The sequence below is a fragment of the Orcinus orca genome, chromosome 14, assembly GCF_937001465.1.
Source record: "Orcinus orca chromosome 14, mOrcOrc1.1, whole genome shotgun sequence".
In the NCBI taxonomy this organism is placed as follows: Eukaryota; Metazoa; Chordata; class Mammalia; order Artiodactyla; family Delphinidae; genus Orcinus; species Orcinus orca.
This window is the reverse complement of record NC_064572.1, coordinates 61,174,859-62,306,793: the sequence shown is the minus strand read 5'-3', so window position 1 is coordinate 62,306,793 and position 1,131,935 is coordinate 61,174,859. Positions and strand designations below refer to the sequence as shown.

The 1,131,935-nt window shown below is 40.6% G+C and overlaps 12 protein-coding genes, 4 long non-coding RNA genes, 1 other non-coding gene and 1 pseudogene across 54 annotated transcripts; 10 read left to right on the top strand and 8 right to left on the bottom strand.

Moving 5' to 3' along the window:
* Positions 1-9,766: 9,766 nt before the first annotated feature.
* On the bottom strand, positions 9,767-51,829 carry CUTC (cutC copper transporter). 13 transcript variants are annotated; one of them, XM_049697118.1, is made up of 12 exons: positions 51,692-51,759; positions 48,288-48,359; positions 44,610-44,669; positions 41,418-41,627; positions 40,717-40,752; positions 38,343-38,476; positions 33,460-33,487; positions 31,105-31,161; positions 30,186-30,291; positions 21,772-21,850; positions 21,075-21,239; positions 17,792-17,981 (listed from the first exon to the last, which is right to left on the bottom strand). In XM_049697118.1, exons 2-12 carry the CDS (start codon positions 48,337-48,339, stop codon positions 17,910-17,912), a joined length of 999 nt encoding a protein of 332 aa, XP_049553075.1. In that variant the 5' UTR covers positions 48,340-48,359; positions 51,692-51,759; the 3' UTR covers positions 17,792-17,909. The 13 variants fall into 13 exon arrangements, with proteins under 13 accessions (XP_033281658.1, XP_049553078.1, XP_049553076.1 ...); XM_049697116.1 differs by having other exon boundaries at positions 17,793-17,981; positions 51,639-51,808; XM_033425762.2 differs by lacking the exon at positions 21,075-21,239 and having other exon boundaries at positions 17,796-17,981; positions 51,639-51,803.
* An 89-nt stretch (positions 51,830-51,918) lies between these two features.
* On the top strand, positions 51,919-67,594 carry LOC101278715 (cytochrome c oxidase assembly protein COX15 homolog). 2 transcript variants are annotated; one of them, XR_004482628.2, is made up of 10 exons: positions 51,919-52,091; positions 53,538-53,728; positions 55,763-55,885; positions 56,175-56,361; positions 58,191-58,358; positions 60,400-60,481; positions 62,408-62,562; positions 64,090-64,203; positions 65,126-65,930; positions 66,023-67,594. XR_004482628.2 is itself a non-coding variant. In XM_004268443.4 (9 exons), the coding sequence occupies exons 1-9, from the start codon at positions 52,002-52,004 to the stop codon at positions 65,255-65,257; spliced, it is 1,242 nt and encodes a 413-aa protein (XP_004268491.1). In that variant the 5' UTR covers positions 51,919-52,001; the 3' UTR covers positions 65,258-67,594. The 2 variants fall into 2 exon arrangements, 1 of the variants encoding a protein (XP_004268491.1); XM_004268443.4 differs by having other exon boundaries at positions 65,126-67,594.
* On the bottom strand, positions 57,305-115,426 carry ENTPD7 (ectonucleoside triphosphate diphosphohydrolase 7). Of its 5 annotated transcripts, XR_007471345.1 has the most exons (17): positions 115,076-115,228; positions 114,715-114,817; positions 114,503-114,634; positions 113,410-113,592; positions 101,775-101,980; positions 101,380-101,530; positions 97,065-97,168; positions 95,141-95,197; positions 92,612-92,745; positions 88,460-88,626; positions 86,040-86,364; positions 83,501-83,586; positions 81,644-81,805; positions 79,269-80,134; positions 63,421-63,500; positions 58,120-58,193; positions 57,305-57,403 (listed from the first exon to the last, which is right to left on the bottom strand). XR_007471345.1 is itself a non-coding variant. In XM_049697111.1 (13 exons), exons 2-13 carry the CDS (start codon positions 114,720-114,722, stop codon positions 79,903-79,905), a joined length of 1,815 nt encoding a protein of 604 aa, XP_049553068.1. In that variant the 5' UTR covers positions 114,723-114,817; positions 115,076-115,424; the 3' UTR covers positions 75,430-79,902. The 5 variants fall into 5 exon arrangements, 2 of the variants coding, with proteins under 2 accessions (XP_049553068.1, XP_049553069.1); XR_007471343.1 differs by lacking the exon at positions 114,503-114,634; XR_007471344.1 differs by lacking the exons at positions 114,503-114,634; positions 115,076-115,228 and having other exon boundaries at positions 114,715-114,824.
* On the top strand, positions 86,378-88,413 carry LOC125961045 (receptor-binding cancer antigen expressed on SiSo cells-like; annotated as a pseudogene).
* Positions 115,427-136,209: 20,783 nt separating the features above from the next.
* SLC25A28 (solute carrier family 25 member 28) lies at positions 136,210-146,800 on the top strand. The gene is made up of 4 exons (XM_004268442.3): positions 136,210-136,617; positions 143,377-143,605; positions 144,728-144,784; positions 145,952-146,800. The coding sequence occupies exons 1-4, from the start codon at positions 136,327-136,329 to the stop codon at positions 146,467-146,469; spliced, it is 1,095 nt and encodes a 364-aa protein (XP_004268490.1). The 5' UTR covers positions 136,210-136,326; the 3' UTR covers positions 146,470-146,800.
* Positions 146,801-162,181: 15,381 nt separating this feature from the next.
* Positions 162,182-162,254, bottom strand: TRNAR-UCU (transfer RNA arginine (anticodon UCU)). The gene has a single exon. It is a non-coding gene; the product is annotated as a tRNA-Arg (tRNA).
* A 2,860-nt stretch (positions 162,255-165,114) lies between these two features.
* LOC101278229 (60S ribosomal protein L21-like) lies at positions 165,115-165,591 on the top strand. The gene has a single exon (XM_033425769.2). It carries the CDS (start codon positions 165,160-165,162, stop codon positions 165,574-165,576), a length of 417 nt encoding a protein of 138 aa, XP_033281660.1. The 5' UTR covers positions 165,115-165,159; the 3' UTR covers positions 165,577-165,591.
* Positions 165,592-220,637: 55,046 nt separating this feature from the next.
* Positions 220,638-223,324, bottom strand: NKX2-3 (NK2 homeobox 3). Its single transcript, XM_004268440.3, has 2 exons — positions 222,964-223,324; positions 220,638-221,462 (listed from the first exon to the last, which is right to left on the bottom strand). Exons 1-2 carry the CDS (start codon positions 223,322-223,324, stop codon positions 220,720-220,722), a joined length of 1,104 nt encoding a protein of 367 aa, XP_004268488.1. The 3' UTR covers positions 220,638-220,719.
* A 62,101-nt stretch (positions 223,325-285,425) lies between these two features.
* On the bottom strand, positions 285,426-301,576 carry LOC117200874 (uncharacterized). Of its 2 annotated transcripts, XR_004482626.2 has the most exons (4): positions 301,267-301,576; positions 291,703-291,776; positions 286,970-287,132; positions 285,428-285,855 (listed from the first exon to the last, which is right to left on the bottom strand). It is a non-coding gene; the product is annotated as an uncharacterized LOC117200874 (long non-coding RNA). The 2 variants fall into 2 exon arrangements; XR_007471349.1 differs by having other exon boundaries at positions 285,426-287,132.
* Positions 301,577-301,806: 230 nt separating this feature from the next.
* On the top strand, positions 301,807-331,495 carry GOT1 (glutamic-oxaloacetic transaminase 1). 2 transcript variants are annotated; one of them, XM_004268439.4, is made up of 9 exons: positions 301,807-302,046; positions 310,159-310,340; positions 323,035-323,158; positions 323,790-323,902; positions 324,127-324,231; positions 325,654-325,804; positions 325,890-326,055; positions 326,828-326,970; positions 330,917-331,495. In XM_004268439.4, the coding sequence occupies exons 1-9, from the start codon at positions 301,929-301,931 to the stop codon at positions 331,054-331,056; spliced, it is 1,242 nt and encodes a 413-aa protein (XP_004268487.1). In that variant the 5' UTR covers positions 301,807-301,928; the 3' UTR covers positions 331,057-331,495. The 2 variants fall into 2 exon arrangements, with proteins under 2 accessions (XP_004268487.1, XP_033281648.1); XM_033425757.2 differs by having other exon boundaries at positions 301,820-302,046; positions 330,817-331,495.
* Positions 331,496-342,202: 10,707 nt separating this feature from the next.
* On the bottom strand, positions 342,203-391,774 carry CNNM1 (cyclin and CBS domain divalent metal cation transport mediator 1). 9 transcript variants are annotated; one of them, XR_004482624.2, is made up of 13 exons: positions 389,898-391,768; positions 373,379-373,522; positions 370,391-370,531; positions 367,619-367,788; positions 365,901-366,000; positions 365,498-365,545; positions 361,790-361,852; positions 354,119-354,282; positions 346,643-346,826; positions 346,340-346,489; positions 345,559-345,660; positions 344,352-344,525; positions 342,203-343,447 (listed from the first exon to the last, which is right to left on the bottom strand). XR_004482624.2 is itself a non-coding variant. In XM_012532541.3 (12 exons), exons 1-12 carry the CDS (start codon positions 391,459-391,461, stop codon positions 344,446-344,448), a joined length of 2,910 nt encoding a protein of 969 aa, XP_012387995.2. In that variant the 5' UTR covers positions 391,462-391,768; the 3' UTR covers positions 343,539-344,445. The 9 variants fall into 9 exon arrangements, 8 of the variants coding, with proteins under 8 accessions (XP_012387995.2, XP_033281647.1, XP_004268486.1 ...); XM_012532541.3 differs by lacking the exon at positions 342,203-343,447 and having other exon boundaries at positions 343,539-344,525; XM_033425756.2 differs by lacking the exons at positions 342,203-343,447; positions 346,340-346,489 and having other exon boundaries at positions 343,539-344,525; positions 389,898-391,770.
* Positions 345,599-347,532, top strand: LOC117200873 (uncharacterized). Its single transcript, XR_004482625.2, has 2 exons — positions 345,599-345,721; positions 346,319-347,532. It is a non-coding gene; the product is annotated as an uncharacterized LOC117200873 (long non-coding RNA).
* An 8,740-nt stretch (positions 391,775-400,514) lies between the features above and the next one.
* HPSE2 (heparanase 2 (inactive)) lies at positions 400,515-1,039,484 on the top strand. 3 transcript variants are annotated; one of them, XM_004268434.4, is made up of 12 exons: positions 461,064-461,353; positions 464,250-464,407; positions 512,663-512,824; positions 771,785-771,958; positions 784,763-784,934; positions 806,835-806,882; positions 871,230-871,323; positions 887,425-887,531; positions 891,931-892,045; positions 1,010,111-1,010,256; positions 1,017,238-1,017,384; positions 1,036,785-1,039,484. In XM_004268434.4, the coding sequence occupies exons 1-12, from the start codon at positions 461,064-461,066 to the stop codon at positions 1,036,948-1,036,950; spliced, it is 1,779 nt and encodes a 592-aa protein (XP_004268482.1). In that variant the 3' UTR covers positions 1,036,951-1,039,484. The 3 variants fall into 3 exon arrangements, with proteins under 3 accessions (XP_049553070.1, XP_004268482.1, XP_004268484.1); XM_049697113.1 differs by lacking the exons at positions 1,010,111-1,010,256; positions 1,017,238-1,017,384; positions 1,036,785-1,039,484 and adding exons at positions 400,515-400,995; positions 900,188-900,214 and having other exon boundaries at positions 461,185-461,353; XM_004268436.4 differs by lacking the exon at positions 771,785-771,958.
* LOC125961049 (uncharacterized) lies at positions 624,342-921,580 on the bottom strand. The gene is made up of 2 exons (XR_007471350.1): positions 921,263-921,580; positions 624,342-625,827 (listed from the first exon to the last, which is right to left on the bottom strand). It is a non-coding gene; the product is annotated as an uncharacterized LOC125961049 (long non-coding RNA).
* Positions 892,095-900,565, bottom strand: LOC117200872 (uncharacterized). Its single transcript, XR_004482623.2, has 3 exons — positions 900,479-900,565; positions 900,229-900,333; positions 892,095-895,524 (listed from the first exon to the last, which is right to left on the bottom strand). It is a non-coding gene; the product is annotated as an uncharacterized LOC117200872 (long non-coding RNA).
* On the top strand, positions 903,253-907,467 carry LOC125961047 (ubiquitin carboxyl-terminal hydrolase 8-like). The gene is made up of 2 exons (XM_049697125.1): positions 903,253-903,563; positions 903,649-907,467. Exons 1-2 carry the CDS (start codon positions 903,455-903,457, stop codon positions 906,813-906,815), a joined length of 3,276 nt encoding a protein of 1,091 aa, XP_049553082.1. The 5' UTR covers positions 903,253-903,454; the 3' UTR covers positions 906,816-907,467.
* Positions 1,039,485-1,050,758: 11,274 nt separating the features above from the next.
* On the top strand, positions 1,050,759-1,074,328 carry HPS1 (HPS1 biogenesis of lysosomal organelles complex 3 subunit 1). Of its 9 annotated transcripts, none has more exons than XM_049697104.1 (20): positions 1,050,759-1,050,847; positions 1,052,356-1,052,462; positions 1,054,170-1,054,286; positions 1,057,692-1,057,829; positions 1,058,050-1,058,192; positions 1,058,559-1,058,667; positions 1,060,945-1,061,105; positions 1,061,590-1,061,692; positions 1,062,322-1,062,417; positions 1,062,582-1,062,651; positions 1,064,087-1,064,142; positions 1,065,396-1,065,563; positions 1,065,658-1,065,837; positions 1,066,938-1,066,999; positions 1,067,497-1,067,631; positions 1,067,718-1,067,783; positions 1,068,804-1,068,948; positions 1,071,022-1,071,135; positions 1,072,996-1,073,078; positions 1,073,577-1,074,328. In XM_049697104.1, the coding sequence occupies exons 3-20, from the start codon at positions 1,054,170-1,054,172 to the stop codon at positions 1,073,737-1,073,739; spliced, it is 2,109 nt and encodes a 702-aa protein (XP_049553061.1). In that variant the 5' UTR covers positions 1,050,759-1,050,847; positions 1,052,356-1,052,462; the 3' UTR covers positions 1,073,740-1,074,328. The 9 variants fall into 9 exon arrangements, with proteins under 9 accessions (XP_049553061.1, XP_033281637.1, XP_049553062.1 ...); XM_033425746.2 differs by lacking the exon at positions 1,050,759-1,050,847 and adding an exon at positions 1,050,854-1,051,059; XM_049697105.1 differs by lacking the exon at positions 1,050,759-1,050,847 and adding an exon at positions 1,050,854-1,051,070.
* A 1,675-nt stretch (positions 1,074,329-1,076,003) lies between these two features.
* PYROXD2 (pyridine nucleotide-disulphide oxidoreductase domain 2) lies at positions 1,076,004-1,102,148 on the top strand. Its single transcript, XM_004268432.4, has 16 exons — positions 1,076,004-1,076,443; positions 1,081,031-1,081,050; positions 1,083,468-1,083,561; positions 1,083,644-1,083,717; positions 1,088,936-1,089,091; positions 1,091,054-1,091,207; positions 1,092,988-1,093,049; positions 1,093,142-1,093,239; positions 1,095,738-1,095,879; positions 1,096,263-1,096,397; positions 1,097,646-1,097,718; positions 1,097,981-1,098,137; positions 1,098,476-1,098,630; positions 1,099,373-1,099,479; positions 1,101,005-1,101,125; positions 1,101,878-1,102,148. The coding sequence occupies exons 1-16, from the start codon at positions 1,076,185-1,076,187 to the stop codon at positions 1,101,946-1,101,948; spliced, it is 1,878 nt and encodes a 625-aa protein (XP_004268480.2). The 5' UTR covers positions 1,076,004-1,076,184; the 3' UTR covers positions 1,101,949-1,102,148.
* Positions 1,102,149-1,131,935: the final 29,787 nt, after the last annotated feature.

Sequence of the window (1,131,935 nt, the reverse complement as noted above, 5' to 3'; positions counted from 1 at the left end):
TAAAAGCAGCAAGGGAAAAACAACAAATAACATACAAGGGACTCCCCACAAGGTTAACAGCTGATCTTTCAGCAGAAACTCTGCAAGCCAGAAGGGAGTGGCAGGACATATTTAAAGGGATGAAACGGAAAAACCTACAACCAAGATTACTCTACGCAGCAAGGATTGCAATCAGATTTGACAGAGAAATTAAAACCTTTGTAGACAAGCAAAAGCTAACAGAATTCAGCACCACCAAAGCAGCTTTACAACAAATGCTAAAGGAACTTCTCTAGGCAGGAAACACAAGAGAAGGAAAAGACCTACAATAACAAACTCAAAATAATTAAGAAAATAGTAATAGGAACATACATACAAATAACTACCTTAAATGTAAATGGATTAAATGCTCCAACCAAAAGACATAGACTGGCTGAATGGATACAAAAACAAGACCCGTATATGCTGTCTTCAAGAGGCCCACTTCAGACCTAGGGACACATAAAGACTGAAAGTGAGGGGATGGAAAAAGATATTCCATGCATAAGGAAATCAAAAGAAAGCTAGAATAGCAATTCTCATATCAGACAAAATAGACTTTAAAATAAAGACTATTACACAAGACAAAGAAGGACACTGCATAATGACCAAGGGGTCAATCTAAGAAGAAGATATAACAATTGTAAATATTTATACACACAACATAGGAGAACCTCAATACATAAGGCAAATGCTAACAGCCATAAGAGGGGAAATTGACAGAAACACAATCATAGTAGGGGACTTTAACACCCCACTTTCATCAATGGACAGATCATCCAAAATGAAAGTAAATAAGGAAACACAAGCTTTAAATGATACATTAAACAAGATGGACTTAATTGATATTTATAGGACACTCCATCCAAAAACAACAGAATACATGTTTTTCTCAAGTGCTCATGGAACATTCTCCAGGATAGATCATATCTTGGGTCACAAATCAAACCTTGGTAAATTTAAGAAAAATGAAACCATATCAAGTATCTTTTCCATCCACAGTGCTATGAGACTAGATATCAATTACAGGAAAAAAGTCTGTAAAAAACACAAACACATGGAGGCTAAACAATACACTACTAAATAATCAAGAGATCACTGAAGAAATCGAAGAGGAAATAAAAAATTACCTAGAAACAAATGACAATGAAAACACAACAACCCAAAACCTATGTGATGCAGCAAAAGCATTTCTAAGAGGGAAGTTTATAGCAATATAATCCTACCTCAAGAAACAACGCCTCAAATAAACAACCTAACCTTATACCTAAAGCAATTAGGGAAAGAAGAACAAAAAACCCCAAAGTTAGCAGAAGGAAAGAAATCATAAAGATCAGATCAGAAATAAATGAAAAAAAATGAAGGAAATGATAGCAAAGATCAATAAAACTAAAAGCTGGTTCTTTGAGAAGATAAACAAAATTAATAAACCATTAGACAGACTCATCAAGAAAAAAAGGGAGAATACTCAAATCAATAGAATTAGAAATGAAAAAGAACAAATGACACTGCAGAAATACAAAGGATCATGAGAGATTACTACAAGTAACAATATGCCAATAAAATAGGTAACCTGGAAGAAATGGACAAAACCTTAGAAAAGCACAACCTTCTCAGACTGAACCAGGAAGAAACAGAAAATTTAAACAGACCAATCACAAGCACTGAAATTGAAACTGTGATTAAAACTCTTCCAACAAACAGAAGCCCAGGACAGATAGTTTCACAGGTGAATTCTATCAAACATTTAGAGAAGAGCTAACACCTATCCTTCTCAAACTCTTCCAAAATATAGCAGAGGGAAGAACACTCCCGAACTCATTCTACGAGACCACCATCACCCTGATACCAAAACCAGACAAAGATGTCACAAAGAAAACTACAGGCCAATATCACTGATGAACATAGATACAAAAATCCTCAACAAAATACTAGCAAACAGAATCCAACAGCACATTAAAAGGATCATACACCATGATCAAGTGGGGTTTATCCCAGGAATGCAAGGATTCTTTAATATACGCAAACCAATCAATGTGATAATCCATATTAACAAACTGAAGGAGAAAAACCATATGATCATCTCAATAGATGCAGAAAAAGCTTTCGACAAAATTCAACACCATTTATGCTAAAAAGCCTCCAGAAACTAGGCATAAAGGGAACTTATCTCAACATAATAAAGGCCATACATGTCAAACCCAGAGTGAACATCATTCTCAATGGTGAAAAACTGAAACCATTTCCTCTAAGATCAGGAACAAGACAACATTGTCCACTCTCACCACTATTATTCAACATAGTTTTGGAAGTTTTAGCCATATCAATCACAGAAGAAAAAGAAATAAAAGGAATCCAAATCGGAAAAGAAGAAGTAAAGCTCTCACCGTATGCAGATTACGAGATACTATACATAAAGAATCCTAAAGATGATACCAGAAAACTATTAGAGCTAATCAATGAATTTGGTAAAGTAGCAGGATACAAAATTAATGCACAGAAATCTCCTGCATTCCTATACACTAATGATGAAAAATCTGAAAGAGAAATTAAGGAAACACTCCCATTTACCACTGCAACAAAAAGAATAAAATAGCTAGGAATAAACCTACTTAAGGAGACAAAAGACCTGCATGCAGAAAACTATAAGACACTGATGAAAGAAATTAAAGATGATACAAACAAACGGAGAGATATACGATGTTCTTAGATTGGAAGAATCAACATTGTGAAAATGACTCTACTACCCAAAGCAATCTACAGATTCAATGCAATCCCTATCAAACTACCAATGGCATTTTTCACAGAATTAGAAAAAAAATTTCACAATTTGTATGGAAACAAAAAAGACCCAAAATGCCCAAAACCATCTTGAGAAAGAAAAATGGAGCTGGAGGAAATCAGGCTCCCAGACTTCAGAATATATTACAAAGCTACAGTAATCATGACAGTATGGTACTGTCACAAAAACAGAAATACAGATCAATGGAACAGGATAGAAGGCCCAGAGATAAACACACACACATATGGTCACCTTATTTTTGGTAAAGGAGGCAATAATATACAATGGAGAAAAGACAGCCTCTTCAATAAGTGGTGCTGGGGAAACTGAACAGCTACATGTAAAAGAATGAAATTAGAACAATTCCTAATACTATACACAAAAATAAACTCAAAGTGGATTAAAGACCTAAATGTAAGGCCAGACACTGTAAAACTCTTAGAGGAAAACATAGGAAGAACACTCTATGACATAAATCACAGCAAGATCCTTTTTGACCCACCTCCTACAGAAATGGAAATAAAAACAAAAATAAAAAAATGGGACCTAACCAAACTTAAAAACTTTTGCACAGCAAAGGAAACCATAAACAAGACCAAAAGACAACCCTCAGAATGCAAGAAAATATTTGCAAATGAAGGAACGGACAAAGGATTAATCTCCAAAATTTACAAGCAGCTCATGCAGCTCAATATCAAAAAAACAACCCAATCCAAAAATGGGTAAAAGACCTAAATAGACATTTCTCCAAAGAAGATATACAGATTACCAACAAACACATGAAAGAATGCTCAACATCATTAATCATTAGAGAAATGCAAATCAAAACTGCAATGAGATATCACCTCACACCAGTCAGAATGGCCATCATCAAAAAATGTACAAACAATAAATGCTGGAGAGGTTGTGGAGAAAAGGGAACCCTCTTGCACTGTTGGTGGGAATGTAAATTGATACAGCCACTATGGAGATCAGTATGGAGATTCCTTAAAAAACTAAAAATAGAACTACCATATGACCCAGCAATCCCACTGCTGGGCATGTACCCTGAGAACACTGTAATTCAAAAAGAGTCATGTACCACAATGTTCATTGCAGCTCTATTTACAATAGCCAGGACATGGAAGCAACCTAAGTGTCCATCAACAGATGAATGGATAAAGAAAATGTGGCACATATATACAATGGAATATTACTCAGCCATAAAAAGAAACAAAATTGAGTTATTTGTAGTGAGGTGGATGGACCTAGAGTCTCTCATACAGAGTGAAGCAAGTCAGAAAGAGAAAAACAAATACCACATACTAACACATATTTATGGAATCTAAAAAAAAAAAGGTCATGAAGAACCTAGGGTCAGGACAGGAATAAAGACGCAGACGTAGAGAATGGACTTGAGGACACGGGGAGGGGGAAGGGTAAGCTGGGACGAAGTGAGAGAGTGGCATGGACATATATACACCACCAAATGTAAAACCGATAGCTAGTGGGAAGCAGCCGCATAGCACAGGGAGATCAGCTCAGTGCTTTCTGACCACCTAGGGGGGTGGGATAGGGAGGGTGAGAGGGAGACGCAAGAGGGAGGAGATATGGGGATATATGTATAGCTGATTCACTTTGTTATAAAGCAGAAACTAACACACCATTGTAAAGCAATTATACTCCAATAAAGATGTTAAAAATAAATAAATAAAAGACTCAAAAAAGAAAAAAGGATGGACTTCCATACTTCTCTGTGTGTTTATTACAGCAGAAAATGATTTAGGCCTTGAAATGAGATCAGATCCAGGATCAGATAAAGGCATGACATTATTATAGTGGCTTTGGAACAGACCTCTGACCGTACAAACAGAAACAAGCTGGAAAGATGATATTATAGATTTTTAAAAATTGGGGCTTCCCTGGTGGCGCAGTGGTTGAGAGTCCGCCTGCCGATGCAGGGGACACGGGTTTGTGCCTCGGTCCGGGAAGATCCCACATGCCGCGGAGCGGCTGGGCCCGTGAGCCATGGCTGCCGAGGCTGTGTGTCTGGAGCCTGTGCTCCGCAACGGGAGAGGCCACAGCAGTGAGAGGCCCGCGTACCGCAAAAAAAAAAAAAAAAAAAAAAAAATCCACCAGTGAGGATACAAAGAAATCTAAATGAACCAAACAAGAGGTTGATTTGGCCCATGAGCCAAATTTATCTGACTCCTATTTCTGTCTGGTCTCGGAGCTAAGATTGGTTTTTACATTTTTAATTATAAAATGTGAAAAAGACTATTCAATATGAACAGCCTTTCAGTAAGAACTGCTCAATTTTGCCCCTTGGGTCACTCAGCCCCAAATATTTACTATTTGACCCTTTAAAGAAAAGTTTGCCAACTAAACTCCAGAAACGACAAGACCCTTATAAGACAGAAGAGAGCCACAGCAGCTTTCATCTCTGCCTGAAATGGAGCAGGGAGTAGTCTACCATAAAGGGGGTTCAGCAGAAATCACTATCTTCTAACAAACTTTTCCAGGCCATGTGTGGGGCTGACAGATTATACTCTAGAGGAGCCAGAGAAACAGTCAGAATGAAACAGGAGAGAAGGGCGCAGGGCACAACCCTTTAAGAATGACATAACCGTTGTGGACGTGACATAAACTGGTTAGAACCGATTAGGTCCAAGATGGCGGAAGATTCAACTTCCAGTAGACCTTGAGCCTCGTTATATGCTCATTGTAATACAGCAGCATGCTAAATGACAGGGCCATAGGCACCATGACAGTTCCAAGGCTGACCATAAAAGGCTAAAAGTGGGCAGTGGCCCAATTCCTGGAAATCCCTGCCCCTTTCCCCAAACAGTTGGAATAATCCTCCCACCCATTAATCTGTGAAATTACCCAGTCCAGAAAAACTAACCACCCCATATTTCGGGGCCTCTCACCTTTTGAGATGGACTGCATTCTGTCTATGAAATGTGTATCTCTCTAAATAAACCCACTTCTTACCTATTACTCTGCCTCTCACTGAATTCCTCTGTGTTGAGAAATAAAGAACCTGAGCTTCATTAAGCCCTGAGACCAGGTGTGCAATCTTAATTAAAACACAGTGGATTCAGGGACTTCCCTGGAGGCACAGTGGTTAAGAATCTGCCTGCCAATGCAGGGGACAAGGGTTCGATCCCTGGTCCAGGAAAATCCCACATGCCGTGGAGCAACTAAAGCCATGTGCCACAACTACTGAGCCTGCGTGTCACGTGTCACAACTACTGAAGCCCGCCCGCCAGGAGCCCGCGCTCCGCAACAAGAGGAGCCACCGCAATGAGAAGCCCACCCGCCGCAATGAAGAGCAGCCTCCACTCTCCACAACTACTGAAAGCCCGTGTGCAGCAACAAAGACCCAGTGCAGGGCTGCCCTGGTGGCGCACTGGTTGAGAGTCCGCCTGCCGATGCAGGGGACACGGGTTCGTGCCCCGGTCCGGGAAGATCCCACATGCCGTGGAGCGGCTCGACCCGTGAGCCACGGCCGCTGAGCCTGCGCGTGCGGAGCCTGTGCTACGCAACGGGAGAGGCCACAACAGTGAGAGGCCCGCGTACCACAAAAAAAAAAAGAAAGAAAGAAAACAAAGACCCAGTGCAGCCAAAAAAAATACAGAATTAATAAAAAGACAGTGGATTCGAGTTTCAGCCCATGGGTTCAATCCCAATCTGGGTTTCGGCTGGGTTCAAGTCCCATCTGAGTCGTGCGGTTTCAAGACTGCGCTGTCCCCAATTCTTTGCCACACTGGTCTTACCAAGTGCTGAGAACAGTACAACAAAATTGGAGAAGGCAGTTAGGAGAGCTGAGAGTAAACACCGAGGCATTCTAAGCTTTCACCGACGGAAAGTTAGGGCAGAGGCAGAAGAGCTGAGAGAAACCCCTCCAATGCAATTCCACCTTCACAGAGAGTAAGACCACCCCAATCATGCTTGGAATGGGCAAGGAGGGCAGCAGCAGCAGGGCTGAATGAGATCTCCCAAGGAAACAGAAAGCAGGAAGCAGCAATGGAGGTAATCAACCCAGAGAGGTTTACAAAGACTTTCCCACCTGAGTTCTATCATCAGAGCCAAGAGAAGTATACAGCCTGAAGGTAAACCTCATTCCAATGTTGAACCCATAGGCCCACAGCTCACCTTTCCTGGGTCTTCTGGTGAGTGGCGTAGATAATGACTGAGCTTTTTGGCTCTCACCAGCCAAGTCGCTTTTCAGATTTGCATTTATCAGATTCTTCTTCCCCTCTGGTGTCAGTAATGTGGGATTTTGGCTGTCTGACCAAACTTGGGTCTACTGGCCCGCGCGCAGGAGAGCCAATCTACCGACACTGGGTTGTGGTGAAGGAAGGTGCAGCGTTTAGTGCAGCGCGTCAGCAAGGAGCCCAGGAGCGCTGGTGCTCAAAACACCAGAACTCCTCGATGGGCTTCAAAAAGCATTTTGAAAGGCTAGGTGAGGGAGGGGCTTCCCAGGGTATGCAATCAGCGCATGCACAATTCTCTGATTGGTTGATTGTGAGGTAACAGGGCGGTGTCAGAGGGGTTAACATTATCGATCCTTAGGCACCAGTAGGTCTGGGGGCTACGTGCTCATGATCATCAAGTAGTTAATTTCTTCCATTTGGTGGTGGTTTTATCGTCTGTAAAAAAAGCTCAGGAAATGTGCATAAAGACTATTATCTGGGTACTTCAGAGAGGAGCTAAAGCAGAGGATATGGGGGAGGGGTCTGTCCTAGGAAGGTCCCACAGGGTCCTGCTGGGTTACATTTACTGGCATTTAAAACTGTATGTTTGAGAAGTTGTTATTATCATGTGCTTCTGATCAGAGTTAGAATACACTGTGTGCATTATACACCAGTGTGTGGTTCTAAGGCTCCGAGCCTTCTTCCTTCCTCTGAACCATTAGCTTTTTTCACGTTTACCCATTAGTTGTCAGTATCTGCAAAATGGAATTCCTTTACCAGGGATGATAAAAATATGCATAAACTTCTACAGAACTTCTGACTTTAATAAAGGACAATATCTAAGGGGCCTTAGAAAGTCTCTGGCATACAGGAGTCAGCTTTCTTCGATTAGCACACTAAAGCTTCTAAATTAACACAATTCCAATTCATGTCCCTTCAGGACTCTCTAAATAGGCTCAAGAGAGTGAGAAGAAACTATGTTATTAAAATTAAGGCAGGTTAAAAATTTAAATGAGGACCCGTTATATAAATCAAGATTTATAAATTGCCAAACTCTAAGCAAGTTCTATTGTTTTAAAAAATTGATTGAAAAGCAACACCAGTATTGCAATTCTAACAAAATACCTGTTATTCTCTGACAATGATGTTAGACCTCTATTTCTCAAGCAAATGGAGGAGGATTTATTGACTGCATTTGTCTAGCAAGTAAGTTGTGAGAGCAAATTAGCTATGCTTGGTAATGTTCATCCAGATTTAAGAGAGGACCTGATGCGTGGTATTCGAAAAATAAAATGAAACCCCCATGATGTCTCTTGCAAGTAAGAGGAACCAAAGGTGACCAATAGAGATTATAATCATGTTTTAAAACAAGCAGGGGACTTCCCTGGTGGTCCAGTGGTTAAGACTCTGCACGCCCAATGCAGGGGGCCCGGGTTTGACCCCCTGGTCAGGGAACTAGAGACTGCATGCCACAACTAAAGATCCCACATGCGGTAACCAAGATCCCATGCGCCACAACTAAGACCCGGTGCAGCCAAATAAATAAATATATATTTTCAAAAAAAAAAGCAGCAGGATTTGTACTTGTTTGTGCTTAAACATTTTGTGTAGCCAAAAAAAAGAGAAAGTTGAGGATCTAAATTTCATTAAAACAAATGCTTAGATTATGGAATACATACTGACCCAGGTGGAATATATATATATATATTAAATGAAAAAGAAGTGTGTGGTTCTGGCATGAAGGGGCGTGAAAGTTACCATTCCATTCTAACAAGTATAAAGCTAAACAAACTGAAAAGTCAAAAATTTTTCTCAGATGGATAAGAGAAGTGAGGTCACAGGGCAAATTGCTGTCCCCCAAATCAGAGAGACAGGCAAATACAGAGAATCACTATTTACCAGAACAAATATCCATGAACTAAAATTTCTGTGGAACCAGTGCCAAGGTAGGAAAAGCTGAACTATAATTGACTAATTGATAGAAGCTCAGTGTCAGAGAGTCAGGGTCACTGAGAGGTTTTTGTTTTTTTTTTAAGCATGCAAAATATTTATTAAGGGCTTCGCCTACAGAGGCACAACATAAATAGAACAAATTCTCCTGAAATGTAATTAGTGTAGCCAGTTGATATCATCCAGTTGATAATTTGTGGTGGAAAATGCAAGACCTGGGACTAGGTTCCCACATCTGAACTTGAGTAAGTGAAACAGAGAAGGACACTATGGTCCTTGTCCCTCATGTTCTCAGCCTGCCTTTTGTCTGTGAAAAAACTTTAGCCAAAAAATAAGCTTAATCAGAGAAGTGAGAAAATACAGAAACAGTCAAGGGAGACCAAATAATAATAATTTAGTCATTAAGCATAGTCAAGGACTTTTAGTCCCTCTCAAGGGCTATAGATAATAATTCTGAGCCATATCCTGTGAGCTGTCTTGTAGATACTGAAACCCCTACCAGGTGGAAGAAGTTAACTACATGATGACTAGACTGTAGCCATGACTTAAGCTGCCACAGTTCCGAGAACTGGCCTCGAAGAAATGGGAACAAACCGACGCTGGAACTAAAGACGAACTGTACTTAAAACGATCAAGATGACACTGATCAGACCACTGATGGCCAATTTCAACATGACTGTCAGAGCTGACTTGCTGCTTCTGCAAGTAGCCCCCTCCCTCTGTCTATAAAGGTTCTTGCCCACTGATTGTCAGTGGGGGGGAGTTGGCCTTTGGACAGGCGTCCACCCCCTGCCCCCCACCCCCTGCCCCAGTTGCCGGCAACCAAAATAAAGCAAACTTTCCTTTCCACCAACCTTGCCTCTTTATTGGCTTTTGAGCTGTGAGCAGCTGGACCCCACTTTCTGTTACACAAGTGCATGAGCAAAGGCTCTGCTCCAGGAGCCACTCCCTGCAACTGCTATTCTGCCATTGCCTCTGCCAAGTCTGTTAGGCAAATACAAAAGTGCAAGCAGGACTTGCTCCACAAACAACCATCCCAAGGCAGGGGGCACTTAATTCACACCTTCAAATCCTTGTGTATCTTCCACAACCACAAGTTTCTCTCATAAATCTTCAAAGGTTTCAGTTGGAGGTAAGTCAAGGCAATTAAAGCATGTGTGAGCTCTGGGAAGTTTTCCAGGACTTCTCCATTGCTATATTGTAAACAGCTGGGGACCACTGGAACCAAATCCATTCCTGGGTACTCAGGATGTTTCCGTGACAAACTGCAGTAAAACTGGATATCCTTCTCAGTGTTCATCAGCAGCACAGCCTTCCAGAACCACTGAATGACAGGGTGGTCTGGGCAGTAGTCCTTCTTGTATATAAATGTTGCCTCCAGTCGTTCACGTCCACGTTGCCAAGGCTGCACATCAGCAACTCCTTTCATCTGCAAAGCTCACTTTCATCAGCGTTTTTAATCAAATCAGTAGGAGGCAGTTCTGTGAATCCCTCTAGGATGGCATTCATTTGCTTCTAGATCTTGTTCACAAATCTCCACTGGATGACTGAGTCTCAGTCAAGTCTGAAATATCAAAAAGATCCACGGGGACTCAGTTATAGGGGAACCCCGCACACTTTTGTGAGTTTTACCTTGAGGAGCTTCTCACAGTGAATGTCAGAGAAAAATCTCCTAATGCTTCTGGTGGGGGAGGGGAAAATTAACCATTTGAAATATACCAGAGCATTCTCTTCTTCTTAAAGTCTGCCCTCAGAAGAAACTATTTAACCAGAGCTTAATCTGCTGGGTTAAGCCTAACCAACCTGGGGGGAAGAGAAATACCCAACTCCAGCCCACTCTAGCCTTCTTGTCCCACCTAAGGGAGGGAGCTGAGAAGCACTTGTGAAGTTCACAGTCCAGAGGCACAGTCTCACTAAAAAGGCTGAGATCTAATCACTGAACATAAAACATTTCCTCTCCCTCCACTCCTTACCACCACATTACTAAAGGCCTATTTTCAGCTGTTCCTTTTACCCAGAATGTCATGTCCAGCTGTCAAGAAAAAATTACAGGGCATACTAAAAGGCAAAAAACACAGTTTGAAGAGACGGAGCAAGCCTCAAATATGGCAGGGATGTTGGGATTATCAGACTAGGAATTTTAAACAGCTATGATTAATATGTTGGGGGCTCTAAGAGATGAAGTAGACAGCATGCAAGAGCAGATGGGCCATGTAAGCAAAGAGACAGAAATTCTAAGAAAGAATCAAAATGAAATGCTAGAGTCAAAAGCACTGTAATAGAAATGAGTAGAAATAAAGAATGCATGTAATAGGCTTATTAGTAGACTGGACACAGCTGAGGAAAGAATCTCTGATTCTTTGGTCCAGTGGTAAGGACTCTGCATTTGCACTGCAGAGGGGAAGGGTTTGATCCCTGGTCAGGGAACTAAGATCCCACCAGCTGCACAGCATGGCCAAAAAAAAAAAAGACAAAAAGAGTAGAAGACAAAAATAAGAACAAAGAACAAGGGCAACAAGTATAAAACAATAATAAATATGGTAGATATTAATCCAACTATATCAGTAATCACTTTAAGTATTAGTGGTCTAAATATACAAATTAAAATAGAGATTGTCAGAGTCAGTAAAAAACAAGACCCAACTATGTCTATAAGAAACACACTTTAAATATAAAGACACATATAGATTAAAAGTAAATGGATGGAAAAAGATGTGCCATGCTAACACTAATCAAAAGAAAGTGAGAACAGCTATATTAATTTCAGAACAACTTCAGAAGAAGGAAAGTTATGTGGGATAAAGAGAGACATTACATAATGATAAAGGGGTCAATTCTTCACAAAGACATAACAATCCTTAATGTCTATGCACCTAACAGAGCATCAAAATACATGAGACAGAGGCTTCCCTGGTGGCGCAGTGGTTGGGAGTCCGCCTGCCAATGCAGGGGACACGGGTTCGTGCCCCGATTCGGGAAGATCCCACATGCCACAGAGTGGCTGGGCCCGTGAACCATGGCTGCTGAGCCCGCGCGTCCGCAGCCTGTGCTCCGCAACGGGAGAGGCCACAACAGTGAGAGGCCTGCGTACCGCAAAAAAAAAAAAAAAAAAAAAAATACATGAGACAAAAACTGATGGAACTGCAAGGAGAAACAGATGAATCTACTGTTATAGTTGTAGACTTCAACACCCCTCTATCAGAAATAGACAGATCCAGCAGGCAGAAAATCAATAAGGACATAGTTGAACTCAACAATCCCATCAATCACTACATATAATGGACATTTATAGACTACTTCATCCAACAACAGCAGGATACACATTCTTTTCAAGCTCACAGGAACATTCACCAAGATACACCACATTCTGGGCCATAAAACACACTTCAATAAATTTCAAAAAAATAGGAATCATACAATACTGCTCTCAGACCACAATGGAATTAAACTAGAAATCAATTACAGAAAGGTAGCTAGAAAATGCCAAAATATTTGTAGATTAAACAACACTATACTAAATTACACATGGGTCAAAGAAGAAATCTCAAGAGAAATTTTAAAATATTTTGAATGGAATGAAAATGAAAACACAAATTATCAAAGTTTGTAGGATGTAGCAAAAACAGTCCTTAGAGAGAAATTGATAGCATTGAATGCATGTATGAGAAAGGAAGAAACCTAAAATCAATCATCTTAAGTTTCCCCCTTAGAAAAATAGAAAAAAGAAGAACAAATTAAAGCCAAAGTAAGCAGGAGAAAAGAAATAATAAAAATTAAAGCAGAAATCAATAAAATTGAAAACAGGAAACCAAAATAGAAAATCAATGAAACCAAAAGCTAGTTCTTTGTAAAGATTTTTTTAAAAATTGGTAAGTCTCTGGCCAAACTAATAAAGAAGAATGAGAGGACACAAATTACTAATATCAAAAATGAATAGAGGCACTTCCCTGGTGGCCCAGTGGTTAAGACTCTGCGCTCCCAATGTGGGAGGGGCCTGGGTTCGATCCCTGGTCAGGGAACTAGATCCCACATGAAACAACTAAAAGATCCTGCATGCCGCGACTAAAAGATCCTGTGTGCTGCAACTAAGACCTGGCACAGCCAGACAGATAAATAAATATTTAACAACAACATCAACAAAATAAATAGCGAGGACATCACTACAGATCTCATGGACTTTAAAAGGATAATAAAGGAATTCTATGAACAATGCTATGCCCACCAATTTGATAACCTAGATGAAATGGACCACTCTTTGAAAGACACAGTGGGCCAAAACATGCAGGAAGGAAGAGACAATCTAAATAGGACTGTATCTATTAAAGAAATTGAACCAATAACTTGTCACCTTCCAAAACAGAAATCGCCAGGCCCAGATGGGTTCTACCAAACATTTAAAGAAGAAAATATACCAATTCTCTATAGTCTCTTTCATAACATACAAGCAGAGGGAATATTTCCTAACTCATTCTATGAAGTCAACATTTCCCAAATACCAAAACCAGACAAAGAGATTACAAGAAAACTACAGACTAATATCTCTCAGGAACATAGATACAGACATTCTCAACAAAATATTAGCAAGTCAAATCAAACAATGTATAAAAAGAATTACACACCAGAAACAAGTGGGATTTATCCCAGGTATGCAAGGCTGGTTCAACATTCAAAAATCAATTAATGTCAGGACTTCCCTGGTGGCCCAGTGGTTAAGACTCCGCGCTCGCAATGCAGGGGACCTGGGTTCGATCCCTGGTCAGGGAACTGGATCTCACATGCCACAACTAAGAGCCCACATGCTGCAACTAAAGGAGCCCACATCCTGCAACTAAAGATCTCACATGCTGTAACTAAGACCTGGCGCAGCCAAATAAATAAATATTTGAAATAGTGGTTGCAAATTGGAGGTCCGTGGGCTGAATTCAGCCTTTTTAAGTGTTGTGTTTGGCCTGTACAGTTAAAAAAAGTTCTTAGAAAAGAAGCAATTAATGTCACCCATCACATCAGGCTAAAGAAGAAAAAAATCACATGATCATATCAATAGATAGATGTAGAGAAAGTATTTGAAAAAACCCAATATGCACTAATGATAAAAACTTTCAGAAACTAGGAATAGAGGGTAATTTCCTCACTTGATAAAGAATATCTACAAAAGACCTATAGTTAACATTACACTTATGGTGAGAAATTAGCAGCTTTCCCACTAAGCTCAGGAACAAGGCAAGGATGTCCCTCTCACTACATCTTTTCAACACTGAAGAATTCATAGCTAAGGATAAAAACAAGAAAAGGAAAGAAAAGATACACTGATTGGGAAGGAAGTTATAAAACTGTCTTTGTTCTCAGATGACACGATTGTCTATGTGAAAAATCCAGAAGAATTGAAAAAGAGCTCCTGGAACTCATAAGTGATTATAGCAATGTAGCAGAATACAAAATTAACATACAAAAGTCAATCACTTTCTTATATACCAGCAATGTACAAGTCAATTTTGAAATTAAAAACACAATACCATTTATATTAGCACCCCAAAAAAGAAATACCTTGGAATAAATCTAACAAAATATGTACCAGGTCTATATGAGGAAAACTACAAAACCCTGATGAAAAAATTCAAAGAAGAAATATTTCATGTTCATGGTTAGGAAAACTCACTATTGTCAAGATGTCAGTTCTTTGTAATTTGATTTGTAGATTTAATGTAATCCCAATCAAAATCCCAACAATTTATTTTGTGGATATCAACAAACTGATTCTAAAGTTTATATGGAAAGGCAAAAGACACAGAATAGCCAACACAATATTGAAGGAGAAAAACCAAGTTGGAGGACTAACACTATCTGACTTCAGGAATATGATGGAAAAAAACTGACAAATAGATCAATGAAACAGAAAGCAAGCCCAGTAATAGATCCTTATAAATATAGTAAACTGATCTTTGACAAAGGAACAAAGGCAATACAATGGAGAAAATATAGTATTTTCAATAAGTGATGTTGGAACAACTGGAAATCCACATGTCAAAAAAAAAAAAAATCTAGATACATACCTTACACCATTCCCAAAAATTAACTCAAAATTGATCAAAGACCTAAATGTATAAAACACAAAACCATAAAAGTCCTAGAAGACAACAGAGGAGAAAATCTAGATGACCTTGGGTTTGGCAATGACTTTTTAGATACAACACCAAAGACATGACCCAAGAAAGAAAGCAAAAATTATTAAGCTGGACTTTATTGAAGTTAAAAGTTTCTGCTCTGCAAAAGACACTGTTAGTTAGTCAGGCACCCTGACTTCATGCTATATTACAAAGCTACAGTAATCAAAACAGTATGGTACTGGCACAAAAACAGAAACATAGATCAACAGAACAAGATAGCCCAGTAATACACGTATGCAACTATGGTCAATTAACCTACAACAAAGGAGGCAAGAATATACAATGGAGAAAAAACGGTCTCTTCAATATGTGCTGGGAAAACTGGACAGCTACATAAAAAGAATGAAATTAGAACATTCTCTAACACCATGCACAAAAATAAACCCCAAATGGATTAAAGACCTAAATGTAAGACCAGATACTATAAAACTCCTAGAGGAAAACATAGGCAGGACACTCTTTGACATAATTTAATTTCCTTTTTGGGCAGCAGGTGTAGCGTATCTTGAACTCAGCAAGGCACCTGACAAGATACATCATGTTTTCTATGGACTGGATGAGTGCATATTTACATGGACCTTTAATTGCTTGAACCACTGTATATTCAAATAAATTAACAGAATGATATAAATGATATAACCGGAGGAAGATCTCTACTGGCATTCCAAAAGGGTCTGCAGTGGCTTCAGCACCTTCAACATTTTTATCAATGATCTACAGGCATTAAGAGAACTCACATTTAATGGACATCTTATATGTCAACCTCACATGGGTTTCTTAAATAACAAATACATTTCTATGTTAGGCACTCTAAAATTTTTATGTAATTTAATCCTCACAATAATCCTATGAGATAGGTATTTTTACTCCAATTTTACCAATTAAGAAACTGAGGTTCAGAAAGGTTAAGAAAATTGTCCTACATTCCACAACTTACAAAGAATAATCCTCCATATTGGTACAGCAAAAACATCAACAGATGTCCTCCCACACCTTTACAAGGTAGAAAAGACTGGAGAAAATATGCTCTGGGGAGAAAGTCCAACTAGAAGATCTCCAAGATTTTACGATTTAATGTATATAAAATTTTACACAAAGACAAAAATAGTGTGATGATTCCCTTTACCCAAGGATACACCACAGGATTTCTTTAAATCACAAGCTCTCCTACTGCCCTGCAGATGTAATCTGAATATGTCAAATACATGCACATTTTCAGGAAAGCTCCTATTCTATCAGACGAGGTGTGCTGTGAATTCTCTCTTTTAAAGTGTAATAATTGATATTTAAAGACTCTACTAAGAAAGACTGCAGCATGTTAAGGAGTCAGGAAACCAGGCTGGATTCTGGCTTTAGCTCTGATGGTCTTGGGTAAAATGATTTCTCCCAGATCTCTTCTTAATGGTTTCCAAAAATCTCTGCTTAATGGCTCAATGTGTGTCTTCTGTAAATAATTGATTGCATAGAGGTAATTCAGTAGAAGGGAACATGTGATCATAGTGACTCAGGGAAAAATATGCTCTATCACTTCTACTTAGTAAGCAAATGTTGATTAACAAGTGGTTGCATTTAGGTTACTTTGAAGAATCTACAAAAGTTCAAAGTTCAAGATAACCAAAGAGTTGCATACTTTTAGTTAATGATTACATATGAACTTAAGAAAGGTTTTCTTTCTTGTGCAATATCTTAAAATAGATATCCAGTGGTAACAGTAAAAATATTTTTTCCCTTTGTATTTTTAATTGGGTCTAACATTCATCTCCTATAGCATAAACTAAAAACTATAGTATGAATTAATCAAATAATTACTTCCAAACTCTCCCAAGATGATCTGTACATTTTTGTGCGGCTAAAACAAACAAAAAAATTTAGAATAACCAGAGACCAAAAGGGATGTACAAGTAATTAATTTTTAAAATATTTTTACTTATGGCAAACATATTTTTTTAATATTAAAACCTGAAATATATTGAAATTCTTCTGGAAGAATAAACAAATTGCAAAGCATAGATTTAAATAATTAATAAACTCATTGAGCTAGATTTAAAGCCTACCAGAAAAAGAGTCAACTACTAAAAGATGTAGTTTTTAAAAAGAACATGTACTTTAAAAAATAGTAAAAGTTATTGACACTACAGAATAATGTTCCTGGTAGAGTCAAAGAATAAGCTTTTAACTGTCGACAAACTAGAGAGAATTGGATGAGCAGTTTGATGTTTTTTAGACAGAAGCATATTAGAATAAAAAAGAAGTAATTGAGAATTCTCTGGTGGTCCAGTGGTTAGGACTTGGTGCTTTCACTGCGCTGGCCTGGGTTCAATCCCTGGTTGGGGAACGAAGATCGTACAAGCTGCGTGGAGAGGCCAAAAAAAAAAAAAAAAGTAATTAATTTAGGTCTTTACTTCACATCATCCCATTAAATAAATTAATTAATAAATTTTAAATGTCTTCAAGGAAGACATGGAATCTTTTTTTTCCATAAATTTGTTTATTTATTTGTTTGTTTTATTTTGGGCTGCGTTGGATCTTTGTTGCTGCGCACAGGCTTTCTCTAGTTGCGGCGAGCGGGGACTACTCTTCATTGCGGTGCACGGGCTTCTCACTGTGGTGGTTTCTCTTGTTGTGGAGCACAGCTCCCAGCGCACAGGCTTCAGTAGTTGCGGCATGCAGGCTCAGTAGTTGTGGTACACGGGCTTAGGTGCTCCGTGCATGTGGGATCTTCCCGGACCAGGGCTTGAATCCGTGTCCCCTGCATTGGCACGTGGATTCTTAACCACTGTACCACCAGGGAGGCCCATAAAATATATTTTTGATAGGTCATAAAACAAGAGAATAAAATGGGCTAGCATAAAAAGATGTGCACTGGAGAGAATAATACTCTTCTGAGTCCTGGAAAAAAAAAAAAGTGATATCAGAAAACAGAAAGTGCCTACACAATTTTTTTTTTTTAATGTTCAAGAGACTTTTATAAAACAAATACAGTCAGCCAGGCCTCTGTATCCTTGGGTTCCACATTCACAGATTCAACCAATCACGGATCAAAAATATTTGAGAAAAAAAATTCCAGAAAGTTCCAAAAAGCAAAACTTGAATTTGCCATTCACTGGCAGCTATTTACATAGCATTTACATTGTATTTATAACTATTTGTATTTACATTGTATTAGGTATTATAGATAATCTAGAGATGATTTAAAGTATACAGGAGGATGTGGGTAGGTTACAGGAAAATACTACACTAGATACATGGGACTTGAGCATCTGCAGATTTTGGTATCCAGACCAGAGAGGTCTTGGAACTAATACCCCCTAGATACTGAGGGAAACCTGTACTAATACGAAAGCAGCCAAACAGGAAATATATCTGATAAAAATAACATGGAGGGGCAATATAAATAGTAATTATCACATGGAAAACCACATAGCTTTACCAGCAATTAAATACGAGTAAATTATAAAAATTTCTGGAAGGATACAAAAGAAATTGTTAATGGTGGCTGCTTTCAGAAGAACTGGAGGAATGAAGAAGATAAGCTAAAAGAAAGTATACATAAGGTGTTGAATTCTGTGGATACTGATTCCCCCAAAACAGTACCAAAACAACCTGTTAAGACAGAGCTGAGTTCATTCTTATCACGGTAAGGGATAGCACTACCTTAACATACACTGGCCTTTTTACTAGGAAGTTATTTAAATTCATAATACCAAATGCATTCTTATAATTTATGATTGGACTAGTACTATTATTATTATTATAGACAGTTTTGTGAATTAAGAACATGAAAATAGCCAAATTAGTGAAAATTTGCTGGACAATATCTTTAAGCCTAATGCCAAGACTGTAAAAAATGCATTTCTCTGTATGTTCATGTTTGTTCACACATATATGTAGAAATCTGGGGAGTGATTTTAATAGCACTTAGTTTTTTAACTTATTTTGGGGACATATATGAGAGAGATTACCAAGTGGTATTTGCAAAAGGAGTTTGAAGAGCCCCATATTTTATTTAAAGGAAAAATCTGTAATTTCAATCATATAATTTCAACTTTAAATTCTTTCACTATGGAGGTTGTAGTGAAAGTATATAGCTCATATCTGTATGTAGGCATACGGATATGAGCTATATAAATAAAATGTGCTATTCTCATAATCATTACTTTTGACCTGGGTTCCTCTTTGATCTATAAAGGGAAGGGCCATCTCTTTGGCATCTTGTGAGTGGACCCCTGTGAATGGGTTGAAAGATCTCCAAATAGGATGAATTATTTATGGTGTCCTTCCTATCTTCAAACACATAAACTGTAATTGACTTCAGAGCAATTTTGAAGTATAAAGTGTATTCTCTAAGATAGGAGTCTGAACTTCATTGAACTTTTTTTTTTAATATTTAATTTTATTTATTTTTGGCTGCTTTGTGTCTTCGTTGCTGCGCACGGGCTTTCTCTAGTTGTGGTGAGCGGGGGCTACTCTTCATTGTGGTGCGCAGGCTTCTCCTTGTTGTGGCTTCTCTTGTTGCAGAGCACGGGCTCTAGGCACGTGGGCTTCAGTAGTTGCAGCACGCGGGCTCAGTAGTTGTGGTATGCGGGCTTAGTTGCTCCAAGGAATGTGGGATCTTCCCGGACCAGGGATCGAACCCGTGTCCCCTGCATTGGCAGGCGGATTCTTAACCATTGCGCCACCAGGGAAGTCACAAGCTCTGACTGTTTTAATTAAGCTATAAAGAGGTTTAGAGGACTTTGAGCTCAGTCAAGCCAGTGGTTACCAGTAAGATTGTTTTTCTAAAGATAGGACTTCCCTTGCAATTTTCAAACTGTATACAGATTTGGAAAGTTCTTAACCCTACGCAAGAAGGTTGCTATGAAACATTCATAGCAACTGCTGGAGGGAAACTCACTCTCCAATTTTTTTTCTTTTAACCACCTTTACCCATTTTTTCCACCTCCACCTCTAGCAACCACCAATCTGTTGTCTATGAGTTTGCTTTTTTGTTTTAGATTCCACGTGAGATCATACACTATTTGTCTTTCTCTGACTTATTTCATTTAGCATAATTCCCTCAAGGTCCATCCATCCCACCATATTGTTGCAAATGGCAGGATTTCTATTTTTTTATGACTGAATATTTCATTATGTCTATGTGTATGTATGTGTGTATGTACCTTATGATTTCTTTATTTTTTTAAATTTTTATTGGAGTATAGTTGGTTTACAATGTTGTGTTAGTTTTAGGTGTACAGCATCTTACAATTTCTTTATCCATTCATTCATTGATGGGCACTTAAGTTGTTTCCATGTATTGGCTCTTGTAAATAATACTACAATGAACATGGATATCTTTTTGATAGTGGTTTCATCTCCTTCAGATAAATACCGAGAAGTGGAATTGCTGGATCATATGGTAGTTCTATTTTAAATTTTTTGAGGCACCTCCATACTGTTTTCCATAGTGGCTGCACCAATTTACATTCCCACCAACAGTGCAAGAGGGTTTCCTTTTCTCCACATCCCCACCAACAATAATTTGCCTTTTTGGTAATAGCCATTCTAACAGGTATGAGGTGATATCTCATTGTGGTTCTGATTTGCATTTCCTTGATGACTAGTGATGTTGAGCACCTTTTCAGGTACCTATTGAACTTTGCTTTTTCTTCTTTGAAGAAATGTCTATTTGGATCAATTCTTCTGCCCATTTTTAAATCAAATTGTTTTTTCTATTGAGTTGCATGGGCTCTTTATGTATTTTGGATTTTAACCCTTTATCAGATATATGATTTGCCAATATTTTCTCCCATTCCATAGGTTGCCTTTTCATTTTGTTGATGCTTTTCTTTGCTGTATAGAGATTTTAGTTTGATGTAGTCCCACTTATTTTTGCTTTTGTTGTCTTTGCTTTTGGTCGACTCCAAAAAAACATTGCCAAAAATTCATTCTCCAATTACTCCAATTATATTAGAACCCTTATAAAGGGTACACCCAACTTACTGTGGCTCGAATGAAAATATTTATTGGTTCACTTAACCAAAAGCCCAGAGATAATGCAGTTCTCAGGGTTGATTTATTCCAGTGGTTGTGCTCCATTTCCCTCTCATTCTTTTGGCTTTGCTCTCTTTTGGCATCAGTTTTATTCTCAAACAGGTAGTGGGACAGCTGCAAGTTTCAAGAGTCATATTCACACATAACATATAGGAAAAGAGAGAAAGTGTCATTTTTCAGCAAGTGTCCTAGAACTAGAAGCCACTAGCAACCTTCTCCTGGCATCCCAATGGCCCAAATTTCTGAATCAATTCCTGACAAGGAAAATAAGGTTATCCCTAGATTACTCAGGCCCATACCTTAAGCTGTGGGTGAGGTAAGCCTTTCCTAAATTACATGGGCTACATGCAGAGTGATTGCTACAACAAAATCAGAACTGGGAGAAGAAATGAGAGAGAAAGTTTCGGTAGGAAATCAATGATGTCCACTAGGAATAAACTCTTAGTTTTTTTTCCAATTCAGATTCAGGATAATATGGGAAACAATGTCTACTATTTAGTGTCTTATTATAAAAAGGATTTTAAGCAACTTACAAAAATACACAAAATATAACAAGATAAAATGAGTAAAGGAAAAAAAGGATAGAAAAAGATAAAACAAGGGACAAGCCCACTACACAAAATTTATTCAATATGATCCTGTTTACCTGTGGGATACAAGTTTGACTCTGAGCTTCCATCAGTCGAAAGAGGAACTCTGAATCAGTAGCTGTATCAGTCAGGCCTCTTCTGGTTGCAAGTGTCAAAGACCCAAATCAAACAGGCATAAATACAAAAAGGAAATTTATTGGCTCATTTAATAGAACACTCTGTGAATGGAACTAGCTTTAGGCACAGATGGGTCCAGAAACTCAAACAAGGTTCTCAGGACATTTACTTGTGTGCTGGTTTCATTCTCAAGTGGCCTCTTTTCACTTGCTGGCAAAGATGGCCTCAAAAGCTCTATGGTTTCACAGATCTTACAGCCAGTGATTCTAGTGAAAAGAGAACACCAGAAAAAAATCCTTGGTTGGATTCTGTTTGGCCCTCTTTGTGTTGTGTTCCCATCTCTAGACTCAACAATATGGACAAAGGAATGAGGCACTCTAACTGGTTAGCCTGGGTAAACGTGCCCTCTCCCATGAGCAGGGAGAGCTATATGATTGACAATCCTATCAGGAAAGCATTATCTTTCAGTGGCAGCTTCAGAAAGGAAAAGATAGGCAAATAAAATGTCTTGATAACAACGTAATTCCATATACATAAGATATAAACAAACCAATTGTTCAGAAGCCCAGCTACTCCCCAGACTAACACTTAAGAAAAAATGTCCTCTAGGGCCTCAACAACACAGTTGTATTTTATACAACTGTCTTCTATTACATTTCCAATATAGACCAGTGGCATAATGCCAATGTGGTTTGATTTTCTTTTTTTTTAATTCTATGAGGGACTAGAGCAATGCAATCCAAACACAGAGCTCTTTGTGATTTTATCCAAGGATAAAATTTAGCATCTATACAGGAACAGATGGAATGAATATTCTTCAGGTGTCTTAGTCACAACTCTCAGTTGCAGGGAACAGAAATCCATTCAACCAGTGTAGCCATCTTACTGAAAGATGTAAACTAAATACAAAACGAATAAGAAATGATATTTTGCTTCTACCATTGTCTTCAACCATGCTGTATCAAAACTCCTTCTCTGCCCTTGACCACATCTCAGGTTTAAAAGGTCCAAGCTAATTTAATCTAATTTAAAACTCTCTCACATTTACTTTTAAAAAGCAGCTTTATTAACATATAAATTACATACAATTCACCCACTTAAAGTGTACAATTCAGTGGTTTTTAGCATATTCACAGAGTTGTGCAACCATCACTACAATCAATTTTAGAACATTTTTACCACCCACAAAAGAAACTCACACCCAATTTAAAGTCCTTCTCCTTTCTTGGCTCAGGGACCAGCTACTGCTGGGGAGGGAAGTGTCATTCTTTTTATCATTTTTCCTTGTTATTCAATTTCTCCCCTATAAATTCCAGGATTGGGGCAGGGAGGTGAGGACCCGGGGAAAAGAGGCAAAGGTAATTTTACTGATCTGGTAGGATGACCAAACTTGCCCAGTTTGCCTGGCACAGAGGAATTTCCTAGGATATGGGACTTTCAATGGTAAAATTGAAAAAGTTCCAAGAAAATTGGGATGGTTAGTCACCGTATTGAGCTGGTGCTGTTTATAGTTCACTCTTGTTTGATCAATAGCTAACCATCACACTTCGTTACACCCACTTTCCAGGTGGTCCAACCCTTAGCTCTTCTTTGAGGCACCTGGGTGACTTCCCAATTGCAATTTCCTAACACAGGTTATACACACTGGCTGACCTCTTCCCCCCTCAAATCCTGTCTTTCAGCAGTATACTCTTCCATTGCTGGTAATGTTAAATTTGATTACTGGGTTAAGATGGTAACAACCATATAGCTCCATTATAATGTCAAGTTTCTATGTTCATGACTAGCAAATAACCCATAGGGTGATACTTTGGCACCATTTGGATATTCAGTCCCCAATCAACCTTTTACCTAATGGTTTCAGCATTAATAGTCTCTGACTGATTTATTTCATTAGGGGTTGCAAAATGGTTATTCTCTAATTCGGAAAGATGAGTAATGTTGCTGGGAATATTCATGTACAAATTTTTGCGTGGACATATTTTCAATTCTCTTGGAGATATATATATATAATATTATATTATATTATACTATATATTATATTAACCTAAGAATGGAATTGCTGGGCCATATAGCAACTCTATGTTTAGCATTTGAGAAACTCTCAGACTATTTTACAAAGCAGCTCCACCATTTTACAATCCCATCAGCAGCACACAAAAGTTCTACTTGCTACACATCCTTGCCAGCATTTGATAATGGTCAGTCTTTTGGTGGGTATAGTCATTCTAGTGGGTGGGAAGTGGCAGCTCAGTGGGATTTTCATTTGCATTTCCCTAATGACTAATGATTTTGAGCATCTTTTCATGTGCTTGTTGGCCAACTGTACACCTTCTTTGGAGAAATGTCTACACAAATCCTTATCCATTTTTAAAACTGGGTTGTCTTTTTATTGTTGAATTCTAAGTATTTTTATACATTCTGGATACAAGCCCCTAATCAGATATATGATTTGCAAATATTTTCTCCCATTCTGTAGGCTGTCTTTTCACTTTCTTGATGTTACCCTTTGAAGCATTATTTTTTCTTTCGTGACTTGTGCTTTTCTTGTCGTATCTAAGGCTTTGCCTAACCCAAGCTCACAAAGATTTATTAGTTTTCTTCTAAGAATTTTATGTTTTAGCTCTTTTACTTAGGTCTATGATGCATTTGAATTAACTTTTGTACATGATGTAAGGTCCCACTTCATTCCTTTGCAAGTGTATATCCAGTGGTCCAGCACCATTTGTTAAAAAGACTATTCTTTCCCCAGGGAATTATCTTGCCACCCTGGTCAAGAATCAATTGCCTATAGTAAAAGGGTTTATTTCTGGACTCTCAATTCTATTGCATTGAGCTATATATTCATCTTTATGCCAGTAACACATTGTCTCAATTATTTTAGCTTTGTAGTAAGTTTTGAAATCAGGAAGTGTAAGTCCTCCAACTTTGTTCCTTTTTAAGATTGTTTGGCTATGTTGGGTTCCTTGCATTTCCAGATGAATTTTAGGATCGGCTTGTTAATTTCTGCCACAAAGGCCGTTGGGATGTTAATAGGGATTGCCTTGAATCCGTAGACCAATGGGAGAATATTGCTATCTTAACAATATCAAGTCTTCCAATCTATGATCATGGGATGTCATTCCATCTATTTATTTATTGTTAGATCTTTAAAAATTTCTTTAAAAAATGCTTTGTAGGGACTTCCCTGGTGGTTCAGTGGTTAAGACTGTGCCTTCCAATGCAGGAGGTGTAGGTATGATCCCTGTTCAGGGAACTAGGATCCCACATGCCATTGGGTGCGGCCAAAAAACTTAAAAAAAAAAAAAAAAAGCTTTGTAGCTTTCAATGTACGGTCTCGCACTTGATTAAATTTTTTCCTAAGCATTTTGTCATTTTTGATGCTATCATAAATGGAACTATTTTCTTAATTGCATTTTAGGATTGTTAGTTGCTAGTGTAGCAATACAACTGATTTTGTGTATTGATTTTTATATCCTGCAACCTTGCTCAACTTTAAAAAATTTTTGTGTGGATTCTTTTCCACACAAAAGTATTTTCCATATGTAAGATTGTGTCACCTATAAATAGAAGACGTTTTACTTCTTCCTTTTTAATCTGGATGCTTTTTATTTCTTTTTCTTGCTTAATTGCCCTGGCTAGGACCTCTAGCACAATGTTAAGTAGAAGTGGTAAGGGTGGACACCCTGTCTTGTTCCTGATCTTAGGGAGAAAATATTAAGTTTGATGTTAGCTATATATTCTGTTTTCTTACAGATGATCTTTTTCAGGTTGAGGAAGTTCCTTTCTATTCCAAGTTTGCTGAGTGTTTTTATTATGAAAGGGTGTTAGATTTTGTCAAATGCTTTTTAAGTGTTGAGATGACCATGTGACTTTTGTGCTTTATTCTATCAATATGGTGCATTACATTGATTGATTTTGGATATTGAACCAGCCTTGCATTCCTGGTATAAATCCTATTTGGTCATAGAGTACACAGTAAGTCCCCTATATATAAACCTTCAAGTTGCAAACTTTCAAAGATGTGAACATGCATTCGCATGTCTAATCACGTAAATTAGTTTACCTGTCTGGTGTACATTGTCACATGCGTGCATCCTCTACAAGTGGTTGTGCTTTTGTGTACTTTACTGTACAGTACAGTTCTGTTTAGAGTATAGTAGTACAGTATCTTTATTTCAAGCCCAGGATGTCTGGAAGCAAGCATAAAAGCAGTGGTGATGTAGCTGGTACTGGTATGATGAGAAAAAAAGAGCTACTACCCAGACATAACTGGATTGTTTTTTCAGGAGGGTAGATAAAATTGAATCCAGCAAGGAACCAGAACCTGTGCCATCAATGTCACGTGTGAGTGAATTTGCAGCTTGCCCTTTGTCTCCTATTGCTGATGATCTTTCAGCTCTTCCATCTCCCACCTCCTCTCCTTCCTCCAGTCAGTAACTCTTCTTGCCTGGTGTTCACTCGATGCCAGCCCCTGTATGCCAGCTGTTGTACTGTACAACTGTACTTTTCAAGGTACTGTACTGTAAGATTTAAAACGTTCTCTTTATTTTTTATATTTGTTTGTTTTTTTATGTATTATTTGTATGAAAAGTGTTATAAACCTATTACAGTATAGTACTATATAGCCGATTGTGTTAGTTGGGTACCTAGGCTAACTTTGCTGGAATTATGAACAAACTGGACCTACAACTCGTATATGTAGGGGACTTACTGTAATCTTTTTTATGTTGCTGGACTCAGTTTACAGAACAAAGTGAAAAGTGGATCTCGATGGGGCAAACTGAAGATATCTAGCATAGTTCCCGAAGTCAGTAATCCTGATTCTCAATCCAGTGCTTTTTTTCCACTAGCAAAGTAAATCAACAGTATGAGTACACAATTGATGGTTGTAATGAGAAATATATAAAAATATGAAGACATGGTTCCCTAGTCTCAAAATACTTATAATATTGATGAGAAGACATATATACATGAAATAATGAGTAAATATTTTAAAACAGGACTATCTGTAGAAAAAAAAAATCAAGGTAAGGGGTTACCTTATGCTTTTATAGTCACATAGTGGAGGGCACAAACTATCGGCTTCAGTACTCAATGCCTAGCTTCCTGGGAGGACTTTTAAACTATCAAAGACTGATACTAGGAAACTAACCTAGAAGAAAAGAACTTTAATGGGTACATACTATGTACTTGGTGTTTTAATATATCCTTTAAACAGAAGCCATAGTTTAGTTATTAGTTCTGATTTAAAGATAAAGGAATTAAAGTTCAAAAAATTAAGTTAACTTAAACTGGAAGTGAGGATATGATTCCAGGTGTGTCTGATTTGCCCAGGAGTATTGCTCTCTGTACTACATCCAGATACCAGAAGCATCCTTAAGCATAAGACTTAGAGGTTAGTAGCCTAGCATTCAAGTCTTGTAAACAACATTCATTTGTTATTAAATTTTGAGCAATTCATAGCACCTCTCAGATCCCTAGCTAATCTGTCTAAATAAAATAGAGATAATAACATAGCCTGCTCTTATCTCTGGAAGATCATACAGTGAAGTCCAAGCATGGGGGAGGGTTAGGCCAAAATACTAAACATGATGTGCGTGCATGTGTACATGATACTTACATGTCTCTTTCTATATTCCAAAGCCAATATTAAAACTATTAACAGAAACCAATATTAACAGAAACCAATATTAACAGAAACCACTGAGGTTATTATTAGTTTTTAAATAGTTTGCCTCTCATTTCTCATAAATTCCTTGGCAAATATTCTATGTTGAAATCGTACCTGAGAAAGTGAGGAAAGAAGTTAAGATTTAAAAGTGAGGGAAGGGGGACTTGCCTGGTGGTCCAGTGGTAAGGAATCCACCTTACAATGCAGGGGACGCACGATCGATCCCTGGTCGGGGAACTAAGATCACACACGCTGCAGGGCAACCAAGCCCGCGTGCCACAACTACTGAGCTCACGTACCTCAATTAGAGAGCCTGCATGCCACAAACTATGGAGCCCACACGCTCTGGAACCCGCACGCCACAACTAGAGAAGAGAAAACCTGCACGCCACAACTAGAGAGGTGCCTGTGCACCACACTGAAGAGCCTGCGCACCACACCAAAAGATCCCACATGCCTCAACAAGATCCCACGTGCCACAGCTAAGACCTGACACAGCCAAAATAAATAAATAAATAATAAATAAATCTTTTAAAAATAAATAAATAAAAGTGAGGGAAGGGGCACATTAAAAGAAAGGGAAGACTTTTGGTATACACATTCATTGGTACCCAAGTTTGTGCATGCTATTTATAGAGGCTCCACTAACTAGCCTCATGACCAAGGGCAAGCTCTTCGTATTATGATTCAGTTACTTTCCTAATACAGAAGCATCAGTTCTATTACCAGAGCGGTGTCTGTGTAAAATGAGATAATAAATATGGAAGTGACAGAAAAAACTAGAAATGAACCTCACCATTTGGGACCTGCCCATAGGAAAAGCAATTTTCATCACTAGAATCCAGTCTCCATATCTGTGGCCTCAGCTGAAAGAAACAGCTATTCTGATAACCTTCCTAACCTCCTCCAGTTCTCTATAGATCTTTGTACATTGTCAGATGAACCTCATAGTTAAGCCATTTCTCTATCTGGGAGCAGAGGTAGAAGTAACCTGATGAACAACAGAGATCACTTCTGCCTTTCTAAGTCTGGGAACTTTTACATCCTACTTCCCAAGTCTAGGAATTTTTATGCTATACCATTTACTCTATATCCTTAGTATCCTGCCCAGGATCCAAAAGGTACATAATAAAAAGAGAAAATAAAATTAAAAAAAAAATCCTCCCTTTAATACTTGGCTACAGATGAGTAAGAGACTCTACTACCATAATAGAATGGCAATTTTTATTTTACAAATGAAAAGGCAAAATACTGCTACTGAGTTGACCATGAAGTCACATCTGAGTTGAATGTTCATACTTTGCAGTTGAATTTTCCCAGTTCATCAGTTAATTCCACTGAAAGCAGACTAAGCCTCCATTTGTGGAAGAAGCGTAGGCCAGATTTAACCATGATGATGGAGATGGTCGACAAGATTAAGCAAAGGAAATGACTGTAATCTGTTTCAAGTTCTTTTTCTTCTTGGAAACATTCTCCATGGTTATGTAAGACTTAAAACAAAGACTGTGACTGTCCTGGCCAGAGAAGGTTAAAGCTGTGTCATAGAGAACTGTAGACTATTCTTCTACCTTTGTCCAGTGATATCCATCTCTCTCAGAGAGGTCTGGCTAAACCAGAATATTCTTTGCAATAGCATTCAAAGTCCTTACTAGGGTCACATCTGTTACCTTTAGAGAATATTCTGATCTAGAAAGAGAGGCTCCCATAGCAACAGAGGAATTTCTGCAATAGAAGTAATAAAGGAACAGATAATTACATAAGTTGTTAAATGAGCCCTCCTACTGGCACTTCATTTTACAGGCAATTTCAAGGCTCAAGAACAAAGTTAGGTCAAGGACCCTGAACTACTATATTTTATAATTTTTATTAATTACTTGAAACATCTAGTATCTAAATCTATCAGATAGTATACTTGATTTTATATCTGGAGTTGTAAATTCTAAGGCTCTTGCTTCTTTTGCATTTCATTTTTTCCAACTTAGAAATAATCAACAATTAACTATTAAATATAGGAGTCCTCTCAAGTATAATAAAAAGAACACATAATAGTTTAAATTCCTTAATAGTGATATAATTTCCAAATAACTGAAAATAGGGAATTCCCTGGCAGTCCAGTGGTTAGGACTCCATACTTTCACTGCCAAGGGTGCAGGTTCAATCCCTGGTTGGGGGAACTAAGACCCCACAAGCTGTGCGGCGTGGCCAAAAACAATAAAATTTAAAGAAATTGAAAAATAAAAATAAAATAACTGAAAATAGAGAGCAAAGGTGAGGAAAGACTTAAGTATTAACAGTAGGAAAGATAAAAATGACTACGGCTCTTCAATCCTTACACCATAGTTATTAACTTTGCTAAAGGAAATCACAGGTGAATGGCCACACATACATATCTGATTCATTTGAAGCTTAGCTGCTGAATTAGAATTTATTATTAACTGGTCTAAGTTCAGCAATGCCTTAAGGCTTTGAAGGTTAGCCTGTGTTCAGAAGAGCCTGCTTATTTAAGGCAGGAAAAGAACCACTCTGCAGTTAAAAAACTTCAAAAATGACTGTAATACTTACATACTAATCACAACATTCCATTCATTAATCATGCCATCAACTAAGGTTTTCCTGTTTGGGGAAGTAAAGATTAACTGCATTCATTTTTGCAGGAGTCAAAGAAGAATATATTTTTACCGAAACTTCATTCCTGAATCTCTAGCCAACCGAGCGGAACAGTGGAATTCTGTAGCACCTGAACCCTCAAGGATCCTTTGTAGATTTCTGTCTGTTATGCCACCCCCTGTTGGAAAGAATATGTAATATATTAAATAGAATATATTTTCATATAAGATTTAATGAATAATATGACTGCCAACTCTACCTGGAACCTCCATACTGAAATTTCTCATTGATTTGAGAATTATTCTCTCTTTACTCAGCTAGAATGAATTTAGAAAAAAAATGATGAAAAGGCAAGACTACAGACTCTGAAGAACAAAAGATAAGGTCAAAGCACCTTTATGACAGAATTTTACATGCCCACTGGTTTATATAACAATGCTATATGTTACCGATTTTAAATCTATAAAGATTACTCCAGGGCAAGGAAAATCACTGAGTGCTCTAGCCCTGCTTCCCCTCAATTAAAGCAAAATCAAATTGAAATGAAAGGTAAGATAGACTTGAGGAAGAAGTCACAAAAGCAAAGCCTCAGAAATGTATCTCAAAGAGAAAACCTCCAAGGTTCTTTCTCTGGCCCAGGATTTGATGAACACACAGATCTCACTGGCAATGGGAATAATGCAAGGTGTTATACAGCTTATTTATTATAATATCAACTTTTTGTTTCATTTTACAGAAGAATTTGATTCTACTTTATTAAAACTGCACAATCAAGTATTTTATGACTCATTTGTTTTAATGAACAACCTCTTAAATGTCTGTATATAAAGAATAATATTCTGAACTGATTATAAATATAAAATCAGCTTATTCATCTTGATATCATTCTCTCCTAATATATAGGACATATTCAATACATATTTTTAAATGACCGTTAAAATATGTACTGTTTATCTCAAGCTATTCAAGCTACTAAAATAACTTGACTTACACACTCTTTCAGACTCATTAACTCTTTTTCTTGGTGGTACAGTAATATCACTGAGCCCTAAGAAGCAGAAAGAACAGACTGAGAAGTCAGATTTAGATTGGAATCCTCGCTTTACCACTGTGGCCCTTCACAGCTATGTGATCTTAGATAAATTACTTAAATCCACTGAGCCTCAATTTTTTCACCAAAGAGGGATAGTATTGCCTACTTCACAAACTTGTAAGGATTAAAAGACAAATACATTATTTCCTTCTAATAAATAACAAAATATCTGGCCACTGAAACACACGTTGCTCAGTTATCAGAACATAAGTAATACATTTTCCAAACATAGACTAACAGGTGGGACTTGAAAGAACAGCTAGTTCAATATCCTCTCTTTATAAAGATAAGGAAACTGGAGCCTAAATTATATTGTAAGCTTCATTATGAAAGTCCCTAGAGGGGAGCTACTATGTTCTAGTTATCTTTATATTTCCCAATGATGGACACTCATTAGGCATTCAGGTTGACTTACCCAGGAATTTTTACTTGCTGGTAATTACTTACATGAAATCGTTATAATTTGTTTATAGATCTATTTGGTGAGCTCCTCAAGTAGAAGGATTACTTCATATACATTTCTGTGTTTTTACACCTACCACAGAACCTGTCATATAATTAGCATTTTCTTGGTGAGGTTTGTTAAATAATCACAAATATTTTTGGATATAACATCTTTTCACCTAAGACTGTAAGCCTCTTGAGGAAGTAGTTTCTTGTGTAAATCTGTATCCCAAGTAGTGCCTTGCACATAGCACATAACTTAATAATTACATATAAAGCAAAGGCAATCTTACGTTAACAACTGTCTTTAAGTCTGGGTATTAGTTGTCAAGTATAAATATATTTAGTCTTAAATGGAAATGCATCAGACTCAATTAAGTTTCTTTAACATTCCCTGATTAATCTACTAAGGGTCTCAACTTAACAAATAATATATGCTTTCTTTTTGCTCATGTTTCAGGAACTTGCTACAAGTCAAAGCTTTCCTAAATTTCTGACACTATCTGTCTGTTTGGCCTCTTTTTAAAAGTTGGCCTATATCTCACTATCACCATTTTGACCTCTGGTCAGTCTTGGCATCACTGGTATTAAGACAACCAGACATTGTATGCCTTCTGATGTGATGAAATATGAAGTATTCAGAATTATCCATGAAGTATTCCTACCAAAAATATTTAACCAGAATCTAAACAAGCAGTTTATAGGAAAATACAGAGGCTAGTCTAGGAAATACATGCTAAACAATATCAAAAGGAAACAATCTGATAAATCCAGAAACTAGGACATTTTACTGGGTAAGTAGTTCAAACTTTTTAAATGTCATTTTTTTTAAAGCAGAAGAAGAAAAGGAAAACTTCTATATTAAAAGATATTAAGAAAGATAAAAACCAAGTGCAATACTTGTTCCTTGATTGGATCCTGGTTTGAACATATCAGCTATAAAAAACATTCTGGGTACAATTAGAGAAAGGAGAGTATTGGCTGAGTATTAAATGGTATTAGGGATTTAGTGTTTATTTTGATAGATGTGATAATGATATTGCGGTTAGAGTAAAATGCCCTTATTTTTTTAGAGACGTATAAAGAGAAAATGTTATAATGCCTTTAATTTAATTTTAAAATACCTCAGGATAAAAAAAAGATGAAACAAATGTGATAAAATGTTAAATATAGAAATTGAGTACATGAGTATTCATAATGCTGTTTTCTTTTTTATACGTTTGAGAAATTTAATAAGAAAAAATTAAGATTGTCTTTATATTAATCTCATTCTGGATCTAGGTCATCTTATCTAATTCTTAAAAAACTGTTGACTTCTAATGAGCCATTATGTACTTCATTGATCTTAGAGTTATCATTAGAAGTATGTGATCCAACTGTTCTGACTACAAGGAAGAATTTTGTGATCAAAGATTTTCAGAAACTGAGTATTACATTATCCAGGGGCGTTACCTATGTTTGCTTATACCTTATCAACAACTAGGACATTTGGCCCTAATGCAGTGTAGCAGCATCAAACTTGGTGTGCCTCACCAGAAATGAACATCTACATTCACAAAATTGTATACTATGGGAAAGCAAACATGGAGAAACCCCAATCCTTATTTGCTCTTCTCTGAGCGAAACCCTACTAGAGTGTTCCTCATGTAGTTTTAAATTGCAGCACAGATCCCCCAATCTTAAACATTTTAATCAAATTATATATTCTTTCTGAACACCATGTACTAATACTACCCCCCATACTGTCCTGCCTCTTTTGCTCTTCCTCACTATAGTGTTACACTAGTAAACGGATAGATAAATAAATACCTGGCATTACCACAATCCTGCCTTTTGCCTGAAAAAAGAAAAAAATAAACAATTTTAATATCCTTCTCTTACATGGGATAATAAGGCAGCAAAACAGAAACATAATTATATTAAATTTATTAAGTTACTACTAGTATCTAATTTTCAATAGATCTTTCTATTTCTTTGGGATCTTGGGTAAGTAAAATGTTCAGAGTAGTAACTCTTTCTACCCAGAAAGGTTATTTTATTTTATTGCTTTAAAGACTTGTACTGTTATAAACACAAAGAATAGGAGAATAAAATATAAATACTAAATAATCACACCATCTTAAGAAAACCCATTACTGGGGGCTTCCCTGGTGGCGCAGTGGTTAAGAATCCACCAGCCAATGCAGGGGACACGGGTTTAAGTCCTGGTCTGGGAGGATCCCACATGCCGCGGAGCAAATAAGGCCATGCACCACAACTACTGAGCCTGTGCTCTAGAGCCCACAAGCCACAAGTACCGAGCCCATGTGCCACAACTACTGAAGCCTGCATGCCTAGAGCCTGTGCTCCGCAACAAGAGAAGCCCCTGCACCGCAACGAACGCAGCTAGAGAAAGTGTGCACGCAGCAACGAAGACCCAACACAGCCAAAAATAATAAATAAAATAAAATTTTTAAAAAAGAAAAAAAGAGGGCTTCCCTGGTGGTGCAGTGGTTGAGAGTCCGCCTGCCAATGCAGGGGACACGGGTTCGTGCCCTGGTCCGGGAAGATCCCACATGCCATGAGCAGCTATGCCCATGAGCCATGGCCGTTGAGCCTGTGCGTCTGGAGCCTGTGCTCCGCAACGGGAAAGGCCACAACAGTGAGAGGTCTATGTACCCCCCCAAAAAAAAAAAAAAAAAAAAAGCCACTACTGAAAAATAACACTAATTCTGAGTTCTTGGCATGCGATGGAATGGAAGTAGTTGAATTTAAGTAAGATTTCAGCAGAAAAGAAAGAGAATAGCATAATCGTAAATTACTAGAAAAAAAATCTGTTCAAATCATGTGTCCTCAACTAAATTCCCTAGCTTATTATACTAATTAAATAAAACCATAGGTCCATTTTATTGGATATTAAGTAATAAAACTGAACTACATGAATTGATTTAATTTCTGATAATAGGTATTGAAATTTCCTTACTTTTATTCTAATTTTCATCCCATTTCCTAAATAAATTTTGGTGATATACCCAGTATCACTGAAAGTCAAAAGGAAATCACCTTTTTACAAATGCATACTCAGTAGAAACTCTAGTGGCAGTAGGTAATAATGACAGAATAAAAATAACATATAATGTTATAACAAGCTCACTAACTTGCAGAATAATACCCTGATCAAATTGCTCTATCATGAAAGTGTTTATCAAATGTCACTTTACTCACTCCTCCATCCATCCAACAAATATTTATTAAGTGCCTACCGTGTACCAGACTCTGTTGTAGGTATGAAGAACACTGTGACTGAAGGGGTCCAAAATATGTCACTGTGGCATAAAAATTATTTTGAGCTAAAGGCTGAAATTCCTTATCTGCCTAAAAGCAGAGCCTCCCAAAAGAACTGAAAAAGAACTCAACCGTCATAAATCCCCTCTCTGGAAGCAGCTCATCAGCACCACACCCAGGCAGACAATATCATAAAACTATCCTATCTCCCATCTATTCTTCTAAGGATACAATAATCTTTCCAAAAAGTCATTTGTTTTCCCATAAGGGCCCTTTCTCCTTCCACTTCTAAGTCCCTAAGTGCTCTCTTCCCCCTCCTTTACCTATTAGAAGATGGTATATAAGCCCCCAATTCTAAGCACCTCTTTGAGTCACATTTCTTTGTGAACTCCCATACATACATACACACGTGATTACAATCTTGTTTTCTTGCAAATCTATCTTTTGTCAGTTTAATTTGCAGGATCTCTAATACTGAACCTAGGAGGGTTCACTTTTCTTTTTAAAAAGAGGGTAAAGAAAAAGTTCTTCCTCTCTGACATCATGAGCAAGAGAAAGTTCCTATTCTCATGGGGCTTTCACGTTCAACGAAAACAGACAACAGATAGGTATATTTATAAAATATAAATATTTAAACATACAATGAATAAAAAAGCAAGGAAATGAAATAGAGAGTAAAAGGGAGAGGGGGCTATTTCACAAAATTTAATAATTGTTAGAGAAATAAGTGAAACAAGGCTGTTTAGTATCCTCAAACAGACTACAGCAAAATACCCACAAAACTAAATATTTACTATCTAGAACGCTGAAATGAGTTTAGGAGCAAAAAAGTCATACTTACTGTAACTGTTTCTTCCAACTGAAAGCTTTCTAAAACATGGACAAATGTTTAAAGAGATGAATTCTATCACTTTTTTTTTGGGCTTCCATAAAAGATTATTTAGAAGTATATGCTTACCTGAGGCTATCAAAGTGATTTACCAATAAAGAGCAGTTACTAAGTGTCAGACCTTGTGCTGAAGTAATCCACAACTATTCTAAGAGGTAGGCACTATTATTATGCTAACTTTGTAGGTAAGGAAACTGAAGTTTAGGATGGTTAGATAAACTGCCCAAGGTCACTGTTAATAAGTGGCAAAACCAGGATTTAAACATAGACCTTTCTAATCCCAAATCCTATGCTTTAACCAGTATATTATACTACTAAGTAACTGCTTCAAAAAGTAAAGTTAGCATGATCTCACTTCTATGTGGGATCTAAAAAAGAAAAACACAGAGAAGCAGAGAATAGAATGGTGGTTACCAGGGGTAAGGAGGTGAAGGAAATGGGGAGATGTTGGTAAAAGGATACAAAGTTGCTATGTAGGATGAGTACGTCTATAGATCAAATGTATAGCATGATGACTACAGTCAATAAAACTGTACTGAATACTAAAATTTTGCTAAGAGAGTAGATTTCAGGTACTTTCACCACACACACACGCCACACAAGTTAACTATATGAACAGATGAACATGATCTTGACTGTAACCATTTCATTCTGTATATGTATATCAAAACATCAATGTTGTACACCTGTTATATATACATATAACTTTTACTTAAAAAAAGTAAAGTTAGTGTATAAGCATATTTAACCCAGCTCTTCCTGCCAACCAGTGATTAAATTACAAATCTCTCTCTCTCTCTCTCTCTCTCTCACACACACACACACACACAAATATTATGAAATGCAATATATGACTACAACAATTATTCTCTACTCCATACTGAGTAACCATTTTAAAATGGAAAGCTGACTCATCAATTCTTCTATTTTAAAACCCTTCAGGCTTCCCCAGTGCACCAAGGATAAAATACAAACTCTTAAATAGTTTTCAAGGCTCTGGACAGTATTCTTCTCTTCACATTCAACATTATAGTCATTCTTCAATATCTTAATAAATGATGCTCACTTTTGTTTCTAGGCCTTTGCATATACTATTTTGTCCACATGGAGCATCCCCCCGACTCTCCCTCTCCCTATTCCCTTTTACATTGATGGCTCCTAATCATCCTTCAAATGAGTAAGACATTGCAGTGTGGATTTCTTTTCTTCTGGGAAGCTAACTACTGTGAATCCCAGTCCCTCAAATCTGGGGTTAATTCCTCTCCAATGTGCTCCCACAGCACTTTTTTTTTTTATATAGTACTCTATTAAAAGTGCCTGTTGTGCACTAGTTTGTAAGGGCAATGACTACAGACACACACACGCGTGCGTGCGCAGGCACCCCTTGGTCACCAACATAGGGCAAATGTCCTGCACCTTAATATATACTTAATAAATATTTATAAAACCAGTAAGTTCCAGTCTAGAAAAATTTATCTGATACTCAGGTGAAATTTCTGAAAATTATTTTCATGGTTATAGAAAAGTAAACATAAGCAGATGTCTACACAAAAACACTAAATAATATTATTAATAATAGCAGTAATAATAATTATAGACACTAACATGTATTAAAATCTAATATATATCAAGCACTCTGCTAAGGCTCTTACCAAGAGCCTTTCTTATCTCTTATATTATCTCTTATCTCTACCAATCCTACCTGATCTCTACCAATCCTCAGAGCAACCCCATATAGGAGATATTAAACTTATCTCAATTTCACATGAGGAAACAGAGGCTTAAACGCTAGTAATCTACTCAACATTATACAGCAAGTGTCAAAACTGTCTCAAATCCAGAACATTCTCATCTCAAAGTCCATACTCACTCACTTAGAATGCCTCTGGACGGGTGTCAGAAAAACACAGACATACTACAATTACAAAGCCATCTTCTGGCTGTTCTACAAATGATGTGAACTCACAAGAGGACATCATATAAGAGAAAAATGTATTTCCTCCTATCTTGGTAGTTTGGGAGAAATGAGAAGGATACAGTTTTAGGTTTTTTTTGGCTGTGCCATCTGGCATGCAGGATCTTAGTTCCCCCACCAGGGATCGAACCCGTGCCCCCTGCAGTGGAAGCGTGGAGTCTTAATCACTGGACCACAAGGGAAGTCCCAGTTTTAGTTTTAGAATTCACCTCGAAATGATAATTTTCTCAAATTTTATGTGGGAACCCCTGAGTATACATAGGTTGCCAGTAAGAAGATATGGCTTAAACTATGCAACGCTGATGGCAGAAGAAAGGTAAAATTTGCTGTGGTTATCCAAATTAGATCAGTTATTTAGGCATTGTCTATAATTTGATCTTAAGAGCCTTGGCTACTAAAAATGCTCATGTGAAAGAAATAAAAATTATAAAATATGTTATTTCCTGCTTGCTATGGAGTAACCACAAAGTCAGTAATATGTAGTTTCACAACCTCGTTGAACAGCAGAATATCAGAAGTAACCACAACAGCGTCTTAGGAAGAAAGGAAGGAAATTGTGTGTACCTGATCTATGAGTCGCTTTATTAGGGGTAGTCCTTCTAGTGCTGAAATGTCGCATCCACTGGTTAATACTCTTTCAAATCCCAAAGTTAAGAGGGTCTCTAGAGCTGCCATTGGATCATGAACCATGTCAAAGGCTGAAATAAATAAAACTGACTTGAATTTTGAACAGATATCTCTAATACAGTGCTTTCCAAAATGTAGTATACACACAGTGGTATGCTGGACCTAGCTTGTCCTGGCTTGCAAGAGTCAGTTGTTAAATATTCAGGAATTTTGCAAGCATGATTGTCAATCCATTGGCAGCTGAAATTAGTCAAGGTGAAAGTACAAAACCACAGAAATCAACAAATGCTACAAATCAGGACTCTTTTTTCCTGAGAACCAGTTTACCAGCATACCACAGTCAGCAGGCCACCAATGGTATGCAGGATCATTTTAGATGGTATGCATTTGAACAGATGCATTTACTTAAATGCAGATTAGAAGTGAAAAGTTTCCATTTTTCATTAGTTATAAAGTTTCTCTTTAAAATAAATTTACTTAAGATTTTAAGAAAATTATTAAATACATTTGCACAAGTAGCCCTTGGATATGGTAAAATTGTAAACGTAACAGGCAAGTGACTCAAATTTGGGAGTCTGCTCTAAGGGTTCAAACAAACTGGACAAACAGAATGAAAACATTACACTCACCAGTTCTAGAAAAAGCCTTGGTTCACATTCTCATTATTGACTAATATTTTATTCTAATCCATTTATCCCATGTACTCAAGACTCATAGTATAAGGAAAGTTGTTTACAACAGACTATATGAGGTTTCAGTTCCATCCTACTTTCTAAGAGACTTCTCTCCTCCTCACTGAGGAAACTGGCAATAGGAACCCCAAAGAAAACTACTTCTGCTTTGGTTCTCAGCACTGCTACATGATACGTAAGTGCTAATCTATGGTGGATTAGGCGGTAGACCCCTTCCTTTCACCCTTTAGTGTATGTAGGCAGCTAAATGTAACACAGAGGATTTTCCTTTTTTGGTGGCAGTACCTTCTCAGTGATTATACTGTCATAATATTAAATACATGAGTGAAAAAAATGTGGAGCACAGGACAATATAACAATATAAAAACATGGAAATATTTTTGCTAAATTTATTGAAGGAAAAGACAAAAACTTTGAAATGATTTTCTTAGTTTAAGAACAGAAAAATATATTCTATATGGTGGGTTTATTTTGAATTATTTACCATATCAAATTTTAAACTATATATTTTTCAGATAAATGTTTACTAATTTAAATTACCTCATATTTTAAAACTTTTCTTTTTTCTGTTGGCTAGCTTCAAAGTTCTGACTTTTAAGCGATCTAACATCTTTTAGTTATTGCTAGTTTATGAGAAGCATTGCTAAACAGCAAGTCAAGAAAGTTTTCTGGTGTTACTCATTTCATAAAGAAACAAGGATTACAAATGCTATATACCTAATTTCTACAAATGGATGCAAATCCTAGTGTCCACTCTCATCCTAATCTTTGGATGCTTACTCAAAAGGACAAAAAATATTCAATAATTTCTCATGCATATCATCAAATAAAAAAAATTGAAGACTTCTTTCTTTTCATGTGCAATGGCAGTGCCTCTGAAGGCAAAATTCACACTTGTTCCTCCATTTTACCAATGCCAGGCAAAAATGTATGAAATTGTAACTGCCTGATTTAGAGATAAGAAGTATTTTCATATAAAATTATCAGATACTTTTTAGAAATCATTCTGATGCAGACAAGCTATCAATAATGTACAATAATTTTGTGCACTATAGTGAACATCTGTTCATTGATTATCCAGCACCTATTTCTTCTCTCCTCTTCCTAATAGTACCCAATTCTTCATCAGATACCCTCCCCCTCTCTGCCCACGAATCTTATATTCGTCTGTGAAAGCTGACCTCACTCCTAGCTCCAGAATGATCTTATCTGGCTTAAGCCAAGCAGCACATTTCCTTTCATTGGCCATAGTGATTTATCCTTTTTGAGACTGCACATGACCTGAGGCAAACTAATAAAAATGAATCTCAGGATTCTTGCTTGGAAAGCTGTGACAAGCACATGCACTTGTAGGCAATGCTTACTCTCTCGAGCCTCTATTATATGCCACCACCACCACCTTCTGCTTTTAACAACTTTTCATAACTAAGGCTTCATATTTTCTAGAAATTGTGCATCTCTAAATTTACAACTGTTAGTCCCATGACCAGTATAAAAAAACCAATTGGTAACACTGTAATGACACTATACAATTGTGTTCCAGAAAGAAGGTTGTGGCATTTGGTGAACTGAGAAAACTGACACCGTTCAACAGAACTTCTAAAATGGAAATGACTCACCTCGGTGGAAAGTGACTGGCAGAGGACGGCAAATAGCTATATAAAGAAAATCACATGACAACATGAATGAAGAGATCATCACTGATTACTGTTTACAGAATTCTCCATGTTAGAATGAACTTTTTAATACTTTCTTCTCTTAAGTGAAGACACTGAACTAAAATAATAAAAAAAGGGCAACCTTCCAAATCCAAAAGTCCTATGTTTCCATTAATCTCTGATTTTCAGTTAAAAAAAAAAAAAAGTCATCCACTCCTTAGAGGCACCAAATAAAAACCATATGATTTGGCAACTATAAGGGTAGCATTACATCTATTACGACCCTTCTGAAAATCTTCAAGAAATACTCCGGTCTAGTAATATAAGTAGTTTGCTTCTGTCCTCTCTACATCTCCCCATCCTCACCAACTGTAATAGCTTTTCAACTTTTCAGTGCTGTGATTAAAGGAATCAAGGTAAATTTCCCTTAAACCCTATAGGAACAGTAGCAGAACCCAATCTATAGTAACTGAGAGAGTCAGGAGGGCTATGTCACACATAGTCTCTACCCAAAACACCTAAATAGCTAGTGTTTAAAATAGGTTAGTATAAGTGCCTGCAGGTGTGAATGAAAAGCCAGTTTTGTGATTGCGTTTTTCTATATTGGGAGTATTCAATGCAATCATCATTAGAGGCTTTTTGGTCTCAGTACAAATTCTTACCGATAAGGGACATGCACAGTTCTTTGTCAATGTGTCCATCTTCAGTCAGTGCCCCAAATACCAAACCATCAGCACCATAAAGTTTGGCAAGACGAATGTCAGCCTTCATCACCTCAACTTCACGGTCTGAATATAAAAAATCACCTCCACGCGGCCGAATCATCACAAAAACTGGTATCTGGACATACTGCTTCACTACTTGAAGGACACCTATAAGAATAGAGCAGACTAATTAAAATTCAAATGTGAGCTAAAAGCTCAAGGAAGTCAATAAAATATTACTGTACTGGTCTTTTACATTTGCTCTAGTGTATCACTTCTACAAGAAATGGAAGAGTTGATGGAATAAACCAAAGAAAGATGGATCTAAAGGAAAAAGGAGACACTGAGAAGAAAAACGTACATATAGTAGAAGTTACGTAATAAGAAAATTAAGGGTAAATAAAAAAGCAATTTAGAAAATAGAAGGAAGTTACCACATTTTAAAAGCACTTGTCAGTTGACTCAACTAAATTCTTTTACTGGAATGTGACATTTGAAAGTGTAATAACTACCAGGCTCTATGTTCTGCCAGTGTATTCCCTAAGATCCGGTTTCTCCTTCATAATGATTACAGCTCTATTTAAAACCTACTATAGAGATGGTTACATAGTTCTAAAGTTTATGATTCCTTAATGGAAAAAGATATTTAGCAAAGCCTTTTTTTTTAATAAGAGATATGCAAAAGGGAGCAAAGTTGAACTTATTTGTGATTTTATGAGGAGATCTATGAATAAAAGTACCCAAATTTGACACAATTCGTGGCTAGTTCAGAAACACTCAGTGGTATAAGATCTGTGGCAAGCACCATTAGTGTTTACCCAATGTGAATTTACGTCTTTTTCCTTGCTACAAGAACCCCAATTCTGCATGGGATAGCAATGTGCCCATCACCAAGTAATGAATCATACATGACTGCTGTTGCAAAAAACAGACTGCACTCAAATAACAGGTATGTTCTAGGTATTTCACAAAGTGGCCAGGGAATGCCCTCCTTTATTTTAGAGAGAGGAGTCCAAAAGGCCATTGCATATATAAGCCTTTTATACTAAATAACGCTATCATCCATCTCAGAGTAAAATATAGGAGTCAAAGTTTCATATAGGGACTTGGGCTTTTGACCAAGACAGAGTAACAGGAACTGGATTTACCCTTCCACCCATAAAACCAAAAAACAGACAAAACATATGAAACAATGGTTTGCAACAAAGGATAATGTTGCCTGAGAGATGGGAAACAAATGAGGTGAGCTCTCTGAATGACCCAGATTACTACCTTGAGAGTTTTCCAGGCCACAGAATAGGGAGACGGAACCCAGGCAGAGGCCAGAGAATTCTCTGAGTTGAGGAGACAAAGCTGAGAGTCCAGGAAGACCACAGCAGAGAATAGCAGGGAGGAGAGAAAAAGAATCCTGGAGATCTGCACAGAACCACACACCCCCTTCCCGCTAATATTCAGCTGAGTACCGATCGGCGTATGCACGCAAGGAAACTACACAAAGCCAGAGAAAGACCCACTGAAAAGAATTAGAAGAAATAGTGCCTGTCATTCACACCAGGACAGGAATAATGCCTGTTCCCACCAGCCACACACAGGAAAATTTCAAGATTCATGGGGCACTGGGTAGAGTACACAGAAGGTCTTGCCTCAGTAGTGGGGAATAACACTATTCCAGACCCACTTAACAAATTTTAAAAACCCAATCCAAAATGAACAAACTGTTTCCAATACCTAACTGCTCAAGAATATTTATAGGAATATAAAAATATCCAGTACCCAGCAAAGCAAAATTCATAATGTCTTACATACAATGAAAAATTATCAGGCAGGAAAACAAGATGCATCATTAGGCGAAAATCAATCAAACAAAACCAACCTAGAACTGATACAGATGTTAGAATTAGCAGCCAAGTCATTAAAATAGCTATTGTAACTTTATTCTACGTGTTCAAAAAAGCTAAAAAGTGACATGAGAGATATAACAACAATCTCAAATATCTAGGGATGAAAACTACAGTGTGTGAGATGAAAAATACACTAGGTGGGATTAACAGCAATTAGACATTGCAGAGAAAAGATCAGTAAACTTGAAAACAAAGGAATAGGATCTATAGAAAATGAAACAGAGAAAAAGTTTTTTTTAAGAGTAGTTCATCAGTGAGCTGTGGAACAACTTTAAGCAGCCTTAAGTAAGTTAGTTGAAGTCTTTGAAGGAGGGAGTGGAGGACATTAAATGCTGAAAAATTTGCAAATGTGATGAAAAGTATAAATGTACATGTCCAAGAAACATGAAAAAAACTACACTCAGGTACATCATACTCAAATTGTTCAAAACCAAGAATAAAGACCAAAATCTTAAAAATAACCAAGAGAAAGACAAATTACACAGAAAAGAACAAAGGTTTGGATGACAGATTTCCTGTCAGAAACAATACAAGCAAGAAGACAGTGGAGAAGCATCTTTAAAGTCCTGGCAGAATAAAACTGTCAACCTAGAATTCTACACCCAGCAAAAATATCTTTCAAAAATGGGGAAAGGTGTTTTCAGATACACAAAAGCTGAAAGAATTCATCACCAGCACATTGTACTACAAAAAATGTTAGAAGAATTACTTCAGGCAGAAGGAAAATGAAACCAGATGAAATATAGATCTATACAAAGGAAGAGCATCAGAAATGGTTAATTACACATGGGTAAATATGATGTCTTCTTATTATTTCAACCTCTTTAAAAGATAACTGGCTCTTTAAACAAAAATAATAACAATGCAGTGTGGGGTTTTTAACATATGTAAAAGAAAAATGTATGACAACAGCACAAAGACTAAGAGGGGTGAAATGAAGACAAAAGTCAGTATACCAAGGATGCCAGAATGGAAAGATTAAAAAAAACACAGTCCTTGACATTACTGTAGAGCATATGAACCAATATTAACAGTAACTTAATCTCAACTTTATGATATATAAGGGAAAAAAAATATCTATTTGATCACATCTGTGATAGACAAGTTTATTTGCAACCATAAACGTTTCTAACTGATACAATATCCATGGCATAGTTAACATGTTAGGAACTTCAGTAAAATATCCCAATGAAACAGATTATCAATTGTCTCCAGGCTCTATGAGAAAATCTGAAAAATGGACAGTTACCCATGCTGGGTGTGGTTCCTCCTTCCACTAAGCCAGAACATAATTCAATGCGATCAGCACCTGTAATAAGAAAAGCATTGCTAAGCATAATAATTTTGTTGTTGTTGTTGTTGTTTTGTGTTACGCGGGCCTCTCACTGTTGTGGCCTCTCCCATTGCGGAGCACAGGCTCCGGACGCGCAGGCTCAGCGGCCATGGCTCACGGGCCCAGCTGCTCCGCGTCATGTGGGATCTTCCCGGACTGGGGCACGAACCCGTGTCCCCTGCATCGGCAGGCGGACTCTCAACCACTGCACCACCAGGGAAGCCCATAATAATTTTTTTAATTAAAAAAATTAAGAAAAATTTTCAAAAGCATTGTTCAAAAGTTATTGTCCAAAATAAACTCTTATTAAACAGCAAACTTAACATTTTTTTTCTAAATATAGAACAGAGTCTTAGAAACTGAGAGAAATCAAATTATAAAACTAGAGTAAAACTCTATTTTTAAACCCAACTATATTCTGCAACCCACATTGTTACTGATAGTCAAATTTAAGAGTTAATTCAAGTTAAGCTAGGTCTCTTAAAATTTTGTATTATAGGGTTGCTTCTCCACGTACAAGGAAGTGATTTAGAATAAAGAAGTTTCTGGATTGAGCACAGTGGAACAGACTCTTCATTGATTAAAAAAATAGCAATTTCGGGGGCTTCCCTGGTGGTGCAGTGGTTGAGAGTCCGCCTGCCGATGCAGGGGACACGGGTTCGTGCCCCGGTCCGGGAAGATCCCACATGCCGCGGAGCGGCTGGGCCCGTGAGCCATGGCCGCTGAGCCTGCGCGTCCAGAGCCTGTGCTCCACAACGGGAGAGGTCACAACAGTGAGAAGCCCGCGTACCGCAAAAAAAAAAAAAAAAAAAAAAAAAAAGCCATCTCGGGACTTCCCTTGTGGCGCAGTGGTTGGGAATCCTCCTGCCAGTGCAGGGGAGACGGGTTTGAGCCCTGGTCCGGGAAGATCCCACATGCCACAGAGCAACTAAGCCTGTGCACCACAACTACTGAGCCTGCGCTCTAGAGCCCACGAGCCACAACTACCGAGCCCACGTGCCACAATACTGAAGCCCGCATGCCTAGAGCCCGTGCTCTGCAACAAGAGAAGCCACCGCAATGAGAAGCCTGCACACCGCAACGAAGAGTAGCCCCTGCTCACTGCAACTAGGGAAAAGCCCGTGTGCAGTCATGAAGTCCCAATGCAGCCAAAAATAAATAAATTAATTAAAAAAATTAAATTAAATTAAAATAAAAGATGAAAATCACAGTTTCTTTAACAAACTATAAGGAAAGAAAAGAAAGAATTAAAGAAAGAAAAAAGGGAAACATAGACTGAAACAGACATATCAAAAAAATATGTTTATATCTTGATTCAAAGAACTGTAAAACAAAACAAAACTGTGTGAGCCAATTGGGGAAAGCTGAAAACTAACTGGGTATTTTTGATGATATTAATAAATATTATTTTTAAAAGATGTTAATGATATTTTGGTTATTATTATTATTTTTTTTTTTTGTGGTACGCGGGCCTCTTACTGTTGTGGCCTCTCCCGTTGCAGAGCACAGGCTCTGGACGCGCAGGCTCAGCGGTCATGGCTCACGGGCCCAGCCGCTCCGCGGCATGTGGGATCTTCCCGGACCGGGGCACGAACCCATGTCCCCTGCATCGGCAGGCGGACTCTCAACCACTGCGCCACCAGGGAAGCCCTATTATTATTATTTTTAAAGGTTATTATTATTTTTAAAGCCTTTTAGAGATGCTGAAATATTTGTGGATGAAATGACATAATGTCTGGGATTTGCTTCAAAATAATTTGGGGATGGGAGAGGGAAGGTAGGAATATAGATCAGAGGTCAGTAAATGATGGTCTGCAGGCCAAAGGCTCACAAGCTTCTTTTTGTTATGGCATTCAAGTTTAACATGTTTTCGTGTATTTTTAAAAAATAATTAAGTAATTAATTAATTTATTTATGGTCATGTTGGGTCTTCGTTGCTGCACACGGGTTTTCTCTAGTTGTGTCGAGCGGGGGCTACACTTTATTGCAGTGCATGGGCTTCTCATTGTGGTGGCTTTTCTTTTTGTGCAGCATGGGCTCTAGGCGCGCGGGCTTCAGTAGTTGTGGCATGTGGGCTCAGTAGTAATGGCTTGTGGGCTCTAGAGTGCAGGCTCAGAAGTTGTGGCGCATGGGCTCAGTTGCTCCGCGGCACCTGGCATCTTCCCGGACCAGGGCTCGAACCCATGTCCCCTGCACTGACAGGTGGAGTCTTAACCACTGTGCCACCAGGGAAGTCCTGTTTTCGTGTATTTTTAAAAAACTTACATTTCATACAACTGACGCATATCATACAATTCACCCTTTTACAGTGTATAATTCAATAGTTTTTAGTATGCTCACAGAATTTTGCAACCATTGTCACCAATTTTAGAACGTTTTCATAACCCCAAAAAGAAACCTCACACCCTTCAGCAGTCACTTTCCCTTCTCCCCATGCTCCGCAGTCCTTGGCAACCACCAATCTACTTTGTCTATAAGAAAATTGCCTATTCTGGATATTTCATACAGTCGAATCATACAATATGTGGTATTTTTTGACTGCTTTCTTCCACTTAGAATAATATTTCAAGATTCATCTATGTTGTAGCTACATCAGTACTTCACCCTTTTTTTATTGCCAAATTGAGAATGGTTTTTACATTTTCAAAGGATTTTTTAAAAAAACAAAGAATATATGACGGAGACCAAATGTGGCCAGCAAAGTCAGAAATATATTCTGTCTTGCTCTTGACAAAAACGTTTGCTCACCCCCAATATAAATGAAAGATTGGCCATGTACTGAAAATGATTAAAGCTGATGGGTACATGGTGATTCATTATACTATTCTCTCTACTTCTGTATATGTTTGAAATTTTCTATAATAAAGTTTAAAAAATTTTCTGATCCTGAGATGATGGGAATTCCTGTGCTTCCTGTTAAAGCAAGTCCAGGGTGCAAAAGAAACCATGAGGTAAAATATATGATGTTCAAAAAAAAAAAAGATTATGATAAAAGTCCTCACAATGAAAAAAGCATCAAATCTCTAAAATCAGTGGCCTGAAAAAAATTAAATCTTTGCTAAGTTCAATTTTAAAAAAGTTGGTTAGGGCTTCCCTGGTGGTGCAGTGGTTAAAGATCTGCCTGCAAATGCAGGGGACACAGGTTAGATCCCTGGTCTGGGAAGATCCCACATGCTGTGGAGCAACTAAGTCTATGCGCCACAACTACTGAAGCCCGCACACCTAGAGCCCGTGCTCCACAACAAGAGAAGCCACCGCAATGAGAAGCCCGTGGACCACAACGAAGAGTAGCCCCTGCTCGCCGCAACTAGAGAAAGCCCGCATGCAGCAACAAAGACCCAACGCAGCCAAAAATAAAAATTAAAAAAAAAAAAAAAGTTGGTTAGTAAGCACTATTATGGACACCTGACTCAAAATGTAACCTACTGGGGAAGTAGGACTAGACGATCAGTAGGTTTTCTAGTTGGTTGGTTGTTTCCAAAAGGATTACTGGGATCCTTAGAGATCACAAAGGTTCCTAAGGTCAGTTCACAGGATTCATTTTCAGACTTTTAAAAGGACTGCCAATTGCCATGATTTTCTAATTTCTCTTACCTCCTCTTTCTGCATTTACAGCTGACTCCACTGAATCAACACACACTTCCATAAGAAACCCATTTGCTGCTCCTAAAATATACAGAGAACAATGAAATTTCATGATGATACTATCCATCCAGACCACGCGACCACAGATATTTTACATTTTGCTGCCAAAATCCAAATGTCTAATGGACCTAGAGACTGTCAAACAGAGTGAAGTAAGTCAGAAAGAGAAAAACAAATATCATATATTAATGCATATATGTGGAACCTAGAAAAATGGTACACATGAACTGGTTTGCAAGGCAGAAATAGAGACACAGATGTAGAGAACAAACGCATGGACACCAAGGGGGGAAGCGGCGGGGGTTGGGGTGGTGGTGCGATGAATTGGGAGATTGGGGTTGACACGTATACACTAATATGTATAAAACATAACTAATAAAAACCTGCTGTATAAAAAAATAAATTAAATTAAAAAAAAAGAAATTATACTGAGAAAAATATACACTGAATGCCAAGTTAATCTTCCTAAAACACAGACCTCATCATCACATTCCAGGTCAAGATTCTTTCGATGGCTTCTCAACACCTGCAGAATATGTTTAAACTTCTTCATAAGGTATGTATATTTAAGAGCAGGGATGGATCTCAAATCCTGACCAGACAACTGATTTGTGTGATTCTAGACAAATTACTTGGCCTAAGTTTTCTATAAAACAGAGTAGGTTTTAGTACCTACCTCAGAGTAGTGAGGATAAAATGAGATAATTCATTTCAAGTGTATAGTACCCACTAAGTATACAAAAAGTACTAGTTGTCATTAATTAACTATACATTATTTCCTCTATATGCCTCAAATTCCCCCTGATCCCCATCCCTGCTCTTGGTTATGCCATCTCCTCAATCCACAGTGCTTCCAGCTCTATCTTTGAATGCTAAAATCTTCCAAGGTTCATGTCAAATCACATTTCCATGATATTTTCTCTCTCCCAAAGTAGGAAATTGTATCTCCCTTTTCTGAACTCATATAACTCTTCATAAACTATATGTTCCTCTTTAAAGCACTAACTCATCTCTTTAAAACATTATTTTCTCATATTATTATTTATGTAGATAGGTGTCTGATCACTCTTACTTGACCGAAACTTCCTAAGTAAAGTCTTTATGTGAGAAATCTTTATTATTACCCACAGTAAGTACATTGTCTACCACAGTACACAATAGACACACAAAGATTTACTAAAGGCTGAATATTTATAAATTCATAAAAATTCATGTATTTACACTAAAGAGTGTGATGAAAACAGAGTTTTGAATTTTTTCTGTAAGTTAAGCACATACTGTTTTTAAAAAAATTAAAACTACTGAATGCATACTTAATAATGCCTAAAAGAATGTTCACCACATACTGATAACTGTTACTACTAGGTGGTGAGATTTAAAGTTACTTTTACTTTCTTCTTTTTACTTTTCTATATTGCTTGATTTTTCTACCCGATGTTGCTTTTATAGTTTTTTTTAAAATCAATTTTCAACTTGAAAAACAAAAGTCTATCATCCACTAACATCAAACTGTAACTGCCTCATTTATTTAGGAGAAGACTATCAGAAAGAGCTAAGTGACACTCTGTGCTCTTAACCAACAGCACTGCATTAATTCCATGGTTTTCCTGATAGCCACCCACACCAGCTGTCAGATCAATCTAACTGAACAGTGCTGCAGGGGTACCATTTGCCTCACACAAGAAAACACCTTGGTGGGAATTCCCTGGCAGTCCAGTGGTTAGGACTCAACCTTTTCACTGCCAGGGCCCGGGTTCAATACCTGGTAGGGGAACTAAGATCCCGAAATCTCGTGGCTCAACCTTGGCCAGGAGAGGGTGGGGATGCACACTTACAGAACAAACTTACAGTTATGAGGGGAGAAGGATGGGGGGGAGGGACAGACTGGAAGTTTGGGATTGACATGTACACACTGTTATATTTAAAATAGATAACCAACAGGACCTACTGTATCGCACAGGGAACTCTGCTCAATACTCTGTAATAACATAAATTGGAAAAGAATTTGAAAAGAATAGATACATGAAAATGTATAGCTGAATCACTCTGCTGTACACCTGAAACTAACACAACATTGTTAATCTACTCTACTCCAATATAAAATAAAAATTAAAAAAAAAAGAGTAAGGCAATTGTCCTAAAAAAGGAAGTTATTTGTAGGGATCAAAGAAGAGAACATTTGTTTGGAGCAGCAGTTCTCAAAGTGGGGTAGTCCAGTTAACTCTGAACTAGGGCACTCTAACACACTTTCAGAGTCCGTACAGTGAAAATTATTTTCATAGTAATACTGAGACTTTGCCTTTTTCACTCTCATTCTCTCACAAGTGGAGTGGAATTTTGGGGAGGCTACTTGACCTGTCAGATTGAATGCAGAAGCAGGTATGAGAATTCCACTTAGCCAGATGTTAAAGAGATCTGCAAAAATACAAAAACATTGGCACTATTCTCACTATTTTTTGTTTGCTCAGTAAAATGGTGATATTTTTTCATAAAAAATGTTAACATGTAATGGGTTTATTATGTTTTTTTCTAGTTAATAAATATTTTTTAAATTCCTGTTTGATAAAATAAATTTTAAAAATTTCCTGTTTTAATTTCTAACGTGGACAATATCGATAGATTTAACCTATACAAATAAAAGGTCTTTGAGGGTCCGAATAATTTTAAGAGGGCCAAGGGGTCTTGAGATTTAAAAGTTTGAGAACTGCTAGTTTGGAGGAACCAAGAGTTTACGGAGGACGGACCTGCCAAATTCCCTAACACCTGCCATGCCAGCGCACCCTGGCCCGTTAGGAAGAACTCCGGGCTTGGGGCAGCTAAGCTCTGCCACTTGGGAGGGGTGTGGCTTTAGGGACAATCCTCGACCCCGCCGTAGAAGCTACAGGCTATTAAGCGGTCCCCACAGGTTTGGCACTGAGCTCAGCGCTCGACACTGAACCCATCACAGCGGTGCCGTGAGGGCGTACTGGTATCCTCAGTGGAGAAGGGAAAAGCGAGGCGGAGAGAAGTTAACCAACTTGAATACGGTCGCACGACGAGATGTGGTGGCGCCGGGATTCGAACCTATGTATCTGGCTCCAGAGCCGGGCCACTATCGCCACCAGCCCCCGGGTTTCCACACGTTTAAAGCCGGAATGACAGAATATACCAAACGGGGGCGAAGGGGGGGGGTGCTGAGAGGAGAGGGGAAAGTACTTCCAGGGAAATCGCGATTAATCCACTGGCCAGAACCACCGCCGGGCCCAGCCCTCACCCGGGAGCGAAGTCGGCCGACCGCCCCCTCCCCGCCCCCTTCCGCACCCGCCTTCCCGGACGGTATCCGCGCTCGCTTCCGCCCGGACGAGGCTCCCTGCCTCTTCATGCTCCACGCGTTCCTCCCACGTGCGTCTTCGGTTTCCACTCAAGAGTCCGGGTTCCAGCGCGCGCAAGCAGACAGGCGCGTCCTCACGGCTGCGCACACCCCAGCGCGTCCCCGATTTCCACGCCCCAGCAGCCCCCGCGAAAGCCCAGGAGCTAGCGCAGGCGCAGTCACTGCTCGCCCCGGCCTTCTGAAAAGGAGGGGCTCGTTCTGCGTGACCCGGTAGTGCTTCTCCAGTCGGTGGCGGAGAAAGGAGACCAGGGAGTGCAGGAGTGTGTAGGTGGCAGTTGTGCACTGTTCATAGTATGCAGCGATTACTCTTTCCGCCCTTGAAGGCAGTGATGGGGAACCCGTGTCTCCGGCTCTTGATTCCTGGGGCGGCGCCTAGAACACAGGTACCGCACAGCAGCGGACTGAGTCGCGGAAGCTGGCATGGGGTGAAAGGGCCAGTACAGAGAGAATAATTCTCACATGTCACGTTTCCGTAGCTCCTTGGAGTTCACGACGCATTTACTTATGTCTAGGGCCCCTGAGTTCGGATCTGGACTTACCACTTAGTAGCTGTGGGCTATTAGCCAAGTTGGGTAACCTTTCTGTGCCTCAATTTATTCATCTGCAAAATGGGGATAATAGCACCTACTTCATAAGGGTTGTTGCATTAAATAATTTAATATACATAGAGGCTTAGCACATAGTAAAAGCTCAGTGATTTTTACCCATGTATTTGATTTTTGCTCAAAGCTCCCGGATAGTCAGGTTAGGGACTATAACCCCATTCTACAGAGAAAAGTAAATTGAGGCTTAACTTGTCTAAAGTTACTTAGTTAATTAGAAGCAGGATAGGGAAAACATGGGTGTTTGGACTTTTAGGGATAGAGTCAGGAGAGGGCGTTTATTCGCTGAACTAATAATTATTGCGTGATTAATATGCGTTAGGAACTGGGAAGGAAAAGATAAAATACCAAAAGTTTCCTGCCTTAGAGGAAGTCACAGTTCATTCATTTGTAACTGATTTGTCAAATCTTTATTAAGGTCTTGTTATGTAAGGGGACTGTGTTTGAAACGAAGTGTGCAAGAGGGAAAGAGCCAGACTGACTAGACATTGCTGTCCCACAGCTCATAGCTTAGTGGGAGATGGAGACAAACCTCTGTGTACTGAATGGTACATTACAGTGTGTGATGGAGAGGTGTAGTATGCTGGGAGAGTGACCTGTTGCAGATGTGGGGGAGTCTGGGAATACTTCCTAGAGGAGGTGACATCTAAGCTGAGATCTGCAGGAGGTATTATCAGTCAGGGGACCAGTAGTGCCCCGGTCAGAGAAAAATCATATTTAAAGACCCATAGGAGAGGGCTTCCTTGGTGGCTCAATGGTTGGGAGTCCGCCTGCCGATGCAGGAGAGACGGGTTCGTGACCTGGTCCGGGAAGATCCCACATGCCGTGGAGCGGCTGGGCCCGTGAGCCATGGCCGCTGAGCCTGTGCGTCCGGAGCCTCTGCTCCGCAACGGGAGGGGCCACAACAGTGAGAGGCCCACGTACAGCAAAAAAAAAAAAAAAAAAAAAAAGACCCATAGGAGAAATAAAATAATCCATATTTAGGTGTAGAGTTAAGTCTGGGGGAAATATGCAGAGACCAGAAGGTTCAGGTGGTGTGGGGATGGATTGGAGGCAGTTGGGAGTGGATGTAGTCCAGATAAGAGATGATGATTTAGCAGGGCAGTAGCAGTGGAAATGGGGCCATTCAGGGTACTCCACACCAGACAGAGATTGAGTGTGAGTAGCAGTGGAGTGAAGCCTTTCCCTCTTTCTCCAGTTGTAATTTGTCTGTCTTGATCTCCTTAGTGTGGTTGCAGCTGTGGGATCAGGCGCCCCTTGAGGCCAGGGCAATACAGCACCATCTCTGAAGTAGCTTTGCAACCTGGAAGGGGTACAGTGTCCCAACCTTCAAAAGCTGCTGAGCGGGTGGTGGGCCGATGGCTCCTGGTCTGCAGTGGAACAGTGGCTGGAGCAGTTATTCTTGGTGGAGTAACTAGGTGAGTAGTTTGTTCATAGTGAGTCAGCTATTTGAGTCATCATTAAAGTGCAGGATGATGGAGGGGGAAGGGACCTTAGAAATCATTTCATCTAGCTCCCTCATTTTACGTATGCAGAAACTGAGGCCTACAGAGGGAACAGGTCTGATGGCTTGCCCAGCCCTAGAACAGTTTAGGGTTTTACTAGTAGAAGCCCTTCATAAAGACTGGTTCAGGTCTTACCTGTTAGCTGTGCATTGTTTGTGTATATTTCCCCCTACAATCAGAGTTCAAATTTGTCACAAAAATTTTTGTACAGTTTGTTTGAATTAAGTGCAGATAAGTTCCATACCTCTCAGTTGGTTCCTATGCATGCCTGTTAGGTCTCTTTAAATCTATAAAGAGATTTTATAGATTTGGATTCTACTCCCTCCACCTCTCCCACCCGCTTTGCAGTTTTTTTGTTGTAGAAGAAACCCAAGTCATTTGTCCTTTTGGATTTTCTCACAGTCTAGATTTTGCTGATTGCATACTTATGTTGTTTAACATGTTCCATTGTCCCCTGTATTTCCTGTAAACCACGTGTTGCTTGATCAGATTCAGGTTGGGGGGCAGGGGGCAAAATACTTCATAGGTTATTAGAACATTCATAAATATCTGGTGTCTATTAGAGATGTCAACAGCCATTGATGATCATTGCCTAAATACATTATTTCACTAGAGTTGCAAAATTGTAATAGGTATTTTATTAGCTCAACTATAAAGAGAAACTTTAATCAGCAATTTGGTTATCCTAAGGTACAATGTATTCGGAAAGGCAAGATAAACACTTGATTCCTTTCCTTTTATTTACCAATTTTCAAAATAAGAAATTGGTTCCTAAGCACTCTCCAAAGGTGACCAGTAAAGTGAGTTTTTAAGTATTAGGAGCTCCTAGTTTTAAATATATTTGATATGTTTCAATCCGTTGTACTGAGATTTGCCCAAATTGTCCCATCTTTAGTCAGTGGGAACCTCTTCAGACTGGCTCCAGAGTCTTTTTGACAGGACCCTAGTAACCTTTGATTCCTTGCTTTCTGTTAAGATGTTCCAGGTTTGTCGTGTACATTTCCTGCCTCAGACCAGAAATCAGCTTTTTTACTTTTGGAATCCTGACCCCTTTTGGTGAAAATACTTTATAGTGTTAATAAAGTATGTGTTCCTCAAATTCTCTCCACATTCCCTGTGCCCTTATTTCAAAATACCTATGTGTTATATAGGCTGTTATGGGAAACTGCAACAAATTTGAGTTGTATTGTCTTTAAATTCACTCAATAACCTAAACCGATTTATATCTGTAGCAGTCTCTTCTCCCTGTGTAAATGATATTGGTTGGGGCTTCCCTGGTGGTGCAGTGGTTAAGAATCTGCCTGCCAATGCAGGGGGCACAGGTTCGAGCCCTGGTCCGGGAAGATCCCACATGCCGTGGAGCAGCTAAGCCCGTGCGCCACAACTACTGAGCCTGCACTCTAGAGCCCGCAAGCCACGACTACTGAGCCCGCATGCCACAACTACTAAGCTCGCGCGCCTAGAGCCCGTGCTCCGCAACAAGAGAAGCCTCTGCAATGGAAGCCCGCGCACTGCAACCAAGAGTAGCCCCCGCTCACTGCAACTAGAGAAAGCCCGCGTGCAGCAACGAAGACCCAGCGCAGCCAAAAAATTAATTAATTAATTAAAAAAATAAAATAATATTGGTTATGCATTTAGGACACATTTCTTTCGTCTAAGGGTTGGTTTTATCTGTTAAGGAATGCTAGTGAAAGAAGTAAGGAGAGTTTAATGAAATAGTACAAGGAGTAAAGAAATTTGTACCTGATAGCTGCTTCTGACAAAATTCTAAGCAGTAAGAAGAGAGCAAGTTGTCAAAAGACGAAACGATGAAACGATGTGTTTACCTTTATAGGGGTCAAGTTCAGATCCACTTGCTGCTGTAAACCATTTATGAATAATCCAGTGTGGTGCACACACTTATACACACTCAAGTTTAATACACTCAGATTTCTTTCCTATCTTAAGGTTGACAGAGTCTGGCCTCTCAATGGTAGACTGGCATTTAATAAAGGGGATGAAGCCACCTACAAGCCAGGAAGAATGGGAAGCAGAATTCCAAAAATATCAGCAGTTTCCAGAATTTAAAATGTAAGTATTATAGAAAATCGGGTAAACTTCCAGTGGGCCCACGCAATCTTTTGCTTATTTAAACATTTCAGAATGTTTAGGTTCCCCGATTTTTCGATATTTGGTTCAGTTATGTTTAGCGAGCTCCCTACGCTAAACCTCCAATTCCAAAGTGATTCTGAGGTGGCCGATGAGGAAGAGGGCAGACCAGTCAAGCTTTAAAACCGAGAATGTTCCTGCATTCTGTCAGGAAATAAAAATTAGATGAACTTTTTTCTCTTTCTTATTTTTGACGTCCCTTTTCACCCAGCTTGAATCATGATATGACGCTGGCAGAATTCAAGTTCATCTGGTACATGGAGTACTCACACCGAATGTGGGGTCGCCTTGTAGGCCTCGCATACATCCTGCCTGCTGCCTACTTTTGGAGAAAGGGCTGGCTCACGCATGGCCTGAAAGGACGTGTTCTTGCCCTCTGTGGTTTAGTTTGCTTCCAGGTGAGATTTACTCAAGTTTGGGAAATCAGAGATGTTCTCAGGAGCCTCCAAGGTGGCATTGTTTTTAATGAAGTAATCTTTGAAACAGTGTAACAGAGTGGGTAAGAGCATGGATTTTAGTGTCACAGGCCTGGTTTCAAGGCCCAGCTCTGTCACTTAGTAGGGCATGTTGTCTAACCTCTGTAGGCTGTGCTTTCCTTACCTGTAAATGGGGACAATAATAGAACCTACCACTTAGGTTCTGTGAATATTAAGTGAGATCATGCATGAAAGTGCTTAGAGTAGTGCCTGGAATCAGTAAGCACTCAGTAAATATGTTTTTATGTCACAAGAATTAGAGTTCCTTTTCCATTATGGCTTTCTTCCTGGGTTCTTGTATCCTTCCTTTTTCTAACTTGCCTGCTCTATGGGGAAGTGGGATCCCTATACTAGAATGGCTATAGAAGCAAATAGGGAAATTCCAGAAGAGAGAAACATTCTGTGGGATAAAGAATCTTAGAATACAGATGAAGCTGAGAGCTGAAAGTATAAATGGTGATTAAAATTATATAAGTTGAACTTCTCTCTTTTCTTAAGGAAAAGAGCTTTGAATGACTCCCACAGTTAAGGGGTTAGGGAAGCCTGAGAGCCAAGGAAGGGAGTGTTAGAGAAGACACATGTGAGTATTTGGGTCAAGGTATACAGGCCCTAAGGGAGAGTCTCAGAGCATCAAAGAAATACCAAAATTTGATCAGGAGGAAGCTAATTGGTTGATTTAACTCAAAGTGGTAAGAATACGAACCAATGAAAAGGAGTTAAGGAGGGAGATGTAAGAGACAAAATAAAGGCGATAGAAAAAGATAATAAAGAGGTAGACATTAATAAAAATCTAATAGAAACTAGGGAGGATTGGTGAAACAAAGTGAAAGTTTGTTTCAGAATTAAAAAGAAAAATAAAACCTACTTAAGATAGACTTCCAGGGAGGCAAAAATTTGAAGATGGCAAGGGGAGGAAAGTGAGGGCTGGCAAATCACACTGTATACTCCCTCATCTTCCGGTGTCCTGTGCAGATGAAATCACAATAATTAGAACATCTAGGGTAGTCTTGAAGGGGGAAAGAAATACCCAAAAAGACTTCCTGAGGAGTATATATTTAGAAAAGGTGGGATTCTCCCATCTCTTTAACATGATTATTGGCTGGGGAGAGTCAGGGTGAAAGGGTACCTTATCTGATATGACTAGAACTGACAGTTGTTTGGTTACTTGAAAAAGTCAGTTAAAACAGGGAATCATAGAATAATAATACATACCTTAAACTTTTCAACTTAAACATGTACTTTCATTACCATTTTTTTAAAAGAGGAGTAGAAATTTAGACACTTTCAAACCAATTTGCCTGAAAAGCCTTATAGATTTTTATGACTTCCCCCCAAACCTTTAGAATTGTCTTTTTCCACCTAACATGACAGTAATTGTTTTTAAGCAGTTATCTTTGTCAGGTTTCTCCAAAGCATCTAGTTTTTGTAAAATCAGCTGTCTTTTTACTTTCATATTTCACTGGTTTACATAATGTTAAATTATGCCAAGTATTTGTAAGCTTTTGCCCAAATACACTTTTGTGTACTTTTCTATATTTGGCTTCTACTTCAATAAAATGTTATTCTAAACAGTGGTGTAGTATTTTTGGTGCTGTATGTGGAAATTGGGTAGGTCTCAATTCCTGGGATACTGGGGATATGGGAGGGTATGGAAAGGAGGAGTTAGGTGGGAGTACTCACTTTCTCAGAGAGTAAAGTTGAATAAACAGCTTCAACCTTGTTTTGTTTGCCTCTTCTCTTTTTGGTTGCAGGGCCTGTTGGGATGGTATATGGTGAAAAGTGGCTTAGCAGAGAAACCAGATTCCCATGACATCCCTCGGGTCAGTCAGTACCGCCTTGCCGCCCACCTGGGATCGGCCCTTGTGCTTTATTGCGCCAGCTTGTGGACCTCTTTCTCGCTGCTGCTACCTCAGCACAAGGTGAAGTCAGTCTGTATTGTTTACCACATCTGTACAGATGCTGACAGGGTCAGAGAAATGGAAATTCTGGTACTAATGGGAAGTTATTTGTCAAAATGCATGCATTCCCTTAGTAACACCTATCAGTTTTACCAGAAGCTAGATATAACCAAAGTTTAGAGAAACACTGAACTTTGGGACTCTGGATAGCTTTGGGACGGCAAAGTAAAAACTGCAATTATTCTTTTGGGCTGGAGCAGCTTATTCAAAGGAGAATTAGTATAGGTGCCAAATATTTTGTCAGCATTGCCTATCAAGAAAGATGAAAAGATGAATTTTAGAAAAAGGAAAGAGTACCAACAACAAGAGATACCCCAACCACTTTACTTCTGACTCCCAGAGGGATGATGGATGGAGAGGTGAGGAAGACCAGAACGAGAGCTATTTGTAGACCTTTAGTGGTGTGCAAGAGTGACGTTGAGTTGTTTGTTCTTTATGTGGGGACCCTACCATTCAGCAAATCTAACAAAATAGTAAACCGTAGTGATGTTGCTTAAAAGTATTTTCTCTGTACGCTGATTAAAGGAAAACACTAGGTATTTTTAAAATGAGTATTATTTTAGGTATTAAAGTCATGGTTGGCCTGGATAACCTGTTCATGGAGTGAAGTTTAGGATGATAGTAGGACTTTTAAATAGAATCATCCAGTAGGTACTTGGAGCCAGTGGTCTGGATCCCAATAAGGACAGGAGATGTTGACTTAGCAGTCATCCCACAGGGAAGCCAGGTGGGGCTGAAACATTGGTATAGTAGGTAATCCACACCTGAGTAGTTCCTGTTCCTCTTACTTTCAAAGGCAGACGTCTAAAATGAATTGAGTACATCTGTAGCTATACATCCTGACAACCCATTCTTGTTTTCCAGTTCTTGTCATCTGGCTTCCCCACCCACCCCTATATATACCCAGCCACACATTCACCTCCACACTTATACACATGCCCATACTCTCCTAAATACTCTCTACCGAATGGTACTCTTAAAGGTTACCAATGACTTTTTAATTATTGTTTTTCTCTTTTTGTTTATTTATATTCTGCACTAATTACAGAAAGGATTTGAGATGCTAGTCAACCACGTAGAACTGTGCTGTCCAGCACAGTAGCTGCTAGCCACATGTGGCTATTTAAATTCTAATTAAAATTAAATAAAATTAACTTTATATAAACAAACTTGTTATCTACTTAAACTTTAAATAAAATTAACTTTTAAAAAATTTTTCAGTTGCTCTAGCCTTATTTTAGATCCTCATTAGCCACATATTGGCCAGCACAGATAACAGAACATTTCCATCATCACAGAAAATTCCAGTGGACAGTGCTGATACACCGTCCTACAAAATCTTAGTAATGATGCCTAACTCTTCACATACTAGATTGTAAATCATTTGAGGGCAGCACTCTGACTTTCCTTTGTATCTTTATGGTTATCTGTGTATAAAGTTCTTACTAAATATTTGTTGATTCACTGATTATTATCACAAGTTGGCTACAGTAAAAATAAAAACAAATTTTGGCTTTACCCAAAACACTAAATGCAAGAATCTACTCTAGGCATTTTATGTAGTTTCGATTCTGATTATATTTGCTAAACATGAATTATTACACACAGCATGAAAATCCAGTTCTGTACCTTAAGTCACATCACTTTAACCATGGTGAAGTGTTTTCCCGTGAACAATGCAGATCATTCAGTTACTGAACAGATATATATTGAATACCTATATGCCAACTACTGGGCTAGGATTACTATAATAAGCAAGTCAGATGGCAGTTCCTGCCTTCACAAAACTTACAAGATAGCAGGGAAGACAAATAGTAAATGTATAAATTTAATAAAATTTAGATAGAATAAAATAGAATATCTGCTGGGAGTACTGAACCTAGCCTAGGGGTCAGAGAAGATCTGACCTCAGATTGTCTCTGGGGTTTGGCCTTGGAGATCTCTGCTGCCTTTCATAGTTCCTGCATTCAGTTTATCTGTGCGATTTTCTTTTATTATTTAGTTGCCTGTAACGCGTCAACTCCTGAGGTTGAGACGATTTGCTCATGGAACTGCAGGCCTGGTGTTCCTTACGGCTCTCTCAGGTAGGACTCTTCTTATCAAAGATGGCCTAGCTTCATTCCACATTCAGGTGGGATTTCTTGCCTAATGCTTTCCTCCTGTATCTTTATATTTCCTTTTCATACCTGCCTCTGTCATATACCACCATCTTCATCCTCTTTTTATTCCTTCCTCCCTTCCCCAAATCCTGCTTTCCAGTTGGTTGAACAAAAATATTGAGTATCTATCTGGGTCCAGACTGTCTAGGTTCAAATCCTGGCTTTACCACTTGTGAACTACATGACCTTGGACAAGCTATGTAACCTCTCTGGGCTTCATGACCTCATCTATAAACTGGGGAAGATGATAATAGTTTGAGTAATATATGTGAAGTGCTTAGCACCTCACATGTAGCAAAGGCTATGTAAGTGTTAGCTGTTGTTATTATATATACATTATTGTTATTATTATTATTTTTGGCTGCGTTGGGTCTCTGTTGCTGTGCGTGGGCTTTCTCTAGTTGCAGCGAGCAGGGGCTACTCTTCATTGCGATGCGTGGGCTTCTTATTGCAGTGGCTTCTCTTGTTGCAGAGCATAGGCTATCGGTATGCGGGCTTCAGTAGTTGCAGCACATGGGCCCTAGAGTGCGTGGACTTCAGTAGTTGCGGTGTGCAGGCTGTAGGGCGCGTGGGCTTCAGCAGTTGTGGCTCACGGGCTTAGTTGCTCCGCAGCATGTTGGACCTTCCTGGAGCAGGGATTGAACCCGTGTCCCCTGCATTGGCAGGCGAATTCTTAACCACTGTGCCACCAGGGAAGTCCCGACGTTATTGTTATTATTACACTACACCAAGATGGGTCCAACAAAAGCCTGTCCTCAAAGATGGCCTTAGATGGGGAGTTTACTGGGGCAAAGAGACTAACACAGATCTTTATCATTCTTCAAATTACACCTCTACCTCTCTTACTCCGGAACTGCCCTATACAATTATCAGTAGCCTCATGTGACTATTTAAACTTAAGTTACTTAAAAGTAAATAAAATTTAAAGTTTAGTTTCTCATTCACATTAGCCACATTTCAAGTGCTCAGTAGCCACGTGGGTGGCTAGCAGCCACTGTACTGGATGGATGACAGATATAGAACATTTCCATCATCTTAGAAAGTTTGATTGGACAGCACAGCTCTAAATAAAACCATCAAACCAGTGATCCACCCAAACCTCCTCCCCTTTTTTTGGTGGAAGAACATGAATTTTGACTTTATAAATGCCATTTATAAAAATAAGGAATGTGACTTAACAAACCTGAATCTTTGATCATAACTAATGGATCAGTTATCCATTGAATTCATGGATATATTCTTTGTGTGTTTACCCAGGATTTAGTTTATAAGATTTTTTTGAGCACTTGAGGAAGACAGATAATAAACAACAAAACATAACATGTCAGATAATGTTTGGTGCTTCAAAGAAAAATAAAGCAAGATAAGGGGATAGAGGTGGGCTGGGGGAGGGCTATCTTATGCAGTATAGGATAACTGGGGAGATCTCTTTGATAAGGTGACATTTGAGTGGAGACTTGAGGAAGTGAAGGAGTAAATTAACTAGTTCCAGAATAGATGAGTAGTTCTCAGTTGGGGAGGTAAGCAGGACATCACAATCACTAAGGGAACTTTTCTAAACTAATATGCCTCCTCTAGAGCTTCTAGTCCACCCCTCTAGGGGAGGCATCCCAGAATCTTGGGGTGGGAATAGGTAAGGATGCAGGGGTTTTTTGTTTTTTTTTTAAGTTTCCATGGTGATTGTGATATATATTCCCTATTTGAGAACCTGTGCTATTGATCTTTCTATTCTCTGACTATTCCTTTTGTCTAACTCTGGGATAATAAACATTTTCTATGTCAGAACTAGTATTTGATCTTTGATCTCTTCTTTCTTTCATTTTAATAAATACTTTTTACCTTGGAATACAGGGGCTTTTGTGGCAGGGCTGGATGCTGGGCTTGTTTACAACTCCTTCCCCAAGATGGGAGAATCTTGGATCCCAGAGGATCTCTTTACCTTCTCCCCTCTCCTGCGGAATGTTTTCGAGAATCCCACCACGGTGCAGTTTGATCACCGGATTCTGGTAAGTCTGGCTGGTGGTTACTGGCTACTAAGGACAGGGAGCCTCTTACAGACTCTGCGGTGTCTGAAGCACTGATGGCAACGCTGAGACGGTAGAGTGGGAATCAGATTTCCTTTTCTTTTTAGAAGAAATTTAGTACCAGTTTTCTGATGTGACGTTTTTGTCTTAATTACCCACACCCCTCTAGCCAAATTCTAACTTTCAGGATACTGCCACCTTCTAAAAGTTCAAATATGCCTTTTATCATCTGGCAAATGATTAACTCCCCTCAATCCTGCACATGCATAGGAGAGTCATTTTAGCAAAACTGAGGCCGAGTAGAGAAGAGAGTACAAAGACAGTGGTTGCTGAACACACAGCTGTCAGAGCTGAACCAAGACCCCAGGAAGCTAAGAGCATCATAAATACTCATTTTATATAAGCTAATATTTATTAAGGGCCTGCTATTAGATCAGCTTGGTGGCCTGGGCACGATAAATTGGAGCAGGGAAAGATCAGCAGCAAGGAGACCCGGGAGAAGCAGTAGTGCTATTGTAGTAATGCCGTGAGAATGATGGGGTTCAGGGCTTAATGGTGGGACTGGGATTGAGAAGCTTGGTGAATCTGAGAGAGGTTGTAGGGAGTAGAAGACTGGCTGCAGGAATAAAGGTAAGGAAGGATCAAAGGAGATCCCAGAGTTTCTTCTGTGGCATGTTTAAAACACACCAGCAGAAATGGGACTATTGGAATGAGTGTTGAGCTAGAGACAGAGGATGTCATCAGACTGAGGTACGTTGAGTGTGAGATGATAGTAGTGCACCCAGAGAGAGGCCCAGGGGCCTCATATCCAGATGGAATGCTGGGGCTTGGGCAAGTTACCTTGTGTGGGCTCAGTCCCCACTGCCACACAGCATTTTGGAATAAGTCAGGTCTGGTTGAAATTGTCATCGTGGACAGCTCTGAAAAGGAAAAGAAATGAAATTGGTATAGAAAATGATAGAAAAACATTCTGCTTGACATCATGGAAGGGGGATGGAAACCTTCCTGCCAGCTGCAGACTCTTTCTGAAGAGGTGGAAATGAAAAGGAGACTTCAGATCATTTTTAGCCCTAGCTGGCAGCACCACCACCTCCTCTAGTCACAGCCCAGGGAAACAATAACCCTCGTGTGCTGGTGTTAGCCCTGTTTTAAAAATACAGGATTGGAGTAGAGATAAAATTAGGGATAAGGATGAAAAGAATAATTTAAAAACCGAGGGCCACACGTGGGGGACACCCACATTGGAAGGTGGATAAGATTGCTGAGTGTGTATAAAGTGGTACGTGCAGAAACTTTAGGTGGAGCCATGCCTGGCTGGCATTGAAGTGGCAAACAGAAGAGGAGCGTGGAAGAAGCTGAGGAGGAGTAATCAGGTGGTCCTCTGCCTGGGAGGGGAAAGTGCTTAGTGGTTATTCAGTGGATCTGGTGGAGTTACCTGTAAGGTGAGCAGAAACCAGGAGGGTGGGACATTTCTTCCTGGCACTTGATGAGACACTTTCCTCCCTGCAGGGAATCACTTCAGTTGCTGCCATTACAGCACTCTACTTCCTCTCCCGGAGAATTCCCCTTCCTCGAAGGACCAAGATAGCAGCAGTGACTCTGCTAGCTTTGGCTTACACACAGGTATAAACCACTTCTTTTTGTTCTGAAGGTGTCCTCAAAACAAAATTTAGGAAGAAAGGTGACAGACTAGGAGAAAATATTTTCAATATTTATAGTAGACTAAAAGGTTAACAACCAGAAAATAAGTAAAGGATATTGATACACAATTCTCACAAGAGGAATGATGAATGGCCAATAAATATGAAAAGCTGTTTAGCCTCACCTATGATCAGAGAGGAACAAATTAAAGCAATGTGTGCCATTTTGTACCTGTCAGATTGGAAAAAAATGAAAAAAAAAGGTAAGCAGATGTTGGCATGGGTATAGGAAAATGGATACCTTTGTATATTCTTAGCGAGAGCATGAGTTGGTATAGCTCTTTTTAGTTGGCGTTTGGCAATATCTTTTGAAGTGTTAAATGTTTAATCCTTTCATCAAGCATATTGACTTATTAATGCCTGCTCTGTCCAAGGAAATTCATTGTGGAATTACTGTGATAGTGAAAAATTGGAAACAGCCTAAATAAACATCTATGGTATATCCATACTGTGGAATACTGTACTGTAGTTTAAAATAATAAGATCTCAAGACATACATTAAGTGGAGAAAAGCAAGTGACAGAACAATATATTTTTTTAAAAGCACCAAGTTGTTTTTCTATAAACATGTATACAAAAGTATAGGTGTGTAGAAACTGATAACAGTGGCTAGCTTTGGGGAGGAGAACTGGGCTAGATGAAGGATAATTAAAAGGAATTTTAGCTTTATCTAATTTGTTTGAATTTCCTTTGTTTTAAGTCTACTTGTGAAATTTAACAATATATGTTTTAATGTTCTGATGGGAGAATGTGGAGGATTTGTGTATCTGGTTATCCATGCCAGTCATTTCAGCTCTGCATATGTGGTTCCTACTTGGCTTACTGCTTTCTTTCCTTTGTAACAGGTGGGCTTGGGCATTAGCACTCTGCTGATGTACGTCCCAACTCCTTTGGCTGCCACTCACCAGTCAGGCTCCCTGGCTGTTCTCAGTGCTGCCCTTTGGCTCATGAGTGAACTCCGAAGAGTCCCAAAATAATTCTCAAGGATCAGCTTCCTAGGACTGAAACTGTGCTTCTGAGAGATTATCATCAGAGAACACAAGAACTTGAACTTTTCTGAGAGGATGACCTTGGTATACCAAGTGGTTTCCAAATTGATCAAGTTATTTAAATTGTTTGCCTGTTTTTGGGACAGTCACTGAATCAAGAAAGTCATTAAGTATGGTTATGCTAAAGGTTCCTTTTTAAATCCATTACTTTTTGTGTTGAAAATCGGATTTAATGTAGAGAAAGAATTGTCTGTCATTTGCTTCTTAACAGCCTCTGTCTCAGGATTCTTAAATGTTGACAAGCTGTTGGTTCTACATGCATAATCTCTGTCTCCTTGACTTCCTGAGTCCTGGATTCTGCCTATGTAGAAATTCTTTATGGTCTCAACTTCACTTCCATCACGTAAAGATTCAAAGGGATAGATTGGCATACCCTAAAGTAGCCAGATAGCCTTCAGCAGGAAATAGCTGCTGTCTTCTAGTGTTCTGATTTTCAAAACTGGGGAAAGCACTAACCTAGATCCTCCTGAGATAGGGCTGTTACATTAGTAGGTGAGATGAATGGAATACAGTATAAATCAGTTCCTGAAAGGGTTTCTCAACAGCCTCATGGGTAAGAAAAATATGGCCTTGATGGTATAGTACATGGACATCTATTCAGGTATTTAAACAAACTGTTGATTAATGAATGTGTGATTTTGGCCTCTATTGATATTTCACAGGGCTCTTATTCAACTTTATTTTTTAAATCAGCAGTTTGAATGAAGGCATCAGAAAGATTTGAGAGTGGAGCAACCCAACATTGCTGATGTAATAGAAGACAATTACAACTCAAAACAGTTCCAGAGTGGCACCATGAAGATGAAATTAAACAGGTCATAAATTGTAGCATCTTCATTTAAATTATAAATAGCGTGTATAAATTTGGGGTAGAGAAAACTGGCTTATCATTTTATATCAAAAAAACTTAGGGGAGGGACTTCAGTTGGACACAGGCTTGACATGAACCAGCCATGGGATGACACTGATAAAAATTAGTGGTGTTTCAGATTTTATCAATAGAAGTGTCACAGCCATGGTCAGAAGACCTCAATGCAAATGCTGCATTTCACTCTGGGTACCACATTTTTTAAGGAGGATATATATCCAGACAAAGGGACCAGGATGGTGAGGAGTCCAGAACGTGTGTCACACAGGGAATACTTGAAGGAACTAGGGGTATTCAGCTGGAGGAGAACGTTCAGAGAGAAAACAAGAATCCTGCCCTTGAGAAGTTGAAGCCCCTTCATGCAGAAGAAGGAAGGAGCTTCCTTTGTGCTGCAGAGCTGGGAGCAGTGCGTGAAAGTTGCAGAAAGTTAGTTTTTAGTTTTGTAGAAGGCAGGAGTCAACTGGACCAAATCAAATGCCCACGAGGGTCAGGCTGGTGCTGAGTGGCAAACTGGAGAGCACGTACCTGAATAAGGGACTACACTGCTGCTGAGTGCTGGCCTCTTGCTGCTCTGCAGGTCCAGAGTTGTCAGATCTGATTTTTCAAAGAAACTAAACATCCAGATTTTTATGTGAATGCTCTCAAGTCTTTTAGAACATTATGCAGGCTAAACAGATCTGGGAGCCATAAATGACCTAAGATTTGCCCCTGTACAATCGCTGGACTAATGATCTCAGTTCCCTTTCAACTCCAATATTCTCTGGGTTTCAGTGTGACCAACAGTGTATCATTCTCAAATGGTTCTTAGCAAAATACAATTAGTTTGATTCTTAAAGAGTCCTGCCCCCTGGAGCTGGTTCCCAACTTCTCTCATGTTAGAATCTTTCAGAATCCTATCCCCAGCCTCAGCCAAGACCAATTAAATCACAATCTCTGAAAGCAGTAATAAACAAATTCCCCATGTGATTCTGATGTGCAAAGTTTGTGAACCACTGCCCTAGGCCTTAGTAGCCTAGTTACCTTAGAAAGTTTTGACCAGTTTATTCCCATTCCCTCCAAATTTCCACCCCACCCTATCATCTCATTTAATCTGCTTTGTTGATCCCGTTAGTGTGCTAATGGGGTATCACCTCTTCTAGATAGAATTCTCTAAAGAAGGGGAGCTGCAGTCACTGGGGCAGGTTGCCATACCATCATCTCCTGATCCCCAAATTAAGGTTGTTCTTAGTTAACAACGGAGTCTGCAGAGGGCAGCCTGATCCAACTCAAAGAACCACATGCTAATGCTGCTACTGTTCCCTCCAAAAAAGGAGCACTGAATGAATTCAATAAGTTTAAGTTGCAGATGTTTTACTTCATTGTTTCTTTTATTAAAGATGAGTAAGTTTGGAAAAACAGATCTGGTTGCATTGAGTGATATAACTGTATTATGCCCATCTATGAGCTCCTGGTGAATGGATATTATCGGAATTATTTTTGTTTGCATTATTCCCAGCACCAGACACATACCAAATATTGCACGAATGAATGGAAAATGGATGATTACAAACTCATGTCCCAGACACTGCTTTCAAAATAAGTCATCATACCTAGAAGATGAAACGGATTTCCCTTAATATTTTCAGAAGTCTCTCAACAATTCTGTCAGTTGTTTTTAAAACATCAAAGGAGATTAATACACCTGGCTTTCTTAATCAACCCAGAATAGCTTTGTCTTTAACTTAGACTGACAAATGCTCTCCATTTTGGCAGGGGTAATATTAGCCACTGCCTAAAGTGATGCTGGCTGCAAAGACCAACACTGATGATCATAATAGGATAGCCAGTTTATCTTCAGCAATCCTTCCAGTCCTGGCATCAATGGTGGGTTGTATACTGGCATATTTCACATATATACCCATGTCCCTGCATAAGAATGCATCCCCTCTCTAATATGCATTGCACATTTTGTTCAACACTGATTTAACAGTATTTATCAGAATTTTAAGAACTGTTCAGTAAAACTATTATTTAATGTGAAGTGTTAGAAAAACATACAAGCTTAGCAACCCCCAAAAGTGATGCCATGCAGGCAGCCTTTGGTTTTTTAAAGCAAAAAGGGAGTTTTTAGTTGTGGATCATAATAAAAAGATGTCTTTCAACACTGCAGGATCCAATGCTCAAGGCAGAAATCATGGAGGAGACAAGGCATATACTTCAGGACTGCAACTAAAGGGGAATTGTAGGATAAGAATTTCAAACACAGCATAATGACAAATTCCAGAAATCAAAGTGTTTGGGACCCTTGCTAGCAGAGAAAGATTTTTATGAAGCTAGTTAGGGCCAGAGCCTTCACCATCAGCAGTCTTCAGAGGCTAAACTCTGGCAGGTGCTCTGTAGGAGGGGCTGCTTAGGAAAGTATCAGGGCTACTTTACACTGGAGAAGTGGAGAGTGGAGAGGAGTGGTAGGCTGCCACAGGGCATACGAGTGGCTTCACTACTTAAACAGGAGAGGCTCAGCTTGCCTGAAGTGATGCATACGTGGCTATAATCATCCTGTGATTCTGAAATTTTTTTCCATTTTGGTCTTTATAAAAATGGCAAGCAACGATTGAATACATTTTAAAAGTAGAAAGCCCTTTAAAAGTATGGGTAATGATTCAATTTTACAAATAAAACGGTATTATTGCTCAGACTTCCAGAGAAACAAAATGGTCAGTGGATGTATTCCTCCTCTGTCCCTCTAATAATGGTACTGAGAAATAATGAAATATTAGGGGGAAAAGGAAACGTGTAATAATATAAGGGAAGTGTATTCGGATATTAAAAAAAAAGAGTCCTCATTTTTTAACAAATATATTTTATAATACCAACAAATCCTCACAAATTTGTCAGAGCATACGGCCCTAGTGGCAGGACTTGAAATTAGCATAACCTGAGACTAGTTTGGGAGAATTTGAAACATTTGCTGCTACTTCTACCTTAATTCTTAATTCCAACTGAAGTTTCATCACATACCACAGCAAAAAGGGAAATTAGATGCTAGTTCTGAATTCGTTTGAAAAGAAGTCTAAAAACAGCAAGAAGAAACAGCACTCTGTTTCTGTAAGGGAGTCCAGGAACTGCCCAATAATTACAACCAAGTTCCTTAATGAGGTAGCTCTAATAAACATTTATATCTTAAATAATTTAGATTGTAACCATAACATGAATTGCTTGGATGCTGTGGTTAAGAAAATTGTACAAAATTAAGCAAATTGTTTAAAAAAGAGATGTCTAAAATTTTAAATTATTGAAAGATATGAAGCTAGAATGGATGTAGTGAAAACCTGATACTATTTTTAACAAAGCACTTCTTTCATATTTTATTCCTAAATGTGAGCAATCACCAATGAGTATCAGAAGCGGTTATAAAGATTGCACATGGTTAGTTGCAGTCAGCTGTATTATATATATTGTGTTGAAACACAGAGTCTTGCAAGAAGATTCTGTCAATGATCATTTCATTGTATTACGACTGTTCTGGGTGTCAATTTCATCATCCGTAAAATCATGGGGGTTAACCAGAAATCTCTAAAGTCTCAGCTTTAAAAATCTCATTTTCTGGAGATTGGTTCAAGATGGAGTAGAAAGACCTGCTGTCACTCCCTCTTGCAAGAGCACCAGAAACAAAACTAACTGCTGAACAAGCATCGACAGGAAGACACTGGAACTCACCAAAAAAAGATATCCCATACCCAAAGACAAAGGAGAAGCCACAATGAGACGGTAGGAGGGGCACAATCATAATAAAATCAAATTCCATAACTGCTGGATGGGTGATTCACAAACTGGAGAACACTTATACCACAAAAGTCCACCCACTGGAGTGAAGGTTCTGAGCCCCACGTCAGGCTTCCCAACCTGGGGGTCCAGCAACAGGAGGAGGAATTCCTAGAGAATCAGACTTTGAAGGCTAGCGGGATTTGATTAAAGGAACTCGACAGGACTGGGGGAAACAGAGACTCCACTCTTGGAGGGCACACACAAAGTAGTGTGAGCATCGGGACCCAGGGGAAGGAGCAGTGACCCCACAGAAGACCAAACCAGACCTACCTGCTAGTGTTGGAGAGTCTTCTGCAGAGGTGGGAGGTGGCTGTGTCTCACCGTGAGGACAAGGGCACTGGCAGCAGAAGTTCTGAGAAGTACTCCTTGGCGTGAGCCCTCCCTAAGTCCACCATTAGCCCCACCAAAGAGCCCGGGTAAGCGCCAGTGTTGGGTCACCTTAGGCCAAACAACCAACAAGGAGGGAACCCAGCCCCACCCATCAGCAGACAACTGGATTAAAGTTTTACTGAGCTCTGCCCACCAGAGCAACAGCCAGTTCTACCCACCACCAGTCCCTCCCATGAGGAAACTTGTACAAGCCACTTAGATAGCCTAATCCACCAGAGGGAAGACAGCAGAAGCAAGAAGAACTACAATCCTGTAGCCTCTGGAACAAAAACCACATTCACAGAAAGAGAGACAAGATGAAAAGGCAGAGGGCTATGTACCAGATGAAGGAACAAGATAAAACCCCAGAAAAACAACTAAATGAAGTGGAGATAGGCAACCTTCCAGAAAAAGAATTCAGAATAATGATAGTAAGATGATCCAGGACCTCAGAAAAAGAATGGAGGCAAAGATCGAGAAGATGCAAGAAATGTTTAACAAAGACCTAGAAGAATTAAAGAACACACAAACAGAGATGAACAATACAATAACTGAAATGAAAATTACACTAGAAGGAATCAATAGCAGAATTACTGAGGCAGAAGAACGGATAAGTGACCTAGAAGACAGAATGGTGGAATTCACTGCTGCATAACAGAATAAAGAAAAAAGAATGAAAATAAATGAAGACAGCCTAAGAGACCTCTGGGACAACATTAAATCCAACAACATTCGCATTATAGGGGTCCCAGAAGGAGAAGAGAGAGACAAAGGACCCAAGAAAATATTTGAAGAGATTATAGTCAAAAACTTCCCTAACATGGGAAAGGAAATGGCCGCCCAAGTCCAGGAAGCACAGAGAGTCCCATACAGGATAAACCCAAGGAGAAACATGCTGAGACACATAGTAATCAAATTGGTAAAAATTAAAGACAAAAAAAAATTATTGAAAGCAGCAAGGGAAAAACGACAAGTAACATACAAGGGAACTCCCATAAGGTTAACAGCTGATTTCTCAGCAGAAACTCTACAAGCCGGAAGGGAGTGGCATGACATATTTTAAGTGATGAAAGGGAAGAACATACAACCAAGATTACTCTACCCAGCAAGGATCTCATTCAGATTCGACGGAGAAATCAAAAGCTTTACCGACAAGCAAAAGCTAAGAGAATTCAGCACCACCAAACCAGCTCTACAACAAATGCTAAAGGAACTTCTGTAAGTGGGAAACACAAGAGAAGAAAAGGACCTATAAAAACAAACCCAAAACAATTAAGAAAATGGTAACAGGAACATACATATTGATAATTACCTTAAACGTGAATGGATTAAATGCTCCAACCAAAAGACACAGGCTTGCTGAATGGATACAAAAACAAGACCCATATATATGCTGTCTACAAGAGACCCACTTCAGACCAAGGGACACATACAGACTGAAAGTGAGGGGATGGAAAAAGATATTCCATGCAAATGGAAATCAAAAGAAAGCTGGAGTAGCAATACTCATATCAGATAAAATAGATTTTAAAATAAAGAATGTTACAAGAGACAAGGAAGGACACTACATAATGATCAAGGGATCAATCCAAGAAGATATAACAATTATAGATATATATGCACCCAACATAGGAGCACCTCAATACATAAGGCAACTGCTAACAGCTATAAAAGAGGAAATTGTCAGTAACACAATAATAGTGGGGGACTTTAACACCTCACTTACAGCAATGGACAGATCATCCAGACAGAAAATTAATAAGGAAACACAAGCTTTAAATGATACAACAGACCAGATAGATTGAATTGATATTTATAGGAGATTCCACCCAAAACAGCAGATTACACTTTCTTCTCAAGTGCACACAGAACATTCTCCAGGATTGATCACATCTTGGGTCACAAATCAAGCCTCAGTAAATTTAAGAAAATCGAAATCATATCAAGCATCTTTTGTGACCAAATGCTATGAGATTAGAAATCAATTACAGGGAAAAAAACGTAAAACACACAAACACATGGAGGCCAAACAATACGTTACTAAATAACCAAGAGATCACTGAAGAAATCAAAGAGAAAATAAAAAAATACCTAGAAACAAATGACAATGAAAACACGATGATCCAAAACCTATGGGATGCAGCAAAAGCAGTTCTAAGAGGGAAGTTTATAGCAATACAATCCTACCTCAAGAAACAACAAACATGTCAAATAAACAATCTCACCTTATACCTAAAAGAACTAGAGGAAGAAGAACATAACCCCAAGTTAGTAGAAGGAAAGAAATCATAAAGATCAGAGCAGAAATAAATGAAATAGAAACTAAGAAAACAATAGCAAAGATCAATAAAACTAAAAGCTGCTTCTTTGAGAAGATAAACAAAATTGATAAACCATTAGCCAGACTCATCAAGAAAAAGAGGGAGAGGACTCAATAAAATTAGAAATGAAATAGAAGTTACAACAGACACCACAGAAATACAAAGCATTCTAAGAGACTACTACAAGCAACCGTTTGCCAATAAAATGGACAATCTGGAAGAAATGGACAAATTCTTAGAAAGGTATAACCTTCCAAGACTGAACCAGGAAGAAATACAAAATATGAATAGACCAATCACAGGCAATGAAATTGAAACTGTGATTAAAAATATTCCAACAAAAAAAAGTCCAGGACCAGATGGCTTCACAGGTGAATTCTATCAAACATTTAGAGAAGAGCTAACACCCATCCTTCTCAAACTCTTCCAAAAAATTGCAGAGGAAGGAAGACTCCCAAACTCATTCTATGAGACCCCCATCACCCTGATACCAAAACCAGACAAAGATACTCCAAAAAAAGAAAATTACAGACCAATATCACTGATGAACATAGATGCAAAAATCCTCAACAAAATACTAGCAAACAGAATCCAACAACACATTAAAAGGATCATACACCGTGAGCAAGTGGGATTTATCCCAGGGATGCAAGAATTCTTCAATATATGCAAATCAATCAATGTGATACACCATATTAACAAGCTGAAGAATAAAAAACCTATGATCATCTCAATAGATGCAGAAAAAGCTTTTGAGAAAATTCAACACCCATTTATGATAAAAAGTCTCCAGAAAGTGGGGATAGAGGGAACCTACCTCAACATAATAAAGGCCATATATGACAAACCCACAGCAAACATCATTCTCAATGGTGAAAAACTGAAAGCATTTCCTCTAAGATCAGGAACAAGACAAGGATGTCCACTCTCACCACTATTTTTCAACATAGTTTTGGAAGTCCTAGTCACGGCAATCAGAGAAGAAAAAGAAATTAAAGGAATAAAAATTGGAAAAGAAGAAGTAAAACTGTCACTGTTTGCAGATGGAAAAAAAAAAAAAGAGAATCCTAAAGATGACACCAGAAAACTACTAGAGCTAATCAATGAATTTGGTAAAGTTGCAGGATACAAAATTAATGCACAGAAATCTCTTGCATTCCTATACACTAACAACGAAAGATCAGAAAGAGAAATTAAGGAAACACTCCCATTTTCCATTGTAACAAAAAGAATACAATACCTAGGAATAAACCTACTAAGGAGGTAAAAGACCTGTACTCAGAAAACTATAAGACACTGATGAAAGAAATCAAAGATGATACCAACACATGGAGAGATATACCATGTTCTTGGATTGGAAGAATCAATATTGTGAAAATGACTATACTACCCAAAGCAATCTACAGATTCAATGCAATCCCTATCAAATTATCAATGGCATTTTTTACAGGACTAGAACAAAAAATCCTAAAATTTGTATGGAGACACAAAAGACCCCGAATAGCCAAAGCAGTCTTGAGGGAAAAAAGCAGAGCTGCAGGAATCAGACTCCCTGACTTCAGACTATACTATAAAGCTACAGTAATCAAGACAATATAGTACTGGCACAAAAACAGAAATACAGATCAATGGAACAAGATAGAAAGCCCAGAGATAAACCCATGCACCTATGGTCAACTAATCTATGACAAAGGAGGCAAGGATATACAATGGAGAAAAGACAGTCTCTTCAATAAGTGGTGCTGGGAAAACTGGACAGCTACATGTAAAAGAATGAAATTAGAACACTCCCTAATGCCATACACAAAAATAAACTCAAAATGGATTAGAGACCTAAATGTAAGACCAGACACTATAAAACTCTTAGAGGAAAACATAGGAAGAACACTCTTTGACATAAGTCACAGCAAGATCTTTTTTTGATCCACCTCCTAGAGTAATGGAAATAAAAACAAAAGTTAAAAAAATAATAATAAAAGAAAAAAATAAATAAAAAAAAAACAAAAGTAAACAAAGGGGAGCTAATGAAACTTCAAAGCTTTTGCACAGCAAAGGAAACCATAAACAAGACGAAAAGACAGCCCTCAGAATGGGAGAAAATATTTGCAAATGAATCATCAGACAAAGGATTAATCTCCAAAATATATAAACAGCTCATGCAGCTCAATAGTAAAAAAACAAACAGCCCAATCCAAAAATGGGCAGAAGACCTAAATAGACATTTCTCCAAAGAAGACATACAGATGGCCAAGAAGCACATGAAAAGCTGCTCAACATCACTAATTATTAGAGAAATGCAAATCAGCACTACAATGAGATATCACCTCACACCAGTTAGAATGGGCATCATCAGAATATCCACAAACAACAAATGCTGGAGAGGGTGTGGAGAAAAGGGAACCCTCTTGCACTGTTGGTGGGAATGTAAATTGATACAGCCACTATGGAGAACAGTATGGACGTTCCTTAAAAAAGTTAAAATAGAATTACCATATGACCCTATAATCCCACTCCTGGGCATATATCCAGAGAAAACCATAATTCAAAAAGACACATGCACCCCAATGTTCATTGCAGCTCTATTTACAATAGCCATGTCATGGAAGCAACCTAAATGCGCATCGACAGATGAATGGATAAAGAAGATGTGGTACATATATACGATGGAATATTACTCAGCCATAAAAAGGAACAAAACTGGGTCATTTGTAGAGACTTGGATGGATCTAGAGACTGTCATACATAATGAAGTAAGTTAGAAAGAGAATAACAAATATGGTATATTAACGCATATATGTGGAAACTAGAAAAATGGTACAGATGAACTGGTTTGCAGGGCAGAAATTGAGACACAGATGCAGAGAACAAACGTATGGACACCAAGGGGGGAAATTTGGTGGGGGGGGATGAATTGGGAGATTGGGATTGACATGTATACACTAATATGTATAAAATGGATAACTAATAAGAACCTGCTCTATAAATAAATAAAATAAAATTCAAAAAAAAGTAATGTCTAACCAATAGTCCTAGCACTTTCATAGAATTTTTTATCATAAAAGCACATTACAAAAATCAGCAAATAAGTCAAACAAGTAAAAATGTAACTCTAGGAAGCTAAAGATGTTTATTTTGTAAAACTTCACCAGTTGGGATAAACTGGGACAGACCAATCTGAATTCGTTGAAAGTATGAATCATGGAATATTTTAATGTGATTTGAACTGGGATTTCAAAGTGTTCACAGGTAGAGTTTCTTAAGCACTGATTTCAATAAATAATTGTCAGTAGCATAAAAAAAAAATCTCATTTTCTGAAATTGATGTATGATGATTGCTTTTGGAAAGTCCATTCCCACCAACCTTAATGTCAGGGACTATGGATAAAGTAGGAAATGACCACTGGTTCTTTTGGGCAGCCTGATCTTCTAAACCAAAGGCCACAATCCTCTTCCTGAAACTACTATATCACTTCTCTACCTTCTCTGCCTTTAGTTCTTTAGGCCAGTTTTTCTCCCTTTGGAACTGGCCTCAGATCATCTTGTCCAGCCATCTTGTTTTATAGATGAGAAATGAACCACAGAGGGCAGGTGACTTGCCTGGGGTACCAGAGCTACTTAATGACAAAGCCAGGGCTAAAATCCAAATCTGCTGTTTCCAAGCCTGCTGTTCTTTGCCCTAAATCACACCACCCACTTGTCTTTCACCCCTGACAAAAAGCAGAACACAAAACTATGAGAATAGGGGTGAGGGGGGCAGCTAGATAATACCAGTGAGAAGTTATTGTATCTCAAAAATATAAATATGGAGGTGATAATAAGTGTTAATGCCTAAACTGACTAGCTTAGCAAGTGTATGGCAGACTCAACCACATTTTAATAATCACTGCCTAAGGCCTCTGAAGTTAAAGAAAGCTCTTAGGTTGAGGAGGCAGAGGCAGAATACTTTGGATAACATTAGAAGAATAAATACAAGGTTGGGGGAAAGTGCCTAAAATTTCCTAGACCAAGGAAAATCAATTCAAGGAGCTAAGGTACAGAGAGAAAGATGGTATAATTTGGCTTAGAATTAACTGCAACTTAAGTGAATGTAATGCCAAATAATTGGGTATTATACATATTTTTATTATGTTCTCATGATAAGAATTCAGAGAAAAGTGATGGGATGTGCCAACATAAAAAATAATAAAGCCTCACTCCTGTAAGCCACTGGCTCGACTTTGACATTTGTGACCTATCTCAGTAATTAAAGCACTGAAACAGTTCAGGTTCACTGCTGCTGTTATAAGGAAGACTGCTTGGTAAGATTCAAAGGAGCCAGTGGAATGTGAATTTTATGAAATCATAATTATTTTCACATGAGAACCGCTCAAAATGCAGAAATGCAAATAGAAGTCTTTAAAAATCTTTTAAAACTGAGGGCAAAAACAGGGTTAAAGGGAAGATAGACTGTCTGATTCTATAAGTAAGAATATTTCATTTTGAGAAAGTAATATATATAACTGGCACTCAGCAAGGGATAAATGGCTTCTGTTTCTAGCTAATGAGATTTGATTTAAAATTTTTAATTGGGAGCAATGGACGAAGCTCAGGAACCAGAACCAGGAGCAAATACTCAGTTTTTCTGAGGGGTATGACAAAAATTCGTCCTTCTTATTTTTATACCATGGAACTCTAAGATGCCTTACTCACTGCAGTAGACAAGCCTAGATCCTATAATATTAAAATAATAAAAGGATATAACACTAAAAAAATTCAGGGCTTCCCTGGTGGCGCAGTGGTTGAGAGTCCGCCTGCCGATGCAGGGGACACGGGTTCGTGCCCCGGTCCGGGAAGATCCCACATGCCGCAGAGCCGCTGGGCCCGTGAGCCATGGCCGCTGAGCCTGCACGTCTGGAGCCTGTGCTCCGCAATGGGAGAGGCCACAACAGTGAGAGGCCCGCGTACCGCAAAAAAAAAAAAAAAAATCAAAGACTAATTAAAATAAATTAAGAAATACATTTATATGGAAAAAATGATAAACAGATATCCTGAGTTTCTCAACTATAAAAAGAACACAATAATCTGAAAGGTTATCATGCTGAGCAAATAATATACATAAAATTCTTAAAGATGTGTCTGGTACACAATAAGTGCTTTGCAAATGGTAGCTATTATCATAGCCAGGATGAAGAATAACTTTTGAGCTCATTAGATTGGACTAATCACCACCTCCTCCATGCTTCAGTTTCATTCTGAGCATACAGATGTGATCACTGTTAGCCAACTAGGCAGTTTTTGAGATCTTTGACTAGATCACACAAGAAAACCAAAAATAGTATTTGGAAACCAAGGTGAGGGGAAAAGAGTTACCTGAGTAGGCAATGGCTAGCAAAACATACTATGACATTATTTATAAGCAGCATTCATAAGGCAAGGGGTCACTCACAGTACAAAGATAAGAAGTCAAAGAAAACCAAGGCAATTTAGAAATCTTAAAAATTAAAGGAAGCTGTGACATAAGCCCTAATGAAAAGTAAAAAGTACTTCCAAAGGAACCTGTAAGACTCTTTGCTGGAACCATTTTTATCTAATTTGAAAACAATTCAAGACTCATGATCTTTTCACCTACCAACCAAGAGTCAGTATACTTATTTTCAACCCAGTATAGTTCTAGGAGGATTTGGATTTATTTTTCTTGGTTTTATGAAGCACTTAATTCCTTTCTGCTCCCAGTATGGAATTTATTTTTTAAGAATTCCACTTTCTTTTCCCTTTAAAGTCAAGGACCTTTCCCCTACTCATGTAATCCTAGAACTCAAAGCTGACAAAAAAGAAAACTGTTTTAACTCTGGGAGCATATTCTTGGGCAGGACATTTAAGGCTACATAGAGGAATGGTTATTAACGTATAAAGAAGGTTCCACGGGGATGAAAAAGAAATCCTTGTGCAATTTGAAGGCTAAATGCAGAGAAAAAGCAAAGCTCCTGAAGGGTAGGAGATAAAAATGTAATTACTATGGCTTTTCCTCTCTCCCCATTAATGGAAATGCTGTTTATGACTGAGAAATCTCTTAAAAAATATTCTGAAAGTTGCCAGGTAGATTATTAACAGATTTATCTGTTTATTCCAAAGTTTGGGATTTGCTTCTTTTCAAATATTCCAAGAGTCAAACTGAGAGAACGTCTGTTTCTCAGAAAAACATTAATAAATAAGAGCTTGGATTTATTGCCTTTGTCCACTCTCCTGATACTGTTCTTTCCTTCTTTAAAAACAATCCAAATGCATCCCTTCCCAAAATGCATATTGATCTTAGCAGTGAGATAAAGGAACTCTTTTTTTTTTGAATCTTCCCACATAAGGACTCATAAAAATAGGCCTAGAGGACAGTGACCTGAAACCAGAAAAATCTAGGCCTCCAATTCCCATCACAGTCTCTCCAACCCTACAAGCACACTTAAGGTTCAAAAAGAAAAATTAATGCCCAAACAGCCTGTGAGGCACATAGACATGGAAAAATTTTCTATCCTGGTCTTACCAGGCATCAGATAACATATTGTTAAAATCGTCAATGGACCATTCATTTAGAAAGGGTTCTAACCTTTTAAAATCACGAACTAACATCAGCAACAGTATGTCAGGGATCTTGGACCACACTCACAATGGCTTCTTTGTCGAGTAAGCAAAGAAGCTGTGTTATTTTGGTTGCCTGGAAATTCGTATTTGTTCCGCTGAACTGCAAAGATCTTGGATCCCTATTAAAGGCTGTGGATCTCCACATAAGTGATATCTCTGTTACAGAGAAAGAAGGGGCTGCTGCACTTGCTAGAATGTCTTCGGCTTTGAATCAGATGCTCCAAGTTTGGTTTCAACCAGACTTCCAGTGTGCCCAATGCCAAACTTCAAGCTTTAAGCAAGGGGAGAAACGTCTAGATCCCAGGAGCACACCAAATCACTCAGATAAAGGAGTAGAAGCATGCTTCAATTGGACTAAAGTTGGTTCCCTTTGTTAGCACCAATCTCTCATTTAGTTCTTCATAGACTAAATTACAGCTTCTCTCAGAGAAGAGGACCTGGATATTGAGAATGAATTAAAGTAGGTATTAAAGTAGAAATTTCAAGGCCAAATATCCACAAAGTCAGGCAAAGCAGCATCTGAGGCCAGTACCAGAAAGTGGTGGAATTCAATGGGCAGCAATTCTGAATACTTGAGTTCCCCTAGAACCTGTCCAGCCTCATGGCCCAACCTGTACCCCAATCATGGGCACCACCTCCTCGATCCACAGTAAGTCCAATGGGGTTGAGGCTCGACTTTGTCGGTGGTGAATTCGGCGTAGCCGCAGAAGGTACAGGATGATGGCCAGTAGCACCACCAGGATACAGGCGAAGAAAAGATAGTGGTTGTACACAAAGGAGAGACGGAACCAGCTACCATGGGCTTGTCGGGCACCTTCCTGCCGTAGCTCCCTAAGGAAGAAGGTGGAAAGAAATGTTAGTTTAGGAGAGAAATATTTATGCCAATTTAAAAGGCCCAGAGGTTTTACCCATTTACTCCATCCATGTAAACATGCTATAATACCAGCTCCACAGAGCAAGCAAAGCTGAAGCATGTCCCCAGGCCCAGAGCTGGTGTGTGTGATTCCTTCTGTACCTTCCTTTCCCCGGCCTAGAGGGAGCCTCACAGGCCTACCCCTCTAAAATCTGGAGGCAAAATTAGAAGCCAAAGAAATGAACAGTAAGACAAGACTGGTCATCTGTCAAATAAGTCTTAGCAGTGACCCCATACCACCCTGGCCTACACAGTTTGTAAATATGGTGCTAATGAGTAGGGTGGCCCCTGAATCTAATCAAGAAATCAGAGCATATCTAAATCTTAAAAAAAAAAAAAAAAAGTTGCTGTGCTTCCTGAGCATTTAGGATTTGTCTAGAGAAAGCTGTCACTTAATCAATTGTATTGTAAACCGAAGAAAAAATAGACATGTAAACCTAAGTGCAGTGATCTGTCTAGAACAGAAGCCCTTCTCTCATGGTCCAGATACCAGATCCATTTTCATTCTGTTTGACCTGCAGTGTTTTTTAAAAATGTGAATCTCCAAACAGAAAGACCACATATAAAATATGGGTTTCTGGCTTCTCGACAAAGGAGAGCTGGCAGATGCTGGGACAGCACTTCTGCATGACGTAATCAGCCTTTTGTTTGGGGCACATACTCTCCAGTTCCCCACTTCTCTCACCCGCCTGGCTTCTATACTGAGTTTAAAGAAACAGGCACCAAAGATTAAGAGTTCATCTTAGTTTATTTAAAATAGTCCAGAGGAGAGAGGACCTAAAAATTATCCCAAGTATCTTATGGTACATAAGAGCAAGACATCCCCTAAAAGCATCTCAGGTCCTTTGTTCTAATTCTGGCCCACCAAAAAGCCTTCCAAGTCAATGACATGATCTCTAGAGTGACTCTACCCATTAGGAAAGATTGCTGTATAGGAACAACATATCCCAGTCCTCTAGTCAGATAGAGATAGTTCCAGAGTAACTTTAGTTCATCAGTCAGTATCTTAGAAGGTGTTAGTAAGAGCTCAATTCTAAAGATTGATTTGTTGTAGATAAACAAAACTGAATTCCTGGGAACTCCCTGGCGGTCCAGTGGTTAGGACTTGGCGGTTTCACTGCCGAGGCCGTGGGTTCAATCCCTGGTCAGGGAACTAAGATCTCACAAGCCACGTGGCACGGCCAAAAAAAAAACACTGAATTCCTGAAATTGCAAAGAAGAACATACTCCAGACCAATAATTCTCAGACTTCTTTCTGTTTCAACATGCCTGGTAAGTAATAGTAGTTTCACGTGGCAGTAATAAGGGGAGTTTGGGTGGGTTTTTTTTTTTGTTTTTTTGAGGGGGAGTTTACTTAAGAAACCTATTTTGAGGCACCAACTAACATCCTCTGAGCTCAAGATGCCAGCTTGGTCAGTCCACTTTACCTGAGTGGTAAGAAGCGTGTTTTATACAAAATGGCTCCCAGTGTCCACTGAACCTCTCGGTCATAGACCAGTTGGGCTGTCTGCAGATTTGGGTAGTCATAGGGAAAGTGGAATCCTTCATGAAGAACTTGGTACATCCAAGCTGACTTAAAACACTGATATCTGTGTGACAAAAAATAATTAATTTTTTTTAAAGAAGGAAAAGAGGGACTTCCCTGGTGGTGCAGTGGTTAAGAATTCGCCTGCCAACGCAGAGGACATGGGTTTGAGCCCTGGTCCGGGAAGATCCCACATGCCGCGGAGCAGCTAAACCTGTGCGCCACAACTACTGAGCCTGTGCTCTAGAGCCTGCAAGCCACAACTACTGAGCCTGTGTGCCACAACTACTGAAGCCCGCACGCCTAGTGCCTGTACTCCACAATAAGGGAAGCCACCGCAATGAGAAGCCTGCGCACCGCAACGAAGAGTAGCCCCCGCTCGCCGCAACTAGAGAGAGCCCGCACGCAGCAACGAAGACCCAATGCAGCCAAAAATAAAAATAAATTTTTTTAAAAAAAGAAGAAAAAGAAAAAAAAAAGAATTCAAATGCTTTCTGCATATTCCCACTAGATGTCAAAAAGACCTCTCTTTCCCCGTTTCACCTTCCTCACCTCTAGGTGGAGCCAAATCTGAGCCTCCTTTATGTTAACGTTTACCACAAAAGGGAAGAACACCTCTATGCAATGTAACAACACTATTGTGAGTACGTTTTACTTTTCTTTTTCTTTCTTTTTTTTCTAACAGCTCTTATCTTCAGGGAGAATGCTGAAATATCTACAAATATGATGTTTTGGATTTGCTTCAAAATGACTGAATTGTGGGGTGGGAAAACAGATGAAACAAGAGGGCTGGAAGCTGACAGCTATTAGGAGAGAAGCTGGGTGACAGATATTCAGGAGTTCATTAAACTGTTCTATTTTTGTTTATGTTTAAATTTTTTTTAACTAAAACATTTACAAAATGGGAGGACTGATGAACCAAACTGGCAAAATATTGATATGTGTTGAAGCTGGGTGACAGTTACACATGGGTTTCTGTTACTGTTCTTTCTACTTTTTTGCATGTTTGATATTTTAATAAAAATTTAAAAATAAAAAGACCACCACTTTTGATTTAAAACCACTTGGAGAGAACACTTTTTGGTAACCACCAGTTTCCCTTGGCTTCACTAAAATAAGCTATTTTGGCCTCTACCCTTCAGAAAATCAAAATCTGAAATAACCAAATTCTCCTTCAACATAAAATCCAATTTGTACTATCACTCGCTCTCTTTCATTCATTGTTCATACACTTTTTTAAAAAATTTAATTTAATTTTATTTTTTTGGCTGTGTTGCATCTTCATTGCTGCGCACAGCCTTTCTCTAGTTGCGGCGAGCGGGGTCTACTCTTTGTCACGGTGCTTGGGCTTCTCATTGTGGTGGCTTTTCTCGTTGTGGAGCACGGGCTCTAGGCACATAGGCTTCAGTAGCTGTAGCACGGGGGCTCAATAGTTGTGACATGTAGGTCCTAGAGTGCATGGGCTTCAGTAGTTGCAGCATGTGGGCTCAGTAGCTGTGGCGTGCAGGCTCTAGGGTGCGTGGGCTTCAGTAGTTGTGGTGCACGGGCTCAGTAGTTGTGGCTCGCAGGCTCTAGGGCGCAGGCTCAGTAGTTGTGGTGCACGGGCTTAGTTGCTCCGTGGCATGTGGGATCTTTCCGGACCAGGGCTTGAACCCACGTCCCCTGCATTGGCAGGCGGATTCTTAACCACTGCACCACCAAGGAAGTCCCGTTCATACATTTTAAGGCCACATCTAAGGGAGAAAAGGAAGTTACTTACTTGAGTCGATGCTCATCTGCATGTGATGAAAAGAGGCCATTCTTGAATCTCTGAGTGAGTACTGACCAAGCCATGCCACAGTAATCCTGGAACAACCACAGAGAAATGGTGCAACATGAAATGGGAGGCAAACTGTAAATCCGCCACAGTCATAGCTGTTCCATTTCTAAAGTTACTTGTGGGATACTAGTTGACAAAGGAAAACAGAAATGGCATATTCATTCACCAAACACAGTGCCAGGTCCTGGGCAAGGCAAGTCCCTGAACTCAGGCCACTGAGTGACTTGAGTTACCTGGGAATAGTCCTTTTTATTCCTATTGCCTCCACGTTCACTACGAAGCCTGCCTGACATGGCTCCTGAGCCTCTTAGGCTTCAGATACGGGTAAAGTTAGGACCAGGAGTAGCAACATCAAAAGCCAAACAGAGCTTCATTCTATCCTATGTAGGACTGACATGAGTAGGTCAAACAGATGGAACAGAAAATGGTCAAAGATCTATCACTGGGACTTCCCTGGTGGCACAGTGGTTAAGACTCCACCTGCCAATGCAGGGAACACAGGTTCAAGCCTTGGTCCGGGAAGATCCCACATGCCGCGGAGCAACTAAGCCCGTGCACCACAACTACTGAGCCTGCGCTCTAGAGCCCGTGAGCCACAACTACTGAGCCCGTGTGCCACAACTACTGAAGCCTGCGCGCCTAGAGCCTGTGCTCTGCAACAAGAGAAGCCACCGCAATGAGAAGCCCGCGCACCGCAACGAAGAGTAGCCCCTGCTCGCCGCAACTAGAGAAAGCCCGCTTGCAGCAATGAAGACCCAATGCAGCCAAAAATAAAATAAATTTATATTAAAAACAAAAAAGATCTATCACTGGCCTGCCTCTGTGTTGTAATTCTCACCAAAGGAATCATTCCTTTTGGTTTGTTCAGTGAACTAACATTTCCTGCATGTCTACTACATGCCAGGTGCTATTCTAGGTGCCAGGGGGATCCAGCAGTGAATAAAACAGACAAAAATTTCGTTCCTTACGAAGCTTACTTTCTAGTGGTGGGGGACAGACAATAACCAAATATACATGCATACATACATACATATACACATACATACACAGAGTGGGTTAGATGATGTAAGTGCTCATGGGAAAAATAAAGCAGGAAAGGGAAATAGGTAATATTGGGGAGGGCTGCAATTTTGTATAGGATGGCCAAGGAAGGTGTCACTGGGACGATAACAGTTGAGTCAAAGTTAAAAAAAAAAAAAGGGCGAACGAAATCATCTTTTACCTAGGAAAGAAAACATATTAAGCCACTAGCAGTTTGGGCAAGTAATAACTTGAGCCCTTTGATGTTCAAGAGAATAGGATTTGAGGAAGTTTTAAAATGAGAGAAAGATTCAGGCTATGGACGCTTAGGGGATGCTGGAAAGGAAAGGGAATATGAGGGTATTCCTAGAGGCAAGGGCAAATACAAACCAGGTTTTCCTCAATATTTCTTAGAGACTGCCTTTAGAGAACAGAATAGTACAAACACTGCAGATATTATTCCTTTTGGAAGCCTTATACCAAGCGAACCTTAGAGAATTCTAAGAAAGCAGAAGGGAAAGAATAAAAAATATAAGAGAGGACAGATCTCCCCATAAATTTTTCTGATAAAAGAAACAGATAGGGCTTCCCTGGTGGCGCAGTGGTTGAGAGTCCGCCTGCCGATGCAGGGGACACAGGTTCGTGCCCCGGTCCAGGAGGATCCCACGTGCCACGGAGCGGCTGGGCCCATGAGCCATGGCTGCTGAGCCTGTGTGTCCGGGGCCCGTGCTCCGCAACGGGAGAGGCCACAGCAGAAAGAGGCCCGTGTACCGCAAAAAAAAAAAAAAAAAAGAGAGACAGATATACAAAAATTAAAAAGAGATGAATCCAAATTAAAGCAGACACTGTAGAAAGCTAGCTAAACTTTTACCTGTCCAAATAACTAATGTTTTAAACCTATAAGATGCTTAAGTCCTAAATGTGCTCTAAGTGCATGTTTACTTCTTCTGCAATTTAAATGCACTATCATTGCTTTTTGCAACATCTTTTTAATATTCTAAGTGACCTTATACCATCCTTAAAACTCAAGGTAAGAAAATGAAAGTGGACTTGCCCACCTGTGTGACATCATCTCCAAAAGCACATTACACCTGGGAGCAACCAGTAAGGGAAAAATACCTGGAGATGACACTTTTGGCCACAAACATTAATTAAGACTATTGGAAAGCTGGAGGAAAAACCATTAACCACCATGACAATATTAGACCTGGGTGATAATTTGGGTAATAGGACACCCGTGGAAACCTAAGCTTAATTAATTAGAAGGCAGTATAGCACAGCAGGTTCCTTAACTTCTCGAAGTCCACCTCCTCGTCTGTAAAATGAGGGCTCACAGGGCTCCTGCCAAGAATCCAGTGAGATCATGCATGCAAAGCCCTTCGCACGGCATCTGGTACAAAGTCAGGCGTACAATAAATGGCTGCTGCCAGGATGAGTCACTTTATTATTAATAATTTACCTGAGCAGCCTTGGCAAACGTTGGCCCGTGGTAGCGGCCACCGATGCGTAACACATCCTCTGTACAGTAAAAGAACTCGGAGAAACCGTAGAACTCGCTGTTGTTGAAGTCAATGGGTGACTGGTAGATGCCATTCGGTGAGGCCTGGCTGGTGCTGGAGCGAGCCAACAGGGGGCTCAGCATGGCCCCACAAGCCACCCAGTCCCCTCTTCCTCGGACATGAAGGACCTGGCTGTTCCTTTCCACCACATCTGTGAGTCCCACAGGCAGGCAGGGATCGAGAAATGGATTGTCAGGACTCAGACCTGTCTTCTGGCCCAGCAACCTGTCACAATGACAAAAACAAACAAAACACATCACTACTGTACTCAGCCTCCTCTAAGATGCTTCCCAGATATCTTGTTATCTTTCTACATGACACCCCTAAAAACAAGGATGGAGTGTTACCACGTAGTTGTGTCACGTGAACATTTAAATTATGCAAATTCAATTTAGAAAAAGAAAGAAATATGGCAGTGATTTTGTTCAACCTTTTAGTCAACATGTATATTTCCCAATGTATAGTGAAATTGGAGATGTGAATCTGCTGTTCTCCCTCTGGTCTTCATTCCCATTTGCCTCTTAAAAGTGAAAAGATCTCACCATTCTGAGCGCAATTCTAATGTTTAGAAAAACAACTGGGAGGAGGTGAAGTGGGAAGGGCTGAGGAGTGTCCTGAGGCAGAGACCATGGCAGTGCTGCAGTGGCGATGGGTGGCAAAAGTGACCGAGTACATGCCCAGGAGGGGCAGGTTTTGATTCCCACCATGGCCATCACACAGCTCTGATTAATTAAAGTCTGTACTTGTCTAGCAACAGTATTCTCATTCCTAAAGAGATTAATATGCAGATCTGGCCAAAGATGGAAATTAAGTAGAGACCAAATAACTTGGCCAACTACAGTTAATTACTCATCAGTTCCTAAGACAAATGTTGAAGAGTGGACTTCCTGGGATGAAGATGCACCCACAAGTGTAGAGACTGAAGGAGGGAATGGGAATGTGGCAACACAACAAAATGCTTTGGAACAAGTGGAACCTACTTTAAAGATGTGACACCACCTATAAGGAAAACTCAGAAAATTATTAAAAAGAGAGAAACATTAAGTTTTAACATCCCAGGAAGCACAGGTTTCTCTATAGATTAGTAGATACACAAGATGAGTAATCAATCTTCTGAACTAGGTAACTTAGATACATGGTAAAAAAAAATACCAATGCATGAGAAGAAGATGATGCAGCCTCTTCCGAGGCAGCAAAAAACATGATACAGAGATAAAAGAGCAGCAAAACAACAAAGGAAGGAAATGGAAGAGGAAGCACAGTGGCTAAAGTTGGTGTGAAACTTTCATAGTAATTGTTCTTCAGATGCCATAGTGTCAGCAGGAGTGATCTGAACTCCATAACCCAAGCAACATTTGTATGGATTTAAGAGTACTTTCAGAATACAAACACACTGCTTGGTTTTAATGCATTCATCAATCATCCAGATAACAGGATTCTCCCAAAGCACCTTGAACTCTTAGGAGTTTAGACTCAGAAAAACAAAAAAGACTTATGAGACAATATTTTCTTTAACATGCTCCCAATATAAGGCAATTGACTACTGTAGAGAAATTACTACAAATGGGATAAACCAGTAGCTCTTCAAGCCACTGTTTCCAGCTAAACAAATGGGGGTAAATAGTTTTATGGTGGAAAAGAACTCTGCTCTCTATTATGCTTTCCTTTAATGTGCATAATGATAAAAATAATTTTAAATGCTAAAAAACCCACAACTATTTGTACATTATGATCTAAATACTTCATCTGGTACACAATGAAGAATCAGTGGTCTGTCCAATGCTAGAGGAAAAAATGTCTATTCTGGACTTAAAGAGAATATTTTAAAGGCTAATTTTAACTACTATTTTAAAGGCTAATTTTGATTAAGATACTTTTAATCTTTTATGCACACTATGGAACCTTAAGTCACACGTAAGATGCAACTCCACTGTAATTCAGAAAACATGTCCTGCACACTTCCATGTATTGATAGAATGAACTTCCAGTAGCTACATTGCACTGCACAACTTAAATTGGTGACTTAATTGATCTCACTTATCCTGTGATACCATGTCTGAAGATGGGCACAGCAAGAAGTCACCACAATAAGCCACTGTACATTTTTGAGTCTTAATAACAAAGATTAGAAGGCACTCTCAAGCAGATCAAGTGGGACTACTAATAGAGGTTCTCTAAAAGATGCTACCCCATTGGCAGGGGTGGTCAGAAAGGAGGAAGCAAGGACCTTATCTATCTAGTAGGATGTAACCATTTTTTCCTAATATCTGCAGCCTGACAACATTCTATTTCAGAATCACAGATCCCATGTCAAACATACCTGTTTTTGTTAAGAGTTTCATTCATCACAAGGTCTTCATAGCGCTGCCGGGCAAAGTTGCCCCCGAATCCCAGAAAGGTTGTGACGTAAACCCTATACACATGTTCAGTGTGTTGCACATCACAGCCCAGGTTGAACTCGGCCAGCAAGATCTTCGCAGCTTCTTCCTGTAATACGATGTAAAGGGAACTTTACTTTTGGTTGACTTCTAGAAAGGTATGACATTGCTAATACACTAGATTTCATCTGCTATGACTACTCTTTAAAACGTCTTGTAGCATTCTTTCATCCTCACAGCATTATTTTAAACAAAGACATAAAATGACAAGACTACACAAAAAGGAACAAATCAGAGACTAAATAACAAATTAGAGACTAGAATACTTTCTGTAGTTAGACAGAAGGTAGAATCATTACAGATGATGTCATTATCTGGCGTGTACTTTTCTGATTTTCCAATTCTCCAAAATGGGAATGTACTATTTTTATAATCAAAAAAAAAATCTGGAGACACATAGTTTTTTGAGGCAGAAGCTTGGTGTGTCTCCCTTTGCTATCCTTTTCTACTTCACCCAAAAAGAAAAAAAAAATCCTTTGACAAAAATAAATTTAAGGAATTTGAGAGATCATCATGAGATCTATTCTATGGCTTTTTCTAAAACTATTTAAGATGCCTTAATATCCCCTGTGACAGATTTGAGGATTAGAAAAGTCCAATTTTATTGTACCTCTGTTTTTGTTTTTTTTTTGACTTCAGGTACAGAGGTTGAATTAGTCATATTCCTCAGTTCATGGCACACTATCATGGCAAAGCCCCACTTTTATTTTATTTATTTACTTCCTTTTATCCTCATACTCACTGCCATTCTGGCTCTTGCCACAGGCAATCATTCTAATGTGCTTAATATGTAGTATTTGTTTGTATGTATTGTTGCAAAATGGGATTGTTTTGAATGTATTTATTTTAAATTTCTGAAAATGCTACTGTGCCCAGCAATTCCACTCCTAGGTATATACTCAAGAAAACTGAAAACATGTCTACACAAAAATGTGTACATGAGTGTTCACAGCAGCGCTATCCATAATAGTCAAAAACTGGAAACAACCTAAATGTCCATCAGCTGATGAATGGATAAACAAAATGTGTCATGGTCACACAATGGAATGTTATTCAGCCAAAAAGGGAATAAAGTACTGATATCTGTTACAACATGGATAAGCCTTGAAAACTTTTGCTAAATGAAAGAAGCCTGACATAAAAGGCCACATATTTTATGGTTCCACAGGCAAATCCACAGGGACAGAAAGATTAATGGTTGTCAGGGCTGGGGAGAGGGGAATGGTGAGTAACTGCTAATGAATATGGGGCTTCTTCTTTTTTTTTTTTTTTTTTGCGGTACGCGGGCCTCTCACTGTTGTGGCCTCTCCCATTGCGGAGCACAGGCTCCGGACGCACAGGCTCAGCGGCCATGGCTCACGGGCCCAGCTGCTCCGCGGCATGTGGGATCTTCCCGGACCGGGGCACAAACCCGTGTCCCCTGCATCGGCAGGTGGACTCTCAACCACTGCGCCACCAGGGAAGCCCGGGGCTTCTTTCTGAGGTGATGAAATATTCTGGAATTTGACAGTGGTGATTGCACAACTTTGTGAACGGTACAAAAAATTAGATATTTAGGATTATTTAAAATGTTTAAAGTGCTATTGTGTTATGTCTCTTTGTTTCTTTCCTTTCTTTACTAAGCACAAAGATCCATTATATTGCTATGTACACATCTAACTTGTTGCTTGCAAATATACTTTCTATACCAGTGTTGCTTTCTAAGTCTGCACACACACAAAAAGCCATTTGTTTAAGACTTTAAGGCTCAATGCCACCTGTCACTTATTCCTTAGTATCAGAACTATGCCTTCATTTTACCTGTTGAATACATACTAACAAATGTAGACTAAACAGTCTCATAACCTAGTTCCCCAAATCTGCAACCCCACCACAGACAATCTCTTCTGAATGCCAAACCCACATTTTCAACATACCCGAAATTGAACTGCTTGGTGATAGGGCTTCAGAGCTAGAGACCAGAAAGATACTCTCACCCAAACCATACCTGTGTGCTTAGCATCAACCCTGCCCTTTCCCCCGTGGTCTCTCTCTCTCAGTGACTAGGTTCTTCACCCTTCCAGTTACCGAAGCTGGACCCTCAGCATCTGGCCATCCCTTCCTGCCCTACCCATATCACCATGTTACACTGTTTTTTTACTCTAAAATATCCCTTGAAATCTGTCCCCTCCCTTCCATTTCCACTTACACTGTCTAGTTTAGCTCTTTGGCACTTCTCACCCAAGGTTCCCCAACCTACAGTTTTTTCTCCTGACACCAAAATTATTTTCTTAAAAAATAGATTGGGGGCCTTCCCTGGTGGTGCAGTGGTTGAGAATCTGCCTGCTAATGCAGGGGACACGGGTTCGAGCCCTGGTCTAGGAGGATCCCACATGCCGCGGAGCACCTAGGCCCGTGAGCCACAACTACTGTGCCTGCGCGTCTGGAGCCCGTGCTCCGCAACAAGAGAGGCCGCGATAGTGAGAGGCCCGCGCACCGTGATGAAGAGTGGCCCCCGCCTGCCACAACTAGAGAAAGCCCTTGCACAGAAACAAAGACCCAACACAGCAAAAATAAATTAATTAATTAATGTCAGATGCAGGCTTGTGACATCCTCTGTCACATAGGGGAGGATGTAAGTCAGGCACCCGCAGATAAGCAAAGCTTTCACTTTAAAAAAAAAAAAAAGAAAAAAAATAGATTGGAACTCAGTCACACAATTAACATATAGTCACAAAATTCAGAGCTGGGGACCTTCAGAGTTTAATTATTTCACAGATGATGAAACTTAGGCCCATATGACTGCCCTACTCAAAAACCTTTGCTGGTTCCCCACTGTCTACAGATAAAAAAGCCAAATCCCCTAGCATGGCACCCAAGACTCCTTATGATCTAACTTCATCTTATCTTCCCAGCCTTCCCTATTACCACACTTGAAAATCCCATACTGCAACAGGCTATTCATCATTACCTGGACACTCTGGGCTCTTTGCTGTTTTCTGTGCCTTTGTGCATACTGTCACCTCCATGCAGATGGCCTTCCCTCAACCTCCACTATGCAAAAGCCTGCTATCATCCAAGGCCCAGGTAAATACCTTACTTTCCACAAAGGCAGCATGGAAGGCTCCTATTCAAGCCTTTACAAATGGGGTTGACCCTGCCAGTCCCCACATTGCTGTGGCTCTCTGTTTAGACCCAAGGTTCTCAACCAGAGGTGATTTTGCACCCCCAGGGGCATCTGGCAATGTCTGAAGACACTTTTAATTGTCAAAACTGGGAGTTTGGGGGAAGTACGGGCGTTGCTGCACCTGACAGAGGCCAGGGATGCTGCTGAACATCATATAATGCACAGAACAGCCCTCCACAACAAAGACTTATTCAGCCCCAAATGCCAATAGTGCCAATGATGAGAAACCCTGGTTTAGATCAAATTACAACACTGTCATGGTCTGCCTGTTATCACAGGCTGTCTCCACTGATAGATTATAAGCTTTTGGGGGCAGTGTAACATGTCTTATTTCTTGCACATACTAGGTGCTAAAAAATGTTTTATTTCTTTTTCCTCTGTATGATGAAACTTCTCCCTCAAAATACATTTTTACATTCTAGTCAGGTAAGGAATAACAGAAGCACAAGGATGGAATCATCAGTAAAGGAAAGGGAATAACGTTTAATTAACAAGTATGTAATAAATACTGTACTCCAGGATTTATATTATCATGTTTAATCCTCAGGCAACTCTTCCAGATAAGTAGTATAGTTATAATTGCTAAAATGTATTAAACGTTATTACGTGCTGGGCAGCTTGCTAAGTGCTTTATACACGTGGTATTATTTCATCCTCACAACTTTATGAAGTAGATACTATTATTATTCTCTTTTTACACAAGAGGAAACTGAGGCTCAGAGAGGTAACCAACCCAAGATAACACAAGCTAGCAATGATCTGAACCAACATTTGGACCCAGGCCATTTGGTCTAAGTCCAAACATAGTGCCCTTCCTTCTCAAAGACAGGCATTCCTAGCCACTGAATTCCCCCAAAAGGTAAAATACCTGTTGTGGAGAAAGGACAGAAGTTGAGGTAGGAACTTCATAAGCAATTTGGAGAGAGGCTCCTCCCATATCCAGTATCCCTACTGTCCTTCTGCGTCCTGTTGCCAACTCCTGGGGAGCCTCGGCATCTGATTCTGAAATAAATAAGAGAACAGAAGGGGTCTAGTAATTAAAAGCCAAAATTAAGTTTAAAGGGAAAAAAAACCCAGAAATCCCTTAAAAAACTGAAAGCAAACTGAGATAAATTAATCTAACTGTACCAACTATATATTATACAAAGAATTACTTTAAGTGACTTAAAACATGGTATTTTGACTATGTATCTCTTGTAGAATATATCTTAATGACAAAAGAAACAAATAAACTGCATTCCAGTAGTTTTATTGGTAATACATTATTGGTATTATTATTTTTAAACAATTAAACATATATTATGAAATAAAGTTAAATAAATGTTTATGTAAACAGCTTTAGGAACAAATATTCAGCATAAGAGAAAAAGGATTTGATTTTAATATAAAATGAAAGAAATTAAACAATAATCTTATAATCTTAAATATGAATCAGAACTATCACTATGAGATCATGATTTATTTTTCTTTTTAAAAAAATACAATTTCCTAGCTCTGTCCACTGAAAAGGCCTAGAAGCGATGATAATCCAGGAGCAATGAGCACCGCTGTTGTCTAGACCACAATCTCTAAACATCATTTTCCACTAAAAGAAACAAGGGCTCCTTAAAAAAAAATGGCTGATGCTAGGGTCTAAGAGTAGAAAAAACACAAGATGAGCATAGAATACCATCGTATGCCAATATGCCAGGGAAACAGAAAAGACTACCGGGATCATGTTAAAAGGGCACAAGAGCCAACTCAAATGTGCTCCTACCGGCCAATGATGGTAAAATTTGAGCACCAAAAAGAATAATGATGTGATGGACTGCAATGCATCAAATAAATTAAAATCCACAAGCTCATAAGGATACTGAAAAAAAAAATTCACTGGTTACCTTCAGAAGTTGCTAGGACACCAGCTCATTATTCAAAAACTTGATAAATAAAAGCAAAGAATCAAGGGTTCATTCTGTTTTTCCCGTAGGAACTATATTTCAGGATAACCAAATGGCTAATGAAGAAAATTTCATTATATAAAAATCCTAACTGTTAAATGCAGAAAGAATGACAGAATTAGAAAAATCACCATTCTGCAACCTCTAATGAGAAAACAAATCTAAGTAATGATCACAATTGGCTGCTATAACCATCAGGTGAAAAGTGGATAGAAAATTTTTATAACAGATCAGATCAGACTGACAATATCTGAACCCTGAACACCTGTTCAGTCTTAACATGACTAAAAGTAAGACAACCAGATATTACAAAACTCCTGATGTGATACAGCAGGAAACAGCACCACCTATGATTTATTCTTGCCAAAAGAACTGAACCTGAGTCTAATCAAGCTTCTATACCTAACCTCCAGTTTACAGAACAAAAGCGGGGGAGGGGAGGAAAAACATGTTAAAGATCCCACAAAGATTCAGTCAACCAAAGCCAGAATGTGGCAAATTCACTCCATCAAGTGACCCCGTTTTGGTTGTTTTTTGGTTTTTGGGTTTTTGTTGTTGTTGTTGTTTGTTGAATGATTTGGAAAAAAGAGTTTGGGGGGAAGGTTAACTGTTATAGATTAAAAGGGACCTATCAATCAAATGTAATTTGTGATCTATGTTCAGATTCTGATCTGAACAAGACAACTACAAATAAATATTCTTGATACAATCGGGGAACTCTACCTGGGTATGAGATGGTTGTTATCAATACATGATATTAGGAATTGTTAACTTTGTTAAGTTTAAAAATGGAACTGAGGGGGAATTCCCTGTCTGTCCAGTGGTTAAGACTCCACGCTTTCACTGCTGAGGGCCCAGGTTCAGTCCCTGGTTGGGGAACTAAGATCCCACAAGCTGCATGGCATGGTGCAGCAAAACAATTAAAAAAAAAAAAATCAAATAAAAATGGAACTGTGGATATTTTTGTTGGTTTGTTTTGAAACTCCTTATCTATTAGAGGTATTACTGAAGTACATGAAGACAAAGTGATTATGTGTGGTGTTTGCTTTTAAAAATCCAGTAGGGTTACAGCAGAAAATAACACAACATTGTAAAGCAATTATACTCCAATAAAGATGTTAAAAAAAAAATCCAGTAGGGAAAAAAACCTGTGTTGTATGGAAGGAGTGTGGGAACAAAACAATGGCAAATTGTTAATAACTGTTGAGACTAGGTAATGGGTTCATGGAGGTTCATTTTATTAATTACTCTACTTATGTGAATGCCTGAAACTTTCCATATTAAAAAGTTAAAAAGAAATAAAAGAAAGCAAATTAGGACTGGGAAATGAAGCATCTTAAGTTTTGAAAAAAAAAGAAAAAAAAGAAAGAAAACTCAAAATTAGCACTTACATGCTACTGATAGGTTATGACATAAACCTTCAGCCCTTAGAACTGTCATAAGAAGACAATACTACTCACCATCCTCATGGTCGAATCTTCCCAGAACAAAGTTGATTCCAATCCATGCATAAACCCCTAAGTAAGAAATATAAAAGCCCTTGCTTAATTCTCTACTGCTATAGCATGTATATACCTCTCCCAGGGCTGCTCTTTTCCTCCTTTTCTTGGAAAAAAAGTGATAACCGTATTTTATTCCACACTCCCAGTGTATGAATTTAAAATCTTTTATCTTGTGATGTTTTTCCCTTTTAAAATTATTTGCATTTTCTAAATTTCTTACAATGAATAGGAATTAATGTATAAAAATAAATGTTAAAAGATAAAAATCTTGGAGTTGTAGTTCTGGGCAAGCACACTCACCCTGTCTCCCCACTGACTACAAGTATAAACTCTGGATAGAATATTTGGAGCAGCTTTCTGAGAACTCTGATAGTGGGCACACTGGGACAGAGATCAGACTTTAAAGGACCACCAAAACCACAGTGAGTTTCCCATTCTTCCCCCTCAGATACTGCCTGGCCTGGACTCAAAATCAGCTTGAAATACAAAAGTACACACCAGATGTGGACAGAAAGAACTTCAAGACCTTGCTTTGTGGTCCAAGGATCAGAAAAGGGGACTCCAAAGGTTCAGAAAGAGTGGCAAGAAATTCCTTGCTTTTTTAAAAATTCTGTTCTCTCCTACCCCAGGCAATCCTGCAACAGCAGAGGTACAGACTGGGTAGATGCCTAAACCTCTGAGAGATGTGAATCCTTCTTTCTGACCAGAGGAGCTACAGCCTCAAGAGCTGGGGCAAATCCCTATTGCTCTTTTTTTCTCCCTCTGTCCTCTACCACTTAGCCTTGGATATAGATGCAATCATGGGAAATGCATGGCAGAGTGGGCAAATTAAATCCCTGGCTTTCTGACCTAAGGACCATGAAAGTGAACCTCAGGGAACCAGAAAGTACTGGGGAGACTGTGGAGAGTGGGGAATAAACTGGTGTAGGAACTCCTGGGCTCACATGCATGATCTGACTCTAAACAACATATCAAAGCTTTTGAGAACTGACATACTGGCTAGTCAACACATTTGTATGGGCTGTGCCCAGGTTCAGACGGGCCACTGGCTGGCACACACATGGGACAAATCCAAATAGCCATGCCAAAAGCTTTGAAAAATGAATCAGCAGAATCACAGCCCACAGAAGCCAGGTCAGAACTTAAGGCTTGAACCTAACCAGTCTGCTAAGACAAAAATTAACATTCTCTTTATGATTGAAACAAGACCCAGGGTCTAACAATGTAATATTCAAAATATCCAGGATACAATATAAAATGACTTGTCAGGGCTTCCCTGGTGGCGCAGTGGTTGAGAGTCCGCCTGCCGATGCAGGGGACACGGGTTCGTGCCCCGGTCCGGGAAGATCCCACATGCCGCAGAGCGGCTGGGCCTGTGAGCCATGGCCGCTGAGCCTGCGTGTCCGGAGCCTGTGCTCCGCAACGGGAGAGGCCACAACAGTGAGAAGCCCGTGTACCAAAAAAAAAAAAAAAAAAAAAAAGACTTGTCATACAAAGAACTAGGAAAATCTCAACCTTTCCAATCTCAAGGGAAAAGATGCCGACCCTGAGATGACACAGGTGTTGGAATTATCAAATAAAGCAGCTATACAGCCAGGAAATAAGAGCAGTCTTCCAATGAATGGAAAGATAGAGTCTCAGCAAAGAAATGGAGTAAAACCAAACAGGAATTTTAGGACTGAAAAAGGCAATACTGAGATTGAAAAAGGTGAATCTTTTCCTTTATGTGAACTGCAACTAGAAGACAAAAGATTTGTTTTTCAAGAAATTGAAACATAATTCATCATACAGGCCACATTTGGGCTACATGAGAACATTCATTCAACTCCACCCCAAAACTACAAACCCCAAGTGCAAGCTTTTACTCCTCAAGGCCCAATACCTTCCTGCTTCCCAGAGATCACTTCTGCCTGAGACTGAGAAAAGAGGAAGTCAAACTCCAGAGGTAAATCTTTCACTAGATCAGCCAAGATAGCCAACTGCTTCCTGCAAGAAAGAACAAAAAACCTGAGTTAATGGTTAAACTCTCTTCTCACAAACAACCTCAACTTGACCTTCCACTTAGCCTTGTTAGACCTCACTGTTCACCTACCCAAGACACTTGATCCCTGCTTCTGTTTGGTACCCCCTTCGAGATTTCAAAGGTTTAAAATTACTCAAAAGTATAGCCTCCTCAGGGCAGGAATAAAGACATAGACATAGCGAATGGACTTGTGGACACAGGGCGGGCAGGGTGGGGGGAAGCTGGGGCAAAGTGAGAGTAGCATCGACATATATACACTACCGAATGTAAAATAGTTAGCTAGTGGGAAGCAGCAGCATAGCACAGGGAGATCAGCTCAGTGCTTTGCGATGACCTAGAGGGGTGGGATAGGGAGGGTGGGAGGGAGATGCAAGAGGGAGGAGATATGGGGATATATGAATGCATATGGCTGATTCACTTTGTTGTATAACAGAAACTAACACAGTATTGTGAAGCAATTATACTCCAATAAAGATCTATTTAAAAAAAAAGTATAGCCTCCTTCTTAAAAGGCAATATGGTAACAGTAATACTTATCCTTTATACAATGTTACAATTCAAATAGTATTAAAAGATGAGACTATGGTTCTATGCCTCTCACAGGCTAAGTATGGATAAGCTACAGGAAACTGAAACACAGTTTCATAATCTATAAAACAGATGTAATTACGTTATTCCTAACCACTATGAAAGGAGGCTGTTAATTTGAGGAACACAATCTCATCCTTAGATCTCACACAATACAGAAAAAGTGTCTCACATCACCACGTAAGAAGCACTGTTTGGCCCACAAATTTTTACATGATCCTTTACATTAACAATGAACTTTTAAACCTCCTTTTCCATATTTCAAGGGTTGATTTTTTTTTTCTTTATAAAAATCTTATCATTTGGAAAACCCAGACCAGGATCAAAATCCAAAGGTCATAATTTGGGGATGACGCTTGAAGCTTAGTATCTACAGCGCTGTTTTGTCCTCTAAAGTTTTATGTTATTAGTATTATCAGATAAAAACAAGCAAAGAAACAAAGCTAGAAGTAATCATATAAATCTAGAGACAATGCTGGTTAAAAATAAGAGCAGTTATCTTGGATTTTTTAAATTACTCATTACAAAAATATTCTGCTGGCTATCCTGGTTGCCAGCATGACTTGGTGAAGAATGTTATTAGCACTTGAAAGTGAAAATTACATTTAAAGTAATAATCTTCCAATATATAACGTCATTGTTATACACAAGAAATTATTATGATAAAAATTTCATATGGGGAACTAGAGGTGCTATTTTGCCCTCCTTATTGGATATGGTTCTAAACTACCCAAAGAAGAGGGCTTGCTGGTTTTGGTGATGACATGGAAGAATGGGTACCAACACACACTGCTGTTTGGAATATAAATTACTGGTACAACCTTTCTAAAGGGCAATCTGGGACTAGGTATCAAGGTTTTTAACGTGCTTAACCTTTGACCCAGCAACTACATTTTAAGACATTTATTGCAATGAAATCATCAGATAAGAATACAGAGAGAAAAAATACTACAGCATTATTTATAACAATGAAAAACTGGAAATAACCTAAATGCACGTATATCAGTAGTGACTGGCTAAATAATTTATGGGATAGTCAGGCAATGTAATAGTACACAGATGTTAAAAGAAATGAGGTCAATTTATATCTACATGTATTGACATGAAAAGATGTCCAATATATTTTGAGTTCCAACAGGTTACAAAACAGTACATACAATATGATCCCAATTTATGTTAATAAACAAAACACTCTTCATGGATTACACAGGATAGGACAGAACTTTCATTTTCTAAAATTCAATATTGTTTCTTTATTAAAAAAACATTTTATGGCAAAACACTGACAATTGTTGAAGCTGGGTGGCAAGTAAATGCGGATTCATTACATCATTCTCTCTACTTCTATATACATTTGAAATTTCCCATAATACAGTTTTTTTTCTTAAATTATCACTTCGTAATTCTTTAAAGGTATTTCCATCACAAACTAAAAAGGCAGTGGAATGAATTCTGTTAGTCTAGGCCTTCGGCAAAAAAATAAAACCTAGTGCTAATAAATCCAAAATACAGTCCAGGGGATTCAAACCCATTTTGAATATTGCTCACAAATGCTAATAAATTAACAAAGTATTAATTATACAAAACAGGTTCTTGCAGTGACTGTTAAACTTACGTCAACAACTATAGCTACCTTAGAGGTAGCAATAATTTCATAAGCCCAGGGTAGATCTAGGCATTATTAAAAGAGCTGATCAAAAAACAAGTTAGGGCTTCCCTGGTGGCGCAGTGGTTGAGAGTCCGCCTGCCGATGCAGGGGACACGGGTTTGTGCCCTGGTCCGGGAAGATCCCACATGCTGCGGAGCGGCTGGGCCCGTGAGCCATGGCCGCTGAGCCTGCGCGTCCGGAGCCTGTACTCCGCAATGGGAGAGGCCACAGCAGTAAGAGGCCCGCGTACCGCCAAAAAAAAAAAAAAAAAAGTTAAAGGCAAGTTCTTTAAAAATTCTTAAGATAAAATAAATACTAATATTCAGAGCTTCCACGATGACAGGGAACATCTTAGACAAATGGGGTGGAGCTACATAGTTGATTTTGTTTAAATAGAAACTTCTTTGACAAACAGAGGAAAGGCTGGGCAGGGCCAGGAGATGAGGCAATCCTCTCCTTTGCTCCAGACACACAAACTGTGGCCATTTCATCACCCTGCTGGTTCGCTCTGCCTTTTTGACCTCCGAGTCAGCTTTTTCTCTGGCCCTCCACCCTCCTTCCTTGTTTGTGAGACCTTAGTCCATTCACAGCCCTGTGATGTGGCACCACCTATGTCATCCATACTCTTCACATGGTTTCTAAAAGTTTGAATGATGTATTACTTATGTCAAAAACAAAAATTCTAAATTTCACGTGTAGTATGATTACAATTTTGTAGAAGTTACACATAGATATACAGAGAGAAAGGAATAGGACAAAATGAGACAGTTTTGATAGGGCAGTAGAATTATAACTTCTTTGTTTTGATTTTAAGATTTCCTTTAATGATGTAAGGTTCTAGCAATAACATTTTAAACTTTAGTTTTAAAAATAAGTAAAAACAAACCAAAAAAAAAATTTAAAGATCAAGATGTATGGGAAAACAAGGAACTAGAAGGCCTTTCAGATTGACAAATGGCTACATAAAATAATCTCCTTCTCAACAGTAAACCAGTAACTCTGTGTCTGAGCAGAAGGAAAGTAGTCAACTGGAAGAAGTGTTGACATACATGTCTGGCACAAGCAGAATGGAGCCCTACACACATGGCAGAGGTTTTCATTGCTGTTGGCCAAGTATATGAAATGAAACTTTGTGGAAAAGGGAACTGCCATTTATCAAGGAAAAACATTTAAGCTAATAAAAAATACCCGATGACTATGAGACTGTGAACATTGCAGAAGGATGGGTGCTCAAGTTAAGGGAGCTCATTCCTACCTCAAGACCATAATAAGTATGGAGGGGTCAGGGAGGTGTCAAAAGAGAGAAATCACAAACAAGGAGGGGTCTGACCTAAGCATAGCTGCTGCCTCTTCGTCTTCCTCCTCTTTCAGTGAAGGAAGAAGGATCAGGTGGCAAAAAGCCAGGCTAAACTGCCAAGGTCAAGTGGAAAAGACTTAACCAGCAGGGCTTGAAAAAGTGGTCTAAAGCAATGGAGACTAAGCTTTGCAAGTAGCACCAACTATCATCAGGGAGTCAGGCAAAGTTATAGAGAAAACCCCATTCCTACCAGAGCCCTCCTACGAGACCCCAGGTACCCAGTCCCTCAGGTGACCCTCCTACTACCCTTCTGAAATTATGCTCACCTTCTAGGTGCCTCATGATCCAAATTTATTACATCACCACTGCTCCCAACCCTCAATCAAAACTAAGAATCATTACAACCATCTCAAATAGATATTGATCCCAAAGAAGCAAACGACATGGAGGTGTGATCAACTGATTGTGAAATAACGGGGTGTAGGAGTGGCTCTGCTCTATTTTGAGCAAGAAGTCTCTTAGTGCCACCTGTCAACTCTGTGTGCTGTACCCACATCCTGCCTTCAGACCAGGGAACCACAGAGAATAATGTATGAAACTGCACTTTCAACTCTTGGGCCACCCACTCTCCTGCATCTCACCTCTCGGAGAGAAGCCTCATGCCTGCTGTGCATAGGATGTAAAGGGGGGTCTCCTTGTGCTTCCTCACAGGCACATGAGCAGCAGCAAAGCTCAGCAGAGGACGAAGGTAATCGCTGGCATGTTCTGGAGTGTCTGCCATTGCAGAGATTCCTTAAGTAAGATAAAATACTTTCTTTAAAGAGCAGATCACATAGACTCAGAAGACTGATACCCCATAAGGTTCTGTTTAAGGTCCTAAACATTTATTTCATAAGAGTAGGGTAGCAATGAATCCCTCCCATTATCCAGAACGTCCAGAAGAAAAGGGTAGCTTTCTTTCTCCCTCTTCTCTTCTGTCCTCTCATTTCTGTAGCAGATAAGAGAGACTGACAATGAAATATATTCCATTTAGTACCTGGCTTGATTTTTTTAACCACTGGTTGGCTGTTACGGTCTCTCATCTGTTTGATGTCCAACAAGTCATGAGGATTCCCATTATGTCTTGGCCAGAAATAAACAAAAATCCGAGAGCCACTGCTGCCACAGTCCACAACAAGTCCATAATTTAGATTTGGGTCTTCAGTGTCAGTAGCTTCAAGATCTCCTACTCGAGCCAAATACCTAAGCCGGGCAAAAAGAGAAACTAGTGTTAAGCAAATAGCACCACCACTTAATTCATCTGTTCGTGAGTCTTCATTAAGTGCCTACATGTGCCAGGCACATGGGACTACACATCCTAACAAAGGAATGAAACAATATTGACCATATTTACTAATGTATATGAGGCAACAGCTGGTTTATACTGAAATTAGGTAACCAAAAGACTCCCCTAAGTTTGGGGGTAGTTCTGAAACTGGCCAGGGTAGCAAATCTTTTACTAAGCATTAAAGGGCTTCTAGGCCTCAGTAAATACTAAGCCACAAAATTTGAGGGTGGTTTGCTATGCACACTAGATAACTAAAGCAATTCTAATAATTTCTTCTCTATTTATCTATCCTTTCTGTATATAAACATGAAGAACATGGCGGAATGATATCTGGCTGACAGCAGGAGGACAGAACAAGTAAAGATGTTACCACCAAAACCCCAAGGTTTGAGTCTCAGCTCTAGCGCTTCCTATGTTTTGTGACCTTCAGGAAATTACTTCTCTCAAGCTGTTCCCTCGTCTGTGAAATGAGGGTAGTTAGGAGTCTCTACTCTCAGAGAGGCCAAAATGTATGTTGAGCAGTTAGCACAGTGCTGTGCTTGTTACATAACTATTGGGAGAACAAATAGCAGAAGACTCTCTGGAGAAAAGGGCTGAAATATCCAGAAAGAAAAGAAGGCTAAAAGCTGGTAAAACCCTTCTTCTGAGTGATGAGGCTTTACTAAATATTAAAGTTTCCTCAGAGCGTACAGGTCTGAAAAGTACAAACGTCACTGATGACTCCTCTTCAAAGGCTTCACCTGAAGAGGAGCCCGGTGAGAATGAGAATGGCTTTTAGCTTATTACTCGAAAAAGGAAAGCTCTTTCTTTCTTTTTCTTTTTTTTTTTTTTTGCGGTACGCGGGCCTCTCACTGTTGTGGCCTCTCCTGTTGCAGAGCACAGGCTCCGGTCGCGCAGGCTCAGTGGCCATGGCTCATGGGCCCAGCTGCTCCGCGGCATGTGGGATCTTCCCAGACCCGGGCACAAACCCGTGTCCCCTGCATCGGCAGGCGGACTCCCAACCACTGCGCCACCAGGGAAGCCCGGAGAGCTCTTTCTTGATGCTAATATATAATGCATGGTAGGCAGACTAAAATTTTGCCTTCTAGATTCTTTTAAATTTGAATAAATATTACCATAGGTTGAGCTAATAATTGAATGAATATTCTGAAAGTAATGTTGTGAATTTTTTCAAGTAATACACCTAAACTCCCTTCTGCCCTATCATCCAACATTGTCTTTAGAGGTAATGCCCAGATCCCCAAGACCCTTACATAGAACCCTTTATAACTAGCTTTTGTGAAGCCTGAAACTAATATAATGGGGGAGGAAGGTTCTTTTACACAAAATATTCAACATTACAAATACAAAAGGGGCCCATGCAAGTGAGGGGCCTTGAATTGCAGGTAACATTCCCTTCACAGTAAATCCAGAAAAGTAAGCTATTTGTCATACCTCTCAGAACAATCTAGCCTGTGTTTACTGGTGATTTCACATTGCTACACAGACTACAGAGTTCCTTACTTTGGAGAGAAAAGCAAACCTGATGAAAAGAAGACCGTATAGAAACAGCTCTGAAATCAAAAAAGTAGAGCTGAGTACCTTTCCTATTCTATAACACAAAATGCATTATTTTAAAAAGAGGAGAACATATATTTGAGCTTCAATACAATGCTGTAAATTATTGCATAGGATAGGGTCAGGTAGAACTTTTTTCTGGATCTGATATGAGAGTGAGTTGCAGGAAGTGAAGCAGATGGTAAAAGTCTGTTACACACTAGAAAGTTTACAGTCCTAAAGATTCCATTCCACACAGACTTTCCCATTCTAATCAAATGATTGGGCTAAAATGGGCTCACAATCCACCAGTCAACTCATAACAGCTCACTTCTATCACAGGAAAGCTGGGCAGACATCTGTGGGCCACAGATAGAGAAGAAATAGGCAAGATAATCCATCTCCAGCCCAAAGTGACTTTTCATTTCTCATCAGCAATCTTTCTACTTCACAGATCTTTATCTGCTTTCCTTCTCTGAAAACCACCCCTTCTACTTCTCTTTGACAAGATTCTGGATCCTGTCCCCTCCTGCTTAATGAATAACTTTTTCCAGTACATTGGTTCTCAAAATTTGGGGGCTCAGGACCACTTTATAGCCTTAAAAAAATTATTGGACCCCAAAGAGCTTTCGTGGTACATCTATCTACATTTACCATGTTAGAAAATAAAACAGAACATTTAAAAATACTTATTTATTTATTTAGCCACAATAGCAAACTCATTACATATGAACATATTTTATGAAAAACAACTATTTTCTAAAACAAAAAAGTTAGAAGAGTGGCATTGTTTTAGAGTTCTGCAAATCTCTTTTGTGTCTGGATTAATAGAAGATAACTAGATTCTCATGTTTGCTTCTGTATTCAATCTGTTACGATAAGTTGTTTTGATTGAAGTATATGAAGAAAATCAAGCTTCACCCAGGTATGTTGTTGGAAAAGGGAAGAGTACTTTTTAGATCATTGGTACTACACTGAAACTCGACAAGTGGAGTTTCTTAAAGGTTGGTTGCAATGTGGAATCTAAACTCTAAGAACTTTTCATACTGTTACATTAAAATGCACTGGTCTATCTTTCACTTTAAATTGCTTTTACCCATGTGTAATGTTCTCACATCGTATACTGGAAAATACTGGTTCGCTGAGCTATGCAAATCTTCTTAATGTTGACACATTTCATTCTACCAAAAAAACCACACACATTCATGAATATCACTACCAATTTTATCAAAAAAGTCTTTTAAGTATTGGGAAGCTATCAAACTCACAGTGGCAGATACAAACTTCCCAAACTTCTAATTTTCACTTAAAAGCTCAAATTTTATCACTGGCAATAAATACTGACAGTTATTTTCCTTGAAGTGACAGGTTTTTACTTCATTCATTTTCAAGAAAATGTCTATGAAATACCCACATCTGAAATCTACAGTTTTTCTGACAGTTATTCTTTCAAGTGAAAAATAGTATTCCATGACTGTGTTCAGCTCACAACTCAAACAATTGCCTAAGTGCTTTTCCTCGAGACAACCTGAGTAGGCAACAGAAGTGATTAATTCCTATTTCCCATTTTGTCACACAGAATATTAAAAAGATATTCTTAAGTGGAATTAGACTTTTCTTCCCACTGCAATTGTGTGACAGTGAAGACTGCCATAACTACTAGTATAATTTGGTGCTCTATCTTGATTTGTGCTAAGGCACCAGCAGTTTTACCCACCATCGCTTTTGCATCATCAGTGTAAATGTCAACTCAGTGAAAAAGGCAAATAGTATCACCATAGCCAAAAGGTAGAAGCAACTCGGAGGTCCATGACAGATGAATGGATAAACAAAATGTGATATATACATACAATGGAATATGCTTCAGCCTTAAAAAAAAAGAAGGAAATCCTGCCATACGCTACAACATGGGTGAACCTTGAGGACATTATGCTAAGTGAAATAAGCCAGTCACAAAAGACAAATACTAGATAATTCCACTTATATGAAGTATGTAAAGTAAGCAAATTCATAGAAACAGAAAATGGAATAGTGGTTACCAGGGGCTGGCGACAGGGAAAAATTAAGGGTTGTTGTCTAATGGGTATAGAGTTTCAGATTTGCAAGATGAAAAAGTTCTGGAGATTGGCTTCATAGTCATGTGAATATACTTAACGGTACTGAACTATACACTTAAAAATGGTTAAGATGGGTAAATTGTGTTATGCGTTTTTAAACACAATTTTTTAAAAGGGCAAACAACATCTTAGTATTATCATCAAAATAGCTTTGGCCTCACACACTCCCTGAAAGGGTCTCAGAGACTCCCAAGCGTCAGTAAGCACTTTGAGAACCACTACTCTAACGCGACCTTTTTTCTAACATCCGTTTGCTTCTCTACCTATTCCTCCCCCTTTCCCTTCTTTGATATGGCTTCCCAGTTCTCCAGAAGCCTCCCCTCAACAAGCTGATTCTTGTAATGATCTAAAAAAGGCCTCCTCCTTCTGTTCTAACATGTGGAGTGTCATTCTCTTTAAGCAGTTTGCTTACATTTCAGTATGAGCCCTAAGAGTTCTTTCATATTTGTTTGCTCCACCTCTCCATTTAGACTCTCAGCGTCTCAAGAGCAATTACCTTATCTGCATACCTCAATACAGACACAATGTTCCTCACATTTCTCTGATACGTATCAATCAATCCTGATTGGCTTGGGCCTAGAGCTCACAATATGAAGCTGCTAGTTTGTTAATAATTCATCTATGTCTTTGTATAGCTATATTCAAAATCAGTTGGTCTCCTTAGAAAATTTCAATGGCTTTCCAAAGCATCCTGTCATCCTCTTTGGTTCCTGTCAAGATAAGCAACTTTACACCTCTCATTTGGGTACAACTCAACTTTGCTTTCTCTTCTCTTAGAAGTCGCCATGTGTGCATTGGCAGAAAAAAGTCAGCTGACACTAGAATACAAGGGAGAAAGATAGGACCAGATGTTACACTTCCCACTTGAATCCTTGATCAGTTGCTTCAGGCCGCAGAAAGTTCTGGAATTCTGACCTCTTATGACCTAATCAGGCTTCTTACACTTTTCAACCACCTGAAGGTCTTCCTCTGTCTAGGCTCCTAACGTGGATGGATCACTGGTCCTTTCTCGGATATTTTCATTTCTGATTTGCAGTCCCAGCCTTAGCCATCATGGTTAATTACTGGATCCTTCTGCTTTGCTGATACTGCACTGTCAACCCCTAAAGAAGACCTAAAGTCCAAGAGAAAAGTTCCAAAAGCTTTGGATCCCTCACATCCACCGTCCCAGGAGAGATCTGATTCACCATCACATGCACTTACCCCCGCCTCACACACATATATCCCCTCTATTTGAGAAACATGATTTCCCTCTGGTCACTGCTGAGTCAATGAAAAGAAAGATACCCACATATACATCACCCAAGGTAGAACTGGAAGACATTGCTTTTCATTGCCATTATCCTCAAGACATTAACAGCATTAGAGCTATAACTAACCAAACCATTACCTAGCTTACAAAATCAACACTAATTACCACTTCTAGAGTTCAAAAAGAACTCACTAATATGCCAAAAGTCCATTAAAGTGGTCCCCCATCAGCATGGAACTACCACCTCTTTGATGAATGTCATCATATCCCAACTCTGTTCAAGGCTCAAAACCAAATATAATGACATTATAGCCAAAGTAGCTGTGCATGACTGATGATAGCAATACATACCCAGAAAAGCATCTTGTAAGGTTACTACTTATCTCCTAACAAGATTAATCAGAGCAGTCAGGAACATTTATAATTTAAAGCTCTGCTTATAAACATTATAAACACCATTAAGGACAAGTAAATGAATAAATGCAAATAAATGCCTTCAATTTCACCAGCAAAATCTCTGAATTTTTCCACTGTACATAAGAACCCTTAGCTTCACCTGTATATCTGTTTATCATTTTTATTCTAACCATAAGTAATGGCTCTTTTTCACTTGCTTTAAACAGAATTAAAACTCCTAAGGAAGGTCAGTATTGAGCTGATTGCTGACACAGTAGCGCTCATTCAGTTATTCCCAGATGGCAAAGGAACATGAGGCACCACCTTTCAATAGCTACATTCTTCAGGACAATAAGTCAACCAGACAAATATTTCCCCACTAATAAAGACAGTAGTGGGGTTACCAAAAAGTGAACAATATTAAACATTAAGGTGAAAAAGAAATGTACTGAATATACAGAACATTTAAGTAAGAACGGTTCACTGTTTGTCTTGCACAACATGTATGAATACATGCTAAAAGCACCCCTTATACTAAAAATTATTAATAAATTTTAACAATTTACCCAGTATCCAGGACTAGCACGTTCCAGCAGAACTTTCTGATATGATGGAAATATTCCCTTTCTGCACTGTCTAATAGGATAGCTACTAGCCACATGTGGCCAGTGAACACTCGAAATGTGACTAGTACAAATAAGGAACTGAATTTTTATTTTATTTAATTTAAATTAATTTATATTTAAATAGTCTCTGTGGGTAGTGGCTACCCTATTGGATACCACAGTGTAGACAGTGTTTGTTGAGTAAGTGAATAGATGAATGAATAAATGGGTGTAAAATATGAATTAAGTATGAGGAAGTTGTTGGAGCCCATCTTACATGCCACATGCTAGATAAATAGTTGATTAAAACACATCTAACAAAAATTATTCTTAAAAACAGCTTTGCTGTGTGTGTTGGTGGGGGGAAGGCAAGAGGTTTATGGGAAACCTCTCTGTCCTTCTGCTCAATTTAGCTGTGAACCTAAAACTGCTCTAAAAACTAAAGTTTGTTTTAGAAATATAAATTTAAAAAAAAATTCTGGATTCTATCCTTACTGACACCCATCAATCTGTAAATTTACCTTTTCCTAAATTCTAGTTCTGATGCAAACCTTCTGCTTTCTCCTTCCAGAAGCAATGTGGGTATATGTTTGTAAAACAACAGCTCTTCAGTTTTGAAACTACTGAGGGAAAACCCCCATGCAGGCTTCTAAAATCCTGGGCCATATCACCTCAGAAGTGATATGCTATATATATACTAATATGTATAAAATAGATAACTAATAAGAACCTGCTGTATAAAAAATAAATAAAATAAAATTTAAAAATTAAAAAAAAGAAGTGATATGCTAGGTTCTACCAATGGCTGAAAAAATTCAAATTAAAACATTTTTTCTATATAAAATATTGATATAATTTCATCATGTGAATTAAGAACAATTTAAGTTGGAAAAAATATGACTATATTCAATGTATGTAATATAAAAATCACAACCACAAGCACTTGTCCTAATTTTTTATAAGCTATTGAACTTGAGTGTTAGGTGTTTTCATCAATTCCTAATTATTTGTTTAATCATTTTATCATCAGCTAGTGCTTACCAGTGCCTAAGTAGTAACAGCTGCCACAGAAAAGAAATTCTGGAAGGAAAAAAATTTAAATGGAGATAATGCTTCCCCTTATCTTCACTGCATATTTGCAGGGCACAAAACAGAATTAGAGAACAGAAAAATCAAGATTATTCCAAATAATACTAATAAGACTAATATCTGTGATGTACCAGGCAGTGCTAGGTGTTTTTCTTTTCAATCCAAATGACAAGACAAGGCAGGCATTTTACCTCCACTTTATACTTAAAGAAATGAGATCCCAGAATACAGCGCCTGTCTGAGATAACCCAACTAGAGAATGACGGGCTGATTAGCTCTAAAATCAATCTCTTTCCCCTATACCACAATACTTCGTTCCCAGATAAATATAACTAAACTGTAGAGCAATGGTTCCCAACTTAGGCTGCATATTAGAATCACCTTGAGAAAAAGTCCAGTTATTTGCATTTTTTAAAGGTCCCCAAGTAATTCGGTTACATAAAGTTGAAAACCACTGACTTAAGGTCATCGTTAACACAAATAATTAGACTGTGTAATAAAATAGTTCTAACAAAATGTGTAGAACTGTTTAGCACTATAGAAATGGTCTGTAGAAATTCTGAGTTACTGAGTCTACTTTTTTTTTTTTTTTTGGCTGTGTTGGGTCTTCGCTGCTGAGCACGGGCTTTTCTCTAGTTGCGGCGAGCAGGGCCTACTCTTCGTTGAGGTGCACAGGCTTCTCACTGTGGTGGCTTGTCTTGTTGCAGAGCACTGGCTCTAGATGTGCGGGCTTCAGTAGTTGTGGCACGCAGGCTTAGTAGTTGTGGCTTGCAGGCTCTAGAGCTCAGGCTTAGTAGTTGTGGTGCATGGGCTTAGTTGCTCTGTGGCATGTGGGATCTTCCCAGACCAGGGCTCGAACCCAGGTCCCCTGCATTGGCAGGCGGATTCTTAACCACTGCGCCACCAGGGAAGCCCCTGAGTCTACTTTTAATAAATTTCCTCTCTCCTGCCTCACTGTCAAGATGTCAGTACGTTATTAATTACTGTCATCAGTGTGCCTGCATCTAATGACCATCACACCCTTCCCACTACCACCATTCTAACTTGCTATTATTTGCTGTGTCCTGAGACAAGAGAGAACCAAGCTAATTACAACAGTATGCACAAGTACACAGTACTATATTTAAAATGGATAGGGACTTCCCTGGTGGCATAGTGGTTAAGAATCCGCCTGCCAATGCGGGGGACATGGGTTTGAGCCCTGGTCCGGGAGGATCCCACATGCCGTGGAGCGACTAAGCCCATGCGCCACAACTACTGAGCCTGCGCTCTAGAGCCTGTGAGCCACAACTACTGAAGCCTGCGCACCCTAAAGCCCGTGCTCTACAACAAGAGAAGCCACCGCAATGAGAAGCCTGCGCACCACAACGAAGAGTAGCCCCCGCTCCCCGCAACTAGAGAAAGTCCACGTGCAGCAACAAAGACCCAACGCAGCCAAAAATAAATAAATAAAATAAATAAATAAATAAAATAAAATGGATAACCAACAAGGACCTACTATACAGCACAAGAAACTCTGCTCAATATTATGTAACAACCTAAATGGGGCAAGAATTTGAAAAAGAATAGATATATGTATATGAATAACTGAATCGCTTTGCTGTACACCTGAAACTAACACAACATTGTTAACAAACTACACTCCAATATAAAATAAAAAGTTGAAAAAAACAAAAAAAAACAGTATGTAAAACAAAAGTAAACAGCCTCTATGTGAGAGCCTTTCTTATCAGTATAGTACATAAGCGCTTAGTACATGAACTCAGTGATATCAAATTTGGTTACTCATGAGCCTCTTCTTATTAAGTTCTGATTCTTAACTTTATTCCTCATTCTTGACTATGTACAGTTCCTGATTCTTTATTCCTGATTCTGCATAGTTATACTTAAACTATTATCTCATTAGGAAACAATTATTCCTTCACATCTGCCTCTCTAACTAGATTATTAACTGCATGAGTTCAGGGGCCACGTTTTATTCATCTTTGTACCCTAGCACCTAGCACAGAGTCACACACACAGCAAGCTCTCAACACATGTTTGCTTCCTAAATGACTCATGTAGGCAGCCATGAGTGAAGTTTAAGGACACATGGTAATTTGTGGCCATATGCACGTAACATTTCATTAAAGAACAAGGAGCTCTAGGCTATATGGCTGCTGGCTGCTCAGCCAGAGCATTACAGGGTGTGAGGATTTTGTTACGCTCATTACACAGGCACAGTCTGTGTGTTCCCTAGCTCTGTGGCTAACTTGTTTCAATTAATTCAGCATAAGTATTTATTGAATCTGGCCACCTGAGTTTAGTGGTAGATAAGAACTATCAGATCACTCCACCTCCCACGTATCCCTCAGATGCATTTACTTCTCTTCATCATCATTGCTGCCACCCAAGTCTAGGCCACCATCATCTCTCTACTGGAGGATTCCAATTCATTCTCCACCATGCCATCAAAATGACCTTTCTGTAAAAAGCATTTCTGATCATATCACTCTTCAAAGCCTTTCAAAGTCTTCCCTCTGCCCTTAAGATAAAGTCTAAACCCCCTAAAATGGCTTAATAGGCCCAGCCTGATCTACCTCTCCAGCTATATAGATCACCACTTCCTGGACTCACTGGTCCAGGAAGACCCCACATGCCATGGAGCAACTAAGTCTGTGTGTCACAACTACTAAACCTGCACTCTGGAGCCCGCGAGCCACAACTACTGAGCCCACATGCCACAACTACTGAAGCCCACGTGCCTAGAGCCCATGCTCCACAACAAGACAAGCCACTGCAATGAGAAGCCTGTGCACCCCAATGAAGAGTAGCCCCCGCTTGCCACAACCAGAGAAAAGCCCGTGCGCAGCAACGAAGACCCAACACAACCAAAAATAAAATTAAATAAATAAATTTTTAAAAATAATTTTTAAAAAATCTTAAAAAAAAAGAAAAAAGAATCATGAAGAAAACTACACCAAGGCACATCATAATCGAATTGTTTAAAACCAGTGATAAAGAGAAAACCTTAAAAGCAGCCAGAGGAAGACATATTATGTACAGAGAGAACAAAGATAAAAATGACAGCAGACTTCTCCTAAGACAAGCCAGAAGACAGTGAAGCATCGTCTGTAAAGTAATGAAAGAAGAAAACGATCAACCTAGAGTTCCATACTCAGTGAACATTTCTTTTAAAGGGAAAACAAAATAAAGACTTTTCCAGTCACATAAAAGTTTAAAGAATTCACCAACCACAAACTCACACTACTAGAAATGTTAAAGGAAGACCTTTAGGCAAAAGGAAAATGATACCAGATGGAAATATGAAATCTACACAAAGGAATGAAGAGGCCCAGAAATGGTAAATATACAAGCCTTTTTTTCTTATTTTTAAAAACCTCTTTAAAAAATAATTGAATGCTTAAAGCAAAAATAATAACACATGGTGGAGCTTATAACATATGTAGAAGTAAAAGATATGACAACAATAGCACCAAGGCCAAGGGGAAAGAGAGGAATGAAAGTACACTGTTGTTAGGTTCTTACACTGTGTGTGAAGAGGTATAATATTACTTGAAGTAATAAGTTAAAGATGTATACTCTAAACCCTAAAGCAACCACTGAAAAAATAAAAACAGAGTTATATCTAATAAGCCAAGAAAGGGGCTAAAGTGGAATCATAAAAAATGTACTCAATTCAAAAGAAGGGAAAAAAAGAGGAAAGACAAACAAAGAACAGATGTGACAAGCAGAAAACAAATAGCAAGACAGATTAAAATCTAAACAATTGATAAATGTAAATAGCCTGAAGGGCCCAAATAAAAGGCAGACATTGTCAGATTGGGTAGAAAAAAAGACTCAACTAAACTCTGCCTACAAGAAGCTCACTTTAAACATAAAGACACAAATAGGCTAAAACTAAAAGAATGGAAAAACATCTATCATGCTAACACTGACACAAGAAAGCTGAAGTTGCTGTTCATATATTAATACCAGACTAGTAGATTTCAGAGCAAAGAATATAATCAAAGATAAACAGAGTCATTTAAGAATGATAAAAGGGTCAATTCATCAAGAGTACATAACAATCCTAAACATTTATGCACCCAGTAAGTCAGCCCACCAAGACAAAAAAACAGAAAGATGTCTTTCATGGTTAAAATGCAGCAACAGCACTGCTGAATCAAAACTGAACATTGCCGAAATGGGGCTTAAGATCTTCTTTATGTAATAAGTGGCATACAGTTTTACTAATAAAAGTGCGGTATTCCCCAAAAGAGTCAAAGGTGGTAGTGTGTTAAACAGCTTATCAAAATATTTATGACTTCAACACCAAAACCAATCGAAGCGATGTAAAGCTGACTCACCTTTCGTATTGCCTGTCTCGTGGTAATGAAGCACCCCAATGTCTAAAGTCCATGATTAACATAAGCAAAAGGAGACAGGATATGAAGAAGAGTCCTAGGAATGCCACCCGCTGCCGGGGAAATGGGCTCACTGTGGGCACAGTGAAGTACCAGGAAGCTGGGCAGAGGTAAGAAAAACTGATCCTGAAATGAGACAAACATTAGTAAGAAAAGTCTCTACAATCCAGTGCTAAAAAATGGTTTTTAAGCTGAATTAAAGCGCTTCCTGATAAAGGCAAAAAATTTATGCCCCCAGAAGTCTAAATGTTCATTTAGTCTCGAATTTTAGAAAAGGACATATAGAGTTCATGGAGCTTCTACTATATAAATAAAAAAAGGCTTCTCTGCTCTTTTTTCAGAGTGCACTTTGGGATGCAGTTCAAAGAACCAACTTCATGTTAATGAAAAGATCACCAGTCTCCCTGTGCAATCTCATAACACTGAAGAATCAGAGCACTTGTAACATTCCCATCAAGAATGCTGTCAAAAAAACTGGATAGTCAGAAAATTTATTCAACTGATTTTTAAAAATATTTTAATAGGTAACATACGCACACAATAAAAAAAAATCAAACAGTTTAAAGGATATATAGTGGAAAGTGAGTCTTGTGCCTTAACCCCATCATTTCCCTCTCAGAGGCAACCACTGTTACCCAGAGATATTCTTGTATACACAAGCATAAATACATACCATATAGGTAATATATCTGTGTGTGTCTGTATCTCCATTCCTTTGGTTTTACATCATACCTACTGTTCTGCATCTTTCTCCACTTACTCTATTTGACGACTGTCTCATTTGGTACCTGTTGCTCCACAGATCCACATTAATCTTTTCTGAAAGCTTCAGAGTGTTATAATGTATGGATAAGCATACTCAACTGTGAAGTTCACTTTCCATGGTAATTCAGAAGGACCTCGGTCTGTTTTCAAAGTTCATTAAAAAAATTTTTTTTGTTTTGTTTTTGTTTTTTGTGTTTTTTTTAACCTCCTCAAGGGGCACCTAGCCTCACTCAAGTGGAAATTTGAAAGAACATTACAATCTAGCACTTACCAGAGCAGAGCAAGCACTCACTCTATCACCCCGGGGGCTCTGGGCTGTAAGGTATTGTTGAATCTGCCTTCAAAAGAATGCAGCTTTGATCTTTGCATCCATCTGACCAGGCTGCGAAGTCCATATGCAGCCCTAGAGCAAACCTCACTCGTAACAATCTCCCAGCCACCCCCCACCGAGCTCCCAGCTGAGGATAAAGTCTGCAACCTTACCTAGCCATGGGTTCCCTTCAGTGGTCTCAAGGCCTGTCACCTCCTTTTCCTTTTGCCTTGAGAAGGTGGTCTCCTCGTCCCAGTCATCTCCGAAGTCTGCAGCCTGGAAAGAGCTGGTTGGGGTTCCGGCTCACCTCCAGCAGTACCCACGAGACTAGACCCCATATCCCACCACGAGAAGCTCATGGCGTCCACCCACTCCCCGGGCTCCCACTCCAGATCCGTATGCTCTTGTTCCTGGGGCTCAGTGGACCCTACCCAGGCTCCCTGGGAGCGGGGTATTCTAGAGGGCCAGCGACATCCTCGAGGAACCCGCGGTCCGCCCCTCCCGGCCCCGCAGCCCTCCCGAGCTCACACTCACGGGTCGAGCGGCCCGCCGGCTCCCTCAGCTCCGCTCTGCTAGGTCCGGAGGTGCTCCCCGCGGCCTCTAACCGAGCCGGAAGGAGGCCTGGGCCGCCGGCGGCGCCACGTCCCCAAGGAAACCGCAGGGAGCCAATAACTGACAGGGGACCCGCGGAGAGGGGCCCGCCTTCCGCCCAGCTGGGGCCGCGGGCGAACCAGCTCCGTCGGCCGCACGTCGGTCCGCCAGGGTGGCCAGTCCCCTAGAGCGCTAGGCCTTAATGCCCGCCCCGGGATTTCGAGCGCGTCCAATCCGGAAGGGCGTCGTACGGGGCTCCCCCTGGAGGGGCCGGCTGTGGCTCACAGGTGAGCAGTACGGAGCGGCGCCCAGGTACCTTGCGGCTGCTACCCTCTCGGGGGCGCTAGTTCTCTGCTGGCTGTTTTCTCTGCGGCCGTTTTCAGGACGGAGCGGCTCGGGTGCGTGGGTCTCGGGGTGTTCGCGACACAAGTGCATCCCTTGCCTAAAGCCAGTCGGAGGTTTTGTGTCCACAAATCCTGCCCTGCAGAATGGCAGTTCTCCCACCACAAACCTTCCCTACAGCCTCCCAAACAGATGCCCCGGATCCACTGTGTTGTCCCATGAGAAAAAAACACAAGTTGGGGGGTAATGACGACTACACCGCAGCGCTTATATCCATTCATTCCACATTCATTTAATGTCTACTGTGAGCCAAACATTAAGAGCGGCTGTGTTCCTGCCCTCCCAGACCTTAACAGTGATACACAAAAGGTAATGTTTCCTGAATGTTGTTTTTGTACCTTGCTTACACCAGCCTCTTCTCTCATGTCCAGGCGGGAGCCGCTTGGACAGGATGAAATCCAAGTCCTTACAAACTTGGCACACGCATGGCCGTCCACGACCTGCCCATGCAGCATCTGCTACTGCTCCGCACCTCCCTTATCATGCTCCAGCAACGCACCTCTGTGGTTTCTGCCCTCTTGGGCTTTGCTCACTCTGCCTCCTCCACCCCTCCCCTCCACCTGCCTTGAGTATCCTTCCCTGCCTCTTTACCGGGTCAACTCGTCCTCAACCCTTACCACTCGATTTAAGGGTCACTTCCCCTAAAAGCCTTACTTGATCTACACCTCCTTTATATGTTGTTTCACTTACCACACTGAATTACAATTATATTTACGTATCTGTCTATCCCAGTAGACAGAATATCCTTGAGGGCAAGGACTATCTGCTTGCATAGCAATGTTGGGTACTGCCTGGCACATAAAATACAACTAATATATGATAAATATGTGAATGAATGACTGTGGAAATAAATGAAGACCACCCAAATGAGAACAAAGAGGCTATTTATTCTATGCCTGCTGTAACAGGGCAGTCAACCACTATCACTTGGCATCTGGCAGAGAATCAAAGGCTGTCAAGGGAGTGGGGAAGTTTAAGGTGGAAAAACAAAAAGGGAAGATTTCATGTATGCACCGAATGGCATGGGGAAGCTGGAGGCAGGCTAACTAGAAGCAAGGCATCTAATGTGATTGTTTTGGGGGAGCATATTTGACCTTCACCAGTCGGTCCTGAGTTGGAAGGGCAGGGGCAAAAATTAGGGAAGCTGACAGTTATTGACCAATCATGAGGGTTCTGGGCTGATTGCTGCAGAGGCTGTGGGTCAGAGTTTTAATTGTCATGTACGGTCTGGCCATTATCCAGTTTGCGTATTCAGTCTCTCATGACTGTTTCTTTTTTCCTCCATTACCCTCCCAACCTTGTTGGGTTTCCTAGGTTGCTTTTCTCCTTCAATTCTCAATTTTCTTTTTGTCCCTCAGTCCCTACTCTGCTTCAAGTGTTATATTTTATCCAGGCCCCAGAAACCACATCGAGTATAATAGCTGCATAAAGTTAGGATTAACCACAAAAAATTACAAAATACCAGGTGATTTTATTCTAGAGCCCAGTTCAGTGCCTGGAACAAGGTAGACATAGGAAAAGCTCAACAAATGTTTTGGCTTTGTTTTTTTTTTTAATTCTTGAAGTTGCCAGCCAACTGTGCAGTTCTAAATCTAATCTATGTATATTTCAAACTCCAGTGTTCCACTAAATGAGTGTTTTTGAGTGGAAATAAAATTCCTATTTATGTTTTAAATAGTACTTGTTTCATATGGTTTATGAACTATATTAACTTAGAACTTGAAGGTGCATTGAAACATCTAATTTATATTTTGTAACTACTGTTATAAAACAGAAAAGAAACCTACATTTTAATCCCAACACTTTCTCATTATACCTTCTTTGTCCATCTGGTTTGGACAATAATTCCTTCAATCACTCCATATGCTCTCAGGCATGGTAAAGCCTGCAGTGCTTATCTGATTAACAGCCTACAGGGCTAAGTTCTGAGGTTTCCAGTTAGGAGGCCAAAAAAAATGGGTTGAGATCATTTCTCCATCTCATTTGCTGTAATTCAACATGTTGAAACAAATTACAGAAATCCATATTTCAAAACAGGTTTTTAACTGCTTTTTAAAGGCTTGTCTACAATTACATTTGCAATTTTCTCAAGGCATCCTTGACTCTACCCACCCTGAGCAAAATCAGTCAAACCAGTCCCACACTGTGTCCATTGTCTGCATCGCTTTATTTCTCCTCATCAATTCTCCTTCATTCCACACTCCATCCTGCCCTAAACTCTAATGGAATTTAATGTGGTCTTTGCTCTCCCCTCCAAGTTTACTGATCTCTCTTCATGTGTCCTGTAGGTACCTCACTGTCGAAGACCAAATTCACTGTCTCTCCATTCTCACCTTATCCACCCAAACCTCCTCCATGCATATTCCCAACTTTGACAAAATACCCTGTGATTCACCCAAGCAGGTATCTGCAAGTTATTTTTTTTAAATTTTTTTAATAGATCTTTATTGGAGTATAATTGCTTCACAATACTGTGTTAGTTTTTATTGTACAGCAAAGTAAATCAGCCATATGCATACATATATCCCCATATCCCCTCCTTCTTGAGCCTCCCTCCCACCCTCCCTATCCCACCCCTCTAGGTCGTTGCAAAGCGCCAAGCTGATCTCCCTGTTCTATGCTGCGGCTTCCCACTAGCTAACTATTTTACATTTGGTAGTGTATATATGTCAATGCTACTCTCACTTTGCCCCAGTTCCCCCCTCCCCGCCACAGTGTCCTCAAGTCCATTCTCTATGTCTACATCTTTATTCCTGCCCTGCCACTAGGTTCATCAGTACCATTTTTTATTTTTCAGATTCCATAAATATGCGTTAGCATACGGTATTTGTTTTGCTTTCTGACTTCACTCTGTATGACAGACTCTAGGTCCATCCACCTCACTACGAATAACTCAATATCGTTTCTTTTTTTTTTTTTTTTTTTTTTTTGCGGTATGCGGGCCTCTCACTGTTGTGGCCTCTCCCGTTGTGGAGCACAGGCTCCGGACACGCAGGCTCAGTGGCCATGGCTCACGGGCCCAGCCGCTCCGCAGCATGTGGGATCTTCCCGGACCAGGGCACGAACCCGTGTCCCCTGCATTGGCAGGCGGACTCTCAACCACTGCGCCACCAGGGAAGCCCCAATTTCGTTTCTTTTTATGGCTCAGTAATATTCCATTGTACATACATGCCACATCTTCTTTACTCATTCATCTGTTGATGGACATTTAGGTTGGTTCCATGTCCTGGCTATTGTAAACAGTGCTGCAATGAGCATTGTGGTACATGTCTCTTTTTGAATTATGGTTTTCTCAGGGTATATGCCCAGTAGTGGGATTGCTGGGTCATATGGTAGTTCTATTTTTAGTTTTTTAAGGAACCTCCATACTGTTCTCCATAGTGGCTGTATCAACTTACATTCCCACCAACAGTGCAGGAGGGTTCCCTTATCACCACACCCTTTCCAACATTGTTTCTAGATTTTTTGATAATGGCCATTCTGACCGGTGTGAGGTGATACCTCATTGTAGTTTTGATTCTAATAGTGATGTTGAGCATCTTTTCATGTGTCTCTTGGCCATCTGTATGTCTTCTTTGGTGAAATGTCTATTTAGGTCTTCTACCCATTTTTTAACTGGATTGTTTGGTTTTTTTGATATTGAGCTCCATGAGCTGTTTGTATATTTTGGAGATTAATCCTTTGTCCGTTGTTTCATTTGCAAATATTTTCTCCCATTCTGAGGGTTGTCTTTTCATCTTGTTTATGGTTTCCTTTGCTGTGCAAAAGCTTTTAAGTTTAATTAGATCCCATTTGTTTACTTTTGTTTTCATTACTCTAGGAGGTGGGTCAAAAAAGATCTTGCTGTGGTTTATGTCTAAGAGTGTTTTTCCTATGTTTTCCTCTAAGAGTTTTAGAGTGTCTGGTCTTACATTTAGGTCAATCCATTTGGAGTTTATTTTTGTGTATGGTGTTAGGTAGTGTTCTAATTTCATTCTTTGACATGTAGCTGTCTAGCTTACATGCAAGTCATTCTTGAATCTATCCCTTCTACTTCCTTTTCCCATTCCAATTAGTCACTAGGTGTTCTTAATTCAAATGCCTAAAATCCTCTCTAATATCTTCTGATGAAATCTTCTAACTGGTGGCCCTACCTCCAGACCCATGCCCCTCTTGAGTACCCCTCTATTCTGACAAAGTGAAATATAATCATGCTATTTCCTGTTTTAAAATCTTCTGTGGTTTTCCATCCCAGTGGGAGATAGTTCAAATTCCTTGGCATGGTGTGGCAGATTCTGCTGACTGCCTAGCCAAAACTTCCACCTTGTTAACAGAATCCCAATTTTATTCTAGTAACCACACTGCTATGCTTCACCATGTGCTTCAAGAGTGCTAGCTCCCACCTCAGCCCTAGGGAGTAAACTGTGACTGGTCTACATCAATCATGGTGGCCTATTCCCTTACCAAATACTGAGCCTGGGCATATGATGCAATTCTAGCCAATGATACTAAAGGGAAGTCAGCTGTTGGGAGGAATGGGAGGAGGAGGGAAGACATTTCTGGGAAAGGCTTTCTCCATCTTAAAAGGAGTATGTCAATCAAAAGTTTACATAACGAGAGAGAAGAAAAGGCCCCTTTTCTACCTCCAGAAGTAATCTTAAGGGTACCTGGAGCTGCTTTAGTCATCTTACAACCACGGGGGTAGGGTTGGGGTGGGGGATAGGGGACAAGCCTGGGAATAACAGAATAGAAATATGGAAAAAACCTGCGTCCTTGATAACATCATTAAGCTGTGAAGGTAACCAACATGGGAGCAGCCCTACTTACGGACTTACTATTTGAGATACTAAATTCATTATTGTTCTTATTTTTAAGTCAGTTGAATCAGGGGATTCTGTTAGCTTTGGTCTCCTAACTGATATATGTGGCTTACAATGCCTGATATGATCTAGCCCCCAACATCAACCAAGCTCCTCAACAGGTATTCTCATGCACAACCCTGACATATTTACAGGTCTCAGAATTATGCCTTTTCTTACCTCTGAGCCCTTGTACTTGTTATTACCTCTGCTTAAATGACTTTCTTTCACTTCTCTACCAAATGAACTCCTACTTATCCTTCAAAACACAGCTCAAATGTCACCTTCTCTCTATGAGCTCCCCCAGTCAGCTTAGGTGCTTCCTCTCTGCTCTTGTAGCACTTTGCTCATGCATACTTCTATTAGGGCAAGAATACTTGTTTTAAAAGCTGGCAGCTGTTTGAGTGGACCTGGTACCAGCTGGCCAGGTAGGAAGACAGAATATCTAGGTTTTGGACCATAATGGGTATGTTTGGTCAGGGAGAGTGGGATCCCCTGGGCTTAGTCTAGATGGGAGAGGTTTAGACCAAGAAGACTTCAATTACTCTCCAAATAAAATACAGGAATTTTGAGCATTCCCTCTAGAAACTAGGTTCAGGGAGCTCTGGTAAAGGAAAAAACAAATGAGATAAAAGAAAGATGAGGGACCTCTGCAAGATGGTGACAGTTGGGACTGGAGAGAAGAGCACATGAGAGAGTCCCTGTATTCTTTGTCTATAGTTGCATAACAAATTATTATCTCTCCCAGTTTTCGTGGGTCAGGAATTTAGGAGCAGCTTGGCTCAGTGTCTCTCATGAGGTTGCAATCAAGATGTCAGCTGGGGGATTTCCCTGGTGGCACAGTGGTTGAAAATCCGCCTACCAATGCAGGGGACGTGGGTTTGATCCCTGGTCCAGGAAGATCCCACATGCCTCAGGGCAGCTAAGCCTGTATGCCACACGACTGAGCCTGCGCTCTATAGCTCCTGCTCCACAACAAGAAAAGCCACTGCAATGAGAAGCCCGCACACCACAACGAAGAGTAGCCCCAGCTTGCCGCAACTAGAGAAAGCCCACGTGCAGCAACGAAGACCCAACACAACCAAAAAAATAAATACATGAATTTTAAAAAATAAAAATAAATATTAAAAAAAAATGTCAACTGGGGGGATTTCCCTGGTGGCACAGTGGATAAGACTCCATGCTCCCAATGCAGGAGCCCTGGGTTCGATCCCTGGTCAGGGAACTAGATCCCACATGCATGCCGCAGCTAAGAGTTCACATGCCTCAACTAAGGTCTGGTGCAACCAAATAAACATTAAAAAAAAAAAGATGTCAGCTGGGGTTCTAGTCATCTAACATCTTAACTGGCACTGAAGTATGCGCTGCTAAGTGATGGCTGGCAAGTTGATGCTGTCTATTGTTGGGAGGCCTCTGTGCCTTCTCACGTGGGACTTTTCCAGGGATCCTTGAGTGTCTTCATGATGTGGAAGCTGGCTTCTCCCAGAGTGATCTGAGAGAGAGGGAGAGTGTGAGTGCCAGGTAGAAGCTTTATTCTTTTTTTTTTTTTTTTTTTTGCGGTACGCGGGCCTCTCACTGCTGTGGCTTCTCCCGTTGCGGAGCACAGGCTCCGGACGCGCAGGCTCAGCGGCTGTGGCTCATGGGCCCAGCCGCTCCACGGCATGTGGGATCTTCCCGGACCGGGGCACGAACCCGTGTCCCCTGCATCGGCAGGTGGACTCTCAACCACTGCGCCACCAGGGAAGCCCAGAAGCTTTATTCTTTTGATGACCTAGCCTCAGAAGCCATGTCTTCACTTATGCCACATATTATTTGTTAAAAGCGAGTCACTAACTCTCAGTCCACATTCAAGGGTAGGGCAATTAGGCTCCACTTTTTGAAGAGAGAAGTATCTAACAATTTGCAGACATATTTTAAAATCACTAGTCCCCAAGACACGGTGGTCAGGGAAATTTCAGGTAATAGCATTGACATCTAGGGTTCAATTTTGAATTCTGCGCTATGTTATAATCCTCTCCATGACCCTAAACCTTCAGTAAAAGTCTGATAACACTACTGCCATGTGTCGGAGTATCTTGAGAAATGATGGCATATCAGTGCAAAAAAGATGACAGCAACTGTAGGAAGTGAATTAACAAGTAGGATGATTGAAAATTTGACAAACGCAGGAAATCAATGCCATAGATCATTCCGAGAAATGAAAGGCCACTCTTCAGAGATTCCAGCTGGGGAGGTGGGGTGCAGTATGGCAAAGTTTAAAATTCCCATAGTACTTGGGACGAAGGCATGGGGAAGATATTGATCCCTTTCTCTTGGCATCCATTCCGATTTTGAGTGTGGGCACCTTCCCCAGGTATAGGCCGTGTGTACTTGAGGATTCTTTCACCCTGGCTCTAGGAGTGGGACATGCAAGCCAGGTCTAAGGTATTGGGCAAAATCCTATCCCTTGGCCACAGCTGTGTTTTCAGGAGTGGGCATATAGTCCAATTCCAGATAAAGAGACATATTTGCTGGGGCAAATAAAAAGTTTATTCACTTTTCTTACGGAGTGTAGTGAGGGAGCCTCTCTATCTCTCTGTCTGTCTGTCTGTCTCTCTCTCTTTCCCCTCCTTCCTAAATTCTTGATGACATGGTTAAGTTACTGAGTCAAATGAAACCTGAATTCCATTGTATCTCTGGATAGCCAATTATTTGAGCTAATAAATATCCTTTATTAAGTCAGTATGAAGTGGGTACTATTCTTTCAATTTTTTGTATGTTTGACAATTTTCACAGTTAAAATATAGGGTAAAAACTACATTAGATACCATTTTTTCAGCTACCAATCTGGCAAAGATTAAAATGTTTGATGACACACTATGGTAGTAAAGGAGTAAGAAACACTCCATTCTTCCAGATGCTCAGGCCCAAAATCTTGGAGTTGCCCTAACCCTTCTCTTGCTCCCATACCCACTCCCCACCCTCCATCGAGACCATGAGCAAAGCCCATTAGCGCTACCTTAAGAATGCATCCAAAAGCCAGCCATTTCTCACTAACCTCATTGCTACCACACTGGTCTAAACTACTACCATTATTTTTTTAACATCTTTATTGGAGCATAATTGCTTTACATTGTTGTGTTAGTTTCTGCTGTATAACAACGTGAATCAGCTTTATGTATACCTATATCCCCATATCTCCTCTCTCTTGCATCTCCCTCCCACCCTCCCTATCCCACCTCTCTAGGTGGTCACAAAGCACGAAGCTGATCTCCCTGTGCTATGCGGCTGCTTCCCACTAGCTATCTATTTTACATCTGGTAGTGTATATATGTCCACGCCACTCTCTCACTTCATCCCAGCTTACCCTTCCCCCTCCCCATGTCCTCAAGTCCATTCTCTACGCCTGCGTCTTTATTCCTGTCCTGCACCTAGGTTCATCACTACCATTTTTTTTTTTTTTAGATTCCGTAAATATGCATTAGCATACGGTATTTGTTTTGCTTTCTTACTTCACTCTGTACGACAGACTCTAGGTCCGCCCACCTCACTACAAATAACTCAATTTCGTCTCGTTTTATGGCTGAATAATATTCCATCGTATATATGTGCCACATCTTCTTTATCCATTTCTCTGTTGATGGACACTTAGGTTCGTTCCATGTCCTGGCTATTGTAAATAGTGCTGCAATGAACATTGTGGTACACGTCTCTTTTTTAATTATGGTTTTCTCACTGTATATGCCCAGTAGTGGGATTGCTGGGTCATATGGTAGTTCTATTTTTAGTTTTTTAAGGAACCTCCATACTGTTCTCCATAGTGGCTGTATCAATTTACACTCGCACCAATAGTGCAAGAGGGTTCCCTTTTCTCCACACCCTTTCCAGCATTTATTGTTTGTAAATTTTTTGACGATGGCCATTCTGACCGGTGTGAGGTGATACCTCATTGTAGTTTTGATTTGCATTTCTCTAATGATTAGTGATGTTGAGCATCCTTTCATGTGTTTGTTGGCAATCTGTATATCTTCTTTGGAGAAATGTCTATACCATTTCTTACTGAATTATTGCAGTAGCCTTCTTCCTGGTCTTTCTGTCTCTACCCTTGCCCCTTATAGTCTATTCTGAACACTGCAGTCAGTGGGATCCTTTCAAGTATAAGCCAGATCTTGTCACTCCTCCAAACTCTCTAGTAGCTTCTCATCTCAGAGGAAAAGCCCTAGTCCTCACAATAGCCTACAAGTCACATACCTCTTACCTCTCTAACTTCACTTCTCACTGTTATTCCCTTCACTCACTTTACTTCAGCCACAGGGGCCTCCTTACAGTTTCTACCTTATGACAGGCCTGTCTTGATTTAAGATTTTTGTAATTAGTGTTCCCTTTGCCAGAGTTTTTATGCATCTGTTCTCCCTACCCAGTGCTTTACCAAGGCCCTTACCTCCTTCAGTCTTTATTAAAATATCAACTTCTCAGTGAGACTCACTTAACCACCCTAATTATAACTGTCCTTCCCACCCACACTTCCTATATCACCATTTTACATACAATATGTTTTATTGTCTATCTTCCTGCAACTAGAATATAAGCTCCATCAGAGCAGGAATTTGGCTCAAAAAATGAATAAAGAAGCTCTTTATGTACAGATATGAGAAGATCTCTAAGAAATATTGTGAAATAAAAAAAACTGACAGCTAACAAAAAACCTCATACCACATAGGAAAATTAACTTGAAATAGATCATAGTCCTAAATGTAAGTGGTGAAACTATAAAACTTGTAAAAGAAAAAACTAGATGAAAATCTTAGTGACCTTGAGCTTAGCAAAGATTTCTTATATTCAGCAGCAAAAGCATGATCTACAAAAGAAAAACTTAATAAATTGGTACTTACTAAAACTAAGAACTGTTCTTCAAGAGACACTGAAAAAAATGAAAAGATGGGCTACACACTGGCAGAGAAAATATTTGCAAATAATCTATCTGTTAAAGGACTTGTATCCAGAATATAGAAACAATCCTCAAAACTAAATAATAAGAAAACAACAACAAAAAAAACCATTTATAAATGGACAAAAGATTTACACACCTCATCAAAAAAAGATATACAAATGGCAAATAAGCAAATGAGGTGTTCAACATCATCAGTCACTAGGGAAATGTAAATTAAAACTACAATGAGGGGCTTCCCTGGTGGCGCAGTGGTTGGGAGTCCGCCTGCCGATGCAGGGGACGCAGGTTCGTGCCCCGGTCCGGGAAGATCCCACATGCCGCAGAGTGGCTGGGCCCGTGAGCCATGGCCACTGAGCCTGCGCATCCAGAGCCTGTGCTCCGCAACGGGAGAGGCCACAACAGTGAGAGGCCCGCGTACTGCAAAACAAACAAACAAACAAAAAAAACAACTACAATGAGATGCTACTATATACCCACTAGTATGGCTATAAGCAAAAAGGCAGAAAATAATTTGCCAAGAATGTGGTACAATGTGCTGCTATGTCATAAGGACCCTTAAGCAGCTCTCTGGAGAAACCCACAAGGAGAACATGAGGCCTCCTGCCAACAGCCAGCAACAACTTGACAGCTGTGTAAGCGAGCCATTGTGGAAGTGGATCCTCCAATCCCAGTCAAGCCTTCAGATAGCTGCAGCCCCAGCCAACATCTTGACTGCAACTTCATGAGATAACCTACACCATAACCACTCATCTAAGCCACTATCAAATTCCTCACCTGCAGAAACTGATAGTGAATGTTTATTGCTGTTTTAAGCCACTGTGTTTTATAGTAATTTGTTCACTGAGCAGTAGATAACTAATATACAACCAAAGAGGATTAAAAGAAATAATATATACCTTGCCTGGCACACAGTAAGCCCTTCATAAAAGTTAGCTGTTGTAACTGTTGTTGTGTAAATGCATGCATGTCCTTTTCACCAACAGTTGCAATCTTCTTGAAAAGGACTGCAGCTCATTCCCGTTTTTGCACTCTCTGCCTCTCCTCTGCCCTCTCAGCCCTTTAGCATAGTGCTGGGCACACATACAACAGAAGCCCAGTAAGTAACTCTCAAAGAGGGAGTTAAATCCGAAGGTGAAACAATTTCCCTTTGTCACCGTGAGGATAACTTTCCACTTCCTAAAATATTTGACTACCTTTTGGTGCAGTTAATGTAAATGCTTGGACTTTTATATGCTAGTTTGTAATGACTAAGCTGTAAAGGCCAAGGGGTGGAAAGGGAAGACTTGGTTGACTAAAAGGAGGCAATGAAGAAATGCACATTGGATAAGGCAGAGGACCAGGTAAGACGGTCAGGGATGTACCTGTAATAAAAAGAGTAAAAATGGGAATTGGACCTGGAGAACAGCCAGGAAAATTACACATATAATTCAGGGCTTCAAGGTTCATGGTTTTGAGGCCCACATCTGCTGTTTTTTGCTAATGATGATGTTTTTATTGTTGATAATGTTTGCTGCCTCCGTAACTCTGGCTAGTTGCTTTGAGAAGATATCCCATATTTATAAAGGATTCAATACCACAGAGCATTAAAAATACATGACATCTACTTAGATAAATAACCCAAGTGTCATTCCCTGCTAATAGCTTATCTTCTTTGTATGTCAAAGACAACAGACCGTTACAGTCTTTGATAATATTCAAGGAAAGTTTTGCAATTTTACTTAAGAAATTAAAAATATTTAAATCTACTCTTTATGATACAAAGCTCATACAGTAATTGAAGTCAAACATGCCATGGACCTGAGGTCAGGATATTATTGTCAGGCTTATTTGTGAGATATCCCAAATTTGGTGTGCTAGTCTAGAAACAAGTTGATTGTGCAAAGAAGCAAAGGACAGTAACTAGTCATGGGCATCTTGGTTTCTTGATTGGCAGTTAGGTAACATGATGCCATCGATTTCTGCAGTGGGTGGTGGACAGTCATAAAGAAAAATAGGTAATAATAATTATAATAATAGTAATAATAATCAACATTTGTTGGCTTCTAACTAACCTATAGTATAGTAAGAATTTAACCTTCTTTTTCTGATTGAATCCTGAAACAATGCAATGAAGTACATATTATTACTATTACCATTTTACAGATTAGGTAACTGAAGTTTGGATTAAGTCATGGAACTTCAGCTACCCTATGCTTCCCTCCTTGATCTCTGACAGTCATGACCAAGGCAATGTCAGAATGAGTCAGAGATAAGTCTCTTTGTTTCTTCCTTTCTTAAATCATTGTAACTAACTCTATTTTGGGGTTTATTACCTTGATCTGGAGAGACAGCCCTGTGTGGTTAAGTTTATACTCCGATGTCAGGGAGATAAGTGTTTGAAAGCTGGTTTCACAACTTACTAGCTGCGTGACCTTGAGGAAGTTATTTTCGTTAAAGCTCATTTTCTTATCCATAAAATAACAATAATGACAACACTTCTAGGGTTGCTGCCCTCAATCTTTCTCCACAGCAGCCAGAGAGAAGTTTTCAAAATGCAGAATTGACCATGTTATCTAATTTCAACTCAAAATGAGATCCCATTGTTCTTAAGATATATAAATTGATACCCTTAACACGACTTTCAAAGCCTCTCATGGTCTGGCCCCTAATTCACCTCCCAGGCTGCATCTCAATCTATGCTTCCTCTACCCCAAACACTGGCTTAAGCCTCTCACTACAGGACTTTTGCAATATGACGGTCTCTTTGTCCAGAAAGTTCTGCTTCCCTTACCCCTTCTGCTGCTCCCCATCTGACTTAGCTTAATTAACTCTTATCTTTCAGATATTATTTCAAATGCCACTTTCCCTGTGTAACATAACTCCCTAGACTAAGTCGTCCCTCTAACATATGCTTTTAGTGCGTCATGTGTTTTCCCCTCATAGCATACATCCCAGTTGTAATGTTACATTTGTGAGTTTCTGGTTAATGCCTGTGCTCTTCGCTAGACCCTAAGCGCCACCAGAAAAGAGACCATGTCTAGTTTTACTCATCTTTGTCTCCCTAGCACCTAGTTCAGGGCCTGGCACATATCATCTGAAAGAACACTTGAATTGGCTAGCACTATTAAGCTTCACTGCCCCTGCTATGAGTATAATTTTAGCCTGTGAAACAAGCACCACCTGGGTGTTTAGAATTAGTATGGTGATAACAAAGCAGTATTTATCAAACAGTGAGAATCTGCTTGGAAAATGCAGATTCCCATGCCTCATTCTCAGAGATATGAGTTGATAGGTCTAGGATGGGGTCTAGAAATTTGCATGTCTAACAAGTCCTCAGGGTGACTTGAGAACCACTGGTAAGAAAGGAAGGAAAGAAAGGAAAGGAGAGGAAGAAGCTAATTTATAGTCTCACTACCTTAGTAAACTCTGATAAAGTAATGGCAGGACTGTTTCCAGTCCTGGTTTCTGAATTCACTGCTGGGCTTGTTGCTTCCGAGGCAGCTTCCCAGAATCAAGGCCATGATTAGGAAAGGGATGAGCTTTGCTAGCATCCTGTTGGGTGGTGTCTCTGGTGACAACTGCAGGACACTGGGGAGGGTTGAGGGGTGAAGGAACTGGAACTTACTGGATGAGTCAGTCACTGCTACTGCCTAAGGGGAGGAATAGCAGCTCAGGCCCAAGATTCATGAGTGTCTCACTCATTATTTATTTATTTATGCAAATAAATTCTACCAAATTCTTACAGTGTTTCAGGTACTAAGCTATTCTGAAAATATAATGACACAGGGGAAAAAAAGTAAAAAAGAGACTCCTTTCTGATGGGGTTTACCATCTACCGGTGATATAGACAGTAATGAAATAATTTTATAAACATATGCAAAATTACAGCTATCTAAGCTCTGTAAGATACAGGACCTGCGACATGATGGGGGAACTGATCAAGTCAGGGAGATCAGGGAAATAATTATTGAACTGGGATATGAAAACAATATAACTATAAATTAGATTTTGATGAATCACTACCTACATAAAAAGTAAAACTTTATTGGACTGTACCTCTTAATAGATGGATGGAGCTTTAAAAACATTTTAAATTATATCATTTAATGTAATTAGATGACTAGATCACTAGATGACTCATTTTTTGGTAAAGTGAAATAGAGATCATCACCAATTCTACTCCTATATTTTATTATTATAGGTAGGTACCAAAGAACTTTTTACACAAATAAATGAATGGCATTTTGCCAAATCTTTGTCACAATTTTTCCATATCCTTAAGATTTGTTAAGGGATTAGAAACCATCTCATTTGCAAAAGGATGTGTTATTCATTTGAGTAATCACTTAATCTCTGGAAATAAACCCAAAAAGGCTTATCAAGTGACTACTAATTGTTCTTATTTCTCTTTCACTTAAAGGCATTTTGGTTTTGGAGCTGAAAACCCCTTAAAAATGTGTTTCATGATTTTTCTTGTTGATTGTGAATAAAGACCTACTTCAATTATTTAGGTCATGTTAAAGTGCCGTAAGAAGACATTACAGATGGGCAGAAATTGGTATAATAAAAATATTATATACAGGTTTTTTAATCTCATTTCAAGATTTAAACAAGTTTAAAATTATACATTTGACAGAATTAAAAGAACATGTCACCATCTGAGATGAAGATATTAATTCTAATTAAATGAAATGGTTTCCAAAAGCTCAGGGCATTATATCTTAGGTTATATTTTGGGAACACTTTTATTTTACCAGGTACATAAGTAGATGCTTTTAAGACTGCAGTTTTGGACTTCCCTGGTGGCGCAGTGGTTAAGAATCTGCCTGCCAATGCAGGGGACATGGGTTAGATCCCTGGTCCGGGGAGATCCCACGTGCCACAACTACTGGGCCCACATGCCTAGAGCCCATGCTCCACAACAAGAGAAGCCACAGCAATGAGAAGCCTGCGCACCACAACGAAGGGTAGCCCCTGCTTGCCACAACTAGAGAAAGCCTGCATGCAGCAACAAAGACCCAATGCAGCCAAGAAAAAATAAGAGTGCAGTTTTATCTAGTTTGTGAAAATAAACAGCAAAAAGAAGAGAAGGTTTTATATGACTAGTAGGTAGAGTTTACAAAATGGTGTAAAAATAATTGTTTAGGGGGATTATTTACATAATTTACAACATGTTCCTGTCAAGGTAATAAGGATATAATAGAAAGGCATAAATGAAGGGGAAAAATGAGTGGCAGTGAGATTTGTGCCCAAATAATATGGATTTACCATATCAAATAATATTTTTTTCCTGTGTCTGTTTCAACTTGAGTACGAAATGAACTGAAACTTCCTACTAGACAAGAACTAGTGAAGCTAAAGTAATTTGGGGGGATTTTTGCCTATGAGCCAGAGATGACATGATGTTTGTTTCTTAGCCTGATCAAAATTAGTGATTTTCCTTGTTTTGCCTTTTTTTCTTTTAGAAATAAGATCCTTTAGGAGAAACAAACAAACAAAAAAATTTAAAAAGGTGGTGTGATTGCAGTAACTACCACCACCCGAAAAAAAAAATGTGCAAAGGGAAACAGTTTATTGCTTAAAGGATGATGCAACTAACTAAAGTTCCAAAAGAAGATGCTCTTTCGGTCATCTGGCTACCTGGAGGTTTTTACACACCAGGGCAATGAATTATAACAAGATATAGGACTGGCAAAGGCACACTTGTCTTTTTTTTTTTTTTTTTTTTTTGTGGTACGCAGGCCTCTCACTGCTGTGGCCTCTCCCGTTGCGGAGCACAGGCTCCGGACGCACGGGCTCAGTGGGCATGGCTCATGGGCCCAGCCGCTCCGCGGCATGTGGGATCTTCCAGGACCGGGGCACGAACTCGTGGCCCCTGCATCGGCAGGCGGACTCTCAACCACTGCGCCACCAGGGAAGCCCACACTTGTCTTTCATAAGGTGGGAGGACAGAGTGAGAAACGGGAGGAAGGAAAGGAGAACTGCTTCATCAGCTTTCTTAGGAAGATGAATTTTATGAAAGATATGGAAAATGAGGAACAGCAAATTGATTCCCTTAAACTGTTCCCCACATACCTGTTGGAAAGTCTTCCTATACATATTCTCCAGTTTGAAACTGCTAAAATAATTCTATCTTCTTATCCCTTCAGCCCTTACTGATTGCCCCCTCTCTGAATTCCTACAGCTCTTATTGTCTATTCTTGATAATTTAGGAATCAATTTCTCTTTAAGTGACTGTAAAGAAATCAGTCTTATTTTCAAGTGTGGCTGCCAGAATCAACCCCATTCTATATTATACTCATACCTCATGTCTGGTCATGTACAATGGCAGTTCAGGGAAAAAGGGTAATGTAAGCTGGAATAAGTAGTGGGACCTGTTTTAGACCTTCAAGATGAGATTTTTATAAGAGAGAAATGCATTCTCGGGAAGAACATATGCTGGTTAGGATATAAATCAGCTGCTGTAATAAAGATTCAGACTAACAGCAACTACCTAAACAAGTTCTCTCATGTACCAGAGCATGCATAGTCCAGAGGTACTACTGTAGTCCATAAGGTAGCAGGTTTCCTTTACCTTTTGCTCTGCTACCTGCTAAGGTAGAGGCCTTGTCCTCATGGCCAAAAATGGTTGACATTTTGGGTCTGTATGCTAGATGACAAGAAGGGAGAAAATGAGGAAAATACTCAGAGGACATAATCTTTCCTTTTAAAGGCAGAATCCAGATGTTTCATATCAATTACACTCACATCCTACTCACCAGAACTTAGTCACACAGACAATGCTAGCTGTAAGAGAAGCTGGGGAAAGTATAGACTTCTGCTGGGAAGCCATGGGCCCAAGTTAAAACTTGCAATTTCTATTACTAAAGAAAATAACTGAGACAACATTGAGAGAACTAGTGGTCTCATAGATTAATGCAGAAAAGAAAATGCCAGGAGATAGAAGGGAGAATGGGGAAAACAACTGTCCTAAGAATATAAGAAATTAAGATTCTACAGTGCCCGACTGAGGAGTTGCAGGCGTGGGAAGCTATTCAGGGTTTATAAAGAATATCACCGGGCTTCCCTGGTGGCGCAGTGGTTGAGAGTCCGCCTGCCGATTCAGGGGACACGCGGTCGTGCCCCGGTCCGGGAAGATCCCACATGGCGCGGAGTGGCTGGGCCCGTGAGCCATGGCCACTGAGCCTGCGCGTCCGGAGCCTGTGCTCCGCAAGGCGAGAGGCCACAACAGTGAGAGGCCCACGTACAGCAAAAAAAAAAAAAAAAAGAATACCACCAAAAGGGACTTCCCTGGTGGTCCAGTGGTTAAGACTCCATGCTCCCAATGCAGGGGACCCGGGTTCGATCCCTGGTCAGGGAACTAGATCCCGCACGCGGCAATGAAGATCCTGCGTGCCACATTAAGACCCGGCACAGCCAAATAAATAAATATTAAAAAAAAAAAAAAGAATATCACCAAGGAAGTCGTTTCTTTGCTTGCTAATTTGTTTGTTTTCTAGGAGGGTTTAAGTGCTGGTGAGATGTAGGACAGAGTGTGTAGATGTGTTGAGAGTGTATATCAGATAGGATGGGTAAGGTCCTTATTATTTGAAGTGTGGTCCAGGGTCTCATAGCATCAGAATCACCTGGGAGCTTGTCAGAAATGCAGAATCTTAGACCCCCACCGAGATCTACAGAATTATAATGTGGCATTTTTACAAATTCTTTAGGTGATTAATATCACATTAAAGTCTGAGAAGTGCTGTGCTAGATTATGTTATGGTATGGAATAATCCTAAAATCTGTATCTTAAAACCACAGAGATTTATTTCTTACTCATGCTGAAAGTCCATCTGGGAGGAAGAGGGTGGCAAATACGTGACTGCTTCATCATCCTCACCTGGGCCCCAGCCTGACGGTGCCTCTACCATCTGAACGTCACCAGTCAGGTGGCAAGAGAAGGTAATGTGTGGCTCTCATGCTTAGCTCACACTTCCTTGGTCAGACAAATCTCATGGCTATGCCTATCTTCAAGGAGGTGGGAAGAACAATTCTACCATGTCCCTGGAAGGAGAGGACTCGAAATACTGGTGAAGCCAGGAGATCCCAGAGGTAGGGTGGCCTTTCAAAGGTTATCACAATATAGATGTAAAATTATCAGACACTGGGAGAGTATAATATCTATAGGAAGGAGAAGAAGAGCATGAACAACAACAACAAAAACATTTCAGGATAACTAGTCTGAAGAGGTAGTCAAGGAAGACTCCCAGCTTTAGAGTCTGATTGATTGGGTAGAAATGAAAAATTGTGGAGGAATTGGTTGCAGTGGGGAGTGGAAAGGCTGAGTTTGGAACGGACGTGCTAAATCAGAAATTAAGGTGGATATTCACCCTCTGCCTATCGTTCCAACCCCCCACCGTGCTCCGGCCACACTGACCTTTCTGTCCCTTCATACACCAACCTTGTTCTCACCTTAGGATTGTTGTACCTACAGTTTCTTCTGGAATGCTCTTCTCTGGGCCTAACATGAGCTCCTGCCTGTCATTCAGAACTTAACCATAGTGTCACCTCCTCAGAAAGGCCTTTCCTGGTCATACAAGTGTAGCCACCCTGTCATACGTTATCACACCTCCTTACTACAGTTATCAGCATAGTACCTAGAGCTAACCGATAACCGATATTTTTATTCGTCTATCCCTCTCCCCCCATTAAAAAGTAAGCTCCATGAGGTCATAGACTCTGTCTATCCTGTATCACCAGCTTCAAGTACAGTGCCAAGCAAAGTTGGTACTCAATAAATACTTACTGAATATTCACATGGAAATTTCAGTTAACAGGTATGCAATAAGGGACATATAGATAGGGCTCCAATGAGGAAAACAGATTTGGAGTAGTGAAGTTCTCTAAAGTATTAAAGATGAACAAGGAGCATTAAACCTTCAGGAATGTTCCCCCCTCAGTGGGTAGAGAAGCGTAGGAGACTCAGAAGTCTAAAGGGTAGAACAGAGTGTCTCCTGAAGCAAGGAAAAAGTTTCAGTGAGGGATGGGTCAATGGGGGGCAAGTGTTATCTCTTAGTCAAGAAAAATGGGAATAAGAAAAAGACCACTGGATTTGGAAAGATCATTTGTGACCAATGAATAAAGGAATAAAAATGTAGGGCTTAAGGAGAGAAAGGACTTGGCAGGTATAGCTCATTACTGGAGTAGGTTTGGCAGTAAAGGGAATTAGTACTCCAGCAGGATTGAGTGGGTTTCTTTTTGTGAAACCTATGGTTCTTAACTTGAAGTTAATGGATCCCTAGGGGGTCCACGAGTCACTGTCAGGGACACTGCAAATTTAGAAATTATAGGCAAAATTTTGTGTGTGCATGGGGGTAGGAAGTGGGGGGAAGAGGATTTGTAGTTTCATTATTTTCCAAAATGTCGAGACCCAAAGGTTAAATAGCCAGTGCTGAATAGGAAGAGAATAAGTTAAAAAAAAAACAACAAAAAACGGAGACCCATAAAAGGGCTAAGCTTTAGAAAGAAAAAGAAAAACCTCTTTCTTATCTAAGGAAAAGCTAGAAACAGATTTTTAAAAGTTCACAATTACATCATCATCTCAGTAAAAGAGGGAGTAAAGACAGATCTGGAAACACTGGGGAGACTTGTGCAAACACGCTCCAGTTAAGGGAGGCTGAAGAAGACGGGAAGACGGAGTGAGGAAAGCCTGTGTTCCTCAACCGAGCCCGCGGCCCTAGCAAAGCACCATCTGTGCAACGTCACCGCCCAGGAGGTGGTGCTCAAGGCTGGGAACTGCTGGTATTGTTCTTTAATCAGTAAGCGCCCCTCTGAGACCCCAGCCGAAGCGCCTGGGATCGAGAGCAGTCTTACCACAAAAAGCATCATCACCGGGCAGGGGAGCTCATCAGTGAGTCAGCTCAGGGACAAGCTGTGCGTCCGACAAGCTTCCCCAAATTTGCCGTACTTTCCTGCTGTGTTTGGGCAGCTGCCTCCTGCCCAGCCTCCCCACCTGTCGTCGTCTCTGAATCGTCCCGCCCCATTTCGACATCTCCCTTCCCCGCCTCCAGCTCTCGGCCTGGCGCAGGGCCGGAGAACTCGTTCACTCAACAACTGCGGGGTTTGCTTGGCGACTCCGGGGCAAGCCCAGTGCCGGGCGCTAGGGCCTGAGGAGCATCAGGCCCTAAGGAGTCCGCCCGCGCGCAGCACGGAGGGGTCAATTCTCCCGACCTGACCGGAGTTTAACGGGCCGCCTCCTGCATGTCGCAACAGCTTTCCCGACATGCCGGCGGGCCTCGCCAGGGGATGCCCGGCCCCGGCCCGCTCCACCCAACGCCAGTCCGAGATCCCGCGGGAACAGAGTTCTCGGGCCAAGGCCACCCGCCAGCACACGACCCGCGAGTCCCGGGATTCGGGGTGGGCGCTCTAGAAGGGGCCTAACTGCATCCGTCAGCGGTTTGACCTTGAAGGCCAGGCACCGCCCTCCCCTCCTCCCCCGACACGATCCAGCCTGCAGCACCCACAGCTCTACTGGCGCCACTCAGGGCCCGAAATTCCCCCTCGAGAGCCCCTGGGCGCTTCGCTCTCTTCCTGTAGCCAATCGGATCCCGACATAAAACTGGCCAATGCCCGCGCTCAAAGTATCAAGAGTCGTTGAGCCTATCAAAGTTCAGCCTTAAGTCTCTCCCGCCCTCCAGAAAAGTCGGAGGGCGGGTTGATCTTACATGTTGGCCAACCAAGTAGCCAATAAACAAGAAGCTTCCAAGATCAAAGGGGAAGGGGTGGGATCTAAGCTGTCTCAACGCCGCGGGGCGGAGGAATGACAGGCAACTTCACTAATACCACAGACCTATATTTTCTACGTAAGATGGGGGCGGGGCTATATTGACGGCTGCACCAATGGCTGACTGAGGGGCGTGTCCTCGGGGCCAAGCGGGAGCCCGAGGCCCCGGGCTCTCTGGGCCGCGCCTGAGGCAGACGCAACGGGGCTGGGGGGCGGCGACGGCAGCGGCGGCAGCGACGGCGGCGGCGGCGGCGGGGGTGGGCGCTGCAGCTGGCCCGGGTGGATGGAGTTGGAGGGGCGGGGTGCTGGCGGTGTGGCGGGGGGGCCGGCGGCTGGGCCGGGGCGGAGCCCCGGGGAGTCGGCGCTGCTGGACGGGTGGCTGCAGCGGGGCGTGGGCCGGGGGGCCAGCGGCGGGGAGGCCGGGGCCTGCAGGCCCCCGGTACGGCAGGATCCTGACTCCGGCCCGGACTACGAGGCGCTGCCGGCTGGAGCCACTGTCACCACGCACATGGTGGCGGGCGCCGTGGCAGGGATCCTGGAGCACTGCGTGATGTACCCCATCGACTGCGTCAAGGTGAGACCTGGCCCTGCTCCGAACTTCACCTGGGGCTGACCCGACCCCTGGGTCATGCCCGGAGCCAGGATCCCAGCCGAGCGCCGGAGCCGACCAAAGTCCCTTTCTGGCTCCTGCCACCACACTATTCGAAGCACACACCTATGCAAGAAAGGTCCCGGCCGGGAACTGATCCCACTCAGAAGCCAGGACCAATTTCTCACCGTCAGTGAGATCTAAATTGGGACTCTGGAAAGAAAATCTGTCAGCCAGAACCCTGGATCCCAACTGGGACTAAATAGGAATAGGGTGGGATGGGAAGGGAACAGGTAAGTGCTACTAACTTGATTAAGGTAAAGCTTACTGAACACCCTCAATAGGATCTTAATGGCTAGAGATGTTCTCTGGCCAGTGCTTTTACAAGCTCCTTGCTGTGTTTTCCCTTAAGAGTGATGGGGCAGGAACCAGAATCTGGGATCTCTCAGCTAGAGGAAGTATTTACTTATTAAATCTTAACCCATGAGTGATTGGAAATCATTGTGCAGTCAGAATTCAGAGTTCCTGACTGGAAATAATAGGGGAAAGACCATGTTCAGGAAAAAGTTTCGGTTTCTCTGTGCAGCAAGCATGATACTCCACCTATTTCCTGAACATGAAAATTGAGCTGGGATTGGGATTGTGTATATGCAGGGAGCACATCAGCCCTCCAAGGAGAGATGGACCTCATAGTGTATTTCTTTAGCCACTTGAAGTTGACAAAAAGGGAAAAGTTGTCTAGAAGGGAAGCATGACAATACTGGAAAGTAGATGTTACTGTGAAGAAAATAAAATGGGATTAACAAGAGGGCATGATTCATGTGAAAGTAAAACTAATTCCAGCCACACCAAGCAGGCTGATGAGTGGGTACAAGAAGTCATGTTTCTGAAGAAAGCTGGGTGACGAGGGGAACACATTGTTCTTTACAGTTCTTATTCTTGTGCATTAGCAAAGGAACAACCAAGGGGACTGTTGAAATAAATATAATGACAGACTGGTTCCTCCTTTACATGTTAAGGGTAATATAGTTAAACAATATCCTCACAGCTCTTGGATGTATGCTTTCTTCTCAAATTAGGAAAAAGTTACATATTCAGGAGGAGAATATCTACTTGGAAGATGCAAAGTCTTTCTCTTCTGCTTCCTGGTTCCAGTACCGTTTCATGTTTTCATTAGTAAGGTGGATGAGGAAATGGAGAAAGTGCTCCTTAAGCTTTGTGAATGACACCGAGTTGGTAGGAGTATCGTAGCACATTGCAAGGTAACTCCTACCAAGGTTCATACCCTTGAAACTGTGGTAAATGCACTTGGCTAAAATGGATATTAGAATTTTATTTTATTTTTTTAAGATTTTTTTTTTTTGCTGTAGACTGTTTTTAAATTCCTTATTGAATTTGTTACAATATCACACCTGTTTTATGTTTTGGTTTTTTGCCCCGAGGCATGTGGGATCTTAGCTCGCTAACCAGGGATTGAACCTGCACCCCCTGCATTGGAAGGCCAAGTCTTAACCACTGGACCGCCAGGGAAGTCCCTAGAATTTTAAATACGCATGTCAATTGTGAGGAATAGAAATAGTAAAATCCATGAGAGAGAAGTAAGAGGATGGCTAATGCTCTAACAATATTGAAATGTCATATGTATAAGTACAAATAAAAAAGATTCAGACATGTATGTAACAGAGTCTAGGTTGAATGACTGTGAGTCGTTAATGCTGTATATCCAACTGTGAGTTGTTAATGCTGTATATCCAAAAGTTAACATGATCTAACTGCAAAGTAACCTCACTATACTTGGACTGTGAGTAAAGTCCAAGATAGTCTAGGGTGCTGTCTTTCAGGATGGGTATCAAATGAAAACTAGATCAAGGAGAGTAATGAAAATTATTGAATGGCTTGAAAAGTACAATGTAATAATGTGACTGACTTAGAAATATTACCTCAGAAATATTACCTCAGCTTATCAATTTAAATGTTGTCCCACTACCTTAGGAGACTATCTCCTTACTCCATATATTTACATAATGCTAATGTTGTTGTGAACATTTTATAACTTACTCTATTAGAAATGCCTCTAGAATACTTGGCTACATATCCTTAAATGGGGCAAGTGTTTGTCCTGTGACAAGACAGAGTTGATGTTTTAGTAATTGAGACCATTCAGAATCAAATATGGCAGTTCAGGTGGGAGATCAAAATGGGTAATGATGATTGGGGTCAAAGATAAGGTAGGACTGGAAAAAGCAAGGAGACTGATTTACTCCTGAGGTTGATAAACCCACTGAGGGAACATTTTGGAAAGAGGAGTTCCAGAAATGTTTTGCATAACTGCAGCAGCATTGCTGGAATAAGTCGCTTGTAGCCTTTCAAGATAACTGTTTTGAAGAACAGTTCTTATTCATTTGCATAAGCTTTGGAATTTTTGTTTTTAAAAGATTACTAATACAACATTACAGTCATGCCTCGAAGCACTACATTAAAGAAATAATTATTTCATCTGGAGGAAAAAATGCTCAGGAGTCTTCAAAAACACAAAAGCGTGTTTTAGAAGAATCATTTTCATTTGCCATTAACGCTGGCATTTAAATGATTAGAGGGAAAAAGTAGGTGAGCCTATCAAGATTTAGTGTCAGTAAACACTTTACAGTAGTCACTGTTGTGCAGGCATGAAAGTAAAATTCAAATCTCTTCCTTCAGAAAGGGCTTTGCAGTTCACTTGTCCTTGCGTAGCTATTCTTCCTCTTCCACCATAAATAGGTGGTGGAGAGGAAGAGCAGCCCAACATACCCTAAGACTAGAGGCAGGTATCTGTGTTGGAGCCTAAAGGTCAACCACAGTGTTTGCAAGTGAAAGCTGATAGTGACTCTTGGCATGCAAGCCTGTGCACCCCCAAACCGCTTATCAGGGTCAAGTCGACTTAAAATATCCTTGGGAAGGACCATGGGAAGTCAGCATAGCCTTGCTAGGCTATAGTTAGTCAACCAGTGATTTTCATGGTCATAATAGGGAGGTTTGGGAGCCCAAGTGAATCCCAGTATTCCTTTTCTGGGCTTCAGAGACAAGCACCAGACTTTATCTAAAGGGATAGGTTCTACAGCGTAAAGCAGTCAAAACTCTTCTCAAAATCATCTGGCTAAGCACCTGTCACCAAGGTGCTGCTTTTTGGCTTTGTAGTCGTGAAGCAAATAATCTACTTATATAATAAGTTACGGAGGGAAAGAACAAAGGGAAGTAAATCTTTTCCAAACTCCAGATGTAAATGGTTATCTATATACATTCACCAGTGGACAGCTAGGAAATTGAAACATTGGCTTATTTGATGTTCTTATATCTAATAATGAGCATTCAGTAAATGGCAATTGCTCATGTTTGTCAAGCACTATGTGATGTGCCTTAATATTTACTGATTTAATCACTGGAACAACTTCATGAAGTAGATACCATTTTCATTACTTTATAGATGAAGAAAACAGGCAAGTAACTTGCCCAAGGTCACATAGTTAGTGGCAGAGTCATGATTTAAACCCAGTCTGACTCCCAAGCCTTCCATACAGGCGCCCAAAAGCAGATTTCCAGAACCAAGCAAGGCACAGAATTTCACAATTGTGCTCCTTCCTAAACATGGCCTTTAGATGAACAGCTGGACATATAAATCATAGACACAGAGGAACTTTAAAATGAAAACAAAAAATACAAAATCAATCCTGATTTGTTAGTGGTTAAAGACCAGTTAGTTGCCCATGCATATTTGCAAAATGACTTATACACGAGACAACACTGCTGTGATCTGTAAATTATGAGATATGAACTAATATTTCTCAGAAACATAGTTGAATACAATAAAAAGCCTTATATTTCTAGCACCACATAAATTAGCAACGGCTTTTACTTGCCTTAACTCTGAATCTCCACAACAGCACTCTGAGTCAGCCATTCTTAGTCTCATGTTACAGATGACATTGCTGAAGCTCAGAGGTTAAGTGACATACCCAAGACCACATAGCTAGCAAAGCTGGATCTCCCACTCAGCCTTTCTGACTCAAATGTGACTTGTCTTACCAAACTACTTACCTGTTTGGCTTTTTTTTTTTTTTTTTTTGCGGTACATGGGCCTCTCACTATTGTGGCCTCTCCCATTGCGGAGCACAGGCTCCGGACGCGCAGGCTCAGCGGCCATGGCTCACAAGCCCAGCCGCTCTGCTGCCTGTGGGATCTTCCCAGACCGGGGCACGAACCCGCATCCCCTGCATCGGCAGGCAGACTCTCAACCACTGTGCCACCAGGGAAGCCCCGTTTGGCTTTTCTTCAAAGTCGGGCAGTGGTTTTTTTTATGTTGAAGACTATTCACTAATTCTTACTTAGAGATTTCATCTTTAAGAGGTTTTCATCTTTCTGTGAAAGAGATTTATTGGCCCACAAATTTGGGGAGCCATATTTGTATATTTGGTGTGGCTTATGCCTGGGTCCTCTCCATGAGGGTGTATTTTCATTGAGTTAGAATTGTGAGTTAGATTTAGACGTGTGTGTAAAATTTTCATTGTAACTTACACACAGTCCAGGTTTCTCTTGTGGGTAAATGGTTCCAGGACTCTGAGGCCAGACCTTTAAGACTAGTTACCCAAATATGCTATTGACTCCAGCAGAACAGTGCAATTTCTAAACATTCCCCCAATATAAGATTAGTTAGTTGTTGTTTTTAAAATTTAATTATTTATTTTTGGCTGTGTTGGGTCTTCATTGCTGTGTGCGGGCTTTCTCTAGTTGCGGCAAGCAGGGGCTACTCTTCATTGTGGTGTGCAGGCTTCTCATTGCGGTGGCTTCTCTTGTTGCAGAGCACGGGCTCTAGGTGTGCGGGCTTTAGAGCGCAGGCTCAGTAGTTGTGGCGCACGGGCTTAGTTGCTCCGCAGCATGTGGGATCTTCCCGGACCAGGGCTCGAACCCGCGTCTCCTGATTGGCAGGCGGATTCTTAACCACTGCACTACCAGGGAAGTCCTTTTTTTTTTTTTTAATTGAGAAGTAGAAAAGAATGTGTCACATTGTGATAAGTGATATTGTATATTTCTGATTGAACTTCAGTAATCTTTTAGGCTACCAGTTCTTTGTTGGTAGCAGGAAGGAGAAAATAACTAGAGGAATGTGGATTGCTTGCAGCTAACCAGGATTTGTTAATCTGGTTAGTTCGTTTTTTCCCATGCTTTGGAGAAGAGGCATTACTCTTGGATTTCAGATGGCCAACAGGAAGGTTCAAGCTTTTAAATCCAGATTGAATCAGTGACAGGAATGAAGTAGGAATTTAAACTGTACTTGGGCGTTAGTTGCCCCTGTTGGCTCACTAATGGCCTTTTTGAACTGGTGCAGACAAAGCTAAGATTCATTCATTCATTCATTCAACAAACAAATCTTGAGTGCCTACTGTGGTCCAGGCACTGGACATTGATTTTTTTTTTTTAGTATTTAATCAATTAATTAATTAATTATTTTGGCTGCGTCGGGTCTTAGTTGTGGCACATGGGATCTTTTTGTTGCAGCACAAGCTCTTTGTTGCCATGCGCAGGCTTCTCTCTAGTTGTGGCGTGCGGGTTTTCTCTCTCTAGTTGTGGTGCGCGGGCTCCAGGGCACGTGGGCTCTATAGTTGTGGTGCGCGGAGTCCAGAGCACATGGGCTCTTTAGTTTGTGGCACATGGGTGCTCTAGTTGAGGCGCGTGGGCTCAGTTGCCCTGCGGCATGTGGGATCTTAGTTCCTTGACCAGGGATCAAACCTGCGTCCCCTGCATTGGAAGGCGGATTCTTTACCACTGGACCACCAGGGAAGTCCCTGGACATTGATTTTATACTATCTGGTAGTCTCCATGCCACCCTAACCTTGAAATAGATCAATAGACAAGAGATCTGCATTGGAGACTCATCCTTCAGAGAAGGTCTGTGATTTGGGAAGTATTTCAAGTAAGATTAATTTCCCAAATTTCAGTATCTACCATATACATTCATTCCAGTCACTGAATCCTCTAGAGATTCCAAGGGTTATGTTTCACTGAGACTAATTTTATTCATTGATGCCAGTTTTGGGATTCAGTCAGTTTAGATTAGAAATCTGGAATCTCCCTCAGTTTTAGAGAATAGATTGGTTTCCACCTTCATAGTTTGAGGGTAAACTTTCTTTTCCAGGAAATTAGAGCAGCATCTATTAGGAATACTACTTCTGCCAAAATTTTAACTTACAGGCCCAACTGCCAATGCCAAATAGTCTGAAGAAGCCAGATTATCATCAAGGTTATATTGAAGGATGAGCTGTCATCTCATTAGTCAGTGTAGTATGTGGCCAGGCAGCCCAGGATCAGTCTTCAGAAATAATAAAGTATGTTGTAGACAGTAAATAGTTGACTTTAGAATCCACTTGTAAAGAACTCTTAGCCTGAGTTTATTAAGACAAAAAAGCAACTTCTCCTGAAACACAGGCTTAATATTTGTTGCTGGGTTCAAGAACGCTTAGCAGGGGGCGATTTTTTGAGGGAAAATAATGGTGTTCCACTCGTAGGGTCATAGGTGACCAGAAAAAGAAAGGTCCAGCCGAGGCTTGGAAAGACGGCACATAGATTTGGAAGGCAGTAACACTGGATGCCGGGTATCACTTCTACATATCGGCGTGATTTCACGTAGGTCTGCCCAGTGCCCAAGCCTGAGTGTTGAGATTGGGTGCGCAGTCAGCATCACTGACATTGCACTTCTCCCTTCTGTACTTTCAGACTCGGATGCAGAGCCTACAGCCTGATCCAGCTGCCCGCTATCGCAACGTGTTGGAGGCCCTCTGGAGGATTATAAGAACAGAGGGGCTGTGGAGGCCCATGCGAGGCCTGAACGTCACAGCAACTGGCGCAGGGCCCGCCCACGCCCTCTATTTTGCCTGCTATGAAAAGTTAAAAAAGACACTGAGTGATGTAATCCACCCTGGGGGCAATAGCCATATTGCCAATGGTATTGAGCCTTCCTGTGCTGGTTCTCCCACTTTCCCAACTCTTTGGGCTTTGCTGTTGTCAGTGCTTTCCAGTCTCAGCATGATTTGAAGCTGAAGCTTTGGGCTGGAGTAGGCCAGATTATAGGGGAGGGACTTCCACACCTGATGTTCTCAGACAGTGGGCTGCGTCAACCCCACCTCTTCTTTGGGGCATCTCAACAAAGGGTTACAATATCCTCCCTTACGTACCAGCTTGACCCTTTCCTCTCATTCTCTCCCTGGTATCAGCTTCTGATGCCCTGGTAATGTGGAGACACACACTGAACTGCCCCCGTTGTGTGTTTCTTGGTAGTTGGGTGGTATCCCGCTCCTCGGGGCAGGATTGGAGGTAACCCAGCCACCCAAGGAAGACATCAGTGGAGCTTCAGCTCTTCGCCTCACCTTTTCAGGATCCCAGCTGCCCACAGGCAGTTTGTATCATGGAGGACATGACAAGCCCTCAACAAGTGAATGGTGCTGGGGCCGGGGGGCTTCTGTACAAAGAAACCAGAGGGTTGGAGGTTGTGTGGAAGTAATGGAAGGGATGGCAGCCTGGAGAAAAAGTGAAAGTGGAGAGGAGAGGGTGAGGGATACGGTAGTTCAGGACCTGAGGGAAAGGTCTAGATGGACAGATGTTAGGATTTGGAGACTGGGGTTGGGCAGCATGCGGCAGCAGGATAGAAGGTGAGATTCTGTGGTGGAGATCTAACCACCTGCCCCTCGTGCTCTCCCGCCACTGGAAGCAGGTGATGTGCTGGCATCCCTTGGCCACAGTGTATCTGCTTCCTGTCTGGAGCATGAACTGCATTTATTCTCAGAGCCACCTTTGTTGAAAAAAGTCTGGGCTGTTTCTCAGACTCTTCCTGGCCTTCCTATCGTAGCTGTGGAAGGTAGATTGATGGCCTTACTAAGTTAGAGGGAACAAGTATCTTCATTTCTCTGAACAGGCATTTAGAAACAGTGGGTTCCATCTTTTAAACTGGCTCTTAACATTCCCTCTCCCTGCTGTGGTTTATCACAGCTATGCCCCTTCACTCTGGGTCCTCCATGAGTCAGTCACCCTTTCCTGGCCTTACATGTGGCAGTTGTTTTTTCCTTTGCAGGCGCGGCCGGGTGTGTGGCAACATTACTTCATGATGCAGCCATGAATCCAGCAGAAGGTAATGATTCCTCACCCTTTCCCTCTATGGGCAGCTGCATCTACATCTCTGGGCTTTTCCTTTATTTTTGGTTTGCAGGAGAAAGCCAGGGAGCATCCCATCAGTTTTGGTGGGAAATCCTGGCGTGTTACATTGTCTTACCACTAGAGGGCACTCCCTCCATGTTGTCCGTGCTTAGGAGAATTCCCTTAGACAGGAAGCATATTCAGTGAGATTTATTCACCTGGGGCTTCCCTGGAAAAAGGTATGGCTCTATGTGGCCTATTCCTGGGCCTTCCTGGAAGTCTGCTTTATAGTGGATTTGATGTAAAAAATTTAGCAGATTATTTCACTTTTCTTCAAAAAGGTGAAGATGGATTCTGACATATGAAAATACTGCCTATCTTGTTGGAATGAAGAATGGTTGAGATAGGAATGAAAGGTACATTGGTAGAGCTTAGTCCCTGCACTGCTGCTTGGATCTTGGCTTTTCAGTTGGAGAATGAGGTACCCAAACAAATATGAAAGGATAGCACAGTTGCCAGGTTCCTTAAAGTTCCAGTTCTTTACCTGTCTGGGCAAGGCCATGGCAAGGAAAGAGCCAAAGCTAAACTGAAGATTATACCTGAGCTTATACATGTATCTACTTGAGGGGGTAGGAGATGTCTGGAAACTAAAGCCATACCCTTCTTGACTAAGAATTGTGTTTTTGGTAGCCCTTCTCCTCTTCCTGTGGAGGGATGAGATCCTCATGTTGTAAGAGTTCAGTGTTGTGTACCTGAGGACTGGGATTGTTAGGGCTATGTGTTCATTATTATGTTCACTGCCACTGAATCACTTGTCTTAAGAGTTACAAAAGGGTAAGATGGTAACAATAATAGGTAGGTACTTATTTCAAGGAAACCCTCTGGAGTCTAAACTGTAGATATATCCTGTATGTTAATTGGCTGGTATTAAAGAAATCCTACTAGAATTGGGTCCATTATTTTTTAGCCCTTTATCACCCTCTCCTATCCCCTCCTCTCAAAAAAGGGAAACCTTCACTAATCAGACTGACAATTCACTCATACTTTTTCCTCTCTCCAATCCATTGGCTGATCTACTGACTTGGGACTCCGAATCTGGACACTCCTGCTCACCGGCTGATTGCTGTCACCGTTCCCTTCTTCTCATTGACGGCACCGCCAGTGGTGAAGCAGAGGATGCAAATGTACAACTCACCGTACCACCGGGTGACAGACTGTGTACGGGCAGTGTGGCAAAATGAAGGGGCCGGGGCCTTTTACCGCAGCTACACCACGCAGCTAACCATGAACGTTCCCTTCCAAGCCATTCATTTCATGACCTATGAATTCCTGCAGGAGCACTTTAACCCCCAGAGACGGTACAACCCCAGCTCCCATGTCCTCTCCGGAGCCTGTGCAGGAGCTGTAGCTGCCGCTGCCACAACCCCACTGGACGTTTGCAAAACACTGCTCAACACCCAGGAATCCCTGGCTTTGAACTCAAACATTACAGGACACATCACAGGCATGGCTAGTGCCTTCAGGACGGTGTATCAAGTCGGCGGGGTGACCGCCTACTTCCGAGGGGTGCAGGCGAGAGTAATTTACCAGATCCCCTCCACAGCCATCGCATGGTCTGTGTATGAGTTCTTCAAATACCTAATCACTAAACGGCAAGAAGAGTGGAGGGCAGCCAAGTGAAGCGGCACTCAGTGGAGCCAGGGTTCGGCCAGCACTGCTGCTCTGCCCACTCCAGCCACGTTCTCTGTCTCCCGGCACACTCCAGCCTCGAGCGGGGTGGGAAGGAAGGCAGAGGGCTCTCTCCCCCAGGCTCTTGGTGTTTTGGCTGACGCCAGTTCCTGCCGCCCTCCGTCGTCGCCGCCTTTCCTTCCGGGCCCTAAGCAAGTGCAGCAAGTCACAGCACAGCATCTCTGACACTCTCTCCTTCCTGGGCCTGGTGACCTGCTCTAGACTGTTACAGAGGGATAAGCAGCTCATTCCCCTGGTTCCTAATAAAAGCCTTTAAATTAAACGGTTTCATTGGGTTTGTCTTGCCAAAGGGGAAGTGAAATGCTGTCAACTGTTCTTGACTAAGCGTAAATCAAGGGGCCCACGGGGAAGGTTTATTGCGTATGTCTGTAGTTTTTGTTTCTGCTGTTTTCATGGTGATTTAAGACTTTGGGGCCCTACTCCCCCTTATTTAGTAATAGGCTCCAAGGAGTCTCCCTGATGGCAGGAACGATGGGCCTTTGGCAGATCCCAGCTAAACAGGTGCTCTTGACCCCCACCATTGCCTTTTCCCTAGGGCAGTGGCGTGGCACGGAAGAGGGAGATCTCTCTGCTCTAATTCTCAGCTCTGCCTGCAGCAGTAAAACTTTCCACATGGCTCTTGGTTTTCTAATCCAGTTGTAAAGCTAAGATTAGTGCAGCTGCAAGTCCTGAAGATGCTGTGGTAAATAATAACAGTGCCTCGCATTTTAAGGCTTTTACAAAGTACTTTCATATACGTGATCTCCTTTGGTTCTCACAAAATCTGAAGTAGGCAGTGCAGGTGTCATCTCTATTCTACAGGTAAGGAAAGCTCAGAGAGGCCGTGACTGGCTCAAGGTCTCACAGTAAATACAGAACTGGGACCCCGACCCAGATCTTTTGTCCCCAGAAGTGAATCTAATTGTGCCTTCCTGCAGATAGGAAATGAGCGGAGGGCATGTACTCCACCTGCCATCTGAAGGAGCTCCCTGCCGACGGCCACTTGGGCTCTGGGTACTTACAGGGACGGGGCTTTCACTGTGCTTTGGGGGTCAGTCTGTTCCTTTTTGTGTAACTGAACCAGTTATTGGCAAGTTCTTCAGTACACAGAGTGGAAGTTACCCCCCTGAAACTTCTATCATCTTTGCATCTGTCATTCATTCAGTAACTACTGAGTGTCTGCGTCAGGTGCTGGTGTTGGGCACACGGTGATAAATAACCGCCCCCCCCAAAAAAAGATTTTAAAAAATCCAAAAAACAACATTGCAGCCCTCAAGGAGCGTGGAAGATACATATAAACAGGCAATTACAAGATAAAATGACAAGAAATGTGATAGGGTAAAACTAGACAGCCGTTTGGAGGACAGAAGAATACCCAGCCTGGCCGTGGGTGATGGGGTGGGCTTTTGGAGGAAAGTGACATCTGAGGTGACACCTGGAAGGCAAATGAGCTAACTGTGAAGGAGGGCGGGGAAATGTTCTAGGCAAAGACCTGGAGGTAAGAGAATGAGAAGCATTTGGGGTTCAGTGTGCAAGGGGTTCAGTGGGGCTGAGAGCCTGGGCAACGCATGCAGCTGGAAAGCCAAGTGGGGGCTGGGGTGTTAAAAGCAATGCTAAGGAGTTTAGACTTTATCCTGAAGGCAGTGCAGAGGCATTACAGGGCTTTAAGCAGAGGTGTGGTGTGATGAGATTTACAACTGAAACATCACTTAGGCTCTGAGAAAGGATTATAGGAGCAAGACTGGACAGGCAGGCAGACCTGGGGAGGAGGCTGTTGCAGTCTGCATCCAGGCAAGGCTGCATGGTGGTCTGTGCAGGGACGGTGGTGAGGGAGACAGAGAAAAGTGCCTGACTGGAGCGAGGTTAGGGTTGCAGATCAGCAGGGTTCGGTTACAGAGTAAATCTTGTTCTCCTTCCACCTGACAGCCCTTCAAGTATCTATGGAGAATCATGTCTGAATGCACTTGAAACAAACTGTCAAGAAAACAGCAGGGTCTCCATTTCTAACCCTTAAGTAAGCTCTCCTGGCCCTCTGATTTAGCACTGAAGAAACGGTGGCCACTGGAGTTTGAATCGCCTGTGGAGTAAAAAGAGCATGATGAAGTCATTGCAGAGGTCATTTCAGAGGGTTTGCTTGTAAAGTTTAAGAGAACAGCTGCCTCCCAGCATGGAGTAAGCATGAGAACAAAGGGATGCCTCCCGAAAACTTAGCCCTGTAGTGAGCTGTCCAGAGTTACTGCCTGGCGTGGTACCCGGACCACAGCAGACACTGTGGCAATAAGGCCCACTTTTCAAGAAAAGGACACGGGGTATTTTCAGAAAGAATGGAAGTCACTAAAGACCCCCTCAGCTCTAATGCTTTAATAACAAATAATGAGAAAAGAGTGCAAAGCGACCTTCCAGTCTCCAACTGTGTTCTAGCTGCTGGATGAGTTTGGAATTTGGACAGGGCATTAGATTCTGTAGGTCTCTGGGCCCAATCACTAGAGAAGACAGAGGCAGAACACCGTGATGGAGTCGAGAGTCTGGATGCCAGTGAATGGGTACCTGGGTCAGGAACCAAGCCTCACTTTCATGGGCTCACCACACCCATGAGAACTGTGGGCTTTGGGGGTATCTCCAAGCCCAGAGTCTTCCTGGAAAGCCAGGTAGGTTATTGTGGCACCAGGAGGACCCAGCTCCAAACCACCATCAAGGGGTCAATTCCTGCACAGTGCTATCCAAAGCAGAAAGTGAGAAAATAAGTCACAATTTGGCCAGAGAAAACTTTTCTTAATCTGACATACAAGACCAATGTGAATGAAACAGTCTTGTATTAACACAAAGCAGTATATAGTCATGTATTGGGTTGGCCAAAAAGTTCATTTGGTTTTTTCCATAAGATGACTCCAGTAGTGCTTAGTTGTCTTTAACTTCATTCAAAACAATTTTGTTAGACTGTATTGTGACAGCTGTCATATCAGTGTGCATTTAAAAAAAAATTATCAAAATTGGTGAATTTTTGTGTAGCCATTTTAATATTGAAGAGGGGAGAACAAAAACAACATTTTTGGCATACTGTGCTTCATTATTTCAAGAAAGTAAAAAAAGCAACTGAAACACACAAAAAGATTTGTGCAGTGTATGGAGAAGGTGCTGTGACTGATCAAACATGTCAAAAATGGTTTGTGAAGTTTCGTGCTGGAGATTTCCTGCTGGACGATGCTCCAGAGTTGGGTAGACCAGTTGAAGTTGATAGCAATTAAATCGAGACATAGTTGAGAATAATCAATGTTACAGCACACGGGAAACAGACGACATACTCAAAATATCCAAATCAAGCGTTGAAAATCATTTGCACCAGCTTAGTTATGCTAATCGCTTTGGTGTTTGGGTTCCACATAAGTTAAGTGAAAAAAACCTTCTTGACCGTATTTTCACATGCAATTCTCTACTTAAACGGAAGGAAAACGTTCTGTTTTTAAAACAAATTGTGACGGGCAATGAAAAGTGGATACTGTACAATAATGTGGAACAGAAGAGATCGTGGGGCAAGCGAAATGAACCATCACCAACCACACCAAAGGCCGGTCTTCATCCAAAGAAGGTGATGTTGTATATATGGTGGAGTTGGAAGGGAGTCTTTTTTTTTTAAGAATCGATTTTATTTATTTATTTTTGGTTGCGTTGGGTCTTCGTTGCTGTGCGTGGGCTTTCTCTAGTTGCATCAAGTGGGGGCTACTCTTCATTGCAGCAAGCGGGCTTCTCAGCACGATGGCTTCTCTTCTTGCAGAGCACAGGCTCTAGGCGTGCGGGCTTCAGTAGTTGTGGCTCGTGGGCTCTAGAGCACAGGCTCAGTAGTTGTGGTGCACGGGCTTAGTTGCTCCGCAGCATGTGGGATCTTCCCGGACCAGGGATCAAACCCATGTGCCCTGAATTGGCAGGCGGATTCTTAACCACTACACCACCAGGGAAGTCCCAGGAGTCTTCTATTATGAGCTTTTTATGGAAAACCAAATGATTAATTCCAACAAGTACTGCTCCCAATTAGACCAACTGAAAGCAGCACTTGACGAGAAGCACCTGGAATTAGTTAACAGAAAACACATAATCTTCCATCAGGATAACGCAAGACTGCATGTTTCTTTGATGACCAGGCAAAAACTGTTACAGCTTGGCTGGGAAGTTCTGATTCATCCGCCATATTCACCAGACATTGCACCTCTGGATTTCCATTTACTTCTGTCTTTACAAAATTCTCTTAATGGAAAAAAATTCAATTCCCTGGAAGACTGTAAAAGGTATCTGGAACAGTTCTTTGCTCAAAAAGATAAAAAGTTTTGGGAAGATGGGATTATGAAGCTGCCTGAAAAATGGCGGAAGGTAGGGGAACAAAATGGTGAATATGTTGTTCAATAAAGTTCTTGGTGAAAATGAAAAATGTGTCTTTTATTTTTACTTTAAAAACCGAAGGAACCTTTTGGCCAACCCAATACTAGACTACATGGAACCAACAATGAGATTGAGAGACAGAAAAGATGAGATTAGTGTAGGTCAGAGTTAATGAGGAAGAGGTGGCTTTGATGAATAGTAAAATGAAAAAAAAAAAAAAACTTTTGTAAAAGCCAATCAAAGGTCACGCTAATTTTATAAAATTTAGAAAACATAGAGTAAAAGAAAATACCTCCAATCCTATTACCCAGAGAATATGACATTTTGATGTGCACATCATCTAGTACTTTTTCTATGCATTATTTTTGTTAATTTTCAAAAATCGGACCACACCGTAAACAGCTTCTTCTACATAACAGTATATGATGCCCATCTTTCCACATTATTAAATTTTCTTCCATCACCTCAGTGTAAATGGCCACACAACATTCCATTGTACAAATGTACAGTAGCTTATTCAGTCAGTCCCTTGGTGTGCCTTCATACTAAGTTATTCTCAAGAGCATTGCCGTGGGAGGTAGAATATGAATGACAAAAAGGAGAGCAGGGTAGTTACAGAGAGAAGGTTCAGAGTGGGGAGACAGTTTGGTGCCACCTCCCAGCAGGAGCTGAAGAGATCCTGACTGGAGACCAGGGTGCAAGTTAAGGGATGGAAGGGGTAAGGCTGGCCAGCGAGAATGTCAGAGGTAGGAGGGTTCTTAGAAGTCATCCCTCCTTGAGCCCCACTTCACTCTACAGCATCCCTGACAGACCCACTCCTGGGTCTGGGAGCACACTGCTGCCCAAAGCCATCTGTGTCATCGCTGCAAAGTTCGCTGGTTAGAAAGTTCATTCTTTAGTCTTCTGCTTCCATTCTAGAATCATGTCACTCCTCTGCTCCTGTGGCCAAATTCCTCACTTACGGCCACAGGGCTTTACATAATTTGGCCCCTGCCTGTCTTTCCAACCCAAACCTACAACATGAACATGAGGCATTCAAAACAAACACATATTTTCGTGAAAATCTAAAATATACCTTCTGTTGCCTTCGGTCACTGATATAGGAGGCTTGATAAACAATATTCTGTCTAAACTATCAGAAACCTCACACGATCGCTGTTCAGACTGGATGTGCAATACCTGTTACCTCCTGCTACCTTAGCTTGGTGAGCAGAGAGCAATGCTATGAGCGCCGCACACAATACTCCCTGCATTATCAGGGTTCCATAAACGCAAGCTTTTTTCACCGCCACCACTCCTGCTGCCCACACTCACACACTGAAAAGAAAGAACAATTCTTTCTATTGAGGCACATAGGTCTCCCTGTAATTTCCACCTGTGATCTCCTTCTGCCTGCTGGAGCAGCAAAGAATCACACTAATCCTTCTTCTCTCTGACAGCCCTTCAAAAATATTAAGACGGCTATCATGTCACTCGGGGAGGGTCATATTCTGGAGAGCCTGAAAGCGAGGCAGAGGAGTTTAGACCTGGCAGCTAATGAGGAGCTCTCGTGGTTCTTAAGCAGGGAGGGACATGACTAAAGCAATGTCTGAGGATGATTCAAGCAACAGCCCGGATATAGGACAACCTGGAGGGTAGGACACTGGAGACAGGGACTCTAGCTGAGGGGCTACTGTCCCCATTTAGAAAAAGAGGACCCTCGGGACTTCCCTGGAGGTCTAGTGGTTAAGAGTCTATGCTTCCACTGCAGGGGGCACGGGTTCGATCCCTGGTCAGGGAACTAAGATCCCACATGCTGTGTGGCGTGGCCAAAAAATAGTAATAATAATAATAATAATTTTTTAAAAAGGAAAAGAGGACCCTGAGAAATATCATTACTGGAAGATGAAAGGGACTTGATGATGGTTTAGACATTCACGTGGGAACTTACCTATAGGTTGTTTGCACTCATCTGGCTGTGTTTCATCTCCTTCGTTAGACTGGGGCCCAGAATTGTGCCTTTTTGGTATCACCCCCTGCACCCCAGTACTCATAACAGGTGCTTGATAACTACCTGCTGACAATGGAATGGTTGTGGTCACACACTGAGGTCTGTCTGGGAGAATGATGGTACCAGGGTTAGGAATGAGCCACTTCACTTCACAAACGTGTATTGAGCAGCTGGGGGCACTGGGGTAGATGCTGGGCCAATGTGATGGTCAGCTTTTGGTGTCAACATGGTACAGCTACAGTCCCCAGGTTTTCAATCAAACACTAATCTAGACGTTGCTGTGAAGGTATTTTGTGGATATGACGATATGATTAAAGTCTATAATCAGTTTATTTGAAGTAAGAAAGATTATCCTAGATAATCTGGGGGGGAGGCGCTGCTTTAAGTAGTTGAAAGGCCTTAAGAGCAGAACTGAAGTTTCCTTGAAGAAGAAATTCCACGTGTGGGCTGTAGCTTCAGCTTGTGCTCAAGAGTGTGTACACACACACACACTCATCTCCTACTGCTTCTGTTTCTCTGGTAGAGCCCTGACTGATGCAGTGTGTAAGTGTGCACACACACAAGAAGAAACCATCACTTACTGCTGGCCAGACCCCTCACTTCCTCTGGCTCACTCAGTCCTCACACAATCCTCCTAACAATACTAAGAGGCGGGCACTATTGTTCCCATTTTTCAGATGGGAATACTGAGACTTGAAGGAGTTTGGTAATTTGCCCGTCCCATGTTCTTCCCACATCCTGTTTCCTCTATTTACAACATTTTTGCCTGGACCTTTGGATGGTGGGGTGCTTCTGAGCGTTTGAGTCTGTGCTCAGATGTCACCTCCTCAAACAGTCTTCCCTGGCCACCCAATCTAAAGCAATGTCCTCAGTCACTCTCATGTCACCCTGTTTTATTTTTCATACACGTTATCAAATAGTAATAACGTGTATGAAAAATAAAATAAAACAGGGTATTTGACTATATGATGGTCATTCTAACCGTTCCTTGTTTCAGCACCAGCCTCCTTCCCAAGCAGGATGTCAATTTCATGAGAGCAGGTGCTTTCTTTACTCTGGTCTTATTCTTCATGACTTCACTGGGGCCTGGAACAGTGCTGCACACTTAGTAGGCTAGCACTGAAAAACTGTTAAGTAAATGATGTAATTCCTTAACTGGACTCAACTCCTGCTGCCAAAGAACTCAAAGTCCACTGGATAATAGAGAGAAATAAAGCAACATGGAAACTGTGCAGTGGGAAACTGAGATCTGATACAAGTCATGATGCTCACAGAAGTCGGAATGCTCACTTTGAATCAGGCGTGATGCCCTTGGGGCTGTGTAATATTGTGGTTAAGAGCACACTCTCTGGTGTTGCTCTTACTGGGTTCAACTCCCAGCACACCCTTTACTCATGAGTGTGTAACTCTGGACAGGTCCTGGCCCCTCTTGCCTCCATTTCCTCATCTGTGAACTGGAAGTAACAACAGTAGCTATCTTATAATAGCTGTATTATCTTATAATACTGTTTTTGAAGATTAACGGGGCTAAAATGTAGGTAGTGAGTGTCTAAAACCAGGCCTGACACACAGCAGGCACTGTGTAAGCATGTGCTATTATTACTAGTGTCCCATATAACTAGATGTTAGACTCACTATTCACTCCATGGTATGTTAACGATTGTCTACCAATTAGGTTATAAACTTCTTTTTTTAAAAATTTATTTATTTTTGGCTACGTTGGGTCTTTGTTGCTGCACGCGGCTTTCTCTAGTTGCTGCGAGCGGGGGCTACTCTTCGTTGCGGTATGCGGGCTTCTCATTGCGGTGGCTTCTCTTGTAGCAGAGCACGGGCTCTAGGCACGCGGGTTTCAGTAGTTGTGGCACGCGGGCTCTAGAGCACAGGCTCAGTAGCCATAGCACACGGGCTTAGGTGCTCCGTGGCATGTGGGATCTTCCTGGACCAGGGATTGAACCTGTGTCCCCTGCACTGGCAGGCAGATTCTTAACCACTGTGCCACCAAGAAAGCCCCAGGTTATAAACTTCTTGAGGACAGAAGCCAAAGTCTTTTTGAGCTCGTTCCCTAATATTAAGGAATCTGGGTTTTATTTTGTCATCTGGCCTAATGGTAAGTCACCAAGAGATTTAATGCAGGGAGGACCATGGTCAGCTTTGGGTTTTTAAAAGGTTATTCTGGCAGCCAGAGAATAGCTTTATGAAGGGGGAGTGTAGTGGGTTGAACAGTGTCCTCCCTAAAATTTGTGTCTACCTAAAACCTCAGAATGTGACCTTATTTGGAAATAGGGTCTTTGCAGATGTAATTAGTTAGGATTCAGATGAGATCATACTGGATTAGGGAGGGCCCTAAATTAAATTGCTCGTGTCCTTTTAAGAAAAGGAAACAGAGACACAGGGAGGAGAAGGCATGTGAAGACGGAGGCAGAGAGTGGAGCTGTGCAGCTACAAGACAAGGAAGCCACGGACGGCCGCAACCCAGAAGTGGCTGGTAGATTCTTCCCCAGAGCTTTCAGAGGGAGCATGGCCTTGTAGACACCTTAGCTTTCAGACTTCTAGCCTCCAGAACTGTGAAAGAGTACATTTCTGAAGCCACCCTGTTTGTGGTACTTTGTTACAGCAGCCTCGGGGAGTTAATACAGAGATTGTAGGAAAGGAGGCAAGGAGACCAGTGAGGAGGCTGATGATGGGGCCCAAGTGGAAATTATGGGAGCCTAAGCCTAAGCAAAGGCACTGACGGTGAGGAGAGGAAGAGACAAACTGGAGGGACATACAGGGAGCTGAATGGACTGAACCTGGAGATCAGTGGTGCTTAGGGTCACAGACAGGAGTCGTCTTGAACAGCTTGCACATTTCTGGAAAGTAAGGCAAATTTTCTGGGGAGGAATAATATAGTTATGAACATGTATTTGAGGCCTGAGTAGATTTTGGGGATCTGCAATATGGATTAATGAGTTAACTGCACAGAGGTTACAGCTAAAGCCATAGACTGGGTGGAGAAAGTGAGAGTTAGAGTAAGTACTCTTTCTTCTTTTTTCTTTTCTAATCCCAAACTCCTAGTCCTTCCCTCCCCCAATGCTCCCCCTTGGCAACCACAAGTCTGTTCTCTATGTCTGTAAGTCTGTTTTTGTTTCATAGATGTATTCATTTGTGTCTGTTTTTGTTTATTTATTTTTTTGGCTGCGTCGGGTCTTAGTCGCAGCATGCGGGGTCTTTGTTGTGGCGCGGTCTTCTCTCTAGTTGTGGCGTGCAGGCTCCAGGGCGCGTGGGCTCTGTAGTTTGCAGCATGCGGGCTGTCTCACTGAGGGGTGGGAGCTCAGTAGTTGTGGCACACAGGCTTAGTTGCCCCAAGGCATGTGGGATCTTAATTCCCCGACCAGGGATCGAACCCACATCCCCTGCATTGGAAGGCGGATTCTTTACCACTGGACCAGCAGGGAAGTCCCTGTGTCATATTTTAGATTCCACATATAAGTGATATCATATGGTATTTGTCTTTTTCTGACTTTACTTAGTTCTTTCTTTTTTAAAACCTTTCAAAGTAGCATATGTAAAATGCTTAAATAATACACATAAAGTGCATATCTTGATGAATTTTTACATAGGTATGCACCTGTGTAACTACTACACTGAGAATGTTTCCAAAAATCCAGAAGGTTCCATCGTGTCCTCTCACAGTACCATCTCCCAAAGGTAACCACTATTCTTACTTCTGTTACTATAGATTAGTTTTGCCTGTGCCTGAACTTCAGGAAAACAGATTCATGGTATATATACTCTTTTGTGTCTGGTTTCTTTGGCTTAACATGATGTCTTGAAGATTCATCCGTGTTGTTGCAGTCAGCTGTTGGTTCTTCCATTGCTGTGGAGTTTGGATACACCACAATGGATTTATCCATTCTCTTGTTGACGGATGTTTAGCTTGCTTCTAATTTTTTTCCATTGCTCATTTTTACTACTATAAACATTCTGGTATCTGTCCTTTAGTGGACATAAGCACTCTTTTCTGTAAAACATAAAAGTGGACTTGCTGGGTCCTAGGAATGTATATGTTTAGTTTTCGTTCCAAAGTTGTATCAATTTATGCTCCTACCAGCAATGCATGAGAGTTCCAGTTTAGTGCAAATATTTTTCTACTTTTAATTTGTATATAATTTCACAATTTTAGAAATGTTGGCAAAAAAAAGTATAAAGAACTCCCATATATTCTTTACCCAGATGCTCTAGTTGCTAACATTCTGTCCCATGGGGTTTATCATTTTATCTATTCATCTATCTATATATCATCTATCTAGCTATATCTATGTATCTATTTAATCTACTCACACACATACATTTTTTCCTGAACCGTTTATGTCCCCTTTATTCATAAATACTTCAGTGTATATTTCATAAGAACAAGAAATTTCTCTTATATTAACCACAGCACATTTATCAAAATCAGGTAATGTAACATTGACACAAAATTATTATCCTGATCCACAGTTCATGTTCAATTTCACCAACTGCTCTGACAATGTCCTATTTTAGAGCTATTTCCTTTTCTGATCCAGCATCCAATCCAGGATCACACATTGCATTTACTGTCCATATCTTTTTAGTCTTCATTAATCCAGATTAGGTCCTTAGCCTTCCTTTATCTTTTATGAACCTGATTTTGTGTGTGTGGATATTACAGGCTAGTTATTTTGTAGAACACCCTTCAGTTTGGTTTTCTTGATGGTTCCTCACAATTAGATTCAGGTTGTGCTGTTTTGGCAGGTGTACCATGGAAATGACTCCGAGTCCTCAGAGCAATATAGCAGGAGGCATATGAGGTCAGTTTGTGTCTTTATTGGTATTGTTAACTTTAATTAAATGTTTATGGTTGTGTTCACCAGGCTAAACCATTGTAGAATTACTAATTTTCCCTTTGTAGTTAATAAGTAATTTGCAGGGAGGTGCTTTTAGTTTATGTAGGTATCCTATTCTTCACCAAACTTCCAAGTTTTATGATCCATTGATAATTCTTGTTTGAATCAATTCTTACTACTAATGGTTGCACAATGATAATATTCTAACTTCATCATTGTCTCTATATTTATTAGTTGCTATTCTGCTATAAGGGAGCGCTATCCCTTCTTCCCTATTTAGTTATTTACATTAGTATGAGCTCATAGGTTTTTATTTTATTCTATGAATACTGTACTATAATAGTACCATTCTTATTTTTAAAAAATGCTTTTTCTTTTGGCCACACCATGCAGCTTGAGGGATCTTAGTTCCCAACCAGGGATCGAACCCATGCTCCCTGCTGTGGAAGCATGAAGTCCTAGCCACGGGCCCACCAGGGAATTTCCAGTGCCATTCTTATTTATGTCGATGTTCAGATGGTCCAAGATTTGATCAATGAGGGCCCCTTCTGACCCCTCTGTTCTTTTTGACATATCGCCATTACATTTTTAGCACTTCCTTGTCTTCTGGTATTCTAGGCTCATGATATTCTAGGCTCATCTGCACCTTCCCTCTCTCAGCCCTAAAACCAGCCATTTATCCAAGGAGCCCTGGTTCCTTTTAGTGGAGAATGGTATTTAGAAACCAAGATCTGGGTGCCAGGTGTGCTCAATGCTACTGGGTATTCTTCTAAGCCCTTTAGTACACAGAACTAAGAAATATAAATAATAAGTTTATATCTTAATTTATTTCTCTATCTGTACGCACACACACATGCGCACAGTCATGAACTCATACAGATACCTCCATTCCAATTCAGCACCACGAGACTCATTTTAATCTTCCCTTTCTCCATGTTTGTAACTCTCTTCTCTAACAGCAAGAAGTGGCTCTCGTTAGCCCCAGTATATTATTCATTTGCTCAGTTCTACAACACGCAAAAAGTATTTCAGAACTGCTAACCCATACCACTACAGGAAAAATTCCTTCTAACTAGAATTCAATATTTGTTCGTTTCTGTTTATTTACTCTCCTTTCAGTGTGGCAATATGATTTATTTGAAATAGAGTTAGGTTCATCTGTTCCTATTTGTATTCAGTTTTTAGGTTGTTTCTCCTCTCCTCATCCTTGTTGATTTTTTTAAAAAAGCAGAAGTATTCCTCACTAGGATTCCTCACTAGGAATACTAGTAGAAGTATTCCTCGCCTAGGGCCTGTAGGGTTTATGGATGGCATCATGAGGTCTGTAAAGCCACTGGAGTTTTATGCAAATTATGTGTGCACTTTTTTCTGGGGACAGAATCCATAGCTTTAAAAATATTCTGGGGACTTCCCCGGTGGTCCAGTGGTTAGGACTCCGAGCTTCCACTGCAGGGGGCACAGGTTTGACCCCTGGTCGGGGAACTAAGATCCTGCATGCCGCATGGCATGGCCAAAAAAGAAAATTCTCAAAATGGTCTTTAACCCCAAATATTTAGGGGAGCAAGAGAGAAGAACAGGAACCCAGGGGCCCTCTTAGAGGCCTCCTACCAGTGGGGTAGGAAGTTCCACTAGATCGTGAGATTTTCCAGGGGAGATAGGATCTTATTTATCTTATATCCCCGGTTGCCAAGCACACACACAAATGCTGAGTGAACAGACCCAAAGGAGAGAAGGGAAACTTGGGAGCAAATGTGCACATTGAAGCAAGCTCAGGACTGCTCTTTCTTCCTAAGGGCCTGCCCACCAGTGACAACATAGCATCCTTTCAGATGTCTTAGATTCTGGGACTCTCAGGGCGGCCTAGAAACAAAGGAGAACTGGAGATGTGTGTGCAGGGGATACACAGCCTGCGCATTTGTCTACAGGTACACCAGAAACATAAACTAGGGGAACAATTTTAGTTTGCTGCAGAGACACTGACCCAAGACTCCGATGTACTCCTTGCATGGGTTTCTTTTGGCTGCAAGGTCTCTGCCAAATTGGAGAACCAGAGCTATTACACCTGCGTAGGGAAGCTGTGCGTCACGCGGGGTTTGTCCCGGCCAGGCTCCCCACCCGCGTGCGGCGGGAGGTATAGGAACCTACTTTGGCATCTGACACAGGATGTTTCACTGAAGGACAGCACCGCTCCTCAGGGAGCTTCTGCTGCTAAAGAGGAGCCTAAGGAGGTAGATAATGAAGTGTGGGTCTCCTCTGCACGGCACATCCCACTAAGCGCTGGCCAGGAATCCAAAAGAAATGGAAAACCTGGTCCCTGCCACGTGGTTCAAAGAATGTTTAGAAAGTTACGTTTAGGCAAAGGCAAAGTCACAGAACACAAACTGAGCCCCCCGTACGAGCTGAGTGATCTGTGGGGTGGGGAAGTTAGGGGAAGTTTCTTTAAAGGAAGGAGTTGATATGGACGTTGAAGAAGGGTTGAGTCTGAAGAAAAAAGAGAGAAGAGACAAGGGTGTTCCACCCAGCAGAGATGGCTCCAGGAATAAGCAGAGGTATAGAGAAGAGGTGCTGATCCTGGGCGCAGAGAAGGGAGGTTTCTTCAAATACCACATTGGAAGGTGCTGAGGTCATATCCCATAAAAGACACTTTTGCTTCAAGAGGGACAATGCGATGGAAATGATATTTGAGGAAGAAACTGTGTGTAGGTCTGAATTAGGGACCCACCAAATGCAAGGAGGATGGCAGGGGGATTTCTAAATTCACCTGGATGGGAGATATTTGCCTGGGCTGAGACAGATGGCAGTGTGCCCATCTGTTCACCCTACCTCCTAGCAGATCCATAAAATATGAAGATAATGATTTATATTTTATATGGCTCTGTGGTCTCATCTCATCTCATGTGCAAGATCACATTTGCACATACAGAATTCTTCCAAACAACGAGAATTATTTATAATGATTTATCGAGTGTCTACTATGTGCTGCTCATTGCATTAACAGCTCAGGTGAACCTCACAACCACTGTCTGAGGGAAATACATGAGAAGCCGTGTACTTTCTAACTTGGTATCATGTGTTGTGGATTTGCCCAAACGTGAGTCTCGTAAGAACCCTGTGTGTTGGGTGTGGCAGGAATTATGATCCCCGTTTTGCAGATAAGAAAACGGATGCTGAGAAGAGTTAAGGCACTTGCTCATAGCCACACAGCCAAGGAGTGTCAGCCAGCTCTTTGGATCCTGACACCTTACTTTTACTCTGATTTCACAGACACAGTGTTAAATTTAAAAGAGACCTCCAGTGTAAAACACCACTTTGGCCTGGATCTGCTGCCCACTCCAGCTAAACACACCAATTCCTGACATTGATTTATTAGTAATTCAGCTTGCTCAGGGTCACTCAGTTGAGTCTGGACTGCCTGGACAAGGTGCCCAAGGAGCAGAAGTAGAGGGGACCAGCCCTCCCGTCACCTCCCCATCTCTTAGAAGACATTAAACACTCTCTGCTTCCCCCACCCCCCGACTCAGAGAGGGCCTGGGTTGCCAGAAGGTGGACAACACATTCGATCTGCATTACATCAGCTTGCACAGCAAGATAAAGGCGGACAGAGTGAGCGCAGGGTCTCAAGGTCACCATTATTTCTTCATGCCAGGGTCGAGTCTTAGGAAAGCAAATAAAATGCTGTTGCTTGCTTGGAATTAGAGAAGGCAAGGAGGAGATCCCTGGGAGGCACTTTCCTAGGCCTCGGCCACCAGATACTCCTGCCAGCCCCTCAAAATCCACTCCCACTCCCCAGTCACAGGCCAAGTTCTGCCTGTGCAGAACACACAAGCAACAAGTTCTGCCACTTAAGGTGTTCTCCCCTTGTCCCCTCAAATTCTCTCTCTGCCAGGATCATGAGCTGCTTGTTTCTAACCTATACAATTACATGGGTAATCGTGAACCAAGATGATTCTTGCTGGTCTCACCTTTGCAACACGTGAACTTAAGGTACATTTTGCATCTGGCTAAATCCTCAGATCTCTGCTTTATCTTCTACCTGGCTCACCTGATTCTCAGACCACTTTCCACAAATCACAGCAACAACTACAACCAAGCACCAGCAGTGGAGGTGGGGGGAGCACAGGGCCCACACACGGCTCCAGAGAGGGGTGGGGGAGACCCCATGTGCAGGAGCTGGAAGACAGTCAACGCCTAGGATGCGAAGCAAACGGGCCACTTTTTAGCTTCAGGCCAAGGTCAGGTGCTATATCTGTTCTTATCAAGTTAATGGCTTGACATGTTTGCCAGCTGAGAACAAGACATTAAAAGAGGCTCGGAAGCAAGGAGTTAGATTCAGGGTTTAGCTCACTTGCCTGTCTCACAGGTGTTCCAAGATGATGGCTGTGTCCCTCCTGGGAGCAATGCACAATTCTTCTTTTTTTCTTTTTTTGCTGCACTGCACGGGCATGCGGGATCTTAGTTCCCTGACCAGGGATCGAACCTGTGCCTCCTGCAGTAGAAGCACAGAGTCTTAACCACTGGACCACCAGGGAAGTCCCCAAGGCACAATTCTTCATATGAAATTCTTCACGCAGCATTTTCTTACTTTAGAGCTTTCGTTCCACAAAATGTATTGAGCACTTACTATGTGCCGGCATTGACAATGAGCAATTTATAATTTTGCACTTATTATGTAGGACCTGTTCATTCTCACCACAGCCCTGTGGGTTAGCTATAAAAATGCCCCATTTCACAGATGAGGAAACTGAGGCTCAGAAAGGTAAGAAGCATGCCTGAATTCACACAGCAAGTACATGACAGAATCAGGATTCCAATGGCTGTGTGGCTCACCACGGCCCCTTGGGGCACCTGAGAAGTGAGAGGCAGTCCTACCTACAGAAGCCACATCCCAGGGGAGAGATGGGCTTGTAAACAGATCGTGAAACGTAAGGTTTTCCTGGCTCTAACAGAAGCAGGAAGAAAGTGTTCTCTTTTTCTCTCTGCCTCTTCCTGCAGTGGTGCTCAAGGGTGGGACCCAGATCTTTGGAAATGTCAAGTTGAACACTGTCTTTCTGTGGCTTCCCACTTCTTTGCTAGTTGTCAGAGGGTCCAGAGGCCTGTGAGGAATGGCCACCCTGGAGGGTCCTTCTGTTCGCATTTGACAGCCAGGACTGTCACCCACTGTCTTATTCACTCTCTCACTTCTTCCTGGTCTCTGCTCTGGTCTCACCTCCTCAGGGACATCTTCCTCGAATTCCTTACCTAAATAGTCTACCCCACTCCTTTGTGCCTTGCACCTGCTTTATTTCTCTTACCGCATTCATCACCATCTGAAGTTTCATTATACACTTATCTGCATATTGTCCGTCCCCCCAAATGAAGACAGGCCTTTTCCTGTCTCAGTTGCTGCTCTACCCCCAGTACCTAGAACAGGATCTGGAACACAATCAATAATAAATAATTTATTGAGCAAGTAAATCAATTTAAACCTTACAACAATCCTGCAAGGAAGGTATCATTAACATCACGAACCTCATCATCATTTTAAAAATAAGGGAACAGGCATAGAGAAGTCATACGGCAAGTCAGGTCACGCAGGGCACCCCGTCAGTCTGGATGTGTGCCCGGGCCCCTCTCATTCCCACACTGCCCTCTTAGCCCAACATTGTCTTCCTCTCCTCCTTTGACTCAGTCCACAGTTCTGTAGTCCAGGGACCGTTGGCTGATTGTGGAAAGAAAAGAAACCCAGCAACACCTGGGAGAGCCATTTACAGTCCCTGGGCAGGGCAGAGTGGCATCCTCCAAGAAGCACAGCACAGCATCGATGTCACCATCTCCCTTCCGGTTGCCACCGAGCATCCAGCCGCCGTGCAGTGGGCTGGATTACATGGACTTTACCGCCAGGGCTCTTAGAATTTTTATCATTAACTTCATTAGAGTAGGAATCTCAGTCTATAATGGAACTGTATCATTGCTCTGGCTAAGTAAGAAGTTTTAGAAACTTACTGTTAATAATCCCTCAGTCCTTTAGTTTACTAAATATGCAGTTACCTACAACATGGTACATTGGGAGAACCATTACACTGGGAATCGGGAGATCTGAGCTCTTTCCCTGTGTCTGCCAATAAAGAGCAGTGTATGGGAGGTACTGATGGGGGTACTGATCCATCTCCGCCCGGTAGGCAAAGTCAGGGAGACAATACACCTGCATTAACTCCGGTCCTATTTAACAAGTCCTAACAACCAAGGTAAAGGCCACCTTGAGAGCGTCTGCTGGTTTCTAAGATGCTAATGTACCATTCCCTTTGCCTCCACCACTTCCTCGTGATTCATTCCCATCTAAACCAGAGCTAAACTATGCCCCAAAGTGGTTGACTGTTTCTGCAACGGACGAGGAATACTGGTACACCTCCCAGTTCCACTGTCCACCTTGAGGGGTCAGAGCCACATCCTCTCTGAGGCCATCGGGTCTTGTTTTCTCCAAGTGAGCTCTTGAAACAACTGCAGCTGGGCTTGTTAAACATGCACGTTCCCAGGGCCCCAGTTAAAGTCTTTGGGGCTGGGGCTCAGGAATCTGCATGTTTAACAGCATCCACTGCCCCTCTCCCCATGCCCCAAGTGATTCTGATGTCCTCACAAAGTCTGAGAACTCATCCAGTCCAACATCCCATTTTATAGATGGGAAAACTGAGGCTTATGGTTACAAAGCCACGAGTGGCTCAGTCAGGGCCATAGGACCAGAACGCAAATTTATTTCTCAATCTCTCTCTGCTTCTTTCTCCTTCTTTTTTCCCTCCCTCACTCCCTCCCTTCCTTCTTTTCTCTCTTTATTTCAAGAACATAGACTTTTTCTCTCTCACCATATACAGGTCAGCAGAGAGGTTCCAGTTCACTGGGCAGCTCTGCTCCACATGGCTATAGAACTCAGAGTTCTTGTGTGCTTAAATAATGTTCTAGGGGTTTTTTCTTTTAAAGTCCTAATTCTTTTAAAAATCAGTAATAACGAAAGATGGTCTGACACATAGCAATGAGTAGCCATAATTTTTCATCTGCCAAGGAGGCTAAGACTTAGAGTGGGAGTGAATGAAAAGCAGTCTTATCCATTTGTTCACACATGCACGCCTTCCTTTATTCATCAAACAGTCACTGACCATCCAAGAGGTGACTGGTGCTGGGACTACAACAGCACCTAAGACAGGGCCCCTGCCTTTGTTCTAAGTCAGTTCACGTCACAGTGTCACTCAGACTAGAAAAGGAAACCGGATGACTTATGAGCAAGCGTTGGGGCAAAAGGGGCCAGTGGTAGCCCCAAAGGAAAAAGAACACGGTCCCAGCCCAGCTTTGTTCTCTCCTGTGACCATCCCCTTTAGCTTCCCTCTTCTTGGAGGGGCAGAATCTGTGGCGCAAGAGTCACATACACTTTCAGCTGGAACCACCATCTTCCAGTAATTCGCCAAAATGACCAACACAAAGGGAAAGAGGAGGGGCACCCGCTACATGTTCTCTAGGCCTTTTAGAAAACATGGAGTTGTTCCTTTGGTCACAAACATGCGAATCTACAAGAAAGGTGATATTGTAGATATCAAGGGAATGGGCACTGTTCAAAAAGGAATGCCCCACAAATGTTACCATGGCAAAACTGCGAAAGTCTACAATGTTACCCAGCATGCTGTTGGCATCATTGTAAACAAACAAGTTAAGGGCAAGATTCTTGCCAAGAGAATTAATGTGCGTATCGAGCATATTAAGCACCCTAAGAGCCGAGATAGCTTCCTGAAACGGGTGAAGGAAAATGATCAGAAAAAGAAGGAAGCCAAAGAGAAAGGTACTTGGGTACCTTTCTCTGGGTACCACCCAGAGAAGCGCACTTCGTGAGAACCAATGGAAAGGAGCCTGAACTGTTGGAGCCCATTCCCTATGAATTCGTGGCATGATGGGTGGAAAGAAAAGAAAAGAACTAGACTGTATAAATGTTTCTCTTAATTGAGGAGAAGTGTGTGTCCCTTCCCCCAAACAAATATTTAAAGCACATTTTGTGTCCGAATTCAGAGGGTGACGTCTTTACTTTTCAAATTTAGTGGGTTTTCTTCCTGAAAGATGTGAGGTAGTTTGTTGTGTAATTACTCCACTGGTTAATAAACTGTCGGATAGTATTTATAAAATATTTGTACTAGTTTGAAAATAGTCTCTAAACTCCTATGAAAAAAGGACTTAAAATAAATAAGTGAAAGGTTATCTGTTGCGTTATAGTTACGCTCAGGAAAAGTTGATTACTCATAATTGCATCATAAATTAAGTAGCTGGGTTTGAGGATCAGGAACTTAACTTTGAAGCCTACTACTTAAAAATACATTGTTAAACTAGTTACATGCTAGTTCTGCGTTGTTTAGACCTTTCATGCAGCAGGGCTCAGAAAAGTGTTAAAAACTAGAATACTTTTTTTTGTTTGTTTTGCAGTACGCGGGCCTCTCACTGCTGTGGCCTCTCCCGTTGTGGAGCACAGGCTCCGGACGCACAGGCTCAGCGGCCATGGCTCACGGGCCCAGCCGCTCCGCGGCATGTGGGATCTTCCCAGACTGGGGCACGAACCCGCGTCCCCCGCATCGGCAGGTGGACCCTCAACCACTGCGCCACCAGGGAAGCCCTAGAATACCTTTTTTATTTAAACTGATGATAAGTATTTCTATAGCATCCAATACGTTATGTGACATTCTAAGCACTTTACATAATGTACTCATAAAAAACTTGGAATAAGTTTTATTTTGCCTATTTTACATGAAAGGAAGCTTAGGCACAAGTAACTTGCCCGAGGGTAAGGTGCTTAGTGTTGGGCAAAGATTCAAACCTTGGCAACCCATAATCAGATCTTAGTCATCAGTGCTTTATTGCTTCATATTAATAGGAATACTTTAAATCTACCTTGTCTAGTTGGAGCACATTTTTTTTTTTTGCGGTACGCGGGCCTCTCACCGTTGTGGCCTCTCCCGCTGCGGAGCAGAGGCTCCGGACGCCCAGGCTCAGCGGCCATGGCTCACGGGCCCAGACCGCTCCGCGGCATGTGGGATCCTCCCGGACCGGGGCACGAACCCGTGTCCCCTGCATCGGCAGGCGGACTCTCAACCACTGCGCCACCAGGGAAGCCCTGGAGCACATTTTAGGTTTTGTTACTTCCTGGATATTTTTAATTGGATGTGGTAAACATCCAGTAGGGAACTGATCCCATCCCATCGCGCTGCCTTCAGTATTCTATGATAATACCTGTAGCAAGCTTATTTAAAATGAAAGCCTTGACTACCTACTTAGTATTCTCTCCTTGCTATTAGACTTGAGGACAAGAACCTATTTATAATTTTAGCAGATGCTGTGAATAGGTAAAAACCCAATGTTAGTGGCCTTGAGTTTCATCTAGTGAAGTGTGATGGTAATAGGGCTGCTTTGGAATCCAGCAAACCCTGGCTTTGAATCTTGGATTCCTAACCTAACTCAATAAATGGTGGTTATTAATTGCCCTCCTCCCCAAAAAAAGAGTCACATCCAGTGTTTCTAGTCCCAGACTGGCCGCATCCTGGGTTCAAGAACAGAATCCAGGGCGGGGAAGGAAGGAGGCTCTTTCTCCTCCCACAGCCTCAGTGCCCAGTGTGCTGAGGACACCGAAGTCAGAGCAAGGCCTTCCCTGACAGACCAGGAGGCTTAGCAGTCCGTGCAGAGCCAATAAACATCATCTCCTTGGACTTTAATAAGGTTTTGAATGGGTTCCCACTTAAGTAGTCCTTGAGAAACTTGGAAAATATGGCTCGGTGTGAAAGTTTTATTAAGCAGGATGTTGGGAAAATTAGTGGTGTCATTCAGCATCCCCCAAAATCATTTTTGGCATCAATTTGCTTTGCCCTAGGTGGTCTCCAAGCCATCCTTTTCTTCCTCCCCCTCGGTCTCTCTCCTAATCCCAGCAACCGTTCAAAGGGACTTGTGCAGCTTTGAACAGGGTTGTAAACTGGGACTTGCATAAAACCAGGGGTCAAGGGAGCTATAACAGAATGATTTAAGCAAACAAAGGCCACTTTATGTTCCAAGCTAAATGTTGAAAAACATAAAACCATTCTTAAATACATGCTGGCTGAGTATATGGAGAAAAAACTTCCTTTTGAAAATAAACTTTGTCTTCTATAAGCGGTTCATTACACACCATCATAAAAGTGAGGTCCCGGCAGAGGGAAAAGCATTGCAAAGGCAGAGAAAGGAGAAGAGATTGCCCAGTGGGCTCAGAGTGGGGAAGAGCCAGGGTGGCTGCAGCACAAAGGCAGGAGGTGGCTAGGGGAACTGCTCAGGGTTCCTGTCTCCCTCCTCAGAGGTCACCCCTTAAACTCTCAGCTGCCTGCCTGCGAGAGGCAGAAAACCACAGAAGGGAGAAAATAACAGCTTCCGAGATTTACAGCCACCGTTGCTCTGTGTCTCCTAAATGCAGAGCATTGTGCTCAGAGATTTCTGTACATTTTCTCACTGATTTCTCCAATAATTTTTCAAGGAAGGCGCTATTCCCTACTTCACACATAACCTAGCCATGGTCATCCAGCTAAAGGGGGATTTAAACTCAGGCCCCCCCCATACACTCTAAAGCCTATTAAGTTTTTAAAAACCACATCATAGAGAAGATGAATATAAGTATTTGCCTGTGATGACATGAGCACTTCTTATGGTTTCCCCACATTTACTAATATATATTTTTTGAAAAACCACTTATTAAAAAAATACAAGTCATACATATTTAACACAGTCTTATAAAAGCCAAACAATTCAGAATGAATAGAAAAGCAAGACTTCTCCTGACATTCCCTATAATTAAAGGTATAGCTATAACAAAAGCATACTGGGGGAAAAATTTTTCTGAAGAGAAAAGAAACAAAATCTACAGTCCCTCCACTTTAATGAAACAAATGGGAGTGATTAGAATATTACTTTTCAGTCTGATTTTTTTCTATACTGGGGGTAACCGTTGTGTGATACACACTCATATTTTGTATCCTGCTTTCCTCAAATTAATGTCATGGGCATTTTCTGTGTCATCTACCTGGTCCTCTTATCCTTTGGAGTTCATGCCTGGGTAACATTTAATTGAGAGCCATAGTTGTTTGTTTTGTTTTGTTTTGTTTTGTTTTTCGGTACGCGGGCCTCTCACTGTTGTGGCCTCTCCCGTTGCAGAGCACAGGCTCCGGACGCGCAGGCTCAGCAGCCATGGCTCACGGGCCCAGCCACTCCGTGGCATGTGGGATCTTCCCAGACCGGGGCACGAACCCGTATCCCCTGCATCGTCAGGCGGACTCTCAACAACTGCACCACCAGGGAAGCCCGAGAGCCATAGTTTGCTTAACCATCCCCCTATTGCTGAACATTTAGATTGTTTCTAATGATTTGCTATTATCAAGTGTTCTGTGTTTAAGCTCTCCGGGCATTTTTCTCCCCTTTCTCTAGTTTGGATTATTTCCCTAGCATTCCCAGAAGTAGAATTACTGGGTCAAAGCATGTGAACATTCTTAAGGCTCTTGATCCATAGCACCTAATTGTTTTCCAGAAGGATTGAACCCGTTTTTGCTATTTGGAAGCTGGCTACTTTCTCTGTGTGGGAAGTTCTGGGGAAAGACTTTGTTTAAGACTTCTTATTCTGCTTAACTGAAATCATTACACTCTAATTTTGCTGTTTCATACGGCCTTTCAAAGTCTGTTGACAATGTCTGACCAACTGATTAACGGGTGGAAGATTTATATTGGCCCCCCTGTCTCCAGGCTCTTCCTGCCTTCAATCTGTTTTGCACACTGCAGCCAGATTAATTCCTTTGGAAACATCACTTGCCTTGTGTCACTGTCCTGCTCAGTAACTTGTAGTAACTCTCTGTTTCCTCCAGGATCAAGTCCAAACTCCTCTACTGGGCCTTGAAGACCCTCCATAGGTCCCACCAGCCTTCCCGATTCAATCTGATCTCCTACCACCCTCAGCAGAAACCTTCAGCCACTCCCCTTCTAATCCCTAAATTATGCTCCATCTGCTTTCCCCTTTTGCTTATGTTTTCTCCCACCTGGAATGCTTCCCCGTCCTTTCTACCTAGTCCAAATCCTTCTCCTCTTTCAGGGTGATTCAGTCTCAGTGAGTCAGTTGAGAATTCTGCGAGAAGAGCCATGGAAAGTGGGGAAAACCTAGAATCAGGAATGCAGAAAGAGAGGGAATCAAAGGAGGGAAAACAGTGGTGATGCCATGCATGCCATCAGGGGCCGGGAGGACCCAGGCACCCCTTCATTAAAGACATGATTAGGTTGGCAACAGAGATCAGAACCAAGGCAAAATTCTTTGCACTATTGATAACATTTAGGCTGTTTTTAATGGCCTAAAGAGGGGATCTGTGAGAGAGACTGATTGCAGGCTAGGGCTAATAAAATAATGATGACAATAATAATTATAGTATAGTTAGGTTTAGCTTCACTTTGAAAAATAATGCTTTAAATATGAAAAATTAATTTATATTTTATGAAAAGAAATCCTTAGGAAGTCCAGTGCTGGAATGGCAGCTCCCTGCTCATCAAGGACGCTTTGGCTCTCTGCAATGCCATCCCCAGGGTGTGGCCCTCCTCCTCACGCTCCAATATGGCAGTTGGGGCACCAGCCATCACATCTAGAGTCCAGACCAATAACAGGCATAAGGATGACAAAGAGTGTCTCTGTTTAGGGAGAGTTCCTAGAAATCACAGGCAATGCTTCTGCTCAGAACCCATTGGCCTAGTCACATGGCTGTACCTAGCTGTAAGGGAGTCTATATGCCCAGATAAAAATCAGGGTTATATTATTAAAACAAAGAGAAGAACAGATGTGGGGGCACACAGCTAGCAGCCTGTGCTACCAGCTATTGAGGCACTGTGGTAATCAATTTATATCAATTATCTCTTCTAATTTTTATACCAATTCTATAAGCAATTACATAATGCAAAGGAGAGTAAGACCTGGACTGTCTCTGAGTCCAGAGCCTGGACTCTTTTTTAAAAAAAGTTTTTAGGCTTTGTGGAAACATGTTTCATGATATAAAAATCACAAAATAATTGATAAATTTTTTTTTCTTGACGAAACACACACACACACACACACACACACACACACTTCACCTTTCAGAGATTGAGTCTTACAGTCTCTGAAGCTGCATCTCACCATACAGAACTGACTGGAGCCCCTCCTTCAGTATATGTTTAGTTACATTTTTTTGTATACTGTAGGTCTTATTTGTGAAGAATATATAAGACTTTCTCTACAGGTTGTAAAACACACACGGTTCTCAATAAATAATACTGAGATAATGTTCTAAAGGGAAAAAATAGAAATTAATTTTTGAGAACATTCAAGGTAAACAGGTTTCACAAGTGAGAGGTCTACTGAGATAGTTGTGAATGTGAAAGAGGGTAAGAAAGGTGAAATTCTTCTTCCTTCAATTTGTATTGTGTTTTGAATTATCACTCCAGTTTTCCTATAAAACAAATGAGTGGGAAAATTGCCACATAGGGAGGGTGGCCAGGTTTGCTAATGCTAATTTTGTGGCTGCTCGGTATCTAAGATGCTAGGAAGCATGAACTCTTGATGGAGTTGGATAGGTATCACAGCCCCAGGCCAAGAGGCAGGGTGAGGGTGAGGTAGGATGGTAGGGGTCAGAGGGCATATTTGATCATAGAAGGAAAGCTGTTTGGAAAAAGTTTTTCAGACTGATAGGGACTGCAGACAGAGAAGGAAGAGAGAGTATAGGGCAGAGACTAGTTTAAAAAATACTGTGAACATGGAATGGGGTTGGGGAGGCCAACTGGAGTTTAAATACTCACAGATAGGCAGTTTTAGCTTTACGCCACCGGCTACCCTTGGTTCCTCCTGAGCTCCCAAGGCCGAATTATACTCTAGGACTGCAGTCAAGGAATGGTCAGGCCCAGTAGCTGCCAGCTTTTGTCAACGTCCCTGCCTTCTGTGACCCGTAAGCCTGAGTTGCCTGCAGGCTGCAGTAAAGGAGGGGTTGCATTCCAAAGGAATGACCAAGGCTGGGCGTTGCCAAGAGAGGGGAGCCAGAGAAAATCATAGGGAAATGCTAGTTCCTAGAATGTAAGCAGCTAGAAGGCAAGGACCAGGTCAATTTTGTTCCATGCTATATCACTACACCAAGTACACTATCTAGTCCATGGTTCCCTCCACCCTTACCCGATGAAGTTTTGTTAAATGAACGAATGAAAGACTGTGGCCCTGAGGTCACAAGCTAAGAAGGATCTATAAGCACCTTCCTGCTGGCCCTTTAAGGTGACCAGCTGGGAATGTCAGGAAACATTCTATGGGAGGCAGCCCTGGCCTATTTCAGCACATGGGCAACTTCGGGTTGAAGCCAGGGGCTGGTTTCAACCGCACAGTGGGTCTCCGGTGTGGGATCTAGGACCTTAAATGGCAGTGACTGAGAAATCTCTCTGAGACTGGATAAGGGGAGGACTTTGTCCTTTCTGTCTCTTTTTGCCCTCTTCCTACCAAGTCTCAGGTATCATCCTAAATGCTCTTACATGCGTTATCTCATTTAATCTCCAGGGAGGTCGACATTAACAATCCCCATTTTCCAGATGAAGGAACTGGAACTTGAAGAGGTTAAGTAACCTGTTAAGTATTCCTGTTCAAGGAATGAGAGTTCTTAAGTGGGAAAGCAAGATACCAACCCACCTCTCCCTGACCCCAAAGCCCTCATCTTAACTACTCCACTCCCTGCCTCTATTGGCTCCATGTTCTATCTCACTTAACCTGGTTGCAAAATGTTTTGTTTACCTATCTAACTAACATTTTATTTTAAGATATTTTCAGATGAACAAATTTTGCAAAAACAGTACAAATAATCCCCATCTACCCTCCATCCACACGCCCCAGATGTTGGTCTTTTATTGCCAGGAGTAAATATAGCTTACATTTCCTCACTGTACTTTTATGTCCCGTTGGACTTAAATTTTCATCAGTTTTTCAGCGATTGTAGACCCCGGCTGAAGGCGAGGAGAAGAAGCAACGTGGCAGCTGGCTGGTGGGCAGCGGGCTGCACTGACCACATGGGAACCCAGACGCCCTGGAACAGATGTGCCGACTCCCAACATTCCCCCAGAGGACAAGAGGGTCATCCAGCGACTCCTCTAATGGGGAGGCTTCGGAGGAATGTCCCAGACACCAGACTTGAGAGATTCATTAGCAACAAAAGATGTCTAAACAAGGGAAACATTAGCAATGACGGCCCCTCAGAATAACCCCACCTCTTTTTCCCTTGTGCTGTCAGTTCAGGGCAGAAAGACTTACTGTGAACCTACTATGAGTCTGGCACTGAATTAGTGCTGGGGAAAATGATAACCTTGTCAGTGATGCAGCCTCAGAAAAAATGAGATGGTTGACTAGAAAAGATAGGGGAGACTTGGTAGGAATTTCCCCACTAGTATTCAATCAGGGACCCTCAGTTAGGAAAAAACCTCAAATTATTTTGGAAACAAAATTAGGAGGCTGGGGGTGGGGGAGGGAGTCAAGAGAAGACGGGACAAGTTCCCACATGATAACAAGGCAATCTAGCTCTGTTTCCTGCCTAATGCTGGTGGTCCTGGGGGAGGGGGGCAGCTCAGAGGGAAGCAGGCCCTGTGAGAGGTGGCCAGAGAAGCAAGGGGGCCAGAATACTGCAGTTTTAAGGGCAGAGCAATACAGGTAGAGCCCCAGTTTAGCCCCCAAGCAAACCTACAGACCATAAAAAGATGAGGGGATTTGGCTAATGCTTCTGGGACAATATCTGCCTACAGAGCAGAGGGGAGAGCCGTGGGGAGCACCCTCACCCTCAGGGTCCTTCATTGTACCCGTAAAGCCTTCTTGGTCCTTTTTCCTTGCATGTTCTCCATGCCTCCCTCATGTCGTTCATCCACTGACCCAGAAAACCCCAGGGGGGACCTGCTGAGGCTCTCAAGTCGGATAGGTCTGGATTCAAGTCCCAACTCTGTCACTAACCAGCTGGATGGCCACTTAACTAACCTCTCTGAACCTCAGTTTCTCATCTGTAAAGTGCAGGTGATGATACCTTTTCATGAATTTGATGTGATGATGGAAGGAGCTTTCGCATGGAAAGTGCCCAACCTGGCTCCAGGAAAGCAGTCTCCTTCCTGACTTCTCAGGCCACTTTGCCCTCCCAACTGCCTGCCCTTCACCTCTGATAACACTGGTGGCCAGCATGTTGCTCTCTCCTTATCTGTTTTTTCCAGGTTATGGTGGAAACAGACCAAGGAGCCTGAAGATCTGGGTCTGAATCCTGGTTCTGCCATATAACAGCTGTGTGACCTTGAACAAGTCACTTAATCTCTCTGAGCTCCAGGTTCCTCACTTGCAAAGTGGGAATTATACCTACCTCAAATGAAATAATGTAGGGAAGTGCTTTGTAAGTGTTAAGGAACTTTATGAGACTCAGCTGATGTCTTGCTGCCCTTCTCATCTCCCCCCACAATTCTCCCACTCCCACCCTCCATCCTCTAACATCAAGCCTAACTTGGGTAGAAGGAGCACCAAACAGGGAGTTAGGAGCTGTGAGTTCTGGTCCAAGTTCCATCATCAATTTGGGGTCCTTTGGCAAATCATGATCTTCCCAGGGCCTAGGCTTCTCTCTGAATAGAATATCTCTCATGGCCTCTTCTACAATGAGGTTCCACCCATTTGTGGCTAAAGGGGTCAGGAGTTTATTTTCAGACAGGAATACAGTCAGGCTTGGAGGATGTCACCGCTTCTGTGCACAGCTCTGTTCTCATCACATTCTTCTATTAATATGGCCGAGATCATGCGCTGCTGGGTCACGTGTGAGCCTGAGGTGTCTCCAATACTTAGTTTAGGGTAATTAGTCTTTTTGACCCTTAGCAGGGGAAATGTCTCCAGTTGGGGGGAAATGAAGTTGTCAAACATAGTCCTTAAGGAGAGGGAGATTTATAGGAGATCACATACAAAAGCACAGGAATTAAACAAACAAACAGGGAAAGAGCACTTAAAAGCTCAGACCAAACAATATATACTGCACGCTATGCTCAGGCAGGTCAACCATGGTCCGAGGTCTCCCCAGGCACCACCCAAGTGTAACAGCCCAGACAATTGTTCATCTTCCAAGAAGCCGTTCCCAGAAACCACAGGGTTGCAGGAAGGTAAAACCAATGATGTCATCGAGGGGAAGAAACGACAGTGGTTAGTACAGTCCTTTACTGACCATTTTGTTTTTTAAAACTTGTCTTTGTGTAGCCCAAGATTTGGGCCCTGCTCTCTGTCCTACCCCTCCTCATGGCACCCTGCGCCCTGACTACCCCAGTGACACTGCACCTCCTCGTGTCCCTCCGACTCTGCTGCCCTCTTGGCTTTCTTTTGGGTAGAGCCTCCATAAAACACAGGATGCAAGTTAAATTCCAATTTCAGCAAAACCACACATTTGTTTTTTCAGTATAAGCATGTCCCAGGGACTATTTGGGATGTACTCATACTAAAAATTATTCACGGTTTAACTGAAATTTAAATTTAAGTGGGCATTGTGTATTTTTATATGCTAAATCTGGCAACCTACTATCAAGGCATTTTTGGTTTTTATCTCTGTCCAGAACATACTACCGCCACATCCTCCCTTGGCCAGCTCCATGTCATTCAAGTTCCACTCAAGGGTCCCCTCCTTAGAGTGACACTCTCTGACCCTCCCCTTCAATATAAAGTAGCCGCCCTCCCCCTCATAGTGCCTTTCTAGCATATTCCCCTGTTACCTCTCTCTGAAATGAGTTTGCTTATTTGTTTCCTTGCTTAATGTCTGTTTCCTCCGGCTAGAATGACAGACATTGTTATGTTTTTCCCTAATCACTCTCCAACACCTGAATGTACCTGGCACATGCCAGGCATTTAATAAATATTGGTTGAATAAATGAATGAGTAGAATGTATGCTTCAGAGCAGTGCTTCACAAACTTCCATGAAAACCCTAGAGATTTTGTTCAGTTTTGTTAAAATCCAGATTCTGATTCTATAGGTTGGACGTGGGCCTGATATTGTGTATCTCTAACAAGCTCCCAGTAATGCTGAAGCTGCTGGTCCACAGACCATGCTTTAAGAGACAGTAGAATTCTCTGTGATGATGGAAATGTTCTATATCTGCACTATGCACTATAGCAGCTACTAGCCACATGTGGTTATTGAATATTTGAAATGTGGCTAGTGTCACTGAGGAATTTCACTTAATTAAAAATTTTACTTAATTTTACTTAATTCTAATTAATTTAAGTTTAAATGGTACAGCTGTTTGGACAGCACAACCCGAGGGAAGTGGTTCTCAATCTTAGCTGCACGTTAGAATTACCAGAAGCACACTGGAACATACGGATGCCAGAACCTCTTGCCTTGGGTCTTAGAGAATTGGTTTTTACTCTTGTGTTTTAAGCTCCCCCAGGTTATTCCAAAGTGCAACCAGAGTTGAGGACCTCGCCCTAAGAGTTTTCAGAGCAGCAATACTTTACTTTCCATTCAATTCCTGCCACAGCCTAGACAGCGGAAAAGACAAGTGTAACTAAATATCATCAACCCCATTCTACTGGGAATAACTGAGGTGCAGGAAGATACAGGGATTTGCCCAAGGTTATATAGCTGGCAACTGATGGAGCCAGGACCCACAGAGCCCTTGTGTTTCCACATTCATCCTCTCCCTCAAATTCTTTGTGAAAAGAGGCAAATGTCTTCGATCAGTCAGTCCTCCCTAGCTGCCATCCTCTTTCCATAGCTGCCACCAACTTCCACCTGCCTTTGATGCCCCCTTCCCCAGGGCTTTGTCTGGCTTCATCACCCCCCAGAGAGGAGAGCCGATTAGAATCCTCACGTTGTTTTCATCACTGATCACAAAAAGAATGGGTCTCTCTCTACCAGACAGGAAGGAAATCCAAGTTTGAGTGGACGAGGGCACCTCGCCATGGAACTCACCACTCCCAGGGTGGGGCCTCCAAGTGGAACAGACCCATTCCTTCCTGCCGCACCTGCCCATGAGGGCACAGATTGAGGGGTCTTAGGGAGGGAAGTCGACAGTGACAACACAGGTGACCTGGGAGGGTCTCCTGAAGAGTTCAAAGATCTTGCCAGGGTTTCCTGGGGCAGAGTTGGGAGGGTTGGTTTTAGGTGATCCACAGGAAAATTTTTAAATGTTTAATACTTATGTATTTATTTTAATGTATATTAAGAAAAACGCAGCTCATTAAATCTGCAATTTCACAGATATTTCTTTAAAAAATTTTTTTTTACTTTTCATTTTATATTGGAGTACAGTGGATTAACAATGTTGTGTTAGTTTCAGGTGTACAACAAAGTGATTCAGTTATACATACACATGTATCTATTCTTTTCCCAATTAGGTTGTTACAGAATATTGAGCAGAGTTCCCTGGGCTATACAGTAGGTCCTTGTTGGTTATCCATTTTAAATATAGCAGTGTGTACATGTCAATCCCAAACTCCTTAACTATCCCTCCTCCCCTCCCTTCCCCTCTGGTAACCATAAGTTTGTTCTCTAAGTCTCACAGATATTTCTGATATAAAGTTCCTGGAAAAATTAATTTACTTAAGAAAAAAGGGAGCACATTTAAAGCAAAATGTTAAGGAAATAACAGTACGAGTGGGACTTGGATATGGCCAAAATGGTGACGGGGTGGGGGGGGGGCCTGGGTATACCCTGAGGATGTAGTGAGAGGGCGTGGACTGTGTCCTTTGTTTGGGAGGTCAGAGGTGGAAGGGAAGGCTTTCATGGAAACATTCTTGTCAGCAGCATGTCTTTCAATAATAAAGAATTTCTGTTGCTGACAAGAAATCTATTGTCTTGGAATAATGGTCAGGAATGAAAACGGCACAGCATCAAGCCCTCCAGGGCCTGCAGTGAGGTCCAGCTGAGGGAAAGGACAATTCCCTGGCCCATTCAAGCTCCAACAAGCCTGTAGGAGACCACACTCGGCTGAACATCGCAGTCCTGCTGCAGACACGCCGGGACAGCTGTGCTCGTCTGAGTCCGGTATCCAAGGACAGGCCCTTGTGGAAGCCAAAGAGCCTGGTTCTAGCTATCCAGGCACAGCGTTTCCTCAGTTTCATCAGTCCCAGCCCCTGCCTGGAGCCCGGAAGGACTAAGCTCTGAGTGGTTACTGCCAAAAATTACACACCCATATTGATGGGTCCAACCCCATGTATGCTCAATTCACACCTTTATTTTTCACGGGGACTCAGAGCCCCCCTGGGGAATGGATGAACCAGGACCCTGAGATGGCAAAAGGATGTGTGCTCAATTTAATGGGCTGACAGTCACACTCTGAGAATGAAAAAGGATTGGATCCAGTTTTTAGGAATAAGAGTTGCCATCTTTAAGATGTTCCAAGAAGGGAGGAGGTATGAAAAGGCAGAGCACAGAGGATTTTTAGGGCAGTGAAAATACTCTGTATGATACTATAATGATGGATACATGCCATCATACCTTTGTCCAAGTCCATAGAATGTATACCACCAAGTGTGAACCATAATGTAAACTATGGACTCTGGGTGATTATGATATATCAATGTATATATCACTAGTAACAAAAGTACCCCTCCGGTGGGGGTTATTGATAATGGGGTAGGCTGTGCAAGTGCGGGGGCAGGGAATATATAGGGATTCTCTGTACTTTCCTCTTAGTTTGCTCTGAACCTAAAACTGCTTTTAAAAAATAAATTTAAAAAAGTTCCAAGAGAATTTGTGAACACCCAAAATCAAAATAACCTGAGGGTGGGGGAGTGACTTCAGAGAGAACCAACTTAATTGTGGGTATAACTGAGGACGCTTAAACTGTTTATATCTTACGGAGCGCGCGCGGGCTAAAGAAAGAATGTGCTCAGAACTGGCATAATCTATATAAGGCCCCCAGGAAGCTTTGCTCAGAGAGTCAGTTTATATCTTCAGTACGATACGGGGGACAGGGTGTCCAGATCCACAACTTGGAGATCGGTTCTGGAGGCAGGTAACAACCACAAGCACAGTCAAATCAATGGTTAACGTTAAGTGGATACTTACTAAGTGCCAGTCACCATTTAAAAGCATTTAATCCTATGACAACCTTAGGAGGTAGGCACTAATAGTATCGCCATTCTAAAGATGAGGAAACTGAGGCACAGAGCTGTTAAGTGACCCACCCAAAGCCACATCTGGCTAGTAGGCATGGAGATAACCTGGCACTCACAGCTGCATGATACTGCCATTAAGACCATCTAGGTAACACGCATGCTCCAAGCTCATGCTCACCAAGCTATCCTCAAAGGTAATGCTGGCTAAGACAGCAGAGTGGGATTCAAATCTTGGCTTTATCACAGTTTAGTTTCTTAACCACTTTATGCCCCAATCCCTCATCTGTAAAATGGGAATAATAATACCTGTCTTGCAGGGTGTATGAAGATGAAATGAGAGGATGTACTCCAAGCCCTTAGCAGTGTTCTTGGCACAGGGGAAGCCCTCTTTGTTACTGACCAGCTTAACCTCCCCTATAGGTAAATCTTCTTGGGAAACTTCATAATAACAATGGCTCCCTTTTACTGAGGGTTTCCCACGTGCCCTCAGCTAAGAGCTTTGAGTACATCCTCTAGTTTCATTTCACCTGCGCCCTGAAAGGCAGGTGTTATCATCCTAATTCAGAATATTTGAATTCTGGTTTATCCATTTACCTCTTGTGAATTTAATCATTTCCCCAGAGACAAATAATTTCTGGGTGTAGAAACCCAAATAGCACCTTCGGGCCTGCAAAGCTGAAGCCCAGGCTCCGAGGGCTCCATGGGGGTGCCTAGCAGGCCCCTCCCAGGCACCAGACATCTGATGCTTGGAGCCACCTCTATAGGCTGCCACAGGATATGCCCAGGACACCCTGAAGCTGCTAATCCTAGCATCAACACTATGTTTTTCCTTGAAGGATTTCCTTTCCTTTAACAAAACCGGTATTGACTAATATTAACACATAATCAAACTGTTAACACCAACGCTTGTTTGATGTATGGCCTCCTAGGCATCGTCATATGTATCTACACATCCTTAAAAAAAGAAAAAAAAAAAGAAATTCTCTTTTATGTACAGTTCTTGCTTTTCCATTTAACATATGATAGAAATCTTTCCATGTCAGAATATAAAGCTCTACATTATATTTTAAAAGCTACATAAAATGCAGCATGCTTTTTTTAACTGGTTAAGGAAGAGTGAACATTTATCCTTTTTAACTCCTCAATATTTTTAAACTTTTCAACAATGAAGGTATATTGCTTAAGTGAAAAAGAGATTAGAAATGCTTTTTTAAAACTAATATTGAAAAGATAATGTAGCAACACTTTAAAAATAAAGTTTCTTTTTTTATAAATTTATTTAGTTTGGCTGTGTTTGGTCTTTGCTGCTGCGCGTGGGCTTTCTCTAGTTGCGGCGAGCGGGGGCTATTCTTCATTGCGGTGCGCGGGCTTCTCATTGCAGTGGTTTCTCTTGTTGTGGAGCACGGGCTCTAGGAGCACGCAGGCTCAGTAGTTGTGGCTCGCGGGCTCTAGGGCGCAGGCTCAGTAGTTGTGGCTCGCGGGCTCTAGAGCGGAGGCTCAGTAGTTGTGGCGCATGGGCTTAGTTGCTCTGCGGCATGTGGGATCTTCCCGGACCAGGGCTCGACCCCCTGTCCCCTGCATTGGCAGGCGGATTCTTAACCACTGCGCCACCAGGGAAGTCCTAAACAGTTTCATTTTTGTTAATTATTTTCCAGTTCTTGTCCACATACAAGAATTAGAACAAATATTTTTAAATAGTTATGACCATGCTGAAATACTCCTTTATCACATTATCTGAAACATTTCCCCACGTTTCTATGGAGCACCCTTAAAGGCTTGTATAAAGGTGTGGAGAGCATGGGGGTGGTGGAAGGTGGTGGGCTATTCCACAGGGTAGTGTCCAGAGCAGAGCGCCAGGGACAGAGCGCTTAGCAGTCTGGTAAGACCCCTGGACCCCTTCCCAGAATAATACTTTCAAATGTATAAAATAAGGGACTTCCCTGATGGTCCAGTGGTTAAGACTCCACGCTCCCAACGGAGGGGGCCCGGCTTCGATCCCTGGTCAGGGAACTAGATCCCGCATGTGGCAACTAAGACCTTGCACGCTGCGACTAAGAGCCCTGCACGCAGCAACGAAGGTCCGGTGTGCCTCAACTAAGACCCAGCACAGCCAAATAAATAAATAAATAAATAATTTTTTAAAACCAAATGTATAAAATAAGGTATATAAGATTGCAAAAGAAAACAATTACATTGAAGTACAATTATCAAAATAAAAATATGTAAAATTGTAGTAATATATGTACCTCTTTGTGCATTAAGGAACAAAGTCTAGCAGTGAGTCTAATTTCTATCATTAATTCCAAAGTCGTGATGAACACAAATATTTCATGATATCTACAACACAATAAGTGATATGAAAACATCTGTGATTTCTATTGGTGACAAGTCTCAGGTTCACTAATATGGCTGTGGTTATTGAGTATGTTTGTAATTGAAGGAAATGCTACATTTCATTTTATGTTAGCAAAAATAAAGATGTCATTTTTCCCCAACCCAAATTCATAGACCCCCTGAATTCTATAAGGGAAATGGGTTCTAGGTCAACTGATGCCTGCTCTGCAGAATTTCTATACTTACTAGCCTAGGAAAGATGAAGGGAGAAAATTATTTCCATATCTCTTCCCTATTCATTTTTTTCTACATATTTTATCCAAACCACCAGGCTCTCCAGCTCCCATGACTCTGAGATCATTCAGAATTAATTTTCTAGAGATGGGAGAAACCCATCTCTAACCAACTGCCCAGCCCCCAACCACTTCCACTCCCCGGTCATCCTCTGCACATGCACAGAAGCTCGTCTCACCATCTTCCAACTCGGCATGCTTCATATTTGCACTAGATTTAACATGCACATCCCTCCTTCTTCCTTCCTAATAGTTACGAAGTCACCAAACAAGTCCAGTCAGTTCTGAACAAAGGAAGCTGGATAATCCGCCTACTTATTGAAGGCTGCCTAATCCAAATAGATGTTTTTCATCACTGAAGGTATTTTCCAGGACTCTGCAAATCCAGAGGATCAGTCTCCTTCCTTCACACAAGCATCGGCACTGGATTCATTTCTGACATCACCGGCACCAACCAGGCTCTGGTTCTTGGCCCAAGTTTCAGAAATTATCTGCAATGATTGTACTCTCCTTTTCTTCCACCAATAATTATAACATACTGCTTTGTGTGGCACCTTATGCTTCTCAGAAGTAATGTTCACATACGAAATGCTGTTATCCCAGAGGCAGGATGCAGACATGGAACTCTGGGTTCCTAACGCAATGTTCGCTCCGTGATGCCAAGATTCAATTATTACTATTTCTGTTATAACAGAGAATTCCTAAAACATAGTGAAGTTGTGTCCCCTTTAACTGAACATGAAAATCTCATGATCTCTTTTATTTGAAAACTTTAAATGCTTAAAATATTGTGGCTAAAAACAAATTAAAGACATGGGAATTTTTGAAATACTCTATTTTTTAAAATACTACTCTTATTTTGATTTTTAAAAACAACAGAATTCAACTTTAATCACACAATATCCTAGATGTGTGATCAAATTGTCCCAGTTTGTCTGGGACTTCCTGTTTTAAAACTAAAAATGCTACAGTTTGCAAACCCCTCAGCCTTGGACAAACCCTCCATCCTGATAAATTAGGACAGTTGGTCATACTGGGTGTCACTGTAAGCTTTGACATTGATTATTGGCCACAATTTTTTTAATCCTTCATAAAGTCAAAGATAGACCACAACAGGAATCATTTTCATTGCCATACCTTTGCTGCTCCACAGAGATATGGATCCTCTCCCATCAATTTATTTCTCTAAGTGATTTTAAAAGTTCAAAGTATATGTAAATACCAAAAAGTTAGGTTTCATTGGTTGTAAGCAACAGAAACCAATTCACTCTAACTTAAGCAAAGAAGGAATTTCTCAAAAAAAAAAAAAAAAAACCAGAATCCAAGGAAAACCTGAAGAACCCAGCTTTGGAATGGACAGGAACTAGAATAGCTCCTGGGATCTAAGTAGCAAGAATTACTGGGCAATCCCTTTTGTGAAGAGATTAGCAAACTTTTTCTTTAAGGGTCCAGATAGTAAATATTTTAGGCTTTGTGGGGCAGTCTCTATCATAACTACTCAATTTTGTCATTGCAGCATGAAAGCAGCCATAGACAATACATAGACAAATGACTATGTCTGTGTCTCAGTAAAACTTCATTTACAAAAATAGCCAGAGACCCTGATTTGGTTGGTGGCCACAGTTTGCCAACCTTTGCTTTAGCGTATATCGTTTGGCAATGGATCTACTCTGTTTTCAGTCTTCTTGAATCTTTCTTGAATCTTTGGCTCAAAATTCAAATTCAAAGAAGGAAGCATCTGATTGGCAGAATTCTTTGGCCAGGGGAGAGTGGCGTGCCTTGACTGGCCAGATTTTATCCATTTTGGAGAGGTAACTCCCCAAAGCAAAATTAGGGACAGTTACCAAAGAAGGAGGAATGAATTCAGGTGAAGCTGAAACAACAGCTATTTACCTCATCAGGGTTAGTTTCTCATTACCACTTTACTCTCTAGGGAAGGAGTCCAAGAAACCCAGGACATACTAGTATTATAACAGAGTGTTTTTTCAGCTGAACCAAACTTGGGTCCACTTGCCCACTGAGCAGAAAAACCCATCTACTGACACCAGGTTGTGGCGAAGGAAAGTGCAGCATTTACTGCAGGGCCGAGCCAGGAGAACGGGCAGCTCATGCTCAAAAGACCTGAACTCCCTGATGGTTTTCAGAGAAGGGTTTTTAAAGGCAACATTTTGGCGGGTGAGGGTTGCAGTTTGTGGACTTTCTTCTGATTGGTTGGTGGTGATGTAACAGGGTGATGTGTCAGGAATCTTAATCATCAGCCTTCTGGTTCCAACCAGTCTGGGGTCTACATGCTTGTGGTTAGCAAGGTCTTAGTTTCTTCAGAACAGCTCAGAGATACGCATCAGATTGTTACATACATCCCTTAAGGAGGAACTAAGACTCTGTCTTATCGCTGAACTGCTGTTTTAGCTATCATTACTTTCCTTGCTTGGCTGCTTTTCCTTTGTTCCTGCATTCTCTCACTTCCCTGATTCGTAACTGCTTGAGTCTGCTCTTTGGAACTCAGGGAAGGCCTAGGAGACTAAAGCCTTTTTTCGTACAAACAAGAAACAGGGGACACACAGGGGCTTTTGCACCTGGGAAGGTGCTTCAGGGTCCTGCTCACTTTCAGTATCACCAGCCCCAAAGGGGGCATATTCACGTGTTTCTATGAATGACACATGCCCCCTGAAGTTGTGCAGGGGGGGCCCTGGGAGAAATGGATGGCTTGGGGTTAGAGTTTGTTTATGAAAGAGATGGAATGAGCACTTTGTTTTCTGACCTTCAGGCCTCTCTTCCTTGCACCATTAAATTAAGTCTGATTAAGCTCAAGACTTGATTTTTCCAACACAAATAATCCGCTCTCTTGTCTCCTTCAACCAGCCAGGACCTGGCACGTTTGTCCTTGTGGATTCAGAGCCTCCCACACCCCTCCCCAGAGTAGGTGCAGCTCTGGTGGTAGGATTTAAGAAATACATGCTGCACTACCGCCCCACTAGTCTGTTACAGGGCTAAAGTTAGAATGATTAGTGAGTGAGGAAGACAACTGCTCTTCTACATTCTAGCAAATCAGTCCCTGAGAGACTGTGCTGTGTTTCTTTATTCTAGAAGTGAAGTATTCCCAGTCTTCCATGTCCTGGAGTCACTCTGCCTTGTGTTTTCGTCTACCCCTATTTTGACCTCCACCCCCACTGCTATCCCAACACCTACCCCTTCTTGGTGGCAGGAGTCAGGGGTCTCTTTGATCTTGGTTCAGGTGGAAACCAGAGGAAATTCTAGATTAGGCTCTGATGGCCAAAGAATGTCTATCAGCCCCAGGGAGGGGCACTCAATTGGAATGAGATAAGAGCATGGATTTTATGCTTATGAAAAAAATTGCATTTTGTGATATTTCTGTAAAAATTGAACTAAGCATTCATTGTAGGTACTGAGTAGTATGGTTTTGATAGAAGGAAAAACCACACATTGCACATGACATAGGGTTAAGGGTGACCAAATGTCCCAGTTTTCTCAGGACCAAGCAATTTCCCAGGACTTGGGACTTTGATAAAACCAGTTCACTCCAGGGGTAAATAATAATAATAATAATAATTTACTATGTGTCAGGCACTATTCTAAGCACTTTACATTCATTTACTTCTCAATCGACTCAGTGAGAGAGGTACTGTATTTATTTCTGTTTTACAAATAAAGAAATTAAGGATCAGATAAGGCAAGTAACTCACCCAATGTCACACAGCTAGGTAAGTGTGGAGCTGGGATTGAAACCCAGGTCTGTCTGACTCTCAAATTCACCCAATCCATTATATTTCTTAACCATCATCATCTCTCTATGACCATTATTCAAACTAGAAAGAGGTTTAAAAAAAATAATTCTTATTATCCCCCTCCTCCTCCTCCTTCTTCTTCTTTTTGACACATCATGCTTAACCATTCTTGTAAATGAAACAGAATGTTCAGGAACAGGCACAAATATATATAGGAACTTTATACTATTTGATAAAGATAGGACTTCAAATCAGCAGGGGGAAAGGTGACTTATTCAATAAACGTTGCTGGGACAATTAGGTAGCCATCTGGAAAAAAAATACAGTTGGGTCCCTATTTCACACTTTATACTAAAATAAATTCCAAATGGAAAGAAGGTTTTAGTAAGGGGAATGAAATGAAAGAAATATTAGAAGGAAGCATGGGAATGGAGAAGATCTTTCTGAGTATGATACAAAATTCAGAAGCCATAAGAAATAACTAATAAGGACCTACTGTATAGCACAGGGAACTCTACTTAATACTCTGTAATGACCTATATGGGAAAAGAATCTAAAAAAGAGTGGCTATATGTATATGTAAAACTGATTCACTTTACTGTACACCTGAAACTAACACAACATTGTAAATCAACTATACTCTGAAAAAAATTTTTTAAAAAGAAGCCATAAGAGAAAATTGATGAAAAATTCACTACATCTTAAAAATACTTTGCATGGCAAAACAAAGTTAAAGAGGTAAAACCAACTGGAGGAAATATTTTCAAAGTATCACAAACCAAGAACAATCTTCCTTAATGGATAAAGCATTTGTACAAATCATTAGAAAAAGATTAATGAGCAATATAATAATATAACACAATACAATAAAGAAATAACGAGGATAGACAGGTCACAGAAGAGACTGACCCCTAACCATTTGAAAAGATATTGGGCTTCACTGATAAGAGAAATGAAAATTAAGACTATAAGGAAGCACTCACCTATTGCATTGGCAAAGATCCAAAAACCTGGTAACTCTGTATTGGTGAGAATGTAAATTGGTACAATCTCTTTAGCGGGCAACTGGTAAGGTCTATTACCTTTGATTTGACAATTCCACAGTAACACTCACACACATAGGAAAATGATGTGCAAGGGTTTTTGTTACAACACTTTTGGTCATTGGAAGCAACCTATATATTCATCAAAGGGAACTGGTTAAACAACTGCTACGTCTATACAGTGGAATAGTATGCAGCCATGGAAAAGAATGAGGAGACTGCCTGCAGTGATAAGGAATGATCTCTAAGATATATTGTTAAGAAGACAAAGTGCAAAACAGTGCGTAAAGTATGTTACTATTTGCATATGCGGGTCCTGAAGGAGGGTAGATAATATATTATGTATATGTATGTTTGTAAATGAATGAAAATCTCTGGGAAGATAACACAAGAATCTGGTAACAGTGGTCCACATAGGGAAGGGAGACTTCCCCGCCCAATAAACTTACTTTTATATCTTTTAAAATCTGTGATATGTTAATGTTGTACCTATAAATAAATATAGATAGATAATTTTTTTTTTTGTGGTACGCAGGCCACTCACTGTTGTGGCCTTTCCCGTTGCGGAGCACAGGCTCCGGACACGCAGGCTCAGCGGCCATGGCTCATGGGCCCAGCCGCTCCACGGCATGTGGGATCTTCCTGGACCGGGGCACGAACCCGTGTCCCCTGCATTGGCAGGCAGAATCTCAACCATTGCACCACCAGGGAAGCCCAAGATAAATTTTTTAAATGTAAAAGAGATCCAGGGCTGGCTTAATGGACGTACAACCTGTATACTTGCAAAAGGGCCCTGAACTCGGTTTAATGCTCCGATGTCACCACCTTGAAATTCTTAATAATTTTTGAACAAGGGTCCCTTCACTTTCATCTTGCACTAGGGCTGTGTAAATTATCTAGCCAATCCTGGAGAAACTCTTGTTTTACAAATGTTATCTGAGGTTAAGTCCTGATTTAAAAGGAGGTACTTGTGAAAGTCAAAGACATTTTCATTTGCTTGTGGCCAGTAATGACAACCATTAAACAATAAATAGCCAAATAAATCTTTGCAATTGCAGGGCAAACAACCCAAATCATCTGTATTTGCCGGATCACTAAAAGCCACACATTTGCCAGCAGGAATATCTACCCTCAAATGATGAGGTTCACTTTGCCCAAACTGGAAAAGCCATTTACAGCTCTTCAAAAACTACCTGACATTTCAGTTTTCTGTGAAAGGAAGGTCTGCACAATAAAAATCTCATGCAGTTTCTGCCTGTCACACAGACTAAACAAAATGATGCTTCTTTTAAAACATATATGCATGAGATATTTTCCTTTTAGGAATTTTGTTATGATAACCTCAGGAGGCAAACAAACACAGCAGAACTAGCTCCTACCTGGCCAGGGTGGCATCGCCTGTCTGAACAGTCCTTTCAATCTGGGCAGTTTCAGCCAAGGATGCTTATCCTCAAATGAATGGATTATAAATATATTTTATTATAGGACTAGAATGAGTGCCAGAAACACTCCAGCAAAGTGAACCAAAGACAACACCCAGAGGATAAGGAGGGAGAAAGATGCAGTTTAGACAACAATTATGTCTACTTACTGTGCATTTAGGTTCTCGGCTATAAAATGGGTAAAATACTACCCATTTCACAAAGCCTCACCATGGATTAAATGAGATAATGGACGTGGATATGCTTCCTCGCCATGGATTAAATGAGATAGTGGACGTGGATATGCTTTGTAAATTGCTAATTACTAAGGTATCATCATCCATATTAATATAAGGATATTATTTTGAGTGGGTATCTGTGTTTGTACTGCCAGTGTTGCTTTAAATGGGAGGGGCAGCCACATTTAATACCTCCACCACTAACTGAAGAACTTTTTTTCTAAGTGCAAAAGTCATACAGGGCCTCCCAATGTAAAATAAACAAACAACCCAGAAGTAAACAGAAGGAAAAGTGAAAGTTCCCCTTCACCTTCTGCCACAAATTCTAGTCCTTTTAACAGAGCATAGTATAAATTCTTCCAGGAGGATTTTTTAAACATATCTGAATAACAAAATAAAACTGCTAGAACTCTGTGAGATGCATCACAACCCCCTCCCCAACGTTAGGGAATGGCATTGCTTCTCATGGCTATTGTGAATAATGCTGCTATGAACACAGACGTACAAATACCTGTTGAAGTTCCTTCTTTCAATGCTTTTGGGTATATACCCAGAAGTAAACTTGCTGGATCATATGGTAATTTTATGTTTATTTTTATTTTTATTTTTTTTTTATGTTTAATTTTTTGAGGAACCATCATACAGTTTTCCACAGCAGCTACACCATTTTACATTCCTACCAGCAACATACAGGGTTCCGATTTCTCTGCATTCTCTCCAACACTTCTTTTCTTTTCTTTTTTTTTTTTTTTAATAATTGTCCTAATGGGTGTGAAGTGGTGAAATCTGCACTTTTAACATGCTCCTCCACGATTCTTTTTTTTTTTTTAATTAATTAATTATTTGGCCGTGTTGGGTCTTCGTAGCTGTGCAGTAGTTGTGGCTCGTGAGCTCTAGAGCGCAGGTTCAGTAGTTGTGGCGTATGGGCTTAGTTGCTCCACAGCATGTGGGATCTTCCCAGACCAGGGCTCGAACCTGTGTCCCCTGCATTGACAGGCAGATTCTTAATCACTGTGCCACCAAGGAAGTCCATCCACATGATTCTTATTCACACCAAAGTTTGAGAATTGCTGTCTTTAGAAATCTTAGCAGGGGCTTCCCTGGTGGCTCAGTGGTTGAGAATCTGACTGCCAATGCACGGGACACGGGTTTGAGCCCTGGTCCTGGAAGATCCCATATGCTGCAGAGCAACTAAGCCCGTGTGCCACAACTACTGAGCCTGCGTGCTGCAACTACTGAAGCCCGCGTGCCTAGAGCCTGTGCTCTGCAACAAGAGAAGCCATCACAATGAGAAGCCTTTGCACCACAACGAAGAGTAGCCCCCGCTCACTGCAATTAGAGAAAGCCCTTGAGCAGCAACAAAGCCCCAACACAGCCAACAATAAATAAATAAATTTTTTAAAAATAAAGAAATCTTAGCAGCAGAAAGAGAAGGGGCAGTGAGTCTTCTAAGTCTGAGAAGCAAAGCAGGGATTTGGCAACAAGTGTCATTGTCCATAGTAGATTAGTGGGGCTAGTTTGACCACCCCTCAAATGAAAAAATTTTTTAAAGGAATGGTCTTAAACTACCTGCTAAGAAGTTGGTAGGTTGAAGAGAAACAGGGAGACAGCTGCTGACCTTGGTAGCCACCTTGAGCTGAATCAAAGCAAAGAAAAAATTCCTTCAAACCAAATATTGTCCCATAGCAGCCTTGAGCAGGACAAATAATGTTTAGCCTCACAGCCCACAAGGGGAAAATAGTTCCTTTCTGGCAACCTCTGGCTGAGTAAGCAAAACAAGGCCCTACCCGCCAAAGGGGAGGGGAACTGGTGCCAGTTACAACAGAGAGGAGGAAAGGAGGTGGGGAGAGGAGACCCATAAAAGGGTGGAGCCGTGAGCCTGTGACCTTGGGTTTCCCTCCACTGGAAAGCTTCCTTAATACTTAGGTTCATATTCACAGAATTTTTGGATGGTAAAATGCACTGGTAAGAAATTAGGGCAATGGGACTCAGGCTCTCAAGTGATGAAATCGTGCCCCCTAGTGGTTGTTCTTTAGCACATTCAAGTCATTAAAGATCAAAGATTGGGAGGTGGAGTGAGGAATGGACTGGTGGTGGAGATCAGTGGCAGCCTCAACTTAACTGATTACAGTTGGCTGGAATGGAGAGAATTTTGAAAATATTCTCCTCAACCCTACTTCCTGTGGTAATCTGGATGCTAGCAATACTTTCTGTAATAAAGAGTGACATCAATTTCATTTGAGTGCTTTCTTATCATACCACACACCTCTGCACAACACCAAAAGGTAGGTTTTATTGTTGTTGGTATTATTACTACTATTCTCATCTAATGGGTGAAGGAACAGAGGCTCAGAGGATTCAGTGACTTTTCCAAGGCCACAGGCTCCACCTTTGAACCACAGCTCCTCACAACATGTAAGCACCTAAGAACATAATGGAAAGGAAACAGATCACTGGAATGAAAAAACCATGCCTCCTTACTTAAGTTCTCTGCCATGACTAGGGGAAGCAGACATATACACTAGAAAATAACTTTATGTATTTTTTGTACTGTTAAAAAGAAATAAAAGCCCCAAATGGAGTCATTTGTCCCCATGTCAGCAAACCAAGATTTTGGGGCAGTTTCAACCTCTCCCCAGAAAGCGACTTTCAAATAGACAATCTGATCAGCACTAGTGAGATAATCTGTATAAGACCCCTGCCATTTGCTTCTCCCCAAAAAAGAAGACGACCTGGCCTGAAACAATTCTTTCTTTTCTTTTGCTAATAACTTCCTTGCCCCACCCTCCTTCTGCCTATAAAAACCTTCCATTTTGTACAACTCCTTGGAGCGCCCTTCTATTTACTAGATGAGATGCTGCTCGATTTATGAATCATTGAATAAATCCAATTAGCTCTTCAAATTTATTCAGTTGAATTTTTGTCTTGTAACAGTTAAAACATAAAAATTATAGAATTATTTGTTGGGCTTCCCTGGTGGCACAGTGGTTAAGAATCCGCCTGCCAATGCAGGGGACACAGGTTCCAGCCCTGGTCTGGGAAGACCCCACACGCTGCGGAGCAGCTAAGCCTGTGTGCCACAACTACTGAGCCCACACTCTAGAGCCCGTGAGCCACAACTACTGAGTCCGCATGTCACACTGCTGAAGCACACGCCTAGAGCCCGTGCTCCGCAACAAGAGAAGCCACTGCAATGAGAAGCTCGCGCACCGCAACAAAGGGTAGCCCCCGATTGCCGCAACTAGAGAAAGCCCACACAGCAACAAAGACCCAACGCAGCCAAAAATAAATAAATTTATTTTAAAAAATTATTCATAATCCCACCATGCAGAGTTATACACTATTTGCATTTTGGTGAATATTATCTAAGACTTTTTACTATGTGCATATATAATAGTATATATCATTATTTTATTAAGAAAGAAATAATAGTATTTGTTGTTGTTATTCACTGAGGCATTTTATTTGTATGTATATGTTACATCCCGAGAAAAAGAATCCCAGGATTTTCCCTCCTGTGTGTTTTCATCTTGCTTCCATTTTGTCCATGATGCCAGCCAAGATCACTAGTACAACGGATGGGATGGGATCAGGTAGTCTGTTATTATTCTAGATCACCAAATTGCACACCAAATCTGGGGCTGATCACTTTACAACTGTTTAAGCTGCTTGTGAGGTTCACAACAATTTACCCAACTCTGTAGTCATTAACGGATGCTGTATCATCAGTTAGAAACCAGATGATGGCTTTGGAGCACTGCCTGGTAAGAACCTGGTGTTTGCCTCTCTTCTCAGCAATGTTGATGATCTTGAGAACCTTGGCCAGGATGTTCATGTGCACCATTACGGTGGCACGGAAAGACGGTGGAAAGAGCACGATAGCCTTTTATGACCTACATTGCCCCTTACTATATCACAACATTCTAAAGGCTGCCTTTAACTTTTTTTAGTGGCTTTATTCATAATAGTCAAACACTAGAAGGAAGCCAAACAGCCAAATATCCATCATACAATTTACCTTTGTAACCGTTTTCAGTGTATAATTCAGTGGCATTAAGTACATTCACACTGTTGTGCAATCATCACCACCAGCCATCTCTAGGACGTTTTCATCATCCCAAACTATAACTCTGTACCCATTTAACAGTAACTCCCTATTCTCCCCTCCCCCCAGGCCTTGGTAATCTCTGTTCTATTTTCTTTCTCTATGAATTTGACTACACTGGGTACCTCATATAAGTGAGATCATACAGAATTTGTTTTTTTGTGATTGGCTTAGTTCACTTAGCACAATGTCACTAAGGTTCATGCATGTTACAACATGTGTCAGAATTTCCTTCCTTTTTAAGGCTGAATAGTACTCCATTGTATGTATATCCCACATTTTATTTATCCGTTCATCCACCAAGGGACATTTGGGTTGTGCCTTTAACTTTTCAAGTTTCTTTTCTTGCCAGTTGTATAATTACAAAGTCGTTAGAATATCAAAGGGGTGATATGTGTCTCACTTGTGAGCTTGGTATATGGTGGTGGAAAGACAACATTAAGTCAATGCTTTGAAGAAGTTACCTCGAGTTCTTAAATCTATACTGAAGGCTGAAAGAATTCGCCCTGTCTTAGAAAGTGTCTGCTGCACACTGGTGAAAAAAGCTTTAGAAGTAAACCAGATTTGTTTACTCTGTTGATCCGTAGCAGACTGTGGTGCATGTTGCGTGTGGTACTGACCTTGAGATCTCAGCCAAAACATAAATGAGTTGAAACAGTCCTGAGAAGGAGACCACTGTAAAGACCCAAGTTTCAGGAAGACGTGAGTGTTGGGCAGGGGGTAGGAGACATGAGTACTAGGAGGGAAGCCTAAGGATCTTCTTCTGAAATTAGACAGTGACTTAGACAAAGTATACAGTAGGTGATAAAAATGTAGTGGTAGTTACTTTAAGAGGTAGTTGAGGTTAAACTATAACCAGGTACTTATTAATATCTGTGGCCTAAGTAGATTAGTGAGCTTAAATGAATCCAGGCCCATAATAAATCATGACCCCCATGTGTCCTTCATTTTAAAGAGTGCTCACCTCCTTATTAACTCATTTTGTTTGGTCCTGATAATGACAGAGTGACTCAGACAGGGAAGGGATCACTCTCCTGACTGCACAGATCGGGAAACCAAGGCCCAGGGAGGTGAAGTAATACGTGGCATTATGGAAGGAACAGGGTTGGGCTTGGAGTCCAGAGTTCTCTGGGCTCTGCCACTTGGAGCTCCTCAGCCTTTCCTGTGACATCATGGTGTGGAGAATTAAGGAGCAGATCCCTATTGCTTAGTGTCTGATGTAGCACAGAGTAACATTTCTCTCCACGGGTTGCCCCTAGAAGCCACATCAGAGATGCTAAGTAGATGGACCACCGCCCCAGCCTTGCCTGCTACTTCTGTGTCTATGACCCTTTTTGCTGCAGTCTCAGCAGTAAGGGTTGGCCTATGCTGTTGTCTAACCTATGGAGCCATCCCTCCTTTTCCTCCTCTATAAAAATACTGGGTTGGCCTCTGAGGGTAACCTTTAAATGTAAGACTGTAATCTCCCCAAGTCTAAAAATGCAGTAATCTCTTTCCCCTCCCCAAGCAATTTAACTTTTTTTTTCATTGCTGATTTTTTTTTATACAGCAGGTTCTTATTAGTCATCAATTTTACACACATCAGTGTATACATGTCAATCCCAATCTCTCAATTCATCACACCACCCACCACCCACCACCGCTTTCCCCCCTCAGTGTCCATACGTTTGTTCTCTACATCTGTGTCTCTATTTCTGCCCTGCAAACCGGTTCATCTGTACCATTTTTATAGCTTCCACATATATGCGTTAATATACGATATTTGTTTTTCTCTTTCTGACTTACTTCACTCTGTATGACAGTCTCTAGATCCACCCATGTCTAACAAATGACCTAATTTTGTTCCTTTTTATGGCTGAGTAATATTCCATTGTATATATGTACCACATCTTCTTTATCCATTCATCTGTCAATGGGCATTTAGGTTGTTTCCATGGCTATTGTAAATAGTGCTGCAATGAACATTGGGGTGCATGTGTCTTTTTGAATTATGGTTTTCTCTGGGTATATGCCCAATAGTGGGATTGTAGGGTCATATGGTAATTCTATTTTTAGTTCTTTGAGGAACCTCCATACTGTTCTCCATAGTGGCTGTATCAATTTACACCCTCCAGCATTTTCTCCACACCCTCTCCAGCATTTGTTGTTTGTAGATTTTCTGATGATGCCCATTCTAACTGGTGTGAGGTGATACCCTTTGTCATAGATAAGTTGACCATAGGTGCATGGGTTTATCTCTGGGCTTTCTATCTTGTTCCATTGATCTATGTTTCTGTTTTTGTGCCAGTACCATACTGTCTTGATTACTGCAGCTTTGTAGTATAGTCAGAAGTCAGAGAGTCTGATTCCTCCAGCTCCATTTTTTTCCCTCAAGACTGCTTTGGCTATTCAGGGTCTTTTGTGTCTCCACACAAATTTTAAGATTTTTTGTTCTAGTTCTGTAAAAAATGCCATTGGTAATTTGATAGGGATTGCAATGAATCTGTAGATTGTTTTGGGTAGTATAGTCATTTTCACAATATTGATTCTTCCAATCCAAGAACATGGTATATCTCTCCATCTGTTGGTATCATTTTTAATTTCTTTCATCAGTGTCTTATAGTTTTCTGCATACAGGTCTTTTGTCTCCCTAGGTAGGTTTATTCCTAGGTATTTTATTCTTTCTGTTGCAATGGTGAATGGGATTGTTTCCTTAATTTCTCTTTCTGATCTTTTGTTGTTAGCGTATAGGAATGCAAGAGATTTCTGTGCATTAATTTTGTATCCTGCAACTTTACCAAATTCATTGATTAGTTCCAGTAGTTTTCTGGTGGCATCTTTAGGATTCTCTATGTACAGTATCATGTCATCTGCAAACAGTGACAGTTTTACTTCTTCTTTTCCAATTTTTACTCCTTTTATTTCTTTTTCTTCTCTGATTGTTGTAGCTAGGACTTCCAAAATTATGTTGAATAATAGTGGCGAGAGTGGACATCCTTGTCTTGTTCCTGATCGTAGAGGAAATGCTTTCAGTGTTTCACCATTGAGAATGATGTTTGCTGTGGGTTTGTCATATATGGCCTTTATTATGTTGAGGTAGGTTCCCTCTATGCCCACTTTCTGGAGAGTTTTTATCATAAATGGGTGTTGAATTTTGTCAAAAGCTTTTTCTGCATGTATTGAGAAGATCATATACTTTTTCTTCTTCAATTTGTTAATATGGTGTATCACACTGATTCATTTGCGTATATTGAAGAATCCTTGCATCCCTGGGATAAATCCCACTTGGTCATGGTGTATGATTCTTTTAAAGTGTTGTTGGATTCTGTTTGCTAGTATTTTGTTGAGGATTTTTGCATCTATATTCATCAGTGATATTGGTCTGTAATTTTCTTTTCTTGGAGTATCTTTTTCTGGTTTTGGTTTCAGGGTGATGGTGGCCTCGTAAAATGAGTATGGGAGTATTCCTCCTCTGCAATTTTTGGAAGAGTTTGAGAAGGATGGGTGTTAGCTCTTCTCTAAATATTTGATAGAATCCACCTGTGAAGCCATCTGGTCCTGTACTTTTGTTTGTTGGAAGATTTTAAATCACAGTTTCAATTTCATTACTTGTGATTGGTCTGTTCGTATTATCTATTTCTTCCTGGTTCAGTCTTGGGAGGTGATACCTTTCTAAGAATTTGTCCATTTCTTCCAAGTTGTCCATTTTATTGGCATACAGTTGTTTGTAGTAATCTCTTAGGATGCTTTGCATTTCTGTGGTGTCTGTTGTAACTTCTCCTTTTTCATTTCTAATTTTATTGATCTGAGTCCTCTCCCTCTTTTTCTTGATGAGTCTGGCTAATGGCTTATCAATTTTATCTTCTCAAAGAACCAGCTTTTAGTTTTATTGATCTTTGCTATTGTTTTCCTTGTTTCTATTTCATTTATTTCTGCTCTGATCTTTATGGTTTCTTTCCTTCTGCTAACTTTGGGTTTTGTTTGTTCTTCTTTCTCTAGTTCTTTTAGGTGTAGGGCTAGATTGTTTATTAGAGATTTTCCTTGTTTCTTGAGGTAGGCTTGTATAGCTATAAACTTCCCTCTTAGAACTGCTTTTGCTTCATCCCATAGGTTTTGGATCATCATGTTTTCATTGTCATTTGTCTCTAGGTATTTTTTGATTTCCTCTTTGATTTCTTCAGTGATCTCTTGGTTATTTAGTAATGTATTGTTTAGCCTCCATGTGTTTGTTTTTTACGTTTTTTTCCCTGTAATTCATTTCTAATCTCATAGCATTGTGGTCAGAAAAGATACTTGATATGATTTCAATTTTCTTAAATTTACCGAGGCTTATTTGTGACCCAAGATGTGATCTATCCTGGAGAATGTTCCGTGAGCACTTGAGAAGAAAGTGTAATCTGCTGTTTTTGGATGGGATGTCCTATAAATATCAATTAAATCTAACTGGTCTATTGTATCATTTAAAGCTTCTGTTTCCTTATTTATTTTCATTTTGGATGATCTGTCCATTGGTGTAAGTGAGGTGTTAAAATCCCCCACTATTATTGTGTTACTGTCAATTTCCTCTTTTATAGCTGTTAGCAGTTGCCTTATGTATTGAGGTGCTCCTATGTTGGGTGCATATATATTTATAATTGTTATATCTTCTTCTTGGATTGATCCCCTGATGATTATGCAGTGTCCTTCCTTGTCTCTTGTAACATTCTTTTTTTAAAGTCTCTTCTGTCTGATATGAGAATAGCTACTCCAGCTTTCTTTTGATTTCCATTTGCATGGAATATCTTTTTCCATCCCCTCACTTTCAGTCTGTATGTGTCCCTAGGTGTGAAGTGGATCTCTTGTAGACAACATATATATGGGTCTTGTTTTTGTATACATTCACTTTTGGCTGGAGCATTTAATCCATTCACCTTTAGGGTAATTATCAATATGGGTGTTCCTATGACCATTTTCTTAACTGTTTTGGGTTTGTTTTTGTAGGTCCTTTTCTTCTCTTGTGTTTCCCACTTAGGGAAGTTCCTTTGGCATTTGTTGTAGAGCTGGTTTGGTGGTGCTGAATTCTCTTAGCTTTTGCTTGTCTGTAAAGCTTTTGATTTCTCCGTTGAATCTGAATGAGATCCTTGCTGGGTAGAGTAATCTTGGTTGTAGGTTCTTCCTTTTCATCACTTTAAGTATATCATGCCACTCCCTTCTGGTTTGTAGAGTTTCTGCTGAGAAATCAGCTGTTAACCTTATGGGAGTTCCCTTGTATGTTATTTGTCATTTTTCCCTTGCTGCTTTCAATAATTTTTCTTTGTGTTAATTTTTGCCAATTTAATTACTATGTGTCTCGGTGTGTTTCTCCTTGGGTTTATCCTGTATGGGACTCTCTGCGCTTCCTGGACTTGGGTGGCTATTTCTTTTCCCATGTTAGGGAAGTTTTTGACTATAATCTCTTCAAATATTTTCTCTGGTCCTTTGTCTCTCTCTTCTCCTTCTGGGACCCCTATAATGCGAATGTTGTTGCGTTTAATGTTGTCCCAGAGGTCTCTTAGGCTGTCTTCATTTTTTTTCATTCTTTTTTCTTTACTTTGTTCCACAGCAGTGAATTCCACCATTCTGTCTTCCAGGTCACTTATCCGTTCTTCTGCCTCAGTTATTCTGCTATTGATTCCTTCTAGTATAGTTTTCATTTCAGTTATTGTATTGTTCGTCTCTGTTTGTGTGTTCTTTAATTCTTCTAGGTCTTTGTTAAACATTTCTTGCATCTTCTTGATCTTTGCCTCCATTCTTTTTCTGAGGTCCTGGATCATCTTCACTATCATTATTCTGAATTGTTTTTCTGGAAGGTTGTCTATCTCCACTTCATTTAGTTGTTTTTCTGGGGTTTTATCTTGTTCCTTCATTTGGTACATAGCCCTCTGCCTTTTCATCTTGTCTCTCTTTCTGTGAATGTGGTTTTTGTTCCACAGGCTGCAGGATTGTAGTTCTTCTTGCTTCTGCTGTCTGCCCTCTGGTGGATGAGGCTATCTAAGAGGCTTGTGCAAGTTTCCTGATGGGAGGGACTGGTGGTGGGTAGAGCTGACTGTTGCTCTGGTGGGCAGAGCTCAGTAAAACTTTAATCCACTTGACTGCTGATGGGTGGGGCTGGGTTCCCTCCCTGTTGGTTGTTTGGCCTGAGGCAACCCAACACTGGAGCCTACCTGGGCTCTTTGGTGGAGCTAATGGCAGACTCTGGGAGGGCTCACGCCAAGGAGTACCTCCCAGAACTCCTGCTGCCAGTGTCCTTGTCCCCACAGTGGGCCACAGCCAACCCCCGCCTCCACAGGAGACCCTCCAACACTAGTAGGTAGGTGTGGTTCAGTCTCCCCTGGGGTCACTGCTCCTTCCCCTGGGTCCCGATGCGCACACCACTTTGTGTGTGCCCTCCTAAAGTGGAGTCTCTGTTTCCCCCAGTTCTGTCGAAGTCCTGCAGTCAAATCCCGCTAGCCTTCAAAGTCTGATTCTCTAGGAATTCCTCTTCCTTGTTGCCGGACCCCCTGGTTGGGAAGCCTGTTGTGGGGCTCAGAACCTTCACTCCAGTGGGTGGACTTCTGTGGTATAAGTGTTCTTCAGTCTGTGAGTCACCCACCCAGCAGTTATGGGACTTGATTTTACTGTGATTGCACCCCTCCTACCGTCTCACTGTGCCTTCTCCTTTGTCCCTGGACGTGGGGTATCTTTTTTGGTGAGTTCCAGTGTCTTCCTGTCGATGATTGTCCAGCAGCTAGTTGTGATTCTGGTGTTCTCACAAGAGGGAGTGAGAGCACGTCCTTCTACTCCGCCATCTTGGTTCCAATCTCGAGCCTTACTTTCTTCATAGAGAAGATGGAGATGGGGTTGTCGAAGGATTAAACCTGACGCTCCCAATTTAACTTTCTAAAATCAAGAGGTATCTTACAATCAATGTCAAAAGAAACTTTCCCACCACCACTTCCCCTACCCCAGCCCTCTGAATTGTTATCAAATAGACAGCATCTTTGAATTGAAGAAACCATTGAGCCTCCCAGGGCATGGGAGAGAGGAAAAAGAATTGCTAGTGGGACTCTGGCTGGGCTTTCCAGCTGACTTGGATCCCACCACATGTTGTTAGTGAGATAGGTTCCTGTCTGCTCACTCAGGTCCCAAGCTCGGGCTGAAACCTTTGTGTGTGTAAAGAGCTCCACATGAGATGCATTAAAACGGACATACACTTAAGAGCTGCGCAAGGTCAGTCCCACTCCTAGAGAACTGAAAACATGTTCACACAAAAGCTTGTTCACAAATGTTCACAGCATCGTTATTCATAGCAGCCCCAAAGTGGAAACAACCCAAATGTCCCTCAACTGATGAACAGGTAAACAAAATGTGGTATATCCATACAAGGCAATATCATTTGGCCATAAAAAGGAAGGAAATTCTGATACATGGTACAACATGGATGAACCTTGAAAACACTATGCGAAGTGAAAGAAGTCACAAAAGAGCACATATTGTGTGATTCCATTTAGATGAAATGTCCACAGTAGGCAAATCCTAAAAGTCGGAAAGCAGAGTGGTGGTTACCGAGGATGGGGGCAGGGGAGTGGGAGGGACTGCTAATGGGCATGGGGTTTCTTTTGGAGGTGATGAAAATGTTCTGGAAATAGGTAGTAGTAATGGTTGCATAACTTTGGGAGTACACTAAAAATCAGTGAATTGTACACTTTAAAATAGTGAATTTTATGGTAGATAAATTGTATGTCAATAAATTTTAAAAAAAAGATCTGTGTAAATAATTGTATAAGTTATAACTTAATAAAAATAATAGTAAAAGGAGAGAGGGCTTTAGCAGCTTCCTCTTTGATTCTGGAAAGCTGGTCAGGAAGCACCTCTGCCCAGAGGACAGGAGAGATTCCTATGAAGCCAGAGTCCTTCAGGTTCCAAAGCTTCCAGCAGGGAGACCTGCAGGAACTGGAGAAATCCCACATTATATCTCAAGGCATGTGACATCCATCCGTCCTTTAAGGTAGCACATTTAGTGACACATGAATCCATCCTAAGGTACTTGAAGGGCTGTCATGTGACACAGGGATTGGGCTTCTGAGTGACTCCAGTGGGCAGGATTAGGACCAGTGGATGAAGTGACAAGGAGGCACAGTCTGGTCAATAAGAAGACAAGCTCCCGAGGGATTAGAGCCATTCGAATACAGCATCAGTGCCCAGTCTGGGCTGCATTCCAGCAAGGCTGGAGAACCACCTCTGAGATCTTGTATATTTATATATTCTGGCCAGGACTGGATGTTCCAACTCTGAGGTCCTAAGAGTCTATATGAAGAATGAGGGAGGAAAAGAGGAAAAAAGAAACTGTGAGAAGGGAGGGTCAAGAGGTGACCATTGGGCCATTGCCAGAATCTGTGACAGAGGCATCAGAATCCGTGACACAGTCCGAGTAGGGCAGCTCCCGCTCAATTTGAAGGTGGCCGTTTCTCAGCAGGTGGGCTCAGATGAGGAAGGCATAGCTGTGAGCAAAGCCAGACTATAGCCTGACCCTGTTTGAGGGAAACAGTTTTCAATCTCAAACCCTCAAATGCTATCAGGAAGTAGTGTGCACTGATTAAGCACAAGGGCTCTGGATTCAAAATCTGATCCACTAATTAGTAGCTGTGTGACCTTGGGCAGTGCATTAAGATCTCTGGGCCTCCTTTTCCCTGGTTAAAAACATTGGAATAATAATAGGGCCTACCTCACAGATCTGTTCTGAGGATTAAATGAAATAAGGTAAATAAAGTGCTTGGCCCTAACATACATTAACAGCAGCTGCTGCAAACTGACCTACATGAATTTAATTATGCACAAACTATTAGGTTGTTTTCGGCAGCTGTAGGTAGCTCCCAAACATTACGGGTTGTTGAGGGCTAGCTGCTCCCCCAACCACTTCACTTCACACAAGTTTCAGATCAAATTCTGCCACATTTGGACATTTATTAGACACACTTTTATCAGCAAGTAGACACAAAAGGACCTGTTCTGAAAACTGATCACGGCTCTGTCCTTTGAGGTGCTCTAACCAGGCCTTGCGCGAAAGGTTTGCTCCAGGTGGGTCTCCAAAATCGAGACGCGGGAGTGGGTTAACCTTAAGGCTTCAGGCAAATCGAATCCTTTGATGTTATGGCTGGACCCAGGGCCATGTTAGAATCTAGCAGCAGGTACCCTCCAGAAAGGTGAATGGTATGGGGGGCTCAGCAGACTCTTTTTTCTGATCATGCAAGGTTGGGAGGGACTGTAAACTGTCTTAGCCAATATACATATCTTCCAGACCACTGATTTTAATGATGAGGACTCACTTCTAATGGGGTTTATTAACAAGCCACATCCCCCCACCCCCAGTGAACCTAATACCCTTATTATGCTATCTAATACCCTTATTATTCTCATTATAATACTCTGATGCTAGTGGGAGATAAAGACTGAAACCTTCATAGTAGCTGTGAACATTTAATTAGATGCCGACTGATCACTCCTGTGCTGTATATTCTTGATTAAGGCACCGGGCCTTTCCTAGAGCACAGATTAAATGAACACTAGTATCACACTGTAAGCCACAGGCATCTGAGCACTGACTGCATTCTCCAGTGCCCTGGTGCTTCTGAAATAGAGACTTGCTTTTGGTAGAAACTAACCACCTCAATTATGGAATGCCTCTATAATTCCTTAAATCCTTTAGCTCATTTAGATTCTCACAACAGCTGTTTGAGGTGTGGGCTACAACTCCCACTTTATTGATGAGGAAACTAAAATTCAGAGAGGTTAAGTTACTTGCCCAAAGCCACAGAGCTGTAGGATATTTGGCAGAAATAAAGTGAAGAAAAAAAGCAATGAGAATCTCCTTGTATAAATGTCGTATCTTATCTTAGGTGAGGAGCAAGAAAGAGATTAAGTGTGGCCACAAAACCTGCCATCCCATCCCCTGCAGAGAGCCTTCCCTTAGCGAGAAGAATCACTCATCCTCTCATGTAAGCCAGTGCATCTCATTTCCCTCCATCTGAGCGTTAATTTCATACTTTCAATTGACTGCAGAGAGATGCGCTCTCTTCCCACTTCCTGCCGGACCTCGAGGGTCTGTTCATGCTGCCCTGCCCACGCCCAGTCCCAGACCACCTCCATCTAGAATTACAACAAGCTGAGAGCTAGGGTTACTGCACTTAGTACTGAAAGGCTGTCTCATTCCAGCCTTTTAGAGCCAGGCAGCTTATCACTCATCACCTGCCAGTTGGATGGTGTATTTTGGGCTTGCTTTGTTTCTGCCAGGGCCGAAAACAAGCAAAGAGTGGGGGGTCATCAGGAATGGAACAGGCTGAGCAGGGCTGGAGGGTGAGTGACATGGGAATTCGGAGAACCAACATCCCCAGGGTGTTCAGGCTGTGGACAGATGTGAAGGTTTCTATAACTGACGGTGTGCATGTGACTAAGGGCCCACATGCACCGTCCCCAACTGGGATTACTGAGGGCTTACTATGTGCAATGTATTTTTTAAATGGGAACTTCAACACACTCCCTGTCTTTAAGGGGAGCCTTCTAGTGGGGAGATAAGTATTCCAATTTATCCCCCAAGACTCTCAACCAACCTGTTCCTTCTCTTCTCTTCCAGTCTCCATGAAAGATACTCCCATTCACCTTCTCACCTGGTCCAAGAATCTCGGAGTCCCTGCTCTCCTTACATCCGATAAACGGTCACATCCTATAAATGCTATCTCATTTCCATGAACCTAGTTCAATATTTCATCATTTCTCACTTGGGCTATTACAGTAGTCTTCCCACTAGTTTCCCTGATTCCAGGATCGGACCCTTAACTCACCCCTTCCCCACTGTAGCCAGAGTGATCTCTCTCAAACGTGCATCTGACCACATCACTCCCTTGCTAGAAATCCTTCAGCAGCTTCCCATGCCTGGAGAATAAAGTGCAAGCTTCCAGTTCATTCTGTCAGTCATTCAGTAAATATTTGCTGAGCAGCCTCCCTGTACCAGGCATTATGCTAAGAGCAAGGACACCAGCAGGAACAAAACAGAAAAGGTCTTTGTCCTCAGAAAGACAAACAAGTAAACAAGAAAACATGTGATATCAAATTGTGATAAAAGATACAAAGTAAAGGAACTGGACGCTAGGATTGAGAATCACAGTGGGCGCCCACTTGAGACCAGGCCTTCAGGGAAGGCGTCTCTGAGAACTGAAGGATGAGTAGGAGGTGGCCAGGTGAAGAGTGGGCAGAGCATAGAAGAGTTTCATGTATCTTAAAAATGTAAGGAAGGGCCTCCCTGGTGGCGCAGTGGTTGAGAGTCCGCCTGCCGATGCAGGGGACACAGGTTCGTGCCCCGGTCCGGGAAGATCCCACATGCCGCGGAGCGGCTGGGCCCGTGAGCCATGGAAGGCTGTGTAGCTGCATGGCGATGAGCCGGGGAAGAGGCAGGGAGAGTTTGGGGGAGGCAGTCTGTAGGGGTCAGACCATTCTTTGTAAGCCACGGGGAAGAGTTTGGATTTCATTCTAAATATACTGGGAAGCCACTGAAGGCTTTGAAGCAGGGAAGTAACTTGGTCTGACTTCCATTTTCAGAAGATCACCTTGGTGGGTGCATGAAAAATGGCTCAGAGGGCCACACAGGGGAAGTGGTGTTATACACTGAATTCACATGTGGAAGTCCTAGTCCCAGTACCTCAGGTTTTGAATGTATTTCGAGATAAAGTCTTTAAAGAGGTAACTAAGTTCATGCGAGGTCATTAGGACAGGCCCTAATCCAATATGACTGGTGTCCTTAAAGAAGAGATTAGGACACAAATACACACACACATTTGGGAAGGCCACGTGAAGACACAGGGAGAAGACCAGCTACCCACAGGCCAAGGAGAGAGGCTTCAGAAGAAAGCAACCCGCTGACACCACGATTTTGGACTTCCAGTCTCCAGAAATGTAAGAAAATTAATTTCTGTGACACTTTGTTGTGACCGCTTAAGCAGACTAATATAAGTGGGCTGTCCACTTAAGAGGTCACTGAAGAGGACAGCCTGGGAGAAGATGATGGTGGACTGCTCCAGAGGGAAAGAAAAGGAGATGGAACAGACTGGATGAATTCTAGAGACAGCTTAGAGTGCAATCTATAGAACTAGAGATGGAGGGATCAAGGATGATCAAATCAGGCTGGCCTGAACAGGTGATGGCGGTGCGCTTTACTGAGACGGGGAGGCACTAGGGGGAAAGAGGAATGGGCGGAGAAGCCAGACTCCTTATCATGACCTCCAAGGAGTTCCATGTTCTCAACGATGACAAAGATAACATTAGCTGAGCCCCCCCCTCCAAAAATTAATTAAATAAAATAATCCAACATAAAATTTTTAATTAATTTATTTTTTGAACGTTTTTAGGTTTACAGAGAAATTGAGCAGATAGAAGAGAGTTCCTATATACCCCTCTCCTCTGCACAGTTTCACCCATTATTCCAACATAAGTTTTAAAGCCAAAGGAAATTGTTCCTACAGTCAAAATAAAACTTATGCCTTTCTACCTGTTTCTCCCCCAGAGATGGTTTCAGTGTGGAAAAACTGTAGCGACACAAGTGAGCACAACCTGCCCCGAGCTCTCTCTCAACCCCCTCTCCCACCAACTTTCCACCTAGAGAACTAGTTTTCTTCACTCGGCCTGGTCAACTTCTATTCATGCCTCAAAACTTGGCTCAGATGTCACCCCCTCCCAGAAAAGTCTGTCCTGATCAGCCACCCACCCCACCCCCACTGGGCCAATAGCACCCTGTGCAACCCACAGGCTATCCCTTCCCATCTCAGAGGGAGGAAGATGTTTTTCATGAATGTGCCACCCCACCTCCCATGACACTGTAACCAATGGAAGGGAAGGGAGCCTGGCTTATTGTATCTGTATTCCTAGGGCCCAGCACAGTGCTTGGCTAGGAAAGTACTCCATAAATATTTTCTTTTGGCTGAACATAAAGTGACTGGTGCCATGAAAGAAAGAAAAAAAGAAAGAAGGAAGGAAGGAAGGAAAGAAGGAAGGAGGGAAGGGAAAGAAAAGAAGGAAGGAAGGAAAGAAGGAAGGAGGGAAGGGAAAGAAAAGAAGGAAGGAAGGAAAGAAGGAAGGAGGGAAGGGAAAGAAAAGAAGGAAGGAAGGAAAGAAGGAAGGAGGGAAGGGAAAGAAAAGAAGGAAGGAAGGAAAGAAGGAAGGAAGGGAGGAAGGAAGGGAGGGAGGGAGGAAGAAAAAGAACAAAGTGTACTTGGGAATTCAGGACTTAATAAACTCAAAGCCAGTCATCAAGACTGCCTGCTAATTGCAGATCACAGCCTCCCTGGGAAGAGGAGTCACATGGCAGGTTGCAGAAGGTACTCAGAGGACACAGAGGGGCAGACAGTAACGGGAGCAGCTGCTTGGAGCTGTTGTCTAACATGTCAGCGAGGGAGGCGCTGGGTGTGTACTGAGTGCTGAAAGGAAACCAGATCATCTTCTGTGTGCATGGCCCGTATCCCTGACCCCTCCATTAGAGTGACCCATTGTGTGTGAATGTGAATTTGACATGTAATCCATAGACTCTAGGGCCGAATCCCATTTTGTCCACCTGGTAAATGAGTGTTGGTTAAATGATCTAGCTTCTCCCTGGAGGTCATGATTCCACTTAAGTGGTAACTGGGTCTTATCAAGCTGTTCCAATTCTTGTAGCTCCTATGATGTCCTCACGTGATATACCTGGTGCTATATATTTGTTGTGCTTGACAAATAGGTTCTCCTCAAGGTTTTCCCATGAGCCGGCTGCGTGACTTTGCAGAAATCATGTAATTTCTCTGGACTTCCGTTTCCTGTCTGGGGGCATTGATATGATCTCTTTGCCTTCTCCAGAAAACTCCAGGAATGTGGGGTGGATGGATGAGGAGCCTGGAAACAAAGCAAGGAGCTTGGAGTAGAGGGTCCACCTTCAACATTCTGCACTCCTAACCCTTCCTTGCTGCCGGTGTCCTGAGGATTTCCCCGTAACGCTAATCACACGAGTGCCTCCTTGCTGGCTTCCCTCCCCTGCCTTGCACTGCATGAATTGTGTGTGTGTTGGGGGATGGGGGCTTTTCTCTATCAAAGATCACTGAGGTACAGGAAAAAGTACTATGGTTTATATACAAATAAAAAAGCAATTTAATATAATTGCTATTTTCATGAGAGACTTGCCTTATTTTTCAATACGAATAATAGAATACATCAAGCTATCAAATATTCTTTAATTCCATAAGTCAGTAGAGAAAAGGAAAAGTGAGGGAGAAAGAAGGAAGGGAGGAGACAGAGAGGAAGATAGAATGCTAAGTAGAGGTTTAAAAAGGAAGAGGCAGGGGCTTCCCTGGTGGCGCAGTGGTTGAGAGTCCGCCTGCCGATGCAGGGGACACGGGTTCGTGCCCCGGTCCAGGAAGATCCTACATGCCGTGGAGCGGCTGGGCCCGTGAGCCATGATCACTGAGCCTGCGCGTCCGGAGCCTGCGTTCCGCAACGGGAGAGGCCACAACAGTGAGAGGCCCGTGTACCGCAAATAAATAAATAAATAAAAAGGAAGAGGCAGAGAGGGAGAGAAGCAGAAGAGGATAGAGGGAGGAAAGACAGAGAGGGGACAAGAGAGGAGCGGAAAGAGAAGTGGATGGAGAGAGCGAAGAGCATCCAGGGAAAAAGATGAAAACGGAATCTAAATGCCCTTCATGGGCCCTGCTCCTCCCCAGGGGTGTTGTCTTTCATCACAGGGTTATTTGTTCTCACTTGCCCTAAAGTGTAAGTCTGTAATTCATCACTGTCCACAACCCAAGTCTTCATCTGCACTTTTAGTGACTTAAGGATTAAATCCACTGTAGGAACTTGGGTCCTTTAAGGGAGGAATTCTTTAGGCTGTAGGGCCAGTGACAAGAGCTATGTTTATCCCAGGGCCTAGGAAATCAGGCAAACCCAGACAGAGAGCGGGGCTTTTCCTCCCCCAGGTGACAGGCAGAGTCACCTATTTATTGCTGAATTTTCCCCAAACAGTGATTGTTTTGGTGTCCTGTAAGTGTGGCCCGCATATTCATTCAGTGTCACGTTATTCAGGGAGTAAGGAGAGGGATTAACAGACGCATATGGCACCAAAGCCTCCGTGTTTGGCTGTGGGGGCTGTTCACGCAACACGTGCCTTGTCCAAGAGACACCCATATCCATCCACGAAGCCAGGCAGCTGGCAAAGCCACGTCCGCTTGGAGAAAGCAGTGCCTTCCTAGTTTACCCAAAGGCGCCAGTGGGCCTACGTGACCCAGAGCTCAGTCAGAGCAAGACTGCTTATTTATCTGAAGGAGGCTGCAAGACTGTGGGCAGCTCTGGAGGCTTGATCTGCACGTAGGCTCCAGCGCCCCCCAGATGGCAGTGGAAGAGGAAGGTGGACAATCTCAAACCTCACAACCACGTTACATTTGCTCTCTGGCTTGATCTCATCCCATCCCCATAGGTAGGTGAGGCAGGTGTTCCCTGTTTTCAGATGAGGACACTGTTGGTTAGAGACTGAGACCTATCAAGGGCGTGTAAGATAAGCAAATTTGGGAACTTGGCACAATAGTAAGCATAGGTATGTCAATGGAAAAAGGACTGTGGAAGCCAAGAACAAGTTATGTGGACTCTGAGTCAGAGGCTCTTGCTCACTTGCTAAAGAGGAACTTGAGGCTGTTGTCAAGTCCCTCTCTTAACTGATTTTGGTCACTGTCAGGCATGGGTGGGGGGGTGTCTCCCTTAAAGGACTATCAGGAGTGGGGGGACTTGGAGAATCCAGGTCCTTCCTCAAGGAACAGCCTACCCTCCACCCTGGGAGATAAGTGCACCTCTGAAAGCCTGAGTCTATATGACTTTGCGTCCCTGGCCAACACCAGAGGGTGCTGACAGAGGTACTGAGACAGCGCCAGAAGGACTTGTACATCCCCCTGTGACCACTAGGGGGTGCAGGCAGGGCACTGCCTCTGAGCTCTCCAGAGATGCTAAACAGATGGGAACAGTGATAGAGCCAAGGTGTGGCAGCAGTTCCTACATGAGAGACCTCACCAAGAGCAGCCATTGAGGAGGAAGTGGGCATCCAAGTGAAGCAGCTGATAGTCGGTCAGTGTGTCTCAAAGACTTTTCTAGAGAAGGCAAATAGATCAGATCAATCTCCTGCTCTGATACTGTGTGACCTTGAGCAAGTTGTTTTACCTCTCTGCACCTCAGTTTACTCATCTGTAAAATGGAGCTACTAGCCTTGGAGCTGCAGAGTTGCCATGCGCCTTCTAGAATATCTAGTACATCATCGGCACTTTAAGCAATTGGACTGTGGTTTATTACTATTAAAATCCTACTATGTTTCTGGACTCAGAGAAATTCTGAAATTCTTCTGGAGAGAGGCCCTGAAGAGATTCTGAATTGTAACTTCCTGGTGAAGGTTGTGTTCCTCCCAAACAGTCACACATTTTAAAAGTGTGTATGCTCACAACCTCAGAGGAATTTTTTGTACACATTCATAAGAGCACTATGTACAATATTAAACACAAGTTGGGGGCATGCAGAGTACAGAGCTGGGTGAAGGGATGTGGGAAAGGGCACTTGCAAGAGAGGAAGAAGGGCTGGATATAGGTTCAGCGACAGAACACTGAGAAGAGGGAGACTGAATTATAGTGGGGGAAACGCTGGATTGGACAGGATGTCAGAAGGCCACGAAGAGGAGGGGTGACCTGGGGACAGATGGTCTCCTCTCTGGGATTGTTTTTCCATCTTTAAAATGGGAGGCTGGGCTGATCCCTTCCAGCTCTGACATTCTCTCATTCCACGTGGCGAAGCAGGAAAAGAATCCCAAAGAAGCAGAAATGTAGGACAACACCAACATCTGGTCCAAGTCATATCTCCAGTTGTTCATTCTTTCGTCAAACACATATCAAACACCCAGCATATTCTGGATACTGTACTCAGGTGCTGAAAAAAAAACTGGACAGATGAGACAAGTAGTCCTTGCCCTGAAAAAGTCCATCATCTAGTGGGCAATGTAGGTGCCTCTCCTTTCATATGTTCAGTCTGAGAGAGCAGGAAGGCATTGTTAAGGATTAAATGGGAGGAGAGGGGGAAGAACTCTGGGTCTGACTTATTTATTGAATTCCTCAGTTTCTGCTGTTTGTTGAACCTGGTCCCAATACATTTTGCCAATGTTTATAACACTAGTAATTTTAAGAATAATATACTTTGTTTATACTGCACTTTATACTTTTCTAAGCATTTTCTCCTAAATTATTTCTTTTATATCTATCTCTAGATAATACAAAAGAAGCATAAGACATGATCCTTAACTCAAGGAGCTTATTTTAAAACGTTTTAATTAATTAATTAATTAATTTTTGGCTGTGTTGGGTCTTCGTTTCTGTGCGAGGGCTTTCTCTAGTTGCGGCGAGCGGGGGCCACTCTTCATCGCGGTGCGCGGGTCTCTCACTGTGGTGGCCTCTCTTGCTGTGGAGCACAAGCTCCAGACGCGCAGGCTCAGTAGTTGTGGCGCGTGGGCTTAGTTGTTCTGCGGCATGTGGCATCTTCCCAGACCAGGGCTCAAGCCCGTGTCCCCTGCATTGGCAGGCAGATTTTCAACCACTGTGCCACCAGGGAAGCCCCAAGGAGCTTATTTTTAAATGGAAGATGGAAATAACGAGACAGTAAATAAAACCATTACTTGGATCAAGAGCTAAATTTTGCAGGTGAGACCATTTCATCTACATTAAGAGAATGTGATATGTGATGGCTGTGAGCTGCGGTAGCTGGAAAAGACTTCATAATTGGGAGGCATCAGACTTACAAGTCAGGAGGGGCTTGACTGGGAAGAGCTGAAATATTCCTCCAGGAAAGAGCATGGTAGACAGCGGGGTTGGGGGAGAGGAACAGTAAGGAGATTGTACAGATCACTAAAAAATAATGAGAAATTTGGTTGATTAGGCATGGTAATGAGGGTTCACTGGTGGTCTTGAGAGTACTTTTGATCCTACATACAGCAAGGAGCCAGAGTACGGTTAAGAAAATGTAGGTACCTTTGATTAAGAGGCATCTGGGGAAAATGAATCTGGTGCTGGTATGAGGATGGGGCTTATCAGTGATACGCCCAAGCCAGGTGACGAGTTAGAAGGCCATTATAGGGACTTCCCTGGTGGCACAGTGGTTAAGAATCCACCTGCCAATGCACAGGTTTGATCCCTGGTCCAGGAAGATCCCACATACCGCAGAGCAATTGAGCCCGCGTGCCACATCTACTAAAGCCCACGCGCCTAGAGCCAGTGTTCCACAACAAGAGAAGCCACCGCAAAGAGAAACCCGTGCACTGCAAAGAGGAGCCCATGCACCCGCTTGCCACAACTAGAGAGAGCCCGCGCACAGCAATGAAGACCCAATGCAGCCAAAAATAAATAAATAAAATTAAACTAAAAAAAAAAAAGAAACAAGAAGGCCATTATAGTAAAGTCCTTAGGTTTTAGAATCAGCCAGACCTTGATTTGAGCTCCAGATTCTTTCACTTAAGAGCTGAGGGTCCTTGAGCAAGGACCCTCAAAATCTTTTCTTTTTCTTTTACTTTTTTTGGCCGTGCTGTGAGGCATGTGGGATCTTAGTTCCCCGACCAGAGATCAAACCTGTGCCCCCTACAATGGAAGAGCAGAGTCTTAACCACTGGACTGCCAGGGAAGTCCCAAAATCTCATTTCTTAACCCTTAAAAATGTAGGTAGGGGCTTCCCCAGTGGCACAGTGGTTAAGAATCTGCCTGCCAATACAGGGGACACGGGTTCGAGCCCTGGTCTGGGAAGATCCCACGTGCTGCGGAGCAACTAAGCCCCTGCGTCACAACTACTGAGCCTGTGCTCTAGAGCCTGCAAGCCACAACTACTGAGCCCGCGTGCCACAACTGCTGAAGCCCGCGCGCCTAGAGCCCGTGCTCTGCAATAAGAAAAGCCACTGCAATGAGCAGTCCACACACCACAACAAAGAGTAGCCCCTGCTCACCGCAATCAGAGAAAGCCCGCGCACAGTAACGAAGACCCAACACAGCCAAAAATAAAAATAAATTAAATAAATAAATTTTTAAAAATGTAGATAATGGCACTTACTTTTCAGGATGGTTCAAGTACTAAACAGGTCAGGATATGCAGAGCCCAGGGCCTGAAATGTTTAGGCGTTCAGACATTGTATGTTCTCCCATTTCTTCTGCTCGAAGAGAAGAGAGACTCTCAGGGAAAGCATGTGTTGACTGATTGGTTCCAACCAAAGGGAAGAGAACAAGGAGAGGTGATGCCCTGGGCAGAAGTTGAGGTGTGTGTAGATTGGGGGAGTGGTGATGAACTTGAGGTGACAATGGTACAGGTACATGAAGAATTATCCCCTGGGCATTTGAAAATATGACTTTAGAGGAAGACCAAGCAAAAGCTGTAGATTCAGGGACCCTTAATATAAAAGTGATAGTTGATGCTGTGTGTATGCAATGACAAGCTTTAGGACAGCAAGAGTGTAGAAAAGTCACTGAGACTTGGAGGGTTCCAATAAGCGGGGCTGGAGAAGGAAGAGGAGTAACTACTCTTTGAGAGAGAAAATGATCAGGATAGTAGAGTGTCAAAAGCTTTCCAGACTTTCCAGAAAAAAGTCATTCTGCCAAACACTGAAGAGAGGTAACAAAGCACAAGCTGGAGGAGAAGCCGTTTGATCTCAAAGAATGAGTCTCAGATAATTAGGGGGAGGGGCAGGCCTTTAACATCTCAGGAGGGAATCGGGGCATCAGGGAAAGTGTTGAACCAACTGACCACAAAGGTAACTTCCAACTGGGCATCAGTATCCAGCACTTGGGAGGTAAGCGGCATTCAGGCCGAGGGAAAGGGAAGTAGCTGTCAAGACAAAAATTCAGAAATCTGACCCCGAAGGGGAAAGGAAAGATATTTGAGGAAGGGACACCAGTGTTAAGAGAAGACAATATGGAGAGATTGCTACACGTTTGAGGGTGAAAGGAAGGAAGGTAGAGAATATTAAATTGTAGAGTGGGGGGACCTCAGAACTCAAAATAAGAAGCGTTGTTTCTAGAAGTAGGGAAGAAAGTATATCTAGACTTTAAGGGGAAGTGTTACTTGTAGACAGAATGGATACTTATTCCTCTGAAGACTAAGGAATAAAAACATAAACTGAGCACAGCGGGACCCATGAGGGAGAGCCTGCCAGTGGGCCTCAGCCTTCTCAGAAGAGGATGGGAAGATGGAAATGTTTAAAGGCATAGAAAGGGGGGCCTCCTATGGGGAATACACCAGAAGAGCCCAGGCACAGAAGAAATGGGTGAGCTAGAGAACACCCACTGCATAATGACCAGGAGGTTCAGGACAGTCAAAGAAACTGGGGCTATTTCACCTGAGGACAGAAGGTCTACATGGGCTTCGATGGCTGGCTTCAAATATTTGAAGAACTGACATACAGAAGGAGCAGACATCTGTGGGGACAAGAGGAGCAGCAGATGGAAGGTGCAGGAGGCGGATTCCACATGAACACAAGGCAGAACTTTCTCACACTTAGGGAGTGGAGAGGTGAGTGGCTCTCCCATGGGTGGTGTCCAGGAGCTGTGGGACAGTTCCTTGCCCAGGATACTCCAGGCAGGATTCAGCGACAGAAAAGAGCTGGACTTCGGTGATTTCTAAGGCCCTTCCCACCAGCACAGCTGAAATCTATGAATCTATAGGCATGTAACATTTAGTTTACAGAATCTCAAGACTGGATGGGACTTTCAAGGTCTTTTAAGCTAATAACCCATTTGACTCTTCAGCCCCATCCATGAGAGGCTCACCAAGTGATCAGGGACTGTGAAACACACCCAAGTTAAGCCTGAATCAACCAGTAGCCACTGGGGGCACTGGGTTTCTAGTAACTTAACATCTGGATAGAGAAGTAATCTGTGGACCTCTCAGAGAGCTCACTGTCAAGATGGTCCAGGTGAAACTTTCATTAGAACCCTTCTCAATGAAAGAAGAAATATGTGTGAAATATTGACGAATCCTGTATACAATGTTGAGCTGCTCTTTACGCTTGTTTTTTATTTGAAAACCCAACAATGCTAGGTTATTATTCATATTTCAAAAGAATCCTTCACTTTACAAAATAATTCACTTTGGGATATCTTTAAGCAACAAATTCCAGAGATGAACTTAAAATGTACTCAGTTTTTCTCCCTCGCCACAAGCAAAAAGCTCTTTTGCACACAACTTTCCAAGAACTCGTATGTCACACAAAGTGAGTTTCACTAGTATTACAACAAAAAAAACACGTCTTCAATGATTGGTTTGAGTCCATCCAAAGGGACACTTAGCAGAGGACATCTAATCTGATCCAGAATTTCAAGATCTGCACCAGCCAGGGCTCTGTTTACCCAGGGAAGGGAGGTAGAAAACGTCAGAAATGTTCTCAGTGGCATTGGGTGGAAAGTCCTCCTGGGGTTGCTGCCACTGTTTACTAACTGTGTGGCCTTGAGGGGAATGACTTCACATCTCTGAGCCTCAGTTTTCACACGTGAAAACTCACAAGATTATTCTGTGGATTAGAGAGCACCTCTACAAAGCAACACACACACACACACACACACACACACACACACACACACACAGCCTGACACAGTAAGGAGTCACCCTGCTGCTTCCCCAGGGCTGACTTTGCTTCTCAGCAAGCCAGTGAGGTAGCACACTCAGGATTGTTATTGCCTTTTTATACAAGGCCGAGCCAAGCTGCAAACTAAAACTGCAGCCAGCACAAAACCTGGCTTCTCTGCTATGGCTGCAGCCTGCCAGGCAGTCTCACCATGACCTCTGGTGGGATATTCCAATTATAACAGTAAAGGAAGAGGGGCGCTGATTTTAAGAAGACAAAAAGTAACAACAGATGTGGGAGATGGATCACTTCCAAACATACAGCCTCTTCCCTAGTGGCCTGCTAATCCTGGTCCAGTTCCTAGGGCAGAAGGTTGATTGGGTGGGAGGCCCAACTGCAGAAGTGGGGTGGCATAAAGGGTAAGCTTCCAACCCCTATAACATCTCTCAGTCCCCAAGAAAGCCTCCAACCATCACCATTATCATCATTTTTACTATGGTGAAATGTCAATTTTCATAGTCTTAAAAGGGAACAAAAGCCTCTTTTCACTACATATTCACCAGAATGGCTAAAATGGAATTAAAATACTAAGCATTGGGGAGCATGTGGTGCTGCTCCTGACAGAAGTGTAAACTGGTACAACCAACTTTAGAAACCTGCTTGGCAGAATCTACTAAAGCTGACTTTCATCCCCTAAGACATGGCAATTGCACTCCTAGGTATGCACAGAATACAAATGTGCATTACAGTCTCCAAAAGACATACTAGGACTGTGCTGTCCAACACATATGACTCTTTACGTTTAAGTTAATTATAATTGTAGACAACTGGAAGTCCAGTTCCTCAGTCACACCAGCCATGGTTCAGGTGTTCAGCAGCCGCATGTGACTGGTGGCTACCACACTGGACACCACAGATGCAGAACACTTCCACTACTGCAGAACGTTCTACTGGATACTGTTCTAGAATGTTTGTAACAACCTTAGTCACAACAGCCCAAATCTAGAAACGACCCACACGCCCATTAACAGCAGAATGGATGAATCAATTGTGGCACATTCACACACGAGAATACTGTAAAATAATGCAAATGAACAATCTACAACGACAGGCAGAATATAGATAAATCTCACAAATGAAAAAAGCCAGGCACACAGCCTACGCGCTACGTGATTCCACTTACATAATGTTCCAAACCAGGCAAAAACCAACCTATCCTGGCCAGGATAGTGGTTACTCTTGGCGGTGGCGGTGGAGACACAAGGGAGCATGAGGGGACTTGGGGTGGGGGACGGATACTGTTTTGGTTTTTCATCTGGGTGTTGTTCGCAGGGAGCGTTTGGTTTATGAAGATTCGGCAAACTGTATGTACACTTACGTCTTTCCTGTATGTATTTCATACTTCAATACATTTTCTAAACTCCCCTTTAGAAAACTTTGCTGCTATTGACGTTACCTAAAGTCTAGGCTTTTTGCGGGACCGCCTTTCCAAAAAAGCAGCGTCCTTTTGAGATCAGCGCCCTCTCCCGCCCCAGGCCTCCCTGGACTCGGCACGGAGGCCTTATGGATTCACCAAACCCTCCGCGTAGCGTCCTACCTCCGCGCCGCGCGCTGGCCTGGCTCCGCGTCCAGGTTGCGACTGTCAGGACGGCTGGCTCTTCCAGTTTGGACTCTCACCTTGAGAGCTGGCCAGGCTCTCCCGGGGCTCGCCGGTGGCTCCCTGCCCAGCGGGCTCTGACCGCCCCAGGCCTGTGTGAGACGCGGCACGCGGCGCCCGGCGCCGAAGCACCTGCGCCGCCCCCCGCGGTTCCGAGGCGCCCTCCGTTCACGTGGAGCAGGCGGCGGCAGAGCACTGAACTCTAGTCACCGAGAATCCGCCGTTCTTCCCTGGCTCGGGGCCCTCGAGTTGGGAGAAGGCGCCCGGGACTTCCCCCCTGAGCCCCGACCCATAAAGCGGAGGAGGAGGCCTTGAACCAACCCACCTCCTGCACGCGAAGCTCTCCAGCCAAGAGCCCGCCCACTCGGCCCCCCCCCCCCCCCGGCGACGCCCGGGAACCGCCGGACGCTGGACGCCAAGGAGCCTTGCCCAGAGGAGCTAGGTTTCCTTCCCGACCCTTTCCTCCCTGCAGCATGGGTTAGAGGGGAATCGCGGCTCCTCGTGGAACCTCTTTTCACCTCCCCCTTCGGTCGAATTCCCCAGACCCTGCCAAGGTCCAAACCTCTGATAAGTTTGCCAGCCTTGCAGGCCCCGCCGGGTGCCCCCTGCCCTTGGCTTACCAGCCATGGCTCCGACCCGCCTCTGTGGTGTCGTGAGCCTACAGTGTTGGGGTTCCGAATCTTCGGGCCCGCCCCGCTCTCCCCGCGCGCCTGGAAGTGCCCCAAGGTCAGTCCTGGGCTTCTGAGTTATACACAGCGCCTAGCACCGGCCTGCCCTATAACATGGATGCAATGCCTGATGCGCACCAGACACCGCACTAAGCTGCTTTTACATGGATCATCTCGCTTAATTTTCAAAGCCAAGGTGATTGGTTCATGAGCATTTACACACATAAGCATTAATTGACTTGCTAACATTTGTGTGTTCTACCGTAAGAAAAAAAAACCTACAAGAGAGGTGCTTTTAAGCATACCCACTTTATAGAGAAGAAAACTGAGGTTCAGAGTGCTCCTTACTCAAGGTCTTTACTGCTGTTTGTGGTGGTGCTGAGATTGGAATAGAGGCAGCCTGATTCCAGAGTCCATCCTCTTAACCCCTCAAGATTAGGCTCTGCAGAAATAAAAAAAAATGCTGGCCTTCTAGCACTTATTCCACCTGCCCCACAAGTAGTGCCTACCCACTTCTTGAGCCCAATGTGACACCAGTCACTGGGTGGGGAGGGATTATCCCTTTTCTCTGCATTAGAGCTCAGAAACCAGAACCCAGAGGGACGATTTACTTCACCCCCTTAATGTCTCACGGGTCATTAGAAGGCTTGTCTGGATTTTACAATACCTCCTGGCTCACAGGACAATCAGTGAAGCAGTGGTTTGGGCCTGGGAGGGTGTCTTTTCCCCTAGAGAGAGAGCTCACGGAAGAGGTAGCTGTTAGTTGAGGGTTTTCACCCTCTGATAGCCAAGGCACTGGAACCCCAGCAACTGAGCTGTAGGGAAATCCTTCAGTGAAGAGATGAGAGCTATTTATACCCAGAGACTGCAGGATCTGGAAAAGGGTAGGGAGCAGGGAGGGGGCTGGTCCTGACTGGCTTTAAGTATCTCAAGACATGCAAACTGCGCAGGAACCAATCCACAGAACCAGCTGTGTTTCCTCTATGAGACTCACACACCTCTTTTCCAGAACAGGAGGGGATGGATGCAAAGTAAAGGAAGATTAATTCGGGCCAGGAGGAAGCCAGGCAAGGAAGGTGGGGATCCGGCGCTGGGGAGCACTTCGAGGCCACAGCCCAGCAGGATACAGATCAGGAGGGAGAAAAAGGGGTGGCTTACTTAGGAAACCCCCTGCGGAGCTAAGGTGTCTGCTCCCAGGAACCTTGGGTTCCTAGCGTGCACGCGCTGGTCTTGGAAGTGAGCACTCCCCGTAGGGCAGCATCTTGATCACCGACAATACTCCTCACTTGGAGAATGTAGGGGAAGTCGAATTGGGTCCCAGATGCAGGTCCCAGATTAACCGTATACCTCCCAGTTTTCCACCCCACCCCCACCCCACCCCCACCCCACCCTGCCCTATCCCTGCATCTTCCCTAACCCTAAACTTTGTGTCCTCCTGTCAAGGTTATCACCAAGTTCTCAGCCTCCTTTCCTAGGTTTTGAGCTGTAGGGCAAGGGGTAACAATCCCTTGGGGAAGCCGTTTCCCCGGCGGCATCACGGGGTACCCAAGGCCGGACCTTCCTGTGGGATGGAGATAGGCTGCACGGCTTCCGCAGACGGTTTTAGGTGTTCTGGCTCCGCCCAGGTGGGCCAAGAGTCTAGCTGTTCATCTCCCTTGCAGCCAACACCCAACGCGAAGTTCCCCACCACGGGGGCCATCCGCATTGGGGAACACGGTGCTTAAGGAGGCTGGCCCCATCATCTCCTACCGTGTTATCTGTCCTAGAGGGAAAAGATGCCAACCTGGCCCCCTACGATCCCACTAGGCCCTCACGTGGAGAAACAGAGACAAATAAATCTTTGCATGACACTACGTTGTGATTTTGGAAAGTACCTAAGACTCTGGTGGCACATATTAGGGAGTGATTACCCCCCTTGGGTGGTTCAGGAAAAAACCCTGGCCTTGAAGGAGGAGTAGGAGTTCACTAGAAAATTGGGGGTATTAGAGCATCCCAGACAGAGGAGAGGACATGTGCAGAGACATGGAGCCTGCAACAGCAAAGCGCTGCTTGGACTGGCTTCCTTTTTGTCATTCAGGCATCGGCTTAAATCTAATCTCCTCAATGTGGCTTTCTCTGACCACCTACTGGAAAAGAACCCTCCCTCCAGTACTTGGTTCTCTTTCTTTTTTAGAATTTATCGACTACTAATTTTTACGTTTGTTAGCTATCTCCCCGCCACACACACTCCTTCAAATAAACTTCCTAAGCCTACGGACACTTTTTTTCACCGTCCCCAGCGGCCAGAACAGTGAAGTGAACATATAGTAGTAGTATCAATGTCAGTGAATAAATTTGAATAAATGGATGAATGAATGAATGAATGAGTCCGAGGCTGCAGAAACGTATTAGGAAGCAAGAATTCCCTCCATGCCCTTAGCTTAAGAAACTCAAGGAAAGATAATAGCGCCAGAAGGAGGGCTCGCTAGGAAGGGGGCTTGGGACGTCACGGTGGTGAAAGCGGTGGTGGGAGGCGGTGTTCCAACTCCAGTTCGGCTTGCGGGAGGAGGGAACTGGCGGCGAGGAGCTGAGGGACCCGCAGTCTGGTGCACTAACTCAAGCCTGGCTCCGGGGTCTTTCTGCCTCTAGAGAGGCAAGGGGAGGGCGGGTCTCCGCCCCCCAGGCGCCCCCTTTCCAGCCTCCCGCTAGACCCTTTTGGACGCGTCCAAGCCTCATCCTGGGCGGTCCGTGGGTTTTGGTGGATTCGCTTGCCTGCCTGCCTCCCTCTCTCCCCTCCTCTTTTTTCTTCCTTCTCCTCCAGGGCTCTGCAGCTCCCCAGCCCGGGTACCGCAGCAACCTAGCAGCCCCCGCCCCCTCCTGTAAGGGCGAAATTGCTAAACTTGTAGCAATAATGACCCTGCATTCAGGCCGCCGGCTCCCGCTGAACTTCTCCGCGCCCCGGCCGGCCCGGCCTAATCAGCGCGCCCCTCCCTGCTGCCCGCCCAGCCCCCGTCCCCCCTTGCCGCCCCCTCCCCCAGCGCACAAAAAGTGGGGAACAAAATCCCCGCGCATTTCTCCGTCCCTCTGTTGAGCAGACTGCTGCACAAAGCCCCCGCTCTGGGAAGCAATGGGGAGCTCGGGAGGGACGTCAATCCCGACGCGCTGGGGTTTTTGTTCGCGCAGGGGACTTCGCCTTCCTACCACACCTTTTGTTCGGGACTCCAATAAAAAGCCATTCTTTCCGCACCTTCTCGGCCCGGAGCCGCCTTTCAGCAAGGCCCGGCCCCACAATGGCGCGGCGCGCTGAGGCCTCCCCATTCACCCTCCTTGGCACGCTCACAATCGGCCGTGTGGCAGCACAGGCCTCGCACAGGCATTCTGCGCAAGTGACAAGGAGCCGCATAAAGCCGCGGCCGCCGGGGGAGAAGGGAGGGCGACCGAGGGGGAGAACTCGGCCGCGGCGGGGCACAGCGCCCCCGGGCGCGCTGGAAGCCTGGGCGGCGGCCGCAGATGCAGCCGCCTTCGCGAGGCCTACGCCTGGGCCTGGGGGCGAGGTTTCCATTTACCCTGGAGACCCTCGAGGCGGGGCAGAGTCTAGGCCTTGATCTAACGCAGGCCAAGGTACTAGCGGAAGCATCTGGGTGAAACTTGGGGGGATTACAAAGCCCAGACCTCAAAAGGTCCTGAGTCTCCGACCTGTCCTCCCTACAACAGTAAAGAGAAATTAATGAACAAAGCCTTGGAGACCGGACTTGCAGCCTAGGGGCTGAGGCAGGGGAGACCAGGCCTACAACCATCCAGGGGGAACTGTTTTTCCTGAGTATCTTTTCCTTCCCCTCCCGCCCTGTTAAAGGATCCCTCCCCACTCTTGTGGGCTAAACAAAGTCTGTAGCCGGCCAACGGTTTGAAAATATTGCACCTTGTTTATTGACTCCTGTAGTGTGTGGCAGCGGGTGTGTACATGGCGTGTGGATATAGTTTTTTATATATATATATATATATATATATATATATATAAAAATATGTGCTGAACACAGAATACGAAACAGAAAGGAAAGCCGGTAACACCTCCGGTGGGCCACCAGTTCCCGGATTTGTTCAGCCCCCCCAGCTTTTGATCTCGCTCCACTGGTTTTTTTCGCAGAGTTCTACACCCCCCTGACAATCTGGAGATCCAGGCCGAGGTATCTGGTGCGGAAGGCAGGCGGTTGGGAAAAGGAAAATGGACTGTGCTGTGGTACGCCGGCCCCGCAAAGGGGGCAGAGCGTCGGTAGGGCCTGGGGATTTCTCAAGCCACGACGCCCATTTTTCTCTCCTTCATGCTTTTTTTGTCCTTGAGTTCTCCGCCAGCGCTTCGCGGCGGCCGCGGGAAGGCTGAGGGTGAGAAGCCCGAGGGAGAGAAGCCCTTCTTGCTCTGGGAGAACCGAGCGGCAGCCCGAGTCTCAGCCTCTCGCACTCCTTTTGGGGCCAAGCTCGGGGCCATCGTCCTCCCAGCACCCAGCCGGCGTTTCTGCCTCAGAGACAGTCTTCGTGACCACTCCCGGGCATCCTCTTCGCCCCTGAGCCCCCTTCCCCAGGCCTCGCGTGAGCTGCGCTCCGGGGCTCTGGGGAGCGAGACGTGTGTGTATGTATGTATATATATATATATATATATATATATATATATATATTTATTTATTTATTTATTTATATTTAACGAGGGGACCTGGCCCTTCCTTGGATCCAGCCTTTCTCGCGCTTCAATCCCGCGGCGCCAGGCTGCGGTGGGGCGGCTGCCGCATGACCCGCCCGGTCCCTACCAGGCCCGGATGCCCTGCAAGGTGCCCTGCGCGCACGCGGCCCCGGCCGCCGCACCCTGGTGTAACGGCTGTGCGCCGCCGCCGCCGCCGCCGCCGCCGAAGCCGCCCAGGTTGCTCACGTTCACAAAGGGGCCGCCTCCGGCCGCACTGCAGGCGGGCTGCATGGCCGAGGCCGCCGCGGAGGCCCCGCCGCCGCCTCCACCGTTTGCCGGGTACGCACAGCCGTAGCTGCCGCTGTAGGCCGCAGCGGCGGCGGCTGCAGCAGCCGCGGCTGCGGCGGCGGCTGCCGAGTTCCCATAGCCATAGGCGGGGAAGCTGTTGTAGGAGTAGGCGCCCGCGCCCACGCTGTAGGGAGCGCCGTAAGCTGGCGCGCTGGGCGTGACGCACGGCTTGCCGTCCCGCACTAGCACCGGCACTGCCACGCGGCGCGGCGGCGGCGGGGGCGCGTGCGCGCCCAGCTCCAGAGACTTGTCCTGCCGCTGTCTCTTACACTTGTACCTGCGATTCTGGAACCAGATCTTCACCTGCGTGGACGTGAGCTTCAGGCTGCTGGCGAGGTGCTCGCGCTCGGGGGCCGACAGGTACCGCTGCTGCTTGAACCTGCGTTCCAGCTCGAAGACCTGGGCTTGCGAGAAGAGGACCCGCGGCTTCCGGCGGCTGCGTGGCTTCGGCCTCTCGCTCTCCTCCGCTGCCTTGCAGTCTCCGGCCGCCTCCAGAGGCTTCTTCAGCTGGCAGCTTTCTGCGGAAGAAGCAAAACAACAGCGTCCTTTAATTGTTCCCGATCTCACCGCGGCTCCGGTCCCGGAGCACTGTGGCCCCTTTTGGGGGCAGCGCGGAGTGTGCGGTAATAACTGCTGGGACTTTGGGGAAAGTTTGTGGCTCCTGACGCCGTGGGACCCTGCGATAGCCCAAGGCCCCTCACAACGCCCTTGGCGGGTGGAGGCACGTTCCGTGGGGAGGGGTAGTTAGTGCGCGTTTATTTAGAACTTGAGCATCTGCGAGAGATTACCCTGTATTAAATGTGCGGCTCGGCGTGCTGATGATTATTTTCAGGATGGAAGTTTGCAACTCCATAATAACTATAGTATTTGCAAACTCGTTTGCCTTCCACTCCGTCATGAATAGCTGAAGGTGTGAGACATGTTGGTATTTGGGAGCCGGTATGCGTGCGTTCTGCGAAAATCTTCCTGCTCGTAAATGTCTGAGTGTAACGCTCATGTATTGCCCAGGGACAGTTTTTTACTTTTAAAAGCCTACAGGCCCATAGCTAAATGTCTGCCTGACGACATCTGTATTACCTTAGAGAGAAAAAGAAATTTGATTGATTTAGACAGTTTTATGTCGATTTTAGGCCCGGGGAGCTGTCAGAGCACAGGCCTTGGCTTCCACCACATCAAACCTCCTCTTAGGGAAGGAGATTCTTTGGCTCTCTCTCCTCCGAAACAAACACTTCCTTGGAGGCTTTATTCAGTTGTCCTATTTCCCTACCCAATTCACCTCGCATCCTACTTGAGCAGCCAGGATCTAAGTTCGGCGCGTTTTTCACTCAGCCCGAAGCCCCACAGCCTGGGACACAAAGCAAAACGTTAAGAATTTTCAAAAAAGTCTGGTGCCTCAGGGGTGTGAGTGCGGAATGGACTGTGTTCCCACGCACTCTCCCAGCATCCCCTCCCTCTCTGCCGGGTGCCGTGGGTGCGAGGACGCTGAGTTCCAGGCGGAGAAGTGAGGAAACCACCCAGCTGAACTCTACCGAAGTTCCTGCGCCCTGTGGACACTAGGCACACAAGCTGCTTCGACTGTCTTTTCCAGGAAGAGGGAGCGGCTGCCCTGGCCTCAGAAAACTCGTCTCACGCTAGAGAGAAAGTGGGAAGAGTTCAGGCTCGTGCCCCTCTAGCTCTTGGGAAGAGCAAAAATACTATGAGCTGTCAGCACCCAGCAGCTGAGCCCATGTTGCTTATCACCATCAGGGCAGCAGTAACTATTTTCCCTTCCCTCCGGGGCTGCATCGCCTCCCCCCTCTGGGGGGAGTAGTTGACGGAGTCACCTTGTCTTTCTCCCTCCGCCCTGGCTCCCTTGCAGGCACCTGCGCTTTGCGGAGCTGTCGTTGACCAGGGCCAGGGCATGACCCCAGCCGGGGCTAACGGGGCGGGCAGCCGTGCTGGCGAGATTTGTGGGCTGTTTGCGGGCACCCCGCCATTGCTCCAGATGTGCGGGTGCGTTTCCTTTCCCCCTCTACTCACTTTGGCTCCGGTCCCTCAGGACCTCGGGCTCCTCTTCATGTTCCTTAGGCCCGCTGCACGAGTCTCGCAGGACCGTGTGGACATAGCTCTGGGGGCAGAGCCCCGAATCCCCGTGGCCATCGGCTGTAGCTAGTGAGTTCAAATAGGACAGTTTCTCTCCCTCTTCTTCCTCGTCCTCCTCCCCTCCGTCAGAAAATTGCGTCCCCTCAGCGGCGGCCAGCATGCAGGGCGCCGAGTGGAAGTGGTGCTCCAAGTCCGCCTGCAAGTGCGCGCCGTGGAACTGCTGTTGCTGCTGCTGCTCCAGATTCAAAATGTCTTTGACTGAGAAAGGGGTGGAGGTGACCGGGCTTGGTAACATCATCAGGGCCACTTAATTGTCCAGTCCAAATACTCAATAAATCCCGGCGGGGGCGGGGAGGCAGCGCGGCGGCTCCAGCTCTCCTTCTGGACTCCGCCGCTGCTGCCGAGTCGGGCTTTTGACAGACGCGGTCCCGCTCCAGTCTAAATCGCCTCCATTGGCCGGGACGTGGGGGTCTGGGTTTTGTTAAAGCCACTGAAGGGACTGGGGCCGGGGCTGCGAAGCCTGAGTCCGGGGGTCTTACGTCATGTCTGGGGCGGGGCTCTCGCTTCGACCTCCCTCTCTATTGGTTCCAGCTCCTGTGGACCGCGCCCCTCCGCAGCCAGCGAGTGTGGGTGCCGTGGACCTACCAGAAATAGACAAGGACTAGTATAAAGTCGCAAAGTCCTAGTCGCTGTGGGCGAGGCTGCACTGCCTGGGGTACGCGAACTACCGATTCCCACCCAGACTGGCCGCATCTTCCCGGGCAAAGCCAGTTCTGGGAGGTTTCCTGTCTGAGAACCAGCTACCAGGAAGGATAGCCCAGGAGTATGGTTTTTCCAGATGCTGCGGGGGCAGGAAAACTTCCTGGCATGTAAATACCCGGCACTGGATCCCCAAGGAGATGGAATGTTTTATATATCTATGGATGGGCGACGTGTGCGTTCTCGCCTTGTTGACTTTGCTCAAGCTGTTCCCACCACTCGGAATGTCTTCTCCGCCCTTGTCTCCACGACAAGCCTGTTCTCCGAGGCTCTGCTCAAATGCCACCTCCTCCAAGGAAGCGCTCCCTCGTCGCCTAGCCGGAAGTCATCTCTCTCGCATCTGAACTTGCAGCTCGTGCTAGTAAAGGACATTCGTGTCACTTATCACTTCCCGCCTAGTACTATAGCTATACTGTCTGCCTGGTCTCCCTGGGTAAACTATGAGCCCCCGAGGGCAGGGCACCGTTAGCATTGGCTCTTGTAGCTTTTCCAGCGGCCGCACTAAGCAGGTATGTGAGAGACAGGATGATGGAGCCATTACTGAATTTTGTGGACTGACAGCTCTTGGTTTGAATCCTGGCCTAGTCAGTGTATGGCCTTGGGCGTTTCTAAGCCTCAGTTTCTTTGTCTACAAAAAGACAGTAATACCTTCTTCAGGGTTGTTGCCAGGGATAAATAAGGCAAAACATGCCAGGATTTTCATGCGGAGCACATGTTAGTGCTCAATACACGTCATCGACTGCTATTCTGCATCAGCGGTCAAGCAGTATTTGTTGACTGCATTGGTGATGACATGGCTGGAGTGCCTCACACATTGGGTGGTTTCATAGGGTCTTGAGAGCAGAGTCTGTCTTCACAAGGCAGGTGACCCAGCCATGGAGGCCATCTTTCCCGCCTATTGAAATCAGGCGCCTTGGTCTAGGCCTTGACCCTCGGAGGCATCTTTCTAATTTCTCCAACCCACACGCCTTCTGGCGCCCTCCTAAGGCCCTGGTTGTTTTGTGGGCGAATCTATGGGGTCCCCTTTGATTCTGGAAACCGCTCTGGTGGAGATCATCTTCCCGCACAATAGGCATTCGCTCGCCACCACATCTAGCCCAGTGAGGACCAGCAGGTGCTGCTGTGAGACCTGCAGAAAAACTTGTGCGCAGTGCTGGCCTTGAAATAATAGGGTCCGATTCGGCCCAACCGTGGTGCCCCTTATCTGGCCCTAGACACCCCAAGCATTTTTTGGTGGTCAAGATAGTGGCGCTGGGGGAGCACTAGCCTCAGCTAGAAGGGGTAGGTGGAAGGTTCAGGGACTGTGGACGACACCTCCCGGCGGCAGCAGACACGGGATGGGAGTGGGGGAGAGAGCGGAGAGCTGTCGTGGGAGGAACCCCGCAACAGCGGGAGCGGTGGGTGCCCAAAGCTGAGAAGAGAATGAACAGCCAGTCGGGAGGGGGGAGAGGCGGGGCTGTTCCGGAGGGAGCGGAAATGGTGCGGGGAGTCAGCCCTCGGGGCCGCCTGGGGAGCTGGGATTCAGCGTGGGCCACGTGCGCCCGGGAGTACTTAGGTGGCGGCGGCCGGCAGGCTGTTGGGGAGACCCTCTGTGAGACGGCCTTTGCGCCGGGAGGACCATCCCTCAGCCACAAGGGCGCCCGGTGTCTTTCCGCTTTGAATTCTGAGACTATTGAGGCCCCAGGCAGAGCCGGCATCTTCAGACCAGGCCAGGCAGCTGCAGAGAGAAGAATGCGCCTGCTTTTGCTGCGGATAGCGAGCGCTTGAGCGCAAAGATCCAGAGAGAGATGGGGGTGAGTGCGGGGCACTGCCGGGTAGGAGTCCTTCAGTGTGTGCGTCGCGGTAGCAGGCGAGCATAAAAGAAGGAAGCTGCTTCCAATCCCACTCTTCCATCCCCATCCCGAGGGCTAGAATGTCGTTGGGAATATTTCTACTCCCTGCTGGTCTCCTAATTTTTAAAAATTATTTTTTTGCCTCTGTGGGCGATTTTCTTGAGTGATTTCAAGATTCAGGAAAAAAAGAGAGAGAGAGAGAGAGAAAGACAAAAGCTACGGAAAATCTCTCTCCCCAGTTTCCAGCCGAAACCTGCATTTCTCCTTGCTACATTCTCTTGCTTCTCCACGGCGCTTCGTTCCTAGGCCTTCCCTAAGCTCATCCTCAAGAATCCCTATCTTAGAACCCGTGGCCCGGGGTGCCGGGAACGCGGAGACACGCCCACACACCCGCTGCTGCCGCCCAGAGTCCACCGAGTCTCCTTCTCCCTTAGCACGCAGAAGGCTGTCTCCTCCCCAGCCGCAGGCCCACGCAGTTCGCTCTCCTCCAAACCTGCTGCCACGACTACCCCGCCAGATATCCTTGGCCCAGTCCTGAATAGTTCTCTCCAGAGGTCCCTAACCAGATTGCTCCTCGGCAGGCCGCCCCGGGACGCAGTTCAGGCCCGAGGGGCTGGAGGCTCGTGAAGAGCAGAGTGTGGGGAACACAGGCGAAGGGGCCTAGCAGGCGGTTGGTATGCCCTGTCCTCCTTTTCTCTTCCCAACCCCAGCTCTGCGCAGGGCTGATCTAGCTGGCGGGAGACTTAGATCTTGGCCTTAAGCCCTGAGCAGGGGCTCGGGTCGTCTCCTGATTGTTCAGGCTCCCTCTGGTCGTTCTGGTTCCCCAGCAGCGGAGCTTCCCTGCAGGGATACCCGCCGGGCCAATCACATCTCGGCAGCCTGCCTTTCCTGCGCCCGCAGCCCCGACGATCGCGAGCGTGTGCGCCGCCAGCTGCGCGCCACTGTCCGGAACGAAAACGCCGCCAGAGCGATAGTTACGTTACAGCAGCGGTCGGTTCTCGGGAGTCGCTTATCAGAATGTAGAATCTGGTTCCAGCGCCTATCCAGTTACAATCTCGTTCTGGGACATTTGCATTCTCTTGTGGGAAAAGAGGATCTTTGAAATCCCGTAGCTAATAATTGGTTTTTGTTCCAGACAGTTTAGCTAATTACTGACAAATAGAGTAAATATTGTTGCATCCATGGAAGCGTTTGATCTTATTTTAATCGAGTGTATCTGCCTACGTTCCGTTTTGTCACGTTATACATTTATACAAGTCTTCCTCCTCCCGTATGTGATTACAGATCATAGTAAAATGACGGCAAATTCTCTGAGGGGAGGTGCTATATAGATGCGTAAAAAGGCGATAAATAAAATTATACCTTTTGGGAGAAAACCCACATGCTAATCACTACAACAAACATATTATCCAAGAAAAATGTGATGGTTCTTTGAAAGTTGTAAAGTGTTCCAAGAAGTTATTATTCTCTACCCAAAAATTGCTTAATATACTTATATAGTCAGATAATTGATCATTTTAGTTATATATGCCACAGCTTATTCTGATATCCTTCACCTGTTTGAATAGCCATTTAATTATGTAGCCATGGCTATAAAAAAAACAAAACCCCAAAAACCTGAAGGTTATCGTGGCCTTCTAATCTACATGTAGTACCACAGTCAGGAGTGATTTTCTATTAAGGCATGAAAAACCATCATGTGATGAACGCAGCTAGCTAAAACTATGTGATAACTTTTCAGGCGATTTTTTTTTCGTTGAAATTTTCTTTCCTTCTTTTTCTTTCTTTCTTTCTTTTTTTTTTTTACTGCTCTCCTAGAAATTTCATTGTCAATGCCATCTTACAAAAAAAAAAGTTGAAAGAAAAAAATTTCCTCTTTTGCAGGAGCACTAAATAGATTTTTGTTATTTTGTTGTAGTTGCTGGCAGTGGTGTGTATGTGTTTTGGTTTGGTTTTTCGTTGAGAGATATTAGAAAGCTATCCAAATTTTTGAGCAATCTAGAGGCTAGTGTTTTGTGAGAAGGGTGAATACATTTTCTACTTTTCAAGAAATGTCAGCTAGGTACGTCAGTCCCAGAAAGCATTAAACTGATCTAATTCCTCAAGAGGATTTTTTCCCTTATTTCAGTAATTTGGTAAGAGAGATTTTAAAATGGCATTTTTGAGCATTTTAGCTTGTTTTGCATGTGTTTGTGTAAATGCCATATTTTCTCAGATTGTGTTTGGAATTGAGTATTCTAAATAACCCACCACTTCCCTTCCCTGGGAGAAAATTGGTCCAAATTCAGCAATCCCTGTAGTTCTTTGTAAATTACAGGCCCTTGCCGAGGAAGTGAGTTTCGATTTCTCAGGGAGAGGACCTTTCACATCTATCTATGTGTATCTGCCCCACTCCAAAAATTTTAAGTTAACGGTGTAAATACAGCTTTCGTCACCGAAAACAGTTGTTTTGCCAATAAAACACATAAGTCGGAAAAGCTAACTTTGTCGAGTGAAAGTCAATATTTTTTCAAACAAAAACACGTAAATAAAAGATGTCTATACACAGACATTTATTTTTACTATTTGCGTGTGTTATTTGGGAGTGCAGTGAGCAGTTTTAACTTGGTGGTTAAATTGGAATTCTGGATGCATTCCTTAACTCTTTTTTTTTTTTAAAGTGTGAGTTTAACTTCCTGTATCGAAATGTCAGTGTCTTTAGACCTTTTAAAATATAATCTGACTTCAGAAGGGCAGCTGCAGTTTTTGGCGAATTAATTTACTTAAACCAGCGCGCCTCCCTGCTCTGAGCACGAAGGGTTTCAGGGAGGGATGTGGTTATTATGTCCAAGAAGCAGAGATTTTTCGTGACTATTCCTAGCGCGATCTTCTCAACTCTGTCTCCTCTCAACCGCAAACCGAGGGGACCTCGGCCTTCTCGGACGCAGAACTCTTTCCCCAAACCTCCCTGGGGGTCAAGTTGGAGCGAATAACTTCAAACCGTTTGAAAACAACAACAACAAAAAACCTTTCTCACTTGGAAAGAAACGTTTGCCGAAGTCTTGTTGCCTTAAGTAACGCCTTATCCCCGCCCTTGCTGTGTCCAGCCTGGAGTTCCCGGTCTTCGGTCGGCACCGGGAGAGCGATTCCCAAGGTGCAGCGGGACCTTCGCTCCGTCAGTGGGCAACCGTATCTGCGGGCCTAGCTGCCCACTTGCCCTTGGTTCCCTGAAGCTCCGGGGGCACCTAACAATTACCACTGCCCTGGGATAGTCCCATCTTGCCTGACCCTGCGGGGATATTGGGAGTGGGAAAGCGTGGGCTCGGAACAGCCGGGGACCCGACCTGGAAAGGACCGAGGACCCAGGCGGCTGCGGCGCACAAGGGCGCACAGCCACAGGGACAGAAAGCGTGACACGCCAGGTCGCGTCCCGCAGCTCGAGGCCTCCGGACTTGGCAGCCTTGCCCTGCAGAGAGGCAGGTGAGTCAGGTCGGAGGTCAAGAATTCGGCGGCCTCGAGGCTGCGGGGACTGGAGGTTGCCAGGCCTCGCTCTGCCCATCAGCCAAGGGCGCCGCGTCTCCAGGCCCGTGCACTTTGTCCGCGCTGGTTGGGGCCGGGAGTCCAGAGCTTCTCCTCGGCACGTCTCTCTCCTACTGCAGACCAAGAGCCCGGGGGGCCCTAGCGAAGAGCCCCGGGGCGACGCCTGCTGGGCCTCTGTCCTTGAACCTGCCAGTAGGTTCTCGAACTCTGCTCGACCTCTCTGCACTCCCGCCAACCCGAGAGAAGGACCGCCTTACTTCTCGCGGCTCGCGGCACGCAGGGGCCTGGCAGAGCCACCGAGACCCGGACCCCAGAACTTCAGTGGCCTTCCTCCTCCCCTTCGCAGCCAGTCTGTTTCCCTTTTCGGCCCCTTTCTCTTCCACTGGGCTCATCTCTTACTCCCCCGCTCCTTCCCTTCCTCACTTCCCTCTTTTCCTGACCACCCTTCCCCCACCGCCTTTCTCCCTTACCCCCTCCTCCTCTCCCCAGCCTCCTTTGCTACTCGGTCTCCACTCCTCCCCCACCTGTTTCACTCTCCCTTATTTCTTCACTGCCTCCTCCCTTCCCCCATCTTATTTCATTCCCTTTTCCCCTCCTTTCAACTCTTGTATTTTTCTGCTTTTTGTCCCTGGACCCTGCAGGTGTTTGGTATGGAGGGAATCTCACTCACACACACACACACACACACACACACACACACACACACACACCGTGCACCAGAGGTCCCCACTCCTGAGCCCCAGACCCCTCTCCTCCATTCCACCCCTGTGCTTACTCTGTCTCAGCAGCTGCTCATAAAAATGCCCAAGCACCCTTGGGTGTGTGATAGGGACACTCCTCTGTACCCTCCAGCCTGTAGGACCTTTCCCATCTCCCAGCCCCCCAATACCCAGCAGCCTCAGCTATGAGCTCTGACAGGGTCTGTAGGGCTCCGGGTGGCAAGCTTGGCCACCCTCCCCGTGGAAATCCCCACTGCAGGCAGATCCTGCAGAGCCTCCATTTCCTTCTATTGTGGCAGTCCGGAGAGGATCACAGCAGAGCTGAAGGTGACCATAAAGCCTGGGCCCCAGGCATCCCTTGAGCACACAAATGGGGGCTCCTAGACCAGGGCTGACCCCCTCCGCCACTCCACACAGGCAAGAGCAGACTGAACTGACCTTCCCTTCTCTTTCTTTCCTGCCAGTCCTACTATAGATTAAGGGGCCATTTAGCCCTGAGATCACCCCAGCTGGGAAGTGTTTCAGGGACTGCCTTAAAATGCAGGGGGCAAATCTGGGAGAGGACAGTGGGGTCCCTGACTCTCACACCAGCCAGCAGGGGCAAGGACTGAGCACTTGGTACAAGTTCCTGGCCTACCTCACTGCTATGGAGCCAGTGGGGCCACTGAGTCACTGCCTTCTGGAGAGGAGACAGGGTGTGGGGGTCTTCTCTCCTATGAGTCAGGCTCCCCAGCTGTAAGGTGGGCAGCCAGCCAATCTCTACCCTTTTACCTCCCGTCTGCAACCACATTTCTGAGGCTGCATTACTCTAATAAATATGCATTTCCAACAGATGGACGCAGACCTGCCATATATGTTTCTATGGACTTACCTTTTACCTTGAATGACAAGGCAGGTGACTTCCTGTGTGAATACAGCAGTGTGTGCACAGGCGGATAGGCAGGCAGAAGAAGGCACTCAGGACTCCCTATAACTGTAACTTCCACGTTAGAGCTCTGCTCTTTCAGAGAGTGTGGTCAAAACAGGAGGACTGGGCTAACACTCATTCTGAATCCCCCTCCATCCTTTTTTCCTCACAATGTGAATTACTGGTAGTGTCATGAGATTTGGAGAGAAATGTTTATATGATCCAAGATGAAAACTAGCTTCCATGACAATCAGATGCACTATTTCTATACAGGCAATTTATGGTATCATTACAATTAATCTTGTACAAGGTAGTTCCATAAAGACCTAAGTTGCAGTCAGAGAAGAGGGAATAGATTTTATCACCAGAGTTGTAATGACTGTGTGTGTTCTTGAAAGTAATAAAACCACATTGAACTTATTCTGCAATTAATACTTTAAAAAATCCACACACAAACACACACACATTAGTATAGTAGAGAGGGTGGTCTGTGTTTGTGTGTGTGTATAATTGTGCCCACACACAAAGTGAGTGAGCACGGATGTGGGCACATATGAACATTTAACACCTCCCACAGCCAGTAAGCCTGTTAAGTGTGTATGTGAATGGACGTACTCAAACCGCACAAGCATGCATGTGTAAGTGTTGGCACCTATGACACCCTCCTCCACAGGGAGAGCCCACAGAGTGAGGAGACTGCGTTTGGGGTGGGGTCTGGGGAAGACGTGGCTTTCTTTAAATCATAATCACACCTCATGCCCCTGTCTTGCGCCAAAGCATTGACCCTGGAGTCCAGCAGAGGGGTTTGGAGCCCAGTCCTACCTCTCTTGTAGTCTTGTGACCTTGAGGCAGTCCTTCAACCTTGCTAAGCAGCAGTTTTCTTACCTATAAAAGGAGATAATAATGGTGTGGACTTTACAGGCCTGCAGTAAGGATTAAAGAAATGATGGAAAGAAAGTGTTTACAGAGCCCTCTTGTGTAGTAAGTGTTCTTGTGCTGGTGGCAGAGGGTGGGCATGCGGGGTGGTCGTTAAGCACGCGGAGGGAGGCTCTGAATCTCTCCTCCCCTGAGCTGAGATCAGGGAGCCAGATTCTCAGGTACTCCTTTTCTCACTTGGGGAAAAAAAACATTAATTATCAATCAAATTTTGAGGTTTTTTTTTTGGTCCCCAAACAAAACAAGAGGACTAGTTCTGTTAATCATTGAAGTTTTAGGATATACTCTCAGAACCACCAGCAGCCTCCCCCTCTCCCACTCCCATCCTCTGGAGCTGAAGCAAACAAATCCTGCACCCAGTCAGTGTGAGATTCCCACTCCCACAAATGCATCATTTTTAGCTGCAGTAAACAAATCTCCAAAGTCTCATGTCATTGTTATCGTGTTTAGATAAAGATCTGGCCAATTAGTGTCCTTGCTGGAATGTAAATAAATCTGCTGCCCCGGACCTACCCCAGCGGTGGGCGTCCTTCTCTCAATCAAGCAACACCAGCATTCTTCCTCTCCTTTTCCTTTTGGTGTGGGCAAGAAAGTCTGGCCTTCAAATTCACATGGTTTCTAATCTCTTCACTCGGTTCCAGATCTGCTGTGTGACTTCAGGCAAGTCACTTACCCTCTCTGAACCTATTTCCTTTTCCATAAAGAGGAGTTAATGACGACTGCTTCTCAGAGTTGGGAGTGAACAGCAGTAATAATAGAAATAATACTGTTGATAATAATTACAACAATAATACTCCCACCAGCAATGGTCATATCAATAACATTAGCTACTGTTCATGGATGTTTTTCCTACAAGCACATGGTATGGCTCAATAATTAAGAGACTCCCCACTCTCCAACTCCCACATAAACTGTCAGACCATGGGCAAACCACCTGGGTAGGGCTGGAAGACTCTATGGGTATGGAGATCAGAGAACAGCACCAGGCATTTTGTGAAGCTCTTTAAGTGTCTACCCATTGTTATTGTTTCTGCTTCTTGCAACAGAGCCCTTGTCTATGGCCTTATTAATGCAACCATGTTACAGAGGAGGAAACTGAGGCTGAGAGGTGAGGTTACTTGCCCAAGTTTCTTAAGTTCCTTGCCTTCCACGTTCAGCTCCCTCTCTCTGCCCCTCTCCCTTTCCTGGGCAGCCCCAGGGTTACTAGGTTGAGCACCATGCGTGGACTGCCTGACCAGGCACTATTCTCTCTGCTTTTGCGAATTCCTGCTCAGTGCTGGGTGCTCGACTGTCCTCCTCCTTCTCCCCTCCCCAAATGTTCCTGCAGGGCCTAAGTGGTAGTCCACAGCCCCAAAGAAGAATGTTCCCTGGGTGGTGGGATTGACTGGAAACTGTCTTGAAGATAAACATGGCTGGGGATGGGGTGGAACCTCCTGGAGCCTCCTCCCTTCCTCTCCTTACCCGCACCCCCTCTGAGCTGCTTCCTTTCTTGCTATGTCTTCAAAAAGAAGAGGGGCTGCCAGCCCACCTCTTTGCCTTCTGAGGCGCTTGCCATGGAGTTAATACTAATCGTGATAATAAGCTTCCCACCAGGTAAACGAAGTGTTCCACATGCATGATCGTTACAACATCCCTGTGAAACATATTTTTTGTTCCTTCCCCTTCAATTTAGAGCCATGGAAATCGAGGTCTGCAGAAATGAAATGACTTGTCCAAGGTCACAAAGCAGGTAAGGGGTGGATGCAAGACTTCCAGGCCCGTAGATGCTGCCACTCCACCTCCTGGGTCCGCAGCAGAGAATATCCTGCCCCAGCCCAACTCCAGGAACCAGGACTTCAGGACAGCCTGCCCCCAGGGAGACCTTCCCCGAGTGAGCTTGTCTAGTCCCTGAGCTGACCCCTTAGCCCGTAGGCCTCTCTGTGGGAGCGGTACCTGCAACCCTAAAGTCAGAGCAGGCCCGCTGAGTCCGGGAGCGCCCGTGAGCCCACACTCCCACTCCCTGGGAACAAGCTACAGGACTTTTCGAGGTGGCTCCCCCCTCTCCTCTCTGTCCGGACCTCTCAGGCCACCCTGCCCACGCCCTTCACAGAAAAAGGAACTTCCCACTGGAAAGCAAACCACCGCAGCCCGGCGGGGCCGGGGACACACTGGAGCCAGTCCCAGGCCCTGGAAACGCAGCCTGTTGGAACGTGAGCAAGTGCCTGTACCTCGGGTGTGCGCGCTGTGCTTCCTGGAGCAGAGTGGTGGGTTCAAATCCTGTCTCCACTCTGTCTCCGGGCCAATTCCTTACTTCTGAGCCCTGCTTTTCTGAGTTGTAAAACTGGGAATACTCAAAGTACCCACCTCAGTAGGTCGCTCTGAGGGTTAAAGGAGATTACCTCCGTGAACCACTTAGTGCGCCGCCCGGCACAATAAACGCTCAATAAATGTTAGTTTATTGTGATTAACTCTGGGACCAGTGGAGGCTGCCTTTTTCGTTTCTGGGTGTGAGCTCTGCGTCCCCGTGCGTATCGAGGCTGCGGACGCGGCCGGAACGCGCCCGGGGGCCGTGGCTGGACACTTGGGCGCGCGAATTTTTGGAGAAGAGCCAGGGTAACCCCGTGGCGCTGTGTTTGGGGCTGGGCTCGGGCGCTTACATGAACTCGCGCGGCGTTCTCGGCGAGTGCGTCTGTCTGTCCCGAACCTCGTGCGTGTCGAGTCCTGTGCGTGTCACGAGCCGGTTCCACTGACGCGCCTGCGGGGACCTCACCTGCTTTCGGTTTACCTGACAGATGCGTGGTGTCCAGGCTGTGTACACAAACCCCAGCGAGAGCCTGGAGTCCCGGCTGCTCGGCCTCCTGCTCATCGAACGATTTGCGCTATTAATGGTTATTTTATTTATATCGTTAGAATTGTCCCCCGGGTCTGTTTACACCAACGTCTGGCCGTCCGGGCCGCAGTGTTTGGACAGAGGATTACACTAATGCAAGGAGAGCTGGGAGGGGGGGAAGGAGGCGCTGTTGGGAACTGGGCTCCGGGCGCCGCGTGGGGTGGGCCTCCTGGGAAGAGGGAGCAGGCCTCTCCTGGGCTCGACCTCTGACCCTAGGAGGGAAGGAAACGTGTCTGTTCGCGATAGGAAGCCTAGGCCTCCGGTGGGGTGGAGGCTGGAGGTGCCCGCTGGGTGGAGGGGGGGAGAAGGGGGCGCCTACTTCTCTTCTCTCAAGGCCGACTCCAAATTCGAGGTTGTCCCGCTTGGGTGCGCACACACGTCAACAAGTAAACGAGACCTGGAGCTACCAGGATGGCGGCCGCTTTGATTCACTCTATCGGTGGCAGCCAGTTTAGTGCTTCGGCCTGCAAATCCGGATTATGGCTGAGCCCCGGGCGCCTGGCGGCCGGCGGGGTTAGAGCCGCCTTCAAAGGGTGGCCGCCCAGCGAGGGCGCAGCTCCCCACAGGACCCGCATGCCACCTGAGCACTGTGGAGCTAAACGCAGCCTGGGCGCCCGTCCCCCGCGCAGCGGGAAGGCCCTCCATCTGGCAGCGGGCAGGTGTCTGGGTTCTTGGCAGCTTTCAGCTCGAAAAGGCTAGGCTTGGAATTCCTGGCTTTCAAGCGTCTTTGCTTCAGGGCTAGGGTTGATGCGTAAAAATATCTATTTAGTTAGCATTTAGAATGTGCGAGACACCAAGCCAAGCAGTTTTACACTCCACAACAATCCTAGGAACTGTTATCCCATTTTACAGAAGAGGAAACAGGGGGCTTCAGTAATTTGGGCAAAGTCTCATAGCTAGTGTCAGAGCCACGACTCTAACCATGCAGTCGGGCTACAGAACTAGCGCGCTGGTTCTCACCGTTCTGGGGTTCATGCACTCGTTTGGAACCGTGATGTAAGCTATGGACTCTCTCCCCTAGAAGAATGCGACAATTTGTCAATAATTCCAGGGGTTTCACGGAACCCCCTAGGCCCTTCCGTGGACCTCTGATTAATACATTTGGCTTTACAGGTTATACAAGTTGCATTTGATTTAATTTGTTAATTTCGAACATCTGTTAGTAAGGTAACTTTTTCTATCGTTTTATAAAAGATTCCGGAAGCTCAGAGAGAGAGGTAAAGTCACTCGTTCGGGATCACACAGCTGGTAAATGTGGAACTGGGCTCTCAGATCTTTGGTCTCTAGAATCTTCGTACACCCCACTTCTCGTCTCCCCAGACCCTGAAGTGCTCCTTTTCTATCCCTCTTGGAGCTCTCTTTCCTCCTGCGGGAAGACTTGGGGCTAGAGCTTTGGAGGATCTGTTTTTTTCCTCGGGGCCCCTGCGAGGTGCTCGGCTGGCGGGGGCGCAGCGCCAGGACCCTGTTGCCCTGTGCTTTGGGGGCCCCGCTGCCAGGACGCGCGCTCCGGTAAACGGTTTATCTAAAGACAACTTCTGTTTCTCGTTCGCTGTCGGGAGTTGCCCTGCAACCAGCAATGAAAAATGCGCCTTTTCCCGAGACTCTGGCGCTGGTGATTTATGTGGGAACCGAACTCACTCGCGAGGCCTGGGCTGCTCAGCCGGGCTTAGGGGGTGGAGGGCAGAGGCCGTCCTGGAAGAGAACCTGGTGCCCCGGCCCTTCCAGCGCCCGCTTTTATGGCGCCCCCCTCCACCCCTACCTCCAGGACATTTTACAGCCGCTCCCCCAGGAAGCTGAGCGCTTTATCGCGGTAAAGTAAACACCATTATCCCAGGTCCATTAACAAGGAGATTTTGGCGTTGTAAATAGACCGCAAGAGGGAGAAGCGCAGCCCCCGCGAACTCCCTTGTAAAATGGTGAAGGTTCTCCAAGATTTATGGCCGCTGATCGGCCCCCCAACCTTCTATGAAATCCCAGTCTTGAAAGCCAGAAGGTGGGGCATTCCTCCCCGGTCTAGAAATCCCGCCCTGGGTGTTAGGACTTTGAGAGTAGGGAGTCCCCAGGAGGCGTCTAGCCTAGTCATTACTTTTCTTTAAGTTACAAGCCCAGGAATGCCGATTCCTTTCCCGCTGTGGATACATACATATACTCTGCAGCTCTCCAGGAGCTCTTAGCAGAGAGCAACCAATGGAGATGGTGCCAGGGGCCAGGATACTTGCGTTCCAGGCTCCTTCCTCATTTGTAAACTGGATAGTGCTTTCAGCAGCTACTTAGGAGTCTATAAAGCACGGGAGACTTGTAATTGGTGGACACTGCCCACACACCCTGTGTCCTGAGGTAGTCAGGACCAGCTCATATGGCCCTTGCTTTTGTTTCTCTTTCCAAAAGGAAATGCCCACCTTATTTCCTCTTGGGCCAGACTATATATGAAATCAAGTAACGACGCTGGAACTGGCACACAGTCAAGTAGACAGTCCTAGCTCCCCACCTCTCTGAGTTTCTATTTCTGATGACTATATAGTGACCTGTTCCAGGAAGATCCTGCTCATCTAGAGTGTGGTTTTCTTATCCCCTCAAGTCAATATTTATATTGACAAAACAGCAGATTCTGAACTAGGAAATGTGTCTCAGTTTGATGGAGAAAACAAAGGCACAAGTTCTCCAGGCCAAGGGAAGCTTCAGGAGAACCCCACCCCTCCTAACCTTTGACAAGGTCACTTTCAGAACGCCCTGCAGGGAGGCTGCTCCTTCTTCAGCCCTGAGAATTCAGTAATTCTTGTGAGAGCTTCCACCTGGTTGAAGGGTTGGCTTTTGGGGGAGGGGCAGTAGAGAAAAAACGGGGCAAAATGATGCCAGAAATTGGTTTGGCCCTTTGACATAATTGGCTCTATCTAGAGTGGGGACTTTTAACTTTATTTTTCTTGGCCAAGGACCCCTTTGATAATTTTGACAATCCGGTGAAGCCTATAGACCCCTCTCTCAGAATAATATTTTTAAATGCATAAAATTAAATACATACAATAATATTGAAATACAGTTATCAAAATCTTTTTAAAAATAGCCATATAGTAATATAGGTGCTTCTTTATTAATTGACTAAATAACAAAATCTAGTGGCAGGTCTAACAACAACTATAATTTCAAAGCTGTGATGAATGTAAATGAAATTTCAAGGTATCTGCAGCAGCAGTAATGTGCTATGACAATATCAGTGATTTCTACTGGTGACAAATCACAGGCACTACTAATACTACTGGGTTTGTTGCCTACATTCAGAAGTGAAGGAAATGCTAAATTAGTTATAACTAATAAAAATAAAGATGTATTTTCCCCTTGAAGTTCATGGACCCCCTGAATTCTATCCTCAGGTCTCTTGGGAACCCATAAACTGCCAGGTTATGAACCATTGATCTAGGGTCAAAATCTAGACCACTTCATCTCAAAGAGTGGTCTTTGGATCACCTGCATCAGAATCTTCTAGGGGTGTTTGTTAGAAAATTCTAGGGCCCCTTCTAAGATCTACTCTGTGGGTGGACCCAGAAAACTGCATTTTAAACTGAATTCTCAGAGGACTGTTTTCACACAAAGTGTGAGAATCGCTGCATCTGGACTTTACCGATTAGCATCAGCACTGTGGCTGGTTGCTTGGATGATGACAGGAAGATCCTTGGAGAGCTGAAGGGTGGGGTGGGAAAGCAGGGATACTAGGCAGAAGCTCTTCCATGGAGACTGCTTGGAGGTGGTACACATGGACTTGGTGGGCACAGCAAGCTGGGGCATGGGAGAACACCAGGGAAGAAAGCTAGAATGGGATATTTTGGTAAAGGATACCAATGTGCTGGCAGAGGCTCTGGAAGAACTTCAGAAATTAACTGGTTCAGTAGCAAGCCACGTCCCTGTGGCCCTATGTATCTCCATCAGCTCTTGCACTGGTTTCCTTTCTTTAAGGTGCTCTGAATTCTGAGCTCCTTTACAGAGTCTTCCCATGTTGACATCATTGGAGCTTTCATTCATTCACTCATTCACATTCATTCATTCAATGAATGCCAAGAACGAGGTCTTGTCCTAGATGCTATGAGATATACAGAAATGAGTAAAGAGGTGATCACTACTCTTAAGGTATTTTCTCGGATACCCTCTCTTATCACTAGCAATCTTAAGCAAACTTAATAAGCATCAAACCTCTTTTGAACCAGCCATGATTTGATGTTTGTGCATTCACCAAGGCCACAGAAGTCTTACTGGAACAGAGGAAGAGCTTGTAGCATATTGATTAGTTGGGGACTTGTCTTTTCTACTGATGAGCACAATTAATAATGTTAAAATGTTGAACAAAGTGGGGCTTGTTCCAAATGTAAGAAATGTGTGAGATACACCCAACATGACATTTGAGAATAGTTATGAAATTGCTGGCCCCAGATCAAGCAACTGATTATAACTGACAGCACAGAGTAAACACAGCTCTAACTAACACATTTTCACCTGGCATGAACTTCAGCTCTAGCAGTACTGTTTGCCTCACCTTGTATTCTCACACATGTCTTCATCAGCGTCTTAGATCCTATTCTCATAGAGAGCAGGTGGGTCCGTGTGCAGAATTCAGAGGCTAATAAAAACAAGGAAGAGTGGAAAGGGACTAGGGGCTAGATTAAGAAGATTTGGGTTCCAGTTCTGTTTCTGTCACTTAAGAACTTTGTGACTTGGGCAAATAAGAGTTTGAATTTTCTCTTTGGTAAAATGATTATAGCATGCCTACTTCATAAACTTAGTGGGAGGAGTAAATAAGATAATGGGTGATAAAAGTGCTTTGTAAACTACAAGTCACTCTACAATGTGAGTAGTAATTATGTGCTTTTGGAGTCAGGTGAACCTGGATTCCAAGCTTGGCAGGAATCACTTACTTGCCATTTATATGTTATTTAATTTTCTGGGTTCAGTTTTCTTATCCATAAAATGAGGCTAATAGTCTTTCTCTGAATCATTGTTCTATGATTTAAATGAGACCCTTGTATGTAAAAGAGTGTCCACCACATAGTAAGGATGCCAACAAGCTATTATTCCTAGATTGTCAATGTTGGGATGGCAGTGACTGTGTCCTATTTATCTTTATGTCCTTAGAACAGGGCAGAGAGTGCTGCACATGGCAGACTCTTAATTTTGGTTGAATGAATGATTAAGTAAGCTTCATATATGTGTCACCAGGCACAGCATAAGCTATACTTAACAAAGTCCTCATTGGCCAAGCAGAGCTACTACTGGGTCAATTTCAACCCTAGTTTTATCCCCTGCATTCACCCCTCTCCCTTGAGGAAGACAGGGCCGTGATGAGAATCATAGAGTGAGTAGCAGCAAATGGATCCAGCACTTGGTTTGGGAAAGATACACGTTTTTAAATTAATCAACAAATCAACAAATATTTGCTGAGCTGCTACTATGTACTAAGCACTGTTCTAAGTGTTGGGGATTCAGCAATAAACAAGACAGACAAGATTTCTGTCATCAGTCCCTTTAACCAGTGCAAATAATGACATCTGGAATTTGTTTCTTTTCTTGTTTTCTTTTTGAGATGAGTGGATTTAAGAATCTGGAGATCGGGGCTTCCCTGGTGGTACAGTGGTTAAGAATCCACCTGCCAGTGTAGGGGACACGGGTTCGGTCCCTGGTCCAGGCAGATCCCACATGCTATGGAGCAACTAAGCCTGGGTCCCACAACTACTGAGCCTGTGCTCTAGAGCCTGCGTGCCACAACGAAGCCCGTGTGCCTAGAGCCTGTGCTCCGCAACAAGAGAAGCCACCGCAATGAGAAGCCCGTGCACTGCAACGAAGAGTAGCCCCAGCTCGCCACAACTAGAGAAAGCCCACGCGCAGCAACTAAGACCCAACACAGCCAAAATAAGTAAATAAATTAATTAATTAAAAAAAATAGAATCTGGGGATTGAAGTCCAGGGAACTTGTTGCAGGGACTGAGCCTGGGAAGGTGGTCTCTGTTTGAGGAATTCAAGGACATACAAAAGACAGGAGAATCAAGCATAACATAGTCACACACTCTAGTCAATAAAGACACAATTACAGAGGGAGAAAGAAGAGTGAGAGGGCAGGGGAAGAACAGAATTAGTTTTCTGCTGCTGCTATAACAAATTACCACAGACCGAGCAATTTAAAACAACACAAATTTATTATCTTACTGTTCTACAGGTTAGAAATCTGGCACGGGTCTCACTGGGTCAAGATCAAAGTGTTAGCCATTTTGGAAGCTCTAGGGGAGAATCCATTTCCTTGCCTTTTCCAGCTTCTAGAGGCAGCCCACATTCCTTGGCTATCAGTTCCCTTCCTCCATCTTCAAAGCCAGCAGTAACAGACTAGGTCCTTCTCAGCTGCCATCTCCCTGCTTCTCTCCCTGACCACACTTGGGAAAGGTTCTCTGCTATTAAGGATTCTTGTGATTAGGTTGGGTTCACCTGGATTATCCAGGAAAATCTCCCCATATCAAGGCCTATACCCTTAATCGCAGCGCAAATTTTCCATGTAAGGTAACATATTCTCAGGTTCCAGGAATTAGGGTATGGGCATCTTTAGAGACCATTATTCTGCCTACCAGAAAGAGAGATAGGAGAGGGGAGAGAGAAGAGAAAGAAGGGGAGGAGGAAGGAGTGGAGGGGGGAGAGAGGAAGGGGAAGGGCTGGGAGGCAGGGAGAAATACTCGTCTGGTGTCTTTCCTGGAAAAATGGACTTCCAGTAGCTGAACAATTAAGAATTAGGAATGCAGCTAAAGTTCAACATTTTCTCATAAGTTATATTCTACTTTTTGCTGCACATTCAGCAGCTGAGGACACAACATAAGACACTCGAAGCACAAGCAAATGCTATTAACTTCTGCCCCCTCTGCTCATGCAGGAGTCCCCTGCTACTTGCAGGCTATCTTTGAGTGTGCAGGAAATCAACTCCCTGTTAACTATGCTTTACGTTTGTCATATTTCCAGGTTTTCATCTGATGCGAGATGAGTCCCAGGCAAAGCTGCAAGACAGCTGACATTTGTCTTTGATGCCACTCTTGTCTTTACCACTAAACAGACTCCTCTGCTTAAAAGCACATACACAACTGCCTGAAGATTTTTTTTTCTTTTTTAAGGTACACATATGGGAAAAGCCTGGAAGAGAGTCTCCAAAACGATAGTATTTATTAGGTGGTAAAATTATGGATTTCTTTTTTATTTCCCTCTTAAACATTATATATTATTTTGTATTTATCAATAAAAATGTGCATTCACAATTTGATGGAGAACTAGTTCTGCAATATAGAACTGAGAGGTGGAGATCAAGATTTTGATTTTCTCTTTTTATTTCTGGGGAGGCAGCCTTGCTCAGAAGTGAGGCACGTGAGACTCAGATAGGTTTGGGTTGGAGTCCTAATTCCTCCACGTACAACCCGGTTGCCCCCGGGCAAGAGACAGTTTCTTCAGGTGTAAAATGAGGAAACTAAATAGCTTTTATCTCATGGTGTTTTTGGAGAATTACATCACAGGTGCACACAAGCTACTTTGGCTGGTATCTGGCACATAACAGGTCCTCAGTAAACACAAGTTATTTTTAGAGCCCAAACATTCCTTAATCCAACCTTCAAAGCAAATATCAAATACTCTATTATCAGGGACAGCAGGGGTGGTCATCTTCCTGATTTCTGAATGTGGCAATTACGGACAAACAGAATGTGTTTCCATTTGCAGACCTCCAATTTGGGAGAAAGCCCATAAGTGACTTAATTATGTAGACAAACAGTATTGGTAATGCAGGATACTAAAGCAAAGAATAAGAAAAGCACGCTTTCAAATTTGTTTACTTATTACTTATGGAGCACTTAGTATTTTCCAGGCCCTCTAGAGACAGGTCTCTGTCCCTAAGAATTTATAATGTACTGGGGAGAAAATAAATGAATCCAAATAGCCATAGAAAGAGGCAGAATAGATAACAAGTACCCTGGAAGGTTAAAGAAAGAGGTTTCCCTGGAGAATGGTCAGGGAAGGATTCATGGAGGAGGTGGGATTTGAGCTAGGCCTTGAAGGGGGGGGGTTTTGACAGGGTGATGTGTGGGAGGTGGGAGGGCTCTGGGTCACCCTGAAAGCATTTTCCGATTCAAGTTTCCACCAGCATGAAGATTCAGTCCTTGTTATTACCAAGAGTTATGCTCTTTGAAACATAAAAATTTCACTGCATTATTACAATGGTTCTTAAAATGATAGATATACAAAGAATGTAATAATATATGATGCTTATTTGTTAAACAGTCTATCAAAATGTATGCACAGTATCATCTCAATTATGGAAAATGCACAGAAGAAAGATGACAGGAAACTTAGAAATGTTAACACATTGCACATAGGTATTACGATTATGGATTTCTTCCTTCTATACAGCAGTGTGTGTGTGTGTGTGTGTGTACTAAATATCCAGAAGGTAATGTATAGAACACATATGTTCAGTTTTAATAGCAACAACAATAACATAAACACTTATGAACTCACCACCCAGGTAAAGAAATAAAACATGGCTGGTACTTAGACGTCCCCTGTGTGCCCCTCCCCATTTGTATGCCTTCTTTTTCCCCAGATAGTATTGTTAATTATTTCCTTAGAGTTTTTCAACCTATGTTTATATCCCTAAACACCATATTGCTTAATTTTGGGGGGAAAAAAATGAGTGTCAAACTGAAATCTAGCTGTGTGAGAAAAGGACCATATATATATATATATATTTTTTTTTTTTTTTGGCTGCGTTGGGTCTTCATTGCTGCACGTGGGCTTTCTCTAGTTGTGGCGAGTGGGGGCTACTCTTCATTGAGGCGTGCGGGCTTCTCATTGCAGTGGCTTCTCATTGTGGAGCACGGGCTCTAGGTGTGCGGGCTTTAGTAGTTGTGGCTCATGGGCTCTAGAGCGCAGGCTCAGTAGTTGTGGTGCACGGGTTTAGTTGCTCTGAGGCATGTGGGATCTTCCCAGACCAGGGCTTGAACCCATGTCCCCTGCATTGGCAGGCAGATTCTTATCCACTGTGCCACCAGGGAAGTCCCAGAAAAGGACAATATTGCCACTATTAGATCAAGGCTGCCAGAAGGAGGGAAGGTGAGCAGAGCCTCTGGGTGTTAGTCCTACTGAAGCTTTTCTGAGAGTTTACCTGAACATCTGGGAGACATCGACGGGCAAGCCATAAGTAAATCCTGAAGTCTGGGGCTCTGGAACCAGGGAATTTAACAGGGCTGTCATGTGGGACAGAGACAGGACGGGCAGTAGATATATGATCAGAGGGAGTGGGCTGCTCTGTATGTTTTACTTCTAAACCCCTATAGATTCCCTCTAAAGCTTACGAGTAGGTCAAAGAAGACATCTCTAGGGTGAAATGAATGTCTTCTGCTGGCCCATTTAGCTGGCATGGAAGGGAGATCTAGAATTTGATCCACACATGGTCAGAGCAAGCAAGTATGGATAGGAATCCGGACCAGGCTTACCTGGGCACTCTATCCTCAGGTTAAAAAAATGATGCGATGGTGGAGGAAATCCTGAGGATGACAGTGCTCAGAATGTCTAGTCCTTGAATCTGACTGCTCCTGTCTGAACCGCCTCTCCTCATCAATGGGGGTAAACTGTTCTCTTCTGCTCTCAATCACTCACTTAGTGGTTCCCTTCACCCCCTCCTAGGCTGGCCCACTGGTTTCCTGTAGCCCACGTTCTCTTCGAGGTTATTGCTTTATTTTCTAGGAGCACTACTTCCAAGAGCTTGTTGCAAAAGGAAGGGTGCATGGGAGGTCAACAATTTGAGATCCTGAATATCTTAAAATGACCTTTATTCTACCCTTATATTTGATCGATTATCTGGATCTAAAATTCTTGTTTGGATAATTTTTTTTTTTCAGAATTTGGAAAAATTGTTCCATTGTCTTCTAGCTTCCCATGTTAATGTTGAGAAGTCCTAATCCTCTGTAGATCACCTATGTTTTCTCTATGGAATCTTGCAGAAATTTTTCTTTTCCCCCAATGTTGTGAAATTCCACAACAATGTGCCTTACTGTGGGTCTATCTTCATCCATTGTGCTAAGCACTTGGCAGATCCTTTCAGTCTATCAATTCATGTCCATCAGTTTGGGAAATTTTCTTGGATTATTTAATTGATTTTTATCCTCTCCATTTTCTTCTTTTTCTCAGCTTTCTGGGAGATTCCTCGGTGGTATCCTCCTACTCAATAGCTTTATTGTTGCTGTCATGATTTTACTTCTCAAGAGCTCCTTTTAATTTTGTCCTCTGAATGTTGCTTTGTTGAAACACACATCCTGTTCTTGTTTCATGATTGCAATATCTTCGCTTACTTCTTTGAAGGTAATATTGATAATTTTGTTTTGTTTTGTTTTCTTCTCTCTGCATAATTGCTATGTCTTCCAAGTTACTTTTCTTTTGTCCTTGCATTTTTTGATAATGAGTTTCCTCAGATGTCTGATGATACTTGAATTCTGCATGTTTAAGAATAGGAACTTAAAGTGCTAATCAGAACTTCTGAGAACAGGAGAGAAGCTTTAGACTTTGAGCTTCATTGTATGGTGATTTGGGTGAGCTATTTGTTGCAGAACACCTGATGTCAGAATCTCTAGGTGTTTCCTCTTGGGCTGATCAAATTCTCAGGGAATTCTCTTCCAGTCTCCTGGCTGGTGCTGCCCTTTCTGAGATTTTGAGAATCTGTGGTATAAATTGGATTGATTCTCAGCTTTCCCCACTGCTAGCTTGGGATTCAGTTTTCTTGATTCTGCTACAAGTCTCTACTCTTACAGTTGGGTGGTGAAAAAACTAAAGAACAAACGAAGATAGGACTATGGTGTGAGTTTAAATTTTGGATCCTAACATCCAGTTTTTATTTAAGCAAGGAGTCACGCCTGAATAAGAGAATGCAAAAAATCGAGTGAATTATGCATGTTCTAGACATTCAGCTAACTTTCTAATCACCTGGGGGTAATGAAGGGAATCCTGGATTCCCACAACAGAGAATGTCAGAACTGGAAGGTGCTTTGGAACTAATTCAAGCCTGACACGTGCAGAAAATGAGCCCCCAAGCCAGACATCCTGTATTTGCACCAGAAGGCATTCTCTGAGCTCTGTGTTTGCCTGGCCTGATACACAGCTAGCCAAGATCCTTGAGCACACATTTCCCAAGAGAATAGAGGGAGCCCAGAAGTCTGGATCTTGAGGGAAAGAAAACTTTCAGAGGCTGTCAATTCAGTGGATCATGTACTCACAGAGGCACCAAATCAAACTATACATGTTGCCTCATCAGGTTTTGCCCCTTTTGATAAAATTCTGAACACTTGGCAAGGGCTTGGTCCTGGAGGAGCAGGTCACAGAGTGATTATAAGGAAGAATGATGAACACCTCACCTCTCATTGCCCTACCCGGGGCAATCCAAAGCTAGAACCCCAACTTCTAAATCCCATACCGTGGGGTAAGTCAATGCAAAGTATTGTTATTCTCAGCAGCCTCACTTGGTAGAATCATAGTAAAAATTAGGAATCAGAGACTTTTAAAATGATCTTAGAAGTCAAGTCATTCTGACTGTTCTTTCTCTTATAAATTCCCTCACCTGGTAAAGTACAGACTTGACTCCACATCCTCTCTTTTTTGGCTAATTATATTTTGTATTTAACTGTAATTTTATTTCTGTGTTTGAATAGTATTAAATTCGTGTTTTTCAAATCTCAAAAGATACAAGTTTCCTGTTTTCCTGTGTGCCCCAGACCCTAGTTTCCTTCTCTAGAGGCAAGCAATGTTATGAATTTTTTCAATGTATCTTTCAGAAGCATTTTGTGCACATATAAACAAAAACGTACATATTCTTTTTTCTTCCTTTTTGCTTTTTGCAACAGATGGTAGCATTCTGTACACAATTTTCTGCACTTGTCTCCCTACCAAATAGGACTTTTTGTTGCTGTTGTTTAATATACCTCTGCATAGTTCCATTGCATGGATGAACCATAGTGTATTCAACCAATACACTAGTGATGAACCCTTATGTTATTTCATCTCTTTTCCTTCTTTTTTGTTTATTGATTTTTTATTGAAGTGTAGTTGATTTACCTTTTTTTCTTTTGAAGGCTTTATTTCCTAGTCTTTCCCCTCACTCTTCTTTAAAATTTTTACTTTTTTATTAAAAAAATAGGATATAAACATTTAGAATTTTAATAGGTATTGCCAAGTTACACACTCAAAAAGTTATAGCAATTTACACTTCCATCAAATATATGAAAGTGCCTGTTTTGCATTATTCACAAGAGCCAAAATATGGAAACAACCCAAATATTCGTGAGCAGATGAATAGATAAAGACAATGTGGTATGTACGGACAACGGAATGTTATTCAACAGTCAAAAAGAAGAAAATCCTGCCACTTGTGACAACATGGATAAACCTGGAGGATATGTTAAGTGACATAAGCCAGTCATAGAAGGACAAATACTACATGATACTAGTCATATGAGATATCTAAAATAGTTATATTCATGGAAGCAGAGAATAGAACAGTGGGTGGCTCCCAGAGGCTGGGGAAGGGGAAAATGGGGAGTTGTCATTCAATTGGTAGAAAATTTAAGTTACACAAGATGAATAAGATCTAGAGATCTGCTGTACAGCATAGCACCTATAGTTAACAATACTGTATTGTGCACTTAAACTTTTAACAGGGGAGATCTCATATTAAGTGCTCTTCACATACGCACACACACAGAAAGGGACACAAGGAAACTTTTGGAGGTGATGGATATGTCTGTTTCCTTGATTGTGATGATAATTTCATGGGTGTATGCGTATATCCAAACTCATCAAATTGTACCATTAAATATATGCAGTATATTTATATGTGTATATATATATATATATATATATATATCAATAATACCTCAATAAAGCTGTTTTTATAAAAGGAGAAAGTGTCCTTTTTTCACAGCTTCACCAATATACGTTATTCTCAATCTCTGATATATTCATCCATCTAATAGGCTTTATTGGTTTAGTTTTAAATAATTTTCCATGATTTAATTGTGCAAAAGGTAAATGATTGCTAGATAAAATTTACAAAATACAGAAAAGCAAAATAAAACTATTTTAAAAACAACCATAATCCCAACCAGCAACAACCAAGTTACAATTTGGGGGGCATTTACTGGCAGTACTATAATTTATATTCCTTTTCTTCTCTTTTTCGATACAAACATGTTAACACACTAGTATATTGTTTCTTAACTTTCTAAAAAGTTAATAACATATGCTGAACATTTTCTATATTATTAATTATTTCTATGTGTTAAACACATTAAAATTTTTACTATAAAAATTTTGAAACAGGGACTTCCCTGGTTGTGCAGTGGTTAAGAATCCACCTGCCAATGCAGGGGACACGGGTTCAAGCCCTGGTCCGGGAAGATCCCACGTGCCGTAGAGCAACTAAGCCTGAGAGGCACAACTACTGAGCCCGTGTGCCTAGAGCCATGCTCCACAACAAAGAGAAGCCCTCACTCGCCGCAACTAGAGAGAGCCCACGCCCAGCAACAAAGACCCAACGCAGCCAAAAATAAATTAAAAAAAAAAATTGAAACATGTAAAAGTAGATAGAATATTAGAATATCGTAATGAATATCTGTATATACAATACCTAGATTTAAAAATTATTAACATTTTCTCATTTCAGTTCATTTATTTCTTTTTCTTTGCTGAGTATTTTAACATACTTTCTGGCCATCGTGAGGTAGCTAGTGAAGACATTAATATCCTTATTCTACAGAGCAGAAAACCAAGATTCCATGAAGTTAAGGACTTGCTTTAGGCCACACACTGATGGACAGACATGGGATTCTAACTCATCTTCTTACTTCAAAACCAAAATATTCTTCCTCTCAGGAGTTTTGCATCTTAAAAGAGAACTGCAGGAAAGGATGATGCTTTATGCACAGTGATGAATAGGTGGTGTGCGATTCTGGGCTTGAGAGGAAGAGATTTTGGGAAAGAACTCCCTTTCCAAAGACCGGTCTCTGCTTGCTCTACCCAGAGTTGGAGGTGAGCGCATGAGGGTCTGCCCTGGGGGAGGAAGCAGTTGGGAGAGATTTTGTAAAGGAAGAGCTAAAAGGATTTTGGAGTTTGCTGGACACTGGGAGAGAGACATTCCCGTTGGTGAGAATTCCAGGTGCACTGCTAGCACAAATGGAACATTTATTTGGAAGTGATTCATGTCCACCCTTCAAATCCCACCCTTAGCCATTTCTACCTTGCTTACAAGGAGCTTTTCATTGCATCTCCCCAGCGTCTCCTAGCCTATTCCTGGGCACTGTACACTCAGCTGAGGGAGTGGAGACCCCAAGCCTAGCTCTGGTGGTGACCTTATCAAGACTTTTCCATCATACTTGCTGGGTCATCGGAAAAGCTTGCTCACTGGGCAGGCCAGCCAGCTTCCAGGGAATTCATCAGCGGGCTGGAAACGGGGTGTGTGTGACCCTCCACTGCTCCCAGGGCTTTCCCCTTCCTTCTGCCCACCCTGAGTTCACCTCTGGAATCGGACCAGTTCTCCACAATTGCAGCCAGGGTGACAGCAAAGTGTGATGGATGGATAAGGAGCTGTGGAGTGGCAGGGCACTTGGTCAGGAACCCAAGGCTGTGTTTATGAGAAGGAAGAGGCTGTTTCCTGGAGCAAGCATAATGCAGCTCTAAAAAAGGCAAGGGAAATACATCATGAGAAGGAGCGTAACCCTGGGAGGGCCACTGGGAATCCGAGTACCAGAGAAGCCCAGGCAGGTCTGGTGCGTCCGACAAGGCCTTTCTTACAGGCCATTTGCGTGAGGCTTTGCTGCTGTTCCCTGCAGAGCTGACAGCCACTCAAGGTCTCCGTGGGGAGCTCGGAGGCTAATCTTAGCTGTCGCTTTCCAGACCTTCTCCTCTGGCCCTGCTGATGCATTTAGAAAAGAAATAACAAACTCTATTGTTTTAAAAAACTGAAAAAAATGACAATTTTGGCTGTTGATTCTTGCATTGCTGCCAACAGATTGGGAGTATCAGCTCTTAGCCTCCTTCCAAACCCAGAGCAAAATAAAGTTTAACTGGACTCCCCCAATGGTCAAGAGAGGTCTGAAAATGTGTTTTCTCCAAAGAGTGTTACTATCTCTGTTTATCTCTAAGGATTCTTGTTCCTCTGACTTCCCTGAAGATCCTGCTGGGCTAGGAGGGAGACTCGGGATAAAATGAGTTCTCTGTATTAGTTTCCCATGGCTGCTGTAAGAAACTACAAACCTAATGGCTTTAAGCAACAGAAATTTATTCACCTACATTTCTGGAGAGCAGAAGTCTGAACTGAGTCTTACAGGGCTAACATCAAGATTCTGGTAGGGCTGGTTCCTTCTGGAGGCTCCAGAGGAGAATCTCTTCCTTGCCTCTTCCAGTTCTGATAACTGTCAGCATTTCTTGGCTTTGGCCCTTTCCTTCACCTTCAAAGCCAGCAGCATAGCATCTTTTCTCTCTGCAACTGCTTCCCTCTTCTTCTGTAGTCAAATCTCCCTTTTATTTTTTCAATTTTTAAATTGTGGTAAAATACACTAACATAGTTTATCATCTTAACCGTTTTTAAATGTACAGTTCAGTGGCATTAAATACATTCATAATGTTGTGCAACCATCACCCCCATCCATCTCTATAGCTCTTTCATCTTGTAAAACTGAAATTCTATACTTATTAAACAATAGCTCCCCATTCTCTCCTCCCCGCAGCCCTGGAAACCATCATTATACTTTCTGTCTCTATGGTTTTGTCCACTCCATGTATCTCATGTAAGTGGAATCACACAATATTTATCTTTTTGTGACACGCTTATTTCACTTATATCGCTGGCATAATGTCCTCAAAGTTCACCCATGTTGTAGCATATGTCAGAATTTCCCTACTTTTTATAGCTGAATAATATTCAATTTTATGTATGTACCACATTTTGCTTATCCATTCATCTGTCAATAGACACTTGGGTTCCATATTTTAGCTACTGTGAATAATGCTGTGAATACATGTGTACAAATATTTCTTTGAGACCCTATTTTCAATTCTTTTGGGTATATATACCCAGAAGTGGAGTTGCTGGATCATATGATTAATTCTATTTTTAATTTTGTGAGGACTGCCACACTGTTTTCCACTGCAGCTCTACCGTTCTACATTTCTTTTCCCAGTTTTTCCACATCCTTGTCAACACTTGTTACTTTCTGCTGTTTTGATCATAGTCATCCTAATAGATATGAGTGAGGTGGTGTCTTATAGTTTTAATTTGCATTTCCCTAATGATCAGTGCTTGAGCATCTTTTCATATGTTTATTGGCCTTTTGTATATCTTCTTCAGAGAAATATCTATTCAAGTCCTTTTGAATTGAGTTGTTTATTTTTGTTTTTGTTGAGTTTCTGCTTCCCTCTTATAGGACACTTGTGATTACATTTAGGACCCACCTGGATAATCCAGAGTAATCTCCCCTTTTCAAGATTCTGCAAAGTCTCTTTTCCCATACATGGTAACATTCATATGCTTCAGAGATTAGGACCTGGATATTTTTGAGGGCTGTAATCCTATAGTTCTAAAAACCTATCGTGCCCTTTAATAATCACAGGAATGTATCAAGCATTTACTGTGTGCTAAGTACTGTGCTAGATGACTTGATGAAGGTACCTTTCTAATTCTTCCACCCTGTGAAGTAGGGACTGCCCCCTATTTGCAGATGATAATAGCTAACACTCACTGAATTCATAGTGTGTGCCAAGCTCTCTTCTTGGACTTTAGAGGTATTAACTCTTTTCACTCTTACAGCAACCTATGAGGTAGGTACTATTATTATCTCTGTCTAGAGATGGAGAAACTGAGGCATAGACAGGTTAAGCAATTCGCCTCAGATCTTCTAGTAAGAAGCAAAACTGGAATGTGAACCTAAGCAAATAGCTACTAAACTTTCTGCCAGTTCAGCTTTGTTCTTCATAGCAGAAGGTTTACCTAGCTTTGTATTATCTTTATTCCACCGAAATAAAGTGGAATAAAGTACTGTGGTCTGAGGGTCACCTAGAAGGTCAATTGGCCAAATAGTTTCTTCCATCACCTGGGTATATTCCTTTGCATTCAGTATTGTGTTTATATCCACTTTGAAACTAAACATTCTTAGAGGAACAACATATTATCATTAATACTTTTGTGTAAATAGGTTTACTAGGTAGTTTTTATAATAGAAAGAAAAGCATGAGCTTGGACGGTTAAGAAAGAGAAAGCTGGGATTCTACAGTCAAAAATCATGAAGGGGATGGAGGAATAGTGGGGAATAAAAGGACCCAGCTTCTGTCCTGAGAGGATAATGTCATGGTGAGGAGAGAGGGAGGGAGACAGAGATGACAAATGAACTGGAGCATTTTGAGCCCACTGAAGTCAAGGTTGCTCCAAGGTGACCAAGCTGAAAGTGTGGGAATGAGTGAACAGCCAGGCACTGGAGCAGACACTTTACTGGGAAGCAAGGTAGAGAGAAGAGACGATAAAAGGGATTCACTCCATCAGATTTTTCAGCCCAATAAAATCCCAGTCCATCACTACAATCTACTGATTCAAAAGTATTCATTAAGCTCCTACTGTGTGCTCAGGGCTTTTCTAAGAGCAGCCACTGGAGAGGCTCCAGCCATCATGAATACAAATATAAAGTAATGCCTGGATTGCAAACTGACAACCCCGGGGCCTAATTTTGGAAGTAGTATTTTTGCCAGCAAACCATTTAAAAAATTGAATTAGGATTTAAAACTTTTTTTTAAAGTTTAACCATTCCCTGTACAGTTCACCACACTTCTCACATTCTGTATTGGCAAATTCTCAACCCTCTTCATTCACTGCTAATCCAGACACTGAAGGCAGCCTTTGGGAGGAGGCCTTTTGCCATGTGATAGAGGCTGCCAAACTTCCGGAATGAAAGCCGTTAAGCCAAGGAAAACCTTGCTTACAACCATCTAAGTAACTCTAGATGAGCACACGCCTGACCCTTTAGCCTCATTTGTCCACAAGTGTTACAGATTTTACTGCCACAACTTATAGGGTCAGATCATTTCCCATTTTGTCCTCCACCCTTAGCTCTCCTGGAAGGCTGGAGGCTGTTCTGCCTTTTGAGTAAATGGAAATATTTGTCTCAATGGCTTTTAGTGGGTGGGTAAGATTAACCTTTAGCCTCCACATGGACACAGGTTGTGTGGCAAAGAAGGCAGTTTGGGCCAAGACTCACCAGGGGCTGGCAGGGGCTGAGGAACGAACATTATATTAGATGATTCTGCCAAAAAGTGATAGGATGTCAAGGCTAGAAGAAAGCTTAGATCATTCACTCATTCATTCAACAAATATTTATTGAGTGTTAGCATTTTGCTTGGTGCTGGGGTCACAGCAGTAAAAGACGAAGTCCCTGCCCTCAAGAAACTTATGTCTAGTGATGCAGCTACTTGGAAAGCATGTCTATAGTCCAATGCCTTTATTATATAGACAATGAAACCAGGATCAGAGCACGAAAATAAATTGTCTAAGGTCAGATGGCTTGTTAGTGACAAGCCATGACTGAAAACAAGGTTTGACAGTCATTCCCAGGCTTTTTCTACTTCCTATTTCCTTGTCCTTCTTAAAGGTTTTTATCTGCCTTCATCTTCCACAATGATCCATCCTAAACCATCCTCTCCTGCAGTCAACCTTACTGAGGTCGCTTCAGCTTGACTATCAATTGAGTGTCCTATCTTAAAGGATTGAGCAATTTGTCTCATATTTATAGAGCAACTTCCCTCCTTTATTTCCACTTTACATTCCTTCTTCCCTATAAGTTACGTTCAAAGGCAATCGTTCTATTCTATAAATGGGTTAAACTCTTGTTTAAATGGGTCATTTTCACAGAAGAGTACATACTGTATGATTTCATTTATATGAAATTCTAAAAAAGAAATTCTGTTTATATTAAATTCTAGAAGACTGCAGAAAAGAGAAGCATATCAATAGCTACCTAGTGTCAGTTGTGGGAATTTACTGCAAAGAGGCACAACAGAACTTTTGGGGGTGATGGAAATGTTCTATCATCTCTTTAATGTAGTCATGGTCACACAGGTGTATACATTTGTCAAACTTATCAAACTATAAGTTTAAGATAGATTGTTTAATTGTTTGTAGATTATACATCAATTTTTGGAAAAGGGGACTTTTTGAAGCAGGCTTGTCTCTCTGCAAAGAGGCAGATAGGATCTGCCAGAGTAGAGACTCAGGACTTAAAATGCAGTGACTTAACTAGTATGAGTGATTCTACCCACAGAAAAAGTGAGACTGGAAGGTGACTCTGCTCTTTGCTCATTTGGTCTCATTTGCTATGTGCCTGTCATAGCGTAAGCGTTTTGCTGCAGTGGGTGTGATCCTGGTGTTTTAAGATACTTTAACTTGCTAGGCTGACTTACGGAGCTATAAAGACTTGAGGCATGTTAAGTATGGGCATATCTACTCTATTTTATGACCGATTTCCGGGGCTTTCCAAAGCCAAATTTTTATTATACATACATGATTTTCACCACGTGAGCTGAGTTGAAAACTTAAATATCTGCTTTTTTTTTTTTGGCCAGAAGTGCCATCTTCTAGTAATTTGCCAAATGACCAACACAAAGGGAAAGGGAAGAAGCACCCATTATACATTCTCAGGGCCATTTAGAAAACATGGAGCTACTCCTTTGGCTACATACATGCAGATCTACAAGAGAGGTGGTATGGTTGACATCAAGGGAATGGGCACTGTTCAAAAAGGAATGCCCCATAAGTGTCCCCATGGCAAATCTGGAATAGTTTACAGTGTTAGCCAGCATGCTGTTGGCATTGCTGTAAACAAACAAGTTAAGGACAAGATTCTTTCCAAGAGAATTAATGTACATATTGAACATATTAAGCACTTTAAGAGGCAAGGCAGCTTCCTGAAACGTGTGAAAGAAAATGATCAAAAAAGAAGGGAGCCAAAGAGAGAGGTACCTGGGTTCAACTAAAGCTCCACCCAGAGAAGCACACTTGTGAGGGGCCTGAGCTGCTGGAACCTATTCTCTATGAATTCATTGCTTAATAGGACTTAAAAAAAGAACAGACAAAAAACCCCACAAACCTATTCCATGAAAAAAAAATCAACTCCACTATTTGTTCTCAGCTTGCTTGGGGGTAGAGGACAGAAACTGAATTCTAGGTTCATCATGGTTTAATCCCCCTCCCCTTGGGGTATTTGACAGGATATTTTCCTGGGATCTTGAACCAGTTTATTAACCTGCAAATAAGCCTGGCCCTTTCCGTGTCTCCAAATATGACGTCTGTGTGCACATGCAAGCGTACGCTTACGGTTGGCGGCCTTGTCTCTCCTATGAACTTGGAATCACTTCCAAGCTCCTGGAAGTGAGAATTTACGTTCATTTTTACAATAACATGAATATGTACAATGGTCTCTGTGGTTACCTGATAAATACTTGTGGACCATTTGATTTCCTCTGCTCAAATTGTAAATGCAATTTAACGTTTAAGGGGCTCAGTGAAAAACACTTGATGTGCAAATCTCCCCACAGAAGCACCACAGAGCCAGTGAAAGCATCCCAGGGGGTCTGTGCAATATTTAGTTCACTGAAGTTACCCAGTCCTTCTCCAGCCTCACACCAGCCTCTGAGTGCTAAACATACTATTTAGGGGACTGATACATATCGGGCTCAATCCTAACTAACAGTACCTTAGATTTGCTGACACTTGACTCAACTCATTGTACTTTCACATGCATTATCCTCATAACCAGACTGGGAGGTGTATTGGATGGATATTATTATCCCCATTTCATTGATGAAAAGCCAAGGCTCAGAGAGGATAGGAGATTTGCTGAACGTCATATGGCGAATCAGCAGAAGAGGTGGAACAAGGACCAAGAGCCATGGACAATCAACGAGATGAGGAACAGAATAGAAAACTTGTAGCACTGTTATAAGAAGATGAATCAGACAAATGTATGAGGAAGGCAGCTACAATTTATGAGTACTTACTATGTGCCAGACAGTGTGAGAGGTGCTTTATATATATCACCACATGCAAGGTCATAGAAAACGTGTGGGGTTGTGATTATGTGGGGGGATGACTCTTTATTGTCTTATTTTACAGAAAAGGAAATTAGGAGTCTAAAAAGATGAGGAATTTACTCGAAGTACTGGAAGGAAATCCATTCTCCACCCGTTTACAAGAATATCCCAGAATGTATAGATGACCAAGCCCTAGTCATTCCTGAACCTCAGCTTCAGTCTCTACTTCTCCTCAGCCTCCGCCCTCACTACCAATCTTCATTTTCACTTCATCCTCATTGTCAATTTCAACCTCATCCTTAACTTCATCTTCCCCTCTGCATGGTCAGGGAGAATCAGTCTCAACAAATGGTCATTGAGGATAAGGAATTTCATGTTGCCTGAGTAACCCCACCTAGTCTCCAACTTGCCAGCACAATTGCTGACACACCATCTTTCTCATGCCAGTCTGTAGATAATTGTTTTCAAATATTTCTGTGGAATACATTTGTGTATTGTTTCCTCCATTAATTTGTAAGCTCCCTCTGGATAGGAGTTATGGCTATATTTTGCTCTCTAGACTAAGAAGCTGGTAGTTATTTTTGCATTGTGGGAAGTTAATATATATTTGTCCTCAGTAATGACGATTTCTCTCACATTGCGTACACAGGTTTTCTTCACTGATCATTCTCATTTGCTTTTTGTGTCGGACCCAGAGGTTTATCATTTTTTCTTATTTTCATGATACATTATTCACTATTACCATTAGATCGCACTCACTGTATTCATTTATTCATTCAACAAACACTTATTGTGCTAAGTAACAGGAATACAAAAAAAACAAGATAAAATAATAGACTTCAAGTCTTGGGGCATCAACTAAGTTTTTCTCACTTTGAAATCATTTTATTTATTTTGGCTCTGTAGTTTGCAAGTAGTAATTTGAATACAAAGACTAGCCATAATTTTGTAAAAAAAAATTGTTGGATTATTCTTGCAAGGACAGGAGAGACAGCATTTTTTGTTTGTTTGTTTGTTTTTTAAAGAAGATGGTGGGGGTAGGAGTTTATTAATTTATTTTTGCTGTGTTGGGTCTTCGTTTCTGTGTGAGGGCTTTCTCTAGTTGTGGCAAGCGGGGGCCACTCGTCATCGCGGTGCGTGGGCCTCTCACTATCGCGGCCTCTCGTTACGGAGCACAGGCTCCAGACGTGCAGGCTCAGTAGTTGTGGCTCACGGGCCTAGTTGCTCTGCGGCATGTGGGATCCTCCCAGACCAGGGCTCGAACCCGTGTCCCCTGCATTAGCAGGCAGATTCTCAACCACTGTGCCACCAGGGAAGCCTCAAGACAGCAGCTTTTGAGGTCTTAACATGATTCTTTTGAAATGGTCTTTAGCCACAATATGTCTGAATTTCCTCTTACATTTGTCATACCTTGCATTTCTCTAGCATTCAACCAGATTCTTCAGGTTATTTCCTTTTTATGAGAAAGAAGCTTAGGTTAAATAAAAGGGGCCCTCCAAAAGTAATAAGATGCCAAAGAAATATTAGGAACCACTTTACAAAAAAATGAGATCCTTTCATGATTCATGGTCTTTACCCTGTAAGGAGATTTATTTACTGTCTTGGAATAACCCATGCAAAAATAGTTGCAAGATGTCCACGGTCAGAGAATATCACAGACGGGAGCTGTGGAGATTCTAGCCGGATGGAATCTTGGTGAAGGGCTGTGTAGGGACACATGCTGCCCTTTCTTCTTAGGGTGCTGATTTAGTCCTGGGGTAGATCAGTGTGTGAAAGAAAAGAAAGGTACAGGGTTCCCTTTCCTAGAAACTTCTGAGTAGGAAGACACTTTGTTACATTTTTTAGAAGACATCCAACTGGATAAACATCACTTTGTTTCTGAGATCATAAAGAATAAATTTCAGAACCTCGTCCCTACACATTGCATCCATCAATCTGTTTGATTATATCGTTACTGTCATAATTTCGACTCTCCAACGTGGTTCACTATGGTGGTTTTGCAGTATAGACGAGAGCAATAAATATTTCAGAAGAATGGGATATACTCTGTGGTACAGTGCAGGTAAGAAGTTGGTGAGCACCCTTAATCCAGTACCTTTCCCCTTTCCTACATCTTTATTTTTCTAGGTACTTCACAATCTGAGGAACTTTTATCTCCCTAAACTTATTTTTCATATGGTTTCTCAATCAAAACCATTCTCACAGGTTAGGTCAAGTTTCCTTACTTTCATCCCTCCCCCACAGGATATAATCCCTTCCTCAGTTCCTCTTGGGAGGAATGCCTTTTCTGCCTTTCCCAATCCTTTCCTTCCTCCAAGGTCCACTTTAGACCCATGTCCTCCATCAAGTCCTCCCTGACAGCTCCTGCCCAGTTCCCTCTTCCTTCTCTGACCTCCAGCTACACAATGGTATGTGATAATAATAGCCTTCACTGGCCCACTGGTTGACAAAGCACTGCACTCACTTGAGATTTTCACAAGTCCCTGAGGTTTGTAAGGAGACCTTTCTTGTCCCGTCAGAGAGAATGAAAAACTATCCCAAGGCCGTATTGCAAATGGCAAAACTGAGATGTCAGCCCAGGTCCTTAAAGTCCAAAGCTTTCCCACTATAGTCTTTTGTCTGTCACACTTCCATATGCCAACAGTGCCTAGTTCAGAGTGGAGAAAAATTAGACTCTGTGAGGGGCATGGTCTCCCTGAGAGCTAGAGAAGGGGGGATATCACCAAAGCACTGCAGAATGAAGACATGAATTCACTTGTTTGTTATGAGATTTTTTTTTGAACCAAAGAAAAGAGGTATTTAAAAAAAAAAAAAAAAACGCCAGCAGAGAAAATCTCTCTCCTTTGGCTGGGTGACATTTCATGCCTGTTCATATCGTTATGTCAGACTTTGAAAAACGAAGAACTAACGGAGTCTCTTTCCTCACTAGACAGAAGGAAAAGCTGGGTGTTTCCCCAGTAGGAGACACGAATGTGATGACTGAAACATTAGGATTGAGGCTGAGTCACTGGCATTGGGAGGGTGGTGGGTCAGAGCCTTCCCCAGAGCTTTCAAAGCTGGCAAATGTACTTGGGGCTGTAGTTACACACACCTGCTGGCTGCAGCCAGCGCTGGCATTGTCAGCATCTGGAACGTGGCTCTGGGAAAATTTCCAGCTGTCTTTAGTTCTTTCAAAATAGATCTTCTCCAGATCAAGGCACTAGTATTTTATGTTTTAATAACTTAAAAAGTAATTTAGGATTCATAAGTAGTTGCAAAATGCTACAGAGATTTCCTATGTACACTTCACCCAGCTTCCCCCAATGATAATAACTTACCTAGCCAGAGTTGTTTGTTTTTGATGTAGTATATAAGAACAAATACTTAATCATTATCTATGATGTTTCTAGGGGTTGATAAGCTTAGTTGGGTGGTTCTCACGTGGGGTCCTTCATTCAGTGACTATCAGACGACAGCTGAGTCTAGAGTCATCTGAAGGTTTCTTCACTCATGTAAAGCTGGGCTGGTCAAGTATCTCTCTCCATATGCCCTTTCCCAGCTCCAGCTTCCTAACAGCAGGGTGGTGTCGGGGTAATCAGATTTCTTGTATAGTGGCTGGTTTACTCCAGACCAGTTGTTCCAGGAGGTCTGGGTGGAAGCTGCAAGGCTTCTTATAATGTAGTCTTGAAAGTCCCAGAACTTCCTTCACTTCCATCACACTCTATTGGTCATGCAAGTCACTCAGGCCAGCCAGATTCAAGGAAAGAGGACTCAGACTCCACATAACAATGGGAGAAGCAGCAAAAAATTGACAGCTATCTTTAATCCATAGCTGCCCTGCAGTTTGGTTATTCCCGAGTGGACAAGCATGCTAAGGAAGAGCTCATTAGAAGCGTTGTTTATGTCATTAGTAGGTTAAGTCCTCAGGTCTGATTGGCCCTATGAGAATTCTCATCCAGTCACAGGGTCACAGCACCAGTAGGCAGCGTATGCTCAATAAACGTCATCTGATAGAGCAATTGAAACACCTTCTCAACCCATACATAGTAAGTGGAAATTAATAGGGAAGTAGTGACTATCTCTGTGGACTTTAGGGTAAACCCTGGAATTGGCCTTGTACTGCTGCAGCTTCCATTCTCCAAATAGGTTGGAATCCATCACGTAATTTTTGCTCTATTTGTGTCTGTTACAGAGTAATCCGCCTGGAATAGATAAGGCACTGTGCTAGGTACTATGTGAGTTACCAAGATTACTTACGCCTGGCTTTTGCTCTCAGGAATGTTGATAACAATTCCTCACTACCTTTCTGTTGGGGTCTTATTTTCCTGCCTCAGTGTTAGTAAGCATGGCTAGAAAAATGGTGGGGAGGGGAAACGGTCAGGGGAAGCAATTGCCACGATTGTTGTGGTCGTTAAAACAGGTTACTCCATGAGGAGATCAGCAGCTTGCTGTTTTCTTCGGCCGCGCTACACGTCTTGCGTGATCTTAGTTCCCCGAACCTGGGCCCTCAGCAGTGAAAGCGCGGAGTTCTAACCACTGGACCGCCAGGGAATTCTCCGCAGCTTGCTTCTTGACAGCAGCGTCTATGGCAGGGAAACATCCTTCCGGTTCTCTCTTAGGCGAAGAGCAGGGGATAGGGATTGGCATGTTGGATCTCGATTCTTTTTTCTTTCCCCATTAAAAATGTACCCTCGGGCTTCCCTGGTGGCGCAGTGGTTGAGAGTCCGCCTGCCGATGCAGGGGACACGGGTTCGTGCCCTGGTCCGGGAAGATCACACATGCCGCAGAGCGGCGGGGCCCGTGAGCCATGGCCGCTGAGCCTGTGTGTCCGGAGCCTGTGCTCCACAACAGGAGAGGCCACAACAGTGAGAGGCCCGCGTACAGCAAAAATTAAAAAAAAAAAAAAAAAAAAAATGTACCCTCATCCGTGCCCAGATGCCAAATCATCCGGGGAACAATTCTTTGAGAACGCATTGTCTGTGTGAAAAGAAAAACTTCACCGAGGAGTGGGGACCATCCAACTTACGGTGGGTGGAGTTGGGGAAGTCTTGGGTAGGAGCACAATGTGCTGCAACGGAAGCTGAAGCGAGGAGAGAGCTAAGAATGAACCCTGCTGCTTGAACTAAGGGAGAGGCGCAAACTGAACAACTTAACTGGCTTGTGTATTGAATATGCTTCCTGTGATCCTCTTCCTCAGATTAAGGTTCCAGCCCTGGGATTTGCAGGGAGGAAATTCAGTGGAGAGGAAATTAGGTGGGAAAATGGGTATGCCTGACAATAGCAGAACTGAGTGAAAGGGCGCCACCTGGAGACCTTTTCTGGTGGTGGGAGCAGAAAAGAGGAAACGGGGTGCATCTGGGAAGCAGTCTCAGTCTGAAGAGACGAAGAAGGTTTTCGCCTGAAACTGCTGTATAAACGGTGTCAGAATAGTGGTGTTCTGGGTTTGTAGAATGAGCTGGAAGACAACTGTTTATGTCTGAACCCTGAAGAGTGTTATTAAGTGGAAGGGGAAAGGCGGCCTTAAGCATGAGGATGGAGGAAGGGGAGAAGCCATTAGACAAATCCCAAGAGTTGGGCTCTTGGGAAGCCCCCTTGGCTGTGGTATTGCCAGTTCTCTGAATGTGCCACGCTCTTTCATACCTCTGGGCCTTTGCCCATGCTGTCTTTTCTGCCAGGAGTACTCTCCCCTCTTCTTGGGCCTGGATGATATGAGGTTTTAAGATGCAGTGGAGGGGCTTCCCTGGTGGCGCAGTGGTTAAGAATCTGCCTGCCAATGCAGGGGACACGGGTTCGAGCCCTGGTCCGGGAAGATCCCACATGCCGTGGAGCAACTAAGCCCGTGCACCACAACTACTGAGCCTGCGCTCTAGAGCCCACGAGCCACAACTACTGAAGCCTGCGCGCCTAGAGCCCGTGCTCCGCAATGAGAAGCCACAACAATGAGAAGCCCGCGCACTGCAACAAAGAGTAGCCCCCGCTCACCGCAACTAGAGAAAGCTCATGCACAGCAACGAAGACCCAACACAGACAAAAAAAAAAAAAAAAAAGATTCGGTGGAAGCTTCAGAACCTTCGGGAGTCTTTTACTGATGATTCTCAGTTTGAATTAGGGCCCCCTCTTCTGTGTCCCTTGTAACTTGGGGCTCCCATTGGACATGAGCTCCATTAAGGTAGAGATTGTGTCTGTCTAGCTCACTGTAACACTCCTAGTGCCTAAAACTTGTAAATTGTTAATAAATATCTACCGAATGAGATATCTCTGTTGTAGCAGTTATCATAGGTATGAAAATTGTGTAGACTTCTCTGTCTCTCCCACCAGACTTTAACTCCCTGAAGGCAGGGACCATGGCCTACTCATCTTGGTATCCCCAGCACAGTAGCTCAGAGCCTGGGAGGGAAGTAGAGGATGGTTTATCAATACTTGTTGAATGAATATAAAAGGGGGCAGTCTGGGGGTACACGTAAGCTAATCAGCTAGTTAGTGATTCTAAGTTCTGGCTCACAGTAAGATCACCCGGGGAGCATTAAAAATACTGCTGCCTAGGCTCCACATCAGACCAATCCAAACAGAATCTCCTGGGTCCAGGCATCGGTATTTTTAAAAAGCTTCATAGGTGAATTAATACTGGGAACCTCTGGTCTAGGCTCTAAGGGAATGTCAGAATCTAAGGCAGCCAAGAGAACATTCCAGAAAAGAGCCCCTTTCTGCTGGAAAGGGAAGGGTTTTAGTTCTCTTCCAAAACTGGGTAGGTACTAGAGCAGAAGAGAATAAAGAAGCCTAGAGTCTATCCTAACACTCAGTGGGTTCTCTATAAGAGAAGAACTGAGGTAGCCAAATGAGCTCTGCTTTTAAGAAATTAGGGCATTTCCAAGGATAATCTTTACCAGAAATCCCAGGGCCAGCAGAATCAGTATTACCTGGGAGCTTATTAGAAATGCAGATTCTCTAGACCCCACCCTCCCAGACCTATGAATCAGAATTGGTATTTGCACAAGATCTCCAGGGGATTTATATGCACACTGAAGTTTAAGAAGCATTGTTCTGAAGTAGGTGTTCCCAAAGTGTGGTTGGGGTACCAGCATCATCTGGGGTAAGGGATGGGGTGGAGTCGGGGGGCTTGTGGTTATCACGCTTTAGTTTGCATCAGAATGACCTAAAGGGTTTGATAATCTCATATTGCTGGGACAATTTCCAGTCCAAATGGAAAATAGTAAACCCATAAACCCCCTCATTCAGTAGGTCTGGGGTGGGGTATGAGAATTTACATTTCTAACAATCAACATCATCCCAGGTGATGTTGATAGTGCTGGTCTGGGGACCACACCTTTGGTTATTACAAATAAGCCTGCTATGACCATTCACGTACAAGTCTTTGTATGGACATATGCTTTCATTTATTTGGGGTAAATATCTAGGAGCAAAATTGCTGGATCATGCGAGAGTTATGTTTTAATTTTAAAGAAATTACCAAACTATTTTCCAAAGTGGTTGGACCATTTTACATTCCCACAACAGTGGACAAAAGTTCTAGTTCCTCCACATTTTCACCAACCCTTGGTATCATCTGTGTTTGAATTTTAACTATTCTAATAGATACATGGTAGTATTTCATTGTGGTTTTAATTTGCATTTCCTTAATGTCTAATGAAGTTGAGCATCTTTTCATGTGCCTATTTGTCATCTACATGTCCTTGTGGTGAAGTGTCCAGATCTTTTGCCATTTTCTTATTGGATGGGTTAATTGTTTATTATTGGGTTTTTTCTTATTACTAAGTTTTGAGAGTTCTTTATTTTGGATATAAGACTTTTATTATATACATGATTTGCAAATATTTCCTTTCAATTATCATTGTCTTTTCATTCTCTTAGTAGAGTCTTTCAAAGAGCAGAAGTTTTGGGTTTTTTTTGCGGTACACAGGCCTCTCACTGTTGTGGCCTCTCCCGTTGACGAGCACAGGCTCCAGACGCACAGGCTCAGCGGCCATGGCTCACGGGCCCAGCCGCTCCGCGGCATGTGGGATCTTCCCGGACCGGGGCACGAACCTGTGTCCCCTGCATCGGCAGGCGGACTTTCAACCACTGCGCCACCAGGGAAGCCCAGAGCAGAAGTTTTAAATTTTGATAAAGTCCAATTTACCAATTTGGTTTTTTATAGAATGTGCTTTTGGGGTTGTATCTAAGAAATCTTTACCTAACCCAGGGTCACAAAGGTTTTCTCCTATGTTTTCTTCTATAAATTTTATAGTTTTAGATCTTACATTTAAAGCTATGGTCCATTTTTCGTATACAGACCTCCAATTTTATCATCATCATTTGTTGAAAACACAATCTATGTCTTTAATATCTCTCAACATCGCTTTGTAGTTTGCAGAGTATAGTTCTTTCATACCTGTTGTCAGATTTATACCTAAGCATTTTATATCTTTTAATACTCTTGTAAATAGTATTGTTTATTTAAATTTTAATTTCTGATTGCTCATTGCCAGTATGTGGAAATACCATTAATTTTTGCGTATTGATCTGGTATCATGCAACCTTGCTAAACTCATTAGTCCTAGTAGTCCAGACCACATTGTCCTTTCCATATTTCTATAAATATTCTGGAGCTTTGTTCTAGGATTTGGTTAAATCACTTGGGAAGAGCTTAATGCTTTAGGGTCTTGTTTTTAAGATTTGTTATGTAGGACTGGGGCAGTGTTCAGCCTAGGACTAATTAGTCTTTACTACAGAGCGGTATCCTTCTGTGTACTCTTATCCCCCCACCCATGAATCTTGAAGTTTTCAAGTCTGGCTGGTGAGAACAGACACTCTTCTTAGCCCTATGTGAGTGCCAGTCCATTACCTCTAACCTTTTTAGGTGATTCTCTGGCCTCAGAGAGTTTATTTATATGTATGTGCTGATCAGTCCTCAGCTGAATACTCAAATGAGAACCTTCTGCAAACCTCTAGAACTTCCTGTTTCTGTGCAGTTCTCTCCTAAGAACTCCAGCAGTCTTAGTCTCCTCAGACTCTCAGCTTTGTTTTCTCAACTCATTGAGTTTGCCTGGCTCTGCCTGGGCACCCTCTCTGTGCTATGGCCTGGAAACTCTCTCAAGGCAGTAATCTGGGGCAATTATAGTGGTTTACTTCATTTGTTTCACATCTCTCAGGGATCACTATCCTTCTTTGCCTGATATTCAGTGCCTTTCAAACAACTGTTTCAGATATTCTGTCAATTTTGGGGGTTGTTTCATGTGGGAGAGTAAATCAGCCCTTAATCATGGCCAATAGTTTGCATTTAAAATTTAAAGCATGCTTTTATCCTGAGAAGTATTTATATATTTTATAGAATTAAAAATAATTGGCTTATGTATTTCTCAACTAAAACTATAGTTTTCTTCACTTGAAAACTGTTCCTAAGTGAATTGCCCTTTGCTTTAAAAGCAACCTCACTGCTCACTCCAAGATGTTAGAACAGAGCTGCATGTGAATATAAACCAAGCTGTATTAAATCACTGTGTGTGTATTTCACAATGATTGGCAAAACACAACTGTAGTTCTAGGTACAGCCAATTGAACTAGAGCAGCAGCATTAAATCTTCGCCTCACTCAAGTATGGACATTCTGTGGTTTGCTTTACAGCTGACATGTCAAAGACATTATGAGGAAGAAGATGAAACTCAAAGGTAACATTTATAAACATATGCTCCCTGCTCTTAGATTAAGTGTCCCTGAAGACTTCAACCTAAAGTGAACCTCTGTAAGTCAAAATCCTGATCATGCACATGCTGATGTCTTCTATTTGGATAGCAGTGGGAATTGTTAAGTGACTATGTGACGATAGTTGAAGCGCAAGCATTTATTTGAGAGTGTTGAATAGGGGGAGGTGCAAAATGTGAAGCAGTAACAAATGAAAACTGCCTGTAGACATAGGGGAATGACAGGGATATATTCAGTCATGTATTGAAGTATTAAAATGTAAGTACACTCTAGAAATAACACAGATTCTGAGGCCTGGATTCAAATCCTATTGGTGACAATTATAGCCGTGTAACCTTGGGGAAATCGCTTTACCCTTCCTTAGTTCCCACAGCACTACCTTACAGGGCTGTTGCAAGAATTAAATGAAATAATATGTGCAAAGCACTTATAATAGTGCCTGGACACAATGAGCTCAATCTAAATATTAGTCGTTGGTTCCACCATCATTTTTTTTTTTTTTTTTCATATTTTGGCCACCACGCAGCTTGTGGGATTTCAGTTCCCTGACCAGGGATTGAACCCGGGCCATGCCAGTGACAGCGCCTAATCCTAACCACTAGATCACCAGGGAACTCCCATCATTATTATTACTGTTGTTTTGGAAAATTGCATGTGCAAGGGCAGGAAGGAATGTAGAATGTGTAAAGCGCCAACAGGGAAGGTCTCCTTGAGAAGGTGGAATCTGAGCTGGGTTTTGAAATATAGAAAGAACTTATGATGGATATAGGCAGTGATTCTGGGTGTAGGAAACAGAATGAGCCAAAGTTCAAAGAAAGAAAAAAGTTGCAGGTGTGAGGAAGTCGAGCTGGCATGTATGGTGTTGTTGGGCAGTAGTGATAAGGCAGGAAGGGAAAAAAATTACAGGGTTTGGCAACTGTTTAGATGTGGCAAATGAGGAAGGAGGTATTATGTACAACCCAGATATAAGCTGGACATCACAAGGTTCAGTCTCAAAGCAATGCTGAACTGAAAAACAGTCTAGCAACCAGAACTATTTTAAAACAAATTCAAATTTTTCTTGCCATTTTCTAAGAACACTAAAAAGCATAAATTTTAGGAACAATTCTTAAACTTCACTTTCCTCACCTGATTCTTACATTTCATCAGCTCTGGAGCTCCTCACTGTCTTAACCCCTCACTTTCCATTTCTTCTGTTCTGTCTTTTGTTCATCTCCTCCTTTCCTTCTGCCTCTTCAGTCTTGTCTCTGTTTATCCATTCTCCTTATTTTGAATCACAAAGCCTAGGGACCATCCTGGAAAAGGCAGAACTCTACTTAGAGGGCAGGCTTAGCAAAGCTATCAAAGACAATATTCTCTTCATGGTGGGTGGTAGAGAAGTTTATGTTGTGGCAGAGAGGTTATGTACCAATACTCATGTTAATACATTTTTTAAATCAACAAACATAACACTAACACTTCAAGTCTTGGTGATAGGCTAATGGGGGTATGTATCATTACACAAATAGAGAAACCAAAGAACAGAACTCAAGATGTTGAGTTTGGAACAGAGCATGTGTTGGAGACACAGCATCATTCCAGAAGTAGGTAGGCAAAAGAAAGCTGGATAAATAGATCAGGAATTACATGGATTTGGACATGATCCTCGAAGAAATGATAGTTCAAGATGTGGGAATGAACGAGAAGAGAAATATAGAGAAAATATAGAGAAAGATGAGAGTTAAGGACAGGACTTTAGAAAATACCTACATTTCAGGATAAGAGTTGACAAGAGGATTCAAGAAAGGAGAGAGTGGTCCTGGTGTCCAGGCCTTACCCAGATGAATTCCATCAGAATCTCTGGAGGTGGAATTCATGCATTAACATTGTCAACACCTTCTCCAGCAATTCCATGTGCAACCAAGGTTGAAAACCATTGTTCTAGTGGTTTATGTGATGATACTTAATGGTTTTTATGGTGGTGGGAGAAAGCAGTTGTTAAGGAATAAAGTCCTAGTTTATTGGATTTAAAAACCAGAAACTCTAACATGAGGAACCTGGGGCTCAAAGAGATTAATTGTGTGACCTTAAACGAGAAATTTAATGAATTTCCAACCTTGTACTTACCTCTCACGGTCTTAGACACAGACTCCTCTCCCTCGTCCTCTCTCACCCACTCCTCCCCACCCCAGCCTAAGTCCTCCACTACCCTTGCCCTGAGACTCCCAAGGCTGTTCAGTCCTTCCAAAGGCTCTCCATTCAGATTTTAGAACACATTTCTGAAAGGCTGAAGTCTCACCTGAGGTCTCTTCAGCAGCAGCAGACTAAACCACACTGTCAGAGGAAAACCCCTTAAAGGCTGTCTCATAACTTTGTGAGCCTGGGGAGAAGGTTAACCTCTAGAAGAAAATGGGGTGGCGGGGAGCCTGTATTTTGAGGTGCTGGAGGTGGAGAAGCTCTGACTTCTTCCAGCACAGCCCGCTCTGTGCTGTTTATGAATTGGCGTCGAAGTCTGGGCTGTGGTGGCGAGCCTGCCAGAGCTGATGAGGACACAGCATTTGTGGGAATTCTGTGACTCCAGAAGGCGAAAGGTCAGTTTCTTTTCATTGACAGTGTTCTTGCTGCCCGAGGGTTTATCTTTGGGAATCTTGACTGGTTTCCAGGGTTAGGCCTCACCTCTATTGTTATCTGGAAACACAGGAACAGCCCTGTTGTCGTGCCAGACTGGGTTAGACATTGGACCCCATTCCCCACGGCACTGTAATCACGCCCTCCCCCAACGAATGAAGTCCTACAGTCTTCCAAAACAGCTGGAAGAGGATTTTTAAAGATACACAAACCTGCTCATGTTCCTCTCATACATAAACATTCAGGCTTGATTTGTCCTACCCCTGTCTTTCATTTTTTCTTTGGGCTCCACAAGCCCATACCCATGAATACGATCCAACATTGGAATGCACTCTGAAGCTTGAGGACACGCCTGAAATCCCCTGCAAACACTTGTCTTTCACTCATCCTGATACACTGAAAAGATGTGCACATGTAACCCCTGAACTCACACATAACTCCACCAGCTCACAGTCACACTAAAAGTGGGTTCGAGTTACACATGTGCTTGCTTACACCTTGGTTCACACACTCCCACCTGAACGTTCGTGTACACAGGACCTGTTCATTCCTAGCAGAGCCAACATCTGTGTTCATGGCCACATTGAAAACACACCTTCAGTTTCCTAAGAAACAAATGGCAAGAGAGAAGGGAAACAGGGCAGCTGAAAGAACGACCCTGCTCCTTCTGCTTCTGTCCTGAAGCAAAGCAACCAGCATCTTTTGGGCGAACTTGGTGCGTGGGGCCCCAGTGTAGACTTTTACAACAGGCCCTGATATGACTCCAAGGATGAAAGTAGCAATCTCCTCCCCAGCCACGTCTGCTGGGTTCTTCCAGCTGTCTCCAGGGCAGTTCTCCCTAAATGCAAACTATTAGTATTTCCTGTTAAAACATTTCTAATAAATAAATGAATACATCATCTTCTCAACCCGAAGCAGGTCTGAAAGCAGCCTAGGAGCTACTCTGAGCTAAGGATGGACATGGACCACCCAGCACCAGCCCACTGGCCCAGGGCCAGTGCTGCTTTTGTTTGAATTCCTGTATGAGTAACTGCTCGAGTTGACGCCAGCCAAACTCAGTGAAATATTATTTTTAATATTAAATAAATAGATGGTGGGGTGTGTTGATCTTCTTTTTTCCCCCCAGTAAATTGCAGCATCACAACATTAGAAACTGGCTCTTGTATCCAGATTTCCTCAGATAGCAGAAGGAAGGTTGACATTCTCTTTGACCTTCCTCATGGAGTACTTACCCCCAGGAGACAGAAAAGTCCCAGTTGGTGATGACAGGACCCTATTTGGAGTAAGCCGGGAGTTCAAATGCTAACAAAACTTGTATGGGATCATCAACCACTCTTGCTAATTTTTCTAACTTATCTATTCTTTTCACTGTACAAAAGGCACATGCTCTTTATATAAAAGTCAGAAAGCAGAGATGAACAAGAAGCTGCTGAAATCCTACTACCCAGTAAGAGACAATTACTGCTAAATTTTGGTGTCTGTTCTTACTTTTACATATTTATATGTATGTATAACAGTCAATGAATGTTGATTTTATTAAAATGTACATTGTACATATGTATTTTTTTTACACAGAATTGATCTTGGGCATCTACTTTATGTCAGTAAAATACTCTCCTAAAACTCTACTTGTAAGGACTACATAATACCCCATCACATGAACATGCCACAGTACGCTCAACCACCCTCCCACTGTTGGATATTAAGGTTGTTTCCAAGTTTTTTCTATTATAAACAACACTCCAGGGGGAAAAAAAATCCTTGTAGCTAAATCTTTGCATACATCCTTAATTATTTTCTTAGGATAAAGTCCCAAAAGTAGAATTCTAAGACTTTGGCTACATATTGTCAAATAGCCCTCTAGAAAGATTATACCAATTTACATTGCCACCAGCAGGGAATCAAAATGTTCCCCTGCTTGAACCTCTGCCATGCTGCATATTATTCTTCAAAAACAATCTTTGACAATTTGTTAGGCAAATAAAAGAAAGAAAGAAAAGAAAAGAAAAAAGAACCACCAACCAACCTTAAACATTTAACATGAGAGGTGAGCAATATAGAAGTTTTGCATGTCTGAATCTTTTTGGCAGCATGTCTTTTGCCATGCTGGGCAGTGAAGGGAAGAGACAGAAGAGGAGCCCCTGGCTGTGGTGGCCTTCAGAAAGGCTCAGACAAGCGAGAAGATGCCTTGACATCAGGTACAACTGGAGGAAGTCAATGCTCTGAAGCTCCAAGGTGAGCCAAGAGGAGAGGCTCTCCCACAGGGGTTCCCCAAATGTATTCTCAATGAGATTCATTTATTTGAAGGGAAAAGACACTGAGGTCAAGGAGGTTTGGGGAGCAGTGGGATAAGCCAGGTTAGACCAGTTTCTTCACAGCAGGATTTCTCAGAACGTATAAAATGCTAATGGGGGTGCTGAAGCTCCAAGGGGGAGACATGGTATGCAATGTAACCACAGATCCAGCTTTACCTCCTACCCCCCACCTCATCTTTTTTTATTTTCCACAAAGCATCTCATGGACCTGGAACTTGGTGGAATACACTTTAGGAATTGAAGTCTGATGCCGCAGACTTCTTCACAGAAAGCAGAGGATGGCAGTTAGGACAAAAATGAAGGGATGGGGAAGAGAGAAAGAAGGAGACGAGAAAAAGCAGGAGAACAGAGGGAAATTAGAAAAACAGGGGGATAGTAAAGAAACATAAAGGGGAAAGGAAAGGAGAAAGGGAGGCAAAGAGGGAGGAAACATTTAAGAGAATGAGGATAAGGAAGTGTGGAGCAGGAAAATACCACCAGAAAGACCCCTTCTTACTAAAACCACCTCCCCATTGCTTTGAGGAGAGACACAGGAGGGGCTGTGTCTTCTCTGTGCTCATCTCCCCTACAGACACCCAACGCCAGCATGTCACTCTCCACGCCTGGTTTTCTCTGAAGTGTGACCCATCCCACTGTCCCTTCCTCAATGGCTAATTACTTAAAATGCAAAAATTCATTTGCAAAGGAAGCTGAAAACAGTGGGCCCCAAAGTAACCCAGAAAAATAAAATAAGAAATTCCAAAAATATTTAATTACTGCATCTCTTATTATTGTGTGTAGCTTCTTGCAGTATAAGACATGACCAAAACTAACCAAACATTCTCTACTCAGCCAGGAAGTCTAGTTGCCTGAAGAGCAGATAAAGGCAAATTGACAGCTTTTAAAGCCCAACAGGGCCTTTTACCCAAAAGGGCCTGCTTTCAAGCAAACTGAAAGCACCAAAGTGGTAAAATAAATTCCTAAAAGCTTAAATGCTGTGCATGTACACAGTGCTAAACCCCTTAGAATTCTACAACAAAAAAGATACTTTACTTAATGGAAGCTGTTTGTTATTTTTTAAAAGTCTCAAGTAACACATGCTAAAATAGAAACAGTATTTTGAAATAAACTCTTGGAGTGTTCATCCGAATCTGAAACCCCTAGAGTTCTCAGAAATATGGGGTAGGATTTGAAGCAGTTGCATTAAGATTGACACCAGATTTCATTAGAACAGTGATTCCCGACACCCTTAATCACCATGACTCTGTTTTTGTTTTTTGTTTTGGGGTATTTTTTAGTATTATTCCCTGCAGTCAGTCACTTATCTCCGTTTTCCGTCTGTATTTATGTCCACAATTGCTCACGGGTTCAGTGCTGGACTGTCAGGTTGACCAATAACATCCCCAAATTTTCTGTGATTTCAACAAATGTAGTGACTAGCATAATACACCCTGGGTTAGAGAATGGAGTTGATACTATTCTATCCAAAAGGAAACTTGCCATTTAGTTAACCTATTTAATCCTATCACAGATAAGGAGTTGGCCCTTCATATTATTAAAAATAAGACATAAGCCAATATTACTGACTTTGTAAATGTCCCAGAGGATGAAAATCCTCACATTTGAGATTTTTCTGAAAACCTGCCAGCTTTTAATATTTGCTGCATTTTTTAGAGTTGACTCATCTTAAGCCTCTAAACCAGGGGTGGCCAGTGATGGCACATGTGCTGCTGTTCTCATTTTCTGTGCCTGTGGCAGACATCTCTAATTGACCTCTGCAACCATTCCCACTGAGTGGTTTTCTTAACACAGTGTTCCAAGCAACCAATGGGTCAGAGCTGGTGCTGAAGATGAAACCAGCTTGTCTTTCCTGCTCTACCCTGAATCTTAGGTGATTTGTTCATAAGGCAAGGATAGGGGATACAGGCTCAGTATTCCTCTGAGTAAGAAAGCTTGAGATTCCATATTAAAGATGGAAGATGTAGAAATGAGGGGAACCAAGAGATGTAGAGTCACATGAAAATAAGATCCTACTTCTCCCCCATCCCCTTGACAGCTGATTATAAATAACCACTCCTCATCCTTTTTGCCTGTGTTCCTCTTCCTAGCACAAGTGCAAGGATCGGACAAAAAGGTATCGGAAAGGTTTGTCCATGAATGGATTAGTCTGGGCTGGGGAAAGTTCCAAAATGGTCTTGAAATAATACTGATACCACCCTACAGGGCGATAGGGTCAGAGTTTCCTGGTCTCCCAAGTCTCTCTCTCTCACATTATCTCCTTGGAGCTTGACAGCCCTGTGAGAAAGGCCGAAGAGATGTCATCTTCCCTTTTACTCATGAGGAAAGAGAAGCTTAAAGAAGGTGAGTGATTTTGCAAGGTCATATGGCTGTGAAGGGATGGAATCGGAAAAGGAACTCAGATTTTAAAACTGAATCCAGTGCTTTTTTTGATGCACTTGTGCTACTCACATTGGGGTGTAAGCATGCCTGGATAGGTAGGGCAGGGCCAAGAGATCATTTCAAAGACTTGCTATAGGGGCTTCCCTGGTGGCACAGTGGTTGAGAGTTCGCCTGCCGATGCAGGGGACACAGGTTCGTGCCCCGGTCTGGGAAGCTCCCGTATGCCGCGGAGCGGCTGGGCCCATGAGCCATGGCCGCTGAGCCTGCGTGTCTGGAGCCTGTGCTCCGCAACAGGAAAGGCCACAACAGTGAGAGGCCCGCGTACCGCCAAAAAAAAAAAAAAAAGACTTGCTATAGGGAATTCCCTGGCGGTCCAGTGGCTACTCCGTGCTTCCACTGCAGGGGGCAAGGGTTCGATCCCTAGTTGGGGATCTAAGATCCCGCAAGCCTTGCGTCATGGCCAAAAAAAATTGGTATAAAATGGCACTTTTAGGAAAACATTTTTATATAAAAGAGTAAAGGCACATTATGAAATAGAATGCAGAATTTGCATGACTTTTTACAATAAAATATAAGATTTCAAAGATATTGGCACACTTTTTCTGGCCATGCCCCCAGGCCTTTGGATGGTGTGCTTTCATTGTTCTCTGCTGTTCTGGTGGAAATGAGTGAGAAGTACTGCTCTTCACCATGTTGCCTCTCACCTTTTCTTTCCTTCCCCTTCTCCTCCTTGTTCTTCTTTGTAATCTTCATTTATTTAGGTGACGATGCCACCCTCAGAGCCCCCCAAAGGCAGCTTGCCTGTGAATCATTTCAGAGGCATGGAGCTGCCACGGTTAGGTTCTGGTGAGGCTCTCTTCCTGGCTACAAACAGCTGCCTTATCACATATGTCCTCACATGGTAGAGAGAGCAAGAGAGGCTTTCTGCCATCTTTTCTTATAAGGGCACTAATCCCATCATGGTGCTTCATCCTCATGACCTCTCTGGATGGGTTGATCCAGAGCCTGAACCCTGTCATCAAGGACTCTGATGTCCATAGCACTGCCTTCACACTGAGACTGATATAGTATGTCTGAGACTTTGTGCTTCCTAGGTCACCTCCAGTGAACATGTCTCGTTAGTTGGAATTATGGCATGGACTCATTCCCAAACCAATCACGATGGCCAGTGTGATGGGCTTTACTGATTCACTCAAACCAAAGTTCATTCCAAGAGCTGAAGGGTCAACCCATCCAAATTCCACAGCTGCTTCATAATCTGGGAAAGAAAGGAGTAGAGATGATGGGATGTGACTATGTTGCCCACTACAATTTCCTCTTTAAAACTATTCACTTTAAACTATTGACTGTGTCTGCTGCACGGAAAGTTGTAAGTAAAATGAACTGTGTAGCTGACCATCTGCCTGCTTATTATGAGCTATAGTGAACATCGTAGGAGAGGGTAATAATGGAATAGACCCTTCAGAAAACACAAAGGGAAATGCTGTGAATACTAAGGCCAACACCCCTCTGAACTCTTATGTTGTGGCAACACAAAAGCATTCAAAAAAGGGACAGATGGACTTCCTTGGTGGCACAGTGGTTAAGAATCTGCCTGCCAATGCAGAGGACACGGGTTCGAGCCCTGGTCCGAGAAGATTCCACATGCTGCGGAGCAACTAAGCCCGTGCGCCACAACTACTGAGCCTGTGCTCTAGAGCCCATGAGCCACAACTACTGAGCCCGTGTGCCACAACTACTGAAGCCCGCATGCCTAGAGTCCGTGCTCTGAAACAAGAGAAGCCGCTGCAGTGAGAAGCCTGCGCACCACAACGAAGACCCAGAGCAGCCAAATAAATAAATTTATTAAAAAAAAAAAAAAAAGAAAGAAAGGAACAGAAGTCCCTAATCCGCAAAACTGCATTTGGGGTTCCACTGGGTCCACATTCTACCTGCATCCACTCCCTCCTCCAGGTCTGGGAAGAGCCATCTTCATTCTTCTTCCATATTGAAATTTACATCACTTTGCAAAAGACTTTGGAACATATATAGTTTAAAAGTTGAGAATCTGTTATGCTAAGTGAAATAAGTCAGTCACAAGAGGAAATATATGGTTGTAATTACACTTACATGAGGTACCTAAAGTAGTCAAATTCATAGAGACAGAAAGCAGAACAGTGGTTGCCAGGGCTGGAGGTGGGGCAAATGGGGAGTACTGTTTAATGGGTACAGAGTTTCAGTTTTGCAAGATGAAGAGTTCTGGAGATGGATGGTGGTGATGGTTGCACAACAATGTCAGTGTACTTAATAGGACTGAACTGTATACCTAAAAATGATTACAGTGGTTTACGTGTATTTTACTACAATTAAAAAAATGTTGAGAATCATTTGTGGGATTTCCTTTTCTTAACCTTACTTTCAGCATAATTTTTTTTTAATTTGTATTTTTATTATAAACATCTTACTTGAATAGTCAGCAAAATATTTTTTTTCCCACCTCAGGCACCTGGACTTTTTTTTTTTTTTTACAGTTAAATTTAGACCTTCTATTGAGCTACTCTAGATTCACAATGTTTGTGTTTTTTTTCATCTAAAATGTTCCTGGGACTTTTCTGGTGGCACAGAGGTTAAGAATCTGCCTGCCAATGCAGGGTACATAGGTTCAAGCCCTGGTCTGGGAAGATCCCACATGCTGTGGAGCAACTAAGCCCATGTACCACAACTACTGAGCCTGCGCTCTAGAGCCTGTGAGCCACATCTACTGAGCCCACATGCCACAACTACTGAAGCCCACGCACCTAGAGCCCATGCTCCACAAGAGAAGCCACTGCAATGAGAAGCCCCCACACCACAATGAAGAGTAGCCCCCGCTCGCTGCAGCTAAAGAAAGCCTGCGAGCAGCAACGAAGACCCAACGCAGCCAAACATAAATAAATAAATCTATTAAAAAAAAACTTTCTTTAAAATGTTGCTTTTCATTTTTACCCTCCTGATAATGGAGCTCTTTTGCAGCTCCTTTTTCCTTTCCCAAATGGAGTAACTTTAGTTAACTTTAGTGGCCGTTAGAGTTACCACAATCACACATTTTCTTGGGAGGATGACCATAGCCCAGTTGTGTTTTGGGTAGGATTCAGCAAAAGCCAAATTCTGTCACTAACTGGGGCTGCAGTCTGAGTGTCGCATCTTTCCCCAGGTGCTCAGCAGTCACCTCCTCTGCCCGGTCCTTTATGGACAAGATTTCACTGGGTTGTCCTAGCTTCCCTGAGGTCTGTATATCACCACCATTATACACAGGGACATCCAGAGATGTTAAGTAACTTGTTCAAAGCTCATAGTTAGTGTCCTTGGCTCTAAAGCTTTGTAATGTCGTTCTTTCTATACTACACTGCTTCCCCCCCAGTCTTTCCCCTCTACTCCAGGCATTAGGATATTTCCACACCTGAAATGGGGATTGAAAAAGCCGGCTGGGAAGAACTGGTGGTGGAATCCCTGCAGTGAGAGATGAGTCATCACAGCTTTCTGACTTGCCTCCCACTGTCTCCCTTTCCATCTGTCCAGTTCCTCCCGGTTCCCCCACTTCTCCAGAAGCCATCACCACACCTAACCCAAAGGGCACATCGATCCTCTCCTTGAGCCAACCTGGGTAAAGGCAAATCTCCTGCTTCCCTTTTTTTTTTTTTGTGGTACACGGGCCTCTCACTGCTGTGGCCTCTCCCGTTGCGGAGCACAGGTTCCGGACGTGCAGGCTCAGTGGCCATGGCTCATGGGCCCAGCCGCTCCGTGGCATGTGGGATCTTCCCGGACCGGGGCACGAACCCGCGTCCCCTGCATCAGCAGGCGGACTCTCAACCACTGAGCCACCAGGGAAGCCCCCCTGCTTCCCTTTTTTGAGCAGAAACAAGGATAGCACTTTTCAAAAGTAAAGGAACATTTACTACGAATGTAAGATAAATTGTAATACATTAGCATATGATAAATGACATGCCCACAGGCTCAGTGACTGTTCTGAGGCTGACAATAAAAGGCCAAAAGGGGGCAGTGACCCAATTCCTGGAAATCCCCGACCCCTCTCCAAAACAGTTGGAATAATCTTCTCACTCATTAGCCTATGAAATTACCCAGTCCATAAAAACTAACCACCCCAAATTTTGGGGCCACTCTCAAGCCTTTTGAGACGGACCAAATTCTGTCTATGGAGCGTGCCGTGCATCTCTCTCAATAAATCTACCTATCATTTTGCCTCTTGCTGAATTCCTTCTGCGCTGAGACATAAAGAACCTGAGCTTCAGTAAGTCCTGAGACCAGGTGTTCAATTTCGATTAAAAGACAGTGAGTGGGTTCGAGTCTCAGCTCACGGGTTCAAGTCCCAATCTGAATTTTGGCTGGGTTCGAATCCCATCTGTGTTGTGTGGTTTCAGAGTTAAGAATGTGTTCAAATTCCAGCAATGCCCATCACTAACTAGCTGGGAGACCTCAGGCTGGGCAAATCTTTCCACCCCACCAAGTCCCATTTCCCTCCTATGTAGGGTTTCAGGGAAGATTGAAGAGATAAATGCACACAGCATTCAACAACCCCTCCCAAAGTGTTCTGTTATCAATGACACTATGAGCTGGGTGTGGATACTCCAATTTCACAGATAAGGCAGCCTTTGAACCCAGGTCTGCTGTGGTCAAGGCCCAGGTTCTTTCCATCTCCCCACTGCTGTGACCCTCATGTGAGCACCTGTTCTCATACTGTCTTGCACCGTTACCATACTGTGCATTTGTGGAGGCCAGGACAGCCCTAAGTAAACAACTGTTTGAACTGAATGCATGAATGCCCATGTTAGTAAAAGGAGAGGAAATGATTTGCATTTGAGAGACAGAAAAAGCACTTGTACCAGAGGCTAACAGATTAATTCATGTAGACAGTCAGCCCTATTCATATAGATTGTACCATTCTGGATGCCTGGAGGGAGTGGGGAAGGCAGGGTGGTGGGACTGGAGGAATGGGAAAGTTGATCTAAAAAAACTCTGAATTATAAATTTTAACATTATTATTTTCAGATAATTGGAAACCTCAAACTGGGTTAAAAAGTATTATTAGAGACAGTGAAAACTGATAATATAATACGATTTTTAATAACTATATTAGTAACCATTATGTGAAAACATTCCTGTCCTATTCTATTCCAATATCCTGGTTGCATGCATACTTTGCATTATCTCTCAAAACTAGTCACTTTAAATTCCAAATTAGCACCAAGTCCAAGTGAAGGTTTTTATTGGACTGTTGCTATGGGCAGAAAGTACTTGAAAAGAAGACACTACACCTTGGATAGGAGGTGCAGAGAGCCTTCCAGAGAGCGGGACTTCACGTCTTGAAGGAGGTTTATGCTTCTTCACTCAGTCATTCACTTGATTTAGGAAGGAGACAATCAGCACGTGTAGGAACCCCAAAGGTCCCAGGTATGTGCAGTTAGTTGGGGGGTAACACCACCATTGCTGGGAAGGCTTGATGTGGTTAGGGTTCTGGATGAATTGGTGGAAAGCGAGGAAGAGAAGGAAGAACCCAGGGCCAAGGATTCCTCAGTGTGATCTGCAGGTTCAGGTGGGTAGAAGAACAGACAGGTTAAAGCAGGTTGGATCACAGGTGACACAGTGAGGAAGGGCTCACGGGAGCGGCTCCCAAGCATGAATCCTCAAAATGAGTGTTGAAATGGGAATGAGATGAATCTGGGGACTTCACTCCTCCTGCAGTCAGTCTTGAGTCATTACATGGACTCTGGCTGATGTAGAAAGGGGATGGGTGAAGGCAGTCTAATAAGGTGCCTCCAAGCATGTTTGAATCCCAGTCTGTCTCAGGCTGAGTGATCTTGGTAAATTATTTAAACTTAAGGCTTCCATTTCCTCATCTGTAAAGTGGGGATGACAACAACAGTTGACAACCTGTCTCCTGGGATGTTATGAGGATTAAATAACTTGATGACTGTCACATGCTCAGCATTGTACCCAGTACCTAAGCACCTCGGTGCTCAGTACCAGGCAGTGATGATTATTATTGAACTGCAGGGGTCTAGGGCTACCACTTTTGGTTTATTAGCCCCTCAAGGGAGGGATCTATGGTTTTATCTTTAGTACTCATTAAATTATTTAGTTCACTATCACGACTGTTTATAAAATAACATTCAGCCATTTTGTAACATGGCTTCTGCTTCCAATGATGACTAATACCTGATAGCAAGCAACCTCTCTGTGGACCTAGAACCAACTCTTCCAGGTTCTTTTTTGCACCAGAAAAAGAGACAGTTGAGCCACAGCAACACAGTTGAGCTGTCATGTGAGTCATCCCTGCTCCCATTGCATATCCTTAGATTACTCCCCGAACCTCAGATCCCAATAAAAGAGCCATCATAGAAAGAAAGAAGAAAGGAATATGAAAGCAGAAGTAGAGAACTGTCTGCCTGGAGGGTTGGAAGGCATTTCTGAAGGCTCTCCAGACCAAGCACCCCACAGTCAATTAAGTAACAGTGAAGTCAAAAAGGGGACAGAGAGAAGTGATGGGAGGAAGGAAGGGAGCCCTCCAAGGAAAGGTAGGCTACAGGTTCTAAGGGGGTTCGACAGAAGCTTTGCTTCTAATTCCAGTGTTAATAACTGATCTATGCTATGTTAGACAGGCTGAAATTCTTGGGGAGTTGACAGGAGGTCTCTTCCCAGATCCTGAGGCCTCTGGCTGAGACTATCTTTTGCAAAGAGGCACCTGTAGATATTCTCATCAGATAACTAGGTTAAATTATAATAGACTTTTTTTCAACCCTAATTACTCTTTTCTACCTAGCTTTTGTAGTACTCATGTACAATGTTACCACTTTCTTTCTCTGCCATCCCTTTTCTTTTTAAATGTTGTTTCTCTACTTCTCTCTTTCATTCAAAGTATAAACTTTTTTTTTAGATAAGTCCCTTCGTTTCCTTATTTTCTCTCCCTCTGCCTCTCCAACTCTCTATCTGCTGTCCTTTGCCCTTCTGTTTTCTGATTATTTATTTCATTTTCTGTTTTACTTGCCACTTATCTTGCTCTAACACTGCATATGAGCCTCTACTCATATTCAGGTCTACATCTTCAGCCCAAGAGGATACCATCTCTTCACAGGGAGGAAAAACTAGAAAAAACCCAGAGCTCTGGTTCTGACCCTTCTCTTATCGTGTGGCTCTGTTATTCCTTACTTCTTTTAATTCTTACTCTCAGCACTGAAAAGAGAGAATGACCCAGGATACTACTCAGTAATGCACTCTACCAATCACCTTTCAAGGAAAGGCTTAGAAGGCACAGCTTCACTATTTAAGGTGCAAGATGTTCCAGGCTGATATTATGGTGCTGATATTATGCTCTTATTACAGGACTAAGTAACCTGGCTGAAGTCCAGCCTCTGCCACCCTCTACTGCCCACAGGCATTGAGACACTTTGTGATTCTGGGATTCACTTTGGAATTATAGAGATTTTGGCAGAAAGTTTCTTCAAAGTCAGTGCAGTCCATCTGGCCACGTGACATCTACGTCCCTGAATCCAGTGAAGGGAAAACTCACTACTTCCCAAGTCAGCCTAATCCATTCCACGACCAAATAAGAAAGCTAGATTTTCAAAGAAAACATTCATATATTTTGTCATGGTGATTGTTTGCTTTGCAAATTCTCCTTCCATGAATTATAGTTATTCATAACTTTCAACAGCCATAGGTCATTGCACTCCTATCAAAGTTTTTGCAAGACATTTGAATTACAGATGTGGAGGTAAAAATGTGTTTGTACTGCATGGATCCATCCTCATCAGCCTTATCATCTAGTATAATAATAATTGCTAATACCTCTATAGAATTACTGGGTGCCAGGCATTTTCTTAGCATTTTGCATATATTAAATTGAGTAAATGTAATTTATCTAAACACCGTTTCCTATTTGCTTCCCTACAGGGGCCCAGAATTTGATGGCATATCCACAAAAGAAGGAATCTAGATGTCATCTAGTCCAATCCTCAACTTTCCCCACAAGTCCCAGAGAGGGTGTGTGACTTACCTTAGGTCACACAGCTATTAGTGGTAGAGTGGGATCTCAAGCATCTTAATAACAACAAGCTCACTGTTCATAGCCAGGATCAAGAAAGGTATTGTAGGAACCTGAGACTCTCTTTCATAAGAATCTGCCTTGTTTTGTTCTACATATGGCTAATACTCTGCCACAAGGTGCCAAAATCACCTTTCCTACCTTGTGATCTTTTAAAGTAAGTCCTTCTTTGAATTTACTTTAAGGCACTTGTATCATCTCTCCTTCCATTTCCCAGTGTTTTTAAAAACTTTTCTAATATAGCCAAGTGAATTTCTTTCCACGTCAGTGAGATTTCTGCATCAGGAACAAAATCATTTCAACCTGTCTGCCATTAACTCTCCCATCAGAACAACTGACAAACACAGTTCAGTTGACCTATTCAAGATCTGTAGGATCTTTCTCCTATGTGGCTTATGGTGAAGGGTGAGCAGGTGTCAGGAGAGAAGAACCCTGGGTAGAACATAGAGATGTGTGGCATCTTAGCTGGCTGCATGTTGAACAGAGCACCTCTCTGGCAGCAGAGAAGGGAGCTGGATCCCTGGCGGTTTGCTTCCATGGACGTTCACCTGAATTCTGCTCTTGGGACAGAACTGAAAACTCCTGCCCAAATCTGGTTGTGTACATTTCTTTCCAAGAACCCTATCTACATTTGCAACCAGGTCTGGCAATATCAGTAGAGAGGAAAGACTTTTGTCCTCTCAGAACACGGGAATATTCTACGTCAGCAGCCACTTTTTTCAATGTTGGGTGCATCAGTGTCTGGGTTGCATAGAATATTTTAAAATCATATTTGCTTTCAAGCAATGACAGCTTTATAAACAGAATGGACATGAACAGATGATTCTAATTCAGTTATAACTAAAGCTAAGGCAATTCCAAAACTACTTTATTGTATAAAATATTGTTCAGAATTTGTGTATTGGGTTTGAGCTTCTTTTATTTTTAATACAGATTTATTATAGTTATATTCGTTGGGGAAAAAATACCAAAGAGAGACTGGTTGATTTTTAGTCAGAGTTCTGGTAAAAGTGTGTTTTCCCTAATTGTCTGAACTTTTCTCCACTTCCATAACTAGAAAGATGGGATCTGTATGGATTTTAGGGCCACGGACATCTGCGGCTCAATCTTCATTCCACCACTTAAAATTGTGGGAGCTTGTGTATGTGACAACTCTCTGAGTCTCCACTTCCTTCTATGTGACTGATAGCACTTATCTCAGAAGCCATTGTGGGTTTCAAACAAGGTATTTGAAAAGCACATGGAATAAGTTTGCATAATGTTAGGTATATAGACACTCAGTAAATGTTAGCTTCCAGTTTCCTTCTCTCACTCTTCACTCTGTGTGTGTGTGTGTTTGGTGAAAAAAGGAGGAAGATTTGATGAGTATGAATTGGACAACTGGTCCAGAAATAAAGGATCAGTATACAATCAAACAAACACACAAAAAATCAAACACAAAACAGAAAGGAACAGAGGTGAGAAATGGAAAAAAGAAGTTTAGAAAAACGCTATCAACAATAAATATTTACTAAGAATTTCCTATTTATATGTTTAGGTCCTCCAATGTATGGGACTCAAGGATATTCTTGTCCTCAAAGAGGCTAGACACTTTTTTTTTTTTTTTTTTTTTTTGCGGTACGCGGACCTCTCACTGTTGTGGCCTCTCCCGTTGCGGAGCACAGGCTTCCGGACGCCCACGCTCAGCAGCCATGGCTCACGGGCTAGCCGTTCCGCGGCATGTGGGATCTTCCCAGACCGGGACACGAACCCGTGTCCCCTGCATCGGCAGGCGGACTCTCAACCACTGCGCCACCAGGGAAGCCCAGAGCCTAGACACTTTTGAGGAGACAAGATTTATTCATTTGTAAAAGAGATAATTAAAATGCAAAAGAGTTGCTCCTCTTGGAGTTGAGAGGAGAAAGCAACCTCTGTATTTATGGTATCTTTCAGTCGTGCTATGGGAGACAAGGGAAGACGAGAAAATCTTGAAATGCCCAGCCATTTGAGTCTGATGACAAAAGCTGGGAATATTCTTACAAAGGGAGACCATTGGTTTTGTGAAAACTGCAGTGGTGAAAATGATCGTGGTATTCTTTGTAACAACAGAAAATCCTCAAACAAACCTAAATGGGGCCTGGTAGTCTCACAGCCTTTATGCTAAGGGGCAGGGGGTGGGTGGACAGGCTGAAGACGTCCAGTGCATACTCCTGGTTTCCTTATTCAGCCTGAGAGACGCTGATACCCCTTGTTGAGTTACTTATCTAGATTCTCTTTAAGCTCCGTCTCTTTCTTTCCCCAGCAGATCCCTGGAGAGATGCCCTTTCAACCTCCATCTCTACTAAATGCCTTTTGGATCCCAGCAGTGGAGCCCATTGGGTGGCTGGATTGACTCAGAGCAAACTATTACTGAGGCCTGTTAGCGTTGGTGAAAAGAATTCTAGCCAAATCCTCCAGGTTAGAAGAGAAATGACAGCTCCTCCCAGAAGTATTCCCGTGGCAAAACACAGCAACCACCCTACAAAGGGTTAATCCTCCCCCCTTCCCTGCCCCCCAACTTGCTGCCAGAGATCAGCTAATCTGATAATTATGGCAACAAACACAGTTTAGACAAACAAGACCTGACCCTGAGGGTTTGGAATGAAAACATTTACTCTCTCCCTCCCCAGAGAGACTGTGCCTGGAGCATACACACAGAGAGACACTGGGAAAATACCCTTGTGCGGGAGCTACAGGGTGAAAACATCTGTGTTCCTGAGCTGCTTAAGAAGATAAAGTTAATGGGGAGAAGGAAGGGGGTGGGGGAGGTGGGAGGAGTGGGGAATGGTACAGTCGGAGGGTGTGCATGTTTGGAGCAGATGGAAAATGTACCCAGAACTGGAGATGTAAGCCAATTGTAATTGATTTTACAACAGAGGCAGAGTGAGAGGAGAGGTACAGAGGAGTCTCAATGAGGCAGAATTCCAGTGAAGAACCTGGACTGTGGCTAGAGGAGGAGAAACATCTTAAACCCCCAAAGTAGGACTTATTCCTGAGAGCTGGAAGGGAAGATTATTCCAAGTAGTCCACGATTCTAAGTGAATTTTAATATCTGCCTGCCAGGCAATGAGGCTCACAATCTAACTTGGCTGGTCATCCTTCTCTCACCCCTAGTTTTGCTTCTAAACTAAGCAACATGGGACTTCCCTGGTGGCGCAGTGGTTAAGAATCTGCCTGCCAATGCAAGGGACACGGGTTTGAGCCCTGGTCAGGGAAGATCCCACATGCCGTTGAGCAACTAAGCCCGTGAACCACAACTACTGAGCCTGCGCTCTAGAGTCCGCATGCCACAACTACTGAAGCTCACGAGCCTAGAGCCCGTGCTCCGCAACAAGAGAAGCCACCACAATGAGAAGCCCGCGCACCGCAACGAAGAGTAGCCCCCGCTCGCAGCAACTAGAGAAAGCCCGCAGGCAGCAATGAAGACCCAACGCAGCCAAAAATCAATCAATCAATCAATAAATCAACTAACTAAGCAACATGGCCTTTCCCCCTTGCTGTCTGCCTCAAAACTTGTCAAGCTACTTTTCCCCTTTCTGCATCTAAAATGCTGCTTCCTAGAAGAAAACTTTCTGGGTTGCTTAAACTGGAGATTCTGACCTTGGCTTGCTTTAACTTGGAATTCCAACAGTTTCTCCTTTCCAACTACCTTCAAGTTTTGCCCCACGTAGCCATGAGCCTAATGTCATCCTAGAGCCAAATGTCATTTCTTTTTTGCACATGGCTGGTGGTATATCAGCTGGTAAACACTCCTTGCCCCTTAAAACTCTCCAAAGGATCTCTAGGCATCCAAATCCTTGGGGATTTGCAGACCATATATATGGATTACCCCAAGCTAAGAGGAGCAACTACTATGATTGATGATAGGATCAAGGTTTAAAATGAATTCCATAAGGTGAAAGATGGTCTAAAATCAATAAGAGAGGATGTGCCAGGAATGTGAAGCACTGCATTTAGGTCCAATAATCAATTTACGAGCATAGGACGGAAAGACCTACAAAACAAGTTTACGTAAAAACAAAATAAAAAAACCATTATTTTGGACAACAACTGGTTCAATATGAGATAAAAATGAACCTATCTGCTTAAAGAGTGAATACAATCATGGTAGGTGTTAATAAAAGTATTGTGATCACATTAACATTTTACTGTATTCTTAGCAAGGGAAGGGTAGAACTGAACAAATCTTTTTTTTTTTTTTTTTAAGTCTAACTGTCGGCTGACCAAGCAGAGTCCAGGAGGCTATGCAGATCAATTTTCCTTTGTGCTTTAATTTAATTTCAGATTCAAGCGCCCTATTGCAATCTACACAGGGTCCACCTTGGCAATCATCATACCTTGTTCAGCTGGTTCCACTTGCCCCTGTGTTTTGAATCCCATGCAGGCCCATTTACTTGTTCCTCTGACAGTCTGTTGGAGAATCGGAGATTCCTCTACTCCTCAAGGAAAGACACTTCTTTCCAAATAGTCCAGTCTTCTCACTGCTCTTCACACACCCCATGGTCGTTTGTTAATTTGTTCATTCATTCATAAATCCATTGACCATCCACTATGTGCCAGGCACTGTACCAGGAACTGGGATTCAACAGTGATAAGAAACGGTCCTTGCTTTCATCAAGCTTATGTTCTCAGGGGGGTAAGCAGATCCTAAACAAAAACTAAGAAAATTTCAGATAATAAAAAGGTATGAAAATTTACCCTGTACTTGAAACGCCTTCCAACTTCTGCCTAAAATTCTCCGAAAGTTACCTCCTGCTTTCTAACTCAGCTCAAGTTCCACCTTCCCCTTGGAGGCGCAGAGAACTCCTCCAGCTTTCTCCTCCCTGAACTTTTGGTGCCCAAGGGCTTGTAACACATAATTAATACTCAACTGCTCTCCAATTGTTTCCCTTACACTAATTTTGCCTCCCAGTAGACTGCAGGAGCCAGTAAACTCTTTGAAGTTATAGGCTATGCCTTCAGTTTAAACATATTCAGTCAATCTTTATCTATGATACTGTTAAAAAGGAAATGAGAAGCACAGTTTAAACATAACTTGAGGCTTTTAAGCTGATTCCCAGATAACAGGAGAACTTCTTCCAGCGTCTCCGAAATCCTCTAGAATAAGAATGTAAAGTCAGGATAGTAGTTTGTTTATTTGCTGAACACACCTCCTCCAAAGAGTCCTAGATTTTGTAAGGAGATCTTTAAAGCAACAAACATACCTTGAACTGAGTATTAGTGAGATTAGAGGGAACAGCAGGAGGGAAACAGCCAACAAGCTCAAAAAGGGAAGAAAGTTAAGGACAAACAATGGCAAATTCAGAAAAATGTTTGGTCCAAAATTGAGCCCAAACAACATTTTTTTGGGCCCCTCACACTCTGCAGAAGCAAAGCGTCCTGAAAACAAAACAAAACAAACCTAGAAACAACACAAATGGCCATCAATAGAGGATTTGATTAAAGCAATAATGGCACCTTCATAATGTGGACTGGTATGCGGTAAGAATGAAGTAGTAAATCTACATACACTGATGTGAAGAGATGGCCACTTTGTAGTTTAAACAGCAAGTCTCAGAACAATACAGATAATATGACCCCTTTCATTAAAAAACTTATTTATATACGTGTAGAAAATGCATTTAAGGATATATACTAAATTGTTAACAATGGTATTTCTGGGAATGGGTTATAGGCAATGAGGTTGGGGAGACAGGGGGATTTAATAATTTATTTTTACTTTATAACTTCTGAACTGTTGTATATCCTGCACTTATTTATGGATACCCAGAGTGGTTCCTGGATTTGTACGTGCCCCTTGTGCCACGTGGAAGGACTTCTGAAGAGAAATCCTAAGCATCTGCCAATGAACTGTGCATGGCTATGTCCTAGGGGGCATTCTTGGGTAGAAGGAGAGCATGTCCCAGCCAAAGATTTGCCAGGGCACACAAGGAGAGCCATGAGGAGGCCGCTACAAGCATGTTTCATGAGTTTGCTTCCTTAATGCAACTCAAGGATGCACTGAACAAATTCCATGACAAATTTGTTGTTGCTGTTATATAAATGAACCCCTGGAAAAACGTATAAATAAAACTTTTACGTCACCAGGCAGTAAGGGAAAACAATATTTAAGACATGTTGAGGTCAAGAATGTGGCTTTGGGATGATAGAGACATTTTGAATTCTAAGTTTGCCACTTACTAGCTTTGTGAACATGGGCAAATTACATCACCTCTCATTGTTTTCCTCCTCCTTCCTGTGAATCTTTTTTGGGGAGTCTTCTCGTTCTCTTTCCAGCCCTGAAATGCTGGTGTTCCTAAAGCTGCTGTCCGAGGCCCTCTTCTCCTTTCCTTGGGTGATATTATCTTCCTGTGGCTTTAGTGGCCACTGCGTGCCTGTGACAGACAAGTCAGCGGATCAGGCCAAATCTCTCTCCTTAGCTCCATGCTCTGCCTGATACCTTCCAACGGAACCCCATTTCCTGCATGCTAAAACCCTTTAACATGCTTTACATGGTCCTTCAAAATCTGGGGCTAGGTTACCTTTCTAATCTCATTGCTCACACATTCTCTCTTCCCTCTCTGCTCCAATCAGACCAAGCCATTTTTCATTTCTTCCACTAACCGTGTCCTGTGGTCCTTAAACTCTGGGCTTTTACAACTCTTTGGTCCTCTTGCTCTAGCCTACGTGTCTAGCACCCACCCCGGCAGTTTCCCAGTATTGCACTCCTCACACTGCATTGAATGACTTGTTTACACATTTGGATCAGCCACCAGATCATAAGGCCCAGAAAGCCGGGGTATTTGTCTTGTTTGTCACTGTATACTTAGAACATAACCCCCATTACTGGCACTTGACAATCTAATTATAGACATTTGTTAAATAAAGCCCTATCATTATAACATGAGCGAGGTGATATAATCTTTAAGAACTGGGCTCTGGGTTCAAACTTTACGTCTACTGCTTAACAGCTGTGCAACTTTTGGCAAGTAATTAACTTATCTGTTCCTCAGTTTCCTCATCTGTTACCCCATCTATTAGAATGCTTCGAGGAAATGAAGCACTAAATGAAATAACTGTTTTCATTACAAAGCAAGTGCTTAATAAATATCAGATAGTTTAACGCTTAGAAAGTGCTTAGAACAGTACCTGGCACATAGTAAGAACATAATAAATATTAGTTATTATTATCACTATAATTTTTTGTAATGATAAAAATAATCTCTAATTAGTTTTAAAAGTTTAGATTTCTGTGTATAGATTTTCTTAAACCACAGCATATTTGTGCTTAGTAAGTCAGGTAGTCTAGTAGCTTTTCCCCTCTAGGAAAGTATTTAAATACTTGAGTGGAAAAGTTATTAGGGACAGTAAGAGAGCAAGGAAGGAGAACCAACTGTGTTTAGTGTTAATAGTGTTTTAGATTTCAGTTGTTGCAAAACAGTGGTTGGACTTTAATGTTTCTATGATTGTTGCTTTTCTTCCAATGGCAGTTCTCAAACTTGGGTGTGCATCAGCATCATCTGACAGCTTGTGAAACTACTGATCAACTGCCTCTATTTCTAGGTGGTTCTGGGACGGGGCCTGGGTCCGTGGACTTTTACCAAGATCCCCTGGTGATTCTGATGCAAAATGAGGTTTAAGAGCCTGTGAGCCAATAAAAAGCAATTGGTTAAAACCAACAACCACTGTGTCCAGGTGGCAGCATCGGGCTCAGCAGGACTTTGTTGGAGTTGCCTTCTGGAAAGGGCTCTGAGAGATTGGTGTCTGGGAGATGCCTCTGTTGTGAGGGACTATTGTTATGGCCAGGAGAATCCTAAAGACAAAAGGCTTCACCTCCAATAGGAACAGCTGCTGAGGACCCACTCTGGGCTTGCTGGGGGAGGCGAAGAGGAGCTCCGCCAAGAGGTGTGCTGGAAGCACCATTTAGAAGCCCTTGCTGGAGGCGCTACCCTGTAGCAGCAGTGAGAATCATCTAGATAGTTTGTTAAAATGCAGATTCCTTGGTCCTACTCCAGACCTACTGAATTGGGATATGCATTTTAAACAAGCTTCACAGATTTGTCTGAGGCATGTTAAAGTCAGAGAACCATTGACAGAAGCTTGGGCTGATCCCAGTGCGTCACAGCCTCTGCCAGCTGGTGTGGAGAGATGTTTTTGTTTTGTTTTGTCATACTCCCCTTCCCAGCAGTCTGCATGGAACCTAGACTGACTTCTCAGATCTTAGATGGTCACCAGCCCTCAAAGACCAGGGAGGGTGTAACCCGGAAAAGACTTTTGTAAATCAAAGCATAACTTTCTTTGAGTTATTAGATGTTATGCCCTTTTCTGAGGACAACTAGAGTGGGCATTTGGTTTTCAGGAACTGTCTGGTTAAAATGATTTTCTTTAGAGAGAAATCTCCATTGTGGTAGGTGGGCCTTGTCTGGATTCCTCCTGTAGGGTCCTGCGAGGGAGACAGGGCTGTCCTGGTACACTTGGCTCCAGTGAGTGAGGTGTTTTGAAGGTGACATCTATTCTCCTTATCTGTCAAAGATAGATGAGCAGGGACTTGGTTGCCACGGGGGATGTTACCGCCTTGGTTTTCCCATCAAACTCTGTCAGGCTTTGTAACTTGAAGGAATGAAAGAGGGAGTGGGAGAGGGACAGTTTCTAACGAGCTGTCAGCAGGGTCCCACCAGCCTGCCTTAGCCCAGACTTTGTTCCAATGCTATTAGGGTAAAAATCCTTGAGTTTCTCTCAGACAAAGAGAAGTGGCCTGGGGCTGAGAGGCACAGATTCATAAGCAATTTCCCTCATTATACACTTCCAGTTCTTAATCACCATTTCAAAGAGGATGAGCTATCAGAGCAGACTTTGAGAATTTTGCCCTAGACAAGATGCACAGCCCTCATACTGTAGCTTAATCTGTGTGCTTTTCTCAGCTGCTTAAAATGGGGGAGACCTGGCTCTCAGCATGGCTGAGCTGTAGGAGACCTTTTGTCCCTAGTGATTTTTAGGCCTGGGACAAGGGAGAATTTACGAAGTGCTAATGTAGAGATCTTTCCAGAAGTGGGATCTGCTCGCACGGATGAGATATCCAAGGAACCAGAGAGGTTATTAGCGACAATGCCAAGTGTAACATCGGGGGTGTGGGGGGAATGTATCTGGAAAAGTCAGACTAACACAATTCCAGTAATCCCAGAATCGAAAAGCTACAGGTTTAATAACAAAAACCTTGGTGCCCTAGCAGTTTTTGTTTGGTGCAGGAATTATAGATTTATTTTTTGTCAGCCACTCTGCTACTTATTATAAAATTATGCATTTAAGATTATAATATTAAAATAATAATTAGCTTAAATAGTCTATAATCCAGGATTACAGATGGTATGACAACCAATAGCCCTGGAATGCACTTGGAATAGTTACACAAGTAGTGCATGGATACATTCTTGTAAAATATTTAGAAGTTTACACAGCAAAAAGTCCCTTTCCCTCCCATTCCTCTTCCCAGAGGTAACCACTGTCAACAGTTCAGTAAGTATATTTCAGTCATCTTTCTGAACATTTACATACACATGTATGTATACATGCACACTCATCTTTTCACATGAGATCATATATATTGCTATGTAACTTAAAAAAAACCTGAATAGTACATATATCTTGGAGATATTTTCATAGCAGTACATATGAGTCTTCCTCATTCATTTCCACATTAGCACAGTACTGCATTATCGGGATGTGCCCTACTTAGGGAATCACTCACTAACTGGTAGACATTAAAATTGTTTCCAATATGTTTGCTATTACTAACTTTTAAAAATGATGTATACCCATGCTGCACTGCAGACCCACTGATTCAGAATCTTTGCGAGTAGGCTTAGCCTTCGGATTTTTTCAGAAAAAAACTGGAAAATTCTAATGTGAGGCAAGGATTGAGAATCATGATCTACACATTAAACAAAATAAAACAGAACTCTAGAGCATTTTAAGATAGTACAATCAATTATTATGGAAGCAATCAGAGACAGTCAAATAGTCACTGATTAATTTTTAATCATTTACTCTGAAAACACCTTGAGTAAATCAAGTTATCCAAGTGAAAATAAATATGATATTTAATAGCTGCATGGCATTTTTATCTTTGGGAATGCTTTTCTTTTTTAATCTCAGCATCTTCAATTCAAAGCTGTGAGCAAGGTGGGCCAGGAATGATCTTGTCTATTTTACAGTCCTGGAAGCTGATGGGGGTAAAATGATACTTCTCAATTTTAATATGCTTAGGAAAAATCTGGGAATCTTCTTAAAATGCAGATTCCAACTTAGTAGGTCAGGGGTGGGCCTGAGATTTTGTATTTCTAACAAGCATGAAGGTGACTCTGATGCTGTTGATCTGAGGACCACACTCATTAGTAAGCACCTGGATTAAAGGTAGTGAGCTAAATACAATGGAGAACTCAATTCAGTAGAAGAAACTGGGTGTCATTGAAATGATGGACACTTAGCATGACGAAGAAAGGAGTTAAAGGAGAAGGGAATATAGGGTGGAGAAGGATGGATGGCAAAGAAGCTCTTCCTCTACATCAGCTAAACAAGGATGCCTTTCATCTTGGAATCCCATGCCCTAAACAGGGGCACATCCTGAATATGGCACTAAAAGCATTCCAAGCCTATTGGCTGTCATACCATCTGTAATCCTGGAGCTTGCCCAATACTATTTCTTGTCTCTGTAACTTTCCCTTCTGGGGGATCCTGATGGTAGCCCATGGGTCCTGTAGTGCTCATCCCACTGCCTTTCACCTTGTTTACAACCCATTCCTTCCTGGGGGAACCAGAGGCTCCAATTCTGAACTTGACATGTCTCTGCACACCATTTACTCTCTTGGTTCAGTGGTCTTCCAGAGGAGACTTTGCAGCCCAGCGCTGGCTGTTATCGCCGTCAGACATGGAGGAGACACCATAAGTCTCTTGGCGATATCCACTCACCAACTATGACAGTTCCATCTTCTTTGGGCAGTGCCTGTCATCAGTTTTCCTCTCACTCTTTAGAGATTCCTGTCCTGTGTAGGATAATAATAATAAACATGTAAGTACACATTTCTGATTCTCCCTTCTCTTGATGTCTGTTTTTATTTAATTAATAAAGATCTATGTGATTCAGAATAAATTTTTTACTAGTTTTACATTTCTCAACTGAGTCATAAAGATAAAGATACTTGTATCTTACTAATAGAAACTAGATTTTTTTAAATGCTGTTTTTGCGCTTTTATCATTTGGAACAAAAGAGCTAGAAGCACTAATAAGATAACAAATGTATTATTCTAATGGGCCATTTTCTCTTGAAAACATTGGCTTCCAAAACATATTCCAGAAATTTAAGATTAATATGTGCAAGCTGTAGGGTCTAAGAGGTGCTGCTGGGGTGGGAATTAGAAGGGGAATGCTATCCACGCTGGAGGGAACATTCTGAGGGGAAAGAACTGGCCTCAACTAGATGAATTCCCCTTATTAATATGCTTTCACGTTCCTTTTCCATGAAAGGACAAACAGCACTTACCATGGCTGTAATTTTAGTAATTTTATTTGTGCACTGCTTTTATTGTCTGTCTCCCCCATTAGATTAGAGAATTCGTGAGGACAGGGACTTTGTCTTTTTGTTCACCATGTTATCTTTTTCTATTTTGGCCGCACCGTGCAGCTGTGGTTCTTAGTTCCCTGACCAGGGATTGAACCCAGGCCATGTCAGTGAAAGTTCCGAGTCCTAACCACTGGACCACCAGGGAAGTCCCTCACCATGTTATCTTTAGCATCCAGTGCAATGCCTGACACATAGTAGATGGTCAATAAATATTGATAAAATGAATGAAGTGAATGGAAAAAATCATGAAGAAAATTATGAAGAAAAAGAAACAGTGGTATTATGTTACGAGATGGAGTTTTAATGTAACTAAGGTTAAAACTATAATTAAAAGTAAAAAATAAAAGGCTCTCAAGACTACAAAGCTGATAAATGGAATATTGCCTGCCATATCAGTAAACAAAAGATGTCACAGTCATCAGCAATTGCAGCCACAGCCAGTGGTGAGCTGGTGAGCCCTGAGGAAACTCAGGAAGGGAAAGTGTACCTGCCATCTAGCAGCCATCAGGCTGCAGCTACTCCCTAGGGTGAGCCCTGAGGAAACTCAGGATGAGAAAACACAGGATACTGGCCCCAGTTAGCTGAAGTACATATCAAAGGAATGATTTCAGTGAGCCCAGACTCTTGCATCTTCCCATACATAGAAAAGCAATAAATTCCTTGAGATTTCTAGTTTTCTTTAATTAACAGTAATCATTTGTTCCTACTACCTGCCCTTTGTCGCAAAACTCCTATATATCCTAGCTCCCCGCTCACCTCCTCAGAGCAGTTCTCTCAGGGTTATTTGAGATGCTGCCTCCTGGGCTTGAAGCCCTAAAAATTCCCACCAAATAAAACATTACTCTCAACTTTTAGGTTGTAAATATTTTTTCAGTCAACAAAGCTTAGCTACGGAAGAAGGATTCCTGATTGGAAAAGTTGGAGACCCATTGCTTTAGTCATGTGGAAGATTAAAACTCACACCTTATCCCTTTAAATAATTTTGACGTTGTTAGGTCATTTTTCTTTGTAAGCCCTATGCCTCTTCCATTTCTAGAGCAGGATGTTTCTCTGTTCCGAACTTGGAACTCTTGTATGGAAATTAATATGATGCCAGAAAGCAAATACAGTGACTTCACCACAGAACAAGGACCTCCTGTGGTCTTTTTAAACTCAAGTAATGAAACAGTAATACATTTTAAATGTTTTTAAAAATATGCTCTACCTTAAGGAGAAGTTGTGGGATTAAATTTTGGTATGCATTAATATAAAATATTCTGAAGTCCTTGGAATAAAAGCACAATATAATATCTAAAACCAGAACATCTCATGCATTCTTTCACTCAATAAACTTTTATGACACCAGAGGCCATATGGCACAGCGGAGCAGGGACCCTGAAGATAGGCTGTCTAAATTCATATCCCCACCATTTTATGGTTGTGCCATTTTGGGCAAATTGTTCCAGTGCTTTTTGCCTCAATTGCCTCATCTGTTAAATGGAATAATAAGACAACCTACTTCCATTGTTATTGTAATTTGAGTTAGTTTTTATTGAGCACTTAGAACAGTACCTGCCATATAGTGAGCACTATGTACATGGTTTTAAATAAACAAACTCCTGTAATGTGCCAAGCAGGTACTAAGCACCAACAGGCTTCCAGGAAATTAGTGAGCTAGTATCTACTGAACACTTGCTATGTATCAAGCACTAATCTGTAGGCAGTTTTGTATCCATTTTTATGACAACTCTGCTGGAGATATCATCCTTCATTCCTTCAGCCAATATTTACTGAGTGTTCACTAGATGTCAGGAGCTGTTTTTGGTCCTGAGACACAATGTCTTGGGATTTATGTTTTAAAAATTACTATTTTACTAACAAGTGATTTTCAAGAGCTCCCTCGATTTCCAGATCAGCTCAAAACTGTAGTGTGTCACATTAATCTTTATTAAAACATATTCTCATAACTTCTGAAGTTTTAAATTACTACATTTCTAGAGCTTTGTAGAACTATTTTCCTCCCTGTCTGTTCTACTTAATTACCATTATTAGAGACTATCTTAATTTTGTATTCTTGTTGTCTCTTTCAAATGTTATTTTTTCAATAAAAACTTGATTTTTTAGGTTATAAAATAACACCTTTGTTGGAAAGTATGTCATTGTTTATTTCTCTATTAAAGCAATGCTGCAATGCATAGTTGTATATGACTGTCTCTCTTTGTAAACTTGTATAAATGTCTTTAGGATAGATTCCAAGAGGAGAAATTGCTTGGTGAAATGGTATACACATTTTGACTGATATTGCCAAAATGCATTCTAAGAAAAGGGTTTATCGAGTGACACTCTCACCAATAGTGCATGAAAGTGCCTACCCTACCCTGCACTCTCAACGACACTATTTTATCCATATTTATAAATATTTTTGTCAGTCTGATGGGCAAAAATGGATTAATTGGTGCGGTTTCAATTGTATAATGAGTATGATTTTTGGTCCATTTATTGGCCATTTGTATTTATTCTTTCCTGATTGATTTCTCTATATCCTTAATTCATTTTTATATCAATACAATGAAGCGCTGAGTATCTACTAGATGTGACTGATAAGCAGGCTGCAAATATTTTTTCCAAGTCATCATATTTTAATTTATGGTGTCTATCGTCAATGTTTTTCTTTACGGCTTCTGAGATTGTGTCGTAATTGGGAAAGTCTATTCCACCCCAGTACTGTTTCAAAAATCTCCACTATCTTCCCTATTTTGTTTGTAGTTTAAATATTTAAATTTCAAAAAATTGCTACAGTGATAGCAATAATGATTAAAAATAGTACTTAATTTTCAGTAATTAACAGAAGTCACATATTCTAGAAATCAAATAACAGTTTCTTTTAACGTGATAGTTTTCTTCATGTAAATGTTTAATTATATGCTAGACATAAATGACCTGTGAAAGCATTTTATAGAGGCGTCTCTCTTTTCTGGCATATATTCCCATGTTTATAGAAAATGGCTGAGAAAATGGTTAGAGAGAGACCAGGACAGAACCTCTCTGAGGGGAGTGAGAATTTAAAACAAAGTAGAAGTCTTTCGATTACCTTGTTCTACACATCCCTATCCGCAGAGTGAAAGTCCTGTATTTTTTTCCTGTTTTTGCCCAATCAACAAAGATGTGCTTTGGAAAGCAGGTGATTTGGAAGATAGTTATTAAGAATTAATTCTGGATGAAAAAGTTACAGAGATCTGTTGTATACAATGTGCATGTAGCTAAATCTACTGTACTATACACTTTAAAATGGTTAAGATGGTAAATTTTATGTTATATGTTTTTTACCATAATTAAATAAAAAGAGTTAATTCTGCATTAGAGTGTATTTTTTAATCAATCAACAAATATTTGAGTGTCTATTATGTACCAAATATCTTGTTGCGGTGCAGGATACCAGGAAATATAATTGGTGGTTTCAGTTCTCAAGGAACTAAGAAGCTATCAAGTTGGAGAAGAAAGTTAAGTATGCATGAAAATGTACAATCTCAGGCAATGTAATGATACCAAATGAGGAGAAGAGACACAAACTCTTATAGGAGTTTAGAAAAAGCAGGAATCTGACTACAGTGATAGAAATATTTGTTAGGTACTTAAAGGGCTTTCAAAGCACTTTGACATATATTTTCCAAATTGACCCTTTTACCAGATCTAGGAGACATTATCTCCATTTAACAGATGAGGAAACAAAGGTCGTAATTTTTCCAAGTTCACACGGCAGAACTGGGAACTAGACTCATGTCTTCCAGTTCTTACTCCTAGTGGGATTTATTTAAGTTGGCACTGAAGTTTTGCTGCCAGAAAGTTTTGAGGGTTACAGCAGAATCCAAATGTGCCAGGGACACTATGGTTATGTATTAGCTAGAATTATGATTATTCTCTCCTCGCTGTCATCCTGCCAAAGAGCATCAAGTAACTTTTAATACAAAATAAGGGATTATTTTTTTCTTGCTAGTTACTACATAGAGAAACTCAAGTCAAACTGCAATTGAATGAGGACTAACATGCAAGACTTTAATTTCACCACTGTATACACACAGCCATTTAGCCAACTGCAGTCCCATGACAGACATTCCTTACTCATCATGTCTGACATCATTCTTTAAAGTCATAATACATATGGTACAGGTCTGATCTGACCCAGGTGTGACAGAAAGGAAAACTAACACAGAGAGCAGAATAAAGTCAGTGAATTCAAATTTAAAAGCAGTTATCCGGGCTAAGACCATACGACTTACACACATTTTTAAAACCACATCCTGCTAGTTCAGTGGACTGACTTCTCCCCAGAAAGTGCAGAGGAGCATTAGGTCTGTTCATACAATAACCCTATCTGATTGCCTAGGGTCAAGCTACTGTTTATCTCTGTCAGACACAACCCATATCCTGAACAGAGCCCATATCCTAAAACCTGCGTTTTTCACCAATTACTTCAGGGCAATACAGGATCTGACGTTATTTCTACATAATCACCTAAACAAGAAAAATACTCTAATTTTTTGTTTTTTAAATATTAGGTAAAAGTAAACGCACAGACACAGTGGTCAAGAGCTTTGCTTTTCATTTTCCTTCTCGTTGAGTGCTCAACATTTTGCAAAAGAAGGGCAGTGCTGCCCTCTACTGCAGGATCCACGCATCACCCCGCACTCCACCCCAGACATGTTGGGTAGAGGAAGACAATCTATTACAAGGTTTTACACTACCCCTTTAGGAGCTGTTTAAAAGAAATGTGTTCTTGGAAAATACATTGAATTTGTTTCCTTCATTATCTCTTCATCTACCTTCCTCTTGTATCAAAGCATAGGACTTTTAGGACATGACCTACCAACAAAAAAAAGGATATTACAACTTGGGGGGAAAAAAGCTTAAGACATTGCTCTAGAGGTAAGAGGTTGTGTTTTGATGCATTTAGGGAGAAACGGGGCAAGGGGAGGAAACTTTCTTCTGACTTTAAGGTCTGTAGCCTTCTGGTCTGTCATTTGGTGCGTTCTCATCAGCTTTTAGCTAGGGTGATCTATTTCCTTCTCTGTATTTCTCTGACTGGAGATGACAGTCACCTGGGCATGTTAAGAGAGTAGTGGAATAGGGTGTCTAAAACACTCTCTACTCTTCAGAAAAAGATAATATAGAATACTAAGGGCTATTATTAATATAGCTACATTTTAATTAATTATTAAATGTCTTGTTACCTTTAAATTGCTTTGAGATTTTACAGATCTCTACAAAGATTTCTTGAAGGGTTGAAGATATTAAGAATTATGTTGTTTTCTTTTCCATTAAAAAAAATTTCAGAGTACATGCCCTCAAGAGGCCACGGCAGACAGACTTTAAAGACAGTCTAACCATTACCTTATAGTTACCCAGGAACTAAATTGTAATCTTCATGATAATAATTTCTACAACTGTGTTAAATTCATGTGTGTGTGTGTGTGTGTGTGTATCAACACCAAGAAAAACATCTTTTTTCCCCCAATTTACAGATAAGAATACTAAAACTCAGACATATTAATTTACTCAAACTTTCAAAACTAGTAAGAGGCAAAACCAGAATTTGATTTCAGAATTTGATTGAAAGCCTAGGTATTGTTCTACTATGCAGCTGATCAACGAACAAACTAAACAAATCTCAAAGGCACATGCTTGTAAACAACATCTGTGATGATGACAATGATGATAGTTAACATACTGAGTACTTACTAAGTGTCTAGTACAATTCAAAGCATTTTAGAGTCAATCATTTAATAACATTAAATCATTTAATCCTCACAGCAACCCCATGAGGTAGAAATATTATCTCCATGTTATAAGTAAGGAAACTGAGGTATACAGACGAAATCTAGTCCCAGAGGCCACGCTTTTAACCATTATGCTACACTGCTTCTTAAGTAAAGTACAAAAATTATATAGCACAACAATTTCTAAATGGTGCCCTGGAACTTAGTTCTATTAATAAGTAGATAAAACCCATCCATAGTTGTCAGTCCTGTTGATATCTGTTATACAAAGGCCTCAGTAGCTTTAAAAAAAGTTCTGCCCATGTAGGTGCCTAGTTTAGAACTAACATTAGACCTTGTCCACCGCAGGCCTCACTAGACATGCCCTTCTATGAAACAGGAAACAGCAAGAGACCTTCACTTGGTCCAATCCATGTGTGCAGGTGGGGAGACAAGTCATACATAAGGGAGGGAGGAGAGAAGTGAGGGAAGAGATGCAAGGGGAGAGAGATGGTTCCACCAAGGCACAGCCAGGCAACAAGTCAGTTAAGCTGAAGGGAGTGGTTGATAAGCGATCACTTTCCTTAGCAAGAGTAAACTCAATCCAATCAGAAGCCAGCACCAGCTTAGGGGCTCTACTCTTACTTTCTTGCCCACGATTTGGTCACACAGTGACTATCAAACAGATCTCCTCTAACAGCTTTGGTTCTTTAAAATTTTTATTGGAGTATAGTTGATTTACAATGTTGTGTTAGTTTCAGTTGTACAGCAAAGTGACAGCTTTGGTTTTTTTTTTTTTTTTTTTTTTTTTTTTTGCGGTACGCGGGCCTCTCACTGTTGTGGCCTCTCCCGTTGCGGAGCACAGGCTCCGGACACGCAGGCTCAGCGGCCATGGCTCACGGGCCCAGCCGCTCCGCGGCATGTGGGATCCTCCCGGACCGGGGCACAAACCCGTGTCCCCTGCATCGGCAGGCGGACTCTCAACCACTGCGCCACCAGGGAAGCCCCAGCTTTGGTTTTTAAAGAAACTTTTGTTCAATGCACAACTCAGCTTCTAAATAATATCCTACCCTTAGTGACAACATATACCCAAATATAACCATTCCAAAGCGCTTTGTGCTTAAGTACAAAGTGTGATAAACTCCTCCCTCCCTTGTTGCTAAGCATAGACCTTCTGGGTATCAGCGGCAAGATCAAGTACAATAAGCAGGTGTGGATTTGCTTAGGGGTCCATGCAGTGCCCGCTACTGCCCTGGCCTGCCTCTTATGCTATGCGGCAGTGCTGCCTAGCCCCAAAGGCTTCAGATTTCCAAGCGAGTATATTCTAAAGGCATTCATTCCCGATCAAGCTGTTGCTATGTGGTTCCTACTTCCTCCCTTCCAATTCTTTTGGAAAAAAAAAAAAAAAAAAGGCAGAAGGGAGATGGTAGGGACAGATAGTCATAATGAAGTCAGGAGCCAGGGGAATACCTGCCCCTTTTCCTTCTGATCCTTACTGCCCTTTCCCTGGACACTCACTTTACCTGGCTGCCTACTAGTCTGGGCAATGTTTGCCTCTCAAGAATCTTTTGCTTGAATTATCCATTCAGCAGGGAGGCTGTCTTGCATCCATTCTAAGTCCAAGTGTTAAAATTAGTGATGGCCTGGAAAGCATTTTGTTTACTTCAATACAGGCATTTTGCTTAGAGGGGCAGGCTGCAGGGCTCAAGATAGAAGGCTACTGAACTTAAAGTAATCTCCAAGAAACATATTCCCGACGAAAAAAGTTTGAGACTTGCATCCCACATAATATGCAATCCCTTCCCCCAACACCCAGTAACTGTTTGCCCCTTTCTAAAATTCAGAACAGATAATTATGGGGACATGAAGAAAAACTGCATATGGTACTTTCTATGCCCCCGTCAGCACTGACTTGGTTATGGGGCTGCTTAGGTCGCCAATAAATATTTATTTGGACTTAGCTAAGTTGATAATGTTTAGGTAATTTAGGGTTGTTTTTCCCCCAGGGAATGACATAAGGCGTGACCATGACATTGTTGGCTAACGCTGTGAAGATCATACTTTTAAATCAAACTTTGGTAAGGCTGGGCTATATAACATCTCATTCAGCAGTTGCCCTTTGCCTCTGCTTATGGAAGCACCGAAAGTTCATTGTCATTTCACCTTCAGTGTTGAACTCACAATCTTAGAGGACAGTGTTGTTAATGAAACACTGTTGACAGTTATCTTTAAAACCAGAGGCTGTTTCTGAAAAGAAGCAAATGATACAAAGGTTGGCAGGTGTTGCACAAAGGACTTTTGGCTTATGTTTGTTACTTTGAATGAGATTCATTTTGAGATTTGTCATATTATCCAATGAACAGAGGGTAAGGTATTGCTTTTTTCTGAACCAACAGAACTGACTCCTCCTGCCACCATTTATTGAATACTTACTAAGTGCAAGAAACTAAGGGAGACTAATACAGGGTTAATATCTCTAGCCAAAGGAAGTTTACCATCTACAAGGGGTGTGCATCTGTGCAATGATGACAACAGCTAACATTTAGGGAGTGCTTACTATATGCAACTAAACACTTCATATGTATTAACTCACATAATCCCCACAACGACCCTAAGAAAAGTACTATTATCTCCACTTTATGGAGCAGGAACAGAGAGGTTAAGTAACTTGCCTAGCCCTGACCAAGTTAGTAAGTGGTAGCATTAGAATCTAAACCTAGGTAGTCTGGCTCCAGAACTAGGTTCTTAACTGGGCATTTTGGTCATTTTCCACAATTGTAATATTGCCAACAAGGGACAGAAGCACAGGAAAGAGAGAGGGATTTTAACCAGAGTGAGGGTTAAGGCAAAGCTTTAGGGAGGAGGCATTTGCTCTGGATCTTGAAGGTCAACAGATGGAGAGAGGGGCTGGGGAGGAAGGAATAGTCTGACTAAAAGAAGAGACAGTCTGAATACCAGCCAGCTGACGACAGCAAGATCTGGTTGAGTGCCTGCGTGGGAGAAAAGCTGGAGGGGGAGGCCGCGCCCAGATCCGTAAGGTCCGTGAGGACCAAGCTCTCTCGGTAAGGAAAGGGGAGCAAAAGCTTCAAACTGTAAGAGCGGCAGAAAGGAATTCCTGGACACTTCCTCTTTTAGTAGGATGGCCCCCTGTCTGAAACCAACGCAGGTGGCCCACCCACATTTCTCTCGGGGGAAACAGCCGGCCGAGATGGTCAAGGTCGTCCGCGCGGGCTCCGGAGCTGCGCGTCCTGGCCGAGGACTCACTACCCGTGCGCAGAGGCGGATTTGGCTGCCAGCCCGAGCCAGGCCAGACTGGGTCAGGAACGTGCGCACTCCCGGGCCTGGCAGGGAGAACACCAGCTCCACGGGTACCGGAAGGGCGGTCCTCCAGCTACCTGCCGCCAGCCACCTCCCGCCAGCTACCTCCAGCTTGTCTCCGGGCGCCTGAAGGTCTAGAAAGCTGCCTCCCGCGTACGCCGCTCGTCTCCTCCCCTCAGCGACCCAAGGAACAACGGTTTCAGCGATAGGAGCACGCTCTGCCAATCAACTCTATCCCCGCCCCGTCCCAGCCGGCGTACGTTGCATTGGTTTCATCAATACCGGCCTCCGATAAGATTCTCTTCTTGGATTGGCTAATACCATCCTGTTCCTTTTGCGTCAGAAACTCGCGATTGGTCAACCGCGTTGCCAAGTTCCGGACGCGGCTCGACCATTGGAGGCCGCGGGCCCGCCCCTGCCGGCTAGGCGAAGGTGAGAGTCTCCTCCAGTCGCAGCCGTTGGACCGGACCGAGCGGCTTCAAGCGCAGAGTGGAAGCTTTCGGCCGACTCCAGCTTTCTAGCTATGGCGCCTCCATCAATCTTTGCCGAGGTTCCTCAGGCCCAGCCGGTCCTTGTCTTTAAGCTCACTGCTGACTTCCGGGAGGATCCGGACCCTCGCAAGGTCAACCTGGGAGTGGGAGGTAAGGATGCAGTGCCCAGGAGTGTGAGCAGCCTGGGAGTGGAGCGGGCCTAACCCTGGCTGTGGGGACCGTAGGAGATAACCAGGTCCAGCTTAGCTCCGTCGGAGAGGAGGAAAGATCCATGAGGCTTAGTTCAACCTGCCCATTTTACAGATGGGCATATGGAGTCCCTGGAAAAGGGAGATGTATCAGTGTACACACAGAAAAGGTGTAGCAGTCAGGGCACAAACTCAGTTTTTCCGATTCCGCATTGTGTGTTCTTTATTCTGCATCCTTTCGCCTCTTAAGAAATGGGGCGGCCAGGGATTGAAAGGAGAGGGATAAAAATAGAAAGTCTTATAGGCTTGGAGTCCTGGCTGCTGGGGAATGGAAAAAGGAGAACTCTTAGCCCTAGGGAGCTCTGGTCTGGGTCGGTAAATGTTTGAGGTATCAATCAGGTAGTTTACCAAGCCTTGTGCGGGGAAGACTGAGTCTTGGTTTTGGCCCCAAGGAGATTAAAATCAGCAGGTGTTAAGTGATGTAATAGAGATCTAAAATGCTTCTGAGACAGGTTAGTGCTCCCTGGGGATCTGGGAAGAATGTTCTGGCTCTCACAGATGTGGTGGGAATGGTAGAAATGGTGGTAGAGATGGTAGAAAAGAGAGGAAAGAGTGTGGACAGTAGAAGCTCACTTTCCACACATCCTTGTCATCATTTCTTGCTTGTATTTCTTGGACAGCTCAGAGCATGGGCCTCAGTTTTTCCTACTGCCAAGAAAAAGATTTGGACTGAAATGACTCTGAAATTCCTTTAACTCTTAATCTTATCTGGTGAATTTGTTATTTCTATCACTGTCATTTGGATGTTTGAAGCCACACCAACACTTACTCAACCACATAGAAAGATGAGCCAGGGAGAAGAGAATGAATAGGACAATGTTCTGTGCTAGGGAACAGACTTAGAGCAGAAGGACTAGAAATTTCTGAAAGAGAAAATTGAACTGTTTTGTAGCAGAGAAGCAGTGGCGAGAAGGAGGTGCAGAATCAGGTGTCCCACAGTGACAGTGTCTGTACACAGAACCTGTTAAAGTCTTCACCAAGGAATATGCAGGAGGGGTGAGGAAAAAGCCATTAGAAAGTGATGGTTTGGGCTTCCCTGGTGGCGCAGTGGTTGAGAGTCCGCCTGCCGATGCAGGGGACACAGGTTCGTGCCCCGGTCCGGGAAGATCCCACATGCCGCGAAGCGGCTGGGCCCTTGAGCCATGGCCGCTGAGCCTGTGCTCCACAACGGGAGGGGCCACGACAGTGAGAGCCCGCGTACCGCAAAAAAAAAAAAAAAAAAAAAAGTGATGGTTTGTTGAACCTGGGTAATGGGTACATGGGCATCCATTATATTATTCTCACAACTTTTGTGTATGTTTGAAATTTTCCATAATAAAGCATAAAAAAGTCAATTCAGAATACATAGTTTCACCCACAGAGGGAAAGTGATGTTTTTAGCAGGCAGCAAAGTGGAAGTAATATTGAAAGATTGCCTTGAATTGAATTGGAATGAGCACTATTCAAGCTCTTAATTTAAAACCAATCCAAAACCTCCAAGTATTCCTTTAGGGCCGGATATATCGTGAAGAACTAGTATTGATATTAATCCAAATACATGTTTTTAAAACCTTAGGTTTCATTGGCTCAATTACCCTTGAACTATCTTACAGGATTTTGGTGAGGATTAAATGCATTTAAAGTGCTTAGAACAGTCCCTGGCACATAAGTAGGAGTTATGTAAGTATTAGCTGTTACTGTAGTTGTTTTGGCATTTCTTTGCATAAAAGATATTGAATAAAAATTTTCAGCTCAAGAACTGCAAAATGAAATAATTTCTGACATTGGTTCAGAAATAAATTGCTAATGCATAGAAAAAGCACCCTGCCAGCCGAGGCCAGAAGTGATTGGCTCAGAAGCATATTCTGCAGCCCGGATAGTGGTCAGTTCAACTGTGAAAGTGCCTTTGTCATGTTTTCCTGGAACCGAGGAATTCTTTCTCTTTACTACAAGCAAATGATTTATGCAGTTAATTGCATTTAGTGCTTAGGATGACTCTGGAGGGTTGTTTATTACTATTACTGTTTTAGAGGTAAGAAAGCTGAAGCCCAGATTGATGAAGCATTTTGGTCGAGATCACATGGCTGTAGTTGGTAGAGCTGGGATTCTAGGCCACATTTCTCAGATCCCTAGGTCTCTGCCCCCTTCTCTATTGGGCACCTTCAGGTGGTCCAGAGAGAGCCAGTGTATGGTAGTGGAACAGCCAGGAGACCTGGGTACAGGCCCAGGCCTGCGGTCCAGTGATGTGACCTTGGGAGTGTTATTTACATCCCGGGACCCAGTCTGTTAAATGAGGAGCCAGAACGGAATGACCTCTCTCTAAAATTATACTCTAAGATTCACTAGCATGTTACATGACTGTAGTATAGAATAATAATGTTACTGGCTTCATCAGATGACTGAGAATTAAATGAATGATTATGTGTGTGAAATATAAATGAAAAGTGTTGTATAAATGTTATTTTTGATGATCACTGTGACCCGTCTTTTTTGTGGATGGCAGGTGCTCAGATAAATGTCTCATTAAAGTATAGTAGAATAAGAAGTCTCTTTATGGCTTTTGTATGTCCTAGCTCTATTTATACACATCCCGAAGTATATCCTTTGTGAAGGAAATGTATTGATAATTAATCTCTGACTTTGGTGAAGATGCCCTTTTTTTTTTCTAAGTTAAGATAAAGCTTAATGGAAGTTAACCAGCTCAAGTTCTAATGACGTTGGACATTTAGAACAAACTGCAACTATAATCTCATTAGCTCATTCCTACTTGCAGATAGTTTCCCCAGAGATTTTCTTCTTGCTGTGACTATTTGCATAATTTCCATATACTTAAACAGAGCAGAGCATCACATTTTTCACTGTTAAATATGATGCTCTTCGAGTTGACTGTTTTAGCGCTTCGTAAAGTTTCAGACAAGTGACTTTAGGGGCAGGGGAGATATGAGTTCATTCAGCCTGATGCAGCCTGAAGCAGGACATTTCTACATAGACTCCAGTCTGTTCATCATGTAAACTTAGCTTTCTTTTGTTCCAGGTAGACTGTGCTTGCTTTCATATTTGTTGTTGTTTTTTTAATATGGGTTCTTAGCATCTTCAAATAAAGTTGTGGGAGAGACGTGCTGTATCAGGTGTTTCTGAGTACCCCCGGTCCTCTCCGCAGGGCCCTAGTTGGAGAAGGGCCTTAAAGAGGCATATGTGCATGGGCTGTTGGGTAGGGATGGATGGGGGAAGTGGAGATCTTAGGAGGAGGAGGAGGGTGATGGTTTGATCATCTAATTCTCCGTGTTCTTCTGGAAATCGAGACTCACCTGCAACCTGTGTGACTCCTCTAAAAGAGCTGGTCCTCAGGGAGAAGGGTGTGGTGTGTGGAGCTGAGGGGCATGCTGGTAGGTAGAAAGGCCCCTTGCACAGTCAGTCCTCTGGGACCTGCTGGCTTCAGGCTTTCCCTAGACATCTCTTGCTCTTTAGAAAAAGCACAGGGATCCATGAACTTAATATTAATAGTATGACAGCCTAACTCTTACAGTTCTTGTGATCTTGGGTGAACTTTTCTGGCCTCAGTTTGCAGATCCCGAAAATAGAGATCATAATATCTATTTTGTGAGTTGTTATAAAAATTAAATGAAAGTAAAAAAAATGTGAAGTATTTAGCACAGTGCCCTGTATGTAGTAAGTATTCAGTAACTCCTTGTTATTACCATGGCTTCAGCCACCGTCCATGTCTATAATTATGAAATCTTTCTTTCTATCCTGGACTTCTTCCCTGGATGCCAGACCCATATTCGCTACAGTTTGCTGGACACGTTGTACAACCACTTCAAATTCAACGTGTTTAAAACAATGCGTGGATTCCACCCTCCCCTCAATCTTTTCTTTTTTCTTCTGCTTTGCTCTATATCTTGGTTGCCCTCTCCCCTGCCCCACCCCCACTAGTCTTTATCCAGACTAGAGAGAGACTTTGGAGGTTGTCGGTGACCCTTTCATCAGTCCCATGTATATTTATTTGGTCACTAGGTTCTGTCTTTTTTACCTTATAAATTTATTTTGAATGTCTCCCCTTTTGTTTATCCCCGCGGCCGCTGCCGCTGCTGTGATTCAAGATTTCACTATTTCCTTCGTGGATTATTGCAGCAGCCTCCTGACTTCACTGTCTGCTTCTGTCCTCCTTCCAGTTTATTTTCCATCATGTCACTCAAATGATTCTGTTAAAATGTACAGCTGTCCATGTCACTCTCTTGCTTAAATGCTTTCAGTGGTTTCCCCATTGAGACAAAGTTCCTTAGAAGAGACCCCAAGACTCCCTGAGCCATTCCTTGCTGTTTCTCCATGGATCTTACCTCCGAGCCATGAACATGCAGATCCTCAAGAACCTCATCTCTTCAAGCCTCTGGGGCCTTGCACAAGTGTTCCCTCTGTCTGGAAAGTCCTTTTTCCTGTCTTTTAAACTCTTATTCATCTTTTATACTTCATCTTCCCTGCTCACTTACAGGAGAACTAAGGACTCTATGCTCTATGTTTCCTGGAGGGAGGCCAAGACAGTATCTTGTTTTATCTTACCCATCTCTGTGTAGCTACTTCTAGCCAGTACCTGGTTCATGGTGGATTCAATAAGTAGCCGTCAAATGAGTGAGATAATGAAAGAATGAATGAGAAACTCATGGGTCCAACAAAACAGGAATAAAACCCCTCTGGGAGAGCAGGAATAGTGGTTGTTGGTAATGCTTAACCTCATTGCTCCAAACGCCCAAGAGTACCTGCAGTTCTCCTTCAGTAGGGCAGTGAGACAAGGCATTGGGAATAAATCTAGAATTGAATCTGGGGGAAACTGGGCAGTGAAGAAGGAAGCAGAGGTGTGAATTGGCCATTTTCTCTTTTGTCACAATATGGACACAATGCCTCCCTGCCTCCAGTCCTATCACAGGAGTTTTTAGAGTTGCACAGAGTATATACTACTGGTAAGAACAGTGGTACTATGGCTTTATCTTTCATATTTTATTTATTTATAATACATGATTTACAAATGACATATCATAAATATATGTAGCGTAATTATATATTAACCATCCAAACACAGATGGGAAGCATAATAGAACTAGTTTTTCTACAAACACCCATATTCTTGTACATCTAAACAGTATCCCCTCTGTGTAGCGTAGTCCATATATACTGCTATTGCTCAAAGTTTTCCGAAAACCCTCTTTTGGAATGGCCTTCAAAGCATGTTAGACCCATGTAGGAGGCCATCTTTTTATAGCTGTTCTCCATTAATATTATTCAGTCCATTCACCCACCTACTTTGCTGGACATAATACAAGTACCATTTTCAAAAATTAAATTTACTTTCAAAGGACAAAGATTTGGCATAATTAAGGATATTCAAAATAATGAGATGTCTCCTTTAAAAACAATTCCAAGAGAAGAATTCCAAGAATATTTTGAACAATGGTAGCATTGTGATCATAGATGGGGTGATCTACTTCAGGGAAAACGATTACTTGGGAGTCATTATTTTGGTATCTCTTTGAAAAACCAGACCAAATCTCAACTGATAAAGTAGACTTTTTGAACTTGTTGAGAGGGAGGGAATTTGGTGGGCCAGGGGGTCTAATGTGACTGATATGACAGTATTGTGAGTCAGATTCATCTACCCAGAGACTGGTTGTTGGTTAGTGGCTGTCAGTCTGGAACTCTCTCCACATTTTTATTCCTAGCTTGATGTGCTTTTCAAATTTGCAGATGACACATTCCTGGAAGGTAGGGTTAGTTGATGGCGTAGAAGACAGATGCAAAATCAAAATATCTTATAAAGTCTTATTTGTTGTCTGACTTTTGATCTAGTAATTTTACATCTAGAAAAAGTTTTCCTAAGGAAGCACTCATGAATGTGTAAAGTATAAGAACATTAATTACAATGTTTATTTTAGCAAATAGTCAAAAGCAACACAAATAGTTAATAAATTATACATAGAAAGGAATATTGTGTAGCCACTAAAATTGTGTTGTAAATGGCTCATATATATGAAAAATGCCCAGTTGCATCCACGATAAGAGAAATGCAAATTTAAACTACCCTGAGATAGCATTTGGACTCTTAAATTGGCAAAAATTCACTCAGTGGCTGTGGCTGTGGGGAAGCAGACACTCTTGTACATTGATGGCAGTGATGTACACTGATAACACCCCTGCCCTATGGCACAGATGTACACTGATAACACCCCTGCCCTATGGCAGCGATGTACACTGATAACAGCCCTATAAAAAAGGCAATGTGGATATATCTGTCAAAACTACAAATACACAAAGTATGCTTAAAAACTACAAATACACAAAGTATGCATTTAAACTTTTCATTGATTTCCACCAGTATTCTTCCAATCAGTTGTTTTAACCATATTTGTCCTATAACCATGTGTTGTAAAATGAAAATCAGTTGAAAGTAGTAAACTAATGTATACCCTCAAAAACAACAACAAAATTACACATACACGTACTTCTCAACCTACTCTTCCATTTTCAACCCTGCCTCTTACAGCTATATTTACATACATGTAAGATGACATATGTACAAGGTTCACTGAAGTATTATTTTTCTAATAGCCAAAGATTAGAAACAACTCAAATGTCCATCGACAGGAGACTCACAAAACAAATTATAGTACATTTATCAGTTATGCAGCTCTAAAAAGAACAAAGACAGTCTGTGTGCACAGACTTAAATAGTTAATGATGATGAAAGATATTCATAATATATATTTAATAAGTGGAAAAAAGCATGTTGAAAATTCTATATAAAAATGACACAATTGATAAAAGAATATACTCATGTAAAATAAAGTTTAAAAGGCTGTACACCAAAATCTTCATACTCCTTATCTCTGAGTGCTGGAATTACATGTTAATCATAATGTTTATTATTTTCCTTCTGGGCTTTTCTAAATTTTCTACAGTCAACATGTGTTGTTCAGTAAACAGTATCAACCACCCTAAAAAAGTGATTTAAAAAAGTCAGGGATTAATGTTGAGCAGAAATCAACAAGATAAAGAAGAATTACTTAAAAAATCTGTTTCACTGTCACTTGCCAAAGTATAGGCTTATTGGAGACCTAAACAGTCCAGCAGAAGCAAATGCCTGTCAGGAATCCTGCTCAGAGAAGTCATTGGCTTGGATGCAAGCCAGAGCAGCTGCCCTCTCAAGCTATAATCTCAAAACGATTATAGGGTAGTATAGGAAAAGAATCAGTGACAGGATAACTCAAAGTAGACTAAAAATACTTTTAGCATAGAAGAAATGCTTAGAAATTTGCTGTAATCAAGATTAAAAATTATGAAAAAGGTAAACTTAGATCCATAAAAGTGTGAAGCAGAGGAAGTGAGTGGTATGGTAAACACTGACTGATGTCAAAAAACAGCAAGAGGACAAAGATGTGTTTAAACTTGTTGTTCGATGATTGTGTAACCAGTTGTGGGACTCTTCAGTCACAGGTGTTTCCTCGCCATTTGTCTCATTTCTGTTCTTACAGGACAAGAGGAGGAGGTGGGCCTCCCTCCACGCTCCTCTCTCTCCATGTTTATGTTTGAAGGTGCAGCGTTCATGTGAAGTAGCACCGAACCCTTTTCTTGGGGAGATGCAGAAGGAAGGCGATTACTGGGCCAGTGGTCGTAGAGACCTCAGTGCCCTAGTGATATTGACATAGCATTTGTAAGGTATTTTTAATTTGCGGAGTGCTTTTGCGTGCACTCTCTCACTCGATCAGGCTCTTTGATGTCCCAGTTTTATTTCAGCATTCTACTTTTTGGAGGTCACATATTTAAGAACTATAATTTCCATAAGGATAGGAAACTGTCCTTCTGCCTTCCCAGCACCTAGCCCGGTGCCTGGCCCAAAGCAGGCAGTCAGTAAGTGAATGAACTTTAATTTCCCTCACAGTTCTGTTTGGATTGGAAGGTGGTAGAACTCTCCCTGTTCACAGCTCCGAATTCTTCCTTGGACGAAGCCTAAGACTCCTCCATTGTATGTCTCTTTCCCATGTCCCAGCTTATCGCACGGATGATAGCCAGCCCTGGGTTTTGCCAGTCGTGAGGAAGGTGGAGCAGAGGATTGCTAATGACAGCAGTGTAAACCACGAGTACCTGCCCATCCTGGGCCTGGCAGAGTTCCGGACCCGTGCTTCCCGCCTGGCCCTTGGAGATGACAGCCCAGCTCTGCAGGAGAAGCGGGTGAGTTTTGGGTGAGGATCTATTTTTTTCTAGAAACTGTGAGGGTAAAAAGTGGTTAAAAATTAGGTGTTATGTCTATTGAACTGTCAGTGAATAAGGGTTTAAATAGTATGACCTCAGGGACTTGATAGCATGAATAACATGCTTTTGTATAAAGCACAGCTTCTTCAGTTGTTCACTTTTGCCCAAGAGATGATTGGATTTCAGCTGCTGGGTTTGAAGCAGTCAGTGGAAGTGCCAGCCAAGGGAATTTAATGGAATGATCAAGAGATTAGGGTCTGGACCCAGCTCTGCCACTACTTTTGACCAAAGGCAAGTCATTTGCCCCTCTAGCCCCTATGTCTCATCTGTATGTTAGGAAAAGACTAGTTTATGGTTCATGGTCCCATAAGGAGCATTTGCATAGGGGATCATTCAAGGGGCCTCTGAACTCCCTGAAATTTTAGGCAGAATTCTGTGTATATGTGTATTTCTGGAGAGAAAGTTCATAACTTTTATCAGATTTTCTGAAGGAACCTATGGCCCCCGAAAGTCCAAGAGCCACTAGTCTAGATGCTCTCTGAAGATCCTGCCAGTTCTAATATTTGATTCTTCTAGCCTTGATCTCAGCTTCTCTTCATTTAAATGCTTCCTGGTATGTAGTCTATGTATAACTAGAGATACATGGAAGAGAAATGCATTTGGGGAGAGTCTGTATGTGGCAGAAAGTGGTGTGATAGAGATTATCAGTGTTGTAGGAATTCAGAGAGACTGACAAAGGCTGGAAATGGGACTTGAGCTGAACCTTGGGGAATGAGGCCAGGACACTGGTTCTCAACTGTGACTGTATCACCTGGGAGGTTTTAAAAACATTCTGATGGCTGGATCCCATACCAGACCTGTTAAATCAGAATCTTGGAGGGTACCACCTTTCTCTGCCCTTTTATTACCTTTCCCTACAATTCCCTTCCCTTCATGGGTATTTTTTGAAAGCTCCCCATGTGACTGCAAAGTACAGCCAAGGTTGAGAACCGCAAAGTACAGAGGAAGAAAAAGGAGGGGTATTTGTTTGGAGCAGTAGGAGTCCAGGGACAGAGGTTGGAGGTGAGCAGGTCTAGGTTGTAAAGAGACCTACCTACCTGATATGGGCTGGGAACATGCTGGATAGATCAGGGAGGCTGATTTTGGCAGCCAGGGCAGAGGAAGCCCCTTGAAGTTTTGCGCAGAGAAGTTACCCAATAAGAGTGTTTGAAGAAGATAAACCTGGCTGGATGAGTAGGAAAGGGAAGAGCTCAGGTTTTTGCAATAGTCCGATTAGGTATTGTGCAATTTAAACCAACTTTCCTTATTGCTCTGCTAGGCAGTGTCAGCCCCGCTGAGCAGCCTTCATGCAGGTACAGCCTTCATGCATGAAAGAGACCACATCTTGGAGTTACTGATTTATTTCCATGCTGTTACCCAGATGCCGTGATAAGCAGAGTGGGCAGGGTAAAATGAAGGCTGCACACAGGCACGTTCTTATGTATATCAGGAGACCTGGAGGCTCTGCGTGAAGGTCTTGGAACTCAGATCAATGGTTAGATAAGTAATTAACTTGATGAGGGTTTTGTCTGGATTGGTATAAGAGACTGTAACTGACTTGCCTCTAGGAACAGAAGGAATATGGGTAGAAATGGTAGACTTTAGAGATTATGGGTGACATTGGGAAGTTGCTCTGAAAATCTAGGGTTTCCACTGAGGGAGAGAGAGAGTCCTGATGAAGTTTGAAAATGGGGAACTTTGGCGACTGGAGGTGATCTTCTGAGACGTTGTTGATAAATTAGTTGGAATTCCATTGCTGACAAATGAAAACAGAGGTTCTGTGTTGGGGAGCTTCTTCCTCTAAGACTATACATTTCTTATATGATGCTTATTAACTATGTTGGCAGATAGATGCTTGTTCCTCTGCCCAGGAACAAAATGCTCTGTTCCCCATTTTGATCGCTTAATACTGAGGCTTGGGGCTATTGCTTGTGGCATAGAGCCCTTCCTCTTAGTCTAGTTCATCCTGTGTTATGTTTTTGATCATAGAACAAATTTAAATGGCAGTCTGTAAATATTTGAAGATTTTTACTTTTTACTTTTTGTGTGTGTGTGTGTAATGGTTTAGGATACCCTCTTGGCATCTACAACACCCTGGGTACCAGTTCATACTGAGCTCTGAGCACTTGCTCTTTCCCTGGACCATCCCCAGGTGACTATCTTAGCTCAGCCCACCATCATCTCATTTGGATTCTTATAATACCCTCTTGCCTCTAGTCTCTTCCCCATTCTAGTACATTCTGCACAGTGCAGCTAGAATGATCTTCCTCAGCAAAAAAAAAAAAGAGCTAATTGTGTCACCTGCTTCCCCTCTCACAGACACACAGTAGCTCTTCCATTATCTACAGGGTAAAATGCAGACTCTGACCAGGGCATGCAGCGTGTGTTGTAGCCAGGTGTCATCCTGTTCTTGCAGTTACTCTTGCTCCCATCCTCTCAGGGGCCTGCCATCCTAAGAGCCTGCTGTTTTCTAGACCTTCCGAGCCTTGCCATGACTTGGCACCTTTGCCTCAGCTGTTCCTTCTGCTAGGAATGCCCCCTTCACTTCTCTGACTCCCCAGTCCCCACCTCCAAGTCCTTCAAGGCCTGAGCAAGGGTCACTTCCATGCTGAATCCTGAGCTCTCTCAGGCAGAGCTAGTTGTTGGAGTGCTCTGAGTCATCACAGGACTGTGCATCGCTTGGGAAAAGCAGTACTTACTGTGTTTAATGTACAATTTTGTAAGCCTGTCCCTCCCGCAAGACCCTAGGTTCCTCCAGGGCAGGGGTGATGGCTTATTTACTTACTTAAAAAAATTTGTGTGTGTGTGTGTGTGTGTGTGTGTATGGTGTGAAGTATGGTTCTTTTATTTATTTATTTATTTATTTGGTTGTGCTGGGTCTTAGTTGCGGCCCATGGGCTCCTTAGTTGTGGCACGTGAACTCTTAGCTGCGGCATGCATGTGAGATCTAGTTCCCTGACCAGGGATCAAACCTGGGCCCCCTGTACCGGGAGCACGGGGTCCTATCCACTGTGCCACCAGGGAAGTCCCAATGGTTTACTTATTTACCTCATGAATCTTCAGCATTTAGCTCCTAGCCTGGCACCTCAGAGATCTCAGATGTTTTAATTCACTCATTCGTTCAGTCAGCAGATGTGTGCTCACCACTAGGCACTGTTCGAGATGCTGGAGCACAGTGGTGACCAAAACCATTGCCCGGCTTACAGTTTTGTTGGGAGAAACCGACAGTAAACATAATAAATAGGAACATTATATAGTTTTTTGAAAGATGATAAATGCTACAAAAACAGAGGAGAGGAAGGCATATTAGGAGTGCTGAGGGTGGGAGTGAGAGTGGATACAGTTTTAACTAGGGTGGTCATGGTAGAAACAGAAATGACATTTGAGCCAAAACTTGAAGGAGGTGAGGCATGAATGAAAGAATGAACCAGAAAACAAACAGTAATCATGTCCTCTCTTAGATTTTTCTTCTCAAGATTTTACATTACCAGGTCCATCAGCCATTTTGAGGAGACCTGTTTTCTAGACTCGTCACTGCCGCCTTCTGCTTTTCCATCTTCAGATCTTAGAATCCAGACCAAATGTCAAATTGTCATCTCCTGCCTGGTAACATTTCAGCTTCTGAAATTACTGAGCCACTGCAGGTAGGAGGGCTTGTGGCGCATGAGATGGTGTCCCAGTTTCCTGCTCGGACCGTTGCCTCTGGGAGACTTGGGGCTTTCTCTGTGGCTCTCACCTTGTCAACACTGTCTTCTTCTTCATCTAGTTCAGCCCATGTTTCTTTAGTGCCACATGCCAGATACCACATGAATTGCTAGGAGCACCCAGATCAATGCTTCATAGCCTTGGCCACAAGCAACTCCTAAATAGCTCTCCTGCTCCTCACAGGGAAGTCATTACATCAGCAAATTGTGATCTCGGACAAGTGTTCTAGAGCCCAGCAGGGATTCCTTCAGGCAATTCATGGCTAAATTGGGAATACAGATTGCTGGCATAGCTTTCTGCCAAGTCTTACTGGATTTCTCTTGTTCTGGATACTCCTGTTTAGCCACCCAGGTCCAGTAGCCTGGCTCCCTTTGAAGTTTGTATTTATTTCCTTTGCTATTATGATTTTTTTCCTTCATCCCAAATACAGGATTTTCTTGAGCTTTACAGCTATTAGCCAAAAATCAGTTCAGAGAATGACCGAATTGACATATTATTGATTCACCAAAAATTCGTTTCCGCTAGTTGCTGATATAGTTTAGAGCCATCTGTGTTTCACTGAAGCCATCTAGTGTACAATATATTTTTAGAGGGAATGATAATTTCTTGGGAATTTAATATGTCAAGTGTCATATACATCATGAATATCAAGAATTAGTTACAGGGGCTTCCCTGGTGGCGCAGTGGTTGAAAGTCCGCCTGCCGATGCAGGGGACACGGGTTCATGCCCTGCTCTGGGAAGATCCCACATGCCGCGGAGCGGCTAGGCCTGTGAGCCATGGCCACTGAGCCTGCGCGTTCCGGAGCCTGTGCTCCGCGACGGGAGAGGCCACAACAGTGAGAGGCCCGCGTACTGCAAAAAATAAAAAGAAAAAAATAAAGAATTAGTTACTGTTAGTGAAGTGGGTTTATCTCTTCCAAACACATTTCCAATCTAGTCTACTGACTTTGTGACTTCTTTTAGTTAATGACTTTGCTTTTTGGAGTGGGAGAGAAAGGGTGGGGTTAAAAGCTGAGCACAGGAGAGGGCAGACAACAGAAGCAAGAAGAACTACAATCCTGCAGCCTGTGGAACAAAAACAACATTCACAGAAAGATAGACAAGATGAAAAGGCAGAGGGCTATGTACCAGATGAAGGGACAAGATAAAACCCCAGAAAAACAACTAAATGAAATGGAGATAGCAATCTTCCAGAAAAAGAATTCAGAATAATAATAGTGAAGATGATCCAGGGCCTCGGAAAAAGAATGGAGGCAAAGATCAAGAAGATGCAAGAAATGTTTAACAAAGACCTAGAAGAATTAAAGAACAAATAAACAGAGATGAACAATATAATAACTGAAATGAAAACTACACTAGAAGGAATCAAGAGCAGAATAACTGAGGTAGAAGAACGGATAAGTGACCTGGAAGAGAGAATGGTGGAATTCACTGCTGCATAACAAAATAAAGTAAAAAGAATGAAAAGAAATAAAGACAGCCTAAGAGACCTCTGGGACAACATTAAACGCAACAACATTCGCCTTATAGGGGTTCCAGAAGGAGAAGAGAGAGAGAGAAAGGACCAGAGGAAATATTTGAAGAGATTATAGTCGAAAACTTCCCTAACGTGGGAAAGGAAATAGCCACCCAAGTCCAGGAAGCGCAGAGAGTCCCATACCGGATACACCCAAGTAGAAACATGCCGAGACACATAGTAATCAAATTGGCAAAAATTAAAGACAAAGAAAAATTAATAAAAGCAGCAAGGGAAAAATGACAAATAACATACAAGGGAACTCCCATAAGGTTAACAGCTGATTTCTCAGCAGAAACTCTACAAGCCAGAAGGGAGTGGCATGATATACTTAAAGTGATGAAAGGGAAGAACCTACAACCAAGATTACTCTACCCAGCAAGGATCTCATTCAGATTCGATGGAGAAATCAAAAGCTTTACAGACAAGCAAAAGGTAAGAGGATTCAGTACCACCAAAACAGTACTACAACAAATGCTAAAGGAACTTCTCTAAGTGGGAAACACAAGAGAAGAAAAGGACCTACAAAAACAAACCCAAAACAATTAAGAAAATGGTCATAGGAACACACATATTGATAATTACCCTAAATGTGAATGGATTAAATGCTCCAACCAAAAGACACAGGCTTGCTGAATGGATACAAACACAAGACCCATATATATGCTGTCTACAAGAGACCCACTTCAGACCTAGGGACACATACAGACTGAAAGTGAGGGGATGGAAAAAGATATTCCATGGAAATGGAAATAAAAGAAATCTGGAGTAGCAATACTCATATCAGATAAAATAGACTTTAAAATAAAGAATGTTACAAGAGACAAGGAAGGACACTACATATTGATCAGGGGATCCAAGAAGAAGAAATAACAATTATTAATATATATGCACCCAACGTAGGAGCACCTCAATACATAAGGCAAATGCTAACAACTATACAAGAGGAAATCGACAGTAACACAATAATAGTGGGGGGCTTTAACACCTCACTTACACCAATGGACAGATCATCCAAAATGAAAATAAATAAGGAAACAGAAGCTTTAAATGAAACAATAGACCAGAGATATTTATAGGACATTCCATCCAAAAAGAGCAGATTACACTTTCTATTCAAGTGTGCACGGAACATTCTCCAGGATAGATCACATTTGGGTCGCAAATCAATCCAAGTAAATTTAAGAAAACTGAAATCATATCAAGTATCTTTTCTGATCACAGCGCTATGAGATTAGAAATGAATTGCAAGGAAAAAAACACGAACACATGGAGGCTAAACAATATGCTACTAACTAACCAAGATATCACTGAAGAAATCAAAGAGGAAATCAAAAAATACCTAGAGACAAATGACAATGAAAACACGACGATCCAAAACCTATGGGATGCAGCAAAAGCAGTTCTAAGAGGGAATATTATAGCTATACAAGCCTACCTCAAGAAACAAGAAAAATCTCAAGTAAACAATCTACCTTACACCTAAAGGAACTAGAGAAAGAAGAACAAACAAAATGCAAAGTTAGCAGAAGGAAACAAATCATAAAGATCAGAGCAGAAATAAATGAAATAGAAACAAGGAAAACAATAGCAAAGATCAATAAAACTAAAAGCTTGTTCTTTGAGAAGATAAACAAAATTGATAAACCCTTAGCCAGACTCATCAAGAAAAAGAGGGACTGGACTCAAATCAATAAAATTAGAAATGAAAGAGAAGTTACAAGACACCGCAGAAATACAAAGCATCCTAAGAGATTACTACGAGCAACTGTATGCCAATAAAATGGACAACCTGGAAGAAATGGACAAATTCTTAGAAAGGTATAACCTCCCCTCTTCCTCCAGAACCAGGAAGAAATAGATAAAATGAACAGACCAGTCACAAGTAATGAAATTGAAACTGTGATTAAAAATCTTGCAACAGGGCTTCCTTGGTGGCACAGTGGTTGAGAGTCCACCTGCCGATGCAGGGGACATGGGTTCGTGCCCCGGTCTGGGAAGATCCCACGTGCCATGGAGTGAGCCATGGCCACTGAGCCTGCGCGTCCGGAGCCTGTACTCCGCAACGAGAGAGGCCACAGCAGTGAGAGGCCCGTGTACCACAAAAAAAAAAATAAAAAATCTTGCAACAAACAAAAGTACAGGACCAGATGGCTTCACCGGTGAATTCTATCAAACATTTAGAGAAGAGCTAACACCCATCCTTCTCAAACTCTTGCAAAAATTTTCGGAGGAAGGAACACTCCCGAAATCATTGTATGAGGCCACCATCACCCTGTTACCAAAGCCAGACAAAGATACTCCAAGAAAAGAAAATTACAGACCAATATCACTGATGAATATAGATGCAAAAATCCTCAACAAAATACTAGCAAACAGAAACCAACAACACATTAAAAGAATCATACACACCATGACCAAGTGGGATTTATCCCAGGGATGCAAGGATTCTTCAATATATGCAAATCAATCAATGTGATACACCATATTAACAAATTGAAGAAGAAAAACCACATGGTCATCTCAATAGATGCAGAAAAAGCTTTTGACAAAATTCAACACCCATTTATGATAAAAACTCTCCAGAAAGTGGGCAGAGAGGGAACCTACCTCAACATAATAAAGGCCATATATGACAAACCCACGGCAAACATCATTCTCAATGGTGAAACACTGAAAGCATTTCCTCTAAGATCAGGAACAAGACAAGGATGTCCACTCTTGCCACTATTATTCAACATAGTTTTGGAAGTCCTAGCCACGGCAATCAGAGAAGAAAAAGAAATAAAAGGAATACAGATTGGAAAAGAAGTGAAACTGTCACTGTTTGCAGATGACATGATACTATACATAGAGAATCCTAAAGATGCCATCAGAAAACTATTAGAGCTAATCATGAATTTGGTAAAGTTGCAGGATACAAAATTAATACACAGAAATCTCTTGCATTCCTATACAGTAATGATGAAAAATCTGAAAGGGAAATTAAGGAAACACTCCCATTTACCATTGCAACAAAAAGAATAAAATACCTAGGAATAAACCTACCTAAGGAGACAAAAGACCTGTATGCAGAAAACTATAAGACACTGATGAAAGAAATTAAAGATGATACCAACAGATGGAGAGATATACCATGTTCTTGGATTGGAAGAATCAATATTGTGAAAATGACTATACTCCCCAAAGAAATCTACAGATTCAATGCAATCCCTATCAAATTACCAATGGCATTTTTTACAGAACTAGAACAAAAAAACTTAAAATTTCTATGGAGGTACAAAAGACCCCAAATAGCCAAAGCAGTCTTGAGGGGAAAAAAATGCAGCTGGAGGAATCAGACTCCCTGACTTCCGACTATACTACAAAGCTATACTACAGTAATCAATACAAAAGACCCCGAATAGCCAAAGCAGTCTTGAGGGAAAAAAATGCAGCTGGAGGAGTCAGACTCCCTGACTTCCGACTATACTACAAAGTTATACTACAGTAATCAAGACAATATGGAACTGGTACAAAAACAGAAATATAGATCAATGGAACAGGATAGAAAGCCCAGAGATAAACCCATGCACCTATGGTCAAGTAATCTATGACAAAGGAGGCAAGGATATACAATGGAGAAAAGACAGTCTCTTCAATAAGTGGTGCTGGGAAAACTGGACAGGTATATGTAAAAGAATGAAATTAGAACACTCCCTAACACCATACACAAAAATAAACTCAAAATGGATTAGAGACCTAATTGTAAGACTGGATACTATAAAACTCTTAGAGGAGAACATAGGAAGAACACTCTTTGACATAAATCACAGATCTTTTTTGATCCACCTCCTAGAGTAATGGAAATAAAAACAAAAATAAACAAGTGGGACCTAATGAAACTTAAAAGCTTTTGCACAGCAAAGTAAACCATAAACAAGACAAAAAGACAACCCTCAGAATAGGAGAAAGTATATGCAAATGAATCATCGGACAGAGGATTAATCTCCAAAATATATAAACAGCTCATGCAGCTCAATAGTAAAAAAACAAACAACCCAACCCGGAAATGGGCAGAAGATCTAAATAGACATTTCTCCAAAGAAGACATACAGATGGCCAAAAAGCATGAAAAGCTGCTCAACATCACAAATTATTAGAGAAATGCAAATCAAAACTACAATGAGGTATCACCTCACACCAGTTAGAATGGGCATCATCAGAAAATCTACAAACAACAAATGCTGGAGAGGGTGTGGAGGAAAGGGAACCCTCTTGCACTGTTGGTGGGAATGTAAATTGATACAGCCACTATGGAGAACAGTGTGGAGGTTCCTTAAAGAACTAAAATTAGAATGACCATATGACCCAGCAATCCCACTACTGGGCATATACCCTGAGAAAACCATAATTCGAAAAGACACATGCACCCCAATGTTCATTGCAGCACTATTTACAATAGCCAGGCCATGGAAGCAAGCTAAATGCCCATCGACAGATGAATGGATAAAGAAGATGTGGTACATATATACACTGGAATATTACTCAGCCATAAAAAGGAACGAAATTGGGTCATTTGTAGAGATGTGGATGCATCTAGAGACTGTCATACAGAGTGAAGTAAGTCAGAAAGAGAAAAACAAATATCGTGTATTAACGCATATATGTGGAACCTAGAAAATGGTACAGATGAACCGGTTTGCAGGGCAGAAATAGAGACACAGATGTAGAGAACATACGTATGGATACCAGGGGGGGAAAGTGGCGGGGGCGGAGGTGGTGGTGGGATGCATCAGGAGATTGGGATTGACATGTATACACTGATGTGTATAAAATGGATGACTAATAAGAAAAAAGAATAAATTAATTAAAACAAAACAAAAAACCCCCCCAAAAACAAAAAAAAAAAGCTGAGCACAGGAAATATAAAAACTATGCTTGGGAATGTCTTTACTGATATCCACATGCACCTGTCACATATCCATGATAACTTTAAGTCCCTGCTTTAAGGGAGACCTTGCTCATTTGTATAGGAAGTATCAACATTCCTATACAAAGTGCTGAGGTATTTGAAATATGAAATAATGAATAAAGTTGACATTCAGCTTAGCTGATGACAAATCCATAAAAAATGAATGTACATTTAGGTTACATCACCTTGGTCGAGATTTGCGTAAGGAATCCAGGTAGGTCACAATGTGAAGCCCAAACCTTTAAGGTAATGGGAAGCAACAGGTACACACTGCTATATTTAAAATAGATAACCAACAAGGACCTACTGTAATAAATGAATGAATGAATGAATGAAATTATTAACATAAAAAGAAAATAAAGTAATGGGAAGGGACCAGTGCTCGGGGGGACCACTTTGAAGAACCACATCTGATGCACAGTGACCTTTTCCATCCCAGTCCACTGCCTTTGCTCCTCTCTGCAGTGGATGCCGTGCTCAGTTCCTCGTTTTCCTGAACGTCAACTTCGCTTCTGTTTCATGTTTCAGGCGATGTTCTTTCACAGATGCTCAGATCTCTGAATATAAATAGAGCAGTGGGGAATAATAGTGATAATTGGTATTATTGCCTAGGTCCTAGCTTAAAGGGAACTTCTGCTCGTGATTCAGTGTTCTTCATGAAGCTGACTTACTCATCATGGCTGGATCTTATTTTTTTTTCTTTTTAGTTATTTTTAGGAAGTCTCATTGCTTCTTTTTTTACCAAGCATTTATATCAGAAATAGCTCTATTGTTTTCTCCTGTTATGATGATCATTTGGGTGATCATTTTCTCTATCTAGCAGCATGACAAATTTTATATTTCTTTTCTCTTTTTTTTAAAATAGGAGAAAATCAAAGTTTAATAACATATATACATGGGAGAGGTCCAGGAAAACTGACTCACTCCTATATTTGTTAATAATCGTGCATTCGTGGGATGACTAACTTGACCAAGGGAGTATTTTTATGTGCACTATTGGATTCATACTGTTCATCAATATTTAGGAAGTTAGTATCAATATTCATGAAAGAGGTCTCTTTTTTTCTCTTTTTTTTCCCTTTGTCATCTTTCAGCATTGGTGTTGACGTTAGTTTTTTTTTTAAAAGATTTTGGAAGCTTTCCTTCTTTAGGAAGATTTTTTTTTTTTACTTCTTTATTGTGGGAAATTTCAAATATATACAAAAGTAGTTAAAACTGTAATGAACAAACCCCCATGGATCCATCAGCTAGCTTCAACAATGATCTGTATTTGGTCAGTCTTGTATATTCCCCCACCCTCCCTGCCAAAACTGAATTATTTTATAGCAAATTACAGACATCTAAATATATATTTTAAATTATTAAAAAATTTTCCAAATAATACATGAATACATTCTCCTCATTTTTTAAAAAAACAACTTGTAGATTAGGCCAAAGTCCCTTTGACCACTATTCCCACATCCTAGGCCCCTCCCCAGAGGTTGCTGCTGTTATTACATTGGTGTGTGTCCTTCCTTTTCAGTAGACATTCTTATGTGATCTTTCTCTTTCTTTCTCCTTTAGACATATTAAGCAACACGTAATTAATGACATTTCTCTACTGAAAGAGTTATGCTAAAACCTAATTAGAAGTGTGAAGGGGCAAAAGCAAAGATGTTTAGGCAGAACAACAGAAGTAGGGCCTAGTGACTAGATGTAGAGTGAGAAGGCCTGGATTTATACCCAGCTCTGCCGCTCACCAGCTGCGAATCCCTTGGCGAACCACTTCTCTGAATCAATTTCCTCATGTATAAATTGGGGATCTAGAACTTACTTCACAGGGCTGTGTGAGGGTCAAACAAGAATGTGTGTGAAGGTATTTTGTAAACGGTAAAACGTAGGACTTTTATTATTGCCCAGGTGAGGCCATTTTAAGATAAGAGGAAGCTTCAGGAGAGGAGAGTAGTATTTGCATATAACCTTTGTTCTGTGAGAACATTTCTAAGGATTAATAAGCCTCTGTCATAGCGATGAGAAAGGGCATTGCAGACTGATGATAGCAAGCTCGGAACAGTATTTTACCGGCTTCTGTTGGAGGGCAGTTTTGATCTTGGGATGGGTGCAAAGGGATGGGTTTGCTTTGCAGGGCACACTCTAGTGTGCCCGAGATATGTCCTAGGGCCTAGGTATGTCCTCCACCTCTGTGTTCAGAGGGACGCTCCTTTGGGGGTCAGACTTCCAGACTTCCTGGGTGAAGATCTGACCTTTCTGCTGAGTAGCTGGTAACTTTGAGCAAGGTGCTTCACTTCTTAGCCTTAGTTTCCTCGTTTGTAAACATGGGCAAATAATACTTTTTCATGTAGTTACGACATTTTATAGAGATAACACATTTAAGGAAGTGCTCATCATTACCATATTTTCCCTAATATTATCTGACCTCACCATTAAATAACCAGTGACCCTGCTTGTTCTCTTCCAGGTAGGAGGTGTGCAGTGTTTGGGGGGAACAGGTGCACTTCGAATTGGAGCTGAGTTCTTAGCGCGATGGTACAATGGAACAAACAACAAGGACACGCCCGTCTATGTATCCTCACCAACCTGGGGTGAGTCCTGTAGCTGTAGCGAGAGGAGAAACAGAGAAGCCAGAGGAATTCTCACATACTGTGAGACAGCTATATTGATGGGGTCCTATGGAGGCACATAGCTCAGACTCTGGGGAGTGTGTGTGTTTTGGGAGGGCTGGTGGTAGCAGAGGAAGCCTTCCTGGAAGAAGTGGTTTCCGTGTTTAGACTTGAAGGATGAGGATGGGTCGGGGCTGGCAGGGAAGGAATTATCCTCATGAATTTCACTGCTTACACTGAAAATGTAACCCAGCCCTGGATCAACTAACATGAGAATGGCTTGAGCAGTGGATTATGGTAGTACATGGGTAACCTGATGCTTAAATTCAGATTGGGACTACTTTATCCCAAGACTCTTGGTGAACTTGTGTTTTAGTGTATATTGAGCCTTCCCAGAGGAGGGAGGTCCCACTGTAGTAGGATGTAAGTCAGCATGACTAGACTGGTCAAACTTGTTGTTGGTCACAGTCATTCCTCTCAATCTTAACCCCTCACCTCCATGTCACCCAGTGGATGTTGAGCCTGTGAGGGCCCTGGAAGCTGCCTTGAGTCCCTTCTGTTCATGCCTCCTTGTGTTTGTAAAACATTTAACATTTTACCCCTTTGCTTGCAGAGAATCATAATGGTGTCTTTATTGCCGCTGGATTTAAAGAAATTCGGTCTTACCACTATTGGGATGCAGCGAAGAGAGGACTAGACCTCCAGGGTTTTCTGAATGATCTGGAGGTGGGTTATTAGAAGAAAAAGTAGACAGAATGCTATGACGTCAAGAAGAGCAGGGAAAAGTCTTTGGATCAGTTGATAGGTGAGAGAGTCTGAGACACCCTACTCAGGCCGGATGGTGGTTTCTGAAATGGCACGTAAGGAGGGAGTACCTGCCCTCTGTGCCCCTGACTCTGCCCCCCATGTCCCTGCTGGTGTCAGAACTTACATAGCTTCCTTCTCTCCAGAAAGCTCCCGAGTTCTCCATCTTTGTCCTCCACGCCTGTGCACACAACCCGACTGGGACTGACCCAACTCCGGAGCAGTGGAAGCAGATTGCCTCTGTCATGAAGGTAACTGTCTTTTCAGAGCATCTCTTAAAATAGTGTGTGTTAATATTTGATGTATTCAACAGCAGTACCTATTTACAGAAGAATTTGGAAAAATGGAGAAAAGCCCAAAGAAAAAAATAAGTACTAACTATAAATTCTATTACCCAAAGAAAGCCACTGTTAACATTTTGATATACAGAATGTCAGGCTCTTTTCTTTTTAAATTTTTTTTTAGTGTAGTTATACATGACATGCATGGCTATGTCACAGTACAGATTGATTAAATCAGTTGATGGCCATTTCGTGCCCAGGTTTCTTACTCTTGTGAACAATATATGTAATAAACCTCCTTTTTTTTTTTTTTTTTTTTTTTTTTTTTTTGCGGTACGCGGGCCTCTCACTGTCGTGGCCTCTCCCGTTGTGGAGCACAGGCTCCGGACGCGCAGGCCCAGCGGCCATGGCCCACAGGCCCAGCCGCTCTGTGGCATGTGGGATCCCCCCGGACTGGGGCACGAACCCATGTCCCCTGCATCGGCAGGCGGACTCCCAACCACTGCGCCACCAGGGAAGCCCCAAACCTCCTTTTTATTATTTCTTTGGGATAACTTTCTACACTGGAATTTCTAGCTCAAGGTGTATATATTCTTCATTAACATGTTTAAAGAATACTTCTTGATAAACTATTATGTACCAGGTGCCATAGGGGGACAATAGTGAACAAAGCAGAGGTGGTCCCGCCCTCAGAGCATACAGCCGGTTTGGGGAGACAGCCACGTACTGTGAGACAGCTGCGTTGATGGGGTCCTATGGAGGCACATAGCCCAGACTCTGGGGAGTGCGTGCATTTTGGGAGGGCTAGTGGTAGCAGAGGAAGCCTTCCTGAAAAAAGTGGTTTCCGTGTTTAGACTTGAAGGATGAGGATGGGTCAGGGCTGCAGGGAAGGAATGTTTCCTGCAGAGGGAAGAGCACCATCAAAAGCCCAAGGCAGAGGTCATGGTCCATATGAGGAAGTAAAAGTAATTCTTGGTACGGGCTGGAGTTCCAGGGGAGGGGGCGAGTGAGTGATGAGGCTAGAGAGGTAAATGGGGGCCAGGTCCTGTGCTGAAGCCTCGGACTTTATTCTGAGGGCAGTGGGGAGCCCCTGGAAATCTTTGATGTCATGGAGTGACATGATCAGATGTGCCCTTGTTGGCAAAGCAGCATCGTGACACTCTAGGACAATATACTTAAAAAAATAAGGTTTACCGAAGTTAGATTTGTTGGTTGGTATTTAGGTGAACAGAGAAACAGATGTAAAGTGGAGTTGGATGCAGAAAGGAAAGAGGTAGGAGAAATGGACAGGGGTGAGACATTCCTTCCAGGCACCAGTTGGGGAAGGAAGGCCGGTGTCTGAGGTTGGTTCCAGGAGGATTTCCTGCCCTGACTCACTTTCCTTTCTCGCAGCGCCGGTTTCTGTTCCCCTTCTTTGACTCAGCCTATCAGGGCTTCGCATCTGGCAACCTGGAAAAAGACGCCTGGGCCATTCGCTATTTTGTGTCTGAAGGGTTCGAGCTCTTCTGTGCCCAGTCCTTCTCCAAGAACTTCGGGCTCTACAGTGAGTGCTGTCATGAGTTACAGCCCAGCTGCCCCAGCCTCGCCGCCCCTGGAGCCCCAAGGCTGATTCTCCTCCTTCCTTTTAGATGAGCGAGTGGGGAATCTGACCGTGGTTGCGAAAGAACCTGATAGCATCCTCCGGGTCCTTTCCCAGATGGAGAAGATAGTGCGAATTACGTGGTCCAATCCCCCTGCTCAGGGAGCACGAATCGTGGCCCATACCCTCTCTGACCCTGAGCTTTTTAATGAATGGTAAGGGGCTCAACGCCGATGGGCGAAGCGTGGGGATGCAGAACAGCGATTGTCCCATTACATTTAACTGTCTCTTCCTTTTATGCTGGCAGAGGCAGGACAAAAATACTTGAACCTCTTTTGAGTGTCAGTTATTATTTCTGTAAAATAGGGCTGACACTTACACTGTGTGTAACAGAGCACTGGGAACATAGGAAGGAGGCCCTCAGTGAATGGGAGTTTCCCCCACTCTCCCACCACCCAGGCTTCCTCCCCTTAAAGTTGGGAAATACAGGGAGGAATTTCTGATAAAATAGAATATCTAACTTCAAGTTAGTGCAACAATTTTGGGGCTCTTCATTCTTATCTAATTTATATACTTTTTGTCTTATTTTGAAACAGTAATTTTTTTGTAGTAGCTAAATCTGCAATCTCTACTTAATTACACCTGATAAAATACATTATCCTGTCTCAAGCAGCACCTAGCTGAAGAAAATATATTATCCTGTCTCAAGCAGCACCTAGCTGAAGTCTGAGTTAAAACATAAGTGGTATTACAGCCAGTATACCTAAGACTAGCCATAAACTCCATCAGTAAATAAAGTCCTTTCCTTCTGCCTAGTAAGTCTATCTCTCTGGTCTCCTTATCCACCCATCCAGGCATCCACATACCATAATAGGCAGGTTGTGATCATGTTTTCAGCTTACAGATTAAATTACATTTAAAAAATTTTTCTGTTTTCGTGTACCATCTCTCCTGTGTGGATTGGTATTCATATTGCTGTCCACTCAGGACAGGTAACGTGAAGACAATGGCTGACCGCATTCTGACCATGAGATCTGAGCTCAGGGCACGATTAGAAGCCCTCAAGACCCCTGGAACCTGGAACCATATCACGGAGCAGATTGGAATGTTCAGTTTCACCGGGTTGAACCGTAAGTGGCCCCACCGCCTCGAATGCTCACTGTTGGACACAGCACTCCTCACAGCCAGTGTTCTTGGGCTTGGCTCCCTTAGCTGTTGCCCATTTGGTCAGCTATGACTTTGGACCAGAACAAGTTAGATTTTCTCAGTATGCCCCGCCCATCTCCTGGACTGCTTGGGTCTCAGAAGAGCATTGTGTGGTCTACCCTCCAGAACATAACTCAGATACTTTCATTTTTATGGGCTTGGGAAGTGGCTCAGAGCCAGCTGGGAAGTAACAGGATTTGTACCTTGGAGCCTTGATTTATGAAACATCTTTTATAAATGCTTAGGCACCTTTTGGGTTTTCCTTAACCTTAAGTATAAATATTACATATGATTATCGAAGGACCTAATTTCTTAACAGGTCTTTCCTAGTCTCCAAGCATTGCCTAGGTTACAACATTCTCTTTTCACTTCATAAATAAGAATTTAGACTGGTAGTTGGAATTAAAAGTCAGTTGACAGTCTAGCAGGCAGACATGCACGATCTTGGTCAGCCGTCAGTAGGGTGTATCAGTGATTGGCCATCCCGTCTGATGATAGAGGACTCATTCATTTAATAAGTAATTCCTGAGCACCTCAAGCCAAGCCACTGGTTGCATGGTGCAGATATGACCTCCCTGTGGAGCTTGTGTCTGAGTGGCTCAGGGGACAGATGTGTGCCTGTGGGTAGTCAGTAGAACCTTAGGTACTGGGAGGTACTATAAACCAGGGCCATCAGAGTGCCTGTCTGAAATGGGCTCAGAAAAAAGCCAAAAGAAAGGTGGTAGAGACTGTATATTGCAGACTCACTGAAACACTTTGGGGTAAAATGAGGCTAACCAAGAAAGTAAACGGATAGCTCAGTTAGCCTTTGGTGTCCTCACAGTTCTGGAATGGGGAATTAATTCACTTAATTAAGGAAAATCATCCTTATACAATTTTTAAGATATTAAGTGTAATGGAAATGGTGTTTAGTAGTAATATTCTTTTTTTTTCCCAGCCACATTTCTTTTTTTTTTTAAAATAAATTTATTTATTTATTCATTTATTTAATTTTTGGCTGCATTGGGTCTTCCCTGCTGCACGTGGGTTTTCTCTAGTTGCTGAGAGCAGGGGCTACTCTTTGTTGCGGTGCGCAGGCTTTTTGTTGTGGTGGCTTCTCTTATTGCAGAGCAGGGGCTCTAGGCACGGTCGCTTCAGCAGTTGTGGCTCACGGGCTCTAGAGCGCAGGCTTAGTAGTTGTGGCATACGGGCTTAGCTGCTCTGTGGCATGTGGAATCTTCCCGGACCAGGGCTCGAACCCATGTCCCGTGCATTGGCAGGTGGATTCTTAACCACTACGCCACCAGGGAAGCCCTCTTTTTTTTTTTTAATTTACTCTTTTATGCAGCAGGTTCTTATTAGTTATCTATTTTATACATATTAGTGTATACATGTCAATCCCAATCTCCCAATTCATCCCACCACCACCACCCCGCCACTTTCCCCCCTTGGTGTCCATACGTTTGTTCTCTACATCTGTGTCTCTATTTCTGCCTTGCAAACCGGTTAATCTGTACAATTTTTCTAGATTCCACATATATGTGTTAATATACGATATTTGTTTTTCTCTTTCTGACTTACTTCACTCCGTATGACAGTCTCTAGGTCCACCCACATCTCTACAAATGACCCAATTTTGTTCCTTTTTACGGCTGAGTAATAGTCCATTGTATATATGTACCACATCTTTATCCATTTGTCTGTCGATGGGCTTGCTTCCATGACCTGGCGATTGTAAAGAGTGCTGCAGTGAACACTGGGGTGCATGTGAGTAGTAATATTCTAAAAGCTCACAAGGTGGGGATGTCTTCCCATGAAGTATCCATATTGTCCCACTCTCCAGAGTAGGAAATTAGTTTTATTATGAATTGAAAAGTGGTGAGAATAGACCTGGGCTTATAACATAAAGTTATACTTTTAGAACTTGGCATTATTTACCCTTTTTAAAAACAGGGTTTGTTTTTTTTCCTCCCGACATTTTATTAGGAAAAATTTTAAACATACAGAAAAGTTAGAGGACTTGAACCCCATGTGCCCGCCACATAGTTTCTACAATTCTCATGTTGTGGTACTTCCTTTTCTACATTTTATCTATCAGAACAGGGGCTTTCATCCTGAAATATTTTTAAAATTGGGTATGCCTATATTGGCCTTTTTCTAGGGAAAGAGTCCCTAACTTTTACTAGCTTCTCAACTGTGATACTCCCTTTCCCCATAAAAGTAGAGAAGTTTCATTTCTATTTAAGAAAACGGGGCGGGAGCCCTGTAACCACAACATCTACCTCTGGGGCATAGGCTTTACAAGGTGCTGTGCCCGTGGCTCTGTTGATGTGTGAGGTTAGGCGCTCTCTCCTTGGATGGCTGTAATTCACATAGTTAAAGCTGATCAGGGCTACTGTGAAGGTGGCTTTGTTTGGAGGGGCCCAAAGGTAGCACTGAGTACAGGGTCTAGGTTTTTCACTTCCATACAGAGGCAGTATAGTATCCTGGCTAAGAGCTGAGAGCCGGGAGTTATACTGCCTACCTTAAAATTCCAGATTCACAGCTGACTAGCTGTGTGACCTTGGGAAGGTCATTTAACTTCCATCTATGCCATCTGTAACATGGGGGCGATAAGGTTATTATCAAGATTAACTGAGCTAATATAAAGTGCTTAGAACACTGCCTGGCACCTAATGTTTGCTCCTCTGATGATTATGATTTTATTACTGTCTTAGTCTGCTTGGGCTGCTATAACAAAATGTCATAGACTGGGTGGCTTAAACAACAGAAATTTATTCCTCACAGTTCTGGAGGCTGGGAAGTCTGAGATCAGGATGCCAGCATCAACAGGTTCTGGTCGGGTTTCTCTTCCTAGCTTGCAAGTGGCTGTCTTCTTGCTGTATCCTCACATGAAGGGAGGAGGTGAGGGGGGGAGAGAGAGAGAGAGAGCTCGTGCATGAGCAAGCCTCTCTGGTCTCTTCTTATAAAGGTCACTATTCCCATCATGCATGCTTACCCTCGTGACCTCATCTAAACCTAATTACCAGCCAAAGGCTCCACCTCCTAATACCATCACAATGGGGCTTAGGGTTTCAAAATATGAATTTTGGAGAGACACAAACATTCAGTCCATGACAATTATTATTATCCTGATCCCTCAAATTGATGGTGCCTTAAGGGTGCTAATTACTTAGGGGAAAAAAATCAGCTAAAATTCTCTCATGGATTTGCAATAAAGCAAAAAAAGCTCTAGAGATTGTGGCAGAAGGGAGGTACAGGCAGTCCCTTCGCATTTCCTACAGCAGCGTTTCTGCATACTCATGGGAAAACCCTCCTGTGTGTGTATGTGTGAATGAGAGCTGAGATGCGCCAGGCCCGAGAGGTCTCTGCAGTGTTCAGCCTGCGGGTTCGCACACACAGCATTTATCCAGCAATGCTCATCTCAGGGCCTTGTCCAATGTACTGTGAAAATGAAACGTCAAAGGGAAGTTGCTCTGGGTGCTCAGGCTTAAACAAATAGAGGTGAAGGAAGAGATAAACAAAGCAGTTCTTAACCAGTTTTTCATATTAATGGATTGTTCTTAGGTCTGTGGGTTTGGTTGAGTGGATAGGGTGTCCCGGTGAACGTAACCTCCAAGGTTTGGTTGGGAGGTAGTCCCAGATTAAAATTCCCATCAGGAAGAACCGTGTTAAACTTGCTGGGGATTAGGAAGTTAGCTCATAAGAGTAGTTTCCAGAATCTGCTGAGCATATTTCTCACTGTGTCAGGTGGACAAAATAACTCCTATTGTTTTGCTTCTCTGTGTTAGGGGGAAGAAAGGAAATTGTCATTGTAATGGACTCTCTGGACCTCCATTACTTAAAGGATTCCTACTGCTCTGATTATGTATCTCTTTTGGTTTTCAACAGCCAAGCAGGTTGAGTATCTGGTCAATGAAAAGCACATCTATCTGCTGCCAAGTGGTCGGATCAACATGTGTGGCTTAACCACCAAAAACCTAGATTATGTGGCCAGCTCCATCCATGAAGCAGTCACCAAAATCCAGTGAAGAAACACCACCCAAACAAGCACCACCAAAGCGGTCCTCTGTCTCGTGTATTCCCTGCCTGCACAAACCTGGTTGTATACATCACAACTAGATTAGAGACTACTGAGGGACAGAAAAGCTGTTCTGGTGAGGCGGTTTCTGTTTAAGCTGGCCCCACGGGAAGAGAACATGTCTTGAAAGGAAATGGGGATCTGGGATTAGAGCCCGTTTGGAGGCCAGAGCAAATTAAGGCTTTTATTTGAGAAGAATAAAAGGATACTTTGATGATGAAATGTAGATGTCTTGCCCCCTCGCTGGAAGCAGGAGTATTGCCCATGTCACTTGTGTGCTCCTGTGTGTTGCTTTACTCTGTACAAATTTGAGTCCCAAAGATCAAGTTGTCTGAAGAGCCAAGTGTGATTGTGGGTGTCATTTGTGTCATTAAAACTCGTCATCTCGATCCAGAGTGTCTGTCTCCCTGCTCTTTCTGCATGGTTGTGTCCCTGTCCCTAAGCTTGAGTTCTTTAGAGTGACCAAGTTAAGAAATACATTTATATCTCACCCACACATTTAACTGACATGAAAGTTTCATAAAACAGTATTTACCCTTGCTATGTGTAATGCATTCTGATATTTTCTATTCTATTCTATTCTATTCTATTCTATTCTATTCTATTCTATTCTATTCTATTCTGTTTCACTAAAGTAATAAAGTGAAAGTGCTGATTGAGGCCCATGGACTTGATTTTGTCATCCGCTAATGGGTTGTAACCCATGATTTAAAGTGAATGCTGGGGCATAGAGAATGGACTTGAGGACATGGGGAGGGGGAAGGGTAAGCTGGGACGAAGTGAGAGAGTGGCATGGACATATATACACTACCAAATGTAAAATAGATAGCTAGTGGGATGCAGCCACATAGCACAGGGAGATCAGCTCGGTGCTTTGCGACCACCTAGAGGGGTAGGATAGGGAGAGTGGGAGGGAGATGCAAGAGGGAGGGGATATGGGGATATATGTATGCATATAGCTGATTCACTTTGTTATACAGCAGAAACTAACACACCATTGTAAAACAATTATACTCCAATAAAGATGTTAAAAAAAAAGTGAATGCTAGAGTGGGATTTACCCGTTGCCAAAGAAAAAACTAAAATGTATTCCTGCAATCTGCCTCCCTTTAGTGAACTCACCATAACATAGCCCTTTGACAGTTTTGTCCTTCAGAGGCCAGCCATCTTCATATGTTACTTAAGAAACTGAACTTCATGGATTCATAGAAGGGTTGACATCACTCAGGGTGATTCTAGAACCCAGTCCCTCCCACTGTAGTTGGAGTACCTCTTAGTCTATTGAAATGATTAGAGCCACTTAAACATAGATCACATTTTCCAGGGAGTCCAAGGGACTCTCCAAATGATGATTTAGTAGAATTTGAGTTTTACTTAAAACAAGAGGGTCTACTAATTGGTGTCTTAAAATACTGAAAAGTAATTCTTGTTATGTTAACAGGATCTGCCCCTTTTTAGGATGCCTTTGAGTTGTTATAAAATCCTACAGTCTTTTTTTTTTTTTTTTCCAGACTGGAAGAATATATTTGCCATGCATATAATAGACAAAGGATTACTATTCAGAATTATAAAGAATTACTGTTATACAGGATTACTATCTGGGATTTTTTATTTTAACTTTTAAAATCCTACAAATTAAAAGAAAAATACAGATAACCCAGTAGAAAAATGAACAAAGGATACGAACAGGTAATTCAGAGGGAAAACTCAAATCAATTATAAACAATGAAAATGTTCTGAACATCGCTAGAAAAAATGGAAATGTAATGAAAGTAACAGGATACTATTTTACACTTAGATTGGGGAAATGGGAAATATGGTACAAATATGTTGGAGAGCAATTTGGCAACATTTTGAAAAGCTGAGGATGTGTGTACTTTACAATCAAGGAATCATATGCACTTTATGTATGCACGTTAGAGAAACTCACTTGTGCACCTGGAGAGAGCCATGAGAGTGACCAGGGCACAGTGTAACAGTGAAGAGATGAAAACACAAGTGTGCATCAGTAGGGGGTACATCAGCACCCCACATCCAGTACAGTCACAGGACTGGACATGGCACCAGAGCTGTGTGTGTCAATGAGGGTAAAGCTCACACATGATTTTGAGTGGATGAAAGGTGAGATGAGATGCCATTTATGATACCATTTCTCAAAATGTGCTGCATATTGTAGTTGCTTATGAATACATACATATGTAATAAAAATTTTAAATATAGGTAGGAAAGGTACACATCAATCTCAGGAAAGTGGTTACCAGTGAGGAGAAACGGAGTGAGACAGTGAGGCGCTTAACCTGTAACTGTGATATTTTCTTTTAAAATTATGTATCTAAAAGAAATATGAGGAGAGGCTTTATTAATAAAATTAACATTTACTGAATACAATTTGCCATTGTCAGGCACTATTGTAAGCCCTTGTATGTATCGGTTCACTTAACCCTCAACAATAAATCAGTGTGGTAGGTACTAATGTTATCATCACCCTTTGCAGAGGAGAAAACAAGCATAGTAAACCAAGTAACTTGCCTAATATTAATATTAGTCACATGACTAGTAGGTGCTAGGATTTGAACCTAAGAAGTCTGGGTCCAGAGTCCATAAGTTTAAGCTATTACTCTACCTTGTTGCTGTGCCTTATTCTCTCTGAATCTCCTAAAGCAGGAAGGGCGAGTACGGAGCAGTTCTCAGGGGCTCAGAGCGTAGCCTGTGATTCGCTCAGCGTCAAAGGCAGAGTAGCCTACATGGCCTTCTCTGTCAGAATTCAGTCTTTCTGAAGCCTAATCTGGGACTCTGATTCCAAAAGGTACAGGGTGGCCACGTTCATCCGAGGCCGCCTCCTACACCTGCCTCTCCCTCAAAATACCTGTCTCTTCAGTCTTCCACTCTTCCCTGTCAGGAAGAGGGAAGACACTCCTCACCAATTCCTTCTTCAGGATCTGCCAGGAATGGGACACCATATATCTCCTCATGGCTCCTGAGTTGGCAAATGGCACAACAGCCCCTTTGCCTTTCAAGGGTAGAACCACAAATCTTTCCCCAAGAATCCAGTTATACTAGAAATAAAGTTTCCTTAGTGGCAAGGTAAGAGCTCCTCTCCATTCCTCATATCCGACCAACAGTGGCTGGAAGCCTTGTTTGGACAGATCTCATGTCACAATGGAGGATTCTGGAAGGAACAGGGGGCAGTGGGAAATAATTGGAATCTGGGAATCTAATGTTTACTGAGAACTCATAGGCATTATCTTAGTTAATCCTCACAACTACTACAAATAACCCAGAGGGACTTCACACCCAGTCCTTACATGAGGCTGAGGCTCAAAGTAGCTAAATGACTGAGTCATGGGGCCATCTTAAAGTGGGAGGCTTCTGGGCTGGAGGTGGGGGCACCCAACACCTCAGCCTGGGGACCACTCTGAGGCTTAGAAACGAACCCCTGGAGTGTAGGTACAAGGCACTATCCTGTAAATCTTGTTAAGTCAGCAAATCAGGAACACTCCGTGTTGGGCTGCACACCACAGGCCTGCAAGCCCTGTACTTACCCAGCCTCAAGACCGAAGAAATAAAATCCTACAGTCTTGAAGGACGATCAGGGTCTCAGAAATCATTAACTCCAGCCTCTCTCCCAGTGCAAGAGTCTCTTCTATGTTGTCCCTGACTCATCACTTTTAACTGGGGTGGGTTGGGTTCTTTCTTTTTTTTCTTTTCCCACAGCACGTTTTACATGCTTACATTAAATTATATGTTCATTTATTTATTTTTAATTTTATTTATTTTTTATACAGCAGGTTCTTACTAGTTACCTATTTTATACATATTAGTGTATATATGTCAATCCCAATCTCCCAATTCATCCCACCACCATCCCCACCCCCCCACCACTTTCCCCCTTGGTGTCCTTATGTTTGTTCTCTACATCTGTGTCTCTATTTCTGCCCTGCAAACCAGTTCATCTGTACCATTTTTCTAGGTTCCACATATATGCATTAATATACGATATTTGTTTTTCTCTTTCTGACTTACTTCACTCTGTATGACAGTCTCTAGATCCATCCATGTTTCTACGAATGACCCAATTGCATTCCTTTTTATGGCTGAGTAATATTCCATTGTATATATGTACCACATCTTCTTTATCCATTCGTCTGTTGATGGGCATTTAGCTTACTTCCATGACCTGGCTATTGTAAATAGTGCTGCAGTGAACATTGGGGTGCATGTATCTTTTTGAATTATGGTTTTCTCTGGGTATATGCCAGGTAGTGGGATTGCTGGATCATATGGTAATTCTATTTTTAGTTTTTTGAGGAACCTCCATACTGTTCTCTATAGTGGCCATATCAATTTACATTCCCACCAACAGTGCAAGAGGGTTCCTTTCCCTTTTCTCCACACCCTCTCCAGCATTTGTTGTTTGTAGATTTTCTGATGATGCCCATTCTAACTGGTGTGAGGTGATACCTCATTGTAGTTTTGATTTGCATTTCTCTAATAATTAGTGATGTTGAGCAGCTTTTCATGCTTTTTGGCCATCTGTATATCTTCTTTGGAGAAATGTCTATTTAGGCCTTCTTCCCATTTTTGGATTGGGTTGTTTGTTTTTTTACTATTGAGCTGCATGAGCTGTTTATATATTTTGGAGATTAATCCTCTGTCCGATGATTCATTTGCAAATATATTCTGAGGGTTGTCTTTTCGTCTTGTTGTAGTTTCCTTTGCTTTGCAAAAGCTTTTAAGTTTCATTAGGTTCCATTTGTTTATTTTTGTTTTAATTTCCATTACTCTAGGAGATGGGTCAAACAAGATCTTGCTGTGATTTATGTCCAAGAGTGTTCTTCCTGTTTTCCTCTAAGAGTTTTATAGTGTCCGGTCTTACATTTAGATCTTTAATCCGTTTTGAGTTTATTTTTGTGTATGGTGTTAGGGAGTGTTCTAATTTCATTCTTTTACATGTAGCTGTCCAGTTTTCCCGGCACCATTTATTGAAGAGACTGTCTTTTTTCCGTTGTATATCCTTGCCTTTGTCATAGATTAGTTGACATAGGTGTGTGGGTTTATCTCTGGGCTTTCTATCCTGTTCCATTGATCTATATGTCAGTTTTTGTGCCAGTACCTTATTGTCTTGATTACTGTAGCTTTGTAGTATGGTCTGAAGTCAGGGAGTCTGATTCCTCCAGCTCCTTTTTTTTCCCTCAAGACTGCTTTGGCTATTCAGGGTCTTTTGTGTCTCCATACAAATTTTAAGATTTTTTGTACTAGTTCTGAAAAAATGCCACTGGTAATTTGATAGGGATTGCATTGAATCTGTAGATTGCTTTGGGTAGTATAGTCATCTTCACAATATTGATTCTTCCAATCCAAGAACATGATGTATCTCTCCATCTGTTGGTGTCATCTTTGATTTCTTTCATCAGTGTCTTAATATTTTTCTGCATACAGGTCTTTTGTCTCCTTAGGTAGGTTTATTCCTAGGTATTTTATTCTTTTTGTTGCAATGGTAAATGGGAGTGTTTCCTTAATTTCCCTTTCAGATTTTTCATCATTAGTGTATAGGAATGCAAGAGATTTCTGTGCATTAATTTTGTATCCTGCAACTTTACCAAATTCATTGATTAGCTCTAGTAGTTTTCTGGTGGCATCTTAGGTTTCTCTATGTATAGTATGTCATCTGCAAACAGTGAGTTTTACTTCTTCTTTTCCAATTTGTATTCCTTTTATTTCTTTTTCTTCTCTGATTGCCGTGGCTAGGACTTCCAAAACTATGTTGAATAATAGTGGCAAGAGTGGACATCCTTGTCTTGTTCCTGATCTTAGAGGAAATGCTTTCAGTGTTTCACCATTGAGAATGATGTTTGCTGTGGGTTTGTCGTATATGGCCTTTATTATGTTGAGGTAGGTTCCCTCTCTGCCCACTTTCTGGAGAGTTTTTATCATAAATGGGTGTTGAATTTTGTCAAAAGCTTTTTCTGCATGTATTGAGAAGATCATATGGTTCTTCTTCAATTTGTTAATATGGTGTATCACATTGATTGATTTGCATATATTGAAGAATCCTTGCATCCCTGGAATAAATCCCACTTGATCATGGTGTATGATCCTTTTAATGTGTTGTTGGATTCTGTCTGCTAGTATTTTGTTGAGGATTTTTGCATCTATATTCATCAGTGATATTGGTCTGTAATTTTGTTTTTTTGTAGTATCTTTGTCTGGTTTTGGTATCAGGGTGATGGTGGCCTTGTAGAGTGAGTATGGGAGTGTTCCTCCTCTGCAATTTTTCAGAAGAGTTTGAGAAGGATGGGTGTTAGCTCTTCTCTAAATGTTTGATAGAATTCACCTGTGAAGCCATCTGGTCCTGTACTTTTGTTTGTTGGAAGACTTTTAATCACAGTTTCAATTTCATTACTTGTGATTGGTCTGTTCATATTTTCTATTTCTTCCTGGTTCAGTCTTGGGAGGTTATACCTTTCTAAGAATTTGTCCATTTTTTCCCGGTTGTCCATTTTATTGGCACAGAGTTGCTTGTAGTAGTCTATTATGATGCTTTCTATTTCTGCAGTGTCTGTTGTAACTTCTTCTTTTTCATTTCTAATTTTATTGATTTGAGTCCTCTTCCTTTTTTTCATGATGAATCTGGCTAAGGGTTTATCAATTTTGTTTATCTTCTCAGAGAACCAGCTTTTAGTTTTATTGATCTTTGCTATTGTTTTCTTTGTTTTTATTTCATTTATGTCTGCTCTGATCTTTATGATTTCTTTCCTTCTGTTAACTTTGGGTTTTGTTTGTTCTTCTTTCTCTAGTTCCTTTAGGTGTAAGGTTAGATTGTTTCTTTGAGATTTTTCTTGTTTCTTGAGGTAGGCTTGTATTGCTCTAAACCTCCCTCTTAGAACTGCTTTTGCTGCATCCCATAGGTTTTGGATCATCGTGTTTTCATTGTAATTTGTCTCTAGGTATTTTTTGATATCCTCCTTCATTTCTTCAGTGATCTCTTGGTTATTTAGTAACGTATTGTTTAGCCTCCTTTTTTTTTTTTTTTTTATGTTTTTTTCCCCCCTGTAATTGATTTCTAATCTCATAGCATTGTGGTCAGAAAAGATGCTTGATATGATTTCAATTTTCTTAAATTTACTGAGGCTTGATTTGTGACCCAAGATGTGATCTATCCTGGAGAATGTTCCGTGCACACTTGAGAAGAAAGTGTAATCTACTGTTTTTGGATGGAATGTCCTGTAAATATCACTTCAATCTATCTGGTCTATTGTTTCATTTAAAGCTTCTGTTTCCTTATTTATTTTCATTTTGGATGATCTGTCCATTGGTGTAAGTGAGGTGTTAAAGTCCCCCACTATTACTGTGTTACTGTCGATTTCCTCTTTTATAACTGTTAGCAGTCGCCTTATGTATTGAAGTGCTCCTGTGTTGGGTGCATATATATTTATAATTGTTATATCTTCTTGGATCGATCCCTTGATCATTATGTAGTGTCCTTCTTTGTCTCTTGTAATAGTCTTTATTTTAAAGTCTCTTCTGTCTGATATGAGAATTGCTACTCCAGCTTTCTTTTGACTTCCATTTGCATGGAATATCTTTTTCCATCCCCTCACTTTCAGTCTGTATGTGTCCCTAGGTCTGAAGTGGGTCTCTTGTAGACAGCATATATATGGGTGTTGTTTTTGTATCCATTCAGGAAGCCTGTGTCTTTTGGTTGGAGCATTTAATTCATTCACATATAAGGTAATTATCGATATCTATGTTACTATTACCATTTTCTTAATTGTTACGGGGTTTTTTTTGTAGGTCCTTTTCTTCTCTTGTGTTTCCCACTTAGAGAAGTTCCTTTGGCATTTGTTGTAGAGCTGGTTTGGTGGTGCTGAATTCTCTTAGCTTTTGCTTGTCTGTAAAGCTTTTGATTTCTCCGTTGAATGTGAATGAGATCCTTGCTGGGTAAAGTAATCTTGGTTGTAGGTTCTTCCCTTTCATTACTTTAAATATATCGTGCCACTCCCTTCTGGCTTGTAGAGTTTCTGCTGAGAAATCAGCTGTTAACCTTATGGGAGTTCCCTTGTCTGTTGTCATTTTTTTCATGTTGCTTTCAATAATTTTTCTTTGTCTTTAATTTTTGTCAATTTGATTACTATGTGTCTCAGCATGTTTCTACTTGGGTTTATCCTGCCTGGGACTGTCTGTGCTTCCTGGACTTGGGTGGCTATTTCCTTTCCCATGTTAGAGAAGTTTTCGACTATAATCTCTTCAAATATTTTCTCGGGTCCTTTGTCTCTCTCTTCTCCTTCTGGGACCCCTATAATGCGAATGTTGTTGTGTTTAATGTTGTCCTAAAGGTCTCTTAGGCTGTCTTCATTTCTTTTCATTCTTTTTTCTTTATTCTGTTCTGCAGCAGTGAATCCACCATTCTGTCTTCCAGGTCACTTACCCATTCTTCTGCCTCAGTTATTCTGCTATTGATTCCTTCTAATGTATTTTTCATTTCAGTTATTGTATTGTTCATCTCTGTTTGTTTGTTCTTTAATTCTTCTAGGTGTTTGTTCTTTAATTCTTCTAAGTCTTTGTTAAACATTTCTTGCATCTTCTTGATCTTTGCCTCCATTCTTTTTCCGAGGTCCTGGATCATCTTCACTATCATTATTTTGAATTCTTTTCCTGGGAGGTTGCCTATCTCCACTTCATTTAATTGTTTTTCTGGGGTTTTATATTGTTCCTCCATCTGGTACAAAGTCCTCTGCCTTTTCATTTTGTCTGTCTTTCTGTGAATGTGGTTTTCCTTTCACAGGCTGCAGAATTGTAGTTCTTCTTGCTTCTGCTGTCTGCCCTCTGTGGGTTGGGTTCTTTCAATGCTTGGTGAAACATCCCATTCTACTGATGGAGTAATTTCATTACAAAGATCTTTTACCTTGACCCAGAATTTGATCTCCATCTGTCCTACTCACCCAGTCCCCCTCTTCTCTTCCTTTAAACCACAGACACTAATTGTACTGGCACTTCTAATTGATGACTTTTCAAATATTTGAGAATAGCGGTTGTTATCCCTTGTTTTTGCTTCTCCCTGTGAAACTCCTCCCTCCAAGATTCTGCAGTGTTTGAGCACAGATTATGGTTTCCAGATCCTTCACCACCCAGCAGGCTCCCTAGCAGTCCTTCAGAAAACGTGCAGGTGCATGATTGGGTCTAGTGGATGGGAACAGATTTCAAGTGATGAGATGACCTTGCACTCAACTCTTCATTGCTTTCATTCTATTTTTCTTTCTGTCAATATTTGTTCTTCCTATTTAAAGATGCTTGCCCTTCATAAGGGAAGAATAACAAAACTGGAGTCGAATGATTCTACATTTTGTCAGTCTTCTATCATTCTTCCGAAACACAGCTTTAAACCATGAATTCTCAACAAGGGTGATAGTACCCCTTAGATTGGGGCTAAAAATTGGTTCATGGGGACAAAGAAAGTCCGAGATATTGAAGTGGTTTTGTAGTCCTGCAAAGCACAATCTTATTTGACAAAATTTTATTTCTGGGTATTTAATTTCTCTTGTTGGGGAGAATTTGAACTTAATTTTTGTCTTTAGGGGGATTGCTAATGAAAAACCGGTTGAAAACACTTCTTTAAGTCAAAGTATACCTACCAAAGTTCTCAAATGTTTTTAGTATTTAAAAAAGCTCCAATCTCAGGAGTTCCCTGGTGGTCCAGTGGTTAAGAATCTGCCTTCCAATGCAGGGGATGTGGGTTTGATCCCTGGTTGGGGAACTAAGATCCCACATGCCATGGGGCAACTAAGCCTGCCTGCTACAACTAGAGAGAAGCCCATGTGCCACAACTAAGACCCAACTAAGCCAAAAGTAAATAAAAGCCCCAGTCTCAATAGGAATCTGCCTTTCTTCATTCTCTTCTTACATATATTCCCAACAGCGTGTTCTTTTTCCCCACAAGCGGGGGCTCTGAGCAAGTCTGGGAAAAGCCAGGCTAAGTGAGTTACACAGGTTTCTTTACTGCAGGGCTTCTCGGTGCCTCTCACATGCAGGAACGCTCATTTCTTTCTCAAAATCACCCTGGAAAGGAAGTTTCACAGCCTGCCCTCTTTTACAGTCTATGAAATAGGCTGGGAACAGTTAGGTGAATTGCTCAAGTTTCCATGGCCAGGAAGTTGCGGAGCCTAGGGGTGTGAGTGCTTCCTCGCAAGTGTGGACCAGTCCTACCTCTGAAGTTCACAGTGCACACCTGCTTAGCACAAGACCTGGCACATAAAACCCTCAGCAAAATAGTTGTATCATTTATTTACTGTTAATGAACTTAACAGCCTATGGAGGCTCCTGGGAAGAATTATGGGTCGTACTGATGCAGGTCACTCGCTAATTGTCCTGTGTGGTGGTTGAAGACTTTGGTAGTAGGTGTCAGATTCCAACCCTCTGCAAAGACCTTAAAAACCCCAACACCTGTGCCCACCTGTCTGGCTGTCCCCTCGCTCCTGCCTTGGTTTAAAACTAATCAATAAGCCCTGCCTGCTCCCTCATTCCTTTTCCCAGCCTTTGGTTGGAAAGTGCTGAAATTAGGCCACTTTTGCTCCTCTCCAAAGGGCCTACAGAAGTGAGCCATTGTGACCAGCACATTGTCTCAAGTGCTAGACTGGGTTTTGGCCTCCAAGACCTTGAACTTAGAAGGCGCCCAGCCCAGTGCCTTGCACATCACGGGGCTCTGGAAAACGCCAGCCCTTCTCATTATCATCCTTGTGCTTCTTCCTTGTCCAGAAGTCACACTCTGGCTTCTCATTTGGCTTTTACTTTCCATTTCTGGCATTCGTTCTTGCAACATCTTACTCATCTGATATCCCAAAGCAGAGCGCGAGGGCTTTTCTGTAACCTTACCTGCAACCTCACACCTGGTCTCAAGAGGGGTGCCTCTTTAGGCAGGTGGGCCTCAGGTAAGATAATTATGTGTGTACCACCCACCCTGCACCTCAAATGAAACCATGTCAGAACACTGAGATGCCGGGGCAAGGGAAACAGCCACATTCCAGGAAAAGCATTTTTATTTTATTTAAAAATTATTTACAGTTATTGAGCCTTCACAAATGCTTTATTTTAAAATCCTCTTTTTCTTTTTTAAATCTGAAGAAAATCTTGGGTTGGGGTGGGGAATAGGGAGGGGAGTGGTGACAGGCTCCTTAGGGATTTTGCATAGGGATGGATTAATGCAACAGCAGTGGTGTAAGGGGTAATGAAAGGAAGACTAGACAGGCAGGCCCCCTCGGGCCAGTGGCCAGCTGGGCAAGATGACTGCATGATGGCAGTCCTTGTTTGAAACTCACTGTTTACTGGTTTGGGTCGGAGCACCCAGCACCAAGGGCTGACACTTTGCCTATTTCTACCAGGCAAGAGTAGGTGTTGGGGGTGGGCGGTAGCTGTGAGTTATCTACAAGAAGTCATGCACTGCTGAGCCTCAGGCAGAGCCAGGCAAGGGATGTGAAGTCAATAATACATTGATGAAAGAGGCATCTCCAGCTGGAAAGTCTACTTCCACATGCTGTGTCCCTCCTGTTGGCAACACCTGCTCTGGTTTGGTGGGGGAGGGGGACCAAGTTATGTCGGGTGTAGGCTGTACAGCACCACAGGGTGTGTCAGGGGTTTCTGACGACTTCCACGTGGTGGGTGCCAGCTTTCCCTATCGATTTGATGGACACTTGAGAAGAATCTGTCTCAAACTAACCAGTATTCACTTCACTCTGCACTGCAGAAACTCTGGGCTGAAAGTTCCACTAGTTAAAATAGTGGCTTTTAACACTTTGTGGGTCTGAGACCTTTGAAAATCGTATGAAAGCTTTAGGCCTCTGGAAAACACACATAAGAACGCAGACACTAAATTCTGACAGAGTCAGGGGTTTCATAGACCCTCTGAAATCCAACAATGGACCCCCTGGAGCAATGGACCCCAAGTTAAGGACCCCCTGAGTTAAAGGTTCCTCTGGGTATTTTCTTTTGAGATGCAAATAACCCAGAGGAATTATCAGCCTCCCCGCTCCCCATGTGATTACTGATTGAATGGGTGGGGGGAGGTGAGAGTAATGGTTTTGGAGGAAGGGAAGGGAAGCCTGAATAGTATACCCCAGAGAAAAGTTAGGGAATGGTTTGGAGATCAGCAGGTAGCACTGGATCACTGGATCCCTGATCTAGGGGTGGGACATACATCAGAAAGGGGGGCAGGTGTCCCAAAGACAACCTTCACTTACTTCCACATTTTCCCTAAGGCTGGCTGTGTGGTTCCGGATCAGAACGAGTTTGTTCTTCAAGTAGGTCTGTGCAGTCATCCTGCCATCTGGTGGTGATGCTTGGAATTGCACCTGCCCCAACATCAGGTGAAAAACCAGAGATCTAAGATCAGTACGTTCTTAGAATAAAGTACGCTCAGCTGACTTGCTGGAGTGGAGTAATGGGTGGGGGTGGGGGGAATGGATGAAAAAAGAAGAGTGATTCTTCAGTGTTCCAGTGTAATATACACTGAAGTCCCATGAGAGCTTGCATCCTTCTTGGCCGACCTGGGCACTCTTTGGTTTGTCATGGCTAAAAACTTTCCACATATATATATTTTTTGAACTTAAAACCTGAAGTTCCATCTCTGGCTCCCAAATGGGGTTCTCTGCTCCCTGCTCCTCCTCTTCCAGAGCAGATTTATTGTTGGATTGATGAGTACTGATCAGGAGCCAAAACAGATGTGTCCCTGGGAAATAACAGTGACTTGAGGTTCCATCTCACATTCTTTCCATTCCAGCTGAGACACACCTCCCAGGCTGCTGGAACCCTTATCTAACAGGAAACTGGTCACTGACAGTTATCTGTCCTGTAACTTCACATGCCAACGTGACTGTCCCGCTGCTCTAATGTTCTGGAGGAATTCGTGGTGCATCTCCTGAACTAATCTTCCTATCTGCTGCTCCAGCCTCCTTTGTGCCCGTCTGCCAGTGGCACCTTTTGACCTAAGCTAAGTATGAAATATGGTGCCAGGGGACACCAAAGAACAAAAAAGGGCATCAGGGATCCTCGAGTGGCACTGTCAGCCTGGGGTCATTTCTTCTCCAGTCCCAGACTGTGCTGTGGATAAAACCATTTCTAGCATGTTCCACTGAGGCACCTCCTTCCGTTATGGCTACCGCAAGGCTCTGAGTCAAACTGGAGGAACGAGGGAAAATCTGCCAAACTGACAGCTAGGGGTGAAGAGGTGGTAAGGAAAGCGGAACGCTCTGTCACCTGTGGGAGGCCTTGGGGAGAAGCAGATGATGGGAGGACGGGTTCTCCCCAAAGCTCTGGAATCTCACGCACCCAGCGAACGCTGACTGCCCTGTCATGTGATGAGAGGGGTTAAGTTGGAGTTCTCCTCAGAGGTTCTCTCTCCATCTGGTGACCTCTTCCTTTTTTGACCACCTGAAAAACACAGCTTGTAAGGATCAATCTTTAAGACTGGGAGGACATTGATACTCTCTCGGTGGTCTAAGCTTTCTTCAAAATAGAAGCAGGAATGGAGACAAAGCCCTTGATAGTTTGTCAGAAGTAACCTGCATTGTCTCCTGGTGCTGACATCAGCATATTTACATCTTTAAGGATTAGGATGCACCTTCCCCCTGAGATGACATCTCCAAAAAGCCGCGCACCCAGGCTAGTGCCAACGGAATGGAGATTTCCTGGAGGAGACTGAGTGAAGCCCACACAATGCCTCAGGATCACGCCCCACCATCCCCAGCTCAGATGACTGCCAGACACCCTCTGAGAGAGGGCTGGTCTCACGGACTTTGATGTCCCTGAGCCAGGGGTGGTGGGTGTAGCTGGGAGCCACACCCCCACTGGGGACCTACATTCTCTCGATCAGAGGCAACCTTCCTTCTGCACTGGGGTACGTGGGGGTAATTATGTAACTGCCTTCAAGGATGGAAGGGCACTCTGTTCCCAGCTCCACTGTTTTTAGGAAGGAGTATTTTTCACCTTGTTCTCTCTGCCATGGACTTCTTTCCACGGAGGATATTGCTTTCCTTTTTATTGAGTGTCCCAAACACAAATTCTTTCCTTAAAGGACCAGATTGTAAATGTTTTAGGTTTTGCAGGCCATTTGGTCCCTGTTGCAACTACTCAACTCTGCCATTGTGGCCATCAATAACAAGGGGCTTCTATGATCCAGTAAGTCTTTATTTTTTACAGGAATGGGCGGGGGAGGGAGGTCAGGATTTGATCTGTGGCCGTGGTTTGCAGACTCCTGTCCTAGACGACCACCAACTGAGTGGGACAGCTCCCCAAAGTATCAAAGGTGCAGTACTGCCTGAGCCCTATTATGGGTATCCACAATTGTACCTCATTAGAGTTCCCAACAGGAGTCAATGGTTCCTCCTCCAGGAATAAGATCCTAACGTGTTTTTTGTACTAACCAGCTGGCGGGCCGTTTTCATCTGGGTGAAGAGCTACTCACTCAAGGTTCTCAGCAACTTCTGGCCCATGGTTTCCTCAAAGCTGCTGCTGCAGCGGCTGGTCTCTGTGTCCAGGTTGATATGACAACATTCACTATCTGATGCTGAGAGAAAGGAAAGAAGAAAGAACACAAGCCTTTCCCACCTACACACCCAGGGATCCAGGTAGGGTGTTTTGGTTGAGGTTCCTCGGCAAGCGAAAGTTCAAAACCAGCTTACTAGCTAGTCTCTGGGGCCCAAAGGAAGGGACGAACCTTGTCAGTAAGAGTGATGCCTGACCTCGTTTCCTAATGTGTAAATTAGGCCTAATAATAACTATTGATACCTAACATTTAGGGAGCATGGTACCAAGTACTATGATGTGCCCTCCTGTAAACGTGATCTCATTTATGCTCAGAGCTACTTCATGAGCTAGCCACTGTGATTTATATCTACTAATATAAGGAAACATATCTATTAAGATAAGGAAACCTAGTCTTAGGTTAAAGTAACTTGCAGAGCTCCTAAGTGGAGAAGCCAGGATCCGAATCCAGGTGGAAACCTAGCTAACAGTGTCCTACACACTGTTTTCCTAGGAGAATGGATTAAGATGGGTCTGATGCATGGTAGGTGCATAGTAAGCCTTAGTTTCCCTTCCCTGGTGGAATAAGGAGGTGGGAAGTTTTACATGGGGACAGGGGTCCCAGACTTCCCTCACATGGCTCACCCTGGGCCATCCCAGCACCTGGTGGCCTTGACCCCCACCCCCACCTGTTCCTGCAGGGCCCAGTTTCCCTCCCTGACCTGCTCTCATGGGAACAGCTGCAGGAGACAGTGAGAGTTGCTGCGTGCTCTGCCCCTCGAAGTCTGTCATCTCCTCCTGGGTGAAGGCCATCTCCTCCATCCTCAGGTACATGACCTCACCGGGGCTTCTCAGCCCATCTGAACGGCTGCCTGGGGAGGACAGTGAGTGCGTCACCTCCCTGCTTTGTAGAAGACCTGGGGCCCCATGAGGACAAGATGGCAGCTCTGGGCAGGACTGAGGAGGAAGGTAGGGCCGTCCCTACCCCACGGTAGCCCGGCCCATCATCCTCCCAACTGACTTACACGGCAGGCTGTTCCTGTTGCTCAGGAGGGTGACGGCAGGGTCATCCTTGGGGGTCTGGGGTGTGCCCCGGGTCATGGGGGCCTTGGTGGAGTCTCCGTCAGTGAAGGCCTCCACGTCGGGGGACTGAGGTGAGCTGTCCATGCGGCAGGCGGTGAGCGCATTCTGGTACTGCTGCCGTGTGATCTGGAAGGAAGGGGCGGAAGCTCAGGAGGAGCTGGGCAGAGCCCTCCCTGGATGTAGTCTGCCTCCCTGAGCTCAGAAGCAGCCCCACTAAGGTGCTTGGGAACGCCTGGCCTTGGTGGCCCGGGATCTATGATCTGGGGGCCTTACCCAAGTTGTACCAGCCCAGCAGTTAAGGGACAATGAGGGGACCCTTTTGCTTGTTTGCCACCAGAGCTCCCTCTGTTCATTTTTATTGGCTCTGGACTCTAGCACCTGGCGGAGCCAAGCCTTCTCCCGAGACCCAGGAGAGGATGGAGGGCATCTTCAGTTAGCAGGGTGGTTGCCCACTGAGAGGTTTAAAACACAGGCTTATACTGTTGCCAAGGACCCTCTTCCTAAGGGGCAGTCAGTGGGGACTCGGCAAGAGCAAGACCCCCAGCTTGTGTCAAGGGCTGAAATAAGAAACCTCCAAATGAAGAACATAAACTAGCAAAACCACCGATGAAGCCAATTTATTACTATTATTTTTTTCTGATGCCTTCCATAGTCATATAGGAATCCATCTGATAAATCCTTCATGAAATTAGTGCCAGGAATAAGCTCCTTTCTCTAGATGAATTATATACTTTCTTACACTGGATGAGAACTCAAATATCCACTAGGTTTCCCCTTTTTCCTTTTATGACCAGGAAGCTCACAAATAAATTTGTTTACTTGCAGTAACAAACTCATTCCTGATAGCGTTTTCATAAAATTGGTTTGCAATTTCTTTTCAATTTTTTACTTAAAACATCGTTGGGTTATTTCTTTTGGGAAACCCTACATATTACTGAAACTTCTACAAATATCCTAAAGAGATGGAACTGATGATTAGATTTTCAGACGCTGGTGAAAGCTCTAGTGCTAATGTTACCCAAGAGAGGTTGCTTTTGCAGACAGATGTTGGGATATGAGGATGGAAACTTCCAGCCATACAGTGCATTATGGCTCACAGAGCACTTAGGAATGTGTTGTCTCCTTTGGTCACAAGGACTGCATGGGGTAGGCATGAGAGGTCTCGTGATGCCCATTTTACAAATAAGAAAATGAGGTCCAGAAAGATGGGGGACTTGCCTAAGGTTTGACAGTTAGCAAGCCTTCAGAGTCCCAGCCATGTGATGTGTGTTCTGCCTGGGAAAGTGCTATTCATTCTTTGGGGCCAGGGAGATGGAAGATGGAAGTGGGAACTCCAAGTTCTCAGAGGGGAAACTCCAGGGTCTGATAATGGCACCCCTTGCAATCTGGGCATTTCACTTTAAAGGGCCTTTACTCTTGCTCTCCAGGGGAAATCATCTGAGTTCAGCTCTGTACACTGCAAACACACCTGTCTGCATTAGGCTGCTTTTCACATGCCCGCGGAGGCTGCCTTTCACAAAACTTTATGGGAGGTCCCCCCAAAACTGCTGTTTTTTTGGGGTCCATAGGCATCAGATGACTGAAGAGAAGCTGGCACATGGTCTGAGCCAAGGTTATCATCAAAACTCAATTTTCTAATGTGCCCATGGGTGTCTAAAGGTGAAGCTTTCTTTGGAGTCTTGCAGGTTCTCCTGGCTTGAACAGGAAAATTTCCTAAATGCCACTTCATAAGCCCAACAAAGCACTTGATATTATTGTTTGGGTTCTTTTAACTAGTTAGTTTAGATTTGACTTCCAGTTTAGTTAAAGAAGACCCTTCGCCTAGAAAATATGGTGTGAAACACACTGCCTACTCAAGACAAAGGCACTGCCCATTGGTTACCTGCTCTAGGCATCTCACAGCCTTGCTTTCACACTGCTTCCTCTTTTTAAGCTAAAAAAAATATCACAAATACCATGTCAATGTGTCACCTTGAAAGAAATTTGAGAAGGGACCTCTCTGGAAATGTATTCAGGGAATCTCCCCAGCTGCACTTCTAGATTCAAGCATCACTTTTTGTCAGTTCCCTCCCCTCGTTCACCTATGAAGCCTTTTCTACGTACTACAGTACTGTCCAAGAGAAAAATAATGTGAGTCACATAGGTAAATTAAAATTCTCTAGCTGTCACATGTTTAAAAGGTAAAAACAAACATGTGAAATTAATTTTAATAATACATATATTTCATTTGACCCAGTGTATCCAAAATCACTTCAACATGTCACCAATATAAAATAATTAATAAGGAATCTTACATTCATCTTTGTACCAAGTCTTTGGAATTCAATATGTATTGGGTTGGCCAAAAAGTTTGTTTGGTTTTAAGTGAGACTAAAAGACACATTTTTCATTTTCACGGAGAACTTTATTGAACAACGTATTCACTAAACGAATGAACTTTTTGGCCAAACCATTATTTTACATTTTACCAAACATCAATTTGGATGAGCCACATTTCATGCGCTCAACAGTCACATGTGGCAACTGGCTACTGTATCGGACAGTGATGGTCCAGCAGATCAACTAAACGGCTCTGCCCAGTTTTGATAATACAGCCTTGCATGGCCATAGAGTCCCACTGCTTGCCAGTCAGAACCACTGGTCCAGCTCAGCTCCGCTTTCACATTCCTTGAATGTGCCATGTTCGCTTGCCTTCCATACCCCTATTTATCAGTGTTCCCCACTCCTCGCTCTTGGCATTGCCTTCACTCTCCTCTTATTCTTTCCTAATTCTTAAAGGTCCAGTATATTCTCTAGACAAATTAGTGCTTAAAATAAAGTGCCATACGATTTTGTAATCAATTAGATACTACCCTGCATTGGTTACTGTCATTTGACTTCTGTTTCTTCTCCCCAACTGTATTTCTTGAGTATTGGTCATGGTGCCTAGAACCAGCCTTAGTGCTCAACAAATACTTACTGATTGGCATTGAGGGAATCTAACCACTGTTCCAAAGACAATATGTTCTTATTCTTTTTTCATTGCTGTAGCTACAACCATTTCTTCACAATAGCTTGAGTTAAAGTTGCCTTATACTCTGGCCAGTTAAGAACTCAAGCATCCTCTAAATTACATAGGAAATGGAGACCTGTTTCTCTTGAAACTAATAGGAGTTAAGGGTACCCTTTGGGACATTTTGACTTAGCAGTCGATGTGTCCAGAAGTTAACCTTTCAGCCAGTGTGATGTTTCCAATCATTTTATGATGTTCCGTTTACATTTTCAACTTTCAGGTGGTTTATTCATCCCTCAAAACACGATTCTGCAATTTAGAGATTCTGCCGCCAGATGGTGATGGGGCATCTTGGCCATGGTTACACAATTCTGTCTATACAACATCTGCCAAATATTCTTAATTTAAAAATGATACTTACAGAATACATTTAAAAAATTCATAAGGATTCTTTGGTACCTTCATAACTTATTAACTACTATTAATCATGGCTTTAATACCTTTCCCAGATACTCACTGGATACACCTTTCTTTCTAATTTTATCTTGAACTCAAATTACTACGGGACTTAATGAACAGTTCTAGAACTTAGTCCGTTGGACAGGAAAAGCCCTTGCAGACAGTCACAGGGGCTTTGGCCAGTGAAATCACCCCTTGAGCTTCCTCAAAAACTCTCTAAATGTTAAAAAAAGGCGGGTTTGAGGAGGTGAGTAAAAGAGCAGCCTGAACATGGCCCTGAAAGTCCATTCAGTCAGGAGGAAAAAAATCTCAGCGTCAGTTTACTGTATCATCTTATTGATAACTTACATTAAAAAACAAAAGCGGGCTTCCCTGGTGGCGCAGTGGTTGAGAATCTGCCTGCTAATGCAGGGGACACGGGTTCGAGCCCTGGTCTGGGAAGATCCCACATGCCGCGGAGCAACTAGGCCCGTGAGCCACAACTACTGAGCCTGTGCGTCTGGAGCCTGTGCTCCGCAACAAGAGAGGCCACGACAGTGAGAGGCCTGCACACCGCAATGAAGAGTGGCCCCCGCTTGCCACAACTAGAGAAAGCCCTTGCATAGAAACGAAGACCCAACACAGTCAAAAATAAAAATAAATAAATTAAAAGAAGGCTCAACATTTAAAAAAACAAACAAAAAAAAGAAAATCAAACCCTTGTGTTAAACAAGAGCTTGAACTCACAATGTCCCCTTCTGTAGAACAAGCCATTGCAACTGAAGTTTTTAAGAGACTAGAGCCACAAGTTGAAAGAGGTTTCTGAATTATGCTTTAACTGTTTCTGTCCTCCCCTCAACTTCTACTTTTGACAATGGAGTCTTCTCAATTTCAAAATATCTAGGTAGAAAAACGGACCATGTGCTGTGATGCTCAGCTGCCCTAGTCACAGCAAGGTCCTCTGGCCTGAGAAAAAGGACGACACCTGCACCTGAGAATTGACCTCAGATTTGGAGTTCTCAACACCTCACTGGCTCACGTCAGGAAAGAGACTTCCCTTTTATGCTCCTTGTTATTTATAGAATGTTCCCTTTCCTTATGTTTTAGGGGTGGATATATGAGATCAACTGTAAGTTTTAGGAAAATCCTTACAGTCTTAGTGTCAGGTATTCATCCTAACACATTCCTCTTGGAGGAGTTGCTAGATCCATCTCCTGAAAGCGCTCTCCAGTCGATGCCCAGAGGTGTTTCAAAAAACCCTGGGCTCATTAAACACCACTCCTCAAAATCTCATTCACTTTTCTCCCCAAAGCCTCATATGGATTTTCTCAACTTAAGATATAAATGGTGTTATGGACTGAATGTTTGTGTCCCCTCCAAAATTCATATGCTGAAACCCTAACCCCCAAGGTGATGGCATTAGGAGGTGGGGGTAATTAGGTCATGAGGAGGGGGAGACTTCATGAATGGGATTCGTGTCCTTATAAGAAGACAGCCTTCGGGCTTCCCTGGTGGCGCAGTGGTTGGGAGTCTGCCTGCCGATGCAGGGGACGCGGGTTCGTGCCCTGGTCCGGGAGGATCCCGCGAGCCGCGGGGCGGCTGGGCCCGTGGGCCATGGCCGCTGAGCCTGCGCGTCCGGAGCCTGTGCTCCGTGACGGGAGGGGCCACAGCGGTGGGAGGCCCGCATACCACACACACAAAAAAAAGAAGAGAGCCTTCTTCTCTCCCTCCTCCCCGCCATATGAGGATACAAAGAGAAGACAACCATTTTCAAACCAAGAAGTGGGTTCTTACTAGACGAGACACCACCTGGATCTGCCAGCACCTTGAACTTAGAGATCCAGCCTCCAGAACTGTGAGAAATAAATGTCTGTGGTTTAAGCCACCCAGTTGATGGTAATTGTTATAGCAGCCCAAATGGACTAAGACAAATGGAAAGACCCGAGAAGCAAACTTAACAAAAATTCCCAATGCACTTAAAACAGAATCCAGACACCATACTCTGGCCTAAAGATGCCAGGCAACATTGCTGCCAGCACTCCATCCCCAACTCACATTGCCCTTGTCTGTGCACATAACGCGCCAGAACAAAGATCCTCCTTGGACCACCAAGCTCTTTCCTGCCTCTGTTGTTTCTATCTTGAACGTTCTCTCCACATCCCCTTCCAGGTCTCAACAAAAGAGACCTGCTCTCTCAGGCTGCTCTGACAACCATTCTAAAGCAGCTTCCTTGCCAACTCTGCCCAATCACTGTTTATCCCATGATCCAGTTTATTTCCTTCATAGCCTTCATCACTCCCCTAGATTACCTAGGTTATTTATGTAATTACTTGTTTATCATCTTTCTCCCCCTAGGAGCATGGAAGCTCTAGAAAGGTAGGAGCTTGCTGTCTTGTTCACCATGGTATCTCGCTGATGCCTATACAGTGCGAAGCACGAGCAGGTAGTCAGTAAATACCTGTTGAACCACTGACTCATATAGCGACATTCAGTTTCTTTTCCCACAAACCATATGCCCAGTACTACAAACCACTAAGAGTTAGTTATAGCAGAATTTCTCTTCTCCCATTTTTTCCTACCTCCACTTCTGAGGAAGGTCTGCAATGAGAGGGCTTCAGGGCTGGAAGCAAGAGGGAGGAGAATCGTGGGCTGCGGTTTTCTGAGGTTCATTCTCACTGTCACGATAGACTAGTAAGTGTCCACAGTCATACACACCGTGCGTGTTGTTGGGTTAGTGCCTAAAGCCCTTCTCCTGGGCTCTGTCAGCTCTGATTTCTCTAAACTCTCCCCAAAGCCCAAGGACTTGAAGGCTTGGACTCTGGAGACAGAGAGACTCAATCTGAAGTTTGGCTGTGCCACGTCCCAGTCACGAGACCTTATACTCCTCAAGCTCCCACGTCGTCTATAAAGTGGGGATGACACAGTACCTACCTGTTAAGGTGGTTGTAGGACTCAGTGGGAAATTCGTTCAAGGACTTAAAGTGCATGGCACACAGCACCCCACCAACAGTCATTGTCCCAGCACACCCCCCAGGAGTGACCCCTCTTCTCCACGGTTACTTTTCTCAACACTCTTAAGTTTTAGTTCAGGGTGTTTGCAGAGTTCTGGAACATAGAAAGCCAGCCAGCACACACCACCCTCAAATAATCAGGGTCAGTGTTCTGAACAGAAGGAAAGGACCTCCTCCCACCTTTGTGATTTCCATACACCTGTCACCCGGCCTGCAACTGGGATGACTGTTACCAAGTGAGTGCGTTGGGTGTTTAGTTGGACTCAGGTAAATGGGTTCCCTTCTGATCTCAGGCCAAGTGTGTAATGGTTTGTGGAATGCTAGCAAACAAAACAAACAAAACCTATCAAAGCAAGAGAAAGGAGGGAATCTTAGAATGTTTCTGTCCAACACCAATCTCAATGAGGGGTATGAAGAAACAGCTCTCCTCCTTAATTACAAGGCGATAAGCACTGCTGCCTCTCTCTACTGCACTTGCAAAGCGGCTCTCTTCAAATAGCTCAGTGACAGCAAGGGGGTATAATAATATTTACAGGCTGAATTGTGTTTTAGACTTTAAATATTAATACGTAAAATCTTATCCACATGTAAAATCATAGCATGGTTTCTTCTATACCCTTGGTTCATTAATCACCTGCAGATTTATCTTGAATAAATAAAATCAACCTGGTGCCAATGGCGGGGCATCCAAAGGAAACAGTTCTGCCGACAGCTTGTCTCAGGCAAGCTAATTCCCTATCGCTTCGTGCCTCAGTTTCTCCGCAATGAAAAATGGGGATCAGGAGATCTTAATGAACAATCATGGTTCAAACGAACAAAGGGACAATAACAGTGACAAATAATGAACAGAATAAAGCTAACCGAAACCAGGGCCTTTAGAAAGCCAGGGAGCAATTGCCACGCAGCATTATCTTGGAACAGGGGGAACAGGATGCTGCTGGCTGGGAGTGAGGGGACAGCCCTCCCTGCGGAGCTACCTTCACAAACTGCACGTCGCTGAGGATGTGGACTGAGTAGTCGGGTGTGTAGAGGTTGTTGCTGCTACTGCACAGCTGGGTGTTGCTTCCCCCAAAGTCACTGCGCTCACGGCTCGGAGACTCGGAGCGGTTCAACCCGCTGCAGCGGGAAGGGGACCGGTTTACTGCAGAGGGTGAGAGAGAGGAGAGGGAGGAAAGGCAAGGAGGGAGGGGTGGGGAGGAAGGAGAGGGGAACAGAAAGAGGGAGAGAGAGAAAGGGGTGTCGTTTACCGAGGCCTCGCAGTATGTTTAGGTGATGGCAACACCGGGTGGCGGACTGGGCTCTCTCCCCTCCCATCAGAGCCCAGGAAAATGCCTGGCTGCTCCATTTATGAGGAGCAAATGCCCAAGGCCTCGTGGCCCCACTCAGCTCAGGTTCCTGCTCCCCACGACCTCTAGCAGCGGGAAGCTGGGTGGGCCGCTGCCTTTCTCGGTTCTGGGGTACGTGCAGGAGATGAGGACCCTTCTATGAGTGTGGGTTGCTACCCCAGACCATGAGACCCTCTATTGGGGTGAGTTCTTTTATATAAACTCCATTCACAAACCTTCTTTTAGGAAGGCTGAGGCCTTAGGTTTGCCCTAAAAACCACCTGTCGCAGAACAGGTAAGCAGCCCTCACCATGGTGAGGGGATGACGCAGGCCCCAACACTGGCAGGGCCGGGGACAAGCGGAGGCCCATAAACCATGTGGATAGATATTTAAATCATGTCAATAAACTGTTAAAATATGTTCTATCCTTGTCTTTGACAAATATAACTTCTTAAAAACCTAGCAGGCCAGATAAGGCTCCTTAAGAGTTTTGTGCTGGAAAATGGGCTGTAGGGGGAGAACCAGCTCTGCCCTAGGACTTTCTGGCCCCGTCTCCCAGAGCTGTTTGGGTGGGGAATTCCATACCTGAAACGTGGTCTAGAAGGAAGAACACAGCTCTGGGTGGTACATCCCTTTGGCTCTGTGAACTACTCACCCCACAGAGAGGCGTGGAGCTGAGGAGGGCCAAAGAGAGGCCCCCTAAAGGGTGGGTCTAGGGCAGGGCTCTTTCTAGGCTCAAAGGCCGGAGGCTGGAATAACCCTCCAGGCCTTCTGTCAAAGGCCTCTTAAATGTTCAGAGCCGGCTTCTTTTTCCATTTTCAAGAACCACTTCTTGGGAAAGTTCAATTAAGACCACATCACTTGGTTTCAAAATGGACTGTGTGAACTACCCTCCCAGGATCAACAGAAGAGAAGAGAGGTTCTTAAGGTGACCCTAGCATTATCTCCACCACAGAATAACCCTGAATGAGAGACCGCAAAGCCCCTCCCACCCCTCTGCTTCCCAACTGACGCCACTCTTCATTTCTTCCCAAAAAAGAGAAATGGGAGGCTGTCAGCCTCTCCTAACTAACACAGATTCAGTTCAGGTGCTCCAATGAAGAGTCTGATTCCTCAGAGATTCTGCTCCTTGGTTCTTTCAGGGAAGAACCTTGGGAATTTAATTCTGTCTCTTAAGATAATGCTGCCATCCATCAAAATGATTAGCATCTATTTGGAGTGACTTCTGAAGGTCTGTCGATGTGTTTAGCTGCCAAGCTGTTATTGCTGTCTGGCAAACCATGTAGTAGTGGAAAGACTAAAATGACCATAGGTTGAATCATTTTCTCATTAGAGCCAGAATAATCACTGCCTTGATCAGATTATAGAATTAAGGGTTCCACCTCCAGTTTTCTCCTTCTCAGTAAGTGTCATTCACATACATGCTGTTACTTAAACCAGAAACCTGGGAGTCTCCCGTGACTCCTGCCAATCTGTCAGCCCCACATCAAGTCTCCACTTCCCCGACATAATAAACTCATCTGCCCCTACCTCTGTCTCCACTCAAGTCCCAGTTACCATCACCCTCGCCTGGACCACAGTCTGGTCTCCCCAGTTATAATCTCATAATCTGTTCTCACCTCAGCTGTCAAAAGCACATTTTAAAAACACAAATCAGCTTCCTGTTGAATCTCAATAAAATCCATACTCCTTGCTGTGACCCCTAAACCCCCTATGACTTGAGCCCTGCTTTCCTGTCTGATCTCATCTTGGGGCTCCCTCTCCTCGCCTGCTTGTTCTGCTCTAGCTTACTGGCCACCTTGGGGATCCTCAAACATGTAAGCATACCCACCTCAGCAGATGCCGTCTCCCCTGCTCCCCCTCCCCCCATTTTAGCACCATTCCCACCCCTGCTCTCACTTCTCAGTCATTAGGTCTCAGCTGAAACACCGCCTTCTCTGAAGACCTGGTCTGGCCACCCTAAGAAGGTTACCCCTATTTTCCTCTATCACTGTCCCCTGTTCATCTCTTTAAAGCACTTTTCACAAGTTTTACTTAATTACATGTTTGTATTTATTTGTAATGTCTACTCAGTTCAATGATAAATTCTATGAGGGCAAAGACCTTGTCTTTTCTGGTCATTGTTGTACAGCTGGTACCTAGCACAGTGCCTGGCCCAGAGTAGGCACTCAATAAAAATGTACGGAATGAACAAATCCGCACCTAAGAATCCCTGAAGGAGTTTTTATTTAGAATCTAAATTTTGTTTTAAAAAGGTTTCAGGGCTCTCAATCACCCTGGAATCAGAAGGCTTTCCCCCTGCAACCTAAGTCATTTTAGGGAAGCTGACTTCTGGAAGTGAGGGGTGGGTAGAAGAACACTCCAGAAATGCACTGGAGTGTTAAATAGTGCGCAGTGAGACTCCAAGGGCACCAAGAAGCCTCAGGCCTTGGCCCATAACTTGAGGAAGAGGCCGCAGCGAGCATCAAGACCTTCTGTCTGTCTGCCTGTCTGTTTAATAAGAGCATGTGAAACGGGGGGTCCTGGAGTCAGGTCTCCTACTTATCCGCTGGGTGACACCAGAGTGACCAGGGACCGAGAGGGACAGTGACGGTGCCATGGAGAACAGAGTGGAGCACCAAGGTGACTGTAAACAGCAGTAACATTGGGTGGAGAAATACCCATTTCACGTCTGGTCCTGATCCCTTGAAAACAAACCGATGAGGTCTGGCTTGCCTAGGCCCACCCACTGTGGCTGTTCTGAGGCGGTGACTGACTAAGTAAGTCGGTGGTGTTTCCTCAGGGCTGTTGGTTGTGGAAAAGGGGGGCAGGCAGTCCTGCAGGAGTGCAGCTTCTTTGGTGTGAGCAGAGTCTAGAAATCACACCTTGATCTGGTGGGTTTTATCTTCAACTCAGTTTGGAACGAAGAGAGAGAGTGTGGGCAGGCGTTTGTGGTTTCATTTACCCTGAGGAATGACCATTGCTCCTTGATAATCCTCCACCTTGCCTGGTGGGACACGTGCTTCACATACCCCACATCTGCTGTTCTACATCCTCATCCCTTATGTCATAATTCAAGATAGGGTCAGGGAGGCTGATAGGGAACCACAACCCTATTGTATCTGCTAAACAACTTCTGCCTGAATCACTTCTACTCCCTGTTGGAAACAGAGGAAACAGCTTCATCCCTGATCTCCCCAAACCTCTCATCTTCACTGGCACCCAGCACAAGCATGTCACCCTGCTGTCACTCACAAGGACCCACATGTCAAACACAAGCGACATCACTGTTGTGCTGGGAGGAAAAACGTGTCTTTTTTAAAGTAAAAACAATGCTATTGAAGCTTTATTCATAAAATCCCAAAGGATTCCCAACACCAGAAGATACAACTGTCTTACAAAGGTCGAGTATATAAAAGCAATTTTTAAATGACAAAGGAATCCTCATTTCATGACAAAGAAAGTCCCAGCTCATCTAAGTGTTGTGCAAGATCAATGTTTTTGTGTCCCAGAGCCTTACATTCCTCAACAGGTAGGATGCTGATGACTCGGCATTTTGGTAATTGTGCACATACACTCAAGAGGTTCCTGAGCAAGGGAAATGGAAATACTCTTAATAAAAAAAAAGAGAAGAAATCAGTAACAGACGAGTGTCCCAGCAGCATGGCAAACTACTTCAAGTTGTATAATTCCCCCTGGCATTTCCTAAGAGCACAGAGGCACAGCTTGGGGGAGTGAAGAGAGAAGGAGAATCCTAAGCACAGTGCAAAGAGGTCTAAGAGGCGACAGATGAGCATGAAACTGACCACAGGACCCCTCAACAGGGCCCAGGCCAAGCTTCCGACATATCCCCTGCCCACTTGTGCTCTTACATCATACCCTCAAGCTGGCCCTGGAGAGACTGGCAGGAGGGCAGGGTTTCCTGCTCTAGACCCCCAAGTGCTGTGGAGAAGTGTGGCAGACCTCATTCCTGCAGACTTCACATGGTCAGTCTGCAAGAGATATCTGTCCTGGATGGCAAGTTGGAGTTACTGAGCTTGGGTGGAGAAGACACCGGGGTAAAATTGGGTCGGGGTGGGAGAAGGGGAGGAAGAGGATTTTAAACTGCAATTAGGACTGGATGGAATCTCCCCTCATTCTGCACTGATGGGCAGGGGCCCTGAAAACCTATGCACAGTTCTGCTTTACTCATGACACCTGTGTCTGGAGAGCTTTTGCAACTCTATCACAGGGGCAGGACCCACGACACAGAAGAACATCCCACTCCCCTTTTCAGTCTGGGGATTTGAGAGGAGGTAGGGCTCAGCAGCTGCTCGCTTACATCTTTCAAAGCATCAGTGAGGGATGGGGAGGAATAGCTCACTCTGGTCATTGTCACTGTGCCACGGGGCATCTGTGTTCACTAAACTGGATGGGGGAATTTAATTACATAGGCTTACAGGATTACAAACTAGGATTATTAAAATTCATCATTCTGGGGTAATATTCAACATCAGACAACCAAATGCCAAAAGCTCTCTGTCAAAGCTACAATGTGAACCCTGCAAATCAGCCCAAGTTAGGAGTCCAGATGAACTCACTCACGTTACATGGAGCTTTAATGGTTCCCAAATGTTTACTATGCAAGAGCCGACCCAAAGGAATACTTCCACTTACCACATTTCACAAAGTAAAAAGATTATTTTTAGGTACTCCCTTTATATTCTGGGGGAAATCTAACCTCACTGATCTCAGAGTACATTACAGATGGACAGCTGGGCATTGTAAAAGGACCCTTGCTTGCGACCTCTCTCCTGCCTTTGTGCTTTTGTGGAAGGACTGTCATGGGGAACTTGGAATCATCTCCACCACTGGGAGAAGAAAAAAGGGATGAATCTGGGGAGATCTGCAGTGGGGCCGTGTACTCTCAGCAGTTTTGTTTTTAAATGAAAGCACCTGCAAACCTGGCTAATTACACCACATTCTGGAGGTAATCCACACACCACTCTGCTCTCCTTATTTCAAATAAGGCTCAAATAGAAGGAAACTGCCTATGGGTAATGGTGGCAATATTTGGTGTAGGGACCACCGGCCTCAACCCAGAGGGAGCACCTTAGTTCATTAGCACAGCTGTTTTCAAAATGCAGACAAGTCACAGCCCTCTAGAGGGCACAACACGCCCACGTTCAGAAGGGCAGCAAGGTCCCGGCCTAGAACAGGACCTCAGAGACTTGGATACCAGTCCGCATCCTTCTACCTTCTTACTACACCTTTGACAGTGACCCAACGGCTTAATTTCTCAGAGCTGCTTCCTTACCTATTGTTGCCCAGCAATAATTCCTAACTTCCAGGGTTTATCTAAGATGGGGGTAAGACATAATATACGTAAATTAATGTATCTGGATCATAAATCAAGTATGGGACCAGAGTGTGCCCAGAACTGCTTTCCATAAAAATCCAATGACTGAGGCTTCTTCTGCTGATATGGAACAGAAGCAAGAGCTACTAGGAAATACCAGATTATAGGTCCTGGGGATGTCACCCGGTCGCTAGGAAAGCTTGGCAGTTGGCTACAGAAAGAGGTGAGACAGAAGATGGTGGGAAGAAAAGAGCCAAAGGAGAAGCAGAACGTTCCCATCTCTCATTTTCTGCTGCTGTGCCCATCACTGCTCCACTCTGCAGAGTTAAACCAAGGGTGGGAATAAGCTGGCCTTGCCCTCCCCTGCTTCCTATTGGGTTGAACACACACAGTCATGGAAAAGTGGGGGGAAGGTTAAAAGAGCTCTCAGGAGCACATGGCACCAGCCAGAGTTGGATCGGAAGACTCAGTACCTCCTATAGGGGGACTGCACAGCAGAAATGAGTCACCTTAATTTTCATAATAAATACCGATGAACTAGAACTAACCTTCATAAGTAGGAAGTTATAATTAACTAGGTTGTCTGGTTAACTAAGGGTTAATTTAAAAAAAAAATAACTCCTGCTCTCATGCTGTCATTCTTTTTTTTTTTTTTAATGCTTTGATCCTTTTCGTTGAAAATCTTTTAAAAATGTCCATCTTTCCTTTCTGCTGAAGCTTCCTAGCACGTTCTTCATTCACAAGATTCCTCACATTGGAAGGATCTTGAAGGTCCATGATGCGGTCATTTCTAATTTTATGGGCATGTGGGGGTGACCACTTAGCTGGGGAGGGTACCAGACTGGCATCTCCCATTGACAGTACTCCTGTAGTCATCATGAAGGCATGAGCTCTCACAAAGCAAGAAAAAAATTTACTTCTTGGTGGAAAACCTCCACTAAGTAAGAGAGAAAACTGGTGAAATTTGAGAAGGTGATTAAGTCGTCTCGTCCAGATAAACATGGGAACCAGATGGTTTTTGATGGAAAAATGTGATTTGTGAGAAAGTAGAAATCAACATAAGTAGTTCTGAAGTTGCAAATTTGGGGGTTTGAGGTCCCAGAACAGAGCCTTTTGAATGTTGAGGGTCTACTATACAGACAGTGAAACATAACTGGATGCTTGATGCCGGAGGCTACGGTGAGGCCTCAGAATCATCGCCAAAGCATTGGGATAAGGGAGACAGATGGAGAGGGTATGGGAAATTGGGCTGTGCTTTAACTTCAAGGTAACTTAACAAACAAATTCTTAGTTTGGTCATTACTTGCTCCATGACCCTAAGAGATCAACGTCTAGGGATGAAAACAATATAAACACTTAACTGATTGTTCAGATTTATTACATTCTACTCAATCCTTGAGTTACTGTGTGGCTCTGTGAGGAGCTACTTTACCTGATTAAAAAAAAAATCCAGTAACTTTTATTTAATTAACAAGAGAGGTTAAGCCTGATGAAAAGTTGTTTTGAAAATTTTACATATAGCATCCTTTGTATGAGCAGAGCTAGAGGGAATATGGTCACTACACAGTAACATTACTAGAAAGATAAGGAGGGGTTAGTGGGTTAGCTAAAGGCAGAGACCACATAGAAGAAAAGATGGAGGAAAAATAGGAATAAAGCATAGTCTTTCATTGTTGCTTCCTATTTTTCTTCTGCTGCACCCCTTATCCCTCCATTCTGCAGTCAGACAAATGATAAGGAAAAATTCACACCATTCCTCACCCCACCATTTCTCCATCTACGTACACAGATATATCCTTCGGGGCTAAGTTCACACGTGACACCATTGAACCAGCAATGCCTGGTGAGTGAGTGCAAGTGAGTGTTAGCCGTGCAACGTGCTGTGCCTTGGTCCTGGGAGAGACTAGTTGGGAGAGACTAGTTTTCATGTGGGACAGTGACAGAGACCAAAGGCCTCTTGCAAACCCCATGGATCTATGGAGATCGAGACCCCATGCATGTTTACCTGGGGAGCCTGCCAGAGAGTCCCCTCTGCTGAAGACGAAGGTACGAGACACAGAGATGGGCACTAAAGAGTCAAGGATTTGTGAGTTGCGTAAGGGAAGATAAACATAAAAGGAGAGAGACAAAGAGCAAAGCGTGTGAGACAGTCTGTTCCCGGATCTTCACAACATCACATTTCTCTGCCAAAGTGAATCTTGCCTCTGGAAACATGAAAATTGCATCCTCTCACAAAGTCACTCTCCAGAAAGAAGAAAATAAAATAGACTTTGCTGAAGGTCTTCCAAAAAGGTGCACAATAATTTCTGAGGGAATCAGACCCGCCAATGACAAGAACAGGCGGTGCCCCAGCAGGGAGTGTGTGTGGGCAGTGTTCTGTCTGAGGCGCCTTTTGGAGCCAGCAAATGTGCTGGGAGCCCAGCACTGTATTCCCGCCGGGCTCTCCCAGCTGCCTCAGGTCTCCAGCTCACCTGTGGGAGGGGTGAAAGCAAGTGCATGCTCCTACTAGGGGCATCCTCGAGGAAGCTGTCTCCTGCCTCAGACTCCTAGGAGCTCCCTCTGTGGTCACAGTGCTGGGGGAGAAACTGTGCGTGGCTAGAGCCTTGGGACACAGGAAGGGCAGCATTTCTCGCAATCTTAATGTAAATCAACTTGATAAACTAAATCAGTCATTTCTTTGCAAGTACAAGTGCTCCAAACCACCTCTCTTCCTATCCCCTTTTCCTTCTCTCTCTTTCCCCACAGAGTCTGAAATGGTGCTGGCTATCGCTTGGGGCCTGGGTGGGGTGGAGTGTGTAGCAATACTCCAGTCCTTTCCCGACCTTGACCCTGATCAAGTAGTGTTTCTGCATAGGAACCTGTTTTCATCTCTCTTATCTGGTCATTCCCAGAGTCTCTTCCAAGGAGCTAAATGAAGTCAGAGTGCAGGTGACAGCACACTGAAATAGGTGGCTTCCATAGTCTTAGCTGCTGAGCCCGATGACTTGCCTGAAATTATCCAATAGTACAAAGGAGTGGGGAGGGGAAAGCCTTATACCTACCTGATAATCATTTGCTTTGTCAAATAATCATATTCTTTGTCAAAGAATATTTTAACAGGCCCCTAGTGTCACGAGACACACTGGAATAAGAAACCCCATTGTCTCAAGAAGAATCCTAGCACTTCTGGGCCACAAATTACATGTATACCCAGCCAAGCAGATAGGAGACTTGTTCTCTCTCCAGTTGCACACCACTGTGGGCATCTGTTCTGGTCACGCTGAGCTCAGGCCCCGCTCCTCCAGAGTGCCAGGCTCACCACGGTCCTCCTGGGTTCCCTGGCAATCAGAACCAAGACAAAGGAGATAGTGCTGACTGCGTCCCCTTTGCCCTGCACAGGAAAACCAGAGGGACTTACTTGTAACCTCGAGTTCAACTGTGAGGCATTGGTCACAGGGCCAGTGTTCTGGCAAACTCATTGTCTCCTTTATTACCCTCAAGGCTGACAAAGCTCTAGGCTGGCATCAAGGACAGGGGTAGTTTGGTAGACTGAGACCCTACAAGAGTTTACTGCCTTGTGGCTCAGCTTAAGCTCTTCCTCAACCTACAGGTGAGGTCCTTGGCCAGTGAAAGATGCTGGGTGGCTGGACCTGGGCTGAGGGTGGACCTGGAACAAGGCGGGGCAGGGGGTGGGGTGGTGGTCTTTGGAGTTCTTCACACTTTGCTGTATTAGGTAAGGAGGCCTTGGCGGGGAGGATGGAAAATGTCTCCATACCCCTACAGGCTAATTTAATTTCTTTTTCCTCCTGAAGATTGATAAAGATGCTCAGAAGTGTGGGGAGGGAAAGAGAGGTTAATATTTCTTTTTAGTTAACCAGTTTTGAAGGAGAGATTAGTGTTGCAAATTTACTGTGTCTCACATATAAAATGGAAGGATTTTGATAGAAAGAACTAGAGACAGGAAGGAAGGAAAGGAGGAAACCAGATAACATCTTCTTACTACTTAAAAAACTTTTTTTTTTTTTTTTTTTTTTTTGCGGTACGCGGGCCTCCCACCGCTGTGGCCTCTCCCGCTGCGGAGCACAGGCTCCGGACGCGCAGGCTCAGCGGCCATGGCTCACGGGCCCAGCCGCTCCACGGCATGTGGGATCTTCCCAGACCGGGGCACGAACCCGCGTCCCCCGCATCGGCAGGCGGACTCTCAACCACTGCGCCACCAGGGAAGCCCAAAACTTTTTTTTAAAAGAAAGAAAGTCATCTAAATCAGATGGGCTTGGGAGCTTTAGGTAGCTCTTTTCCCCTAGAGTTCCCACATCTTTTGGTCTTATGGAAGAGCCAGAATAAGGCCAACATGTCTAGGTAACATTTCATATCCCAAGAGTTACTCTACCATGAGCAATCCCCAGTGTGATGGATGGTGGAAATCTCCTTTAGAGAACCAAGGTTTACCAGGTCCTGTAGACCATCCCTCTCCCATCTAGATTTCTTGTTCTGAGAACTGACACTTCCTTCATCAACCTTAATTGAGACTTGTTGGTTTATATAAGTATAATAATGTACGAGGACGTTTTATTTTACAGCTCTCCTTCAACTCATCTTGGACCACCCCTTGGGTGTGGGCAGCTACTTCAACTTCATTTCAGACATCTGCTGGGCTAGGATGTGAAGTTACACTGCAAATTGTTCCAATATTTCCACATAGAAATTACATTCTGGAACATGATGGATTTAAAATCTCTATTTCATTGTACTGTGTGAACTAGTCAGGACACCAGAATGCATCTAGGTAAATCACCAACTTGCTGGGTGATTTGGAGCAAGTCATTTCTTTAGTTTCTCTGTGTTAAAATGGTATCTACTTTTCATGTGCCACGGATTGTGATATCAAGCTTTGGGTCCCTCTGATAAATCCCAGTAAAAAGCACTATGTAAAATCTTTATGATGAGAAAAAACACCCCTTTGGCATTAAAATGGCCACCATAAACACTAAGAGCTGAAAGCAATGCAAAATTCAGACCGGTGAATCAAAGAGAAATCTAGAGAAATAATGCTTTCTGGATCACACTTATATCACAATAAATGCCATGCTCTCTAAGCACAAGTGCAATAACTTATGCAGGAAACAGAGAGAAGGTAGAGCACAGAAGGCACAGAAGACACCCGCCAGCAGCCCCGTGCCAGCCCCCACCAGCATGCACGGCCAGCTGCAGACACTTCTCCACCAGCTGAGATGTGGTAAATGAGGAAAGAGAAGCAGATAAGCAACATACGCACCAGCCTGGGACTTACGTCCTAAGATCTTGCAGTCACTTCTTACTAACCGCCACAGACACAATAATAGCGTATTAGGGTTTGCAAGTAAAGGACAGTGGGTGAATTATCACAGCAGTGAAGGAAAGGCTGAACCTCCACCAGAGCACACAAACCACCTGCCTGCATTCCCTGGCAGGTGACAATAAATGGGGCCTCCCCTCACAACCTCCCTCCCCCGTCATTCGTCATTTGCACGTGAGCAGAGAAGCAGCAGAAAACATTCCAGACACGCAGAAACTAAGCCCCCTGTGGTCCGTGGGTACCTGGCAGAAAGCAGTGTTCCTGGCAGAGCATACAAAGAGGCTGCCAGCATTTGTGTTAGCCCTAGCCCAGGCTGAGAGTGCTCGGTCCACGTCCCCAGAGTGGGCTGAGGCAGGACCACAGCAGGGAGGATGAGGGAGGGGTTTGAGAGATACATACGAAGGACAGAGGATCCAGCCAGACTTCCAACCTTCCGCACATCGTTATCTAAGGACAGAAGGATGCAGTGTGTTTCAGAGGCAATTCAGAAAACACACCTTCTTAAAGGAATTCTCCCTCTTCCACCCCCCCCCCCCACAGCACCAATCAACCCTGTAAAAACAGGGCAATCAGGTGGAAGTGTAAAAAGTAAAATAAACTTGTCTTTTCATATTGAAAATTACCACTATCCATCCCTAACACTGGGTAATGTTACAGTCTACCATGTACTTCCACATCTAAAGCCTGGGAAGGTAAAAGGCTTGTTCAGGGTCCATAACGGGAGTCACAACTTGAACCCAGATGCATTTTCTCCACTGTCCCACTGCTTCCCCAATAAGCTATGGCTTGGAAACTGGAATACCTGAGCAAGCAGTGGTCATGATGGCTGGGACACCATAGTAGGTGAAGGCTCCGTTCTCGAAGCGAAGGCCTTCCTTACCAACCTCCACCTCCACTTTACCCTGGAGAAAGAAGGAAGTGTACTAAGGGTGTGGACAGCACTTCCAGATCTACTAGTGATTACGACCCTAAGCACTTCTGCTTGGATAGTAAGTGGACTTAAAATCTTATCACAGGGAAATGTGAATTCTGTCTGGATACGTTTCAGAAACAGCAACTCCAACTTCAGAAGGCCTTGGCAGTAAATGACTTGCTTAGTTCATAAAGCAGCATCCCGTCACGTACATCCAAGCTTTCCCTGCAGACTGTAATGGCTCTTCCATGATGCGGGTCCAGGCACCAGCTAGCCCAGAACCCTGTAAACTGCCCCACAGGTGTAGTCTGAGACTAAACCATCTCTAAGTCTGGCTGAGATAAAGCCTGATTCTGTGAGAAGCTTGTGCATATAGTGTGCATCTATGTGCCTGAAATCCACTGCATGGATCCGCCCACACCCTATGAAGCCTGTACTATTTTTATCCCCAGTTTATAGATGAATCATTTCTGAGGCTCAGAGAGGTTAAATAGCTCGGTCATGGTTAGTTAGACTTTAAAGCTAGATCTTTCCAATTTCTGAACCTACATTCTTGCCACTACATTTTACGCCTCCAAGATTTATTTGAAAATGGTTAAGTTTATATTAGGCATAAGACTCTATGTGTTCCTTGTGTTATATAAACGATGTAACAGGACACTTCTCCATTTCCAACAGTAAAGAATGCAACTCCATTTCTGGAGAAGAGAGGGCATTTTATTGAGGCTATCTGGAAGGATGGGTGTGAGGCACACTACCGAGTCCGAGCAGACAGGCTGCAGGGGAACTGTAACAGAGAGGCCCTTTCTAAGTCAACGTGAGTTTAATGAAGATTTTAAGACAATCACTGTATTTAGGGTTCACCAGATTCTGTTGGAAAGAGACAGGGAATAGGGACGGAGTTAATGGTGGAGCCAGGCCAGGACACCAGCACTACCTAGTGCTGGAACCATGCCTGACACTTACTTACAGGCCTTTCCAGGCACCCGGGGCAAAGGGTGACTCTACTCCTGTGAGTACCGGGAAGATGCTGCCCCTCCTTCATTTGCTCGTTTATTCCCTTCCCAGTCTTCTGAAGGAGGAGAAGATTAAGGGACTGCAAAGGCTGAAGTGTACTAGAGAGAGTGGATGTGTTCTGTGCGCTTTCAGAGAGCAGAGCAAGGACCAGTGGGTGGAAATCAGAGATGGTGAGATTTCAGCTCAACAGAGAGAAGGGCCTGAAACAAGAAGTGCCTGAAGTTTGGGAGGCAGTGCACAGTTGCATTCGCGGGCATGGCCAAGCAGAGACAAGGAGGTGTTAGCGATTCTGTAGGGCAGCAGGTTTGGAAATTCAGCGGCAGAACCTCTCTGCTGGGAGGTACCCACTGCATCCCACCACAAACATCGCTGATGTCAGATTAAATGCCATCAAGATCCCACCACTCCAGGACGCCAGCCAGTCACACCTGTCCCCTCTGAGCGTCGCGGACAAACACCAACACCAACCGGCCTTGCTCCCAGGGCAGCCAGCCGAGCCTTGGAACCTGGCACAGAGGAGGCATGCCGTTCCTCTCCAGTCTAGAGAGGTCCTGTCTTGCCCTTGGGGGGTCCGTGGCTTTCCCACTCACCTGCAGAAGTAGCACAAAGTAGTCCACAGGGCGGTTGCGCTGGTACAGGTAGTGTTCCGGGGCCTTCTTGTTCTTCTCATCACACTTCAGCTCCTGGATCACGTTGGGATGTTTCAGGAGCCGCAGCAGGATCTTCTCCGAGAGGTACAGAGACTTAAACGGCTCCACTTCTAGGGGAGACCGGGAGGCAGGAGGAATTGGCAGCTGGGAGGAGTCAGGATGGGCACAGCCAGGGCCATTCATGCTCTCGGGCACCAAGCTAGCAGGATTCCTGCAGTTCCCTTGGGTGGGCGGGGGTCTTAAGCCCACGTATGTGTCTCAGGCCCTCTGGTGATGTGTGTCCCTGCACTGGCACCTCAGGAGAAACAGGTCACCATTTTGGCAATGTCAGTTTTGTTATTATTTTTCTCCTTGACTTTATTTAAAGCTGCACATAAACTTAAAAAAGAAGAAAATCCTGCCATTTGTGACAACATGGAGGAACCTGGAGGATGTTATGCTAAGGGACATAAGCCAGGCACAGGCACAAATACTACTTGATACCATTTATATGATGAATCGAAAATAGTAAAATTCATAGAAGCAGAGAGAATGGGCTGGGGGAAGCAGGTAATGGGGAGGTATTAGTCAAAGGGTACAGAGTTCTGGTTACGCCAGATGAATAAATCCTAGAGATCTACTGCTCAGCCTAGAGAGCCTAAGAGCAATACTATCCTGTATACTTAAAAATTTGCTAAGACAGTAGATCTTTTTTTTTTTTTTTGCGGTATGCGGGCCTCTCACTGTTGTGGCCTCTCCCGTTGCGGAGCACAGGCTCTGGATGTGCAGGCTCAGTGGCCATGGCTCACGGGCCCAGCCGCTCTGCTGCATGTGGGATCTTCCCGGACCAGGGCACAAGCCCGTGTCCCCTGCATCGGCAGGCGGACTCTCAACCACTGCGCCACCAGGGAAGCCCGGACAGTAGGTCTTATGTTAACACACACATGCAAAAATAATAGTAACAAATAAAGAGGGTGGGAGGAAACTCTTGGAAGTGATGGATATGTTTATGGCATAGATTACGATGATGGTTTCCTGGTGTATGCTTATCTCCAAGCTCATCAAGTTGTATACATTAAATATGTACCTTTTTTTGTATATCAATTATACCTCAATAAAGTTGTTCAAAAAGCAACAAGAGGGACTCCCCTGGTGGCACAGTGGCTAAGAATCCTCCTGCCAATGCAGGGGACACGGGCTCGAGCCCTGGTCCGGGAAGATACCACATGCCGTGAGCAACTAAGCCTGTGTGCCACAACTACTGAGCCTGTGCTCTAGAGCCCGTGTGCGACAACTACTGAGCCCACATGCCGCAACTACTGAGTTGGACATGGATAAGTAAGCCATGTAAACATGGCTAAAAAAGTTTTAATGCTACAATCAAATGAAATACAGAGAATTTAATCTGACTTATTTGTATGACGTGTATCTGTTGAATGAAATGAAATTTCAAGTTAACAGGAACAGTTAATTATTTAAGTGGGAAGTTCTCAATAATGAGAAGCATCACTGTATCATATTTACATATTAATAGATATTATTATTTATATTGTTATGTTATACTACACTATTATGGTATATCATTATATTAACAGATACAGCTGTTTTGTTCTAGGAAATCAGACAGCCAGTAATTAAAAGAAATCTGTATTGAGAACTAGATAACATGTTGAAAACCCTAAAGAAGCTCCAATTTATTTATGTATTTATTTATTTATTTTCTTATGACCTGAACTTTTTAAAAATTTTTATTGGAGTATATTGATTTACAATGTTGTGTTAGTTTCTGCAGTACAGCAAAGCAAATCTGTTATACATATACATATATCTACCCTGTTTTGGATTCTTTTCCCATATAGGCCATTACAGAGTATTGAGTAGAGTTCCCTGTGCTATTCAGTAGGTCCTTATTAGTTATCTATTTCATATATAGTAGTGTGTATGTGTCAATCGCAATCTTCCAGTTTATCCCTCCCCACTCTTACCTCCTGGTAATCGTAAGTTTATTTTCTACATCTGTAACTCTCTTAGAAGCTCCAATTTAAAATTTTCTACCTTTTAGTAACTGGAACAGTACTAGCACTCATTATATACTCAATAAATACATGTTAGATTAATTACATATTGAACTTAGTAATGTGTGTGATCATTTTAGGTCAGCACATTAATTAGGCATGGATGAGAAGGTTAGACGGTTCAAAGACAAACTTTACTTTCTTCACAAGAAGAAGTTTATCTTTGGATCCTCTCTTTTTTTTTCTTTCTAAAGATTCCAGTATTCACAATCCACATCTGTATTTGAAGAACTCGTAGCTCACAGGCCTACATGGCCCCTGGAGGGTCTGGGCCCCAGGGCCTTTGTGGCTGCACAGGACATCGCCTGTCCCTCCCTGATGAACCCTCTGGGGCCCACCACCTCCCGCCTTGAAGCAGGTGGAGGAAGGGAAAGTGCAGCCGTGAATTCCTCAGCCCTTTTTTCGAGTAGAAGAGAGAAAAGCAGAGTAGCATTATGCTCACTTCCCCACCTAGAAGATCAGGCCTGAGGCTGAAAATGACAGTATGTGGAGTCCTGTCGCCCCACCTAAGATGACCTCCTCTCCTGGAACAGTGGTTCTCAGTCCCAGAATTGGAATTAGGTCGTAAGGTATTAAAAGTGATTGGTGCCTGGGTCCCACCCTCCAGAGCTGCCTTGCCCGCCTGCGGTGGAGATGCAGGCGGGCAGAGTCATCATACCTGTGGCCATGAAGCGGTGCGTGGCCAGCAGAAGCTGTGGAGAGATCTTCACCCTCATCTCCGAGTCAGAAAGCTTAAACAAGGAGAAGTCGTGCCGCTTCCTCTCCCTGTGTGGGACCCTCTGCTTTTTCCGATTGTCGGCTGTCGGGACAGGGGACACATTGCAGCTATCTCAGAATCGCTAATGGTTTTTGGAGGTTTCACCATAGCCACCTGAGACAGATAGTTCCTTTGGGAACACAGGGATTTCTGGAAAGTGTCAACTGTAGGTGACATCGCAACATCTCTTTCCCAGAGACTGGAAGGATGTGGATAAGGGATAGAAGGTGGGAGCTGCTGCCATGTCTCAGTGTTACTTGCACTGAAGTGGTGAACAGTGGAAAAGGCGAAGGCCAGCCTGGGGCTCCCAAGTTCAGGCTTCTAGGGCTGGCCTCCCTGTTTACGAGCTGTGCAAGCTCTCCAAGCATCAGAGTGTTCGTGTGTTTTAATCTATACAATAAGGTTAGTGATTAATCATAATTTTTCTGCTCATCTCAGGAGTCTCTTATTATGAGACTCCAATCTGAACCTATCTGTGAAATGCTTACAAAAAGGCGTTCAAACGCGAGGAACTTGCACTCTTAGCCTCAAGGACTTTGGCAGGGCCCAGGGGGTTTCTGCCTCTGCCTTTCTCCTGTCCCCAGAGCTGAGCTCACCTGGTCTCTTCCTGCTGATTTAAACCACACTCTGAGTGGTACTTGAGGCATGCCACCCAAGGGAGGAGGGCAGTCACCCCCCTCCCCACTGACAATTCTCTTGCTTCAACCCTGGCCCCTCCACGGGGAGAGAACTGGGGGAAATAAAGGAAAGAAGGAAAAAAAATGGAAATAGCTCTGTAATCCATAAAGGTGTGGCCTCTGGGTGGCCGCCTCAGGCAGGACTATTGTGATTACTAATTGAGAAAATCTCTGCTTTTTCCAGTTTAATTTTTTCTTCCTGCTTTTCAAAAGCTTGTCTTAAAAAACATGTTTAGGGGGTAAGGGGAATGTTTTCTTTGGTCATGTCTCTTTTGCTTTCCCTTAGTATTGAGTAAAATTTTGAAACTTTAGTCTATCTTAACCTGTGCTAAGGGGAGCAAAGAAACAGATTTGGGTTTTCTCCAAAGTTGGCCTAGAGAAAAACAGGGCTGCAGGGAACTTTCAGTGCAGGCTGAGAGGACACAGTGGAAATGAAAGGGAATGAACTCCAGAGACAGGGTTTCCTTTGGACTCTCCCCCTCCCTTTGGAGCTCACCCCACCACACAATTGGGGCTCCCTTCTAGAGGGAGAAAGTGCCTTCCACCGCACTGCTCTCTTGTGGGCCTGCCTTGGACTCTGGGCCCTGGCTTTAACACTCCTTGTGTCTGGCTGCCACAGTGGTGAGATCCAGGCCCAGCTGCCCTGGGGGGTCAGGGTCCAGGGAGAAGCAACACTGTATTCCTGGCTCCTTGGCCTTCTCAAAACTCTTAAGGATTCATGCCAGAGTGGGAAAACCCTCTCCTTTAGAGAGAGGACGGTTAGGCAAGACAGCAGCAAATATACGTATCAGACCAGTCCTTTTGTGTGACTAGTGAGTAACGATTCCGATTTGCATGACACGTTTGTCTAAATATCCCCTCTCCCTCCTCCATCAGAATGCCACCGAACAGTTCATCATTGGAGAATCAGTCTTCTGATCTCCCTCTTCATTCCTTCAATTTTATTAGTGTGCATTCGGAGTATTAAGTCGTTCAAACAAAGGCCCTCTGAAGAGCTTACTCATTTAGACCCCTGTCACTACTATCAGCCACTAACACTTTAGTGTGAATGTTTTCACCACTATATCTATTGAGACACTTGGGAATTCTAAATCATGAGCCATGGGCAGAGGTGGAGAAGGGAGAAAGGAATGGGGGAGGGAGAAATTAACCCCCAACTCAAGAAGATGAGCCCCCTCAGGGCTCCACAGCAATAGCAGACACTGGGACACTCCTGCTATGTTTCTTTAAGGCCTGACCCACCTTTTAGGTCTCACCCCAAAGTGAAGCACTCTCTCTGTACCACTCACTGCCTTAGAGTCTCAAAACCTTTTCTACAGGGAGCTAGTCTCTGAACAGCTGCCTCTAGCAAACTAAGGATAGGGGTCCGGAATGGGTTATCTGAGGGGAGGAAAAGCGACTGCTGTCCCAGGTGATGAAATTCATTCGGGAGGAGGAAACACTTCCTGGCCTAGGGGCTCCCATGGATTTAGATAACACTCCCATCCCTGAGGAAAGCAGGCCTTTGTAATGTTTGCAAGCAAAGCTGTGATAAGGCTCAGTAACCCAAAGCAGTCACTATCTGCAAGAAGGAGTCCGTGTTGTTCCTGAGGGGGAGAGGGGAGGGGGGGGCGAGGAGGCCAGAAAGGAGGGAGCAGGGACCAGAGCCAGGGGTGGGAAGTGGGGAGAGGGAGAAACCAGGCGGCAGGGCTGAAAACGCACAGGGGACAAGAGCGACTAAAAGGGCGACTTCAGGTTTAGCTTAGGTTGTGGTGGGCAGTCTCGTGAGTCTCTACGGCTCACGGATGTTTTGAATGAGTGGATCCTGAGTGGAACCCCAGGGGGTGCTGGGGTCTGTGTCTAGGTGGACGAAGAGACAAACCAGGAACAGCACAGGGTACAGAAACAAGGGCAGAGGGGTCATCCGAGGTGCACTTTATTTCCTTTGGTTCCTTTTCCATCCAAAGGCCAGGAGGTCTCCTTTTCATAGTCTTGGCTGTGTTCCTGAAGGTTCCCTCTGGATAAACATTTAGCTAGCACACTCTCAGTGACTCAGGGATGGTTCAAGTCAGGGCATCTTGCCGTGCCGGCTCCTGGCAGGAGGGGGCTGACACACAGCAATGCCTGGGGCTTGTCCTGACCCCCTTTTACATGTTCACCAAACTAAGCCAGCTCTGAGAATCTCAGAGAAAAATATGATGGCCTTGGACAAGAGCCAAGGCTGTGCACTTACTGTAGAGGTCAGTTTCATCCAGGATCTCCGACTTGATGATCTCCTCTATGATGTCCTCCAGTGTGACAATGCCCATCACCTCATAGAAGGGGTCCCCTTCTCCCTCATTATTCACCCGCTGGACAATGGCCAGGTGAGACTTTCCTAGAGATGAAGGAAGTCACAGTTAAGCATCTGGGACATTTTCAGAGAACTTTCCTTGTGAGAAAATTATACTAAGTTTACCTCTGACCAGTCTTGGGACTCAACCCATCCCAGGACCTCTTTCAAATATGAAGTTTGTGTACAAGTTCTTATAAATGCAAACTTTATACTTTTACATCACCGTCTCTTCTTAAGAAAGTTACCTAATATACACAATGTCATTTAAATGTTTTTTTCTGTAACTTTCCTATGTTAGCAAGTATATCTAAGCTGAAGGATAATGAATAATCTAATTGAGAGAACAAGAATTTGGCGTCAGAAGAATTAGGTTAGAAGACTTTTTCCTCCAGAAAACTTCCCTGCCCCCACCCCCTACTATCCCAGTGACTATCTGTGCAACTGATCCTGGATAAATCATTAAACCTGTACTGAGCCTCAATCTTCTCATCTAGAATTAGGGGATAATACCAGTATGGTGATTTTCAAACACGGCCCCCAAATTCTTTGATATGCCTTCTACTGAGAGGTGTGGTCTAATCCCTTCCCTTGAGTCTGGGCAGGCTTGTGACTGCTTCAACCAATAGAGAACAGGGAAGTGTTGGCTATGAGGCTTCGGAGGCTGCGTCATAAAAGGCATGTATCTTCTGCTGTAGAAACACTCTAAGAAGTCTGACAACTATCGTGAGGCCACCATGGTGCAGAGGTCACATGTAGGTGCTAAGGTGACAGTCCCAGCTGAGCCTGGCCTTTCCGCCATCCCACCAAAGCGCCAGACAGGTTAGAGAAGAAGCCATCTTGGCAGTGGATCCAGACCCACCGCTGGTGTCCTCCCCAGCCATCCAAGATGTCTCCAGCTGGGGGCACAGTCACAGAGAAGCAGAGATAAGCAACTCCCACTGTACCTTGTCTGAATTCCTGACTCAGGAATCTGTGAGCATAATAAAATGATTGTTGTTTTATGCTTCCAAGTTTGGGGGTGGCTTGTTAGCAGCAGTGGTAACTAGGACAACCAATATCCATAAGGTAATTGTGGAGCTCAAATGACTTGGTGGATGTGTGAAAACGCTGTGTAAACTATGATGTGTCATAGGCAGTTAGTTAACTGACTGCCCAACCACTGAATAATAGTTAACATTTATTGAGCTCTAACTACGAGCCAGGTACTATTTGGAGCACTTTACATGTATTAGTTCATTTAATCCTCTTAACATCCCCTGAGACAAGTACCATTATTATCCCTATTTTACAAGGGAAAGAACTGAGGCACAGATTGGTTAAGTAATAAGCCTAAAGTTACACAGCCTGTAAGTGGCAGAGCTGGATTGTGAACCCAGGTAACCGGGTTTGGTCCTAACCTAGCGACTGAGTCTTACCTAACAGTCCTGCTTCACCTTGATTTGTTTTCATTTGCTGATAGATGCATTTCCTGGATCTGTTTCTAAAATGTCAATCTGGGCGGTTCTTTTCCTTGGCTAAGAGAACATCTCTTTAAATTAGGAGAATATCTAGGGTACTGACTCAGATGTTATTCTTGCCAAAAAAAAAAAGGAAGTTCATGCCTTATCATTACTACCCTTTATAAACTTTTGCTTGGCCATTGCTAAAAATATCAGATAAGAGGAGTAGTCAGTTTGCCAGAGGCATAATTAACCATTAACATTTAAACAAATGAATTTCTGTATCAAATACCTCAAATCACAAGATAGCTACTTAGTGGGATTTTTAATAATGGGAAAGATGGTATCCATATCACTCAAGAACGGTCTCTAATTTCCTCTCTACCTTCAACCCATCTCTCAACTTACTCTCAAACTGATCTGATCAGGCCACTGCCCTGCTCAAACACCCGCCAAGGCTCCCTAGTGTGCACAAAGTCAAATCTAGGCTCCTTAGTTCGCTATTATCAAGACTGTAAAATGTAGCTCTTCCCCGTCTTTCTGACTGTGTGCCTGCTGCATCCTCTAATCATCCTGGACTCCAGGTGCACCAGGTTACCTCCAGCTCCTCAACTTCCTCCACATCCACTCTCCAAGTCCTCACTAACACTGCTTCCTTCTCCTACTCTGTCTCCACTGACCCTTTGAGTTCCAGCTCAGGTGCCAGCTCCTCAAGAAAACTCTCCCAGATTTGCCCCATTTTGTATCTGAATCAACCTCTCCTTGCCTGTGTTTCTAAGCCCTTGATAACTCCATTAGCGCATTGATCACAATTTGCCACTTCTCGTATCTTGCAATGTGTGTGTCCTCTACTGGACCACGTTTCCTCCTCAGATCATAAGCTTCTTCAGGACAAAGGCTCATACACTGAGACAGGGTTCTCTCCATATAACAGGCAGCCAATAAGTGCCTGAGGAACTGATGTAAGACTGAATAAAAATCCATAGTTGATGTAATAGATGGTATTAAACCCAGACACTAAAACCTTTTTTAAAAATAAAATACAGGGGCTTCCCTGGTGGCGCAGTGGTCGAGAGTCCGTCTGCCGATGCAGGGGACACGGGTTCGTGCCCCGGTCTGGGAAAATCCCACTATGCCGCGGAGCAGCTGGGCCCGTGAGCCATGGCCGCTGAGCCTGCGCATCTGGAGCCTATGCTCCGCAATGGGAGAGGCCACAACAGTGAGAGGCCCGCGTACCGCAAAAAAAAAACAACCAAAAAAACCCCAATGTGTTTAAATTAACATTTAAAATGCATCAGTGGTTCTAAAATTACCCTTTGAAACAACTACATCCTGCCCAATTGGACTGAAGTGTTTTGTAGCTTAAATTAGATTATGTTAACTGTTAGTATGTGCTCAATTCAAAGTTGTTTTTTTCAACACCTGTTCTTAAATTTCTGGCACCTGTTCTCACTTTTCTGCTAACATGTGCTAGAGATGACAAAACAAATGACTACCATAACGGAAAAAACTGGAAAAGTGATTTCTTAAAATTATTTTCTTTTTTTTTCTTGGGGTATCGTTGTTTTACAATGCTGTGTTAGTTTCTACTGTACAGCAAAGTGGAGTTCCCTGTGCTGTACAGCAGGTTCTCATTAGTTATCTATTTTATACATATTAGTGTATATATGTCAATCCCAATCTCCCAATTCATCCAAAATTATTTTCTATAATTGGATAATTTTTGTTATGTGGAGTCCAGAATATATATAATACAGCCATACTTCCTGCCACTAAGAGATTAGTTCATATAATGGGATTAAATAAATTAACATTTTATGTTGTTTCACAAAGAGTGCCATAACTTCCATGCGAAAATCCACCATTTGTGTACACCTTATAAGGTCAATTTGAGGACAAGCTATGTGATCACCAGGCAGTATTTAAGTCCTAATTGTAATATTCAAGACAATGTACCTATGTAATCTATTTAGAAACATTTTAAATTCACAATCAGCCTTTATGATTCCCTCAAATGCCTGTAGAGATCTACAAACAAATGAAGGAAGTCATTGTTTCTTGGGGACAGACTGGAACAGGAATCAGCAATCACATAACCCTGTTCTGAGCTGACACTGGGACAAGAAAACCAGCTGTTCCCATGACACACATACCCGAGGTCCTTCCCTCAAAAAGTCTGGCCTTTAAGAGACCTACCTCCTGGTACTCCTTCTCTTCCAGGGCCCCAGAAGTGTTGGGGAGCTGTGGGCCTGGGGCATAATAGGTTCATGGCTTTATCAGAGATCTTATCAACCCTGAGGGATGACTCACAAGTATTTAAAACTGGGGCAGCAGGGGCTCAAATTTCCCAAGTGTTTTCACCTTTTTCTGGGCAAAAGCTGGTTTCTAATATGCATTATTTCTCCTCCCACGGATGAGTGTTGTGTTTACTTCCTAATGGCATATTTGAGGGAGTGGCTTAAATCTTGGCTAATCCCCTCTTCTACCCTTCTATGAGGTTCTGTGAATGGGAACTGTGGCCTTTTCTGCTGAGCTGTCCCTCTACAGACCAGCAGAATTTTTCAAGTTCCTTCTCACGACTACTAGTCTATTGATTTCAGTTTCCTTCCAACTTACTAGAAAAGCGGGATGTCTGTGAAATAATTTAGGCTGACAATGATGATCATTAACATTTATATAGAACTTAACAATTTGTTAAGAGGTTCCACACAGGGTACAGGAGAGTCATGGAGATTGTGAGCAGATGTTCCTGAGAATTGTGAGAAGTCCTCATTTTGTGAATTAGAAATGTTTGGCCAGGTCCCCAGCTTTCTCCAGAATCTATTGAGAGACAATAATAACTGATGTCTTATGCATGTTTCTTGGGTAGGTCCTGTTCCAAGTGCTGATGATATATCAGTGAGTATGACGTAGGAGGAACAGTAAAGGAGACTGAGAAGGAGTTCCAGAAGGTAATGAAGTCTCATATTTCCCTCCTTCCAATTTTGGGTGTATAGTTCTTAATTTCCATGCCTCACTGTATCCTGGATGACTGCACTAATATCCTAACCAGTCCTCCTTTTGGTTTTTTTTTTCTGTTCTAAGGCATACTATCCACTAAAACCAGATTGACTGCTCCCAAACATTGCACTTACCAAGTTATTCCCCATCTCAATAACATGGACCAATAACCACGGAGGGTCATTTCTGAGCTCTTTTTCCTGTCGTTAGAGGCCTCCATGGTTTAGGGTATATGCCTTGCCTTCTTTCCCACTACTCTATCAAAATATAGAGCATTTTGAATGCTTTTGAAAATATTTCTGAATGCTTTTTCCCCATTCAGAAAATAACTGGTCCAAGGATACTCAGCCAATAAATGGTGGAGTCAAAATGTGAACTCAGGGAACTGAAGAGGACCTACCCAGCTAGGATTTGTGGAAATCTCTGAGACGAACTAAACAAGACTGGATATTTTAACCTCAGGCCTTTTAGGCACAGAACTGGCCTAGGAGGCTGCCCGTGGGGTCGATTTGACTCTCTCCAGGTTCAGGCTAAACATAACCAGGATCCTCTGCTTAACAATCACCATTGGCTAAGCTTTGGCAGATGGTGTCATTCTCAGGCCACAAAGCAATCTCAGATATGAGGAGGATACATGCAAGGGCCTTTGTTGTCTAGCAGATCTATTAGTTCTGAGCCAGCCCAGGGGCTATGGCCAAACTTGGCTAGTCTCTGGGAAAAGAGAGAGACGTGGCTCTAGGGGCCCTATCTGAAGGAAGCCAGACACCTGAGGTGGCCTGAAAACCCGCTATTCTGAAGGTTCTCATTCCAGGTGAAGACCGCCTACAGCTACTCCGACGTTCTCCAGACTGTTTCTGACCTAAACCAAGCTGACTCCTGAGAGCACAGGTCAACATCCACTGGATTTTCCAGTTTTTGCCATGGTGGTGATTACCACACCTACTGTAAACTGGGGTCATATGTCACCTCTGGTCTTCACCATCTCTTTGCAAAATGGGGATTGTTATTACTAATATGAAGATGAGGAAAATGACACTCAGAAAAATAAGTGACTCACTCAAGGCCGAGAATTAATACGCCATAAAGCCAGGAAACAACTCAGGTCCGTCTGCCTCCATAGCCTGTGCTTCTCCCAGTACACCTTGCTGACTCCACATTTCAGGCCAGATCTCAGGTTTCCTGTCCCAAATGTGTTAAGAGAAATGGGAACTTATTTTGTAAATGGCTGAAAGTATGCAGAACTAATGCCCAGCACCTCACAAAGGCAAAGGAGGGCTTTAGACTGTGAAGGGGAAAGGAGGAGTCACTGTCCCCCCACTCCCCGGCACAATACGTCTGCCTTCCGGCTCAACCCTTCCCACGTCCAGCCTGATATTTCATTTTGTGGACTGCTTGCAGCTTTAAGGGGTTTCATTGATCTGGCTGTGATATTTGTTTGTAGGTTAGTTTTTTTTTTTATTTGCCTGGGATGTCTGAGGAAGGGCAGAGTGATACAGGAGGAAACTGAACTGATGACAGGATAAAAGAAATATAAGGAAATTTCCACAATCAATTTTGGTCTCCTGGGCCCTATCCAAAGTAAACAGCTCTCACTTTTATTTTCTTATTATATACAATGACTTCTACATGGGCTGAATCAGAGAAAGCACTTGTTATACAAAACAACTAACTAGACAGAATTCATTTAACTAGGTCAGTGAGGAGAAAGGCAAATGGTGGAATGTCTTAAATGCTGTACAAGCATTATCTTTAGCCTTTGCGTTAAGCTTACAATGTAGGATCAATATTGCCATTTTAAGAAGAAGGAAGGTAAGCCTCATTCAGAGTGGTAGAGTGACCTGCCCCAGTCACACAGCTAGTAAACAGATGAACTGGGCCCGGACTATCTCTGTGGCTCCACAGTCTGAGACAGCAAGTCACAGATGTGGCTTCCTGTTCTGCCTCAGTCACTAACACTGAGCAGGACACTTGTGTCTCCAGATTCCATGTGCCTGTACAAAATGGGGATAAATTCTACTGACATCACATGCATGGTGAGCACAAAATGAGTTACTGTTTGGAAAGATCTTTGCAGAGGTAAATGCTTTGCAACTATAAGGGATTATCATTGCTATTTTATAATTTGTCTTTTCTGGGCCTCAGTTTTCTCCACCTTAAAATTAAAGGATGGGATCAGGTGATCTCCAGCGTGCTTTTTTCTGGCCCTAAAATTCTACGCTTTTATAAGGCTAAACAGTCCCGGGCTACAAAAACAGTTTGGCTTAACAGGACGTTTCTTTGTGATGATGTATGACATACCAGAATTTTAACAGTGCCAATAGTTACAGCCTCTTGAGTTTACAAACGAGCTTGAACTCCGAATGTTTGTATTTTAATTTTAAGAATAAAATGAGAAAAATTACCTTGACACATGCTAGACTTTAAAAAAATATTTATACAATCAAATCAAATCACTTTCTATGAAATCAGGAAGAGAAACACAAAAAACGTTATCCTACCAGTCCTGCAGCAATCACCTAAATTTGGAAAAACAAAACAGTCCCTTTCTCTAGTTTAAAAAAAAGGCTGTACTTTGTAGTAATCCTGCTCTACTTCATCAGAAATAGAGTAATCAATGCATTTATCACCAAAAATTTCTCAAGCCACTAAAAGGCAATTATAAAAAAAGCCAGGCATGTCACCCAGAACACCATGGTAACCAGCATCACCAGGGCATGAAAAAATAGTTGTTAGTCACTAGACTCTAAGCTGGTTGGCAGTTTGGCTTGCTAAGCAACACTGCAAAAATAGCAAAGTAACGACCCATTATCTGGAGGTCTGACTTTGCATGGTCTTGAATCTGGTCCCAGAAGGAACTATCCCAGGTCTATATATCAACCCCATACCTGAGGCTCCCAGTCAAAGCCTAATTAATAATTTATTCAACAAATATTTATTGAAGCCTATTGTACACCAGGCACACAATTCTCAACATATGTATTTACTTGGTTTCTCAGTTAAATAGAATTGACACAGAGTGGTTTTGTGATGAGTGAGGTGAGGGTAGGGATTTGCTTGAGGCCGACTCAAAGAGAACTAGAAGCTGACAGCCAGAGGACAGAGAAAAATGTAAAAGTAGACGGAGAACTGCTTTATAATACAGCATAAAATAACTACACTCTCATGACCATGATCATGCGTCATCAAGAAAAGATTGTTATATTTAGGATCCTTTGTTAAGGAAGGCAGGAATGGGTATAAAACATTTTAGAAATATCATCACCAAAAATAGTTAAAATATACAGTTTCGGCACTTGGAGGGAATGTAAATTATGTTTGACAAATGCCTCAATCTGCCTAGCTCCCCATTTAGCTGGAAGAAAAGCAACATTATAATCACGGTTTTACCAGCTTTTGAATGTTGTCTCGGTTCCCTGTCTGCCTTTATTTTTCTAGCTCAAGCTCCCGCCTCAGCTAAAATGCCCTTTCCCTTCCTAACTGCTTATCAGAATCCCTCTTCAGTTACTTCCTCAGAGAAGTTTTCCCAGGTCCTTCCAGGGAATTATTTCTCCCTTGCCCCCTCGCCCATAGATGTTGTCTGGATGCCCTTCCCTGTACCCCAGGCTGCTTTGTATCATTTTCATCCCTCTTTTCAGCTCCTGGATATCTATATCCATGTCCATCTCCCAGAGCCCTGGTAGCCCAGCACTCAGATAATGTTGGCAGAGGGAAGGTTGGTGGCAGAGGTGGCGCTTTCCCTAATGGGTGTTAAATGGCCTAGGAACCCTGCATGGCACGCACACGGCCCTCTTTCCTCAGAGCCTTTGGATGTCTGTTCCCTTCTCCCGGAAAGCTCTGGCGAACTCCTTTCCACACTTTAGGATTCAGCACAAATATCTCTGAGGGGAGAGGGGGGAGTTTATCCTAACCTATAATACCAGGTCAGGCCCCCCTATTATAAGCTCTCATAGTTCCCTATACTTTTTATTCAAATCACCTGTCTTCACTTGTAACTGTTTATTGATTCGTGTATATCTCCCTACTTGACTGTAAGCACCAGGAGGGCTGGAGGCCTCACACAAGATAATGTCACATGGAAGGAAGGAAAGGAGGGAGGGAAGGAGGGAAGGAGGAATTGAGAAGAATCTCAATTTGGAAAGGAATAGACAACAGAAAATAGAGGATTGAGAGTTGTTATTGAAGGTCCAGGGGTGGCTAAACGTGGGCCTAGAGGTAAACCAATTTAAGAGAGTACTAGGAAAATCCACTGGCCCCCTGCCCTGAGACACCAAATGCTTTAAGGGAGCCAGAAACACAACCAAATGTATTTGGTTGTTAAAAAATGGAATTGAGGTGAGCTACTATATTCTCCAAATAAAAGAGGACTCACAAAGCATGATAAAAAGAGGAAATGGAATTTGACTGCAGCCTGTGGGATTTAGATTAGATAAAAAGAGAGTCTGGGGCTTCCCTGGTGGCGCAGTGGTTGAGAGTCCGCCTACTGATGCGGGGGATGCGGGTTCGTGCCCCGGTCTGGGAAGATCCCACGTGCCGCGGAGCGGTTGGGCCCGTGAGCCGTGGCCGCTGAGCCTGCGCGTCCGGAGCCTGTGCTCCGCAATGGGAGAGGCCACAACAGTGGGAGGCCTGCGTACCGCAAAAAAAAAAAAAAAAAGAGAGTCTGATAATAAAGGCTGTTATGTCCTGGAAAGGATAACTAAATGTAAAAAAAAAAAAAAAAAGTGTGAATTAGATTCTCTCTCAGGTTTCTCAGTGCCCCTTCCAGCTCAGATTCTCTTGTTACCTGGTATTTCTATTGCCAGGCTAAGAAAAAACCAAATATTGCATAACAATATTACAACAATCATAATGAAAAACTGTAAAGAAAGAAATATAAACCAGCAATGTTAGAACCTTGTATAATTTATTGTTTTTCACTTTTCCTTGTTTCCTTTTGTTCTTCCTCCCTGTAGGGGAGCATGATGGACTGTGCTTTGCTTACTGTCTATTCTAATTATTATTTAGAAGGTAAACATCTCATTCTAAATTTTACTAATTATTATTTAGCAATGTTTAACACATTTTAAAGCATATTACATCTAATTATACCAGTGAAATGTAACTTTGAATGAAATAACTTTTTATTTTCTTTTGTAGAAGACAAAGAATGGAGCACGAATGTTTTGGCAGCTTTTTATAGAATTAAGCAGTGGGATGACTTTCTGCTAAAATAGCTCACACCGGGATTTGGAGTGATGAAGCAACACACTGACTGAAAAAGTGGTCCACATCAAAAACATCTTTAAAAAAAAAAATCCCTCTGAGGATTAGAATGGGATATTTGATTTGTGCAAGAAGGCAAGACCATAGGGTTTTTCTTTTTTTTTTCTGTTTAAGAATTTGATTAAGGTTGTTATTGCATGCAATATATTTTTAACATGACAGAGTATTAAAAGTCATTATTTCAGGACAGTGGGATGATTATCTTCAGGTGATTTTCATACTTTGTTCTATATTTTTCAATTTTCTCTAATGAATATAGAAATTTATAAACTTTAGTATAAATTTTATAAAAGCAAAATAACCCTATCATAATTTCTCTCTTCTCCATGTTCTCATTGCATGTTAGTATTTCTATTATTGCATGTTTGCTTTAATGATTTAGGTACCAGTCTGTCTTATCCACATTCTTATATGCTGAGCTATGACTTACGAAATGCAACATTGTTGGAAGTTGGGGGGAAACGTGAGTCCAGCCTGCCTTCTAGCTTTATAAAGGGGAAAGCTATTCTCCCATTAGGCTGAAGGCTCTTTGGGAGCAGGGACTGTATCTCGTACACCCAACTCTTAGCACAGTGCTTTGAAAAGGGCTAAATAATTGTTTCCTAGAGAAGTAAAGAAAGATAATACATAACACTTTTCTTCTAACATTTAAAATTTGACTTTGGCCTTCTGCATGGTCCAAAATGATTGGGCTGGAGATAATGAATGATTCATTTACTAGAGCTCTGCAGATCCCTTCCATTATATTAAAGTTTAACCCCTTCCAGTCATTCATTCAGTCATTCAATAAAGATTTATTGAAAACTTACTGTGTTATATCCATCGTTACGGGTTACAGCTACAAAGGTAGATAAGACAGCCTCTGTCCTCCAGGTGCTCATTATATGGATGGGCAGCACTTTCCATCACATACTAATAATAGAGCCTGTTAGTTCAATAATAGAGATATTGAACAATTAAGTTGGCCAAACTGGGGTTTATAGAAGTTTCGCAGAGGAGGTGGCCCCTGTGCTGATGTTAAAGGAAGGGCTAGACTAGGGATTAGTCGGGTAATGTATATTCCTGACAAAGAGGACAGCATGAGTAAAGGGACAAAGGCAAGAAATAACACAGTGTGGCTACGGATTCGGCGCTGCTGGAGCGTAAAGCTGTGGTAGTGATGAGTGATGAATCTGCAGGGGAGGGCGGGGAGAAGGTCATGACTGCACAACTTAGACTTTATCCTGCAGGCAGAAGTGTTTGAAGCAGGGGATGATGACACCAGGGATTACTTATTGGCACTGGAGAGGATGGATTTGAGGGTGAAAATAACTGGAGGAAGTAGAACTTCTCAGGAGGCATTTGCACAAATGAGTATGTAACAGATTTGTGTTTATATTTAAAAATGAAAGCTAACATTTATTTAGCATTTATTATGTGACAGTTACTAAATAAGCAGTATTATGCAATATTGTCTTAATTTCAAACAACCCTATGAGTAAATACTATTATTACCCTTATTTTACAGCTAATGAAGCAAAGAGTTAAATAACTTGCCCAAGGCCAGGATGCAACCAGAGCAGTCTGGTACCAAAGCTTATGCTCTTAATTTCTATCTCATTTGTTTAATTTCTGTCTCCTGTATTAGAATGAAAGCTCCATTCAGACAGGGGCCCTATTGGTGGTGTTCTCCACTGTGCCTACACAATAGGTGTATAGTAACGATATGCTGAATAAAATTAATGAATAACCTAAGTGGAAGAAATAGCAGCCTAAGTTATGTAACGGTACAAGAAATATGCAATATTGGCAAATTTTTTGCAGACTTTGTTCCAAATATTTGGCCGACTTTGGAGATTATTACGGACTGAAAATTTGTGTCCCTTCCCCTCTCCAAATTGATATGTTGAAGCCCTAATCCCCAGTGGCCCTCTAAGATTAAATGAGATAACAAGGGTGGGGCCCTAATCCAAAAGGATTGGTAGTTTTATAAGAAGAGAGACCGGAGCTGTTTCTCTCTCTCTCTGTGCTTGTGCACTAAGGAAAGGCCACATGAGGACACAGTGAGAAGGTAGCTAGCTGTCTGCAAGCCAGTAAGAGAGGTCTCATCAGAAACCAAATCAGCTGGAATCTTGATCTTGGACTTCTAGCCTCCGGAACAGTGAGAAAATAAATTTCTGTTGTTTAAGCCATTCAGTCTGATATTTTGTTGTGGCAGCCGGAAAAGACTAAGACAGTGATTAGTAGGATGAGGGTGGGGAGTGAAGGAGAGGTTTCTCCCTTGGTAGACTGGGGGCACAGGTGTGCCACTAATTGGGTAGATAAACTGGGAAGAGGAAGATTGATTATGGTCAATGGAACAACACTAATTATCCTGTACTTAAGGTTCACCTCACTCAAACATAGAAATACAACTGAAATCAGCTATTTAAGATCACTTGTTCAATAAATATTTATTCATCCTCTAGCCATCAAGGTCACTGTGTTTGTCCTGAGTATACAAAGTAAGTAAGATTCATTCTCTGCCCTCAAGGAACTCACAGTCAGGTGGGGAGAAATATTGTTCCTTTTTGTAAAGCTAGCATGCTTGCTTTCCTTTTCCCTTACTTCTAAAGACCTGGAGCTCATAAGAAATATATATGTATAAAATCCCATATGGATAAGAGCTTTGGAATCACGAGACTGGGACTTGAATCTGGGCCTTGGAATAGACCAGGTGAGTGATGATCTTAGGCAGTACAAGTAACGCTTCTTATGTTCTTATGGTCCTCACCTATACCTGCAGAGTTGTTTTAAGAATAAGAGAGGTAAGTAGAAATGTTTTGTAAAATGCAATATGCATGTTAGCAATTATTGTAATTATAAAAAGCTACATTTCCAACCTGTAGAAACTCAAGGGTAGCAAGTCATGGGCAGCAAGTCAGAGGTGAAAAGACAGCTTTGAACCGTTTGGGTGGCAGGAATTTTGGGATGGGAGATGGAATAGGAACAGGCTTTGGGGTCCTGTGATCTGGTTCAAATCACAGTTCAGTCAGTTATTAGCTGTGGAAAGTTGAGCAAGTCATGTAATCAACCTGAGAGTTAGTTTCTTCATCTGTAAAATGGAGGTAATAATACCTCCCCAGGTGGGTTGTTCTGAGTATGTCAAGGGCTTGGCATTGGGCCTGGCAGGGCTGTTGCTCAATTAATGGTAACCGTTGTTCCTATTAAAATTACTATTTTCCTCTCCTACCTCCTAAGGGGTTTGTTTAGGTGGTTAAGTTACTTGAAGTGCAAGGAAGTGAGGGAAATGGAAGGGCTATTACAATTTGCTTAAAACGTTATTTTTAAAGGTAAAGAAAAGTAATTCAACTCAGCTTTCCTCTCCTAACCTATGATGCAAACGTAACTCTTATAGAAAATGACCACCGTATTATATGGCTTGGAGCCAGAGAACACCTACCTTGATAATTATACCTTGTATTTATTCTATTCTAAGTTAATCTACGAATCATTGTTAATAAGGTTCTCTGAAGACAATGCTTCTGAAAATTTAATGTACACATGAGTCACTTGAGGGCTTGCTAAAATGCAGATTTTTATTCAGTGGATTTAGAGTGAGGCATGAAAATATGCATTTCTAAAAAGGTCCCAAGTGAGGCCCATGCTGCTGGCTCGTGGACCACACTTCGAGGAAAGAGCAAGGCTCTACAGGGGCATGGAAATCTCTTGGGGTGGTGTAATGGCCTGCTTCTCTTTAGGGATCTACCTAATTGCAAACTAACCACTTACTGACAGAACATTACCGTGCCTTTTTTTTTTTTTTTGGCGGTACGCGGGCCTCTCACTGCTGTGGCCTCTCCCGCTGCGGAGCACAGGCTCCAGACGCGCAGGCTCAGCGGCCATGGCTCACGGGCCCAGCCGCTCCGCAGCATGTGGGATCTTCCCAGACCGGGGCACGAACCCGTGTCCCCTGCATCGGCAGGCAGACTCTCAACGACTGCGCCACCAGGGAAGCCCTACCGTGCTTTTCTACCATGCCTTTTTTTAGACCAGATTTAGATATTCTACAACAGGACTCATTTCTGATCAATAGTGACTTTTTCCAGCAGCCTACTACATGGGAGGCACAGTGCAAGGTGCTGGAGATACAGAGGTTAGTAAGACACAATTTCTGCTTCAGAAGACTGCCTTTATTCTAACACTGTCCACCCTTGTAGACTGTTAATTTTCTCAGGGCAGTCTTATTGTTTCCCCTGTTGCTTAGCACTATATAGAAGCCCGTAAGTACTAAATGAATGAGTTCCCAGGAATTTCATTAAAAATGTTGTCTGGCAGAGAAAAACAAATGCTGTATATCACTTATATGTGGAATCTAAAAAATAAAACAAACTAGTGAATATAACAAAAAGAAACAGACTCACAGATATGGAGAACAAACTGGTGGTTACCAGTGGGGAGAGGGAAGGGGGAGGGGGCCCAACAGGGGTAGGGGACTAAGAGGTACAAACTACTATGTATAAAATAAGCTACAAGGATATATAGTACAACACAAGAAATATAGCCAATATTTTACAATAACTATAAATGGAATGTAACCCTTAAAAACTGTGAATCACTAGGTTGTACACCTAAAACTTATATAATATTGTACATCAACTATACCTCAATAAAAAAAAATCTTGTCTGGCAGCGCGTGACAGTGAACTCTATCTTAGTTATCACGCGTAAGAGGTGGTTAAATTAAAAAGGGGCTGATAGGGTGAGCCTTAATCCAATCTGACTGGTGTCCTTATAAGAAGAGATTCAAATACAGAGAGACTCCAGGGCTGAGCACACACACACTGAGGGGCAACCATGTAAGGACACAGCAAGAAGGCAGAGCCATCTGCAAGCCAAGGAGAGTGGCTTCAGAAGAAACCAAACCGGCCAACACCTTGGTCTTGGACTTTCAGCCTCCAGAACTGTGAGAAAAGAAATTTCTGTTGTTTAAGCCACTCAGTCTATGGTGGCAACCGTAGCAAACTAATATAGATTTTCATAGCTTTTATGCCCAGAACCAAGACTCTCTTCTGTAGGGTACACAAAATGTTAAGAAAAATGCTAAAGGTGTATGGATGAACCTCTGAATGCAATGGGAATGAGTCATGGAAGGACTCGGGGGAGACAGACAGAAGAGGGTGAGGCAGTAGCCAGACTGGGCTAAAACAGCTGCAGTATATATACATTTCCTTCCCCTTCTCATGATATCAATACAAAGCATAGGGCTGTTCTCTCTCCAAATCTGAGAGACTGAAAGTAGCTTTTTGAATTTTTCCCCTTTCTCAGGTTACTTTTTGATATTAACACAATTTCACTTGTCTTAAAATATTGTGGCAGGAGGAAGACCCCAGATTTCTCTCTGTATGCAAAGTCTTTATATACAAAGAGTACCTGTGCTGATAATGAAATGAGATTGAATTTTTGACAAACAAAGAAATGTATCAAAAACACATAGTCAAATGAGATTCCTGCTAGCCACAGGGAAGCTACATTTCAAACCTGATTCTAAAGTCAGGGGATTAATTATTTGCTTTGTTTCGCTTTCAATAAACATGCCAACTCATAAGTACAGATGAATGCCTCTTTCAAAATAGTTATTCTGGGAGGTTCTACACTTATTCTAACCATGTCACTGTTCTCAAATCATTTCTGGAATTGCTTTCAGGGTCTGTGAGATAGTTTTCTGAACACTCTCAACTGTGACTCTGGAAGGTAGATTTGATTTTCAAAAACAACCAAGGGTCCTTCTGGGTCAACTCTGGTTAACAGGGGGACGAGTCAAACTGTGTAATGTCAAGAGGATCAACCCTAAAGTATTCAGGCTGATTTTTCTGGAGTGAATTGTTCTCAACCTCAGAAGACAGTTTCCAAAGGCAAACCCCAGAAATGGAGTAAACATGTTATAGGCATGACGTCAAGGGCAGAGGATGTGACCGCTCTGAAGGAAACCCCATTCATTTGGATATGCAGGTTTTTTAGTGATTCCCTTTACCAGAATATTTCCTCAGGTCTAGATCTACCTTACTTCATGGGACCAGAGTTCCCAGAAGTACAAGGACCTCACTGCCTTAGTCAACTTTTAATCTCCAACCTGGGTACTTGATGTGTGTCCAAGGCATAGCTGATAGAAAGATGAATATGGGGGAAGAATGGCTAAGGTGTCTGGGGCTTACTCTATGTGATTCAAAGGGCAGAACTAGGGCCCACAGAGAAGTTCTGGAGACATAAATTTCTGCTCCTTGTAGGAAATACATTTTCAGCAGCTGGAGCTGTCCAGCAATGGAGTTTGCCCTGGAATTGGAAATGGTGAGCTTCCTACCTAGAGAGGAAGCAAAGACTGCTTGTTATGGGAACCCTTAGAGGTACCTCCTGCAATCGGGAGCTATGCAGTGCCCTCCAAGGGCTATCTCCTGAGTCCTATCCGCACAATACCCGGCAACTGGTAGGCCCTGAAAAAATACTGGAATGCAATGAATGAGGAATGCAGTGCATCCTGTGAGCCAAGTAAACGGGAAGAGGCAGGAACTCAATCAGCCTCAAGGAAGGTAGGGAGAAGTGAAATGAAAAGACCCAGGGAGCCATGAGGTAGGGCCTTCCTTGAGTTTTTGGTACCACAGGAGAGAAGCTGCTTTGGGTACCTGAAGCCTCATGTGTTTATGAGAGGGTAATACTTTTTAAGGGGGTAGGAGTTGAGGGAGGAGATTAGACCACATGCTCACCCTTCTTAAACTCCTCCAGCACCGTGTCCAGCCGGGTATCATTGAAAACGCAGTGCAGGGGCCGGTTGTAGAAGCGGGTGACCGTGAGAAGCGGCGTGCAGTCGTCGGGGTCCACGAAGGCCAAGTCCTTGACAAACAGAATGTCCACAATGTTGTGCCGCTGGTCGCCCTCGTACACGGGGATGCGAGTGTAGCCGCTGCGCAGGATCTCGGAGACAGTGGCGAAATCCAGCACAGCGTCGGAGCGCAGCATGAAGCAGTCCCCAAGAGGGGTCAGCACCTCTTCCACCACCTTGGTGCGCAGCTCCAGGGCGCCCTGGATAATGTTGAGCTCCTCTTTCACCAGGTCGCTGTAAGGATCCGCGGCCCGCAGCGTCTCCAGCAGCTTCTCCCGCGTGTAGAAGGTGCTGATCTCCTGGCGCAGCGCCCAGTCCAGCAGGCGGCTCAGCGGGTAGCACACGGGGAAAGCGGCCGCCATCAGGAGCCGGGTCAGGCACACGCTGTGGGAAGCGATGGCCAGCCCGTGCCGCGAACACACCGAGTAGGGGCAGATCTCTGCGCCCAGGAACACGGCGCCGGTGCACACGAGCGCCGGCAGCCAGGGGAAGTGAGTCCCCGCGTCGCCGTAGTCTTCCCCGGTGTCCCCGACGCCCGGCGGCAGCGAGGCGCACAGCCAGCCTGCCAGGGCCGCGTTGGCTCCGGCTTGGCCCAGGAGCAGGGTGCAGAGCAGATGGGTGCCCCTGCCGCGCACGGCCTGCACTCGGCGCGCCTGCTCCTGCTCGGCGGCCGAGCCGCTGTTCCGCAGCACCCGTAACTCCACCGGGTCCAGCGAGAGCAGGCTCAGGCGCAGGCCGCTAAACAGGGCAGACAGGGCGAGCAGCAGGAACGCTCCGAGCGCCCGCAGCCACGCCGGGGGCAGCAGGTCCCCGCCCGGGCCATAGAGCCGCGGGCGTACGCGCAGCAGGAAGCCGCCGGCGGCGCCGTGGTGGTGCCAGGCGCGCCCGTCCCAGGCGCACAGAGAGAAGAGCTTCCCGCCACCGCTCGTGCCGCCTCGCTCTGCCTCGCCCTTACGCAGTTCCCGCACCCGCACCTGGACTAGAGCTGAGCCCGCCACGCCTCCGGGGCGCAGGGGCCCCAGGACCTCCACGTCCGATGCCCAGTCGCTCTGCTCGCGGCAGCGCTGCGACCCCGGGGGGCGCGTGGGAACAGCGCTGGGCGCCGCGCCGCTCCCGCCCGGAGGCTCCTCGATAAACACGAGCCGTGGAGCCCAGTCGCCGGTGCCGTTCTCCCCTGGGGAAAGGGGGGGTGTGGGCACCGGCTCCACGGGCGCCGCGGGCCCGGGCTGGAAGTAGACGCGCAGGAGGAAGCTGGTGCCTTCGGCGGCGCGCAGGGTGCCCCCCTCCAGGGACACGCGGCCTCCAGCGGTGTCCTCGGGCCGCAGGCCCAGCAGCCAGGCGGCGGCGGTCGGGGGCCGAGGGGACAGGGAAAAGAAGAGCAGGAGCACAGCGCCCCTGCTGCAGCAGTCTCGGAGCCTGACACCCACCGCTGCTGCCGCAGCCGCCATCCTGCACCCGGCGCGGCTGCACGTGATACTGCAGAAAGCCTAACGAAAGCTGGAGGGAGGAGGAGCCGGAGCCGGGAACCCGGCCCCAGACAGGTCACCACGTGTACGCACCCCTGCGCGCGTGAGCTGGAGGCGGTGGGGGTTCACACCCTGCCCGGGCAGTGGGTTCCGGCGGGAGGCTGGAGATGGTCACGCATCACTGCACGGTGCGTGACCCCGACGCACTTGGGTACGGCAGAGTTGCAGCCTCAGGAAGGCATGTCTTGAAGCACGGCCTCCTATTCCAGCAGTAGGGCGCCCCTCAACCGGGCAGAATTTCCCATCTGGTCCTGCCACTTCACCATTGGCCAGGGAAATTTCCCAGCATCTCGCCTCTCCTCCTGCCTCTTGCATTCCCCCTTCTGGTCAAAAGATATTCTGGAGACGAGTCCTGAATCTGTGTTTGGTCTCAACTCCAGCTGACCTTTCATGTTTTAAAAATTTACAAATTCTTAGGTTAAATTCCTTGTTAAGATCCAAATATCCATTAATAAGAAACTGTTGAATTAGTTATTATACCACTGTGCGATGGAATACTATGCAGCAGAAAAAAATAATGATGTGGATCCATGTGTTTGTGATATGGAAATACCTCCAAAGTAATAGCTGCAAAATATCAAGGTGCAGAACAGTGTGTATAATATGCTACTGTTTGTATTAAAAGTAAGTATAAATGTATATGTACATATATACATATATAAAATATTAGATTTAATATGCAGAGGATACACAAGAAATTTGTAATAGTGTTCACCTCTGGGGAGCAGGCCTATATTGTACAATGCCAAAAGCAGGGAATTGGCACTGGTATAATGTGTGTGTATAGTTTTGTCTCATTTTACTACATGTATAGATTTATATAATCATTGCTGAAATCAAAATGCAGAACTATTCTATCACCATAAAGAGCTAGGAGGGAGACATTTTACTGAATTCCTTGTATTGTTTGAACTTACCATGGGCCTGTTACTTTACTTTTACTTTTATGCATTTATTTAAGAAATTTATATAGTACAATTCACTTCCTGGCATACTGTTCTATGAGTTTTGACAAATATTCATGTAACTATCACAATCCAAAATAGTGCCGTCATTCTCCAATATTCCCTCTTTCTGTCTCTTTGTGGCCAGCTCTCCCCCCATTTCATCCTCTGGCAGCTATTGATTTGTTCTCTCCTACAGTTTTCCTTTTCCAGAATGTCGTATTAATGGAATAATACAATACGCAACCTTTTGTCTCTAGCTTCCCTTACTTAAGTTAGCAATATGCATTTGACAGTCATCCATGTTGTGTTTATCAATAGTTCATTCCTTTTTATGGCTGGGTAGTATTCTACTACATGGATATATCACAGTTTATCCATTTACCAGTTAAAGAATTTTTGAGTTATTTCCAGTTTTTGGCAATTATGAATAAAGCTGCTATAAATGTTTGTGTGCAGGTTTTTGTGTGAACATATATTTTCATTTCTCTTGGGTAAATTTACCACAGGTCTGTATTACTTTTTAAAATAATTTTATTTATTTATTTATTTATTTTTATTTTTTGGCTGCGCCGCATGTGGGATGTGGCACGTGGGATCTTAGTTCCCCGACCAGGGATGGAACCTGCACCGCCTGCCTTGGAGGTGCAGAGTCTTAACCACTGGACCGCCAGGGAAGTCCCTGTATTACTTTTTAAAATATAAAAATAACAATAATTAGGCATACTACCTTTGACATCTCTAATTAGAAAAAAATCATATGTGAAATCTTATTTTTCATAGAACTCCAAAGATATTGACTGAGAAAGACTTGCAAAGGATAAAGCTCAATACAAATGGTCCTAGCTAAAAGTTACCTTCTTTTCATAACAAACTCTTATCATCCAGAGTGGAAATAGCCCCTTCCTAGTTTGAGACTAAACAGGCCTTAGTGGGTTGCTGCTCACATAGGCTGCCTTTCACACTTTCTGACAGGAGTGTGAAACAAACCTGCCCCTGCCTTAAAATACACCAGATCTTGTGCACTACAAGTTGCCTCTTGCATGGGCTGCTTAAGAGACGGAAGGAAGGTTTAATCTAGAGAGGGAACATTGAGGCATTTATTGGAAATGTAGGGGAAAGAGTGAAGAGGTGTCAGGCATGTGATTGTTTCTGTTAAGTATTGGCAAAAAAATATTCTCACTTTTGTCCTGACACTTAGATCTCTTTCCTCTCCCAGCCTAAGCTCCTCAGCACAAAGGTACCTGTTATCCTAAGCGTTCTCCCACCTCTTTTTTTTTTTTTTTTTTTTGCAGTACGCGGGCCTTTCACTGTTGGGGCCTCTCCTGTTGTGGAGCACAGGCTCCGGATGCGCAGGCTTAGTGGCCATGGCCCACGGGCCCAGCCGCTCCGCGGCATGTGGAATCTTCCCGGACTGGGGCACAAACCCATGTCCCCTGCATCAGCAGGCAGACTCTCAACCACTGCGCCACCAGGGAAGCCCTCCCACCTCTTTTTGGTCACAGGACTTAATCATCCTTTATCAAGGATGATAAAGGATCTTTATCAACCTAACACCTTTATCAAGCTTTAGAGTTACAAAGGGATTTCATATCTATTGCTTCATATACACACACAGAGCCCTGTGAAGTAGATATAATAATAGACCATTTTACAGATCAGGTGAAATGACTCATAAAACTTCTTTGAACTCTAGGTTTATGCTCCCTCACTCCACGGGGTTGATCTGTGCCAAAACAGAAGCTTTCAAAAATATTCAATTAGGAATTTAAAAACCTAAATTTCTGATATAAAGTATTACATTCCTATTGAAAATAAAGTTTTAATGCAGAAAAGCTTACGTAAAAATAAACTATAACCCCACCAACCAGAGATAAACACTGTTAATATTTTGACACATTTCCTTTTTTATCTTCTACATAGATAACCGAGAAACAAACACACACACATATATAATTGAATACATATTATGCATACAAGTTTAGTCTGCTTCTGTCACTTAACATATCAAGAACATTTTCCCTAATGTAATAAAAATTCTTTCATAAACATAATTTTTAATGACTGATGCTGTTACATTATTGGATATATTATATTGACAGAGAGAGAACTGTAAGGATATCATTTCTAGTTATACCAGCTCTATTATTAACAATGTTAGGCTTTCAACTCACTTTTCTGGACCCACTTTCTTATCTGTGAAATAAAAGACAGTTTTAAGTCCCTACCCTTTCATGAGACAGTGAGTAAGGACTAATGTACACCAGGTGAAGATAATCTAGAGAGACTGAGTACTTTTCCTTTTCTGAACAGGAGTTAATCTGGAAAAGTACTGGGTTTCCAAAGCTCTACTGTAGCTGAAAGGATTCCTGGGGACAGGTTCAAGCAGTGTGATTCTAGTAAGGAAGAGCTGCCAAAAACAGCTCCCCAGAATCTGAATGTTGACTATCTTCCTATCTTACAAAATGAGCAACTCCTCACTTCCCAGAGAGATGAAGGAAATGACACTTGCCTTTAATCTCATGACTCTGCTATTTCAGAATGTATGTATTTAAATGCTTTTGTTTATTTCATTACCTGTTCATTCATCAATAAATACTTGTTAGTCAACAAAGGGCTAGGCCCTGTGCTAGATGTTGTACATAGACAGATACCATCCTTGCCATCACTGAGTTTAGATTCCACTGAGGACGACAGACGTGAACCGGAAACTGCTTACCTATCTAATTAATTAATTACTCCCATGAAAGAGATGTCAAAGTGCCATGCAAGTATATAACCTGAGGACAAAGAGGAAGGTCTGGGCAGACTATTCCCAAAATGAAATGAAATGAAAATGGAAGAATTTATACATTAGGAAGAACATGAAAAATATATTTTGTACCTTCTATTCTTTTTTGTAATACTTTTAAAACTATGACAATGTATTAATAATATCCCTAATAATATAACCTGTTGACATTTATCAAGTGCTTTATCATGTGCCAAGTATATTATCCCTTTTAATCCTCACAATAGATGAGAAAACTGAGGCTCACAATAGGTAACTTTGTGAAAGTCACGTTGCTGGTGGGTAGTGGAGCTCAGTTGGATACACAGTCTGAATCCAGAGACTATAGTTTAAAGTTAAGAAAATAATGCCAGCTAACCCTTACATAAGGTTTACTACGTATTAGGCATAAATCAACTCATTTAATTCTCATAAGAACTTCTGGAAGTACGTGTTATTATTTTCACTTGATATGAGGAAGCTAAGCTACAGAGAGATTAAGTACCATGGTGGCCAAGATTATGCAACCAGTGGCAGAAGCACTGCCACTCTACCCCACAATTTTACATGATACTGTACTATAGCTACCTGTCGTACTTTGCCCATTTACATACATCATCTTACATAGTTGCACATATAATATTCCTAAAACTGTTGTATTCTATTTCTTTTCATTCATCATTATAGCATGGTTTCCCTCATTAAAACTATTTGTGAACATGTTTTTCCTTTTTTTCTCCCCACCCCCATACTCTGTTGTTATTGTTGTTTATTGGTTGGTTTTATCACAGGCACAAAGGATTGAGTTAATCATCTTCCTCAGTCCATGGGCTTTGAAAAGGCCTCCTCCACTCCATCCTAATCCCAATCCCATCCCCTCCCCTTTCAGGCAGCCATTCCAACTTTTTGATATGTCCTTAAAACAAGTATACAATATTGGTTTGTGTGTATTTTTTCTTCTATTGCAACATGATTCACATACCATAAAATTCACCCTTTTAAGCTATACATTTCAGTGGTTTTTAGTATATTCATAAAGTTGTGCAGCCGTCATCACTTCCTAATTCTAGAATATTTTCAGGCACCCCCAAAAGAGACCCTTACCCATTAGCATGCTTCTCTTCCCCTGACCCAGCCTTTAGCAACCACTGATCTACTTTGTCTGTGCTTTTAATTTTCACTTGTTCTGTTTATCACATTTTCACTCAACACTATGCTTGTAAAATCTGTCCATGTTGCTGAATGTACGCCTGGTTTGATATTTCTAAATGCTGGGTGGTCTTCCACAGTGGATAGCCATAACATTAATTTAATCCATTCCCTTAGAGATGGACACTTAGATTGCCATCAACTTCCCACTACCACCAATAAAGCCACAGTGACATCCTTACCATTCCCTACTGGACCAGTGGGGGATTCCTGTGGGATGTACCCACTGTGGGACTGTTGGGTCATAGTATATACATATACTTAATTTCACTCAGTACAGCCAGATTACTCTCCACCAATAGTGCCTGAAGTTTCCTGTTTTCCTACATCTTAGCCTACACTTAGTATTATTCACTTTCCAAATTTGGCCAAGCTAATGGGCGTGAAGTGCTATCTCATTTAAAAAATTGGAATGTCTCTGATTTCTAACAACTTTGAGCATGTCTTTACATATTTGTTAGCCTTTCGGGTGTGAAATTGAATGGAAAGGGCTAAAGTTTGGAGCTGGCATTAAAAGTACATCTGCTCTTTTATAGGACATATATTCAACAGTGCTTCATATCTGAAAACGCTAACCCTTGCTTTACTCAGCTTGAAGCCCTGGACCAACTCAGACGGAAGCATGGAGATGGAGCTTCCTGACAGAGCAAGGGTAAAACAGCCTGCACTTGTTAATGTCTACAATAAACAGTTGTTTGTGGGGACTTCCCTGGTGGCTCAGTGGTTAAGAATCCACTTGCCAATGCAGGGGACACGGGTTTGAGCCCTGGTCTGGGAAGATCCCACATGCTGTGAAGCAACTAAGCCCGTGCGCCACAACTACCGAGCCTGTACTCTAGAGTCCACGAGCCACAACTACTGAAGCCCACGTGCCTATAGCTCGTGCTCCGCAACAAGAGAAGCCACCGCAATGAGAAACCCGCGTGCCACAACGAAGAGTAGCCCCTGCTCACTGCAACTAGAGAAAGCCCGCACACAGCAACGAAGACTCAATGCAGCCAAATATAAATAAATAAATTTTAAAAAATTATATAAAAAAAGCCTACACAAACAGTTAATTGTGTGCACAGCATTTCTCAGATACAGGAATTTCTATCAGTTAATAAGAGAAGCCCCTGCCCACGGCAGGGAGAGTTTTTTCCCCCAAAAAGGTCAAGAGCTTTTTAGGGGAATGATTACTCTCTAGCATCTGGGCAGTCAGAAGCTCGGCCCCACTTTGGTCACGAACTAATCAGTTCATTCAACACCTGAATCAAGAAATCCAGTGGGGGGTACCAGCCTGGGTCACAAAGAGTTGAAAGTGGGGGCAATAACCTCCAGTCAAACAGAAAAAAAAAACCCACTGAAGATGTATTCTTTACTGAGAGGGAGTGGGAATTGAAAGCTATTAATATGTGATTGGCTTGCGTATTGTTTTCCGGGATAATTTGGTTCTCAGATGGGCAGGAGAGAAAGTCAGTCTTATTAAGACAGTCTTTAATTCAGGCAAACATTAATTTTTTTCTTTGTAGATCAATGATTCTCAAATTTTTTATGCATAAAAATCATGAAAATCACTTGGGAGTTTTTTTTTTTTTTAACAGATTCTAGAAGGATACACAGGAAACTGCTAACAGTGGTTGCCTCTCTGAAGAGAAACTGGTAGTTGGGCAACAGGGATAGAAGAGAGACTTTTCCCTTTTGATCTTTTAAATTTTGTACCATTTACATTTCCTATTCAAAACCAATTTACATTTAATTTTAAAATGCACATTCCTGTCTCTATTTTGATTCTGTGGATCTTGAATAGGACCCAAGAATCTGCATTTTAACAAGCATCTCATGGGGTTCCAATACAGCTGACTGTTGGTTCATTTTTTGAGAAACAATGATATGAAAGAGTGGTTTTTAAACTTTTTTGGATTTACACACACCTATGAATTTCTGATGAAAGCTACGGGCCTCTCCCTAGAAAACTGCACATTTACTCAAGGACACAATAACGTGAATATGTTGTGAATACAATTGCAGGCATTCATGCCATCCAGTGGCATTGTGCCCATCCATGATCCTTATGTTAGGGACCCCTGATATAGAGATTTTGTTCTATATAATGGCAAGGAGTTTGTTTGCTTTTTTTTTAAGAGAGGGAAATTCATAGAATTGAGAAGATTTTTAAGTGGGTGAATGCGTGTGTGCATGTGTGTGTGGGTGCATATGTGTAAGAAAAGAGCAGAGGCAATTTCTACTTTTGATGACGGGGTTCCTTCTCCATTTCTAGAACCAGTTCCTAATTAATAAAGGAACAGAAGATGGATCCCTCAACAATTCCCTTCCAGCTACATCCTGTCCACAAATATGCTAATGAAATTTGCAGATGACCCCAAAAGAGGATACACTCCAAACACCAGGAAAGCCAAAGAAATTACATAAAACATTAGCAATATGGCAAAGAGAATGACACTCAACTTGAAAAAATTTCAAGTTGAGGCATCTGGGGAAAACTAATTGGAAAGAAAATTTTTCATGGGGAGGGCAACACCTGGAAAATAGTAATGTCTGTAAGAGGCCCAAGGGTGACGCTAAATGGCAAATTAGATACATGTCTGTTGTATAATATTGTGAGAAAAATATAACACTGACCTTTTGTCACAAAGCACGGAGATAATGGCTCTTTCCGTTTGGCCCTAGTAAGATAGCACCTGGGATGCTGTTTTTGGTTTTGGACACTTCATTAGTGGAAAATTGTTGATTAGCATTTGGGAATTTGGAGGCAAGAAACAAGAAACAATTAAAAGCATACATTTGACACGATTAACCCATTCAAACAACAGCACAGAGCAAAAGAGGAAAAATGAAACTCCGCATTTAAATTGTGTTGCTGAGAAATCAAATTAACCAAAAGTCTCTTCATTTCAACTTCAGCATAGAACCACTGATTGTTGGAGCTGCGAGGGACTTTGGAGATGAATTTTGCTAAACTTTAATTAAGTTCCTTTAATTAAGTGTCCTTTCATTTCAGCTTAAAGAAACCACTTTAGCAATTCTTGCAAGGAAGGTCAGTGGTGATCAATTCCCTTAGCTTTTGTTTGTCTGGGAAGAGATCCACATGTATATAACAGAAATCTGATTATATCAATCCTCTGCTTCCAATGGCTCTCTATTGCTTATGACATGGCTTATCAAAATCCTTCATGAACTGCCTTCTCTCTGCTTCATCACCTTGCTTCTCAAGGGTGGTAAGTGGCAGTGCTGGGATTTGAACTCATGTAATTGACTTTCAGAGCCAATATTCTTAACTGCTTGCTTGCATTGTCCCAGCAGTCAGCCATATTGAATGTCCTTCATCATCTCCCATGAACTATGCTTTTTCATGTCTTTAGGCTGCTGTAGCTTATGCTTGGACCTTTCTCTGTCCACTCTTTTGGCTTGGAAAACCCCTCCATATTTATCTTTCAGATCTTAGCTTTGAAGTTTCTTTAAGAAGTTTCACGTGATTCTCCAAGTCTGAGTCAGAAGCCCCTGCCCTATAGTCCTATAAATTCTTTTTCTTCCCCGACATATAACTTATTTGTTGTATTATAACTGCCAGTTTATTTACTTACCTCTTTGACAAAAATTTGAATTCTGTGATCTCAAGGACTGTGATTATTTTATACATCATTATATCCCCAGTGCATACAGTAGGCACTGGTAACATATTTGTTGTATAAACGAACAGAAGATTCCATTCTGCAAGTTTTAGAGCTTAATACTGGGGGGTTGGGAAGAGAATACTATAGTCATCTTCCTGTTTGGATCTCTTGCGGGGGCGATTCAAAGCACAACCTAAAAAGAACTCAAAGGCAGCGGAGATACTCAGGAGAGATAGACAAAGAGGGACCTGGGATGAGTGGAACCTGGTGCTGCTTTGCTTCTACTGTTTTCCTCTCCACAGCTCTTCTTTGCAGGTGTATCAAACCCCTATCAAACCTATTTTGGCTGGGTGGGGCCAGGTGCTTCCTCACAGCCGGGAACATCTCGCGGTGCCTCATCATCGCGAGAGCGGCGCGAGGCCGCCTCATAGCCCCGAAGGCTTTCTCGCTGGGTCACTGAAAATTCAGGAACTTTCCGTAGGTCGTCGAATGGGCAGTGACCTCCCAACAGACGTTCCGTCTCTGCTTGACTTTCTGTGGGGCCCGGAACACGGGACCGGAACACGGGACCGGAACCGACGAAACCTGCGGAAGAATGGTGGTCGCCTGACTGGAGCCCCCTGCGGGGAAGAACCTCCGCGAGTGAGGAAGAGCCGGCAGAGCCTAGCGGGCGTTGCCGGGAGTGTCCACCACAGGCCCGATGCGGGCCTGTGCCCTCTGACAGGCGGAGGAGAAAAGGGAAAGACGGTGTTGGGGGGCGAAAAAAGAGGCACCCAGGAAGGGAATATTTTTCTCGGTCAGCAGTGGAGAAGAGTTCCAGGGTCGGTGGACAGAGGAGGCCACGGAGTCGACACACGGCCCTGGGCTGCGGATCCCTGGGCTGAGGTCGGAGAGCAGCAGGCGGCGGCTCAGAAGACAGGTGAGCACCACCCCCTTTTGAGGACTTGTGGAGGAGCTAACGTAGGAGGGGGTATCCCGAGAAAATATGGACTTCCTGCTAATGAAGGGGTAGCTGAGAGCACAATATTTGGGGTATGGCCCTGAGGGGATCAGATTTATGCTCACTGTACTGGAAGACCATGGGAAATACTGGTTGTATTTGGACTTAGACATGATGCAATCGGGTGACCCTTTATGGGACTGAGCGGGTGGGACTCAGCTGAAGAAACTACTTGTTATAAAATGTAAATATAAAATCACCATAGAAATAACTCCAGCACTGGCTGCGAATCTCCAAGCTTATTTGCTTAGTCTGAGTCCAGAGATGTAGTTGTATTTATTTCTTGCTCGCCCTCATTCTATTCTGTCCCCCTTCCCTTCTTCCCTTCCTCACTTTTCACTCCTCCCCTTGCTTTGTCTCCTTATCACTACCTCCTTCCTTCCATCAAACCAGGAGTTCTTAACCTTAGAATTATGGTGGTCCGCGAACCACAATGGAAAGAAAATCATATTTGTTTAACATCTAAATAAAAATTTGCGTCTTCATCAATTACGAAAGTGATCGTAAACCACAGGAATATTAGCAGTACCCATGACTCATCAATAGAAATCAAGTGGTTTTGACAGTACCTGTACCTTTGCCACCAGAGAAATCACAGATGTCATTCACATTGTGGTATGTAGAAATATTTTTGCTCATTGCTATAAAATTATGAGTTATTTGATTGCCACCTGATCTTGTATTCAGTGCATTAACACTGAAGCATGCTATATCATTAACTTAAAAAAATATTTTGACAACTGTAGTACAATATAATTCATTTCCTTTGCATACTTATCCATTCCTGATTTTGCTATGGTGCATAGAAGGAAAACTGGTGCTGATCTTCAGAAAGTGAATGACCCAAATCACTGGGCCACAAATCTTTTTCCAATTTAAGTGGTTTCCAGTTCTTTCTTTCAACAAAATAGAAGGAGGACCTAATGTAGTTGTTAACTGATAGATAATTAAAAGTAATTTTTAGTAATAGGTCAGTGTAGGATTTTTGTCAAATAACTCTGGAGATCAAAGAATTATGTGCTGTTACCATAGCAAAATGATTATTCCTAATTACTTATTTATGTAAACAAGCTTTCTCAGAATTTATATTTAAAAATAAATAAATATAAGAAAGGGATTGATTTTGTACATCTACTATTACTGTCAGTAAAAGCATGGATCCATAAAATAAAAGCCACATTCCTTTCACTAAGGGATATGATGTGAATACAATTTTTATTATGTTTAATATTTATATAAATTTTATTATGTTTACGCTGTTTTGCTCAGTTGGGTGCTAATACTAATTATAATGACAGTGCAATTAAGAAGAAATTTTTTTATAGTCTGAACCTCCAGAACTATGAGAGGATAAGTTTATTTTCTTTTAAGCCAACAAAGCTATGGTAATTTGTTACAGCAGCCGGAGGAAATTAATAATAGGGTTTATAGTGTATGCACTTGTTCAGTTTTAGTAGATACTGCCAAATAGTTTTCCAGAGTGGTTGTACCAATTTACACTCCCAGTAGCAGTGTATGAAAGTTCTGGTCGCTCTACATCAAGGGTTGGGGGTTAGATATTGAAGAACCAGATAGTATTTTAGGCTTTGTAGGCCATATGGATTTGTGGCAGTTACTCAGCTCTGCTATGGTAGAGTGAAAGAAGCCATAGACAGTGCATAAATGAATAAGCAGGGCTGCATTCCTATGAAACTTTATTTACAAATAAGGTGGTGGGGGGTCTTATTTTGCTGACCCTTGCTCTGTGTCTTCTTCAGCACTGTAATTTCTGTCCTTTTCATTTTAGCCATTCTTGTAGTGTGTAGTGGTATCTCATTATGGTTTTAAATCACACATCTCTGATGACAAATGAGGTTGAGCATCTTTTCAGGTGTTGACCACTTAGATATACTCTTTTGTGAACGGTCTGTTCAAGTGTTTTGCTAATTTTTAAAATACAGTAAGTCCCCTACATATGAACCTTCAAGATGCTAACTTCCAAAGATGTGAACGTGCCTGCCAGCCCCTGTATGCCAGCTGTTGTACTGCACTATTGTACTTTTCAAGGTACTGTACTGTAAGATTAAAAGTGTTTTATTTTTTGTGTTTGTTTGGTTTTATGGACGAATTATTTGTGTGAAAAGTATTATAAACCTATTACAGTACAGTACTATATAGCCGATTGTGTTAGTTGGTTAGTTGTGTTAGTTGTGTGAGATGTAATCCACATACTATCAAATTCGTCCTTTTAAAACTATACAAGTCAGTGGTCAAAAGTATATTCACAGAGTTGTGTTACCATCACCACTACCTAATTTCACAGCATATTCATCACTGCCCCACAAAAGAAAACCCCATGACCATTAACAATTACTCTCCATTCCTTCTACTCCTAGTGCCTGGAAACCACTAGTCTACTTTCTGTCTCTATGAATTTGCTTATCCTGGACATTTCATATAAGTGGAATCATAGAATATGTGATCTTTTGTGTCTGGCTTCTTAGCATAATGTGTTCAAAGTTCATCCATGTTGTAACATAGTCAGTACTTCATTTTTTTTTGTTTAACAATTTCATTGGAGTATAATTGCTTTACATTGTTGTGTTAGTTTCTACTGTATAACAAAGTGAATCAGCAATACGTATACATATATCCCCATATCCCCTCCCCCTTGCGTCTCCCTCTCACCCTTACTATCCCTCCCCTCTAGGTGGTCACAAAGCACCGAGCTGATCTCCCTGTGCTATGCGGCTTCTTCCCACTACCTATCTGTTTTACATTTGGTAGTGTATATATGTCCATGCCACTCTCTCACTTCATTCCAGCTTATCCTTTCCCCTCCACATGTCCTCAAGTCCATTCTCTATGTCTGCGTCTTTATTCTTGTTCTGCCCCTAGGTTCTTCAGAACAATTTTTAATTTTTTTAGATTCCATATATATGTGTTAGCATATGGCATTTGTTTTTCTCTTTCTGACTTACTTCACTCTGTATGACAGTCTCTAGGTCCATCCACCTCACTACAAATAACTCAATTTCGTTTCTTTTTATGGCTGAGTAATATTGCATTGTATATATGTGCCACATCTTCTTTATCCATTCATCTGTCGATGGACACTTAGGTTGCTTCCATGTCCTGGCTATTGTAAATAGTGCTGCAGTAAACATTGTGATACATGACTATTTTTGAATTATGGTTTTCTCTGGGTATATGCCCAGTAGTGGGATTGCTGGGTCATATGGTAGTTGCATTTTTAGTTTTTTAAGGCACCTCCATACTGTTCTGCATGGTGGCTGTATCAATTAACATTCCCACCAACAGTGCAAGAGGGTTCCCTTTTCTCCACACCGTCTCCAGCATTTATTGTTTGTAGACCTTTTGATGATGTCCATTCTGACTGGTGTGAGGTGATGCCTCATTGTAGTTTTGATTTGCATTTCTCTAATGATTAGTGATGTTGAGCATCCTTCATGTGTTCATTGGCGATCTGTATGTCTTCGTTGGAGAAATGTCTATTTAGGTCTTCTACCCATTTTTGGGTTGGGGTGTTTGTTTTTTTGATATTGAGCTGCATGAGCTGCTTGTGTATTTTGGAGATTAATCCTTTGCCAGTTGCTTCGTTTGCAAATATTTTCTCCCATTCCGAGGGTTGTCTTTTGGTCTTGTTTATGGTTTCCTTTGCTGTGCGAAAGCGCTTAAGTTTCATTGTGTCCCATTTGTTTAGTTTTGTTTTTATTTCCATTTCTCTAGGAGGTGGGTCAAAAAGGATTTTGCTGTGATTTATGTCATAGAGTGTTCTGCCTATGTTTTTCTCTAAGAGTTTTATAGTGTCTGGTCTTACATTTAGGTCTTTAATCCATTTTGAGTTTATTTTTGTGTATGGTGTTAGGGAGTGTTCTAATTTCATTCTTTTACATGTAGCTGTCCAGTTTTCCCTGCACCACTTATTGAAGAGGTTGTCTTTTCTCCATTGTATATTCTTGCCTCCTTTATCAAAGATAAGGTGACCATATGTGCGTGGGTTTATCTCTGGGCTTTCTATCTTGTTCCAATGATCTGTGTTTCTGTTTTTGTGTCAGTACCATCCTGTCTTGATTACTGTAGCTTTGTAGTAGAGTCTGAAGTCAGGGAGCCTGATTCCTCCAGCTCCATTTTTCTTTCTCAAGTTTGCTTTGGCTATTCGGGTTTTTTTGTGTTTCCATACAAATTGTGAAATATTTTGTTCTAGTTCTGTGAAAAATGCCATTGGTAGTTTGATAGGGATTGCATTGAATCTGTAGATTGCTTTGGGGAGTATAGTCATTTTCACAATGTTGATTCTTCCAATCCAAGAACATGGTATATCTCTCCATCGATTTGTATCATCTTTAATGTCTTTCATCAGTGTCTTATAGATTTCTGCATATAGGTCTTTTGTCTCCCTAGGTAGGTTTATTCCTAGGTATTTTATTCTTTTTCTTGCAGTGGTAAATGGGAGTGTTTCCTTAACTTCTCTTTCAGATTTTTCATCATTAGTGTATAGGAATGCAAGAGATTTCTGTGTATGAATTTTGTATCCTGCTACTTTTCCGAATTCATTGATTAGCTCTAGTAGTTTTCTGGTAGCATCTTTAGGATTCTCTATGTATAGTATCATGTCATCTGCAGACAGTGACAGTTTTACTTCCTCTTTTCCGATTTGGATTCCTTTCATTTCGTTTTTTGTCTCTGATTGCTGTGGCTAAAACTTCCAAAACTATGTTGAATAACAGTGGTGAGAGTGGGCAACCTTGTCTTGTTCCTGATCTTAGTGGAAATGGTTTCAGTTTTTTACCATTGAGAACAATGTTGGCTGTGGGTTTGTCATATAGGGCCTTTATTATGTTGAGGTAAGTTCCCTCTATGCCTACTTTCTGGAGAGTTTTTATCATAAATGGGTGTTGAATTTTGTCAAAAGCTTTTTCTGCATCTATTGAGATTATCATATGGTTTTTCTCCTTCAGTTTGTTAATATGGTGTATCACATTGATTGATTTCGTGTATTGAAGAATCCTTGCATTCCTGGGATAAACCCCACTTGATCATGGTGTATGATCCTTTTAATGTGCTGCTGGATTCTGTTTGATAGTATTTTGTTAAGGATTTTCACATCTGTGTTCATCAGTGATATTAGCCTGTAGTTTTCTTTTTTTGTAGTATCTTTGTCTTGTTTTGGTATCAGGGTGATGGTGGCCTCCTAGAAGGAGTTTGGGAGTGTTCCTCCCTCTGCTATATTATGGAAGAGTTTGAGAAGGTTATGCATTAGCTCTTTTCTAAATGTTTGATAGAATTCACCTGTGAATCCATCTGGTCCTGGGCTTTTGTTTGTTGGAAGATTTTTAATCACAGTTTCAATTTCAGTGCTTGTGATTGGTCTGTTTGTATTTTCTATTTCTTCCTGGTTCAGTCTCAGAAGTTTGTGCTTTTCTAAGGATTTGTCCATATCTTCTGTGTTGCCCATTTTATTGGCATATAGTTGCTTGTAATAATCTCTCATGAGCCTATGTATTTCTGCAGTGTCAGTTGTTACTTCTCCTTTTTTAATTTCTGATTCTGTTGATTTGAGTCTTCTCCCTTTTCTTCTTGATGAGTCTGGCTAATGGTTTATCAATTTTGTTTATCTTCTCAAACAACCAGCTTTTAGTTTTATTGATCTTTGCTATCGTTTCCTTCATTTCTTTTCTTTTTTTTTTTTGTGCGGTACGCGGACCTCTCACTGTTGTGGCTTCTCCCGTTGCTGAGCACAGGCTCCAGACGCGCAGGCTCAGTGGCCATGGCTCACGGGCCCAGCCGCTCTGCGGCACGTGGGATCTTCCCGGACCGGGGTACGAACCCATGTCCCCTGCATCGGCAGGCGGACTCCCAACCACTGCGCCACCAGGGAAGCCCCCTTCATTTCTTTTTCATTTATTTCTGCTCTGATCTTTATGATTTCTTTCCTTCTGCTAACTTCGGGGTTTTTTTTGTTCTTCTTTCTCTAATTGCTTTAGGTGTAAGGTTAGGTTGTTTATTTGAGATGTTTCTTCTTTCTTTAGGTAGGATTGTATTGCTATAAACTTCCTTCTCAGAACTGCTTTTGCTGCATCCCATAGGTTTTGGGCCATGGTGTTTTCATTGTTATTTGTTTCTAGGTATTTTTTGATTTCCTTTTTGATTACTTCAGTGGTCTCTTGGTTATTTAGTAGCGTATTGTTTAGCCTTCATGTGTTTGTATTTTTACAGTTTTTTTCTTGTAATTGATATCTCGTCTCATAGCGTTGTGGTCAGAAAAGATTGATACAATTTCAATTTTCTTAAATTTACCAAGGCTTGATTTGTGACCCAAGATATGATCTATCCTGGAGAGTGTTCCATGAGCACTTGAGAAGAAAGTGTATACTGTTGTTTTTGGATGGAATGTCCTATAAATATCAATGAAGTCCATCTTGTTTAATGTATCATTTAAAGCTTGTGTTTCCTTATTTTCATTTTGGATGATCTGTCCATTGGTGAAAGTGGGGTGTTAAAGTCCCCTACTATGACTGTGTTACTGTCAATATCCCCTTTTATGGCTGATTACATTTGCCTTATGTATTGAGGTGCTCCTATGTTGGTGCGTAAATATTTACAATTGTTATATCTTCTTCTTGGATTGATCCCTTGAGCATTATGTAGTGTCCTTCTTTGTCTCTTGTAATAGTCTTTATTTTAAAGTCTCTTCTGTCTGATGTTTCTTTTTCTTTTTTTTTTTTTTTTTGCGGTACATGGGACTCTCACTGTTGTGGCCTCTCCTGTTGCAGAGCACAGGCTCTGGACGTGCAGGCTCAGCGGCCATGGCTCACAGGCCCAGCTGCTCCGCAACATGTGGGATCTTCCCGGACCAGGACGTGAACCCGTGTCCCCTGCATCGGCAGGCGGACTCTCAACCACTGCGCCACCAGGGAAACCGTGATATTTCTTTTGATTTCCATTTGCATGGAATATCTTTTTCCATCCCCTCACTTTCAGTCTATGTGTCCCTAGGTCTGAAGTGGATCTCTTGTAGACAGCATATATACGGGTTTTGTTTTTGTATCCATTCAGCCAGTCTGTGTCTTTTAGTTGGAGCATTTAATCATTTTACATTTAAGGTAGTTATCAATATGTATGCTCCTATTACCATTTTCTTAATTGTTTTGGGTTTGTTATTGTAGGTCTTTTCCTTGTCTTGTGTTTCCTGCCTAGAGAAGTTCCTTTAGCATTTGTTGTAACTTTTGCTTGTCTGTAAAGGTTTTAATTTCTCCATTGAATCTGAATGCAATCCTTGCTGGGTAGAGTAATCTTGGTTGTAGGTTTTTCCCTTTCATCACTTTGAATATGTCCTGCCATTCCCTTCTGGCTTGCAGAGTTTCTGCTGAAAGGTCAGCTGTTAACCTTATGGGGATTCCCTTGTATGTTATTTGTTGCTTTTCCCTTGCTGCTTTTAATATTTTTTCTTGGTATTTAATTTTTGATAGTTTGATTAATGTATGTCTTGGTGTGTTTCTCCTTGGATTTATCCTGTATGGGACTCTCTGAGCTTCTTGGAGTTGATCGACTATTTCCTTTCCCATATTAGGGAAAATTTCAACTAAAAGCTCTTCAAATATTTTCTCAGTCCCTTTTTTTTCTCTTCTTCTTCTGGGACCCCTATAATTCGAATGTTGGTGCATTTAATGTTGTCCCAGAGGTCTCTGAGACTGTCCTCCGTTCTTTTCATTCTTTTTTCTTTATTCTGCTCTGAGGTAGTTATTTCCACTATTTTATCTTCCAGGTCACTTATCCGTTCTTTTGCGTCAGTTATTCTGCTATTGATTTCTTTCTAGAGAGTTTTTAATTTCATTTATTGTGTTCATCATTGTTTGCTCTTTAGTTCTTCTGGGTCCTTGTTAAACGTTTCTTGTATTTTCTCCATTCTATTTCCAAGATTTTGGATCATCTTTTTTTTTTTTTTGCGGTATGCGGGCCTCTCACTGTTGTGGCCTCTCCCATTGTTGGAGCACAGGCTCCAGACGTGCTGGTTCAGCGGCCATGGCTCACGGGCCCAGCCGCTCCGCGGCATGAGGGATCTTCCCAGACCGGGGCACAAACCCGTGTTCCCTGCATCGGCAGGCGGACTCTCAACCACTGTGCCACCAGGGAAGCCCTTGGATCATCTTTAATATCATTACTCTGAATTCTTTTTTAGGTAGACTGCCTATTTCCTCTTCATTTGTTTGGTTTGGTGGGTTTTTACCTTGCTCCTTCATCTGCTGTGTATTTCTCTGTCTTTTCATTTTGCTTAACTTACTGTGTTTGGGGTCTCCTTTTCGCAGGCTGCAGGTTCGTAGTTCCCATTGTTTTTGGTGTCTGATCCCAGTGGGTAGGTTTGGTTCAGTGGTTTGTGTAGGCTTCCTGGTGGAGGGGACTGGTGCCTGTGTTCTGGTGGATGAGGCTCGATCTTGTTTTTCTTGTGGGCAGGACCGCGTCCGGTGGTGTGTTTTGGGGTGTCTGTGAACTTACTATGATTTAGGCAGCCTCTCTGCTAATGGGTGGGGTTGTGTTCCTGTCTTGCTAGTTGTTTGGCATAAGGTGTCCAGCACTGTAGTTTGCTGGTTGTTGAGTGGAGCTGGGTCTTAGCGTTGAAATGGAGATCTCTGGGAGAGCTTTTGACGTTTGATATTATGTGGGGCCGGCAGGTCTCTGGTGGACCAATGTCCTGAACTTGGCTCTCCCACCTTGGAGGCTCAGGCCTGACACCCGGCTGGAGCACCAAGACCCAGTCAGCCTCTTGGCTCTGCCTGGGGGCAACCTCGGAAAGCGTCCTGCGTCCCCCGCTGCCTCCCCCGTCTCCGGGGTGCCACCCCCAGCCGAGTCACCAGCCCAGCTGTGTCTCGGATGTGTGTGCCTGGCCCCAGCTGGCCTCCCCTCGGAAGACCCCCTCCCCCCAGTGCAGCTGCCTGCACCCTCCTGGACCACTGCTTCTGGGTGGCTAAGCTTCCTAGCTTTAGCTTTTATTGTGGAAATAGTGTGTGGATGGGGTGATGGTAGTTACCCATGGGCCAGGGCTTCTGTGGTTTGGAACTTCTTGCCAGTGCCAAAGCGGGGAGCATGCAGGCTCTCTTGCTGGCTTGCCTTTTTGTGAGGCACGAAGGTAAACGGAAACAGTAAGCCTTGAAAGCTGCCAAAAACAGAGTCAGACTGTTTATTCCAGTGGATCTTTGATCAGTTTTAGAACATCCTCCATCATTATCTCTTCAAATATTGCTTCTGCCCCATTTTCTCTCTCTTGCTTTTCTGGAGCTGTAATTACATGTGTGTTAGATCTTTTGGCTGTGTTCCACGTCTCCATGTTCTGTTTATTCTTTCTCTTTCCCTTCATGTTCTCTTTCTCTTCTCTACTACCCCCAGCAGTCTTTTTTCTTTTTGTGCTTCAGTTTAGATATTTTCTATTGATTTCTCTTTGAGTTTCCTTCCTGAGTTTGGCTAGGTCAGTTTACTTTTAGACACATCCATTGAGTTCTTACTTTCATATATTTTATTTTTGGTTTTAGAATATCTGTTTGATTCTTTATGTAAATTTCACTTCGTTGAAATTTTGTGTCTTTCACCTCTTTGTCCATCTTTTCCTTTCTTTTATTTAATATATGAATCATTTAAAGTCCTTGTCTGCTCAATCCAATATCTAGATCACTTATAGCTCTGCTTTTATTGGTTACCAGTCAAGTGGGTATGTTTTCATATACCTAGTAATTTTTGTCTGAATGTCAGATGTTTTATATTACACACACACACACACACACACACACACACACACACACACCAGTAACAACTTTAGAAGCTTCAGATAATGGAATCTTTTACCAGAGAAGTAATATTCTAAGACGGTGGAATGGTTGTTAGCTTAATCCTGTTGTAAACTTATTTAGGTCAAGACTGGTTTGCAGTGTTGGTCAGATCTAGTCCACCTTTGTTTTCCTTATTCCTAGGACATGGTCCTTCACGGTTTTTCACTGAGAGCATGAGGGGAAGGGGGTAGTCCTCTGTTTAGAACCAAGACTCTGAAGAAGTTTTCAGTCTACTTTCCAGAGGTACTTGGATTAGCCTTCCACCCCATGAAGCTTCAAAATATCTCACATGTTTGAGGAGGAGACTGGCTGTGGGCTTCAGGTCTCTCAAGTCTCCAGTTTTGGTGCTCTGGTCCCCCACAACTGCCAAGACTACTGGTTTTTCTATTTTCTAGGAGCAGCTTTCTGAAGCCTGAATTCTTAGCCTCTAGCTGTGTCCATGTTGGAAAATGCAATGAGGGAAAAAGTGATAGTAGATGGCAGCATTAATCTATCATTCCCTCCAGGGCTTTTACCTCTCAGTGGCTATATTCAAGGCCCTTTGTCTCCTAAGTATCCACAGACACTAGAAAATTCTACTCTGCTTTCTGGAAGTTTTGGCTTATCTTCAGAATTCAGCAGATACCTTGAGGAAGAAACTGGCCTTGTGTTTGAGACTTTTCAAATGTTCACTTTTGTCACTCCATCCCAAGTAATTGTCAAAGGTTTGGCTCTTTTCTCTGCCTTATAGTAGCATTTCTGTGCTTGCCCCAATTCCAGATCTCAGCCACAAGCTTGTGCCCAGAAGTGACAAACGCCCCCCAAACACCGTAGATCCTAAGATTACCTCTGAATGGTTCTCTGCTCTCAGAAATTTTGTCCCTGATATTCCTTATTGTCTTTGCAGCTCTTTTTTTTTTTTTTTTGGCCACACTGCAGGGCATGCAAGATCTTAGTTGCCTGACCAGAGATTGAACCCGTGCCCCCTGCAGTGGAAGCTTGGAGTCCTAACCACTGGACCGCCAGGGAAGTCCCACCTTTGCAGCTCTTTGATGCCTTTAAATATATGATTTTTGTAATTTATCCAAATTTTAGTTGTTGTTAAGTGGTAATATTTACCTGACTCAGACTACTTCATCCTACATGGAAACGTGAGTGTTCAGAGGCCCATATTTTAAAAAAAAAGTCTTTTGGAGGACTATGGAGCAACCTTTGGAAGACCACTAAACTAGAAAGTGATTAAATAGATAATACTGTAGTGTGGTAAGTATTGTGGCATGTTTAAGGGAGTAAGTTCTACCTAAGCCAAGGTTAAAGGAACTAGATTTGGGGGGTCAGAGGACACTTTCTGGAGGCAGTGTTGTCTAAGATGATAACCTAAATATTAAGCAGGAGTTAGTCAGACATAGTTGAGGGTAGATATTTTGAAAATTTTTTGGAATCTCTTACCTTAGCTAACAGACTGCATCTGGCCAATACCTCAGACTTTCCGGATAGTTAGTCCTTAGCACTTGGAAACTGTATACCATGCTTGCCAGTGTTCTGAGGTCTGGATGTACCCATATCACACTTCCTGTCTGCTCTTCACAGTTGACCCACCTTTCCTAAAATCCTTATTATCTGACATAAATTTAGACTTAAATTCTTGGAAACAGTGCATTTTAAATTGGAACTGCCAGCAGACTCAACTTTGGCTTCTAATTCCATGAGCCTAGGATAGCATTATTTTAAAGGAACTTTACTTCGCAGTGGAGTAGTTGACTTTTGTAGGACACTGGAATAAGGAGAGGAAGGTTTGCTAAGGTCCCTTACCTGACCTTTGCTGTGTCAGAGAGGATGCAGCTTCTTTCAGAAGTCTGAGAGAGTGAAAGGTGTTTTCATAGTCCTTGAGGCTGTGAAGTTGAATATGGTACCTGGGAAGGTTTGATTATAAATCAGCTTCTTCTATATGTTCAGATACCTGTGTTCATCTTTCTGTTCTTACAAGTTAACTGGGATGGCCATAGGTAAAGCTGTTAAGTCATTAGTAACTTCGATGCCAAAGATCTTCCTTCTAAATTCCTTTCTCTTCTCAGTTTTACTCTTTCACCATAGAGATCAAAGAAAGGAACAATAGCTGTCTTTACAACCAGGTAGCCCACCAACACTTATAAAGCATTTTCATGTATACTTTCTTTATAATCATCTTGTAAGTCTGGCATTTTTGTAGTGCAAAACAGCTCAGAGAAAGTAAGGGACTGCTTAAGGGACAATGATGGGCTTTTCTCTGTGTCCTTAGTAGGACCAAAGTGGTCTGGTGGAGTCCAGAATATTTTAGACCCCATTTGGAAGATTTACTTTCATTGTAGTCTCTCTTATTCTGCCATTCCACAGCCCAGTGTTCTTAATGCATCTTCTACTGCTTTAGACCAAAGTTTGATCTGCTATCAGTCATTTATGAATTTGAATATGCCGGCTCAGCGGGGACTATTAGAGATCTGTTCCCAGAAATTACTTGGTGAGAAGACCTTCTGTAGATTTTAAACTGCTTTATATTTGTTGGTGTTTTTATTGCAGTCATACACAATTTACCAATGTGGATGACTAGGAGTTAACTGCCCATTTACGTTTCTGTAGGAGAATGTATTTGACTTTAAAACAAACCAATGAATACAGTTTATTTGTAAATTTTAAAGTGATCATAATTAAGGTTTTTTTTTTTTGATTTGTTTTTGGTAAATATCTTGATTTCTAATGGGGATATAACACCTTTTGTGTAAGTCAGCCTGGATGCAGAGAAGGCTAGGGGAATTATGATCCTCGTAATACTATGTTGCTAGTGGTTAGGGTTGAGGAGGAAGTAGAGGTACTGTTTGATACACAGATAAAACCTCAGTTTGGCTGACGTGCAGATCACTTTTCAGGGTTGGCATGGTGGGGATTATCTGGATATGGGAGAGAGATCTCTTGGGCTTCGAGGCCACTGAACTAGAGAAGTAAAAATGGGCTCATATAGGGAAAGAGGAGAGAGATTTGCAGCTCAGCTGACCTGGAGAGGAGGAAGAAGTACCCTGATCAAGGCTAGTAAATAATACCAAAGTTCTTTCCAGTTTATTTTCACCTGAATTATCTTACTTGACCTTCACAGTACAGTTGACCCTTGAACAACATGGTTTCACTGTGTGGGTCCACTTATGCGCAGATTTTTTCCAGTAAATATGTACTACATGATTTGTGGTTGGTTCAGTCTGCAGATATGGAACTGCAGATACAGAACAGAGGGCTGACTGTAAAGTTATAGGCAGAGTTTAGACTGGGGTAGGGGGTTTTGGCACTTCTAATCCCCAGTTGTTCAAGGGTCAACTGTAATTGTAGGATTTGTTTATATTCCCATTCTACAGATGAGACTACTCTGCCTTGAAGGAGTTAAGTGAAATGTTTCAGTTTTTTCAGCCCAAGTCTTTCAGTTCCAAAGCCATAACCTTTATCTGCTCTACCTTGATGCCTTATTATTGTTATTTTTTTATATATAAGATTTTGAAAATAAAGTGTATCATTGGGATCTCTCTCTCTTTTTTTAAATAAATTTATTTATTTATTTATGGCTGCGTTGGGTCTTTGTTGCTGCATGTGGACTTTCTCTAGTTGTGGTGAGCGGGGTCTACTCTTCATTGCGGTGTGCAGGCTTCTCATTGTGGTGGATTCTCTTGTTGCGGAGTGCGGGCTCTAGGCGTGTGGGCTTCAATAGTTGTGGCACATGGGCTCAGTAGCTGTGGCTCATGGGCTGTAGAGCGCAGGCTCAGTAGTTGTGGCGCACAGGCTTAGTTGCTCTGCAGCATGTGAGATCTTCCCGGACCAGGGCTTGAAGCCATGTCCCCTGCATTGGCAGGTGGATTCTTAACCACTGCACCACCAGGGAAGCCCCCTCATTGGGATCTGTTTTAAGTAGAAGTATGGGTGTACTTTACAGTTGTCCCTTGTTTCAAATAAAAACTTAAATACAGTATTATAATTTGGAAAATATAGAAAAGAAGAAAGAGGTAAAAAACCCATCTTTAATCTTTTTTCTTGCCTTTTTTACATAGTTCAAATAGTAACTGTGAGTGTTTATGTATAATTTTATTCTTGCTTTTTCCATTTAACATTACAACATAAACATTTTCGGTTTTAATAAACGATTCATAACCTAATTTTTTTTTTTTTTTTTTTTTTTTGCGGTACGCGGGCCTCTCACTGTTGTGGCCTCTCCCGTTGCAGAGCACAGGCTCCGGACAGGCAGGCTCAGCGGCCATGGCTCACGGGCCCAGCCGTTCCGTGGCATGTGGGATCTTCCTGGACCGGGGCACAAACCAGTGTCCCCTGCATCGGCAGGCGGACTCCCAACCACTGCGCCACCAGGGAAGCCCCATAACCTAATTTTAATGGCTATTTGATAGTCCATTGTGTGGATATACTGTAATTCCATTTTGCTGAGGGGCAGTATGTATAATGGTTAAGAACACAGAATATGGATTACTTGTGTTTTAATCCTGGTTCTACCACCTTTTAGCTGTCTGTATGACCCTGGACAATTTAATTTAGGTACATCAACTTCTCCATATTAGATAAAGAATCTAATGGAGTAATGGAATATACTTCTATTTCATTAAAAAGAATGAAATAATGCCATTTGCAGCAACATAGATGGACCTAGAGATTATCATAAGCGAAGTAAGTCAGAAAGAGAAAGACAAATATAATGTGATAGCACTTATATGTGGAATCTAAAATACGACACAAATGAACATCTCTATGAAGCAAAAACAGACTCACAAATATAGAGAACAGACTTGTGGTTGTCAAGGGGGGTGGGGGAGGGAAGGATTGGGTGTTTGGGATTAGCAGATGCAAACTATTATATATAGGATGGATAAACAACAAGGTCCTACTGTATAGCATAGGGAACTCTATTCAGTATCCTGTGATAGACCATAATGGGAAAGAATATGAAAAAGAGTGTATATGTGAATAACTGAGTCACTTTGCTGTACAGCAGAAATTAAACACAACATTGTAAATAAACTATACTTAAATAAAATTAAAATTTTTTTTTCCATTTTAAAATTGAGAACATAGTATCCACCTGTTAGAGGATTAAATAAGTCAACACGTGAAAAACCCTTCAAATATTGCCTAATACAAAGTAAATGCTATTTAAATAAGGGATATTATTATCCTTAATTTTCTGCTGATAAATATTTAGCTTATTTCAGTTTCTCATCTGATAAATAATGCTGTTACAAACATCTGTTCTTATAGATTTTTGTGGGACTTTGATTACTTAAAATAGATTGGATTGGAATTATCAAGTTAGAGTATATATATTTTTAAAAGTTTTGGTAGTTTTGTTGTTTATTTATTTATTTTATTTATTTTTGGCTGTGTTGGGTCTTAGTTGCGGCACTCAGGATCTTCATTGAAGCATGCGGGATCTTTCATTGTGGCGTGCTGGCTCCAGAGCACATGGACTCTGTAGTTATGGTGCGCAGGTTCCAGAGCATGTGGGCTCTGTAGTTTGCTGCACGCAGGCTCTCCAGTTGAGGCGCACGAGCTCAGTAGTTGTGGCGCGAGGGCTTAGTTGTCCTGCAGCACGTGGGATCTTAGTTCCCTAACCAGGGATCGAACCTGTGTCACCTGCTTTGTAAGGCGGATTCTTCACCACTGGGCCACCAGGGAAGTCCCCAGAGTATATTTTTTAAAGCTCTTGAGACATCTTATCAAATTGCTTTCCAAGTGTGTTGCTAATTTACAATTAACCCTCCCACTTGCAGTGTTAGAATGGTTGTAGCTCTGTCCTGTGAGTGCTGTTGGTAAAATGTAATAAATATAGCACAGCTTTTCCTTGACACACACACACACACACACACACATTTTTAATTAGATTTATCTTCAATTAGAAATATAGCCCCAGGAACTATCATATATATATGAAAAGCCATTCTCTTGTAGATAGACTAATGTAGAAGCCATGTTTTCTGAGCATAGACCCAGAAGAAAGGGAGTTGATGGACAAAACAAATGTTTTATGTCAATAGGCTGATATTGCCTGATATATCTATCTCCACAATGGAGATCATCATGTCAATGGAAAAATAATGATAATAAAATCACATTGAGCGCTTACTGGGTGCAGGCCCTTTATATATGATAAGTAATTTATACCTATTGTGTTATTTGAGGCTGTCAACTTTAACAATATAATAGCTAGTTATTTTACCACCAAAAGTGAGTCTATTTGGAAATAGCCAGAAGAATTACATTTTGGGATATGAGAACTATGGGGACCATTGGCAAATCCAGAGAACAAGGAAGGGGAACTTGCTTTTATAGGAAAAGGGGGGAGTTGGGAGGGGCTGTAATAGCCAAAGAGTCCATTAGAAGAAGCTAGGAGTCCAAAGTATGGGGAGGCTTCTCATTGGTTAGGCTGCTACAATCTCTGGCTGGACTGCCCTCTGGTGGAGAGTAGTTTTCTTCTTCCTGCTTGATAGTAAAGTAGGCAACACGTTCCTGTCAGAGATGTAAGTATACCTCTCTTCCTGTTTGGAGTAGTTGATCTTCCTGTTTGGAGTAGTTGATGAGGGGCATGAGAGCTCCCCCTGCAGGCCAGTTCTGACTCTAATTTTTAGCTGACATTTCTTTAGTTAATTCCACAGGACTACAACAATCTATGAGGTAATATTATTCCACTGTTTTACACCTGTGTAACTGAAGCTCTGACAGGCTGAGTAACTTTCCCTGCAAGTGTAATGCCCATATCTGTGTTCTTTACCACTGCCCTATTTTGAGTATTGAAAATTGTTAGTTAAGAAAATTGTTAGTTACTCTTACTTGATATAATTTAAAAAACATAATCCACTGATCAGACAGTACTGTTGCATCCACCTGAGAGAAATATCCCTAGGGGTATTCTTGCTCTAAAAAATTTTGCCAGGAGGTGAAGACTAAGAAGGAAACCTGGAACCTCATTTGGAGTTTAAGGTGTTAGCTTTGCCCATCAGCAGTGGGCCTGGACAAGTATTTGTCCAGTCATATTGGCAAACGTTTTGGCTGGTGGACTTGGAAAATCACAGGGATAATCAGGGTTTGGACTGAGAGAGTAAGACATTGTTACGTTTCTCTGATCATATTTCCCTCTCCTTTCCGGCTCCTGTAATTGGACATAATCCGGGGCTGAGGTTTAAAAAATTGTAACTGTTATATTGTTAGTTAAAATCTAATTTTATGTTTTCTTGATCAGTTTTTCAATTATTCTTCTGTGGCTATATACGGTTTTACATTGTTTAAAGATTAAAAAATACTTTTGCAGTATCTGTGTTTTCTTTTAAAATTGGAAGCTGTAAAAAAAAAGTTGTTTTTCACTTGAGCATGACCCTTAATTGACTCACCACCTCCCTTACCCCTCTTTTTATAGGAGGAACAAAATGTTCTTATCCCCTTCACAGAAACATACTTTAGGACTGGGTACACAGTCTCCTCAGATTTTTAAAAAATACCTTTTAAGTCATGGCTTGCTCAAGTTTTCAAATTCCTATTTTTGTATGACAAAGGCAAAGTATTTAAAATTTTATTTCTATGTGCATTATTCATCTTTCAAGACACAGTTCAAGTTCCATTCCCTCAATAAAGCCTTGCCTGGCTGCTCTGGCCTATCCAGTATTTCTCAATCCCAGCTCAACATTTGCTGTATAATCATGCACTGCTTTGTGAAATAGTTTACATAGTTTGCCTGTTTTTTTTTTTTTTGCTATTTACATCCTACAATAGTAGCACTATCTTATTTTATATTTGTGGCCCTTTAGATTTAATGGTGGCTCTCAGATAGGTGTTGTATCTGTGTGTGTTAGTAGTGGTGGTGGATGGTAGCTGCTTATCAGACCTTACAGATGAAGAGGGTCACGTCTTGGAAAAGCATAGAACTTCTGGCCTTCTGCTTTAGCAAGTAAAGTAGAGATTACCAAATGAGTGGGGATAGACAGGGAAAAGTGAAAATGGAGAGGGAATTCCTCCTTGAACAAGGGTAGGGGGGAAGTGGGAACAGGGAAGATACATATCAGAAACTTCAGAGGTATGTGAGATGTTTAGGTTTATTGAAAGAAATTTGAGAGTTTAGAACTCTACTCTCCAATAAGGTAGCTACTAACCAACCACGTGTGGCTTTTGAGCACTTGAAATGTGGCTAGAATGAATTGAGGTGTACTGTAAGTGTAAAATAAACACTGGATTTCAGACAGTATGAAGAAAAGAAAGATATAGAATATCAATAATTTTTATATTAATTACATGTTGAAGTGATAATATTTTAGATGCATTGGGATAATTGTATTACTAAAAGTAATTTTAACTGTTTCTTTTTACCTTTTTAAAAAATGTGACTGCTGGATAATTTAAAATTATATATGTGACTCATATTTGTGGTTCTCATTACATTTCTATTGGGCAGTACTGGTCTAGAATGCAAATTCTGTGAGTACAGGGGCTGTCTCATTCATCTCTGTAATACCTAGCACCTAGCACAGTGCCAAGCACATGGGTGAGCACTCCCTGAATGCTTGCTTAATCATATGTCTTTCCCTCCAACTAGATTACAAGCTTCTGACAACTCAGAATTGAATTTTAATGTTTTGAATACCTCCCCATAGGCTTAGTAGAGTGTTATACACATAGTAGGCATTCAGAACATATTTATTATTAGATGAATGAATAAAATAACGCTTTCTGATGGAAACTTCCCAGATGTTCACTTCCTCTGGTATTAGTTGGTTCCCAGCTGGTTTTCAAAAATTTCCAATGTGATATGTCTGGCTACTTGCCCCCCTTCCTTTCCCGTTTCTTCTCCTTTCCCCTCTCCCTGTCCCTATAAACTCTTCCAACCAACATGGTATGTAGGTCCTGACAACCTTTTATTTATTCCTTCTAAAGCCATTTAGTCAGCCCCCTCCTGTTTCTAGATTTTGTTCCTCCTTGCAAATTTCAATTAAAGTTCACTGGATCTTGCCAAGGGCTGAGAGGAAGATCTAGCTTTCCTTGCTCTCTGCCAAGACACCTGCACAGCCCTTTGTCAGTGGAGCTCACTACAGTGTGATTTACTTGGCAGCTTGGAACCCTCTACAGGCCATTATCTTTTATAAGTAAATAACTAAATGGGACTGAGAACAATAGAGAAAAAAAGGGAGAATGTGAGCCAAGGAAGAAAATGCACACAAACACACAGATAGTCTGAAGATCTGGGTGGTGGTGCCAGCCCTAGTCCTTACTAGGAGTGTAATTTTGGGGAGATCTCTTCTCGGAGTCTCAGATCTTCATTAGAAAAAATTAAGGTGATAGGGTGATTTCTGTGTTCCCTTCTGGCACTAACACTCAGTGATTCTCTAGCCACTAACCAGAGAGGGCAGAAAGAGAAACAAATGAAGATCAGACCATTGTGAATTCAGGATGGGAACTCCATTGGTTGACCCACCTTTTGTGACTTTGTGTGCTATATTATTCTAACATCAATGTTGTAAGTTCTCTTACTCTTTAATCCTACTTGTTATTCTTTCCTCCCTAGTATTACTTCTGGAAACAGAATATAAGAAGGGGGCTCCTCCAGGGTTCACTTTAGCTGTAATTACTTATGGTTGTTCAACAATTGCTTTTTTTCCCCTCTTTTTAAAAAAATTATGAAAACAAAAAAATAGGGCTTCCCTGGTGGCGCAGTGGTTGAGAGTCCGCCTGCCGATGCAGGGGATGTGGGTTCATGCCCCGGTCTGGGAGGATCCCACATGTCGCGGAGCGGCTGGGCCCGTGAGCCATGGCCACTGACCCTGCGTGTCCGGAGCCTGTGCTCCACAACGGGAGAGGCCACAACAGTGAGAGGCCCGCGTACTGCAAAAAAAAAAAAAAAAAAAAAAAATATGTTAAAATATATATAACATCCTTTTTTTTTTTTTTACCATATTAACCATTTTAAAATGTATAGTTCAGTGGTATTAAATACAATCACATGGTTGTGCAGCCATCACCACCATCCATCCCCATGACTCTTTTCATCTTGTAAATCTGAAACTCTATACCTATTAAACAGTAACTCCCCATACTCCCCTCCCCCCAGCCCCTGGAAACCACCATGATATTTTCTGTCTTGATGATTTTGACTAACTACCTCATATAAATGGAATCATACAGAATATTTCTTTTTTGTGACTGGCTTATTTCACTTAGTATACTGTCCTCAAGTTTCATCCATGTTGAAGCATATTGCAGAATTTCCTTCCTTTTTTAAGACTGAATAATTTTCATTTTGTAAACCACATATTGTTTATCCATTCATTTGTTGATGGACTCTTGGATTGCTTCCACGTTTTAGCTATTGTGAATAATAGTATTGCTATGAACATGGATATGGATGTACAAATACCTCTTTGAGACCCTGCTTTCAATTCTTTTGGGTATATACCCAGAAGTGGAATTAGGGGTCATATGGTAATTTTATTTTTAATTTTTTGAGGAGCCCCCATCATATTTTCTACAGTGGTTGTACCATGTTACATTCCCACTTACAGTGAACAAGGGTTCCAGTTTCTCCACATCCTCAGAAACACTTGTTGTTTTCTATATTTTTTAAAATATTAGCCATTCTAATGGGTGTGAGGTGGTATCTCACTGCAGTTTTGATTTGTATTTCCCTGATGATTAGTGATGTTGAGCATCTTTTCATGTGATTATTGGCCATTTGTATGTCTTCTTTGGCGAAATGTCTATTCAAGTCCTTTGCCCATTTTTGAATCAGATTGTTTGTTTTTTCATTGCTGAGCTTTAGTAGGAGTTCTCTAAATATTCTGGATATTAATCCCTTCTCAGATACATGATTTGCAAATATTTTCTCCTATGCTGTGGTTTGCTTTTTTACTCTGTGGGTAGTATCTCTGAATGTACAAAATTTAAAAATTTTCATGAAGTGCAATTTGTTTGTGTTTTCATTGGTTGACTGTACCTTTGGTGTCATATCCAAGAAATCATTGCTAAATCTGGTGTTGTGAAGCTTTCATCCTGTGCTTTCTTCTAAGCGTTGCATTGTTTTAGGTCTTACATTTAGGTCTTTGATCCACTTATCCATTTTGAGTTAATTTTTATATATGGTGTTGAGTAAGGGTCCAATTTCATTCCTTTGGATGTGGATGTTCAATTTTCCCAAAACCATTTTTTGATAAGACTGTCCTTTTCCCATTGAATGGATTTGGCACTCTTGTAAAAAATCATTTGACTGTATATGTGAGGGTTTATTTCTGGGCTTTCTATTCTATTCCATTGGTCTATATGGTCTTTATTCCAATAGCACACTTTTTTGATTACTGTGGTTTTGTAGTAGGTTTTGAAATAAGGAAGTGTGAGTCCTCCAGGTTTGTTCTTTTTCAATATTGTTTTGGCTATTTCTAGTCCCTTGAAGTTCCATATGAATTTTTTGCAAAAAAATTCTGCAGAAATGTCATTGGGATTATAATAGGGATTGCACTGAATCTGTAGATTGCTTTGGGTAATATTGACATTTTAACAGTATTCATTCTTCCAATCCATGAACATGAGATGTGTTTCCATTTATTTATGTTTTCTTTAATTTCTTTCAGCAATGTTTTAACTACAAACCATTGTAGTCAAACATTGTACTAGTCTTTCACCTCCTTGGTTAAGCTAATTCTTAGGCATTTTATTCTTTTTGATGCTATTGTAAATGGAGTTGTTTTTGTAATTTCCTTTTCAGATTGTTCATTGTTTGTGTATGGAGATGTAACTGTTTTTGTTTGTTGACTTTGTATCCTGCTATTTTGCTGAGTTTATTTATTCTAACAGCTTTATTGTGGAGTCTTTAGGATTTTCTATGTATAAGATCATATTAACAGCAAATAGAGATAATTTTACTGCTTCCATTCCAAGTTGGATGCTTTCCCCCCATTTTTCTTGCCTAATTGCTTTAACTAGAGCTTCCAGCACTATGTTGACTAGAAGTGGGCATTTTTTTTCTTTATTCCTGATCTTAGAGGGAAAACTTTCAGTCTTTTACCATTGAGTATTATGTTTGCCGTGGGTTTTTCATATATGGCTTTTATTGTGTGGAGATGGTTTCCTTCTATTTCTATTTTATGTAGTGTTTTTTAAATTAATTAATTTATTTTTGGCTGCTTTGGGTCTTTGTTGCTGTGCTTGGGCTTTCTCTAGTTGCAGCAAGTGGGGGCTACTCTTCATTGCGGTGCATGGGCTTCTCATTGCAGTGACTTGTTGTGGAGCACAGGCTCTAGGTGCGCAGGCTTTAGTAGTTGTGGCACGCGAACTCAGTAGTTGTGACTCGCAGGCTTTAGAGTGCAGGCTCAGTAGTTGTGGCATATGGGCTTAGTTGCTCCGCGGCATGTGGGATCTTCCTGCACCAGGGCTTGAACCCACATCCCCTGCATTGGCAGGCGGATTCTTAACCACTGTGCCACCAGGGAAGTCCCATGTAGTGTTTTTATCACGAAAAGTTGTTGAATTTTGTCAAATGCTTTTTCTGCATCAATTGAGATGATCATGTTTTTTTTCCTTTCATTTTGTTGATGTGATGTATTATTACATTGATTTTTATATATTGAACTACCCTTGCACACCAGGAATTAATCCCACTTTGTCATGGTGTATAATTCTTTTAATATGCTGCTGAATTGTGTTTGCTAGTATTTTGTTGAGGATTTTTACATCATTGTTCATAAGGGGTATTGATCTGTAGTTTTCTTTTCTTGTAGTGTCTCTGTCTCGCTTTTATATCAGAGTTACGCTGGTCGCAAAGATTGAGGTAGGAAGTGTTCTCTCCTTTTAATTGTTTTGGAAAAGTTTGAGAATGATTGGTATTAGTTTTTCTTTAAGTGTTTGGTAGAATTCACTAGTGATGCCATCAGGTCTAGGGCTTTTCTTTGTTGGGAGATTTTTTTTTTTTTTTGTGGTACGCGGGCCTCTCACTGCCGTGGCCAGTCCCATCGCGGAGCATAAGCTCCAGACGCGCAGGCCCAGCGGCCACGGCCCACGGGCCCAGCTGCTTCGTGGCATGTGGGATCCTCCCGGAGCGGGGCACGAATCCGTGTCCCCTGCATCGGCAGGTGGACTCTCAACCACTGCGCCACCAGGGAAGCCCTGTTGGAGATTTTTGATTACTGATTCAGTCTCCTTACTAGGTATAGGTCTATTCAGATGGTCTGTTTCTTCATAATTTAGTCTTGGTAGGTTTTGTGTTTCTGGGATTTTTCCATTTCATCCAGGTTATCCGATTTTTTGGCATACAGTTCATAGTACTCTTATAATCCTTTTTATTTCTGTAGAATTGGTACTAATGTGCTCACTTCCTGATTTTAATAGAGTCTTTTATCTCTTTTTTTTTAGTTAGTCTAGCTAAAGATTTATCAATTTTGTTGAAATTTTCAAAGTATCAACTTTTTGTTTCATTGATTTTCTCTATTTTTCTGTTCATGGTCTCATTTATATCTAATCTTTATAATTTCTTTCCTTCTGCTATCTTTGGGTTTAGTTTTTTCTTTTTTGTATTTCCTTCAAGTTGTAAAGCTAGGTTATTGGTTTGCGGCCTTTCTTGTTTTTTATTTATTTATTTTTGGCTGTGGTGGGTCTTCGTCGCTGTGCATGGGCTTTCTCTAGTTGCGTTGAGTGGGAGCTACTCTTCATTGCGTTGTGTGGGCTTCTCACTGCAGTGGCTTCTCTTGTTGTGGAGCATGAGCTGTAGGTGTGTGGGCTTCAGTAATTGTGGCACATGGGCTCAGTAGTTGTGGCTCTTGGGCTCTAGAGTGCAGGCTCAGTAGTTGTGGCACACGGGCTTAGTTGCTCCACAGCATGTGGGGTCTTCCTGGACCAGGGATTGAACCTGTGTCCCCTGCATTGGCAGGTGGATTCTTAACCACTGTGCTACCAGGGAAATCCCTTGTTTTTTTCTTTATTTTCTTTATTTATTTATCTTTATAGAGCAGGTTCTTATTAGTTATCTGTTTTATACATATTAGTGTATATATGTCAATCCCAAACTCCCAATTCATCCCATCCGCCCACTTTCTCCCCTTGGTAAGTTTTGGTATGTTGTGTTTTCATTTTCATTCAAGCCTAAGTATTTTCTAATTTCCCTTGTGATTTCTTCTTTGATCCATTGGTCTTTTAAAAGTGTGATGTTTAATTTCAAAATTTTGTGAATTTTCCAGTTTTCTTTATGTAAGTGATTCCTAACTTCATCCTGTTTTGGTCAGAGAAGAAACTTTTTATGACATTTATATTTTTAAATCTATTGAAACTTAATTTGTGGCCGAATATATGGTTTATCCTGGAAAATATGTTATGTATACTTGAGAAGAATGTGTATGTTGCTGTTGTTGAGTAGAGTATTCTGTATATGTCTGATAGATCTGGTTGGTTTATTGTGTTACTTAAATTTTCTGTTTTCCTTACTTTTGTTTGTTTGTTCAATCTATTATTGTGAGTGGGGTATTGAAATACTGTCAGTTTTTGCTTCTCATATTTTGATGGTCTGTCATTAGGTGTATAAATGTTTATAATTGTTATATCTTCTTGCTGAATTGAACCTTTTATTAACATATAATATCCTTTTTCTCTTGTAACCTTTTTGACATAGTCTATTTTGTCTGGTATTAGTGTAGCTACTCTTGAACTCTTTTGGTTACTATTTGCATGGAGTATAGTTTTCCATCCTTTTACTTTAAACCTTTTGTGTCTTTGTGTCTATAGTGAGTCTTTTATAGACAGTATATAGATGGATCATGTATTTTTTAAATCCATTCTGCCAATTTCTGCTATTTAATTGAAGAGTTTAATTCATTTGCCTTTAAAGTAATTACTGATAAGGAAGAGCCTACTTTTGCCATTTAGCTATTTGTTTTTTATGTGTTGTATGTGTTTTTCATTCCTGGATTTTTCCACAGACCTCATATTGTGGAGGAAATGAAAGTATCATGGTTTTAATACATAAAAGTACTTTTGGAATGTATACACATTATATGATTCAGTACCAAGGTGAGAGAGACTAGTTATCAAATGTTAAGTAGTCTTTAAGGGAAGTGGAACATTCTTGAAAAAGATGAAGTTATTTAAGAGTTCATTTTAAAACAACCATTTATACACACTTAATATTTACAAAATACAGTGCTTGGCTCTGTAGAGATATAACATAAAATAATAATGGCAGCCTCCATTTGTTTAGCAAAGACAAGCACAACGTTAAGCCATTTAAAATGTGAGTTTATTTGATCCTTACAATTACCTTTTGGCGTTAGGTAGTGTTATTATTCTCTTGTTCCCTCACTACATTAACCAGTCTTCTTGGCTCTACACTTCCAAAATATATCCCATTTCAGTCTACTTCGTGGCATCTTTATTGCTACTACTATAGTCCAAGCTCAATAATTTCTCATGTGACCTGCTGATCTCCCTACTTGCATTCTTATCTCCTTGCTATGATACTCTCGCCACATAGCAGTCATCATGAACTTCCAGTAAGTTTCTATAAGGTTATGTCATTCTTCTGCTTAAAACCCTTCAATGACTTTCTGGTACATGTAGAATAAAGTCCAAACTCTTTACCATGATCTACAGGGTCTTATACAATCTGTTCCTTGCTATCAGTCTTAATTTAAATGAGACAAACTTTTAAAATAGGGAATCAAACAGAGTCAAAAGATTTATTACTTTATTGATTTCCTTTAATGATAAAGGAAAAAAAAAGGAAATTCCAAAGCTCTTGTTCTTACTTATAAAAGAACTCCCCAAGTACTATACTTTTCAGAAAACAGATAACAATTCAAATATTATTACAGGGCAATGAATTATTAAATGAAACAATCAGAAATGGAGAATTTTAGAACTTATAGGTTACATTCACAGGACAAGGGAACAATCAACTGATTTCTTATGTTTTCATGAGTGATACTTTTATAATAACAGAAAACAGATGATACTATATATTTTCAAAGCCTCACAGTAGATAGCAGAGTAAGTTGGATATATATATTTTTAAATTTATTTATTTAACTTATTTATTTTTAACTGTTGGGTCTTCGTTGCTACACGCGGGCTTTCCCTAGTTGTGGCAAGTGGGGGCTACTCTTCATTGCGGTGCGTGGGCTTCTCATTGTGCTGGCTTCTCTTGTTGCGGGGCACAGGCTCTAGGCACACAGGCTTTGGTAGTTGTGGCTCATGGGCTCAGTAGTTGTGGCTCGTGGGCTCTAGAGCGTAGGCTCAGTAGTTGTGGCACACGGGCTTAGTTGCTCCGCTGCATGTGGGATCTTCCCGGACCAGGGCTCAAACCCATGTCCCCTGTGTTGGCAGGTGGATTCTTAACCACTGAGCCACCATGGAAGCCCTAAGTTGGATATTTTTGTGAGTGTTCTCAATATAACACCTTGTTAAATATAGTAATTACAAAAATAATAACAGTGATAAGTAACTTAGGTTATGTGCTGGGCACTATTCTAACTTCTTTATATTTATTAACTCTTAATCCTTCCAACAACTCATGAGGTAGGTATTTTTTTTTAATGTGTTTAAATTTTTTTTTATCATTTTACAGAGGGTAAACTGAGGTAGCACAGGGAACTCTACCACGCTGTACAGTAGAAACTAACAAAACATTGTGAAACAACTATACCCCAATTAAAAAAAAATAAATAAAAGAAAGTTTAACTATATAGCTTTTGTAATACTTTAGAGCCTTCTTTTCTTGTGGCTGTAAGGTAAGAGAGAACACTTTTCTTTATTGCCTTTTTGAGACTTCCTTCTCAAGTAGTTTTGAGGGACCATAGCTTCAAGGCTAAGCACTGGAATTCCATTAGAACTGAGAGAAAAGAATCAGATAACTGAGACCTGAGAATCGTAAAACTGTTGGTACAGAAAAGGGCCAGAACAGAATTGTAACAAATACTTGTTGAGTGAATGAATGGAATCTCATTTAACAGATAAAGAAATTGAGGTTTAGGGAATTTTAAGTGCCTTGTTCAAGTTCTCAGAGCTATTAAGTGTAGGAGTTTGGATTTTGAATCCAGAGCCGGAATTTTAACAACTGCCTAGCTTGCAACATGAGAGTGGTATACTCACAGTTAACCATAACACAAGGAGAGAGGGATGTATTACATATGCGGGGTAGGTAGTGGTGGTAGGGAATGCTTCCTTAATTTGGCCAGAGGTTCTTTTCTTTTATACTTCAAATTGTGGCTGTTTCACTGTTCCCCAGAGTCTGGGAATGGTTAAAGGGAAATTTTGTCATTGTTTAACTGCTGATGAAAGATGTGAAAGAGAGGTTGAAGTAATTATTAGATAGTTGAGATTTTGGAAATGAATCTCAAATATCCATTTTGTTTCTTTTCTATATAACAGGGGACATTTGAGGCTCTACTGTAGATGTTAAATAAATACAGGTGTGTTTTAAAAGATGTGGTGGCATTCAGTACCCTTGGCGATTTTGCCAAACTTCCCTTTTTGTCCATTTCTTCCATTGTTACCCTTCTTCAGATGATTTGGTTCATTCACTGCCCCTCTAATAGACCTTTCATTTTCCCTTCCCAGAGCTCTTGCCTAATGGAGACTATAATCTCTCTTGTGATAAATCTGGAATATTCACAAACTCACCTTCTTGGAGTTGGAAGGGACTTTGAAGAAATTGTGATCCAGAAAGCTGAAGAGACTTGTCCATCCAGGGTTGCACAGCAGTTAATGGCAAGGCTAGTCAAGAACCCAGTTCTCCTGAACTTGCAGTCACAGGCTCTGTGCACAGCTCCACTCTGCCTCACTTTTGGGTTGCTAGGAGCAGTCTCTAAAGAATATGCTGAGAGGGCCTCTGGGTCTCCTCTGACATCAACTTCAAAATATGTGCCAGTGTGATTTTCATATACAGAGTATGGGATTTTTCAAGAAAGTCACGTCTGTTTTATTTACTCAGTGTAGTCCCTGACAGCAGTATGCAAATATAGAATTTATTTAGTCTGCCTCCTCTGGTGACTTGCCAGTCGCTGAGCGGGAGGAACACATTTCATGTTTCCCATGGGTTTTGTTTGTCATAGCTTGGTTTCCCATAATGAAAAGAGCCCTGGGTAGCCCCATATGGGATGAAGCTGGAGAGTATTAAATGCTTCTGTCTTATGTACATTGGGCATTCATATTTACTTATGAAGTTCCTCTATGTATTAAATTTAGAACTTGCCAAAATCTACCACTCAAAAATTGGTTTCTTGGGTATTCTGATGAACCACAGTATTTGACAAAGGAAAGTTAGCCTTCTAGTTACAGTGTAAGCAATTGGAACCTGGGTTTTATTTGCAATTTGGGAATCTTTCTTAGCGAAGTGTACTCCCTTAGGTAAAGAATAAAAGCCTTGATTCTTATTGAGAATTATGAATGTTTTTACCTCTGTTTTTCCAGTACCATATATTCTTTTTCAGAATAGATGTTCTTGGTCCAAAAGTCCAGCATCATCCTACCTTTCTGTAAGTTGCTTGCAGCATTTTTCTGAGACCTCATTTATGTGCTATCACTTTCTGTGGTATCAGTAAAGAACAATGCAACCTTTTCATGAAAAGAAGCCATTTCTTCCTCATTTCTAATTGGTTCTGTCATTTATCAAAAAGACCAACAATTGCAACTCTGTTGTTCTGAAATGAGACTTTTTTCTGATGATAATTGAAGATCCAGGGAATTTATATGAGTTCAGTGACCAGGAGAGAAATAATGGTTTTTATAAATTGTGATTTTGATGACTTAATCAGTTATCTTTGGTATTTTGAAGTCTGGAATCTAAACAGGCATTTCTTTTTTTTTTTTTTTTTTTAAAGGGAAATAAGTGCCTAGAACATAGTCTCTTTTAAACATTACACTATTACTCTCTTCCCCTTTTGCAAAATACCTACTTGGTACTTCAGTAAAGGAATGATCTGAACCTTTCGTATATTGAACACTACTGTGTGAGAGCCACTTTTACATACTTTAACTCATTTAATCTCCTCAACAACTTTATGAAGTGGTTATTTTTGTACTTATTTTTACTGATGAAGAAATAGATGGTTAGAAAGCCCAAGTAATTTGCCTAAGTTCACATAATGTGATAGAACTCAGGTTTAAACCCAGATTTGTTGGTTTCTGTGGCGGTGAATGCTAATTGCCTACTTGGTATTCATCCTCTCCTCTTTCTTATAAACAGAACCCCAACTTTATATGAAGCGGCAAAAGACTGTATTTTTCAGCCTCCTTTTCAGCTAGGAGTTGGCCGTGAGATATAAGTGGAAATTGTTGGATGGGACTTCCAGAAATGACTCAGGTGGCAGTTGTCTTTTTGCTCTTCTCATCTTTCCTGTCTAGAAATTAGATGTGATGGCTGAAATTCTAGCATGAACATGAGGGAACCTTGAAAATGGAAGCTACTTGCCAGTGCTAAGAAGTAGAAAAACAGAGGAGTCTGAGACCCTGATGACAATGTGGTGCTACCATAACAGCTCTGGACTGCCTACCTTCAGGCTACGTTAATGAGAGAGAGGGGGGGAAAAACCCCATTTGTCAGATCTGTGTAACAAGCAGCTGAATGTAGTTTCCTAATTAAGACAGACTTCAAGAACCATTCTACATTTAGTATACTAGACCAGTATGGCTGGTCTGCCTGCCATTTTTTGAATACCTGAGTGTATAACTTTTTAAATTCAGTACAGTCCAGTGTCTTACTATTCAAAGTGTAGTGGGTGAACTAGAACATTGGCATCACCTGGGAGTTTGTAAGAACTGCAGCATCTCAGGTATGGACCTATTGAATCAGAGTCTGTAGTTTAAGAAGATCCCCATTTGTATGCCTATTAAAGTTTGAGAAACACTGGTTGCCTTATGGTCACAAGAAGTTCTTAACAGAAAGTGAATTTGTAAAGTATACTTATAGATATGCCTTGATTTATGCAACAGATGTATTTATGGTAAACAGTAGGGAAATCAAAGTTTTGTAAATTAAATCATATTAAATACACCAGGACAGAGGGGCAATTCCTTTAAAATTTTTTTGGCTTGATATACTACTATGTGATAATTACTTGCATTAGTTCTTAAAACAATCCAGTGAATATAGGTATCATCATCATCATCACTACCATTACCATTTACAAGTGAAGAAACTAGAGATTTGAAAGTTTAAGTAACTTGCACACTCTCCAACAACTAGTTTATGGCAAAACTGGGGCTTAGATTAAAATCTGTCAGATTCCAGAACCTGTATTCTTAAGCATTTAAAGTGATCTCATGGTGTAGTCCTTCGTAAGATCTCTCTCTTTTTAAATGAAATGCCCTTTGATCTTTTTCCTTATAGATTTTGATACACTGAAGCAAGTTATATAATAAATATAAGAATAAAATAATGCCATTATTTATTAAACATCAGTTATTATGGCATTAACAGCATTATTTCTGCCAGAACCCTTTAATTGAACTTATATACAGTAATAATGATAATACTCAAAATAGAATCTGCATTTTGGAAGTTCCTGATTATCCTTCTTTGACCTTATAATTTAAATTTTATTTCTTAAAAAAAAAATATATAGGGCTTCCCTGGTGGCGCAGTGGTTGAGAGTCCGCCTGCCGATGGAGGGGACGCGGGTTCGTGCCACGGTCCGGGAAGATCCCACATGCCGCAGAGCGGCTGGGCCCGTGAGCCACGGCCACTGAGCCTGCGCGTCCGGAGCCTGTGCTCCACAACGGGAGAGGCCACAACAGTGAGAGGCCCGCGTACCGCAAAAAAAAAAAAAAAAAAAAAAAAAAAAAAAAAATATATATATATATATATGTATGTATTTATTTATTTTTTGGCTGCATTGGGTTTTAGTTGCGGCACGTGGGATCTTTCATTGTGGCGCATGGGCTCTTCTTTGTGGTGCATGGGCTTGTCTCTAGTTGCGGTGCGTGAGCTCCAGAGTGCGCAGCCTCAGTAGTTGTGGTGTGCGGGCTCTCTAGTTGTGGCGCGTGGGCTTAGTTGCCCCGTGGCATGTGGGATCTTAGTTCCCTGACCAGGGATCAAACCTCTGTCCCCTGCATTGGAAGGTGGATTCTTAACCACTGGACCACCAGGGAAGTCCCTAAGTTTTATTTCTTAACTGATTATTTTTTCTGATTATGTAAGTAATGTGTTTATTATAGAATGTTTTGGAAATATAGAAAATAAAAAGAATAACATAAAAATCCCTTGTAAACCCAGAAATAGCCACGTCTACCTTTCAAACTTTTTTTTTCTGATATATGTATTGTTTTACACATATTCATTGTCAAAGTATTGTGAAGAATCTTGCTGTCCAAGTTTATTAAGTTCGGAGTTTTATATATCAGTTTTTCTTAAAATGAGATGCACACATATTAAATTGTATTATATGATAGACTTCTTGAAGATTCATCCTCTTCTTAGGAATTTGAGAATTTATATTTCATTGTATTGTGCATACGGCATTTACACTAATAAGAGTTAGCTAATTGTTCCAAAAACTACCAGGATTCCCAAGTGGTATTTCTGTTATTAAATGTCTTAGAACATGGTGAATGGGGGTGGTATCTAAAGTACCCTCAGAAGTGGAAGGGCTTGTAGGGGCTCTCACCTAGTCGGGAACCAACCCCCTTCCATTATCCTGTCTTTTCATGGTTTCGTCCAGTGAGACTGAGCTCACTACCTCTTTTCATGGTTTTGTCCAGTGAGACTGAGCTCACTACCTCAGAAGGCATCCATTTCATTTTTGATGAACAACTTTGCTCGGTAGATTTTCTTTAAACTGGGCCCAAATCTTACTTTCCTTTGTTTTATACTCGATGGTCCTAGCTCTGCTCTCCACAGCAAAAAGAAGTACTTCAGCTTCTCTCTGATTTTTCTCAAAGTGTGGTGCAAGCATCTCAGGAGAATGAGATGATCTACCTTTTTGATTTATGTTTTTGCATGCTTTTAATGTACATTCTTTGGTACAGGAATATATGTATATAATTCATAAATTAATAATGTATATTGATCTGTTAAAATATGGTCAAAAAGTTCAGAGACCACTCTTCTATCCTTCCAATCTCAGAAGTCTCTCTTTTATAGTCCTTTTTCCAATTAAATCTCCTGGGGCCTTTCTTCAGCTGCCCTTTCTAAGATGCTGATTTTAGACTTCTACCACCTGGTTTCTCTCCCCAGAAGGTCTCTAGCTCATCAATATCCCTCCAGATGTGGCCTACCCTGGTAGAACAACATTTTGTGAGGATAGACTCTAATATTACATTGTACCATGAATTATTTAACTGTCCTTTTATTGCTAGACATTTATGTTCTTTCCAACTTATAAATAATACTCTGTGCTCATATTTGTACTTGAATTCTTATGTATCATTCTGATTATTTCCTTAGGATAGCTTCCTAATTGGAATCATTCTATTAATAAATAACTATTTTAGGCATTTGATATATATTGCCAAATTGCTCCCCAGGAAGATTAAATCACTTTATTCTTTCACTAGAAATATATGAGAGTATCAATTATTATAGTCTTGGCAAAAATTATATTCCTTGGTGTTAATATTTTATTTTACTATTTTCTAATTAAATGGACAAAATGAAATTCATTGTTTTATTTTTAACTTCTTTGATTCTTAGTGTTCTAATTGTTTTTGTAATGAATTTATATTGCACCAAATTCTGTCTCTTCTGTACATCATTGTAAAAAAATTTTAAGTATTTATTGCATTAGACAGTTTTTTTCCAAAATTGAAAATTTTAAGTTATGAGATTGTTATAGCTAACTTGCTGTAATGTTCATGGCAGCTAAGTAGTACAATTAGAAAAATATTTTCGAACACCGGTTTCCAGAAGTCTATTTACATAGCATGAGTTTCTTTCCAGAAAGCAGTTAAGATCCCATTTGTTAAGATGTCAACCTTACCTTTAAGGTGGTGTGCGTGCGTGTGTGTGTGTGTGCATCTATCTGAATGTCAGCTACGTGTTTGTGTGTTTTAATATATGCAACACATACACATTTAATATGGCTTTTAATAAAAGCCATAGCAGAATACTGATGGCTTTTTTTAATTACAGAAATTATCACAAAACTGGAACACTTGTTTTTTTTCTTTTTTATAATACTTTTCAAAAATTGCTTAATTTTTAAAGTTTGACAACATTAAACATGTTTGCCATAGGACAATTGCAAATCACTATGTGGTAGAAAACATTTTTATATTCATAACCCATGTTTCTTTTCTATCCCATTGTGACTTTTAAATTAACTTTATTGACGTATAGTTGATTTACAATATTATATTAGTTTCAGGTGTACAACATAGTGATTCAAAATTTTTATAGATTATACTCCATATAAATTATTATAAAGTATTGGCTGTATTCTCTGTTCTGAAAATTATTTGTTCTGAACATTATTCACTCTTTGCTAAATACCTTTTTCCTTGATTTAATTTTTGGGCTAACAACAAATAAGTGAAAGAGTATTAATTAAGGCATCTCATAGAAGTAGATTTTGTCTCTGTAGGAATAAGGAAGAAGAAGCCTAATATTTGAAGGTTTGAAGCAATGTACCCATGGTTTTAAAGTGCAGATTATCTGAAGAGAAGTGCAGGAACATTTTACTGCTGTAAAGTCGGGGTTTACTTTCTTCCAGGATCCTACCTAGAAAATTGTTTTTCCCTTTGTCACATACCACCTTCTTCTTTTTTTGAAAAAATTATTCGAGTTGCTCTGTAAGCTTTGGGTACGTGTGTGTTGTGTGTGTGTGTACTTTAAATGCCATAAAGTGATAGAGATGATTGTTTTTATGCTATTTCTCCTCCCACCTCTTGGGGGATATCTTGGTTTGAATGGGGGATAAATTAACTTCCAGCAGTTTCCCAACATGTTTGCTTTAAATATTTTCCCTGTAATTAGATAAAAACTTACCAGATGATAGTCACTATCCATTTCTCCCTCTTTGTCTTAGTCTTTCAGAACTGACTTGGTGACTTAAAGATTATGATTCTGGGTAATATAGTACCATAATTTGATATTTCTATTCCTAGCACATAATCTTACAATCATTGTAAATGGTTGTAGTCGTCAGTTTTGGCAGGTGTTAGTACATATATCACTGTCACTGGTTTAATAACCCCTGTAGAGAATAGAACTCCATATTGTTTCTTTCTTCCTTTACTAACAGCAGTTATCCTATTTGCCAGTTATGGGATTTTTAAGACTCTAAATACAGATCAAAAAACCCCACAGATTAAAAAAAAACTCTGGAATGCATAAATGAGCATTATAAATATAATTTGGATGACGCTATAAATGCTCAGGTGAGAGTACAGGGGAACAGAAGGAGCTAACAGGTTAAGACATACATATGTTAAAGGGATTAGTGTGTAGTGAAAAAACCTGGACTGGAAGCAAAATTCCTTTCAAAGTTATGACTAGATAATTGTGCTACACAAGTGCCCAATTATGAAATTTTAACACTTTTTTTGGGTTTTGTGTGCCAATGAAATAAAGGCATTTAGTGATACATAGACTAGTTCTTGGTTTGTAGGTAAATAGGCATTACTATGAAGTACTGAGCATGGTGTCTGGGTCATTGTAGGTGTTAGTAAATAGACCTTTTATGATGATTGTTCTAAGTAGTAATATTGCTACATATATGTGATAAAATAGTTCAACAATTAGTTTTATTCATTTTCAACAAATATTTATTAGACATTTATTGTAGGCAAAGTACTACATGTGGTAATAAGATGAATAAGATACTTTATTTTGGACATATAAGCTATTGTTACTAAAGATTACTAATAAAACAAATTTTTAGTGTCTTTTTTGCTTTTTTTAAAAATATCTGTGTTCATGATACCATGAACTAGTATTCAGTCATTAGCATTATGCACAAAGACACACACCTTCCATCCTATAACAATCTATTCCCTTCACTTCCAGGAAAAGGGTTCTCTTATAGTCTCATGTCCTGAGAGATATTCTGGTCTGATGGAGTCTATTTGGGCTGGTACCTGGGATGAGGTTGGTTGTTCTAGGGGCAACACTACAGTCATTTCGCTGGGGGAGAGAGGATGAACACCCAGGAAGGATGCTGCTCAGCTGGAAAAAGGCAGTATTTTTTTTAACATCTTTATTGGAGTATAATTGTTTTATAATGGTGCTTTAGTTTCTGCTGTATAACAAAGTGAATCAGCTATACATAAACATATATCCCCATATCTCCTCCCTGTTGCATCTCCCTCCCACCCTCCTTATCCCTCCCCTCTAGGTGGACACAAAGCACCAAGCTGATCTCCCTGTGCTATGTGGCTGCTTCCCACTAGCTATCTATTTTACATTTGGTAGTGTATATATGTCCATGCCACTCTCTCACTTCATCCCAGCTTCCCTTTCCCCTTCCTCGTGTCCTCAAGTCCATTCTCTACATCTGCGTCTTTATTCCTGTCCTGCCCCTAGGTTCTTCAGAACCTTTTTTTTTGAAAAAGGCAGTATTCAAAGTGAATGGGCTTTATGTATCCCTGGGATGGACCCTAGGAGCAAGAGGTGGGAGATGAGGATGGGGAAGATGGAGAGGAGGGGTCATTAAGATGGGTCAGGATTAAATAAAAAAGGAAGGAAGGAAGGAAGAGGGCTGTCCCTGGGATCCTTTCTGGCCCAGACATCCTAAGCAGGTAATTATTAGTAGGGTGACCACAATACATTACAGTTTGTCCAGAGGAGTCCGGTTTATACCTTGGTCCTTGTGTACTTATTAATAGTATTCCCTTAGCTCTAAGTGTCCCAAGTTGGGTGATAAACTATATTGTCACCCTAACTTTAGGATGCTAAGGTGTAGGTGTCAAATTTCCCATGGCTCATGCCATCTACAGGACCACCTACAGAGAGAACAGAGACATACTGGGGGAAATGATAACAAAAAGTTAACTGCAGTCAATAAGGTAAACTTTCAAGATTTAACTTCAACTTGTCCTCATCTCAATAGGAAAAATTAATTGAATTCAAAAGTGCTCCAATTCTTTAAGAACCATAATACTGGATTTTGGAGGAACTGAATTCTAGATCTAACTCAGTCAGTAACTTGCTATATGACTTTTCCTCTTTGGCCCTGCAAGAGCCTATGTTTCCACATCTGTAAAATGAAGGAGTGAATTGAAGAATTTCTTAGGTCCCTTGCATTTCTGATATTAAATGATTATTTTTTTCATGAGAAGTGAACTGGCAAATAGTCCCCTTGCAGAATTTTGTTCTAGTTAAAAAAGTTATATCCGTGTAAGTGATATCACTAAGTCAGCTGTTGGTGAAATATATTCACCAGCTGAGTGTTGTGTGGTTTGACTTTATACTATATGAAAACTTGATTCAGTTTGCTTTGTGGAAATTGAGGAAAAAATTGTTTTTCAGACAGTGCCATCCTTGCTAGAGAATTTCATTACCTGCATTTAGCCTCCTAAGAAGTGATCTCAGACAGAAGGGAAGCTCTGAAAACATGTGGCTGCTCCCAGAGATGTTATCTCTTGCCAAGGCAGTTCTGATGAAGGAGGTGAAAGCCCCCTTTCTGTTTCCATGTCCATTGATTGATAGATTTCAGCTCAGGAGCTCCAAGCTTAGTTTCTGTTCTGTCTCCTTGAACTTCTTGCCTCATACTGTTAAAAGGCATTTAGCTATACTTTATACAAACGGTGTCAGAGAAGTTATATACCCCAGATTGGTTAATGATCTGTTTGCCTTTATCTTCTATAAGGGCTTGCTTCAGACTGGATCTTAGAAGTCATGTCCCTGGCATCAGATATAGTGCACATATCCTCACTGGCCAGAGCATCATGGCTTCCTTTTTGTCCCTGCCATTAATGGTTACTCCCTCTCTCTGTAGCATTCATTTTTTAGAGGGTCAGTTACTGGATCATTTTTCTGACACTCCATCCATCCATCTATCCATCCACTGGCTATCTGTTCATTTGCCCATTTTATATGTGCCCTACCTAAAGATCTGTGTCAAGTAACTCCAGGAGAGAAAACTTACATCCTTTGTTTCTCTTGGAAACGATTGGACCTGATTCTCCCAGGTTTTAGTGCCTAGATTTGAACCTTATTTTCTTGGATTCTGTTTTCTTTGTCTATAATTTGTTAAGCATTTACCTTTAACCTGCTTTATGATCATTAGATATTTTTAAAATTTTATTTTATTATTATTATTTGGCTGCGTTGGGTCATCGTTGCTGCGCGCGGGCTTTCTCTAGTTGTGTTGAGTGGGGGCTACTCTTCGTTGCCGTGCACGGGCTTCTCATTGCAGTGGCTTCTCTTGTTGTGGAGCATGGGCTCTAGGCATGTGGACTTCAGTAGTTGCAGCACACGGGCTCAGTAGTTGCGGCACGTGGGCTCTGGAGCACGCGGCTTCAGTAGTTGTGGCATGCAGGCTCAGTAGTTGTAGCTCACGGGCTTAGTTGCTCTGCGGCATGTGGGATCTTCTTGGACCAGGGGTTGAACCCATGTCCCCTGCATTGGCAGGAGGATTCTTAATCATTGTGCCACCAGGGAAGTCCATCATTGCATATTTTAATATTTTTCTTTTTACTTTAAAAAACCTTTTAATGAAGGGTTTCCAAAAGATTCCCAGAATAGAATTATATAATGAACCCCATGTATCTATCACGTAGATTCAATAATTACAACATTTTGAGAATATTTTCAGCTATCTTCCCTCTCTCTTCTTTCTTCTGGAGTATTTTAAAGCAAGTCCCATCATGAAATTTTACTTATAAATACTTCAGGATGCATCATTAAATCTGAGAATTTTTTTCATTTTTTAAACATTACTATGACAGCCTGAGTTTTGTTCCATCTTTCTAGTTTTTGCTTAAAGGGAACTTTCATAATGGGAAAAGTTTAAAGAAGGAATGAAGGGGAAGTTGGAGTGTATATGTGGGGGCATGGGAGAGTAGCAGCGAAGGTCAGAGTTGTTGTTAAAGGGAATTTAAATCTGTCTTTTAAAATTAGATACAGGTGATCAGATGATTCAAACCCTAACTGGTTACCTGATATCACCATGTTACAGTTATTATTTAATCTCACTTGTAAGCAGATGCTTTTCTAGAGCTTCTCAATACAGGTCCAGAGCTTGATTATATTTTAATACATATTCCATTATGTATCTCTAAATGATAAAGTCTTAAAAGATAACTATAATTATATAGTTATATCACCTGTAGAACGATATCACATGAAAGAATTAACAGTAAGCCATTAGTATCAACAAATAACCAGTTTTCCAGTTATCTCATAAATACTCTGGATTTTTTTCATTTTATTTGAATCATGTTGTGATTGGTTTATTTATGTGTATTTATATATATGTGTGTCTGTAATTGAAGTATAGTTGATTTATAGTTGTAAACTAATGTTCCATTAATTTCAGGTGTACAACATAGTGATTCAATATTTTTATAGATTATACTCCACTTAAAATTATTATAAAATATTAGTTATACTCCCTGTGCTGTACATCACATCTTTGTGTCTTATTTATTTTATACTTAGTAGTTTTACCTCTTAATTTCCTTCTCCTATCTTGCCCACCCCCCCCATTTCCCACTGGTAACCACTAGTTTGTTTTCTTTATCTATGAGCCTGTTTTATGAATTTAGTTCACTTGTTTTATTTTTAAAATTCCACATATAAATACATGTTTTATTTATTTTTAAAATTCCATGTATAAATGAAAATATATAGTATTTGTCTTTGTCTGACTTACTTCACTAAGCATAATACCCTTCAGGTCCGTCGGATGACATATTTTTTGTCTCCTTTAATCCAAAGTGCCTCCCCCTTTACAGTTGTGTGTGTGTGTGTGTGTGTGTGTGTAGAAGAAACTACATCATTTGTCCTGTAGAAAGGAAACTGAGTCTGGATTTTCCTGTTTGCATTTCCTTGATGTTTAGTGGATTCCTTTGCCCTCTGTATTTTCCTGTGAACTTGTAATTGAGTTTGGAGATCCAGGTTCTTTTTTTGTTCCCTCAAGACTTCTTCATAGATAACGCTGTGTTCTTCTACCAGGTGGCACATCATATCTGACTGTCTTTCTTCTTCTTTTTTTTTTTACATCTTTATTGGAGTATAATTGCTTTACAATGGTGTGTTAGTTTCTGCTATATAACAAAGTGAATCAGTTATACATATACATATGTGTCTTTCTTCTTGTAGTGATATTTTCCCAAGGATCCATGATTCCTCTTGGTAGGGAAATCTGCATTAAGGTGCTCATTCCTACTGGGTTGGTCATTGTTTCTAGGCTAGTTCAGTGGATAGAACTAGGAAATAACGATTTTTTTAAAAAAAGATAAAATACATCCTGAATTCTTAGTAATACTTCTAGTTCAAATTCCATACTATAGGATTTTTTACTTAACCTCATCTTTTGTTTGTCTTTTAATATTACATGATATTCTAATTCTTTTTCCTTTTTTGCTGAGAGCTCTGGTTCTCATGAATGCTGGATTTGATGGAATAAAATAGACTATTACATGAAAGTTAATTTGCTTTATCCCACATTACACACATAACAGTCTAAGAATAATAATACCAACACTACTGCCAATGATTACGACTACTATAGATGTATAAATTACTGGGCTTTAAAGTCACTTGAAATAGTTTCTCTGTGTGTAGTTATATCCCTATGTGGATACCTTTTAGGTTGCTTTGTTTCATTTTATTTTCAGTTTTTAATGGTTGCTTAAATTTTTTCTTTTATAATTAGATAAATTATTTACATGGTTCTATCAAATCAGTAAAACAAGTCAAATCAGTAAAACAAGCTAATCAGTAAAACAAGCTAATTAAAAAAGTTAAGAGAGAGCGATCAAGATGGTGGAGGAGTAGAATGTGGAGCTCACCTCCTCCCACAAATACCTCAAAAATACATCTACATGTGGAACAGTTCTCACAGAACATCTACTGAACGCTGGCAGAAGACCTCAGACTTCTGAAAGGGCAAGAAAATCTCCATGTAACTGGGTAGAACAAAAGAAGGAAGAAAAGTTAAAAAGAGAGAAAGGAATCATGATGGGACCTGAGCCCCTGGGAGGGAGCTGTGAAAGAGGAAATGTTTCCACACCCTGGGAAGTCCCCTCACTGGTGGGGAAATCAGCTGGGATGGAGGGGGAGCTTTGGAGCCTTGGAGGAGAGCGCAGCAACTGGTTTGCAGAAGGCCAAATGGAGAGAGATGTGCACAGACAGTTGGTACTGGTGCCCTGCGCTCCCCAGCCTGAGATGCTTGTCTGCTGGTGCAGGCGGGGGCTGGGTGCTGAAGCTCAGCTTTGGAGGTCAGACCCCGAGAGAGGACTAGGGCTAGCTGTGTGGAGACAGCCTGAAGGGGCTGGAGTGTGGTGCAGCCACACAGAGGGTATACGTGGAAGAAGCCTGGGCCCATCAGAGAGGCAAGGTGACATTGTTGGGGGACACATGAGGGGAGGGACAGGACCGCCATAGGAGCTTCTTTACCTAAGCACATGCGCTCAAGCAAGAGGATACTGCCTACATGAGCTCCAGGGGCAGGCATGAGCTGCTGCTGCTATCACGAGCCCCAGAGACGGGTGCAGGCTCCCACCATTGCTGAGAAAACCAGGAGCGAATGCCAATTGCTGCCCTAACTGGCATAGGCCCCAGGAGCACACGGAGGCCACTGCATCTGCACACCCCCTATCAAGGGGATTAACAGCCACCATATGGTGAGGAAAGAGGTGGAAGGCATCGAAACTAAAAACAGCCCTTGTGCCAAAAATGTTAAACCCACACAAGCTATGCCAGGATGTTCCTGCATATAAATAGCCTTCCAAGACTACAGTAGATAATTGTTTCTCCTAAACTCACAGAATAACAGAAATATAAGTAAAATGAAGAAGCAGAGGAACCACTCCCACTTAAAAGACCAAGAGAATTCCCCTGAAGGAACGAAAAATGAAACAGACCTCTTCAGTCTAATAGACACCGGATTCAAAAAGGAGGTAATGAAAATACTGAAGGAATTAAGAAAGGCTGTCAACAGAAATGCAGATTACTGTAAAAAGGAGCTAGAAACTATAAGGAAGAGCCAAGAGATATTAGAAAATCCATTTGCCAAGACAAAAGCTGAGCTCAAGGCAATAGATAGCAGAATGAATAATGCAAAAGAAAGAATAAGTGACCTGGAAGATAGACTAGTGGAAATTACCCAATCAAAACAGCAGACAGAAAGCCAAATAAAAGAAATGAAAGCAATATAAGAGCCCTATGGGATAATATAAAGCATGCTAATCTATGCATAATAGGGATTCCAGAAGGAGAAGAAAGAGAAAAGGGGATTGAAAATGTATTTAAAGAAATTATGGCTAAAAACTTCCCAGACCTAAAGAAGGAAACAGATATCCAGATACAGGAAGCACAGAGGGTCCCAAACAGACCTACGTCAAGACATTATTATCAAGATGGCAAAAATTAAAGAGAGGATTCTAAAGGCAGCAAGAGAAAAAGAGTTAATTACAAGGCAATTCCAATAAGGCTATTAGCTGATTTCTCTACAGAAATGTTGCAGGCCAGAAGGGAGTGGCAAAATATATTCAAAGGCTTGAAAGGGAAAAATCTGAACCTAGAATACTCTACCCAGCAAGATTATAATTTAGACTAGAAGGAGAGATAAAGAATTTCTCAGACAAGCAAAAACTAAAAGACTACAGCAATACTAAAGCTATCCTATTTTCTCGGACAAGCGAAAACTAAAAGAATACAGCAATACTAAACCTATCCTAAAAGAAATATTGAAAGATCTTCTCTAAATAGAAAGGAAGCAAGAAGATATAGGAAAGAGGAAATCACAATTGGAAAGTAAATCACTTAAATAAGTCAGTATATAGATCAAAAAGAAAAAAAAAGTATTTGTGAAAGTGATCATAAACACAAGGAACAGCAAAAGGATAAACATGAAGATGTAAAAGAGGACATCAAAATCATAAAATGTGGGGAGGAGAGTAAGAAAATGTAGATTCTCTCTCTTTTTTTTTTTATAATGTGTTTGAGCCTATATGACTATCAGTCTAAAGCAAGCAGATATAGAAAGGGGTTAACATACTTGAGAAACAGGATAACCACAAATCAAAAACATACAATAGATTAATAAAAACCAAAAAGAAGAGGACACAAGCATAAAATAAAAGGAAATCATCAAGCCACAAAAAGAAAAAGAAAGAAAGAAGAAACAGAATCAACCAGAAAACAAAAATTGCCTTCAATGTCAAAGGACTAATTGCTCCAATCAAAAGACATAGAGTGGCAGACTGGATAAAAAATGAGAGTCTATCATGTGCTGCCTATAAGAGACCCACCTTAGGGCAAAGGACACACATAGACTGAAAGTGAGGGGGTGGAAAAAGATATTTCATGCAAATGGAAATGATAAGAAAGCGGGGGTTGCAATACTTAGACAAAACAGACTTTAAAACAAAGGCCGTAAAGAAATATAAAGATGGAAACTATATAATGATGAAAGGATCAATACAAGAGGAGGATTTTACACTTGTCAACATATATGCACCTAATATAGGAGAACCCAAATACATAAAACAAATACTAACAGACATAAATGGAGAAATTGATAGGAATACAATAATAGTAGGAGACTTTAACACTCAACTCACATCAATAGATCTTCCAGACAGAAAATCAATAGCAACAGAGATCCTAAATGATACAATAGAACAGTTAGACTTAATTGATATTGTCAGGACATTACATCCAAAAAAACCCAGAATACACATTTTTTTCAAGTGTACATGGAACATTCTCTAGGATTGATGACATACTAGGACACAAAACAAACTTCAACAAATTTAAGAGTATAGAAATTATTTCAAGCATCTTTTCTGACCACCACAGCATGAAACTAGAATCAACCACAGGAAAAGAAATGAGAAAAAAACAATTACATGGATATTAAACAACATGTTACAACTCACTATGGAGAACAGTATGGAGGTTTCTCAAAAAACTAAAAATAAAACTGCCATATGACCCAGCAATCCCACTCCTGGGCATATATCCAGAGAAAAGCATAATTCAAAAAGATACATGCACCCCAATGTTCATTTCAGCACTGTTTACAATAGCCAGGACATGGAAGCAACCTAAATGTCTCAACAGAGGAATGGATAAAGAAGATGTGGTACATATATACAATGGAATATTGCTCAGCCATAAAAAGGAATGAAATAGTGCCATTTGCAGAGATGTGGATGGACCTAGAGATTGTCATACAGAGTGAAGTAAGTCAGAAAGTGCAAAACAAATATCATATAATATTGCTTATATGTGGAATACAGAAAAATGGTACAGGTAAACTTATTTGCAAAGTAGAAATAAGAGTCACAGATGTAGAGGACAAACTTATGGCTACCAAGGGGGGAAAGGGGGATGGGATGAACTGGGAGATTGGGATTGACATATATACACTACTATGTATAAAATAGATAACTAATGAGAACCTACTGTATAGCACAGGGAGCTCCACTCAGTGCTGTGTGGTGACCTAAATGGGAAGGAAATATAAAATATAGTGGATATATGTATACGTATAACTGATTCACTTTGCTGCACAGCAGAAACTAATACGACATTGTAAAGATTCTATACTACAGTAAAAATTAATAAGAAAAATAATAAAAAAAAAGACATGAGACATGATATATACATCTGATGATCTATATGGAGGGGAATTGGACTTCTAGCTTGCTGCCACTCCACATGAATGCCACTTGTGTATAGGGCATTCATGGGCGCAGGTGTCCACTGGCAAAATGAGTCCCAACCTGCTCCCCAACAGGAAGCATGTAATCTAAAAAGAAAAGGTGGAACAAAAGGAAATGACCTGAGAAAGAAGTGGTAGATAGAGTAGAAACTGGGAGACACTAAGTTAACCACAACTGCACAAAGTAGGCATTCAGTAGCTGCTTGATGAGTTGAATTATTTGCTGAAAGCTTCATTTTATTTTAAGGAACATTTATTCTCATTTAGTTGGTCTAAATGAGTCTTAATGTAACTGACAATAAGCTGTTGAACAAGCTAGCAGAAACAAACTCCTGCCTGTGTGCTCTGATGGATGAGATGAAAAAACAGCATTCCTAAGTAACATTTCAAATTCCTGAGTGAAATATTCAACGAACTGTAATAAAAACCATTAAAAGAGTTCAAATTTCTACAAGCAAATTACCTCTTCTCTCTTTTTTTTTTTTTAAAGAAGATGTTGGGGGTAGGAGTTTATTAATTAATTAATTAATTATTGCTGCGTTGGGTCGTTTCTGTGCGAGGGCTTTCTCTAGTTGTGGCAAGCGGGGGCCACTCTTCATTGCGGTGCACGGGCCTCTCACTATCGTGGCCTCTCCTGTTGTGGAGCACAGGCTCCAGATGCGCAGGCTCAGTAGTTGTGGCTCACGGGCCCAGTTGCTCCGCGGCATGCGGGATCCTCCCAGACCAGGGTTCGAACCCGTGTCCCCTGCATTAGCAGGCAGACTCTCAACCACTGCGCCACCAGGGAAGCCCCAATTACCTCTTCTCTTGACCCCCTCTTTTAAATCAGGAGATAATAACTTTCTGTTTTTAAAGTTATTTTTTCTTGCATTTCTCACTCTATAACCCAATATCCAATACTTACTTTTGATACAAATATTGTACAGCTCATATTGATTTTACACCAGGAAAGGCATAGATAATATTTACCAATTTGGCAAAACAAACAAACAGCTGAAAACATCAGTGGAGGTAAAATGGATAGTATAACACACTCATCATGTGTCTCCTTTATTTGGAGCCTAGGAATGGGCATATGCTTTAGGTTTTCTTGTAATGTTTTGTGGGTGAGGATACTAATCATCAACTATCCACCTACTTGCATTTTTCAAATTAGGCTTGTCAATGGTTTGGTGATATATGTTATTTACAATGCATTTCCACATTTTGAAGAAGTGACTTGTGTCTCTCTGGAGTTTGAAGTACTGATTTGAAACAGATTTAACTCTCTCAAAAAAAAATGCTACTAAAAATCCAATAGGTCAACGAGGAAATGAAAAAGGAAATTAAAAGATACCTTGAGGGGCTTCCCTGGTGGCGCAGTGGTTGAGAGTCCGTCCGCTGATGCAGGGGACACGGGTTCGTGCCCCGGTCCGGGAAGATCCCACATGCCGCGGAGCGGCTGGGCCCGTGAGTCATGGCCGCTGAGCTTGCGCATCCGGAGCCTGTGCTCCGCAATGGGAGAGGCCACAACAGTGAGAGGCCTGCGCACCACAAAAAAAAAAAAGAAAAGAAAAGATACCTTGAGACAAATGACAATGAGAACACAACCATACAAAATCTATGGGATGTAGCAAAAGCAGTTCTTAGAGGGAAGTTCATAGTGATACAAGCCTTCCTCAAAAAACAAGAAAAATCTCAAATAAGCAAGCTAACCTACCATCTAGAAGAATTAGAAAACGAAGAACAAACAAAACCTAAAGTCAGCAGGAGGAAGGAAAAGATAAAGATTTGAGAGGAAATAAATAAAATAGAGATTAAAAAAACAATAAAACAAAATCAGTAAAACCAAGAGCTGCTTCTTTGAAAGGGTAAACAAAATTGACACCATTTGGCTAGGCTCACCAAGAAGAAAAGAGAGAGAACACAAACAAAATAAGAAATGGAAAAGGAGAAATACAAACCGATACTGCAGAAATACAAAAAACCATAAGAGAGTATTATGAACCAATTATATGACAAAAAATTCGACAACCTAGAAGAAATGGACAACTTTCTAGAAACATATAGCCCACCAAAATTGAATCAAGAAGAAATAGATAATTTGAATAGACCAATCACTAGAAGTGAAATAGAATCTGTAAATAGATTGTATGTTTCTAGGAATTTATAATTTCTTCTAGGTTGTCCATTTTATTGGTATAAAGTTGTTCATAGTAATCTCTTATGATCCTTTGTATTTCTGTGGTGTCATTTGTAACTTCTTTCTCATTTCTGATTTTACTGATTAGGGCCCTCTCTCTTTTTATTGATGAGTCTAACTAAAGGTTTATCAATTTTATTTATCTTTTCAGAGAACCAGCTCTTAGTTTCATTGATCTGTTCTATATTATTTTAGTCTGTATTTCATTTATTTCTGCCCTGATTTTAATGATTTTTTTCCTTCTAGTAAATTTGGGTTTTGTTTGTTCTTAGTTTTCTAGTTCTTTTAGGTATAAGATTAGGTTCTTTATTTGAGATATTTCTTCTTTCTTGAGGTAGGCTTATATCACCATAAACTTCCCTCTTAGAACTGCTTTTGCTATATTCCATAGATTTTGGATTGCTGTGTTTTTATTTTCATTTGTCTCTAAGTAATTTTTGATTTCTCCTTTGTTTTTTCAGTGATTCATTGGTTGTTTAGTAGCATATTGTTTTTCCTCCACGTTTGTGTTCTTATAGTTTTTTCCTTGTAATTGATGTCTAGTTTCATAGTGTTATAGTCAGAAAGATACTTGATATGATTTCAGTGTTCCTAAATTTACTGACTTGTTTTGTGGCTGAGCACGTGATCTATCCTGAAGAAAGTTCCATGAGCACTTGAAAAGAATGTGTATTCTGCTGCTTTTGGATGGAATGTTTTATATTTATCTGTTAAGTCCACTTGGTTTAATGTGTCATTTAAGGCCAGAGTTTCCTTACTGATTTTCTGTCTGAATGATTTGTCCACTGATGTAAGTGGGCATTAAAGTTTCCTACTATTACTGTGTTAATTTGAATTTCTTCCTCATGTTTGTTAATATTTGCTTTATGTATTTAGGTGCTTCTGTGTTGGGTGCATATATATTTACAATTGTTATGTCTTGTTGGATTGATTCCTTGATCATTATGTAATATCCTCCTTTATCTCTTGTTATAGTCTTTGTGTTGATATCAGTATTTCATCTGATATAAATATTGCTACCCCAGTTTTCTTTTTGTTTCAATTTACATGAAATACTCTTTTCTGTCCCCTTACTTTCAGTCTGTATGTGTCTTTAGATCTGGAATGAATCTCTTATAGGCAACATAGATATGGGTCTTGTTTTTGTTTCCATTCAGCCACTCTTTGTCTTTTTTTTTTTTTTTTGCGGTACGCGGGCCTCTCACTGTTGTGGCATCTCCCGTTGTGGAGCACAGGCTCCGGACGTGTAGGCTCAATGGCCATGGCTCACGGGCCTAGCCGCTCCGCGGCCTGTGGGATCTTCCCAGACCGGGGCACGAAACCATGTCCCCTGCATCAACAGGTGGACTCTCAACCACTGCGCCACCAGGGAAGCCCCTACTCTTTGTCTTTTAATTGGAGCATTTAGTCTTTTGACATTTAAAGCAATAACTGATAGGTATGTACTTATTGCCATTTTGTTCATTGTTTTCTGGTTGTTTTTGCAGTTTTTTGTTCCTTTCTTCTTCTTTTGCTCTCTTGTGAGATTTCATGACTATCTTTAGTAACACTAAAGATTTGGATTCCTTTCTCTTTTTGGTGTGTATCTATTATAGTTTTCTGGCTTCTGGTTACCATGGGTTACATATATACTTGTATTTATATTTGTATTTAGTTGATGACTTCTTAAGTTTGAATGCATTCTAACAACCCTGCATTTTTACTTCTCCCCCCTCACTCCCATTTAATGTTTTTGGTCTCATATTTTACATCTTTTTGTTTTGTGTATTCCTTACCTTCTTATAGTGGGTATAGATTATTTTACTACTTTTATGTTTTAACCTTCCTCTAGTGTTATAAGTAGTTGATCTCCTACCTTTACTGCATGTTTGCTTTACAATGAGAGTTTTTCTTTCATAATTTTCATATCTACTTTTGGTCTTTCGTTTTCCACTTAGAGAAATCCCTTTAACATTTCTTGTAAATCTGGTTTAGTGGTGTGAACTCTTAGCTTTGTTAAAAGTAAAATTCATTTTTTAAAAAATATCTTTATTGGAGTATGATTGCTTTACAATGTTGTATTAGTTTCTGCTGTACAACAAAGTGAATCAGCTATATGTATACATATATCCCCGTATCCCCTCCCTCTTGAACCTCCATCCCACCCTCCATATCCCACCCCTCTAGGTCATCACAAAGCATCGAGCTGATCTCCCTGTGCTATGCAGCAGCTTCCCACTAGCCATCCATTTTACATTTGGTAGTGTATACATGTCAGTACTACTCTCTCACTTTGTCCCAGCTTCCCCTTCCCACGCCGTGTCCTCAGGTCCGTTCTCTATGTCTGCATCTTTATTCCTGCCTTGCCACTAGGTTCATCAGTACCATTTTTTTAGATTCCATATATGTGCGTTATCATACGGTATTTGTTTTTCTCTTTCTGACTTGCTTCACTCTGTGTGACAGACTCTAGGTCCATTCACCTCACTACAAATAACTCAGTTTTGTTCCTTTTTTTTTTTTTTTTTTTTTTTTTTTAATTTAGTTTTGTTCCTTTTTATGACTAATATTCCATTGTACATATGTGCCACATCTTCTTTATCCATTCTACTGTCAGTGGACATTTAGGTTGCTGCCATGTCCTGGCTATTGTTAATAGCGCTGCAGTGAACATTGTGGTACATATATCTTTTTGAATTATGGTTTTCTCAGGGTATATGCCCAGTAGTGGGATTGCTGGGTCATATGGTAGTTCTATTTTTAGCTTTTTAAGGAACCTCCATACTGTTCTCCATAGCAGCTGTATCAATTTACATTCCCACCAACAGTGGAGGAGGGTTCCCTTTTCTTCCCACCCTCTCCGGCATTTATTGTTTCTAGATTTTTTGATGATGGCCATTCTGACTGGTGTGAGGTGATACCTCATTGTGGTTTTGATTTGCATTTCTCTAATGATAAGTGATATTGAGGATCTTTTCATGTGTTTTTTGGCAATGTGTATGTCTTCTTTGGAGAAATGTCTATTTAGGTCTTCTGCCCATTTTTGGATTGGGTTGTCTATGTTTTTGATATTGAGCTGCATGAACTGCTTGTGTATTTTGGAGATTAAGCCTTTGTCAGTTGCTTCTTTTGCAAATATTTTCTCCCATTCTGAGGGTTGTCTTTTCATCTTGTTTATGGTTTCCTTTGCTGTGCTCTAGGAGGTGGGTCAAAAAGGATCTTGCTGTGATTTATGTCATAGAGTGTTCTGCCTATGTTTTTCTCTAAGAGTTTTATAGTGTCTGGCCTTACATTTAGGTTTTTAATCCATTTTGAGTTTATTTTTGTATATAGTGTTAGGAAGTGTTCTAATTTCATTCTTTTACATGTAGCTGTCCAGTTTTCCCAGCACCACTTATTGAAGAGGCTGCTTTTCTCCATTGTATATTCTTGCCTCCTTTGTCAAAGATAAGGTGACCACATGTGTGTGGGTTTATGTCTGGGCTTTCTATCCTGTTCCATTGATCTATATTTCTGTTTTTGTGCCAGTACCATATTGTCTTGATTTCTGTAGCTTTGTAGTATAGTCTGAAGTCAGGGAGCCTGATTCCTCCAGCTCCATTTTTCTTTCTCAGGATTGCTTTGGCTATTCATGGTCTTTTGTATTTCCTTACAAATTGTAAAATTTTTTGTTCTAATTCTGTGAAAAATGCTGCTGCCAATTTGATAGGGATTACATTGAATCTGTAGATTGCTTTGGGTGGTATAGTCATTTTCACAATATTGATTCTTCCAATCCAGGAACATGGTATATCTCTCCATCTGTTTGTGTCATCTTTTATTTCTTTCATCAGTGTCTTATAGTTTTTTGCATACAGGTCTTTTGCCTCCTTAGGTAGATTTATTCCTAGGTATTTTATTCTTTTTAATGCAGTGGTGAATGGGATTGTTTCCTTGATTTCTCTTTTATTTTTAGTGTACAGAATGCAAGGGATTTCCGTATATGAATTTTGTATGCTGTAACTTTACCAAATTCATTGATGAGCTCTAGTAGTTTTCAGGTGGCATCTTTAGGATTTTCTATATATAGTATCATGTCATCTGCAAACAGTGACAGTTTTATTTCTTCTTTTCCAATTTTGATTCCTTTTATTTCTTTTTCTTCCCTGAGTGCCATGTCTAGGACTTCCAAAACTATGTTGAATAATAGTGGCAAGAGTGGACATCTCTGTCTCATTCCTGATCTTAGAGGAAATGCTTTCAGTTTTCAACTTTATTTTCATATTGAGTCTTCCTGTGGCATGAGCAGTTTTTGCCTGTTTCTCAGCCTACATGGTTTTGTGTGCTTACTCTTCCTCTTTAATTGTATGACTTTGTTTTGCTTCTATCATGGCTTGTACACAGTGGGTACTAGGTAAATATTTGATAACTTTTTTTTTGTCTTCATAGAGTATGAGTAGCACATTACTTGTTTTTTGATTATCTGGTTAAAGCGCAGGTGGACCATGCCTAATTTTGTTTTCATGAATCTCCTGATTTTTACCACCTGGACATTCAGACTTCTCAGCAACTGGGAGTTTTTCTGAAGCTGGTGCTGGCTGTTGCTAGGTTTGAAATTGCTGCTTCATCTATCATTACTCTCACAAAGATGTGTAGACGTATCCGTATGGATTAATTTTCATGATATTTCTGACTGGTCTATTCCATATTTTACAGTTGCTTATTCACTGTCAGTAACAGAAACTCTGTAACTCCGTATTGCTTGTAGTGTTTACTCAATTTCTATGTTCTTTGGCTTTGGGACATCATTTTATTAATGACAGTAGTATCATATTTTCCTTTCTCCCTTCTTTCCATGGGCTATGTTAAGTGCTCTGTGTTATGCAAAGATGAGTTTTACTAAAATTTTAAAGAACTGAAGAAGTTTCAGTACTTAAACATTAAAACATAGATAAATTTAGCCAAGAGGAACAGAGCAGGGCTAGTTCTGGCAACCTCTCCTAAAATAATGGAGCTCAGGTTCTATTTGCTGTCCTGTAAAGTAATGCTTCTCAGACTTTAAATGTGAATTTTCATCACTTGAGGAACCTGTTAAAATGTAGATTCTAATTTGGTAAGTCTGGGTGGAGCCCGAGATTCTGTATTTCTAATTGCTCCCAGTTTATGCTAATGCTGCTGGATCTGTGAACCACACTATGAATAGCAAGGCCTTAAAGCAGAAGTGTGATCTGCCTAGATATCCACTGAGCTATTAAAACAAGTTTTGCCTTCCATTTTTATGGGAATTAATTGTATGAAATATCTTAGAGGCAGCTGATTATTTATATTAAATATAAATATAAAATATAAATGACAGGAAGATCCATTTACAGTTTTTAGCTTCATTAAGGAAGGATTAAGAAACATTTAAATTAGTATTAGGGGTTTAGTTTAGCTGTTAAACATTTTTCTGACATTACTAAGCATTTTATTGTTACATGTGCTCCACAAATTACTGTAATATCCGTGTAAATTAGATTACTGTTTTTTTTTCACATATAAAGAAATTGAGATTCAGCGAAGTTGAACTTAAGGCTTCTTAGTAAATTGTAAAGCTGAGATGAATGTAAGTCTGACCTTGAAGCTCATTTGTTTGGCACTGTAGTAAGCTGCCTTCCTAAGATTGTTTTCCTGGGAAATGGGCTTTATATAAATGTTTAAACATGTCTTACGGACCCCTCTAAAGGAGTTTATATGTTTATCTCTTTGGGAAAATTAAGATAGTTTAGCTTTGTGAGTCTTTACTATACAAAGTTCTATGAAGCTCACAGAGGTGATGAAAGAGGTATGTGAAAATGCACACACACATTTACCTTAAATGAAATAAAATCTTGTAAGGAGATATTTTCTAATCTCTAAATCAAGGACCTGAAATAGATGATCTCTAAAATTCCTTCAAGCCCAGATATCATATGATATGTGTGACATTTTTGTTCTCTAAAATGTATTGTAAGATAGATGGGGGAACTATAAAACATTTCCACCAGCAGATGGCACTCCAACATTTCTACAGCAGGCAAGCCTTAGCTAGTCCCAAAGTAGAAACTACACAATACTAGGAACAGATAAAGAGGAAAGAGGAAAAAAGAAACCCCAAAACCCCAACTCATTAAAGTATGATATATTTCAGTCATTATTATGATGGAAAATTACATATAAATTAAGTAATAGACCCCTATATAAACGCAAATTAATGTTAAGTCATAATCTCTTATGGTACTCCACAGCACTTTTCACCAAACTCTATAGGACTTACCAACTGGATTTTTGTTAACTTGTTCATTTTCCCAACTGGGCTGTGAGGTTTCCAAGGGCAAAGATATTCTTTGGATCCCAAGGTGGGGAGGCAGACAATACTACCTAGCCTATAGTCAGCACTCAATAAATATTTCTCCCTTTCACTCTCCAGAAAATAGGTTAAGAATGGCCTTGAATGCAGGAGAACGTTTGTGAACATTGGTCCATGCAAAGCCTTTTGTTTTATTTTCCTCTTTCAGTGATTACCTTATAGGCATCAAATCTAATGTGTTTGATGTATGTCCTTTGATATTTTTGTATGCTTGTAAAATATATTGTTTCGTGTGTGTGTGTTTAATTTGCACTAATGTTATAATGCTATAACTATACTTCTGGGCTTTTTTGTTTGTTTGTTTCTCATGTATCATTCTGTTTAAAGCCCATCCATGTTGTTGTATGTACATTTAGTTTGTCGTTTCTAACTGCTGCCTTCCTCATTTTACCTGTCCATTTCCCTTGTGCTGGACATCTAGGTGCCTGAAATTCCTTAGTATTAAAATCAGTGCTTTACTGACCATTCTCATTCAAGTCCTTTTATGAGCCTTTTGTGAGTTGTTTGGGAATTTATGCCCAGAGTGTGATTGCCAGGTTGTAGGGAATACACATATGTAATTTCACTAAATATTGCCATATCACTCTCCAGAATGGCTCAACCAGTTTATACTCGCATCAGCTTGCAAGAAGTTTCCCATCTCCCCATATCCACAATTAGTTATCCAATATTCACATTTTGCCAATCAGGTACTGTAAAGTGAAAAAATTTCTTGAATGAATGAAGGAATAATCAGTTGAGAATCCACTAAAGCTACTAGGATATATGGTATTTACTTGCGTAATTTTTCCCCTTTGAGGATGGACCCTCCATATCTGAACTTGCATTGTCTAAACTAGGAACAGAATAGATTCAAAAAAATTTTTTTGAATTATCCCTTAGTATTTGAACTCTTGCTCCTCATTATCTGAAACCTAGAAATTAGATAGATTCAAATAATGTGGCATGCCTTATCAACTAAATTTACTCCCCGAAACTAGAAACCAAATCAATTACCAGAATATCTGGGGGTGGGCCCAGGCATGAGTATTTTTAAAAAGCTCCTCAGGTGATTGTAATGTGCGGCTGAGGCTGATAATCACTGACCTAAACCCTCAAATTGATTTTATATCTTTCTGAAAGGTAAAAACATTTTAAAGTTTTTAAACATAGTATTATGATGGCTAGGCTTCAGAAGGTCAAAAGAGAAAGTTAAAATTTAAGTGATGAAAATGAAACATACTTTCTAAATGTCACGTCATGTCAATGTCTCTAGGTGACCAAAACGAGTAGAAGAATTGGGAAATTTGTTGACTGTTTAGGTGGGTAAGGTTTAGCATAACCGGCATTCAACGAGGAAGGACTTGGATCTGCTTATGTGGGGACAAAACTACTCCAAAGAATTAGGGATCTAGATGTTAGTTCAGGCAGAGGCAAAATACTCAGCTGAGTAAGTATGTATAGATAGCGTGTATCAGCTGATTTTGATTATTGAGGAGTGAACTGAACCTGTGGTAAGCTTTCTATTGTCATTATTTGTTTAACTCCCATTATTATGAACTAGGTACATTAGGGTATTTAAAAAGGTCAAAGTGTGCCATTAGCCTAGGGACAAAAGAAAATATAATCATAGCTATTTACTTGTGTGACACAGTTGTGTTCCAGGCAAATGTTTTATTACAGGCTCAACTTCTCAATGTTGAGACTAAAATAGGAGGTATATTGAGATAAGTATATATGATTTATATATTTCACTTCCTTAGAAATTACCTTTAGCATTAATTCTTATGATTATCTCACTAAGAAAGTGGTATAGTGGAAACTATATTACTCAGCCATAAAAAGAAACGAAATTGAGTTACTTGTAGTGAGGTGGATGGACCTAGAGAATGTCATACAGAGTGAAGTACGTCAGAAAGAGAAAAACAAATACAGTATGCTAACACATATATGTGGAATCTAAAAAAAAAAAAAGGCTCTGAAGAACCTAGGGGCAGGACAGGAATAAAGACGCAGACATTGAGAATGGACTTGAGGACACGGGGAGGGGGAAGGGTAAGCTGGGACGAAGAGAGAGAGTGTGGCATGGACATATATACACTACCAAATGTAAACTAGATCTAGCTAGTGGGAAGCAGCCGCATAGCACAGGGAGATCAGCTCGGTGCTTTGTGACTACCTAGAGGGGTGGGATAGGGAGGGTGGGAGGGAGACGCAAGTGGGAGGAGATATGGGGTTATATGTATATGTATAGCTGATTCACTGTGAAAGTTCTCAGGTATTTTCAATAACAGACATACCAAAAGTATAGTCTAGTTTTCAGTCAGTAGAGCTGGCTTAGTCTCAGGTTCTTCAAGAAATGGCATTTTGAGTTTTTTGACTCTCAGTTTCCTTACCTGAATTATGAGGATACAGCTTGTCCTTCTATGCTATGAGCATAAAATGGGATAGTATAGAAATAAGTTATTATACTATTTTGAAACCTTAGATTTCAGATGTAGGTGTATAAATTTCTTCCTGCCTTATCTATGAAAATTATATTTATTTCCACGGTGAAACCCAATTAGTGACATTGATAGTTGAGTAGTAACTGTGTGTCAGGAACTAATACCTCATTTAATTCTCACAACACACATGGAGGGAGTGTATTTATGCATGTTTTATAGATGGGGAAATTGGGGCTCAGCAAGAATAAATGACTTATTCACCAGAGGTTCACATGAGCAGACATTAAGTTGTGAACTGGGTTTTAATCAAAGTTGTTTGAACTCCAGAGCTGGTACAATTTCCAGTATCACATGATGCTTTTCAGGACTTACCTGAATGTACAAAAGGCAGACAGGACATCTCTTCAATGAGTGTGACTAAGGACATGAATAATTTTAATGTATTTTTCTGTTACTTGGTTTTTTACCTATAGCAGTTTCTCAAATATCTGTCATCCCTACCTCCAAAAATGTTAAGGGATTTCAAACTGAACTCATTAATGAGTCAACTACATCTATTAGGGTTATGATCTTCCCCACATAAGTTTACTGCTTGATGGTAACAATGGGAACAAAAATCATCCAGCTCGAGTTTCTTATATAATAAGGTAGAAAAATCATAGAGTTATAAATCCTCTTCCCCCTCAACTTTTCATATGGAGAAAGTGTTGCTATCCCTTGCTCCTCTAAGCAGGATGGAGAACACAGTCTTTCTCATTTCCCAGTACTGTCCTTTTTCCACTCCTGTCTGCCCTCTCCCAGTGGAAAACTGAAGAAGGCACATAAAACCTACTTAACTTTTCTTCCTTTGTCATATGCTAAACACAGGCAGAAGAGCCTGCAGGGTTAAAATATGTGGTACACACTCATTTTATTACTGCATTTATTGACATATTAGGTAGAGTTGACCTTTTGTTTCAAGTTTGTCACTAAGTTATTTATATATAGCTTAATTCTTGCTCCAGTTGTCAGTTAAGGGAATATATTTGTGGCAAGTGTGGGAGAAGGAATAAGAAATAACAAGAAACAAATAGCACAACTGTATAATATTTTAGGATTTATAAAGCACTTTTTCTATGCATAACCGTATTCAATTCTTACTCTAAGATATTAATTTTACAGAGTAGGCAGCTATGACTTAGAACAGTTAAAAAAAATTACCTAAGGTAACAAAGCTAGAATCTGCAAAGATAGGACTTAAACTCAGGTCTTCCAACTCTTATTCCAAGGTTTTCCCATGAAAAGTTGGAACAAGCTGACAAGTTGTTAGAGGGAATGCAATATTTTAGCCTAACTGTAGAGTGTAGTGGTTAACACAGACATAGTCTTTGGAGTCAGACAGCCCTGGGTTTCAATCCTTGTTGCCACTTATTAGCTGTGTACCATGAGAAAGTTGCTTAACAAGTCTGAGTCTCCATCTTCTCATATGTAAACTAGGTGGTAATAATGAATTATATCTACCTCTCAGAGTTATTCAAGAAGATCAGTAAGATAATGGTCCTGAGCACCATGCCTGGACCGTAAGATCTCAATAAATAGTAGTCATCATGGACAAATACACAGGCAGCAATGACACAGTGGACTGGCTGCTATAGCTTCATACTTCCCAGTCCCAGTTATGGTGGAAGGATTTTTTTTCTAGCTATTAGACATTTAGGTATAGTTCTCTCAGAAGGGGAAAGAGGGCATAGATATAACCATGGCTTTGAATGTTTAATAGAAGGAAAGGGAGTCAATGAGTTTGTGACAAGCTAAAAATGAGAAAAAAGCATAGGAGAATGGAAAGAAATTATTGTAGTCAAGATGACCATCATTAAAAAGTATGTACACTGTATGCTACAAAGTAGAATTTGGCCGTAAATACAGGATATATCATTATTCCCAGCCACCAGTCCTAGAACCCATGTTGGTCACTGGCATATTTCCACTGCTCTGAGATGAAATGATAAAACATTATAGTGATTTTTCATGAAGCTAAATTTATTCAGTTTATACACTTGCTTTTTATTTTGACATATTTCAGCTGTTTTTTTTTTTTTTGGATGTTAAAACGTTCTTTTGGGAAAAAATAGTATTAAGTAGTTGACAGATTTAAGGTCCTTACTAGACAAAATAAAAATTTGGCAAATATATGTCAGTTCTTCCACACTGATACTTATTTTGAAATCCTATTGTCTAGAAATCACTGGACCAGTTAATCTTCAAGATTTCTTACAAATCTGGGACTTTAAGACTCCTAGATATTAAAAGAATTTATCTATAAGGACCATTCAGTAACACCAGGCAGAACATTTCCAAGGAGACTTCAGTGCATCTAGTTCCCAATAATTCATATTTTATACAGAGGCCTGATTCTTGTCCCCTAGGAAATTACAATCTAAGGCAGAACAGAGGTACAGACTGTTGTCACCTGGCACACAGAAGATAGGATAGAAGCATCAATCTAATATACACAATAATAAGCTACTTACAGAATATAATTTAGGGTTAGATGAGAGGAAGACAAAAATCATGACATGGGGAGGGAGGTCCTATTTGTAAAGAGTAGCCCATTGGAGAACTACACCCAAACCAGACTAAAGGACAAAACAATCAGGTCATCTCAGAGTCAACCAGGGCTATCTGGAACTCCTTAAATGTTACTGAATCACTCTATTTGCCTTGATGTCCTGAGGCTGGACATGCCTATAGAATTTCAGTGGCCAGACTAGAGAGATGGTTTTCATCAGGAATTAGGAAAAAAGCACTGTTTTATTGGGTTTGATTTTTATACTACATACAGGTTCTGGTGAAAACATTAAATACTGGTTAAAGTAACTTAACTAGGCCACCAAAAAATTACTGAATGGTTAGGTTAGTAGCAAAAACTGTGGATAAAATTCATAATTAAGCAGATTCTCATTATACCCAAGTTCATTCTTAGTCACAAGAGTAGGTATTTTTGAAAGGCACATTAATTATAGACATCTAGTGGGTGAGTGACGTCTTTATTTCATTCAGGTGGTCTTCCTCTGGTCGCAATTAATGTGGCTTCTGAAAATACATTCAGTTGTAATCCAGAGGGTGTTTAGGCCCTTGGAAAATCTGGCTCCTTGTTAAAAATATGTAATTAGTTTTAATTTTGAATATAAGCAATGAACTAATGGCTTCTGAATTTGCAAGATAAGTATTTCCTAAAGGAGATAACCAGGAAAATGCTAATAACTGGGAAAACAACTTACTGAACAGGAACCTAACAGTTTACTGTGACAGATAAAAGTATGTATTTATTTTCACATTCTTCTTGAGAGCAGTATATGATTTTAGTGTGTTGAGCATGATTTGATTTACCATTAATTTAGCTCACTGGCATTTATTGAATGCCTACTAAGTGCCTGGTTCTGGCGATACAAAGATAAATAAAAACCTTTGTTCCCCAGGCTGTCACCATCTCTAGGCGGTGCTCAGTGCACATTTAAAAAATACAATAATTTCTGTTGAAACTCACACCATACCACACACCCCTACACAGAAACGCACACATATTTTAGAGGATCTAGGTATGTTAGAAGTTTTCAGAAACTGAACGAAGCAGGCGTTAGGGCCAGAGCCCACATCTAATTCTTCAGTATATTAACATCTTGGTTTTAAAAATCATTAAATAATATGCTTTGGGTTTTCTTTCTCCTTTGGCCTCATTTTATGGAGACCTTCTAGAAGGTCTTCATGGCACTTCCCCGTCTAACCCAACCTGAGCTCTGTATTTCCTGGTTGCTTAGTTTGGTAGAAGCTCCTCGGGGAACTTCAGTTGAAAGTCATCTACTCCAGTCCTTTTCAGATTCCTTAATCCTATCTGAGGGGAGGGAAGGAGAGGCAGGTTGCCATTTCAGTGTTTTTCTGTGGCTGTGATACTGCCCTTGGCTCACGAACCCTTGGGGGAAACCTTAGCTCTGCATTTTAAGAGTTTTGCCTGTTTGATATCAGGAGGCCCTGGGAGGCTCCTGCGTACCCACACTGCATAAAGTAGTTCTCTTTATCTGCCAAGTAGAAGCCCCATTTTGTTCCAGAAATAAGCTGAAAGTGGAGCCCGACGATGTGACTGCAGCAAACCAGGCCTGGCCTCTTTCCCACGCTTTAATTGGGGACCCAGGGCTCGATCTGAGAGGTGCTGTGGGTGGGGGATCCATGAGTTAGGGCGGGTGGTGCATCGCGCAGCTCCTGGCTCTTCTCGAGCATCCAGGAGCTACGTGTGGGCAGATTCTGGCTTCGGCTCCGGGCCGAGTTTGAAAACCCATCACTCTGTTCTTCTCCAGGACCAGAAAGGCGCAGTTCCCCTCGGGAGGGATAAGCCCAGGGTGACCTAGAGGAGGGTCTGGGCGGGGGGTGGGTGGGTGGGGGTGGGTGGGTAGCTCTGCTGCTGCAGTGGAGTACAGTGGGCAAGCAGTGGCTCAGATGGGCGCAGCGCCGCCCAGACTAGCCAAGGACAGACAGGGTTGCTTTGACTTGGCCTAAGTCAGCGTGTATTGAACCCCCAAGACACTTTCGCCTCAGCTGCAGGCAGAACGGAGCCACGCGCAGCCTGGGCCCTTTTCCCCTACGGGCGGATAAACCCTTTGACCTGGTCATTCTGTGTATTCCTTCTGGGCCCTGTCAGGTCAGAGGGCGGCTTCTGTGTTGCTGCCCAGCGCGTCGCAGAGGTCCATACTTGCGTCCATGGAGTCTCCGTCTGCCCTCGGTGCTTTGGCAGGAATCACAGTCGCCACCGCAGGACCCCTCTGCAACTTAACCAGCCTTGCTCTCGCTGCTTCAACCCAAAGGGAAGGGCCTGGAGCAGACGACATTCCTTGACGCTGTCAGGACAAATAGGCGCGCGACTGGTGCAGACCCTACTCCAGCACGCCCAGAACTGGCGCAGAGGCTTTCGCGTCGGGGTCGCAGCTAGAACTGCTCTCCCCAGAGCCTTGCCGGGAGGGAAGTAAAAACAAGACGTCCCGCCCGGTACCCCAAATGTTAAAACTGTACAGTTTCGATCCCTCCGTCCGCTTCCCGACCCTAGAGGGTTAAATCAGGAGGGTACATCGCCACCCCTTCCTCTTACTCCCCCCTCCCCCGCCCCGCCTCACCTTACCTTTAAAAAGTTAAAAAATGTCTGCAGTTGAAATCTCTTAAAGGGGCGGTGCTGGTGAAGTACTCTTGGCACGAGTCTCTGAGAAGGCTGGCTAGGGGCGTGAGTTCGCTCCACCAGCACCAAAACACTGAAGAAGAGAAAAAAAAAAAAAAAAACGAGAGAGAGGGGGGAAAAAGGAAGGGGAAAAAAGGGGGGAAAAAGGCAGACAGACACACACTTTAGATATGGACAATTAGTCACCAGCGAGACCCTGTACGAAGAGAGGTTTAAATCAGAGGGATTTAATGAGGGTGCTCTGTGCCTTTCCTGAAGCCATGCCCTCCAGCAACTCCCGCCCCCCCGCGTGCCTAGCCCCGGTGGCTCTCATCTTGGCTCTGTTGCTCCATCTCTCCCTTTCCTCCCAAGCTGGAGACAGGAGACCCTTGCCTGTAGACAGAGCTCCAGGTTTGAAGGAAAAGACCCTGATTCTACTTGATGTGAGCACCAAGAACCCAGTCAGGACAGTCAATGAGAACTTCCTCTCTCTGCAGCTGGATCCGTCCATCATTCATGATGGCTGGCTGGATTTCTTAAGGTAAGGCAGGGGCTTCATGGATCATTTTTTTTAAAGTAGCACCCCCCACCCCTTCCTATCCCCCCATTCCAAAGGGGGAAGAAGAAGAAAAAAAAGCCAAGCGGATCTCTCAAAGAGAAGAAAGGTTTTCCTCCTCCTGGAATATTTGCTGAGGCTGTAACTGGTGATTGAGAAAAGCAGTGTTTTCTATTAAGATGCACATGTTTGCAATGCAGAAGGCATTTCAGAAACTTACCAGTTATGACTGAAAAAATGTTGTGCTTACATATATCCACAATTAGCCTCCCCGTCTACTTCCGAAAAGAAAGAAGAGGTTCAGGGCAGTTACAAAAGTGAAGAAAAAGGTCTTGAACAACAAAGACCCGAGAGGGATGTGTGTGTGTGTGTGTGTGTGTGTGTGTGTGTGTGTGTGTCTGCCTGTCTGCGTGTGTCTGTGAGTGTTTAAGCGGGGATCGCACGAAAGTGGAATTTTCCACGGAAAGATCGTTCCGTCAGTTCTCTCCCACTCCCAGACAGAAAATGAATCTAAGCAGAGGCTTGAGCGGTGGGCAAGTTGGTTCGGATTTTTAATTTTATATCCTCCGCTGTCCTTTCCAGACTTCAGAACTTTTTAAGATACTTTTTATAGATCGAATGGTCCCCCCCAGTCCCTACTCCTTAAATCTCCTGCGATAACTGCATAGTTTAGTTTTTCTTTAAAGAAAAAAAAAAAAAGTCCTCGCTCCGGTCATAGCGTATATAAGAAGAGCGGAAAGTGTCCTAGAAGTACCCCGGGGATATTTCGGAGATCTGAATCCAGCACTGGTGGATTAGGAAGCCGGGAGTTTTGTGATCATGGGCCCTGCATTACTCTAGGGCTTGGACTCTAATTGGGCTCACCCTCTCCCCAGTTGTTACTGTTAAGCAGTAAGGCAACCACGATCCCTTCCCAACAGGGACAGAGTTGCAGGGTAAAAAAAAAAAAAAGTCTACAATGTCGAATCCAAGTGTTGAGTTAAAAAAATTTCCCTCCAAATTGGAGCCTCAGCTGTGGGCTCCCTCGAAGAGCGCCGAGAGCTCTCAGTCTCACTTTTCTGTTCTGAGGCCGCGTCCGCCGCGCCTTTCCTGAGTATCTTTCACTCTGGGAAATTCGAGTTTGCTTCTCGCGTGCGCCCGCCCCTCAGCTCTCCAGGTTTCCCTAGCCTCGGCCAGGTCAGCGGACGCGGCAGGTAGCAGGAGGCGCTGTGTGGGGCGCTTCTTCCACGTGGAGCGAGCGTTGCGGGAGGACTGAGTGGTTGCTGTGGCCGCCGCCGAGGCCGTTTTGGTTCCTGCCCGCGCCTCCACTGGGAGGGCGGGAACAGCTCTGCGCGGCCGGATTCCTCCTCGGAAGCTCTTCCGTGCAGCAGCGCGCGTCTGTGAGCTCGTCCGGGAGGTGGGGGGCGACTACACGCCCCACTTGCATGGCGCTTCTCTAGCTACGCGGACTCCTTCGGGGTTCTTTTGCTTCTGACCTTAAAAACAACAACAAACTTTCATGTTCTCGCTAAATGCTTGTCGCAGAAAAGATTGTGGAAGGCGGCTTTTCGGGGAAGAAGCCTTGGTGGGGCGTATTTGCATTGGCTGTGCAGGTTTCCGGCTGGAAGGTTGTTGGAAACGCCGTTTCTGCTGGGCCGGACTCGCTCGGATGTCTCCTCGCCCGCCGTGGGCCCACACGACGGCCGATTGCGCCCGCCGGGTAACGCAGTGCCGGAGTCCTCGGCCAAGCGATCCTTCCGGCGGCTACTGGACTTCTCCAGGCGGCCACGACTTTTGTTAGAAACTGTAAAACTGGAGTCTGTTTTTTTCTCTGTTTTCTCTTATCCACCGCCTTTAAGATACTCTTTAGTACCATTTGGATTGGATATTCAGAACCTGAAGCAGCAAAGCGTTAAAAATAACGTAGAGACCCCGAACTTAACAGCTGATGCCCTTAGCATTAAGAGCATCTGTTTGCTCCTTCTCTACCCCTTCCCGAATTAGCAGCGTTTGGCTTTTGAAAAACCTATTTATGGAAATCCTGAACCTAAATAGGTGTAAATAGTATTCTGATGCCCCTCGAGTCTCCTACTACGCGCAGGTTCCACATTTCGGCAAACTTCATTTTCCTCAGAGCTTCCAAATGGCCCCAAGTGGGAAGGAAAAATGATAGAGCCCAACCCGGGGGGTGGAGAGGAGAACGTTACCTTTCCTGAGATCGGGCTGAATTATTTCAGGGGCCAAAGAGGCATTGCTTTTACTGTGCAAGGCGGGGCTGGGGAGTGTTCTCAGAAAGGCAAGAATTTACCCCGGGAATTTCTCTTGCTCAGGGATTTGGGAGATGCATACAGTTGTTATAAGGTAGTGGAAAAGGAAAATCAGCTTTGGCATTAAAAAAAATTAACTTGACCTCAGGTGCATGATCCGAGAGAAAGAAGGCGGGTTTCACCTTCTCCATGGAGGTTGCGATGCCCCTGGGGCAGAGGAGGCAGATCCCGTCTTTCAGCCCAGAAGTTTGGCAAAAGTCGGAGCCCGGGGTCCGTGCGCTGCGCGTCTCCTCCGGGAGAGCTTTTCAGGCAGGGGCAGAAGCCCCGCAACTGCGCCTTAGTCCCGTGTTCTCAGCAGAAGGGCACCCCCCACCTTATGCACACACTATTAACAAACACAATCTCTAACTCTTTGTAAATACTACTTTTGGTGAGCATCGTCGGGGTGCCTGAGGGAGGGGGCCACGACCATTTGGGCGCGGGAGGCGTAGCTCCCGGAGCCCCATGGCCCAAGAATGGGCGGACTGGGGCGCCAGGCATAACTCCACAGAGAGTGGGAAGAGGGCCTTGCTGGTGCCCCGCATCCTCTCGCTTGTCCCCCGGATCCTTTCCTTTCTCCTTCTCTATCCCTGCAGCTCCAAGCGTCTGGTGACCCTGGCCCGGGGACTTTCACCTGCCTTTCTGCGCTTCGGGGGCAAAAGGACCGACTTCCTGCAGTTCCAGAATCTGAGGAACCCGGCAAAAAGCCGTGGGGGCCCCGGCCCGGATTACTATCTCAAAAACTATGAGGATGGTGAGAAACTTGCTCCCCACTCTTGTTGGGTGGGGGAAGTTTGGGGAGTGGGAGCCAGCAATCGGTATGTGTGCGTGTGGGGTGCAGATTTGGAGGAGGGCCAGGTTGAAGCTCACCTGAAAAACTGGTAGCTGTAGGCGAGGGGAAACTGGAGTGTGGGATTCCTGACGTGATTACACAAAGGGGGCTCATCAGGTTGTCCTTGTCCAGGCTGCTGGCCTTTCTTCGGTGGCTGAGTCTCAGAGGCCGAGAACTAGTAGCCAAAACTTATGACTGGCTAGTCCTATAGGGAGAAGGTGCAGTGGGTTTCTTGAGAAAATCCAGTCAGGTTCATAAAGGGGCAGGGTCACGTTTCCTTTCTAAAATTAAAGGAAGTGCCTTTTTGTTTTTCTTATTCTTTGCTTTGCTGAGATGAGGCTACGGAGGGCTTCAGCCTCTTTTGAATCCCACTCTAAAGTTTTCTGGAATAATCCTTTTTAGATTGGTCCATTGTTGGGAAGGTTTGAAACTTTTCACAGTGGGTTCTTCTTTAGACTGCCTAATCTCAGAGTTGCAGTCTCAGAGTTGCACTTTTTTTTTCTCAGTTTCAAAATGGGATTATAAATGCCAGCCTTTCCTGCCAGGATCAGATGAGTTAAGTGTTGGAAGGGCTTTTGAAAATGCCAGATCCTATTCCAGTGTGAGAGGCCAATCTTTTTACAGTCTTTGAACAGTCTCATTTTTACTAGGGAAAAATGAAAATGGTATTTAAGAAAATTGTTTAGAGGGTTTGGTGATAATAACTATGAACTTGCTGTGTGGGTAGAGGAACAGAGTTTCTTTCAAATGGGCAAGGTGGCAATTGATGGGTCTTCACCCACTGAGGTTGTTTAGATTGGGTAGAAGAGGCATTAGCGTCCATTCCTGGAGAGCTATCTCTGCCCTGTTGTCCCTTCTCATACATGAGCTACAGTTTTATTTTTAAAGGGCTCAGGGACATGTTCTCAGAGCTCCCTGGATTTTGTTACATCTTGTCCTTATAAATCAGCAAAATGAGGAAAAGCCCTTGTATTTTCTGGGGCTTTCACTGAATGGGAATTCTGGAGAGTTTGGATCTATTTCAAGGTTGGCTGAGAAACCTTTTTTTTAAAGTGCCAGACTGGAGAAAGAGGGCAAGACTGAGGCTTCTTGAGTTTGAATCCTGAATTAGACTTACTCTTTTACAGCATTGGCAAAGTGTGTAGGTGTTTAAGGCTACATCTTTTCAAAGGTAAATATCATTGCTATAAAAATGTGGATTGCCAGTAGATTTTGCTGTCACTCATCATAAAATGCTGAAAGGTAAAAGATAATCCTGAACAGCAGCTCTGATGGTAATTTGACCTGGGGCTTTATAGCTCCCAGGGTCACTGTCAGCTCTGTGTTCGGATACAAGAAGGGAGAATATTAATGGTTTTCCTGATGAAACAGCTCTTCTTTGAGTCCATTTGAACTACTTCCTCTTTAGTTTGTGAAAAAACTTGTAAGAGCCCCAGGAACCACTGTGGGAAAAAAAAGGACTATTATAAGTTTAGGAATTAGCCTTTTTCTCCCAAACTTGTACCTCGGATTATATTACCTATTCATTGAGAGTGGGAGATATGCTTAAAATGAAGGATACAATTTGTTTCCCTTTGTACAAGGAGAAAGTGGGCATCATGGTGAGAAAGGATATTGGCAGAAGGCCGTGCCCCATAAAACTTCATAGAATTAGGAAAAAACCAGAAACGGAAGAGATCTAAGAGGTCATCTTCAATCCTTCCACCACTTCAGGGTTCAGTACAGGATCATTCCATATGGAATCCTTTTCTCGTTTTGTCCAACATAGTATTAAATATCTCTAGGAGTGTAGTTTTCACCACTCCTGTGGGAGAGTTTTTTTGTCCCATAGGTTTTCACTGGTAAATTTTTCCTGAATTTTCCCTTTATATTCTCTAAATATTTGATTACTCCTCTTTGCATTTTTTTAGACATTTACCTTCAAAATAATTTCTTTGTTGTGTCAGCTTCAAAAAAAGTTTTCCTCATAGCTGTTTTTTATCTAGACTACCTGGATTTAATTCTTTTAAAACTTTCTTTAAAGTCAGTCCTTCCCAACACTAATCTGTTTTATTGCTCCTAGCTGAACTCCTTTTGATTTATGTCTCCTTGGTAATAAGATGCTCTGAACTATATCAGTATTTGAGGCCTTAGCACAGTTAAAGAGAGTAGGAATGCCCTGTTTCTGCCCTTTGATGCTCACATATCCTTAAATCACCCATATTGTCTTTGTTGTTGCATGTTGCATTGCAGAATTAAAGGCAAAAATGGTTTTGGTATAGTCTCAGCAATTTTGCAAATGTTATACTTCAGTTGTCACTTTTAATCCAGTGATAACTGTCATCATAATGAGCCTCTCAAAATAATTAGGTCTTCTCAGTAAACGGCCCTGTAATAGGCATTTTGGCATAAGTACCTTATTTTTTTAAAAAAGGGATATATTGTCTTAAACATAATATAGAATAATAACATACATTTTGAATAATTAGATACAGCTACTGGCACATTATGAAATTGAGTGACATAGGGAATAGAATATGGAATTTGGACTCAGAAAGCCTGTATTTCAGGCCTGGCTCTATCACTTACGAATATGTGGCCCTGGGCTTGCTGCTTCTCTGTAATATATGGATGTGATAATACCTGCTCTGCATTGCTTCTGTGAGGGTTCTGAGAGGTATCTGTATAAGATATTTTGTCAACCGCAAAGCACTATGAAGGCTAAGTATTCCTACTTTTATTAAAGGCAGCTTCAGGAAATTTATAACATATATGTTTTGTATTTTAAAGTGGGTTTAAGGAGTGAATAAGATGCGGTAGACCAAAGTTTATGCAGAAGAAAGGAGATAGAATTAGGGAATTGTTTGAGAGGATTAAGAGAATGTAGGGAGGATTTTTAGGGAGAATTGTCTTTAAGGAATGGAGGTGGAGAACATAGGGTGGCTATTTTTTTTGTGTGGTAATGAAAGAAGAGACTAATCTTTAGTTTTGTTATATACGAACATTAAAATGAACTGATAGTTCCAGCTTGGGTAACATACACTTTTCTAGTTAATTCATTCATATTGCTACCTCGATGTGATTTTTTGTTGTTGTTTTCCCCTGAATTAATAGGGCAGTTAACAAGTCATGTGGCTTATATTTTCCAAAAACTTTTAAAGCATATTAATGCAGCTGCATTTTCTCTTTCTAAAGTCACTGTTTACATAAACTTTGGGAACTTCTCTAGTTAGTCCTTTAATACAGTTACTTATTCCACTCTTAGCGTAGGCAACTTGAACTTCATATAAACATGATGATGATGGAGGAAATAAAAAATAGGATTGTTCTTCATATTTTGGAGTCTTACCCTTTGCCTATCTATGTGATGTTATGCTTTTCTTGCTCCTAACAAAGAAATCTTGGGTTAATCTTTTGTTCTTAAGTTTATTTTGCTGCAGTCTGTCTCTTTGTTGTATATTCAGTGTGATTTATTTGTATGCCTGTCTCTTTACTGCCATAACCATATCTTTAATCAAGATATACACCATTTATTATGCACATCAAAAGCCAGCTTAATATTTCTAAAATATCATATTCATCATGTCACTTTTTTGCTGGAAAACTTTGATTATTTTTGGATTGCTTACAGAAAATGTTCAAACTCCTCAACTTGGCATTCAAAGCCTTTTTAAATCTCAGCTTACCTTTTGTACCCTATGTTTTCATAAAACTTTTATTACAGCTCAGCTTTATTTTCACTGTTTCCTTAAAACACCTTTATCTCAACCCCCTTTGTTCAGCCATTCTATCTGTGCTTTAAATGCCTTTTTCTTGGCTCTGTTAAAATCTCACCACCCACTCCACCCAATTCTTGAAGACCCATTGCAAATGCCCCTTATTTTCACAAGCCCTTCCTGAACAGGTCATTTCATAGTTATCTCTTTTTTCTCTGGACTATTGCAGTTCTTTCTCATTATGTTGTTCTTTTGGCCCCTTCTGCCTTGTTTTGCTTTTTAACTTTTCATATATATATATATGTGTGTGTGTGTGTGTGTGTGTGTGTATACACACATATATATATATGAAAAGTTAAACATATATATATGTATTTTTGTTTTACCTTTTCAATTAGAATGCAAATTCTTTATAGGAAGGGACCATATCTAATTGTTGTATATCCTAAAATGTCTAGCATTATGTATGACACATAGTAGAACTTCTGCAAATATTTTTGGCTGCATACTAGGTTAAGAGCCTGTTAAAGGCACTGGAAAAATGGAGGTTACCGATGAAGAAATGAGTAAACACATACATAAAGATTCCATTCATTTTTCACCTTCAATGCATTTTCACACGAAGTCCATTCTTAATATTTATTTTAATGACATACTTCATTATTTTAACTATGTACTCTTTATCTTTGGTAGTCTAAGTGTCTTGGTTTTATACTGTGCATTAAATCAACTTTACCACCTGATTTAAAGCCTTGCACTGGACCCACACTATTTTTTATTGTATCTGTTTCTTCTTTGCCTTTACTTTTGCTTTTCTTGGTTAGCCTTATGTAGTTTCTACACCTAATTTTACAATTCCCAAATTAATAGTGCCTTTCACAAATTTAAATGTTTTTTCAATCTTCGTCTCCTGAAAATTTTCTCTTCTGAGAGCTTCTGAAATCCTAAATAATGAATGTGGAGTACACTTTGTAAACTTTAAGGCACTATATGACTATTATTATTGTTTTCCTTTCTCCAGGAAGTTCTCCTAGTTTTAGTAGAGGTGAGGTAGTTAATTCTTTATCTTTCTATTCCCATTCCATCAATCAAGACATATGACATAAGAACAGCACAACTGCCAAAATACATATTTGCCTTGAACTTATCCACCTTTCATTATCTCACTTTATTTTACATAAATGTTTCTTGAAATCCAATTACATTTAACAAGTGTTTATTGATTACCTGCTCTGTGTTTAGTTTCATGCTGGACAAAATGCAGATTATCAAATAAATAAAAGATACAGCCCTATATCAACATTAGAGCACAACAGTAATCATTGCTGTAGGCAAGATCCACTAATCAGTGTTAAAATAAGTAGGCGAGGTTTAAGACAAAGCACGATATTTGCATAGCCTCAAAGCATCTCTCTCATAATGTTAATTAATTAATTAATTATTGTGGTGGTTTTAGCATAGGACCACCAATACTTTGATACTTTTAGGATGTGGAACTTCTGTTTTCCCCTTGAGTGTGGGCTGGATTTAACAACTTGTTTCTAAAGAAGAGAGTCTATAAAGCAGAAAATAGTAACTTCACAGTGGAGAAGCTGTCAGATATCATTTCAACAAAGTGATCAAGGTTAATATCAGCAGATAGGTCATGTTGATATCATGTATTCCCTGATATCATGTGATGAGAAGGGCACTTCACCTTTGTGATATTCTTTCCCCAAATCCATAACTCTGTAAATATGAGAAAACACTAGTCAAATTGAAGGATACTCTACAAAATACTTGACCTTTCCCCTTCAAAAGACACTGTCTCTGCTGTCAATGATCTAATAGCTTGTTAGTGAGATAACATTTATAATGATAAAACTGAAGAGTAACACAAAGACAATACAGCACTTGTTCCACAAGTGCTAAGTGGAACAAAATAGTTTGCCAGGATATGACAGGAAAAGTAGAGATGAATACTGGCCAGACTTAGGTGGGAGTTAGGTTGGGCCTTGTGGAAGATGCCTAGACTTTGGAGAAGTAGAGATGAGAGAGGACATTTCATTCAAGGGAAAGAGCATGAGGCAAAGCCTAAATATGTGTTTGGGTAATAAGGAGACCACCTGCCTAATAGAAGGTACATGTTAGAAATTATATTAGTTCATGTTGCTAGAAGCATAACAGATTCTTTTTTATAGAAGCCTATTTGCATATTTTTTTCAGTAATGTTTATAATTTAAAAATTATGAAAAGCACATGTTAGAAATTATTCTAAGAAAAGCTCATATTTCTAGAATTATGTCTAATTTGAATTTTAAGAAGTGCTAATGTATTTTTGTTAGCTCCAAAATATGTAATTAAAAAAGAAGAAAGTACATGTGTGAGAGTAAAGGTTGGTTGGGTAAATCCAGATCAGATGATGAGAATGTTGAATTTTAAGCATAGTAAAATGGAATTGGCCCTATAGGAAAATAGAGGCTATTATAAGTTCTTTTACTCCATTGGAGAGGGGAAGGACATGTTTTCAACATGGGTAATGACTTTGCCCTCTCCCATTCTTCTTTTCCAAATCATTGCACACATTCATATACTCTAGCTAAAGTGTGTTATAACTGAACTTGATGAAGTTTGAGTTATGAAGCATGTTTGAAGGACAGATAATTTAAAACTAAATTAATTCGGTTCTTATAGGGTATATAAAATAAAGGTTTTAGAATTTGCTTGATAATTTTTGTTACCCTTCCTTCTTTCACAGAGTAAAAACAGGCTACTACTTTGTAATATTTATTCACTCATGAATTTACTCATTGAGCAGGCAGCTAGCTCCAGGCCCGTTTGATGCTGAGGCTGGGAGGATGAATGAGGCCCAGCTATGGTTGTCAAATTACATACTCCTGACCTCTTATCACTTCAGCAGCATCAGTCAAAAGCAGTTTCTAGAGATTTTTAGGCCAAGAAAAGCCTCCATTCCAACGCCACTATTTGGCTTTTCATGATTTGTCTACCAGCAACTTTAGAAGGATTTGACACAATTTAATATTGTATTAAAGGGTGTCAGAAATCACCTGAAGTTTTATATATGTTTTATTCTGCCTTTTGGAAACAAAGTGGGTGCATTTTCTATAATGTTTGAAATTTGGTACCAGGTCCTGAGTGCTAGTTGCAGCTCACTGTACCCCTGTGAATTTGAATGTGGTATCTAAAGATATAGTTATCATGCCATTTAGTCACAGTTTAGTCATTGTGGATCTATATAGTGCTGGAAGTGGTAGAGAGGAGATCTGGAAACTCTGGTCTACTGCTTGTAGAGGTGGCTTAATTAATTTCAGTGAATCAAATAGTCTAGTAAATAGGTCTTTCAATCACAACCACATTTGTATAATTTATCACCTGATCATTGGGGCTAAAGGTAATCCACAAAGAGTTATGTGTTCCTATACAACACAAATTGTGCTGCTGTTGCCAATACCAAATATCACTGTTTCTCTTGCCATATTTATTTATATTCTCTCTCCTGTCCTCCCAAGGCCTCCTGGTGGGATGGGTACATCATGGAAGCAAAGAAGTTTCTTTCAAAATTCCCTGGGCCTGTTTAGCCTGCCAGTCACATGGTCTGGGCTCGTAGAGTCAGGAGCCTCTTCTGAGAATCCTTCATCAAAATGGATTAAATGTTAAGACTCTTAACTGCTGTGCTTCTTAGTACCTTATTCAAGTTTTCAGCTGTCTAGATCTATGAGGCAATGGATTGGAACTCTGAACTGTGTGTGTGTGTGTGTGTGTGTGTGTGTGTGTGAGAGACAGAAGGAGAGAGACAGAGACAGAGACAGAGAGAGACAGAGCATATGAATATATGAGCATGAAAGAATTTGGTGTGTTTTATTTTTTACACTTGTCCATGGTGGTGATGTAGGCAAAGTAAATACAATTTGTAGACTAGAGGCTAGTTCTATAGGATGTATAGATACCTTGTTGAACTCCTTTGTCTTTTGGTTTCATGATCAGTTTTCTTCACTTAAGTACAGTGAAAAGCAGTGTAATTTTGCTTAATTCAATACATGTTTTTTAAATTATAAACCAAATGCCAAGGTTAGTCAAGATACTGGGGCTACCCAAGAGGAATAGAACATGAACTGTACTCTCAAAGTGCTCTGGTCTTACATATTCAATAGAATTTCTCAATGTTCTTGAGTATCATCACTCTACTTTAGTCAGAATAATCTTTGCTAAGCCTTTCCACTTCGCTCATAGTATACCCTCTACCTCGAACACTCATTTTCTGTCTTGAATTAAAATTTTTACTTGTCCTTCAAAGCTCTGCCCAAGTCCCCTGTTTCATTAAGCCTTCTGCTGAGCCAATCCTCATTAATCCTCTCTCATTCTCTAAATTTTTCTGAAATTCTGCTCTGAATACTTGATCTAATTTAGTCCAAGTGCCCCAGAATTTATGTTTGATTGACTTAAGCAGACATCGTTTTTGTCTCTAGGAATTTACAATCAAAACACACTGGGATTGACATACATATAAAAATCCATATAGATAACCATCATCACATTGCATGGAACAGACACATTAAGTCAAACAAAAATTTATGTTATTTACAAACCTTAATGCATGTGTTTTGCTTTTTGTGTGGTGAAGAATGAAGAGTGAAAAATATAAGCTGCATATTTAGAAAAGATGGGGTACATATCTGTATCGTATGTTTGTATTGAGGGAGTTGGGGATTAAACCAGGACCTTATTTTTTACTTGCTTTGGAAAGGCAGAAACACCTTGAGAGATGGAAGATGAGAATGCAAAAGTTAAATTGCTCAGATTTGGGTCATTATCTTTGAAATACTATGGAAGAATGGATGTTCCCCCTGCAGCTTAATAATAGTAATAATATAATAATATTACCTAACATTGTTGGGTGCTTCTTATGTGTCAAGTACTATTTTAAGGAATTTACATAGATTAACATTTAATCCTTTTATCAACCCTATGAGGAAAGTAGTATTTTCCCATTTGACAAATGGGGAAACTGAGGCACAGAGTGGTTAAATAACTTGCCCAAGGCCACCTAGGTAAAGAGTTGGGGAGCAGGGACTCAATGAATGACATCACCCATTAAACCTGAAGGCTTAAGCGGAGCCTCTGTTAATGAACTTGTTTTTCTACTAACTAAATGTGTCATTGTGCAAGTTGTTAACCTCCTGAAGCCCTCTTTATCCATAAAATGAAGAAAATGGACCACATTATCTGTTTGTAGCATCTAATTCTGAGATTCTGTGAGTCAAATATCTCAGACATACAAGGCATGTAGGAAATAATAGCAATGGGAACAAGATAGGATATATTCAAAGGTTAAAGGATGTAGAACAAGCTGTAAGGGCTATAGAAGTTCAGAGAAGGAGATTAAGTGAGAGCTGGAGTAGTCAGGACTGGTGCCTAGGAGGAGGGAGCTTGACCTGGCCTTAAGGGTAAATAATAATAATGCTAATAACAGCTACTGTTTGTTGAGTTCTTACTGTGTTTTACATGTGGTATCTCATTTAATTCTTAAATCAATCTGTTGACAAACGTGTGAGCATGCATGTGTGTATGTGTGTGTATAAGAAGAAATAGGGACTCAGAAGAGACATGTGACTTGCTTAAGGTCATAAGATCAGTAGTTAGTACAACCAGGATTAGAACCCAGTCCTGTTCTCTCTTCACTGTGCTTAGATAAGAGGGATCCAGTCTTTGGTTCATTCACTATTTCATTTATTCATCTATTCATGTATCAGGCACTCAAAAGCCCTATACTAAGTATCGTGGAGCAGTAAAAAAAAATGTGTGCTATAGACCCTCCCTCAAAGGTCTAGTGGGTTAGGACACAAAATAGTTGTTAGGGAAAACAGCAAAAGAATAATCACAGGGAGACACATGAACAATTGAAAGAGATGATTGTCACACTTTATGACATTTGAAGGAATAGGACAGCATCTGATCCAATGGAATAGAACTTATTAGTTCTATCCAGTGGGATAGAACTATTTTGGAAGCAGATGAATTGAAAAGAATACTAGAAATGGATCAACAGTGTCATTGATGTAAGGGAAATGGCAGGAAAAAAAGCAGAAAAATAAGAATATTTGAAAAAGTTGTTGGAAAGTTACCATTAAATTATTGGGCAATTTTAGAATTACTTTGTTTTTATTTATATACTAGAACCATACTCTGCATTTTTCTTCTTTCAAGTTCTGAGGCCAGAGAAACCTTGTGAAGGGTAAAGGGAACTGATAAGGGTGAAGTTTCAAGAAAACCCTTCCTTCATACCTCTCTTCCGTATCTTTCTCTTTGAACTGAGAGTTTGTTAAACTCAAGTAGAGATCACTTTTATAGCCATTTACAATGAAGAAACTATGGAGCAAAGAGGTTATATATTCTACACAAAGTAAGTAACTGTGCTGGTAAGTGGCAGAGCTGTGGCTGGATCCAGGACGGTCTCACTATGAAGTAGGTGATTTTCACCACCCCCATTATAGCATAACAGCACAATATTCCTCATTCTTCTACCAAGACAGCTTCAAAGGCCTTTCCTTTGGGGTTTATATTAACTTGAGTCTGATTTGAAAGTTTGAGAATGGGGCTAAATGAAAATTATGATTGTTTACCTCATGTCTGTTTCCATCTGGTTTGGGCAGTCTTTGTCTCCCATCTATTCTGTCATCTTTGTCTAAGGAAACTAGGTTCCCTTTCTCCAGCCTCTCTTCATCCTCCTGCCTCATTAATCTTTCTGAAGCTCCACGTTCTCCTGTCACTGCCTAGCTAGAAACCTTCAAGGTTATCCGTTGTCTAACTTAAATCCTCCTCATTCTCCTCCAGTTTTCCAAGGCCCTCTAGAGTCAGCCCACCTTCCTTGGCCAGCTTCTTCTCTCCTCTTCCCCACAGGAACCTGAGTTTATTCACAAGCAGATGGTGTAGCTTCCTGTCACAGAGCTCCTACTCATTCTGCTATTCTCTTAATTTCTAACCCTCTGGATTTCGCACTCCATCATCTGTCTGCCCACTTTTTACCCACTTCTAAATTCTTCCTGTCTTTCAGAACCCTGCTCAAATTTGTCCTCCTTCTCTATGAATTCTTCACGATCTCATTTATTCATTCATGAAGTGTTTATTGAGCCTAAATTTCCAAGGTATTTGTTGTATAAAAATCACTCTTTTGGCTATTTTCATATTCTGCCTCAATGTTCTCAGGTATCTTTTTGTGTATGTTCATGTAGACTTGGCTTAACCCCTAGATTATAGGTCACTGTGACAGTAGTGATTTTATCATTTTTGTTGTTGCTACAACATCTAGTAGCTGTCTTTTGCCTAGTAGTTCTTCAGTGTATACTTGTTGACTGATTATTTGCCATTTATTGGGTAACTTAATACACTAAAAAGAATAATAGCTCTTCCATTCATTGTTTCTGCTTTTTAAAAATTTCATAGTCTATTTCTGGTTAATGCTTAACTTCCTTATTCATATTTTTACTTTTAAAGTTTTAGGCTTTTTATTTATTTTATTAACACCAATGAAATGCATGCTCATTAATATAAATTCAATAATACATATATCATAGATATAACCACTTTCAACAGTCTGGCATGTACCTTTTTAGACCTTTTTCTGTGCATACATATGTATATAAAAATTTAAATGTGTAAGTGGAGTAGCATTTTTGTACAACTTGCTTATATAGATAACCTTTTAGTCAGAAATTATGGGCTGTTTTTCAGTGGCTAAAGAATAATCCATATGTGGATGAGTTGTAATTTAACCATTCTTTCTAATTCATTGGTACTTTTTTGCAAGAACTTCTCTGTTTGCTATTTGTCTGTAGTTTCTAACAAAGCAGTGCTGTAGAATCATATCTTTTTCGTATTGGAACTTGATCTAAATTATTTATTTTCCCCAATGTCTTTTTAACCACCCTTATCCATTTTAATCCTTTTAGCTATAATGCATTCTTTGAGCAAATGTCAAGAAAACAGTCACAGCAAAACTAACCCTGTGCATCAAAGTACAGTTTTCTTTTGTAAAACAAGCGATTTTAAAAGTTTTGGATACAGATAGAAAGTGACACTAAAAATATGTTAACTTTTTTGTTCAAATAGTATATCACTGTGTGATTTGAAAGAAATCCTAGCTGTCACTCATCTTTTAAAGCTACTCTGTGAATTTGAATACTATTCAGCCAAAGAAGAGACACTTATAAAGACCTCACACAATGTTTTGTGAGAAACAGACTAAAGAAGGCAGAAGTAGCCATTTTTGAATAGCTCCCTAATCAGTTTGCAGGAGAAAAATAATCACACTTTACATTTGTAATGTTCTTTAAAATTTAAAGAACTATAGAATTATAGAACTATAGAATTATAAAAACTCCTCAGATCCTCACAGGAGCTGTGTATAGTAAGTTTATTTTAAATTTTGGCATTTCTATATTATAAATGAGAAAACAGACTCAAGGAAGTTGCTCAGAGTAATACAGCTTTTAAGTGGCAGAACTGGGATTAGAACTCAGTACCTCTGTCTTCAAGTCTGATACTCTTAAATGAGGTATACACAGCTAATGATAATCCCTCCACTCTACTTCAGTGAACCAGGTGGGTACTTGTGTTCTGCAGTGTTTGGGCCAATCTGAAATAGGAAGGCTAGAATGGGCCTGTTGTTTCTTTGTGAGAGGCTGTGTTTGCTTGTAGGTGTGCTAGGCTCTAGTTTAGTCCCAGATTCTTTTTGAACTGTTCTTTATTGATAAACTTCTGGACCAGCTTCAGGATGCCATTTTTGTAGATTTGACACCTGAAACTCAGACTCCTTTGAGACTGGAATCCAAACCCAGGGTGAGGTTAGAACTAGTCCAGAGAATGGCACAGAGGGGACTTTTGAGAGTACTCTGTGGGTGCCAGTATCACTGAGGAGACTTCCAACAAAGAATTTAAAAGCCTTTTAAGTTCAGACATTCATTAGCTATCATGGTGCATCCAGTGAGAGGGTTTCATTTACCACAGAGGAGGCCCGTACTGAGTAAGCAGAGGAGCTGGAAATAGAACATGAGCTTTTGGTGGTAGTCACTAAACCATGCACACTTTAAAAAATGTTTGTAATCACCATTGAGGTGAATCTTTGTGTATCTCTCAGTGCCCTAATAGGTACACTCTTTTCATCTGGGTGTTTATTTCTTTGCAATTGTTGGAAAAAAAAACCAGATTGTGGACTTATTTCCCTGGCCATTATGAATCCTTTTGGAAGAGTAGACTCAGGTTAAATTCAATGAGCTGTAGATTCAAAAGAAACTGTAGTCCAGGCTTAGCCAAGTTAAAACCCATAGGTGAAAGTAAACATAACTTGAAACCATTAGGAAAATAAATGCTGCTGTTTTATAGAACATTTGTAGAAGCAAATGAATGATACCCCAGTCCAAAGGTCAGGATTTTCAACAGCTTGCAGCAGAAATCTTACACTTATTAAATGTCTTCACTAGGGGTTTTTGTGTTAGTGGATGACTGAGGTCTTTTGTTTCTTCTGTTTCCCTCATGGCAGTAAAGTTGAAATTTAGAAAGCTTTCAAAATGAAATTTCTCATAGAAGTTATAACCACAGGTTTTAAGTTTTCATCACCTAAATGTGGAACAGAACAATTGAAAATTTGGGGGGATGGGAAAAAGAGGTTTGAGGACACATGTGGTGTGTATCAAGAATCAGTGTAAATCAGGGTGTGGTAAGAGGGATTTCCTGTGTTACAGAACTGCTGAAATAGTGCTCCCCCACCCTCCATCAATACATTCCAAATTAAGGTTGCTGGCCTTTTCTGACACCTTGCAGAGATGGTGCCCCTTACCTGACACATTGTAGTTTCCTTGAAGCTTCAATCAACAGTTGGTTGCTAAGAGAGCTCGTCCCGGGGATAATGAGTTCTTTGACTGTGTCCTTTCTTTTGTACCTCATGAGTTTGGCAGGTACCTACCTGTAGGACGGGACCAGACTAGTATTTTGAGTCTGTTCTTTTTTATCCCTGCTATAGGACAATTCATTTCCAGGTTTCCAGGTCTGATAATAATAACTACCAGTTATTGAGCACTTATACATCCCAAGTACTGGGCCAAAAGCTCTTCAAAGGTGATAAGATTTTTTCCTTACAACCCCTTGAAGCAGGTATAAACTGTCCCATTTGATAGAAGCTTAGAGAAATTAGTCAGTGATTCTGGCTGCATTCCCCTAGCTAGGGGAGCTTTAAAAAATGTTGGGTCCGGGCTTCCCTGGTGGCACAGTGGTTGAGAGTCCGCCTGCCGATGCAGGGGACGCGGGTTCATGCCCCGGTCCGGGAAGATCCCACGTGCCGCAGAGCGGCTGGGCCCGTGAGCCATGGCCGCTGAGCCTGTGCGTCCGGAGCCTGTACTCCGCAACGGGAGAGACCACAACAGTGAGAGGCCCACGTACCGCAAAAAAAAAATTTGGGTCCTAGGCTAATTAAATCAATCTCTGGGGGAGCTAAGGCATTGTGATCTTTAAAAATCTCCCCAGGGCTTCCCTGGTGGCGCAGTGGTTGAGAGTCCGCCTGCCTATGCAGGGGACGCGGGTTCGTGCCCCGGTCCGGGAAGATCCCACGTGCCGCGGAGCAGCTGGGCCCGTGAGCCATGGCCGCTGAGCCTGCGCGTCCAGAGCCTGTGCTCCAGCAACGGGAGAGGCCACAACAGTGAGAGGCCCGCGTACCGCAAAAAAAAAAAAAAAAAAAAAAACTCCCCAGATGTTTCTAAAGTGTACATCACGTTAAGAACCTCTGGGTGAGGTGATTTTCCTAAGGTACTTCAGCGCGTTTGTTGTGGAGTTCAAGTCTAGACAGTCTGAATCTAGAGACCAGGTATAGTAGCCAACTCTACTGAAGTAAAGCCTAAACTTTAATGTGCATGTGAATCACCTGGGGATCTAATAGTTAAAAATGAGATTCTGCTTTTCTAACAAACTCCCAGTCTTGCCATGCTGCTGGTCTCGGGACCACATTTGGAGGAACAAGGCTTTCCTACACTGGTTACTAATATTAATACTTATGGTAGCCAGAAGGGGGAAATGTTCACTGAAAGGCAGCAGCAAGATCAGGAGCTGGGAGGGGCTTCTCATCCATTTTACTTTAGTAGTGATGGCAGGGATCGTGGGTTGATTATGTAAACTTTTCAGGGTTTTCCTAGGGCTAAATAACCTGTTTCAGGTTATTTCCCTGTTCCTGAGATCCTTGGAAGTTTAAGACTGTGGCAAAACTAGTAAAACATCACTTGTTGAGGTGTTTTCATTTGTTAGTCATGTAGAGATGTGAGTTGTAATTGTTCATTTGGTCACCTTTCAAAACCCTCTCCTCCTCTTTTTTTAGGGAGGCCGAAACAGGAGTTCAGGCAAAAAATCCACGAATTTTCAGTTAAATGCTCATTCAATAAACATTTATTAAGCACTTACTGTGTGCCAGCACTGCAATATGCTCTCCCAAAGGATACAAAAACAAATGGACATAGTCCTTGCTCTGATAGAACTCACACTTTAGTGGGAAAAATGTCATATACAATAGATAATGGTGTGATGGAAATACAAATAGATAAATTACAGAGGAAGAAGCAGTAAACTTCACCTGAAGTAGTTGAGGAAGACTTCATTGGTATCACCGTTATTATTTCTGATTGTTATAAATGTTATTATTTCTGATTGTTTTAAATATTTATCGGAGTTTAGGTTATTAGACCATTGCTGAGATTTCTTAACGTTTCCTCTGTATTACATAATGGTTTTATAATTTTGAGATTAAGAGTGTAGATGATTCTCATCAATTACATGCATGAAAAAATTGACATTAAATGTATTTTCTTCTGGAAACAACAATATTAGTAATATCATCAGCCTACATTTATTGAGCACTTCCAAGGTGCTATAAGCATTGTCTTATTTAATCTTTTTAAAATAGCTTTATTGTTATATAATTCACATTCAGTACAATTCACGTACCACTTAAAGTATACACTTCAATGGCTTTTAGTATATTCACAGAGTTGTGCAACCATCACAATCACATTTTCATCACTACAAAAGGAAACCTCACATCCTTTAGTTATCTCCCCCAATCTCCCCCACCCCCCAGATGGAGGCAACCACTAATATACCTCTGTCCCTGTGGGTTTGCCTATTCTGGGTATTTCATATAAATGAAATTACACAATAGGTGGTTCTTTGGGAATGATTTCTTTAATTTAGCATAATGTTTTAAAGGTTCCTCCTTGTTGTACATATATCAGTACTTCATTTCTTTTTATTTCTGAACAATATTACACTGTATGGATATACCATATTTTGGTTATCCCTAAAAGAATGTTTCTTTTAGTTCGTGAGTATAATAAAACCTTTTTGATGCAATGCTAAATGTCCTTCCTGCCTGTTTGACTGCCTTTGGTATTTCTTACTTTTCCTTTGGTCTTACTGTTGCTGTCCTAGTCTAGACCATCTACTAAAGTTGCAATCTCTTTTTTTTTATTATTAAATTTTACTGGAGTATGGTTGCTTTACAACGTTGTGTTAGCCTCCACTGCACAACAAAATGAATCAGCCATATACATACAGATATCCCCTCCCTTTTGGACTTCCCTCCCATTGGCAATCTCTTAATTGGTGTCAGTGGCCCTAATTTCTTTGAAAGAAAGACAATAAACAGTTCTTGAGCACCTACCCTCTGCAAGGCACTTTATATTATATCTCATTTAATCCTTACCACGCAGGTTTTCTCATCACTTCAAGTTGAGGAAGCTGAAGTTCAGGGAGGTTAAGTAACTTGTCCCAGCTTTACAACTAGGACTTGACAGAGTCAGAGTTTATGATTCTAAAATCTATGTTTTTTCAACAATACGTGGTTGCTTCCAGTACATTTTAGAATTTTATCATATCTAGTTCAGTGATGAGTACATAGTGGGTGGTCAAAAATGCTTGCTTACTTGTACTGAATTCCTGTTTTAACACATCCTTACAGCATTTAAAAGTCAGAGAAGGACTAATGATCCTCTTACTATAAAATAATGACGACTAAGGACTCACTCCACACTTCATCTTAGAGTAGACCTCTGTCCCTGGTATCTCTGCCCTTGAGTGTGTGGTGGTGTTTTTTAAAATCACTATATACCCTGTGCCAAGCACAGGCCTGGCACATAGTAGGTGCTCGATAAATATTTGTTGAAAGAATAATGAATGAGTTAGGTTTTAGTGGTCTCGAATCCATCAAAATTGAAAACAAAGGTCTTTAATTCACATACCTTGAGGGTAGTTGTCCTTCCAGTGGTTGTTTCTGGATCTGTGTTTGCAATCACCCCAGAGACTACAGAGAATCTATGAATCTAATGTAATAAAATATTCACATGCAGAGAGATCCTGAGGAGTTACAGCTTGCATGTGAAGAAGGAGCCCTCACATCTTGAGAGTCTTGCTGTCTTAGAGCAAGCTTGTTTATTCAGAAGGAGAAAAAAATACAGGGAGAAACTAAAAACAGACAAAAGCTAAATGGACAGATCTTAGTAATGGGATCATATCCTGGGTTCTGTTCCCAGCCTGGCAGCTGATTTACTTGGCTGCTCCCAGCCCCTGGCTTACTCCCCCAGTAGTCTCATTTGCTTTACTAGTATAGGAGAGGGCTGTGGTGAGGGCATGGAGTGAGCATTTTGAAACCTTGATGACATTGGTAGGCTGATGAGTTACCACCATAGAGACCAGTGTCATGCTCATCCTCTGGCAGTCTTGGTTTATTGGAAGTTGGAAGGGCTCTGGAAATACCTGTGAGCATAGTTTGAAAAGTGAAATTTTCTTGAGAATGAAGGAATATAGGGTGGGTTTTTGTTTTATGAATATTAACCATTGATCCCTTTTCTGGAGTTTTTAGTCATGGTCAGGAGTATTTGGAGATGAAGGAATGCTATTCTTTTATCATTTGCTTGTTTGTTTGTAAATGCTTAATATTTGGGAATTGATGAACTAAAAGTAATGATTATGTGCCATTGGGCCAATACCATTTCCAGTATACCAAGGCCATTTGGGAACCAGTTGTAAAAGGCATTCTTTGAGAGATGAAATTGGATTGGGATTTGGGATTCAATCGTTGAAGGCAATCTGAGAGTTAACTTGAGAGTTAAGTCAAGGAGTTTGGGTTTTATCCTTTAGATAACAGAGAATCAAGGAAAGATTGTGATTAACAAAATTATATGTGATATTTTAGGAAGATTTATTTCATAGCTCCTCACAGAACAGAACAGTGGTAGATTCCTAGCTGAAGAGGGATCAAGGAGAGGCTAGTGAAGATATCCAGGAGTGAGATGTGGACAGATTACATTAGTGAAGCAGCAGTGGGAAAGAAAAGGAATAGTTAGGGAGTCATTACAAAGGAAAAACTGACAGGACATGGTAATTGATTTGATATGGATAGTATCCTTTGCAATTACTTTGTGCTGTAGTTCTAACATGAAAGGGAGACTTTTTTTTTTTTTTAAAGAGATTCATTGGGATCAAACAGTGTTTATAAACTGAGGGATTAATAGCGCTGGCATGAGCCAAACTTAATTTTAAAAAATTTAGTCAATGCAAAGCAGGCTTTTGGTTGTCAGTTCAACTGGAAACAATCCCCCTTTTCACTTCTTTTTTTTTTTTTTTTGGCCTGACTTCTCTTTCAAAAGTCAAATAAAGCCAGACAGTTGGATAGTTGAGGATGGGGTTAAAAAAATGTTTTCTAAGTATTTGTACATAAGCAGAAAACACTTTTGTATTTTTCAGTCTTCCCCAGGTATTTGTGACGTATCTGTGTGACAGTTACGTATCTAGTTAACATATAGAGGGAAAATCTTTCCTGTAGGTAATCTGCACTCTTAAACCTGCCCCGTTGTCCTACAGTTATATATTCTTGCTTATAAATAGGGACTAGGTGAGTGAGTAGATAGCTCAGTTAATTGTCATCATCATCATCGTCATTGTTGTTGTCATCATCATCTAGCTATTTTTATTACTAATGACTTGTATTAAACATTTAATGTGACTCAGACATTGTACCCACATTATAACTACTATTTTATTTAATTCTTATAACCATCTTATGAGGTAGGCACATTTTTATTATGGGCACAGATGAGGAAACTCAGGCTCAGAGTTGTTAAATAACTTGTTCAAGATCACACAGCTAGTAAGTGGCAGAGCGAGGACAGGAAAAAGAGATCACTTTAACCCCAAATCTCTATTATACATACCAAAACATTTCCAAGTGCATCTCCAGCAGACATGTGGGGAGCATCAGTTTTAGAGCTAAAAATCAACAGCATAATATTATTATATCTCCTAAAGAGAACTCTGGTTATAGGAGCAAGGAATTATTTACAAACTGTTTGACATCATTTTTCTAGGTGCCTATCACTTTGCTATATACTGAACACATTTCAATAAGTCAGTGACTAATAGTAATGAGTTACTATCTGCCCAGGTAGGATTTTAAAAAAAATAGTAAAAAACATATAACATACAAGTTACCATCTTAGAGCTAATATATTTGAATTTACTAAAGTTGAAGAATTCAAAATCAACATACAAAAATCAGTTGCATTGCTATACACTAACACTGAACTATCCAAAAAGGAAATTAAGAAAACAATCTTATTTACAGTAGCATCAAAGAGAATAAAATGCTTAGGAATAAACTTAACTAGAGAGGTGGAAGATGTTTCACTGAAAACTACAAAACATTGATGAAAGAAATTAAAGACACAAATAAACGGAAACGCATCCTGTGTTTATGGATTGGAAGACTTAATATTGTTAAAATGTCCGTACTACCCAAAGTGATCTGTAGATTGAATGTAATCCCTATAAAATCCCAATGGCATTTTGGCATCTATTTCTATATAGAAATAGAAAAAACTGCCCTAAGAGTCATTTGGAACAACAAGAGACCCTGAACAGCCAAAACTATTTTGAGAAAGAAAAACAAAGGTGGAAGCATCACAGGTCCTAATTTCAAAATATATTGCAGTAATTAAAACAGTATGGTACTGGCATAAAGACAGACATATAGACCAATGGAACACAGTAGAGAGCCTAGAAATAAATCCATGCATGTACAGTCAACTGATCTTCAAGAAAGGTGCCAAGAATACACAATGGGGAAAGGATAGTCTCTTCAACAAATGGTGTTGAGAAAACTGGATATCTTCTATCCATATGCAAAAGAACAAAGTTGGACCCTTATACTGTGAACAAAATAAACTCAAAATGGGTTAGAAACTTCTAAGTAAGACGTGAAACTGTAAAACTTCTGGAAAAAAACATAGGGGAAAAGCTTCATGAAATTGGTCTTGGCAGTGATTTTGTGGGTATAACACCAAAAGCACAGATGACAAAAGCAAAAAGAAAAGACAAGTGGGACTACATCAAACTAAAAAGTTTCTGCAGAGCAAAAGAAACAACAGGGTAAAGAGGCAACCTAAGAACAGGACAAAATATTTGCAAACCATATATCTGATAAGGGGTTAATATCCAAAATATATTAAAAAGGTCCTCACTCAATAGCAAAAACCAAATAACCCAATTAAAAACTGGGCAAAGACGCAGACCTCCTAGAGAACGGACTTGAGGTTATGGGGAGGGGGAAGGGTGAGCTGTGACAGGGCGAGAGAGAGTCATGGGCATATACACACTAACAAACATAGTAAGGTAGATAGCTAGTGGGAAGCAGCCGCATGGCACAGGGATATTGGCTCGGTGCTTTGTGACAGCCTGGAGGGGTGGGATAGGGAGGGTGGGAGGGAGGGAGACGCAAGAGGGAAGACATATGGGAACATATGTATATGTATGACTGATTCACTTTGTTATAAAGCAGAAACTAACACACCATTGTAAAGCAATTATACCCCAATAAAGATGTTAAAAAAAAAAAAAACAAAAAAACTGGGCAAAGGACTTGAAAAGGCATTTCTCCACAGAAGATATACAGATGGCCAGCAGATATATGAAAAGATGCTCAACATTACTAATTATCAGGGAAATGCACATCAAAACCACAGTGAGATATCATCTCACAGCTGTTAGGATGGTTATTATCAAAGAAACAAAAGATGACAAGTGTTGATGAGGATATAGAGAAACTGGAACCCTCATGCACTGTTGGTGGGAATATAAAATGCTGCAGCTGCTACAGCTGGAAAATAGTATAGAGGTTCCTAAAAAATTAAAAATAGAACTATCAGACCTTACAGCAATTCCATTTCTGGGTATTTAACCAAAAGAATTGAAATCAGGATCTCAAAGATATTTTCACTCCCATGTTCATTGTAGCACAATAGTCTAGATACGGAAGCAACCTAAATGTCTACTGATGGATGAATGAATAAAGAAAATGTGGTATATACATACAATGGAATATTATTCAGCCTTAAAAAGGAAAGAAATCCTGCGATATGCAACAACATGTATGAATCTTGAGGACATTACACTTAAAATTTTAAGAGAGTTGGATCTCATAAAAATATTTCCATCTTAAAAATATTACAAAACCCTAAAATTTATTATATGAATACATTAAGGTTTTAAAGTGTTCTCTGTGACTATTTTGGCATCCTTACTCAATTGTAAGATCTATGAAAGTGGAGTCCATGTCTTGTTTCATCCATACCCCATGTTTTTAAAATGGTAGAGGACTATACAGTAGATAGTTAATATTTTGATTAACGGCTAGATTTATTAAATATGAGGAAGGTCAAGACATTCAAACTAATGGAAACTGATATTTTCAAATTTACTGTGTGCTAGACAGTGTGCTAAATGTTTAGTATAGTTTGTGTCATTTAATTATTTACAAAATTCAAGATTATGATGTTGATAATGACAGCAACAAGGATGACGGTACTGATTCTGGTGACAGTTAACATTTTTGGGTGCTTACTATGTACCAGGTCCTGTGTACTTTACAGGTATTTGCTCATTAATTTATCATAATAACTCTATGAGCTAAGCACTTTTATTTCCTTATTTTCTGTGTAAGGAAACTGAGGCTTAACTTGTACCATAAATCAGCTATAGTCAGGTCATGAGTGGTGATTTGGTATTTCAATAAAATGATACCATAACATTAAATTGATGATGGTAGTTTAAATTTTATGGATTTTGGTGGGGGGGTTCTTTCTATTTAACTTATAAATTTGTTTTTTGTAGTCATTAAGAACTGTAGGCAGAAGCTGATTTTTATGTTTTTAGATATTTAAAAACATGATGATGAAAATAATTTAACTTAAAGAGTGGTCCATGAGCGTTTCTTTTCCCCCTCTTTGTCCTTAAAAGGAGAGGTATATGTGAAAGACACTACGAGGAAGCGTCATAGATATTCTGATGTTCTGTCCTCTGTCACAGCAGCATGCTACTCTCTGGGTCTAGAAATTAAAATAGTGGACTCCCGGCTTCTTCGAAAGTGTACTTCTGTTAGTAAAAACTTTTGAACACACCCACAAATTTTGTTTGTGTGTTTATTTGTAAATTATATATTTGTATCATTGTATTAATTATATGCTATGCTAATATATCATATCAACAAAAACAGAAATTAAAACCAATTAAAATGAATAAATAGACGTCACTTTATCCTCACATTCCTGGTGCACACATAATCCATTATGGAGATTTTGGTGTAGAAGACAGAGTGTTTAACTACGATTCAGAAGACTGGGTTTTATTCCTGGCTCTTTTGCCTCATCCAAGTAATTTATTATTTCTGGGCCTCTATTTATTCTTAAAACTTGAATGTTATAAACTGTTTTTTTCTGTAAACAAGTTATAACTTTGCTCTTTCTTACCATAGAGTTGGTCTAGGATTGTAGGTAATAACTGGTGCACTTACTATTTGTAGAAGTCAAGACATTTGAACATAATTCTTGCCAACAGTACCGACATTTTATTTGTGATGGGTTAATTCTTTGGGTTTTTTGGCAAAGGATGTTCCCATGATCCTGAATATCTATGAAATAAAGTTTAATTGTCAAATATCTTTGTCAAACAGCAGGTTAAAGCAAGTTAAATAGGTATTTTAAAGGAGCTTTTAATATACTAGTGTGCAGTGTAAATCTCGGAGAGAGGGATAAAATATGTATTTCATGAGGCTAGTGTTCCACAGAACATGCTTTGAGAAACTCTGGAGTCAATGTGGTATAGCAGTTAAGGATATTGACTTTTAGAGTCAGACCCATAACTGAACTCTAGCTGTATGATCTTGAAAAAGTCATTTAATCTTGCTAGGTCTTAGTTTGTATATCTGTAAAACAGAAATAATAGCTAAAATTTATTGATCACTTCATTTAATATTCACAGAAATTCTGTGAAATAGATTCTCTCATTATCTCTACTTTATAGATGTAGAAACTAAGGAACAAAGAGATTATGTAACTTCTCCAAGGTTACTCAGCTTATAAATGGTGAAGTTAAAAAATCTAGGTCACATAGTCTGACTCTAGATCCTGTGATCTTAATTATTACTCTATACTGCCACGTTGTGTTATTGTGTATGACATGATATTATGTCATAATATTAAATGGGATGATATGTAAAGTATTAACATGGTGCCCAATGCACAGTAGATATGTAACAAATGGTAATTACTCTCTTCTTTTACATGAGTCATTACATGATTGCCCCATTAAGGGATCTGTGACAGGAAGGACTCTGTACTGAATGAAGTTAGAAAAAAGTCCATAGGGAGGCAAGCATTGGGGGAAATATGGGGTAACAGAAACATTTACCTAGACTAGTTCTCAGAGGGTTGGAGGTACTCTCTCTGCTTCCTAAGCTGGCCAGAGCATCTCTTGAGCCTTCTGTGACTAAGAGAACAGTAAGAACTCCCCATCAGGCAGTGTGGTCAGTTAATTCAGAGGAAGGCAAGACATTCCTAGGATATTTCAAGGGTTTCCCTCTATCTCAAAAAAGACCCACATGCTACTCCCTTTAGAGCCATAGTCAGAGCTTATTAAGAAGAATATTTCAATATTAACAAAAATAAACAGGCAAACAAAACAACAGAAAAAATCATGCTTGACATGGAATTGGTTATCTGTACCATCAGTTAAGTGAGTTCTTTCAGGATACTAACTTAGGTTTAAGCTGCACTATTCATGTGGGTTTGATGTCATTTTGTGTATAGGCCTCACTAGGCAATCATCAGACATTGCAGCAGAGAACATTTTATTAGAATTTTCGCACAATGTTTTTTTTAACAAGGGCCTCTCCTTTCCTCCCAAACATGGATCTTTTCTTCCTCAATTGTCTATATGATATGTAGAAAAGGAAAGGTAGGTGTCTCTGCCTTTTGGGGAAATGGAGAATCTACCATTTAAACTTGCTCTCATGTGTGTTTTGCTTTCTTGGCCTGTTTATACAAATATAAGAAGCCAGAAGCTAGTGAAAATAAAAGTCATGAAGCTATCCATGAGACATGAAGAAGCAGCCCCCTTGAATGATAAACAAGCTCAGCTGCAGGAAGATCTGTGGTCTGATATTCATTACTGAAAAACTTCCATTGGATGGACAGTTTGTCTAGATGAGTTAATTTTAAGAGCTCGCTGTCCTCTTAGAAATATACCATTCCAGATTGGCTGAAAACGTGTTTACTTTGAACGTTCGTCAGTAATTCTGGGTCAGCCACCCCACAGCTTGGTTTGCTTTGGTGCCAGCTGCATGTGTCAGAAAAGTTAGTTAGATGTCTCTTGTTGCGTTAAAAGGAGGAAAAGTCATGTGGGGGAACAGGACTCTTGAAGAGAGAAGGGAGTGTGGAGTTTTCAGTTCTCCTCAGGATTGGGATGCTATGAAGGAAGACTAGTCCATATTAATCTGTAAGAAATTCAGGGGCTTTTTCCAAGGATAGCTTCTCATCTCTGCAAATGAACTTCCATTTTGATATTCCAAAAATATTTAAACAAATTATTTCACTTGTTCAAAGGCTCTTTTTCTACCCCAGATTTACTCAATCTTCCAAGTCCTATTTGAATCCTACCTTTACTCCTAAATTTTCTCTTACTGCAGTGGCTTTGTTAAGCCTTCTCTTGTCTGAAGTTCTGAAGCAGTAGGAGATAATAACCATTGCTCTTTTCCAATGTATTGTACTATTTGCTGGTGTTTCAAGTGTATTTAGTAGGTCTCTCAATTAGATTTAGGTGAGGAATTACCTTGTGAGTGGGTAGAAAAAGTGACAGCCTTTGCAAATGATTTTGTAAAAAATGTCTTCTTCCTGCACCTTCTCTCTATCTCCCTTTTTGGAGATTCATCAATGCTGTTCCATTTTTCAGTAGTTTGTTCTTTTCAGTCTTTTTTTTAAAATTTATGTGGTCAGTTTTTAAAATTTGAGATATTCTAGTGAATGTACAGTGGTAACTCATTGTGTTTTCATTTGCATTTCCCTAATGACTAATGATATTGTACATTTTTTATATATACTTATTCACCTTATATATTTTCTTTGGTGAAATTTCTGTTCAAGTCTTTTGTCTTTAAATGGGTTGTTTTTCTTGTAAGAGTTTTAATATATTCTGGATACAAATCCTTTGTCAGATATTTGTTTTTTAAATATTTTCCCCCTGTATCTAGTTTGCCTCTTCATTTTCTTAAAATACGTCTTTTGAAGAGTAAAAGGGTAAAGGCGAGGGCGTCAAAAGATAAAAATAAATAAATAAATAAAATAATATTAAAAAAAAAAGTCGTGTATCCTTCAATTAGTTGAATTCAGGTACGCATCACAAGGTTCCACTTTTGCCTTGAGGATAAAAGGAAGCTCAGAGCCAGATTCACTGCTAAATCATACTAAGCCATCCTTAACTTTCTGGGATGATCCATGTGCTTTGTGAGGGCAAGTGCTGCTTGTGTTTTTGTATGTATTTTCAGCATGCCTGGTACTGCATCTGGTAATAGTAGTAACATTTATTGAGTGCTTACTCCATGATAACCAGTGTGCTAAGCATTAATTAAAAAAGAAGTTTTTAATTTGATGAAGTCCAACTTATTTAAAAGCTAATTTGTGCTTTTTGTGTTCTAGGGTTTACAAAGTGCATTTTAAGTGGTCAGAATCTACTTTCAATTAATATTACACAGTTACATGTATGGTGCAAGTACCATATTCTCCTTCCTCTTCCCCATGCCATCGATATCATAATTTCATTTTAATATATGCCATGCACAAAATCTGTTGTTCCTATTTTTCCTTGAATCATTCAGGTATCTCTTAGAGTAACTAAAAATATTTATTCCTTTTCTGACACTCATCACCTGTTTTTTTACATCCACTTTTCTTTTTTTCCTTCTGCCCAAGTACTTTCTTTAACATTTCTTTAAGAGTAGGTATGCTGACAGTGAGTTTGAGAAGGTATTTCTCCTTTACCTTTGAAGGATATTTTTGCATAGTATAGAATTCTGGGTTCTGGGTTGACCTTTTCTTTTAACACTTTAAAGGTTTCAATACATTTTTCTTCCATGGTTTCTGATGAGAAGTTTGCTGTAATTCTTGTTATTTTTTACTTTTTTGGCCATGCTGCATGGAATTCGGTATCTTAGTTCTCTGACCAGGGATCAAAGCCGCGCCCCCTGCAGTGGAAGTGTGGAGTCTTTAACCACTGGACGGCCTGGGAAGTCCAAGTAATTCTTATTCTTTTTCCCCTGTAAGCATTGTATCTTTTTTTTTCTAACTGCTTTTGAGATTTTCTCTTTGTCTTTGATTTTTAGCATTTTGACTTTGATATGCCTACGGGTGTGTGTGTGTGTGTGTGTGTGTGTGTGTGTGTGTTTGTGTTTGTGTGTGTGTTTGGTTATTGTTATTTATCCTGTTTAGTGTTATCTGAGTTTCTTGGATCCAGGCCTTGGTTTGTTGTCTGTCACTAATCTTGGAAAATTCTTAGCCATTATTCTTCAGCCCTGTTGTTCCTTTTTTTGCCTTCTAGGATTCCAGTTATGCATATAATATACCATTTGATATTGTTCCTCTGCTCTTGGGTTCTCTGGGTTTTTTTTTGTTGTTATTCTTTTTTTTTTTCTCTTTGCATTTAATTTTGGTAATCTGTATTTGACTTGTCCTCTCTTGCTGGCTTGCATTGTTTCTGACAAAAAGTCTGCTGTACCTAATGTGTCTTTTTGCTCTGTCTACCTTTAAGATTTTCTTTTAATCTCCATTTTTCAGCAATTTGATTGTGATGCACTTTGATGTTGTGTTCTTCCTGTTTCTTCTTTTTAAGGTTGTCTGGGTTTATAGTTTTCATCTAATTTAGAAGTTTCGACCATTATTTTTTCAAATATTTTTTCCTTTTCTTCTCCCATCCTGTTTTGGCACCAGTTACTCAGAGGTTAGGCTGCTTAATATTGTCTGATAGCTCTTTGACGCTCCATTAAAATTTTTTCAGTCTTTTTTCTCCTTATGTATGTCATTTTATGCCATTAATTTTTTGCAGTGTCTCAGTTACTGATAATCTAATTCATATGCTTTTCATTTCAGTTACTATATTTTTTATTTCTAGAAATTAAATTTGTTTCTTTTTATATCTTTTATATCCCTCATTTTCACTCCTGTGCTTACTTTTATCTTCTTAAACATATAAAATATACTTTTAAATAGTTTTTTCATATCTTTGGCTACCACCTTAATCATCTGTCTCATTTCTGTGTGTGTTTATATTTATTGATTTTTCTCCTGTTTATGGGTTATATTTTCTTGTTTCTTTGTATGATAGTAGTTTTAAACTGGATGTTAGACATTTAAAATTTTACAGTGTTGGATGCTGGATATTTTGATATTCCTTTAAATATTATTTGTCTTTTTGAGAGATGAAGTTAAGATCCTTGGGATCAGTTTGATTTTTCTTCAAGGCTTTCTTCTAAGTTTTGTTAGGGTAGTCTATGTCTAATTTGGCTTCTCTATTGTGGCAATACCTTTCTGAGGCAGTACTTTCTATATCTGTACCCTTCTTAGTGCCTTGTGTGTTATGAGGTCTTTTCAATCTGGCTGCCCAGAACATGAATTATTCCTGGCCCTGTGTGTACTGTGGTGATTGTTTTACTTACTCCTTCCTGGTGGCTCTTCTCCTTGCCTTGGTAGTTTCTCACATATGCAAGGACGGCAGGAGACTCCACTGCAGATCTCTGGAGCTCATGTTCTTTGTGTAGCTCCTTCCTCTCCTCTACTCTGTTCTGTAAATTTTAGTTGCCTTGGCCTCTCCTAGCTCTGAACTCTGTCTCAACAACTCAGGAAGACTGCTGAGTTCTGTTTGGGTTCCCCCTTCTGTACTACAGCCTGAAAGCTCTCTCCAGGTCGTGAGATCAGGCACGATAGGGCTCACCTTGTTTGTTTTTCCTTCTTCAGGAATCACTGTCCTGTGCTTTATGTTTTTATGTCTGAAACCATTGTTTCATGTGTCTTGGTCCTTTTGTAAAGTTATTTAAGGTAAGAAGGGTTAATCTGGCTTCTGTCATTCTAACATGGCTGGATACTGAAATTTGTGATGTGATTCTGAGTTTCCCAGAATGTCTCCCTGTCTCCAAATATCTTCCTTGCTGCCTTTCAGGAGGCTTATAATTCCACTGTTAAATAATCATTAATTTGGATCTTTCGATATTTGAATATTAAGATGCAAACATGTCCCATAGAAAAGGAAGCATAACAGCACAAGTAGCTCACTAAGTATTTATGGGGCATCTGAAAGCATAGAAATGTTATGGAAATAGAACTCTGGGTACCTGGCCTCAGTCTGAGATCTACTTGTGAACACTGGCCAACTTATTTAACTTGTCTGGGCCCAGTTTTATCATTTGTAAGATATAAGGGAGGTGGATTAGGTGATTAGTTGGAATAAGGATTAGTTGGCCTCTGGCTGAGAGCAGGAGTAGGCCAGTGCCTTACTCCTTAAGGAACTTAAATATAGTTGGAGAAATACAACTAAATTACCTTAAAACTCCAGCAAATCATAAAGGACAATGTAGTAGAATATTATCTATGCTAAGTGCTATGAGAGTTCAGATATGTTAACCTAATAGGTTAATGTGTAAGGTCTGAAGGAGTAAGATAAGGCTTTGTGGCAAAGGTGGAACTCAGGTTGTTCCTTGAAAGATGGATATTTTTGGATAAGTCAAAGGGGACAAAAGTAAAGGGGAATTAGATGTTCACCTTTGCTAGAAAATTTTCATTGTCTAGAGAGAGTTTAATCTTCTGAGACTGGATCAATTTCAGGATGTTATTTATGAAAATGGAAGTGATTGTTCTTTTTCCTATATCACTAAGAGATAACAACAATTAACATTTTAATAGTGGTTATAACTCTTGATTATTTTGAGATGGTTATAATTTTTTCAGGGTTAGGAGTTTTGCAGACACTTCCTAGTGTTTCTTAAACAGATATTAGATCTAATTTGTACCCCAAATAAAATTTACTAAAGTTCCTCATTATTACTCATCCTCTTGACTTCTCCTGTGTTCCGTACCTTGGTTAAAGGCATCACTCTCTACCTTGTCTCTTAAGGAAAACTTTGAACTATTTTTTGTTCTTTTCTGAGTCTAATCTCCCATATTCACTTGGCCATCAGGTATAGCAGTCTTTAACTTAGGTCTTTAACATAGGTATAGTAGTCTTTAACTCTGGAATCCTCTTTCTTGCTACTGCTGTGCTGCCAGCCCTTACCTTTCCCTTGGAATATTATGACATATTAATAGTCTCTCTGCTCCCCAGCTCTACTAATACATTTTTCATACTGCTATCAGAGTTATTCTCATGAATAACCTTCAATAGGTCATTTCTCTGATTCAGAGCCTCTGACATCTCTTCAGACTCTGGAAGATAAAGCTAGAACTTTAAAGGCACTTATAAGTTTGGTCTCACCCTGTTTTTTCCAGATTTCTTTCCACCCTACTGTACTCTAGTCTTAGTATTCTAAGTATGATATGTGGAAAAGGGGGAATATTCCAAACAGGAAGTGGAATTAGCAAAGGCATGAAAATATATATGTACTTGGATTCTCTAGCAGATAGACTTCTACTTATCCTTTAGTCAAGACTGGGCTAAGAAGTCATTCCCCTTTATTACACACTCCTGACTTCATCCTCTTTCCCTATTTATGCAGATTATAAGTGCTTACTACATTGTTTTAGAGTTATTTCTATTCTTACTTGTTTGCGTAGTAGGCTGTGAGTTCCATGAGGGTAGGGACCAACATTTATTCATCTTTGCATTCCTGGTGTTTAATATAGTGTGTTGAGCACATTGTAGAAGCTGATATGTTTGTGTGAATTGATCACCGACACACATAATGAACACTCTTTCTTGAAAGCCTGGTCCTTTCCAGGACTCGAGTTCTGTAGGTCCCCTGTGGCTGCCACTAGGAGGCTCCAAAGCCATCCACATGAGGAAATTTGGTTTGCTTCCAAGTTAGGCAAGGAACTGATGATGCTTGACAAATCCTTATCAAAAGTTCGGATGTCTAAACCTTTGTTTTGATTTCTTTAGAATTCTGTTTTGTTTTTTGGTTGACTTTGACATTTAGCAGCTTTGGATTACACATTACCCTTTGGAGAACTTAAACCTAAATGATGTAAGCCAAGGATATAAACATTCTAGTCCTAGTTAGTCTACCCATACCATGGGGGAGGTCAACTTTCAAAGAAGCTAAGTTAGTTTTTCCAGGCACAGAATGAAGGCAAGTGCTACTGACTCTATTCTAGTGCCTAAATATTTTTTCTCTTCATCAGAAAGCATGCATTAAGTGTAATTGTTGGCATCTGTCCTTGCCTGTCATTTATTTAGCTCAAAAGATTTGAATATATCAGATTCCAACAGAAATTGCCATCTAAGATTATTACTGCTCAGTGACCAAATATGCCAGACCATTAGCTCTTACTGGCATCATTACTGCTGCTTTGGTGCAGTAAATTCTAAATCATTTCTTAGAAGGTTATCTCTTCAGGCACTTCTTGTTATTGAGATAACCTTAGAGCTTCTGAGTGGGTTTTACTGTTTGGATATGAGGAGGATAAGAGGAGCCCATTTGTACAGAGCTACATTGATCTCTTCATGCACCTCTCCCTTCTGTTTCTACATCTAACTTCTGTCTGTTCTTCATGCCTGAGTTCATCTTCTATGAGGGTTTCTCCAGGATGTAACATTCTCTCTTTTTTTTTTTCTTTTTCTGAATTAGACTAACTAAATCTTAGAGTTGGAAGAACTTTAGTTCATGTAGTCCAGTCTTCTACCCAACATGTGAGTCATACCAAGTGAGGGTAAAAATGGCCCCAGATACATTGAGTAAACCAGAAAATGTCTTGGTTTTGGCCAAGGCTGATTATGTTGCTCTTCTTGTCTAAGCCCAGTCCTTTTCTGAGAACAACTGCTTTACTTCAAGCTGTGTGTATCACTGCTAACAGCTACTTATTATTACATAGTTCTTCCATGAGGCAATTTATTTAGCACTTTTGTTAAGAATCAATCAGGCCAAACAAAATATCTTTGTGGATGTAATCTTAGCAATTGCAGATGAATGAAAAGTAGATGTTATATATTCTTATATTTTGTATAGATTAATATTAGATCCAGTTCTGCAGGGACTCTCACTTGAAAATAGACTACAGGTTGATTGGGTATGAGCCCTGTTGTGCAGATGCAAAATCAGGGCTGTGGTCAATACTGTGAGGATAGAGTTAGAAATATCTAGCAGATGAATGATTTATGCTGAGTTATTGTGGAAAGTCTCTGCTTCTGGGTTCAACCTTCAACCCAATTGTATTGCATGTTTTCATGAACATTCTTGGAATGGAACAATGGTGTTTTCATCTGGGAATGATGTAAAACTAGAGAAACACTGCACACCACAGAGGAGGGAGACAGCTGGAGCAGAGACTTAAATATTCATGGACATCTGCCAAGTATCCATATATATTTGCATACATTTAGTAAAAATGGATAAAAATACTTGCTGAGGCAGATTCTGCCACGGTGTCATTTATTCTGTTGGGTGACCTAGTAGGAAGAGCACCAGTAGTTAGGAGGCCTGGGTTCTAATCTTTGCTTGATATAAAGTGCTGTGAAATCAAAATGCTGGAGAAATCACTTCATCCCTGACCCCATTTTCCTTATCTGTGAAATTTGAGGGATGGGATCTATCCATTTCTCTAGAGCAGGAGTCAGCAAAGTACAGCCTGAAGGCCAAATCTTGCCACCACTTGTTTTTGTCAAGTTTTATTGGAACACAGCCATGACCATTTATTTATGTATTGTCTATGGCTGCTTTTGCATTACAGTAGCAGACTTGAGTAGTTGCAACAGAGGCTGTATGGTCCACAAAACCTAAATATTTGCTGTCTGGCTCTTTATAGAAAAAGACTACCAACCCTGGCTCTAGAGCACATTTGAAAAAATTGGTGGGGGAAGAGGGGGTTCAATCACTGAGACTAGGGATGCTACTGGTATCTTGTTGGTTGAGGCCAAGAATGTAAAATGTCCTGCAGGGCAGGACATAAAGAACTGTCTTACATGATATCTCAGTAGCTCCCTCCTAGGGATTTCTTTCCTATTTTTGATTCTAATGAGAACCACTTTTGAGAGCTGTGTCTCAACTCTTTTTAGGCCACTAAGGTAGCAGTTTCCCAAGTTAAGTGGGTTAGGAATTTTTTTAACCACTTCTCATAATGTGAAAAAGAGTATCCACCAAGAATCTAAATCAATTGTTATGCTTAATGGTAAAGTGTTAGAAGCATTTTCTTTAAAATCAGGAAGAAGACAACAATGCCCGCAGGTCACCATTGTGCTGGAGGTTCTAGCCAGCAGAATAATGTCAAGAACTTTGAAGGTTCTGAAGTTTTAAGCTACTTGCAAGCCAACAAGGTAGCCTGCCAGTTTCATGGATGCTGGCAAAAGATATGAAACTCCTGTGTCAGACACAAAGGGGTTTATTTTTTACAGCAATAGCAGTGGCCAGAGTATCAGCAAATGTTTTGCATTGCTTTCTTGAGTCCCATTTCCCATAGGACAACAGGAAGACTGCTAGGTGATACTCGAACATGCAGTGGGTTATATAACAGGAGGATAACCCTGAGATTAGGAAACCTGAATCGTTTATAGTGAGAAGTAACAGGCCTGCCCTTTATTCTGGAGGGAAATATTATCTTTATTATTTTGGACATTAAGCATGCCTCCCCTTTGCTCTGAAGGGAGGCCCTATCTCTATCTTCTAAGACTGTTTAATATATAAACATCTTTGAAAAGATAACCTGGGAAAAAGGCAGCCAGTGTCTCTGATTGTAAGGTAAGCAGAAATGCAAGAGTTCTGTGTCTTCCAACAAATAAGAAAAGTAAATAAATAAAATATATACGAATTAAAAAGGAAGAAGCAACCTTGTTTTTATTAGCAGATGTGTAATTATTTACCTAGTGAATTCATAAACTTCAAGTCACAGATGGCTAGAAATAATAAGAGAGTTCATCAAGATTGCTGGATTCAAGCTCTATATAGCAAAACCATTTGCATTTTTATAAACTAGGTACAAAAATTAGAATATATGATAAAAATGGTACTCTTTATAAAATTAAAAGCCATAGTACCTTTGAACATATTTAAGAAATGTTGCACCAAATTTAAATAGAGGATATTGTAAAGCTTTTTTGAAAAACATAAGAGAAGGTTTACATGGAGATGCAAAATGTCATGGGTAGGAAGACTAAATATCTTGAAATTGTCTTGAAATTAATTTATAAATTTAATGCAGTTTAAACTCCTAAACTCCTACAAGCTGTGTGTGTGTGTGTCTGTGTGTGTGTGTGTGTGTGTGTGTGTGTGTGTGTGTGGTGTCTAACTTACTTAACAGGTTGATCATCTCAATGTATGTAGAGAAAGCATTTGATAAAATTTAACATTCATTCATGATATAGGCTCTTGGTAAACTAGGAAGAGTAAAGAACTTCCCTAACCTGATAAAAAGCATCTATAAAAATGCTACAGTAACATCATTCTTAATAATGAAAGACTGGAATATTATCCATCTGAGATTGAGAAGAAGGCAGGATGTTCACTCTCACCACTCCTATTCAACATCATATTTGCACATAGTGCAATAAAGCAAGACAAAGAAATAAAAGGCATGCAGTTTGGAAAGGTAGACATAAAACTGTCTCTATTTGCAGATAACATGATAATCTACATTAGAAAAACCCAAAGAATCGATAAATAATTCCTAGAACTAACAATGAGTTTACCAAGGCTGCAGGATAGCATGTTAATGTACAGAAGTGAATCATGTTTCTGTAGAATGAACATCGGAATCTGAAATTCCCAAAAATACCATTTATAATAGCACCAAAAGGTATAAATCTGACAAAATATATGCAGAATATTTATGCTGAAAACTATAAAACAGAGGTGAAAGAAGTCAAATAAATGAAGAGAGAGAGTGATAACACGTTCGTGGATTAGAGGACTCAATGTTATTAAGACATCAGTTCTCCCTAATATGTGATCAATATATTTAACTCAATATAGAAAACCAAAGAAAACTCTTCTATAGGTGTATGTGTGAATGTATATACACACACACACACACACACACACACACATATATATATATATATAAAATAATCTCTTGTCAAAATAAAGCTACTTAGTTTAGCTGCTTTCTTTTCCAAGCCTTTAGTGTGGTTGTGTCATTCATTGTAATAGATTCATTTGTAAATCTACATTCCATCTTTATATATCTGTATATCTATATATCTATACACACACACATATATATATATAATATATGTACATATATATTCTAATACACACAGACACACACAGGAATTAGAATAGGCAAAAAAATTCTGAAAAAGAAGAACAAAGTTGAAAGATTCACATTACCTGATTTCAAGATTTATTATAAAACTATAGTAATCAAGGGAGTATGGTATTGGTAAAGGAAAAACACATAGATCAGTGGAACAGAATAGAGAGCTTAGAAATAGATGCACACAAATGTTGTCAACTTATTTTTGACAAAGATGCAAAGGCAATTCAAGAGAAAGGAAGTCTTTTCAATAAATGGCACTGGAACAGTTGGAAGTTCTGCGAAAGATGAACCTTGATATATATCTTGTACTTTATACAGAAGTTAACTCAAAATTGATCCTATACTTAAATATAAAACAAAACTTATACAATTTCTAGAAGAAAAAGTAGGAGAAATTTGTGTGGCTTTGGAATTAGTGAAAAGTTTTAAAATAACAATATCGAAAGTATGATCCATAAAAGAAAAAAATTCATAAATTAGACTATCAAAATCCAAAATTTGCTCTGTGAAATCTGAAATACCCTGTAAAGAGAATGAAAAAGTGAAGCCACAGACTGGAAGAAAATATTTTTAAAAATCACACGTTTGATGAAAGAGTTACATCCAGAACTTATAAAGAACTCTTAAAATTAAAAAAATGAGAGACTGAATTACAAAATGGACAAAAGATATGAAGAGATACTTCACCAGAGAAGATATTTGGATGGAAAGTAAGTATATGCAAATATGTTCAACATCATTATCATCAAGGAATGGAAATTAAAACCACAATGAGATACCGCTGCAAATCTATTAGAATATCTAACAAACAAAGCTGACAATACCGAGTGCTGTTGAGGATGTGGAACAATAAGAACTCTCATACATTGCTGGTGAGAGTGCAAATTAGTATACGCACCTTGGAAAAGAGTTTGGCAATTTCCTATAAAGGTAAACATACACTTACCATATGACCTTCTAGTCTTGCTCTTAGAAATTTACCCAAGTCAATTGAAAACTTATGTTCACAGAAAAAGCCATATATGGATGAATGGGTAAACAAAGAGTGGTACATCCATTCAGTGGAATACTGTTCAGCATTAAAGAAGAATGGACTATTGATTCACAGCAACATGGATGAATCCTAAATGCATTTTGCTAAGTGGATGGAGACATATCCCAAAGGCTAAATATTGCATGATTCCATTGATACGACATTCTGAAAAAAACGAAGCTATTTTGGTTTTGGGACACAAACCCCAAACCAAAAAACAACAGATCAGTTTGCTAGGGGTGAGAGTGGAGAAAGGGATTGATAATGAAGGGGTGGCATGAGGGAGCTTCTTGGGTAATCAGACTGTTCTGTGTGGTGATGTGCTAATGGATACTTGATTCTATGCAATTGTCAAAACTCATAGAAATTTTACACCACAAAGAGTGAAATTTACTGTCCTCAAATTTAAAATAATCAACCAGGATGGTGGGAAACTAAAGATGTAATGTGGATTTACAAGTGAATCTTAATTCTGTTACAGTGGATGACACAACCACACTAAATGCTCAGAGAAGAAAGGATTTTAAATAAGATGCTTTACTTTGACTGAATTCTGGAAGTCTAATGAAAAAAGTACTGAACAGAAACACTGTACTGTAGTTGATAAATTTGTTTTTCATAGGAGTATGGAATAACAATTCTGAAACTGCATTTTTTTTTTTTTACTGCTGTTGAACAAGTAAGTAAATATAATTGATGACAAGCAGGTTTCTCACTATTAGAGAAAGAAATGACAAGCAAATGGGAATTCTAGAATGAACCCTTTGGTACTGGATTGGATTTGGAGACGTCAGTATGAACTAATGTATTCCGTTTTTTCCCCCTTTTAATGGTTATACAGATAGATAGATACAGAAATAAATATAGACATGTGGGCATATTTCAGTTAGTATGTACATATACACCTCCTATCTGTGTCTACTGAGAGGACCTAGAAGTAGTGATACCCCGATAGCAACAAGCACATGTTGTGCCCAGATCTTGATTTTTTTTTTTTTTTTCAGTACGCGGGCCTCTCACTGTTGTGGCCTCTCCTGTTGCGGAGCACAGGCTACGGACGCGCAGGCTCAGTGGCCATGGCTCATGGGCCTAGCCGCTCCACAGCATACGGGATCTTCCCGGACCAGGGCACGAACCCGCATCCCCTGCATTGACAGGTGGACTCTCAACCATTGCGCTACCAGGGAAGCCCCAGATCTTGATTTTTAAATACTATTCTCAAAAGGAACCAGGGCTTCTTGGAGAAGTGTATGATTCCAGAACTGGAGCAGGGAAAATACAAGGTGATCCTGGAACACTTGCAGTGTTAGAAAGTAAGGAAGTGCTTTAAAAAAAATGATGGGAGGACTTGAAGGGAAAGGGAGAGAGAGAGGAATACAAAGTGAGTGGGGATCAGAGACTAGAATATTAGGAAAATATATGGTTGACTAAATCAGGGAAATTATAGGACAAGCCAGTGGGGGGGATATGAGGGAGTTTGGTATATTCTATAAATGTCAGTAGGTCAAATTGGTAGATAGTATTTTTCATACCTTTGATACTCTTACTGTTTTTCTGTGTAGTTCCATCAAATACTGAGCAGAGTAGTGAAATCTCCAACTATAATTGTTAAATTCCCCTTGCAATTTAGTCAGATTTTGCTCCATGTATTTTGGAATTCACTTGTTATTTGTATATACATTTATGGTTGTTATATCTTCCTAATATATTGACTCTTTTATCACTATGATCTGTCTCTATGTGTCTCCAGTAATATTTCTTGTCTTAAAAATAATTTTGTCTTGCACAGCAAAGGAAAGCATCAACAAAATGAAAAGGCAACTTACTGAATGGGACAAAATATTTGCAAATATATCCGATAAGGGGTCAATATCCCAAATATATAAAGAACTCTTATAACTCTATAACAAACAAACAAACAGAAAACCCCCCCAAAATCTGATCAAAAATGGACAGAAGATCTGAAGAGACATTTTTCCAAAGAAGATGTACAGGTGGCTAGCAGGTACATGATAAAATGCTTAACATCACTAATCATTAGGGAAATGCAAATCAAAACCACAATGAGATATCACCTCATATCTGTTAGAATGGCTATAATAAAAAAAAAACAAGAAATAACACTGTTGGTGAGGGTGTGGAGAAAGGGAAACCTCTGCACTTTGGTGGGAATGTAAATGGGTGCAACCACTGTGGAAAACTGTATGGAGGTTTTATGAGGAAACTCCATCCTCAAGTAGCTCTTTTCCTTATAGGACAACTTCTGTTGCTACAGTTTTCTTATGTGTAATTGAATAGTATGTCTTTTGGTTATTCCTATAATGTTTGGCTTTCTGGATTTACATAGAATAAGTTTCTTATGTATGAAAGCAGGTCTTCTTTACTTTTTCTTTGCCAAGGTTAACACTCTCAGTTTTTTTCAGCTATTTGAAAAATAAAATTATTTCCTCTCTTGGTGCTTTTCTTTGGATGCACTCCAAATGATTAATATACTGCTGAGACTATTACAGCTGGAAGTGAATAATACCACAAATACCATACTAATAACAATAATAATACCTCCTTTATAGAGCTCTTATTATGTTGCATGCATAGTGCTAAGTCTTCTACATCTCTACAATAACAGTAGATGAAGAAATTGAGGCGTACAGAGGTGCTTTTGTCTGTCACTTTTGCAACTAACAAGTGACCTTTATGCCAGAATTTGAACCTAGGTTTGTTTAACTCCAACTCTTCACTATGCTGCCCTTGGCTGGCATAGAATGCAGTGTGGCCATGTTACCTCCTATATTCTGTATATTCTAGTTCTATTAATTTAGTCTGATTGCACTAATCCTGATTACAGTAATATCATATTTGGTAGCATATCACTGACTTATGTTAAGCTTATATTCAGCTAAAACCTACAGATCTTAATAAGATCTTAAATATTCAAACTTCTTTCTGATTTGGTCTTCCCATCTATGTAATTAACTTTCAGTATAAATGCAGTACTTTGTGTTCATGTCTTCACCCTACATTTTGGAGATTTCACTCTTAGTTTCTAGGGTCCCAAGATAATTTTGAATTTTGAGTCTACTATCTATGATATTAACTCTTTTCCTGGACCTGTGGCCTTGTACATCATTGATAAGTGTCCTTGCTTTGTGTTTATCTAGTCTTTAATACAATTTCAAACAGATTAGGGTTAAATAAAGAGTCTATAGGGAGTTTGACCAAGATGGTGGAAGACCCTGAGCTCGCCTTCTCTCATGGACACACCAAAATCACAACTATTTACAGAGCAACTATTGATGAGAAAGACCAGAATCTAACTGAAAAGATCTTCTGCAACTAAAGCTATAAAGAAAGAACCACAATAAGATGGGCAGGAGGGGTGGAGTTGTGGTATGGTCAAGACCCATACCCCTGGGTGGGTGACCTATAAAGGGGAGGATAAATAAAATTTCAGAGGTTCTTCCCAAGGAGCCATGAGTCTGAGCCCTTGCCTGAGGGTCCTGTACTGGGAAGATGAACCCCCAGAATGTTTGGCTTTGACGGCCCACAGGGCTTACTTTCAGGAGACTGAGAGGGCTGTGGGAGATAGAAACCCCACTCTTAAAGGACACACACAATATCCCACACCTTCCAGGACCTAGGGCAGAAACAGTAATTTGAAAGGAGCCTGGGTCAGACCCACCTCCTCATCTTGGAGAGCCTCTTGGAGAGGCAGGAGGCAACTGGAGCTCACCCTGGGTACATAGACACTGGCAGAAGCCATTTTGGGGAGCTCGTTATACCATGTGGACACTGGTGCTGGCAAACACCAATTTGGAATTCTCCCTCTAGCTTATTAGCACTGGGACCTGGCCCCACTCCCAGCCTATTGGTACCAGTACTGGAATGCCTCAGGCCAAGCAACTAGCTGGGCAGGGACACAGCCCCACCCACCAGCAGGCAGGCTGCCTTAAGATCCCCTAAGCCCACAGCCACCCTGGGACAAGGCCATGTCCACCAGAGGGCTGAGAACTGGGCCTGACACACCCCTGTTGCAGGCACTAACCTTGGGACACCCAGGGCCCTGCAAAGGCCAGAGACCCTGGGACCAAGCTTTGTCCATCAGTGGGCCAACACCAGCCCCAGGGCCACTGCAGCCTTGCAGTCTGCGTGGCAAGACCCAGCCCACCCACCAGCAGGCTGGAATAAGCTTTGGGACACCCTGGACCCTGCAACCAGCCCCACCCACCAATGGGCCAATACCAACTCCCGGACCTCCAGGGCCCTGCTGCCAGATATCTTGGACATGGCTCCATCTACCAGTGAGCCAACATTAGCCCCCAAACTCCCAGGGCCTCGGCCCCACCCATCAGTGGGCTGACACCAGCTATAGGACCCCTGGGCCTTTCAGCTGGTGACCCCAGAGCTCAGCTCTGCCTGCCAGTCGGCTGGCTTTAGTCCCAGGACCCAGCTTCACCCACCGATGGGTGAGCACCAGCTTCAGGATCCCCTGAGCCCCAACTCCACCCATCAGCAGGTGGACACCAGTCTCAGGACCACCATAGCCTTGAAGCCTGCTGTACCAGGTCCCAGCCTACCTACCAGGCAGCCAACCCCTGCTCTGAGACACCTGAGGCCCCTCAGCCAGCTGTCCTGGGATCTGGCCCCACTCACAAGCAGGCCACAAGCTTTGGGACACCCTGGACTTAGCCAGCTGCATCAGGAGCTGGTTGCCCGCCAGTGGGCCAGCACCAATGCCAGGGCCCTGAAGCCAGAGATCCTAGGAGTCGGCTCTGCCCATCAGTAAGCCACCAGTCACCTCTGGACCCCCTGGGCCCTGGCCATGTCAACCAGCAGGCTGATACCAGCCCTGGGATCCTCTGGACCCCAGCCCCACCCACTAGCAGGCCAACAGCAGCTCTGAGATACCTTAGACTCCTCAGCCAGCCACTTCATGATCCAGCTCCACTCATCAGCAGGCCAACACCAGCTTTGGGACACCCTAGAACCTGCAGCCAGTTGTGTCAGGAACCAGCCCCACCCACTGGCAGGACACCCTAGATCCAGGAACCCAGGTCTCACAGCCACCAACTCCAGAACCTGGCTGTGCCCACCAGTGAACCAGCACTAGCCCCAGGACCCCCCAGGGTTCCACAGACAGCCACCTTGTGACCCAGCTCCTCAACCAGCAGCTAGCAACCTCCACATAAGGCAGGGCCTGGCAACCAACTGAACTGTGGATAGCCATGCCTACAAGACTGCCCACAGCGGTCAGCCGTCCACAACAGAAGGACCCATGCGGCCCACATAGGGGGCATGCCTAGAGCATATGGTTCTGGTGACCAGAGGGGAGTATGCTGCTGGGATGCATAGGATGCCTCCTACAAAAGACCACTTCTCCAAGGCTGGGAAATGTAACCAACCTACCAAATATATAGAAATAAAAACAGCAGGGCTTCCCTGGTGGCACAGTGGTTGAGAGTCCGCCTACTGGTGCAGGGGACATGGGTTCGTGCCCCGGTCTGGGAAGATCCCACGTGCCGCGGAGAGGCTGGGCCCGTGAGCCATGGCCATTGAGCCTGCACGTCTGGAGCCTGTGCTCCACTATGGGAGAGGCCACAACAGTGAAAGGCCCACATACCGCAAAAAAACAAAAAACAAAACAAAACAAAACCCCCAAAACACAGCAAATTAGGCAAGATGAGGCAACAGGAACAAGTTCCAAATGAAAGAACAAAATAAGACCCCAGAAGAAGAAATAAGTAAAGTGGAGATATGCAATCTACCCAATAAAGAATTCAAGGTAATGATTATAAAGATGGTCAAAGAACTCAGGAGAAGAATGGATCAATAGTATGAGAAGTTTGAAGTTTTAAACAAAGAGTTAGAAAATATAAAGACGAACCAAACAGGGATGAAGAATATGATAACTGAGGTAAAAAATACACTAGAAGGAGTCAACAGTAGTTTAAATGATACAGAGGAACAGATTAGTGAGTTGGAAGACAGGGTAGTGGAAATTATTGAAGCTGAACAGAAAAGAAAAAAAAAAGAAGACAGTGTAAGAGACTTCTGAGACAACATCAAGTGTATTAACATTCACATTGTAGGGTCCCAGAAGGAGAAGAGAGAGAGAAAAGGGCAGAGAACATATTTGAAGACTTAACAGCTGAAAACTTCCCTAACCTAGGAATGGAAACAGACATCCAGGTCCAGGAAGCACAGAGAGACCCAAACAGGATCAACCCAAAAGGACAACGCCAAGTCACATTGTAATTAGAATGGCAAAAATTAAAGGTAAATAAAGACTATTAAAAGGAAAAAGGGAAAAGCAACACGTTACATACAAGGGAACTCTCATAAGGCTGTCAGCTGAATTTTCAGCAGAAACTCTGTAGGCCAGAAGGGCATGGCATGATACATTTAAAATTATGAAAGGGAAGAACCTGCAACCAAGAATACTCTTATCTGTCAAGGGTTTCATTCAGATTTGGAGAGATCAAAAGTTTTACAGACAAGCAGAAGCTAAAAGGGTTCAGCACCACAAAATCAACTTTACAAAGCTGTTAAATTTAAGTGAAAAAGAAAAGGTCATAACTAGAAACATGAAAATTATGAAAAGAAAAAATTCACTGGTAAAGGCAAATATATAGTAAGTGTAGTAAGTCAACGACATACAAAGCAAGTGGGAAGATTAAAAGACAAAAATAGTAAAATCATCTATATCCACTATAAGTAGTTAAGGGAAACACACAAACGTGGAAGGTAAACAGTATGCTACTAGACAAGCAATGTATCACTGAAGAAATCAAAGAAGAAATTAAAAAAATACCTGGAGACAAGTGAAAATGAAAAGTGTTCCAAAATTAATGGGATATAACAAAAGCAGTTCTAAGAGGGAAGTTTATAGTGATTCAAGCTTTACCTCAGGAAAGAAGAAAAATCTCAAAGAAACAAACTAACCTTACACCTAAAGGAACGAGAAAAAGAAGAACAAACAAAACCCAAATTTAGTTGAAGGAGAGAAATCATAAAGATCAGAGCAGAAATAAATGAAATAGAGACCAACAAAAAGTAGAGAAGCTCAATGGAACTAAGAGCTGGTTCTTTGAAAAGATAAACAAAATTGACGAACTTTTAGCTAGACTCATCAAGAAAAAAAGAGAGAGGGCCCAAATCAGTAAAACCAGCAATGGAAAAGAAGTTTACAACTGACACCCCAGAAATAGAGAGGATCATAAAAGATTGCTATGAACAATTATACACTGAAAAAAATGGGCAACCTAGAAGAACTGGACAAATTTCTAGAAATGTACAATCTCCCAACTGAATCAGGAAGAAATAGAAAATACGAAACAGACCAATTACCAGTAATGAAATTGAATTGTAATAAAAAGTTCAAGACCAGATGGTTTCATAGGTGAATTCTACCAAACATTTAAATAAGAGTTAAAACCCATCCTTCTGAAACTATTCCAAAAAATTGCAGAGAGAGGAACACTTACAAACTTATTCTATGAGGCCAGCATCACCCTGATACCAAAACTGGACAAAAATAACCACAAAAAAAGAAAGTTACAATAGTTAACTGTATGAACATAGATGCAAAAGTCCTCAACAAAATATTAGCTAACTGAATCCAACATTATATTAAAGGATCATACACCATAATCAAGTGGGATTTATCCCAGGGATGCAAGGATTTTTCAGTACTTGCAAATCAATCAAAGTGATACATTACATTAACAAATTGAAGGATAAAAGCCATATGGTCATCTCAATAGATGCACAAAATGCTTTGATAAAGTTCAACATCCATTTATGATAAAAAATCTCTAGAAAGTGAGCATAGAGGGAGCATACCTCAACACAGTAAAGGCCATTTATGACAAACTCATAGCCAACATCATGTTCAATGGTGAAAAGCTGAACACATTTCCTCTAAGATGAGGAACAAGACAAGGATGTTTACTCTCACCACTTTTTTTTAAAAATTCATGTTTATTGAGGTATACTTACATATAAGGAAATTCACCCATTTTATGTGTAAAATTCAATGAGTTCTGACAGACCTATGTGGTCGTGTAAGTACTACCACATAAAAATATGGCACATTCCATCACCTCTCCCAAACTTCCCTCATATCTTTTTTGTGTTCAATAATCTCCGTTTCTCTTGCAATCACTGATCTGATTACTGCACAATAGGTTTGCCTTTTCCAGAATGTCACTGTGATGGTTAATTCTGCATATCGACTTGTATGGGCCAGAAGCGTGCCTAGATACTCTCACCACTTCTGTTCAACATAGTTTTGGAAGTCCTAGCCACAGCAATCAGAGAAGGAAGAGAAATAAAAGGAATCCAAATTGGAAAAGAAGAAGTAAAACTGTCACTGTTTGCAGATGACATGATACTGTACGTAGAAAATCCTAAAGACACCACCAGAAAACTACTAGAGCTCATCAATGAATTTGGTAAATTTGCAGGATACAAAATTAATATACAGATATCTTTGCATTTCTATATAACAATGAACTATCAGAAACAGAAACTAAGGAAGCAATCCCATTTACAATCACATCAAAAAGAATAAAATACCTAGGAAGAAACCTACCTAAGACCTGTACTCAGAAAACTATAAGACACTGGTGTAAGAAATTGAAGATAACACAAACAGATGAAAAGATATTACGTGTTCATGGATTGGAAGAATCATTATTGTTAAAATGACCATACTACCCCAGGCAATCTATATATTCAATGCAATCCCTATCAAAATATCAATGGCATTTTTTTCACAGAACTAGAACACAATTTTAAAATTTGTATGGAAACACAAAAGACCCTGAACAGCGAAAGCAATGTTGAGAAAGGTGAACAGATCCAGAGGTATTATGCCCTGACTTCAGACTGTACTACAAAGCTACAGTAATCAAAACAGAATGGTACCTACAGAAAAACAGACACACAGATCAATGGAACAGAATAGAGAGCCCAGAAATAAACCCACACATTTATGGTCAATTAATCTATGACAAAAAAAGCAAGAATATACAATGGGGAAAAGCACTCTCTTCAATAAGTGGTGCTGGGAAAACTGGACAGCTACATGCAAAAGAATCAAACTGGACTACTTTCTCACACCATATACAAAAATAAATTCAAAATGGATTAAAGACCTAAATGTAAGATTGAAAACCATAAAACTCCTAGAAGAAAACATAGGCAGAACACTCTTAGATATTAATCATGGCAATATGTTTTGGATCTATCTCCTAAGATAAAGGGAAACAAAAGCAAAACTAAACAAATGGACTTAGAAAGCTTTTGCACAGCAGAGGAAACCATTGCGAAAATGAAAAGACAATCTACTGAATGGGAAAAAAATATTTATAAGTCATATGACCGACAGGAGGTCAGTCACACGTGAGATTATATATATGTGTGTGTGTGTGTGTGTGTGTATATCACATCACATCTTTATCCATTCATCTGTTGATAGAACAGTGGAATATTACTCAGCCATAAAAAGATGAAATATTGCCATTTGCAACAACATGGATGGACCTGGAGAGTATTATGCTTAGTGAAATAAGTCAGAGAAAGACAAATACTATATGTTATCACTTATATGTAGAATAATCTAATAAACAAAAGAATGAATATAACAAAACAAAATGACACAGATATAGAGAACAAATTAGTGGTTATCAGTAGGTAGAGGGAAGGCGGGGAGGGGCAAAATAGGGATGGGGATTAAGAGTTACAGACTACATATATAAAATAGATAAGCCACAAGGATATATTGTAGAGCACAGGGAATATAGCCAATATTTTATAATAACTTTAAATGGAGTATAATCTATAAAAATATTGAATCATTATTTTGTAGACCTGAAATTAATATAATATTGTAAATCAACTATACCTCAATAAAAAATTCTATATTGTAAATCTATGTTTTCCCCAAACATTGTTGAAATGTACTTTTTAAAGTCTATGACGTTTGTTAGGCCATGCCCATTGTTTTCTTTTCTTACTATTCTTAATATTAGGTAATTTGTTCACTTTATTTCAAGGTTCTGGCTTAAATGACGTTGAGGATATCAGTTGTAATTATGCTGCTTCTACCTTCTGCACAATACATTTGTTAGATAGGAAATAGAGAGTTTAGTAGATATTCTACCCTTTGAATTAGACTTCTATTAGAAGATATCAGGATAATTGAAACCTCTTTTTCCTCTTTGGAGTATATTTTGGTACGAGTTTTGTAATGTTTTTTTTTGGGAAAGTATCATCGATATTTCTTTTCTGGATAGATCAGCTGTGGTATGCTACTGTATAGTATAAAAAGGTTTTCTTTCTATTTCCTCAGTTTTACTGTTTACCATACTTTACTATTAAGTTCTTGAGTTTCTATATAGGAGTAACTTCTGGAAAGATCAGTGGATTTGGCTTTGAAAATTCTGGATTTGGGGACTGACCATCATATGTGAACTTGAGCAAGTCACTTATGCTTTGTGGACCTCAGTTTTTCCATATATAAATTAGGGGTAATAAAATTACTCATTATCATTTAGGATTACAAAACAGATTAGGATTTCAAAAATACATGACTGACTGTTAATGGTTTATACAAATAGTGCTTTCATGTTACATAACAAGAAACAAAAGATAGGCAGTCTAGCACAAGTATGGTAGCTCAATAATGACGTTAGGGGACTTAAGCTCTTCCCATCTTCCTGTTCACCATCCTTAGTGCATAAGACTTTTGCCCTCTTGCTTCCTGATTCATTGTCACAAAATGGCTACTATAACTTTCTGTTTTAGGCATAAAGAATAGGAAGGACTAAAGGGCTGAAGGAAAAAAAGCTGGTCTTAGTGAAGTTCTGTCTTTTAATTTGGCCAGGGAGGTCCTACTAGTGATGTGTGCCTGCAGCTCATTGGCCAGAAGCATGTTACATGGCCACTCTTTGCTTCAAGGAAAGCTGGGGAATTATATATTTTAGCTCTTCAGTCTCTGTAGTAGAGCAAGGCAAAGGAGAAGGGATTGTGTTTAGGATTTGGGTCAGCTAGTCAACAACGTCTGCTTTCATTGATGGTTGGAAGAATTCAATGATATACTGTATTTAAAAAATTTTACAGAGTGTAACTTAAATAGATGTATACTGTATTCATTATTCCTCTTACCTTCTATTGATGATCTTATAAACTAGAGTGTATTCTTAAATTTATTCTAATTTTTTATTCAAGGCTCAGAAAATCTATGAGATTATTACTTACTTGATTGTTAAATGCGTGCGTCTTATTGCCTACATCCTAGAAATTAGTATAAATATGTTTAGGCATAAATATTGCATTATTTCCAACCAGCTCCTCTATTTTTATCTAAGAATGAGTGAGGACCATTCTTACATCTGGCTAATCTTTGTCAACCACACATCCTAATGCTCAGAAGGTAGAAGAAGTTGTCATGGGTTTGTTTTTATATCTGATCTTCTCTTTTAGGGCTCTTTTGATGTGTTTGAAAATCTTTTGCACAGAGTGATGATCAGCCCTGCATGTCACATGCCCTATTTTCTCTTAGGTGTCATTGATATTGCTTAAAGAGCCAAAACTTTCCTATTGGTACCATTGACATGGGCATTAGTTTTTCTTTTCCAAAGCCGTTGGTGTCAGTAGTGGCAGAGCAGTTGTTTTATTTTTAGCACTTTTTTTCCCTAAAATCCTTCAGTTTGTTACGTAAAACTTGAAAGTTTCTAGAGTTGTCATTCCGATAGCTGCTGCTAATATCGTTTGTCCCTATGATAATCAGCTGAGTTATCTTTTAATTTGTAAAAATAAACAAGTTACTTCAGGACATAAAAGGTCCCTGCTTTTGGGCAGCATTCTAGATGAATGTTTGTTTTTGAGAAGGGCTGTTTTCTGGAGAATACATATGCTTTGAGTGAAAATCATACTGAAGTGTGAAAGGCAGCCTATCACTAATAGGAAAATAATTGGGAAAGAGGCAGTTCTCCAAAGTGACTCTAGCCCTACTCTTGCTTTCTTCAGTGACCCACAAAATACTTTTATATACTTTATATATTTAAAGGGCAATTAATGAGTCTGAATATACTCAGAGGTACATGAAAAATAGCAGTAGAAGTCCTAAGCAGCTATACCACAGAATGGCAGCTTTCATTTGAGCTGAATGGGCTGGGTGGGGGGTAAATTTGAAAACAGGCCAAGTATCCTGAATACACATGCTGGTGCTATCACCCAGTCCTACAGCCTGAAGTAGAGGGAATGACCTTCATAGTCACTAGTATTCAGGCAAGGTCGTATTATTTTTCTCCATGGTAAAATATGTTAAGTAAGGGGACCAGGAGGCACATAAGTCCTGGATGTGAGCTGAGAAGGGGAATGGAGGAGTGAGAATCTTAAATGAGGTCAGAGAAAGCTAAGAAACAGAAATCTCCAGAGAATTTGGAGATGACCAGAGAAACTTGTAGGATGCATCATGAAGTAGGAGACCCTTCAGGTTTATTATTTCTGAATCTCTTCACTTTGATGAAAATGCTGGTAGTTTATAAATTCTGTCATATTGGGTGCAACAGGACTTTGATGTGTATATGGCTTTTGTTTTGTTTTGTTTTTTGCTGCCTGTATTCTTTCTTTCTTTTCTTAGACATTGTTCGAAGTGATGTTGCCTTGGATAAACAGAAAGGCTGCAAGATTGCCCAGCACCCTGATGTTATGCTGGAGCTCCAACGGGAGAAGGCAGCTCAGATGCATCTGGTTCTTCTAAAGGAGCAATTCTCCAATACTTACAGTAATCTCGTATTAACAGGTAAGGCTGTTGGCGTCGGCTGGAATCTTAGAGCACTGTAGATTGATGGTCTCCATCAGTTAGCAACTTGATGCTTGGAAGACACTAAAGTGGGATTCAGATGAGCTGCATCTGTCTGTCTTTTCCCACTTATCCCTTTTAAAATTGTGATGACTCTTATATTCATATAAAATATTTATTACATTTTGCAGATGTATTTTGGCTTGAGGTTATGGGCGGTTCAGCATGTGTGTTCTCAAAAGAGAGAACCAATGAAAACCTAATGAAGCCTTGTAAAAATATGACTTTTTAGATGTGTGCCAATAGATTTGAGAAAATTACTAAATTTGGTGTCTAAGAAACAGCTATTTTCCTCTTTCTGTGTATGCCCTTTCTGTGAACCCAGTGAATATAAAGATGAAATGTAAAAGAGATAATGATCCACAGGCAGAGCTGAGAATGTTCTATATTCTTGGTGGAGTTTGAAAATATCTAGGGAATTTGATTTACTTTTTAAGAACAAAGAGGCTATGAGACTGAGCCATACTCCTTTACATCCTTGGTTCTAGGAGGGAAATGAATATATGTGAGAGCTCAAAGGAGAAACAACTTTTTGCAGGGCTGCTGCGGACTTTGCTGGTAAAGAGCATGTGAGTTGCATGCCTTTGTCAAGCTTTGGAAAAAAATTCTAATAGCACACTCTAATGTGAGAATCATGTAGGACTTGGATGAACTAAGAAGAGCAGTCTGAGTTACCTCCATTTTCTTAAGGGAATGCAAGGCAGATCTGCATTATCTTGATTCAAATAAATTTTAATAAATCAAAGTGTGTGTTTTCCCTTGTTTATGAATATTAAAAAAATAAAAAGATGGAATGCCTGACAGGCTATGAACATCTCACACTTATTTTTGTAAACTCCAAGTTAGGAAAATTTAAAAATTTTTTACAGGCTTCCTGGCATTTCACCAGGTTGCTTCCAGCAACCAGGTTGTTTTGCTTTTGAAAAAGCACAAGTCTCTTCTGACTCTACATCTGTACCTGGTGGAAAACTCAGCAGCATGAGATGAAAGCCAGATTTAAATGTGGCTTTGGAGAGCAGAGAAAAGGATTATAGATTTCATAAGTATAGGCACTATTTTTTGTTCTTTGATAGGTCATTAAGGAAGGAAAACTTAAAAGTGATTTATGGCTAATAAATCCTAAATTGGTTAGTGAAACTGTATTTAAGTTTAGATGTTTGGGAAGAACATATTTTTCTCCAAATTTCTTCAGTCTACCTCAAATGTACAAATAGTAAATGTATATAGTATTTTCCAATTCAGTTATTGGAAATGCAGTATTTTAAGCTATCCTTATTCTAATATTTTTAGGCATACATTAGAGATGTCAGACCCTGTGTTCTTTAATGTGGCATAGAAAGAGCTTAGGGTAATTCTAATCCTAAACTGTGCATCCAGAGTGTGGCTTGAAGGCATATTATCTTTGAAAACACAAGTGCTCTATTGAGTTCAATGGAATCTTTTCTAATTCTCAGTAACATAATCCCTTTGGATGTTTATTCTCAGTTCAAACTGTTGGAATCAACATTGTCAACTTTTACCCTGACAACTTGCTTACTTTCTACTAAACAAACTTACCCTAGAGAAGAGCCTCTTTCCTGCTCTCACTTCTCCCAAGCTGCTTCAAAGAGCCCTCAGGCATTTTCCACATTTTTCACCCAAATGCCTGTTGCAGAGGTGGTACCTTGCTGCAGACAGAGCATTTGGTGTGCCCTGGGTTGTTTACGTGAAAGTTCAAAAGGTTTTGGTGCCAGGTGTTGAGAAGAGATGGAGTCATTTCATTTTAGCAACAATGGTAAAACTATTTTACTATCCTTTAACTAAGTCTTTGATTTTACACAGTGTAGTTTTCTAATTGTTATGAAGTTTAATCCTTGATTTCTTGTATAAATTTTGAGAACATGGTCTCCAGACAGCTAAACATAATATTTAAACATAACTAAACTAACTTCTGTAAATATTTCCCTTTTCGGTGATGAATGTATATTGGTAAGGAGGGTGAGGTTGAAGGGGCAGAGACCTCTCAAATGAAGTGACTTTCTTTACCAACATGTTCAGAACACCTACCCTAGGATTTCTGCTTGGTGATGTTTTACTTATTTTGTATAACTCTGGCATGTTTGAAATGTCTGCCATGAAAGTATGTGGGAACAGGATGAGGAAACTGGGCCTCCAAAATCTCAGAAACAGATCACTTTTTTTTTTTTTTTTTTTTTTTTTTGCGGTACACGGGCCTCTCACTGTTGTGGCCTCTCCCGTTGCGGAGCACAGGCTCTGGACGCGCAGGCTCCGCAGCATGTGGGATCTTCCCGGACCGGGGCACGAACCCGTGTCCCCTGCATCGGCAGGCGGACTCTCAACCACTGCGCCACCAGGGAAGCCCAGAGATCACTTTTTAATGTCTCTGCTCTCCCCTCAACCCCTCTCCCCAATTATTTACAGAATTTCATGTATATGTGTAGCAGTGTATCATGATTGTTTCCTGTTAGTGGTCAGTTAGTGGTATAGTCTTTATTTTTAAATTGGACAACTAAGTTAACAGTAGAGGAAAAAAATTAATAAAGTGATTGAAATGTCAGTATAGTAAGAAATTAATAAAGTGATGGAAATGGCAGCTGCTTAAAAGCTTATTAAAAATGATGGCTCTTGCCCTTCACCTCACAAGCAAGCCCTCATTCTTAGGTGTTCCATCTTTAGCTGATCTGTCAGCATTGAAGTGAGAGGTATGCCTTCATATTCTGCATTCTAGCTTGTGATCTCTCTTAAACAGCCATCCTTCAGATGAGGGCAAATAATATTCTAGCTTTGAGGATCTTCTGAACATTTAATAAAAGGAAAACAACTCTACAGTTCTAGTGACAACCAGTTAATGGAAACACGTGGTTCTTATTGTATAATATTTTTTAAAAAATGGATTGTATTTTTGCATAATATTAAACATGTCTTAATATCTTCATGTGAATGATTTACACGGTATTGGAAATAATGTTAGCCTCACCTAATCTGGAGGGTTTTTGAAGTAAACTCTAAGGTTATGTGAAGGTGATGGAGGAATTCCAGGAGAACATCAATGATAGAACTATTTTAAATATGCTGCACTTTTTTACACTGACTCACCAACACATGCATGTAATCTTGTCCTGTAGCTTCTTGAATCTGAGAGTATTAAATGTCACTGTGCATGTTACTCAAGGAGTGATAAATGAAAGGGAGAGTTGGGTAGGTGACTTTAAGAAAGAACAGTGATCATGTCTTCTGTATCTTTGTGCTCTCATGATTCTTAATGTGATAATGCTCTGTAAGTTTGTTGAAAATGTTCTGCTGTGTACACATTGTAAGTTCACTCAAAGACTACTTTTTAAGGGTTAATTTGGACATCTATTAAATAACTTTATAGGTTTGAATTTAGTTATTTGTCTCCCCTCCCCTGGCGAACCCCCCTCTTTCGAGGTATAAATTGAACTTTTGTGGCGGATGCCTGTACTATAATCAAATGAAAAACAGAAAATAAAAAGTTAAAAGCCAGCCTTAAGGGGCAATACACTTTCTAGGATTTTCTTTAGAACATAAACTCCCAGAAGGCAAGGAATATTATATTTGTGCTGCATTCTGCATAGTAATTAGAACATAGTGAATGATCCTGTAATGAAGTCAACTTTTAAAAAATTTGTGTTGTGAAGTCATCTAGTCAACTCTTGTTTCCAGGTAGCCTGAACCGTATAGCCGTTATAAATGGATGGCATTACTCAAGATGCTTTCCAAAATTCCTTTATGAGGACTCTTGTTATGTTATTGTCTGCTACTTATGGTTTTGTACCTCTTCTTTCAGTCATTAGATTCCAAAATATACTGAGATTCTTGTGGTTAGCTTTATTGTATTACTGTGGTAAATGAATTGAGCAAAAGAGGCTCATACTTCCTTGTTGTGGCCAATCTTTCTAACTTCAGTTGAGCAAAGGGCCCAAATAAGTATTCTTTCAGTTCTCAAAGGACTATATCCAGGTCTGTTTAATTATTTGCATTATATTCCATAGTATTGAATGTAACATACTTTATTTTACCATTTCCCTATTAGTGTATATTAATTTCTATGCATATTTACACATTTATTTCTGTAGAAGAGATTTCTGAAAGTGGATGTCTGGGTCAAAAGGTACATATTTTTAAATTTTATGAATTCAGGTTTATTGAGGTGTAATTTACATTATAGTATAAATAAATTTGGACAGGTTAATATATTATAGAGTCATATAGCTGTCATCACCATCAAGATATAGAACATTTCCTTCACCCTAAAAATTATTTTGTCTTCCTTGGCAGTCACTCTCCTTTCTCAGCCTTAGCTGTGTCTGATCTGATATTTGTCCCTAAATGTCATATCAATGGAAAAATAAAGTAGTTGTGTGTGTTTGATTGTTTTCACTTAGCATGATGTTTTTGAGATTCAGTCATCTTTTTGCATTTATTAGCAGTTCATTTCTTTTTGTTGCTGAGTAATATTTCATGTTAAGAATATCCTACAATTTATTTATCCATGCATCTGTTGATGGACATTTGGTTTATTTCTAGCTTTTGGTGATTATGAATAAAGCCACTGTAGACATTTACTCTCAGATCTTTGTGTTGACATATGTTTTCATTTCTCTTAGGTAGGTACCTAGGAGTGGGATTGCTTGATTTTATGATGCCTGTTTATAAGAAACTGTCAGACTGTTTTCCAAAGTGGCCGTACTATCTGGCATTCCACCAACAGTGTGTATGAGTTCTAGATACTCCATATCCTTGCCAATAATTAGCATTGTCTGTCTTTTAAATTTTAGCTATTTTAGTGGGTACGTAGTAGTAGTATCTTTTGGTTTTAATTTGCAATTTACCTTATGACTAATGATATTGAGTATCTGTTCTTTGCTTATTTGCTATCTATATATCTTCTTTGGTGAAGTGTCTGTTCAAACCTTTTGCCCATTTAAAAAAAATAATGACTTTTGTTTTCTTACTATTGAGTTTTGAGAGTTCTGTATTTATTTTGGGCTACAAGTCCTTTATCTGACATACGATTTGCAAATACATTTTTCCTCTGTGACTTGTCCTTATATTTTTAAACAGCTTTTTTCAAAGAGCAGAAACTTATAAATTTGATGAAGTCCAGTTTTGCTTTTATGGTTTGCATTTAAAATTATAATGCATTCTGCCAGATAATTTTCAGAAAAGATTGTAGCAATTCGCATTCCCACTAGCCATGTATGAGAGCAGTTATTTCCTAACATTCTCATTAGTGCTGGGTATTAGTGCTCTTTTCAATCTTTTCCACTTTAACAGGTGAAAAATATTATCTCATTGTTGCCATTTTCTGGCCAGAGCCAGGGCGAGTATATTTTTACATATTTATTGGTGATTTATATTTTCTGTTTTGTGAATTACCTATTCATATCTTTGCCTTTTAAAAAAATTGGGTGTTAATCTGTTTCTTATCAGTTTATAAGTGCTCTCTGTGAGTTAGGAATGTTAATCCTTTGTCCTATGTATTGTAAACCATTTTCTTCCCTGAATGTCATTTATTTTTCAACTCTTTTTAGTTTAGAGCTTTAATCTTTTACTATGACTGGAATTTATGTTTATATATAGTGTGATGTAAGCATGTAACATTGTTTTCTTCCAAGTAGCTAGCCAGCTTTGCATACACTGTTTTTTTTAAAATAAAACATTCTTTTGCCTCTGAGTTGAAACATCATATATGTTATATATTATACTCCCACATATATTTGTACCTATTTCTGAACTCTACGTTATGTTATTTTTTTATTCGTTATTTCTGTGCCAGTGTTATACTGTTTTCATGTCTGGTAAGGCTTATTAACCTTTGTTTCTCTTTTCTAAGGTTTTTACAGCTGTTCTCATATAATTACTTTTTGAAATAAACTTTCACTTTCTCTAGTTAAAGAAAATTCATTGCTGGATTTTGATTGGAGTTATATTCAATCTGTATTCTAATTTGGGAAGTATTGATATTTTTCTGATGTTAAGTCTTCCACTTACGATGATATATCTTTTCACTTGCTCAGTTCTTGTTTTATGTTGTTTGATAATGTTTTATAATTTTTCTGTACCTTTCTTGTTAAATATATTCTTTAATATTTTATGCTTTTGTTGATATTGAAAATGAATTTCTTTCTCTTTATAACTTATTTCCAGTATAAAGAGAAACTATTGATCAAAGACAAAGGTAGATTTTTTCTATTTTCTAAATTTTTACCTACTGTTTTCCTTTTATTTTCTAAAAACCTCCCCAAAATATTGAAAAATAGTGGTGATAGCTGCTTTTCACATGATTTTAATGAAAATGACTTCACTATTTCATGTGTATAAGCATCTGAATATTTATCCACTAAAACCAATCCCTTGAAAGTCAAAATATATTTTTTTCAAAATGAGAATGACTTTATTATTATTTATTATTATGACAGAGGAAAGATATTTTGATTAACATTCTTCTAGGCATCTCTCTATCCATACACACACATATACATAAGCCATAAATGTATAGGAAACACATATAATTTTATACAAACCTGTTTTTTTTTTTAACATCTTTATTGGGGTATAATTGCTTTACAATGGTGTGTTAGTTTCTGCTTTATAACAAAGTGAATCAGTTATACATATACATATGTTCCCATATGTCTTCCCTCTTGCGTCTCCCTCCCTCCCACCCTCCCTATCCCACCCCTCCAGGCGGTCACCAAGCACCGAGCCAATATCCCTGTGCCATGCGGCTGCTTCCCACTAACTATCTACCTAACTACATTTGTTAGTGTGTATATGTCCATGACTCTCTCTCGCCCTTTCACAGCTCACCCTTCCCCCTCCCCATACCCTCAAGTCCGTTCTCCAGTAGGTCTGCGTCTTTATTCCTGTCTTACCCCTAGGTTCTTCATGACATTTTTTTTCTTAAATTCCATATATATGTGTTAGCATACGGTATTTGTCTTTTTCTTTCTGACTTACTTCACTCTGTATGACAGACTCTAGGTGTATCCATCTCATTACAAATAGCTCAATTTCGTTTCTTTTTAAGGCTGAGTAATATTCCATTGTATATATGTGCCACATCTTCTTTATCCATTCATCCGATGATGGGCACTTAGGTTGTTTCCATCTCCGGGCTATTGTAAATAGAGCTGCAATGAACATTTTGGTACATGACTCTTTTTGAATTATGGTTTTCTCAGGGTATATGCCCAGTAGTGGGATTGCTGGGTCATATGGTAGTTCTATTTGTAGTTTTTTAAGGAACTTCCATACTGTTCTCCATAGTGGCTGAACCAATTCACATTCCCACCAGCAGTGCAAGAGTGTTCCCTTTTCTCCACACCCTCTCCAGCATTTATTGTTTCTAGATTTTTTGATGATGGCCATTCTGACTGGTGTGAGATGATATCTCATTGTAGTTTTGATTTGCATTTCTCTAATGATTAATGATGTTGAGCATTCTTTCATGCGTTTGTTGGCAGTCTGTATATCTTCTTTGGAGAAATGTCTGTTTAGGTCTTCTGCCCATTTTTGGATTGGGTTGTTTTGTTTTTTTGTTATTGAGCTGCATGAGCTGCTTGTAAATTTTGGAGATTAATCCTTTGTCATTTGCTTCATTTGCAAATATTTTCTCCCATTCTGAGGGTTGTCTTTTGGTCTTCTTTATGGTTTCCTTTGCTGTGCAAAAGTTTTGAAGTTTCATTAGGTCCCATTTGTTTATTTTTGTTTTTATTTCCATTACTCTAGGAGGTGGGTCAGAAAGGATCTTGCTGTGATTTATGTCATAGAGTGTTCTGCCTATGTGTTCCTCTAAGAGTTTGATAGTTTCTGGCCTTACATTTAGGTCTTTAATCCATTTTGAGCTTATTTTTGTGTATGGTATTAGGGAGTGATCTAATCTCATACTTTTACATGTACCTGTCCAGTTTTCCCAGCACCATTTATTGAAGAGGCTGTCCTTTCTCCACTGTACATTCCTGCCACCTTTATCAAAGGATAAGGTGTCCATATGTGCTTGGGTTTATCTCTGCGCTTTCTATCCTGTTCCATTGATCTATCTTTCTGTTTTTGTGCCAGTACCATACTGTCTTGATTACTGTAGCTTTGTAGTATAGTCTGAAGTCAGGGAGCCTGATTCCTGCAGCTCCTTTTTTCGTTCTCAAGATTGCTTTGGCTATTCGGGGTCTTTTGTGTTTCCATACAAATTGTGAAATTTTTTGTTCTAGTTCTGTGAAAAATGCCAGTGGTAGTTTGATAGAGATTGCATTGAATCTGTAGATTGCTTTGGGTAGTAGAGTCATTTTCACAATGTTGATTCTTCCAATCCAAGAACATGGTATATCTCTCCATCGATTTGTATCATCTTTAATTTCTTTCATCAGTGTCTTATAATTTTCTGCATACAGGTCTTTTGTCTCCTTAGGTAGGTTTATTCCTAGATATTTTGTTCTTTTTGTTGCAATGGTAAATGGGAGTGTTTTCTTGATTTCACTTTCAGATTTTTCATCATTAGTATATAGGAATGCCAGAGATTCCTGTGCATTAATTTTGTATCCTGCTACTTTAACAAATTCATTGATTAGCTCTAGTAGTTTTCTGGTAGCATCTTTAGGATTCTCTATGTATAGTATCATGTCATCTGCAAACAGTGACAGCTTTACTTCTTCTTTTCCTATTTGGATTCCTTTTATTTCCTTTTCTTCTCTGATTGCTGTGGCTAAAACTTCCAAAACTATGTTGAATAATAGTGGTGAGAGTGGGCACCTTGTCTTGTTCCTGATCTTAGTGGAAATGCTTTCAGTTTTTCACCTTGAGGATGATGTCAAACCAGTTTTATACAATACACATGCCTGTTATTTTGTAACATCCTTTTTCTTTCTTTTTTTTTTTTTTGGTAACATCCTTTTTCTTAACAATATTTTGTAGACGTCTTTCTATATCAAAGAACATAGGTTCAAAATCTTTTTAATGGCTACATTAGAATTGCATTATTGTATGAATATTTTGTAATTGTTTAACTGATCTTCTATTGATAGAAATTAGGTTTGTCCCTAATTTTTAATGACTATAAATAATGTTGTGATGAACAACATTGCATATCTTTGTGCAATTCCTGTAAGTATGAGTGCTATGTCAAAGGAATAGACATTTAAAATTTTGATGCATTTAGTAAATGGACTTTCAGAAAGGTCATGCCAGTTTATACAGTGTATGAGAGGACTCACTTATCTTGTCTTTTGCTCATGCTGATTATTTTCCGTTCTTTTGTCTGTGTTATTGTAATAGACAGTGATGGATACGGCATTGTTTTAAATACATTTCATTGCTTACTGATTAATGATCAGTAAGGTTAATGATAAGTAAAGGTTAATGATCTTTTTACATTCTTTGCCATTTTTATTTCTTCTGTGAATTGTACATTTCTTTTTCTTTTTTTTTTTTTTTTGTGGTACGCGGGCCTCTCACTGTTGTGGCCTCTCCCGTTGCGGAGCACAGGCTCCGGACGCGCAGGCTCAGCGGCCATGGCTCACGGGCCCAGCCGCTCCATGGCATGTGGGATCTTCCCAGACCGGGGCATGAACCCGTGTCCCCTGCATCGGCAGACAGACTCTCAACCACTGCGCCATCAGGGAAGCCCAAATTGTACATTTCTTTAGCCTTTTTTTTTATTGAGTTATTGGTCTCTTTCTTATTCAATAATAAGATCATTTTATATATTAGGGATAGTAATCTTTTGTCATGTATATTGCCAAAAATGTATTCTTGGGCTTTTTAAATTTGTCTTTGTTGTATTAATAGTTTAGTTGTTAAATATCGTATATTAATAAACGTATGTGGAACCTAGGAAAATGGTATAGATGAACCGGTTTGCAGGGCAGAAGTTGAGACACAGATGTAGAGAACAAATGTATGGACACCAACGGGGAAAAGCCACGGGGTGGGGGTGGGGATAGTGGTGTGATGAATTGGGCGATTGGGATTGACAGGTATACACTGATGTGTATAAAACTGATGACTAATAAGAACCTGCTGTATAAAAAAATAAATAAAATTCAAAAAAAAAACTAATACTAAACTTTCTTTGGGTTTTTTATATGGAAATATGTTAATATTAATGTTTCAGACATTACATGAAATTCCTAAAAATCAAAAACAGAATAGTTTAGTTGTTTCTCCATTTTGTTTTTCTTTTTTCTCTTTCCCTCCCTCTGTGCTTATCCTGCCAGGCTAGCAGTTTGGAGATTGTCTCTGTCCTGCCCTTGGTGTTACTATTCTAGAACCAGGTATTATAGCGGTGTTTGATTCTGCTCTGTGATGGTATTTGGGATGTTGTACATCTAGTTCCTGGGCCACAAGGCCTGCCTGAGTCCTAGGTGTCCTGTAATCCCTCTCACTCCTTCTTTCTGCGACTTCCTATCAACTGCTGCCTCTGGCCCTCGGCCAGCAGTGCCTTTTATTTTTTCCCCCCCATTTAGTGAATCTGGCTTTAGTCTTCCATCTCTCCCAGGGCACCTTTTTATCTGCATTCTCTGTAAGTAGTTAAACTACTGGCTGCTACTGTGACAGTGATGAGGTTGGCAGGTTTGGAACATGGTGGTCCCTTGGTGCAGAAATGTGCAAGTGGTTAGGCAGCTTTTAATTCCACCTACTGTATTGATTCAACATGTGAGTTTTGGAATCAAACAGTCTGAGTTTGATTCTAGAACAGCCACTTATCAGCTCCCTTATCTCAGGAAATTTTTTTCATCTTCTCTTTAGCTTTAATTTCCTCAGGCGATTGTTTACATACTTCAGAGAATTGTCTGAGGGTTAAATGAGGTTTTGTACATAATTCCTTAGCGCAGTGCCTGAAACACAGTAAGTATTCAATATATGTTAGATTTTATTATTGTGATTAATCTTACTATGCTTTCAAATGCAAATGTTACTCTTGGGTAGCTTAGTTGCTTTTCTTGTACTGAAATCTCTCTGCTTTAAGACCTCAACTGACACAGGGTGGTAAGATAAAATCAATCAGAAACAATTAAAAATTTTTTAAAATATCTTTATTGGAGTATAATTGCTTTACAATGGTGTGTTAGTTTCTGCTTTATAACAAAGTGAATCAGCTATACATATACATATATCCCCATATCTCTTCCCTCTTGTGTCTCCCTCCCTCCCACCCTCCCTATCCCACCCCTCTAGGTGGTCACAAGCACCGAGGTGAACTCCCTGTGCTAATTTTGAACTCTGCTGTTAGCTTGTGGTAGTTTCATGATAAATCTCCCAACCACTCTGAACCTTAGATTTCGTAGTTATCTAAGATGTGTGTAAGAATTAGTAAAATAAAGCATGAGTCACTAAGTCGCCTGGAAGATAATGGTCTGAAAATGTGTCATGTGTGGGAAGCATTGTTCAGAATTTTTTGGTCAAGCATTTTGAGTTCCTTGAAGGCATGATATTAACTAGATGAATATTAGTTGGTATTAGAATTATTCCTGAATACCCTAAAATGAAGATGTTAAGGTGAGCAGCACGTAAATTAGATGATACTTTACATATTTAGAATGAGCCCAATGCTATTAGCAAAACAGTGAAACGTCTGCATAAAAGTCAGTGGCCATACACAAATGCATAGTCATGAGGTTATATAGCACATGACTAGCAGTTCCCCTTTTCTCCAACTTTTGGTTTTAAGTACAAAGATATTTACTCTGTTACTTGTAAGTCCTCTTATGAACCATCATATAAGTGAAATTTTCTTCAAACTCAGTTCTTATTATTATGTTCAGCAGACATAAAATTACATTTCAGTAAACATGATCAGAAAAAAGATAACATGGGAGAAAAGGATATAATTGCAAAAACTTCATTTTGTACATTAAAATCATTGTATTGGCAATAGTATAGAGAATCACTAAAGAATATAGTTTTTTTAAAAATAGTGGTCATGTTCTGCTTCTCTCAAAATTAAACTTGGGAGCATTGATTGATTTGTTTCAAGTTGATGGAATCTTTGTCTTTATGAATCACAGAATGAACTTCCTTGTTTTCACGAGTCTTTGTGTTAGGAGTCTTGGGGAGATGGTGATTACTTCTTGCTTTTCACCCGTACTCTGCAGAAGATGACATTGGAAGGAGTCCTTTGAATTTATTTATACTTTCGCTTTCCTATTTTCCACTATGAGAAGCAGTTTGTCATAAGTTCCTTCAGTTAGGTTGATGACATATCAAAACAGAATTGAATAAAAGCAATTTTTTGGACAGTGAATTAAGTGCAGACAACTCTCTGCAAGTCTGGTTGAATCCAACAGTGGATTTTAGAGTATTTAGCTAAGTGATATTTAAGGTCCAGGTGGGTATGGGAGAGGATGTATAGGCACTCCAGGAGATGTGCAAGGAAATCCATTGAGTGGAGGAGTTTTGCTGATTATTAATTAAACAGTCATCTTGTCAGAAGATTATTATAATCTTACAAGATGTCCAAAAAAATGCCTGAATTATCAAGAAGACTATTTGAAAATTGAAGTTGCATGTTATTTTTAACAATGTATCTTATTGAAAGTTTATATAATGGCCAGACATTATTATTAATACTATTTTAAAAATAGGAGCAAAAAGGTTTTGAACCATTATAAACAATAAACACAATTTAAAAATATTGCTGAGTAGTTTAAAACTTCTATTTTGACCTCTGTTTTATAATGTAACTAAAATATTACTGCAGTAGGTGCATATGTAATATATGTATGTATTACATATATGTAATTTTATGTTATTATACATATGAGTTATGATAAAAATATTTTACCGATATGCAATAAAAAAATTTAGGGACCAGAAACCTATGAAGTCCTTGGTTCCTCACAGCAGCGTAGGAGAGTAGATATGATCAGGAACTTTAGGGTTCAACAGACCGAGGTTTTGATCCTACACTTACCGTGTACTAGTTGTGTGAACTTGGGCAAACTACTTAGTTTCATTCCCATTTGTAAAATAGAGAAAATATTATCTTACATGGTTTGTGAGGACTAGATTAACTAATGTTATGAAGGGCTTAATAGAAAGCCATACACTTAATGAATGTTAGCTATTTTTGTTGTTATTATTTTAATTATTATTATTAATAAAGAGATTGTCCTTTTGGCAATCTTCCATAAATAAACTCATGTCTCAGGTACTATCACAATGCAAAGTGAGAAAGAACTAAGTAGATTCCAAAAGAGGTAAGTCCTTAATTTCATGATTATTGTCAGAAGTAAAGTTTTCCATGCATCTATTTTGCGTGTGTGTGTGTGTGTGTGTGTGTGTGTGTGTGTGTGTGTGTAAGGGTCTAGTTTTTGGAGGAAGTAGAGAGTTTATTGCAGAGATTATAGGGGCAAGAGCACACAAACACACTTGCCCACTTGCCACACTTCTTCCCCAGAGCAACTCTTGTCTCTGTCAGGGTTCTGAAGAGGAGATATGCAACCATTCTATAATTTCTTTAGTCTTTGGACCATTTCCTTTGAATGTATAGCTGAATCACTTTGCTGTACAACTGAAACTAACATAACATTGTAAATCAACTATAGTCCAATATAAAACAAAAATTAAAACAAAGAATTAAATAATTTATAGGTAAGTAATATAATTTCATTTTTTACACTAAGTTTAGAGATACTACATGTAGGCACCTGCAGATATCATTTAGAATTAAAATTGTTGAGCAACTTGGAGGATCTCAATTTTTCTTCATTCTTCTTCTTTTTCCTTATCGCTTTCTTTTGTTTGTGTGAGGGTATACATCAGGGCCTCACCCTCTGCTTTCTCCCTTCAAGTTTTTATCCACCCTTATGGCTTGAACTGTCAGTAGAGGTGGGTCCTGATTTTGTGGGCTCTGTAGGTTATAGAATTTTATTTTCCCCCCTTTAAGACAAAGGCTACAACATTATAAACTCAAAATTACACACAAAAATTTATATGGAAAGGCAAGAGACCCAGAATAGCCAACACAATACTGAGTAAGAACAAAGTTGGAGGACAGATACAACCTAGCTTCAAGACTTGATATAAAGCTACAGTAATCAAGATAATGTAGTGTTGGTGAAAGAATTGACAAATTAGGTAATGGGATAGAATAGAGAGTGCAGAAATAGACCCATACGAATGTCAGTTGTTGAGAAACAAGGAAAGGCAATTCAATGGAGAACGGTTGGTCTTTTCAACATATTGTGCTGGGACAACTGGACCCTTCACCTTTCACAAAAGTTAACTCAATGAATCATAGACTTAAATGTAAAACGCTAAACTATGAAACTTCTAGAAGATAACATAGAAGAAAATCTAGGTGACCTTGGGTTTGGGGATGAGTTTTCAGATATAACATCAAAAGCATGATCCATGAAATAAAAAATTGAAAAGTTGTAATTCATTAAAATTGAAAGCTTCTGCCCTTTGAAAGACACTGTTAAGAGAATGACTATGTTGCTTCAGAAATACTCTGAATTCTTTTTTTTCAACTTTTTTTTTCTTTTTCAATAAAAAAAAATCCTGATTGGAGTATAGTTGCTTTACAATACTGTGTTAGTTTCTTCTGTACAGCACAGTGAATCAGCAATATGTATACATATATCCCCTCTTTTTTGGATTTCCTTCCCATTTAGGTCACCACAGAGCATTGAGTAGAGTTCCCTGTGCTATATAGTAGGTTCTCATTAATTATCTATTTTATACATAGTATCAATAGTGTATATATGTCAATCCCAATCTCCCAATTCATCCCACCCCCCACTTAACCCTTGGTATCCATATGTTTGTTTTCCACGTCTGTGTCTCTGTTTCTGCTTTGTAAATAAGATCGTCTCTAATTTTTTCAGATTCCACATATATGCATTAATATATGATATTTGTTTTTCTCTTTCTGACTTACTTCATTCTGTTTGACAGCCTCTAGGTCCATCCACATCTCTACAAATGACCCACTTTTGTTCCTTTTTATGGCTGAGGAATATTCCATTGTTTATATGTACCACATCTTTATCCATTCCTCTGTCGATGGACATTTAGGTTGCTTCCATGATCTGGCTATTGTAAATAGTGCTGCAGTGAATATTGGAGTGCATGTATCTTTTTGAATTATGGTTTTCTCTGGGTATATGCCCAGTAGTGGGATTGCTGGGTCATATGGTAATTCTATTTTTAGTTTTTTAAGGAACCTCCATACAGTTCTCCATAGTGGCTGTATCAATTTACATTCCTACCAACAGTGCAAGAGGGTTCCCTTTTCTCTACACCCTCTCCAGCATTTGTTGTTTGTAGATTTTCTGATGATGCCCATTCTAACCAGTGTGAGGTGATACCTCATTGTAGTTTTGATTTGCATTTCTCTAATAATTAGTGATGTTGAGCAACTTTTCATGTGCCTGTTGACAAACTCCATGTCTTCTTTGGAGAAATGTCTATTTAGGTCTTCTGTCCATTTTTTGATTGGGTTGTTTGTTTTTTTAACATTGAGCTGGATGAGTTGTTTACATATTTTGGAGATTAGTCCTTTGTCTGTTGATTTGTTTGCAAATATTTTCTCCCATTCTGAAGGTTGTCTTTTCGTCTTGCTTATAGTTTCCTTTGCTGTGCAAAAGCTTTTAAGTTTCATTAGGTCCAGTTTGTTTATTTTTGTTTCCATTACTCTAGGAGGTGGGTCAAAAAAGATTTTGCTGTGATTTTGTCAAAGAGTGTTCTTCCTATGTTTTCCTCTAAGAGTTTTATAGTGTCCGGTCTTACATTTAGGTCTTTAATCTATTTTGAGTTTATTTATTTATTTATTTTTTATTTTTTGCGGTATGTGGGCCTCTCACTGTTGTGGCCTCTCCCATTGCGGAGCACAGGCTCTGGACACGCAGGCCCAGCGGCCATGGCTCACGGGCCTAGCCGCTCCACGGCATGTGGGATCTTCCCGGACCGGGGCACGAACCCGCGTCCCCTGCATCGGCAGGCGGACTCTCAAGCACTGGGCCACCAGGGAAGCCCTGAGTTTATTTTTATGTATGGTGTTAGGGAGTGTTCTAATTTCATTCTTTTACATGTAGCTGTCCAGTTTTCCCAGCACCACTTACTGAAGAGACTGTCTTTTCTCCATTGTATATCCTTGCCTCCTTTGTCATAGATTAGTTGACCATAGGTGCGTGGGTTTATCTTTGGGCTTTCTATCCTGTTACATTGATCTATATTTCTGTTTATGTGCCAGTACCATGTTGTCTTGATTACTGTAGCTTTGTAGTATAGTCTGAAGTCCAGGTGTCTGATTCCTTCAGCTCTGTTTTTTCCCCTCAAGATTGTTTTGGCTATTCAGGGTCCTTTATGTCTCCATACACATTTTAAGATTTTTTGTTCTGGTTCTGTAAAAAAATGCCACTGGTAATTTGATACGGCTTGCATTGAACCTGTAGTGTACTTTGGCTAGTGTAGTCCTTTTCACAATATTGATTCTTCCAGTCCAAGTACATGGTATATCTCTTCGTCTGTTTGTGTAATCTTTGATTTCTTTCATCAGTGTCTTATAGTTTTCTGAGTACAGGTTTTTACCTCCTTAGGTAGGTTTATTCCTAGGTATTTTATTGTTTTTGTTGCAATAGTGAATGGGATTGTTTCCTTAATTTCCCTTTCTGATATTTTATTGTTAGTGTATAGGAATGCAAGGGATTTCTTTGCATTAATTTTGTATCCTGCAGCTTCACCAAATTCATTGATTAGCTCTAGTAGCTTTCTGGAGTCATCTTTTAGATTATCTATGTATAGTATCATGTCATCTGCAAACAGTGACAGTTTTACTTCTTCTCTTCCAATTTGGATTCCTTTTATTTCTTTTTCTTCTCTGAGTGCTGTGGCTAGGACTTCCAAAACTATGTTGAATAATAGTGGTGAGAGTAGACATCCTTTTGTTGTTCCTGATCTTAGAGGAAATGCTTTCAGTTTTTCACCACTGAGAATGATGTTTGCTGTGGGTTTGTCATATATGGACTTTATTATGTTGAGGTAGTGTCCCTCTATGCCCACTTGCTGGAGAGTTTTTATCATAAATGGGTGTTGAATTTTGTCAAAAGATTTTTCTGCATCTATTGAGATGACCATATGGTTTTTATTCTTCCGTTTGTTAATATGGTATATCAAATTGATTAATTTGCCTAGATTGAAGAATGCTTTCATCCCTGGGATAAATCCCACTTGATCATGGTATATGAACCTTTTAATGTGTTGTTGGATTCTGTTTGCTAGTATTTTCTTGAGGATTTTGCATCTATAGTCATCAGTGATATTCATCTGTAATTTTCTTTTTTTGTAGTATCTTTGGTTTTGGTATCGGGGTGATGGTAGCTTCATAAAATGAGTTTGGGAGTTTTCCTTCCTCTGCAGTTTTTTGGAAGAGTTTGAGAAGGATAGGTGTTAGCTCTTCCCTAAATGTTTGATAGAATTCACCTGTGAAGCCGTCTGGTCCTGGACATTTGTTTGTTGGAAGATTTTTAATCATAGTTTCAGTTTCGTTACTGTGATTGGTCTGTTCATAATTTCTATTTCTTCCTTGTCAGTCTTGGAAGGTTATATACCTTTCTAAGAATTTTTCCATTTCTTCCAGGTTGTCCATTTTATTGGTATAGAATTGCCTGTGGTAGTCTCTTATGATGCATTGTATTTCTGCAGTGTCCATGGTAACGTCTCCTTTTTCATTTCTAATTTTACTGATTTGAGTCCTCTCCCTCTTTTTCTTGATGAGTCTGGCTAAAGGTTTATCAATTTTGTTTATCTTCTCAAAGAACCAGCTTTTAGTTTTATTGATCTTTGCTATTGTTTTCTTTGTTTATATTTCTTTTATTTCTGCTCTGATCTTTATGATTTCTTTCCTTCTACTAACTTTGGGTTTTGTTTGTTCTTCTGTCTCTAGTTCCTTTAGATGTAAGGTTAGATTGTTTATTTGAGATTTTTCTTGTTTCTTGAGGTAAGATTACATTGCCATAAACTTCCCTCTTAGAACTGCTTTTGCTGCATCCCAGAGGTTTTGGATCATCGTGTTTTTGTTTTCTTTTGTCTGTAGGTATTTTTTGATTTCCTTTTTGATTTCTTCAGTGATCTCTTGGTTAGTTAGTAATGTATTGTTTAGCCTCCATGTGTTTGTGTTTTTTACATTTTTTTCTCTGTAATTTATTTCTAATCTCATAGCGTTGTGGTTAGAAAAGATGCTTGATTTCAATTTTCTTAAATTTACCAAGGCTTGATTTGTGACCCAAGATGTGATCTATCCTGGAGAATATTCCTTAGGCCCTTGAGAAGAAAGTGTAATCTGCTGTTTTTGGATGGAATGTCCTGTAAATATCACTTCAATCTGTCTGGTCTGTTGTGTCATTTAAAGCTTGTGTTTCCTTATTAATTTTCTGTCTGGATGATCTGTCCATTGGTGTAAGTGAGGTGTTAAAGTCCCCCACTATTATTGTGTTACTGTCAATTTCCTCTTTCATAGCTGTTAGCATTTGCCTTATGTATTGAGGTGCTCCTATGTTGGGTGTATATATATTTATAATAGTTATATGTTCTTCTTGGATTGATCCCGTTATCATTGTGTAGTGTCCTTCTGTGTCTCTTGTAACATTCTTCTTTTTAAAGTCTATTTTATCTAAAATGAGTACTGCTACTCCAGCTTTCTTTTGATTTCCATTTGCATGGAGTATCTTTTTCCCTCCCCTCATTTTCAGTCTGTATGTGTCCCTAGGTCTGAAATGGGTCTCTTGTAGACAGCATATATATGGGTCTTGTTTTTGTATCCATTCAGCGATCCTGTGTCTTTTGGCTGGAGCATTTAATCCATTCACGTTTAAGGTAATTATTGATATGTATGTTCCTATTACCATTTTCTTAATTATTTTGGGTTTGTTTTTGTAGGTCCTTTTCTTCTCTTGTGTTTCCCACTTAGAGAAGTTCCTTTAGTATTTGTTGTAGAGCTGGTTTGCTGGTGCTGAATTCTCTTAACTTTTCCTTTTCTGTAAAGCTTTTGATTTCTCTGTCAAATCTGAATGAGATCTTTGCCAGGTAGAGTAATCTTAGTTGTAAGTTCTTCCCTTTCATCCCTTTAAATATATTGTGCCACTCCTTTCTGGCTTGTAGACACTCTGCTGAGAAATCAGCTGTTAACCTTACGGGAGTTCCCGTGTATGTTATTTTTTGTTTTTCCCTTGTTGCTTTTAATAATTTTTCTTTGTCTTTAATTTTTGTCCATTTGATTACTATGTGTCTCGTTGTGTTTCTCCTTGGGTTTCTCCTGCCTGGGACTCTTTGTGCTTCCCATTTCTTTTCCCATGTTAGGGAAATTTTCAACTATAATCTGTTCTAATATTTTCTTGGGTCCTTTCCCTCTCTCTTCTCCTTCTGGGACCCCTATAATTCTAATGTTGATGAATTTAATGTTGTCCCAGAGGTCTCTTAAGTTGTCTTCATTTCTTTTCATTCTTTTTTCTTTATTCTGTTCTGTGGCAGTGTATTCCACCATTCTGTCTTCCGGGTCACGTATCCATTCTTCTGCCTCAGTTATTCTGCTATTGATTACTTCTGGTGTATTTTTCATTTCAGTTATTGTATTGTTCATCTCTGTTTGTTTGTTCTGTAATTCTTCTAGGTGTTTGTTCTTTAATTCTTCTAGGTCTTTGTTAAACATTTCTTGGGTCTTCTTGATCTTTGCCTCCATTCTTTGTCCAAGGTTCAGGATCATCTTCACTACCATTATTCTGAATTCTTTTTCTGGAAAGTTGTGTATCTCCACTTCATTTACTTGTTTTTCTAGGGTTTTATCTTTTCCTTCATCTGGTACATAGTCCTCTTTCTTTTGATTTTGTCTGTCTTTCTGTGTATGTGGTTTATGTTCCACGGGCTTCAGGATTGTAGTTCTTCTTGCTTCTGCTGTCTGCCCTCTCATGGATGAGGCTATCTAAGAGGCTTGTTCAAGGTTCCTGATGGGAGGACTGGTGGTGGGTAGAGCTGGGTGTTGCTGTGGTGGGCAGAGCTCAGTAGAAGTTTAACCTGCTTGTCTGCTGATGGGTGGGGCTGAGTTCCCTCTCTGTTGGTTGTTTGGCCTGAGGTGACCCAGTACTGGAGCCTAGAGGCTCTTTGCTGGGGCTAATGGTGGACTCTGGGAAGGCTCAGGCCAAGGAGTACTTCGCAGAACTTTTGCTGCCAGTGTCCTTATCCCCATGGTGAGCCACAGCCACCCCCTGCCTCTGCAGGAGACCCTCCAACACTAGCAGGTAGGTCTGGTTCAGTCTCCTATGGGGTCACTGCTCCTTCACTTGGGTCCTGATGCACATACTGCTTTGTGTGTGCCTTCCAAGAGTGGAGTCTCTGTTTCCCCCAGTCTTGTCAAAGTCCTGAAATCAAATTCTGTTAGCCTTCAAAGTCTGATTCTCTGGCAATTCCTCCTTCTGTTGCCAGACCCCCAGGTTGGGATGCCTGACGTGGGGCTCAGAGCCTTCACTCCAGTGGGTGGACTTTTGTGGTATAAGTGTTCTCCTGTTTATGAGTCACCCACCCAGCGGTTATGAGATTTTATTTTACTGTGATTGCACCCCTCCTACCGTCTTATTGCAGCTTCTCCTTTATCTTTGGATGTGGGGTATCTTTTTTGGTGAGTTCCAGTGTCTTCCTGTCGATGATTGTTCAGCAGTTAGTTGTGATTCTGGTGCTCTCACAAGAGGAAGTGAGTGCACGTCCTTCTACTCTGCCATCTTCTCAGGAAATTTTTAGAAGACATCCACTTTACAACACATAATAGCAACTGTTTTTCGCCTCCCCACTGCCCTGCCAAGGGGAGAGGGCAGGTGGGCGGACTGGCAGCGCTGTGTGCTCTGAATTTTTCTAATATTGCCATAATCACCAAATGCCTCTTAAAAGGTAATATAGGCTTTGTTTGCTCTGTAGGGATTCAGGTGCTATATAAGTTCTTTAATCAAAGAAGGATAACTTTCTTTCCTATAGGAAAGAAAAACATTTTATTCAAGTTTCTACAATTTATGAAAAAACACAAGTACTGGAAAATATTTCAATGTCCCCAGTATGGATTGTCCCCGAAGGCAAAAGTTTGATCAGTTAGCCCAGAAGTGATACAGTAGGAAGTATGTAAAATCTAGACTATGTAGAAGGATGAATTAACAAAGTAGAAGGGGACCACATATTAAGGGCATTCTTAGTTTTAAGAAGAAAGTTATTTAGCAAGGCTGGACCTTAGTTTTTCATTTGTAAAATAGGCAACAAAATATTACCTACTCCACAGGATTGTTGTGAGGAGTAAATAAGTAAAACACTTAGAAAAGTGCCTGACACATATTAAGTACTCAATAAATTTTAGTATTATTCAAATTTAGTATTATTTTCATACTAAAATAATATACTAGTGTGCTGGATAAAAGAACAATCAAATTTTAAAATTACATACTATTTGTATAATTATTCAGTGGAGTGTTCTGCAGCTGTTAAATTCATGGGCTTGTTTTTTATGAAAAGAAAAAATACTTATGGTATGATACTAAGAAAAAAAGCACCATATACAAAACCAACTGTTGAATGATCTCAACTTTGCTTTAAAAAGGAATGTATATAATTTTGTGAAGATTTCAAGAAGATAAATAAAAAATACTGTGTATATCTGAGTCGTACATTATGGGTGATTTTAAATTTCTTCTTTATGTTTTTGCTTATGGACTTCACTCATCCATTAAGAAAATATTGCACCATAAGGCAAAACCACATTATGTTATATACAAGAAAAGTATTTTAAAATGTGATTCAGAAAGATTGAAAATAAAAGCATGCAAAAAGTATACTAGGATGTCCACAGAAAAACTTGTACACAAATATTCACTAGTCATAATAGTTAAAAAGTAGAAACCAAAATGTCCATCACATGAGGAATAGATAAACAAAATGTGGTATATCCATACAATGTAATATTGACAATTAAAAAAATGTATCATGAACTTTGAAAACATCATGCTAAGCTAGTAACAAATGACCACATTGTTGTCTGAGCCCCTATATAGGAAACGTACAGAATAGACAAATCAACAGAGATTAAAAAGTAGATCAGTGGCTACCTAGGGCTGGAGGCTTTGGAGAAAATGGGGAGTAACTGCTCATGAGTACAGAGCAGTACTTTTTGGGGTGAAGAAAATGTTCTAAATTCGAATGTGGTGATGATTGCATAATTCTGTCAATAAACTAGAAAACCATTGAACTGTATAATTTAAATAGGTGAATTTTATGGTATGTGAATTATATCTCAATAAAGCTGCTTAATACTAGGAAAATAACAAGAAAAAATTAGGAGACACAATAGAAGTAGCATGAAAAAGGAATGTTAGGCTAAAATTTATTAAATGAGACAAAACAAATGTTATCATTCTAATAGATACAAAATGCAGTGACAGTTGTGAATGTCTATGTACCAAATAACCCAAAACAGTTTTCCTAAAGCAGAAATTTAAAAGACAAGAGATTTAAGAGATAAAAGGAAAATAATCAGAACATTAGCATTCATGACCACCTTTCAGTTCAACATAGATCACATAGACACCAAAAATATGTGTGGATATAGAAATGTGTATGTATATGTATACACATACACTTTTACTTTGAAATAGAGAATATATCATCTTTTGAAGTGCCCCAATGAACATTCTCTGAACTTGATTATAAAATGTTCACAAAGAAAATCTCAGAATAGTCCCTAAAGAATAAATAGTATATAATGCAATAAACTAGAAATTAACAAGAACAACAAAACCCTGCCCCAATGTGGAAATTTTAAAAAAACAAAACAAAACCCAAGAAATCTCTTTTAAACAATTTCTCAATCAAGCAGAAAATGCGACCAAGCTAAAATTATAAGATTTCCAGAAAACAATGATAATGAAAATACTAGATGTCAGAAACTATGGGATATAGCTAAAGCAGTGCTTGTAGGAAAATTTGGACCCTTAATTATCTCAGTAAAGAAAGAATGAAAATCAATGTACTAAATACTTAAAAAATTCAAGAAAAGAAAAATATATCTATACACATTAATAATAGTATGTATTTGCATAAAGAAATTAAAAAAACAAAACATAAGAAACAAATAAAAGTGATTAGAGATGGACACAGGCAGGGGCATGGGATGAATAAAAATTGAGAGGGAAACTTTATATGTCATTTATGATGTTTTGTGTCTTAAACTATGTGAATGCATAATTTATTCAGAAGTTTAAGGAAATTTAAAACGTTTGTGTTATTAGTCTTTTTTATTTCAGGAAAATATTTTTATGTAAAAACTCTAACAAGACAACTATGATGAATAGCTAGTTAATAGATCTGAGAGAGGAATTCTTGAGAGGTGGAAAGGGCTGTACTTTTTAAGAAACATCCTTTTTGGGACTTAACCTGGTGGCACAGTGGATAGGAATCCGCCTTCCAATGCAGGGGACGCAGGTTTGATCCCTGGTCTGGGAAGATCCCACATGCTGTGGAGCAACTAAGCCCGTGTGCCACAACTACTGAGCCTGCGCTCTAGTGCCCGCAAGCCACAACTACTGAAGCCTGCTTGCCGCAGTACAGATTGGAACTTCTAATGTTTACCATATAGTAACTTCTATGGGATGTTTTAGGTGTTGAGTCAGGGGGAGAAGTTTGCATGGTTAAGCTGATTTGGGAAATACTGAGTTAAAACCATTTTCCACTGAAGGACTTGTCAGAGCCTTCAATGTGCTTATATGCATATGAATTTCAATGAAGGGATATTGATTATGGTTTTCCCTAAACTTATTTAACCAGTAACCCTTTCTCTACCCTCTTCCTTCCCACTTCCTCTACATGTCTTGAGACTTGGATGATCTGAAGAATGTACTTTCAAAAATACCATCTAAAAGTATTTGTTTGGGAACTTCAGGATTCTTAGCATTTGAAGCTCATGCATGTAACAAAGATGAGAGCAACTTTTGAGTTAAATTAAAGAGCCTCTAAAAGGAAAGCTCATAGTGAATTAAAAACCCGTAGTGAATTTTGTTTTAAGTTAATGAACAAAGTAACATTTCCTTTATTGAAAGCGAATATGATAAAAGGACCAGAAAAAAAGTTGATATGGCAGAACTGTGACATCAAGAACATTTGAATTTGGGGACATAGTAATGACATTCACGCCCCCATAAAAAGGTAAATTAAAAACATCTGGGGCAGAGGACTATACTGGCAGAACTATCAGGAAATATCACAATAGGGAATGGAGCACAGAATACCAAATGGAACATGTGTAGGAGACTTTGTGCCCTTCCTTTTTAAATTTTAAATTAGAGCAACTCCACTTTATAAGGAAACAGAGAATTGGGCCCAAATTATAAGCAAGTAGTGGTTGCAACTTTAAAGAATTTTGTTATTTATTGATTGACAAAATAATCATGGAGTCGGGGGTTTACTTTTTGCTCTGCAGGTACCAGCAAAGTGATTCTGGACTTCGTAAATAACGAAGGTAAATAACGTAATGTTATTTACCGTTATTTCACAAGGTTCAGGGTCAGTGAAGTAGTGAATGTGATTCTCTGTGCTACATAGTAGGAGCTTATTAAATTTAATTGTAACTCTGTGTCTCCTTGAGTACATAAAAGTAGGTTAGGGTATTTTAAAACTTCTATTTCATTTTCTAATTTTATGGGATATTACAAGAAGTTGCTAAGGACTAATAGTTTAAACGGAACAGTTTTGTCACTGATAGACATGTTGGTCAGTAGATAACATCTCTGAAGGATTATTACCATCAAAAGAAGAAAATATAGTTTTGGTTTTTTAATCCCTAGTTAAAGTAAGATCCAGGTGTTTGCAATAAAAGATCATCTTGATTTAGGGAGAGTCCTCTGGGAGGGAGGCTGAGACAGATGGCTGCAGTGGGTTTTGAGGACTGATGGATTAAAGCAGTAGTTCTCAAACTTAAGTAACCATAAGAATCTACTAGGGAACTTGTTAGAAAAATACAGATTTATAGACCATAGCCCCAGAACTCTTGAGTGGAGGCGGGAAATTCCATTTTTACCAATAAACACCTCAGATGTTTTTTTATGCAGATAGATCTTTGATCACACTTTGAAAAAGCTGAGCTATAGCCCATATAAAACTGTCATAATAATGGTGAAATAAGATACAATAATGATGTACAAGTGAAAGGACGGTTTTTAGAAAATTTATTAATATTTTTACATATTTGATCACCATGTTAAATTCTTTGAAATAGTTTTCTTATGCTACTCATCTATTTATTGATTTATGTATTTCTCATTGAAACATGTATACTTAAATTTTGTGTAGCATTTATAGATATTTAAATTTATGCTTATGAAGGGAGATTATTCTGATAATGATTTATTGCTTTGGGGAAGTCTCGTTGCAATAGAATTTCCCAAAGGCTCCAGGTTCTTGAGCAAGTTCCCTCATTTATTCAGAACACATTTATCAGGGATTCAGTATGTGCCGGGCACTGTTTTAATTATTGCAGAATATAACAATGACCATATTAGAAAGGAAGAGAAAATAAGCTAAATGAATAAAATATATACTCTGTTAGATGGTGATAAGCGCTATGGAGAAAAATAAAAGCAGAAGGGAGCTAGGAGTGCTGAGATAGGTATGCCATTTTAAGCAGGGTGTTGAGAGAAGAACTCACTGAGAAAGTGACATTTGAGGAAGACCTAAAGTAGCTAGGAAGCAAGTCATACAGGTAACAGGGGAAGAGTGTTCCAGGCTGATGGAGCATCATGGGCAAAGACCCTGAGCCATGAGCATGTCTCCTGTGTTCCAGGGACAGCCAGGAACCCAGTGTGGCTGGAGAGGTGTGAGCAAGGGGAATGTAGTAGTAGTGGGATATGTTCAGAGAATTAATGAGAAGGGAGGTTAGGGAATTAAAGGATGGGAGGGGGCAGATAATTTATGGTCTTGGGAATTTTTCAAGTTAAAATAGCGATCCTAAAATAAACAGAAAGCATTGCATCATTCTGAGTGGGTTTTAATAATCTGGTTTGCCACACAAGATCGTTACTGCAATAAAATAATTTTCAAGGGCACATAAAATGTCTTATTCCTCTTTGAAAATCTAGTTCCTGCAAAGTAAGCATTTAATAAATATTTTGTTGAGCTGAATTTCTGAAATGGATTGTCAGAAATGCAGTTTGGGATTGAGATCTCCACATGAAGACTTTTTAGAAGAAATTATTTACAAGTTGATTTTGAAAATAAATGCCAAAGTTCAGTCAAGTTTTGATAATCATTTCTTGATGTGAACTCCTGGTCCTCAGATGAGTTAATTCAAGGCCTGCACAACCACAAAAACATTCCTTTTGGGTAAAAGATATGCCTTTCCCTTAGTAATTTTTTTAAACATTGTGCTTATTTTAGTTTTTATATTATGTATTGTACCCATTCTACCAAACAGCATGTTTATGATCACTCAGGTTTGTTTTTTTTTTTAAGTCTGGAACTTAAAAAATTGTAAAGAAATCAGAGCTTAATTTTGAGTTTCTAAATCTTACTGAACTTGATGAATGGGTTAGTTGAGGGACCTATGTAACTTTATTGATTTTGCTGTTTGAGACAGTTCAAATAATGGACTGTTAGATATTGCCTAAAGGCGATGGAAAGCCATTGGATTATATTCATGAGAGTATCATTCTTAGATTTAGAATTTAAAAGTATCATTCTGCCATCTGTGTGAAGAATGGATAGTATTCAAGATGGGGGACAGGAGGCCAGAACAATGAGACTATTGCAATTGTTTAGGAAAAAGATGAACAGGGCTAAAGATAGTGGAGCTGAAGAAGAAGGGAGAGACTCAAGAGTTAAGGAGGTAGAATTGAGAGGTCTTGGTAACTGAATGCATATGTGTTTGTGTGTGTGCATGGGGGGGAATGTGGGTGGAGATCAGGCTAGGAAGAGTAAGGAGTATAGGATGAGTCTCGGGTTTCCAGGTAGTTCCAGTTTGCCACTTTACCAGTTTGTCTCCATTTGTATGCAGTTTCATAAATGTCCGGGAATTATTAGCATTTACAGTTCAATTCAGTGAAAAATAAATGAAAAACAGGAAAACTGTAACCACTTAGTAGCTAAAGACAATCAAGTTTCAGAATTGAGTGCAGCTTTCATCCTAAAACTCCTAAAAACTGTTTTTAAAATTATCAGCATTAATTGTAATCTTAGTTTTTTTCTCTTTAACTAGGACATGGGTCTGGAAATAAATCTTCCTTTGGGCTGTTCATCAGGGTAATAGTACACCAGGGAACGTAGAGGACTTAAAATCTAGTTCTTTCCTTGGGTCAAAAGGCTACACAGGAACCCACCCGGCTCTGAAGCTCTTCATTTGATCACAGCCTTCATGCATCATTTCTGGTGTTGTGTGCACATTGAAGAGAAAGAGAGCCAAAATCAAACAGTCTTAACAAAGAGAATTTCAGCAGTCACATTAGGAGTATGCAGAGGACCATCGTCTGCCCTCAGATGCATACCCAGAATTTGCATTGACGTCAGTACTTATTGCTCACACATATCCAAGGGCAGGATCTGGCCCTTAGAAATTAAATTAAATAATTCCCTGTGTGGGATGCCAGAAAGTATCATAGATCTGCGGAGAGGGACAAGCTACAAACCATGAAAGGGAACTTTTTCTGTGGTAATGTCAACATTGATGGATTAAGATGGCCCAGGGATGCAAAATATGGGCCTGGCTCATTACTGTTTAAGTTTACAAATATTTATGATCTGTAAATGTGTTTTCAAGAGTATGTATGAGTTTTCAAACATGCAGGAAACGGCTCTAGTGAAGTTTTGATCCTTTGCCTGTTGTATGCTTTTAAATACAATGAAATTAAAATTCTAAACCCAAACATTCCAAATTCATTCTCATTTTATAATTGAATTGGAATAATACAGAGAAAGAAAACTAACCATTCTCCAAACTAGTGCTACATTTCATCTGTTGTTAGATGTATTTTCTACAATGAAGTTGTCTAGAGTTCGAGAATTGCAAAGGATCTTTTGGATTCTGGGAACAAAATGGGAAAATGGTACTCTGCATGGAAAATGGGAAACTGGTATTCTGCGTGATCTTCTGATTTGCAGGTTGGTTGGAGATTGAGCTCTTGTCAGTACTCAGGAGAGAAATTGTCCTTTTTTTTACGTAGTAGTAAATAGAAGGGAGTTTTCATTTTGTGATACAGATACAAAATGTGGAAAACACATTTGTTCTTTGAATGAAGGATTAGATTAGGATAATTTGTTTTCTGTAAGAAATTCAATTCAAATATGTACAGAGGTCACCATTTAAACTCTTCAGATGAAAGTACTCTTGTATATTACTGTATTTAAGCTGTTTAATGCTGATTAATAATACTTCCTTTTCCCCAAATCTTCCATTCAGTTAAAGAAACATTTTTTGTGTGACTCCTTTAGGCCAGTCGCAGGGCTGGTACTCTGGGCTGAAAACCCAGTTCCAGCTATCCAGGTACTTAGCATCTGTTGATGGGGCATACACAATACACTATGCACAGAAGGCAAATGTGGTAAGTTCTATAATAGACATATAAACAAAATTCCAGGACAGAATAAAGTGGAAGGGGAAAAGTTCAATTTGCCTGCTATTTTGGAAGGGCCTCAAGTAACTCTGATCTTCTGTGATGCACTTTGAAAGTAAGTGTGGTTTTCACTGATGACAGAGGTGTGGATAGGATAATGAGAACAGTGTTCCAGGTGGAGTGATAAGCCTGAAAAAATAATTATATGAGTGCTTGATATGAGTATCAGGGAACAGTGAGGCATCTTGTGTGGTTAGAACATAGGGTGTATTGAGTAGTTATAATAGAGATGAAGTAGTTGGGACCAACCTTTGACCCCTGAATGCCAAGCTGAGGAATTTAGATTTTGCTATGAAAGCACTTCACATTTCTTAGTGTTTTTTTTCCAATCTCAGTCCATATCAGGATAAAATTCCAGTCATTTCTCTTAATAAAAATATTTCAGATGTTATCTTTAAGCCTCTTTTACTCAATCCAGTTTATATTTTCTCTTTTTCTTTTAATATTTTAATAAATGTGATTCTCTACCCATTCAGGAAAGTTTTAATATTGAATAAACAGGCTTATGAACCAGGATGATGGATATCATAGAAGGGACTCAAGGTGAAAACAGTGATGTGAAAATCTCTGGGTGAGAAAAAGAGACGCATGATGCAAGTAGAAACAGATTTCAGCTCTTATCTTCTCATTTTAGAGATGGTGTAGATTACTAGCACAGGCATGCGACTAAGCTCCAGCCTGGCATACTGTGGTGCTGGGAAATAACCTTGGGCCTCTGTGTTAGCCCCAGTGCACACACTTGGACAAATTACTCCACTTCTCTGGGCTTCATGTTCCTTATTTTGAAAATGAGGAGTTGGTCTAAATATTCTCCAGGATCCCTTTCTCTGCTATGATTCAATACTGAACAGTCATGTAGCAGTCTGTGTGTATATATATATATATATATATACACACACATATATATATAATGGTTGTTTTAAGTTTCTGGTCTCTTAATTTCAAATGCAGTTCCCATTTCCTGCATTTGTACTCTCCTCACGTTGCTGGTTTTGAATCATATTTGTGTGTGGATGATTTCCTACTTTTACTGTATGTTTACCTTTACTGGTGAGCTTTCCCATTTGTGATTTTCTTGTTTCTAGTTGTGTTCTCTCTCTCTCTCTCTTTTTACCCCCCTCCTAGAGATGTTCCTTTAGCATTTGGTTCAAAGCTGGTGTGGTGGTGCTGAATTCTCTTAGCTTTTGCTTGTCTGTAAAGCTTTGATTCTCTGTCAAATCTGAATGAGAGCCTTGCTGGGTAGAGTATTCTTTGTTGTAGGTTTTTCCATTTCATCACTTGAAATATATCATGCCACTCCCTTCTGGCTTGCAGAGTTTCTGCTGAAATCAACTGATATCCTTATGGGGATCCCTTGTATGTTATTTGTTGCTTTTCCCTTGTTGCTTTTAATATTTTTTCCTTGTATTTAAGTTTTGTTAATTTCATTAATGTGTGTTTCGGCATGTTCCTCCTTGGGTTTATCCTGTTTGGGACTCTCTGTGCTTTCTGGACTTGGGTGACTATTTCCTTTCCCATGTTAGGGAAGTTTTTGACTATAATCTCTTCACATATTTTCAGACCCTTTCTCTGTCTCTTCTTCTTCTTCTGGGACCCCTATAATGTGAATTTTGGTGTGCTTAATGCTGTCCCAGAGGTCTCTGAGACTGTCCCCATTTCTTTTCATTCTTTTTTCTTTATTCTGTTATGTGGCAGTGATTTCCACCACTCTGTCTTCTAGCTCACTTATTCGTTCTTCTGCCTCAGTTATTCTGCTATTGATTCCTTCTAGTGTATTTTTCATTGCAGTTATTGTGTTGTCCATCTTTGTTCTTTAAATCTTCTATCTCTTTGTTAAACATTTCTTGTATCTTCTCAGTCTGTGCCTCCATTCTTTTTCCGAGATTTTGGATCATCTTTACTATCATTATTCTGAATTCTTTTTCAGGTAGATTGCCTATCTCCTCTTCATTTAGTTGTTCTTGTAGGTTTTTTATCTTGCTCCTTCATCTGCAACATATTTCTCTGTCATCTCATTTTGTCTAACCTATGGTGTTTGCGGTCTCCTTTCTGCAGGCTGCAGGATTGTAGTTCCTCTTGCTTCTGGTGTCTGTCCCCTGGTGGGTGAGGTTAGTCCAGGGGCTTGTGCAGGCTTCCTGGTGGAATGGACTGGTGCCTGCCCTCTAGTGGGTGGAGCTGAGTCTTGTCCCTCTGGTGGGCAGGGCCACGTCAAGGGGTTTGTTTTGGGATGGCTGTGAGCTTAGTACAACTTTAGGCAGCATGTCTGCTGTGTTCCTGTCTTGCTGGTTGTTTGGCCTGACGCATTCCAGCCATGTATCCTGCAGGCTGTTGGGTGGGGCTGGGTCTTGGTGCTGAAATGGGGACCCCCGGGAGAGCTCATGCTGATTAATATTCCGTGGGCCCTCCACTACCAGTGTCCTTGCCCCCACAGTGAGCTACAGCCAACCCCTGCCTCCCCAGGAGACCCTCCAAGACCCCTAGATAGATCTAGCCCAGGTTCCTATGGAAGTACTGCTTTTTGCTGGCTTCCAGTGCATGTGAGACCTTGTGTGCCCTAAGAGTGGAGTATCTGTTTCCCCAGCCCTGTGAAGCTCCTGCACTCAAGCCCCACTAGCCTTCAAAGCTAAATGCTGTAGGGTTCTTCTTCCCAATGCCAGACCCTCAGACTGTCTTGGAGGGCTATTTTTATATGGGAACATCTCTGTGTAGCCTGCGTGGGTTTAATTATTTTTTTTTTATTTGATGTGAGGACAGTTTTTAGTATGGATGACTGTCACCTCTTACCTCAGTGTATGCTGGCCATTATCCCCTTGATAGTGGGTTTGACTGGTATTGTGGTGAGCTGAGCCTGCCCTCCTACACTGTTGGTGGGAATGTAGATTGGTACAGCCGCTATGGAGAACAGTATGGAGTTTCCCTAAAAAACTAAAAATGGAGCTACCATATGATCCAGCAATTCCACTCCTGGGCATATATCTGGAGGAGACCATAATTTGAAAAGATACATGTGCCCCAGTGTTCATTGCGGCACTATTTACAACAGCCAGGACATGGAAGCAACCTAAATGTCCATTGACAGAGGAATGGATAAAGAAGATGTGGTACATATATACAATGGAATATTACTCAGCCATAAAAAGAATGAAATAATGCCCTTTGCAGCAACATGGATGGACCTAGAGATTGTCATACTGAATGAAGTAAGTCAGGCAGAGAAAGAAAAATATCATATGATATCACTTATATGTGGAATCTAAAAAAAAATGATACAAATGGACTTATTTACAAAACAGAAATAGAGTATCAGATGTCAAAAACAAACTTACGTTTACCAGAGGGAAAAGGGGAAGGAGGGATAAATTGGGAGGTTGGGATTGACATATACACACTACTATATGTAAAATAGATAACTAATAAGGGCCTACTGTATAGCACAGGGAACTCTAGTCCATACTCTGTGATGGCCTATATGGGAAAAGAATCTAAAAAAAGAGTGGCTATATGTATATGTATAACTGATTCACTTTGCTGTACACCTGAAGCTAACACCACATTGTAAATCAACTATACTCCAATAAAGATTAAAAAAAAAGTACTGAGCAGTCAAGGCTGCACCTAGCAAGAGAGAACCCCTTCTTGGATTTTTCTTTGCTGCTGTGGGCAGTGCTGAGGCACATTAGGATTTCACTGTGGATGCACTCACAGATCCCTGCCTCTGGCCTGCTCTGCTCCCTCCCTTTGTCTCATACCATACAGGCCAGGAAGGGTGGTGGAGGAGATGGGAATGAGACATCATAGAGAGATGATGTACTAGACATAGAGGGGAAAGTTGGTAGTCAAGGTGTACTTTGAGCTGGAGGTATGAAGGATATGGACTGGTAGATGGAGAACTACAAAATAGTTCTGGTATTTCTCACTGCTGAGTATGTTCCTTTTTAATGTACCTTCTGTGTGTCAGGCAATATTGACAGGGGCTGGTGGTGGGGGACAGTTTGTCCATTGGCTTGTTTTTGCAGATTCTACTCTCTTAACTTCTTTGGATACAATCTGCTGGCAACCAAAGGCATGCATTTATAAGAGGTGCTATCTCTGCGGTTACCAGTTTTTTGTTTTTGTTTTTAGAATTTTAGTCCTTGAGAGATAAAATTCAAATGGTTGGCCTCATTCAAATCAGTTTCTAACCAGTGGAGCCAACCTGCCCAGCAAAAGTGGTTCCCCAGGGAGGCTTAGTTTTGGCTTGTTTGCAGAAATATCTAACTTTAAAAATAACTCCCTAAGTAAAAGGGAAAACCCATGCCCTGTGAACATTTGGATCCTTCTTTTGTGAGGACCTTTGACCTACCTGGGAACTAATGGGCACCAAGTGGTTTGTTAGTGAAAGGGGCCAATACATATTTGCATAGAAAAAAGGCCACTTTATATCTTAATTTCCTCTAGCATTTTCCATATGGTGAAAAAAGCCTGAAATCATTGTCATTGTCCTTAGTTCTTTGGAATTAAAAATATGGACTTCAGTGCTCTTAAAAGCACTGGTTACCAAGAAAAGCAAATGCTTCTCTGTGGCATTCTGTTGACATTCTAGAAACATTACTCTGCTTAGTATTTATTTCAGGATGAGGAGGAATCGAGTTTTATGGTCCTCTCTGCAAAGGGCATAAGCCAAACAAATCTCAGACTTCTGACCTGGCTGTGAATGGCAGCCTTTTCCCAATAGCTGTACCTTATGTTTCAGATTGAAGATAGGGTGACCAGGCCTGAAATGACTGTTGGGAGAAAACCTTGAGCAATTATTTAAAAAAAAAAACTTTTGCACATTCCCATACAGCTTTGCAGGTTTTCTGTTCAGACTTGCAGATGAACAATGCCTTCTGGATCACAGGCATTTTTCAGCCTTTCACAAATGTTCTTATTGTCTTTGTTATTTTTCTTCCCAGAAAAAGAAAAAAATGTTTTTCATTATTGACCCCAAAAGCATATTTTTTGGAGAAAAAGAAACTCAGGGTCCCTCCCAACAAACACCTCTTTCCAAGAGAAATGAATGACAAGATAGTTGAGAAAGGGTGGAGGGCTTTTCACTGCCTTCTGCATTGCCCATAGTGCACCCAGGAATAGTGTTGTCTGGATTGAGGAAGAAAAGATCTTTACTGCTTTTTAGTGTTCTCTGTGCCCTGGGTCTATGTATCTTTGCAGTCTTTGTTCTTCTCATACTCTGTGAAACTGTATTGTCCCTCATGTATGAGGCCTTTGTGAGTTCCTGAACCTAGGCATATTTAAAACCAAGACTTCTTCTCTCTTCCCTTCACCCTCTTTATCCTTCAAGCTTAGGCAGGAAACCTGGGGTACCATGTCATAATAAAAATAAAGAGGTGAAATAAATGAAAGTTTGCTGTAAATTGTGAAATGCTATTTAAATGTAAGATCTTATTAAAAATTTAATGTAGGGTTTAAAAAAAAATCTCCTAGACATATTATGTGATTTAGTTTAAGTACTTGGAAATGCCCTATTTTTCACAGTTGCTTTTTATTCAGAAATTCTAATAGCGACCTTGAAGTTATCTAGTTCACACTTTCCTTTGGCCCGAAATCCACTTAAATAATCTTAGAAAGATGGATCCTCTTTTCATCAAAGCCTGTAGAGTAGAAGACTCCATATCTCTTTTGGCAGCTTTTGCCAGTGCTTCACATCCCTTGAGATATGAATTCTTATCTTCAGTCTGAGGACCTTCTGCTCTAAACTGAAGGCTGTTTCTTTTGTCCCATTACAGTGGAAACAAGACAACCACTCACCATTATTAATGTAATATTCTTTTACATTCTAGAAGACTCAGCTTCTCTGGATGAAATATATCTATTTTCTTTTAGATTTTCGATATAGTGGCTGTTTCCAAAACTTTATTCTTCCAAACATGTTCTCAATCTCCCAAATCTTATTTTAATTGCAGAGCCCCAAATTAGAGATCTCTAATTAAAGTCATGATCAGTGCTGGAAGATTAATTTATTTCTTTGCTGTTCTTTCATATGTGTTTCTATGTATAACAATCATATATATATATATATTTTTTTGCTACCAACTGATATAATGTAGTTTCTGACATTCAGATATTTTTCTATTTTTCATGTTAAGGTCTTAGGATCTGGGAAAATACGAACTTTGAGGTTCCTAGGAAATAGGGCGGAAGTAATGATATAACTAATAGTATTTACACTCCTGTGAATTCATTTTTTAAATTCATTCAACAAATGATATGTATTTAGTGTGTGCCAGGCACTAGAAATTTAGCAATAGACAAAGATGGAAAATATCCCTGCCTTCCTGGAACAAACATTCTAGTCAATAATTTCTCACCCCTCAACTTTTTCAGTTGAAATTTGTATGGGCTAAGAATATAGCTGAGACTGGATATGTAACATGGGTGATAGCAAGTCACCTGCTTGGCTATAATACAGAATATAATACAGAATAGCTAAGGAAGCAATGTCAGTTCAACTGATTGCCCAATATTCAGGAGCTTAACTGGAGTGTTCAGCCTTAGCAAAGACATTAAATAGGCTGTGCAGTAATTCTTTAGTTTGCAGAATGATAGGCCCTGTTATTGTTTCTAGTCTTCTGAAGGGCTGTGGGAGAAGGATTAATCATGGCCTTTAGGGTCTAGGGTCTTATGAAATATGATTGGTACAATTTAAAAGGAGACATGCTTTAGTTCACTATATGGAAGGGCTTTGTAATAAAGCTGTCTGAAAATGAATGGGTAACTTTGAGAGATTGTATTATCAACATCGGTTTTTTTTTTTTTTTTTTTGGCGGTACGCGGGCCTCTCACTGCTGTGGCCTCTCCCGCTGCGGAGCACAAGCTCCGGACGCACAGGCTCAGCAGCCATGGCTCACGGGCCCAGCCGCTCCGCGGCATGTGGGATCTTCCCAGACCAGGGCACTAACCCATGTCCCCTGCATCGGCAGGCGGACTCTCAACCACTGCGCCACCAGGGAAGCCCATCATCATTGTTTTTTTAAGTAGAATAGTACTCTCGTAGCTACTTATTGAATGACTGATATGTCCAGGTAGTGTACTAAGAGGCATTAAAGGCATTCTTTTAAATCTTCAAACCATCCTGTGAAGTATCATTATCCCTATTTTACAGTGAGGAACATGAGACTTACAGATTTTGTGATTTCCCCATTCTGCATCTAGGCTACATGGCTGATGGTGATGTTGTAGGGAGATTGAAGCAGTACATGGGAGGAGGTAGACCACTATTCATATTTATATTGTACAATATGAGTTTTAAATGCAAGTATAAGAGCATTTAACTTGTAAGCAGAACCACAGATAGTATATGATTTGTATTTCATAGCTCATATATGTATATGTATTTTGGTCTTACTGCAACGATGGAAATTCTGTGCAGTCCATCTCTACAGTTTTTCCTTCACTTTCTGATAATGCACACATTCTACCAACATTCTCTACCTTTGGCTTACTGATGAATAAGGAAGAACTAAAAGGAAAAAGAACCGTAGGTTGTCCTATCTTTCCCTTTCTTTCCATGTCATCATTTTCATTGTAAGTGGTTGTATGTTAATACAGGGACGGAATATGAGAAAGAAAGGATAAAATAAGCTTCCTTTGTTAGAGTTTCTTAGAATGCCACCTCCTTCTTCCTGCATTCAAAGCAGGTTCTGGTTTGAATGAAAAGTATGACTTCTCAAGGCTGTTAGTGCCTCCACTTAACTCTATCGTAGATGTAACATGATTACTCTGGACTCACTTTGAGTCTTCCTGAATTCCCACATGTTGTGGGTCCATCTGGGTTCTGTACTTGTAGAGCAACATGAAGGCTATATGTGGGGTGGCAAGGGATGGAGAGAGTTAGGGGTGGTGTGTGTGGGTTACACATATTGTGCTCTACTTGTGCACATACTGCATTGTCCCATGGACTTCACTTATAAAACACAAGTTCAAAGATAAAATTATTAAGAATTGGTAAGAGTAGAGGTTAAACCAACCATAAGGCCCTCTGAGTATGGGCCCTTTGTGACTGTTTAGGTTGCATGCCTGTGAAGCTAGTCCCGGATTCTTCACTCGCATTTATGATTCCTGGGATGGGATGACTCAAAGGTTGAACTCAATGGGGACTGTTGACTGAAAGCACGTACATGTGGCTTCTCAATGTGAATTAGGTTTCTCCCAACATGGCTGTTGGGTACCAAGTGGTAGAGTCCTTAGAGGGACCTCTCAGAGGACAAATATTCCAAAAGAACCAGGTGAAAACTTTTTGGCCTTTACTGACCTCATCTTGGGTATCACATATCACTTCTGCCCTACTCTATTGGTAGAAGCAGTCAAAAGACTCCTCTGATTCAGGGTAAGGGACATAGAGTCTGCTTATTGATGGAAAGAGTGTCAACAAATTTGGGATCATGTTTTAAAACTGCTTCAGTGCTTAAAATTATCAGGTGCTCAGGTGTTTAATACTCTCCTTTTTTCTCTCCTCTCTGTTCCCATTTCTTCCCATCTAGGTCTTTCTCTTTCTTCACCTCTTCTCCTTCTTTTATTTACTCTCATTGCACCACACTTTCTCTTATCGTTGAATAGGAGAAAACAATCAGAGAGTTGGAGAGAATCATGAAAGTGGGTGAGAAACTAAGAACAAGAGAGAAAATGGGATTAGCACTTACCTCTCCATTTAGCTATGTGAATTTCCAGCAGTATTTTAAAATTCCAGACACGCAGGTTATTTCCCTTCACTTCATCTCAGTCCCACCTTCATTTCAAGAAAGGTTGGTGGTTACACACATTTCAATTTCGTACCATTTATTTCTCATCTTTTTGCCTTTGAATATAAGTACTTCTGCTATCCCTGGCCTTGTGTTCTCTGCATTTCACTTCTCTCTCAGGTCTAATTACATTTCTTAAATCTAGAATTCAAGCAACGTGGCTTCAAATATTCTGTAACTAGCATTATATAAAAGAGATAGAAACTTATTCTAAGTAAACTGAAGCAAGATGTGGCTACAAGAGGAATTTTGGCCTATAAATGTGAAAAAAATCTCATTGTACATTCTAAAAGAATGCATTTGGCAAGAACATGGACTTCAGTGGAAACTGATAGAGCTGGTTTGTATAAAGCATCTTTAACCCATCTGCCACTTGAATGATGGCTTCTGACTCAGTCTCCATATTTCAAAGGATACCACTTGAGTATTGCCTTAAATCTCAAGCAGCACTCATAAAACAGCACTTTGATTTGCTAAATGGAACTAAATCAGAAACATGTAGTCTTGGCATCACTCAGATTTACGAAACGATTGAGCAGTATCAGGATAATGCCAAGTAAAACAATGTGATGGACTCTAAACATTATTTTCTCACACACCTAAGAGTACTTGGTTCCAGGCTCTCCAGAATCAATGCCAAAGATACCCTCTCTCTGACAGAATCTATGGCTGTAAGAAGAAAATGTATCATGGTATTTGTCCCAAAAGCCATTATTTTCCACATGCGATAGGCCCAGTTTTTATTGTTTACTAGGTAATTAAGAAGCAACAAAAGCATTTCATCTTGGATTATTGTTTTTTTTGGCCAAGATAGTTCAAACTAGGTACATTAAAGTTGTGTTCCATAAGGTACATTAGGCTAACAACTTAAAATCCCAATGAAATTTTTTTCCAATAAGAAATTATCTTTTATCTCAGCAACCTTAGACAAGTATTTTCATTTTTGCTATATTTAATTACAATATCATGTCCTTACCATTTTGTATTTCACTTTTCCCATGGATTATAACAGTGAGAAAGAACGTTAGCTTTGGAGCCAGACAGATATGGATTCAAATCTTGGCTCTATCATGTACGATCTCTATGGGTATGGTCAAGTTGTTTATCTACTTTGGTCCTCAGTTTGTTTATCTATAAAATGAAGATGGCAACTGACACCCAAATATAACGCTAATTCCACATGCCTAGTCTCTATGTAATTCAAAGAAATAGCAATTTAGCAGAAAATTGTAACCAAAAGTAATTAAGATATTTAGTCTTTAAAATACCAAATAAAAAATTTAATGGTTTATTGATATAAGTAAACAATTGATATACAATAAACTGCACATATTTAAAGCATAAAAGTTAATAAATTTTAACATTTATATACACCCATGAAGTCATCACCACAATCAAGATAATGAATACATCTATGTTCCCCCAAAGTTTCCTCATGCTCCTTTGTAATACCTTCCTTTTGCCCCACCCTGGCTCGCCCATACCTAGGCAACCACTGACCTGTTTTCTGTCATCATACATCAGACTGCAGTTTTAAAAATTTTATATAAATGGAATCATACAGGATGTACTGATTTTTGTTGGCTTCTTTCATTCAACATATTGTTTTGAGATTCACCCATGTTACCTTCCACTAGTATTATTGTATGGAAATTCTAATTGCTCCACATCCTCTTCAATACTTGGTCTGGTCAGTCTTTGTAATTTTAGGGATTCTAATAGATAGGTAGTGGTATCTCACTGTGGTTTTAATTTGCATTTTCCTAATGAAAAATGGTGTTGAGCATATGATTATTTGCCACCAGCATATCATTTTTGGAGAAGTATATGTTCAAATATTTTGCCCACTTAAAAAATTGGGTTGTTTATTTATTATTGAGATTTGAGGGTTTTTTACATATTTTAGATAAAACTCCTTTAGCAGATACGTGATTTGCAAATATTTTGTCTCAGTCTGTTGCTTTCTTTATATTCTCTGGACAGTGTCCTCTGAAGAGCAAAAGTTCTTGATTTTGATGAAGTCCAGTTTATCATTTTTTTCCTTTCATGGGCCATGATTTTGGTGTTTGTTACATTCTTAATGCACAGAAAAACTTAAAAAAAAGTCTTTAGACATCTCTCTCTGAATTGCTCTGGACAAAAGTACTGAAAAACCTTGTTCTATACTTCCCCAAATTGCCTCAATACCTTGATATGCAGATTCTTTTGTTTCTTTGCCTCTACCCCACTTTCCCTGTCTTTATTATGGACAAAATGTCCCAATCTTATTTGTCCAAGTAAGCATAGATTTTTTTCCAGTTTACCAAATGAAAAGCTTCTACAGTTACAGTAGTTGCAGTGTCTACCTAACCCTCTTTAGATGAGAACAAACATGGAGAATGTGAGCATTATATGAGAAGATACATGACAGCGCTGAGTACTAAGTGAATGCTTGATAAGGCTATCATTATCATTGCCATTTTATGCTAATTTAGCTAAAGACTTTTCAGTATCACAACTGTGAAGTTGAGTATTGGTACTATATACCTATAACTATGGTGTACATATAATAAATGTACACATAAGAAGGAAGGAAAGAAAAAGTTCTTTTTTTGGAACATACTCTTAAATATAAGTTTTTTTAAAAAATTGGAAAATCACTTATTTCCCATAGATTTAGTAACCTTACATATGAGATGTCATCTAAACCAATAAGAATGTCCAAAATCTTTAAAGTGATTGAGAACTGAGAGGTCCAGCTCTGGTGACTTGATCCCAATATTGCCCTGCAAGCCAAAATATTTCAGTTACTAACTTTTCAGGGCAGAGACAGGAAAAAAAGTTTTCTTTTGACCTTTTTAGGTAGCTATTCTCAATTTCCCCATGAGATAGCCTTAAATATTTAAAGGACTTTGGAGATCCAGGCTGGTTCTAGAGCTTTCTTAAGATGTTCTTGGATGACATTTCTAGCTTCTCAGATGGCCTTAAAAATCGATCCAAAACCCAGAGGTATCAGAACTAACTGAGGTCTGTGATCTTGGGTTCTTTTCAGACCAGGTTTAGAGAGTACTCTCAGGGGAACACTAGCCTCATACAATCAGTTGGGAATTATTCCCTCCTCCTACATTTTCTGGAAGAGTTTGTGAAGGATTGGTATTATTTATTCCTAAATCTTTAAAAGAATTCATCAGTAAATCATTTGGATCTGGTCTTTTCTTTCAGTAAAAAAATTTTAATTACTAATTTAGTGTCTTTACTCATTTATAAGTCTATTCAGATTTTCTCTTTCTTCTCAAGTCAGTTTTGATCATTTGTGTATTTCTAGGAATTTGTTCATTTCATCTAAGTTGTCTAATTTGTTGACATAAAATTGTTCATAATACTCCCTTATAATTCTTTTGATTTCTGTAGGATCAGTGGTGGTGTGTTCTTTTTCATTCCTGATTTTGGTGATCTGTCTTCTCGTTTTTTTTCTTAGTGGGTCTTGCTAAAAGTTTGATAGTTGTTTACCTTTTATGAGGAACATATTCTGGGTTTTTATTTTGGTTTTATTTATTTTCTCTGTTGCTTTTCTATTTTCTATTTAGTTGATTTGCAGTCTAAATTTTATTATTTCCTTTCTTTGCTTTGTGGTTGAGTTTACTCTTCATTTTCTAGGTTCTTAAGGTAGAAGCTTAAGTTATTGATTTGAGATCTTTTTTCTAGCAGAGGCATTTAAAGTTATAAATTCCTAAGTATTGCTTAGTTGAAAGTGGACAAATTCATTGCTCGCTATTTTTTACTTCAGAAGATATAGTAGCCGTTTTTAATCTTGGTTTGGCAGAGACTATCCAGATATTTGTTCTGTTTGGACATTGGGGTTGGATATTTACTGCTCTGCAAAATCCACAATCTTTAGGGGCATATACACTGTTGCTGGGAATTCTGTTTTGTCCCAAACATTTGTCCTCCAGAGAAAGTCTTCAAAGCCATTTCTCCAGCTGTCTTCCTATACCTATTCACTTTCTGCCCTGCATTTGTGATTTTCTGTAACTTCTCATTTTACTAGTTCAGTTGTTTGCCATGATAATTCGAAGCTGAAGAGAGGAGAGGAAGTGAGGGATATAGTGTTCCAAATGATGAAAGGAACTGGAAGTTAGAAGACTTGAATTTTGTTCCCAACTTCCCAACTTCACTAGTCACCAGGGTCAGACATTTATTTTGGATGGATGGGGTGACATGATTTCAGAGGTGTCAAGAAGGCATTCTTCATACATTCATTCCTTCTTCCCACCCATTTTTGTCTGGTTGATGCCCCCTACTCTTAAATCCTTGGCTTAGATATTTCTTCCAGAATTTCCCCACCCTTTGCACTTGGTGAGACCTCCCATCTTACAACACCATGTCTTAAATCTATCATAGCAGTTACCACACTTCAGTGTAGCTGCTTGTTTATTTGTTTTCCATGTTTTCTGAGGACAGGGCCCATCAATTTGGTTCACATTGTATACAGTACCTGGCAATACTGGGTACTCAAGTCAAACTTTAAAAATCAGTTTCTGAAATTTAGCAATTACAGCTTTATTTCTTTGTATGTTTTTCACTCATCAATGTAAATTTGTTTTTCAGATCCTTTCCTGAAAGCAGGCTTTGCTGGGAGGGAGCTTGGGGTGCCTTGGGAAGCAGCACCACAGAACTGGGCACAGAAAGGGGTAAAGGGCACACTAAAGGTTCCATTTGCCTCTGAGCTTAACATGGTTTATTGGAATTCTTGTTTTTTGATAAATTTGCAACATTTTTATATTTTATAAATATAAAATATATTTTATATTTATATATTTTATATTTTTTGCAACATTTATATATTTTTATATTTATAAATATAAAAATATATTTTTTTAAATATTTTGCAACATTTTTATATTACCTTCAATGATGAAATGGAAGGTGCGTGTGTTTGCTTATCTAACAAAACTGAGCTGGTGATCTTGTTGTATCTGGTGATCAGATAAATATATTCAAATTTAAAATGATCTGACAAACTGAGAAGAGGGAAGATATTAAAAGAAGGGAATTTCAGTTTGGGGTAATTACTTTAGAAGACAAGTAGGTCAGAGATGGCATCATGTTCTAGGAATAATGTTAATGTCTGTAATATGCTTTAAGCATGAGAATAATAGTAAAAAATATAAGAATTGCTAAAATTTACAAGGACATTTTTCTCTGATTATACCCTTTTTAAAGAGAACTATAATTCTGTACTTTAAACCTAGAGTTACCACATTTTTAAGCATATGGAATGCTTGACAACTTTTGTTTTCTTGACTTGAAAATAATTTTAAGTAAGAAATTTGGGTAAGAAATAATAACATTACATGTTTGTATATCACCTTAAATTCTTTTTGCTTGATAAAGTATAACTTAAGAATCATAACACCTATATGTTGCTTTCTAATCTGTAAAACATTTTCTTTTTTTGTCTTTAAAAATTATGGAAGAAGTTTATTTGGTTGGAGAAAATTATAGGATATACTTTCATATATTTATTATGTATAATATATATAAAGTATATATATTATATATAAATATATATAAAGTCTTTTCTCTATGTTCTCCAATCTCACTTCCTTGGAATGGATACCATCAACAGTGTGTAAACTTCTAGATCTTTTTCTAGTCACTGTTTATACATATTTACATATGTGTATATAACATATACAGCAAAGGAATAAATGTAAAACATATATATATATATGTGTGCACATTTATTCACAATTAATTTAGTTATTTTAATGGACATCCTGGACATATATTTTTAAGAACTTATGACAGTGTTTGTTATTGATAGTTTACTAGCAGTATGATTGCCAGAGTAAAGGTTATTCACATTTTAAATATTACAGGCAAATTGTCTACCTACAAGGTTTTTCCTGTCTCCAGCTGTATGAGAGTACATTTTTCCCCACACCCTTGCCAACACGGGTATTATTGATCTTTTTACCTTTTTTTCAGGTGGTAAAGTGGTATCTCCTTGTTTAGTTGGCAATTTCCTGATGTCAAATGAAGTTGAACATCTTGTATTTCTTTTGTGAATTGTCTGTGAATGCCTTGCAATTTTTTTCTATGTGTGGGTCATTTGTAATTTTCATATTGATTTGTAGAAGTTTTAAATTATTGGGATATTAACATTTTTGTTAAATATTTGTAATGAATATTTTCTCTCAGTTCACCATTAATCTTTTAACTTTGTTTATAGTGTCTTACCAATAATTCATTTAGATTTAGTCAAATATTCAAGATTTTCATATGTATTCTCATACAATCCTTAAAACAAATCTATAAAGGTAAGAAGCACTATCATCATTGTACACATGAGCTAGCTAAGATTCCTAGAGCTTAAGTGACTGGCCCAAGGAGGAAGGGATTACATTTAAGCCCATACTGCTAAAAAGGCACACCACAAGGGAAACTGTAGACGATGGGTGAATAGGCTAAGAAGCCACTGAACAAAGAAGTAGCCACAGAACAAACTGACTGCTCTTCAGGGCCCAGCCATTTGGGCAGCAATCTTTAAGAAGGCTATGCCTAAAGCAGCAGTAATAGTTTTGCAATGGCCTCTAGTTGGTTATGATGATACGAGGTGTTTTTAATTCCTTTGGCTTAGATTTGACACCCATTTCCCTTCCTCGACTCTCTTTGCCAACTTTGTTTTATGGCTCTTGGCTCAGGTCTTGGACATTAACTTTGCTTACTTCATAACTTCTGGCTCTGACCATTGGCTGTGCCTATGGACAGATTACTGGCTGCAATCTCAGTGGATCCCTAGGATTTTGCCCCTAGTTCCAGGCCATGGTGGTGTTACTGGGCTCTTAGATCTTTATATTAGTGAATGACAGAGAGATGGAGAGTTGCATTGGGGAAAATGCAACAGAAAATACTTTATTTCAAAATGCCCTCAAAATGTTTAATGAGGAAATTCAGCTACCAGATACCAAATATTAGTGAGGGAGTGGGGGTAGGTTGGAAGTGTGGTACATTTCATTCTTTTTTCTGACTGGAGAGAGCTCATTACAGGCAATTTACTCTCAGCATGGATTGAAGTCATACAAATTCTCCTTAATCATTCTGTCACCTGGTATTTGAGAGGAACAGGGGGACTAAAAGAAACTGGAATGCACCTCCTAGCCAATCTGAAATTTAGAAAGTAAAGTAAGTTATTGTCAAATAGAAAGCAAACTATGGAACATTGTGCATAGTATAATCCTATTGTTATAAAATGAAACGATACCTTAGGATATTAATATCAGTTAGGATTCTAACTCATAAGCAGTAAAATCCAACTCTGGCTAACTGAGGCAGAAAACCTCTTGATAGGTATTTTGGTGACAGATCGATAGAACTCCTGGAGCAATTTCTGCCCATTTCCCCTCCCCGTCCCATTACCACCATGAGCTTACTATAAGCATATACAATCACTCTCTCTCATACCCATCAATGGGAAAAAGGCAAAATTTTCACCCTAATACTTCCCAGCAGATGGAAGTTTCTATCATGTAAGTTAATTTTTGTTAACAAACATTTCTATTTGTTTAGATATTGTTTACATACAATGTCTCATTTAATCCTTACAACAACCCTATTTACAGATAGGGAGTGTGACACACAGAGTTTAAGTAGTTTGCCCAAGCTCACATCTAGTAAGTGGCAGAGCAGGGGGCTGTAGAGTCTGCCCTCTTTACCTTCTTAACTGCTAGGCTGTGCTGCCTGTAATGGGTGAAAATATGGGAAAGGGTGAATGTTTTCTTTAACAATAGCTACCATTTATTATAGCTAGCATTTATTGCGTGTTTATTGTATTTCAGGACATGTACTACATACTTTACATGTAAAATATTACTTATCTTCACAACAGTCCTTTGTGGAGGCATTATTGTATCTGTTTTATGGATGTAAAACCTGAGGTTAGGGAGGTAAAGTAACTTGCTCAAGGCCATACGATCAGTAATGTCAATGATAGAATTGAAGCGTAGATCTGTGTGATGCCAGGACCTATAATATTAGCAGTTCTTTATACTGATAAAAAACAAAACATAAAACCTAGCTGCATTTAGTCTTCTAAGTATTGAACTTATACGGAAAGGCAACTTTCAGAAATTCCTAAGAGAGTAACAAGAATGGACACACATCACTTAAGGACTTGGTGTGGTACAATGGACAGCATACTGGACCATCTGGGAGATAGGATACTAGGGTTGGAAACTTAGGCCTGCCACCAACTCATTACGTGAATTTTGTAAGTTAGTTTACCTCTTTGGTTTGAAGACTTATATATGAAATTAATGTATAGGATTAGATAATCTCAAAGGATCTAATATTCATTGATTATTACCACACATTGATTATAAAGAGGAGATACTCGGCTATCTTACAGTTTGGTTTTGCTTGGCTCTCCAGTTGGACATTATACTGTCTGGGTCCTTTTGGGGTTATTTTCCAACTGATGGACTCCCTTTGCCATGGGCAGGCAGATTTCCTTCCTATCCAAGCTCCCTTCCTGCATCACCCTGTCTCTGGTGTACCACCCTTCCCTTGAACATTTGGGTTTCATTTGTGCTGGGCTTTATGTGTAGGACTACTTTCTTCTGTAAACCATTACCCTAGTCCTCAGCCTTCTCTGAATTCCTAGATTATTTGTCATCTGTACCTCATACCAGATACTCAGTTACCTTGAATTATTTATTATTATCCATGTTTGCATTTTCTCTAGAATTTTAAACACTACAAGCTCAAACTCTTAAATTCACATTTGACTTCCAACATAAAAGTATGTCCCCCAATGTATGCTGCTAGGACACTCATTTATGTCCATATTATTATTTTATTATGTCATTTATTTCTTATATTTTACTATATTTGTAATGTGTTCTCTTTTTCTTTGGCGATGGTCCTTATTTTTTTATCCATAGTTTTTTTTGGGGGGGGGGTGGGTGGGTAGGGCATTTTTTACATTTCATTATTGCCTTTTCTGGAATTTTTCTAATTTTGTTCTTGTTAGACAGGAAGTATTTTTTAAATATATTTTGAGAGTGGGGTTTTTCCTCATATAATTTCTCTAAGCTTTCACTTTATTATATCTTGTGGGACTCCATATTGCTACACATTTTCATATATACTGAATTATGTGGAGTGATGTGGTTATTATATTACTGTTTTGTGTGTCTCTTATGCCTCTACAACTAGATGGTAAGTTTTTGAGGGCAGGACCATATCCTTAGTATCAGATCCTGACCTGATACCTTTATCTTGGAATGGTCCCTTCAGTGAAAACTCTGTGAAAAGTGCTATGCCAAAACTTATAGTTATAAATGATAAACTGTTCTTGCCTATTTTTATTTGTACCCAGAAATTTTTCCTCTTTGAAAATGAATTTGTTATTCTCAGCAAATAAGTCTATAGTAGTAGAGATGCTAATTTATTTGGGTGGACATGTTAGTGTTTTCATTAAAAAGAGAGAGAGAAGAGAAAAGAAATGTACTGGTATCTATATTAACCTTTATTATCACCAAAGTAAAGCGCTAGTAGATACTTAAAAATGTTTGAGATTGTCAAGAAACTACCCTTTCTTGATACCAACAAGAATGAAAGAAGATGCATAAGAAGAATAGGCAAAGTAGAAAATTCTCGAAAGTTTAAAAGTGGAGAAGGAATTTATTTTAGATATACATTTATTTAGACCTCTGGCATGCTATACCTGAGAATGAAAAGTTTACCACAGCTACTCATGGTAGGATGTAACACTTCAATTTAAAAAAAAAATCTACTCTGAGTAAGGAATCATGTGAGTTTCTTGCTGTAACCATTGCGCAGTCCTGGAACTGAACCTGGAATGATGGTCTTTATTGGTATTAAACAGGGATTGGCAAACTATGGCCTATGGGCCAAATTTGGCCCACTGACTGTTTTTGTGTGGTTTGCAAGCTAAGAATGGTTTTTATATTTTTAAATGGTTGAAAAAAATATCAAAAGAATAATATTTTGTGATATGTTAAAAGTATATGAAATCCAAAGTTTGGAATCCATAAATTGAAACAAAGCCATACTCATTCGTTCACATGTTGTCTATGGTTGTTTTTATTCTACAGTGGCAGAGTTGAGCAGTTGTGACAGCACCTGCATGATCCACAGAGCCTGAAATAATTTCTATCTGGCTTTTTACAGGAAAAGTTTGCTTTTATACTCCTGGTTTAAAGCAAGATAGAATAGGAGACTAAAAAAAAAAGTTGGTTGGGGCAGAAACGAGGATAGAAGATAGAGGCATAATCCCTTTCCTCTACCTTTTATTCCTTCCTTTGCCCTTCCTGTTCCCCAGCAAGCTCTATCTCTTTCTTTCACCCTCCCTTCTCCCATGCACCTCACTTCTGTTTTCACAAACATACATGTTGTGAAAGAAAGAAAACCAAAGCCTTTCATTATTTTGAGGGTTTGCAGTTGCTCTTAATTTTTTAAATTATATTTTCCTTTACTGTTTTACATCTGGAGTTTGGACCATCTGGGAAAGAAAACTGGGGACCTCAGTATGTAGGCTCTCCATTTGGCAACAGCTAAAAGTAGTGCTAAGACTAGTCAAGAGGAGTGAAAATGAAAATGAAGCTTTGTTGGCCTGTATTGAGAAATTTGGACCAGATCCTACAGTTGGAGAACCATTTTTGACCATCGTGCTGGGAATCCTGTTTTGTTCCACTGCACAGAAAACCTTTGGGGTTAAACTCCTACATTCAATTCTTTGTGGGGAAACAACAATGCAAAACTAGGGGCTCAATTTGGAGGAGAAGTTGAAACTGATTCAAACAAGGTTTCATTAACTAATTTGAGGAGAATTTAGAGCTGTTCTGAGCTATACAATTACTCCTTTTCTCATCTCCACTGGCAATCTGAGAATCAGATCACCTGGGGAAAGCAGATTTAAAAAATTCCAGATGGTGTGTGCGATGCTCCAGCTGTGGAGAATCTCTCCCAGTCAGGCAATCTGCCTTTCTGCCGGAACCCTCTAAAACTGTGCTGCCCATTTGTCATGCTTCTCCAATTGCAGCCTTCTGGATAGCTTCTCTTTGCCTTGTCTGATTCTTCCTTTCCAGTTTTTATCATCCCCCTCCATGAGCGAATGTAGTAACATCTCTTCATTGGCTATAAATCCATAGGAGAACCTGATATAAAATATGGTTTTGTGAAGGAAAATTGGAAAACATCTGTTTTTTACCCATAAGATTCAGTGTTCACTTGTCTCATATGACGACGTGACTGTTTGTGCATGTGTGAAAAAGAAAAGAAACAGGAAGAGCAGAGGGAAAGGCTAGCATGAGGGTGAGCAGGAAAGAATTCATGCACATGTTTTTGTAGCCAGCTGAGCAAATTAAGTTAATCTCCTTGTAAGCTTGATTAGAATCCTGGGTTAATGTTGGGAAAGGTCAGTCTCACTGACTTGAATGACCTTGATGGGGCTACCAAAGAAGTGAGTGCTTGTGGATTGGTCCTGGATATTGTCTTGATGATAAGCTTTGTCTGGAATTATTCCTAGCTTATGGTAGCAAGGCCTGAAAGCTTATGGGCATCTTTTGGGCTCCAGAGGGTTCAGGTGGGCTTTCCTTGGAAGTTGGACCCTGTGGAGAGATGAAGGGCAGAAGCAGATAGCAGATGAAACTCCATGTATTTGGCTGCCTGCTGTCTTTGTTGTGTCTTTCTATAGTGAATATGCCTATCCTAATCTGTAGAATATTAGATGGGTAGATTTTGGAACCTTTCATTTTACCTATTTATAGTTTGATAACTGGGTTCAGGTAAGGTGCATGGGTCACTTGAGTTTTATTTTACTTGGTATAATACTTGGTACCTTTTCAAATCTAGATGGAAGATTACATAAATTGGCAGGAACTGAAATTCCTTTTTCCCTATTGTCACTTAAAAAATTGAAGTAAAATTTATATATCATAAAATGCAAAGGTCTTAAGTGTACAATTTGATTGGTTTTGATAAAAGTATACGTATGTGTAACCACCACCTTAAACAAGATCTGGAACTTTTCCATCATCCAGAAAGTCCCCTATTGTCCCTTTCCTGTCAATCCTCATCTCCCAAAGGCAACCACTGTTCTGATTTCTATCACCATGGATTATTTTGCTTGTTCTTGAACTTCATATGTACTCTTTTGTGTCTAGCTTTATAAGCTTAACATAATGTTTCCAATACTCATCCATGTTGTGTGTATCAGTAGTTCATTTAAAAATTTTTCTGAGTTATTTTCCGTTGTATGAATATCCCACAATTTATGCTTTCTCCTGCTAATGAACTTTTAACTTGTTTTCAGTATTATAGAGCAGAAAGTTTTAATTTGGTAAGTTCAGCTTATCAAAATTTTCTTATATGATTAATGTTCTCTGTGTGCCATTTAAGAAATCTTTTGTCTACTCATAAGGCCACGAAAATTTTATTCCATGTTTTCTTTCAGACATTTTATAGTTTTAGCTTTTACACTGAGGTCTATGATCCATTTCACATTAATTAATTGTGTCAGGGAGAGGTTAATGTTCATTTTTCCTTATGTTTATCCAGTTATTTCATTAGCGTTTGTTGAAAACACTGTCCTTTCCCCACTTGATTATACATTTGAAGAGTTGGGTTGTTGGTCTGTAAATTTCTGTTTTTGTAATGACCTTGTCAGATTTTGGTATCAGAGTTAAGCTGGCTTATAAAATAAGGTGGAAGCATTCTTTGCTATTACTTGAATTTGTGTAATATTGATATTAAGTCTTCCTTGATTATTGATAGACTTTACCAGTGAACCCAGCTTGGCCTGGAGTTTTCTTTATATGAAATTTTTATTATAAATTTAGTTTCTTTAATACATATAGGACTATTCAGTTCTTTTATTTCTTCAGTCATTTTTGTTGTGTGTTTTAAAGGAATTTTTAAAAAATTTAAGTTGTTGAATTTATTGTCATAATTTTTTTCTTAATATTACCTTATTAATGCCTGTAGGATCTGTAGTGATGCTTCTCTTTCATTCCTGATATTGTTAATTTGTGGGGGTTTATTTTCTCTTTTTTTCTTAGTTACTCTTGCTAGGTGTTTATTAGCTTTATTAATCCCTTAAAAGAAAAAACTTCTAGCTTTGCTAGTTTCCTCTATCATTTGCTGATTTTTACTCTGATCTGTATTATTTCTTTCTCATGACTTACTCTGGATTTAACTTGCTCTTCTTTCACTGGCTTCTTAAGGTGGAAACTTATAATTAATATTAAATCTTTCTCTTTTCTCTAATTTATGAATTTAAAACTATAAATTTCTCCTTCAAGCATTGTTTGCCTGCATTCCACAAATTTTGATGTGTCATTATTTTTCAGTTTGAAGTATTTTTTAATTTCTCTAGTGATTTCTTCCTTGATCAATGGGTTATTTAGAAATGTGTTATTTAAAGTCTAAATACTAAGAGATTTTCTAGATATCTCATTATTATTGATTTCTAACTTAATTTAATTTTTTTTGTTGGAGAACACATTGCATAAATTTTCAATCTTTTAGATTTACAGTTGGTGTTTCTCATTAAAGTCAAGTTTTGGGCCATTATTTCTTCAAATATTTTCTCTGCCCCAGTCTCCAGGACTCAATTATATGTATGTTAGATAATTTCATATTGTCCCAAAGATCCATGAGGCGCTATTAAATTTTTTCAAAAATTTCTTTCCTCCTTTGGATTGGACTGAGCATATATATATATATATTTTTTTTTTTTTTTTGCATTTTAAGACAAATACTCTTTTATTTCTGATAAACTGAATATACAATTATTGTTCCCTAGGCAACCAATGTTTGCTTAGAACTACAGTTTAATTTCACGTTAACAAAACACAGACAGTGAAAAGACAACAAATTGGATTATTTTTATTGCTCTGTCTTTAGGTTCACTGCTCTTTCTTCTACAATCTGTTCCTTAGCCCATCTAGTGAATTTTTTTTTTTTTTTTTTTGGTACGCAGGCCTCTCACTGTTGTGGCCTCTCGCGTTGCGGAGCACAGGCTCCGGACGCGCAGGCTCAGCGGCCATGGCTCACAGGCCCAGCTGCTCCGCGGCATGTGGGATCCTCCCGGACCGGGGCACGAACCCGTGTCCCCTGCATCGGCAGGCAGATTCTCAACCACTGTGCCACCAGGGAAGCCCTTATCTAATGAATTTTTAATTTCAATTCTAAAATTTCTATTTGCCTCTTATTTATTTATTATTATTTTTTGCAGTTTCCATTTCTCTACTGAGGTTCCTTATCCATTAACTCATTAAAACTATATTTTCTTTTAACTCTTTACATATTTATAATAGGTGATTTAAAGTCTTTGTCTGCTAAGTTCAACATCTGGCCATTTCTGATCTGCTTTCTATTGATTAATTTTTGTTGTTGTTTATTTATTTTTGACTATGGATGACATTTTCTTTTTTTTAATGTATCTGGTGATTTTTAACTGAATACTGATACTGTGAATAAAAATACTGTAGTGTCTGGATCCTGTTATCTTTTTCTGAATAGTATTGATTCTTATTTTAACAGACAATTCAATTACTTGCTGGTCACCTTAAACTTTTGTAGATTTTGTTTTAGCTATTTTCAGATCTGTGGAAAGTCCAGGATGTTTCTCAAGCCCCTCTACCTTTGGAGGACTTGACTTTCAAACTCTTTCTCCCTTGTGGATCTCATTAGGACTTGGTTTCAGGCTTTGTTAGTGTGGATCTAGAGTAAGTCTTACACTAAAGCTTCGTTTTTACTCCTGTGGTGTGGCCTTCTGGTGTCTCAGCTGAATGCCAGGGATATTATCAAAGTATTAACAGGATCTCTCCACTCTGAAGCAGCCAGGAACTCTGCTTTTCCTCCAGCATTTCTTGTCCTCTAATATCCCTAGTTCCCTCTTAACTCCATAGTAATGGCTATCTGGTAAATCTTGTATGGTCTCACTCTGAACATGAACAGTCTAACCCTGGGTCAGAGATTTACACAGGACCTCCCACATGGACTCCTGAGGTCTCCTCTGCACAGCCATCCTTTCCTCTGTTACCTTGCCTCATAGATTACAGCTACCTCAACCAACCTGAACTCTGATTTCTGCCTCTCAGGTCAATGGAATCAATCAGCTTGAACTGTTCAGCCTCCAGTTCTCTGCACTGCAGTTGGGAAATTATATACAGTTAGAGAGCTGGGTAGTCATGGGGCTTACCTAATGAATTTCCTTTCTCTCAAGGGTCTCAGTCATGTGCTGTCTGTTGTCCACTGCCTTAAAAAGGTTGCCTCAAATAGTTTGTTCAATTTTATAGCTGTTTATGTCACGAGGGCTGATTTACTACCAGTTACTCCAACATAGCTGGAAGTGGAATTCTAGGCCCACAATTTTGCTGTTTGTTTTCTATTTGTCCTGCCTTTTTTCCCTTCTCCCTTTTATCTCCTTTCCTGTTTTCTTTTGGATTAATCAAAGTTTAAATGTTTCATTTTAATTCTTCTAATGACTTTCATTTTAATTCTTCAAATGACTTTCTAGCTATAACTTTGTATTATTTTTAAATGACTTTACTAGAGATTACAATGTGGATCTTTAATTTATCCCATCTTAGAGTTAATATAGTACAATTTGTAATAAAATGTAAAAGTTTGTAATACTACAATTCCATGTACAGCCCTATCCTTTTGTGATATTGTTGTTATATATTTTTACATCTACGTATATTATAATCCCCATAATACAAAATTATAATTTTTTCATTAGGTAGTCAGTTTTTTTCTCTTTATTGTGGTAAAAAGCACATATAAAATTTATCATCTTTACTATTTTAAGTGTATAGTATAGTAGTATTATGTATATACAATCAGTTGTTTTTTCCAGAAATTAATAGAAGATGGAAAATATCATCTGTTAAAATTATCCACATATTTACCATTTCCACTCCTTTTTATTTCTCCTTGAATGTATAAATTTCCATCTGATGTAATTTTTCTTCTGCCAGATAATTTCTGTTAGCATGAAGTGTGTGCCCTTTTGAAGACAAATCCTCAAATTTTGTTCATATGAAAATATTTTTAATTATCCTTCATTTTTGAAGGATACTTTACTAAGTTATAGAATTCCAGGTTGATAGTTTTAAATTAAAAAAATTTTTTTTTTCAGTTTAAAAAAACTATTGTTCTACTTTCTTCTGGCCATCATTCTTTCTGTTGAAAAGTAAGCTTTCATTTGTATTATTCTTCCTTTATATGTAATGTTTCATTTTGCTGTGGCTGTTCTCAAGATTTTTTTATTACCTTTGTTTTTCTGCTCTTTTACTCAGATGTGCCTAATAGGCTCTCTTTATGTTTTTCCTGACTTGGGTTAGGTGAACTTCTTGGATCTAAAAGTCAGTGTTTTTCTTCAAATTTGGGAATTTTTCATCCACTATATTTAAAAAAAATTTCCCCACAATTTCATGCTTCTGAGATTCTTATTATACATATGTTCAACTATTTGATATTTTTCTGTGTAGATGCCTGAAACTCGTTAATTTTGTCTGATCTTTTATTCTCTGTGTTCTTCAGAGTTAATAGTTTTTATTGCCCTGTTTTTCAAGTTCATGATCTTTCTGGGGATGCCTCCAATCTTTTGGTAAGCCCATCTTTTGAGTTTTTTAATTTCAGATATTGTACATTTCTAGAGTTTTCATTTGGTTCTTTTTTATAGTTTATATTTTTCTGCTTAAATGTTCCATCTTTTCATCCAATATGATCATCTTTTCCTCTAGTCCTTGATCATATTTATAATAGCAGCTTTAAAGTACTTGACTGCTGTGATTTATGTCAAAGAGTGTTCTTCCTATGTTTTCCTCTAAAAGTTTTATAGTGTCCAGTCTTACATTTAGGTCTTGGATTATTTTTATTGCTCTGTTTTTAGGTTCACTGCTCTTCTCATTTTGAGTTTATTTTTGTTTATGGTGTTAGGGAATATTCTATTTTCATTCTTTTACATGTAGCTGTCCAGTTTTCCCAGCACCACTTATTGAAGAGACTGTCTTTTCTCCATTGTATACCCTTGCCTCCTTCGTCATTGATTAGTTGACCATAGGTGTGTGGGTTTATCTTTGGGTTTTCTATCCTGTTCCATTGATCTATATTTCTGGTTTTTTTCCAGTACCATATTGTCTTGATTACTGTAGCTTTGTAGTATAGTCTGAAGTCAGGGAGTCTGATTCCTCCAGCCCCATTTTTTTCTCAAGATTGCTTTGGCTCTTTGGGGTCTTTTGTGTCTCCACACAAATTTTAAGATTTTTTTTGTTCTAGTTCTGTGAAAAATGCCATTGGTAATTTGGTAGGGCTTGCATTGAATCTGTAGATTTCTTTGGGTAGTATTTAAAAAAATTTGCTTTGGGTAGTATATAAAAAAAATAAAGTACTTGACTGCTGATTCCAACACCTGCATCATTTTGGGATTTTATTGACTGCTTTTCCTTTTAACTATGGGTCACATTTTTTCTATTCCCATGTTTAGTAATTTTAAAATGGTATCTAGACATTATGTTTGATACATTATAAAGAATCTGGATTTTGTTCTCTTTCTCTGAATAGTTCTTTTTTTTTTTTAATACAAGGAAACAGCTCAGTTATTGGCTGATTACCTTGAACTAGTGTAGACTTTGTTTTACACTTTGATAGAGCAGTTCTGTTTTACTTTTTCTTTTAATCTTAGGGTGAGACATAGTCTTTGCTCCTATTGCATTACTTCTTTCTGCAGTTTTACTGGAGAGTCCAGATGATTATCAAGCCTTTCTAACTTGGCAAAATTCAAACTCAAAACACTCTCTCCTTGCATCAGACAGTAACTGAAATCTCTGCTCAGCCTTTTCAGCTTTCCAGTTGTCGCTTTCCAATGGACTTTTTGGAGTCTCACAGTTCAGTAATCAGTTTACACTTAGATTTTATACTTAAATTATAATTTTATTCTTAGAATTTATTCTTAGTTTTGAGGGCTCCCTCTTCTGTGGATTTTTATTCTCCTGGATTTCCTATCTCAATTTTCAGATTCTTTGTCAGCCTTAAACTCTGTGCCGTGGGGCTTTCTGCTCCATTATGCACACACTGGAGAATGCCTTGAATAGATTATTGGGTAAATATTGTATATGGTTCTTTCATTTTCTGTCTCTGGACCAAGTCAACGTTGCATGGAACAAAAGGAGAATGTTTTATTAAGCAATCAATTGTGCCAATAAACGCTTTGTTGTGGTGAGAAGCTCAGATGGCTCTTATGTGACTGGCCTGAGGAAACGATTGGCAATGATAGAATGGCACACTGTATCTCACTGGTAGCCAAATTAGGAACATCTTGTAACCACAGATCAGTAAACAACCTATATTACCAGGTCTTTTTTTTAAACAGGATTCCCTTGAAGAATATGTGCATTTCCCCTTGCTGTTTGGTTTAATAATTGGGGAAAGGTACTTTACCTGGTGAGTTGCCTAGATAAGTGGATTTGTTAAACCTCACATACCTTGTGAAATACAATTTGTGTGTCTTCTTTCTGATTTGCATCATTCATGGGAAAGGGTTTCTCGTATGTTTGTCCAACATATTTTATTTTCTTCCTTCTGAGTATAACCTTTTCCCTCCTATCCCACCTTTGCTTTGGAGAATGCTTCATGTCATTTATGTGGGACACTCAGTCTGCATGCTTGAGCTCCTTGCCTATTTTCCTGATCCACACCCCATCTTCCTCACCTAATGGATGGAAATGTGGCCCAGAATTGCCACAGTGATTGGTTCAAGTATGTCCAGGATATAAATAAGACCAAATAGAATTCTCCTCAGGATATTTCTGTTCAGGTTAGACCATTTGCTCCTAAGGCAAATATGGTATTTTGCTCACCATTGCACTCTCTGCATCTAGTACAGGCCTGGAACACTGTGAATGAATGTTGAATAGAATGACTGGCCTTTGGAAGAATTATGAAATGATTGTGACTTTGACTTTCCAAGACTGGATGCTTCTCTTCTTACCTGGTAACATCTCTCTAAGAAATATGAGTCAGAAATTGGCAAACCTGTTCATCAAATGGACTTCATTAATATATCACTGGGGGCATGACTGTTAGAGAAGAAAATCCCAGAGGGAGTAAGTTTGAAGCTAGACCCTCATTTCCCCACAGTAGTACAATTCTGATCTCTGAAACAGGAGTGTGTATGTGTGTGTGTGTGTGTGTGTGTGCGTGCGCACGCATGGGTGCATGCACACGTGCATGTGTGTGTACACTGAAAGATGACCAGTAAGTTCATTCCTTTTCTTAGATATGTTCAAGTCTTTGTCCTCAACTCTGCACCCAGAATATTAAAGGATTCAGGAAGCTCTTTCTCTAGCAATACCTATTTCCAGTATATCAGTTCTGTATCTTGAACTTTGGGGAAGTGCCATTAGTGTTACTGAAATAACGTTTGTGAAGTAGGAGACCTGCAGGATATCACAGACTGGTTGGGGGGAGAATGATTTAGGAAATGAAAATGATGGCATCTGATTAAGATGTATTTGTTACTCTCACAACTATCTCCATTTTCCTGTTCTTCCTCCTTCTGTTCTCATGTTCTTAGTTTCTGGTGATTTCAGAGTTATAGCTCTCTTGGTAGGGATTTTTTTGAGAAATACTCTTACTATACTACTAGTTAAATAAGAGTAGACTTTTTGGGAAAATCTGGAAATAATTACCATACATATTGTTGTTTCATTGTGGAATTATTAAGTTCTAAACATCCATCATATTTATGGACATTTATAAAACAACCTGACTGTAAGTTGGAGAGGTTCATTGTCAACAAATTTAGACTCAACAAATGGTCAAGTGCCTATATAAAGTAACCAGTATGCCAGGGCCTTTCACATATGTTATCTGGCATAATCATCGTAAAAACCTTTGTATGTGTGTGTGGGGGGGATGTTATTCATCCTTATAGAGAGGAATTTGACAAACTATTAAAATTAAAAATGAACATCGGGACTTCTGGTTTTCAGTCCTGTATGTAAGGAGCTTGGATGTTTTCACTTCATCCTAACAGGAAATAAAAAGCTGAACAAACTGAAAAATCAACTCTTCTTAGATCTGTCAGCAAAGTGAGGTCACTAAGCAAACTGTTGCTCTTATGCCTTATGTGTTATGGGTCATCTAACTTGGAATACACTCAAGTCTAACCCCCCAAAATCTGATATCCAAAAAATGAGTAACAATGTGAAAGCTGCTCCCTTAGAAGACACCTACAACAAACCTTTTAACAAATACTGGAAGAATAATAAATAACTTAATTAGCCTATTCACCATCAAAATTTCAGTGATTCTGGGAAGATAAAACTCAATATCCACTGATGTTCTTGTCCCTGTGTAAGACTCGGAGCCCTCTCTTTTGGAAATGGCTTGCCAGCCTCCCAGTGGAATAGAAAGCTCTCATCATCTTCTGTTTTCCATCTTACTTTAAATTTTACTTAGATTGTATTAAGGGTCAGCGTGACATTCATTTCTCAAATCAGACTTTGCTAGTGCTCTTTATGAATCTTCAAAGTATGATTCTTGGAAAAATGCTACTAATTCAAGTTAAAAAATTCACTCCTTGGGTAATCCCAGAAGTGTTGGCAAGAATTCTTTATTAAATGAAAGTGAAATAATGATCAAGCTGAGAAAGAGCTTATTTTACATATTGTTTGGTAGAAAGTTAAATAATTCCTCATATTCCAACATTGGTTGGTGTCCTGACCTTTCCAAATATTCAACCTGTAAAGACATTTGAGAAGCCTAGGATTTACTCTCTCCTTCTCTTCAAAAATGATAGATTTTACTTGAATTTTTACAAATGGAGTCACAACTGCCTATTGCTGCAAAGGAGCAGCTGTCTGAGCAGGAACAGAGCTTGAGAAAACACTTTCTAGAGAGCTCTGGGACTTCCCATTGTCTTAGAGTTTTCAAGATCTTAAAATTTGTGAAGAAAATGAAAGTTTTATTTGTTTATTTGTTTTTAAATGAAGAGTCTACATCATGATAATCAGCTGTACCAGTTTGGAAAGAGCCCTTCCCAGTTTTCACTTAGCATGCTGCTGTACATATTTTCCTAATTCCTCACAGAAATGTCAGTGTTATCAAATAAGAAATGTAAAATTACCATTTAAAAATAAATAAGCAGTTGGTATTTTCAGAAGAATCATTTCCATGAAATTCCAAATTTATGAACTAATGCTAAGCATTTTCAAACCAGTTGTTTCAAGGATTTGAAGAATATTTATTACTATTAAAATATTGGCCAGATGACCAGTGATAGAAGGTTATATAGTTTCAAACATTTTATTTTGGATCATGAGGGATTAAGAGCAATGGAATATCTTCTGTGAAATCAGAAGTAGAGCTAGGGTCGCAAAGAGCTTGGTGTTCTGGAAGGCCGTCATCAGAAATGGTAAGTTGAACATAGAATCCTGCCACCAAAGCCATGGGGCACATTACCTTCAAATTCCAACCCTAGGATTCTGCCTCATTCATGACTAGATTAATTACCAGGTTATCTCTGGTCAGCTAGCTTTTGGGGGGATGAGTGAAGATATTAAAGGAAGAGCCAAATAGTCCAGGAACTAGAGTTCCCAGCTTCTTCCTTATAGTTGCTTCATATTCTGATGGTTGAGTAGAGGCCCTGGCCAGTGGACTCTTAGAATTATATGGAGATGAAGCATTCCAATGTAAGGAAGTATAGCAGCATGTTAAAGTGGAAGTTTTTACTAAGGTATCAATATACAATAGATGTCACATGCTAAAGTAAAGTACCAGTCCAAGATGCAGAGGATAAATTTAAATTTTGCAGTGAGGGAATTAAGTCATATATATTTTAAAGTAATAGCCAGTTGTGAGCTAAATTGGTTTTTAAATTGGGATGTCTAGGTCAAAAGGTATGTGTATATTATGATTTCATAAAATCAAGTTTGTTAAGATATAATTTACATGAAGCAAAAAATTATTTTGAGAAATGATTATAGTACATAGTGATGTAAACTACCACCACCACCAAGATACAGATTTCTATCACCCTAGAAATTTCTCTTCTGCCCCTTTGCAGTCAGTCTCCCTACCCCAGTCCTTAGCTCCCTCTGATCTGATATCTGTTCCTAAAGTCTTGCATTTTTCAGAATGTCATAGGAATGGAATAATGAAGTGTCTTCTTTCACTTAGCATAATGCTTTTTTGATATTCATCCATCTTATTGCATATGTCAGCCTTCCATTCCCTTTTATTGCTGGATAGTATTCCATTATATGGATATTCTACAATTTGTTTATCCATTCATCCATTGATGGACATTTGGTTTGTGTCCAGTTTTTTGAAATTACAAATAAAGTAAGTATAAACATTTGTTCTTGGAGCTCTGTGTGGAGGTATGTTTTCATTTCTTCTATGTAGATACCTAGGAATGGAATTGCTTGAACATTTATTAAGTGTATGTTGACTTTTTAAGAAATTACCAAATTTTCCCAATGTGACTACATTTCACACTCCCACAAGCAGTGTACCAGAGTTCCAGTTTTTCCACATCATTGCCAAAATTGGTATTGTCAGTCTTTTTAATTACAGGCATACCTTCATATCATTGTGCTTCACTTTACTGCACTTCACAGATACTGTGTTTTTTACAAATTGAAAGTTCATGGCAACCTTGTGTTGAGCAAGTCTATTGGTGCTGTTTTCCCAACAGCGTTTGCTCACTTCATGTCTCTGTGTCACATTTTGGAAATTCTTGCAATATTTCAAACTTTTCACTATTATTATATTTGTTATGGTGATCTGTGATCAGTAATCTTTGAAGCTACTATTGTAATTGCTTTGGGGTACCACAAACTGTGCCCATACAAAATGGCAGACTTAATTGATACATGTTTTGTGTGTTCTCATTGCTCCACTGACCAACTCTTTCCCTGGTCTCTCTCCCTCTTTTTGGGCCTCTCTGTTTCTTGAGATGTACCAATATTGAAATTAGGCCAATTAATAACCCTAAAATGGCCCCTAAGTGTTCAAGTGAAAGGAAGAGTCAGTCAATGCAGCAGACTTCATTGTCTTATTTTCAGAAATTACCCTAGCCATCCCAACCTTCAGCAGTCACCACCCTCATCAGTCAGCAGTCATCAACACCAAGGCAAGACCCTCCACCAGGAAAAAGATTAAGAATTGCTGAAGGCTTACATGATGATTAGCATTGTTTTTTAGCACTAAAGTATTTTTAATTAAGGTATGTACATTTTTTTAGACATAATGCTATTACACAATTAATAGACTACAGTTTAGTGTAAACATAATTTTTATATGCATAGGGAAGTCAAAAAATTCATGTGACTTGCTTTAATGCGATATTTGCTTTATTGCAGTGGTCTGGAGCCAAATCTGCAGTATCTCTGAAATATGTCTGTATTGACATTGTAGTGGGTGTGAAGTGGTATCTCGTGGTTATTTACACTTCCCTAGTGACTAATGATATTGTTCATCTTTTCACGTGCTTATTAGCCATTTGTATATGGCGAAATGTCCATTCAGATCTTTTGCTTGTATTCTGATTGGATTGTTCATGTTGCTATTGAGTTGTGAGAGTTCTTTATATATTTTGGGTACAAGTCCTTTATCAGATAAGTAATTTGCGAAAAATACCTTCTCCTAGTCTGTAACTTATTTTCCAAAATATTTTCTTAAATGTGTCTTTTTTTAAAAAATTAGAGTATAGTTGATTTACACTGCTGTATCATTTTCTGCTGTACAGCAAAGTGAATCAGCCATACGTATGCATATATCCCCTATTTTTGGATTTCCTTTTCATTTAGGTCACCACAGAGCACCGAGTAGAATTCCCTGTGCTATAGTGTATGCTCTCATTAGTTATCTATTTTATAAATAGTAGTGTATATATGTCAATCTCAATCTCCCAATTCATCCCACCACCTCCCCCTTTCCCCCTTGGTATCCATATATTGGTTCTCTACGTCTGTGCCTCTGTTTCTGCTTTACAAATAAGATCATCTATACCATTTTTCTAGATTCCACATATATGCGTTAATATACGATATTTGTTTTTCTCTTTCTGACTTACTTCACCCTGCATGACAGTCTCTAGGTCTATCCATGTCTCTGCAAATGACCCAATTTTGTTCCTTTTTATGGCTGAGTAATATTCCATTATATTATGTACCACATCTTCTTTATCCATTCCTCTGCTGATGGGACACTTAGGTTGCTTCCATGTCCTGGCTATTGTGAATAGTGCTGCAATAAACATTGGGGTGCATGTATCTTTTTGAATTATGGTTCTGTCTGAGTATATGCCCAGTAGTGGGAAAGCTGGGTCATATGGTAGTTCTGTTTCTAGTTTTTTAAGGAACCTCCATACTGTTCTCCCTGGTGGCTGTATCAATTTACATTCCCACCAACAGTACAAGAGTGTTCCCTTTTCTCCACACCCTCTCCAGCATTTGTTGTTTGTAGATTTTCTGATGATGCCCATTCTAACTGGTGTGAGGTGATACCTTATTGTAGTTTTGATTTGCATTTCTTTAATAATTAGTGATGTTGAGCAGCTTTTCATGTGCCTCTTGGCCATCTGTATGTTTTCTTTGGTGAAATGTGTGATTAGGTCTTCTGCCCATTTTTTAATTGGGTTTTTTCTTTTTAATATTGAGCTGCATGAGCTGTCTATATATTTTGGAGATTAATCCTCTGTCCATTGATTAGTTTGCAGATATTTTCTCCCATTCTGAGGGTGTCTTTTCTTCTTGTTTATAGTTTCCTTTGCTGTACCAAAGCTTTAAAGTTTCATTAGGTCCCATTTGTTTATTTTTGTTTTTATTTCCATTACTCTAGGAGGTGGGTCAAAAAAGACCTTGCTGTGATTTATGTCAAAGAGTGTTCTTCCTATGTTTTCCTCTAAGAGTTTTATAGTGCCTGGCCTTACATTTAGGTCTTTAATCCATTTGGAGTTTATTTTTGTGTATGGTGTTAGGGAATGTTCTAATTTTGTTCTTTCACATGTAGCTGTCCAGTTTCCCAGCACCACTTATTGAAGAGACTGTCTTTTCTCCATTGTATATCCTTGCCTCCTTTGTTGTAGGTTAGAAGAACATAGGCACATGGGTTTATCTCTGGGCTTTCTATCCTGTTCCATTGATCTATATTTCTGTTTTTCTTCCAGTACCATATTGTCTTGATTACTGCAGCTTTGTAGTATAGTCTGAAGTCAGGGAGTCTGATTCCTCCAGCACGCTTTTTTTCCCTCAAGATTGCTTTAGCTATTCATGGTCTTTTGTATTTCCTTACAAATTGTAAAATTTCTTGTTCTAATTCTGTGAAAAATGCCACTGCCAATTTGATAGGGATTACATTGAATCTGTAGATAGCTTTGGGTAGTATAGTCATTTTCACAATGTTGATTCTTCAAATTCAAGACCATGGTATATCTCTCCATCTGTTTGTGTCATCTTAGATTTCTTTCATCGGTGTCTTATAGTTTTCTGAGTACAGGTATTTACCTCCTTAGGTAGGTTTATTCCTAGGTGTTTTATTCGTTTTGTTGCAATGGTGAATGGGACCGTTTCCTTAATTTCTCTTTCTGATCTTTCGTTGTTAGCATATAGCGATGCAAGAGATTCCTGTGCATTAATTTTGTATCCTGCAACTTTACCAAATTCATTGATTAGCTCTAGTAGTTTTCAGGTAAAGTCTTTAGGATCTTCTATGAATAGTGTCATGTCATCTACAAACAGTGACAGTTTTACTTCTTCTTTTCCAATTTGTATTCCTTTTATTTCTTTTTCTCTTAACATCTTTATTGGAGTATAATTGCTTTACAATGGTGTGTTAGTTTCTGCTTTACAACAAAGTGAGTCAGTTATACATATACATATGTTCCCATATCTCTTCCCTCTTGCATCTCCCTCCCTCCCACCCTCCCCATCCCACCCCTCTAGGTGGTCACAAACCAACGAGCTGATCTCCCTGTGCTATACGGCTGCTTCCCACTAGCTATCTATTTTACGTTTGGTAGTGTATATATGACCATACCACTCACTTGATCACAGCTTACCCTTCCCCCTTCCCATATCCTCAAGTACATTCTCTAGCAGGTCTGCGTCCTTATTCCCGTCTTACCCCTAGGTTCTTCATGATCATTTTTTTTCTTAGATTCCATATATATGTGTTAGCATACGGTATTTGTTTTTCCCTTTCTGACTTACTTCACTCTGTGTGATAGACTCTAGGTCCATCCACCTCACTACAAATAACTCAATTTCGTTTCTTTTTATGGCTGAGTAATATTCCATTGTATATATGTGCCACATCTTCCTTATCCATTCATCTGTTGATGGACACTTAGGTTGCTTCCATGTCCTGGCTATTGTAAATAGAGCTGCAGTGAACATTTGGGTACATGACTCTTTTTTTTTTTTTTTTTTTTTTTTGCGGTACGCGGGCCTCTCACTGTTGTGGGGTCTCCCGTTGTGGAGCACAGGCTCCAGAAACACACGCTCAGTGGCCATGGCTCACGGACCTAGCCGCTCCGCAGCATGTGGGATCTTCCTGGACCAGGACACGAACCTGTGTCCCCTGCAAAGGCAGACGGACTCTCAACCACTGCGCCACCAGGGAAGCCTCATGACTCTTTTTGAACTATGTTTTTCTCAGCGTATATGCCCAGTAGTGGGATTGCTGGGTCATATGGTAGTTCTATTTGTAGGTTTTGTTTGTATGTTTGGTTTTTTTTGCGGTATGTGGGCCTCTCACTGCTGTGGCCTCTCCCATTGCGGAGCACAGGCTCCGGATGCGCAGGCTCAGCAGCCATGGCCCACGGGCCCAGCCGCTCTGTGGCATGCGTGATCCTTCTGGACCGGGGCACGAACCCGGTCCCCTGCATCGGCAGGCGGACTTCCAAACACTGCGCCACCAGGGAAGCCCTATTTATAGGTTTTTAAGGCATTTCCATACTGTTCTCCATAGTGGCTGTATCAATTTACATTCCCACCAACAGTGCAAAAGTGTTCCCTTTTCTCCACACCCTCTCCAGCATTTATTGTTTCTAGATTTTTTGATGATGGCCATTCTGACCGGTGTGAGGTGATGTCTCATTGTAGTTTTGATTTGCATTTCTCTAATGATTAGTGATGTTGAGCATTCTTTCATGTGTTTGTTGGCAATCTGTACATCTTCTTTGGGGAAATGTCTATTTAGGTCTTCTGCCCACTTTTGGATTGGGTTGTTTTTTTTTTTGTTATTGAGTTGCATGAGCTGATTGTAAATTTTGGAGATTTATCCTTTGTCAGTTGCTTCATTTGCAAATATTTTTTGCCATTCTGAGGGCTGTCTTTTGGTATTGTTTGTGGTTTCCTTTGCTGTGCAAAAGCTTTTAAGTTTCATTAGGTCCCATTTGTTTATTTTTGTTTTTATTTCCATTTCTCTAGGAGGTGGGTCAAAAGGGATCTTGCTGTGATTTATGTCATAGAGTGTTCTGCCTCTGTTTTCCTCTAAGACTTTGATGGTGTCTGGCCTTATATTTAGGTCTTTAATCCATTTTGAGCTTATTTTTGTGTATGGTGTTAGGGAGTGTCCTAATTTCATACTTTTACATGTACCTGTACAGTTTTCCCAGCACCATTTATTGAAGAGTCTGTCTTTTCTCCACTATATTCTTGCCTCCTTTATCAAAGATAAGGTGACCATATGTGTGTGGGTTTAACTCTGGGCTTTCTATCCTGTTCCATTGATCTATATTTCTGTTTATGTGCCAGTACCATACTGTATTGATTACTGTAGCTTTGTAGTATAGTCTGAAGTCAGGGAACCTGATTCTTCCAGCTCCATTTTTCGTTCTCAAGATTGCTTTGGCTATTCGGGGTCTTTTGTGTTTCCGTTTTCTTAATTTCACTTTCAGATTTTTCATCATTAGTGTATAGGAATGCCAGAGATTTCTGTGCATTAGTTTTGTATCCTGCTACTTTACTGAATTCATTGATTAGCTCTAGTAGTTTTCTGGTAGCACATTTAGGATTCTCTATGTAGGGTATCATGTCATCTGCAAACAGTGACAGCTTTACTTCTTCTTTTCCGATTTGGATTCCTTTTATTTCCTTTTCTTCTCTGATTGCTGTGGCTAAAACTTCCAGAACTATGTTTAATAATAGTGGTGAGAGTGGGCAACCTTGTCTTGCTCCTGATCTTAGTGGAAATGCATTCAGTTTTTCACCATTGAGGACAATATTGGCTGTGGGTTTGTCATATATGGCCTTTATTATGTTGAGGAAAGTTTCCTCTATGCCTACTTTCTGCAGGATTTTTATCATAAATGGGTGTTTAATTTTGTCAAAAGCTTTCTCTGCATCTATTGAGATGGTCATATGGTTTTTCTCCTTCAATTTGTTAATATGATGTATCACCTTGATTGATTTGCGTATATTGAGGAATCCTTGAATTCCTGGAATAAACCCCACTTGATCATGGTTTATGATCCTTTTAATGTGCTGTTGGATTCTGTTTGCTAGTGTTTTGTTGAGGATTTTTGCATTTATGTTCATCAGTGATATTGCCCTGTAGTTTTCTTTCTTTGTGACATCTTTGTCTGGTTCTGGATCAGGGTGATGGTGGCCTCGTAGAATGAGTTTGGGAGTGTTCCTCCCTCTGGTATATTTTGGAAGAGTTTGAGAAGGGTAGATGTTAGCTCTTCTCTAAATGTTTGATAGAATTTGCCTGTGAATCCCTCTGGTCCTGGACTTTTGTTTGTTGGAAGATTTTTAATCACAGTTTCAATTTCAGTGCTTGTGATTGGTCTGTTCATATTTTCTATTTCTTCCTGATTCAGGCTCGGCAGGTTGTACATTTCTAAGAATTTGTCCATTTCTTCCAGGTTGTCCATTTTATTGGCATAGAGTTGCTTGTAGTAATCTCTAATGACCATTTGTATTTCTGCAGTGTCAGTTGTTACTTCTCCTTTTTCATTTCTAATTCTATTGATTTGAGTCTTCTTCCTTTTTTTCTTGATGAGTCTGGCTAATGGTTTATCAATTTTGTTTATCTTCTCAAGGAACCAGTTTTTAGTTTTATTGATCTTTGCTATCGTTTCCTTCATTTCTTTTTCATTTATTTCTGATCTGATCTTTATGATTTCTTTCCTTCTGCTAACTTGGGGGTTTTTTTTGTTCTTCTTTCTCTAATTGCTTTAGGTGCAAGGTTAGGTTGTTTACTTGAGATGTTTCCTGTTTCTTAAGGTAGGATTGTATTGCTATAAACTTCCTTAGAACTGCTTTTGCTGCATCCCATAGGTTTTCGGTTGTCGTGTCTCCATTGTCATTTGTTTCTAGGTATTTTGATTTCCTCTTTGATTTCTTCAGTGATCACTTGGTTATTAAGTAGTGTATTGTTTAGCCTCCATGTGTTTGTATTTTTTACAGATCTTTTCCTGTAATTGATATCCAGTCTCATAGCGTTGTGGTCGGAAAAGATGCTTGATACAATTTCAATTTTCTTAAATTTACCAAGGCTTGATTTGTGACCCAAGATATGATCTATCCTGGAGAATGTTCCATGAGCACTAGAGAAAAATGTGTATTCTGTTGTTTTTGGATGGAATGTCCTATAAATATCAATTAAGTCCATCTTGTTTAATGTACCATTTAAAGCTTGTGTTTCCTTATTTATTCATTTTATTTCTTTTCTTCTCTGCAATCAGTCCTATGGCTAGGCCATCCAAAACTATGTTGATTAACAGTGGCGAGAGTGGACATTCTTGTCTTTTTCGTGATATTAGAGGAAATGCTTTCAGTTTTTCACCGTTGAGAATGATGTTTGCTGTGGGCTTCATATACGTCCTTTATTATGTTGAGGTAGGTTCCCTCATGCCCAGTTTCTGGAGAGTTTTTATCATAAATGGGTGTTGAATTTTCTCAAAAGCTTTTCCTGCATGTATTGATATGATCATATGGTTTTTATTCTTCAATTTGTAAATGTGATGTTATCACATTGATTGATTTGCATATATTGAAGAATCCTTGCATCAAGTGGGATAAATCCCACTTGATCATGGTGTATGATCCTTTTAATGTTTTGTTGGATTCTGTTTGCAAGTATTTTGTTGAGGATTTTTGCATTTGTATTTGTCAGTGATATTGGTCTGTAATTTTCTTTTTTTTGTAGTATCTTTGTCTGGGTTTGGTATCAGGGTGATGGTGGCCTTGTAGAATGAGGTTGGGAGTGTTCCTTCCTCTCCAATTTTTGGGAAGAGTTTGAGAAGAATGGGTGTTAGCTCTTCTCTAAATGTTTGATAGAAGTCACCTATGAAGCCATCTGGTGCCAGAGATTTGTTTGTTGGAAGATTTTTAATCATAGTTTCAATTTCATTACTTGTGATTGGTCTGTTCATATTTTCTATTTCTTCCTGGTTCAATCTTGGAAGGTTATATACCTTTCTAAGAATTTTTCCATTTCTTCCAGGTTGTCCATTTTATTGGCATAGAATTGCCTGTGGTAGTTTCTTATGATGCATTGTATTTCTGCAGTGTCCATGGTAACTTCTCCTTTTTCATTTCTAATTTTACTGTTTTGAGTCCTCTCCCTCTTTTTCTTGATGAGTCTGGCTAAAGGTTTATCAATTTTGTTTATGTTCTAAACGAACTAGCTTTTAGTTTTATTGATCGTTATTGTTGTTTTCTTAGTTTCTGTTTCATTTATTTCTGCTCTGATCTTTATGATTTCTTTCCTTCTACTAACTTTGGGTTTTGTTTGTTCTTCTTTAGTTCCTTTAGGTGTAAGGTTAGATTGTTTATTTGAGATTTTTCTTGTTTCTTGAGGTCGGATTATATTGCCATGAACTTCCCTTAGACTGCTTTTGCTGCATCCCAGAGGTTTTGGATCATCGTGGTGTTGTTATTTGTCTGTAGGTATTTTTTGATTTCCTTTTTGATTTCTTCAGTGATCTCTCAGTTATTTAGTAATGTATTGTTTAGCCTCCATGTGTTTGTGTGTTTTAGGGTTTTTTTCCCTGTAATTTATTTCTAATCTCATAGGCTTGTGGCTTAAAAGGTGCTTGATATGATTTCAATTTTCTTCAATTTACCGAGGCTTGATTTGTGACCCAAGATGTGCTCTATCCTGGAGAATGTTCTGTGTGCACTTGAGAAGAAAGTGTAATCTGCTGTTTTTGGATGGGATGTCCTATAAATATCAATTAAATCTGTCTGGTCTCTTGTGTCATTTAAAACTTGTGTTTCCTTATTAATTTTCTGTCTGGATGATCTGTCCATTGATATAGGTGAGGTGTTAAAGTCCCCCACTGTTACTGTGCTGCTGTCGATTTCCTCTTTTATAGCTGTTAGCATTTGCCTTATGTATTGTGGTGCTTCTATGTTGGCTGTATATATATTTATAATTGTTATATCTTCTTCTTGGATTGATTCCTTGATCATTATGTAGTGTCCTTCCTTGTCTCTTGTAACATTCTTTATTTTAAAGTCTATTTCATCTGATATGAGTATTGCTACTCCAGCTTTCTTTCTTTTTTTTCTTCCAATATTCTTTTTTTTTTTAACATCTTTATTGGAGTATAATTGCTTTACAATGGTGTGTTAGTTTCTGCTTTATAACAAAGTGAATCAGTTATACATATACATATGTTCCCATATCTCTTCCCTCTTGTGTCTCCCTCCCTCCCACCCTCCCTATCCCACCCCTCTAGGTGGTCACAAAGCACCGAGCTGATCTCCCTGTGCAATGTGGCTGCTTCCCACTAGCTATCTATTTTACGTTTGGTAGTGTATATATGTCAATGCCACTCTCTCACTTTGTCACAGCTTAGCCTTCCCCCTCCCCATATCCTCAAGTCCATTCTCTAGTAGGTCTGTGTCTTTATTCCTGTCTTACCTCTAGGTTCTTCATGACATTTTTTTTTCTTAAATTCCATATGTATGTGTTAACATACGGTATTTGTCTTTCTCTTTCTGACTTACTTCACTCTGTATGACAGTCTCTCGGTCTGTTTCCACTTGCATGGAATATCTTTTTCCATCCCCTCGCCTTCAGTTTGTATGCATCCCTAGGTCTGTAGTGGGTCTCTTGTAGACAGCATATATATGGGTCTTGTGTTTGTATCCATTCAGCAAGCCTGTGTCTTTGGTTGGAGCATTTAATCCATTCACATTTAAGGTAATTATTGGTATGTATGTTCCTATTACCATTTTCTTAATTGTTTTGGGTTTGTTATTGTAGGTCTTTTCCTTCTCTTGTGTTTCCTGCCTAGAGAATTTTCTTTAGCATTTGTTGTAGAGCTGGTTTGGTGGTACTGCATTCTCTTGGCTTTTGCTTGTCTGTAAAGCTTTTGATTTCTGCATTGAATCTAAATGAGATCCTTGCCAGGTAGAGTAATCTTGGTTGTAGGTTCTTCCCTTTCATCATTTTAAATATATTGTGCCACTTCCTTCTGGCTTGTAGAGTTTTGCTGGGAAATCAGCTTTTAACCTTATGGGGATTCCCTTCTATGTTATTTGTCGTTTTTCTGTTGTTGCTTTAAATAATTTTTCTTTGTCTTTAATTTTTGTCAAGTTGATTACTATGTGTCTTGGCGTGTTTCTCCTTGTGTTTAACCTGCCTGGGACTCTGTGTGCTCCTGGATTAGGGAAGCTATTTCCTTTCCCATATTAGGGAAGTTTTCAACTGTAAACTCTTCAAATATTTTATCAGGTCCTTTCTCTCTCTCTTCTCCTTCTTGGAACCATATAATGTGAATATTGGTGCGTTTAATGTTGTCCCAGAGGTCCCTCAGGCTGTCTTCATTTCTTTTCCTTCATTTTTCTTTATTCTGCTCTGTGGCTGTGAATTCCACCATTCTGTCTTCCAGGTCGCTTATCCGTTCTTCTGCCTCTGTTATTGTGCTGTTGGTTCCTTCTAGTGTATTTTTCATTTCAGTTATTGTATTATTCATCTCTCTTTTTTCTTTAATTCTTCTAGGTGTTTGTTCTTTAATTCTTCTAGGTGTTTGTTAAACATTTCTTTCATCTTCTCGTTCTTTGCTGCCATTCTTGTTCCAAGATCCTGAATCATCTTCACTATCATTATTCTGAATTCTTTTTCTGGAAAGTTGCCTATCTCCACTTCATTTAGTTGTTTTTCTGGGGTTTTTATCTTGTCCCTTTACCTGGTGCAGAGTACTCTGCTTTTTCATTTTGTCTTTCTTTCTGTGAATGTGGTTTATGTTCCACTGGCTGCAGGATTGTCGTTCTTCTTGCTTCTGCTTTCGGCCCTCTTATGGACGAGGATATCTGAGGGGCTTGTGCAAGCTTCCTGATGGGAGGGACTGGTGGTGGGTAGAGTTGGGTGTTGCTCCAGTGGGCCAAGCTCAGTAGACTTTAATCCGCTTGTCTGCTGATGGGTGGGGCTGAGTACCCTCCCTGTTGGTTGTTAGGCTTGAGGCGACCCAGCACTGGAGCCTAGATACTCTTTTGTGGGGCTAATGGTGGACTCTGGGAGGGCTCACACCAAGGAGTACTTCCCAGAACTTTTTCTGCCAGTGTCCTTATCCCTGTGGTGAGCCACAGCTGTCCGCCGCCTCTGCTGGAGAGCCTTCAACACTAGCAGGTAGGTGTGGTTCAGTCTCCTATGGGGTCACTGCTCCTTCCCCCTGAGTCCTGATGCACACACTACTTTGTGTTTGCCCTCCAAGAGTGGAGTCTCTCTTTCCTCCAGTCCTGTTGAAGTCTTGCAATCAAATCCTGCTAGCCTTCAAAGTCTGTTTCTCTGGGAATTTGTCCTCCCGTTGCCAGACACCCAGTTTAGGAAGCCTGATGTGAGGCTCAGAACCTTCACTCTAGTGGGTGTACTTCTGTGGTATAATTGTTCTCCAGTTTGTGAGTCACCCCCCAGCGGCTATGGGATTTGATTTTTTGTGATTGTGCCCCTCCTTTGTGGCTTCTCCTTTGTCTTTGGATGTGGGGTATCTTTTTTGGTGAGTTCCTGTGTCTTCCTGTCAAAGGTTGTTCAGCAGTTAGTTATCTGTCTGTAGATTTTTTGATGATGGCCATTCTGACCCGTGTGAGACGAGACCTCATTGTAGTTTTTGTTTCTCTAATAATTAGTGATGTTGAGCATATTTTCATGTGTTTCTTGGCCATCTGTATGTCTTCTTTGGAGAAAAGTCTCTTTAGGTCTTCCACCCATTTTTTGATCGGGTTGTTTGTTTTTTTGATGTTGAGCTGCATGAGCTGTTTGTATATGTTGGAGATTAATCCTTTGTCAGTTGCCTCATTTGCAAATATTGTCTCCCATTCTGAGGGTTTTCTTTTCATATTGTTTATGGTTTCCATTGCTGTGCAAAAGCTTTTAAGTGTAACTGGGTCTCATTTGTTTATTTTTGTTCTTATTTTCATTACTCTAGGAGGTGGGTCAAAAAAGATCTGGCTGCAATATACGTCAGAGACTCTTCTGCCTATGTTTTCCTCTAAGAGTTTTATACTGTGTGGCCTTACTTTTAGGTCTTTAATCCATATCGAGTTTATTTTTGTGTCTGGTGTTAGGGAGTGTTCTAATTTCATTCTTTTTTTTTTTTTTTTTTATGGTACACAGATCTCTCACTGTTGTGGCCTCCCCCGTTGCGGAGCGCAGCCTCCGGACGTGCAGGCTCAGTGGCCATGGCTCACGGGCCTAGCCACTCTGCGGCATGTGGGATCTTCCCGGACCGGGGCACGAACCCGTGTCCCCTGCATCAGCAGGTGGACTCTCAACCACTGCGCCACCAGGGAAGCCCTCTAATTTCATTTTTAAACGTGTCTTTTGAAGAGCAAAAGTTTTTACGATGAAATCCTGTTAATCAGTTTTTTTTCTTTTATGGTGTTTATCTGAGTATATCTTTATTTCACCTTCACATTTATAGTATAGTTTTGGTGGATATGGAAACTTTGGTTGGTAGTTTTTTTCTTCCCAGCATTTTATGTCATTCCACTTCCTTCTGTCCTCTACTGTTTCTGATTAGGGTCACCTTTAATGGTAATTTGTTCTTTATATGATGGATAGTTTTTCTCTTGATACTTTGAAGATTTTCTCTTTGCCTTTGGGTTTCAATATTTGACTATGGTGTGTCTAGATTTATGTGTTTATCTTACTTGGGTGTCCTTGTGCTTTTTTGATATTTATATTAATGTGTTTCATAATTTGGGGGCCCTTTTCAACTCTTATTTTTCTGTCCCTTTCCTCTTTACTCTCCTCTGAGGTTTTCTTTACAGTCTGTTGATATGATTGAGGTTGTCTTACAGGTCTCTGAGACTTTCCTCACCTTTCTTCAATCTTTTTTTTTCTCTCTCCTTCATATTGGATAGTTTCTAGTGCTCTATCTGCTAGTTCACTGGTTCATTCTCCTGCTATCTCAAGTTTGCTGTTGAGCCCATTTAATGAATTTTTCATTACAGTTATTATACTTTTCAACTTTAGAATTTCCATATAGCTATTTTTAATATTTTCTATTTCTCTCTTGATATTTTCTGTTTGTTGAATAATTATCCTCATATTTCTCTTGAACTTCTTGAATAAACTTTTCAAAAATCCTTCAAATATATTTATAATTGTTACTTTGAACTATCGTCTGTACATGCCTGTTGGCCAGGGATATGTGATGATTTTATGTAGCTCTTCAATGTCTCTTTAATTTCCAGGCTAACCTTGCTCAGTTTCTGGCTAGTCTGTCACTTGCATCAACTGACATTGCTTTTGGGAGAGAGTGTTTGCTGATCTCTTTTCCCACCGTAGCTGGAAGCCTTACTTGTCTTGATGTTTTAAGATCCTTATCCATATTACTGAATTTATTCCATTCTTCTTTCAGTCTGTAGGTTTATGTCTGCAAGATATTTTAAAGGTTATAGTTGAGTGAATTATTATATTAGTCCATGAATATCTTCCTGTTTTATTTACATACGAATGACAAGTTGACTTGGTATAAAAATTTGTGATCCCAGTCATTTCTCCTTAAATTTTGTAATATGTGGCTGTGTTGCATTTGGTGTTGTAGAGAAGAAATATGACTTTTGTTCCTTTGTATAATTTGTTATTGCTTGAATGATTTTAAGGGTTTTTCTTTATTGTTTCTTTGTTTATTTATTTATTTATTTAGGCTATGCCACATGGCATGTGGGATCTTAGTTCCTCAACCAGGGATTGAACCTGTGCCCCTTGCAGTGGAAGCATGGAGTCTTAACTACTGGACCACCAAAGAAATCCCCTTATTGTTTTCATTTCAGGCTAGAATACATCTAAGTATAAGCATTTTAAAGTTAATTTGGTCTAAAATTGAAATAAATTTAATCAGAAAGACATAAAATCTAAATTTAAAAAACAATAAAGTTTTACTGAAGTTCATAAAACTAAATTTGAATAAAATATATGCACACCATATTTTTGGAGAGGAAAACTAAATGTTATTTCTTCCCAAATGCCATGTATTTCACCTTTCATCATATTAGGTGACACATAATAATATGTTTGTCCCACCATTAGTGTGACAATTATAAATCTGAATCCCAAGAGGGTTTTGGGGGATGAAATTTGGCATGTTGATTTTAAAGCTTATTTATAATAAGTATATGAGAGTATCTGAGAAGTTTATAATGGTAAAAATTTTAAAATACCAGATAGGTGACGAAGATCAATGGCCTAGAAGAAAAGTCTAAAAAAACAAGTAATTGTATATGGAAATTTAATATATTAAAAAGGTTGTGACATTTCAGATCAATGAAGAATGATAGAGTTAATAAATTGTACTGAATACCAGAGTATGTAACTTTAAGAAAATAAATTTAGATTTAATTTTATACTTCATATAATGTACAAAAATAAATTCTAGATGAATTGAAAATTTAATATAACTCCTTTTGTAGCTATAGAAATGTTACAAAAATGTGGAAGAATATTTTTACAATTTTGGGTATAGCTCTATAACTCATAGAACTTATTGCTAATAAAAGAAATGATTAGCAGATTTCACTACATCAGAATACTTTTGTTTTACAAAATACTATATAAAGTTAAAAGATGAACAACAGATTGAAGAAAATGAATGTGAAATAAAAAAGGCAAAAAGTTGATAAACGTGTGAAAATGGACACTGTGGGTAGGAATATAAATTGGTATAAAATTTAAGAGGCACATTGTTAGCAATCCTAAATCCAGGACCCTATCTTATAGAAATAATTCCATGAGTATTTTAATATATATTGTCTTTGTACCATAATTTAAAATAGCAAATTACTAGTGTATGCACGTTAATAGAATGATTAGATAAATTTGGTACATCTATTCAGTTGAAATACATACAGCTATTAAAAGGAATGCAGTAGAACTATATGTGTTGTACAGCAAGATGCCTGTGATATATATTTAAATGAAAAATGCAATTTGAAGAACATCTGTAAAGCATGATCTAATTTTTACAAAAAGAAAAAAATATATGTGAATGTATATGTATATATATATATGCATATATATATTACTCATAGGAAAATATTGTGGAAGAATACATATTTTACAGTTAACAACAGTTGAATCTAGTATGGGGTTTTTAAGGGATGGAGGTAGACATTTACACTTGAAAATCATTTTGAAGAATAATTAAGGATAAGTAAATATATTTAAGATATAATTAAAGTGTAAAAAGTACAACCCTGACTCTTTAGTTTTTTAGTTTGGCCAGGTCAGAAATAAGACAACTGGTTGAAAGAGCCAACTTTCTTCCTTTTCTTTTCTTCCTTCCATTCTTAGCATTAACTTTCCTTTTCTACTGTTTAATTCCAGGACTCCCAGAGCCCACTTCCATTGAACTTGCTCCTTTTTTCTGTGCTCCTGTCCCTAGCTTGGACCTGCTATAACCCATAGCAATATGATGATCTTGCTAAAGCTATACTCTACTTGGAAAGGCCAAACACAGAATCATGGCCCAGAGTACCTGCCACTTCAGAGAGGAAATGGGAAATATATGTATTTACTGTCTTTCATTTGTATAGATTTTACATGCACTGTTTTGCTTGATTATTCCAATAGTTCTGTGAATTGGGAAAGGTAAGTATTCCCATTTTAATAGAGGCTAGACATGGTTGGTGTATTACTTGAGACAGCAAGTAAGGAAGTGAAACACAGATCTAGATATTTACTCTGTTAGAATGAGAGAATGACTAACACAGGAGGTCAAATAACTCTGAAGAGTAGGTAGAGCACTGGCTGGAATCAGAAACCTATGGCTTTGAACATTTCATTTTACCACTTCAGATCTCGGCTTCACACTATTTTAAAAGATTAGTGAGAGTGGCAAACTCAAATGTCTTTAAGGACTAGACAGGCATTTAAATGAATGGAGCACAGGGCATAAGATTATAAAAGAATAGAAACTGTTGAACTAGAGCTCATATGCTCCCTCCAAAGACTTTGAAATAAAAAAAAAATTAATACTGTTAAATTAAAGCAACTCTGTTGACCAAATCCAGCCCATGGGCTTCCAGTTTATAACTCCTAGATTAGTTGATTTCTTTTCAAGTCTAGTATCATCTTGTAGCATAGAAAAGTGATTGAATGAAAGAGAGGAGCAGTTGGTAGAGGGTATTGAATTTATGATATGATTTGATTTTTAAAAACCTTTCATTTGAGAAAATTTTAGTGATTAATGATATATACGAAGTTGCAAAGGTAGTACAGAGAGGTCCTGGGTACCTTTCATCTAGTTTCTCCACTAGCTACATATTACATAACTATAGTACAATATCAAAGGCAGAAAATGGACATTGGTGTGAGGTGTGTGTATAACTATGTCATTTTATCATATGGGTAGATTTGTGTCACTGTCACCACAATCAAGGTACATAACTGTTCTATCACCACAAAGATCTCTTTGTGTTACCCCTTTATAGTCACACCTACTCCATTGTGCCACCATGGATGTACCATGTTCTGTTAATCATTCACCTATTATAGGACATTTTGGTCATTTCCAGTTTTTGGCTATTGCAGCTAATTTGTGAACAACTGTGTACAGATTTTTTTGTGTGGACATAGTTTTCATTCTGGGATAAATGTCCAGGAATGCAGTTGCTGGGTGATATGGTGAGTGTACATTTAATTTTTTAAGAAACTACTGAAATATTTTTCAGAGTGACTGTACCATTTTATACTCTTAATGGCAATGTTTCTTTGCATTCCTGCCAGCTTATAGTAATGTTACTATTTTTATTTTAGCTGCTCTAATAGGTATGTAGTGATATCATCATGGTCTTAATTTGCATTTCTCTAATGGCTGGTGATAGTGAATATTTTTTCATGTGTTTCATGTTTGCCATCTATATATCTTTCATGTCTTTTGTTCATTTTTGAAATTGGATTGTTTGTTTATTTTATTGTTGAGTTCCCTTGGAACTGTGAATATGTCATCTTGTATGGCAAGGGAGAATTTAAGTTGCAGATGGAATTAAGGTTGCTAATCAGTTGATCTTAAGATAGGGTAGTTGTTCTGAATTGTCTGGGTGAACTCAGTGTAATCATAAGGATCCTTAAAAAAGGAAGACCAAAGTGCAGGTGTAAGTCAGAGAGATTAGATGTGACCTACTGTTGTTTGTTTTGAAGATGGAGGAAGGAGTTTATGAGCCAAGTAATGTGAGTGGCCTCTAGAAGCTGGAAAAAACAAGGAAGTAGATTCTCCTGTAGAGCTTCCAGAAAGGAATGCAGCCCTGTTAACACCTTAATTTTAGCCCAGCGAGACCCATTTCATATTTCTTACTGCTAGTAATATAAGGTAATAAATTTGTATTGTTTAAGCCACTTAATATGCAGTAGTTTGTTACAGCAGAAATAGAAAAAGGATGTAAGTGGCAAGATAATTCTTCTACATCAATAAGTGTTCATTCCACTATAGAATTTTTAAAAACTTTTAAAAAGCAGAGACATAAATATATATTAAAATAGGTACACATGAATTTGAAGTAAATGGGAGAGAGAGTATGTGGGGATGGATACTGAGGTACTTAAATGGAATCCTTAAGGTTCCATGGCATTCACTTTGAAGATTGATTTTTAATGATTAGAGAGTGGTGTGTTTTCTGCCTTTGTAAACCCAAAGTTTCTTATGTGCTGATATTTTTTTTCTCTCCATCTTATTTTTCAAGCAGTGGGCGAACAGAATGGGGACCTTACGCTCTCAAGAAGTAATGGAACAGGTTGAAGACATTTTCTAAACGTTGCCCTATGTGCAAATGTGTGTCTGCTGAATCTAGATATAACAGCTGTTTCTCACTTTCTTATGATGTGCTCCAAACTTTCATCAGTATCTATGAAAAACACCTTTAAAATGTCTTATTTATGATGTGGGAAGTGGAGATTAAGATTATTGTGCTTATACTTCAGCCAGATATATGTGGTGTGATTGATGAAGATATTCAAACTAAGGCTAAAAGCCTAGGTTGATCCGTGCATATTTTGTGAATGTTGTGATTGCTTTCATACTTAATAAGGTACTGGAAATCCCAGGAACAAAAATCACCAATACCTTGCCATATTTGAACTTCTGGCATTCTCTACATAAGCCTAAAAAATGCTGAGCCTATTCCTATTTCATTGCCAATATGTCACATTTACCTTAGAGAATGGACCTAGTAACTTAACTGCAAATTGTTTAACCTTGGATTTTGGGACTTTCACAGCCTTCCCTTTTTTGCCTCCCATCAGTACCCTACAAATAATCCAAGTATTATCAAAACTGGTTGTTTTCTGGTCCATACAACTGGTCAATACCTTTTCCTTTCTATACCTACCTCTACTTAGAATTCCCTCCCATCCTTCCTCCATCTTAGCCTACAGAAGTTTTAAGCATTTTTCAAGTCCCAGCTGAAATTCTGTCTCCTTGCATGAAGTGTCCTCTTCTTATTCTTGGAAGGAATTTGTCACAGAGAGGTTAAAATACCGTGTCATGTATTATGGAAATTTGAGTATTTATAAACTCCTTATGATAGGGACTTTCTGAATTATTTTTCTCATTTCTTTAGGACCTAGTGTAAATTTTAGGTTCTCAGGAGATATTGCATAAGGTTATATGAAATAACTGTTGGAGTAGGAAAACTAGGACAACTGACATGGTCCGCCCACATGGATAGTTCTTCACATTTGAAAACCAGCTTTTGGCATCTTATTTTCCACGTTTATATGTGTGCCTTTTATTTTGCATTAACGTATTTTTACTCCTAACACACTGGTTTCATGTTTTTGACCTGCAGAGTTCAAAGTACTAGACTATTTAAGAAAAAATAGTATATTAGTTTCCTTGGTGATGTTAATTTAGAACAAAGAAGGACTATGCTACGTCTGAACTCATCTTATAATTGAAGAATGCCCAAGAAATTATTATTCTCTCTTAAGCCTTGGATGGCTAAGAGGGGTAAAAGATGAAAATTCTTCCAAGGGTTCTTGTCCTATTATGGGAAAATTCCTTCTTGTTAAACATATTCTTATTTCTTCCTTCAGCTTCTCTAATTAACCAAAAACTTGCTTTCAAGTGAAACCAGATATATCTTCTACACCTAACTCTCATTACCCCACTTCTATATATTCAAGGGGAAAGAATGGAGGGTTTGCCTCAACTATATTAATTCAACAAATATTCATTCAACATAAATGTTTATCGAGAACCTAGAACAGTGTCTAGCCCATATACCAGTGACTAAGACAAAGTCCTTGCCCTCACAGAGCAATCATGTTGTGGGGACCTTTTCCAGAACATTTTCTCATTGGAAGTCCATGCTCTCTTATCTTCCTATGCTTTCCAAATCTTTGCTGACTTCAGCTACCATATTGGACTTAATTCTACCTTCCTTTGTTAATTGACCTTATTTTTGCCATTATACTGCACTTTAGAACCCATGTTATCTAGATTCCCAACACTCTGGCCTCAATTCACTGTCATTCTTAATCTTCATTCTTCGTCACTGTTCTGCATGGTCAGAGCATGGAGCTTGCTATCAAAAGAGAGTGGGGACTTCTGCTTTTGACCAAGAGGGAGTAATAGGGACTGGATTTACCTCCTCACCTGAAATATCTACCATACCAGGCAAAATAAATGGACAAAAAGTTATGAAGACATAGCACATCAGGTAGCTCAGGACAGTGATCTCAGAGAAAAGAAAACAAATGAGATAAGCTCTATAATTGCACCAGCTTACTGCTAGTAGAAAGTTTCCAGTCTTCAATAGAAGGAGCAGGAAACCTCCCTCCTTGGTTTCCCTGAGATGAGGAGATTGAACTGGGAGTCCAGGAAGGCCAAGGTGGCTAGAGTTTACATCTGTATATAGAGATAGCTTCAGAGATATTCAGAGTGTCCCCAATGAGTTTTCAGCTGATTACTGACCAGCACATGTATGTGCTGAAACTGTCAGAAGCCAGGAATATCTACCCAAAAGAAGCAGAAGGAATAATATATGAGGTTTACACAGATCTGGGAATAGTTAGTATTCTCACCAGCCATAGTTAAAGGCCTCATAATTAATGGGACACTGGATAAATTACTCATAAGGATATTCCCTCATTGGTGGGGTAAAATCAGTATTGGATTAAAGGTTGCTCTGGTCCTGCTCAACAAAACTAAAAAGCAGGCATCAAAAGAATCGAACTGGTTCAAAGGGAGGGGCTCAGGAGAGTAACTGAGTTATTTATGTGCTCAAAGGCTCATCGCTGAGCTGGGTATTCATGAATCTGATCCTAAACACCATATTAAAAACTATCAGAACTGAACTGAGAACTATACCACTGATGCAGTACTGTGCTTGTCAGAGGGGCTGGGGAGGCACACATGCAGAATATATTAAATAGCACTGTAAAGGCTTTGAAAACAGAACTCTCATTGAAGCCATAACCTATGGAGGACTGGTTTGGACTCTGGCCTGAACTCATCTGTGTTGATTGACTACTAAAACAAAAATACCAGTATTCTCCATAGAACTGAACAAGACTCAGAGTCTTATATCATATTATTCAAAATGTTCAGGATATTTCCAAAATTATGCGGCATACAAATAACCAGGAAAATCTCAACTTGCATCAACAGATGCAAATGACAGGATGACACAGATGTTGGAATTATCTGACAAAAACTCTAAGGTAGCTATTATAATAATTCTCCAACAAGTAAAGGTGGACACTCTTAAAATAAATGGAAATATAGACTGTCTCAGTGAAGAAATAGAAAATATAAAGTAGAAGCAAATGGAAATTTTAGAACTGAAAAATATACTGACTGAAATAAAAAACTAACTGCAGAGGCTTAATAGCAGAGTGGCAATGACAGAGGAAAGTATCAGTGAATGTGAAAATAGATCAAGAGAAACTATCCAATCTGAACAAAAGAGATAAAAAAGATTGAATAATAATTTAACAGATCCTCAAGGATCTGAGGATCCCAAAATGTTTAACATTTATGTCATCAGAGTCTCAGAGGGAGAGCAAGAGAAGTGTAATGCAGAAAAAATATTTAAAGAAATAATGTCTGAAACTTATCCCATTTGAGGGAAGACATAATCCTGCAGATTCAAGAAGTTCAGAGAACTCCAAACAGTATAAACATAAAGAAATCTATACTGTCTACATCATAATCAATCTGCTGAAAACTTAAAGAAAGAAAAAATCTTCAGAGCAGCCAGGGAAAAATGATATATTATTTACAGGAGAACTACAATTCAAATAATTGCAGGTTTCTTATCGGAAACCGTGATGGCCAGAAAGAAGTGGAACAACATTTTTAAAGTGCTGAAAGAAAACAACTCTCAACTCCAAACTATATCAGGTGAAAATATCTTTCAGAAAAAAGGTGAAATAAAGACATTCTCAAACTAATGAAAATAATTCATTTCTTGGAAACGTCTTAAAAAACCGCTGCAGTGGGTTCTTCAGACAGAAGGGAAATGGTACCAGAAGGAAACTTAGAAGATCAGAAATGGAGGAATAGCAATAGAAATGATAATTTTGTTATCCATATTTTACCACAAAAAAACCCCTAAAAGGATGGAAAAAATTAGTCATTCCCAGTATCTGAGTGGTTCCAGGACCGCCTGCACATGGATACCAAAATCCAAGGTTGTTCAAGTCCCTTACAGTCAGACCTCTAAACCCACAGGTTTTGTATTCTGTAGATTCAACCAACTGCAGATTGTGTAGTATTTTCAATATGCAGTTGGTTGAATCCGTGGTTGCAAAACTCATGGATATGGAAGGCTGACTGTATATTGTGAAAACACTAATAAAAAGAAATTTGCAGAGGCACATTAATATCAGACAAAGTAGATTTAAGAGAAAAGAAAATTACCAGAGATAAAGAAGGATATTACATAGTGATAAAAGTATCAATTTACCAAGAAAATATAACCATCCTAAATTTGTATGTACCTAATAACAGAGCTTCAAAATATATGGAACAAGAAATTACTAGGATAAATTTATTATTTAGATAAGTTACGTTAAACATGATTCTATTAATGGAAAATTGTACAAAATGTAGACTAATAGACAGCAACAGAAATTAGATCAATGGTTGCCTGGGTACAAGAGAGTAGGATTACCAAGGGGCACAAGAAAACTTTCAGGGATGACGAATATGTTCATTATCTTGACTGTAGTAATGGTTTTACTACAGTAAAATTTTAAAATTTATTTTAAAATTTATCAAATTGTATACTTTAAATATATGTTGTTCATTGTATATTGATTATAACTCAATAAAGCTATACAGAAACTTAAAAGAGATAGACTGGAACAGCTCCAATCTTCCACACTTGCCTAGTTCATAGACTCTATATTTCTCCCTATTCCTACTCTTCTTCCCTACCAAATCTTCTGTTTATCTTTTTTGGATCTCCGGTATCTTGACCACTTCAAGTTCCTTCTTTGCTTCTTAGGATAGCCCCTTTCTGGGCATACATCAAAGAAAGTCAAGGGACTGAAGGAAGTTCTGGAATGTCTGACCTTACCATTCCAGCTGAGAAAAGAGAACCTAATCTAAGGGGAGAGGGTATGGGAAGGACAGATTGAAAAAAATTTTTTTTGTTTTAAGATCTTGAATCTTGAAGTCACGAAACTGCCCAGTTATTTATAAGCTTGGTCTACTAGAAGGAACCAAAAAAAAAAAAAAACCCCACAAAAACAGAACTATAAGCATATTAATAGATGCTCAATATCATTAGTCAGTAGGGAAATACAAATAAAAACCCCAATGAAATTTACTTCACATTCACTAAAGTAGGCATAGTAATAATAATTTTTTAAAATGGAAAATAAGTGTTGGCAAGGATGTGAAGAAATTGGAATTTTCATACACTGCTGGTAAATTGTATGCTTATGGTCTGAATGTGTGATGTGCTATCTCTGGGATATGATCTGTAGTTTGTTTTTGTGTCATATGTGCTTGTATTTGTGCTCATTAAATGATTGTAGAAGGACTTTGTAAATAAGTGCTGTCTTTAGGATGTTGTAAATTAGGGAGTAATGCAAAACAGAGGGCCCAGACCAGTATTAGGACTCTAGAAGAATCCTGGAAAGGAAAAAGTCTTCATTTCAGAAGATTATAATTAATTGGAAAAGTAACTTGTATAGCATAGAATATTAAAAACTAATTAACACTTATATGAATATTCTGAAATTTGAAAAGCATTTTACCATATATAATCTGGTTCTTATAATATCTCAGTGATGTAAGTGGCATAATACTTATTTCATGAAGGAGAAAACGACTTACATTTTAGTGCACTTAAGGCTAATCTAATGTATTTTTTGCTGGGTTAAAAATCACTTAATGCTACCATCAACAAGAGATGATCCTTTTCCTCCTAAATTTTTTCCATTCTTTGAAGGGTAGGGTCCCTTCCTAGAGCTTTTGCAGTTCAAGGCAAACACTTGTCCCTAACCCCTTCATCCTTTGGGATGAAGAAGCAATTGGATAGTCAGTATTGATTTGAAGACTACAAATACTTGCAGGGAGAAAATAATACTGAACCAGACACCTTGTGGCTCAGTGAGAGAGCTCTTCAGGATAGGATGTATAGGATTCATGGACAGGCAATTGTGTGTATCCATTATGATGTGTACTATGTCAGGTATAGAGATTTAGAGACAAAATGATGTTGGGAAATGTGAACTTGTTGATATGGATGGTTTGATAGTAATCTTCACTCTCTGTGTAAGCCTTGGATATATTATTCTAAGTTGATGTTTTCTCATCTATAAAATAGAGTTAATAATAGTGCCTACCTCAAAGGGCTTCTCTGGAGGTTGAAAAAATATCATGTGTACAAATCATTTAATATCAGACCTGATGTGGGGTAAGCAATAGACACTTATTAGCTATTAATATTAATAAATTTTCATGATGAAGACAAAGATTACATACTCTAGTAGTAGGAAATCTTTTAGAGAACACTTGGAAATGGAAGGAAGATTGTCATAAAGAACACCTTTAGATAGACGAAAAGGACTTGGAGGAAAGAGAGATTCACCCAGGGAAATCTCCATGAATGGACATTAGGACCACCAGCAGTGCAGCCTGATCTCAACTAAAAGGTCTTAGAAGAATAAGGGAGAAAAGATCTCTACTCCTAAGCAATCATGAAAGCAATGAGGTAGAGTATTCCCTGGGCTTTGGAATGGGACTTGAAGCAAGGGTGGAATTAGGGAGGAAGCAACAAACAACAAACATCTTATCAGTGCATTTGTCTTTGCTGGGCTGATTTAGGTAGTGAGATTCTATACTTGAAAATCATTTATTCTAGATCATCAGACACCACTGTAATTAAATAGAATCAGAATTTAATTAAACAGATGTTTATCGAGCACTTCTTACTTGTAAGGCAATTTCTTGTGTAACTTTGTTAATCTTGATATGTTCAGTGTAAGACAAAGCCAGTGCTCTTCAGGCCCTTGCTTAAATGAGAAGATGAGTATGTAATGCAGGTGATCAGTTTTGGATAAGGAGTACTGAGAGAATTGACAGGGAAAGAAGTTCTTCCAGCAGTATGGTCTAAAGAAGAAAAAACACCTGAAATCACTTTTGAGTGTTACTGGTAATAGAAATCAATTAGGACAAAGTGCTTGGAGTCTTTGTTTTCGGGGACTGCCCAATTTGTTTATTCATATGCTTTCTGTGTTGGATATAGCAACACTTTGAGCACTATATTGGTTTGCTGTTATATAACAAATTACTCCAAAATTCAGTGTCTTTAAACAACAAATACTTATTATTATTCATAAGTCTGAAGGTGAGCTGTCTGGGGATTAGCTGATCCTAGTCTTGGCTTGGTTTAATCACTTCTGCTCTTTGGACCAGAGGAATAACCTGGGTATATTCTTATGGTGATGGTAGAATACAAGAGAGCAGATGGAAAAATGCAAGACCTCCTAAGGCCTAGAGTCAGATATAGGTCACTGTCACATCAGCCTAATTCTGTTGGCCACAGAAAGTCACATGGCCAGCCAAACCTAGGATTGACTCATGGAAGTAGAGGACAGTGAGTGAAAATTTCTGAACAATTATCTAATCTGTCAACCATAAGCTCTGAGAACACTGGCAAAGGCTCTTCAAAAACCCAAATAGTTTGGGGCCCATTACATTGATTTCCATGATGTACGTTATGCCCCTGGATAAAATTGGAACTTTGAACAGAACTTTCTATTTGCATACCAAATTAAAATTCACAGAGAACTTCCACATGTGTTATTTCAGAACTGCTTATTAATATAAGAAGAGATTATCATCCCTAAATTAAGGATCAAAGACATGAAATGGCAGTCCCAGGTTAACACTCTCTAGGGATGAATAGACAGGAATGGTTTCCGCCTAATTTAATACAGAAGAAATTCTGAAGCATGGGTAGTTACATACTCAGGAGTCATCTTGGGTCCTTGATGCAGCAAGTAGTCCTTTGTCTTCTGATCAAGGGCAGAGAGATTGGAAGAATGGCTTCTACATATTTCCTTCTCTTTGGCATCTGGACTCTAGACTTAGAGAGAAACCATGTTTTTCTTTCTTTGACATCAGATAGGTGGAAACATTATTTTGGTTGCTTCTACAGTTTCCTCTCATTCCAAAAGCCTAGAAGGTTGGAATTGATTACTATTTTGCCTTTGAACATAACTAGATTTGAAAGCATTTGTCAACTAGTATTTGGCAGTGGTTAGAAAATACCTCAGTTGATATAATTCTAGTTTCACTTAGGATTGGTTTGGGTATGTGGCAGTTACCATTAGTTTTCTATCCAACAGCCATTCCTGCCCTTCTTCTTGTTTAAAAGAACCTCACTTTTGTTTAGGAACAGGCAGCTGTATGCTTCAGGGGAAGCCGATTCCTTCTCAACCTTAGGCAGGTAGATCTTAATTACTTTAAGTCAATCCTGGTAGTTCTGATCTCTTCACCAGTGATTGATTTGGGAATGGCCAATGAGGTAAAAATGGAAATCTACTGGGGGGTTTCTGAGAAAGGTTTCTTCACTTTTAAAAGAAATGCACTGAGAAAAACAGTCCTTTTTCTGCCTCCAGACACCACTGTGTGAGGAGTGCTGCTCCTCACACAGAGCTCACATAGTAGCTGCTGCAGCCATCTTGCTACCATTTAGGGCTATTCCTGAAGACAAAAGCCAACACTCTAAGGACAGCCGAGCAAGAATTGGAAATGATTTACATCATAGAAAATATCACTGAGCCACATAAATTAATCAACCCTAAAAACACCTTACTTTAAGATTCCTCTTTTTATGTGAGATATTACATTTATGTAGTGTTACACTACTTTGTTCTTGTTGTTTGCTGCTGAGTGTGACCTAATTAATTGAAAGTAGGACCCTGTAGTGAGGTACTCTACATCTTGCCTTGCCCTGACCCTCAAGGAGGCAATAAATATGGTGATCAGGAGCATGAGCTTTGAGTGTATTAGACCTAGGTTTAAATCCTAGATTTTACCTTCTATTAGCTGAAGAACCTTGGGTGAGTAATCTAACCTCTCTAAGCTTCCTTTGTTTTATTATCTGTGAAATGGGAATAATAATATTAGCTATTTTATAGGGTTATTAGGATTATGTAAATTAATGCATTCCAAGTCTTAAAATAGTATCTGTTACAAGCTATAAGTGCTCAGTAAATTTTTCTTATTCACTAATGTTTGGAAGTGCAGATTGATGCCACTGTCCACACAAGGACAGCTTGCTTCTCACCTGTGGAGATAAAAATCTAAGCTGTGAGGGCTTCCCTGGTGGCGCAGTGGTTGAGAGTCCACCTGCCGATGCAGGGGACATGGGTTCGTGCCCCGGTCTGGGAAGATCCCACATGCTGTGGAGTGGCTAGGCCCGTGAGCCATGGCTGCTGAGCCTGCGCGTCCGGAGCCTGTGCTCCGCAACGGGAGAGGCCACAACAGTGAGAGGCCCGCGTACCGCAAAAAAAAAAAAAAAAAAAAAAAAAGCTGTGAGAGGAGTTATATTTATGGGAGAAAGTTTTAGGGTTTACAGGAAATTGTAAAGCTCTTAATGGAGGGATTGGATAACTGGGAGTTCTTTACTTCCACGTCCTTTCCTTCTCCTCTGAGAAGGAGGAATTGGACTACCTGATCCTGCTACCTTGACCTTTGAGGTAATGGTTCAGAGGGTACTGACTCTGCTCTCCTAGCCAAGAAGCATTGTCCTGTGCCATAGCTGGTTGTTCTGGTTTGCCAAGTTATGTTCATGGCCTCTGTGTTCCCTGGCCCTTTAAGCTGAGCTGAGTCACCATTTTCAGCCAGTATTTGAGACAGAAGCTTGTAGTTCTTCTAGAAAATCACTTAGATTGCCTCCCTTCACCTATCCCCAGGTATATCTCTTTTTCCTTTGGGGCAGGTTATCCTGGTCCCCCAAGAAACTATGTAGACACTGCTGTCTTCTACTTTCACTAGTGTGGTCTTGGGTGTTCTTCATAACAACTTAGGAGACCTTCATGATGATGTCGCCTCTAGGTACCCTGCCCTCAACCATGCCTCCCAACACGCAAACATACACCCTCCTTGCCCTTCCCCCAGGTATGCCTTAGCAAAGAGCAAAGCATTTTATAGTTGTAGTAGGAGGTAAAAACCTTGGAAAGCCCTGCTCTAGAGAAGCTGCTGTGAGACTGCCTCGGAAATAGAATGTCAGATCATCTTTCAGTCCAGGGGAAGAACTGTGAAATGCACTGGGGTATGGCCCGAAAGAGAACTGGGCTGGGAGCCAGGAGACCCGTTATTCTATAAAAGACTTACTGTGGGACCTTAGGAAGTCACTCTACCTTTCAATGTCTATTTACTCATCCTCAGTTAATAACTATACATTAACTGAATTAACTTATTTAATAAGTATGAATATTTAACTTATGAATTATACATTCATTTGAATAATTACTTAGTTAATGTTTTATTATTTAATTAAGTGCCTGCAAGAGATCAGGGACCATGTCTGGTTCTACTCATTATTGTAACAGCACAATTCCTGACTTAGAATAAGTGGTCAAAAAATAATTATGACTGAAGAAATGAATCTGTGGTAGAATAGGCTCTGGAAGAGGATCCCTAAAGTTCCTTTTGTTCTATAAATAAAGGGAAAATTATATTTCCTCATGCCCTCCTTAGTGTAAAACTGAATAGTGCAGAATATAAATGCCAATGTATTTGAGGGGGGAACCATCTCAGTTCCTGAAGCATCAAGATAACTGGGGCATTTGAAAGAACTTTTGAGGAAAATCTGGCTATTTTAACTTGACAAGAGTGAACATGGCAGGGCTAGAAAGTATATGCATGCATGCACTTATCTTAAAGACCAAGGTAGGATCATGAAAAGTAAGACCATGACTTTGGACTATCTGGTATCAATCAGAAATAAGAGAAAGTCCAATTCCCCATGTGTTGAAATAAATGTGGGAGCTTCTATAAGAGTAATTGGGAAACTGAAGAATTCTGTAGAAGAAATCGACCCCTATATGTGAGATGCCTCTGATGCAGAGGACATCTTGAAGTAATATACAACACTGATGACACTTCTTCAACACTTAGTAGATCTGACCCTTCCTTTCATCTGTCATTTTGCTGAATCACATGGCCTAGCAAGCAGCTAACACACTGCAGCCAAACTTAACAATTGCAGGCTGGAAACATATGCTCTCTCAGATTGATTAGTGATATTACCAGTGTTTAAACCCATTTCCTGTCACCTTGGAGGATGGAGATTGCTTGACAGGAAGTCATTCTGCTGTCATCTAGCAGGGCTGCCAGTGCAATTGTTTAAATTTGTCGGTGAGTAGAGAGGCAGCCGGCTTTACTCTGGTCTAAAGCTTTTGCACATGTTGAGTAACATAGCATTTAGCATATCATGGAAGCACCTAGTTTTGATACTAATGGAATGTGCATTTCCTCCAGATTTCTAAGTTTTCAAAGGTTTTGGAAAATGCTGACATGGAAACTGTTTTAGTTTAAAATGAGCCTTATTTTGTTCTTAAAGAGTCATTTTGCATTAGCTGTGTATTGAAGTCGATTTTGAAAAATCACCTCTTTGGGGAATGGGCAAAAAAGAAGTCCCAAGAGGCAGCACATTTCCTCTAATAAATTGAAGCAGCTTTTTCTTTATATTGAAGGTATTATTTGTCATACATTTTCCTTGTCATACTGAGCATTCCCAGACCATCATTTAAAACAGATTGGTAATTTGGCCCTTAATTTTGGCACCTGTACATCTTTTAAAGCTCTGGTCTGTGTTCGGAGACTTAACTACTCTGTAAGTTAATACCTTTTAGGGCCTGAACACCACCATTAACAGCAAATTGGCCTCCAGGATTCTGGATAGAATCATTTTTTTTTAACATCTTTATTGGAGTATAATTGCTTTACAATGGTGTGTTAGTTTCTGCTTTATAACAAAGTGAATCAGCTACACATCTACCTATATCCCCATATCTCCTCCCTCTTGCATCTCCCTCCCACCACCCTATCCCACCCCTCTAGGTGGTCACAAAGCACTGAGCTGATCTCCCTGTGCTATGTGGCTGCTTCCCACTAGCCATCTGTTTTACATTTGGTAGTGTATATATGTCCATGCCACTCTCTCACTTCGTCCTAGCTTACCCTTCCCCCGCCCTGTGTCCTCAAGTCCATTCTCTACGTCTGTGTCTTTATTCCTGTCGTGCTCCTAGGTTCTTCAGAACAATTTTTTTTTATATTCCATATGTATGTGTTAGCATATGGTATTTGTTTTTCTCCTTCTGACTTACTTCACTCTGTATGACAGACTCTAGGTCCATCCACCTCACTACAAATAACTCAATTTCGTTTCTTTTTATAGCTGAGTAATATTCCATTGTATACATGTGCCACATCTTCTTTATTTCATTCATCTGTTGAAGGACACTTAGGTTGCTTCCATATCCTGGCTATTGTAAATACAGCTGCAGTGAACATTGTGGTACATGACTCTTTTTGAATTGTGGTTTTCTCAGGGTATATGCCCAGTAGTGGTATTGGTGGGTCATATGGTAGTTCTATTTTTAGTTTTTTAAGGAACTTCTGTACCGTTCTCCATAGTGGCTGTATCAATTTACATTCCCACCAACAGTGCAAGAGGGTTCCCTTTTCTACACACCCTCTCTGGCATTTATTGTTTGTAGATTTTTTGATGTTGCCCATTCTGAAAGGTGTGAGATGATATCATTGTAGTTTTGATTTGCATTTCTCTAATAATTAGTGATGTTGAGCAGCTTTTCATGTGCTTCTTGGCCATCTGTTTGACTTTTTTTTTGACATCTTTATTGGGGTATAATTGCTTTACAATGGTGTGTTAGTTTCTGCTTTAAACAAAGTGAATCAGTTATACATATACATATGTTCCCATATCTCTTCCCTCTTGCGTCTCCCTCCCTCCCACCCTCCCTATCCCACCCCTCTAGGTGGTCACAAAGCACTGAGCTGATCTCCCTGTGCTATGCGGCTGCTTCCCGCTAGCTATCTACCTTACGTTTGGTAGTGTATATATGTCCATGCCTCTCTCTCGCTTTGTCACAGCTCACCCTTCCCCCTCCCCATATCCTCAAGTCCGTTCTCTAGTAGGTCTGTGTCTTTATTCCTGTCTTACCCCTAGGTTCTTCATGACATTTTTTTTTAATTCCATATATATGTGTTAGCATATGGTTATTTGTCTTTCTCTTTCTGACTTCACTCTGTATGACAGACTCTAGGTCTATCCACCTCATTACAAATAGCTCAATTTTGTTTCTTTTTATGGCTGAGTAATATTCCATTGTATATATGTGCCACATCTTCTTTATCCATTCATCCGATGATGGGCTCTTAGGTTGTTTCCATCTCCGGGCTATTGTAAATAGAGCTGCAATGAACATTTTGGTACATGACTCTTTTTGAATTATGGCTTTCTCAGGGTATATGCCCAGTAGTGGGATTGCTGGGTCATATGGTAGTTCTATTTCTAGTTTTTTAAGGAGCCTCCATACTGTTCTCCATAGTGGCTGTACCAATTCACATTCCCACCAGCAGTGCAAGAGTGTTCCCTTTTCTCCACACCCTCTCCAGCATTTATTGTTTCTAGAGTTTTTGATGATGGCCATTCTGACTGGTGTGAGATGATATCTCATTGTAGTTTTGATTTGCATTTCTCTAATGATTAATGATGTTGAGCATTCTTTCATGTGTTTATTGGCAGTCTGTATATCTTCTTTGGAGAAATGTCTGTTTAGGTCTTTTACCCATTTGGGGGTTGTGTTGTTTGTTTTTTTGATATTGAGCTGCATGAGCTGCTTGTAAATTTTGGAGATTAATCCTTTGTCAGTTGCTTCATTTGCAAATATTTTCTCCCATTCTGAGGGTTGTCTTTTGGTCTTGTTTATGGTTTCCTTTGCTGTGCAAAAGGTTTTAAGTTTCATTAGGTCCCATTTGTTTATTTTTGTTTTTATTTCCATTTCTCTAGAAGGTGGGTCAAAAAGGATCTTGCTGTGATTTAGGTCATAGAGTGTTCTGCCTATGTGTTCCTCTAAGAGTTTGATAGTTTCTGGCCTTACATTTAGGTCTTTAATCCATTTTGAGCTTATTTTTGTGTATGGTGTTAGGGAGTGATCTAATCTCATACTTTTACATGTAGCTGTCCAGTTTTCCCAGCACCACTTATTGAAGAGGCTACCCTTTCCCCACTGTACATTCCTGCCTCCTTTATCAAAGATAAGATGACCATATGTGCGTGGGTGTATCTCTGGGCTTTCTATCCTGTTCCATTGATCTATCTTTCTCTTTTTGTGCCAGTACCATACTGTCTTGATTACTGTAGCTTTGTAGTATAGTCTGAAGTCAGGGAGCCTGATTCCTCCGGCTCCGTTTTTCGTTCTCAAGATTGCTTTGGCTATTCGGGGTCTTTTGTGTTTCCATACATGTTGTGAAATTTTTTGTTCTAGTTCTGTGAAAAATGCCAGTGGTAGTTTGATAGGGATTGCATTGAATCTGTAGATTGCTTTGAGTAGTAGAGTCATTCTCACAATGTTGATTCTTCCAATCCAAGAACATGGTATATCTCTCCATCTATTTGTATCATCTTTAATTTCTTTCATCAGTGTCTTATAGTTTTCTGCATACAGGTCTTTTGTCTCCTTAGGTAGTTTTATTCCTAGATATTTTGTTCTTTTTGTTGTAATGGTAAATGGGAGTGTTTTTTTGATTTCACTTTCAGATTTTTCATCATTAGTGTATAGGAATGCCAGAGATTCCTGTGCATTAATTTTGTATCCTGCTACTTTACTGAATTCATTGATTAGCTCTAGTAGTTTTCTGGTAGCATCTTTAGGATTCTCTATGTATAGTATCATGTCATCTGCAAACAGTGACAGCTTTACTTCTTCTTTTCCGATTTGGATTCCTTTTATTTCCTTTTCTTCTCTGATTGCTGTGGCTAAAACTTCCAGAACTATGTTGAATAAGGTTGGTGAGAGTGGGCAACCTCGTCTTGTTCCTGATCTTAGTGGAAATGCTTTCAGTTTTTCACCATTGAGCACGATGTTGACTGTGGGTTTGTCATATATGGACTTTATTATGTTGAGGAAAGTTTCTCTATGCCTACTTTCTGCAGGGTTTATTTTTTATCATAAATGGGTGTTGAATTTTGTCGAAAGCTTTCTCTGCATCTATTGAGATGACCATATGGTTTTTCTCCTTCAATTTGTTAATATGGTATATCACATTGATTGATTTGCGTATATTGAAGAATCTTTGCATTCCTGGAATAAACTCCACTTGATCATGGTGTATGATCCTCTAAATGTGCTCTTGGATTCTGTTTGCTAGTATTTTGTTGAGGATTTTTGCATCTATATTCATCAGTGATATTGGCCTGTAGTTTTCTTTCTTTGTGACATCTTTGTCTGGTTTTGGTATCAGGGTTTGGTGGCCTTGCAGAATGAGTTTGGGAGTGTTTCTCCCTCTGGTATATTTTGGAAGAGTTTGAGAAGGATAGGTGTTAGCTCTTCTCTAAATGTTTGATAGAATCTGCCTGTGAAGCCATCTGTTCTTGGCCTTTTGTTTGTTGGAAGATTTTTAATCACAGTTTCAATTTCAGTGCTTGTGATTGGTCTGTTCATATTTTCTATTTCTTCCTGATTCAGTCTCGGCAGGTTGTGCATTTCTAAGAATTTGTCCATTTCTTCCAGGTTGTCCATTTTTTTGGCATAGGGTTGCTTGTAGTAATGTCTCATGATGTTTTGTATTTCTGCAGTGTTAGTTGTTACTTTTCCTTTTTCATTTCTAATTCTATTGATTTGAGTCCTCTCCCTTTTTTTTCTTGATGAGTCTGGCTAATGGTTTATCAATTTTGTTTATCTTCTCAAGAAACCAGCCTTTAGTTTTGTTGATCTTTGCTATAATTTCCTTCATTTCTTTTTCATTTATTTCTGATCTGATCTTTTTGATTTCTTTCCTTCTGCTAACTTTGGGGTGTTTTTTTTCTTCTTTCTCTAATTGCTTTAGGTGCAAGGTTAGGTTGTTTATATGAGCTGTTTCCTGTTTCTTAAGGTAGGATTGTATTGCTATAAAATTCCCTCTTAGAAATGCTTTTGCTGCATCCCATAGGTTTTGGGTCATCATGTCTCCATAGTAATTTGTTTCTAGGTATTTTTTTATTTCCTCTTTGATTTCTTCAGTGGTCACTTCGTTATTAAGTAGTGTATTGTTTAGCCTCCATGTGTTTGTATTTTTTACAGATCTTTTCCTGTAATTGATATCCAGTCTCATAGCGTTGTGGTTGGAAAAGATACTTGATACAATTTCAATTTTCTTAAATTTACCAAGGCTTGATTTGTGCCTCAAGATATGATCTATCCTGGAGAATATTCCATGAGCACTTGAGAAAAATGTGTATTCTGTTGTCTTTGGATGGAATGTCCTATAAATATCAATTAAGTTCATCTTGTTTAATGTATCATTTAAAGCTTGTGTTTCCTTATTTATTTTCATTTTGGATGATCTGTCCATTGGTGAAAGTTGGGTGTGAAAAGTCCCCTACTATGAATGTGTTACTGTCAGTTTCCCCTTTTATGGCTGTTAGTATTTGCCTTATGTATTGAGGTGCTCCTATGTTGGGTGCATAAATATTTACAGTTGTTATATCTTCTTCTTGGATTGATCCCTTGATCATTATGTAGTGTCCTTCTTTGTCTCTTGTAATAGTCTTTATTTTAAAGTCTATTTTGTCTGATATGAGAATTGCTACTCCAGCTTTCTTTTGGTTTCCATTTGCATGGAATATCTTTTTCCATACCCTCACTTTAAGTCTGTATGTGTCTCTAGGTCTGAAGTGGGTCTCTTGTAGACAGCCTATATATGGGTCTTGTTTTTGTATCCATTCAGCCAGTCTGTGTCTTTTTGTGGGAGCCTTTAATCCATTCACATTTAAGGTATTTATCAATATGTATGTTCCTATTCCCATTTTCTTAATTGTTTTGAGTTTGTTATTGTAGGTCTTTTCCTTCTCTTGTGTTTCTTGCCTAGAGAAGATCCTTTAGCATTTGTTGTAAAGCTGGTTTGGTGGTTCTGAGCTCTCTCAGGTTTTGCTTGTCTGTAAAGGTTTTAATTTCTCCATCAAATCTGAATGAGATCCTTGCTAGGTAGAGTAATTTTGGTTGTAGGTGTTTCTCCTTCATCACTTTAAATATGTCCTGCCACTCCCTTCTGGCTTGCAGAGTTTCTGCTGTAAGATCAGCTGTTAACCTTATGGGGATTCCCTTTTGTGTTATTTCTTGTTTTTACCTTGCTGCTTTTAATATGTTTTCTTTGTATTTAGTTTTTGATAGTTTGACTAATATGTGTCTTGGCGTGTTTCTCCTTGGATTTATCCTGTATGGGACTCTCTGTGCTTCCTGGACTTGATTAACTATTTCCTTTCCCATATTAGGGAAGTTTTCAACTATAATCTCTTTAAGTATTTTCTCAGTCCCTTTCTTTTTCTCTTCTTCTTCTGGAACCCCTATAATTTGAATGTTGGTGTGTTTAATGTTGTCCCAGAGGTCTCTGAGACTGTCCTCAGTTCTTTTCATTCTTTTTTCTTTATTCTGCTCTGCAGTAGTTATTTCCACTATTTTATCTTCCTGGTCACTTATCCGTTCTTCTGCCTTGGTTATTCTGCTATTGATCCCTTCTAGAGTATTTTTAATTTCATTTATTGTGTTGTTCATCATTGCTTGTTTCATCTTTAGTTCTTCTAGGTGCTTGTTAAATGTTTCTTGCATTTTCTCTATTCTATTTCCAAGATTTTGGATCATCTTTACTATCATTAATCTGAATTCTTTTTCAGGTAGACTGCCTATTTCCTCTTCATTTGTTTTTTCTGGTGGGTTTTTATCTTGCTCCTTCATCTGCTGTGTGTTTTTCTGTCTTCTCATTTTGCTTATCTTACTGTGTTTGGGGTCTCCTTTTTGCAGGCTGCAGGTTCGTAGTTCCTGTTGTTTTTGGTGTCTGTCCCCAGTGGCTAAGTTGGTTCAGTAGGTTGTGTAGGCTTCCTGGTGGAGGGGACTTGTACCTGTGTTCTGGTGGATGAGGCTGGATCTTGTCTTTCTGATGGGGAGGTCCACGTCTGGTGGTGTGTTTTGTGGTGTCTGTGGACTTATTATGATTTTAGGCAGCCTCTCTGCTAATAGGTGGGGTTGTGTTCCTGTCTTGCTAGTTGTTTGGCATAGGGTGTCCAGCACTGTAGCTTGCTGGTCGTTGAGTGAAGCTGGGTGTTGGTGTTGAGATGGAGATCTCTGGGAGAGCTTTTGCCATTTGATATTATGCAGAGCTGGGAGGTCTCTGATGGACCAATGTCCTGAATTGTGCTCTCCCACCTCAGAGGCACAGGCCTGACAGCCGGCCAGATCATCAAGACCCTGTCAGCCACACGGCTCAGAAGAAAAGTGAGAAAGAAAGAAAGAAAGGAAGAGAGGGAGGGAGGGAAGGAGGAAGGAAGGAAGGAAGGAAGGAAGGAAAAAAACCAAGTTATTAAAATAAAAAATTAAAAAATTATTAAAAATAAAAAGTAATAAAATAAAAAAGAGAAAAATAAAAAAGGAAGAAAATAGAAACCAGACCAATAAACCAATCCACCAATGATAACAAGAGCTAAAAACTGTACTAACAACAAACAAACAAAAAAAAAGGACAGACAGAACGCTAGGACAAATGGTAAAAGCAAAGCTATACAGACAAAATCACACAAAGAAGCATACACATACACACTCACAAAAAGAGAAAAAGGAAAAAAAAATCTATACATTAAAAAAAAGAGGAAGAGAGCAACCAAATTAATAAACACATCTACCAATGATAATAAACTCTAAATACTAAACTAAGATAAACATAAAACCGGAAGTCAGTCAGTCGCATACAGCAAACCCCAATTCTACAGTTGCTCCTAAAGTCCACCGCCTCAATTTTGGGATGATTCGCTGTCTATTCAGGTATTCCACAGATGCAGGGTATATTAAGTTGATTGTGGAGATTTAATCTGCTGCCCCTGAGGCTGATGGGAGAAATTTCCCTTTCTCTTCTTTGTTTTCACAGCTCCTGGGGTTCAGCTTTTGATTTGGTCCTGCCTGTGTGTGTAGGTCACCTTAGAGCATCTGTTCCCCACCCAGACAGGATGAGGTTAAATTAGCAGCTGCTTCGGGGGCTCTGGCTCACTCAGGCGGGGGGAGGGAGGGGTACGGAATGTGGGGCGAGCCTGTGGCAGCAGAGGCCAGCGTGACATTGCACCAGCCTGAGGCGGGCCGTGCGTTCTCCCGGGGAAGTTGTCTCTGGATCACCAGACCCTGGCAGTGGTGGGCTGCACAGGCTCCCAGAAAGTGAGGTGTGAGTAGTGACCTGTGCTTGCAAACAGGCTTCTTGGTGGCTGCAGCAGCAGTCTTAGCATCTCATGCCTGTCTCTAGTGTCTGCGCTGATAGCTGTGGCTCGCGCCTGTCTCTGGAGCTCGTTGAGGCGGTGCTCTGAATCCCCTCTCCTCGGGCACCCCGAAATAATAGTCTCTTGCCTCTTGGACAGTTCCAGCCTTTTTCCCGGACTCCCTCTCAGCTAGCTGTGGTGCACTAGCCCCCTTCACGCTGTGTTCACGCAGCCAACCCCAGTCCTCTCCCTGGGGTCTGACCTCAGAAGCCTGAGCATCAGCTCCCAGCCCCCGCCCATCCTGGTGGGTGAGCAGACAAGCCCCTCAGGTTGGTGAGTGCTGGTCGGCACCGATCCTCTGTGCTGGAATCTCTCTGCTTTGCCCTCTGCACCCCTGTTGCTGCACTCTCCTCCGTGGTTCTGAAGCTTCACCCCTTCGCCACCCAGTCTCTGCCGGCGAAGGGGCTTCCTAGTGTGTGGAAACTTTTCCTCCTTCACGGCTCCCTCCCAGAGGTGCAGGTCCCATCCCTATTCTTTTGTCTCTGTTTTTTTTTTTTCTTTTTCCCTACCCAGGTACGTGGAGAGTTTCTTGCCTTTTGGGAAGTTTGAGGTCTTCTGCCAGTGTTCAGTAAGTGTTCTGTAGGAGTTGTTCCACATGCAGATGTATTTCTGATGTATTTGTGGGGAGGAAGGTGATCTCCACGTCTTACTCTTCCACCATCTTGAAGGTCTCCCCTAGGATCGTTTTTTATATTTGTTTATTTAATCTTTATTAGCCAAAGGTTGTCTAGAAGCTGTAAGGGAGTGAATTACCCATGAAGCTTGGAGGTGTGTTTAAATCTTTCCTTATAACTTAAGGTTGAGGAGAGGGTTTGAGCATTGTAAGTACTTTGGGCTGCTTATGATTCTAACATTTGTTTCTAGGCAGCCTTTAAAACCCAGCCACAAGTTGTTCCCATTCTCTGGCCTGTAGGCCGAATAAGTCCTAGATTTCCGTAGCTGGAGGATACCACCAAGATCATCTCGTCAAAACCATTTATTTTACAGGTAGGGAAACCGAAGTCCAAAGAGGGGAAGTTATTAAGCTGCTGGAGTCTTAAGTTATTTCTCTTAGGATGTATTTGCTTTTCAGTGGAAGTCACTTAATACAAATTATTTAAGAACCAAGGGAAAGGATTTTTATTAATGGAGTTTCATAAACTGTCAGATGGTGGGGAGCTATTCCTGGACAGGGAAGCTCTTCAAGTAGGTGCCTATTTCTTCTACTGTTCCTCCTTATTGGTACTAACTCCTCCACTGCTAGGGAGTAAGACTCTTTAAAATTAAAGAAGCTTCATTCCACATAATACCTGGGTATGCATATTTCAGGAAAACACTTAAGCACAGTGCCTGGCATGAAGTAGGTGCTAAAAATGTGTACTTAAAGCATATATCAAAATGGTTTCGGGCTTACCTGGTGGCACAGTGGTTAAGAATCCGTCTGCCAATGCATGGGACACTGGTTGGAGCCCTGGGCCGGGAAGATCCCATATGCCGCGGAGCAGCTAAGCCTGTGCGCCACAACTACTGAGACAGTGCTCTAGAGCCTGCGAGCCACAACTGAAGCCGTCGTGCCACAACTACTGAAGCTTGCACGCCTAGAGCCCGTGCTCCTCAACAAGAGAAGCCACTGCAATGAGAAGCCTGTACACCACAACGAAGAGTAGCCCCTGCTCGCCGCAACTAGAGAAAGCCCGCGTGCAGCAACGAAGACCTGACGCAGCCGAAAAACAAATAAATAAATTTATTTTTAAAAATGGTTTTAAATATTTTAATGTAATGAAAAGTAACATTCTATTGAAGAAAGAACATTTTAATTGAGTCCAGATTCCCAACCCTAATAATAGTGTATCCAAGCATGACTGATGATTGCTGAGTTGTCAGTATTCTGAAATTGTGTAATTAACATTCATCCTCATGAGGGTTTTGTGTCTATTCTGAAGTATCTGACTAATCTTTTGCTGATTCTTGGTAGGGGTTAAGATGAGAAAGGAATCCTAGATTCTTAGCATTAGATGACTTCTTAGAGGTCATCTAGGCCAAACGGTTATCGAAAGCTTGCTTGATTTCTCTTTGCAGTAAACCTGCCAAATTGTTAACCAGGTTTTGCTTAAGGCACTTCCAAGATAGGGTGGCTCCTCATTTCATGAGGTGATCCAGTCATCTTTGAACAGATTTATGAGAAAGTTATGCCTTTAAAAATTAGTTCTTACCTTTAGCAATATTATTAATCCCTTAAAATTTCTACCCATTGATGGTAGTTCTGATCTCTGCAATCAGGATAAGAGATTCCTCTTCCACAAGACTGCAATTCACGAGTCTGTTTTTTTCCAAGCTTGGAGGATGTATTGTTAACATTATTCCTGCTTCTAAGGGAAGATGAAGATTCCTAGTTAGGCTGATTTGACAGTAATTTTTCTTCCCAAGTATGTTTTATTTACCTTTTATAATATTTTGTGCTTAAAGATTTTCAAAGTAGTAGCTAATAAACACATTTAGTTTCCTTCCTAGTCTTTTGACTTTTCAAAATCTTATTCCCCCAAATTCAAGCCCCACCCCACATTTTGGATTATTTCTTTATGGGAGAATAACTTTGGTCACAACAGAGAAAATTCTAAAGGTCTAAAATTAATAACTGGTCTTTGGATAATTCCACTTTTCAGTCCAAAATAAGTGAATAAATAGACAAGGATAGAGTGTATCACTTCTCTGCTTAAAAAGATTCAGTTAGTTGTGAATGTCTTCCATTTATGTCTAAATGTTACTGAACGTAGTGTTACTCACAGTATGATCCACAAATGGGCATCATCAGCATTACCTAGGAGCTTATTGGAAATGAATTCCCAGGCCTCACCCAGACCTATTGGATCAGAATCTCTCATCTCCCAAATCTGTACTCTGGTAACTTCAGGGGATTCTTATGCACACTAAAATTTGAGATGCATTGGTGTAAACTTCTTAGACTGACATTCAACATCTACTGAAATGCCCAAACAACCTTTCTTTTTTTTTTTTTAACCTAAGAGGAGGCAGATTTTATTTTATTTATTTTTTTAAATAAATTTATTTATTTTATTTATTTATTTTTGGCTGTGTTGGGTCTTCGCTGCTGTGTGTGGGCTTTCCCTAGTTGTGGCGAGTGGGGGCTACTCTTCGTTGCGGTGTGTGGACTTATCATTGTGGTGCCTTCTCTTTTTGCAGAGCACGGGCTCTAGGTGCACGGGCTTCCGTAGTTGTGGCTCACAGGCTCAGTAGTTGTGGTACATGGGCTCTAGAGCGCAGGCTCAGTAGTTGTGGCGCACGGGTTTAGTTGTTCTGCGGCATGTGGGATCTTCCTGGACCAGGGCTCGAACCCATGTCCCCAGCATTGGCAGGCGTTTTCCTAATCACTGAGCCACCAGGGAAGCAGTAAATTTAGCTCTTTCTTCCATCACCTCATAACCCAGGATAATAGGTGTAGAAGGTCTATCTTCCAAATTCACTGTTTCAGGATTTTGTTCTTCACTTTCTCTTGGTCTAGCAGAACACTCAATGGAAGAATCTGCACCTGTAAATTTAGTCCTAATGAGGGGACTGCTACAGACAGATGAAGTGCTTTCCATTTGATCAGGTACACTAGTCTGTTTAAAATTACCCATATTTGAGTCTTCTAACTGGCCTTTGGAAGAGTTTGAGCTTGTTGCAATACTCCCAAAAGAAGAACTTCTTTGGTTTCTGTTGGTTGCAAAACTGGAAGCAGAGTTCCCTATTGGCATAGGAACTGGGACATAAGGAGTTGCCATCTTCTTTTGGCTTTTGCAACAAACCTGCACACTTCTGAGTTCAAACAATTAGAGAACAAGTAATATGCAATCCATTATTTTCTTCTTAGGAATTCACTACCTTAGTCCGCTCCGCGATCCAGCTCGGGCGCGCTTCCCTGGGACGGTTAAATCCGACCCTCCTTAACCGCAGCTTTCCGTCTCCACCCACCACGCCGAGAGGCCTCACGTGACCCCCCTTCCCGAAAACAGCTGCTCCCTGCCTCTGCCCGCCTCTGCCCGGGCCGCAGGGCCCAGGATCCAAACAACCTTTCTTGTTCTTTCTTTATTATCTACTCTTCAGGTTTGCCCAAATCCAAATACTTGATATTCCTTCATAGATCCTTAACTTACTTTACTACTAATTTTTGCTCACACCATTCACTCGGTTATATATGTCCTTACTGCCTTTTGTTTTCTTAAGGCCCAGTTCAAATGTGGCCTGTCCTATAAAGACATCAGGAAGTCCCCAACTATAAGTGGTTCCTTTTTCTAAAACTTTCATAGCAATGCAATTTGCATCTCCCTGCACATTACATTCTTCTCTAAATTAGAGTTGTTACTTACCTGTTCTCCAAACCTCCATTTACCTCCCTATTCCACCCTGACCATAAATTTTTAAGGAGAGCTCTCTTTTTTAATTTTTCCGTAAGCATGTAGTCAGGGATCAGGGAGTTTGTTGAGCAATGACATAATCTGCTGTCAATGGAAAAGCAAAATACTCAGAATTTAGAGATCTGGGTTCTGGTCCAGTCTCTGCCATCAGTCAATTTGATTTCTGTGAGTAAGTCTTCATCTCCCAGGAAGTCAGTGTTCTCATCAGTAAAGTAAAAGGGTTGGACTAGCTGGTTGTTTTCCAAACAGTGGTCTATAGATGAACGTCAGTGTGTGATGAAGTTTTCAACAATTGAGGATGAAATGAGAAAAAAGAAAAATGTAGTGAGTTTTTAATGAGGCTAAATTTATTTAATTTTTAAGTTCCAAGTTTACGTCCTTCCCATATTTTTGGTATTAAAATATAACATTATGAAATGGTGCTGATAATTAGTGGTAGTAGCTATTTTAAGTGTCTTTATTTTGTTAAAGCAAATGACTATGAAAAAATGAGCAATCCTATTTTGGTGCCCTCAGTATTTATTGTTTTTGAAACGTTACTGGCCCATGAAATCTGTAAGTATGTGAATCACTGGCTCAGATGCTCTCCAAGTTTCCTCCCAGGGTTAACACTCTATAGTCTGTGAATTGTAGTTGGATCAGGTTTGGACACGAAACCCCTATGGAGAACCCAGGTGCTACAGCAACTGAAGTTTGGAATTCTACAAGAGACTGGCTGCCTTTGTCTCTGTGGTCCACTGTTGAATCAGTACTTCAGGATGGTGGCAAGGACATGTGGCTGCCAGTAACCCTGCTCTGGGGGGAGATAGAAAGCTGGCCCTAATGCTCTGGCCTCTTTTAAGATCCTCAGAAAAGCTCTGAAAAACTACATAATTGAACTAAAATGTAGATTTTAATAACCTCCCCCCTCCCCAACCTTGAAAAGTTTTTAGTCCACACTTGACAGGGCAGTAAGGAACTTAACAGGTATAAGTTAAGGAAGTGGTGTCAGTTAATAGTAAGGAGCAATTTTTCTAAAAAGATGTATGTTTTCAGATATAGAACTGAGTTCTATTGCAGTAATGAAAGGACCATTTAAGAAAAGCTTATCAAACTGTCCTCAGAATTGCATCATTCTATTTGCATTTCAGTCTTTATATCCATTCCAGTCCCCCAAGCACTGAGCCTGGCTGCTTTAGTGTTCAAGCAGACTTACTCAAGAGGCTTTCTGTATCTAATTTTACAGTAGCATATCTCTCGATTATTAACACATTAAAGGCAATATACTTCTAACTTAGAAATGTGATACTAATTGGCTTTGGGATATTTTATTTAAAAAATATTTTCCAAATGGGTCTATGAATTGTTCACTTTCTTTATTCAGGACTAAAGAAAACATTAATTCTGCCAGGAAAAGTTTGTCCAGCAGGGCAGAAATATTAGCATCTTGGAATTTACCTGTCAATCTTATATTTTCATGTCTTTTGCCTAGAAACAAGCCTACAAGCTAATTGACTTCTGTTCCTTTCCTCTTGGCCTCTCATTTTTCTGAACATAGAGACTCAAATTAAAACAAAGATAAAATTCCAGGGGAAACTGGCATTGATCAAGATTTGGATTAAATTAAATTAAGTGCTTTTTATTGAACTCAGCAGTATTAGTTATTAAAACCAGAAGGCTTTACCCTGGCTAGTGTAAAAAAAGAAAACAATGACTCGCACTGCAGCACAGATTTTATTGGGAACTTAAAGCACTCATTTTCTTTTATTTAATTAAAACTTTTGCAGACAAACATGTAAACAAGATCAGGAGTTGGAAAGCAGTGAGGAGTCACTCTTTCTGGGCTCTGGTGCTTTGTGGGTTCTAGCTTTCAATTATAGGAAATTTAGGGAAAAAATCTTGGAAGAAAATAGGAAGGCATAGTAGGATTTTCTTTTCTGGAGAGCATAAGTCAGACGAGTTGCCAAAGTGCTCCCTTATTTTTGTAGTGACTCTGAACTATGTATATAGGGAAAGGGGAGAAGGCAGCAACATAGTGTAGCATAAAGAGCATTAGCCAGGAAGTTAAACCCCCAAATCCTAGCTTTAGGTTCACTACTTAAAGGCTGGTTGGACTTGGGTAAGACACTTAACCTCTCTGCTCCTGTTTTCTCATCTGTAAAATAAGGGGCTAGATTGCATAGTCCCTAAAGGCCCTGATGTCATTCTGTCACCTATTTCTATGTTTTGTTTTGTGCTTTGGGTGACCACCATGATCTGCACTGAATATAGCAATTAACCCAGGCTGGCCCAGGCCAAATCTGGCCTGCAATCTATTATTTTTTTTTTTTAATTAACTAAAAAAGTCCATACTTTATTCAGATTTCCTTAGTTTTTACATATGTTCTTTTTCTGTTCAGGATCTCACCCAGGATACCATATTACATTTAGTTATCATGCCTTTTTAGGCTCCTCTTGATTGTGACAGTTTCTCAGACTTCTCTTTGTTTTTGGTAACCTTGACAGTTTTAAGGAGAACTGTCATATTTTATAGAATGTCTCTGTATTGGGATTCGCTTCATGTCTTTCTCATGACTAGACTTAGGCTACCAGTTTGGGAAAGAAAACGACAGAGATAAAGTGCCATATTATCATTGCAGCATATGAAGACTACATACTGTCAACATGACTTATCACTGTTGACGTGGACCTTGATCACCTGGCTGAAGTAGTGTTTGTCAGATTTCTCCACTATAAGGTTACTCTTTTTCCTCCTCTTTCCATAATATACTTTTTGGAAGGAAGTCCTTATGTGCAGCCCACACCTGAGTGGGGAGTTTTAATCCACCTTCTTGAAGATGGAATATCTACATAAATTATTTGTATTCTTCTGCATGAGAGATTCATCTCTTCTCTCTCATTTATTTATTCATTTAGTCATTTATTAATATCAGTATGGACTCATGGATATTTATTTTATTCTTTTGATTATAATTCAATATTGCTTTATTTCATTGCTCAAATTGTTCCAGCTTTGGCCATTGCGAGCTCTTTCAGTTGGCTCCCATATCCCTTTGACATATTCTGTGGTTGAGTTTGGGTTGCTGTTACTGTTGTAGTTGAACACTTCCTTTTGCCACCTGTTTTTGTAAATAAAATTTTAATGTAACACAGCCACACTCTTCTTTGACACATTCTCTGTGGCTGCTTTTGCATGACAAAGGCAGAGCTGTGTCAGTGCAATAGAGACTCTATGGCTTGCAAAACCTAAAATAGTTACTATCTGACCCTTTACAGAAAGGTTTTCTGACTCTTGATTTAAACCATTCTCTATGTTTTCCATTGATGCATTATAGCTGTAACTTGATGGAGTATTATTTCCAGCATTTTCAGACTTAACTTTGTGTTATGTTTTTTTACTCAGAACATGATCTTGACCCTGAAGTTTAATCACTAATGGTATCATCAACAAGCCTTCACTAAACACTCATGAGTTTGGGTAGCTATGTTCCTTTGGCTATGACTGTTTCCTTACCAGGGTACTTGACTAGTTGCAAGGTGCCTTTTCTGTCAGCAGTTTTTTCATTGAAAGGAAAATTTTAAATACCGAGTCTATTGTGTCTTTATTCCTTTTACTAACTTGGACTAAAAGAATTAATATAACCAAGGTCTGAGTTATTTAAATGGCTACGTCTTTGAGAAATTCCTTGATGATAGCACTAGCTCTGCCCCCATGGAAGCAGACAGGTAGAGAATTTGATGTGAAGAATGTTGAGTTTCATACAAGTTCATCAAGCTTATTTCATTGGTAAATTTACTCAAATTGGAACCAAAGGTTTCAGTAGTGAAATATGAGTACACTAGCTCACTTCTCTTAAGTGTTCTCTAAGCCATGTGTTCTGACCTATAGTGAGAGAAAATAAATCATCAGGCTCCATAGTGGTGTCATGTGTCTCAACATCTGGATTTAGACATAAATCTTATTTCAATATGGTTTTCACACTCCAATGTCATCATCTCACCAAATTAATAAAGTTGTCAATAGAGGGTGATTAGAGAAATGGGGTGATTTATTTCAAATAATAAGTATATTAAAGTCCCAATGGGGCTTCCCTGGTGGCGCAGTGGTTGGGAGTCCGCCTGCCGATGCAGGGGACACGGGTTCGTGCCCCGGTCCGGGAAGATCCTACATGCTGCGGAGCGGCTGGGCCTGTGAGCCATGGCCGCTGAGCCTGTGCGTTCGGAGCCTGTGCTCCGCAACGGGAGAGGCCACAACAGTGAGAGGCCCGCGTACCGCAAAAAAAAAAAAAAAAAGTCCCAATGAAGTAACATTAGTGTCATAAATTCGAATTTAAGTTAAACTGTGTAATAACACAGATATGAGTGGAGTGGACGAGGATAATACTCACATGCTTTCTCTGGTGTATTGAGACTGATATCCTATATAACACCATGCACACAGGGGACAGGATTTGACCCACATTATAGCCTGATTCAGATTATAGCATAGTGGTGCTTTATAATAGAATTTTACTATAAAAATAAAAATAATGGACTGAGAAAGTTAAAATTCTCCCAGGTACATTAAGCTTAGCGCGTAATATAAAGTCCTATTTCTTTTTCCTTTCACTGCCAATCTTTTCAAATATGTAGTCTGTCCCATAGCCTCCACTTTCAATTCACACTCTCATTAGTTCCCTGAAATCTGCCTTTTTCTCTGATCACTTGCCTGAACCGTAACACTTGAAGATCACTATGACCTCCTAATTGCCAATTACAATTGTTTTTTCCCCAGCCTTAGTTTCCTTGATTTGCATGCAAATTTGAGAATGTTTTGCACCTCTGAATATGTGTGTGGGGTTTTTTTGTTTGCTTTGTTTGTAAAATCTAGTTCTTAGCCATTAGCTTTTGTCACTGTATGCAATTTTTGTTGCTGATTTTGTTCCCTACTTGGCTCATAGCAGATGGTGGTCAAATCTAAATCTCCAGCTTGATTTTTTCCTGGATAATCATCTCCATCAAACATTTTCATGTGGTGTCTTGAGTTGTCTTAAGTTCAGTGTATCTTTGACCTGCTGTGCCCTTTGGGCAGAATGGAAGGAGAGAAAGAACTTGTCCTTTGATAATGATTAATGAGTTTACAAGGTTGGAGTCTCTTTAGTATCCTCTGGTGTCCAGGAGGTGTTACTGCAGCCTTATATGCACTGTGAAAGGGTAGAACGCATCTTTTGCATGATTGGACCTCTTATTGTAGTATGGTAGTCTGGATACTAGGTATCTTTATCTGGCCTTTCAAATAGTGCATGCATGACTATCAAGGGGGAAGCACTGAAATTCAAGGCACAAATCCTTATGTACTCCTGAGAAGTGATGTACTCCTGGGAATTTCTGGAAGGCTGAGTGATCTGGTTCAATTGTTGGGTATGAGAAAAATGATTTGACGTCTAGCATCCAGAACAGTTTAGAGCTAAACAAAGGAGGATCTATGTTTCCATAGATGTGAGACCAAGGTATGATGGTTATTTACAGTCATGTTCATGCCCTTCTTACAAGAAGCTTTCATAGGCAGATAGTGCTGGCCAAAAGCATATGAAGAAATCTGTGTCTTCTTTCATGTCTTCTACATCTAGAATTCTCCTCTAGGTTCAGCAAAAACTAGATGAGCTTTCCATCAGGAAGATATTTGAAGGCTATCACGGGGGTGGGGGGAAAGCACTAAAATTTTTCTCATTTAATTTAGCAAAACTAAAGAAATAAAACCAAAAATTTCATAAAGTACCTAAAAGGAGAGTCTTTGGATGGCAGTATGTTTGTCTGTACTCCCTTAACCCAAATTACAGCTTTCTCTGTTCTTCTGGCCTGTGATGAAATATATCCAACTAAGTGCTGGCTTGACCTTCTGACATCAGGATAAAGACCTTGTTACATTTCAGCAGAGTTAAACTCCTGTGTAGTTTAGTACCTGCAGGAAGGAATAGACCTCAGGAAGGAATGATTTGAACATGGCTAGTGGGAGTATTTTTCTTGTTGTATTAGAAATAAACCAGTGCTCCTGATGGAAGGGAAAGGTCACTGTGCTGTGGGATGTGCCTTCTGTGAGATGAGGCTCTGACCACCAACGACACTTTTGCTTTTCATTACGACAGAGGTGTTAACCACATCGTGCTGGCTGTGCTCCAGCCCACGCCTTTGCAGCCTTCTGCTTCTGCAGCCTTCCTTGTCTTCGCCTCAGTTGGCTGTAGAATTCTTCACTTCCTGTCCTAAACTTTTGTGAGGTGTCATGGCTGTTAAACAGCTGCCATGTTGCAGGCCAGATGTCGCTGCACTTTAGTGTGCCTGAAATGTTCCTCCTATGAAATATTAGATAGTTTAAAAATCTGTTTTGAAGGTTTGTAAAACACTTAGGATAACTTCAGATAAGAGGGCTATTTGTATATTATTAAATTGTCCGTGAAAAATATGCCAAAGTATAACATACAAAGGGTGGAAATATTGTAGTCCCTCAGTCTCTTGATTGTGAAGATAAGTTGACAGCTATTTTGAGGGGAACAAGTAGGTATAATCCAATTAAGACTTTCAGAAATCTATAGCAAGGATTCTATTCAAAGGCCTTTAAAATATAGTCATTGCGTGGTATTTGGAGTGACAAGGGTCTGTTTAGACTGAAGAAGGGACTTTATTTAGGAACAGGAAACAAAAGGAAGGAATAATGTATACTTATGTTATTTAAAAAATTGTTTTATTGAGGTATAATTTGCACCGAGTGAAGGACAAAGATCTTAAGAGAGCAAGTTTGATCAGTTTTCACAAATGCATACCCTTAAGTAACCCCATCTGTATCAGCACCCAGCAATTTCCATCACCCCAAGATAGTTTCCTTATACCCTTCGCCAGTCACTGCTCATACTGTCCCACCCTCAAACAACCTCTGGTCTGATTTCTCTCACCATAGATTGAGTTTGACTTTTTAGGACTCCATATAAATAGACTTATGCAGCATGTACTTTTTTGCATCTGGCTCCTTTCAGTCAGCATAACGTTTTTGAGATTCATCCATGTTGTTGTTTGTATCAGTGATTTGTCTCTTTCTTTTGCTGCTGAGTACTTCATTATACAAATATACTACAGTTTGTTTATCCATTATCCTGTTGACGGCTATCTGGATTCTTTCCCGTCTTTGGCTACTATGAATAAAGTTTCCACGGACATTCTTCTGGAAGGCTTATTTTAGACATACATTTTCATTTTTCTCATATTACTATCTAGGAGTGGAATTCTTGAGTCAAATGGTAGATAAATGTATGTTTCATGCTTTAAGAAACCGTTGAACTATTTTCCAAAGAGTTTCTACCATTTTATACTGCCACCAATAATGTACAAGATTTCTGGTTGTTCCACATTCGCTCCAACATTAATTCTTTCTCATTTTATCAATTCTAGTCGATGTGGAGTGGTACCTCATTTTTTAAAACTTTTTATTTTCAAATAAGTTTGGATTTATAGAAGTTTCAAAACTTCCGTAAGTTTGGCTTCGAAAGTTCCTATAAACCCTTCACTTAGCATCCCTTAATGTTAACATCTTACATCTCCCTGATACCTTGATCAAAACTAAGAGATTAAAATATGATGTTATGTCAATTATACTTCAATAAAAAATTAAGAGATTACACTGTTACAGTACTATTAATTGATCTACAGATTTTATTTGGATTTCCTCAGTTTTTCCACTATTGTCATTTTGTTGTTGTTGTTCTAGGATCCAATCCAGGATACCATATTGCATTTAATCTCATCATGGTTTCGATTTAAACTTTTCTGGTGACTAATGATGATCGTTTTCTTGATGTGTTTATTGGCCATTTGTAGATTTTCTTTTGTAAAGTGTCCAGGTGTCTTGTACTTTTTGAGGGAGGATTATTTGCCTTTTTATTATGGATTTTTTAGAAAAATGTTTTATTTATTTATTTATTTGGTTGTACCAGGTGTTAGTTGCAGCAGGTGGGCTCCTTAGTTGCAGTATATGTACTCCTTAGTTGTGACACGTGTGCTCCTTAGTTGTGGCTCACCGACTCCTTAGTTATGGCATGCGAACTCTTAGTTGCAGCATGTATGTAGGATCTAGTTCCCTGACCAGGGATTGAACCTGAGCCCCCTGCATTGCAAGCTCAGTCTTAACCACTGTGCCACCAGGGAAGTCCCTATCATGGATTTTTTTAAGGACTCTTTATTTGTTCTGAATATGGGTCTGTTGTCAGATATACATGTTGTGAATATTTTTTTCCAGTCTATGGCTTGTCTATTTATTTTTTTAATGATGTCTCTTGATGAGTAGAAGTGAATATTTATCTTAAGAGGGAAGTATGTTAGAGTTTCTATGGATCAGAAAAAAGACTCAGATTTAATATTTTAAAAATTAATCTGGAGAGAAGAACATACAGTGACTTCAAAGATATTGGTTGAACTAAGTTTGTCTGGACATTGAGATATAAACCTGAAGGGGAATATTTTAGGAACGGGCCTAATAATAATAATAGCAATAGTAATTGCTAGTACTTGTTGGGTGCTTACTATGTAGCAGACACTTTGCTTATTGCTTTATAGGTATTATTTCATTTTATTCTAACAACAATCCTATGATTATCTGCATTTAAAGGCAAGGAAACCAAGGCTTAAAGAAGTTAAATAATTTGTTCAAATTACAGTTAGAAAATGGTGAATTCAGGTAGTCTGACTCCAGAGCCTGCAGGCTTAATTTCTGTACTATCCGGACAGAAAGAAAGAAAATCTGTGAACTTCAGTGTGTGTGGCTATGGTCATAGAAGCCAAGTAATACTGCTTCCTGATATCATTGCTGTGGCAAAAGGTGTATATTGATAATTTTCTGTAAAACACTATTTTATCCTTGGGTAAAATAGATGATACCCTTCTACCTAGAGCACCATGTGTAATTTTTTTGGATACCAAACTTCAAAATGATGGAATCAGAAAGGTCGACTAAAATAATAGAGAGAGGAGGAGAATGTAGTGATGGAGACGTTCAAGGCCCAATTATGTAGATTGGAACTGATATATGCGGTGGAGAGGGAATATAACCAATATATAAAAGCATCCAGAGATCAACAAAATGAGCATGGTCTTAGTCATTGAATCCCAGGACTGTAGCATAAGAAGACTATCATTGAAGCTTCTTCCATGAATGGAATCTCAAGTAAAATAAAAGGAAGAGTGCTTTTATACAACTTATGGAACGTGTTAACTGAAGGGGTAGCAAAGGGTGAAAATACGTTCAGAGGAAAGATTGAAAGTTTCAATGAATGACAGTTCCACGGATTATTTAGAGGAACCAGGCTGTGACAGAGAAGGGACGGGGCTTTGAAGCTGATGTCCAAGAGGACAACTATGTTCGCTTTTAACAAATCTCAGTGTAAAACTTTAGGACATTCTGTATGCCTGAACAACTTGTCTTTTGAAGATAAGAATATGACTCTGTATTTTGGTGTATGGCTCAGATGCCCTAGCCCTCTTCATCCTTTAAGACTCAGCTTTAAAAGCACCTCTTCTGTGAAGCCTTGCCCAACTTTTCCAGGAAGTCAGTTCCTCCCTACACAGTGCTTCTTCTTTTTTTTTTGGCTGCACCACGTAGCTTGTGGGATCTTAGTTCCCTGACCAGGGATCGAACCTAGGCCCCCAACATTGGAAGCATGGAGTCTTAACCACTGGCCCACCGGGGAAGTCCCATGCCCTACTCAGTGCTTCTTGTAATTTTCTCTATTTAAGCACCAATTACAGTGCTAGGCAATCTTACAGCCTAAATTTTTACTGGTAAGTTGTTGGGTGGCAAATCTTGAGGTCAAAGAGATCAAAATGGGGACAAAAAGGTATAATCGTCCAATGTATGCAGAACTAGAAAACTGAATATTAGTTAACTGTAATGATTCCCACCACAACTATTTTCCCTATTGTGAACTAAGGCTCAGAGAATTTAAATAATTTGTCCAAGGTCAAACAGCTGCAAAGAAGTATAGCCAGGATTGTAACTCTTTGCTGTCTAACTTCAAACCCCATGCTTTTAATCAGTACAATATGAAGACGTTTTGACTCCTCTATCGCATTTTAATTTACTCCATACCTGGCTATCATGGAGAATACTTGTAGGGAAGAAGGATGTTACTCCTTTCCTTTAAGTCCTTTGTGCTTCCTTAACAGGCATCATTCTACTCTTTTTTTTTTTTTTAACATCTTTATTGGAGTATAATTGCTTTACAATGGTGTGTTAGTTTCTGCTTTATAACAAAGTGAATCAGTTATATATATACGTATGTTCCCATATCTCTTCTCTCTTGCATCTCCCTCCCTCCCACCCTCCCTATCCCACCCCTCTAGATGGTCACAAACCACCTAGCTGATCTCCCTGTGCTATGCGGCTACTTTCCACTAGCTATCTATTTTACGTTTGGTAGTGTATATATGTTCATGCCACTCTCTCACTTTGTCACAGCTTAGCCTTCCCCCTCCCCATATCCTCAAGTCCATGCTCTAGTAGGTCTGTGTCTTTATTCCCGTCTTACACCTAGGTTCTTCATGACCTTTTTTTTATTATTATTTTTACTTTTTTTCTTAGATTCCATATATGTCTGTTAGCATATGGTATTTGTTTTTCTCTTTCTGACTTACTTCACTCTGTATGACAGACTCTAGGTCCATCCACCTCACTACAAATAACTCAATTTTCTTTCTTTTTATGGCTGAGTAATATTCCATTGTATATATGTGCCACATCTTCTTTATCCATTCATCTGTTGATGGACACTTAGGTTGCTTCCATGTCCTGGCTATTGTAAATAGAGCTGCAATGAACATTTTGGTACATGACTCTTTTTGAATTATGGTTTTCTCAGGATATATGCCCATTAGTGGGATTGCTGGGTCATATGGTAGTTCTATTTGTAGTTTTTTTAAGGAACCTCCATACTGTTCTCCATAGTGGCTGTATCAATTTACATTCCCACCAACAGTGCAAGAGTGTTCCCTTTTCTCCACACCCTCTCCAACATTTATTGTTTCTAGATTTTTTGATGATGGCCATTCAGGCTCCCTGACTTCAGACTATACTACAAAGCTACAGTAATCAATACAGTATGGTACTGGCACAAAAACAGAAATATAGCTCAATGGAACAGGATAGAAACCCCAGAGATAAACCCATGCACATATGGTCACCTTATCTTTGATAAAGGAGGCAAGAATATACAGTGGAGAAAAGACAGCCTCTTCCTTAAGTGGTGCTGGGAAAACTGGACAAGTACATGTAAAAGTATGAAATTACAACACTCCCTAACACCATACACAAAAATAAGCTCAAAATGGATTAAAGGCCTAAATGTAAGGCCAGACACTATCAAACTCTTAGAGGAAAACATAGGCAGAACACTCTATGACATAAATCACAGCAAGATCCTTTTTGACCCACCTCCTAGAGAAATGGAAATAAAAACAAAAATAAACAAATGGGACCTAATGAAACTTAAAAGCTTTTGCACAGCAAAGGAAACCATAAACAAGACCAAAAGACAACCCTCAGAATGGGAGAAAATATTTGCAAATGAAGCAACTGACAAAGAATTAATCTCCAAAATTTACAAGCAGCTCATGCAGCTCAATAGCAAAAAAACAAACAACCCAATCCAAAAATGGGCAGAAGACCTAAATAGACATTTCTCCTAAAAAGATATACAGATTGCCAACAAACGCATGAAAGAATGCTCAACATCATTAATCATTAGAGAAATGCAAATCAAAACTACAATGAGATATCATCTACTCTCTTATATATACTTTCTTGTTTAATAAGGCCCTTGAGTATAAGACTTTTCTTATCTTCATTATTTACTCTATAGATCTAGCACAGCCTTGCACATAATAGGTGCTCAATGACAAATTTATCAAATTGAATTAAATCTTTCTGTGCTCCAGTGATCCAACACAGAGGCTGGGCTGTGGCTTAGAAATAAAACTCTCATTGGCCTAAGCTTCCTTATAGATCTCTCCAGGAAATGATTGGCAGCAACATAATCTCCTGCCCATGTTCTGGAATACATTAACATTTTCTATTTTAATATGTCTTATTTTGGCTCTTTTAGAGAGCTATTGCTAAAAAAGTTCTATTACAAAACAGTTACTATGAAAAAACAGCTGTTTAAATTATATAATTGGTTCTAAAGAAGGCAGAAAGTTAAAGGGAAAGGGGCTATTCTAGTCTGCTGAAGCCCAAGGGAATAAAAAAATATTTTATACAGTAAATTTTATTTTTGTCACTTTTAACATTCATTTAAAAAAATAGCCTTGCCTTACATATGAGTTTATCCTGTATTTAGGAATATGTGGTAACATATTGTTCTGTTTTTTGAAGAAATTAAAATCTGATTGGGAGGACAAGATAAAGTTAAGAGATGCAGTTGATGAAAGATGCAATTTACTTTTTTTAATATGTATTTTATTTATTTATTTTCTTAAGTTTTGGGGCTGTTTTATGTCTTAGTTGTGGCACATGGAATCTTCTTGGAGGCATGCGGGATCTTTCATTGTGGTGTACGGTCTCTTTGTTGCAGCGCTCAGGCTACTTTCCAGTTGCGGCTCCCAGGCTACTCTCTAGTGTGGTGTGTGGGTTTTCTCTTCTCTAGTTGTGGCACGCCAGCTCCAGAGTGCGTGGGCTCTGTAGTTTGCGGTATGTAGGCTCTCTCCTTGAGGCATATGAGCTCAATAGTTGTGATGCGTGCAATTTACTGTTTTCTACATGAGTGGAAAGCAGTCTATGTGTCTTTAGAGAAATATCTGTGGAACTGATGAAATGGAGGAGGTGATTGAAACCTGGAATGGTCAGGGAGGGTTTTGTAGAGAGTGGAGTTGCCTGGGTGCAGCCTGCTTCAAAACTGCTCCCAAGCAGCTTTATGTGGCTGGAGAAAAACTCACCACATTGGTAACTAGTTTCACTTTAATATCATGATTATTAAGCTGAAACAGGTTTTGGTGATGCCCAGAAATCTTTCTGTTTTTCTTGTCCATTCACTCTCCTACTCTCACTTTCTCTTCTCTCCTCAAACCAATAACACTTCTTTTTCTCCCTTTATCCTTTACTTCATTGGCCATGTTTCATACAAACATGGATCCTTTAAACCTAAGTCAGACCATGTGATTCTTCTGCTCAAAATCTCCCAGTGGCTTCCCCTGTCTCTTAGAGTAATGTCACAGTTCGTAGAGTGGCCTACCAGGCTCTGGGGTCTGACATCCACCCTCCACCCCACCCCCTTCTGCCTGGTCACCATATGACCTTTCTCTTACTATTCTCCCATTTGTTACCGTCACTGTTCTCCTTGCTTTTGCTTGAAAATACAGAGCATGCTCTTATGTAAGGGCTGTTTCATTAGCTATTCTTTTCCTTAGAAATTTCTTCTCTCAGATGCCTGTGTGGCTTGTCTCTCAGTTTTTTCAGGCCTATGTTCAAATGTTAAAGAGATTTCTCCTGGCCACCTATATAGAGTACCAATCCCTACTCTCGCTACGGCACTCTCCAGCTCCCTTACTGCTTTACATCTCCCTCTCTCTCTCTTCCTCTCTCTCTCTCTCTCTAAATATATATATATATATATACTTGTTTACCCATTTAGTGATTTAGTGTCTGTCACCTCGCCTTTAAATGTAAGGGACTTTGTTTTATTTTGTGTTATGTTTTCAGAGCCTACATGTTGAACCCACTAAATTTTTTTTTAACATCTTTATTGGAGTATAATTGCTTTACAATGGTGTGTTAGTTTCTGCTTTATAACAAAGTGAATCAGTTATATATATACGTATGTTCCCATATCTCTTCCCTCTTGCATCTCCCTCCCTCCCACCATCCCTATCCCACCCCTCTAGGTGGCCACAAAGCACCGAGCTGATCTCCCTGTGCTATGCAGCTGCTTCCCACTAGCTATCTATTTTACATTTGGTAGTGTGTATATGTCCATGCCACTCTCTCACTTTGTCACAGCTTACCCTTCCCCCTCCCCATATCCTCAAGTCCATGCTCTAGTAGGTCTGTGTCTTTATTCCCATCTTACCCCTAGGTTCTTCATGACATTTTTTCCCCCTTAGATTCCATATATATGTGTTAGCATATGATATTTGTCTTTCTCTTTCTGACTTACTTCACTCTGTATGACAGACTCTAGGTCCATCCACCTCACTACAAATAACTCAATTTTGTTTCTTTTTATGGCTGAGTAATATTCCATTGTATATATGTGCCACATCTTCTTTATCCATTCATCTGTTGATGGACACTTAGGTTGCTTCCATGTCCTGGCTATTGTAAATAGAGCTGCAATGAACATTTTGGTACATGACTCTTTTTGAATTATGGTTTTCTCAGGGTATATGCCCAGTAGTGGGATTGCTGGGTCATATGGTAGTTCTATTTGTAGTTTTTTAAGGAACCTCCATACTGTTCTCCGTAGTGGCTGTACCAGTTCACATTCGCACCAGCAGTGCAAGAGTGTTCCCTTTTCTCCACACCCTCTCCAGCATTTATTGTTTCTAGATTTTTTGATGATGGCCATTCTGACTGGTGTGAGATGATATCTCATTGTAGTTTTGATTTGCATTTCTCTGATGATTAATGATGTTGAGCATTCTTCCATGTGTTTGTTGGCAATCTGTATATCTTCTTTGGAGAAATGTCTATTTAGGTCTTCTGTCCATTTTTGGATTGGGTTGTTTGTTTTTTTGTTAGAACACACTAAATTTTGAATGCATGAATGAGCTAGTAGGCATTTGCAAAATGGGTAAACATTTGATAGATGAAGGCTAGGAAAGTCATTTCATGTTAGAGAAATGGTATGAGGAAAAAGTAGAGGTGGGGATATGCATGATCAATTGTAGAGATAGTGAGTAGACCAGTATGACTGAGGCATTGGGCTTGCGTTGGGAAATGGTAGTGCAAAATGGTTATGCTGGGGTTCATTGTGAAAAGTTCTGAAAAACAAACTGAGATGTTTTATTTGTATGTATAGATAATGTGAAGTGATGTCAGGTTTTAGAAGAATGGAATGTGTTTTTCCTGCCACAGGGACAGAATCCATTTTAGGCACATCCCATGGAAGCTTAACAATCTGTCCAGTGTCCCTACTGCCAGAGCTCCAGAAGCTTGCCTTATTTTGGAATATAGATAAACAAATTTTAATTAATTTTCAGTTTTGAGCTGGAAGATAAATTTGACATACTGTTTAAACTACTACATGATGCTGTAAGTACTTTTGTGACAAGACCCATTGTTTAGCACATTGTCTAGCATTTAGTAGGAGCCAGAAAATATTGTATACAAACTATTTGTTGAGTGGAAACAAGTCCCAGAGAATTTGAGTGACTTACCTTAAGGTTACCTGACAGAGTAATTCCCAACTCTAGTCTTTTGGCAACTGTTCTTCATGGTTTCTTTACAGCAAGTAATTCAAGAGATTAACCACATAATCCAGACTCTAGAATTAGATTTTTTTCCCCCTTAAATGATTAACTATTAAAAATACCACAGTATTTGTTTTATTAGAGGTAAATAGCTAAATGAAATATACTTTGGATTAAAATGGAATGGAATAGAACTGTAAGCACAACTTACTTTTCACTAGTTGACTGCTTGTTAGGATTATAAACTTACCTAGAATGCATAGTGAATTTTATATAACATAACTTTTATCTTGGCCTCTGATTGGTTAGTTACTGGCAACATTGACATTAGAATGCCACATCTGTTTCTAGGTGCTTAAAAACTCTTTTCTTCTGATTCTTGACTTTCTTTTATTCCTTCTTATCAAGAAGAAATGCAGTCTATTTCCTTTGCTTTAAGGGAGCAGACATTCAGTGACTTTACCCTAAAAACTGAGCCAGTAATCTGTTTGTCTCTATGAAATCCGTTTGTCTTGTGTTAGGAAATCTATTGAGTTCATAGAGAAAACTAATTCCATAGAGCTTCCCCCTTGCACCTAGCTCTTTGATCTGTTTTTATTGTTATTTTGTGTGTGATTAATTTAAACATCTTATAACTTGGCAACTTTACATCCATCTCTCTTCTCCCTGCCCCAGATTCCTTACAAGACAGTGTCTCTGTTTCTCTGTGGGTATATTCTGTAGCAGTTGAAAGAGAGATTTACATTACACTATTCAGATCAGCATACATTTTCATTTTTTATGACCTTTTATCTCTTTACCAGAGCTTCTGATGGGGGCTAAGCCTTTTTTCTCTAAAAAATATTTTGAAACATGTATTGGTCAAGATGAAAGAAAACCTACACTTTTAAAAAATTGGTCGTCATCTCATGAATCCGCAAATTTACTCACTTTTCCATCTTTTCCAGAGCTTCACCACACAATATTGATATTATTTTAGCACTGTCCAGAGTGGCCTTTCTCTTGAGGTACTGTATTACTGATTTATTAACATCGAACTCAAGACCAACAAACCAGAACTCACTGCCTGATTGAAGCTTTTCTGCTACATGTAGTTCCTCTGCAAGGCACATCACAGCTTTCTTGCACTTAGGTACACCGGAGAGCACTTGAGCATCATGCTTGGAGGCCATGTTAAATAATGGTATCACCAACAAAAAGCACAAGAATGTGGAAAAAATGGCACAAAGAAGACTGAGAAAAGCATAGTTGTTTATAGTTTGAGAGCTGAAACAAGGAGGCAGACCATCACGTTCTTTGACCTCAGTGGGGAATGTGCCAGTGGGACATCTAATTTTTTGCCATTATGCACATGTCTGCAAATGAACACAAGAGCACCCTGAGTATTGACTTTGGGATTACAAATAAATTTTAGCAAATAGACAAATGTGCAAATACAGAATCAGCAAAAATAGCATCAAAATTGTAATTGGATTTATCACAAACCAATTTCTGTGCATTGCAATTTTCAGGACTTTTATGATGCTTTGAATGAATTAGGTAACATCTTAAAGTTACCACATTCTTTAATACTGTGTATTTCTCAGAGTATCCCTGTAAAGAAAAAATTTTGAATTTTATCAGATTACTATTAGACAAACAGAAGCTGAAATAAATTGATTATTTTAAAATCACAGAACAGTCCACTGGTTAGTCAAAAAGCAACTGTGGCAAAACAATAACAGACTGGAAGTGTGTTTTTTTTGCCCACTTCTGTTGGTACTACCCTACATCTCTGTTTTTATTTATTTATTTTTTTTGAGATCTTGCTGATGGAAAAATCGTTTCTTTGAGACTGTAGCCTTTTTTCCTTTATTTCTTATGCCTGCTCAAGGGTACATGTTTATTGAGCAAGTTCTCATTGAAGGCTTTATCTAACAATATTTGCAGTTTTAACATTTGTAACAAGTATGATGTAGTGGTTAAAACTTCAGGCTATGGAATTAAGCCTGGTTCAAATGATGGTTCTGCTTTTTACTAGCTATGTGGATTTGGGCGTAATATTTATCATCCCTAAATCTGTTTCTCCATTTGTAAAATTGGTGAAATAATAATAATATATTTATATATATATAAGTAATTAATATATAATATATATATAAATAATCATTAGGTTGTAAGAGTTAAATGAGATAATTTGTATACAATGCACAGTACAACACTAGGTACACATAAACATTTTATAAGAAGTATGTACAATATTATTATTACAAAGAACCTATTTTAAATGAGAACACAACAGTTCTCTAAAGCAGGACGTGTTTGTATCACCTCTGTTATTTATTGTTTGTTTTATAATGAAGTCTCAAAGAAGTTAAGCGACGTGCTTCCCAGATTCCACCATCATGGAGCTGTCCCTCCTGTAAATTTATAGTGAATACTGTTCTTCCACTGTTAGAGTATTAATTATAGGATAATATGATAAGTCACGTAAAATGAAATGTGGGCAAGGATTATGTTCATGTCTTCATAGTTGACTGCCTGATTGCCCAATTCATTGTCTGGCACATAGTAGGTCCCCAGTGTATGGTTACTGAATGAATAGATTAAGTGCCAAGGTCACAATTTTTATGTAGTAATTCTGCCTGCTATTTTCCATTTCCACTCTTACTTCCCAAAATTATTGCCATTGCACCCATGCTTCTTAGGTAGTACACTAGACTGAAAAAGTAAAGACTATAAAGATACACAAAACACAGTTCCTGTTCAAGGAGCTTGCATTCTGTTGCAGATAGCAGATGGATAGTGTATTAGCTTCCTGTGACTGCAGTAATAAAATACGACAAAGGTAGTGGCATAAGACAATAGAAATTTATTCCCTTACAGTACTGGAGCCCAGAAGTCCAAAATCAAGGTGATGGCAGGACTGGCTCCATTTTAAAGCCCTAGGGGATGTTCTTTCCATTGCCTCTTCCAGCTTCTGGTGGCTCTAGGTGTTCCTTGGTTTGTGTGCATCTCTCCAGTCTTTGCCTCTATGGTAACATTGCCTCCTCCTTTTCTGTCTGTTCTCTGTGTGTCTCTTATTCACTTCTCACTGGACTTAGGGCCCACCCTGATACTCGAAGATGATCTCATCTCAAGTCGTAAGTTACATCTGCAAAAACCCTTTTTTCAAATAAGGTGACATTCATAGATTCCAGGGATTTGATGTGGATATTTTAAGGGGCTATTTTTAGCCTTTCACAGCTAGCAGAAACTGTCAAATTTGTTTTTATGAGGGTACAAACAGTTTCTTACTTCAGGTGTGAGAAATGATTATGTTGCCAACTACAAACAGGGAGATGGCAGTATGTACAAAACACAGCTCAGCCACGCTTAAAAGTTGTCTTTTTAAAGTGTATTAAGTTTTGAATATATTCCTAGCTACCCATGCTAGGTTCTTATTGAGAAATTAATACGCAGTTCTCCTCCTCACAAGCCCCCCACAGACCCCAGGAAAGATAGTGGAATACAGGCTCTGGTATCAGATAGCTTGGCTATAAATCCCTGGCCTTACCGCCATCATTTACTAGCCATGTGGCCTTTTGTAAGTCTTGCCTGTGAAATGGGAATTATAATAGTAACCTCATTGGGTTGTCATAAGGATTAAATGAGTTAATACGTGTAAAGCATTTAGTATAGTGCCTGGCACAGAGTGAACGCTTAATTAGTTAATGTTTATTAACTATTATTAGCTATTGTACTTGCCTTTGTTGGGGACAGGAGAAATGTAAGACATGGTCATTTTCCTTGAGATCTCTAAATTGATGTGGAAAATACAGGAGTAACATAGCTGGGTTCTAGTTGTAGGATGAGAGACCAGAATTAAGGAGTCTATACTAGAGATTGTTATGGTAAATCTCATGTGAGATAAGGATGCCTGAACTGGTGCTGTGGTAGGGAATGGAGTAGAAGGGTGGGATAAATGAAGAGTTTTAATGGAAACGCGGACTAAGACTTGGCAACTTGATTTTACCTTGTTATGGGGGAAAAACAATCTTTCTTAGTTCCACTCTATTTCTAAAACCAGTATTGGTTAGCCTTTTTTTCTAAGGTGAATTAATTATAAGATTCCTTTCAGATCTCAAGTTTTCTGAATCTGAACTCTTCTGATTTTTTAAGAAATCCACCAGATCCAACAATTTGTTCAGGTGAACCGAGTGCCAGAAGCCCAACATGGTTCCAACCTCTACTGTTGTCTGAACTATTCTCTGTTGAATAATCTACCCGTATACCTACTCACTTGTACTCTTATAGCTCTTGAAACACATGAACTGGGTCTCAAATCCCTCTATATGTGAGAGGACTAACTGAATAAATTATATATGCATATGTTTTTCTATAAATACTTCTCTTTCTAATCCCTTTTTCTAATAGAAATACAGAGAAATAGTCAAGAATAAAGAAGAGCAAAAACCTTATGAAAGAGGTGGCTGTTGATTCTTTTCTTTGAGCAGTTAGTGTGATCTTACAGTAGTTTTCTACTTGGTAATTATGCAGCAAAATACATACTTATTCAGCCAGATAGGTGAACATTATATCAGCAACTGTTGTAGTTTCTCTGTTAAATCTAATTAAATTTCATGAAAAGCAGTCACCCAAACAAAGTGAAAAAGAAATCAATTTAGGAAATCAAGTTGAGGATAAAATTAGAACTTTATTTTCATAGTTCAGCCTTCATATAGTTGTTATGCAGTCAAAGAAGATATATCTAATACTTCATATGCTATAATGAACACCAGAATAACAAAACTAATAGTATTAAATTTTCCCATTAATAAAGGTTTGATGTTATCTTTATCTAGCATCAGTTCCCTGCTTCCAAAATAGTACATCTGTAGTCAATCTTCAGTTAGTGTTTGTAGCTGGAGAGATATTTATTAACAGTAAAAGGGAACAAGGCAATAAGATTTTTATTTACTTTATAATGAGTATACTGGTACCTAAAGTTGAATTACTGGGCTTAATGTAATTCGGAATTTTTCATGATCTCTTTCTGTGATCACTAGGTAATTTTTTGTCTATAAAGTTGCTTCAGGCTTTCAAAATATCACATTAAAGATATTTTATTTGGGATTTCAAATCATTCTCTTTGCTCACTCAAGCTCCTATAGACTTTGAACATCTCTTTTGTCACTATGTATATGTTTGGTAGTGTTGGTGGTGGGGATATGGAAGATGATGAGGATGAATACAGTTTTTTTAAAGAAATTATTTCATTTTTTGTTTATTTTGCTCATTAGAGGAAATTTGCAAAATACAGAAACATAGAAAGGAAGGTTAAAGACATTACCCAAATATCCTTCTGAAAAATTCCAATGAAAAACACAAGGCCCTTATTTTTACTCTTGGCAAAATGCTACATTCTTGTTTTTAGAACTTGTTCACATTTGGTAAGGCAAATTTGAAGTTTACCTTTTGTTATTACTAAGATGTGATCAAGACCATCTAGTTCAGAAGTACTATTTATAGAGCAGATGCTTTTTAAAGTTTTGTAGGCCTGGGTATTTTACTTTGGAGGCAGTATCTTTACTATACATAAGAATTTACCTTGGGTTTCCCTGGTGGCGCAGTGGTTGAGAGTCCGCCTGCCGATGCAGGGGACGTGGGTTTGTGCCCCAGTCCGGGAAGATCCCACATGCCGCGGAGCGGCTAGGCCCGTGAGCCATGGCCGCTGAGACTGCGTGTCTGGAGCCTGTGCTCCGCAATGGGAGAGGCCACAACAGTGAGAGGCCCGTGTACCGCAAAAAAAAAAAAAAAGAATTTACCTTCAGAAACAAAGACATTTGTGAACAGGAAATTCTTTGAACATTATCAGATGGTGATACATTGGAGGGATATTCTGAAATTAGTGAATGAGTTTGGATGGCAGCTTTCTTCTGAAAGATATTTCTTTCTTTGTGTCAAAGTTGTGACTTGCAGTTGATCTAGATGGAAGATTGCTTATCAATTAAGGTAATTTTGACATGTAATCATGGTTATATGGCTCTAAATGAAGAAAATTACAAACACTGTCAATTTTGTGTTACTACTTTGTTGAGGGCTTTCTTGGCAAGGGTTATTACTATAGCTACTGATTGATGGAAGGCACAATAAACCTTAAGTTTATAGTTTATTAATGTAGTTTATTATCATTCTCAATTGATTTGTACAAATTATTACAAAATTATATAGTACAGTGGAAGTCACTGGAGGCTTCGTAAGAAACAAAATTCACAGATTTTTTTTTTTTGGTTGTTTAGTGAAATCTAGAATATATTCACAATTCAACACAGTGGTGTTACTATCACATGACTTAGGAATTAATATATAAATTTATTATCTTAAAAAATGATCATTTGTATCAAAAATGTTTTTGATCTCTAAACAAAGAACATGCCCACATGGGGTTGTCCCCCAAAATATGTATCTAATAAATACATTAAGAGATAACTGCATTAAATGGGACTATATTTCTGGGGACTAAAATATTTTCTGTGTTGCTGATTAGGGGTAGGACTTGATTAAACAGAACTAGGATGGTTGTCTTCCTTCTGTTGGAAATATTAAGCTTTAGGGGATAGGGGTTTAGGGGGTCCTTTGAGCTAACAGAAGAGAGAAAAAAGGAAAGACAGTAGCAAAGTTGTTTTATTTATTGCATAAATAATGATGCAGTGTCATATAAACAGCTCAATGGAGCAGAATAGAGATCGCAAGGAAAGACCCATGTGTATGTGTTACTTATATGTGATAAGGTGGCACCACAAATCTATGGGCCTATATGTGAAAGATAAGTCTATTAGATTAATAGAAGAAAGTTTAAGTGAATATCTGTGTGATCTAAGGGCTCAATAAGTGACTTCTCAACAAATTTTAAACATAACCCATAAAGGAAACACTGATAAATTAAAATTAAGGATTTTTGTGCAATGAACCCTCCAGGGCCAAAATTGAAAGATAATAGAAGGAGAAAATATATTGGCAAAGTCTATAATCAATAGAAGATCAATATTTTGGGTATACTCCTGGAATCAACAAGAAGAGAAAAATAGGTGACGGTACAGAAAATCTACTTAGGAGAAAAACCTAAAAGCTAATAAACATATGCTCAAAATCATTAGCAAATTTGAAGACACACATTGTAAAAACAATGAGCTATTACTTTCTACATACTAGACTGGCAAAGTTAGAAAGTTTAACAAAGCCAAGTGTTGGCACGTGAGGGACACAGGAACCCTTGTGCAGTGCTAGTGGGACTGTAGACTGGGATAGATGTTCTGGAGAGCAAATGAAAAGTATTCTTCCTCTCTTATTTTGAAATTCCACTCGTGTTTTTACTCCCGTTGAAATTCTCATGTGGATCCATAAAGGGGCATGTACTAGGGTATTCACTGCAGCTGTTTTTGTGGTGGAGAAAGTTGGAGTGATTTGGGTGTTCATTACTGGAAGGGTGCACAGGTAAAATAAGTACAAAGAGTATTATGCAACAATTAAAAGCAACCAGTTTGTTGTTACACATAGCAACATGGATGGATCATAAAAACATTGTGAAAGAAATAGTGATATAACAATACCATTTATGTGAATTAAAAATACATGCTCACAGGATAATACATATTTATAAAAGCATGTGCAAAGAAAAATATATAAAACAAATTTAAGTGGTTGTCTGTGTTCAGGATGGGGGACTTTAATGTAGTATGGGTATAAAGAGAAATTAAAAAATAAATGGAATAAGAGAGGGGCTTTGCAAAGATCCTTGATGATAATGTGTCATGAACTGAGTATAATTAATTCTACCCTCTGAACTTGAGATCACAAGTAAAATAAACAACAAAAACAGAAATTAAAAATAGAATCGTCCATAATTCCCCTACAAATTATATATTGTTTGAAAGAATGAATTTTTTTGTTGTTGTTAGTCTTTGTAACTCTGGTGCCTGGCACATAGTAGTAAGCAGTAGGTAAATTTTTGTTAGTTAAATGAGTAGAATGGATGGATGAATGAATACAACTAATTATTTTTCAGTGATCTTATGTTCCTTACAGTTATCTCCATGTTTTAAACTGCTCTGAATCAGGGAAATAAATATAGCCTCTCCATTTTGGTGGCTTTTTTTTTATGCAAAAAAAAAAAAAGAGTTTCCACAGTAGTTACTTCATAAAAGTCAGGGAGTTTTAATGATAAGAAACACAAACAATGTAGCTATGGGGATCCAGACAGTGCTGATTACCCCAAAGGCAAACTAAACATATGCTTTGGGTGCTAGTGAAAATAGGTGCACAAGATTTTAAAAACTAAGAATATATTTTTTGAAAGTGTAAAAGTGGCCGCCATGGGGGAAATCAGAAATTTGTTCAGCTTTCTTACACTTTTTTTTTCCTTTACAGGTTGGCATTGGTTTTATTTTGAATTACATGGTGGAAGATGTATAGGGAGGGGGGAGTCCATAATTTTTCAGTCCTACAAAGGTTTTAGTCCCTAATCTGAAAAAATGATTATTCAAGCCAGGAGTAAATGAATTGAGTGTGTGATAGACTTGTTTCTAGTATTCCCAGAGACCTCAGAGTTTCAATCTTGAGTGGATCAGGTACTCCTTCTCATCTTGCTTCTAGCCTCTGGTCAGTTTGGAAAGACACCCACCATAATTGGGTTGTTTCTGAACTCTCCCAAGTTAAAAATCTTAACAAGATATCTCTCCATAACAAGTGGCGGTTTGGGGTCACTAGTGGTTACTCAACTGAATCATTATCCAAATATTTTACTTTATTTGCTTTACCAGTTCATTATTTAAATTATTTTATTTTTCCAAACTTAGAGTCTGTCTGAGGCTTGACCACATGTGAAGTTTGACATTTTGAAGGTCAGCTGGTTTGAATTATTTGTATGTAAGAGTCAACAAATTGGGTTTTTTTCTTTTTAAACAGGGAAATGTCTATTGTTTTTTCCACTTGAAAAATTAAATAAAACATACAAATATCTCATGAGCTTTCCTCAGACTTTCCCAGAAAGGTCTGTATTTGTCCTGAGACAGAGCATAGGGAAGTTACAACCTCAGATGGTTTGGAGACAGTTCACATTGCAATAGCTGAAGAGTTAGATAAGGGGAAACCTATGGAAGGAAGACTTCCAGTGACTTAAGTGGAGAGAAGAAAATATCACTTCTTCGTGTCTGTGTTATAGCGCTCTATAATGTCATAAACTCCAATACAGAACCACATTTGGCACATGGCTGGGGTGGGCCTAATATGGTAATATGTGCTAAGCTGTTTCTGGGATATTCTGTTGCCTTTTGGTTTACAACTAGCTCTAGTATCCATATCATCTTTTTGAGCTTAAGTCTTCATGGAAACTCTTGGCTAAAACTCAGAAGAAAACAGTTTGGAGTCTCCCACTTTCTTCTAACTGCTCTCTCCTATAAAGCATGATTCACATGGCAGAGGATGATCTTATTAGAATGCAAGCAAGATCATACATTCCCTTACATAAAACTCTAACTTGTTTCTCATAGTCTGAGAGAGCTCAGCTTGATCTGAATCCTAGCCTAGAAGGATTTAAATGTCAGCTGAGATGGGGAGAGGATTAGGGAGGGAGTGGACCAAGGGAGGCTGGCCATTGGTTGATAGAAAAGCTACACTTCAAAAAAGCACCACCATTTAACTACTCTTTTTGTCACCCTAGCAGCTTTCATATTGCTATCTTTAAAGTCTTTACATTGTAGTATTAACAGCTGTAATTTAATATATTATTAGTACCTTAAAAAATGGCACTTTGGTAGAATATGCTGAGGGGAAGCAACTGCTTCCCGTTCTCTCCCACATTACTGTGTTTCAGTCCGGTCTCTTACTGTTTCTCTACCTCATCTCTTTTTTCTGTTACTTTAATGGTCAAACTGTTTCTGCCTCAGGACCTTAACACAAGCTATTCCTTCTGCCTGAAGCTTTCCCTCCCTCTCTTTGCCTCGTCAACTTCTACTCATCCTTTAGAACTCAGTATAATCCAGTCCTTATCAAAGAGGACTTTCCATAAATGATTGAATAAATGCTGAGAGGTACAAAGAGGAACAATGCAGAATAGTGGCCCTCAAGGAGCATGTAATATTGCCAGGATGATACATTCTGAGTACATGAAAAGTTCCTGATACAAAACAGCTAATAAATTAAGAGACCTGAGTGCTTAAAGAGGCAGTGACTGTTTAGCTCAGGTTTGTTATGGACTTTACAGAATACGTAGGTTTTGAAAAGAACTTGAAGGTTGCTAATATTTGTGTAGGTGTTGAAGAGGGACACAAGAAAATGCAAGAATTCCTATTTGGGAGAGGTGAATATGGGAGTTGAACTGGAGCGTAGAGACTGATTGGGGAAGAGAATCATTGAACTTCAGTGATAGAAAAGACCTTATATTCAGATTCAAATGGCTTTGAATGCCTCCCGTGTGTCAAGCATATTATTTGTTTACCTAATTTTATTTACCCCAGCTGTATGAAAATACTATTACTTATCTTTATATTCTAGATAAGGAAATTCAGATTCATAGAGGTTAAGTGACTTGCTCAAGATCACACAACTAGCAAGTACCAGAAACTGGAATTTTAACTCTTACTTAGAGTCTAGTTCTCTTTCTACTTCCCCATGCTACTTCTTACAGACAGTCCCAAAATAATAATCTTGGGTTGGAAATAGATTGTGGAGGACCTGAATGTGGAATCTGAACTTTATTTTTTAAGGCAACAGTATCTTAAAAAATCTTTAGTGATTTTTTTTGATCATGGGTATTTCATGATGAAAGTAATATTTTAGCAAGATTTTTCTAGTAGGCATGTGCAGTGTAGGTGAGAAATGGAAGAGTTGAAATAATATGTGGCCCTATCTGGAAACTGGAAACAGGGGAAGCAAGTTATGAATATTAGGAAGAGGAGCAAGGAAGAATCAACAGTACTTGGTGAGGATTAAATATAATGAGCGGGAAAGAGAAGCCACGGGTGATTCCAAGATTTTGAGTCATCTATAGGTGAATGGTTTACCTCTATTAAAAAAGAAAAGGAAACCAGGGATTGATATTGATTTTGGGGAAAATGTCATGAAATTGGATTATTTATATGATGCTAGCAAGACATATAATTGGAGATGTTATGCAGGCAGCTTAAGAAGATGTGACTGGAATTTGGGAGAGAAGTCAGAGCTTGAGAGATTTAATTAATAATTGACTAATAAATAGGTAGCAAATGTCATGAATGCAGAAGAATTCTCTAGTAGAAAAGTTTGGATAGTGAAGGGGAGTAAAATATGCCACTTTAGCTTATTGATTATTTTGGATTAAAGTTACTTAAGAAACGGCTGGTGCAAGAAGGACACCTGAACTTCCTTTGTCCCTCTGAAAGCAGGAGATAAATCTTCCATATGAAAAGTACCCTTCCTGTACCAGGAGGGTAAAAGGCATCCCTCACCACCAAACATAGGAAATTTAGGGTCGAGAAAGCTATATAAACGAACTTTGTTACTTTTTCATTAGTTTGCTACCCCAAACCCAAACTCCTTTGTTCTCATCAGTCTTCCACAAATTTGTTTTGTTGTATGAAATGTATAAAAGCTGGCTACTTTGGTCACTTCTTTGTTCATATTTTTATGGGCTTCCATACATACAAAATTAAGTTTTTCTCTTGTTAATCTGTTTTGTGTCAATTTAATTATTAGACCAGCCAAAGAACCTAGAAGGGAAGAAGAGGAAGGTTCCCCCCCCCACACACACAAAATAGAGAAGAACAGAGGACTGGGAACAAATCCTTGGGGAATACTAAGATCTAGAGGGAAAAAGGGGGAGGTGGTACCTGAAGTAGTAGTAGAGTGATTAGAGGGTGGGAAAACCAGACGAGAGGAATACAGTGGAAGGTGCTTTAAGAAATCAAGTGTAATTAGCAATATGGCAGTGTCAGATGCTGATACTTGCAGATGATATGGTTTCTAAGTTATTATTAAAACAATAATCAAGTTATTAGCTAGGAAAAAGGCCAAAATTAAAGTAATGCCAAGGAATATCAAGTACCTCAATCTAATTCCACTTTCAATAAACTCATTTATTGATAATGTATAACAGCTATTTTTTCCAAAGAGCTTAGGTCTCTGCTCAGAAATTTTGAAATAGGGTTTGCTTATATTACACATTCACAAGAAGGGAAATAGAAAATAACTGAAATATAGAATAAAACACACAAAATTAGAAAAGGCTTGGTGGCTGAGAGAAGAGCAAAATCAAAATTCAGGAAGATGATGGTCACAAGTCCCTGGATGGGCACTGGGGTGGGGAAAAACTTTCATGTGGATTCATTTTTGAGTTATGCAGGTGTTTCTCATTTAGTAATAGACATGCTTTTCTCCAATTGTGTGAATATTCACCTGTGTTTCCCATTGACTTCCATTATAATGTGAAATATTTAATCTCCATCTGGCTTTGAATCTAGATAATAGACCCTGCTGTTCCTAATGAGTATTCTTTGCTAAGTCATTAACTGTATCTTTACCTATGGTCCCCAGTCTATAAAGGCATTTCTGAAGCCTTCTATGACTAATTCTTAATTGGAAACTGCCACCATTGATGTTCTTCATCTAAATAGACATTTGACACATCTTTATTGAAGCCCCTTAATGTATCTTTTAAAGTCATGGAACCCCGTACTAGGCAAAAGGCTATAAGAGGGCATTTGTACCCATACTTATGTATTTCTTGATGTTTCTACCTTTCTAGTCATTCATGTGACTGGTACATAGAAACCAAGTGCAAGACAAGGTGGCACAAGGGTGAATATAAGGATTAGTGAGATTAAAGGCAGGAACACAATTTCATACACAAATGCATTTTCAATGCTGAAAACAAACAAATAAAAGAGACTGGAAGAAAACACTCTAAAATATTAATAGTAGTTATCTGCTGATGTGGGAATTATGGTTTATTTATTTTTATACTTTATACGTCTTTTTGCCTTTGCTTTATGTATTGTCTAAATTTTCTGCAATTATCATATTTTAACTTTTCTAATCACAAAAGTGTCTTGTTAGTTGTTTGTGCATATTCTAAAGGGCTTGCATGATGGAAGGTATTTTCCCCAAATTTTACTGAGAAATAATTGACACATCATTTTGTAAGTTTAAGGCATACAACATGATGGTTCAATTTACATATATTGTGAAATGATTACTACAATAAGTTGAGCCAACATCCATCTTATCATATAGCTACAATAAAAGTAAAAGAAAGGAAAAAGGCAAAAAATTTTCTCCTTGTGATGAGAACTCTTAGCATTTACTCTTTTAACAACTTTCTTATATATCATATAGCTGTATTAGCTACAGTCACCATGTTGTTTGTCACATCCCCCGTTCTTATTTATCTTATAACTGGAAGCATGTACCTTTTGACTATATTCCTTCAACTCCCCCCTCCTCTTCTGCCTTTGGTAACAAGTCTTATCTCTTTTCCTATGAGTTCGGTTTCCGTTTGTTTGTTTGTTTTGTTTTGTTTTTAGATTCCACTTATAAGTGAGACCTTACAGTATTTGTCTTTATCTGACATTTTTTTTAAACATCTTTATTGGAGTATAATTGCTTTACAATGGTGTTTTAGTTCCTTCTGTATAACAAAGTGAATCAGCTATATGTATACATATATCCCCATATCTCCTCCTTTTTTTGACTCCCTCCCATTCTCCCTATCCCACCCCTCTAGTTGGACACAAAGCACCCAGATGATCTCCCTGTTCTATGCGGCTGCTTCCCACTAGCTATCTATTTTACATTTGGTAGTGTATACATGTCCATGCCACTCTCTCACTTCATCCCAGCTTACCCTTCCCCCTGCCCATGTCCTCAAGTCCATTCTCTAGTAGGTCTGTGTCTTTATTCCTGTTCTGCCCCTAGGTTCTTAATGACATTTTTTTTTTTTAGATTCCATATACATGTGTTAGCATACCGTATTTGTTTTTCTCTTTCTGACTTACTTAACTCTGTATGACAGACTCTAGGTCCATCCACCTCACTACGGATAATTCAATTTTGTTTCTTTTTATGGCTGAGTAATATTCCATTGTATATATGTGCCACATCTTCTTTATCCATTCATCTGTTGATGGACACTTAGGTTGCTTCCATGTCCTGACTATTGTAAATAGAGGTGCAATGAACATTTTGGTACATGACTCTTTTTGAATTATGGTTTTCTCAGGGTATATGCCCAGTAGTGGGATTGCTGGGTCATATGGTAGTTCTATTTGTAGTTTTTTAAGGAGCCTTCATACTGTTCTCCATAGCAGCTGTATCAATTTACATTTCCACCAACAGTGCAAGAGGGTTTCCTTTTCTCCACACCCTCTTCAGCATTTATTGTTTGTAGATTTTTTGATGATGGCCATTCTGACCGGTGTGAGATGATATCTCATTGTAGTTTTGATTTGCATTTCTCTAATGATTAATGATGTTGAGCATTCCTTCATGTGTTTGTTGGCAATCTGTATATCTTTTGGGAGAAATGTCTATTTAGGTCTTCTGTCCATTTTTGGATTGGGTTGTTTGTTTTTCTGATATTGAGCTGCATGAGCTGCTTGTAAATTTTGGAGATTAATGCTTTGTCAGTTGTTTCATCTGCAAATATTTTCTCCCATTCTGAGGGTTGTCTTTTCGTCTTGTTTATGGTTTCCTTTGCCGTGCAAAAGCTTTTAAGTTTCATTAGGTCCCATTTGTTTATTTTTGTTTTTATTTCCATTTCTCTAGGAGGTGGGTCAAAAAGAATCTTGCTGTGATTTATTTCATAGAGTGTTCTGCCTATGTTTTCCTCTAAGAGTTTTACAGTGTCCAGTCTTACATTTAGGTCTTTAAACCATTTTGAGTTTATTTTTATGTATGGTGTTAGGGAGTGTTCTAATTTCATTCTTTTACATGTAGCTGTCCAGTTTTCCCAGCACCACTTATTGAAGAGGCAGTCTTTTCTCCATTGTATATTCTTGCCTCCTCTATCAAAAATAAGGTGACCATATGTGCATGGGTTTACCTCTGGGCTTTCTATCCTGTTCCATTGATCTATCTTTTTTTTTGTGCCTGTACCATACTGTCTTGATTACTGTAGCTTTGTAGTATAGTCTGAAGTCAGGGAGCCTGATTCTTCCAGCTCCGTTTTTCTTTCTCAAGATTGCTTTGGCTATTCGGGGTCTTTTGTGTTTCCATACAAATTGTGAAATTTTTTGTTCTGGTTCTGTGAAAAAATGCCATTGGTAGAATGATAGGGATTGTATTGACTCTGTAGATTGCTTTGGGTAGTATAGTCATTTTCAAAATATTGATTCTTCTAATCCAAGAGCGTGGTATATCTCTCTATCTGTTTGTATCATCTTTAATGTCTTTCATCAGTGTCTTATAGTTTTCTGCATACAGGTCTTTTGTCTTCTTAGGTAGGTTTATTTCTAGGTATTTTATTCTTTTTGTTGCAGTGTTAAATGGGAGTGTTTCCTTAAGTTCTCTTTCAGATTTTTCATCATTAGTGTATAGGAATGCAAGAGATTTCTGTGCATTAATTTGTATCCTGCTACTTTACCAAATTCATTGATTAGCTCTAATAGTTTTCTGGTAGCATCTTTATGATTCTCTATGTATAGTATCATGTCAGCTTCAAACAGTAACAGCTTTACTTCTTTTCCGACTTGGATTCCTTTTTTTTCTCTGATTGCCGTGGCTAAAACTTCCAAAACTATGTTGAATAATAGTGGTGTGAGTGGGCAACCTTGTCTTGTTCCTGATATAGTGGAAATGATTTCAGTTTTTCACCATTGAGAATGATTTTGCCTGTGGGTTTGTCATATACAGACTTTATTATGTTGAGGTAAGTTCCTCTGTGCCTACTTTCTGGAGGGTTTTTGTCATAAATGGGTGTTGAATTTTTTCAAAAGCCTTTTCTGCATTTATTGAGATTATCATATGTGTTTTTTTGTGTTTTTTTTTGCGGTACGTGGGCCTCTCACTGTTGTGGTCTCTCCCGTTGCGGAGCACAGCCTCCAGACATGCAGGCTCAGCGGCCATGGCCCACGGGCCCAGCTGCTCCACGGCATGTGGGATCTTCCCGGACTGGGGCACAAACCCGTGTCCCCTGCATTGGCAGGTGGTCTCTCAACCACTGCGCCACCAGGGAAGCCCTATCATGTGGTTTTTCTCCTTCAGTTTGTTAATATGGTGTATCACATTGATTGATTTGTGTATATTGAAGAATCTTTGCATTCTTGGGATAAATCCCACTTGATCATGGTGTATGATCCTTTTAATGTGCTGCTGGATTCTGTTTGCTAGTATTTTGTTGAGGATTTTTGCATCTATGTTCATCAGTGATATTGGCCTGTAGCTTTCTTTCTTTGTGACATATTTGTCTGGTTTTGGCATCAGGGTGATGGTGGTCTCATAGAAGGAGTTTGGGAGTTTTCCTCCCTCTGCTATAATTTGGAAGAGTTTGAGAAGGATAGGTGTTAGCTCTTCTCTAAATATTTGATAGAATTTGCCTGTGAATCCCTCTGGTCCTGGACTTTTGTTTGTTGGAAGATTTTTAATCACAGTTTCAATTTCAGTGCTTGTGATTGGTCTGTGTATATTTTCTATTTCTTCCTGGTTCAGTCTGAGAAGGTTGTGCTTTTCAAAGAATTTGTCCATTTCTTCCAGGTTGTCTATGTTATTGGCATATAGTTGCTTGTAGCAGTCTCTCATGATCCTTTGTATTTCTGCAGTGTCAGTTGTTACTTCTCCTTTTTCATTTCTAATTCTGTTGATTTTAGTATTTTCCCTCTTTTTCTTGATGAGTCTGTCTAATAGTTTATCAATTTTATTTATCTTCTCAAAGAACCAGCTTTTAGTTTTATTAATCTTTGCTATTGTTTCTTTCATTTCTTTTTCATTTATTTCTGATCTGATCTTTATGATTTCTTTCCTTCTGCTAACTTTTTTTTTTGTTCTTCTTTCTCTAATTGCTTTAGGTGTAAGGTTAGGTTGTTTATTTGAGATGTTTCTTGTTTCTTGAGGTAGGATTGTATTGCTATAAACTTCTGTCTTAGAACTGCTTTTGCTGCATCCCATAGGTTTTGGGTCGTCGTGTTTTCATTGTCAATTGTTTCTAGGCATTTTTTGATTTCCTCTTTGATTTCTTCAGTAATCTCTTGGTTATTTAGTAGTGTGTTGTTTAGCCTCCATGTGTTTGTAATTTTTACAGTTTTTTTCCTGTAATTGATATCTAGTCTCATAGCGTTGTGGTTGGAAAAGATACTTGATACAATTTCAATTTTCTTAAATTTACCAAGGCTTGATTTGTTACCCAAGATATGATCTATCCTGGACAATGTTCCATGAGCAGTTGAGAAGAAACTGTGTTCTGTTGTTTTCGGATGGAATGTCCTATAAATATCAGTTAAGTCCATCTTGTTTAGTGTGTCATTTAAAGCTTGCGTTTCCATATTTATTTTCATTTTGAATGATCTGTCCATTGTTGAAAGTGGGGCGTTAAAGTCCCCTGCTATAACTGTGTTACTGTCGATTTCCCCTTTTATGGCTGTTAGCATTTGCCTTATGTATTGAGGTGCTCCTATGTTGGGTGCATAAAATATTTACAATCATTATATCTTCTTCTTGGATTAATCCCTTGATCATTATGTAGTGTCCTTATTTGTCTCTTGTAACAGCCTTTATTTTAAAGTCTACTTTGTCTGATATGAGAATTGCTACTCCAGCTTTCTTTTGATTTCCATTTGCATGGAATATCTTTTTCCAGCCCCTCATTTTCAGTCTGTATGTGTCCCTAGGTCTGAAGTGGGTCTCTTGTAGACAGCATATATACGGGTCTTGTTTTTGTATCCATTCAACCAGTCTGTGTCTTTTGGTTGGAGCATTTAATCCATTTACATTTAAGGTAATTATCGATATGTATGTTCCTATTACCATTTTCTTAATTGTTTTGGGTTTGTTATTGTAGGTCTTTTCCTTCTCTTGTGTTTCCTGCCTAGAGAAATTCCTTTAGCATTTGTTGTAAAACTGGTTTGGTGGTGCTGAATTCTTTTAGCTTTTGCTTGTTGGTAAAGGTTTTAATTTCTCCATGGAATCTGAATGAGATCCTTGCTGGGTAGTGTAGTGCTGAATTCTCTTAGCTTTTGCTTGTTCGTAAAGGTTTTAATTTCTCCATCGAATCTGAATGAGATCCTTGCTGGGTAGAGTAATCATGGTTGTAGGTTTTTCCCTTTCATCACTTTAAATATGTCCTGCCACTCCCTTCTGGCTTGCAGAGTTTCTGCTGAAAGATCAGCTCTTAACCTTATGGGGATTCTCTTGTATGTTATTTGTTGCTTTTCCCTAGCTGCTTTGAATATTTTTCTTTGTATTTAGTTTTTGATAGTTTGATTAATATGTGTCTTGGCGTGTTTCACTTTGGTTTTATCCTGTATGGGACTCCCTGCACTTCCTGGACTTGATTGAGTATTTCCTTTCCCATATTAGGGTAGTTTTCAAATATAATCTCTTCAGATATTTTCTCATCCCTTTCTTTTTTCTCTTCTTCTTCTGGGACCCCTATTGTTAGAATGTTGGTGCATTTAATGTTGTCCCAGAGGTCTCTGAGACTGACCTCAATTCTTTTCATTCTTTTCTCCTTATTCTGCTCTGCAGTAGTTATTTCCACTATTTTATCTTCCACGTCACTTATCTGTTCTTCTGCCTCAGTTATTCTGCTATTGATTTTTTCTAGAGAATTTTAAATTTAATTTATTGTGTTGTTCATCATTGTTTGTTTGCTCTTTAGTTCTTCTAGGTCCTTGTTAAGCGTTTTTTTGTATTTTCTCCATCCTATTTCCAAGATTTTGGATCCTCTTTACTATCATTACTCTGAATTCTTTTTCAGGTAGACTGCCTATTTCCTCTTCAGTTGTTTGGTCTGGTGGGTTTTTACCTTGCTTCTTCATCTGTTGTGTGTTTCTCTGTGTTCTCATTTTGCTGAAGTTACTGTGTTTGGGGTCTCCTTTTCACAGGCTGAAGATTCGTAGTTCTTGTTGTTTTTGGTGTCTTGTCCCCAGTGGGTAAGCTTGGTTCAATGGGTTTTGTAGGCTTCCTGGTAGAGAGGACTGGTGCCTGTGTTCTGGTGGATGAGGCTGGATCTTGTCTTTGTGGTGGGCAGAACCGTGTCTGGTGGTGTGTTTTGTGGTGTCTGTGTGTTTATGATTTTAGGCAGCCTCTCTGCTATTGGGTGGGTTTGTGTTCCTATCTTGCTAGTTGTCTGGCATGGGGTGTCCAGCACTGGAGCTTCCTGGTCATTGAGTGGAGCTGAGTCTTAGTGATGAGGCGGAGATCTCTTGGAGAGTTCTCACCAGTTGATATTACTTGGGGCCACGAGGTCTCTGGTTGTCCAGTGTCCTGAACTCGGTTTTCCCACCTCAGAGGCTCAGGCCTGACACCTGGCCAAAGCACCAAGACCCTGTCAGCTACACGGAGGCCCGGCAAAGGTGGAGTTCCTCTCCCTTGTAATTTGTAGACAGAGTTCCTGAAACTTGACCAAAGCACCAGCTGCCTTTCATTTCCTCAAGCTCTGCTCTTGCTGTATAAACCTGGTGATGGAAAAGGCAGTTTTCCAATGGATCACAAATAGATAGCAGGCATTTGGAAGTACAGTTTGGAATCGGCTGCCTCTTTCCTCAGTCACTTCTTACGCTCCATGTCCAGGCTCCAGTTTGTGAACTAACTGGGAGTAGATACTGGACCAGGCCCAGGAGCAGCTGAGAGGCCTTTGCTGTGGTGTGCACTCCTGGGGCTGGCCGGCTAGCCATGGGCTTGTGCATGGCCATGGAGACCAGTGACAGGAGTCGAGGTTTGCTGTGTGCAGATGCAGAGCTACAGATGTAGCTGTCAGCACAGGCGAGAGCATGGTGTCCGGATCTCCTTTATTACTTTTAGTTTACAGTCTACTTTGTCTGATATAAGTAGAACTACTTTTTTTTTGTTTCTTTGTTACCATTTGCTTGAAATGTCTTTTTCCATCCCTTCACTCTCAGTTTATGTGTTTCTTTAAGGCTAAAGTGAGTCTCCTGTAGGCAGCATATTGTTGGATCTTGTTTTTCTTTTTTTAATCCATTCAGCCATTCTGTGTCTTTTAATTGGAGGACTTAATCTGTTTACATTAAAGTAATTATTGCAGGTAGGAACTTACTATTGCCATTTTGTTAATTGTTTTCTGGTTGTTTTGTAGATTCATTGTTCCTATTTTTTATTCTGCTCTTTTTTTTGTTTTGATGTCTTTTAGTATCAGTATTCTTTGACTTCTTTATTGTTTTCTTTTGTGTAATTATGACAGGATTTTCCCTTGTGATTACCATGAGGCTTACATAAAATACCTTAAATTTATAACACCCTATTTTAACCTGGTGACAACTTAACTTCAATAGAATTTATAAACTTTACACTTTTTCTTCTTCTCCCCCTCACATTTTAGGTTTTTTCTATTACAATTTACATGTTTTTTTAAAAATTGTAAAACTAATAATAGATTATTATATTGAATATTTACGTTTTTTTAACTACTTTTTAAAAAACACTTTAAGAGTTGTAAGTGAATTATACACCACTATTAGCATATTGTAGAATCTAATGAGATTTACACTACCTTTTTATATTTTTATGATGTTAATTAGTGTTGTTTTACTGCCCCTGAAAGAACTCACTTTAGAATTTCTTGTAAGGTAGGTCTGGTGGTAATGAACTCCCTCAACTTTTGTTTGTTCAGGAAAGTCTTTATCCCTCCTTTGTTTCTGAAGGACAGCTTTGCTAGGAATAGAATTCTTGGTTGATAGTTATTTTCTATGTTTTGAATATGTCATCCCACTCTTTTCTGGCCTGAAAGTTTTTGTTGAAAAATCTGCTGATAGTATTATGCTGTTCCTTTGTATGTAACTTCTTTTTTCTTACTGCTCTTAAACTTTTTTTTTTCTTTAGTTTTAGACAATTTAATTTTAATGTGTCTTGGTGTAGCCCTAATTGTGTTCAACCTATTTGGTATCCTTTGGGCACATGGATCTGGATGTCCATTTCTTTCCCCAGGTTCAAGAAGTTTTCAGTCATTATTGCTTTAAATATACTTTCTGTCCCTTTCTTGCTCTGAAATTCCCATAATGCAAATGTTTCTTTTCATTGTTTTCTATAATTCCTGTAGGCTTTTTTTCACTCTTTTTCATTCTTTTTCTTTTTGCTCCTCTGACTGTTGAATGGGCTGTGCAGTTCTCTGTGTGCTCTGGTTAGGTCCTCTGGTCAGACAAACTGAAGGCTGTGTTCAGCAATGAGTGGGGCTAGAAATTAGATTTCCTGCCTGGGTGCAGTGGGAGAAGCAGCTCTAAAGCCAGTAAAGCTCTTTGCTTGTTGTCTTAACTCAAACTGACCTGCAGCCCAAGTTTCCTGACCAAACAGGGCCACTCACTTTGCTCTTCAAACTATCAGTGCTGCCTGCCTGCCTCTCAGCATGAATGCTCCTGGGCTGTACAGCTTTCAGGAGTTGTCTCCAGCCCTTTTGGTCAGATGGGGCTATGTCTCCACACTCTCAACAGTGGTTGGGGCTATGTGTCAGCTCCCTTGCCTGGATGGGAGGGGGAGGGGCTATTTCAGGCTTCTCTCAATTTACCAAACAGGCTATCTGGTTGGGAGGGGCTGCGAGATACTCTTAGCCTTGGCTATGAAGTAATCCCCCTGCCTGAGCATAACATGGAAACATTCCATGCCCCAGAACAGCTCTGCTCTAGGGGACATCAGCTCTGCCCACCCACTTCTTGGCTTGAGTGCCACTGGGCCACACTGCTTCCAGGAGTTGTCTCCAGCCCTTTTGGCCAGGTGGAATGGAAGTGGATGGAACTGTGATTCAGCTCCTTGTCTGGGCATATGTAAACTGAGCTCTAGGGCTGGGAAAACTCCTCATTTGAGGATCCAAAGTAGGCAAATCTGCACCCCACTGAGTTCCCAGGTCAGAGTGCACCCCTGACTTGATTCTGCAGATGAGCAAAGCCACTGGTGTGGATTACTACTTGGGCACTGCAGGTATGAACTTGGTCTGCCAAGACTGTGTGCTGGTTGTTGCAAGCCCCTCCCCTCTTCTCCATCACAGTCAGATTCCCAGTTGTTGAGCCCCATAGATTCCCCTGCAATCCCTGTGGTACAAGATCAGAGTAGGGACTCCCATAAAGTGACCCACAATGCTGGAGGCAGTGCTGTTTGTACCCCTGGGTTCTCTTTTCCCACTGGAGGAACTGAGGGCTTAGTGGTGCTGCACTGGCCTGGAGGAGGGACAATGCAGTCAACATGTAGCCACTTCTTTTACCCTTCCAATACAGTCTGTCTTGGTGCAGGAGGGTGCTTTAGTCTCACCCCCATGTTCTAGGATTCTCTCAGTGGTGTCTTGTTCTTGAATAGTTATTAGTTCTTCTTCTTGTGAGGGTAAGCAATGTCAGGAACAATCTATGTCTACATCTTGGTGATGTTACTCTCCCATGATAGAAGTTTAATAAGTCTATCTTTACTGTTTATTGACTGATATTTAAATAAAGTAATGAAGACCATGTGGTATAGAGAAAACCTTATGCTATTTGGGCCCTGAGGATCCTTAAACTGACTACCAGTATTCTGCAGGTGGGATCAAGGTGAATCAGGTTTCCCATTCAACAAACATTCACAGAGAAATGTACTCTGTATAACATAGAGGGGATCTACAAATATGAGCAAGACTTCCAGGAGCTAACTCTATTTAGGGAAAATGAGAAATGTACATGACTACAATTCAAAGAGGATGAATTCAGGATGTGTTAGAGGCACAAACAGGGCAGTAGAACTACAGATGAGGGAGATATTAGTTCTGGCTTAGGGTAGTAGAGGGATATATTTTTACAAGTTCTGTTTTCAGATTATATAATAACTAGTATCTCTTATTTCATCATTTTCAACCCACCTTCATAATTTCCTTTTTATCTGTATACCATTTTTACAGTTGATCCATCTTTTTAACTTTAATAATTCAAATAAATGAATTAAGAAAGTAAACTTTATCTTAGTACTATAAATGGAAAACCAGTTCACTCGCCATAAAAAGACAGTAACTAAAAATAAAAATGGTATAAACAAAATAATGTTATTAAATTCTATCTAGGTAATGTTGCCTGTTCCTTGGCTCTGAGTCTAAGTCCTTATAAAAAAAAAGCTTAGCAAGTGTTGGAGAGATGCTAATGACATATTAGCATGGCACTGAGACTTGTTTCTTAACAAATCAGAAAATCAAAAAGAATTGAAAATATTATAGAATGGCTTTCTCACTATGTGATTCAGTGCTAATGATTTCTCTTACCATTTTTGGTACCAGTCTCATTTTTTTTAGAAGTTCTTTGGTGAATCAACAGTCCAGGTTTTAGGTCTGGTGGGCATGATACCAGTAGAAGAGAGGCAGAGTTCATGGAAGAAGCCTCGTGTTTGAGGCTTTTGGTTGTCAGAATCTAAGGCAAGGATATTCCCTTGGACAAACTGTACAGAAGCATACTGGTTTCTATGGTGACAATAGAAAGAGGAGGAGGAAGTCTTGCTTCTATTTTACAGTCTTATTTTTCTGCCCTTAGAATTCATTCTGGGTCTGGAAGTTAGGATGAGCTGAATGCCATTTCTCATTTCTAATGAGATGAGCTCATTTCTAATCCCTTCTTCTTAGGTGTCTCCATCTAGATGAAGGCTTCCACCCCCAATCATGAGTCTGCTTTAGACTATAAATGCGTTTACAGATGTGAATAATGGGTGCCTTTTCAAATGCAGATGATATTTATATACTGAAAATGGACTTCACTAGTGGGGTTTGCTGGAGTTTATCAGCTTCAGAAATGCAACCTCTCAAATGTAGATCATTGAACACATTAGTATCATTTCACAAAACATTCTGGGGACCAACAGTCCTTTGATGCTTTGAAATCCAAGATAAATGCTGTCAGTCAAGATAGAAAATGATATTTCTTTATGGGCTGGACCTTTGAAGAGATACGGGTGTTGAAACTTGGCAGCACATCAGCAGCCACTGGAACTCCTTTCCACTAGCCATTTTTTTCCAGAGATAATTTTGACAAGAGACTGGAAAGAATCCCTCTCAGTTCCCTGGGGAATATGAAATTACTAGATTTATAAGATTTATCTTGTTTTTCGTAGAAGAGCCTAACTTTGAGCTTGGTAAGAATTATAATTAGCAGAATGCAAAGTAATAATGAAACGACTTTCTTAGAAAGTATGCATTCACAACTCATGCTAATGTTCAGAAAACATGATCAATATCCTAGTCACCCTCCTCTCAGAATAATAATAGTAAATTTATTGGCTGCCATATTTTTAGTGCCTTTTCTGCTTAGTCTATTCCAGACACTGTGTTTTTCACTTCACACACATTATCTTTAATCTTCACATCAACTTTGTAAAGTAGATTCTTTTCCAACTTTAGATGGAGAAATTGAGGTTCCTATGGAACTGGCCAAGATCATATAGCTAAGAATGGTGGAAGTCAATACCTCCTAATTTTACAAGTCTGTGTCATTAAATTTGGCTCCTGAATTTGACATGATACTACAGGTGAGGTGTGATAAGAATATAATCCAGTAGAGATATTATAAACTTTCAATATTAATATGTTTACATTTTAAATTAAATTTAAAATATACATTTTAAATTAAGTTTACATTTTTCTCTCTCCTCCTTTCTACCCCCTCTGGCATATTAGCATCATGTAAGCATAAGAAGTTGTTAGAGCACAGGGTTTAGAGTGAGACAGATCTGGTTTGAGTCCAGCTCCATCACTTACTAGTTCTCAGACTTGGCAAGAGATTTAATCTTTCCAGTACTCAGTTTCTTTAACTATAAATCAGGTGTAATAATAGTGCCTCTCTCTTGAGGTTATTATTATTAAATGAGATAAGATAATTTAAATGCTTATTAACACATTGCCTAACCTGTAGTAAATGTTCAATAATTGCATGAATAATAATCATTATCATTATTAATTTATTTAATCAAAGTTTGACTTTACCTCTGTGCTTCTCTTTTGTTCCGTAGTTCTTTGAGTGACCTCCTTTTATGTGTATTTTTTTTTAAACTCCATTATCTGGTTGACTAATCCTTGACTTAAACTTGTTCTCTACAATGCCCAGCCAGGTTCTACAAATGTGTTAAAATATGTCATATGCCAATTACTTGGCCTGGTTTAGCTATTGTATATGTATATAAATATATACAAAAGTGTGTGTGTGTTTGAGTATGTAAGTGAGTGACATATAGAGAGACAATGAAAGGCCTTTGAGACACTAACCTTATAGGGCATTATTTTGTTAACAGCCCTCCTGATCTCCTCTTGGAAATCCAGATCCATCTTTAAACAGCTAAGCTTTCTGGAAGGTCTGTGACTCAAATTGTCAAAGCTTACAGAGAACAAATGCTGGAAGAAGAGACAGCGCCTCCAGCTGTTCCCTTTCCCCTCTTTGCATATGTGAACACTTCCCACAAACCCCTGTATGAAATGTGGGAGAAGCAGAAGGGAAATTGTTGAGCTGTTTATTTTAATGCAAACAAAGGTTAAGATAGTCTTTTCTGAATGTTTTTCTTGGGAGCCAAGAATGAAATCTTATATTACTCCACCAATATGTTTATTCTGAGGGAATTTAAGATTTAACTACCTTGAGTTGTATCTCTGTTCATGACACACCTACATGATCTTCTTTAACCCAAGCACTCCAATGCAACAGTTGGGAAAATCTGCTAAGGAAGTAGGGGGAAGAGGAATGAGACCCAAAAATCAGAAGTCACTTTATTGGGCTTCCCTGGTGGCGCAGTGGTTGAGAGTCCGCCTGCCGATGCAGGGGACGTGGGTTCGTGCCCCGGTCCGGGAGGCTCCCACATGCCACGGAGCAGCTAGACCCGTGAGCCATGGCCGCTGAGCCTGCGCGTCCGGAGGCTGTGCTCCGCAACGGGAGAGGCCACAACAGTGAGAGGCCCGCTTACCGCAAAAAAAAAAAAAAAAAAAGAAGTCACTTTATTGATGGAGCATGTAGAATCAGAAGACTACTCATGACAAGGGAACTAAGATAAATCAGACATTTGATGGTCTCAGATGACCTTGTCCATCCTTATCACAGTGAGGATGGCCCTTTCAAGAGGACTGAAAATACTCCAGTCTAAACTTATTACTCTGGACTATTATAAGGTCTAATATGCCAATATCCTAAATTCATTCTGTAGCACCCTTTCCCTCATTCAGTTTTTGCCAATGCCCTAGTTTTCTTTTGATTTCGAAGATACACAGAGTTCATTCCCACTTTAGGGATTTTGAGCTTGACCTTGCCTCTTATTGAAATGTCTACTTCCAGATCTTTTCATGGCTGCCTTCTTCTCATCACTGAGGCTTCAAGCCATATGTCAGCTCCTCAGAGAGGCCTTCCCTGACCACCTTTGACAAGAGTGCTATTTGCTTCCCAGTATTCCTTTTCCCTTTCTCCCCTTGTTAAGCACACTGACATACAGCCAAACAACTATATTACCCAGGCTCCCTTGCAGCTCGATATTGCTCTGTTCTGACGAAAGAAATGTAAGCCAAAGTATAATGTGGTCCTTTGAAAACAATCCCTAAAAGGAAGGAGGTTCATTCTTCTTTCTCCCCATCTCAGTCCTGTTCCCTGGAACACCAAGTGTGGTGACTGGGCTCTAGCAGCCATATTCAATCATGGAGGAAAGGACATTCGCTAGGTATGTTGGAGCAGAGATCTGGAAAGCCTGAGTGCCTGATGAATTTGTGAGTCTCTAAAGTAGTCATGAATTGTCTACTTCCAGGCTTCTTTTAAATAAGAGAGAAATAGACTTTATCTCATTTAAGCCACTGCTATTTTGGGTTCTTTGTATATTCAGTCAAACATACACAAAATTGTAGATTGCCTTGGGTAGTATGGTCATTTTGACAATACTGATTCTTCCAATCTAAGAACACAATATATCTTTCCATCAGTTTGTGCCATCTTCAGTTTCTTTCATCAGTGTCTTGTAGTTCTCAGAGTACAGGTCATTTGCTTCCTTAGGTAGGTTTATTTCTAGGTATTTTATTCTTTTTGATGTGATAGTAAATGGGATTTTTTCCTTAATTTCTCTTTCTGATCTTTCATTGTTAGTATATAGAAATGCAACAGATTTCTGTGTATTAATTTTGTATCCTGCAGCTTTACCAAATTCATTGATGAGCTTTAGTAGTTTCCTGGTAAAGTCTTTAGGATTTTCTATGTATAGTATCATGTCATCTGCAAACAGTGACAGTTTTACTTCTTTTCCAGTATGGATTCTTTTTCTTTCTTTTTCTTCTCTGATTGCTGCGGCTAGAACTTCCAAAACTATATGTTGAATAAAAGTGGTGAGAGTGGACATCCTTGTCTTGTTCCTGATCTTAGAGGAAATGCTTTCAGCTTTTCACCATTGAGTATGATGTTAACTGTGGGTTTGTCATATATGGCCTTTATGATGTTGAGGTAGGTTCCTTCTATGTCCACTTTCTGAAGAGTTTTTATCATAAATTGATGTTGAATTTTATCAAAAACTTTTTCTGCATCTACTGAGATAATCATATGTTTTCTATTCTTTGATTTGTTAATGTGGTGTATCATACTGGTTGATTTGTGGATACTGAAAAGTCCTTGCATCCCTGGGATAAATCCCACTTGATCATGGTGTATGATCCTTTTAATGTACTGTTGTGTTCGGTTCACTAGTATTTGGTTAAGGATTTTTGCATACTATTTACAATAGTGAAGACATGGAAGCAACCTAAATGTCCACTGACAGATGAATGGATAAAGAAGATGTTAAATACACACACACGCGCACGCGCACACACACACACACACACACACACACACTGGAATATTGCTCAGCCATAAAAAAGAATGAAGTAATGCCATTTGCAGCAACATGGATGGACCTAGAGATTATCATACTAAGTGAAGTAAGCCAGACAGAGAAAGGCAAATATCATATGATATCACTTATATGTGGAATCTAAAAAAAAAAAAATGATACAAATTAACTTATACACAAAACAGAAATAGAACCACAGACATAGAAAATAAACTTATGGTTACCAAAGGGGAAAGGTGGGGGAGGAATAAATTAGGAGTTGGGGATTAACATATACACACTACTATATATAAAATAGATAACCAACAATGACCTATTGTATAGCACAGGGAACTATACTCAATATTTTGTAATAATGTATGAGGGAAAAGACTCTTAAAAAGAATATATATATATTCTGTGTATACAACTATATATATTATATATGTATTATATGTGTATGTGTATTATATATGTATATAACTGAATCACTTTGCTGTACACCTGAAAATAACACAACATTGTAAATCAACTGTACTTCAATTTAAAAAAAAAACCTGCATAAAACCAATTTAAAGTATCACTCTCCTGCCTGCACACACCCTGATTTATCAACCATTACTCTCTGGCCTGTCTTCTTTTTATTTCTTTAAATTTTTATTTATTTATTTATTTAATTTTATTGGAGTGTAATTGATTTACAATGTTGTGTTAGTTTCAGGTATACAACAAAGTGATTCAGTTATACATATACATATATTCATTCTTTTTTAGATTCTTTTCTCATATAGGTTATCACAGAATATTGAGTAGAGCTCCCTGTGCTATACTGTAGGTCCTTGTTTGTTATCTGTCTTATGTATACTAGTGTGTGTATGTTCATCCCAAGCTCCTGATTTATCCCTCTCTCCCTTTTGGTAATCCTAAGTTTGTTTCTGATATATGAAAGTCTGTTTCTGTTTGGTAAATAAGTTTATTTGTATCATTTTTAAAAACATTTTATTTATTTATTTACTTATTTTTGGCTGTGTTGGGTCTTCATTGCTGTGTGTGGGCTTTCTCTAGTTGCAGCGAGCGGGGGCTACTCTTTGTTGCGGTGCAGCGGTTTCTCATTGTGGTGGCTTCTCTCATTGTGGAGCATGGGCTCTGGCGCATGGGCTTCAGTAGTTGTGTCACGCAGGCTCAGTAGTTGTGGCACGTAGGCTCTAGAGTGAAGACTCAGTAGTTGTGGTGCACAGGCTTAGTTGCTCTGCGGCATGTGGGATCTTCCCGGACCAGGACTTGAACCCAAGTCCCCTGAATTTGCAGGCAGATTCTTAACCACTGCACCACCAGGGAAGTCCCAATTGTATCAATTTTTAAATTAGATTCCACATATGAGAGATATCATATGATATTTGTCTTTGTCTGTCTGACTGACTTTGCCTTATTAGTATGATAATCTCTAGGTCCATCCATGTTGCTGCAAGTGGCATTATTTTATTCTCTTTTATGACTAAGTAATATTCCATTGTATATATACCACATCTTCTTTATCCATTCCTCTGTCGATGGACATTTTGGTAGCTTTCATGTCAATGAACACTGGGGTGTGGACTGTCTTCTTCATGGCACTTTTTAACAACTGGAAATTCTCATTTCTTTCCTTCTTTATTGTTTGTACATCCCATCTAGAATGTAACGTCTGTGCAGGAGGGACCTTATCTTCTTTGTTAGCTATGGTGTCCTCAGAACTAAAAAAATGTCTAGTAGGACACACAGACATAGAGAACAGACTTGTGGTTGCCAAGGGTGAGGGGGCGTGGGTGAGGGATGAATTGGGAGTTTGGGGTTAGCAGATGCAAACCATTCGAATGGATAAACAATAAGGTCCTACTGTATAGCACAAGGAACTATATTCAATATCCTGTGATAAACCATAATGGAAAAGAATATGAAAAAGAGAGTATATAAATGTATAACTAACTCACTTTGCTATATCGCAGAAATTAGCACCAAGTTGTAAATCAACTATACTTCAATACAATAAATTTTAAAAATGTCTAGTAGGTACTCCATAAAAAAATTACTGAGTGAATGAAATCTGTCGGCTAAATCTCCTACTCAGATCTGCAGTTGTCTCTGTAATTCTGTTTCTATGGTTGACCAGTCTTTCTGTGAATCATACCTTCTTTCTTTGGATATAGTAATGTATTGCATAACTCTTTCTAGACTTGGCATACCTCATTTTATTGTCTTTCACTTTACTGCACTTTGCAGTTATTGCGTTTTTACGAATTGAATATTTGTGACAACTCTGCATTGTTAGATGATGGTTAGCATTTTTTAGCAGTAAAATATTTTAAAATTAATGTATGTTCTTTTTTTAGACATAATGCTATTATGCGGTTAATAGACTACAGGATAGTGTAAACATAACTTTTATATGCACTGGGAAACCAAAAATTTGTGTGACTTGCTTTATTTCAAAAATTCACTTTAGGGCTTCCCTGGTGGCACAGTGGTTAAGAATTCGCCTGCCAATGCAGGGGACACGGGTTCGATCCCTGGCCTGGGAAGATCCCACATGCCACAGAGCAGCTAAGCCCAGGCGCCACAACTACTGAGCCTGCACTCTAGAGCCCACAAGCCACAACTACTGAGACCGTGTGCCACAACTACTGAAGCCTGTGTGCCTAGCGCCTGTGCTTCCCAACAAGCGAAGCCACGACAATGAGCAGCCTGCGCACTGCAACAAAGAGTAGCCCCCGCTCGCTGCTAGTAGAGAAAACCTGCACACAGCAACAAAGACCCAACGCAGCCAAAAATAAATAAAGTAATTAAATTAATTTAAAAAAAAAAGAAAAGCAAACTGATCAATGTAGTTCACATTGAGCTGTGAATGACTGACAAATTTAACCTGAGGGAGGAGGTATTTGTCATTTTAAAGTGAGATTTGTTGCAGTCCCTCTCTCACTCCTTCTGCACCCTCTACCCCCAATCCTGGCTCATTTTGTCCAGGTACACACACACACACACACACACACACACACACACACATCCTTTTCAGCAAAGAATCCTTCCTCAATGTCCTTGACTTTCTTGACCACCCTCTTCTCACACACATGGACATGGTGGGACATGGGAAAAAGAGGTGATCTGCTTAGCATCTCACTTGTGAAAGAGAGTCCACCTCTGACAGTAAATTGTTTTTTTCTGTCCATGACGTATAAAAAACAAAATCTGGTAAAACATAATCAGGAAGAGGTCACTTGTCATCCCCCTCTATAACGAAGAACAGCAATTCAAGTCAGCAATTATTTGGTATAGGGTTAAGAGTGGTTAGGCTTTGGAATCAGCTACTCGGGCTTGAATCTTGCCTCCACAGATTATAGCTACGTGAAGTTGGGTAAGACTTTACCTATCCAAGCCTTCATTGTCTCATCTATATAACATAGAGTTTATGATAACTCTTCGAAGGGATGTGGGGATTTAGTTGGATAATCTATATTAAGCTTGTAGCAGAGAATCTGGTTGTCTAAGTAGTCAGTAAATGTTAGCTTTATTATTATTTACTAAGAACATCTTGTAAAGGACACTTGGAAATACATAGAGAAATAATGCTCTGTTCCTGCCTGCGGGGAGCTTACAAATATGAATAACAGCATGCAGGATTCCTGTGTGATTAAGGGACTCTCAGACACCAAGTCTTTTAAAACATCTTCAAAATTCCTGTTTTCCAGAAAAGTTACTGTCATGCTTTCCTGCACACTCAGTTTATCTGTCTTCTTAAGCCTTTTGATATCAGTTACACTAGGCTTTTTTGCATCTTTACTCCTAGCCCTGTGTACAGTGTGGCCAAATATTATACCTCATGTATTATTTTTTTTGTCACTTCCTTGGTGCTTCTCCAAAGCCGACCCTTTCCTTGCATGCAAAGGAGGGAGACTTCCTTGGAAGAACATCTAGTCCAAAGGTTCCACGTATCACATATGCTGACTTAGTTGTTTCTTCACAAAGATAGTATATTATCTTGAAACAAACAAACAAAACAGAACATCTCTGTAGGAATGATCAGGGTATCTTAATGGTACCAGTTAGGATAAAAATACTTTTCTTCTCTTCTGTGTTAAAGCTAAGGCTGCAGTATTTCTGTAGTCATATTACTGTTGTCCAGACAGGGTTATTGCAGTGTGCTTTCGGTTTGAAAAAGAAAAGGAGCCAGTGCTTATCTCCTCATACATATAAAATGGCTCTTTCACCTTCTAGCTCACTTTGCATCCCTCTTCCTTCTGTATTTAAACTAGTAGTATGCGAAAGGGGCTAACCACCACTTCTTGTCACTTGTATACTTAAAGGCCTGGTTTAGATAGCCTTTATGTGAACTTTCCTTCATTTCAGTCTCTAACTTAACGTGGCACAGAAAGCTAGACAGAGGTCAGTGCATGTGTAAACAGTGATGCCAGTATTTAGAACAACTAAAGGGGAAAGAAGTCTAACCCACTTCCTAATGGGCTAAAAATCACAATGATACTATGTGGTATTTGGAAGAGGGATGAAAGCATGCTCATGACTTATTGGAATTGATTATCCTCTTGAATGAGTTATTTCATGACTTATTTGAATTGCTTATCCTCTTGAGTGAGTTATTTGAGATTGAAAGTTTGATTCATTTACTGAGTGAGCACATGCCAATATTGCACTAAAAAAAAAAGGTGATGGTGCATTCTACCATCATACACTATCATAACAAAATGCCAGTTTGATTATATTGTTTCTGGGATTTTTTAACTTTTAGAAAATCAGTTTTAGGGAAGTCAGTACAGCCACAGAGATGGTGAGAAACGTTTGGAAATATTAACATATGCAGGAAAATTATAATTGGTTCTTTGAAAAAAGACATTATCATTTTAGTATCATTTTTTCTTAATTCTTTTTAATCATTCAACAAGTATTTACTGAGTTTCTCCCAATGAATCGGAGACTTTATCCATTATAAGATGCATTGTCATTTCAGGTACCACTAGATTGGCAAATAACCTCTGAGGTGGCTCTTAATGATCCCCACCTCCTAATATAAATGCCCTTGGGTAATCCTTGAGTGTGGGCTGGACCTAAGGACTTGATTCTAAAGAACAGAGAGAAAACAGATGGGATGTAACTTCATGACTAGGTTACAAAAGATCATGACTTTAATCTTGCTAAGACTCTCTCTATTTCTGGCATTCTCCTTTGCCTTTGTGCTCGTTTGTTCTGGTAAAGCAAGCTGTCATGTTGTGATATGCTCTATGGAGAGGGCCACTTCAGAGACCCTGAAGTTCAGAGACCCTGAGGCAGAAGACCCAGTTAAGCTGCTCCTGGATTTTATATGTATGTGTGTATATATATATATATATATATATATATATATATATATATACACACACACACACACACACACACACACACACATACACACACACACACACGTATATATACATATATATGTATATATATATCTGGTATTTTTACAGCCTGTTTCTCCATTTGCCATACTTCTCTGCCTTTCTGTTTTATGTTTTCACTTTTTATGACTTTTACTTAGCTGTTTGTTTTTGTTCCATGGGATGTAACTTGTCTTTAAAGAAAAGATATGTGCTTTGAAGCCAAAGCTTATTGACTTTGTAATCTTACTTAATTTTTCTGAACCTTAGGTTTCCTATGTGCAAAATGGGAATAATAGTATCTGATATATTAGGCAGGACCTTTTTAGTTCAAGTGACAGAAACCCAACTCAGACTACCTTAGGTAAACAATAAAAGTAGAAATTTAGGAATTTATTGTTTAGGTAATTTCAGAAGGGGTGCAGTTGAAGTTCAGGGATTACTGACATCTGGGACAGCAGTGTCATAAGAACTGTCCCTTTTCATCTATAAACTCTACTACTTTCTGGTCAGTTTCATTTTCTCAGACTGACTTCTTTCACAAGGCTGGAAACTTGGTTGCCAGCAGCTCCTACTTCTTATATCTCTGACACAGCTTTGCCACCAGAAAGGGACTGAATTTCTTTTCCAAGATCCAATTTAATACCTGTCAAGGAAAGGCTGATTGGCTCACCTTGGGTTCCACTGGTTGTGGGAAAAGGCAGAAGCCTATATTTCAAGGAAAATTACCTGGTTATAATGTGTGAAGGGGGCATTATACCATTTTTTGAAGGATTATTATGAGTTACAAATAAAAATTCTTCTGTCGTACCTTGCTTACATTATTTTTGTTATTTTTCTATGAGTGTGAAAAGAATAGTCTCATCTGTATATGTGTAAAATAGAGACTGTAGTATGTGTTCTAGATTCATCACCAGCCAATTTTGAGAATTAGGCAGAGTGAAATGTTACAATGTCAGTGGTAAATGTAAAACAAGAGTTTAGGGTTATCTAATTGTCTCTCCTTAGGTACTATTAAATGTCCTCTAAAAAGGGTTTTGACATTGAAAACATTCAATATAAGATTAAAGAAAAACTGAGAAGGGAAAATAATTACCCACAATCCCATTTACTTAAAGTGTTTTTGCATATTTCCTTCCAGGTCTCTTCCACATCCCCCAAACATCCAGAGTTATAACTGTATTTACCTATACTTTCTATCCTGCTTTTAGTATTATGTAATAAATATTTCCCATCTTTCTAGGTAGCAATCAGAATGATAATGTAATGGCTATATGCTATTCCATTATGTTGATGGAATCATAATTTACGCTGTACTTCCTATTTATTGGTTGGAGTGTACAATTTAATTTAATTTAATTTTGGCTGTAGATAATGTCGCTTTACATTCTTAATGTACTGTATTAAAATAGGTTGTATGACCATAATATTGTTCACAAATAGGCAATTACAATACTGGCTAAGTGTTTAATAAATACTTGTTGCATGAGTGAATGTGTCAAAAAATGGATTCATGGAAGTAAGTAGACTTTAACATGGAAAGAACATTTGGCTGAGGTTAAAAGGAGAGGGAAAGTTATGTGCACTTGAGAATTGTGGTGAGGGAGAGATGTGTTGCAATTAAGATGCTTTCTCTGTCAAGAACATTGACTTCTGTATCTGCCTGATCTATGACCTTGGACAAACACTTTACTCTCCTGAGCCTCAGTTTCTAGAGGATATTTAAAGTTACTTTAAAATAAAAAATTATTTGACTGCCTGATGTTGAGTGTGTATAGACAATCTGACCAAAGAGAGGATATCAATAATGCTTTCCTAAAACAGATTACAAAGAGCAAACTAGTAATTGTGAGCAATTTAACTATCTTGATGGCTGCTGGAAGCTAGTGTCTGCCAAAGGCAGGATATCTTATGAATCCTTTGCATGTTTGATTGATTGTTTTATGTCTAAGAGAGTAAAGAAAGAAAGCAATGAAAGAATCTTTCTGTATCATTCACAAATGTGATAAGTAGGTAAATCTATCAGAAGATCAAATGTGAGCAAAATGTCATTTTTAAGGGAAAGGAATGAATTCTGGAAACAATAGAGTGATTTATATGTTCCAATATATGTAAAAACAATGTAGAGATTTATAAAGCTTGTACTTTGTGAACATTTAGAAGAAAAACTGGTGATCAGTAAGAGCCAAGTTGTGTTAAGAAGAAACCCTGACAAAGTAAATTTGGTTCCTTATTGGGTGGGGTTAGTGGCTTGATATATTGGGAAATCTCATACACAAAAGGTATATTGGTTTCAGAAAATCAATTTACAAAGTCTTCCATGTCATACATCTTGTAGTTAAAATGATGAATTTGTACCTAAGTGAGTTTGCAGTCGATTGAGCAACCATTGTAGTATGAGAGCAAAACAATTTAAGCAATGTTATGCTCCATTAATAGATGTGTAATGTCCATAAAAAGGGAAATAATGGTCCCCCTGATTATTAAAATTAACAGTGCTCAGGAAGGTCCTTGCCTTTCCAGGTGCTCTTTCCTTCCAAAGACAGCACTATGGAGAAGACAAAAGAATAGATGTGCAAGCTTAAAAAGGTCAGGGATGAAGAAACTGAAAGCTAATTCAGGATTTTAGAGATGGATGAAGGCAAGATGGATGAAGGCTACTTAAGCCAAAAGGCAGGTATTGTGATAGTGTCAGACCAGGCAGTGTGAGTGTATTATGGGTTTCCTAAGGAATGCTACTGTATCTCATTGACCTTTGAAATCCATTCTCACCCCTAGAGCCTAGCATGCCTGGAACAGAGGAAATAGTAAACAATTATTGAATATATGATAAATGCAAATACATGAACAGGGTTGACTTCCAAGCTGAGAACATACCCTACCAATACCCCCTCTCTCAAGACCAATGAAACAGTGTAAATTATAATTTTCCCAAGATAGTGCTACTGCCTCTGGCATTGTGCAAAGAGAATACTCCAATGGTAGAGTTTATAGATGTCTTAACCAGCTTTCCTTTTTAGATAGGGAAACCAAATCCCCAAAGAGACTAAGAGGCTTGTCCAAGATCTCATACCTAATTAGAAACACAATTGGTTTAGGAAATACTTATCTCTTGATCCTAGTCCAACAAAGCTTTCCCTGCCTCTTTCCTGCCCTGCTGATCTCTGCCTCAGCTGCTTCCTAGGCAAGTCTTCTAATACATTTTCCACTTGAGCGCTTGATGTAAATGGATTCCTGTCTATCACTCCTGAGCTCATTCCCTACCTCCACTCTTTGCCTGCTAAACTGATTTTCATTCTTATTCTTGTGCCTATTTTGCCTCTTAGTAGAGGCCTGCTGAGAGACCTTTCCTGTACCCCTCACTGCTCCCAGTCTTGGATTTTAGTCCTCAACACTATCCTAATTCTTTTTCTCTTAGAAAGACAAAGATGATTGTTTTATTAGTTATGTATTGCTGTGTAACAGACTACCTGCAAATTAAGTGGCTTAAACTACAAACATTTATCACCTCAGTTTCTGTGGGAAAGGACTCTTGGAGATGCATAGCTGCATGGGTCTGGTTTAAGGTCTTGCATGAGGTTTCAGTCAAGATATTCACTTGGGCCGTAGTCTCATCTGAAGGCTCGACATGGGGAGAATCCATTTACAAACTCATTCACATGGTGTTGACAGGCCTCAATTCCTCACTGGCTGTTGGTCAGGGGCTTCAGTTCCACACCATGTGGACCTTTCCATAAGTTGCCTGAGTATTCTCATGACATGGCAGCTGGTTTCTCCCAGAGGTGGTGAACTGAGAGAGAGAGAGAAAGAGAAACAGAGAGAGGGGGAAAAAAGCCACTGTTTTTTATAATCCAATCTCGGAAGTGAAATACCATCTGCTACATGTTATTTGTCACACAGACCTTCCTGGTACAGCAAGGAAGGAGACTACACAAGGGTATGAATACCAGGAGGTGGGGATCATTGGGGTCCATCTTGGAGGCTGGCTACCACAAGAGTACAGGAGTGCTCTTTGGCAATGAGGTCCAAAAGCAATTAAAATTAAAGCTATTTTATGGGAGAATACATTCATGTAGTACAAAGATCAAAATAATATAAAAAATATTCAATACAAGTCTCCTATTCTTGCCCTCGTCCTTCCCCTTCTCATAGGTAACCATTTTAAAAAGTTTCTTATATATTAATTTAGAGCAGAGGTTGGAAAAAGATTTTTATAAAGGGTCAGATAGTAAATATTTTAGGCTTTATGGACCATACAGTTTCTGTTGCAACTACTTTAATTCTTTTGTTGTAGGATGAAAATACCCAAAGACAATAGTATGGAAGATATCATGTCTGGGTGCCAATAAAACTGTTTATGGACACTGAAATTTGAATTTAAAATTTTTTTCTGTATCATAAAATATTCTTCTTTTGATTTTTTTAGTCATGAAAAATGAAAAAAAAATGCTTAGCTGTGGGTTGTATTAAAGCAGGCTGATTTTGCCTACTAGCATTAGTTTGCCAACCTCTGTTCTAGATTTTCTTTACACAAATAAAAACAAATATGAATATGTAGTTTTATTTTTTCTCCTTTAGGGACATTAAACAATTCTGCGTCACTCCAGAGCAAGCCTCCTATCTGTAGTCTCTCAAATTTTGGTTGTTGGAAATTCTTCTGGCAACTACCCTAGGTCTTCAACAGGCTTTCAGCATGTATACTTCTTCACAAACCTGGGCCTCTCCTCCCCTTGTTCAGAATGAGGAAACTTTTAGCATGTATCTTGGATCAATAGGGCCAGAGGAGACCTTGGATATTATCTTGTCAACCTACCTAATCCTTTATCCATTTTATAGGCAAGGCATCTGAAGCCTAGAGTTTTAAAACTTTTATTCTCTTCAAGGTAAGGGCTAGTACTACAACCCCGGTCAAGGAAAGCCTTACTTTGTTATAGGTCATAAACAGTGGGAAAATGGAAGATTATAGAATATGCAGTGTCCACTGTCATTGAAGCTTTCAGTTTCTCTGTTCTGTAGGCATAGTAACAGTTTTGTGTGTTTCTGGAACTTTGTGTCTGCTATGTGTGTTTACAAGAGCACATTCAATGTACCCTGGGTATTAAGGAGAATGTGGAAGGATGTTGATGGCTGCTAGAAAGCATCAGCATCTAGGGAGGACTCAAAGGAGGGGGGTGGGTTTGTGGTAGAAATACGGTATTTAGTAGTAACTGGATAAATAAAAGCTTGTTTGTATGTCTAGTTGGCTTTTATAAAAAATTTAATTTGGGGCCAGGGTTTCAATGTCATGGAAAGAATAAGGATGAGTAAGGGTGAAGATGTATTACAACTTTCACTTAATGTGTCTTAATAGCTGACGTTTTTTCACCTTGTGGGCTTGGTGGAAACAGCATACCTCAGATGTAGTGGTGCCTTGAAGACATTTTGATATATTGTTGACATGACCATTGCTGTCAATGGTGGGAACATTGGGTGATTAGGAGGGAAGGCAATGAGAAGGTATTTAGACAAATAGGTTGGTGATGATTTAAATGGGCCAAACTTTTTCCACTACCTAAAGAGCTAATATGAAGCATGCCTCCTTTTTTCATGCTTCACACAGTGCTTGCTTACCATGGGGTACACTAAATCAGGATCTGTCTCCATAAGTGTGTGATCCTAGCTGTATTACACTGTCACCTTCCCTTAGTTCAGCTCTGTGTACTTTATCTGTTACACTGTTTTCTGGTCATATATTATTTTAATTCTGTTTTCTACCTTTAATTCTTATTTAGATATATTCTTGACTCATCCTATCAACGTTTAAACCTCCTCCCACTGGCTAAGAACCATTAAAAAAAATTAGAGTTCTTTTATTATTTCTTTTCTGAGAGCAGTCATTTTATGGCTTCATAAATTCATTCAACAAGCTACAACTGCCATGCAAAAAGCTTGCTCTTTTGAGGCCTGTTTTCTAGCAGGGGAAGATGGAAAATAAATAATAAACATTATTGCTGAATAAATATAGTATTTTAAAAGGTAATGTAGCCTACTTCCACTTCCAGGAAGGTAAGGTAGATATATTTTCCCCTATTTCTCTTGCTAAGTACAACTAAAAACCCTATAAGAAGATTCTGTTGGGTGGCGAGAAGAAGGCAGACAAGGACCCAAGGAATGACATAGTGGTGAGTTCCCTGTTTTCTTTTGCCTCATCCATCCCAGACTTGGAGTTGAAGAAGCTAGGAACCTTGAAAATGCCAGTGAAGGCAGTCCAAAAAAAACCAACCAGTTTTCTCTAGCCAAAGGACCAGTAAAGAAATAACCTAGCCAGACAGAAAACTTTTAGATATTAACTGCTCTACTCCACCCAAACACCACAGAATAATTGTGTCTTCCCTTCCCCACCATGTTATCAAATGCTGATTGGGGAGCCTATACTTTCATCCTTGTGAAGCTTTAATACTATTCCCCAACCCCCTTGCCAGAGTGATGTCAAGTTCAAGTAGGGATCTTGGACTTTCATCCCTACTGACTGGTAATGAGGCACTCCTTTCCTCCTCCACTGTGGTGTCAGTGGAGACTGTGGGAAACTAGAACTTGCATCCCCACTCAGCAGCAACAAAGAGCTCTGCTAGGATGTCAGTAGAGGCTAAATACGTAACCTGGACTTTTACTTCCACCTGACAATAATGAAGCAGTACCCTCATTCCCCCTACCAAAATGGTGTCAAAGAAAACAAAAAACAGCTAGTTAAAACAGAAGTTTTAAAGAAGAGTGAGAGTCTCATAACAAAATGTGAAAGTGTCCAGGTTTCAATGGAAAATTACTTGTCATACCAAGTACCAGATCTTGAATGAGAAAAGATAATCAGTAGGAAGTGTCTTAGTTTTTTATAAGGACACTAATCACATTCATGAGGGCTCCACCCTCATGATCTAATTACCTTTGGAAAGCCCCATCTCCTGATATCATCACATTGGGGGTTAGGATTTCAACATATATATTTTGGGGAAACACAAACATTCAGTCCATTGCAGATGCCAACACTGAAATAGAGGAACTGTTAGAATTATCTGACAAAGATTTTAAAGTAACCATGATAGAAATGCTTCAGTGAGCAATTAGGAACATAGTTGAAAAAAATGAAAAATAGAAAGTCTCTGAAAAGATATTGACAGTATAAAAAAAAAAACCTAATGAGGAATTACCTGACAGTCCAGTGGTTAGGACTCTGAACTTCCACTTCAGGGGGCCTGGGTTTGATCCCTGGTTGGGGAACTAAGATCCTGCAAACTGTATAGCGTGGCCAAAAAAAGAAAAACAAATGGAAAATTTAAAACTGAAAAATGCAATAACCAAAATAAAAGAGTGCAGTGTATGTGTTCAAGAGCAGAATAGAAAGAACAGAGGGAAGAATCAATGAACTGGAAAAAAGCAATAGAAAATACTCAATCTGAACAAATGGAGAAAATAACTAAAAAAAAAAACCCCAGAGCCTGGGGACCTGAGGGATGATAACAAATGAGCTAATATTCTTGTGATTAGGGTTTTGAAAAGGGAGGAAAAAGAAGTTGAGGCTGAGAAAGTACTCAAAGATATAATGGCTGAAAACTTGGCAAAAGGTATAAACCTAGAGATTCAAGAAGCTATGTGAACCCCAAACAGGTCTAGCCTAAAGAAATGCACATCAAGACACATTGTAATTGCACTTTTGAAAACTAAAAACAAAGATCTTGAAAGCAACCAGAGAAAAGCAACACTTAACAACTACACAGAAAATTAGCAGGGTATAGAAGCACTCACTAATATCATCACCCAAGAGGATCTAATCCGCATTTATAGAGCATTCCACCAACAACAGCAGAATACACATTCAAATGCCTGCAGAACATATACCAAGGTGGATCACATCCTGGGTCATAAAGCAAACTTAACAAATTTAAAACAATTGAAATCATACAGAGTGTGTTATCCAACCACAATGGAAACAAACTAGAAATCAATAACAGAAAGATAGGAGGAAAATCTCCAAATATTTGGAAACTAAACAATAAACCACACAGGAAATAATTCATGGGTCAAAAAGGAAATTTCAAGATGCTCAACATCATGAATCATAAGGAAATGCAAATTAAAACCACAATGAGATATCACCTCACACGTGTCAGAATGGCTATCATCAAAAAGAATACAAATAACAAATGTTGGCAAGGATGTGGAGAAAAGGGAACCCTTGTACACTGTTCATGGGAATGTAATTTGGTGTAGCCACTATGGAAAACAGTTTGGAGGTTTCTCAAATAAACTAAAAATAGAGCTGTCACATTACCCAGCAATTCCACTCTTGGTATATATCCAAAAAACAAAAACAAAAACATTAGTTTGAAAAGATACAAGTACCCCAGTGTTCATAGCAGCATTACTTACAATTGCCAAGATATGAAAATAACTTGTGTCCATCAACAGATAAATGGATAAAGAAGATTACACACACACACACACACACACAGGAATACTACTCAGCCATAAAAAAGAACAAAATTTTGCCATTTGCAACAACATGGATGGATTTGGAGGGCATAATGCTAAGTGAAATAAGTCAGACAGAGGAAGACAAATACTGTATGATATCACTTATATGTGGAATAAAAAATACAACAAACTATTTAATATAACCAAAAAGAATCAGACTCACAGATATAGAGAACAAACTAATGGTTAACAGTGGGGATGGAAGGAGGGGCAATCTAGGGGTGGACGAGTGGGAGGTACGAACTATTGGGTATAAGATAGGCTCAAGGATTTACTGTACAACACAGGGAATATAGCTAATACTTTGTCATAACTAAATGGAAAGTTACCTTTAAAATTTCATAAAAAATTTTAAAAAAGTGTAAAAAGGAAGTCTCAAGGGAAATTAAAAAAATACATTGAACTGAATGAAAACGGAAAAAACCCACAACATATCAAAATGTGTAGCACACAGCCAAAGCAGTTCTGGGAGGGAAACTTACAGCACAAAATTCATACATTAGAAAAGAAGAAAAGTCTTCATTCAATACTCTAAGTTCCCATCTTAAGACGTAGAAGAAGAGCAAAATAAACCGAAAGTAAGAGGAAGGAAAGAAATAAGGAGCAGAAATCAATTAAATCAAAAACAGAAAAACAAAAGAAAAAATCAACAAAACAAAAAGCTGATGATTTGAAAAGAGCATTAAGATTGATAGGTTAGTAGAACAGAAAAAGAGAAACATAAATTACCAATATGAGGAATGAAATAGGCTATCACTACAGTCCCTGCAGACCCCAAAAGTACAAAGGAATAATACTAATAACTCTGTACACATAAATTTGACAACCTAAATTAAATGGACCAATTCCTCAAAAAACATAAACTACCACTACTCACCCAATATGAAATAGCTAATTTAAATAGTTGTGTAACTATAAATATAATTGAATTCATAATTTAAAGACTCCATGTAAAGAAATTTCCAGCCTCGAATGGTTTCACTGGAGAATTCTACAGGACTTCTATGCAATTTTTCCAGAAAATAAAAGAGAAGGGACCATTTCTCAATTCATTTTATGAAGCCAATATGCCCTGATATCAAAACTATAAAAACAAAGTACAAATAAAACTACAGACCAACATCCCTTATTAATACAGATGCAAAAATTCTTAAAATATTAGCAAATAAAATTCAGCAATATATAAAAAGAAATATACACTGTGATCAAGTGGGATTTATTCCAGGCATGTAAGGCTGATTCAGTATTCAAAAAGGAATTCAGTATTCAAAAAGGAATCAGTGTAATCCACCATATTAAGGTACTAAAGAAGAAATATGATATGTCAATTGATGCAGAAAAAGCATTTGAAAAAATTCAACACTTTTTTCAAGGCAAAAACTCAGAAAAATAGGAATAGAGGGGAACTTCCTCAACTTGTAAAGAGCACCTACATAAAAGACACAGCTAACATTATACTTAATCGTGAAAACTAAATGCTTTCTTCCCAAGACTGGGAACAAGGCAAGGATGTCTGCTGTTAGCACTTCTTAATCAAGATAATGCTGAAAGTTCTAGTCACTGCAATAAGGCAAGAGAAGGAAATAAAAGCTATATAGGAGAGAAAGGAAAAATAAAACTATCTCTATTTGCAGATGACATGCTTACCTCTGTAGAAAATATTAAGGAGTTTACCAAAAAAACAAAACAAAACCAAAAAAACCCAGCCAAAAACTAGAATTGAAAAATGAATTCTGCAAGGTAGTAGAATGTAAGATCAACATATAAAATCTATTTTATTTCTTTATACTAACAACGGACATGTGAACATTGAAATGAAAAATACAATACCATTTATAATTGCTCAAAAAAGTGAAATGCTTAGGTATCAATTTACCAAAACATGTACAGGACTTGTATGCTGAAAACTATAAAATACACATGAAAGAAACAAGAAAAGATCTAAATAAATGGAGAGACATGCCATGTTTATTGATTGGAAGACAACATAATAAAATGTCAGTTCTCCCCAAATTAATATACAGATTTAATGTAATTCCTATCAAAATTCCAGCAAGGATTTTTTGTAAATACAGCAAGGTTATTTTAAATGTTAAATGGAAAAACAAAGGAAGTAGAATAGTTGAAGTAATTTTGAAAAAGAAAAGCAAAGTGTGAAGAATCAGCTTACCAATTTCAAGACTTATTAGGTAGCTGTAGTAATCAAGAATGTGTAGTAATAGCAGATGGATAGACACAGATCAGTAGAAGAGAACAGAGGCTCTGTATGTAGCCCCATACAAATATGCCCAATTGATTTTTGACGAAGGTGCAGAAGCAATTCAAAGGAGGAAAGAACCTTTTCAAAAAATGGTGCTGGAGCAATCGGACATCATAGGCAAAAAAATGGGCCTTGGTCTATCTCACATTTTATGCAAATATAACTTGAAATGGATTATAGACAAAATACAAAACATAAAAATAAACTTTCCAGAAAAAAAAAACATAAGGAAAAATCTTCAGGATCTAGGGCTAGGCCAACAATTCTTAGACTTGGAACCAAAAGCATGATCCATTAAAAAAATTATTACATCACAGTTCATCAAAGTTAAAAGTTTGCTCTGTAGAAATTCCTCCTAAAAGGATAAAAAGACAAGCTACACACTGGGAGAAAATGTTTGCAAATCACATATCTGACAAAATAGAATATATAAGGAATTCTCAAAATTCAACATTAAAAAACCAAGCAATGCAGTTAGAAAACTAACAGAAGACATGACAAATACTTCACTTGAAGAGGATGTATGGATGGCAAGTAAGCAAACGAAAAGGTGTTCAGTGCCATTAGCCAGTAGGGAAATGCAAATTGAAAGCACTACACAGTAATCAGATTGGCTAAAATTAAAAATAGCAACAACAAATGTTGGTAAAAATGTGAAGAAACGTACGTTGTTGGTGGTAATGTAAAATGGCACATTTTGGAAATTTCTTAAAAATACTAAACATGGAAATGGAAAACATTGTAAAATGGAAAACATTTTGGCAGTTTCTTAAAAATACTAAACATGCAATCACCACTCAACCCAGCAGTTGCACTACTGGATGTTATCCAAGAAATATGAAAATGTGTTTACACAAAAACGTGTACATGATTGTTGATAGTAGCTTATTTGTAATAGCCCAAAATGCGAAACAAAACTTCCTAGATGTCCTTCAGTGAGGCATCCAAAGTAGTATAGAATACTACTCAGCATGGAAATGAGCAGATAACTGGTACACACAACAACTTGGATGAATCTCCAGAAAATTATGCTGATTGAATAAAAGTGAATCCTCACAGATTACATATTGAATGATTCCATTTGTGTAACATTCTTGAAGTTACAAAACTATAGAAAGGAGAGCATATTAGTGGTTGTCAAGAGTTAAATTGGGAAGGGGGTTGACATAGAAGGGAAATGGATATGGCTGTAAAAGGAGAATATGAAGGATCCTTATGATGATGGAAAAGTTCTGTATCTTGACTCTACAGGGAGCTCAGCTCGGTGCTCTGTGATGAACTAGATGGGTGGGATGGGGGGTGGAAGGGAGGTCCAAGAGGGAGGGGATATACATATACATATAGCTGATTCACTTCGTTGTACAGCAGAAACAAACACAACATTGTAAAGCAATTATACTCCAATAATTTAAAAAAACAATGGATCACTGAAGAAGTCAAACAAGAAATCAAAGTATATTCTCATCAAAATGAGAACACAATGATCCAGAAATCTATGGGACATAGCAAAAACAGTTCTAAGAGGGAAATTTATAGCAATACAGGCCTATCTCAAGAAACAAGAAAAATCTCAAATAAAGAACCTAACCTTACACTTAAAGGAACCAGAAAAAGAAGAAGAAACAAAACCCACAATTAGCACAAGGAAAGAAATCATAGTGATCAGAGTAGAAATAAATGAAATAGAGACTGAAAAAAACAGTAGAAAAGATCAATGAAACTAAGAGCTGGTTCCTTGAAAAGATAAACAAAATTGATGAACTTTTAGCCAGACCCAGAGAGGGCCCAAATCAATAAAATCAGAAATGAAATAGAAGTAACAACTGTTACCACAGAAATACAAAGGATCAGAAGAGACTACTACAAACAACTATACACCAATAAAATGGACAAGCTAGAAGAAATGGGCAGATTCTTAGAAAGGTACAATCTCCCAAGACTGAACCAGGAAGAAATAGGAAATATGAACAGACTGATTACCAGCACTGAAACTGAATCAGTAATTTAAAAAACTCACAACAGGTAAAAGTCCAGGAGCAGATGGCTTCACAGGTGAATGCTATGAAACATTTAGAGAAAATTTAACACCTATCCTTCTGAAACTATTCCAAAAAACTGCAGAGGAAGGAACACTTTTGCACCCATTCTATGAGGCCAGCATCACCCTGATATCAAAACCAGATAAAGATATCACAAAAAAAGAAAATTACAGACCAATGTTACTGGTGAATTTTGCATAGATGCAAAAATCCTCAACAAAATATTAGCAAACTTCATTCAATAATACCTTAAAAGGATCATATACCATGATCAAGTGGGATTTATCCCAGGGATGCAAGGATGGTTCAGCACCCACAAATCAACCAATGTGATATAACACAATAACAAATTGAAGAATAAAAATCATATGGTCATCTCAATACATGTGGAAAAATCTTTTGACAAAATTCAACATACACTTATCATAAAAACTCTTTACAGTGGGTTATAGAGGGAACATACCTCAATATAATAAAGGCCACATATGACAAACCCACAGCTAACATCATACTCAGTGGTGAAAAGCTGAAAACATTTCCTTTAAGATCAGGAACAAGACAAGGATGACCACTCTCACCACTTGTATTCAACATAGTATTGGAAGTCCTAGCCACAGCAGTCAGACAAGAAAAAGAAATAAAAAGAATCCAAATTGGGAAAGTAGTAAAACTGTCACTGTTACAGATGACATGACACTATACATAGAAAATCCTGAAGATGCCACTAGAACATCTAAAAACTAAAAACTACTAAATCTAAATCTAAAAATTACTAGAGCTCATCAATGAATTTGGAAAAGTTGCAGGATACAAAATCAATATACAGATATCTGTTGCATTTTTATACACTTAGTAACAAACTATCAGAAAGAGAAATTAAGAAAATAATCCCATTAACAATCACATCAAAAAGAATAAAATACCTAGGAATAACTCTAAGGAAGTTAAAGACTTGTACTTGGAAAACTATAAGGCACCGATGAAAGAAATTGAAAATGGCATAAACAGATGGAAAGATATACAGTGTGCCTGAATTGGAAGAATTAATATTGCTAAAATGACCATATTATCCAAGGCAATCTACAGATTTAATGCAATCTCTATCAAAATACCATTGGCAAGAGCAGCCAAGATGGTGGAGAAGGACCCTGAACTCACCTCCTTTCATGAGCAAACCTGAGTCACAAAAATCTGCAGAAGAACCAGCGTTGAGAAGGACTGAAATATACCAGAAAAGATCTACAACTAAAAACATAAGGAAGGAACCGCAGTGAGACCAGTAGGAGGGGCAGACTCATGATATGATTGAATCCCATACCTCCTGGGTAGGCAATCCACAAACTGGAGAATAATTATATTACAGTGGTTCTCCCACAGGAGTGAGCATTCTGAGCCCCATGTCAGGCTCCCCAGACCAGAAGTCTGGCACAGGGAAGAGGAGTCCCCAGAGGATTTGGCTTTGAAGGACAGCAAAGCTTGATTGCAGGCACTCCACAGAATTGGAGGAAATATAGACTTCACTCTTAAAGGGTTCACACCAAATCTTATGTGCATCAGGATCAAGGGCAAAAGCAGTAAATTTGATAGGAATCTGGGCCAGACCTACCTACTGGTCTCCGAAGGTCTCCTGTGGGGGACAGAGGGTGGCTGTGGCTTACCCTGGAAGCATAGACACTGGTGTTAAACATATTGGGAAGTATTTATCTGCGTGAACTCTTCTGGAGGCTGACATCTTGCTTGGGTTATTAGCACCAAGACCTGGCCCCACCCACTAGCCTGTAGGCTCCAGTGCTCAGAAGCCTCAGGCCAGACAACTAGCTGGGTGAGGACACGTGCCCATCCATCAGCAGGTAGGCTGCCTAAAGCCTTCCTGAGCCCATAGCCACCTGTAGACACTGCCCTAGACACAACACAGGCCACCAAAGGGCCAAGACCGAGTTCCTCCCACCAGGAAGCCTGCACAAGCCTCTAGACTAACCTCACTCACTGGGGGCATACACCAGAAGCAGTAAAACTACAGTCCTGCAAACACAGTCCAGAAGCCACCCTGGGATCAGCTGGCCCCTGGCCCTTGGGTGATGAGACGAGTGTACTGTTGGGACGCATGTATTGTCTCCTACAGAGAGCTACCTCTCCAAGGTCGAGAAACGTAACTGAACTGCCACAACATAAAAATACAAATAGCAATTTAGACACAATGAAGCAACAGAGGAATTTGTTTCAGACAAAGGAACAAGATAAAACTCCAGAAGAAGAACTAAGTGACATAGAGATAGGCAATCTACCTGAGAAAGAGTTCAAGTAAGTGTCATAGGGTGATCAAAGAACTCAGAAGTAGAATGGATGCACAGAGCGAGAAATTAGAAGTTATTAAAAAGGAATTAAAAAATATAAAGAATAACCAAAAAGAGATGAAGAATACATAATTGAAATGAAAAATACACTAGAAGGAATCAATAGTAGACTAAATGAGGCAGAATAATGGATCAGTGAACTGGAAGACAGACTAGCGGAAATCACTGCTGCCAAGCAGAAAAATGAATTTAAAAAAATGAGGACAGTTGAAGAGACCTCTGGGACCATATCAAGTGAGCTAATATTCTCATTATATGGGTCCCAGAAGGAGAAGAAAGAGAGAAAGGGCCTGAGAAAATATTTGAAGAGATAAGAGCTGAAAACTTCCCTAACCCGGGGAAGGAAACAGTCACCCAAGTCCAGGAAGCACAGAGTCCCATACAGAGCCAAGACACCTTGTAATTAAAGTGAAAAAAATTAAAGATAAAGAGAGAATATTAAAAGTAACAAGTGAAAAGCAACAAACTAGGGAAGTCCCATAAGGCTATCAGCTGATTTTTCAGCAGAGCTCTGCAGACCAGAAAGCAGTGGCATGAAAAACTTAAAGTGATAAAAGGGAAAAAACCTACAACCAAGAATACTCTACCCAGCAAGACTTGTGTTCAGATTTGATGGAGAAATCAAAAGCTTTACAGATAAGCTAAAACAATTCAGCACCACGAAACCAGCTTTACAACAAATGCTAAAGGAACTACTCTAGGCAGAAAAGAAAAGACTACAACTAGAAACAGGAAAATTATCCAGTGGAAAAGCTAACTGCTAAAGGGGAACATACAGTAAGATAGGAAATCATCTGCACACAAAGGTAATAGGGAGGTTAAAAGCCAAACTAGTAAAGTCATTTGTATCCACAATAAGCTGTTAGGCCTACACAAAACAATTAGATTAAAATATAATATTATAGGGCTTCCCTGGTGGCGCACTGGTTGAGAGTCCACGTGCCAATACAGGGGACATGGGTTCGTGCCCCGGTCCGGGAGGATCCCACATGCTGTGGAGCGGCTGGGCCCGTGATCCATGGCTGCTGAGCCTGCGTGTCCGGAGGCTGTGCTTTGCAACAGGAGAGGCCACAACAGTGAGAGGCCCACGTACTGCAAAAAAAAAAAATATATATATATATATATATATAATATTATAAATAGTAATCATGAGGGGAGAGTGTACAAATGCAGGGTATCTAAAATGCATTTGAAATTAAGAGGTCAGCAACTTAAAAGAAGCACGTATATAGACTGCTATACAAAAATCTCATGGTAACTGCACACCAAAAATCTATAATAGATAAACACACAAAAAGGAAAAAGAATCCAAACATAACATGAAAGATAGTCATCAAATCACAAGAGAAGAGAACAAAAGAAAGGAAGAAAAAAGATTTACAAAAACAAATCCAAAACAATTAACAAAATGGCAATAGGAACATACATATCAGTAATTACCTTAAATGTAAATGGACTAAGTGCTCAAACCAAAAGACATAGATTGGCTGAATGGATATAAAAACAGAACCTGTATATATGCTGCACTTCAGATCTAGAGACACATACAGACTGAAAGTTAGGATATGAAAAAAGATGTTCCATGCAAATGGAAATCAAAAGGAAAACAGAGTAGCAATACTTATATCAAACGAAATAGACTTTAAAAGAAGACTGGTAGAAGAGACAAAGAAGGATACTGCATAATGATCAAAGGATCAATCCAAGAAGAAGATATAACAATTGTAAATATATATGCATTCAACATAGGAGCACCATAATATATGAGGCAAATGTTAACAGACATATAAGCAGAAATTGACAGTAATACAATAACAATGGGGGACTTTAACACCCCACTTACATCAATGGACATATCATCCAGGCAGAAAATCAATAAGGAAACACAGGACTTAAGTGACACATTAGACCAGATGGTCTTAATGGATATTTATAGAGCATTTGATCTGAAAGCAGCAGAATACAGGTGCCCGTGGAACGTTCTCCAGGATGGATCACATGCTGGGCCACAAAGCAAGTCTCAGTAAATTGAAGAAAACTGAAATCATGTCAAGGATCTTTTCCAACCACAACATTATGAGGTTAGAAATTAACTACAAGAAAAAAACTGCAAAACACAGAAACACTGGAGGCTAAACAATATGCTACTAAACAACCAACCACTGAAGAAATCAAAGAGGGAATCAAAAAATACCTAGAGACAAATGAAAACAAAAACACAACAATCCAAAACCTATGGGACACAGCAAAAGCAGTTCTAAGAGGGAAGTTTATAGGAATACAAGCTTACCTCAGGAAACAAGAAAAATCTCAAACAACCTAACCTTATGCCTAAAGCAACTAGAGAAAGAAGAACAAACAAAACCAAAAGTTAATAGAAGGAAGGAAATCAAAATGATCAGAACAGAAATAAATGAAACAGAAACAACAACAACAACAAAACCCCAAAAGCCAATAGAAAAGATCAATGAAACTAAGAGCCAGTTAATTGAAAAGATAAACAAAATTGATAAACCTTTAGCCAGACTCAACAAGAAAAAAAGAGAGCGCAAATCAATAAAATCAGAAATGAAAAAGAAGTTACAACCAACACCACAAAAATACAAAGGATTGTAAGAGACTACTACAAACAACTATATGCCAATAAAATGGACACGCTAGAAGAAATGGGCACATTCTTAGAAAGGTATAATCTCCCATGACTGAACCAGGAAGAAATAGGAAATATGAACAGACCAATTACCAGCACTGAAATTGAATCAGTAATTTAAAAAACTCCCAACGAGCAGAAGTCCAGGAGCAGATGGCTTCACAGGAGAATTTTACTGAACATTTAGAGAAGAGTTAACATCCTTCTGAAACTATTCCAAAAAATTTCAGAGGAAGGAACTCTTCTGTACTCATTCTGTGAGGCCACCATCACCCATATACCAAACCCAGATAAAGATACCACAAAAAAGGAAAATTACAGGCCAATATCAATGATGAACATAGATGCAAAAATCCTCTACAAAATACTAGCCAACTGAATCCAACAGTTCATTAAAAGGATCAAGTGGGATTTATCTCAGGGATGCAAGGATTTTTCAATTCCTGCAAATCAGTCAATGTGATACACCACATTAACCAACTGAAGAATAAAAACCGTATGATCATCTTAATAGATGCAGAAAAATCTTTTGATAAAATTCAACACCGATTTATGATTAAAAACTCTTCAGAAAGTGGGCAAAGAGGGAACCATACCTCAATATAATGAAGGCCATATATGACAAACCCACAGCTAACCTCATACTCAGTGGTGAAAAGCTGGAAGTATTGCCTCTAGGATCAGGAACAAGACAACCGATGCCCACTCTCACCACATTTATTCAACATAGTTTTGGAAGTCCTAGCCACAGTAATCAGAGAAGAAAAATAAATGAATCCAATTGTATGGTGATAGATTGTAACTAGAATTATTATGGTGATTATTTTGAAATGTATAGAAATATCAAATCACTGTGTTGTGTAACAGGAAGTAACATAGTATTGTAGGTTTATTATTTCTCAAAAACAATAAACAATGAAACTCATAAAAAAGATTATATTTATGGCTATCAGAAGTAGGGATGGGAGGAGGGGGAATTGGATGGAGGCAGTCAAAATGTACAAACTTCCAGTTATAAGATAAATAAGTAGTAGGGATGTAATGTACAACATGATAGATATGATTAACACTGCTGTATGTTATATGTGAAAGTTGAGAGAGTAAATTGTAAGAGTTCTCATCACAAGGAAAGAATATTTTTTCTATTTCTTTCATTTTGTATCTATATATGATGATAGATGTTCACTAAGCTTGTGGTAAGCATTTCATGATGTATGTAAGTAAAATCATTATGCTGTACACCTTAAATATATGTATGTATGTCAGTTATATTTCAATAAGCCTGGATGAAAAAATGATTAATTAATGCTATAGAAAAACAAAGTAGGGCAGGGTAAGGGGCAGTGAGAATTCTAGATTTGCCGGGAGGAAGTATGATTTTGGAATGGTCAGATTATGCTTAATTGACACAATGACATTGGAGCAAAGATTTAAACAGGTTGGGGAGTTAATCATGTGCCTATCTAGGAGAAAAACCATTCAGATGGAAGGAAAAGCCAGTGTAAGCAGTAGCTTGATAGCAGGATTTATAATAAACTGCTTACATATTGTCTGCCCCTAGAATCTGAGTTTCCTGAAGACTAAGTCTATGTCTTATTTGCATCTATATTTCCAGTGCCTAACCTGGCACATAGCCATAGAGTAAATACCTTAATTTTATTCTTAAACTTAACTTTATTTTTCATTATATACAGATCCAACTCTCCCACTATTATCCCTAGAATTTTATTTATAATATAACAAGGAGCGTTACGATGTAACTTTGTTGTTGTGCAGGCATATTTCATTACCAGAAACAAATAATCTTACTGTTTGCCAATCATAGATGCACTAAGAGCCCCGAGGAGGGGGCAAATCATTTTTGTTCCCTTTTGTTTTCCTGTCATTTCATAGAATATGATTCAGATAGGTGCTCAGAAGTATTTCATTTGTTTTCCTCCTTCCCTGCTTTTCTTCCTGACTCCTTCTCGTGGGTGTCTGTTTCATGTTGCTGCCATGTTTGTGCTCAACAATTGTGCGAATCCTCTCCCTGTGTGTCCATTCATCCTGTGTTTCAGAGTGGGACATCTCCAAGGCAAAGGCAATACTTGTTTTGCTTAGCCTGATGGCCTTTTGTAGCTTAACTTCAATTTGTTAGGCTCTGAGACACCCTACCTTCTACTAAGAAGGTAATAATCAATAATTTGATAATCATAATGGTTGGGTGTACTTTATATGAGCAGGAACAATGTACCAAGCACTGTGCTAAGAACATTACACACATTATCTCTAGTAATCCTCAACTGCCTTACAAGGAACATACTGTTATGGTTCCTGCATATACTGATGAGGAAACGGAGATCCAGAGAGACTGAGTGGCTTGTTCAGGGTAATAAGGCCAGTAAATGGCAGAGCTGGGACTTGAACTCTTGTCTCCATAATATCAAGATCCAGATAGGACATCTCCAGACTTTTTTGTCAAATTGGATTCATAGTTGAAACTATAGAAGTCACTGTAACTAGTTTAAGCATCAGGGGAATTTATTAAAGGATATTAGGTAGCTCGCAGAATCTCTGGGAATGATGGAAAGGTCCTAGATTTAGCCCTTTTCTTACAGCTGATCACTTGCACCTAGCACATAAATCTTTCCTCACAAATATTCACCTTACTAATTTATAGTGACCAACCCTTACCTTAAAAGAAGAGCACGAGCGTAGGTGACAGAACATCATCGAAAGTATTTCCTTGGTTCTTTTGCACCCGTTTGAGGAGGTCTCTGCACTGATTTCAGAAAATTTCCTCACAGGACACTGGCTCCAACTACTAGAGAATAGACTTTGAAAAGAGAAGGTCTGTGCCGATAAGTGATGTCACAGTTGGGCAAAGGAGTATGTGCTAATGAACCATGTAAAGCCCTAGTCAGTAAAGTTGGGGTTTTACAGATGTGTTTTTATGGATCCTTATTTACCATGAACATTTAGATGGTAATTGGAGCACAAACTGTCTGTTAAAATAGTTATTTCAGCTTTCCCCAGACCATCATAATCTTTTGGTAATCCCTCTTCTGGCCCTCTCCAGCTGTCTGCCCCTTATTCAGAGAGAGGCCAGCTTCCCTTTTGCTGTCATGAGTGAAGGCTGGGTCTTAATGTGTGGCCACTTACATAACTTCTTAGCTTTCTAGTCAAAAAAGAGGCCATATCAGTTTAGAAGGTCACTGGCTTCACAGATGTGGAGAGCAACTCTGTCCATTCCCAGAGCAGATGTTCCCACTGACAAGAATGACATAAATAATAGTAACTTCCAGTTACTGATTATTCAGTATGTGCCAGCAACTGTGCTAAATGCTCTATCTGCCTTGGCTCATTTAATCCTCACAACAAGTGCACAAGATAGGTACCGTTATTATAATCAGTTTACAACTGAGAGAACTGAGGATCAGAGAGGAAAAAAACTTGCCTAAGGTCACCCAGTTTGAGCACCTAGTGAAGCCAGGATTTAGACTCAAGTGTGTAGGAGTACAGAGCCTGTACACTTAACTATCATGCCAGGCTACTCCCCTTGACTAGAATTCTTGTGCGCTGACTGTGAGGCAATGTCATCCAAATATTCTCCTGGCAGCTGGATGAAGTTTCTTGTAGCAGGAAAGGCAAATTCTCCGGAGAAATGGATGAATGTTGTACTCAAGGAAGACTATGTTGTCTGCCTGAATTGCTTGTGCCCCTGGAGCTCAAAGAGGAGGCTATGATTATTTAAGTTGAGAATTCACTTGGTTTAAAATGAAATTCTTATGGTTAGAGTTTTCACTATTTTTAGTTCAATCTGGTTTTATGGGAAGTTTAATCTAATTTAATTAAATTATATGAAATGTTAGTAAAAGATGTTCTGGAAGTTAGAATGGAACATATGACCCAAGGGAAGTGGGTTAGTCATTAGGAATAAAGTGTTTGTCTGTGAGGGCTGTTCAACACTAGGCCATTGTATCATCTCTGGAAAATCCTGAGAACTAGCTACATTTCTGTCTCCTGGAGATGGTTTAGGAGTGAGATTCTCTGTGGTGGGGCCTCATGTTTTCTTGTGATTCCTATTCTTTGTTCTTATAGTGTCTTCATTTGTTTATATCAAAGATATTCTGATTCTAACCTCATAAAATGAGTTGGGTTATTTTCTCTGTCTTTCTAAGCTCTGAAACCATTTCATAGGGTTTGACTGTTTCTATAAAACATTTGAGTCTGGTGTCTTTCATGGAGGTAGGTATTTCATTAGTAGTTCTATTTCTTTAAAGGTAATTGATTTGGGGGTTTTATAATCCTTCTTGAGTAAATTTTGGTAATTTAAATTTTTCTTGAAAATTGTTCATCTGTTTTCACATATATTGGCATGGCTCATGTTTCCTAATTAAAAGAAAAATTGAAGTATAATTGACCTACACTGTGTTAGTTCCAGGTATAATTCTTATTCTTAATAAAATTACGTAAACAATTGTCTCAGTTCAGGTCCTCTGAGAAGCAGATAACAAGAGAGGAATTAGATATGTATGAGGTTTATTTGGAGAAACACCCATGGAGAGTAAGGGGAAAGGAGCAGGGGTAGGCAGGGAGAGCCTTCAGACAGTGATGCAGGTCTGACACTTGTGAAAGGATCAGGAGTAGGAAAGAAAATTGGTCAGGAAGAACTCAGACTGCTATGCAGTTCTGAGAAAGTCTTGACTAGGCTGATGGGAGTCTTTAGGCAAACGTTCCCTGTCCGAGATATCAGCGTTGGGGAGATGGCCTAGCTCTGCTGCATCTTCTGTGCTTAGTCATTGCTTGAGAGCAGAAGGTGGGGGATGGGGTTGGGAGCATGGCCTCGGAGTGAATGCTGTCGTGGATTTAAAGGTGCAGCAGCTGGAGGCTGTCAAATCGCTAGGCTTCTAGCAGTAGGTTCTCTTGAAGGGAGAGCTGAGTGGGGCATCTTCATGTCTGCCACAGTTACATATTGTGTTGCCAAACTGGGGTACTTCCCCAAAATTACTGCTACTGTCAAGTGAACCAAGAAGCAGACTTTCCATTTCAGTGATATTTTCCCCTACTTGTAAATCCTCTGGTATCAAAGTACATTGTTCATAAAAATCCCTTCATCTCTTCCTTTCTAGACACCATATCTAACAATCTGACATTTTTAGTTTCTGGAATCTATTAAAGCTATGCCATTTTGGTATCTAATAATTTTTCTAAGTGCTTCAAATTTCTGTTCTGGTATGAGTAGAAAGGATACTCTTGTATATACTTTTCACTTTCACTTTTCCATAAATACTGATTAATCTAGAATGATAATTTTGTCTCTTGAATATTTTTAAAAATTGTTCTTTCTCTCCATTCCCTATTAGATTAGCTGAGATCCCTCCTCCTCACTTCCTTGGATCATTTTAGTAGCTTTTTATCTGTTCTCTTTGCCCCTGTCTTATTGCTGTTTCGTTCACCTTCTCTACAGGTACAAAACACAAATCTGACCGTTGTAGAAAACTTTAATGGCTTTCTAGCATTTAGAGGAAAAAATTCCAAGCCACCTAGCGTGACAAGTGAGAGAGGCAATTTATAACTCAACCCTCCTCACCTTGCTAACCTTATCACTTTCTCTTCTCCCCCATGTGCTTTCTATTCCAGTGCTACTGAAACATTTGTAGTTCTCTGCACACTGCATGCCTGTGTAATTCTCTTTTCTTTGTCTAGACTGTACTCTTTTGTGTCCATTTGGCATACTGCTACTAAAAATCTGGCCAGGTATCACATTTTCTTTGAAGCTTTTCCTGATTTCTTTCCAGAATTGATCACTGCATCTTTTGTATTCCTACTGAATCTCCTACCAGTCTCCATGTTTTGTATTATAATTATTTGCACCCTTTCCTCAAGGGCCCAGGTTGTGTCTTATTTTTCTTTACAACTCTTGTACCTAGCACAGTGCTTGGCCCATGAGAGGTGCTCATTAAATATTGGTGAACTGAACCAAAATTGAGTTACATTCTTAGTGTTACTCACAGTGTCTACCACAGAGTCTCCTTGAACAGATATTTGTATTATGGGATGTAAATGAATAAGATGAAAATGTACTTAAGGAACCATTAGAAACCTCAATTTCAATATTCATCAACTGGACTTATTGTTGATGATGTTTAAATCTTATCATTTTCATTATTTGAAAGCAGTTGCCTTGCTAAGGGATCTACACCATTCATATATGTGTCACGTGTATATATAAATATGGTGATGCAATAGGCAAGAATTGAGGGCCTTAGTTATCTGGCAAGCATGGCCCTGACATGATATCATTTTCATTTTCATATAATCTGTACCTTAATATTAGGTGGTATCTGCAGAAAAATGTCACTAATCATGTGTGACTGCTCTTCATTAAAATTCCTGTGGGCATTGCCATCAGAAAGACTGAAAAAGAGAAATGAAACTTCCATGCTATGTGCCTGCTAGAGTCTGTCCTTTACAATTGTTACAATATGTTTATTTGCTCCTTCCTTCATTCATTTCCTTCATTCATTTATTCATTCATATTTCCGCCTACAGTGGTAAGTAAAAACAATCCACCAGAAAAATAATAGTAATAATAAGACTAGATGCCAGTTATTGAGTGCTCATTCAGGTACAAACTAGGAGACTTAATCCTCAGAACAGCTTTATGAGGTAGAAAATATTATTTTCATTTTAAAGATGAAGAATTGGACGCTCAGAGAAGTTAAGTGGTGGAGCTAGGATATGAAGGCAAGGGTTAGTGCCTTGAAATAGCCCTATTCCATGATTGATTTCAGAATCATTTCCACCTACTCATCTGAAGATTGTTTATATTATTTATATTGCTGAGGTTTTTTCCCCCACTCAATCCAGGAATCTGATGATACCAACTTCATACAAAATTAAATCCTGAATCATAATCATATTTATTGGATAGCTAATATATATATAGTCAGAACGTTTGTAATTTAGCTCTTATTTTACCAACAAGAATTCTTTCTCTTAAAAATGCTAGTGATTCTTCCTCAATTTTTCCCAGTTTCAACCAGTAAATTGGGGTGATGGGGATGGTGTCTGCATTTAAACCGACAATGGAATAGTCTTGTGTGGATCTGTATGTGTATAACATTTATAAATGGCTTCCTTCTCCCCTACTTCCCCCACCAAAAAAGCAAGAACTGAAAAACCTGGCACAGTCAGGAATAGTTGCCAAGTCCCCAGGTGAGGCACTTATTTTGCTTTTAATAAAGATAGACCACAGTATAGCCCAAGGGGAACTTGAGTCAGACCTATGGCAGCCTTATTTCTTCCCAGTAGGAGGCATAGCAAGGAATGTTTCTGAGGATAGATGCTCCAGAGATATAGCAATACTAATGTGGAAAGTGCTGACTGAGGAGGGGAGCAGGGGTGGAGCTCTCTGTAGAGGCAGGGGCCAGGCCTATGTGTTAAGGCTAATCAGAATAGATGATCTGATGATCTCCCAGAATATAAACACTCCCAAAACTTAATGGTTCTATTTATGTTGAAAGAAATCAAGAAACAAACTTTGTTATATTATTTGGAATAAATCTGTGCAGATGGTAAGCAGAACCAGAAACTGTTTGAAGTTTCGTGACAGGCCAGGGGAATACATGAATATGATAACCTTTCCTTTTTGAATGCACTTGATTTTATCAGCTTGTTTACCTATCTGTCACAATAGAGTATAAAACCTAAATGCTTGTATAGACTGATATCTGAGAAATGTGTTCCTAGTAGCTGAGAAGTAACGAGAGAGTCATATATTATTTTTCTGCTCTTTGTTAAATGCAGTAATAAACTAGTTTTTCAAAAATCACCTAACTGGTTGTCAAATAGAGTGTGACAGTGGACAGTTTTATAGCAAGGGGTAGACATTGTCTTTGAAACAAATTGCTCTCTTGCACCAGTGTTTCATGCCCTGTGCAGATAAATTGAAAGCAATTTGTCACATTCTCAAAAATTCACTCCCATTAAGTTGTTAAACAAAGCAAGTAATTGCAGTACAGAGTTTTCTGTTCTCTACTCTTCAACAAAAGGACACATCTAGGCTTCTGACAAACCTGGATGGTTACTGTAGCTGGAGCAGAACTGGTTAAATCTTATTCTGCCTTCCAAAAGGGAGCTAAAAGTAATTGCAAAATATTTCGTCCCCCTTGGCTCTGCCGTGTAGATTTAAAATTAAATTGGTTCTGGTTAGCAAGCTAGAACAGGGAAACTAAATTGAATTTTCTGAGGAATGTTGTGAATCCTATGTGAAACAAACACACACACACACACACACACACACACACACACACACGAAGTTTGTATGTTTCCTGCTGTGCTTTCTTTTATACTCTGCTCTCTCCTGTCCATTATAATCTTTCTATACTCTCCTCCCTGTTGGTAAGACCCGCCTCAATTTTATCTCATTTGGAGTTTTATTTGCACTTTTACCCATTCATATATCTCCAAAAGTTTGTCACTCCTTCACACCCTTTCCAAACGCTCTTCCTTTCCTTAAGGGCAAATTTCTCCCTTTCTTTCTCTTCTCACTCACACACTTTTCATGGAATGAGATTTTTGTTAGCATTTCATCAAGTTTGCACAGAGAAAAAGCAAACACAGAAAGACCAGTGACTGGAGCATGCGAAATTTTAGGCTGTTGGTTATGTTTTTAAAGCATAATCACAGACTTTTGGTGATGCTAACTTCCAGAGTTGATGACGACATTCTAAAGATTCTAGAATTATCCCCTTAGAACTAAGTTTTTCCCGTCCCTCTCATTTTTCTTTTTTCCCTTTAACATTTTTTGTTTTTACTGTGAAACTAATGCTTGCTCATTGTAGAAAAAATGGAAAATTCAGAAAAGTATAAAATTGTATCAAATTTTATTGAAATATATAGAAGAAAAATAATAATCTTACCATTAAAGATGAAAACAATGAACGTTTTGTTATATTTCCTTGCAATGTTTTTGGTTTTTTGTTTGTTTGTTAGTGTATAATACTTTCTATGCTGTTGAGATTATACTGTGTATATACTTTTTGATATTGCTTTAACTTTGGAAAGTTTTATAATAGTTTTAATTGATCTTTGATGAAGGGGCCCTGGCCTTGGGGTGAAGTCTGCCACAACCTCCTTTCTATTATTTTCTGAATGTTTATCTAGCAGGACATCTGGAATGTGATAAAATTGACTTCAGTTTGGCAGCAGATGGATGTCCATTTTCTAAGCTCTTCTTCCTTTGCCCTTGAGTGTAGAGGGCAGTTACCTTAGTGCTGCCACAGTTCACATTTCTCAGCTTCCACTAGGGTGCTTTTCCATAGGACCTGGGCAACTTTTCTTATGAGGCATTCATTCTGTATGTAAAAAGGTACTAGCTCAGATATAACATCTGATGTTACAGGAAGTTACTAAATGTGGCTGCCCTGGATTAAGAAATGCTTGCTATTTGGCCTTTAGGCAACATATTGGAGCAATCTTAATTTTTATTTTATGGTTCCTTCCAGGAAGATAAATGCCCCAACTGATACTAAATTGTGTGGGTTTGAGGAAATCATAGTGTTTTTTGTTTTGTTTGTTTTGCCTCTTATTTTTCTTGAAGAAATAGCACTAGGTCTCACAATACTGAAGTCCTCCATTTTCACCTACTAAAATTTCATTTCCTTCACTGATCTTTCGAGAAAGAGGAAAAAAATGTTAGATGTTTACTTTATTCTCCTCAATTATTTGTGGATTTGAGGCTCCATCAGTCATTCAGTATGGTACTTTGCTGGCTTTTATTAAGAAATCATCCCCTTCTTTTAAAGTTCTTAAATACTTCTCTTTCAAGAAATCTGTTTAAAAATTTTGAAGATCCATCTCAGATTCCACCAGTGAGAGCTTTAATTTCATTTTATTTGCTTTGATTCAGGCATTTCCAAGCCATGGTGGGCAGTCAGTTGTCCACATCCCTGGGCTTTGTCAGTGGCATTTGGGTTATTCATTTGGGAAAGTTTCAGACTAGTTTTTCTCACAAATCAAGTGTCTTTAAGGTGACATTTTATGATATTTCAGAAGGAAACCAAAAGCCAGAAATAGTTCAGTCTTCTCTGAGGGCAATTCTTTGTCCAAGTATTGTCGGGTCCTGCTTTGCCTCTCCTGTGCACTAACTGAAGAACCTTACTTGTTTATGTGTCTCTTACCCCTTAAGAGGAGGGGCCAAATCTTAATCTTTGTACTATCTCCTGTAGCTCCTAGCAAACAGTTTGGCAATGGGCACCAATTAATGTGCTGCCCCTAGAAAGCTGGAAACTATATTATGTCTTGGTCAAAGTAATACAATCCACGACTAGAGCAACATTTGGTCAGGTCCTTTTTCCTCTCCAAGCCACTTCTTCTATACCCAATAGACTTGTTTCTCATTGTTGTCTGATACTTTCCACTCTGTCCCTCTCTTCTTTCTTGGCTAAGCTTTTCTTGCTTTTCTTCTGGTTTAATTCTGTCTTCCATTTCTGATTCTACATCCTCTGCATCGCAAAGACTAGAAAAATATTTTCTTGTGGAGATAGAAATTTCTTCAGAATGAAGAAATGTCTGATGGAAATTTAAATCCACAAAAAATTGAGATGAATAAACAGCTAATAAATATTTTTCTCTTTCTCATATAATCATTGAGGGAAATGAAATTTTAGTAGGTGAAAATCAGAGACCTGGTTCTATTTCTTCAACAAAAGTAAGAGACAAAACAATACAAAAAACACCATAAATTTCTTAATCCCACACAGTTTACTGTCAATTGGGACATTTATCTTCCTGGAGGGTGGTCACATGAAGCTGAGTGGGCAAAAACTTAATACCTTTCAGTTAAGCAAGGTCATAAAGGAAGACTCAATGCTCATGCCTTAAAACATTTTTATTTTTAAAGATTTTTGATGTGGACCATTTTTTAAAGTCTTTATTGAACTTGTTACAATATTGCTTCTGTTTTATGTTTTTTGGCTGGGGGGCATGTGGGATCTTGGCTCCCTGACCAGGGATCAAACCCGCACCCCCTATGTTGGAAGGTGAAGTCTTAACCACTGGACCCCCAGGGAAGTCCCGTGCCTTAAGACTTTTAACAAAGTAACCAATGTATTTTGCATTGAATTTGGTCTATTGGAAACATCACTGGATGATCAGCTGACCTGGGTTTAAGGTCTCTGTTCTGGGTCATTCTGAGTCTTAAATGTGGTATGTAATGTAGAAGCACTTTGCAAGCTACAAAGCAATACACTGACATTGAGTGATTACTCTTCTTCTGGGCCTGTCATCAGTAAATATTATCTATTATTATACATGAAGAGGCTTGAACTCCCCAAGTCAACTATCAGTCTTAGGCTTTTACTTTAGTATCTTAGGTATGTTTTGCATCCCTATGTGTTTAATATTGAGTTTTCTAAGCACTTTTTAAAGTAATTTTTATTCACAAAATAGGGTGATCTCTATCATATAAGCTTAGCTACAGTGGTGAAAGACATCTTCAATAAATACTCGGCGGTTGCTGGGGATACAGGAAGGGAAAGGGAATTATAGTTTGTTGAACACCTACTATATGTCAGGCACTGTTTTGTACTTTTATACCATATCTCATGTAATTCTCCCAACAACTCTGTAAAGCAGGTATTATTATCCAGACTGATTAGATAAGGAAACTGAGGTTCAGCTAATTAATTCAAGATGACAAATGCTAGTAAGTAGTAGGGTCAAAATTTAAACTGGATCTGTCTCCCGTCAAAGTCTCTCTACTATTCCAGGATGCCTCCTATTTCTAACAGGATGCCTGTTGCACTTGTGATATGTTACTGTGGAATAATGTACAGTGTTTAGGTAAGGCAGTGTCAGAGCAAGTCCAATGACTATTGTTAATCACCCAGAAAAAAAGACTGAAGTGAGAGTTCTTTAAGGCTGAGAGCTGCTTCTTTACTTCTCCATTATCTTTTTTTTTCTTCAAAAATTTTCATTTGAGAACCAGAAAGAGCTCTTAACTTTAGTTTACAAGCATTCAATAAATGTACTAGTGTTAAAAATAATGTATAACATTCTACCTCCTTACTCTGGGTGTATTGGCCACGTTGCCCTGAGACCCCAATTATGAATATTTACAAAAACACAAATCCAACAACCCTTCAAAATTTTCTTTGTTAATTATTTACCTTGCTGTCCATTCTCAGTCTGGATTGATACAGAAACTTGGGGAAGTTTGAGCTCAATTATCATTTAAGCTTCTTTCTCCTCTCAGTTATACTCCTACCACCCTAGGTGGGTCTCTTAACCTTACTGATGGACTGCTGTGGTAACCCTATGACAGGTCTCCTTGCCTCTGGTCTTTTTTCCTTCTGCTTAATCTAGATCAGTCTGTGGACCAAATCTGGTCTGTGGCCTGTTTTTGCACTGTTCTGAGAGCTACAAATAGTTTTTATGTTTTTAAAGTGTTGGGAAAAAAAAAGACGTGACAGATCCTGACAGCCAAAGATATCTACTATCTGGCCTTTAACAGAAAAAAGTTTGCTGACCCTTGATCTAGATGATTTCTGGCAGATCAGTCTATGGAAAAACCCCTCACAGAGACAATTAGGTATATGACATAATGGGATGAACAATAGCCCTCGACTATGGAGTCTTGGCTTCCAGTCCCTGGCTAACCTTCCTCTGTTTCCTCACTTAGAAAGGGAAGTGGAATAATATGATCTTTAAGTTCTTTTTGTTTTAACATTCTAACATTGGTGTTTTTTAATTTTTAAAATTATATTAGTAATTTGTGTGAGAAATGTTTAATGTAATATAGAATATATATGTATATATGTTTGTGTGTATTTTTAAAAATCTAGATGAAACTTTTCAAGCCTTTTGCACACATATATGTACGTACACATATAAATATATATCTAAAATTTCTTTCCAACTGAGAAATACATTGTGGATATCCTAACTTGTCAGTGCATAAAATATTTCATTTCTAAAAATGGCAGTACGGTGGTCTATTAACCTTCCAGGTGTGTGCCATGGCAAATGGAAATTTTGCACTTGTGCCTTGAAACAAAAAACTTTGCAAAGCACTGATTTGGGTTATTCCCCAGCCTTAATAAAAAGATAGTGTTAAGTTAATCCATATGTATGAGACTTATTCTTTCTTTTCAAAGTCTTATCTTCCTCAAACATGCCATGCTTATTCTTGATCCTTGTTCATGTTATTCTGTCTTGCTTAAATGACCTGCCGTATTACCTCACATCTATCCTGATCCTACCAGCTCTTCATCTTTATCTCTTTCTCTCTGGGAAATTTCACATCCCATTGCTTAATCCTAATTTACTCTGTTTACAGAATTTCTACTCTTTTTATCTCCTCTGTCGTCCAGAAGTATAAGACTTGCCTTTTAAAGGGATTGCATATAAGGACGTTATTTCTGCCCCCAGTTTTTCCCAAATTACTTACTCAGAATGGCTTCCTCTAAGTGAATAATACTGTTTAGCTTATTAAAGGCATATAACATTCTAAAAATTTTTATTCTATTCAACAAAAAATTATAAAATCCTAGATTTTATTGACTAGGGGCATCAAACAATGATTTGTTTTTCTGAATGCTTTTAGGCAAAAAATGGCATCATTATCTCTATTTGACACAAATAGCAACAGAGTCTCCAAAAGATTCTATGATTTGTCAAAATCTATGTAAACTAGCCATTCTTTCCTCTGGATTAGAGAAAATTAAGCAGGTCCTATCATCTTCTCAGTTTCTAACACAGCACACAATACATATATGTACACAGAGGCAGTAATTTAGAGCACGAGTTTTTTTTTTTTAAGATGAGTGTTTTATTTAGATTTTTTTTTTTTGATGTGGAACATTTTTAAAGTCTTTACTGAATTTGTTACCATACTGCTTCTGTTTTACGTTTTGGTTTCTTGGCCGCGAGGCATGTGGGATCTTAGCTCCCCAACCAGGGATTGAACCCGCACCCGCTGCATTGAAAGGCAAAGTCTTAACCACTGGACTGCCAGGGAAGTCCCAAGCATGAGTTTTAGAGTCAGAAAGACCTGGGTTTGGATCCTTACTTCATCATTTTCTAGCTGTGTAACTTTAGACAAGTTACTTTATCTTTGTAAGCCTTGAGAATTTCTTTATCTATAAAATGGGCATAATAATAGTACTTCCTCATAGCACTGTTGTGAAGATTAAATACTTAAATACACTATATGACATGATCAGCATATTTCTTAACATAGAGTGAATTCAAATTATTGTTATTATAAATGGTATTATATGAGTAATCTAACTTCATTACCAAGTTGTTCTTTTAATTATTGGCAAAATCTTTTTATGTCTAATCTATATCCTCTATACTAAAATTTTACTTTCTATGCTTATACTGTTGGTTTTCTCCCTTTCAGTTGTCTTGAAATAAATAATTCCAATTCCTATCACTTTTACTCTAATGTTCCTTTGGCACCTCTGACTCTCCAGGTTTTCCGTAGCTTGATATTCAGTTGTCAAGTACTGAGTTGAAGACCATAAATGAGCAAGGACTTGATAAACTGCTTAGTGTACTGGACTACCTAGAGATCTATGATATTCCTAATATCATAATTTATTCACAGTGAAACTGCATGGCAGTGGTTCAGTATCTCCTTGGCTTGCTGGTTGGGTTTCCCAGAAAGCAGATTCTGAGATGGAGATTAAGATGGACAGAGTTCTCTGAGAAGTGCTCTCAGTATCAACACTTTGTGGGGAAGGAATGGAGTCAGAATTGGGCAGAGGGAGAGGTTGGTCTGTGATAACATTCCAAACAAAGGCTCAGCAAACTAGACCAAAGCTCTGAAGCTGTGATGGTCTTTCAGAATTGAGGTGAGGGAGTCAGACCTTCAGACCCTAACATCAACCAATCATTGGATGCAGGCTGTCTGACCTTGGAAGAAGCAGCTCTTTTCAACCAAGGACAATTCCTGGAGAGGGCAGTCAGCAAAGGGTTGTTAGCTGGCAGCACTCCCAGCAGTCAGGGAAATAAGTCCTTCAGTCCTGAAAGGGATCTAGTAGGTGCAACACAGCATCCATTACATCCTGTTTTGTTCAGTTGTTTCTCATAACCCTGAAGGGCATTGTCTTCCATTGTCTCCATGGAATGACATTTTTTTTTTAGTTTTCAATTCTGTCTTCAGCTGTGTCCTTCTGGTCTTGGCTCAGAAACTCTACAGTGCATCTGAACACAACAAAGGGCTAAAAATCTAGGGCAGTGACTCTCAACCTACTCCTTTCCAGCCTTTATTGAATAGTACCATGTTGGCACTATTTATAGCAACTAATTGAAAAAATCTGTATAACCAGCCTTCTAATTCTAATCTAAGAAGGAGGGCCTATAAAACAAATACTGTTATGAATATCCTTGTACATTAATCTTTGCTCACATCTTTATTTTCTTAAGGTAAATTAGTTGAAGTGGAATTGCTAATTTTTTTAACATCATTATTAGAGTATAATTGCTTTACAATGGTGTGTTAGTTTCTGCCTTATAACAAAGTGAATCAGTTATACATATACATATGTCCCTATATCTCTTCCCTCTTGCATCTCCCTCCCTCCCACCCTCCCTATCCCACCCCTCTAGGTGGTCACAAAGCACCGAGCTGATCTCCCTGTGCTATGCAGCTGCTTCCCGCTAGCTATCTATTTTACGTTTGGTAGTGTATATTTGTCCATGCCACTCTCTCACTTTGTCACAGCTTACCCTTCCCCCTCCCCATATCCTCAAATCCATTCTCTACTAGGTCTGCATCTTTATTCCTGTCTTGCCCCTAGGTTCTTCTATCCATTTTCTTTTTTTTTAATTAGATTCCATATATATATGTTAGCATACGGTATTTGTTTTTCTCTTTCTGACTTACTTCACTCTGTATGACAGTCTCTAGGTCCATCCACCTCACTACAAATAACTCAGTTTCATTCCTCTTTATGGATGAGTAATATTCCATTGTATATATGTGCCATGTCTTCTTTATCCATTCCTCTGTTGATGGACACTTAGGTTGCTTCCATGTCCTGGCTATTGTAAATAGAGCTGCAATGAACATTGTGGTACATGACTCTTTTTGAATTATGGTTTTCTCAGGGTATATGCCCAGTAGTGGGATTGCTGGGTCGTATGGTAGTTCTATTTGTAGTTTTTTAAGGAACCTCCATACTGTTCTCCATAGTGGCTGTATCAATTTACATTCCCACCAACAGTGCAAGAGTGTTCCCTTTTCTCCACACCCTCTCCAGCATTTATTGTTTGTAGATTTTTTGATGATTATTTGCCTGTCTTTAATACAGACAATCTGTAGAGCCAACTTACTTTTACCATTATTATTATTTTTTATTTTTGACTTTATATGGATTTATTGGTTAACTTGTTCTTTAGCTTATAATTTATTTGGTGTATTTTTAAAGATAAGGGAGGGGTAGAAAATATTCAGAGAATCCACAGTTTTTACCAGAAGCCACCATTGTATAGATAAGCAAAGATTAAATCAACCAGAGAACATGCTGTTCTTATGCCTGTGCATGTAGCTGCTTAGTTCTTCGTTTGTGGGAGATTTGAAGTACAGTAGAACTTTGTGCTTAAATTATTCTGGGAGAGGACATTGTCCTCACTGAGATAAATTCACTTTTACCTGTTAAAAGAAAATGCATGTGACTGATAAGAGTATGGCAAGCTTATAACTCTCACTAAAATTCCTCCTCACTTTCAAAGTCCTGCCTTCAATACCATGTTTTCTACCATACCTGTGTTCAGTTCAAGCTTGCTGTCCAGTTGGCCTTTGTCTCTTCCAGCCATGATCTAACCCTTTGTCCATGTTATTCTCCATCTTCTCAGTCAGTCTTGAAATCATTACATTTCAAGATGTTTCCTTTTCTTCCAGAAACTATTAAAATTCCATCTGTTATGTTCAGTTACAAGAAAAATATTGTATTTATTTTTTCTCAGCTCTTAGAGCACATTACTAACTTTATCCTTACTAATTTACAAAGAAAGTAGATGAAGCAACAATTATTTCTAAAATATTGTTATTCATGGTGTACTAGAATATATAGTTTACAAAATATTTTCATATTATGTTTTCATTTAATTATCACAATAATGTGGTGAGGTGGGTGGCATTTTCTCCATTTTACTGGGCCTCAGGGTAATTAAGTGACTTGTTTAAGATCACAAATCTATTAAGCCTACTTCCTTTAACCCAAGTTTTCTGGCTTCAAGTCTAACAGCGGTCTGTTCTCCCTTAGCACTTTTACATGCTTCAATTATGGTACATGTTGATTTATATCTTAATTATGTGTTTACATATCTGCCTCCCTTAATAGACTGCAAACATTTTGAGGGCAGGCACTGGGACGTCTTATTTGACTTTATACCTTAGGTGCTTAATAGAGTGTCTGACATGACATAACTGCTCCATAAATTTGTCAAATGAAGGAATGGAATCAGGAAAGCCTCACAAATTAATGTAGTTCAAGAAAAAAGGTGAAATAAAACCCCAAAAGAAATCTGAGGAGTAGTTTTCCAGGAATATATAAGAAAACTTAAGTGCCTCTAAAACAAAAAGACAAGAGAAAGAGTTGGTGAGACACTTCTTGACCACAGAGCTAATGAAGCATAGGGGGAGAAGAGACAAGAGAGACTGGATAATTTTTGACATGGTTTCTAATTTTTTTAACAGCTTTTTTGAGGTATACTTTATATACCATATAATTCACTTATTGAAACTGTACAATTCAGTGACTTTTAGAAAAATTGCAAAGATATTCATCTATCACCACCATCAATTTTAGAACATTTTTACTATTCCCCCCACAAAACCTGCACTCATTAGCCATCACCCCTCAAACACTCATCTCATCTAGCCTTAGGGAATAACTAACTTTCTGTCTCTATAGATTTACTTATTCTGGACATTTCATATAAATGGAATTATACAATAAATGGTCTTTTATGATTGTCTTTGTTCACTTAGCATAATGCATTCAAATTTCATCCATTTTGTAGTATGTGTCCATACTTCATTCCTTTTTATGGCTGAATAATATTCTGTTATATGGATATACCATACTTGTCTATCCATTCATCAGTTGATGAACATTTAGGTTGTTTCTACCTTTTGGCTATTATAAATAATGCTATTATGAACATTGTGTTCAAGTTTTTATATGAGCATATGATTTTATTTCTCTTGGGTATATATCTAAGAGTGGAATTGTCAGATCACATAGTTACTCTGTGTTTAACCATTTAAGGAATTGTGAGACTGTTTTCCAAAGTGTCAGCACTATTTTACATTTCCACCAGCAGTGAATGAGAGTCCCAATTTCTTCATATCCTTGCCAATATTTGTTATTGTCATCTTTTTATTAGCCTTGATTCTTTTAATACAAAGGACTAAGGAACTGTTCTGAAAAGATTAGGGAAGAGAACATTGCCATGAGACAGGGATATATAGAATTACCAATGTTATTTGAATATGTAAGAAGAAATCAAGGTCATAGAGGTTTTTTTCTGATATTTAAAAGATTACTCAACTGCTGTTTTTTTCAACATTGTATTATGAAAATTTCAAACCTAGAGCCAGGTTGACAGAATTTTACAGTGAACTCTCATATACTTGCCACCTAGATTGTACCATTAACATTTTTATATACTTGCTTTATCACCTTTCTGTCCATGTGTCCATCCATTTATCCATCTTATTTTGGGTGCATTTTAACATAAATTGCAGAAGTCAGTATATTTCATTCCTAAATGTTTTAGCATGCATATCATTAACTAAAGTTTATTATTTGTATATAGAGTTTTCTTTAATGTCACACAAAATTTGCATCGATAAATGCACAAATAATAAGGGTATATTGACTGAGTTTTAACAAATGCATACACATGTGTAACCCAGGTTCTAGGGTTTTAAGTTAGAAAAGACCTTGGAGATCATTAGACTCCCCCCTCCCATTTTACACATAGGAAAACTGATGTCCAGGGAAGGGAAATAACTTGGTCAAAATCAAGGGAGGAATAGAGCATCCCAGCTTAGCATGCTTTGATTCACGTTGTCATCCAGACCTTAGGTATTGAGGTTACTATGATCCGTATGTAGCCCCCTAACATGACAATAATCTTAGACTTTAATCTCATGCTTATCATACACAGGCTTAAATGAAGCAGTGCTTTATATGTCAAGTAGTAAAGTTTCTTTTCAGAGCACTTCATGAAAAGAAAATAAGGTAAGACTCTGGAAAGTCTAACCAAGATCACAAATTAAATTCTCACTTCTTTCTCTAATCAAATACACCTTTATTTATGTACTTCCTAGTCTGCAAAAAAAAAAAAAAAAATTCAAGTACTACTTCTGCTAAAACTTTATTCCAAATCTCTTTTCTAATCCTTTTACACTTATTGTTTGTATCAGATAATGAATACCTCTTAAGTCAGCATTTAGTGATTGTGAATTGAGGTCCTAAGGCATATTTAATGCTGAAAGAAAAAAATGGATGACTGTGTGGATTGTAATTACATTAACAGATTATAGCATTTTCAAGCAACCTAGATGTCATGTGCTCTGGAATTAAGTCTTAACAATTGAGGTACCTGTGTTGATTAGCCTGGTTAAGAAAGATAAGGAGAGCTGGTAATAATAACTGAGGATGTGCCATATGCCAGGCATTATGTGAAGAGCTTTATGTGCATTATCTCCTGAATTCCCATAACTGTCTTAGAGCTATTATTATGAATATTTTACAGCTGAAGAAACTGAGGCCTGGCAAGGTTAAGTAACTTGCTCAAGTTCACTATTAAATGATATGGCCAGAATTAAATTCCAGACCTGTCAGATTCCAGAGCCAATGTTAAAACAGCTCTGCTATACTCCAAGACAGGTATCTTTGAATATTCTAGGGCTGTCAATAATATTATATTAGGGCAACTGCTGAGGGTAGAACTTGGACCAAATATGGCCATTAGAGGGAAGTGTATTTAGACTCAGCTTGGGAAATTTTTCTGACAGAGCTGTCAAGAAGTGGATGAAGTAGCCTGTGTAGCTGCAAGCTTCAGACATGAAAAATATTCAGACAGAGGTAGGTGACTGTTGTAGAGAGGATATTTGCATACAGTTGGAGATTGGATTTGTTCAGAGATTTCTTCCCCAGTACTGGAAGCACTTGGAGGAAATTGTTTTTCAAACCAACTTTGTTGAGGTAAAATTAACATACAATAAATGTACCTGTTTTAAATGTACATTTTGGACAAATTTATACAATCATGTAACCACCACCATAATCAAGACATAAAACATTTCAACAAGTCTTCAAAAGGCCCTTGTGCTCCTCCCCAGTGAATGCCCTCTCCATTCCCAGCCTCAAGCAAACACTAATACGCTTCTCTTACCATAGGTTAGATTGGTCTTTTCTAGAGTTTCATTATGAATAGAATCATAGTGTATGTTGGGTTTGGCTTTTCTCACTCAGCATAATATTTCTGAGATTCATTCATGTTGCATGTATCAGTAGCTCATTCCTTTTTATTGCTAAGTAGTATTCTTTTGCATGGGTATACCACAGTTTCTTAATTCATTCCCCTGTTGATTTATTTCCAGTTTTTGGCTAATATGAAAAAAACTACTGTGAAGATTTATGTACCCATTTTTGTATGGGAATTTGTTTTCATTTCTCTTCAGTAAATAGCTAGGAATGGAATTCATAGGTTGTATGGTAAATGTAAGAAACTGCCAAACTGTTTTTGAAGGTGGTTGTACCATCTTACAGTCCCACCAGCCTCATCCTAAAACTGAGGGTGATAATGATACCTACTTCATAGTATTGTTTGCAGGAATTATATGAGATAATGTACATAAAACACTCGGACCAGTTATGGCATTTGATAAGTACTCAAGTCAGCTACCCACCTCCTCCCTGCTCCAGGAGAGGCGGTGGCTCTACAAAGGTTTAACACCAAAAAATAAAAGTGTTAGCGGCTTTTTCAACGCTGTACTTCTCACTTCTGTCACAGAAATTAGTCACAATTCTTGGCTACAGAGATAATTAAAATCATTCAGGGGAAACAAGAGACTTATCATAAGGCAATTTACTTTCAATGTCAGACAATTAACTCATTGATGAATTAGTTTGTGGTTTTTAGAAGTTGGGACTGAAACTGAACTCAGCAGAGAAGGCACTGGCCCAGTTGTGAATATCTTGCTTTTTCCTAAATTGATCTCTAAAGGAGAGTGGAGGGTTCTTCTACTCAAGAAAGGCCTGAGAGTTCATAAATTGGGAAATCAGGAGATAAACGTTCATATTTGTTCATTTCTGATAGGTCTCCTGTACTTACTCCCATGCCTTGCACACGATAAGCCCTCGATAAATATTTGTCGAATTAAGTAGAAGACTGACTAGGTGGTGTAAGGATATATTGAAGAATTTTTATTCCAAATTTATTCCAAAGCTCATTTAGGATCCTTGGGATTGTGATGGGACCATATTAGGTTGTTTGTCATATTAGGTTGTGACCTTGGACAATTGAGGATTTGGATAATGCAACAGGGATATAGTACGCCTAATCCCGAGGGCCCTGTTATTTTCTCTAGCATTTATTTTACTTAAGTTTTTCTTTTTTCTTTTCACTTAATTTTGAAAAGAATATTTTTCAACTTTTTGCTTATCTTTTTTTACGTTCCCCATCCCTAGTCTTGTGTCTGAAAGATTTGTGGCGAAATGCTAGAAGTATAAATAATTCTCTCACACTCCCCATTTAAGAATGTAACAACTGTTAATTCCATTACTTACATTCCATGAATCAGTTAGAAATGAATGTTCTAAATCTATGGGCTTTCAGCTGTACTGATTCTGTATGGTTTGAATTATTTATTCAGTTTATTTTTAACCCTTCTTTGCTTATGGGATTACTTTGAAATTTTGATGACCTGCTTGTCAAATGTTTTTTGTGGGCTATTGTTGCTAATTTGGATATGATTCTCTTTTTTTGTCATTTCTAAGTTCAATGGATATTCATTTGCTATTGGAGCAAATGGAGTGACCAGAAGAGTTTAAAATCTAGCTCTGTCAGTAAAATAGCCATGACAAAAGCATACCTTCTAATTACCCTGTGCACACAGTGTAGAAATGTGTAGGCTTTTAGGATGTCCTGGGCTTGATGCCCCTTTTACAACCCCAGATGAGCCCAAACTGTCATTTATTAATGTTATCCTTTACCTGGAAGGTTCTTTCCTTTTTTTTTTGTTTTATTCATTTGTTTTTATCTACTGAATTAATTTTTAAAGTACATTATATAACAATACCACACTAATATTGAAAAAAGGTTTTAAAAAGAAAAAAACAGGATAACTCGATTTATGCAAATATATTTATCAACTCATTTTATTTTTCTGTGTTCTTTTCTAGTCCTTATATACATGTATGCACATTATTATATAGTTGAAATCATAATGTACAAGCATTTGGATCATGCTTTCTTCACTTAGCATTAGGTCATACACATTTTCCCATGATATCATCTAACCCTTATGATAATAATTTCAGTGGCTTAATCCTCTATTAGGTTTTTAACCACTTCTCATTTATTGAACATTTAGATATTTTACAGTTTTTTTCCATACTACAGTCAGAATTACCACAAATTATCTCATCAAATACCTTGTTTCTTCTTTATAATTATTTCTCAAGGATAAATCCCCAGGAGTGAGGTTATTGGGCCAAAACATAATAAAAAATAATGACATATGTCTTCAGTACTTTCCATGTGCTGGTTTGTGAGTGGAGCAGGCCTCTACCTGAATTTAATCTTCACAATAGCCCCCTTCAGATAGCTATATTATTATCTTTAATTTACAGATATGATAACTATGTTAACTTAATAGGCATTGAAATCCTGCCACTTTGAAAACAACAAAACTGCAATTTGCAACCACTGAATCTCATGTTCTGGATGTATTTTACCAAATTGCTCTTCTTAAGAGTTATATTAATTTGTAGTAGTTCTCCACCCTGTCCTGTCCACCCAAACTGTGAACCTTAGAAAACTTTATGCATTCTCCTCCCCTCTGTCCCACTCTCTACTCAGTCTTGTTAATTTATTAAAAGCAAAAGATACCCCATAGTTAATCTATAATATTAGAGCTGGAAGAGAACTCCTGGAATATCATCTTACTGATAAATAAATTGAAGTTCAGAGTGAAGTAACTTGTCCAAGACCAACCTGGGATCCTTGATTCCCTGGGCTAGTGCCCTGTGCAGTGTACTTTGCTGCCATCCAGCTGTTCATGTCTTCCTTCTGTGTTCTTTTTCTTGTTCTCACTTGGTCCATGCCCACAGATACCAGCTATAAATGTTGCAGAGTAAGCCCAAGAATAAAAGTGTAAAAACCAAAACAAATCCAGTCTGTATGACTGAATCTCATTTCCAGTTCATTTTTATTGGAGAAGGGCCATGAGAAAAAATCTGAAACAAAAATCCATGTTGTTTTAGAAAAGATAGTGATAGATATAACTAGATATGACACTGGTATCACTGGTGAGATTACTAATTCTGAGGATGTGGCTCCAAATGACTAATTTTCATATATCTTTTAAGCAATTCCAGATTGAAAGGCATAACAAATTTAATTAGCTTCCCACAGTTCCTTGTTTTTAGTTAACAAGAGATTTACTAAGGCCTTATGGATTATAGAGAAACACCTTTTGCTATACAGATGAATTATATGTGTTTCAGAGTGTTTATGCCACTCGGTGTGAGGAGGAGAAAAGGAGAGGGTAATTGAGAACTTAATATGTGACAGATTTATGTTTAACATACCTTTACTTACATAGTCCTCAAACAGAGGATATTATCATTCCCATTTTACAGATGGGAAAACTGAAACTCAGAAAAGTTAACTGACTTAGGGTCACAACAGATAATTAAGAGGTGAGATGATATCTATCTGATTTCCCTATGGTTTCTTCTCATTGACACTCACTGACATTTTTGCCTTAATTTCCTAGTACAAAAATTGGGATAGTCAATTATAATTATCATTTATAATAAGTAGACAAAAATATTTATCCTTTTCTGACTTCAGAAAGGTGATTTCTGGACAGTGCTTCTAAGAGTTATGCTGAAGCAACTTCCTTAAATATGCAAATGTAAGTGATGAGAATCCATCAACAGATTTCAATGGAAAATAAATGTAGAGATAATGGAAAGAAAAATCTATTTGCTAAATTTCCTTCAGGGCTAATTACCATATACTGCTGGACTTTCTTTACCCTGATATATGTGTGTGTGTGTGTGTGCGCCTGCACACGCACACACGCGCACATGCACGTTTAACGGTCTGTATTCATTAATTTCTGCAACTGGTCTTTTTGTGTGTTTGAACTTTCATTTAAAAATTACTTTCCTTGTATTTCCCTTTGTCAGATTGTTTTCACCAAGGCTTACGTTTCCTGTTTTCTAAAGGATACATTTGCGCCAAGTTTGGCAAACGCATGTTTTTCATCTCTCCCCTATGCTGCTTCTCTTACTTTACCCTCTGTAGATTCTTCCTTTACATCTTCAAGACTGCATCATTTCTGCCCCTCCTCCCTTTTTGCTTTTTCTGTTATTTTCTGGTTGCTGAATTGTTTTTCTTCAAAGCCCATCCCCGTGAATATTTCTTGGATTAATCCTATTTTACTTTTAAACTCCCACCACACCTCAGATGCCCTTTCTTTCCTGACTGCATGGCTTCACAGTGCCTCTCTGTTTAACCTTCTTGCTCCCCATTTACTAGACTCACTGATCCTGTGTTGTCCCACATGGTTCCCATCTTTTAAACCAGAAACATCTGCAAGGGGAGGAGATGCTAATAATAAATAATTAAATTTAGCTCTTTCCATGTCTTAGACCTCTTTACCAATGCTGTTTAGTTCTTTTACACAACAACAGAGTGAGTGTGTAGCATCATTTTTTTTCCCACAGCAGAAACAGAGAGGGCTAATGAGTTGAGGAAAATGAGGTAAATTGAGATCCAGCCCTGGAATTCATGCAGTATTAAAGCTAAAATTATGAGTCCTAGCTTTGACTTGAAAAAAAAAAAAGCATACTGTGTGATTATGTTCTATAGAGCATGAATCAGAGGTGATATAGATTTTGTGATACAGGAAAACTCATTGTTTAGTATCTTAATCATTTGAAATTTGTGACTTTTTAAGCAATTAGTGCTGAGGCATTCCTTTGTGCTATCTCTATTAATTTACAAAGGAACCAAAACTGTTAAGTCTGCTTTGCCTTCTTTAGAAAGCAGAAGATTGAGAAGGATCTGACCATATTTTTTGTCTTTATATAAATATAACTAATTGCAAATGAGACCCATTGAAATTGGAAACTATTTTTAGATGGTTAGTTATACTATTATATCTTCCAAATTCATGATTCATCCTATCACTTGCCTCCTTAAAAATACCATTCTGGCTTCCCATGCCCTGCTGAATTAAGAAAGTACTCCAGGAGCCATACCTGTCTGGCTCTGCATTAAATATATCAATCTTTTCTTATGCTTTTCTGATCCTCTCAAACCTTTTCTCTTCCCTAATCTCAATATTGATAAGTTCACTCATCAGGCCATTCCAGTATTTAGTAGTAATCCTGGAACATGTTAAGAAGTCATGTTCATTCAACTCTCTGTTCTGTGTATGGATGAACCTCACTATCCCTTCTAATGAATCCTTTTATCCCTCTCCTTTTATCCCTCTTTGTAGTCTTTGTGTTTGATTCATTGACATGCATCTCTTCTGTCCCCTTGTAGACCTTTAACTCCTTGTTAAGGCATTATACTTAATAGATGTTCTATAAATTTATGTGGAGTTGGGCTTTTGTGAAAATATTAGGTCTTTTAAATATTTTCTACTAGATTAGATTGGCATGCATTTTATTTAGTCAAAGCAAATATAGTTTTACCTTATATGTTTTGGTTGTACCTATGTATATAGTTCACTATGCCCACTTTACAGATGAGAAGAATAAGTATCAGAGATTAAATAATTTGTACAAGGTGATGGATTAAAACCTAAATTGATCTAACATTCAAGTCAACGAACAATCAAAGGAAACACTTTGAGAACTTTTACTCAGAGTAATAGAATATGCCTTTTCATCCTATCCCATTTCTTAAAATGATAATATCTGAATATACAAAAGTAGTCTTTAAAATCTAATACTTCGTTTATAATTATTATAAAATAGTTCCTATATTCCTCATGTTGTACAATAATAACTATAACTGGAGTGTAACCTTTAAATTTTTTTTTTAATTTTATATTGGAGTATGGTTGATTTACAATGTTGTATTAGTTTCAGGTGTACAGCAAAGTGATTCAGTTATACATATATCTATTCATTTTCAGATTCTTTCCCATTTAGGTTATTATAGAATATTGAGTAGAGAGGTCCCTGTGTTATACAGCACGCCCATGTTGATTATCTATTTTATATATAGTACTGTGTAAATGTTAATCCCTAACTCCTAATTTATCACCCGCCCCCCACCTTTCCCCTTTGGTAACCATATGTTTGTTTTCTAAGTGTGTGACTCTGTTCCTGTTTTGAAATAAGTTCATTTGTATCATTTTCTAAGATTCCACATATAAGTGATATCATATGATATATGTCTTTGTCCGTCTGACCTATTTCACTGAGTATGATAATCTCTAGGTCCATCCATGTTGTTGCAAGGGGCATTATTTCATTTTTTTTTATGGCTGAGTAATATTTCATTGTATATATGTAGCACATCTTCTTTATCCATTCCTCTGTCGATGGACATTTAGGTTGCTTTCAGGTCTTGGCATTGTAAATAGTGCTGCAGTGAAGATTGGGGTGCATGTATCTTTTCGAGGTATGTTTTTTTCCGGATATATGCCCACGAATGGGATTGCTGGATCATATGGTAGCTCTATTTTCAGTTTCTTAAGGAACCTCCATACAGTTCCCCATAGTGGCTGTACCAATTTACATTCCCACCAACAGTGCAGGAGGGTTTCCTTTTCTCCACACCCTCTCCAGCATTTATTGTTTGTAGACATTTTGATGATGGCCATTCTGACCAGTGTGAGGTGATACCTCATTGTAGTTTTGATTTGCATTTCTCTAAAATTAGTGATGTTAAGCATCTTTTCATGTGCTTTTTGACATCTGTAGGTCTTCTTTGGAGAAATGTCTGTTTAGATCTTCTGCCCATTTTTTTTTGATTGGGTTGATTGGTTTTTTTTGATACTGAACTGCATGAGCTGTTTGTATATTTTGGAGATTAATCCCTTGTCAGCCGCATTGTTTGCAAATATTTTCTCCTATTTTGTGGGTTGTCTTTTTGTTTTGTTTTTGGTTTGCTTTGCTGTGCAAGGCTTTTAAGTTTAATTAGGTCCCATTTATTTATTTTTGTTTTTATTGTCATTAACTCTAGAAGGTGGATCTAAAACGATATTGCTGTTATTTATGTCAAAGTGTGTTCTGCCTATGTTTTCCTCTAAGAGTTTTATAGTATCCAGTCTTAAATTTAGGTCTTTAATCCATTTTGAGTTTATTGTTGTACATGGTGTTAGAGAATTTTTTTTGAGAATGTTTTAATTTCATTCTTTTACATGTAGCTGTCCAGTGTTCCCCAGTACGACTTATTGAAGAGACTGTCTTTTCTCCATTGTATATTCTTGCCTCCTTTGTCAAAGATTAATTGACCATAGGTGCATGGGTTTATTTCTGGGCTTTCTATTCTGTTCCATTGGGCTGTATTTCTGTTTTTGTGCCAGTACCATACTCTTTTGATGACTGTATCTTTGTAGTATAGCGTGAAGTCAGGGAGCCTGATTCCTCCAGCTCTGTTTTTCTTTCTCCAGATTGCTTTGGCTATTCAGGGTCTTTTGTGGTTCCATACAACTTAAAAAATTTTTTTATTCTAGTTCTGTGAAAAAGGCCATTGGTAACTTGTTAGGGATTGCATTGAATCTGTATATTGCTTTGGGTAGTATAGTCATCTTGACAATATTGATTCTTCCTATCCAAGAACATGGTATATCTTTCCACCTGTTTGTGTCATTCTCAGTTTCTTTCATCAGCATCTTACAGTTTTCAGAGTACAGGCCTTTTGCCTCTATAGGTACTTTTATTTCTAGGTATTTTATTCTTTTTGATGAAATGGCAAATGAGATTGTTTCCTTAATTTCTCTTTCTGATCTTTCATTGTTAGTGTATAGAAATGCAACAGATCACTAGGTATTAATTTTGTATCCTGCAACTTTGCTAAATTTATTGCTGAGCTCTTAGTAGTTTTCTGGTAGCATCTTTAGGATATTTTATGTATAGTATCATATCATCTGCAAACAGTGACAGTTTTACTTTGCCTTTTCCAATTTGGATTCTTTTTACTTCTTTTTCTACATTGATTGCCATGGCTAGGACTTCCAAAACTATGTTGAATAAAAGCAGTGAGAATGGACATCCTTGTCTTGTTCCTGATCTTAGAGGAAATGCTTTCAACTTTTCACCCTTGAGTATGATGTTAACTGTGGGCTTGTCATGTATGGCCTTTATTATGTTAGGTATGTTCCCTCTATGCCCACTTTCTGGAGAGTTTTTTTTATCAGAAATAGGTGTTGAATTTTGTCAAAAGCTTTTTCTGCAACTATTGAGATGATCATATGTTTTTTATTCTTCAGTTTGTTAATGTGATGTATCACACTAGTTGATTTGTAGATACTGAAAAATCTTTGCATCCCTAGGATAAATCCCACTTGATCATAGTGTATGATCCTTTTAATGTATTGTTGGATTTGGTTTACTGGTATTTTGTTGAGGATTTTTGCATCTATCTTCATCAATGATAATGGCCTGTAATTTTCTTTTTTTGTGGTATCTCTGTCTCCTTTGGTATCAGCGGGATGGTGGCCTCATACAATGAGTTTGGGAGTGTTCCTTCCTCTGGAATTTTTTTTGGAAGAGTTTCGGAAGCTTAGGTGTTAACTTGTCTCTAAATGTTTGATAGAATTTGCCTGTGAAGCCATCTGGTCCTAGACTTTTGTTTTTTGGGAGTTTCTAAATCACAGTTTCAATTTCAGTACTTGTGATTGATCTGTTCATATTTTCTATTGCTTCCTGGTTCAGTCCTGGGAGGTTGTACCTTTCTAAGAATTTGTCCGTTTCTTCTAGATTATCCATTTTATTGGCATATAGTTGATTGCAGTTGTCTCTTATGATCCTTTGTATTTCTGTGGTGTCCATTGTAACTTCTCCTTTCTCCTTTCTAATTGTATTGATTTGAGCCCTCTCCCTTTTTTTCTTGATGAGTCTGGCTAAAGGTTTATCAATTTTGTTTATTGTTTCAAGGAACCAGCTTTTAGTTTCATTGATCTTTCCTATTGTATTCTTCATCTGTGTTTCATTTATTTCAGTTCTGATCTTTATGATTTCTCTCCTTCTACTAACTCTGGGTTTTGTTTGTTTTTCTTTTTCAGTTGCTTTAGGTGTAATTTAGGTTGGTTTTTTTGAGATTTTTCTTGTTTCTTGAGCTACAGTTGTATTTTAGAACTGCTTTTGCTGTATCCCGTAGGTTTTAAATCATTGTGTCTTTGTTTTCATTTGTCTCTAGGTATTTCGTGATTTCCTCTTTGATTTCTTCAGTGATCCATTGGTTGTTTATTAGCATATTGTTTAGCCTCCACGTGTTTTTGTTTTCTACAGTTTTTTTCTTTTTTTTTAAATATCTTTATTGGACTATAATTGCTTTACAATGGTGTGTTAGTTTCTGCTTTATAACAAAGTGAATCAGTTATACATATACATATGTTCCCATATCTCTTCCCTCTTGCATCTCCCTCCCTCCCACCCTCCCTATCCCACCCCTCTAGGTGGTCACAAAACACCGAGCTGATCTCCCTGTGCTATGCAGCCGCTTCCCACTAGCTAACTATTTTACGTTTGGCAGCGTATATATGTCCATGCCACTCTCTCACTTTGTCACAGCTTACCCTTCCCCTTCCCCATATCCTCAAGTCCATTCTCTAGTAGGTCTGTATCTTTATTCCTGTCTTACCCCTAGGTTCTTCATGACCTTTTCTTTTTTTTCCTTAGATTTCATATATATGTGTTAGCATATGGTATTTGTTTTTCTCCTTCTGACTTACTTCACTCTGTATGACAGACTCTAAGTCCATCCACTGCACTACAAATAACTCAATTTCGTTTCTTTTTATAGCTGAGTAATATTCCATTGTATATATGTGCCACATCTTCTTTATCCATTCATCCGATGATGGACACTTAGGTTGCTTCCATGTCCTGGCTATTGTAAATAGAGCTGCAATGAACATTGTGGTACATGACTCTTTTTGAATTATGGTTTTCTCAGAGTATATGCCCAGTAGTGGGATTGCGAGGTCATATGGTAGTTCTATTTTTAGTTTTTTAAGGAACCTCCATACTGTGCTCCATAGTGGCTGTATCAAATTACATTCCTACCAACAGTGCAAGAGGGTTCCCTTTTCTCTACACTCTCTCCAACATTTATTGTTTGCAGATTTTCTGATGATGGCCATTTTGACCGGTGTGAGGTGATACCTCAATGTAGTTTTGATTTGCATTTCTCTAATGATTAGTGATGTTGAGCATTCTTTCATGTGTTTGTTGGCCATCTGTATATCTTTTTTGGAGAAATGTCTATTTAGGTCTTCTGCCCATTTTTGGATTGTGTTGTTTGTTTTTTTGTTATTGAGCTGCGTGAGCTGCTTGTAAATCTTGGAGATTAATGTTTTGTCAGTTGCTTCATTTGCAAATATTTTGTCTCATTCTGAGGGTTGTCTTTTGGTCTTGTTTATGGTTTCCTTTGCTGTGCAAAAGCTTTTAAGTTTCATTAGGTCCCATCTGTTTGTTTTTATTTCCATTTCTCTAGGCGGTGGGTCAAAAAGGATCTTGCTGTGATTTATGTCATCGAGTGTTCTGCCTATGTTTTCCTCTAAGAGTTTGATAGTGTCTGGCCTTACATTTAGGTCTTTAATCCATTTTGAGCTTATTTTTGTGTATGGTGTTAGGGAGTGTTGTAATTTCATACTTTCACATGTACATGTCCAGTTTTCCCAGAACCACTTATTGAAGAGACTGTCTTTTCTCCACTGTATATTCTTGCCTCCTTTATCAAAGATAAGGTGACCATATGTGCGTGGGTTTATCTCTGGGCTTTCTATCCTGTTCCATTGATCTGTATTTCTCTTTTTGTGCCAGTACCATACTGTCCTGATTACTGTAGTTTTGTAGTATAATCTGAAGTCAAGGAGCCTGATTCCTCCAGATCCATTATTCGTTCTCAAGCTTGCTTTGACTATTCAGGGTCTTTTGTGTTTCCATACAAATTGTGAAATTTTTTGTTCTAGTTCTGTGAAAAAATGCCAGTGGTAGTTTGATAAGGATAGCATTGAATCTGTAGATTGCTTTGGGTAGTAGAGTCGTTTTCACAATATTGATTCTTCCAATCCAAGAACATGGTATATCTCTCCATCTATTTGTATCATCTTTAATTTCTTTCATCAGTGTCTTATAATTTTCTGCATACAGGTCTTTTGTTCCTTAGGTAGGTTTATTCCTAGATATTTTATTCTTTCTGTTGCAATGGTAAATGGCAGTGTTTTCTTAATTTCACTTTCAGATTTTTCATCATTAGTGTATAGGAATGCCAGATATTCCTGTGCATTAACTTTGTATCCTGCTACTTTACCAAATTCATTGATTAGCTCTAGTAGTTTTCTGGTAGCATCTTTAGGATTCTCTATATATAGTATCATGTCATCTGCAAACAGTGACAGCTTTACTTCTTCTTTTCTGATTTGGATTCCTTTTCTTTCTTCTTATTCTCTGATTGCTGTGGCTAAAACTTCAGAACTATGTTGAATAATAGTGGTGAGAGTGGGCAACCTTGTCTTGCTCCTGATCTTAGTGGAAATGCATTCAGTTTTTCACCATTGAGGATGAATTTGGCTGTGGGTTTGTCATATATGGCCTTTATTATGTTAAGGAAAGTTCCCTCTATGCCTACTTTCTGCAGGGTTTTTATCATAAATGGGTGTTGAATTTTGTCAAAAGCTTTCTCTGCATCTATTTACATGATCATATGGTTTTTCTCCTTCAATTTGTTAATACGGTGTATCACGTTGATTGATTTCCGTACATTAAAGAATCCTTGCATTCCTGGAATAAACCCCACTTGATCATGGTGTATTATCCTTTTAATGTGCTGTTGGATTCTGTTTGCTTGTATTTTGTTGAGGATTTTTGCATCTATGTTTATCAGTAATATTGGCCTGTAGTTTTCTTTCTTTGTGACATCTTTGTCTGGTTTTGGTATCAGGGTGATGGTGGCCTCGTAGAATAAGTTTGGGAGTGTTCCTCCCTCTGGTATATTTTGGAAGAGTTTGAGAAGGATAGGTGTTAGCTCTTCTCTAAAGGTTTGATAGAATTCGCCTGTGAAGCCATCTGGTCCTGGGCTTTTGTTTGTTGGAAGATTTTTAATCACAGTTTCAATTTCAGTGCTTGTGATTGGTCTGTTCTTATTTTCTGTTTCTTCCTGGTTCAGTCTTGGCATGCTGTGCATTTCTAAGAATTTGTCCATTTCTTACAGGTTGTCCATTTTATTGGCATAGAGTTGCTTGTAGTAATCTCTAATGATCCTTTGTATTTCTGCAGTGTCAGTTGTTACTTCTCCTTTTTCATTTCTAATTCTATTGATTTGAGTCTTCTCCCTTTTTTTCTTGGTGATTCTGGCTAATGGTTTATCAATTTTTTTTATCTTCTCAAAGAACCAGATTATAGTTTTATTGATCTTCGCTATCGTTTCCTTCATTTCTTTTTCATTTATTTCTGATCTGATCTTTATGATTTCTTTCTTTCTGCTAACTTTGGGGTTTTTTTGTTCTTCTTTCTCTAACTGCTTTAGGTTCAAGGTTAGGTTGTTTATTCGAGATGTTTCCTGTTTCTTAAGGTAGGATTGTATTGCTATAAACTTCCCTCTTAGAAATGCTTTTGCTGCATCGCATAGGTTTTGGGTCGTCATGTCTCCATTGTCATTTGTTTTTAGGTATTTTTTGATTTCCTCTTTGATTTCTTCAGTGATCACTTGGTTATTAAGTAGTGTAGTGTTTAGCCTCCATGTATTTGTATTTTTTACAGATCTTTTCCTGTATTTGATATCTAGTGTCATAGCGTTGTGGTCGGAAAAGATACTTGATACGATTTCAATTTTCTTAAATTTACCAAGGCTTGATTTGTGCTTCAAGATATGATCTATCCTGGAGAATGTTCCATGAACACTTGAGAAGAAAGTGTATTCTGTTGTTTTTGGATGGAATGTCCTATAAATATCAATAAAGTCCATCTTGTTTAATGTATCATTTAAGGCTTGTGTTTCCTTATTTATTGTCATCTTGGATGATCTGTCCATTGGTGAAAGTGGCATGTTAAAGTCCCCTACTATGATTGTGTTACTGTCAATTTCCCCTCTTATGGCTGTTAACATTTGCCTTATGTATTGAGGTGCTCCTATGTTGGGTGCATAAATATTTACAATTGTTATATCTTCTTGGATCGATCCCTTGATCATTATGTAGTGTCCTTCTTTGTCTCTTGTAATAGTCTTTATTTTAAAGTCTATTTTGTCTGATATGAGAATTGCTACTCCAGCTTTCTTTTGTTTTCCATTTGCATGGAATATCTTTTTCCATCCCCTCACTTTCAGTCTGTATGTGTCCCTAGGTCTGAAGTGGGTCTCTTGTAGACAGCATATATATGGGTCTTGTTTTTTAACCATTCAGCCATTCTGTGTCTTTTGGTGGGAGCATTTAATCCATTTACATTTAAGGTAATTATCGATATGTATGTTCCTATTCCCATTTTCTTAATTGTTTTGGGTTTGTTATTGTAGGTCTTTTCCTTCTCTTGTATTTCTTGCCTAGAGATGTTCCTTTAGCATTTGCTGTAAAGCTGGTTTGGTGGTGCTGAACTCTCTCAGCTTTTGCTTGCTGTGAAGTTTTTAATTTCTCCATCAAATCTGAATGAGATCCTTGCTAGGTAGAGTTATCTTGGTTGTAGGTTTTTCTCCTTCATCACTTTAAATATGTCCTGCCACTCCCTTCTGGCTTGCAGAGTTTCTGCTGTAAGATCATCTGTTAACCTTATGGAGATTCCCTTGTATGTTATTTGGTTTTTTTCCCTTGCTGCTTTTAATATGTTTTCTTTGTATTTAGTTTTTGATAGTTTGACTAATATGTGTCTTGGCGTGTTTCTCCTTGGATTTATCCTGTATGGGACTCTCTGTGCTTCCTGGACTTGATTAACTATTTCCTTTCCCATATTAGGGAAGTTTTCAACTATAATCTCTTTAAATATTTTCTCTGTCCCTTTCTTTTTCTGTTCTTCTTCTGGAACCCCTATAATTTGAATGTTGGTGCGTTTAATGTTGTCCCAGAGGTCTCTGAAACTGTCCTCAGTTCTTTTCATTCTTTTTTCTTTATTCTGCTCTGCAGTAGTTATTTCCACTATTTTATCTTCCAGGTCACTTATCCGTTCTGCCTCAGTTATTCTGCTATTGATCCCTTCTAGAGTATTTTTAATTTCATTCATTTTGTTGTTCATCGTTGCTTGTTTCCTCTTTAGTTCTTCTAGGTCCTTGTTAAATGTTTCTTGCATTTTCTCTATTCTGTTTCCAAGATTTTGGATCATCTTTACTATCATTATTCTGAATGATTTTCTACCTGAAAAAGATTTCAGGTAGACTGCCTGTTTCCTATTCATTTGTTACGTCTGGTGGGTTTTTACCTTGCTCCTTCATCTGCTGTGTGTTTTTCTATCTTCTTATTTTGCTTATCTTACTGTGTTTGGGGTCTCCTTTTTGCAGGCTGCAGGTTTATAGTTCCTGTTGTTTTTGGTGTCTGTTCCCAGTGGCTAAGGTTGGTTCAGTGGGTTGTGAAGGCTTCCTGGTTCAGGGGACTGGTGCCTGTGTTCTGGTGGATGAGGCTGGATCTTGTCTTTCTGGTGGGCAGGTCCACGTCTGGTGGTGTGTTTTGGGGTGTTTATGGCCTTATTATGATTTTAGGCAGCCTCTCTGCTAATGGGTGGGGTTGTGTTCCTGTCTTGCTAGTTGTTTGACATAGGGTGTCCAGCACTGTAGCTTGCTGGTCATTGAGTGAAGCTGGGTCTTGTTGTTGAGATGGAAATCTCTGGGAGATTTTCACCATTTGATATTACGTGGAGCAGGGAGGTCTATTATGAATCACTGTCCTGAAGTTGGCTCTCCCACCTCAGAGGCACAGCACTGACTCTTGGCTGGAGCAGCAAGAGCCTTTCATCCACACGACTCAGAATAAAAGGAAGAAAAAATAGAAAGAAAGAAATAAAGAGGATAAAATAAAATAAGATAAAATAAAAAAATGCCAGAAATGCCAGCCTTTAGGCATTGAATTCTCATTTTTGTGTGAGTGCATGAGTGTGGTTTATTTTTCATGTGGTATAAATGAAACCTTTTATTACAATTAATTCTGACCTCTAATTGAGATAGATCAATTAGATTAAACTGATTTAACCTAAATAGATGCTGTATACCATTTTTTTAAATAGAAATAAAATATAGCTGTAAAGTTAGTGTTTTCTACTGCTGTTACGAGACCTTATACGATATTTTAAATGGCAATAATTCAATCAACTAACTTTTGGTGTGTTTTTTAAATTTTTATTTATTTATTTATTTATTTTGCGGTACATGGGCCTCTCACTGTTGTGCCTCTCCCGTTGCGGAGCACAGGCTCCAGACGTGCAGGCTCAGCGGCCATGGCTCATGGGCCCAGCCGCTCCACGGCATGTGGGATCTTCCCGGACCGGGGCATGAACCCGTGTCCCCTGCATCGGCAGGCGGACTCTCAACCACTACGCCACCAGGGAAGCCCGAGTTTCAAGGTTTGATCTGATTCTTTTTTTCTCTAACCTTGCTGCTTTTTGGCCTTTCTTAGTTTTTAATACCTTTAAGCTCCTCCTGCTATGTCTATTTTCTTTTTCAGTCTCAAATCCTGAATTAACTCTCTTGGCTGTGGACAAGTCTGCTTCATCTTAGTCTTAATCTTTCTAAGACTATTTTTTTCACTGAATTATTTTATGAGTGATAAGCACAGAAAACATCTAGCTAGTGCATAAAGGTTTATTAACATTTAAAAAATTAATATGCTGGTTCTTATTATTCTCCCACCCAATTAAGCCACCAAATTCTTATGAAAAACTCAAGGCCAGTCCTTGTTTCCCACAAATAGTACAGTGATCATACAGCCTGGATATTCTAATAAAGTACTAATTAAAGAAATTCTGTCAAGCTGACAGACAAAGTGTTCTCTTATTAGTCTGACAAAATATGTTCACACAGACAGGACACAAGCTGGTCTACAGAGTAGATCACATATCATATGTAGAGTGATTAATACTTCATAGAGGAAGCATTACCTAGGGCAGAGTTGGCAAATACCTGATATGCCTGTCACTGCTACCACTTTTCACCTCTTACTCATAGCAGACATCAATAAATGATCACAGTTTTTTCCCCACTGAGATTACACTTTGCCTAAGAATCCAGGAATGTACTCGTAATCCAACAAATTTGGCATATAAAGTGAAATTCAGTAGCCATGCCTGGAATAGTGGTTAAAACCACTGGCTTTAGAGTTTAGGCAAATTTGGATTCAGTACCAGCCCAATCACTTATTAGCTGTGTAACCTCTCTTAGCCTTAATTCCCTTAGCTATTAAATGGGGATAATAATAAGTGCTTCCTAGGGTTTTATAATTATTAAATGATGTAATATGAAGCACTCAACAAATACCTGACACATAACAAGTGTTCAGTAAGTGGTAGCTGCTATTAATGATTAGAATTAAGAGTTACTAAATGCATTTTAGGAGGCAGTATGACCCATCCCTGACTGAAAGGCAAGGGGACATAGACTACACTCTTAATACAGCATCTGTATAGCTCTGGGAAACCTTTTAATAATTTGGAGTTTATGTTTCCTGTCAAATGTTTTCATTGAATCTGAAGGTGGATGGTGAATTGAAGAGATGAATGTGTCAGACTGTCAAGGATATGCTTGGGCTAACTTCGGCCATTAGTGTTCTTATTCTGTATTTTATACTTGCGTGGAACTTCTCTGAGGTTGTTTTGTATCTGCAGATACACAATCACTGACTTGCCCAGGATATTGTGGAATTCATCTCTTGCACTCTTCAGTGTGAACCCTGTCATTGAAAATAATGTGCCATTACAGCAGTTTGCAGCTGCCTTAAAGGCAGCTCATTTATTTGTTTATTTTACATTTGCTCATTTATGTGTTTATTTTAATCTGTTTCTTTGCTTGGCTTGAGTTTCAGTAACTTTTTGATTTTCCAGATTTTATTAAGTTTTTTTCCTTGAGGATTAAGATCTTTAAATTGTACATCAGTTATTCCAGAGATATCTCCAACAGATGCTACCCTACTCCCAGTGTTTCCTAGACAACAAGGAAAAAATATACACAGGAGATGTGTAGCAAGGCATGTCTCCATGCTTGGCATACTCACATATAGACTTGTGCTGTATTTTCAGGTTCTTTTTTTTTATCTAATAATGAACTTCAAAACCCAGGTCATGAAAAAGAAGAAATATAACCAAGTGTAGGAAGTAGCATAGCATAACTAAAAGATCCAGGAGCCTTGGATTCTAGTCCCAGATCTGGTACTAACTAGTTGTCTGACCTTTCTTGCTTAAATCACTTAATCACCCTGGACCTTATTATCTTTGTCTCCTATATGAACATGTAGGTCCACAGTATTTATTCTTCGTGGCTTGAGGGAGCCTCTGGGGCATTTTAGAATGCCATGTCATATGAGTAGTCTGAAAAGGTATATTCAGTATTGTAATGTTATAATTGAAAAACAAAAAATATATCATTCCCATAAAGAAATAGAAACTAAAACTCAGAAAGCTCTTCTTGGTTGGTAGGACGTGTGTTAGAAAAAAATTAAGAAACCAAATTTTGCAGTTATCTCTGACCCATTCTACATTTATTTGCCATGTTAGAGATGCCAGAAATCTGTTAGAGTTGGTGTGTTCACATGTGAATAAAACAAAATTTCTAGCGTTTAGGAGCTAGTTAATTGAACAGTAATACCCTTCTATCCTTACTTTCCAGTCTCTGCTCCTCGAACTCTTAAAATTTTTTAAATTATTTCTTATTAATTTTAAGTGATCATTTCTAGATAATATAACAACTGCCATTTCAAAGTTTTTTTCCAAAAGCATCCCTTAAAATAGTGCTCTATGTTTTCTATTTCAAAAATCCAAAACATGAAATCTGAACATAAGGTAGCAGTTATGCTTTTACATTTCTAACTAATGTTAAAGAATGTTCTACTTGAAAGGGGTGAAAAGTCTTCACTTAATATTTCTTAATATAACTATCAAAAGAGAAATAATTTATATATCACCTTGGTCAATAAAGTCATTAGATTTAATTTTCTTCATAGTCAGGTAATTGTATGTTAGATCTAAACAGATCATTTTGCTTTTCAGAGCACTTTCAGGTGAATAGATCTGTATAGTGATCCCAGGTGGTAGGCAGGCAGGGCATTATACAGCTATCAAAAACTTCAACTTTGACTTGCTTCTTTTTTAAAACTCTCAAAAGCTGGTGCAGGCTTTTTAGCCTGGTTTATTTTCTGTATAAAAACAAAATGAAATTTTTCTATCTGTAAGTTTATAATAATATATTTCTCTGCAGAATCAGCTATGACAAACTCCCATCTGATGGTGAATAAACTCTAGCTGTAAAAGAAAATCTGCAAAGTTATCTTGCTTGATAGGAAGCAGAAATCCCACACCACATGACAGACCTAAGGCCCCTTATTCTGCATCTGTTCAAGAGGGAAATACTTGGGATGGAAAAGAATTCCTATTAGTTGGGAAAAACCACTACTGGTAATTAAAAATTCTGATTCCTTTACTGAACAGTCCCAAAGCAATCAGCAGAAGCTTGTGCTCTAAAGGCTCCAGCTGCCTTTAGTCTGCAAATGACCCAGTTCCGAACATGATGTTAGTCCATGACACACCTGTGCACTGGCCAGGACACACTGGAGAGTAGACGGGAAGTCCCTTGTCCAGGCTGCTAGCAGCCACATCAGAGATACACACCAGGTGTGACTGGAAAGTAATGAGACAACTGGACCAAGAACAGGATTTATGCATTGAATTGAGGATTGTTTCTCAAAGTGGTCACCATGGAAAACATGAAATGCTGCCATTGCACATAGCACTTTTAGAATGTCTCCTTGAATTGGCCTTTAGAGATTATGATCTTCTCAAGAAAATTTGTCCATTTCTTTAATACTCACATGTCAGTCTTTTAACAAAAAACTTTATGATTTGCTATATAGATTTGGTGCTCAGAAAAGAGGCCTACACAGGAGATATCCACCACCAGAGATGCCATCATTGCCACAAACTACCTGTTAGAAACAACAAAAGGAGATGAGAAACTGATGTTGCAAGTCATCTTTAGGCTACTCACCCAGTGATGAATGTTTCTTCATCACTGAAACATTCATTTGAGAGGAATAAAGTATTGAGCCCTCCTGCCCCGACCCCACGCTCCTAACTTACTTTGGCAAATTACTTTTTATTTCCCTTTCTCTAAGTCTTCCTCAGCCCTGACTAGCTCTGAGGAAACTTCCTTGTTACTAGCCATCCCTTACCACCTTTCCCTTCCCAGTTACAACTTTAGGAGTTACCTCCATTTCATTTGGGTCATACTTGGCAACGTGTTCAGCCAGTAAATTAAAAATCTTAATGGAATTTAACAACTGCCTTACCTTGCACGTAATAGAAATAAATATTCTTGATTCGATGTAATTTGTTAATAGAAGGAGGTTGGGGTTATTAGTTAGAAGGTGAGAGTTAGAATCTTGGTATTCTCAAGTAATGTCACCAATCTGAGTTTCAGATTCCTCATGGGAATAATAATACTGACTTTTCAGATTTGTTGTAAAGATTAAGTACTAGGAATATATATGTAATGTAAACCTACATAATGCCTAGAACACAGTATATATTTAATATGTGGCAGCTATTATTAAAAGTAAATGCTAAGTTCTCAGAGGCTGAGTTTCCCAAGGTCACATGACTGATTGGTATCCTGGTATGGACTTGGATTCAAGTGTGTTGCACCTCTGATTACTGCTAATATAGGTACTGACTTTTTCATTTCATTAATGTTTATCTGTCTTTGTCTCTGAAGCACAGGTCAAAAATAGACAAATGTCTAAATTCTTCAATCTACTGTCTCGTTTTAAGGAAATTATTTTTAGACATATGGCTATCATTTAAACAATTATCAAAAACACATAAGAATATGAATAACTTAATATCATACACTCAAGCATAGCCCACAACCCCAAAATGTAAGCAGTTCTAAATGAAGTTGAGAGACTGACCATTCCATACACACTGAGTTGTTCTTACTGAAAGCTTTAACCATGCAGATGCCTTCTGAGGAAGCTCTTCGCCCTTTTAAACTCAGAGAATATCAGAGCTGGAAAAGACCTCAGAAATCATCTAGCCTACTTCCTCAGTTTACAGATGAGGGAACGTAGGCCCAGAGAGGGGAAGTGACTTGTCTAAAGTCACATAACTTAGAAATAGAACCAAATCAATTAATACCTAATTTAAACGAGCCCTTGCCACTGGTAACTCCTTAGAAACACCAAGGAATTCCTGTCTTCCAATGAAACTATCATTCTAGGAATGAAAGAGAATTCTTTAGCCAGAATTACAATCGAGATAATAACATTTTCTAAAAATATAAGAAATATATATATATCTAAAATTAAGTCAGAAGACTCAGGATTTTATTTACCTTTGCTCACCAGATAGTAAACTCATCACTTGGAGGCTTTAGAACCAAAACATTTGAATACTCTTTCCCCAACCTGGGGAAGGAGTAACATACAAATATAAATATTTAGAGAGAACGGAAGATTTTTTATTTGTAGATTTGTGTAGAATGCAATTTTTTCATGAGAGGTGATGTTATGTTTACTTTCAACAGTGAGAATGGGGATGGGAATAGCTGTTAGCAGGAAAAAGGTCAGGGAATTTGAAGAACTTTTCTCTTCTTTTTCCATTGGTCTTTATGTTACTGTTTAATTTAATTATTGAAATTTGATATAGTTCCATAACCTCTCCATATTCAAACAAGCCAAATACAAATAACTTTTGAATTAGCTGTATCACTCCAGTTTCACTCCAGTTTCGTCATAATTGAGAATGTATTGTATTCTGTATTGGGTTCTTCTTTCTGTTATCAACCATTTCCTTTATATCCCAACGTAGAATTTTAAGTTAGAAGGGATTTAAATCTCAATGAATCCAACTTCACATCACTGACATCACTAAAATAATGAGGCAAATTTTTGGCAAACTCAGCTAGAACCAGTTCATACAACTGGACACTCTCCCTTATAAAAGTGGACTTGTGGAGGCAGAGACCTTAGCCATGAGGAACTTGGAGTCTGCACAGGGCTGTTGCTCCTAGGTAAGCACATAAAAAGAGAGTATCTTGTGATGACCTACTCTGTCTTTAGATCACTAATGTTTCTGTATACTAGTTCCCATTGCATCAGCGTATGTAAGTAAATATTTCTTGACTATCTATTATGAACCAGGCAAGGAGATACAGCATGGAATAAGGAAGACTAATCCTTGACAAAAATCATGGAATTCACATTCTACTGGAGGAAGACAATGTATTTTTTGTCATATCCTTAACAACTCTTAGTTTAGCATATTACATGAGAATTATTGATAAAGAAAATGATCAGGGAAGCAATTGCTGCCCCTATTTCACTCACAGCTACAATTCTGGGGGCAAGACTAAATAGGATTTCACGGATGCGTTATAGCTACATAGAAGTGAGGATAAATATTAGCAACATAAGTGAAAAAAGTAAGTTCCAGAAGGTTACTTAAAGTATGAGCATAAAAAGTCATGATATCTTTTTAAATGATGCAAAATTACAACCAAAACTAAGAAATATACTTTTTAAGAATATATGTATTATCAACCTACATTTAAAAAAATATTTATTTATTTAGCTGCGCTGGGTCTTAGTTGCAGCACTTAGGATCTTCGTTCCCACATACAGGATCTTAGTTGCGGCACGCTGGATCTAGTTCCCTGACCAGGGATTGAACCTGGGCCCCCTGCATTGGGAGCACGGAGTTTAACCACTGGACCCCCAGGGAAGTCCCTCAACCTTCATTTTTAAAAAGGCTAAGGGAATCATAAACAGAAGATTGGGGTAGTAAAGATTGGGGTAGTAGTTACCTCAGAGTAGCTACTCAGAGATACTATCAGAAAGGCAGAAGGAAGGGATAGGGAAGGAACATATAGGTAAATGTATGTTATTATCATTATTACACTTCTTGTGTTGAGTTTTGAGTTCTTAAGTGTTAATTAGTTGACTAAATAATAATTAGAGTGTGTCATGAACCAAGAATTATGATTAATTCAATACTGTGTACAGTAGATTAAGGCATTTTTTCTCTCTTAAAGTTAAGTGACAGACCTTTAAATAAACATGGCTATCTTGACTTCCTCTCATTTTCTTAGCTCCAGGCTAGATGTGCTAATTTCTTTAACCACTCTCACTTGTCTCAGTATGACTAAAAGTCGACTTATCATCTTCCCAAACATTTTTTTCTTCTGTATTTCTTGTTTAGGTCAATGACACTATCCTCCTCTGAGCCACTCAGTCTTGAAAATTCAGAGTCATCTCTGGAGCCTACTTTTTCTTTTGTCTCCTCCCAAATCCAGTCAGTTTTCAAGCCCTGTACAGTCTTCTCTGGCCCCATCTTCTCTATTCCCACTGTCATCATCCTCACCCAAGCTCTAATTATCTCTCTTACAATATTGAAATAGCTCCCAACTGCTATCTCTGCCTCTAGCCTATCACCTCTCCCATCCATTTTCATGGTGATTTCAGACTTATTCTCCCTTTATACTTTCAGACTTCATGGCACACCTCTGCTCAGAACTTTTTAACATTTAAGGATAAAGTCCAGACCCAATAGTTTGCTCTTCCAGACCTGCCGTCTACCCCTGCCTATTTTCAACCATATTTTCTACTCTTCTCCTTTTACCCATTATATAATACAGCTGAACTATTAACTCACTTTTCCTTGTAAATGATTTCCTGTCCCATCCTGACAGGAGATTTTCTTAATTAAAGGATAATTTGTCTACTGGAATGAACAATGAACATGAAATAAGGCAACTTGAGATTAAGTTCACCAGCTGTAGGATCTTGAACAAGTCACTGAATTTCTCCAAGCCTCAATGTCCTTATCTGCAAAAAAATGAAATCCAACTGAAGATTGTCATAAGGTTTAAATAAGAATATATTTTTAAATGCAAATGTATATTTTTAAAATGCTTTGTAAAATGTTTTAAAATGTAATTAGTTCCTCCCATTTCTGCTTCTCAAAGATGATCTTGAATGCCTCTCTTGGAAATTTTCTTTTACCATCATTACCTCTTCCTCCAACTGAAAGTAAGTCCTGTCTTTTTTGAACTCCAGTAGCTTTTTCACTATACTTTACTTGGGTGACTTAACCAGCATACCTTTCATTATAAAGATGTATGTTTATGTCCTATCTCTCCTAATAAATTGTAAGGATCTGGAAGACTGGGTTCCAGATCATATTTCATCTTTGTTTCTACCTCCTAGAACTTAGTATGCTGTCTTGAACATTCTGAATGTTCTATTATACTTAATAGATGAATGATGAATTTTAATTTATGGTTACAAAAGTATTATTCACCTTTTTATAATGTTTCTTTTTTAAATCTCCATCATATCTTTCAAGAACAGAATACCAGTGAGGTTTGGGAAGGGTTTGAATCTGATAAGAGTTTAGAGCCTCATAACTATTATCAAATGCAACAGGTATGTGAGTTGAGTTACTAGATGTCAGTAACAGGAGAAAATTACCTCTCCTAAGTTCTGCATTCAAAGTTTTAGGCTTAATGTTGCATGGCTTTGGTTTTGGCCATTTAATCCATACAGTTTCTGTATTTTAATTATGTCTAGATGAATGAAGTGAATGTTCTTTATATGGCTCATTACCTACATTAGTAAAGACAGTGTAGTAAAATTTGAGTCACATATTTTTCACTGGTCTATTTCTAGAACTTATCTATTACAGTTTTATATTAACTTCTTTAGATGGTTTATGAATTTTAAATATAGACTAGATCCTAAATTTCTAAATTCCTGTAGCCAGCTGAAGACTGTACATGTGCCCCTATGTGCATTGTCAGGAGAGCTCTGCCTAAAAGGAGGTCAGCTGAGAGGTTAGGAGGCCAGTAGCATGGATAAAATAGGGGAATGGACACTCTCCCACATTCTTTTATACTGTTGTCTCTGTCTCTGTTTCTGTCTCTCTGTCTCTCCTACTGGTTCTGCTTCTCTGGTTGAACTCTGACTGATACATACACTATATTGAAAAAATTCTGGTAAGGCATCTATTTTTTTCTTTCTTTGCCCTTTCTTTCTTCTTCCCTCTCCTCTCTCTCTGTCCCTCTCTTCCTTCCTTCTTCCCTTCCTTCTCACCTTCCTCCATCCCTTTCTTTTTTTTTTAAATAAATTTATCTATTTTTATTTATTTATTTTTGGCTGCATTGGGTTTTCATTGCTGCACGCAGGCTTTCTCTAGTTGTGGTGATCAGGGGCTGCTCTTCGTTGTGGTGCACTGGCTTCTCATTGCGATCGCTTCTCTTTTTGCGGAGCATAGGCTCTAGGCGCGCGGGCTTCAGTAGTTGTGGCACGCAGGCTCAGTAGTTGTGGCTCGTGAGCTCTAGAGCGCAGGCTCAGTAGCTGTGGTGCACGGGCTTAGTTGCTCCGTGGCATGTGGGATCTTCCTGGACCAGGGCTTGAACCCGTGTGCCCTGCATTGGCAGGCACGTTCTTAACCACTGTGCCACCAGGGAAGCCCCTTCCCTTTCTTTTTAAATATTAGGTATGTTATTATTATTCAGTCATTCAAAATTTATTATTTTGGTTTGTTTCTCTATCTCCTCTCTCTTTGAGGCTGTTATTTTTTTTTTCTTTTTTTCTTTTTTTTTTTTTTGCGGTATGCGGGCCTCACACTGTTGTGGCCTCTCCCGTTGTGGAGCACAGGCTCCGGACGCGCAGGCTCAGCGGCCATGGCGCACGGGCCCAGCCACTCCGCGGCATGTGGGATCTTCCCGGACCGGGGCACAAACCCGTGTCCCCTGCATCGGCAGGCGGACTCTCAACCACTGTGCCACCAGGGAAACCCGAGGCTGTTATTTTTATCTTCCATCATTTAAGTGTATTGCACATAACAGGTACACAATACACATTTGCTGAGTTGAAAACCTATAGCCATCCCTCTCTGTTTCTAATTTGTCAGGTCTAACATACTATAAGCTTATAAACCAGAGAAGCAAGTTTTTAAGAAAAGTGCATGAAGAAAGAATAGTTAGGCTCTAGGTTGGAGGAACAGAATGAATGGCATGAGTTTCCATGCGTCTGGCTCAGAAATCTGTGAATTCTTATCAGAAGCTTCTTTAAAGTTTGTCAGATCATTGTGTAATTGGTTTCCTGAGAACCTGCTTTGTGCCAGTCCACTGCAGGGAAGCAGACAGATTGTAAATGGATAAAGATAGCAAAGTATGCCAGGGTCTGTGCCAGAGATTTGCATGGGATACTTTAAGGGTCTCAAGGAGGCTGACTAAACATGTGAAACATTATTTCATTTTCAAAGGTGGTTTAGGTTCCAAAGAAAAGGTGTGGGAACCCATGATTAGAGAGTTACAGGCAGAAGAACTCGAGAGGCATATAGCTAGCATTCCATTTTCTTTTAAATATGTAGTTGAAGAGTGGTCTTTTCACGTTGTAACACATCCATCAGTATAGCATAATGGTTAAGCCGACAAGCTTTGTACTCATTCCTGCACTGGAGAGGATTGAGTGGTGCAGGAACCTCCCATACCTTATTGATTCTAAGATGGGCTCTTTAGGGTTTGATGAGTTATTATATGGTGAACACCCTTATAAAACCACCACTGAGGTCAAGAAATAAAACTTTTTTGTCATGCTGAATCTCTTCAGTGTGCCCCACCACAATTAACCCCCTTCCCTCCCTCCAAAGTAACCACTATAGGAATCACTTCTTGTATTTTTTTATATTTTTGTCATCCAAGTGTGCATCCCTAAATACTGTAGTTTAGCCTTGCCCCATTAAAAAAAATATTCATGTCTTTGAAGTCTCTTTTCATAAGTTCTCCCTTCATCCTTTTCTATTCCTTACAGTTTGTCTGTGGAAGAATCCAGGGTATTTGACTTGTAGAATTTCCCATAGTCTGATTTGTGCTGATTACATACTTATGTTGCTGTTCAACATGTTCCTCTCTCCTCTGTATTGCCTGAAAATTGATAACTGGATCCAAAGGCTTGATCAGACTCAGGTTTGATCTCTTTGGTAAGACCAACAGTTCTCAAACATTTTAATTTCAGGATTGCTTTATTTCTTAAAAAGTTTGAAGAGAAGAGCCCCCCAAAAGCTTTTGTTTGTGTGAGTCATATTTATCAATGTTTGCTATATTCGAAATTAAAACTGAGAAATTTAAAAATATTTATGTAATATTCCATTTAAAAATAATAATTACATGGTAACATATAAATAGCATTTAAAAATCATAAATAACTATATTTTACCAAATAAAAAAATGGTGAGAAGAATGACATTGTCTTATTGCAAATCCCTTTAATGTGTGGCTTAATAGAAGGCAGCTGGATTATCATATCTGCTTTCGCAGTCAATCTGTTGCATCATGTTGTTTTATTTGAAGTGTTTGAAGAAAACCTGATATTTCCAACACAGATATTGTTGGAAATGTAAGGACCTCACAGATCCCCTGAAAGGGTACCAGGGTCTTTAGAGAATCTCTGGGCAAGTCTATAGGTGGTTTTGAGATTTTTTTCATCAAGAGGGACATGATGCCCATCTTTTTTATGGTGATAGCAGCTATTGATGCTCAGTGCCCAAATGCATTAAATCATTGAAGGCTGCAAACTGGTGATATTCTATCATTTATTTTAAATTTATTGATTGGAATACTTTTATAAAAATCTGTTTCCCACATCTACTGTGTACTTAGTGGTACAGTTAATACAGAAAAGATAGAATAAATGATTCTTTTCCCTTATTTACCAATTTTCAAGATAATTAATTGGTTCTCTATTATCCCCCAAAGTTGATCAATTGGTTTTTAAAATATTGCTATGGATTAATGGACTTAAATATAGTTCATGTGTTCCAATAAATTGCAATTATTATCCTTTTTGAAGCTTATATTGCTCTATCTTAACTAGTTAGAGCCTCTTGAAATTGCTTCCTGAGTCCTGGTAGTGAGTCCTGTCAGTTTTTCGCAATCAGCATTTCTGAAATAAGTGTGTTTCTTACAATTAGATGGGTGTCATTGTTTATTTGGAAACATTATTTTTTCTTTCTGTGATATATAAAATAATTCTGGATAATACAGTCAGTATCATCTTAGATTTGTTGAAATACTTCAACACAATTAAGTTCATTTTTTGCTTAAAGTCTGATTGAGGCATGTTAAGTAGGGCATGTCCATCTTGTTATATCATCTGATGCACTGGACTCTACGTTTACTGTGACAGGATTATAAAAAATTTGAGGATTGTACCAGATGCTTTAAAAGTCTAGGCCCCAAAGTAGTATATATCACTTCTACCCACATTCCTCATTGGCTGAATTTAATCACCTGATTGCAACTTAATTGTGAGGGATGCTGGGAAATGTAGTCTTCCATTGTGCCTAGGAAAAAGTGGTATGTTGAATACAGCAATGCGTCTGTAACATTAGGTAACTTACTTAACATCTGTGTCTCAGTTTTCTTATCTATAAAATGAGGACAATAACAAGACTTACTTTACAGGGTTATGTTAAGGGTTGAATAAGCTACTACATAAAATACTTCATTCCATACCAGACATATAATAAGTGCTCAGTAAATATTATGTATTAATAACAATATTATTTCAATAGCAATGTCTTAAATGCCTACTATATTCCAGAAGTCTGAACGTGGTTATTTCTTAAAAGGTATTCTTCAGAACATGTTCAGATTTAAGAAGCACAGAAGGTTTTGGCAGATATATATATATCCATGCTCTAAACTTGTCCCCTAATGAAGCCATCTTTTTTGAATTCACCTTGAATTGTCAAGTCAAAGAATAAAGATCTCTAGGAAGAAGACTAGTTGGTAGTCATGCTTGATTTTTGCTTCTTCCCTAAGGGATCTTGTTCTATTTTTGTCTCTCTAAGAGCCTCATGGATTGTTAGGTGTTTGGAGAGCTGTCTGCCTCTTGACTATTTCAGTATGCTTTAAAAAGTTTCCAGAAACTGCTGTTTGTTGATAAATTGGAATAATCAGAAAGAGGAGTATTAGTGAAACTGTAAAAGTAAGAACAAGATTTTATGCAGTGGTGCCGGCTGTCATCCCACTTAGGAATACACATCATAGATTTCAGTGCTTTTCAGACATCTGCTTTCTTAGCCATATAAAACAGTCATTCTGTCAGCAAAGTCCTGGCACAAGAGCTCCATTATTTCAGGAATCACATTTCTAGGCCGGGTGCCTGTGTCTCCATGGTTATGGATCTGGAGAAGTCCCATAATATTCTTTTGCGATACAGCCACTATGGAGAACAGCATGGAGGTTCCTTAAAAAACTAAAAATAGAACTACCATATGACCCAGCAATCCCACTACTGGGCATATACCCTAAGAAAACCATAATTGAAAAAGAGTCATGTACCACAATGTTCATTGCAGCACTGTTTACAATAACCAGGACATGGAAGCAACCTAAGTGTCCATTGACAGTTGAATGGATAAAGAAGATGTGGCACATACATACAATGGAATATTACTCAGCCATAAAAAGAAACGAAATTGAGTTATTTGTAGTGAGGTGGATGGACCTAGAGACTGTCATACAGAGTGAAGTAAGTCAGAAGGAGAAAAACAAATACTGTATGCTAACACATATATATGGAATCTAAATAAAAAAAGATTCTGAAGAACCTAGGGGCAGGACAGGAATAAAGATGCAGATGTAGAGAATGGACTTGAGGACACAGGGAGGGGGAAAGGTAAGCTGTGACAAAGTGAGAGAGTGGCATGGACATATACACACTACCAAACGTAAAATAGATAGCTAGTGGGAAGCAGCCGCATAGCACAGGGAGCTCAGTTTGCTGCTTTGTGACCACCTAGAGGGGTGGGATAGGGAGGGTGGGAGGGAGACGCAAGAGGGAGGGGATATGGGGATATATGTATACGTATAGCTGATTCACTTTGTGATACAGCAGAAACTAACACATCATTATACAGCAATTATACTCCAATAAAGATGTTTAAAAAATTATTCTTTTGCGAAAGTAGTCCATGACCTAGTACTTGTATATACATTTTCTTACCCCATGGTTGGAATTCAAACTTCTTTCCACATTAGCTAAATATGTAGCCATAAGTCAGTGGTATATGGGCACCTTCTCTCTCTCTCTCTCTCATAATCAGAAAAGAGTAGCCACTATCTAAATCCTTTCCCCATATGGATCATGACCACGAGTTGTCTCTAATCATCTGGTGCATATTCTTAGCTACCTCACCTGGACTTTAGAATCCTCTAAGCTGAACTCATTTCTCATGACAATTATCTAAACCCTTAACATTTTGAGATTGAACCCAGATCTTGCAGTTTATTTCAAGCTGTTTGTCAGCTTTCACTTGAACCTAGAAACCATTGTTGTCATTTGAACTCTTTACCACCTTACGATTGAAACCAGACCCCCAAGCTAGTCTTCCAAGCTTTTCAATGACAAGAGATTGAACCCAGACCTCACTCCTGACATCCAAAACTCTTACCATTTGAGGATTAAATTGATTCTAAAATATTGTCCAAACTCCATGCCATTTGGGGACCAAACTTTAGGTCTTAGAACTTTTATCTAAGTTCTTTACAGTTTCTGGATTTAACCCATGTTGCTCATATGTTTTCAAAGCATTGTATCAATTGGAGATTGATTGCATAACAGAAGGCGGACAGCCAAGCTCTTTAGCAGTTAGATATTGAACCCAGACATCATTGAAGATTGTCTTCCAACTTTTGTGCCAGCTGGATTTCAAGCCCCATCTATGGCTGCCTTCCAGCCCCCTTATTGATGGGGCAGAAATGGAAGTCCCCAAACCATATTAAGCATTCTACCTCAAGGGATAAAACCTATCTGTGGTCATTATCCAACCTCCTTACCACCTGTGGATTGGACTTGGCTATCAAAAACCAAGCAGAAAGATTGGTTGAAAGCCTATTTATCTTTTTCAGCTGCTAAAGATTTTGAATGATGATATTAGTAACTCTGAGGAGCAGTACTTCTCAAAATGTGGTTTTTACCACCACCTGCATCAGAATCACCTGAGGCTGCTTATTAAAAGGCAGATTTCTGGGTCCTCTCCAAGTTCTTCTGGCTCAGAATTCTTAGACCCGTGACCATGGAATCTGCATTTTTAGCAAGCACTCCAGCTGATTCCATGCATACTAAAATTTGAGAACCATTGCCCTTCAGTAAGATCTCCCTTATCTGTTGGAGAACAATCTCAGATCTCCCAGCTGCCATCCAGCTGCTCACCAGCTGGGTCTAAAATGCAGGTTCTCATTAATATACTCCATCAGTATATTACTTTAATAACTTGGATGTATAAGCCAAGTTTTTGTTATTCAGTTGTGCTGGTTTTATAGGATAGGACTTATTCCCCTGGTTCAATAAATATGGGGGCAGGGGAGTAACCTGAGTTGTGGACAGCACAGCCACCTCTGCCACAGGAAGTGTATTTCCCACTCAAAGAGGACCACCAATACAGTATCCTGCCTTGGGGGAAGCATACCAGCAGCGCTGAATGCATTTCCTTAGGACCACACTATCCTGCAAATATAGAAAGGCCAGTATAACTTCTGTGAAGGTAAAAACTGGTCCTCCCCCAGCTTCATTCCAGCAGACAAGCTGGTCAAATTGGCACAGCAGGTGAGACCCTAGTTCTTGCCCACACTACTTCTTCCCTCTTTCTTGCACTCCCCAATAATAAAAAAAAAACAAAAAAACCAGAACATTTACAAATGTACTGTTTTGTAAGGAAATGCAGAGGGGTGGAGAATGAAAAACAAACAAATCTAGATGTTAACATCTGGAGCAGACCAAATTAAGACATAAGAACTCATTACTGTAGCAATTACTTACTAAGTCTGGGAAACTTAAACCTAAATCTGGGTTGAAATTTTTCAAGCATGCCTTAATATAAAAATAACTTGGGAAAAATCTGCCTGGACTATTGTGAATCAAGTTGAATTTCATGTCCACTATTGAAAATGCATGGCCTTGTTTTCCCATTGATTCTGAGGGGAGAATCATGCTCTCTAGAGCTGACATGTTTGTGTTTGCTTTTAACCAAGGGATGTTAAGTTAAAGACTGTTTTAAAGCATCAAGTCTTTTTCCCATACACAAGATGGATGTTTATTTTTTTAAGCTTCTTGTTAAAGTGAAGCAAAATTCTCATAATGTTTGAAGTTTTGTTAATAAGCCTTTCTTGTGTGTCTACACGAACACTTTTACCATGGAATTAGATTCAGCAAGAGTCAAGCATAATTCTTGTAAATTCTTCTCTTTCTTCCCAGGAAGGTATTACCCCCGCGACTCAGGGTTCTGTCACTGAACCTACTATTTTCAGACTGAAGCCTTTCATTTCTGAATTGTAGGTGTCTTTTGCCTGTGAAATAGAGGAAGGCAAGATGCTAATCTAAAATAGTCCCTTCCTCTCCATTAAGTCCTATTCCTTATCCTGCTTTCTTTTTTCCTTCATCTTCCACGCTTCCTCGTCATTCCCCTTCTTCTCTTCCTCCCCTTACTTCTCCATTACACTTATTATTATCTGTTTTCTGTCTTATTATTGTTTTCTGTCTTCTTAATGGAGAATGTGATTTCCATTTAGACAGGAGCTGCATCTGCCTCATTCCCTGCAGTTTCCTCAGTGCCTGGCACAGAATAGACAATAATATTTATTGATTGAAAGACTGCCTGATTAAATAAATGAATGAATGAGAACATGCAGAAAAGAGACAAGTTACTTTAAAAATTCCCAGTGGTATTGAAGAGTAGTGAGAGGTAAAAATTTCCTAAATCAAGGTGATGTTGAAAAATAACTTTGAAAGTGCAATCTAAGGCCTTATAATAAATGCTGGATAGGATTTTCGTGGGTTTTTTTTGTTTGTTTGCTTGCTTGTTTGTTTGTTTTGAGGGTTTTTGTATTCATTTTTTAAAAATTTATTTTTAATTGTGGTAAATATATATAACATAAAATTTATCATTTTAATCATTTTTAAGTGCATAGTCCCTTAATGCAGTCTCTGTCCTAACAAAGATTATATTCTAGTGGGGAAGACAAAACAATTGCATTAAGATATTCACATTGTTGTGCAACCATCCATCTGCAGAACAATTTTCATCTTGCAAAACTGAAACTCTGTAGCTGTTAAACAGTAATACCCCATTTCCTACTCCTCCTAGCCCCTGGCAACCACCATTCTACTTTCTGTCTCCATGAATTTGACTACTTTAAGTACCTCATGTGAGTGTAATCAAGCAGTATTTGTCCTTTGTGACTGGCTTATTTCACTTAGCATAATGTCCTCAAAGTTTATCCATTCATCAGAATATGGGCTTAGATTGCATGAGAATGTGTCGAAGTTCATATAGAAGGCAGGATGATATAGCGCCAATAATCTGTACCAAGAATCAGATGATTATGAGTTCTAGCCCAGGCTCTGCCACTTAGCAGCCTTGTGGCATTGGAAGAATTCTTTAACTTGAAATTTTCCTTCTGCTACCTTTCAAGATTGTGGACATCCAATAAGAAAATACACATGAATAGTCTTTGAAAACTACAAAGCTTTATGCAAAGAAGAAGCAATTTTTATTAGTAAGGGGTTTCCAGAAAAACAGAACCAATAGGGTGTGTGTGTGTGTGTGTGTGTGTGTGTGTGAATGACAAGAAAGAGAGAGAGGTTGAGAGAGATTGGCTTATTTAAAGTAATTCGCTCTCACAATGTAGAGGCTGCCAAGTCCAAAATCTGCAGGGGAGGGGCTGGCAGGCTGGAGATCCAGGGAAGAGTTGCAATTTAAATCCAAAGGCAGTCTACTGACAGAATCCCTTTTGCTCGAAGGAGGTCAGTCTTTTTTCCTATTAAGGCCTTCGACTGATTAGATGAGGCTCACCCACATTATAGAGGGTAAACTGTTTTACTCAAAGTCTACTGATTTAAATGTCAATTTCATGTAAAAGAAATATCTTTACAGAAGCATCTAGAATAACGTTTGACCTAATATCTGGGTGCCATAGCCCAGCAAATTTGACACACAAAGTTAAACGCCACGTGGTGATATAGTGGCAGATATATTCCTTGGTGGCACCGCTGCCCCAACAATCTCAAAACAGCTTTTAACTATTAACTTCCACCACATGATAGAATATATAATTCATTCACCCTTTCATTTCTCAGTCCTTCACTACCATACTTATAACTACCATTGTTTCCCCTTTGTAACCAAATTTAAGCTGCTCTTCTCTAAGCATCTTTCTGCCCTTTTCTGTTGAAGGCTGTTACAGTTATCTATTGATGCACAGCAAACCACTCCCAAACCTAGTGGTTTACAGCAATAATCATTTAACTCACAGGTTTTCAGTTTGTTCAGTGCTTGGCAGGGAAGGCTCATCTCTGCTCCAGTTGGTATCAGCCAACTGGACAGATTGACCTGGGGGCTGGTGGATCCACTTCCAATGTGGCTGACTCACATGGCCAGTAAGTTGGAGCTGGCACAAATGCCTGCTGGGGCTGAGGGCTGGGGGCCTCATTCCTCTCCACATGATCTCTCCATGGGCTGCTTGTCTTTCTCATGAAATGATGACTGGGTACCAAGAGTGAACATTACAAGAGATATGAAGTGGAAGCTGCCAGTTTCTGAAGAGGCTTAACCTTAAAAATTGGTACATTGTCACCTCCGGAGTATTCCATTGGTCAGGTAGTCGCAGAGTCTAGATCCAGTGACTGGAGACGTAGATCCCACCTGTCAAAGAGAGGAGTGTCAAAAAACTTGTGGTCATGTTTTAAATCTGCCACAAAGGTACTTCCATAAAACTCACAGTTGGGTCTTGTCTCCACCCTCTTTTCAGTGTTGCTATTTTAAATTAAAAAAAAATTTTAATGTAGTAAAATTAGTGTAAAAAACATTAGAAATAGAGTCAGTTTGTTTTAGTTGATCCTACACAATGTGGACACTTAAAATCCTTCAGAGTTTTCTCATGTATTCATTCAACAGATATTGATATTTACTGAACATCTAGTAGTGCCAACATCTATTGGCACTATTCTAAACACTTTAAATACAATGGTGAACAAGATAGAAAAGGTCCTTGCATTCTTTGGATTATGTATTTTAGTGGGGAACCACATGAAAATCAAATAATGATAGATACTATTCAGAGAATTAAACTACAATAATGTGGTAAAATGACTGGAAATGAAAGAGTTCAGCTGCAAGTAACAGCTTGTAATTTGTTAAGAGTAATTTAAATAATGAGGAGTCTGGAAGTAGGGTAATTCTGTCTGGTTAATTTAGTGGGCAGAGACATCATCAAGAACCAGGTGTTTTCCCTCTTTCCCTTCCCATAATCATAAAATGACTGCAGCTGTTCTAGCATCACATTCATGACTATGTCTGATAACAAAAAGTTAAAAGGAAGGGATGTGCATGCGCATCTTCTTTCTTTTCCTTTTGCATAAGTGAGGGAAATTTTCCCAGAATTAGGTTTCCTTCATGTCTCATTGGCTGGGATTGTGTTACGTGTCCAAATTTAAACCAATCATAGTGATGGACTGAGACCACTATACCTGACTTAGACCATAAGATTCATCCCTGGGGATGGTGTTTGTCTCCCCTCAAGCACCAGTCTGCTGAAGAGAAAAGGAATAAAATTAGAGCTGGCTTTAACTTCAGTGACTAAATTTTAAATCGGGAGGTTAGGAAAGACCTTTCTTGAATGGGTAACATTTAAGCTGAAATCTGAACGACAGGAAGGAGCCATCCTTGCTAGAGGAAAAGGAAACACTTAAGGAACTATTGACACCTTACCTAGTTCTCCAGTCTCTTCTGAAATAGTTATCCACATATTCATTCCAGCCTTTGCTATGACATTCCTTGTGGCTGTATGCTTTCTCCTTTCTTTCATAATAGTAGTATCTATTTTTCTTTCAGGTAAGCTCAGCTCAAGTATTATTTCTTCAGTAAAACCTTTTTTGCCTCCCACCTCACATACATCCAAACACCAGATCAAATCTTCTTGGACTAATAAACTCTAAAGAACCATGTATCTTTTCTAAGACGCATGTATCTCTCTTTTGTTGTAATTATTACGGTGGAGTTTTTTGAGTACGATTACTTGAGTAACATGTGCTACTCCTACTATGCCTTTGGCTTCAAGAACAGACACTATATCCATTTTTCCTCTTTATCATATCCCTAATGCCTAGCACAAAGCCTGACACATACTAGGTGTATCATAATGTTCTTGAGTGAATAAAAGGGAGGGAGGGAACCCCTACCCTTAAGAAACACAGACTACTAAGGAAAATAGAGAAATAAACAATTTTAATGTGGCCTGCTGAAAGCTTATAGTAGAAGTAAGATGTTAGAAAGGGTTTTAGGAGCCAGCAACAACTGACTCTGCCTGATTGAAAACAACGCTGATTCATTAAGTGGTTTTTATATTCTAGGCAATTCTCATCACTTAATTTCTTCAAAATGGCCCAATGAATAGCTTGAGGAAATAAAGTAATTTTAGTATGAGAATCAGAATGTGACTAAATCTTTCCCCTAGTTTAGAGAATCATAAAAGGTTAGAAATGAGTTGGACATCTGATGTAATCTAAAGACTAACTCCTTCATTTTAAAGTTAAGGTAAATGAAGCTACATTTTGTTAACCTTGTTAGTTCTCTATAATGATAAGAGGCATTAGGACACATGCAAAATCTTTAAGTACCACAGGAAGTAAAAAGGAAGGAATATATTCTGAGTGATTTTTAATAAAATTTTATTGAATTAAAACTTAAACGCAGAAAAGTACACACGGTATTAGTGAATAGCTGGATGCATTTTTACAGTGAGCACAACTGTATAACAATTACCCAGGTGAGGAAGTAGATCATTACTACCACTGAGAAGGTCTCACCATGACCACTCTCTCACTAATCTCAATCTTCTTTTTGAAGATAACCACTGTTCTGACTTTTAAACACCATAAATTAGACTTGCCTAGTTTTGAACTCTATATATATGGAAACAGGGCATATCAGTGTAAATACTCTTTTACGTTTGGCTTCTTTCACTCACAATTATTTTTGTGAGATTCATGTTCCATATAGCTATAGTTCGTTCATTGTCATTGCTCTATAGTATTCTATTATTTGAATATACCAAATTTATTTAATCTGTATATTGTTAATGAACATTTGGGTTTTTCCAGTTTGGGGCTGTTAAAAATAACACTTCTGTATAAGAATGTCTAGAGACATTTTCACTCCTAAGCATGTCTAGAGACATGCTTAGGAGTGAAAATGGTAGGTCATAGAATAAATATTACACAACAGTTTCCCAAAATGATTATCCAATTTATATATCCATTGGCTGTTCCAGTTTTTCTACATTCTCACCAACACTTGGTATTAACAGTCTTTTTCATTTAGCCATTCTGGTGGGTACATAGGGTTATCTCATTGCATTTTCCTGGTGACTAAAGAAGTTAAGCACCTTTTCAAATATTTAATAACCATTGGTTATCTTCCTTTCTGAAGTGCCTTTTCAAGTACACCCAATTTCTATTACCTGTCTTTTTCTTATTGAAGAGGTGTTCTGTCTTTATATATTCTGAATACACTCCCTTTGTGGATTATATTTATTACAAATATCTTTACACAGTCTGTTCACTTTTCTGTTCACTGGCTTAGTGGTGTCTTTTGATGAAAAAAAGTTTTAAATTTTATTGTAGTTCAATTTATCAATCTTTTCTTTTCCTGGTAGTGCTTTTCTGTTCAAGAAATTATTGCCTATCCCATGTAATTAATAGTATTCTCCTGTTTTATTTTTGAGAAACTTTACTGTTTTACCCTTTACACTTAGAGCTACAATATCCATTGAATTGATTATTTTGTATATGATGTGGGAATAGGGGACTACATTAAAACTTTTTCTATTTGCATATCCAGTTGACCAAGCACCATTTTGAAAAGATCATCTGTTCCCTGCTTGTCTTCAGAGTAGCCTTTATCATAAAGCAAGTGTCCAGATATGCTTCTTGATTCTCTGTTCTGTTCCATTGGCCTATTTGCCTATCCTTATGCCAATATCACATATTCCTAGTTACTATAGATTATAAGTCATGATATCTGGTAGAATAAATTCTCCAACTTTGTTCTTCTTCATAGTTGCCTTGGCCTTCACAATACTATATGAATTTTAGCGTTTGCTAATCAGTTTCTGCAAAAAGCTTGCTCATGATTTGATTGCAAATGCATTCAATCTGTAAATCAGTTAGGGAGAATTAACACTGAATTTTTCAGCCCACAAACATGATGTATCCATTCATTTATTTATCTGTTATTTTCAGCAGTTTTTCATGGTTTTCTGTGTAGATTTCTTATACACGTTTAAGTTTATTCACATTTATTCAAAGCAATCTGGTTTCATATGCATTATGCTATTGGAAATAGTCTCATGTTTTTTTGAATTTCATTTTCTCATTATTTGTTGACAGAATGTAAAAATACAATTGATTTTTTATATGTTGACATATATTGTTACCCTGCTTAATTTACGTATTCATTCTAAAATTTTATCTGCAGATTTTTTTGGTTTTTCATGTACACAATCATGTCATCTATGAATAATGACAGTTTTGTTACTTCCTTTCCATTTCTTATACATTTATTTTTAATTCTTGGCTTATTAGATGATTAGGACCTCCAGTACAATGATGATAAGAAATGGTCCTAATGGGCATACTTATTTCATTACCAGTGTTGGGGAGAAACCTTTCACTTTTCTATCATTAGTATGAGGTTTGTTGAAGATGTTTGTAGATACTCTATCATATTAAGGATATTTCTTTCTCTAATTTGTTCAAAATTTTTATTGTAACTGAGTGTGGAATTTTATCTAATGCTTTTGCTGTGTCTATTGAGATCTTCACATAATTATTCTCTTATATGGTGAATCACATTGATTTTTGAATATTAAACTAACTTTACATTACTGGGATAAACTCAGTTTGATTTTTATGTACTATCCTTTTAATATATTGCTAGATTTTGTTGGCTAAGATTTTATTTAGGATTTTTACATTTATATTCATGGGAATGCCTGACCTGTATTTCTTTTTGTTTCTTGTAATGTCTTTGTTAGGTTTTTGAATCAAGGTATGCTGGATTTAAGAATATCAAGGTTATGCTTTATCAAATAAAATGGATTGGGAAGTGCTCCCTCTTTATTTTAATTTTCTGAAAGACTTTGTGTAAGGCTTATTTCTTCCTTAAATTAATGGGAGAATTTACCAGTGAAGCCATTTAGCTATAGAGATTTTTTGTGGGAATATTTAAGATTAAAGATTAAAAATTTTGATAAATATTAGTCTACTCGTAATTCTATTTCTTTTTTTCTTTTTTAAATTGAGGTATGATTGACATATAAGACTGTATTACTTTCAGGTATACAACATAATGATTTGATATTTGTATACATTGTGAAATGATAATCACGATAAGTCTAGCTAGCATTTGTCACCTTACATAGTTACAAAAATTTTTTTTCTTGTAATGAGAACTTTTAGTACTCTCTTAGCAACTTTCAAATATGCAGTACAGTATTATTAACCATAGTCACCATGCTGTACATTACATTCTCATGATACATATTTTAGAACTGAAAATTTGTACATTTTGACCCCCTTCACTAATTTCTCTCATCCCCCACATTCCACCTCTGGCAGCCACCAATCTGTTCTCTGTATCTATGAGCTTATTTTTTGTTTATTTGTTTTGTCTTTATCACATATAAGTGAGATTATATGGTATTTGTCTGATATTTCACTTAGCATAATGCCCTTGAGGCCCATCCATGTTGTCACAAATGGCAAGATTTCATCATTTTTATGGATGAATAATATTCTATTTTATATAGAATATATACATACACACAGATATATGTATATATATGTATATTAATATATACACACCACATCTTCTTTATCTATTCATCCATTGATGAATAATTAGGTCATTTTCCATATATTGGCTATTGTAAATAAGGCTGCACTGAACATGGGGTGCATAAACCTTTTTGAGTTAGGGTTTTTGTTTTCTTCAGATAAACACCCAGAAGTGGAATTGCTGATAGTTCTATTTTTAATTTTTTGAGAAACTCCATACTGTTTTCCATAGTGGCTGCACCAATTTACATTCCCACCAATAGTGCACAAGGGTTCCTTTTCTCCACATCATCACCCACACTTGTTATTTCTTGTCTTTTTGATAATAGCCATTCTGACAGGTGTGAGGTGATATCTCATTGTGGTTTGATTTGCATTTCCCTTGGTGATTAGTGATGTTGAGCATCTTTTCATGTACCTGTTGGCCATCTGTATGTCTTCTTTGGAAAATGTCTATTTAGATCTTCTGCTTGTTTTTTAATCGGATTGTTCATTTTTTTGCTATTGAGTTGTATGAGTTCTTTATATATTTTGGAATTACCTCCTTTATCAGATATATGATTTGCAAATATTTTCTCCCATTTGGTAGTTGTCTTTTCATTCTGTTGATGAAAACCACCTGTTGGTGGTTTCCTTTGCTGTGCAGAATCTTTTTACTTTGATGTAGTCCTACTGGTTTATTTTTGCTTTTGTTGCTTCTACTTTTGGTGTCAGATTCAGAAAATCATCACCAAGACCTATGTCAAGGAGGTGTCAAGACCTATGTCAACCTGTGTTTTCTTCTAGTTTTATAGTTTCAGGTCTTTTGTTCAAGTCTTTGTCCCAACACCATTTATTGAAGAAACTTCTTTTTCTCCATTGTATATTCTTGGCTTCTTTGTCATATATTAATTGACCATATATGTGTGGATTTATTTCTAGGCTCTCTATTCTGTTCCATTGATTCTATTTATTTTTACGTTAATTCTGATAAATTGATTTTTATTGGAATTTGTCCATTTCATCTATAGTTTCAAATCCATTGGGAGAAGTTGACAATCATTCTATCCTTATATGTTACTAATGTATGCAGTATCCAGAGTGATGGGCCAGTTTAAATTCCATATTGTTATTTGTCTGTTCTCTCTTTTTTATTGTTCCAGAGCTGCCGAGAGTTCATCAATGTTCTTAATGTTCTCAAAGAACTAACTTTTGGCCTTGTTGATTTTTTTCTTTTTTTTTTTTCTGCTTTATATTCATTGATTTCTGCTTTTATATTTTTCTCCTTCATTGTACTACTTGGGTCTAATTTACTATTCTTTTTATAACTTCTTAAGATGGAAGCTTATCTAATTTCTTTTAGACTGTCTTTTCTAAAACCTAAGTGTATTTAAGACTAAAAACTTTCCAGTCCTTCTGTATACCGCTTTAGCTACATCCCTTGAGGCTTTTTTATATTTTATTTTTATTATCTCTTAGTTCAAAATATTTTCTGACTTCTCTTTTGACCTATTTCTTGACTCGTGGGTTATTTAGAAGAATGTTGCTTAATTTCTAGTTATCTTTTAAGGTATTATTTTATTTTACAGGACACATTCTTAAAATCCTTTGGAATTTATTAAGAGTTACCTTGTGACCTAACATATGTTTTATTTTGGTAAATGTTCATTGAAAAGCATGTGTTTTTCTGTTTGGGGTTCTATAAATATTTAATATGTAAAGTCTGTTGATTGTGCTCTTTAAATATATATCCTTGTTGATAGTTTTTACCTGCTTCTGAAGGTTACTATTAGAGATATATTAAAATCTCCCACTGTGATTGTGGACTTGATTATGTATGCTGTTAAGTCTGTTAACTTTTGCTTTATACATTGAGGCTGTTTTTATAGTCATGAAAATTTAGAACTATTATATTTCTTGGTGGATTTCCCCTTAATCATTATTTCTCTTGGCCTGTAGTATTCCATCTGTATTAGTTTCTATTGCTGCTGTAACAAATTACCACAAATTTAATGTCTTTAAACAACATAAATTTATTATCTTGCAGTTCTGGAGATTTGAAGTCTAAAATGGGTGCCTCCAGGCTGTGTTATTTCTAGAGGCTCCAGGGGGAATCTGTTTCCCTGCCCTCTCCAGGTTCCAGAGTCTGCCTATATCCTTTGCCTTGTGGTTCACTTCTATCTTCAAAGCCAGCAACATAGCATATTCAAATCTCTTTCTGTCACTCTTGCTACTGTCACACTGGCTACTGTTTGACTGCTATTGCATCCCTTTTACAAGGAGTCCTGTGATTAAATCTGGACAATCCAGGATAGCTTCCCATGTCAGGATCCACAACTTGATCATGTCTTCAGAATCCCTTTTGCCATACAAACTAACATTCATGGGTTCCTGGGATTGGATGTGGACATCTCGGCAGGAGGAGCCATTATTCATCCTACCACATCATTTTTAAGTTTTCATTTTCTGACAGAAATACATAGGTACATATAACTTTCGTTTCTTAATTCCTTTTTTTTGGAAATATAATTGATATGCAATATAATGTTAGTTTCAGGTGTACTACATAGTGATTTGATATTTGCATACATTATGAAATGATCACCATAATAAGTCTAGTAACCATCTGTTCCCATACAAAATTATTACAATATTATTAACCATATTCCTTATGCTGTATATTACATCTCTATGACTTATTTATTATATAACTGGAGGCTTTTATCTCTTAATCCCCTTCACCTATTTTGCCCCCTTTTCTTTCTTTTAGTTAGCATTTTCAAGGTATACCTTTTTCACCTATCACTTTTATCCTTTCCCTGTCCTTATATTTAAAGCTTGTCTCTTTTTAATTATATATAGTGGGTTTTGTTTTTCATTTCAGCTGACAGTGTTTGTCTTTTAATTGGAGTTCTTAATCTATTTCCTTTATATGTTGTTATTTATATATTTGGGTTTACATCTGTACCTTATTGTTTATTTTCTAATCATCTTGTCTCTTCTATGTTCCTTTTCTTCCTTAAATTTTAAAATTCACAACTTTTATTATTTAATTTCCCCCCTGCTGGCTAGTTTTATAAACATTATTTTACAACTCTTTAGTAATTATCTCTGTAATTGTAGCATGCATTCTTGACTTATGATATAAATTAGTACTTTCATAATTTACTGGGCAATACAAGGACTGCAAAATACTTTATATGCATTCAAATAGTTCATCTTTTGTGCTGTTGTTGTCATGTGCTTTACTACTTCGTGTGTTTTGCGCCCCACACTCCCAGAAGGGAGTAAGCATAAGTTGGAATGCACTGGGCACCTTTATATCTGTCAATAACCACTTTTCACCATGAAAAAAATCCTTTAGAGTGTAATGGCTGTTGCTTACCTTCTGCCTTTCAAATCTTCCGTTAATTCCTCTTTGGCCAACTCTAACCCAGAACTATATGGAGGAGGATACTTGGGAAAATGTTTCCAACTTAGCCAAGTTAGCACAAAACAAGCATCACACTCAGATTGTCATTTTCCTCCAGAAACTATTTACTTTTGTTGCTGTCAGGCAGAGTAGGAGCCAATTACCTTAATTCATTTTGGGACTGAGCTGACTTGAAACTTGTTTCAATCTTTGTGAGGACTTCTATTTCTTGTTAATTCTTACAACTAGGATGCGTCCTTTCAGGGTCCCAACAGAAAGCTCCGGATAAGTGTTACATCCCAGTACGGTGAGACTGTGCTCAGGGTCTCAGCCGTTTAGCTGCTGCTTTCTCCTTGACTCTGCAACTTCTTATCTCTGCACTCATGTGAATCAGCAAATGCTTTGAGAGCAAGGCCATGAAAGAATGTTCAGCTAGCCTCAATAAGACACTCTTCTTTTATAGATCTACCTCTCAGGTCCTGACTTTTCTTGATAACTCTCCAATGCCTTCAAACTGATTTTTTATATCCAGTTTTTCTAGCAACAGGAAGGATAGTCAGATACAGCATGACTCTTCATAATCAAGAATGGAAGTCTTGGAGTTATAAATTTATTGGCCCCAAGGGTATAATGTAATAACAAGTTATATTGGGTGATAAACAGGAAGAGGCAGAGATAGCATTAAGAAACAATAAATAATGGTTATTTTACTGGCTGACTTCCCTGTTGCTAAAGATAATTGTTTACAATAGTGAGATAAATAAATCTCTGCTGCTTCTCACTATGGAGCATCATAATACATAGAGTTGCCCAAATGAAAAGCAGGTCATAAGTTGCAGTTTAGTATGTCTGCCCTTAATGTGCTCCTTAACTGGTTATTTTCTCTGTCCCTGGTATTTTAATAAGCATGGCCTTTCCCTTTGGTCGTTTTTAGATAGATTATTAGTCTAGTCCAAGTCATGGCCTCCAAATTTGGTAAAAACCCATAAGGTCATTTTTACTTGACATAGCATAGAGAAATAAACAGACAATTAAGTTTATATGGATTGGATCTATATAATCTACAAAAATACTGGCAGGACTAATGAGTGAATTTAGCCGTATTGTAGGCTATATGGTCAGTATACAAAAATCAATTATAGTTTTACATACTAGCCACAGACAACTGGAAAATAAAATTTAAAAAATACCATTTTCAATAGCATCAAAAGAAAATATACATAGTAACAAATTTGATAAATTAGATCTGTGAAAATTTACATAAAACATTTTCATTAACTTGTACGAGCTTTTTGGGTTAAACAAATCCAAACCCTGCCTCTTAACCAATTACTAGCAGGGTAATATTAGGCAGGTGTTTAACCTCTCTAGACTTCAGTTTTCCTTTTGTGAAATTAGGATAGTAAAAATTACCTCAGGGGGTTGAAATGAGTCAACATATATGGCACATAGCAGGTGCTTAGTAAAAGTTAGTGATTTCTCTCTTCTCTGCATAATAATGTAGGGACCATGCTCTACTCCTGATTTTAAAATGTTTTATCTCAAATATGGCCAAATTGGCTATCTTAACTTTTTCAGATACTTGTTAATTTATTAAAACAAAAACACATGGAAAGAAAGAATACCATTAGAAAATATAATGAACATGACCATTTGTATATCAATTAGTTCACAAAACAAAGGCCAGGGAATTGTCATATGGAAAATACTGCCTTATAAATACTGATAGTGACAAAGAAGGTTATTTATGGAGAAATGATAGTAATTTGGAACCCGTAAGATAAAGCATTTTCTATTTTAATAGCAATATCTAATAAAACGGACTTAATCATCTTAGGAGTATCTATTACTCCTTTAGAGAAATAATAATTTTTTTAATAAACTTTAACTCTGTCAGGCCCCAAAGCATATTATTATAGCATTATGTCCCAAATTACCTGAAATATTTTTAGTTAGCAGTTGATTTCTAGGAAAGCTGATTGTGAATTGCAGCATGAAGACAGGACCCGATATAAGATAGCTTGCAGTAGGTCATTGCATCCAATAGATCATCTGGCTTCTTTTAGACTGGTGACTATATGAGAACCTCAAAACACAGTAGCTATAGTTATATATTTTATTTACCTATGTATATTTATGTAATTTCTATAAATATATAAATAATTAAATCTTATAAATAATTAAATCAGTAAATAATCCTCTTTATATAATTTGTTTCATTATATACTATATATAATTATATAAATATATGTTTTATATGTTACAAATTATTTAAATAAAACTTTTTATACTTGATACATATAAACATTTTATAATTAATAATATATAATAATATGTATATGATATATAATGTATATGATAAATATTTTCTCTATATATAAATATACATAATATATTTATGTAATTATGTAATATATAGGTTCTAGATAATATATAAGTAATATATTTATGTAAAATACATATGTGATACATTTATATAAAATACATGTGATGAATTTATATATAAATATATATGTGTATATATATATATATATATAAAATTTACCTCCCAACAATCCTGCAAAGCATTTTTCAGTTGATACAAATGAGGCTTAGAGAAATAAGGAAATTAACCTAGATTATAAGATGCTCAGCAGTGGAGTTGGGACCTAGTCCCATGCTGATTGATTCTAGAATCTGTGTCTTTAAACATTATATTTTACTCTTGCTTAGCATTCCTTTAATTTATCTGGTTCTATTAGACTCTTGCAGTGGCAGAGCCACTTTTATACCTAGATGAAGAAGCAAGTGAACTTAAGGATTCTAAGATCAACAGTTCCCCTTCTTCAACTTCACAATGCTTTGGAGCTAATGAATTGAAGCTTCTTGTTAAGGTGACCATATTTAAGCTAATGACTGGGACACTGCCTAAAAAAGAGACATCCTGCTTTTACCTAGGGGATGATATAATTTAGAGACCAAAAATGCTGGAATTTCTGGGCCTTTTCATGACTAGTAGGAAGAGAATATTTAAAGTTCTGTTCATGAGTTTGATCCAGGTTTGTGCTTTGGTGGCTCAGGTCTCATGCTGAGTGACATTATTATTTGTTTGTCTCTTGATAGGAATGATAGATCAGAAAGCAATTTTCCTTGGAGGAAGAAACCCCAAGTTTTCATTGGGGTAACAGAAATACCCTTGAGGTAAGGGGAAGTAAACAGAATTGGGAGGCTGGAGAAAACCAGGACTGACCACCAATTCTTTAATGTTCTGGGATCTCTTTATCATGTGTTTGGCCCCATCTAGCCCATAGAGAATATTTGCCTGAGAATGCATGTGAGCTGTGGTCCATGTTCTGATGCCACTGTGTCCCAAACACCCCTGAAAATAAGAATCACCGGAAGTGGCACAAATTCTTGGGGTTACCCACACAAACCTACTGAAGTAGAATTTTCAGGGGAGAAGTTTATTAATTTATATATGTAATAAGCATTCAAAGAAAGATGAATATATACCATACAGGACATATATACCATACAAGACATATATACCATACAGGACAAACCCAAGGAGGAACACACTGGGACACATAGTAATCAAACTGACAAAAACTAAAGACAAAGAAAAAATATTAAAAGCAACAAGGGAAAAGCAACAAATAACATACAAGGCAACAACCGTAAGGTTAACAGCTGATTTCTCAGCAGAAACTCTGCAGGCCAGAAGGGAGTGGCACAATATACTTAAAGTGATGAAAGGAAAGAATCTACAACCAAGAATACTCTACTCAGCAAGGCTCTCATTCACATTTCACAGAGAAATCAAAAGCTTAACAGACAAACAAAAGTTAAGAGAATTCAGCACCACCAGAGCAGCTTGGCAGCAAATGCTTAAGGAACTTCTCTAGGCAGGAAAGAAAAGGCCGTAACCAGAAACAAGAATGGATTAAAGACCTTAATGTAATGCCAGACACTATCAAACTCTTAGAGGAAAACATAGGCAGAACACTCTATGAAATAAATCACAGCAAGATCCTTTCTGACCCACCTCCTAGAGAAATGGAAATAAAAACAAAAATAAACAAATGGGACCTAATGAAACTTAAAAGCTTTTGCACAGCAAAGGAAACCATAAACAAGACAAAAAGACAACCCTCAGAATGGGAGAAAATATTTGCAAACAAAGCGACTGACAAAGGATTAATCTCCAAAATTTACAAGCAGCTCATGCAGCTCAATATCAAAAAAACAAACAACCCAATCCAAAAATGGGCAGAAGACCCAAATAGACATTTCTCCAAAGAAGATATACAGATGGCCAACAAACACATGAAAGAATGCTCAACATCATTAATCATTAGAGAAATGCAAATCAAAACTACAATGAGATATCATCTCACACTGGTCAGAATGGCCATCATCAAAAAATCTAGAAACAATAAATGCTGGAGAGGGTGTGGAGAAAATGGAACACTCTTGTACTGTTGGTGGGAATGTAAATTGATACAGCCACTATGGAGAACAGTATGGAGGTTCCTTAAAAAACTAAAAATAGAACTACCATATGACCCAGCAATCCCACTACTGGGCATATAACCTGAGAAAACCATAATTCAAAGAGTCATGTACCAAAATGTTCACTGCAGCTCTATTTACAATAGCCAGGACATGGAAGCAACCTAAGTGTCCATCGACAGTTGAATGGATAAAGAAGATGTGGCACATGTATACATGGAATGTTACTCAGCCATAAAAAGAAATGAAATTGAGTTATTTGTAGTAAGATGGATGGACCTAGAGTCTGTCATACAGAGTGAAGTAAGTCAGAAAGAGAAAGACAAATACCGTATGCTAACACATATATATGGAATCTAAGAAAAAAAAAAAGTCATGAAGAACCTAGGGGCAAGACGGGAATAAAGACACAGACCTACTAGAGAATGGACTTGAGGATATGGGGAGGGGGAAGGGTGAGCTGGGACAAAGTGAGAGAGTGGCATGGACATATATACACTACCAAACGTAAAATAGATAGCTAGTGGGAAGCAGCCACATAGCACAGGGAGATCTGCTCGGTGCTTTGTGACCACCTAGAGAGGTGGGATAGGGAGGGTGGGAGGGAGGGAGACACAAGAGGGAAGAGATATGGGAACATATGTATATGTATAACTGATTCACTTTGTTATAAAGCAGAAACTAACACACCATTGTAAAGCAATTATACTCCAATAGAGATGTTAAACAAAAAAAGAAATTTAAAAATCAGAAAGCTCACTGGTAAAGGCAAACATACAGTAAAGGTAGGAAATTATCTGCACACTAATATGGTATAAAACCAGCAATTGTGAGAAGAGGAGAGCATAAATGCAGGATGTTGGAAATGCATTTGAAATTAAAAGAAAAACAACTTAAAACAATCTTGTTTACATGTAGATTGCTGTATCAAAACCTCATGGTAACCACAAACCAAAAATATAAAATGGATATACACACAAAAAAGAAAAAGGAGTCCAAACACAACACTGAAGTTAGTCATTGAATCACAAGAGAAGAGAACAAAAGAGGAAGGGAAGCAAAAACACCTTCAAAAACAAAGCCAAAACAATTAACAAACTGGCAATAAGAACATACATATTGATAATTACCTTAAACATAAATGGATTAAATTCTCTAACCAAAAGACATAGACTGGCTGAATGGAAACAAAAACAAGACCTGTATATATGCTGTCTATAAGAGACCCACTTCAGATCTAGGGACACATACAGACTGCTAATGAGGGGATAGAAAAATGTATTCCATGTAAACGGAAATCAAAAGAAAGCTGGAGTAGCAATACTCATATCACACAAAACAGACTTTAAAATTAAGACTGTTACAAGAGACAAAGAAGGACACTACATAATGATCAAGGGATCAATCCAAGAAGAAGATGTAACAATTGTGAATATATATGGACACACCATAGGAGCACATCATATATAAGATGAATGCTAAAAGCCATAAAAGGAGAAATAGACAGTAACACAATAATAGTGGGGGACTTTAACACACCCACTTTCATCAATGGACAGATCATCCCAATAGAAAATCAGTAAGGAAACACAGGCCTTAAATGACACATTAGACCAGATGGACTTAGTTGATATTTATAAAGCATTCCATCCAAAAGCCCCAGAATATGCATTCTTCTCAAGTGCACATGGAACATTCTCCAGGACTGATCACATGGTGGGCCACAAAGCAAGTCTCAGTAAATTTAAGAAAAGTGAAATCATATCAAGCATCTTTTCCAACCACAACACTATGAGATTAGAAATCAACTCAAGAAAAAAACCTGTAAAAAACACAAACACATGGAGGCTAAACAATATGCTACTAAGCAACCAATGGATTTGGAAGAAATCGAAGAGGAATTCAAAAAATACCTAGAGACATGTGAAAATGAAAAATAACAATGATCCAAAACCTATGGGATGCCACAAAAGCTGTTGTAAGAGGGAAGTTTATAGCAATACAATCTTACCTCAGGAAACAAGAAAAATCTCAAACAACCTAACCTTATACCTTAAACAACAAGAGGAAGAAGAATAAACAAAACCCAAAGTCAGTAGATGGAATTAAATCATAAAGATCAGAGCAGAAAAATAGAGATTAAAAAAACAATAGAAAATATTAATGAAACTAAAAGCTGGTTCTTTGAAAAGGTAAACAAAATTGATAAACCATTAGCCAGACTCATCACGAAACGAAGGAAGAGGGCTCAGATCAATAAAATCAGAAAGGAAAAAGGAGAAGTTCCAACAGACACCACAGAAATACAAAGGATCATAAGATACTACTACAAGCAACTATATGCCAATAAAATGGACAACCCAGAAGAAATGGACAAATTCTTAGAAAGATACAATCGCCCAAGACTGAACCAGGAAGAAATAGATAATATGAACAGACCAATCACAAGTTCTGTAATTGAAACTGTGATTTTAAAACTCTCAAGAAACAAAAGTCCAGGACCAGTTGGCTTCACAGGAAAATTCTGTCAAACAGTTAGAGAAGGGTTAATACCTATCCTTCAGAAACTATTCCAAAAAACTGCAGAGAAAGGAACATTCCCAAATTCATTCTATGAGGACACCATCACCCTGATATCGCAAAACCAGACAAAAATACCAGAAAAAAGGAACTTATAAGCCAATATCACTGAAGAACATATACATAAAAGTTCTTAACAAATTACTAGCAAAATGAATCCAACAGTACATTAAAAGGATCATACACCTTGATCAAGTGGGATTTATTGCAGGGATGCAAGGATTTCTCAATGTCTGCAAATCAATCAGTGTGATATACCAAATCAATAAATTGAAGAATAAAAACCATATGATCATCTCAATAGATGCAGAAAAAGCTTCTGACAAAATTCAACATCCATTTACAATAAAAACTCTCCAGAAAGTGTGCATAGAGAGAATGTACCTCAACATAATAAAGGCCATATATGACAAATCTACAGCTAACATCATACTCAACAGTGAAAAGCTGAAAGCATTTCCACTAAGATCAGGAACAAGACAAGGATGTCCACTCTCATCACTTTTATTCAAATTAGTTTTGGAAGTCCTAGCCATGGCAGTCAGAGAAGAAAAAGAAATAAAAGGAATCCAAACTGGAAAAGAAGAAGTAAAACTGTCACTGTTTGCAGATGACATGATACTATATATTGAAAATCCTAAAGATGCTACCAGAAAACAGCTAGAGCTCATCAATGAATTTGGTAAAATGCAGGATATAAAATAAGTACGCGGAGATGTGTTACATTCCTATACAAAAACAACAAAAGATCAGGAAGAGAGATTAAGGAAACAATCCCATTTACCATTGCATCAAAAAGAATAAAATACCTAGGAATAAATCTGCCTAAGGATGCAAAAGACCTGTACTCCAAAAGCTATAAGACACTGATGAAAGAAATTGAAGATGACACAAGCAGATGGAAAGGTATACCATGTTCTTGGGCTGGAAGGATCAGTATTGTCAAAATGACCATATTACACAAGGGAACCTACAGATTCAAAGCAATCCCTGTCAAATTACCAATGGCCTTTTTCACAGAACTAGAACAGAAAATCTTAAAATTTGTATGGAGATACAAAAGACCTCGAATAAACAAAGCCATCTTGAAAAAGAAAGCGGGAGTGGGAGGAATCAGGCTTGCTGCCTCCAGACTATACTACAAAGCAACAGTAATCAAAACAGTATGGTACTTGCACAAAAACAGAAATATGGATCAATGGTACAGGATAGAAAGCCCAGAAAGAAACACATGCACCTGTGGTCAATTAATGTACAACAAAGTCTCTTCAATAAATTGTGCTGGGAAAACTGGACAGCTACATGCCAAAAAATGAAATTAGAACATTCTTTAACACCATACACAATAATAAGCTCAAAAAGGATTAAAGACCTAAATGTAAGACTGGATACTGTAAAACCCTTAGAGGAAAATATAGGCAGAACACTCTTTGACATAAAATGGAGAAATATCTTTTTGGATCCACCCCCTAGAGTAATGGGAATAAAAAGGAAACTAAATGGGACCTAAATAAACTCAAAAGGTTTTGCACAACAAAGGAAACCGTAAACAAAATGAAAAGACAGCACACAGAATGGGAGAAAATATTTGCAAACAATGTGACTAACAAGGGATTAGTCCTAAATTTAAAAACAGCTCATGTGGCTCAATATAAAAAAAAAAAAATCAAAAAATGGTCAGAAGACCTAAATAGACCTTTCTCCAAAGAAGACATACAGATGGCCAAGAGGCACATGAAAAAATGCTCAACATTGCTAATTATTAGAGATATGCAAATCAAAACTATGAGATATCACCTCATACCAGTCAGGATAGCCATCATCAAAAAGTCTACAAGCAGGGCTTCCCTGGTGGTGCAGTGGTTGAGAGTCCACCTGCTGATGCAGGGGACACTGGTTCGTGACCCGGTCCGGGAAGATCCCACATGCTGCGGAGTGGCTGGGCCCGTGCGCCATGGCCGCTGAGCCTGCGCATCTGGAGCCTGTGCTCTGCAATGGGAGAGGCAACAACAGTGAGAGGCCCACATACCGCAAAAAAAAAAAAAAAAAAAAAAAGTCTACAAACAATAAATGCTGGAGAGGGTGTGGAGAAAAGGGAACCCTCCTGTTCTGTGGGTGGGAATGTAAATTGGTACAGCCACGGTGGAGTACAGTATGGAGATTTCTTAAGAAACAAAATATAGTTACCATATGATCCAGCAGTCCCACTCCTGGACATATATCTGGAGAAGAACAGGGTCTGAAAGGATACATGCACCCCAGTGTTCATTGCACCGCTGTTTACAATAGCCAAGACATGGAAGCAACCTAAATGTCCATTGAAAGATGAGTGGATAAAGAAGATGTGTATATATACAATGGAATATTACTCAGCCATTAAAAAGAATGAAATAATGCTATTTGCAGCAACATGAATGGACCTGGAGATTATCATACTAAGTGAAGTAAGTCAGACAAAGAAAGACAAATATCTTATGATATTGCTTATATATGGAATCTAAAAAAAATGATACAAACGAACTTATTTACAAAACAGAAACAGACCGACAGACTCAGAGAATGAACTTATGGTTATGGGGGGAAGGGTCGGGGGTGGGATAGATTGGGACTTTGGTATTCACATGTACACACTGCTATTTTTTTAAATAGATAACCAGCAAGGACCTACTGTATAGCAGAGGGAACTCTGCTAAGTATTTTGTCATAATGTAAACGGGAAAGGAATTTGAAAAAGAATAGATACATGTGTATGCATAACTGAATCACTCTGCTGTATATCTGAAACTAACAAAACATTGTTAATCAACTATATTCCAATATAAAATAAAAATTTTAAAAAAGAAAGGAATCCAGTTTGGAAAGGTTAAGTAAAATTATCTCTATTCACAGACAACATGATTGTATAGAAACTTTCAAATAATCTACAAAGACATCACTGGAACTGGTAAGTATGTTTAGCAAGGTAGCAAGATACAAGGCTGATATAAAAAATTTGTATTTCTATATTCTAACAATGAACAATTGGAAATTGAAATTTTAAAAATAATGTCACTTACAGTAGCACCCCAAACCATGTAACTATTAGGTACAACTCTAGCAAAATATGTGTTTGCATAGCCACGCCATGGAAGCATGTGTAAGATTTGCATGCTGAAAAATACAAAACTGCTAAAGTACATTTTAAAATACCTGGATAAATGGAGATATTTTTTGTGTTCATGGTTTGCAATACTCATTATTGTTAAGATGGCAATCTAATCTTTAGAGTGATCTGTAGAATGCAATCCCAATCAAAATCCAGTGGGATCTTGTATAGAAATTAACAAGCTGATTCTAAAATTTACTTCTTTATAAGGTTGTTCTGAGGATCAAATGAAATAACTACATATAAAGTGTTTACTACAGGGCTTCCCTGGTGGTGCAGTGGTTGAGAGTCCGCCTGCCAATGCAGGGGACACGGGTTCGTGCCCCGGTCTGGGAAGATCCCACATGCCGCGGAGCGGCTGGGCCCATGAGCCATGGCCGCTGAGCCTGCGCCTCCGGAGCCTGTGCTCTGCAACGGGAGAGGCCACAACATGAGAGGCCTGCGTACCGCAAAAAAAAGAGTTTACTACAAAGCTTAGCATACAGAAAGTAAGAAATGTTAACTATTATTACTCAATCTTTTTAACCATTTTAAATTGAAGTACAGTTAATTTACAATATTGTGTTAGTTTAGGGTGTATAACAAAGTGATTCAGTTACACACATATCTGTGTGTATATCTATGTGTATATATATATATTCTTTTTCATTATAGGTTATTACTAGTTATTGAAATAATTCCCTATGCTATACAGTAGGTCCTTGTTGTTTATCTATTTTATATATATGTGTGTGTATATGTTACAGTCATTTCATTGCTCCTTTTGGCCAGTGGATGTCTTTGATCTTAAACACCACATTTTCTTCAATATATACTGAGAGTTGTATTGTTTTGGGCATTCATCGTCATTCATTCATTTTTTTTCTTTCATTCTACAAATATTTGTTGAGCACCTACTCTGTACACAGCATTGTGGTAAGTTGGGGAAACAATGAATAAATAGGCAAACTATGACTGCTACCTTCATGAAGTTTTCATTCCAGGAGCAAAATAGATATTAAACTACTTTTTACACAACTCTTCAATTAAACCGTGAAAAGTGTTTTGAAGAAGTAGGGAATATTATGAATGAGATGACTGGGAGATTTAACCTAGGCTGGAAGTAATATCTGAATTGAGATAGGAGAATAAGAAGAAGGATCTAGACAGAGGGGACCACCACAGACAGGTCCTGAGGTGATGATAGAAAGCCAGAGTGGCTAGACATATAAGGTAAAGAAGAGAGGTGTTCAAGAGTCTATTGGAGAGGAAGGCAAGGGCTAGATTTTACAGTAGGCTTTTCTCTTAAAAGTGGTAGAAGGGTTTGTAAAAGGTATTTGGTAAAAGAAGGATTAATACATCCATCCTGCTTTCATGCATCACAGTTTTTTTTTGAAGACCTAATATGTATAGGACACTAAGCAGACTGCTGAGAATTAAGCAGTGAAGAAGCCAGACATAAATTTATGGTGAAGTTACTGAAGCTTAGACTTTAAGATCCATCACCTGTTAGTGTGTGTGTACCAGTAATGGGAAAGGAAAGCCAGGTTGCAATCAGGATGCATTTCTAAGTAAGCATTTCTAGTAAATTGCCTAAAGAAGTCTCAGAAGAGAGGGATCTTATGCTCTAAAGCCTCAATGATCTGTTGTGATTTCTTTTCTCATTCTAACTAATATACATAGTTATACATAATTTTGTACATTTTGTATTTATAATTTATATCCTTCTCTTAAAGAAGGCTCCCTAAGTTGCATTAGTTTCAGAATCCATGAAACCTGGATCTACCCCTGGTTGCAGCTCCCTTACAGTCTTACAGGGGAGGCAGTTAAATAAACATTTTTAGTATAATATGACAAGTACTTTGATAGAGAAAAGCACTAGACCCAGACATGGATGGAGAGATAGTGGAAGGCAGGGAAACTAGGACCTGAAGGTTATAAGAATTAGTAGGTACAAAAACAAGGAGAGGTGCAGATCCCTGAGTTAAAAGTAGAGAAGGAATAGTAGCGTCTTTGGGCCAAGCACAAAGTTAGTAACTACTGGTTGCCATGGAAATCGACTCCGATCATGATTTTTAAGAAAATTATGAATTTGGACCAGACTAAAGAGCAAAAAAATCTTTTATGGCTTTCCTCCATCTGTTCTGCCTATAACAAGGGAAAATCAAAGACGTAAGTAAAACCTTGCCAGGAAGTAACAGAAGGCAGCCCCAGATAAGGTTAGTAGGGAAAGCATTTAATTAAAGTCAGTGCCTTGAGAGAGTAGGTCAGATAAACGGATTGGATTTTACCTTCAGTATGTTGCATGCTTTGAAGTATAGACGTATACCTCTAGTATTCCTCAGTATTTAATACTCCCAAGAATATAAGCCTCTAGGTCCCTGTAGCACTAAAGATTTTAGTTGTTAATATTATTATTACTATTATTATTTTCTTTATATTTCAAATTTACAGATGCTGGTAAAAATTCAAACCTTATTGCAGTATATAGAGTAAGACATGATCATCCACTCTTATCCCTCCTAATTCCCAGGGTTATCTGTTAGTTTGATGGGTCTCTTTTCAGACCTTTATCTGTGGATATGCAAATATATGTACTCATAAACATACAGAGAGCTTTCAAACTCCTAAAAAGGAGCCATAGTATACTTATTGTTTATTAATTTGTTCTTTTTCACTTAGTGTATCATAGCTCTATTCTGTGAGTACAGATCAACCAATTAATTGTTTCTAGTGTTACATTATATTCATCGTAGGTTTATACCTTAATTTTAAAAATTTTTATGGAAAGAATTTAAACATATGCAAAAAAGCAGAGAGACTTGTATAATGAAACCATCACTCAATTTCAACAAGTAACAACTCATGGTAATTTTGTTACATCTATATACTCACCCACTCTCCTACCCACTTATGAATAGACACTAAGGTTATGTCTAAGATTTTACTAAACAAATGGGACTGCAATGTGTATTTGTAATTGTATCTGTGCATGCATATTATAAAAACTTTGAGCCCCAGAGCACCAGTGAGTGAATGTCAATTGGGGTATTCTCTGATAGAAGAGCCACCTGGGAAGGTAGATGTTTGGACTGTACTAAACTGCCTGAGAAAAACTAAGCAGAAAACTAAAATCTGGAAGTTAGCTGTTTTGTATAGCTGGGGGCTTGGGATGGAAACCAGTCATTAGAGGTAAATGCTTTCAGTTAAGATAAGCTCTAGCTTACATGTTAAGCTAGTAAACTGGAACTTCAGAGCTATGTAACCAGGACGCTAATTGGAGATTATCAAGACTGGAACTTTATGGCACCTTTGAAGGGCTCTCTAAATGTGATAACGGGAATATAGGTTTTTATGTAGAGACTGTAAAATTAGGGAAATGTGAGCTGTATTTAAGAGGGCCCAGGTTGCACTCAGATTTTGTTAGTGTGATTTCTCTGAAGATTATCAGATGTTTGCATTATTCAGACCTAGTTATAAAATAACATGCTTTACCAATACAGAGAACTTTGTCTTATCTGGCTCAGAAAAAGGATTTATGTCTTTTTAAACTCTCCTAAGTGTTAGTTGAAGGGTTGCTGAAGCATGATTGATTTCTAGAAGAGTTCAGAATTCTGATTTCTTGATTAAGCTTTATATGCTAGAAATCATATGATTGACCACATGAGCTATTGCATTAATTAGGTTGTAAAGTTGTAATGTTTCCAATTAGTGGAGTTGGGAAAAGTGTGGAGCAACTAAAAGATATTTCTAAGGAAGACTCACTCTTCTTTGGAATTGAATTGGGTATAGGAGATAGGGATTTAAAAAATGGAAGGATGGGCTTCCCTGGTGGTGCAGTGGTTGAGAGTCGGCCTGCTGATGCAGGGGACGCGGGTTCGTGCCCTGGTCCAGGAGGATCCCACATACTGCGGAGCGGCTGGGCCCGTGAGCCATGGCCGCTGAGCCTGCACGTCCGGAGCCTGTGCTCCGCAACGGGAGAGGCCACAACAGTGAGAGGCCCGCATACCGAAAAAAAAGGGAAGGATGAGGCTTTTGTTTAAGACAGGATGACCAGGAGAGTGATGGTTATCATTGACAGAAACAGGATTTCTGGGAGGGAAAAAAGAGTTTGGAGGGTGGGAGATGATGATGAGTTCAGAAGATTCCTGGAGTCAAACAATTGTGGGCCAGAGATGTTCATTTTAGAGCTGCTCATATAGAGCTGTAGACTGAAGCCATGTAAATGAGTCATCTGTTGGAGCTTGTAAAAGAACTCAAGGCTGAGGAGTAGTTCGTAGAAGATCTCCCAATTTAGTGTGCAGAAAGATAAAGTGAGGCTGAGAAGAACCTGTCAGAGATGAGGGAGCCTAGTCAGAGCTGTGACCCAGAAAATGGGAGTCAATGCTTTCCTGTGTCTTCCACAGTGACTCAGTCATTAAAGGGAAAGCAAAGGTGTTTTTGATTTTCTCATCAATACACTTGAATAATTTACTGCACTGAGTTGAGAAACTCCTCATTTAGGCTACTGGAGCTTATTTTATTACTCTTATAATTAAATACTATCACCAAGATATGAAGAACTTCTTCATCACTTTTCTACAGAGACAGTTATCATATTGGAAACTTAATTAGGTTTATATATCCCACCTAGACAGGGTACAAGGGAACAATGAAGAAATATCAAGAAAATATTCCAAATAAAACTTGAGAGTTATCACATCAATGAAATGGAATCCATTGTGTTAGCAGTACAGCATCGCTAGGATCAGTCATACGTTTGAATGGTGTGGGCAAGTGAACTAAGTTATTGAGTGCCTGCTATGTGATAGTACAGTGCATCCTTTAAACTTCACAGCAATTTTGAGAGAGAGGTGTTATGATACTCATGAAGGAGAACTGAGGATTAGAGCAAAAAAATTACATGTGAATTTGGACAGAAATTGAAGTGTTAGATGTCTGATTTAAAACGTGAGATTCTCATATCATGGAGTTGAATAGGTGGGGAGTAGGTGCAGGTTTAGGTGAAATAAGAATGGCAGACACAACATGTGAATGTACTTATTGCCACTGAACTGTACACTTAAAAATGGTTAAAATGGTAAATTTTATGTCTTGTGTATATTACCACAGTAAAAAAAAAAAAAGAATGGCAGAATTTTAAAGATACTGATGCTGTGTGAAAGATACATGGGGATTTGTTATATTCTATTCACTTTGTATATGTTTGAAATTTTCCATAATCAAAAGTTTAAAAATTAAGATTCTTTAAAGTCAGATTTAAATGTATGCAACATCTTTCCTGAAGCATGGGGATTAGGGATATCCCCATAACCATCTACTTACTTGAAAAACATTACATCTTTTTAACCAAATTGTGGGTATGTGATCATCATTATAATAATAAATCTCAATAGCTTTAATATTTAATCTTTTTTACAAATCACTTTTTTGCATTGAGTATATGTGACATTTTTATGTGGCAGGTCTTATCATTCCATTTTTACAGATAGTTGTAGTGATTGCCCATGGTCTCATAGAAAGTAAGAGGCAGGGATTCAAATACAAGTTTTCTGACTCCAAGTCCAGTGCTTTGTTCCCTGTGCTCCCTGGGTGGTGTTATTTTGGTAGTGGCTTCTTCATGGCGTCTTCTGGGGTTCCAAACCTGAACTGTTTGCTCACTAGTGGTATTACTGTTGGATAATTTTGGGCAAGTCAGTTAACTTTAATCACTTCATTCTTCTCGTTTGAAAACTGAGGAAACTGAACTAAATGACAGTCTTGGTTCTGCTTCATCTCTAAAATTTCACAGATTAGGTTCGATGGTAACTTAGGCACTAATAGAATAGAGGTGTAGAAATAAAAAGGGAAGCAGCAGTCCTGTTGTGTGTGCTAGGTCATATACAGAGTTTTAATTTAATTTCTGGATACCATATTTTAAGATAGGCATTGGTAAAGAGAACTATAACCAGAGAACAATCCTAGCCCATGCCCTCAAGGCCCTTATGATGCAGTGGTCTAATAGCTAAATTCATGTGACAGTACTCCTTGCTCAGTCTCTACCACTCTCATTCCTTATATTTTCTATACAGACTTTGGATTTTCCAGTCTTTTCCTTCTCCATCATTCCTAGTGACAAACTACGCAACCACACCTTTCTTGTTTGTTTGCTTTTAGTTAGTATTTGTGGCAAAATAAACTATACTACACTACAATTGAAGGAAAGCTACACTACAGTGCGATTGCCACTGGGTGGTCTACACAAATTTCAATTTCATAAATGCTTAACAATTCCTTTTCACATCACCTATGTAAAAGCACTTATTTATTTACCTAAGTACTTAGTCTATTTTATTTAAACTGTATAGATTTATATTCAGTCACAGTTATTTTTATTTGTTTGAAGTTTGTAAACGTTATCTTTGTTCTTATTAATAAATCACATTCGGTTTTCCATCTCATTCTTCCTTAATTTTGTAGTGACTCTTGAGATTTTCCTAAAGCTCTGTATTCAGGGTTTTGAACAAGTAAGGAAAGCCTTCCTGCATTTGCATCTAATTCATAGGATTTGTCCACATTATACTTCTGTTTTTAGAATTGACATTTTTGCTGCCATCTGAAGGATAAACATACATTGATCTCTCCCTAGCAAAAGATATATTTTTTCATCCCATCCGCCTTGCATATTAGCAACGAAACAACTGATATTCTACATTGAAAGGACAAACTTTTTATAACCTGCATAACATGAATCTAATCTCAAGGAAACATCAGGTAAACCCAACTTAAATACTACAAAATGAATGGCCAGTAGTTTTAAAAATGTCAATGTTGTGAAAGACGAAGAAAAGATGGGGAACAGTTCCAGAATAAGGGAAACTAAAGAGATGTGAAAATTAAATGAAATCTGTGGTCCTGGGCTGGATCAATAAAATTTCTATAAAGGACATTTTTTGGGGGCCGTTAGCAAAATTTAGGTCTATAAATTGGATAATAATGTTGTTATCTAATTTTTGTGAATGTTATTTTCTGATTTTGATTATTATTGGTTATTTTAGTGAAAATTTCCTGATTTTGATAATTATACCTTCATAATTGCCCTTGATCTTAGGAAAAACACACAAAAATACTTAGGAGTTATGAAAAACTTTACAATTCTTGAGATCCCTCACATATAACTTCTTCATGATTTAGCAGTGTGACACTTCAGCACCTCACCTCAGGGCAGCAGTCTCTGACTACTCAAACAAAATAGTTTTCCACCCAGTCTCCATTACATTAACCTGATTTCTTTTCTTCATAGGACTCACCACCATCCGAATTTATCTTGTTTATTATTGCCTATCACCTCCTCACTCCTACTCTTCCTTTCCTACTTATTTAGAGTATAGGTCCCTGAAAGCAGGGACCTTGTCTGTCTTAATAATTGCTATAAACCCATTGTCTAGAACAATATCTGGCACATAACAGGTACTCAGCAATATTTGTCAAATGGATGAATGCATTTATATGTACAAAGTCTAGAGATGAATAGCAGCAGGAAAGAAATCGGTTGTAGGCAGTGATGTTATAGATAACTAAAAATTTTATTGAATACCACTATCCAGTTGATTTTATAATAGAAGGTGCCTGTGACTCCAAAATAGTTAACACCTAGAGTGCTGTCTGCTGTAATGGTAGCAGTGATTGGTTACTTTCTTCCTAAAGCAAAGGCCTGAGGAGATAGAACATGGTATAAGGATTAGGGAAAACAGGGTTTCCAAACTTAACTCGTGTAACAGTTAGGGGAGAACATCTGACTTCCAAACTATCCTGGGCTGTTTGTGGAGCGGTAGATATGCCCCTGAGAGAGGAAGAGTCTCCAGGCTGATGGAAATAGAACATTCACACACTTTGAGAACAACCCAGTGGCTTGAGGGCCCATCCTAACAAATAATTTCCCATTCCACGTTATTTTTTTGTCTGTGAAGTGAGCATGTCATTATTACTTGGCCACATTTTGAGATGTGCTGGAGAAGAGCTAAGGCAAGCATTTGTTTAATATAGGCACTAAGTAACAACATTCCTCATTTCATCTTCTTCCGACCTTTTAAAAGCCCTTCTTCAAAGCTGTTCTCTTTGAGGCTGTATTTACTCCATATTAAATGTCTCTCTGAGTAAACTCTTTGGGTAAGAGCCAGTCTTCATTGTGTTCTTGCTAATCCAAGACTTTGGAGCTATCTATAAATGACAGGTCTCCTTTGTACAGTTGGTTGGAGCAATACCACCACTCTGACCCCCAAGTGGCAGAAACCATTTCCCATTCTTCATTATTTGTAGGAATTTGTAAGGAGCTGGGCTTCATTGGACTCTTTTAAATGCATAAAAATGCCAACCACACTTTGCAGACATGATGTTTTCAGACACTTGTGAATTCAAAAATACCCTTTATTCTTTCCAACTCAATAAGAAGGCTGTTCCTCCATGGAGGCCTAGCCACAAAGCAAGTTTGAAGTTTTCTTTTGTTTGGCTTATATGGAATTATTGGTGAACTAGCTATAGAAGCCCCTCCACCCTTTTTTATGTTTGAGGTGGGGGAGGTGAATGGTAGAAACAAAGCTAAAGTTGTCTTCATTTCACTCTTCTTTGTGTCTAAAGGGTTCAAACAGATTTAGATACAAATAATGTCTTCACTTTGATGATCAAAAAAAGATAAAAACAAATAGCTAATGATTGGTTTATTGGCTGAAAGGAAAACTGTTTTGGATTGTTTGGTAGGACTGTATTCTAGCAAAAGTATACACCTGAACCAACAGGCACAGGATTTTACCTCTTCGGTACTTTAATTTATAAGTTCTTCTTTAAAGTTCATCTCAAGATTATACTCAGTTTTGTAAAAAATCAGAGATGATAATGAACATATTTTCCCATACTATTCTGAAGATAGGTAATTTTTAACTGTTACATATTTGGTATAGCATGGGAAATATTCAAAACAGGGTAATTTCAAAGAGCCATTTTCATTTTATGCATGCCAGAAAAATAAAATTAGATAAGTGGAAAACTTGAAATAGAAATTGAGTGACAGGAAGAATAATTCAATAGAATTAGGCATCGGAAAACTGGCCCGTGGTTCTGTTTCTGTGCAATGTTAGTCAAATCTTGTGATCTCTCTAGGCCTCCATTCAAACATTCACTCTATGGGCAATATAGTATGACAAATAGATGTGAAGTTATTTTGAAAAGAAATAAGTGCTATAATATTGGGGGACCAAAGTGGTTATTTAGTTAAGTAGACGTATCTCTGCAACACAAATGCATTTTTTTGTAGAGATATTATTATATGAGGTCAACTGCTATTTAATAGGTATTTCGGTCAAGTATTTGAAACTTATGAATAAGGCAAACAAACTCTGATTTGGGAAGTAATTACCTATAAGGAAAAAGTCCACCTGTCTTCCATCCTATGTTTCCCAGCAGATGTGCTAAACACATAGTCTCTACTTTCTCAGCACGTTATCGGTCCTCAACACTAAGCAATCTGGCTTCCATTTCTATCTGTTAGTTTTCTTGAAGCTCATCAGTCTTCGTTTGATGGCCAGTCCTTTTGTTAAGACTTTGTACTGAGTATCTGCTATAGCATTACATTTGTTCCTTCCTCCAGGTTCTAACGCCTCCCCCACCTCCACTCAATTCTAGCATTTATTATGTCTTCATATTCTAAAGGGAAAAACAATGATAAGCTGTGGAAAAATGATAGAACATGAAACAGAAGGTTATATGTAAGTTTTGAAACATAAGATACTCTTTTTGTTCTATGACAATAAAAATTTTGCAAAATGTTTGATAGAAACTCAGAAAAAGAGGAACTATGAGTGCCATCTTGTGGCAAGGCGTGCCGTACCACAGCTAATTAGACATATCTCACTCGCCCCTCTTCCCCCCAAATACTTTAGCTGTGCTCTGCGTGTCTGTGTCATTTGATACTGGGGTCCATTCCTTTTTGAAGCTTTTTAAATCTCTGGTCTGGGAGTCACTGCAGTAATTCTCAGTCTTTATCTTCCTTTATGTATCTTCTTTACTTTTCAAGATTTGATATTATATTACCTTATTATTTTGAAAATCACCTTCTTCGTTGGATCTCATTGCTATTCTTTCATCTTGATTCTTGGATCATTCTATGACTTTCTCTTATCTCTTCTTGACAATTCCACTTACTTCTCTCCTGACAACTGTGGCTCTACTCTAAGACTCAGCCCTTAGTAGAGTTGTCAGATAAAATACAAAACCTCCAATTAAATTTGAATTTCAAATAAACAATGAATAATTTTTAGCATAAGTATGTCCCAAATATTAATGGGACATACTTGTATTAATGCAGTAGCATTATTTGTATTTGTATTTGCTAAATCTGGCAATCCTAGCCATTAGCTTTCTGTTCTTTCCTTATTTGTGATAGATATGGAGATGAATTGCTCAGATTTCCCTTCAAAGAAATACTTGCTGCCCAGTGGTGGGGAGTAAAGTCAGCAGACAACAGCCTCCAGCTGTCATTTCCTTCAGGATCTGTCTGCCTAGCTTCCACTAGAAATTCCTCTGTTCTTCCAGTTTCTATTGAATAGTAACATATGACTCCCCAATATTATTCATTCCAAAATGAACACTTAAGGCAATAAGTAGAGTATTTGAATGCATTTAACAGCATGTAGTAATAGACATAATCTCGAGGGAATTTGCTACAATGAAAGTGGTAATTCAGGTTGGGTTATATATAGGGTGCAGACAGATTCCAAGTGGTATTGAATGGGCCTAAATAACACCTGTAGGAGTCAGACATTTATTAAGACTTATTGTGTATTGGATACTGAAATGGATGCTAAAAAAGCAGACATGGTACCTTCTCTTTGGCAAATGCTCCAGTCTGCCTTTAGAGAGGGATGCAGAGCTGAACAATGATAGCATAGTTGTCTGTTGCTGTAACAGGAGCCAATAAAGAGCTGGGAGAGATGAGAGGAGGGAGCCCCAGTGTCTCTACCTTGGAGAATCAAGGAAAACCTCACAGAGAAGGCCATAAGCCTAAGCTATGAAGAATGAAGAAAAGAGGAGAAAGGATATTCCAGGCAGAGATAAAAAGCTTAGAGCAACGAGAGCCATGGAATAATGTGGTTTGTCAAGGAATGGTGAGGAGTTCTAACATGACCCAAAGTTCATCACACTAGTGTTTGAGAAACTCTTTGGCCAAGTCTAAGCAAGTATCAGGCAGAAAAAAATAGTTTACTTGTTTTAAGGACTTAGTCCAATCTTATTCATTTCTAAATTGGCAAAAAGGACAAAAATACCCCTTGGTAACTATTTGTTCTTTTGAAAACTTCATGTGAAGGGAGAGTGCTTTTTCTGTGTGGCTAAGGATTTACACATGTGTTTCTTACTCTTAGCTCTTAGAGGACAGTACTGAACTTCAAAAGGGGAAATTGGTGCTGAGTTCAACAGCGTAGTGTCAGCTTATTCTAATTGTGAGCACATGAAAATATGAACAGATTATCAAATCTCATGAAAAACAAAATGTAGAAATGGGACATACTTGAGCAGAGCTCAGTTGATACTTTGACATCCTCTGAGGCAGCTGCCTCCTGCCCCACCCAACCTTCCAAAGAAAAAAAGCACTTAATGGAAAGGGGCCTGTTTGGGGTAGAGTTAATACTTGGGATGCTTTCCTAGGTATTGAGTTATGAAGAGACTTTAATGCCTCATCTTGACAGAATTCTGGGGAAGCACAAATTGGAAGCCAAAATTACTTAGCAAGTCACTTTTTAATTCCCAGGTGACACTTGTGCCTCCATAATTTCTATAGAAGAGGAGTTTAGAGGTGGCTATCAGTTAGGAAAGTGAGGGATGAGGCCACATCTATAAGATTTGTTCAGACAGCACTTTACATAAGATTAAGAAAATGTTAATTGTTCCTGTAAAATTAACAGGGGCTGGGATATGCTGCTTTGAGGACAGTGGTTATCTGGAAATTAGAAAATCCCTATGACAGTTCCACTTTCCCTCCTTTATAGCTCTGTATGTCTCCCAACCTTTCAAAATGTTTTGCTTAACCAGATTTATATCTTCAGTCAAAACTTCTCCCCTTAACTCTGGATTTGTATATTCTGATCACTCAAATTCTTTACTTAATGTGTCAGTTAGGCATCTCAAACTTAATGTAGCCAAAACCAAAATTCTGATTGCCTTCCTCTCCTTCCATCTCCCAACCTTCTACACTTCTTTCTTAAATGTCAGTTTCATCTTTCTGTTGCTCAAGTCAAAAGCTTGAGTTTTCCTTGACTATTTTTTTCCCCTCAGACCCCATATCCAATCTTCAGCAAATCTTCTACCTTTAAAACATCCCAGGAATCCAACCACTTCCGCCACTCTGCTGCTACCACCCAGGTCCAAGCCACTATGATCTCTAGCCTGAATTATCATTATAGATGCCCAGCTACTTTCCTCGCTCTCACCTTTGCCCTCTATTCACCCTGTAGTCTCTTTTTGGCTCAGAAGCCAGGGTGATGCTTTTGAAATGTGAATCTGGTCATGTTCAAAACCATCCAGTATTTTTCTGTGTCGCTTAAGATAAGAGCCAAGGCCCTTACAATGGCCAGTAAGGCCCTACACAATCTGACCCTGCTGCCACTCTGACCTCATCTCCTATTTCTCTCCCTTATGTTCATTCTGGGGCAGCCATAATGGCACCATTGCTCTACTTCACAATCATCAGTCACTTACCCGTCTCAGGCCTTTGCCTTTACTATACCCTCTGCCTGGAATTCTTTCCGTAGTTATCCCCTTGACTTGCTCCCTAACCTCCCTTGGGTCTCTGCTCAAATGTTAATCTTATCAATGAGGCTTATTTAAAATAACATACCACCCCCAGTGGTTCTACTATCCCCTACCCCGCTTTACAGACTCCATCAATCCCTACTACAGCCACATTAGAGGTAAACTCCATGGCGCAAGGACCTATTTTCTGTTTTGTTCATGGCTATAACCCTGGAGACTATAATATTTCCTGGCATATAGTAGGTACTCAATAAATATTTGTTGAATAAATGAATGAATCCTACTTGAAATTCCAGCCATCTCGTTGCTTAGATTAATGGGAGCCCTATTTTTTGTTCTTTCGATTGTTGTTTGTCTATTTTGTTTTTGAAGCGAGAAGTGCTGAGGAAACTGAGAAAAATGACCATCATTTATATCTCAGTGTGAATTCATTGACCTTATCCATTTGCAATATAGAGCTGAGATTAGCCTCATTGAAAAAATGGTTTTTGACAGATTGCAGTCTTGGTTCTTGATTTTTTTTACTTTAACCTATCTCTGGTACTACTCTAGTCATTATTTTGTTTCTTTTCTTCATTTTGTTGCCACAGAACTTCAAGAAGTAAGTTCAGTGTACCAGAGTCTATTCTTTTTTCTCTACCACTCATTCTTTAAGTTCATACCCCAACCTAAATCTAGAGTCTAATCTCATTTTTTGATTAACCATAGTAAGTTTGCTTCTTCTTTCTCCTTTTTCTCCTCAATTTCTCACCAACATCTACTGTAATTGACCAGCACCTCCTTGAAACTGTCTTCTTTTGGGTCCCTTAATTCTACATTTCTGGTTCTCCTCCTTATTCTCTGTCCCCCCCTTTTTTTCCTTCGTCCTGACCTTTTTTTTTTTTTTTTACGGTACGCGGGCCTCTCACTGCTGTGGCCTCTCCCGTTGCGGAGCACAGGCTCCAGACGCGCAGGCTCAGCAGCCATGGCTCACGGGCCCAGCCGCTCCGCGGCATGTGGGATCTTCCCGGACCGGGGCACGAACCCGTGTCCCCTACATCGGCAGGCGGACTCTTAACCACAGCGCCACCAGGGAAGCCCCTTCCTGACCTTTATATGTGGACATTTCTTAAGGTTTTGTCCTACCATTTTGTCCTTCAAAACTCTCAAGAACTTTCACAGCATCAGCTTTCTCAGCACTATGTAGATGACTCCCAAGCCTCTCTCTTCCATCTCTCTAAGACTCCAGCTCCTCATCTTTAATTGCCTGCTAGACAAGACTCCTTAAAGTTCTGTTCCTGTGAGATGCCAAGGCAACCTGACTATAGGATATAAAGGCATTGGCACCCTCTGGTGGAGAGAGTAGAAGTCATCTTTAAGTATCTGCTTGCTTGGGTGGAACCTGACAGATGTTACAAGGAAGATTACATTTGTTGAGCATCTACTGAATGCTCTATATTCAAATATATATCATTTTAAAATAAACTTCAGGGTATATTTCTTGAACTAGCAATAATAATTATTATGCATATCTTTCATTCGGAACTTTCAGTTTCTTACTAGACCATTTTTGTGCAACAAACAGGATTTGGGCTGTGTGAACTCCTAAGCATGATTTTAAGGCAGGAAATTGTTCTCTGATAGATGCTGTGAAGGATATAATGAGATACAGTACCAGCCTTAGGGAACTTAACAGTTTAACTGGGTAAACATGCCATTCACTCTGGAGAAGTGACTAAATCAAGAGGTAATCCCAAGGTAAGACAATGTCACAAGGCACTCAGATGACAACAAATGGTGTAAACCCTGAGTTGAAAGAAGGCTGAGGTCACTGTAGGTGGATTGGTGAGTTCACTGAGGAATGGCTTCATGGAGGAGGCGGGACTTAAACTTTATCCTTCACAAAGTATTTCCCAAACTTCTAGCTCTCTAGTTCTCAATTTTTGCCATATAACAAACTGTCTATATTGTTATTTTTCCACATTTTTCTTTATACTGACATTTTTTTGATAAATACCATTTTCCTTGTCTTAAACCATCACATCCATAAAATCACAGGTTTGATGTGCTTTTGTGTTTGATATATGTTTTTCTATTACATATGAAACAAACACAGATAATCCTCATCATACGGAGACAATTAGGTCTAGAAAAAGGCCACTTAAAGGGGATTAATCTACCTAAAAAGAATATCATTCATATGAAATTTTGATGCAAAAGTTTGATTAGCGTTTTAGTTTATAAATAAAACTAAAAATTATGAAAATAAGTGTATTTCATTTTATACTTAAATTATAAGCTGTTATTGCAACTATGAACAATTTGAATGAACAAAATGATATTTATTTGAATATTGAGTATTTTTCTGATAAAATAATTTAACTTTTGTGGCACAGTCATAAGTATTAAAAAACATCAAAGTAGACCTCATATGAACTTTTAATAAAATTATTTTTTGAGCAACCTGTTTTATTATCACTCTTGTGATTTTCTCTTGTTCAGCTAACTGATAAAATTCTTCTAGATCCTTACTTATTAGTGGATTTGCATGTGATTTAAGCAATTATCAAACATTATTTTCATTGATCTCACGAAGCCCTGTGTCTTTTTCTCACATTTGCAACTTGGCTTTGCAACAGATTTGTACTGAGTTTGCCTTATATTGGAGAAACTAAAAACATCATTGCTTTGGTTAGTGAGAATATTGCCAAGTGGAAGGAATGTTTAAGTCAGTTCTCAGCTCAACAGTGAATATTTTAGTGTTAGGATTACTTTTATTTTCCTATGCATCCTTTAACTCTAGGACAGCCTTCTCAAACTTTATATCAGAGAAGCACTTGAAATATTCTCAAGTCTCAGGGAACTTGTGGATAAAAATTATATATAAAGCTCATGGTATGTCAGTGTAGTCATTTAGTTGTAGATATTATAATCCAATAATAATTGCCAATGCTCTTTTAAATAGAGTGATATTCTCCTGAGAATCTGTTGAGTTTGGCTGACATTTTAGCCCATTCTTTTGTAGGTTCCCCCAAAAAGGTCAGTGGTATGGTTAGAATAAACTTCAGTTTTTCTTTTTAAAATGTTCTACTTGATTTTTTGGTGCCTTACCCAAGTAAGGCTAAAACATTATCACAAATTTCTATCATATAAATGCTGTTGAGGTATGGTACATAATATATGGTAAGCCTGTAAGCTTAGTTTTTTTTCCTTCCTATTTAAAACTGAAAATGACCTTTTAGACAACATTTCTAGAAAAGAAGAAAAGAACAAGTAATTAACTTTCGTTCTTGAAATTAATCCCTTTTATCCTTTTTATGAATTTGAAAAATTATAAGGCAAACATAGTATGTTTTTGTTAATTAACTGGTTTAAGCCAAAATGGGATATAATTTTTCTAAAGGTAGGCTTGTTAGGTTATTTAAATAAGGTTTATGAATTCATGCTAATGTGGTTTTCAATATGAAAATAAATTAACAGTATTGAATAGTAAAGTTACTAAAACTATATGTCAAAGCAATATGAATAAAATTATAGCTTAAGAAAACATTTTCTATGAGACTTTGAAAGAAACCATTTTTTTACTGAGTGGCATGGTCAGATTATGTAGATAATTATAAGATAAGTATACACATGTGTTGGTTTCATGATAATTTTAATAGGCCTAAAAATGCATTTTAATTTTAATTGCTATTTTGGAACTAAAAATAAATAATTAAGTTTATTTCCTTTTCTTTTAATAATTAAGTTTATTTCTTTAATGTGAAACTATGCTGTTTGTTGTTGCTTAGCTACTTGATTCTGGGTTTAATGTGAGATAAGTTCCCATGGATTTTATTTTCAACTAAAATGAGACAATTTCCGTCCTTCTTCTTGATGCTTCTTAAAAGACACTTTCTTGTACATATATGGAGATAAAAATGGCAGCAACCCTGTATCCCACTTCAAAAACTGATAATGGATTCAACCAAATGATCATGGTCCTGCTTCGTAGGACTAAAAGACCTATAACAGCTGCTGTGAGACACCTTGGTCACTCTGTGTCATCTTTTGCAGAACCCCCTAATGATATCTTATAGAGCCCCACATGGTGTTCCACAGAATCCCATTTGAGAAACCCTGCTCCAGGGACTTGGATAATGAGTACTAAGATAATGTGAACTCCTGTACATAATTATTAACCTAAAAATTTTTTTCAATCTGTATACCACTTAAAATCATGTCATCCATATTTTGTGAAACATTGTATAAAAGGACAAGTAAAATCTGGATATGTTTAAAAGAGAAAGAAAAGGTGTGACGAATGAGAATAATCAGAGCAAAGGCCAGTGGGGCAGGGGATTCTATAATAAATAGAACTGGATAACACCTGCAAAGAATTCTTTGACAGTAATAGAGAGACCTGAAGTTGGGGAAAAATTATAGTTGAGTTGTAGGGGCCTTGAACTAAGGGAAACAAAGGTCTTACAGATCCACTAAGGTTTTGAGGAATAAGTGAAACTAATGAAATTGATTGGGAGAAGATGAATCTGGCGATCTGGGAAGAATCTAGAGGCAGACAGGCAAGTACATTCTTGTAATAATTCATGCAAATGGAAATGAGAGCCAGAACCAGAATGGTGGCAATAGGCGTGAAGGAATGGGATGGGTATGGGACATACGGTAAATAGCATTCATGGTATCTGGGATCAACCTAACAATGAACATATTTCTATTAGTAGTTGTGGTATTTCCATTCTCAGAAATATTAGAAATGTGAAATTGAGTGAGATTTATTTTGGAAGTGCTGCTAGGTTGAGCTATTTTCTGACTCCCCAGCCAATCATTGTTTTCTGGCCTTGTCTCCTGACACTATTCCTATCATTTCATAAAGGAGTTCAAATCCAGCAGTGCCAGATTTTCTGATTTTTTGAGAAAAACTATAAATCTAGCTAGTTTGTGATATTTTCCCATTTCTAAATGTTAAGAATTCAATTTTTTGTTAACAGATAAAATATACTATAGACTAGATTGGGTTGTCAATTTGCAAACTTTATCTGGAGTTGTGTGTGCTGCTTTTGAAAATCATCTTGAAATGTACCCTGAACCAAAAGGTAATAGTCCCTTTTGGAAGCCTCTGTGTAATTCCTATTAGCAGGAAGCTCATAGAAAGGCTTTTTGTAGTAGCTAATATTTTCCTTTTGTTGGGATGTTGATTTGAAAGTTACAAGCCTTTCTCTGCTTCTTCCCAGCCAGGTCTCTAGACAAACTTTATAACTTTGCTGATTGCTCTGGACTCCACCTGATATTTGCTCTAAATGCACTGCGTCGTAATCCCAATAACTCCTGGAACAGTTCTAGTGCCCTGAGTCTGTTGAAGTACAGCGCCAGTAAAAAGTACAACATTTCTTGGGAACTGGGTAATGGTAAGTAAGGATGTTGTTTCCTCTGAATTGACAAGATAAAGGGTAAAAAATAAGATGGCTCAGGCCATCTCTAGTACAGTGGCCCAGAAAACACTTGGGTTGTTTGACCACTGAGTTGACCTTCCAAATAGTAAAAGGCCAAACAGTTGGAGAGTAGATTTAGTGAAGCCCACCATTTGCATCTGTAGTTATCTCTAGTTACCTTATTCCAAATATAGGGGAAATGCCAAATGTGACTTATGATTAACAAATTGATATTAAACCAGATACAACCTAGCTGCTCAGCCTAAGCTGAAATTTATAATCTTTTATAGAACACTGGTCCTACAAGATGACCCTTATAATAATTCAAAAGAGTTTGGTCAAGTATATTTGGGAACTGGTCTACAGTATATGTACTTCTTGAAGGTTCATAATGCACATTAGCATGTAAAAGGCTTGAGAAGTCCTGTTGCAATAAAATCTGTATAAGATATTTTTAACCCAGCATTTCTTAAATCATTTAACCAGGGTTGGTTTCAGGGGCATGCAACCTGTGCAGTCACATAGGATCTCATGCTTAGAAGAGACCCATGCTTGGTTTAATGCTCTGCTGTTGCCATCTTAATTTTTAAATAAAGGGATCCATGTTTTCATTTTGCATGGGGCCCTGCAAATTATGTAGCCAGTCCTGTTAAATCATTGCAGTGTGTGTGTGTGTGTGTGTGTGTGTGTGTGTATGTGTGTGTGTGTGTGTGAGAGAGAGAGAGACCTATTATCATCTCATGGAACAATGTTCCATCGAACACACAATGTTCTTAAGTCACAGTATTTTTCCTAGTGATATATATGTGTGTATGATGCATATGATATTCTGTAGATTCCATGAGTCTCTAATATTATTGAGTCAACTACTATGGGTTATAGTTAAAATTATGGATAGTATAAATTTGAAAATATTCTGATTCCTAATAAAAAGACATTTTGGTAAACCTTAGAATAAAACAACCAAGAATTCTCTTAAAATTACTGTTACAAATTGATAATAACATTTTTGTCCATGGCCATGTATATCTGTAGCTAACCCATGTTTGTTTGGAGCACCGTGTGTATGCTGGGGGGGCAGTGTACACATACACAAACACATGTGTGTATTTATGCACTCCACTCTAGAATTTGAAGTTCTCCTAAGGTAGCAAGAGATGAGGATCTTATAAGAACAAGTGTCTTTTTTCCTATCACTAACCATTAACTGGAATGTAGCTCTCTCTTCCTTCCCTGGAGTGGGGGAAATTGGGGGAGAGTTAGCTACCAAATGGAGACTTGAGCTGAACTGAAGATAATTTGGTTACAGGGGGCATAACTAGGGTAGCCTGAGATTTTTCATCTTCCCAACCAGTCTAGGTATCATACGTTCTAGGACAAGAGCAAGAGTGATGTGATCAGCTTAGAACGAGGCAAAATTATTACATAGTAGACAAAGCCATTTACTGATCCCTCCCCGTCGTATTTTCTATTTCATGCTCCTTGACATTCTTTGGTATTTTATGTTGTCTACTCATGACTACCCCACCTAACCTTACCCTGCTCCAGTGTCAGACTCCACCCAGCTTAGCACTTTTCTCCAAACACAGCAAAATATTCTTCAGACAATTCAAACAATGCATTCCCCAAACAGGGCATTATACCTGTCATGAGGGACCAATTAGGTGTAATGTTTAAAACTGGTCAGTGTAAGACAGTAAGGAGTGGTAGGGCCTCTGATGAGCTAGGTAATACATGCTGTGCCTAAAGCGTTTGTTTTCTTTCTAAAATATTTCGAAATAAAATTGGTTTGTAAAAGAATCTCAGCTGGTTGTAGATAAGCTCAAAGCAATTAAAACTTACTTACAAATGACTGATGGGAATAATTCCTCCAGGGTTTGTGGCATCTCTGAATTTGGGAGCTTATTAAATTAAATAAATCTTTAATTGGTATAACTGACGTGGTTTGGTGGGGGTGGGGAGAGTATAGGCATCTTTCTGTATATATGTCTGTTCCAAATAACTGAGAGTCTGCCCCTTTCCATCCTTCCCCCAAATTATGCTAAACAGTTTAGAGACGGAGCTAATTACATTTTTAAGATGTTGTTTAGTCACCTTAGCCACACAGCACTTGATTCCCATCATCATCAATCCATCTTCAAGGATTAACAAAAACAAAGAATCATTTTTGAGGAGGAGAAAAGGCACAGTCATAGATAAGAAAATAGATAGGGATATAGATAGCAATAGATAGAAAAATAACCAAATTTATGAATTTAAAAATTCAATAAGGTAGAAAGTATCTGGTAATGTTCCTGTGAGCATTTCTATCAAGGTAGATATAGATGGTTTTTGAGTCTGTAGTCAAGAAGACTAGAGTTGGTCTGTTTTCCCACCCCCTTGCTTTTATTTTAAAAATTGCATTTCTATTTTTTGATATGACAAATAAGCAGTTTGCCCAAATAAACACACCTTTTAGGGTTTGAAGATTTATTTTGCTGATTCTTCTAATTCATTTTACGACTACTGATAGTTTTTCTTGTGCTAGCATCATATCCCTTAAGATATCCATTGTATTCTGTTCACAACGATTCTGTGTTGTATATTTAGGCCCTTGCCCCTCAAAAATTATCTGATCATCCTCCTGGCTTGGACTTGTCTCTCCAATCTTTTATCCATTTTCTTTTTTGTAACCATATCTTTTTGGACAGACATAATAGTTTAACTATTATATACACATTTAGGGAGGGACAAGAGAACTGGTTAGTTCTCTCATCCTCCCATATACCCACATCCTGTTAACAAGTACTTTATCTCTAGAGCAAATCTGGCATTGGAAAAACTAAAGTAGATATTTCTTTGGTTGTTTCTCCTGGAGTATCTAAACTTAAAGTGACTAAACTTTTTTAAAGTTTAAAGTATCTAAACTTTTTTCTCCTTTAAAATCAGTGAATAGTGTGTGCTACATACCATGAAAGCAAAATATACCCAGTATCAAGAGGTGAAGATTAAGAAAGTTTAGGATGTCAAAGTCAAAGAATGACTTTCTTGATACAAGATTTTTAACAACTATGTTTTGTAGATATAAAATGTTTCCTTGGGGCTTCCCTGGTGGCGCAGTAGTTGAGAGTCCGCCTGCCGATGCAAGGGACACGGGTTCGTGCCCCGGTCTGGGAAGATCCCACATGCCGCGGAGCGGCTGGGCCCGTGAGCCATGGCCGCTGAGCCTGCGCGTCCGGAGCCTGTGCTCCGCAACGGGAGAGGCAAAAAAAAAAAAAAAAAAAAAAATGTTTCCTTAACTGTCATAAATTGTAAACTCTATATTTGATTAATACTAGGTGATGATTGTAATTATTTGCATTTCTATTAATCATTGGTGAATCTAAAGTAAGGAAGAGCAGGGGGGAAGTTTGAAGCTGAGACTCAAATCTTGGAAGTGTAGAATAAGAAATTTAATCCAATTCTGCTCCGGAGAGATGGTATTTGTTCTATAGAGGGCTATCCTTAACAAAAATTTTCTGAAGATAATGCAGCATCTCTAATTGAACACTACATTATGAATTGTTTCCCAAATTAGGTATGTTCCCCAAATTGATCTGCCCACTTCTGAGAACAAATAAAAGCCACTGTAATTAATTACGGAATCAGTGTCATATATTTATACCTATGCCTGACCTATACATTCACCAATTATTCTTGTTTGATTTTAGTTATATGAATCAGTTCCTGGAACCTGATGTCTACTGAGCAATTTCATAAGATCAAAATTATGACCTTATAAAACTTAGCCCCTTAGAAATGATGATTCTGGCAGCCCAGCTTTATTAATCAATTCATTAACTCAATATTTATTAAGCTTTTAGTCTGTGTTTGTGTGGATAAATGTATGATGTATTTATGTATAGCCATTTATACAGTTTTACTATGTATATTTGTGTGTATATAACAGGTATAGTCTTGTGAAGGCCAAACACAGGGTTGAGCCACCGTGTTCAGACACACTTCCAATTGTTTATGAGGCTAGATCATAGCCCATAGCTTTAGAGAACTGTTTTTTTGTTGGAGAGAGTTTGATGCTTAGGGAAGGAGAAGAGGGGGAAAGAGGAAGAGAAGGGAAGATGAGAAAACATATATAGTTTCTTTACCTGATTACTTTTCTCCTTTCCCTCTCCATGCCTGCTTCTCACCTTCATCACCTTTATCTTCTCTATTCTTTCTCCACGTACTCCCATCTACATAGTACTCTCATGCTATGTAGTAAGTTTATAGACTTGTACAACCATCTCCACAGTCCAATTTTAGAACATTTCCATAACTCCAAAAAGATCCCTCATGCCAGTTTTCAGTCAGTCTCTGTAACCATTTCCAGTCCCAAGAGACACTAATCTGCTTTTTGTCTTTATAGATTTGTCTTTTGTGGACATTTAATGTAACTGGAATCACACAATATGTAGTCTTTTGCATCTGACTTCCTTCACTTAGCATGTTTTTGAGGTGTATCCATTTTGTAGCATGTAAAAGTAGTTCATTCCTTTTAATTGCTGAATAGTATTCCAATGTATGAATATATATATTCATATATATGTGTGTGTATATATATATATCTACATAGAGAGATATCTATATGTATATCTATCTGTCTACCTATATATACATATATATCTTGCATTTTGCTTTTCCATTCACCAGATGACAGACATTTGAATTGTTTCTACTTTTAGACTGTGATAAGTAATGCTGCTGTAAATGTTCATATACAAGTCTGTGTGTGGATATACACTTTCATTTCTCTTAGGAAGATACCTGGGGGAGGAGTGGAGTCGCTAGTTTGTATGGTAAATTTAAGTTCATTTTTAAACAAACTGCCACACTACTTTTCAAAGTAGCTGTACCATTTTACATTTTCCCCAGCAATGAATGAGGATTACAGTTTTTCTACATCATTGGAAACACTTGTTCATGTCTATTTTTTTGATTATAGCCATTTTAGTGGTTTTGAAGTAGTATATTAATATGGCTTTAATTAGCACTTCCCTAATGACAAGTGATATTGAGCATCTTTTCATGTGCTTATCATTCTTACATCTTCTTTGGTGAAATGTCTACTCAAATCTTTTGCCTTTTTAATTGGGTTATATTATTCAGTTGTAAGAGGTTTAAATATATTCTGGATACAAGATCTTTATCAAACATATGACTTGCAAATATTTTCTCCCAGTCTATAGCTTATTTTATCATTTTCTTTATGGCATCTTTTGAAGTTCAGATGTTTTGAATTTTGATAAAGTTCAGCTTATCAATTTTTTATTCTATTCCTTGTGCTTTTGGTATCATATCTTTGCCTAACCTAACCCAGGATCACAAAATTTTTTTCCTATTTTTTCTTTTAAAAGCTTTGTAGTTTTTGCTCTTACGTTTGTGCGTAAGATCCATTAGGAGTTAATTTTTGAGTATGGTGAGAAGTAAGAATCTAAATTCATCTTTTTGCATATGGCTATCAAATTGTCCCAGCATTGTTTGTTTAAAAGATTATCCTTTCCTTACTGAATTCTCGTGACACTTTTGTCAAAAATCAGTTGACCACAAATAGGTTTATTTCTGGACTCAAGTCTTTTCCACTGATCTGTATGTCTCTTCTTGGACTACTATACTAGGACTACCTTGTCTTTTTTTTTTGATATATGTATTTATTGCAAAATGATCACGATGATCTTTTTTTTTGATATATGTATTTATTGCAAAATGATCACCATAGGTTCAGTTAATATCCATCACCTCACATAGTTACAAATACTTTTATCTTGTGATGAGAACTTTTAAGATCTACTCTGTTAGCAACTTTCAAATATACAATACAGTATCGTTAACTATAATCACCATGATGTACCATTACATCCCCGTGACATTTATTTTATAAGGTAAGTTTGTATCTTTTGATCATCCTTACCCATTTTGCCACCCTCACACCTGCTTCTGGTAACCACCAATCTATTCTCTATGGTTTTTATTTACATTGTCTTGATTACAAGTTTTATAATGAGTTTTGCAATTGGGAAATGTAAGTCCTCCAACTCCATTCTTCCTTTTCAAAATTGTTTTGGCTCTCCTAGGTGTTTGCATTTCCATGTACATTTTAGGGTCAATTTGTTAAATTTCCTCAATAAAGCCTGCTAGAATTTTAACAGAGAACATTGAATCTGTAGATCAGTTAGGGAAAATTGCCATCCCAATAATATTGACTGTTCCTATCCATGAGCATAGATTACGTCCCATTTATTTAATTTTTAATTTCTCTCAGCAATGTTCTGTAGTCTTCAGTGTACCAGTTTAGCACTTCTTATATTAACTTTATTCTAAGTATTTTATTCTTTTTGATGCAATTACGAATGGAATTATTTTAATTTCATTTTTGTATTGTGCATTGCTAGTATTTAGAATTGATTTTATATATTGATCTTTTATCTTGCTGAACTTGAGTTTTAGATCTTGTTTATTTTCCCCTACCTGTGTGAATTCTTTAGAATTTTCCATATACAGGATATGTTGTCTAAGAGTAAAGACAGTTTTACTTCTTCCTTTCTAATTTAGATGCCTAAATTATTTTCCTTTCCTGATTGCACTGACTAGAACCTCTAATACAGATGTTGAATATAAATGGTGAGAGCACACATCCTTGCCTTGTTCCCAGTCTTAGGGGGGAAGACATTCAGTATTTCAATTAAGTATGATATTTTGCCATTAAGCATTCAGTATTTCACCGGTAAGTATATAGATTTTTCTTAGATACTGTTTATCAGATTGAGGAATTTCCCTTCTATTCATAGTTTGTTGAGAGTATTTATCAGGAATGGGAGTTGGATTTTGTCAAATGGTTTTTTGTTTTGTTTTGTTTTGATTTTTTTGCATCTGTTGCGATGATAATATGGTTTTGGTCTTTTATTCTGTTAATATGGTATTTTACATTAGTTGGGTGTTGGTATTAAATCAACCTTGCATTCCTGGTGTAAATCCCAATTGGTCATGATATTATAATACTTTTTATATATTGCTGGTTTCAGTTAGTAAATATTTTGTTGGGTATTTTTGAATCTATATTTATGAGAAATATTCATCTGTAGTTTTCTTGTGATGTCTTTGTCTGACTTTGGTATCAGGGGAATACTGACCTCATAAAATAAGTTGGGAATTGTTCCCTCTTCCTTAATTTTCTGGAAGAGTTTATGAAGAATTGTGCATTACTTCTTCCTTAAAAACTTGGTAGAATTCACCAGTTAATCCATCTGAGTCTGGGCTTCCTTTGTGGAAGTAATTATAATGACTAATTAAATGTTTTTGTTGTTATAGGCCTATTCAGATTTTTTTTTGAGTTGGTTTTAGTAATTTGTGCCTTTCTTGAAAATTTTTTCATTTCATATACATTGTGTAACTTATTGGCATAAAGTTGTTCATTGGCATAAGGTTGTAGTCCCTTATCCTTTTAATTACTGTGAGATCCTTAATGATGTTTCTTTTCATTCCTAACTTTGGTCATCTGTGTCTTCTCTCTTTTTTTTTTTTTTCTTTTTTGGTCAGTCTAGCCAAAGGTTGTATCAATTTTGTTCATCTTTTCAAAGAACCAACTTTTACTTTAATTGGTTTTTCTCCATTTTTTATATCATTGGTTTCTTCTCTAATTTTTATTATTTCATTTTTTCTTCTTGCTTTGGGTTTAGCTCCCTCTTCTTTTTCTCCTTTCTTAAGAAGATAGAAGCTTAGATTATTGATTTGAGATCTTCTTTTCTAATGTAGGAGTTTAAGGTTGTAAATTTCCCTGTAAGCATTGGGTTTCTTTTTCCTAAACAACAAAAAAAAAGCTAGAAGTCTAACACATAGTTATCAGCAGATCTTTTTTTTTTTTCCTGTGGTCTCTCTTCTTGGCTTCTTGGCTCACTATGTCCTCACTTGGCCTTCCCTCTTCCCACATGCCTAGGTCTCTTTGTGCTCAAATTAACTTTTTTAAAGACTTTTTTAAAGAGCGGTTTTAGGTTCACAGCAAAATTGAGAAGGTATAGAGATTTCTCATATATCCCTTGCCCCACATGTGCACAGCTTCCCCCACTATCAACATCCCTCACAGAGAGGTACATTTGTTACAAATGATGAACCTACATTATATATCATAATCACCCAGAATTTATGGTTCACATTATGGTTCACTTTTGGTGAGCACATACTATGGGTTTGGACAAATGTATAATGACAGGTATCCATCATTATAGTATCATGTAGAGTATTTACTACCCTAAAAATCTTCTATGCTCCACCTATTCATTCCTCCCTCCTCTTCCTAACCCTTGGCAACCACTGATCTTTTTACAATCTCCATAGTTTTTTCCTTTTCCAGAATATCATATAGTTGAAATCATACAGTATATAGCTTTTTAAGATTGGCTTTTTTCACTTAGTGAAAGACATTTAAGTTTCCTCCATGTCTTTTCATAGCTTGATGGCTCATCTCTTTTTAGTGCTGAAAATTATTCCATTGTGTGGATGTACCACAGTTTCTTTATCCATTCACTTACTGAAGAATATCTTGCTTGCTTCCAAGTTTTGGGACTTGTGAATACAGATGCCATAAATCCATGTGCAGACAAAGTGAGGACATAAGTTTCCATCTCCTTTGGGTAAAAACAAGGAGCATGATTGCTAGATTGTATGGTAAGAGTATGTTTTGTTTTGTAAGAAACCACCAAACTTCCAAAGTAACCATATCATTTTGCATTCCCATCAGCAATAAATGAGAGTTATGTTCCTCCACATTCTAGCTTGTATTTGGTGTTGTTAGTGTTACAAATTTTAGCCATTCTAATAGGTATAGAGTGGTATTTCATTGTTGTTTTAATTTGCATTTCCCTGATGACATATAAAGTAGAACATCTTTTCATATACTTGTTTGTCATCTGTATATCTTCTTTGGTGAGGTATCTGTTAAGTCCTTTAGCCCATTTTTTAATCAGGTTGTTTGTTTTCTTATTAAGTTTTAAGTTCTTTGTATATTTTAGATAGCAGTCCTTTATTAGATATGTATTTTGCAAGTATTTTCTCCCAGTCTATAGCTTGTCTTCTATTCTCTTGACATTGTCTTTTGCAAAGCAGAAGTTTTTAATGTTAATGAAATCCAGTTTCTTAATTATTTCTCTCATGGATCGTGACTTTGGTGTCATCCCATACATTTTTATATATTATAGTTTCATTTTCATTTCATTGAAAATATTTTCTAATTCCCCTTGTGATTTATTCTTTGATTCATGGATTATTTGTTTGATTTCCAAATACTTATAGATTTCTCAAGTTATTTTCTGTTGTTGAATTCCAATTTAATTTTGTTGTGGTCAGGGCACATACATTATATGAGTTAATCCTTTTCAATATACAAGACTTGTTTTATGGCCTAGCATAGATGGTCTATCCTGAAGCATATTCTATATGCATTAGAAAAGAATGTGTTGGGTCCAGTGTTCTATAGATAATTCAATCAGGTAAAGTTAGCTGATGATGTTACTCAAGTTTTCTATATCCTTACTGATTTTCTTTCTAGTCAGTCTATTCATTATTGAGAATGTGGTATTGAAGTCTCTTTCTGTTATTATTGAATTTTCTATTTTTATTTTCAGTTTTATTAGTTTTGTTTCATTTATTTTGGTGTTCTGTTGTTGGTATGTATATGTTTGTAATTGTTATATCTTCCTGATAAATTGGTCCTTTTATCATTATAAAATGCCCCACATTGTCTCTAGTAACATTTTTGTCTTAAAGTCTATTTTGTCTGTATTAGTATAGTCATCCCAGCTCCTTTATGTTTACCATTTGCATGGCATATCTTCTTTAATCCTTTTAACTTTCACTCTTCTGTGTCTTTGACTTTAAAATGTGTCTCTCTAGTTGGATCTTATTTTTTTACTTAGCCTGATAATTTCTGCTTTTAATTGGAGTTTTTAATCCATTTACATTTAATGTAATTGTTGATATGGTTGAACTGACATCTGACATCTTGCAATTTTCTATATATTTCATTTTTTTTTATTCCTCTGTTTCTCCTTTACTGTCTTTTCATTCAAAAGGGATATTGTCTAAGGTACCGTTTTAATTTCTTTTTGTTTTGTTTTAGTTATTTTCTTAGTAGTTTCTTATTATAATACATCTTAACTCATTACAATCTGCTTTAGGGTAACACTAACTTAATTCCAGTTAACTGTAGAAACTGCTCCAATAAGACTCCATTTCCCCCTCCTTTGTGCTATTATTATTCTAAGTATTACATCTTTATATGTTGTAAGCCCAACAATACAGTTTCATAGTTTTGTTTTATGCAGCTGTCATTTAAATTAGTTAAGAGCTGAGTAATGAATATTTTCAACTGTCTTTTATATTGATCTGTGCAACTATCTTTACTGGTGTTCTTTATTTCTTTGTGCGCTTTTGAATCACCATCTACTGACATTTCGTTTCACCCTAAAAGACGTTCTTTCTTATTTCTTGTAAGGCAGATTTTCTCACAATGAATTCTGTCCTTTGTTTTTCTGGGAAGGTCTAAATTTTGCTTTCCATTTTGAAGGATAGATTGCTGCATGTAGAATTCTTGGTTGACATTTTTTCCGGCATTTTGAATATGTCATCCCACTGTCTTCTTCTGGCCTCCATTATTTCTGGTAAAAATTCAGCTACTAATTTCATTGTGTTCTTCTGTATGTGAAGAATCATTTCAGTTCCAAAGTTTCCAACTGATAATTTTTTATAATTTCTATCTCTTTATATTTGATTAGTCAATAAAATCATACTTTCTCTTAATTTCTTATTCTTCTCTTTAGTTCTGTAAACATATTTATACTAGCAGTTTTGAAGTCCTTGTCTGCTAAGTCAAACATTTGGGTCCCCTAAGAGAGAGTTTCTTTCTTTCTTTATTTTTTTCTTGTTTATGGGTCACACTCTCCTGTTTCTTTGCATGTTGTAATTTTGTTGTTGTTGAAAACTATACGTTTTAGATAATATGTTGAAGCAAATCTGGATTCCAAATCCTCCATTCCAGAGGTTATTTTTGTTTTTTCTTTTCTGTTCATTTGTTTGTTTAGTCACTTCCTGGACTAGTTCCATAGAGTCTTGCATCATGTAGCTGCTAGTATCTCTTAAGTTTTTTATTTAAAATTTTTTTTTTATTTTTAAGGCCAGCTTCCTAGGGGTTGCCCCTGAGTCAGCATAGCTTAATAGTGAGATGATGATTGATCAGAGGTTGTGTTTACCTTGAGCTAATAAGGCTTTCACCCTTTGCCAGTAGATCTGTGTGTGGGTTTGGGAACACTTTCAAAATTTAGGCAGTTTACAAGTCTGATTGGCTTTTACTTTTTGACATGCCTTCTCTTGTCTCCTTTATGAGTGTACTAGGTTTCACATTCATCTGGAAATGCATGGATAGCTAGTGCCCTCTCCAGTCCCTCCTGAGCATGCACAGCCTTCCAGACTACAGGGGGTATTTGTGGGCTTATCAAAATCCTCAATGGCTTTCTTATTCCTCAAATCTCCCTGTTACATTTCTTGCAAGTCTGCTGGTCTGTTTCTTGCCCCTACCAGTGTCAAAACCTGAAGCTACCCAAGATGTTGGCCTTGCCTGGGATATGTGCTTCATTCCGAATCAAGTTAGCCCCCTCCAGCAGTGGAGCTGCTAGTTTTTAGGACTTTACTTGTCTATTTAGAACTACCAAGTTAATAGAAACTGGGGGAGGGGATTTTGCTCTAAGTTATTTCACTCAGCCACTTTGCTATTATTGAACATTAAGGTTTTTCTAACTTTTTGATACAAGGACCATCTTTATGAAGCTTTCTTTTCTTACCATTTGTATTAGTTTCCTAGGCCTATCATGACAAGCTCAGTGGTATAAAACAACAAATATTGGGCTTCCCTGATGGCGCAGTGGTTGAGAGTCCACCTGCTGATGCAGGGGACACGGGTTCGAGCCCTGGTCCGGGAAGATCCCACATGCCGCGGAGCATCTGGGCCCGTGAGCCATGGCCACTGAGCCTGCGCGTCCGGAGCCTGTGCTCCACAACGGGAGAGGCCACAACAGTGAGAGGCCTGCGTACCAAAAAAAAAACAAAACAAAAAATATATATTTTTTTCAATCACAGTTCAGGAAGTCTGAAATCAAAGCATTGCCAGGTTTAATTCCTTCTGGAATCTCTAAGAGAGAATCTATTCCATTCCTCTCTCTAGCTTCTAATAGCTGCCAGCAAGCCTTGGCATTGCAGCATCCCTTCCATCTTTGCCTCCATCGATACATGGCCTTCCTCCCTGTGGGTCTGTGTACCTGAATCTCCCTCTCCTTTCTCTAAAAAGACACCAGTCATCGGATTTAGAACACATCCTAATTCCATATGACCTCATCATAAATAATTACTTAAGTAATTACTTCTTCAAAGATCCTATTTCCAAATAAGGTCACATTCTAAAGTTTTGGGTTGACATGAATTTTGAGGGACACTATTCAACTCAGTACACCATTTATTATAAAGTATCATTTGAAAATCAGTACGGTCTCTCTGTTGTGGATTAGTTGATCTTTTGCGAAGATTAGTTTGAAAATAAATAGAATGGTAAAATGGCACTTGACTTTTTAGTTGGGATAGTTTCTCAAGTTAAGCTAGCTTGCACCCTCTTTTTGGTTACTTTGTTTACATTGTTAAGAAAAGGCAGAGAGATCTGTGGACAGGAAAGAGTTGGCAGAACCTCACTCTACTCAACTCTGACTTGCATGTCTGCTTTTAATCTAGAGCCAAATAACTATCGGACCATGCGTGGCCGGGCAGTAAATGGCAGCCAGTTGGGAAAGGATTACATCCAGCTGAAGAGCCTGTTACAACCCATCCGGATTTACTCCAGAGCCAGCTTGTATGGCCCTAATATTGGGCGGCCCAGGAAGAACGTCATCACCCTCCTAGATGGGTAGGTCAGATTATTTAGCAGTTTTTAAAACATTGTTCATTAAATGTAATGAATTAATGTATTTGCATTTTTCCTGGTTATTTCTGGTCTTAAGAAGGGCAGAGAGACTTTTTCATAGTGACATCTCCCACCATAAATCAGGGATTCTCTACCAAACAGTGGAAGAATTTATCTCTTCAGGCCTTCCACAGTCAGCAGAAGAGGGTGGGATTGGGAGGGATATCACAACCTCCAGAATAGCTGGAAAGGATGTGTTGTTTTAGAAAGCACATTTAATATTACAGCATTGCATAACATCACTTAATATTTTTTAAAAGGCAAAGTATTATCTACTGTATTCTTGGGACCTCTTACAGAAGGTGAAACTTGACAAAATCCTGGACAGTGGATCTGGGTTAAAAAGTTGAGAAACACTACAAATGCTTATACATTAAAGCACAGCTTAACAGATAGATTTATTAGGTATTCTAGAGAATTGCTATCATGTGATTTATTTAATTTTGACTGAATCTAACAATCACTTTTTAAGCAGTGGTTATGGATGCAGCACTATGTTAAATGCTCTCTTCCCCAGTCCTGCTGGTGGGCCAGGCCCAGATTAAATAAGTGGAACATATATGCATGTTGGGTCCAGTTATGCAGAGTTGGAGTGGATGTCTGAGGGAATAGCATGAGGAAGACTGAAGATATATGTTGAATCAAAGACTCAAAGAGGATACGTAACTACATCAGAGAGGGTAGGAACAAGGAAGTTGGGAGAGGCAGGAGTTCACGTGACATACAGAGTATGTACCAAGGCACACCTTTCGTGCAGCATCCTGTCATATTCTGGGACAGGTGTGGTTATTCCTACAAATTCAAAGACAAGTAAGATGTTTTCCAGTGACGTGTACAGCCCAAGTAAGGTTAGATAAATGCTGTACAAGTATAGACAGATACGTTCCAGTAGCAAGAAACCTCTGGCCAACCTCCTGAATGGCCCTTGTGGCTTGATGGCTCTTATGACCCTCTCTCTTCCCTTTTGTGGTAGCTTAGTCTTGATCTAAGCTAATTAATGTAACAGACATTATTGAAGGCTTGGGAAGCCGGAAGGATTTACACTGTAACAACATTAACAGCCTGAGGTTTAATTTAGGCATTTTCGTCTTTACAAAGAATCCCCAAGCCCTTATTTTAATTCCTATCCTTTCCCCATCCTTCATTTTTCTCTCCTTCTCTCTCAGTAGGAACTTCCGTTTTCTCTTGCAGAACAATTTTCTGACGTTGACTCCTACCTACAAATGCAGCTCTGGGCTTCCCTTTGCATACTTTTGCTGAACTTTGAAATTACTCTGTGTGTGTGTGTGTGTGTGTGTGTGTGTGTGTGTGTGTGTGTGTGTGTGTGTGTGTATGGGGGGGATGGTGATGGAGAAGTTGGTTTTATTTTACATGTTTTAATTAGGGGATAAGAATCACATGTGTAGAACATTTTCATAGTTCATAATACACAATCAAGCAAAGACAAATAACTATCACTTGAGTCCACATAGTTATTCTTTTAGATTATACCTTTTCTTTAATGATTTGATTAATATATTTTCATGGGACTGACAGTCTTCTCAGTAGCATGACCCTGTATCAATCATTCATTCATTCTGCAAATACTTGTTGAATAATTGCTATGTTCCAAGTACTATGTTAGGAACTGGGAATGTAAAAATAAACAAAAATAGATACTTTCTCTGCCCTCATGGAGTATATAATATGGTAGGGGAGACATAGACAATAATCAACTTATCTTAAGACTAAAACAGTACCAAGGAGAGGTACATGGTACTATGAATGACTGTAAGTGCTGGGATTTGACTAAGTTAGGTGGTTGGAAGGGTTCCCTAAAGGAGTCACACTTAAGAAGAACAAGCACATGAAAAGATACTCAACATTGCTAATCATCAGAGAAATGCAAGTCAAAACCACAATGAGATATCACCTCACACCTGTCAGAATGGCTATCATCAAAAAGACCACAAATAATAAATGTTGGTGAGGATGTAGAGAAAAGGGAACCCTAGTAGACTGTTGGTGGGAATGTAAGTTGGTGCAGCCACTTTGGAAAACAGTATGGAGATTCCTCAAAAAGCTAAAAATAGAGCTACCATATGATCCAGCAATCCCACTTGTGGGTATATATCTGAAGAAAATGAAAATACTAATTCAAAAAGATATATGCACTCCAATATTCATAGCAGCATTATTTACAATAGCCAAGATATGAAAGAAACCTAAGTGTCCATCAACAGATGAATGGATAAAAATGTGGAATGGAATATTACTCATCCATAAAAAAGAATGAATTTTGCCATTCACAGCAACATGGATAGACCCGAGGGGTACTATGATTAGTGAAATAAGCCAAACAGAGAGAGACAAATATAGTACGTTATTACTTATATGTGGAAAATAAAAAATAAAAAAATGAATGAATATAAAAAACAGAGTCACAGGTACAGAGAACAAACTAGTGGTTACCAGTCAGGGGGAAGGGGCAAGATAAGGGTAGGAGATTAGGAGGTACAAACAAACTACTATGTATAAAATAAAAAAGCTACAAGGATATATTGTACAGCATGAGAAATATAGTCAATATTTTACAATAACTTTTAAAAAATTTTTTCAGTTTTGACAGTCTAGGGTTGTATTTTTTTTAATTAATTAATGTATTTATTTTTGGCTGTGTTGGGTCTTTGTTGCTGCGTGTGGGCTTTCTCTAGTTGCAGCGAGCGGGGGCTAATCTTGGTTGCAGTGCTCTGGCTTCTCATTGCGGTGGCTTCTCTTGTTGCAGAGCATGGGCTCTAGGCGCCTGGGCTTCAGTAGTTGTGGCTCACGAGCTCTTGAGTGCAGGTTCAGTAGTTGTGGCCCATGGGCTCAGTTGCTCTGCAGCATGTGGGATCTTCCCAACCCAGGGCTTGAACCTGTGTCCCATGCATTGGCAGGTGGATTGTTAACCACTGCGCCACCAAGGAAGTCCTACAATAACTTTAAATGAAGTATAATCTATAAAAATGTTGAATCACTATGTTGTACACCAGCAATAATGTAATATTGTAAATCAACTATACTTCAATTTTTAAAAATTCATTAAAAATAAATAAAGTGTGATCTGAAGAATGAGTAAGGTGTTAACTAGACAAAATGAGAAGTAAACAGTATCAGTGTTCTTGGAAGAAAGATAAGTATGTGCAAAGGCCCTAAGGATGAAAAAAGGGCCAGATTGGCTAAAGAAAGGTATAGCTAGAGAAGTAATTAGGAGTCATATTATATAGGGACTTACAGGCATAGTGAAGGGCTTAGAATTCCTTCTAAGTGCAGTGAGACAAATACCGAATGTTTTTAAGCTAGGGAGAGAAATAATTTGACTTATTATACAAAAAGTATGCTGTGTCTCCTCTATGAAAAATGGATTGGAGAGGAGGCAGGGAAATTGGTGAGAAGGCTGTTGTAGGAGTGCACATAATGACGGGAACCTGAATTGGGTTGTGGCAGTGGAATATATTGTTGGAGGTAGAAACCACAGGACTTGATATATTGGATAAGTGTATGGTGATGTGACACAGGGATGTGTAAGTTACTGGGTGGATTTATTATCATTTACGAAGATGGGAAGATAGGGGGAATAACTTGTTCTGGGGAAAAAAAATCATGACTTTAGGTTTCATGTTATGTTTATTGTGCTTGAATCTAAATGGAGATGTCAAGTATATCCTTGAATATGAGTCAAGGGATCAAGGTCTCTGCTAGAGATATTAATCTTAGTGGTCATTATCATGCAAATGGGATTTAAGGCCATCCATGGGAATATAAGAGATCTGTTAGAATATGGAAAGAAAAGAGACAGAGACTTAGGAGAGAGCCCAGAGGAACTGTCACATTTAGAGATGTGAGAAAAGAAGGATAGCCTTAGAGGTAAGAGGAAAGGGAGAGATTGAGGTGTAGGAACCAAGAAAAGAAAGTTTTAAATAAGGAGGGAGTGCTGCTAGAAGTCCAGGAGGTCAAGTAATAGAAAGACAGAAAAGTGCCATTGAACTTGGCAACATGCAGGTTGGTGACCTTGAGAAATATAGTTCAGCGGAGTGGTGGAACAGAAGTCAGATCACAATAGTTTGAAGAGTGAATGGAGGGTGAGAAATTGGAAACAATAATGTGGACAACTCTTAGGAGAATTCTTACTGTGAAGGAAAGTAGAAAAATGAAGGGAGATTTGGGGTCAAGGACGATAATGGCATTTTTTCCCCTTTAACTTAATGTGGGAGACAGCAGAACAGGTTTGTATTTTGAGACTTATCCAGGAGAGAAGAGATAGATGATACAAGAGATCAAGGATATAACCAAAATGAGAAGTTCTTTAAGGCTAGAAGAAATGGAATCCAGAGGAATTGGCCTTCATTAAATGGAGGGACAATTATACCATGGTAACCGAAAGTAAGAAACAAATATTTTTCTATGTCAGAGATTAAAAAGTCATACTGAGGAGACACTTCTACCCAGTATATAAGGTATAGTTAAGGCATCCCAGTTTGTGTACATGGTGTAATTTTGGGCACATAGATGCTAGTTTGTTGTGAATAAGTCAAGAACTTGGACACAATAGTTGGCAACAGATGAAAGAAATGATCATGTGACTGGGTGGTGTGGTGACAAGTGGTGAGGCCTACTTCCCCATGCCTCCGAAAACTAATAGCACTCAAGAGACTAGAAAAAATTACATAGGGCAAGAAGGAAAGGTATTGATGAACATTTTTTTTCTTTTATGTGCCAGAAAAAATGGGTATTTACCTTTCTTAATGTATATGTACTAAATATACATATATAACTTTAAACACATAAACTTTAAACACATAAACATTCCCAGTGACTCAACCAACAATAACAAAAATGTCAGCACTCTAAATTACCAGCTCTGTAGTTTTTCCAATCCTCCTGGTTATACAGCTGTAATTTTACGTAGTTGTGATCATTGTATATGCATCATTTTGAATTCTGCATTTTTTGCCCATTGCTTTATATTGCCCCTTCCTTATTTCTACATAGTTCTCGTATTTGTCATTCTTAATACCAGTAAAATATTCCATTGCATTAATATACTGAATTCTGGCTAAGCATTCCCTCACTGCTGGGCATTTGGGCTGTTTCTGGTTTTTGTCTGTAATATATAGCACAGCTGTAAACATCTTTATACAAATAGGTTTTTAAAAAATTTCTTTTGAATTACAGCCTTGGGCTATATTCCAAAAAGCTGGGTTTCTGGGTCAAAGTACTGTATATAATAATTTTTATGGCTCTTGTATTTGTTGCCAAATTTCTTTTCAGAACAGTTTCACCAGGTTGAAGGGCAACAATGTATTAGTGTATCTTTTTCCCAATACTCTACAACAATGAGTATTACTTTTATTAATTTACTGTTTTAATTAATGCAAGATTGTACCTCATGGTTGTTTAAATTTGAATCCTGTTAACTGTGAAAAGAACCAAACATTTTCCAAAACTTTATGTTGTCTCCTTTCCCCTTATTCCACATTTGACTAATGACACAATAACCATTTTGCCTGAGGCACAGACCAGGAGGTCATTTTAGATTCATTCCTCTCCTTTGTTCACAGTCTCCACTAGTTAGTTATTAAGTTTTGTTATTTCTGACTTCTTAGTATCACTCATATCCCATCTTCCTTTCATTTTTATTTAAAACTTTATCATTTTTCCTCCTAAACAATTTCTCCATATCTAGTCTCAGACTCTAATTTCTCCTTACAGATTTCTGAGTAGTTTTTTTAAAATGCAACATGTGGTCAAGTCACTCTTGCTTGAAATCCAAACCCTTTCACATGTACCCCTGGCCTTTAGGGTCCAGTACCTGCCTTCTTTGCAGCTAGTCAGTAGCTACACACCCTTGCACAACCTGCACTTAGTACATCAAAGTATATGTCCATCTTAGAAGATGCCACACTTTTTTACCTTTGCACCTTTTTATTTTGTGTCATTTTCTTTGGAATACCACTCTCTTCCCTTATTTTTTCTTTCCAATAGATCTTCTCTGACATCTTCAGGCAGGATTTCTTATCACCTCCTCTGTCCTTATATGGTACTTTATATTTCTGCTATAGCACTTATCAAATTGATGATAACTTACTTATTTACCTATCTGCCTCCCCTAACAGACTGTAGACTAAGGTCAAGACTCTGTCTATGTTTTATTGATTCTGTAGCCTTCAGAATCTAGGAATAGCTTTAGTTTTATAGAGCCAAACTAATTTTTAAGCTTAAAAAAGCTTAAAACTACTTAGGTATTTACTGGACTATATAGGACTATCTTCCCAGTTAGGATATGAACAAACAGAGATAGAATCTTCATGTTTGTGTCTTCAGATACTACTTATGTTGCCTGGAATATGGGAAGTACTTAATAAAATACTTGTTATATTATTTTCATTTCCTCATTCAGGAACTGGCTCTTCCCAGTTATTGATTTTTATCTAAAGGCATAAGTAGTATTCTTTAGGGTTTTATTATTTTCCTCTGCTTTTCTTTTGTAAACTTTCATGCATCATCTATGTAACGACAATTTTATCTTAATGTATTGCTTTTCTTATTACTTTGAAATATGTTTTTATTGCTTCAGAAGTTACTTTTTATTATAGTTGTTCTTATCCATTTTCTTGTTGGTTGTCTCTTCTGTTTCTTTCCTTACACAGTTAGGATAAAGTTACTACTTCATTTTCACATAGCCTTTTTAAAATGTTTTAATTTTCAATGTTAGGCTTTTTAACTTATTTGGAGTTTATTGCCGTATGTACTATAGAGTAAGGACCTAATCTCTTTTTTGGTGATGTGACAGTGTCAAGAAAAGCAGGTATTCATTGAAAGCATGTTTACTGAGGCTTTTTGGGGGGCTTTTAAACCATAGGGAGATGAATACTAAATTATCTCTCAATAAACATTTATTGAACAGCTATTTCATGTTTGATCCTTGCTTAAGTGTTGGGTTTATATTGATGAATAAAGCCAAAGTAACTCTTATTCTCTTGGAGCTTAGCAAGACAAAGCCACAGTAAATAAGAAAACAAATTATCCCAAATTGTGTATAATTCTGTGAAGGAAATGATCAAGATACCTGGAGTTGGAGGATTTATTTGGACAAGGTGATCAGAGAAGACTTATCTGAGGAACAATTTATTTAAGCCAAGAACAAAAGAATAAGAAGGAGCCAACTGTTCAAAGATCAGAGTGAAAAAAGTTTTAGATAGAGGTGGTAGGTTGTGTTTGTCAATGTCCTGAATCAGAAACAAGGTTAAGGCATTTGACCAATAGAAAGATGGGCATTATAGTGAGCAAAAGGAGAGCAGTAGGAGATGAGAATGCATGGACAGGCAAGGACCAGATCATTACTGAACCATGCATACCATGGAAAAGAGGTTGTGTATTTTATTCTCTGAGCAATGGAAAGCTATTACAGGGTTTTTATAAGGGCAGCAACATGTACCAGAGTCTACTCTGTTTTGTGTGCCAAATAGATTTTAAGGTGCAAAAGTAAGAAATCAAAAGAGTTCAGTAAGGAGGGTTTTCACTATGAGGTGTGTGTGATTGGGTTAAGGTAATGGCAGAAGAGATGGAGAGAAGTTAAGGTAGACTTGTTTGTTGATGGATATCCCAGCAAGGTGGGGGTGAGAGAATAGGAGGAATTAATAAAGGATGATTTCCACCTTTTGAACGTTAGGATCTCTCTTTCAAGAGCCATCACATGCAGAAAAGGGAGGTTTTCATAAAGAAGTTACACCAAAATGAACACATATTCATACTCAGGAAACTATCTCTGGAGCAACAAAAGATGACTTTAAACTACATTGGCGGGCTTCCCTGGTAGTGCAATGGATAAGAATCTGCCTGCCGGGCTTCCCTGGTGGCACAGTGGTTGAGGGTCCACCTGCCAATGCAGGAGACGCGGGTTCGTGCCCCGATCCAGGAAGATCCCAAATGCCATGCATCAGCTAGGCCCGTGAGCCATGGCCACTGAGCCTGCGCGTCCGGAGCCTGTGCTCCGCAACGGGAGAGGCCACAACAGTGAGAGGCCCACGTACCGAAAAAAAAAAAAAAAAAAAAAAGAATCTGCCTGCCAATGCAGGGGACACGGGTTCAATCCCTGGTCCAGGAAGATCCCACATGCCACGGAGCAACTAAGCCCATGCACCACAACTACTGAAGCCCATGCACCGTGCTCTGCAACAAGAGAAGCCCGCACACCACAAGGCAGAGTAGCCCCCGCTCGCTGCAACTAGAGAAAGCCTGCATGCAGTAACGATGACCCAACACAGCCAAAAATAAATAAATAAAATAAAAATAAATCAACTACATTGGGTGTGCTTCAAGTTCAGGATAGTGATCTGAGCACAAGCTCCATTTCCTTCTGGAACATCCTCCCAACTCCTATTAAAAACTGATAAAAAACAATTCTGTAATAACAAGCACATGAAAGAGGGATCATTAGCAGATGAGAGACTTCTGACAGATTTCTATAAGACAGTAAACAGATGGAAGCCTGTTGACAGAGTAATCAGAGTGAGGAAGTGGCAACCCAGAGAACCTGGGCTCTGAGAAAAGATAGAGAATTTGTCCTGCAGATAGGCTCAGAGGCCAGAGAGGGTAAGGTGGGAAGGGGAGACCAAGCCAAGGGGTTAATATGAAAGTCTGTCTTCATAGGGACTACACCCACAACTCAACTCTCCCCTCCATCATTTTAAGTCCCCTACCCTGCCTACAGAGCAAAGACAGCTCAGTCTGTTATGTCCTAGCAAATACCAAACCAATAGTTAGGAGCCTTCACCAAAAAAATACTGCCGGAATACCAGGGGATGAGCTAGTATTGCTAAGGTGGAGTTGCTTCTGCATAGTAAAATGCTGAGTAGAGCACTGTGGGATACCCTAGCCCAAAGGCTATCTGTGCCCTCCCTCTTCCCTCTCTAAAGGGAAGTGTGTTGGTCAACAAGCTCTGACCATAAAATAGAGATTCCAGGGAAAGGAGAGACTTATCAAAAAAAACCCCATATATTCAACAGCTTAGAAAAATCTGCACCTACTACCTAGAGGAATCTATTTAGTCCCCAATTTAAAAAAATAAATAGATAGGCAAAGATCACAAGATGTAAGAAGGAAACAAGTAACATAAAAGAGAAAAACCAAGACAAATACATTTTAAAAATTGACCCAAGAAGAATTATAATTCAAGATCAGAACTAGAAAAGTAAAAAGCTATAATTAGTATCCTTATAAAGATATAGTAAGATACTGTATTTATATATACTGTATTTTGTATACAGAGCAAAAAATATTTTTAAAAACAAAATATATAATTGCTGAAATTAAGCCCAATAAATGTAAGGTAATGATTTCTTAGATACAACACTGAAAGCATAAGTGATAAAAGAAAACACTGATTAGCTGGACCTCATAAAAATTAAGAACTTTTGTGTATCAAATGATACCATCAAGAAGGTGAACAGACACACAAAATAGGAGAAAATATTTGCAAGTCATACAGCTGATAAGGAATTTATACACAGAATATATATATATATATACACACACACACATATAAATTCTTACAACTCAACAGTAATATGACAACCTGTTTAAAAATGACCAAAAGGGATTTGAATAGGCATTTCTCCAAAGAATACATACAAATGGCCACTAAGTACATGAATAGATGTTCCACATCATTAGTCACTAGGAATGTGCAAATCAAAATCACAGTGAGATACCACTTTACATCCACTAGGATGGCTACAATCAAACAGACATATAAAAGCAAATGTTGGAGAGGACGTGGAGAAATTGGAACACTCATACACTGCTGGTGGGCATATAATATGGTGCAACTACTTTGGAAAACAGACTGGCAATTACTTGAAAGGTTAAACATAGAGTTACCATATGACTTAGCAATTCCACTTCTAGGTATATACCCAAGAGAAATGAAAACATATGTCCACACAAAACTTGTACACAATTATTTATTGTGGCATCATTCATAATAGCCAAAAAGTAGAAATAACCCAAATGTCCATCAACCAATGAATGGATAAATAAAATTCAGTAAATCTATACAATGGAATATTACTTGAAAATAAAGAGCACTGAAGTACCAACACATGTTGTCAGAGATGAACCTTGAAATCATCATGCTAACTGAAAGAAGCCAGTCACAAAAGCCCACACAGTGTATGGTTTCCTTTATATGAAATGTCCAGAATAGGCAAATCTATAGAGACAAAAAGCAGATTGGGTTGCCTAGACTGGTGAAGTTTTCAGGGAAATGGAGAGTGACTGCTCATGGGAATGGGGCTTCTTTTTGAAATTAAATATTCTAAAATTAGATTATGTTGATAGTTGCACAAATTTGTAAATATAATAAAAAACATTGAACTGTACAGTTAATGAGGGAATTATATGGTATTAAATTTTATCTCCAAAATGCAGTTGAGTCCAATAAAAGAATTATAAGATAAAATCAAGGAAATCTCCCATACACAGAGTGTTGGACAGAGACAAAAAATTTGGGATGAAATCTTACTGGTATAAAAGATCAGTTCAGGATCCCCAGCAGCTGTCTCATAGGATATCCAGATCCAGAAACAAGGAAGAAAATTATGGTTACAGAAAGAATGAAAACCTTATCAACCTTTACAATGTAAAATTAAGGGGACAGTTGACAGAAAATAGGTGGTAAAAATGGAGAGAAGAAATATGACCCACATGGCTGATATCCTCTCATAATATGTGTGGAGTTGGAAAATATTGTCTAAGCCATTGAAATAATAAATTGAGATGTGGAGAAGAGGAGGCCCAGTAAACCACGCACATGGAGTTAACCCTTGGTTAGAATGAATTATGGCAGCATTTCCTTAAATGTGCTCTGGAAAATATCAGTTCTGCAGGATAACAACGTTATGTGGAGGTGGAAAAAAGTAAAAGCTTCCATAGTCAAGTAAGTTTGAGAAATACTGGGATATACAAACGTACTGAAACACTTCCCAGCATCTTTATTACATTAGTTTACATTCTGAATCTCCAAGAAGGGGATTTAGCATGCAGAATTTAAAAAATTTATTTGACCGTAGTCTTATTTTCCAAGAGTATCTTGAGGGACTCGTGTTCCGCTAACATGTTTGGATATCACTGACTTGGAATATGAGCCCTGCTTTAGGTGAGATATGGCCATAGAGCAAACAATAGCAAAAGAATTACAATTTGGAGAACTCAGGACTTGGACCATTTCAATAGCCCCATTACTGGTCTATTTGGTTCCATTCTTGTCCTCTCCAGTCTATTCACCACTCAGCTGCCAGAAAATCTTTTACAGACATAATTCACATGATGTCAGTCATTTGCTGAAGACTCTTTAATGACTTTTCATTGCTCTTAGAATAAAATTTAATCTCCTTATCACATCCAGCAAGGCTCTACAATGAGCAGTCTGGCTGCTGCCCAGCTCTTCATTCTTATCTTCTCCAGATTTCTCTTTTCCTTACTTCACTCAGGCCTCACTGGCCTGCTATGTGCTAAGTTTCTCTCTCTTTTTTTTTTTTTTTTTTTTTTTTTGGTGGGGAGCGGGGGTTGCACAACACATGCTTTTCTTTCTACCTAGAGTGTCCTCTCAGCTTGCCACATGGCTGGTTTCTCCTCACCCATCAGAGTTCTTTCTTGAATAGCCTAGCTAAGTGATTCTCTATCAGCGCACTCTGTTAGTTCTCTTTATGGCATTTATCACAAGTTATAACTGCATATTTACTGTTTATTTTTTGCTTATAGATCATAAACTCCATGAGAGCAGGAAGTTGTCTGTTGTATTTACTAATATATATTCAGTGCTGGCAAAAAGCTTAGCACACGGTGGGTGCTCCAATTTGTTGAATGAAGAATGGAAGTTATACTCATATTTTACCGAGCTGCTAGTGGCATATTCTAACCTGAACCTAGGTTAGAACAGAAAGCTAGACAGGACCTTTAACTCCCATGGTGGCCCAGAGAGCTATGGAAAGCATTCCAATTTGGGCAAAAAAGATAAAAGCAGGAGAATTAGGAAGGAAATAATGGTCTTTTCCATCACAGCAGACCACATTATGTATGCTGTGTGCTCAATGATCTACAAAACAGAAACAGAAAAATTGCCTTTTTATATCCAGAATTTCTATCTTTAGTTCTAATTACCAAAACTTCTACTAAGTACCTAATGCTGATTTATAGACTCCACTGGTACTCAAAGCATAGACCAACAGTGAAAGCGGTATGGGTAAGGATGGAAAGTTCACTATGTTTCTATACACAGGCTCTCATTACGACTTTTGAGGGCCCTGGGCATTTTTGACCTCGTGGGTCACTTCCTCCATAAAGACATATTAAATCAACAGCCTTCTGTGTTCTACTGTAGTAAGTCAATATAGCAGGATTGGGGGCAAGGGTGGAAATAGCAGGAATGTAAAGAGCATACACTTAGAACTAGATGAGACCCAGATCAGCTTCTAGCTAGGTCACCTTGAATTATTTAATCTCTCTAAAACCTCATTGGTAAAATGAGGCTAATGAAATTATCTATTTCTTAGGCTTGTTGTGAAGTTAAATGAGATAATGAATTGAAAGTGCTAAGTGTAGTTCCTGGCACAATCCACACCTAAAGAAATGTCAGCTACAATTGTTAAGGACAAGTGAATTTCAAATTGAAAAGGCAGGGTTGTTTTTCTGACTTTTTGCCTATGGCTCAATGTAGCCTTCTAAGCAGTTCAGAGAACTGAATGAGATTGAAAACTAGAAAGATTAGCTAAAGTAACATTGCATTATAATGAGGGTGATCCCAGCTTCTGCCTACAAACCTGCTTACACCACATTCTTGTTTGGAGTGGGAAATTGCACAGCTGGGGACAGTTTGGTGCACAGAGAAATCATCACAGTGTTATTCCTAATAATTGTTATGTTTTATTTCACCTGTGAAAGAGTATGTGACTTAAACTACAGGAGGTGAGAACAATTTATTCCTCTCAGTTTATAAGAAGAGAGTTTCCTTCTCTGCCTGTAGAGAGAGGCAGGGCCTCCCAGCAGCTGTTCAGTGCTAATTAACAAGGAAGCATGGGCTACTGTAAAGGTCTGCTCCCTAGCTGAGAATTATGCTAATGACTGCTTACTTCTAAATTTGCTTTTTTTTCTTTTTTTTCCTGGACAGGACTTCTTTCTTGATTAGAGAGACAGCCTAATTCCTGACCCAAGCCCAGGGATATCAGTTATGGCTATTATGATGAAGGATGTTTCTCTCTTCTTCTGTTGTCAGAGAAGTCAGATGGGGGTTAGAACATTGGAAAAGGAGATGGGTGTCCTGGGACATAGATTTAGGTTTGACACATATGGTCTTGGGAAATATCTTCCTCACTTTCTTTTTTTCCATTCCTTTCCTCCCTTCCCCATTCTACCTTCCCTAAGAACCCTACTTTTCCTCCAAGAATGACCTACCCTAACAAGTGCTGCTGAGATCACAATCTGTAAAAGGTGTGGCCCATGGTCCTCCCTCAATGGAAGCACCTGGAGGGCTTCTTTAAAATGCAGCATGAGATATAGTACAGAGAGGTCCCGAGTCCCCTTTATCCAGTTTCTCCCAACAGTGACATCTTGTGACACTATAGGACAATATCACCACTAGGACATTGGCATTGATACAGTGAAGATACAGACCATTTCCATCACCACAGGGGTATCTCATGTCACTCTTTCATCCTTCTCATTCTCACTCTTTACTTAAAACTCTGGCCAACCACTAATCTGTTCTCTATTTCTATAATTTTGTCATTTCAAAAATGTTACATAAATGGAATAATATAATATGCAACCTTTTAGGGTTAGATTGTCCACTCAGCATAATTCCCTGGAGATTCAACCAGGTTGCTGCATGTGTCTATAGTTTGCTCCTTTTCATTGCTGGTAATGTTCCATGGTGTGGGTAGACTACATTTTGTTTAACCATTCTCTCACTGAAGGAGCAAAGTATGAGAACTACTGCCCTATAATATAGACAGAGCAGGTCTTATTATCTTATTTTACAGATTAAGGAATGGAGGTACACAAACGCTAAGTTATTTACCAAGCTCACGTTTATGGGATGCCAGCAGTGTGCCTGGCAGTACCCTTGTTTCTTCATGTATGTTATCTTGTTCATCTTCACAATGCCTTTGGGAAGTAGGCTCTCTCCATTTGAAAACATTCAGGGAGGTTAAACAACTTACCCAGGGTCACATGGCTAATATGTTGTGGAGCCAGGTCTGAAATCAAGTATCTATCTGACTCCTAGGCCCATGCTCTTTCTACTTTGTGGTGCTGTTTTCCTGAATTTTCATCTTTGAGTGAAGCCATGTGGTCTAGCATACTGGAAAAAATATATAATACTCTTCACCTTAGTTCCATAGTTTTCACTCTCATAGACTCAGCTTCATACCGGGACTTGAGCTTTTGGAAAGTCTGCTTTTCTGTGTGAAATTCTTCACGATATCTTGATGCATTTTTCCTCCTTCCCACCTGGCTCCACAGCCAGGACAAATCATATCAGGTCAGTTATAGCCTTCTTTGCCTGAATCCAGCAGCATTTTAGACTGTCGAGACATGTCTGTCATAATATTCCCCTAACCAGCACCTTCCAGCTCCAGCCATAGCCTTCCAGATCTGTTTCAACATCTTTCACCATCCCTCACCCCCTGCTATTTGTCTTCATTCTAATCAAGCAAACCTATTTTGTCCTTTCTGTATTATTGTCTCACATCTGCCTCCATTTTATTCCAGACATTGTTCTATAGCCTCCCTCCTCCCAAGTCCCCATTAGCAGCATGAAATAGCCTTCATTTTGGGGGCCAGTTCCAGGTAATAGTGCCTGGCACCGTATCTTGAGAAGGATTCTTAGGCCAATTCTGAGATTAGGGAAAGAGTATTGAGATCTATTACCAAGGTCTACCATGGGTTCAGAAAAAGGGAGCACATATCACAAATTTGCCATCTCTGCATGGTTAAAGCAAGGGATTTAAAGTCAGAAATGGATTTGATTCTTAGCTCTGCAACTTATTAGTTGGGTGATCTTGAGCACAATTTCTTCATCTATAAAATGAAAGTAATAATACCTACCTTATAAGATTGTACGTTATGTAAACTGCTTACCAAGTGCCTGTCAATCAGTAAGTGGTAGCTAACTTATTTTTTCCTTTCTTCATTAAGATCCTTCTTAAATTAAGCCTCATGGGTGTAACTTTTATTGGCAAGAGAGATTCTGTAGAGAGTCTCACCCCTCTCAAGAAGTCCTTGTATGTTAAAAACTCTATAAATCTACCAAATTAAGGGAATTATAAGCTAGAAGAGAAGCCTAAATAGAGAGCTGCACTAGCCATTAAAGTCAATGAACATATAGCCATGCTATTTATCAGCCTGCTGCAAGTGTAATATTATATATAAATATGGGTGGGGAGAGAAAAAGGAAGGGAAGGAGGGAGGGAGGGAGAGAAGAAGGGAGGCTTGAAGGGAGGAATGGAAGGAGAAAGAGAAATGGAGAGAGGAGAGAGAGAGAGAGGGTGGGGAAGAAAGAGATCAATATTTTATTTCTTCTAGAGCTTAATATATAGTTAACCTAGTATAGCTTAATATATAATTAGCCATGGAAATGTAAGTGACTTTGGACCAAATAGAAGATGCCTGGTTTGCTGTAACTCAAAATGAATAATTTCCTCACAAGTTTTTCCTAGCTTTTGTGTAGAATGGCTGTCACATCTCATTCATGTTAGTTACATAACCAAAGATTCTCCTTGTGGACAAGGAAAAGAAGGATCAGGCTGCCACACTCTTACTGAAGTTTGTAGTCATTTGGACATCTAGTTCCCCATGAAGGATTTATCCTCTTTCCTGGGAGCAAAATTCAGAAACCAGTTTTCAGGGTTGCACTGTGTGGTCCAGAAGCAGAAATCAAACTCCAAAGACCATGAATAAAGATGTGCCTTATTATAAGAGAGAGCTGTGATATGCACTGGGAGAGAAGGCTCCACAACATTGCAGATACGTCATATGTGCAGGTGGATAACAAAGGAAAGAAATTCTCCCAGATTTGGGGTCCCTTGGGGGAGGAAAGGAACTCTCACAATGAAAGGGGATATTTTGTTCTTTTCCATAGCAGCATATTTGCTCCAGTGGGAAAGATTCCCCAGTACTGAAACGTCTGCCTGGCACTGGCCAATTTTCTTAGGTACAGGTCCTTGCCCCTTCCCTCTCTTATCCCTTTTTGAGTGACTGGATGTCAGCATGAGGACAGACATCTTCTATTCTCTGAAATAATCTTCCAAGATTTCTGTCTTCATAATTCAGGTATGGAGACATCCAACCTTGGAAAACCAAGATCTCTCCTTTTTGTCATTATTCACATCCTGGGTCATCTTTTACTTGTTCGTTCATAGACCTAAATCTAGGGATTAGAATGGAGGTGGATGGTTGAAAACGCTTGGATAATACTGGACCCTAAACAGAATTTCACTTTCCCAATGGTATTTCACTCCTGACAGCACCAGTCTGTGTGCATGTTATTCCACCTCTAATATTACTGTTGCTGAGCATTCTGCAGCTGTGTGGAAGTTATTCATTTATGTGGTTTGGGCCAGTTTCTGAGAAACAAGCAAAACTAAGGAGCAGAAGAATCCATCAATGTTAGATTTGAACAAAGAAAATTATAATCTTTTTGGACTTGTTGTCCTCCTCAGTGCCAATATAGATATAAAAACAGAGTATGGAAATGATATAGATACACGGTAGATACAGAGAGCCCTAGTGTTCAGAGAGGGATAATGGGGCTGGGGAGAATTCACCAAATTCACTGGCTATAATGTCTATTCCATGGAGTTTTGTCTAATCAGTTTCCTTTATGTGTTATTTCTGTCATTTGTTTTTGTTTTTCTAGTTTTTTTTTTCAATCATTCAAAGACTTCTGAAAACAGAACATTTGCTCCATTTTAAATGAGTTTTATACACTTCTCAAAAAAACAAAGGTATGTTTAGTCATTCTGGTAGTATTTGGAAATGCATATTTTGTTTAACATTATTCCTGAATTAGATTCTTCCTCATCAGAATAAGTAGAAATGCTTCCATATGTTTGAAGTTGTTCTCATCATTTTGCCAAGAGGGAAAAAGGAAGAATGTAATTTACAACAGTTTTCATATGAACATATATTTAATAATTTTTTCCCATAAAGTTAGCTAAAACAACTTTTCTACTGCTTAAATATGCTGCTAAAGTTAAGATAATAATATCATTGGTCTAAACATATTAAATAGTGATTGACAAATTTTTTAAAATATTAAAATGAAATGAAAGTATATTTTACTATTTTGATTTCTTTTACAAAATAAGACTTTAGGTAAGGATCTGACTTTACTGTTTTCCCAAATAGCTACAAATCACGTAGCACTATTAAAAACATGCTTCAGTTTTTCACATACTAAATTCTTTTCCATGTAATAAATTCTTATATATAAATTTTTGTAAAAAATCTCTTCTGTTCCATAGATATCCTTACTAATTCCTGATCTCTTTACTAAGATCTCCTGACTAATGCCTAGGAATGTTTTAATAATTGCAGTTTTTATGGTATATTTTAATATATGGTAGATCAGATAAATGTCTTTTCAGTATTACAGTTTTTTCAGAACATTCTTGGCTTCTTTCAGATGAATGTTAGAATGATTTTGCAAAGTTTCAAAAATATCTGATGGGATTTTTTTATTAGAATTTCATTAAACCCATAAATTAGGTTAGGAAGAATAAATTGATTTTCCTATCCAGGATCATGGTAGGTCTTTTCCTATATTCAATTTAAAAATATTTCCCTGTAAACTATATAATATTCTATATATGGGTCCAGTATATTTCATATTTAATTATAGATATTATAGATTTTCTTTGCGGGTGGGGGAGGGGTGTGGGGAGAAAACATTAGCATTACTTTAAATGTTCCTAACTCTAGTTTTCCCATTCTTTTTATAATGTAACTTTTGATAATGGAAGGTTATTTAAAGACTTAATTATCAACCTGTAGCAGAACAAACTATTCAATGCATATGAGGATCTCCAGATTATAGTATCATACATAACAAGTTTCCAGCTTATAAGACACCAAATTAGATGTGTTCTTAATTGCCTGTCCAGAGCCTTTTCGCCAGGCAGGGCATTGATGATTATTTTTTCCTCCTAATTTTCTTGTGAATGTGTAACTGTTATCATCAATGACTATTTACTTCAAGTTCTTTGAGGCATTTTCAGAAGGATTGGAGTACATTCACCAACACCAGCATTAAAGTCTATTCCTGGACTGCCCATCTTAGGCAATGGCATTACCACAGTTAAAACTTTGGGGTTCTCTCTTACACCGCTTCCTCACTTAAATTCACCTACCGAGTCCTCTTGAGTGCTCCAACAGTGTTTTTTTCAACTGTGTCTTTTTTCATTCCCACATTTCAAAGCCTCCCATCACTCTGCAGTCATCTCCCTCCATTTTGTCCACACCACACTACCTCTCACCTTTACCATAGCCAGAGTGATCTTCCTAAAACTCAAGTCTGATCCTGACACACCCTCACTTGCTTAAGCACAGGATAAATCCAACATGCAGGAGGAGCTATCTGTATTTTACAATATTGTGTTGGGTGCTAATCATACAAAGATAAATAAGACCTCGACTTGTACCGAGATGTTAAGGAATAAAGGCCAGATGTGTTAGCATCACAGGCTAGCAACTAGTTATCTGACCATGCTGACTTCCTACCACTCCCTTACCTCTCCCCTGATATCCAGATATCCTGGACTCCTGAGAAAACACTCACCTTGACTCTATCATGCTTTGCTCAAGCTGCTCTATGCCTGGCCTGCTCTTCATGGCAAAATCTTACCCTTCTTTCAATGCTAGATTCAACCTCTTGTGAGATGTGAAGCTTTACTCAATGCTTATCCCTCTTCTAACATCATAGAAGGTAGAGCTAGCTACTCCCTTGACTGATCTCCCACAGCAGTTAGTTTGCACCAGTAATGCAACACAAAGAGACTAATTTGTCTCAGTGTCTGTCTTCTTGGCTTTACTGTGATTGTCTTATAGCAGAGGCCCTGAGTCAGTCACCTTTCGACACCTGCTCCAGCACCTAGTCTTACAAATAACACTGAAATGCTCAAGTCTGTGAGAGGAAGCCACAAGCAAAGAAGGTGCTGAGGCCTTTTATTCTTTTTCTAAAAAATAAGGTAGTGTTTTCTCAAGGCAAAAATTCAACTTATTTTTTTGCATTTTAATAATTCTTGTCCTCAGTGTAAACAGCTTGAAGGCAACATAGGGTTTGGAATTAGAAAACCTGAGTTTAGTCTGCACTACTCTATGAATTTGAACAAGTCACATAACCTCTATGAGACTTACCAACCTCCACTATAAATTAGAAATATCTGTCTACCAGGGCTGTTTTGAGAGTTATGTGAAATTATATACATAAGAAGCTAAAAAAAATTTTATAAGAAAGCACTCTAAATGTCATTGTAATTTTTATTATGGTTATTTTTATATGTAAATGGAGGCAGTTTTACGTTTCAGAGATTTTAGAAATAATTTTGGAGGAGTAAAGCCCATGTAAATATATATATATATATATATATATATATATATAAATGGCACTTGTATCTAAGTTTGACTAGGTTTTCTAATTTTTAAAATATCCTGGGGAGGGGGTACAAAATTTCGTTTCCCCCTCTTAATTTTTGGGTTATCCTACTTCTAAGATTGCCATCAGGTTTCCACAGCTTAGAGTGCTTCTGTGGCAGGTATAGTATTTTGGATCCTAATCTGTTTTCTTTCTCCCTGGACTTTTCCATTTTTCTCCTGTCTATTCAAGCAGATAGCTGGTTGTGTGCTTATTGACTCAGGGGTGGCACCTGACAGGATGGAGAAGAGAATGCACAGCTTTTCCAGCTTTTGAATTTTAAAGGAAGAATCCTGGGCATAGGGCTAGAAATGGTGAGGAGAGTGGAGCTACCCTCCCAGAGTCAAGAGATTTTTCTGGGCTGGAGAAAGGAGAGGAGAAGGGAAAGAGAAATCCGTGGGCTCCAAAAGCATAGGGTTCCTATGTCCTGCTTCCTAAGAAGCACTGCTAGGAGGAGTGGCATGATCCCATAAAAATGAGCTGGTTAGGGTGCTGGAAATACTACTTCTCTAGCCAGTAGGGATGTTAGTAACCTGTATAATGTGATTAATAATATCCACCTCACCAAGCAAAGCAATTTTGAGAATTATATGAAGGAAATACATGTGAATACCTGGTACTAAATAGGTATTCAGTAAATGTTATATTCCCTCCAATCCCCATTTATGTTTTGGTCCTGCTCAGCAAACCACTTTCATTCCTCAGTCAACCCTATGCTCCATTTCCCACGTTCTTGCTCCTGGACTGCCGAGTGGTACTAGACAAAAAGAGCAAAAACCATACAGGCAAGAGCCAAGCTGCCTCCCCCTCCTGTTCTTTCCCCTTCCCCTCTCCCTCCCCCTTCTCCTTCCCCTCCTCATTGTCTCCCTACTCTCCATCCTCTTCATCTTCTTTTATGAACATCACGCTGGTACTAAACCAGTAGTCCTGGTATCCCTTCTCCTTCTTTCACCCAGTCCTGCAGAGACTCAGTCCTCTTCCACCATCAGGGCAAAACAGAGCCTCTGTCTGGGCAGCGCAAGCACGCCCTTTGCCCATGTGTCCTCCTGGCAAGGTTAGGCTGGAGTAGGGCAGGGGTAGGGCATTCTTGACAAAATACTGTCCTTCTCCCTTCTCAGTGGACAAATTCTTTGTTTATGAAGTACTGATGGAAGATTGTTTCTGTCTGAGGAAAAGTTCCCTTCCAGGGTCTCAGGAAAGAGAATTGAAAGTAAGATCTGAAGGAACTGAGATGTTCCTTTTGATTTCCTATGTCTGAGTGGTAACTCTCTCAAATAGTAACACGAGCCATGACAGCGCATGGCCTCAGAACATGTGGATGGCTAAAAGGAGGCAGGTTGATAATTGAGTTATTCACAGACCTGCAGTTCATGATACCTTATGGAATCTGTGTGGCCTTGGGTGCTCTCTACTGTCACTATGTTTCTGGTGGAACCCCAAGGGGCACAGGAGGGTGGCAAATTGCTAGCAAGACTTTGCTGAGTGCTTTGCAGGGAAACAGGTCTGGTTTCTGTTTTGAGCTGAGCATCCTGGTCGAGACACTCAGTTCTCTACTTAGCTGCTCCAGAAATGGTTAAATGTCTCTATGTGGTGCTTAGGTTTCTACACTTAGACAGCTGTGGTAGCCCATCACTAGGGCATATTTGTTAGTGCTTCATACTTATATACTTATATAAATAAATTGGGTTTTCCCATGCTCTCTATAGAAGGAGAGGCCTGAGGTTTTTCAAAGGCATATGTTGTGTTGTCATCCTTGGAAAATGTTATCGTTTGTCTCCTAGTAGATCTCAGAATCCTTAGAGAATAGGAAATGCGACAGATAAGTTTTGATCACAGGGAAGGTGATGTGGGAGCCATCAGGCATGGGATTGGAAAGACAGATGTAGGTATAATGCTGTCTTGGGGTCTTGATTTCCAGATGGTAAAGAATGTGTGGAGAGCTGAAAGTGTGATTACTTTCACCTTCTGTACCTTTTAACTTCCAATACCTATGGATAGGCCATCGCTGTGGGCCCTCTCAGAAAGCATAGTTGCCCAAGGATTGGCCTGATCTCTGTCTCAGCTTATTTTATTTTAACCCTGGGGATATGGTTTACTTTAAGTTGCAATATCTTTGTTCTTTCTGTTTCCTACAGATTCATGAAGGTGGCAGGAAACACAGTGGATGCAGTTACCTGGCAACAGTAGGTATTCACCATTTTTGCTCTTACTTATTATCAGATGCTGTGAAATGAAAGATAAGTAGTTGTCATGAAGTTATAACTGAAATTTAATAAACTATCTTCCGTGCTCCAAGAAAAAAGTTAAAACTAATTCCAAAATTAATTGTTGGCAGTCAGTAACTTTAATCATAATGAAAAATATTTTATTCTGCATTTATACTCTTAGTTTCTGTAAACAACAAGTTCCAAATATTTCCTGAAATTCTTATCCTCCTTCAGTTTGTCGTTGTGAGTCATGGATTGAGTGGGTCTGAGGATCTTGTCATTCCCTTGCTTAAAACCCCTCAGTGCTGGGGCTTCCCTGGTGGCGCAGTGGTTGGGAGTCTACCTGCCGATGCAGGGGACACGGGTTCGTGCCCCGGTCTGGGAAGATCCCACATGCCGTGGAGCGGCTGGGCCCGTGAGCCGTGGCCACTGGGCCTGTGTGTCCAGAGCCTGTGCTCCGCAGCGGGAGAGGCCACAACAGTGAGAGGCCCGCATACCACAAACAAACAAACAAACAAAAACCCTCAGTGCCTTCCCTTTGCATGTAGACCACAAGCCACACTCTCTACTCTGGCCTATAAGGCTCTTTGTGTTTGGCCTCTGCTCTCGTCTGATGCCACCCTGCCCTTACTCATTCTGTCCCAACACACTGGTGAGGACTTTCAGTTTGTAGAGGGTTCACATGCATGTCTGCCTCAAGAACTTTGTATGTGTCATTCCCTCTGCCTGGAATGCTGTTATCTTCATATTTTGTGTAGCTTACTCCTTCTCATCTCTTAAGATTCAGCTTACATGTCACCTCCTTCAAGAGGCCTTCCCTGATGATCCTATCTAAAGTAGACCCCCTATTTAATTGTCTTTCTTAGCTCGTTTTTCCGTAGTACTTACCATAATTTACAATTACTATTTTTTATACTTGTTTTTGTAATTTGTGTGTTTTCTCTTTTACCAGAATAGCACTTATTCAGTTCAACAAGTGCTTATTTAGGCAACTGTTAATTGGGCATTTACTGGGGGGAAAATAACGGCAATGATAATAATAACAATGTGGCAGGAACCTTTATGTGTCTTACTATATCTGATCCTCAGAACAACCAAATGAGGTCAGGACTGTTTTTATCTATATTTTTCTACAACTTAGAGGAAGGTGTATAAAATCAAAAGATTACACAGAAAGTGGCAGATTTTGGACTTGAAGTTGGTTCTGTCTCACTCCATGGGCTTCTCTTAACTGTTACGGCTTTGGTAACAAGACAATAATCCTATACTGGAAATATTACCTTCTATTGGTGTAATTCAAATCCTCTTCAGTGTCCTCACCAAAAGCTATCTGGATAATGTAGCATAAAGACAAGAGACTGGAGAATTTATAGTGTTTATAAAGAGGAGTAATGAGATCAGTGTACAAAAATTAGTTGGTAAGAATGTAAGCATCGCTCAGTTATCATGGCTGACAGGGAGGGATCAGAGAAAGTTTTTTTCCCCTACTCAAGCACTCTCCATAGTACAAATGCAGTGAAGTGAGCACAGTATTTTTTCTTTTTATAAAGGAGAAATACATTTTTGCAAATACAGTTTGTTTATTAGCTATTTAAAAAAATATTGGCCATCTCTCAAGATAAATATCATGTGTTTGTAACTACTCTAAAAATACCCCCAAAGCAGGCATGGGGTTGTGTTTCTTTTGGCTCCAGGATCAGCATTCATTTGGGGACAACAAGTAGCACCTGGACTCTACCATTTATTCCTTACAGCCATAATTTTCAGTCAAGACTTGGAATAGTCATGGAACAATTCCAAGAAATCTTGGCCAGGAGGACTCAGTGAAAATTAAAGCCAAATGCCATGTTTCTCTAACCCTGAGAAATGCTGAGGTGAAAATTTCTTAATAATGTAAAGGAAATCAAGAGTCACTGTCAGGAAAAAAAAAAAGGAGAATAGAATTTGTTGGTATACATCTAGCCAAAAGAATCAATTCAATACTAGGATATTGAGCTTGGAGCTTGAACAACCAGAACTCTGAGTCTGAAGTCATAAATAAATAAATCTATATAGTTAGACTATTTTGATTTGGACTTTCATGCTCTTGGATTTTCAGGACCAAGATACACGACTTGATGATTGGTTCTTCCCTCCAACCCATGCAGAAAACCCAGAAAGAGTTAGTGAGATGAAGTTCCAATTACAGGAATGGTGGAATAGCTTGTATCAGATATCAATGATAAATCTGGACAATAATTAAATACACACACACACACACACACACACAAAGAGTGATCAAAAGGCAGCAAAAGCTAGAGGAAGTTATTCAATTCCTGAAAGAACTGAATGGCACTGGTGAGATCTGTGGTTACTTAAGAATCCATACAGTATGAGGTGGCTTTAAACTCAAAAGAAATACATGGTCATATTGATTTGAGGTGTCGGAAAAAAAAAGTCAGAAGGTGGAAATCTCAGAAAGATGGAGTTATGGGACAAAACACCAAATATGCATATAAACCTCCTTTCAAATCTTTGCCTGATCCCTGAACTGTGCATATTTAAGGGAGACTTCAAGGAGCCTGGGAGAAAACAACAGCTGGAAGCCTGAAAAATTTGAACAGCAATTTCAGCTGCTGTCTGTCACATGAGGGACAGAGATTGTAATTTGAATCTCACAAATTGAGGGGCTTGATAAACACCTTGTGCTTTCCAGTGAAAACTAAAAGACATGCCTCGGGAGTAAAGTCTATGTCCCAGGACTAAGGATTTGCCTTAAGTCTAATGTGTAACCACAACAGACTCACCCTAACGAAGTCTGAACTGCAGCTGCTACAAGAACAAGATGACCAGACGTTCATCCAACTGCCTGCTAGATCCCAGACCAACACTCTTCTGTCTCTACAACATATCAACCACACTTTCCAGTATACAATTTTAAAAATTACTAGACATGCAAAGAAACAGAAAAATATGGCCCATGGCCAAGAGAATGATCTATGACTTGAAACCCTGAGATGACCCAGATAATAGGATTAGCTGACAAGGATTTTAAAGAAGCTATTGCACATATATTCAAATAGTTAAGGGAAAATGTCCATATTGAGTGAACATATAGGGAAATATCAGCAGTGACATGGAAACTTTATATATATATATATATAAAACAGAACCAAATGAAATTATTAAAGAAAAAATAGAAAACTGAAATGATGGGAATTCCGTGGTTGTCCAGTGGTTAGGACTCCATGCTTCCAATGCAAGGGGCACAGGTTCGATCTCTGGTTGGGGAACTAAGATCCCACAAGCCATGTGGTGCGACCAAAATATATAACTAAATAAATAACTGAAATGAAAGACTCACTGGATGGGCTTACTAAGAGATTGGAAAGTACAGAAGAAAGGGTTAGTGAACTTGCATACAGATCATTTGAAATTATACAGTTAAAGAACAGAGAAAAAATATTGGGAAGAAAATTGTCAAAGGTTCAGCCACCTCATTGCCAATATCAAGTAACATCTGTGCAATTAGAATCCAGAGGATGAGAGAGAGAATGAGGCAGAAAACTTTTTTAAGAAACCAAATCTGGGGACTTCCCTGGTGGTCCAATGGCTAAGGCTCTGCACTCCCAATGCAGGGGGCCCAGGTTCGATTACTGCTTGGGGAACTAGATCCCACATGCATGCCACAACAAAGAGTTTGCATGCTGCAACTAAGAGTCTGCATGCTGCAACTAAGAAGTCCATATGCTGCAACTAAGGAAACCGCATGCCGCAACTAAAGATCCCACATGCCACAACAGTCCTGGCACAGCCAAAATTAGTTAATTAATATGTTAATAAATAAATATTTTTTTTAAAAAAGAAACCAAAGCTGAACTTCTCTCAAATTTAGTGAAAAACATTAACTTTTAGAACCAAGAAGCTAGGCAAGCCCTAAGAAGGAAAAATACAAGGAAAATCACACCTGGACATAATATTTAAATTGTTGAGAACAAAAGGATGGAGAAAAATCTTCAAAGCATTCAGATAAAAATGACACTTTACATAGAGAGCAAAGAGACAAATGATGGCTAACTTGACATCAGAAAAAATGGATAACAGAAGACAATGGAACTGCATCTTTAAAGTGCTAAAGAAGAAAAAGTCAAACCAGAATTCTCTATCCAGAAAAATATTCTTTTAAAATGAAAGTGAAATAAAGATGTTTTGGGTAAGTGAAAGCCGGCAGACCTGTGCTACAAGAAATACTAAAGGAAGTTCTTCAGACAGAAGTAACATCAGAAGGAAAGTTGGATCTCAGAAAATAATGAAATGCTTTGGAAAGTGTAAATTTATAGATAAATATATTTTTTCTCTTAATTTCTTTAAAAAAACCTGACTCTAACACAAATATATAACATTGTATTATGGGGTTTATAACATACAGAGTTGTAAAAATATACGGCAATAATACCACAAAGGATGATGAAGGGAGGAGGCTGTAAGTGGAGTTATACTGTTCCAAGTTTTTTTAATGTGAAGTAATACAATATTTACTCTAAGAAGACTGTGAAATTGTATTCCTAGAATTAAGGTTGTGGATAGAACTAAGGTTGCTGACCTAAAGTAGGGAGGTTATCTTGGATTATCCAAATGGACCCAATGTAACCATTAGAGTGGAAGAGGGAGTCAGAAGAGAGGAGGCATGGGAAGATTTAACTACAGAAGAGGAAGTCAGAGTGATGTAATGTGAGAAGGATTTGACCCACTATTGTTGGATTTGAAGGTGGAAGAAAGGGGTCATGAGTGAAGGAATAAGGGCAGTCTCTAGAAGCTGGAAAAGTCAAGGACATGGATTCTTCTCTAGCACTTCCAGAAGGAATACAGCCCTCCTAATACTTTGATTTTAACCCAGTGAGATCCATGTTAATTTCTAACATACAGAACGATAAGATAATAAATTTGGATTGTTTTAAGCCACTGTTTGTGATAATCTTTTAAAGAAGCAATAGAAAACTATAGAAACAGTACATAATAACAGAGATTCAAAGTACCCAAGGAAAAAATACCCAAAGAAAAAACTAAAAGAACAAAAGGTGGAAAAATAGATAAATCTACTTTCATAGTTGGAGATTTAAAAGCGTCTCTTTCAGTAATTAATAGGACAACTAGATTAAAAACAGAAAGGATATGGAAGATTTGAATAACACTATCAATCAGCTTGACCTAATTGACAGTTGTAGGCTGAGTTGAACATACATTCTTTTCCAGTGCCCATGGAACCATTCATCAAGATAGATCATATATGCTCAGCTATAAAACAAGTCTCAATAAATTTGAAAGGATTGAAATCATACAGAATTTTTTAATTGAAATATAGTTGATTTGCAATATTGTGTTAGTTTCAGGTGTACAGCAAAGTGATTCAGTTATATATATATATATATTTTTCAGATTATTTTCCATTACAGGTTACTACAAGATGTTGAATATAGTTCCCTGTGCTATACTGTAAATCTTTGTTGCTTATCTATTTTATATACAGTGGTGTATATCTGTTAATCCCATACTTCTAATTTATCCCTCCCCCTTTCCCCTTTGGTAACCATAAGTTTGTTTCCTATGTCTGTGAGACTGTTTCTGTTTTGTAAATAAATTCATTTGTATTATCTTTTAGATTCCACATATAAGTGATAGCATATAATATTTGTCTTTGTCTGACTTACTTTACTCAGTATGATAATCTCTAGGTCCACCCATGTTGCTGCAAATGACAATATTTCATTCTTTTCATGGGTGAGTAATAGTCCATTGTGTATCTATGCATATACCACATCTGCTTTATCATTCATCTGTTGATGGACATTTAGGTTGCTTCCATGTCTTGGCTATTGTAAATAGTTGCTGCTATGAACACTGGGGTGCACGTATCTTTTCAAATTAGAGTGTTCGTCTTTTCTGGATATATGCCCAGGAGTGGGATTGCTGGGTCATATGGTAGCTCTATTTTTAGTTTTTTAAGGAACCTCCATACTGTTTTCCATAGTGGTTGCACCAATTTACATTCCCACCAACAGTGTAGGAGGATTCCCTTTTCTCCACACCCTCTCCAGCATTTATTGTTTATAGACTTTTTGATGATGGCCATTCTTACCGGTGTGAGGTAATACCTCATTGTAGTTTTAATTTGCATTTCTCTAATAATTAGCAATGTTGAGCATCTTTTCATGTGTCTGTTTTGATGACAAAGAAATTAAGTTAGATATCAGTAAGAAAAATATCTATAAAATACCTAAATATTTTGAAATTAAATAACACACTTTGAAATAATCTGTGGATCAAAGAAGAAATCATGAGGGAAAGTAAGAAATATTTTGAAATGAATATGATGATATATTTTATCAAAATTGGTGGAATTCAGAAAAAACAGAGCTTAGAGGGAAATCTATATTCCAATATGCTTATATTAGAAAAGAAGAAACATTGGTATCAATGACCTTTCTTAGTTTCTATCTTAAGAAGCTAGAAAAAGAACAAACTAAACTCAAACCAAGTAAAATAAAGAAAATTACAAAGGTAAAAGCAGAAAGCAATAAAACATAGAATAGACAAGCAGTAGAGAAAATTTACAAAGCCAGAAGTATCTCTTTGAATAGGTGAACAAATTTGAAAACTTAGAGAGAGAGATTGAAAGATAGAGGGAGAGAGAGAAAGAGCGAATGGGAAAGAAAAAACAGAAATTGCCACTATCATGAATAAAAAAGGGATTCTCACTATAGGTCACATAGATATTAAAAGTATAATAAGGGAACATTATGAACAACTTTATACCAACAAATTTTACAATTGAAATGGACAAATTCCTTGAAAATATAACATCAAAATGACACATTAGGGCTTCCCTGGTGGCGCAGTGGTTGAGAGTCCGCCTGCAGATGCAGGGGACACGGGTTCGTGCCCCGGTCCGGGAAGAGCCCACATGCCGCGGAGCGGCTAGGCCCGTGAGCCATGGCCGCTAAGCCTGCACGTCCAGAGCCTGTGCTCCGCAAAGGGAGAGGCCACAACAGTGAGAGGCCTGCGTACCACAAAAAAAAATAGAAAATAAAAAATGACACATTAAAAATTCTTGATATCATTATAGTATATCTGGTTCATTTTGGAATATCTGGCAATTTCTTATATAAATAAAATAAACCTATTCTATGACAGAGCAATTCCATCACAAGGTATTTACGCAAAGGAAATAAAAACATGTCACACAAACACTTTTATAAGAATGTTCATACCAGTTTTATTAATGATAGGTAAAAACTAGAAACAGCCCAGGTGTCCATCAGCAAGAGAATGGATTAAACAAACTGTTGTATAGTTGTATAAAGGAATGATACTCAGCAAGATCAAAAAACAAAGTACTCTATGACATAAATCACAGCAAGGTCCTTTTTGACCCACCTCCTAGGGAAATGGAAATAAAAACAAAAGTAAACAAATGGGACCTAATGAAACTTAAAAGCTTTTGCGCAGCAAAGGAAACCATAAAGAAGACCAAAAGACAACCCTCAGAATGGGAGAAAATATTTGCAAATGAAGCAACTGATAAAGGATTAATCTCCAAAATTTATAAGCAGCTCATGCAGCTTAATAACAAAAAAACAAACAACCCAATCCAAAAATGGGCAGAAGACCTAAATAGACATTTCTCCAAAGAAGATATACAGAGTGCCAACAAACACATGAAAGAATGCTCAACATCACTAATCATTAGAGAAATGCAAATCAAAACTACAATGAGATATCATCTCACACCAGTCAGAATGGCCATCATCAAAAAATCTACAAACAATAAATGCTGGAGAGGGTGTGGAGAAAAGGGAACCCTCTTACACTGTTGGTGGGAATGTAAATTGATACAGCCACTGTGGAGAACAGTATGGAGGTTCCTTAAAAAGCTACAAATAGAACTACCATATGACCCAGCAATGCCACTACCGGGCATATACCCTGAGAAGACCAAAATTCAAAAAGAGTCATGTACCAAAATGTTCGTTGCAGCTCTATTTACAATAGCCCAGAGATGGAAACAACCTAAGTGTCCATCATCGGATGAATGGATAAAGAAGATGTGGCACATATATACAATGGAATATTACTCAGCCATAAAAAGAGACGAAATTGAGCTATTTGTAATGAGGTGGATAGACCTAGAGTCTGTCATACAGAGTGAAGTAAGTCAGAAAGAGAGAGACAAATACCGTATGCTAACACATATATATGGAATTTAAGAAAAAAAAATGTCATGAAAAACCTAGGGGTGAAACAGGAATAAAGACACAGACTTACTAGAGAATGGACTTGAGGCTATGGGGAGGGGGAAGGGTAAACGGTGACAAAGCGATAAAGAGGCATGGACATATATACACTACCAAACGTAAGGTAGACAGCTAGTGGGAAGCAGCCGCATAGCACAGGGAGATCAGCTTGGTGCTTTGTGACCGCCTGGAGGGGTGGGATAGGGAGGGTGGGAGGGAGGGAGACGCAAGCGGGAAGAGATATGGGAATATATGTATATATATATCTGATTCATTTTGTTGTGAAGCTGAAACTAACATACCATTGTAAAGCAATTATACTCCAATAAAGATGTTAAAAAAAATAAATAAATAAATAAATAAAAAACAAAGTACTGATGCACTTCACAACATAAATGAATCTCAAAATCGTTATGCTAAGTGCAAAAAAAGCCTTATATAAAACAGCATATTTGTGTTTTTCCAATTATATGAAGTTCTAGAATAGATTGTGAAAATTAGAAAATTGCCTCTGTAGGTATAGGGGGTAGAGACATGGATCGAGAGCGAAAGGCACAAGAGGGAATTTTCTGGGGTAATTGTAATGTTCTACACTTTGATAGGGATTTGGATTACACAGGATTTTGTATGCTTTTGTCAAAATTCATCAAATGATACATTTAAGTTTTGTACAGATCATTGTATGTAAAATTTACTTAAGAAAAAGAACCATAACAGATATTAGAGAACTCTATTAAAGAACTCTGGTTAATAGTATGATTGATGAAGTGTTTAGGATGAACTATACTGAAGTCTGCAACTTATTTGAAATGCCTCAAAACATAAAATGGATCAATGGATGGATAGAGGGATAGATAGATTGATAAATGTGTGATGAAGCAAATGTAGCAAAATGTTAATGGTAGAACTTAGGTGGTGAATATATTTTTTTCACTCTACAATTCTTTCCATCTGCTTCTGTTTGAAATTTTTCATAATAAGATATAGGAAAAAAGCCTAAATTATTACACCTAAATATATTATATAATATTAAATAATATACTGTTGTGAAAATAGTTATGAAAAATAAATAAGAAAATCCTTTTAAGTGAATCAAATAAAATATACAATTCATACCTCAATAATATAAAAATGCACAGAAACTCAAAGAAAAGTTACTAATAGGTTAATAGTATTAACCTTTAGATGTAAGGAGTATAGGGATGCTTTTATGGTCATCTTTACTTTTCTATAGTTTCCAATTTTTCTGTAATAAGGATGTATTTATTGCATCCTTATTACATCCTTATTTTTGTTTATAATAGAAACCATCAATACCCAGCTCCACCCTTCCCAACTCCAATTCCCCCTCCCCAGAAGCAATCATCACAATTTTAGCCACTTGTTATATTTGTTTCCATATTTCTAAATAACAGTCTGATGGTATTTTAAATTTTTTTCCAATTTAAATATTATCTATTAATTTCCTACTATGAAAGATAAGAATTTAGCTCTCATACCTCCCTAACTCATCACACACTTAAACATACTTACATTTCCCCATCCTCCAATATTTTATATCTTAAGTATTGGTTAGATCAGAGTTCAATGCTCATATTTTTATTCCTATGTAAATATGACTCACAGAAGAGAATGTGTGTGCAATGATTACATTTTCTTTCTTCCACAACTTTTTTGTTTTCCCTGCAGTTAATAACTCTTTTTCATTTGCTTAATTTCTTATTAGTCTTTCCCTAAGTCATGCCTAAATTCTGTACCAGAGGAGTAGATCTCTCTCTTTGTGCAAACACTCCAGGTAGCCATCAGTTTCATCTTGTCCTTGGAGGTGTTCTCCTGGAGCAGTCTCTCCTCTGGTCCCATCTGGACTAATTGATCTCCGTGCTTCCTGCACAGCTGTTGTCCTGGGATCTCCCTTCACCATCGTCCTAGGGATTCCTTTTGGCTCTCTTATTTGTTGGATCCATGCCTTTTTATGAAGTTTACTCCCTCATTTTGGTGGAACATTTTTTTTCCAAGAACTTCCTGAGAAAAGATAAATGAGAGGTAAACTTGTTGAGACCTTGTATTAGAATTTGATTTATATTTTGGATGCATACAGATTTCCCGTGGATTTTGATGCTTTGGCTCCATTTTATTCTAGCTTTTCTTGTAACTATTGAGAAATCTGATCCTTTTAAATTTCCATTCCTTTTATTTGCCCTGTTTTTTCTCTGTTGGTACTCGTAAAATCTTCTTTTTGTCCTCAGTGATCCTTTGTGTGACTCTCTTTTTATTCTGTTTACTAGGTATGTGGTGGACCCTCTCAATCTGAAACTCATACCCTTCAGTTTAGGGAAATTTTTTTCTTTGATGATTTTCTTCTTTTTTGTGCTCGCTCTCTCTCTCTCTCTCTCTGGAACTTCCATTAGTCAGATATCAGAACTCCTCAAACAGTAGTCTAATTTTTATATATTTTTCTCTCCCTTGTTTTTTTCTTCTGTTTTCTGCTAAATCTCCTTAATAATCTAAGTTTTCTGTTGAAATTTTCATTTCTGTTATCATATTTCTAATTTCCAAAAACTATTTTTCAAAGCTTCCTTTTTATGGCTTCTTTTCTTGTTTCTGGATCATTTTTCTCTCTGAAGGTATCAATTTTAGTTGTGTTTGTTTATTTTGTTTCTTTTCTTATTTTCTCTTCTCACACTCTTTCTCTCCCTCCGTTTTCCTTCCTCCCTTCCTTTCCTTTCTTTCTTCTCCAATACTTATGATTTCTTCATTAAACTTTTTTCCCTCTATGTTCTTCCCTCCTCCCCCCATTTCCTTCTTTATTTTTTTTTCTTTCATATTAAAGATCTTCCTCAAATGTCAAATGATGGTTAGATCTCTATTCCTATTTAAGAAAGAGGCACGAAAAACTGATTGGATGTTTTTTTTCCTCATGGACATTTCTTCTCAACTAGTTGAGGGTCTATGTAGGGTGATCTGCCTGGGTTATTACATTAGGGGATTCCTAACTGTCCATATCTGTTGGTCTTTTCTTATGTGCAATTTAGTTTTTCCAGAGAAGAATTCTCTCTTCTGCCAACTTGGAAGTATAAATCTGCTAGCATCCTCATATCTAAGAAAGGAGCTGGATATCTCATTGTTTAGTATGTAGCCTTTCACTTAATTCTGTTGTTTTCAGTGTGGTTGCCCCCACCTCAACTATGTTTGATGACCCTGACTCTAGCTCAACCTCCAATGCTCTGCTCTCTTAGAAATGGGACAGTTTCTCAACTATGTAGGGTAGTGGATCATATTTATAGATACCTACTGTATTAGAATTAAAACAGAAATTTTAAAAACATTTATTTTAAAATAATAAATTCATTACATTTTACCACAAATAATGTATTTTTATAAAATAACTATATTTTCCAAAAAATAAGGTTAGTGAGAAGAGTGGCGTTATTTTATATTCTTGAAAATCTCTTTAACACCTAGCTTAATTGAAGATGTGTGGATTCTTATATCTTCTATGTTTTGTGACAACATATTGTTTTGGTTTAAAAATATGAAGACAATTTGCCCTCACAGAGATATGTAGCTTAAAAAGGGAGGAGTATTTAAATAGTCTTTTTCAGTTTATTGTGGCTGTTCTTCTCAGATACTACACCAAAATTCAACAAGTGATAGCTTCCTAAAGGTTAGTTGCAATATGGACTATGAAGCCATATCTATGAACTTTTCATACTCTGATGCATTAAATTTTTTGGTTTTGCATTTTGAATGTATCTTTTACCCATGCATGATTTTAACATCATGCATTGATCATTTGGAAAATATTGTTTTATTGAGTTGTGAGTTATGCAGATCTTCCAAATGTTGATACATTTTATTATGAAACATCAAAAAAGCACATTTATTAATATCACCCCTGACCTAATCAGAAAAAGTCTTTTAAGTTTTGGGAAGCTGACAACCTCATGGTGGCAGATACAAATATTCTAAAATTCTAATTTTCACTTAACAGATAAAAGTTTATAATCAGCAACAAGTTCTATCAGTTGTTATCCTTGAAGTGACAGGCTTATTTTGTTCATTTTTGAGAAAAATGTCTTCCAAATACCCAAGTCTGAATAACCATAATTTGCCTGTCGGTCATTCTTTCAAGTAAAAATTTTGCTCATGAAAAAAATGACCAATTTAGTTTGCAAATCAAACAATCATGTAAGTGTTTATCCTCGAGACAACCATCATTGTACTTGGCTGTGGAAATGACACCTTTTATGTATATTTCTCATTTAGTCATGTAGAATATTTTTAAAATGTGTACTCAGGGGTTAAATTTTAATTAAATTTATAATTTTTATTACTTTATCAAGGGAATTATTAAGTAAAACTGACATTTTTGTTTTATTGCAAGTATGTGACATGACCACCCGCACAGTTTGACGTTCCTGCCTTGATTTGTGTTAAGCTCTTTTGCCCACTGTTGCTTTGGTACCATCAGTCCAAATGTCAAATAGTTTTTCCAAAAGAAACCATGAGAGTCAAATAAATTATTTAACACTTCATGTATTTCATCACCATTTGTATTTAGTGCCAAGCATTTGTGTTTAGTACCAATACACGAAGTGTATTTTACTGCTATTCACATAAAAGAAGATCTTTATCAGTGGTTAGTTGGTGTTTATGTTGGATGGATACAAAAAAAAGCTATGTCTGTATATTTATCAAGATATTAATATCGGGAGATATTAACTTTGTCTTCATATTTTCAGCTAAATCTTTAACGAGTTAATGTATTGTTGGGAAATGGTCCTGGGGTGATTTCTTTTAGTAACTTTTACTGACTTTTCATCCAGCAGGCATTCAGCAACGTCGACTGTAGAAGCCTCTATCGCTCCTTTAGCTACCTTGTGTACCTTTCTAGCCAATGCAGTATGATAAGCTACTCTATAAGATGCTTTCCTAAATTTAAAATTATTTTGAAGATTTTTCTAGATTTTAAATTTAGAAAATCCTTCAGAATAATTTTAAAATGTTACTTGCAAAATAAGACAACAAAATGTTCTTACTTTCATATAGGCATAAGAAAAACATTAGAATTTCAAAATAACTTATTGGATGATTTTAAGGTTACACAGATCATAGCAGGTATAATAAAAATAGCTTGGGGCTTCCCTGGTGGCACAGTGGTTGCGAGTCCGCCTGGCGATGCAGGGGACACGGATTCGTGCCCCGGTCCGGGAAGATCCCACATGCCGCAGAGCTGCTGGGCCCCATAAGCCATGGCCGCTGAGCCTGCACGTCCGGAGCCTGTGCTCCGCAACGGGAGAGGCCACAACAATGAGAGGCCCGCGTACCGAAAAAAAAAAAAAATAGCTTGTAAGAACACAGTAGAAGTATTGAAAACAAACTGAGTTAACATTTGAAAACATACATATTTATACCCCCAAAAATCATACCTTAGAAAAGTCTAGAAAACAAGAATATACAAGCATACATTCCATTAGTTGTCAGAGCAATGACATTGTCACATGTTATATAGATACTGGGAAACCCAACTGTACGCTTGTGAGAAAATGAGAGTGAAAATGGCAAATAATTGTCATAGTATTATTATGAAAATAGCTTTGATCTTATGGACTCCTGAAAGGGTCTTGGGTATCCCAGGAGTCCCTGGACCATACTCTAATAACCACTGATATAGAGTGAGGGTAGGGATCTGAGGGTCTAGTTGTTTCTCAGTTCTCTTGTTTCAGCCCCCCTTTCTCCCCCATTCACAAAGGCACCTGGTGCTTCCAGCTCCTGAGACTTTCTGGGGTTCCACAGCAAGAAGCAAACTCCTTTTAGGTTTCCCTAAAAGGATTCATGGGTGTAGAATTCAGCCTCCTCTGGTTAGCTAAGTCAGTTATCACTCTTCTGTTTTCTAATGTCGACATTTTTATTGTGGTGTTTTCCTATCCTATTCTCTTAGACCTTCTGGGTTAATGCCTTTTTTCTTTTTTTGTCCCATTACCATTGTTTTAGTGGGGTTTTGGGAGCGAGCTTCGTAAATGCCTGTTTTTAAAACACCATATTTAACCTGAAATCCTGCTGTCTGCTCTTTTGTTCTTCTAGGATTATTTTTAATAAGACAAAATTTAAAAATTAATTTTAAAATATGAAATCAATGTTCATATTTATCAATTTAGGCAAACCCAGGTGTTCTCAATGCCTGGGCCTCACCAGAGGCAAACAGAAAAAAAAACTACAGCTGTGTAGCCCAGACATCAGTATTTTGAAGAAGTTCATTATGTGATTCTGACATTTAGTGAGGATTGAGAACTACTGCCCTGGAGCCTTCTGATTGAGCATCAATAGCCCCTCGGCACTTAAACTCCAGAGAGCACACTCAGCATACAGCTTCTAGACCACCACCAGCAGCAACAGCATCACCTGGGAGCTTGCGAGAAATGCAAATTCTCAAGTCCTATTCCAGACCCACTGAAACAGGACCCAACGATCTGTGGTCTGACACTCCCTCCAGGTGATTCTGATGTGCTCTAAACTTGAGAACCACAGCCATAGAAGATGACTGCCTTTTTTCTAAGAATACATTCATCACTGAATTTTTTGGCATAAAACTTTTTTCAGTACCTTCTCTTCTGACATGTCAATGGGAGAAAAGATGTAAGAAAAATTGCCCTGGGAATTAGCTTTTAGAAAATTCCTGCCCCAGGACTTCCCTGGTGGCACAGTGGTTAAGAATCTGCCTGCCAATACAGGGGACATGGGTCCGATCCCTGGCCAGGGAAGATCCCACATGCCGCAGAGCAACTAAGCCCGTGAGCCACAACTACTGAGCCTGCGTGACACAACTACTGAAGCCTGCACACCTAGAGCCCGTGCTCCGCAACAAGAGAAGCCACCGCAATGAGAAGCCCGTGCACCGCAATGAAGAGTAACCCCCGCTCGCCACAACTAGAGAAAGCCGCGTGCAGCAATGAAGACCCAATACAGCCAAAAAATTAAAAAAAAAAAAAAAAAAAGAGAATTCCTGCCACTTGTAGTCAGAGTCAGAGCTTCAAGTCATCTAGTTTTCAATAAGTTTTTCTCTTATATAAACGTCAGGGCTTTTCTCTCTTTGGTCTTAGTCTGCACTTATATACCTCATTCCTCACTTCTGCTGTTTGCAGAAAAACGAAATATGGTATGTATACTACAGCTGTAGGCTTAAATAGATCAATTTTAAAATTTAGATTTTTAGCTATATTTAAAAGCATAAAAATGAACATTTTTAAGAAGTCATTGTAAGGGCGACTATGGGTTTGCCCACAATATAATTAAACGTGAGCAAAATGACTCTGAGAATAGCGTCTATTGGAAATTCATGAATGTTTCCAGGGGTGACCAGACATTAGAATGACTTGTTAAGCAAGAATTCTGCTTAAAAGAAAAAGCCGAAGGAATCCATCACATAATCAGTTTTTGAGAAACAAGTGCTGACGAAATGTGGACTTTATTTGGAGAAAAAGACTTAATGTGATTCACAAGAGTGCTAAAACGTATTTAAAACACTATTTTGGAAGGGAAGAACCTATAGAGCTGCACCTTATGGTTTCGTAGAAAGAACAAGGGCTTTGAAGTCAAACAGGCCTGGACAGAATCCCTCTGACCCTCAGTAGGTTTGTGGCCTTGGGAAGAAAGTAAATCTTTCAGAGCTCAGTTTTCTCATCTATAAAGTAGGGTTAATGCCTACTTCACAAAACTATTGTTAAAACTAAATGAGGTAATGCATGAAAAGCACTTTGTACAGTACACACAATATATTGCGTCCTCACAAAATGTGAGTTCCCTTTTTCCTTCCCTTTCTGTCTTTCTGTGATCCCTCCCAATCTCTCTGTTTATGAGTGTCTTGCTATAGAATATACAGATGTTTAGCACATATTCTATTACTGAGCATTTTTGTAGTACCATGTAGATGCTTCAGGTCTTTTGCTTATGGTATTTTCAGCCAAAGGAAGAAAGCGGGTGGTTCTGTGGGGTCACCCTGTTATGTTTTATATTCATTCAAGAGATATCTATTGAGCACCTATTATATTAAGCACTGCGCTAGATGTTAAAGAGAGACTAGGGAGAAAAAAGAGACAAGAGCCATCCCCGTGGGGAGCTTCATGGGCTTCTGATTAGCAAAGAGTTTATCCCTATAGTGATCGCTTGTATAAGCCATGCCTATTCTTCATCTGGAAGAGAAGGTAGAAAGGGAAAGGTACCCCCGGTGGAAGAAGTAAGGATGACAATAGGAAGACGATCTCTGTGGGCCCCAGAGAGAGCTACGCCTAGACAAATATCTGCTGCAGATGATTTTAAAAGGAAAGGATAAGGAGGGAAGGGAGCCACAAATGACATGGAGCTTGGCTACAAAAGAATTAGAGAAAAAGGAAGAGAAAAAAAAAGAACTTTCTAAAAGAGAGTTGAAGAATCAAAGAGCTCTTTATTTTAGGAAAATGAAGATTGGGAATTCCCCAGCAGTCCAGTGGTTAGGACTCCGTGCTTTCACTCCTGGGCTGGGGTTCAATCCCTGCACGGGGATCCTGCAAGCTGTGCAGCATGACCGAGAAAAAAAAAAGTGAAGATTATACACACACATCTATAAGAGTGTATTTTATTTAATTGAGCATCTTCTGGTGTCAAGCTCTGTGCTAATAAGTTCTTTACAGAAGTGATTCAGAGCATGGGTTTTCTGTCTAACATACTGAGTTCAGGTCCTTAGCGCCTACTGTCTGTGTGACCTTGGGCAAGTTGCTCAGCACCTCATTGAGCCTCAATGCCTTCTTTTGGAAAGTAGGCACAATAATACCTGTGACCCAGGGAGTAGGCACCTTATCATTGGCCCAAGGGGTGTGCTTATAGCTTTCTGCTCAGCCTAATTCTGAAGGCTGCATAGTCTCCATTAGTGGCTCCCTGTTACCTCAGTCACTACTAGGAAAGCTGTCTCAAGTGTCTACTGTTGATTTGGGCAGTAGAGAGTGGGCTACTCCCTTCCCATTTCAGAGCAAACACATATACAGGAAACCCCAAAAAAGGCTAGATCTGGCATTATCTCCAGGTTCCCTCAGGGGTCTCCTCTGTCTAAGGAGGGAAAGTTTGAGAAACGATGATCTAGGGCCTTGCACATAGCTAATATCTGCCATTCATTAAAGCTACCCAAGCATGATATACATTATATCAAGGGTATCTGCTACATGTATGGATGTTAAATGGGCTGCATTTAGGGACGTACTAGGCTTGAGATTCTAAGATCACCCCCCTATCTTTGTGCCAGGTCCCAACTGTCCTTGTCTCAATCACCCTGAAGCTCACCCTGGAGAGGTGCTGGTTGGTTCTAACTAGCCATCCTGTAACTGCATGGGAAATCAAAGGGTCTGGGTACCAGCTTAGACTTAGAACCCTCACTTTCTTTACTCTTCTGTTAAGCAAGTGTTGCACTAGTTTGGAGTCAGACTGCTGGTTTTGAATTCTGGCTCTAATGCTTACTTATCTTGTACAAGTCATTTAACTGCACTGTCTCAGGTTTTGCATCTGTGAAATAAGTACTCATTCAAAAACAATTTACTTTCTGCCAAGTGCTGTTTCAGGTTCTTGGGATAGATCAGTAAACAAAAGAGACAAAAATTCTTGCCGTTATGGAGCTTAGATTCTGGCAGGGAAGTGGGGGTTGGTGGGAAGGAGATGGGTAGGTAGAAAGACAATAAACAATAAGTAAAACAAGCAAATTATATAGCATGTTAGAAGGTCAAAAGTTGGAATAGGGGCTTCCCTGGTGGCACAGTGGTTAAGAATCTGCCTGCCAATGCAGGGGACATGGGTTCGAGCCCTGGTCGGGGAAGATCCCACATGCCGTGGAGCAACTAAGCCCGTGCGCCACAACTACTGAGCCTGTGCTCTAGAGCCCACGAGCCACAACTACTGAGCCCACGTGCCACAACTTCTGAAGCCCACGCAGCAAGAGCTGGAGCTCCGCAACAGGAGAAGCCACCACAATGAGAAGCCCGCGCACCACAACAAAGAGTAGCTTCTGCTCGCCACAGCTAAAGTCCGTGCACAGCAACGAAGACCCAACACAACCAAAAGTAAATAAATAAAATAAATACATTTATTTAAAAAAAAAGTTGGAATAAAGGAAGTACTGTAGGGTGGAGGCAGACTGCAGTATTAAATAGAGTGATCTTTGAGAAGGTGAGCTTTGAGTAAAGATGTAAAAGAGTTGAGGGAATTAGCAAAGCTGATACCCTGAGGAAGTGTATCCAGGCAAAGGAGGAGCTAGATCAAAGGCTCCAAGATCGGAGTGAGTCTTAGGTGTCATATTCATTCCCACCACGTAGGGTTATTGTGAGGATAAATGAAATGATGCATGTAAAGCCTTTAGCTTAGTACCTACAATCATGAGTGTAAGTTGAGTGTAAGTTTGGTTTGATTATTTTTTATCATTTTTATGGAAGTCACATTTCTAAATATTCAATATGTTATAAAATCTTTCAGAATGCTCTACATAGCACATGAATGGAATGGTGCCCTCTTTGCAATTGCTGTTTTCCTCCTTACATATTCTTGACTTTTATACATATTACTTTGAGATAAAATATATATTTATTGTCTCTGAATAATTTCCTTCCTTGGCAAGAGTCATGAAAAAGGTGTAAACTCTGTTATATTAAAAATTTTTTGAAGCTAAATGGGAGCTGTGACCACTGTTCCCATGTATTCACTTGCTTTATTAGTCTCTCAGTGGTTATTGTCTGAAAGGTTGCTATGGTCAAAAGCACGATCATGTACTAGGGAGGACTTTCCAATATTCCCAGCCAGTCTAACCAGTTTTTCTTTCCATGTCGCTTTTCTTTTTAGAAGAAAAGAATGGGAGATTTTATGTTCTTAGTATTCTATTTTGACTGTCTCAAACTGCAAATCCTCAGAGGAATCAGTGCTCTGTATACATAGTGTTTTATGTAATATATTGTATGGGGTAAGGATGATGAAAATAAAAGGGAAGAGCACTAACTGAAAGCCTTCCATCTGCCAGATATCATTGTAGCTGCTTTATATAAAATTAAATCCTTAGAAAACCTGACTACTTTGCTATTCAAACTGTGGTCCAGACCAGCAGCATCAGCACTGTCTGGGAGCTGCTAGAAATGCAGACTTTTGGGCCTCACCCCAGACCAGTTATTGAGTCAGAATTTGCATTCTAATAAGAACCCCCGATGTTTCACATGCACATTAAAGTCTGAGAAGCACTGCCCTGACAAGACAAATATCACTAGCAGCATCTTTCTCAGATGAGAAGAGTAAACTTCAGAGAGAGCAGGTACCTTGTCTAAATACCGCAAGTAAATGGTAATCCAGGATCTAACTGAGGTCTGTTTGCAGAGTCCAAACTCTTTCCACTACATTCTTTTTAATAGGTATTTTTCATAGTCTATTTTATAGAGAAAAAAATAGGTTAGCTTCTATTTGAGCCTACTTTGAAAGCATTTGCCCAGACAGTCAGTCTGAGTGTAAACAACTGGTCCAAAGAAGCAGGCCTAGAAGATGATAACTGAGTTTGTGTGTGGCTGTGGGTAGATAAGTCACATGCCCCCTGGCTCTTCAGAGGTTACCTGCCTTTCTGTTGAATTAGGGAACCCATGTGTAATTGTTGGCAGGATTCTCCCCAAATCCTTTTCTGATGAGCAGAAGACAAGAGCAAATGGAGAAAGGCAGACCATGGCCTAAGGAGATGAACAATCTGGTGTACGAGTCAGGGAATGTCTTATTTTATGAGCAAGGAGGTATTTATATGGCTTGCCTTGAGTGAATCGCCTCTGATGGGAAAGCAGACTGGGAACAGCTGGACCACACTTTGGATCAGTTGCCGCAACAACATGATACATTTGTCTCTGGTGTCATTTGATCCCTTTGAGTGCTGTTATTACCTCAGTGTGGATGTTGGACTTTCAGGCTTACTTTGTGCAGTGAGTACGTCTGTTTGATTGTGTTCCTCAGATTACATGGAGTGTTGATTATTTTCATTTGGGAGTTTGGATTCTAGGATTGCAGAGCATGGCAACCTCATAGGTGACTGGATCCGAGGACCTCATAGAACAACTGTTATATTTACCACCATCAGAACTCTGATTTCCAGGGGTAAACCATACCTGATGGCATGTGGGAAAATTATACAAATATCCGAATTTCAATTTCTAGTAATATATTCCACTTTCTCCTCTCAGATGATCTTTGTGAGCAACTTTGCAAACTTGATCTCAGCACAAAAGTTATGGTTATTACCATTATTTAGTATTTACCTTTTTCTTGGAAAAATTAAGCAAGACAGTCACCATTTGGAGGTTTGCAAAGTAAAATTGAATGCACTTGTGTGATTTCAATAGCTGCTTAAATCTTTCCTCCTAAGACGTTTAGAAATGACTGGTCTCTTGATAAATTGAAAGTGAGCCCAGCTACTGTCACCCAGAAAGGGCTGAACGCTCTGCTTGAATCATTTACCCTGACAGACATTTGTTCTCCTTAAGAAAATTGGCTGTTTTCTCCTTTCTGATAATAAATGATCCAAGCTCCCAAATTTATGGCAGCTGAAACTGAAGGTCCTGATAAACTTATATTACCAGGCGGGTGCCCACCATCACAACATTCTCTGAAAGTCATAGTTAGGCTTCTATCTAAGGAACAAAATCTCCTCAGAGTTCAAAAAAGCAAAGAGAAAAAGAACATTATGTTGTTAGAAGCTAGAGAGGATGGTTTTGAGCATGTGCAGGATGTAATTTCATTATTGTCTAGAGTTACATGGCTGTTTCTGGAATCAGGGATTTTCCTAAACAGAATATATTGTTGTTAGATGGCAGCATAACTGTGGTTTCCTGCTGGTATTTTAGTGCGGAGGTGGATAGCTGTTTCCTATATTTCCCCCCCTCCCGCCCCCCTTTTTTCTCTCTTCCACTTCATTTTGTGTAAGTAAAATGAAACAAAGTTAAGAGTAACAAAGGAAGCAGCACCAACAAATGCTTCTGTTAAAGTTCTAAACTTGGCCTATAAAATTTAAGGAATTCAAATTTTCTATCATTTGAAAAAATTCATTTACATTGTGTGTAATTAGTATAGTTTTTTCAATGCTTGTTCAACTTACATAAGATGCTTTAATGTGAGTCACATGAAAAATGTGGCCAAGTATTATGAGCACTTTAACATTTGCATTTTCTGTTCTGTGTGGGTAATTTTGTAAATTTGGGGTTAGCCTAACAGACTGGGGGGGGGCAAAGAGGAAGTTGGCCAGCTGGGTTTGGAAAATGCCCTTCCTTATTGAATATTTAGCATGCTCTATGTGAAGGGATGGTGATTTCCCTGTGGCATGGGGGACTTTTTACTTCATGAAGAGCCAAGTTTTGCCATAAGGAGAGCATAAAAAGCCTCTGTTCCAGACAGGGCAGTATTAGTAGTGTCATCAACAGCAGCAGTCTTTCGGTGCTTGAGAAAACCAACCTAGTGAGTGGGCAGACTATGGACTGGTGGGACTCAAAATTACAGGAAAGATCTCCAGGTCTTAAGAGATTTCCTAGATCCTTATCCACTTAACCACAGAAGCCAAACTACAATGCTATTTCTTTGCGCTTAAGGCGCTTTTAAGGTAACCAATCCTTTTACAATTCTGATGAAGACTGTTGATTTTCTTAGAAAAATGCGTGTGTATATGCAAAATTACACCCACACATGCACAATTTTACATGTGATTTCAAGGTTTTTATGGATCCCCTGAAGCCCATCCATGAACCTAAAGGAATCCAAAGACCCTGTGTTAAGAACTAGGTTTGGGCAGCCTTCCTCCTGTCTTCACACCATACTGCTAACTCCCATGCCCCCAAGTCCTCTTTTAAAATGCCTTTGAAGTAGAAAACATAAAGGCCCAACAATCTTAATATAAGTTAATTTATTACTGTATAACAAGAGGAGAAAGGCGTTGTGGGTACCAGAAGAAAGAAATCTTTCTTAGCCTTCCCTCCATTACTTCACTCGATGTTTTGTATATGACTAGTGTTCATTAAATCACTGTACAGAGAAATGGAGATGACACACAGAAAAAGACACGTGAATGTCTGAAGACATTTTATTTTGATCTTATTTTATTTTTCCTGGACTTATATTTGTCAGAGTTTCGGTGTGAGAGAAAAAGAGGCAGTGAAATGTTTGTATAATCTCGTGATCCAAACATTTTCTATGAATTCCTCCCTTATAGATTCATGGAACACTGCTGGTTGGCATATATTCCTGCCCAGAACTTCTGGGAACATCTGTAAAGACAAGCATTTTTCCTACAATTGTACTAAGAATTTTAATTAACAGAAAATAATGCACAACCCATATATAACAGACATGTATTGGGCAGATAGCAAAAAGCTCCTGATTATTCTGGCACAACATCATTTTGCGTGATCTATAATTAACAATTGCTTTCTGCTCTCTTGCTTCTGTGATTCAGCTTTGGCTTTTGAATTTGGCGGATAGACAGGAAAATCCTCTTGACTCTACCCCAGTCTCATTGCTGTCTCTCCTCTCCACTCAGTGCTCTGGCTACCTCCATTACTCAGATTATGATCACTTACTGCCTCCTGGGAACCCTCAAGTCACGTGGCAGCTGCTGCTGGCCTTCATGCTCTCTGCCCAGGGCATATACATAATTGAAGCTACAATTCTGGTGTCTCCAGGTGGAAGGGAACTGATACGTTTTTGTCGATAACTGCCATTTTATTTCACTTCCCTACTTCTCAACTTTTTTGGAGCCTCTTAGGGCTTCTCAACTCACTCAGTCTTCCCAACACACCTGCCCACTTTTATTACTAAACACTGTCGTTTTAATTTATGTTTTGTAGTATGGAAGATATGCCATTCTTCTTGGAACCCAGAGATCTTAGGCTTCTATCTATAATCTGCTATTGACCAGTTGTAGGGCCTTAGGCAAGTCAATTTAATTTTCTGAACCTTGATTTCTTCATACATAAAATGAGGGTAATACCATCTACCTCACAGAATAATTGTACGAGAAAAGGGAGTTAACATACATTAAAGTATAGAGTTGAACCATATGAAATTGCCAATATTCAACTATTTTTGGCCCACAAGAAAGGCAATTTCATGTGGTTCAACTAATATCGAGCACAGAGCACTGTAAATGAGAAATAGTCAATAAATGTTGAATCTGAATCTGTTTCAATTGGGGGAAATGGAACAATGATTACAATTGGGGGAAATGGAACAGTGATTCAATTGGGGGAAATGGAACAATGATTGCTTTTCAGATATCTTCCCTGATCATACCAAAAAACACATGTGAAGATTCCTGAAGAACACCCTTAACAGTGCTGTGGGAAGACAATTCAGGTCTATTCTATATCACAACTTTCCCCTGAGGATAAAACACAAAAGTTTCGGGGCCACAGTGTTAGGTAACAGGAGGGTTTTCAGGGAAAAGAGGAGGGTTTTTTTGGAAAAGAATAACCTTAAATACAGTACTTTTAAACTTTTCAACTGTCTTGCCAAAGTTATATTGTTATTTAATTAATAAAAATTATGTTACAGCACATGTACTAAGAGTATCGTTCCTGGAACTATGGTTTTTCTCAAAACAATATTATTATTCAATTTTGTAGATGATGAAAAGAAGTTGAAAAAAATTAAACAATTTAATCAATTTATCTTTATTATCATATGATAATTAATCAATTAGTATATTTAGTTAATAGCAAAACCTTTAGTGGAACCTAGATTTCTAGAATTTCATGTCTTCCTTTCTTTACTCAACTGGCACATATTTATTGAGTACCTTCTATGTGACAGGCTCTGTGCTCCTTCTTTTCAGTCCCGTGGTGTGGTTTATTGGTTGGAACTGCCAATCCTGCTCTCTACCTGCCCCTGAATTCACCCTGGGCAGGTCTATCTCTCTGAAGTTGTTTCTAATTTATAAAATTAGGTGCTTAAGTGGAGTCATCTCCAGGTTCCATTTTAGTTCTAGATACAATTCTATTCTTAATTGAAACAAGGCAAATAATTGTCAAATGTTTATGTAATAATGATGCTTGTGCTGCTTTTTTATACATTGCCCAAAGAGGTGAATTAAGCATCTGTAAATAGACTGGAAACAAAATTGGTCCACTCTCAAATCCATGTTGTGGTGACACAATGAGGCACTTTGTAATCAGGTATTATATTTACATTGGATATTAACATATAAGGAGGTAAAATGGAAGAAGATAAAAGTGCAGAGGAACAGGAACAAAGATAGAAAACTGACCATTTATGATGCTTTTTCTTTTGGAAGATGCTTTTCTTTTTTTCAGCACTCACTAGGAGGACAGTTAAAGGAAAATGAAAGCTGGGAGTGCTGAAAACAGACTTATCCCGTAAAAGTGACCAGTTTTCTCAGGGCTGGGCCTGCCTTTAGTATGCACATTAGGAGATGTTGGATTTGGGGAAAAATTGCGACCTCAAATTAGTTGGAAATGCACCCACCTCAGGTGGTCCAGAATAAAAGTTTTACATGTCCTAGAAGGACATTAAAAAATGAAATCAGTGGGTTACTTTCTGTCTTCAAGTGGTAATTTAATTAACTAAAATGTGAAAAATCAAGGAGGCAGAAAAACAGCTAGTGCCAACCCTTCTAATGTCAATTAGCCATCAACTAGCTTTTCAGGGCCAGTTGGCACTGTGACTAGCTTCTCTATGCTATGTATCTCAAGACCCAAGGACCTTCACATTTAATTGACATGTTCCTGGAATGCTCATTGCCAACACACCCCATGCTTGTACTTTTAAGAGCCTTAATACGTGAATTTTACCACTTGAATGCCAACATGGTTTATGTCTTGCAGGGCTGGCTACACGACTGTGTGACCTGTGCAGTTTCACATAGGGCTTCATGCTCAGAAAGGCCTTGCACTCGGATTAATGCTCTGTCGTCATTGTCTTGAGATTCTTAATTATTTTTTAACAAAGAGTCTTGCGTTTTCATTTTGCACTGGTCCCTACAAATTATGGAGCCAGTCCTGATTCCTTACAATCACTTTTAGGCTTTTTTTGCTCTGTTTTAAAATTTTCATGAAAATGCTTAACTTTGTTGGGAAGATCATCAAATAATCTATGTAACCTGATGCAGTAAGGGGCATGAAAGATTAAGAAATGAATAGCGTGATTCAGTGTGATTCTGCTGTGCTTCCAAAATGTCAAATACTAAAATTCCCCTTTCTGACTATTACCTCAGGTTAACCTTTCCCAAGTCCTTTTTACTACAGAACTAGCCCTTTGCCTTCTCCCTGATTGAATTAATAGCTATGTGTGTCACATACTTATTACGTGCTTTGTACTTTATATGTATCATCTCATTTAATCCCTCGTAAAACCCATGGAAGGTTGGTAGTATTATACCATGAGGTACATTGAGGAGGAAGGCAAAGCTCAGAGGGCTTCACTAATTTGCTCAAGATTTAAAGCTAGGTCTGTCTAATTTTTGGTTGGTTGGTTGTTTGCAACACCAGCATCTGTTACCTAGTTACACAAAGATCCTTTTTTATGTAAGACCAATGCTTAGTTCCTTTTGAGTCCTTTCTAAATCTCTCTCGATCCTGACCCCTTTCGTTTCCTTTGTCTCGTCTCCTGACTTCTCCCATATTCTCATTCCTTTTCTCCCTTGGTTCTTTCTCCTTCTAGACCTAGACTCGCCTTTCTCTCTGGTTCTCTAGTCTTAATGCAAATTCTCTTTCATTGTAAAGAAATTTCTACTCATCTCTAACCTTTTCACAAACAACCCCTTTGCCTTCTTGCCTTTTGCAATTTTATGACTTTTTGATATCATCTTGTAAATAAAAATTATGTAAACTAGGCATCACTGTAGGAAAGCAATAACTATTTTCGCATACATCACAGAAAATATTCTTCTCCAAAGTTAGCTAATCAGTTACGGCAATTTTGGTATCGTTATCTTTGCATATTGATTGCTCTCTCAGCAAACAAAGCAGATTAGATACTGTAGAATTAATTAATGCCTTTTCTACATTAATTTTACAAATATTTACTGAACACCCCTGCATGCTAATATTTTTTAACAAAATACAGTTGTTACTAGTACTCAATTATTTAAATTCTATTCAACAAAGTTCCTCTTAATTAGAATAAAGACCATTGTATACCTGGCCTATTTTGTCTCACCTAGACTGTCAATAATCAGCTAACTAACTGGTCTCCCTGTCTCTTGTTTGTCTCACTTCCCTCCCTTCTCATCACTATCACCAGTTATTTTTCCAAAATACACATCTAATTATATCATTCTCCTGTTTAAAAATAGTGATTCATTTAGTAGCTATTTATTGAACTCCTATGTGCCAGGCATGTAATGGCCCCTAGGAATACAAAGGAAAACAAGATAGGCATAGGACTTGCTGTCATGGTGATTACCTTCTAAGGATAACTCCTCATTTTCTCCTTGGTAATATCAACACTTTAGAACAACATGCTGGGTTTATCATAATCCTGATGTCACTTATTGTTCCAGTTTTATCCTTCTCCATTCTTCTACCTCCCTCACTCCTGGACATGCTGTGTTCCAATTGAGATAATGGTTCTTTTTCCACAGTATGCTCTTTTATGCCAGTGCTATTTCTTCCCCCTGGAATGCCTTTCTTTCCCTTCTCTGTCTTACAAAATCTTACCTGTCCTTTAGAGTTGAGCTCCCATGTCAAACTTGCAACTTCTAAGTTTTTCTTAAGTAATCTACCGAACTCAAAATAGCAACCATTGAATTGGAATTTCCTTCTTTGCCCTTCCATTCTTGATCTTTGAAACTGAGGCTTGTTCTTAATCACTAAACTTAAAGATTCATAAGAAAAGTAAAAGAAGTAGTGGAGGATGAAGAATTACAAAATTCATTAGTAAACCGAGTGCAGGGTACAGTTCACATAGGTTTATTATCTGAGGATTGGTTATTTTCAATCAGTTGATAAACGCTGGATGATATGTAGGGATATTAGACAAGGTCTCAGCCTCCAAGAAATTTACAATATAGTTCTTTACATCAAACTAAGTGAATAGTACGAGTAAATAATTACATGCTAATTTTGAGGCACAGATTAACCAAATTTATAGACCTTACAACTGAAGGCAATTCATGAGATCATTTGACTTGGCCCTGTAACTCCAAGCAAGAAGTTAATGACCCCATTTTACAGTGGGGTAAGTAAGAACCAAAGGGGTATGTAGCTTGCTCAAAGTCACATGACCAAATAGTAGCAAGAGAGACCAGAACCCAGGATTTTTTCCCTCCTTGTGCAGATCTCTTGGCCCGACACTACCATCAGACAATTCATCAACAAATTCTGTTAGTTCTACCTTGAAAATGTATCCAGATTTCAAACACTTCTAACCATTTTGACTACTACCATCAAAATTCAAAACAATTTTCATTTCTTAACCAGACTGTTGCAATAGCCTTCTAACTGATCTCTTTGCTCCCACCTATAGCCTATTGCAACAAGCAACTAGAATGATACTGTCATTCCTCTGCTCAGAATCCATCAATATCTCTTCATCTGGCTTAGAAAAAGAACCAAAGCCTGTAAGTTGGCCTATAAGGACCTACATTAACTGGGTCCCTGAATTCATCTCCTGCTGCTGTCCTCCTACTCACTGTCAACTCTACTCCCACCTGCTTAATATTCCTTCTCCTATCTTTGGTCTTTTCATTTGCTTTTCCCTTTGCCTAGAATCCTCTTCCTCCAGAAATCTGCATGACTCTCTCATTTCAGGATTCTGCTCCAATGTCCCCTAACGAAAGTGGCCTTCTCTGGCCACCTTTTGTAAAAGGGCAATTTCCCCCAGCCCAATACTTCTTGTATCCCCTTTTTCCTGCTTTATTTTTTCTTCATAGCATTTATTCCCAGTCTGATACATTTATTAGTTTATTTTTATTTTTTTCTCCCCCTTCTAGAATGCAAGTTCCATGACAGCAGAGACATTGTCTATCTTATTTACTGCTGTATCCCCAGTACCTAGAATGGTGTTTGGTATATAGTAGATCCCCCATAATGAATTGTTGAATGAGAGAACTAAAGGAATTTTGGTGAAGACTGGAGGCCTAATCAAACTGGTTTCCATTATGCCCAGACCACGCCTTCTGTTTTCTTGACTCTTGGAATGTCTAACCCTCACACCTCTGCCATTGAATCTGTTCATTCTTTGTGACCCATATTAAATCTCACTTCCTCTATAAATGTTAAGTGACCCTCTATAAATGTTAGGTGATCTCTAAACTCTCATATTCAACGTGGAACAATTTTTTGACAATTCATCATGCCCTATCTTAGTCACTTCAAGTTCTTTACTTTCTTTAAATCTTCTAAAATTTATTTCACAAGTCTGTATTATCTTGCTATCCAGATCACTGTTTAAAACAAATCAAATAATATTTGTTGAGCTATACTGGTCAAGCATGTGTTAGATGCTGAACATACAACCTTGAACTTATCTGATTCCATAGCTGTAAAATAAGAGAAGGTTGGACTAGGCTCTCTTTTCTCAAAGTGTATTTTAAGGAACATTAATTCCACAGTGTGTTAACAGTTGGTTGGTCCTTATATTAATCAGAACCAACAGGATGTGTATAGATACAAAAAGAGATTTATTATAAGGAATTGGCTCCTGTGATTATGGAGACTGGCAAGTCTAAATATGCAGTGTGGGCTGGCAGGTTCAATACCCAGGAGAGCTGATGATACGGATGAAGTCCAAAAGGCATCTGCTGGACTGCCTCTTGCTCTCACTCAGCGAAGCCAGTCTTTTTGTTCTATTGGGTCTTCGACTTATTGGACGAGGCCCACCCACGTTATGGAGGTCAATTTGCTTACTCAAAGTTCACTGATTTAAATGTTAATTTCATTCAGAATTACTATCCAAGTGGACACATAAAATTAACTATAACAGACTCTGAAAAAAAATGACCCCATTATGAAATAAATTTGTGAAAGCCTGGATTAATTAATGTTTGTTTGCTGTAGTTTCCTCAGACTCTAAGGTGTGCTACTAATTTTCAGGGTGTGCACCCTTTGGGACTAGTGTTGCATGCACATGCTTTGGGAATATGCTAGAACAAATGCTCAAGATTCTTTTCATTTCTAGAAGGTCAAAATCCTTGAATTGCCCAAGGCCACAGGCTGAATAGTATTAGAGTTTAGACTAAAACTCAGTTCTCTTAGACATCCACTGCACAGGGTTATTTATTGCAACTTTGTAGTAGCAAAAGATTGCAAACAACGTAATGCTTTATTAAGAGGGAATTGCTTAAATAAAAATCATGTTATATGTGCATAAAAGAATACTGTGCAGCTTAGAAAGAGGAAGCTCTCTGTGTACTAATATGATACAATCTCTAAAATATATTATCTAGCTGAAAAAGGGAAAGTCAAGAACGATGTGTATAGAATATTATCTTTTGTGTAAAAATGTGAGTATGGCATGTGTGTGTGGGAAATATATGCTTTAGTTATACATGCTTAAAGTTATCGATAACATTTTTTGCCTCCAAGGAGAATAGGGTCACTAAGACATAGAGGTGAAAAGGAGACTTTTCATTATATACCCATATACTCTTTTTTCCTTTTGATTTTTTGAAACTTGAGAAGCTATTACCTATTCAAAAACAAAAATTAAATAAATAAAAAGTAATCTCAGGGGATGCTAATGAAGCAGGGATTTGGAAGCCACTGCACCATATGTTGTCCTCCTATATCAGAATCCTTTGAGACTTAATTAGTCCAATCATGCTACTTCTGGTGACTTTCCTTATGCATACTTTTTTTTTTTTTTTTTTGCGGTACGCGGGTCCCTCACTGTTCTGGCCTCTCCCGTTGCAGAGCACAGGCTCCAGACGCGCAGGCTCAGCAGCCATGGCTCACGGGCCCAGCCGCTCCGCGGCATGTGGGATCCTCCCGGACCGGGGCACGAACCCATTCCCCTGCATTGGCAGGCGGACTCTCAACCACTGCAGCACCAGGGAAGCCTTATGCATTCTTTCTGAAAAAGATAATCATGCCCTTACCTTCTCCTGCATCCCCAACTTCTCAGCCCTCAGGCAGGCTTGTGATTCTCAGGGGAGCACCAGTGCTGGTTATTCTGTATCTGCCAGGCTTAATACAACCTGGGAGGAAGGCGCTGTCAGGGCAAGGAGGGGCCAAGGAATGACTAGCAGCCCAGATTCAAGGGGGGCTGCTATGAGCCCTGACCTGTGGTGCCAATTTAGGGTCCTCCCTTTTTGCATTTCAACTTTCTCCTCTGGAAAATTGGAATAACAAGGTCTGACTTACTTGTGTCAGGGGGGTTTTGAGGCTCAAATGAAATTATAGATGAAAATGTATTTGGCAAACACAATGGATTCCACCTATATGGAAGAGGTGGATTTGTGGTGGAGAGTAAATTGCTCCAGGTGCATCCACTCACATGACAATAAAGCAGTATTGTTCTTGGTGCTGCCCCGCCATCCCTCATAAAGGCAGCAGAAAGCAGCCATATTTTCTTCAGTCTGTGGAACCTCACCCTGAGTATATAAGGGACATTATGGGGAGGCTGAAGTCCAGAGACCCAGCTGATGGCAGGCATTACCTCCCCTGTTCAACTGGTCTCACTTGCCAGTCCTTTGCCAAGGTCTTTCCTGTGTCTAAGAGAGGCTATGGTGTGTCAAGGGTGCCTTTAAAAGCTGCCTTTTAATAGGGATGGAATAATTTTAGAAGTAGAACATGGAATTATTTTCAGAGGCATTGGAAGGAGACCCAGTAATGAGTTGTATGATCTTGGATCAATGATTTCTGGGTCTCAGTTTCCAAGTCTGTAAATGAGAAGGTCCTTAGGACCATGTAGACCCTTCCAATTCTAAAGTAAAAAAACTACCCAGCACAACTGGAAGAAGGAAAACAGAAATCCCAGGCATTTGTGCAGTTCTGTGTTCAAACTGTCATCAAATTTAGAAAATAAATTTGCAGTGAGACAATTGTGCTGAGAACCGCTCCAGGATCGGTTCCCTAGTTCTTTAACACATGAGCACTCTTTTCCTCTCACGTGTAGTTCAATTTGATCTGCCTTACCAGCAGCACTTCCTCTTTTCATTCAGACAAATAAATAAGGAGCCTAGTAGCCAAGAATGAAATTAGTAGCAGGTGGAACAACTTAGTTTTAACGATGCTGCAACCAAATTTTAATTGAGCAAAGACTCATAACTTTCCTGTTTTTAGCCCATTAAAGCCTCACAAGCACTCAGTGAATCTGGCCACACCTAGCTCCCAGGGAGGAAAATGCTAACACTATTGACATCTATTGTCAGTTCTCCTTTACACCTCTAGAAATGAACCCATTTCCCTGTAAAGTTTCAATTTCCCTTTGGCCTGGGTTTTGTTTGTTTTATCTTTAAAATTTTGGGGGTGGAAATTTTTTCCAGAGGAAACTCTTTATTGACTCTTTTCCTGAGGTAAGAGGGTGATTTCAAAAGAACCATCCATAGAATGTTTTATGAGAAGTCAAAAATGGCCACAGAATTATATAAAAACATTCATGTATCCACACTCGTAATTAATGTTTTAACATTTTTTAGGTTTTGCTTATGATATTTTTATATAAAACAAAATATCATAGATATAAAATTGAAGTCTACTTGTCCTGCCTTGTCCCATTACTTCCCCGAGATACTTATGTAACTTTAGATTGCATGCTTCCAGTCTATATTTTTTTATAGTTTCACTAAAGCCGTAAGAATCTTTATCTTTTGTATTGCTTTGTATGCTTTAAACATTTACATAAATTAGGTAATTGAAAATGATATAAAATTACATAAATATAGAGTGATAACACTCTACATATTCTGTAGATTGCTTTCTTTGCTCAACATGTTTTTAAGATTTATGTATATTGTTAAATATAAATTTATTTCATTTATTTTCTCTCCTATACAGTATAATAAAAAACATTTCCTATTATAAGATCATAAAGATATTCTGTTTTCTTTCCTTAGAGATTTAAAGATTTTTTTTTTAATACTTAGCCCTAATTCCATCTGGAATATATTTTTATTTTTGGATATAAATTAAAAATCTGATTTTGTAATTTTCTTCATATACTTCCTGCACATTCTGATAAATTTATTCCGAAGGATCTTACAGGTTTGCCACTGTTGTGAATGTCCTATTTTCAAGATGTTTTTTAATTAGTTGTTTTTAGTATTTGGGAATGCTATAGATTTCATATGTTCATCTTTTAAGTTACTACCATGATAAATTTTCTCTCTAGTTTTCAAGTATATTCTATAGTTTCTTTTAGCTTTTCTATACACCATCATATTGCTTGCAAATAATGATAGATTTGTTTCTTTCTGATAGCTATGTGTTTTGTTCTGGTTTTTTTTTTTATTTTTTTTTGATTTTTGAACTAGTAAGGATCTTCAGTATACTGTTAAATAGTAAGGGTGATGGAAGACATCCTTGTTTGTTCTTGACGTGAATGGGAATGACAGTTTTCACCATACAGTATGATATTTTCTCTGCTTTGGTAGATCTTCTGGTAGATCAGCTTAAGATCTTCTTATCTCTGTTAAAGAGTTGTTTTACTACTTTTTAAATTATTTTATTTTATTTTTTTTGGCCTATCAAGGAATAGAGTTTAATGTCTTTGAATAAATGAACAAAATTTAAAGAACCTTTGGTATAATCAAAGGATAAGGAATGATTATCTTTTGAGGGATTCATTTGGAAATGCTTGAAATGACAAAGCTTTCTACTAAAAACAGGAATATTGAAGATATTTATTTTTAAATGATGAGGAAATGCCATTTGATAAACTGTTTTGAATCCACTTGTTTTTGGTGCAGTATCATTTCAGCATTCTCATTTAGTCAAAACTTATAATTCTAAAACTCAAACTAGGTTTTCATATAAGTAAATTAGCATTATTTTCCCTTTTATGTAAATATGACACAAGTATAATGTGTCATTTTTTTCCTTTTATGTAAATATGACACAAGTATAATGTTCATATTTCTTTAATGAACTATATGTATGAAAAGTCACCAGTAATTTAGCCTGTGTATGGAATATTCTTTCTTTTTGGTCTTTTAAGCTTGCTATAGTATTCCGCTTGAGCTGTTTTTTTCTCTTTTTTTAAATTTTTATTGGCACATGGTTTATTATTATTGAATATTATTATTTTCTAAGTAACAGAAAGTGTCAAACTTTATCCAACTTCTTTCCTGTATCTATTGAGATGATCATGTGATTTTTCTCCTTTAACCTGTTAAGATACTATGTTACATGGACAGATGTTTTGGCATTGAACTATGTTTCTGTTTATAGAAAACACTATCTAGACTGGAATATTTGTAATACATTACGGGATTCTATTTGCTAATACTTTATTTTAATATTTTTGTTTACATATTAATAAGGGAAATAATTCTATAATTTTGTTTTCTTTTTTTTAACATCTTTATTGAGGTATAATTGCTTTACATTGTTGTGTTTGTTTCTGCTGTATAACAAAGTGAATCAGCTATATGTATACATATATCACTATATCCCCTATCTCTTGTGTCTCCCTCTCACCCTCCCTATCCCACCCCCCCCATCCCACCCCCTAGGTGGTCACAAAGCACCAAGCTGATCTCCCTGTGCTATGCCACTGCTTCCCATTAGCTATCTATTTTACATTTGGTACTGTGTATATATAAATGCCACTCTCTCACTTTCTCCCAGCTTACCCTTCCCCCTCCCCATGTCCTCAAGTTCATTCTCTACATCTGCGTCTTTCTTCCTGTCCTGCCCCTAGGTTCCTCAGAACCATTTTTTTTTATAGATTCCATATATATGTGTTAGCATACAGTATTTGTTTTTCTTTTTCTATTTACTTCATTCTGTATGACAGCCTCTAGGTCCATCCACCTCACTACAAATAACTCAATTTTGTTTCTTTTTATGGCTGAGTAATATTCCATTGTATATATGTGCCACATATTCTTTATTTCATTCATCTGTTGATGGACACTTAGGTTGCTTCCATATCCTGGCTACTGTAAATAGAACTGCAATGAACATTGTGGTGCATGACTCTTTTTGAATTATGGTTTTCTCAGGGTATATGCCCAGCAATGGGATTGCTGGGTCATATGGTAGTTCTATTTTTAGTTTTTTAAGGAACCTCCATATTGTTCCCCATAGTGTATGTATCAATTTACATTCCCACCAACAGTTCAAGAGGGTTGCACTTTTCTCCACACCCTCTCCAGCGTTTATTGTTTGTAGACTTTTTGATGATGGCCATTCTGACCAGAGTGAGGTGATACTTTATTGTAGTTTTGATTTGCATTTCCCTAATAATTAGTGATGTTGAGCATCCTTTATTGTGTTTGTTGACAATCCGTACATCTTCTTCTGAGAAATGTCTATTTAGGTCCTCTGCCCAACTTTGGACTGGGTTGTTTGTTTATTTTTGATATTGAGCTGCATGAGCTGCTTGTATATTTTGGAGATTAATCCTTTCTCAGTTGCTCCATTTGCAAATATTTTCTCCATTCTGAGGGTTGTCTTTTCGTCTTGTTTATGGTTTCCTTTGCTGCACAAAAGCTTTTAGGTTTCATTGGGTCCCATTTGTTTATTTTTGTTTTTATTTCCATTTCTCTAGGAGGTGGGTCAAAAAGGATCTTGCAGTGATTTATGTTACAGAGTCTTCTGCCTATGTTTTCCTCTAAGAGTTTTATAGTGTCTGGCCTTACATTTAGGTCTTTAATCCATTTTGAGTTTATTTTTGTGTATGATGTTAAGGAGTGTTCTAATTTCATTCTTTTACATGCAGCTGTCCAGTTTTCCCAGCACCACTTATTGAAGAGACTGTCTTTCTCCATTGTATACTCTTGCCTCGTTTATCAAAGATAAGGTGACCATATGTGCGTGGGTTTATCTCTGGGCTTTCTATGCTGTTCCATTGATCTATATTTCTGTTTTTGTGCCAGTACCATACTGTCTTGATTACTGTAGCTTTGTAGTATAGTCTGAAGTCTGGGAGCCCGATGCCTCCAGCTTCGTTTTTCTTTCTCAAGATTGCTTTGGCTATTCGGGGTCTTTTGTGTTTCCATATAAATTATGGAATGTTTTGTTCTAGTTCTGTGAAAAATGCCATTCGTAGTTTGATAGGGATTGCATTGAATCTGTAGATTGCTTTGGGTAGTATAGTCATTTTCACAATATTGATTATTCCAATCTAAGTACATGGTATATATCTCCATCTGTTTGTATCATCTTTAATTTCTTTCATCAGTGTCTTATAGTTTTCTGCATACAGGTCTTTTGTCTCCTTAGGTAGGTTTATTCCTAGGTATTTTATTCTTTTTGTTGCAGTGGTAAATGGGAGTGTGTCCTTATTTTCTCTTTCAGATTTTTCATCATTAGTGTACAGGAATGCAAGAGATTTCTGTGCATTAATTTTGTATCCTGTTACTTTACCAGGTTCATTGATTAGCTCTAGTAGTTTTCTGGTAGCACATTTAGGATTCTCTATGTATAGTATCAAGTCATCTGCAAACAGTGACAGCTTTACTTCCTCTTTTCCGACTTGGATTCCTTTTATTTCCTTTTCTTCTCTGATTGCTGTGGCTAAAACTTCCAAAAATATGTTAAATAATAGCGGTGAGAGTGAGCAACATTGTCTTGTTCCTGATCTTAGTGTAAATGGTTTCAGTTTTTCACCATTGAGAATGATGTTGGCTGTGGGTTTGTCATATATGGCCTTTATTATGTTGAGGTAAGTTCCCTCTATGCCTACTTTCTGTAGGGTTTTTATCATAAATGGGTGTTAAATTTTGTTGAAAGCTTCTTCTGCATCTATTGAGTTGATCATATGGTTTATCTCCTTCAGTTTGTTAGTAAGGTGTATCACATTGATTGATTTGCATATAATGAAGAATCCTTGCATTTCTGGGATAAACCCCACTTGATCATTGTATATGATCCTTTTAATGTGCTGCTGGATTCTGTTTGCTAGTATTGTGTTGAGGATGTTTGCATCTATGTTCATCAGTGATATTGGCCTGTAGTTTTCTTTCTTTGTGACATCTTTGTCTCGGTTTTGTATCAGGGTCATGGTGGCCTCATAGAATGAGTTTGGGAGTGTTCCTCCCTCTGCTATATTTTGGAAGAGTTTGAGAAGGACAGGTGTTAGCTCTTCTCTAAATGTTTGAAAGAATTCACCTGTGAACCCATCTGGTCCTGGGCATTTGTTTGTTGGAAGATTTTTAATCACAGTTTCAATTTCAGTGCTTGTGATTGGTCTGTTTATATTTTCTATTTCTTCCTGGTTCAGTCTTGGAAGATTGTGCTTTTCTAAGAATTTGTCCATTTCTTCCAGGTTGTCCATTTTATTGGCATACAGTTGCTTGTAGTAGTCTCTAATGATCCTTTGTATTTCTGCAGTGTCAGTTGTGACTTCTCCTTTTTCATTCTAATTCTGTTGATTTGAGTCTTCTCCCTTTTTTTCTTGATGAGTCTGGCTAATGGTTTATTAATTCTGTTTATCTTCTCAAAGACTAGTTTTTAGTTTTATTGATCTTTGCTATTGTTTCCTTCATTTCTTTTCCATTTATTTCTGATCTGATCTTTATGATTTCTTTTCTTCTGCTAACTTTGGGGGTTTTTTGTTCTTCTTTCTCTAATTGCTTTAGGTGTAAGTTTAGGTTGTTTATTTGAGGTGTTTCTTGTTTCGCTAGGTAGGATTGTAGTGCTATACACTTCCCTCTTGGAACTGCTCTTGCTTCATCCCATAGGTTTGGGCCATCGTGTTTTCCTTGTCATTTGTTTCCAAGTACTTTTTGAATTCCTCTTTGATTTCTTCAGTGATCCCTCGGTTATTTAGTAGTGTATTGTTTAGCTTCCATGTGTTTATATTTTTTACTGTCTTTTTCATGTAATATATCTAGTCTCATAGTGTTGTGGTCAAAAAGATACTTGATACGACTTCAATTTTCTTAAATTTACCAAGGCTTGATTTGTGACCCAAGATATCATCTATCCTGGAGAATGTTCCATGAGCAGTTGAGAAGAAACTGTATTCTATTGTTTTTGGATGGAATGTCCTATAAATGTCAATTAAATCTATCTTGTTTAATGTGTCACTTAAAGCTTCTGTTTCCTTATTTATTTTCATTTGGGATGATCTGTCCTTTGGTGAAAGTGGGGTGTTAAAGTCCCCTACTATTATTGTGTTACTGTTGATTTCCCCTCTTATGGCTGTTAGCATTTGCCTTATGTATTGAGGTGCTCCTATGTTGGGTGCATATATATTTAAAATTGTTATATCTTCTTCTTGGATTGATCCCTTGATCATTATGTAGTGTCCTTCTTTGTCTCTTGTAATAGTCTTTCTTTTAAAGTCTGTGTTATCTGATATGAGAATTGCTATTCCAGCTTTCTTTTGATTTCCATTTGCATGGAATATCTTTTTCCATCCCCTCACTTTCAGTCTGTATGTGTCCCTAGGTCTGAAGTGGGTCTCTGTAGAGAGCCTATATATGGCTCTTGTTTTTGTATCCATTCAGCCAGTCTATGTCTTTTGGTTGGAGCATTTAATCCATTTACATTTAAGGTAATTATCAAAATGTATGTTCCTATTACCATTTTCTTTATTGTTTTGGGTTTGTTATTGTAGGTCTTTTCCTCCTCTTGTGTTTCCTGCCTAGAGAAATTCCTTTAGCATTTTTTGTAAAGCTTGTTTGGTGGTGCTGAATTCTCTTAGCTTTTGCTTGTCTGTAAAGGTTTTAATTTCTCCATCGAATCTGAATGAGATCCTTGCTGGGTAGAGTAATCTTGGTTGTCGGTTTTTCCCTTTCATTACTTTAAATATGTCCTGCCACTCCCTTCTTGCTTGCAGAGTTTCTGCTGAAAGATCAGCTGTTAACCTTATGGGGATTTCCTTGTATGTTATTTGTTGCTTTTCCCTTGCTGCTTTTAATATTTTTTCTTTGTATTTAATTTTTTATAGTTTGATTAATATGTGTCTTGGAATGTTTCTCTTTGGATTTATCCTGTATGGGACTCTTTGCACTTCCTGAACTTGATTGACTATTTCCTTTCCCTTACTAGGGAAGTTTTCAACTATAATCCCTTCAGATATTTTCTCAGTCCCTTTCTTTTTCTCTTCGTCTTCTGGGACCCCTATAATATGACTGTTGGTGTGTTTAATGTTGTCCCAGAGGTCTCTGAGACTGTCCTCAATTCTTTTCATTCTTTTTTCTTTATTCTGCTCTGTGATTTTTATTTCCACTATTTTATCTTCCAGGTCACTTATCCGTTCTTCTGCCTCAGTTATTCTGCTATTGATTCCTTCTAGAGACTTTTTAATTTCATTTTGTGTTGTTCATCATTGTTTGTTTGCTCTTTAGTTCTTCTAGGGCCTTGTTAAACGTTTCTTTTATTTTCTCTATTCTATTTACAAGATTTTTGATCATGTTTACTATCATTACTCTGAATTCATTTTTAGGTAGACTGCCTATTTCCTCTTCATTTGTTTGGTCAGGTGTGTTTTAACCTTGCTCCTTCATCTGCTGCGTATTTCTCTGTCTTCTCATTTTGCTTAACTTACTGTGTTTGGGGTCTCCTTTTCACAGGCTGCAGGTTCATAGTTCCCCTTGTTTTTGGTGTCTGCCCCCAGTGGGTAAGGTTAGTTCAGTGGGTTGTGTAGGCTTCCTGGTGAAGGGGACTGGTGCCTGTGTCTGGTGGATGAGGCTGGATCTTGTCTTTGTGGTGGGCAGGACCAAATCCGGTGGTGTGTTTTGGGGTGTCTGTGAACTTATTATGATTTTAGGCAGCCTCTCTGCTAATGGGTGGGGTTGTGTTCCTGTCTTGCTAGTTGTTTGACATGGGGTGTCCAGCATTGGAGCTTGCTGGTTGTTGAATGGAGCTGGGTCTTAGCATTGAGACAGGGAGCTCTGGGAGAGCTCTTGCCAATTGATATTACGTGGGCCCGGGAGGTCTCTGGTGGTCCAGTGTCCTGAACTCAGCTCTCCCATATCTGAGGCTCCGGCCTGATGTCAGGCCGGAGCACCGAGACCCTGTCAGCCACATGGCTCAGAAGAAAAGGGAGGAAAAAAAAAGAAAGAAAGAAAACATAAAATAAAGTTATTAAAATTAAAAACCTTTTTAAAGTATTAAAATTAAAAATTTTAAAAGTAATTAAAAGAAAAAGAGAGCAACCAAAGCAGTAAACAAATCCACCAATGACAGCAAGCGCTTAAAACTAAACTACGATAAACTTACAAATCAGAAACTAGTCAGTAGCATACAGCAAACCCCTAATCTCCAGTTGCTTCCAAATTCCACTGCCTCAATTTTGGGATGATTCGTTGTCTATTCAGTTATTCCACAGATGCAATGTACATCAACTTGATTGTGGAGATTTAATCCACTGCTCCTGAGGCTGCAGAGAGAAATTTCCCTTTCTCTTCTTTGTTCGCACAGCTCCTGGGATTCAGCTTTGGATTTGGCCCTGCCTCTGCATGTAGGTTGCCCTCTGATGTCTGTCCTTCGCCCAGACAGGAGGGGGTTAAAGAAGCGGCTGATTAGGGGGCTCTGGCTCACTCAGGCTGGGGGGAGGGAGGGGTACTGAATGCGTGGCGAGCCTGCGGCGGCAGAGGCCAGCCTGACGTTGCAACAGCCTGAGGCGTGCTGTGCGTTCTCCCAGGGAAGTTGTCCCTGCATCACGGGACCCTGGCAGTGGTGGGACGCACAGGCTCCGGGAAGGGGAGGTGTGGATAGTGACCTGTTTTTGCACACAGGCTTCTTGGTGGCTCCAGCAGCAGCCTTAGCGTTTCATGCCCATCTCTGGTGTCTGCACTGATGGCTGTGGCTTGTGCCCCTCTCTGGAGCTCATTTAGGTGGTTCTCTGAATCCCCTCTCCTCACGCACCCGGAAACAATGGTCTCTTGCCTCTTAGGTAGGTCCAGACTTTTTCCCGGACTACCTCCCGGCTAGCTGTGGTGCACTAGCCCCCTTCAGCCTGTGTTCACGCAGCCAGCCCCAGTCCTCTCCCTGGGGTCTGACCTCCGAAGCCCGAGCCTCAGCTCCCAACCCCCGCCTGCCCTGGCAGGTGAGCAGACAAGCCTCTCGGGCTGGTGAGTGCTGGTCGGCACCGATCCTCTGTGTGGGAACCTCTCCGCTTTGCCCTCCGCACCCCTGTTGCTGTGCTCTCCTCCGTAGCTCTGAAGCTTCCTCCCCGCCACCCCCCACCCCCCGTCTGCACCAGTGAAGGGGCTTCCTAGTGTGTGGAAACCTTTCCTCCTTCACAGCTCCCTCCCAGAGGTGCAGGTCCTGTCCCTATTCTTTTGTCTCTGTTTTTTCTTTTTTCTTTTGCCCTACCCAGGTACGTGGGGAGTTTCTTGCCTTTTGGGAAGTCTGAAGTCTTCTGCCAGACCATCTTGAAGGTCCTCCTATAATTTTGTTTTCTTATACTATTCTTTAATGCTTTTAGAACCAGGGTTCTACTATCATAAAATGATTTGAGTAGTTTTTGTTCTTTATTCTTTACCTATTCTTTGCAACAATGTATTTAATATAGGGATTATTTGTTCTTTAAGGGTTTTGTTAAACCGGTTGTAGAGAGCTTCTGGTCTGGCCATGATGGAATACTTAGTATTGGACTGACCCTCCCACCAAAAACAACTCTAAAAGGTGGTCAAATAATAAAATAACCTTTCGAAGGTACTGGAGTATAATCAACACAGGGAGACTTGAGGGGCTAGGATCCTCGTAAGAAGGGAAATCTATGAAGTGAACCACATATCACCACCATCTCTAGATTTTTCCCTAAGGGCATTTTCCAGATTATCACCTAGAGGAATAGAGTTTAAATAGAAGCAGCATTCTTTTTGTGCTGGGGAGACAGAGTCAGATTTTGGGGCTTCCAAAGTGGCATATTAAAGGGAAAATCCCGGAGAAAAGCAAAGCACAGAGAAGGAGCCCAAAAATATAATACAAATTCCCCACAAATGATTGGCCAACTCGTCAGCTGCATGTACAAGTGGTGAGACCCCTAGAAATGAAGCAAAAAACAACAGCTGAGAGGCTAGAGTACTGTACAAAGATTTTAGCAACCACATAATGATAGAGAAACAGATTAGAGCTCAAGTCCTGTCAGTGGGTGGGGGTTTTAATAAATGCCCCTGCTTTTCAGTTGAGACTCTGCAAGGCTTATACCCTAGGAGTAATGACAATGCCCTAGAAATAAGGACAGTGTCTTAGCAGTAAAGGCAAATCTGAAAAAGACCAAACCTACCAAAGCCGTAAACCAAACTTTAATAAGGTCAAGGTGATCTGCTGGTATTCTCTGTTCTTTCCAGAAGAAGCAGTAAGTGTCTTTGGAGAATGGCAAATCGTCCATAGCCTTTAAAATTTTTAATTCACAATGTCCAAGATCCACTTGAAAGTTATGAAGCATGCCAAAAAATAGAACTAAGTTGTCAGAAGCTAAGAGAGGAGAAACACACACATACGTGTGCGTGTGTACACTCACGTGATTCTGGCATTTGGGTTATCAGACAAGGAACTTTAAATAACTCTGATCAATATGTTCAGGAAAGTAGAGGAAAATATGAATAAAAGGTGAAAGATAGAGGATTTTAACAGAGAATTGGAACCTATTTTACAAAAATCAAATGGACTAGTGCAAAAATATCTGAAATTAAGAACTCTCTGGATGTGTTTAACAAAACAGACAAGATATAGCAAAAAATAAAAAAAGGATTAATTAACTTGTAGACAGGTTAATCAGAAATATCCAAAATGAAGCACAGGAAAAAATAAAAAGAATGGTAAAAATTAGTGTATGGAATATATGGGATAGAGTTAACTTTTACTGAGAATTGGAGTACCAGAAGAACAGAAAATGCAACAGAAGCAATTTTTGAAGACAGAATGACCAAGAAAATGCCACAAATTGAAGAAGCTCACATTTTTAAAAGTTAAACTTAGAATTAGCATATGACTCAGCAATTCTACTTAGAGTTATATACCCCCAAAGAACTGAAAACAGGTATTTTTTAAAATTGCAAACAGGTATTGTTTTCGATTAATACTTTTCCAAGTATTTCCATGGAAATACTTTTCCATGAATATTCATAACAGCACTATTTACAAAAGCAGCTAAAAGGTGGAAGAAGTCCACCTTTTGAATGTATAAACAAAATGTGGTATATCTGGAATAAGTACTGATACATGACATGACATGACATGCATAAACTTTGAAAACTTTATGCTACGTGAAAGAAGCCAGTCACAAAGGACCATGTATCAAATGGTTCCATTTATATGGAATTCCCAGAAGAGGTATATCCATAGGGACAGAAAGATTCGTGGTTTCTAGGGGCTGGGGAACAGGAGGATGGGGATTGACTGCTTAATGGATATGGGGTTTCCTTTTCAGGTGAAAATGTTTTGGAACTAGATACTGATGATGGTTGCACAGCATTATAACTGTACTAAATGCCACTATTGTAAACTTTAAAATGGTTAATTTTATGTTACACAATTGAAAAACATTTATAGAAGAATCTCAGCAAATTGTAATAAGGATACATACAAAGAAAACCACACCTAGATAAATGTAGTCATACTGCGAGAAAACAAAACCAGCTGTTGAAAAAAAATATTATTTCATTATCTTCTAGCTTCTATAGTTTATGTTGATAAGTAATATGATCACTCTTTTGAAGATAAAGTCTTTTTTGGCTGCTTTTAAGATTTTTGCTTGATTCATATCTCATACCATAAACAAAAATTTTAATTAAATAGATCACAGAAAGATAAAACAAAGCTTCAGAAGAAAACAGCATATTCTCATGACCTTGAAGTAGGCAAAGATTTCTTAAATAAGACATAAAAATCAGTAACTCTGAAAAAAAGATTGATTAATTGAACTTCTTGTCTATGAACAATCTCTATTCATTAAATTTTTAAAAAGACACCATACACAAGTGGAAAGGCAAGTCACAAACTGAGAGGAGATATTGGCCATATATATACAATAAAAGGTTTGCATCCAGGATATATAAAATATTACTGCTAGTCAATAAGAAAAACAGGGGATTTGATCTTAAAAAGGGCAAAAGACACAAACAGGCACTTCACAAAATGTCCTGTTTTGTGTGTGGAACAGCCCTCTGAGATTTCTGGTGTAAGTTGTAGCTCCCAGTCCCCATTCTTGAGGCCTATGCTTGATCCAGTTTCTCTTGATTCTACTCAGTTACCATTCTGATTTTGAATCTCTATTTATTTCTACTATTTAGAGATTTTTCTTCATTTCAGAAAAGTTTAGCTGATATTCTTTGTTTTATTTGTGCAGCATTTCTACATCTTTAAGATTGGAGGTGGGATTCCTAGCATCCACTCAGTCATGGGTGTTTACTTAGAAGTCCAAATTCCATTTTCATGAAGTCAGTTTAAATTAGAGTGGGTGATATAGCCTGGATTGTTTCTGGATTCATGACTATACTACTATAAGTCATTGCGGGCACAGTAAGTTAAAAGAGTTCACGGAGCAGGAAGCTATTTAGAGTAGGAAGAGAGAAATAGTGGGATCTGGAGGTTTATACAACCATTGGAAACAAATGCTGGCAAAGCCAGTGTACTGTTAGCACTTTCTCTTCTGGTTGACCTTATTTTGAGCGCTTGCTCTTTATCACTAGGGACCTGGTGGGGTTTTGTTTGTGTGTTTTATACAAGCAAAGTATCTAATAATTTACAGTGATCCAGTGACTCTCAAGGATTGGGATCTATTCACAACTCATATCACCTGGGATGCTGATTAAAATGTAGATTCAAGAGCTCCACCCAGAGCCAGGGAATCTACATTTAACATGCTTTCTATGGTGGTGATTCATATATTCCAGTGTGAAAATCATTACAGATAGGTACTAGAGATATGTATGTTAATTAACACTGCCAGTAGTGGTTGTATATCAACTGTGGGACATCTGGCAGATAATGCTTTAATCCAAGAGAATAAGTGGTAGTTTTCTAGCTATGGAGAATTTTAATTGTTTAGAGCATCAGGGACTGGCAATCTGTAGCCTGTAGGCCAAATCCAGCCCATCATGGGTTTTTGTTTGGCCACCAAGTTTTACAGAATGCTATTTGCATTTGTAAATGGTTGAAAAGAATCAAAAGAAAAATACTTGTGACATGTGAAAATTCTATGAAATTTAAACTTTAGTGTCCATAAATAATGTTTTATTGGAACACAGCTATGCTTATCATTTATGAATTGTCTATGGCTGCTTTTGCATTACGATAGCAGAGTTGAGACGTTGCAGCAGAGACGATATAGCCCCCAAGGCCTAAATTACTTATTATCTGTCTCTTTGAAGAAAAACTTTGCAGCCCCCTGGGCAAGGCTGTAGGCTTTCACCATACTATGCAGACCTGTTAATCGCCTCATAACCCCAAGGCTGCCTCCACTTCTGTACCTCCCCCGGTAACCCCACACACACATACATACATTCACACACACACACACACACACACACACACACACACACACACACACACACACACACACACCCTGACTGAATGTCCAGAAGTGAAGACCCAGACTGTCTTTTTCATTGTGAAAGAGGAAAGCAAAACGGCCCTGTTCTCATTCAGAACGATTCTTTAAGTTTACCTTTGAAGTATTCTGTGATCTTTGGGAAATCTGTTCTGGAAATATCAGTAACTCTCATTATATTAATTCAACTCTTACTAATTCTTGGTGCCACTTAGAAGGGCCAATTCTAGCCCCAGGAAAACATAAAAAATGTCTAAAAAGTCTTAAAAGGGGAAATCCATTTACGACAAGCTAAAGGTTAATGGATTCATTATTCAACCTCAAACTGCATTGTATCAAACAAATGATTTGATGTAACAAAGAAAAGAGTGTTTTTAAACTTGATAAGAGAATAGGGCTTCCTGAAGCTTTCCCAAATGTTTGATAAGATAAAAGATAAATTTTGGAGAAAAGAAAATAAAGCAGGAATTAAAACTAAGGAGCTTTTCTTTTCTTTGTGTATATAAAGGGACAGATATATAGTCTGTGAATTACTGAGTGCCTTTTTTTTCACAGTTTCTCTCAACCTTCTTTCTGATCACTTTTCTGTCCAATAGCAAAATGATAAAAATAAATAAATGAGGAAGTAAGAGTAAATGGAAAACAGGGTTAGAAGAATAATAAAGCAGTGGGAAAGATTAACACTCTAATGTATATCAGCTGGTTTTATTCTCTTGTTAGAGATAGGCTACAAATTTGATTCTTTGCTTCAAGTAGCCAAAGCAAAGTGGAAAATAAAATTTAGTGTCCATGAGTCAAAAACCAAACTAATTTTTCATGAGAAACATCATTTTCCTGTTACTAAATCTTGAGATAAACGTTTCTGGTAGGTCCTCATAAAAAGGCTTCCTATGTGATGACATGGATGACCTTTTACACACAGACATGCACACACAGACACTTTTTGTCTATCCTATTCTTTCAAAAGCATGGATACAAAGCTCACATTAAGGAAAAGGCATGGTATAGGGTCTGAGTGCAAAATAGCAGTAATTTCTAGATCTCATAAATAAATGACAGTGTGGAAAATTAAACTCAAACAGGAAACTTACATGAGACCTTTGGGCAAGTCATTTTGTTTTGCTTTCCTCATATGTTGGATTTACTCCTGTGTGCATCTGTTGGATGACATAATACGCAAATACAATTTCATTAATACCATCTGAAATGTAGTTTCACACATATTGAGAGGACACCCAGTGGTATCATTTCACTTTGTGTCAAAGAGGAGACCTTGAGCCTTGGATCTGGAAAGGGCCTTAGAAATCATCTTGGTCAAAAATGGCAAATGTGTGGTATAAGTGGCTACATTCCTTACTCTCATTACCATGGCAGACATTACTAATTGATTACATTAATACACGGATGGATAATACAAAGTGGAGATAAAGCTATTTCTCAGCACAACCCTTAATACAAGTATTACCAAAAGATCAGTGCTGGCATGCCCAATAAGAATGCTTTTAATGGATTTCTGATTTTAGTTCCAACATGTAAAGAGCTTGGAAGTTGTTACTCTCATTCATTCAACTAGAAAAAGCTGAACAATTTGATAATGAATGAATTTTCTTAGACCTGTCAGAGAATTAAGATTGCAGGGTAAACCATCACCAAGAAATCTGGAAAGACAGGTGAACCCAGAGAGTCACCACCAAAATTTGCATACCTGGAACAGAAAATATTGAAGCCATAAACTGATAGGAACATTTAAGTGGTAATTTTGATGAATTACTAGAGACTTAGTGTGGACTAACTTGAGAGCGAGAAACTCCTGGAGGCTGCAGTCTTAGGCCCTCCCTACACACACTTTTGTAGAATCCAAGAAAAATCCCCTAGCAGCCCTTGCAGGGAGAGGCTTAGAGTAATCATTGTAAAATATGACCTAAGCATTCTCTATAACAAAGGCCAACTCTCCAAGGGAAAAGACATAATCAGAGCCTTATCCCATCTGGGGAAAGGCATTCCTCCCACTCTAACCCCCTCCAGACTTCCTATCTCACCTAGGGCGGTAAAAGCTATAGCATTGGGAAAAAATTGTGAAGCTTATAACCCAGAGGTATAGACCAACTAAAAGACTGAAATTCAGTCATAAAGTTATGGAACACTTCTCTTCCTCTATAACCAATGACTACACCTACAGGGTTCTAATATAATAACAGTGAATTACAGCTGAAAGAGATGCAAGACACAGACCCTCTCTCTGAGGAAGAGTAACTAAGGAAGCCTAACGTTAAGAGAGGAAACATAAAGACATTAGAAAAATTTGAAGTCTCTGGTACTTAAAGCTTTAGCAAACCTGAAACATATCCCAGCTTCTAGCCCAAATGTTCACACTAGTGGTATAGTTATGTCAGTTTCATTACCTGATTCAGCATATTGGTTTTCAAGAAAAAATTGCAAAGTTTACTGAAAGGCAAGAAAAAAAACACAGTCTGAAAAAAACAAAGCAATCATAAAAGCTAGATTCAGATATGACACAGATGTTGGGATTATTAGACAGGGATTTTAAAATAACTATGATTAATATGTTAAGGGCTCTAATGTAAAAAGTACACAACATGCAAGAATAGATGGGTAATGTAATCATAGAGATGGATGCTCTACAAAAGAATCAAAAGGAAATACTAGAAATGAAAAATACTATAACAGAAATGAAGAATGCCTTTGGTGCACTCAGCAGTAGACTGGACACATCTAAGGAATCAGTGAGCTTGAGGATAGGTCAATACAAATTTCCCAAATGGAAATGAAGAATGAAAAAAGCAGAGTATGCAAGAACTGTAAGACAGTTTCAAAGTGTATAACATACACATAATTGGAATACCTGAAAGAGAAGAAAGAGGGAATAGAGCAGAAGCGTAATGAAATAATAATGGCATGAACTAATTCAAGTATTGAAGTAATATTGGCTAAAAAGCATTCCAAGGGGCTTCCCTGGTGGCGCAGTGGTTGAGAGTCCACCTGCCGATGCAGGGGACGTGGGTTCGTGCCCCAGTCCGGGAAGATCCCACATGCCACGGAGCGGCTGGACCCATGAGCCATGGCTGCTGAGCCTGTGTGTCCGGAGCCTGTGCTCTGCAATGGGAGAGGCCACAACAGTGAGAGGCCTGCATACCGCAAAAAAAAAAAAAAAAAAAAGCATTCCAACACTAATGATATACACAAAAACCACCGGTCCAGGAATCTCAGAGAATACCAAGCAGGATAAATACCAAGAAAACTACACCTAGGAATACTATCTTATTCAAACTACAGAAAATCAAAGAGAAAGAGAAAACCTTGAAAGAAGCCAGGGGAAAACAGCATTGCTTATAGGGGACAAGGATATGAAGTACAGTGATATGAAGCAATATAAACAAAGATAAGAAACCATGCAAGCATGAAGAGAATTGAATGGAATAAAGTTGAAAGAAAAAAACTCACCGAAGTAGAGTTTTATATACAGCAAACTTTTCCTTGAAACGTGAAGGGGAAATAAAGACTTTCTCAGACAAAAACTGAGGGAATTCATCACCAGCAGACTTGCTCTGCAATAAAGATTGAAAGAAGTGTTTTAGAGAGAAGGAACAGGATATAGACCAGAAATTCAAATTTGCATAAAGAAAGGAAGAGTGTCAGGGAAGGAATAAATGAAGGTAAAACAATATCTTTTATTTTTCTTATTTTTAATTGATCTAAAAGACAGCTGTTCGTTTAAAGTAATAATAACAACAATGTATTGGGTGATCATAGCATATGGATAAAGGAAATGAATGACAGCAATATCGTAAGAGATGTGAGTGAGGAATTGAGGATAATATTTTATAATATAATATAATTTTATATTATATATATAATATAATATTATATATATAATATAATATAATTTTATTTAAATTATATTTAAATTATTTAAATATAATTTATTTAAATTATATTTAAATATAATTTATATTTGAGGATTATATTTTATAATATAATATAATTATATATTATATAATATAATATATATAATATAATATAATTTTATGGTACTTGTACTGCATGTGAAGGGGTATAGTGTTAGAGTAGTTTAAAACATATATTGGAAACTCTAGGACAACTACTTAAAATTTTTTAGAAAGAAGTTTAATTGCTTGCTAAGAAAGGAGATAAAATGGAATTATGTACAATGTTTAGTTAAAACCAGAGAAACAGAAAAAAAGGAGACAAAAGAGAAAAGAACAGATGCATGAAATAGAAAATACTTACACAGCAAATATTATTCCCAACTATATCCATCATCACTTTAAATGTGAATGGTTTAAATACACCAATTAAAAGACAGAGACTGGCAGAGAGGATACAAAAACAAAACCCAACTATATATTGTCTACAAGAAACCCAATTCAAATATAAAGACTCAGATAGGTTAAAAGTAAAGAGATGGAGAAAGATATACCATGCTAACATGAATCAAAAGAAAGCTTGAACAACTATATTACTTTCAGTCAAGGCCAGCTTTAGAACAAGGAAAATTATTAGGAATAAGGAGGGGCAATACATAATAATAAAGGGGTCAATTCTCCAAGTTATAACAATTCTAAATATGTATGTACCTAATATCAGAGCATCAAAATACATGAGGCAAAAACTGACAAGAGTGCTGTTAGCTATCCTTGATTTAGGCCAACCAACTACCTGATAGATAAGATGATAAAAGAGGTTAAGTGACTTGCTTATGATCACAAGACTAGTGATTGGCAGAACAGGGGACTCCTAGTTCCTTGTCCAGATCACTATCTAATAAGTGAAAATTTTGTTTGAGGAGCTATTATCTTCACTTAGTTAATACAAATGTAGACAGGATTAAGAACCACTGGGATAAGGGATAGAGTCCAGGTGACACATTAGCCCAAGACAACATTCAGTTAAGCCCGGGCTTTGTGTGGAGAAGGCTGATCAGGTAAAGGCCTCCAAAGATCAATTGTGTAGGTAGACATTGCAGTTTTGTCAAGAATGTTTGCACAAGATAGGGAAAAAATCAGAGGTTGAAGCTTGGTTTGCTGGTCCAAGTGATAGATCATTCAGGAAGTTAGGAGTAAGGACTAGATAGCAGGTGACTGGGGAAGGGCAGGGGGTTGCTAAAAACTGCTCTGTTGTGGTTCATTGATAGAGGTGGAATTGGACAGGTGATGTTTAGAGTTAAAGGAGCAGGAGAGGTGGATTTAGGAACTAATGATAGGAAGAAGCAGGTGTCTAGAAGTGTGTATGTGGGGCTAGTTGTTGAGTGGTGAGGCTTGGTAGGCTGTGCAGAGATAAAGAACAGAGAAGGAGGGTGAGTTGAGTTTTGGGGAAACCGAAAGATCCCTGACAGGGAGATCCAGCTCTTGCTCATTCTTTCCCCCTATTTTCCTGTTTTTATTTTCTTTATACAGTTGGCTCTCCATATCCATTTGTTCTGTATCTGTGGATTCAACCCACTGTAGATTGAAAATATTTGAAAAAAAATTCCAGGAAGTTCCAAAAAGCAAAACTTGAATTGTCATTGACTGGCAACTATTTACACAGCATTTACATTGTATTAGGTATTATAAGTAATCTAGAGATGATTTAAAGTATAAGGGAGAATGTACGTGGTTATGTGTAAATACTGCACCCTTTTATATAAGGGACTTGGGCATCCACAGATTTTGGTACCCCTCAGGGGCAGGGGGTAAGGAGGAGGGTTCTGGAACCAGTCCCCGCTCAGATACCAAGGGATGACTGTATACTTCCTTCTACTCTAATTGTCCAAATATGTAAACAGAATATATTAAATGAAAATTTACCGTTTTCATTCTTAATTTAGAAAGCCAACTATCATTTAGTCTCTCAAGAAAAAAAAGAAACAGAACTTATTTGCTTTTTATTTCTGTCTTGTTTCACTCATGATTGATTAACTCTTTAAAATCTAAATAATTCTTTAAAAGGGGGCTGTTCTTCTAAAAATCTTTGCATTGATAGCAGTCAGTTTGCTTATTCTTCATGTTCAACCACATGTTCTTAACCACAGGGAAGACAACACGCTAATGTTTTCCCTGATTCTCAGGCCCTTTTGAGGTCAATATTCAAACTGAATTTGTAGGAGATTCCGGGGGAAAAAATAGGATATTTTAGGGTACCATGAAAATTTTAATTCTTTGAAATTTTTTAAAGGGAAAGATGGTAAGAAAACATTCCTTTGTGGAGAGATATGTGAAATTTTACCTTGAAATTATGACATTAAAATTTCTATTAGCTAAATAAATCTAATCAAATCCTCTGTCAGTTACAAATAATATAATTATACATTCTGAGCTCTAGTCCAAGGAATTTGAATTTTATTTCATGGTACTGATATATTTATCATATCTACTCAGCTATAAAGTAAGTATATGTTGTGATTAAACATCATACAAATCTCATTTCAAATACTGGCCGGTGCCATTTTACTAGCAAGGTATTTAACTTCTCTGAGACTCAGTTTCTCTGTATGTAAAACATGAACACTAATAGAACTCTACCTAGAGTCTAGAGCATAGCTAGCATATAGTATGCACTCCATAAGTGTTTACTGGATAAATAATTATCTCATAATACTATGTGAAGATTATATAATGTATGTGATGCATGATACATACTAAGCATTCAATAGCTGTTAGTTTTACACTATCATCATCATCCTTATCATTAATTTCTCTATTTGAAGGGGGACATTCTGTTCAAATGGTAGATGGAATTTTATTGTTTCCAGGAGAGTGATATCTAAGCATTTCTCCTAAGCAATCATAACTAGCTGTCTTCTGGTTATAACCTTTAATGTAGTCAGAGATACTTAAAATTGAAAATCTGATACTTAAGCTCCCTCATTTATTGTGGAAGACTCTTATATCATCCAATTCTATGCACTTGATTTGTCAAAGGGAGCAGATAGCAGTTTTCAAGCACACAGAAACTTAGGGAAAATTTAGTTATGCATGAGGATTTGTAGAAAAGTCTACTTGAAGATGAAGCAGCCAAACAAAAAAGGAGTCATGATGGAGAAATTATGATAAAAAGATTGGTTGTAAATATCCAATGAATTTTCTATATTTAAATATTAAGATTAAAAATTACAATTCAAATTGTTGGAATTACAGTTAAAGATAAACATAAAAACTTTCACTTCAAGAATGATGGAGTATACATACTTTTCCTTATTCCTCTGATTAAGTACAACTAAAAGCCCTAGCCATTATTTATAAAACAAACATGAAAAAATTCTGAAAGGTGGAGAGAATAAGGTAGATTGGGAACCAGGGAATAAACAGTACAGTGGAGAGCTTCCTGGTTTGGGGTTTTTTTTGCCTCATATATCCCAGAGTTCGTTCTAGAAAAGCTGGCAACCCAGAAGCACCAACGGATACAAACAAAAAATGCCCCAACAAAAGCCAGTTCTCTATAGCCGGAGGACCAGAAAAGGAACAACCTAGCAAAACAGAAAATTTTATACAATAACCATTCTCTTCCAGTCACACAACCACTGAAAAAAAAACTGTGGTACCATCCCCACCCCTACCCCTTCCAGCAAAAGCCAAGCAGGGAGCTGAGACTGTCCCCCTGGCCAGGCTATAATAAGGTATCTCAGTGCTCCCATTGGTGAAGACCTAGTGAGGAGTGCCAGGACTTTCATTCCTGCTAGGTTATAACAAAGACCCTCCCCACCATCCCCACTCATTGTTAGTGGAGACCGAATGGAGAGCTGGGATTCCCACCCCCAGCTGTTAGAAATGAAGTGCCTCTTCCCCTCCCCCCTGGGATGCTGTCAGAGGATACCTAGTGGAGACTCAGGACTTTTACCACCACCCAGAAGTAATGAGGTTACTCCCCACCCACGTGAGTGGAGGCCACATGGGGAGAAGTAACAAGGTACTCCTACCCTTGAAGTCAGGTTAGTATATCAATGGAGGCCTAGTGGGGAGCTGAAACTCCTACACCCATACAGCAGTAAGGAGGCTCCCTAATCCATGAGTGTCAACGGAGGCCAAGTAAACCAGGCCTGTCAAACCAGGCAGTAACGAGGCAGTATTCCTTCCTTACCCTGCCGGAGTGGTGTCATAGGAGGCCAACCAAAACAAGATTTAAGATCCAGAGTCATATAATGCAATACCCCAAATAACCAGATGTCATGTGAAAATCACTTGTCATACCAAGAACCAGAGAAATATCAACTTCAATGAGAAAAGGTAATCAATAGATGCCAACATTGAGATAACAGAGATGTTTAAATTACGAGGATGTTAAAGCAGCTGTCATAAAAATATTTCAATGAGCAATTACAAATACTCTTGAAACAAATGAAAAAAATAGAAAGATAGCAAAGAAAGAGGACGTCTCAACAAAGAAATAAATGATATAAAGAACCAAATTGAAATTTTAGAATTGAAAGTACAAAAAGCAAAATAAAAAATTCAGTGGATAGGCTCAACAGCAGAATGGAGGAGACAGATGAAAAAAAGTCAGTGAACTTGAAGATACAATAACAGAAATTACCCAATCTTAACAACAGAGAAAAACATAGACTGTATTTAAAAAAAAAAAAAGAATGATCCTCAGGGATCTGCAGGACCAAAACAAAAGATCTAACATTTATGTTGTTTGAGCCCCAGAATGAAAGCAGGTGAGACTAAAAAATTACCTAAAGAAATAATGGCTGAAAACTTCCCATATTTGGCAAAAGACATAAACCTATAAATTCAACAAACTGAGTAAACCCCAAACAGATAAACTCAAAGAAATCCATACCAAGATACACCATACTCAAACTGCTGAAAGCTCTGTAAAATCTTGAAACCAGTAAGAGAAATGGCAGCTTAATTATAGGTAAAAAGCAATTCAAATGACAGCAGATTTTTTTCATCAGAAATCACGGAGGCCAGAAGAAAGTGGCACAACAAGTTTTAAGGGCTGAAGGAAAGAATTGTCTACCTAGTATTCTGTATCCAGCAAAAATATCTTTTGGGAATGAAAGGGGAATCAAGACATTTTCAGATGATGGAAAACTAAGAATTTGTTGACAAAGACCTACCTAAAAGAATGGGTAAAGTAAGTTTTCTAAAAAGAAAGGAAATGATAAAAGATGGAAACTTGGAACATCATTTAGGAGAAAAAACAAACAAAAAGGCAAAAGGCAGAAAAAGGCAATAGACTTTCTTTCTCCTCTTGAGTTTTCTAAATTATGATTGATGGTTGAAGCAAAATTATCACACTGGCTGATGTGGCTGTCAATGTTGTAGAAGAATAGGAGTAATACCCTTATCTTTCACAGAGGCAGTTGATATATACTGTCTAAAGTTGAACATAATTAAAGCAAAAGCATTATGACTCCATCTTTTAAAATTTTTTATAAAAAACATTTTAAGGAACTAGTATCTGATATATCAGATAACATTGCTCTAAAATTATTGATATCAGACTTTATTATGCATATATGTAGTATACATGTGTATGTATGTATATAGAGATATATGTATACAGACATACAGAGCTGAATGGCATGATTTTCTCTGAATGTTGATAAAGGTGGTGCATTGAGATTTGGTTTAATTACTAAATTCTTTGTACTATTTGTTATCATGTTTAAGTTTTAAAATAAGTATGTATTTTTGTAACAGAATTATTTTTATTGTATTTTTAAATTATGAATCAAAAGAATATAGCAATTAAAAATAATCTGTTTAAAGGAAAACTGTAAAATATTAATGATACTCAAATTAAATTACAGAAAAATGCAAATACTGAAATTTAAAATATCCTACCAGAAATGGTTTCTTTGGGGGCTCAATTCACGTACCATACAACACAAGAAGCAACGTTATATTTACTCTGATCTTGAAATCTAACTAGTAGATGGATACCTCTCTCCATCTCAATCTCTATCTGTCTCTCTTAACATGTATATACACACACATGCTTGTGTGTACGTACACATATAATCATGATATTGATAAATAGTTCCTTTTAATGCTTTATATGGTGAGAGCTAGCCTTTCTTTTAAAACAAAGACATGGCAATTGTTGTGAAAAGAATTATTTTGATGTAAGGTTTTTCTCCAGGTGAAATATTCTACACAGTGAGTGTACTTCAAGGAGGTGTAGCTCTACGACATTGAGTTTGCTGGGAATAAAAGTTAGATGCAGGAACAAAAATATACAGAGTATTGGTGAATGTAGCTAGAGGAGCAGTTTGGGGTGTGTGTGTCACACACACATGCACAGTTATGAGTGCTGGGTGCCTAGAAGTAAGCAACATCATGCAGGGGAGAATTGAACCTCTGGTTTTCCTGCTTGTCTGATATATGCTAGTTAGTACATATGATTTCATTGACAATGATGATGCCTAAATGAATCTACCTCAAACTATGGCTATCCCTCAGAGTTAATACTCAAATTTTCACCAGAGGCCTAGTGGAGAATACTGGATGTAGAGTCAAAAGGCCGCCACCCACTGATATGTGACTTCCATTAATTGACCTCCCTTCCAGTATTCTAGATTTCATGTCCTCTCTGGTCATTAGTAATCACCTTAGTCATTGTTTTCACCCTGGACTCAGTTTGCCTAGATATAGAAGAATATGATCTCTCCCCTCCTCAGCTGTCCTTGCATGATATTAGAATTCAGCCCATTGTTGAGAGTTACCCAGTCAATTCAAACTAGAATTAGAGTTCTCTGGGTTAATCTTTTTATTTTCACACCAGGGACCATTTCCTCTCAAAGGACAACATTTTTATTATGCACTGTTGGTCAAACAGATCAGCTTGTTGAATGGAGTTTTGTTATAATGAATACCTATGCACTAGGAAATCTAACACTAATTGCTTTAATAAATAAACCCCCAAATCTCAGTGGCTTAACAATAGAAGTTTGTTTCTCACTAATGTCACATCCAATGCTGAGGTACCTGGTGGATGGCCTTTTATGTGATATTCCAGGACCCAGGTTTTTTCTGTCTTGGGCTTCTCCTTGGAGACTCTTCCATTCATCTGGCAATGGAGAAAAGAGACTATAAGGAAGGACATGACTTCTTAATTTCTGCTCAGAAGTGATACACATCTCCAACTACTTCAGCCTAACGTGACACATTACTTCTGCTCACAATGCTTTGACCTGTTTAGTCTTATGGGCACCCCTCTTGTGATGGAGGCAGAGGTATAGTAGGTTCTAGCTAGGCAGCTGCTTCTTGGCAACAGCTCTGCAATGTGGAAGAGGGGCACAAAATTTTGGTGGTCAATAAATTGTCTCCACCCTATCTAGAGCAGCAAGCCCAGGTGAATGCGGGGCTTACCTCATGTACCTCTCCCCTCTCAAGGATCACAGCTTGAGTTGGCTGCTGTCCGATTCCTTCAAACAGTTGTTTTATATATTTTGTGTTGGATTTCAGGTTGTCTATGACAGGAGGGTAATTCTGATCTATTCCATGATGGCTAGAACAGGAAGTACTACTTAACTTGGTTTTAACCTAGCATTTCTTAAACTTATTTGACCATGGAGCCCCTTTTCTTCATGTAACAATTACTAATAAAATACTTTGAAAACCATTTTTGCAAGGAAAAGAGTAAAGTTATACCACCTCCATTCCTTTACTTATCTCCCCAGGTTTTTGCTTTTGTTGTTGTTTTGCTTTTGTTTTTATTTGTTGTAATTGTTTTGTTTCCTTGAGAAATTTGAGTTTAGCTCAATATTGTTTAAGTGGTCGAGATAGTTGAAGTAGGCAGGACTAAAGGAAGTTGAAAAGCACCTGTACTTGATTACAGGACAAATGAACTAAGCGCAGTAGTCTGCATAGCTCTCCCACTTGGCAGAACAGAGAGGAAAGTTTTTGGTATCTGTCGCCTAGTACCTACTTGGTCTCTGGTTTCCTAGTTACTGTAGGAGCCACAGTTTATAATCTGCAAACAGGGAGTGTTCACGAGACACTATGTGTGAAACAGCTAGCAAATAAGAAGGAACTTAATACATATACGGCTCCTCCCTTCCTCATTCTCCTTTCTGTGTTCTCCTAGTTATTAACGCACTAACCTAATTATAGTTAAGTTAGTTGTGCTATTCAGCTACAATGACAATTATATGAAAAGAGGTCAGGGAAAGGATGTGGTAACTGTATAAGCTCCCAATTTACAAACCCTGAATTAAAATAAATACTGCACATAGATGGTTAGATTCCAGTGACTTAGACCCTGCCATTCCTATTATTGATGACCCACAATTAGATTGACCATGAAGCTAATGACTTAAGCTTCAAGCCCTTCACTTGCATTGGTTCCTAGGAGTGCTGGGAGTTGATGAGAATTGCAGAATGTTCTAGGTGGTGAGGGGCAAGCCTTGCTGTGTAAACATTTCTGGTAAACTGCCTAAAGAGCTCTGAGAAAAAAGGGACTTGAAAAAATTTTTCTGGGAATTTGTTGTGATTTATTTTGTCATTCTAAATAAATATTTATTTTTGTACCTAATTTTGTGTTTTGTACTTTTGATTTCCTTTTCTTAAAGAGGGTCTCACAAATTGTTTACATTTCAGACTTGAAACACACGGAGCCACTCCTGCTCACACTTTTGGTGCCATCACGTGCTGCTACCCTGAAAATTCCCAGAGGTGCCCTGCTCAGAGCCCACTCTGATAGCTGGAGCTGCAGATGGCTTTCCTATCCCTCTCCTTCCCTGCTCCCCTAGAGCTCTTCTCATCACTGCTAGGATCAAGGGCCAGCTGCTCCAGCCCCTGCCAAGACAAAGCATCTCTCCACATGCACTGTGTTCACTGGGGAGAATGATTAGGGCCTGAAGCTCAGGACCCAAAGTGTGCAAGGAATTAGGAGAGAGAAAAGTTCAAGAAAATGGGGCCCTTGGGACAGTACTTGAGCCTTAGGGCCACCCTTTTGGCTCATTGTGGGTTAGATTATACAGATACTCATGCTTTCATTAAATATATTTTGAGTACCCATTATGTGCCTGAGGGATTGCCCACCACCCTGACCTTTACTTGTATGATTTTTCAATGATAACATTTTTCCAGGGTACAAACTCTTTGAAATTCCTGAACCGCAACCCTTTAGTCAGCTGGGTGGCTCCTGTATGGATTATATAGGAACTGGTTGAAGAAAGCCAAAGAAAGCCTATATTTTGTAGGATTTTTTTTTCTAACAGTATTCATTTCATTCAAGCTCCACCTGCTCAAAGTAGTTCTGAACACAAGATGGGAAGACTGACCCATAGCAAAGAAGATGAAGAATAGTGTAGCCTCAGAAAGAAAACCTAAAGGCATATGTGAGAAGAATGTGCTCAGTAGGAACCCAGAGTGAGGCCTTTGGAGGAGGGGCAGATACAACTTATAAAGCTTTGGAGAGACTAGAGTCAGCCTCTAGTCTGACTGATTTCAAGGTGTCAGATAGCTTTTATAGGTCAACAGTTGTTCTAATGATTATCCAAGCTTCTCCTCATCCAGTGGGGAAGGCCCCAGTTTTATGGAATTACCTACCCAGGCAGGAGGTTGGGTGTAAGAATTCTGAACAGACTGCCCCTCCTCCCTGAAAGCAGCAGGCAGCAAAATAGGTCCGGAAATTCCTGAGCATTGGGAAGCCAGCACTAATGCAATTACCTGAAATAAAAGAAGAGGTCAGATAATAAGGGGCAAAGGTTTTTCCTTTTAAAGTAAAGAGCCCGGTAAACAAAACCAGCTGCCCCTGGACAACAAACTCTCCTCATTAAATGTTTTGAGAGGCTAATGGGCATAAGTGGCTAATTTGGAGTACAATCCTGAAGACTAAATCTAGGGGCCTAGAAAAAGGGGGGAGGGGAATCAGGGTTAAAACCTGGCTGGCAGAGAAGAAAGGAGATGAGACCTGCCCCTGGCAGAAGATCCCTAACTGGCCAGAATGGAATTAAAATACGAGTGAGATGATTTCACCTGGAGTCTCTAATATTTCTGGCAGTATCTCTGCGATATGGGCTTGGGAATCTCAGCTGGGACAGTTTTAAATTTATACGCTAGTGGAATAGGATCTGAAGTAAGTTTTTAAAATAACTAATTATGGGAAATTTTATGTGTATTTACTATGGGAAGTCTGAAAGGGTACAAGGCAAAATGTTAACAAAGTTTCTCTAGGTGTTGGGTTCATCAATGATTTTTCATTTTCATATTTTAATCTTGTTTATGTGCATTTTCTAATTTGTCTATAATGAGCACTTGTTTCTTTTATAATCAACAGATAAAGGGCAAAATTTTAAATACAGTAAGTCCCCACCATACAAAAGAGTTCCGTTCCAAGAGCATGTTCATAAGTCCAATTTGTTCGTAAGGCCAACAAAGTTAGACGAGGTACCCAACTAACACAATCGAGTATAGAGTACTGTACTGTAATAGGTTTATAATACTTTTCACACAAATAATACATAAAAAATAAACAAATACAAAAAATAAAGAAAACATTTTTAATCTTATGTACAATACCTTGAAAAGTACAGTAGTACAGTACAACAGCTGGCATACAGGGGCTGGCATCGAGTGAACAGGCAAGAAGAGTTACTGACTGGAGGAGGGAGAGGAGGTGGGAGATGGTAGAGCTGAAGGATTGTCAGCAATAGAAGACGGAGGGCAAGCTGCAATTTCACGTGAACTAACTTACGTGATTGGACATGCGAATGCACAGTCACATCTTTGAAAGTTCGCAACTTGAAGGTTCATATGTAGCGGACTTACTGTAAGATGAAAGGTATTAAACTAGAAATAAAATTTAAAACTAAGAAGAGCAAGAGAGTTGGTGAATGAATTGGTATGTAGTTCTATTTACCTTGTATACTCTGCCATCTTTGCCACCTCCCCAGGTATGTGCTTGATATGACCTGCTAATCTAGAGGCCAGCCGAGGAAGGAATGATGGTTGCCAGGACTGAGCACAGGCTGTTTGTCCACACACAAAGGTTTCAAGCTCATTGCATTTGTAGTAATAGTTCACAGAAAGGTTATTTCTGCACAGCCTCTCCTGGCTTCAGCTTTTAGTTGAACAGCTCAGCCATTTGTGGTGTGATCCTAGGAGATGCTGAAATTTCAAGAGAGCTTAGAGGAGGACTATGATTTACCTAAAATTATCAGGGTTTACATGGAAGATGCCAAAGCACCTCTAATTGGCAAATTTCCTTCCCTCTCTTTCCTTCCCTCAATCCTTCCTTTCCTCTCTCATTTGTTTGGTCTTCTGGTGCCTTTGTATCCATTACTAAACTAGTTAACTCTTCAGGAGAGACCAGTTGGTAGCTCAGAATCATCTTTATCTTCCCAGTGAAGAAGACAGAGGAAAGCAGAGAGACTTGCCCCCAGGTCACTGGACAGTCTGGTGGAATCCAGTCCTACTTCCACTTACCCAGTCTTGGTTAGAAATCACCATCTTTACCATTTTTAACAGTTTATTCTTACCAAGTGTCATCACAGGCTATCATGTCCAAATCTAAATGATGTATTGAGCCCTTTACTATAGGCAGCCACTATCAGAGAATCAAAGCTCTGTAACAGGCAGGAGTTTTTCAGATAACCACAGATTGTTGACATTGAATGTTTTCTTAGAAGCTTCACATTTATGAAGGGTAAGTGCAGCAAGCTAATTGTCCAGGGTTACCCATGAAAAAGGCTCAGGTATTTATCAACTCATACCTATGGTTAAATTATCCCCTCTCTTAAAAAGGAATACTAAATTCTGGAGGACCAAAGTTCTTATTTCCATAGTGCAATATAAATGTGGGTTTATGTTTGCAAATAAAGTTGCTGAAACTTCACAGTATAATATGGGAATTCCTTTGGCATCCAAGTGTGAATCTGACTCAGACCGAAATTATTAAAAAGACACTGTGTTGGGGGGAAGGAAGGGACTGGGGAAGGAAGGGACTCTTATTTGGGCCAAAGATAGAGGCAATGTCCAGGGCCGTATTTGAGAATTTTAGAGGGTCTCTGCCATATCTGTTAACTTCTCTGATTCTCCTAGAGAGCTCATCTACGGCCGTGGCTCCATTCATTACTTACAAACTGAAGAAAACAACCGGGTCAACATTTTCTGTCTCAATTTTTCTCTGTGCTGACTTCTCACATCTCCAAGTACCTGTTGCATATTTTCTCTTTGATATTCTCTGGGTCTTTGATATCTCAAACAGAATAATTTATCTCCTTTGACAAACCTAAAACCCAGTCTGACTAGCCTACGTGTCCTTGGCACCAGTGTTCTCAAAGACATTCTCTCTCATTAGCTCGTGGTCATCATTGACTCCCTTCCTGTCTCTCTTATGTTCTACAGAAGCTTTATTTTATTAGTTCTTTTTTCACAGGCTCTCACTTTTACTTTTTCCGTGATCTGCCTTACTTAGACCCAGATTTCTTCTTGCCTGCACTGTTGAGATAAGATAACCTTGTCACACTGCTTTCCTGCCTGGAGCTTTCCCTGCTCCAGTCTAATTCATAGCCCACAGGAATAGCCTGAGACCAACTGAGAATGATTGAATCCAGCTTGTTAGGTTAAAATTGGGGACAAAAATAGGCTCTAAAAAGCTTAAACCAAAGTTTTTACTGGAATTCCTCCCCCACATGTCACATGAAGGAGGAATTGGACTATTCCCGGGTCCAAGAAAACAGCCATTGAGTGAACAGTAAGAGGGAGCCAATTTTAGACCCATGGTAGAAGAGCCTTCCCTGGATCCGAGCTGTGGCACAGTGGAACAGTACTAGTAGTGTATGAGAGAGAGTTCCCTGTCCTAGATAATCACTTCTCAGGGGTGTTGTCACAGGCGCACCTACTTCAGACCACACGACCACTAAGGTCTTTTCAAACTCCAGATTTTTGCAACATAATCACAGCCCTCTCCACCTCTCTCTTTCTCTCTGCCTCCCACCTACTGGAAATCCAGAGTCCATTTTTGCTCCTACATAATTCCCTAATTCCAAATCCTATGGTGGATGAACATACTGTCTTTCTCCAGACAGATGTTCCCCTGCTCACCCCATCCCATGGCTTTTCAGTCTAGGTTGCTGCCACCTTGGGTACTTAAGTAACCTGGAGGGTAGTTTTGGTTATTGAATACCTTTTATGTGCCAGGTTCTGTGCCCAGAATTTCTTCTCATTTTTATCGGTACAGTAACCCTGTGAAAATACTGTAGGGTTGGGGTTCTTTTTTAACTGATTTTAAAGAAGGGGAAACCCAGTATCATATAGGTAGTATGTGGCAAAGCTGGGACTGAACCAAGGTTTTCTAACTCCAAGTTTCGTGTACTTGAGAAAAGAGACCAAAGGAAGGAGGGGAAGGGTGGAGGTCCCTCAACCGTGGGCCGTGGATTTTGTGGGATAGGAAGCATGTTCACAGGGAATCCTACATATTGAAAAAGTACATCTGGCACTTTTATCTCAATGAGCATTAAACTATATGTGTTGCCAGCAAAACTTATAAACTCTGCTGTTTAAAATAGTTATTGGGAGCTAACAAAGAAAAAAGAGGAAACTATAATATATTTGACTAGAACATAAAAGAACCCCATTTTTATCATATGCGTAATCATCATGTAATATAGTACAAATGTTCATGTCCTTCAATGTGTGTTACATTAACATTTCATGAATTATTTTTAATTTGAACACTACAGTGTTTTAATATGCCTAGCTTTCAGGTAGTATACTATCTAATCACAACTTTAAAAAAATTGGAGGTGCTGACAGTGGAGCACTAATAGAAAGAGGTTTGTGAGGTAATGGACATGGACATTACCAGCTCTGTGTGTTGCACATAATAAATGTTTATTGGATCTAAGTCTAGCATCTGTACCAGGAATGAGGTGAAAGGTCATGTCATTGGTTTGTTTTATTCCCTAATATAAGTAACCACCCAGATTTTCAAAAGGATGTACCCTTTGACACAGTCATCTCACTTTTAGAATTTGGTACACACAGTCAGGCCCCTATTGTTTATGACCCCATCTTTGTGAGCTGAAAATTAGAGAAATCAGAAAAGAACTGACAGTTGTTGAGTGCCTACTATATGCCAGACACTTTAGGTTTATCTGCTTGATCTTCAAACAATCCTGAGTAGTAGATATGTTACCTCTCTCTTAAGAATAAGAAAACTGAGGCCCATAAAGGCCAAGCATCTTGCCCAAGATCACATAGGTAGTAAATACCTGCCTTGGAATTTGATCTCAGATATCTCTGGCTCCAAAACCCATACTCTTTTCAATATACAAATGATTTAAACATTGGATTCTGTGGAAATGTGTGAGGTGGTGAGGGAGGCCAAGGGGAAGGCTGAGTGGGAGGAGCTCATCTCCCACCCTCACTTCAACCAGAGCACCTGGTTGAAAGTGCAATTACAAAAGAATTTTAACCATTCCACTACATCACATATTAGTATGGGAATTTAACATTAAAAGGAATTTTTTAGTACTAGAATTAGAATTATAGTTCTATAATACGTACTGAGAGGTTGGTGTCTTACTAAAAATGACATAATCTATCATCCATCAGCCAAGGAGACCTAAGTGGATTGGAAAAGGCACCCAGGAGTCATAAGCATTGATTTTAATTAAATCGATTTAATTTGGAATTTTGCAAAGATGAGTGCTGGGAGGTTTGAGATAATGAAGGTCACCTAATCCTGGGCTTAGCCTTCAGAGTAAAGATTCACACAGAGTCCCCACAAAGCCAGATGGACCTGTTTTGGTTGAATGTTAACAATGTAGTATCGGCACAACTTGATGTTTCACTTAAGCTACCTAACAAAACTGGAGACACCACCACACTGATGTGTGCCAAACTTGTTGCTATTTTAGGAGAGGGCACCTGAACTTTAATCTGTCTGACTTATTTGTTTATTCATTTATCCGTTCATTTATTCTGGAGGTGGAAGGAGGTTGACTACAAGGTATTTTGCCCAGGGAAGTGAACTGGAGATGAACTCTTTGAGACCTGCTCACTGCACTAAATCAGATTTTTGTGGTTGGTGTTTTCTTATTTAAAGGTGTGGAAACCTTTCAAAATGTTTGAGTAGTCTTTCAAACCTCTCACATACCTTTATTACTTTAAGGTGGGGGTAGGGATGGTACGGGAGGGGTGTTAAATTACTTTCCCTATGGGGAAAACAAGTAAGCTTTTCCCCATTACCCAATTGTGTTACAGAGTCCTGTCAGTTCCTATAGAGCAATAAATGCAGTTTCAATGGACAAAGGCTGAAAAAAATCACAATATTAGCCCACAAATGGAGGTGAAAATGAAGAGGTTAAAAAGTATATTATTTGTTTGAAAAGTACCCAGGATCAAAACTTCTTTAGAATGTAAGAGCCCAAGCGAACCCTGGGCTCTTTCCTCAGGCAACAGAGACCTCTGGCTAGAGAAATATATTTGTAGTCTCCTGCTCGAGATTTTCTCTGATTCTCATTTTATTTTTATTCCAGTTGCTACATTGATGGCCGGGTGGTCAAGGTGATGGACTTCCTGAAAACTCGCCTATTAGACACACTCTCTGACCAGATTAGGAAAATTCAGAAAGTGAGTAAAAATCTCTGGGGAAGAAGAGGAGTGAGTTTGGGGGTAAGGTGAGGAAAATGTCACAGGGTTCCAGCTGGGTGTTAGCACTGTGGGTAGAAAAATAGTGCAGTCTGGATTTGCATGGCCAAGAGGTGCCTCTCACAGCTGATGATTGCTGTTTATTGCTTTTCAGATTAAAAAGGATTTGAATGTACCATATCCAAGTTTAAAAGCTTCTCTATTTTAATAACAAACATTTTGTAACAGATGGCTTCTAAATTGTGAGTTTCTTAAGGGAAGAATAGGTTTACTTTCTTTTTGCAGGAGTTTATTTTGGGTTAGTTTAGGAGAGAATGATTACATTCATTCAGTGGAGTTGTGGTCTGGGATATTGGCAATTCTGAGCCACATTTACACTATTCCTAGGTGTCTTAGAATCAGCCAAGTAACATCTTACTTTTGTAGAGATGTTGGAGAAGACAAGGTTAAATTAAGCAATTGTATGTAGGTCCTACTGGCAGGACACCTGTGGTTAGTAGTTCTCAAACTTGAATACAATCAAAATCACCAGAGATTGCTTGTAGTTTCCAATCTCACTTCTGATGTTCTGATTTAGTATGTCTGGAGTGGATCCCAGACATCTCTATTTTTAATAGTCATCTGTCAAGTGATTCCACCCAATGCAGATCATGTTTTGAAATACACTAGATTAGTTAATTCTGAACTGTGAGGATCTTATGCCTACAATTTCCATCTGCCTCTACAAAATGGTGATATCTCATCTTCAGTTTCCTAGTCAGGTCCTTTTCCAGGGAATGAGGACCTTTTGAACATTCAACTTTATTTTGAGCAAATTAAACACATCTTTGCAGAAAAATAGCAACAGGTAGGCCCCCATTGATATGGGATGAATGAGGAGAGTTCCCCGGTGGTCCAGTGGTTAGGACTGCATGCTTTCACTGCCAAGGGCATGGGTTCAATCCCCGGTCCGGGAACTAAGATCCTGCAAGCCGTGAGGTGCGGCCGAAAACACAAAATATATATGGGATGAATGAATAAATGAATGGGCAAATAAATGAATGGCTCATTATAAAATTAGTTGTGAAAAAAATACTATTTGGAGCAATCATAGAAAAGCACTTTTGATTGCTAAAGGGGAGGTCTGTACACTTTTCTATATTCATAATACTCATACTCAGATTACATAATACTCAGATTACTCAGATTACATACTGATTACAAAATAGCTTTTGGAGTCTTTAAAGGCTGGGAGGCCTCAGGACTTCTGAATTTCTACATCCCAGTCTGATCCCTCTGGGGATCAGGTGCACTGACCAGCACCCTTATCTGTCACTGTCTCCTACTAGGCAAAGCCTAGGAGAACTAAATTATTTGAAATATCTCTGTCAATCTCTTTGACATTCACTTAGTTTTTAATATTTAAATATTTAATATTTACTGAGCTTTTAGCAAGTACCAGGCAAAGTGCCAGGTGCTGAGGATACAAAATGTAATAAGACATGGTCTCTGCCCTCAAGGAACTCACAGTTTTGAGGTTTAATACTTACTTTGAGCAGGTTGAAAAACATATTACCTAATGGAGTAGAATGTCAGCCTGTTGAACACTACAGTTTTCTAGCGCATTATGCTAATCCAGTATTAGTTATTGGCCTCTAAAAAAAGAGGAGGAGATTTCTTTCATTCATTCATTCTTTCATTCAGTAGATATTTATTGAGTGTTTACTGTGTTCCAGGCACTATACTAAGTTTCTGTATTACAACAGTGTACAAGACAACAAGTCTTTATATTTTTGGCTTTTCCAGTTTTGAGCCTAATGATCTGATCAAAGGATTGTCATTGGAAGTAAAATGATTCAGTGGTATCATGGCACTGTGAGTGAAGGTTCATGTAATTCTTTAAGTAGAATAGGTAGCTCTAGGTCAAAGCCAAGACAAATGGATTAGGAGTTAGGTTCTTCCCTTTCTCCCCACTACCCAGTACTCTCCACCACTGCATACACCTTCACCATCACAGAATGTTCAGAGACTGAAATAAGTGGCTAAACTCACCTCCTGAATTGGCCAGGCAAGGCCAAAGAAACTTAGAGTAAAGGACTCAAACCCTGTGCTCAATTGAAATTCAGACCTTTAAAAACATGTTTGATGGACTTGGAAGGGGAGAGCTAAGTGCGGTTGCAGGGGGGAGCAGTGGAGTCTCCAAGAGAAATAACCTATATACAGAAGGCACCTGGCAGGGGATGGCTAGAATTAGCAGTAGGACCTGGAGTCACCTTTTGGCTGTTGCAAATACAGCATGCTCAGAGGTCCCCTCAGGCTTATGTTCCTGTTCCGGTTATGTCTTGCCGTGCAACAAATTACCCCAAAACTTAGCGGCTTAGAACAGTCATCTATTATGACTATGAATCCTGTGGGTCAGGAATTCCCATAAGGATAACTTGTCTTTGCTCCATTAGCTTCAGCTGGAAAACTCAAAGACTGGGGTAATTCAAAGGCTGGCGACTGGAATTATCAGAAGGCTCGTTCACTCATGTGTCTGGCAGTTGGTTGATGTCAGTTGTCAGCTAGTACCTTTGTGGGGCTGATAACGGGAATGCCTCTTTGTGTAGCCTGGGCTTCCTCCCAAGGTTTTAAAATCAGATGCCCAAGAGAGAGAGCCAGGGGAAGCTCTGTCACCTTTTCTATCTACCCTCAGAAGTCATAGGGCATCACTTCAACCACAGTCTATACATTGAGACAGTCACCAAGACCCATAGGGATTTAAGACAAGAGGAAATAAACTTCTCTGGATGGGGGAGTGGCAAGGTTCTGGAAGGGCATATAAGACCAGAAATATTTTTTCAGTCATTTTTGGAAAATACTGTCTGCCAAAGTTCCATGCTCCTTGTTTCATTTAGTAGCTCATTCAGTTATTTCTCTGACTGGTTTTCTTTTTCCAATTCTCTTTTGCAAAGCTCTTGCCAGATATTGCCTTAAATGGGTATCTGCTAGGGCTGTTGCTGGATCACAGATTCCTTGAGCTTTGATCCATGGGATAGACCTTCTATTGGCTACAGCAGCCTGGACCCAGTTGTTAGGGCCTCGAGGATGAGAGTCTCTACCACAGCCCAGGATATGCCAGGTACTGGCCTGACTTGGGGAGATGAGGGCTGGGAGACCAGAGAAGGGTCACCAAGATTTTCCAGTTGAAAAGTTACTTTGGCTGTTCCTGAAGTCCCCTGTGGATGGGTGGGGGTTTGGGGAATTAGATTCCAGGGTACAAACTGGGGCAGAGTGATCAAACTCCTTCTTTTGAGCCCCCAAAACCAATTTGGAGATGGACCAAGTAAGATTTTAACATGTATATAACTGGAACTCTCATCCAAAAGCTAGAAATGGAATCTTTGTTTCTTCTCTATTTTGAGAAGTTCAGAGAAGTCCTAATGACCTCTCCTTAGGTCCACAGTAATGGAAAAAAGGGCAAATTTCCCACCAAAACAGATTCACGTGGTTAGATAAACCAGTGGTGAGGCTGTTTGAAGAAGAGATAGGATACAGGATTTGAAGTCTAGTGGCTTCAAAGTCTAGTGGGTTGTATGACCTTGGGCCATTCACGTAACTTCTCTGATTTTGTTTCTTCATCTGTAAAATGAGGATGCTAAGAATACAGTCAGCCCTCTGTATCTGTATCCATGTGTTCTGCATCTGTGGATTCAACCAACCACAGACTGAAAATATTTAAGAAAAAAATTTTCAGAAGGTTCCAAAAGGCAAAACTTGAATTTGCCATGTACCAGCAACTGTTTACATAGCACTTACATTGTATTAGGTAGTGTAAGTAATCTAGAGATGATTTAAAGTACATGGAAGGATGTGCATAGGTTATAATACAAACACCATGCCATTTTATATACAGGACTTGAGCAACTGCAGATTTTGATATCCACAATTGTTCCTGGAACGAGTACCCGACAGATAGGGACCACTGTACTATCCTCCTTCCCTCTTAGGGAGATTAGGAAGGTCACATGAGGCCCTGTTTTGTTAACTGCTGGTGAATGCTAGTTCTTATTGCTATTATTATTGTTATTTCAGTTATTGTGGTTATTTTTTTTACATCTTTATTGGAGTATAATTGCTTTACAATGGTGTGTTAGTTTCTGCTTTATAACAAAGTGAATCAGTTATACATATACATATGTTCCCATATCTCTTCCCTCTTGTGTCTCCCTCCCTCCCACCCTCCCTATCCCACCCCTCCAGGTGGTCACAAAGCACCGAGCTGATCTCCCTGTGCTATGTGGCTGCTTCCCACTAGCTATCTACCTTACGTTTGGTAGTGTATATATGTCCATGCCTCTCTCTCGCTTTGTCTATTGTGGTTATTTTTAATAATAATTTACGTAACTGGAGAAGCTTCATGTTACCTTTATCCTCAACTTGTTCTTTGCTTTTTTCCTCTTTCCTCTTTCTTTGAACCCTGGAGAATATGATAGGTGATATTTTTGGCACCTGAAAGGCAGTGCTAAAAACAGTTGTGGTTTCCAAATTTGGACTGCCACTTAAGAATTTTCAGTTTTCTGAGCAGTGGGTGAATTCTGATTATGTGAAAATCTATGTGATGCATTTGAAAGCCTAACAGAGACAACGTTTGGACAACCCACTCCTTTGCATGATCCACACACTCTCTCCCTTCCATTAGAATGAGGATAATCATCTGTACTTTGGGAGATGAGTCAAGGGAAAGAGTTGAGAATCTCTCAATGCAGGCAAGAGTCAGACGGGAAAGTGAGAGATGTTCAGGATACAGTGCAGATGGTATAGCATGGATAGCTGGGTTGACTCCAAAACAATAACATAAGAACCAAGATGAACCACTTCGGCTTAAGTCACTTGGACTCTATGATTTGTGTCATCTCCTAGAGGAATCAGAGGAGGAAATAACACTTTTTGATATTATTTTCAGCAATTCAATAGGCACAGGAAGGAGTTGGTGAAATCCCAGTCATAAGGGAAGTATTTCCAAAAGTACTGTCCTTATGATTGCATTTTGAATACTAAATAAAATGAACAATTGGCTTCCCTAATATTTGAAAATGTCCTTCCTTCCTCCCTTCCTTCTTTCTTCCCTTCCTTCCTTCATTTATCAACTGTTTATGACATTCTTGTATCTTCAAGACTCCTGAGGATAAAATGGAGAACAAGACTGGTGTGGTGGTTATCCTCAAAGACCTTATGGTCTAATGGGAAAATAGTTAATGAAGCAAGCAATGATAGTAAGATGCAATGATTCCCATAACAGGGGATGTTTCGGGTGCTACAGGAGCCCATGGTGAGATGTATCTACCTTAGTTTGTAAAGGAAGGGAAATTGGGCAAGTCTTCCCAGAGGAAGTGACATTTAGGCTAATTCTGAAAGGATAGACACCTTCTAATTTATACAGTTCTTCTTAGGGTGTGATCAGAGGACTCCTGGTGGTAGATGTATATGGTGGAGGGAATGGTTTACATGATTTATAATATGACCATGATCATTCTTTTGTTAATATCATCATTGCTTATGATTGCTCATAATACTTAATAAAGATTAATTCTTTTGAAATCTCAATAAATGCAGTAACATTATACCCCTTTTTCCAATATATCCTAGTTGCAATATCATGGAAGTAGGTAAGGCAGAGGAATATTTAATCCTTTGGAAGTAACGAATAGATTAAAAAGGAAACTTTTTTCTCAGCCAACTGCTGGTTTACCTACTTATATCAAAGTATATCAAAGGGGAAGAGGGTAAAAGAATAACAGTTATTCTTGAGGATCATAGAATAACTGGATGCACAACTAAAGGAAAATGAGGACAATGACAATGTTAACCTTCTCTAATGAAGAAAAGTGGAAAATGAAAATACCTTAGTAGGGTAAGAACAGTAGTATCACTACTGGAAAAAAAATCACTGTTTCATTGGTTGATTCATTCATTCACTCATTCATTCATTCATTCAATAATGTTGACGGCTTATTTCAATGTGCCAGTGCCTGCCATAGTGCCTGTCACTTGGCAGGTGCTCAGTCAATATTGGAGGGAGGCAGTTAGGGAGTGGAAGGTGAATGAGCAGAGTAAAATAGTGGGAGAAATGTAAAAGAAGCAAAGTAATGTGTATGTCTCAATCGCATTTGGATCTGCTATCTCAGCTGTTCACATGCAAAAGAAGCTAGTCTGCTACTAACTTTGTAACATAGTGTTGAATAGATAGATATTGATTTAGGCAACCAAAAATGGGCTATGCCTATATGTAGGCACAGTAGGAGAGTATCTTCTGGGTATATGCTTAAGGGTGAAAGAAAGTTCTCTTTGTGGCTCAAAGTAACATTTCAGTCAGTTTGCTAATGCCAGATATTTCATTTTAGAAAAATAATTTTTCATTTTACATTAGGGGGAGGAAGCAGAATGTAATAACTTGAGAAGAGGCAAACTACACTGATTTAAAATCACACTAAGGTGTTAATATCAAATAATCGTTTCCCAAGAGCAGGGTTTTTTTCTTTGCAATAATTTTAGTTTATTTAAAAAAATTTTTTTAATTGAAGTATAATTGAATTGCCATGTTATGTTAATTACTGCTGTACAGCAAAGTGACTCAGTTATACATATTTGTGCATTCTTTTTCATATTCCTTTCTATTATGGTTTATCACAGGATATTGAATATAGTTCCCTGTGCTATACAGTAGGACCTTCTTGTTTATCCATTCTATATATACCAGTTTGCATCTGCTAATCCCAAATTCCCAACCCAACCCTCTCCCACCTGCCTCCCCCTTGACAACCACCAGTCTATTCTCTATGTCCATGTTTCTGCTTCTGTTTCATAGATAGGTTCATTTGTGTCATATTTTAGATTCCATATATAAGTGATATCATATGGTATCTGTCCTTTCCAAGAGCAGGTTTTGATGGAGGGGAAGAGAAACACAGGGCAAAGAAATACTTAAGAGAGTCAGAGGACCCTAAACACAAACTGTGCCACAGTAATACCTTAGGTGACATCCAGGTGTGAGTCTAAGTTTTATGGGGCTGGAAGCTTATACAATGGGGACCTCTTTAAGAAAAAGAAAACAAAACAAATTTGCATGTTTTAGAAATATATCTGACCATATTAACACATTATCATGGCCCTTCCCAGGACATTAGTAGAGGCCTGTGAAAACGGGGAGCTGGAAGTTGACGAGCTTCCCAGTAAATTAGCCTCTGTGACTCAACTTGGCTATCTGAAAATGGGAGAATATGTCCCAAGGGAAACTTTGGCTCTTCTCTTTCAGATATAAGACACTAATGATAAATAGGGGAATCTAGCTGGAAAGGTATGTTTACCACAAAAGAGCTCCAAAGTTTTGGTCAGTGTCCTTCCAAGAACCACATTTCCTTGATTCTTAAACACAAACAATTATAAAATGTAACATCAATTTAATAACAGCTGAGGGGAGAGAGTAAACAGCTGGCAAATTTCTTTTGAAGAAAAACATTCTGATTTCAAAACCATTAAAATGTGGAAAATGCATCATCAACTGACAAAAATATAGTAATTGTATCACCTTTTAGGCTACAAATGCCATCTATTGAGTGCATCATATATTGCTAACCCATTGAAGAGACCAGTAATTTTTTTCAAGGCCACACTTACTAAGTAGTAAAATTAGAACTCCTAACTCCAGGGCCCACACGCTATCCAATACACCGTTCTGAATCTCCCATGCTAGTTAACCATTAATTTTGTAGCCCATGGAATACTTATATTCCTGACCATCCAGGATGAGGAAACCTTTTTAAATAGAAGAATACTGAATGTTCCTGGTGAAAGAATATCAAATTGACCTCTTGGTCAGTTGATATAATCTGAGGTGGGTGTCCTAGAAGTGAAAGCTGAATGAAAGTTGGAGGCCACAATCTTAGGTGATATCTAATATTATCACAATGTTAGATAGTGGAAGCAGACAAGGATTTTCAGGGAGTGATTTGCATTCATTCACTGGGCACCATTCGTATGTTTCATGTGCACATGTATAGTGAGGTCCTGCTGTGTGGAAGGCAATGACCATATGAAGGACATATTGGGGGAAGGGCCCTGAGAACAAACTGCTACTTGGGGCAAAAATCTTCTTCAGGAGGAAAAGGCAGCTTGGGGTGACCTTCTAACATTTCCACATGGAAGTGGGGAGATTACAGGGTTTGTCTTGAACGAGAGGAAATTACCTCTGAGGCTGGTGGAGCCTATGACTCGTCAGTAGGTAGACAGTAAGCCTGAGGGATTGGTTAGTCATAGAAGAGGACTGGAGAAGGGAAGAAGAGTGTTTTATGTGCAGGTAGCTGCTGTCCAGTCTTTCCCTCCACCAGCACTTATCCTTGAACATAGTCATTGCTTTGGGACTGTGAAACTTTCTTCCTCATTTTCTTGCATATGATCATAATTTCCTTGCCTCCCCAGTGACTTTCTTTTTTGTGTATTTTCTTATTTTAATTTTATGTTTAGTTGCAATTACACTCGATTGCTTTTCCGCGGTTTGAGATAACAAGAGCAGAGAATACAATTTTAAATCCTAAAAATGACACAGAAACAGAAGCCACAAATTAAAAATTGATCTGATACCAAAAGAAAATGGGCAAATATGGCACTCCGGAACAGGAAGATGTTAAAAAGAAATTATACAGAAAAAATTAATGAAACTGACAGGAAGTTCATTAGACAGAAGAAATAAATCAGGAAGAATGTGATGAGATATTGGAATTGGCTGAGCTCAGAATAGCTCGGCTTGTCTAACCTGAGAAGGACATATTAAATATGGAGGCAGTTTAGTGAACCAGAAGCTTCTAGTTCTCCTCAAACAGGAAAATTCAATTAGAAAGTGAACAGAGTCCCGAAATGGAACTGTGAGGATTTGATGTTTGCTCTTATGGTTTTGAGGTTATTAGTTATCTTCTCTGATATCTACTCAGCATTTCCATTGGTAAAATATTACCTCTCTCACTTATTAACAAGTAAACTACTTCACTGTCTCATTATTTAACAAGTTTTTAATAAGCGAAGTGGCTGACAAGTATTTTATAGGGCATGCAAAATGGAAAAAAACGTGGCTTTCTCAAGTAGCTTATGGTGTAGGAGGGTGAGGCAAACAGAAAGTTACAACTCAGTATAATAAGGTCAAGGATAGCAATAGGTTCCAAGAACTTTGGAGGCCAGAGGAGAGAATTAATTTTCTGAAGTTTTGAGAAAAGTTTCACAGAGGAGGTAACATTTAAAATAAGCCATGAAAAAAAAAAAATCAGACAACATGGCTGAGGAGTGAGTAAGGGACAAAGTGATCATCAAAAACCTAAAAGAAAATCATGTAGTTGAAAAATGGTGAGTCCATTTTGTGTGGTGAACCTCAGATCTTGTGGGGACGGAGAGGAGAAAAGGTAGCCAAGGAGTAGTTATGAAAGGTCTTACATACCAAGTAAAGGAGTTGGTATCATATCCCATGGATCCGTGTTTATCACCACGATTTCACCATGTTTAACATGCTCCCATGGACAAGTGGATAAAATAGACTACGGGGCTCTGTGTAGTTTACTGGCTCCTTTGCTTTTTTTTCCATGTTAAGGAAACATTTCGTAGTTCTGACGAATGAAAAGAATATTATTGTGATAACATTGAATCTACTTTCTTTTATTTTTAAGTAAATCATTTCCCAAATCACTGCTTTCAATATTATCTGAAACAAGTCACTCATAGCGCATCTGCCAGATAGTCGCACAGAACACTCTGTGAGCACATGATTGAGTTCTGCTGCTGGTAATGGAAAGCCACAGAGGTTCTGCAACTAGGGAGGAACTTGTCAAGTTAACAGACAGCAGCACTGTAGAGGATAGTCTTGAGAAGGATACACTTTCAGGAAGACCAAGGGAGAAATGATAAGATCCGGAACTCAGGAAGGGACAGTGAGTGAGAAAGGAGAGGGCAGAATGGAATGATCCTGTCCTCTTCTAATATAGTAGGTAGCTTAGAGTCAAAAACACACAAGAAGGATGGAAAAATAATTGGAGCATTACTCTCAAGAGCTCTCACCTGGACCTCTTATAAATATAATAAGGAACAAAGAGGCAGGGGCACCCCCAAGAAGAGCTATGTGCATGGGTAAGGTTTAAGAAGCTCCCTAAAGCTATTCAGCTCCTTTTAACCAGTGACATAGGGGACCAGTTCTGGCTGCTTAAAGAGCTACTGCTCTTCCTGAAGTCCTGGGGGAAGTTGATTTCCAACTATATGAGATGCTGGAATTAATGGATTCCAGCGTCTTTTGGAGGGTGGGCCTCTTGCCAGGGCTGATTAGCCCCACTGGCCTGTCCACTATTCCTGTTTTATTGCTTCCTTTCTCATTAAGGAAGGTGTTGGGTTTGGATAACCATAAGCGACATGTCTGCTGTTAGAAGTCTGCCATCACTTGCACACTGAAACCAGGCTCTCAGGATTCTTTTTTAAACAGATCACAGATTGAGAGAAACAGGAAAAGGAAGCCCAGGTTTGAAAATATGCCACAAAAAAGGTTATTTTCCTATTTTTACTGTTTTCTTTTTTAAAAAATATTCAAAGTGGTAGGGAAAATAAAACTTAAAAGAAAAAAAATCAATACTGTTTTTCTCTCTCACCCCTCCTCTCTCAGTATAGCCACACGAAGCAGTCCTGATGTCCTCAACCCCTGAAATGAGAGGAAAGGGAGTTTGAGGGTTTCCCTTCATACCACCCTGACCCCAGCTGGCCCCAGGATTCTGAGCAGCCACTGGCAACTTGCTAAGCTGTTCTGTGGATGCCTCAAAGCTCCCTTGTCCACATGGGCCCAAGGCCTGAAGTCTAATGGGGACAAAAGAACTGCTGAAAGGGAGACAACCACTCAACTCCGCTCTCCCTTCACTTCAGTAATCTCAGCATTTGTACTTCTTCTCCCTCCCCAGACAATGTGTTCCTTAAAATAATCTTCATTGGCACATCATTTCTCACCAGGAACTGTACCCTTGTTCTTTCCAGTCCTCCAGTTTTCTCTCTTCCAGCACAGGGGGGATCATATTTACTCAGAAAACCACAGTGTTAAACTATAGCCCTTAGTTTCTTAGAGTTTCGCTTTCTAAGGGAATTTTGCAGCTGGTTCCATCTGTTTTTCCTGATTTTTTTCTCTTCTGTCCATGCTAATTTCCTCTACAGTCCCAACCAGCACCCAGCCTCAGCACCTCCCCTACACGTTGCTATGATGGTCTTCTCCGCTCATAGTAGACACACAGTTCATTAAGCCTCTCACCATGTCCGAAATAGGCCTTTCCCTGCTACTTAGCATACATCTGGTCTATTACCTACCACCACAAACGTATCCAAAAGAAAAGCAACCAACTGTAATGTTAGATTGATCCAGACACAATCTCATGTGCTTTGGACAAAGAGAGTTGTCTAGGTAACATTTGCTTTACTTTAAGCGCAAGAGGGAGGAGATGTGGGGATATATGTATATGCATAGCTGATTCACTTTGTTATAAAGCAGAAACTAACACACCATTGTAAAGCAATTATACTCCAATAAAGATGTTAAAAAAAAAAAAGAGCTTACCATATGCCAGACACCTTTCCAAGTGCTTTACAAATATTAGGTCACTTAAATATTAGAAAATGCTCTCCTTTTCTAATTTTACAGCTGAGGAAATTAAGGCACAGTGAGGTCAACAGTGAGTCAATGATAAAACCAGTATTCAAACACAGGCAATGTGTGTAGAGTCCATGCCCCTAACCACTAATCAATTCTGCCTCACCAATTACAAGAAGTTTTAGATTGTTTCCTTCCAAATCTTCCTGCAAGTCAGAAGACAATTCAGATGAACTTTATTTACACAGAGTCTGTGTCCTTGCTGAGTCCTGTGTACACAGTAATTTATAAATCCAACCATTTTCTGGAATCAAGTCCTCATTTAAAGGAACTAGACTTTAAAGTCCTTATATAAGGAGCTAGAGGGATCTCTCCTGACTACCATCTAAAATATCAACCCTCCCCTCCTGCCAAGGCACTTTCTGTCAGATTACTCTGTTTCATTTTCCTTCTAGCACTTACTATTTCTAAATTTATGTTTGTGTGTTTATTGTCAGTCTCCTCCCCTTGACTAAAATATAAGCCAGTGAGAGCAGAGACTTCTGTTTCATTCACTGTCTGCCCCTAGAACTCTGCTTGGCATAGAGCAAATGCTCAGTATTTGTTGAGTGAATGAATAAATGCATTCGATAATGCCTTAATGTTTTTGGATGGACATCCTTCGCCCTTTTTCAGTCTAATTTAAAATATTCCCCTTAGGAAATTTCACCTACTCCTGTGGCTTTTTCCACCACTCTCAATACTTACCTCTGGCCCAGATCTTCAGATCTTTGTTTTTGAGATTACCAGCTCTGACCAGCTCTGGCTTTTTTTTTTTTTTTTTTTTGTCTCCCATATTTGTTATCTAATTTTAATTTCCATAATCAAATTTACTCTTGACCTTTGAGGGATAGGAGCCAAGGGGACCTGCATAAGCATTACAAAATACTAATACATTTTAACATTTTGTATTTGGAAAGGACTTAGATTTCATCTACTTCAAATTTGTGGCTTTACATGTTGGTGAAGAAATTGAATTCCAAGATAATGCTGAGCCAGAAGTCTCACAGCTGCTGTGTGTGGTAGAACCCCAGACTTCCAGGACGTATTCCTCTTTCCACATCAGTTATCTGCCTATTAGCGTCTACCTCTCCTTTTGCTAATGATACATACACACAAACACACACACACACGGCTTTATTGAGGTATAATTCATGTAGCGTAAGATTCACCCTTTAAAAGTGTGAAATTCAGTGGTTTTTAGTATATTCACAGAATTGTGAAACCATCACCACTGTTTAATTTTAGAACATGTTCATTACCCTGCAGAGAAACCCCATACCTATTTGTAGTCACTCCCCATCCTCCCCCCTCATTCTCCCTCACTTTTTCCAACCCTAGAAAACCACTAATCTCCTTTCTGTCTCTGTGGATCTGCCTATTCTGGACATCTCATATAAATGAAAGAATATAATATGTGGCCTTTTGTGTCTGGCTTCTTTCACTTAGCTCGATGATTTCAAGGTTCATCATCTTATACTAGTTACCTTTTTGTTTTGTTTAACCAAACCACCTTTCTCTAACTGCCTCAATCATTTCAATATCTTGGAGCAAAAGTTAATCTTTGACTATCCTGGAAGCCAAAGGCAAAAAATAAAAACACAGATATGTTACTCAGTTCCAGTTAGTCACAGCTCCAGATCCCGTCCGGGCGCAGCCTCTCTGCACACGGCCTGCGTTGCTGCCTCCATCTTGAGTTGGGAAGTTGTGCAGCCGCTTTGCACTAGAAACTCTGGTCTGAAAGTGCTAGGTTTGAGACCTCTGCCCGCCGCACCCTATGAGCCAGTGAAACTAGACTAAGTGCAAAAGAAAAGAAGAGAAAAAAAGTGGCCTGGAACCGAACCAGTAATATCTTTGAGGTCTGCCTGTATACAATTTGATGAATTTGGACATATGCAAACACTCATGAAACCATCACCATGATCAAGGGAGAAGATGGCAGAAGAGTAAGACGCGGAGATTACCTTCCTCCCCACAGATACATCAGAAATACAGCTACACGTGGAACTGCTCCTATAGTTCCAGTTAGTCATGAAGGAAGCACAAAGTTTATCAGAAGCATGGATGTTTTAAGGGGAATCATCACTGTAGGCCTTTAATTTCACCATATGACTCTGTCTTCTGATCATTTAAGGTGTTTTTCTCCCTTTCTTATTTATACTATTTCCAGCTGCCCTTGGGTTGGGCACTCTGAGCAGTGTCAAGAAGGGGGAGAGGACCACCTTGTGGTGTCCTCAATGACTCTGGGTGCAAGGGGAAATTCTTATTTAATCTTTAACAGTTTCCAGCTTGACCTCCGCTATTAATTTTTTCTTCTATTCTTGATCATAATCCTTACTTACATCTCAAATTTTTAAAATATATTTACAACTTTAACCCTGAAAGGGTCAAGTACTTTACCAACCCTGATTTTAAAATAGGTCTCAAATAATGCATATTCTCTAGTAGATGCAGGGGAGAGAGCAGAGGGCAGGGAGCTATACATAGGGAGAGATGAAAAGAGGAATATGATTGCTTGTTAATGTCTGCCCACGGGTCTGGGAAAAGGAAAGTTCTGGCATATATGTTACAACATACATATGGTTTTTTTTTTTTTTTAGACCTGAGGTGCAGAGAATTAATTACCCTCAACTACAGCAAACTATTATCATCAGTTCATGCAAAGCCCTCCTTTTGTTTTAATTTTCACCTTCATCTCTAATCCCCACTTATATTCACCTCCCTTTTATACATGCCTTCCTTATGTCTTTTTTTTCTTTTTTTTCTTTTTGTTTTCCTTTTTTTTTCTTATGTCTTTGATATATGTCCTTAACAGAGATGTATCTTTATATACTCTTAGTGTTATTGGGTATGAATGAGTAATTACATAAATAATATTGTGCCATAAACCTCATTCTGTTTCTATTTTTTAAAAGCTCACTAAATCTTTAAAGCCTGTTCATGTTGCTGGACTTATATAGAATGTATTGCTATAACTGCTGCATAATATTTCATGTATGTATTTTACTTTTTCATTCCTCTAGCAATGGACACCTGCCACAAACAGTGACATAGTAAACATCTTCATACTTGTCCCCTTAGAGACCTGAGGCAGAATTGCTTTGTTCTATATGTCTAGGAGAGGAATTGGTGGGCCGTAGGACCTAAATACACTACTGTCTTTATCCAGCCCCTCTTGTGCACAACCCGCATCCTCTCAGTCCCACCTCCTACTCTAGCCATCCCTGCAGAGACCAGAGCTAGGCAGCTGCACAGGCTGCAACCAGCTTGGTGCTGGTGTGGTGCGGGAGGACCTCTCATTTTCTGCTCTGGGACTTCTCTAAGGCAGAGTGTGGAATGGTGGGAACCTGCTCAGCACTCATGCCTGCACAGTGAAATGGGGTGATCACAGTCACAAGGCTGCTCTTGACCTTTGGAGAACAGGAGCCAAATGATGAACGCTTCCCCTGGTCACCCCCCGCCTTGGGGGACAGTTCTGAGACACAGTTCTTAAGGCTTTTACCAAGTTCCCTGTAGAATTGAGTATAAGTTGCCAGTAGTTACCAACTTGAAAACTCCTTCTTGTACTGTTTTTTTCTTCTTCCTTTTCACAGTCCCCAGTTCCTCATTCCTGCTCCCGGTTATTTCTTCCCAAATGAACTATGTATAGACAAGCCTTTGTCTTAGACTCTGCTCTCAGAGATTACCCAGCATACAACATGATCCCTAAGTACTGCCAGATTGCTCTCCAGAGAATCTGAGACCACATCTAGTAGTCTGGCCAATCTCCAGCTTGTGGATCAGAGACGAGGATATTTCAAAATTTCAGAGGGCCACCTTTTGACAAGAGGCTCTGTGTATGCTTAGAAGGCAGCTCCCTGTGTAGGATGTTTCACGTGTGAGTCAGTGGTTTTTCTTTTTACACTTACTGCAGTTAGTTTCAAAATGTGGTTGTAATATACATACATGCCTTGGTAATGATAATATACCTCTCCCAAACATTGATCTCTGCCCTCTCTCATGATTCACAACTGCTGATGCATGGACGGTACACTCATCCATGGATGTGCCATAACAGAGTATTAAGAAAATTTGCTTCTCAATGCTTGTTAATATGGAAACGTCATACCACCTGCATCTTCCAGTGAAGGGTGTTGCAGTCAACTTATGTCCTAGATAAGGATGCATTGTTCTTCTGTCACATTGTCACTTGGGTTTTCTTATGGGAAAAAAATGATCATTTCTTTGAGTGGACATGTATCAATATTAATTCTTTTGTGTGTGTGTGCCAGCTATCTGTATGGGGTGCATCACCATGAAAAGAGCACAGGTCATGACCACCTGGGAGCAGGGGATGAGAGGAACTTCTTTAAGGGAATGTATGTTCCTTCTCATTTGGGAACAGCTTTTAAAAATCTCATCATCTCCTTCTGCTTTTGTTGTGTGAACAGGTGGTTAACACATACACCCCAGGAAAGAAGATTTGGCTTGAAGGTGTGGTGACCACCTCAGTTGGAGGCACAAACAATCTGTCAGATTCCTATGCTGCAGGATTCTTGTGAGTAACACTTGCAATTTCACTCCCAAGGGCTTTGAGGAAAGGACAGTGAAATTGCTCATTATTCTGCCCATTGGCCGGAGTGGGGGAGGTTCGTTTCCCACTGAAAATTCTTCATCCATTTCTTTGTAAATGTGTTTAATCACTCAACAAACAGCGATTAGGGACTTGTCTAGTTACTAAGATCTCAGGTACGAGCATTAGAGCAAAAGTAATAATAGTAGTAATCATGATAGTAATAAGAGCTTTATTTTATGTCTTCAGTGCAAAATACAGTACAGACAACATACATTTTCTCTTCTACTTTTCACCTGAGTCCTGGGAGATAGGTAAGAGTAAGACAGGAGTTTTGCCCCTTAGAAACTTATGATTGGAGGAATGGAGATGGGGAATAAGAAAAGCTGTAGGAGAAAAGTGTCATAATAATAATAATTTTAACTTCATAGTGCTTACCATGTGCTAAGGACTATCTGATGTGCTTTATATGTATTTACTAATTTAACAACCAGTGTATTAGATACGCTTATTATATCCTTATACCCTTATAAGAACCCAGTGAGGTAAATGTGATTATTGGTTAGTGGCAGAGCTTGGACTCAAGCCAAGGCAGTTTGCTCCAGAGTCCAGCCTCTTTGCCACTACAGTATGCCATCTCTCTTTCTGCCTTACGTGGGCTATCCACAAAAGGGGTAGACATGCAAAAGAATCAAGATTCTGAATGGGAGGATCAGGAAGGGCTTTGCGGAGGAAGAGGCATTTTAGTGGAACATAGATTTCTCTAATTTCTATAGGTGAAGATTGTTGCTGATGGTAGTGGGAGCATAGAGACTGAAGGAACATTATGAGGGGAAATGATTAGTGTGAGAAAGCCTCAGTATCTTCAGGGGTGTAGTGAGGGCTCTGATTAGGGACAGAGTTTTACCACCAAATCATGGAAGACCTTGAAAACCAGGCAGGGGAAATGAGGCCTTGTTCTATACTCAGTGGCTAAACCATTGATGATTTTGGAGGAAGAGAGAGACCCATCTGACCTGTATTTAAAACGTTGGTTTTGATAATAGTATGCACAAGAGTTTGGATAGGCAAGAGGTAGGAAAATGAACTTGAAGGCTACTGCAGTCGTCTGGAGAACAACTTAAGCCAGAAGCATGAGGACCTCTGGCTGGCCTGCCATTGTCATGGACCGCAGATTAACCAAGTGACCTGTTCCTGGTCCAGTCTAGTCTGTGGTCCTGGTTTTTTGTCTGAGCAAGGTTCTCCTAAGAACTGCAGCTCTGCCCTCAACTATGCGTTTCACTACTAACAGCTGCTCCTAATTATATAGCTGTAGATCTCCATGAAGGCAACTTCTTCAATACAGTTGTGAAGGACAAATCAGGCTGGTCAAGTAGATTGTCTTTAAGATGGCATCCTGGCAGATGCAGATGAAGATAATGAGTCAATGTCTACATGATGATGGCTGGGGTCTTCCAGCCCTGTGTCCTCACATGAGAGGCACAGAGAGGTTGTTCAGGGAGCATGGTTCAGTGAAGGAAATGGAGTGAATCAGCATTTGCTACAGTGTTGCTGAGGGTCTTCTTTCAAAAATACTCTCCTCACGGGGTTTCACTGTGAGAGGCAGGTTGACAGTCCGTACTGCAGGAGGCCTCTGGAATCAGAAGAAGAATGGCCTTTGCTCAGCCTTCACAGAAGGACTCCTCTGCAGGGCCCAGCAAGCAGCCCTCTTGTACTGTTTTCGTGAACATTCTTCCCTTTAGAGAGTGATGTGAAATGAGAAATAGCACAGACCTTCATGAAGAGAGCTAGAGAGAGACCTGCCTTTTCATGAGCATCAGCCAGATATCCATAGATCTCTGAGTCGCTTTGCAAACACAGATAAATATTGTTGTTTAGATTTTGGTTGTAGTTCAGATGTCCAATGCTTTGTTGACAGATCAAATGACAACCAGCTCATTCTGCCCCTGGTCTTCTCTCTTACCTCTTTATCACCCATTTCCTCTCAACCCCACTGGCAGTACCTAGATATATGCCCTTTGAGTCCAGTTCTCCAAGGGGCATAAATTGCTTCCTGGGAAAAAAAATGTAAAGCATTCTAGGAAGCTCCAGAAGGCTAGCAAGGAGTTGGAAAGAAGGCATTTTGCAGCCCTTTTTCAATACATGGCATAACTATAAGCTTACCAGGGCATATACAAATGCATGCACAAATGAGAATTCTCTGCTGCCAAGTATTCAAGGGTAGTTTTCTCAATCAGGGCTTTGAGATTCTTTGATGCCCTACCCTTGGCATACTGCTGTGTCTGCAGCACCTAGTAATGTCTGCCATGTAGTAGATATTCAATAAAGTTTTGTGGATGAAAGATAATGGCTGCAGAAGCATCCTTGGTGAGATATACCAGTTACCTTGACACTTTTCTCTACTTGAACATAAAAGGGAGACCTGGAACATCATTTATTTCCCCTACTCAGGAGATTTATTATTACAGGAGGAAGATGAGGACAACTCCAGAACTAACCATCTATTCTGAAAAGCCATGGGGAAACAAGGGCTCTGGCCATAGTCATTAATTAGCAATGGTCTTCATGTCAGTAAGGTCACTGGTTTGGAGCTCCATACAGTCTCAGATTTGGGAAATCAGAACTATGCATTATTTGTCCCTAGTATGCTGAATGGTGATTCTCAAAGTCCTAGAATCTAATTTTATCCAGATCAATTTCAACTTAGAGTATTGAGCACCTATAGTGTGCCAGGAACTGTGATGGTTGTTTTGGGTACAAAGCTAAAATGTGTCTATTTTTGATGAGCTCATACCAGCTGGGAGAAGACAGAGAAGTTAAGTAATTATCATTCAGTGGGCCAGCAGAGGGTATGAATAAGAGTTCTGGGGAAGTACAGAGGAGAAAGATACTACTATTGGCTGGGGCAGCAGAGTTCAGAAGGAAATGACACTTGACTTGGAGATTAACAGATGGGAAGAAATTTGCCAGGTGAGGTGGGTTAGTGGAAGAGAGGAAGGAAATTCTAAGGAGAAGTTAAAACATATAAAAAGGCTCAGGTAAGTATGTGAGAGCAGCCAAAAGTAGTTGTTTTTTTTTTTTAAGATGTTGGGGGTAGGAGTTTAGTAATTTATTTATTTATTTTTTGCTGTGTTGGGTCTTTGTTTCTGTGCGTGGGCTTTTCTCTAGTTGTGGCAAGCGGGGGCCACTCTTCATCACGGTGCGCGGGCCTCTCACTATCTCGGTCTCTCTTGTTGCGGAGCACAGGCTCCAGACACGCAGGCTCAGTAGTTGTGGCTCATGGGCCTAGTTGCTCCGCGGCATGTGGGATCCTCCCAGACCAGAGCTCGAACCCATGTCCCCTGCATTAGCAGGCAGATTCTCAACCACTGCGCCACCAGGGAAGCCCCCAAAAGTAGTTTTATGTGGCTTAGAGCCTGGGGAATAAAGTTTAGGGTGAGAGAAGACGTGATAGGTGAAGCCAGACAATATATTCTTAGGAAAGATTGTGAAATGCCTTATCTTTTACCCTGAGAAGACTGAAGCTCTAAGTCACCTTTCTTACACACATATATTATTACAATTGGAAGTTTCCTTGCATTTCAGAATACAAAGAAAGAAAATGAAATCAATTCACAAATGAATGAATGAATGAATGAGTTAAATGTGTAAATGGTGAAGGCAGAGTTAGCAGTAGGTGTTAGAAAAACCATGAGGGCAGTATTTTTGAAGGATAGCATGCCCTGGAGAGTGGGTATTTGGCATGATGGGGTATGTAATAAGTGTGTGAGCAATGCAGGTCCTCCACTGCAACATATGTGTGATGGTAGCATACTCCAATCCCTGTATAGTTAGTTATAGTGCCAAGGGAAATTATTACTGCATTGCCTACTGACAGTGATATATGAGGGATGCAAATGACTGGACCATAGGTCACAGGAGTATGTGGGTTAGCGTCATATGTAAAGTACATGGACAGTGAATAGGTGCAAGCAGAGGAGTTTGAGTGATGGAAAATATAGTGTGTGTGCTTCTGTGATTGTGTGTTTTGTGGTCAAGGGGGATGACTTTAGGCTTACAAGTGGCTAGGGTGTTCATTTTATTTGTTAGTATTATAGGAATAAGAGATGTCATTAGCAACAAGCTATTTTATGACCAAGGCAATTCATTTTACTCCTCTGGACCTCTTTATTTTCTTATAAAATGAAGAGGTTAGATTTGATCATCTCTATAGATCTCTTCCATCTGTGTATTTAATGCTTAAAATAGTTTTCTCTAAAGTACTAGGTAAATTTGATGGGTGTGGGTGGTGGTGTGTATGTGTGTATGTTGGCCAATTTTTATAGAGCTTGTTTTATGCTATTTTTAAAATGTATTGATGTAGCTTTTTTCCCCTGCTTCTCAGATGGTTGAACACTTTAGGAATGCTGGCCAATCGGGGCATTGATGTTGTGATTCGGCACTCATTTTTTGACCATGGATACAATCACCTCGTGGACCAGAATTTTAACCCATTACCAGTAAGTGTAATAGAAAGGTTCCCAACTCCTTTTCCATGTCCTTCCGTTCTTTTGATCATGCTTTGTTCCACACTGGTAGAATTTTTCTCCTCCTTCTGTTACCAGTTAATTTCATAAATTGAACAGAAGAATTCTTGACCCATTTTACAGACTCTTGGCTTCACCTCCCACACATACCCCAATATATACACACACGTATGTACATATGGGTTTATGCATATACACATATATACATTTATATGTAGTTATATACTTACCACTATTATTTTAACAAACCTTGTGCTGTTGAGATTCCAAATCTACTTGTGGCCTGTTTGAACTCTGCTTGAGTGAATTTTTCCAGATTGTTTTCTTTTAATGCTAATAGGAGACTTAGTTAATGTTAGATGCAGCATGTTGAAAGCAGATGGGAGAGTGTTGGCCAAGATCAGATACAGTAGGAACCCATCCCTTGGAAAGTGGCTGAAGTACACTTACACTAGATGCTGATCCCTATGTGACAATGAGGGGATTTGCCCAGGGTATCACCTTCTCTAGGAAAGCAAAGGAAAGGGAAGGCTAAAGAAGAATGGCAAAAGCAGAGATCTGGGTTTGTCCAGTGACTTTATTGACCAATCAAAGAAATCCCACTTAGTCCAGAAAAGCTGTGCTTATCAAAAATATTACATGAGTTATCCTTCTCACAGACATCTTAGTCATGATAAAAGGTCAGAGTCCTCTCATTAACCCATAGAATGTCAGAGCTGGCATTCCCCTTCGAGATGATCCAGTTCCACCTCATATAACAGAGGGAATGATAGCCTGGGGTGGGGGGGAGGGGCATGTAGAGCCAGCCCTAGAACCTGCTTCTGTGCCCTGGTCCAGTAATCTTCCTACAGAATTACTGCTGCCCTGGGGTCCACAGTAAACAAACCCAACTGGAACCAGTGAGTGTTCCTGCCATTTGCTTCCCCCTGCCCATTTCCACCCCCCTATTCTTCTCACTACCCAGGCCTCCAAGCCCAGAACAGAGAACATCTTGGCACCCAACAGCACCATTGCCATGTCTCAAAAGAATCCCTCTAGTTAGAGTACTAAGTAATTATTGTATCCCTGATTGTACATGACTCCAATTAAGTCACAAATATTAAAGCTGACTGGCACAGTTGCTTTTATTCACAGGGCCAGGATACCTCTCTCTCAGTGTATGTGGGGCTGGGGTATGGAGGAGTGAGAGGGAATTTTCAGTTTGTAACCATAGGGGGTTTCCTTTGTTTGTCCTTTCTTTTGAGCTCCTAAACTTGTGGTGATAAAATAAATAATAATTAGAAAAGCATCTATGAAATGTAAGCACTGAACAAATATAATGTCACACAAATGTAAATATTTATTGACCATCAGGCACTGGGGAAGAGACTAGTAGTAGATACCTGAATAAGTAGATAGTGGATTACTATAAGAGGGGGTCAGTGAGGACTCCTTTAGAGTATATACAAGGAAGACCTCTCTGAGAAGGTGACATTTAAGCCAAGAGCCCAGTGACAAGAAGGAGCCAGACATGCAGATTTTTGCAGAAGAGCTTTCAGGCCGGGGGAGGGGCTAGCACAAAGACTCCGAGGCAGGAACAGAGTTGGCATGTTTGAGGAAACATAAGAACACCAGAGTGCTGGGGGCCTGGCAGGGAAGGGGGAGACTGGACATGAGGCCAGCCCGGGTCAGATCACGAAGGGCTTTGAAAGCTAAAAGGAGTTTGACTTTTATTGTAAGTAGTATGAAAAGCCATTGGAGGGTTTTCTACAGGGCAGTAACATGATCTAACTTACATTTTTAAAAGATCACCCTGGTATAATTAATGCACCAAATATTATTTGTATATTTAATAATGTGTATAATACTTAACAGTTTACAGACCACTTTCATATACCACACATCAGCAAAACTCCAAACACTCTGTCCTTCCTTCCTCCTGTCTTTCCTTTATTCCTTCCTTCACACATTCAAATCTCTTTAACTCCTCTTGATCATGTACTATATGCTGATCGCTATTCCTGGCAAACAGCCACTGTGACGAGCCAAAAAGACAAGGTCCTTGAACTCCTGGAGCTTATAGTCTAGTGAAGTGAACTGAGAAACGGAAAGTATATAAACACATAAATAAGATAAAAAAGTTTGTCATAATTGCTCTGAAGAGAGCCTGGTGAGATGAGTATGACTATTTATACTTATTTTGCTGAAGAGAAACTAGGGTTCTTTCAAGTTGTTAAGTGACTTATCTAAGGTCAGACAAGTAGTAAGAGCTGGAACTCAGAGTTTTTCAGTTCTAAATGCTATTTTCTTTTCACCGTGCCACACTATTTCTTGCAGTACTCTCTTTGGTGTCTGTGCTGTGGTCTGATGCCACTGTTTGTCTCAGAATTGAGTCTGGAGATGGGAACAGGCATCTTGAGGAACTGGAGAGAAGAAAACCTAGGCTAGAAGAAAACCTATGGTCTGTGGGTGACTAGACTGGTTTGATTTCCGGAGCTGGACAAACCTGGATTGCGTATCAGCTCTCTATGTACCTTCGCATGGCCATGTGTTAGGTTAAAGATGCAAGTTCTCATGGCTTCGTTCTCCCCAAACGAGCGATAATACAGGTGACTTTCTTTAAAAGCTACCGTGAGACACCTTGGTTGATAGGTAGTAGCGGCACAGAGGTTCATTGGAAGCTCAAACAAGTCCTATTGATTTAGTACAAAGGCTCAAATGTTCTGCACAGCTGTATTTCTGGAAATGCCAAGCTCTAGTAAAGAAACTATGTAAAAGCACTTTAAAAGGTAGCAGGCTTTCTTTTTCTCTTTCTTTGGGCTAATAAATTCTGTACCTTATAAGCAGAGAACTTTGCAGCTGGGAGAGTATGTCCTAAGTCTCCTGGAAAGAATTTACTAGGCTAGACCCGGGCACCAATCTGACAGACCTTGCCAGCAGGCCCCTGAGATGTGCAATGGTCACAGACCTAGGATCATACTGTTGCCGCTTCAGAGAGTTGTACAGTTGATATCCAAACACTGACAATAAAAACTTGTGGGTTTTACACTGTGATTAAATCTTCAAGAGTGTTAAGAGTTTAGGGCATTAGTGAGTTATGTTTTAGTTGCCTCCCAGAAAAATCAGTATTTTCTATTACAGTCCCTTCAAATTCAGCTCAGTGCATTTCAGGAAAAGATCCTATTGGCAGATAGTGGTTTTATTTCTGTTGTTGTCGTTATCGGGTCTTAGCCTAATGGCACCTCAACCCATATCCCATATTACCCCTCCACCTACCCAGTCAGCTTTTGATTCGAGTTTGTAGGATTCCAGTCCAGCTCTGGCAAGGCCATTCCAATCTAAGGTAAGAGAGAATATTGAAGGTAGTCCTTTTTGTCTTGAGAAAAGATCATTTTCAACTACAGCCCATGTTGTTTCTGGCTGTTCCTCTAGAAATGTGCCAACTCTCCTCCTCTTGTGAGATTTTCCTTCTCCTGGGAAGAGGAGAACATTTAGTCCAGCAGTGCTTCATCACTCGACTCCCACCCCTTTCCCCTGACCTGCTCGCCATTGGGAAGGAGGGAACTTGTGAGTCTCCACAGCCTGTCGGCTAGTCATGGGCTCTCTTGGGAGTAAGGGATGTTTGTGCAGAAGAGATCTGCACATTCAGTGGACATAGTCCAGACCCCACCAGCCATGGGCATTTCTCCTAAGAAACGGTTTTGGAATTTAGCTTGCTGCTTTTTTTAAGAGCTTGATTTACAGAGCTTTCAAGGAAAGGAATAGTGAATTACTAGCCAACATCTTCTTAACTCCCACACCGGCCTAGCAAATACAATTCAATTCAAAAAACATTGACACTTCAAATGTGTCTGGCTCTAGGCTAGGTGTTCTGGGGACATGAAGATAAATAAGATTTGGTTCTCTCATCTGTAGAGCTAACAATCTGGTGTGTGTCTAAGGGATTACAATTTAGTCCTTTGCTTAGAATAAAATAGAAAGGTAGTTCACATTGGATAGCCTTTTCTATACTGGGCATAGTGGTAGGGATATTTATATTTGCTGGCAACATTCTTTTTTGCTGACTACCCCTTATGAATAACTATAAACATTCAATTCAGCCCAATGCACAGTTACTGAACACTTGCTTTGTACGTTGTTCTGGAATACAGTCAGTGCATAGAAAACTCACTAGTCTATGACGGGATTGAACCTATAGCTGTGGTTCCTGTAGCAACATGCTCTGAGCCAAGCCATCACTGTTCAGATGTCATTTGGCTATTGGAAAGAAACTGTGCATCTTAATGATATCTGCGTAGCTCCACTTCTTAACCTATCACAGGGATGAGATCCTAGGTGCTCCATCCTTGTTTCCCTTTGAAACATTAGATTCTTATGCACTACACAACCATGATGTGGAAACAGGATGAGCTTAAATCTGTCCCTTTCCTGAGGAAGAACATCCAGTTGCAAACCCATGTCCCATGGATGCTGGATGTTGCACACTCTCTTGCAAGAAGAGCACCACCTAATGAGGAGGCCTCAGGGGAGCAGCAGGAGCCTGGTACTGTGACAAGGTTCATAGATTCCAGTCCCGGCTCTGCCGTCCATTAGACATGTGTCTTTGGGTTCCAGTTTTCTCATCACTCAAATTGTGATAAAAATGTCTCCTCTATCTGCCTCCAAAAGATACTGTTATAATCCTTGAGAAAACTAGATATGACAGTAGGATTCTGATTTCATATGTACGTGTACACATAGAAAATTACTGGAAGGGACTACATCTAAATGTTAAAAGTGGTTTTCTTTGGTTGGTGGGATTACAGATAGTTTTTATTTTCTTCTTTGTGGATTTTGTATGAAAAATTGGTGCAATCGGCATTATTGATTTCATAATCTGAAAAATAAAAGGCTATTTTTAAAAGAAAAAATAGAGTGTTTAGAAAGAAGTAAGTGCTTTATTACACTTGTGCTTTGTGCTCGATACTGTGCTGGACCCTGGAGACAGTGTCCCTGCCCTCAAGGAGCTTACAGTGTGGATAGGAGATGGATCAGTCAGCAGGGACTATGGCAGAAGTGCTTTAGCAGGACAGAAGAGGAACAGATGCCAGCCTGGGTAGAGGGCAGGCATGGGGCATCAAGGAAGGCTTTCTGGAGGAGACAGTACCTGAGCTGGATCTTGAAGGAGAAGGGCAAGCTAGCCACAGGAAGAAGAGTTTGAGGTCTGGGGAGAATCTTCCAAACAGAGGCAATGGCATGTACAAAGGGTCAGAGGCTTTAATATTCCAGAGAGTCATGGTGGATGGATTATGAAAAATTACTTAGGAAAGCTTTTCCCATCGCTCTCTGTTGGCCACACAGGCTGTGTAAAAACTAAGGAATCTCAAAGTTACAAACCTGGAGGTGGTGGGGCAGGGGTGGTACAGAACCTTGCCAAATTAGCCTGTGACCTGTTTCTTGGCGTAGCTTCCTTTCTCTTTCTTTTCTTTCCCGTGGGAGCCATCAGGAAGATGAAAGAAGCAGAGAGTACCTGTTTAGGGGTAGCTGTGATGTGAAACCCAATCCTCTCATTAGAGTCCCTGACAAAGACTTCTCCATGTGCAACCTTCCTTTGTGGGAACCTGCGGCTGCTGAGAGAAGGACATCCTCAGCTGCAGGATCAATCACTGGGACTCAGGCCGGCTCCATGTCAGTGGCTGAAGCGCCTGGGCTGCATGCCCAGTGGGCATGACTTGCTTCTTTCCTCCTCTGTGCCTCTGAACCCTGGCCTCTCAGATCAGAGCCTGCACCTGCGCCATGTGACCAGGCACGCAGCTCTTTTGCTCCTGATGCTTTAAAGAGAAGCCCCTCTGATTTTTAACTACCAGTCTTCGTCCGTTGCTTATTTATCAACCTGAGTGGTGCGCATGGGATGTAAGTGACACATGTCAGCAGTTGAACAGCTCACCCTGGTGGAAGCTGTCTCGGGAAGTAGAAAGAGCTCTGCACCTGGAATCAGAAGATGTAGGCTCCAGGGCAGCACCACAGTGTTCCAGTTGCTTGAGTTTGCATTTCCTGCTTTGTAAAATGGGGCTAACTGTGCTGGGGTCAGGGAGTGGGGAGTATCTGAATGTCATGCTTAAAAGTATTGGCACTGGAATCAGACTGACCTGAGTTTCAGACCCAGCTCTGTCATTTACTACTGTGTCCCTGGGCGGATTACTAAACCTCAACAATCATCCATTTCCCTTCATAAAATGGAGACAATAATAGTGTCTATCTCAGAGCATTGTTGGAAAGGATTGAATGAACCAGTGTATATGTATCTTTTACCACATAGTAAGCACTCAACAAATATCAGCGGCTATTATTATTTTACAAAGTCACTTTGTAAAATTCTGTAAGTCAGTAATATCAGTAATTATCATTAATAATGAATATAACTGTGGCAAGATAATATACATTTGAATATTCATACAGATACCTGGAAATCAACCAAGTAATGATAGCTAAAGTATGAAAAGTAAATTTTTTTGCAAAAATTAAGTGACTGGAGAATTAGAAGAACAAAAGAGGAAAGCTGTGATTCCTGCACTTGAAAGGAATTGACTGCAAATGGTTAAAGACAAACTAAAAATTACATTTTATTTTCCTCCAGAGAAGATGCTGCCAACCTTTCCCACTGAAGGCAATTAAGACAGTAACCACACTGCAACGCTAGCTCTAATACCTTCCTGTGGTATTTATAAATGGCCCAATAAGCCCTGGAAACCATGATATGTCACATAAAAAGTGCTAATGACAGCACATTATATGAATCACTGAGAAGCAACAATTGAAAATCTCACTCTACCGTCAACCATTTATACTGCTCCCAGATTGCAATACTGAGGGATTACAGTTGCAGTAAGTTGTGCAGCAACCTAAATAAATCAGGGAGAGGGAGAAGAAGCAATTGCAGCCTCACTGTGCTTGAGCTTAGGAGCATAGTGTGCCATCCTCGAAGCAACCTTCAGATGATGGAGGAGCAAGGCCAGCCCTGGAAATGCGAAAAGCTGCACCTTACCTAACTTCATCGGTTCACCTCAAACACTAGAATATTATCTAAAAATAATCTGACTAGAAAGAGAGGAAGGGAGGGAGGGAGGAAGAAAAAGAATGAAAGGAGACGAAAAGTGGAATGCCTTTGGTAGGTTGGAAAGATCTTTTGCGAGTGCCAAAATATGACAAACTTGTAGTTATTTCACCTTAAACATTATATTTACAAACATTAAGGGCACAATGATGTCTGGTTATGACATTTAGGAACCAAGAAATAGGCCTCTGATAGAAGTGACCATGAGAGCCAAACATAATACATTGTCTTTTCTAACTCAATTTTGATTTTTTGTTTGTTTAAATAAAAGCAGAAGTCTTTAAAAATAGAATATTGTTTTTAATTCTTATTTAAATGCACTACACTATTTATAAAGTTTAAAAAATCTATCAGTCATTAGGTACTTCACTCACTAACTTTCAACTATTATCAATCTCTGTTTATTTCATCTCTGATTTGGTTTTAAGCATTGAAAGGATTGAATAGAACACGTCATTTTGACTCACTCTAAATCTGACTTGAGCAGACCTGCCTTCTGCTCCAAATTCACTGCCTTCATCTTAATGTCAAAATCCTTGTAGTGTTTCTTCATTAGAGCAGCGATTCTCAAGTCTATGCACATTATAGTCACCTAGAGGGCTTAAAAAAAAATACCTATGCTTTGGAACCACCCCCCAGGGATTCTGATTCAGTTTGTCTATAGAGGAGGGCAGGTGTTTGTATTTTTTAAAACTCCCGGAGTGATTCTAATGTGCAGCCAGAATTGAGAACCACTTAGTTACAGGGTGCCATTTACCCTGATGAAATTAAAAATTACCCTTTCGTTTTCCTGTACTCTTTTGTACCCAACTTGTGCTTCAACAGTCAAGATATTAACAGAAATTTAAAACTGTCTATCATTAATTCATTTGCCAAATATTTATTGAGTATCTATTATGTGTCAGACACTTTTCTAGTTTCTGAGGAGATAGAGGTAAAGGAGGAAGACAAGATCCCTGCCCTCATTGGAGATTACAGTCTAGCAGGGGAGACTAAAAATAAACAAGTAAACTAACACTAACATAATTAATTACAAAATTGAGAATGGTATGTAGGAAGTTGAAGAATAATGAGGAGAGGATACCTCTTTGGGAAGTGTGGCCGAGGAAGTCTTCACTGGGAAAGCAGCCATGGGAGAAGCTGGTGGAAGAGCAGAGCGTCCTAGCAGAGGAAGCAGCATCCGCAAAGGCTGCAGTGGGGAGAGGCTCTGTCACACATCAGAGGCTGCGCAGTGTCTCTAAGACTACCCTGAAGCATGCACCAGGCACAGAGGCAGCCAGCCAACTGCTGGGTACAATTTATCTCGGGCTCCCACACCTGATTCCCGACCCTACCTGCGTCACCAGCACTTGGCAAACTGCTTTGCTTCCTGGCTCTTCGTGTGAATGATGGTATCCCACTGCCTGCCCCTACGTCTGGGGTCCTTGACCAAGCCTGATGCCTACTGCGTTTCCCTGTCACCGACCTGGCCATTTCCATGTGCACCCTCTGTCACCTCTCAGCAGGCTCTGAAACAAGAATGGCAGAATAACAATACTTGTGGAAGCTGGTGATGAACATTTTGGAGTTTGTCATGCAATTCTGTTTTTGTGTATGTTTAAAAATTCAGTCATTTTTTAAATGTCTTCATGCTAGTGTGTTGTGACATACAATAAAGCCAAGCACTGTTTTGGTTGTTCTGGGACATAAAAAATAAAAGTCAAATTCCTTCTCTCCATGTTCACAATCTCTTTGGGTTGGCAGAACATAGAGCCTTTGAGAGGGAGCTAATAGATGATGCCCTAAGGTCTGTCTTGTTCGCTCAGTATCTCCAAAGCCAGACCTCCAAGTAGGAGATATTACTGTTGTCTGGAAAGAAAGTGCTAGAGGGGAGAGTCAGGGAAGGCTTGTACAACAAGATGTCATTAGTGGACACTTGGAAGATTAGTTACCCGAAGAATACATGTTCCTGAGAAAGCTCCTTGCCCCAGGGCACCATCTGCTAGACAGTGGGAAGGAAGGAGTGCCTTAGGATGGAAGGAAGACCAGGAGTTCTGTATCTGATCCCAGTTTTTGCCACCAGCTCATTCATCCTGGGGCACTGGGTACTCTGGGTTCACCTCAGATGTGGGTGTTGAACTCGACCATTTGAGGTCCCCTTCAGCTCTGATGTTTTCTTATTCACTGTCAAGATTTCTATACCGGTATCTTCAGACATACCTCCCAGCTGAACTGACACTAATAAAACTTTAAAAAATAAAACTAAACCACACTGTTTTACTTTTAAATCACACAGGGAGTAATTCCTCTTTTCTCAAGGCTCTTGTAACCCTGTTATAGCAGTTATCACTTTCGTTATTAGAGTTGTTGGGGTACATCTAATTTCCTCTCTCTGACGGTAAGCTCCTTGAAAACACAAGCCATCTCTCATATCTTTATATCTCTCACAATTCCCTGATCATAGTCCTTACTGAATTCTAAAGATGCTCAGTGACTGGGAATCTGGGGGCTGCAGAGCACTACTTAGTAATGGAAATATGGAAGGCAGGTGTTTATTGTCAGGTATTGCATGCACACTGTGTAAAAGAAGATAGTTAGCTTGGTCCTTAAGAGACTGGGCTCTGGAGTCAGATCTGGATGTGAATTCCTCTCCACTGTCTACTTGCTGTGTCACATTTGGCAGATTTTCTCATCTTCCATCATCTGTATAATGAGGATGCCTATAGTTTGTACATCACAGGGTCCTTGTGAATGCTTAAGAAAGTACCTGACAGTAAGTATATAATAATGTGACCATTATTCTAAATATATGAAAATTATTCCTTGGACATAAATTGTAGTAATATTTTCTTAGGTCAGTCTCCCCAGGCAAAAGAAATAAAAGCAAAAATAAATAAATGGGACCCAATAAAACTTATAAGCTTTTGCAAAGGAAACCATAACAAAACAAAAAGACAACCTATGGACTGGGAGAAAATATTTGCAAATGATGCTACTGACAAGGGCTTAATTTCCAAAGTATACAGATACCTCATATAACTTAATATTAAAAAAAAAGAAAAGCAAACAACCCAATCCAAAAATGGGCAGAAGACCTAAATAGACATTTCTCCAAAGAAGACATACAGATGGCCAGTAGGCACATGAAAGGATGCTCCCCATCTCTAATTATTAGAGAAATGCAAATCAAAACTACAATGAGGTGGGACTTCCCTGCTGGTCTAGTGGGTAAGACTCCATGCTCCCAGTGCAGGGGGCCTGGGTTCAATCCCTGGTCAGAGAACTAGATCCCACATGCATGCTGCAACTAAGAAGCCCACGTGTCACAACTAAGAAGTGCACATGCCATAGCTAAGAAGTCCACATGCCGCAACTAAGAAGCCCACATGCTGCAACTAAGAGTCCGCATGCTGCAACTAAAGACCCCACATGCCACAGTGAAGATCCCACCTGTTGCAACTAAGACCCAGTGCAGCCAAAATAAATAAATAAATATTTAAATATTTTTTTAAAAAACTACAATGAGATATTACCTCACACTGGTCAGAATGGCCATCATCAAAAAGTCTACAAATAATAAATGCTGGACAGGTTGTGGAGAAAAGGGAACCCTCCTACACTGTTGGTGGGAATGTAAATTGGTGCAGCCACTATGGAAAACAGTATGGAGGTTCCTTAAAAAACTAAAAATAGAACTACCATATGATCCAGTAATCCCATTCCTGGGCATATATCTGGAAAAGATGAAAACTAATTTGAAAAGATACATGCACACCAATGTTCATAGCAGCACTATTCACAATAGCCAAGATATGGAAGCAACCTAAGTGTCCATCAACAGATGAATGGATAAGATGTGGTATATGTATACAATGGAATATTACTCAGCCATAAAAAAGAATGAAATATTATCATTTGCAGCAACATGGATGGACCTAGAGATTATCATACTAAGTGAAGTAAGTCAGACAAAGACAAACATTATATCACTTATATGTGGAATCAAAAAAAAAACAAATCAACATATTACAAAACAGAAACAGATTCACAGACATAAAAAACCAATTTATGGTTACCAAAAGGGAAAAGGGAGGGGGAGGGATAAATTAGGAGTATGGTTTTTTTTGGCGAGGAGGCCGGCATTAGCGCGCCCGGCGCCAAGATTTTCTGCCCGTCGAGCTACATTCCCAGGCCTTAATACAACCTCTCAGAGTGTTTTCCAATCCCTCCTCTGATCCAGTCAAACTTGCTTGTAGTGAAGTCCAGAAAAGAACTACTTTTAATGAAGTACACCATCCATTGTGAAAGTGGAGAAGTAAAGATTATTCATCATGCCTGCTGTGGCTTCAGTTCCTAAAGAACTCTACCTCAGTTCTTCACTAAAAGACCTCAATAAGAAGACAGAAGTTAAACCAGAGAAAATAAGCACTAGGAAGGCCAGTGAATCAGAGTGCAGTTCAGCCATTGTGTAGAAAACTCTAAAAGATTGAACTCATGTCCCCTTTCCTGTCCCTAGTTTCTTGAGTTTTTAGTTATGTACAGAGTGCCCTGAAGATCTTCAAGACCGCAGAAGAAAGCAGATTAGATCGTGATGAGGAAAGGGCCTATGTGCTATATATGAAATATGTGACTGTTTATAATCTTATCAAAAAAAGGCCTGATTTCAAGCAACAGCAGGACTACTTTCATTCAATACTTGGACCTGCAAACATCAAAAAAGCTATTGAAGAAGCTGAGAGACTCTCTGAAAGCCTTAAACTCAGATATGAAGAAGCTGAAGTTCGGAAAAAACTTGAAGAAAAGGACAGACAGGAGAAAGAGCAGCTGCAGAAACAGAAAAGGCAGGAAACAGGAAGAGAGGATGGTGGCACATCAGCTAAAAGTTCTTTGGAAAATGTATTGGATGCCAAAGACAAAGCCCACAAGATAAATGGTGAAAAGAGTGAAAAAAATGAGACTACAGAGAAAGGAGCAATCACAGCAAAGGAGCTTTACACAATGAGGATGGATAAAAACATCAGCTTGATTATAATGGATGCTCGAAGAATGCAGGATTATCTGGATTCCCATATTTCAAATTCTCTCAGTGTTCCTGAAGAAGCCATCAGTCCAGGAGTCACTGCTAGTTGGATTGAAGCAAACCTCCCAGATGATTCTAAAGACACGTGGAAGAAGAGAGGGAATGTGGATTATGTGGTACTTCTTGACTGGTTTAGTACTGCAAAAGATTTACAACTTGGAACAACTCTGCGGAGTCTGAAAGATGCACTTTTCAAGTGGGAAAGTAAAACTGTCCTGCACAATGAGCCTTTGGTTTTAGAAGGAGGCTATGAAAATTGGCTCCTTTGTTATCCACAGTATACAACAAATGCTAAAGTCACTCCACCCCCACGAGGCAAGAATGAAGAGGTGTCTGTCTCATTGGATTTTACTTACCCCTCACTGGAAGAATCAGTTCCTTCTAAACCTACTGCCCAGATGACACCTCCTACAGAAGTCAATGAAAACACAGAATTGATAAACAATCAAGATGAGAGAGTGGGACCACTGAATATATCAACTCCAGTTGAACCAATTGCTGCTTCTAAATCTGATGTTTCACCCATAATTCAGCCAGTGCCTATTATAAAGAATGTTCCACAGATTGATCGTACTAAAAAACCGGCAGTCAAATTGCCTGAAGATCATAGAATAAAATCTGAAATTACAGATCATGAGCAACAGTCTCCTCAGAATGGAAAAGTTGTTCCTGATCGGTCCACAAAACCGGTATTTCCCCTTCCAACTGCCATGTTAACAGATGAAGAAAAAGCTCGTATTCATGCAGAAACTGCTCTTCTAATGGAGAAAAACAAACAAGAAAAAGAACTTAGAGAAAGGCAGCAAGAGGAACAGAAAGAGAAACTGAGGAAAGAAGAAGAAGAACAAAAAGACAGGAAGAAACAAGAAGCTGAAGAAAATGAAATCACAGAGAAGGAACAAAAAGCAAAAGAACAAATGGAAAAGAAAGAAAGTGAACAGACCAAGAAAGAAGATAAAGAAACCTCAGCAAAGAAGGGCAGAGAAATAACAGGAGTAAAAAGACAAAGTAAAAGTGAACATGAAACTACTGATGCCAAGAAATCTGTGGAAGATAGGGGGAAAAGGTGTCCAACCCCAGAAGTGCAGAAAAAGTCAACAGGAGATGTGCCCCATGCCTCTGTGGCAGGAGATTCCAGTTCAGGCAAGTCTCGAGAGCCTTTGACAAGAGCACGAAGTGAAGAAATGGGGAAGATCGTACCAGGACTGCCTTCAGGCTGGGCCAAGTTTCTTGACCCTATCACTGGAACTTTTCGTTACTATCATTCGCCTACCAACACTGTTCATATGTATCCACCGGAAATGGCTCCTTCATCAGCACCTCCTTCCACCCCTCCAACTCATAAAGCCAAGCCACAGATTCCTGCCGAGCGGGATAGAGAACCGTCCAAGCTGAAGCGCTCCTACTCCTCCCCAGATATAACCCAAGCCATTCAAGAGGAAGAGAAGAGGAGACCAGCAGTAACTCCAACAGTTAATCGGGAAACCAAGCCAACCAGCTACCCTAAAACTGAGATCACAAGGCTTTCTGCTTCTCAAATTCGGAACCTCAATCCTGTTTTTGGAGGATCTGGACCAGCTCTCACCGGACTTCGTAATTTAGGAAATACTTGTTACATGAACTCAATACTGCAGTGCCTATGTAATACTCCACATCTGGCTGATTATTTCAACCGCAACTGTTATCAGGATGATATTAATAGGTCAAATTTGTTGGGGCATAAAGGTGAAGTGGCGGAAGAATTTGGCATAATCATGAAAGCCCTGTGGACAGGACAGTACAGGTATATCAGTCCAAAAGACTTTAAAATCACTATTGGGAAGATCAATGACCAGTTTGCAGGATACAGCCAGCAAGATTCACAAGAACTGCTTCTGTTCCTAATGGATGGTCTCCATGAAGATCTTAATAAAGCTGATAATCGGAAGAGACATAAAGAAGAAAATAATGATCATCTCGATGACTTTAAAGCTGCAGAACACGCTTGGCAGAAGCACAAGCAGCTCAATGAATCTATCATTGTTGCCCTTTTTCAGGGTCAATTCAAATCCACAGTACAGTGCCTCACCTGCCACAGAAAGTCTAGGACATTTGAGGCGTTCATGTATCTGTCTCTACCACTAGCATCTACAAGTAAATGTACATTACAGGATTGCCTTAGATTATTTTCCAAAGAAGAAAAACTCACAGATAACAACAGGTTTTACTGCAGTCATTGCAGAACTCGACGGGATTCGCTAAAAAAGATAGAAATCTGGAAGTTGCCACCTGTACTTTTAGTGCATCTGAAACGTTTTTCCTATGATGGCAGATGGAAGCAAAAATTACAGACATCTGTGGACTTCCCATTAGAAAATCTTGACTTGTCACAGTATGTTATTGGTCCAAAGAACAATTTGAGGAAATATAACTTGTTTTCTGTTTCGAATCACTATGGTGGGCTGGATGGAGGCCACTACACTGCCTATTGTAAAAATGCAGCAAGACAGCGGTGGTTTAAATTTGATGATCATGAAGTTTCTGATATTTCCGTTTCTTCTGTGAAATCTTCAGCAGCTTATATCCTCTTTTATACGTCATTGGGACCACGAGTAACTGATGTAGCCACATAAGGAGAAGTAGGTTATAAGCTAGTTATCTTTTAACAGGCTGAGCAACACAATTCTTGAAATGCTTAGATTCTGGATAGCTATAGCTGGCCATTTAAAGGAATTCTAGGACAGTGAGAGTTGTGTTACTATACCATATACTTCAGGTCAGTGCTATTATCAAACAACTGACCAAGCACATTTAACGAGTATTGCAGTAAGCATTCCTTACAGGTACCATTTATTTCAAAACAACTTTTTTAGTTTGCTCCAAAGTTAAAATAATTAGCTAAGCATAATTATTCTACTGGTCTAAAAACCATTGTATCCTTTATTTTCCTTTTTACTGTTATGGCCTTTTCACATTTCTAAATCCCAGCTTGATCTATGAATACTCTAGAATGATGTAAAACAGATAGGAATGTATGTGTATATATTTATTGCACACTTGCACATCAAATCGATGTACATAGTATAAGATGTGGTCCTTTTGTGAAGCCTAGAACTCAGAGGATTGCTTTTTTTTTTCTTTCCTTTTGGCCTATTCTGAGTAATTGCAGTGCTTTCTTAGGCAAATGACAGGGCAAAGCTATTTTTCTGTTGGCTTTGGGCTGTATTTGTGCACTAAATCTTTATTCTAAAAAAATAAATGGAAACTTTCTTTAAAAAAAAAAAATTAGGAGTATGGAATTAACAGATACACACCACTATATATAAAATAAATAAATAACAAGGACTAACTGTATAGCACAGGCAACTATATTCAGTATCTTGTATAATAACTTTCGTCTTTGGCTTCTTTTAATTTATTCTTTATGTTCCACCATAAGTTCCACAGCTTATTTCCACCCACTAAATCATCTGGCTTTTCCAGCTCCCTGATAAGGCAGGTAGATAGCACAGATATACTTATCCTGTTTGGCAGAGAAGAAAACTGAGGCTCAGAGAGGTCCAGCAACTTATTCAAGGGGACACAGCAAGACGGAGCCAGTTGTTCTGAGTTCTGTGATTCTTCATTACTACTTCATCTCCTCCCTCTGGTTGGTTCTGCCACAGCTTTGTCAAGTTAAGAATTCAGGTTAACCGTATCTGCTAGCGGTCAAGGCAGATAGAAATGGCAATGAGGAAGCAAAATAAAAAGCTGGCTTCAGGGTAAAATAAAATGATTCAAGAGATAAAACCTGGGATTTAACAGTGACTGACTTATAGATTTACATTTTTACTGAATAATGAAAGAACAAAGGAAGAAAGGAACAAATTTTCAATTTCATGCAACAGCAGGTTAGTTTCACTGCTTATAGTGACTATATTTTAGAGATACAGAGTTTACCTGTCCTATGGCAGCTGTCATTTTCCTCATTATTATTTATGTATATGTCTACCTCCTTGAAAGTGGGGCTACTTTAAAACCTTTCCACCAATGCAAGAGCTGAGCCTTCCCCTGACGTTTAGCCATCTGATGATGGATGGCAGATCCAGTTCCAGAAGTCAATTAGATTGTTTGGGAGAGCCACAGCAGGGCATTTTCCTGAGGAAAGTTCCAAGGTGGCTCTGAAAGACAAAAGATAATTAATGTCCCTTCATTAACCGTACCTCCTGAGAAGTACTGCAAACATATATTTGAAGATTTGCCATGAATGCAAACTGGTCTGGACCCTTGCCCTTGTGGGCAAATAAAGGAAAGGTGTTGTCAATGTCCAGGACAGCATACCAAGTGCCATCAGTCTGTGCAGTGGATTCAGCTGCAGCTACAATGTCTGGAATAGCGGGGGCTGCAGGAGTAACAACTTAATTCAGTTGGTGATAATCTACCATAAGTCTCCAGTTCCTGTTCCTCTGGACCTACAGAGCTATAGTATTGAGATATTATATCTCTTAATATCCCTGCTGCCTTTTAGACCTTAATCAAGACTGTGATTTCCCTTTCTCCTCCTGGGACCACCTGGAGATAGAATAGGGAGGTGGGCTGGGGAGTGATTAACATGTCCCACTAGATGTGAATATTCCCACTACATGTAAATGTCCTAATACATGTCTCATTACTTCTCTACATGTGACTCTTCTAGATCAGGAGAATCCCCTCTGGATATTATGAGCATTCACAGCACAAACATGTAAAACATCAATGCCAATACACATTCTATAGGGAATATACATTGGAAGCCACAGAAACAAGACATTGAATTGGTCCAAAGGGCCTCACCCACAAGATCACTTTAGATTTATTTTTCCTACTGGAAACCCTGCCCAAACCTTATTAGTTGAATTCAGGAGCCTCCTCCCCAATGAAACGGGTAGAATGGTGGCTTGGGCACCTGTATCTAAAAGAACCATAAGAGTTTGAGTTCCTTCCTCCCCAAAGTTTCCCAACTTACTTGAATGGACGCATATGGTCTTTGGTCCTCATGGAGAAAGGGAGACCTCAATTCTACCTTTAGTCATCCTTCTCCTTAAAACAGCTAGAACCGGGATAGAGGGGAAGGGAAGGATCAGGGATGCTGAGGAAGAGAGCAGCTCCACACCAGTAAGCAAGGCTTTGCATTTACATTAAGTTAGGCATCTTAAAAAGAACAGCTTTTTGAGGTAAAAATTCACCTACCAGAACATTCACCCTCTAAAAGTGTACAGTTCAATTGTTTTAGTACTAATATATTCATAGAGTCGTGCAACCATCACCACAATCTATTTTAGAATATCACCCAAAAAGGAAACCCCATGCCTATTAGCAATTACTCCCCATTCTCCTTTTCCCCCAGCCTCTGGCAACCACTAATCCACTTTCTATCTCTGTAGATTTGCCTATTCTAGATATTTCATATAAATATGATCATACAGTATGTGTCCCTTTGTGACTGGCTTTTTTCACTTAGCATAATGTTTTGAAGGCTCATCTGTATTGTAATATGTATCGATACTGCATTCCCTTCTATTGCTGAATAATATTCTGTTGTATGGCTATACCATGTTCTATTTACCTACTCGTCAGTTGATAGACATTAGAACTATTTCTACATTTTGGCTATTATGAAAAATCCTGCTATTAAACATAAGTGTACAAGTTTTTATGTGGCATATGTTTTCATTTTGCTTTGGTATATACCTTGGAGTGAAATTGCTAGGTCATGTGTTTAACTTTTTGAGGAACTGCCAAACTGTTTTCAAAGTGACTTCACCATTTTTTATTCCCACAAGCCATGTATGAGGGTTCTAATTTCTCCACTTCCTCACCAACACTTGTTATTGTCTGTCTTTTGATTATAACCATCCTAGTGAGTGTGACTTATATCTCATTATGGTTTTGATTTGCTCTTCCCTAATGACTAATGATGTTGAGCATCTTTTCATGTGCTTATTGGCCATTTATGAATCTTCTTTGGATAAATGTCTATTCAAATTCTTTGCCATTCTTTAAGTGGGGGCCTATTTGTCTTTTATTGTTGGATTGTAAGAGTTCTTAATAATACAAATGCTTTATTGGATATGTGATTTGCAAACATATTTCCAATTCTGTATGTTGTCTTTTCATTCTCTTGATAGTGTCTTTTAAGCACAAAAGTTTCTAATTCTGATAAAATCCAACGTATATATTTTTCTTTTTGTCACTTATGCTTTTTGTGTCTAATCCAAGGCCACGAAGATTTACTCTGATGTTTTCTTCTAAGAGTTTTATAGTTGGCTCTTACGTGTAGATCTCTGATCCATTTTGAGTTAATTTTTGTATATGATGTGAGATAGGGATTCAGTTTCATCCTTTTGCATGTGGATACAGTTGTTCCAGCACCATCTGTTGAAAAGACTATTTTTTTTCCTCATTAAATTGTCTTGGCATCCTTGTTGAAAATCAATTGACCATAAATGTAAGGGCTTTTTTCTGTACTTTTAATTCTATTCTATTAATCTAAATGTCTTTCTTTATGCCAGTACCACACTCTCTTGATTACTGCAGATTTGTAGTAAATTTTGAAATTGAGTATGAGTCCCATGAAGAAAATGTTCTTCAGTTACAAAATTGTCTTAGCAACTACTTTCAGTTTTGAGCATTGTGTCAGCTGCTCATAGCTCAACCAAATGAACTGCCAACGTTCAGTCCACCCAAAGACCCATATTGGGTGGCAAGGTCATCATTACTGACATCACCTATTTCAGCTTTAGGAATCCCTTGGCTCAGTAACCTCAGCCACATTGACTTTAGGTTGGGGTAACAGGACTCACTGCCCCCATTGTCATGATAATATCCTTTCCCTCACCCAGCTGGGGAGAGTGAACAACAGACATGGTACAATTTTGGTGGCTTGTTTCAATCCTACCTCTCACTGCTCAGCCTCTAAATATTAATTCAACTTTTGTTCATTAATAGGCAGGACACTGGGGGACCCTTACTCCCCAACCTCACCCACCACTTGGGTGAGAGCGTTCACCACCAGATCCTGGGAAGGCTTCATATATCCCTAAACCTGGCCTACAAAGCCCTTGTCCTTCCTCTTCCATAAAATCATGCCACTGTCAGCACCCCATCCTCATCACTACAGCTGTCAAGAACTGTGAAGGGCCTGAGATTTTACCCTGCTTGCAAACTAGTATGTTAGCCTTTGCTGCTTCATAGATGTAGGCAGAAGACACAAGACTCCTGGGTCAGCAACAAAAGACTATGTACTCATACACAGCAAGCATCATGAACATTAGCATATTTGCACTGGGTCTTCTGGCCACCAGGTCCCAAAGGGGCAGTGCAGTGGGCCCATGTGTATGCTCCCCATGCAGTGGGTTTGAGTTGCAGCTGAGGAATTCAGGACCAAGGACCCAGCACTTTTTGAGCAAGCAGCAAACATTGTAGCAAGCAGTACACAAACCAATGTTCCTCCCCCCAGAAGCATGCATGGTAGTTATATACCGTGGTCACTGACCCATTTTATTGCCTATGTGAGTAGCTACATAAACTGCTCTTTATCAGAATACAGATAAACCTTGTAGACTGGCACACTCACCAAGAACATGCAAGACAATCAGGGCTGGTGGCCACCAGTTTGGTGGCCTCTCCCAAAATTCCACCCCTTGGCCCTATATGTTCTTGGCTGAGCTCAAATTTACATCTAAGTGTGACAGTTTGTCAGTCAGTCTGGTTAATCTGACTGACAGAAGTCTGGGACCAAATTTGTTCAATTTGTTTCATACAGTATGATGGTTAATTTTATGTGTCAAGTTGGCTAGGCCGTGGTACCCAAATATTTAGTCAAACATTCTAGATATTTCAGTTAAGGTATTTTTTTAGATGAGATTAACATTTAAATCAGTAGACTTTAAGTAAAGCAGATTGTCCTCCATAATGTGGGTGGGCCTCATCCAATCAGTTGAAGACCTTAATAGAAACAAAACTGACCTCCCCTGAGCAAGAAGGAATTCTGCCAACAGACTGCCTTCCAACTCTAACTGCAACATAACTCTTCCCTAGGTCTTCAATCTGCTGGCCTACCCTACAGATTTTAGACTTGCTAGCTTCCACAATCATGTGAGCCAATTACTTAAAATCAATCTCTCAGGTAGGTAGGTAGGTATGTAGATAGGTAGATAGATAGATAGAGAGAGAGAGAGAGAGAGAGAGAGAGAGAGATACACACATAACATCCTATTGGTTCTGTTTCTCTAGAGAACTCTAATTCATATAGCATTTAATTAAGGTTACTATCAGAAGGACCTTTATAAAATACTGACAATATTGTATTACAATTCACCTGTTCATCTTTCTTTCTTCTTCTTTCCCAGGAGAGGAGAAACATTTGAGTTGAAAGAGATTGTGAAACTTTGGGTATAGAGACTCTATTTTAGTAATCTCTCTGTTCCTCAACTATAGTAGGCATTCAATGAAGGTTTGTTGAATGAGAGGGACTGAGTATGTGAGTACATGATTGGAGTTCTTCTATTGCCTATGGTTGGCTTCCCTAACATCTCCATCCAGCAAAAATGTCTAGTTATCTTTCAAGCTTCATATCACCAATCAACTCTTTCTCAGAGCTGTTCTTGAATTCTTCTAAGTGAATGTTTTCTCTCCTGCTTCTAAATTTCATTAACATTTTATCTGTATCCCTTTATGCATTTAGTAGGTATGATGTTGTCTATAAATATTCATAGTCTTTTGCAAACTTGTCATATTTCCCTTCCTAGAGTATAAGTTCCTTGAGAGTAGGGACTTGGTATACTGATTCTTACATCTCCTCTAGCACCTAGTACACAGTTGGTACCTAATAAACAGTCAAAAATTGTCTGCTGACTTGGGCTGTCTCAAATGAGAGTAGGGAATCAGTGACACAAATGTGCTAATTATCCACATCTGGTCTTAAAGGTGTTTCTGATTATTAGTTAGCAGTTCAGTTTCCCTTTAGGAAACACGGCCCTTTTGCTAATGATCACTTTAACTACCACACATCTCTGTAATGACTGGTTGCCTTTAAAATGAGCCAATAACTAGATGTTTATGGAGAGCATACATGTGAAAGACCTGTGAAGAGAATACACAAAAGGTTCAGAGACCCAGTAGAATGGGTGGTGAATTTTTCTAGAAATCCTTCTTCATATATCTCATTATCATCTTCATCTTCTGAGCTACCATAAAATGAGAGCCTGCTATATGCCAGGAACTAGGTCATTTCATACCATGTTTTTTAATCTTTAAAATAACTGGAATTTTTCTTTAATTGTTACTTTTTAATTTTAGATTTATTTTTTATCAAGGTAACATTGGTTTATAACATTGTATAAGTTTCATGTGTACCCTATTGTATTTCTACTTCTGTGTACCATACAGTGTACTCACCACCAAAGAACTGGAAATACTATCTTTAATCTACTGTTGAGGAAACGGAGGCCTAAGGACTTTAGGTAATTTACCCAGAGATCACTCACAGCCTACCTAATCTTCATATCCTGCTCATATCTAAGCTCTCTGAAGTCCATCTCAGCAGTATTTCTCAAAGTCAAGACATCCACTATCATTACTCCAGTCTCTCTGTCATTGTTTAGTCCCTCTTTAGCTCTTGTCTGGGTCATCACAGGGGGCTTCTCATGGTTCCCCTGCCTGTAGTTTCTTCTACTTCCAGTATGTCTTCCACAGTATTAGACAGAGACATAGACATAGTCATGTCACTCACCTTCTTCAAAAACCTTTGTTAGATTCCCATTGCCCTCAACTCCTAAGCATGGCATTCAAGGATTTTTGTAACCTGGACTTGCCCTCACTTTCTAGTCCTATTTTGAACCATTTACTCCCAGATTAATATCCACAATAGGAATCCCTCACTCTGGTTCTCTAGTAGCACTTTAATTATGTTACACCTGGTTCTCCAATACTGTCTATCATAGTTGTAAATACACAGGTCAGTCTCTCCTTTTAGACAATGAACAAATTTAAGGCAGAGAATATTATGACTTACTGTGCCTAGCACATAATAGGTGCATAAGGAAAGATTATTAAATTGGCTGAATTAAATTGAAATGAGCTTGAATTTGGGGTGAATAAGTCATTAGAAGCCATACCCCATTTTGAGGAACAATTACAGCTGTGGCCTAAAGGGACACATTTATGATTATGAATTGATTATAAAATGATTATAAATTCTTAAATCGGTCTCTATACTGTAAGACGCCAACCATTCAGGCAGTTGTGTATCAACTACAGTATGGACAGAATGGATCTCAGATACATTTAGGACAACTTTTCTAAGTGTTTTGCTAGCTCTGAAAAGAACCTGGGTGCAGTGGTTCCATACCAACTCAAATAAGACTTGAGAGGGGATTTGAAGGGTGAGAGAGAGGTAGCTTGCCAAGTGAAATGTCTTAGAAACACCAATTTAATGACTTACATATAAGTTAATCATAAACACATGCCACAGAAAAGGCATGTTTTGGCTCTCTGTGGACCACAAATGATTGAAAAATAGTTGGAGATATTTCCTGAGCCTAAAAATGAAGAGAGAGCAGGTCTATACTTCTTTAACTATGAATATTAGTGCAACAGATAAATTATCCAGGGGGTCTGGGGAAGGTAGAAATATGGACAGGAAATAAGAGAATGAGATTCAGCTTGAAAGTATGCTCCAGGTACATCTGGGGCAAAATAATCAGAAACAGAAAATTTTGTTTGAGGGAGAATGCAATAAAGTTATGGAGAGTACAAGGCATTCAGGGTAATTTCTAGTTGGCATGGCCATTGTGCTTTTGGTAATATCAAGATTTACCTGGCAGAAGAAAGCTTTTGCTAAAATTGGACTAACTTTTCCAGATAACTCAAGGAAATAAATGAACAAAGTCAAAACTGTACTCTTTGAGCATAGAGTCCAGAGGCAAATGGAGTCTGAGATCCAAAGCAAGAGAAAACTGAAGTTCAAGTTCAAATGAGACACCTTTGCTAGGAAAGGACACAATCTTTGTCTGAAGCCATGAACACATTATGGACCATCAACAGAAGACCTTCCTAGAAGTGTTTATCCGTCCTTATAATTTGAAAACACTTTTTGAAGAGATCAGACATCTGAATAGGCCAAGCTAACGTCCAGTCATGATAGGCAAGTTCTGACCTTGGAAACTGGGCCATGCAGTGTTATACAGGTACATTGAAGTGAAGACCAAATGCTCTAATGACAAGGAAATACAAAGATGTTTTCTTCAAGTCTAGAAAAGAGAGTTGAAGAAAATAATCTATTGCTTTCTAGGAGGCAGGATATCTTGATCTTATAAAAATCTCTGGATGCCCAATCAAGTATGAGAAAAATAATAATGATCAATGATAATTATAATCTTTTACATTTGTACAATGTGTTACCATTTACCTGGTGCTTCTTACTCATTGCCCCATAATCTTCTCAGTAACCACCAGGCAATATTACTATTTCATTTTTACGGGTAAGAAACTGAAGCACAGAAATGCCAATTTGCTAGCTAGTGGCAGTGTCAGGGACTCAAGACTGGTTCTTCTGAGCCCTAATTCAGTATTCTTTCTGTATCTAGATAATTTTATAGCTTATTGGTATAACTCTGTAGGGAAGATAACTATAGCTTGTTGAAAGTTTCTTTACATAGTTCATAGCTCTTGTTGATTGAATTGATTGGATGGTCTAAGCATTTTACTATACTAACTCACTTAATATTCACAGCAATACTGTGAGGTAGACCTTATTATTACCCTCATTTTAAAGATAGAGAAACAGGTAAAGAGCAATTAACTTGCCCACTGGTTAGTAAGTGGAGGGGCTGGAATTCAAATCCAGGCAGTCTGGCTCAAGGACTTACTCTTTACTACATTTTGCTGAATTTAGAAGCTACTTTATCATAAATATCATTTTTCCTGGTGAGGGGAAATCCATAACAAAAAGAAGTTGGCATCTAATTCTGGGTGTATCTAATCCTGAAATACAGATTTCAATTAACTGCATGTTTCTGTACTGGAGAAAAGTTAAAGTGACATGCCTATCAGCAGATGACACCCTGTGACTCCAACCTAGACATGTAGCTCTAGTCTCAGCCACTATTGTGACTGCTAAATCCTCGGTGGAAAGAGATTTCCAAAGTGTAAGAATAAGGAGTGAGAGTCTGTCCGAGCCCATTGAGAGAACGGGCTGAGACAAAGCAATAGCCAAAGGCCCCTGAGACAATAAAGCCCAGAGGATCTGAACTGGTTTGGTAACCTGGTGAGCCACAACCAACCCCCATCTCTGCATGAGACCCTCCAACACTAGCAGGTGCTGCTGCTAACATCTGCAGAAGATTTGGACTGCACTCCTGATTTTAGCAGAAATTGTTCCATATCAATCAGCCAGCTGAATTCATCGAGGACCAGGCAATTCTAAACTGGTCTTGGTCCTCTGGCAGGGTGTCAGGCCTGAGCCTGGGAGGTGAGAGAGCCGAGTTCAGGACATTGGTCCACCAGAGACCTCCCGGCCCCTGGTAATATCAATCGGCAAGAGCTCTCCCAGAGATCTCCGTCTCAATGCTAAGACTCAGCTCCACTCAACGACCAGCAAGTTCCAGTGCTGGACACCCCTGCCAAACAACTAGCAAGACAGGAACACAACCACACCCATCAGCAGAGAGGATGCCTAAAATCATAATAAGTTCATAGACACCACAAAACACACCATCGGACCTGATCCTGCCCGCCAGAAAGATAAGATCCAGCCTCATCCATCAGAACACAGGCACCAGTCCCCTCCACCAGGAAGCATACACAACCCACTGAAACAACTTACCCACTGGGGTCAGACACCAAAAACAATGAGAATTACGAACCGGCAGCCTGTGAAAAGGAGACCCCAAACACAGTAAGTTAAGCAAAATGAGAAGACAGAAAAATACACAGCAGATGAAGGAGCAAGGTGAAAACACACCAGACCAAACAAATGAAGAGGAAATAGGCAGTCTACCTGAAAAAGAATTCAGAGTAATGAGAGTAAAGATGATCCAAATCTTGGAAATAGAATGGAGAAAATAGAAGAAACGTTTAACAAGGACATAGAAGAAATAGAGAGCAAACAAACAATGATGAACAACACAATAAATGAAATTAAAAACTCTCTGGTAGGAATCAATAGCAGAATAACTGAGGCAGAAAAATGAATAAGTGACATGGAAGACAAAATAGTGGAAATAACTACTGCAGAGAAGAATAAAGAAAAAAGAATGAAAAGAATTGAGGACAGTCTCAGAGACTTCTGAGACAACATTAAATGCACCAACATTCGAATTATAGGGGTCCCAGAAGACGAAGAGAAAAAGAAAGGACTTGAAAATATTTGAAGAGATTATAGTTGAAAACTTCCCTAATGTGGGAAAGGAAATAGTCAATCAAGTCCAGGAAGCGCAGAGTCCCATAGAGGATAAATCCAAGGAGAAACATGCCAAGACACATATTAATCAAACTATCAAAAATTAAATACAAAGAAAAAATATTAAAAGCAACAAGGGAAAGTCAACAAATAACATACAAGGGAATCCCCATAAGGTTAGCAACTGATCGTTCAGCAGAAACTCTGCAAGCCAGAAGGGAGTGGCAGGACATATATAACGTGATGAAAGGGAAAAACCTACAACCAAGATTACTCTACCCAGCAAGGATCTCATTCAGATTCAACGGAGAAATTAAAACCTTTACAGACAAGCAAAAGCTAAGAGAATTCAGCACCACCAAACCAGCTTTACAACAAATGTTAAAGGAACTTCTCTATGCAGGAAACACAAGAGAAGGAAAAGACCTACAATAACAAACCCAAAACAATTAAGAAAATGGTAATAGGAACATACATATCCATAACCACCTTAAATTTAAATGGATTAAATGCTCCAATCAAAAGACATAGACTGGCTGAATGGATACAAAAACACGAGCCGTATATATATAGGCTCTCTACAGAGACCCACTTCAGACCTAGGGACACATACAGACTGAAAGTGAGGGGATGGAAAAAGATATTCCACGCAAATGCAAATCAAAAGAAAGCTGGAGTAGCAATTCTCCTATCAGACAAAATAGACTTTAAAAGAAAGACTATTACAAGAGACAAAGAAGGACACTACATAATGATCAAGGGATCAATCCAAGAAGAAATTATAACAATTGTAAATATTTATGCATCCAACGTAGGAGCACCTCAATACATAAGGCAAGTGCTATCAATCATAAAAGGGGAAATCGATAGTAACACAATCATAATAGGAGACTTTAACACCCCACTTTCCCCAATGGACAGATCATCCAAAATGAAAATAAAAAAGGAAACACAAGCTTTAAATGACACATTAAACAAGATGGACTTAATTGATATTTATAGGACATTCCATCCAAAAACAACAGAATACACATTCTTCTCAAGTGCTTATGGAACATTCTCCAGGATAGATCATATCTTGGGTCACGAATCAAGCTTCAGTAAATTTCAGAAAATTGAAATTTTAACAAGTATCTTTTCCGACCACAACACTATAGGACTAGATATCAGTTACAGGAACAAAACTGTAAAAAATACAAACACGTGGAGGCTAAACAATACACTACTAAATAACCAAAAGATCACTGAGGAAATCAAAAAATACCTAGAAACAAATGACAATGAAAACACAATGACCCAAAACCTATGTGATGCAGTAAAAGCAGTTCTAAGAGGGAAGTTTATAGCAATACAATCCTACCTCAAGAAACAAGAAACATCTCAAATAAACAACCTAACCTTACACCTAAAGCAATTAGAGAAAGAAGAACAAAAAAAAAAAAAAACCCCAAAGTTAGCAGAAAGAAAGAAATCATAAAATCACATCAGAAATAAATGAAAAAGAAATGAAGGAAACAATAGCAAAGATCAATAAAACTAAAAGGTGGTTCTCTGAGAAGATAAACAAAATTGATAAACCATTAGGCAGACTCATCAGGAAAAAAGGGAGAAGACTCAAATCAACAGAATTAGAAATGAAATTGGAGAAGTAAAAACTGACACTGCAGAAATACAAAGGATCATGTGAGATTACTACAAGCAACTATATGCCAATAATGGTCAACCTGGAAGAAATGGACAAATTCTTAGAAAAGCACAACCTTCCGAGACTGAACCAGGAAGAAATAGCAAATATAAACAGACCAATCACAAGCACTGAAATTGAAACTGTGATTAAAAATCTTCCAACAAACAAAAGCCCAGGACCAGATGGATTCACAGGTGAATTCTATCAAACATTTAGAGAAGAGCTAACACCTATCCTTCTCAAACTCTTCCAAAATATATCAGAGGGAGGAACACTCCCAAAATCATTCTGCGAGGCCACCATCAGCCTGATACCAAAACCAAAGATGTCACAAAAAAAGAAAATTACAGGCAAACATCACTAATGAACATAGATGCAAAGATCCTCAATAAAATACTAGCAAACAGAATCCAGCAGCACATTAAAAGGATCATACACCATGATCAAGTGGGGTTTATCCCAGGAATGCAAGGATTCTTCAATATACGCAAATCAATCAATGTGATACACCATATTAATACATTGAAGGAGAAAAACCATATGATCATCTCAATAAATGCAGAAAAAGCTTTCAACAAAATTCAAGACCAATTTATGCTAAATACCCTCCAGAAAGTAGGCATAGAGGGAACTTACCTCAACATAATAAAGGCCACATATGACAAACCCACAGCCAACATTGTTCTCAATGGTGAAAAACTGAATGCATTTCCACTAAGATCAGGAACAAGACAAGGTTGCCCACTCTCACCACTATTATTCAACATAGTTTGGGAAGTTTTAGCCAGAGCAATCAGAGAAGAAAAATAAAAGGAATCGAAATCAGAAAAGAAGAAATAAAACTGTCACTGTTTGCACATGACATGATACTATACATAGAGAATCCTAAAGATGCTACCAGAAAACTACTAGAGCTAATCAATGAATTTGGTAAAGCAGCAGGATACAAAATTAATGCACAGAAAGCTCTTGTATTCCTGTACACTAATGATGAAAAATCTGAAAGAGAAATTAAGGAATCACTCTCATTTACCATTACAACAAAAAGAATAAAATACCTAGGAATAAACCTACCAAAGGAGGTAAAGACCTGTATGCAGAAAACTATAAGGCACTGTTGAAAGAAATTAAAGATGATATAAACAGATGGAGAGGTATACCATGTTCTTGGATTGGAAGAATCAATATTGTGAAATTTACTATACTACCCAAAGCAACCTACAGATTCAATGCAATCCCTATCAAACTACCAGTGGCATTTTTCACAGAACTAGAACAAAACATTTCACAATTTGTGTGGAAACACTAAAGACCCCAAATAGCCAAAGCAATCTTGAGAAAAAAACAGAGCTGGAGGAATCAGGCTCCCTGACTTCAGACTATACTACAAAGCTACAGTAATCAAGACAGTATGATACTGGCACAAAAACAGAAATATAGATCAATGGAACAGGATAGAAAGCCCAGAGGTAAACCCACACACATATGGTCACCTTATCTTTGATAAAGGAGGCAAGAATATACAATGGAGAAAAGACAGCCTCTTCAATAAGTGTTGCTGGGAAAACTGGAGAGCTACATGTAAAAGAATGAAATTAGAACACTCCCTAACACCATACACTAAAATAAACTCAAAATGGATTAAAGACCTAAATGTAAGGCCAGACACTATAAAACTCTTAGAGGAAAACATAGACAGTACACTCTATGACATAAATCACAGCAAGATCCTTTCTGACCCACCTCCTAGAGAAATGGAAATAAAAACAAAAATAAACAAAGGGGACCTAATGAAACTTAAAAGCTTTTGCACAGTAAAAGGAAACCGTAAACAAGACAAAAATACAACCCTCAGAATGGGAGAAAATATTTGCAAATGAAGTAGCAAAGGATTAATCTCCAAAATATGCAAGGAACTCATGCAGCTCAATATCAAAAAAACAAACAACCCAATCCAAAAATTGGCAGAAGACCTAAATAGACATTTCTCCAAAGAAGATATACAGATTGCAAACAAACACATGAAAGGATGCTCAACTTCACTAATTATTAGAGAAATGCAAATCAAAACTACAATGAGGTATCACCTCACACTGCTCAGAATGGCCATCATCAAAAAGTCTACAAACAATAAATGCTGGAGAGGCTGTGGAGTAAAGGGAACCCTCTTGCACTGTTGGTGCAAATGTAAACTGATACAGCCACTAAGGAGAACAGTATGGAGGTTCCTTAAAAAACTAAAAATAGAACTACCATACGACCCAGCAATCCCACTCCTAGGCATATACACTGAGAAGACCATAATTCAAGAATAGTCATGTACCACAATGTTCACTGAAGCCCTATTTACAATAGACAGGACATGGAAGCAACCTACGTGTCCGTCGACAGATGAATGGATAAAGAAGATGTGGTACATATATACAATGGAATATTACTCAGCCATGAAAAGAAACAAAACAGTTATTTGTAGTGAGGTGGATGGACCTAGATTCTGTCATACAGAGTGCAGTAAGTCAGAAAGAGAAAGACAAATACCATATGCTAACACATATATATGGAATCTAAAAAAAAGTTTCTGAAGAACCTAGGGGCAGGACAGGAATAAAGACACAGGCATAGAGTATGGACTTAAGGACAAGGGGAGGGGGAAGGGTAAGCTGGGACGAAGTGAGAGAGTGGCATGGACTTACAAATACTACCAACTGTAAAATCGATAGCTAGTGGGAAGCAGCCGCATAGTACAGGGAGATCAGCTTGGTGCTTTGTGACCACCTGGAGAGGTGGGAAACAGAGGGTGGGAGTGAGAGGCAAGAGGGAAGAGATATGGAGATATATGTATACGTATAGCTGATTCACTTTGTTATAGAGCAGAAAGTAGCACACCATTGTAAAGCAATTATACTCCAATAAAGATGTTAAAATAAAAGAATAAGTAGTGATATTTAAATTGTACAATATTTAAATGATATGACCCTGGAAGCATAATCAGAGATTCCCATTGGCAGGATGGTTGCTTTTTCCTTCTTAATGGGGGATGGAGATAATGGAGTTCTCTTTTTTTTCATTAGAAGAAAGGGGAATAAGCTTTTGGGATTTGATGTTGGGACATGCAGATACCCCTTGCCTTACTCTCTTATTTTTCTATTCTTGCTCTGTAGAGAAATGGTGACCAGGGGACTTGGACCCAATAGCTGACCTTCTAATTCAGCTCCTCCTTGTTTAAATCTACCAGCTTAATGGAGACAAGGCAGGGAAAATCGTGAACATCTGGATAGTTGACTCACAGCTGACAGAAGGCCTTTTCCTAACAGGCTGAGTAAATTCTGCAGTAATTCCATATGGGGTTTAAGTCACAGATGAGGATTCAAAGGGAATGAAAAGAACCATTCCAATCAAGGCTGAGGATAAAAATGCAGTGTTATCAAGCAGTGACATGCAGCAGTGTGGAATGAGTGTGAAGGGAATATAGACGACTTGCAAAGGCTTCTAGGCAGGGCCATCTGGATGGTGAAGGGACTCCAAGTCATATAATATGAGTATGGGTTGAAAGTCCTGGAGAAAGAAGGTGAAACAAGGGCAGACTCACAGGTGATGTGACGGTTGTCTTCCAACATCTGAAAGGCTGTCACTTAAGAGAATTTAGATTTCTTCTATAAGGCATAGATTTCTTGTAATGCACAGGACTGCACCCTTGGGTGGAAACTAAAAAGAGAAGGATTTCAGCTCCTGCCGCAAGTGATGAGCCAGGATTTGAAGCCCAAGTCTGACCCCAGAGCACTTCATCTTTTTTTTTAATTTAATTTTTATTTTACATTGGAGTATAGTTGATTTACAATGTTGTGTTAGCTTCAGGTATACAGGAAAGTGATTCAGTTATACATATACATATATCCATATTTTTTCAGATTCTTTTCCCATAAAGGTTATTACAGAATATTGAGTAGAGTTCCCTGTACTATACAGTAGGTCCTTGTTGATTATCTGTTTTATATATAGTAGTATGTATTTGTTAATCCCAAATTCCTAATTTATCCCTCCCCCCAGCCTTTCCCCTTTGGTAATCATAAGTTTGTTTTTGAAGTCTGTGTTTCTATTTTGTAAATAAGTTCATTTGTATCATTTTTTAAGATTCCACATATAAGTGATATCATATATTTGTCTTTCTCTGACTTACTTCACTTAGTACAATAATCTCTAGGTCCATCCATGTTGCTGCAAATGGCATTCATTCTTTTTTATGGCTGAGTAATGTTCTGTTGTATGCATGTACCACTATGTTAACCACTATATTATTTTAATAGCAGGGCTTGAATTTATACTCTACAACTCAGATATTTTAAAAAATCAAACTTTATTTTACTAACTGATCCTTCTGAGCCGCTACCTGGGAGTAATAGAACAACAACCAAAAATCAACTTGCCAGTTAAAGGTAGCTCAGTCTTTTCTTCCTGGTAATTTTGCAGACTTTTCATAGTTTCTGTCTCTTACTCCTCCTTCCTTTCTTCCTCCTAGATGCCATCAGAATACAAAGGGATGCTGACATTTTGTTCTGGTAATGGGGAGGGGCAGCATGGTTCATGTGCTATCATCTGGTTACTCAGTCATCCCCCCGATAACATGGCGCACTACCCTGGTATTTACTGAGGTGTAGGGGTGCTGCCATTGGCTTCATGTTGGCACTTGCCATTGAGCATGGGCATTACCATTGCTCCATGCTAAGTTCCCCATACTTTGGGACTTCCTTGTACTGTCACCAAGATTCTTCCAGACACCAGTCCCCTCAGCAGTTCTCCATGACCTAACAGAGCACAGGGGAACTTGTGGGTCTCCTGCAGCCAAATGGAAGCCAAAGCAGACAGGAAGCACTGACTCAGCCTCTCTTTTCGTGGAGTCTCACTAAGCCACTGTTTCTGTGCCACTGTAGCTGCCCATGTTGGTATGTGAAGCCTCCCTCCAGAGTTCCATATGAAAAGTGGAACATACTACCATCTTCTTTCAGTTTCTCCTTCCTGGCCTGAGAACTAGGGGATGAACACAGAGTCTCTTTTCTGTGATCTAGGCAACTTCCTAACCCTGGTCCTCCAAAATTTCCGTATGTCATATTCTCAATCCTCTCTACAATAAGAGCTCCGGTGAAACTTTTATGTTCAGACCTCTGAGCTTTGCTATGTTAAGACTAGCTTTAAGAACTTAGGGGGGGATTTCCCCCCTTGGTGTCCATATGTTTGTTCTCTACATCTGTGTCTCAACTTCTGCCCTGCAAACCGGTTCATCTGTACCATTTTTCTCGGTTCCACATACATGGCGTTAATATACGATATTTGTTTTTCTCTTTCTGGCTTACTTCACTCTGTATGACAGTCTCTAGATCCATCCACATCTCAACAAATGACTCAATTTCGTTCTTTTTTATGGCTGAGTAATATTGCATTGTATATATGTACCACAACTTCTTTATCCATTTGTCAGTTTATTTATCTCTTGTAAAAATAAAATACAGTGTGTGTGTGTGTGTGTGTGTGTGTGTGTGCATGTGTGTGTGGAAAAAAAACATATTGAAAGCAATGTCAAAAATAAATTTCACTATGTATACTCCAAGTTCAACTTGAACTGTATGGAGCATATGTAATAGTTATAATTTTAGGACAGAAAATATATGTGTACAAATAAAAAAAAACAGCCAAAAAAAAAAGAACTTGGGGGGGAAAGAAATTAGCAAAATCTGTTTTACAAGACTTTGCCTCATGAAGCTTTCTTACGCTAATTTGAAACTCAAAGCTGAGCACTGACCCTGTTGATTTAAGTGGTTTCTAACTTTCTAAAGAAACTTGAATATCCTTGATTCAATATACAAAGAGCTGAATCAATATATAAAGATTTATAGGGAATGAAAGCTAAAATTGGTTATAGAGAATGAAAACTAAATTGATTATTTTATGTATCCTCTGTTTCAAGAAATATTTTATAATAAAAAATTTAAATACATTGGTTTAATCTTAAAATATCATTGTCATTATATTTTACTGCCTTCTATAGTAAAGAAAATAACCCAACAACCTGTTAGCATAAGTCTTTTTTCAAAAATGCCAGGCCAGAAAATGTTCCACAGGAGCTATCTTAGGGAAGAAGGGCAGAAGTTTTCCATAGGGCTTTAGCAAGAGGGGCTAGCTGAAGTTCGGCTAATTTCGGGAATAGTTGGATCAAGAGAGTTCTCAGAAGAGGGAGGAATTGCACTTGTGAGTTAGCAGCCATTGTTTGGGCAATTTGAATTTATTAAGAGTAGAGAGGAACAGCTGTGGGAGACAAGGACATGCTAGGGTCATAGTGGAAAATTCTCTGGACTTAAGTGTCTCTTAACTTACAAAATGGAAAAATATACTAGTTGCTCTTTTCAGCATGTAAAAGGCTGTTTTCTGAGCAACTGTTCTAATGATGTGACCATAACCCACCCTGAGTACTCTGTCTTTCAGTAACCAAATTTGCAAAATTTCTCCAGATAATGCTGTGGTTCAAAAAGCTTTGAACACAGTAGACTTTCAATCAATGTCTGCTTTGCTGGGCTGAAAAGAGGCCCTGCCTTTGAAGAACTCACCAAACAACAAGTGAGACAGATGTAAACAAATTATTCTATCAAAATGAAAGAATATTCAGAGTATTGTGATTTCAAGGAAGAAAGTGGCATTTTTGCCAAGCGAATGACATTTGATTTACACCTTGAAGGATGGTAGTGATAATGATGATAAAGATAATAATATTAATATAAACTACTGTTCATTTAGACCAATCATGTGCTAGTCACTCTATATATACGTTATCTCAAATCTTCAAAATATTCCACTCTCTTTATTCATTTTGGCTGCTATAACAAAAATCCCATAAACTGGCTAGTTTACAAACAACATAAATTAATTTTTCACAGTTCTGGAGGGTCGGAAGTCCAAGATCAAGTTACCAGCAGATTCCACGTCTGGTGAGACCTGCTTTCTGGTTCATAGATGGCTGCCTTTTCTCTGTGTCATCCCATAGAGGAAGGGGTGAGGGATGTCTCTGGGGTCTCTTTTATAAGGACCCTGATTCATTCATGAGGGTGGAACCTTTCAAAGGCCCCACCTCCAAATACTATCACGTTTGGAAATTAGGATTTCAACACATGAATTTTGCTGAGTGGGACACATTCAGTCTATAGCACCCCCTGAGATAGATCTTATATGCAGGTCTTAATAAGAAGTAAAACGTGAAGCTCACAGAGGTTTAGTGACTTGTCTAAAGCCAAATTTACTAATGGCAGAGCTCAGACTCAAGCCCAGAACAATCTAGCTCCAAAGCCAACCATTGTTCTCAATGCACCAATGTTCCCAAAGTGGGGAACAAGCATCAGTGGTGATGAGGGAGATAAATCTAGGTGTGCTGTGAAACAAGGAGAAACAAGGCATAGGAGAAACAACACATTGAATCCCATAGTGGGGGAATTATTCCCATTTCATTGTTCTGTTAAAGTCTGGGAGGAATTTCAATTTGATGGAATATGTCCTTACAGCTCTTTAATCTTTTTTTTTTAACATCTTTATTGGAGCATAATTGCTTTACAGTGGTGTGCTACTTTCTGCTCTAAAACAAAGTGAATCAGCTATACATATACATATATCCCCATATCTCTTCCCTCTTCCGTCTCCCTCCCACCCTCCCTTTCCCACCCCTCTAGGTGGTCACAAAGCACCAAGCTGATCTCCCTGTGCTATGTGGCTGCTTCCCACTAGCTATCTGTTTTACATTTGGTAGTATTTATAAGTGCATGCCACTCTCTCACTTCATCCCAGCTTACCCTTCCCACTCCCCTTGTCCTCAAGTCCATTCTCTACATCTGCGTCTTTATTCCTGTCCTGCCCTTAGGTTCTTCAGAACCTTTTTTTAGATTCCATATATATGTTAGCATACGGTATTTGTTTTTCTCTTTCTGACTTACTTCACTCTGTATGACAGACTCTAGGTCCATCCACCTCATTACAAATAACTCAGTTTTGTTTCTTTTTTATGGTTGAATAATATTCCATTGTATATATGTACCACATCTTCTTTATCCTTTCATCTGTCGATGGACACGTAGGTTGCTTCCATGTCCTGGCTATTGTAAATACAGCTTCAGTGAACATTGAGGTACATGACTCTTTTTGAATTATGGTTTTCTCAGGGTATATGCACAGTAGTGGGATTGCTGGGTCATATGGTAGTTCTATTTTTAGTTTTTTAAGGAACCTCCATACTGTTTTCCTTAGTGGCTATATCAGTTTACATTTCCACCAACTATGCAAGAGGGTTCCCTTTTCTCCACACCCTCTCCAGCATTTATTGTTTGTAGACTTTTTGATGATGGCCATTCTGACCAGTGTGAGGTGATACCTCATTGTAGTTTTGATTTGCACTTCTCTGATAATTAGTGAAGTTGAGCATCCTTTCATGTGTTTGTTTGCAATCTGTATATCTTCTTTGGAGAAATGTCTATTTACGTCTTCAGCCCATTTTTGGATTGGGTTGTTTGTTTTTTTGATATTGAGCTAAATGAGCTGCTTGTATATTTTGGAGATTAATTCTTGTCATTGCTTCATTTGCAAATATTTTCTCCCATTCTGAGGGTTGTCTTTTTGTCTTGTTTATGTTTTCCTGTGCTGTGCAAAAGCTTTTAAGTTTCATTAGGTCCCATTTTTTATTTTTGTTTTTATTTCCATTTCTCTAGGAGGTGGGTCAGAAAGGATCTTGCTGTGATTTATGTCATAGAGTGTACTGTCTATGTTTTCCTCTAAGAGTTTTATAGTGTCTGGCCTTACATTTAGGTCTTTAATCCATTTTGAGTTTATTTTCATGTATGGTGTTAGGGAGTGTTCTAATTTCATTCTTTTACATGTAGCTCTCCAGTTTTCCCAGCAACACTTATCGAAGAGGCTGTCTTTTCTCCATTGTATATTCTTGCCTCCTTTATCAAAGATAAGGTGACCATATATGCATGGGTTTACCTCTGGGCTTTCTATCCTGTTCCATTGATCTATATTTCTGTTTTTATGCCACTACCATCCTGTCTTGATTACTGTGACTTTGTAGTATAGTCTCAAGTCAGGGAGCCTGATTCCTCCAGCTCTGTATTTCTTTCTCAAGATTGCTTTGGTTATTCGGGGTCTTTTGTGTTTACATACACATTGTGAAATTTTTTGTTCTAGTTCTGTGAAAAATGCCATTGGTAATTTATAGGAATTGCATTGAATCTGTAGATTGCTTTGGATAGTATAGTCATTTTCACAATATTGATTCTTCCAATCCAAAGAAATGGTATATCTCTCCATCTGTTTGTATCATCTTTAATTTCTTTCATCAGTGTCTTATAGTTTTCTGCGTACAGATCTTTAGTCTCCTTAGGTATATTCCTAGGTATTTTATTCTTTTTGTTGTAATGGTAAATGGGAGAGTTTCCTTAACTTCTCTTTCAGATTTTTCATCATTAGTGTGTAGGAATACAAGAGATTTCTGTGCATTAATTTTATATCCTGCTATTTTACCAAATAAATTGATTAGCTCCAGTAGTTTTCCGGTAGCATCTTTAGGATTCTCTATGTATAGTATCTGTCATGTGTAAACAGTGACAGCTTTACTTCCTCTTTTCTGTTTTGGATTCCTTTTATTTCTTTTTCTTCTCTGGTTGCTCTGGCTAAAACTTCCAAACTATGTTGAATAATAGTGGTGAGAGTGGACAACCTTGTCTTGTTCCTGATCTTAGAGGAAACTGTTTCAGTTTTTCACCATTGAGAACGATTTGGCTGTGGGTTTGTCATATATGGCCTTTATTATGTTGAGGTAGGTTCCCTCTGTGCCCACATTCTGGAGAGTTTTTATCATAAATCGGTGTTGAATTTTGTCAAAAGCTTTTTCTGCATCTATTGAGATTGTCATATGGTTTTTCTCCTTCAATTTGTTAATATGGTGTATCACATTGATTGATTTGCGTATATTGAAGAGTTCTTGCATTCCTCGGATAAACCCCACTTGATCATGGTGTCTGATCCTTTTAATGTGCTGCTGGATTCTGTTTGCTAGTATTTTGTTGAGGATTTTTACATCCCTGTTCATCAGTGATGTTTGCCTGTAATTTTCTTTTTTTGTGACATCTTTGTCTGGTTTTGGTATCAGGGTGATGGTGGCCTTGTAGAATGATTTTGGGGGTGTTCCTCCCTCTGCTATATTTTGCAAGAGTTTGAGAAGGATAGGTGTTAGCTCTTCTCTAAATGTTTGAAGGAATATGCCTGTGAATCCATCTGGTCCTGGGCTTTTGTTTGTTGGAAGATTTTTAATCACAGTTTCAATTTCAGTGCTTGTGATTGGTCTGTTTATATTTGCTGTTTCTTCCTGGTTCAGTCTCAGAAGGTTGTGCTTTTCTAAGAATTTGTCCATTTCTTCCAGGTTGTCCATTATTGGCATATAGTTGCTTGTAGTAATCTCTCATGATCCTTTGTATTTCTGCAGCGTCAGTTTTTTTTGTTTGTTTTTTTTGTTTTTTTTTTTGCCGTACGCGGGCCTCTCACTGCCGTGGCCCCTCCTACTGCGGAGCACAGGCTCCGGACGCGCAGGCTCAGTGGCCATGGCTCACGGGCCCAGCCGCCCCGTGGCATGTGGGATCCTCCCAGACCCGGGGCACGAACCCGCATCTCCTGCATCAGCAGGCGGACTCTCAACCACCGCGCCACCAGGGAAGCCCTGCAGCGTCAGTTTTTACTTCCCCATTTTCATTTCTAATTCTGTTGATTTGAGTCTTCTTCCTTTTTTTCCTGATGAGTCTGCCTAATGGTTTATCAATTTTGTTTATCTTCTCAGAGAACCAGCTTTTAGTTTTATTGATCTTTGCTATTGTTTCCTTCATTTCTTTTTCATTTATTTCTGATGTGATCTTTATGATTTCTTTCCTTCTGCTAACTTTGGGGAGGTTTTTGTTCTTCTTTCTCTAATTGCTTTAGGTGTAATGTTAGGTTGTTTATTTGAGATGTTTCTTGTTTCTTGAGGTAGGATTGTATTGCTGTAAACTTCCCTCTTAGAACTGCTTTTGGTGCATCCCATAGGTTTTGGGTTGTCGTGTTTTCATTGTCATTTGTTTCTAGGTATTTTTGGATTTTCTCTTTGATTTCTTCAGTGATCTCTTGGTTATTTAGTAGTTTATTGTTTAGCCTCCATGTGTTTGTATTTTTTTACAGATTTTTTCGTGTAATTGATATCTAATCTCATAGTGTTGTGGTCAGAAAAGATACTTGATACAATTTCAATTTTCTTAAATTTACCAAGGCTTGATTTGTGACCCAAGATATGATCTAATCTGGAGAATGTTCCATGAGCACTTGAGAAGAACGTGTATTCTGTTGTTTTTGGATGGAAGGTCCTATAACTATCAATTAAGTCCTTCTTGTTTAATGTGTCATTTAAAGCTTGTGTTTCCTTTTTTATTTTCATTTTGGATGATCTGTCCATTGGGGAAAGTGGGGTGTTAAAGTGCTTATTTTGGCCCTTACACTGCTGAAGATTCATTGAGGCTTTTTGGTCATCAGGGTAGCACACTGAAAATTGCCGGGGTTTAGGAGTTAATATATTTTGTATAGCCCAGTGCTCAGCAAATGTTCCTTTCCTCCACCCTTCCTTTCCTCTTCCTGCTTCCAAAGGCTTCTGTTAAGATGTGGACCAACTGGAATGCTCATATATTTCTCATGGAAATGAAAATTGGTGCAGCCACTTGGGAAAACAGTTTTGCAGTTTCCTTAAAAGATAAACGTAAACTTACTCTACAGCCCAACAAATCTACTGCTAGGAATCTATCCAAGAGAATTAAAAACATGTGTCTATACAAAAGCTTGTGCATGGATGTTCTTAGCAGTGTTATTCACAATAGCTAAAAAGTGAAAACAACTCAAATGCCCATCAGTATTTGAATGGATAAATAAAGTGTTATATGTCCATGCAATGGAGTATTATTTGGCAATAAAAGGAAAAAATTATTATATATGCTACAACATGGATGAAACTTGAAAACATTATTCTCAATAAAAGAAGCGAGTCACAAAAGACCACATAGTGTATCATTGCATTTATATAAAATGTTCAGAATAGGTAAATTTATTGACACAGAAAGTAGAATAGTGATTGCCTGGGGCTGGCAGGTAGGAGGGAGAAGATGAGCTGGGGGGAATGAAGACTGACTACTGATAGTCATGGGGTTTCCTATTTGGGGTGATGAAAATGTTCTAAAATTGTGGTGATGATTGTGCAACTCTGTGAACATAGTAAGAATCAGATGGTACATTTTAAATGGGTGAATTTTATAATATGTGAATTACATTTTAATAAAGCTGTTGTTAAAAAATGTTCCCATAAAATGTAAGTATTCTTTAGAGAGAACCATGCTGTAAAAGAATAGAGCATGAGTGCTGAGTGAAATTTCAGAAAAGGAATCTTGTATTTGGTGAAAAATGGGATGGGGACTGGAAAGGAACAGGGCCTGAAAGAGGAAACGCCCGTGGAGCTAATGAACTGACACCACCAACCTCTCTTGCTTCAAACACCGCCTGGACTGCCCTAGCGGCCAGCCAAGTCACACAGGAGCGTGCTCCATGTGCTTTGGCACTCAGAGGAGGATCATTTTTTAAAATCCTCATTCCTCAATATGACAGTTATTAGTAGTGATAATCAGTAATAGCATTATTTTCTTGATTCTTTTTTTTAGTATTAAAAAGTTGCCAATGTAAGAGTGAATATAGTTCTATTTTAAAGAAATTTCTATTTAAATAGATATTTCAAATTCAGAAAAGATTTTAGTATAAATTAAAATTTGCATTTATCAAACAGGAATAGTACACCTTACAGCTTGTATTTTGTTTTACTGTTTAAATTTTAAACAAAAATCTCCAAGTGGTCACATAAAATAACAGCATTGAAATAACTCTAGTTATGTTTTTTTTCATCTTTAAGATCACCATGCAATTGCTGTTTATTTAGAATCTCTAGTTTAAATGTAGGAATATGTAGTATCACAGGGGTTGGAGATGTGAAGTTCTGGCTGAAAAAGAGTTTACACAATTCCGAACAGCTCCCACTGTTCTGAACTGATTCTCAAAAGGAACATGTGTTGCCAACTCCATGTGTGTAGGGAACCCACTGAATAACTGATGGCTCTCAGAATAACTTCCATGTAGAATACAATGTTTACTGACAGTTCAATTATTAAAATGTGATAATTTGAAGCTTACACGTACATTATTAAAATTCAGCAGTAACCATTGTGGTTGTCTCAACTCTTCAGGGAAGAGTACTTTATCAATGGCAATGTTTAGAACTGTTGGCACATGGTGATAATAAAAAGCAGACTGACTTTTAGTTGGTTTTATCACTGTTTTTGAAATCTCTGTAAATAATGCACCCCCCGGATGCCTGTACCAGGGCAGACTGCCCCCACTACCCTACACTGGAACACCACTGATGTTTTTGCGTAAGTCTGAGTAGATGTAACTGTATCCATGGTAAGTGATGGCTTATGTATTCTAACAACTATAGTTACTGTAAATAAAATATGTAAACCTAAGAGTAAAAAATTGTATCCTTTAAATCTAAATTTGCTATAAGACTGTTATATAAGCCTAGCACTGGAATTAAACGGTTAACTTTTAGCAAACCTCTGAGCTCACAGAGGTTCTAAAGCCCACACTAAGTTGTAATAAGTTAAAATGGATTTCCCAAGGTAAAAATTGGTTTTGTTCATTAAGAAGAAAAGACTGATTTTTTAAATTTTATTTTTTTATTGAAGTATAGTTGATTTACAATGCTGTGCCAATCTCTGCTGCACAGCAAAGTGACTCAGTTATACACATATAGACGTTTTTTAAATATTCTTTTCTATTATGATTTATCACAGGATATTGAATATAGTTCCCTGTGCTATACAGTAGGACCTTGTTATTTATCCCTCCTATATATAATAGTCTATATCTGCTAATCCCAAACTCCCAGTCCTTCCCTCCCCCACCTCCCTCCCCCTTGGCAATCACAAGTCTGTTCTCTATGTCTGTGAGTCTGTTTCTGTTTCATAGATAGGTTCATTTGTGCCATATTTTAGATTCCACATATAAGTGATATCGTGGTATTTGTCTTTCTCTTTCTGACTTATTTCACTTAGTATGATAATCTCTAGTTGCATCCATGTTACTGCAAATGGCACTATTTTCTATGGCTGAGTAGTATTCCATTGTATATATGTACATCTTCTTTATCCATTCATATGTCAGTGGACATTTAGGTTGTTTCCATGTTTTGGCTATTGTGAACAGTGCTGCTATGAACATATGGGTGCATGTATCTTTTTGAATTATAGTTTTGTCCACGTATATTCCCAGAAGTGGGATTGCTGGATTATATGGTAATTCTATTTTTAGTTTTCTGAGGAACCTTCATACTGTTCTCCATAGTGGCTGTACCAACTTACATTCCCACCAACAGTGCAGGAGGGTTCCCTTTTCTCCACACCCTCTCCAGCATTTCTTATTTGTAGACTTGTTAATGATGGCCATTCTGACCAGTGTGAGGTGGTACCTCATTGTAGTTTTGATTTGCATTTCTCTAATAATTAGTGATGTTGAGCATCTTTTCATGTGCCTACTGGCCATCTGTATGAGAAAAGACTGACTTTTACAAACTACTGTTGAGATCTTGGGGCACCCGACACACTTTTTGTTTTTAAATGTTGAAAATATTTTAATATAAAAAATAGCTAGAACATGAAAAGAAGAAAATAATAAGCAAACAATTATAACAATGCTGTATAAGAGCATTTAACATAGTAATGACATATTGTCTGGATTTACCTCTTTTTCACCAGAAAGGTGTATGAAATATAACATAAATATGTACACGTAAAACAAAACCAGTTGACCCTATACCCTGAATCATTAAGACTTCTAGAGACTTCTTATATAATTTACTCATATATTAGAGATCTAAAGTTTGTTTAGAGAGCTAAAATATCCCATCAACCTATCCATCCATTCTTTTTTTTAGCTGCCTGCCTTTCCGCCCTTTTTTTTTTTTGCGGTACGCGGGCCTCTCACTGTTGTGGCCTCTCCCGTTGTGGAGCACAGGCTCTGGACGCACAGGCTCAGCAGCCATGGCTCACGGGCCCAGCCGCTCCGCGGCATGTGGGATCTTCCCGGACCGGGGCATGAACCCGTGTCCCCTGCATTGGCAGGCGGACTCTCAACCACTGCGCCACCAGGGAAGCCCCCTTTTCCGACCTTTTTACTTTCCATTTTTTTAATTCTTCATTCATTCAGTTCCTCTTATATTCCAGGCACTATGCTAAGTAATGAATTACAAAGATGAATGTTATAATTTCTGCCCTCAAAACTCTCTCAGTCTGGTGGCAAAGACAGACAGACAAACAACTTATTATCATTCAGTATGGTTAGTGCTGCAATATAAGAATGTACAGAGAGCTGCAGGAGCATTGAGGAAGGGTTAACTAGCCCTATATGGGCATAGAGAAACTCTACAAGAGGTGACATCAAACTGAGTGTTAAGGGCTTCAAGAGTTCTCCAGGTGGTGTACACATGTGTGGTGGCTGGTGGTGGTGGAGCAGAGGGAAGACATTCTACAGTGAGAGTTCAAGACTTGTTTTGCTTTCTTCTCATGTTCCTCAATTTTATATTGAAGTAGTTTAAAAACTAATTTATCCTCAGTGTTTTACTGAGCACCTCATATGGGCAACATTCAATTAATGGGAAATTCCTGGATTATTGACAGCTTACAAGACATTAACTGACTTTGTAGAACAGGTTGTCAAGCTCACTTAAATAGGACCTTTACAAATTTGAATTTTTACTCTAAAATCTTTTCTTTCTGCTCAGCTCTATACACAAGAGTGAGTTTGGGATAAGCAATACTTTATAACTTTTCCCCATCTCCATTTTTCAGGTTTAAGAGGTCCTATTAATTCTAATAGTCCATAACAAAACCTGCTTACACTGGTTGATTCCCTTGAGAACAGGGTTAGGGAAGCCACTACACCTCGCCCTGAGAATTCCTTTCCTCAGAAAGCTGTTTTAGGGTGAGAGGCCTGCTCAACCTTATTAGAGGAAGGGCCATCAGGCCCATCTAAGGGCTACTTTCTCCAGCCCCTGAAGTTCCCAACCACAACAAAATTAGACAGTCGAGAAAAAGAGAGCTACTTCTACTCAGAAATACAGCTTCTCCCATGTGGATTTAGGTCGATGAAAATTCACTCAACTAAAACCCTAAATGTATGCTTGAGCCTTATTATTTTCTAAACTACCACAATATCACCCATCCCACATGTTCTTCTTATACTGTGACCTTGCCATTCCACCCATAGAGTAGAGGGCACTGTGTTCGCTCTTTTTATCTGGGCACACCACTGTGACTGCCTCCACTGATGGAGTACAGTGGAAGATACACCACGTGACTAACAAGACTAGATCACTAAAATACTAGGCACTCTGATTACTTCTTAGAACACTTACTCTTGTATCCCAGACTCCAGGCTGTGAGGAAGCCCAAGCTAGCCTAAACAGAGAAACCACGTGGAGAAGCCACATGGAAGTGCTCCAACCACTGGTCCATCTGAGGTCCCAGCCAACAGCCAACTCAGTCAACAGATAAGTGACTAAAAATGCCTCCAGATAGCTCTAGTCCCCAGCCTAAGTACCTGTAATTATTTTGTTAACATTTTATTTTCTAAATTAACCTCATACCAATAACCTATAAATCCATTTGACCTAGTATGCTAAAATAGCCTAGTGTATGAATCTACCATGACAAACATTATACTTATAGGTTTGTGTTGGGTTAATTTAAGTAGGACACACTATAATGGGAAATGTCACCTAAATTATTTTCTTCATGCCTTTCCTGTTCACATCTGAGGGGGAAAAAAAACAAAAACAAAAAGCTAGTCTAGCTCTTCTGCCCCCACCGGAGATTATAATGCTTTCATCATGGCTGGGAGTCTGAGAGCTGCAAATGAATCTAATGTGAATGATTTAAGGTCACCCTGCCTGTCATACTATCAGCCCAGGATTTGAATTGCACTCTTCTCTACCTCCCACTTCCTGGCTCTACTCAGCAGGATATATCGTCCCATTATCCACCGGGTTTCAACGTAACCACACAGTCTCCTATCATTCTGTTTTTCCTGTTGGTTAGCCTAAGAGAATGGCCCAATACATAGAAGTTTCAGAAGCTTAGAAGAGAGAGAAAATTGGTATTTCTGCAGTTCTGTGAATATTAACAAGCTACCTCAGATTTGTCTACCTATTACAGTTTCAATTGCTTTATATTGCTGCTGAGGATGCAGAGAAACTGGATCTCTCACACCTTGCTGTGAAATGGTACGGCCACTCTGGAAAAAAATTTGGCAATTTTTTTGAAAACTAAATACACACTTCCCATGAAACCCAGCAATCATACTCCTAAGCGTTTATCCCAGAGAAATTAAAACTTAAAACTTATATACTGTTGTTCATAGCAGCTTCATTAGTAATAGTTAACAACCTGTTAACAACCAAAATGTCTCTCAATAGGTGAATGGTTAAACTGTGAGACAGCCATACCATGGAATACTACTCATCAATAAAAATAAATAAATAAATAAATAATGAACTATTGATGCATCCAACAACTTGAATGGATTTCAAGGGCGATATGCTGAGTGAGAAAAGCCAGTGTCAAGAGGTCAAATAATATATGATTCTATTTATATAACATCCTTGAAATAGCAAAATTACAGAGATGGAGAACAGATTCATGGCTGCCAGGGACTAGAGATGCTGGGAGGTTGTGAGGTGGGTGAGACTATGCAGAGGTAGCATGAGGGAGATCTTTGTGGTGAAACAGTTCTCTCTCTTGATTGTGGTGGTGGTTGCAGTATTGTACACATGAGATAGAATGACATATAGCTATACACATTATACTTATGTCAAATTCCTTGTTTTGATATTGTATTATCATTACATTAAGATGTAACCATTAAGGAAAACTTGGTGAAGGGTACATGAGACCAATCTGTACTATCTTTACAACTTCCTAAGAATCTCTAATAATTTCAAAATAAATTATTTTAACTGAGTTTTTGTCTCACTCTCTTAAAAATCCTTTCAGACATACAAGCATTTTATCTTTATCCCCACCCCATTTTACAAATGAAGAAACTGAGTCTCAGAAAGGTTTCGACTTTCCTAAAGCCCCATGGCTAAGATGATTCTTGAACTGGGTCTTTTGATTCCAATTCCAGTGCTCTTTCATTCAGGTTTTAGTAGAGCCAGCTTAGCTCTAAGGATCAGAAGCTTAAGGCTTCTGTTCTTATTTCACAAATGCTATATTAGGTAAACTTCTCATGCTTTATTCAGTTGAAAGTTTTAACGATCTGAATTTACTAGATAGTGTGTCATTTTATGAAATGGCCATTTGTAACTCTGTAAAATTAATTCCTTATTTATATGAGTGGAAATATCACAGAACCAAAAGAACATGAATTATCTATTTGAGTACTAAGATTGAACTCAAGATCTTTTTAAAAAACCTGTACTAGATATATTTGGAGCTTTAGGGCTTAAAAAATAGAAAATCTCAAAATATTTGGGGTTTCTTTCTGCAAAATGGCAGGTCAAAGTGTATTTGCCCATCATTTTTGTAGTCTCAGTATTTATACAACTTAAAAAAGAACACAGAAGTTGCTAATCCAAAATGTATATAACTTCATACAAATTTTAGGATTATTTGTCCTACTTCTGTGAAAATGCCATGGGTATTTTGATAGGGATTGCACTGCATTGGTAGATTGCTTTGGGTAGTATGGACATTTTGACAATATTAATTCTTCCAATTCATGAGCATTTATTTGTGTCATTTTCATGTTCTTTCATCAGTGTCTTACAATTTTCCCAGTATCGGTCTTTTGCCTCCTTGGCTAAATTTATTCCTAGGTATTTTATTCTTTATGATGCAGTTGTAAATGTGATTATTTTCTTCATTTCTCTTTCTGACAGTTTATTAGTATATAGAAATGCAACAGGTTTCTGTAGATTAATTTTGTATCCTGCAACTTTATTGAATTCACTTATTAGTTCTAATAGTTTTTTGGTGGTATCTTTAGGACTTTCTGTATATATTATCATGTCATCTGGAAATAGCAATAGTTTTACTTTTTCTCATCTGATTTAGATGCCTTTTATTTCTTTCTCTTGTCTACTTGCTGTGGCTAGGACTTTCAGTACTATGTTGGCTAGAAGAGGTGAGAGTGGGCATCCTTGTCTTGTTCTTGATCTTAGAGGAAAAGCTTTCAGCTTTTCACTGTTGAGTATTGTTAGCTGTGGGTTTGTCATATATGACCTTTTATTATGTTGAGGTATGTTCTTTCTATACCCACTTTGTTGAGAGTTTTTATCATAAATGGATGTTGAATTTTTTCAAAAGCTTTTTCAGACATGAAACTCCAAAAAGCACGAGCTGTGTAGCAAATTTACAGAGCAGGTGGTCCAGATTGGAGCCATTGGAAGATGGAGGACTCCAAGAGGATAGTTTCAGGGGAGAAAATGGCAATTTGATGAAACAGGCAGAATGTGGAGATTTTAGCAAAAACTGAAGAAAGGTCTTTTAGAAACTCTAAGGTGGAGAGGAAAAGTGAGGAGAAAGGAGTGAACCAAATGAGAAAGTCATGATTCAAATACGAGCAAACTAAGAGTTGATATGACCTTCAGCAGTTGATATTCAGTGTTTAGAATACACCAATAGACAAATAATAAAAGACAGTCATGGTTATAGAAAAGATCGTAAATATTGTTGGCCTTGGAAAAATGTAAAAAACAAAGGCGTGGCTGATAGAAGTTGGGAAGTGGAAAGTGAGAGGAGAGATGGAGGGAAAGATGAGAGAACTAATGACATTCTCTTACAAAGTGGAGTTGAGTGTACTGCAAATACCACCCAAATGACCTGTTGATGTGGAAAGATGAGTATATTGCTTACTGCAGTAATGGAGAAAATGGAGAACACTAACATGGCAAATCTTATTCTGTTTTTGTTCTCAAACTCTTTTTTAATATACAGTGAGGTATTGATGATCTGGCAACAGGACTCTTTCCCATTCTAGATTTTGGTTGCATATTAAATCCCCTATTTCTGGCTTAAGGCTATTCACAAAAAGTGAGGAGAGAGCTAGAGTCACCTCTGCTTCAGGATCGACTCCTGAATGCTGTCTAAAGGTGCTGAAAAGCTTATCCTTGAAGTTTCAGATGCACTCATTCTTTCTTTACTTATAGGACTGAATCAGAGCTTCCGATGCAGTTCTAGATCTTTTTTTTTTTAATTTTAATCCACTTTATTTTTATTTACTTTTCCCTTTTTTCAGTTCTAGATCTTTTAAGTCATCCTCAGAGTCTTCCCATTCTGCCTTCTCCATCTGTTTGTTTGCAGCTGAGGTCCCCACTAACAAATTAAATATTGGGTGTGGATTTGGGAGCCCTAGATTGTGCACAACCAAAACTACTCTAAATTCCTCTGCAAATTTCACTATATCTTGTCTAGACTTTGCAAAGTCTTTTTACAATGGCTGTCAGCTCAGGTTGAGATCAGGAACTAAAAGCTGGGGATTTTCCCTGTTCTGAAAAGGGTTTAACTTTAAGGAGAGTTGAGGGTTTCCGGCCAGCAAGGAGAGAAGTAGAGTGGGTGAAGAAGAGATAGAAACAGAGGTAAATGGAAGAAATTATGGTGAAATTATGACATTTACAAAGTAAGTTCATGAATTTGGACTTTGTATAAGTACATGTGAGAAGCAGGAGTAGAGCCTGGAAGGTTGAATCATTAGATTTAGACTGAGACAAACACATGAGAGGCTGGAAACAGTTGGTTATAAGTGTCACTGTGCTCCTCATGACCTAGGTCCCCATCTAAATGGCTGGGCCATTGCCACTGGAAAATTTGATGGATTTCCAGTTCCCAAACAGAAAGTTTGAAGAGAAGATCTCTCCCAGAATCAGAATCTCACAGACAAAATAGCAAGAGTGAGAAAATTTCTTATAATGTTTTGAAAACTTACCTGAAGCATAGTTTACCCAAAGGATGGTGGTCAAGAAGAAACTGCTGGGGTTCAGGACACATTACCCCAAAATACGGCACCTTGTCGTGTTGAATATTTTAAGCTGAAGGAGTTGAAGACCACAATAGAAGCATAAAGGTCACTCTGTCCTTTCTCCCTCTCTCCTTCTTTCCTGGAGCAGGGAAGCCAAGAAGAATTCAACAAACAGGACTTGCTAGATTTCCCCACTTTGCTACACTTATCTCATACTCTTTGACCGATCACATTTCTCCATGACTATCCACTCTTCATCACCCAACATAAAAATACTCAGGTTTTAATGTTTCCATGGGTCTTCATTTCTTTATGAAGGCCCATGTGTCATGCAAAAACTTACATTAATATATTCATTTACTTTTTTCCTGTTAATCTGTATTTGTTGATTTAACTTTTAGACCCAACCAGGGACCCTCAGAGGGTTGAGGAAAACTTTTTCCACCCTAACAAAACCTCCTGAACTTCTTAGTTCTTGGGGCCAGCTTGAGGAACAGACTCTGAGTCTTTGTCCTGTCCCCTCTGAACTTTCATCTTAAAGATGCCCAATAAAAAATGGGAAGGACAGAACTAACTGCTGAACAATCATCGACAGGAAGACACTGGAACTCACCAAAAAAGATACCCCACATCCAAAGACAAAGGAGAAGCCACAATGAGACGGTAGGAGGGGCGCAATCACAATAAAATCAAATCCCATAACTGCTGGGTGGGTGACTCACAAACTGGAGAACACATATACCACAGAAGTCCACCCACTGGAGTGAAGGTTCTGAGCCCCACGTCAGGCTTCCCAACCTGGGGGTCCGGAAACGGGAGGAGGAATGCCTAGAGAATCAGACTTTGAAGCCTAGCAGGATTTGATTGCAGGACTTCAACAGGACCGGAGGAAACCGAGACTCCACTCTTGAGGGCACATACAAAGTAGTGTGTGCATCAGGACCCAGGGGAAGGAGCAGTGACCCCAGGGAAGACTGAACCAGACCTACCTGCTAGTGTTGGAGGGTCTCCTGCAGAGGCAGGGGGTGGCTGTGTCTCACCGTGAAGACAAGGACACTGGCAGCAGAAGTTCCTGGAAGTACTCCTTGATGTGAGCCCTCCCAGAGTCCGCCATTAGCCCCACCAAAGAGCCTGGGTAGGCTCCAGTGTTGGGCCGCCTCAGGCCAAACAACCAACAGGGAGGGAACCCAGCCCCACCCATCAGCAGACAAGCAGATTAAAGTTTTACTGAGCTCTGCCCACCAGAGCAATAGTCATCTCTACCCACCACCAGTCCCTCCCATCAGGAAACTTGCACAAGCCTCTTAGATAGCCTCATCCACCAGAAGGCAGACAGCAGAAGCAAGAAGAACTACAGTCCTGCAGCCTGTGGAACTAAAACCACATTCACAGAAAGATAGACGAGATGAAAAGGCAGAGGGCTATGTATCAGATGAAGGAACAAGATAAAACCCCAGAAAAACAACTAAATGAAGTGGAGATAGACAACCTTCCAGAAAAAGAATTCAGATTAATGATAGTGAAGATGATCCAGGGCCTCGGAAAAAGAATGGAGGCAAAGATCGAGTAGATGCAAGAAATGTTTAACAAAGACCTAGAAGAATTAAAGAACAAACAAACAGAGATGAACAATACAATAACTGAAATGAAAAATACACTAGGAAGAATCAATAGCAGAATAACTGAGGCAGAAGAACGGATAAGTGACCTGGAAGACAGAATGGTGGAATTCGCTGCTGGGGAACAGAATAAAGAAAAAGGAATGAAAAGTAATGAAGACAGCCTAAGAGAACTCTGGGACAACATTAAATGCAACAACATTTGCATTATAGGGGTCCCAGAAGGAGAAGAGAGAGAAAAAGACCCAAGAAAATATTAAAAGAGATTATAGTCGAAAACTTCCCTAACATGGGAAAGGAAATAGCCACCCAAGTCCAGGAAGCGCAGAGAGTACCATATAGGATAAACCCAAGGAGAAACACGCTGAGACACCTAGTAGTCAAATTGGCGAAAATTAAAGACAAAGAAAAATTATTGAAAGCAGCAAGGGAAAAAATGACAAATAACATACAAGGGAACTCCCATAAGGTTAACAGCTGATTTCTCAGTAGAAACTCTACAAGCCAGAAGGGAGTGGCAGGACATATTTAAAGTGATGAAAGGGAAGAACATACAACCAAGATTACTCTACCCAGCAAGGATCTCATTCAGATTCAATGGAGAAATCAAAAGCTTTACAGACAAGCAAAAGCCAAGAGAATTCAGCACCACCAAACCAGCTCTATAGCAAATGCTAAAGGAACTTCTCTAACTGGGAAACACAAGAGAAGAAAAGGACCTACGAAAACAAACCCAAAACAATTAAGAAAATGGTAAGAGGAACATACATATTGATAATTACCTTAAGCATGAATGCATTAAATGCTCCAACCAAAAGACACAAGCTTGCTGAATAGATATGAAAACAAGACCCATATATATGCTGTTGACAAGAGACCTACTTCAGACCTAGGGACACATACAGACTGAAAGTGAGGGGATGGAAAAAGATATACCACACAAATGGAAATCAAAAGAAAGCTGGAGTAGCAATACTCATATCAGATAAAATAGACTTTAAACTAAAGAATGTTACAAGAGACAAAGAAGGACACTACATAATGATCAAGGGGTCAATCCAAGAAGAAGCTATAACAATTATAAATATATATGCACCCAACATAGGAGCACCTCAATACAGAAAGCATCTGCTAACAGCTATAAAAGAGGAAATTGACAGTAACACAGTAATAGTGGAGGACTTTAACACCTCACTTACACCAATGGACAGATCATCCAGACAGAAAATTAATAAGGAAACACAAGCTTTAAATGACACAATAGACCAGATAGATTGAATTGATATTTATAGGACATTCCATCCAAAAACAGCAGATTACACTTTCTCCTCAAGTGCACACAGAACGTTCTCCAGGATAGATCACATCTTGGGTCACAAATCAAGCCTCAGTAAATTTAAGAAAATTGAAATCATATCAAGCATCTTTTCTGACCACAGTGCTATGAGATTAAAAATCAATTACAGGGGAAAAAACGTAAAAAACACAAACACATGAAGGCTAAACAATATGTTACTAAATAACCAAGAGTTCACTGAAGAAATCAAAGAGGAAATCAAAAAATACCTAGGGACAAATGACAATGAAAAGACGATGGCCCAAAACCTATGGGATGCAGCAAAAGCAGTTCTAGGGGGAAGTTTATAGCAATACAATTGTACCTCAAGAAACAACAAACATCTCAAATAAACAGTCTAACCTTACACCTAAAGGAACTAGAGAAAAAAGAACAAACAAAACCCAAAGTCAGTAGAAGGAAAGAAATCATAAAGATCAGAGCAGAAATAAATGAAATAGAAACAAAGAAAACAATAGCAAAGATCAATAAAACTAAAATCTGGTTCTTTGAGAAGATAAACAAAATTGATAAACCATTAGCCAGACTCATCAAGAAAAAGAGAGAGAGGAATCAAATCAATAAAATTAGGAATAAAAAAGGAGATGTTACAACAGACACCGCAGAAATACAAAGCATCCTAAGAGACTACTACAAGCAACTCTATTCCAATAAAATGGACAACCTGGAAGAAATGGACAAATTCTTAGGAAGGTATAACCTTCCCAGACTGAACCAGGAAGAAATAGAACATATGAACAGGCCAATCACAAGTAATGAAATTGAAACTGTGATTAAAAATCTTCCAACAAACAAAAGTCCAGGACCAGATGGCTTCACAGGTGAATTCTATCAAACATTTAGAGAAGAGCTAACACCCATCCTTCTCAAACTCTTCCAAAAAATTTCAAAGGAAGGAACACTCCCAAACTCATTCTATGAGGCCACCATCACCCTGATACCAAAACCAGACAAAGATACTACAAAAAAAGAAAATTACAGGCCAATATCGCTGATGAATATAGATGCAAAAATCCTCAACAAAATACTAGGAAACAGAATCCAAAAACACTTTTATTTTTATTTTTTTTTGCGGTATGCGGGCCTCTCACTGTTGTGGCCTCTCCCATTGTCGAGCACAGGCTCCGGACATGCAGGCTCAGCGGCCATGGCTCACGGGCCTAACCGCTCCGTGGCATGTGGGATCTTCCTGGACCGGGGCACGAACCCGTGTCCCCTGCATCGGCAGGCGGACTCTCAACCACTGCGCCACCAGGGAAGCCCAAAACAAGGGTTTTGAGGCGAGGGTTTCTTAATGTCTTGGAGAGTTAACAGTCATTTTATACTATCTATTGAAAATTTGACCTGATGTTCCTTTAAATGGGTTTTCATAAAGTTACTGAAACAAACAATAAACTTTTTTCAAGTTGTATCTGCCTGGGCAAGAGCTTCCTGGAGTAGTAAAGTCATGTTGATGAAGAGAGTAGTTGGTTTCCTTTCTCAGTGAGGTATCAACAGATAACTGTGTGTGGTTGCTAACAAAAGAATTATCCGCTTAAATGTGTTGTTGGAAATTACAGAGGTGAACAGAAGAGGAAGCCAAAATATAATTTAATCCTATTGAGAGGAGGAAGGAATGAATGGTGGTGGGGGTGCTTTTAAAGACCTAAATCCTTGGGCTTCCCTGGTGGCGCAGTGGCTAAGAATCTGCCTGCCAATGCAGGGGACACAGGTTCGAGCCCTGGTCTGGGAAGATCCCACATGCCGCGGAGCAACTAAGCCCATGCACCACAGCTACTGAGCCTGCACTCTAGAGCCCTCAAGCCATAACTGTTGAGCCCTTGTGCCGCAACTACTGAAGGCCATGCGCCTAGAGTTCATGCCCCACAAAAAGAGAAGCCACCGCAATGAGAAGCCTGCACACTGCAACAGAAAGTAGCTCCCGCTCGCCGCAACTAGAGAAAGCCCGCGCACAGCAACAAAGACCCAACACAGCCAAAAATAAAATAAATACATAAATTTATAAAGAGCTAAACCCTTACCTTTCATACAAGGAAATCTGGGATAATTTCCAAAATTGATAATTAAGAAATGGTAGTATATTTGGTGGGAGAGGCAGTACTCTTCATTATGAACCTTTTGTTTTTTTTAACTATCTGAATAGATATTACTCTGGTAATTAAAAAATAATAATAATGAAGGAAAGACTAATTAGCAATTGATTGTTCAGTAGAAAGACTAGAGAATAAGGGTTTTGGTTAGACAAGGGGTCATTGAATATCTTCTCCAAGTTTGCTCAGAGTGGTGAGGGGGGAGTGTTAGGGAGAGCATGGGGGAGGGGAAGAAAGTAGAAGCAAAGGGAGTGCTTGAGAAGTTTAGGCAGCAAGGAAACAAAGAAATGGGAGAGTCAGGAGGAGGGCACTCAGAGAGGGAAGGAGGTCTGCTTGTGACAGATGCAAAGGTGGCTGGGACCCAGCTGAGGGTCCTCTTTTCTGTCCCCTGCACTCCCTTCCTCTTTACTTCTCCTTTTCCTCTTTCACTGGCTGTAACATGGGCCTGGAGTAGTTTTTATTACATTTTTGGTGTATTTATTGACTATAGTTTTATGTTTCCTGTTCATAATTGAAAAAGCAGATGAGTTAAACATGTTCTGTTTCTCACGAGAAAAAAAAAATCAAACTAAATTGAGTTACTTTTTATTTCTCTGTGGTCTTCAGTTGACTTCCTTCTGTGGGTGAGTATTCTTCAAAGCCTTGCCCCTCCCCCACCCCCCAGCCTACACTATTCCCTTTGGTAAATGTAATCTGCCTTCTCATATGCCAGAATTTTTATTGTTTCCCTGGTGATTTGTGCTCTTCTATGACACTTTTCATTATTTTAACCTACTCTAGGTTTTATCTATGAGGTCGTAAGTTGGTCACTTTATAGTTTAGTATATAATATTAAAATTATTTCTAAACTTACTTTTGACCTTTACATATATTTTCCCAGGAAAAAAGTGAAGCAGGGGTTTCATTCCACTTAGAAACTCAGGAGTCAATTTCAAGTTTTAGTTAAATAGTGATAATAAACACTTAGATTTTAAGTGTCAGCATATGAAAATATTAACTGGAGGTTTACACAGGATGAGCAAAATTCCAGCAGATAATTATTTACTAAAATAACCTTTTGTCTTTATCAGATAAATTTAGCTCAAATATACAGTTAGAAATGATGAGAAAAGATTAAGTAACCTGTATTCAATTTGAAAACTTCTAAGGAATTAAAGATTTCAGTGGTTGTAGGAGGCCTAGGGCAAGAAAGTCAAGAATTGGCATCATGGCACAGCAGAGTCCTGGACTGGAGTCAGAAGACATGAGGTATACATCTAGCCTCTTATGAGCTGTGTGACCTTACTGGCTAGCAAACTACTTAATCGCTCTGAGAATCTATTTCTTTATCTGTGAAATGGGGATAATGATACCATCTACATCATAGAGCCATTGTGAGGATTAATTGAAATAATGAATATGAAATGCTTGGCACATAGTAAGTACATAATAAATATTAACTTATATATTATTATATATGTATAATATTTATATTATGTATATATATGGTGACCTTTGAACAACATGGGCTGGAACTGAATGGATCCACTTGTACGTGGTTTTTCAATAGTAAGTACGACAGTAGTACCCTCATGATGCACAGTTGGTTGAATCTGTGGATGCAGAACCACTGATATGGACAAAGTGCATATAAGGAGGGCCAGCTAGCTATGAGTTACACATGGATTTTTGACTGCATGGAGGGTTGACACCCTTAACCCCTGCATTGTTCAGGGGTCAACTGATTATATATTATATTTAATATATTTTAATATTTTATTAAAATTATGTTCTATAAATATAATTAATAATCTATCATCAATGTTACTATGACTGCTGCTGCTACAAATTCACCATTTCGCTTCAGGCAAATGATTTTACCTATCTGGATGTCTGTTACAATAGATGAGTTCTCTCTTATCTCTGTTTTTATGTGACACTCCAATTCGGCTCTCTTCTGCCCAGGACCCACCACGGACCACCCATCATGTGGTGACCTGTATTCTGTCCACAGGTAGGGAGATAGCAGACATCCCTTCTAAGGTTATTACATAAGCAGATTCAGTTATGCTTAGGTCTTAAGCAACATCAGAGTCTATTGACAACAAACCTAAATTCTTTTCATGATCCATACATAATTAGCTGCTTAAACCCAGGATCCTATCTGAGGTCTTTTCCTTGTCAAGGCTGCTCAGCCTGTTTTTCCCTATTACTAGCTGGAGAACTAACCTGCCCAGCTTCTTTCTTTCCTGCTATCCCAGAAAACAGTTAAAAAAAAAAAAAAAAGAAAAGAAAAAAGTTCCCTTCCTCTTTTTGTTTTAAGAGCGATTCCACTAATCTCTGTGGAGACTCCTGAGGTTGAGGTAGTTCCCGAGGTTCTAGAAATTGGATCCTGGTTTCTGTGTAATTGTCCTGGGAAATGAGTTCCTGCCCCCCTTGTATTTCCTGGATCTTGGTGGTTTCTCTCAATGCTCACAGTCCCCAGTCTCCCACTTCCCTTTAAATTAGTAGAAAACTGAGGACAACTTGGGATTGTCCTGAGGTTGAAGTAGACCTTGTTCCTGACTCCCATGCTCAAAGGAGAGCATCTCATTCTGGGCTTTGCTCTGGGTCTGAATCTTATCCTAGGAGTTGTCTGCACATTGGGTCAACTGAATGGGTCTATGACGTCAGAATGGTTCCAAGTTCTTCAGGATGCATCAGCGCACCTATGACTTACTGTCCAGATTCTGAGTCTTTCCAAGGAAAGCTCCCACTTCTCTCTCTCTCATTTCTAACATTCTCTTTCCCAGTTTTTGTTCTCTTTGCTTTTCAGTTTTTGGGGATTCTGTTGAGATACCCTCTAGCTCAGAGATTCTTTCCTCAGCTAGGTCCAGTCTACTAGCAAGCCCATCAATGGAATTCTTCATTTCTTGTTACAGTGTTTTTGATCCCTAGCATTTCTTTTTGGTTCTTTTTTGGGATTTCCATCTCTCTACTTACATTGCTGTCTATTCTTGTATGCTGTCTACTTTATCCGTTAGAGCCCTCAGTACATTAATCATAATTGTTTGAAATTCCTGGCCTAATAATTTCCAGCATCCCTGCTGTGTCTGATTCTGATGCTTACTCAGTCTCTTGTGTTTTTTGCTTTTTGGTACTCCTTGTAATTTTTTATTGATAGCTGGACATGATGTACTGAGTAAAAGGAATTGCTGTATATAGGACTTGAGCAAAGTGGTGGTGAGGTATGGGTGGAGGGGAAAAATTCTATAGTGCCACTATTAGATCTCAGTCTTTTAGTGAGCGTGTGCTTCTGGACTGTGAACTTCACAATGTTTCTCAATTTTTTTTCTCCTCCCCTTAGGTGGGACAGGATGCCCAGAGTGGGTTGGAGTTGGGTATTTCCTTCCCCAGGTCATTTCGGCTCTGATAATACCCCAGTAGATTAGGCACTGGTTAACTAGTTTTCCCTGAGGGTAGGCCTTGTTAAGAACAACAGTGAACTCTGCTCTGTTTCAGTATGGTTCCTTTTCTCCTCCTCCTGCTGGAAGCGTTAGGGATTTTTCTCCATTATTTACTGTGGGAACCTGGTCGAGCTCCTGGTGGTAAATCACACAGTATTGGGGGTGGGGAGGGGGGAGCCGTGACTGGGACCCCCCGGAGTTTTGGTTTTGTTTTTTTATTTTTGTTTTTACATATTTATTGAAGTATAGTTGCTTCACAATGTCGTGTTAGTTTCTGCTGTATACGAAAGTGAATCAGCTATATGTATACATATATCCCCATATCTCCTCCCTCTTGCGTCTCCCTCCCACCCTCCCTATCCCACCCCTCTAGGTGGTCACAAAACACTGAGTTGATCTCCCTGTGCTATGTGGCTGCTTCCCACTAGCTATCTGTTTTACATTTGGTAGTGTATATATGTCAGTGCTACCCCCTAGAGTTTTAAACTCTCAGAGTCAGTCACAGTTCAGGTCTCCCTGCCCAGGCACTGGTCCCCAAGATGGTTTCCATTCCCAGGTTTCTACTCCAGTTAGCAGTAATGACCTGTATTTGCCTGTCTGACTCTCCAATCTTGGGAGAAGTAGTGTGCACTATGTCCTCCCCTCTCTTATAGATCCAAGAAGAGTTGTTGATTTCTCAGCCTGTTCAGCTTTTTACTCATAGTTAGGATGGGATGGCGACTTCCAAGCTCCTTACATGTAGAACTGGAAACTAGAAATCTAATGTTCTCTTTTAAATTAATTCTTAATTATAAAAGTAATGCATGAATAAACTATCCTTGAAAAAAATTAATATATTCTAAATAAGAAGAGCCTTCTTTGTATTCCATCCCCAGTCTTATTCCCATCTCTTTCTCCTTGGAAGTTTCCACTTTTATCATTTTGGTGTGTATTTTTCCAGATTTAATATGTATGTGCATGTCCTGGAGACCTTTATTATATATGTAGATCTACCTAATGTTTTAAAGTGCTACAGTAATCCACAGTATGGCTGCACTCTGCTTTATTTAGCAATTTCCCTTCTGACAGACTTTGACATTACTCCTGCCTTCAAGAAATAAAGTAGTGCTAAATGAAAGAAACCAGTCACAAAGGACCACGTATTGTATGATTCTGTTTATATGAAATATCCAGAATAGGCAAATGTGTAGAGGCAGAAAGTAGATTAGTGGTTTCCTGGCTGGGGGTGGGAAGGAGAGCAACGTTGGGAAGTGATGGCTGAGGGGTACAGGCTTTCTTTTCAGGGTAATGAAAATATTCTAAAATTGTGTTGATGGACACACAACTCTATGAATATACTAAAAGCCATTGAATTGTACACATTAATTGATGAATTATATGGTATATGCATTATATCTCAATAAAGCTATATAAAAGAAAAAGAAATATATTAATAATCTCATTAGATATGCTTCTTCAGGCCTGATTGAATCAGAGGCTCTCTCCAAGGACTGCTTACTGGTGCTGGTGGTTTTGGTTTTTTTTTTTTCCTATAAATTTATTTTCATACCAAAAGAAATAACATTCTAAGGCAATGTTTTTATTGTATAGTATAAAATAACTTCCACTAAATTAAAAATGGAATTTTTTTTTGCTATAAGCCATTGATAACTTTTCCATGAAAAAAATTTACAATTTGCAGCACCTGTAGAAAAAAACACCTGTTCAATAATTATATAAATACTGTTGACAGATCCCAGTAGCCCATTATGTATCCTTTTTGGCAATGTCAGCTTCCTAAAGTCAATTAGCTTCTAAATTTGAAAGGCACCTGGTGGCCAACATTCTGCTTATTATTCAAGGCATCCATTTTAATTTTTTGGAAACAGACTTGAGAAGTCTGAAAAATCTATTAAGTTAAAAAGAATGAAGAAGTATCATACAGTTGATATTAGCAAACAACATTTTTTCCCTTAGCTGCAAGTTTTCCCCAGGGGATTTACAAAGTGCACCAGTTAAATACGTCTGTACATTTAAAAGCTCCTCATCTATGCAGGTAGCATGTTCTGTGATAAGCCTAGTCTCTTTAGCAGTTAAAGTTTTTTAGGTTTGAGCCATGACCTATGTGAACTGTGACCTTTGTGTAGAAGTGAGGAGGGGTAGACGGACTGAGCAGTGCAGAGCTCCTGGTGGTTCCCATCATCTACCCTCAGAGCAGGAGTCAAGTGGGAAACTTGCTCTCACCCCATATCCCTTGTGAGTCTAAAATGGAAGGCAGCAAACTCAATGTCCTCCTCTTCATCCTTGTGGGCCTGAGCAATAGACAATACTTCCCAGAGTGGGCTCTCCAAAGAGTTCTTCAATGCCTCATGGTAAAAATGGGCCCTTTCCTTAGGAGTAAAAAGATGTTCTATATGCCAGGCTCAACAGTCAGGCTTACCAATGAGGCTGGAGCAATTTCTCTCTCCTCTGTACTAAAAGCTTCTCTGTGAAGGCTTTTCTACAATAGAAGTAGGTTTCAGATTTTGTATTGCTGACTCTGGGCACTAATAGTAAACACTGCTATATTAGAAAACATTAAATAATCAATCACCATATGTTGAATGCCTAGTATATACCACTCACAGTAGTAAATTCTCACAAGAAACCCTATGACAAAGGTGTCATCTCCTTTCACAATTGGGGAGAATAAGGTTAAGTAGCTAGCCTGAAGTCATGCAGATCTATTGCCCCCAAGCCTATGCCCCTTCTACTACATATGCTGTCTTCTGTGTATTTTAGCCTTGAATATCATGCTAAGGACCTGAGAACACGAGGTCAGAGGGCTTACTCGATTAATCCCTGTCTCATTCACCACCTCTCGCAGGCTGCTCCACACACAGTTGGTTCCTGGTACATGTCAGTGGAAATGTACTCTTAGTACCTTCTGCCTTACATTGTCTGTGCAGGCCTTGTCTGAGCGTGGCCATGTACTACCTGAGGCATGAGCTCCCTATCGGGTTCACACAGGAGGCCAGGTGGAGCCTCTGACTAACTCTGAGAAGGGGATTTTTTTTAAAAAAAGAGGATGTTAGGAAGAGTCTAAAGGGAAATCTTAGGAAATTAAAATCTGTGGAATCAGCATGAAGGCTGCCTACAGATTGCATTAGTCATGGAAGGTAAATTCACTCTCAAGAAAGCAGAAAAGTGGAGAGATAGGGAGGATGCAGTTGGCAGGATGCAAATGATAGGTACAGGAGTTAACAAAGTACCTTCAGAAGGAAGAAACCCAACCCCAGTCCTCCCTAATGCTCATGAGCATGTGTGGATCAGATTAGGAAGGAGAGAAAATTAGAGGATGGCCAAAGCAGAATGATATACATTGAGATATGGTTACATGTTCATAGAAACAAATAAAACTGACCTCTGGAACACGCAGATGCTATCTCAAGACAAAAAGAAAAATCCATTAGAGTGTCTTGCCTCAATGGAAGGGAGATACTACTGTATTTGGAAAGTAGTTTTGTTTTGAAATTAGATGTAAGGCCAGATAGGAACAGAAAAGGATTAAAGGAATCTTCTTCCTCTGGATTAGAACTTCAGGACTTGGAGCTCAGAATAGATAGATAAAAGTCCTTGTGAGACAGACAGCTTTGAAAATAAGGCTGGCCTAACTGCCAGTGCCAGAAATGAATGAGGCTGGACTTGAGGACCCTCTCTTGCCTACCAATTATTTTGTGTGAGATATTTTATATAACTTTTTTTTAGAGGAATTTTTGAATGCCCTCTATTCTGCTTGTAATTTCTTCATCTCATGAAATAAGTCAGCGGTCCATGAACATTTTAGCTTCAAAACTGGAGTCGGGTCTCTGGAGTAAAGTAAATCTTGAATTCACTCCTAGGTCTACTATGGACATGTTAGGAGACACAAGTCAGTTCCTCAATTGTTCCTCAATGTCTCCTTTTGTAACAGAGATAATGTAGTTTTAGTGGTCAGTGACCTCAAGATAAATGCTTTTAAAAATGTAAAATTGGGCTTCCCTGGTGGCGCAGTTGTTGAGAGTCCGCCTGCCGATGCAGGGCACATGGGTTCGTGCCCCGGTCCGGGAAGATCCCACATGCCGCGGAGCAGCTGGGCCCGTGAGCCATGGCCGCTGAGCCTGCGCGTCCGTAGCCTGTGCTCCGCAACAGGAGAGGCCACAACAGTGAGAGGCCCGCGTACCGCAAAAAAAAAAAAAAAAAGTAAAATTATTTTACTCCTTTGAAACCCATTCAACAATCATTCATTAAATATTGGTCTCCTTTGTGCAAGGTACAGGGCTAGAGTCTCTGGAACATGATCCCATGCTTAATCCACAGGATTATTGTATCAGGCAGCAAATGGGCCAAGCAGTGACATGCATTAGGGCTCTTCTACTTTCTTTTCTAGAAATATTTCTCCTGGAGTCCGCCTCTGGTATTTCCTGAGTTTTCCAAGTTTAGATAATAAATCTTCCATTGCACTAGGATAACTTAATGCCTTTATTTGCCTGAATTATATTTTTAAAAGAGAGTTGTATATTCCTGCTGCCCTCAGTGAGGCCACACTAAGCATATTTCATTAGATTTATACTCTTGAGATTTTATACTATACAGTACCAAGGACTTTAAACATACAGTAAGTAATACTATACAACTGAAAACAGAATCTGGGAAGGAATAGTATTTATTAAATTATGCAGGATAGATTATTTCAAGCCTCCAACTTCAAGTCAGAAGATCCAAGGTACAGTTTAGTCAAGATCCAGTTGACCAATACTGGTTAGTTGTCTACCCCTGGACCCCGCATCTCTGGCCACAGGGTCACATTGTACAAAGGGCTGCTTCTATTTAGTAACCATCAGATGGCTCTGTTTTAATGAAAAAATTTAATGAATTGGTAGATGGGGGCTGAGCAGACAAAACAATGAAACCAACTACCAGGTGACCACTAACTGCTGGATTCCTGTTCTTAGCACATGGACAATTAAGAGCTAATTATTAATTAACAGTTTATTTTAAAAAGCAAAACAGGGCTTCCCTGGTGGCGCAGTGGTTGAGAGTCTGCCTGCCGATGCAGGGGACACGGGTTTGTGCCCTGGTCCAGGAAGATCCCACATGCGGCGGTGTGACTGGGCCCGTGAGCCATGGCCGCTGAGCCTGCACGTCCGGAGCCTGTGCTCCACAACGGGAGAGGCCACAACAATGAGAGGCCCGCGTACCGCAAAAAAAAAAAAAAAAAAAAAAAAGCAAAACAAACCTTCTCATAGTCCAGAGGGAGAGCTCTGAAGCAGCCAGGACATATTTCTTAAAAAAGAAAAGTCAAGTCAGCAAACATTCAAATACTTACTGGAGACAGTGTATCTTACTGTGTGGTGAGGGCATTAAAGTGATAGAAGCCACGCCACATAGACATGACCAGCTAGGGCAAAATAATGGACCATAAGCTGAACAAAGAAAGATCAGGTAAGTGTGGAATAAGGCTCCTTAGGGGAGGACTTCCTTCAAGGAGAAGGAATGTTCAGACCTGGCTTTGGAAAGAGGTGAGGGTCAAAGAAGGGGCAGCTTGGAGAAAGGATTCCACCTGCCAGGAAAAACCCTTTGAGACAACAAGTGGGTATATTGGGAAGTGGCAGTAGATGCCAGTGAGATATAAAACAGCTGGTCCAGAGAAGGCCTCTTAGCACTTAGATGGACTCAATTAGCAATTGGGACCATGTTGGGCTCTCAATTCAGAGAGGAAAGTCAATGGAAGTGGTGTTTGAGAAAGCTTCTTTTGCAGCAGCTCTTTGGGAGTCAGTGGAGTAGGAGGATCCAGGAAGCAGGAAAGTCTTCTGGGCATCAACCCAGGTCTGAGTCGGAGATTGGAGCTCTCCTGAAAGAAGTGAACGGGAGAGACTTCTGGGTGGAGGAGTCTCCAAGAGTGGTCCTGTTGGGCTTCCCTGGTGGCGCAGTAGTTGAGAGTCCGCCTGCCGATGCAGGGGACACGGGTTCGTGCCCCGGTCCGGGAAGATCCCACATGCCGCAGAGCGGCTGGGCCCGTGAGCCATGGCCGCTGAGCCTGCGCGTCCGGAGCCTGTGCTCCGCAGCGGGAGAGGCCACAATAACAGTGAGAGGCCTGCGTACCACCAAAAAAAAAAAAAAAAAAAGAGTGGTCCTGTTAATATCCTCCTTCACCTCGTCATCTTTACACCCCAGAGCCTGGTTCCATGCAGACCAGACAGGAGTAACCAAGCACAGGTTTTATACATGATTAGAGAGAGGAGACTTGCTGGTGGAAACCAGGAAAGGCTTTCTGGGATAAATTTGGAAAGATGAATTGAATTTTGACAGGTACACGGTACTTGAGGAGGAGGAGAAAGAGAGAATGAGAAGGAATATATACTTGCAAGAGTGGAGGTAGTATTTTAATCTTAGTTCAAAATGCTACATGGTATGTTATGGCTCTTTATAATTTAATTAAATTTGTATTTTATAATTTAAATTTGTAATTTAATTTTATAATTAGATTATAATTTATATTTCAATTAAAACTAGAGAAAGAAGAATGGAAAGCTAGATAGTCTGAACTATTTAATTTATAACAGCTTTATTGAGATATAACTCACATAACAGAAAATTCACTTTAAAGTGTACAATTCAGTGGTTTTAGTATATTCACAGAGTTATGCAACCATCACCACTCTCTAATTTTAGAACATTTTCATTACCCTAAAAAGAAACCCCATACCCATGAGCAGTAGACTGACCTATTTAAAACTCAGGAACACAATGAGAATGGAGGTTCTGATTGCCAGGAATTCTCTCTTTCTTAGCTGGATAGAAACCCCGAATGACTCTCATTAATCTTTGAGTCCCATGTCATGGCTGCTCTAGGGAAAAACATCCTGATGTGACCAGGCTGCAGGGATGAAGAGGAAAGGGCCTGGAGCACTGGAGCCCAGAAAGGAGGGACAGGTAAGAGAACCTGGGGAGAGAAAGGGAGCTGTTGGGCCCCGAGGGAAGGAGAAGCCAACTTGGGTTAAGACTGTGGAGCAGAGAGCAAGGCAGCACTTCCCCAGCAGCCCTGGTAATGCAAGAATCTGATAGGACAATCGTGCAACTGCTCTTGCCCCGTAGACCTTCCGGGGTTCACCTGAACAGGAAGTTATTTCCCTATTGCTGTGGCCCCTCCCTGGAGCCGTTGAGCGTGCTCAACTCCACCTTTCTGCCCTGGTGCTGCTAAGTGCCAGGCCTGAACTAGGGACCATCTCTGAGTTATCTCCCAGAGGTAATTAATCCTCACAACAGCCCTATGAAATTGAGATGGCTATCCCTCTTTTTGAGAGATTAACAAACTGCAGCTCATAGAGTTAAAGTAACTTGCTTAGAATCGTATACCTGACAGGTATTTCAAACCCAGGACTCCAATCAGGACTCATTTAGCTTCTACGTCTTTACTGTCACTGCCTCAGTGGGGTCAATGTCCTTATGCAACCCTCTTGACTCCCCAGGACAGAGAACTAACGTATAAGAAAAAGTCTACTACCCAAGACTGAGAAAAGCACTGTGGTGACTAAGGTTAGAAAAATCTTTGAACCCCTCACTCATGTTTTTGAGAGCGACGTGATCTTCCCAGCCGTGTCCTTTCTGCGTTAGCCCTTTGCACATCTGGCATGCTAGATCCCAGATGTGTGATTTTCATCCCATGTGGTGGGGCCATAGTACTGGGGATCCTGCCTGTTCAGCTGTGCTCGTGAAGGCCTGTTTCTTTGACAGGGCCTGCAGGAGGTGGCTAGTGGTGCTTTTGTAGCCCCTGATTTATTACTGTCTCCAACCAGACACAAGTGCTACACAATTTTGTACACACACACACTCACACTCACACCCCATCCATTTGGAGAGGAACACAAAGAAGGAAACATTCACAAGGCATCACCATTGATTTCTCTTTTCTCCCAGATCAACTGGTCTGACTTCTCCCTGTTGCCTCCTTTGCCTGTGGTCTGTCAGCTGGAGGTGATGACAAGGAGTATTTCAGACTCTTTCCCCATCTGCTCCAAACACCAGGAAGCTGCAGGCCTGCTTCCCTCCAGGCCAGCTTAGAAATCCTGGTGTCAGGATAGAGCAGCCTTCCAAAAGCCAACCACAGAACATTTAATACCTGTGCAAACTCCACGGAGAATTCATGTGCCATAGGGTCATGGCTTTATGAGTGTTTCCATGACATGGTATTATTACACCCCAGATCTCTCACCTCATATGTCACTCAAGCATTCTCTGTCAGGAAACCAAAGAATAAACATCCAAAAAGAAGATTAATATTAGAGAGACTAAAAGAGTAAAGTTCACCCAAACCGTATGGTTCAGCTCAGAAGGGATGTGTATCAGCCCTACTCTCTCCGTTCACCCCTGCCTTCCACCTCATCTCCTCTCACACTCCAAACAGGAACCCCTTTACAGCAGTTTTGCTTGGATACCTGTGTCAGAGTCAGCAAGGAAGCTTGTTAAAAATGCAGATTCCTGGGAATCATCATTATGGGGAAATGGCCACAAGAAGCAGACCATCTACCCCTGTCTTATGTACAATAGAATTCACTATGCACTTTCATGCATTTTGTCATGTACAATAGAATTCACTACTTCCTTGGGCAGCTGAGTCTAGTCTAAGATAATTGTAATGAGGGGAAAGATCTCTTTCATTGGGCTGAATTTGACCTCCTATAATTGTCACCCACTTTTCTTCCCATTTTTCCTCTTCCCTCTCGAGCCACAGGGACTAAGTGACCTCACTTTCATGGGAGAGCCTCTAGCTTAGACTCTTCCGAGTCCCAGCTCAAGAAGGAGAGAACTGAATCCACTCACTGGACTGGTATAGCCAGTCAGGGTAGGGCACTGAAGCAAAAATCTTTGACCTTCCGGGGTCTTGCAGAGGCTTGGAGCTGAGTGTCTTTGTTAAAAGCCCAGCCTCTAGACTCCTGCTAGGGGCAGACCCTGGATGCATGCCCTTGGGTAAGACGTTCCCTCTCTCTGTGGCCCATTTCTTCACCTTGAAAAACAAGGATTATGATGATGATATTATAAGTTTTGTGAAGGTTAAATAAAATAATACATGTAAAGCTCTCACAAGAGAGTCTGGTATATATTAAGTGCTCTATTAAGTATCATTATCATCATCATCATCAAGTGGGAAGACAACAAGGAAAAAAATTCTTCCAGTTTTCCTGCTTAGGTTTTCTGCTTCCTATTTTTCCATTCCACAAGTTGACAAAAAAAGGAAAGGCTTATGAATATAAGGCTGTTATATAGACCATGAGAACCAGTTGTTCTGTTCCACTGAATATCAAGTAAAATGATGTGGGCAGCACTCATAACGGGAGGGATTGCCATTAGTGGGGTGACTGGAATGCCCAGCAGTTTGCCCAGAATTGCCCCACTTTTTCCTGTTGTAATTATTAATACTCTTAAAAATGTCCCAGTTTGGATGACAATTGTTGAGTCTCCCCAAACATTAGATTTTCAAAAGATATTCAATGTAGGTTAGAAGCATTAAGACAGGTTACTAAGAGAGCTTGTGAAATCTCTTCCTTGGAAATACTTAAAACATGCCTGGCTGGGATGATTTAGAACAACTGCAAATAAGTACTCATTTATAAACCCCTAAAATGCTTTGTTTGGTTTGGTTTAACTAAACTGCCTTGCCCTGCCCCCAGGAGGTACGTAGGTAGTAAAATTAATGTAAACAACATTCTTAACTACTCAGTTTGCCAAACAAAAATTTCTCTGTGCTATGAGCTGGTGGATGTGAATGAGCAACGATTATGAGTTTAGAGCCAGTGACACTCTGCCTCAGATTGTGGAAAAGAGATACTGTAGGTTTGGAAATTTACAAATTCTTGGACAACTAAACATTTGAAATAAGAATGCAGACAACTACTTGGGTAAAAATATTGTAATAATTAACAACGTGCCAGGTACTGTACAGATATTAACACATTTCATCCTCAAAAAACCCCATGAATTTAGTACTACTATTAATCATAGTTACAGATAAGAAAACTGAGTCACAGAGAGATAAGGAACTTGCTCAAGTTAACGGCAGAGTCACAATTTGTCCCAGGTGGTTTGGATCCAGAGCCTGTGCTCTTCACCACTGTACTGCAAACTTTCCAGACAGATAGAACGCTTCCGTTTAAATGAAGTGGGGACAATAGTACCAGGTAGCTTCTAGTCTATCTGGGCTGGTTACTGGTGAGATCGGACTGCCTTGCAACTGAGGGAAACAGACTGGTCTTCGCTGAGGAATAAATGAAGAAAAATTGTATTTAATCCTCCTGACATTTAATCCTCCTGACATCATGGAAAGTAGATATCGCATTTACATTTCACAGTTAAGGAAAGTGAGGGCTTAGAGAGGTTAAGGAGTTTGCCCAGGCCTCACAGCAAGTTAGAGGCAGAAGCAAGATTCTGACTCAGGAACCTATTATGGACAAGTACCTATTATGGACATTTCATATAGATTTGATCATACAATGTATGGCCTTTTGTTAATTGCTTCTTTCCCTTAGCATAGTGTTTTCAAGGTTCATAAATTTGTAACATGTATTTGTACTTTATTTCTTTTTATTGCCAAATAATATTCCATTATATGGATATATCACATTTTACTTATCCACCCAACAGTTGATGAACGTTTGTGTCCAATTTTTTGTCTATTATGAACGTTTTTGTACAAGTTTTTTGTGTGCACATATGTTTTCATGTTTCTCTTAGGCATATACGTAGGAGTGGAATTGCTGGGTCATATGGTAACTCTATGTGTAAATTTTTGAGGAACACATGTATCCTTTTAATTTTTTAAAAAGCCAGGACCCCCAGAACCACTTATATGATAGTTGGAGCACAGAAAATTATCTTAAAATTATATGTTCCATGTCAAGCCTCTTATAAAATCGAATAACAAAGAGAAAAATAGAATAAAAAATATGAAACTCATCCTCGAGAGATTGAAATATACATTGAATAATTTGTTCATATTGCAATTTTTTTGTGTGTATCTATTATATACAAGAAAAGACCAATGGATTTGAAGTTAAAAGATCTACTCACTGCCTTTCCAAGCTCTCTTGAAAGGTGTCTGTGAGGCTCCAATGGGATCAGGTGCTTAGTATACTGTAAATGGCTGTTCAGTTGTGAAGGAGTTGTAGTAGGAGTGTTCTCAGGGAGGTGAAGTTCTCCTGAGGTGGACCAAGAAAATGCACTCAGTAGAGAAGAAAAGGCCTGAGAGGCAAAGAGGAAGGTGGACCCTACATGGGGACAGGACTAGGCTTTGGTCTCAGGCTGCTCAGGGCTTATCAGCAGGCCCCAAAGAAAGGGGCAGGGCCCAGGACCACCTGTGAGGTGCATCTCAGGGCAGAGACAAGTCCTGTGTGGCTTCGTCCCTTCCTCTGCCTGCTCTTTATCCCAATAAAAACTGACTGGAAGAAGAAGGTAGCACATGACCTCATGAGACTGCAGTCTCACTAGCAAAGGAATAGGGAGAAAGAAGCAAGTTGTGACCACCATTCCCAGTACCTAGGACTGCTGTGGTGGTTGGGGGAAGAGACTTTCAAGGAGATTTAGGGATGCAATTGGGAGTAATGATAGGTAGAGCTTCAGCAGTGGCCAAGGGATTTAGAGAGAACGAGAGAAGTGAGCATGGATGAAACAGATTCTTTATAACCCCAGCTCTGCAATTCCATTTTTCAAAACCTTTCAATAGTCTGAACTACCTATAAAATGAAGTCCTTAGTGAGACATCCATGACCCTTCAAGGTCTGACCCCAGCTTTATTTTCCAACCTTACTTCCCATTGCTCCCCTTCAGTACCTCTAGGGTACTTACTCTCTCCCAAATGAAACCAGAATCTAGCCTTTGTCTGGAATTATCTCCTTTAGTCTCTGTGTAGCCAAATAAGTGCCAGTTCTTCAAAACTCAGCTCACAAACTACCTTTTCCACAAGTACTCTCCAAAATCTCCACACCCTGCTTCCCAGACAGAATTAATCTCAAACTTGCCAGGATACATATAGTGCTTTTCCTGCATAATGACACTAACAGGTTGTCTTTATTTCTTATCAGAGGGTAGGCCTATCAGGGGCAAAGACTGTCTCCTAATTCACCTGTCCATGACACAGGGTCTGGTATGTAATGGGTATTCAATAAATGTTTGTTGAATCAGTGGATGGATGACAATGAAATAGAGATGTGGATAAGGGGAGCAAGAAGGGAGTTGGGGGATGGGAAGCTGGACATAATCAGATAAGTGCCAGTGCAGGCCAGGAGAGAAGGCTTCAGGTGAGATGACAAGAGGTATGCTAAGGTATAGTCAGCTGGGAGTGGAGATCGGTGGTGGAGAGTGCAAGTGGGCAGAGGAGAAGGGAGTATTCAGGGCAAAGAGGGAGCTCTATCCTAGGACTCAGCCTTGAGCTAAAGAACCAACTGACAGAATGGCTTTTAATCTCAGGGATAAACTCAGATGCTTAGAGAGGCTGGACAGAGAGCATGGATGAGTGAGGTGAGTGGGGAGCAATGCGAACCTTCTGTGATGGGCACAGCCTCTGCTCAGCCACAGTGGGTTCTTGCAGGTGAGCCACCATGGATAGATCTTGAAATGTTTTCAAGAGAAGCCAGAAATATGTATTTTTGGTAAAATCTCCCATTTGTGAAACATTAGAAACTAATTAGAGTTCTTAAAACTTTTTACTGGAACATTATATATATATATATATATATATATATACACACATATGTATATACAGAAATGTACACATGTCCTAAGTGAATTTTCACAAACCAAACACATCCATGTAACCAGTACCCTGATCAAGTATCAGAATATTATCAGAAACATGCCTCAGATGCTCCCTTCCAGTCCTTACTGTCGCTTGACGTCCAATATCACAGAATAATTTTGCCAGTTTTATATGCTATATAAATGGAATCATGTAGTTCATTTTTTGTGTGGCTAGGTTCTTTCATTCAACATTATGCTTGAGGGTGTAGTTGTAGATTGCTCATTCTCAGCTGTATAATATCCCACCGTGTGAGTGTGCCACAACTTATACGTCTGTGCTACTGCTGAAGGACATTTAGTTTCAGTGTTTTAACTACTACACACAGTGCTACTAGGAACATCTAGTAGATGTCTTTTGGTAAACATATGTGCACACTTCTACTGAGTATATACCTAGGAATGAAGTATAGCGGTCATAAAATAGGTATATGTTCAGCTTTAGTAGATACTTCCAGAGTGTTTGTATAGATTTACATTCTCACCAGCAAGGTATGAAAGTTCCAGTTTCTCCACAACCTTGTCAACCGTGATTTTTTTTTTCATTTTAGCCATTCTCATGCATGTGTAGTGGTATTGCATTGTGGTTTTTATTTATATCACCCTGATGAATATTGAAGTTGAAAACATTTTCCTATGTTCACTGACCATTTAGATAGCCTATTTTATGAGGTGGCTGTTCAAGTTATTTTCTCATTTTTCTATTGAGTTATCTATCCTTTTCTTTCTATATTCTGGATGTGAATGTACTCTCAGTATCTTCTCCTACTCAGTCACCTGCCTTTTCGCTCCTGAGTGTCTTTTGATAAACACAAGTTCTTAACTTTAACATCATCCAATTTATCAATTTTCTCTTTATGTTCAGAATTGTTTGTGTCTCGTTTAAGAAATATTTGCAGACTTCACTGTCACAAAGATGTTATCCTATGTTTCCTCTAAAAGCTTTATTGTTTTACCTTTCATACTTAACTCTGCAATCCATCTGGAATTGTTTTATTGTATGATATAAGGTAGGGTCAGTAAGTATTTTTCCAGATGGATATCCAATTGTCTCAACACCATTTACTAAGAAAGATCATCCTTTTCCCAATGCTCTGCAATGTTGCCTTTGTCATAAATCAGGTTATCATATATGTGAGGGTCTGTTTCTGGATTCTGTATTACATTTCATTTGTTACTTTGTCTATTCTTGCACCAAAACCTCAGTGTCTTAATTACTATAGGTTTGTAATAAGCCTTCATATCTAATGGTATAAGTCTCTTCCAGCTTTGTTTTTCTTCCTCAAGTTTACTTTAGATATTTTTGGCCCCTTGCATTTGGTCTTTTTCATGTAAATTTTAAAGCCAGCTTGTTAATTTCTGCAAAAGAACCTCCTGAAGATTTTTTTGTTTTTTGTTCTTAGTTTTTTGTTTTTAAAAAATAACATCTATGCAAGGGTTGAAATTTAATAAAATCAATATTTTAAAAAATTTTTATTTTATATTGGAGCATCGTTGATTAACAATGTTGTGTTAGTTTCAGGTGCTCAGCAAAGTGATTCAGTTATACCTGCTGAAGTTTTGATAGAAGTTGCATTATATCTGTAGTTTAATTTAGGGAGAATTAACATCTTTTCAATGGTGTGTCTTGCATTCCATTACTATGGTATATCTCTTCATCTCTTTGGATTTCTTAGTTCCTCTCAATAATTCAGTTTTCAGGGTAGAGGCCTAATATTTCATTAGATATATTCCTAGATATTTGATATTTGTTTAAGTTATATCTTTTATAAAGTTTTTTCTATGTAGTTGTTGCTAGTATATAGCAATCAAATTGATTTTTGTATGTTGACCTTATATCTAGTGATCTTGCTAAATTCACTTAATTCTAATAGTTTGTAGATTCTTTTGGATTTTTTCTACATACACAATAATATTATCAGCAAATAATGACAGTTTTATTTCTCTTATTCTGATTATTACTCATCTTTGATTGGGGTCATCTCTTTCCTGAAGAAGTATGTTTTTGGGGGTGATCTACCATTACTATTGGGATTCGTTGTTCATACCTCCTTCTGCCAAGTTCATAGTTCCTTTGCTCTGGAAGTATGCTCCTTCCTCTGTTCTCTGCATCCCAGGGGTCAGTGTATCTCACAGTAAATTCCTTTAGATTTAGACTGTCAATATCTGGTAGACTCACCCTTCCCATTATCATCACCAGTCTCTTTTGGCTAGAAGCACATGTGGTAAACAATAAAAGTGAGAAGTCAGCATGGTTTATTATTCACTCAGTCTTTTCTGGTTAGGGAGCTAAGTCCCTAGTAGGAACAGTCTCCACTTCTCTGGTGGTCCACCTGTGCCCTTAGATTTCTTAGTGCTCACAAGAATGTACTTTCAAGACTGTGACTCTATTCTACCTGAAGCAAACCAGCCTAACATTTGTAAGGATGCTAATTATGGTGTATGGTGCTAATGATGAATTATTGTGGTTGTTTCCTTGTTTCATTGATTATGGGCCTTTTTCTTAATGCTGCTTTTCACTCTGTTTTTGTCGGTGGGTTTTGAAGGAGGGTAATGAAGTTAAAATGCCTTTATTACATCATCTGCAACCAGATGTCCCCTTCACTTTTCCCTCTTCACATTTTTAAAAACTAAAATTTATAGTTTTTTATTATAAACTTTATACAAGCTCATTGTAGAAAGTATAGAAAATAAATGGAAATGCACAGAAGAATCGTTAAGAACAGAATAGTAAGGACTTATTTGCCTGAGGCGAGAGCAGCAAAGACTGGTATATCTGCAAGACAAGAGGTGTTAATGGACAAAAGAATCCCTTAGAGAGCTAGACTGTGCCAAAATATACAGCCCTCAAAGGGGAGTTTAGTTAGACAAGTCCACAGGACAAGCCGGGTGTGCAAACATAAACAGCCCTCAGAGGAAAGATCTGGGCAGGCAAACACAGACAGAGCTCTGCAGAAAAGGTAGAATATGTGCAAACAGCACCGCTCAGAGGGGAGACATAAAGGGTGGAATCCCAGGCATTAGAGGTGCTGGAAGTCTTATTAAGTTACATTCCATTCCCTGGGGCTAATGCTGAATCCTTCCTAAAGATTCATTTAATGCATTTTGCTAAATGGCTCAAGAGGGGCATGACATCCCCAGAGAAGACAGAGCTCAGAGGGACCTCAGGGAGAGTTTAGGCCAATACCTTGTAAAGCGTGGTCCATGTGCCACTACTGGCATAAGAAGTTATTTTAATGGTTCACAGTTTTTTTAATAGTTATATTTATTTTAATTTGTGTTAGAAACAAAGTATAGCTAATACAATGAAACCACAATTTCACGGATATCCTTATTTAGGATAAGGCTAAAATTGGTAGTAATGTTAGGCCTGGGTTGATTTAAAGATAACTAATAAACAAATAAAGCACAGGTATTGTGCAGATATTGCAAAAATTAAGGTGGTCTGGGAAATACTGAACTAGAGCAACCCCCTCATCTCAACTGTGAGGAAACTAAGCCAGAGAAGAGACAAGGCAGAACCAAGACAAACACTCAAGTTTCTTAATTCCCATACCAGTGTGCCTTCTTTTGCTACTAACAAGATTTCCTAGTTAATTTAAGATAATTCAAAATTGGAAGAGTTGCTAGGTATTCAACTTACCCTTCTGTCTACTATTTACCCTTATGATACTTGTTTAACTATAAACAAACTCTCTGTCTTTATGTAGTCATTCACTGAATAAACATTACAAAGTATTGTGGGGAGTAATATAACAAATACTGAGATAGGAAGATGGGGTTCCTGACCACAAAGAATGTAATTTTATGGGGAATTAGATGGTTAAGTAAAAATAATTATTCAAGACACAATAGAATAAGTGTAGATACAGCAATACAAGAAAAGAGTTGGAGAAGAGTAGAGGAAGAGGCGGTTACTTCCAGGTGGAAACTGAGGCTTCATGAAGTAGGTGCTGCGTAAGTTAGGCTTGGCATGATGAATGGATTTCATTGGGCAAAAAGGAGGGAGAGGATCTCAAATAGATGTTTGTACATCCATCCATGTTCATAGCAGCATTATTCACAATAGCTAAAATGTGGAGGTGACCCAAATGTGCATTGACAGATGAGTGGATAAACAAAATGTGGTATATGCATACTATGGACTATTCAGCCTTTAAAAGGAAGGAAATTCTGACACATGCTACAACATAGATGTTGAGGACATTATGCTAAGTGAAATAAGCCAGTCACGGAAAGACAAATATTGTATGAATCCACTCATATGAAGAAGTACTTTGAGAAGTCAAAATCATAGAGACAGAAAGTAGATGGTGGTTGCCAGGGGCTGGGAGAAGAGGCAAATGGGGAGTTATTGTTTAATGGGTATAACATTTCCATTTTACAGAATACAAAGTGTTCTACAGGTGGATGGTGGTGATGATTACACAATTTGAATGTACATAGTACCACAGAATTGTATATTTGAAAACGGTTAAGATAGTAAATTTTATGTTCTATGTATGTTACCACAATAAGAAAAGAATTGGAGAAAAAAAAAGAAGGAAGTAAGAAAATCCCAGGCTTAAGTAAAGAGCAGGAACAAAGTCTGCAAGATGCCTGAGTACATGGTGAGTTTGGGAGGCCTACGTAGAGGAGTCAGTGTGTAGGATGTTCTGAGAGGTAAGGCTTGAAGGACAGGATGAGTCTGAGTCTTGGTGGGCATTGGTTGCAGTGCCAAGAAATTTGAATTCTATTCTATAGATGATGAGACAAGGTAAATGGGACTGAGGAGTCACATATTCTCATAGTGACCATTACATGCCTATATCCCCATTTGCTTAACACTAAGAATACCTGAAGTACCTGAATCTTTGGTGAGTTCTGAGGAGGACAGAGCACTAATGAACAAGGTCATGATGCCCAATTGTACTATAAAAAGAAACAGGGGCTAGAGGACCGACTAGACAGAGACACAGTTGGCTGTCCACCTGGACAAAAGGAGTTTCAGTGGGACTGAAAAGCAACTCCTCAACTAGCACAGGAAGAGCCACAGAGAGAAACAAAATAGCAATCATTGTGAGGACAAGTAAGTTCCTCTTTTCTGTTGTGACGCTAGAGAGGCTTCAGCAACCTAAGGCCTTGGGAAAGAAGGAAGGCTAATGACTTCATGCGATCTGAGGATCCAGAAGGTAAAGAGGTGAAATCAAGGCTTGAGCAATGGGATGGCAGGACTAGAAGTGGTAGAGAGAAGGCTGGTAGAAATATCAGCTGGAACAGACCAAGAGAATTTACCCGGCCATTGCCAAAGCTTGAAGTTTGCTCTGTGCAACGGGTAGGTTTGGGGGAGAGGTGAGCCCTTTACTTCACTTAGGGATGCATGTCTGAGCATGTAATTGACCCCTGGGGATCCTGGGAGACTGAACACACAGGTAAGAGCCATCCAAAGTCCCACATCTCAAAAAGGAAAGGAATAAAGCTTCATTAACAGAAAGAACAGACAATGCAAATTGAGATCACTCAAAAAGAATAAGCATCTACTACAATTACATAATTAATCATTAATATCTGTGTGAACATTGTACTCCGTTCTCAATATAACTTTGTGGTAAGATTTCTGGTCCTATCTTTTAAATTCCTAGGAATGACAAGAATATGTTTTCTTGAAATAGTTCATATAATCAGCTACCTGTGGAATTCATGTGACAGATGCTTTGAATCAGGTGCAATGTTAGTAATCCGCAAATAAGTGTGTTTATGCATGTCAAATTAAGGGATGGGAACAGTGATGAGGCTAATTGCAAAATATCAGAAATTCTAAAAATATTGATATCCTGCTTTGTAATCCAGTTTAATTCAAGTATTTTTATTGTTGTCCTTCTGCAGGCAGAACCGTTTAGTGTGTCCTTAGAGAAACAAAAAGGAGAATCAGGGTTTTCTTGATCCTTGGGGACCTCACAGTCTAGTAGTCAACAGACATCTCTAATACAGGAAAACTAAAATAAATGTTATAGGGGAAGCTCATCTAGTATGTCTTGAAGGCTCAAAGAAGAGAGATCATACTCCTTATATCTCATTAAATCTGGATGCTGTCAATTGAGAGACACACCACTATTTTTTGCCCCACTAAGAAAAAAAGAATTCTGATAATTAAATTACGACATGTCATTGATTTTAAGAGGCATTCCTTTTCAGGAGATGTTAAATCACTTTAGAATTGATGAAATGTGGTCATTGAAGAATTCTGACAGGTTGAAATAAGAGAAAAAGCCCACCAAGCAGGGGTTCTTCTGTTTTTTTTTATATTACATACTTTCTTTGATCATTCACATGACTTCAATCACTCCCTATAGGATCATAACTCACAAATATTCATCTCCTGCCAGAATTTCTCCCCTTAAATGCAGATCCTTATATCCAACTTTATTTCATTCATTTATTCATTCATTATTCATTATTTCATTCATGTAGTAGTACCTGTCATGTTCCAAGCAGCATTCTAAATGTTTTATATTGTGTCATAAAAACTCTATGAATAAGAATTATTATTATTATCCCCATTATAGAAGTTAAGTAACTTGCCCAAAGTCATACAGCTAGTAAGTGGCAGAAACAGAAAAAATGGACATGAGAGACATTGCAAATCCGTAGGATTTAAATCTACAATACTTGTCAGCTGAGTGGGGATGGAAGCTGAGAGAGAAGGAAGGTTTTAAAAGGGGATAACGGGAAAAATCACTGTCATAGTTCAGGCTGCTATAACAAAATGCCACAGACTGGGTGGCTTAAACAACAGAAATTTGTTTCTCACAGTTCCGGAGCCTGAGAAGTCCAGTATCAAGATGCCAGCAGAATCAGTTCCTGGCGAGAGCCCTCTTCTTGGCTTGTAGATGGCTGCCCTCTCACTGTGTCCTCACATTGGTGGAGAGAGAAAGAACTCTGGTCTCTCTTCCTCTTCTTTTAAGGACACTAATCCCATCATGGGGCTCCACTCTCATGACTTTCATCTAAATCTAATTACCTCCCAATGGCCCCATCTCCAAATACCATCACATTGGGGGGTTAGGGCTTCAACATATTAATCTGAGGGGGACATAAACATTCAGTTCATAATAATTATCAACAGGGATAAGGAGGTCAAATAAAATTTCCCTCGGAAGGAAAATATTTAAACTGGACAAGTTGAGTTCTTAAGTGCTACAAGAAATGCAGATGCAAATATCCATTACTCAGTTGGAAACACTAGTGTGTAGGTTTGGGCAGATATTGGGCCAGGGGTATTGATTTGGGAGTGTGGGAGTAGATGATATTGCTGGTAGAAACAAGCTAAGGACAACTTGAGAAAACTCCACATCTAAGAGAGATAGAAGAGAAGGCTCAGTCTGAGGTAGGAAGAGTACTGAAACCGTGAAAGGTCTCAGAAGGCAAAGAAGAGAGTTTCGAGAAGGAGGAGGTTGTTGGTCAATGTTTAACTGACAATGTTAAATGCAGAGGTGGAGAAGAATGAGTAAGGAAAACCCTCACATTAGGTAATGAGAATCTCACTCGTGATGAGAAAGAGCACTGGCTTCAGATGGATTAGATGGAAACTAGTGGGTAGGTGATTTTTTTTTTTTTTACGTCTTTATTGGAGTATAATTGCTTTACAATGGTGTGTTAGTTTCTGCTTTACAACAAAGTGAATCAGTTATACATATACATATGTTCCCATATGTCTTCCCTCTTGCGTCTCCCTCCCTCCCACCCTCCCTATCCCACCCCTCTAGGTGGTCACAAAGCACCGAGCTGAGCTCCCTGTGCTATGCGGCTGCTTCCCACTAGCTATCTATTTTACGTTTGGTAGTGTATATATGTCCATGCCACTCTCTTGCTTTGTCACAGCTCACCCTTCCCCTTCCCCATATCCTCAAGTCCATTCTCTAGTAGGTCTGTGTCTTTATTCCTGTCTTACCCCTAGGTTCTTCATGACATTTTTTTCCCCTTAAATTCCATATATATGTGTTAGCATACGGTATTTGTCTTTCTCTTTCTGACTTACTTCACTCTGTATGACAGACTCTAGGTCTATCCATCTCATTACAAAGAGCTCAATTTCATTTCTTTTTATGGCTGAGTAATATTCCATTGTATATATGTGCCACATCTTCTTTATCCATTCATCCGATGATGGACACTTAGGTTGTTTCCATCTCCAGGCTATTTTTCAAGAAGTTTGTCCATGCTGTGAGGAAGAGTCACAGTTGTATAGCAGGAGTGAGGAAACAGGTTTTTAAAATGAAATTTTGATGTAGTGGGGGAATTGACTTAATGGAAATAAGTCAAGATATAAGATGCACATAATTAGAGGAGTTGACTTCTGAAGGAGGCCAGAGGAAAGGGAGATCCTTAACAAGGAGGACACTTCATTCTCTGCAATGGAGGAGTAATAATAATAACAGTATTATTATTTTGAACTTTAGCTAAGTATCAAGAATTATTCTAAGAAGTTTATAAGTGTTTAATCTTATCTAAAATTCTGTGAGGTAAGCACTATTATTTTCCTCATTTTACAGATGAAAAATTTGAGGCTTAGAGTTTTAAACAACTTTTCTGAGGTCTCAAAGCCAGTAAGTGGTATATGCAAGACTTAATTCCAAGTAACTTGATTCCAGAGTCTCCAGCCTAAACCAGCACACTGTAAGATAATAAAGATTTTGAGGTTGCTAGAATGGAAGTTTAGGATACTTGTGTCAGATGGCCTAAAACTATGTAGTAAAATAGAACTTGAGGCCATCTGCTGCAGTTGGGCGAAAGAAGGCAAGGTTGGGGGCCTCTGTGGGAACAGAGGTAACTTGGGAATCTACTGTAAGGAATTCAACAGAGAGCTATCAAGAGACGAATAACAAGATTCATATCCTTCTTAACCGCCATAGTGAGAGAAGTGATCATCACAGGACAATTAATGTGTTTATTTTTCTTGACCCTTCCAAGATGTATCCAGATGCTAAAGTACTTGATTGTAGAATTAAAGGCAGGGGAATGGGCCTAATGTCTCAGCTTCTCAGTGTGCTAAACAGGGTTCCGACAGTGGTAGGCCCGTATCGGTGTGCAAAGGAGCTCTTGCAACCCCTTAACTGAGGGTTAAAAATAGTAAGTATCCATCTCTGAATCTCTGAATTTCTACAGGAAGATAGAGGGGAAAGGGATTTGTCCACCCACTGTCAACAATATATTTTTTGTTGACACTGTTCACTAAGTCAGAGAATCAAGATGATGGCAAAAGTTTTATAAGAGCTATTAGATATGAGTAATATATCCTTCTCCTCTGTGGCCTTTATGCTTTGTCTTATAGAATGTATAACTTTCATTACATTATACTATTTTGTGGGAATTTTTTGTCCACCTATGAGACCATTAGCTTTGGAAGGCAGGGACTATGTGTTGTCCATATCTGTATTTCCAGTGCCTAGATTCTCATAAGTGCATAATAAGTCTTTAAATTGAATTACTGTAGGAAAGAAAGACCTCTTGCCCTACTTCTTGGAAATTATGTCTGGTTCAAATAATTGTGAACTTAAATGAATTCTTGGACATGGACGTGTCAGTTTCAATATCACTTTAGTTATTATTTAAGTAATCTGCAGAGACAGTTGCAATGTTTCAATAAATATAATGCTTGTATATGGTTCAGAATTTGACACATGCAGCATATTTCAGGGGAGTAAAGTTCAACTTTGAAAAATTACATTTTAGTGATTAAACCCTGCTGTAGCAGTATAAGGATATTCTAATGTTAAAGCCTTTTAAATTATGAAAGTAGAAAACTATTTTCCAACTGTAATGACTCTAAACATTTATACCACACTAAATTATTACATTGAAACACTTTTTAAAATTATATGAAGTGAATTAATACAAAATTCTCTAAGTAGTCATCTGATACTAAATAAGGATTATTTCTAAAAGAATAGCTATTCCTCTTCTTCGCATTGTTCTTGCTTCTCCTTTATAATTTGATTCAGTTTATGTCACAGTCCTTAAGTCTACACAACCTTAAATTTAATAATCCTGATATTTCCTTTTTACATCTAGAATCCAATTATATCATGGTGGATGCATTTGAAATGGCTGTGCATTTCAAACTCGCTGTTTCCTAACTGGATTATAAGTCTTAATGAGCTATGGTTTAGTTGCTTTTGTTTACTTAATTTTCTTACTGTTTAACTTTTGCTCCATCTTGCAAACTATATTTTCAGAGAGAAAACATTCTCTACTTAAGTTATTTATGTGCTTTTGAAGGAATTTATGTTTTATATCATTGGCTTATTGCTCCAAGATCCTTTGGACTCTGTTCTCTATTCATGTAGTCTAAAAAGATTCTTTTGCTTTCTTCATATGCTCTTGATTTCCTCAAAAATGTGTTTAAGGCACACTTGTAAATGGTTTTAGAGAGTGGTCAAGCCAACCATAATTGCATTTGGCCCACTCCGTCTTCGTCATGGTCCAGTGATGGTCAAGGTCACAAGCCCTTTACCACATGGGCCAGCTTATGTCGCACCATTTACAGCTCACAGCCCTTGCTCATGACCTTGTTCAAAATTCACACAAATGTATATTTTTAGGCAGAAGAGAAACTAGGGGAAAACATATGTATGAATAAATCCAAATCCAACCCACTGCTTAAAAAATGGTTCAATTATGTGCTCTATCATTGATGTCCTATTCAAGCAAAAACTTTATTCATTTATTCAACAAAAAGTTATTAACTTCTTTCTATATTTCCATGTACTCTTTTAGCTACTGGAGATACACAGGGAACAAAAGGGACTATTCTAGCCCTCATGGAATTTTTATAGCCCCCTCCCACCGTATATAATAAACATAATAACTAAGTAAGATATATAGCATGTAACATGATTTCTAAAGAAAGTAAGTAAGATGGTTAGAAAGTGCTAGTGAGAAAGGTAAAATTTTACAGAGTGGCATCTCTGCAAATATCTTTTGGACACCTGCTCTGTTCCATGCATTTGGTGAAGAGGCAGACACAGTTCCTGCCTTCAGGGAGCTAACAGTCCAGTAGGTATGACAGATATTGAACAAGAAATTACAGTCTGATAAGTGTCCTAAAAGGGGAGAGTACAGCTAGTTATTATAAGGGATGCCAACCTGAGGGTCAGGGGAAATCCATTTGAAGAAGTGGCATTTAAAAAGAGACCTAGTGGGGCTTCCCTGGTGGCGCAGTGGTTGAGAGCCTGCCTGCCGATGCAGGGGACACGGCTTCGTGCCCCGGTCGGGGAAGATCCCACATACTGCGTACTGGTTGGGCCCGTGAGCCATGGCCGCTGGGCCTGCGCGTCCGGAGCCTGTGCTCCCCAATGGGAGAGGCCACAGCAGTGAGAAGCCCGCGTACCGCAAAAAAAAAAAAAAAAAAAAAAAGAGACCTAGTGGATGAGGGGTTAGCTAGGTGATAAGAAGGGCAACATTCCAGGTAAATCAGTAGGGTCACCTTGAAAAGCCCAGTCAAAATTATAGAATCATAGAATTCAGGGGGCCCTTAGATATCACTCTCTCCAAATTCTTCATTTCATGCATGGGAAAACTAAGCCCTAGGAAGATCCAGTTATTTATCCAAGTTATGCAATGAGTTAGGGACAGGATTAGGAGTAAAACCCAAACCCCCAGAAGGAAAGCTCCACAGAAAAGGGATTTTCATCTGTTTTCTTCACTACTATATTCCTAATACTTAGAACAGTAAACATTTCATTGAATTAAATAGCCAATGAGTTGCCTGATTGGTTTGTCAGTGGTTTTTTTTTTCCCACTCTGTCATAAAGCTCATACATAATATTGTACTAGGCCCGTAGGGCTGAGTGTGATGCATGAAGTTAAACAGATACATTTCCTGTCCTCCAATAGCTTGTCGTATTAGACAGCAGGTGTCAACCGTTTTGATCTCGGGTTCCCTGTACACTCTTAAAAATAATTGAAGAACCTAAAGATATGTGGGTTAAATCTATCAATATTTACCTTGCAGAAATTAAAACTGAGAAAAAAAATTTAAGTATTTATGTATTAATTCATTCAAAGATAATAATAGAGCTTCCCTGGTGGAGCAGTAGTTAAGAATCCGCCTGCCAATGCAGGGGACACAGATTCGAGCCCTGGTCCGGGAAGATCCGACATGCCGCAGAGCAGCTAAGCCCATGCACAACAATTACTGAGCCTGCGCTCTAGAGCCCGCAAGCCACAACTACTGAGCCCGCCTGCCACAACTACTGAAGTCCGTGTACCTACAGCCTGTGCTCCACAACAAGAGAAGCCACCGCGATGAGAAGCCTGTGCACCGCAATGAAGAGTAGCCCCCACTCGCTGCAACTAGAGAAAGCCCGCATGCAGCAACGAAGACCCAACACAGCCAAAAATAAATAAAAATATATAAATTAAAAAAAAATAAGTTCCATTATATGTTAATATAAATAATACATCTTATGAAAAATAGCTCTATTTTCCAAACAAAAAAGTAATTAATGAGAGGAGTGGCGTTGTTTTACATTTTTGCAAATCTCTTCCTGTCTGGTTTAAGAGAAGATAGCTGGATTTTCATCTGCTTCTGCATTCAGTTTTTTTGCCATATGTTGTTTTGGTTGAACCATATGAAGAAAATCTGTACTTACACAGATATGTAGTTGGAAAAGGGAGGGTTATTTAACAGGCTTTTCAGCTAATTCAGATATTCCTGTTTGATACTATATCAATTAGCAGTGATTTTTCAAAGGTTAATTGCAATGTGGAATCTACACCTCACCAATGAACTTTTTAATACTCTGTTGCATTAAAATCCATTAGTCTGTCTTGTAATTCGAATGGATCTTTTACTCATAGATGATTTCGTAACATTCATTGGTCATTTGGAAAATATTGGTTCACTGAGCTATATGGATCTTCCAAATATTTTATTATTGAATTATACAATATGAAAAAATCACTTTGTTGATATCTCTACCAATCTCATCAGGAAACTCTTTAATTAGTGGGAAGCTGTCACACTCGCAGAGGTAGATTGACCTTTTCTACAATTCTGATTTTCACTTGAAAGCTCAGATTTTTATTTTCGGCAACAAGTGCTGTCAGTCATTTTCCTTGAAGTGACAGACTCGCTTCATTCATTTTGGAGAAAATGTCTGTTAAAATACCCACGTCTGAATAATCATAGTTTGTCTCTTAATCATTCATTCAAGCAAAAATTATGTTCCATGAGAAAAGCAGTTAGTTTAGCTAGGAGTCAATCACATTAACTCTTCTCCTTGAGCTCTTCTCCTTGTGCTTTGGTACACAGTAGAAGTACTTTATGCATACTTATTTCGTCACATGGGATATTTTAAAAAGACATGCATTTGAGGGTCAAGAATTAATAATTTTTTTTTACTGCTTCTTCAAGAACATCCTTAAGTGAAACTGATTTTGTTGTCATTGTTGTTCACTGTGAGTGTGTGGTGGTGAAGAATACGACTGCTAGTACAGTTTGGTGGCGCCGCCTTGATTTGTACCAAGGCTCTAGTAGTTCTACCCTCTGTTGCTTTTCCACCATAAATCCAAATGCAACATAGTGAATGAGGCAAATAATGTCTTAGTATTGCGGAAATATTTTTGACTTCACAGACCCTGTGAAAGGGTCTTGGATCCCCTGGGATTTGCAGACCATCCTTTGAAATCTGTTGAATTAGACGATCCCTAACCGTTCTTCTAGTGTCTCTGTATCAGTAGTTCTATAAAATTGAAATTCTTGATTTTTTTCAACATTTTAAACTTTTTATTCATGTTAACATTTCTGATTGGCACTTAGATTAGTGCTTTACCTCCTCATTGAAGTTTTCCGTGCGCATATCTTACTCCTTTTCCATGCTCCTTTACTGTGTGACATTTGCTTCATACAAGTCATTACTGATGTGGTTAAATTAAATGTGCCTTCCAGCCGATCCTTTCAGACTCCTTTTTAATTGCATCCTTAGTGCTATTTGCTCATCCCCATTTGTTCTTACTCAGCCTTGAAAACCTAGAACCTTGGAACTATGAAATTGGAAAGCTTTCCAAAGCAGAGCCAGAAATGCTATAGGCAAAAAAAATGGGACGGAATTGTGGAGGTTCTGAGAGCAATCTCCTTATAACTCTTTAGGCAGAGGAAAGTGAACCTGGCAATGGTTTCATCAGCACATATTTTGATTTCACTGATCTGGAATGTGACACTGACATTGGAATTTGTTAAAAAGCTTTCCAGATGATCCTACCCTATGCAGTCAGGGTTAAGAACAGATGAGGAAACTGAGGCTTATCAGTGTTTAAGTGGCTTATTCCAGTTAATACAACTGTCAGGGTGGAGGACGAAATCCAGGTTTCATACTCCTCCACTCAAGGTCTTTGCTGCCATAAAGACTCCTCTTAAAGATGTAGTGAGACTTCAAGGGTCCAGGGAGAATTGTGGAAGACAGAGCTAAAAACTATGTGCTTAACAGTGGGTAAAACCAGGAGTGAATATGGAGGTTAAAAGAGAGAGAAGAGGCAAAGGGCTTAGGGCAAAGTGCCAAGAAACTGAAAGAAGCAGATGTGTGGGAGACAGAGAAGAAAAGAGAAGGAAGTGGAGGGAAAGAGTAAAGAAGGGAGGTATGGAACAGACAGAGCTGGGATGAAAGCAAGAAAAAGTGGTGACAAGAAAAAGGGAGGTGGAAACGCTGCTGAAGTAGAATGCCACCTACACTCTTCTAATAATATGAGTAAAATGTTAAAAGTAGGATCACACATCTTTCTTTTTTTTTTTTTTGCTGTACGTGGGCCTCTCACTGTGGTGGCCTCTCCTGTTTCGGAGCACAGGCTCCGGACGCGCAGGCTCAGCTTCCATGGCTCACAGGCCCAGCCGCTCCGCGGCATGTGAGATCTTCCCGGACCGGGGCACGAAACCATGTCCCCTGCATCGGCAGGCGGACTCTCAACCACTGCGCCACCAGGGAAGCCCCACACATCTTTCTTAACATGCCTTTTAAGGATGGGTAAGCACCATGCTGTGCACTTAGCAGACTGTTAAATATTGAGGAGTTGATTTGTTGATAAAAGGGTTGGACAAGAGAGGGCCATCAATTTCCTGAGCCTAATAGTAAGCAATCACTTATTGCTTTCCCCGTGTAATGAGTCAGTAATTCTAGGGAGCAATATTCTAGTTCTGTTTGGTGCTGCTACTAGAGAGCCACCCTATGTCGCTTCCCAGCAATGGACAATTTAGACAAGATATGTCAAAATACTTGGCATTTCATAAGAAACCATCTGCTGTGGTCCCACCAATGTCTTCGCTATCCCCAGAAATGGGTATGCTCACTCCATTCACTTGCATTCCTGAAAAGCCTGCCCAAACTTTTCACTTTTTCCATTAAGCTAAACCAAGCAGTTCTCTAGAGATTAATGCATGTCCTTTATTGGGAAACACTGATGCAAGATCAGAAGCCATCTTAATTAAGGTCAATTGTTCTCAGTTTTGGCTACACATTTAGGATCACCTGGGGAGTTTTTAAAAATTCCAATTCCTAGGCATCATTCTAGACCACTTAAATCAGGGAGCGATGAGTAAGACCCATTTATCAGTATTTTTTTAAACTCCCCAGATGATTCTAGTGTACAGCCAAGGTTCAGAACCTGGGCCTTCTTAATGAGATATACTGGGGAACATTACAGAGACCTAGAGAATAAACAATTTGCCTTGTTTGCTCCCAGCTGCCCCAAGAAACAAACGTAAAATTGTAATAAATACATTCCCAAATCTACTAGTAATATTAGGCAAACCAAGTTTCAGGAAACTTCATGACTGTCAGGACCCACAGGAAGATGATGAAAGCCCCATGGAGGAGAAGGCTGATGGTAGATGCGTCACGTTGAGACACCATTCTTTCCTAGCTTCTTGCCTACCTCTCTGGCAATACTTCATTTCCCTTTGCAAGCTCTTCTTCCTCTATTCATCCTATAAACATCAATATTCTTTAGGGTTCTTTCCTACTCTTACTTCTTTTCTTATTCTACACATACCTTATGTAAGCTCATCCACTCACATAGCTCCAGTTATCATCCATTCATTGCGCATTCATAAATGCGTATGTCTAACCCATTTCTCTCTCCTAACTTTGAGCTTCCTACTGGATATATCTGAATGGATGCTTCACAGGCATGTCTAAATGTAAACTCAACATCTCAGCTCCCCTACCTCTCCACTCCCGTGCTGTAAGTTTGAATGTCCTCCTGTGCCACATCTAAAGGAATGGCACCAACACCCACCCTCTAGCTAGAAGTCTTGACTTCGCCCTTCATCTCACTCCCCAAGTCTTAATTTGTCTGTCTTTCTGCTGTGCCTCTCTTCAATCTATTTTCTATAGTGCAATCAAAGCTATTATCTAAAACACAATGTCTGTTAAAACTTTATTAAAAACCCTTTAACTCATTGCCTCGGGAATAAAATTCAGATTCATTAAAATGGTGCCCAGGGACCCACATTATGTGGTCTCTACTTATACCTCTATTCCCATCAACTGCCATTATTTTTCTTGCTCTCTGTGCTCCAGCCAAATTGAATTTCCTTTAGTTCCTTGAATGTTGTATTTCTCATCTCTGGGTAAACTCTATCATGTTCATTGCTGCAATCCCAGTGCCTCCCACAGTACCTGGTACAAAGTAAGCACCCAAGGAGCACTTGTGGCTTGTGTGTGTGTGTGCATGAAAAACTGAATATGTTTTCAGGCACTCAAAGCCTTAGAATGTTCTCCTCTCTGATAATGGGCTAATTCACTAGCACTAATCTATTGATTCAGAATAATAATGCTCCTCTTACCCTACCTGATCCTGATCTCTGTTTTTCTTAGCCTCGGTTTAGCAAACCTGACTCTGGCCTCTTATCCTACTGACCTCACTTCTTGATGTTTTACCACCAACCCTGACCTTTCCCTTTCTTCCCCCTCTCTGATAACCAGGTCCATCTCTGCTTAATTCTGCCTTAATAGTTCAGTAGGAAGGACATTAATATTCACTGTTCACATCAGAAGTACTCTCTCCTTCTAGGATCACCTCAAAGTTTCCTACCAGAACTGCTTCTTTAGCAGTTTTGTTTGGGTTCTCTACTAACCCAAAATAAAGCAATAGAGAAATAGTTATGTCTGAAATGATTTTCCTTTTCATAAACTGAAAATATCCTTTCATTCTGCCTTGGCTCTGATTCTCATTGTGCCTCTTCTTGTGTAACAAATGGGACTTTTCTGTTGTCCATTTCAGCTGAGACCCCAAAGCTGAGGTCAGTGGGTATAACGTGCCACACATCTTAAAGAGAGATTAGAGTTATTTAGACCATCCATGTAGGACCTCCTACAGGATAGCCCCAAATGAGTTCTGGACCCAAACCAAGAGGGATCCATTGTCCATATCCTGTCTACATGTAAGAAGAGGCTAGGAGATTGATGAGAGAGAAGATTATTTCTGTGTATGAAGAAAGTTTTATCAGCTCAGAAGTAGGGACAGGAAGAAGGTTCTTCCTCTCTACCCCAAGCCAAGTGAGAGGGCTCTTCGGCCCCAGATGTGTCCTAGAAGAACTAAAAGGAGAATTCTTAGGAGGACTTGACATGTGTTCTCTGAAGTTTGGCAGGCACAGAGTCCAGAGCCTCGTCCTCCCCTGGAAAGGTCTAATGAAGAGGCTGGCTGGAGATGTCCTTGACAATTGAATGAGGTGAGAGAGCTTGGACTACAGTGGACACCACAGAAAGCAACCAAGCTTCAGCTGTCTTTAAAGAATCACACCCCAGCAGAAAGAGGTTGTGAGAGATATATCATCAGGGTAGAAGCTTAGAGGAGTTTTAAGGAGTTAGTCGTAAAGCCTATCGCCTGTATAAGAAAACAGTATAATGTGGAGGGTCCCAGCAGGAAAGCATTGGAAGAACCCACAAAAATGTCCCAAAAGAGAAGGATCTTGGGCATCTCCCTCCAAGAGAGCACCAAAGCCAGATTACTATAACACTAGTCAATAAAGCATTTTTGCTCCCATTTTACCTTTCTTCTTTACCTCTACTCCTTCAGGAATTACTGGAGAAGAGGATTAAATAAACAAACAAAAACATGTATCCCCTTCCTCCACTACAGTTTCTGATTTATGTCAAGCCTACACTGGTCAAGATATGAATCAAATTAGATGAAAAACTAAAGTTTTGATATAAGATTAGGCTGGTATTTTTAATACCTGAAAAATGAAATTATTTATTAATATCCAAAAGCTAAGAAATAAGCTTTGAGATGAGATTCAGGATTAGGAAACTGGCTTTGAAAGGCAGTGGTTAAAAAAAAGCATAGGGGCTTCCCTGGTGGCGCAGTGGTTGAGAATCTGCCTGCCAATGCAGGGGACACGGGTTTGAGCCCTGGTCTGGGAAGATCCCACATGCCGCGGAGCAACTGGGCCCGTGCGCCACAACTACTGAGCCTGTGCATCTGGAGTCTGTGCTCCGCAACAAGAGAGGCCGCGATAGTGAGAGGTCCGCGCACCGCAATGAAGAGTGGCCTCAGCTCGCCGCAACTAGAGAAGGCCCTCGCACAGAAACGAAGACCCAACACAGCCAAAAATTAATTAATTAATTAATTAATTAATTTTTTTAAAAAAAGCATGAAGGTCTTTGCTGTGGGTATTCCACCAAGTTGAGCCCTTTCAATAAACCATTACGCTTGTACTCTTAATGTCTCATAGGGCGGGAAAAGGGGCATATGAGGTAAGCTTAGTAGATAGTATGCTAACTTTTTATCAAACATGCCAGAACTAATATACCCAAATGGAGTTCTCTTCAAAAGGAATCACTTCAGAAGGCTCTGCAGTTCTTTTACTGATATTGCCGTTGCTCAAAGTATCTCTGAAACATCTCTTTACGAATTGCTTCCTGGGTTTATCGCACATTCTTTTGTATCTATCCATGGATAATCTTTACCCTGTAGTGGTGGGCTGGATTTTTTGAAATAGCTAAATGTTATCTGGAGCCAAGACTAATGACTAGAGTGGATAATTTAGCTGAGAAATTTCACTTGTGGTGAAAAACTTCCCAGGTTATGATTATGAAGTGGATTTCTTCCATGACTTTTACTGGCTGAAAAGAATTTAAGTATCCAAATGGTTGTGAGTCATGGCAGTGTTATTTGAAGCACCAAGTGACCAAGTTGGTGTCCAACTTTAAGAATCAGGTTGTTCCCAATCTCTTGGTAGGACAAAACAGGTGGTAGTTTTCAGATCTTCAGAGCAGATGCCACCCATCCCTCAGTATGATGGTTTTTGTCAGTTCTTCTCATTGTGATATCCTGGAATTTAAAGCTTTATGTCTGACCCTTATTTCTGTTACTTTTTAAACTATAAATTTCTTCTTGTCCTGAAAAGCTAAGTCATCTCACAGCCTCCTTTTCTTTAGACAAAACAACAAGCACAGTTGTTGGACACCAACGAAAAGTCTGGTTAATTGCTCTCTGAGGACTGAGTAAAACTGTTTCACATCATTAGAAAAAAATGAAAATGGTCATTTTGAAATTCAGAATGACTATTAATGACCAACAAAATCAGTATGTTCTCCAGCTGCAGTTAAAGTCCCCATGAAAGGGTTCACACATTGGCTTTCATTGTTCTGTCCAATTTTGAAATTTCCAGAACCTACCAAGTCTGCTGGACAGCTTTGTAACTCCCTCCATTCCTCAGAGTGAGCAATAGTCACTGAGCTATCCCAGACCTTCATGCTTTGCTTCAGGAGGTACCTTTGCAATTCCTTTGCTGACCCTGTTGCTGGAGTGATCTGAGGAGTTCTCCCTATCTTGAATACCAATCAGAACCACCACTGAAAAATCAGACCCTAACTTCATCAAAGAGTTAACTGGTGCTTGGAACCATTCAGGTCTATTCAATTTTAAAAACATATGTTTAAAATTGACATCTGGACCAATTTTTGCATTCATTAGATCCCAGATTTAGAAGAATTGCATGTGATTAACATTACAAAACATAAACACTGTGTTCCAGTGATTCAAAAGAAAGCCAGGATATTTTGTATTACGGTGTTTTTATATCTTCAGAATGTCCCATTGTGACTCCCATAAATATCTCCCCAAATCTACCTTATTCTATAAAATTCTACTTTACACTGTTTGAGCTGCAAGTTATAGTGATGCTTCTTGACATCACAGCAGCTCCATTTGCAGTCTAGCCCATTGGCTGAAATCTTTGTTGCCCACTCTGCCTTTGAACTCATCCAGCTTTGTGGCAGTCACAGCCAAATACCCACTGGAAAAGGGTACCAACTGAGATGTGCAGACTCATAAAACACTGAAATTAGAAGTGTTTAGAGATCATCCAGTCCCTACTACTGAGAATACTGAGGCTCCAAGAAGGGGCATATCTGGCCCTATGTCTTCAGTGAACATCACGATACCAAGGGATCAGAGTAAGTTCAGAGTGTCTGAAAAAATGGAACAGACGCAGACCCATGAAGAGAAAGAACCAGATTAGCCCTTGTCCCAGAGAATCAATAAGGTCAGAAGCAATAAATGTCAAAATAGACAAACAAAGGGAAACTTTTCCAGGGTCTGCAGTCTGTTCTCTAAATACCAGAGAGAGAGAAGGCTATGTTGTTCCACTCTCTGAAAGGTAAGATGATAGGCTAAAATCAGCTGATTAGACTTGGGAAGAATCTTTTGAAATCATCCTTTCCTGATCCTTTATTTTATCTTTATTTTATTTTTTTAAAAAATGAAACTAAGGCCCCAGGAAGTTGCCTAATATCATAAAGATTATTAGTGGCACACCTGGACTAAAAATCTGTTACTTCAACTTCCAGTATAATCTTTCCATTATGCTACAAGACCTAATACTATTGAGTGCTTGTTATGTGCCAAGCTTTACCTAAAATATGTTATTTTGGTAATATAAAATCTTCCTGACAACCTCTTGAGGGTAGGTACATATATCAACTCTATTTTTTCAGATAAGTAAAGTTGGGCAAGGAGAGGTTAAGGTACATGTCCAGGATCACAAAGCAGAGGCAGGATCCAGACACACGCTGACTCAAGACTCAGTAAACTTGCCATTCCATACTCCCTTTGGAGAAAGAGGCAACTCAAGACTTCTGTGCTCATCATTGTGTTGTAAATTGTCCCTTAGGACCTGATGTACCTTCTCTGTTTTTCTAACTTTGTACCTCATAAAAAGTTTAGGAGAAGTATTAAAGATATACTAGAGGGCTTCCCTGGTAGCGCAGTGGTTGAGAGTCCGCCTGCCGATGCAGGGGATGCGGGTTCGTGCCCCGGTCCGGGAAGATCCCACGTGCCGCGGAGCGGCTGGGCCCGTGAGCCATGGCCACTGAGCCTGCGCGTCCGGAGCCTGTGCTCCACAGCGGGAGAGGCCGCAGCAGTGAGAGGCCCACGTACCGCAAAAAAAAAAAAAAAGAATACTAGAGACTATACATATCAGAAAGAGGAGAGTTTTCTTCCCCCAAGCTCTCAAATATCTGAAGAACGGCTCAGCCATAGAACTTAATTAGGTGCCTTCCATGTTGAAAAGGCAAGCATTGCACATAGCATGTCAAGGAAGGGCCCTTATGAAATCCAGATAGCGTTCTGAATTAAAGATATGGAAAACAAAAAGTGGAAATTGGCCCTAGAAGGGCCAATTCACCTAAAAATACATTTGCTTGGCTCAAGTGTCAATAGAAAAAGAAAAGAAAAACAACTAATAGTTATTGAGTGCTTACACTTACTAATTCATTTAATTCTTACAACATCCCTATGAGTGTAGGTATTATTATGATATCCATTTATGGATAAGGAAACTTGAGGCACAGAGAGATAAGGCAACTTACTAAGGATTACATAATTGGGAATTAGATAATAGAGTGGAAGTTCAAAGTCACTAGAAGGCTTTCTGTGTTGAATTTTCAATTAAATATTCAGAAAAATAACTACTCCATTTCCTATGTCACTGGGTCTAAAGAAAGCCCACGTGTCTAGTAAGGCCATGTCTGAAATGTAGGTACATATTTGCAAATGAGATGTATAAGACTGATCTTGCTGTTCTACATTTGGAAAACTGGGCATCTTTCCCTAGGAAGACCCCCTTTGAGGTTTTAAACTATGAATATTAATCACGGGCTCCCCACCCATTTTTAGCCTACATATGCTCTAAAGTTGCTAGGTCCAGAGTAAAACAGATCTCGGGGCAGCTACAAACTTAGGAAGCTTACAAATACCCCTGGAGGGCAGAGCTACAGTTGGAAAGATCTGATGCTTTTGTTGGCACCAAGTAAAAGCTTGGAACTACACTGTTTCCCATCTTCTGTTCCCCAAAGCAGACTCCTTGCTCTTCCCATACTCCTCCTGTGGCCAGCTGAAATGGCAACCTCTTTCTGAAGTCTTACTTATTTCTCCAATTAGAAGCAATTGTTCCTACTTCCTCCTCCTTGTTCTGCCACAGATTTGCATTTTAGCACTTGCTGCTTTTGATCTTCCGTGGTAACGACTTAGATGTCTGTTCCCTCCACTGGGGTATAAACTGTTTGAGGGTGGGGACCAGAACAGCAGCATCACCTGGGAGCTTACTGGAAATGCAATTTCTTGGGGCCACCCCAGTCCTACTGAATCAGAATCTCTGGGGATGGGGCTCAGGAATCTGGGTTTTAGCAAGCCCTCCAGGTGATTCTTTATGCACCCTAAAATTTGAGAACCACTAGAGGATTTAAAGCCCTCCAAGTGGGGGATGGAACACACAAGTGAACCGAAGTAAGCTGGCTGGGCTTCATACCTTTGAGTGGAAGAGACCACATACCTCACCCTGCCCCATCCCCACCTACATACACCCCTCCATACGTCTGTCTATAAATACAAATGAAGCAGCCAGAAGGAAAGCGATAGAAGCCAGTGTGCAGTAATGTGGCCTGCAAGTTTTCAAATCAGACAAAGCCCTGGCAATTGGGGAGGATCGCGAAAATCTGTGCCAGAGGCATCAGGGATGATTCTAATCATCTAAGCAATTTACAACTAAAGGCAACTCCGTGTTATTACTGTTAGCAGAGGAGCAATGGGAGTGTTACCTGGTTTGTGGTTTTTAAATCATAAAATGTTATAAAGAGGTTAAATTTGCTCTGGTATAGTAGCTTTCCTGGCTGCCCAGATTGAACTTTTTAAAGCTCAAAGTCTTCTGTGATCCCCTTGTTCCCATCCAGTTAAGTGCAGACCACTTGCTCTGCATACAGGCTCCTCCCTGATCTGGTTACAAATCCACCTTTTCTAACTGTTACATAGAACACAGTTATTCGTAGCCACCTCAAGTTAATTTTTTGGAATAAGGCAGAGCAGGTCTCCATGAATGAAAATGATTTCTTACACCTGTGTCCTTTACCCCAGTAGCTTCTAGCAAATGGGGACTAGTACCCCTTGGAGCAGGAACACAATACATGGCTAAGTTTTTGTTAATTAATATATGTTTATATTTTAATTTTAAGAAATTTTTCAAAATATAAAAGTAACACATAATTATGGTAGGAGATTCAAGTTGTATGTGAGGACATAAATGATTCCTTAAACAAACAGAAGTATCAACTGTTAACAGTTTCTCATGGAGCACAGGCTCCGGACGCGCAGGCTCAGCAGCCATGTCTCACAGGCCCAGCTGCTCCACGGCATGTGGGATCTTCCCAGACTGGGGCACGAACCCATGTCCCCTGCATCGGCAGGCGGACTCTCAACCACTGTGCCACCAGGGAAGCCCTGCTTTTTTTGCTTACTTTATCTTGGACAGCTTTCTACCTCTGCAAATAGTTCCACCTCTTAGTATTATAAAGATATGCCATCATTTATATAACTTTTCACTTTTTAAGAGACACTTAAGTTGTTTACATTTTTGCTGTTATCACAATGCTATAACTAACATTCTTGTATTCATTAATTCATTTACTCAAATATTCATCAATAGTTATTGGTCTCTTTATGTGTAACATACTGTGGGAAGGACTAGGTATACATATCTGAATAATATTCCTTGCCTTATGGAGCTTACAATCTAGCAGCAAAAATATATAGACTAAGTGAAGATATAAATATATAATTACAAATGATGAGAAGTGCTATGAGAGAAATGAAGTGTGCTAATGTAGAGTTAGCTAGGAACACTTACCTGAACACAGAACCAGGGAAGGACTTTTTGAGAACTTGACATTTAAATTGAGACTCAAAGATGGTAGAGCATTCCAGGCATAAGGAACACCATTTGCAAAGCCCTAGACGGGAAGAAACTTAGCATTTTCAAGGAATTGAAAACAGGCCAATGTGGCTAAAAGATGATGGATGAGAGAGAGTGGCATGAAATAACATTGGAAAGGTAGGGAGAGACCAATCGTAAAATACCTTGTAAGCCATGGTAAGAAGTTTGTGTTCTATCTGAAGAGTTAAGGGAAGCCAATGGAGAATTTTATTCAGGGGAGTAGTGTGATCAGATATAGATACAGATATAAGTATAGATATAGGTGTATAAAAAACTACTCAGATACTCTGTGGAGAACAGATTGTAATGGGACAAGGGTGAAGCCAGGAAGGAACCTGTGTTAGCAGTATAGGCAAGATGGTGATGGATGGTTTGGGCCAGGCTAGTGGCAATAGAGATAGACATATTCAAAATATTTTTAAAAGGCAGAATTGACATGAATAACAGGAATGGATGTGGGGATTGAAGAAGAGAAACCTGGACAATTCACTGCATGGGGAAGATAAGGGGAGAATTAGTTTGGGGGGAAGGCTGAATTGAGGGTCTATTTTGAGCATGTTAAGTCTGAGATGCTTGGGAGCCATCCAAATGTAGCATTGAGTATGCAGATTAATCACAAGTCTGGAGCTCGAAGGAGATGTTTGGACTGAAGATATAAATTTGTCAGTGTATTTATAAAGCCATGTGAAAATATGAGGATTGACGATGCACAAGAGAAAGAACAGGAGAGATAGAGACTAACCTTCTTTAGGAAAAGCAGCACTTCTGACTTGTACAGGAAGAGTAGGGTACAGAGACAACCGTGCATAAATTGGGTGATGGGAAGAAAGGAACTCCCAAATCATGATTTCTTATATTGCTTAAAGCGTAACGCAAGGTCATGGACTGAGAGGAAGGGAAGTGAGTAGAGAAGAGGATTTGAACAGAGAGGAAATGTACAAAATAGTCATCTCAGAGATTAGAAAAGCGAGCTTGATAAAGAAACTAGAGAAACCTCATAGGATTACTGGTAGCACCAAAAACACATCTGAGGCATGGAATCATATTTAAAGTGAAACCTGTCTGCCTGATTGTATGCTTTTCTCCAGCTACATTCAGCTGCTTGGGTACAAAAATGAAGAAGACAGGTGGGTAAGGATGTCTCTATGTATTGCTGTAGGTCTGTAGTAAAAATACCTGGAAATAAAGTTACTTAATAAGGGTAGGTGTATTTTGAATGTTGATAGATATCACTATCAATCGATATATTTGCAGATTTAACTGGAATTTTTAAAATTTTATTTATTTTTAGCTGCATTGGGTCTTCATTGCTGTGCACAGGTTTTCTCTAGTTGTGGCGAGCGGGGGCTACGCTTAGTTGTGGTACGCAGGCCTCTCATTGTGGTGGCTTCTCTTGTTGCAGAGCATGGGCTCTAGGTGCACGGGTTTCAGCAGTTGTGGCTAGTGGGCTCTAGAGCACAGGTTCAGTAGTTGTAGCGCATGGGCTTAGTTGCTCCACGGCATGTGGGATCTTCCGGGACCAGGGCTCGAACCTGTGTCCCCTGAATTGGCAGGCGGATTCTTAACCACTGTGCCACCAGGGAAGCCTGGAATTTTAAAAAACAAAACAAAAACACTGTTTTCATCTCTGTCTCTTTCAACACAACAAAAACAAAAACACTAACTGGATAATAGTGTTATGAAGACCAATAACTCAGAAGTTTCAAAACAGAAAAGTTTAATATAATTTCAGGAGAAAAACAATTTACTTGCATAATTTATCTTGTGTGTATGAGTTTTTTGCTGCATGTTTGTTGGTTGAGTAAGGGTTTGGGGTATGTGTGTGTGTGTGTGTGTGTGTGTGTGTGTGTGTGTGTGTGTGTGTGTGTGTTTGAAAATTGAAGATGACCTACCTTGCCCTGAACAGACCCAAAGACATCATGATTGAGCCCAGAGTGCACTGTAAGTGGTTTGTGGTTACTACCACTGATTTTTCACAGTGCCTTCCCACTGTGCATGTCTATGTCAGGAAAATAGAGTGGTTTGGCTAGATATGATTGGGATTTGCTGTGAGTGGGGTGGAGCTGTCAGATTTATATGGCTTTTTCTCTTAAAAATATATGGCCTTCCTTTTTCATTCCCAGTAACTGTAAAGCTCATTTGGAACTGTTGCTTCCCAATCACGTGGCTCCCCATGTTCTAATGAATGCACAGCACAGTTCTCAGAGGGACTACACTTCCGGCTGACACATCAGACCGGAAACTCAGAGTGGTTTGATCCCAAAATTCTTTCTGGGTATCCACAATTTCATTGGTCTCTCCTTTCACCTACCAGTCAGAGGTTATTGTAACTAATTGGGTGTCTGTCCTCCACTGGCTCTCAGGGTTTGATTTGCACACACTTAGCTCCACTGATGGAATCACCACGTGGCCTAGGGAATGAGCGTTGATCAAAGTACCATCCATCCTCTTGCTCTCCAACTTTTTTTTTTTTTAATTCCAGCTCTGCCTCTGGAAATGCCCTCTAAAACTCTCATCACATGCTTTTTTGATAAAATGACATGACTCAGAGAATGTAAGCGTCTAGAATTATATCTCATAAAGCTCAGCTTTCAAAACTTAAGTATGGGGCTTCCCTGGTGGCGCAGTGGTTGAGAATCTGCCTGCTAATGCAGGGGACACGGGTTCGAGCCCTGGTCTGGGAAGATCCCACATGCTGCGGAGCAACTAGGCCTGTGAGCCACAACTACTGAGCCTGCGCGTCTGGAGCCTGTGCTCCGCAACAAGAGAGGCTGCGATAGTGAGAGGCGTGCACTGCGATGAAGAGTGGCCCCCACTTGCCAGAACTAGAGAAAGCCCTCACACAGAAATGAAGACCCAACACAGCCAAAAATAAATACATAAATATTTTTTTAAAACTTAAGTGTGTTGAATTGAAGCCAGTCAAGTGAACTAAAAGCTGGCTGGGGGAAGACAAACACAGGAGAGTGAGGAGTGACTCTGGGCTGAACAGAGGGATGCCTGCTGTGAGGCTGTCAGGGATGAGCAACCATTTAATTGTTCTCGCTCTCATCATCATTCACAATCTAGAAGGCAGATATTAAAGTCACCTTAATGAGACTGTAGGTGACACTAAATTTAGAGGCATTCTCCAAGGCATAGAAAATGTTGGTGGAAAGTACACAAAAGAAAAAAATGTTTTCTCCAAAGCTGCCAGTACTGTAATAGAAGGTTCAGAGGTTCAGAGATCATCCAACCATGCGTGATACCTACCTGTCCCACACATGAAGGGCCTCAGATACGCAACTTGGGAGCTTGAAAATATGGTTAATTTTACTGTCCAAGTACGTTCATCCACTCTGTGGCCGTAGACCGTAGGATTCAGAGGTCCATTTTTACAATATGCTGGGCACTGCACTGGCCATGTGACAGGAGATGAGTTTAGTTATTCAACACACACTTATTGAGTACCAACCAGCCTTGTGCTAACACTGTGCTAGTTTCTAGGAGTAGGAACTTCCTCTGAAGGAAACAGACAGGATCTCTTGCTCTCAAGAAGCTCAGAGTCTATCTAGGGAAGAGACATAATAAATAAGTAACCAGATAAAGAAAATAATTACTACAGATTGTGAGAAATGCAATAAAGGTTTGGAGAAATCTGGTGAAGGGGCTATTTTGGATAAAGTGATAAAGATATGTCCCTTAAGAGGGACACTTAAGCAGAGACCTAAAGGATGGGCATGAGGTGGTTTCAAGAAGAGCTAGAGGGATCGCTTTTCCACTGGGGCCATAGAAGGGAGCGGGGTCCAGAGGATTCACAGAGCAGAAAAGGAAGCTACATGTAGTGAGGCAGGAGAAGAGTGACAGGACGAGGGGCTGGAGAGCTAAGCAGGAGCCAGCTGGTAGAGAGCATGAAGATCACCACGAAGAGCTTGGATTTTAGTTTAAGAGCAATGAGCGGCCACTGACAGGGTTTAACAAGGAGCTGATATGATCTGATTTAAGTTTGAGGAGGACGACTTTAGCTGATCTGTGGAGAATGGATTGTCTAGAGCGGAAGCAGAGAAGTCTAGATAGAAGGCGTTTGCAGACCAGATGGAAACTGAGATGACTCAGACTAGGGTAATAGCAATGAAGAGGGCAGAAGGGGACAGATGAGAGATGGAGTAGGAGGTAGAAATGAAAGGACATGTGGATGGACTGGATGGGAAGTAGTAAGGATAAGAAAAAAAACATTTTTCCATTCTACCTCCTTTTATGCAAACCCCCGGATAGTATTATCCTAAATCACAACAATGCTGTACAAACCCCAACATGGGTTTGAACTCTCCTGAAAACATGTTTCTACCCCTCCCCAAGCAAGGGTAGACTGGCTGAAAATCTTTGCAAGGGACTTGAATTGATATTAGCACAGTTGGACACTGGTCCCTGTTCCAGAGTAGTAGGCCCCAGAAATTGATACCAGCTTCATCTCCCCCAACCCCAGTGAGCCCTGATCCTAATCTAGTCATGATCACACAAAGGCAGTCCTCCACCATCATTCACTTTTATGGTTGAGGTTTTCTCTCCAGGCCTCTACCCTGCATTTATTCCTACTTGAATTCCTAACCCACCCTTCTTCCCATTAGTGTCATCTGTAAACTTAATGATGACCATGTTCTGTATTTTCGCCTCTAGGTCCTTTAGAAACAATGTTCTCTGTATTTATTTTTGAAGTCATGAGCAGATGCCCATGCTGGGTGAACACAGACACTGAAATCTGAACCAAGGAAATGTGATTTTGGAATGAGACTGGTTCCCCATGACTCGTGCTAAACTTTTTACTATGGAGTTTAATTTAATATCGGAGTTAGTGTTGTAACCAAAATAAAACTTAAATCAGAGTTGATCTGATACATCTAATAATGTGATTGTTGTTATGCTACGAGAAATGATGTTTGTGTAAATGACTTACATACGTTTCTATTTCACAGTCACACCAAAGCTATAAACCTGTAGTTTTCTTGTAAGAATTGTCAGTTATTACCTCTATCACCCATGTGAACACAAACTCATAGTAAAAGACAATTTCCTTACTTCTAATCATTGTACTCACAGGACTGAGGTTTCCCTTGCTGCACCCAGTCCTATCCTATACCTTCCCCCTACACTCCGGTCCTTAAGTAGCACACATAACTCATTCTACTCTAACCATACTACAAGGATAGACACAGCAGAAACTCTAACTTCTGCGGCTGTGGACTTTTTGCCTGAGGCAATTATAATATCCCAGTTCTGTGGCATGACTAAGGGGTATGTAATGTTGGAAAATTACATTTTAGACAATGCATTTTTAGACAACTCTTCATGTAATTTTGCCTTACCATCATGGGAGCATCTAACCTACAGGATAGTTATTCTTACAGGAGAGTTACATCAAAAATTTTAAGTTGAAACATTCATAATGGATGTCAAAAGCTCCCAAGTGCTACTTCTCTCATGCTGCCAAATTCCCAAACCCTTTTATGGAAGTAAAATATTGAAGGATTTTTCTACCAGTCTTGCCCTTCTGAGCTCACATGCTACCCAGCCCACCCTACTCCTAATGTTTCATTTCCTGTTCTTCTGAGATCTGGAGGCCACAGAGGTAGGTGTAGGTCACTACAGCAGCCCAAAGGCCTGCTTTGCTTTCTCTGAAACTTGTGGGCTTCACCCGTGAAACCCAGTTTTCACCAGAGGAAGATCCTTCTATCTCCCTTAATTAGCAGCTGCTATCTTTTCTTCTCCTTCTATGGCTTTTCCTTTTATAGTCAAAAAGCCACTTTGGATCTCTCTTAGGCCTGTCTTCCCAGAAAGTAGTCCGTCATTCTCTCTTGTGTTTTTGGACTCCCACCCTATTTTATAGTATCTGCCTGTGAAATATACAAGAAGAAGGAGATATTACAATGCTGTAGCGTTGTTAAGAAAAGTGAGGACTGATCATTCCTCCTACGTAATACGCGGGACCCCATGCAAAATGAAAATGTGGGACCTCAAATTTTAAAAAGTGATATTAAAGGTACCAGAATGCAAAGCTTTTTTCCTTTCTGCCAGTCTCTCTCTTGACTATGGTATTTTTTATTTGCCATTTAATGTTGTTCTAAGTAAAGAAATAAAGTTTTAAATAATTAGCATGAATTTTGCCTTTCATCTTTGTATTGTGCACATGAGACTTAAAAGCTAATATAAGAGCATTTAGGTTGTGTGTGAATTATCAAAATTATACAATTTGTACTTCATAGGTTGTACATACATATGTATTTTGTTCTTACCAGAACAAATGGAAACACTGCACAAAATTAACTCAACTGTTTTTTATTTCACTTCTTGATGTGTGGACATTCTACCAATATTCCCTACCTTCAGATTATTGATAAATAAGAAAGGACTGAAAGAAAAAGAACTGTGAGTTGCCCTATCTTTCCCTTTACTTCTGCTTTCATTTTCAGCAAAAGTGATTGGCTGATACAGAGAAGTAATATGAGTAAGAAAGGATGTGATAGGATTCTTTTCTGTTTCATAGAACGCTATTGCCTTCTCCCTGTGTTTGAAACGAGTTCTGGTGTGAACAGAAAGTGTGGCTTCTTGAGGCTGTCAGCCCCTCTGCTCCCCACTTACACACACTCATTTTGCACTCCCACGTGTCATGGATACACCAGAATTCTGTGCTGTGGTACATCACAAACACTGTATTAACTGGATAGCAAAGAACTATAGACACACATATTGGGTATATCTCCTCTGCTCACATGCATGCTCCCTTGTCCCATTAGACTTCATTTACAAAACAGGAGTTGAAAGACAAAATTATTAAGAATTTCAAGACAGCAACAGTAGAGCATTAAGCCAAATGCAGGGCTTTTTTGAGCACAGGGCCCTTCTGAGAATGGGGACAGACAGAGGGTTATAGGATTGGGTAGTTGGGAGAGCAGGTGGAACAGAACCTTGACTTTGCCAAAGGAAATGTCTTATTATGAAAATCCCCTAACCTATTGGACTTTATGCTCCAGTTTCTGTCAGGAACATCTGAAAATTTTGTTTATATCTTTGGCTGAGAAAGTAGAGAAGATAGGAGGGAACTCTGCCAATTTTTTCATTCCAATTGACAAGGAAACTTCACTGAGGTAAAAGTGAGAGACCAGGTATTGAACCTATATGACACAGACTTTAATTCCTAATTATAAGGGAAATTTTAAATGCATTTTCAGTGTCCCACTTATACTTTTAAAACACCTGTTGTCACTTAAAACGAAGAAATGGTGATCAGAGCAAAATTAGAATAAAATTTTCCACCCGGCTTCTTTTGTGTGGAGAATTTGCTTTTGTGCAATTCAAGACTATGTCAGTGTGCTTCTGCAAATGTCAGAATTATCAGATTATGTAGTGAGATTTATAATAATGTCTTCATTCAGGGTTCAATAAGCTGTTTTCCAGCTGGCAGTTTCCTGGAATTGGACTTTCTTTTGAACTTTGAAATTTTTGCACATTTCTAAGGGTCCATATTCTATTTCATACTGGGTTTCTGCGCCAAGGTACTGTTGTTTCCAGCTTCTCCATCAACTAATATTTCTTTGTGCAAAGTCTGTAAAACCCTGTAAATGAAGCTCTTTGGGTTTGTAATGATTGCTTTCCAACATGTGAGGAAATATCAAAAGTAATTACTGAGTTGGTACTGTGGCTTCCCATTTGCACTTACTAAGAATGATAATATATATTGGCAAAGTACCTACTCCGAAGTGTTCCTGTCACTAACCCTCAATCACTCCCTGAATAGTAAGGATGAGGTAATGGCTGGAAATAAAAACCTCTTCCAATGGTTCTGTGCTGTGTCCAACCAGGAGGACGGCTTGTTGTCCCTGGTCAGAGGCCAGCACCCATGAAAAAAAAAAGTTAAGCCCCAATCCAGAAAAATTTTGCCATACGAATGACGACTTTGGTTAATTTTGTTTCTAGTGTATTTTCTGTTGGGAATGATCCAGGTTGGCAATATGGGTTTGCTAGTTAATTACCAGATCTTCTCTTCACTTGATGTTGACAAGAATGGTCACCATAATGAGAACTAGACTCAAGGCACGGGATAGATGCAGGTCTTCTGCCTTTTCTCTCTACTGCCTCTGTCTCCTCCTCTCGAGATTCCCTGATGGAGGTGGGCTCTTTTCCACAAGACCTACTTACTCCCATCCCAGAACTGCCTCAAAACCTCACACACTTCTTTGCTTTTCATAACAAGGGAGCAAAGTACCTCCCAGCGTCTATTACAGGAAATGAAGGGGAACCAAGATTCTCTGTCCCTCCCCAGCTTGATTCTTTATCCTTTTCACATGCCCTGGCTTTGGGGTGGTAAATATACTTTGGTGATTGCAAAGTTAACTATTCTTTTAAGATCACATAAAGTTTGATATCAATGAAAATATCCTAAAAGCCATTAGATATATAGTTTCACCTTAAAGGATGGATCTTACCCTGCACCTTGAAGTCCACTTTACTGGGAGGCCTGGATCCACTTGAGATGGGCCTTGTAGAGCAGGATCTGGACTCTAGACAACCTTAACGGACCCCATACAAACACAGACAGCATATTCTACACGTAAAACAGTAAAATGTGAGGTTATTTGGGACAATTTCCTGAAAATCAGTTTTTAAGTCTCTCTGTAGGTGATCCTAGGGTCTATAAGTTGTGGTGTTCATAGTAATTTAACTTCTGCCCAAGAGCAAGGGGAGAGGTAGAGAGACTAATCGAGTTATCTGCAACCAGCATTTCTTTTCCTCAGGAAAGATCTTGACCTTAGAAATTCCTGAAGCGTAGAAAACCCTTCTCCAGTGTTCAGAAAAAGTAAAGGGAACTAGCCCCTTCTGCTAACCCAGGCTGAGTGTGGGGTGTATTTGTCCTGCAGAGGGTGGATTGATAGACAGAACTGCGTTGGCCATGCTTTCCCACCAGTTCCACATTGTAGCCATTTCAGGTTCAGCCATGTGTGCCAGATTGGATTAAAGGCTTTTTTAAAAGTCTCCAAAGCAGGAAAACATCTTTCTCCGACTGGTATGTTTTTACGTATTTGCTAATGAGTGTCTGCACAATAAAGACATGGTCTGTAGCTTGTTTTGCCAAAAGGAGAAATCCAATTTGGCTCTGGTGGATGTTGCTGCTAGTCAGATATAGTTTAATTCTTTAATTGAAGCGGCTTCAAAATAGCTTGTGGACAATGCAGTGTTCCACAGGCTTTCCTAGACCTGTCTGGGTGGAGACCACCTTCACTTTGTGGTTCTGAATCCCCTGAGCTTGTCAGAGTGTCTGTCAAGAAAATGTCTCCTCTGCAGTTGGTTGACCCTGCCGTTGGCCTGTTGGAGCTGTGGTTAGGTCTGTGGCTGACTTCACGGACTTTAATTCCCTCCTTGTTAGCCAGAAAGGTGCTAGCATTCTGCCACCCTGGACAAAAGAGTGAGCCAGCTCCTCTCCAAAGGCTTCCAGGAATCTCTCCACTGGCTCAGCTTCAGTAGCCTGCCTAGAAGGCAGCCTGTTATTATGAAGCCTCTATGCTCTAAGTACCTTACATGCACTTAACTTTCCTGATTTGTACAAATACTTTGGGGACAGAAAAGTTTGGTGTAAAAGAGGACAAGTTTGGGGAAAGATCTGCTCCAGGTCACAGGTGCTTGTGCCCCTCTGACCACCAACACCCAAAGGATGAGTCAGTTAAGGAGAGAGACATGGGAACTCAGAGTTTGCTCAAAATCTACTTAGAGACCTTACTGGCTTTGGCCAAGTAAACGCTAAGCTCTTCAAGGTGTGAAACTGTGTCTTAGTTATTTCTACTTGTCCAGTATATCACAGGTGCTCAGCAAATGTAGACTGATGATAATAATGATGATGATGATATCTAGACAAAAAACACATATCTACTACCTATTCATTCATTTCTAGTGAAGGCAGGACCTTGTCCCTGGCCTGATTCTCTAAGACTTTGGTGCACGCAAGTAATTGTCCCCAGCTTTTTCATAAAAGTGCCACTGTTCACTTGTAACCTTTATCTTTTTTGCCCACTTTTTCTTTCTGTCTTGTTCCTGAGTTTTTCTCCGTATATACTTTATCCTCTGCTTGTTCTCTTTTGATTGGCTAGTTGTTTGAGTTATGTCTTATCTACCTTGGGCCATGCTTTCCCCATCATTCATCCTTTCTAGAATATATTCAGATACCATACATACAAGCACAGGCATTTATATAGAAGATGATTATTAATAGTAATATCAGCTGATATTTCTCTGTGTCTGTTACTCACCAGGCACTGGGCCTTTGCATTCATTATGTTAATCCTCACAACATCTTCAGAGGTAGGCACAAGTGTTATCCTGTTTTACAGATGACAATTCTGAGGCTTAGAGGGAGAGTAACTTGCCCCAGGTGGTAGTCATACCCAGGAAGTGCTGAAGTTGAACTAGAGCCCAAGTCTGACTTCAGTTACTGCCACCCACGTTATAGGTCACAAAAATGATGTCAATGAGGTCTCCTGAGTGAAACAAAACCTCTGTACCAGTAGCCCCCTCACTCTGTGAGGACATTCTCCTTGACAAAGCCCTAGCCACTCAAGCCCAGTCTTCACTCACTGCCTCTCAACTTCTGACCAACTCCAGGTGAAAGCTGTAAGTCATACTCGAGAGCCTTCCTTGATTACCCCAGCATGACTTTGCCACCTGCCCTCATTGTGTTTTGAGAAGAGCTGAAGGAATATTCTGGGGCACTAGACACTGGGATGGAAGCTTTCCCTTACTCTACTTCCTGAGTGATAAGCACCAAAAGAAAGAAAACATTCATGGGTAAGAACTGGTTCTACCTTCCAGGACTGGGCCAGGCACTTTCCCAGACCCCATCTCATTTAAAGTTCATCATGATCAAGCAAGAAAGGTTTTCGTGGTTGAGGAACTTGTGGCTTAAAGCAGTTGACTGACTTGCAATGAACACAGATAAATGAAATTTAACTGGAATTCCAATCCAGGGTGCCTGACTCCAAAGCTCATGCTTTTCTGCCTCTGCTAGGATCATACACAAGTGTCTGGAAACCCAAAGTAGTCCAGGGAGCCAACACCATTGCAAAAGCAAAGAGCATAATATAAGTTTTTCCATGCTTGGAACTAGTTGACTGGGGTGAATGGAAGGAAAGTTCTTAAATGATTCTTAACAAGGTCTTAGACATTCTTACATGTCACCATCGAACATAAAGTGTTAGGTTTAATGGGATATTATTTACTTCCACTCCACATAAATAAACAAGTATGGGTGTGTCCACATGTATATTTATGAGATACCCTATGAAGTGTGGGAGGGAGATGCACCAATATTTTCTACTTTCCACACTCTAGGTCAGTGGTTTGCCAAACGAGGAGCCCCAGGGGAGATTTGGCAATGTCTGAACAAATTATTGGTTATCACAACTCGAGGCAGGCTGTGATACTGGCATCTAGTAATTGTAGGCTGGGGATGTTGCTAAATATCCTACAATGCACAGGACAACCTGCCGCAACAGAGAATCATCAAACCCAAGCTACCAGGAGTGCTGAGGCTGAAATGCCCTGCTCTACATTTTAAGATGAGGGAAATGGTACACTTTCTCCCAGGTTCCTGGCATTACAGAGAAGGGCTTATTCCTAGCATATTCCTCCTGCATCCTGGGTAAAAAAATAACTGTGCCTGGAACCAGGAATCTGTTTAGGAAAAACTCACTGTTTTTTCCTTTACTCTCATACTACTGTCATACTCACAGCAATCCTGACACCAGATGTGTGGATTTTTTTCTAATACCAACCAATTATTGGACACCAGCTGGGTGTCCTACAATTCAATGTAGTTCTGACACTGTCTACCTGGAGTTAGCGTTAGATCCCACAACTTAATGGTTCAGTCTCACAAGACTGCCCCCACTTCAGATGCCAATTACAAGTCTCAGGTTGTCCCTGGTACTTTTGACCGACAACCTGGTATAAATCAGCATTTATACCAGGTTGTCGGTCAAAAGTGTCTTCCTCCTCAGGTTTGATAATTTGCTAGATCAGCTCACAAAACTCAGGGAAACACTAACTTAAGTTTATCAGTTTATTATATGATAAAGATACAGATGAACAACCAGTTGAAGAGATACATACATAGGATGAAGTCCAGAAGAGTTTTGTGCATAGGAGCTTCTGTTCCTATGGAGTTGGGGTGCACCACCCTGCAGCACATGGATGTGTTTACCAACCCAGAAGCTCTCCAAACCTCATATTTTGGGGATTTTATGAAGGCTGCGTCATATAGATGTTATCAATTATTAACTCAATGTCTAGTTCCTCTACCCTCTCCAGAGAATGGGGGAGTGGGGCTGAATGTTCCAAACTTGTAAATATGCTTGGTCTTCTGGTGACCAGCCTCCATCCAGGAGCCCAATAAGAGTAGCTGAATTAGAGCAAAAGATGCTCCAATCACCCAGGAAATTCAAGGGGTTTAGGAACTCTGTGTCAGGAACCAGCGTCAAAGAACTGAGGAGCTGAGGGCAGATAATAATAATGTGTAACATTACTTCAGAGACTCTCTCAATCAGGGAGAACCCAATGAATTGAGGAAGTTTGACAATCCTAGTGAAATCAGATTTCTCACCACTTACTTTTCTGTTTGCTGAATCCCAACTTAAATTGAGATTCTGGCAGCCTGATTCTTTTCTCTTCCCTGCAGTGCTCAATTGATTAGCACATTTGTCCCAGGTTAGTTCTTCATATTTCAGGCCTATTCTGGGCCTGCTCGGGCTCTGCTCAGGTCTTCAAAGTGCAGCAAAGAGGGGTACAGGGCATCTTAGGGGCTAGTTCAGCAAGGAGGAGTGTGTTTACCTGTACCTAATTCAGCCAGTGACGTGTGGCCTCTATTTTACTAATTCAGAGCATTCAGAGGAGGAGAGAGGATGGGGCTGATTTTTATCTCCAGGCAGCACTAGCTCTGAATTTTTAAGGGAGCTTCAGACTGAATTCACTTATCAGTAAAATAAGATGTTTGGCTGCGTACTGACATCTTACCCATTTGATCAGGCCAGTACTTTTAATTCTAGCAATACTTTTGACTCATAGATTCAGAGACCTGCAGTAGTGAAAGTTATCTACATAATTTTAGTATTTTCATTCATTAATTCAACAAACATTTATTAAGCACTGGTGCTGGGGCTATAATTCTGTCACCTCTGTACATTGCTTTTATCTATGTCTAAGCCTCAGTATCCTCACCCGTAAAAAGAAAGATAACAGTGCTTCGTCATAGGATTTATTGGTGAATTCAGTGAGATAATACATGTTAAGCACTCAAGAAATGTTTGTTGACATTGTTGGAAGAAACATGGACCCTGATCTCACTGACGGGTCTAGGGGAGAATACACTAGTGAATAGACAATTAACAAACACTGTGAAAACTGTTGAGGGGGTTACCTCAGTGTTCACAGGATCACATACAAGAGAAACCCTAACCTGGACATGGGGCTTCAGAGAGGTTTCTAAGAGGAAATTTCATTTAGGCTGAAACCCAAAGAATGAGAAGGAGTTGGCTAGGCAGGGCATGGGCAGAAAAAATACCCTAGACAAAGGGAGCGGTATTTCTAAAGGCCCAGAGGTGTGGGAGAATAGACCTTTCAAGGAACTGGAAGAAGGAAAGGAGTAGTAGTCAGAGATAACTACTGTTTTCATTTAGGTGTATATCCTTCAAGTTTAATTGCACAGAGATACTTATTTCCCCTCAAAAATAAGATCACCCTATTTTAGAGTCTGTTCTTTTTCTACACACTATAATGAACATCTTTTGACATCATTAAATATGCTTCTAAAATAGAATTTCTGTGACTGAAAACTCTCCATAGTTGGATCCACCACAATTTGCTTATCTAGTAATTTATTTATTGAACATTTAATTGTTTTGAAGCTTTTTCCCCAGTAAAAATACAGCTGTGATGATCATGGAACCAATTAAGATTCTTTGGTCATAAGAAAAAAAGGGAGAGAAGGAATCTAGGGAACTTAAGCAGAGAAGAAATGGAGTTGTTGAAAAGCTGAAGCACCCAGCTTGGAAGGGATAAGATTCAGGGCAATGAAGAATCCAGGTGGCAGCACCAATGAACATTCAGTCCCCTCAAGTTGCCACTCCACAGAGTAAATCCAGTCCAGCCGCTCTTAATATGCTTGGCCATCCCATTCAGTTTCCAGATTCCCTGGAAAGAAAGTCCAACTGGCCTAATATGATCAGTTACTCTCCTCAAGGGAGATCAGGGAAACTTGATAAACAGGATACAATCATGGCTGAACCATATCCCAAAAGAAAATCCAGATGCTGTGATCAAAAGGAGGAAGAATTGATATTAAGGCACAAAACCAACGACTACTACAACCATCTTACTGATAAATCTTTGCACACATCTATGATTATTTCTTTGGAATAAATTATGAGAAGTGGAGTTGTTAGGTCAAAGGGTATAGAGCAATTTGAGGCTTTTGATGCATATTACCAGGTTATTCTCAAGAAGGATTACTTCTGGCAATTCATCCTTTTTTTTTCTCTTTTTTTATTGTGGTAAAATATATGTAACATAAAATTTGCTGATTTAACCATTTTGAAGTATACAATTCAGTGACATTAAGTACAGTCACAATGTCATGCAACCATCTCCCATGTCTATTCCAAAAATTTTTCATCACTCTGAACCCATTAAGCAATAACTCTCCATTCTCACCTTCCCCCCAGATTCTGGTAGCCTCTATTCTGCTCCCCGTATCATGAATTTACCTATTCTAGATATTTCGTATAAGTGGAACCATACAATATTTGTCCTTTTATGTCTGGCTTCCTTCACTTAGCGTGTTTTCAAGGTTCATCCATGTTGTAGCATGTATCAGAACTTCATTCCTTTCTATGACTAAATAATATTCCATTATATGGATATACCACATTTTGTTTATCCATTCTTCTGTTGATGAACACTTGGGTTGTTTCCACCTTTTGGCTTTTGTGAATTATGTTGTAATGAACATTCACATACAAGTTTCTGTTTGAGTACCTGTTTTAAATTCTTTGGGGCATATACCCGTATACCTAGGAGTGGAATTGCTGTGTTAGGGTAATTCTATGTTTAACTCTTTGAGGAACTGTCAAACTGTTTTCCACAGTGGCTATACCATTTGGCAAATCATTCTTGATACTAAGCTCTGGGAAATGTTTCACAGATATGTTAAACTTCATGACTGGAGTATTCAAGATAAGCAAGAATAGTTCAATTGCATTTTTTGCCAAAAGTAACTCTCATTAAAAGCATGTAGCTTGGCATTTTTATAGCGAACTTATCAGTTTTTCCCCTGCCATTTTGAACCCAGACAACATCACCTATCTTGTCTCAATGAGCAGGTGAAGGCAGGCCTGTATAATTCTTTGTGCAAGTTTGTGATTTCCTTCACTTGCAGCATGCCTAGAATTCTGATTTCATATTCAGTGCTTCCGGTGCCCCTTGTATGATGACCTTCTGGGCTGTATTTCTAGGTTGGAGGCTTCCTGATTCTCCATTCCACTCAGTTCTCTGGTTTGGGCATCATTCCCACTGGATTGGGCTAGAAATTCCTCACTACTACTACTGTGCACCACAGAACCCCAGCTGAGCCAGTGCTTCCTTCCACCTTTACTCAGGTCTGGGATTGATGGGGCTCAGTACAGAAAAACTCTGTAATTTGTTTCAGAACACATTACCTGAAGTCCAGTTGTAGATAAGACTGGCTAAGAGAAGCAAGGAGCAGGGGATCAGACTGGGGGATGTGGGTACCTTCAGGCCCTTCTAGTTCCAACTGTTTATTGAACACAGGTTCTAGGTGCTCAGGTTCTAGGTGCTGTATTAGGCAGCTGTGAGAAAACACAGTCCTATCATCATTGAATTCATAGTCTAGAAAATAAGACACACATGAATCAGAAAATCCTACTAATAAATGTGTAAATATAAACTGAATCAAATGTCCTAAGGGAAAGAAATTGTTTTCTGAGGACACATAACAGAAATGTGGTCCAGGAAAACTTCCCTGGAAAAGTGACCCTAGAGTTAACATCTGAGCTAAGAGTTAACAAATTTTGTGTGTGTGTGCACCCACACATGTTGGGGAGGGGTGTGCGGGATAGGAATGGGAGATAATTAGAGAAACAAGAAGGCCCTGTCCATGGTGGAAGGGATAAAAAAAATCAATGTCCTTGAGGATAAAAGGCCAAGTAGAGAAAGGTGGGAAGGGACTAATTCATGGTAGAACCACTGGTTTTAGCCACTGTCTCTACCTGCAAGCGATGCGGAGCCATTTGGCAGTTTTAAGTAAGGTGGTCAAAAAATGGATTGGAGGGGATTTCATTCCCTCTAGAGAGGGCAGCAGGGAAAACTGTAGCTTTTAGTATTATTTCCAAAGATGCTTCAGTCACATGGAAACTTTCTAGATCTGCCCTGCAGCTCTCCCTCCGTGGAGGAAGTTGGAGCAGCAGCGTTCTTTCTTTTACACGTGAGCTCTGGCCCACCGCCACATCTAGAGCAAAACTCCATGGGGATGTTCCACTTCACTTGTTCTTGGCTCTCTATGGTCAGCTATCTAGAGAAAGAGTGGCTAGCGGGGTAGCCTCGTGCCTACTAGAGCTATGTTTTTGTGACTTTGGAAGTCAGGCAAGAGGCTCCACGATGGAAAAATATTTGTCATTTGGCTGTCACACTTCAGTGCGTGTACACTTCCCAGAAACAGAAAATATTGAGATTAAACAAGTTTAGGCACCTGCAGCAACGCCTATCAGTGCTCAGGAAAACCATAACCTTTGAACCTTGCGAAGTTATCATTTCACTACCATTCAGCCCTGAAAAACCTCCCATCAGTTTCAGGAGGTGAATCTTGATTTGATCATTCATTCAATCAAATATTTACTGAGTACCAATATCTATGTTCACAGGCACCAGATATGCAAAAGTAAGCCCTGATCTCAAGGAGTTTCCTTCCAACCTTCCCAACACATGCACACGTGCACACACACGTACACACACGAGTTATATTTATGTTTTCAGGGCAACTTAGAGCATAATTGTGTACATACTAGAATACAACTATTTTCATGAGGCTAAAAAACATCTTTCAAGGAATAAAGAGAAGAAGAAGCAACATTTATTAAATATTTCGATATATCAGGCACTAATAGATATTTCCAGGTATATTATCTCATTAAATCCCTATGAGGAAACTGAGTTTTATTTTATTTTATTTTAAACATTTTTTATTTCTTTAATTTTGTATCTATTTTATTTATTTATTTTGGGCTGCATTGGGTCTTCGTTGCTGCGCGCAGGCTTTCTCTAGTTGCGGTGAGCGGGGGCACCCTGTTTTTTTTTTAACATCTTTATTGGAGTATAATTGCTTTACAATGGTGTGTTAGTTTATGCTTTATAACAAAGTGAATCAGCCATACATATACACACATCCCCATATCTCTTCCCTCTTGCGTCTCCCTCTCTCCCACCCTCCCTATCCCACCCCTCTAGGTGGTCACAAAGCACCAAGCTGATCTCCCTGTGCTATGTGGCTGCTTCCCACTAGCTATCGGTTTTACATTTGGTAGTGTATATAGTCATGTACCACAATGCTCATTGCAGCTCTATTTACAATAGCCATGACATGGAAGCAACCTCAGTGTCCATTGACAGATGAATGGATAAAGAAAGTGTGGCACATATATACAATGGAATATTACTCAGCCATAAAAAGAAACGAAATTGAGTTATTTGTAGCAGGGGCTACTCTTCGTTGCAGTGTTCTCATTGTGGTGGCTTCTCAGCGCAGGCTTCTCTCGTTGTGGAGCACAGGCTCTAGGTGCGCGGGCTTCAGTAGGTGTGGTACACGGGCTCAGTAGTTGTGGCTCACGGGCTCTAGAGCGCAGGCTCAGTAGCTGTGGCACAGGGGCTTAGTTGCTCCGCGTCACGTGGCATCTTCCCAGACCAGGGCTCGAACCCGTGCCCCTTGCATTGGCAGGCGGATTCTCAACCACTGCGCCACCAGGGAAGCCCCGGAAACTGAGATTTAGAGGTAATAAATAACTTTCCAGGATTTGAATATATATCTTTCAACTCTAAGCAAATTAATTGTCCACTTTTGTTTCTCTGTGAAGACTTCCTGGAATCCCCTGGTCATAAATAATTGTTTTGGCGTCTGAATTCCCTAAGTTCTACGAGTGGTTCCCGCTTCTGTGGTGTTTACTTTAGTCAGCCTCATTTTACAGAGAATTGCTTACATGTATCTTGACCCCTAGGTTCCTTGAGGACAGGAAGATGTCCTGTTCATCTTAGTATCACTTGGACTGAGCAGAATATCTGCATGCCACTAATATGTGCTCAGAAAGTGCTTGTAGAACGGAAGATGTATTCGCAGGCCTCACATGGGTGGTCAGAGCCTAAGGCCACAACCCAGCACCCCCTCCCCACTCCTAGTTCTGTAGTGTATCACCAAGGGTCTCATGGTCATGCAGTGTGGACCACCCAGGCTGCAAGCCCAAGCCCTGATCACATTTCCATCAGCAGCTGCCCCTTGCCACCTTTCCAGCCTAGTGGTGCACACTCCAAAGCTACAGTCCACTCCCAGGAAGCCAGACTCCAGGTTGAGGTCCACACAGGTTCTGGCAACAAGACTCCTTCGCTGACCATACACCCCGCCCAGACTGGGTCACATGTATGATACTATACGGTCTCATAGATTTCTCCATTACCATTTGTTCTATTGAAATTAATTGCATAACTCATTGGCTTAAGGACTATTTTTCTTGGTAAGATTTATAAACTTCATGATGGCAAGAACTGTATTTGTCTTATTCACCACTATGTTCCTAATGCCTAGCATGGAGCCTTGAACATAGTACACATTCCATAATCGAATTCTAGCACCTCCTATAAGCCAGGCACTCTACTAGGCATGGGCTTTAGGAATGAGTAAGTAGTCTTAGACCTTGAGGAACACATCGTTCAGTGATTAATCCAGTAAATTCTGCAACCCTCTGTCAATTTCTTTTTTTTTTCCCATTTATTTTGGTTGAACTTACTCTATATACTGCGTTTTCCAGCTTTCAGACCACAATTGACTTTCTGACAAATACTAAAGAAAAAGAAAAGATTTAAAACCTCTGTCTTTTTAGTGTCATCTGTTATTAATTTTCCTTCTCCAACTAATAAATGGACTCTATTTTTCTTCAACTTCTTCTCATGTCTGACACACTTAAAGAATGTTTGTTTGGGGCTCTCTTTGTCCCTTGAAAATTGCAATACATTCCTTGCTTTGGATTTTTTTATTGTTGACATGAAAAGCTATTATATTTGCCTTCCTTTTTTATGACTGTTATTGTTTGAAAAGTTCTCTTTCTATTGCATCTTTCATGCACTGTCCTTTTGTTGTTGTTGCTGTTGTTAGATATATATGTGCATTCTTTATTTTTTTCCTATCTCATCTATGCATAAAGATAATTTTTTCTGCATTTTCATGTCATTGCCTTAAGAGATATTCAGGAATTATTCCATTTGTTTAATTTTATTTGTGATTATATAAATGGCACATATCATAGCAAAATAAAAGAAAGGAGAAAGGGAGGGAGGGAGGAAGGAAATATAATTTGGTTCTGCTGCTTTACATGAGGGAGAGATAAGGACAGTGAGAGAGGGAAAGTGGAGTTTTTTAAAAAGAGGCAGGCTAAATAGGGAACTGAGAAAAGAATAAGGGTGAGAGAGGCGTCTGAAGGTGGTGCACGGAGCTAAGTAAAGGTGCAAATTTCACATTCACTTTGGCTTTAACCTACTGTCAGCTGACTTACCAACCCAAATCCTAGATTCCCCTGAGGGGAATCTACATTCTACTTTGATTAAAGACTTAACTATGAAAGAAAAACTCTAAAAGTTTTAAAAGAAAACATAAAATATCTTTATGAAATAGACATGAGGAAGGACTTCTTAACACAAAAATAAATAGATTATTTTATGCCCACTAGACTGGCAAAAATTAAGAAGTGTGAAAATAACAGGTGTTAGCAAGGATGTGGATCACAGGGAACACATACAGACACTGCTGGAGGAAGTGTAAGTTGGAATAATTGGAATCACTTTGGAAAACAGTTTGGCATTATCCTGTAAACCTGAATATTGTTATACCTGCGTGTAACCCAGCAATTCCAGTACTACAGTTTGTACTATAGAACCGTGCTTCTCTTTTAACTTTGACAAGCAACCGAATCACCTAGAGAGCCACACAATTTGGGGGCCTCACCCCTGGAGATTCTGATTCAGTACATCTAGGATAAAGTCCATGTATTCGCATTCCTAAGAAGCACCCAAGTGATGAGGCACTGCTGGTTTCCAATCACAACTGGAGTAATGCTTCTCCAGATTTCTTCACCTGGGTCTTAGGAAACAGGAACAAGAATGTTCAAAGACACGTTGTTCATAATAGCAAAAATCTGGACACAACTCAAATATCTATCAGCGAATAATGGATAAGTAAATTGTAGTATTTTTACACAATGGAGTATCATACAATATTGAAAATGAATAAACTGTAAGTACGCGTAACTACCTGGATGAATCGTTGAAGCATAATGTTAAGTGAAAAAAGTAAGTCAAAGAAAACTACATACAGCGTGATACCACTTTTATAAAGCTAACAGATTAAATAATGTATTGCTTAGGAGCAAACATATATATATATGGATAAAACTAAACTATGAAGGAAGGGAATGAACAACATAAAAACGAGAAAAGGAAGACTCACATAACTAAATGCAACAGTGTGGGTATTATGGTAGCTTTTAAGATGGATGGTGGGTTCTCATATGCTTCAGAACTGTCATTAAGTTACATATATCCTCCTGTATATGGAAAACATATACATAAGAACTTGAAGCTATATTTAAAGAAAATTCTCACAGGTTGAAGAAAAGGCTTAGTCTTTCTGATTAAAAGTAGTCCCCGATGGTGCTTTGTGACCGCCTGGAGGGGTGGGATAGGGAGGGTGGGAGGGAGGGAGACGCAAGAGGGAAGAGATATGGGAACATATGTATATGTATAACTGATTCACTTTGTTATAAAGCAGAAACTAACACACCATTGTAAAGCAATTATACCCCAATAAAGATGTTAAAAAAAAAATCCCCAAATACAGGCAAATTAATGCAGAAACTCACATTGACACATTCCTGGTAAAAATTCAAATATCAAGGATAAAACGTGACTCCTATAAGCATCCTGGCGGGACACAAAAGATAGAAAACAAACAGGCTAACCAAACATAGAAAGAAATTCATGCTAGCTTCAAACTTCTCTGCAACAACTGCTGCAAAAAAATAATTTCAGAATTTATTTGGAAAAATAAATGAATATTACTAATTAAGGAACATTTGAACAAAGAAAGGAAAATTATAATGAAATGAACTTGAATCTCGAGATATTAAATGCTAACTATAATAATGAAAATGATGTGAAACTGATTTTTTAAAAATAGAGAGTTCAGGGCTTTCCTGGTAGCGCAGTGGTTGAGAGTCCGCCTGCTGATGCAGGGGACGCGGGTTCATGCCCCGGTCCGGGAAGATCCCACATGCCACGGAGTGGCTAAGCCCATGAGCCATGGCCTCTGGGCCTGCGCGTCCAGAGCCTGTGCTCCGCAATGGGAGAGGCCACAACAGTGAGAGGCCCACGTACTGCAAAAAAAAAAAAAAATAGAGAGTTCAGTAGAAGAGAATAGAAAATCCAGACACGGAATTATATATAACATTTCTTATCAGTATATGTATCATGATATACATATCATAATCTATTATATATGACATATGCATATATTTATATGTTTTTATGTGTTATATATAACATGATTTTAAATATGTTATATAATACACATTATATATAATTATATATCATTTATATTATATATCACAATGTATATTATATTGTACATATGTGTGTATGTATATATATGTATATGTATATATAGTATATATGTATTATAATATATATACACATTATACCATATCATATATTGTATAATATATACAATATACATTATAATACAATATAGTATATACAGTATATTATATATTAGATAATAACAGACATGATAATGTGTAATATTATATAATATAAACATTTATATTTCATATGTATAAATTTTAGTTTGTGATAAAGGTGGGTTTAGGGATAGGTTATTCACTATATGATGCTACAACAACTAGTAGATAATTTAGACAATAGTAAAGTTAGTACCATACACCCAAATATTTTTCAGTGAATTAAAAGTTTAAATTTTTAAATGATAATATAAAAAGAACTAGAAAAAATATCAATGAAGATTGATCTTACCTTTGTGTGTGGAAGGACTTTCTAAGGATAAAAGAAAAAGAAGAAATCAAAAGAAAAAGATTGATATATTTTTCTATAAAAATTTTTGAAATTCTTCATGTCAAAAAAATAATAAAAAGTGATAAAAAGCAAACTACAAATTTGGACAGAATATTTGTTTCATAAATATTCCAAAGGATTCTTACCACTAATATTAAAAGGTATGTTACAAATCAATGAGAAAAAGGTGGACATCCCATTGGAAATACTGTGAATGTGATAATCTCTTCACAAAGATTACTTCAAATCAAAGACACAGAAATTGTAGTCAAGTAAGAGCAATGAATTTTTTTATCTATATGATTGACAATAATGAAATATTTGCTATTTTGAATATAAGGAAACCATATTTAGCAGCCATCCTAAGTCCACTTAAAGTTAATTAAGGTAAATGGGCAAGGCTTAGTGCTCAGGGCAGATTTGGAGCTATTCTGGAGACAAACAAGCTCTGGGACTTTGTTCTGATTTATTCAATTCACCAGACATTTTTAAGCAGCTGATGTTATAGATGACCACAAAAGGGAAAAAAAAAAAGATTATTGAAAGATGAAGGCTGAGAAGACATGATTGATGTCTTTAAGATCTTGAATAGAATGCCTGCACTGAAGAGTATGTTCACTGAATTCCAGAAATGGGGGGAGGGGGGAAGCTCCTAAACAAATTAGGAGGCCCTATTTACATGGTGAGTTATAAACACTGAAGTCATTACCCCATAATAGGGTTTAAGAGCAAATACAAAACAAATACAAAATATGTTTTGTATCCAATATAAAAATAAAACATGATAATAGCAAATACAGTAGAAATTAAGGTGGCGGTAAATAGGCATTTGTAAGTTCAAACTCCTGTGTGGATTACAGATTGAGTATTTATTTATTTATTTATTTATTTATTGGCGGTACGCGGTCCTCTCACTGTTGTGGCCTCTCCCGCTGCGGAGCACAGGCTCCGGACGCGCAGGCTCAGCAGCCATGGCTCACGGGCCCAGCCACTCCGCGGTATGTGGGATCCTCCGGGACCGGGGCACGAACCCGTGTCCCCTGCATCAGCAGGCGGACTCCCAACCACTGCGCCACCAGGGAAGCCCCTGAGTATTTATTAATCGCTACAAATGGACCCTGGAATGTTTAAAAGCACCACATTGTTTTTAGTTTAGAATTATTGAAGGTGACCAAGAATTAGCACCATGGTTTGCAGACATTCTTCTGTTTGTATTTTCACCTCTGGAATCAGGACTCTGGTCTCCTGTCTGGAGGAACGTCATCCTCCTCCCACCACATTAAGAGTGACAATACTTGGAGGATGCTATGTTGGATTCTCACATTGGTGACAATCCCGAAGATTGGAAATCTTCCATTCTATAATTAAACAGAAGTCATAAACCAGTATGAAAGTAAAGTCATAGGAAAAGAAAGTTGAAAATTCAAGGCCCAGCTGGTTGGTCTTTTATATGTGAAAAACGGACCCATTTGCTTTGTTTGCCACTCGGGGCTCGCCCCACTGACACTTCCTCATTTGGCCAGCTGCAAAGGCCACTGGAGGTAATGCCCACTTCATTATGAACCGAAATGAGCACGTCATCGGGGTGATCATGCTTACAGGGTTAGGGTCTCGCTGGTCCTGATTCACCATATTCCTGGTAAGAAGTGGATTCTGGCCTGCGTGTTTGTATGTTTACTCAGAACACCCGAATGTGTGTCTATCTCTGACTCTCTGCCTCTCTATTCTCCTCAGGACTACTGGCTCTCTCTCCTTTACAAGCGCCTGATTGGCCCCAAAGTCTTGGCTGTGCATGTGGCTGGGCTCCAGCGGAAGCCACGGCCAGGCCGAGTGATCCGGGACAAACTAAGGATTTATGCTCACTGCACAAACCACCACAAGTAAGTCTGCAGAGAGATGGCACAGAAAGCCACCCCTGGGGAGCTTCAGGCCCCTTTGAGAATTTCATACATGGGGCCCCTTCAAGACTTATTGAAAACCACTTCTGGATTCACTTTACCTGCTCTTTGCAGGATTCAAATGGTTTCTGATAAACAGCTTTTTCTCCAAGTAAACCCCCTCTCTCACACTTACAGGATTTATTCATAAAATGTTCATAAAAATACATGCCATTTGTTCATTTACTTCTTCATCCAACAAATTTTTACTGAGCATTTTCTCTCAGCCAGTTGATGTAATGTCCAGGAGGCTTATTTATATGCCTATGCCTGAACCAAGGGTAGAGATATAAAATCTGTACCTAAGATACACCAGGCGAGCTTGAGGAAATAAGTCTACATCTCTAAGATGCATTTTGGAGAGCTATACCACTAGAAACCTAACCATATACCAGTGCATCCCAAACTGAGAGTGCCCAAAAGTAGTCAGGCCAGCTTTAGAGCTATTTCAGTATTTGGAAAACCTTTTCAGCTATTTTAAAGGTTAAATAAAATCTAGGCTTCCTTTTTTAGGGGGCCGGACTTTGAACAATCAGCACGGTAACAGGTATGATTATGCTCTTTTTCATCTGAAGCTCTGGTTGTCAGAGTTGTCTTTTTAAAAATAGGAAAAATAATTAGTAAATAAATAAAGTTGGCAGATAAAATATTTTAAAACGTGAGGTTCATAAGGTAAAAACTTAAAACTGAGCCTAAAACAAAACCCATCAGACCAAACATGGCTTTCTTACATCACTTTCTATTTAAGGAACAGAGTAGGCAGCTCTGGAAGTAAGAACTTTTCTCTTCCTGCAGAGAAACCTTGTGTGGAGTGGGAGTGAGGGAGGAGGAGGCACGTGCCCCCAGCCAGATCTTCACTCCAGTGAGCCTGTCAGGAGCTGATCACGGGTAGTGGAGGCACAAAGAGCTCCAGCGGTCAGGTTACAACAGACGCTCCTTCCCCTTCCTTGATGACAGAGGAGCCAAGCCAGTTAATTTATCAGGATAAGATTTTTCAAAGACTCACTCTGAGCATAGCGGGGTCAGGGGCCAGTTGTCTTGTCTGTAGATACAAGTGCCTATTGTGGATGAGTGGAGGCTGGTTTGGGCAGAGGCCAGAGGCTTTCAACGTCCCTTTTGCTCAACAGGAAGCTCAATCCAATACCTGACAGAGAGTGACTGCTTTATGGCCTTGGCTGGAGTTATCTGATCACCACACAAGGAAACATTGTATTCCTTGTCTCCACCCTGGCCTTGAGGTAACCACCCAAAAGGTGGACCCCCAGCTTCAAGAGAGAAAAATTACTCTTGGCACCTTTTGTCTCTTTTGGGAAGCACATCAGTATGTGCCCTTTATACTACAGGTCTGAGGACGCAGGGGAAAATGTCAGTAGTCAAGCCACGGGCTTAGCAGAATTTGAGGGTCTTCACAGAGGTCTCTTCACATTGTTTCATCCCAGTGTTCATCCTGACGTTCTTTGACATTCTTGTGGGAAGTTGTCACTAATGTTCTGAATATACTGTGCCCTCAGGGCCAGTGCCTCATGCATTTTTGTATTCTTGGTGTCCAGTAGAGTGACGGGCCTGAGGAAGGTCTCAGTGAATGTTTGATGAATGGGCAAGTGAATGAATGCAGAAATAGGGCATCAAGACATCACTGATGATTTACAGTTATAGCTCTCTTTCCCTTTGCTGTTACCACACTGGCCAGAAGGAAGGGGTGTGGTGGAATGGTTAAGAATTCTGCCATTCACTAGCATCAAATCATTCATTGCATTCAATATTCTCTCTCCATCACCAGGTCTCCTCTGCTTTCTATGGAAAGTCACTCCAGAACCTCTCTGGGGAAACAGTGCCACTATGCTTCTGTCAGTTCCATCCCTCTTTCTCCCTGTTACATAAAAGAAAGAAATGACTTTACTAATCTATTCCACAGATGACCTTAGTGATTACTGGGGTGAAGGTCTTTTTGTTCCTATTAGAGAAGAAAGCCCACAGTGGATACACTGAGCTGGCTGAGTTTGCAGATCTTCTCCATGTTAGTGGGTGTCCGGTGCCTTAGATAGGTGGGCGCAAAGATAGAAGTGTCTCTGCTCCTTCCCTGTGGGAAGCCACGTGCCCTGTCTGTGCCCCCTCATCCTCCATAGCAGTCACGAGGAAGCACTCCTGGTTCACTTAGTTTATTTGTGGCCAAAGAAGCCAAGGTCACAGAAATGTCCCAGAGTGCGCATGTTAGCTTCACGCTGTCCAGTCTTGACCAATACTATGAAAATATATATCCTTGCTCAAAATAGGGAATTGGGTGGAAAAGTATAAGTTTACCAGTAGAATAAACCAAAGAAGGGGTCTTTTAAAATAACTCCTGCACTCCAGTCTGTATTGAACACTTGCTGTGTGCCAAGCATCTTGCCAGATACTCGCATTTGTATTATTGTATTAAATTCCAAAGGTTCTATGGTATCACACGTATAGGCAAGTAGCAACATTAATAATGTAAAGATTTTTACATTTGGAAAGAACCCTTAGAGATCTTTGGCCTGGTGTCCTATATAACACAGAAATGCCCTTTACAATCTCCCTGACAGTCATGAACCTCTACTTGAATACCTCACTCCCTCTCATGGCATCTCTTACACTGTGGGTCGTTTCTGACCTAGTAGACGATTGTCTTTTATGACTGATTTAGGATAAAGAGTTAGATACCAACACTAGCAGGTGATTTTCTGCTTTCTGTTCTAGAGCCAACAAATTAGGACACTGGCAGCATAGCAGTTCTCACCCTAAGTCTTCTTATTCAGAGAACGAATAAGTTTTGACTAGGAAACCTTCTTTTTCTAAACCATTCTGCTAACACAATGTATGTTTCTGGGAGGAGCTGAGGTCCTTAGCCAAGTTCAGAACCAGTTGAAGCCTGGTGGATACTGAAGCAAAATTGAGCCTTTTGGGGTTCAAGTTCGTTTATTATTGGCAAAGCACAACTTCCTGTTTTTCAGAAGAAGTTTTTTTAAAGACTCATAAAAAGGTTCCTGAGGCTTCTTGGACATCAAATGGCTCTTACAAAACAATATTTTGATGAGTTAAGTGTAAATGAATCAGAAACATGTGGATTAAATTTCCCTTAAAATACACAATGCTTTGAAATTAGGGGAAAAGATGTTTGGCAAAATATGGCCTGACTTTTACCGAACCTAAGAACTTTGAATTAGATTTGGAGACAATGGACCAACACAGTTTTCAAACACATAGACTTTCACTGGAAATGGCCACGGATTTCAAAGCATCACCCTCCCTTCCCTTTCCTAGTCTCCCAGCTTCACTAGAGACATTTCTAGAACAGGGACTGTTTTTCATCTGTAAGTCAAGATGCACCTCCCCATATGACACCCCTCGCCTCTTCTATCCATGATATTCCAGGCCCAGTCCCCACCCCTGACTCACTTCCTCCCCCTCCCACATGGCAACATAGGGATGTCAGGCAGCAAAAGAACAGCCAGAAGGATGAACTCCAGATACACGCATTCTCTGCTGGTGACAAAGTCTTACCATGAGTGAGACATGGAACAAGACAGATGTTCTACCAGACAGCAGGGGCATTAACTAAGAGAACAAAAAGCCCCCTGGACTTGACAACATCAGAAGGTCAGCAGTTGCCTCCAGTCCACACCTTCAGTAAGACCCCATTTCCTTAGGGAACAGATAGTCCTCCAAGATTATTTTTCTGTCGGCAGAGAATGTACATTCTTCAGGAATCTGGTTTCTCAACATAGTACTTTCAGGTTGGTGCTGCGTTCCCCAGCCAAGAATGTGTCTTCACAGCCAAAGGCCTCTGCTTAGTGTCCTTGCCCATCAGCCAAGCAGGGAAAGCGATGACCGAGGGGGTCTTCAATGACAGTTCCTACCTGAGGAGGCTCCGTGAGCTCTGTGAGAGCCTCGGCAGGTTGGTGTCTGGGCTGGCTTTCAGTACTGGCTTGTCTCCCCCAGTGGAACTGTGTAAATGGAAATCAGACCACTGCCGAGCAGCTTGAAAAGATAGCTTTCCCTGAAGCAGTGGTGTGATTTCAGGTCTCCCTCCCACCCACCACTTCCCCACATCCCTCCCTTCTCCTCTGCCATCTCCAAGGGCTCATTCTGCCCCAGCTCTGCAGAGGAGAAACTCCTAAATGCAAACACGCAGCTCTGTCCGCCTCTGCTGCTAGCCTTTGAGAAGGTTGTTTGATGGGAGTTAGCAGAAGGCTTCACCACAGTCTGTGAAAATTGGTACTCATGCATGCCTGCTTTTGCTCACACGCTGAAGCCCACAGTGCCTGTAGTTAATGTAGTTTTGCACACAGCTAAGCTAAGCTTAAAGCCCACCAATGGAATTTAGTTGGTGTTCTTTAATGTTGCTAAATGCTAACATCGGCTAGCAGCATCTTTCTTCAGATCTCTGATGACACAAGTCTGCACAAATAAATTGGCATTCTCTCCTGACCTAACTCATTGGCTCCAAAAGCTAGTTCACATGCTTCAGGGGACTGAGAAGAAGGACCAGAGGAGGAGGGACCAAATAGAAGAGTCATTTAATGATTTATCAGAATATCAATTCAGGTATCCAAAAAACCTTGAATGCAATAATGTACCCTCCTACAGATGCAAGGAAAATCATCGGACACACAGCCAAAAGGGTATACTCTGGGGATTCTTCTCATAACCTTAATGGATTGCTCTAGGCAAGTGGTTCCCAGACCAAACTCATCTGCCAAATATCTTGGAAAGATTTTTTTTTTAATATCGATTCCCAGACCCCAATCACAAATGGATTAAATAAAGGGATGAGACCTGGAAACTGTATTCTGTATTTCTTTTTAGTCCAAGTTATCACAATGACTGGCCCTTGGTCACTCAACTCTTAATTAGCACATTTAGAGGCATAGATGAGTGACCCAGAGGCTGAGGTGTGCTGTTTCTGCAGAGAATGATATTTTCCTGTGGGCACAGTTGACTTAGAGTTGCTCTGAATTTCTCCTTTGAAAGCAGGATGGGGCCATTTTTTAAACCTGTGCTGGTTTAAAAGGATTCCAAAAAGTGAATAGTTATATAATCATGGGGTAGGTAAAGTAGCAAAAGTAGAAATCAAAAAGATCAATAAATTTGACTGCCTAGAAGTTTTGAACTTTTATACATCAGAATACAACGCGAACAAACTGAATCAGTCAAAGAAAACTGGGAAAAATTTTGCAATATACATGCAAACAAAGGATCACTATCTTTAATAAATAAATAGTTTTTATATATCAATAGAAAAATGGGCAAAGGCCATGAACAGTCAGTTTACAAAAGAAGAAGTGGCAAAGAGACAAATGAAAAAAAAATACTGTGCCTCAGTGTGAATTTTTTAAAAATACAAATTAATACAACATTGAAATCCCATTATCACCTCTCAGGTTGAGAAAGATATTTTAAAAGGTTAATATCCAGTGTTCTTAGGGGTATGAGGATATGGGTGCTCTCATACGTAGGTGATCAGAGCAAACTGATACAAGCTTTCTAGATAATATCCATATTATCAAAATGTGTATATTAGTCAGGATAGATGAGGTTATGCTCTGATAACAAAGGACCTCCAAATCTCCATGGCTTTCAACAAGAAAATGTATTTCTCTTTCACATTACTTGTCTGTCATGGCTCAGCTGTGTATCTCTCCACATCATCCTCATTCCAGGATGCAGATCAATAGAGCAGCCTCTCTCAAGAACATTGTCAGTCTTCTGGCAGAGGGAAAAGAGACATGGCAAAATATGGGCTGCTTACTAAAGCCTCTGCCCCAGAGGTTTTAACATGTCCACCCACATTGCATTGACCAAAGCCAATCATGTGATCACTCTAGTGTTCAACAGAGCAGGGACAAAATAATCTTCCCACAGAGAGGGGCACCAACTGGGTAGGAATCAGATTTGGTGAGGAATCATACACTGCATTCCCTTTGACCTAGTGTTTCCAACTTCCAGCACTTTATCCATCAGAAATAATCATGAAGTGCAAAAAGTTTATATAAATGAAGTCCTGCACCACATAATTTATAATGGCAAAAAATTACAAACAACGTAAGTCCCCAAAGGAGGAGCCTAGTTAAATAAATTTCTATGATTGAAGAACTTAATATTCTTTCATAAGTGAAGAACATATAGGGCTTCCCTGGTGGCGCAGTGGTTGGGAGTCCGCCTGCCAATGCAGGCGACGTGGGTTCGTGCCCTGGTCCGGGAGGATCCCACGTGCCACGGAGCGGCTAGGCCCGTGGGCCATGGCCACTGAGCCTGCGCGTCCGGAGCCTGTGCTCCGCAACAGGAGAGGCCACAACAGTGAGAGGCCCACGTACTGCAAAAAAAAAAAAAAAAAAAGAATATATAATAACAATAACATGGCAGCATGTTTAAGATGTTCACGAACTAAAAAAACTGGTGAACAATGTGATCCCAATTATGTAAAAACTGAGAAATATATATATGTATGTGTCAAAGAACTCAGTAAATATTTGTTGAATTAATAAACTAAAAAATACTGGAAGGGTATCTACCAAAATGTTATCATATCTTAAGACACTTGGATTATGGGGGATTTTTCTTTTTCTTCTTTGTGTTTCTCTATATTTTTCCTTTTTTTTTTCCAATCAGCATATTTTACTTCCATATTCAGGAAAAGATATTTTGTTTTCTAAATTGCAATACATTTAAACAAAAACAAAAGGGGTGTGGTGGGCAGTGGGTATCTTCTTTGCAGGACACCACAGTAACAAGGCCTTCCTGTCTTTGAAGGGCTAGGATGGCCAAGAACCATAAAATAATTGCCCTTTCCTGGGGTAGTCCTGTTTCATGCAGCCTGTAAATGATCTAGAAGCACCTAACAGACCACTGTGTTTCCATCTTTCCCTCTGTCTCTCTCTCTCTCTCTCTCTCTCTGGATATCAGCCACAACTATGTTCGAGGGTCCATTACACTTTTTATCATCAACTTGCACCGATCAAGAAAGAAAATTAAACTGGCCGGGACTCTCAGGGACAAGCTTGTGCACCAGTACCTACTGCAGCCCTATGGACAGGAGGGCCTGAAGTCCAAGTAAGTGCCGACCCGGAAGTAGCTTAGGAGCGAGCGCAGCAGGAGCTGGGTGTGCGGGGAGTTGGAGTGCCGCTTTGCTGAGGGCACCAAGGCTGCTGCTAATTCACTCAGGGACTGCTTACTCCCTTTAGGACCCTGGTCAAGCCCCTCCCTGTCTCTAGGCTTAGAGTCCCCAACCATAAAGTCAAACGATGGACAAAATATATCTCAACAAGGACACTCTTGGATTCTGGACCGCAGGATTCTTCATTATGCAGGATGATCACATTTTAAGCCATTTAGCATCCTTGGTCCCTACCCACTAAATGCTAATAGCACCCCCAGTCATGTGACAACCAAAAACAGCTGTAGTTAAGAACCACATCCATTCCAGCTGTAACATTCTGTAATGCTGTAACTCCCTGTTTGTCTCCATCTACAAACCTTGTGGGGCTTAAAGGAAGGAGCACTGGACAAAGGATCAGAAGTTCAGAGATCAGGAGTCAGTGCTAATGAATTAAAGATTTGGATTTAATTAAAAGATTTAATTTGGGGTTAATTTGGATTAATTTTTAATTTAATAAAAAATAAATGTAAATAAAACCCTGGAGAAATAAATAAAATAAAATCACTGTAAGAATAAAAAAAGGAGTCAGTTCTGCCCCTAACTTTATAGTTCTGGGCACATCACCTCTCTGGAACGCAGTTTCCTTATCTGAACATTAAGAGAGAAATTATATTCTGGGGGCCCTGTAGTCTCTTCAAACTCTGTAAGTGTGATTCTGTGATACTCTACCTCCCTCAGTCTCTTCTAGAGACTTTGGCAACACAGAAAGCAGCTCTAGGCCACCCCATCCTGGAGGAAGGCCTCCCAGGAAGGGTATGGGATACTGTACAAACTGGGAGCGCTCCCATTCCTTTTTTAATGTTTACCAAGTTTAACAAAGCTATAAACTTGGAGCAGGTGGCTTGTGTTCCCACAGCTGCCCACAACTATTTGCGCTATAATTGTTTGCTGTTTCACAGCAACCTTGGTGGCTTGCATTTGGTTTCCAACTGTATGCAATGGGAACAAAACACAATCTGGGAAGTCACTTACTGAGCCTCTTTAGCCCACGCTAGATCTGTATTCAGTCTTGGTTCACATACTGGCTCTTTTTTCTGGCTATAAGTACATTGCTCCCACTTTTCTTTCCCCTCAATCCTATCTATCCCAGCAGAACTCCCGTGAGCATTTTATCCCCTCTCTCCATTTCCCAGTAGTTCATGACTGGTGTGCTGAGTTCCTGGTCTTCATTCTAGGCAGGAGACTCGGTTCTGGTTCACTAAATAACCTGGGCACATCCTTTAATCCTAACCCCTAGGCCTCAGTTTCCTCATCTGCAAAATTCAAGAGTTGCTGTGTATTTGGTAAGGTCCCTTCCGGCTCTAAAATTCTCATCCTGGTCTGATCTTCTGAGGCCCGTATGTTTAAGTCTCCCACTGCCATTCAGTAATGACTCACAAAGTCACGTCTGGCAGAGGGACTGACTCCTCAGCAGTGATTGTGACAGTTCAGGGTCCTCTAGAACCCAAGATATTAGGAGCTGAGCCTGCCCAATGTCAGGAAGACCACATGTACCACGTGGAAGGAACCGACCAAATGCCTTAGTCTAACAGGCTAAGGTGTCAAATCCCAGCTCTACCACTTGCTGGCTGTGTCCTGAGGCAAGTTACATCATCTCTATGAGCCTCAGTTTCTTCAACTGTAAAACTTCTCCTGTGAAGAGAAGTAAATGAAGTCATCTATGTAAAGTTCCTGATACCTAGTAAACGCTCAGTAAATGCCCATTGCCTTCCTCTTCCTCAACTCAGAACTCTAGCCAGTTGGGGACGAAGAGGGGAACAACTGCTCTAAGAATGTTCTTCAAAAGTAGCATCTTCTCAGACTTTTAAGATAATGTGTGGATAAGACATCTGTTAAGATTATGGTAAAAAGACATAAGAACTGCATAAATGCAAAACCATGAAACATGAGGAAATGATGGTCCAGGGTGGCACCATTTTATGAGCTTGTTTCTCCATCAGCCAAGGGCACAGGCCTCTAACCCTGTTTACCCAATTCTGTGTCCCTGCCTCCAGGATCACAGCTCTGATGTTTGAACCTGGCCACACCTTGGCCCCTGTCCTGCTTATACGTTCTCTTTAGAGTGACTGAAGTGACTCTCACTGGCTTACCGATATGCTGCATTTCCAATTATGCTCTCGTGCATCTAACCTTGTCACCATCTTGGTGAGGAGCTATGTTCTGGCTTTGTTGACAACGTCAGAGAAGGACAGGGAAAAAGAGAATTTCATTCCACAGGGGTCCTGAAGAGGAATTTGGTAACACCCACTGAAATCAAATAGCAATGCTATGCAATTAGAAGAGGGAGCTGGAACCCGAAAGCCTGGATATGAATCCAGGCTACCATTACCTGTGTGACCTCAGCTCCCTTACCTGTCAAGTGGGGTTATTGTGAGAATCAAATTAGAGCATATGGGTGAAATGAAGCCTTCTACAAATGAAAATTTCACACATCCATGCATGCACATACATATAGAAGTATAAATACAGACACACACATATGATTTTACATATATTGTATTAAAGAGAGTTTTGGATTAGAAGTCAACAGAACTGGATTCCAGCCCTATTCCTGCCAGTACTTCACTGTGGAACTCTGGGCCCTTCACTCACTTCTCCAAGCCTGTTCCTCTTCCTGTGAACTCCTACTAATTTAACACCTCTCTCGTTCTAGAGAGAACGTGCTGAGCCATCTCTGACTGTAAGCTGCCGGACAGGGACTGCCGTGCACACGTTCAGGTGGTACATCCCACTCTCCTGCTCAGTAACTGCTCAGAAGAGCAGGAGCCCTCCGTGGTTCTGGGATGGGGGTCTCACAGGAAGAGTGTGGTTTTGGTGCAGCAGACTCTGCAGGGAAGGATGAAAGGAAATGCTCGGAAGTGATTTCAGCCTTTGGTGTCTCCCCCTCTCTCTTATAAACCTCTGGGGCCAGATTCTGTGTTCTGTGCCTGCTAATTCCTTGCTGTAGCCTGAAGCCATGTCAGTTCAGAAGAGGATGGAAAGCTCTGGGAACCTGTAACTGCTTCTGTCTTTAGGGACCAGGAAGAGGCTATAAAGAAGATCAGTGTGCCATTCAAGCCACCAGCTGGGCCTTTTGGCCTGGGGATTTAAGATTAGGGAGATACCGGCAAACTTTTTTGATGGGTAGAGAACATGGGGTAATTCTCCTTCTCTTAGAATTGCCATCAGGGTTGGAAATAGTTCAGATCTCTGAAAGGGTAGCTGCATGTGAACTTGGGGCTCAGGGATGTTAGGTATTGTACAGGAAGCACCTTTGAGGCCACTCATCAGGCATAGTCCAGACATCCAGGTCCACAGTGAAGGTTCCTGTTTCTGATATCAGTGAGTGAACCAGTTGTAAGACCCGCCGCTCAAGTCTCAACTCTTTATGTAAGAGATGGTTCTCACTCTGGGAACCAGACAAAAGGTGGGTGCCCTATACCCTATGGGACAGAAGAAGGGAAACTTTTAGAAAACTGCAGTGTGTACCAGAGAAGGGTATTCTGTGTCTGGAATATATATTCTTCAAAGATGGCTGAAGAAAATAGGGAGATTTAATTTAGACAAGAAAAATAAGGTAAGTTGGGAGGACTTTCTTCAGATATTCAAAGGGCTGCTAAGTGAAAGAAAACAGATTTGGCCCAGGATCCTCTAAAATGACAGAAAACCAGGGACTACAATTTAAAAGAGAAAGATTTCACCACAAAACGAGCTCATTTTCCAAAGGCATGCCTGGCTTAACTGAGGACAGGACAGGCTTTCTCAGGAGGTAGACTATTAATCAAGGAATGAGTGGCCATGGCCACCTCAGAGGTGCTCTGAGATTCCTTACTCAGTGGGAGGTTGAGGTGAAAGATTACTGCTTCCCATCAAACTCTAAAATTCTATTAGTCTCTTCCATTTCCCTCCCCCCACACCCACTTCACTTTTGGAGCCTATTGTCTCTATGGTCACCAGAAAAGTAGCTTCTTCAAGCCACCAAAAAGACACACAAAGAAACTGGTGCTACAAGAGAAAGTGGTAGTTATACCACGCTAGTTCTCTTCCAAAAAACCTCCAGCTGTAGGTCCCTCCCCTGTCATTTTCACTGCTTCCTCACCTTTCTGGGGGAAACACTTACCATTCACACCTAAGACAGTAATATTTCCCCTTCTAGGTAAGGCTAAGAGCACCTTTGGGGCAGCTCTACCATCTGCGAGAGAATCTGCCCAATGCCTCGTGTGATCACAAATCAATGAACATTGTCCTTTAGGGAATCATCTCTACCCAAGACATAAATATCTCCAATGTCTTTCAGCAAACAGAAAAGCAACATAAAGTTGGGTCAAGCAAGGCAATTTACATCAAAGAACAGGAAGACTCACTTTGTAGGGGAAAGTCAAACCAGGAGCAGGTGTCTCACCAGACCCCAGCATTCTGCCCTATGTGTCATATTCAATTCCATTTGGAGAGAAAATGATCCAAAAATTGGAAAAGAAGGAAACAACTTTCATCACACTGGTTCTTCTATTCTGATGCACTGATGCTAAGAACCCTGGGGTGGAATAATGCTTTGAGGTGGTCTGGTTCACTCCCCTGCCCTCAGACAGTCTGTAGCTAGGACATCTGGACCAGAAGATGCTCTATATCTAAAGACCTCTAGGGAAGGAGTGCCCACAGTTTCAATCCTGTCTGAACATTTAATTTTATAGGAACACTGGGGCAGACCGTGCCTGTGGCTGGGACTTTATATATAATAAACAGCACCATGAAGCATTTTAGAGTTGAAGAAACTGAATTTTAGGGCACTAAGTGACTCATTCAAGAGTCACACAACTTGGGCTTCCCTGGTGGCGCAGTGGTTGAAAGTCTGCCTGCCGATGCAGGGGACACGGGTTCGTGCTCCGGTCCGGGAAGATCCCACATGCCGCGGAGAAGCTAGGCCCGTGAGCCATGGCCGCTGAGCCTGCGCGTCCAGAGCCTGTGCTCCGCAACGGGAGAGGCCACAACAGTGAGAGGCCCACATACCGCAAAAAAAAAAAAAAAAGTCACACAAGTATTAAGTGACAGGTCTAGAAAGTACCTATCATCCAGTTCTCCTGACCCCAAGTCCACTGCACTTTCTTCAACACTGTGCTACCCTAAGAGTCCAGTAATGTAAAATTATAATGATATTGAAAAATATACATTATATATAGCCGAGCTCTGTCATGATACTGTCTGAGTTCATTTCATCTTAGGCTTAAGAATACAATGTATTATGTATTCATGATACATTATGAATATATTTGAAAAGTATTAGGTGACCCACCAGTTTTCTCTCCTTTAGGCTAACTCATCCCTTTTCCATTAACTTTTCTTCACAAGTCCTAATTTCAGATCCTCTGTGAAAGTTCTTCTTTGAGCTGCTTCTAAGATTCCATTTCCCAATCACAGAATTTTAGGGAAAGCCATTTTTTTTCTCAGCAAAACCAGGGAATTCCCTTCTGTTTCTTCTATGCTCTTCTCAAACCAAATGATTATTAAATACCAGGAGTGCCTGTAAGTTGGTTTAACTTGAGGTCTCTAAAAATCCATCTCAGCATTTTATATTCTGACCCCATGCACACAGACACTGCCAGATCCCCTGAACCTCATGGAGCCCCACCCTCAGAGGGAAAGATGCTGTCAGGGGAGGACTCCCAGGGAAACTGGGGAGTGTGTATCTTTATCCATTCATCAACTTTGATTGAGATCCTGCTTTGTGCCAGACATAACTCTTCCTCTTCATCACTCTGACTTTCAGTGGCAATTAATCTGGCTAAATTCTTAATGAATTGTGGTCCCATAATTAATAAGAACTCGGGAAACACGAGTAGACAAATTAGGAAAAAAGTCTGAACATAAAGTTGAACGTGATGTTTCGGATCAGAATGTCTCTTGATTGCCAGGCCACGTCATCACCTGACCTTCAAGAGCTATTTAATAGGGATGTTTGGAGGGGAAAGGGATTCTGAGGTCTCTGCGCTCAAAAAGTTCATCTCTATTATTAGAAGCAAAAAAACAAACAGGAAGCAGACTGTGGGTGGTGCCATGAGAGAGGTGCAGAATATTTCTGCTTTGGGGCTAATAGGTTTCATATTAAATGTTTAAATTTCATATCTGTATGAGCCTCTCCTTCAGCTGCCATGTTTTAGCTGAAAGAATTTCAAGCCTCCTATGAACCAAGAATCTTATTGCCTGTTCTGTGAAGAAATGAACATCTTTTTCTTCTTTTTTCTATGTACTGCTTATTTTTTCCATCTCTCTGGGATATAACTTTTGCTTTGATTTCAGCCTCATTAAATCCTATATCAAAGGAAAGCATTGGCATCTAACTGCGTGCCTTTAGAGAGGTGTCATTTGATGTTAGCCAAACAGAGAGGTTCTGAAAATACTGAAGTAACTCCCAGGTGCTAAGACTTTAAAAATATCTTCATGTCCCTGTTGGAACAGACCACATTATGATACTTCATCTCCAGATTCAGAGCTTGGCTAGTATGAAAAGTTCTGAGGGCTGAACTGGCCACCACCTGACCCACCACAGATATCGGGAAGCATCACATTTATTTTGGGACATGGACAGATCTGGTAAAAGGAGCTTTAGGAAAAACCTTAACCTTAAGAATTCTAGGGCTTCTCTGGTGGCACAGCGGTTGGGAGTCTGCCTGCCAGTGCGGGGGACATGGGTTCGGGCCCTGGTCAGGGAGGATCCCACGTGCCGCGGAGCAACTAAGCCCATAAGGCCACAACTAAAGAAAGCCCACGCGCAGCAACGAAGACCCAACGCAGCCATAAATAAATAAATAAATTTATAAAAAAAAAAATAAAAGAATTCTATACCAAGAATTCTCACTCAGAAACAAAACCTGAAGACCTGTCTTCTGGGACTAAAGGGGCCATTACTCCATATATCTCAGCAGATTCAAGACATCTAAGTGTTCAAGTTCTATACTGCTTATATTAGTTGGTACTTGGAGTTTTTGAACTCTGGTCGCCCAGATGTACTCCCTGCAGGTTTCCATTATCCTCACTTGTCTGGGATCATTTAAATTACTTTCTTCTTAAAATAAACCACTCTATAAAAGTTCTGAAATTATTAAAAGATGACTTTATAGAGGAAAATTTTGGAAGTACTCTTAGAGATCAAGAAGTTTCTTCTATAACATCCCTGACAAAAAGCCCGTCAGCTTCTGTTTGATAAGACTCTTCATCTCATGAGTTGGCCCACTTTAGGACTAGACAGGTCTTATTGCAGGAAAGATCCTCCTTACTTGTGGCCAAAGGGTGTTTTCTTCCCATTTCTATCCTTGCTTTAGAAAAATTAAGCAGAGTAAATCTATACCATCCTTGTAACGATTTTCCAATATGTGTTCCCTTAGAGTTCTAGCCTCCAATCTAAACACTCTCAGCTTCTTCAGCCATTCCTCAAATAGCAGGTTCCGTGATCACTCACTGTCTGTTCACCTTGGAATCCATTGAGTTATATAAACTTATCTCATATGATTAACTGTTCAATTTTCTTACCTCAGACAAGCTTAGTTGTGGAGGTCTGAGAAGGAGTAGGAAATGTGAACATTTTGTTATTACAATTTACCTCACCAACACAGAACAGTAATATTTTAAAATCTTTTCCAACTTCATAATGAATAACAGTATTATTATGTTAAGTTGTATTCTTTAAGTATTAGTGAGGTTGAAATTTTTGCATCTATTAGCATTTTATTGCTTTTGTGAATTTTCTACATCCCCTTTGTTTATTTTTCTATTGGGCTGTTATCCACTTTATTAATGATTTGTAAGTTTTTTCTAATATAAGGCAATTTCCCCTTTGCTACCTATCATATGTGTTGAAATATTTTCCTCAGCATTTTATTTGCTATTTTTCCAACTATTTCATTTTTAGGGTGTTATCTTGACATACAGAAGTGTTCCCTTTTTATACAGTTAAATCTACCTTTTGCTTTGTGGTTCCTTCTTTCCATTTATATGGTTATCTACTTATATTCCTGAAATCAGATAAATATATATCTTTATCTTCTTCTAGTTTCTTTTTTGTTTCATTTGTTATATTCATTACTTTAATGCATTTGGAATTTGCTTTGATGTTCTGTAAGAGCTAAGGAACATCAATAGTGCTTTTTAAGCTGAGAGTGTGTGAGGAAACCTGTTAACCTCTGCAGGGCTTCAGGTGCCAGTTTTAAAATGTCAGAAAAAAAGATGGTGGAGACCTCTTTTTCCTGGAGGTAAAGGCCCTGCTGTTGCACATGTAACCACATCACCTGCAGGCCTTTTGAAAGGCCACTCAGAGCCCCTCAGAGGGACAGAGGAGCCGCAGAGGCTGGGAGCAAGGAGAGGCAAGAGAGATGCCTGGGATTGGGGAGGTTTACGAAATGGTTGAAGGTGAACAGGAAGGTGGTACTTCTAACCAGCAAAGTTCAAGTTAGTGTTCCAGTTCAGAAAGTCTGAAATAGATGCTGTGAAAGTATAAATATAAATATATATGACTATATGTATTTATAAGAATTCTTATACTTAAGGCTCAGAGTCAGTCTGTAGAAAAAATAAGGAGAAGTAAAAGCGTAGAGAAATAAGCCTTCCAGTTTTTACTCAGTGTGCGCTTACTCAGCAAGACCTAGAGGAGTCTGGATTCTTTTTACCCTTTGCTCCTTTGAGGCTTTTTGGTGGCTCCTAAAGAGAGAGTAGCTGTAAGCAATGCACACAGCGTTATCTAAGCAACTAAGTGTATACGTATCTGGGAAATATAGCGAGGGTACTGAACGATATATTTAACCCCCTTAGTGCCTTCTGCCTGAAGAGAGCTTGAGCTGCTCTTTGTCTGTGGGGAGCTCTCCGTGACACAGCCCAAGACCTGAGAGGAATCTAAATGACTTTAGCGACCTTGCTTCTCAAGAAAAGCACGCTTTTCCTTCTCAGTGCTAAAGAAATACAGAGTTTTTTATCTGTGCAGATGCTCCATTGGATTTGGTTCTGAATTCCTGCTGTGAAGGGCCACGCACACACCTCCCTGGTGCATGTTGAGGAGCTCATCCATCGCACCAGAGTACTCACTACAGGGAAAACATTAGATGCAGCAGTTCTGCAGAAGTGCTCACTCTACACTATTCAACAAAAAATTTGCCTTTGAAAAGTTCACATGTTTTTTTTCGTTTAAAAAACGTGGCCTCTTACATGGTACTCCAAAAGAGTAAGAAAAGACCTGTTTATTCAAAAGAAATTTAGAACGTCATGGTTAGAAAACTATTTGATCCCCGACCCCTGCCCCAGCTACCAACATACTCCCACTCTTTCATCATCAGCTCGTGCTGATCAACCATGGCTGCACTTTGAATTACCTGGGGGCCTTTAAAAGCCCCAGTGCCCAAGCCGCACCCCAGGCCAATTAAATCAGTCTCTGGACTGGGACCCAGAAACCAGTATTTTTTTAAAGCTCCCAGGTGATTCAAATATGTGGCCAAAGTTGAGAACTATTGTCCCTCTAGAAAATGCTGGAACAAGATTCCAGCTGATTTGCATCTCTGATTTCACCCAGATTGTATTCTTCATTCAGGCACTAAGCCATTTTGCCAAAGGTGCGAACATGCCAGGAGCCCCTGGGAGTTCTCTATGACTAAGTGGAAAGATGTGTACGGTTGCCAAAGGTTTTACTGTTTGTTTTGTTTTAACTCCCAGATTAGTAATGTACAGATCTCTGTGCAGATTAGAGGATTATAAAATGCTTTTATATTTTACAGTGACTTGACATCTTAAACCAAGATGTTTAGGAATTCAGCATTTTCACTGTTACTTTCTGAGAGATTTCATTTGCTCTCAGCTCTAGAATACATTTTCTTCCAGATCACTCCCAGCAGCTGGAATCTCTCTGCATAGCTGTCCATCAATACTGTGGTGTCCCCACCCCAGCTCCACTCACTTGGGGACCCTCGTTGCAAGCAGAGATTTCCGTTCTGTTCCAGGTGACCCAGATGAAATCCTGGTAAATGAGCACTTTAGAGTAAAGCTAACACGTTTCTGGGCAGTTGATTCTAAACTGAGGGGCAGGGAAGCAGAATACATAGGCAGTTCTGGTGGGCAGAGAAGAAATTATCCTGTCTTCTCCTTTCTCCACATCCTCCAGAGGCTGTGGTTTAGGTGATGGACAAAAATAAGCCTCAGGGAACTGAAAAGTCCTAATCCACCTCATCCCTGTAGCAGGTCCAGGGCCTTGAGTCAGTATTTCTTTGGCTGCCAAGCATCGGGAACCCACAACAGGATGTGGTTCATTCAGACAAGGGGTTGGAGCTCCAAGCTGTGGACCAGCTGCCAAACACCAGCAGTCGCTTGACAGCCTATCCTCCTCCCCACTCACCTTCTCTAGAACAACTCAGAGTCACCACACTCGTTGTACTCTGACATCTGTGGACCCTGGAGCAGAAACTGTGCCACCGGGACATCTTATTTTTCCCTTTTGAGGGTACACCAGTGCACCTGATGCTATAGGAACACTGTCAAAATCTGATCAAACTGAGCTATTTATCCCTTTGGTTTAACATATTTGAATAGGTTTCCAGGAAGCCTTGACCTTACAGTAATGGAACTCATTTTGGGCATGACTAATGGACTCTATTTCATACCCTCACATATGGAAAACCTGTCTGTGCACACACACGCCTGCCCTTTTACCTGACTCTCTTGATCTCACCTGCAGACTGCCTGTAATAAAGAGAATGCTTCTGATCCTCTACTGCCCCTTCCAGCTCCACACAACTAGGACTGGGGAAACCTGGTCCCTCCCCACACAGGATACTTTAAGACAAGACCGACCACAGAGGGTAAATATAGGAGGATGCAGGCGTAAGGAAGGGAGAGTTGAATTCTAACCTGGGAATCTGGGAAATCCTCAGGGCTGAGGACCATTGAGCAGGAGCTGTAAGGATGAGCTATACATCTAGGAAATGCTGGAGGGAAGGCTATTCCAGGCAATGGAATGAGCTTACTAAAGGTTTAGAAGTACGCAAGTTCAAGGGCCATTTTGTTTGGGGCCATAGCATATCGTCTCACGTGACTGGAATAGAGGATGCTTTATGAGGTGAGGGGAGAGGCCATAAAAATACGTTAGTGCCAGAATGCAGAAGGCCTTGAAATCCAGGCCATGAGGTTTGATTTTCTTTCTCTCTCTCCCCTTGTGTAATGTGTTAATTATAGCGCCTCTGACCACACATTTGCATATTTCTGTGTTTTCTGTCATAGTGGGTAAGGATTACATCTGTTATAATTGAATTTGTACAACACAAAGAACAGTAGGACTATGAATAATGCCCCTTTCATACCATTTGTGAATGTCGGTGATCATGGCACCAAGTCTTTACAATGGGAGGGAACAGGGCTAACCACATGGTAAAGTCTCCATGATTTTAATAGCTGGTTCTATTGTGGTTTGAGTGTGCTATGCCTATGACATGGAGCTTCGAGATGGTCACAGAATCAAACTGTCTTCCCAGAGTGCCCCCAGATGACGGCCTCCTCTGTTGGAAGTTAACAATATCAGTGTAAATCCAGGTTCCTTAGCTGGGCTCTCACCTTGTTTGCCGAGTGTGCTGTTATTTTAAACCACTAGAAGCAGATGGTAGGATCCCATGATGGCATAAACCATTATTACACAGACCTGGATAGAACACAGATCAAATCATGACCCCCAAACCTAACTGCAAACAGGAAAAGCTTACATCCCTAACAACTTGCCTAAAAATCCCCAGCTCTGCTTGCATAAAGGAGTCCTAGTTCAGTGATACAGAAGCTAGATTGAAACTCCTCATTATTTCAATATGCTCTCAAAGAACAGGACATAGGGCGAATGATCTTATCAGCCTCAAACTGTCTAAGTGGCCAGGAACTTCATATATAATGCGGGCTTTTCAAGGGGTAAGGGGAAAAGGAAGCATTCACCTCCATTTTTCACGTTGTCTCCTCTCTTTAACAACAGCAGAGTAAGGGACTGGAGTGTCCAACCAACCACATGAGAACCCTTGGAGAGGCTGACTGAGTGGAACCCGACAAGCATTAATGTGAACTACTATCATGCGCCAGAAGGCACTGAACCACGTGCCACTGAAAATCTAGAAATGAGAACAATTAGCCTAGCAGGAGAACAATCCCCTAACACACAGGAGAAAGCTTCAGGACACGCTTGGGAGGAAGTAATCCTCCCAACGACCCCTCAGGAGTAGGAGCTCCCCTGAGAGGGTCATGAGCATCCTACAGCTTTTGCTTCAGCTGGGCAAGTGCGGACTAGCCTGCTGCGGCCACCTCCGAGCGGCCCTCCTCAGCGGGTAGCATCACTCACGGCCATTTCAAAGGAACCTCCTCTCTAAGCTACTCCAGATGCACAGCCTCTCCCGGAGCAGGGAAATTGAGCGAGGCCCCTCCGTCCTCAAACCCGGCCGGCCTCCCTCCCGGCTCTAACCTGCCCCTGAGCTGGAGAAGGGCAGGGCAGCTGCACACACCAGCTTCCTAACTCAGCGAGGGGGCCTCCACGGGCAACTGGGCCTCGGGGGCCTGTAAAGCGCACACAGGTGCGGCTGGCGGGAGGGCGGGGCGCCGGGACCCAGGCAGGAGAGCCAGGCGCTGAGTCGCGCGTTGCTGCCAGCCCCGCACCTGCGCCCCCCTTCCCTGCACGCCAGCCGGGAAGCCGCACCCCCGGCAGGAATCGCAGCCCGGGCTCGGACGGTTCCTTAATATTAGCCACATTGCGGGGGCGCGGGGGTGCCGAGTGCACCGCAACGAAGTTTTTGTCGGGACTGGAGTGATCCTGCGGTTTGTTGCTCCAGGAGGCCAAGGGCCGCACACGTCTCCGGGCCTTGCCGGGACCGGAGAGCAGGCTGGAGGGGCAGAGGCAGGGGCTCCGCTTCGGGGGAGCCGGCGCGCGGGCTCTCAGCACCGTTGTGAAGAGCAAGGGGGACCTCTAGTGGCGCGCGGGGAAGCACGCTGGCACCAGAGTCGAAGCCAGGAGGTTGTGCGGGTTATTGAGCAGGAAAGGGAGCTGATACCCTCCCCGCCCCACACTCCTCAGATTATTACACCTTCTCCCTTCTCTCCTCCTTCCTCCCTCCCTTCTGCTCCCCACTCCTGCTTTCCCTCCCTCCCTCCCTCTCTCTCATTTAACAATCCAGAAACCCAGACCAGAGCCAACTGTGACATTTCTAGGCCTGCACACGTCATGCTCAGATGTGGACTGTAACTCAAGTCTCTGTCCTCCCACCACAGTGTCTTTTCCTTCCAGATTGTAGTTCGTCTACCCATGTATTTATATCCCATCCTTCTTTTACTGAGCACCTGCTATATGTGGGTTAGTGGACAGGAGAGCACGAGATGAGCAGGGCGGACACATGGTCTTCCTGACTAGGGGAGGGACTGACAAGCAGTCAGCGATCCCAGTGCTGTGACGAGTGCAGAGACAGGAGAAGTACTGGGTGATAGGGAGTGCTTTGCGGGCACCTGACCTGAAGGACAGGTAGGAGTTAGCAGGGCAAAGGAGGCTGGAAGCAGGGATGGAATACAGAGAAGTTTCCAGGAAGAGTGACAACACGTACAAAAACGCTGAGAGTAGAGAGATTGTGACTGGAACACAGAACGCAAGGAGGTGGGAGGTGGTGGGGAGCTGCAATGGGCAGCAGCTACAGGGGCCTCTACGGGCTGCAGACGGAGGTAAATGGCCTCGCTCGTGGGGTCTTGTAAGGACTTTGGAGAATGTTCTAAGATCAGCAGGAAGCTACTGAGCATTTAGACAGGTGAATGTCATGATCAGATTTCTACCTGTGCAGGATCACTCTGAATTTGGCATTAAACTCTGCTTCAGGCTAGCTATTAGGCTGTGGGCAGCCAACCTGAAAGATGTGGGAGCCAGAAAGAATCTTAGGGTTCATCTAGTCTGTCATACAAATGGAGAAACCCAAGCTCACAGAAGGCAAATCACTTTCTCAAAGTGGCTGAGGTGGAACTAGTTATCTCTAAGTCCCATTCAAGGCCCTAAATATGCCAGCAGAAACCAGACACTAGCTCCCCAGGCTGCTCCCGATAATACGCAGGCTTCCCTTGCCTCTGCTCCCACAGAAGTCCAGCCAGAGTCAGGCCAGAGACCAGCAAAGTATCTTCAAAACTGGCAAAGAACATGCTCACTGGACTTGCTTCCCTGAGACCTCAGAACAGCTGAAAGCTTGCTTCAGTATCCATGGCTAGCAAGAACCATAAAGTAAACCATGAAGACCAGAGATTGTAGACAGGTGGTGGGGGAAGGAGGGTGACCCAGCCAAGGGGATCCCACAGAGACCTGGGAAGCAGAGGGCTTGACTCCAAATTGAGACACTGAATCCCATTTCAAATAGCATGCAAAGAAAACAAGTTTAGGAACAAAGCAATTCAGACTTTGAAAAAACAGATGGTGATAAAAACTCAGTTGTCCTAATATTTGGATAATTTAAAAGCCCTCAGCAGCTAGGGAATTAAGAGAAATAGCTCAACATAGACTGGATCATTTAGCATTTGGTTTGAAATGTCACAGGCCAGGAAGGAGGTCCCAGAATGTGATGAAAATATGATAAGAAAGGTTTTCAAAGAAAGAAACATGATCCTAGTGAGTGCCATCTGGAATTGGGGAACAACACGAAATAGTAGAAACAGGTATCAGGAGGCCTGAATCCAAGACAGAGCTTAGCCACCTATTAGCTATGTGACCTTGCCCAGGCCACCTAACCTCTCTGACCTCATCTCAATAGTGAAGTTACAAAAATAATAATAATAATACTTGCCTGCGTACCTCACAGGGCTCTTTTAGCAGTCACAAGGGAGGCCAAATAGGACTATGGTGAAGGGCTGCAGGGCAAATCTCAGCTCTACCGCTTACCAGCTATGTGACTTAGGTGAATCTTAGACCCCTCTAAACTTTGATGTCTTCATCTGTAGGAATGCTAACACCTGCCTCAGTTGGTAGTTGTGAGGACTAAATGTGATAGAATAAATCACAGCATCCTGCCTTTTGCATAGACAGTGCTCAGTAATCAGTGATTTTTTATCATTAACATATGTTTGTAAACTTACAAGTTGTTCAGTGCATAAGAGTGGAAGATAATTGTAATATTTAGTGTGATATGACTTAACTGGGTAATAGGATAAATATTAAAATAAAAATGTAAGCAGGAAAATTAGAATGGAGGTGGTAAAGCACACTGTCCATCGTTACAGTGACGGAACTTTGTAAATAAGGTTGTATGAGGACTTAAGTTCTCACAAAATTAACTCAAGTTGGCTTAGCTAAGAGGTGGTCATATAGATCTTTTTTAAGGATGAAAAAACGCTATCAATGATCAACGGCCACGTGTCCAGTTGGGATAAGCTATCTAGTGAGTGACTGTGAGAATCAGCGATAATTCAGGTCTTATCTAACATCTCCAGGGCCACTGAGAGCAAGAGTAATTGGTACATTAATGAAATCTGTAAAGACGCTCAGCAAACCTCCAGGGAGCCTCTTTAGAGCTGGAGAAACTCAGTCCAGGAATACCAGAAATAATGTGAAAGAGCCTCAAAAGTCCATTCACTTGTTCAGAAAATATTCCATCCCAATTCTACGCCACTTGGTTAGGCACCGAGTATTTAGGGGTGAAAGGCACTGTACCTTTCCTCATCCAGCTCACAGCCCAGTGAGGGGCAGAGTGGGTAAGTCCCTACAGTTCAGTGAGGTGGTTATAAGCTTTGGGTACACGAGAGTGCAGAGTTGGGGCTCCTAACCCAAGGGTCAAAGAAGGTTCCCCAGAGGGGGCAACACGAGAGCAGGCTCCAGGGCCCCAGGGCAGTTAGTCCCGCAGAGGAGGAGGAGGGAGCACCACACACAGCAACCCAAAGTGGAACTACAAGTCATTTAATCTGGTCATGCTGGGCCAAAGGTACGCTCAGGTTCCGAGGTTCCTTTGTAATGGCATCAAATGTCGTAGCCCTCCCACACTAGCACTTGTCCCTTTAAAAACCTCTTGCTTGAAAAAAGCACTTGATGCCCCCTTCCTCCCAAAAAAATCTATTAGGAATTTTATAGCAGTTTTAAATGAACTTGTGTCTTATTAATCCCAAGTGTCTACAGGCATTCACATTTGAAAAATATTTAATTTTTTTTTTAATGAACTGGTATATTTTATTCCCACCAGGATCTACTGACATATTCATTTGAGAAAGATCTACCTCATTTATGGGCAAAATTTAACTGTTTTTCATTGGGAACAACCTGTTCATGCGTATACTGATGATGTCCTTACAATGACTGCCTACTCAGCCCAAGCCCACCCCCAGAGGTCTGGGATCCACAGGTAGCACCGCAGTAAGGGGCACTGGCAGCATCTGAGACTGGGGAGGTGGCCGGAGCTTGGTTTCATCGTCCGGATTAAGGTGGAAGGGATGGCGTTGTTGGAGAGTTTGAAGCAGGGACAGCAGCAGATGGCTCTGTCAGTAATGTGGCCAGCACAGGAGACGTAGGCAAGGCCAGGGGCAAGGAGGTAGTTCACAGGGAAAACTCTGAACTAAAATAATAGCAGTGAAGGGAGAGAAAGAAGCAGATCTGAAAAATATTTAAAGGTAGAATTGGTTGGATTTAGCGACTCCATACCTGGGACCTGAGGAAGAAGACCCAGATGACCACAGCTTTCTGGCTTAGGTAATCTTATAGAGGGTGGTACCAGCCCAAAGATAAGAAGGCAGAGAAAAGGACAGAGTTTGAGGAGAAGATCTTGACTTTCGACACGTGACTATAAAGTTCCTGTGGAACAGCCAAGTGGAGATATAAGTTAGAAGAAGGATTCAGCCTTGAGATACAGGTTTGGGAAGCATCGACATGCAGATAGTAATTAAAGTCCTGGGTGTTGGTAACAGCACCCAGCTGGAGCATGTAGTGTGGGAAGCAAAGAGGTCCCAGGACCAAGCACCAGCAACCCCAGCATCTGAGAGGCAGCTATAAGGGAAGAGTCCCCCCAAAAGGAAACAACATGCAGAAATGAAGGCGGAAAATGGAGGGAAAGAGAGAGAGAGAGAGAGAGAAAGAGAGAGAGAGAGAACGCTACCACGGGAGCCAAGGGAAGAGAGGGCTTTAGGAAAGGAGTCATGAAACTCGTCAGTGCCACAGTACAAGGACCAAGAAGTTTACCTACCCAGAATGACAATGAAAAGAGTAACAAAAAAAACACCATCTCCCACTTACATGGCTCACTATGCTTTCAAAGCACTTTCACATTTTTTATTTCATTTCATTCGTACTACATCCTATATAGCCTATATTCTCACAGATGCAAAACCGAGGGAAGTGAGGTAAGGAGACTTGCCAGAGCCGTCTAGGAAGTTAGTGGCCGGCTCCTGGAATTAGAGACCAGTCCACAATCTTGATCATGCTCCCTGGTTCCAACCATACCTGAGTCAGCTTTTTAACCAACCAATAAGGAAATCAGAATGGAGCCTGTTGCAGAATAACTACTCGTTATTAGTATGGAAATGAAAAGGCTTGCTTCTCACACTTTGTTTTGACTTCCTAGAACCCAGAGATGGCAATACTCTGGGATCATCTGAATCTAAGGGGGTGTTGCCTAACTCCTCAGGGGGAGGGCTTGCACCTAACTCCATATATAGGAGGGACCACTGAAGGTTCTCAAGTGATAGCAATTTGAGTATGCTTTGGAAAGATTAATTAGTATTATTGAACTAGTATTTGATAGTGCATATGTCTGGTTGTTGGATATTCACACAACCTAGAACCAAATAATAAAATACACTGTGAAGACCTGTCCTGGCTTTTTTTGCACCTGAACCCCCTCTCCTCACCCTGCCCTCCACTCCCATGAGTACGCTGTACTCACCAGAGAGGGTCACAGAAGGTTCTTGCATGTTTGGTGAGGTCAACATTGACCTTTAGATCTCAATTCTCACACCTCCACATCTTCCAGAGGCAGGCCTGGCTCTCCACCCAGGAGCCCCCTGCTTGTTCATTCATTCCTCAGTCATACCAACAAGAGAGGGGGGCTGCCCCCTGGCCTGTCAGATCTGGACTGGGCCCAAACTGGTCCACATCGGGCCGGGCCTGGAGCTGTCTCTCTGCCCAGCTCTCCCCTGGGAGCAATTTACATTGCACTTATCTCTGGGGGTTCATGGCTGTACTGAGCAAGGGGTCTGATGATCTCTCTCTAAACCTATCATTCGTAGCACAGAAGGAACACTAAACCAAGACCTCTTTATCAATTTCTAACAGTTTATTCTCTTCACAGCTCAGATGATACCACTACAATGTTATCACACTGGAGGCTGGGCAAGGCCCAGAAACAGTCATCACTGTAAGGCTGATTTTCCAAAGTGACTGACAGCCTTATTTCCAGCTAGTAGCCTGGTTCTGGCCTTTTCTACTGACCCATAAAACTGAGCTTCAGTGGGTACTTGGCTGTCCGAGTCACTCCCCCGTCAGAAACAGCTGGGAGACTGTCTGGATTCTGTACCACAGGCCTAGGATGGGTGATGAGCCGTTCCCCTTTGCTCTAAGTCCTTCTCAGGGCTGAAAATGACTGATACACAGGAAGGATAAAAGCAAGCAACTCAGGTGAACTGAGATCACAAATGCCTGCTTTATCACCTACTTCTTTGTGTCTCTAAAATGTAAACATTCATTAAATATTAGATATGGAAACTCATGCTCAGATTAGAGAAAGGAAGGTTGTTACATAAGTCTCTGTCCTCCTCCAGAACCGCCCTAGACAAGTGACACAATGTCAGTTCTCTCATCTCTCAAATAAACTCATGAAAGATGCCAGTTAAATAGGAACTTCTGAAGTCACCTTAAGCCTATGCATCATTCCACACTTTAGGTAGAAGAAAATTCTTTAGGTAGAAGAGTCAAACTGAACTGCTATTATGATTTAAAGACAAAAAAAAAAAGACATGAGACACTTTTCAGCTTCTGCCTCAGAGGCATTTAACTTGTCAAAATAAATGATGTGTCTCTGGAACTAGACTACCTGTGTTCAAATCCTGGCTCCCAGGACTACAAGCTGTATAGCCTTGGGCAAGTCATCTAAGTACTCTAGGTAGAATGGGGCAAGGACAGTTTCTTCCTCAGAGCATTGCTGGGATGTTCGAGTGTGTTATCAAAGCACCCAGCTGAGAGCCTGGGCAGAGTAAGTATCAGTCAGTGATAGCCAGCCGGGCACGGTCAGCAGACGGGGGCAATCTGAGGCTGCCCAGGCTTTGCTGCAATGGCTTCCTTTCAAGGCAATAACGAGTCCCATGCTGTTTTTCCTCACTGTAGGTCAGTGCAGCTGAACGGCCAGCCCTTAGTGATGGTGGACGATGGGACCCTCCCAGAACTGAAGCCCCGCCCCCTGCGGGCCGGCCGGACATTGGTCATCCCTCCAGTCACCATGGGCTTTTATGTGGTCAAGAATGTCAACGCTTTGGCCTGCCGCTACCGATAAACCCCCTCACACCCACAAGTCGCCAGCAGGCCTGCTGGACTGCTTTCCACTCTTCTGCCCTAATGGTATCAGTATTTTTCAGGCATCTTCTGAGCAACAAACCAGTCTCTGCCGCCCCATCCTGCTGGAATCAACACTAACTTGCTCTCCAAAGAGACAAATACCCTAGCATGAGCTTAGCCTAGGTAGGTCACTTCTACCCCAAAGGAAAATGTAGACCTCTTAAGCACGAAGGTATGTGTGTAGAGCTGTACGCACCCTTGTACATGCACCATGAGAACAAGCTGACAGTGCACTTCCAGGACAAATGAAATAACTCCCCACAATCCTGGTCACATAGCAAAATAACTACAGACCTTAGCCTGTGGCTGCTGCCCTCGGCAGAAGATGAGGAAGGAAAAAAACCCGGTGGACATTTGAGAGCCCAGTCCCCCCTAACTCCTTTCCTTTGTTTGTTCCCTGCTGTTGCCCTGGGTTTCATATCACCTCTCCTCCCATAGGGGAGCAAGTGGGTGAGTCAGTGCTGGCCTGCTGGGCGAGCTGTTAATGTAATTTCCTGGCGCATGTATGAGTGTGTGCATCTGGGTTTCTGACAGTGGCATCAATCACTAGCTATTCCTCTGGGAAGCGGGTGCTTCAAAAGTAAAATTGCAATCATACTCCAGATTTTGTAAGAAGGTTCTATTCCTCTGTGAATCCAGATTCCCCCAGGGCTAGAATGGAAGTCAGGTAACAGTATTCACTGAGTGGACAGCAATGTATCAGGCAGCACAAAAAGCAGTCATCATCTGTCACGTGGCTGCGAGGGAGAGAGTTTCAGTACAAAGAGAAAGCGCACCCAACCACCAAACACAGACACACACACAAACACACACACACGTGTCCCTCGGCTGAACAAAGCAAATAATTAGACCTACCTCAATTTTGAGAGAATATTAAGGGCTTGATAGGGTAAGTCCTTAATGGTTTGGTTGACCAAAACCATTTTAAACCAAGGGATAAATCAAAGGTCATCACAACTGTAAGACACAACTGAATCTAACCTTTCTGCTTCTTCCCAAGTATCTGAGTGCTCTCAATGTCTTGTACTAGGCAGAAATCTAATGTGCTCATGAAAGATGACCAGGTCCATGCTCTCCCAGACCAGCTTATCTGAGCATAGAACTAAGCTTTCAGTTCACCACGTTGGGGAAGGGCGATCTGGAGACTGAGGTCTGATGGGGAAACTGTGGAATGGGAGGTGGGAGGCCCCCGAGTTGGGCAGGGGGGAGTGGAGTGGTGTAAAGTTCACGATGGGGACCTTCTGTATGATTCAAGAGGTTTGTGTGGGTCTTTGCAAAAAAGCTGCAACTGAAATGACTTTCTTTTCTGTGGATATGATTTTCTTTTGCAGGATGAATGACACAAAGGATGTTTTTTTTTAAGGAGGAGATATTAGACAATGTCACAGGGTTCCAGTAGAGAGAGATACAACTTCTGCTGATGTGAAAGGATAGAAATGGAAGAGAGGGGCAAGGTGGCTGAGGCCAGAGGCCAGGGAGACTGCCTAAGGAGGAGTTAGGAGCAGGGCCAGGTCTGCAGAGTGAGTGATAAGGAAGACTAGATGGGAGCAGGAAGGGACTCAGCATGGAGAACTGGGAATCTGGGAGAGGGAAACCAGCAGGCTCAGTTTACGCGACGGGAAGAGAGTGGAGTCAGTTTTGACCTAAGCTTATTATCGGGTAGAGGAGGAACAGCACCAGGAGGTGTGAAGTGGGAAAGGGGGAGACTGAGGACTGGCTGGCCTCGGTCAGTGGAGGCTCAGCCTGGAAGCAGCTGCAGAGAGAGGACCAGACCCTGGCACATCCCCGCAAGGCTGCCCAGAGGGGCCCCTCGTCTCACCGGAAGCAGGCCTCTCCCATGACGCTTCAGATCTGGGAGGGAGGGAAGTGCCAAGACTGGGGGTAGAAAGGCAGGGAAGAAGCAGCAGAGGAAAGTGAAGAAGAGAAGGGAAAAGAGATAGTACAGATAGCAGATAGCAAAGTCTCGTCTACATACTGGTACAGCTGCAGGCCCCTCATAATAACGGGGGTAACCAGAGGTCCCTGCAGGCTGGCCCTGGGCTAGTTTGCTTTACATACATAGCCTCAGCTCGGCGAGTTACTATTCTTAGCTCCATTTTTCCTATGAGGCCTGGAGAGGGTCTGTAACTTGCTCAGGGTCATCCAGGGGAATGGGTTGCTGAGATCAGAATAGTCTGGAGCCTGTTCATTTAACCGCCCAGCTCAGCGGCTGCCCAATTCACAGACTCACCTCTTTACCTCTTCATAGGTTCTGCTAATTCAGTACAGCCAGGACCTCCGGAGCTCCATTCAGACACACTTTCTCTAAATAAGTGTTGACTCTTCACTAAGCCTCTAGACTTGCAGAATATAGGCAGTCCCTGCTTCTTTTGTCTTTATATCTTAAATACTGCTCCTAAGAGGTTTAAGTTTTGGGTTTGGGTTTTTTTTCTTTTTTAATTAATAAAAAGGGAAGGGAATCAATGAAATTTATCTTTGGAGTCCTGCAATTCTAACTTTGCAGCCGCCTCATGGAAGAAGTATTTGCATTGTACAAAGGATACCGAGACACTCACTATAACATCACATTCTGTAAGGATTTTAGTACAGGGCATCTGTCCTGGCTTTCTCATTTAGGGGTGAGGGGTAATTACTAAATCAGTAGGGATCCCCCCTTATAAGGGATTGTCCTACCACACTCCCCCCAAAAGACAGCTTGTGGCAAAACTCAGCATCACGCTGCACGTCAGGGGAGCAGCTTGCCAGGCTGGGCCCCAGGACAAAAGAGCTCATCAACCAGCTTCCCCCCATCAGATTTTTCCTCCCAAAACAAGACACAGCCGAGATAGTCTTAAGACTTAAGAGCCACTTTATTTTAAACAAAAGAATGTGCTTGCACAAATGCTTCTTTGAAAGCATAATAATGTATAATGAGAAGTTTGTGCCTTTTGTTGAGATGGCTTTCTGCTCCCCCTGCCTCTAAGAATGATTTTCTTTCTCCTTTCTTATCACAAAGGCTCAGAACAAATGCTCATTGTTATTTGAAGAGAAAGTCTCAATCTTCCAGTGCCCTGAAAAAGCTGCCAGTGTGGGATATTAGCATTATCTCCAGCTGGAGACAAGCTTGAAAACACCAGACCTGGGCTACATTGAGCCTAAGGCTGGGGACTCCCAGAACCACAATTCCCAAAGGCCCACTGGCCCTCCGTAGTCCCTGCCCCTCCCCAGCTGTTGGGCAGTCCCTGGGCAGATGAGTCCCAGCCCTGTACCCTCCAACAGGGCAGAGGTTGTGGGCAGATTCTGCCTGAGAGGCCTCCCCCACCACAGCTCTCAGCACCAGGGACCCTCAACGGTGGGGAGGACCCAGCAGGACTGAACTGCTGAGCAGCCGTGTGGTCCAGGCCAGGCCCAGCATCTGCAGGTGGGCCCTGCTGCCTGCACTCAAGGCCCCTGTGTTTGGGATGGATGCAGCTGCAGGATTCACTGTGGAAATGCAGTGAGAGCTTTACTTCTGAAAACAAAACAGGAAGTGTTTCATCTCTGCAAAAGCCAAGGCAAACCAGGTGGGTCCCTCGGACAATAAAAACACTGGGACAAAGAAGGACTTCAAACTTTTGAAATATCAATAGAGCAAACAAAAGTAATAAAGATATGGCTTGGAGAAGGCAAGGGAAGGGGGCCATAAACACTTCCCCCTCTCCCCAACCTCAACACCACGGCCCCAGCCTGAACACTGCCCATTGCTCTTTTCCACACCTTCTCTCCAGTTCCACAGCCTCACCTCTGCCAGCCACTCTATTCCCCAACCCAGAGCCCAGGGAAATCCGCCGTACTGAAAGGGAATTAAGTTCTGATTGTAGAATAGTTCACAATCTTTTTCTTAAGATGTACCAGAATTGCAAATAAGATAGTAAGGAGTACTCAAAGAGAAATAGTTATTATAAAGCCCAAGAGCATTAGAATCCCCACCTCCGGGTTCTGCTAACAGTTTCTGTAACTGCCTTCCCGTGCCCAGTCCTGGTGGTGGTGACTAGCTGGGGCGTTCAGAAGAACCAGAGTGGCATAACTAGAACTTGAACCCAGATCTGTCAGAGTCCAAATTCTGCTCTCATTGCACGGGGCTCACTCTCGCTGGACTGGCTATGGCCAACTTCCTGTCACCTCTGCTGCCCACAGCTAGCTTTCGTGAGGTCCTGGGTGTGTCTACACAGAACCCTAGCGGTGCCTTCGCCCAGGAGAGTTGATCTCAGGGTTTGGAGGGACTGACCAGTAGCTCTGACGAGTAGTGAGTCGAGCTGTGACCAGCCTTAGCTGTAGAATTTTGAATCCAGGCTCACCTTGGCCTACCAGGGGCCCTCTGGGTCTGCTCCTCGCCTACGTTTGTCTGGGGCCACTCCTACCGCTACCACCCACCATAGGTGATGACTCTTGGTATTTCAAAGTCCCAGAGGTAAGTGGCAGAGCCAGTCAGCACCCACACAGGCACTGCCTCTGAGCACTGCTCCTCCCCCACCACCACCCAGAGCTTTGGAAGTTTCTCTTCACCTTCCCAGACTAAGTAACAAATCCATTAACTACTGCCCTAGGGGTAGTATTTGCAAGTATCACTGTAAAGCAAGAAAGCCACAATACAGCAAACCAACTGCTTGGACATCCATTTCCTTCTAAACAGCAGAGCAACCCCAGGGGCCCTGGGAGCATCTGGGGGAGCACACCAAGCTCCACATGACTGGTTCAAGAGTAAACCCCACTGTCCTGTGCGCCCAGCAGAGAAAAGGGGGGCCCTTCTTTTTAGCCCACGTCAGGCACATTACTCTTCTAATTATTATTCATGAAAATAGTCTCGGATTCTTTTTCAAGTTGTAAATGTTACGTAGTAAATTATATTTTGGGAAGAAGCAAAAAGAAACCTTAGTTTTATTCATCTTGAAATTGGCAAAATGAGTGCAGGAACACCTCCCAGGGAAATGTTCTCTGTGCAGGGGATTTTAACAGGTGTTAATATTTTCTTCCAGGGAACGGATTATATTAAGGTTTATATGAGCCTGGTGATTGGCAGAGAGTTTGGGTCCCTGAGGTAGTTCATATTTTGAGGTAATGTTCTGTAAGTAATAAAATGTGGATACTCTAACTTTCTGTTCTCAGGGTGTTCTGTGGGGAGAGGAAGGCTGCTATTGTCCACACGACACCTCGACCTGAAGACTGATTGCCTGATGAACTAATATACGCTAGGGATCTTTGATCTCATGCTGTGCTATGCTTTCCCTCTACTCTCTTCCCCACAAGTGTTGCTTCAAGTACTCCAAATGGAAATTCAATTTTATTATTCAAATTAGATGTCACTATGTTAAAGTAACCGTTAGCTGCAATACCAGGTAAACACTAGTATCTCAATGGCTTAACACAATCCAAGTTTATTTCTTGCTAATACATCATGTAAAGTTCAGTTGGTGATAATGGATAAGGTAGGCAGTGCTTCTCTTCTATGTAGTCCTTTAGGGATCCAGACTGATGTAGGCTCTCTGCCACCTTCAGCACTTGGCCTCCAAGGCTGCTATGGCATCAACATGCAGTTGGCAGACAAGGAAAGACAGTATGCAGATCATATGGGAGTATTTTAGGGGCCTAACCTGGCATAAATTCCTTCCCTTCAATTCCTTAGGCCCTAAGTCAGTCACATGGTCCCATCAAATGCCGGGGATCTAGGAAATGAAGTCCTCGGCTGGGCAGCCACTTTCCAACAATAATTATATTTCCTTCCTATAGATTGAATGTCTGTGTCCCCCCAAAAGTCTGAAACATGCTGAAACTTAATCCCCAACATGATAGTAGTTGGAGGCGGGGCCTCTGGGAAGTGATTAGGTCATGAAGGTGGAGCCCTCGTGAATGGGATTATAAAAGAGACCCCAGAGAGCTCCCCTGCCCCTTCCACCATGTGAGGACTTTTCCAAAAGGACATATCCTATGATCCAGAAGGCATGTTCTCATCAGACACTGAATCTGCCTGAGCCTTGATCTTGGACTTCCCAGCCTCCAGAACTGCGAGGAATAAATTTCTGTTGTTTATAAGCCACCCAGTCTATGGTATTTTTGTTATAGCAGCCTGAATGGACTAAGACATTCATGAAAAAGGAGCACAAAACTTCGATGGACAGCTAGGAGACCAGAGAATGAGCCAACGCTATTGGGTCCCTCCAGTCGATTTGCCATCAAGTGAGTGTTACACACTATGTGTGGTGATATCTAAATTCAAAGGATTTTTTTTTTTAGCATACTTCATGATGACCTAAAGGAGCTTTCTTCTCCATCTCTCCCATTCCTTAAGTCCCACCTCTCCTAGTACTTGGCTGATTTTTAGCAGAAAATAATTTCTGTGTTGTTCCACTGCTATCCAGTTAGGCTTTACCTAGCACTAGACACTGTGCCTCTACTAGACACATCAAAAATATCATTTAAAGCCTCAAATAGCAAAGTGGGTTAATGGTTCACTGGAGAATCATAGAGGCCTCAGCTACTGACCAAATGGGTGAGTTCCCATACCTGCAGATCACAAGAACATATCCCACTGATTGAATCCATTTGAGGAGAGCAGGTAATTGAAGGCGACTGCTCTGACCAAGGGACCTTGATTCCAGTCCCAGCCCTCCACCAACTAACGGTGAGATGTCAGACAAGTCACTCAGCCTCTCTGGGCTTAAGCGTCCCCATCTGTAAAATGAGGACTTTGGATTAAGTGAACTCTAGGGTCACCTAAAACTACCCATTGTCCATCTATGTTAGATGGTCCCTGTTCCAGGTGCTATTGCTATTGTCTTCCTATTTCCTCCTCATATATAACATGTTTTATATATATATATAATCAACTCAGATATATCTTTTTGAGAGGTTTCAAAGTTAGCCTTAAAGTTTTTGGCGCTATTTCTACATGAACGCAATGTGCTTTTCAGGATGCATGCAAGTGAAATTCAACACAAACAACACATTTGATGGTAGTTTCTTTTTTTCTAGAGATAATGTCAATGTCATGATTTTTCTTTGAGTTAATGACATGACTCCTTCCATCCAAGTTCTTCCAAGCAGTGATTTAGTGCAAATTTAATGTAGATGAAGCATGCCCCAAGGTACACTCACCTTGTTATTAGTTTTTGAAAGAAACAGATTGACCTCACTTTTGAGAAATTAGTTAAATCAAACCTTAAGACACATACATGGGATTACTACAAAAGCATCTGATGTAGCATAGTAGAATTTTATCATGTGTGTACCTAATATCCTGGAATTCAACTAATTACAGGTGGAGGCAGGCAGTAGGAGATGGGATATTGGAGGGACAATGAAAAGAAAGATGGGGGAGCAAAAGAATGCATAATCACAAAAATGCTAAGGGAGATGCAGGAAAGAACAAAGAGCAACATAAAGGGTAAACATGTAGGAAAGTCTAAATAAATATAAAACAATAATAGTAATGTCTCATGAGATTTAATATATAGAGAGAATTTAAAATGCATTACAGCAGTAGCATACATATTGAAAGCAGGTAAATGGAAAGTATTCTAACGTCCTTCCATTTCTGAGGAAGAGGTAAAAGTACCAATTTATATTAAACTTTGATAAGTCAAGGATGCATGTTTTAACCTCTAGGGTAACCACTGAAAGGATATTAAAAGAGTGCATTACTTCTAACTGAATGGTGGGGGGTGGGTGGAATCATAATAAAAAATAGTTGATCTAAAAGAAAGCAAGAAAGAAGAGAAAGACAACAAAGAATAGGTGGGACTAATAGAAAAGCAAATAGTAAGATGATGAATTTAAACACACATTTATTTGTAGTGTTATTGTCAATAGAACAAATGCTCCCATTAAAAGAAAAAGATTTTCAGATGAAATACAAAGAAACAAAGTCCAACTAAATGCTGTTTCAAAAGAACATCTAAAATATAAGAAGGTAAAAAGGATTAAGGAAAAGCTGTGTCATGCAACAAAAGGTAATTAGCTACACTGATATGAAACAGCAGATGCTTTTGTAAAACGAAAAGCAGTGTAAATAATAGAAAGGGATATTTCATAAAGAAGGAAATTTAACAGTAAAAATTCTCAATTTGCATGCACCTTATGAAGTACCCTATATGTAAAGCAAAACCTCACAGAAATAAAAGGAGAAATAGGCAAATTCACAATTAAAATAGGAGATTTTTAACATATTTCTCTCAGAAAATACAATAAACAAATTTCACCTAAGTAATATATATATAGAACAGCAGAGCCAACAAATGAATACAGAGCATTTTTTTCAAGGGCATGTGGAAATACTTACAAAACTTGACTATATGCTGTGACATAAAAAAGTTTCAAAAACTTCAAAGAATGATAACATATAAAGTATTTCTCTGACAATAGTGAAATACAGGTGGAAATATTTTTAAAAAGACAACTGGAATATCTACCTATGTTTGGAAATTAAGAAACAGACCTGTAAGCAATCCATGGATCAAAAAAAAAATCAGAAATCACAATAAAAAGTAGAAAATATTTCAAATTCAATGAAAAATACTACATATCAAATTCTGCAAGAACTCCCAACTTCTGGTAATTAACATTATTTTGTCAGACTGACCCTTGTGCCAACAGCAATTCTAAACGGCTGACAAGATACAAAAAAACAAAAAGACACCCCCCCACACACACAGCTCTTTGAAGGCAATAGCAAACAGCTGAACAGCTAAAAGCAGGCAGAAACTACAGGAGACTAGACCCTTGAATGACAGGAATCAAACAGGATAAGAACCACATTTATCTGGCTTTTCCCCTGAAGGAATTCCCCCAGTTCACAACAAAAAGGGGATTGAGGTCAAGCAGAAAGCAGCTGTGTATTGCACTGTGGAGTAAGAGACTGGTTTTCAGGAATGACAGAGCAACTGAAAATGAAAGGGGGTAGAAAAAGGAGAAATAATGGGAGAAGCCAACAAAGCCAGTATGAAGTACCCTCAAATATTTGGCTGACCTCTGAATTATGTATGCACAGAGTGAGACTCCAAAAACCCTGGTAGAAAGAAAGAGCCGGAAGGCTGAGAGAGCAGCAGAGATATAAATTGCTGCCTAGTGGGAGGGAGTTTGAGTTCAGGTCCTACCAAGTTAGAGGAGCTTGGTAAACACTTCAGACTTCCCACTGAAACCCCCCAAAGGCCACACCTTAACACTAAGTATCACACCCTCTTAGGATTAAGGAAGAAAACGAAATACATCCACTCTAACAAAGCCAAAAATCAAGCCTCCACAATCAAAATGAACTGCCGTTATCAACTGCCACCTAGAACAAAAATCCGCACTTCGGTGGAAGACAACAGAATCCAGAGTCTTCAATGCATCCCTTACAGTGTCCAGTATAAAATATAAAAATTAATAGACACAAAGAAGCAGGAATATGTGACTCACTGTCAGTAATAGTGTCATGTTGAGCTATACTGAAACCTGAGGCAAAAGGAAAAATCAGAAATAATGATCATGTTTATATTTAAAATTTTGATATTTTATTTATCATGGATTTTTACAGTAATTTTGATTTTAAAAACATTAATTCATATAGTATTTATCTTGATTACTAAGTTTTTTGACATCCCTTTAAATTTTGCATTCAAGGTAAATATCTCATTCTCACCCCAGTCCTAGTCCTGAAGCCAACAAAGGATAGAAAACAGAATCATAAAAATACTCAATACGTTTCTTGAAAAGGCATTAAAAAGATGAAAGAAGGAACAAAGACAGGACAAATAGAAAACAAATAGCAAGATAACAGACTGATAAACTTAAACCAAACCATATTAATAATCACATTACATGTAAGTTGTCTTAACATACAATCTGACAATTTAGTCTGGCAGAGATTGTCAGTCCGCATAAAAAATTAGATCCAACTACATGCTGCCTACCAAAAAATGCACTATAAATATGAAGACAGAAGTAGGTTAAATATAAGAGAATGGAAAATTACATATGTAGGGGAGGTCTCCTCAACCCTCTTAGGATTTCTGGCTAGGACTGACATAAAACAGATTAATAGGAGAAAAGCATACAAGTTTTATTTAGTAATTTTTCACATGGGCATGGGAGCTCCCACGAGAAAAATGAAGACCCAGAGAAATGGCAGGGCCTAAGTGCGTATATACTAGGTTCAACAAATTGCGGCAATTGTGGAAAAGTAAACTGTTTGGGGAGACTAAAGAAAGATAAGAATTATTTTAACGAAGTCTATTTGTACAGATTTCTCTCTGCCTGGACTCCTCATCTCTGGTAATAAGCATGTTTCTTTTCTCCTGGTATAAGGAGGGTATTTTTCATGTGGGAGTTTCACGCCTGCTTTCAGGAAGAAAAGGGAAGGTCAGAGCACCCTTCTTGCATGCACCTGCTGTTTTTTCAAGTGCCTTTAGCTCAAAATAATCAATATACCAAAGTAGCATGTTTTGGGGTGGCATGTCCTGAACTCCTTCACGTGCCATGTTAACACTAATCAGAAGAAAGCTGTAGTAGCTATACTATTCTCAGACAAAGTAGATTTAATGCAATAAATATTACCAAAGATTAAAAGATAATTTCATAATGGTATGGGGTTAATACACTGAGAGAACATAACAATCATAAATGTTTATGCATCAATATAAAATGAGCTTCAAAATAATATGAAGTAAAAGATGACAACTACAAGGAGAAACAGACAAATCCACAATTATGATTAGAGAGTTCAATACCACTCTCTCAATATTTGATATAATAACTTCACAGAAAACCACTAAGGATATAGAAAACTTGAATGCTGCTATCAACCAACTTAACCTAATTGACAATTACAGATCCCTCAACTCAACAAAAGAAGAATCCATATTCTTTTCAAGTACATATGGAACATTCGCCAAGACAGAACCTACCCTAGACCATCAATAAATGTAAAAGTATTCAAATCACACAAAGCATATTCTCTGACCAAATGGAATTGAAATAGAAACCAATAACAGAAAGATACATGGAAATCCTCCAAATGTCTGGAAATTAATAACACACTTCTAAATAACTCACGGGTCAAAAAAATCAAAACAGAAGTTAGAAAGCATTTTGAACTAATTAAAAATGAAAAGACAACACATCAAAAGTGTGGGTGCTGAGAAGCAGTACCTTGGGGGAAATTTATAGCAGTAAACTCCTTTGTTAGAAAAGACAGGAAGTCTCAAATCAATGGGTCAGTTTCGGTCTTAAGAAACTATAAAAAAAAAGAGCAAATTAAAACCAAAGTAAACAGAAGAAAAGAAAGTAAATATCAGTGTAGAAATTGGTGAAATAAAAACCAGGCAACCAATGAAAACTGATGAAACCAACAGCTGTTTCTTTGAGAAAATCAGTAAAATCCTTGGTGTGACCTGAATCCCTCTAAATTTATTGAACAGAATAGATTCCAGAAATATATCCACACATACATGGTCAATTGATTTGAGACAAATGTGTCAAAGTAATTCAGTGATGAAAAGATATTTTTTCAGCAAATGATGTTAGAAAAACTGCACCTCTATATGCAAGAAAAAAAAAAAAAATCTGAACCCTTCTCTCACACCACCTACAAAAATCAACTCAAAGTGGATCACCAACCTAAACGCAAATCCTAAAACTATAAAACTTCTGGAAGAAAACACAAGATAAAATCTTTGTGACCCTGGCTTAGGTGAAGACTTTTTATCAATAGACAGTACACAAAGAAGCACAAAGATTTCTGTTCTTCAAAAGTCAGCATAAAGAGAATGAAAAGACAAAGCCACAGACTGGCAAAAATAATAATAATAATGCAAAACAGATATCTGATAAAGAATTTGTATCTAAATACATAAAGAAACCATATAAATAATAATAAGAAAAATGATCCAATTTAAAAACGGGCAAATGATTTGAATGCTTTACCAGAGAAGAGATACAGATGGCATATAAGCACGTGAAAAGAAGTTCAACATCATTAGTCCATTTTCCAGGAAAATGGAAATTAAAACCACAATGAGATGCCACCATATACCTACTTGAATGGCTAAAGTTAGAAAAGGATATTATCAAGTGCTAAGGAGGCTACAGAGCAGCTAAAACCCTTAGTATTGCTAGAGGGAATGTAAAATCGTTCATGCACTTTAGAAAACAGTTCAGCAGTATAATATAAACTTAAACATACACTTACCATACAGCCCAGCCACCCCAGTCCTAGGTGTTTACCCAAGTGAAATAAAAATTTATGTTGACATCAAAACCTGGACATAATTACAAACAGATAAACTGAATTACATCAAAACTGAAAACTTTTGTGCTACAAGTGATACCATTAAGAGAGTGAAAAGAAACCACATAACAGGACATTTTTGCAAATCTTATATCTAAAAAGGTACTGGTATGCATAATATATAACAAACACGACTCGATAATAAAAACACAATTTTAAAACAGGCAAAGAATCTGCATAAACATTTCCCCAAGAAAATGGTCAAAAATCACATGAAAAGATGTTGAACATCATTAGTCTCAGTATCAAATCAAAATCACAATGAGCTATCACTTCACACCCACTAGGATGGCTAAATTATAATAGACAATAAAAGTGTTGGTGAAGATGTGGGGAAACTAGGACGTTGATGTTGCTGGCAGGAATGAAAACTACTAGTAACAGAAGTGAGTACGTAAACAGCAGCGTATCTATTTGATGGAATTTATTCAACCACTGAAATTCATGCTCAGGAAATGTTTGACACAGAGAAACATGGTGAGTGAAAATAGCAGGGTAAAGAGTGCGCAGCCAGAATGATCTCAACTGTGGGCTGCAGAGATGCCTGCAGAGGGGCTGTGTGCTGTAGATGGGGGGCTGGAAGGTCTGCGGCTTAAGGTGGGCTGGGAGGGGTGGGCGGTGAAGGGGGGCGTGGAGAGTGATAACTCGCTTTGTCTGCAGGTGGTGGAGGCATTAATTATTGGCCCCTGCCTTGCCCCAGGTGGCGCTCAAACTGCTGTACCCCAGCCAGTCCTCGAAAGTCATCCCCTGCTGGGCTGTGCTCAAAGCTCGCAGGTGGCACCAGGGCACTAAGGGGTGGCTTGGGTGGGAATTTCATCCCTTCCATTATCTTCATCAGCTCCCCCCACCTTCAGCCACTACACATACAATTTAAGAGACTAGCAAACACAGGTTCAAAACAAAGACCCTGATGTGCACCCCTATCCCCAAAATGGATTGAGAACCCTTATAAAGAAAGTCCAGCGGTGGTACTCTGGGGGTAACTGCGTCCTTCTGCAGGTTGCCTCTCCTCTCAAGGAGCTGAGGGAAACCGGTGACAGAAGGGCAGCTCCCACCGAGAACTGCAGCTCAGCAAGAAAAGCCAGAGGGTGGGGAAGAGCCCAGCGGGGCGCCGGGAAACCTGCGTTCTGATCCTAACTCGGCCCCTCAGCAAGTTATTTCTTCTCTCTGGGCGTCAGTTTCCTCTTCTGTAAATGGAGACTTCCCTAGTACCTCGGTGGGGAGTGGCTTGAGCTAAGGCAGGTTGCAGGGCCGGAAGCAGCAGGTGCCTCTGACGGCTGCCTGCAAAGTCCCCCACACTGTGGGCCTCGGTGCCCTCCTTGTTGACGGGAGGAATGTGGCCACCGCCCGGCAGGAGTCAAAGCGCAGGAGCCAGGGTTCGCTGGGCCCGGCCTCCGAGCGGAAGCAAACCGAACAACAGGCAGAGGCGTAAGCCAAGCAGAGGCGGGGCGGGCTTCCAGTCCCTCCCCGGGCGTCACGTGGGCGGTCACGTGGCCACACCCGGAAGCGCGCCCGCGAGCTCCTGGCAGGCTGGCCGGTGTCTGGGTACTACGCGGTATGTGGGCCTCCGGCGCTGTCGGAGGGCCTCGGTAGTCGGTGGGGCTTACTCCGGGACCCCGGCGCTTCCCTCCCGGAAGTGGGGGCGTCTCCACCTCCAGCCTCACCCACCCGGCGTGGGGCCGTGGGCCCGTCGCCTCACCTCTCGGAGCCAGAGTTACTGCAGCTACGAAGTGGGGCAGTAGTCACAAGCCGGGCCTTCTTCCCAGGGTATCTGTGAGGTTCGGGGGACTTGGGGGTGAAACTGCTGCATAAACTGTAAAGTGCAGGGCAAACTGGAAGGCCTGCCATTCGGCGGGCGCGCCCTGCAGGTCTTCACTCCTGCGTCCTCCAGCCCATCAGGGGCAAGGACGAGGCTGTGAGGGTGTGGGCTGCTGGCAGGCAGGGGCGGCGGCCATAGGGACAGTTTGCTGGGAGGATGGCGAATATGGGCGTGGGGGCGTTTCCCCAGGTTGCCCCGGCGCCATCTGGGGCTCCAGTGAGTCCTGTGTTCCCTCAGAGCATAAATAATCAGAAAATAACATAATCAGATAATAATAATCAGAAAATAACACCGGTGAGGTTCTCTTTCCAGCAACCTTGTGGAATAAAAGTAGAACCTAACGTCCACTGAAGAGCATTTCCATTCTTCTGGGAATATGGCGTTAAGGTCAATCATGCTGGTGATGTAGTGGGTCTCATGTTGCACAAGATGCTGAGCCCCTAACAGCCCTTTCTTGTGTCTTGTTTGTTTACAATATTTGGTTTCCTAATTAAGCTAAAGCTTTATATTGTTCCTGCTTTTTATCATCAAAATATGAGTGATTCTGAAACCAGTTAAGTTCACCTGTTATGGAGGGGAAGCTGGGAAGTAAGGATAACGAGCCCCCACCCCACCTCTGTGTAAGAAAGTTTGCTAGGGGTGTGTCTGCCTGGTTACTCCCAGGCTCTCACTAGAACCCTGGAGGGAGGTGGAGCCAGAGGTTGAGGCTCAGAGAGGTTTAAGTGTCTTGGCAAAGACAAAACTAGAACCGGGTCTCCCCTGCCGGTTGTATTGCTTTACTGCCATTCATTGCATTACCCTAGGATACCTCCTCTCTTCCCCAGGACTGCTTTTCTGTCTCCCTGGGATGCGCTATGCTGTTTCCCAATAGTCACTCATAGCAGGCTTCCCGGGGCTGCTCAGGGTGGGTTTGCTGACCACACCATGGCTCAGAGTGACCCATGGGGAAGTGAGAATGCTCAGAAGGAAACAGTAGGTGAGAATTAATGTTTGTGGACACGTGCTATGGCCAAAGGACTGTGCTTGCCGGGTTCGTGTTCTCCATTGTGGGAGGGCAGGGTGGGCAGAATGTGGGGCACTTGGACACCTCCTGGCCGAGGGGAGTATGTTCTGAGCAGAAGGCCTTAGAGCCAGAGAGAGATCTTTGAGCACTCTGTCCTTCACCAGCTTGTCCACTCCTGGGAACAGGCAGCAGCTGGAACGAGAGCCTCTGCTTGCCCTCATGACCTCCCTGTTTTAAGCAGGACCTGGGATGCTATGCTGCTCTCCATGAACTGGTCACTGAGTCTGTCTACCGCAGCCCTTTCTGAATCTTTGGCTGTCTGGAAGCTCCGCTGTGCTCCTTGCCAAGGTAGATGATCCTGCCTGAGATGGAGGCAGGCAGCACCCACCCTGGGGCTACTCGGGCTCTGGGAGGTGGACAGGGTGAGGTAGGTAGTAGACTGAGCTCTCGCCGGCTGTGCAGAGTCATCTCATCTCCATCCCCTATCCCAGCTCTGCATCCTGATGTCAACTTTGCCTGTTCTGTCCTTCCTCCCTTGCATCCAGGAGGTCATCATGGCCTACCAAGTCTCTAAGCTACACCTCTTGAATCAGCCCCTTCCTCCCCTGGCCTCCACCAAGGAGTGGACCCACATTACCCCGCACCAGGACAATAGCCTCCGTAACCTTGACCCCACCCATCCATGATCCACACCCTTACCAGCCTACGGGGGCTCTCTGCTGTTCACAGCCTCCATTCTCCAGCCCACTGTTCTCCAGCCCGTGCACTCCCTTCCCGTCAAGCCCACCTGCCCTCGTCCAGCAACCTTTCCTTCACACTCCATTGCTCTCCCAGTCTCTGCCTAGTGTTTAGCAATTCCATGGGACTAGGATACATTCTTTGTTTTTCACTGTGCTGGAAACACCATCAAGCTAGGTTCTCCGAGTTAAAGTTGGTAAACCAACTAGAGATTTGGGAGGAATTGGGTAAGTACCACTAAGCTGGTCACGTAGGGGATCCTGAAGAATGTTACTGAGTCTGAGACCTCGAGATGCTATGATCCTGTTGAGGAAGCTGGACATCCACCATGGAAGGGTTAGAACAGAGCTTCCTCATCATTACCACGTCCTAGCACATGGGTGATGCGTGCATATCTGTGTGACATGCTGAGCTATAGGAGAAGGTTTGAAGCCCTTGACTGGAGCAAGCAGCTGGCCTGACAGCTCTGGCTTCACCAGGCATGGTCAGGCTTCCCTAAGCGCTGAGAAGATCAATGTCTTGCTGCACCTCACAGGGCCAAGGCCCAGCATGGGAAGCTCTGGATTAAGAATCTACCAGTTGGTGAATGTGAAAACACATTGTATATAGTCAAGCATTATAATGTGTGGCACAGAGGGTACATGTGTGGGTGCTGGGGAAGGAGGTCCGGAAGGGCAGGAGATACTGGTGGAGGTGGCTGAGGAAGCAGCAGCTGAGCAGGAGTGAGAATGAGCCGTGGCCAAGGTCACATTGCCTTTGTGTCCACCAGAGCAGGAGGAACTTGTGAATCAAACTCCTGTAATACTGAATCCCCTGCCTGTGGGCTTTGAAGCTCGTCCTCTGGAGCTATCTGTGACTTGAGGAGAAGCACATTTTTTCTGGACTTCCTGGAGGGAGGTGCACCAGCCGCCCTCCATTCCAGACCAGGCCCTGACTGCCTGTCCCCCTTGTACAGTTGACCCCGTGCTCAGATCAAGAGCTGGGTCCTTCCTTGCCTTTGGTCCCAGTAGGCTGGTGGTGGGTCTGATGCTGTGTTCAGAGAGGCCAGATAACACAGGAAAGAGCCCCAGCCTTGGAATTAGACAGGCCTGGGTTTGGCTCCCACTTCTGTCACTTAAAAATAGGAGTAACTGAAGATTCCTGCTTAGTCCAGTTGCTGTGAGGGTGGCGCAGAGTAACACCAGGAAGGCCCTCGTGGTGCCTGGCGCACAGTAAAGGCCAGTAGGTGTTTGCGGGATTATGATCCTGTTCATTACTCAGGCCAAGCCTATGGATGTGGGGCTGGGAGGTGACCTTGACCTTGCTTCTCCCTGGCAGATGAAGTGCGTCTTGGTGGCCACAGAGGGTGCAGACGTCCTCTTCTACTGGATGGACGAGGAGTTTGAAGAGAGTCTGCGGCTGAAGTTTGGGCAGTCGGAGAATGAGGGAGAAGGGGTGAGTGCAGGGTAGGAGGGACGGATGGGAGGGAACAACCCAGAACTACCAGGAGGCAGGAGAGCCTGTCCACCTGTCCTGGCCCAGCCAGAGGGATGAACACGGCATTGTGTGTGGTCCGGCGCCCCTCGCTCCTGCGCACCCTTAGAGGTCAGCCCTTGATGCTCTCCAGTGACCCACCCCCACCCTATGAAGAAATTTTCATTTCCTTCATGACTAATGATTTTGAGCATCTTCTCATGTGCTTATTTGCCATCTTTATGTCTTCTTTAATGAAATGTCTGTTCAAATCTTTTTGCCTAGTTTTCATTGGGTTGATTGTTTCTTATTATTCCTACTGAGTTTTGAGAGTTTCCTAGATATGGATATGTCCTTTTGTAGATCTACGTTGTGCAAATATTTTCTTTCAGTCTGTGTCTTGTCTTCGCATCTGCTTCACAGTACCTTTCAAAAAGCAGAAGTTTTTAATTTTGATAACTCCATGTTTTCCATTTTTTGCTTTTATGGATCACACTTTTGGTGTCATATCTAAGAAATCTTTGCCCAACCCAAGATCACAAAGAGTTTTCCCCACATATTCTTCTGGAAGTTTTATAGTTTTAGGTTTTATATTCAGTCTAATGATCCATTTTGAATTTTGGTATGTGGTGTAAAGTATAAAGTTTATTTTTTTGCATGTGGATATCCATTTTAACGCTTTAATATCACAACTCAGAGACAGTTGTCATTTTCACTTAGATAATTTCTGCTCTACATTCTAAAGGAGTAATTTATTTTGAAATTTTTTCCAGATCAATTTTGGATTAAAAACTTTTGTATTCGGGATGCAGTAGACAGTCCTTGCATTTCTGCAGCCACACAGACTGGTTGCCTCTCAGTGCCCTTCCTGCTCCAGTGAGCCTGGTCATCAGCCGGACCAACTCCACATCAGCAAGTTCACCTCGACATCGCTGATACTCTTTAGGAATGATACGACGTGTCAGAGATCATAGGCATTTAAGCGGTCTTATTTAAGCTAAAAAACAGGTCTATCTGTTAGGCTCTTTTATTTTTTAGCAGTCAATATGTATAATTTTTTAATTTAAGAATTTTAAAGTATTTTAGTTCTTAAACCACTATATCAACTTGGTCAATTTAAGAGGCAAACTATTTGATAGTGTTTCTCTTCCTCTTTATTAAAAACCTCATAAAGGAACAAACTCCTGACTTTTCAGTTCCTAAATGACTAAGGTAAAGAAAAAAAGTCTTCAAAGTTTTATTTTTCAAGTATCCAACACTTTTCTTTCCTGATCCTATGGATAATGTGAACTAATTGTAGAAAATTTGGGAAATAACAGAAATAGTTTTTAAATGACCCATAATTCTACTACCCTGAGCTATTAGCTCTTCAATATATTTTCTTTGGCTCTTTATCGTTTATAAATAGTTGGGATCATACCACACTTACAATTTTATTTCCTGGTTTTTTTTTTTTCCACTTGCCATTATAGGAAAAGCATTATTCCATTTTGTTAAATATTCTCAAAAGCATAAATCTTAATGGAAACATTATATTCAATATATGAATAAATGTAGCATCATTTATTTAACCATTTCCCCAGTATTGGACATGTATATTGCTTTTAGTTTGCTATAGCTGTTGCTGTAGGGAACATTTGTGCTTGAATTTTATCCCACATCTCATTATTTCCTTAGGATAAATTCCTAAAAGTAGAATCATTGATTCAAAAGCCATTCAAAGATACTGTACCACTTTATGATCGCACCAAGTAATATAGGAGAATTCTCTTTACACTCTAGCTACACAAAGATTATAATTTCCCCCCAACCAAAAGAATTCTTGCTACACCTATATCCCTACAGAAAAAGCTACTACTTTTAAAGTGAGTTGCTATACACCATCTAGGTTTTTAAGTGACATTTCTATTAACGTAATTGGTTCGTGATGGTTCAAGAATATTGTCGTACATGAATAATTCAACCAACGTTTGCCTATGTGAAGGGATATTCATTCAACGAATACTAATCGAGAATGGACTGTTTACAGTGAACATAGCAACGTGACCCTGCACTTGTGGAATTCAGAGTCTAAAGAAAATGAGCCAGGTGGCAAATAAACACCACGGGTTTATTTCACAGGTGTGCGGTGGGCAGGCTGGGGTGGTGTGGCCTGGGGTGGTCAGGAGAGGAGCTGCCTGCCTGAGTGGAGACCTGTCGCAGGGGACTGACAGCCTCCACAGCAGTGGACACGGCGCTGGGCTCCTAAATGTTGAGTCTGTGGGAGGAAACGACACCCCTCGTGACGCGGACCCCCTTTTATTTTAAGTGCCACACAGTACCCCTGGCTGCTTGCCTGTTCTTCTGAAGGCAAGGTCTTACTCAGCTCCTTGTGTACAAGTTAAAATTAGGACTCCGCTTTCTCCCTGTTTCAGTCGAGGCTCCTGAGATCAGCATGGGGAAGGTCAGCTGTCTCCTCCTATCTTTCCATTCCAGTGTTGAGAACTTGAGTTATTACCATTCCCTTGGCTTTATCCCATCTTTATTCCCAGACCTTCAGCAAATTTGTCCAGTTTCTTTTTGGTTTTGTCTGTTTGTTCTGTTTCTTATTTGGAGGTCAGAGAGAATGGATGAGTGAAGAGATTATAGAAGTAAAAGCATACTTGTTACTGAAATAGGGAAAGTACAGAAAGATGTAAAAACTGGGGGGAAGATCATTCCTGATCCTTCTCTTCAGAAGCAGTAACTTTAATAGTGTGAATTTCTCATTGGTTTTTCAATACCTTGTTTTTTTTATCATTTGAAAATACAGAGCATTCACAACCATTTTTTTAAACATTACATTGTATCATAGGAATTTTCCATGTCACTGAAACACTCTAATATTTTAAGTGCTATATATTCTCCCATCATTCAGATGTACTGTTGTTTATTTAACTCTTTCCCTGGTACTAGACATTTACATTCTTTCCAGTTGCTTCTACTATAAATTACGCTGTAGGGAACATTTTTGCGCATGTATCTCTGCCTCATTTCTGATTATTTTCCTTAGGATACATTCCCCAAAGGGAACTTAACTGCAACAAAGGGCATGGACTTTGGTACACATACTGAACTTTCTTAGAGTTGGCCAGCTCTCTATTAAATGCCCCAAACATTCCTCTATGGAAATGTGGCCTAATTCCTTAATGTTTCCTTCTAGAATCACAGCCTGAGCAGCACAATTAGCTGCCTGACCCTTCCCAGCCTTCCTAACTACTACCCAAGTGTCTCCCTGTCAGGACAGTGATAGCCTCCCAGGTGGGTCTAGAACTATGGAGCCCTTGATGGCAAGGCCTGGGTCTTGTCCATTCCTTTGTCCCAGGGTCTGGCACACTAAGCAGTATTATTCTCTATCCCCTCTTGCAGCTTCCCGCCCTGGAGGACCAGCTCAGCACCCTCCTGGCCCCAGTCATTATCTCCTCTATGACGATGCTGGAGAAGCTCTCAGACACATACACCTGCTTCTCGACGGAAAATGGCAACTACCTGTACGTCCTTCACCTGGTGAGCGTGTGGCCCTGGGGCCCGTGTTCCTCTTCCCTCGGCTCCTTGGGCAGTCCACACGCCTCCTCCTCATCTTGAACCTCAGACTCTTTTAGAAGGCAGAAGCTGCATCTTAACAAAATCCCCTGGGAGCTGAGCCCCCCTCACTGTCCCCAGCGATCAGGGGAGGTGAGGGGGTCCCCTGGGGCTGGCTGACACCCACTGACCGCTGTGCCTGCAGTTTGGAGAGTGCCTGTTCATTGCCATCAATGGAGACCACACCGAGGGCGAGGGGGACCTGCGGCAGAAGCTGTGCGTGCTCAAGTACCTTTTCGAGGTGCACTTCGGGCTGGTTACCATGGACGGCCAGCTCATCCGAAAGGAGTGAGTCCCCTGGGTGCTGTGCTGAGCCCCTCTCAAGGCCAGGTGGTGTGCACCCAGCCTCAGTGAAGCTGCCTGTCACACTCTGCCCCTGGCCTCTTCCTGGGTCTCTCTAGCTGGCTGTTGTCATGTGTGTGTGTGTGAGAGAGGTTGAGAAGTGAGGCGATCTGCTCAGGCGCCCACCTCTTGCTTCCGTGCCCATCCCACTTGGCAGAGCCCGACACGCCCCCTCTGTGCTGTGTGGGCTCCTGCAGGGGTCTGGTCATGTCACATGAGCTTGCCTGGTGCTGGCAGTGATGTCAGGCCGCTCCTTTGGCTGAAGCTGGGGACAGCCGGCTTTCTTATGGGTCTCCCCTGCTCTGCCCCCAGGCTGCGGCCCCCGGACCTGGGGCAGCGTGTGCAGGTGTGGGAGCACTTCCAGAGCCTGCTGTGGACCTACGGCCGCCTGCGGCAGCAGGAGCAGTGTTTCGCTGTGGAGGTGACTGCTGGGTGCGGGAGTCCTCGGGCCACAGAGATGTCAGGTCAGAGGGGCTGAGCAGCATTAAGACCATGTTTTGACACCACCCTCCCCTCCATGAGTGAGGACACAGGCAGTGCCTCAAGCCCATGCATTTCTGAGGGTTGCTCTTTCTGGCCACATGCTGGGCTGGGCACACTGATGGGCCTCCCTATCTTAACACAGCTAGATTTTGGATAAAATGGACGTTTTAATGCAGTTTTGGGGCTCTCAGTAAATTATGGAAATCTCTGAAGATAGCCCCCTCCACTCTGATCACCCCCCAAATTATATTGAGCTGAAACTAGAGTGGAAAGTAGTGAAAAATAAGCAGCACTAAAGGCAAGATTGCCCGAGTACAGATGACGGTACCAACACTACAACCAGAAAACTAAACCTTAGGCCAACAGCGACAGGAGAGCTGAGCCTGCAACTCCTACTTAAGCCCAGACCTGAAGAGTAAGGTGGCCGTCAGCAGCACCCGCTTGCTCCTTGTACAGACAAACACAGATTCTCTCTAAGTCGGTGATTCTCACACTCCGTGTGCATCAGAATCGTCTGGAGGACTTGTTAGATATAGGTTTCTGGGCCTCACTTTTCTCATTGACTGTGGGGGCCAAGGGTGGGAGGCTCTACAATGTGCGTTTCTAACTAGCTCCCAGGTGATGCTGGTTATGCTGGTCTGGGAGCTACATGTTGAAAGCCGTTGATTTTGAGGACAGGTTAAGCGCAGACAAATACGAGCTCACAGTTTAACAGTCAGATGCACAAGAGAATAAGCCACCATGAGTAGGAGTCAGGGAAATCAATCACCAGCAGATGTAGATCCCAAGGAGCTTGATACACTAGAATTTTTAGGTACAGGACATAAAACAACCAAGAAATATTTGCAGACATAAAAGCTAGGGAGAAACCCCATATAGATGTTTTAGAAGTGAAAACATAATTGTTAAAATGAAAACCTTAAGAGATGGGTTAAATAATAGATGAGACATAGCTGGAAAGAGAATTAGTGAACAGGAAAATAGATCTGAAGGAATTCATTTTCACACCCCACTCATTCAGTCTTCCAGTAAACATATAGTACCTCGCATATGCTAAGAGGTGTGCCAGGCCCTGGGAATACAGAGATGAATAAAGTCTCTGCCCTTGAGGGGAAATCAGCCATTCATATGTACTAAAAACAATAAAGTATACTGGGTGCTGCCAGGCTGGGTTTCTCAAAATCCATGATGGCACAGAGGTTGGCGTGGTCAACTCCTTCTGAGGCATCAGCAAAAGGCTTCTTGTAGGAGGTGACCTAATGCAGTTAAGATAAAATCCACAGTCCTTACCAAGCCTATCAGGCCCTGTATGATCCACCACTGCCTGTCTTGCCCCAGCCTCATCTCATGCCTCTCTTGTCCTTACTCACCATGCACTGCCCACCTGGAACTTCTTCCCATTTCCGGGGCACTCTGTGTTCAACTCTGTCCAGTGTGGTAGTCATTAGCTACATGTCTTTGTTGAATATTTGAAGTATAGTTAGTCCAAATTGAGTTATGCTATACCTGTAAAATATACACTGGATATTGATGACTTAGGACAAAAAAGGAATGTCAAATGCAAAAAAAAAAAAATAGAATGTCAAATAGGATTATTAACTATCCCATTAATAATGCTTTTATTCCTTATGTTGAAATGATAATATTTTAGATGTATTAGGTTAAATCAATTATTAAAATTAATTTCACTTTTTACTTTTTAATGTAGTTACTAGAAAATTTTAAATTACGTGTAGGGGTTGCCTTTGTAATCAGTTAGGCAGCACTGCTCCAAACTCTGTCTCCACCTCAAGGCCTTTGCATGTGCTCTTTCCTCAGCTTGTGGCATTCACCCCTCCCTCCTTCTCTGACGGGGGTTTCTTGTTCTCTAGATATCAGTTTAAAGGTCACCTCCTCAGGGACATTTTCTTTGAACACCCTACACACTTAGGTCTCTGCTCTTCTTCTCTAGTCCAATACTGTATATTTCCTACACAGCAGTTGTTAGCACTTATTTTATCTCTTTCTCTGCATATTGTCTGTCTCATCCACTAGAGTCTAGTGACCACACTAAGGCCCAGAAGGGCAGACTCTGTGCTGGTCCGAGCCTCCCTGTTCCCAAGCATCTGGCACGTGGTGTGTGCTCACTGTGGCCTGAGTGAATGTATTGCCATCCTGGGGCTGGAGCGGGAGGTGTGGGGGTGATGTGACTTCCTCTCCCTGCCCGCATGCCCAGGCTGTGGAGCGGCTGATCCACCCTCAGCTATGTGAGCTGTGCATCGAGGTGCTGGAGCGGCACGTCGTCCAGGCCATCAACTCCAGCCCTGGGCGGGCTGGCGAGGAGGCCCTGCATGCCTTCCTGCTCGTGCACTCCAAGTTGCTGGCTTTCTACTCCAGGTGAGTCCAAGGGCCCCAGCATGGGGTGGCCCGGAGGCCCTGGGTCCCCTCACCTTCACCCTTTCTTATCCCCCCTACCTGAAAAGCACCACCTCCTGGGCCAGGGAAACCTTCCAGACCCATCTCTTCCAGGAAGCCTTCTTAGATTCTTCAGTTCTTCTCCCCCTCTCAGCTCACTTCCTTCTCTGAATTATTTCTTCCTGGAACACTGTCTCAGAATCTTAATTTAGGGTTTCCTGATATGCTGTTACTCGTCCCTGGTGGTTTTCCACTGGTAATTTTTTTTTTCAACACAACCAAGTTTTATTTTTTAAATGGATGAGTTACTTTCTCCAGAAAGGATGAGGTCAGCGGGCACATTTGTAAACTCCTTGAGGGCAGGGATCATGCTCCAGACTCCCTTAACTTACTTGCCCCTGTCCACTGCCACCTGTGGGCTGGGGGCAGCGGGCACATGCTGACCTGCTGCCTGTTCTCTCCGCAGCCACAGCGCCGGCTCCCTGCGCCCACCCGACCTCCTTGCCCTCATCCTTCTGGTGCAGGACCTCTACCCCAGCGAGAGCATGGCGGAGGACAGCGACACCCAGGTCTCGGGGCAGCTCTCTGGGCAGCAGGAGGCCTTCAGGAAGGCGACTTGGAAAACCAGTCAGGAGAGTGCTGGGCAGGCTGCTGGGGAGGCTGTGGTTTCCAAGTCACAGTCCTGGGCATGTGGCTGGGCATGACTTTTTTCCAGCTGCTTTCAGATGTGAGGGGAATTCTAGAATGCATGTAGTTTAGTGGGTTAAAAGTGCAGATTTTTGGAGTCCCAAAAATAGTCCCAACATAGTCCCAACTTTACCACTCAGCTGTTTGCTGTGCAAGTACTTACCCCATCTGAACCTTGATTCCCTTATCTGTGCAATGGGACAGCGATGGCATCTACCTCTCAGGGTTGTCATGAGGAATAAAGGAAACAGTTTACCTAGAGCTCAGCAGTGCCTGGGGTGTAGTGAACACTCTCAGTAAGTGCTGGCAGTGGTTTGGGTGCCAATGTGTTGGACTTTCTGGAATTTCTAAAATTGAAACATCCCTGGAAAGTGAGGGCGCACACCCAGGGCTGCACAGTGGAGTGTGCGCAGGGGCTAGCGGCCCCCGCCCCCCAGGGCTGCGCTGTGAAGTGCAGGAGGCAGAGGAGCCAGGCAGGCAGCTCTAACTAGCATCCCCGGATCTGTTGCAGCCTTCCCCACAGAGGCCCCTCCGCAGCCAGAGCATCCCCGTGCAGCAGGCCTGGAGCTCTTGTTCTGCAGACCCAACCAGGAGTTCTGCAGGGACTGTATGTGCTATGTTCTGGGGAGGGGTGGGAGGGAGGGGGGAGGGGTGGGAGGGAGGGGGAGGGGAGGGGAGGCTCAGCCTCTCCCCAGAGAGCAGGGACCAGGGTCGAGCCCCCTGGGAGAGCCTCTCTGAGACCTCAACCCAGCTGCCCCTTCTCCCTCCCAGGAGACAGACAGCCTCTCCCTCCCTGAGGAGTATTTCACACCAGCTCCTTCTCCCGGGGAGCAGAGTTCAGGTGAGACCTGGAGAGGAGGAGGGGCACAGGACAGGGACCTGGAGAAGGCAAGGCGGATAGGCAGCCCTGGGAGAATCTGTCTTAGGGTTCAGTGGATCCCAACGCCCTGTAAGGGTCCAGGCACAGACACCCAAATTCCTAGAGCCCAGGACACTGTGTGCAGCAAACCCTCTGTCTACCCTTCCGGCTCCAGCTTGAATTCAAGGACTGTTAAGGCCACTCAAAGGATCCCTAAAATTTTTTATGACAAGTTGATATCATTTAAAAATTCATCTCTCATATATGTGCTCTTTGCCTTCTCTTTCTTTTTTATAATTAATAAGTAATCAAATAAGTAATAATCATTTTATTTCTAGTACAGTGATTTAAAATATAAATATTCAGTCTATATGGTTTATAGCTTACCTGCTTTTCCAAAGTATGTGGGTAAACAATAAAAAGAAATGAAAAATATTGGAAATATTATTAACAAAACAAAAAAGGAGCCTGGGACCCCTGAGACCATGTGCCCATTCTTCCCTGCTTGTCCATTTCTCTATGGCTGGGATCATAACTGTCCTGGGTTCTCTAAGCTCTCCACGAGCCCAAAACGTCAAAAAGCACTACTTTGGGGTAATGGCTGAAGTTCCATTTTCTTCTCACTGCTCCCTTCCCTCATTCCTCCTCCTGGCCCCTTTCTCTCAGTAGTTTTTTCATGCCTCAAAGCTGTAAATAATGCCTGTTCCACAGTGCACGGAACTCACAGCTTACAAATGGGTGGAGTTGCATTCATCCATTCGTAAGTCAGGTGTTTGAAACACAGACACAGGCTTCCGCAGAAAAACATGATTATAAATGATAGTTATTTGCAATGAAATACACGAGAGAGCACTATTATTACAAGCCTACAATATTTCAAATATGCGGTTGGTTCAGCTGGTTTTTGTGAGCTGACCTAGGAAAGGAAATCTAGTTCAGTTCCCAGCACATAGTAGATACTCAGTTAAAGTTTGCTGATTGATTAAATAAATGGGGAACTGTAGACAGTGTGTGCTGCCTCCCAGTGAAGAGGCACTGTTATAGCCAGGGAGGGGCCTGAAGGGTTAGGGAGGGCAGAAACAAGGAGGGGATTGGGGACCGAGGAGGGGGTTGAGGGACACCCCCCCACACCGCCAGGTACACGTGCAGGAGCTCCTCCCCGCAGCCCACTGGGGCATCAGGGAGCCTCTCTTCCCCAGCCCAGGCTGCTCTAGCTCTGGTACCTCTGAGCTTGCCCTGCACTCACCAGTTTGGGATAGGATGAGAAGGGGAAGTCTCCCCAGCTCACACTAATGTGCGTGAGCTGCTGATGGCATGGGGCCATCTCTGCTCCATCCTCCCCTGCTGACAGGCTGTTGGGCCAGTATTTACATTTTGCCATTATTTATGTTGTTATGTTAATACCTATGGCCTGCAGGTAGCACAGTCTGGCTGGATGGGGGTACCCCTCCCACTGATGATCCCCATGTCCAGGTGAGTTTCTCCTGGGGGGCTCGGGGGTGGGGGGGTTTGGCCGGGGCGCCAGCTGATCTGAGATGATGCAGTGAGCACTGGAGACTCTGAGGGCTTCTCCTGGGGTGACTCTCCAGCCACGCTGGCCTTCCTGTGCCCTCTCACGGCTGGCCAGCCAGTGCAGGGGCGGGGGGAGTGGTGGATGAGGGTGACCGCCTCCCTCCCCTCCCCCTCCCCCAGACATCTGGCCTCCACTCCTGAGAAATCCCCACCCTCACTGTTCTTGGGAGGAAAGTCCAGCTTAATTTTTAATGGTTTCTAAATGATAAAGTAAATACGTTCATTGTAGAAAAATTGGGATAAACAGAAGTAAAATACGGAAAAGGAAAAAGATCACTCTCAGATCCCAGCCCCAGATGTTAACTACTATTAAGATTTTGGAGTGTTTCCTTCTAGTCTTTCTATGACTTTATATGTGCATTGACACATACACACACGACATATATATTTTTTCTTTTACTAAATTTGAATCCTGACGTACTTCGTTATTCTTTCTGTTTTTGAGCGTTTTCGCATTAACTAGGCGCTCCTCAGCAGTGTGCTTCTTAACAAGGCTGTTCAGGGTGCGTTGCGTGCGCACGTTATTGTTTACTTAGCAAATTCCTGGACAGCCAGTGTGTTGTACGGAGTCCTCTGCTGTTATCGGAAGACTTCCTTATAGAGAAGTTTCTGTGGCATCCCTAACGATTTCCTTAATTCTCTGCTTTTGCCCGTAAAGACTTTGTTACTCAGAGCCCTCGTAAGGCTGGTTGTCTTGCTTGTTTAGCCCTGTTATGCCCCACTTGCCCCCCTTGAATGACTGTCGGGATGTCCTGAAGGTGGCGAAATGACAGGTGTTAATCAGCTTTAAATGCTTCGTGTTCAGAAAGCTGTAGAGGAGCCTCCTCCCCTTCATGCCACCCCACGCCGGCTGCTTTTCCCACCTTTCTTGTCCTTTCTTACCACCCGCTACCCCCGTGTGGTATCCAGTCCTGACTCCCGGCAGAAGGGCCCCGAGGATGTTGAGAGAGAGAGGGGCAGCAGGACAGGAGCTGCCAGGGCAGCCGCAGCAGAGCGCAGGGATTTAGGAACTGGGATTTCTTGGGGCTAGAAAAGTTTATGCCTCGTGGTTCACAGGGAGGACGGCAAGTGGGCAGCTGTGGGTGGACCCAATGTGGGGAGGAGGCCAGACGCCTGCCCACCCCTTCCTGCTGACAGCTCCTCTTCCTCCGCAGATGGCTGAGGACACCCTCCAGATGCTGGTCCCTCGCTCCCCAGGACCCTCCAGCCCCAGAAGGATTTTCCTGGATGCCACCGTGAAAGAGAGCTACTGCCCCATGGTGCCCCACACCATGTACTGCCTGCCGCTGTGGCCAGGCATCAACATGGTGCTCCTGACCAAGGTACGAGCACTCCCGCCTGCCCTGGCAACGCCCTAGCCTAGATGCCCGCCCCACGGCTGCCCCTGTCTGCCCTGCCCTGCTCTCCTAACCTTAGAGCCCCAGTACGGCCCTGGCCCTGGCCCTGTACCAGCTGCTGGATGGGTTTTCTCTACTGGAGAAGAAGCTGAAGGAGGGGCAGGAGGCCGGGAGTGCCCTGCGGTCCCACCCCCTCATGGGGGACCTACGCCAGAGGATGGACAAGTTTGTCAAGAATCGAGGTGGGCAAGAGCTTCAGGTGAGACGCAAGCCCTGGGCACCCCACCTTGGGGAGAGGGTGCAGGGCCCATTCTGTCCACACTAGGTGAGGGGCCCAGGCTCTGGGCCCTGCCCCACCCCACCGTGGGCTTGTGATCCTTGTTTCCCCCATTAGGAAACAGAAACAGAAACTTCCAGCAGTGGCACTTGACATTTCCAAAATGTTTTTGTGTGACAAGTTATAGCTCCCATTTTTCAGATGAGGAAACCCAGGCTCAGATAGATGGTGATTTGGCCAAAGTTACTGGACTGGTGAGCAGTGGAGCCAGAGCCCAACTCGAGGGCTCAGCGACGGCCAGCGGTCTGCCCGCCACACCCCTCACCACCTGGCTGGTCTCAGACGTGCAGGACACAGGGAGGCCGCTGCACCCACAGGGGGCGTAGAACCCAGGTTGGGAGATGAGGCCAAGACCCTGGGACAGTGCGCAAGCAGAGCAGGAAACGGGGCACAGCCCAGGCCGGAGCCTGGGGGGGAGCTCTCAAGGGTAGAACACTGGGCTGAGATCTGAGGCCACTCGTGTAGCTGGCAGGGCTCAAGGAACTGAGATTCGTTGTGCACGGAATTTGCACTGGTCTGAAAACGAGCAGAGGGGTTAGAAGAGGCAGAGCAGCCAACTGAAGCCCAGACGCAAATTAACAGTCAGCCCGCAGCGCTCAGCATCTCTCCGTGCCCAGCGCACTCCAGTGAGCACGTGTTAGGATGCAAAGCTCCCCTGAGGGGGGTCAGCACCCCAGCTCTTGCCTGCGTCCGCCTCTCCCTTGAGGCGCCTACCTGTCACGCTGGCATCATTGGTTTACGGTATCTGCCAGCGAGGCAGTGAGCCTGGTACTTGGCACACAGAAACTGCTCTTTAAATACATGCCTGCTCAATGGGTAGCCTGGTGTACAGTGGGGTGCAGGGTGCTGGGGGACCTGCCAGAGACCTAGCTTGGCTGTGGATGGCAGGTGTGTGCTGGGCCTAAATAAGCCACGGAGGCAGGGCACCTTTTGGAGCCTTTCAGAGCACAAGGTAGGGTGTCCCCTGGACCTCGCTGTGGGAATGTTGTCAGGAAGCTGCCTGTCACCTGTCCTCCTTACAGAGCACCTGGCTGGAGTTCAAGACCAAGGCCTTCTCCAGAAGTGAGCCTGGATCATCCTGGCAGTGAGTGGTGGGCTCTGAGGTCAAGGGGGGAGTCGTTTGGACAGAGGAGCAAGTTTCCTCCAGGCCCAGAGGGAGAGGATGCTCAGGAAGGCGCTTCTGAGGGCAGAGCGGGTCCTGGGAGGGCGGGTCCAGCCCACGGATGCTGAGGGGAGGCTGGGAGCAGAGAGGACAGAGATTGAGGAGCAGGGCCTGAGGGCCCGACACGGCCAGCAGAGGCCCGGCTCCAGCACGGACTCAGTGTGTGACCTCGGGCGAGTCACTACCCCTTGTTTCTCCATAAAATAAACCATGAGGTTGGATGAGGTTCTAAGTGCTCAGAGCACACACTGGGGGAAAACTGGGAAGCTGCCTCCTGGCTCAGTGAGGGCCAGGGTGTGGGGCATCAGCTGTGCTGTACGTCAGTCCAGGAGGAGGGTGATCACAGGGGATGGGGTACCATCCTGGGCGTGCCCTCCTAGGGCCCTTCCGGCTGTGACATCTCACCTCTCTGTGCCCAGGCTGCTCCAGGCATGCGGGAGGCTGAAGAGGCAGCTTTGCGCCATCTACCGGCTCAGCTTCCTGACCACGGCTCCGGGCCGGGGAGGCCCCTCCCTGCCCCAGCACCTGCAGGACCAGGTCCAGACGCTCATGCAGTAAGTGTCGGTGTGGCCCCTTGGCGGCCAGGGCAGGAGCTGGGGCGCACCTGACCCCAGCCCTGTTCCCCCTGCTTCCTCGGCAGAGAAAAGCTGGCAGACTGGAAGGACTTCCTGTTGGTGAAGAGCAGGAGGAATGTCACCATGGTGTCATATCCTGATGGCTGGCCCTGAGGAGGCCTTTCGGGACTACCTGCCTCCTCCACCCACTCACTTGAAGGGCTGCGGCTTTGGGGAGAAAGAGCATATATTTCACCACCTCAGCTTCCTTTCTCTGAAGAAAAATGATAGGAGGTAGTGTCCCAGGGGCCTTGTCTGTAGGAACACTCCACAGCTGGAATTTCAGAAAGTCCTGCTCTCCCACGGTTACTTGTGAGAGCCCTGGGGATCGTTTATGTCGGTGTTGTCCAGCCAGCTAGGTGGCAGTGGGTCTCCCACGAGGGACAGGGGCCTGGGGTTGGGTAGGTTTGAGTGGCCACGTCCTCCTTCTTAGAGGTCACAGTACACAGTGGCACGTGAAGGCTCTGAGAAGGCCTGCAGTAAATGTGTTTATTTGTCCCCATTTGAAAAGCCACCTCCAAGACTTACCCTTTTATTACAGAACTAATTTTACCAAATACTGATTTTCCCTGGAACTTTATATGAAACAGCTTTTTCTGTATTAAAATCTCTAAAGGGTGTGGCCTCCTGTCTCTGGAGACTTCGGTCTTCAATGCACAGGTGAGAAGGCCTTGCTAGCCATCAGCCACTGCCCTTCCTCTCAGATGGGAACGTTCCAGCCTCTGGAGATGAAGTGTAGAGGTGAACAGGATCACGGTGAGGCGGGTGGGTGGGCGGCCAGCTAGCCTCACTCTTCAGCTCTATAGCTCTGCTCTCATACCAGCCGCAGCATGTGTATCATTTAAACCCATCCCGCATGAAAATGGTAAAACATGAACATACCATGTTCCTGTTGGGACCAGAACTCCCTGCATTAAATGTGCCAGAGCCAAGGATCCGTTGTATTTGCATCTTAGACCTTCTCAGGGGTGGAGGTTCGACAGTAAAGAGAGACCTGGGAAAGGGGGGGGATCCTGGGGGCGGGTGGCGGGCCTCGCTGGAAGCCTAGGTCGAGGACAGAGGAGCTCCCTCCCTGGTTCTGGCTTAACAAGCACCTTAACTCAGACCCTCACCTACCTGGAAGACTTCCCCGGCCTGGTGCATTTCATCTACGTGGACCGCACCACCGGCCAGATGGTGGCCCCTTCCCTCAGCAGCACTGAAAGGACTTCATCGGAGCTGGGCAGGGGGCCCCTGGCCACCTTCGTCAGAACCAAGGTAACCTGGCCTGGCCTGGGCCCTCTCCTCACGCATCAGATGGGTGTGCTGACCCCTGCCCAGAGGACTAGCCCCCGCCCTCGGGCTCCCGGGAGGCTCTGAGCACCCCCGCCAGAACCCTTCATGGCACTCTTCCTGGTGTCTGCACCCAGCTCTTCAGGCTCCTAAGAATAGTTGCCCATCTTCGTCACCCCAGGATGCCGGTCGGCACTCAGGGCCACCTTCCCAGGTATGTCAGTGTGCCTGGAGCAGCAGAGTCTGGGCAGTGAGTTCAGGGGAGGAAATGGCCAGGGCCTAACTCAGTGCCTGGCATAAATAAGTGCCCGATAAGTGTTGGCTGAGTTCATTAAAACAGAAAGAAGACACATGGGTTAATCAACTTGAGTATCAGAATGTAAAACTAGGTGGTTTCTATGAAGGAAACAGTCTCCAGGGGTCCTTTTCTTTGATTCATCTTCATAGCAAACTAGTATTTTTGGTGGGGAGAACAGAGGACCTCTGCCACTTTCTAAAAAACTATATATCTTCATATACATTGTGTATACAAATAAGGTGTATCATAATGGTTAAAACAAGATCCTGACAAAAGGCCCGTTGGAGACCCAGCTCTGCCCCTCACTAGCTGTGTAGCTGGGGTATTATGAAGTCTAAGTTTCAGTTTTCTTATGTGTAAAAGAGGATAGTAACTCTAGTGACATCATAGAATTGCTGCGGAGATTATAAGTGTATGAGATGATGCATGTAATATTCTTAACACAGCGTGTGGCACAGACCGCAGCTGGAGTTGGTTGAGCATTTCCTGGTACCATCCTTCCCGGCATCTTCGTCTCCTTCTGGAGCTAGTTGGGGTTATCTTGGTACATTTCTTTTCGTTGTTTTTCTGTGCGGTTTGCTATAGTTGAGATCATTCTGTGTAAGCAGTGTGTTTACCACATTTTCACTTCACTTTATATCTGGTGCATTTCCTCATGTCATTAATTCTTTATCAACGTGGTTATCATCAGCTCCACAATAGTCCATCATGTGAACGTAACGTCATGTACTTAGTTGAACGTTTAGATTGTTCCCAGGCTCTTTCGGTTGTAAGTAATTCTGCGGCACATGCCTCTGGGCATACATCCTTGTCCTCGTCTCTGATTATTTTCTCAATATGGAATCCCAGAAATGGAATTACAAAGGCAAATGGAAGGAGTGTTTTTAAGGTTATTGATACATGTTGTCGAATTGCTTTCCTGAAAAACAGAGCAAACCCGTGTATTTGTTTGCAGGTTTCATTAGACATTGTGTTGTGGGCAGGTTTGGAGTAGCTCCTGTATGCCTGCCGCTAAGCTTTTTCTAAGCTCTTTGGTGAGAGCGCAGCAGGCCTTTCCAGGCCCTGGGAGGTGGGGGAGCAGAGCTGCCCCTGCTGCCAGCTTCCCTAGGGCAGTTCACAGGCAACGTCAGAAGTCCTTGAATTAGGCAGGAGAATCTCGCGGAGGGGATCTGAGGCACGTTGTCCCTTGGTCACTGTGTTCCCGTCGGTGCCCTTGGTGAGCCCTCGTTCAGACTTCGCCCTGGAGCAGAGGATATTCCTGGACCAGGGCACTCTGTGCGTTCAAACACTTTTCTAGCAACTTCATGGCATAGAGCCTGTGCCAGAGATCCTCAGTCCTGAGGGGCCCAGGTGAGTGGCTGGCCCTCGACAGCAGGAGGGTTCCAGGGGGCCACCCCCTCATCTTCTCTTAAGTCCCTGGCTCTGTTCTGGCCTGAAAGATGAATCTCTTTATGGCTTGTGTGTATAGTAAAGGTATATAAAGTGTTTATACGTGTATTTTGTCGTCACAGTAACTGGAGGGGTGGCTAGTCCATCCGTGCATCCATCCATCACCCATTTATTATTAAGCTCCTGCTTTGAGCCACGGCTGGGCCCGGACACTAAGGAAGAAGATGAGCAGGAGAGGCCCCTGGCCTTCCAGGAGCTCCTCCTCTGAGTGCTTTTCTCCCCTCGGGATTTGAGAGCCTGAGCCCAGTCCCTGCCGTGGAGAGAGGGCCGCCCCACAGGCTGCAGAGATGAGCACTGTCTCCTCTCCCCAGGTCTGGTCTCTGATCCAGCTGGCACGCAGATACCTGCAGAAGGGCTACACCACGCTGCTGTGCCGCGAGGGGGACTTCTACTGCTCCTATTTCCTGTGGTTCGAGAACGAGATGGTGGGTGTGGCCAGCCCGGGGCAGGGCCGTCCTGAAATGCTTGCTTTCCCTGTGACTCTTGGATCCTTTTCTCCTGGATTCTGTTCAGTCTGTGTCTCCAGCTCTTCTTGTCCCTGGTGGAGCTGACAGCTAAGCCCAGCTGGTTGGCACCCAGAACTCAGGTCCCGTTTGCGCTCAGGCCCCTCCACCCCATTCTCTGAAAATCTCATGCCATTGATTAAGGCAGCATCCAGGTGACATGTGAACAGATGTGCGCCCGCGTGAGCAAGGCCGCCCAGCCCGCGCTTCCTCGGTGGTGTTTCAGTGGCATCAGCTGCACTTACAGAGCCCGGCTCCCTGTTCCCATTGTAGAGGCTGATAAACCGAAGCTCAGAGCAGTTAACCAGCCTGCCCAGGGCAAGGCTAGCAGGAAGGCTCAGCTCTCTTGCGTCGGCTGTGTTGGCCAAACCTCACCATTGCTGCAGTATGAGCACGGGTCACGGGAGTTTATTATCTGTGTCCTCCCACCCCCTCGCGCTGTTGCTCTCCCTCACTGTCTCGCTCTGTGTCTCCCCTCTTTCCTCTGCTTTCGTTTCCTTTTTCTCTTCTTGTTTCCTCCTCACTTGTCACCCTTGGCCATCATTCCAGCTCTCTGAGGGCCATTGCTTCTCCCTCCCACATTCCCTTGGCCCCTCGTCCTGTCCTCTCCCCTGCTCGTGCCTTGCCCTCTCTCTGCCCCTGTCAGCGAGCCCTCCTTCCCCCCTTCCTGCACGGCACAGTGCAGCCGTCGGGGTCTCTCACTCTGTTCTCACGGCCTCACATCCGCACAGCCCGTGTGATGGTCGGAGCAGGTGTCACTGACCCCATTTTGCAGATGGAGACGCTGACGCCCTGAGATCAGACACCATGGCCAGGGCCACCGAGGTCCTAGGTGATGATGTCAGAACCCAGGCTCGGCTCTCCTGACCTGCAGGCTCCCATCTTTGCTCTGTGCTCGCCTCAGAAGCGCCCAGGATGTGGGTGTGACCATCACCTTAGCTTCTAGGGAGGGACAGGGCTCCACGTGTGTGTGTGTGTGTGTGTGTGTGTGTGTGTGTGTGTGGAGGGACAGGGCTCCGTGTGTGTGTGGGTGTGTGTGTGTGTAGGGACAGGGCTCCGTGTGTGTGTGTGTGTGTGTGTGTGTGTGTGTAGGGACAGGGCTCCGTGTGTGTGTGTGTGTGTGTGTGTGTGTGTGTGTGTGTGGAGGGACAGGGCTCCGTGTGTGTGTGTGTGTGTGTGTGTGTGTGTGTGTGTGTGTGTGTGTGGTTAGCCCCACAGGGCAGTAGGCTGTGGTGCGGGGAGACCCAGGTGTGAAGTCTGGCTGCAACTGGGCCGCCACCAAGTCCTCCTCCTCCCCTGTGCGGCAGGCCCGGTGAGCACAGCGCCGCAGGAGCCCCGTGAGGGCGCCTGGCACACAGTGGGAGCCCAACAGAGCTTGAGTCCCTTCCCCGCCATGTCCTGCCCTGGGAATACCTGTTGCTTTCAGAGAGAGACTTGGCCTTTGGTAACGCTTTGTTCTTCATGACACGTCCCCGGGTCGTCCTCCCTCACGTGTGCCTGTCGCTGACCCAGGTCCACTGGTTGATGGGACTGAGAGCTACCAGGTGCCGGGCACGACACTCGGAACTTTACATCCATGTCTAATGTTCTTTGGGAGTTTATTCTTATTCCTGCTTCACAGGTGAGAAGACAAGGTAAAAAGAGGCCAGTGCCTTTTCCCAGCACCAGGCACACGCCAAGCAGGGCTGAGCCCGGCCTCAGACCGAGTGTCTGGCTCAAGCCCGTGCTCTTCCCCCCACACCCACCGCCTCCCCACTCAAGACGCCCTGCCTCCTTCCCCAGGGGTACAAACTCCAGATCATCGAGGTGCCTGTCCTGTCCGATGACTCGGCTCCTGTCGGCATGCTGGGAGGAGACTACTACAGGTGATGCTGATCCAGAGGGCCCTGGGCACAGAGGGGAACAGACGATGGGCGGTCAGTGCCAGTCCCCACAGGGCGTGCAGCCCGTCCTTCAGGAATGTCCCCCTGAGCCTGTCTCCCCTTGTTAGAAGCTCCTCACAGCCAGGCATTCAGTGAGAGGAAGAGAGTGGGGCGCTTGCTGGGGTTCTTCCCGCTGGCACATCGAGGCAGCATTTGCCGGCGTCTCTGCTGGGCTCCTGAAGACCTTCTCTGACGGCTCTGTGTGCCCCATAGATGGGGCCCTGCCATCTAGTGGACCCCATTCCAGGATCAGGAACCCAGAGGGTTGGGCCGTGGCAGCCTGGGGCTGAACCTTGTAAGGTTGGGTCAGCGAGGGGCAGGGAAGGCCTCTCGCCCGGTGCCGGGGCCTAGTGAGGTGACTTTGTACCTGTGCAGTGCCGGGAAGACCCCTTGGCCTGGCTCCCTCCTCAATCCTGTCCTCCTTCCCGCTCCCTCCCCCAGGAAGCTCCTGCGCTACTACAGCAAGGGCCACCCGGCGGAGGCTGTCAGGTGCCGGGAGCTGCTGACCCTCCACCTGTCGGTCATCCCCACGGACGTGCTGGTGCAGCAGGCCGGCGAGCTGGCCCGGCGCCTGGGCGAGGCCTCCCGTGTCCCCCTGCTCTAGGCCAGGGTGGGCTGCCCCCGTGCATCTGCCCGTGCACCCGTTCTCCAGGCCCACCTGGCTTGCAGACATCCCCATGGTGAAGCCTCCTCCTGTGCACGGCAGCCTCCTGAGGGTAGCACAGTCCCCAGGGCGGCCCCAGAGTTTCTTAAAGAAACTCCACTTAGACCAGTCTCCACTCCGGGTGATGAGCAAACCCCCAAGTCCTTCCCTCTGAAGGGAGAGGAGGGCCAGAGGGTTTCTTTGGTCTCTTAAGAACAGCAGTGGCTGTGAGCTTAGACCCAGGACAGCCCCTCTTTCGGATCTGCCTCTCCGTTTACCCCTAGGAGACAAAGGAAGTCCCCACAGCCTGTGGGTGTCTGCTGTTCTCAGAATAGAGAAAGCTTCCCAGGAAGCTGTTTCCCTCCCCAGGTGAAAGGAGCTCTCCTGGCTGGGTTGAACTCCAGCTCTGCCACGCCCCCTCTGCGGCTCTGGGCAAGTTTCCCCACCTCTCAGCCTGTCTCCCCACATTCAGAGTGACGGCACCCGTCTCTCAGGATGGTCATGGGGCTGCCGGCTGTGGCAGCCACTCAATAAATGCTGGTTATGGTTATTGTTACTGTTCAAGCCCCTGGCCCTTCTCGGTGGCCTCTTTGTGCCCTTCTTGGTCCTTGCCTCTTGCCCCAGCCTCGCCGCAGAGATTCGTGTCACTCGGTCCAATGGATCCCAGGCTTTAAGGTTTTCCAAAGCTTCTCTAGGGGTCCTGGTGTGCCCTGGGTTGAGAGCACTGCCCCAGGGGTACAGCCCTTCCTCTAACCTGAAAGTCCCCCCCAAACGGACACAAGGACAAGAGGCCGTCAGAACCCTGGGACTTGGGAGCATCCACTGCTCTGGGGCCGAGAGGCCACAGCTGGGACAGAGGGAAGTGAGGAGGCAGAAGTACACAGCGCAGCGAGGCGGTGGGTTTGCGTGTGACACCAGACAGTGGTCAGGCCTTCCGTGCCTTCAGTCTTGAGCTAAAATTCATAAGAGCACACTGATCTTTCCTGTTAAGCGAACAGCTTACTGGGACAGAGATACTGAAGGAGCTAGACCAACACCGCGGGCTGAAGTCCTCAGAAGGTGGCAGTGAGGGACAGAGTCACGGGGTGACTGGGACTGCCTTTCTCCTTAATATCGTGACTTTATGGACAGGAATTATGACATGATCGGGAAAGTACAGAGGAGCAGAAGGGAAAGACTAAGTGTAGAAGCCCACTGCTGTTTCGGATCCTCACTCCTGTCACCTAGTATTTTCCCTTCACTTTCAGCAGCTGCATGCTGTGACACGTCTAGTTTAACCAGTCCCCCTAGTTTTTCAATATTATAAATAACACTGGAGGGAAGATGCTGACTCGGATTTTAGCAGAGACACACACGGTGTAAACGTTACGTGGCGTGTGGAGGGGTGTCTGATTCGAGGGTAGAAGTGTCCCCAGAAGTCCCTCTTACCCAGAAGCGACTTTCCACATACTCTTCTAATTTTGAGATGCACTTCTAATAACGGGTTTCTAGATGTCAGAGCAGTACAGAAACTCCCAGCCCCTAGGGTGCTTTTTCCTATACGGGGAATGTCCTAACCAATGGGCAGGGAGTGAAAGAGGCTCCCTGTCCTAATTCAGGACAGGCCAGAGGATAGTAAGCACTAAGCCAAAGATATTTACGATGCGGTCTTTAATCCTTGAGGATTCTTGGAAAATGGGAAACGTTCCAAAACACAGAAGAGAAATGTTCAGGCCTTCAAAAGAAAAAGGCGAACCCCCAAAATCACGAGGACTGAACTGGCCCCCAGACCTTTCCAGCTGTGCGGCAGCCTGAGAAGTGGATGGCGTTTAAGCATTTGGATGGCGTTTAAGCAAGGACGTGTGGCTCTCTGGGGGCCCCAGGGGCAGATGCCCACCCCCACCCCCCCTGCCGCAGTGTTGCTGAGGCCCTGGTGTCGGCAGTGCAGAGGGCCTGCCCCAGAGGCCTTCAGGCAGCGGGTCCCTGAGCCTGCTGTGGGCATAGAGCAGTTACCCCCCTACAAGCCGGAGGGACAGGAAACTGGAGCAGAGTCTGACCCAAGTCCCTCTCTTTACTTGGATTCCCACCCCCAACTCATCCGGGACCTTTAATTCCTTAACCAGAAGCAGGACAGCACAGGGGAGGAGACAGACCTTTGGAACACTCATTAGCACGCTCACACACACACACGCACATTCTCCGAGCCTCAGTGCCCCTCGTCTGGGGCTTACACGAGGGGCTGCACGACCGTGGTCAGCACAGGGCCTGGCACACAGGAGCCGTAGAGAATTAGCAGCACGGTGGTTACTCTCTGGGGGCCTGGAGGTGCAGGACTTCTGCCTGGCTAACAGGCGACCTCCCGCGACTCGGCTGGGTGTGGACGGGGTCAGGCTGGGCTGTGGGCAGCTCAGCCTCCCCTGTTTAGTCATGGCCCAGGGCCAAGTACGGCAGCTGGGCTGCAGCTCCTCCTCTCTTCCTGCTTTCTCCCTGCTCCTCCCCCTGCCTGGAGAGGCACGAAAAGCTGCTTGCAAGCAAATTCTTGGCCTAGCCCGGGCAGAAATGGCTGCATGTGGCCGAGGGCTCTGCAGGGCCGTGGCTGCCTCTCCCCACCCCGCTTTGAGACGAGCTCACTCCGACGCCAGGGGACGTCTGAAGCCGGAGTACGATGCAGTGGTAATAGGAGCAGGTAAAGTGGCTGGGCCGGAGCTGAGGGGCTGAAGGGCAGCCCTGCTCAGAAGGCCCTTGCGTCCCTCTACTCTGGCACGAGCTGGCCAGGAGTTGGGATGAGAGCAGGTGCTGGTGTGGAAAGCCCACCTGTCTGCGAGCAGATGCCGGGGTTCTGGGGTTGGCTTTGCTGTTGACTCACTGTGTGGCCTGGGGCAGATTCTTGCCCTCTCTGGGCTTGAGTCTTCCCATCTAGAATGACCAGGGAGGACTAGGTGAATTCAGGGGTTTCCACGTATCTCCTGTGAAATTAGCTAGTTGCCACCATACTCTTGGAAAGCATATGGTACGTAAGGTTTGGAAGGAAAGAGCCCTGGGACAAGAAGTGTGAAATCCAGCCGCCCCAAGTGCCCTGAGTTCTGGTCACCACCACCTGACCACTGAGACACCCCACCCCCGAGGACACTGCAGTTGCTCCATAAAGGGGAGTTAGGAAAAAATAGAAATGAGTCCCAGAGATTCTCCTGCCTACGCACAGAGGGTGACAGCCCCTGTTGCCTTGCCTGCCTGGGCACATGGGAGACCTGCTGCAGTGACCCTGCTATGCTTTGCTGAGCCCCAGGCTGCAGGGCACCTGATTCCACTGCGAGTGTGTGAGGCTGCGGGCCAGGACCAGGCTGCCTTTCCTCCGGGCCTTCCACTCACACTCACACAGAGCCCCAGTTTCAGCTTCTGGCATTATTTCCAACTGGGTTTATACAGAGCGACCATGACAGGCCTGGAAGGACATGCTCATCACACAGCTTTAAAGCTGTGTCCCTGTTTGGGCATTTCTTCATTTTTACCCCTACAAAGAGCAGTCGTGTGCTGGCCAATGTTTACTAGTCACCTCTCCAGGGAAAATGTGCGCATGTATATCCATACGTAAGTTTATTATAAATACGGAAGTAAAATAAGTGTAGCACACAGTTTTGCAGATAAAAAATACAATACTGGGCTTCTCTGGTGGCGCAGTGGTTGAGAGTCCGCCTGCCGATGCAGGGGACACGGGTTCGTGCCCCAGTCCGGGAAGATCCCACATGCCGCGGAGCGGCTGGGCCCGTGAACCATGGCCACTGAGCCTGCGCTCCGCAACAGGAGAGGCCACAGCAGTGAGAGGCCCGCGTACCGCAAAAAAAAAAAAAAAAATATATATATATATATATACACAATACTGTAAATTCCAGGTAGCCAATCTGTTCTTACCAAGTACCTGTGACTTCTGCCAAACTCAGTAACCAACCTGTGGTTGCAATTTGACAAATGAAAATAGTTCTGAAAAGAATGTTGTTTGATATTTTTATTTAAACAGCAGAAAGAAAGTGAAACAAAGATTTATGTCTGAACTTCACTCCTTCCTCAACGACGGGAATGACTGCTCAATCAGATAATGTTTTTCGAACACTGGAAGAACAATTCCTCAATTTTTTGCACATTTCACAGTGTAACAGCTACAGACACAAGTTTAATCTACTTTATTAGCAGGTTCTCCATCACTTTCTTAAGTCTAACAACCAAAAACATAATAATTCAAGCCCTGGTGTGTAATGTTTGCAGATTTCCATAGTGTGAATACTCCTACTGTGGCCTTTTTCAAAGTTACCAATGTGATGTCACCAAAGGTGGATTTGGGAGAGAAATGCAGCCAAGGACCATCATGTAGCGTGGCCCCTCTGTGGGTCTATAGAGGTAAATAACTGTGAAAGCAGAGCCAACCGTTAAAGCAAAGTAAAACAGTTAGGAAGTGACAAGCTTTGAATATTTATTACCTTGGTTTTTAATATAATTATTTCATTGTAAGTTGATGTAATTTAATTTTTTACCAGGGGCTGCGTTTGACAACTATCTCACCGACTTCCAGGGCTGGGGGACTCCTGCTCCAGCCCCCACTGTCTGGGCTCAGGAAGTGGAAGTGCCTCCCACCTTTCCTGCCCTTGGTGACAGCCCAGCCCTGCCGTCTCTTGGCAGAGAGGTTGATCGTAGGTCCCCAGATAGACACCTGGGTGAATTGCCACAAGTGTGAGTCTCAGGCCTGAGTTTTTCTTTGACATTGCTTCTCTAATTGCTGGTTTGAAGGCATTTCCAGCCTGAGTGAGGAACACAGTGGCATCTTCTAAGATAAAGATTATCTCTGCTCCCTGAAGCCACACTGGGAGCCACCTTAAAAGAGGACCCTGATTTAGTCATTTGACTAACTTTGCCTAAGAATGAGCCAAGGAACTTGTTAAAATGCAGTTCCTGGGCCCCCTACCTGGTGATTAGGATTCTAGGAAGACAGCACATCTAACCAACACTTGGAATGGATCTCATGGGGGCATCTGCAGCCCACACATTCAAGAACCCACGTTCAGAGCAGCTTCTCTCCAGAGCTCCCCCGTGCCTGCTGCATAAGGAACCCTGCAGTCTGGCCTGGAGATGAGCTGAGCCCGAGCCCACAGCTTAAGACTCCTTCAGGGGGAAAGGAGAGGTCACCAGAAGCTGCAGGAAGGCTCAGCCAGGACTGGGGGTAGGGGAGTGGGGGAGGACAGAGGAGCTTGGGCTGTTGGATCCTCGACCTTTGCCCTTTGAGGTCTGTTTGTGCATTTGTGGGCTTACATGTGTTGACTGAACTGGACCTTGCTGCCTGGAAGCTTTTATTAGTTTTCCAAGATTTATGATCAGCACTGATTAAAAGGCAGCTACCTTTTATTGTCTGCTAAGGGACAGGTGCTTTACGTGCATTACCGGTTATCCTCCCTTCAACACTGCAGGTCCGGCAGGCCCTCTGTTTTTACGTGTGAGGAAGACAGCAGAAGCCAGGATGAGCCCAGGACAGTCTGCCTTTAATTTGTCATATGTATTTGAGAGCAGGGCTTTCCAAATTTCAGCTTGCAATCCATCCATTCATGATTCCCTTCCATCATATTTTTGAAACTTTCTTAAGAAAACTATCAAAAACATATTAAAAATAGTACTATATCAATCAGCATTTTTAAATGAAATATAATCAAGTAGATCATCACATGCTTATCACATGATGATTTAATATTAGTTCCTGAAACTTTTGTTTCTGTGGAATACATTTATTCGTGTGTGGGGGTGTCAGGTCACAGAGTAAAATGCGTTTCTTCCTCAGATCACGGCCAAAGGGGTTTAAAAAACTCCGTTTCAGAGATTCCTTTAATGGCTGATAAATTGGCTCAATGACCTAGAAAATTCTGGCAGGTCTCTATGTGGAAAATGTAAAACAAAACCAACTCAGCCATGAGAAATCCATCATGTGGGTCACTGCTGCCTCCTGTTTGTGGATGTTTGTCAGTTTAATGGCCGAGCCTTTTATTAGAGTCAACGCTGGGTTCAGGTTGGCGCTCAGAGAACACAGTTACCTTCTGGCATCTTTGAAGACTCAGAGTGACTTCCCACCACCAAAGAGAAGCATGTGCCGTGTGTCCCAGGGGAGGCCTGGCCCCCCTCCCTGAAAGCAACCAGGGCCTGTTCTCCGCCCATCGAGGACTTCTCCAGCTGCTGCATTTTATTCTGAGACTAAGGAAAGGGGAGGCCCCACCCCCAGGGCCCCATGTGCTCGGCCTGTGGGTCTGAGACCACCTGCATCAGAATGACCAGGGAGCTTCTGTGAAGTACATCCTGGTCCACGCCCCCAGCCTGCTGAGTAGATTTCTGGGGAGGGGTTGGGGAATCGGTGTTTACTCGAGTTCTCATGTGATCCTGGAGCTTCTCAGGGCTGGAGAGGCACTTGCTAGCTTGGTGTGCTAGCTTGCTAGCTTGGAGGCACTTGCACTTGGGCTTGGTGTGGAGCATCGGATCCCAAGCCCAGTTTCAGGGCTCCTACCCCAGGGGCAGCCTGCCTAAAATTTTTGGAAAGAAGCTCTATAGTAGACCAATCTGCCCAGTCAGCTGGCACCCCTGAAGCACGCTGAGCTACTCTAGCGCACGTCAAAGCCGTGTGTGTTTCATTCATTTTGAGCTGTTCCTGTTTTATTTGGGGAACACTGGGAATTGACAAAGACGCCCCTTCTGGGGCACTGTTGTGAGCCACGCTTGGGCACAACAAGCCATGCCTGGCAGCAACTGTCCACAGGACCAGCGCTCACCCGGACGGCTGGTGATTCCATGCCAGCCAGGGACGTCTGGCATCATCGTACAGCCTCGCCTCCCTCTCTTCCCTGCTAAGTCAACTGTCACACTCCCTCTGACAGTCACCCACTCGTCCCCAAGTGCCAGAAGCCCAGCAATGCGAGGCTTCGTGGGATAATTTTCAACTAATGACTGTGGATTTCTCCTTGTCCCCACTCCAGCATGAGCCACTGGCCAAGCCAGGGTGACAGGACTTTTTTCAGTTCAGGGCAAGAACCGGGGTTTTCTGACTCCCCAGAGACTGGTGTCTTACAGCATTGAGCTAGATGCTGTTCCAACATCGAGGTACAGTTGAGGGGGTCCCCCAAGTTCTGCTACTTCTCCAGGATCTTCATGGGCATGGGGACAGGGGTGGGTGGCCACACTCCTCAAGGAATGTGTCTGTCTGCCCACTGACCACTGTCGCTTTCCTCCCCCCTCCTCCTTCTCGTTGCAGGACACAACGGGCTGGTGGCTGTGAGTCCCTCCCACTCTGCCCCGCTTCACTGGTCCCTGGGTGTGTGGCCCTCAGCAGAAGTGTAAGGAAGCCACAGGATGAATGCCGAGGGGGAGAAGGAAAGGCCGGCTAGTCCTCGTGCCCTGGTGCTGACCAGCGGCTGGCTCGAATGGACATCTGCAGTTGCTAAGGAGGATATCAGGGGCTCCCTTGTTCTCTTCTCCTTAATGCTCATAGGTTTCCCCCATGACCTTTTAAAAGCAAGGTGATAAATAGCTGGGAAAGTGTGTAATGGGCATAGCCTGGGAGGCAGGTTGGAGCTTGCAGGGTCAGGTAACTGGGGCTGGGGGGCCTTTGACTCCAGATAGTGGGCTGTCCTTGTGTACAGACCCCATGTTCCCCAGCTAGGTTTAGGCCAGGTACCAACCCGGGGAACACAGCAGCTATACACGGTCCAAAGTGCGCCCTGGAGACAGCGAGGAAGCCGACCTAGCAGAGGAAGCGGGGTCCTGCCCCAGCACAGGTGGCTTCTGGGTCCCAAGCTGAGCCAGGCCAGGGTTACCCTAAGGCTGTGCTTCTCAGACCAGAGTCCATGTACCCCTAGGAGACCACAGTGTGTGCTACAGGGCTTCAGGCCACAAGCCTAACGTGCTCTAGAATATCAATGCAGGGGCTCAGCAACATGGAGAGCCAGGAGACCTGTGTTCAATCTTAAGACTTTCCCTGACACAGCAGTTTTACTTGAACATTTCACAGGGGACATTATTTAACTCAACCGATCAGTAATTTAAAACACTGATTTTGTATTAATACCAACGTGGGTTTGTCCCCAGCTCTGCCACTTTCCATTTGCAAAGGTTAAGGCGAGTCAGTTTGTCTCTCTGAGCCATGGTAAAATGAGAATTAAAATGCCCACCCTCACCGAATTGAGGTGAAGGGAATAGATGATGTGCCCCAAGGACCCAGCTCATAAAGCCTTACACAAATGGTGAGCATGGGGACAGCATGGGGCGTCCCAGGATAAGAGGTATAGGAGGAACTTAACTCTAGGACACGCACTTCGGTTGACTGATTTGGGGAGAGCCTAAGGAAGTAGGGGTCGGCTCTAGATTGGACACTGTCAGAGTGGGGGCAGCCCTGTGAGCGGGCATCTCAGTAACCGTGTGTGCGGGGAGGGGAGACTAGGGTGAGGAGAGCAGTCACTGTGCACACGTAGCATCACTCATCGTGGCCGAGAGAGATGGTATTGTGGTGGCCCAGTAGACCCTGTCTCGTTTGTGCTTAGACACAATTGTGAAGTGGGCTTGCTCTGTCCCATTTTGTCGTGGTCTAGATTATCCCTGTCTGCGGTCATCGTTATGAGATTGTTCACGTCTAGTGGGAGAAACAGGGCTTACCTCTGAGGGCCAGGCCACCTTCTGAATGTCATGTTGGGCTGCTCTTTTCTCCTTTCTCGTTAGGATGTGTCAGGAGTGTAGATTCTGGGTCCAGACCGCCCGGGTTCAGTTCCTGACACCTCTACTCACCTGTTCTGTGATCCTGAGCTATTAGCCTCACTGAGCCTCGGTTTCCTTCTCCGTGAAATGGGGAGAATCACGGTGCCTACCTCTAGGGTGGATTATACGAGATGATGCTCGCACGGTGTCTGGCACATTGTAGTAGCCAAGCGAACTTTTCAAAAAGTCTGCCTTCAGAGCTACAGCATCCCTGTGGTCACCTTGGGGGTGGTAGCTGCAGTGGTGTGAGGACCAGCATTTTAGGTCTGTAGACTCAGGACTAGTTCAGTTCAACAAATATTTATTGATTTTCCACTAAGTGCTAGAGAAAAGTTAATCCCCCCCCCCCCGCATCATTTGTTCCCCAAAATAAGGCTGTGCTATAATCATGGCTTCACTGATTGAACACGTCCCATGTGCCAGGGACCCTGTGTAAGCCCCTTCTAGGGACCAGCTCAGAGAATTCTCACAGTGACCCCGTGAAGCAGTCAAAGTGGGTGTTATTATCATCAGCCCCATTTTTGCACATGAGGAAACTGAGGCTGGATGGATTAGGTACTGAGGCCGCCCCAGCAGAAAAGAGAAAGAGGAATGGAACCTGGGTGGTCTGGCTCAGCACTCATAAGGCAAGCTCACCATGCTGCCTGCCTCAGGCCAGTGAGGAGAGCGAGGCTTGCCACCCCACCTCCCCAGGAGATGAAGAGTTCACAGAGGCACTGGACCCTGCAGGAGGGAAGGTCACCTCCGGCTGGGAAGTGGAGGGGCAGGACCAATCATGTCAGGTCTTAGAGAACATCTCGGGGGGGGGTGAACATTCACGGGTGGCAGGGGGAAGGGCATCTCAGAGGCAGGGACAGCTTGAGCCAGCCCTGTGGTGAGGACCCTGGGAGTGCGGGTCAGCCCCCAGGGGTAAAGGGAGGGCCCTGTGTGCCCCGCCCCAGGCGGCATACCTGCAGAGACTGGGGGTGAACACGGCAGTCTTCGAGAGACGCCACGTGATCGGGGGTGCAGCTGTCACAGAGGAAATAATCCCAGGTGAGCCAAAGAGGTGGGTGAGGGGCATGGGGGGTGACCATTGGTGACCCCTGGTTACTGTCTTCATCCAATTCATTTTCAGGGTTTAAGTTCTCCCGAGCATCCTACCTCCTCAGCCTGCTACGACCGCAGATTTACACCGACCTGGAGCTGAAGGTAGAGCATATGTGTGTGTGTGTGTGTGTGTGTGTGTCCACCTGCTCCGTGGCTTGGGGGCTGGGGAAGTGGGCAGTTGCTATTCTTCCCTCCGAGGGTGTGTCTATCTCCCATGGTCTCCGTAGTGCCTGCCCACAAATGGGCTTTGTCTGGCCCACCCAGTGTCTTAAAGATCAGGAAATTTCATACACAATCAAAGCTCTCGAAGAACAAGCTTTGTCAACATCAGGCCCATGTTCCTACGTGCTGCACCGGCTGGCCCTCTACGTGGATTCGGTCCCGGCTCTGCTTTGTCACATCACTTCCTGGGGTCTGTCCAGCCCCCATAGGAAACCTGCTAGGACCCTTGGGCATCTGAGTTTGCAAAGCTGCCTTAGGACCTGAGCTGATTTCTGCCCTCATTACACATGAGAGCCTGTCACCGTCCTCGGCAGCTTGAGCAGGAAGTCGGACTCGGGGACTTTCACCTCTCTGGGCTCCTGGGCCATTTTGAGGGCATCCTGAGAACTCACAGTCTGCCTCTGTCGACTCCTCATAGCCTCACCTTGGTCCACAGTCTTGTCCCCCGCCCCTTCAGATTCCTTCACCCCCTCACTGCCTCTTTGACAAACTTGGTCATGCATTCCAGGAGCCCACTTAGCTTACCTGCTTGGCGCCTCTGTCGCCCACCACTTGGAGAAAGGTCGCCTGCGCCATCTGTATACGACGCTGACGGTACTTCAGCACCAGCTTTGCCCTAAATTGTAAATTAATAAGACATTGATCCGCTGACACCCATTAAATAAATTATTCTTTGTGCCCCTAAGAGAGACACAGAGAGAGAGCACACACCTGTCACCAGCCAGGACTGGATGAAACCCTGCCAAGGCCTGGGAATGGGTCTGTGGACTTCAGTCCAAACCAGACTATAGGTGAAGGCAATTTTCTGACACACCAATTATGCAGAGTGGCAAGTGTGAGGGGAGGGGTGGGGGTAGACCCTCCTTTTAAAAATCTAACTTATGAAAGCTGAGGATCACAGAACAGAAATTTTCACATAATTATTCTCTTTATTTATTTTTTCTTTTTAAAATAATTTCCTGGGATTTCTTTTAATTTATTTTTTTGGCTGCATTGGGTTTTCGTTGCTGCGAGCGAGCTTTCTCTGGTTGAGGTGAGCGGGGGCTACTCTTTGTTGCGGTGCGCAGGCTTCTCATTGCAGTGGCTTCTCTTGTTGCGGAGCACGGGCTCTAGGCACGCGGGCTTCAGTAGTTGTGGCTCAAGGGCTCTAGAGCACAGGCTCAATAGTTGTGGCACACGGGCTTAGTTGCCCTGCGGCATGTGGGATCTTCCCGGACCAGGGCTCAAACCCATGTTCCCTGCATTGGCAGGCGGATTCTTAACCACTGCGCCACCAGGGAAGTCCATTCTCTTTATTTTTTAAAAAAAGTTACTCATTTGAAAATGGTATTCTCATAGGGTTCCTTTAACTAGCAGCTCCCAAGTGAATTGAGCATATCCTTTGATCTCTGATCTTGGGCTGCATTAATAGGAGAATGGTGCTCAGATCAAGGTGGGAAGCAGTCCTGCTGCGTGATGCACGGAACTAATCCCATCTGGAGTGCGGGGTGCCTTATTTTAACAGGACGTTGACAACTCAGAAGATACCTATAGGAGGGCAACTGCTCCTCTTTCTGGGAATATTCTGTTTCCAAAACAATAATAAAGAGCAGTTATTTTACCAGTGTCACATCGTGGGCTACGAGCTTTCATGCTCTGTCAATTTGTCCTCGTCTGTGAGACGCGAGCAGGTAGTGTCCCCATTTTATGATGAGGGAACTGAGATTCAGGGGGGTTAAGTTCGCACACTAGGAAGTGACCAAGAACTTGAGCCAGGTCTAACTGACTCCTCCTCGTTCTGTGCGGTGCCGCCGCCATGGGCACCTTGATAGCCACCCAGCTCAGCCTCGTGCATCTCCAGGCACTTTGCCGATGACAGTGGGCCAGGTCACAGACATAAGCTCTTCCAGCAGCTCTGGCCTCGGTAGAGCACGGGACTGAGACTGCAGACTTTGGAACCTAACTGGTCGGTTTTGAATCCCTGCTCTGCTGTTACCAGCTGTATGACTTGGCCTGGTGGTGCCTCATCTTCCTCATCTGTAAGATGGAGATGTAATAGTACTTGCCTCATAAGGCTATTGTAGTGGTTGGTGTTCGCTAATCATTAGTACAGTGCCTGGGGCATGGTCAGTGCTCGACAACTGTCAGCTAGTATTACTGGGTTGGCCAGAAAGTTCATTCGATTTTTCCATGTTACAGAAAAACCCGAGCGGACTTTTTGGCCAAACCCAATATTATGCCCATTCGTCAGTTGAGAAAACTGAGGCTCCAGAAGGACCTGTGGCCTGCTACTTCCTCTCAGACCTTCCCACTGTGGGCCTGTGCCCGATTAGACTGAGCTCTACTTGAGCCAGAGGATGACTCCGCCAACCTGCTTGAGGCCTCACTGGGCCTGTTTTCCAAGTCTCAGTTTCCCCAGCTGTCGATGAGATCATCTCGCAGTTCTATCCACCTGGATAGTAAGCTTGCTTTTACAGTGGCCCCACAGTGAGTCGTGGGATCCAGACAAGGAGGGCAGAGCTTTTGCCCTGGGTGTATGTGGCAGAGGGGAGGTGGTGTCTTTCATCCTGTATCAGCCAGCAGCTGCCTTCCCCAGCTCTCCCTGGACCAGCCTTGACCTCATTCAAGTGGCACCCCCTTGTCCTCCCTCCCACCTGCACTCACCTTCTGGCTCCCAACCCCATCCCTTTGCTCCTGCTTTCCTCGGAAATCTCTCTAAGGCAGGGCTCTCAAACTCTCAGGTCCCTGAGAACAATCTGGGTACCTGGTGGGAAAGTGGTTCTTGCTCAGAGGAACGAAGGGTGATCCTGTGGGACTGTGGTGGGTCCAGGAGCCAATGATTCTGAAGCAGGAGGACCCCAGAGCACAACTCTGAGAACCACACCCCTTAACTCTCCCATTTCTCTGCTCCCTAATGCACGGCTTGTCCCTTCCCGGCAGTTTCCAGCCAGGACAGCTGTACATGCTGAGAAATCCCATGGGTAAATCAGAAGCGTTTTGTTTTTTACAAGAGGGAAACTGCGTGATCTGAGCAAATCTAATGGGGATAATATAACGGTGGTTTAACAGCCCCTTCTTATTCTGACACCACATCATCAAAACCATCAAGAATAACAACGGCTCCCTTTATGAGAGAAAGTCCTGGAATCAGATAAATACATTAATCCTGTTCAATTATTGAGACTTGAAACAACCCTTGGGATCCTCTTGGGTCCCTTTTTCCGTGAGGGGAGGTTATTGATTCATTCATTCAGCAAATGCTTCTGAGCACTTGCCCTGTGCCAGGCCCTGGGAGAGGCATGTGGGGAGACAGCGGCGAGGGAAGGGGGCAAGGCTTCTGCTCTTAGTGAGAGGACTTCAGGGAGAGGTAAGTGCCACCTAAAGAAAGGAAAATAAAGTAATGTGACAGGAACTGGAGGCCCAGCCTGGACTGGTGACCAGGAAAACCTCCTGAAGGGGTGACGTTTGAGCTAGCATTCAAATGCCAAGAAGTCACCAGCCCTGTGAACATCTGAGCAGAAAGCGTTGCAGTCAGAGGGAAGTGAAGGTGGACAGGCCCAAGGGGAGGGAAGATCATGTGGCCGGAGCAGACAGTGCCCGGCCGAGAGGCAGCAGGTGGTGTGAGAGAGGGCCAGGGGCCAGAGGAGACGGGCCTCGCGCGCTGTAAGCAAGGGCCTGTGCTTTATCCTGAGCTCCGGGGGCAGCAGAGGTGTTAAATCGACAAGTGGAGTGATGGGATTTATGACTTTATGAAAGGTCACACCACCTGCTGGATGGTGTGGATTGTGGTGGAAGCAGCCATGGTCGCAGGGTGGTGGCTCAGGCTGAGTCAGGGCGGGGACATGTGGACCAGGTCTGGAGGCTGAGCTGTGAGACTTGGTGATGGATGTGATGCCAAGGGTGAGAGACACAGAGGAACTAGGGACGCCACCTGGGTGGGAAAGAGTTCACTGTATCAGGAGGAACCAAGCTGGAAGTTCCTCCAGTTTGGAATCAAAGGCATTCCCCATCTTAGTGTTAGAAAGGATCCTGCGGGTCTCCCAGCCTGCCCCTACCAACGCTCAGACTCACCTCCACAGAACCCTCAACCGTGGAGACCCTGCCATCTGGAACACCCGTGGTTTGGGGAAACTTCTGCTGTAATTATTGGAAAAATCTCTTTTGGTTTCCTCATGTTTTCCTAAAACTTCTGCTCACAGATCTCATTTCGGGGGCAGGGGATGGGGGTGGGGAGATTGCTACTCAGGTGACATTTGAGCAAAGACCTCAAAGAGGTGAGGGAGCAGACCAAGTATCTGGGGGAAGAAGTCCCTAAACGCCAAGTTCGTCAAGTTGCACATTAAATACGTACAGCTCTTTGTACGTCGATTATACTTCAATAAAGTGGTTTAAGAAGAAAGAAGTCTCCAGCGGGAGCAGGAAGTCTTATTGGTGGAGGCAGCACAGGCCCTTTTTGTTTTATCTCCACCTTCTTTGAAGAAGTAAATGTACTCTTGGAAAGTTCTGTGTGCTAGTCAAATATTTGTAAATCAAATCATATTCTCAATGCATCAAGGGAACTTCCATTTAAAGTGACCCTGGAGTAAATGAGTCTGCAAAGTAAATAAGTTGTTTCTGATGTGAACGATTTATCCACCTTGTAAATATGGGTTTTCACATGACCGTGGCTTTATTGCGTCTTTCTCAGTTTTAGTTATTATTTCTGAGATGGGGGCATTTAAAGACTAACACTGAGAGCCAGAGCTTTGGAGTCACAGGGGTGTGGTTTTGAAACCAGGATCCGCCTCCCCATGTGACCTTGGACAAGTTATTTCACTTCTCTGAGCCTCTGCTGTGGCATTTGTACAATGAGGATGATATACTTACAGAGCTGTTGTGATGTAACCATTGTAAACGCTAGTACAGTCCCTGGCACTGGGTAGCGTGGCGTGGTATGGTATGGTCTGCCATAGGGTGCCTGGGCAAGAGGGCTTTTTATACATTTGTATCAAAATTAGGAACCAGGACCACAGACCTTGGGAACCTGCATGCAGGTACCTAAGTGGTCACACAAACACAGTCAGAGAAGGGTCATGGGCAGATCCCCTCAAATGTTACCTGTGCTGTCTATGTTCTGCAGAAACACGGGCTGAGGCTTCATCTTCGAAACCCCCACTCATTCACACCTATGCTGGAAGAGGGCACAGCCGGCAAGGTGCCCAGGTCCCTTCTGCTGGGCACAGACATGGCAGAAAACCAGAAGCAGATCGCCCAGTTCTCACGGAAGGATGCCCAGGTAGGGAAGGTGACCAGAGACTGATCTCCTCCATCTCAGCCTGGTGGCCGCTCTTGGAAAAAAATGGGCTTGGTTGGAGTTGTCCTACAGCAGGTTGTCAAAGGCCACAAGGGTGTGGACAGGCCACTTCATCCGCCCTAGGAAGTCTCCAGTCTGTGCCAGCCTTTGATCTTGGGCACTGCAAAGAGAAGGGGCGGAGGACAGTTGGTTAAGACCAGTGAACACTGGAGACCCTCAAACCTGTGTGTGTTCAGCATGAGGCCACTGTTCAGGTGGCCTCCGCCTGAATTTCAAAAGGGAGTCCACTGATACGTCCTTATGCTCTAAGTGCTTTCTAGCTCTCCTGCTTTCAGACAGAATTCCAGGTGGTCATCAATATTAAAGCACATGAAGGCCAGAAAGAAGAAGGGGAGATCAGAGACAGTTAAGGATAGAACACACTGGATCAGGAATTTAGGACAAGAGCATCGTAATAAATATTCATTTACTTTGGCATCGTCCCCTGGCAGCCCAAGGCAAGAATGTGTCCATGATGGTGAGCAGGTCTGGTGAAGGGAGTACACACATCTGACGGAGAAAGCACATTTCTTTTCCTAGGATTGCACCGTGAGGAATTGGCTGGGTAGCTTTGTCTAGATGAGTCGTTGAATGTAACGGGCCCGGTGTGATTGGTTTTACAGACATAAAACGATTCTTTGAATGGCCGTGTTTTGTACCAAGCCTAGATACCAGTTGAAGGCACAGCATTAGCTCATATCTTGGTGGAAACATTTTTATAAGAAGAACCTGGGTTAACCAATCCGTGTGTGTTGCTTTTTGTTGTGTTAATCTAGTATTGGGTAAAACCAAGAAAACCACAGACACAGCATCTCTCTTCAGCCAGTGGTTTCCAAACACTGGCTGATGATCAAGTCAACCAAAAAAAAGTGCTTTTCAAGTGATTCTTTTGCACAGTGAGTTGGGGTCCGCTGCCTACACCCTCTGCTCCAAGCCCTGCTCGTCTCAGATGCACTAGAGAGGATTCAGGACAAGGCCAGTTCCCTGGGCCTAGAGAGCAGTGGCCTTGGCCGTGTGTGGTCGGGGCCCTGTGTGCTGGTGACCACAGGAGCAGGAGGCAGAGGCCACATCCCACGGTGGAAAGTAAGGAGCTGAATTCTGGTTTTGTCTTTGCACGTTGTCACATTAAAGACCCGCTGCAGAGAAAGCCGTTTACTTTCATTTTAATCAAGATTCTCCAATGTACTTCAACACAGAGCTTTTCTTTATGTAAGAGTCGTTAAAGTTCCATGGGTATATCCATGAGTCTAGATGAACCAAAAATTAAAAGCTCTCAGCTGAGAATTAAGATAGGGCCTCGGGTACCACGGGTGCCCATCCTTGCTCCTGTCGCCCATCCAGGGAAGGGGGTGTGGGGGTCATAACCAGGCTGTCGAAGTGGATTCTGTTGCGGGAGGTTGTGGGGTGAAGGGATGCAAGCTTCTGCCCCTGCTGATGACAAGAGGATGCGGGAGATTTGCAGCCCAGGAAGGAGCAGTCAGCATGCTGGAATACAGGCAGAGAGATCTTACTTTTATCAGTAAGATATAGAAAGACAGGACAGAGAGGAGAAACTTTTCAGTGGTTTTTGGTTTATCACAGAGACCACTTCCTAGGATACTTGAGGATTCCGTGGCTGACGACTGGTCTTGGCCTACATCAACCCCCTTGTCCCTGCCACTACATGGTGACCCTCCTACTACCCAGGCTCTCTCTGACCTCACCTAGTGTTGACATCAGCACACAGACCTAGAACTGGGGGTAACTCAGCACAGCCAGGCTGAGCCACACTGGGCGTGAGGCCTGAGGAATTGAGCCTCAGCTGGGGGGCAGCAGGCCACATGGGGCAGCTGGAGGGCCAAGCATGGGGACAGCGTCTTTATGGGGTTCTAGGCAATGGGGCCTTGACTTGGAGCTCTGTTCCAGGCCTTTCCCAAATATGAGGCCTTCATGAATCGCTTGGCGTTAGCCATTGGCCCTCTGCTGGACGCAGCCCCGGTGGACATGGAGGCCTTCCAGCGGGGCTCCCTGCTGCAGAGGCTCAAGTCGCTCTCCACCCTCAAGCCCCTGTTGCAGGCGGGTAAGTCCAAGGGCAGGCATCTGGGCATGATGAGCACCTTCATGTGATTGAGCCCATCTTCTCCACAATTGGACATGAGCCTGAACCTCCAAGGCAGCCTGCCAACTGCCATCAATTAATAGGGGCCACCTGGAGCACTTGAAGTGGCAAAGGTTTAGGATGGCGTGCTCAAAATAGAGCCCGAGCCAAAGGCTTATGTGCAAGTAGTTCATTTTGAAGGGGGATCCCAAGGAAAGGAGGAGAAACGGGAAAGAGGGAGAGTCGATACCGGGGTGCATTACTGAGCTGGCCACCACTGTGGCTGGTGAGGTCCTTCCCTCTGAGAAGCCTTAGGAAATGCACATGAGGACATGCCCAGGAGGAGAAAGGGGAAACATTTACTCATTGGGTTCTGTCCTCCAGTGGTCAGAGGTTGCCCCCTGGGGTATTAACTCCCACATGAGGCATTAACTTCTGGGTTGTGCATCCATGGGTGCCAAGTGGGTTCCCGTAGGTGTCCTGTCGTGATGCCAGAGAAGCCCCAGGGAAGAAATGAAGAGGCACATCTTCAGGTCTGAGGTGGGATGCTGTCAGGTTGCCCTGTGTGAAGCTGACCAGAGCCTGCACGGAGTTCGTCACCATAGGCATGGCTGGAATAAGAGAGTTTGAAAAGATGCCCCCATACAAGAAGGATGCTAGATTATTGGGCTCAGCAAGAAAAAAGTCTGTGATGAATTAGTGATGTCTGCGGTGGGTATGAGAATGGAAGTTTCACCAAGCCTGCTATTATTTCCTACCACTCCTCTAGGGGACAAAAATCAGTTTAGCTTCTATATTCTAGAAAAATACTGCAACAGTTAGCTGTGGTCACAAAATTGCTGCATAACAGACTACAAAATTCCAGTGGCATATAAAAATAAACATCTATTTCTCAAGTGTCTGCATGGTTCAGCTGATCCCAGCTGGGCTGAGCTGATCTGGTCTGGTCTCACGCATGTGGCTGTGGCTGGGGCAGCTCTGCCCCAGGTGTCTCTAATCCTCTTCTTGGAAGCCACAGGTTAGTCCAGGAGTGGCCTTCTTATGTCAATGACAGAAGCACAGAGGGCAAGCCCCAATGTGCAGGCCAGTTTCAAGCCTCTGACTGCATCCCATCAGTAAACATTCCACTGGCCAAGCAAATCATTTGAGTCCAGAATCAAGGGGCAGGGCGGTCAACTCAGCTAGGGAGGGAAGCAGTGCAGAGCTACATGGCAAAGTGTGTGGACACGGGGAGGGGTGACGGGTCAGAGCCAGTAGAATCTACCACAGATGCCAGAAGTAGACATCGCCTCCCAGATTACCAGTCCAAGGAGAGTCATACAATAAACATTCATGTAGTAAATATTTATTGAGCATCTGCTATGTGCCAGGCACCAAGCTGGGCACTGGGGCTGCAATGCCTAGGGTTCATGACCTCTGCCTTCAAGGTCCTAGTGCCCAGTTACTCTCGGAGATCGTTTGAATCAGTATCAGAGGAATGGATTAGCCATGCTGCTGCCTCCCAGGGCACGGCCTTACAGAACTCAAAGTGGGGGAATAAGATACAAATTAAAAATTGCCCCAAAATAATTCTAACAGGTAAAATGTATTAAGTGCCTATGAAATGCTCTACATACCTCGTTTAATCCTCAATAGCTCTTAGGAGTACAGAATATTTTGTACTCCCATTTTACAGGTAAAGAAACAGGTGCAGAGACATTACGGATCAGAGTGTTCCTTTCTTGCCTGTCTCAGTTCACATTTTATGGATCTCCTCCTTTAGGTCGCATCCTGGGAGCCCAGCTGCCCCAGTATTACCAGGTCCTCACAGCTCCAGCTGTCAAGGTGAGGGGCTCCCCAGCCTCAGGCTGGACCTTGCAGTGAGGGGGCCTCTGCTCCCGAGGTGAGCCCTTCTCCTGGCTGTCTTGCCGTCCCAGGTGCTGGATCAGTGGTTTGAGTCTGAGCCTCTAAAAGCTACTCTAGCAACGGATTCTGTGATTGGAGCCATGACGAGTCCCTACATTCCGGGGAGTGGGTGAGTGTGGCAGGTGAGGTGGGGCAGCAGCAGTGGAGCCGATCCCCCCTCGAGAGCGTTAACTCCCGTTCCCTGAGCTCACCCAGTGAGCCAGGCAGGAGGAAGCACTTCACACAGGATTCATTTAAGCCTCAAAGCAACACCTGAGAGCCGTGGTTCAGAGAAGGGAAGTATCCCTCCCAAAGTCACACAGCTAGTAAGTGGCAGAGCTGATTTCTAGCCCAAGTTGTCTGACCTGCCCCCAACCCCACCCTGGGTCTTCCTTCTTAGCCACTACTCCCTACTGCTTCAGTAGAAACACCTCTGTCCTGCTGCCTGTGATATCTCAACATGAGCATCTTCTTCCCTATCATCTATCTATCTACCTGTCTACCTACCTATCTACCTGTCTACCTACCTATCTATCTACCTACCTACCTATCTATCATCTCTTCCCTTCCCACAAATCCCCGTTGCCTGTCCCTCTCCCGCAGATCCTTTCCCTGGCTTCTAGGACTCGCACACACACAGATACCTTCACGTGGATGGGAAGCTGCCTTTCCCCTTGTGAGCGGGAGGTGTGCTGACAGCCTCATCCGAGAGGGGGCAGTCAGACACAGTGAAGTGTGTAGCTGTGGTATGATTTAATGAGCCCCTGTAGGAGCAGGAATGGAGGGGTGCGTGTGTGGTGTGTGTGTGTGTGTGTGTTGTGTGTTGTGTGTGTGTGTTGTGTGTGTGTTTTGTGTGTTGTTTGTGTGCGTTGTGTGTTGTGTATGTGTGTTTTGTGTGCGTGTGTGTGTTGTGGTGTGTGTATGTTTTGTGTGCGTGTGTGTGTGTATGTGTTTTGTGTGCGTGTGTGTTGTTTGTGTGCGTGTGTGTGTGTTGTGTGTATGTGTTTTGTGTGCGTGTGTGTTGTTTGTGTGTGTGTTGTGTTTTGTGTGTGTGTTGTGTGTGTGTGCACGTTGTGTGTTGTGTGTGCGTGTGTGTGTGTGTGTTGTGTGTGTGTGTGTTGTTTGTGTGTGTTGTGTGTGTGTTTTGTGTGTGTGTGTGTTGTTTGTGTGCGTTGTGTGTTGTGTGTGTGTGTGTGTGTTGGGATAGAGGATGCTGCCAAGTCTTGGGCCATTTCCAGTGCACCAGAAGATGCAGCTGGAAGCTGTCTCTCGAGGGATAAGAGCGCTTGGTAGTGCTTTTCCGGCACACACTGAGCCGGCCCCGAATCCCCAGGGCCATGGAGAAGTGGGAGCTGGCAGCAGTTGCAGCATCTTGGCCAAGATCAACCAGCCAATTTGGATTTGCCAGCTGGGGCCTCTGGTCCTTTTCTCTGTGGGTGTTCAGGAGGCTTAGCTACTGCCCAGTTTGTGAAATGGGCCTTTAAGTCATTTGTTTTTTCATTGATTCTTTCAATAAATATCGATGGAGCACTTGCCTGGGGACTAGGTCCGGGGACACGGTAGTGAATGGGGTTGAAATCCTAATGGGGGAGGTAGACACAGAGCAAGGAGTGGAATGGAGAGCTGTGGGCACTGTGATGGTGGGGCAACGTGGTCCAGGCTCAGAGAAGCCCCCCATGAGACAGAGATGTTTCATCTGAGACTCTAAGGACAGGAGGAACTAGCCAAATAAAAGAAGAGGGAGGAAGGGGCTTCTAGACTCTGGAACAGCACGTGCAAACGTAGGAGCTGCACATGCATCGTATGATCTATTCAAGGCACTGAGAGTTGGCTTAACAGGAGTGCGGGGGTGGGGGGAGTGTAGGGAGGGACGAGGCTGACGAGCAGGCAGGAGCCCTGAAGGCCGGTTTTGAGACTGGCCATCGTCCTCAGAGCACCGACAAGCCAGTGAAGGCTTGAAAAGAGCTGAGTGACAGGAGCATAGCTGAGTTTTGAGACTGGGCTCCAGGTTCTACGTGGAGAAAGGTCTACAGGGAAGAACGAGTGGGAGAAGTGGGTCCGATTAGGAGGACGTTACTGCAGCAACTTAAGAAAGAGAAGAGAATGGCCTGGACCAGGGAGGAAGCAGCGGGGAGTGGGGCCTTGGAAAGTTCTTTGGGGGGCACTCGACGATGTAGGTGGTGAGGGCCTAGTAGGAGGCAAGACTGACACGCAGTTTTCTGTTGGAAATTGAAGGTGCCATTCACTGGGATGGAGAAACAGGCTGGGGAGTGGGGACAAGGGGATGGGTTTAAGATGCCTGCCCAAAGCCATGCCAGTGGAGATATCTGTGGGTAGCTGGGCATACAGGCTGGCACTCAGGAGAGAGCTGGAGAGGCAGGTTTGGGCATTGCTGCCACATTGTTGGAACCAAAGCTCTGCCCGCAGATGTTTACAGGGGGAGAGGATGCAGAATGGGAAGCGAAGGGCTCTTGCAAGAGTCTCGAGCTCATTTAAAGGATAGTCGGACAGGGCTGGATGGGGGCAGGGAGGGGCTGAAGATACAGGAGGGGAAGGACTCTCTGCACCTAGAACTCTGAGGAGATTAAACCCCACCTCCAGCCACTGATTCTGATGATCTGTCCTCAGGTATGTGTTACTCCATCACATGATGGGGGGTCTGGAGGGGATGCGGGGGGCCTGGGGCTACGTCCAGGGTGGCATGGGTGCCCTCTCCGACGCCATCGCGAGCTCAGCCACCGCACACGGAGCAAGTATCTTCACTGAAAAGGTGAACAGCCCCTCTACCCCGCCCCAATTTTTGGCAAGGATCTTAGAATAGAACAAAGTATCGGATTTGGAGGGTCCCTCATTTTACTGATGGACAAGGCCTGGCTCACGATCGAGGAGCTCGGGCTCTGCAGCCTGTACTGCTGTGAACCAGGTCCCAGTTCTTCTGCCTACCCCATTTGAATTCACAGCCACTAGCCCACATTTGGGCTGAGCCTTTGCATCGGAGGGGTGGGCTAACGCCTCACCAGGAGCTGCAGAGAATCGGGGCCAGGGCTGATGAGGCTGCGAGTGCCTAGGGGCAGCCTGGACAGCGGAAATCCCCCCAGACTCACCTGCATTTCCCTGCCCGGGGACCCTGGGGGCTCTTTCCCGTGGCTTTAGACAGTGGCTAAGGTGCAGGTGAGCAGTGGAGGGCGCGTTCAAGGAGTCGTGCTGCAAGACGGCTCGGAGGTAAGGAGCAAAGTGGTGCTGTCCAGCGCGTCACCGCAGATCACCTTCCTGAAGCTGACGCCACAGGTGAGGCTGGGGGTGGAGGTGAGATGTCTGCCTGGGGTTGGAATGTGGAGGGATCAAGGGGACCAGGGCTGCATCAGGGTGGGAGATATGAGTGCCAAGTCTCTCCGGATGTGGGGAAATCTGTCTTCTCTCCTTACCTAACGGGCAGGGAGCAAACAGCAAAGAAGCCTCACAGGTGAGGGGAAAGGTCCGGGGACGTGAGGTGACCGAGGCCAGGCAGTTAGCAATTGGCAGAGCCAGAGCTAGAACTCAGGTCTGACTTTCAACCCAGGGTTACTTCTACAGCTTTCCTGCTGTCCTGATTTCTCTCCTCTAACCAGCTCTAATTCCACTGTTTGTGTCAGTGATCTGTTGCCCCATGAATGCTGCGTAACAACCACACAGCTTCTGGGCATATCAAGAAATACGGATTTAGCACACAGAGCGGTAGAAATCAGTTGATCCTGGCTGAGTTCAAGTGATCTGGGCTCACTCATGCACTCCTCCAGCAGCTGCGGGTCACTAGTGGGCCCTGCTGATGGTTGTGGCTAATCGAGAGGTCTCTGTCAGAGTGTGCAGGATGACTCAGCTCTGCTCCATGTGTCTCTCATCCCCAGGCACATAGTCCAGATCTGGCAAAAGGCAAAGTTGAGCAAACTCAGTCACGCAAGTGCTTCTGTTTGCATCCTATTTGCTAACATTAGCTTTGTCTCATGGCCAAGCTCAGTCACAGTGGGAGGGCAATAAAAAGGGGTGTGCATACAAGGAGGGTTGGGGACTTGGGGCAGTTTTTGCAATTGATCACACCTTCCCTGTCCCCCAAAGATATGATAATGTGTGTATGAGCATGGAGCTCCCAGCGATTGGGGGATTATTCTTGGGGACAAGGCACCACTTTTTCTGAGTGATTCCACTAATCAAATTCAGCAAACATCAGTTCAAAAGCATCTTGAGACAATTTTGAGATCATCAAGACTTCCAAGAGCTTACAGACCAGAGGTGAAAGACGCTGCAGCCCACGGGCCATATCCGTAGCAGGAACTGGTGTGGGCCATTTACAGCCAGGACGCTGGCAGACTGCAAATGAAGAAGTGGTTAGCGCAGAGCTGGAGGGGTCCAGGAGGGCTTCACAGAGGAAGTGGTTTGGCCGAGCTCTGAGGGAGAGAGAGGGTCTCCAGCAGTACAGGTTGAGGGGCCAGTCTGAGCAAAGGAGTAAAGCAGCCCCCTTGGGGCCTTGGCCACCCCCAGGGTAGAACCTTCTTCTTTCAGGAGTGGCTTCCTGAGGAGTTCGTGGAGAGAATCTCCCAGCTGGACACCCAGTCGCCTGTTACCAAGATCAATGGTAAGAGGCACACCAGATTGTAGAGCTGTTTCTCTTGAGGTTATCTGAGTGAGAAATCTCCATGTCTGGGAAAGACTGACCTTCATCATCACCTCTATCCCCTGCCCCACAGCCTGCCCCCCAGTTTGAAGGTGAAACACTTTTTCATACTTTTTCTTTCCAGTCCACCATGTGGGTGAGCAGGTGATGGGTAGAGATAGAGGACCCTGGGGGGCTGAGGACACAGGCCTTTGGGCCCTGACCCTCCTCTTTGGTCCCTCAGTGGCTGTCGACAGGCTGCCTGACTTCCTGGCGGCCCCCAATGCTCCCAGGGGCCAGCCGCTGCCCCATCACCAATGCTCAATCCACCTGAACTGTGAGGATACCCTCCTTCTCCATCAGGCTTTTGAAGACGCCATGGATGGCCTGCCTTCCCACAGGTGGGGACCCTGGAGACACTTGAGCCCCTGGTTAGAGCACAGGAGGTGTGGTGGGACGGCAGGGACCACGCTCATTCACCACCCTGGCCTGGGAGGGACCAGAGAGCCCCGAGCCTGCCGGTCTGGCCGGGGACAGGGGCCTGGAGATGAGGGAGCTCCCCGTTGATGGTCTGGACTGTCCTGGTGGTCACCGAGCCCGTGCAGGCAAACACCACCATGACCTTGCAGAGATCATCGGCCTGGCCCCAGCATCCTCCCATCTCAGGCCTTCATTTTGTCCCGTCATCTCAGAGTGGCTCCCCAGCCCCTTCCCTCTCTCCTCCCCATGTCGCACGCAGACCTATGATTGAGCTCTGCATCCCTTCCTCGCTGGACCCCACGTTGGCTCCCCCTGGCTGCCATGTCATCTCCCTCTTCACTCAGTACACGCCCTACACACTGGCTGCAGGCAAGGCCTGGGACGAGCAGGAGAGAAACGCTCATGCAGACAGAGGTAAGGAGGGCTAGACCGCCCTGGCTTCACAGTGACAGCTGGCCGAGCATCCCGTATGGCCTCCTCTCCTCCTGACTGCCCCATTCAGGATTAACACCTGCAAGTTCTGTGCCAGGGAGAGAGGAGTACCCAGGGAAACCTAAATCAACACAGTGAGTAACTGCTGGGGTCAGGCCCTGAGCAAAGAAAGCCAAAAAGACATCGTTCCTGCCCTCAGGTTGCTCACGGTCCTGCGGGGGAGACTAACAAACCAGTCTTACAGTACAACGGACTGGGGGAACCAAAGGAGGAAGCTGTGAGCCAGAGAGACAGGAGAGCTTTCCAAAGGAAGGGACATTTGAGCTGGGTTTTAAAGGATGAATAGGAGTCGACCAGGCAGCAAAGTGCATTCCAAGCAAAAGAAATAACTTGAGCAGAGCAATGAGGTGAAGAAATTTTTGCATGTTCAAGGGGAGACAAGTGTTTAGGGTTGGAGTAAAAAGGTGGGAAAGAGTGGGAGGCTCTACTAGCCTGACACCCATAGGTCTCTGTAATGAATTATTTATTTGCCTGTGGACTGTTTTTGTTTTTTTGCTTATTGAGGTATAATTTGCATATGAAAAAATATCCATTTTAGATGGGTCTTGGGGACAAGGCACCACTTTTTAGTAAATATGAATGAATTTAGTAAATATGCCGAGCTGTACAATCGTAATGCCTCTTTCTCCTAACACCATCTCTTTTCCCTGTGTTCGACACCTAGTGTGTGATTGCATTGAGGCCTACGCCCCCGGCTTCAAGGGCTCCGTGGTGGGCAGAGACATCCTCACACCCCCTGACTTGGAGAGAGTCTTTGGGCTTCCTGGGGGGGTGAGTACAGGACTGGGGTCTCTCGTCACACTCTCCCTGTACCCCGACTCCCTGGCAGGCCCACGTGGCTTTATCTTGTCCCTCCACACCCAGCCTTCAGCAGGAAGAGAGGAGAGGCAGAGACCACAGCAGAGAGGGGACAGAGACACCGTCAGATTTAGGCAGTGAAGGAGGAGTGAGGAGAGGCAGCGTCTGCTGAGCAGGTCACCAGGACTGCGGCCCTTCTGCCTGGATGTCCGTGTCAGCCCCTCCCATCTGCCTTTCTTCAGAGGGACCACCCCTCCCCCAGGCAGCATGTGCTCACACTTCTCTTATCAAAAACTCACTGAGCCTGGAGGCAGGGGGATGGGTCAGGAGGCCAGGTCAAATACAGCAGTGACTAGCTTCGTGTGGCTGTTGAGCCCTTACATGTGGCCAGGCCAAAATGAGATGTGCTTCGAGTATAAAATGCACCCCAGATTGCAAAGACCAAGTACAGAAAAATGTAGCATGTCTCATCAATAATTTTAATACCAACCACATGTTGAAATGATAATACTTTGGATCTATTGGCTTAAATTAAATACATCATTTAATTGGGTTAAATTAAATATATTATTAACATTAATTTCACCAGTTTCCTTTTAAGTGTTAACGTGGCTACTGGAAAATCTAAAATTACATGTGCGACTCCCGTTATATTTTTACTGGACAGCGCTGGGCCGGATAGAGAGTGAGAGAGGCCAGGCAGTGGGAAGGGAAGGGAAAGGGTGGAGGCGGAAGGCTTGGGCAGGTGGATTGAGAAGTCTTGATACATGTGCGTGCAGAGGGCAGGTGGAGGGGACGTAAAGGGTCCACCTGAAGGCCAAGGAGGGGGAGGTGACGCCATCCACAGAGGCAGGGAAGACGGGACAGGAGCCGACTCGACTCGAGGGAAGAAGACGAGCTCAGTTTGGGACACGTTGATGGGGCAGGTGAAGGTCATCCCCACGGGGACGTCCAGCAGATGTTGGTCTTTTTGTCCAGACCTGCCCCGCAGGAGTGCCCTTCCCCCTTCCCCACACCTCCTCCCTCCTCGGCTGGTCTGACCCAGGCCAGTGGAGCAGAAACGCGCTCAGCGCCCAGTATCCATCTGCCATTTACTGTGACCTTGGAACCCCAGGGCACAAGCTCAGCTGGGTGTCTTGGCCAAAGAAACATGTACCAGAGTCAAAATAAATCAACTTCCTCTATTTTTCAAACAGAGTGAGGGGGATTCAGAGTCCACAGCAACATCCTTAAAATCTCCCTTTTCTTTCCCATTCAGTTTCCTTACCCTCTGAAGATGCTCCCTACCCTTTTTCCTTCTTGAAAAATGCCTCTAGGAAACTTCACCCCCAGCCCTAGGACTTGTGCCTATTCTCTCTCTTCCCCTCCTCATTCTGCATCACAAGAGCCCAAGAAAACATCCTGGAAGGAGAGGAACCTTCCTTGGAGAACAGGGGAGGGGAGCGGAGTGGAGAATGTAAAACTCCTATGTTAACGACTGTGGCCCTGCCTCCTGCAGAATATATTCCACTGCGCCATGGCCCTGGACCAGCTGTACTTTGCCCGCCCTGTGCCCCTGCACTCCAGCTACCGCTGCCCTCTCCAGGGCCTGTATCTCTGCGGAAGTGGGGCCCATCCTGGTGAGTGACCCTCGGTCCCACTACCCTGTGCAGGCATCGAGGGCTGGCAGAGGCTTGCAGACGGGAGCAGGGTAAACAAGGGGGGAAGTGAGAGGGGGGGAACTCCCGGGAGATCAAGCCATCACCCATGTTGAGAATTCTCCGGCCACAACCCTCAGGTTAGCTCACCTCCTCCCCACGAGGCCTGGGGATACGTCCCAGTGGAGGCATCTCTCCAAGTTCCCATGGTGGGTTGTGTAAGACCCATGCCTCTAAATTCCCATCCGTATTTGAGACCAGTAAGAATCGGCAAAGTTCAGTTTCTCAATTTTAAAATTCTTCCCTGCTCCCCTCCCAGGCCTACTGACCCCACGGAAGCTCATCTCATACAGATGCTTCCTCTGAGCTATGTGGGCCCCGCCCCCCCAGACGGGGTCCATACTTCCATGACTTCCTCTCAAATCCTTAATCCCTCATTCTAGTTTCACGTGCTGGGAGTCTCGCCATCTGGCCCATTGGCTCTCAGGCTGGGGGGGCAGAGGGAGGGGGCCACTTGCTTGGACCAGGCACCTGGCCCTTCCTGCCCTGATGCAGGGGAGTCCAGGATCTGTCTTAAGAATCATCCCAGGTGGTTCTGATACCCACAGCCCCAGCATCACCCTTGAGGCGTCCCTGCTCTGCTTTGTGGCTGGTGCCTCAGCAAGTCCCATGGGGGGACGGAAGGGTGGGAGGGGGGTGAGCACGGCTTTGGTTCATGGGAGACTCCCTTCCAGGAGGAGGTGTCATGGGAGCCGCTGGACGCAATGCAGCTCACGTGGTCTTTAGGGACCTCAGGAGCATGTGACCCCAAAACCAACTCTGACCCAGGAAGATGAATTCACCCTTGAGATGTTAAGTCTCCATTGGGTCAGCTTCCCAGGATATTGCTTGAGGCAGGCAAGTCCTCAAGGCTCAAGCCACTATTCTAGAAAAAACAGTACAAGTTACATTGGGTCCCAGTTAACCTCGCATCTATGGCTTCTTGAATGAACCGGTTTTGTTTTATATCGATAGTTTGCATCTTTCTGTGTATTAGTACAATAGGTAATATGTAATAACCGGATGGGATAAACTTGTCTGAGGTACCCAGTAATCTCACAGCATCAGCTCCAAACAGTCCGTCTGATCAACAAGCATCCTCTCCACACTGTCGGGCGCCCTCTACCAGCTGATTGAAGGACTGCCCTGGGGAGGCCCAGTCTACTGCTGTCACATTTCCGGCAAACTGTATAAGAAAGGACCCAGTTCCCCAGTGCCCCACAAAGTCACCCACAGGGGCCTTGGCCTGAGCAGTGCATGGCCTCTCAGGCCGTCAAAGCTGCCAGAGTCAGACAAACAGCAGTCAGGGTGAGTGCAAGGGGGGTGTAGCTGAGGGCCGTCTGGGGACCCACATTCCCAGTTCTGGAGATTCAACCGCTTACTTCCCACGAGCGAGCCATACCCGTCACATCACCAAAATCTTTCCACATAAACCTGTGTTGTTCTGAAGTGAGTTGGGTTGTCACTCTTGATCAGAAAGTGTCACACATCCCATGGTAATCCAGCTTCTTCCATCCCAGCAGCCAAGGCCGTGGTCCCGCGCCCCCATCAGCAGAGGAGGTGCAATGTTCCCTGGGGCATCACCTCCCTCCCTTTCCTGGGCAAATTTATAGATTAACAAATACCTGCCTTATTACTTAACCTCGATAAACCCAGATCTGTCATCTGTAAAGGAGTTGTTCTAAAGATCAAATAAGACAATAGATCATGGTTTAGTCCACCGTCTGGCACAAGATAAGCATTTGGTACACAGTGGTGGTCTTGCTGCTGGTATTGATGGTGGAGATATTATTGTCACTTCTGGATTCTGCAGAAAGCAGTCTTTTTGACATCCTTTTTTTTAACCAGCCCACTAGAAGCAGTGTGACCAGGGCAGAGCAGAGCAATCTTTGGGTCCACCAAGGTCTTCCCACAATAAGGGCTGTCAATCTTGTCCCCTACCTCTGCTTCATGCAACATTGGTACAACTAAATTTTTGAGCTTGTTGAAAATTTGGTTTTGGTCTAGTTTCTAAGATTTGCTTTTCTCAAAAGATTTGCCAGGGCCCAAGAGGGGGCAAATGTAAGGAAGAAAGAAAGAAGGAAGGAAGGGTGGGAGGGAGGGAGGGAGGAAGGAAAGCTGTGGGGTGAGGGCAAGCACATCCGTCCCTAACACTAGCTTAAGGAGAGCAGAACTGATTAACAAATAGGAACTTGTGAAATCCCGGGGGCCTGGGGCAGATCACGTCAGGCTCGGTCTTTCAAAATATTATTTTCTTTTTGTAAATAAAAGTTATAAATGCTTAGTGTAGGAAAATGTTTAAATAAAATAATCAAGAACATAAAACTCAAACCTAATCTTACCTGCAGAGATCCTCAGTCACCATTTTACAATACTTCCAGCTAGTCTTACATAATTGGAATCATATTCCACAGGTGGGTTTTACACCTTTCTTTCCTTCACTTTACTTCATGTCATGAGCATTTTTCAGTCTCATAAAAATTCTTTGACAACGTTCTTCTTAATGGCTGCCTAATATTCTCTTGTAAGGGTTATACCATGACTTACTGGGCTGGCCAAAAAGTTCGTTCAGGAGTTTGGTATGCTCTTACGGAAAAACCCGAACTTTTTGGCCAGCCCAATATTTGGGGACATTGAGTGCAGTCTTGGCTTTGATTGCTAAATAGCACCAGCCTCTCTTTTGTCATGTCCACTCCAACTCGAATGACTCACTGTCACACCTACCAGGGTGCAGCTGTCATCCTGGCAAACATTCCCTCTGAAGGAGGAGGAACTTGGCTCCAGGAGGCTGGGGGGTGTGAAAGAGCAGTGTTAGCAGTGAGGGGGAGAAATTCCCGCTGTTTGGTGACTTCCTGTCTCTGTCTTGCATCTCTGGAAGATAACATTTGGTTCCAACTGAGATACGATCGGGTCTGGCCCGGTGGGGTGCCTTGCCTCGTGCACGCCCCCTGCATGCCATCCAGCTGAGCAAGGGGATTGAGCTTTCCCAGAGTGATGACTGAAAATTGGCCCTGGATCAGGCGACGGGTCCCCTGCTGACTTCAGAATGTAAAACTCTTACAAGGATAAATAAGTCAGTGCCATATTGTTACCTGATTTACAGATGCCTGTTTCCCCAGAGCAGTAGGGAACACTCCCTCTGAGGCACAGTCATGCACACGTGAACCTCACCTGGTTAAGTCATTAGGCACCGTGGCCAGCCCCTCCTGCTCTGACGGCCCCTGGGTGAAGGTCCAGAGTCTGGGTGAGATGTGAGGTTTACAGCTCTGGGAGGGATTCGGGGATCCTAATGGGAGGAATGACAGATGTGGCTGGCCAAGCCACCTGCGGGCCTTGTGAACGTGCATTTTTCTGACATATGTTCTGTTTGCAAAGCATTTGACCATACCGAGTTCTATGGGACACTAATATCACTCCCGTGGTAAAGGCAGGGATGCAGCAGGGAAAGAGGCTTGCCCGAGCACAGGGTGGCATTCTGTGGAGGAGTGGGAAAACACATGGCATAAAAAGGAACACAAAACGCAAAATAAAGAGAAACGCAAATGGACAGCAAGTCTGAAAAAATATTTAACCTCACCAGGAGCCAATTAAAGTCAAACAATCGTGTTTTACCTATAAAATTGAGAAAAATTATTTATAATAGAAAATTACCAGGGTGGGCAGAAAAGACACTCTATACACTGTTGGCAGCAGCATAAATTTAAATTTAATACTGAGACTCAAAAGTCAACATCCAAAAGCCAACCCATTTGGTAGGTTATTCAGCATCTTGTCATTTAGCCTAAGGAAAATATCAGGAATGTCCCCAAGGATTTAGGTACAGACATATTCATGTAGTGTTATTAGCAATGGCAAAATATTAGAAACAGCTTAAACATCCCCAAATAGAGAATTAGTTAAATTAATCATGGTAACTGCATGTGATGGAATATCAAACAGCAATATTTTTTTATTTTTTTGTGGTACGCTGGCCTCTCACTGCTGTGGCCTCTCCCGTTGCGGAGCACAGACTCCAGATGCGCAGGCTCAGCGGCCATGGCTCACGGGCCCAGCCGCTCCGCGGCATGTGGGATCTTCCTGGACCGGGGCACGAACCCGTGTCCCCTGCATCGGCAGGCGGACTCTCAACCACTGCGCCACCAGGGAAGCCCGAAACAGCAATATTTTTTAAATCATGTTTTTGAAATTACTTTTTTAATTGCATAGAAAAAAATGCTAATAAAAAAGTAAGATACCGTGGGATCCCAATTTTGTTGATAGAGATAGAGATATAAAGATAGACGTCTTTCTGTCTCTCTAATATATATGTAGATATTACATATGTGTATATACAGGAGATATATGTATATGAGAGAGATTTGTGTGGTATATATGTCATACATACACATATAGAGAGAGACACACTGAGAGAGACAGAGAAAGAGAAACAGATGGAGAAGAACAGAAACAAAGGGGAAAGAACCTAGTACTCCCACATGTAAGCAATAGCCTGAATCTTTCTGGCCACTTGGAGGCAGTTTGGAAAGTGTTCCTTACTATCTTCTCATAACCTATCTTAGTTTAAGAATAAGCCCATAATAAATGGTTGGGGCTTTGAAAGTTTGTTTGAAAAGATGATCTAGGTCTAGTCTGAGTGATTTGTGAATTACTTATGCACTAATATATATTTATTGATCACAAATCAGAGGATTTCAGACAGGGTCTGGGTCTTAGATTTCCTTAGTGGAGGGGTGGGGATCTCCGTCACCTGGAGTTCCCTCACATCACAAGGGGAAGGACAGCAGACTGTCAGTGTTTCCACAGCCCTTTAGAAACCCTGTGTTCTTGTAAGGAGGCTACAGAGGTGAACCCAAACCAGGACTTCCTTTGTCTTTTTCTGAAATTATATCAGTTCTGTTATACCTGTTGTTGGATCAGCCACACTGCAGCCAGTTAGATATGTCTTTGACTAATAAGAGAATTGGAAGATGAATTAAATGACAGTGAACAAACGACATTTGCTTGGTAGCTTGATGTGCAGAACTCTTCCAAAACGATGGGTCTCTTAAACAAAAGTAATAAAGAGGGTTGCCGATAGTGAAAAAGCATTAGAGCCAGACCTACACTTTCTCCACTGTGCCTTCCCTCCGGTCTAATCTTTCAGGAGCTCTGGAAGAAGTGCGGGTCTGGCTCAAATGTTGTCATGCATAAAGGGGATGATGACGACTTCCTCACAGAGGGGATGTGAGGATTCTATATAGAAACATAGCCCATGGAAATATGCACACCCTACGACCCAGCAATGCCACTCTCATGGAGATTTCCAACAGAAATGCTTACAGGTGTTCACCAAAAGGTACATAATACACTGCTCACAGCAGCACCATTTGTAACACCTCCAAACTGGCGACAACTCAGTGCCCATCAACAGTGGAACGGATAAGCAAATTGTGGTACATTCACACAAGGGAATCCTGTTTAGCCATGAGAACAAACAGCCTAGAACCGCAAGCCACAGCACTATGTTGAGTCGAGAAAGCCAGACATAAAATAACACAGGCTGTAGGACGCCATTTATAAAATGTACAGAAACGGGAAGAGATAATCTATGCTGTTAGAGATTTACCTTTGAGGATGTAGGGACTGGAAGGGAGCTTGCAGAGGGCCTTGGGGTGCTGGTAATATCCTGCTGTTTGATCTGTGGGATGGTTACACGGGTATGTTCGGTCTCAAACAAATTCATCAAACTCTCCACTTTGGATGTTGCAGATTTCTGTGTGTCTATTATACTTTAAGAGAAAGTTAAAAAGAAAACTAGCTTGGTGCCTGGCACAAAGTCATATTACTTGTTAACGTCATTGCTGTAAAGCTCTTACTTACTGGCAAAGCCCTAGGTCTGAGTCTAGATGAGGATGATGGTGAAATGAAGAAAAAGAGAAAGAAAGAACAGGGAAAGGACAAGAGGGATGTGGTGGGCAGACCCCCAAGGTGCCCCCAGCCCATGATCTCTGCTTCCTTGTGTCCATGCCCTTGTGTGACTCTCTCCCCTTGAGTGTGGGCAGGACCTGTGACTTGATTCTAACCAACAGACTATGACAAAGTTGATGGGATGTATGTGATTATGTCACACAAGATGTTAGCGCCCATCTTGCAGGAAACTCTCTCTCCTGGGCTGGCTGTGAGGAAACAGGTGGCCACACTGGGAATCCCCACATGGAAAACAGCCTGTAGGACCTGAGAGCAGCCTCCAACCAAGAGCCAGCAAAAAACAAGCTCTCAGTCCTACAACCTCAAGGAACTGAATGCTGCCAACAGACGTGTGAGCAGGGAAATGGATCCATCCCCAGTCGAGCCTCCAGAGGAGAGTGCAGCCCTGGGCAACATCTTGATGGCAGCATTATGAGACCCTAAGCAGAGGATTCAGCTAAACCTGCCTGGAGTCCTGACCGGCAGAAACTATGGGATAATAAATGGGTATTAAGCTGCTAAGTTTGTGGTAATTTGTTACACAGCAATACATAGTACAAGGGAGGGCAAACAGCCATGCACATGGTGGGTATAAAATATGTCTAATGACATGAATGGAAATTGTGACCCTACATTTCAGAGTATTTCTATTTAAGGTGACCCTGTGTTCTAGATGTCCCTCCTGTAATGGCTGGCCATTTGTCCCCCAGCAGGACTAAGCTTGGAGTCTGCCATCACTGAGGTCATCACTCAGACACACCTGGGCATGGATCTTGGCTCTACTGCCATTTGACCTTGGGAAAGTTCCTTAACACCTCTGAGTCTCAGTTTTTTTTGACTGATGGGGATAGTGATGTTTTGCCTGGCACAAGGCACACAACGAAGACTAGGTTTCTTCCTTCCTTGCGAAATGACATGTTACTGCACTCAGAAACAGAAGGTCAGACAGAGTGAGAGGAAGTCTGGAACATTCTGGGCCCACCTGAAGCAGACGAATGAAATTAAGCTACCACATGAAGAAATGGAGCAAGAGACCTTCTAGTTTCAGGCTTGGCGATCCCTCAGACAGAGGGCCCCCAAGCCAGGAGCTTCCATCCTGGGACAGTAGCACACACACACAGACCTCTACAATCAACTGCACCAACTCACACATACAGATCAATAGATCAGAGCAAGAGAGAAGGAAGCAGGCAGGGCAGTTTGCCAAAGACAGATTCTGTGCATGGGCTATTGAGCTGAATTTCTGGTCCAATAAATCAATCTGCCTTAAGAGAGCTCTTCCAAGTCCACGACTGTAATTGGAGCTACCTTCCTCACGGGCTGTTTGTTATGTTCAACGTCAGGTGACAAGTACAGGTCTTCAGAGTCACACATAGTCACTCTTCACCTGCCTCTGGAAAAACTCTGCAATATCTGGAGAATCGGCTAAGAGCTAGTCTGTCTGCAGGTGGTTGAAAAGTTGGGAGAAATAGGGTTGGCTTAACCCCTGATTTCTCTCCTTATTGGATCTCCAGGCCTCACTTCAACATTCTCACTAGGATGCCTCCCCTAAAACCAACATTAATTTGCTATTTGCTGAGTCTTGCTGTAGCAGAGATACCTGGGCACCAGCCCAAAAAAGAATCAGATAATAATAACGGTTGCTGTTTATTGAGACCTGATTCGGTGCCAGCCAATGCACCAACCATGCATTTCACATGTGTTACTTCGTTTAAATCCACAACAAACCCGAGAGCCAATTCCACTGGGTGTCTGTTTTCACAGATGAAAAACAAGTCCAATGAAGTTAAATAGCTTTTGCCTAAGGTCATAAAGCTGGGAGTTGACACAGTCAAGATGAGAAGTGAGGTCTTTCTGACACCAAAAGCAGTTTCTAAGCAAGAAGCTACACTCTGGGTCTGACTAGTAGATAACTGGTTGTATCATCATCAAGTCTCACTCATTGTTGGCCTACTCATGTGAAGGGCTGTGCATGAATGTGAAGCAATAGTCCCTAGTCTCACAGTATCCACAGGGTACCGGGGGAAGGCAGAGAACACGCATGTAAGGATTATTAACGTCTCCAGTGCCATATGAACCTGTACTGAGCACACTAGTGGAATTTGATGGAGAGAGAGCTGCCTGTGGACAGGTAGGGTCAGGGAGTATTTCTTCCAGCAGAGGGGACCTGAGCTAGAGTGAGGTCACTCCAGACTTGATGGTTGAAAAGGATGAGGAGGGCATTCTAGTCCTCCAGAGTGCCACGCGGCAAAGGAGGTGGCAATGGGCAGAGAGCTCAGGAGCACACGATTGGCTGGGAAGAGGATTTGTGAAAAGCAATGATGGGAAATAGGCAGGACAGAAGGCTCAAGCCTGGCTGAAGGCTGATTTCATTCTACAGCCAACACGAGGTTTATTTGAGAAGACACCTGCGACTGTATACAACTTGGAAGGTGACCGGTCCCTTCGCTTGTTTAAGTGACCACATTCACATGTTGGCAGCGCCCCTCCAGGGCAAGCTTTGCGGCTGCCTTCTCTCGGCTTCTCCTAGGCACCCAAATGAGCTGTTCGGAGATGGAAGCGACTTAGGAGTGGGGCAGTGTCTCCAGAAGGCTAGAACCAGATCTTCAGACCATCACCCCCACTGTCTGCTCAGGCCAGGAGCTCGATATGGGGGTGTCCGCAGGGGGCCAGCCTGGATCCTTCTGTTCTCAGTAGAAGAGCCCTGTCACCAGCAACCTCAGTGCCAACAGTTCCTCGCTCACCCCTCCCACAAGAAAGGTGAAAGACCCTGGCCAGGGGACCTTTATTGTAGAAGCGTTACTGAGCAGACCCTGCTTTTTAGAGATGTTTGTAAAACCTGGTAAGTAACGGCCCGGGCAAGCTCTTTATTCTAAGAGCAGCCCGGACACCTTGGCCGTGAGCGCCTGCTTTGGGACTGTGCAGCTGACCTGCATTTCATCAAGGATGGAGACAGGTGAGAAACCCAGGGGCCGGGTTTGCGCTAGAGAAGGTGGAAAGTCATCTGCACACTGTATAAACTGGAGCAGCCCGCACTTGGAGTGGGGAAGAAGTTTAATAATAGTAAACAAACTTCCTTGGAAAGGGGTGACCTAAAGGGGAACCGGTTATTAGGGGAAAAAAAAAACACCACCACTGCTTTTATAGTAACCCTCCTCAGTCTATAACGAGAAAACCTCTCTTCGGTGTAAACAACCTCCTAACATGAGTCACCCCAAGACCAGCTCCCAACCCTCAGCCCAGGAAGCAGGGCACAGAGAAGCAGTCAGGTGTCAACTACAGGAGGCCTTCAGGGCAGGAAGCAAGGGGAGTTAGAATAGTAAATCAATTTCACATAAGTGGGATTAGCAGGTAAATAAATAGCAGTGCCACTGCTCAGCTGCCTGGAATGCTGTCTGTCCCTTGCCAGGAGACAGAAAAACCTTAACGGCTGAGCAGGAGCCAGGTCACAGCACTGTCGCCTACCCGCGCTTAAGGACACCTCCTCTGGAAATGTAAGGCAGAGAAATGTTTGTGTTTGAAAAGACATTCCAAGTTGGAAAGAGATGTACGTGGGGGGAAAGCAGCCTCCCATCCATGGTTCGGCCACCTTTTATGGTGGCCATGATGCCCCATGAGCCAATGGAACCCTAAATGCAACCTAAACAGTGGCAGAGGGGTCGCCCAGGGCTTGGGGTGAATCGGGGGCAGTGCGTTCTAAGGACGGACCCATCAGGAGCTTCCATTCCAGGCTCAGTATGTGTTGGTTTTATTTTTAAATTGTCAACCTCTTGTTTGTTTGTTTGAGCTTCTTAAGGCTTCTGCTCCTTTCACAGTTTGAGAGCGGCCTCTGCTCAGGCAAGTGGAGTGGTCGGTTCTCCGGGACCCTGGGGACTACGGGGCACAGGGTTTGAGGTATGTCAGGCCAGCTAGGTTCCTCATCTGCAAAGTCGGGTTAGTCAGACTTCACAGAGTTGCTGCGAGGACTAAAGTAAATTAAGTTAGAAGCAAAAAGCCCCAAATCTGAGCTCTGCCATGCTGAAGGTGTACACGTCAATTAATAGCAGCTCCCTTCCCCCCACCCCTGCCTCCCATAATACAGAGGATCTGTACTGGACACTATCTAAGGAGTCTCTCAGTATCAAAATCTTCCTAAGGTGGTGAGAATCACCCTCCCTTGAGGTAGTTCTCAGTCAGGACCTCTAGGGATACTTCACGAGGCTGTGGTCCTCACTCTGCCTTTGCCTAGAACCTTGAGCTAAATCAAGGTGGATCTGCAACCCGAGGCTGCAGAGGGGAGGCGGCAGGGAGGAACATTCTTCTGAGTCCTTTAACCAGGGGTTCCTAAACCTTTTCAACTATACCCACTTGGGCAGCTCCAAAGAACACCAACGTCCCACCTATTGATTCCATGCCTCTCCTGAGTTTGGTAATTAGGGGAATGAGCTTAAAGGGAAGGAGGCGAGAATCAGAGAGGAACCCAATGAATTTGTTGCACTGAACTTGTTGAACATGTGACATCAGACTCACTACCCATTTGTATTAAAAGAGAAGAGCCTGACATACACTGGATTTTACATCGTGAGTGAACGGCCTCTGGTCTCAAAAACAACCCTACTTAGATGTATTACACTAATCTAAATTGTGAGATGCAAGTTAGAATAGAATAGCATAAATCCACAGGCAGGCAAGACACCAAGGAAGTGTGCCTACACTAGAGTGTGGCCAATGGTGCCAGGTTGCCCAGATTTTCCCAGTTTTAGCACTGAAAATTCCACATCCTGGCGAAACCCTCAGTCCTGACCAGACTGGGATGGCTGGCTGTTCACTCTACCATACAAGCAAACTGTGAGGGATTGTGCGTCTGTCTCCTTTAGCAACTGGGATCTATAAGGGATTATTTACTAAACTACAATTCATTTATATCCACGTCTGAATGGTGGACTATTTTATAGGACCAAAATACCCACTCTAGGACAAACCAAAATCTCTCATCAGACTAAAATGGAAAATGAGGGCACAAAACCAATAGTGACTTATAAATAAAAAGTATGAATAGCAGCTATTGGAAACCACAACAACTCAAAATGAATGCCAAACAACTAACCAAAAAGCATCCTTCCAAAAACTGGAGGAATTCCACCTGTGTATAGCCTGGAATAACAAACTTGAGTCCTTGGTGAACCCTGCAAACACTAATTTTAGCTTATGAATACCAAATTCTTGAGGGTTGCTGTCAAGCAGCCTTTAATTGTACATGAGAAGGAAAGTGTATGAGTCGCCTGCAGGCACCAGGAGAAAGACTGGCGTTCCTGGGTCACTAACAGTCATCAAAACAACACTTAGTTCCCACCAGTGTCATGGCCAACGCCTTCACAGGCACTGCATTAACTCATTTCATAAATGAGAAAACTAAGACCCAGGGAAACTAAATGACGTTTCAAAGCTATGATTGTCATAGAGACCCCAAAAAGATTTTCTGAGTATTATAGAGGTGTGTTAGAGAGCAGAGTTGTAGGGTTTTCAGGTACTTAATCTGTCCTGTTTAATCACTCCCTCCAGATACATCTAAATACTGAAAGAGGATTGATTCAGTCGGTCCCCAAAAAGATATGTTGTGGTTCTAACCCCCAGGATCTGTGAATGTGACCTTGTTGGGAAATAGAGTCTGTGAAGATGTAATCCAGTTAAGACACAGTCATCAGGGTGTGTCCTAATCCAGTATGACAGGTGTCCTTATAGGAAGAGGTAGAATGAGACACACACACAGGAGAACACCATGTGAAGGCACCGACACAGAGGGAAGATGGCCATGTGAAGACAGAGACCTGAGAGATGCTGCCACCAGCCAAGGAACACCTGGGGCTACGAGAAGCAAGAGGCAAGGGAGGATCCTCCCCTAGAAGCTTCAAAGGGGGTACAGCCCTGCCCACACTTTGATTTCCAACTTCTAGCCTCCAGGACTGTGAGGGAATACATTTCTGTTGTTTTAAGCCACTTGGTTTGTGGTACTTAGTCGCAGCTGCTCCAGGAAACTCATACAAGACCTCTAAGTGGCTCTCAGCCCTCAGGGGCTGGGTATCTGGGGAACAAAAGAGGGAGGGACAGTTCCTAATCCGTGTCTCCACTGTGTCTTCCCTGTCTCTGTGACAGCAACATCAGAGTGCTTTGGAGTCTCCCTCCCTGGGGGGGTGGGCACACAGCTCAGGCACGGAGAGGGTGGATGATGTCTGGGCAGCAGGAGGGTGGGGGGCCCTGGCAGGCACGCTCCCTTGCTCACTGAGGGTGCTGTTCTTGGTCGAGTGCTTCCAGGAGGACCCCTTGACAATTTCCTGTCCACACGCCATTTGGCAAGGGCGCTGGATTCGATGAGCCATCCTGCCCTTCTCTGTTTTTTTCTAGGACAAAAGCAAATTGCTCATCAGATTACTGGGGGAGGGGCTACCTCTGTGGAAACTAAGAAGATTGCACATTATTTTGATTTCAGGTTTAATATCTTACAAAGCAACATACAGACTTGGTTGGGTTACAAACTGCTCTGTGATCTGACTGCCCGTGAGCTTCCACCCAGAGGAAAGAGGAAGCTTCCCAGGGCCAGGATGGTATCAGCCAGTGCAAAGTCGATGGTTATAAACATTCACCAGACACAAGTATTATTCTAATTTTATAAAATAAATGTACTTACATATGTATCTGTATATGAAAATACCTGGAAAGGAAACACCAAATGCTATCTATCCAGGGTAGAATTACGAATGTTTTAATCTACTTTTATCACTTTTCTAATATTGCTACAATAAACTCTAATGGAAGGGAAGTTGTAATAAAACTAACAAAAGGAAAGCCACCCATAGCTACAGCTCTTGAGCACAAATGCCGTTATTATTTTATTGCCTGATGGACAGCTGAAAACATGCAGAGAGCGATAATGATGTAAGTACACATAATACGTAACGTTAACCCTTTCTTACTCTGTAAAGGAATAAAGAGAGCTTTTTCCAGTGAAGCACCTTTTTTCCTAGCTGGAAACACATTATCCTGTGGTTTCACTTGAAGTCATCACAAGCATCTCCCATGTTGTTCTGAACCCTTCATTCTTAGTAAGATTTAATAGGTGCATAACAGTCCCCTAAGTGTATAAACCTTCATTTACTTAGTCCCTATAATTGGACATTTTAATTTTAGGTTTGGAATTTTAAAATTAGGAATTTTGTGTTTCACTTCTAACATCAAAAATTCAGAGCGCCAGAGAATTTACAGGTTGTATTATGTCTTTTAATCCCTTTGGTTTATTTTTATTAATAAGCAGTAATTTACTCTGTAACTCTCTGTGGCTCATATGCATGTGTTTATTTATGTCTCATCAAAGTGTTATCCCCCTTTCTTTAAATTACAACTTTTTAAATGTCTCCAGCATTTTGTGTCCCAGGATACACTTTGATTTGCCCTCCCCTGTGGGATGGCAACTTCCCTTCTGCTGAAGCTGAAAGAGGGTTTGCAGAAGCTGCTTTAGAGCTGAGATTCTCCTAACATGCTGGTCCATGAAGTCGGCTGCACCTGGTCTGAGGGAGGTGGGGCTCTGCTGGTCAGCCACCGCCCTGTGCTCCCACCAACACTCACGATCTGGAAATCAGCCGAGTTGCAGCTTTGGTGGTTTGACGGAAGCTTGGGTTTGGGCCTGTTTTGCCCCATACCAGCCGGGTGGCATTCTTGCCACTATTTTGCACTTTGCTACTAGTCTTGTTGGAATGAAAGTGATTTTGAATATCAGTTGATATTGAGTAAAAGAATACTATTTCTGCCACCATGCCTCCACTTTCCTGAAACCCCAGGGCTATTTTCAACTTGAATCCTGCCCTTCCTTCACCCATATGACTCCCCTGCCTTTCTGCAAGGAGGCAGATATGTGACATATGTCACTCTTCATCCCATGCCTGTGGCCAAATCACCGAGTGGTCACTACATTTTTTCCGGCAAAGCCTGGATGCAGCGCTGGTTGGCAAGACACCTGAGGAAGAAAACTGTGTGATCCTTGGACTCAGTGATGTTTCGTGTCTCTTCCAATGATGATATTCTATGAACCTCTATCCACATCTTTCCACTTTCACCTTTCTAATTTAAAATCTGGATTGTGTAGGATTGCAATCAGAACACAAGAAGTCTCTGCAGTGACACAAGTCCTTGTGTGGGGAATCCTGGTGCAGGGAGCGGAGCCTCCCGGGACCGTGCAGTGTGAAGCAGGAACAGCCTGGAAGCTGGAGGAAGAAGATCTGTGAGTGGCACGCTGACAATAAACCCAAACCAGGTGAAACAGGGACATTTCCTTAACTGCACCTGGCTAAGGATTTTCACCAATCCTTGGTGAGGAGTGAGTGGAAATTAATATCAGAATCCCACTGTATATCTGTACTTCACAGTATATAGTTATGCTTGTTTACTTTACAGTAAGCCGTCTAAGATTCTCGTTCCAGAGTGAAGATTCAGACCGTCTCAAATAATTCTTTTGCTGTCTTTAGAAGTCCTATAGTAAAAACGTTATTGGATATCATTATAATTATAAATCTGTAATGGAGGGTCCCACAGGTGACTGACCCAACAAGATTGCAACTCCCAAATTGAGACAACGAGGTTAACAGAACCCTTTCCAGATTGCTGCTTTAATGATGCTTACTTTAGAACCAGGGGTACCACATGTTACAGCAGCGTCAGAGGGCTTATCCGTGCAGGCATGGCCTGCATTTATTGAGCCCTTACGATGGGGTGGGCGTGTGCTGGGTGTTAGGGATACAGACGAAAATAAAACAGAGACCATAACCTCAGGAAGCCTCTGGGAAGTAAATAAGCAATAAAAATGTGAGTGGGAATAGGATTTTAAAGAAGAGAGGGTCCGGAATAGTCACTAAGGGACAAGGATATGGAAGACAATGAGAAATTAATAAAAAGACTATGTTAGACCAAGCCCATCTTGTGACAGACCAGGTCCATGGAACCTGTATGAAACATTTAGAATAAAGAGATGAGAGAGCTGCTTTCTGTTTCATGCTCCGAGGGCATAAATAGCACAAGCAGTGAGATTCCAGAGGATCTGGATGGTTTTGAACATCAAGATGTCAGGTGGCAAGTGTCCTGTAGTGCGTGCAGATGGCTTAAAGTGGGGCATGTAAGCGAGGAGCGGAATTCACATCCCGCTGGAGTGGGGGAGATGAAGCTATTAAGGAACAACGATTGAAATGTTCATCTTGGAGCACAGCTGCAGGAAACACGGCCAGCGAGATACAGGTAGGCGATGGAAGAGGGAGTGTTTTATCAGCTTCCATCCTTGCGTGATGCCAACCTGTGAGAGGCGAGGAAGGGAGTCTGGAGGCAACCCAGCTTTGTCAATGCTCAGCCTCAAGAAGCTTAATTGCCAGGAAGCTTTCGCAGTTGGGGGTCTCAGTAAAGGAGACAGAGCTTAAAACAGAGCTGTTACATATATATGGAATTTAAGAAAAAAAAAATGTCATGAAGAACCTAGGGGTAAGACAGGAATAAAGACACAGACCTACTGGAGAACGGACTTGAGGTTATGGGGAGGGGGAAGGGTGAGCTGTGACAGGGCGAGAGAGAGTCATGGACATATACACACTAACAAACGTAGTAAGGTAGATAGCTAGTGGGAAGCAGCCGCATGGCACAGGGATATTGGCTCGGTGCTTTGTGACCGCCTGGAGGGGTGGGATAGGGAGGGTGGGAGGGAGGGAGACGCAAGAGGGAAGACATATGGGAACATGTGTACATGTATAACTGATTCACTTTGTTATAAAGCAGAAACTAACACACCATTGTAAAGCAATTATACCCCAATAAAGATGTTAAAAAAAAAAAACAAAAAAACAGAGCTGTTAAAATTACTGGTGGAATTTATAACTCTACCCTCAAGCCATTTGGCCTTGGGATGTGTGACGGCATCTAGTGGAGCCTCACCTATTCATAGAGCTTGACCTTGAGAAGAATCGGAAAGCCTAGATGACTGCCCTCTAAGCTCCCATCCTCCACTCCTCAAACCTCCCCTCAGGTACTGTGGTTTCCAGCTGCATTTCCTGCCTCTGTCCACTTATTCAAGCAGCCTGGCCTCACTTGATAATAATGAAAATTATAGCATGCCTCTTTGTATCTGTATATAGCTCACAGCTTACAAACTCTGACAATTTTTATTTCATTTGATAGAACGACATGTAGACGGAGGCAGAGTACATGTTATTATCTCCCCATTTTACAGCAGAACAAACTGAGGCTCAGAGAGTACATAGGTGTTTTCTCAGAGGCTCATAACAGGTAAGTAGTGCTAGATGTCCAACTCAAGTCATTTGACCATAAAGACCACTGCATTATGAGTGGTCTTTATAAGACAGTGTGTCTACACAGTTGATTGTAAGTCGCTGATTGGTCTACCACCTTATAGCTGGACCTTATGTTTTTGGATGAGGACTACTTCCTGAGAGAAGAAATGCTCCCCCCCGCAGCAGCCAGGTTTGGAGAATGTAGGGGCCCAGCCCCCCTTTCCTAGATAGAAAGAGATGGTGGTAATGATGGCGGCCATGCCAATGTCATGAATAAGACTCAACCTGCAGGGCCCTGCCCCAGCCCTAATCCAGTTTGCGGTGGCCAGAATCTTCGTCCCCAACACCTAGAAAGTTTTGGCATAGTAGTCATTTGTCGTTTGGGCACTCAGCATCCATTTCCCCTTCATTTGCTAACAGCGTGTAGAGAGTTAGATGTCTCCCCTGCACTGTGTGTCATCTTGGGGCTCTTCTCTTTCCTGGCCTAAGGTACACAAGTAGTCCTAGTACAACCAATCAGGCTCTCTCCTGACAATTGCTCCAAGTGAGACAGAAATTGTGGGAGCGAATTTGTTCCAGGGACAGAGCCCCAAGGCAGCTATCATTAATTAGTTTCTCCTGCCCAGACCCCAGTACGCTCTGGTTCCTGTCCTTTTCGAAGCCCTGTTCTTGGACCCGCCACTGGATTCTGAAAGCCACCTGGTGCCCCTCTAATAAAATCCTTTCCCATCTAAGCTAGATGTCAGTTTCTGTCGCTTGCAACTAGAGACAAACACCACCCCCGTCTCTTCCCTATTTCCTCCTTCTCCTCTGTCTCCCTCTTAGGGGAAGGAGAGTAGCGTAAAGGGAAGAGCCATAGCATCAAAGTAAAAATCTGAGTTTGCATCTAATCTATGCCAAGGCCTCGACTTAACATCAAATTAGCAGTGATTTCCATGCACACAGGACACTTTTAGTGGTGCTTTTATCAATAGATCATGAGACATGGGGTCAATTAAAAATAGCTTCTAAGATAAGTAAGAATAAGGAAGGAATTCGTAAAGCTGAGGGTAAAGCTGTTTATCCTGGGGGGAGACACGGAACCAGAGCAGGTTCCACAGTCCTCCCTCCATCTGTAAGGGGAGCTTTGTCCTAGATAGTGTGGGAGAAAAGAGGACGGGCCCAGAAATATTCTCTACAAAGAAGAGTAAACATTCTGGGGACCCTGGGCACCAAGTGAGACAACCATCCCTTTTCACCTGGGATAAAGAGGACACTGAGTTGGTGAGCGCACTGAGGGTGAAGTCGGCAATTCCCGCAACATCAGCTGGTCCGGCTCAGAAGGTGTGACAGCCCTTTCCTGTTATGCATCATCTCCCACTTCACACTGCACGTGCAAAGAGGGGTCATGGGGCTGTGCGTGGGCCTCCCTGCGTTACCCAGAGGAATGTGTGTGTGTCCCCCCAGCCTCCCCAGGGGGCTGTAATTAGGCTTCAGGAAGTCAACAGGCGGCTAAAATATCATGGGTTGACTCAGGCTTTTGAAATGTGGAGGCAAAGCCCCAGGCTGCTTTGCTTCAGCCCCGCCCGTTTTGGTTGCTTGGAGCAGCTCCTGCTCTGTGCTCAGCGCCCTGAGTCTCCTTCCGTCAAACTTGAAAGCAGCATTTTTGGGGTGTTTTTAAAAAATGTTTTGGTCTTAGATGATGATTAAGCATTGACTTGGCTCCATCCACGCAGCTTCCACCAGACCTGGAGGCAGGAGCCTCTCCTGCGGGAACGGCAGAAGTTCCAGTGGGGTGCCCTGACCGGCCCCACCTTTGTTTGGAGCCAGAATTCAGCTCAGATCTCTCGTCCAGCAAGTGATTTGAGTGTCTGTTCAGATGCCTGTGCCCAAATGAGCTTTACAGGGTGGGCCACATCCGTAGGCCTCCTGGGATTTTCTATCAGGTGAGAGCTGTCTGAACTAGGCCCTCTGCGTGGCCTATCTAGAGTTGAGTTTATAGCCCGGAACTTTCAAAATTGTTAAAAACTTGTGTCTGAGGGTTTTGGTGACCAGTGATTCCTTAGAGGCAAGCCTGACATTAGACAGGGCAGGAAAGAAGAAGTCTCCTTCAGATCCCCTCACTGCAGGGGTGTCAGCTCTGGGACTCTGCTGCCAAAGGACACCTTGCTTCCCATCTCCCTCTTTTTTCTCATCACCTCCAGTAATGAGGATTGGAGAATCCCGGGCACCCATGGATACCATTGCTGCTGGCTAATGTCTGCCCAGAGAGAGGCTGTGCCTTCTTAGGGGAGGAACTGGATCTACTTGGTAGCTTCATTCACGTATTTGATTGAGATGGACTTCTGTGTGGTCTTGTGGCATCTTTTCACTGTGATTAATTTGTATTTCTCTCGGGGATCAGGTTCCACCCAGCTCCCCAACTGCACAGGTTTGAATCTCTGCTCTGACATTTGCTAACTGCATGGGCAAGTGACTCAATATCTCTGAGTGATGCTTCCTCAGCCCTAAATGGAGATACTAGTGCTTAGAGAATTGTGGTGTTTAAATAAGATAAAGGGTAAAGCATTTGGCACAGTCCCTGGCATATAGTAGGTGTCTAATAAATGTTAGTTTCCTTCCTGTGGTTGATTGATGGTAGTAACAGCCACCATCTCTTCCCTGGGATCAAAACAGGTCAGTATGAAAGAACATCCTGATGGATTAGTGATGTCTGCATGAGCGCAGGAATGGCAGCATTCTGACGACAATTTACCATCTTCAGCCTAGATGATATTTAAAGTCCCTTTGATCTTTAATGGTACATGACTAATGGCATTTGTTTCAAGACACAGCCATGCCACCCAGAGTCTACGTTACTTAGGGTGGTCATGGGAGAGGGAAGATCTCGTCTGGATCTTGTCTGGATCTTGTCTGGATCTTGTCTGGATTTCTCACCCAGAAACCTGAAAATGGTTAGTCTGGTCTAGAATCCTCCCCACTGCAAACATGCTGGCTGCTATGGGCAAACAAACAAACAACCAGAAACCTTAGAAAACAATAGATGGAAAGAAAAGTAAAGGAAGGATTAACATAAAATTCAGAGTTTCCTTTGGGAAAAGGAAAAGAATTCCACTGGAGTGAGTAATATTCTAATTTTTAAGCAGGCTGGTAAGTACTTGGGTGTATAGTATGTGAATATTTTTAGGATATTCACAGAGTTGAACAACCATCACCAGGAGCAATTTTAGAGTATTTTCATCACCCCCAAAAGAAACCCCATAACCATTTCTCCCCATTTCTCCCTAAGCCCCCCAGTCCTAGACAACAAATAATCCACTTTCTCTCTGTAGGGAGTTACCTATTCTGGACATTTCATATAAGTGCAGTCGTACAATGTGGTCTTTCACGGTTGGCTTCTTTCACTTAGCATAATGTTTTCAAAGGTCATCCTTTTGGTAGCATATATCAGTACTTCATTCCTTTTTAGTGCTGAATAATATTCCATTATGTGGAGAGACCACATTTTATTTATCCATTTATCAACTGATAGACATTTGGGTTGTTTCCACTTTCTGGCTGTTATGAATAATACTGCTATGAATATACATGTACAAGTTTTTGTGTCAACCTGTGTTTTTACTTCACTTGGGTATGCACATAGGAATGGAATTGCTCAGTGATATGGTAACTCTATGTTTAACATTTTGAGAAACCGCCAGACTGTTTCTCAAAGTAGTTGCACTGTTTTACATTCCCATGTATACAGCAATGTATAAGGGGTTGAATTTCTTCACATCCATGTCAACACTTGTTATTGTCTACTTTTTTTATTATAGCCATCCTAATGGGTGTAAAGTGGTATTTCATTGTGATTTTGATTTGCATTTCCCTCATGGCCAGTGATGTTGAGCATCTTTTCATGTGCTTATTGGCCATGTGTATATCTCCTTTGGAGAAATGTCTATTCAGACCCTTTATTTGTCTTTTTATTATTGAGTTATAAGTGTTCTTTATATACTCTAAATATAAGATCCTTATCAAATATAATTTGCAAAAGTTTTCTCCCATTTTTTGGGTTTTATTTTCACTTTCTTGATCAAGACTTTGGTCTTGAAGCACAAAAAATTTTAATTTTGATGGTGTCCAGTTTATCTATTTTTCTTTTGTTCTCTTGTGCTTTTGGTGTCATATCTAAGAAACCATTGCCTAATCCGAGGTCATAAGGATTTCCCTAGGTTTCTTCTAAGAGTTTTATATAGTTCTAGTTCTTACATTCAGGTCTTTGACCCATTTTGAGTAAACTGTTTGCATATGGTGTGAGATAAGAATCCAACCTCAATCACTTGCATACAGATACAATGTATTTTATGACCTAATCTCAGAAGTGACTTTCCATTATTTCTGCCATATTCTATTGACCACACAGGCCAATCCTATGCAATATGGAAGGACTACACATCCCCCTCTAGTCATGAAGGCCAGGAGTCCCTGGGCATCAGCTTGGCAGCTGGTTACCATACCACAGACTTTCAATATTCATAAATCAGAGAAATACCTTGATATTACCCTTACTGAATAACAAAAGTGAGATTACAAAATATTCCCTCAGCTATAAATGATAGCTAACCTCTTCCTCTATTATTGACTTACTTTCTTTTTTTTTTTTTTTTTTTTTTTTTAGCAGTACACGGGCCTCTCACTGTTGTGGCCTCTCCCGTTGCGGAGCACAGGCTCCGGATGCGCAGGCTCAGCAGCCATGGCTCACGGGCCCAGCCGCTCCGCGGCATGTGGAATCTTCCCGGACCGGGGCACAAACCCGTGTCCCCTGCATCGGCGGACGGACTCTCAACCACTGCGCCACCAGGGAAGCCCTCAGCTGCCATTCTTGTTGCCACAGCAGAGCTCTAAGGTATTGGTGCCAAAATGCAAACATAGTCCAGGTACATTTCTATTTGCATTTTATAGTTTATTTTGAATAGCTGAACTCCTTAATAGTCATCCAAAGTGTATTATTTTCCTTTAAGAGCACACTTTAAAATGTTTCACAGCATCCAATATGATTTTATTACATCCTAGAGTCAAAGTGTTTTCTAAAATTAATGTCTCATTTTATGACTCAAGACTATCGGAAAATAAGCCGAGTTACACATTCAGAAATTACATTACTGGATACTTCTATGTGTAAGAGGTATGCTATGCTTCTCTCTCTCTCTTTCTCTCTCCTTCCTGCATTTCAAGGAGAGTCAGAGACTAGCTGATGGGCATACAGATAACAGGACTATTTCTGGTCCCAAAAGAGATTGGAAACCATTTTCAAACGTTAAGTTCCTGGTACCTTTTTAGTAGGATGAGATATTGCAATCTGGGGCTTTTTCACTGTTTAAGCATTTGCTAGTAAAAAAACAGCTGCTGTTTTTCTCGTTTAAAACACACACAGCAAACCACACAGACGGGGTTCTCAGCTCCATCCCACCTCCTAACCCCTGGGGATTTTATGTTTCTGGGGAGGGGCGGCACATTGGAGATATAATTCACCTAGCAAAGCTTCAGAAAAAAAGCAAACAGCCATAAAAGTGGCTCATTTCTTTTGCTGTATTTAGTTGCTTCATGCACCTCAGGTGGCTCTCAAGTCCCTCCAGGTCACAAAAACAAGCTTGTCGCTTCAGAGGGTTGCCCGCAGCTCCAGTGGGCCCTCTGAAATGCAGACAGGAAGGCAGCCCTTGTTTACAAGAGATCATCTGCAAGGCTGGAAGGCAGCAGCTGCTGAGATCACTGCAGGAGCTTCCCAACTGGCTGGCCTGCCTCCAAGTCTCCCTAACTCTGCCCAGACTCCGCTCTACAGAGAGCCCTTTCTGAAATGCCCAGCATTTCTCTTCCTGCATAATATCATGCTGATGGCAGGAAGGGAGACGACCAGGCGTTATGACCCTCCTGAAGTAGTCTCGGGGGAAAAAAAGAACAATCAAACCTGAATCTGATGACATCTCTAGCTCTAACTCCCAATTTACAGGAGACACAGATAGAGGCACATGTTAAATGACCCTGGGCACACCTGCAAAATCCAGCCTGTGAAAAGCTCTGCAGGACAAATGACTAGGTTTCTTCAACAAAACATTGCAAGAGAAAGAAAAAAAAAGAGAGACAGAAATGAAAGGGGAGCCTATGAATTAAAAGAGGCTTTAAAGACCAATTTACAAGCTTTATATGGGTCCTGAATCAAATAAGCAAACTGATAATAAAAATAAGGGGATGTAAACACTTGACTGGATAGTTGATGATATTAAGGAAATGTTGTTAAACATTTTAGATGACTTAAGCTTGTGGGTTTTTTTTTTAAGAATCCTTATCTTTTGGATACATACTGAATGTTTACAATTGAAACAATATTATGTCTGGAATTCATGTCAAATTAATTTGGGAGTGTGGGAAGAGGTGGAGGAACAGCTGAAAGAAGACTGGCCGTGAGCTGGTCATCACTGAAGTGGGGCATTTTGATGCCATTATATTGGGTCCATTACTTTTGGTATACTTGGAAAATCTCTATAATAAATAAGTTTTTTAAAGTTCTGATGGGTCCCCTATGGTCTAGATCAGCAGTGAGGTATCTCACTGAGTCCCTGATAAAATGTATAGTCTCCCCTTAAAAAATGCATGTACACTCAGATATTTCCGTACCGTATGAGAGATCAGACTCCTGACCCTTCCCTGGCTGCCAGGTTTGAGTATTAACCAGTGCTCTTTGTGGTCTGGTCCCAACTCCCTCTCCAGCTTCTCTCCCCACCCGCCACAGGCTGCCTGCACCCCCTCCTCTGTGCCTCTTCTGTCTGAAGACCTCCCAAGAAAGCTCACTTCAGGTCTCCCTCTTCTCTGTAGCTGTCTCTAAACCAGCAGCTGTACACGGCCCACTAGTCCCTGTGGAAGGAATTGTCCCTCTGCCCTGCCCTCCGGCAGGCTGCTCATTCCCCAGACCCGCCCAGCCCGGTACTGGAAGCCTGGGCTTACAGGTTTGTTCCTGTTACACTGGGAGCTCCCCTGGGGCCAATTCACCATTAGCTTTTCTGTGCTGAGCCCAGAGCTTTGCACACAACCAATAAATGTTGGTTAAAATTAATTCAATGGAAAATGTAAAGCCCCAGGGTCACGGGAGAGCTAATGGGATCTCACAGCTCAAATACTACATGTCACAGCAGGGAAATAAAACGCTGAGCTCACTGTGAGCAGGTCTTGGTCACGTTTGCCAGGTGAGAAGTCTGTGCCCAGGGGGGCAGGGGCGGATGTGGGCAGCTCAGCCACTGGCCGGCAGGGACTCAGCCCACAGGGCCTCTGCCCTTGATCTCAGCTACAACGTTGAGGCCGCCAAAGACTGGGGGCCAATACGAACTCATCCAGTGCTTCATCCTCTCCCCGCGAGCCTGGGGAGAATGTGTCTGTGAGTGAGGAGGGGTCTTCTCGGGCCAGGGGCAGTCACACCGCTCCTGACGGTGTGTGCTGGCCTGTGAACCTGGTGACCGCACCCCGCCCCCTGCACACCCCCTCCTGCAGCCCTCACCCCTCACCCCTCCTGTACTCCTGGGCTGCAGATATATTCATGAGTTCAGCCTCGTTCGCCCCTCAGCGTGGATTCGTGCGATCTACTAGGCAAGGTGAAATGGAAGACTTCTTCACATTCAGGGGGCAGCCTGAGAGCCAAGGCTTCTGGGACTACAAAAGCGGGAGTTACAGAAGAGTTCAGAGGGATGGGGAAGGTTTAATCCAGGGCAGACGGAGTGGCTGGAACTAGGAAAGAAGCCACCAGGCCCCAGAGGAGTGAATACAGGGCAGAGGTGGATCCCAGGGGCTAAGACCCTCACCCGCCCACCGCAACATTTGCCTGGAACTTGGTATTTCTTTTAAACAGTTTGCCTTTCCTGACTTTTAAAAGGCACCCCTGGGCTTGAAAAAGATGGGAGTGGGACAAAGGAGAATACGGTGACTTCTCTGAGCTTGCCTCAATGGCTAAATGACAGTGTTAGGTGCAGTCTGTGCAGCTGCAAACTAAGATTCTATTTGCCTTGGTTTCCCTGAATGCCCTGGTAAGGAACCGCTTTCTTGAGCACAGTACTGCAGTGTAGCCCTGGGCACTGCACCTGTTACCTTAGGTCATCTACTTGATCGTCCTCTGGGGGACGTAATGTCATTCCTGTCTTACAGCTGAGAAAACTGAATCTCAGCGAGTAAACTGAGTAGTTAAGTCCCTTTCCAAGGAGACAAGTTTAGCAGGTAGGGGCCCCAGGATCAGAAGCCAGGTCTGCCTTGTTTAGAAGCTCAGGTCCTGTCACACCATTCTTTTCCACGTGTGGTCCTTGCGATGCGACTCCAAGCTTCTTCAGGGAACTTTCTGTGCCTCGAGAATCACTCCCTCAGCTCTCACCATTAATAGTAATGTGGCTCAAACGTCAGCTGGCGTTAAATACAAATTATTGCAAATGTTACATGGTATGGACCGGGTACCGGCCTTCCAGGCTGTAAGGGGAGCTGGCAGGGAAGCTGACCCCAGGAACTGAGTGGGGTCACGCCCACCACTGCAGGCTTGGTCAGGACTTGCTCTCTCCATCCCCCATCCCTCTTCCTCTCTGAACAGTGAGGTGAGAATTAGGAGGAGAAAGTCCTTTGATATCTGTTCCGGAAGTGGTCCTTCCCCTCCAGGGCAAGGTTTCTGATCCTAAAATCCCCCGCTTCCCCTTCTGTCAGTAACATCTTAGAGGGGACCCCCAAATCATGTTCCAGGCTTAGTCACGCCCACATTCTCTGACAGATCTGGAAATTGCTCTTATTAACCTCTCATTATCTCATCAGCCATGTGGTTTCGACTTGCCCCGTTTTGTCCTTCAAAGCTGTGCACTGCCCCTCCCTCCTTCCCAGGGCGGAAGAAGGATGTAATGAAGGATGTATGTGCAGGGAGGGTTGGGGTTGTTTCCTCCCCTCCTTTTCTTGTCTGCAGAACTTTAATTCTCGTTATTCATTTTCACATTTCTTCTTTAATCATAGATCTCTGTAGCCTGACGCGCATACTTACCATTTTTCTTCTTTGCTCTTTGAAGGCTTTCGTGGTCACTTCCTGAGTCTCCTGAGCCTGTTCCATACAGAGCTCTTCCTGTGCGTATTTTTCAGTTATTTCCTTTGTTGCGATTTTAACTCCCATACAGCATCTCCAGCATCTGGAGCAGAACCCACCATCCTAGCCTCTTTACCCCTTCCTTCTCCCAGGAAAATGGCCCCAAACTCCAAAACCTCTGCTTCTTCATGTGTCGTAATAGCAATGCCACCTGCCACTGGAGAGGTGTGTTACAATTTTCAAAGCCTGTTTGCTGTCCCAGGTAATCTTCCTAGTAACCCCATGCCTGTTTCACAGAAGGGGAAACTGAGGTTCAGAGACTATGGGAGGTTGCACTGCTGTGGGAAGAGGCTACCCTACAGGGTCAGGCCTTCAGGACCTGGGGAGAGCCCTGCTCACACAGCGAGATATTCCTCCTTGACACAGGATTCTCCCAGTGCAACCTTTCCTCTTGTCTTGGAGCTTTTGCCTGAGAAGTCAGAGCACATGAGGTGTGTGTCTTGTTGCAAGTAGGGCAGGACTGGAGGAACTTCCCGTGGGAGTGACATACCAGGGAAGAATGTTTTCTCCAGGACAGCAAGGAAGGGCAAGCATCAGAAGAGGTGTGAGCCAGAGGCTATCACAGAAGAAGGTCGGGCCATGTAGCATCAGGCTTGGGAGGGCATTGCCGAAAGTCTCTGGGGGAGGGATGGGAGAGCTGGAGCCCCCGCCATGCGTGCTCAGGCAGGGGCCATCGATACACAAGGTCTGCAAATCTCAGTGTTTTTCCTACCGCCACGGCAGTGATGCTGCCCAGAGCAGACTCTTGGAGTACTTGCCCCAATTTCTGCCTCAATGACTCTATTCTGTAAAAGAAGAACTTTCCACCTGCAGCATCATTTGTCTTGGAGGTATCAAAACTAGATGCCATGTTTCACCCCTACTGGGTCTAACCAGACAAAACTGGTAGTGGACATAAAGGAAGACTCTCTTGCGCAGTGAAAGGTGGGATTTGTTTTAACTCGTCATATACAGACTTATGGATTCGTCATATATTTCATAGGATGCATGTTCACAATGTGGATATGGGTTCACACATATGGACTTATGGATTTATTCCACCCTCCCCAAGCTATAAGCTTCAGTCCTTAATGAGCATGATCACAAAGAAACTCCCTTTTCTAGAATATGAAATCCCCAGGCTATCATTAGACATCGTAGACCCATTTGGTGAACTTCCTCCCTTGTGTGATGAGTTCCCTCACAAGGCAGGCGGTTTTTCTCCCATTTAGTGGATCACTGTTGTGGTCTTTGTTTCCCCTTTAATAACTTCTCTCTCTCTCCCTCCAGGAAATCCGTTCAAAATGTAAGTGAGATGATGATGTTTAGCACAGAGAAATCTCAAATATGTTTTCTCTCTTTTTCTTCCCAGCATGAATTCTTTACTTTCGAAACAAATGAGTTGTAACATGTCACACCTGATTATGACAACGCAGTTTGAGAACCAGCCAACCAACCCCCATCATTTTTCCTGCAGGATGCGTCCTATTTTTTAAAGTCAACTGCAAGGACATCAGAGACTCTAGCAAACTGACTGTGGTCAGAATCTCCGTACAGTTCGTGTGGCTGCTGGCAGAACGGTACTAATTTCGAGATTCCTTAAGGCAGTCTCCACTTGGCAAACAAGATGACTGCTCTTCGGCGAGATGGAGCTTTTGGAAGTGGCTTGATGTGGCCATGCACACAGCCATTACTTACGTGCTAACTTCTTTCCCTTCTCTTTTTATGGCTGCAACATTTTATAGTTACATGTTAATCACATTTTCTACTTCCTCCTCCGCTAAGCTCGGCCAAGGCAGTGATCTGTTTAAGAGCTTCCTCTCAGCACGAGGCAAGGATGCCTGAATTCCTGGCTGGCAGCAGCTTGTAGACTTGGAAGCTCTCCCTCTGTTATCCTGGAGAATGTGGGCTTGTTTGAGTTCAGGATGCGGGAAGTGTCTGTGCTGGCCAGACCTGCTGGGTCCTCGGGGAGCCATACTTCAACAGCAAGAAAAATGTATAGCTCTTGCTCTTACTGGGCGTCCAGATGTGCACACTCTGATGAGACGGCACGCTGAGAAGTGTTCAGGGCAAGCACTCAGGCCAGCTGCTCCTCAGAAGCGGGGCCTGTAATTCGGCACCAGGTACCCTCTCCTGCCGGTTGTCTGGAATTGACATTGCTGTCCAGGGTGTTTTGAGATAAACTATAAATCTCTCCCTGCCTCTGATTTGATCTAACAAGCTGCCAGTGCTCATGGGCTGAGTGGGTAGGTTGGCTCCTCAGTCGGGGACCTCCAGGTGTCCTTCAGGGGGTGGCCTCAGGGAATGAATTATAGCCCCGGGGCCATGATCGTTACTTGGAAATTGTGCACATGGGATTATGGCCTATGTCTGCAGGGCTCAGGAGGGCAGGAGAGCGTAAATGTTCCGGCAGGCTGGTTGATTCACTGAGCCGTGATTCCAAAAGTCTACGGAGAGGAGCACATGAAGGACTTCTTGGATGTGGATGTTAGGAGAGGCTGCTGTTGGTAGACGATGCACACTTTCCCAAAGAGTAACTGATAAACAAGTGGGAACTTCAAGTTCAATGTCCAGAGGAGGCAGCTTTGACGGGGGCAGGTGGTTTATGTCATGGCTGTTGTTTGTTTCTTCCAAGGGATCACACCAAGAGATGCTCATGCCTCAAGACAAAGGTATCTTCCTTTAAATCTAACGTTTTCTAAGGTAAAGTTTTACTGTGTCCCACATACCCTAATAAGACTCCTCCCTTAATCCTCGCAGTAGCTCTCTATGATAAATGTTGAGATCCACATTTTACCAACGAGTACACTGCGGCTCAGAGAGAAAAAACAATGTACCCGAGGGCCCCCTGGTAGTAAGTGGCAGAACTGAAGTTCAAATCATGCCTTTTTCTTGAAGTTACTTTACCTCTAAGAGGGTGTATTCATCTTCTTATTCTGCTATAACAATATATCATAATGACTTAAACAACAGAAATGTATTTTCTCGGAGTTCTAGAAGGTGGGAAGTGCAAGATCAAGGTGCTTGGCTGATTCAGTTTCTGGTGAGGACTCTTCCTGGCTTGCAGACACCTACCTTCTCACAGTGTCCTCACACGGGAGAGAGAGAGAGAGAACACGAGTGATCACTTCGGTGTCTCTTCTCATAAGGACACTAATACTATTGGATCAGGGCTCCACCTTTATGACCTCATTTAACCTTAACCACTTTTTGTGGAGGCCCCATCTCCAAATATAGCCACATATGAATTTAGGGTTAGGGTTTCAACATACGAATTTTGGCAGGACACAAACATGCAATCTATGAGGGCTATCAAATCCCACTCGGTATGAGTATTTTGAGGTCATACATGAAAAGCCCTTCTTATGAAGTAAATAGCTGTCTTGCTTATACTAAAGGAGAGCAGGTGGAGAGCTGCCCCTAGGACGGTCTGATGGGAGGGGTGACTAAGGATTGAGGTGACTGGAGCTGAGGGCTAGACTCAGGCCATGTGACCCAGCGAGAGGCGTAGATATGGCTGGAGAAGGAGCATGTGAACCATGGGTTGTTCTGAGTTGAGTGTGGGTGGTGTCTGAGGTTCCCCAAGGGGGACCTGGGATTGTGGATGAAAAAGATTTTCAAGAAAGCAAATAGCAGAGGTCTCCATGTCTTCCCCTCCTTTCCCTGCTCCCCTTTCCTTTCTTTCTCTTTCCCTATTATTTTATATTATTTATTTATATTGGACTTTGCCTCCAGAGCCTTACAGGCAGGATTAAATAGGGCCATGGATGCCATCTTATATCTCATCTAGCAACATGGTAACTCAACCACCTACAACATTAGTTCCACAAATACATCTAGCCTCTTTTTGAATACCTCCTCTGACAAGAAACTCATGCCTCCTGGGACAACCTATTTTCAAATACCTTTAACTAAAACAAACTCCATATCTCCGCAGGTCCCCGTCTACCTTCTGGGGCAACCCAGAAGGAGTCAGCCCTTTAGGAGATGTTTAGAACAAATGTTTTCTCTCTACTCAAAATTCACAGTTCTCTTACCTGTTCCTCATGCTCAGTGTTTCCATCCATATTTCCATCTCTAAGAGATCTGGTCGCTTTCTAAGGTATATTTTCGTTTCTACACCAGCAGCAAGCTCTAGTTAGATAAACATGCATTCACAAGAATTAAGCCCATTTTAACTACTCCCTCCATTGCTTCCCTCTGAGCCAGAAAGCTGTCATTCCTCCACTCCAAAACTACTTAATTATCAATGTACCCAAACCAGCCAAGGCATAAGGACTACAGCTCTGAGTTAAGATGGTCAGAATTCCTGCTCTCAGAGAGCTTTGAGTCTAATGGAGGAGACAGGTAATAAAGAGGCAAACAGATAAGAATGTCAGGTAAAAAATGCCATGAAATAATAGCATTTTCTTTCACAATCAAACTACAGTTCTAAAGTCTAGTGAGCGCTTAGTTTAAGCAAGGCACTTTGCTAATTATGGAACTAATAATCTTGTTTGCAAGCGTAGTGTTTTTTATAGGCTTCATAGAACTTTACACTCTTTGATCCTCACAACAACCTCATAAAGTAAATAGGATGGGCATTGTTTTTGACTATTAAGCCCATTTTGCAGAAGAGGAAACTGAGACTTATTCCAGCAGCAACACAGCCAGTGAGTGTGTGAGAACACACAGCCCTCCAACACCAGCACGCTCTTCATGGTGTCCAGGTGCCACAAATTAACGAGTTTGCTAATAGCTTATCTGTGTTTCCCCAGCCAGCTCTGATTCAGTCACTAGCAGTATTGTGTGCCAGTTTTTAACAAATGTATACATTCATATATTTATGCAATGCCTTTGGTGGTTTGGCAAATGTGCCTTGCATCTTACTGTCATAATCAGCCTTTGTAGGAAGGGACCGATGTGGGGAGCCAGGAAGAGGTTTGCCAGTATCAAGAGATAGCAGAGCAAGAAGGCTGGTTTCCGGGTCAAGAAGTGCAGGGTGAGACATCTGGGGAGGTCAAGCGGCCACTAGTTCAATAGCCAGGACTCGGACTTCCCTGGCGGTGCAGTGGTTGAGAGTCCGCCTGCCGATGCAGGGGACACGGGTTCGTGCTCCGGTCCGGGAAGATCCCACATGCCGCGGAGCGGCTGGGCCCGTGAGCCATGGCCGCTGGGCCTGCGCGTCCGGAGCCTATTGCTCCGTAACGGGAGAGGCCACAACAGTGAGAGGCCGCGTACGGCAAAAAAAAAAAAAAAAAAAAAAAAAAAAAAAAAAAAATAGCCAGGACTCAGGGGCAGCTGGGGTGCCCCGGGCAGGTGCATCACGGTGCACGGCTGCAGGGGGACAGCCGAGCTGGGCCGGCAGGCTTTTGGGTGTCTGGGCACGAGCAGAATGAAATGTCTCCCAACAACTGAGGTGGTGGCTGCCTTTGG

What these genes read in the sequence shown, in the direction of transcription:
- GOT1 (XM_004268439.4), top strand. Translation starts at nt 301,929, where the DNA reads ATGGCGCCTCCATCAATCTTTGCCGAGGTTCCTCAGGCCCAGCCGGTC. An exon ending in AGATTGCCTCTGTCATGAAG is followed by an intron (nt 324,232 to 325,653) that starts GTAACTGTCTTT and finishes CCTTTCTCGCAG; the next exon opens with CGCCGGTTTCTGTTCCCCTT. An exon ending in CAGTTTCACCGGGTTGAACC is followed by an intron (nt 326,971 to 330,916) that starts GTAAGTGGCCCC and finishes GGTTTTCAACAG; the next exon opens with CCAAGCAGGTTGAGTATCTG.
- HPSE2 (XM_004268434.4), top strand. Translation starts at nt 461,064, where the DNA reads ATGAGGGTGCTCTGTGCCTTTCCTGAAGCCATGCCCTCCAGCAACTCC. An exon ending in CAGTAATCTCGTATTAACAG is followed by an intron (nt 512,825 to 771,784) that starts GTAAGGCTGTTG and finishes GCTTCTTCCCAG; the next exon opens with CCAGGTCTCTAGACAAACTT. An exon ending in GTCATCACCCTCCTAGATGG is followed by an intron (nt 784,935 to 806,834) that starts GTAGGTCAGATT and finishes TGTTTCCTACAG; the next exon opens with ATTCATGAAGGTGGCAGGAA.
- ENTPD7 (XM_049697111.1), bottom strand. An exon ending in CGTTTGCCAAGGCTGCTCAG is followed by an intron (nt 83,587 to 86,039) that starts GTAAATTATTAA and finishes TGGTTGTTCCAG; the next exon opens with GATTACTGTGGCATGGCTTG. An exon ending in GCAGATGAGCATCGACTCAA is followed by an intron (nt 81,806 to 83,500) that starts GTAAGTAACTTC and finishes TTTGTCACACAG; the next exon opens with ATATCAGTGTTTTAAGTCAG.
- SLC25A28 (XM_004268442.3), top strand. Translation starts at nt 136,327, where the DNA reads ATGGAGTTGGAGGGGCGGGGTGCTGGCGGTGTGGCGGGGGGGCCGGCG. An exon ending in ACCCCATCGACTGCGTCAAG is followed by an intron (nt 136,618 to 143,376) that starts GTGAGACCTGGC and finishes CTGTACTTTCAG; the next exon opens with ACTCGGATGCAGAGCCTACA. An exon ending in AGCCATGAATCCAGCAGAAG is followed by an intron (nt 144,785 to 145,951) that starts GTAATGATTCCT and finishes CGGCACCGCCAG; the next exon opens with TGGTGAAGCAGAGGATGCAA.
- LOC101278229 (XM_033425769.2), top strand. Translation starts at nt 165,160, where the DNA reads ATGACCAACACAAAGGGAAAGAGGAGGGGCACCCGCTACATGTTCTCT.
- NKX2-3 (XM_004268440.3), bottom strand. Translation starts at nt 223,324, where the DNA reads ATGATGTTACCAAGCCCGGTCACCTCCACCCCTTTCTCAGTCAAAGAC. An exon ending in CCTGAGGGACCGGAGCCAAA is followed by an intron (nt 221,463 to 222,963) that starts GTGAGTAGAGGG and finishes CTTCTTCCGCAG; the next exon opens with AAAGCTGCCAGCTGAAGAAG.
- CNNM1 (XM_033425753.2), bottom strand. Translation starts at nt 391,461, where the DNA reads ATGGCGGCTGCGGCAGCAGCGGTGGGTGTCAGGCTCCGAGACTGCTGC. An exon ending in GCTGGAGGAGTTTAAGAAGG is followed by an intron (nt 373,523 to 389,897) that starts GTGAGCATGTGG and finishes CTTCATCTCTAG; the next exon opens with GAAAGTCTCACCTGGCCATT. An exon ending in GCGACGTGCAGTTTGTGAAG is followed by an intron (nt 346,827 to 354,118) that starts GTAGCTCCGCAG and finishes CCTTCCTTCCAG; the next exon opens with ATCACACGGCAGCAGTACCA.
- HPS1 (XM_049697104.1), top strand. Translation starts at nt 1,054,170, where the DNA reads ATGAAGTGCGTCTTGGTGGCCACAGAGGGTGCAGACGTCCTCTTCTAC. An exon ending in CGGAGGACAGCGACACCCAG is followed by an intron (nt 1,061,693 to 1,062,321) that starts GTCTCGGGGCAG and finishes GATCTGTTGCAG; the next exon opens with CCTTCCCCACAGAGGCCCCT. An exon ending in ACATGGTGCTCCTGACCAAG is followed by an intron (nt 1,065,564 to 1,065,657) that starts GTACGAGCACTC and finishes TCCTAACCTTAG; the next exon opens with AGCCCCAGTACGGCCCTGGC.
- LOC125961047 (XM_049697125.1), top strand. Translation starts at nt 903,455, where the DNA reads ATGCCTGCTGTGGCTTCAGTTCCTAAAGAACTCTACCTCAGTTCTTCA. An exon ending in AATAAGCACTAGGAAGGCCA is followed by an intron (nt 903,564 to 903,648) that starts GTGAATCAGAGT and finishes TAGTTTCTTGAG; the next exon opens with TTTTTAGTTATGTACAGAGT.
- CUTC (XM_049697116.1), bottom strand. Translation starts at nt 51,699, where the DNA reads ATGAAGAGGCAGGGAGCCTCGTCCGGGCGGAAGCGAGCGCGGATACCG. An exon ending in GCCAGTCACTTTCCACCGAG is followed by an intron (nt 38,477 to 40,716) that starts GTGAGTCATTTC and finishes TATTTATTTCAG; the next exon opens with CCTTTGACATGGTTCATGAT. An exon ending in TAATGAGTCTGAAAGAGTGT is followed by an intron (nt 30,292 to 31,104) that starts GTAAGTCAAGTT and finishes TCTTTCCAACAG; the next exon opens with GGGGTGGCATAACAGACAGA.
- LOC101278715 (XM_004268443.4), top strand. Translation starts at nt 52,002, where the DNA reads ATGCAGCGATTACTCTTTCCGCCCTTGAAGGCAGTGATGGGGAACCCG. An exon ending in GGGCGGCGCCTAGAACACAG is followed by an intron (nt 52,092 to 53,537) that starts GTACCGCACAGC and finishes TGATCTCCTTAG; the next exon opens with TGTGGTTGCAGCTGTGGGAT. An exon ending in AGTTTGATCACCGGATTCTG is followed by an intron (nt 62,563 to 64,089) that starts GTAAGTCTGGCT and finishes TCCTCCCTGCAG; the next exon opens with GGAATCACTTCAGTTGCTGC.
- PYROXD2 (XM_004268432.4), top strand. Translation starts at nt 1,076,185, where the DNA reads ATGGCCCAGGGCCAAGTACGGCAGCTGGGCTGCAGCTCCTCCTCTCTT. An exon ending in CAAGCCCCTGTTGCAGGCGG is followed by an intron (nt 1,091,208 to 1,092,987) that starts GTAAGTCCAAGG and finishes CTCCTCCTTTAG; the next exon opens with GTCGCATCCTGGGAGCCCAG. An exon ending in TCTTTGGGCTTCCTGGGGGG is followed by an intron (nt 1,099,480 to 1,101,004) that starts GTGAGTACAGGA and finishes TGCCTCCTGCAG; the next exon opens with AATATATTCCACTGCGCCAT.